Source organism: Rhinatrema bivittatum, chromosome 4 (genome assembly GCF_901001135.1).
Source record: "Rhinatrema bivittatum chromosome 4, aRhiBiv1.1, whole genome shotgun sequence".
Lineage (NCBI taxonomy): Eukaryota > Metazoa > Chordata > Amphibia > Gymnophiona > Rhinatrematidae > Rhinatrema > Rhinatrema bivittatum.
Genome location: NC_042618.1, coordinates 271,087,839 through 272,194,247, shown reverse-complemented (window position 1 = coordinate 272,194,247; position 1,106,409 = coordinate 271,087,839). Strand labels below are relative to the sequence as shown.

The 1,106,409-nt window shown below is 44.5% G+C and overlaps 2 protein-coding genes across 3 annotated transcripts; one reads left to right on the top strand and one right to left on the bottom strand.

The window, feature by feature from the left end:
- The first annotated feature begins 55,743 nt into the window (after nt 1-55,743).
- Nucleotides 55,744-196,647, top strand: PARVG (parvin gamma). Its single transcript, XM_029600118.1, has 13 exons — nt 55,744-55,962; nt 99,495-99,598; nt 100,066-100,130; nt 113,852-113,954; nt 126,518-126,658; nt 127,951-128,066; nt 134,541-134,596; nt 145,865-145,890; nt 147,439-147,500; nt 154,370-154,438; nt 169,867-169,968; nt 174,169-174,241; nt 194,951-196,647. Exons 2-13 carry the CDS (start codon nt 99,505-99,507, stop codon nt 195,022-195,024), a joined length of 981 nt encoding a protein of 326 aa, XP_029455978.1. The 5' UTR covers nt 55,744-55,962; nt 99,495-99,504; the 3' UTR covers nt 195,025-196,647.
- Nucleotides 196,648-452,715: 256,068 nt separating this feature from the next.
- Nucleotides 452,716-981,735, bottom strand: SHISAL1 (shisa like 1). Of its 2 annotated transcripts, none has more exons than XM_029600117.1 (5): nt 981,321-981,735; nt 754,903-755,002; nt 737,232-737,445; nt 617,548-617,835; nt 452,716-453,652 (listed from the first exon to the last, which is right to left on the bottom strand). In XM_029600117.1, coding segments are annotated over exons 2-5 (570 nt in total). In that variant the 5' UTR covers nt 754,970-755,002; nt 981,321-981,735; the 3' UTR covers nt 452,716-453,651. The 2 variants fall into 2 exon arrangements, with proteins under 2 accessions (XP_029455977.1, XP_029455976.1); XM_029600116.1 differs by lacking the exon at nt 981,321-981,735 and adding an exon at nt 817,159-817,235.
- Nucleotides 981,736-1,106,409: the final 124,674 nt, after the last annotated feature.

The window sequence follows — 1,106,409 nt, the reverse complement described above, 5'->3', positions numbered from 1 at the left end:
ATACACAAATTGATGTTCTGTAATAAGTACAGACAATAATTATGCATTTTGTCTTTATTTCAGAGTTTTGATGGTACAGTTTGTGAAAACAGTTTCTTTACTGTTAGTATTATTTGACTTAAAGGAAATTATTATAGGTCTTTGGTTTGCTGATAAATATTTTTATATGTAACATAACATTTAATAAAATAACTCAAATCATTAAAAACAAAAGTTAACATAGGGAAGGTAACTTTCAAACCAGTATACAGGCACACTTTGGCACGTATATGCCGATGCACACCCAGATACGTGGCCATTTTATAACTTACACATATGTATGCATGCACATGGGCGCATGCACACAGAATTTTAAGTGTGTGCATTCTCGGGTGCATAAATCAGGTTTCTACTGTGTAGGGGTATTTTTAAAATCAGCGCACGTCCACGCCATGATCAGTTTCACCATTTATTCCACAATTTCAGCCAGTGTTGAGCTAGGTCCTCCAAACAGAGGCCAAACCAGGCCACAAGAACCTGGAAAGTACCCAAACACTGAGAAAATCCCATGCTACTGATGCCAGTAATTGCAGAGGCCATTCCCTAAGTCATCTTGCTTAATAGCAGTTAATGGACTTCTCCAAAAACTTATCCAAACCTTTTTTAAACCCAGCTACACTAACTGCACTATCCACATACTCTGGCAACAAATTCCAGAGCTTAATTGTGTGTTAAGTGAAAAAGAATTTTCTCCAAGTACTCATAAATGTGCTGCTTGCTAACTTCATGGAGTGCCCCCTAATCCTTCTATTATCCGTAAATAACCGATTCACATCTACTCATTCAAGACCTCTCATGATTTTAAAGACCTCTATCATATCCCCCCCGCAGCCATCTCTTCTCGAAGCTGAACAGCCGTAACCTCTTCAGCCTTTCCTCATATGGGAGTTGTTCCATCCCCTTTATCATTTTGGTCGCCGTTCTCTGTATTTTCGATCGCAGCTCTATCTTTTTTGAGATGCGGCGACCAGAATTGTACACAATATTCAAGGTACTGTCTCACCATGGAATGATACAGAGGCATTATGACATTTTCTGTTTTGTTAACCATTCCCTTCCTAATAATTCTGTTTGCTTTTTTCACTGCTGCAGCTCACTGAGCCGACGATTTCAAAGATTCATCCACTATGATGCCTAGATCTTTTTCCTGGGTGGTAGCTCCTAATATGCAACCTACATCGTGTAACTACAGCAAGGGTTATTTTTCCCTATATGCAACACCTGCTTTTTGGATGCCCAATCTTCCAGTCTCGCAAGGTCCTCCTGCAGTGAATCACAATCCGCTTTTGATTTAACCACTCTGAATAATTTTGTATCATCTGCAAATTTGATAACCTCATTCATCATATTCCTTTCCAGATCATTTATAAATATATTGAAAAGCACCAGTCCAAGTACAGATCCCCGAGGCACTCCACTGTGTACCCTTTTCCACTGAGAAAATTGAACATATAATCCTACTCTCTGTTTCTTGACTTTTAACCAGTTTGTAATCCACGAAAGGACATCGCCTTTTATCCCATTTAGTTTTCTTAGAAGCTTCTCATGAGGGACTTTGTCAAATGCCTTCTGAAAATCCAAATACACTACATATACCGGTTTTCGCTTATCTTCAGGTGTGCCAAAGAAGGATCCCAGATTGGTCCTCCTATGCAAGATGTCGTTTCTATCCCATGACTTTTTAGTTTTCTTAGAAGCCTCTTACGATGGACTTTGTCAAACGCCTTCTGAAAATCCAAATATACTACATCTACTGGTTCACCTTTATCCACATGTTTATTGACCCCTTCAAACAAAATGAAACAGATTTGTGAGGCAAGTCTTCCCTTAAGTAAATCCATGTTGACTGTATTCCATTAAATTATGTCTTTTTATATGGTCTGTGATTTCGATCTTTAGAATATTTTCCACTATTTTACCCAGCATTGAAGTCAGGCTCACTGGTCTATAGTTTTCCAGATCACCCCTGGAACCCTTTTTAAATATTGAGATTACATTGGCCACACTCCAGCCTTCAGGTATAATAGATGATTTTAATGATATGTTACAAATTTTTAACTAATAGATCTGAAATTTCATTTTTTAGTTCCTTCAGAGAACCCTAGGATGCATACTATCCAGTCCAGTTGATTTGCTACTCTTTAGTTTGTCAGTCTGGCCAACTACATCTTCCAGGTTCACAGTGATTTGGTTCGGTTCATCTGACTCATCACCCCTGAAAACCATCTCTGGAACTGGTATCTCCCCAACATCCTCATTAGTAAACACAGAAGAAAAGAATTCATTTAGTCTTTCTGCAATGGCCTTATCTTCCCGAAGAGCCCCTTTAACCCGTCGGTCATCTAACGGTCCAACCGACTCCCTCACAGATTTCTTGCTTTGGATATATTTTTAAACGTTTTTATTATGAGTTTTTGCCTCTACGGCCAACATCATTTCAAATTCTCTCTTTGCCTGTCTTATCAATGTTTTACACTTAACTTGACAATGCTTATGCTTTTTCCTATTTTCTTCAGATGGATCCTTCTTCCAATTTTTGAAGGATTTTTTTTGGCTAAAATAGCCTCTTTCACCTCACCTTTTAACCATGCCGGTAATCGTTTTGCTTTCCTTCCACCTTTCTTAATGCATGGAATACATCTGGACTGCACGTCTAGGATTGTATTTTTAAAAATTTCCATGCCTGTTGAACACTTTCAACCTTTGCCATTGCACCTTTCTGTTTCTTTCTAAATATTTTCCTCATTTTATCAAAGTTTCCCTTTTGAAAATTTAGTGTTAGAACTGTAGATTTACTTATTGCCCTCCTTCCAATTATTAGTTTAAATTTGATCATGTTATGATCACTATTGCCAAGTGGCCTCACCACCATTACCTATCTCACCAAATCCTGCATTCCACTAAGAATTAAATCTAAAATAGCTCCCTCTCTATGTGGTTCCTGAACCAATTGCTCCATGAAGCAGTCATTTATTACATCCAGGAACTTTGTCTCTAGCATGTCCTGATGTTACATTTACCCAGTCAGTATTGTGGTAATTGAAATCTCCCATTATTACTGCACTGCCAAATTGGATAGCTTCCCTGATTTCTCTTAGCATTTCATCATCTGTCTGACCATTTTGTCCAGGTGGACAGTAATATACTCCTGTCACTATACTCTTACTCAACTGTCACAGTTCACCTCCACTGTCCTTACTGAAGGGGTTATTCCGGCTGCAAACCTCCTTCTGATGCAGCCCTTTCAGTTCTGGCAGTCTCTGATATGATCCTGGTAGCCTTTAACTTCAAGACCTTGTTTTCTTTTAAGGTTCCTTGAATGTCTCAGTGCTCTGGCCTTACCCAGAGGAACTGGGTGGCTAAATGTCCCAGCAAGTTCCCCCAGGTATAAACATAGAAGAACAGTTCAATGATATTTCAGGTCAGTCTATAAATTCAAATTCTCAATTATAGTCTCTAGTAAGTTTGAAAAAACTCCCCTTTATACAACAGTACTTGACCAGGCCTTAACAGCCCATATAAACGCGCTGTTTGGGGAGTTTGCACAACCCTCCCCTACTTCCCTCTGGTTGTGCAACAGGCAGCAGCCATCCCTTACCAAACCAACCAAAAACACCTTGTAACAGTGCTAGAAAAACATTCTTTCTTAACTTTAAATTTTCCCTTATCTTATCAAAGTCACTCACTCTGTTTCCATACTTGATAGGGAAGATTCCTCTGTTAGCAGCTCCATGTCCATCTCCTCCTCTGTCTCAGAAGAGCAGCTCTTTTCATACTCTTTCCCCCACTCGGGCAAGCCCTCTTCCTCCACCAGCATTGATTCAGCTGAATCTGATTCATTATCATTCGACTCAGCTACTGACTCTACTTCCTTCTGGGCCCTGGCTTCCCTTAGCTGCTCAAGGATCCTGGGAGTTGTAGTCTTTATTTTGTACTTGGACACCCCCTGTTGTTCAACCCTGGGGTTGCTTTTCTTCTTCTTAGTATATGTCTGCTTTTTATGCCTCCGGTCCGGTTGTACCTCATTATACTCATTACACCAACACACATGGGATTTCTACCCATATAGATTCTACTGAGCATTTAGTCTCTTGAATGATATTTATCCTGTTGGACTATACACTCCCGGACATAAAGTGCCACATCTCCACCAAGTTGATCTTCCCTATCATTGCGATCTAATTTGTACCCTGATATAGCACTGACCCATTGGTTATCCTCCTTCCACTAGGTCTCTGTGAGTCCAATTAGTCAATCTCGTCATTTACTGCTATACACGCTAACTCTCCCATCTTACTTCTTAGACTTCTGGCATTGCCATACAGACATTTCAAAGTGTGTTTTTTGTTTGTATTAACAACCTGCTTTTCAGTTCTTAGGGATAATTTGGAAATCTTTAGCTCAGGTGATTTTTTTACATATAGACACATGGACTATGTTTGCTTTTATTGGAACCTCTCTGTTGGGATGCCCTAACTCTCCTGTTTCAATAGAATCATTCAAGGATACATTCCTCCGTACATGCACTGCTGAGTGACTGTTGACTTTCCCCCTTGTTCTAGTTTAAAAGCTGCTCTATCTCCATTTTAAAAGTTAGTGCCAGCAGCTTGGTTCCACTCTGGTTAAGGTGGAGCCCATCCTTTCAGAAAAGTCTCCCCCTTCCCCAAAACTTTCAGAACTGAATCCCTCTTCCCTGCACCATTGTCTCATCCACGCATTGAAACTCCGGAGCTCTGCCTGCCTTTAGGTACCTGCATGTGTAACAGTAAACATTTCAGAGAATGCCACCCTGGAGGTTCTGAATTTCAGCTTTCTAACTAAAATCCTAAATTTGACTTCCAGAACCTCTCTCTCACATTAAACCCCCCCCCCCTGGTTTAATAGCCTGCACTCCCCCCAGTTACCCCAGACCCTTTAAACCCCTCTGAAATGGCTGGTGTTTTTGATTTTTATAATTACACCTTCTCCATAGCAGAAGTAAAGTTACATGGCAGAGGACCTGAGTGTGTGCCAGGGCGCATCAGTGTTTACATGCACATCTTTTGGCCACATCCTGAAACAGCTACGCCCTGCCCAAACCACACCCACACCCCACCCCTCTTTGAAATTGAGTGAGATATGCGCATAGCAGGAGATACCCATGCATCTGAGTGGTTTTTAAAATTTGGTCGGCACGCACAAGCCTTACTTGAGCGCGCATCCTCTCATGTATGTCGGCCTTTTAAAATCTACCTTTTACTATGCATTTACCATAAAATCTAAAAGTTGTACTATAAACTAACCCCATGGGAACCGCCATGGCACGTTTTTATGCCGCTATATTTTAGGCTCAGTGAAAGAAAAGTTTTTTTGGTGAAAGAACTGATGATCTGTCAGTGCAGATAGAAGTCAAAGAACCTGAAAAAATGAAGCAGGTAAAGTGAAAATGTGCCACTAGCGGTTCTAGGGCGTAAAACGTGGAGCAAAAACTGAAAGGAGTGGGGGTAAATTTTTCAGAAATCAAAGGTCATCATAAATGATGAAATGTCACAGAATCGCAACCACTGTGATCATGTACACTGGTTGTGCAAGCCTTTAAAATTTACACCAGAACAAAAACAAGCCGGCGATGGTTCTAGTGAAATAGGATTATTAGCTGATCTCAAATTGTCAGGAAGGTTGATCCTTTTCTTCTATTTTCTATTATATTCTGGTTTCTCAAAGCTTAATTTCTCTGAGAAAGTAAAGGACTACCTTTGCCCACATACATTGGGCTACGAACCAGGGAAGCTAGGGTTCAAATCCCACTGCCGCTCCTTGTGACCTTGGGCAAGTCACATCACCCTTTGTTGTCTCAGGTACAAACTTAGGGCCTCATTTACTAAGCATTTTTCCCATAAACGCAAGTTGGGAAAAAAGCCTTAGTAAATAAGGCCCTTAGACTGTAAGCCTTCTGGTGATAGAGAAATATCTACAGTACCAGAATGTAACCACTTTGAAGTGCCGAAAAGCAGACTATAACTCAAATAAATAAATAAACAGGATCAAAGTTAAGAAATAAAGAATTAAATTGAAGGATTTTACAAAATTAGGTAAATAAAAGTACAATATATCTGCAAGTCTCTTTCTTTGCTCACTTTCCAAACAACACATCATCTGGCCAGAGTTTTAATATCCAGAGGCAAAAAATGAGGAAAATTATGTGCAAAAAGCTTTGTAGAACTTTTTGCAACTAGTATTTAAAAGTAAAGATGTGGCAAAGGTCCTATGGTGCTTTTAGCACAAGATTTTTCTCTCCTTTTTTAATGCAATTTTTTCCATTATAGCAGTTGCATGAAAAGAAAGCATTGCATAATACATACATTATTCGAAATTTGTACAAACAAAGCTGGTTTATAGGCTTCTGGAAATTTTTTTCCATAATTTTGCCCCATTCTTAAAGAAAAACCCAGGACTAACTCAGCAAATCCCAGATGACCTAGACCTGTCAATCAATTTGAGATGCTATGTTTTAGGATGGAGGAGAAATGGTTCTTGAATTTTGTCTTGTATTTGAATGCAGAAGGATAATTTCTGTTTGTAGACAGGAAAATACAATGGCAGTTTTATTCTTGCTATCATAGGAAGATTAGATTTGTTTGGGGTGGAGAAGGGCAAAAATTAATCATATTCCAGTAAAAGAAGTTTTACATTAAGGAAACCTGCACTTTAACTGTGCTTCACTAACATTGGTGCAATAATGGCACATACAACTAAGTGCAAAATTTGAACTTTTTAAAGAATTTCTCTATTCCTAAGGAAATGGTAGAATCTTGTTCTGAAGGACAATATCTTTGTCCTTCCTTGAGCAGCATATCTTTAATAGTAACTAGTTAACTATTATTCTATAGAACCATATATCAGTTTTCTAATTCAGATTAGAAGCCTTTTTTAAATGAATTCAAATTCAAATATAAAGATTTAGATTTATGACCATTATTGGTCCTCATCCCAGAATATCTAGCAAGAGATTACTCTAAACTTTTAAAATGGCCTTTAATAACACTATATGTGTCAGAAAAAAATCTTCAATCATTTTACAGGGTGAGTGTGGGTAACCAAGAGGTGTTTCCCTGGTTGGAGGCACAAAGCCACATGGTCTCCAGCCTTTTCAAATGCTATTTTCTTTTTATTTAGCAAACAACATAGCACAACACTGGTCTGCCTACCTTAGCAGTATTCAGTTACATACACAGGTTTGTAGACTGCCTTCCTTCTGGACAGTGTACACTCACTCCTTCTGGCTTAATCAAGATAGATTTATAGGAGCTGCCTCTCCTGGAGGCTTGGGGGCCTCCTGAACCCAGCTGAGCTTACACTCTTATGCTCCCCAGCTGGTCCCACCCTCCCCTGCTCCGCAGTGTCCCTCCCGCAGAGATCTCTTCCTCTGTGGGTTTTAAGGTGCACCAGGCCTCTAGCCTGGTCCTGCACACACAACAAGGAAGAGAACTTGGTCACGCCGTTACACAGGGATTATAGAGCCTGTTCCCAAATTTAATTTTAAGTAAACTTCATAGAAGAATATACATAAAATTAAAAAAAAACAAACCATAGTTTACTTAATGGGAAAGATTTTCTTTCTTGACTTAATCCTGTATTGTCTTACTATAGTCAGCCAGTGCTATTGTTCCATTATCAAGTTACCAAGTACTATATTTATGGACTGCTGAATGTAACTATTTTATGTTCATTGATTGACTATGACATGCATAAACAATTTGACCCAATTTTCTGATCTGAATAAAATAAAATCTCTTAATACATACTGGAAGTCATGGGTTAGTTTTGGCGTCCTTATTGAGCCACAGGGCCTCCAAAAACATATCAGCAGATGGCAGTGTATAACTACTGTTTGTAACATATCCAGAGAAAAATGACTCGCTATAGTTTATCAAAAGGCTGCTAGGGTAGTGAAGAGTTTTTATGATCTCTTTCTTAAACTGAGACTGAAAGTCAAATGTCTGAATCAGCAAAATCTCAAGATGGACTTTTAGGATTTTTTAATGACCACTTGTGTATTTTTACAATACATGGATTTTTAAAGGCATTGAGCCTTAACTTTCAGTTCAAAAATAGCTGTCACAGTGATATTGCAGATTTACACATGTTGAGTTAGCCAAATTTATATCAGTATTATTATGGCTTATTGTTGCTAGCATTGATAGTATTATGCGAACGTTTCTGTCCATTGGCTGTATAAGTAATCACATATTCCAATTATACTGTGTATATGCAAATACATTAATCAGGTTTAATAAAAAATATGGTGATGATTATAATTATAGCACTACTTATGCATGAGTTAATTTGTGTGTTCAGGATTCTTGCTCCTTACCTAATCACTTACATGCAACACTTCCAAAAACACAATCATGTCTTGATTATTGTTCAGTTTTGTATTGCAACTCCTAATTATTGAGTAAACTTACAAAGTTCAAATTAAATTTGAGAAAAATTGTCACCTATTTTCCAAGATAAATATAATCATCTGAGATGCCAAAAAAAACTAATTCATACTCACAAGTTCTGTCATTTACTATTATAAAACTGAAACTATTGATAATAATCTGACATCCCCTTATCCCCCCCCACCCCTTTTATGTTTCAGAAAAAAAATTGGCACCCTGTAAATTCATGAGCACCAAATACTCACTCCTTTTCCAGGATACTTATACCTTAGTGCTGCAGATTCCCTGTTTAATGAAAATCATTCTGATGAAGACTTGTTCTGTAGTTCAGTTCTTCATTTCAGCTTCTCTTACAATATAATATACATTACTGAGGAGATATCCTCTATAGAATTGTGGTGCCTACAAGTTCATATCCATTAGAGATGTGAATCGTGTCCTCGATCGTCTTAACGATCGATTTCGGCTGGGAGGGGGAGGGAATCGTATTGTTGCCGTTTGGGTGTGTAAAGTATCGTTAAAATCGTGAGCCGGCACACTAAAACCCCCTAAAACCCACCCCCGACCCTTTAAATTAAATCCCCCACCCTCCCGAACCCTCCCCCCCCCCAAATGCTTTAAATTACCTGGGGATCCAGCGGCGGTCCGGAACGGCGGCGGTCTTATTTCTTGCTCTACTTAATTTTTTCCCTAATATATTTCATTAGCTTAGCTCCAGCTGAGTTTGCCCAAAGGTGGCTAACTGCACTGTTTGTGTAAGACAGGTTTATCCAACTCCCGTGTCCCGCTTCTCTTAAGGAAATCAAAGCTGCATCTGTGCTTTAAATTACTTGGGGATCCAGCGACGGTCCGGAACGGCGGCGGTCCAGAACAGCCTCCTGCAATTGAATCGTGTTGTCTTCAGCCGGCGCCATTTTCCAAAATGGCGGCGGCCATAGACCAACACGATTCGACTGCAGGAGGTCGTTCCGGACCCCCGCTGGACTTTTGGCAAGTCTTGTGGGGGTCAGGAGGCCCCCCCAAGCTGGCCAAAAGTTCCTGGGGGTCCAGCGGGGGTCCGGGAGCGATTTCCTGCCGCGAATCGTTTTCCGTACGGAAAATGGCGCCGGCAGGAGATCGACTGCAGGAGGTCGTTCAGCGGCGGTCCGGAACCCCCGCTGAACGACCTCCTGCAGTCGATCTCCTGCCGGCGCCATTTTCCGTACGGAAAACGATTCGCGGCAGGAAATCGCTCCCGGACCCCCGCTGGACCCCCAGGAACTTTTGGCCAGCTTGGGGGGGCCTCCTGACCCCCACAAGACTTGCCAAAAGTCCAGCGGGGGTCCTGAACGACCTCCTGCAGTCGAATCATGTTGGTCTATGGCCGCCGCCATTTTGCGCCGCCATTTTGGAAAATGGCGCCGGCTGAAGACAACACGATTCAATTGAGGGGGCCGTTCCGGACCGCCGCTGTTCCGGACCGCCGCTGGATCCCCAGGTAATTTAAAGCATTTGTGGGGGGTTCGGGAGGGTGGGGGATTTAATTTAAAGGGTCGGGGGTGGGGTTTTAGGGGTTTTAGTGTGCCGGTTTTCCTGCCCTCCCCCTTCCCCCGATTTACGATTTTTTGACAATAAATCGGGGGAATTGGTATTGTATCGTGGCCCTAACGATTTTTGACGATTTAAAATATATCGGACGATATTTTAAATCGTCAAAAAACGATTCACATCCCTAATATCCATTATAGCATGCTTTATCTTTTCCCCTAAAATGCATAAAGTATCTTCTCCATCTGTGTAAATGGAAGTTCAGCATAGCAAATAGTTTATTTTGCTATTTGTAATATTTGATTCCTCTGCATTTGACATTGGACAGAACATGTAAAAGCTGGGATTGTAAAATAATCATTGCACAATGTATAATATTTAATGTGAGCTTTTAAAAAAAAATGCAGTGTTCAGATGGTTGAGTTGGGTTATATGTATACATCGCTACTAACTTCATTCTCCAAATATTTCTATGCAAATTAATTCCCAGAATAAAATGAAGTGGTAAATATCTTCTTTTTTAGTGTTAATACTGCTATGTATATTCCTTTAGTATATTGTATGTTTTCAGTGCTGTTTCAGTACATCCTGTGTATGGAAAAAGACTAGTCACTATACCCTGAAATAACACTGACTGACAAGTTCTGTGCTTCAGTTAGCTCTGAGCTTATGCCTGATTGCATTTCCACCTAGCCCAAGGCTTCCCAAACCTGTCCTGGGGACCCCACAGCCAGTCACATTTTCAGGATATCCAAAATGAATATGCATGAGATAAATGTGCATATTTTGCAGTTTTATGGTATGCGATTGTATCTCATACATATTCGTTGGGGATATCCTAAAAATCTGACTGGCTGTGGGGGCCCCAGGACAGATTTGGGAAGCACTGACCTAGTCAGTCATTCGGTATTATACAAGGATCTGTCTAATAAATCACGGCTGAATCTGAAAATTCTTGTTTTAGCTTAACTATCCAAGATTCTGATATCTCACAAAGGCCTGGATTTTATAAAATCGCAGGCCTTAGTGAATCGCGCGGTACCGGGGGGCAAAGCGGGGAGCGGGCCTGCAAAAGCCGGCAGTGATCGCACCACCGCGATGCAATCGCTGCCGGCTTTCGCAAACTAATAGTGCCACCGTGAAAGGTGGTGCTATTGGACGCATTACTGGCGGCAATAAGGGGCCCTTCCTTTTCGCCGTCAGCGATGTCTTCGCTGCGTCCGCCCTGGTGCTGCCCCGACTCCTCCCCTTCCGGTGCCGACTCCACCCTGATCTAGCTGTTGCACGCGAAAAGTCCCTTTTTGCGTGCGAAAGCTATAGAAAATGACCCCCAAAGTCTCAATATTTATAATCAATGTGAAAACTTACTGATATCTGTAGTTTTAAAAACTGGGTTTTATATGTTGAAAATATTTAAAGATGTTTTCTGTATTTTTAACCAAACTACTTTTGTTTCTTGATAAATAAACATAGCCATTAAATGTAAATCAATAATATAGCCCAACATATGTACTGTAAGTAAACTACAATGCAATCAAATGTTTTCTAAACTAGCTATATCTCTTAAAAAAGAGTTGTGAAATGCATGATTTGGGATCACTGTAACTTATTTATTCTAATAAACGATGACCACTAAAATATTTTGTTTGTTTTTTATTCTTTGACTAAAAAGTTAAATTCACATTTGTAGAAAATTCATACCAGTTCAAGCAATATTACTGCTGAGCTGTAAAGTGATGCGTGGAAAAGTAGAGTACCTTTTCAAAAAGATTTTTAGCAGTAGAGAAAATGACTCTCTCTCTGTCCCTGCCACTGTTGCGATCCCCCCTGTTGCTGCGCTACAGGTGGTCTCTCACCTTCCTCCGAAGGCCGCTCCGAAGCCAGGGCCTCGCCTGTGTTCCATCTGGGACTTGCTCCAGGGCCTGAGAGGCCTAGCTGTGCCTGTGGCTTGCATGCCTCTGCGTTTGGACTTCCTGTTCGGCGACGCCCTTCCCTAGGGGTCGGCCCGCAGCTCTCTTCCCCAGTTATAGGGCCAGCAAGGGGCGGTCCTGTCTAACTCCTCCCAGGGAGTTGCCTACAACCTCCAGTATATAAGGACTTGCTTGTTAGTTCCTGTTTGCCTTTGGATTGGGTTACACAGTTGTCTGTGGCCTTTCCCGATCCAGGTCCTCCGTGGTCTGCCGTGTCTAGATGGTGCCTTGTCTACAGTGTCTTGCTTCAGCCCTTGCCCTGATGTCTTCGTGTCTCTGCCTTGACCTACGTCCTCGTCTGGTTCCTGAGCCTTCTGTCCTGTTGGGCCCTGGAGTGGCCAACAGGAGGGATTCGTCCCACGGGCTCTTGAGCTTCTGCCAGCCAAAGGGGCTTCGGATGTCAGTATCCCAGCATCGGAGTTCCTACTCGCCTGGATCTTTCCTATGTCTCGCTTCAGCCCTTGCCCTGATGTCTCCAACGTCTTGCTTCAGCCTGTCTTGGATGTCTGCTTCAGCCCCCGTCTGACGTCTTCTGTATAAGGACTCTGTCTGCCCTCGCCTCTGTCCGGCCTGCTGCCCATTGCCGTTCCCTGCGGCAGGTCCGAAAGGGCCGGGAACAGTCGGAGGACCGTTCATTAGTCAACTTCCCCGTGTTGGCTACCATGGGCATGCAGGTCCGGCTGAGGGTCGGACTCCCTGCTTCTGTTCCTGCCTGCCTGGCTCACCATGCCTGCTCAGCTCACCTCCCACGGTGTGGCTTGGGGCTCCTCCTTGAGTCCTGCCGTGGCCCAAGGGCTCACCACCCGCTTACGACGACCGCGCCCGCGCGCGCTCGTAACAGCCACTTATTAAACTTCTTTTAAGATATTCCTTTCCATTCTATGAACAGGTTTCTGATGGTGAAGACGGCTTTCAAATCCTAACTCCTTTGCTACCCTTCTCATTTGTCACATTTGTTTGTCTTGACTAAATTGTAAGCTCCATGGAGTAGGGACTCTGTGCATCAGTACAGCACTGAATGTCTTGTAGCACTTTAGAACTGATGAATAATAGTAGTAAATCTCTGTTGTAATAACTAATCTGTGCAATGATTCACTTATACATTTTTGAGAAAACTATAGAACTCCTGAAGAGATGCCATGAAGCAATGTGGTTGAAGTAATCAAGACTAATACAGTCTACTCACTGTGCAGTACAATCTGGAAAAAAAGACAAAAATCACTTTATTGCAAATCACATCTTTATTTTAGGTTTAATCGTCTTTCTCTGGCAATGGTTGTAATGTAAAAGGGGTGGCAGAGTTGTTAGCCTACATCCCCCATGTTGTAGAGATTTTAAGTCTCTGCCAAAAGGCCAAGAAAAGACCATTCTTGGCTCATTGCTCAGAGCCTGTACTTGAATGAATCGTTTTATTTTTTATTTAAATGTATGCTGTTGTAAATGTATTTATATTAATGGATTGTGGGTAAATACAGAGTGGATGGGGAAGTGATTTTTTTTGTATTTAATTGTACCATGCTTTCATATTTATTTACTTATTAGAATTTGGTTTTATGCTTCACATCAACAAAGTAAGTAGCTAAGGAAGGTCTAGAATGTTCAGTGGATTGACACATACTATGGAGTTTCCTATCAATAATGACAAGTGATGTTTTAGAAGCTCTCTTTGATTAAGCTTGTGTATATTGATTTAAGATCAATCTTTGACCCACAAATGAGACTGCAGGTGACCCAGGTGAAGCCAGTTGATGATGGTGTACAGTTAGCCATTGTTCAATCATTCTTGTATTTTTGTACTTGTATTCACTTGGTTTTCAAGCTTTAAATGGCCAAGTTACAGGGTTGTCTCTACCTCACTCTGTCCAAAGCCATATCGTCTCTGCTGCAGAGGTCTGCATCACAGATTTTAAGGTTGTGCTTCAGGGTACACATGAATCTAAGGTGTGATCTGTGCCTGCTCATCAAAACACTTAACAGTATTACCCTTGGTCTGAACAGAGACAATGACTTCATGGCACACTATAACTGGCTATGAACTTAACTATTCTCTACTACTAATCATCAAAAAACACTTCAACATGAAACTAATCCCCCTCTCCCTCCCCCTTCAATTCAAACTAGCTCTCTTCGACAGATAACCTTCAGATTTGCCTAGTATACTGCCCCTCCCCCCAAACTTCTTGACAAAGAGATATTGAATTCCTTATATCAAAGATCAACAACAAAAAACCTACAATCATCCTAGGAGACTTTAATCTCCACACTGATAACACACCTCCCTCCCAAGCTTGCCAAACCCTACTCGACGTACTAACCACTCTCCAATTCACTCAACTAGTCAACAACCCAACACACAAAGCTGGTCACACCCTCGACCTGATCTTCACAAGCGACAACTTTTTCTCAAATCCAACCATTTCCTACTCTCAAGTCCCATGGTCAGACCACTTTCTCTTACAGTGCAAGACTCACACCAACTCCATCAACAAGACTGAAGTCAACAACACTCACTCCTTTAAATACCGACCACCCTTCACTCCAGATCTACTCCAAGATAAACTTGAAAAACAACTATCAAACATTAACCTCTCCAATATAACCAATGCCACACAATCCTGGCACCAAATAACAACTGAAACGGCCAACATCATAAACCCTGAAAGAACCAAACGAATCAATTCACAAAGACAAAACAACAACCCCTGGTTCAACCCACAACTAAAGGAGACTAAATCCACCCTTAGACGAAAAGAAAAACACTGGAGGAAAAACAAATGTCAACTAACACTCGAAAGATATCGAACATACCTTGCCTACTATAAAAGCCTAATAAACAAAGCAAAAAAGGAATACTACAGCAAAAAAATCCTAAATTCCTCAAATAGCCCAAAATCCCTCTTCAACATTGTAAATAACCTAATCACAGTGAACAACAACAATATCAAACTCCCGCACAAAAACCTAAGCCAAGACCTCGCAAACTTCTTCAAAAACAAAGTCAGCAAAATATCAGAAAAAATAACTAAGACCACAAACACCAACTCAAACCTGAATCGCCCAGACATCACACCCTGGGCTCACTTTGATCCGATAACAACCACTGAAACAGAGAAGCTCATCAAATCAGAACTTGACACAATACCAACACACGCACTAAAAGAAATCTCCCACACCATCGTGCCAACCATCACTACAATTATAAACAAATCACTGGAAGGAGAGCTCCCAATCAACCTAAAAATCGCCACCATAAAACCCATTTAAAAAAAAAGAACCTTAACGCCTATGACCTAAGCAACTACCGACATATCTCAAACCATTCATTCCTCGCCAAGCTAACAGAGAAGGCCGCGCTCAAACAACTGAACGATCATCTAGATGCTAACAACATCTTATACCCAACCCAACAAGGCTTCAGAAAAAATCACAGTACAGAAACTCTTCTCACCAACCTATCAAATACTATCCTAAGAGGTTTTGACCACGGACAATGTTACATCCTCATTCTACTCAATCTATCGGCTGCATTCGACACAGTCGAACACAGTACCCTAATCTCCAGACTGTCTGAAATAGGCCTATCAGGAAAAACTCTAGAATGGTTCACATCCTTCCTTCACAATAGATCCTACAAGGTAAACTTAAACAACCACACTTCTGAAGCCATCCCTCTTGAAACCGGAGTACCACAAGGATCCTCTCTATCTGCCATCCTCTTCAACATCTACCTATTACCACTCTGCCAACTTCTCACAAGCCTCTCCATCACCTACTTCCTGTACGCCGACGACATTCAGCTAATCATTCCAGTATCAAATTCCATAGAGAACGCACTAAAAACCGCAACCACAACTGTCAACCAAATCAAACTCCTATTAAACCAACTAAACCTTTGCATCAACACTGACAAACCCAAATGTATGTTGATTGAAAAAAGCAACTCCGGCGATCATCTGAACCACCCCATTGTCATCGACAACAACTCCATCAAACTAAAAGACCACATCAAAGACCTGGGAATCTGGATCGACCCTCAACTCAATCTCAAAAAGCACATCACCATGAAAACAAAAGAAGGCTTCCACAAACTATCAATTCTCAAACACCTCAAACCCCTACTAAACCAATCAGACTTCAGAACCATCATTCAATCATTGATCTTCTCAAGCATCGACTGCTGCAACTCCCTCATAATAGGTCTTCCAAAATCAACCCTACACCCTCTACAAATTCTACAGAACGCCACCGCATGAATTCTCACTGGACTCAAAAGAACAGACCATATCTCACCCGTGCTAAAAGATCTACACTGGCTCCCCATAGAAAAAAGAATCGAATAGAAAACACTATCAATAATACACAACTCAATTCACCACAACGACTACGATTGCCTCAACTCCCTTCTACAAATCCACCACACTCAACGCAACACGAGATCAGCCAATAAAGCACGACTAGAAATTCCACCAGTCACTACAGCCAAACTAACCACCACTAGAAAAAGATCCTTTTCGATAGCTGGACCTCACCTCTGGAACACTCTTCCTTCCAGTGTCAGACTTCAAAACAACACCAAACTGTTCAAAAAACTGCTCAAAACCTGGCTCTTCAAGCAAGCATATAAAGACGGGATAGGCTAAACCAACAAAAATGACATCCCCTTGCATTCCTACTCCTCCACCCGCCCTCCCTACCATAATCCCCCCCTCTATCCATTACCCCCCTTCCATACCCAACCACTCTTTAATTCCCCCTAGAATATCCTCCAACCTAGTACCCCCGCCAATCAACACACTACGTGATCATCTTAACATCCTTTATCACATGCTAATGTATCAGTAAATTACTGTTATTATTATTTTTGTTCCCAAGATCTTTTGCTAATTCATGTTTATGTAGCTCCCCTGAATCTTCTGTATATATTCGTTATAATTGTATTTCTGTTAAAGTTGTTCCGCTGAATTCAATGTATAGCTTGTTAAAAATGTGAACCGGAGTGAAGGCCTCCACCAATACTTTGATATATAAAAGCTTATAAATAAAATTTTGTCTTTTTACACTTACCTCAGTTGTCAGTAGTCTGGACTATAATGCTATAACATTTTTTTCCATACCCTGCCTACCTATTAAATGCTTTCTCCTTGTTCATATCGCCTCCCCCCCCCCCCCCATTCCCATATATTTTAACAACTTCTATACTTCACTTCATGCATCTGATGGACTCTGTCCTGGAAAGCTCATGCCTCAATAAATTGGTTACTCTATAAGTTATCATCCGCCTCATGTCATTTTTGCTACACCAGATAACACGGCTATCCCATAAGAACATAAATTGCCATATTGGGTCAGACCGACAGTCCATCAAGCTCAGCATCCTGTTTCCAAAGGTTGCAAATCCAGGTTACAAGTACCTGGCAAGTACCCAAACATTAAATAGATCCCATGCTACTATTGTGGGAATAGCAGTGGTTAATATTAGTTTATGGACTCCTCCAGGAACGTATCCAAACATTTTTTAAACCCAGCTACACTAACTGACCTTTCTCCATATCATCACAACTCTGTTTAGGTGATGCAGCATAGAGTAACTCCAGTATACTCTGCCTCTGGCAGATGCTAGGACTCAATGGTGGTACAACAGGATTGCTCTGAAGTGGATTAAGGCCAGGCCCTTGGTTCTCCCAGGAGAGCAAACTTGTCTATGGTGGTTCCCAGTCCCTGAAGGAACTTGGTAGAACCCGGAAGGCGGTTATTTCTTCTCTTTCAAAAACATTTTTAAAAGAGAAGAGTCTAAGCTGTTTAGCTGCTATAGCTGAGAGAATTCTCCTTCTACTTCCTCCCCCACCTTTCTAGCCTGTTAAAAAAAAAAAAAAAAAAAAAAAAAAGGGCAAGAGTAAAAGGGTTTCAGAAGGCCTGGAACAGACCGTGGATTCTTCAAGCTAAGAGGCTGATCTGTTTTTGCTTCTGTCTGGGTTGAGGGAATGATTCTTGGCATTGGGTCTTCTTCATTGGATCTGTGCCAGGGGGGATCTGGACATTTCACAACACTGCCACTGCAGAGGGCCACGTTGGCAACAAGGCCTATGTGTTTACATGTATGTAGGTCGATGAAGAACCTGGGAAATGCTCTTCTGTTTTCACTGGCACTTCCATCACTTCCTCTCCATTGGGAATGACTCACCTGCAGAATGCTTGGTCAGATCTGGCTATGACAATGTTTGGGGATGGTGGTTTTGGCAGGAGCATTGAGCTGTGGTGTTTGTGATGTGTGCCAGCCGTGGTTAGATTCAGTGTAGGATTTTGATGAGTGTCCAAACTTGGAACCTATAGAGGGTGCTCAGGCCCATATTTCCCTGGAGAAAGTTGGGATTTGTGGTGACTTTTCACCTTAATTTGTTTCCTTTATCAGGCATTCTGTGCCATACAGAATTCTTAGGGGAAACACACTCCTCCTACTGGGACCTGTAAGTCTTCCTCTTGAGGGGCAAGTCCCTCGTAAATGACAGGGATGGCAGGACCTCCTTCAACAGGTTTGGTTAAGTTACCAGAAGAATCTGAGGAAGCTCGACTCAACCAGCTGCACATCCATTGAAGAAAGGGAGGTACTCAGAGAGAGGATGGTTCTGTTATCCAATTATTTCATTTGGAGATATCTGCTGTAATTGATCAGGTAGTGTCTTGATTCAGGATAGTAGACTCTAAGGTTGAGGAGGCTCCATAGAAACAGAAATGACAATAGAAAAGGACCAAATGATCCATCCAATCTGCCTGGCAAGTTTAAGCTTATGTTCCCTGTACGTACCTGGATCAGTCCAGACCGTGGGTTATGTCCCCAATCCAGCAGATGGAGTCAGCACAAGCTTTGAGGGGGCGTCACCATATATGCTACTACCCCCTCTGCAGGAGTTCAGTATCTTCTGACTCCAGCAGATGCGAGTAGGGGAATCAGGGTTTCTCCCAGTTTGTTTCTGTAGGATAGCCTTTTTCCTTGCTTTCTTTGTGCTTGGGCTTTCTGCCTTGCTCCCTTTATCTTGGGCTTCTGCCTATTTGTTTCTGGATCAAGTTTTTATTCTTAAAAAAAAAAAAAAAAAAAAAAGGTTTTTCGGTTTGTGGAGGCGTGGCTTCCTCCTGTGCTGTTTTCCTCTCTTTGTGCTGTGACTTGGCGCCGGGTAAGTTTGTTCTTTTGCTCCTGTATTTTCTTTTACAGCTTCACAGCCGGTGCCTCGCGGATGCCGGTGGTGCCGGCCTCTCCGCGTTAGCGGCCATCTTGCAGCTCCATGTGGGCTGCTAGGGCTCAGGCAGGACTCCTTTGGCGGGTTGTGCGGCCGGGAGGGCCCCCCCCCGTGGCACTTTCTTCGGCGGGCAGTGCAGGCCGACAGGGCCCCCCCGCAGCGGCGGCCCCCCCACGGCACTTTCTTCGGCGGGCAGTGCAGGCCGACAGGGCCCCCCCGCAGCGGCGGCCCCCCCCCGCGGCATTTTCTTCGGCGGGCAGTGCAGGCCGACAGGGCCCCCCCGCAGCGGCGGCCCCCCCGCGGCACTTTCTTCGGCGGGCAGTGCAGGCCGACAGGGCCCCCCTGCAGCGGCGGTTTTTCCCGCGGCCCCCTCCCGAGGCTTGATTCTTCTTAGTTTCGTTGCCAGCGTTGCTCTCCCTCGTGGAGCCGATGCTGCGGCCGTTGCGTTGCGCGGCCTGCGGCGAGCCGGGGTCTAGGATTTCCCGCGAGGGCATCTGCGCACGGTGCCTTCCCAGGGGGGAAGGCACCTCGCAGTCCCTCGCAGAGTTTTCCTTCTTTCCGTGTTTGCCCGGGAGGCGCGGGCCGGCCCCTCCCCCATTCCTGGCGGGAACGGCGGCCATTTTAAATTCCCTGCGCCCTGAGAGGACTCAGGCAGCGCTGGAAGACAGGGATTCTGCGGAGGTTCCCCCCCCCGACTTTGCTGCCGGAGCAAGGCCCTCAGGGGCAGGGACCAACGGCTTCTCCCGTCCTTGGAGCCCCCTCGGGCAGACCGGGATTCTCCCCGGAGTTTTTCTACTTATGCACACTGCATACCCAGGGGTTGGACGCTCCTGCGGGACCTCCCCCTGCCAAGATTCCTCGGACGTCGGCCCCCTCACAGGCCCCCCCCGCCCCGGCGGGAGCGGGGGCTCCTCCCTCACAGCCGCAAGCTCGACCCCGGCCCTCCTCCGGGTCTCTGGGAGCGGGACCAGGCCCAGCAGGTCCTGGACCTGATCTTCCGGACTCGAGCCAAGGGGACTCCGCGGCGGAGGGAGACGACCCTCGCACCCTGCGCCGCTTCCAGAGGGAAGAGCTGGATGACCTGATCCCACTGATATTTCAGGAACTGGACTTGGACCCGCCGCCCGACCCACCCGCCCCAGTAGCGCCCGCGGTCGTCGCTTCCTCGAAGAAGGGGGATCCGGTCCTTGCAGCCCTTCGACCGAGGGCCCGAGCTTTTCCCATCCACGAATCCTTCCTACAGCTTCTCACTAGGGAATGGGATACCCCGGAGACCTCCCTGAAGGTCGGCCGGGCCATGGAAAAGCTTTATCCACTACCGGAGGATTTCCTGGATCTCATAAAAGTGCCAAAGGTGGACTCCGCGGTGTCGGCAGTCACGAAGAGGACGACGATACCAGTGATGGGAGGAGCGGCCCTAAGGGACACGCAAGATCGCAAGTTGGAAGTTTTTCCTTAAGAGGGTCTTCAAGGTTTCCGCACTGGGGATGCGCTCAGTGATGTGCAGTTCACTTGCCCAGAGGGCGAGTCTTCTCTGGGTGCAACAACTCCTCACATCGCAGGCTCTGCCAGCCGATGAGGCCGCCCAGGCGGATAGGCTGGAAGCTGCGGTGGCGTACGGGGCTGATGCCTCGTACGCCCTGTTTCGGGTCCTGGTAAGATCCATGGTCTCGGTAGTGGCGGCACGAAGACTGCTGTGGCTTCGCAACTGGGCGACGGATACGTCCTCGAAGTCGAGTCTAGGTTCCCTGCCTTTCAGGGGTAAGTTCCTCTTCGGGGAAGATCTGGACCAGATCCTCAAGTCTCTGGGGGAAAACGCCGTTCATCGTCTGCCGGAGGACAGATATCGTCCCTCCAGGGGGTATGCCTCCTCCCGGACCAGAGCCAGGGCACGACGGCGCTACAGGAGCTACAGGCCGTCGGGTTCCCGGCCCTCCTCCTCCAGGACCCAGCCCTGGTCGCGTTCCTGTCGAGGTCGTAGGCCCGCACGCGCCGCCTCCGGAGCGGGTAACCCCTCTCCTAAGGTTTCCCAATGATGTCAGGCTCGCCCACTCCGCCACTCCCAGGATTGGGGGTCGGTTGGCGCTTTTTCTACAAGGAGTGGGCGCAGATCACCTCGGACCAGTGGGTCTTAGACACCATTGAACAAGGCTACGCATTGGAATTTGTCCGCCCTCCGAAGGGAAGGTTCATCTTCTCCCCCTGCGGATCCGCCCCCAAGCGGCAAGCGGTGTAGTCGACTCTGGCCAGACTTCAGGAGATAGGCGCTATTGCGCCCGTGCCCTTCGGAGAGGTGGGCTTGGGTCACTGTTCCATCTACTTCGTAGTGCCAAAGAAGGATGGATCCTTCCGGACCTTTCTGGACCTCAAGGAGGTCAACAGGTCCCTCCGAACTGTTCGGTTTCGCATGGAAACGCTGCAGTCTGTGATTGCGGCGGTACACCGGGGGGAGTTCCTTGCCTCCCTGGATCTGACGGAGGCCTACCTGCATATCCCCATCCGACCGGACCATCACCGTCTCCTCCAGTTCAAGATTCTGGACCAGCTCTTCCAGTTCATCGCTCTTCCGTTAGGCTTGGCGACGGCGCCGCGCGCCTTTACCAAGATCATGGTGGTCGTAGCGGCCGCCCTTCGGAAGGAGGGTATTCTGGTCCATCCTTGTCTGGACGATTGGCTCATCCGAGCGAAGTTTTTCTCCCACAGCCGAGCAACGGTGGCCAGGGTAGTACAGTTCCTGCGTTCCCTGGGATGGGTGGTGAATTTCTCCAAGAGCTCCCTCGAGCCCTCGCAGCGCTTGGACTTTTTGGGGGCGACCTTCGACACACGACTAGGCAAAGTTTTTCTACGTCGGGACAAGGCGCACTCCTTGCGGGATAGCATACGGCGGTTCTCTGCGTTGCCAGATCCCACCTCCTGGGACTACCTGCAGCTCCTGGGAGTGCTGGGTTCCACCATCGATATGGTACCTTGGGCGTTGGCGCATCTCCAGCCCTTGCAGAGGGCGCTCCTCTCCCGTTGGAAACCAATTTCGCAGGACTACCAGATGGTCCTCCCGCTCCCTCAGATGGCCAGGGACAGTCTGAACTGGTGGTTGGATCCATAGAACCTGGCCCGCGGCGTGTCCCTCGATTTGCCGAATTGGGTGGTGGTAACCACCGATGCCAGTTTAGTAGGCTGGGGGGGGCAGTCTGCGATCGAAGCACCACGCAGGGGACGTGGTCCGAGGCGGAGGCGAAGTGGTCCATCAACCGTCTGGAGACCAGAGCGGTCAGACTAGCACTGCGACATTTCCTGACGCTTCTTTGGAACCAGGAGGTCAGAGTCCTATCGGACAACGCTACCACAGTGGCCTACATCCACCGCCAAGGGGGCACGCGCAGCCCACAGGTGGTGCTCGAGGCGGCGCTGCTGCTGCAATGGGCGGAGCGTCATCTCGTCCGGCTAGCGGCCTCGCACATCGCCGGGGTGGACAACGTCCAGGCGGACTTCCTCAGTCATCGGCTGCTGGACCCCGGAGAGTGGTCTCTCTCTCCGACGAAGCGATGCAACTTCTCGTCCATCGGTGGGGGGCCCCCCACCTGGATCTGATGGCGTCCGCTCTCAACGGCTGGATCTGATGGTGTCCGCTCTCAACGGCTCCGCAGAATAGACACTCACCCGGAGGCGGTAGTTTCCACCCTGCTGCGAGCGCGAAAGACGTCGACGTCGGTGACCTACGCTCGGGTTTGGAAGGTTTTCGAGCTGTGGGGTTCCACACAGGCCACGAGACCCGCAAAGGCTTCTGTTCCCCAGATCCTTCAGTTTCTACAAGCGGGGGCGGACAAGGGACTCGTCTATAATTCACTGCGGGTCCAAGTGGCCGCCCTTGACTCGCTGTTGCGCGATGGGTGTTTTCTCCTGCAGCACCCGGACATCGCTCGGTTCCTCAAGGGCGTCAAGCATTTGCGGCCTCCGTTAAGGGACCCTTGTCCCTCCTGGAGTCTCAACCTGGTACTTCGCTCCCTGGCGGGACCTCCTTTCGAGCCACTGCGCAGTGCAACGATCAAGGACCTCACCCTCAAGGCTGTCTTCCTGGGGGCCATCTGTTCCGCGCGACGCATTTCGGAGCTGCAGGCACTGTCGTGCAGGGAGCCCTATCTTCGTTTCTCCGATTCCGGAGTCTCGCTCCGCACCGTTCCCTCCTTTCTTCCGAAGGTAGGGTCTGCATTCCACGTGAACCAGACGGTGGAGCTGCCGTCCTTCGCTGCCTCTGAGCCGAGGTCTCTCCGGCTCTTGGATGTCAAGCGCGCCCTGCGCCTCTATCTGGAGGCTACAAATGAGTTCCGGATTTCTGTCCATCTCAGGCCTCGAAGACGACCATTGCCAGATGACTGAAGGCCGGCGTTGCCGCTTCCTACATTGGGTCGGGCTGGACTCCGCATTGTAGCGCATTCTACACGTTCTCAGGCGGCTTCCTGGGCGGAGGCTCGCTCGGTCTCCTCTCACGAGTCTGTAGAGCGACCACTTGGAAGTCTTTACACACATTCTCGGAGCACTATCGTCTGCACCTCGCCTCGTCGGTCTCTGGACACTTTGGCGAGCAGGTTCTCTGAGCAGGCCTCGCAGGACCCCACCCGATTTAGGGAAGCTTGGGTACATCCCACGGTCTGGACTGATCCAGGTACGTACAGGGAAAAGAAAATTATTACTTACCTGCTAATTTTCGTTCCTGTAGTACCATGGATCAGTCCAGACGCCCACCGCGTTTGGGTTTTCTGATCCTGCTCAGTTTTTCTCTAAAGTACGGTAGTGCTGTATGTCTCTCACGACGTTTCAGTTTTTCACTGTTTTCTCACTGTTTTCACAGCTCCCTACAAGTTGGCTGGCTGTTTCGCAGCTTCCTACCCGTTGATAGGACGCTTGCAGTTAGTTACTCATGTTACTCGGCTTATGGTTGCCGGTTCTTATAAACTTGATCCATTACGGGGGTTTTGTTTTCTACTCGGGCTTTGATATACTCGATACTGAACTCCTGCAGAGGGGGTAGTAGCATATATGGTGACGCCCCCTCAAAGCTTGTGCTGACTCCATCTGCTGGATTGGGGACATAACCCACGGTCTGGACTGATCCATGGTACTACAGGAACGAAAATTAGCAGGTAAGTAATAATTTTCTTTTTATGCTAGTATCTGCTGCACTGTGCAGGTTACCTCCATACTTATCAATTTCCCAGACTATAAAAGTCTGGGCCCTTGTTGGATGCTGTTTGAATCCAATTTCCCTTAACCTTTGCTGTGGAAGCAGAGAGTTGGAGTTGCATCCAAATTATCAGGCCACATCCCACTTCAAACATGCTAAACATTATACTAACTTTGACGCTAAATGGGAGTTCATAGGGGGATGGAATGTTGGTCGGATTGGATGCAGAAAAAGCATTCAACCGTGTGGAATGGCCCTATATGTGGTGGGTGTTGGAGCAATTCAGTTTTGGGGAGCTATTCGTTCAATGGGTAAAAACTCTCTATATTTCTCCAAGAGCACAGATTCTCGTCAGTGTCGCGCTGTCCTACCTTTTTTATTGGAGAGAGGGATGCTCCAGGGCTGCCCTCTGTCTCCGTTACTGTATCTATTGGCGATAGAACCCTTGCTATCCTGTTCTGTAACATGGCCTCCTTCCAGGGTTTAAAGATATGTAGGAAATTGGTCAAGCTAAGCATGTTTGCTGATTATGTGCTCTTACTTATTAATAATTTGCAAGAATGCTTAGATGATGATATGGAATGTATCAATATGTATGGCTCTTTCTCAGGTTTAAAAATCATATATGATAAGTCCAATGCATTCCCTCTAGATACGAACTGCCTGGTAGATGGAGAGGTGTTTTTCCTCTTAAATGGATTGTGGGGGGAATGAAGTATTTGGGGATATATATTGCCTGCACAGTCCAAGGTTTGTACTTGAAAAATGTTGGAGCACTTTGGGGAAGGTTCAAGCCCTGCCTGAAAGATTGAAATCTTTTCCATTGACCCTGATGAGGCGTTGTGCGGTGATAAAGGTGGTTATTCTCCTTAAACTGCTGTACCCCATCCAAATGCGTCCTTTAGGGCTTAAACAATCTGACATCATGCAATTTAGGTCTATGGTCTCTACTTTTATATGGCATGGGAAAAGGCCTAGAATTCGATTGGATGTTTTAATGCAGGAGAAAAGGAGGGGGGGGGATTGGAGGTACCAGACCTACAATTGTATAATGTTGCTTGTCTTCTGCGTTACATTCAAGACTGGGCCTCACTTCACTATAAATATGATGAGGCGGGATTGCTGGAAAAATGGGTTAGTCCCTATTTGGGGATGTCTGTACTTCACCTCCCTAGGTCTACAGTCAGATGTTTAAAACTTAAATGCTTTTTTGTTGGGGGCCTTGCAAAAAGCGTGGCAGTGGTGGAGAGCCCTTGTTCATAGCTCCACTGCTATGACTCCCTTTTTGCCTCATCGTCAATTTGGCTTTTCCCACTGGTCATGCTTGGAGGGAAAAGGGTTTGTCTTGCCTTGGCCATATGATAATCTCCCAGGAATGTAGGTTACGGTCATTCCAATAACTTCAGGAGATGTGGCATATTCCCAAAGAAAATTTATTTGCTTACTTATAGAGTAGGCACTATGCCATTGCAATCAGTAAAGGGAATATTGAGCTTATTTCCTTCTTGGATGCAAAGGAAACGTTTTTAGAAACTACTCCCCGCTTTAATAAAATTGGCATCTGGGTTTGTTTTCTTTCAGAGCAAATGACATTCCTGCCCCTAAATGACCTGGCCAAACAATGGAGTGAGGATTTGTGACTAAGTCTGATATTATACGAGCATTTGAAATGATTTATAGGTGTATAGGCCCAGTTAATCTGCGATAATACAATTCAAGATAATTCAGTGTACTTATATATCTAGAGATATGGGAATCTATGGTAATCTGATGAATGTTTGAAATGTTTACTTCTTCAGGACAATTTTTCCATATGTTTACGGAATGCCCTAAACTACAATCATTATGGCAAAAAGTGTGTGGAACCAAAGAAAGCATGCTGGGCAGTTCAATTATTTGGGATGGTAGCCTCCTTTATTTACACCTGTTTGCTGAGGTTCATCAGTTATTTGGAGGGGGTCAGAGGTTTCTTGTGGCCTCTTTGAATCTGGTTAAAAAAGTGATTTTATCTTTCTGGCACAATGAGGTGCCTGAATTTCGGGATTGGTGACAAGCAATGATTTACAATGCTATATTGGAACGTTTGCGGAAGAAAGAGCTTGTGCAGTGTGCTATATCTGAGGTGTTACTTTGCACTTTGGGGAAAAGTGCAAAGTAACTTTTCCAAAAAAATCCACCACCTCGTCTTTGACTCAAGGGCACTTTTCTCATATGTTTCAACTCTCACTAAACCCCCTGCGCCTTCCATTCCAGATGATGAAGCTCTCAACAAAGCAAATGAACTAGCCGACTTCTTCGACAACAAAATCACAGCACTCCTAGCCCCCCTCAAGGGAACAGCTACACTTCCAAACCACAAGCAACAATCATCACACTCAACCGTTCAACAATCATTGCACGCAACAAATCAACAAACCTCTCACTCTATCGTCCAGCAATCTTCACCTTCACACACGCAACAACCATCGCACTCAACCACTTTACAACCCAACACAACCCCAACAATGCTCGACAAGTTCAAGCCCACTTCCACACTAGAAATAGAGAATATCCTCAAGAAGATTAAACCATCCTCTCACCCATCAGACCATATTCCATCAAACACCCTGAGTCTGATCACCAACACCATAGCCAAACCTGTCACAGACATCATCAACTGCTCTCTCACCCAAGGCCATGTACCTAACCAACTCAAGTTAGCCATGCTCAAACCGCTCCTTAAAAAACCCAACCTTCCCACCTCAGACCCAGCTAACTTCAGACCCATAGCAAACCTCCCTATGATAGCCAAAACTATGGAGAAAGTTGTTAACAAACAACTCACAGAATTTCTTGAAGAAAACAACATCCTCACCCCAAACCAATTTGGTTTTCGTAAGACTAGGAATACCGAATCGTTATTAGCCACCCTATCAGACACTATTATCTTTAATCTAGAAAAAGGCCAACCTTGCCTCTTCGCTCTCCTCGATCTCTCATCAGCGTTTGACACAGTAAACCACCAGTGCCTCCTGCAACGACTAACGGACATAGGCATTACAGGAACAGCATTCAACTGGTTCAAATCATTTTTAGAAAACAGATCATACAAGGTCAAGATAAATAACAAAGAGTCTCACGCCATCGAATCCAAAAGGGGAGTACCGCAAGGATCATCCCTCTCCCCGACTCTCTTCAATATATATCTTCTCCCGCTCTGTCAATTACTCACCAACCTCAAGCTAACTCACTTTCTATATGCGGATGACATACAAATCCTCATCCCTATAGAAGACTCACTACACAAAGCTATGTCACACTGGAATAATTGTCTGTCAGCTATCAACAATCTTCTCACCAGCCTCAACCTAGTCCTAAACACAAACAAAACTGAAATTCTCATTATAGCACCGGAAAACTATGTCCCACCCACACCTCTTAATGCTAGCCAAAGCCAAGATACCTTTTCGTAACAAATAAAAGACCTGGGAGTCATCCTAGACAGTGGATTCAGCCTCAACAAATTCGTTAATAACACTACAAAAGAATGTTTCTTTAAACTACAAACCTTAAAGAAACTAAAACCACTCCTCCTATACAGAGACTTCCGCATGGTACTACAGGCCATCATACTCCCAAAACTGGACTACTGCAACTCCCTCCTTCTAGGCCTACCAGCATGCACCACAAAACCACTTCAGATGGTCCTTAATGCCTCAGCAAGAATCCTCTCAAATGCCAAAAAAAGAGATCATATTACCCCAATCCTTCTTCATCTCCACTGGCTCCCGATTAAATTCAGGATCCAGTTCAAATCCTTAATGATGATACATAAAGCTTTGCACAACATCGCACCGCTCAAGTTAACATTCCAAATTCAACTACACACATCTATGAAACCGACCAGAAGCGCTTATCAAAACAGACTAATCACCCAACCGGCTAAATCCTTGCTGAGGAAACGCGCTCTATCCACAGCGGGCCCTTCACTCTGGAACTCGCTTCCTCCAGACCTTCGCCTTGAACCATGCCACGCTACATTCAAAAAGAAACTTAAGACTTGGTTATTCAAACAAGCATTCCCGTAGAACTAAGAGCAGGAAGAAAGTCAGTCACATATTTTCCGATTACCCCAGCATATTTCACATAACCTTGTTATTTAACCATGTTATTTTCTCATTAACCCTCATGTTATTTTACTAACTGCTATTGTATTTTATTTATTGTCATTTTTTATTGCCATTTTTCATTGATATTTATTGTTTATTAATTATTTATTAATTGTTATTGCATTTATTTTCATTTATTAATTGTTATTTATTAATTGTTAGCATTGTTATATATATTTTTTTTTCTGTTTCTTGGATTAACTATGTTCATTGTAAACCGCTAACTTGAAGCGATAGTTACTGTTCATTGTAAACCGGGGTGATATGTATATTATACAGGAACCTCCGGTATATAAATCCTTAAATAAATAAATAAATAAAAATAAAAGTCTTAAAATGGCAGACTTAATATTTGAGTTATTGTAAGTGGTGTGTATGGGGATGAATGTGTGTGTATGAGTTTTTCTGGGGTCTGGGAATCCTTGATGGGGTGGGTTCTTTCTAGGGGTATATGGATACATTACAAGGGGAGGGGGAGAAAATGTAAATGGAAGTGATGTATGGTATTTGTGAATAACATTTTTCCTGTTCTCTGTATCTGTTATTACTGCTATACTCTGTATTATGGTATGCTGTATTTGTCTCTTGTGTTCACTTCATTAAAAACTACGTTAAAAAAAAATGATCAGGGTGCATTAGCAGGCTTATTTGTTAAGGGTAGCAACCGCCACCAGCAAGTTACCACCATGCACTCTTCTTCATTTCCATCCTCTAACCTTTAGGGATCCACAGTGTTGATCCCACGCCCCTTTGAATTCTTTCTCTGTTTTCATCTTCACCACCTCCTCCGGAAGAGCATGCCAGGCATTCACCACCCTCTTCATGAAGAAATATTTCCTGACATTGGTTCTGAGTCGCCCTCCCTGCAGTTTCATTTCATGACTCTAGTTCTATTGATTTCTTTCAAATGGAAAAGGTTTGACAATTGTGCATCATTAAAACCTTTCAAGTATCTGAATGTCTGAATCATATATCCCCTGCATACAAATCATCAGTTATACATATTGGTCTCCAAAAATTTAGCAACCTCACAATCGAAATATTGTTTTTTATCCTTTCATTCTTAATCCTCCTTCTTTAAAAACAATGTTGCTAACAAAATTGTTGTTGCTCTATGCAGTACAGCAATTATATAAAATGTGCTCACGTTTGCCTCACGCATTCATAAATATATCATAATTAACAATAATATAAATATTAATACTTCCTGTCTTGTCTCCAGAGCAAATGTGAAAAAAACTGAGTATTGTTGGTTAGATCATTAAAAATGTGTACAATATTTAGGACAAGACAGGAAGTATTAATATTTCGACATCTTTCCGCATTGTAGAATCTGCCCTCATGCAGCGTTAGCGAAACGTTGTCAATGACGTTTGATTTTGTAGATGATCAAGCACAAACAATGTGTTCAAGATAATTGTATAATTTTCTGGATTTGAAGAAAGACATTTTGATATTGGGCAATACACAGATAAATATGGATAAGTTTTCAGGACTCCAGTAGGAATATAATTCCAATTGGGCATATATTTATGAACGCGTGAGGCAAAAACATGAACACATTTTGTATAATTGTCTACACTGCATAGAGCAACAACGATTTTGTTAGCAACATTGTTTTTAAAGGAGCATTAAGAATATTAAAAGTTTTAAAAAACATTTTGAAATTAAAAAAAGGTTTTTGACCCGTGATTATAATGACTAGTTCTTCAGAATTTGAAGTTATCAGTTTTATGGAGCAATTGGTTCAGGAACTGATGAGAGAGGGAGCAGTTTTAGATTTAATTCTCAGTGGAGCACAGGATTTGGTAAGAGTGGTAACTAGGGTGGGGCTGCTTGGCAATAGTGATCATAATATGATCAAATTTGAATTAATGACTGGAAGGGGGACAGCAAATCCACGGCTTTAGTGCTAAATTTTCAAAAGAGAAACTTTGATAAAATGAGAAAAATAGAAAAAAACTGAAAGGAACAGCTACAAAGGTAAAAAGTGTGCAAGAGGCATGGACATTGTTAAAAATACCATCCTAGAAGCACAGTCCAGATGTATTCCACATATAAAGAAAGGTGGAAGGAAGGCAAAACGATTACCAGCATGGTTAAAAGGTAAGGTGAAAGAGGCTTTATTAGCCAAAAGATCTTCATTCAAAACTTGGAAGAAGGATCCCACAGAAGAAAATAGGATAAAGCATAAGCGTTGGCAAGTTAAATGTAAAACATTGATAAGACAGGCTGAGAGAATTTGAAAAGAAGTTGGCCATAGAGGCAAAAACTCACAGTAAAAACTTCTTAAAATATATCCGAAGTAGAAAGCCCACGAGGGAGCCAGTTGGACTGTTACATGATAGAGGGGTTAAAGGGGTACTTAGAGAAGAGAAGGCCATCGTGGAAAGATTAAACGATTTCTTTGATTTGGTGTTTACTGAAGAGTAAGGTGGGGAGATAACCTTCTCTGGAACGGGTTTCATGGGTAATGATTCAGATGGACAAACAAATCATGGTGAACCTAGAAGATGTGGTAGACCTGATTGACAAACTGGATGGTATACACTGGATGGTATACACCCCAGGGTTCTGAAGGAACTAAAAAATGAAATTTCAGGTCTATTAGTAAAAATTTGTAACCTATCATTAAAATCATCCATTGTACCTGAAGACTGGAGGGTGGCTAATGTAACCCCAATATTTAAAAAAAACAAACAATGTTGTGATTTATTAGAAAGGGAATGGTGAATAAAACGGAAAATTTCATAATGCCTCTGTATCGCTCCATGGTGAGACCGCACCTTGAATACTGTGCACAATTCTGGTTGCCGCATCTCGAAAAAAAGATATAGTTGCGATGGAGAAGGTAAAGAGAAGGGCGACCAAAATGATAAAGGGGATGGAACAGCTCCCCTATGAGGAAAGACTAAAGAGGTTAGGACTGTTCAGCTTGGAGAAGAGACGGCTGATGGGGGATATGATAGAGGTGTTTAAAATCATGAGGTCTAGAACGAGTAAATGTGAATCAGTTATTTACTTTTTCGGATAATAGAAGGACTAGGGGGGCACTCCATGAAGTACATTTAAAACTAATTGGAGAAAGTTCCTTTTCACTCAATGCACAATTAAACTCTGGAGTTTGTTAGAGAGAGAGACTAGCTATAATGTGCTGACCCGAAATACATATTTATATCTCTATGGGAGACTCACCTAGTAACTCGAGGTGAGGTTTAGGTATTAGTGTAGGGGATTAGGGGCCACTTTGACATTCAATGTGAGACGTACGAACAGAACAGTGCTCTCTTGTGAACATTTGATGACCCTCTGAGTGAGGAAACTCACCCAAAGATGAGATTTGTGCAATGTTCTCTCAACCTAGCTGGATGTTACCCAGGTAGAGAGTCCATCAAGCTAGGTTGAGCGAACAATGCACAAATCTCATCTTTGGGTGAGTTTCCTCACTCCGAGGGTCATCAAATGTTCACAAGAGAGCACTGTTCTGTTCGTACGTCTCACATTGAATGTCAAAGTGGCCCCTAACCCCCTACACTAATACCTAAACCTCACCTCGAGTTATAGGTGGGCCTCCCATAGAGATATAAATATGTATCTCGGGTGATAACATTATGGCTTCTCTCTCTCTCTCAAGGTCTCTGATAGCTAGGTGGACACTCTGGGAGCTTCAAACTACAAAAACCAGCATCTGCAAAAAACATTGCAACAGATGATACAGCTTAACACTCCTGAAAAAGTTGTAGCTAAAATTGGCATTAAAGCCATGAGATAGGGCTTCACAAAATGGTAATCCCAACTCCTCCTTTTTTTCGGATTTGCATCGCACCATACGATATGGTGCTTTTGCATGCGATAAGCCCTTAACGCATGCGAAAACGCCTTAGCACATTTTGATAAATGAGGGGGTAAATTTGCTTAGAAAATAGCCACTGCTATTACTAACAACAGTAGCATGGGATAGTTTTTGGATCCTTGCCAGGTTCATATGGCCTGAATTGCCACTGTTGAAAACAGGATGCTGGGCATGATGGAGCCTTGGCCTGACCCAGTATGGCATGTTCTTATGTTCTTATTCTCAACCAGTGCTGAGGACTTTTACTCTTTTGAAATATATTCACAATAAAAATTAAAAACAGTTGAAAAGAATGAAAAGATTAAAAATAGCAATCATTCGGTTGTGAGGCTGCTATAATTTTTGGAGACCAATATGTATAATTGATGATTTGTATGCACTAGTTATTTATGGTTTATTTATGGTTTTTGTTTATCAGACACCAGAGTTTCCCTAATTTTGTGGATTTCATATCTCCCCTGCACCTCCTCTCTTCCAGGGCATACATAATCAGATCCTTCAGCCTCTCCTCAGGTCTTCCTGACCCCACACCATTTTTTTCGCACTTCTTTGGACCGCCTCTATCCTGTCTTTATCCTTTTTGAGATATGGGCACCAGTACTGAATGCAGTACTCCAGTGAGGCCTCACCAAGGAATTTGTGCAAATGCATTATCACCTCTTTTTTCTTACTGGTTATTCCTTTCTGTATCCAGCCCAGCATTCTTCTGGCTTTAGTTATCGCCTTGTCACATTGTTTCACCACCTTCAGATCATCAGACAATATCACACCAAGGCCCATCTCCCAGTCCATGTGCCTTAGTCTTTCACCACCCATCACATACAGCGTTTTTGGATTGTGGCACGCCAGAGGCATGACTGCATTTCTTGGCATTGAATCCCAGCTGCCAAATCCTCGACACAGGGCCGGCGGAACCACTAGGTGAGCTAGGCCTGTGCCTAGGGCGCCGAGACTTAGGGGGCGCCGCGGCAGGCAGCAGAATTTTGAAAGGGCAAAAAGTGCCCTTTCAAAATTCTGCCAGCCTTCGACTCGCCTAGATGGAGACCAAGCGCCGAGACTTAGGGAGCGCCGCGGCAGGCAGCCAGCTCCCGACTCGCCCTGCTGCCCCGCCAGTGCCACCCTCCCGACACTCCCCTAGTGGTCCAGCAGAGGTCCCGGGAGCGATCTGCCGCTCCCGGGGCCTCGGCTGCCACTAAGCAAAATTTTGCACAAAATGGCGCCGGCCGTACGGCAACACGATTCGACTGCAGGAGGTCTTTCCGGACCCCCGCTGGACTTTTGGCAAGTCTTGTGGGGGTCAGGAGGCCCCCCCAAGCTGGCCAAAAGTCCCTGGGGGTCCATCGGGGGTCCGGAACGACCTCCTACAGTCGAATCGTTTTTCCGTACGGAAAAACGATTCGCGGTAGGAGATCGCTCCCGAACCCCCACTGGACTTTTGGCAAGTCTTGTGGGGGTCAGGAGGCCCCCCAAGACGGCCAAAAGTCCCTGGGGGTCCAGCAGGGGTCCGGAACGATCTCCTACGCTCCTGACGTCGGGGGACAAAAAAACTAAATGGCGCCGGCGCTACCTTTGACCTGTCATATGACAGGTCAAAGGTAGCGCCGGCGCCATTTCTACAACGCACGGAGGACCGAGAGTAAAAGATCACACCGGGACCCTTCCTCTGGACCCCAGGTAATTTAAGGCATTTTGGGGGGGTTCGGGAGGGTGGGGGATTTATTTTAAAGGGTCAGGGTGGGTTTTAGGGTTGTTTTAGTGTGCCGGTTTTCCCGCCCTCCCCCTTCCCCCGATTTACGATTTTTTAACGATAAATCGGGGGAATTGTTATTGTATCGCGGCTCTAACGATTTAAAATATATCGGACGATATTTTAAATCGTCAAAAAACGATTCACATCCCTAATAGGAGTATACTACCGTCCACCTGGTCAAGATGGTGAGACTGACAGTGAAATGCTAAGAGAAATTAGGGAAGCTAACCAAATTGGTAGTGCGGTAATAATGGGAGACTTCAATTACCCCAATATTGACTGGGTAAATGTATCATTGGTACATGTTAGAGAAATAAAGTTCCTGGATGAAATAAATGACATTTTTATTGAGCAATTGGTTCAGGAACCGAAAAGAAAGGGAGCAATTTTAGATCTAATTCTGAGGTTCTGGATTTAAGCTTTCTACCTAAGACCCTAAATTTGGCTTCCAGAACCTCCCTCCCACATTTTCCTATGTCGTTGGTGCCCACATGTACCACGACAGCCGGCTCCTCCCCAGCACTGTCTAAAATCCTATCTAGGTGACACGTAAGTTCCGCCACCTTCGCACCAGGTAGGCATGTTACCAGGCGATCCTCATGCCCATCAGACACCCAGCTGTCTACATTCCTAATAATCGAACCACCAAATATGACGACCGACCTAACCCTTCCCTCCTGGGCAGTAGGCCTTGGGGAGATATCCTCAGTGTAAAAGGACAATGCATCACCTGGAGAGCAGGTCCTTGCTACAGGATCCTTTCCTGCTACACTACATTGATGTTCTCCAATCATGAGACCTTCTTCCTCCAAGGCAGCACCAGGGCTGCCAGTCTGAAGTTGGGACTTGACTACTATGTCCCTGAAGGTCTCATCTATATACCTCTCTGTCTGCCTCAGCTCCTCCAGGTTTGCCACTCTAGCCTCCAGAGATCAGACTCGTTCTCTGAGAGCCTGGAGCTCTTTGCATTGCATGCACATGTACAATTTCTCACCGGTGGGTAAAAAATCATACATGTGACACTCGATGCAAAAGACTGGGATGCCCCCCTCTTGCTGCTGCACTGCTGCCTTCATCTCAAATTTGTTCAGTTCCTACTTAAGTTTTAGGTTGCTATGGGAGTAGGAATGTGTCTAATTAATGTCCTTTAAATATATTAGTGAATTCACTATATGTCTAGTAGTGGCCTACAGGGGAATGATCAAACTCTCAATAAGGTTTTTTTTTTTTGTTTTTGTTTTGTAAGTGGCACCTGCCTGTAAATTAAAGGATGAGCTACTGGTAGGTGGATGAGGGGTGGGAGGGTTGGGAAATACTAACAGTCTAATATCAGTTAGTCAGCCAGAGTGACTCACTGCTCTCTTGATTAACAAATGTTGGTTCCTAATCAAACCAAATCATACTACCTCAACACCTTTCCAAGGTGAGTAACTGAACTGAACTTTTTAACCTTTTTACTTAGGTATGCACTGCTCCTAGCTTATTTCTAGCTTCTGGCTACTTTTTTGTTTTTTTTTTTTTTTTTGTTTTTAATATACAAACACTAACTTCTGCTTACTAGCTGCCTTACAGACTGACTATTTAAAAATACAAACAGTCTAACTTCTGTTTATTCGCTGCCTTACTGACTATTTAAAGCACAAACACACTAAATAATATTCCCAAATAGTTAACTTTGCCCCAATACTTTTAAAAAAAGACAATGTCCCAAGCAAAAACTTACTGATTCCTTTCCGCCACCAGCAAAGTGATCCTCTCAGTGCTCCCACTGGATTGTGGGTTACTGAGCTCTTCCCTTGCAATATATAATGTGCTTCTAAGGTAAATTAGTGCAAAACAATCCCTTTGGAGATTTACACTACAGTTAGTTGTCCGGAGTGCCTCACTGCTGTTCTGATTAACAAATAATGGTACCTAATCAAATCAAACACACAACCTTAACACTTCAGTTAGTCCACCAGAGTGACTCACTGCTCTCTTGATTAACAAATGTTGGTACCTAATCAAACCAAATCACACTACCTCTACACCTTTCCAAGGTGAGTAACTGAACTGAACTTTTCAGCCTTTTAACTTAGGTATACACTGCTCCTAGCTTATTTCTAGCTTCTGGCTACTTTTTTCTTTTTTTTTTGTTTTTAATATACAAACACGCTAACTTCTGCTTACTAGCTGCCTTACAAACTTTTAAAAATAAACACACTAACTACTGCTTACCAGATGTCTTACTGACTTGACTATTTAAAAATACAGTCTAACTTCTGTTTATTCGCTGCCTTACTATTAAAAGCACAAACACACAGACACACCAAATAATATTCCCAAATAGTTAACTTTGCCCCAATACTTTTAAAAAAGACAATATCCCAAGCAAAAACTTACTGATTCCTTTCCGCCACCAGCAAGGTGATCCTCTCCTCTCAGTGCTCCCAAGTATACCATGCTGCGATGATCTTAACTAGTGGGAAGGTTGATATAATTTAACAAGGGCCTTAGACCATGGACAAGAGTTTGAATTTCTCATCTTAAACCCAGTTATTCCAATTTTATAAGCAATTGGCTGTTGCATGGGGAGCCAGTGCAGACCCATAAAGGTAGAAGTAATATGTTGGTTACATTTGGTCCCAGGTATCAAGCATGCAATGGCATTTAACACACTTTCTCTAGAGGGTATAAAGCTGTCCATACAGCTACTAGATTAAAGAGTGAATTTTCAAAATGTTACATACGTAAAAATTAGCATATACATGCATAAGTAACATCTATTCATGTATTTTTACTTTCACACATACATATACTCAAGTAAAAAAGGGGTGGTCTAGGGTGTTCCTTGGCGGGGCCGACACACACATAAGTTGTGTTCTGCCTTTGCAGTATATTTAAATGTGTATATGTTTCTTTATTATGCTGTTGGCCTTTTGTGATGTTATTCAGCTCAAATTCTCTTCATGTTGTAGTTACTCTTATTGGATATTGTTTAAATGTTGCTATGCTTTTGATCTGATCTGTTCCTGTTTGCTCCCCCTCTCTTGCTTCTCCTACTGGATATCCTACTTTGTACTGAATGTTCAGTTTAGAACTGGCTCTTGACTAGCTTTCAGCTCTCCAGGTTTCCTCTGCAGGCTCTTGAAGTATCACTTTTCATCTTGCTTCCTTGCTGTCCTTCGCATCTGTTTCCCCACTGTTGCTGTCTTCTGCTGTTTACTGTTGATCACAACTTCCTCTATGGCTGCAGTCATCTGCTCTTGACTGAACTCTTGAGTTTTGCATTACAGCTGTTATCAGGTCTGTTTTAGGTATGACTATCTTCGATACCATAATATTCGCAGTGACTGTCAACGTGTTTATCATTCAATAAATGTTTTGGTATTAAGATCTGAGTTCTCTCTGAGTTTGGAAGCTTAAAGCAAGGAAGAGGTTTAATTTTCGGTATAGGCTCCCAAGCTAGGACAATTGGCAGCTGAGGACAGTACAAGTTGCTATTTTAAAAAGCTTGCATGTACATTTGCCAACTTACTTGAATATTTTTACAGCTGCTAATTATCTGTCATAGGTGATATTAAATGTTTATTACATAGTACTGATTGGACGGGAGATCTGCGTGAACTGGGGGCAGGTCAGACAAAGAATGAGGATATAAGATTCCTGCTTATGTGGCCACTTGCACACATATGGTCGCACAAGTTCCTTTTAAAGTTATGGTCCCTGTGTTCTAAAGTCTAAGGCCAGAGTTTCAGATGATGTTCTAAAATGAACTGACAGCCAATATAAGTTTTTCAGAACTGGTGAAATATTTTCTCAATGCTTTGTATCAGTCAGAAGATGAGCAGCCACATTCTGAATAAGTTAAAGCCTATGAACAGATCTATATGGCAAGCCAAGATAAAGAATGTTACAATTGTATAGATAAAATCCTGTATCAAGATCACCAGTTCTTGCCATAAGATTTGTTTGTCATCAGATGACATGTAAGTGATTACAAACACATCACAACGGAGTCAATCTGCAGCTTTCATGTTAAACCAATGTCCATTATCACACCCATACTCTTCACTCTCCTTGATTGAAAGAACTGCCTTTTCAAGGATCAAAGAGGGCTAGAAGGACAATGCTGACTCCTTCCCAACAAACAAGATCTCAATCTTGGATGAATTCAATCAAAACTTGTTTGCTGACATCCATTTAAAAATTTCTATTTTAGCCGTTGCAATGTGGGCATGATATCTTTATCAAAGGCAACATATAGTTGAGCATCATTCACAAACAAGTGAAATTGGACATTAGTATGTTGTAATAACTCTGTCAATGGACCCATATATAAGTTCATGGGAACAATATGGAGTCCTGTGGTACCCCATGAGCAACTGTAGGTGGCAGGGCCAGATTTAGGAAAGGCTGAAGAGGTTAGGGCTGTTCAGCTTGGAAAAGAGACGGCTGAGGGGGGATATGATAGAGGTCTTTAAGATCATGAGAGGTCTTGAACGAGTAGATGTGAATCGGTTATTTACACTTTCGAATACTAGAAGGACTAGGGGGCATTCCATGAAGTTAGCAAGTAACACATTTAAGACTAATCAGAGAAAATTCTTTTTCACTCAATGCACAATAAAGCTCTGGAATTTGTTACCAAAGGATGTGGTTAGTGCAGTTAGAGTAGCTGGGTTCAAAAAAGGTTTGGATAAGTTCTTGGAGGAAAAGTCCATTAATGGCTATTAATCAAGTTTACTTAGGGAATAGCCACTGCTATTAATTGCATCAGTAGCTTGGGATCTTCTTAGTGTTTGGGTAATTGCCAGGTTTTTGTGGCCTGGTTTGGCCTCTGTTGGAAACAGGATGCTGGGCTTGATGGACCCTTGGTCTGACCCAGCATGGCAATTTCTTATGTTCTTATGTTCTTATGCCTTGGGCATCAAGTTCTGAAGGTGCTCAAAAACTGGAACATCACTCCCTCCCTCTCTGATTTCCATGGGGAGGGGAAGGAAGGAATCCTTTGCTTTAAGTCCACTGCCTATGGGTGCTATCCTCTTAAATCTAACCCTGACAAATAGTGGAGACAAAAAAGTTACCCAATGAAACCTACTGGGAACGATCTTCAACCAGGCTACTGTCCCCTCCTAGTCCTAGGGACCAGGCAGCTGACCAGAATATCATGGTCGATATTGTCAAATGCAGTTGTTAGATCAAGAGGATTTGGAGGGAGGCAGAGGCTTTATTTGGCAGTAAGCAAGAGATCATTCATAATGGAAGTCAGCACGGTTTCAGTTGAATGCCTCTCTCTCTGAATCCAGATTAACATCCAAATTCATTGAGATAAGTTTGACTACCCTCTCTAAATGCATGCCACTGTATGTATTAATGATCCATCCTTATGATGTGACCTGCCTACTGAAGCTGAGCCTTCATTACCATTCCATGCATGTTGGAATTGTAGCACCTTTGAAAGACTATCTATTGGAGATCCTGTCTTGCCCCCTTATAGTGCAGATGGATCTCAAATAGCACAGATGGAATTGGTCTAGTCGCCTGAGGTTTGTAGTATAGAATCTAGAATTCACATCCATATATCAATGTAGATACACTTTGATCTTAGTGGCAGTCCTACCATCTCTTAGTCCACAGATGATGTGGTCTGCCAAAGGAAAAGCTTGCCTTGGAAATGCATTGTATCATGTTTTTTCAACATTGGGAGTGTTAGAATATTTGTGAGATAACAAAATATGTCAGTTGCATTAAATTGAGCATACTTGATGAAACCTGTGGGCTGGACATAGGCCTGCAGTGGAACTAATTGTTATATGGCTTTCATTTTTTTCACACTTATGGCGAGCTTGATGCTTCCAGCTGCCTGGGCAAGCTAGTCTGAGAAGCTAGCTGATAAGCTTCCAGTGAGTAAGTTACTAGTATGGAGTCATTGATAAAAATTGATAAAAAAAATAAAACTTTATTGGAAATTAAAATTCCTATTTTATTTTTCCCTAGATATTACTTTATCTTTCTAAAGGGGTCCCATCTGGGGTGCCATGTCAGTGAAAGTCAGGATATGCTCTGCTCCTATCCTACCTTTTCATAAGACCCTCCAGCCCTTAGGGAAGGAGTTTATTATTTTAGAGATGAGGGTTCCCCAATAGAGTTATTTAGAGAAATGAACCAGTCTGGATGTATTAAAATAACAGTTTCTTTATTCAGATAACAGTTATAATCTTTTAAGGCATGCAATTATCTTATGAAGCGTTATATTTCTCAAATCTTGTCTTAATGAAACAGTACAGAGCTATAAGTATAAGTATGATAAGAATAGTGACTGCAACTGTAGCAATTAGATAAATATCTACTAAAGCCATTTTTCTTGTAAAATAAATTCTTTCTAATACATGATTGGCTAATACTAGCTAGGGTCAATTATACTAGCTAAGGTTCTCTTATGCAGAAAATAACCATAATTAAAAGCTTACCAATATCATGAAGCAATTAGCCCTCTAATATCTCTCTTATAGTCAGTCAAGGTTTTTCTTGCTCCGCTTCCCTGTACTTTTCTTAACAGGGGTTTAAATAGACAGAATAGCCAGGTGGGGACTAGTCTACTCCTTCTTATCAAGAAAGTTAACAAATTTGTCCCCCCGAGCACACAGGTACCAGGAGTTGGAAGGCAGCCCAGAAGAGGCCCTCATCTAAGTAAAAGTATAAAATGCATTTCATATGCTTCAATATAAACTTGATTTAACTGACTACACTGTACATATACATGGCTGTAAAGAAACACTTTTCTAACACATTTTCTAACAAAGAAACACTTTTTCTGACAACCCAAAAGGTATATCTAACCCAGAATTTCTGTGGCTTTTCCCACAGGTGACAGAGGCTATGTGTTGCGTGTCCCGGCTGCGTTGGCACCATGGCTGGCCCTGCTTACCTTGCGCTTCTGTCAACCAGCTCCGGGCACCAATCCCTTACAACCATGGCGTCTTTGGGCTCTCAGTTCGCCATCCTCCTCACAGGCCTCACAGCGGAGCTCCTGTCGGGGCTCCACGGCATCAGCATCCTCGGCCAAGCCCCTAGGCACACGCATGGCTGATGTGCAGCCCTTTAAAGGGCCCAGGGTGGGAAAACCAGTGGGGGCACCTCCCGAAGATGTCACCTAGGTGCTCTATTTAAGGCGGGGCCCTTTCCCCAGGACCTTGCCTTGGCAATCGGATCAACACCGTTGGTGTAGTGAGTTTGCCTTCATGTTCCAGTGTCTCCTGTTCCAGCATCTCCGTGTTCCTGGGTCCTCCATTCCCAGTGGCTCTGTGTGTTCCTGTATCCTTCCTAGGTAGTATCTCTCCAGACTGACCTTTGGTACTGACCTCTGCCTGCCTGACTATTTTCTTGTCTGCCACCTGGAACTGACCACTGCCTGCCTGACCACTCTATTGTCTGCCACCTGGAACTTACCCTTGCTTGCCTTGACTATGCATGGACTGATTCTGGTATTGACTCCTGCTTTAGCTGACCTCTCCTGGACTGATACTCTGGCTCTGACCCTTGCGCTTCACTCGGACACTCTCTTCTGGCCATTGGACCAACCTGCTTGGAAACCAACCGAGGCTTCCACTTGGCTAGACCTTCAGGCGCTGCCTGTCTCGCCAGGAGGACCTCCCTGAACTGTTGCCTCCCTGAGGTCTCCGGAACTTCCGGTTCAAGTCTAGCTCATCCACTCTGCATCAGCCATGCACCCTTGCCCTTGGTGGGCACACCTCTCCGCTACCTCTCCGGGAAACCCTTGCCGAACTTAACTTGCGGAAACCCTGGACTGTTATTGGTGAAGCTCCAGCTAGCCTCCTTCTCCTTGTGTGCTCCACCTCCTGGTGACAGGCGCTCTCTGGGTCTGACAGGCGCTCTCTGGGTCCGACAGGCACTCTCTGGGTCTGACCAGAGGGCCGTACCAATCCTGCACCAGGCCAAGGGACCATCTCCAGCGCAACACTATCCACTCCAAACCTGGGTTTTGATCCCTATTGTTACCCCAGGGACTGCAGCTGAGTGTCGCTACAACAGGGCACACAGCAAGACCAGGGCTGTCATAGAGAAAACCTTTGGCTTACTTAAACCACGTTTCTGCTGTCTGGACAGATCAGGAGGATGCATTCTTTATTGTTCCTATAGAGTATGCGAGATCTTTCTAGCCTGCTGAATGTTACATAACCTGCACTAAACAAACACATGCCTTCTCTGGATGAGGGCCATCAAGAGAACGAGGATGAAGATTAGGAGGAAGAAGAGGATCTTACTCAGGCACAGTTGCAGGAGATACATCACATGAGTCAAAGGTAGGCTATATAACAAAGGAACACTCTGATCGAAAGACATTTCAGAAGGTGATGGTGAATTTATTTACAAAAAAGTTCAGCAAAATAAATAAAACAAAACCATGGCTTCCTTGGCTGGCTTCTTTCTATGGCTTCAGGAAGCTTAGGCTGCCCTAACCTGGAGCTCCTGCGCAGTATTCTTCTGTCACTGCTTATGCTGCCCTCAGAGGGCAAAGGAGCTCGTGGCAGTTCAAGTTCATGGCTGCAGGAAGGTTCAGCTGGAGGCAGCACTGGCTGTGGTGGTGCTGGTGGCAGCAGCATGACAGCTGGTGCAGGTGTGGGTGGTGCTTGGTGACGTAGCATTCAGGGAAAAGCTGGTGCAGGCTGAGGTGCAGGTGGCTGGGGCACAATGGGATGTTAAGCATGGGGAGGTACCATCCATAGGAATGGTACACCGTAAGGTGGAGGGTACTGCATCTAGAGCCCCATGAAATGCCATGGAGCCATTGGTGACTGCGGCTGCAAGGGGGGCATCCTCTGCAGCATTTCCCTCCACACTGCAGTTTGGTCATCTGTTGCCTGGTAAAAGACCCATATCGCCTGCTGAATCCCCTGCGCTTCCTCCCTGATGGTGTCACGGAGGCCCTCTGCTTCCTGCCTCACCACATCATGCAGGATCACCCTCAAGAGGCTGCTGCTGTGCTGTATTAACAGCCTCTCTGCCTGACTGGCATCCATTTCTGGTTCAGGGTCTTGTTCCTGGTCAGCTGCACTGCTGTCCTGTGGGTGACCCTGTAGCAGATCAGCCATTGGGTCCTCCTGCTGTTCTTCTTGCAGCTGCTGCTGCTCCTCCTCCTCCTCCATGGGCTGTTGCTGCTCCTTGGGGGCTCCCTCTCCCTCCTCATCTGAGCTGTCAGGGATTACCCGCACACACCGATACTGCCTTTGTGGCTGGCTAGGTGCTTGACCTTGGATGATCCTCATCAGGTTTCTTTAGAAAATGAAAAAGATAAATGTCAAAACTCTGCCATTCTATGTATTTTGTCCTTTGGTTCGTTTCCCCCATGGTCTCCACTAGATGACCCTAATTCCTAGTCCTTGGGTACAGAGCTATAAAGGAACATACCGTTCTATATTGGCCCTACCCTGATTTGCACTTGATGTGGGAGTCCCTGAAGCAGAAGGAGGGCATAATCCAGGTTGCAGAGTGGTTGGGTATTTGGATTTTCAAAGGAGACAGAGTAGTTTCAGTGTAATCTGCATGTTTTGGGCTCTAGTCTAGCACTGACACAGAGACACTGCCCTGTCTTTTGAAGAGGAGTGGAAGGGAGAGAAGCAGAAAAAGTCAGAAAAGGCAGCCCTAATGAATTTTCCACTGCTGGGGATACAGGTCACAGCCAGGATGGCCTTTGTGAGTCACTGTGGAGGCTAGGTACTATGGTCATGGATGCATTCACTGTGATCCCAGCATGTACTGTCTCACATAAAAAAAAGTGCATGATGGATATCTGTACACTGCTCTAGTGTCTATTTGAGATGTGAATCGTGTGATCGATCATCTTAACGATCGATTTCGGCTGGGGGGGAGGGAATCTTATCGTCGTGGTTTTGTTTTTTAAAATATCGTGTAAATCGTAAATCGGGGGAGGGCGTGAAAACCGGCACACTAAAACATCCCTAAAACCCACCCCGACCCTTTAAAATAAATCCCCCACCCTCCCGAACCCCCCCAAAATGCCTTAAATTACCTGGGGTCCAGAGGAAGGGTCCCGGTGTTATCTTTTACTCTCGGGCTTCCGGTGCGTTGTAGAAATGGCGTCGGCGCTACCTTTGCCCTGTCATATGACAAGGCAAAGGTAGCGCCGGCGCCATTTTGTTTTTTGTCCCCCGACGTCAGGAGCATAGGAGATCGCTCCCGGACCCCCGCTGGACCCCCAGGGACTTTTGGCCAGCTTGGGGGGGGCCTCCTGACCCCCACAAGACTTGCCAAAAGTCCAGCGGGGGGTCCGGGAGCGATCTCCTACGCTCCTGACGTCGGGGGACAAAAAAACAAAATGGCGCCGGCGCTACCTTTGCCCTGCTGTCATATGACAGGGCAAAGGTAGCGCCGGCGCCATTTCTACAACGTACCGGAAGCCTGAGAGTAAAAGATCACACCGGGACCCTTCCTCTGGACCCCAGGTAATTTAAGGCATTTTGGGGGGGGTTCGGGAGGGTGGGAGATTTATTTTAAAGGGTTGGGGTGGGTTTTAGGGATGTTTTAGTGTGCTGGTTTTCCCGCCCTCCCCCTTCCCCTTCCCCTCCCCCTTCCCCCGATTTATGATTTTTGACGATAAATCGGGGGAATTCCTATTAAATATCGCCTCTAATGATTTTTGACGATTTAAAATATATCGGACGATATTTTAAATCATCAAAAAACGATTCACATCCCTAGTGTCTATAGCCTATACAGAAAGCCTGCATTCCCATTAAGAAGGCATGCTTTTGAGTACTTCAGCTGACATTTGTAACTAGTATGTTAAGTAACAGTAGCCATGTTTCTGATAAGGTACAAGCCAGAAAAAATGTGTATTACACACCCAAGTTTTACTATGCTATATACAATGCTCACCTTCCTGCCGTAGAGGTTCCATGCTATCTAGGTGGCTAACTCCTCCCACAGTTGCTTTTGTTAAGGTGCTGAGCACCAGCTGCTCTGATGGCGTGAAGGTTATGTGGCTGCCTGTTCCTCTGCAATCATCCTGGCCTGCTTCTGCTTCACTTGCCTCCTCATGTCCTATCACTTGTGCATCAGCTACCCAATGCTGTGTTTGTGGTGGAATACTGAGTTTATAGCATGCCTGATCTTCTTCAAGATCTGCTCCTTCCTGTAGGCCCTCACTTTCTTGGACTGAGGACCATAGAGTAGATTCTGGACCTGCATTACATGCTCAACAAGCATGTCCATTCTGCCTGGTAGGAAGTTAGGCTTCCTGGTCATCGCTAAACATACCTGTGACATGGTGCAAGTAGGACAGTGAATGGGCAAAAGATGGTTGTGTAGCAGAGTAATTTGCGCCCATCCATGAGTAGATAACGAGCATAGGTGTTGAGGGTGTGGGTAATTAAATTCGATGCAGAACATGTGCGTGCTCGCTGATTTGGCACCTCTAATGAACATTAATTAAACCTAGATGAGTTAATTAGGCAGAGGGTTTAGAATAGCAATTCTCCACCCACTCATCTAGCGAATGCCATGCACAAGGGGGCCCCGCAGGTTGGAGATCCCAACCCAAATGCACACCCTGGCCCTCTGGCGCTGTTGGTAGGGCCTAGAATGCCAGAAAGTGGACCCTCTCAGGAAGCTCACCTCCTCGGACCCACTGTCATAGTAAGCTGTGGGAGTTGTCCCTAGTGAACTTCTGAACGGTGTCTCGAAAGGTTCTGAGCCAGCTGGTAACCCATATGGTGCACCACCTCACCCTCGCCTCCTGTCCCGACACACCCTGGCGGGAAGTCTTGGGACTGGGTGAGGGAGACAGAGGGGTCCCCGCCAGGGGTCATTCTACTTGGCCTCCGGCCGGTTCAGGGCACATGCGTTCTAGGCAGACCTCTCCTATTCATTCTGCAGGCAGGAGGAGGACATTTTCCACCTGGGGCTTCAGTGCCCCAAGGCTTACCCCCTTCCTGTCCTTTTTGAAGGTTTTGTTTCTGGGCTTTCGGTTGAATTTCACCCCATACCTTCTGATTTACGGGCACGCACTCAGGAGAGGCCCTCTGCGCCAGAGGGACGACCTGGTCAACTTTCTCCTGTCCGCTGTCAGACACTCAATCTGACGGTCACGACAGGAGAGGCTGGCCAGGAGCAGGTCCCTCGACTGTGAGGTCCTCTTTCGCAGCGCAGTGCGTGCCCAAATCAAGGTGGAGCACTTCTGTGCCCTGTCTGCCGGTAGGGTGGAGGAGTTCGCCCGCCGGTGGACAGTGGACAGGGTGCTCTGCTCCTCTTCCTCCCCTCCCCAGTTTGAGTTAATCCCAAATATTTGAGTTTCTTCCATTGTAGTTTGTTTTTATTTTGTACACTTTATGGGTGTGTGTCCCCCTTGCCCTCCCACTCAGAAACAAAATGAGGGGATGAGGGACCACTCCCCTACCCCTGATCCGAGGCGTGGTGCGTGCTCAAGTCAAGGCAGAACATTTCTGCGCTATGTCCACTGGTCAGGTTGAGGAATTCGCCTGCAGGTGTGCAGTGGACGGAGTTCTCTGCTCCTTACCTCCCCAGTTTGCATTAATTCTGAAGATTTGTGTTTCTTCAATTCTGTATTGAATTTACATTGTGTACTTTTTTTTTTGTTTCCCTTTCCCCCCTCCCTTTATCCCCCTCACAAAAAGTGAGGGTAAGGGACCTCACCCTACCCCAATTCCCTGAAAAAAGGGACACCCCCCATCTTCTTCCCTCTCTTGAAATTGTCAGCGACCCCCTGCCCCCCTCATAGAAGGCGGATTAGGGGCCCCCCAGGTTGTTGACCCCTCTCTTTTCTCCCCTCCCATACCCCCCATTACTGAGGGGGAACAAGTGGTGACTGGGGAGTTAAATGGCAGGTGAGCTGGCAGAGGGGTACTGATGGGTGGCATTGGGCCATAGGATAACCTGCAGCCTTTGGTTTTAAGGCCTTCCCTACTGTTAGTCTCTGGTGTCCGCGCTCTTGCCCAGCCTTAAAAATAGGCTCTACCCACTCATTAGCACACACCTTGGCCCAATTCTTAATGCTATACACTGTGAAATTCCTGAGGAGTTTTAAGCAATCAATGGGAGGCTTTTCAAGCTTATGCTTAATCATTGTGGAGAACATTAACACCTTGGAGTGTGGAGGAGTGGGTTGATTATCACCAGTACATGATTGGGATGATATTCTGTGTGACCTTGCAATCCAGATCCTGGATTGCAAGGTCCAGGATCTGGATTGCATGCAGCTGCTGTTGGACCAGCACAAAGTAGTTCAGGAAACTCTGGTTTGGAAATTGAAACCTAGGGACTTGTCTATTTTCTTTATCAGCTCATGGCCATTTATGTAGAGGGTTTGTAACTCCTATTTTGTTGTATGTGTCCTTTCTCTCTAAAAGGATCCATGCCAGATGTTAGATTTCACACATATCTCTTCTTGTTCCCTTCCATCCCTATGTGATGTTAATTCTCTATCAATGAGAACTAGCTGGAGAAAATTCCACATCGCCTGAACCTCCAGCTGCTATACTAACTCTGTTAAATGTCTTCAAGCAAGACTGTATTCTATTCCATTGCATGTTGAACACATTGAATAGGTTGAGGGGGCCTGTATTGTATACCTGCAACAGGAGAGTTATAGCTTTCTGCTGGGAGCTGCCTGAAGCTCTCTAAAAGGTATGATGTAAGAGAGATTTTTTTGTGTTGTTTAGTAAAGGGATTTTGCTGGCCTAAAGAATATGAGCATGCGGAGGGTGTACTGGCTTAAAGTTATGGATGTGGCAGAACTTAATTTTGATAGCTAGCTATTGCTACTCTGTTCTTGTGTTATAGCATGTATGTGCTGTGACCATTTGAAGACCCTGGGAGTTAAATAAATTCTTTTGCTTAAACGTGTACCCTATTTCTTGATAGTCTGTATATACTGGATGAGCTAAAGGACTACTGCAGACTGGGCATTCAGTCTCACAGTGAAAAGCTTGAGGGCTGATAGGTACAATGATGTTCTCTCCCTCCAAACCCCTCCCTCTCTTTGCTCTCCTGATAAAGAAACAACATCCCTAGCCCACTCATTAATTACTATGTGTGTACTTTGATCCCCCTTCACCCTGTGAAATAATGCTCCCTATGTGCAGTCTCCCTACCCCACTGTATATCGTTCAACTCTCAGACATATAATTGTAAATATGTTACAATAGAACATGTTTGGTACACAACCCTGAGTGGCTCTCTGGGTCCCTGGGCTATGCAGAAAGAAGTTAATGAAAATTGCAATGGTAATGTATGTAATGTTTCTTTCTGTATGTGGTACATGTCTATGTCATTGCACATCACAGCTGTATATGGTGATGGTGCTGCAGAACTTCATTCCAACGCTGATGCTTCTGATGGCTACCAACCTATTTGCTTAGCAGATGGCTGTCCCTCTTGACCATTGGAACATTTGGTGAAGGTGAAACAAAAAAAAATATCTGAACTCATAATAAATAAATGTTTACAATTGTAAAGTTGGCACTCTGTTTTAAGAACATAAGAACATAAGAAAATGCCATACTGAGTCAGACCAAGGGTCCATCAAGCCCAGCATCCTGTTTCCAACAGTGGCCAATCCAGGCCATAAGAACCTGGCAAGTACCCAAAAACTAAGTCTATTCCATGTAACCATTGCTAATGGCAGTGGCTATTCTCTAAGTGAACTTAATAGCAGGTAATGGACTTCTCCTCCAAGAACTTATCCAATCCTTTTTTAAACACAGCTATACTAACTGCACGAACCACATTCTCTGGCAACAAATTCCAGAGTTTAATTGTGCGTTGAGTAAAAAAGAACTTTCTCCGATTAGTTTTAAATGTGCCCCATGCTAACTTCATGGAGTGTCCCCTAGTCCTTCTACTATCCGAAAGAGTAAATAACCGATTCACATCTACCCGTTCTAGACCTCTCATGATTTTAAACACCTCTATCATATCCCCCCTCAGTCGTCTCTTCTCCAAGCTGAAAAGTCCTAACCTCTTTAGTCTTTCCTCATAGGGGAGTTGTTCCATTCCCTTATCATTTTGGTAGCCCTTCTCTGTACCTTCTCCATCGCAATTATATCTTTTTTGAGATGCGGCGACCAGAATTGTACACAGTATTCAAGGTGCGGTCTCACCATGGAGCGATACAGAGGCATTATTGACATTTTCCGTTTTATTCATCATTCCTTTTCTAATAATTCCCAACATTCTATTTGCTTTTTTGACTGCCGCACCAACATCGTGTAATTATAGCATGGGTTATTTTTCCCTATATGCATCACCTTGCACTTATCCACATTAAATTTCATCTGCCATTTGGATGCCCAATTTTCCAGTCTCACAAGGTCTTCCTGCAATTATCACAATCTGCTTGTGATTTAACTACTCTGCACAATTTTGTGTCATCTGCAATTTGAATTATCTCACTCGTCGTATTTCTTTCCAGATCATTTATAAATATTGAACAGTAAGGGTCCCAATACAGATCCCTGAGGCACTCCACTGTCCACTCCCTTCCACTGAGAAAATTGCCCATTAATCCTACTCTCTGTTTCCTGTCTTTTAGCCAGTTTGCAATCCACGAAAGGATCCTCGCACCTATCCCATGACTTTTTACTTTTCCTAGAAGCCTCTCATGAGGAACTTTGTCAAACGCCTTCTGAAAATCCAAGTATACTATATCTACCGGTTCACCTTTATCCACATGTTTATTAACTCCTTCAAAAAAGTGAAGCAGATTTGTGAGGCAAGACTTGCCCTGGGTAAAGCCATGCTGACTTTGTTCCATTAAACCATGTCTTTCTATATGTTCTGTGATTTTGATGTTTAGAACACTTTCCACTATTTTTCCTGGCACTGAAGTCAGGCTAACCGGTCTGTAGTTTCCCGGATCGCCCCCTGGAGCCCTTTTTAAATATTGGGGTTACATTTGCTTAACCTCCAGTCTTCAGGTACAATGGATGATTTTATGATAAGTTACAAATTTTTACTAATAGGGTCTGAAATTTTCATTTTTTAGTTCCTTCAGAACTCTGGGGTGTATACCATCCGGTCCAGGTGATTTACTACTCTTCAGTTTTGTCAATCAGGCCTACCACATCTTCTAGGTTCACCGTGATTTGATTCAGTCCATCTGAATCATTACCCATGAAAACCTTCTCCATTACGGGTACCTCCCCAACATCCTCTTCAGTAAACACCGAAAGCAAAGAAATCATTTAATCTTTCCGCGATGGCCTTATCTTCTCTAAGTGCCCCTTTAAACCCCTCGATCATCTAACGGTCCACTGACTCCCTCACAGGCTTTCTGCTTCGGATATATTTAAAAAAGTTTTTACTGTGAGTTTTTGCCTCTACAGCCAACTTCTTTTCAAATTCTCTCTTAGCCTGTCTTATCAATGTCTTACATTTAACTTGCCAATGTTTATGCTTTATCCTATTTCTTCTGTTGGATCCTTCTTCCAATTTTTGAATGAAGATCTTTTGGCTAAAATAGCTTCTTTCACCTCCCCTTTTAACCATGCCGGTAATCGTTTTGGCCTTCTTTCTCCACCTTTCTTAATGTGTGGAATACATCTGGACTGTGCTTCTAGAATGGTATTTTTTAACAATGACCACGCCTCTTGGACATTTTTTACTTTTGTACCTGCTCCTTTCAGTTTTTTTCTAACAATTTTTCTCATTTTATCAAAGTTTCCCTTTTGAAAGTTTAGCACGAGAGCCTTGGATTTGCACACTGTTCTTTTTCCAGTCATTAAATCAAATTTGATCATATTATGATCACTATTGCCAAGTGGCCCCACCACCGTTACCTCTCTCACCAAGTCCTGTGCTCCACTGAGAATTAGATCTAAAATTGCTCCCTCTCTCGTCGGTTCCTGAACCAATTGCTCCATAAAGCTATCATTTATTGCATCCAGGAACGTTATCTCTCTAGCGTGACCCGATGATACATTTACCCAGTCTATATTGGGGTAATTGAAGTCTCCCATTATTACTGCACTACCAATTTGGTTGGCTTCCCTAATTTCTCTTAGCATTTCACTGTCCATCTCACCATCTTGACCAGGTGGACGTAGTATACCCCTATCACTGTAGTCTTCCCTGAAACACAAGGGATTTCTACCCATAAAGATTCAATTTTGTATTTAGTCTCATGCAGGATGTTTATCCTGTTGGACTCTATGCCATCCCGGACATAAAGCGCCACACCTCCTCCCGACTGCTCCTCTCTGTCATTGCGATATAATTTGTACCCCGGTATAGCACTGTCCCATTGGTTATCCTCTTTCCACCATGTCTCTGAGATGCCAATTAAGTCTATGTCATCATTTACTGCTATACATTCTAATTCTCCCATCTTACTTCTTAGACTTCTGGCATTAGCATACAAACATTTCAAAGTTTGTTTTTTGATTGTATTTTTATTCTGCTTTTTAATTGATAGGGATAAGTTAGAATTTTTTAGCTCAGGTGAGTTTTTAGTTACAGGCATTTGGACTACTTTTCTAATTATTGGAACCCTCACTGTCGGGATGCCCTAATTCTAAATGCATCATTAGTATCCTTTAAAGATACATCTCTCCGAACCATGCGCTGCTGAGCGACTGTCGGCTTTCCCCTTTGTTCTAGTTTAAAAGCTGCTCTATCTCCTTTTTAAAGGTTAGCGCCAGCAGTCTGGTTCCACCCTGGTTAAGGTGGAGCCCATCCCTTCGGAAGAGACTCCCCCTTCCCCAAAAGGTTCCCCAGTTCCTTACAAAACTGAATCCCTCTTCCTTGCACCATCGTCTCATCCACGCATTGAGACTCCGGAGCTCTGCCTGCCTCTGGTGACCTGCGCATGGAACAGGGAGCATTTCAGAGAATGCTACCCTGGAGGTTCTGGATTTAATCTTTCTACCTAAGAGCCTAAATTTGGCTTCCAGAACCTCCCTCCCACATTTTCCTATGTCGTTGGTGCCCACGTGTACCACGACAGCCGGCTCCTCCCCAGCACTGTCTAAAATTCTATCTAGGTGACGCGTGAGGTCCGCCACCTTCGCACCAGGTAGGCATGTTACCAGGCGATCCTCACGCCCACCCGCCACCCAGCTATCTACATTCCTAATAATCGAATCACCAACTATGACGGCCGACCTAACCCTTCCCTCCTGGGCAGTAGGCCTTGGGGAGATATCCTCACTAGGTACTCTCCATTTTGTCCCCCCCCCCCCCCCCCCCCCATGGCCATCCATCACCATGCCGTACCCCCTTTGTCACTACATACGCAATAAACAGACAGGTTAATGGAAATAAAATGTTTTACTTAACAAAAATAGTAACTATATACAATTTTGATATAAAAAAAATGGGGACGGGCTCACTAAGGACTACATATATTACCCACCCCCCCCCCCCCCCCCCCCCCCAGGAGTTAGGGATGGTGATCAGGACCATGACATGCAGCTTCCCCCAGCAGCTGTAGGGCCCTGGGAAGGGCATCCATGGTCCAGATCATCCTCCCTTGGAAGGCATGCATACCTCTCAGCAACTTTGCCACCCCTCTCAGGCAAGCACAAAATTCATCCCTTGTAAGAGGCTCATCATCGGGAGAACATGCTCCTGATGATGAGCTTCTGGGCTGCTCAGCTGGGAGGGGGGGTGGCAGAGAAAGTAGAGGGCCATGTATGGCTTCCTGGGCCAGCAAAGGCTGGTCAATCTGTGTCCCCATGTCCCTAACTTCTGGGCAAAACAGGGAGGAGGCCCTACAGGATGGTCAATGGGAATAGGCCCGGGGCGTGGCTCGATCTCTGCCGCTTCAGTAGGTGGGTGTGGAGCATCCTGCTCCGACCCATTGGTGGCTGCTGCAGGTGCAGGGTCTGGGACTGGTGCTTCATCCATTTCTTCCTCTTCAGCAGCACCTTAAAACAAAAGCTTGTGTCAGAATGATGAGTACTTAAACGATGACAGACATGCAATCTATATATGGATATTGCCCAGTAGGCAGGAAGATTTACTTACCACCAGCCCCATCTTGCTCGGACACAGCCAATTGAGCCACCTCTTCTTGAGGCGCAGCCACCGGACCTTCTTCTTCAGGTCCTCTACCTATAGGAAATAAATAGGAAGACAACAATGAGTGTGCTCTGTAGTTGATAATGGGACCTCCATACTGGTATGTGACAATGAATGTTTATTACTAGATTTAGCCTCCATGAAGGACCATGATACCCCACTTCACTAGTCATGTAACTGTGGGAATATCCTTGTGGAGTAACATGAATCCTGCAACTGGTCCTAATCTATGCCTTCTCAAAGCATTATTGATGATTTGCTTTCCTAAGGTCTGTGCTTCTCAAATCGCTCTTTGGGCCAAAGCTAGGCATGCTGGTTTTCTAGTTATCCTCTAGGAACATTGCTTTTGTTTATATGTTTATAAATACAAATCTCTCCCTGGGGTAATTTTCAAAAAACACATTTATGTATGTAAATGCTTTGAAAATTACCCCCACTATGTAGCTAAACTAAGTGGGGTAGATTTTAAAAAGCATTTACTCGAGCAAAACTGGTTTTTACTCGAGTAAATACACTTTACTCAAGTAAGTGGGCTTTTCAAAATTGCTACAATATATGCCATTGAATTGTCCATAGGATTTACTCAAGTAAGTGCACTTTACTCGAGTAAATAGCTTTTGAAAATTGCTACGATAGTATGTCACATTTACATGCGTAACTCCTTTGAAAATGACCCCCAGTATATAATACAGCTGTTCCACTGAAGTAGAATTTTGATGAGATATAAATTAGGAATGTGAGAATCCTTCTACTTATAAATATTACCTTGAATACAATACTAAATTATTCTGAATTAGGTGGGAAATTTTTTTTTATCATTGCAGTAATTTTAAACATGCTTCAAAATAAACAGACATTACTGTCTTTGTTTTTCACAAAAAAATGAATGTATGTTTGTTTTAATTGAGACTGTTTCCTTTTTCGTTCATTTCTACTGCTTCGTTTTCAAGGGCTTGATTGAAAACTGGTCCACAAATTCACTAATGATCTGGCAATACAGTCCCTAGGGGGGAAGCTGTTGATTCAGATTTAATACTTTTCCTGGTTGAAGAAAAATCATCCGTATCAAGGAGTGATGCTGTGATTTCATTTAAAATCTGAAGAGCAGTACCTTGTTCCACAGTTCTCCCTTGCGTTGCTCCAGATTTGTGTTCCATGTCTCCTAGTGCTGCTCTGTACAGATTTCTAAAAATATATATTTTATTCATTTAATAATTTTGTTTAAACAATTGCCATCTGATTGTCTGCCTACATAAATCCTTAATGATTGGAAAATCATATTTTCATCTTATTAATGACAATGCCCAGCAAACCATTACTTTCTTTAAACAAAATGAATTCTGGCATACTCAGAGCATCAATCTGTCAGTGTATTAATATAGATGCACAGAAAGAAACTCTCAGCCATGCACCAGCTTTCACAGGACAATATCAAGATTTCTAGACTGATAAAATGCATTAGAAGTACAGAATTTGACCCATTTATAGAGAATGAAAGTTAAGTGCTCTCATATTGTCTGCTTTACCAGCAGGGCTGGGACTTCTGCACAGACTTGACTTGCTGGAGTCTGCTTCTACAGCAGAGGATTCATGATAATGAACATAACCTTGATTTCTGACCCCTGGCAAAGATATGTTGCCAATTTAATAAGCTCATGAGGGCTTATAGTCTTGCTTTTCCACAGAAAATTGGAACTATGTGGCTCAGAATTCTCTGGACATGAGTTTTAGAAACCCATGACTGGACCAGAATATGTAATGTTGATTATCAACATTTCAAAATATTTTATTTTTACTGTGGAGGGTTTTTTTGTAAGAATATTATATATATATAGTAATGTTAACAATGTGCACTTACTAATACAAATGGCCACCTAAAAAGGATTATAGGCCTCATGAATCCCCTTACCAAAATTTAAAGGTAAACTACTGCATCCTGATAAAAGAAAAGGTCACAAAACCAGTAATGCAATTTGTTCCATGTAGATTTGCATAATAATATAAATAGTAATATTGTCATTTTTAAACAGTTTCTTTTTGCAGGAGTCAGGGATTTGATGATGAAGTTTTATTTAATAATTGCCTATACAAAGAAATAGATTATCTGAAAAAAAGCATGACTTCTCCTGTGAAACATATTTGGACATTTTGGAGGGAAATGATGGGGGCAAGATTAACTTTTTGTAAGGATAGAGCAGAAATGTTAGTGTATTGTCCTTTCAGATCTGTAATTCTTTCTCATATAAACAATGGCAGTGTATACTATTGCTCTGATAGACGTTTTGTAACAGTTATGACCAAAATATTTTTTTCATTAAGCAGCTGATATCTTAGGTGTCCGACTGCCACGCCGCCTCTTCTTGGAGTTGGGTTTATAGAGAACTTATAACACATTCTTTATGAAGAATTTTTGCAGGGAAGTAAGCAACATCAGGCAAAGCCACAGAGTCTAGCGTCATTATAACCACTTCTCTGCAACAAAGAGCTTATACTTCTGCGGAAACCCTTGTGCAGAATGAGGAAGTGAAGAGCACTTTATAACTGACAGCACAAGCTAACGTATGCAGGTTCTTTGTTTTACTGCTTTAACTTTCATGGTTGTGAGGACATTAATGCTGTGAGAGAGGAGAACACGAAGAAGTTTTGTAGCATCTGATCTAAGACTGGACAAATCTCGTCTTCTTGAGAGCCCTGTAATTATTTGGAGAAGTATTTTATCTCCATCTTCCTGTCAGGAAATACACATTTTTTTAAAGTGCTGAAAGCAATCTGTTTTAAGGTAAGTGATTCTAAGAGTTAGCATTGTCTTGTGTGTTTTGTAATGCATACTACAGCATTTCCTATGACTGAAAAGCTTTTGACTTGCATTTTACACTTTTCTGTGCATACAGCAGATTTTTGGGCCTGATGTACTGAGCTGTTTTCCCATAGACACACAATGGGGAACCCCTTTAGTAACCAGGCACTTTGTATGTATTTATTACATAACATTTATATTCTGGAAATACAATAAGAATATTGTTCAATGAGGCTCATGGCTTATATATCAAACATGATCAATTAATAAAACAAAGTATGCAAATAAAGGCAACAAATTGAAAACATTTTTGGAGAAACTCACCAATGAGTTTCGTGGAGCAGGTTATCTACACAAGCAGTGGCCTGTGTGATGCCTGCAGTCAGAGATCAATATGTAATACAGTGACACTGTCTCACTTTGGAGCATTTTGTTAATTAGGAACAAAGCATTTGAGTTCTTGAGTTTACTAAAGTCATTCTGAAAAGTTTGAGCCTAGCCAGAAAAAGGAAGTCCACAGGCTTTTTTGACATGGTCTTATTTTACTATTAATGTTTTAAAATGCAGCAGAATGAGGCCTATGTACCGTAATTAATATATTTCTCTAGACACAAAATGGAAAAACAAATCTTTAGGCCCAGTGGGTGTTAAAATAACCAGAACTGAGCTCAGCCTCTTCAGGATAACATCAGCCAGTGTGTAGCCCTATAAATCAATGCACACAAATCTTTTTCTTCATATGACAGACTTGTATGTTTTAAATGCACAGATATCCTCCTAATACCACAGAATCACTATCCTGGTAAATAATGAGTAGATGGGAGGGAGACAAATAGTTTTTATTTTAGTACATAGACTCTGAAGGGGGTAAACTCCCCATTCCTTCCTGTGATGTCCAGAGATTTAAAAACTACATTTTCTTTGAGTATCTTGTCTTCTGCGTGCCTCCTCTTCCTCCATATTACTCCTTATGCATTTCCAACAGATATGCACAATTTTGCAAAAGACGTCACATAAGACTGCAACAAAGATCAGATCTGTAAATTTTAAACTGTGCTGAAGCTAAAATATTAAGGGGTAGATTTTAATAAAGTATGCCTGCGCGTACAAGAGTATGCCGGATTTTAATAGATACGCGTGTAGCCGCGCGTATCCTTTAAAATCCGAGGTAGGCACGCACAAGGCTGTGCAAAATTGGCAGCCTGCGCACACCGAGCCGCGCAGCCTGCCTCCGTTCCCTCCGAGGCCGCTCCGAAATCGGAGCGGCCTCGGAGGGAACTTTCCTTCCACCCCCCCGCACCTTCCCCTCCCTTCCCCTATCTAACCCACCCCCCCCAGCCCTATCTAACCCCCCCCTACCTTTGAAGGGTTACGCCTGCCCCGGCTGGGCAATTCCCCGGCCCGGGAGCAGTTTCAGAGGCCTCGGCCACGCCCCCAAAATGCCCCCAAGCCGGAATCACGCCCATGGCCACGCCCCGAATGACACGCCGCCGTGACAAACGCCCCCCCGACATGCCCCCGATGCCCCCCTCCAGGAAAGCCCCGGGACTTACGCACGTCCCGGGGCTTGCGTGCGCCGCCAAGCCTATTCAACATAGGTTCAGCACACGCAGGGGGAACTTGGGGCAGGTTTTCGGGGGGGTACGCGCGTATCCCTTTGAAAATCTGCCCCTAAGTATTAAAAATACCATATAATAATTTGCTGGGACATCCAAGGTGGCATCTGCTCAGTAGTATCCCATGGAGCTTGCTCCCAAGATACCAGTCCTTTTCCCTTTTTTGCCTATTTTCTTATCCTCACTATATGGTGAAAAGGAAGAGCAAAAATAACGCTAACTCATCTGAGGCCTTCAATAGCAATACAAAGTCCAATGAATGCCTCTATTGGCACTCATGTGGCTTTTAATTTTGCCAGTATGGGCTGTTGATGGGCTGCTTGAAGGTGATGGATCAGCATCTCTCCCATGACTTGAAACATTTTTAAAGCCCAGCTAAAGAATTTCCCCACTGCTTCTAGCAGATGATGGCTTACATAGAGAATATCTTGATTGGGCGGTTTCCCAACTATGTAGAGGACAGTTATTTACCCTTTCAAATAGAATAAAGACTAGGGGCCACTCCATGAAACTAACAGGTAGCAGATTTAAAAGCAAATGAGTGAAAAGTACTTTTCTCCAAACATACAATCAAGCTATGGAATTTGTTGCTGGAGATATGGTCAAGGCATCTAGCATAGCTGGGTTTAAAAGTGGTGTGGACAAGTTCCCGGAGGGAAATTCCATAAAACCAATACTAACCAGGTAGACTTGGCAAAGGCATCACTTAAGCCTGGGAGTGAACATCAACGATCAGACCTACCCTTTGGGATCTGCCAGGTATTTGTGACATGGATTGGCCACTGTCAGAGACAGAAATGGAAGGCTTGATGGATGGTCTGACTCAGCATGGCATATCTTACATTCTTATCTAAGTTGCAGTGGTATGTAGAAGGGTTTGTTATCATGTTTCTCTGTATGTTTTTCTGTTTATTTTAACTGCCTTGAACCTGATCTAGAATGAGCTATACATTTTTAAATAAGTATTTCTGATGCTGAAACTACTTTAGTCTCAAGATGTTTTGAGGAACATTGCTCCAAATTAACTGCTTGTCAGGACAAAATTTCTGAATTGCAAGCATTGAATGCTGCCTTGATTAAAGACAATCATGCCTTTTGTTCTAAAGTGCAACTTTAGAGGATACATAATCTATGCCATATTAACTTCCCCAAGTTAAGAAAATTTCACCCTACGATATATTGAGAAAAATATTTTCTAGATATTCTTACATTTTCTCACAATGTTTTGTCTCCAATTTCCAGGGTCTATTATGTTCCTGTGTCTAAGCATTTATTGAATCTGATAGAGGGAGGCATTTTTAGAAATTTCTCAAGGAGATGAAATCTAGAGTGACTAAGTTAATATCTTTCAATTTATATTTGGACAGAGACTTATTCTATGGTCTTTTTTTTCAAAAACAGAAATTGTATTTTGGCCAAAAATTAAAGGGTTCCCTGATTTATCTAAATTTACATAGCACAGCTGGAAAGGATTTCTTGAACTGCAACAAATAGTACTGTGTATAAGTGCAAATTATTTCTATAAATTTCCATTTAACTAGTCAAGTTTGACCTCCATTTTGCTTCATTCGGCCCAAATGATGAGCACTCTCCACCCTCAATGAGCCATAAGAAGAGTTCAGAACAAGGTCTTGCAGTAGCCAAGTTGCAAGCAAGGATATCAGTTCACCTTCAGGAACAGATTCTGGGATGCCCACCAGTCTCAGATTATTTCTCCTAGACCTGTTTTCCAGGCCATCGACTTTATCAAGTAGCATTTTGATGGTGGATTGACAATTCTCCAAAGTTGCCTCCTGCGCTTGCATATAATCTTCCAGGCTGATTCTAGTTTGTCTTTGTCAAAATCTGTTGAACATCCGTTATTTTACCATTTATTTCTTCCATCTGCCCAGATCTCTTACTGAAACTAGTTTCCTGCATTTGCTGCAGAACCATTACCATCTCGGATGTAGCAGGGCCTACGTTGTCCGGCACAAGGTCTGACCCCTAAGGGTCTATCATTTAGGATCCCCTGCCTTGGCCTTCTTTATGTCGTACTCTGTCAATTTTGTTACCATCTTATTGTCAGATCACCTCAATACAGTTCCAAACACAGGTAAGGAGCAATTTGCTCTTTTAGCAAAAGCGTCGGAGGGCCAGTAGGAGATTCTTGCTGCAGATTAAGGAGAGAGTCCTCAGAGAGACAGCCAAACACATCTGCTCCCTCTCAGTGTATCACATGACCATCCTAAATTTCCATTTAAATATATAGTGAAATATAGAGAAACCCATTTTTTTTTTTTTTTTTAGAGCCAAATCATTTGAAAACTTTCATAAGGATAAATTATCCAGTAGTCACTCAGCTACTTATTAAAAACTTTGTTGGTGTCTAACTCTGCTTCTTTAGTTGGAGCAGCCTGCCGTATGAGTTCGTTTTGGATTTATAAGGCTAGGTGAAGTGTTAATATATTTGGTCATTTTTCTTTTGCATTTGTTTCATTATGATGATTTTATTCCCCTCATATATGTGGCCTTGGAGTTTATATCATAGGAACATAGAAGATGTTGACAGAAAAGAATCATTTGGTCTACCCCTTCTGCCCATTTATATCTGCTTACTATGCTATCACAGGTCAGTCTTGATCTGTGGTCTTGATCTGTAGTCTTCTGCCTCAGTCTGCTTTAAAGATGCATTATATTTAGAAAAAGGCTACATGCTCTGTGCGGCAATGATTGCAAATAAAAATCCCACATTTTCAAAAAGACACTGCATTTGATTGTCAGATAACTCCTTTCATACACAGCAGTCCCCTGCACATTAGTGATGTGTGGCTATTCTCAGTTTGTGTAAACTCGGATGCACCTTTGCAGAATGGCTTTTTTATTATTTTTTGCCAATAATAGAACCTTTCATCCCCATTTTTTAATGTTATGTATTCTTAAAGGTAAAGGTTTAGAACTGATCAAACTGAAAGGTCCTGGATTCCTTAGGGATCATTGTTTCTGTCATCCCATGAATGTACTTTTGCAACTTCCTCCAATATACTGAGAATTCCCCCAAGAGTAATGGAAGACAGGATTTTGGTTCACCAAGATGTATTAATATATCAACTGTGCCACGGAGTGTGAACCCTTGAGCTGAGGTGATATTGGCACTGCCCAGCTCATGACCCAGCTGGTTCCCCACTGACAGTAGGCGGACTTGCTCAGACTGGGACAAGGTCTTAGGCTTCACCTGTTTGTTATGCAATGCCCCAACCTGCAGTTCAGAGGCGCCGTCATTGTTGCTATGTGACAGGGGAGAGGTTCTCCATAGACCATGAAACTCATAAAAGTAGAACCAGGGGAAACACAGGCATATTATTCCACCGCACGAGTGATTCCGCAATAAAATTGCTTGCTGTTCAGAATCAAGGAAGGCCTCTGTGGTGACCTCTGTTGAGGAAGATACTAGGCAGACAGGAAGTAGTAATTGGGGAAAGGAAGAACTATGACCTAGGGTGACCTTTCCAATGAGCCCTAGGCTTAGAAGCTTCCTGACTTCTCAGGACATTGTATAGCATAGTGCTCTTGGCCGCAAAGTAAAGACAGACTGAGGCGGTGACATCTCAATTTTCCTCATTGGTTAGCATGGGATCCTGAGGGGGTTGAGAAAGGATCGGGCTCCTTAACCGGGGCCACTAGGGATCATTGGAACCTGGAAGCCAGTCTTAATTGATGATGATAGTATACCTCTTTCCCTTTCTTGCTCCTGGAACCAGACATCAATTCAGATACAAGGGGAATGAGATCATCCAGGCCAGCCGGTACCTCATGGCCTGCAAGCTCATCCTTAATATGGTCCAACAGACCCTGCCATCAGATGCCAATATTAAAAAATGGATAGCGTAGTCACTGGCTGTCTTGATTCCCTGCTTGAGGTGAAGCAATTCTAAGGCTATGGAAGAGGAGTGCCCTTGCTTGTCAAAAATGAGACAGCATTGCTTCAGGAATTCCTTCAGGTTTCTGATGAGATGATCATTATGCTTCCATAGGGGAGATGCCCAGGCAAAGGCCAAACCAGTCAGGAGAGATAGGATAAAGGTGATTGTCCTGAGGTAGTTGGCCCTCTCTCTCTCTTCCCATTGCTCTGTCAGAGGCTCTAAAAGCCTGGGGAATGTAGTTTCCCTCCTGTCTCTTCAAGGCCTTTGCTGCCTGGATTTGCCTCTGGCTCTCTCTGGGGTAATCCAGTCTGGGTTTTCCTTACTAGGTAAACAGTGAGCTTCATCACAGTGACCTGTGTTCGGTTGGACAGGAAACTGGTGGCTTGAAGAGCATGAGGCACTGATTAAGAAATACCCTACAAGCCTTGGGATCTCTGTCATATCTGAGAAGTGCTGCCAGATGAGACAAAGGCCTGGGTACCCAGACAGGTGCTGGCACAAGGGGCGAAGGAGGCACTTGTACTGGATGACTGGCCTGTATTGTATCCATCCCGACAACCAACCTTTGGGGAACTCCTGCTATCTGATTCAGTTGGTCTTGTTGAACTCGGAGAGCCAAACCAGGAATGGCCTGAGTGGGGAAGAAATCTGCCAAGCTCATGGGCTCAGCAAACTGTCAGAGTGTGAGTCCTTGAGCTGTGGTGAGATTGGCATTGCCCAGCTGGGCCCCCCACTAACAGTAAGCAGACTCACTTTGACTGGGACAAGGTCTTAGGCTTCACCTGTACCAGCTTCTTCCTCTGCTGAGAGCAGAGTGCAGCTGCTGGCCTGAATCTGAGCATCAGGCAGTGATATCCTTTCTGTGGCACACCCACCTGGTCAGGTCTGAAAGCACACCAGTATGCTATGGGAAACTGCTCTAGACAGTCACGAATGTTACGTCGGAGGAGGACCCTTGGGCTGAGGTAGGGACATATGGGTCCCCACTGTCGGCAGGCGGGGAGTGGGCTGATAGACAGAGGCCACTGGAGCTTCACCTACAGCCCTCGTTCCCTGCAGGGTGAACCTTTGGGTGCCAGGGCCGGCAGGACTTAGGTGGGCCTCGGGATGAGAGTTGGTTCAGCCCAGAGACAGCAGATGAGAGCTGGCATAGTCTTAGGTAATGTCCTGGAAACCTGAGTACCAATGGAACAGAAGCAGACAGGGGGCGCTCGAGCAAAAGCAGGCCGAAGCCTGAATAAACCACGTCCAGGGGTAAGCTAAAGAGGCGTCAAAGAACAGGATGGAGTCAGGGCTGGCGGCAATCCAAAGGCAGTGGAAAAGGCTGAGGTCTGATCACGGAGGTAGTCAATGACGTAGTCAGGCGAAGCAGAAGTCTGGGTCTGGAGATAGGCAATAGCGTAGTCAGGAGAGGCAGAGGTCTGGAGATAGGCAATGGTGAAGTCAAGCAATGCAGAGGTCCGGGCTTGGAGAGAGTCATTGGCGAAGTCAGGCAATGCAGAGGTCCGGGCTTGGAGAGAGTCAATGGCGAAGTCAGGCAAAGCAGAGGTCCGGGCTTGGAGAGAGTCAATGGCGAAGTCAGGCAAAGCAAAGTCAAAGTCTATGTATTCAATCCGAGAGACGAAGCAAGGGTAGAAGCAAGGAGACTGGAACAGGAACACAGGACGCGAGATGAATTTCAGAAGGCAACGAGTACTCGACCAGCGAAGAGACCTGTTGCAAAGGTAACGCTAGGGAGCGGAGCCTGAACTTATATACTATAACAGTGTTGATGTTATCATCCGGGGCCGCGGCCAGGTTCCCACTTAAGCATTAGTGGTGCGCGCGCCTGCCTAGGGAGGGGCACAGCATGAGTGGCAGCGTCTCTCCACGGGCTATGGGGAGAGGCCCTTGAGTAGTGGCAGCAGGACCAAGGATGCCAGGATCCGGAGCATGGCAGGAGGCACCAGGGGAGGCCTGAGGTCGGAGCTGGTGGCCCACTGTTGCCACTGAGGAGGAACTAGAAGGTGGAGTCATAGAAGGAAGATAAGGGGTCCATGCCACGGGTCTTCCGCGGATGGCACACGTAACAGTAACCCCCCTTTATGTCCCCCCCTTAGAGGTCGGGATTTGCCTGGATGGGCACAATGAAAGTTCAAAAGGAGGGCTTTATCCAGGATGTTCTGAGCTGGTTCCCATTAATTGTCTTCGGGTCCGTAACCCTTCCAAGAAAGGAGGTATTCCCACTGGCGGTCCCTATGGAGGACATCGAGGACTTCATGTACCTTGTAGGTCGTATCAGTTTCAGCCACCAAAGGAGGTGGTTCAGGAGCCTTTCGGGAAGGCCAGGACAGGACCACAGGCACAGAGATAAGTGGAACGTATTATGTATTCCCAGCATAGGAGGCAGCCGAAGCTGGTATGTAACAGATCCAATGCTTTGGGTGATCATAAATGGTCCAATGTACCTAGGAGCGAATCTTTGAGAAGGTATCTTAAGTCTGATATATCAGGTACTTAACCAGACTTTCTGGCCAGGAAGGAATTCAGGAGCCGAGCGTCTGTGATCGTCAGCAGTTCTCTTGGCCTGGGAAGTGGGTTGACGTAAGAGGAGATTCGTCTGTTCCCATAAAGCCTTGAGGGCATCCACTGTAGCCTGGGCTGCAGGGAATGGTACTGACAAAGGCATGGGTAGTGGTGGTCGTGGTTGCTTTCCATAGACGATGGAGAATGATGACGTGCCTGTAGCAGTTGCAATGTGAGAGTTGTGAGAAAACTCCGCTCAAGGGAGAAGTTCTGACCAATTGTCTTGGTGGTCGTTGATGTAAGTGCGCAGAAAGGCCTTTAGAGAGCGATTCATTCGCTCAGCTTGTCCGTTGGCTTGGAGATGATAGGCAGTTGTTAGACTGATGTTAATACCAAATTTTCGGCAAAGAGCTCGCCAATATCTAGCAACAAATTGTGGACCTCTATCCGAGACAATATCCTTGGGTAGGCTATGTAATCTGAAGATGTGACGGAAGAATAGGCATGCCAGTTCTGGAGCTGATGGTAGGCCAGGTAGAGGGATGAAATGGGCCATTTTTGAAAATCGGTGTATGGTTACCCATATAACGGTATGACCCTTAGATGGAGGCAAATCCACGATGAAATCCATAGACAGGTGGGTCCACGGTTCCTCGAAAGCTGGAAGTGGTTGCAGCAGACCCCAAGGTCGACCATCTGGGGGGTTTTGCTGTGCACAAGTGTTATAGGATTTGACATATGCTTTAGCGTCAGAGACCATAGTAGGCCACCAGAAGAACCGCTGGAGCAGTGCCAAGGTTCGTGCTTGCCCCAGGTGACCAGCAAACTTAGAATCATGTGCCCAGTGGAGGACTCTTTCTCGGAGTCGTCGGGGCACGACGGTCTTCCCAGCAGGTACTGGGTGAGTAGCAGATAAACAGATATAAGCTGGATTTAGGATATAACCAGGTTCTTCCGGAGTATCTTCAGGCTTGAAGGAGCAGGATAGGGCATCTGCCCGGAGGTTTTTTCAGCTGGACGGTATCGAAGCTCAAAATTGAACCTGGAAAAGAACAGAGCCCATCGAGCCTGACAGGCGTTGAGAAGCTGGGCATGGCTCAGATGTTCCAGTTCTTATGGTCGGTGAACACGATAAACTTGTGTTGTGCGCCCTCTAACCACGGGCGCCAATCTTCGAGGGCCAATTTAATGGCAAACAACTCACAATCACCAATATTGTAGTTCTGTTCCGCTGATGAGAACTTGCGGGAGTAGAACGAATATGGGACTATAGAGCCGGAAGCAATGCGTTGGCTCAGGACTGCCCCAGCTCCGATAGCGGAGGCATCCACTTCCACTTGAAAGTTCGGGTTGGGTGATGTAGGCAAGACCCTGCCTGGAATGCTTCTTTGAGGCGATGGAAGGCTGTGGTGGCTTCCGGAGTCCAATTTCGAGTATCTTGGCCCTTGCGAGTCAATGCTGTCAAAGGAGAAGCCAAAGTGGAATAGTGTGGGATAAAATGATGATAGTTATTTAAGAATCCCAGAAAGTGCTGGAGGGCTTTAAGGCCCATGGGTTGCGGCCAATCTAGGATCCCTTTTAATTTGGCCGGGTCCATAGAAAATCTCCGTTGGGAGATAATGTATCTGAGGAAAGGCAGACTAGATTTCTCGAACAAACACTTGTCCAATTTTCCAAACAAATGATTTTCACGTAGGCGTTGGAGGACGGTATGGACATCAGTGCGATGTGTGGCCAAATCCCAAGAGAAGACAAGGATATCATCCAAGTATGCCACAACTTTGGTGTACAGTAAATCTCTGAAAATTTCGTTCATCGTCCATTGAAAAACTGCGGGTGTGTTACAGAGGCCAAAAGGCTTCACCAGGTATTCGTAATGCCCATCCTGGGTATTAAAGGCGGTCTTCCAGATGCCATTGGGACGGATCCGTACCAAGTTATACGCACTGCGTAAATCCAATTTTGTGAATATTGATGCTCCATGTAAGTGATCGAATAATTTTGAGATCAGTGGCAGAGGGTACTTGTCCTTACGGGTGATGGAGTTTAGGCCGTGATAGTCAATACACAGCCTGAGCGATCCATCCTTCTTGGTCACAAAAAAGAATCCTGCCCCCACAGGAGAAGTAGAGGGGCGGTTGAATCCCTTCGCAAGGTTTTCTTGGATGTACTCCGTCATAGCCTTTGTCTCTGGGAGAGAAGAAGGTTAGGTGCATCCACGAGGAAGCGTGGTCCCAGGAAGGAGATCAATGGGACAATCGAACCTTCGAAGAGGTGGAAGAAGGTCTGCTTTTTGCTTGGAAAATACATCTTCAAAATCCGCATAAGGAGCGGGTATACCAGAAGAAGTGGTGGCTAGAGGAACCACAGGTGGTGGTTTAGGCCGTGATAGTCAATACACAATAGACAGGACTGGTGGCAGGCTGGGCCCAACTCCACCAGTTGCAACCAGGGGCGGATTGGCCTATCAGGGGATCAGGCATCCCCTGGTGGGCCGGTCGCTCTAGTCATGTGGTCTGCCAAGCGCGGCCATCACAGAGCCGCGCTTGGCAGACCACGTGGTATCTCCTGAGCCGGTCTGGGTGGCGAATCCCTGGGCCGGTCGTCATTGGGAATCCGCCGCTGGTTGCAACGATTCCTAATTAAATTGGGGCAAGTGTCTTTGGAGCCAGGGAAGTCCTAAGACTATCAGATGGATGGATTTCTCCAATACTAACAATTCAAGTTCTTCTGTATGCAAGGCACCAGTGCACATTTGAACTGGCTCTGTGATAAAGCTTATTCGACTGGGTAATGGTTCTCCATAGATGGATGCTATGCATAGGGAGGTCTCTAGAGGACGGGACTTTATAACCAAAAGCTGAACTAGATCCTTAAGAATAAAATTACGTCCTGCTCTGGAATCCACAAGGGCAAGAACTGGGAAGGACCGGGAGTCCCAGATCAGTGTAACTGGTACTGATAGTTGAGGGGCCGGAGAAGTTGTGCCCAAGTTCAGGACCCCTACTGAACTTAGGCCCGGAGGTTTCCTGGACGGACCGGGCAAGACTGTAGATGGTGGCCAGGTGCTCCGCAATATAAACACAGACCAGTTTGTCTCCACCGGAGGTGCTCTTTTTTTGTTTCAGCCGCCCACGGCCCAACTGCATGGGCTCTTCCATCTTGGCCACAATGGAGATCCTACTTGGAGCAGGGCTGGTGGTCGATGGCGAACGGGATCGAACCCGAGAGGGCTTCTTAGGCATCTGACTCTCCTGGTGACGCTCTTGGAGACGATGGTCAATTCAGCCTGTCAAATCTATAAGTCTTCCAGGGAGGAAAGGAGCTCCCTTGCAGCCAGCTCATCCTTCAGCTGTGAGGAGAGTCCATCCAGGTAGATGGCTCGTAGGTAGTCTTCCTGCCAGGGGAGCTCAGAGGCTAGAGTCCGAAACTCAATAGTGTAGTCGAAGAGACTTCTTTGACCTTGACGAAGATGTAACAAGGTAGTGCTTGCCACAGCATGCCACCCAGGATCATCAAAGGTCCATCAAACTGAGATAACTCCCTTAGGAGTGAGTCCGAACGTTTCCTTAAGGGTGAAGCCCAAGCCAGCGCCTTTCCTTCAAGGTGAGACAGGATGAAGGTGACTTTGGTCAATTCGTCCGGGAAGACGGAGGGCTGCAGAGCGAATTGCATATAGCATTGGTTGATAAACCCTCTGCAGAGTCTGGAATCACCATTGAAGCGTGGGGGTGCTGGTAGGGCCAGCAGGGCTCGAGGCATCGATGATGGTGGCTGTGGAAGAGAGGTGCCGGCACAGAAACCAGATTGCTGGTGAGGACATCAAGCCAGGCGTGAAGACGCTCAATGGAGGAAGCCAAGGCCTCAAGGAACTGCTGCTGTTCTTGTATCTTGGATGCCAGACCATGATTAGAGGGGAGACGGTACATGCTGTTTCTTTGCGCATAAAAAGATTTTCAAGAAATAATTGATATGAGATTGCACTCATACACATTAAAGATTCACTACATACAGCCCCTGCGGCAGCCCAATTGAGGGGGCGAAACTTGGCCTGAGTCAGGCTCTTTTTACAAAAAATACGTTTCCATTAATACAATTTCTAATCGGATATTCTATGGCGTCTAATCTACTTTGTTGCCCTCAAGGCTTTCTTAGATAGCCTACCCTCGTGTTTTGTTGGTCTTGTACCTTGGATGCCAGACCAGGAATGGCTGGGAGGGTACGCGGCTCCACTGAGTCCATGGTCTTTGCAACCTGTTGTGTCGGAGGTGGACCCTTGGGCCAAGGTGGGGTTGAGGCAACCCATAGGTAGGGACCTATGGGTCCCCACCGTCGGCAGGCGGAGTGGGCTGAGAGACAGAGGCCACTGGAGCTTCACCTATACCAGCCCTCATTCCCCGCGGGTTGAGCCTTTGTGTGCCGGGGCCGGCAGGACTTAGGTGGGCCTCGGGATGAGAGTTGGTTCAGCCCAGAGACAGCAGGTGAGAGATGGTATAGTCTTACTCTGGACAAGGTAGTGTCCTGGAAACCTGAGCGCCAATGGAACAGAAGCAGACGGGGGCGCTCGAGCAAAAGCAGGCCAAAGCCTGAATAAACCACGTCCGGGGGTAAGCTGAAGAGGCGTCAAAGAACAGGCTTGAGTCAGGGCTGGTGGCAATCCGAAGGCAGTGGCAAGCAAGGCTGAGGTCTGATCATGGAGATAGTCAATGACGTAGTCAGGTGAAGCAGAAGTCTGGCTCTGGAGAGAAGCAATAGCGTAGTTAGGCGAAGCAGAGGTCTGGGTCTGGAGATAGGCAATAGCGTAGTCAGGCGAAGCAGAGGTCTGGGCTTGGAGAGAGTCAATGGTGAAGTCAGGTAATTCAGAGGTCCAGGCTTGGAGAGAGTCAATGGTGAAGTCAGGCAATGCAGAGGTCTGAGTTTGGAGAGAGTCAATGGCGAAGTCAGGCAAAGCAAAGTCAAAGTCCATATAGTCAATTCTAGGGACGAAGTAAGGGTAGAAGGAAGGAGACTGGAACCAGGAACAATGAGGAACAGGAACACAGGAAGCGAGACGAATCTCAGAAGGCAACGAGTACTCAACCAGCGAGAGACCTGTTGCAAAGGCGACGCTAGGGAGCGGAGCTTGAGCTTATATACTATAACAGTGTTGACGTCATCATCATTACCATTAGTGGTACACACGTGCCTAGAGAGGGGCGCAGCGCGAGTGGCAGCGTCTCTCCGCGGGCCTTGGGAGACGAACAGTGGCAGCAGGACCAAGGACGCCAGGAGCCAGAGCAGGGCCAGAGGCACCAAGGGAGGGCTGAGGTCGGAGCTGGCGGCAAACTGCCGCCAACAAGGAGGAACCAGAAGCTGGAGTCATAGAAGGAAGGTGAGGGGGCCGTGCTGCGGGTCTGCTGCGGATGGCACGCGTAACAAATTTACTGTGCTCTGCCTTATCATTCTTGCTGATAAGGACAGCATTATTATAATCTGCTGAAAAACAGTATATTCACTGTAAAATGTAATATCCACTTTAAAACAAAAACAATGTGAAACAAATCAATTAGTTTAATCAAAACTAACAATCCAAATGTATCGTAAGCTAAACAATAATTGCATTTCTCCTATATTAGAAATAAATATGTCTGTTCAACAGTAACTAGATATATGTGAAAATAAAATGCTTTCTCAAAGCTGCTAACAAAAGGGCTTGTGTGAATAATATTTACTATGAGACATTACTGTTGCTTTCTCATGTATATTAATGGTTAGTCAATTTCTCTGGTGCTTTTTACCAATTTTTTTTTTTTAAGCAAGCTTGCTGTCTGGAAATTTTTCCCTTGTGATCCAAACTTTTCATCTAGGCATCCTGTGCCCACAATAAGGACACCTTGTGCCAGAAAGACCTGACTCAGTATAATTGACTGAGTCTGTTTGTTCCAGCAGACGAATCCCATTTATGTGGGTAGTAGGCACACAGACAAAAAGTTGGAGTCAGCGCCTTCATTTTTTTCCTATAGGCCCAGAATGGTAATAAGTCTTCATGCTGAGCTATTGTACCACCATAATAAGCCAAGCTGCTGCCTAGGTAAAGCCAGCAGAGTTTGTTTTTATTCATTGCTTTTCAAAAAATTCAGGCAAACTAAAATGGGGAGGGAAGTAATCAGCAACATGCGTAGAACAAAATCACAGCAGGGTCTTTTTTGTGCACTAACTCTAAAGATAATCTTCACAAAAGTCTTTCTGCACTGACCAATGACAATGCTGCTTTCACAAATGGTTTTGTGCAATAACCCAAAGCAATACAGCTTTCACGAATACCTTATTAATTTTGAACAAATAGCAAGGCAGGATCCACAAAAGCTGTCTGAAAAGAGGAAAATAGCCTCTGCAGTACTTGCTTCAAATAAGGAAATAACGCTGTTATATAGAGGTTACTGCCTAACCTAAAAGAAACCTGAGGTACTGCTGCCCACAGTATCAAATGCACTTACCAATGAGCTGTCGTTTGTGATCACTGGCTATCTATAATCGTTCTTACTTTACCTGTAGTTTATTTTCACTCCTCCATTTACAAATAAAAAGATCTGGGAGTTATGTCATTCAGGGATTGCAGGAAAATCTTTTTCCTTGACCAAGGGGAAATAGGTGTGACAGATGCTGGAAACAGCAGCTAGTGCCTTCAGGCTAGATTCAGAAAACCCACGGGAAATAGAAGAGAAAATTAACCTAGTAGCTTACATTCTAGGAAACCAATTAGTATTGAGAAGGGTTCCCTGGGGGAAGCTTTAAGGTAAAGGGTGGGACAGGTTGTGCTGATTATTGAAGCTAGGATAAAAGAAACTGCACAGGCTAGAGAGGATGTTTCTGGATGGAGATGGCTCTGGGCTAAACAAGGGGGCTGCAGTATGCCTACCAGATGGACTTTGGAGGAGTGGGGATGATGTATGCTGGCAGGTAGGAAGGTGACTTTGTAAAGGTTCAGCAAGCAAGAGTTATCCCATTCAGGGGGAACTGGGATTAGGAAGTTTTATTTGTATTTCTGAGCCCTTAATGGTCAAACAATTTAGTTCTGCTATTTGCTGGCAATGGTCAGCCTTAATGCCTGCTTTATTGGGAAAGGCTACACAGAGTACAAAAAGCAAAATAAAATCACTTTATAAAGCAGACTTTTGTCTACAGCCTTGCTCAAGATTTCAGCCTGGTCCAGTGAAAATTGAAAGCAAATAATGAACATTGTGTCGGTCAATGATTTCTACTACATACATAGGGGTAGATTTTCAAAGGGTTATGCGCGAAATATACGTGCGTAATCCTTTAAATCCCCCCCTGCGCGCGCCGAGCCTATTTTGCATAGGCTTGGCGGCGCGTGCAAGCCCCAGGACGCGCGTATGTCCCGGGGCTTTGAAAAAGGGGTGGGACGGGGCTGGGGGCGGGGCGGCGGCCTGTGGGCAATCCTGAGTCCTCCGGCACAGAGGCCATGCCGGGGGATGGCGCACCTGCAGCCGGCCGGCGCGCGCAACTTACGCCTGCCTCGGGCAGTCGTAACTTAGAGAACAAAGGTAGGGGGGGAATTAGGTAGGGCCTGGGGGGTGGGTTAGATAGGGGAAGGGAGGGGAAGGTGGGGGGAGCAAAAGGAAAGTTCCCTCCGAGGCCACTCTGATTTCGGAGTGGCCTCGGAGGGAACGGGGAAAGCCATCGGGCCTCCCCTAGTGCTCGGCGCGCGCAAGGTGCACAAGTGTGCACCCCCTTGTGCGCGCCGACCCTGGATTTTATAACATGCGCGCGACAGTGCGTGTATTTTATAAAATCAGGTGTACATTTGTGTGCGCCGGGTAGCGCGCACAAATGTACCCCATGCGGGCTCCTTTAAAAATCTGCCCCATAGAGAATAACTTTCAAACAACTCCCCGCAGCCCCATATGTTTGCGCATATGGCCGTGCAGTAATCTACAATATTTTATAACCATGTATCAAGTAACCTCAGAGGGAACTTTCCTTCCGCCCCCCCCAACCTTCCCTACCTAACCCGCCCCCAGCCCTATCTAAACCTCCCTAACCCCTCCCACCCTGCCCCGCCATGCCCCCGCCACGCTCCTTTCACAAAGCCCCGGGACATACGTGCGTCGACGGGCCTATGCAAAATAGGCTCGGCACGCGCAGGAGTGGTTACGCGCGTACATCTTTGAAAATCTGGCCCTAAATCTATTCCATGCTACTGTTGCTAGTAATAATAGTGGCTATTTTCTAAGTCAACTTAATTCATAGCAGGTAATGGACTTCTCCAAGAACTTATCCATTCCTTTTTTAAACACAGCTATACTAACTGCACTAACCACATCCTCTGGCAACAAATTCCAGAGTTTAATTGTGCGTTGAGTGAAAAAGATCTTTCTCCGATTAGTTTTAAATGTGCCACATGCTAACTTCATGGAGTGCCCCCTAGTCTTTCTATTATGTGAAAGAGTAAATAACTGATTCACATTAACCCGTTCTAGACCTCTCATGATTTTAAACACCTCTCTCATATCCCCCCTCAGCAGTCTCTTCTCCAAGCTGAACAGTCCTAACCTCTTTAGTCTTTCCTCATAGGGGAGCTGTTCCATTCCCCTTATCATTTTGGTTGCCCTTCTCTGTACCTTCTCCATCGCAACAATATCTTTTTTGGGATTGCTGCGACCAGAATTGTACACAATCTTCAAGGTGCGGTCTCACCATGGAGAAATGCAGAGGCATTATGACATTTTCCGTTTTATTCACCATTCTCTTCCTAATAATTCCTAACATCCTGTTTGCTTTTTTGATTGCCGCAGCACGCTGAACCGACGATTTCAATGTATTATCCACTATGATGCCTAGATCTCTTTCCTGCGTGGTAGCTCCTAATATGGAACTTAACATTGTGTAACTATAACAAGGATTATTTTTCTCTATATGCATCACCTTGCTCTTATCCACGTTAAATTTCATCTGCCATTTGGATGCCCAATTTTCCAGTCTCACAAGGTCCTCCTGTAATTTATCACAATCTGCTTGTGATTTAACTGTTCTGAATAATTTTGTATCATCTGCAAATTTGATTACCTCACTCATCGTATTCCTTTCCAGATCATTTATATATATATTGAAAAGCACCGGTCCAAGTACAGATCCCTGAGGCACTCCACTGTATACCCTTTTCCACTGAGAAAATTGTCCATTTAATCCTACTCTCTGTTTCCTGTCTTTAAACCAGTTTGTAATCCACAAAAGGACATCACCACCTATCCCATGACTTTTTACTTTTCTTAGAAGCCTCTCATGAGGAACTTTGTCAAATGCCTTTTGAAAATCAAATACACTACATCCACCAGTTCACCTTTATCTACACTGGCTCCCTATCTCGTCCCGCATCCTTTTCAAAACCTTTACCATTATACACAAAGCTATCCACAAACATAATTCCTCATGGCTCAGTGAACCACTACAACTTACACAATCCTCCCGCCCCACCAGAACGAACCTCAAATGTACACTACAAGTCCCCTCACTTAAGAAAGCCCGTCTTACACCCACAAGAGTCCGTGCCCTCTCAATTGCTGGCCCCACTCATTGGAATGTGCTTCCTCTCAGTCTCCATCTGGAACCTTGCCCATTCAAATTCAGAAAATTGCTAAAGACCTGGCTCTTTCACCAGGCCTTCCCAGATTAATTCTGATGACTCCTGCTGTCCTGCTGCCCTGCCCCCCCCCCCCTCCACCCTTAGCACTGCTCCTAGCAGTTATCCCTATGTAATCCTTTAAATCAAGTAACCTTTGTAAAACCCTATGGAATCTTGTAAAACAAGTAATCATGTAAAATTTGTATATCTGTAAATTATGTTCCATCTATAGTTATAAATTATGTTCCATTTATAATTTTGGCAGGTTTGCTGTTCCAGAGCTTCCTACCTCTTGTCTATCGGTTATCCAAGTTGTCCACCTCCCCTTCCCCTGTTATTTGTACTTTCCACCTTTTTTACAATGTAAACCGATATGATATGTACTTTAATGTCAGTATAGAAAAGCTGTTAAATAAATAAATAAATGTTTATTAATCCCCCAGATTTGTGAGGCAAGACTTGCCTTGGGTAAAGCCATGCTGACTTTGTTTCATTAAACCGTGTCTTTCTATATGTTCAGTGATTTTGATCTTTAGAAGACTTTCCACTATTTTTCCTGGCACTGAAGTCATGCTTACTGGTCTGTAGTTTCCTGGATCACCCCTAGAGCCCTTTTTAAATATTTGGGTTACATTAGCCACTTGTTATATCCATCCCATTATCTGAAAAATATCATGGGATTCAACCATGTTCTGTTATAAGAAAAAATTGTTATTATTCAAAAATTGGTTGGCTTCATATATTTGATAATCAGAGAACCTCCCATGGTCCAAAACAAGCCTAATCCCAACCGTTCTTTCTACTGCATTATTGTAACAATGTCTAATGTAGATTCTTATGTATAGTCAATTTTTCACCTTCAACACCATAAAATTCTCATCAACTCCACATTATATTCCCCAATATTCTAAACTTCAGAATTGTTTAGTTTTGTTAAAGAATGTTAATGCTAGTTGGCTTCAATTATGTAAAGCATCAGCTCAGTAAACAGAATTCTAATGCAACATACAAACCACTACTGAATAGCAATATTAACAGCTAAATTTTAAATCCCCTGTGATTGGGGAAAACAGGGGTTATGCGCACGGCCGCTCCTTAATTGGAGTGGACTGGGAGGGAATTGGAGGAGGGCCGATCTCAACGCCACGCATAAACTGGGCAAATTCCGCCCCCCCCCCCCCCTTGCGCCCGCTGGCCTGGATTTTATAACATGCGCGCGCCGGTGCCTGCATGTCATAAAATCACATGTCCATGTGCGCATGTATTTTTTTAAATCTACCCTTAAGCTTTCATCTAAAATAGTGAAAAAAGTGATGTTTTCCATTGTTTGTACTACCTACACTAGTCCAACTTCTCTGTGAATTCTCCGTAGGGGGTTTGATCTCTTACTATCAAAAGCAAATTTATGTTAATGCTGTTTCTGGATTCAGCTAGGATTTGAATTGGAATAAACTGCTAATCTTTAATAAGCAATAGTAGCATGAGATCTGTTTAATGTTTGGGTTCTTGCCAGGTACTTGTGACTTGGATTGGCCACTGTTGGAAACAGGATACTGGGCTTGATGGACCCTTGGTCTAAACCAGTATGGCATATCTTATGTTTTTATGTGATAATCTACAGCAGTGATTTACAAACCTGCCTGGGATACCCTCAATCAGTCAGATCTTCAGAATATCACAATGAATATGCATGAGCTAAATGTGCATATTTGTTGTGAAGATCCTGAAAATCTGACTGGCTAGGAGTCCCCCAAGACAGGTTTGGGACTAACTGGTCTGAAGGAGTGAAAAGAGAGCTGCAATGATCAAAGGGGCATCATAACATGACCTCAATAGGCTGTTGATATCAATGTAGATGTAAATCAGAATATGTATTCTCAGTGATTTTGAATTTGAAGAGTGAACATTAACACAAAGCATTTTTCCATTGATCATGAATTTAATACTAATACTGTAAATCATTCTTATCTTCTTTTGAAACGATGGTATATAAAACGATTAAATAAAATAAATAAATAGGCTGATGCAGTCTCTGTTCCCCTGCGCACATTAGTAGTGTGATGATGGGGAGGAACCTGGTGAAGGAAGCTAACATAAAAACATAAGATTTGCCATACTGGGTCAGACAAAGGTCCATCAAGCCCAGTATGTTGTTTCCAACAGTGACCAATCCTGGCCACAAGTACTTGGCAGGATCCTGAGGGGTAGATAGATTCCATGCAGTTTAACCCAGGGAAAAGCAGTGGATTTCAGCAACTCCACCTTAATGGTTTAAGATCTTTTCCATACGCAAGAACAAACAGTAGAGTAAAAGAATTACACATACAAATAATGTGTTGAAGAAAATGATGTGTAATTATGTCGTTCTGTTCATACTATTAAAAGATGAGTCATTTTATAATGTTAACGATGCAGTTTTATTTTAGATGCTTGTCATGAAAGGTACATTTATAAGTACTTCCAGAAATAATAAAATAAAACTGCAATGTTAACACTATAAAATGACTCATCTTTTAATAGTATGAACAGAGAGACATAATTACGAATCACCTTCCCTTCCTCATACACCAAACCACTCCAAATGGTTCAAAATGCTGCAGCCCGCCTACTAACAAACACCAGGAAAAGAGACCACATCTCCCCAGTCCTAAAAGACCCTCACTGGTTACCAATTCATTTCAGAGTCATCTACAAATCTATCACCCTGATATATAAAATCATCCACCAACATACCACAATCGACCTTCAAATTCCCCTCCGCTTACACAAATCAACAAGACCGACCAGAGAAGCTTACAGAGGATGCCTCCATGTTCCACCTACCAAAACCACTAACCACAGCACCTTAAGAGACCGAGCCCTTTCCACAGCTGGCCCACCTTTATGGAATTCCATTCCCCCAGACATCAGAAACGAGCCATGTCTCCTAACCTTTAGGAAAAGACTCAAGACATGGCTGTTCAGGCAAGCCTTCCCGAACCCCATCTAATACGCCTCACCAGCAAACACTTGACACAGTAGCTGTATATATTATACACTGTACATATTGTATATTTGTATATAATTAACCTCTTCTTTCTCTCTTTAATTCCTTCACCCCAGTTCAACAGCCCTTGTTAATTGTAACTGCATCTCTTCAGCACGTTTATTTATGTTCGTTGTTGTATTCATCGCACCCCTGTTTTTATGTAAACCGACATGATGTGAATTTTTTCATGAATGCCGGTATAAAAAAACCTTAAATAAATAAATAAATAAATAAATCTTAAGAACTTTTCCTCCAGGAACTTGTCCAAACCTTTTTTGAAACGCAGCTACACTAACATCTTTCACCACATCCTGTGGCAATGAATTCCAGTGCTTAATTATGCATTCAGTAAAAAAACATTTTCTCTTATTAGTTTTAAATGTACAAGTTAGTAACTTCATTGTGTGCCCCCCCCTAGTCTTTGTAGTTTTTGTAAACAACTGATTCATGTTTATTTGTTCTCCACGCATCATTTTATAGACCTCTCTCATATCCCTCAGCCATCTCTTCTCCAAGCTGAAGAGTCCTAACCTCTTTAGTCTTTCATCATAGGGGAATTGTTTCATCCATAGGCTTGCATCACTCAGGAAGCAAGTGGGTCAGTTAGGGGAAGGGGTAAGTGGTAGGGATGCTGAGCTGGCTTGGACAATAAAACAGATCTACTGGAGTTGGTCTCTTGTTTTATCCCCTCTCAGAGGCAGCAGTCCTTTATTGCAACAGTAGACTCCCTCCAACTGAGATGAACTATTCTCAGTAATGGCAGGATCTCAGCAGCATCAGCTTTTGTCCCCTCACTCCTTTGAGAGAGCAGTGTGCTCCCAGCATTGGCAAATCGAGCACTGGGAACCAGAACAATGGTGCATTGGCAGCAAGTCAGGGCACCATGCCTAGGGACTCCATAGTCCAGATTGCAGTGGCACTTGAAGCAGTACTCAATCTTTGCTATAATACTGGATCAGAACCAAATTATACTAAAGCAAGGGTACTAAACTTCAGAAGGAATAAATATGTTAAGGAAGCCTTGTCAGGAGTAGGGGATCTAAGAAATACAGAGGAGCTATGGATACCAGTAAAAAAGGATATTGAAATGGCAACAAATTATTGTGGCTCTCAATGTAATCAGATGTGAGTAAAAAAATGTGCACTGAACTTCAGTCAACATTTTGTTTACTCATGCGCTAAGCAGAAAGGTTATTTCTAGAGGAATTTTGTTCAGTTGTCAAGGTTATAGTCTAATTCCTTAAATTACAGAATGTAAGCAAAATAATTCAGATCTACCTTGGTAACCATTCTGTTCTATTTGTATCACTCATTGATCCTTTTGGAGAAAGAGAGAGATCTACATTGGCCACGCTGTGAAGATTCGGACAATGAACCCATGCCATTAGGGAATAATTTTAAAACTGTCCTCTCCTCTTTGGCTCTGTGTGTACTTTCAACCTACAGATTTTACACTAATTTTCAAAGTGAAAGTATATGCACATTTTCTCTTTGAAAATCATCCCAGAAAAGCTACCTACACACCTTTATACCTGCTAATTTGTGCAGATAGTTTTTCTGAGAAAACTACTACTACTGCTTATCACTTCTATAGTGCTGCTTGACATATGCAAAGCTGTAAAAAGCATATAAAAACAGTACCTAATCAGTAGAGCTTACAATCTAATCAATACAAACATACAAGACAAGAGAGGGAATTTCAGTTAAGAAAATGGTTAAAATCAATAAGGCTGTAAGCAGGATAATCAGGGGTTTACAAGTATCCTCAAAAAAGTGTTTTTTTTAGACAGGATTTGAATAAGGGAAGAGAAGGGAGCATGATGCACCAACTCAGGAAGTTTAGTCTAAGCAACAGTTTAGCCAGATGGAAAGCATGGAGTCAGGATTAGGCAGTGAGGAGAAGGGACTAGATAGGAATGACTTGCATGAAGAACAGAGTGCACAAGGAGGAGTGTAGGGAGAAATAAGAGAGGAGACCTAATGGGGAGCTACAGAGTGAAAATTCTTGTGGATGAGTAAGAGAAGCTTGTACTGTATATGGAAATGAATAGGGAGTTGACACAGCTACTTGAGAAAAGGGGTTATATGGATTTACTAATTTCCTTGAGAAGCTGCCAAGCCCCAGTCTTGACTGTCGTAATTAACATGGGGCCAAGCCAGCACATAGCCCTCTCTTCACAACCCAAGGAAGGGCAAATTAATTGAAATTATGGATGGGAAGGAGGGGTTGTGGACAACAGTGCTGGTCGAAGTGTTGCATGTCCTGGCCGCTGGGGCCTTAGGCCAGGAACACTCACCTCGCGACGTGGGGCCCTGGACTCGGCCCCCTACTCAGCGGCAGCAGCTAGCTGGTCCCGTTGTCACACCTCTCCTATTTCCCCAGGCTCTCCCGGTATGACTAGGGCCACCGCTGTGCCGGACGGAGGTGCCCCACGCTCTTCTGCTGCCGCAGACATGTGAGGAATGCTGCCACTGTCGCTTCTCTTGGCTGCCTTTCCCTAGGGAGTGTGCATGCCTCCGGCCAAGATTTAAAAGGGGCATGGCGGGAAAATGCCAGCGGCCCCTGGTGATGAAGCCAGCTAGCAGGCATATATAATACAAGCTCTGACAATCAGAGCTTGCTTTGGCAACATGTCACCTTGCTGTTCCTCAGCTGTGTTCCATAGTTGCTGTGTTCCGGTTTCCTGCTCCAGTCTCCAGTTCCTGCTCCTTCTCCTTCCTTGCCTTCCTCCTCCCTCGGATGGACTACTTTGGTTTTGACACAGATTCCGACCTGACCATGAGCTTTTCCGTCTGCCACTAACCACTTAGCCTGAACCTGACCACGAGCTCTGCTGCCTGCCACCGACCACCTTGCCTGGACCTGACTACGAGTGCTACCACCTTGGGACCAGCCACACGGAGGCACACCTAAGTCCAGCCTGCCCCGGTATCCAAGGGTTCAACCTGCAGGGAATGTGGGCTGGTATTGGCGAAGCTCTAGCTGGCCTCCACTTCCCGTCTGGCCTCGCCTCCCAATGGTGGAGACCTGTGGTTTCTTCCTCATGGGTGGCAACAACTCCACCTCGGGCCAAGGATCCACTCTCGCAGCAGACGCAACATGAAGTTGATTGGCAATAAGTTTTGGGACAGGTGATACCTGAGGTCTGAATTTTCCATTTTTAAAGGATAGCAGTTGGGTATGTTTTTTGCTAAGTCAACAGGCACAAGACAACCCTCCTTCCCTCCTCTTTAGTTACAAAATGCTTTGTACACTGTATCTTCACTCTGTGTTTTTGCGGGGGTGGGAGACTCGAGCCAATTGATTGGTTGGTGCGGTGGGCATTGCTAAAGTGGAAGTAAATCTGCTGATGTGAGTTGGGGGTAGCTGCAGGCATGCTGGGGGCTGCATGTTGGATAGATGGCTAGGGGGGATGGCCTTGGGTGACTAGTTCCCAGGGCCCCACCCTTGCTGGGTTGCAGTAAGAGAGGGCCTCTATTTGTGGCGGCAGTGGTAAGCTGGAAGAAGTCTGAGGCCCAAGTAGGTCGCAGATTGTACCCTGCCTGGATGTGCAGCGGGCAATGCCCAGGCTTTTGGATTGGGGGAATTGGCGTTCCTTGTTATGGCTTGGATTATGTGTTATACAATAAAGCTGCAGCCTTCTTTACCCAAAATGTTGTATTGGTTTTTATTAAATTGTTCAGGTAGTGAAGAGAGTGCAGATGGGCCAAGTGTCTCGGATACTCAAGTTATTGAAAAATAAGTTGCTTAATTGAATTTTGGATAGATTGTAGCGGAGAGACCTCTGAGGACTAGGAGTGGGTTGCATTTGTGGAAGTTTATTCCTGTAATTTCTCCTCCTTCACAAATAGTCGCAGAAGTCACCTCAGCAGATATGAACCACATACATGGGATTCTTTTTTCAAGTAACTTATTCATATCTGTCTGAAGCTGTCAGATTCTTTCAGCTGCAAATTCAATTGTCCCGGTTAGCAAATTATCTGCTTTCAATAACATTTCCTCAATATAATCTGCTACTGATCTTGAAACAAAATGTATAATTCTTCCCAAGATCCACTTTCTTTTAGGTTTCTCCTAAATTCTAGTTTTAACTTATCCTTTTTTCTATCCAATATTATCAACAGCTTAAGTTTAGGTATTTTCCCCATCAAATTAAAGGTAGCTAGGATCTGTTCAACCTTAAAATAAATAACTAAACAAACAAATAAATAAATAAATCACATCTAGATCCAGCAAGTACGAAGAAATTATAGGCCCATCTCATATCTGCCTTCTTTAGCAAAAATTATAGAAAGTATTTTTTTTCTCAGCTTTTTGCCTTTCTAGACAAAACTTTGGATCTACATCCAAACCAATCTGGCTGTCAGAGGAATTATAGTACTGAGACAGCATTAACTGTACTTCTTTCCAAGATCAGTTTGCAGTTGGATACAAGTAGAGTGGTTTTGGTTATTTTCTTAGATATGTCCGCGGCCTTTGGTACTGTAGATCATCATTTACTCATATCACATTTGTTTGATATCTGTATCACTGGTTCAGCACTACACCGGTTTAATCCTTTCTAACTGACAGAGCTTTTCAGGTTGATTGGAACTCAGAATTATCTCATCCCATCCTCATAACTGCAGAGTACTGCAAAGTTCAGTGTTGTCACCTAATTATTTATTTATTTAATTGTATTTTATATTCTGGTTTTTGGCATTTCAAAGTGTCTTGTTTAATATCTACTTTCACTGTTAGCAATATTAATCCAAAGTCTTGGTTTTACCTCTTATTTCTATGTAGACGACATTCAAATTGTCACTAGCTTTGAACCCAAGTCTTCTGTCTCTTTAACTGATTTCAACAACTGTTAACTGAGATTGCTAACTGGCTGTGTTCAATCAGACCTAAAGTTAAGCCTAACAAATTTGAGGCAGTTTGGTGTACTCAAAACAATGATCCCAAATCATTTCCATCCCCTTCAATGTCAGGTACTATCATTCAGCCTACAGATTCTGTTACCACGTTGGGCATCAGGTTAGTTTCAGCTCTTACTTCTAGTCAAATTGCAGCCCTTATGCAAAAATCTTTTTATTTTTTTGCGAATGATCTGTAGGGTGAGACCTTATCTTAATGAGCACAACCTTAAAACTCTGGTGTACTCCTTAGTATTAAGCCAATTAGATTACTGCAATTATCTTTGTAATGACTCACTGGGATTTATTTCTAATAGTGCCCTTAGTTTAACTTCTTTAGCTAGGGACAGTATAGGTTGGAGTATAGGGGAGGTACCATTCGGTATAGCCCCTCCCTTTCAGAGTGTTGGGATGGCCATCCTTGGGAGGTTATTTAAGCAACTCTCTACTGAGAGTCTGGAGGTAGTGCTTTGGATTTAGGTGGTAATAAGGCATGGATTTTCATTTGGATTTTGGCCTACTTGGAGGATCCAGGCAAGCCTTGCCTGGGACTACTGCGTAAGGCAGGAGGCTGCACTACCAGTCCACTTACTGGTTGCTTCGGCATACCTCTGGGTTGTTTTTGGGTTTTGGACATTTTCGTGGTAAAATGCCGTGAGTGATCCTTAGGTGTTGCCTGGTTTCAGGGCATGAGGAGCTAGAGAGAAACTCTGCTAACAGTGAGTAAATTCATCTTGAGAATATTTGAGGATACCCAGTTGGAGTTCTCAAGACCCTGGGAAGATAGGAATTTTGAAATGACATTTGAAATGACAGGTACCAGGAAGTGGACGGTTCTCCTACGCTCGGGATTGCCAGTCTTCTCTCCTCTCCTCCCGAAGCAAGCAACGAAAGTGGAAAAAAATGAAAAAAAAAAAAAAGCGAAAAAAAAAAAGTAGCAAGAGAGAGAGGGGAGAGAGGACGGGCAATCCTACGCTCGGGATTGTCAGTCCTCTCTCCCCTCCTCCCGAAGCAAGGCGCGAAAAGCAGCCTTGCTTTTCGGGAGGAGGGGAGAGAGAACTGGCAGTGAAAAGCAACGAAGCGACTTACTTTTTTTGCAGCCCCCCTCTGGAGACGGACATCAGCGACGAGGGACCGTGGCTCCCCTGCCTCCAGCTGCCCGCAAAGATAGATGCATCGCATGGGCGAAAGCAGCCCCTGTGCATGCAATTGGGCCGCTCAAGATGTGACGTCACAACATTTGGCGTCACGGCATGTGACGTCACGTCTTGAGCGGCCAATTGCACACACAGGGGCCGCTTTTGCCCGTGCGATGCGTCTATCTTCGCGGGCAGCTGGAGGCAGGGGAGGGGAGCCGTGGTCCCTCGTCGCCGATGTCCGTCTCCAGAGGGGGGCTGCAAAAAAAGTAAGTCGCTTCGTTGCTTTTCACTGCCAGTTCTCTCTCCCCTCCTCCCGAAAAGCAAGGCTGCTTTTCGCGCCTTGCTTCGGGAGGAGGGGAGAGAGGACTGACAATCCCGAGCGTAGGATTGCCCGTCCTCTCTCCCCTCTCTCTCTTGCTACTTTTTTTTTTCGCTTTTTTTTTTTTTCATTTTTTTCCACTTTCGTTGCTTGCTTCGGGAGGAGAGGAGAGAAGACTGGCAATCCCGAGCGTAGGAGAAACCGTCCACTTCCTGGTACCTGTCATTTCAAATGTCATTTCAAATGACATTTGAAATGACAGATACCAGCGTGTCCGTGAAGCGTTAGGACAGCGCACCCAGGATACTGTATAGCGCTCTATACAGTAAAATGGGTTGCGCGAGCCTAACGCTTCACGGACGCTTCTTAGACGCAGCTTGCATTTGCAAGCTATTTACATACAGTATCGAGCGGTAGGTGAGCTGGACTGTGCGTGCGGCAACCGCGGGTGTGCCCGGCACTAACGCAGCTCTCCCTACCGCTCCTAACTGTATCGACCAGATAGTAACCTAGTAATGATGGCTGAAAAAGGCCATCTGGTTATGGTAGTAACTGCCACTCCATGCAGCTTCCCTAAGCAGTTAAGGGCAGTAATTGCCACTCCGTGCGGATTACCTCCAAGGTAATTACTTTATGTTAAGGGTAATAATATTGACAATCAAGGGTAGTAATATTGACAATCAAAACCGAGCAACTGTTGCACTCATAACAAAATTACCGCTAGCAACATTTTTACAGGGTGAGCAGCCTTCTTGATAATTCAGGCAATGCAGTTTGAACATGCTTTGCTTTTGGACTTGGCCATAAAAGCAGTCCTGTGCTTTTTCCCTAATGTCTGTGTAACAGTATCCTGGACAGTAAAAGTCAGCAGTTGGCTGTTGTCTGAATAATATATTCCCTTCCAGTTTCCTGTCCCCCACTGTCAAAGCAGAGAGCAATGTTGCAGTTGCATCAAAGTTAATTGGTTAAGGGTTGTAATCAATCCCCATGCCGTTTGTTAATGGTAGTAGCTGCCGCTCCTTTCAGGTTACCCCATGCTCCCTTTTCTTCATTCCACTTCTAGCCTTTAGGATCCACAGTGTTTATCCCATGCCTTTTTGAATTTGTTTACTGTTTTCATCTTTACCACCTCTGCCAGCAAGGAATTCCAGGCATCCACCACTCTCTCCATGAAGAAATATTTCCTGATGTTGGTTCTGAGTCATCCGCTCTGGAGTTTCATCATGATCCCTAGTTCTATTGTTTGCTTTCAAATGTAAAAGGTTTGAGGATTGTGCATTATTAAAACCTTTCAGGTATCTGAAGGTCTGTATCCCCTTCACTCCTCTCTTTCAGGGTATACATATTCAGATCCTTCAGCCTCTCCTTATCAGTCTTCCGATACAGATCTCACACCATTTTTGTAGCCTTTCTCTGGACCGCCTCCATCCTGTTTCAATGCTTTTTGAGATACGGGCTCCAGTACTGGACACAATACTCCAGGTGAGGTCTCACCAAAGATCTATACAACAAAAACATTGTCACCTCCTTTTTCTTACTAGTTATTCTTCTCTCTATATACAGCCCAGCATTCTTCTGGCTTTAATCATTGCCTCGTCATATTGCTTTACCACCTTCAGGTCAGCAGACACTATCACCTCAAGGTCCCTCTCCCAATCCGTGCATGTTAATCTTTCACCCGCCCCCCCCCCCCCCTTCACATACTGTCCTTTTGGATTACTGCACCCCAGATACATGACTGCATTTCTTGACATTGAATCCCAGCTGCCAAGTCTTCGACCACTCTTCAAGTTTTTTAAAGTCTCTTTTCATTCTCTCTACTCCTTGAGGCATGTCCATGCTTTTGCAGATCTTAGTATCATTCACAAAATAGACAATCTTTACCTTCTGTCCCTTCCACAATGTTACTTAACAAAAATATTGGACAGAATCGGTCCCAAAACAGATCTTTGTGGTGCTCCACTAACCCTGTTCTCTCTTCAGGATAGGTTCCATTTACTATTTGTAGTCTACTCTACCACCTTGGCACTGAATCCTAAGCTTCTCATTTTTTTTGTTTAAGACTCTTTTATTAATTTTCAAAAACTCTACACAAGATAAACCACAACAATACATTGCAAACATGATCGGGTTCACTGGTTGACATTTCCAGTGCTCTCTTAGCATGGTTAACCAATATCTCCCCTTCACTGGAACCCCAAACTTCCCTCCCCCTCCTTATTTTGTGTAAATGTTTCATTGCTTTCCCATCAATAACAGTATTAGCACACAAGGTTCAAATCCACAATAGTACTTCAAATGTGCATTATACATTCCCAATAAAGACAAACTATTACCATCTCCCCCCTCTCTCCCCTTTGCATCCCCTTTCCCCTACCCAGTCCTATACATTCCAGTTTCCAATGGGGAGAGCCTCAGACATCTAAATTCAATCTAAGCCCAGCTTCTTTCCCATAACGTTGAAATCCTCCAATCAATTCCCTCAAAGCATTCTCTGGTTCTGACACAAGTAATAAAAGATCATCAGCAAATGCTGAAAGCTTAAATTATTGCATACCAGTTCTTATTCCATGAATATAAAAATTCCATTTAATTTCTCGTAATAATGGGTTTAAAGACAAAAAAAATAACAATAGGGGCAGTGAGCGTTCTTGTCTGGTTCCTTGATGTAAGATTAACTCTTTAGATAGATCCCTATTGACAATGGGGGTCATTTTCAAAGGAGTTACGCATGTAAATGTGACATGCTATCGTAGCAATTTTCAAAAGCTATTTATTCGAGTAAAGTGCACTTACTTGAGTAAATCCTATGGACAATTCAATGGCATATATTGTAGCAATTTTGAAAAGCCCACTTACTTGAGTAAAGTGTATTTACTCGAGCAAAAACCAGTTTTGCTCGAGTAAATGCTTTTTAAAATCGACCCCTAAGATTTTAGCTCTTAGTTCCTATATAAAACCCTTAAGAAAGTAGGAAAGGCCCCTCAAACCCCAGCAATGTACAGATTCAAATAATGTCCAATCCACTCCATCAAAAGCTTTTTCAGCATCAAAGCTGATAAGTAATGATTGTAGCTTTCACCATGATACCTGTTCCATAGTAATCAAAATCTTCTTCATGTTCATAACCGTTATTCTCCCATTAACAAATCCCACTTGCTCAGGGGAAATTAAAGTTTTCAACAGGGGCGCTAAAAGGTCTGCCATTATTTTGGCAAAAAGTTTTATATTATAATTCAACAGGGATATTGGATAGTGTGCCCTAGAGATAGTGACATCCATCCCTGGTTTAGGAAGTACAAAAATAGTAGTTCAATTTGACCCAAAAGGCATTGCCTCAATGTCCAAAAGAGCCTGAAAACAGTTTCCAGAGGCTTGCATACATCCGCAATCAAGATTTTATACCATTCCTCTGGCACTCCATCTGGGCTTGGAGCTTTGAAAAGCTTTGAATTTTTGATAGCCCCCCAAATTTCCTGAGTACTTATAGGAAAAGTCAAAATTTGCAATTGGCCTGGTGTTAATTTAGGTAAGGGGGAATGCCTCCAAATATTCCCATAGGGGTAGATTTTCAAAGGGTTGCGCACGTAAGATACGCGCACAAGCCCTGAAAATCTACCCCAGCCTCCCCCTGCACACGCCGAGCCTATGCAAGATAGGCTCGGCGGCGCGCGCAAGCCCTGGGACACGCGTATGTCCTGGGGCTTGCAAAAAGGGGCGGGGTGTGGGCGGTCCGGGGGGTGGGGCGGGGCGTAGCCTGAGCCTCCAGGCACAGCGGCCATTTCCGCTTTGCCGGGATTGCGGCCGGCCATTGGCCGGTGCGCGTAACTTCGTCAAAGGTAAGGGGGGGGGGGGGGTCTAGGTAGGGCTGGGGGGCAGGTTAGGTAGGGGAAGGTGCGGGGGGGGGGGGGGTGTGGAGGGAAAAGAGGCAGGCTGCGTGGCTCAGCGCACACAAGTTGCACAAATGTGCATCCCCTTGCGCGCATGTTATAAAATCAGGCGTAGATTTGTTTGTGCCAGGTTGCGCGAACAAATCTGCGCCCGCGCACAGGTTTAAAATCTGCCCCATAGTGTAGTATTCTCTCCCCCTCTCTGATGTACATAAATTCCTGTAATACTGATAAGAATATATTACTAATATCTTTAGTAGAGTGTATCAAAAGCCCTGTGGTATCTCTCATAGCTGTAATGTAATTATTGCCAAGTTTTTTATTTTTCACTAAATTTCCCATCTTACATCCGGGCTTATTCCCAAATTGGAAAAATCTGTGTTTATAGTATAAAATACCTTTTTTTGCCCTTTGGTGTATAAGATATTTAGTTTTACTTATGTGGTCAAATACTGCGCCCTGTTGTAGTTTGTGGAGTGCCTATTAAATATTGCTTTATCCTTCATGAGTTGTTTTCCAATTGTAAAATCTCTATAGCGATTCTCTGCTTTTTCTGTGCCATATGTACAATAATATCGCCTTTCAAAACTGCTTTTACCATTTCCCAAAATAATATCAGCTCAGAGCAATGTTGGACATTAACGATAGTAAATTATTTCCATTTCTCCTTTAAATATTTCTTAATTCTCAGATCCTCATAGAGATACCTAGGAAATTTCCATGAATGAAAAGAAGATTTGATCCAAATCCTTCTATATCCATCCAGACAGGAGCATGATATGAAATCTGTATTGATTCCATCTCTGAGCCCAATATTTGCGAGAATTTTGAAATATATACCAATAAATAAACTAGTCTGGATTTAGAATCATGGATTCTAGAGATAAGGGAATAATCCTGTTCAGTAGGATGTATACTCCGCCAAACATCCAAGACATTTAAATAATTACAAAGATAAGATAGCCCTTTGACTGAGAAAGAGAAAATGAGAGATTTATTGGGTATCTGTCCATTTGGGGATCATATGTAAGATTAAAATATCCCCCTAGTAATATGGGAATATGCAAAAATTGTGTCAGAATACTACAGGTGTTCCAAATTAGATTCCCTCCACAATAACATAGCAGCCTGCTGTGTTCCAAAATACATTTTTCATCTGAAAAGAAAGTAAGTGATGTATTAAAATGGCTATTCCTGCTTAACATTGATCAGATGAGGCAGCAAACTCCTGACCAACTCACTTTTAGCGTAATTTACTATGCTCTATTTCTGTTAATTTTGTTTCCTGTAAAAACGTATCTCTGCTTTAAACCTTTTCATGGCCTATAGCAATTTAGATCTCTTAACTACAGAGCCTATGCCAGAGACAATCCAGATAAGGATCCTAATCACACACACATCTGACCATCAGGAAACCTATATATGTAATATATAAAAATCTTCTCCATTCGTGGAGCAGTGTCACCCAGCCCAGACACTATCCTCTGCCATTGACCTCCCAAAGAATTAGTATAATACAGAAGCTTCAGCTTGCACCTAATAATTTCACAGCCAACTTTCCAACTTCCCACCCTAATCCCTCCCTCCATCCAAGCTATTCCCTAGAAAGCACATGAACATTCTCTCTTCTGAGAGCTTGAGGTATGATTTAATGTGAACAGGTATCTCCCCCCCCACTTCAAAAAATATATAACCTTAGAACCAATCATAACAGACTAGTAATAACTGAAGATACCATCCTGTCAACTTCCATGGAGCTCCGCGATCAAAATATTCTTCTCCAAAATGAAAATCTCAGTGTGCAGAGGAACACTGTGCATAATGTGCCTGAGCTTCCTTCTCCAACAAGTTGTTACAGTACAATAACCCGATTTTTCATGAAATAGAAGCTGGGCGCTTTAGAAGGGCTGAGCAAAAAATAAAGAAAAGCAGTAACCTGAATGAGAGAAGCTGGAAAGCTATGAGCACAAATGCTCATAGTCTGGGCAATAAAATCTCAGACCTGCAAGCCCTAATAGTGGAGGTGGACTTGGACATTGTTGCTGTCACAGAGACATGGTTCACAGATTCTCATGATTGGGATACGGCCACTCCGGACTATAACTTGTTAAGGAAGGACAGAGAGGACAGAAAAGGGGGAGAAGTAGCTCTTTATGTCAAAAACAATATCCAAGCAACTGAACTGCAAGAAATATGGGTAGAGAAGAAGCATTTTAGGTTGTTCTATAAAAAAAAAAAAAAAAAAAAGAAATGATAGTGCATCCATTTTTACTGGAGGGGTTTACAGGCCTCCGCCTCAAATGGAAGAACCAAACAGAGATTTGGTTGAAGACATCCAAAAGGTGGGAAGGAAGGGAGAAGTGATGATTGTTGTAGATTTTAATCTGCCACATGTAGACTTGAGAATCCCTTCTGTGGAATCTACTAGAAGTAGAGAGATAGTGGATGCCCTGCAAGAGGCTTTGTTCATGCAAATGGTAATGGAACTCATGTAGGATGGAGTTTTACTCAACTTAGAGCTCACTAATGGGGATAAGGTCTGGGTGGGTGCCCACCTCAGCACCAGTGATCAGAAAATGGTATGGTTTGATATCACAAATAGGATATGAAGAAGTCACAGAGTTTTGAACTTCAAAAATACAGGCTTTGTTGAAATGAGGAAGTACCTGGAAGTAGATGTAGAAGACTGGGAGAAAATGAGAGAGGTGGAACAACAGTGGCCCAAATTAAAATGAGCAATTACAAAGGCATAGAGTCCAACAGGATAAACATCCTGCATGAGACTAAATACAAAATTGACTCTTTATGGGTAGAAATCCCTTGTATGTTGGGGAAGACTATAGTGATAGGAGTATACTACCGTCCACCTGGTCAAGATGGTGAGATGGACAGTGAAATGCTAAGAGAAATTAGGGAAGCTAACAAAATTGGTAGTGCAGTAATAATGGGAGACTTCTACCCCAATATTGACTGGGTAAATGTATCATCGGGACACGCTAGAGAGATAACGTTCCTGGATGGAATAAATGATAGCTTTATGGAGCAATTGGTTCAGGAACTGACGAGAGAGGGAGCAATTTTAGATCTAATTCTCAGTGGAGCACAGGACTTGGTGAGAGAGGTAACGGTGGTGGGGCCACTTGGCAATAGTGATCATAATATGATCAAATTTGATTTAATGACTGGAAGAGGAACAGTGTGCAAATCCACGGCTCTCGTGCTAAACTTTCAAAAGGGAAACTTTAATAAAATGAGAAAAATTGTTAGAAAAAAACTGAAAGGAGCAGCTACAAAAGTAAAAAATGTCCAAGAGGCGTGGTCATTGTTAAAAAATACCATTCTAGAAGTACAGTCCAGATGTATTCCACACATTAAGAAAGGTGGAAAGAAGGCAAAATGATTACCAGCATGGTTAAAAGGGGAGGTGAAAGAAGCTATATTAGCCAAAAGATCTTCATTCAAAAATTGGAAGAAGGATCCAACAGAAGAAAATAGGATAAAGCATAAACGTTGGCAAGTTAAATGTAAGACATTGATAAGACAGGCTAAGAGAGAATTTGAAAAGAAGTTGGCCATAGAGGCAAAAACTCACAGTAAAAGCTTTTTAAAATATATCCGAAGCAGAAAGCCTGTGAGGGAGTCATTTGGACCATTAGATGATCGAGGGGTTAAAGGGGCACTTAGAGAAGATAAGGCCATCACAGAAAGATTAAATGATTTCTTTGCTTCAGTGTTTACTGAAGAAGATGTTGGGGAGGTACCCGTAATGGAGAAGGTTTTCATGGGTAATGATTCAGATGGACTGAATCAAATCACGGTGAACCTAGAAGATGTGGTAGACCTGATTGACAAACTGAAGAGTAGTAAATCACCTGGACCAGATGGTATACACCCCAGAGTTCTGAAGGAACTAAAAAATGAAATTTCAGACCTATTAGTAAAAATTTGTAACCTATGATTAAAATCATCCATTGTACCTGAAGACTGGAGGATAGCAAATGTAACCCCAATATTTAAAAAGGGCTCCAGGGGCGATCCAGGAAACTACAGACCAGTTAGCCTGACTTCAGTGCCAGGAAAAATAGTGGAAAGTGTTCTAAACATCAAAATCACAGAACATATAGAAAGACATGGTTTAATGGAACAAAGTCAGCATGGCTTACCCAAGGCAAGTCTTGCCTCACAAATCTGCTTCACTTTTTTGAAGGAGTTAATAAACATGTGGATAAAGGTGAACCGGTAGATGTAGTATACTTGGATTTTCAGAAGGCGTTTGACAAAGTTCCTCTTGAGAGGCTTCTAGGAAAAGTAAAAAGTCATGAGATAGGTGGTGATGTCCTTTCGTGGATTGCAAACTGGCTAAAAGACAGGAAACAGAGAGTAGGATTAAATGGACACTTTTCTCAGTGGAAGGGAGTGGACAGTGGAGTGCCTCAGGGATCTGTATTGGGACCCTTACTTTTCAATATATATATAAATGATCTGGAAAGAAATACGACGAGTGAGATAATCAAATTTGCAGATGACACAAAATTGTTCAGAGTAGTTAAATCACAAGCAGATTGTGATAAATTGCAGGAAGACCTTGTGAGATTGGAAAATTGGACATCCAAATGGCAGATGAAATTTAATATGGATAAGTGCAAGGTGATGCATATAGGGAAAAATAACCCATGCTATAATTACATAATGTTGGGTTCCATATTAGGTGCTACAACCCAAGAAAGAGATCTAGGCGAAATAGTGGATAACACATTGAAATCGTTGGTTCAGTGTGCTGCGGCAGTCAAAAAATTAAACAGAATGTTGGGAATTATTAGAAAGGGAATGGTGAATAAAACGGAAAATATCATAATGCCTCTGTATCGCTCCATGGTGAGACCGCACTTTGAATACTGTGTACAATTCTGGTCGCTGCTTCTCAAAAAAGATATAATTGCGATGGAGAAGGTACAGAGAAGGACTACCAAAATGATAAGGGGAATGGAACAGCTCCCCTATGAGGAAAGACTAAAGAGGTTAGGACTTTTCAGCTTGGAGAAGAGACGGCTGAGGGGGGATATGATAGAGATGTTTAAAATCATGAGAGGTCTAGAACGGGTAGATGTGAATCGGTTATTTACTCTTTCGGATAATAGAAAGACTAGGGGGCACTCCATGAAGTTAGCATGGGGCACATTTAAAACTAATCAGAGAAAGTTCTTTTTTACTCAACGCACAATTAAACTCTGGAATTTGTTTCCAGAGGATGTGGTTAGTGCAGTTAGTATAGCTGTGTTTAAAAATGGATTGGATAAATTCTTGGAGGAGAAGTCCAATACCTGCTATTAAGTTCACTTAGAGAATAGCCACTGCCATTAGCAATGGTAACATGGAATAGACTTAGTTTTTGGGTACTTGCCAGGTTCTTATGGCCTGGTTTGACCACTGATGGAAACAGGATGCTGGGCTTGATGGACCCTTGGTCTGACCCAGTATGGCATTTTCTTATGTTCTTAACTAATCCATATGCTAGAAAAGTAAACAAAAACAAGAGAAATAAGAAACCTATCTGGTTCTCAAAGGAGGCGACTGATAAACTAATAGCAAATAGCATAGCATTCAAGAAATATAAAGGATCCCAAAAAGAGGAACATAAGGAAGAATATCTGGTAAAATTAAGGGTGATAAAGAAAGTAATCAAGAAAGCAAAAGGTTAGACGGAAGAAAGAATTGCCAAAGAGGTAAAAGAAGTGACAAAACATTTTTCAGATACATAGGAGAAAGGTCCAAAGTGGTATAGTGAAATTGAAAGGTGAAAAGGATCAATGTGTGGGGAGAGACAAAGATAAGGCAGAAATATTAAACAAATACTTCAGTTCGGTTTTCACTGAGGAAGACCCTGGAGAAGAACAATCGCTAGTTAACAAGACATTGGGGGGAGGGGGGGTGTAGGTAGAGTAGTCGAAACTCTGTTTACAGAAGAGAATGTATGGGAAGAGCTAGGAAAACTGAAAGTGGGCAAAGCCATGGGGCTTGATGAGGTTCATCCCAGGTTATTGAAGGAGCTCAGAGATGTGCTGGTGGGTCCACTACATAACCTGTTCAATAGAACCCTGGAAACGGGATGGTGTCAAGTGAGGAGGCTGTAAACTACAGGCTGGTTAACCTCACCTTAGTGGTGGGAAAACTAATGGAGACCCTGCTGAGGGAAAGGTTAGTGAACTATCTGTAATCAGGAGGATTGCTGGACCCAAGGCAGCATGGATTCACCAGGGGAAGGTCCTGTCAGACAAATCTGATTGATTTTTTTTTTATTGGGCGACTAAAGAATTGGATCGAGGAAGAGCATGTGATGTGATCTACATGGAATTCAACAAAGCTTTTGATACGGTCCCGCATAGGCTTGTGAATAGAATGAGAAGCTTGGGAGCGAGCACCAAAGTGGTGGCTTGGATTACAAACTAGTTAACGAATAGAAGACAGCGTGTGATGGGTAAATGGAACCTACTCTGAAGAAAGAATGGTTTTAAGCAGAGTGCTGCAAGGATCGGTGTTGGGACCGATCCTGTTCAACATTTTTGTGTGCGACATTGCAGAAGGGATAGAAGGTAAAGTTTGTCTTTCTCAGAAGATACTAAGATCTGCAACAGAGTGGACATGCCAGAAGGAGTAGAGAGAATGAGACATGATTTAAGAAAGCTTGAACGGTGATTGAGGATATGGTAGCTGGGATTCAATGCCAAGAAATGTAGAGTCATTCATCTGGGGTGTGGTAATGCAAAACAGCTGTATGTGATGGTGGGTGAAGAGCTGTTGTGCACGGAGCAAGAGAGGGACCTTGGGGTGATAGTGTCTAGTAATCTGAAGAGGTGAAGCAATGTGACAAAATGATAGCTAAAGCCAGACGACTGCTGGGCTGTACAGAGAGAGGAATAACCAGTAAGAAAAAGGAGGTGATAATCTCCTTGTGCAGGTCCTTGGTATTCAGTTCTCGAGATCATATCTCAAAAGCGACAGAGACAGGATGGAGGCAGTCCAGAGAAGGGTGACAGAAATGGTGGTGGTGGTGGGGGGCTCCATCAAATTAATTTTGAGGAGAGGTTGAAGGACCTAAATATGTATACCCTGGAGGAGAGGAGGTGCATGGGAGATATGACAGATATCTGAAAGGTTTTAAATGATGCACATTTGACAAACCTTCTCCGTTGGAAAGAAATCAATAGAACTAGGGGTCATGAATTGAAACTCCAGGGAGGATGACTCAGAATCAATGTCAGGAAATATTTCTTTATGGAGAGGGTAGTGGATGCCAGGAATGCCTTTCCAGAGCAGATGGTGAAGACAAAAATGGTGAAGGATTTCAAAGGTGCATGGGATAAACACTGTGGATCCCTGAAGGCAGAGGATGGAAATGAGGAAAAGAGCGTATGGGAGTAACCTGCTGGTGTGATGGTTACTATCCTTAACCAATAATGCAACTCATTATTGCTCTCTGCTTTAACGGCAGGGGGAACAAAGGAAAAGGGGAATTAGTTTTGGACAGCAACCAATAAGGACATGAATTTTATGGTCTGGGAAAACAATCATGGGGTAATTTACTGATGCGGCTGTTAACTACCCTTAATCAATAAGGGGCAGAATTTCAAAGCCTACGCGCGCCGGGCCTATTTTCAAAAGTCCCGGTGGCGCATGTAAAGCCCCGGGACGCGTGTATGTCCCGGGCTCGAAAAAAGGGGCAGGGCGGGGGCGGTCTGGGGCGGGGCAAAGGCATGACCGTAGCCTCCAGGCACAGCAGCCATTTGCCGCTGTGCCCAGGATTGCAGGCCGGCCGTTGGCCGGCATATGCAACCTACACCTGACCAGAGACAGGCGCATAAAGGTGGGGGGGATTTAGGTAGGGCTGGGGTCAGGTTAGATAGGGGAAGGGAGGGAAAGGTGGGGGGGGGGGGGGGCGGAAGGGGGGAAAGGTGGGTGGGGCCGAAGGAAAGTTCCCTCCGAGGCCGCTCCGATTTCCTTCCGATTTTGGAGCGGCCTCAGAGGGAACGGGGAAAGCCATCGGGGCTCCCCTAGGGCTCATCGCGCGTAAGGTGCACTAGTGTGCATCCCCTTGTGCGCACCGACCCAGGATTTTATAACATGTGTGCGGCTGCGCGCGCATGTTATAAAATCGGGCGTAGATATTAAAATCCAACCCTAAGCCTTATACTTGTGATATAACTTCAGCATTGCTCTCTGTTTCAGCGACAAGAGATAATTGGGACTTGGACTCAGACAGCAACCAACAAGGGCCCTGACTTTAACACTTTGGAAAACTAAGTATGGGGGTAACTTGTACAGCACGGCAGTTGCCACTCCCTGATGATAGCTTTATGGCATAGCTGGTGCTTCCATAAGCTTACTGGGCAGACTGGATGGACCATTTGGTCCTTTTCTGCCATCATTTCTATGTTTCTGTGTTTCATTTTGCACTTGTCTTCATTAAATTTCATTTACCATGATATAAGTCTACCACATCTTCCAGAGACATTACTGACTAACATTAGGATTTTTCTGTTGCCACAAGACAAAGCTATCCCTGGTCTTTCTAAATTTGAGTAATTGCTTCCTCTTGAGTGCTGTAAGTTTCTCTAAATAATGAATCCGGGTTAGCCTTTGGACTACCCGGGAAATTGGTGGTACATAGGCTTCCCTCCAGGAATATGCTATTTCCCCCTGGCAGCCAGGACAATTTGGTTTGGAAGTAACTGTGTCTCAGATAACTGATCATTCATGGGTATACTTAAGAGAAAGAACCTGGGGTTCTTTCTCTTCTTTATTGATTTTCACACTTGCTATTTCCTCTATTAGTTTTACAACATCATCCCAGAAAGCAACTATCAATGGGCACTCTCACCACATATGAAAAAAAGTACCCACCTCACCGAACTTTTGCCCACAGAATTTATCTACTTTGGCATACATACGGTTCAATCTGACTGGGGTTAAATGCCATCTGTAGAGTATTTTGTAACCATTTTCCACTATTGCTGCTGAAATAGAACTTTTTTTTACCCCTAGAAAACAAAGATCCCATTGTTTGTCTTCCAAATGAGATCCTACATCTTGTTCCCAATGCATGATGTGCGAGGGGGGAGGCTTAAGATCTTTATTAAAGAGATGATATATTCTTGACAGCCCTTTCGTAACCAATAAAGCCCCATCAAAATATCCTTCAAACAATGTTTTACCCATCTTCAGGTTCCCTGCCACATCTTTTTGTGAGAGAACATGGGTGACTTGCAGATAAAAATAATGGGGTAGATTTTCAAATAGCGCGAATTGGCCTACTTTTGCTGGCACATCAGGTGCAAGCAAAAGTAAGCTGGATTTTAGTAGATACGTGCGGAGCCGCGCGTATCTGCTAAAAACCTGGATCGGCGCGCGCAAGGCTATTGATTTTGTATAGCCGGCGCGCGCCGAGCCGCGCAGCCTACCCCCGTTCCCTCCGAGGCCGCTCCGAAATCGGAGCAGCCTCGGAGGGAACTTCCTTTTGCCCTCCCCTCACCTTCCCCTCCCTTCCCCTACCTAACCCACCCACCCGGCCCTGTCTAAGCCCCCCCCTTACCTTTGTCGGGGGATTTACGCCTCCCTCTGGGAGGCGTAAATCCCCGCGCGCCAGCGGGCCTCTTGCGTGCCGGGACGCGACCTGGGGGCGGGTACGGAGGGCGCGGCCATGCCCCCGGACCGCCCCGGGCCGTAGCCACGCCCCCGTACCCGCCCCCAAAACGCTGCCGACACGCCCCGAAAACGCCGCTGCGCTCGGTCCCGCCCCCGACACGCCCCCCTCCGAAAACCCCGGGACTTGCGCGAGTCCCGGGGCTCTGCGCGTGCCGGTAGGCCTATGTAAAATAGGCTCACCGGCGCGCAGGGCCCTGCTCGCCTAAATCCGCCCAGTTTTGGGCGGATTTAGGCGAGCAGGGCTCTGAAAATCCGCCCCAATAGGTGGAGGGATCTAGGTGATAGGTCTCCATCAGGTCCTGAAAGGTCCTCGGTCCTGGCCCCATCAAAAAATGTTCCAGTCTACAACACCCTTTCGCTTCCCACTTTCTTGCCTCATTAATAGAACACCATGGAGGAAAGGATTTGTTTAGAAAAATAGATCTGTAGAAATAAGTTCTGTCACCTACTAATTCGGGTTTCCACTTATCCCACAGTTTTAATGTCAAAGTGACTTTAGGTGGGATTAGGCTGGGCAGAACACGTGACCGGTTGGGAAGCCAAACCAGATTATCCAGATAGACTTTGTTCAATAACGTTCTTTCCAGCCCTTTCCATCGTTTTGCCGGGCTTCTTCCATGCCAATCTAAAATAAATTTAAATTGCGCTGCCACATAGTACCTGCGCAGGTATGGGACTCCCAAACCCCCTCTCAACTTGGGTAGAAATAGAACTCGGCGGCTCACCCTCGGTGGGCGTCTCTTCCATATAAAAGAGAAGATTTTTCTTTGCCACATAGCTAAAGAGGCCTCTGGGACCTCAATAGGTAAAGTCTGAAAAAAAAAGTTTTACTTAGGTAAAGCGTTCATCTTTATTGCTGCTATTCTGCCTAGCCAGGACAGGTCTGCTCTCTTCCATCTTAGCAAGTTCTCTGTGATTTTTTGCCAAAGACTATTGTAATTCATAGCGAACAGCTTATTTAAATCTGGACCTTTCATCATAAAATCTTGTTATCTTTTCAGTATCCTGACAAATATGTGAAACATGAAAACCTGGACTGCTACCAAATTCTGAAATAGTGTGGCAGATCAGGGTGACTATGAGTCCAAGAGCCTTAGACATTTCAAAGCTGACTAGCTCATCAATAGTACATAGGTTTTAACTGTGGCCTTGTATGCTCATGTAAAATAGTACATGTGGATCACATGATGTGGGCACATCTGCATAATTCAGTTTCAGTTAGTTTTACACAGTGCTTTTTTTTTTTTCCTAGAAAAAAAGGCAGCAGTACTCAAAAACAAGTCTATCCTATGAAAGGCAGGGGTGACTATCCAGGATTCCCCACCCCTAAAGTACACCCCCTACAATCAGCCACAGACCCTATGAAAAGACAGCATCACAAATGTTACACAGGGCGCTAGAGCACCAGTACTCAGACTGGAAAAAACAAAATATCTGTACTGCTGTGAATCCATTCCCTACATACAAATTATATGTCAGCAGAATACCTCACCTCAGTCACACACAGAAAACACAGACCCTCATCAAATACAGAAACAGAAATGTGCAGACAAAATTTGAACTGGAAACCTCAAGAAGCCACATTCTGCATACTGTGCTACACTGAAGAAACAGAAGCAGAAATGAAATTGCTCTTGTATTGTGCAAAATTGACAGATTTCAGAGATGCTGTACATCCACATTTCCAAAGTTGACATATTCAAATCATTAAATAAAAAATTAATTCTTTTTTTTTTTCTACTTCATAGTCTGGATATTTTGAACCCTAACATTACTTTCTCCCTCCCAAAATGAAGACAAGAGGCGCTTGGCAGCACCAACATGAAACACCCCCTCCCACACACACAAAAAAGCATGACAGAGGGAATTTGGTGACCCCCAAAATAACACCTCCCACCCTCTTCAAACTAACTTACCCGCTTTCTTTCCCCAGCACCAGTATCCTCTCCGTCTCCTCTCTTTTTCCCCTAGAGAAAATATTACCCCTCTTCTTTTACCTACTTCCCTGCCCAGGCAGGAGCATTCCCTCTCTTTCTCTTCTTTCCCTTCCTCCCAGCAGGCGGGCTAAATCGCCTCTCTCTTTTCCCAGGTGGATGCTAGGCCCTGGGAAAATAGAGAGAGGATTCTGCCCGTCTTCTGGGAGGAAGAGAGGCAGAAGGAATAAACTGCTGCCTGCATAGGCAAGTTGGGGAGGGGGAGAATGCTGGGCCCCAGAGATAAAGAGAAGGCATTCAGGCTTCCTGCTAAGAGTGGGGTGGGATGGAAGGAAAACGAGGGCTCTTTTCCCCTCAGGCAGGCTGAATCCCCTCCCTCTTTTGCCAGAGTCCAGCTTTTCTCCTCTTCTCTCATTGGGTAGCAATCTCTCTTCCTAAATCCTCAGTTCACTCCTCCTAATGCAACGGTGTGGTTCTGGGAAGGGGGGTCTTAACTGTTCCTGTCGGCAGCACTTCTAGTCTCTCTCAGCAGCAGCTTAATCAGTCTCCCGATAGGAGGGGGCCAGGGGAGTCAACTCACGGCAGTGGGAGACCACTGCAGCGGGCGGTTTGGCTGCTGATAATACATGTCTCACATTCTCCTGTCGGCCAGCACCAATTGGCTCAAGAGGTCTACTTCATTGCCTGCAGAAGAGAAGGGCACAGATGGTGGGGGAGAGGGAGGAGAGGAAGCACCAGGCTGCATATTTACAGAGTTTGTGGACCCAGAGTGGCAATATGAGGAGGTGTCAGTTCTGAAAAAAACGTTTGGTTTTACGGTTTTACAGAATATATAGTGTGGATTTTTTATTTTGTTAAATCAAGATATCAAGAACATTCTACATCAATATTTGAAATGTTGCTAAATAAAGACAATTTGATTTCCTTTTGATGCAGTATACACAGAAATGTTTCCTCTCAGTTTTCTAGGAATGACAAGCAAGTCAATGGATCCTGACTTTCTCAATGCTTTTAAACTACCCTTTGACAATGATCAGTCTTCATCTGAGAAAGAGATCATCTCAGGTATTGTATGTTGGTCCTTAAAATGCAAGGTCTCAATGATTAACCACTCAGCACACATGAAGCTTACTGTATTTTTCAACTCTAGGGCTTCTAAAGGAGTTCTAAGTCCTTTGCCTACAATTTAATCTCTGTAGGCAGTGAATCGAGATGGGATGCAAGCTTTAGCTAATCTTTAAAATAAGCCTTAATTTACATGCAAGTAATTAAACTTAAAGCTGCTTTTTTTTTGTTGAAACAGCCCTATTGGTCTCACTGATTGCATTTCCAGGTGAAGATAATTGCAAAACAGGCAATAATGGCCTAATATGTAATTTTTATGCTAGAGTGAAATTTGTAGAATTACTTTTTTCACATCATTTAGCATCAAGAAATAGTGGTCAGTGTACTGCCATTTTTTAAAATAGTGATTCTCTGTTAGTCACATCAGATAACTGAACAAGATACTGTTTGTTGACTTCTGTTTCTAGGTGAAAAGAGGAAACACATACAGCCCAGCTCACAGAATGATCCAAAGCTTGAAGGACTGAAAACGGTATAGTTTCTTTTCACTATTCACTACGCTTTTTAGACAAACCCCACATGAATCCCTGCCACGAGTTTCCCACTGGGACTGAGAATATATGAGTAAAGGAAGATGTGCTGTCATGAATCAATAGTTTTCCCTGTTCCTTTTCATTCTCTATCAACAGTGGCATTGTAGCCTGAAATTCTGAAGCTTACAGATAATGTGACATTCACTGAGGTCACAGCAGCAATTAGTATACTGTAGATCATAGTGGGATGGGAAATATTGAAAAAACTTGTGTGCCAGATAAAAATTTTACAGCCAGGGGAATAATTTGTTTCCTTATAATTCTCATTTTTCTTTTTAAATACTTCCTTTTCTTTGTTCCTTTTCTTTGTTTATGGCTTTCTTGACTCCCCTCCATCTAGCGTCTTCCTCTTTTTTTCCACCTCTCTCTATTACCTCTTCCTTTCATGGCCCTGCTTCTCTCTTGGTCCAACCTTGTCTCTCAAATTAAGGGTCGGGCACAGCAGTGGCTCCTTTTCTCCCAGCTTAAACAGTTTCTCTTCCCTGCAGCTTGGCTGAGACTGGCTGCAGCAATTGTTTCTTCTCTTGTTGATTTATGTGGGGATCTAGGGTTCCTAAGGCAGAGTTAAAGTACCTGTGGAGGTAATTTTCAAAGGAGTTACGTGCATAAATGTAACTACTATTGTAGCAATTTTCAAAAGCCATTTACTCACGTAAAGTGCACTTATGCGAATAGATCCTATGGACGATTCAATGGCATATATTGTAGCAATTTTCAAAAGCCCACTTACTCGAGTAAAGTGCATTTACATGCGTAAAACCCAGATTTACACATGTAAATGCTTTTAAAAATCCACCCCTGTATAAGTACATGTATAGCTGTGATCCTCAGCATGGAATTGTGCTAGCTAAGCATGGGAGTGAGTTCTTTTGTACAGTGTTGGTAAAAATATAAAATGTAATGAAAGCGATATGGTGCATTTGTAGTGATAATAATTTTTTTATTTTCTCCCTGTACCCCTCTGCTGACTTTGAAAAGTATTACAATAATCTCAGCGCAATTACTGAGCACATACTTGGCTTCCTGACCTTCTGCTCTCACAGTTTGGATCACACTGGAGGCTTTCTTTCTCTGTGTTCCGTGAAAGTGTACACAGTCTTTGTGGTGTTTTGCATGCACCACAATGTGTGCCTGTCATTATAAGAGTGGTGGAGTAGCCTAGAGCAGTGGGCTATGACCCAGGGAAACCAGGGTTCAAATCCCACTGTCACTCCTTGTGACTTTGGGCAAATCACTTTACCCTCCGTTGCCTCAGGCACAAAATTAGATTGTAAACCCAATGGGGCAGATTTTAAAAGCCCTGCACGCGCCGGCGGCCTATTTTGCATAGGCCGCCGGCACACATAAAGCCCCAGGACGCGTGTAAGTCCCGGGGCTTTCGAAAAGGGGCGGGAGGGGGCGTGTCCGGGGGCGTTCCCAAAACGACGTGGCGGGAGGGGGCGTGCCGTGGCATTTCAGGGGCGGGCCCGGGGGTGTGGCGCCGGCCCGGGGACGTGGTCGAGGCCTCCGGACCAGCCCCCGGGACCAGAGGACGGAGCGGGGCTGACGGCCAGCGCACGCAAAGTTACGCCTGCTGAAAGCAGGCGTAACTTTGCCGACAAAGGTAGGGGGGGGTTTAGATAGGGCCGGGGGGGGTGGGTTAGGGAGGGGAAGGGAGGGGAAAGTGGGGGGAGGGCTAAGGAAAGTTCCCTCTGAGGCCGCCCCAAAATCGGAGCGGCCTCGGAGGGAACAGGCAGCGCGCGCTAGGCTCGGCGCGCGCAGGTTGCACAAATGTGCATCCCCTTGCACACACCAACCCCAGATTTTATAAGATACGCGCGGCTACGCGCGTATCTTATAAAATCCAGTGTACTTTTGTTCGCGCCTGGTGCGCGAACAAAAGTACGCGATCGCGTATTTTTTAAAGATCTACCCCTATGGGAATGAGAAATACCAATAGTACCTGAATGTAATCCACTTTGATGTACACTTTGAAGTGCCAAAAAGCAGAATATAAAAATCTAAAAAAAATAAATATGACTTGGCCAGGGAAAGAAGCTATGAAGGATGAGGTGTGGGATCTGTAGGAGAAATGTGGAGTCTTCTGGTACTGTGGGTGTATCTCAGGGATGTCAGACTGTAAGTCAGTACCTGAGCTGGGACACAGCAGGTAGGAAAGGTAGAAGTTTTGTAGCATGGAAATGAATCAGGAATTACTTTTAAAATTTCTCATTTTTGCCAATATTGACTATTGTAATTCAGTCTTACTTGGATTGCCTTCATCTAAAATTCATCCGCCACAAATATTGCAGAACTCAGCAGCCAGAATCTTAACTGACAATAAGAAACATGAGCATTATCACACCAATTTTGATATCCCTACACTGGCTCCCCATAAGATTCAGAATAGAATACAAGATCTTAACAATTCTTCATAAAATCATTTATGGATAACAGATGGACTGGCTTAACACGGCAATTAAAATTCATATATCTCAAAGAAACCTAAGCTCTGCTAATAAAGGTTTACTATCCATTCCTTCAGTACGATCGGCACAACTCTCTCAAGTGAGAGAATGCACAATTTCTCTTGCAAGCCCAAAGATATGGAATTCACTCCCCACTGAAACATGCCTACAGCTGAATCTAAAAATATTCAAAAAAGAGGTCAAAACCTGGCTTTTTATGAAGGCTTTTAATGATTCTCAATGAGACACTTACACGCCCTGTCTTGTTACTTTTAGTTCTTATTCCTTGCTATTATAATGCTTTTAAGAACCATTTCATGTTATTTATCTATATTATATTTATTTTACCAATTACTATTTTTAATTTTTGTTATTAGGCTCTTAAGTACCATTTTATTGTATCTATGTTATACCTATTTTATGTTTTACTGTTTTTAATCATTTTATCTTATTTTACTATTTGCTGGCTTTAATCAACTTATTAGTATTTTATTTTGATTTGTATTAATGCGTCTTTAGTTGATTTTATTGTAATTTTGTTACTGTTGTAAACCGTTATGATGGCTATACTGAATGATGGTATATAAAACCAGTAAATAAATAAATATCATTAATGGAGTTGGGCCATATACTCTAAGTACTTTTGACAATATTAAAATGAGATAGTGGGATGATTTGAAATGTGGGCAATCTTGCCTGTTTAGTCCTTGAGTTCTCTGCTGCAACCACCAAGGATACTACATATTGCCCCAAACAATCTCACAAAATGATGAAAAATGGACTTGGAGAAGGAAGTTTTAGAAATATGAGTTGTGCTTATAATAAAAGATGCATACCCTTTTATGTAAAAAAAAATATTTAGATCAAGGAATAAAACCATTAGAAAAGTAACAGGGCTTCCGGTTTTGGTACCGAGCTGAACAGAGGCTGGGAGTGCGAGCTCCATACTCCCCCTCCCACACAACACTGATTAATGCCCTAAACAGCTTCAGCTCCGCTCCTATTTTATATGAATCTTACCTTCAAGGGCTCGACTTCAGTCTGCTGTGCTTCCCACGGAGCAGTAGTTGGGATTTAAGCAGCAGGAGCATTTGCAGTATGATAGAAAAATGAGCCAGCGATTTCAAGATGGCTGCTGCGACTGAGAGCAGTAAAACCTTGGCGGCGATTTCGGAAGAGGTCTTATTGCAGATCTCAAATAGTGTTTCAGCAGCCCTAAATGAACAACCGATAAAAATTCAAGCTTCTATGGACGATATAAAGGGAAGCCTGGAAGCAGATGCACACAGCAGAGAAGTGTATCTCTGACCAGGAGAACAGGCTGGTGGATGCTGATCGCCATATTGTGGACTTGAAAGTACAAAATCTGGCCTTGATTGACCAGTTGGAGGATCAAGAAAACTGTAACTGGCAGAATAATGTTAAAATTATTGGTCTCCCAGGGACGCTGTGGGAGGAGGAGCTCTATGATTTCCTGGAGAAATGACTTTCACATCGAGTGGGCCTGGTGTTTGAGGGAGATCGTCTCCGCTGCGAACAGATTCATTGTATAGGCCCACCACGTGCCTCAGACAACAGACCTAGGCTGGTTATGGCATGCATCCTTAATTGGTACCATAAGATAAGATTGCTCTGCGCAGTCTGACAACATCCTGCTCTTGAATTTTTGGGAAGAAAATCTTGCTCTTCAATGATTTTTCTCCCTGTGTCGCTGCGCAGAGGAAGGAAATGTCTCCGGCCTGTTCGGAGTTACACCAACTGGAAATCCGTTCTGCCTTATTGTTTCCTGCTAAACTGCGTGTTCATCATGACAATAGTTTTTTGTTCTTTAACACTAAGGAAGAAGCTGTGGCATTCCTGAACACGCCTCCTCAGAGACCAATGGATTTGAACGAGTGATCTGGCAGGCAATGTTTTTGTCTTGGTTATGGTTGCAGCTTTCCTACTTGGGTTTTGCTGTTGTGTACCCTATGATTTTGTTTTTTCTATACTTTTTTTTTTTTACAAGGAAGGCCCACTTGGAGAGGAGACGCCTGTGTTTGTCATACTGTACTTTTCTTTAAGTACATTGCTACGGTGGCCTCTGAGGCTTGCTGTGGGATTCTTTGCCAGAACAGTTTACTGATGTTTTTTTTATCCTGTCGTATGTGGCTAATATGCTTGTTTTTACCCATCCCTTTTTTTTCTGGGATTAATATCGTTGCCTGGTTTTTGGCCATATTAACCTACTGTTTATGCACTTTTTAGGTCCTCTATAGCAGTGATGCTATTTACTCCACCTTTCTACTGAGTTGCATATCACTGTATTTTTGGAGGGAGGGGGGGAGTCCCTTGGCTGCAAGATAATTTCTTGCAGGGGGACACTGAGTCTCTTGGGGCGTTTGAAATGGTTGTGGTAGTTCTGGTATCTTTTGTGTGAATGGTTGGTATGTTTGTGTATGCATGCAGATGGAAGGGGGGAGGGGAAGGGCTAGGGGTAATATGGGGGTTGGTTTCTTTTTTCTTATATTTTGGGGATTAGCCCTTGGAGTATTGTGGAGATATGGTTGACTTGGGGGCATAGGCTGGGAGGCCTTGAGATCATACTGTTCTATTTACCTGGCACCAAGTGAGTAGTGTCTAGTCTATCTTCTTTTCTGCTTCGCCATGATAAAGGTTAAAGTTACTTCACTGAACGTAGCGGAGATTCATTCTCCGATTAAACATAAAAAGTTATTGTCTATGTTTCAATGCTTACACTGGCAAGTAGTATTTTTGTAAGAGACTCATTGGGCCAAATTTTTAAAGGTGTGCGTGGACGTAGATTTGTTCACGCTGCTGCGTGCATGATATAAAATCCAGGGTCGGCGCGCGCAAGGGGGTGCACAATTGTGCAACTTGTGCATGCCGAGCCGCTCAGCCTTCCTCCGTTCCCTCCAAGGCCACTCCGAAATTGGAGGGAACTTTCCTTCCTCCTCTCCCCACCTTCCCCTCCCTTCCCCTACCTAACCCTCCCCCCAGCCCTATCTAAAAAAAAACCCATACCTTTGTTGAAGAAGTGATGCACGCTGGCCAATGGCCGGCCCTCGATCCCAGGCACAGCCGCAAATGGCCGCTGTGCCTGGAGGCTCCGACCATGCCCCCACCCCTGCCCCTGGACCACCCAGGACTGCCCACGCCCCGCCCTTTTTTGCAAGCCCCGGGACATATGCGCGTCCCAGGGCTTGTGCGCACCGCCGAGCCTATGCAAGATAGGCTCGGTGCGTGCAGGGGCAGCTTGGGGCAGTTTTTCGGGGGTTATGCGCGTATCTTAAGTGCGTGACCCTTTGAAAATCTACCCCATTTGTCAGATTTAGAAATAAAAAGTTAAGGCATGAATGGGTGGGGCAATGTATTTACTCTTCTTATACCAGGAGGAGAAGGGTGGCATACTTTCCATAAACATTTACCTTTTCAGGTTGCACGACAATTACAGGATACGGAAGGGCATTACGTTATTGTAGCAGGCACACTTCACCACCAGAAGATTGTTTTCTGTAATATTTATGCCCCTAATTCTCATGCATTTTTTCTTTTGTTAGTGGGCCACCTCCTTACCTTCTCTGACTACAAAATAGTAGTTGGGGTGATTTTAATGTTGTAGCAGACAGGACAATTGATTGTCAACTTGCAAAGGCTGACGATAAGTACTCAGAGGGATTGGGTGTGAATTTTCTTTGCAAGGAATTGGGCTACTTGATGTTTGGTGGGTCCTATAACCAGGGGAGCAGGATTTCACTTTTTATTCCAATCCGCATAAATCTTACTAATGCATGGATTACTTGTTACTTTCTGATGGTCTTTTTCCAGGTGTGAGGGATGCTACTATTTGCACTATTTCTATTTCTGATCACACCCCGGTGTCTGTGGGAGTGGAGCTTAGGCGGTCTCCGCACCCCTCTTTTTCCAGGTGGATGAGTCCTGAGTTCTACTTGGATAAAGGTTTCCATGTTTATCTCAAGAAGTGTTAGGAGGACTACTTGTTTTTTAATAATGTATATGATATTGCACCCTCGTTGCTTTGGGAAGCAGGTAAAGTGGTCTTGTGGGGTCATATAATTGCATATGTGGCCAAAACTAACCAAAAGCGAAATGCAGAGATTCTGGCTTTAACAAAAGCATTGAAAGCCATGCAGTCTCCCTCTTCTGAATTTACTGTAGATCAAACCTGGGCAGCCTTGAATCACTTGTTGCATCAGCAGGCCCCTAAGTCCCTAAGATATTTCCAATATCAGATGTACAAGTTTGGGAACAAGCGTAGCAAACTCCTTGCAAACCTCGTGCGGGTACTGGGACATAAATCGTGCATTGTGGGGATTCGGGACAGTTCAGGTGCTCCCTGGCATTCTCTTTCAGATATTACTATGATATTTTTGGAGTATTATAGTGCTCTTTATAGTGCTAAAGGTATGAATATGGAGGTTTATGATTCCTTTTTTCAAGACCTTCCATGGCCTTCGGTCTCATTGGAAGAGGCAGAAGCACTCAGCGACCCAATCCGTGATGGTGAAATTTTTTTCTGTGATCCAGGGCCTGAAGCTTGGGAAGGTATCAGGGCTGGATGATTTGGGCATGGAATTTTCCAAATTCTAAGATTCCTGGTGCTTCCCATGTTATCACAGTTTTATAATGCTTTGGTGGAGAAGGGTTTCCTTTCTTCTCATATGAACTGGTTGGTAATAGTTGTATTGCCTAAGAAGGGTCAGAATCCCTTGAAGTGGGTTCCTATCACCCTATTTCTTTGATCAATGTTGACTTGAAAATCCTAGCTACTGTTTTGGCAAATTGACTAAACACTGTCCTTCCCCGAATAATAAATACCGACCAAATGGGTTTCATGATTGGGTGACAGGGAGTTAAAAATGTGCGTAGGCTGATTGCTGCATTGAGTTCCATCCCTACGGCTGAGTCAGTTATTCTGAACCTTGACGCAGAAAATGCTTTTGCCTCTTTATCGTGGCACTTTATGTTTTGGGCCCTATCTCATTACGGGTTCTCTGGTAGATTAGTGGAGTGGTTGAAAGTTTTATATAGTAACCCTAGTGCCCGTATTCTTATCAATGGAGTCCTGTCAGATTCTTTTGTTCTGCAATGTGGAGTTCATCAAGGTTGCCCCTTGTCGCCTTTATTGTTTATTCTGGCGATTGAACCCTTGACGTCTAAATTGAGATGGGAGGTGGATTTCAAGGTATCTTAGTTGGTGATCTTCTGCTAAAAATTCCTATGTTCTCTGATGATATCCTCTTGTTTTTTAGACTGCCCCAGGCAGAATAATCCTTGCATTATATGCATATTTTCTCAGTTTAATCAGATAGCAGGTCTTAAAATAAACTTCTCTAAGTTTGAGGCTTTGGCGTTGGACCCGAGACTGGAGGAAACTTGGGAGGGTCCATTTCCTCTCACTTGGGCTTCACATAAAATTAAACATCTGGGAATGTGGATACCAAGGGATTTAGGCTCACTGTATGGGCTGAACATTACTGATACCATCACGCAGATACAGTCTCAGCTGTGAGCTTGGCAGTCTCTTCCTTTATCTCTATTTGGCAGATGTGTGCTTCTAAAAATAGTGATTAGACCCAAGATTTTATACAAACTACATATGCTTCCCTGCACCGCAGGGACCTTCATAAATTATATTCCACTTTTCTCACTTTTATTTGGAATGGTAAGGGCGCGCGAGTAAGCCATGCTAAACTTGAATGTTCCAAGGAAGCAGGAGTCCTGGCCTTTCCTGACCTGAGACTTTATAATGCAGTGTGACAGTTGAGGTTTGTGGGTGAGTGGCTTACTGTATGTACAAGTTTTGTGAAGCTATATTACTCAATAACGTAGTTACTTCCTGGTTGCCTTTATATTTAATCCAAACCTGCCTTGAGAGGCTCTACACCAGCCTTTTTCTAAATTTCTGCTTTACTCTTTTATATATATATATATATATATATATATATATATATATATATATATATATATTTATTTATTTATTTATAACTTTTATATACCGAGGTTCAATTAACAAGATTAATTATCACTTTGGTTTACATTACAACCAGCAAAAAAAATAACAGAGACAAAGTCTTGTTTTACAATGAACAGGGTAGAATAACCTGGATAAAAACAATGAACAGGGTAGAATAACCTGGAAAACATAAAATGGGTGCAGAAAGTATAGAGAATTGGGACTGTATAACTAGGGCAAAAGCAGGGAAATTAGATAGGGGGGACTATGAAGGCATCAAGTTGAATAAAGTCCTCATGATGCGGATAAGAGCCAAGGCTGAGGTGAGTAATTATGGGAAGGCTTGTTCGAACAACAAAGTCTTAAGTCTCTTCTTAAAGGTGATTGGACATTGTTCCAGCATTGGTCATTGTTCTTAAAGGTGATTGGACATTGTTCCATATACAGGTCTGATGCTGGCTGAGAGCTAAATGGGGTTTACTTGGTTGCCACTCTTTGCTGCTTCCTTTGCTGGGTAATGTGGATTTTTCACCTGGAAAAGATTACACAGCCATTTTTCATGGCTGGGTTAAGGCAGGCATTCGGTTCATTCTGCATTTATATGATTCTAGTGCACTTGTTGTTCTCTCCTTTGCTGAGTTGGGTCACATTTTTCAAGTCCTCTCTAAGCATTTTTTACATATCTTCAGACATGGCATGATGTGTCCCTTTTGAAAAACTCTATTGCAGGTTGGCATAGATTGTGTAAAAAGTGGTTGCAGCCTTCCCATCTTGACTTCCTTGCCACCTATTGGTCATTGGCCTTAGAAGAAAACATTTCTAAAGAATCACTGGCATATTGTTTTACATCTCTACATCACTTCACTCCAGATTCCAGCTTGTGAGAATTACAATACAAGTTGTTACACCATGCTTATTGTGGGCTTCGACCGTTAGATGATCGAGGGGGTTAAAGGGGCACTTAGAGAAGATAAGGCCATCGCAGAAAGATTTAACAATTTCTTTGCTTCGGTGTTTACTGAAGAGGATGTTGGGGAGATACCCATTCTGGAGAAGGTTTTCATGGGTAATGATTCAGATGAACTGAACCAAATCACAGTGAACCTAGAATATGTGGTAGGCCTGATTGACAAACTGAATAGTAGTAAATCACCTGGACCAGAAAGTATACACCCCAGGGTTCTGAAGGAACTAAAAAATTAAATTTCAGATCTATTAGTTAAAATTTGGAACCTATGATTAAAATCATCCATTGTACCTGAAGACTGAAAGCTGGCTAATGAAACCCCAATATTTAAAAAGGGCTCCAAGGGCAATCCGGGAAACTACAGACCAGTTAGCCTGACTTCAGAGCCAGGAAAAAATAGTGTTTTAAAGATCAAAATCACAGAACATATAGAAAGACATGGTTTAATGGAACAAAGACAGCATGGCTTTACCCAAGGCAAGTCTTACCTCACAAATCTGCTTCACTTTTTTGAAGGGGTTAATAAACATTTAGATGTAGGTGAACTGGTGGATGTAGTGTATTTGGATTTTCAGAAGACATTTGACAAAGTTCCTCATGAGAGGCTTCTAAAAAACAGTAAAAAGTCATGGGATAGGTGACGATGACCTTTCGTGGATTACAAACTGGTTAAAAGACAGGAAATGGAGAGTAGGATTAAATGGACAATTTTCTCAGTGGAAAAGGGTATACAGTGGAGTGCCTCAAGGATCTGTACTAGGACCCATGCTTTTTTATTTATAAATGATCTGGAAAGGAATACGATGATTGAGGTAATCAAATTTGCAGATAATACAAAATTACTCAGAGTAGTTAAATCACAAGCAGATTGTGATAAATTGCAGGAGGACCTTGTGAGACTGGAAAATTGGGCATCCAAATGGAAGATTAAATTTAATGTGCAAGGTGATGCCTATTGGGAAAAATAACCCATGCTGTAGTTGTTGTGCGTCTCATCCGCATTCGGCCTGCACCCGGCCCTCCCCTGCTGCTGTTGCAAGCTCCGCTCGTCCAAGGTGTCCTGCGGTGGCGTCTTCTGGGCCTTCCACCACTCACCAGGCCTCATGGCAGGGCTTGGTGTCCTCCATGGCATCATCCCCGCCCCTAGGCATGCGTGCGAGGACCACCTGGCTTCTTAAAGGGTCGGCTCCCAGCTCGGCGGCGTGCCCTGATTGAAGGTAGGATTTAAGGAAGTGGTAAGACACCACTTCCTAGCCTTGGCAATCAGGTCAAACACATTGGTGTTCTTAGTTTGCCTTGTTCCAGTGTCTCCTGTTCCAGCGTCTCCTGGGTTTCCTGTTCCAACATCTCCTGTTCCAGCATAACCTGTGTTCCAGCGTCTCCTGTTCCTTCGTCTCTCCATTCCTGGTAGTACCCTTTGGACTGATCTCACGGTACTGACCTTTGCTTCCTCTTGACCTTGTCTAACTGCTGCCTGGATCCGACCTCTGCCTGTTCACTCCACGTCTGACCGCTGCCTGGAACCGACCTCTGCCTGTCCACTGACCTCATCTGACCGCTGCCTGGAACTTGACCTTTACCTGGCCTGACTACTCCCGGATTGACTACAAGTACTGACCCCTGCTTTGGCTGACCATTCTGGACTGATACCCTGGCCTTGATCCTTGCTATCCACTCGGACACTCTCTTCTGGCCTCCTGCAACCTCTGGACATTCTTGCTTGAACATCGACCATGCACCCTTGTTTGTGGTGGGCACTCCCCTGCGCTTCCTCTCTAGGAGACCCTGCGAGGCCCACCTAAGACCAGGCGGCACGGGTAACCAAGGTTTCAGCCTGAGGGAACCCTGGGTTGCTATTGGCGAAGCTCCAGCTAGCCTCTGTCTCCTCCTGTGCTCCTCCTCTTGGTGGTAGGCACTCTCTGGGTCTGACCAGAGGGCTGTACCAATCCTGCATCAGGCCAAGGGTTCATCTCCAGCACAACAGTAGTTACACAATGTTAGGATCCATATTAGGAGCTGCCGCCCAGGAAAGAGATCTAGGCAATATAGTGGATAATACTTTGAAATTGTTGGCTCAGTGTGCTGTGGCAGTCAAAAAAGCAAACAAAATGTTAGGAATTATTAGGAAGGGAATGGTGAATAAAACGGAGGATGTCATAATGCCTCTGTATCGCTCCATGGTGAAACCGCACCATGAATACTGTGTACACATCTGGTCGCTGCATCTCAAGAAAGATATAATTGCGATAAAGAAGGTACAGAGAAGGGTGAACAAAATGATAAAGGGGATGGAAGTGCTCCTCTATGAGGAAAGACTAAAAAGGTTAGGGCTCTTCAGCTTGGAGAAGAGACGGCTGAAGGGGGATATGATAGAGGTCTTTAAAATCAATGGAGGTCTATAATGGGTAAATGTGAATTGGTTATTTACTCTTTCGGATAATAGAAGGACTAAGGGGCACTCCATGAAGTTAGCATGTAGCACATTTAAAACTAATCGGAGAAAATTATTTTTCACTCAACGCACAATTAAACCCTGGTATTTGTTGCCAGGGGATGTGGTTAGTGCAGTTAGTGTAGCTGGATTTAAAAAAGGTTTGGATAAGTTCTTGGAGAAGAAGTCCATTACCTGCTACTATTCAAATTGACCTAGAAAAATAGCCAGTGCTGTTCCTAGCATCAGTAGTGAGCAATATACCTAGTTTTTGGGTACTTGCCAGTTACTTGTAGTCTGTTTTGGCCACTGTTGGAAACAGGATGCTGGGCTTGATGGACCCTTGGTCTGTCCCAGTATGGCAATTTCTTATGTCCTTATGTTGATGATGTGAGGAGACATCATATGGGTTTGGTTTCCTCTACTTTGTGTGTCAAGTGTGGACTGGAGATGGGATCTCTAATACGTCAATTCATTTTCTGCTCTTGCTTAGTTGGTTTTTGATCTGTAGTGTTAAGTACCCTGCGCTAGTGTACTGTCCTTACGACTGCGAGGAATGGTTCTACTCTTTTCTGGGTGTGGAAAGAATGACCTCAAGTCAGTCCACAGCCAAGGCGAAATTCATACAGTTGGCCCTTCTGATCGCCTGTAAATATATTTTGACAGTGTGGATAGAAGAAGCACCATCCACCCCAACTTCTTGGTTTCAGAAAATGGCTTTGTTTATGCAAATAGAGTGGCTTGACTCTAAACCGGGTAGACACATGCCTGACGAACATTATTGTACACTGTGGGAGGTTTATCACCATCTCCTTTCCGTAGATTTTCAATCTGGGCTGCGACGTACGGGCTATGAAACAAAGTGGCCTGGCCCCGTGCGGGAGCTCCCTCATGGCCAGAGGAATTCAAGGGCCTAAGGTTGCATTAAACACCAACTGCTGAGTCTTGGGTTGCTCATTTGTTTTCATATGTTCTCTTTTGTTCTTTGTATTTATGGACCATTTTGTTTTGCTTTGGTTTTGTTTGGACTAGTTTTTGCGTACTCCACTGCCTTTCCCCACTTGGCAATTCTATCCTTTATTGGGAGGTGTGAGTGGGGTTCTTTTGGGAGGATGGGAATGGGTTTCAGTATTTGCTGTCTTGGTTTGGGATGTATGCATGGGTATGAATGAGGTGTGAGTGTGTTCTTATATGCTGGTTTGTCTGTAGTCCTACTGCGGTAAGACCCCAAAAGGGTAGAGGGAAGGAGATGTACTCTGTACAGCTTACATTTATGGCCTGAGGTCTGTGGCCCGATGGGTTTTGTTTGTATGTATCCGGTACTGATGCTAAAAATTTAATTTTGTATTTTGATGATATGCTGTACTTTTTAATTCTGTATTGTTCTTTTCTTCTTGGACCTATTGTGATCAGCTTTTAAGTTTCTGTACCTCCTTCTCTCTATCCATGTTAATAAAAATTATTTTGACAATAAAGAAAAGTAACAGAGACTACAAACTGTAAATTGACATTTTGAAGAAATTGTATTGTATATGGGAATTCTCTTAATTTTCCTGACCTGAAAGATGTTAAGGCAAAAAGCTGCTGAAATGTCCTCCTGCCCCTGGAAATTGGAGGTAAGAGGAGCTGGATGTGATGTGCAGGATCTGCCCTGTCCATTGAATATTTGCTTGTGGAAAATGGGCACTGAGCATTTCTCCTACTCTGTGTCTATGGGAAGAATTTGTGAGGAATGTGATCTAGTTCTGACTGGGAATATTATGATCAACATACATTTAAACCAAGACATTCATTGTTATTGTCATTGAAATCAGTAGGGTTTTTTTTTCTTTTTTCAGTTCCTACTAGACTGGATCAATGCAACATTAAAGGAAGAACATATAGTGGTAAAAAGTATTGAGGAAGATATTTTTGATGGGTTGGTACTTCATCATCTTTTGGGTAAGATACTGCTGAAGATTTGCTTCCAATCAATGTTCTTATTTTCCTTCCCTAGATAGCATATATTAAAAATTGAGTGTATATATATATATATATATATATATATATATATATATATATATATATATATATATATATATACACAAACATATGTGGGGTGATGAGATTGGGCCTCTCCCAGTTCCCTCCCAGTCTGTTCCAATTAAGTAGTGGACTGGGAGGGAACTTTCCTACCACCCTACCTAATATCCCATACCCTTTCTCCTACCTTTTTATATTTTAATTTTATTGCTTACTGCTCCATTGGAGCAGTAGCAACTTGCATGCACTGGCAGTCTCTTCCCGGTACAGTGGCAAATGGCCATTATACCGGCAGCCTCCAGCCCCATCCCACCATGCCCCCGGACCGCCCCTTTCCTTCAGCCCAGCACTTCTGCGCCTACTGACCTTTATGCACGTGGCCGAATCTTATTGAAAATTGGCTTAGCGTGTGTAAGGGCCGGAATTTACGTGCAAGGCTGAATAAAAATCTACCTGACACTGTATGTGTGTGTATGTATATATGTGTGTATATATATATATATATATATATATATATATATATATATATATATATATAAACCTAAAATGTAGGCAAGATCCCTATTTCTCTGAGCTCTATAATCAACAACCAGATAGACTCCCAATGGAGAGGTATACAAGCACATATCAAATTTTCACAAAAGATCTTCATCATCACGGGCCACGATAGGTCCGGACAGCCTGTTTCAGGCTTGAGAGAGAGAGAGAGAGAGAGAGAGAAAGAGAGAGCACACCTTACTATAGTGCCTATGCCCTAGACAGGTATTTTAATCCCTATGGGAGGGCCACCTACTAACTCGGGGTGGGGATTAGGTATCAGCGTCGGGGGTTGGGGGCCACTTTCGCATTCCACATGAGACCTACGGAAAGAACAGTGGTCTCTAGTGAAGATTTGCTGGCCGTCGGAGTGAGGAAACTCACTCCAAGAGGAGATTTGGGCAACGTTCTCTCCACCTAGCTTGTTGTTGCCCAGGTAGAGAGTCCAGCAAGCTAGGTGGAGAGAACGTTGCCCAAATCTCCTCTTGGAGTGAGTTTTCTCACTCCGACGCCCAGCAAATCTTCACTAGAGACCACTGTTCTTTCCGTAGGTCTCATGTGGAATGCGAAAGTGGCCCCAACCCCCGACGCTGATACCTAATCCCCACCCCGAGTTAGTAGGTGGCCCTCCCATAGGGATTAAAATACCTGTCTAGGGCATAGGCACTATAGTAAGGCTCTCTCCCTCTCCCTCTCCCTCTCCCTCTCCCTCTCTCTCTCTCTCTCTCTCCAGAGCCTGAAACAGGCTGTCTGGACTCCGCCCCCTGAATACCACATTACTAATTTGCAATCGCATTAACGGCTGTTAACGTGATTTGCGAATTTATCGCACACGGTAAACTGCTTGGAAAATGAGGCCCTAAATCACCCCACACTTCAATATATATTTAAACTTCACTGCACAAACTGTTTTACATCTTATCTCACTAAATCTACACAGTGAATTTTTCAATTATATTCTTTGTATCAATCTCGTTGATCACATTAAATCACTCCATACTCATACTGTTAAGCCCGGGCGGAGTCAGCCTATCCCACTGGATTTTGGCATCTATAGCACACCAGTAGGGCCATTTATGTGATTCAGTGTCCTTGTCCTAAGTTATACATTGGGCACACGATTTTACCAATAAGAACTTGGATTATTCAACATAGAAGTTGTATCCGGACAGAGAAGTTAGAGCACCTCTAGTGAGACATTGGTTGGAAGTAGCCCACATGATTGAACAATTAAAGATTTGCGTTCTACAACAGCTACCTTGCCCTCAGGGAGGTAACACAAACATTGAGACAACAAGAGCAAAGGTATATTTTCCAGTGGGATATGCTGATTCCGCGCGGGCTTAACAGTATGATCGAGTAGGAAGCATTTTTTTAAATGAGAGAGTCAGCGCGGGTAGTGAGAAAGAGATTTGAACAATACAAGAGTTAGGTGATTGGTGGAAAGTGAGACAGCTGGTACGCTAGCTCCAATGAGCAGCGGTACAGAGTCAGGGGAAGAAGGAGATTGGTGGCCTTACCATCAGAGGGGTTGCTTTTAAGGTGTGGTTAGCGGTGAATTGCTACCACGTTTGGAAAGCCGAGAGAATGTCAAATTGAGGCTGGAAGGTTTAAATGTCCAGAGGTAAGAGGTCTTTTTAGGATTTCTTGAGCATTAGGAGAGACTGAAGTTAAAAAAAAATAAAAAACAGAAGGGGAAGGTTAATAAGTTCTTTTTCTTGATCCTTTTTGATCATTAGGTGGAATTATTATAGCTAATACGGAATGGAAGTTTTGAAATACGTGGGGAACATCGATAACAGCTAGAAGAAGGAAAAGAGTTGCTAATAATTGATTGGTAGGCAGCATTGATGCGGGTTCTAAAAATGACGTTTGTCTAAAGGAGATAAAATTAAGTAAATGAAGCAGCTGTGTCCGTCTGAGTTTTATAGTAGCTGGGGGGATGGTTTTTACTTTCTTGTCTTTAAAAGAATTTAAAAATATAAGAAGAGATATGGTGGGTTAATATAGAGATTGGGGAAGTTAATGTGTAATTAAGTGATGTTGATTTATTTATTTTTAGTAGTACTGAAGATGTAAAATTAAGTTTTTCAGACTGGTGTGAGGTTTCAAGACAGCAGATCCGGATCGTGATGATTGGTGCAGGTATTTAAGATATTATTTTTGCGAGAAGATATATTATGTAGAAGAGGGGAGGAAGATTTTGGAAGAACCGTGATACAAATTAATGCCCTATGTTTGTGAAAATCTTTGCTTGTTAACAACTATTTGCAAATTCCCCTGATGAAGCCGTGAGGTGAAACAAGGATCCTGTAGGGATTGATACAAAGGATATAATTGAAAAATTCACTGTTTAGATCTAATGAGATAAGATGGAAAACAGTTTGTGCAGTGAAGTTTAATTATATATTTAAGTGTGGGGTGATTTCATGTGATCGACGGGATTGATACAAAGAATATAATTGAAAAATTCACTGTGTAGATTTAATGAGATAAGATGTAAAATAGTTTGTGCAGTGAAGTTTAATTATATATTCAAGTGTGGGGTGATTTAGTGTGATTAACCTTGATGTATTGGGAGAGATTTTATGAATGTAATAGAGATGTATGAGTGTATATGAGTATGAGTAGGATATTTTTTAATTAGTGTGGTAATAAAATGATTGGATAAACATTATACATTGTACCAATGATAAATGTAATATGAATGCTGTTTGATATATTTTTCTAAATGACAATAAAAAGAAGATCTTTTGTGAAAATTTGATATATGCTTGTATACCACTCCACTAGGAGTGTATTTGGTTGTTTTATATATATATACACATGTGCATGCATGCGCACATGGACACTCACGTGCTTCTTTTAAAATCTATCCCTATGTAATTAGGTAATTAAATATGTACATGTGTTGTAGTACAAATACTTCCTTCACCCATTTTAAAAACATACACACGTATATTTTACACGTAAAATAATTTTAACAATGGCCTCTGCTATTACTGGCATCAGTAGCATGGGATCTTCTTAGTGTTTGGGTACTTGGTATGTTCTTGTAGCTTGGTTTGACCTCTGTTGGAAACAGGATGCTGGGCTTGATGAACCCTTGGTCTGACACAGCATGGCAATTTTTTTTTTTTTTTTAGTTATAATATTTTTTATTAAGTTTACATCACTTACAAAGAAAAAATATATCCAGCCATTTAAATAAAAACATCAACAAAGGCATGATACATAGCTAATAACATGTCTTAGCTTACACAAATGTAAGTGATAACTTCTTCAGATAAAGAGAAAAAAAAAGGAAAAAAGAGCTAAAAGACAGAAGAAGAAGAAAGAGAGCCCGAGAAACAAATTAAGAAGAAGAAAGGAAAGAAAGACAAGAGAAATGAAAAATAAAAAATAAAAAGAAGGATACAAATAAATTTCAGCCACAATCGGTGGAAAAAAACACAGATTACATCATTAGATTGTTTATAGTGTAGCAATATAGGCCATTTAACGAGGCGACCAGTTTTGATCGCCATCGCCTTTTCAGTTTTAGAGAACAAACAAACTGTGTTCCACCATAAATGCTCAGAAAGCAAATTACTACATTTCCAATTGGACAGGACATTGTGTTGAACGATTGTTAAGAGGAAATCTACTAATTTGCGTTGAGGCAATGGAAGCTGTAAGGAAGGGTCAGCTCCTTTTAGAATTATTATAGAATAAGAGATTGGTAGGTTCAGACCCAAAATAAGAGAAATTGTATTCCAAAGCTGTTGCCAAAAACTATTCACAAAGGGACATTCGAAAAGCCTATGGCTCAGCGTAGCCTTGGAAGCCAAGCAGGACCAGCAGGTATGAGAAGTTAAAAGTCCGGCTCTGTGAAGCTTCTAAGGGGTCCAAACTGCTCTGTGTAGAACAAAATAAGAGGTCTGTATTAAACTAGAGGAGAGTGATCTGCGGCTTGATATTGACCAAATATAGTCCCACATAGAGTGTGTAAGCTCCAGTCCAAGGTCTAAGGATCATACCGGCCGTAAGGTCAATATGGGAGAACGGTGAGAAAAACTTTTAATAAGTTTGTATAGGCGAGAGGCAAGGTGGCCCTTGTGACCTTGCTTTTGGAAAAACTCCAGCAAATATCAGGTCTTATCTAAAGAAAATTGCTGTAATACATTGCCTTGCAACGCCTTCTGCAATTGTAGCCAAGCGTAAAATTGGGTAACAGGTAGACCAAATCTGTCCATTAATTGTGAAAAGGACAAGAGAATGGAGGAAAGCAACCAAATATTTTGCTTTTGCCATATGAGCCAATGAAGTAGATTCCCCCTTATTGTGATTAAAGGGTTGTGCCAGATGGGAGCTAGGCTGGACATATACCATTCAAGGGCGGGAGCAGGTGTAAGTAAACCAAATTCTGAAAAAGCTCTATGAAGGGATCTTAAAATAGGATTAGCAGAGATATTAGGTGGGAGAGTCATACCAGGGAAACAACATTGTGGGCAAGGAGCAATACATACCGTGTTTCCCCGAAAATAAGACATCCCCCAAAAATAAGACCTAGTAGGGATTTAGCCGAATTCTTAAATATAAGACCTCCCCCGAAAGTAAGACATCCCTTGTAAACAGGGGCGGATTGACCTATCGGGGGATCAGGCTTCCCCCGGTGGGCCGGTCAATCCTGTGACGTCATTTTTTATTTATTTATTTATTTTTTTAAAATAAAGTTTCCAAAGTATTAGGAGCAGATGCGAGCAGTGGTATCCGGAGGGGAGCCGATGCGCCCAGGCGCAAGGAGGCTCATGCGGCCGCTGAGCCTCCTTGCCCGAAGAAAAAGATCGCGTTCAAATGCACTGATGCTCTTTCTCCTTCCTGCCTGTGCGGCCCCGGAAGTAAACGTTGCCAGAGCCGCATGGGCAGGAAGGAGAAAGAGCATCAGCGCGTGAAGAAGAGGAGCCGCCGCGGGCTGCTGCGAATCCCAAGTCGCAGCGGCCCAAGAAGAGGAAGAGGCCCGGTAGCGAGGAAGAGGCCCGAGAAGTTCAGGGCCGCTGCAGAGCCCATCCTGCAGCGACCCGCGAAGAGGAGGCCTGCAGTGGTATCCGGAGGGGAGCCGATGCGCCCGGGCGCAAGGAGGCTCATGCGGCCGCTGAGCCTCCTTGCCCGAAGAAAAAGATTGCGTGCAAACGCACTGATGCTCTTCCTCCTTTCTGCCTGTGCGGCCCGGAAGTAAACGTTGCCGGAGCCGCATGGGCAGGAAGCAGAAAGAGCATCAGCGCGTGAAGAAGAGGAGCCGCCGCGGGCTGCTGCGAATCCCAAGTCGCAGCGGCCCAAGAAGAGGAAGAGGCCCGAGAAGTTCAGGGCCGCTGCAGAGCCGATCCTGCGGCGACCCGCGAAGAGGAGGCCCAGAGGTGAGAGAGAGGCTGAGGGTCTGTAGAGGGTGCGTGCGTGTATGAGATGAGTTGAGAGATTGTGTGTGAGAGTGAGGATCTGAATGTTTGCAGAGGCAGCATGTGAGAGCCTCTGTGTGTGTGTGTGAGAGAGACAGCGTGTGACGGTGAGAGCCTATGCTTGAGCAAGACAGCATGTGGGAGTGAGAGAGAGCCTGTGTGTGTGAGCGTCAGACAGCATGAGCCAGTGAGAGACTGTGTGTGTGTGAGAGAAATGCATGTGAGAATGAGAACCTGACTGTGTTTGAGGGAAGAAGACGGAGAGAAAAGAAATACGGAAGAAAAAAGGACAATATAAAAGGAATTGGCAAAAAAATAAGAAAGGGAAGGTGGAAAAAAAAAAAGCCTGTGACCAACCGATTAGAAAACGAACATCAGCCAGCAAAGGTAAAAAAAAAAATAAAAATTACTTTTTAGTGATTGGCACATGTGATCTTTGGGAATGTGCAAGAATAGCACTTTCTCTATGCAGATCTCACAATGTACGAGATCAGCATGGAGGAAGTGGAAGCCCACGGGGCCTGCAAAGAGGAGGCAGCAGAATGGGCTTCAGTGTCAGTAGCAGCAATCGGCGCCTCCCCAATAGCCAAGTGGCAGCAGTGACAGTGGCAGCAAGATTACAGACATCTGGGGATGGTGGCAGTACCAGTCGGGGGACCCCTTCCAAGCAGTGTGCAGAGGTTCAAAAGCAGCAGAGTCAGCCCAAGCTGACTACCATGAATGCTGCACACTCTTACCTCTCTCTGACAGCACACTGGTGAGGCATGGCTGACGCAGGGGCAGCCAGCAGCTCAACGGTATTAGACATCCCCTGAAAATAAGGCCTAGTGCATCTTTGGTACCAAAAATTAATATAAGACACTGTCTTATTTTCGGGGAAACAGGGTACTCATTCTATTGATAACCAACGAGGCTGTTCCGTACTTGAGTGACCCATCTCAAAATAGTAATAACCTTGCTGTAAAATGAATGCCTGATGGTATGCATAGAAGTCAGGAAAATTAACCCCACCTTTATTTCTAGTATGCTTCAATTTGGAGAGGGCAATCCGTGGGGCTCTATTATGCCAGAGAAATTTAACTAGCAATCTGTCAATCTGTCGGTAAAAATCCATAGAGAAGAAAATGGTTATCATAGATAAGGTGTATGTGATTTTAGGGGCAAGAACCATTTTTATAGTATCCAACCTGTCCCACCAAGTGAGATATAAAGGCGACCATCTCAAAATTAGGTCTTTCAAAGTCTGAAAAATAGTGGATTCCCCGTGGATGACGGTGTCAGATGGATCCGTAAAAAATTTGACTCCTAAATATTTTAAACCTTTGGATACTTTCTGTATGGGAAAATGAGTGAGATCCAGTAAGAAAGCAGAATAATTCAATGGAAAGAGTTCCATTTTATGCCAATTAATCTTATACCATGAGAAAGAAGAATAAGCCAAGATAAGATCAAAAAGGTGAGGGAATGACACATCAGGGTCTTGTAGGAATAGCAGCACATCGTCAGCATATGCAGAGAGTTTAAAAATGTCCTAACCGATTGGTAGACCATGTATAAAAACAGATTGCCTTATAGCTGAGAGCAAAGGTTCCAAAGCCAAATTGAAGAGTAATGGGGATAAAGGACAACCTTGGCAGGTGCCCCTATAGAGGGAAAAAGATGAGGAAAATTGCTGATTAATGTAAAGAGAGGCAGTAGGAGAAGTATACAAAAATCGTATCCATGCCAAAAAATTGGGACCCAGGCCATACCAATGAAGCGCTGCAAGCAAAAAAGGCCACTAAACCCGGTCGAAGGCCTTTTCTGCATCCAGTGAAACAGCCACAGCTGGAGTGGCAGCAGAAAAGTCCGCCCGATGAATGTGTAGAAAAAGCCGGGTGTTACTAGCAATAAGTCGCTGTTTAATAAAACCAAATTGGTCTGGGTCAATTAATATGCCCAGGACAAGTGAGAGCCTGGTAGCTAAGATTTTAGTGAAAATCTTATAATCAGCGTTTAGAAGAGGAATGGGCCAATAATTAGCTGTATGTGTTTCATCTCTACCTGGCTTTGGAAGTACAACAATACATGCTTGCGTAAAGGTGGAAGAATGTGGAGCATCCGGGGGAATGAAATGCTTGATAGAAATCAGAAGTAAATCCATCCGGACCAGGAGCTTTCTTAGAAGCCAGAGAGGTGATAGCAGTTTCAATTTCCTTTGTAGAAATAGGCTCGCCTAAACTGGCCATCTGAGCAGACGTCAAGGTGGGATGAGTTATAGCCAAGAGAAAGTCTTGTAGTGCCTTCGGATCAGTAGAAACTTCTGATTGATACAAAGTAGCATAGTAGTCTTGGAAGGCTTGTAAGATATCGGCCTCTTGGGTCAGCATCTCATTAGAGGAAGATAGGATCTTGACTATACGTTTCTTTTCTGATTTCTTCTTCAAGTAGGAAGACAATAAGTGACCACATTTATTATTCCCAGCATAATACTGTGCTTTGGAAGAAAAGGTATGAAGATGAACTTGAGAGCCAAGGAGCAGATTATATTCATATCGAGCTTTGATCAATGCAGCTAAAGAAGAGGGGGAGGAGAACTTGAATTGTTCTTGCTCTAGAGAGGCAACCAGCTGCTGGAGAGAGGTTAAGGCAGCTTTTTGACGTTTATTGCATCGAATAGAATAGCTGATGATTTCACCTCGAAGCGTTACCTTGTAAGTGTCCCATAAAGTAGCAGCTGAAACATCCTTGGTTGCATTGAATTGAAAATATTCCGAGGTCTTCTGTTCAATCATAGCTGAAAATTCAGGTTCTTCAAGAAGAGCCGTGTTGAAGCGTCATTGTCTCTGAATGGCTAGTGAATGTGCGAGAGAGCAAGTGAGAGTGATAGCCGCATGATCCGAAACTAAAATGGGACAAATCGTTGCAGAAGTTATCCTGGGCATTAGTAGAAAAAAGTCAATTCATGAGTAGGAGGAATGTGAAGATGAAAAAAAAGTATAGTCTTTCCCAGTGGGATTAAACAAGCGCCAAGGTTCCGAGAAACCATATGTAGAGGCGAGATGTTACATGGCATGAGTGGATTTAGATATGGTGAAATGGGCTTCTGATTTTCTATCCAGTACCGGATCCATAGTTTGATTAAAGTCATCTCCTAGAATGCATTGAGAAGAGTCCAAGTTAAGAATGAGGAAAGATTCATGGTGGATATAGTTGAATGAGGTTCCATCTACCTTCTGTATGTGCCAATTGGTGAGAAATTGTCGCATTGAGATTTTTATGAATCAGAATCGCTGTACCCTGTTTCTTCTTAAGTGCAGGGCTAAAAAAAGACTTGTCCCACACATTGTTGCCGGAGTTTGAGGGACTCACCAGCAGAAAGGTGGGTCTCCTGTAGAAGTGCAATGTCTCCTTGTAGGGAGTGAAGATAGATGAGAACCTTTTTCCGCTTAATAGGGTGTGAGAAGCCATTGACATTCAGAGACACTGTCTTAAATGAAGTAATATTGGTCGCCATTTTAAGAAAAGCAAACAAACAGTACAGTAGCTGTGCTTATCCTTTGTGAAGACGTTGTATTTTTATTTATTTATTTTAAAGTTTTTATATACCGTCATTAAGTTATTTACCATCATAACGGTTTACAATAGGGCACATATATCAAAGAAAAAATAGATCATACTTTACATAGCGTGTGCCAGTATTATCCAGTAACAAATACACATTAAGTACTATTTGCTTTATGACATGGAATTTACATTAATGAAATTCTCATGGGAGAGTATATGTTTTTGCTATTCAACCTGTCAGTTTGTTGACTACAATTATCTGAGGGATAAAATAATTTCCAGGTAGTATCTGGAGAGTGTGTGCTGGGTGCTCTATTTCTGCTTATACTTATTTATTTGCTTGCGTCGTTCTCCTTATCGAATGCTTGTTTGAAAAGCCAGGTTTTGAGGTTTATTTTGAAAAGTTTATGATTTCTCTGAAGTCTTAGATCAAGGGGCAGAGTGTACCATAATATGGGATCGCCAGAGACAGTGCACGTTCCCTAACCTGGGTTAGTCTTGCTGTTTTCACAGATGGAATAGTTAAGAGAGCTTTGTTTGTTGATCTTAAATTCCTATGTGGGACGTGTACTCGAAGTGCTGTGTTCAGCCATTCTGCTTTTTCGTCATGGATCAATTTGTGTATTGTGCAAAGTGCTTTGAATTGAACTCTCTGTTCTATGGGTAGCCAATGTAGTTTGGCTAGTGTATCTGTGATGTGATCTTTTTTACTTTTTCCAGTGAGAATTCTAGCTGCGGAGTTTTGTAATATTTGCAGTGGTCTTATCGTAGTGTAAGGTAAATCAAGTAGTAAAGCATTGCAGTAGTCAGTGCTTGCAAATGTCAGTGATTGAAGCACTGTGCGGAAGTTTAGCAGTGATAGTAATGGTTTAAGTATGCAGAGAAACAGGGAAAAGATACCCCAAAGACCATGGGTGTGAAAGGAGAAAGAAAAAAAAACCAAGAAAAAAAGTAGGAGTCCTCTCAAGAGAGATATAATAAAGTTGAGGAGCATTGCGTAGGAAGCCCATACTATGTCAACACACGTACTGTCTTCAGGTAAAAACAAAAAGAGCCTCAAGGCGGGCCAAAATGCATCCCGGGTCCCTCGCTCCTGTCCAGTGAGCTAAAAAAGACTGTGGTAAACCAGAAAAAGGTTCAAAATATTATAAACCATAAAGGGTATTGGAGAGAAGAAGAAGAAAAAAGAAACCAAAGAGCTGTGGCACTATCCAGCAACACAGAACAATGATAAAATCCTGTCCTGTGAAAAATAATGAAAAAGAAAAATAAGAAAAACACTATTGAAGTGCAGGACCACAATCACTTTGGGTCTCTCATAAGTCAATATAGAAACCATATGAAGGATTGTTAGCTAGCAGGAGAAAATTAGCCACAATATATGCATATGTAATAGGAAGAGAAAAGATGTCTTATTGTTCAGGTAACCATGGAGGAAGTTGATTCATAAGAAAGTAGAAACTCTTCTAGGTCTCTGGGATCATGGAACAACTTAGTTTGATTATTGTAAGAAACCAGCATCTGTGCTGGATATTATAGGCCATATCGTGCCCCTAAAGATTGCAAGCGAGGACTCAACACTAAAAGAGTTTTACGCTTGGCAGCCGTGAATTTGGCTAAATCAGGAACAAAAAGTATGGAATGTCCTTGAAATGTAATGGGCGCATTATTCCTAGCAGCAGCAAAAATCATGAGAACCTGTAGATACCTCAGGACTTTCAAAATAATGGGCCTGGGGTATTTTGAATTTTTGAGAGGCTATGAGGGTATTCTGTGGGCTCTTTCCAGCTCAAAAGATTGAACAAATTTAATTTGTAAAGTGGAAGGTATCATTTGGATCAGAAATTGTAAAAGATCAGTACCTTCGGCACCTTCAGGTATCCCCACAATTCGGACATTATTACGTCGATTCCTATTAGAGAGATCTTCAATATCCAGCTTAAGTTGCGCCAATTCTTTCGTTATAGTAGGGAGTGGCATAGTAGCAATAAGAAGCGAGGAAACCTGCATTTCTGCATCATCCAGACGCACTTGATAGCCGTCCATTTGTGCCGATAAAGATTGTAATTCGGAGCATACTGCAGAGGTAGTCTCTATGTTAAGTTGAATTAAATCCTTCAGTTGCTTCAACTCCGCCATAACCATATCTGCTGATGCCATGATTTTTGCTTGCGGGGCCTTGTCTGGGGACGAAGGGTCCGGCTTAGAGCATTTTGTTCCAGCAGACGCCACGAAGGCGGCTTCAATTTTCCCCGACTTCTGAGCAGCCATACTTAAGCAGTAAGCGAAATGAAAATCAGAAGAGAAAAATGCCAAAAAAATTGAATATTCTACCAAATAAGAGCGAGGGCTCACAGAGCCTTAGACTCGGGCAGCCATCTTGTGCGCCGCGCGAGAGTGCCCCCCACAGGGAAAAAAATCTGAACAGGGCAGACTGGATGGATCAATTGGTCGTCATCTGCCGTATTACCTATGTTATTATGAGCGCAGAGTACCAATCTCCTTTTTATGTTGATTCTCTGTTATGTATAATATACCTTTTAATTAAAATTTTGGACAGAATGAATGGACTGATTTCTTCTCAAGTTAGCTCACACACAGCACTTAAACCAATAGGTGCATATTTTTATTTTTATCTCACCGCTAAAGGATAAGATACAATTATAAAACTTTGCTTGTAATTAAAAATGATGCAGGTAGAAAAGGACAAGATTTATCACACTCACCAAATATTATTTATTATAATGTTATGTAACTGAACCTTCATGGCACCTGTTTAGATGATAGAATTCGATACAATTATCAACATTAATTTATGTGCCTTACTGTAAACCGTTGTGATGGTATTTAACTTAACGACGGTATAGAAAAGATTTTAAATAAATAGATGTAAAGACTGTTGCTTTCTGTTTTGTGGTTCTGATATTGAGATACTTCCATCACCATTTTCCCCCTTCCTTATAGAAAGATTAGGAGCAATGAAACTGAATGTCCAGGAGATTGCACTGTCTGTCAGCAGCCAAAAACATAAACTGAAGGTGGTTGTGGAAACTGTGTCCCGCTGTCTGCACCTCGAGGAGAGTCAGCTGAAATGGAGTGTAGAAGGTAAGTACCTCATTCACAAAGGATATAGAAAATCAATTCATAAAATCAAGATATACTGCATTTAGTGATTTAATGGAAAGTACAAAAAGCAGTGTAAACCTAAGGGATAGCACATCACAACTATTCAATCATATCCATTGGTAATTTGAACGCTATAAATGATGGGGGGTAATTTAGTAACAGCCCGCAAAAGAAAGCCAGCAAATACGCAAATAAATTGTACTGATTTTTCTAAGCAAACTTACATGCAAATGTTCGCTTTGCAAATTATCTCATCAAAACTACCCACATGCAATTGTAGCTGCTAATTTGTGTTCAGAAAAGTTTGGCGAAAATTTAGGCACGTAGTTTTGAAAATCCAAAAGCGTGTGCATAAATCCAAAACCTCAGCTCAGTTAAGGTAAATGTACAAGCATATCGGTGGGCAATTTTATAACAAGCCATTTCTAAAGTGGTAATGCACCATTTTATTTGCGGAAATGCCTTTGAAATTTACCCTCAATGAAAATGGAAACACACAAATATTATAATGATCAGGACTTTAACATATGTTGAAATAGAGTATGTGGTAAAGTGTTCTTTCTACCTGCAGATTTTGGTTTGTGCCCAGTTTAAACTCCTAGCTCTATGTCTTCTGATCCTTTTTGTCTAATTTTTGGTAAAAAAAAAAAACAATTTAGGACTATTGAGTCCAGAGGAAAATCAGGATGGACTTTAGAAAATTAGGAGAGAAATGAAATCCTCAGTAGAGATGGAGTGAGGACTAGTCATTTAGAAGGATTTGATTTGATATGTATGTATATATATATATAATATATAAATAAAAGTATAGCACAGGTAGGAGAAGACAGTAACTCACCTGAGGAGCTATATATAAAGAACAACATATACAGAAAGATATCTATGTAAGCCCGGGCAGGGACGATAAGGCTGAAGTTATTTTCTTCATCTTTGAGATACATATATGAGCTGGATGTGGAGACCGAATGCTTATGAGAGGTAAGTGACAGTACAACTGAATCCTTAAGGAGAACATTACTGCTGATAAGTTTTAAACTTATGATAATTCAACCATCTTTCTGTGTGCTGCCATGGATCAATCTATCTACATATGTTGTGTACTTTTCTGTGCAATGTGCATGCAATGTATGTTTTGGTCCAGTTGAAAGGCTGCTTTGCTGTTGGTCAGTGAAATTATCATGCACCCGGCTATTAATATTATATGTTATATATTCAAAATGCTATTAGTCTGCAGCATGAACCACATTTACATTTTCTTTCTTTGGAAACAGAAATCTACAAAAAAGACTTGCTGGCGACTTTACATCTTTTGGTTGCTATGGCAAAGCACTTTCAACCCGACATGGATATTCCTCCAAATGTTTCTGTGGAAGTATTGATAGTTGAGGTAATTATAGTTTTCGCTGCTCCCAGCAATACTTAAATATGGGAATTCAGCATGTCCATGTCCCATTGCACAACCTCTGATGGTGAAGAAAAGGCTAAACTGTTCAGCTGAAGCCCTGTCAGTATGAAGTGAAGGTAGTCAATACATTTCATTCCAGATCCTGTACTTTCATTTTAAAATAATCTACAATCTGTGTGTTGGATGAAAGCAAATATTTAAAAAGTGTAGAACAATTGATTAGCTAGTTTTGACTGATACATTTGCCGTAGGTAAGATAAACCTCTGCAACACTGAATTTGCTGAATTATATTAAGAGAAATAAATGTTGTAAACTTTTAACTTTAGCCTCTTATGTATCTGCATTTATAATTATGTTCCCATTTTGTTTGCCTCAGCTTAAAATGTTATGTTTTTTATTTACTGAAATTGCAGCAAGTGCCTTGAACATAAACACTGTAAAACCGAGAACCTTGAAAATACAATGCTAATACACTTAAAAAACAACAACCCACAAAGCTATTATAAACACATAGGAGCCAATGTAATAAGGTGCGCTGAAGCTGCTGCGGGTTTTGCGCTGATGTATGCATGTTTGTACGCACGGTTTCCTGCACAAAGCCCTATACAGGGATGTAATAAGGGTTTTGTGCATGAGAAAAATGTACTGTTTTACCTCTGGCTACCCCTAGAACTAGAAAATGGGTGGTGACGATACTGAATGGGCAATATATACATTGAAGGAAAGAAAGAAAGTATGCTCTCAGTTTCTATGTACTTGCAGTTTATTTTGAAAACCAACTATAAGGACATGTGCACAAATGCATATGTCTACCTTGCAACTAGGCAAACTTTTGAAGATTTTCCCCACCATGTCTAAAGATGTAATCCCCACTTCGCAGGGGTTTACCTTTGAGCACTGCAGGGATGGGAAAAATACCAGTCTGCAGCCCCGGGATCAAGATTCAAGGGATAGCACAAGCTATAATGTCCAAGGGGAGTCACACACCAAAAACAAACAAAAACAATAGTCATCCATCCCAAGAGTGTATTCCAAAACAAGAAAAAAAAAGATGTATTTAGAGTTCAAGAATAAGAGTCCATAAAAGGTAGAAAAAAAATAAGCAAATAGTCCAATACACATAAAGATAGTAGATACAGCGTCTCGTGCAGCTTGAGCTACCACTTTACAGAATTTTCCAACAATTCACCTCAGGATCTCATCCTTTCCCAAGTCCCATAAAGACAGTGAGCCCTTTCCTTTTCCTTTTTTCCAACACAGCTGCAGACATTTTTAGAAGAGGGGATGATGTCCCAGAACTGAGAGAGAGTTTCCGCCAGATGATCTGTGCACTATGCCAGAGAAAGTTGATAGGTCTCTCTAGCAGATCAGTAAAGCCCCAGCGCTGAGCAATACACTGGGGATACCCTCCCTGAGCTCCACCAAGATGTCTTGCTCTCAAAGAACTTCTCACAGAATACCAAAAACTCTTCCTAGGGCTTTATGGAAAGCATTTTTATATTCCATTACCGAACCCATTCCCTTTGGAAGAAGGAAGCTCCTAGCCATCACTCCTTTACTCCCATCTCCCTGAATCTCCTGTTGCTGGACATTTCTCATTTCTAGACATATCACATACTCTGCTGGCCTAATAGGGGCCACAAAGAGAAATATCCAGCGTTCCAAAAATTGTGCAAAAAAATGACTAATAGTACTAACTGCAGTAATTATGACAAATGGTAAAGTATACAAGTATTTATTCCAAATGAATATTTAAGGGAAAGATATCTAAAGTGAAAAACTTCCAGATCTTGCATTAGCACTGACCAGACTTTACATGGAGGTCAGGCATACAGCATCCTTCTACTGTTGGAATACTGATCATAGAACTAAAAGTTCTGGAGATACTAGCTCCTGATATATGAAGTATTCTTTATTCAGTTGCACATGGTGGCCATGCTATACATGCCTTCTAGAGAGATCTGTAATTTGAACATAACTTTACAGAAATATATCAAAATTAAGGAAATATTACTGATGAAAAGGATAGTGCAGTGCCTTAAAACACATAGGGGCAGATTTTCAAAAGGTTGCGTGCGCCGGGCCTATTTTAAAAAGGCCCGGCAACGCGCGTAAAGCCCCGGGACATGTGTAAGTCCCGGGGCTTGCAAAAAGGGGCAGGATGGTCTGGGGGCGGGGTGGGGTCAGAGGCTCCCGGCACAGCGGCAAGTTGGCCGGTACGTGCAACTGAAGTAAGTTTTAAAACAAAAAAAAAAGGAAGAAAAAGGTGGGGAGGGCGGGGGAGGAAAGGGAAGGTGGGGTGGGGGGGTAGGGAACGGGGGAAGGCAGCTCGGCTCGGTGCGGGCTTGGCACACACAAGGTGCACAATTGTGCACCCCCTTGTGTGCGCTGACTACCAATTTTATAACATGCGCGCGCCTTCGCGCGCATGTTATAAAATCGGGCATACATGTGTGCGTGCCGGGTAGCATGTGCACATGTATGCCAGTGCCCAGGTTTGAAAATTTACCCCATTGATTATAGGAGATTAGGTCAAAGGAATTTAAGCAAGCTCTTTGAGGTAATCTAAGTGGACCAGGAAAGTGCAATGGATGCTGCCTATCTGGTTTTTTAAGTAAGACTTTTGATACTATTCTGTTTAGAAGATTGTGAGAATAGACAGAGTTGTTAATTGGGAAAAGAGTTGATTAAACCTTCTCTGAGTGACAGTTGCAGCCCGAGGCAGCAGTGATATGGCTGCATTATGCTTCCCGGAAGGCATGGGGTAACCTGCATGGAGAGGCAGTTACAACCCTAAAGGGAACACAGTGGGAGTGGAGGTTAGTTCCATGTGGGAATTGCTGCCCAGCAGCAAAAAATTACCGCTGGGCAGACTAGATGGACCTTTTTGGTCTTTATCTGCCATCATTTATTATGTTGTTACGTTACTCTTTTACTATGAAACACAACTCAGAGACTTCAGATTAAAGGGGGGGGGGGGGGCCATGCTAGTGAAGGTAAAATGACCACTGGGGTGTCTTAGGGGTTGGTGCTAGGGCTGATGCTTTTCATTGACTTTATTTTGGAAGACAGAAATAAATATAAAATCATGTATTTGTGATAGGAGAGCAAGAACTAGCAACAGGAAGGGGATCTAGGAGTATACTTTGTTAAATAAGTTGCGCCTGCATCTGGGCAGGCGTAGGTTGTGCGTACCAGCCGAGTGCCGGCGCGCGATCCCCCGGCCTAGAGGGCCTTCGGAGCCCTCTGGCCATGCCCACGCCCCGCCCCTTTTTTCGAGCCCTGGGACATATGCGCATCCCAGGATTTGCGCGCGTCACCGAGCCTATGCAAAATAGGCTCGGTGCGCGCAGGAGCAGGTTTTCGGGGTTAAGTGCGTAATATACGCGTGTAACCTTTTGAAAATCCGCCCCACAGTGTTTGCAATTCAAGCCCACAAGAGGGCTTAAAGAATATAAAATGGAATATCTAGAGAAAAGAAAGGGGGGGGGGCAAGATATAAATTCTTCAGTATCTAAGAGGCTTCAATAAAGCACCAGAATGCAGTATTTTCCATAAAAAAATGTGATAAGATGAAAGGAGGGAGGCTCAGAGCAAATGTGAGGAAATGTTTCTTTACTGAGGGGGTACTGGATGCCTGGAATAACATTCAGAAATGTTCAAGCAATAGATACAGAGAGCAGTGGCAAGGCAGAAGTAGAAGAAAGCAAAATTTGAGTAAGGGCTACAGTGGTACAGTAGGCAGGGGCATCTAAACAATTGCCAATTAGTACATGCAATAAATGTGAGTTTGCATGCGTACTCAGGCAATGTTAATGACTTGTAAATAAGCCCAGTAAGTAAACCTCATGTGTACTTTGTCCGTGGACCTTATTGCAAAATCTTAACTGCATCTTCCTGAGGTGGTGTAGCATTTTTCCCCCAACACCCCATCTGTAAAGCAGTTATGTGCATAATTTTAAATTGCATTAGCTTAGTGAGGTCCATATTCAGGCACAGTCTGGCTAGCAAAATTAGGGAGATAAACATATCTGGCTAACTTTGGAGGTATAATCATTAATGCACACACTATTGAATATAGCCAGCTATCTGAAAGTTAGCCAGAAAGTTAACTATAGCTGGCTAACTTTAGGATAGTTTTTGGCCCAACCAGATTTAGCTGGCTAAATTATCCAGCTAACTAAATATCAAAGTTAGCTGGTTAACTCAATTCCTCTAAGTTACACCCCAGGAATGCCCCTAACTTAGGGCCTCATTTTCTAAAGTATCACAGGCCTGCAATACTTTAGAAAATCGTGCTAACAGGGGGGCGGGGGCTGAAGCGGGGGGGGGGGGGCGGTCCGGCAGCGATCGCACCTCCGCGATGTGATTGCTGCCGGCATCGCACCCAATAACTACACCATAGAAGGTGTAGTTATTGGGCGCGAAATAGCCAGCAAAAAGGGCCTTATCTTTCCGCTATGCGCGCCGTCCTCGCGGAGTCGGCCCCGGTGACGCCCCCGACTCCTCCTCTTCCGGGGCCGACTCTGCCCCGATTTCAGTAGCACAGGCCTGCGATAGCTTTGGAAAATGAGGCCCTTAGCCAACTAAATTTTAGCTGGCTATTTTATTAGCCGGCTAGAATTTAGCTGGATAAGTGCCCAAGTATTCATTTAGCCAGCTAATCACTTTTGAATATGGACTTCATTATGTTTTTTGCACTTAAATGCTGAAAACTAATGAATGCGCGATAAAAGTGCCATTTTTTTGGAGCAGGCTGAAATTGACGCACTAGAAGCACAAACAGTTAATGGGCATTGTGTGCTTTACATATCTACTTGTGCGTGTCATTTTAGCACACTGACTTTTGAGGAGTAAATTACTTTGCCATATAATTACTATTTATGTTACTACATTTTCTTAAAACAGAAGAAATTGTATCATGGTAATGCTAATATAATCCATATGGTAAATATTTCATCATGAAACAAGCAAGCTTTTGAAGCATTTGTTGAACAAGCTTAAATACTGTATTCGAGTGAATATCTCCCATTATAAGCAAACTACTTATGAAATGTCACTAAAGATTCTAATGTGAAATGGATAAAATGCCTACTTTTGAACAGGCTTTTAACATTGATTTTATTAACAATGTTGACAGCCAGCCCTATATCCATTTATTTTAATTTAATCTTACAAGCCACAAATTCTCCCTATATTATCTAATCCAATTCAATAAATTTTTTGAGAAAGCAAATAAATGTCAATTCTGTTACAGATTTTTCATCAACAGAACAAGAGTAAGCTTATACTCAGCTTTGCCCTTGTTGTTCTATATCAAGTTTTGGGTATTCAATCAGCAAACTTTGTGGGGGAAAAAAAGATTAAGTATCTTTTCTGCATTTTTTCCCAAACCAGGAAATTTTTACATCTGCATTCGAGTATTAATCTGATAATGACATAATGCCTTCTAAGTTTTCATAATACATCTTTTAAAAAATAGCAGGGAATCATCCTTCAGGCCGATACAGTACAGTGCGCTCCAACGGAGCGCACTGTTAGCCTGCTCTTGGACGCATGTTTTCCCTTACCCCTTATTCAGTAAGGGGAGGAAAATGCGCATCCAACCCGCGGCACCTAATAGCGCCCTCAACATGCAAATGCATGTTGAGGGCCCTATTAGGTATGCGCGCGGGATACAGAAAGTAAAATGTGCAGCCAAGCCACACATTTTACTTTCAGAAATTAGCGCCGACCCAAAGGTTGGCGCTAATTTCTTCCGGCACCAGGAAAGTGCACAGAAAAGCAGTTTTTACTGCTTTTCTGTGCACCCTCTGACTTAATATCATAGCGATATTAAGTCGGAGGGCCCGAAAAGTAAAAAAAAGTAATAAATAAATAAATAAATTTGAATTCGGTCCACGGCTGTCGGGCCGAAAACCAGACGCTCAATTTTGCCGGCGTCCGGTTTCCGAGCCCGTGGCTGTCAACGGGCTCGAGAACTGATGCCGGCAAAATTGAGCGTCGGCTGTCAAACCCGCTGAGAGCCGCCGCTCCTGTCAAAAAGGAGGCTCTAGGGACACACTAGTGTCCCTAGCACCTCCTTTTCCCCGTTTTTACCGTGTCACCTAATTTAAATACAGCTCTCCCGCGGACTTTACTGAATCGGCCTGCTTATTCATAAAATAAAATGTGCTCAAGGCAGATAACATGGCCCAGAGGGCATATTCATAATCATAGAAAAAAGACACAAAAGTTAAATACCTGTTTCAGTATGTGATAACTTCCAATCATCACTACTGACCAAGGTGGAATGGCATTTAGTGACCTGAAGAGTAAGGTTCTTTTGTGTCAAGCCACTGAGTCATCTATTCAATTACTTAGGACATGAACTCTACCTGCAGGACTTTGTTTTCTTATGTATGTGACATTCAATAGCACTATATCATTTAATATTTGTTTTTCCACTTTAATAGCCCACCAAAAAAGGAATAAAGACAGAAAAAGTATTTGAATTCATCACAGACAATAGGTAAGACAAGATATCTATATATTCTTCAGTTTATCTGTGTGTGTGTGTATGTATATATATATATATACACACACATACATACACACACATAAATGTATATGCACACACATTCAGTTTATGAAGTATATTCATAGTAAATGGTTTAATAATTTTTCTGTTTATCAATAAAACATATAGTCATAGTATTTTATTTATACAAAGTTCTACTCTAGATGCATAGATTATTCTGCCAATTTAACTAAGAATATGCATAAGCAATCCTCCTTCCACCGGGTTTGAACATGATCAGATCTGAGAATATTTGACTCAAGATTTATTCAGATAATCAGAATCAGTTTCAACTCTGATTAAATGTGACTCTTTTTTAAAATCTGGATTGACTTGGCTTGGCTTAGTCATATATGAATATTTACAGATTTGGGATGGTAGAAGATAGTACAAACCTTTTAATTTACATGCAAATCTAAGTTGAGCCTCAGATGGCTCAGATTTGACTTTGATTATGTGAATCCCTTCCACTAATTTGAGGCTAGGAACATTCAGATTTAATCAAAACTGGTTCTCTTCTCTCAAAATATAAAATAACCTATCAAACATGATTTTAGAAACAAAAATCGTGATGCAGTTGATTATTTAAGGCATATTTATTTATGTATTGATAGGTTCATGTAAACCCTAGTGCTGGAAGATTTCTAGCTGAAATAAAGAACACATTGAGGGAGATATATTTGAACATTTGTTCTAGGCTTATTAATGAAAATATCACTGAATTTTCAAGAGGAAAAATGCCTAGTCACATCTGGAGCTATTTTTGTGCTGGGGCAAAACATTCCTGACTTTTGCCCCCCATTATGTGAGTTGCATCTTTACCAGGGTTTTCTTTTTGCACCAAAGAGTGGAAAAAGCATTACTGAAATACCTCATCCTATATATAAGAATAATTTACAAGGAATGTGGGGCTGATTCATATTAATTGCAATATAATGAATGCACGTTTTTGATGTTTACAGAAAACAGCCGAGTCTGCCAATATTATCAACTGGGTTTATCAAGTTCTATCTAATATTGCCAAAAGAAAACCAGTAAAATAGTTGGATAGAGATAATTCCTTTATAAAGGCTAATGAATATTTAAAGATTCAATCTTTAAGACAAAGATCCCTTCCTTGGACATTGTTAAAGGAAGTAACCATAGTAACCTTGAAAGTTTTTTATCTTGGGAAGGTCAATTGTTCCACTCACTTTTTAATGCTGTTAAAAGTTGTTTAACTCCCACCTTTTCATTGGCTGCTCAAGACAAGTTACATTTCCTAGTGTGTAGCCAGATGGACTCAGAACAAATGGGTATAGTGTGCTCATGCTAGCAGTTGGAGACGGATCTGACGTCAGCACGGGTACATATACCCCCACAGGAAGTGAAGCAACTCAGTAATTTCCATCTCCAAAGCAGTTTGGAGCTCCTGCACGCTCGCTGAGCGTGTTTTCCAAATCTACTTTCTATTTTCTACTTTCTACTTACAAATTTCTCAGAAGACTAGCCCCATACTCCTGCGGTGATACCCTCGGGTCCCTCCCCCAGTTGAGTTTCCCGGGGTGATTTCCGTGATCCCTCGGAGGTCTACGCCTCGGTCCGGTGGCTGAATCGCGGCAGGGATCTAGCCCCCGAGCGAGAAGGGCTCGGGCCTGGCTGAGAGGCGCCTCGGTCCCGGCGTGGACTTAGCCCCGAGCGAGACGAGTTCGGCGGCTTAGAGGCAGCGGGTGTATTTCCTCAAGCGCGGCGGTGAAGGTATTTCCCCTCTCCCCCCGCAGCCGGAGACCGCCCGGGTTACAGCCGGGAAGCGCCGAGGATCAGGTAAGGCGTACATCTCTTACTTTTTTGTCTCCGAGGTACGAGGATCGGCGGCGTGGCCTGCATGTGGCACGACGGGGAGGTCGCCATTTTGTCTGCCTTGTTCAGGTATTGAGCGCCCATGTTAGGCGCCTGTTCATGGGCGCATATTACTGACCGCATATTATTGAGCGCATATTGTATATTATTGAGCGCATATTGCTGACCGCATATTATTGGGCGCATATTGTATATTATTGAGCGCATATTGTATATTATTGAGCGCATATTGCTGCCTGCATATTATTGAGCGCATATTGTATATTGAGCGCATATTATTGTTGAGCGCATATTGCTGATATTGGCAGCATAAGCACCGGCGCTCTGCATTCGCAAGCCGCGATGGAACATTTCAACGCCCCAGCGTCCTCAGAGGCGGCACCTCCTGATTCCGGCGTGAAAGCTCTCGGCCTCTGCTCAGCGTGCCAGCTTAGAGCCACGCAGAGCAAGGAGCCAGACTCCCTTTGTTCCCAATGTGAGGAGGCCGTGGGAGCCTCAGGCCAGGACCCGTCTCAACCGAGGTTTACCGATAGTTCCCCAGGGGCCACCCCGGATCTAGCGGGGCGTCCTGAACAGCCAGGAATTCCGGGGAACTTGGTACCCCGACGGCTAGAAACCGCTTCCATTTCCTGGGTGGACTTATTTAAGGGGATCCATGCCTTTGTTCAGATGCAGTCAGCTTCCCGTCCAGGCCCTGCTGTCGCTTCAGCTGACCCTGCCCCTGGACCTTCTCGCCCTTATCGCGGGCACCTGCCTCCGGACAGTCCGGCTCATGCGGACCCTGATGTCTCGGAGGACGAGTCCGAACCCCCCGAGGAGGGAGAACTTCCCTCGGAGATAGAGTCATACTGAACTGTGAGGCGGTTCTTTCCCAAGGAAGATCTCTCTGATCTGGTTTCTCAATGCCTGACGGAGTTGGCGATTCCAGGCCCCAGTACTATGGAGGCATCCACACAGAACCCCCTGCTGGAGGGTCTTCGTCCCACAGCCCGCCATTTCCCCTTCCTGCAAGCGGCGCAACAGCTGATCGATTTAGAGTGGAATGCACCAGAGGCCTCATTCAATGGGGGTCGGGCCCTGTCCGGCATGTACCCCCTGGACCCGGCAATCAAGAATATGCTGGTGTGCCCTCAGGTGGATGCCTTGGTTAGCGCTCTGGTCAAGTGCACTACCATTCCAGTGGAGGGGGGGTGGCCCTCAAGGAGGCTCATGACCGACGCCTGGATGCCATCCTGAAACAAACCTTTGAGGTGGCAGCTCTGTCTCTGCAAATCGCAACCTGCTGCACAGTGGTAACGCGTTCCTGTTTGTCACAGGTCAGGAACAATGCTCCGGCAGCTGACATGGAGTCCGCTCTCTCGTTCCTTACGGATGCCGCCTCCGACCTGGTCCGTACGACAGCCAAGGGGGTCTCATCCTCAGTGGCAGCCAGGAGGCAGCTCTGGATACGGAACTGGTCAGCCGACGCCCCTTCTAAGACACGTCTCACTAGAATGCCATTCAAGGGGTCTCTTCTGTTCGGCAGCGACCTAGATAAACTGGCCAGCACATGGGGCGCCTCTCCAGTACCTCGACTGCCCAAAGACAGGTCCAAGAGGAACCAGCGCACCTTTCCGAGGCCCTCCAGAGGTAGAAGCTCCCAACGCTTCACTCCCTATAGGGGTCGCTACCAGGCACCTCGTCCTCAGGCCAGGAACCAGTCCTTTTGGACCAAGCAGCACAAGAGGGGAGCTGGCTCGGGTTTGGGTCCCAGCCGCACCCCACAATGAGAATCAGCTGATCCATCCGGGGGCCGAAGCCATAGGGGGCAGGTTAACCCTCTTCTACCCCAGATGGGTTGAGATTATGTCGGACCAGTGGGTCCTCGCCATCATCCGAGAGGGATATTATCTGGACTTCCATCACATTCCTCCGGACAAGTTTGTGGAATCTCCGTGTCCAAGCCACAAGAAGGCGGCATTGGAAGCTACCCTGGCGAAGCTCCTGTCCTTGAAAGCCATAATCCCAGTACCTGCATGGGAAATGGATTCTGGGCACTATTCCATTTATTTCATGGTACCCAATAAAGAGGGCACTTTCCGGCTTGTATTGGACCTCAAGTCAGTCAACCGATACTTAAGAGTCCCGCGGTTTCGCATGGAAACTCTGCGCTCAGTCAAGACCGCAGTACAGCCAGGGGAATTCCTCATGGCCTTAGACCTGTCAGAAGCCTACCTGCATATCCTGATCCATCGGGATCATCAGCGCTACCTACGCTTCAAGGTTCTGGGACAACACTTCCAATTCCGGGCTTTGCCCTTCGGGTTAGCCACGGCGCCGCGGACCTTCACCAAGGTGATCGTAGCAGTAGCAGCGGCGCTCAGACAGGAAGGAATCCTTGTCCATCCCTACCTAGACGATTGGCTGATCAGAGCGAAATCACGAGAGGGGAGCCATCAGGCAACCAACAGAGTGATCGCCCTTCTGGAAAGCCTGGGATGGGTAGTCAACCTAAGCAAGAGTTGCCTACAGCCTTCCCAATCACTGGAATACCTGGGAGTTCGGTTCGACACCCAGGCAGACAAAGTCAGCCTAAGCACCAAGAGAAGGTTAAAGCTCCAGACCCGTCTACGGTCCCTGATGGGAGCCAGCCGGCCCATAGCCTGGGATTACCTGCAGGTTCTCGGTATCATGGCATCCACCCTGGAAGTGGTACCATGGGCAAGGGCCCATATGAGACCGTTACAACACTCCCTCCTCTCTCGGTGGAGCCCACTTTTACAGAACTACACCGTGCATCTACCTCTACCCGCCAGAGTGCGGACCCAGCTACTGTGGTGGTTGCAGTTCGACCACACGAGCAGGGGGGTCGAAGATGTCCTCCCCCACGTGGACTCTGCTCACCACAGATGCCAGCCTGAGCGGATGGGGAGCACACTGCGGAGAGCTCACCGCCCAAGGGCGGTGGAACAGAGAAGAGTCGGGGTGGAACATCAACTGCCTAGAGGCACGGGCAGTACGATTAGCCTGCCTGCGATTTGCTCACAGATTGAAGAACAGAGCAGTCAGAGTGATGTCCGACAACGCCACCACAGTGGCATACATCAACCGACAGGGCGGAACCAGAAGCCAACAGGTGTCCCTAGAGCTAACCCCGCTGATGGCTTGGGCAGAGGTGAATCTCCAGGACCTCTCCTCCGTCCACATTGCCGGAAGGGACAACAACGCGGCAGACTTCCTCAGCAGGGAAAGCCTAAGTCCGGGAGAATAGCAGCTGTCCCCCACAGCCTTCCAGATGATTGTGGATCGGTGGGGGACTCCGGACATGGACTTACTAGTGGACAGGTCCAATGCTCAAGTACCCAGATACTTCAGCCGCAAGCGGGATCCGTTCTCTCACGGGATCGACGCCCTGGTTCAGCCATGGCCTCCAGGGACTCTGCTATATGCCTTTCCTCTGTGGCCCCTGCTGGGCGCCCTTATACACAAGATTCAGAGGCACAGAGGCCTAGTTCTTCTAGTGGCACCAGACTGGCCAAGAAGACCCTGGTACGCGGACATGAGAAGACTTCTGACAGGGGAGCCTCTTCCCCTGCCTCCTCTCAGGGACCTGCTACGTTAAGGTCCCATCCTCCACGAGGATCCAGCTCAATTCTCTCTTACGGTCTGGCCATTGAGAGGGCTAGACTGAAGAAAAGAGGTTACTCAGAGCCGGTGATAGATACACTTCTCCGAGCTCGCAAGTTTTCCACATCCCTCACCTACATAAGGATCTGGAGAGTATTTGAAGCCTGGTGCGACACTCATGGCACCAATCCACACGCGACCACAATTCCTATTGTTCTGGATTTTCTGCAGGATGGGCTTCAGAAGGGTCTCTCCCTAAGCTCCATCAAGGTTCAGGTGGCTGCGCTGTCTTGCTACGGTCCCAGGAGGGAGGGCAAGACCATTGCCATGCACCCAGATGTTTCCCGCTTCCTGAAAGGAGTCAAGCACATTCGTCTGCCACTGAAGTGGCCAGTGCCCCTGTGGAACCTCAACCTAGTTTTGGATTTCCTCGTGGGATCCACCTTCAGACCCCTTCGGGGCCTGTCTCTCCGTTCGCTAACTTTGAAGATGGTTTTCTTGCTGGCGGTGTGTTCCGCACGCCGCATCTCAGAGCTGCTGTGATCCCTTTCTCAGAATCACTCCAGAGGCTATCCATCTTCGCACGGTTCCTTCCTTCTTACCTAAAGTAGTCTCACAATTTCACCTCAACCAAACCATATCTTTGCCAACCACGGCAGGTTTGAAGAAATCAGAAGAAGGGTGTTTGCTACGCCATTTTGACATCGGCAGATTGCTGCCCAGATACCTAGAAAAGACAGAAGCAGTACGTAAGACGGACCATCTGTTCGTCCTCCACAGCGGGAAGAAGCAAGGGGAAGCGGCCTCTCGGCCCACCATCGCCTGCTGGATCAAGGAAGTTGTCAGAGCGGCCTACGTAGAGGCCAGGAAGTCACCACCTCTGCAGGTCAAGGCTCACTCCACCAGAGCGCAGGCGGCCTCTTGGGCAGAATCTTTCCAGATTTTACCATCTGGATGTTCAGGCCAGGGAGGACACAGCATTTGCGATGGCAGTCCTACGCAGTCCTCAGGCATTCTCCCACCCAGTCCGGTAGTAAAGCTTTTGTACATCCCACTTGTTCTGAGTCCATCTGGCTACACACTAGGAAATGTTGAGATTACTTACCTGATAAGCTCCTTTTCCTTAGTGTAGACAGATGGACTCAGCATCCCGCCCAGCTGCCGGTGTACATGGGTTTCACCGATTCAAGGTACGCCATGTCATTTTCTTACATAAGAGCGTCCATTCTACCAGGTGTCGACGCCTTCCGGTTGGAAGCGCTGGCAGTCTCCAGCTACTATCAATCGGTCAGGGTAATCCTGTTTCACTAATTCATTGATCGTCAGTACACATACATCCATAACAGCTTTTGCAAGGAAGATTACTGAGTTGCTTCACTTCCTGTGGGGGTATATGTACCCGTGCTGGCATCAGATCCGTCTCCAACTGCTAGCATGAGCACACTATACCCACTTGTTCTGAGTCCATCTGTCTACACTAAGGAAAAGGAGATTATCAGGTAAGTAATCTCAACATTCAGGCACAGTAGGCATTTTCCCAGTCCCCAGAGGGCTCATGATCTAAGCCTGTATTTGAGGCAGTGGCATGAGAAGTATTTGCAGGATCTGAACTCTGGCCTTCTTGGTTCTCCGCCTGCTTCTCTCACCACTAGGTTACTCATCCACTCTGTGCTTGCTGCACAACTGCACACATACTTTGACCTGTGATAAGAGGGCAAATTTCAACTGAGTCTTAGCATGGGTAAACATTAGGGATGTGAATCGTTTTTTGACGATTTAAAATATCGTCCGATATATTTTAAATCGTCAAAAATCGTTAGGGCCAAGATACAATACCAATTCCCCCGATTTATCGTTAAAAAATCGTAAATCGGGGGAAGGGGGAGGGCAGGAAAACCGGCACACTAAAACCCCCTAAAACCCACCCCCGACCCTTTAAATTAAATCCCCCACCCTCCCGAACCCCCCCCAAATGCTTTAAATTACCTGGGGATCCAGCGGTGGTCCAGAACGGCGGCGGTCCGGAACGGCCCCCTCAATTGAATCCTTTTGTCTTCAGCCGGCGCCATTTTGCAAAATGGCCGCCGCAAAATGGCGGCGGCCATAGACAAAAACGTTTCGACGCAGGAGGTCGTTCCGGACCCCCGCTGGACTTTTGGCAAGTCTTGTGGGGGTCAGGAGGCCCCCCCAAGCTGGCCAAAAGTTTCTGGGAGTCCAGTGGGGTTCAGGAAGCGATTTCTTGCCGCGAATCGTTTTCCGTATGGAAAATGGCGCCGGCAGGAGATCGACTGCAGGAGGTCGTTCAGCGGGGGTTCCGGACCGCCGCTGAACGACCTCCTGCAGTCGATCTCCTGCCGGCGCCATTTTCCATACGGAAAACGATTCGCGGCAAGAAATCGCTTCCTGAACCCCGCTGGACTCCCAGAAACTTTTGGCCAGCTTGGGGGGGCCTCCTGACCCCCACAAGACTTGCCAAAAGTCCAGCGGGGGTCCGGAACGACCTCCTGCATCGAATCGTTTTTGTCTATGGCCGCCGCCATTTTGCGGCGGCCATTTTGCAAAATGGCGCCGGCTGAAGACAAAAGGATTCAATTGAGGGGGCCGTTCCGGACCGCCGCCGTTCTGGACCACCGCTGGATCCCCAGGTAATTTAAAGCATTTGGGGGGGGGTTCGGGAGGGTGGGGGATTTAATTTAAAGCGTCGGGGGTGGGTTTTAGGGGGTTGGCTCATGATTTTAATGATTTTTCACGATAGTTTACACACCCAAACGGCAACAATACGATTCCCTCCCCCTCCCAGCCGAAATCGATCGTTAAGACGATCGAGGACACGATTCACATCTCTAGTAAACATGTATTTATCCACATGAAACATTTTGAATAATGCCCCCGTAATATTCATTAAGTTCACAAAGGTATCATTTGTACCCTATAACTTGGTTGCTTTTCTTACCCTTGCCAAGCTAAAATGAAGTTCCTTTTCTACATCTGTCAATTTGCTGATCACATTTTTTTTCCACTTCTTATGTGTAATTTAAGTGTGGAATCACACACAAACACCACCATCTAAATGTAAAGTGAGATAATTTTCTTTTGTTCCCCCAGTGGAGTAGTCCAAACTGTTCTGGCCTATGATAATATTAATGTCATGTCCTGACATGACTGATAACCTTATTCTGCAAATAGAAATGGAGCCAATTGTCAGTTATTTAATTTAACATAAAATATGGATAGTAATGAACAGACATGTACCATTGGCACCATCAGCTATGAGCAATTTAAGGAGGAAAATGCAGGATTAAAACTGCAAATGTTTGGTGATTTTACATAGGTGGTAGTACCAATGGTTGTATGTCCCAATCCAAAGGCAAGGATACCATCACTATTAAAACCTGAAAACATAATACCAAAAGAATTGTTCTAGGATATTTAAAAAAAATGTATTTTTAAAGTTCTACATGCATTTTAAAGTGCTGGCGTCTGCTATTAGTTAATGTCTGCAGAATTTGGCTTGTTTCAAAAACATTAGAAAGCAGCACAGTAAAGCTGTCTGTGGATGGGTACAGGTGAGCTTGACCCAAATGCATATCTCTGGGATGGCAATCTGTATGCTAGCATTTCATCACTGGGCTTCATTCTTCTAACCCAGAAGCTCGTGTTAGAAGAATGCAGAAACAAAGGATCCTATGATTAAGCAGCTCTTTAATGAGCTTACAATCAGGCCTATCCTGTAAAGTGCGGCCGTGTTTACCCTGCTCCTAAGCCGCTTCTAACTCACGTTTCGGCCGCGTTAGCCCTTCCTGCGATCCCGAATCCCCTTTAACCTACTCCTACCGCGTCCTAAATTCCCCGGGTAACCCCTTCCGCCCGCGGCATGCATATTGCATGCAAACGAGCGAATTAGCGCGATATTGCATGCAAACGAGCCAATTAGCTATTCCCCTAGCATCCCGTAACCCGCGCCCCGACTAACGCTACCTTTCCCTGCCGTTTTGTCGCGCGTTTAACCTGCAAATTTACCGCCTACCCTGACCCAGGCGGTAGAGGCATGGGTAAGGGTAGGTGGCAAGCTTTCCCCCAGCCCCCGCTCACCTGCCCCGGCCGCGATCATGGGTGCCGGTCTCCGTGGCAGCCCCAGTCCTCTCCCCTCCTCCAGAAGCCAAAAAAAAAAAAAAAAGCGAAAAAACGTTGCAGCCCCCCTCCGATGTCCGGACTGGGGCTGCCACGGAGACTGCAACGGCAAAGCGAGTTTTCAGTGTCCCCCCTCCTCTCGGAGCAGGGCGCGAAAAGCCGCCTTGCTCCGGGAGGAGGGGGGACACTGACAGCGGCGAAGCAACGCAGAAGCAACGGCGAAACGACTTTTCAGTGTCCCCCCCCCTCTCGGAGCAGGGCGCGAAAAGCAGCCTTGCTCCGGGAGGGGGGGGGGACACTGACAGCGGCGAAGCAACGCAGAAGCAACGGCGAAACGACTTTTCAGTGTCCCCCCCCTCTCGGAGCAGGGCGCGAAAAGCAGCCTTGCTCCGGGAGGGGGGGGGACACTGACAGCGGCGAAGCTTTCCCCCAGCCCGGACACCGGCAAAACTTGCTGTTTTGCAGCCATGAGCCACGAGCAGGAACGCGAAGATCTGGCTCCGATAGCTCCTCCCGACAAGATGGCCGCCTGGACGGGGAAAGAGTACAATTGGCCGCTCAAGACGTGATGTCGTGATGTCACGTCTTCAGCGGCCAATTGTACTCTTTCCCCGTGCAGGCGGCCATCTTGTCGGGAGGAGCTATCGGAGCCAGATCTTCGCGTTCCTGCTCGTGGCTCATGGCTGCAAAACAGCAAGTTTTGCCGGTGTCCGGGCTGGGGGAAAGCTTCGCCGCTGTCAGTGTGTCCCCCCCCTCCCGGAGCAAGGCTGCTTTTCGCGCCCTGCTCCGAGAGGGGGGGAACGACACTGAAAAGTCGTTTCGCCGTTGCTTCTGCGTTGCTTCGCCGCCGTCAGTGTCCCCCCCCCTCCCGGAGCAAGGCTGCTTTTCGCGCCCTGCTCCGAGAGGGGGGGGGGGGACACTGAAAAGTCGTTTCGCCGTTGCTTCTGCGTTGCTTCGCCGCCGTCAGTGTCGTCCCCCCCCCTCCCGGAGCAAGGCTGCTTTTCGCTCCCTGCTCCGAGAGGAGGGGGGGGGGACACTGACAGCGGCGAAGCAACTTACTTTTGCACCCGATCGGACCAGACTTCCTGGTATCTGTCATTTCAAATGACATTTGAAATGACAGATACTAGCGTGGCGTGAAGCCTTAGGCCCGCGCACCCAGGATCCTGTATAGGCGCTCTATCCAGTATCCTGGGTTGCGCGGGACTAAGGCTTTTCGGACGCGGCTTACATTTACATATAATTAGGCTTCAGGATCGAGCGGTAGGTGAGCTGCACTGTGCGGGCGGTAACCGCGGGTGCCGTAGGCACTAACGCAGCTCTTCCTACCGCTTGGTACTGGATCACCCTGAATGCTAGGCATGCACAGGGAAAGAATGTTTCGTTTTGCTGGAGTTTTTCATTTTTTTTTCAGTTTATTTTTGTGCTCACTAAAACATAAAAAAGAAAACAAAATGACATTTTGTTTGTGGTTTTCTGTTTTCTTTGAAGATGATAGGATACAAATCAAATGTTTTTGATGTGTCTGTGTTACTTCAGACCAAAAGCACACCCCTATACAATAATCTGTCATAACCTGAATGCTTCAACATTTCATCTCACTACAAATATTTCCCTAACTAGTCGTATTCATTTTGCTTTCAGACAGAATTTAGATGAACGTTCAGCACGTAAGTATTATAACAAATGATTTATAGAATTCGTACTGTGATGCTAATGTATCGATTACTTCATGGGTATGAGTTTTAACAAGACCATGTTTGAAAAATGTAACCATAGAAATGTTTATGGATAAATAATCTACAGCAGCCAGAATGATTCAGGTTCTTTAGACAAATAGAATATCTGTCACTTGTGTCGTGTTTGCATGTAAATTTACCTTGACTATGCAGAGGCATTTCTGGGGGTGGAGAAGTCACTTAACATATACTTTTCCATTTTAAAAAATATGCATGCAAATTTCAGGGGAAATTCCTGCTCTCCTGGATAGCAGATATAATTTTCAAAACATGTACATTCACTTATGCATATATTTGCCATACAAGTTATTTGTGATGTTACAAAATTACCCTCTGAGGGGGTAATTGTGTAACAGCCCACGTTGGCAAGTGCACACATAGAGGTAGATCTTTAAAAAGTACCCTGGATTTTATAAAATCTGGGGTCGGCGCGCGCAAGGCTGCACAAAATCGGCAGCCTGCATGGGCCGAGCCGCGCAGCCTGCCTCCGTTCCCTCCCGCATCCCCCCACCTTCCCCTCCCTTCCCCTACCTAACCCACCCTCCGGCCCTACCTAAATTCCCCCCCCCTACCTTTGTTGGGCAAGTTACGCCTGCTTGAAGCAGGCGTAACTTGTGTGCGCCGCCTGCATCCCCCAGCACAGGCCGCAGTGCCGGGGGACTTGGGACCGCCCTCCCGGCCCACCCCCGAACCGTTGCCACACCCACAGACCCACCCCGGACCGCCCCCTGACCCTGGACGTGCCCCAGACATGCCCCCTCCCCGTACCTTTTACGAAGCCCCGGGACTTATGCGCGTCCCAGGGCTTTGCGCGCACCGGTGGCCTATGCAAAATAGGCGTGCCAGCGCGTGAGTGCCCTGCGTGCGTAAATCCAGGAGGATTTACACCTGCAGGGCTTTTAAAATCTAGCCCATAAATTGCACCAGTTTTTAAAGCAACTCACATGTGGATGTTCACTTTGAAAATTACCTCCACCTTCACACAATGGCACCTGCTAATTTGTATGCAGAGATTTTTTCAGGAAGATTTATGCACATTCTTCTGAAAATCCAAAAACATGCACTTAAGACTAAACCCCCTCCCCATCTCTGCCTCTGGGAACACTCCCACTAGTTTGAGATGAATTTCCACTTGTATAGGACACACACATCTAAGTTTACCTGTATATCAGGCAGGCAATTTTTTATAACAAGCCATTTCCATGGGTAAGACACTGTTTTCCCCACAGAAATGCCTTTGAAAATTACCCTCCCTACAAAATTCTTCATATAACAAAATTAAGAGGAAACAGAAAACTCTGAGAACATAGGATTTTGGTTTATAACTTCACACACAACCTCAAGCATGTAACCCTGCAGCTCACAAAATACAGATAATTTTCCAAACAAGAGGAAGCTAAGGGTGCACTACAGTAAGTGTCAAATACTTTAAAATATATTAATCAGGAAACTGACAAATATTTATTTTCTCAATTTTAGAAACTGATGTATTTGATGAACTATTTAAACTTGCTCCTGATAAAGTGAAAGCTGTAAAACAGGTAACTGAACTGAAGTGAAAAAATGCACAGATAGCAAGATCTGGAAAAAGCTAAATTAGTGGGAAGTACAAAGTTGGGATTCCTGGGTCTCTATAATGGAGGCTGAGTCATCTTGAGACATATGTCGACCTCCGCTGAAGGCCCACAATTTCTTGGAGCAGCTCATGGGTAGATTCTGTAGCAAGGGCTAGAAAATTCAGTTATACAGTTTTTGATTCAGCAAGAATTCAGTGGCATTTTAAAATGTATTTGCATATTATCGTACATACAAAAAAACCAAAAAAAAAAATCCCCCAAGCTTTAAAGAATAATCTGTCATTTTAAAAAGTTACTTCTAAATAATATATTTCTTGCAAACTTGCATGTATCTACATGATTTATGTGTTCCTTTACTCACTTTTTAAACTTTTCATTCTGTTTTCTTATTCATTTTTCCCACTTTCATGGAAACCTCTTTACCTACCTTTTAAATGTACTCCTTTTTTCCTCAACTTTTTTTGGTCTCCAGGTCTCTCCTTTCTACACCTTGCTCCTCTCACCATCCTTCTCCCATCCCTCCACTTTCTATCCATTCTGCCCTCTACTATATCATCCCTTACTTCTCTCCCCTCCTAATTTAATCATCTCATCCAATCCCATCTCATCTTATCAATGCTATCCCATTTTCCAGTCTCACATTTCTATCTCTCTCTTTCCTCTCCTAGTCTCCTCTTTCTCCTTTCACCTTCCCCACTCAGTTCATTATTCTTCCCTTTCCAGCTGCTGCATCAACCATTTAAGAGGCCCTAGGCAAGCTTTTGTGAATGGGTCCCCTATTATTTTTTCCAGATTTGAATTTTTATTTAATTACTTGTCTTTCCAAATCTTAGTTCATGACAAGTTACAGTGAGGTTCAGTAGGTAGTTCCCTGTCCCAGAGGGTAGGAAATCAAAGGAATCTATGTACTAACCCTGCAGTATTTTCCCCATGGGAAAATTACCATAGCTTAGAAGAGTACTGGACAAGCCATGCTATGAGTCCATGCTGATTTGAAGGGTCCAATCAATCCTAAATAGCTTCCCCCTATCAAATGTTCCAAAGCTGCTGGGATATTTTTTAGATCCCCTGTTGCACCCCCCCTTTCTGTGGCCACCCCTTGGGGCTCCCAAAGTAAATAAATAAATAAATACAAATTGAAAAGATTTAAAGTTTACGGCCACACCCCCTTGTTCTCAGCCCCTCCCATTTGGCAAACACTCTTCCTCTGGTCCCTGGTGTCTATCTCAGTAGCTCTGGTTGTCCAGTGGGAGCCCAGAGTCATCCCCTCTAGGGCTCTGGACCTGAGGCAGCCATTTCCAAAATGGTGCCAGCTGGCTGATAGTAGGCCTTTGCCTATCATGTGATGGGGCAACGACCTAATATTGGTAGGCTGGCACCATTCTGAAAAGGGACATACTTGGTCTGGAGCCCTAAGAGATGCTTCAGGCTCCCACTGGTTCATCAGGGGTACAGAGAAATTGGGAAGTGAGGATGTGGGGGAGAGTGCTAAATGAGAGGGGTTTGGAGGCAAGGTATACCTCTAAAGTACCCTTTTTTTCATTTACATTTGACTCTGCTAGTTAAAGCCCACTTCAGATTTTAGAAAAATACTACTTGGGTGCATACTCACTGCATACACATATAACTTCCAATTTTATGTGCTGAAACATTTTGAAAATTACCCCCAGGTGTTTATATAATATATATACTTTACAACAAGTTTGTTTTAGGACCTCTCAATAGGTTTCTTTTACTGCAACTGTTGCAGATGTTATGAGAAAAATGCATGTATGCAGATTTGCTTTATTGACTCATGAATACACAGCTAACTATGCTAGGCATTATTTAAATTAATTCAGAACATAAGGGATAGCTGAGTCTTTTGATCGGCTGAAATACTTTGTTGCCTACTAATCATTTGTTGCAACAGTATGCAAAGTTATTACATTGTGTCAGGTTCATTGTTGAACTTTTTCAATGTACCAAGTCATTGATACATTTGTATCTCACACCTTACTGATCAACTGTTTGAGTTATCTCACAGGATCATTCTTTATTGTGTGATGGTCCATTATTGCGATTCTGGCCACATTGTGGCAGTAAAATGCTAATTAGGGGAAGGGGAGGAGTGCGGGTGGTGTTAGGGCCTGGTAGCACCGGCAGCATCACAGGAAATAACACCACCTTTTCCTGTGGCGCTATGGAGGCGATAATGTGCGGTGCTGCTGCACCGTAGCAGGCAAAACCGTACCACCGCAATGCAGCCGGGTGCACACTATTGCCCCCCCCCCCCCCTCGCCCCCTTTTCTGGCCACGGCTAGGAATCTAGGCCTTTCTTAGAAATTGTTTCTCATTGGATATAATTTGATGTGATTCAGATTGGTTTTATATATATGTTCATTTATTTTATTTTATTGTGAGAAATATGTTAATAAAGAAACATTTTTAAATTTTGCAATATTACTTATGAACTTAATACACTGGTGCTTTTCTTCCCTTACTGGGAATTTTTATGGTATATATGTATAGCTAAGAAGCTATATAGCAGTGACCACAATAGTATACTTTATTTATTTAAAAATATTTGTATTCCACCAATCGACAGATCTTCATGGATAACAAGAATACATACACAATTGTAACATAAAATACAATAAAAGTCATTAGGCTGACATAATTAGCATACAACAAACACAATCCATGCTTCCGATTAATCACCTTCCTTAAGCAGGTCCAGACATAGCCCCACATTCTCTAGGGTAACATATAGTAACATAGTAATGATGGCAGAAAAAGACCAAATGGTCCATCCAGTCTGCCCAGCAAGCTTTCCATGGGTAACTCATTAATAATACCAGTTATACAGGGAATAGCAAACAATGTTCACAAAACCATATTACCTCGTACAATTTATAAGCAAGTGTTAGGAAAACATTTTTACTTTAGTGATTTTTCATTAATGAATTATAATAAAATTGGATGAAAAAGCCACGTCATATACAGCTTCATTATCAGAATCTCATAATCAAATGATTAGGGTGGCAGGTCCGACTTTGTGGAATGATCTCCCCTTTCAAATAAGGGCTGAGAAGGACCTTTTTTGCTTTAGGAAAATTCTTAAGGCCCATTTCTTTTCACTAGCTTTTTCTATTGAATTAGCAGAGTGAGTTATTGGGGCAGAGTGATGCACTTTGTGGGTAATTTGTAAGGCGTATGGATATGATGTATGGGAAAGGGTAAAATGTTGGGGAGAGGGATGGATAAATTGCTGTTTTAAAAATTATAATTTATGTTTAAATTGTAAGTTGGTATTTGTGTGATATGATTTTAAAACTGTGTATGTTTTGTTTTAATCCACCAAGATCTGTGGATTCGTGGAATATAAATGTTTTTAAATAAATAATAAATTACTGGCAAAAAAACATCCAAAGATGCATTCAAAAAATTGTAAATATAAAGTGAGTCAAAATACCATGTTATTAATACATTCCTAAAATGAAGCAAAGTGCAAATAATGCAAATGATGAAAACTGTTCATTATTAAACTACTCCTTGTTCAACTTCAGCACAGCTCCTGCTTTATACATCATGGGGGAAAAGTCTCAATAGAACTAGTCAGACTGCCCCAAATACTTGTTAGTGAGCTTCAGAACTACTGGATTGTATAGGCATCAAAGAAGTCTCAAAAAATATGCTGATCTAATTATTCCAACCTCAACATAGCTCCTGCTTTATACAACACAGGAGAAAATCCCAAAGGTGGTAGTCAGATTGTCTCAACAAAGGACTCTGTTACACCTATAAATATGTGGGGCTGGAGCCCACCCTTAACGTGTGCTGCACGCACCCCGTGGCACAATTTGATGCAGCAGTGGCGGTGGAGCTGCAAGGTGGTCCCCCTCCCCTTGTATGCCCCTGCCCGGCTCTGATGTGACAATGGTTCAGCCTGACAGCGGGAGGGGGAGGAGGAGTTGTCGCAGGCCAATGATGTCATGGACCCTTTAAAGGGCTGCGACCAAGGCACATGGGGCCTCTTTTCTTCTGACCCGCTTCCCACCCCGCTAAAGTGGTTAGACAGGAAGTCAGGTCAATTAATGTTAGCGAGCTTAGCTCAGGGTGTTCTGTTATAAGACCATTCAGTTAATATGTGTTACATGGCCTGCATAGGAGATAGACCTGGCGCACACACATGGATGCCCGATTTAATAACATGCGCGCGCCGGTGTGCACATGTTATAAAATTGGGGTCGGCACGTGCGAGGGGGTGCACATTAGTGCAACTTGCGCACGCCGATTCCTGTGTCCTTCCCCCATTCCCAACCCCCTAAACTAACCTCCCTTCCCTTTCCCCTAACCCTCCCACCCCCTAGCTCTAACCTAGACCCCCCCGACCTTTGTCCTACCTTTTGCGCCTGCCAGCAGCCTGCCGGCACGCAATCCCCTGGCACTGCAGCAAATGGCTGCTGTGCTGGGAGCCTCTGACCCCACCCTTTTTCCAAAGCCCCGGGAATTACTCGCGTGGCCGGGCCTTTTTAAAATAGGCCCAGCGCACGTAAGCCCTACTATGCTCGTAAATCTGGGCCCTAATGTTTAGATAGCAGACATGTTTAATGTTGTAATATGCAAATGGGATAGATAGAGGAACTTGTTAGGTAGCGGTAGCATAGGATGGCAAAATGTGCAATAATAAGGTTAATGTCGTGGCAAGGGGGGGTGGGGGATGGGCGGTGACCCGGGCTGGAATGGATAGCTGGACATGATGCTGGTGGGCATCACGATCTGGACAGCAGTTGGCTAGCACCTTAGGTGGCGCAAGGCAGAGGCATGCGATATGCTGAAGGTTGGGGGCCCCCTTGCTTGGGGACAAGGCGGGGGGCCCGAGGTCAAGGCTGCCTTGCTCGGTGGTTACAGCAGGCAGCAGAAGAACGGTGCAGTATTGGACTTTGGGAATAACCCTACCGGCTCGGGTAACAATTGGTATTATTGTTAATAAAGCTGCAGCCTTTCTTATCCAGTATTTGTGTTGGTGTGTATTGTTGTTATTGTATTGAAGAATGTACCCACGTATATATATACCAGGCTAACTGAGGTGTGAGATGGGAGGGGAGGACGTAGGCGGGACAACGCTGCAGTCGCAGCGTCTAGCTATTATGGGCTTATTCAGGGGAATTGTAACGAACCCAAGCTTATCACTTTTAGATCAGCATTATGATGAATGGACAAGTAGCGTCCATAGACAATTTGCATATATAATGACCTCTCAGCTTGTGTTCAAATCAGCACAGTAATTAAGAGAACTGAAAGGGCTCAATGGCTGTGTTTTAAATGGTTAAGCATATACGTACAAAGTGCTTATCTCATGAAATCTGCTTCATCTTGATGTACAAACAAAGGTTAAACACTATCATTTGTGTCTGCTGGCTGTTGAGCCAGCAGCATTTGCTTTTAAATAAGAGGTAAACACTTTGGTTTCTGCCCACTGGCTGTTAACATGTGTGTCTCTTAGTGTTCGCTAAGAAATGAAGCTAGGCTAGAAGAGCTCAGAAAGTTAGCAGCTAATCTCTCTCGCTTCCTTTTGAAAAAAAGACCCACTCGACCCAGCCACATTGAGCCAAGAAGGAGGGAGTGCCATTCGGGGAAAATTTTCTTTTAGCACAGATTGTTATGCAATGAACCATGAGTCAAAAAAGTGCAATTTTTTTCAGATTAGCTTTTTTTTTTTTTTTTTTACTCATGGCTATGTGTTGTGTCAGACTTCCCAGATTCTACTGGGACCCGCTTTTTAAAATACATGTTAACTAAAACCCTGCTAAAATCTAACTCCGCCCCATAGGTTGTTGAAAAGTAGGGATGTGCAGCCCCAAAGTTTTGGTTTAGTTGGTTTGTTTTTTTCCTTTCAGTGATTGGTTTTTGGTTTTTTTTTTCATTTTAATATAGTTCTTTAAATGTTTTTGTTTGGTTTGGTTTGGTTGCCAAATCGAAAAAATCATAAAAATAAAATCAAACCCCCCCCCCCCCCCCCCAAAAAAACAGAAAAAAAGGAGGCCTCTAGTGGTCCTGGCTGGGTATTTCTGGTGCCAAGGCTTAATGCGAGGACAGGGTTCCACTGAAAATGAGCATGAGTGAATCTTAAAATGCTTTGCCTGAAAAGTGCTTTAAAAATGAGGCCATCTAAGCGATTTCACTTAGGCCCTTCTACCAGTGGTGCCTGGCACCATTTTGATGTACGATCATATCAATTTTTACAGCTGTACACCAAATTGGAACCAGCCACACGAGAAAAAGGTGCCATTTAAAAGGCCACTGAGACCCAGTCAGAAACAATGAGGCCTCACTCTGCCTGTTTCAGCAAATCTGAAAACGGGGCAAGTGGGGGCCAGGGTGGAAGCTCCCTGACCCTGGCAACTTTACAGAAGGGGAAGGCCCTGCCATGATCCTTGCTATCAGGCTCAGCCTGGGTTTAGGTCTTGGTGCCATGAAATCTCAGCCAGGACTGCTGGAGGCCCCATTTTTTAACAAATGCCATGAATATGAAAATACCCAAAAGTTTTGAAGTATTTTCATAGGAGGATATTTTCAGAGTAAACCATTTATTGCATTGTTGACATGCCAACTAACAAGCTCCATGTCCCAAAGGCCAGACTTATCTAGTCTTCGATTTATCCTATCACAATTACTTGTATTGCCTGTTTTAATAAGACAGGAACTGTAAGTTATGTTAAATACTTTGGCATCTCTAGAGCTACCTGACCTTGTATCTAGCTGTAGAGTAAAGAGATGGGTTATTTTTTAGTCAGTCCTCATAAAAATATGATCATAACAAGTAGTAAATTCTATTTCTTATTCTATAGGCAATAGTACACTTTGTCAATAAGCATCTTGGAAACTTGGGACTCACTGTGAAAGATGTTGATTCTCAGGGTATACCACATTTATTTTAAGATATCTTTCTTTATCCTTTTTCTGATTTTGTTTATTACCAGTTTCTGATTGTATTCTTAATATTTTGCTTGTATTCATTTGTTTTTATTTTACTTGACCTTGTTTTGTTTTAATTTATTGATGTTCATTATTTCATTTTATATTTAGGATATATTATGTTTTTTACCCTTTAAATAATTGCTTACTGTTTATTGTTTTAGATTATATTTCTATGTGTTTTACCACATAAATGAATTTTGTTTGTACATCGCTTAGGTTAAAATCATAGGATATGCAATTAAGCCTATGTGGGTTAACAGTGCGCTCCGGCAGAGCGCACTGTTAACCCACATTTGGACATGCATTTTTGACGTGCTGGCTTTACCCCTTATTCAGTAAGGGGTACTAGCACGCTGAAAACGCGTGTCCAACCCCCCCCGAAACCAATAGCGCCCACAACATGCAAATGCATGTTGATGGCCCTATTAGTTATGCCCGTGCAATTCAGAAAGTAAAATGTGCAGCCAAAAGGTAGGTGTTAATTTCTCTCGGCACTGGGAAAGTGTACAGAAAAGCAGTAAAAACTGCTTTTCTGTACACCCTCCGACTTAATATCGCCATGAGGTCCCAAAAGTTACAAATAGTTAAAAATACAAAAAAAGAAAAATTTAAAATGGGCCTGCGGCTTGTGGGTTGAAAACCGGACGCTCAATTTTGCTGGCGTCCGGTTTCCAAACCCGTGCCTGTCAGCGGGTTTGAGAACCGACGCCGGCAAAATTGAGCGTCTGCTGTCAAACTCGCTGACAGCCGCCGCTTCCATCAAAAAAGAGGCGCTAGGGATGCGCTAGTGTCCCTAGTGCCTCTTTTTACCGCGGGCCCTAATTTAAAATAAATTAATTTACTGAATCACGCGCACGGTAGTAGAGTGGCCTGTGCGCGCGCTGGGAGAGCGGGCGCTTGCCCACTCTCCTGCGATTTTTACTGTATCGGCCTGTCTATAACTACTAAACATCTTTTGCAAATATATGTGATATTGTAGGAATGGTCATTTGGAATTTTGTAAATACTGTCATACTGGAAAAAAATAAGACCACAGAATATGATAGCAGATTAAGACCTAGATTTATCATTTTGCTATAAATTTTACATGAATAGTGCCAGTGATTAAAAAAAATGGGTGTGGTTAGGCAAATTTTTTAGTTACTGCAATGCGTGCTATTTTTAGCAGTTCACATAGGCATTTACTGCAATATGCGATAAATTTATTGCACCCACAATATTTTTCACTTCGCAAGCTGAGAAGTGCCCAGACAGGCATTTCCATGTTTTGAGCTGTTCCTGGCTAGAGAGCGAGATACTCTTTATAAGGGTCTCTTATAAGTCAACTATTTATACCACTGTAGGAGAGTCAACTAGTATCTCAAGGTGAGTTTGTTAGTGGGCTAGGGTTTAGGGGCCAGTTTTACATGTACAGTCAGAGGTACTGATTAGGGATGTGAATCGGGCTTCGGACGATTGAAAATATCGTTGATATTTTCAAAATCGTCAGAAATCGGGGCTCCCCTGAAACGATAGGAAAACCCCACGATATTGATTGTGGGGGTTCTCTTATCGTTTTGGGGGAGGGCGGGAAAAACAGCACACAAAAATAACCCCTAAACCCACCCTGCCCCTTTAAAACGAATCCCTTTGCTTCCACCAACCTCCCGACGCCTCCCCCCAAAAACATTTTACAGGTACCTGGTGGTCCAGTGGGGGTCTTGGGAGCGATCTCTCGCTCCCGGGCCGTCGGCTGCCACTAATCTAAATGGCACCGATGGCCCTTTGCACTTACCATGTGACAGGGTATCCGTGCCATTGGCCGGCCCCTGTCACATGGTAGGAGCACTGGATGGCCCGCGCCATTTTTAAAGATGGCGCGGGCCATCCAGTGCTCCCTCCATGTGACAGGGGTAGGTGTAGCTTAATGCCAGGCAAAAAAGGTGTAGGCAAAAAAGGTGCAAATGGCGCCGGCTGGTGCCATTTTGCAATACGGGCAACACGATTCGAGTGCAGGAGGTCGTCCCCCGACCCCCGCCGGACTTTTGGCAAGTCTTGTGGGGGTCAGGAGGCCCCCCCAAGCTGGCCAAAAGTCCCCTGGGGGTCCGGGGAGCGATCTCCTACGCTCGTGACGTCGGGGGACAGGAACCAAAATGGCGCCGGCGCTACCTTTGCCCTGTCAATATGACAGGGCAAGGTAGCGCCGGCGCCATTTCTTATCAACGCACCGTGGCCCGAGAGTGGAAGATCACACCAGGACCCCCCCCACTGGACCCCAGGTAATTTAAGACATTTGGGGGGGTTCGGGGGAGGGTGGGGGATTTATTTTAAAGGGTCGGGGTTGTTTTAGTGTGCCGGTTTTCCCGCCCTCCTCCTTCCCCTCCCCCTTCCCCCGATTTACGATTTTTGACAATAAATCGGGGGGAATTCCTATTATATATCGCCTGCTAACGATTTTTTTGACGATTTAAAATACATCGGACGATATTTTAAATCGTCAAAAAACGATTCACATCCCTACTTATATATGTGCAACCCCAGAGGCTCTCTCTCCCTCCACTCCACTTCTCTCCCCTCTCCTCTCTCCTCTCCGAAATGGGATTTGCGAATATCATACAGCTTATTGCCAGGAAAAAAGGTGTAGTTATTTCCAGCATTAAAATATGCGATAATGTGTGTTACACTATCGCATGCAACCTTAAACATTCCTCATTTTCATAAACCGTGCCCAAACTCCTCCCCTTTGACTAAATTTTCAAAATTTGCATATGTATCTAAAGATGCGTAAAATAACGCATGTCATATGGTGGTTATCATGGGTTGTTAAGGCCCTATGCCCGCAATAATGCCCTAATGGATTTTGATGAATGACCCTGTAAGATTGCAAGGCCCATCTAATCTGCCCATTTTTCTCTTTTGTTTCAGTACTACAGACTCTACTCGAACTTGATCTTTACTATCACTTTCTTGCTACTGCTGTTTTCTGGGAATAAAGATTAGATTTAGTGGTATGAAAAATGAACTTTCTAGTTAGACCATTTGCATGGACCCTTGACCTTCACTGCCTTCTGAGACGGGTCTTCTGTGGTCACATTAAAGAAGTCCCCACTGTTTGGATAAAGAATACAAGTGATTGTTGTATAGATTATAAAAGCCATAAGCTATTTAAACTACTGGCCCAAAAAAAAAAAAGTAATTATAATAAACTAATCATATGAAGCATATCACCTTAAATAGGGGAAGAAGATTATTGTGTCAGAAAATTCATAGATTGGTATGCAGATAAAACTATTGGAGGAAATATTGAAAACACCTTTAGCACTACTTAGACAGATAAGTTATACTTATCTGGCTAAGTGGAGGCTACTGAATATCTGGTTATGCTCAGTGGCACCACTTATCTGGATAAGTCACTTATCCGGCAAAGGTGATAACTGGATGGTGATGGGCAGGCAACGGGTGCAACTAATCTGGTTAATTTAACTGGAAAAGTAGCAAGATAGTTAGACCTTTTTAATGCTTTATTAATGGTCTATCAAGAACATTCATACATACATATCATTGCAGTCTGACAAAGATGGATTCTGGGTCCCATTCTATTCTGTTGCCAGTAGACTCTAAAGTTGTTATGGTGGAGAATGGAAAGGTCAAACGAGAAGAGTGTAACAATAGATCATTGGAGACAGAAGATGATGATAAAGAGGTGCATCAGTTATGGGGATATAATTAATTGGATCTGTATGGGTTTTGATTGAAGGCAAGACCTTAAATTATTTCAACTGGCACAGAATACTGCTACAAAGGTCATTTTTTATAAATCTTAAATATGATCATGTTACTCCCTATTTGCTTTTCTTATTTATCCCCTTGTCTTTGGAACGCCTTACCTTTCAACATTTGTCTGGAGAAAGAGTTCTTAAAATTTAGGAAAGCACTTAAATCTTACTTGTTTGTATAAGCTGTTCTACATCTGAGTAATTCCTAAACTTGCTTGTACATGCCTTTCCACATTTTGTTTATACTTGGCCTGATTTCCTGTTTTTCTGGTTATATTTTATTCTTTTGTGTTGCCTGGTTATATTTTATTCTTTTTATTTTTTTTATGTATATTGACCTGACTTTGGTTTTATTTTATCATTTTGTTATATTATGTTTTGCATTTTTATTTTTTATATATTTTATGCTATGTTTTTGCTAATTTTATTTGTATATCACTTTTTTTTATATTTTGTAATTAATTGTGATTAATCAAGAAAGAATAAACATAAACCTGCTATAAGGCAGGTTAACTTAGCTGGATATAACTTATCCGGCTAAGTAGCAGCTTCTATGTGATTATTCGGCTGCATAGCTGTGCCACTGAATATCACTTGTAACTTAGCCGGATAAGTTATATCCAGCTAAATTATATACCTGGATATCTTTTAATATTAGGCTCTTGGTTTCTGACACTAAAAGAGAATTTTTATGTAAAATAATCAACCCAAAAAACATCTCTGACTATAGGATCTCATATACCAACTCTAGAATCAGTTCAAGTACTGATTACTAGGGATGTGAATTGGTACCAGACTCATTTCTGGTATCGGGTTTTGGGAAAACTGTGGGAAATCTTTGTTCCCGCGGTTCTTAGCATTTTTTTTCGGATGTCTCATGCTGAAAAAAAAACAACCCACCCCGACCCTTTAAATTTAATTATTTTTAATCTCCCAACCCCCCGACCCCCCCCCCCCCCCAAAAACCTTTTTAAAGTACCTGGTGGTCCAGCGGGGGTCCTGGGAGCGATTCTTCCCGCTCTCGGGCCATCGGCTGCCAGAAACAAAATGGTGCCGATGGCCCTTTGCCCTTACCATGTGACAGGGGCTATCCATGCCATTGGCCAGCCCTTGTCACATGTAGGAGCAATGGACGGCTGGCACCATCTTAAAAAATGGCATGGGCCATCCATTGCTCCTACCATGTGACAGGGGCAGGCCAATGGCACCGATAGCCCCTGTCACATAGTAAGGGCCAAAGGGCCATCAGCACTATTTTGATGAGTGGCAGCTGACGGCTCGAGAGCGGAGGAGACCGCTCCTGGGACCCCCGCTGGACCACCATGTATTTTAAAAATGTTTTGGGGGGTCAGGAGCGTGGGGGATTTGAAATAATTCGATTTAAAGGCTCAGGTGGGTTTGGGGGTTGTTTTTCAGTGTGCCCTTTCTTCCTGCCCACTCCCCCAAAATGATAAGAAAACCACACGAAATTTCGTGGGGTTTTCCTATCGCTTTCGGGGACCCCCCGATATTTGACGAGTTTGAAAATATCGTCCGATATTTTCAATAGTCAGAAAAACGATTCACATCCCTACTGCTTACCCCTAGGTTTGATTACTGTAATAGTAATAGCAATTTGTTCTAAACTTCAGCTGATACAGAATATGTCTGCCAGGATGATCTCTGTTAAGAAATTTGAACATATTTCTCCAATTTTGAAGGAATTACATTGGTTGCCACTTTTATTTTGTATTAAATTTAATGTACTGGTCTTGGTTTTTTGAACATTATATCATTTGGCTCCTGATAGTTTGAACTCTCAGATTGTAAGGTATAAGCCTGTTCATGCCTTATGTTCAGAGTTAGAGGGCTTACTTTTTGCTCCCCCAGTAGTTGGTATAGTTGACTCGCACTAGGATGTGTTGCGCTTGGAGGTGGACCCTTGTCCTGGAGCAGTAGAGAACGGCTCCCTGGTAGGGACCAGGAAGCACCTGCCCCCAGGGGGCAGAGCACAGGAGGAGACAGAGGCTAGGATAAGCTTCACCACTGGAAGCCCGCGGTCCCCCCGGGTGGAGCCCGAAGGAACCCGGGCCGCTTGGACTTAGGTGGGCCTCGCAGGGTCTCCTGGAGAGGTAGTAAAGAGAAATGCCCATGAACAGCAAGGGAGTGCAGTTGGACTCTAGGCTATAGGTCTGGAGGAGCAGGGATGGCCAGAACAGCATAGGCATTGACAAGGCAAGGGACAAAGCCAGAATCAGGAGAAGTGGTCAATGGCTGCCGGGGTCAGAATCCGAAGATCAGTCCGAGGAGTAGTCAACGAAGCAGGGTCAGGTTCCAGAGGTCAGATGAGGTCACTAGGTAGGCAGAGGGTAAGGATCCAGGCAATCCAGGGATTGCCAACCCGATTGCCTTGGCAATCGGGTTGGCACTGTAAGTATACTAGTTTGCCTCCGCATTCACAGTCTTGTTCCACTCTTGTTCCAGTCTTGTCCAGCATCCTTCTGTCCAGTGTCTGTCTGTCCTCTCTTCCAGGTAGTACCCTCAGACTGTCTCTCTGGTACTGACCTCGGCCTGCTCCTTGACCAATGGTCAAGGAGCAGGCCGAGGTCAGTACCTTGTCTTCCCAGGTAGTACCCTCAGACCTTGTCTTCCCAGGTAGTACCCTCAGACTGTCTCTCTGGTACTGACCTCGGCCTGCTCCTTGACCAATGGTCAAGGAGCAGGCCGAGGTCAGTACCAGAGAGACAGTCTGAGGGTACTACCTGGGAAGAGAGGACAGACAGACACTGGAACAGAAGGATGCTGGACAAGACTGGAACAAGAGTGGAACAAGACTGTGAATGCGGAGGCAAACTAGTATACTTACAGTGCCAACCCGATTGCCAAGGCAAGGAAGTGCAGGCAGGGACTTCCTGATATCGTACGTTCAATCAGGGTGCGCTGCAGAGCTATGACCCACCCCTGGCCCTATAAGAGGCCGGGCGGTCCACACGTGCTTAGGGTCGTGGCCAATGTGAGGCCTGGTGCACAGTGGAAGGCCCGGTGACCGCCGCTGCAGGCCTGGAGGAGCTCGCAGCTGCTGCTGGGAAGGCTGACCCATGACCTGCAGAGGATCTAGCAAGGTGAGCATGCCCATGTGTGGGCCGGGCGTGGACAGGGCGTGAAATAGTATCCCCTCTTCTAGGCCTCCCTTTATGCAGCCGTGGCTTTTCAGGATAGGTCCTATGGAAAGTCCTGAGGAGCTGTTTATCAAGAATGTTGTGGGAAGGGTCCCATGAGTTCTCCTTGGCCCCATAACCCTCCCAAGCTAAGAGGTATTCCCATCTGCCTCGACGCCGATGGACATCGAGGACCTCTTACCTGGAGTGACGAATCTGGTTTGGTAGAGATCCAGGGATGTGAAGGATCTCTACGAGAGGGCCAGGAGAGGACCAAAGGCTTCAACAGAGAGACATGGAATGTGTTGTGGATGCCCAGGGCATGTGGTAGCTGAAGTTCATAAGACACTGCTCCCACTCTTCGAAGTAGTGGAAACGGGCCTATATACTTGGGAGCCAGGCAATGAGAAGGGAGTTTCAACCTTATGTGTCGGGTGCTTAATCAAACCTTCTGACCAGGACTATGTCTATGGGTATCAGAAGTGCTCTTGGAGTGCTCAGCAGCCTGGGTAAGGCGTTCTTTGACTTGATCCACACTTGGTGAATGGTGTGGGCCATGAATTGTGCAGCTGGAGAAGGAACAGTCAGAGGAACTGGAAGTGACAGCCGAGGTTGTCGTCCGAATACTACGGAGGATGGAGATACATTGGTGGCAGCAACGACGTGGGTATTATGCGACAGCTCAACCCATGGTAACAAATCAGACAGTTGTCCTGCTGGTCATTCATATAGGAGCGAAGGAATGCTTTCAAGATCCAGTTGGTCCTTTCAGCTTGACCATTGGCCAGTGGGTGATAGGCCGACGTGAAATTCAAGGCAATGTTCAACTTTTTGCAACGTGAGCTCCAGTACCTGGCGGCAAACTGTGGTCCTCGGTCAGATATAATTTCCTTTGGGAGTTCATGGAGATGGAAAATGTGTTTCCGGAACAACTTGGCTAGTTGTGGGGCCAATGGGAGGCCTGGCAGGGGAATGAAGTGACCCATTTTTGAAAAATGGTCGATGATGACCCATAAGAACATAAGAAATTGCCATGCTGGGTCAGACCAAGGGTCCATCAAGCCCAGCATCCTGTTTCCAAACAGAGGCCAAAACCAGGCCACAAGAACCTGGCAATTACACAAACACTAAGAATAACCCATGCTACTGATGCAATTAATAGCAGTAGCTATTCCCTAAGTATAATTGATTAATAGCCATTAATGGACTTCTCCTCCAAGAACTTATCCAAACCTTTTTTGAACCCAGCTACACTAACTTCACCAACCACATCCTCTGGCAACAAATTCCAGAGCTTTATTGTGCATTGAGTGAAAAAGAATTTTTCTCCGATTAGTCTTAAATGTGCTACTTGCTAACTTCATGGAATGCCCCCTAGTCCTTCTATTATTCGAAAGTGTAAATAACCGAGTCACATCTACTCGTTCAAGACCTCTCATGATCTTAAAGACCTCTATCATATCCCCCCTCAGCCGTCTCTTCTCCAAGCTGAACAGCCCTAACCTCTTCAGCCTTTCCTCATAGGGGAGCTGTTCCATCCCCTTTATCATTTTGGTTGCCCAGATTATGGTATTGTTCTGGGACAGAGGCATGTCTGTGATGAAGTCTGTTGAGATGCTGGACAATGGCTCGGTAGGTGCTGGAAGTGGTTGGAGTAGGCCCCAAGGTCGCCCGGTAGGTGGCTTCTGTTGGGCACAGACGAGACATGAACCTACACAGTTACAAGAGTCTTGCATCATGTTGGGCCACCAGTAATATCTCTGCAACATCTCTAGGGTCCTGGTATGACCCAGGTGTCCTGCCAACTTGAAGTCATGGGCCCATTTCAGAACTCGTTCAAGTAATCTATGTGGAATGACGGTTTTCCCAACTGGAACTGTAGTGGTCATGGCAAGGGATATGCAGGCAGAATCTATGATGTGTCTGGGAACATCAGGAACATCCTCTGGTTCAAAGGATCTTGATAGTGCATCAGCACAGAGGTTCTTGGAAGCTGGGTGATAATGTAGAATGAAATTGAACTGTTCAAAGAAGAGCACCCATCGGGCTTGTCTAGGATTCAAGAGTTGAGCTTCTTTAAGGTGCTCAAGATTCTTATGGTCAGTGAAAAATGGTAAATTATTTATGTTGCGCCCCTTCCAACCAGGGGCGCCACTCTTGGAGTGCCAACTTGACGGCTAGAAGTTCTCAGTCACCAATGGTATAGTGCTGCTCTGTAGGAGAGAACTTGTGTGAGTAGAATGAACAAGGTATCAATTTACCCTTTGGAGAAAACTGACTTAAGACCGCTCCTGCTCCAATTGCAGAGGCGTCGACTTCAACGACGAATGGGTGTCTTGGGTCTGGATGCTGAAGACAAGGACCAGAACAGAAAGCTTCTTTTAGTGTCTGAAAGGCGGCTTGTGCTTTGGGTGTCCACAAACGAGTGTTAGCCCCTTTCTTGGTCATGGTGATGTGCGGAGCAGCTAGGGTAGAATAATTGGCAATGAAGCTCCTGTAATAATTAGTAAAGCCAAGGAAATGTTGTAAGGCCAATAGGCCTACTGGCTGGGGCCAGTCTCAGATCCCCTGGATTTTATCTGGATCCATGGCGAACCCTCGATCAGATATGATGTACCCTAGGAAGGGTAAGCAATTTAGCTCGAAGAGGCACTTTTCTAACTTGGAATCAAGGTGATTTTCTCTTAGACATTGGAGGACGATCCGAACATGATCTCAATGGGCTTCAAGGTCTTTGGAAAAGATCAGGATGTCGTCAAGATATATGACTACGGAAGAGTACAAGAGGTCTCGGAGGATTTTGTTCATAAGGCATTGAAAGACCGCTGGGGGCATTGCATAGCCCAAAGGGCATCACGGTATATTCATAGTGACCATCCCTCGTATTGAATGCGGTTTTCCAGATATTTCAGGTTGATGCGTACCAGATTGTACGCACCCCTCAGATCCAACTGGAGAAGATCCATGCCCCTTGAAGGCAGTCAAACAACTCACTGATAAGGGCAGGGGGTAGTGGTCTTTGCGGCTTATGGCACTGAGCCCTCTGTAGTCAATATAAGGGCGTAAATCGCTGTCCTTTTTCTTGATGAAGAAAAAGCCCGCTCCAGCGGGAGAATCAGAGGGATGAATGAACCCTTTTTCTAAGTTCTCTTTGATATACTCAGACATGGCTAGGGTTTCTGGATGAGACAATGGATAAGTTCTGCCCTTGGGAGGCGTCGTGCCCGGCAGAAGTTTTATGGAGCAATTGAACTTGCGTAGTAGAGGCAAAGTGTCCACCTTCTGCTTCGAGAAGACATCTTCAAACTCAACATACTGGGTAGGCAAACCAGATAGGGTGGAAGGCTTCAAGACAGAGACTACTGGAGATACTTGGTGTAGACATGTCTTCTGGCATTTGGAACCCCACTGCACCAACTGCAGGGAATGCCAATCAAACTGGGGTTCGAGGACCTGGAGCCAGGGCAGGCCCAGGATGACTGGATATGTAGAATGTTTTAACACATATAAGGACATCTCCTCCTCGTGGAGAGTGCCCACAGTATTGACGGACAGCCACTGTTCAATGGGTGATGAACCCTGGAAAATGTTCTCCTTGAATGGAGGCGATGCGGAGGCTCACATCTAACAACTGGAGAGGAATGTTCAGAAGCTTGATAATGTCATCCATGATGAAGCTGCCACTTGCTCCTGTATCGACAAGAGCAGTGGTGGTGAAGGAGTGGGCCTCGATGCTCAGAGAGACTGGAATCAGGAGATGGGGGCCGGTGACAGCAGCACCTAAGCTTGGGACCTCTTTTGGGCTCAGGCGTTGCAGTTTTCTGGATGGACCGGACAGGACTGCCGAAGATGTCCGGAAGCCCCACAGTAAAGGCAAAGACCCTCCTTCCTCCAACGGAGACGTTCAGTTGGAGACTGTCGTCCACGATTCACCTCCATAGTTTCCACCATGGGAGGAGGTGGTGGTGAAGGAGTCTTGGCTGGAGGACTGGACACGCATGGGACGCGGTATAGGAGAACGGGAAGCCTTTACTTCTAGGTGCCTTTGCCGGAGATGATGGTCGATCTTCCCAGTGAGGGAAATCAAGTCCTCTAGAGACATGGGAGTCTCACAGATGGAGAGTTCATCTTTGAGAGCACTGAAGAGTCCATCTAGGAAGATGGCTTGCAGACAATCTTCTTGCCACACGAGCTCAGTAGCCAGGATCCTGAACTCTACCGTATACTCAGACAGGGTCTGTGACCCTTGACAGAGGTGGAGTAGATTATGGCTGGCTACAGCTTGGTGGCCTGGGTCTCCGAGGTCTGCTTGGGGAGAGCAATAAACTCGGATAGCTTGGAAAGCATGGGGTCAGAACGTCCCATAATGGAGAGGGCCCATGCAAGAGCCTTCCCTTCCAGGCGGGAAAGGATGAAGGTCACTTTAGTGGTTTCCTTCAGGAACAAGGAGGGTTGCAGTGCAAATTGCAAGAAGCACTGATTGAGGAAGCCACGACAGTTGCGTTGGTCCCCGTTGTATCGAGGAGGTGCAGGGAGCGCCAATGATGCTTTGGGTAGCATAGAGGCCGATAGGCCCACGGGATTGGCCAGAGCTGTGTCTCGCAGCTGGGAACGAAGCTCTTCCACTGAAGAGGCTAGCGATTCCAAAGCCCTGCGATGTTCTTTGATTGTGGCGGCCAAACCCGGTAGAGCCCTGGAGGTGGGAGACTCCGCCGAGTCCATGGCCTTGGCAACCTGTTGCACTTGGAGGTGGACCCTTGTCCTGGAGCAGTGGAGAACAGCTCCCTGGTAGGGACCAGGAAGCACCTGCCCCCAGGGGGCGGAGCACAGGAGGAGACAGAGGCTAGGATGAGGTTTACCACTGGAAGCCTGCGGTTCCCCCCGGGTGGAGCCAGTAGGGACCTGGGCTGCTTGGACATAGGTGGGGCCTCGCAGGGTCTCCCGGAGAGGTAGTAAAGAGGCATGCCCACGAACAGCAAGGGAGCATGGTCGGACTCTAGGCTGTAGGTCTGGAGGAGCAAAGATGTCCAGTACAAGCGTAGGTGATGACAAGGCAAGGGACAAAGCCAGAATCAGGAGACGTGGTCAATGGCAGCCGGGGTCAAAGTCCGAGGAGTAGTCAATGAAGCAGGGGTCAGGTTCCAGAGGTCAGACGAGGTCACAAGGCAGGCAGAGGTCAGGACACAGGCAGCGAACAGAATGGTCAAGGAGCAGGCCGAGGTCAGTACCAGAGATACAGTCCGAGGGTACTACCTGGGAAGACAGGACAGACAGACACTGGAACAGAAGGACGCTGGAACAGAAGGATGCTGGACAAGACTGGAACAAGAGTGGAACAAGACTGTGAATGCGGAAGCAAACTAGTACACTTACAGTACTGACCCGATTGTGAAGGCAAGGAAGTGCAGGCAGGGACTTCCTTATACGTTCGTTCAGTCAGGGTGTGCCATGCAGCTAGGATCCGCCCCCGGCCATACAAGAGGCCAGGAGGTCCGCGCGCCTGTGTAGGGGCATGGCCAATGCCACTGGGGACACCGAACTCCAGCGTGAAGCCTGGTGAGCAGTGGAAGGCCTGGCAACCGCTGCCGCGGGACGCCGAGGCCTGGAGGAGTTGCAGCTGCCACTGGGGAGGCCGACCCATGACCTGCAGAGGAGCTAGTGAGGTGAGCAGGCCTCTGCGCGGGCCAGGCGCGGACAGGGCGTGCAACAGGATGTGAGCTTTCTTTTTAGTGATACAGCGCTATGGAATGCCTTACCTAAAGCATTGCACTTAATTTATAATTTGCCTTTCTTTAAACAATAGTTAAAAACTTGGCAGTTTAAACAAGCTTACAACTGTATAAAGGCTATGTCCATTTTTATTGATTTGTTGATGAAATATGAGGGGTGTATTAATAGTTGGGTTTGTTCTTTTTTAATTGTGTGTTTATTGTAAATTTAGTATTGAAAACTCCTTGATAGTATTTTATTGTTATAAACTACTTTGGGCATAATTTATGGTAAGTCAGATAATAATTAAAAATGATGATGATGGAGGTACCTCTAAAGATCACTCACATGGAGTAACTAGAATTAAGTGTATTTTATAAATACTTTAAATAAGTAAATATGTGACAAAAAGCCTGAATTGACCAAACAGTGGATGGTAAGAACTGGCACCTGGCAGTTGAACTGGGCTGCTGATTTTTTTAAGGATAACCTTAAAAATAGAAGGTTCTATTTAGTCACTGCACAGTTCCACTATACATAACTGGCTAACTAGTGCTATATATTCAGTAGGGATGTGAATCGTTTTTGATGATTTAAAATATCGTCCGATATATTTTAAATTGTAAAAAATCGTTAGAGGGCGCGTTACAATAGGAATTCCCCCGATTATGCGTCAAAAATCGTAAATCGGGGGAGGGGAAAGGGGGAGGGCGGGAAAAACCGGCACACTAAAACAACCCTAAAACCCACCCGACCCTTTAAAATAAATCCCCCACCCTCCCGAACCCCCCCCAAAATGTTTTAAATTACCTGGGGTCCAGTGGGGGGGTCCCGGTGTGATCTTCCACTCTCGGGCCACGGGTGCGTTAATAGAAATGGCGCCGGCGCTACCTTTGCCCTGTCATATGACAGGGCAAAAGTAGCGCCGGCGCCATTTTGGTTCTTGTCCCCCGACGTCACCATAGCAATACGGCCATACGGCCGGCGCCATTTGCAATACGGCAACGAATGCAAGAGGTTGCTTTCGGACCCCCGCTGGACTTTGGCAAGTCTTGTGGGGGTCAGGAGGCCCCCCCAAGCTGGCCAAAAGTTCCTGGGGGTCCAGCGGGGGTCCGGGAAGCGATCTCCTGTGCTCGTGAGGTCGGGGGACAGGAACGCAGCCGTGGCCCGAGAGTGAAGATCACACCGGGACCCCCCCACTGGACCCAGGTAATTTAAAACATTTTGGGGGGTTCGGGAAGGGTGGGGGAGGGTTTTAGGGTTGTTTTAGTGTCCGGTTTTTCCCACCTTCCCCCTATTTACGATTTAAATGATTTAAAAAAAACAAAAACCGCGACGATCAGATTTCCCTCCCCCCCCCAGCCAAAATCGATCGTTTAAGATGATCGATCACACGATTCACATCTCTAATATTCAGTGGCGCAGTGCATTGCACCGCTGAATATACCCAGGTTATTTTAAAATTAGCCAGTTATGTATAGTCCTAACTTTAGCCCTTCTCAGCTCAATCAGAGTTGGTTGGATAAATCAAATGACTACCTCTCTGAATATTGAGTTAGCTGGTTAATTTATCCAGAAAACTCGACTTCTCCCTGATCCACCCATTCCCTGCCCCTGTCTTGTCTGGCTAAAATCTTATCTGACTAAGTGGTGCCCACTGATCTTAGCCAGGTAAGTGCCATTTTGAATATCGGGCACCACACAGAGTATAACTTTCATACCGGTGCATGGGCGCACATGTTTGTGCGTATGCCAACTCGCACGAATGGACACGGCCGTTCTATATCAAGTGTGTATCTATGCATGTTATAAAATCATCTGTATGCACGTACATGTGTGTGCTATTTTATTTGAATGCACGCATGTGCACGCAATTGCCGGCTCTACTGTGAAAGTGGGGGAATTATGCTAGGCACACGCGCCAATGCAAATACCCATTTCCCCAGTTAGTTCACAGTTTTCCCCAGTAAAGGATGGGACTTCCTAACCACCCTAGCTAGATAACCTCCCTTTTACCCTATTAGTCCCGACCCTTCAATCCCCACTGACTAGCCCCAATTTTTTAATTTTAAAAATTACATGCCATCCATAACAGAAGTAAAGTTACGCAGTGGGGGATCCCAGCCTGCACTTGTGCACGTAAATACTCATGTGCATACTTCAGGTTTCATACACGGAATGCCCATGACCTGTCCATGCCCTGCCCAGACCCCACCCCTACATTGCCCCCCTTTTTGCCTTTTTGATTTCTGTGCATTCTTGCAAGCTTTTTAAAATCCACGCGACGCATGCTGGCTTGAGACAAGCCCATATTTCCTAGCTTTCATGTGTGTAGGGCATTTAAAATCAACATTTAAGCCAGGTAAATGCCATATTGAATAATGGGCTCTAGACTTTTACAAATAGACAACTATTTAATATACATGTTCTTCAGATTGCAGGCTGGAAATTTTTACATGGAACAGTATCTTTATTCACTTTTATACATTGATAGGAAGATGTCAAGGGATTGAATACTGCGATTGGACAGATATGATCCCGTGACAGTTTTTAAATGTCACACTTGACAATATAGCAAAGCAGAATCGACTAACAGACATTTGAAGAGTCAATCATGTTATAAACAAAAGTTTTATGCTTTTATGATTACATGACCTTAATAATGTCTCATATTTCTCACTCTTTAATTTTATATAACAGTAATGCCTTTACTACTGAAGGCTCAGATGGCTGTGTATTCTGACTAACACACTTTCACTTTTTTAGTTTGCAGATGGGGTTATCTTGCTTTTACTAATAGGACAGCTAGAAGGTTATTTCCTGAATCTAAGTGACTTCTTCCTTACTCCCTGCTCTGACACTGAAATGGTAGGTTATCAAAACCTGTTAGAATACATTAATTTTGGGTATAACACATAAATGTATCTTTTTGTTCCAGTTTTTTAAAGTTTTTTTTACGAGTTGAAACTAATAGTCCTTTGTAGAACCAGGCTACTGTATTATGTGCACTAGCCAGCACCATTTGGCATTTGAATAAGCAGGATTTCCAAAAATCAATCATTGGTTAGCATTTGGCTACTGTTTGTAAACACATGCAAAAGATTATAGGATGTTTATGAAACCTTAAAGTGTTTCAATGGTATTACTAATCACTTTGGAAAACTGAGATCTTTGCATCCTCTAACCTTTTAGAGGTGGCTTTCATATCTCCTTTATTTATTGGATATACTGTTTTCATACACTTATGGCAAAAGTAGGGCAAAAAAAGTATAAACAAGCCACAAATAAATTTGCTTGCACAATTTTAAAACAGTATTATTTTGCCTAAAGCTTCAATTTCTTGCATCTTCTGGAAGGGAAGATTATTGTAAACAGAGTTAGTACAGCAACAATGGAAATAGTATGCAGAATTTGCAAGTTCTATGCATTATTTCCTGGCTCATAAACCTGGCACAAAATGGATATTTAATTTTCTTTTACATTTATTAATCACTAGTAACCCATAGCTCTCAGCAATTTACAAATCAACATATCACAGATAGAGAGTTCCAGTGTAAAATAAATATAACTAACCAAAATAAAAACAACAGAGCATAATAAAATACACATACAGTCAAAAACTAAAATATGACTCATCTGATTCTTCAATATTCCCACCTGAGCAAAGCCAGGTAGCAGAAGGCCCAATCTGAGAATCAAACTGGGGACCACTGCATATCAATGTGCAGTATGGCCACCAAGCCACCTGGTCTGCCTTGCACATTAAATTCTATTAAATGTGAGTTCAACGAAAAGGGGCATGGAATACGCTGAGTATGTTAATGAGCTGTATCACATGCAAATACATGCAAAGCTGCTCATTAGTATGGCATGGAGTAGTGCAGGACATAGCCATGGGCATATCTTGAGATGTAACTTTTCCACGAAAGCCAAATGCTTTTGGAGCACCATGTTTTAAAGCCCTGCTGCCACCCTTTGTCCAAAAATCCCTGGTGGTCCATGGGCAAATACCCTGACCTCCACTTGAACTTTCACCTGGGCCATACATTCTAAATTAGTTAAACCAGATAAATCTCTCCTCATTAATAAAAATAAAATATAAACTTCCTTCTGAAAACCACTCTGGACCCTCCTCATGCTTTCTACAAAACCCTGGTGGTCTAATTGTCTGGCCGATACAGTAAGGGGCGGTAGAAAGAGGTGCGTTAGTGCCCGGTGCACCCGTGTTTGCCGCACGCACAGTTCGGATCACCTACTGCTCGATACTGTATTTAAATGGCATGCAAATGCAAGCCGCGACCAACCCGCGTCCAACGCGCGTCCATGAAGCGCAATCCATTTTACTGTATAGGCGCTACACAACAAAGGTAGGGGGGGGGGATTTAGATAGGGCTGGGGGGTGGGGTAGATAGGGGAAGGGAGGGGAAGGTGGGGAGGGACGCGGAAGAAAGTTCCCTCTGAGGCCGCTCCGATTTCGGAGCGGCCTCAGAGGGAACGGAGGCAGGCTGCATGGCTCTGTGCGCTCAGGTTGCCGATTTTGCGCAGCCTTGCGCGCGCCAACCCCGGATTTTATAAGATACGCGCAGCTACGCACGTATCTTATAAAATCTGGTGTACTTTTGTTTGCGCACGTGTATGTTTTGAAGATCTACCTCTTAATGAGGATAGCTGAAGGATGTTTCACTGATGAAAGTGACAGTATTTCTGAGTGGAAAAAGCCAGCGTAGTACCTCCTATTGCCAGTTTTAAAATGGAAGAGGCGGGAACTGAGGTATGAACTGTCTAGCCTAGTGGTTAGAGCAGTGGACTATGAACCAGGAGACCAGGGTTCAAGTCCCGCTGTTGCTCCTTGTGACGTTGGGCAAGTCACTTTACCCTCCATTGCCTCAGGTACAAACTTAGATTGTAAGCCCTCTGGGGATAGAAAAATACCTACAGAACCTGAATGTAAACCGGTGTGATATCTCAATTGAGATTGAATGTTGGTATATAAAAAAAATAATAAATAAATGTCAATGAAACCTAATGAACTGTGCCATAGATATATCATGTATTGAAAAAATATATGTTAAACCAAGCTGTACCAGTCAATTTGTTCATTAAAGGTATTATAGAGTCTAAATAAAAAATACATTTTTTCTCCTGATGATTTAAAAAAGAATGAATGTCTCCTCCTCAAGGTGGGCCTCAAACTGCCTGCAGCACTGACCATCTGAGATGTTCAAAATTATGTTGATGTTGCAATTGCATACAATGTTGTACCATTGCAATGAGGGTCTGACAATTGATTTTGCTGCAATGTTCTCTGAGCCTCACATATATATTCCTGCTGGTCTTCCCAATGTAAATAAGGGGACAGGGGCATTGTATAACATAGATTATTTATTTAGATTTTTATATTCTGCTTCTTGCAATTTTTTCAGCACTTCAAGGCAGATTACATTCAGGTACTTTAGGTATTTCCCTATCCCCAGAGGGCTTACAATCTAATAGGGTCATTTTCCAAGGTGTGATAGCCCATTATTGCAGCGGTAAAATTAAAATTAGTGGAAGGGGTGGAGTTAAGGAAGAGTTTGGGAAGGGTTTAGGGAAATGGGGTGGTGGCACCACTGCCAGCGATATGGGCGCGATAGTGTGCAGCATGGCTGCATTGCAGCAGGCGAAACCACACTGCTGTGATGTGGCCAGCTGCACACTAGTGCCCCCTGCCCCTTTTTTTGCCCCCACCCCCTTTACTGCAGCAGCTCATCATTCCACAGGAATGATGAATCTAGGCCTAAGCTTGTACCTGAGGCAATGGAGGTTAAAGTGACTTGCCCAAGGTCACAAGGAGCGACACTGGGACCCTGGTCTCCTGGTTCATAGCCCTCTGCTCTAACCACTAGGCTACTCCTCCACTCCAAATAATTGTGCAATCTGAATTGGAATGGCAAACAATCTCCACTTGGGTTGTATGATGAGGCAAGAACACCACCTGTGATGGTGAATGCACACATGTCATAGTGGCCACATTGAAAGTGACCTACCAGATTTACTGGGGTATAGATTCTAAGGTTATCATTGCTCTAACAATATGTTCCTTCAAATTGTGTCCTCGACTGAAGGCAAACCTTGGTGGTCATTGGAGAACTGGATGTAAAGATAGAACATGCCAGTTTCGCTGAATAATAGATCTCAATTCATGTGCACGGTTGGTAAATTTGAGCACACAAGTCAAAAGATCAGTGGGCATATGTTTGGCTTTGTAATCAAATAAATAGGACCTGTCAGAATATCTTGCTCATTTGGTATGCATGCTTGATAGCACAAGGCGAGTAGCCCCATTCATGAAATCTATTCTTCGGATCTTGGGCTTATGATTTAAAGATGGGAAGATCCAGGTTTTTGTCCTGAGTCAGGCTGTTGGACTTCACCTTGGACATCTTAGGAATGCAGTATAAGTAGTGTTTAGGAACTCTGAGGAAAAGCAGTAGGCAATAGAGCCATGAATCACTAGCAGTATCGCCTATTGGATGGGAGGGAGCTGCTCTGAACCTTCTTGCTTAATTAGAACATAAGAACATAAGAAATTGCCATGCTGGGTCAGACCAAGGGTCCATCAAGCCCAGCATCCTGTTTCCAACAGAGGCCAAACCAGGCCACAAGAACCTGGCAATTATCCAAACACTAAGAAGATCCCATGCCACTGATGCAATTAATAGCAGTGGCTATTCCCTAAGTAAAATTGATTAATAGCCGTTAATGGACTTCTCCTCCAAGAACTTATCCAAACCTTTTTTGAATCCAGCTACACCAACTGCACTAACCACATCCTCTGGCAACAAATTCCAGATCTTTATTGTGCGTTGAGTGAAATATTGTATTGTTTCTTCTGAAAATTTTATAATTTATGAGTTCCAGCACTGTTGAAAAGAGTAGGCAGGGCACAGAGTGTACGTTGTCATTTCAGACCAGGTAATCCTAATACTATCAGCTGTTATGTGCAGGCCACAGAGCCATGATAATCAATACATTATCATTTGAGAGTATTTTTCACCTTTTACTAATAAAGGGTTTTCTCTTTAACAGCTCCATAATGCTAACCTTGCTGTAGACCTGCTTCTGAGTGGAGGGCTTTTAGACAGTCCTGTTAATCCTGAAGGTCAGTATACTAATACAAAGGCAACTCATTTTGAAGGAATAGAATGTTGTATGCTCCAACTCTGCCAGACCTTGTGCATGTTATTTTATCTCAACCCTTAGCTGAGATTCTATGTCTCCTTTTTATTCTTCTTCTTAGTAAACCTTATAAAATGCATTCGTAAAAAAAGAGTACTTCTACCACTAAAGAGATACAATTGGCATCTCTGGATGGCCTTACATTCCTATGGAAGTGCTCAGTTGTACTGAGATCATTCCTGATAGGAAAGTGATAGAAATGCAATACTTTGAAAAACAGAGTTTGAAATTAGAATGGGAATATTGAAAGCAGAAGATGTTGCTGGAGGCTGAAGAGGATCAGTGAGTATTACTTGATGGGTATTTCTGTTTGGGGAGAGGTGAAATTGTTGGGTATATCAATCTTTATTGTGTATGCCTTGATTAAAAGCTAGGACAGGTAAGTGATTTCTTTTAGTGTGTGTGAGTGTTTGGGCTTTAAATTAAAATAAAATGCAGGCTAGGAATAGTAAAGGATTTATTTTAGTGTGTTTGTGAGCTAGTGTAAGTTAGTATTTTTTGTAAGTATTAGAACTGTGAGTTTAGAAAGCTCATTTACTTGATCTGAAAAGGTGAGAATTCTGGTTCCACGGCAATTAGTCACTAGTTTTGGGCCTTCCCATGCACTCCAGGTTCTTTTTCTGTTAAATACTCTTCTCCCAGTTAAAAGGAAAATCTTCTATATAGGAATCAGTCAATGAGTTTGAATATCATACAGTTAACACTGATTTTAGTGATTGACTAATTATAGTTTTGTTGCTGGCCATTCAGAAATTAACATAAGTCACCTAATATCAATTTAAAAACCATAGATAAAAAGATATCAAATAATTTAAAATATATTAAATTGAGAGACATACCTACTCCGTAATCGGCTTTTAAAACGTTAGCAACGTAATAAAACTAAGATGCAAAAAGAAGTCCAGCAGCGAATGGCTACCCAGTCTTTTGCACCAAGTGCCACATGTGTACCACTTGGTAAACTGGAGAAACTGAGACAGACAGAGAGGTATATAGAGGAGACCTTCAGCGACATAGCAGACTGGTCCCAACTTCAGTCAAGCAGCACTTGTGCTACTTTGGAGGAGCAAGGTCACCTGACAGGAGACTATCATCTTGGTGTGGCAGGAAGTGATCCTGTAGCTAGGACCTGCTCTCCAGATGATGCTATATCCTCTTGCACTGAGGATGTGTGTCTACGGCTGCAGGCCCAGGAGAGAAGGGTTAACATGACCATTATAGTGGATGATTTGATCATTAGAAATGGAGATACCTGGGTGGATAGTGGGCATGAGGATTGATTGGTAACATGCCTATCTGGTGCAAAGGAAATGGACCTCACATGCCACCTAGATAAGATTTTAGAGAGAGTTGAGGTGAAGCCAACTACCATTGTATATATGAGTACCAATGACAGAGGAAGGGGCAGGAGAGAGGTTCTGGAGGCTAAATTTAGACTCGGTTAGGAAACTGAAATCCAGAGCCTCTAAGGTTGCATGTGCAGGGCCCCAGAGGCAGGCTGAGTTCCAGAGTTTCAATGTGTGGATGAGATGATGGTGTAAGGAAGAGAGATTTAGATTTGTTAGGAACTGGGAAAATTCTGGGGAAGGGGGAGCCTTTTCTGATGGGATGGGCTCTACCTTAGTCAGAGTGGAATCAGGCTGCTGGCTGGCACTATCCTTTAAAAAGGAATTAGAGCAACTTTTAAACTAGATGATAGGGGAAAGCTGACAGTTGCTCAGAAGCGCATGGTTTGAAATGATGTATCTTTAAAGGATACAAACAAAACAGAGACATTAGGGCTTCCTGATAGAGAGGTTGCAATAAATACCAAAGTAACCCAGGGACCTTTAAATAAAGAGCAGAAAGAACAAAAACATCCCAAATTATCCATTTATTTATTTATAAATTTTTATATACCGAGGTTCAATTAACAAGATTAATTATCACTTCGGTTTACATTACAACCAATTGATAAGCAAATTGTTAATACAAACAAAAAATATACTTTGAAATGTCTGTATGCAAATACTAGAAGTCTGAAAAATAAGAGGGGAGAATTATAATATATAGCGCTGAATGAAATGCTAGATTTAATTGGCATCTCAGAGACTTGGTGGAAGGAGGATAACAAATGGGACACTGTGATATCAGGGCATAAATTATATCACAATAATGGATGGATCAAACTGGGTGAGGTGTGGTGCTGTATGTTAGAGGGCATAGAGTAAAAAAGGAAAAAAGTTCTGCAAGAATCAAAATGTAGTGTGGAATCTTTATGGATTAAAATTCTATATGAGGAGGGGAAAAAATAGCAGTGGGGGTATACTACCATTCACTTGATCAGAATGAACAGACAGATGATGAAATGCTAACAGAAATTAGGGCAGCTAACAAAATTAGCCACAGAGTAATAATGGGCAATTTCGATTACCCTGGAATTGACTGGGTAAATTGCATATCGGGACATGCCAAAGAAGCAAAGTTTCTAGATGAAATAATTGAATGCTTTATAGAGCAACTGGTATAAGATCCAACAAGAGGGGAGCTATTTTAGATCTAATCCTTAGTGGAGCACATGACTTGGTATGAGATATAATAACATGATCAAATTTGGCTTGATAACTGGAGGGAGGACATTAAGGAGATCTGCTATGATAGCATTTAATTTTCAAAAGGGGAATTATGAGAAAAATAATTAGGAAAAAAAATGAAAGGAACAACTACAAAGAATAAGACTTTACATCAGGCAAGAATACCATCTTGGAAGCCCAGAACAGATGTATTCCACGCATCAAAAAAGGTGGAAGGATAGCCAAATGACTGCTTTAATAGCAAAAAGAACAAAAATGGAAAAGGAATCCAAATGAAGAAAACAAGAAATAGTATAAGCACTGGCAGGCTAAGACTGAATTTGAAAAGAAGCTTGCTTGGAAAAAAAAATTCATAATAAAACTTTTTTCAGGTACATTTGAAGCAAAAAGCCTGCAAGGGAGTCAATTGTTCCATTAGATGATCAAGGGGTAAAAGGTATACTAATGGAGGACAAGACCAAAGTAGAGAGAGAAAATGATTTCTTTGCTTCAGTTTTTACTGAGGATAAAAGGCAGAAGTGATATTTATAGGTGATGATTCAGAGAAAATGAAACAAATCTCAGTGAACCTGGAAGATGTCAAACTAAAGAAACAGCAAATCACCTAGACTATATGGTATACATCCCAGAGTATTGAAATAACTGAAAACTGAAATTACATACCTATTATTAATCTGTAATTTATAATTAAAATCAGCTATTTTACTTGAAGATCGGAGGGTGACCAATGTAACGCCAATTTTTAAAAAGGATTACAGTGGTGATCCAGGAACTACAGACCAGTGAGCCTGATGTCATTGCCAATAAAAATGATCAAAATTATTATAAAGAACAAAATTGTTGAATATATAGTTTGTCATGCTTTAATGGGACGAGCCCAATATGAGTTTAGCCAAGAGAAGTCTTGCCTCACTAATCTGCTACATATTTTTGAAGGCTAGAATAAACATGTGGATAAAGGTGAACCAGTTGATATAGTGTATCTGGACTTTCAAAAAACATTTGAAAAAGTATCTCACGAGAGACTCTTGAGGAAATTAAAAAGTCATGGGTTAGTAGGAAATGTTAAATTCTGGCTTGAGAGCTGGTTAAAAGATAGAGAACAGTGAAGTGCCCCAGGGATCTGTACTAGGACTGCTGCTATTTAACATATTTATATATAACCTAGAGATGGTCAAATTTGCTGATGATACAAAATTATTGAAAGTTGTTAAATCACAAGAGGACTGTGAAAAACTGCAAGAGGACCTTGTGAGACTGAGAGACTGGTCAACCAAAAAAGCAGATGGCATTTAAAGTGGACAAGCGCAAAGTGAGGCACATAGGGAAAAGGAACCCAAATTATATAGCTACATGATGCAACGTTCCATTTTGGCAGTAATCACCCAGGAAAAAGATCTAGGCGACATCGTGGATAATATGTTGAAATCCTCTACCCAGTGTGTAGCAGTGGCCAAGAAAGCAAAAAGAATGCTAGGGATTATCAGGAAAGTAATGGAGAATAAAACAGAGAATATCATAATGACTCTGTATCACTCCATGGTACAACTGCATTTTGAATACTGTGTGCAGTTCTAGTTGCCGCATCTCAAAAAAGATATAGCAGAATTAGAAAAGGTACAGAGAAGGGCGACCAAAATGATAAAGGAGATGGAATGATTCCCCTATGAGGAAAGGCTAAAGAGGTTAGGGCTCTTCAGCTTGGAGATATACAAAATAATGAGTAGATTGGAACGGGTAAATGCAAATTGGTTGTTTATGCTTTCAAAAAATACAAAGACTAGGGAAAATGTAATGAAGTTACTAGGTGATATATTTAAGACAAATAGTAGAAAAACATTTTTACTCAACATATAATTAAACTTTGGAATTCAACACTGGAAGATGTGGAAAAAGCTGTTAGTGTAGCTAGCTGGGTTTATAAAAGAGAAGTCCATAAACCATTATTAAGGTGGACTTGGGGACATCCACTGCTTGTCCCTGGGATTAAGCAGCATGTAATCTTTTGAATTTAGGAATACTGCCTGGTGGTTGTGACTTGGATTGGTCACTTTTAGAAACAAGATACAGGGCATGATGGACCTTTGGTCTGACCCTGCATGGTAAAACTTATGCTCTTATGATTTTAAACTGGAATCAAGGAGTAAGACCTAATCTATTTCCTGTAGGAGTGGGAGAGATTTTTTTTGGCCCATAGTTCCTTCTTTCTTTCTCTCTCTCTCTCTCTCTTTTTTCCAGCTGAATTGTAACGAGGATTGGGATTCTGGTGCTATCAATCTTCATTTGAAACTATCTAGAGATTCCCCCCCCCCTCCTATTTTAATAGACCCTTCCACCACTTCCAGTCTGGACTTTGCAGCAATGGCCTGGAAGCAGGGAGCAATACACCAGGGCTCCTTCAAGAACCCTGCATCATAGGTTTTAAACTGGTCACCAGGTGTCACCCTTCTCAATGACCATGATTCCCTCCCCCCCAAGGTCTCTGAACACTGCTTCTATAGCATCCCAAGCCTCAATTGTCCCAGGGTATGGAAGACCCTGTCTGGGGATTGAACCAGACAGCTTCTGTATGGCAAAACATAGTACTGCTGCTGAGCAGGCCAGCTCGAGATCTTTCTTATATTTGTGATAGATTCCCAATATCAGGTCCCCATTTAGAGAGTATGGCACCAAAGGAGATTTTAGGTGAGGGATAACTAAAGATGAGAAAATTGGAAAATAAGGTGCATGCAGTACTGCTACTTGATGACATAAGGGATCGTTATGAACCTTTTTGTATATGTTTCAATGGGGAAGTTTCCAGCTAAAATTAAGAATGGGTTGGTAACAGGTTGTTTCCTTTAAGAAGGTTGGGAAGAAGATCCTTTGGGGAGAGTGCTGCTGAATATTCCTGTAGCAAGCGCTATTTAGGCAGATAAGTCTTATCCGTCTGCTATTAAGCCGGTCTAACTTAGCCATACAAGTTATCCGCCTAATGCTGAATATTGTTACTTATCCAGCTAAGTCATGCTTCCCTGATCCACCCACTGCCTGCCCAAAATATATCCAGCAATTTAGATAGCTGGATAAGTGACTTATTTGGGTATCTAGTGGCTGCTGAAAGTAAGTAAATATTCAGCAGCTTCTAGGTAGCCGGATAAGTCCTATTTATCAGGCTATCTAGAGCTAAAACACACTGGGGTAGATTTTCAAAAACGGCGCGTTCGTGTACTTTTGTTGGCGCTCCAGGCGCAAACAAAAGTACGCGGGATTTTAGTAGATACGCACGTAGCCGCGTGTATCCGCTAAAATCCTGGATCGGCGCGCGCAAGGCTGCCTATTCCGTGTAGCCAGCACGCGCCGAGCCGCGCAGCCTGCCGCCGTTCCCTCCGAGGCCAACGCCCTCCCCTCACCTTCCCCTCCTTTCCTCTACCTAACCCACCCCCCCCCGGCCCTGTCTAAACCCCCCTATCTTTGTTGGGGGATTTACGCCTCCCAGAGGGAGAAGTAAATCCCCGTGCGCCAGCGGGCCGCTGGCGCGCCTAGACGCAACCCGGGGGCAGTTCCGGAGGGCGCGGCCACGCCCCCGGACCGCCCCAGGCCGAAACCACGCCCCCGGGCCCGCCCCCGAAACGCCGCGTCCCGCCCCGAAAATGGCGCGCCGCTCGTCCCCGCCCCCCGGCACGCCCCCCTCGGAAAACCCCGGGACTTACACGAGTCCCGGGGCTCTGCGCGCGCCGGTAGGCCTATTGAACATAGGTGCACCGGCGTGCAGGGCCCTGCTCGCGTAAATCCGCCCGGATTTACGCGATCAGGGCTCTTAAAATCCGCCCCACTTTGAATATCGACCTCAGCACTTTTAACTGTTTTGGAAAATAACATGGTGTGGAGCTTGATTTGGGGGGGGGGGGCCTTTGACTGCCGGCTATCACCATAAAGAAAGAGAGGGATTCAGGTTCACAGAGGAGGGCCTTAGGTGGATAGTCTCCCTTCTGCAGCTCAAAAGAAAAGAACCACCTTGCCTGCTTCTAGCCCAGATTCTCTACATCAACTGCTTGACCCACATTGCTGAACTCTAAAAACCTGAGAGACTGGCACTTGGCTCCCACAGTATCAGATTTTCTCAATTTTTGTGTGTCCCATCTGGGGGAGCTGCTTTGTAAAATTCTGGATAAAAATATCTGAAAGTTCTGTTTCATCAGGAGTGGTTTGATGCTTAAATTCTCTCTATATAAAATAGATGTGGTGTGGATCAGCCTGTGGTAGTTTATTTATCGGCTAGAATTGTGCTGAGGTGTGATCTGGCTATTTTCCCACTGGTGGGCCTTTGGACTCAAAATCCAATCTGCAATTGGATTTTAATGGAAAAAAATGATATTAATTCCCCAGCTGTTATTTTGAATCATTAAAATTCAATTATGGAACATGATCCAAAAAATGACTAATTCTGGCCAGGGCTACTCCTTTTTTGGTCACGATCACTTTCCATCCAAACATTAGCCCATCTGTACTCAAAGGTAGCTGATGTCTAAATCTAGCCTGTTCTGTCAAACACACCATTGGGCACAGTAGAGAGCAAGTCATAAATGTTGCCCTAAACCATTGCTCCTGCATCTCTAGAGAATTTGAAACACAGTGCTGTGAGGAAGTAGTTTATTACTTCAAATTGCCACTGGGCCTATCAACCACCTGTCCTGCTTAGTCTGATCACCTTCCTGAACACTGTCAAAATCACACACTGAACATTTTCATTTTTGACTGAAGCAACTTTCTTTCTGTCTACCTCCCTTTCCAGAATGCTTTTACATAAAAAATGTTAGAAACCGCCTGTGCCAGATAAATATTGCTTGTATTTTCTAATCTTGTCCACATTTTGGAAGTTTCCACTAGGGTATTAGCATACCTGGGAACTTTCAGGATTTCACCCTGAGACTCAGGGAATTTGCATTAGTTGCAGGGTCTCAGGGGAAATTCTAGAAATCTCAGTGCTTCTTTGTATACAGCTCAGCTACTCCCCTTCAGTAAACCTGCAGAGAACAGGAAAAGTGGGGCGAGTCTAGAGCAGACCCTGCAAGCAGAATGTGGGAGAAACTGGAGAAGGGCTGCAACATACACACAACTCAGTCTGTAGCTGTGATTCCAGGACTTGGGGACTCACTCAACTAAGGGAAGAGTGAGAATGCATAAGTCATGGTGCTGTAACTTATAGTGAGTGGGAACAAAGAGAGTGCTGGAAGAGGAAGGGGAATTATGGTGGGATTGTCTCTGGAGGGGGGGACAGGTAATGGTGGTGGGTAGAAGAAAGAGAGAGAAACTGTGGGGGTGGAGGGGTGGAAGAGTGAAAGTTGGGGAGAGGGAGAGTGGAAGAAAGAAAGATGATCTATATTTTCCATTGCTTTCCCCCTACCTCTGGTCATTTGCTAATCAGCAGCAATATCAGGGTGACCACAACTCAAAAGTTCCCAGATATGGGTATTAGAAGTATGATCCCTAACAGAGAGAGACAAAATGTTTTTTATCTAACAGTATCAAGAAGAGACCAAAATATATTTCATTTTAAGTTATTGATCAATATGCTATCTTTGAAGTGTTCCTACCACAGGGTAGTTCCTTTGTGTGCAGCTCTGGATTCTGCCAAACATGCCAAGTAGAGATGTTCATTTGATTTACATGAATGATACATTCGAACAAAAAATGGTTTTGCATGAAACTATCCCAAATTTTTGGATATTCTTCTTTCCTTTTATTAAAATAAACCCGTTCTCTCTCCAGCCCCTGCAAACCTCCTCAGCTGATTCTTGGGTGTTCTCCAGCAACTCCCTGTGTCCTTCTAATTCCCTTCCTGTCCTCTAAGAAACTGTCAGGCCTGGTATATGGGGCTGGGCTGAGTTGAGCCCAGTTGGGGCCTCCCTGGGCCCCACTGATTCCCCTTCCACCCCCATGAAAATATTTCCAGGACTGGGGATCTCTGTGGCCCACACTTACTCCCTTCATGGTGGTCCTAGGACAAGACAGGAGCAATGCCCACTTGCTCCTTCCCTGTTCAGTCTTTTTAAAAGTGGCACTGGTGCGCATGAGGCTGACACCAAAGTGATGTCACTTTCTTGAAAAAAGTGGGTATGTTAGATGGTCAGATCTGCGGAACAAGACCACTTTTGTTTCTATTAAAATGCTTTTTTTTTGTTTATTAATTGTACAACTTTCAAACAGAGTATCTACTTTGTGCAGAAATATGGTATTAAAAAAAAAAGGAAAATGCAGTAAGCGAGAAATTCACATTATACAAAGAAACCCCAATACCCGTTAGTCCAGCATCATGGGGGCAGGAGACCAGCAAAAATGGAGAAAATCACGGAACCTAAAAATAGCAATGACTTAGCTTATATGGCATATACATATTCCATTTAGGATGATAATACCCTAGACATTACTAGCTTGGAGCATAGTCTTCTTAGAATCTATAAAGCTTTTAAGGTGCTCTGGTGAAAAATATATGTAATTATCTCCATTATGTTTAACAATACATTTACACGGAAACTTTAGCAGGAAGGTTGCTCCAATTGCTAAGGTATCTTGGCACAGAGCCAAGAATCCCTTCCTTTTCTCCTGAGTTGATTTCATTAGGTCTGGAAAAATCCTGACTCTTTGCCCCATGAATAATGCATTTGATTTCTTAAAATAACTTTTCATAACAATACTGAGATCTTTTTCAGTAAATAGAGATATTAGCATAGTGGCTCTTTCAGATATTTCAAAACTAGATGACTTTAAATAATCGGATAAATTGTTTAAGTCTACAGGAGTAAACTGAAATTGAGCACTAAAACGAGAAGGTAGAAAATACACCTTGGGGAGCCTAAGGAGGAGGTGAGAGGCCCAAGTTTACCTGCACTTGGCGTGGTTCCCCCGGAACATCTGTGTTGGAACCCCTAATCAGCCCGAGAGACCCGGCTGACCGTAGGACGGTGCAAGTGGGTGGAGCCGAGTGACGTGAGTGGCGGAAGGGTGGTCCTTGCCCTATAAAATCAAAAGGCAGACGCCGAACTTTGGGAGCCTAAGGAGGAGGTGAGAGGCCCAAGTTTACCTGCACTTGGCGTGGTTCCCCCGGAACATCTGTGTTGGAACCCCTAATCAGCCCGAGAGACCCGGCTGACCGTAGGACGGTGCAAGTGGGTGGAGCCGAGTGACGTGAGTGGCGGAAGGGTGGTCCTTGACCTATAAAATCAAAAGGCAGGCGGCGCCCCGCCGTCGCGGCGCGCTGCCTAAGCCGCGCGCTCCGTAAGGGGCGCGCTGACTTTGGCCGGCTTAGGCCAGCGAAGGCTGAGAGGCTGCCCAGGCCGCTAACTTGGACTCTGTGTAAACCTCCGTAAGAATTATAAGAATATACAGAAGCCGGGGGAAGTTACAGCTTTGTTCTTGTTAAGATTTTGGAGTGACAGATTTTCCTCATGCCGCACACAAAGCGCAAGGGCAAAATTAGGCAGGAAGCCTCAACCCCTGCCAGATCGAGCCCTAAACAAACAACGCTGACTACTTTCTACCCGACATCGGAGACTGCGACCCCGGAGGTTCCCGCTACAGAAGGGGTAGGTGAGCAAACTTCTCTTCTGATGGGAGATGTGACTCTTAGTCCCGGGGCCCCAATTACTCCAACACCACCTGTGATTCCTTCCACTGTCACAGCAACAGGCTCGTCAATGGAACGTATATCGTTTCTTCAGTCGAGCCCGATTGAGGAGAGCTGTGACTTTAAGGAAGTGTATGAAAGGGGAAGAAGAGAAGGACTTCCCCTTGTTCAGGGAGAGTCTTCGGTCAGGGGGGAAACATTTGGTCCTGACCGAAGTATTGCGAAACCTGGTGTGAGTGCCTCCCCTCCTATGGAGTCTGCCTCTAACCAGAAACAAGAAAACCCTCAAGTTTTATTATTTACACCAATGTCTGATAAAAAATCTGTGACATTAGAAATGTTATGGCAAGCAATGTCTGTACTTCAAAATAATATAATGAAACTTAATGTAAATATTAAAGACATGCAAGAAGTCCTGCTGAATATAAACCCAATCGTTACAAATTATGGGGCAACTTTGAAAAAAGTTGAGGATGAGATAACCACTATTAAGAAAGTTCAGTCTACTATTATCCAAGGTGAAGGTTTAGTTCTAAAAAAAGTGGAAAATTTGGAAAATTCTATTAGATATTTGAATTTGAGGATGGTAAACTTCCCAAAATGTAAAATGATATCTTTGCAAGAACAATTAAAAAATTATTTTTTCAAAATTCTACAAATACCCTTGGATAAATTACCGGTGGTTGTAAATGTTTATTTTATAAATAAAGATCAGGGTATAAGTTCTTCCAACAGTAGTACAAGAAACATCTCTTAACATAACTGATTTAATTGAGACCTCTTTTAGTTCCCAGGTAGAGAGAAGGGGCACTCTCTTAGTGAAATTTGCTCTATCAACAGATAGAGACAAAGTATTAAAAAAGTTTATGTTAAATAGAGCCACTCTCTACCTGGGACAAAAAATATGGGTTTACCCTGATGTTTCTAAGGAAACACAACAGAGACGAAAAAAGTTTATAATGTTAGCCAATTTGGCAAGGACATTTGGTATAAATATAATTATTAGATTCCCGTGTAAATGTGTTATGCACAGAGAAGGGAAAAGATTTGTTTATTACGATCCAGAACATTTAGAAAGATATCTGGATGAGTGCAAGAAGCAGAAGGAGAGTAGTAGCACTTAATTTTTGAACACCAGGTAAATTGGATAAGCAATAGGAATATACTCCGTGTTCTGTATTTTAGTTAATATTATGTTAAATTTATTTGCTCAACTTAAGCTCCCCACTTGTTTTGTAACAGGAGTTTAGGTGACTATATGTTATGTTTGAATATGTATTGGTAATTAGATTAAAGTTATCCTGCTCCTAAGGATATTCAAATTTTATTTTGAATATATGTATTAAATGCATGGAAATGGACGTTTCTGCAAAATATAAATAAAGAATTCAAAAAAAAAAGAAAAAAGAAAATACACCTTATCCAGGGGCGGAGCAGATTCAGTTGTAAAGTCTAAAACTTCAAGGAAATATCTTCTTATAGTAATTCACGGAATCTCTCCCACAACCCTGGGAAAATTCAATACTCGCAGATTCAAATGCCTTAGAGAATTTTCTATAAATTCCACTTTCCTGTTTAAAACACTACAGTCTTGAATAATCATAGACTGGACATCTTTAACATATTGTATTCCTTCTTCCACATTCCTAAACTTATCAGAGATTTCCTGTCGATAAAGATCATTATACTTAGCAATAGTGTCCACTTGCTGTGATAATGAATTGATTTTCAAGGAGCAATCTGAAAAAGCTTTTCCCAATGAAGACATTAAATCCCACAAAGAATCTAAGGTAACCATCACAGGCTTTTCCAAACAAGCTGGTAAACCATTAGATGGGAGAGTCCCAGAAAGCGATCTCTTACCTCCACTCTCAGTCTGGGTGTTCATGTGGGCCGACACAAGTGCACCGGCGCTCTCTCCATCGATCAATGAGGAACTAAGCACGGGTTCTTCCAATGCCGCTGCTCCCTCAACCTCCGACAATTAGACTCCCTCTTCAGGGTTCCACACAGGGTGCTGCGACAAGGCTGTCTGTGCAGCCGGCAGTTGACGTTCATCTTGGGGGCTCAAGGACACCTCCTCCGAAGCCGGGACGGGTTCTCCTCTACGCGCCGTGCCAGCCAGAACTTGGGTCCCAGATTGTGATGTTGATCCTGTGAACTGCGGGATTGTCTTCTGCCCGGATAAGGATGAGGAGACTGAGGGATAAGTTCTAACTCTCCCCTTCCTCTTCACAAGCATTGTAATCACAAAAAAAGCAGGTAAATTCTCAAAGGAAATAGTGAGTGGGCAACGCTGTGCACAGGTTAAGCCGCCATCTTGGCTCCTCAGCTAGCTAAAATGTCTTATTTTCGGGGAGAGCCTTTTTTCAAACTTTTTATTTAGCAGATGGCACACACTACGGGTATAAAGAAAAATGTACAGGCATTCCAGGAAGTTGTACATAAGAAAAATCAAATATCAGTAGCTGAAAGAGCATAAGAATGTAAGATAAAGCTTGTCAAAGATAGCCACAAATAAATCTACTATAGAATGCAAGAAAATGAATCCAGAGCTTTGTACATATTCCCAAAACTTCCCCCAGACCTTATCATATTTATTCATCTTTTCAGGCAAAGAATAACTTTTTCTATTAACACAATTTCAGTCAATTATTTCTTCGGTTGAGAAATACATGGTGCACTTTTCCAATTCAGTGCAAGAGCTTTTTTTTTTTTTTTTTTTTAAATGGTCTTACTATTTCCAGTTTCTTCAGTGCTGTATGCCAAATAATTTGTCCTTCACAGAACTCTTGTAACTTACTGTAGGGTGCTTCTTGGGCAGTGCTGAGAAAATGCTGCACAGTTGCAGCTGCAGTCTTTATCACCAGCCGGTGTCATTAACAGCATGAATAAGGTCTGAAAGTCAGACAAGAAAATGAAGAACAGAGAGAAGGGTGCCTCTTGCTGTCTATCAGATTCTGTGTCTAGAAGCATTTTCTGTACTGCCTGCTGGCAATTGGTTTGAAATCAAATTTTACAATTGTTTCAAGGCTCTCATCAGCAGAAAATCTGTCCTAATTGTGGACATCCATGGCATATAATGGACCTAATTCTTATTTATGAGGATACATTGGTTTGTTTTTTTTTTTCCTCTTTTCCACTCTGCCCTCTGTAATTCTCACTTTATGTACCCCATCCCTCAGCTAAGGACCACTTTATATTTTATGTTTGAGAGTGTGATAGAGGTTTGAAGTGTATTTTCTTTTGGGAGTATTATACAGCTTTGTGTTATATTATTTGCTGTTTGAGAGTGTAATAATAGTTTAAAAGCATACTGAGTGGCAGGCTGGTTGATATTGTATACCTGGATTTTCAGAGGACATTTGGTAAAGTTCCACATGAGATACTCCTCAGGAAATGTATAGTCATGGGGAGAAGGCAATGTCCTATTGTGGACTAGTAATTGGTTAAAAGATAGAAAAAACAGAGCAAGTCTTAATATTCAAAGGAGAGAAGTGAATAGTGGAGTGACCCAGGGGTCTGTACTGGGACAAATATTTAACATATTCATAAATGAGCTAAAAAACAAAAGCAATGAGCTATGATGTGTATGTTGCTGACTGGATGTAGGTACCAAAATAAACAGACTGGACACCCTGGATGGATGTTACAACTTAAACTTTACTGCAGATCTTTCAAGGTAATCAGTCAGTACTATATACGTTTTTTTGGTTGCATTCATGTCCCAGAATTGTTCTTCCACAACCTCTCTAACTGTGAAAGTGTCCTGCAGTAACTGAGATGGTCTCACCCTCCAGGGCTTAGAGTGAATGGCAAGTATCCAAGGTGAGCCAGGGGCCTCCTGATGTAGTGGAATCCCTTCCCAGAACAATACATGAGGTCCAGATGTACTTCAAATTCCTCTATCTCTCAAATCTCCTCTGTTCTCCCAGGACAGAGACTCCAGTGGGGGTCTTATTCTCCCTTCTCCTTAGAAGGTAACCAGAATCTTTTCGATGAGAGGGCATTATGGAAACGAGGATTCTTCTTCATTCTCTAATCTTGGACTGGAAGGTTGCTGTCAAACGTCTTCCTGCAGGAAAGAAAAAGAAAAATCACCAAAAATACTCCAGTCATTAGAAAAGACATCCCATCTATCCACTACATATGAGATGTGTTAGGAACCTTGGCTGTGCAGGCCTGCGCAGCCAAGGTTCCGGGCCACAGACTCTGCCCGCAGCCTGCTCTTGTAGCGCCCCAAATGTTGACTCCAGCTTCTTCTGGTCTCCCTTCTAGGCACGCATGCGAGCGAGCCAAGTCATGGGATTTAAAGGGCCAGCGGCTGGGAAGTTCCCCGTGGCACGGGCTGATGATGTCAGGCTAGGCGGGTATTTAAACCCTGTCTCTCTGCTCCCAATTCGCCTCAGCAACAGGTCTTGCTCTCCTGAAGAGTGTGAGTTGTCTACGTTCCTGATCCCTGCATTCCTGACTCAGCCTTGCTTCATTCCTGTTCCTTGCCTCTGGTCCCTGCCTTGCTCATCATCCCTTGGATTGCTTTCTCAGTTCTGACTCCTTGCCTGGTACTTGACTCTGCTTGATCTCTGCCTGCCCTGACTCCTTGCCTGGTACTTGACACTGCTTGATCTCCACGGCCTCTACACCTGGACTCCTCCAATGCTGCCTCTCCTCACCTACTGGTTCCATGCCTGGGAAGACCCCCACCTAAATCCAGCTGGCCCTGGTACCCAAGGGCTCGACCTGCGGGGAACAAGGGCTGGTTTAGGTGAAGGTCCTGTTGGGTCTTCTCTCCAAGAACTGCCTCCCGATGACGAGGACCTCCAGGGGCTGCCCCCTGGAGGTAGCAACAACCTCGTCTCAACTCAAGAGTCCACTTTTCCAACAGTGCTGCAGACAGGTCCGCCATGAACCCGGCGGACCTGTCTGCAGGAGTGCTTGGATGTGCTAGGTGCCACCGTGGAATGCCTGGTGAATTGACTGGACTCCACTACATCTTCCAGTTCCCAGCTGGCCCCGGTTCCAGTATCCAGGGCTCCTGCAGCAAACCTCCATCTGCTGGTGCCACCTCGCTATGCAGGAGATCCCCGGCAGTGTCGAGGCTTCCTAATCCACTGTTTCATGCACTTTTCCCTACAGCCCGCCCAGTTCACCAATGACGGAATCAAAACAAACTTTATTCTGTCGCTCCTGGTTGGCAAGGCGCTCTCGTGGGCCTTCCACCTCTGGGAACAAGGAAACCCCTTGCATCAGGACCTCCCATACTTCATCCAAGTGCTCAAACAGGTCTTTGATCAGCCTGGAAGACAGTCTACAGCTGCTTCTGAACTTCTGCACTTACGACAGGGGTCACGCTCCTTGTCAGAGTATGCGGTAGAGTTCCGCACCCTAGCATCTCAGTTAGGATGACGAGAGGACAGCCTCCAGAGTATCTTTCTGGAAGGGTTGTCTCCAAGTTTTAAGGATGAATTGGCTGCCCGGGATCTCCCACATGATTTGGAGGCTCTGATTGCGCTTGCTGGTGGAGTCGACCGAAGACTATAGCAAAGCCTCCAAGAACTGCGCCCCTCCCACAGGCCAGTGGTGCTAGCTCCATCCTTTTCACAGCCCATAAAGCTGCCTCCCGCAGCTTCACCCAAGCCACCCCTTTTGGAGGAACCCATACAACTGGGGCAGAGCCATTTGACCCCTGAAGAAAGGCTGCGATGGTGTACCTTAGGCCTATTCCTGTACTGCACTGGTAAAGGCCACTTGTTGGCCCAGTGTTCCGAGAGGCTGGGAAACGCCAGAGCCTAGGCATCAGTGGGGAGATGACCCTGGGCTGCACCAATTCTGCTTCCCAATGTATCGTGCCTGTGACCTTCCGCTACGCCCATGGGGACATCACTACCCAAGCCCTGATTGACTCTGGCACTGAAGGGAATTTTATCTTGGCAGATCTCGTCGCACATCTGATCTGCCCACACTGCTCAGAGAACCACCATTGACCATTTCTTCCAACCAAGGGGATCTTCTTCCCGGAAGGATTACTTGTACCAACACACCTATGAGACTCCACACTGGGGTCCTTCATGAAGAGGAGCTCACCTTCTTCATCCTGGAGAAAACAATACACCCGGTAGTCTTGGGTCTTCCCTGGCTCCAGAAACACTCCCCTCGCATTGACTGGCGGATACTGCAGATAGCTCCTGGGGCCCTCAGTGCCATTCTTCCTGCCTCCAAGAGGTGTCTCACCCTGGTCTTCTTGTAGCTACCACCCCATTTACATTGCCTCTGCAGTACGCTGATTTTACGGATGTTTTTTTCAAGGAGAGGGCCGAGAAACTCCCTGAACATCTCCCCTTTGACTGTGCGATCGACCTCCTTCCAGGTACCATGCCCCCATGAGGGTGAGTATATTCCCTATCACTACCTGATACCCAAGCCATGTCCAAGTATGTTTGGGAGAACCTTGACAGGGGCATCATCAGACCATCCACATCTCCAGCAGGAGCTGGCTTCTTTTTCATGACAAAGAAGGATGGGTCGTTGTAGCCCTGTATTGATTACCACAGGCTGAACACCATCACCAGGAGAGACCGGTACCCACTGCCACTCATTCCTGAACTCCTGGACCATCTACAGGGGACCAAACTGTTCACGAAGTTGGACCTCCGAGGGGCCTATAACCTTGTGCGCATAAAGCCAGGCAATGAATGGAAGACCGCCTTTAATACAAGAGACAACCACTATGAGTACTTAGTGATGCCCTTTGGCCTCTGTAATGCACCAGTGGTGTTCCAACACCTTAGGAATGAAATCTTCCGGGACATGCTCCACTCCTGCATCATCGTGTACCTTGAAGACGTACTGATATTCTCCAAGGATCTCACTTCCCATTCAAGGAGGTCAGACGGGTACTTCAACACTTACAGGACCACAAGTGGTTTGCCAAAATAGAAAAATGCCTGTTCGAACAGGAGGTGCTTCCCTTTTTGGGCTTCATTGTCTCATCCACAGAATTTCACATGGACCCTGAAAAGATTTCTAGTATCCAGAATTGGCCCCAACTTACAGGGTTCCAGGCCCTAGAGTTTCCTCAGGTTTGCCAATTTCTAGGCATTTCATCCCACAAAACTCCCGGCTGGTAGCACCCCTTACTGCCCTCACCAAGAAGGGGGCCAATAGCAAGCAATGGCCTCTCGAGGCAATAACCGCCTTCAAGGACCTGAAGTGTGCCTTCCTCTAAGACTCCTTCCTGTGGCACCTGGACCCCACACAATCATTTGTGGTGGAGGTAGACGCCTCCGACACAGCCATGGGGGTGGTCCTGAGCCAACATTCTCAAAAATGAGCCCTGCTGCCCTGTTCTTACTTCTCCCAGAAGTTCACACCTGCTGAGAAGAATTAGAGCATTGGAGACAAGGAATCCTAGCCATCAAGATGGCACTCGAGGAGTGGCAGCAGTGGCTCAAGGGGGCTCAGCACACCATTACAGTCTTCACAGACCATAAGAAGCTTGAGTACCTCAGCCACACCCAACAACTAAACCCCTGCCAGGCTCATTGGTTGCTATTTTTCAGCAGATTCAACTTTTCCCTCTGCTACTGACCGGCCGCCAAAAATACTTGGGCTGATGCTCTCTCTAGAGCCTTTGAGACAGAAGACTCTCCGTCTGTTCCCCAATACATCATTGACGCAGCGAAGGTGATTCTCGCTGCCACCCAGACTGCTCCAAAAGGGAAGACGGTAGTACCTCTTCGATTCCGACAGAAGGTCCTGTCCTGGGCCCATGATTCTCTCACAGCCGGACACCCTGGAAAACCCCGCACACTTGGGTTACTGCAACGCTATTACTGGTGGCCCCAAGTAGAGGGGGATGTCAAGGCCTATGTCGACTCCTGCCCGACTTGCACCCGACAGACACCTTGCTAGATGACCATGGGGCCTACTCCAACCGCTACCTATTCCCAAGGAGCCATTGACCCATCTCTCCATGGAATTCGTGGTGGACCTACTACCCTCCAATGGCCATTACATTATTTTGGTGGTCGTAGATAGGTTTTCAAAGATGGTCCATTTCCCAAACTGCCCTCAGCCTCGGAGTTGGCCCACCTATTCACCCAACATATTTTCCACCTACATGGACTCCCCCGGCACATCGCATCAGATCGTGGAGTGCAGTTAACTGCTAACTTTTGGCTCTCCTTGTGCAAGAAATTTGGGATCCAGCTTGACTTTACTACAGCGTACCACCACAGGGCAAAGGCCAAGCCAAATGCACCAACCAGACCCTAAAAACCTTCCTATGTGCCTTTGTGAACAGCAGACAGGACAACTAGTTGGTACTCCTTTGGGCTGAGTTTTCACACAACTTGCACATCCAGTCTGCAACCAGCTCTGCCACTTCCCACAAATCTTTTGGTGCCATCGCCTGCAGCGCAGCTCACTGCTCAACAACTGCATGCCTTTTGGACTCACACAAAGGACCATTTTTGACGTGCTGCCAAGGAAGCAGAAAAGATGGCCAATAAGTATCGGCAGCCTGCGCCTCTCTTCAATTGCAAATGTTTTAATTGGCATTTGTCCATTACTGTGAACCGATGTGATATGTACACAGGAATGTCAGTTATTTAAAAAAACAATAAATAAATAAATAAATAAACCTGTAGACTGGGTATGGCCTAGCACCCGCCATATCCAGCTGTGAGTACCTTCGATGATACTGGTCCCCGGTACATCTGTCCCTTCTCCATCACAGATTGAATCGTTCCGGTCACCTACCAACTGAAGCTGCCTTCCTCTTTTAAGAATATACAACATGTTCCACATCTCACTTCTTAAGCCCCTGGTGTCCTCCTGGCCATGCCAGGAGATCCAGGAACCCCAGGACCTGTCAGCTGAAGAAGAACTCTATCAGGTAAAAGAAATACTGGACATATGACGTCATCACAGGAGATGGGAGTACCTAATCGCCTATGAGGGTTTCGGGCCTGAAGAAAACACTTGGAAGCCCACCTCCAACATACTCGACAAGACTCTTCTGCATCCTGACAAACCCGAGACTTCTAAGAAGGGGCGTAAAGGGGGTATTATTAGAAACCTCGGCTGTGCTGGTCCGTGACTGGGTCCCCTCACCTGCGCCAGCCGTGGGCCCGGCCCTGCCACTGCCACTCCTGGCCACTGACTTCACTCATGGCCTGCTCTTGCAGTGCCACGAACGCCACTGACTCCAGCTCCTCATGGTCTCCCCTCTAAGTGCACATGCCGAGTCATGGGATTTAAAGGGCCAACGGTGGGGAAGTTACCTGCGGCCCGGGCTGATGACGTCAGGCTAGGCAGGTATTTAAACCCTGCCTCTCTGCTCCCAATTTGCCTCAGCAACAGGTCCTGCTCTCCTGAAGAGTGTGAGTTGTCTACGTTCCTGATCCCTGCATTCCTGTCTCAGCCTTGCTTCATTCATGTTCTTTGCCTCTGGTCCCTGCCTTTCTCTTCATCCCTTGGATTGCTTTCTCAGTTCTGACTCCTTGCCTGGTACTTGACGCTGCTTGATCACCGCTGGCCTCTACACCTGGACTCATCCGATGCTGCCTCTCCTCGCCTACTAGTTCCATGGCTGGGAAGCCCTGTGCCTAAGTCCTGCCGGCCTCGCTACCCAAGGGCTCAACCTGTGGGGAACGAGGGCTGGTATAGGTGAAGGTCCTATTGGGTCTTCTCTCCTAGAACCACCACCCGACGACGAGGACCTCCAGGGTAGCAACAACCCTGGAGGTAGCAATAACCTCGTCTTGGCTCAAGGGTCCACTTTTCCAACAAGATGGAATAAAAGACCTTTTCTCAACCTAATCCTTCCCAGAGGCAGGGGGATTTTCCCTTCTAGAGCAAGGACTAGGGGATCCACAAAAACATCAAAAGTAAAATACAGAGTTTCTCAAAGAAACTGCCAAACTATATTCTGGAAATCCTGCATCATGCAACCTAGCCCATCAGAAGTAGGGACACAAAGAAAAATCACTGCTTCACCTTAGAATTCTAACAGAAAATTGCCAAACAGAACTCCTGTGCCACCTGCCTTTGGTATGCTTCTCTCCTAACTCTCAACCTCAAGTCCTAGACTAGGGTCATCTAGTGGACATCCCATGGGAGTATTTGCACAGTGTTAGCAACAATCATTTATAAATTAATCTATTACTTGTGAAATAGTAGTTTGTGGTGTGCCTGAATCCTGCTCAAAATTCTGCAAGAGGATGGGTAGGATGAGATTTAAAACTCATATGCATATCACACTATAGTGGCACCTTTACTGTTGGCAGCTGGCTGCTGTAGACTTCAGACAAATGTTTTCTGTGTCTTGGTCAATCCCTTTTCTGGATACATGGCCAAGATTTATGATGTCCCATGGAACTGAAAAACTCAAAACCTTTGATCTGTATGTAATAGTCTTATTCATCCATATATTTTTTTAATATATCCCCAGATATCGTGAATAGAGATGTAAAAACAACATTACGAGTTTTGTACAGTCTGTTCTCCAAGTATAAAAGCAAATGAACTGCAGCCACAGTGAAGATGGAAACCAAGATCAAGATGGCCTTGTTAATATATTTCTGGAATATGTATATACAATAGATTTCTGTTCTCTTCCCAGATGCATTTTCATCACTGATGCAGAGTAAGAAAAGAATAATTATTTTATATGCATTAATATAGATACAATATACAGTGTACTTTCTCTGGATCTTTGTTATACTGCTATCCCTGACACCAAACATTTAAAGTGACTGTACAGAATATTGTATGACTGATACTTCTGATACACAGTGCTGAATAATGATGATTACTGTCTGCCACTAGAAACCCCCAACCACAGCAGTGTTCTCACCCCTTCATAACACATACAATGCTTGGCTTCCACAAGCAATGAGCAAGCAATATGGAAAGTATGTGAAATCTTGATTTGTTGGTAGACCTTGTTAAAAAGCAAATCAATTGATTTTTTAAACTGGGCACTTACAAGAAACTGACAAATCAGTTGTGAATATTCTGACTGTATTGCAGCGATGATATTGATTGTATCCTATTTTCATTTCCTGTTTTTCTGAGATTTTCTCTGATTATTTGATCTAGGTTCAAGTTGCTGAAATGATTGCACTAATAGTCATAAAAATCAATCTAGATTATTTCAAAATTACATATAGAAGGGGTAATGTTCAAAGGCAATTATGCACAAAAAGCCTAGTTTTATGCACATAGGTGATTCTTTGCAAATAGTCCCGGTGGGTATACATGTAGAAGTGCTCACAGAACACAATTTTGTGCATACTAACTCGGCATTCTGAAAGGTGGAGTTGAGGGCGGGATCAAAATTTATATGCATAGAAGCCAATATCAAGTAAGCCGGGACAGTGGACAAGTTATCCGGCTAAAATTAACTGGATAGCATGTCTTGGATGCTCAGCAGGATAAACGTCCTGCTAGATATACTCACCTCAAGTTATCCAGCTACATGTAGGGGGTGCCTGGATAGGTTTTCTGGTTCTTCTGCTATATGTAGCTAGATAACTAAAAAGCCTAACTGGCTATATTAAAATATAGCTGGTTACATTTTAAAATTATCCAGCTACATGTAGCCAGATAACTTGCTACTTAACTGGAAATATATTAAAAAGATATCTGTTAAGTGGCAGCATAAATAAATAGAACCTCTGGGTCTTTATGCCCAAACCCTTAGCCTTCTGCTTGTGACATCACTTGACCACCTCCCAATTCCCACCTCTGCCAATTTAATCAAAAATTAAGCAGTTGGGGGCTAGCGCCCCAAGCCCAGATCCTCCATTCCTTCCCTGTTTTAACCAAAAACAACTTATCCTCTTTTTCTCCCCCTCCTCATCCACTGGCCACCTCTATGTGATACGCCAGCCCCCTCAGAACCCTCCCAGATCAGCGAAAGCCTGGCTGGGAATGGTAGCCTCTTGCTCTCTCCTTGGGCTTCCAGCTTTGCTGTGATAGCAACTCTGGAGCTGTCGGTCATAGGTAAAAGACTATTGTTCCTGGCTGAGCTTTTGCTGATCTGGTGATGGGGGAGCCTGGGTGGGGTCAGGGTATTGCATAGAGGTTACGGGTGGATGGGAGGGAGAAGTGGATCTGCTGGGGTTTTTTTGGTGAAAACAAGGAAGAAAGGGGAGGATCTGGCCTTGGAGTACTAGCCCCCAATTGCTTACATTTTTTTTTTTTTTAAATTGTGGAGATGGGAGGGAGTCAGCTGATATGGCTCCAATTATTTCTAAGTGTTGTCGCAGGTTGAAGGATAAGGGATTGACCATAAAGGCCCTGAGTTTTTTTTCTTTCTTCTTTCTACCATTTAACCTGATTATCTTTTCAACATATCCAGGAAAGTGGCAAGTTATCCAGCTATACGCATCCAAATAACTTTAGAGCTGCTGTGAGGCAGGACTAAAGATATCCAGCTGACTTGGTTGAATATATTTGAAAATTGGCTAAGTTAGACAGATAACATAGGCCTGCCCCTGGAATGCCTTTTTTTTTTTTTATCCAGCTAGATTTTAGCAGGATAATGAATTTTCCAGCTAAAATCTAGGGTGCCGATTTTAAAAGTTACACGCGTGGGGTACATTTGTGCACGCCAGCCAGCATGCACAAATGTACACCCGATTTTATAACATGCGCACGCTGCCGGGCGCATGTTATAAAATCCGGGGTCAGCGTACGCAAGGGGGTGCACACTTGTGCACCTTGCGCGCACCGAGCCCTAGGGGAGGCCCGATGGCTTTCCCCGTTCCCTCCAAGGGTGTTCTGAAATTGGAGCGTCTTTGGAGGGAACTTTTATTTTGGTCACCCCCACCTTTCCCTCCCTTCCCCTATCTAACCCACCCCCCAGCCCTACCTAAATCCCCCTACCTTATTTCGATGAGTTACGCGTGCCAGCTTGCCATCCCCCGGCACAGGCCGCTGTGCCAGAGGATTCAGCCCTGCCCCCGGACCACCCACGAATCTCCGCCATGCCCCCAGCCCCGCCCCCGAACCACCCCTGAGCCATTGCCACGCCCCTGGTCCACCCATTTTTGAAAGCCCCGGGACATACGCACATCCCGGGGCTTGTGCGCGCCACCGAGCCTATGCAAAATAGACTCGGCGCAGACAGGGGTAGGTTTTCGGGGGTTATGCATGTATCTTCTGCACGTAACCCTTTGAAAATCTACCCCAGGTGAATAAGTGCCCCAGTATTCAAAAAATTGCCATTCAGCCGGACAACTGAGTTAGGTGGCTAAATGGTTTTGAATATTGCCTCCACGTTTCAAAAGTATAGGTGCAAATCCACATACACAAAGTTATACCTGCTCTTGAGATTAAACTTTGTGTGAGTGTGCTATGTGGGGCTCTGCCCACGCTCGCAAATTTTCAAAGCAGATTTATGCACACTTAGAAAGTGATGCATGTTAAATGGCTGAACTCTGTGGGTAAAAAAATACTGATAGATTTTAGCCTATCAGGACTGTTTGAAAATTAGTAATGGCTTAGACTTAAGCCATTGGCTTTAAGTGCAGTTATGTTTGTTATAATCACCCATGACATCATAGACAGTGGAATCTGCCTGGTTCACACAGGATGTGTGTGGTGTCTGTGACATAACAGCTAATGCCAGCTAATCAGATCCAGCATGGGCTGGCCTTTTTTGGATCTCTTAACATGACTACTCTCAGCAGTTGCTAGGAAATAGTTTTCAATAACTTCCTCTATTAAAAATGGTGTAAGCCTTTTAGAGCCTACAGAAAAAGACTGTGATAAAATGTTTTAAAGCAGATGTAATAAGTACTGATATAAAATTATATTGTGCCAAAGGAATATGTGTATGAGCAGAACAATAAATTTAAGTGCTGTTCAATTTTACTGTGAAAAGCAATTGCTCTGTAATTGTTTGACTTTGTTGCATTGATTATGTTGCAGCCCCGGTCGCCGCCATAGCGACCGGGTCCTTACCTCCACCGGGGTCTTCTCCGCGCTGCCGCGAGCCGCGGGATCCGGGGCCGGCCTGGCCGCATGGCAGCGGCGTCTCCACGAGGGAGACGCTGCCGACGCTGCCAAGGCCCGATCCTGACTCCTCCCCCCTGCTGGGAACGCGCGCGAGGGCTCTCCTTTTACAGGTCCAGCACCCGGAAGTGCTGAACCGCCCTCTCCCTGACGTCAGCGCCGGCGGGGGATTTAAACCTGCACTGTTCCTTCCTGCTTTGCCTTGCAACGTGGTCACTCCTGAGTGTTAGTTGCTGTTCCTGATCCTGCCTGCCAGTTTCAGCGTTCCTGTTCTTCTGACTTCTGCTGCCTGCCTTGACCTCGGTACGTCTTCACGCTTCTGACTTCTGCTGCCTGCCTTGACCTCGGTACGTTTCCTCGCTTCTGACTTCTGCTGCCTGCCTTGACTTCGGTACGTCTCCACGCTTCTGACTTCTGCTGCCTGCCTTGACCTCGGGACGTCTCCACGCTTCAGTCTTCTGCTGCCTGTTGTGACTTCAGCTCTTACTCTCACCTAAGTCCCAGCGGTCCGGGTCCCTACGGGCTCCTCCTGGGGGGACCTCGGACTTCCAGGGCGAAGCCACCTAAGCCCTAGCGACCCGGGCGTCAACAGCTCCTCTGGGGGCGTCTCGGGTTTCCGGTGAAGATCCTTCTTCGGCTGTGCGTGATCTGCCTTCCGACCGTCTCCTCGCCGGTCGGCCCAAGGATCCACTTCCGGAACACAACAGTTTGCAAGGCCATGGATCCGGCAGACCTCGCCGGCCTGCAAGCCATTCCCGGTCTTGCCCAGCGTTTGGTGCAGCAGCAACAGGTATTGGATTCGCTGGCTGCCACTGTGGAACGATTGGCGGTTCGAATGGACTCTGAACCCCTTGCTCCAGTTCCCGCACCTGCACCGGCGCCAGTGGTTACAATCCATGCTCCTACCCAGCTTCCATCTCCATCACGGTACGCCGGGGATTCCAAGGCTTGTCGCGGTTTCTTGAACCAATGCTACGTACGCTTTGCCTTGCTGCCCAATCAGTTTCCATCAGATGCCGTCAAGGTAGCATACATCTTTTCACTATTAGACGGTCGAGCACTGAATTGGGCGTCACCCATGTGGGAAAAGAATGACCCCGCCTTGAGCGACTTGAACAGATTTGTGGAGGAGTTTAAAGCAGCCTTTGACGAGCCTGCACGCCAGACCTCAGCGACCTCTGAGCTACTTCAACTCCGACAGGGAACACGGACGCTAGCTGATTACGCATTGGAATTCCGCACGCTCGCCCTAGATGGTTGGCGAGATGATGCCCTCCGAGGCGTGTTCTTGGAGGGGTTGGCAGCTAGGATTAAGGACGAGCTGGCAGCTCGCGACCTCCCGGAGGATCTGAACTCCCTCATCGACGTAGCAGCTCGCATTGATCGATTACAACAAAGAGCGAAGGAGGGGCGTCCTCTTCGGCGAATGGCCCCCCTACCTCCGGTTCTCTCCAGACCACTGAATCCCAGCCCTCGTAGCTCCAGTAACTCGGCAGAGTCCTCCACGGAGGAACCCATGCAACTGGGCAGGTCCTCGTTAACACCTGAGGAGAGACAACGCCGTCGTGATCTGAGGTTGTGCCTGTACTGCGGCGGTAAGGGCCATTTCTTGGCCCAGTGCAAGGATCGGGCGGAAAACTCCCGCGCCTAGGGTTGAGAGAGGAGTGTTCCCTAGGTTGTCTTAACGCTGCTCCTCAATGTGTAGTACCAGTAACCTTGAGATACCCCCGTGGTTCCTTCAAAACGCAGGCTCTCATCGACTCGGGGGCCGGAGGGAACTTTATCTCGAAGGATTTAGTGCAACGACTTCAGCTCCCCACGCAACTCCGGGAACCGCTCTTACAAGTCACCTCTATCCAGGGCACACCTTTGTCCGGCAGTATCTCTTCCATGACCTCGCCACTCACCCTCCAGACCGGTCTGCTCCATACTGAGAAAATCTCGTTTCTGGTTTTAGAGAAGTCCGTCCACCCAGTGGTTCTCGGGTTACCCTGGCTGCAGCAACATTCTCCAGAGATCCGGTGGGATGATCTACAGATCACTCGATGGAGTCCCAAGTGCTTCCACTCTTGCATTCAATCCCCGAAGGAACAACGAATTCCGCTGGCACATACTGGGTCTCTACTTCCGTCACCATATGCAGACTTTGCTGATGTCTTTTCTAAGGAAAAGGCAGAATTATTACCTCAACATCGCCCCTTTGATTGCGCGATTGATTTGCTCCCCGGTTCTACTCCACCTCGGGGAAGAGTGTACCCCTTGTCTCAACCTGAAACTCGAGCCATGTCTGACTATATCACCGAAAATCTCGCCAAAGGATTCATCCGACCCTCAAAGTCTCCCGCAGGGGCGGGTTTCTTCTTTGTCGCCAAGAAAGACGGGTCTTTGAGGCCATGTATTGATTACCGAGGACTCAATACCATCACTAAGAAGAATCGCTACCCGTTACCCTTAATTCCTGAGCTATTAGACAAACTCCAGGGAGCACAGGTATTCACGAAGTTGGACTTACGGGGTGCCTACAATTTAGTCCGTATCCGTCCCGGGGATGAATGGAAGACCGCTTTCAATACCCGGGACGGGCACTACGAATACTTGGTTATGCCATTCGGACTCTGCAATGCTCCTGCCGTATTCCAACATTTAATGAATGAGATCCTTCGGGAACTACTACAATCTTGTGTAATTGTGTATCTTGATGATGTCCTCATCTACTCCCCCGATTTGAGTTCCCATCGGCGACATGTTCGACAGGTGCTTCAGATTCTCCGGGATCATCACTTGTATGCGAAGCTGGAAAAGTGTCTCTTCGAGCAGGAGTCATTGCCCTTTTTAGGGTACATTGTGTCCTCAATAGGGTTTTGCATGGATCCCAGTAAGGTATCTGCCATCAGAAATTGGCCCCAGCCGGTGGGTCTGAAAGCTTTGCAACGCTTTCTAGGATTCGCAAATTTCTACCGGCATTTCATTCCCCAGTATTCATGGTTGGTGGCGCCGCTCACCACTCTCACCAGGAAGGGCGTGGACGCTCGAATATGGCCTAGTGAGGCATGTAGGGCCTTTGAGGACTTGAAAGAAGCTTTCCTCCATGACACCTGCTTACGTCACCCTGACCCGACACGGCCCTTCTTTGTGGAGGTGGATGCCTCCAACATAGCCGTTGGAGCGGTCCTGTCTCAGAATTCTAGTTCCGGACACCTACTACCTTGCTCCTATTTCTCCAAGAAGTTTACGCCCGCCGAGGGCAACTATGGAATAGGAGACAAGGAGTTACTCGCAATTAAACTAGCCTTAGAGGAGTGGAGACAATGGCTGGAGGGGTCTCTTCATCCTGTCACAATCTACACGGACCATAAGAATTTGGAATTTCTGAATCAGGCCCAACGACTCAATCCCAGACAGGCGCGTTGGTCGCTTTTCTTCAGCCGGTTTGACTTCGTCCTCAAGTATCGGCCGGCCTCTAAGAACGTCAGAGCAGATGCTTTGTCTCGTTATGACATTCAGGAGGAAAGGCAGGAACCCCTTCAATACATCATTGACCCCGCCAAGATTCAAGTAGCCAGTACTTCGGTATCCTCTCTTGGGAGAGTGGTTGTTCCCCGCAGAGATCGCAGGAGAGTCCTCGGGTGGGCCCATGACTCCCTCTCAGGGGGCCACGCCGGCAGGGAAAGGACGCTCGATCTGTTGAACTGCTACTACTGGTGGCCCAAGGTGAGACAAGATGTACGACTATACGTGGATTCTTGTCCAGTCTGTGCCAGACAAAAACCTCTTGGCGGTCGGCCGTGGGGCCTCTTACAACCACTACCCATTCCCACCGAGCCGTGGACTCACATTGCCACAGATTTTGTGGTGGACCTGCCATTGTCCGAGGGACATTCTGTGATATGGGTCACCGTGGATCGGTTCTCCAAGATGGTGCATCTGGTACCCTTACCCAAGCTTCCGTCGGCACCTGAACTGGCAAATTTGTTCACGCAACATATATTCAGGACTCACGGACTTCCGCAAAGTATAGTATCCGACAGGGGTCCTCAGTTCACCGCTCGCTTCTGGCGGTCTCTCTGCAAAAAGTTCGGAGTTCAGCTAAACCTGTCTACTGCCTTTCATCCACAGAGTAATGGACAGACTGAACGGATGAACAGGTCTCTGAAAACGTTTCTTCGAAGTTTCGTCTCCGAGAAGAGAAATAATTGGGTTTCTCTTCTCCCCTGGGCCGAGTTTGCTTACAATAATCATACTCACTCTGTCACTGGCCAGTCCCCTTTCCAGATAGTGTTTGGACGCCACCCAAGACCACCAGTACCTGTTCCAATTACGGTTCCTTCACCAGCAGCCCTAACAGTAGCCCATCAGATTCATCACCGTTGGAAGACAATCCAGCAACGACTTATCACATCCGCAGAGAGGGCTCGAAGATGTGCCAATCGCCACCGTCGCCCTGCACCAGTATTCCTACCGGGTACCAAAGTCTGGTTGAGTACCAAGAATCTTCAGCTGCCAGGTCGATCTCGGAAATTGGCTTCCAGATACTGTGGTCCTTTCCAAGTAGCGGAACGAATAGATCTAGTGTCCTACAGACTTCGTCTTCCTTCATCTCTCCGCATTCACAACGTGTTCCACGTATCACTGTTGAAGCCAGTGGTGTTTTCACGCTTTCATCATCCAACAACTGATGCACTCTCAACCTCCTCTACCGAAGAACCCACGTATCAGGAATGGGAGGTACTGGACGTACGCTTCCGCGCCCGCCGCTGGGAGTACCTTCTAGCATGGGAGGGATGCGGACCCGAGGAGAACTCTTGGGAACCTGCTCGGAACATTTTGGACAAGTCCCTGTTAGTTCAGTTTCATCAAGCCAATCCTGGGAAACCGGGACCCCTGCGGAGGGGGCGTAAGAGAGGGGGTACTGTTGCAGCCCCGGTCGCCGCCATAGCGACCGGGTCCTTACCTCCACCGGGGTCTTCTCCGCGCTGCCGCGAGCCGCGGGATCCGGGGCCGGCCTGGCCGCATGGCAGCGGCGTCTCCACGAGGGAGACGCTGCCGACGCTGCCAAGGCCCGATCCTGACTCCTCCCCCCCTGCTGGGAACGCGCGCGGCGCGCGAGGGCTCTCCTTTTACAGGTCCAGCACCCGGAAGTGCTGAACCGCCCTCTCCCTGATGTCAGCGCCGGCGGGGGATTTAAACCTGCACTGTTCCTTCCTGCTTTGCCTTGCAACGTGGTCACTCCTGAGTGTTAGTTGCTGTTCCTGATCCTGCCTGCCAGTTTCAGCGTTCCTGTTCTTCTGACTTCTGCTGCCTGCCTTGACCTCGGTACGTCTTCACGCTTCTGACTTCTGCTGCCTGCCTTGACCTCGGTACGTTTCCTCGCTTCTGACTTCTGCTGCCTGCCTTGACTTCGGTACGTCTCCACGCTTCTGACTTCTGCTGCCTGCCTTGACCTCGGTACGTCTCCACGCTTCAGTCTTCTGCTGCCTGTTGTGACTTCAGCTCTTACTCTCACCTAAGTCCCAGCGGTCCGGGTCCCTACGGGCTCCTCCTGGGGGGACCTCGGACTTCCAGGGCGAAGCCACCTAAGCCCTAGCGACCCGGGCGTCAACAGCTCCTCTGGGGGCGTCTCGGGTTTCCGGTGAAGATCCTTCTTCGGCTGTGCGTGATCTGCCTTCCGACCGTCTCCTCGCCGGTCGGCCCAAGGATCCACTTCCGGAACACAACAGATTATACAATATTATATGTAAAAGTTATTTTTTTAATTAAATTATGTTAAGACTCATTCATCTTTGACTGTTAATATAAATCATTTCACTGAGATTTGAGATTTTTTGTTCTACGCCATAGACTTATTATGCAGGAAAAGTTAGAAATTTATAGTCAGGATTTTTCTGTTTACTATTTGACTTGGTATGCATCCTAGGGTACTGAAGAAACTAAAAAATGAAATTTCTGATCTATTAGTTAAAATTTGTAACCTATCATTAAAATCATCCATTGTACCTGAAGACTAGAGGGTGGCCAATGTAACCCCAATATTTAAAAAGGGATCCAGGGACGATCCAGGTAACTATAGAGCAGTGAGCCTGACTTCAGTGCCAGGAAAAATAGTAGAAACTATTCTCAAGATCAAAATCATAGAGCATATAGAAAGACATGGTTTAATGGAGCACAGTCAACATGGATTTACCCAAGGGAAGTCTTGCCTAACAAATCTGCTTCATTTTTTTTTTTGAAGGGGTTAATAATCATGTGGATAAAGGTGAACCAGTAGATGTAGTGTATTTGGATTTTCAGAAGGTGTTTGACAAAGTCCCTCATGAAAGGCTTCTAAGAAAACTAAAAAGTCATGGGATAGGAGGCGATGTCCTTTCGTAGGATTAAATGGTCAATTTTCTCAGTGGAAAAGGGTAAACAGTGGAGTCCCTCAGGGATCTGTACTTGGACTGGTGCTTTTCAATATATATATATCAATGATCAGGAAAGGAATACGACAAATTTATCAAATTTGTGGATGATATAAAATTATTCACAGTAGTTAAATTATAAGCAGATTGTGATACATTACAGGAGGACCTTGCAAGACTGGAAGATTGGACATCCAAATGGCAGATGAAGTTTAATGTGGACAAGTTCAAGGTGTTGCATATAGGGAAAAATAACCCTTGCTGTAGTTACACGATGTTAGGTTCCATATTAGGAGCTACCACCCCGGAAAAAGATCTAGGCATCATAGTGGATAATACTTTAAAATTGTCGGCTCAGTGTGCTGCAGCAGTGAAAAAAGCAAACAGAATGTTAGTAATTATTAGGAAGGGAATGGTTAATAAAACAGAAAATGTCATAATGCCTCTGTATCACTCCATGGTGAGACCGCACCTTTGATACTGTGTACAGTTCTGGTCACTGCATCTCAAAAAAGATATAGTTGTGATGGAGAAAGTACAGAGAAGGGCAACCAATATGATAAAGGGGATGGAACAGCTCCCCTATGAGGAAATACTGAAGAGGTTAGGACTTTTCAGCTTGGAGAAGAGACGGCTGAGGGGGGATATGATAGAGGTCTTTAAGATCAGGAGAGGTTTGAATGAGTAGATGTGAATTGGTTATTTATACTTTCAAATAATAGAAGGATGAGGGGGCATTCCATGAAGTTAGCAAGTAGCACATTTAAGACTAATCAGAGAAAATTCTTTTTCACTCAATGCACAATAAAGCTCTGGAATTTGTTGCCAGAGGATGTGGTTAGTGCAGTTAGTGTAGCTGGGTTCAAAAAAGGTTTGGATAAGTTCTTGGAGGAGAAGTCCATTAACTGCTATTAATCAAGTTTACTTAGCCACTGCTATTAATTGCATCAGTAGCATGGGATCTTCTTAGTGTTTGGGTAATTGCCAGGTTCTTGTGGCCTGGTTTGGCCTCTGTTGGAAACAGGATGCTGGGCTTGATGGACCCTTGGTCTGACCCAGCACGACAATGTCTTACGTTCTTATGTTCATATGAATACAGAAAGAATAAAAAAAGATTAGAATACTTCATGGAAAATGTAGCCCAAAGGTAACCAAAGAAGATGGATGTAGCACTTATAAATCATTCAAATCTGTTTTATTATCACATTTCTTGGTAATAGTTGGGACTTTATTAAAACAAAAATAACAGAACATGCATCCTATCTCATTTTAAACAGTATATGGTAGGACATAATGAATGTTTTTACTGATTATTTTTTCTTCTTAATGAAGAATACCTGCTATTCTATACAATTGTAGAAGCTTTGTGAGGTTCCCTCCAATTCTAGCTTTGATTTAGTTTTGAAAAGATCTTTTACTCACGCCAATCTAGAGAGAGTGAGGGAGCACTTCTCCATGCTTTTCTGCTGTGTGTCTAACCACATTCAGATATAGTGAAGTAGAAATAATTGGAAAATAATTTTTATGAAGTCTACACAAACGTATGCATTTTGAATTGGGGGAAAAAAAAAGCAAAATCATGCTTGAATAATGTTTCAGTGAAATTTGAGGGTTGGAAAAAAGATTTTGAACAGAACAGATCTGAATATCAGCAGAGTCTGAATGTATTATCTAGCATAATAAAAAGCTGTCTGTGGAATATCATCAGATAATAAACCATTTATGTGACTTAAGAATTTTGTAGAACTGAGACCACGTTACATAGCTTCTCAGTTGGAACTTATAATTAATGATTTACCACATCAGTTTTTTTAGGCAGTGGTGATAAGGGGTAAATTAAAAGCAAATCTTATATTGTTTGTGTAACCCATCCCCGTGTGTGTGTTCTGCATGGGTAGGGCCATAAAAGTATTTGTAAGTTCTTTGGGGCAAGAGCCCTGACTAGCTCTCTTTGTGGCCCTTTTTCCCAGGGTGTGGATCCTTTGGCATGGGGAAGAAAGGGTTCATTTCAGGTCCTAGTATAGGGGTGACTAACTTTCTTTAAGATGTCCCTGGGAGAGAGGTAATTTCTGTTCACTGTGTGCCCAAATAAACACAGTGAAACCACTGGATTTTAGTGTTCAAAATAAAGTCTTTACTGTAAACACTGAATGGTTAATGACACAATAAGGGCTGGATTTTAAAAAGGCCTGGCGATGTGCATAAAGCTCCAGGTCTTTACTAAAGGGGTGGGGCGCGTGGCATGGGTGGGGTCAGGCTCCCAGCACAGCGGCAGGCGGGAAAGGTTAGGGGAAGGGGTGGGAAGGTCAGGCTAGGGGGAAGGGAACCGGGAAAGGCAGGACGGCTTGGCGCGCGCAAGGTGCACAATTGTGCACCCCCTTGCGCGCGCCGATTTTATAATATGCCTGCGCGTGCATGCTATAAAATTGGGCGTACGTGTGCGCGTGCCAGGTAGCATGCGCACATGTACGCCCGTGCGCAACCTTTTAAACTCTACCCCTAAATATGTTTCAAGCACTATACTCTTCCTGGCTCTTTTTACAAATCCTTTGTCCTCTATCTGTGCAGAAGCTTTTTGAGTAGGCAAGAGAACTTTCTACCCTCTGGATTAGGTGAGATGGTCATCTCAGTGGGCAGGGCAACCCTTAGATGGTCAGGAAAACCCCTTCCAAGATGGCCAAAAAACCTGTATCTTCACAGAGAGCAAATCTTCTCTCTCCCCAGGGGCTTGAAGACTCAGGATGGGTGTCCTCCAAATTGTAAATATGTTCTTACTCACAGTTAGTAGCTCTTGTTCCTTTTCACTTGATAGGCATCCTTATTGGAAGGGATCCTAGATGGAACTTCAGCTCATAGATGAGTAGGAAGAGGGGCAGAAAATACTTCCTCCCAGATCTTCAAAAATAACTTCTTCTGGTTACCAGAAAAGAAAGAACACTGGAGTTACTATTTGTAACAAGTCACCACCACCTCTTGGACAGATCTTCCCTATCCCTTGGAGTTCCAAACACAGGGTTCCCCGTTCCCTGAATCAAGGAAAAGCTTAAGTGTCTAGCAAGGCTCCTACCACATAAAAGTCCCAAAACCAAATTATTCCTAGGATAACCACTCTGCACCTTTGGAGAAGAATACAGCAGTGGAGCCCTCGACCTGTCACAAAAGATCCCAGGCAGGATAGAGCCCAGGCCCCAGGTAGACCAAAATTGTAACTGAGGAAACATCTCCAACATTCCTCCTGAACTGCAACTTAGACTGCCCCCAGAGCCCTTGGCGGAGCTCTGCTATAAAACCTCAGAGTGGGATATACTTTACAGAACCCTCAATTGGAGGAGTTGCACACAAATGGATCCTCCCCTAATTATTGCTTTCACAAACTGCACTACCAAGACATGTTCCAGGGCTTACTGGTAAATCTGAAAAGATGCCCAGGTTACACTTGCATATTATCCTTTTCTCTGGCACTTTCCTCCAACTTGGAACATTCTGTGTTTGAAAGTAGTCCTTAAGGGGTGTAAGGAATCAGGTAGGCGAGGATAAGGTAAAAGTAAAATAATATGTTTATTGGTATACAATCTTAAGTCCAAGTATTAAAAGTATCTAAGCATATACAGTTCTAAGCATATACAGTTCTAAGCTTAAGCATATACATCTGTATCCGTGCACAATATTTCGGCCAATACTCACTACACCCTTTTCATCATCAGCCTGGCAAGGAGAGAGCACATCACAGGCGAAAAAAAGGGGTCTTCACTTTGTACGTCTACAAAGGACAAAACATCACTTTGCTCTTCTGCAAAGGAATTCTCTCTCTCTCTCAGTTTGTCGTCCAAAGTTACCTTTCTTTTATAGTCTACTGTATGCCAGGTGCAGGCTTATGTGCGTGCGAAGTAATCTTATCTTTATGCCAGGTGCAAGCTTATGTGCGTGCGAAGTAATCTTATCTTTATGCCAGGTGCAAGCTTATTTATAGCCTACTGTATGCCAGGTGCCGAAGGGTTCATGCAAAGTGCAAACTTATTTATGCCAGGACAGGATTGCTCACTATCTGTTCTTGCAGTTCAAGGATAGGTCATCTCCATTCCAGGCCGAATGTCAGTGCTGCAGCTGATTCTGCAATATCCCTTACATTCCACCCCTGAGTAATCATGTCCTGCAATCCACAGCAGTGGAAGAGGCTATAGTAGGAGGGTGTGGTCAACTTAATTGGTGAACACAATGGGTCAACACAGGATAGAAATACACATGACAAGTATGATAGCGGAGCGACCGGTCGTCAATGATTTTGTGACTCAAAGAATGAAGATGTGCAGCTACAAATAGAGTTTTAAGTGATACAATATCTATAGACTTATTCAAACAGGCTAACATGTGCTGTAGGCAGTGTGCTAATCTATATTTACATAGGTCAAAACAATATGTATAAACATGTATTAAACACTGGTCCTTTTAGGACTAGCAAATATAGAAAAACAAGATAGGCAAGAAAAAGCTCCTTCTGAGTAATGGGTCAGAATATCCTTATCAATACCTAAGCCCCATCTAAACTGCATGGCCCTGGAGTTTAACTGACACAGAGATCTGCCCAATTTAAAACAGTAGCAAGGCGTGCCTGTGGCCTGCCAGGAGTGTCCACAGTGATTGGTCTCAGTATCTTGAATCTTCTGTCATCCATTGCGATCTCCATTCTTCTTGTTGTATGTGGTTGGCCTCTCTGACGTCTGGGGGACACCCAGCTCATCAGGATAGATATATAGGCCACCTTTCATTGATGATCCAGCATCAGGCCTACTGCGCTCAGTATAGCCTGCGTCCACATGTGCAGGTATTTGGGTGCCTCTCCACCCCTCGATGAAGTATGGTCTTAGGTCCTCGCTCAACAGCATCTCCCACTGGCAGCATGCAGCCTGCTAATCTCATTATCTTTTAGGTATCTGGAACAGTTAAACTCAGGTGTAGTACATAGTCCCCCACCCCTTGGTGGTGACAAAAAAAGAAAACAACAAAAATTACTGTTTCAAAAATCTAGTCTAGGTCTTTCTAAAAAAAAACAACAAAAAACTTATTGTCTGAACCATTAACACAGAGAAGAGCAACTACAGAGCAATAAAACTGCATCAATTTAAACGGTATCATTAACGTGAGAGTCAAAATAATAACAATTGCAAGTAACAATGTGACTAGGTACTACTGAGTGTATCACATTCATATTTCATCATAATTATCAGTTATTACATTTCAAAGAGAAATACATATTACTTAAAAACATTGTCTAAGTAAGGCCACCCCCATGGAACAAAGAAATTCTGAGCACTTCAGTCCAGAAAATGAAAGATTCAAGGTATCTTCTGTGGCAAAGGGTGGGATGATTTCAAGTTATGAGGTCAATGACAAATGATGTGAATATGTCTTGCAGCACATCACTCTGGAAGCTGTCTCGCAGTACAGCCGCTGCACTCCCAGCACTAATTCAGATGTTTGTGTGTATGGATTAATACCTGATATAAAAACCAAAATTAAGTAAATAAGAAACTCTACAATAAACATCAATAACTTCTCGTATGCAACAAGCCCTATATACACTATTCATATGGATATCCAATATTATTTTATCATAAGTCAAAGAAACAGCTACATAATATCTAATAGGGATGTGAATCATTTTCCATATCGTCTTAACGATAGAAATCGTGTGGCAGGGCAAGAAAATCGTCTTAGGCACGATTTTTTAGTTAAAAAATCGTTAAAAATCGTTTTTTCCGGTTAGTGCGCACTAACGGGAGTTAGTGCGCACTAACTGGGAGTTAGTGCGCACTAACTGAAAATGATACAATTTGACACTTTTCAGGTCAGTTAAGGTCAGTTTAGGAATGAATATGTATTCCTATTGGCTGCCCTCTTATTTATTCATGTTACCAAGTTTCCTACTGACAGTATATGGGGGATGGGAAATGGAAACAGTTGGTAGCTTGACAAAACAAGTAATGTGATCAGTCAATGTGACTAGAACTTGTGCCCTAACCCTGATACCAGGGGTATTGTGATCTTCCTGCACACAGTGCCCTATCCCTATTAATACCAGGAGTGTTGTGATCTTCCTGCACACAGTGCCCTATCCCTAATACCAGGGGTGTTGTGATCTTCCTGCACACAGTGCCCTATTCCTGATACTGGGGGTGTTGTGATCTTCCTGCACACAGTGCCCTATTCCTGATACCGGGGGTGTTGTGATCTTCTTGCACACATCCCGATATCAGGGATAGGGCACTGCATGCAGGAAGATCACAACACTCCTGGTATTAATAGGGATAGGGCACTGCATGCAGGAAGATCACAACCCTCCTGGTATTAATAGGGATAGGGCACTGCATGCAGGAAGATCACAACACCCCTGGTATCAGGGATAGGGCACTGTGTGCAGGAAGATCACAATACCCCGGAGGAGTGAGGGTCAGGCAGCTCCCCCCTGTCTGTGAAGCCAGCCTCTCACTAGTAATGCAGGGAGGGAGCTGTCTCAGACTTCACCATCCTCCCCCCCCCCCCCTTACCCACACACCATTCACTAGCTGGGACATGGGGGAAGTCAGGAGTGAGGGTCAGGCAGCTCCCCCCTGTCTGTGAAGCCAGCCTCTCACTAGTAATGCAGGGAGGGAGCTGTCTCAGACTTCACCATCCACCCCCCCCCCCCTCACCCACACACCATTCACTAGCTGGGACATGGGGGAAGTCAGGAGTGAGGGACAGGCAGCTCCCCCCTGTCTGTGAAGCCAGCCTCTCACTAGTAATGCAGGGAGGGAGCTGTCTCAGACTTCACCATCCTCCCCCCCCCCTCACCCACACACCATTCACTAGCTGGGACATGGGGGAAGTCAGGAGTGAGGGTCAGGCAGCTCCCCCCTGTCTGTGAAGCCAGCCTCTAACTAGTAATGCAGGGAGGGAGCTGTCTCAGACTTCACCATCCTCCCCCCCCCCCCTCACCCACACACCATTCACTAGCTGGGACATGGGGGAAGTCAGGAGTGAGGGTCAGGCAGCGCCCCCCTGTCTGCGAAGCCAGCCTCTCACTAGTAATGCAGGGAGGGAGCTGTCTCAGACTTCACCATCCTCCCCCCCCTCACCCACACACCATTCACTAGCTGGGACATGGGGGAAGTCAGGAGTGAGGGTCAGGCAGCTCCCCCCTGTCTGTGAAGCCAGCCTCTCACTAGTAATGCAGGGAGGGAGCTGTCTCAGACTTCACCATCCACCCCCCCCCCCCCCTCACCCACACACCATTCACTAGCTGGGACATGGGGGAAGTCAGGAGTGAGGGACAGGCAGCTCCCCCCTGTCTGTGAAGCCAGCCTCTCACTAGTAATGCAGGGAGGGAGCTGTCTCAGACTTCACCATCCTCCCCCCCCCCCCCTCACCCACACCCCATTCACTAGCTGGGACATGGGGGAAGTCAGGAGTGAGGGTCAGGCAGCTCCCCCCTGTCTGTGAAGCCAGCCTCTCACTAGTAATGCAGGGAGGGAGCTGTCTCAGACTTCACCATCCTCCCCCCTCCCCCCTCACCCACACACCATTCACTAGCTGGGACATGGGGGAAGTCAGGAGTGAGGGTCAGGCAGCTCCCCCCTGTCTGCGAAGCCAGCCTCTCACTAGTAATGCAGGGAGGGAGCTGTCTCAGACTTCACCATCCTCCCCCCCCCCCCTCACCCACACACCATTCACTAGCTGGGACATGGGGGAAGTCAGGAGTGAGGGTCAGGCAGCTCCCCCCTGTCTGTGAAGCCAGCCTCTCACTAGTAATGCAGGGAGGGAGCTGTCTCAGACTTCACCATCCTCCCCCCCCCCCTCACCCACACACCATTCACTAGCTGGGACATGGGGGAAGTCAGGAGTGAGGGTCAGGCAGCTCCCCCCTGTCTGTGAAGCCAGCCTCTCACTAGTAATGCAGGGAGGGAGCTGTCTCAGACTTCACCATCCTCCCCCCCCCCCCCCTCACCCACACACCATTCACTAGCTGGGACATGGGGGAAGTCAGGAGTGAGGGTCAGGCAGCTCCCCCCTGTCTGCGAAGCCAGCCTCTCACTAGTAATGCAGGGAGGGAGCTGTCTCAGACTTCACCATCCTCCCCCCCCCCCCCCTCACCCACACACCATTCACTAGCTGGGACATGGGGGAAGTCAGGAGTGAGGGTCAGGCAGCTCCCCCCTGTCTGTGAAGCCAGCCTCTCACTAGTAATGCAGGGAGGGAGCTGTCTCAGACTTCACCATCCTCCCCCCCCCCCCTCACCCACACACCATTCACTAGCTGGGACATGGGGGAAGTCAGGAGTGAGGGTCAGGCAGCTCCCCCCTGTCTGTGAAGCCAGCCTCTCACTAGTAATGCAGGGAGGGAGCTGTCTCAGACTTCACCATCCTCCCCCCCCCCCTCACCCACACACCATTCACTAGCTGGGACATGGGGGAAGTCAGGAGTGAGGGTCAGGCAGCTCCCCCCTGTCTGTGAAGCCAGCCTCTCACTAGTAATGCAGGGAGGGAGCTGTCTCAGACTTCACCATCCTCCCCCCCCCCCTCACCCACACACCATTCACTAGCTGGGACATGGGGGAAGTCAGGAGTGAGGGTCAGGCAGCTCCCCCCTGTCTGTGAAGCCAGCCTCTCACTAGTAATGCAGGGAGGGAGCTGTCTCAGACTTCACCATCCTCCCCCCCCCCCCTCACCCACACACCATTCACTAGCTGGGACATGGGGGAAGTCAGGAGTGAGGTTCAGGCAGCTCCCCCCTGTCTGTGAAGCCAGCCTCTCACTAGTAATGCAGGGAGGGAGCTGTCTCAGACTTCACCATCCTCCCCCCCCCCTCACCCACACACCATTCACTAGCTGGGACATGGAGGAAGTCAGGAGTGAGGGTCAGGCAGCTCCCCCCTGTCTGTGAAGCCAGCCTCTCACTAGTAATGCAGGGAGGGAGCTGTCTCAGACTTCACCATCCTCCCCCCCCCCCCTCACCCACACACCATTCACTAGCTGGGACATGGGGGAAGTCAGGAGTGAGGGTCAGGCAGCTCCCCCCTGTCTGTGAAGCCAGCCTCTCACTAGTAATGCAGGGAGGGAGCTGTCTCAGACTTCACCATCCTCCCCCCCCCCTCACCCACACACCATTCACTAGCTGGGACATGGGGGAAGTCAGGAGTGAGGGTCAGGCAGCTCCCCCCTGTCTGTGAAGCCAGCCTCTCACTAGTAATGCAGGGAGGGAGCTGTCTCAGACTGGTATCAGGGTTAGGGCACTGTGTGCAGGAAGATCACAACACTCCTGGTATTAATAGGGATAGGGCACTGTAAGAGATGACTGTAGTAGATTGAATAAAGATCTGATGTTTCTGCTCTCCTCACACCAAACAAAAACAACACACAAGCAGAGAAGCCCTTCTTACAAAGCTGAGCTAGTGAGTTAAGTAGGAGGAAAAGTAAACATACTGGTGCCAGTGTGGCTACTTAAAAAATACACTTACCAACAATCAATTACATATATTTGAACTGTGTACAGTTCCAGCCAGGACCACCTTTCTAAAATGCACAGTGATTGGCAAATTCAACATGCACTAGCATTTCAGGTGCCTGCTAACAAAAATAATAAACAAACAAGTTCTAGTCACGTGAGTGCTGATCATTACATTACTTTTTTTGTCAAGCTTCCAACTGTTTCCATTTCACATCCCCCCAACCATATTGGTAACATCAATAGATAAGAGCACAGCCAGCCAATAGGAATACATACATACATATTCATTCCTAGTGACCTTTACTGACCTGGGAAGTGTGAACACTTTGTTTCATTTTCGGTTGGTGTTCGTTAGTTTCCAGTTCCATTTCCCATCCCCCCAACCATCACCTCAGTGGTAACCTTGGTAATATCAATAGATAAGAGGGCAGCCAGCCAATAGGAACACATATTCATTCCTAACTGACCTTCAGTGACCTGGAAAGTGTTTATTTGTATCATTTTCAGTTAGTGCGCACTAAATCGAGTTAGTGCGCACTAACGGGGAGTTAGTGCGCACTAACTCGAGTTAGTGCGCACTAACACGATTTAACGATTTTTAACGATAAATCGTTAGAATTTCTATTGTATCGTGATATAAACATTATCGGACGATAATTTTAATCGTTGAAAAACGATTCACATCCCTAATATCTAATCCCTTCTTTGTTTCCCCACTTTTCTATAAAGTAACACAATATTCAGACAAAAACAACCCAGATGCTTAGACATCCTTTCATTCAAACTGTCACACATCTATTCATTGCACAAAAAACAAAACAACAATTAACACATATTGTGAGCTCAAAAATTAAATAGCATAATATACTCTAGAACAGTATTTAAAACAGTTTGTCCATAAAACTTTAGCAGTGACTGCTTCACTTAAATGACGTCAAAAGCTATTGTGTATTCAGTGCACTTTTCTACAGTCAGTAAACTCTGTCGTCATGTATGTACAACACATAATGATACACAAACAGAAAACAATTATCGAACATTAAAGTTCAAAAAGTAGGCCTTTTAAAAGTAAAAACAAAAATCTTTGGATCCAAAATTACGCAAAAATAAAAAAATTTGTAAAACAGATCTGTTAAAAAAAAAAAAAACAAAACAAAATCAAGGAGAAAGAAAAACCCTCAGCTTCCTGTACAGCAGCTTTTATTCTTGTAAGTCTGTAAAAGAAAAATCTCACATATAAAGAGAGGTTAATTCCAATCTTTTAAATTACATTACAAAGTATTAAACGGCTAGCTATAAGTAACTGAGCAGCACCATTAAGGTTAAAAATCACTACTTTGAGTATCTTCTAACTAAAAGATTCTAATTGCTTAATCACGGAAACCAGAATTGTTTACATTCTTTCAAGTTTAGTCATGTGGGATAGATGGGAGAAAGAAAAAAAAGTTTAGTCTCTCCCTGAGGTATCTTCTGTAAAATCTTTTAGCTAAATCTATAGCTGCACAATTCATTAGGTTATCAGCTGAGGCCACATAGGGGCCTGCCGGGAAGGGAAGGTAAATAAAATCCAGGGGTTTGTGACAATTTTTTACTGTATGTCCTTTTCTCCTGCATCGATACCAAATGCCACAAAACTTCTAACTAAATACAGGTCTTCTCTTTAACATCCTGTCACAGATGCATGTTAACTTCTTTTTCATTTTTATAATCAGAGGAGGATTTGGGTTTACTGTGTTCCCAAAGGATTTTAATTTCGGACTTTAAAGTTTCATTCTGAGTACAAGCAATTTTTAGCTTCTTATCTAAATCAGTCTCACACTGCTCATAGCATTGTCTATCTTCTGCCAACTGGGCAGGGAGAAAGGGGAAGGAAAAAAAATAAATTCTCCAGTTTTAACCAATTACAGTTTGCTTGTCAATATCTTAAAGCGTTGTGACCAAGCATTTGTAATATTTAACAATAGCCATATTAAAGCTGTGCTCATTTTTGAGCATTGGGGCATGAATATACTTAGAAATCTTATTTTCTATATCATCAAAAGGATTTGTCTGCTAAGGCATTAGAATGCCATGGATTCATCCCACATACTGCTGCTCTAAAAAGTGCTTTTTCTTAGTTGCTGCTTTTAATTCTAGTTTAGTGTCCTTGTGATTCTTAACAAGCGACACTTTGTTGCCACATAATGCTAAAGTTAAACACACACACAGAATATTCTATATGCAATAGATTTTCTTATGCACTATCCTGCTGTCTGTAAATTACAAGAACAATTCTGAACACAGGCCAGACGTTCCCAATATAAACAAATCAGCCCTTCACAGTAAAAGATCAAGGAATACACAGACACAAATTAAAGGCTCATATAAAACTTTCACCTTTGATTTTCAGTATTCCTATAGCATTTTATATGATTTATTCTCCCATCCCGGAATATCCAGGAAGTCGCTATACTAATATGCTTTCATTTCCTACGTAACCCAGCTCACTGCGCCACGCTGTATTTATATTACCTGTACGGCTGCCCTCTCTGCCACCACTGGTTACATATCCACGTTATCTTTATAAAGCTGCAACTGACCTTGCAACGCCACTCTATGCCGCCTTAATATCTCTAATTCTTCTCGAGCTGCGGCTAGTTGCTACTGCAACTCCTTAACCCTTAAGTGAGCTTTCCTATGTCTAGTAAGAAATATCTATCCCCTTGTGGGGTTCTATGCCCAGTTTCCTATCACAATTTTCACATAACCCCATATTACACCCCTACTCATTGACCAGCAGTGAGTAAGTTACATCTTCCCAGTTGGGAATTTCTGCTAGGGCTTTCACCTCTGCCCCTTCAAATTCTTTTCTGCCCTTCTTCTGTTCTTTCTTAGGCAGACTTCGCACAGTACTAAACACACACATACACATACTATGATACAAGATAAGAGATATACAATAATGAAAATATAGCTTTATTTACAGTACACATACTTCATTTCCCGTAGCTATCAACGGGAAAGATCCTGCGCCACTCATCAGTGCACAGTGAGGCTCCAAGTTATCACCGGAGAACCCTGAACTTTTTTTTTTTTTTTTTTTTTTCAACCATGTCTTCTTACTGTCCCTAGTTCTTTCCCTTTAATTACTGGGACCTTTTGTAGCTTCTTTACAATATCTACAGGCTCGCCACCTGCATCCCATACCTCTGCCAATCCCATATTCATTGCCCATTCCTGTGCCGGGATTTTAACACCCACAGGGGTAACAGGTTCGGATGGCTGCTTCGTTTTCTTTTTAAATAAAGCCATCCCATCCTCGTCGCCAAATGTAAGGAATCAGGTAGGCGAGGATAAGGTAAAAGTAAAATAATATGTTTATTGGTATACAATCTTAAGTCCAAGTATTAAAAGTATATAAGCATATACAGTTCTAAGCATATACAGTTCTAAGCTTAAGCATATACATCTGTATCCGTGCACAATATTTCGGCCAATACTCACTACACCCTTTTCATCATCAGCCTGGCAAGGAGAGAGCACATCACAGGCGAAAAAAAGGGGTCTTCACTTTGTACATCTACAAAGGACAAAACATCACTTTGCTCTTCTGCAAAGGAATTCTCTCTCTCTCTCAGTTTGTCGTCCAAAGTTACCTTTCTTTTATAGTCTACTGTATGCCAGGTGCAAGCTTATGTGCGTGCGAAGTAATCTTATCTTTATGCCAGGTGCAAGCTTATGTGCGTGCGAAGTAATCTTATCTTTATGCCAGGTGCAAGCTTATGTGCGTGCGAAGTAATCTTATCTTTATGCCAGGTGCAAGCTTATTTATAGCCTACTGTATGCCAGGTGCCGAAGGGTTCATGCAAAGTGCAAACTTATTTATGCCAGGACAGGATTGCTCACTATCTGTTCTTGCAGTTCAAGGATAGGTCATCTCCATTCCAGGCCGAATGTCAGTGCTGCAGCTGATTCTGCAATATCCCTTACAAGGGGGTAATTTTAAAAGTGTCCACATTGGTGCAAAGTTTGCTAGCACTTTTTATCCACAGACTTTGTACCAATTTTCAAAGTGAAAATACCAATGTATTTGAAAATTTCCAGGAAAATTACACACTTACACCTATTAACTTGTGCAGATATGTTTGCCAGAGAAAAAAATATGTGCATATTAAAAGAGAGAGAGGGAGCAATTATAGATCTAATTCTCAGTGGAGTGCATGATTTGGTGAGAGAGTTAATGGTGGTGGGGCTGCTTGGCAATAGTGATCATAATATGATCACATTTGAATTAACAACTGGAAGGGGGGACAGTATGTAAATCCATGGTTCTAGTGCTAAACTTGCAAAAGGGAAACCTTGATAATATGAGAAAAATAAAAAAAAAAGTGAAAGGTGCAGCTACAAAGCTAAAAAGTGTGCAACAGGCAGGGACATTGTTAAAAAAATATCATCGTAGAAGCTCAGACCAGATGAATTCCATGCATTAAGAAAGGTGGAAGGAAGGCAAAATGATTACCGACATGGTTAAAAGGTGAAGTGAAAGAGGCTATTTTAGCCAAAAGATCTTCATTCAAAAATTGGAAGAAGGATCCTTCAGAAGAAAATAGGGCAAAGCATTAGCATTGACAAGTTAAATGTAAGACATTGATAAGCTAGGATAAGAGAAAATTTGAAAATAAGTTGGCCACAGAAGCAAAAACTCACAATAAAAACTTTTAAAAATACATCTGAAGCAGAAAGCCTGCAAAGGAGTCGATTGGACCATTGGATAATCACGGGGTTAAAGGGGCACTTAGAGAAGATAAAGCCATCACAGAAAGATTAAATAATTTCTTTGCTTCAGTGTTTACTGAAGAGGACTTTAGAGAGATACCTGTTCTGGAGCACTGAGAAGAGAGGATCACATTGCTGGTGGCTGAAAGGAATCAGTAAGTTCTGCTTGAGAAATTTTTTAAAAGTATTGGGGAAAAGTAAACTAGTGAGGTATATTATTTAGTGTGTTTGTGTTTTAAATAGTCAGTAAGACAGCTAATAAACAGAATTTAGTGTGTTTGTGTTTTAAATAGTAAGGCTGCTAATAAACAGAACATAAGAACATAAGAAATTGCCATGCTGGGTCAGACCAAGGGTCCATCAAGCCCAGCATCCTGTTTCCAATAGAGGCCAAACCAGGCCACAAGAAACTGGCAAGTACCCAAACACTATTTCTGGCTATTACTGGCTAGCAGTGGCTATTCTCTAAAACAACTTGATTAATAGCAGTTAATGGACTTCTCCTCCAAGAACTTATCCAAACCTTTTTTGAATCCAGGTACACTAACTGCACTAATCACATCCTCTGGCAACAAATTCCAGAGCTTAATTTTGTGTTGAGTGAAAAAGAATTTTCTCCGATTAGTCTTAAATGTGCTACTTGCTAACTTCATGGAGTGCCCCCTAGTCCTTCTATTATCCGAAAGTGTAAATAACCAATTGTTAGCACTGTGGACCCTTGAGCCAGGATGAGAGCTGGAACCACCACTGAGGAACGGCTCCCAGTGGTCCTCATCACCGGGAGGCAGTACAGGATTGCAAGACCCAGCTGGGGCTTTACCTATACCAACCCACGTTCCCCTCAAGTTGAGCCCTTGGGTACCGGAGCCGGCAGGACATAAGAACATAAGAAAATGCCATCCTGGGTCAGACCAAAGGTCCATCAAGCCCAGCATCCTGTTTCCAACAGTGGCCAATCCAGGCCATAAGAACCTGGCAAGTACCCCATGTTACCATTGCTAATGGCAGTGGCTATTCTCTAAGTGAACTTAATAGCAGGTAATGGACTTCTCCTCCAAGAACTTATCCAATCCTTTTTTAAACACAGCTATACTAACTGCACTAACCACATCCTCTGGCAACAAATTCCAGAGTTTAATTGTGTGTTGAGTAAAAAAGAACTTTCTCCGATTAGTTTTAAATGTGCCCCATGCTAACTTCATGGAGTGCCCCCTAGTCTTTCTACTATCCGAAAGAGTAAATAACCGATTCACATCTACCCATTGTAGACCTCTCATAATTTTAAACATCTCTATCATATCCCCCCTCAGCCGTCTCTTCTCCAAGCTGAAAAGTCCTAATCTTTTTAGTCTTTCCTCATAGGGGAGCTGTTCCATTCCCCTTATCATTTTAGTAGCCCTTCTCTGTACCTTCTCCATCGCAATTATATCTTTTTTGAGATGCGGCGACCAGAATTGTACACAGTATTCAAGGTGCGGTAGATGTGAATCAGTTATTTACTCTTTCGGATAGTAGAAAGACTAGGGGGCACTCCATGAAGTTACCATGGGGCACATTTAAAACAAATCGGAGAAAGTTCTTTTTTACTCAACGCACAATTCAACTCTGGAATTTGTTGCCAGAGGATGTGGTTAGTGCAGTTAGTATTAGAGATGTGAATCATGTGCCCGATCGTTTTAACGATCAGGTTCGGATGGAGGGAGAAAAAAATCAGATCGTTAGAGATGTGAATTGGAATCAGTTCCAATTCCAATTCACATCGTTAATTTTTTAGTGAGGCCTGAGCAGATAAAAAAAAAACCCACCCCGACCCTTTACAAATGACCCTTTGCTCTCCCACCCTCCCGAACCCCCCCAAAATGTTAAATTACCTGGTGGTCCAGTGGGGGGGGGGGGGGGGTCCCGTCCCGTCCCGGCACGATCTCCCGCTCTCGGGCCATCGGCGCCATTTTGGCTACCACTGATAAAAATGGCGCCGATGGCCCTATAAAAAAACCCGATCCTTTACAAATTACCCCTTTGCTTCTCCCACCCTCCCGACCCCCCCCCCCCCAAACCTTTTACATGTACCTGGTGGTCTAGCGGGGGGTCCGGGAGCCATCCCTTCAATCATACCCTCGGTGCCAGTGCTGGACTGGTTTGAAAATGGCGCCGATCGCCTTTGCCCTCACTATGTCACAGGGAGCGACCGTCGCTCCCTGTGACATAGCGAGGGCAAAGGTGATCGACTGGGGAGTGCTCCATGGGGAGTGCCCAAGGGTCAGCGGTCCCGGGACCAGGGGACCAGGGGTACCTTTGACCACCTTTGACCACCTCAAGTGCTCCGAGGGTCTGTTTGGTACACCCCTCTGCGGGGGGGGTCTGTTCCTCAGCAGGACCCGAATCCGGATAAACCTTCAACTATGGCTCAATTGGAAGGGGATGATCCTAGAGTCCTGCGGATCTTCCAGAGGGATGAGCTGGACCCCCTCATTCCACATATCCTACAGGAATTGGACATTGAGGCCCCTCAGGACCCGCCTGAGCCTAATCCACCAGCGAAGAAAGGGGACCCCTTCTGACTGGTCTACATCCGCCATGTAGGTCCTTTCCTTCCCATCCCATGTTCCTTCAATTGTTATCCAGGGAATGGGATTCTCTGTAGATCTCCCTCAAGGTCGGCAGAGCCATGGATAAGCTATATCCTCTCCCGGATGATTTCCTGGAGCTTCTTAAGGTTCTCAAAGTAGATTCTGCAGTCTCAGCGGTGACGAAAAGAACTACCATTCCAGTAACAGGTCATGCAGCCTTGTGAGATCCCAGGAGTTGCCTCCTGAGGGTACCTTTGACCACCTTTGACCACCTCAAGTGCTCCGAGGGTCTGTTTGGTACACCCCTCTGCGGGGGGGTCTGTTCCTCAGCAGGACCCGAATCCGGATAAACCTTCAACTATGGCTCAATTGGAAGGGGATGATCCTAGAGTCCTGTGGATCTTCCAGAGGGATGAGCTGGACCCCCTCATTCCACATATCCTACAGGAATTGGACATTGAGGCCCCTCAGGACCCGCCTGAGCCTAATCCACCAGCGAAGAAAGGGGACCCCTTCTGACTGGTCTACATCCGCCATGTAGGTCCTTTCCTTCCCATCCCATGTTCCTTCAATTGTTATCCAGGGAATGGGATTCTCTGTAGACCTCCCTCAAGGTCGGCAGAGCCATGGATAAGCTATATCCTCTCCCGGATGATTTCCTGGAGCTTCTTAAGGTTGCCAAAGTAGATTTTGCAGTCTCAGCGGTGACGAAAAGAACTACCATTCCAGTAACAGGTCATGCAGCCTTGTGAGATCCCAGGAGTTGCCTGCTGAGGAAGCACTTCAGGCAGACCACCTGGAGGCCATCATAGCATATGGAGCAGACGCTCTATATGACATTCTGAGAGTATTGGCCAGATCTATGGTTTCTGCAGTCTTGGCTAGACGCCTCCTCTGGCTTCGCAACTGATTGGCGGATTCTTCTTCCAAGTCGCAGCTGGGATCCCTATCCTTCAAGGGCAAGCTACTATTTGGGGAGAATCTGGACCAGATTATCAAGTCCCTTGGAGAGAATAAGGTACACTTTGCTTCAGGTCCACCAGGGTAGAACCAGCAACAGTCACACAAGCAGGATTGTCAAAGACGGACTTAAACAAATCCAAAAATCCGTCAATATCCTGCAAAATTGGATCCTTACATTCCCACAGCGTTGAGGCCCAAGACAAGGCCCTTCCATCAAGATAAGATAGAAAGTATGTAGTGATATAATGAAGATTTTGATTCAGAACTTTGGTTCATTTAGCCAGTCCCAGAATCCTTAGCTGTCTGCTTCACACTGAAACTGCTGGGATATAGTGAACCTCTGACTGACTTCAGATTCAAGACTTTGGAAAAGATCTGGGAAACCTGTAGGCTCTGCAAAGCCTATAATTAAAGGCCATGAGGTTATCAATGGCAGATATCTAAGCCATAATACAAGCTTTGTTCTCACAGACTCCTATCTCGACTGACAGAAACCAGGTGAACTGGAGATTCCCGGAGGTCAAGACTAATTAAAGGCTTGGAACCAGCAACAAAACATAAACCTATCTATTGACAAAACAAAGAAGATCAGAAGGAACAGAGTGCATCAAAGCCATGTTAAGACAAAGGAATTTTTAGGGGAGGAATATTCTCAGGGTAGAGAAGATTAGTTTATTACACTTTCATATTGCGTGAATGATCCTCTCACAAGCATTTTCTATGTATGGTTTGAAAACTATAAAGTAACAGCTTTCACAAGAGATTGTAAGACACAGTGATGCTCTGCCTGTCTTGCAAGGTTGGCATCTGTGCTTCCAAAGATATGAAATATTAAATTTATATTTGTTCTAACTAAATTCTGAGTCATATCTTTGTTTGAAAAAGTGCTGACAAGCGTCTTATTGAAGTCTAATATTTAGACAGTAGTCTTGGCATAGGCCGTGGAGAAGTGAGAAGGCTGTAATGCAAAATGCATTCAGCACTGATTTAGGAAACCTCTATTCCTTTGAATCTCTCCAGAGAAATGAACTGGAGCAGCCAGAGGTACAGTTGTCTTTATAGTTACTTCAGGTAACTGACCTTCATTACTGGAAGTAGCGCCTTGATTCTTCTGTGCGTGTAGCTGATGGAATGCAGAAGTGAGTTTCTCCAATGCATCTTGTTGTTCAGCAATGCACAAGGCCAGGCCCGGAATGGCCTGAAGAGCATTGAGCTGTGCCAGATCCATGGAGTTAGCAATCCCCCGAACTCAGATTACAGAATAATCTCAAAACATTTATGAAAAATCTAAAAACATGGCTCTTTAAAAAAGCCTTCACTAAAGAGTGTGGAGGGTAGAGAATGAAAGTACAGGGTAATGCAGATGAGAATGAATTTACTCAATCCTACATTTAAGAAGTAATATTTCAAAGCGATAGTAACTCAATAATACACCTGGACATGACCAACATTACTCAAATAATGATTTTATTTATGAAATTGTAACCGAACTTTATTGGCACCTGTTAGAATGTACGATATCCTACATTTACTTACCTTAGTCTATGTGCCTATTTGTAAACCGTTGCGATGGTATATAACTTAGCGACGGTATAGAAAAGTTTTTAAATAAATAAATAAGGTTTGGGTGGACCCTTGAACTCTGTGGCAGCTGACCTAGCCCATTGGGGGAAGTCCCGTGAGGGGCCACAGGTCAGGCTCAGCTCTGGACATACAAACACAGATTATATCTTTTATTAGACAGTTTGTGAAGCCATCAGAGGTGGTGGTAGTGAGTAGAAGATGGAGCCCGGCTGGGCTAGTATCCCTCAGGGCGCTGGAACAGCATCTTCTCTGGTAGCAGTGCTGTAGGAAGAAGAACTGAGAAAATGAGTACACTGAGATATTCACAGAGTCCCCAGTATGGAGAAGCCCCAAGATAGGGAGAGCTGGCCCTCGAGGAGCGAGTACCAGATCCCTGGGTGCAGAGACTCATTGGCAAGTACTCATGCAGCAGTTCTCCGTAGAAGATGGCACTGGTGCTGGAACGGAGGCAGGCCCTCGAGGAGCGAGTACCTGGTTCCAGGGAAACAGCTCTGAGGAGTAGATGGTAGTAATACTTACAGATGGTGTCTGTAGCAAATTCTTCCAAGTAGAAGAGGAGATGGACACAGGCAGTGAGTCAGGGAACATGGGCCCTTGAGGAGCGAGTACCGGTTCCTGATAGCAACCTGAAAGAAGCAGAGAGGCCCCCAAGGAGCAGGTATCCCATTAACAGCAAAGAGTCCAAATAGATGTTGGAGGCAGAGTAGCTGGGTACGGAGAGTGAATCCCATCCATAGGAATCCCTTGCTAACTCAGAGGCTAGCAATAAACAACAGGCTTAAATATCTGGCAGCGTGACGTCATCACAGGGGGATGCCCCTGAGGTTCGCGCCACAGAGGAAATAAGAATGAGGGCTGTGCGACGCGTGCGCCCTAAGTTACCCGAGGAGCATGGCGGGAGGCAGCGCCCAAGCCGGTCCAGGGACGCCGGACAGGACGGCAGGCAGACGCCGCAGCAGCCAGACGTCCACAGGGAGTAGGAGGAGTCGCAGAAAAAGAAAGGTAGGCGGAGTGAAGCTGTTGGGCAGCGACGTTTGCAACAAATGGCCATTGCTTGTTGCCGGCAGTAGTAGCATGGGATCTATTTAATGTTTGGGTACTTGCCAGGTACTTGTGACTTGGATTGGCCACTGTTGGAGACAGGATACTGGGCTTGATGTGACCCTTGGTCTGACCCAGTATGGCATATCTTATGTTCTTATGTAGAGAGCTAGGACAAGTATGGGAGCCAATTTACCTTTGGTCCCAAATGCCATCTCCAGAAATGTGTTACCTGAGGAACAGGTTGAGTGAACCTGTACAGAAATCCAGGCTTGATTATGCAGTGCTCCTTCAGTCAGGTGAGGGGGATTATTTCAATCAAATTAATTTCCCCTGATCCAGGTTCATAAGAATTAAGATTACAAGGGAAAGTAAAGTTTTTCTTCTTAGCTGGGAGAAAAGTGTTGTTCTGAGAATCACTCGAGGGTTGAAGCTTTGAAAATTGTTTCTATTACTCATGAGTTTTAAACCTGTGCTAATTCAATCCCTTTTGTGTCTGAGAAACACTCTGAAAGTTTAAAACTTCATTAGAGTACTTGTGATAAACTATCTATAGGCTGTCTGTCAGAGAACCATAAAACTTTGTATCTAATGAGGTGAGATTTTTTTTAAACTTTTCTTATTATTGGTATCTGCATAGACTTCTTGAAATGGGGACAAATTTTCTGTACTAAAAAGAGAGACATAATAATAGAAAATGGTCAGTAGAATGTTGAATTGCAGCATTTGACTCCCTGGGATAATAAAAGGAACAGTGGTGAGTTCTAAAATGAATGGAAACCACAAACTAGAAAAAAATATAGAAACCTTTGTTCAAGTTGGAGAGAAACTGCTGCTTGTTATGTGCTCATGCACTTTTAAGCATCTTACAGAAATGCTGTTTTTGCAGCCAGCCCTTGATCCTGTTGGATTGTATTAGTTGTTATACTTGTAAGATGGACTTTTGACTTCTGGAAAGCTATTACTTTCTGTTTTCTATATCCTAGATAACACTATGGAAACATGCTGTCTTTTATTAAAGGATTCTTGAGGACTTTAAAGCAGCATGTCACCTTTATATGAATATTGTATTAAGATAGATGTGAAGTAAGACGGTTTGAAGTGTGGATGTTGAATATAGTTTATTTCTTCCCCATTGGGAGGAATGATATATATGGATCCACAGTTTAGTTCTAAATTTACATTAGTTCTCTTGTCATCTACTGTTCCTAACTGGGCTGTTCCCATTACTTGTTGCTCAGAACATATTGGTACTTCTTTAATTGACAAAGTAGACACTGGTGTGAATTTTTTTTTTTAACCAGGAAAATTGTCACAGTACAGTACCAATGTGCTCCTCTTACAATAGGCCACCAGCTTTCTTAACCTTCATCTATCTGGGTGTCATGTTTATTGTCATTAACTCTTTGATACTCTTCCCTGAAAACCTCTATCTATTCCTGTTGTTATTGTTACGGCTATGGCTGCTGTGCAACCGCCTCACCACCAGGGGTCCCTCTAGAGCTGGATCTCCTGACAGGCCCAGTCCATCTCCCTTCTCCTCTCTATGTTCTGGGCTGTCCCTTATAACCCTGCCTGACAGTTCCCTCAGTGCTTCGGCATCGAGCTCGCCTGGGCTCCCTGCTCTAGCCTTCCTTGCTTGCTGTGCATTTGGTCCCTGGACCTTCCCTTGCCTTGCGCGGCCTTCGGGCCTTATTCCTTGCCTTGCCTTGCCTTGCGCGGCCTTCGGGCCTTATTCCTTGCCTTGTCTTGCCTTGCCTTGTGTGGCCTACAGGCCTTCTGTGTGTGTGTGGCCTACAGGCCTTCTGTGTGTGTGTGGCCTATGGGCCTTCTCTGCCTTGCCCTGCTTACGGTGTGTGGCCTACGGGCCTTCTGTGTGTGTGTGGCCTACGGGCCTTCTGACCTGCCTTGCCCTGCTTACTGTGTGTGGCCTACGGGCCTTCTGTGTGTGTGTGGCCTGCGGGCCTTCTGACCTGCCTTGCCCTGCTTACTGTGTGTGGCCTACGGGCCTTCTGTGTGTGTGTGGCCTACGGGCCTTCTGACCTGCCTTGCCCTGCTTACTGTGTGTGGCCTACGGGCCTTCTGTGTGTGTGTGGTCTACGGGCCTTCTGACCTGCCTTGCCCTGACCCAGCCTGAACCCAGACACTGCTACTTGCCGCCTGCCCTGACCCAGCCTAGACCCAGACACTGCTACTTGCCGCCTGCCCTGACCCAGCCTGGACCCAGACACTGCTACTTGCTGCCTGCCCTGACCTAGCCTGGAACCAGACACTGTTTCTAGCCATTCCTGTCTCTCTCCACCTGGAGCCACCCTGCTGGGTGTTCACGACTCCTGACCAGAGCCCAAGCGTAACAGTTATCATTGGATAGAAAACAATAAGCTCCCTGGATCCGAACCGATTCAGTGTTGGAGACTTTCTTGAACTGTTAGAGGTAATTACTTTGCAAGAATCTTTTTTTTTTCTATAAGCAATGAAAGTCAGAAAGGAAGATTATACTCAGCCTGGTCATAATTCACAAAATACTGAATTTCAATTTTTTGATTCAAAATGTGATCATGGCTTCTGGTTGAACTGGATTGTTACACTGTGGTTGAATACTACTATCTAAGAGGTGTACACTCCCTTGTTCAGTTGCACCTTAAAGGGAAATACTGTTTTGATACGGTGGCCCATAGTGTGTGTAGACCCCCACCTTAAGTGTGGTGATAGTGTGTTGTGGCCCTTTTATGCTTCAGTTGAATTAAAAGGCTGGAAACATAGAAACAAGATGGCAGAAAAGGACTATATAGCCCATCCAGGCTGCCCATCCATCCAATTAATTTAGCATTATAATTCTCTTTACTTCCTTAGAAATCCCCTGTATCTATCTCATGCTTTCATTGAATTCAGACAGATACTATTTTTGTCTCTACTACCTCCATTGGGAGGCTGCTCCATGCATCCACCACTCTCTTTGTAAAGAAATATTTCCTAAAATTACTCCTGAATCTACCCCTCTTCACCCTCATCTCTTGACTCCTCATTCTAGAAACTCCTGTGCATGGAAACCTTTGAGAAATTTGAATATCTATCATATCTCCCCCATATCTCCCCCATCTCACCTTTCCTTTAGGGTGTACATGTTTGGATCTTTAAGTCTATCCCCATATGCTTTAGAATGAAGACCAGTGATCATTTTAGTAGCATAGTGTAATACTAGGCTACCAAAGCTGTAAATTACACATGTAATTCCCACTCCAGGTTATTGGGCTAGTTGTGGAAGGGAGATCACTCTAGGGAAAGTTAGTTATAATATTAGACCTATGTTACTATGCAGGTTCTTTTGGAATTGGGGAAAAACAAATACAGTTTCAAGGATGACTGTGCTAATACATGATAATTCCTTTATATACCACTCAATCTTTCAGCATTAAATAGGAGCGCTTGATGATTGCACAGACCCAGCATTCTCTCTGGATGTGTTCTGAACTTTTCTCTCCTCCCATACAGAAAAAGCAAATAAATTTAAAGATGCTGATATTCAGAGTCACTTAGCTGGATATGTTTCAACTTATCCAGCTGTTACGAGCGTGGAGGCATGGTCGCTTTCTTGAGAGAGATTGTAAGCCCTTGGGTCACGGTGTGGCTCAGAGAGGAGCTCCAAGACATACTGTGAGAGGTGAGCGAGTACAAGCATGGGCAGAGCAGGAGCGAGGCTGGACTGAAGACAAGGCAAGGAGCGTCTGGACTGGAATGAGGCAGACTCAGTCCTCCACTGGACCTACACACACCAATGAGACCCAGCAATGCAATACTGGTCTCAGAAGTAGCCCTTCAGCCACTCGATAGCCCTTCCGGACCCGCTGCTTGGGAATGATGAGTGCGTGAGACCAGACGGGGGCTGAGGACAGGAACAAGACAAGACATGGAACTGAGGACTCAGGATACAAAAAACTCAGACATAGACTCAGGATACTTGGAGGACTCAAACGTAGACTACGATACTTAGATGATCAGACGTAGACTAGGATATTTGGAGGATTCAGACGTAGACTTGGATACTTGGAGACTCGGACAAGGTTTCAGGTTATTCAGAAGACTCAGACAAGGTTTCGGGTTACTAGGAGGTCTCAAGTGAGGACTCAGGAAAAAGTACTGGGTGAGTACTGCATCACAGTGCGCCTTACACAGCTGCCCATGGCTGGTTGCAGACCATGCTGAAAACGAAGCAGACTCCAGATGAGACAGTGGAACTTGAAGCCAGGACATGACGAAAATTCAGGACAGGCCTGCTCTGAGGCACGCCGTAGCAGCTGCCTGTGGTTGGTTGCGGACCACGCTGAAGTGGAGCAGGTTCTGGCAGAGTCTTGGGCATGGACGGAAGCAGGCACAAGGAACTCTGAAGACCGGGACGGGATTCAAGACTTAGGATTCAAGACTCAGGATTCAGAAGCTGGCATTAAAACAGGAGTCTTCCAGAGGCTTGTGCTGCAGATGAGAGGGTAGGCCTTGTGTCACAAGGTTCCCTACACAGCCCCCCATGGGCTGGTCACGGACCACGATGGTGGCACACCAGGAAAGGTGAACAGATGAGGAACCTGGGAACTGGATGAAGAGCTAGAGATGAGGAAGACAGATTCAGGGCTAGAACATCGAACGTCAGGACCATCTGGACATGGAACATCAGGATGACTGGACATCAGGACATCTGGAACAACAGGAACACAGAACAAGCGACGAAGGAGCTTCGACGAGGGGTGAGACCAAGAACATCAAGATGAAGAAGACCAGGAACACGAAGAACATGGAACAAAGATCCATCAAGGCTCAAGGAGACCATGGAATACATGGACTGGAAGAAGACCACAGATGCTGTGAAGACCGGATCCGAAGGCCCTGAGGGAAAGAAGCAGAGCCCTTTTATAGGGCTGATCCAGGCAAAGACTGATGATTTCATCCGTTGGGGCCATGGGTTTTTCCCCACCGCTGGCCCTTTAAATACAGAAGAAGAGGCACACGCCTGCGCCTAAGGAGTCCAGGGAGAGCAGATGCCTGTGGCGGCGTCCTGCCACGAAGGAAGCCAGGCTGGAGGTGGCTTCCTGCTGCAAAGAAGAGAGGAGGTCTGTGGCGCTAGGGCCATGAAGATACATGCTAGCTGTGGCTCCTGCCATGAAGAGGAACGGCAGCATCTCCTCCTGCCGCACAGTGCAGTGTCTGACCACATGGAGGTGGCAGCGGCAAGCCAGGATGGCATAGGCCACCTCAAGGGAGTCCTGCAGCATTGGGCAGGTGGTCAGTGAGTGAAGAGCCTGTCCGCAGGATGGGGTCTGCGGGCAGGAGCGTAACACCAACTAACCGGCACGGTTTAAATATTTGACCACAGCAGTAGCCACCACTTAGCCAGAAAAGTATTTTTCTGGCTAACTGGTGGGAGGAGAATGGACATAACTGGAAGGAGTTGAGTTAGCCAGATAAGTTGTCCAGTTTTATTTATTTATTTATTTATTTATTTATTTATTTATTTAGTGTTTTTCTATACCAGCATTCACGATAAGAATCACATCATGCCGGTTTACAATTAAAAAGGGGTGTAAAAAGAAGATACAATAAGAACATTAACAGGTGCGGAACAAAAAACGTTGCAGTTACAGTTAACTCCAGTAATCAGTTTGCTGGATAACTTATGCAGTTAACTCTGGACAGCTCAAACACCTGACCTAAAGTTATCCAAATAAACTTATCTGATTAATTATAAGTTAACCAAATTTATTCAGCAGCATCAGTTGAACTGGGGATGGGGATGGATTTAGGATTTTGCCACCCCAAGGCATTTTTGGCGTTTTTAACCAGCAACCTCCAGTAAGAGTCTGTTACAGGGTAGCAGAAAGCTGTTCTCTGCTGAATGATATGCAGCAAATCTTAACCAGCCTGCTGCTCCTAAATATTGGCTGCCCTAGGCACAAGTATAATGGGTGCCTATTGACAAATCAAAATTTATCCAGCTATGTGACGCTGAATATCAGCATCTTTGAATTTATTTGTGAAATGGTTAAAATGGTCTGATCCTTTTTAATAAAGAGTTTCAGGATAAAATCAATTGTTGACTTTAATTTTTGCAAACTATGGGGCCCGAGATGAAGTGGGAGCAATCATTTACAGCAATGTATCTCTCACTTCTGACGTGTGATAAAAGAAAGACAGTGAACCTAATCTTTCGCAAGACATTTTCAAAGGTTAATGTAACTTTCTCAGAGAAGTTTTAGGAATGTGCATGTTTTCACCCTTTCAACTTTGATTAATTGTCTTGGTAAGAAAGTGTATTTAAAACCTTCATGTAACATGTCATTTTGAAGTCAGCACTTTACTCGCTTTCCATGCATGTAACAATAAAAAGGTAACTAAAAAGAACTGCTCATCTCCATGTATGCTGTTGTCCTTTTGGTATTTTTTTTTTCATAACAGATGGTGCATTGGCTCAGGAATTGAAAGAGGAAACACTCCAGGTGACCTGGACTAGAATACTCTTGATCCGGATGAAACATATGTCCCTCTAGAGGTATTTTGTTTCTTTTTTATTTCTTTGTCTTTTTTCCTTGCCAAAATTAGATTTTGTGCTGGTTTGTTTATATTTTGCTGACTTGCACACCTCCAAGGGAAATGTTACTATTTTTGTGCTAGAATATGGAGACTGGTATGTTCTTTTTGAAGTAAGCACTGTTTAGATTAAGGTTTGGTACAGCCTGGTAATTAGGCTGGGATAATTACAGGAAGGTAAATCCCTGTTTATGTGGGTGGAAAATAAGGATTCCTGCCTGGGAGGTTCTGGATGAAGTGTGTGTATTTGTGATATGAAAGAGAGTGCACGTTGCTGAGTATGGGGGACTTACCCAGTAGGGAAATCCCAGAGACCCTGGTAAAAATGCCGGTTCATTATACGTGGAAACATTATGGAACAGAAACAGTGCGGTATATGTTTGACTGGCATCATGCCATTAAGGGGATATTCCCAGCAGAAGGTACCTTCGATTTAGGGAGACTGAGTGTTAGGAAGAAAAAGTTTTTGTACAATCTCTGCCTTGGTTGAATATTTTGTGGATGCAGATAAAAGGAAATTACAGTCTATAAAGACATCCCTTCATGGGGAATTACACAAGAAAATGCAACATTACAAGGAGCTAGCTCAGTAACTTAAGGAATTAAAGCATGGGCACTGAGCCCATAATAAAAATACAAGTAGGAGTCACTTATTCTACTTTATAAGCCCAAACTATCCCCCAATTACCCCTTTCCAAAAGGGAGGTGACTGTGGTTGGAGTAGGAAATGCCCCCCCCCCAAAAAAAAAAGTTTTGGCATGCACTGAACCCCTGAGTTAATTTTGGATTAAAGGAATTACAGCAGTCTTTTCTAGAATCTCCCAATAATCCTGGTTAATTAATTGGGGGCAGGATTTACTTTGTAAATTGAGATGCACTCTGCATGTAGAAGTATCTGAAAAGCCTGCTTGTGCTCCAGAATTACTAGCAGGCTGATACAGTAAAAGTCGCGGGAGGCCACTCTCCTCTGCGCGCGATTCAGTATTCAAATGAGGGCCTGTGGTAAAAAGAGGCGCTAGGGACACTAGCGGGTCCCTAGTGCCTCTTTTTTGACAGGAGCGGCGGCTGTCAGCGAGTTTGGCAGCCGATGCCCAATTTTGCTGGCGTCGGTTCTCAAACCCGCTGACAGCCACGGATTCTGAAACTGGACACCGGCAAAATTGAGCGTCTGGTTTTCAACCCACGAGCCGCTGGCTGATTTTAAATTTTTTGTATTTTGTATTTTTTTTTTTATTTATACCATTTTAAAACATTTTCACAAGAATTACATCTTGATTGACAACAGTAAGTTTACATACAAAAATCCAATAATTAAGAAATCAGAATTCAATATTAAATTCTCCTTTTACATTATAGTCCACAATAAAGGATCCAATACTCATAACATTTCTTATAATAGTTATATATTTAAAATAACTGAATGTTATCACAATTCCAAATGCACTATTATTCAATTTAATTGGGATATTCACTATTTTAAGGTCTCAGTAGAGTTCATTCCTTAATTCAATTTACTATTACTTTATCCTTTAAGAATTCAATTGAAGAGAGGAAAAAAACCCAAAAGAATTACCCTTGTAACTGATAAGACACTTACAAGGGTGTTTTAGAAAGAAGGTAGCTCCTATTTGGAGCAGCTTAGCTTTCAGCAATAAAAACTGTCTCCTTCTATTCTGATAGAAAAATCTGGGTATACTCTTACACTCATAGTTAGAAATTTTTCCTTGCTATGTTTGAAAAATAATCTAAATACCCAATCTCTGTCAGATTCAAAAGCAAATATGGTTAGCAAAGTGGCCCCCTGAACTAATTCACTGCCTGAGGTCTCTAATATCTTGGAGATGTTTAAATTAGACACCAATACATCTGCCTCAGCTATTTGTGCCTCTTCCTGTCCTTCTACCTTTTCCTGTTTTTTAAAAGCTGGAATATAATAAACCTTAATCAAAGATGGAATTGATGTTTCTGGAATTTTAAACATTTCCAGCATATATCTTTTAAACATTTCCTTAGGGGACACAAGAGGGAGTTTTGGAAAATTTATGAATCGCAAATTTCTCTTCCTATTAGCATTTTCTAAATTTTCTATCTTTACTTGCAACAATTGATTTTCTTTTACTGCTAAATCTTGAACTGTTTTCCAATTTTCTAAATCTTTTTTAATACGATCAAATTCATTTTGTTCTTTTTCAATATTCCTCTCCAGATTAACCACTTTATCTTGTATAAAATTCACCTTCTCAACTATTGGGTTTACTTGAGCAATCATTGCATTTTGCAAACTAACAATTGCATCCATTATCACGTCTAAGGTTACTACATTAGGTTTTACTAAAAGTGGTACAGATAATTTAGACAGGTGGGCAAGATCTTCATCCTTTGTAACCTGGGTTGAACCCTTCCTTGCACCATTTCAAATGAAACAGTTTGTCCCTCAAGGGGATTCATCCGGTTTATATACCCATTCCCTTCCAGAGGAAGTGGTCCCGCTATGGTCGAACCATTCCCTGCGCCTTCCGCAGTATGGTTGGCCCCCACTTCCACCATTGTATTTTTAATTATTTTTTACTTTTGGGACCTCCGACTTAATATTGCCATGATATTAAGTCGGAGGATGTACAGAAAAGCAGTTTTTACTGCTTTTCTGTACACTGTCCCGGTGCCGGCAGAAATTAACACCTACCTTTGAGTAGGTGCTAATTTCTGAAAGTAAAATGTGCGGCTTGGCTGCACATTTTACTTACTGAATTCCGCGGGAATAACTAATAGGGCCATCAACATGCATTTGCATGGTGCGGGCGCTATTAGTTTTGGGGGGGTTGGCCGCGCATTTTCGACATGCTATTGCCCCTTACTGAATAAGGGGTAATGCTAGCGCGTCGAAAACATGCATCCAAACGCGGGTTAACAGTTCGCTCCGCCGGAGCGCATTGTACTGTATCAGCCTGTTTGTTTGCTACAGGTGTTAGAAGCGGTAGATGAGGAAGTAGTAAGAAATTGTAACCCTCACAAGACAGAACACCAAATGATAGGGAAAGTACAGGAAATGTTAAACAAAATACCAGAGGTACTATGGTTTTCAGGAAATAATAATGTAGCTACACTGCAGGTAGATCCAGTAGAGATTCCCCTTTGCAGAAAGACAGAAAAAACAGATGAAACTCAATTTGATTTAAAACCTGAAGCAAGAGAGGGAATTTGTCCAGTCATACAAGATTTAGTGGTACATGTAATTCTCAGACAAATTGCACCATCCCAGTTAGTTCTGTACAATACCCCTGTTCTGGCTGTTAAAAAATAATCAAGGAAATACAGACTGGTGCAAGATTTGCAGACTAACAAATTGGTATGTGCAAGTGTTTCCATTGTCCCAGACTCTTCAACTATACTGGAGCAAATACCCCTGGAGGCTAGTTATTTCATTGTAATGGATCTACGTAGTGCATTTTTCTCTGTGCCCTTGTCCGAAAAAAAGTCAAATGCTCTTCTCATTTACATTTAAAGTGTTCGGATATACTTGGATCCATTTACCGCAAGTAAATATTCATATACCCAGAATTTTTTCCCAGGTGTTACAGGAATGTTTGTAAATATACCAAAATTATCCCCGGGAGCTAAGATATTCCAGTATGTTGATGTCTCACTCCTACCAGTTCTCCTTAAACAATACTGAAGTAGTGCTGTGCTTCCTGCATTCATTAGGTCTTAAGGTGTCTAAAAGTAAATTTCAACTATGTCAGCTGCAGGTAAAATATTTGGGTTTGCTGCTGTCTAAAGGGGAGAAACATGACTTCTGAGCAAGTTGAAACTGTTTTAAAGGTACAGATCCCTACAACATTAAAACAGTTATGAGCATTTTTGGGAATGGTTAATTTCTTTAGGATGTGGATTCCTGATTTCACTTCTTTGGCTCAACCCTTGTATTAATTACTCCGAGAGATAAGCCACCAGGACCAATACATGTCTCAGAATGAAGTAGCAAAGCAGAACAATCATCTAAATCTCTGAAAGCAGCTTTGACTAGTGCTTCAGCTCTAGGAATCCCAGACTATAAGAGAGATTTTTATTTGACATTTCACAAGGTTGCAGCTGGAACCGAGGGAATGATGACCCAGGATTATGGAGGCAAAAGAAAACCTATTGGATATTATTTTGATGTATTGTTTTAAGTGATTTTATATGTTGTATTTCACCTAGCACTGTTTTGATAAAGGTGAATGATAAATTCAGTCCAGAACCTGCCTTTTTCTGAGGAGTGGCAGCTGCAGCCTTAATGGTAGAGCAGTCTCAGTCATTAATCCTTTTATATCTTTGTCTGCCCCATGTCTTGTTCACTGTTCTTAATAATGTTAAAACACAACTAATTGCATTGGAACATATGACCAAATATGAAATTCTTTTGCAGTCAGGGAATATAACGTTTTGCTACCGCTTTGCCCTTTCACCTGTCATTCTGCAACCAGTTAATTGATTTAGAAACACCCGATCATAATTGTATAATGGAAATTGAATATGAACTGCAGGCCAGATGTCTCTCTAATGCTGATGCATCTTATTTTGTAGATGGATCCACTTTCCATGATGATGTAGGTTCACTTAAAATTGGTTATGCTGTCTGTACTCAGTAGGAAATGGTGGAAATTGGACCACTTGCTCATGCTCAATCAGCACAAACAGCGTAATTAATTACTAGGGCCTGTTTAAAAGGAAAACGATTGCACCTCACTTTTACACGCTCTTGCTATGCTTTTTGGGTTGCTCATGATTATGGTGCTTTGTGGAGAATGAGGGGGTTCCTAACTGCCTCCATTGAGGTGGTAAAAAAAAAAAAGGTCATTATTTATTTATTTATGTAAAAGTTTTTGTATGCCACCTATACAAACAATGTTAGATTTAGGCAGTTTACAGAATAAAAACATACATAATTATGGAAATTATAAAACAAATAAAATAGACAATGGCATAATATGACAAAAGTTATAGTAGAGCATAAAAATTGATTAAGAATGTCTTAAGAGAGGAGTTATGAGGGTGGAACTGGAAATGCTAATGAGAAAAGATATGTTTTAATAGCTTTATAAAATTCATGTTTAGTGGTGTATTGATGTATGGAATTGGATAAAGTATTCCAAAGTCTAGGACCCGCAACATAAAAAGCATGGCTGCAGGTTAAATCCAAACTAGCAGCTTTTACAGTGGGAACTTAGAGGTAGTTTTTTGTCAGCCGATCGTAGGTATCAAGGTGGTTGGTAAAGGCGAAGAGAAGAACATAACCAAATTGAGGAAACACTGTGTAGTAAGTTGTGAATAATCATTAAAATTTTATATTGTATATGTTGAGGAATGGGTAGCCAATGTAAATGTTTCAAAATGGGAGTGATAATAGCTTTGCATGAAGTGTTAGTAAGGAGCCTAGTGGCACAATGTTGGGTTAGTTGGAGAGGTTGAATGATGTAATCTGGAAGTCCAAGGCAAAGTGAGAACTAGCGTTTGAAGAACAGATCGGAAGTCGTCAGCAAAAAGAAGGGGGTTGAGTTGTTTTAATAGGCATAGTTTATAGAAAGATGTTTTAGTGACTGCTGAGATGTTAGCAGACATGGAGAGTTTAGAATTGATAAGGATTTGTTAGATGCAATTCGGCTTCCCTCTGAATTGGCAGTAGTTAAGTGTGCTGGACACAACAAAGAAGAACCAGCTGTAACCAAGGGTAACAATCTAGAAGATCAGGCAGCTAAATATGCAGCCTTGATTGGTCATATTGTGGGAACTGTGGGATGCCATCTGATATTATAAAACATTATCTAATGACAATCTAGACTTTAATTTTGACAATTTGGTTCTTTGGCAAACATAGAATTGTTATACTTGAACTTGGTTTGTGGGCTTTTGGGTCATGGAGAGAGCTGACTCCACCCACAGGGAGGAGCCCTGTGGGGACTCTCCACGACAGGTGGGGTCTCAGCAGTGATAGACACAGGAGTCAGAGATATATTTATTATACAGCAAAGACAAACCCAAGGAGCGGGTTTGTCAACTCAGTCCTTGAGTAGGAAGATCTGAGATGGATTCTTCGGTAGTGACCTGCAGAGTGGGATAACCCGGGAAATACTTGCTTCTTGGTAGGCTGAGGGGGGATATGATAGAGGTCTTTAAGATCATGAGAGGTCTTGAACGAGTAGTTGTGAATCGGTTATTTACACTTTCGAATAATAGAAGGACTAGGGGGCATTCCATGAAGTTAATAAGTAGTACATTTAAGTCTAATCGGAGAAAATTCTTTTGGTAGCTCTTATGCGTGGTAGCTCCGGTAGTGGTTCCCAGTGTGGGGTAGGCCAGAGATAGATGTTGGCAGAAGGCACAAGACAGCGTGGATCCGGTAGTGGTCCACAGAGTGGGGTAACCCGAGGATCTGCATAGCAAGAGAGAAACAGAGTTGAAGAGCAGGTCTATTACTCACTCCATAGTATTGCAGTAGAGATATCGTTGTAGCAGCAGTGGAGCCCGGAGTAGGAACACTGAAGGGTCGTCCATAGAAGTAGCAAGAGGAACTCACTGAGCTGGTGAAGGTGAGACTCGCAGAGAAGGCTCTCCTAGGAGTGGATAGTCCTGAGTGCAGCAAGGCCCCCGAGGATCGGGTACCTGAGTCACTCAGTCTGGAACGCAGGAACAGCGAGGCGAAACATCTCTGAGAAAGGAATGGAGCAAGATGGAATCCTTGCTAACTCGTTGATAGGAAAGTCCGATAGGCTTAAGTACACGTAGGCAGTGATGTCATGCAGAGGGGATGCCCCTGAGGTTCCTGCCATGATGTTAATAAGACGGAGGCAGGCACGCGTGCTCATCCCCTAAGTTACACTAGATTCAAGATGGCGACCGGGATCACCCTCACCATCCCGGGGACACCAGGGAGGTCAGTGTGCAGAGGCAGTAGTGGCCATCTTTGTCAGAATCGGAGCTACAGGGCAAAATGTGGTGAGCAGCAAAGGTCACAGCCATCTGCGACCAATGGGCGCAACAGTGCCCCCCTTCTTAGGGTCCCTCCCAGGGGGTTTTGGCTTCCTAGGATGAGTTAGATAGAATTGGATTATCATTTCTTTGTCAAGGATGTTAACAGCAGGTTCCCAGCTGTTTTCTTCTGGACTGTATCCTTCCCAGGAAATTAGGTATTCCCAATGCTTTCCTCTTTTACGTACATCCAAGATGTCATCCACTTTGTATGCAATGTCCTCTTCAGCATCAAGAGGCTGTGGATCTGGAGAATGGTGAATCCAGCAGTAACGGGGGGCAGGGGAGGCGAACAGGGAGGCGGGCCTGCAAAAGCCGGCAGCGATCGCACTACTGCGGTGTTATCCCTGCCAGCTTTCGCACCCAATAGCGCCTCTGTGAAAAGTGGTGCTATTGGGCGCGCTACTGGTGACGATAACGGTCCTCACCTTATCACCGCCAGTGAAGATAATGCAATGTCCACCTCCTCACCACCCCGACTCCTCCCCTCGCCACCCTGACTCCCCTCCCGGCAAGCTATTGCACGTAAAAAGTGACTTTTCGCGTGCAATAGGCTTTGAAAATGACACCCTAAGAGTCCAATGGGAATGTAAGAAACTTGATAGTGACTTACAGAGAGGAACACACTGGTGCGGATCTGAAGACAACAAAAAAAAAGAACAGATAGATTGATACAACTTGAAGGATGTAAATGCGGGTATATATAGCATGACTGGAATGAAAGTGTTGCATACAGGTAATAGTGAAAAAAACATTTAACAATAAAAACAAATAATGAAAAAATATGAGAAATATAAAAATAATTTAAAAAATGGTGGCATCAGTATACTAGACATGGATAAACATCAAAATGCAACAAATAAACATGAATAATCTTAAACTAGGGAGTAATATCTAAAGACTTTGAATAAAATCAAGGCATACTAAATGAATTCCAGACAAGACTGTGCGATGAAAGAATAAGGCTCAAAAATGGCATTAAAAAAGTGATACACAAAGACGAACCAGTCATCTTATAACATAGCTTAACATGAAAAGGCATTTATATGCTAAAAATTTAGAATATTGGTCACAATTATGTGGAAAAGATAATTAAACAAATTTAAATAAAAAAGTTAAATGGTTAATATCTGAAAAGGTATATGGATTAAAATAGAAACAAATAATATGACTAGTGCCTGGAAAATTAAATAAAAAATAAAATATGAGTAGCACTTAAAAAAATAATAAAGAATACCTGTTGAGAACGGCCTCGAAAGGCCTTGCATTCTGTTGAGAACGGGGTGTTTAGTGTGCCCTTGGGCCTCAGCCCGGACCCAGACCTTCAGGGCCGAGCCAAGGGTTGACGGTGGCTCCACATGGCTGACGGTCTTACCCTCTGCCAGGCCGGCAAGCTCCCAAGGCCAACATCCGAGGATGTTGGAAGTTGAATGGTCCTCCAACCATTCCGAGCCCTTTCGGACCTGCTGCAAACAGCATGGAGCAGCAGGCCTGGCCTGAGGTTGAGGGCAGACGGCCTTGACACGAAGACATGACAATGATTGATGCAACGGCATCTAGACGAAGACACTGGGCTGATGCAACGGCATCATTGGACGAAGACACGGGGTTGATGCAATGGCATCCTTGGACGAGGACAGAGGGTTGATGCAACGGCATCCATGACGAAGACACATGGCTGATGCAACGGCATCCATGACAAAGAACTTGACATCCAAATAGGCAAAACACAAGGCATGGACATTGGCACTATCTCTCAGGGTGCCCTACTCAGGCCACCCACGGGACTGAGTCGCGGACTACCCTGTCCCACTGCGCACTCTACACAGCCCTTGCAGGCTGGTCACGGAACCACGAGGAGAATGGGACAGCGCAGGAAAGATCCAGGACATGATGGCTCGAGAGCGCAGGACACCAGTCCACCTGCAGGCCACTCCAACCCGGGAAAGACGTCGTCCAAGGGAATCTGACCCATAGGACCAGAAGGCTCAGGAGCGTAGAAGATGAGACGCAGGAACACACATCAGGACGTGGAGGAACATAGTGAGACATCACAACATGGACCGGGACCTCAGGCAGAACACCAAGACATGAAGACGTGGTAGAAAGCAGACGAGACGAGATGAGGAGCTCCACGAAGACAGAAGACCTTACAACTCTGGCAGGCAGGAGCCTCCAGAGGGAAGTCACCACGATGCAAGGCCAAGAACAGACTGACGAGGCAGCCCTTTATCGGGCTAAGGCAGGAAATCCCATCAAAGGTGGAGCCAGCACACTTCCTGTGCCTGGCCCTTTAAATCTTGCAGAAAGGTGCACACCGGCGCCTAAGGGAAGCAGGAAGCTGTGCAGGACCGCGAACAGCGGCCTGCACCGACGCACAAGACAGAGGCAGGCCCGAGCCTGGATGCAGGCTCCGACGTCGGCAGCGGCTCCAGCTGCTGCAGGAGGCCCCGGGGGCGGCTCCAGCCGCTACTCCAGCCCGGGGCTGCGGCCTTAGCGCCACGAAGGTGAAGAGATGTTGGCGGCGGTTTCTGGCCGCAATGGAGGGCAGGAAAGTCCGCGGCTCCGGCCGTGGTGAAGAGGACGTCCAGGGCGGCCTCCGGGCCGCATAAAGAACTTCAGGCTGCGGCTCCAGCGGCGTAGTGCAGGCCCGACGGCGGCGTCCATGCCGCGTCGGGGGCAGGAGCAGCATGGGGTGAGTGAGCCTGCTTGTGGGGAAACCCGCAGGCAATGAAGTCATAACAATACCATTGACGGTAGTAGAGAATTAAAAAGATGGAGGGAGGAAATCACATACTGTCACCATATAATTTACAGATAAACACCAAAATCGATATCACAATTGAATCCGTTTGGTGACATAGTATTGAAATCAAATATACATTTTTGTTCCCATTTTAATAAAGTTCTGTTAAAGTCACCACCTCTCCAATTGAGAAATGGCTTTTTTATAACACAGAATCTATACTCTTTAAATGTATGTCCAGCATTGATAATGTGTTCAACATAAGAACATAGAAACCAAAACAAATGCTGGAATAAAGTGATACAGTCCCAAATTTTAAATGAGTGTGTAAATCCAAAATTTCTTTTATTCAAAGGATGGCAACTCCACTGTATATATTGAACACAATCTTTCATGCACACGGGTTCCCCCGACACGGACCCGTGTTTCGCCAACGGCTGCGTCGGGAGGGATGCCCAAGATTTTTGTTACAGGAATTCTAAAAGTAATTATAAAGGGTGCTACAGACGTTCCTCTTTGCGGCTTGTGAAGCTGCTGCTGCTGACTCCATCTTCGTGACGCGGAGCTGCCGACATCTTTATGTGGCAGGGAGCCGCCACTGCCTCCACTCTGTGGCCTAGTGCTACCCTCGGGACCTCCCATGTGGCAGGAAGCCACCACTGCTGCCGCTGACTCCTCTCGAGCAGCAGGGAGCTGCCACCACTATCTTCCTCATCTTCGCGGCAGGGGGTGCTGCTACTGAAGGTGCCTAACAGCAGGGAAGCCAATGTCCCTGATCTTCGCAGCAGGAAGCCACCTACAGCCTGGTTTCCTATGTGGCAGGATGCCGCAGCAGGCCTCTGCTCTTCCGGGCTCCTCTAGGTGCGGCCATGCGCCTCTTCCTTCTATTTAAAGGGTCAGCGGCGGGAAAAGCCCGCTGCCCTACCAGATGATGTCATCACTGGGTTCCCTGGTCCAGCCCTATAAAAGGGCTCTGTTTCAGTTCCTTGGGGTCTTCGAATCAGATTCCATGGTCTTCCATGTCTCTTCTTCTCTGGGCAAGGTCTTCTGTAGTCTGCTCCTGTCCAGATGGCTTCATGTTCCATGTTCTTCTTGTTCCTGATCTTCTTTGTCTGATGTTCCTGGTCTTGTCCCACATCAGAGTTCATTCATTGCATGTTCCTTGCCCTGATGTTCTTCGTCCAGTAGTCCTGATGTCCAGAAGCTCTGATATTACTCATCCAAGCCCTGATGTTCCAAGTCCTGGTGTTCCTCATCCAAGTCCTGATGTTCTTCGTCCAGAAGCCCTGGTGTTCCTTATCCAAGTCCTGGTGTCAAGAAGCCCTGGTGTTCCTCGTCCAAGCCCAGATGTTTCTAGTTCCAATGTTTCTGGTCCAGAAGTACCGGATGTACCATGTTCCGTGTTCCAGATCTCTCTGATGTTCCGTGTTCCAGTCCTCCTCATCTCCTGCTGCTCATCCTCCATCCAGGTTCCTTGCTACTCTACCTTTCCAGGCATGCCACCGTCATGGTCTGTGACCAGCCCATGGGAGGCTGTGTATGGCGCCTCGTGGCACAAGGCTTACCTTCATTCCTGCAGCACAAGTTTCCGGAAGGCCCTTGTTTTTAATGTCGAGGTCTGTTCCTGAATTCCGAGTACTGAGTCTTGTATCTTGTCCCGGTCTTCAGATTACCTTGCCTGCTTCTGTCCATCCCAAAGACTCTGCCACAACCTGCTCCACCTTTGCTTGGTCTGCGACCATCCACAGGTGGCTGTGTAGGGCACGCCTTGGCGCAGGCCTCTCCTGAATCTTCGACATGTCCTGGTTTCAAGCTCAACTGCTTCACCTAGAGTCTGCTTCACTTCCGGCATGGTCTGTGACCAACCATGAGGTCTGTGTAGGGCATGCTGCATTGCAGCACTCAACTAGTACTTTCCTGAATCCTTGCCTGAGACTTCCAGATTCCTCCAAACCTCCTCAGAGTCTTCCTAGCGCAATGAATTTTCCAAGTCCTCATCTGAGTCTTCCAAGCACCCTGCTTCTTCCCTCATTCGAGTCTTCCAAGCACCCGGAGTCTTCCAAGCCCTCGTGTGAGTCCTCCTAGTATCCTGAGGCTTCCGAGTCCTCAAGTCTTCGTCTGAGTCCTCAGCCCGAGTTCTCCAAGTATACCGACTCTTGTCCATTTCTTCCAAGTATCCTGAGTCTTCTGTTCCAGTTCCATGTCCCATGCCTCTGTCTGGCCTCATGCACTCGTCGTTCCCTAGCGGTGGGTCCAGAAGGGCTACCAAGTGGCCGGAGGGCTACTCCTGAGACCAGCATTGCATTGTTGGGTCTCACTGGTGTGTGCAGGTCCAGTGGAGGGCTGAGCCTGCCTTGTTCCAATTCCTGTCATTTCTTGGCCTGGCCCAGTCCAGTCTTGTTCCTGCTCCACCCGTGCCTGTACTCGCTTACCTCCCTTCGTGTGCATCTTGGGGTTCCTCCTCGAGCTACCCCTTGGCCCATGGGCTCACTATCTCCCAGGAGTAGTTGACTGCACCTCCACATTCCTCAATAGGACCCGAAGGGCACATTTGCAACACTAACAAAGGGAGTCAGACCCTTGGGTACCCAGTTCTCTGACAACAGAAAAAAAAAGCCAGGCAGGATGGAAGGGTATACATACATTCTCTTCCCATGGTCCTACCAGGGTCTTGGCTTTTTGGCTGAGAGAAGGTGACCCATCTAGGCTGGGTAACAGTGAATGACTGGCCATGAGCTTAGCGGAACTGAAATCACTAAAAACTGAGACTGTGAAGGGCCTAAATCACTGATTGCTAAACAAGCCATGTGCCTAGTAGAGTTGTAATCCCAAGCCAGAAAAAGCCCTCCTACCAAGGGAAAGGAAATGAAGGACAAGGGCAGATCTGGTGGCAGTGTTGTCCCCAAAAGGGGACCCCAGCAACAGATTGTGGTCCCCTGGGAGGGCATGGACCTCAGCGGCAGATCGGGAGGAGAACCTGGGTCCCCCTGAGGAAGGAGACCCCAGCGTCAGATTGAGTGATGCCCCGGGAGGATGTGGACTCCAGTGGCAGATCGAGCAGTCACCCAGGAGGGTGTGGACCCCAGTGGCATTCCAGGAGATAGTCAGGTCCCCAGGAGGGTGTGGATCCCAGCGTTGGCATGGACCTTGTAGCGGAGAGGAAGCAGCATAGAGGAGATGGCAGCGGTTTACATACAATGGATCCCCAGGCCAACACTGCCCACCAGCTCAGTTGCATCTTTTCATATGGGTGAGACTTCGGAAAAAAAGGGGGAGGATAATACTGACACTTGATTAAGCGTACCCTTCTATTCTATATGGTGGCAATTTGAGGGGGCCAACAACCCCAAAATTGCCAAATATTACATGTTCTTGATATCTTGTAGAAATATATATAGTTGTATGGCCTGAGACTATTAACTACAAGTAGATAAGTGTACTGTTTGACATTCTATGAGCAATGTACATAGTCATGTAGAAATGTATATACTTACATAATTTAATAAACCTGTATATATTTGTACATACTGCCAGCCTTGTGCACAGTCCCATTTGTTTTCCTACGGTGAAGGGAAGGAAATCCCAACCACTAATACCTTCTTCCTCGGGTGGAGGAACCAGGCACCAAGAATGTGAGGACCAATGGAGTCTGCCACTTTCGGGGCTCCTGCCAGGTCAGTCCCGGAAAGCAGTCAAGGGGGCATTACATAAGACTTTCAGCAGCTGGGCTAGAATGGCCTGTATACAACTGCTCCCAGTACCTGAATGCTTCTTGAGCATCGAATGCCTGGATACTTCCTGCGCATCGAGTGACTTAGTGTTTACTTTGCATCAAGTGCCTCGATGCTCCCTGTGCATCGAATGCCTTAGTGTTTACCTTGCATGAATTGCCTTGATTCTCACTTTTCATGGAATGCCTGGATACTCTCTTTGCATAGAGTTGCCTTGATGCTCCTTTTGCATAGAGTGCCTGGATGCTTTCTTTGCATTGAATGCCTTGATTCTTTCTTTATGTCGAATGCCCCCGATGCTTCCTTTGCCTCAGTGCACTGTGCAGAATGCATCAGGTTCATCGGTGCCCAGTGTGTTGGATGTACCGTACATCGGGTGCATCGGTGCACCATGAGTTGAATTCATCGGTGCATGTACAGTGTCTGGTGGTGTGCCATGCATCAAGCACATCCATCGGCACACCAAACATCGACATTTCTTTGATGCAGGTGCTAATTTGATGCAGGGTGATTTTAATACTCGACCCTGTGACTTTGATTTAGGTTGATGGGGTGTTGTGCGGGTTGGCTGCGCGGCCATGCGACCAACCCCACTTACTGGCACGACCGGTCCCTCCGCAGCAATTCTTCGGCATCTCGCCCAGGGCGCCTCCCCCACTTGGGGCTCTGACGCAGGCAGACTCAGGTGCGGGCGGGCCTCCAGGCACTCACCCCACCTCTTAAAGGGACCCGGAACCAGGAAGCGCCCAAGTCCTGGGATATGATGTCAGGTCCGGTGCCTTATTTAGTTCTGGAACCCGGCAGTCTACTTTGCCTTGCAACATGTCTCCACCTTGTGAGCAGCTGTCCGCTGAGCATTCATCTAGTTCCTGTCTGTGCCCCTGCCTTGCCTCTGTGCTCCTATTCCAGCCCATCTGCCTCTGTGTTCTGCCCTGCCTCCCATCTCCTGTCCAGCTTGGCCTGCCTCTGACCTTGGAATGCACCTGGATTCTGCCTGCCTGTCGCCTAGGGGGCACTCCATGAAGTTAGCATGTGGCACATTTAAAACAAATTGGAGAAAGTTCTTTTTCACTCAACGCACAATTAAACTCACAATTAAACCAGAGGATGTGGTTAGTGCAGTTAGTATAGCTGTGTTTAAAAAAGGATGGAATAAATTCTTGGAAGAGAAGTCCATTACCTGCTATTAATTAAGTTGACTTAGAAAATAGCCACTGCTATTACTAAGAACAGTACCATGGTATAGACTTAGTTTTTGGGTACTTGCCACATTCTTATGGCCTGGATTGGCCACTGTTGGTTACAGGATGCTGGGCTTGATGGTCCTTGGTCTGACTCAATATGGCATGTTCTTATGTCTCTGACCTTGGAACGCACCTGGATTCTGCATGCCTGCCGCCTGCCTCTAACCTTGGAATGCCCCTGGATTATGCTTGCCTGCTGCTTGCTTCTGACCTCGGAACCCCACCTAAGTCCTGCCTGCCCCGGCACCCAAGGGCGCAAACTGCGGGGAATGAGGGTGGGTAAAGGTGAAGGTCTGCTCTGGTTCCTGCACCTCCAGTTCCGCCTACCAATGGCGGGGACCTGCAGGACATCACAGCAGGTAGTGCTAACCTCGCCTCGGCTAAGGGTCCACACCTCGGCTGGCAACAGCTAACAGTTTGCAAGGCCATGGACCCGGTGTACCTTTCCGGACTCTGGGCTATTCCCGGGTTAGCACAGAAACTTCAGCAGCAGCAGCAATGCCTCGAGGTGGTTGCAGCCATCATGGATTGCCTTAGCACACGCCTCGATGCCTTAACAACGGCCGTGGCCCAACCCGTCTTGGTACCCCCAGCTCAGATGGTGGCCTCCACTCCTCTGCGTCTGCCGGTACCACGCAGGTAAGCTGGGGACCCCAAACTTTGTTGGGGATTTTTGAATCAGTGCCTGATGCACTTTTCATTACAACCAGCCCAGTTTGCCACCGACGCCATCAAGACTACCTTTATTATCTCGCTCCTGGATGGCAAGGCACTTGACTGGGCATCACCCTTAAGGGAATGAGCTGACCTTATGCTCCAGGATATCCAACTTTTTTTGCGAGCCTTGGTGTTGGGGTTGCCCTGGCTCCAACAACACTCCTCTGTGTTCGACTGGGAAACCCTCCAGGTCACCCGCTGGGGTTCACGATGCTTTGAAACCTGCTTGAAGCATGTATACTTTCCGAGAACCATTCCCCTGGCCACCACCCTGGTGGACCTTCCGCCACAATATCAAGACTTCGCAGATGTCTTTTCCAAAAGTAATATCACACACACACAACGTCTTATAAATGGTAAAATGAAACTGTCTTAATGCAACTCAAACATGTATTACCAAACTTCTTATACTTATATTTCTTTATATTTTTGGGACCATCATAATATCCCCTTCATTGTCTTTTAGAACATAACATATGCTCCATCAATAGAGTACCGGAGTTGTCCTTTAATCATTGGTCCTTTTTTTGAAAAAAGCTTATTTAAACACCTTAAATGTGAAGATAATGAGAAAAATAAATTACTTCCCCTTTGTTTTGTAAATTATATCGAGCCCTTTGTAAATTCAGTTATATCAAGCCCCTGTTTCACGAGTAGCTGCTTCAGGGTGTTGCGCCCGTCGGTCTCAGACGGCTTCGATCTTTGTGTCTCACCTTTCTTCCTTCTCTCTCCTCAAGCCTTGAGAAGTTGGATGCCACCACGTCTTCATGCTGCTCTCCCCGGTGTCCCTGGATCGGCAACAGTGACGGCATTCGCCATGATTTTCCTTGGGCCTCCTAGGGTGCGCACGCGCATGCCGCCCATGTCTTTATCAATGTCATGGCGGGAACCTCGGGGGCATCCCCTCCGAGTGACATCAGCACATCCTGGTATTTAGCCTGCCCTTCATTTGCTAACAAACCGAGTTAGCAAGAATTGGATTAGCGCCGGTCTAAGCAGCTCTGCTGCTTCCTGGCTGCCGCAGGAAGCTCTCTTTGCCCTTTGGGATAATTCTACTAACTTGGGTACCCGCTCCTCAGGGGCCCTTCTACTTTCTTTCGGGTGCCTATCCTGGAATCCTAGGTACTCGCTCCTCAAGGGCCTGCTCTCCCTAACCTGGTGCCTGCCACTCTACAACTTCTGCCTGCCAGGACTCTCAAAGATACAGCTTCTGCTTCAGTGAATATTAACATACCAGTCTATCTCCTCTACAGCTTCAGCGCTCTACATCCAGGATTTGTTCCTGTTTTCCACGCTGTCTCCACCTACTACAGAGTGAGACGGGTCCGCTCAGCCGAGGATCCCTGGACTACCACTACTGTCCACTTCCCGGGCAGTGCCACCCTGCTGTACAATAAAACTATCTTCTCTGTGTTGTGTGCAAAGAATCTAGTCTGGTACTGCAGTTCCTCACGAGGATCCTCCCCATGGGAGTGGCCATCACTGCAGTACCCAAGAATCCACTCCAACACCTCACAACCATAACACAGGGGCTGGACAGCTGTTTGTCAGCATAGCATTAGTTCCATGAATTTTAGTCCCATAATAGTTTTCTGTAGAAACAATAAAACAAACTTTTAGACATTTCATTACTTATTGCAAATGTTAGTTAATGGAAACAAGAATTTACTTCAGTTACTAGTCGGTTTTCATTCAAAAATCATGGCGCCAGACCTTCAAGACGCTGAACTTCAAGCCCGTACTGGTGGGGCTATTTAAATTTCACGAGATGACGTGCGTGATGACGTACATAGATTGGAGAATGTGAACATGTTTTGGATTTAAAGACCAATTATTTAAATGCCATCCATTCAATTTCTTTATTCAGCCCAAAAGGGACAACACTGTGCAACTTGTAAATCCATTTTTGTTCTTGTTGGAACAGACGAGTGATTCTGTCTCCACCTCGCCAATGAACCTGTACTTTCTCCACGATAGTCCATTTGCAGTCTTGAAACTTGTGATTATGTTTAAAAAAATGAGGCTGATTTAATCTTTAGAATAAAGCGATAAGAAGAAGGTAAAAAAGCCAATCGTTTCACAGAGCTTTACAAAGTGCTGCTGGCTTTGAAGCCCACATTTGCAAGACTGAAACTTTCCTAGAGAGCTGTTGCAGAAAATGCCTCCACAAGCTGGGGACAGGGGCCAAGGTCCAATGGCAGCGAGCCTAGGACTCATGTGACACAGGGGGAGCATGAAGGGCAGTCCCTTGAGCCAATAGGGCACTTAGGAATACTCAAGTTAGATTGAGGGGCATTCAAGCTCTTCCGATAGTGAGGGAAAGCAAAGGAGGGAGGGAGCTTCTCTTAAGGGCAAAGCTCCTCTTAAAGTCAGGGCTCACAGACTTTTATCATGGGTTACAAAAAGTGTTTCAATATTAAGAGTCCTCGGAAGGAAGGACTGCACTAGACACAGTTAAACTGCAATGTATATACAGATACAAACATGTACCCAATGCTGGGGACAGAACACTCCCCATCTGGTTTCGCAAGATACCACTATATCAGTTCTTATATCATCATGCAATAGTGTAAAGTTCATTATAACTGGATCTTTCGATGTTCAGGGAAGTTCACGATCATCTCGGTCTCTCAGTCATCCAGGTGACGTCTTCTTCAAAGGGTTTCACCAAGCTGAAATGAAAGACAGACAACACAAAGAGAGAAAGAGTCTCTGGAGTGGACAACGGTCTACGGAGTTCAAGACTCTTCATGCGGCATGAGGAGCACCACCTCATTGATGGGCCTGTAGAAGATCTTAGCTGTCCCTTGGTTCAGTCTTTACTTTAATCTTGCGAGTGCGTCAGTCATTTCCAGGGTAAGTCTTGACGACGAGTCCCAGAGGCCAGTTGTTGCGTTGGGTTTGGCTGTTTTTGAGAAGGACGAGGTCACACTCTCGGATGTTGGTTTTGTTGGATTGCCACTTGCTTCAATACTGGAGAGTCAGCAATGACTCCAAAGGGAGTTGGCAAGCTGCCGGACCCGTTTCCAATGACGCCTGCAGAGCTCCCCGCCATCAAAGTCTCCATGTGGCACAGGGATGTCAATAGTCTTTTGTGTTAAAAGCATGACAGATGCCATGTTCAACTCTTCACAGGTTCCTATGAAATAGGTTCCACAGTCGGAGCGGGTCTGAGTTTTTGCGGTCCCGGGCCGTGCCCCGGTCCCTCCACCTACCTCGGGGGCGGCCCGGGCCGTTTCGGAGCTTCCCCAGGCCTGCAGGCCCCTCAGCACGTCTCTCCCTCCTCGGGAGAGACGTCGACGACTCGGCACGGCTGGCCCCGCCCCCTGATGCGCGTGGGGAGGAGCCGTTCTTAAAGGGGCCAGCGCGGGAAAATCAGCTGCACAGCTGAGGATGACGTCAGACGCCTTCAGCCATAAGTATCTTGCTTCTAGGATCCTCCAGTGCCTTGCAACAAGGTTCCTGGACTTGTCCGGTGTTTGCTGCATTCCTGGTTGTCTTCGTCCCGCTTCTGCCTGCTTCCCTTGCTGTGGATTCTTCTGGCTCTGACCCCTGGACTGGCTTTGGATCGCTCTCTGGCTCTGACCCCTGGACTGGCTTTGGATCGCTCTCTGGCTCCGACCTTGGACTGGCTGCGGACCGCTCTCTGGATATCGACCCCTGGACTGGCTGCGGACCGCTCTCTGGATATCGACCCCTGGACTAGCTGCGGACCTTCCTTGGTCTCCGACTCCTGGACTGACTTCTGGATTTCCTACGATCTGCTGGAGGCGCTAGCCGTCCGGAACCACGACCTGCAGGAGGCGCCTGCATCCGGACCACCCGCATCATCAGGAAGTCTCCTAAGTCCCAGCGGCCGTGTCCCTACGGGCTCCTCCTGGGGGACTTCGGCTTCCAGGGTGAATCTCCTAAAGTCCCAGCGGCTGGACTTCTAAGGGCTCCTCCCGGGGGAGTGCCGGTCTCCAGGGCGAAGAGTCTTCTTCCTCTCTGGTCCAACACCGTCCATTCGTCCAGTGAGAGTCTAGTCCTTGGTCGCAAAGGACTTCACCATAGACCAGAGCATCAGCCAGCATCGAGATTCCGAACTGCCTCCTGGTTGGGACATTCGCTGTGGACTTCTACAGCACTCCATCTTCTGTTCCAACCAGCCCAAGGGTCCACGAACATAACAGTTTGCAAGGCCATGGACCCGGCGGACCTTGCGGGTCTGAAAGCCATTCCCGGCATAGCCCAGAGGCTGCAACAACAGCAGACATGCTTGGACACTCTGACAGCCACAGTACAAGCCTTAGCCAACCGCGTAAGTGGAACCTTGGCTGCTAGTTCCAATGCACCCGTAGCTGGGGCCTCTGCGGCTGCTCCTGCTTCTATCCAGATGCCAGTACCGTCACAATTCTCCGGAGATACAAAGCTCTGCCGAGGTTTCTTAAACCAATGCTATATCCGGTTTGACCTTCTCCCGCTTCAGTTCCCAACTGACCGAATCAAGACCAGCTTTATCATTTCCCTTCTGGATGGGAAACCTTTGGCTTGGGCGTCTAACCTTTTGGAAAGTCAGGATCCACATTTGAACAATTTGGTGCACTTCATTTCAGCATTTAGGCAGGTCTTTGATGAGGCCGCCCATAAACCCACTGCGGCTTCTGAGCTGCTACAACTACGGCAGGTCAACCGGCCCATAGCTGACCATGCTATGGACTTTCAAACCCTTGCTGCAGAATTAAATTGGGGAAGTGACAGCCTGCATAGTATTTTCCTGGAAAGTCTCTCTTCGAGATTACAAGATGAGTTGGCGGGCTGAGATCTTCCTGACGACCTGAATGAACTGATTGAATTAGCAGGTTGAGTGGACCGTCGCTTACAGCGTCAATTTCGGGAAAGGACAACACCCCATAGAGCCGACACTTCTGGAACCATGTCCGTACACCGTGGGAATTCACCTCCAGCTTCTTCTAGGCCCCAAGATGTGGAACCCATGCAGGTGGGGCGAGGTCCTCTCTCCCAGGAGGAAAGAAGAAGATGTCGGTCCTTAGGTCTCTGCCTGTACTGTGGTGGTAAAGGCCACTTCCTTGCCCATTGCAGCCAGCGTCCGGGAAACGCTCGGACCTAGGGACGGTGGGGAAGCTAACCCTAGGTCATGCCGCTGCCGACTCCCCGTGCTTTGTTCCGGTAACTCTGCTACTCCCGGACGGAGAGTTCGAGACCCAAGCCTTGATTGACTCAGGGGCTGGGGAGAGTTTCATCCTCCAGGAGCTTGTGCAGCAACTCCAGATTGGGGTACAACCCCAAGAACCTCCACTCCGGATATCCTCTATTCAGGGGAGGATTCTTCCAGGTACCATTGCCACCCATACCTCACCCCTCGTCTTACGTACAGGCGCTATGCATCAGGAGGAGATCTCCTTCCTCATCTGAAAAGTCTATGCATCCGATTATCTTGGGGTTACCCTGGCTCCGGAAACATTCTCCAGTCATTGCATGGGATTCGCTCGTTGGCCTCTTGGGGTCCCGCCTGCTTTAATAACTGTTTGCTGGATTTACCCCGTGCTCCACTGGCTCTAATGACTACCCCTCTGGGGTAGTCATTAGAGCCGCTTCAGTACCGGGAATTCCACGATGTGTTTTCCAAGGAGAAAGCAGAAATTCTTCCAGAGCATCGTCCTTTCGACTGTGCCATCAACCTCTTGCCTGGTGTCACTCCGCCGAGAGGCCAGGTTTATCCATTATCCCTTCCAGAGACTCAAGCCATGTCTACTTACATCAGGGAGAACCTGGAGCGAGGATTCATTCGGCCATCTAAATCTCCGGCAGGGGCCGGCTTCTTCTTCGTAGCCAAGAAAGATGGGTCCCTCCGCCCCTGCATCGATTACCGCGGTCTAAACAGCATCACTCGGCGAGATCGTTACCCTCTGCCCCTGATTCCGGAGCTTCTGGACCGACTACAGGGGGCCAAGATTTTTACTAAATTGGACCTGCGGGGAGCCTATAATCTGGTCAGGATTCGTCCTGGCGATGAATGGAAGACCGCCTTTAATACAAGGAACGGCCATTATGAATACCTGGTTATGCCTTTTGGTCTGTGTAATGCCCCGGCGGTCTTCCAAAACCTTATGAATGAGGTTCTTCGAGACATGTTACACTCTTCAGTCATTGTCTACCTCGATGATGTCCTTATTTACTTTAAGGACCTAGAAACGCATCACCAACATGTCCGACAGGTACTGCTTAATCTTCGAGAGAACAAACTTTACGCCAAGTTAGAGAAATGCATGTTTGAGCAAGAGTCATTACCCTTTTTAGGGTATATTGTCTCATCCACTGGTTTTCTAATGGACCCCGAGAAGGTTGCCGCAATCAAGAACTGGCCACAACCCCAGGGGGTGAAAGCCCTCCAACGATTCCTGGGGTTTGCCAACTTTTACCGACAATTCATTCCGCACTACTCACAGAAGGTGGCTCCTCTAACTGCGCTCACCAAGAAGGGGGTCGATGCCAAAAATTGGCCGACTACGGCCATACAAGCCTTTCATGATGTAAAAGAAGCGTTCCTCCAGGACACCTGCCTGCATCATCCTGACCCCCAGCGTCAGTTCATTGTTGAAGTGGATGCTTCAGATACAGCTGTGGGGGCAGTCCTGAGCCAACTGTCGACCAAGGGTAAGCTTCTGCCCTGTTCATTCTACTCTCGAAAATTTTCCCCAGCTGAGAGGAACTATGGCATTGGAGACAAGGAGCTACTGGCAATTAAGCTGGCTTTCGAGGAGTGGCGTCAGTGGCTGGAGGGAGCGCAGCATTCGGTTATCGTTTACACCGACCACAAAAATCTTGAGTACTTGTGTCGGGCTCAATGCCTAAATCCACGGCAGGCAAGATGGGCTCTCTTTTTCAGTCGCTTCAACTTTTCCCTTCGATACCGACCGGCAGCAAAGAACATACGAGTGGACGTGCTCTTGCGGACATCTGAACCTGAAGATGCACCTAATCCGCCTCAATACATCCTGGATCCTACCAGGGTCTTGATAGCAGCTGCTGAAGTGGCTCCAGCGGGCAAGACGGTGGTTCCTACACGGTCTCGAAGGAAGGTCTTAGCCTGGGCTCATGATTCGCTGACCGCCGGACATCCAGGGATTAATCGGACTCTGGAACTCCTGACTGAATTTTACTGGTGGTCTCGAATAAAGGAGGATGTACGACAGTATGTCCAGTCGTGTCCCAACTGTACTCAACACAAGCCGTTCCCTGGACGCCCATGGGGACTTTTGCAGCCGCTGCCTACTCCCACGGAACCGTGGACGCACCTCTCCACCGACTTCATTGTGGATTTGCCTGTTTCTGATGGAAAGACGGTGATCTGGGTCACGGTCGACTGCTTTTCTAAGATGGCTCACTTTGTGCCCCTCACCAAGCTACCCTCGGCGCTAGAACTGGCCAACCTCTTTACACAGCATTTATTTCGTTTACATGGTTTACCATTGCATATTTCCTCCAACCGTGGGCCGCAGTTTACGGCTAAGTACTGGAGATCCTTGTGCAGGAAATTTGGGGTACGCTTGGACCTTACTACAGCTTTCCACCCACAGGCCAATGGCCATGTCGAGCGGACAAATCAGACATTGAAGGCTTTTCTTCGAGCGTTTGTTGGGGACTTGCAAAATGATTGGGTCACCCTCCTAACTTGGGCCGAATTCTCATACAATCGGCATAAACATTCAGCTACCGGCCAGTCCCCGTTTCACCTGGTTTATGGAAAGATCCCTAGGCCTCCTCTACCGTTGCCTCTTTCAGTCTCCTCTCCGGCAGCCCAGCTCACTGCCCAGCAGCTACACTCCTTGTGGACTTCTACTCAAAAGAAACTCCAACTTGCCTCGGCTAAAGCGAAAAAATATGCCGATCGCCGAAGACGGCCAGCTCCGGTCTTCCTCCCCGGCAGTAAAGTTTGGTTAAGTACCAAGAATCTTTATCTACAGCTCCCGTCCATGCGCTTAGCTCCCAAGTTTGTGGGACCATTCATGGTTTGGAACGGGTAGGGACAGTATCCTACCGTCTACGGTTACCTTCCACGCTGCAGATACATAACGTATTTCACGTATCCTTGCTGGGATACGTGAAATACGTTATGGTGCTTTCCTCCTTCCATGACAAAACCCCTGTACCTACCACCACCGAAGCTGAAGCAGATGGCATTTATACAGTAAAGGAGGTTTTGGACGTCTGGTTTCATCGTCACCGGTGGGAGTACCTACTCTCATGGGAAGAGTACGGTCCTGAGGAGAATTCCTGGGAGCCATCCTCCAATATTCTGGACAAGAATCTCCTCCACCAGTTCCATCTCGACCACCCAAGTAAACCCCGGCCTCCAGGGAGGGGGCGTAGGAGAGGGGGTACTGTTGTGGTCCTGGGTCGTGCCCCGGTCCCTCCACCTACCTCGGGGGCGGCCCGGGCCGTTTTGGAGCTTCCCCAGGCCTGCAGGCCCCTCAGCACGTCTCTCCCTCCGTCGACGACTCGGCACGCTGGCTCTGCCCCCTGACGCACGCGGGGAGGAGCCGTTCTTAAAGAGGCCAGCGCGGGAAAATCAGCTGCACAGCTGAGGATGACGTCAGACGCCTTCAGCCTTAAGTATCTTGCTTCTAGGATCCTCCAGTGCCTTGCAACAAGGTTCCTGGACTTGACCGGTGTTTGCTGCGTTCCTGGTTGTCTTCGTCCCGCTTCTGCCTGCTTCCCTTGCTGTGGATTCTTCTGGCTCTGACCCCTGGACTGGCTTTGGATCGCTCTCTGGCTCTGACCCCTGGACTGGCTTTGGATTGCTCTCTGGCTCCGACCTTGGACTGGCTGCGGACCGCTCTCTGGATATCGACCCCTGGACTGGCTGCGGACCGCTCTCTGGATATCGACCCCTGGACTAGCTGCGGACCTTCCTTGGACTCCGACTCCTGGACTGACTTCTGGATTTCCTACGACCTGCTGGAGGCGCCAGCCGTCCGGAACCACGACCTGCAGGAGGCGCCTGCATCCGGACCACCCGCATCATCAGGAAGTCTCCTAAGTCCCAGCGGCCGTGTCCCTACGGGCTCCTCCTGAGGGGACTTCGGCTTCCAGGGTGAATCTCCTAAAGTCCCAGCAGCTGGACTCCTAAGGGCTCCTCCCGGGGGAGTACCGGTCTCCAGGGCGAAGAGTCTTCTTCCTCTCCGGTCCAACACCGTCCATTCGTCCAGTGAGGGTCTAGTCCTTGGTCGCAAAGGTCTTCACCATAGACCAGAGCATCAGCCAGCATCGAGATTCTGAACCGCCTCCTGGTTGGGACATTCGCTGTGGACTTCTACAGCACTCCATCTTCTGTTCCAACCAGCCCAAGGGTCCACGAACATAACATGAGTGGCTGAACCCCAGAGTTGAGCGTATACATGGAACCTTCTTGTCTGGTTGTAGATGTAGCCCAGTGCTACTTTGCTGTCCATATAAAGATGGATAGCATCAATTTGCAAGTCAATTTCGGCTGTTATTAGCTCCACTATTTCTACTGCTAGGACTGCTCCACATAATTCCAGACGCAGAATGGTATGGTTAGGCTGTGGTGCTAACTTGGCTAAAACATCCCTAAAACCCACCCTGACCCTTTAAAATAAAGCCCCCACCCTCCCGAACTCCCCCCAAATGTCTTAAATTACCTGGGGTCCGGTGGGGGTCCGAGAACGACCTCCTGCACTCGAATCATGTTGCCGTACGGCCGGCGCCATTTTGCAATATGGCTGGCGCGTGACGTCGGGGGATAGGAACCAAAATGGCGCCGGCGCTACCTTTGCCCTGTCATATGACAGGGCAAAGGTAGCACTGGCGCCATTTCTATCAACGCACCCGTGGTCCGAGAGTGGAAGATCACAATGGGACCCCCCCACTGGACCCCAGGTAATTTAAGACATTTTGGGGGGGTTCGGGAGGGTGGGGGATTTATTTTAAAGGGTCGGGGTGGGTTTTAGGGATGTTTTAGTGTGCCGGTTTTCCCGCCCTCCCCCTCCCCCTTCCCCTCCCCCTTCCCCCGATTTACGATTTTTGACGATAAATTGGGGAAATTCCTATTAAATATCGCCTCTAACGATTTTTGACGATTTAAAATATATCGGACGATATTTTAAATCGTTAAAAAACGATTCACATCCCTAAGAACTATAAGTTCTTTCCAGAACTGTCTCAGCTTAAGGCAGCCCCACCAGAAGGTACCCATCTCTCCACAGTGTTTCCAACAAGTGGCGCTAATCGCTGGTGTTATTCTGTGTATCCTATCAGGCGTTAAATACCATCGCATTAGCATCTTATAGCTGTTTTCCGTCAGAAGGGCAGATAACGAACTGTGCTTGGTGTTGTGAAAAATCAAGTCCCAATCTTCAGATGTGATTGGCTTGCCCAAATCTCTTTCCCAAGCTGCCATATAGGATGCCCTAAACCGTAGCACATTACCAAGGAACCCAGAAAGGTTGGAAATAATACCAGTCATATCATCAGCATTGTTGCACCAATGCTCCATTTGTGTTTTGCCCGGTAAATACTTGTTTTTAACAATTTCTGTCATATTATAGGAGATAGAAAATTTTAAATTCAATGTCAACAAATTTAGCCAAATGAAAAACTCCATTAAAGAAGATGCTGTGCCCTGCCATATGACGAATACGTCGTCAATGTAACATTTCCAGCACTTTAGCTGATGGTGAGTTAGTTAAATGTGACTTCTCAAAATTGACTACAAAAATGTTAGCCACATCTGGGGCCATCGCTGCTCCCATGGAAGTACCACATGTTTGAAAATAAAATTGACCATTGTGTGCAAAATAATTCCTGCTGAGAGCTAGTGTTAGTAACTTTAAAACATATTCTGTTGGAATATGTTGTGGTGATGGTCTCTGAGATAACACTTTTTGAACCACTGCTACAGCCTCATCTTGTGGAATGACAGTATACAATGACTGAATGTCCAAAGTAGCCAGAATAGAATTAGTGTTGTGCTCCGCGGCCGTGGCGCCCCTCGACCGCGGCCCCCTACCTGTTTTCGCGGCCCCACGGGAGCCCCGGGGGAGGGCTCCGACTCGGGCCATCGCGCCCGCCGACGCTGCCCGTTGCAGGGAAAGCCGTCCTGCTTCCCCCAAGCGGCATCTCCCCTCGGTGGGAGAAATCCAAAATGGCCGCCGCCATGCTTCAGCTCGAGGCCAAGCCCCCTCCACAGAATTAAAGGGACCCATCTCTCTAAATGGTCTCACCTGTTCTCTATCAGCCAGGGCTGAGGAAGTATAAAAGGCAACTTCCTCTGCTCATCCAGTGACTTGGCAACGTCCTTCCTCGCTGTCTAGTCTGCTTGCTTCGGTGAGTTCCCTGCGCTTGGACTTCAGTTCCTGTTCCGTCTTGGTGTTCCTGGTTCCTGACTTCGGCTTGGCTTCGGTGATTCTCTGGTTCCTGACTTCGGATTGGCTTACGGTGATTCTCTAGTTCCTGACTTTGGATTGGCAAGCGGTGATTCTCTGGTGCACGACTTCGGACTGGTGAGCGACGACCCTCTGGCACTTGACCTAGGACTCCTTCAAGACTCCGTCTCCAAGGGCCCACCTAAGTCCCAGCGGCCTGGGTCCCTACGGGCTCCTTCTGGGGGGACCGTGGGCTTCCAGGGCGAAGCTCCAGTTGTCCTTTGCACCGTTGCTCTGACCCCTCTAGGTCCACCTAAGTCCCAGCGGTCGGGTCCCTACGGGCTCCTCCCGGGGGGACCGCAAACCACCAGTGGTGAAGACACAGCGCCTTATCTCGTCTCTTCATCGCCTCCGTGTTTGCCTCAGTCTCCAGTGCCAAGAGTCAGCTGGTCCTGCCTCCTGTTCTGCCTCGCCACCCGACGAGAGAACCTACGGACCCCCCGAAAGGTATACAATCCTCTCGCCGGCCAAGGGTCCACAAGCCTGAACATAACAATTAGGCTCTATTTCCAGAGTTTCTAAAAATTGAATCGTGCTAGAAGAATCCTTAACAAATGATGTAGCTAAAGGGATCAAAGGCTGGAGTATTTTATCCAACAATATAGATACTGGTTCCAAGCCAAAACTATCGGCTGTCCTGGAGGATTCAGTAGCGATTTATGTATCTTTGGGATGATGTATAGTACCAGTACACGTGGATATTTTTTAATCAAAAATTGAAACTCTGATCATGTCAAGAATCCTTCTTCAAGACGTTCCTTCGTTAGATGTTCCACTTCTTCCATAATGGCAGGTGTGGGGTCTTCTGATACCAACTGATATAATTTTTTATCTGAAAGTTGACGTGTAATTTCTGAAGAATATTGTTGGGCTTGATATAACTGAATTTACAAAGGGCTCGATATAATTTACAAAACAAAGGGGAAGTAATTTATTTTCTCATTATCTTCACATTTAAGGTGTTTAAATAAGCTTTTTACAAAAAAAGGACTGATGATTAAAGGACAACCCCGGTAGTCTATTGATGGAGCATATGTTATGTTCTAAAAGACAATGAAGGGGATATTATGATGGTCCCAAAAATATAAAGAAATATAAGACGTTTGGTAATACGTGTTTAAGTTGTAGTTTTCAAAAAGTAAAGCAGAGATCCTGCCCGAGCACCGACGTTTTGACTGCGCCATCAACCTCCTGCCAGGAATGCTTCCTCCCCAGGGGAGAGTGTATCCTCTCTCCCCATCGGAAAGCACGGCCATGTCTCAATACATCCAGGAAAATCTCGATAAAGGATTCATCCAACCATCCACCTCACCCGCCGGTGCAGGTTTCTTCTTTGTTACCAAGAATGATGGTTCCTTAAGGCTGTGTATCGATTACCGTGGCCTCAACACTATTACGAAGAAGGACAGAATCACCCCGCCGCTCATCACAGAACTTGATTGCCTCAAGACTGCCAAAATCTTTTTGAAGCTTGATCTGTGTGCAGCGTACAACCTTGTCCGTATCCGGCCGGGGGATGAATGGAAGACGGCCTTCAATACTCGGGACGGCCACTACGAGTATCTCGTTATGGCTTTTGGCCTATGTAATGCTCCCACAGTGTTCCAGCATATGATGAATGAGATTTTTTGAGACCTCCTATATGAATCAGTGGTCATTAATCTTGATGACATCCTTGTATTTTCCCGTGACATCCAGAGTTACCGACAACATGTACGGATAGTGCTGCAACACCTGCGAGCCCACCGACTTTACGCCAAGTTTGAGAAATGCGCATTTGAGCAAGGGAGCTTGCCTTTCCTGGGCTACATTGTGTCCTGCCAAGGCTTCCGCATGGACCCCGAAAAGGTTCGCTGCATCCAGGAATGGGCTCAACCTTCAACCCTCTGGGGGCTTCAAAGATTCTTAGGATTTGTGAATTTTTAAGAACATAAGAAATTGCCATGCTGGGTCAGACCAAGAGTCCATCAAGCCCAGCATCCTGTTTCCAACAGAGGCCATACCAGGCCACAAAAACCTGGCAATTACCCAAACACTAAGAAGATCCCATGCTACTGATGCAATTAATAGCAGTGACTATTCTCTAAGTAAACCTGATTAATAGCAGTTAATGGACTTCTCCTCCAAGAATTTATCCAAACCTTTTTGAACCCAGCTACACTAACTGCACTAACCACATCCTCTGGCAACAAATTCCAGAACTTAATTGTGCGTTGAGTGAAAAAGAATTTTCTCCAATTAGTCTTAAATGTGCTACTTGCTAACTCCATGGAATGCTCCCTAGTCTTTCTATTATTTGAAAGTGTAAATAACCGATTGACATCTACTCGTTCAAGACCTCTCATGATCTTAAAGACCTCTATCAAATCTCCCCCTCAGCCGTCTCTTCTCCAAGCAGAACAACCCTAGCCTCTTCAGTCTTTCCTCATAGGGGAGCTGTTCCATCCCCTTTATCATTTTGGTTGCCCTTCTCTATACCTTCTCTATCGCAACTATATCTTTTTTGACATGCAGCGACCAGAATTGTACACAGAATTCAAGGTGCAGTCTCACCATGGAGTGATACAGAGGCATTATGACATTTTCCGTTTTATTAACCAATCCCTTCCTAATAATTCCTAATATTCTGTTTGCTTTTTTGACTGTTGCAACAAACTGAGCCGACGATTTTAAAGTATTTTTCCCATGTGGTAACTCCTAATATGGAACCTAACATCGTGTAACTACAGCAAGGGTTATTTTTCCCTATATGCAACACCTTGCACTTGTCCACATTAAATTTCATCTGCCATTTGGATGCCCAATCTTCCAGTCTTGCATGGTCCTCCTGTAATGTATCACAATCTGCTTGTGATTTAACTACTCTGAATAATTTTGTATCATCCGCAAATTTGATAACCTCACTCACTGTATTCCTTTCCAGATCATTTATATATATCTATATATATATATATATATATATATATATATTGAAACGCACCGGTCCAAGTACAGATCCCTGAGGCACTCCACTGTTTACCCTTTTCCACTGAGAAAATTGGCCAATTAATCCTACTCTCTGTTTCCTGTCTTTTAACCAGTCTTTTAATCCATGAAAGGACATCGCCTCCTTTCCCATGACTTTTTAGTTTTCTTAGAAGCCTCTCATGAGGGACTTTGTCAAACGCCTTCTGAAAATCCAAATACACTAAGAACATAAGAATATAAGAAAATGACATACTGGGTCAGAACAAGGGTCCATCAAGCCCAGCATCCTGTTTCCAACAGTGGCCAATCCAGGCCATAAGAACCTGGCAAGTACCCAAAAACTAAGTCTATTCCATTTTACCATTGCTAAAGGCAGTGGGGTAGATTTTTTAAAAAAGTGCGATCGTGTAATTTTGTTTGCACAGCAGGCGCAAACGAAAGTACACTGGATTTTATAAGATACACGCATAGCCACGCATATCCTCTAAAATCCTGGATCGGCGTGCGCAAGGCTGCCGATTTTGGGCAGCTGGCACGCGCTGAGCCGCGCAGCCTGCCTCCGTTCCCTCCGAGGCCGCTCCGAAATCGGAGCGGCCTCGGAGGGAACTCTCTTTCGCCCTCCTCTCACCATCCTCTCCCTTCCCCTACCTAACCCACCCCCCCGGCCCTATCTAAACCCCCCCCTACCTTTATCCATGGATTTATGCCTCCCGGAGGGAGACGTAAATCCACGCGCGCCAGCAGGCTGCTGGCGCGCCGAGACCCGACCCAGGGGTGGTTCCGGAGGGCGCGGCCACGCCTCCGGAATGCCCCGGCCCGAAACCACGCCCCCAGGCCCGCCCCCGAAACGCCGCGTCCCGGCCCCAAAAAGCCGCGTCATTCGGCCCCGCCCCTGACATGCCCTCGACACGCCCCCTTCCAAAAACCCCGGGACCTACGCACGTCCCGGGGTTCTGCGCGCGCCGGCGGCCTATGGAAAATAGGCGCGCCGGTGCGCAAGGCCCTGCTCGCGTAAATCCGGGTGGATTTACGCGAGCAGGGCTTTTAAAATCCGCCCAAGTGGCTATTCTCTAAGTGAACTTAATAGCAGGTAATGGACTTCTCCTCCAAGAACTTATCCAATTCTTTTTTAAACACAGCTACACTAACTGCACTAACCACATCCTCTGGCAATAAATTCCAGAGTCTAATTGTGCGTTGAGTAAAAAAGAACTTTCTCCGATTAGTTTTAAATGTGCCCCATGCTAACTTCATGGAGTGCCCCCTAGTCTTTCTACTATCCGAAAGAGTAAATAACCGATTCACATCTACCCGTTCAAGACCTCTCATAATTTTAAACATCTCTATCATATCCCCTCTCAGCCATCTCTTCTCCAAGCTGAAAAGTCCTAATCTCTTTAGTCTTTCCTCATAAGGGAGCTGTTCCATTCTCCTTATCATTTTGGTAGCCCTTCTCTGTACCTTCTCCATTGCAATTATATCTTTTTTGAGATGTGGCGACCAGAATTGTACACAGTATTCAAAGTGCGGTCTCAGCATGGAGCAATACAGAGGCATTATGATATTTTCCGTTTTATCCACCATTCCCTTTCTAATAATTCCCAACATTCTGTTTGCTTTTTTGACTGCCGCAGCACACTGAACCGACGATTTCAATGTGTTATCCACTATGACGTCTAGATCTCTTTCTTGGATAGTAGCATCTAATATGGAACCCAACATTGTGTAACTATAGCAAGGGTTATTTTTTCCTATATGCATCACCTTGCACTTATCCATATTAAATTTCATCTGCCATTTGGATGCCCAATTTTCCAGCCTCACAAGTTCTTCCTGCAATTTATCACAATCTGCTCTTGATTTAACTACTCTGAACAATTTTGTATCATCCGCAAATTTGATTACCCCACTTGTCGGATTTCTTTCCAGATCATTTATAAATATATTGAAAAGTAAGGGTCCCAATACAGATCCCTGAGGCACTCCACTTCCTACTCCTTTCCACTGAAAAAATTGTCCATTTAATCCTAATCTCTGTTTCCTGTCTTTTAGCCAGTTTGTAATCCATGAAAGGACATCGCCACCTATCCCATGACTTTTTATTTTTCCTAGAAGCCTCTCATGAGGGAACTTTATCAAATGCCTTCTGAAAATCCAAGTATACTACATCTACCCATTCACCTTTATCCACATGTTTATTAACTCCTTAAAAAAAGTGATGCAAATTTGTGAGGCAAGACTTGCCTTGGGTAAATCCATGCTGACTTTGTTCCATTAAACCATGTCTTTCTATTTGTTCTGTGATTTTGATGTTTAGAACACTTTCCACTATTTTTCCTGGCACTGAAGTCAGGCTAAGCAGTCTGTAGTTTCCCGGATCGCCCCTGGAGCCCTTTTTAAATATCGGGGTTACATTAGCTATATTCCAGTCTTCAGGTACAATGAATGATTTTAATGATAGGTTACAAATTTTTACTAATAGGTCTGAAATTTCATTTTTTAGTTCCTTCAGAACACTGGGGTGTATACCATCTGTTCCAGGTGATTTACTACTCAAGTTTGTCAGTTAGGTCTACCACATCTTCTAAGTTCACTGTGATTTGGTTCAGTCCATCTGAATCATTACCCATGAAAACCTTCTCCAGTATGGGTAACTCCTCAACATCCTCTTCAGTAAACACTGAAGCAAAGAAATCATTTAATCTTTCCACGATGGCCTTATCTTCTCTAAGTGCCCCTTTAACCCCTCAATCATCTAATGGTCCAACTGACTCCCTCACAGGCTTTCTGCTTCGGATATATTTTAAAAAGTTTTTACTGTGAGTTTTTGCCTCTACGGCCAATTTCTTTTCAAATTCTCTCTTAGCCTGTCTTATCAATGTCTTACATTTAACTTGCCAACGTTTATGCATTATCCTATTTTCTTCTGTTGGATCCTTCTTCCAATTTTTGAATGAAGATCTTTTGGCTAAAATAGCTTCTTTCACCTCCCCTTTTAACCATGCCGGTAATCGTTTTGCCTTCTTTCCACCCTTCTTTAAATTTAATTTTTATTGAATTTTCACAAATGTATACATCATGAAAATAAGAAAATATGTACTTCAACATAAGAAAACAACTTGAAAAAATCAACATTAAATCAATATTTGCATTGAGTACATATCCCATAATTGGGGGAGAACTATACCATTTCAAAAATTTAAGCAATTCTTACATATAGTAGCAAAGGTAATCTACCTATTTTACGAATATATATATAAAAAAATAATTGAAGAGAAGGGAGATATGGTTCTTTTACTGGACATTATTTCCTCTATACCTCAGCTTGACATTTATCTAACAAAAAAGTTTCTAAATGTGTAGCATCCACAAAACCATATTTATTACCTTGATAGTTAACTAAGCATAAGCACGGAAATTTCAAAAAAAATGTAGCACCTATTGCAAGTACCCACATTTTTAATGAAAGAAAATATTTTCTTCTCGCTTGTGTGGCCCTAGCCACATCTGGAAATATTTGTAACTTATGTCCACAAAATAACATATTCCTTGATCTAAAGAACTTCTTAAATATATTTTCTTTATCTTGCTCAGCTGTAAATGAGAGAGTAGCTCTTTTATTAATGATATCGATTGACTCCTCTAAGAAGGTCGACACTCCCACCGAAGATGGGATTTCCCCATTACCAATCTGCCCTCCAGAAACTCTGGGGGCCTTTTTCTCTAAGTAATACATTTTCGAAACTTTGGGGATTTCCTCATCTTGATATAACAATATTTCCTTAAGAAATTTTTTAAACATTTCCCAAGGGGACAACAGCCGAGTAATTGGAAAATTTATAATTCTCATGTTCCTAGAACGCAACAAATTCTCTATATACTCTGCTTCCTTATGCATTGTAATACTATCTCGTATAAATAGTATAATACATTTTCAGAATTCTGAGTTAACTGGATCTTATTTGTTAAACTCTGAATATCTTTCTCATGTTTTTCTACAATTTTCACTTGATCATCAATTAACTTCCTATTAGTATTAATAGCAGTCATCAATGACTCATTCATTTTTATAACATTATTATCTAATTTCATTATCATTCTGCCAAGGTCAGCCATAGTAACATTGTCAAGTACTACCATCGAACAAATATTACTATCTAAATGAACTGGAGGTATTGGTTGCACAACAGGATAAAGAAAACTTCCATTCTCGGCCCGAGGAGGTGCCATTTGAATTTCAGTATCTGCACCTCCCTGGGCTGCCTCTACCAGTTCATTCGATATTACAGGAGATGTGATAACCTTTGGCTGTGGTGGGGTTGAATGTCCTGTGCCAGGACTAAGGGAGATTAGCGACATACCTCCCAAACTGTCCTCTTTTGGCGTTTCCAACACGTCACTGCCCCTCACGACGTGTTGATCCATGGAGCCTATACATTGTTGCAGCAGCGGGGAGGAGGTAATGATGATCTTTGCCTTCCGTTTCTTGCCCATTGGAGATAGTACACCAGAGTTCTAGCCGGCTCCCGGTCTTCCCCGGTCTAAGCCGGTCCAAGCTGCGCGCCCCTTCGGCGACACGCCGGCAGCAGCGGGGTGCCAGTTTTTTTCTAACTATTTTTCTCATTTTATCAAAGTTTCCCTTTTGAAAGTTTAGCACGAGAGCCGTGGATTTGCTTACTGTCCCCAAAAGATTGCATTCTCAATGCCAGGAAGACTTTTCCAGTTTACCATCCACCCGTTTGGACTCCATGGTGCCCCCTTAATGTTTCAATGCTTGATCACCTTCTCTGTCCACATCTAGAGTACGCAGCCGCCTACTTGGATGACATTGTGGTATACAGCCCAGATTGGAAGACACATCTAAGCCAACTCCAGGCCATGCTAACCAGTCTGAGGAAAGCAAGACTGATGGCCAACCCTAAGAAATGGTTGTTGGCCTGGCAAGAAATCCAGTACCTTGGCTACACCCTGGGGAAGGGCAAGGTCCATCTGCAGACCCAGAAGACTGAGGTGATCACCCGGGTGGCAGACCCAGAAACAAAAGCAACAGTGTGAGTGTTCCTAGGCCTTATGGGACACTATAGAAAGTTTGTTCCCAATTACTTTGAGAAAGCAGAGCCTCTCACAAGGCTGTTGAAGAAAGCACCAGATATGGTCCATTGGTCAGCTATAGCAGAGAAGGCCTTCTGGGTTTTGAAAGAGGCATTAGGCTGCAAACTGATTCTGATAAGTCTGGTCTTCATCACACCACAGTGCAAATTGATGCCTCAGAAGTAAGCTTGGGAGCAATTTTAGTAAAAGAGAAGGATGATCAAGAACATCCTGTGTCATACAAAAGCTAGAAGCCGATGCCTCGTACAGGCGTTGTTCAACAGATGAGAAAGAGGCATTGGCAGTTAAGTGGGCCTTACAGGCTATATGCTACTACTTGCTGGAATGAAACTTCATACTCATAATAGACCACCAACTGCGCCCATGGATAAATAGTAATAAGGAGTCCAATGTGAGGGTGATGAGATGGTTCCTGGCTCTACAGCCCTTCAATTAAAAGATACATCGGGCAGGAAAAGAAAATGCCAATGTGGATTTCCTGTCCAGAGAGGTGTCTCTGGTAAGGCAGGTGCTCACTAGATTAAGGGTGAGCTGAGGGGAAAGGTATGTGAGGGAGTATACCAAAAACTTCCTCAAACTACCTTAAGGGACAGGCCACAACTAGCTAGCCCGATCTTCCTTAAGGATCAACCCTGCAGGGGATTTTGTGTGAAGGGAGGCTCCCCTTACCATATTATAAGGAGTCAGGGTCCAGAAGGGTTAGACAGGCCCCAGAGAGGAAGCTAGAACCCACACTAGAGCATACCAGCTATATTTAATGTTTCTGTGCAACCTGAGTTTTAAGATGAGCTGCATCTACCTGTTTTCTGTGCTTTCCATTTTGCTTTCACTGTTCGAAAAGAAACAGCCAGAGTCTGCCTCCTTATTCCTCCTGGCTGTTTTTCAAGTTGCTTTCACCACATTAATATACCATGATATAAGCTCTTTCCAGTAGAATGCTGAGGGCATGTCCACCACATGTGAAATAAGGACCCAGCTTTACCTCAACCCTCTAACATCTATCTGAACCACATGGTTGTGGGAATGATACCAATGGTACAATAATTTATATCCATTTTCTTGATGGTCATAAGCAATGAATTCCCCTTAATGAGTCACCAAATAATGTGGGCCAATTGCTCTTCAGTAATATCCTTACCCAAGTCTACACCTCAGCATATTTTATAAGTACTAATAGGGTCCCCTTACTCCTTAAGTATCATCCAATATATTTTGAAATCAATCCCTTATTTTTTACTTTCCCAAGAATTAACACCTCGAAAGGCTTTAAATTCCTTGCTAATGGCAGGTTTGTCTTTATCAGACTGAAGAGTCCCCTGTAACTGCAGATACCTAAAAACCAGGATCTTTAAATGCTCTAATTTCTCCTACGGTTGTTGAAGGGAAACAAATCCCCCCCCCCCCCCTTGAAACAATTGACCAGTATAACTTATACTTCACTCACAGAGCCAATAACAAAAATGGTTCTTTCGAATGTTGAAGGAAGTAGCAGGAAGTAGGCATTAGCGGAGTTAAATGGGTAGACATTCTCCCTCATGAAATTAGGTCCTCATGGAATTCTTTATGATTGTAAAATCTCTGATAGAAAAGGATGATCCCCTACTAAACTCTTCTGCTTTATGTATGTCAGCGTTAACAGTATTTGAAAGGTGGTAGTAACAGGAAGAACAGCTCTTTCAAGATTGACCCAACTTTTTTACCGGGCCTTTCCATAACATAAGGTCACTTTTCAGATGAATTTCCCATCGATATGTGCCAAAATCAGGAAGATCAAGGTCTTCCTTTTCTTGGAACCCCTTCATGCTTTACCTGCTATCCTCACCCTTTTTTTCTTTCACGCAAAAGCAGATATGTGTGAAGTAAGATCAGGCATATAGAAGAGGTAGCTTAATGGGCAACATCTTAAATAAAAATAGGAACCAGGGTTAAATGTTCATCTTTATCGTTGAAAGTCTACCAAACTAGGATAACGAGAAGGGCAACTATTTTTTATGTCCTGTTTAATGTTGCCCAATTCAGTAAGAACAATTGGTCTAAATTAGTAGATAACTGCACCCCTAGATACCTCAATGAGGTGCGAGTCCATTGAAAGGGAAAAATATCAGAGATCTGGGAATGGTGCACCCGGGACAGACCCAAGTCCAATATTTCTGACTTGTTCATATTCAAGTAATATATTGTCATAGCAATTTTCAAAAGCCATTTACCCATGTAAAGTGTACTTATACAGCTAAATCCTAGGGACAATTAATGGCATATATTATATCAATGTTAAAAGCCTACTTACACGGGTAAAGTGCATTTACACATGTAAAACCCAGTTTTATGCGTGTACATGCTTTTTAAAATCAGGCCCATTGATTTTATAGCCAATAACCTATCTGAAATCAGCAATCAAATCAGAAAGAGTCTTTAATCACAAAAGAGGATCTCTAATGAAAAAAAGAACATTAGCAAAGAGTGCTATTTTATGCACTTCTCCCTTTGCCCCTATCATTCCATGGATATTTAGGTGAGATCTAATCACACAGGCTAAAGGCTCTAGAAAAAGAACAAAAAGCAAGGATGATAGAGGACAACCCTGTCTAGTCCTCCTCTCAAGACAGAATGGAGCTGAGATGTCATTAACCCTAATTTGGGCCCTAGGAGACAAATATAAGCTAGTAATCCAATATAATATATTAAGACCAAAATTCATTCTGTTGAGGGTTGCAGACAAAAAAGGACCATTCTACCTGATCAAATGTTTTTTCTGTGTTTAGTGAGAGCAGAACAGAGATTAGGTTATGGATGTTTGCCTTATAGATCAGGTTAGCGGCACATCTGATATTGTTTGCCCTATGTCGGTCATGTACAAAACCTGTGTGGTCCCTATGAATCAATAAGGGAAGCAATCCACCAATGCGACCAGCAAGAACCTTAGCAAAAAGCTTCATTTCATAGTTAAGAAGTGAAATTGCGTGATAAGAGGTGTAGTTCTGCCTGTTTTCTCTTGCTTAAGAACCACCATTATAGAAGCTAATAACATAGAAGCAGAAAATGGCTTCCACTTCAGAACATTATTAAACAGTTTAGTAAGGCAGTAGAGGAGGACCAAAGACTCATCTGCATACTGCTCCCAACATCCCCCGGGAGAGGAGTCCAGAGGTCACGTAAGCAATCCAGGCATTGACTTCCACAGCCCCAGCTTCCAGAGGCCCCGCACCTTTTGCAGTAGAGGAAGACCTGAAGGCTCATCTGCATACTGCTCCAAAGATCCTCTGGGAGAGGAATCCAGAGGTCATGCAAGCAATCCAGGGATTGACGTCCACAGCCCCAGCTTCCAGAGGCCCCACCCCTTTTGCAGTAGAGGAGGAACGGAAGTGCGTGCCTAATGGCGCGCAAATCTCAAACCCTTCCATTAACTGAGTGAAGATTAATTTAATGGTGGTTAAAGAGGATTGGTAAGTATAGCTTTCAGAAATTTTGGGGCTTATAAAAGTTTGGTGAAAAGTGAAATTAAGGGATATATTCTTTAGAGTTTGTGTGTGTCTGAGGTAATAAGCAAGCCAGAGATAGTTAATTCTAGTGTCTATCTTTCCCACCCACTCAACCCTTGATTTTTAGGCACGAGATACTTTCTTATTAAAAATCAATCAGGGTCTTATCTAAATCATACTATTGTACCAGCCCATATTGAAAGTTTAATCATCCCCTTGTAGGACACTAGCTGATTAATTAGTCAATTCACCTGTAAATTTAAAGTACTCTCATTCCAACTCCCTTAGTATCCTAAAATTAACTAGGAACTCAATAAAACTAAGATGAAGGCAGCAGTCCAGCAGCAAGAGGGGGGCTTTCCAGTCTTTTGCATTGAGTGTCACATAAATGATTTTTTACCCACCAGTGAGAGATTGTATGTGTGCACTCGGTGCAAAGAGCTCCTGTCTCTCAGGGAATGAGTCCGATCTCTGGAGGCTAGAGTAGCAGACTTGGAGGAGCTGAGGTAGACAGAGAGGTATATAGAGGAGACCTTCAGGGACATAGTAGCCAAGTCCCAACTCCAGTTTGGCAGCCCCAGTGCTGCCTTGGATCAGAAAGATCTCCCAGTAGGAGAACATCACCCTGGTGTAGCAGGAAGTGATCCTGTAGCAAGGACCTGCTCTCCAGGTGATGTATTGTCCTCTCGCACTGAGGACAAATCTCCCAGGGCTACTGCCCAGGAGGGAAGGGTTAGGTTGGCCATCATAGTTGGTGATTCGATTATTAGAAATGTAGATAGCAGGGTGGCTGGTGGACGTGAGGACCGTCTGGTAATTTGCCTTCCTGGTGCGAAGGTGGCAGACCTCACGCGTTACCTAGATAGGATTATAGACAGTTCTGGGGAGGAGCCGGCTGTCGTGGTACATGTGGGCACCAACGACATAGGAAAATGTGGGAGAGCCAAATTTAGGATTTTAGGTAGGAAGCTGAAATCCAGAACCTCCAGGGTGGCATTCTCTGAAATGCTTCCTGTTCCACGTGCAGGTCCCCAGAGGCAGGCAGAGCTCTAGAGTTTCAATGCGTGGATGAGACGATGGTGCAGGGAAGAGGGATTCAGCTTTGTAAGGAACTGGGGAAACTTTTGGGGAAAGGGGAGACTTTTCTGAAAGGATGGGCTCCACCTTAACCAGACTGGAACCAAGCTGCTGCAACTAACTTTCAAAAAGGAGATAGAGCAGCTTTTAAACTAGAACAAGGGGGAAAGCTGACAGTCACTCAGCAGTTCATGGTTCAGAGAAATGTATCCTTGAAGGATACTAATGAAATAGGAGAGTTAGGGATCCCAACAGAGAGGTTCCATTAAAAGCAAACATAGTCTATGTGCCTATATGTAAAAAATCACCAAAGCTAATGATTTCCGAATTATCCCTAACAACTGAAAAGCAGATTGTTAATACAAAGAAAAAACACACTTTGAAATGTCTGTATACCAATGCCAGAAGTCTAAGAAGTAAGATGGGAGAGTTAGAGTGTATAGCAGCAAATGATGAGATTGACATAATTGGCATCACAGAGACTTGGTGGAAGGAGGATAACCAATGGGACAGTGCTATATCAGGGTACAAATTATATCGCAATGATAGGGAGGATCTACTTGGTGGGGGTGTGGCACTTTATGTCCAGGAGGGTATAGAGCAGCCTCGGAGGAACTTTCCTCCCCCCCCCCCCCCACCTTCCACTCCCCTCCCTTCCCGTACCTGTCCCGCCCCCAGCCCAAAAAAAAAAAATCCCGTACCTTTGTTATTGAAGTTACGCCTGCCAGAGTCAGGCATAAATTGCACGCGCTGGCCAAGTGCCGGCGCACAATCTACTTGCACAGCGGCAAAGGGCCGCTGTGCCGGAGTCTTCGGCAATGCCCCCTAGACCACCCCCGGACCTCCCCACCATGTCCCCAGACCATCTGCCCCACCCCATCCTGCCCCATCCTGCCCCCTGCCCGCCCATTCAGAAAAGCCCCGGGACATATGCGCGTCCCGGGGCTTTACGTGCACTGCTGGGCCTTTTGAAAATAGGCCCGGCATTCGTAGGGCTTTGAAAATCTGCCCCAGAATATATTAAAAAAAAGCGCTATTTGATATCTTTTCTCTTTTGGAGAAATACCAACCTTTACCTATAGGTGGTGTATATTGAATATATAGTTGGGCTAAGACTGCAGCCAGGATCATATGTTAGTCATGGCTCTCATGAATATGGAAGAACTATTACTTTGGTGTAATAAAATTATTTGGTGTCCACACCGAGTTGGACCACTAAGGCCTGCTCAATCACCTTTCCTTTCACCCAGCTAACTAATTAAGTTGAAGAAACTCTGGCAGTTCAGCTATATTTAACTTTAAGCTGACTAAATATTTCCTCTTCCCTTTCTACACACATTCACACCGATTAGTATTCCCTAACTGTTTCAATGTATTTTTTTACATAAACTTGAGAAGGACAAAAGTGACACAACCCTCCTCAGTCAGTTCTCTGTGCAGCACTTCTCATTCTAAGCCGTCATAGTCTGTTTTTTCTATCCATGGGATCATTACATGATGATGTCATTGAGAAATAGTTCCTACTCTAAAAAAATTTCCCATTTAACATCCAAATAACCAGCTATAAACCCTCTGATACAGATTATGATAATATAAAGAAAATATAGGTAACCTCAAACACTCTTCTAATAAATTTAACTAATAAAACATTATTGTGCTTTGACATGAGATGTATAACTCCTCCAGCCTGTTATTAAGGTAACTTCAGGTAAGCATCCTGTTACTATGGCATCTCCTAGGAAACAGCTTCAGAATCATAGTTTTTTTTTCTAATTTCTGGGCTGTCGGGCCCTCTTTTTACTAATCCAGCAACAGTAATGTTCAAGCAAAAATGAAAAGTCTATCCAAATAATACCCCCAAAAAACACTTTAAACACTCAAAACTGGTCCAAAACCAACTCATTACTCATATGCCATCTCTACAAGGTGTCCCATACTTTCCAACACTTGTAGAACCCAGTCACCAACACTCAAAACCCATTCCCAGAATTTAAAAATTAACATTTTTCAATTCAAACTAATAGCCAAACCAGCATTCCCATAAACTCTGCAGGTGACCACCACCATCAAATGAATTTTCTGAAATATTTTGACCATTTTTTAGATTTTCTCTGATAAACAAGTCAAATAACTTCCTTACAAATCCTTATTAGCACAAATGCTGCTGGTAATCAGGTTATTAGACTCTCCTAATCTGACCACTACCATAAAATTATCCAAATTTGATCAGGAATAAAAAAGATATATAGATCTTCTTGTTTTTTAATCATACATTTGCATGGAAAGCGTAAAGTAAATGAAAATCCCTTTGAGATAACTTCCTGACGGTATGTCAAAAAAGCTTTACGCCTAACCTGTGTGGAAACAGCTAAATCAGGATAAATCTTAACTGCACTTTCTAAGAATTTAACGGGGTATTTGTTAAAATATTTTTTCATAATTGAGTTAATTTCTTCTATCGAAGAAAATGTAACCAACAAACTCCCCCATTCTATAATTTGTGCTGAAGAATCTAAAAAATTTGTTAGATTCCCTTGAAACATTTCTGTTTTGTTTTCCATATGTCTTGGTTTAGGTAGGAAATAACAACTTTGTACTGTAGGTGGATCTTTGAGAGCATAACCAAGTGCTTCCACCAGAAAATCTTTTACTGTAATTAATGGAACTTCCCCTACGATCCTTGGGAAGTTTAGAAACCTTAAATTACAGCGCTTGGAATTGTTCTCCAGTGATTCCATTCACCTTGTTAAAATCTCTCTATCCTTAACCACAGACATGTTAAATTCTTGAATCTTTCTCTGATTTTCTTCTAAGATTTTAATTCTTTCAGTCGATTCCTTAATCTGTTTCTGTGTATGCAAATAATCTCGTTGATTTCCAATACTTAAAGAATCTACTTTCTCTTCTAAACCTTTTATATTTGTAAGCATACCTGCCATCATCTCCCATAATGTGTCTAATGTTACCACCGCCGGTCGTGCCAGTGTTCTAGATGGTATACTATTAGCTGTAAGATTTCCTTCCTCTTTCGAGCAAGCTATTCCCACCTTCTCTCCTTTTCCCTCTAAGGGCAGCATATTGGTATTTGAGGTGTCATCCCCTCCTGATCCTAACTTGCAGGTTAAAATATTTCCCGCACTTGGATCATGATTGATGTTATCAGAAGACAACTCCTCTAAATAATCCTCACTGGTTCTCTGAGCTGGTGGAAGTCCTAAATTAGGACTTAAAGAGGCCTCTTCTGCTAGGCTAGGCTGTTCTCCCTGACTGATTAGCACATCAGAGTCATTGTTACCTCTATCCTTTAATACAGGAAAAGCCAAAAAATGGGTTATTTCTTGTTGAATAGGTGAAGGCAAGGGGAGGGATGGGAAAATTCTCACCTTCCCCTTCCTCTTGGGAGGCATATTTATTTAAGAACCAAAAAGAAAAACAACTAATTACCCGTTCACAATAATATCCCACTTTGGACCCTTCTATGTTACTAATTAGCCACTAAACAAGAAGATGACATTGGAGAAATGAGACATTAAACTCAGAGAAACTATATTGGGGAGAGCCAATGAATGTAAAAAATTATTCTTACTTAAAGTCCAGGCGATTGAGGCGATTCTCGGCGAAGCCCAGCAAAGCCCTTTAGTCGCGCGCCCAGTGTGCGTCGTGGGCTCACAGTTCTTATAGGCCACTTCCGGGTTCCGCTTCGGGTCCGCCCTCTGACATCACTCTCCCCGGCAGCCGGAGTTCTCCGTCGGGGCAAGTAGCGAACTCACCCCCGGACTCAAACAGCTGCAGAAATGGGTAAATAGATGTTCTCAGTTCTCCACTCTCAAAATTGAGGTTCGGGCTCACAGTTCTTATAGGCCACTTCCGGGTTCCACCTCGGGTCCGCCCTCTGATGTCACTCTCCCCCGGCAGCCGGAGTTCTCCGTTGGGGCAAGTAGCGAACTCACCCCCGGACTCAAACAGCTGCAGAAACAGGTAAATAGATGTTCTCAGTTCTCCACTCTCCATCTCCCGGTTTTATTTGGACAAGATTGTAGGGCCCTCAGAGTTCCAGTTTGGTAAAGACCTTGGCTCCATGGAGATGGTCCAGTAATTCAGGAATCTGGGGAAGCGGATAACGATCCTTTCAAGTGATTGCATTGAACCCCTGTAATCAATACAAGGTCTTAAGGAACCGTCCTTGGCTACAATGAAGAAGCCTTCCCCTGCTGGAGAGGAAGAGGGACGAATAAAACCCTGGTCGAGATTCTCCTTTATGTATTTGGACATCGCCTGCATCTCAGGCAGGGACAATAGATATACCCATCCACGGGGCGGAACTGTACCGGGCAATAAGTCGATGGCGCAGTCGAAGGATTGATGATCCAGAAGGGTCTCCACCTCCTTCTTGGAGAACACATCGGCGAAGCTACTATACTGAGGCAGTAACGATAGGGAGGTGCTGGCCAACACCAACTGTGGTTGTGGTCTAAGTTGAAGGCAGGTGGAAAAACAGTTCTTTCCCCAAGCTGTAATTTGCAGGGTTCTCCAGTCAATGGTGGGTGAATGCTTTTGTAGCCAAGGAAGCTCTAGTACCATGGGATGAATGGACCTCTCAAGAATCAAGAAGGACACTTCCTCTTGGTGAAGAACCCCGGTCCGCAGTGTTACCAGGGCAGTATGGGAATTTACCCTTCCCGGGAGAGGGTCTCCTTGGATGGAGGAAATCCACAACGGTGGTGTATGGGGTAACACGGGTAGTTGCAATTATTGGACTAGCTCAGATTCTCGCCGGAACCTGAATCGACAAGAGCGAGTGTAATAAAGGAACCTCCGGAAAATTGTAATGTAACGGGAACCGTGCATGGAGGAGCAGGATTGATACAGCCCAGGGTCAGCCCTCCTGTGTCACCTAGGCTCGGGCATTTCCTGGACATTCAGGACATTGGACCAACAAGTGTCCTTTGCCTCCGCAGTAGAAGCATAAGCCAAACCTCCATCGACGTTGTTTCTCCTCGGTTGTCAGGTGGCTACGGCCTAACTGCATAGGCTCCTCCTGGCATTCTGGCGAAGCTCCAGACATTGTGGGTGCAACTACTGGACGAGAAAAAGTTGGAGCCAGGGAAACCAAGTGACGACCTGGTTTAAATTCTTTAGCACGTTGCTGTATGCTGTAATCAGTGATCGATCCGACCTGCCAGTTCAATGAGTGCCTCAAAGTCGTCCGGGAGCTCCCGTGCGGCCAACACATCCTTTATACAGGGGGGCAAACCTTCCAGGAAGATGCCATGCAGGCTATCCTCACGCCACCCTAGTTTGGATGCCAAGGTACAAAATTCTACTGCAAAGTCAGCCAGAGTGCGTGAACCCTGGCGAAGGTTAAGCAGTCAGAAGTGGCAGTAGACTGGTGGCTTGGTTCATCGAATACTTGACGAAAGGTCCGGAAAAACTGAGGTAAATCTCCCAAAATGGAATCTCCATGCTCCCAAAGCGGAGATGCCCAGGCCAGGGCTTTACCATCCAGTAAGGAGAGGATGAAAGATGTCTTCACTCGATCCGTCGGAAACTGCTGTTCCTGCAGGGAGAACCTTATGAAGCAGTGATTCAGAAATCCTCGGCACTGCTTGGATTTTCCAGCAAATCGAGGTGGAGCAGGCATGTGAGTCACGAGAGTCGGAGCTGCTGGGACTGCCAGAGGAGAGGAGGCAGCCCCAGGTCCAAAGGTGGAATCCAGGCGAGTTGCCAGGCGCTCTACAGCGGCAGACAAAGTCTCTAGGCACTGTTGCTGCTGCTGTTGCTGCTGTCGAAGTTGAGCCAGGCCCGGAATAACCTGGAGACCAGATAAGTCCACCGGGTCCATGGTCTTTGCTAACTGTTGTAAATGTGGACCCTTGAGCTGGAGAAAGAGGTGTTGACCGCCGAGGAAACCCTCAGTGGGACTCATCTCTGGGAGGTGGCAAAGGCGAGCAGAGGACTACAAGATCTGGTTCTGAAGAATCAAGCAGGACGGCCCTCCGAGGAGCGGAGAGCCTATGAACGCGGAAGAGCCCCCGAGGGTACTTGGAGAATTCACCCAGCAAGATAGGAACCAATCTTTTGAAGAGACAGCGTAGACCAGGCCGAAGGTCTGTGGCAGGCAGTGAAGAGACGAAGTGGCAGTCACAGGAACATGGAGACGCTGGAGGCACGATAACACCAGGAGATGCTGGAGGGACAATGACACAGGAGACGCTGCAGGCACGATGACACACGAGACGCTGGAGGCATGGTACCTAAGCACAGGGAACACAGCCTAGGAGCAACAGTGGAAGTCTGTTGCAAAAACCAAGAAAGAAAGCAGTTGCAGGATTTAAAACCCCTCCTGTGGTGATGTCATAATCTGACATCCTAATCCAGAGCCGGCTTAGCTCTCCAGCTGAGGTCCATTTATGAGGCGGGTCCCTATATGAGGCGTGACCTCCCACGCACGCGCGTGTCAAAGGAGGCCCCAATGCCGGCTGGGAGAGAGATGCTGCAGTCACCATGTGGCCCGGCGTTCGCGGCCCAGCATGAGAAGTAGGCTGCTGCCGCATCAGTGGAATGGATAAGGTAAGAGGGGTTGATGCCTGTCGTGGCCAGATGCAGACGCTTCCCTAACACGTAACACATATAAAGCAAATCAGAGAAAATTCTTTTTCACTTAATGCAAAATTAAGCTCTGGCATTCGTTGTCAGAGGATGTGTTTAAGGGAGTTAGCTAGCTGAGTTTAAAAAGCATTTGAACATGTTCCTGGAGGAGAAGTCCATAAACTGTTATTAGTCAAGTTAAATTAGGGAAAATCCACTGCTTATTACCAGCATTAGTAGCAAGGGATCTATTTAATATTTGGGTACTTGCCAGGTACTTGTATCCTGGATTTGCCACTGTTGGAAACAGGATGCTGGGCTTGATGGACCCTCAGTCTGACTCAGTACAGCAACTTCCTATGTTCTTATGAGTATGGAAAAATGGAGATCTTTGTGCCTTTTGAGATTTCTTATTTTGTACTGAGACTTTTTAATTTCCTCAATAAGGCCTCCTTTCCCTTGCAATCCTTGATCTTATAGGTTGGTGGCAACCTAGTTCCAGCTGTGCTCTCCAGTTTCTGGCAGCTAAGAATAAAAGGTTAACCTGTCTCATATTCCCCCAAATCTCCACAACAAAATGTAATGTTACAACATCCTGTATAGCGATTGGTCAGCAAGTCAGTGCTTTGGACTACCATTAGTTATCCACTCCAGTACAACTTCTACAGGCTGATACAATAACCTGTGCATTAAGAAGCCAAGTGCTGGATTTCAACACACAGTTTTCATGCACAGATTAGACATTTTTTAACTCCTGATGCAATAAGCTAATGCTATACTAATGCATCGGGAGTTTTAAAAAGTGCATTGACTAGAAAATGTGCATTCAGCACAGTCCAAATGCACATTTATAACTCGGGAAGGAAGGGAAAACATATCACCAGAAAGAGAGAGTACTTATCCTGCTAAATGGTAGCATCTAACTGTGGCCAGATAACCAGATAAATCCATAGTTATCCAGTTAAGTGACTAACCATGGTCAGATAGACGGATAAGTCTGTAATAATTAACTAGCTAAGTGACAACAGTTGCTGTCACTTAGCTGCATAAGCGAAGACTTATCCAAACATTTGGCCTTGGTTAGCCACCACCAATTTGCCAGATAAATCAGTGCAGGTAGTGTAGCTGGGTTTAAAAAAGGATTGGATAAGTTCTTGGAGAAGTCCATTACCTGCTATTAATTAAGTTGACTTAGAAAATAGCCACTGCTATTACTAGCAACAGTAACATGGGATAGACTTAGTTTTGGGGTACTTGCCAGGTTCTTATGGCCTGGATTGGCCACTGTTAGAAACAGGATGCTGGGCTTGATGGACCCTTAGTCTGACCCAGTATGGCATGTTCCTATGTTCTTATCTGGCTATCTAGCCAGAGTAGGAAAAACCTTTTGGTTTTCACCTGTCCCTTGGTTTTAAGTGCCAGCACAGCAATCCCGGAAATTTTATACCACCTCTGACCAGGAATAAAGTTTCCAGTGATAACAAAACCTGGGTTAGGGCCATCATACTTCTCTGAATCAGGAAGTACTGCTTAATGCCCTCATTTGAATGGTATTTCAATATAAGGGTGCTAAGCAATAATCACAATTTTTATGTACATTTTGTAAACCTAAAACTTCTTGATGCATTGGCAGTAAGGTTTATGCTCACAAAATGAGCATTGTAGTGCAGGTAAAGATTTGTGCTCAGCTGAACACAACTTTTTACATCAGCCTGCTAATGGGGACTAGTACAGAGTTCAGTACAATTCCCCAGTCTTGTCTGGTTATATATAGGAATCACTTTTAGATCTGTGCTTTGTCCCAGCGCCACATATACTATAAGGACAGCCTACCCTGAACTTCCCCTGGCATTAGAAAGTACTGTAAAACTTGTCTAGAGAGTGATAACTGTATGAATCATTGCTTTTTACCTGTTGACTGTTTGCAAATTAAATTTTTTTCTGTTCATTGTTCTATTTGCTAATAAACATTTTAATTTGTTAGCTCTGTCTCTGTGACTCATTGGTGATCCCAAATGTATTTTTTGTATTCAGTCTGTAGGTACATTTCTAGGAGTTGTGGGACATCTAGGCTATGTGGGGTCTCAGTCTCCCTAGACACCACTAGGGGATAGCTTACAGGCAGGAATTTGCCCAGAGACAAACAGAAACACAGTTGGAGGCGGGAGATTTGTAGTATAGGGGTACATGGACAGAAGCAGACAGGTAGGAGTTATGCTTGGCAGGACCCTTCAAGAGTCCACATGATTAACCCTGAGTATGTTAGGGATAGCACTAAGTCATTAGAGATGGTAAATTGCATACTGATACAAATTTAAATGGTAAAAAGAGATTTGGCAGGAAGTTATCACTGGGATTCAGAAACATTTTTTTAACCATATGTTTGACACATTACGGCTTAGTGACCATTTTGTTAGGAAAAAAGATCAAAGTTAAAGAAAGACAAACTTTTGCTAAACTTAAACAATTCATATAACACAAAGAAAATAAATGTATATATCAATGCAACTCTTATTATAACTTGTGCCTTAACCTGGATCTTACTGTTTTTCAGGCAAGTACTGCATGTTACGCATGCCGGCCGCAGAAGACCTGTGGCCCGGCTCCCTCACCTCTCTCAGAAGAATCCAGTGCTGGTTCCTCATCCCAGGTGGCGGTGGGCCGCTGGCTCCATCCTCGGGCCGCCCCCGGTGCCCCTGGCTCAGCTGCAGATCCCTGTGCTCCGCGTCGGGCATCTTCGTGTGGCCCGCGGAGAGATGCCGCCATCCAGCGCTGCGCCCCTCCCTAGGCGCACGCATCAGTGAGTCTTATGAAGGGCCCATGGCAGAAACTTGGCCGCAGCCCCGGATGATGACGTCAGCGGAGCTCCAGTACTTAAGACCGGGCTCTGATCCTAAGGATTGCCTTTGCAACAGGTTTCCATGCTGGTCATGTACTCGTTGCCTCCTGGTGACCCTACTTCGTTCCTGGTTCCTGATCCTCACTGACTCCTGTTCCAGTTCTCTTTGTTCCTGTGTTCCTGACCTAACCTACCCTTGAACTGCATTCTCGGACTCGACCTCTGCATTGCCTGACCACACTGTTGACTCTCTCTAAGCCCGGACCTCTGCATTGCTTGACCACACCATTGACTCTCTACAAGCCCAGACCTCTGCATTGCCTGACTATGCCATTGACTCTCTCCTCGTCCAGACCTCAGCTTCATCTTGCCACTGCTTCCTGATTGCCACTGGCCCTGACTCCAGCTTGCCCCACGGCGCTTTTTCAGTCTATGTCCTAGACTTGGCCTATTCAGGTTTCAGTCTGTTCTTGCTCGGGCGCCCCCTGTCTGACTTTTGGTCTATTGGCTCCCGGGTCTCCGGGACTCTGCCTTGTCCAGTACAGACTTCTTCATTCTACTGTTGTTGCCTTTGGGCTGACCTCTTGATCCTTCCATCGACGACGACATACGGAGGCCCATCTAAGCCCAGTGGGCCCCAGTACCCAAAGGCTCATCTCGCGGGGAACAAGGGCTAGTATTAGTGAAACACCAGCCGGCCTCCATTTTTCATCCCACTCCACCTGCCGATGGTAGGGACCCATAGGATCCCTCCTACAGGTAGCATCAACCCCATCTCGGCCCAAGGGTCCACCTCTGGTGCAACAGGTTGCAAAGGCAATAGACTCGGCAGAGCCGCGTGCCCTCCAGGCTATAACTGGCCTGGTTTCAAATGTATGAGAACAGCAACAGTTTCTCGAGGCACTGGCCTCCTCCCTTGAGTGTCTGACCCAGCATGGCAGTTTCTTATGTTCTTATGTTCTTAAGTCTAGGGATAAGAATTGGGACAAAAGTTTTGTATTAATTTAAAGTAAAGCCATCCTTGCTTGGTGATTTTCCCGAGTGGAAAGACTCGATAGCATACTCCACCTGTGAGATATCCCTCTCTAATGCATCTTTCTGCTGCATCAACCTCACCAGGAGCAGTAACTATATGATCACCCTTGCCTACAGATAATAGAAAGACTAGGGGGCACTCCATGAAGTTAGCATGTGGCACATTTAAAACTAATCGGAGAAAGTTCTTCTTCACTCATAAGAACATAAGAAAATGCCATACTGGGTCAGACCAAGGGTCCATCAAGCCCAGCATCCTGTTTCCAACAGTGGCCAATCCAGGCCATAAGAACCTGGCAAGTACCCAAAAACTAAGTCTATTCCATGTAACCATTGCTAATGGCAGTGGCTATTCTCTAAGTGAACTTAATAGCAGGTAATGGACTTCTCCTCCAAGAACTTATCCAATCCTTTTTTAAACACAGCTATACTAACTGCACGAACCACATTCTCTGGCAACAAATTCCAGAGTTTAATTGTGCGTTGAGTAAAAAAGAACTTTCTCCGATTAGTTTTAAATGTGCCCCATGCTAACTTCATGGAGTGTCCCCTAGTCCTTCTACTATCCGAAAGAGTAAATAACCGATTCACATCTACCCGTTCTAGACCTCTCATGATTTTAAACACCTCTATCATATCCCCCCTCAGTCGTCTCTTCTCCAAGCTGAAAAGTCCTAACCTCTTTAGTCTTTCCTCATAGGGGAGTTGTTCCATTCCCCTTATCATTTTGGTAGCCCTTCTCTGTACCTTCTCCATCGCAATTATATCTTTTTTGAGATGCGGCGACCAGAATTGTACACAGTATTCAAGGTGCGGTCTCACCATGGAATGATACAGAGGCATTATGACATTTTCCGTTTTATTCATCATTCCTTTTCTAATAATTCCCAACATTCTGTTTGCTTTTTTGACTGCCGCAGCACACTGAACCGACGATTTCAATGTGTTATCCACTATGACACCTAGATCTCTTTCTTGGGTTGTAGCACCTAATATGGAACCCAACATCGTGTAATTATAGCATGGATTATTTTTCCCTATATGCATCACCTTGCACTTATCCACATTAAATTTCATCTGCCATTTGGATGCCCAATTTTCCAGTCTCACAAGGTCTTCCTGCAATTTATCACAATCTGCTTGTGATTTAACTACTCTGCACAATTTTGTGTCATCTGCAAATTTGATTATCTCACTCGTCGTATTTCTTTCCAGATCATTTATAAATATATTGAACAGTAAGGGTCCCAACACAGAACCCTGAGGTACTCCACTGTCCACTCCCTTCCACTGAGAAAATTGCCCATTTAATCCTACTCTCTGTTTCCTGTCTTTTAGCCAGTTTGCAATCCACGAAAGGACATCGCCACCTATCCCATGACTTTTTACTTTTCCTAGAAGCCTCTCATGAGGAACTTTGTCAAACGCCTTCTGAAAATCCAAGTATACTATATCTACCGGTTCACCTTTATCCACATGTTTATTAACTCCTTCAAAAAAGTGAAGCAGATTTGTGAGGCAAGACTTGCCCTGGGTAAAGCCATGCTGACTTTGTTCCATTAAACCATGTCTTTCTATATGTTCTGTGATTTTGATGTTTATAACACTTTCCACTATTTTTCCTGGCACTGAAGTCAGGCTAACCGGTCTGTAGTTTCCCGGATCGCCCCTGGAGCCCTTTTTAAATATTGGGGTTACATTTGCTATCCTCCAGTCTTCAGGTACAATGGATGATTTTAATGATACTCAACACACAATTAAACTCTGGAATTTGTTGCCAGAGGATGTGGTTAGTGCAGTTAGTATAGCTGTGTTTAAAAAAGGATTGGATAAGTTCTTGGAGGAGAAATCCATTACCTGCTATTAATTAAGTTGACTTAGAAAATAGCCACTGCTATTACTAGCAACGGTAACATGAAATAGACTTAGTTTTTGGGTACTTGCCAGGTTCTTATGGCCTGGATTGGCCACTGTTTGAAACAGGATGCTGGGCTTGATGGACCCTTGGTCTGACCCAGTATGACATGTTCTTATGTTCTTATGTAAGGTCAATCTATCCAAAAAAGGGACTAATTTTAGTTTCCATACCCAAGGCATCTGGAGAATATAACCAGCAATAATAAATGGCTAGAACTGCATCAACCTCACCAGGAGCAGTAACTATATGATCATGCTTGCCCACAATAGAGACATTATACCTATTTACCCAAGTTGCATTTAAATAGCATGCCGTCTTGTTGCTTTGTTCATGGAATTTATGCTTATCTTTTCTAAGGGCACAGGCAGTCTTATGTTCAAGGAGGTTATTAAGAAGGCCTTGCTTGTGAGTTGTGCTCTGATAACCCTAGATGAGTTCCATATATTCTTTGCACCTAGAATTCGTACCTCCCCCCCTTAACTTGGACTTGACTCTTGCACTTTCATGTTGAGCACTCTCTTTAAGGCAAATATGTGACCCCTGACCATGGCCTTACCCGCACCCCAGACCGTATTTATGTGGGTTCCATTGGTACCATTTAGCTCAAAATATTCACTTTAACATTTTTCAATGGAAGAAATTATAATCTCATCTTTTAATAATGAGACATTGAAAAACCACCTTCTTTGTGATGATACAGTATGGTTCATGTGAAGGGTAATAAGGACGAGAGCATGATCTGACCAGGAAATTATTCCTATTTTAGCATTAGCAGTTGTGCCAAGTAATTCTCTGCTTCCCCCAGATATAATTAATCCTTGAATAAGTATCAAGGAGATTAGAGAAAAAAGTATACTCCTGAGTACAAGTATACTCCTGAGTACAAGAGTGGGCATGCCTCCTGAGTACAAGTATACTCCTGAGTACAAGAGTGGGCATGCCTCCAGAGATCATATAAACCCCCTGCCTCCATCTGCTTGGAGAAAATAGTCATAGAAGATTTGGACTGTAAAGATGAGCTGCCTGTCTTGTCCAGTTCTGGAGACACATATCAAAGTCTCCCTCCACAATAGCCTTACCTTGAGCAAAAGTGTCAAGAAGGAGGTCACAAATTACAACTATGGACATTTGGAGCATATACAGAACCCAATGTGTATTTGTTATTATTAAAGCTGCCCTTTAATAAGAGAAATCTACCATTCAGGTCTTTTTTACTTTATGTACCACAAAGGGAAAGATTTTCGCCAAAAGGATACCCATCCTTCTCTTCTGCTCAGATGAGGTGAAGAAGGATCTATCAAGTAATTTGGAGGTAAGATGAAACTCTCTAGCTTTACAAAACTGAGTTTCTTGTACAAATGCAACTGAGGCTTTCCAGAAAGTAAACTCTCTGTAAAGCTTCATCCACTTAGCTGGGGCATTGAGACCATTCACATTCAGTGACTGGACCTTCAGGGTAGAGTTAGAACACATAGGGCCAGATTTTCAAAGGGTTACGTGCGCTGGGTCTATTATCAAAAGGCCCGGCGACGCGTGTAAAGACCTGGGACATGTGTAAGTCCCGGGGCTTTACTAAAGGGGCGGGGAGGGGCATGGGTGGGGAGGTCACGGGGCAGGGGCGGGGTCAGAGGCTCCAAGCACAGCAGCCAAAAAAGACAAAAAAGGTAGGGGGGAAAGTAGGGGAAGGGAAGGTGGGATGGGGGTAGGGAATGGGGAAAGGCAGCATGTCTCAGAGCGGGCTCGGCACACACAAGGTGCACAATTGTGCACCCCCTTGTGCACGCCGACCCCGGATTTTATAACATGCGTGTGCCTGCTCGCACATGTTATAAATCGGGCGTACATGTATGCACGCCGGGTAGCGCGCACCTTTTAAAATCTACCCCATATTGTTATGACCAGTAAAGTAAACAATAGCCTCCTTGTACACACATATCTCTTAATAAACAAAACATCAAAAGTGGACCCACAATACTGTTCCAATGGAATACTCTTACTTGCATATCCACCAGTGAATACCAACCCAAAAATCCAAAGCAACATACCAACCCCCAAAACTCCCCAACCAAGGAACCTAAAATGCCTTCTCCAACCCCCTAGACCTCTAAGGCCCTACATTGGCATGATCCGCAATCTCAAGGAGAGATAAGTGGCATTCCCCCTCTTCCCCATAAAATTAAAAAATTGCATTCTGGGGTAAGATAAAAAGAAAATAGGAGATAGAAAAAAAGAAAAAAAAAAACAAAAAACAAAAAGCACACTCACTAGAACTCCCTTATTGCTTGGTGGCTCTTATAAGGACTCAGTAACCAGTACATTATGAAGACACATTGGATGACTCATTCCTCAGACTATTCTGTTTTTGATCTCATAGTGAGGGTAATCAGGTCACTTTCCCCATCTATGCTAGCTATGAGCTTGTCTCCAAAGATGGGGTTCAAAAAAGACTTCATCATTAGAGCACTGGTGAGATTGGTCAACTTTCAACTCCAAGGGTATTCAGGTATTCTTGAATGCTGGTCAGATGATATTTCTTGGAGTCATAAGTGAAGGTCAGCACAAAGGGAAACCCCCATCTGTAGCCAAAGTTTCTCTCCCATAGCCAAATGATGAGTGGCTTCACTTTTCTTCCGTTAACTAATGTTTGCTGGGCCAGATCAGGAAAGAATTTTAGAGGATTTCCTTTATACCTAATGAAATCTTTACCTCTAATCCTTGACAAAACAGTTTGCTTGTTTCCAAAGGGGAACCCCCCTGCTACCTCTCCTCTTCTGCTTTTCGCAAGATAAATTATAAAAAAAAAAAAAATAAAGTTCCACCCTTTTCCTAGCACTGATTTGATATAAAAAAGATCATATTGCTGGCTTTCTGGTGTTAGCTAGCACAGGGCCCACTGCCCACAGAGCATTTTAGCATCCTGTAGTCTGGACCTGCACAAAACTAACTAAAGGAAGCTCTGTATTCCAGGTCTTCACATCTCAGAAAATATATGTGGACGAATAATAAGTCTGGTGGTTGCTGTTTTTGTTAGAATCAAAGGGAGTCACCCCTCTGTCTGGCCTTGAACACAGTGAGGTCCATATTCAAAAGCATTGGATAATAAGTTGGGGGCTAGAATTTAGCTGGATAAGTTAGGGGTGTACCTGGGGTACAAGTGGGAGGAGCTGAGTTAGCCGAATTAGGGGGTTATTTTCCAAGCCACGTTATGGACAAGTGCAAGATGTTGCATATAAGGAAAAATAACCCTTGCTATAGTTACACGATGTTAGGTTCCATATTAGGAGCTACCACCCAGGAGAGGGATCTGGGCATCATGGTGGATGGTGCTTTGGGGTTGTCGGCTCGGTGTGCTGCGGCAGTCAGGGAGGCGGATAGAATGTTGGGAATTATTGGGAAGGGAATGGTTGATGGAACGGAGGATGTCGTAGTGCCTCTATATCGCTCCATGGTGGGACCGCACCTTGAATGCTGTGTACAGTTCTGGTCGCTGCATCTCAAGAAAGGTGTAGTTACAGTGGAGAGGGTGCAGAGAGAGGCAATCAGAATGATAAGGGGGATAGAACAGCTCCCTTATGAGGAAAGGCTGAAGAGATTAGGGCTGTTCAGCTTGGAGAAGAGACGGCTGAGGGGGGATATGATAGAGGTCTTTAAGATCATGAGAGGTCTTGAACGAGTAGATGTGACTCGGTTATTTACACTTTCGAATAATAGAAGGACTAGGGGGCATTCCATGAAGTTAACAAGTAGCACATTTAAGACTAATCAGAGAAAATTCTTTTTCACTCAACGCACAATAAAGCTCTGGAATTTGTTGCCAGAGGATGTGGTTAGTGCAGTTAGTGTAGCTGGGTTCAAAAAAGGTTTGGATAAGTTCTTGGAAGAGAAGTCCATTAATGGCTATTAATCAAGTTTACTTAGGGAATAGCCACTGCTATTAATTGCATTAGTAACATGGGATCTTCTTAGTGTTTGGGTAATTGCCAGGTTCTTGTGGCCTGGTTTTGGCCTCTGTTGGAAACAGGATGCTGGGCTTGATGGACCCTTGGTCTGACCCAGCATGGCAATTTCTTATGTTCTTATGTTTATCCACAAAGGAGTGGAAGCAAGCAATAATAGCTGAAGGTGAGACTTGGTATGTTCACTTTAGGACTCTGTGAGCTCACCCAAGTTTTACGATCTTATGATTTTCTTGATCTAGAACCAGTTTATAGATTTCCACTATCTGCAGGGTGTTTTCCTTGCCATCAGACTTTGGAATACCTAAAGTCTGAGTGATCAATCCATGCTATCTGCTCTCCATTTCTTCTTGCTTATTTGGCAAGTCAGACATGTTTTTTTTCAGGTATTTCACACTCTTGAAAAAGACGGTTGAGATATCTATCGGTTCTCCTATATGGTTCTCAGAAATCTCAACCCTTTAAGATCTTTGATGTCAGTTTCCATTGAAGAGATAGTACTGTCCAAGTCCTTACGCATTAACTTAATTTTGTTAATACTGCCAGATCCACCTTGGTTACAGACACATCCGCCTCAAAAAACGTATCTACAGAGTCAACTGGAGTGGGAATCATTTCTTCCATAACTTCTAGCAACTCAGTGGACGGCCCTCTACTGTACTATATTTAGTTAGGACTGCTGCATAGTTCTTTTTGCAGGCAAACCTGACATTTGATAAATGCTGTGAAGAACATAGGGTGAGTTATGTGCTGTTGTGAGGAGACAGCCTTTGAATCAGAAGTGTGAGAAGGCTGTGTCAATACCTTGATCAAATAATTAAAAATCATAGATTCTTACAAGTTTTCTCACTCACAAGCACAGACACATTAGTATCAAATATGTTTATTAATTTTCCATCAGAAAGACCAAATGATCATGTATCAGTTGGTTCAAGGATGAGCCCTCTTTACCTCAATGAGCAGCACAGGAAACCACCATTCAGGTACATGGGAGCTGACTGCTGATGAAGTGATGTCTCTGACCACATATCAGGAAAATCTCAGCCCAAGAGAGAAAAGGAAACCAAAACTGTCAGGGAAATTAGCTGTTAAGTGTCCTCAGAACTCTCAGCAATCCTGCATCCTCCAAGATGCTCCAACTGCTGCAATTTCAAGTCTGGCAGGCAGCCAAGCATGCTTCTGCTTGGCTCCCCTCTCCCCACTTCAGATCACCACTGACAGCTAAAAAACCAGAGCCAGACCTTCAATAAAGGCACAAGGCAAGTATAAGGTCTTTAAGAAACAGTACTGGGGTGAATTAAAACAGTCAAACCAAAACTCAAAAAAGAAGGGAAGTGAGAGGAGCCCAGGAGCTAAACTGCATGCACATATAAGGCTTTGAAAATTACTTCCAAAATGGTATGGTATGCCCCCTGTTCATTATAGTTGCAAAGCAGATTAGGGATGGGAAAGGGTAAAGGACTACCTAATTGTAGTGCTTTATAATGATAACTGGATGTAACCCTTACGCACCAAAATTATAGGAAGCAGTAGTGACTTTTTAACTTTCAAAATCGTTTTCTTTATTAAATATTCTCCTAAGGAATTTCAGTGTAGGAAGCATTTGTTAAAATGATAGTACTAGCCTTTAAAAAGATTGCATCTGCTGCCTCTTTTGAGGTGTGATTGGCACTTCTGGGATGTTAAATTAGTCTTGGGATTGTTCAGAATTTATGATAGGCAGGAGTGAACTGGTCTGGTATAGATTCTAACCCTTTCTGAAGCAAGGGAGTACGTAGTGAGGGGGCAGTGGGGCATTTAATTTGACTCAAACTACTCATTGTTGCTCCAAATTAATCTGGACATGCAGGACAAGGCTCGCGGGAACTGACCCACTCACAAACAACCTGACAGTTTTTGACCTGGCTTATCAAACTAGCTGACTCTGGAAATACTTATATGTTAACAATCACCTTGCTGCCAGCTTGTGTGGGAAAGCTGCCCGGAATGCAAAAATTCTTCCAAACCACCACCTGCCTATGAGCTGGGCAAATCTGAACCAGCTTTCATGGAAAATTTGGGCCAGCTTGTAAAATAAATGGAAACAGAAGTGTTTTTGTAATTCAGACTGAATCACGTCTGGCAAATTCAAGTTGGCTGTCAAGCTTTGGATTGCAATTCCAACTGGGCTGGAATTCACTTAAATAATTATGACAAAACCTTAGCTGAAACAAGCCTGCCTGACTCAGAATATGAGTTGGGACATAGAAACTACTGTGCTTCATGTTTTGCTTAGGTATAACTAACCATAGTCACAATACAGTTAATATAATTTTATAAAATTTAGCTGTGCGCTTGCAGGGTTGTATGCAAATTCATTTTTCCTCACTGACCCACCTTCCTGAATATCTGAATTTCTCAGCTTTTCACGGCTGTTTTACACTTTCTCAGGATAACCTTTTAGTTCAAGGTTATTGTTTTTTGCTAGTATCATGTCCCCTTCATCTAAATTGCTCTCTTTAAGATATATTTATTATTATATTTGTCCAAGAAACCCTCTTTCATTCTCCGATATTATATACTTATATATCCCTTGTATATTGTTTCATAGAGCTTGTTACGTAGACCTTGTTACATAGACCTTTTTACATAGACCTTTGTATATTGTTTCCTAGAGCTTTTAATTTCACATATCTCTTGTATATTTGTTTTTCCACTGTACTTTTACTGTTCGATGTAAGGGCTATGCCCACAAGTTATTAGTTGTATGCAAACCGATATGATGTGCAAACGGCTATCGGTATATAAGAAACTCCAAATAAATAAATTAAATAAATACATTTTGTAGGAAGTCTGGAGTCAATTCATCCCATCAGCTTGGAGCTTCTCTTGGGTGAATAGCAGTAGATGTTAAAAGCAATACTTGAATAGCAACTGTTGTGAAAGGGTTAATTTGAGAGATCTTTGAGGCTGACAAAAACTAGTGAAGGCTATGGAGGTTTTGTGGTGAGAGAAAGGGATATAGGGCTTATGAAAATGGTTGCAGGATGATAAGGGAATAAGAGTAAAGGTGTCTGGAGGCAAAAGTGAAAAAATGGAATTCTTGAACAAATCCAGAGAGAGAGGAGAAAAAGAAATGGTAAAATACAAAGACAGGAGTTTTAAGAGAAAAATATGAATTAAATAGCAACAAAATATTCATAAGAGGAGAAAGAAAAGAAAAAAACATGCACAGAAAAAAGTTTACCATTCTCATGCATTTAAAATTTGCTATATAATTTGTTCTCCTGCTGCTACAGATAAGGCTTCTTGGTTAGCAGCAACAACTAGATACAAATTTCCATAACATTTTTTCCTGATACTAATATATAGATATATGCAGTGTGTCTAGTATATTTAGATATATCTGGTAATACAGGTCTTTATATTTTACTGCACCATTACTGCACCACGCCAGATTCCAGCCTAAACTTTACTCTGTACATGGTTAGTATTTTAGGTGAGATGATGTGAAAATGAAATGACACTGAAGGGGGAGGCAAGTGAGAAGGGAGCATTCTAAATTATCTGTGTAGATTCAGAATGTAGGCTATAACAAAGCCCTTTTAAAAAGATGAGTGCCATGATTGGCTGCAGATACTATTAACTTTAAAACATGCTTTTATCATAAGACACCACAATCTATGGAGTGAATTTTCAAAGGAGTAAGACGAGTGAGGTGATCATATTTGCAGATGACACAAAATTATGCAGAGTAGTTAAATCTCAAGCGGATTGTGATGAATTGCAAGAGGATCTTGCAAGACTGGAAGACTGGGCTTCCAAACGGCAGATGAAATTTAATGTGGACAAGTGCAAACTGATGCATATAAGGAAAAATAACCCTTGCTGTAGTTACTACTAGGGGTGTGCATTCGTTTTGAACGCATATGTAAAACGCAACTTATATTTTTAAAAGAGAAAAAAAAGGTTTGAGCAGAAACGCATCATGTGTTCCAACGTATTCAACATAGCAATGTTGAATACGTTGAACCTAAATAAACACTTAAACCCCCCCACCCTCCTGACCCCCCCCCAGACGTACCAAAACTCCCTGGTGGTCCAGCGGGGAGTCAGGAAGCCATCCCTGTATTCCTTTGCGAGGAGCACGTGACGTCCGCGTCACGTCAGAGTGACGCGGACGTCACGTGCTCCTCCGCACCTCCGCTCCCGGACCCCCGTTGGAAATGATTCTCACTCCAGTTGACTCTGTAGATACGTTTTTTGAGGCGGATGTGGCTGTAACCAAGGTGGATCTGGCAGTATTAACAAAATTAAGTTAATGCGTAAGGACTTGGACTGTACTATCTCATAAATGGAAACTGACATCAAAGATCTTAAAGGGTTGAGATTTCTGAGAACCGTATAGGAGAACAGGTACATATCTCAACCGTCTTTTTCAAGAGTGTGAAATACCTGAAAAAAACCATGTCTGACTTGCCAAATAAGCAAGAAGAAATGGAGAGCAGATAGCATGGATTGATCACTCAGACTTTAGGTGTTCCAAAGTCTGATGGCAAGGAAGACACCCTGCAGATAGTGGAATTCTATAAACTGGTTCTAGATCAAGAAAATCATAAGATCGTAAAACTTGGGTGAGCTCTCAGAGTCCTAAAGTGAACATACCTTGGGGAGTCCTAAAGTGAACCTCCCCAAGGCTTGCCAATAAACCCTGGGGGTCCAGCGGGGGTCCGAAAGCGATTTCGTTGTCGGCTGCCAGTAATCAAAATGGCGCCGATAGCCTTTGCCCATACTATGCCACAGAGGCTTTCGGCGCCATTGGTCAGCTCCAGTCACATGACAGGAGCACAAGATGGCGCCGATGGCCATGTGACAGGGGCTGACCAATGGCGCCGGTAGCCCCTGTGACATGGTAGTTTAGAGGCTATTCGGCACCATTTTAAAGAGCACGGCTTGCAGTAGCATGGGCACGGAGGGCAAATGGAACCCGGGACCCCGCTGGACCACCAGGGATGTACTTAGTAAGTCTTGGGGAGGGATCGGGATGGGGGGTGGGTAGTTTGTATTTATGTAGAAAACTGATTTTAAATGCTTGGGGTGGGTTTTTTTTAAGCTTCCTTTGCCGTTTCGTTTTTTGGCCCGGTTTCGGGTTTCCTCGTTTCGTTTTTCAAAAAAACGAAACGAGAAAACCCGAAATTTACCACGAGGTATCCGTGTCAAAAAACGACCCGGCAGAAAAAAAAACGAAGCACATCTCTATTATAGATTGGAGCGACATTTACCTTGAAATTTCCATGTAAATGTCTAGTCAGATATAAAGGATTAAGTTATATATTTTTTGTTCCATCTCAACTTTCTAATTTCCTAAATGATAAATTACTGCTCCAATCTGGTAGTATTGAGGCCGCTTCTCCTGACTCTCTCTTAGTAGGATGACATCTGTCATTAATATATATCCCACAGTTATGATCTGCTCTACTATTCTCCTGACTCTCCCTTAGTAGGATGACATCTGTCATTAATATATATCTGTTGCGTTCGTGCCTGTTCTCGCCTTCGCTCCACCCTCTCTACCTTTGTGGCGACTCCCTTCAGGTCTGACGGACAGATGCTGCTGCGGCTTCTCCTAGCCACTTCTCCCCGGAATCCCCGGGCTGGCCCGACGCTGCGGATCCGCCATGTTCCTGATGACATAAGGGCGAGAGCACGCGTGCTCCAGAGTTTGTACCGGCAAGGGTGCAAACCTTGGGGGCGTCCCCCCTTAGTGACGTCATCCACTTCCAACTTAAAAGGTCTTTGCTTGCAACTACGAATTGAGTTAGCAAGGGGGATAACTCCCTCTCTGCTGCTCTGCCTCCTCAAACTTACCAAGGGGTACCCACTCCTCGGGGGCCCCGCTCTCTCTTCTTGATTTCAGATTGCTAAGATGGGATCCGGTACTTGCTCCTCGAGGACCTACGACCCTGAATGCTCAGAAGACTCCTTACTCCCTGGAAGCGATCGCAGACGTGAACACTGTGAGTTCTATTACAGATAGGAACCGGTACTTGCTCCATGAGGGCCTATGTTCCTAATCTCTGAAGACGCTCTTCTAAGACATTATTGCAGGTACTGAGATCATGAGTTATTATTGCAGATTGCATATAGGGACCGGTACTCGCTCCACGAGGGCCCATGTTCCTAAAACCCTTCAAAACTCTCTTCTATCTCAGAAGCTATCGCATACCTATATCTGGTGCATTAATATTTCATATTGCAGATAGGAACCGGTACTCACTCCACGAGGGCCCATGTTCCTAAAACCCTTCACAGACTCTCTTCTATCTCAGAAGCTATCGCATACCTATATCTTGTGAATTACTAATACAGATTGCAGATAGGAACCGGTACTTGCTCCACGAGGGCCTATGTTCCTAAAATCCTCCAAAGACTCTCTTCTATTCCAGAAGCCATCTCATACACAGATATTGTGAGTTCTTATTCCAGACTGCATATAGGAACCAGTACTCGCCTGTTCCTGAATATACTGAAGACTCTCTGTTGCATAGAAGCCATTACAGATATCTACAATTGTATCATCTACTACTGGTTATGTATCCAGCATACCCTGTCTACTCACTACCTATAGTCTCTCTCTACAGCTCAGCAACCTAGAGACCACAATTCCAGTATCTGAGGGACTTCAGCCCTGCTGGGCACATCAGCTCACTACTGCCACATCTGGTGGTTCTACTTCCTGTCTAATAAATAACTATCTGTGTTTGTCTCCATACTCCAGCCTAGCCGGTGGTCCCTCTCAGGATATCCTCCTGGGGGTGCTGTCATCTGCCATTGGCCCAAGAATTCACCAATTCATATTAAAGTGTTCATTCCTTGCACTACTAGAATGGTATCATAACAGACTGCCACTCTGTGGGGAGCCAACCCACAACAGATCACTAACTCAGTCTATGGAGTACAACGGACTGCTGGCTACTCTCCTCAGGGGAGCAGATTCCATAACAGATTGCAACTCCTCCTCTCTGGAGGAACAGATCTACATCAGGTTGCTAACTCCTTTCCTCTGGAGGAGCTGATTACTAACAGTCTGCTAAATCCTCCCCTCTGGGGAAGCAGATCCATAACAGATTGCTACTCCTCCCCTTGGGAGGAGCTGATCGATAACAGATTGATAGCTTTGCCCCTCTGGGGGAGCAGATCACTAACAATATCCCACAGTTATGTTCTGCTCTACTATTCTCCTGACTCTCCCTTAGTATGATGCCATCTGTCATTAATATATATCCCACAGTTATGATCTGCTCTACTATTCTCCTATTCTTGTATTAGTATGATTCATGGAGCAACTGGTTCAGGAAACAATGAGAGAGGGAGCTATTTTAGATCTAATTCATAGTGGGACACAGGATTTGGTGAGCGAGGTAATGGTGGTAGGGCCACTTGGCAAAAGTGATCATAACATGATCAAATTTGAACTAATGACTGGAAGGGGGACAATATGTAAATCTATAGCTCTAACATTAAATTTTCAAAAGGGCAACTTTGATAAAATGAGGAAAATAGGAAAAAACCTGAAAGGTGCAACTGCAAGGTTAAAAGTATATAAAAGGCTTGGACATTTTTTAAAATTACCATATTAGGAGCACAGACCAAATGTATTGCCCTCATTAAGAAAGGTGGAAGGAAGGCAAAATTATTTCTGGCATGGTTAAAAGGTGAGGTGAAAGAGGTTATATTAGCCAAGAAAACCTCCTTCAAAAAATGGGAAGAAGGATCCATCTGAAGAAAATAGGAAAAAGCATAAGCATTGTCTAGTTAAGTGTAAAACATTGATAAGACAGGCTAAGAGAGAATTTGAATTGAAGTTGGCCTTAGAGGCAAAATCTCATATTAAAAACTTTTAAAATATATTTGAAGCAGGAAACCTGTGAGGGAGTTGGTTGGACCATTAGATGACCGAGGAGTTAAAGGGGTTCTTAAGGAAGATAACTCCATTGCAGAAGGACTAAATGAATTCTTTGCTTCTGTGTTTACTAATGAGGATGTTGAGGAGATACCAGTTTTGGAGATGGTTTTCAAGGGTGATGAATCAGATAAACTGAAACAAATCACTGTGAACCTGGAAGATACAGTAGGCTAGATTTTCAAACTAAAGAGTAGCAAATCACCTGGACTGGATGGTATGCACCCCCTTGTTCTGAAGGAACTCAAAAATTAAATTTCAGATCTTTAGTTAAAATTTCTAATCTATCATTAAATTCATCCATTCTACCTGAAGACTGAAGGGTGGCCAATGTAACCCCAATATTTCAGAAGAGCTCCAGGGGTGATCTAGAAATCTTTAGACCAGTGAGCCTGAATTCAGTGTCAAGAAACATAGTGGAAACTATTCTAAAGATCAAAATCACAGAACATATAGAAAGACATGGTTTAATGGAACATAGCATGAATTTACCCAAGAGAAGTCTTCCCTCACAAATCTGCTTCACTGTTTTGAAAGGATTAATAAACATGTGGATAAAGTTGAACCGGTAAATGTAGTGTATTTGGATTTTCAGGAGATTGACAAAGTTCCTCATGAGAGGCTTCTAAGAAAACTAAAAAATCATGGGATAGGAGATGATTCCTTTTCGTGGATAACAAACAGAGAGTAGGATTAAATGGTCAATTTTCTCAGTGGATAAGGTTAAACAGTGGATAAGTGCAAGGTGATGCATATAAGGAAAAATTACCCATGCTGTAGCTACATGATGTTAGGTTCCACATTAGAAGCTACCACCCAGGAAAAAGATTAAGTGTCATAGTGGATAATACATTGAAGTGTGCTGCAGCAGTCAAAAAAGCAAACAGAATGTTAGAAATTATTAGGAAGGGAATGGTGAATAAAACAGAAAATGTCATAATGTATCACTCCATTGTGAGACCGCACCTTCAGAACTATGTACAATTCTGGTTACTGCATCTCAAAAAAAATATAGTTGCACTGGAGAAGTTACAGAGAAGGGCAACCAAAATGATGATGGGAATGGAATGGTTTGCCTATGAGGAAAGGCTAAAGAGGTATGATAGATGTCTATAAAATCATGAGAGGTCTAGAGCAAGTAAATGTGAATTGGGTATTTATTCTTTTGGATAACAGAAGGACTAAGGTGCACTCCATGAAGTTAGCAAGTAGTGCATTTTAAACAAATCAGAGAAAATTATTTTTTACTCAATGCACAATTAAGCTCTGGAATTTGTTGCCAGAGGATGTGATTAAGACAGTTAGTATAGCTGGGTTTAAAAAAGGTTTGGATAAGTTCCTGGAGGATAAGTCTATTATCTGCTGTTAATCAAGTTAGCTTTGGGAATAGCCACAGCTAATGTTTGGGTAATTACCAGGTACTTGTAATTTGGATTGGCCACTGTTTGAAACAGGATGCTGGGCTTGATGGACCCTTGGTCTGACCCAGTATGGTAATGTTCTTATGATCTTATTATTCCTGGTTTATAAACAGTGTAAACTGAAGGAAAGCCAAAACCAGGTATTTTAGAGCCCTGGGTAGTCAAACATTTTTGTGCCCCTACTCCAATCCCAATCCCTGCATTTCCATCACTCCAATTCCTAGTCCTATTTCCCTTGCTTTCCTCTCTCCCTCCCACAACCTGGATGGTAGAAGGAGTGTAGAACTCTTCCTAGCTTTTCATCCACTGTTGGTTCACGCTTGCATTTCAGTCACTTTTTCCACCCCCAAGTTTGGCTGCCCTTCTTGCCCACCTCTGTGTATGACTCTGTACTAAAGCTTACTTCTGGATAACAAGAGCATGCTTTCATTGCCAGTCCTGGAAGGACATGTAAACAAAGAAAGAGGATGATGCCAGTTCAGTTAATTTGCATCTCAAGTTGGATAACAGCTGCATGCTCAAATCCTTTTAATTCTCAGTTTACAATTTAGTCGTTCCCAAATAAACAATCCAAAATAACACAGATGGGCATGCTGCCAACCAATGAAAGTTAAATTTATGGTGTTAAGAAGTTGAAGTGTCACAGGGGAAAATGCCCAAGAAATGTCTGCTGCTGTTTGGTTAGTCACAGCTGCCATCAGATAAATACAAATATAAAGAGAAATGGAAAACAGTTGGTTTTGAAAGTGTAATTTTTTTTTAAAAATCACCAGCCCTGCACACATGGTGCAAGGTATTTGTGTGTTAATCCATGTTATGTTTAAATGCTGTGGACTGCAAATTCAATACAGGTGCTTTTCCTAGACTTCCCAGGAGATGTTTTTCTTACTGGGAGCTATATTCAAGTAACATGTGAATGTGGAGTTTGTGTGATTTCTCTTTCAGACGTAAAAATGAAATGGCTATGACTACTGTGGCTTTGTTGTATTTTTAGTCTCAGTCTAGGTAATTATTTCAACCAAAAACCCTGCTGTCTGCAGCTTGTTTTTGTAATAAGATCATACATTACCTGCTTTGCAATTTTCATGCAATATAAAAGAAGTAAAAGATTTTCTAATTGTCACGGCTGAGATCACTGTTGGTTTTGGTACATTGTAATCTCATCAGGAAATCAGTGTCTTAAAATAATCATAGGCATTGGGCATTCTTGCTTTCTACTTTCCTTTAGCTTTGAGTAAATTACTATATCTGAAGATTATACACTGCTTTCTCATCCAGTTCAGACATGTTATTTCTTTTATGCTGCCTAAAGATATGAAGGGTATTTTTGAGAGCCTATTTTGTTTATGAGTTTGCCGTGAATACATTACTCATAAACTAAAAAAAAGGATGGCTACTTAACTTTGTGCACATAGCCGCCTAGCTCTTAAGGGTAATGTTTCTGGTACCAGAGTTTATCTTCTTAGGGGGAAGCTACTACTCCAAGATCCTACCTGTGTACCATGAGTTGATGAGTGACCAGCCTTGAAATCAAAAGGCAGCACACAGATGATAGTTTGTTCCAAGGAGCTCTTGTTACTCGAATATAAAGACACACTCAATAGGGATAATCTGATAAGTGCAATTTCACATATGGCTCCCTTGGGCAGTGCATAAGAACATAAGAACATGCCATACTAGGTCAGACCAAGGGTCCATCAAACCCAGCATCCTGTTTCCAACAGTGGCCAATCCAGGCCATAAGAACCTGGCAAGTACCCAAAAACTAAGTCTATTCCATGTTACCGTTGCTAGTAATAGCAGTGGCTATTTTCTAAGTCAACTTAATTAATAGCAGGTAAGGGACGTCTCCTCCAATAACTTATCCAATCCTTTTTTAAAAACAGCTATACTAACTGCACTAACCACATTCTCTGGCAACAAATTCCAGAGTTTAATTGTGCATTGAGTGAAAAAGAACTTTCTCCAATTAGTTTTAAATGTGCCACATGCTAACTTCATGGAGTGCCCCCTAGTCTTTCTATTATCTGAAAGAGTAAATAACCGATTCACATCTACCCGTTCTAGACCTCTCATGATTTTAAACACCTCTATCATATCCCTCCTCAGCCGTCTTTCCTCCAAGCTGAAAAGTCCTAACCTCTTTGGTTTTTCCTCATAGGGGAGCTGTTCCATTCCCCTTATCATTTTGATCGCCCTTCTCTGTACCTTCGCATCGCAATTATATCTTTTTTGAGATGCAGCGACCAGAATTGAAGGTTCGATCTCACCATGGAACAATACAGAGGCATTATGATATTTTCCATTTTATTCACCATTCCCTTTCTAATAATTCCCAACCCCCATTCCTCAAACCCCTCTAGGGTACATGGTTCAGGGAGGATATAAGTTATCCGGCTAACTTAGCGACATTTCAATTCTACCCTGTTAAGTTAGCTGGATAATTTCAGAGTAGATTTAAAGATTTTTGGACTTGCGTGACCGGATAACTTAAATGGATATGTTCAAAAGATATCCTGTTAAGTATATCTGGAGGACATGCTGAGGAACAGCCAGGGAGATGCACAATCCATACCATGAGGTTGCTGTCTTTCTGCTATGACATTTGTGGCAGCTGTGATGTACAGTTTCAGTGTTAGAGGATGCTAGAAATGACTTCCGAGAGCTTGGTAATGAGTGACATGGACACAGCCAGAAGTTGTTTCCCATTCAGGAAGTTATCTGATACAGCATAAGCAAGCACTAGAGCATTCATATTGTGTCACAGTAAAAGGTGGCATGGACTTAGGGCTTGCCTGTAGCCTTTTAAGCCTTATGTCAGGCTAGAGCCTAGTTTCTATTGTCTGATAGTATGCTGTGTGTTGGCAGCAAGATCACAAAATCAGAGTGATGTAAATGATTCAGCCATTCTCTGTTTCCCACAGGAGATTTGGGATATGGTTACAGGATGTGGCTTCTTACACCAGTCGCTATTCCCAACATGCAGGCAGAGACAAGGTACAACGAGATCTTATGTTCTACCCATTGTGTCATAGAATGCACCTTCGGAGTTCTCAGAAGTAGGTTTTGCTGTTTGGATAATACGGGGGGAGCTTTAATGTACTCTCCACTCTGAGTTGATGAGATAGTGCTGCTCTGCTGTATATTTTATAATCTGGCTTTACAACATGGTTCCCAGGAGACCACATGGACTGTCAGCTGGCTTTGCCAAAGCATCATACAATGCTGTCTGTCTGTTAGTTCTCAATTACTCCTTCCACTTCCATGGAAGAATGTTTAAAGCTGGTCTCATCTCTATCTTTCTTTTACTCATAGGTCCTCTGTCTGGGTCGGTGTGTCACAGAAACCACTTAATCCTAGTTAGCCCACCTGGTGATAATGGAGCAATAAGTGCAAGAAACTATAGTAGATATACACACTAAATAAAACTAACACCAATGAGATGTGGCTAGCCTAATCTTTTCATTGTGATTGCCAGTCCAAAATAGTAATATCTCACTATAGCTTTCGTGTAGGACTGGCAATGCAGTGTACATAATTGTCCTAGCTAGTAACTTCTTGCTTGCCTCAACTATACCTTGGACACTGTCCTAGCCCTCACATGTTCGCGAGAATGGCCTAGTTATGATGGATCTTCAGCAGGGCCTAGGACATGGAGCCAAGTGCTCTAGAAGTCATAAAAATTACAAGTCCCTCAGCTGCTTAAAGGCACAAGCTGAAATTGCAAGTTGACACTTACAGTCATCAACAACAGACTCCACATGTTACAGCCTGATTCCCTAGTTGACAACCATATGCATCTTAAGATATCCACATGCACATTGGATGCATAGTGTCACATGGACCTGCATAGACACTAGTGACAGCACTGTCTCAGCTATTTATGAGGCAGTAATGACATCAGAGTGCTCACATAGGAGCTCTTCACTTACACCATTTTGGAAAGCACATGTCAAAGATAGTGGCAATCCAAAACTTATCACATATCATTGCAAGCTAGCATATCTCATTAGGGTTGCACACCATCATATGCAGCTGGGCCCTGCTACACCAAACTAAGCAAATGGTCAACTCTCATGTACAAATGGTGAGAGCCTTGGCCCTTGGGCTGTCATTTTGGTTATGTTAGCTGCTTGGGGAGGTTAGACAAGGATGCTGGTATGAATCTCTGAAGGCTGGATTGGGAATAGGATGTTGTCATGCCTTCACTTGTAGTTGATAGTCATCTCAGAAATTTTAAGGTCAGAGCATATATATATTGATGACTACAATAGCACCCATATGTCGCCTAAGAAAGGATTCACCTCATTGAACCCCAGGCAAAGCTGTGTTAGATGCTAATAACCTAGCCTGACATGTCACAGGTAGCTATTAGGAACTATTGAGATTTCAGGCCCAACAAGGCCCTTGGCCTGTCCAACTCAGGGCTAGTCATGTTGTCTTACTAAATGTAGATACATAGATAATAAGCAGAGTAGTTTGTAGGTTGCAATTAGTAGTCACAGTTACAGCCCTTATCCTATCTGTGGCTACCCTTAAAGAAATTAGGCTGAGGACTTCCGGGAAGACAAACTTGCATAATGGTCATTTTCCAAGCAGAGTCACCAGCTTTCAGGTCTTTTATGATTTGAGGCCCTTGCTTGTCCATATGGCTGACATGATTTGTGGCCAACATAGCAGAGCATCTGTCCTATAGGATGTGTCTCCTATGGTGTTTGAGCATTTTGGACATTGGAGATACCGAGATCATGGTAGGTATGCTGATGGACTCTTACTCAAAACTCTGTGCATAGTATTAAGACTAGAGAATGTGTTGTCATCTGTTGACCTCATGAGCCAACATCCAGCTTCTGTCTGAAAACTGGAACTGTGCTAAATGTCTAAGCCAACTGCTCCCAAAAGTATCATTATGGCAGGCATGATTGCTTGTTCACTTTCAGTGTTATGTAGAAAGATGAGCATTTATGCCCACCTAAGGGCTGGAAGGGTCCATGTCTGTAAGCTAGATATTGTAGTTATCATATATACTTCTGACAGATGTTTGTCATGCTGCCATGTATTGTATATTTTCTCTCAGGAGTAATGACTCAGATGGCCTCATTAGCAGGATGGGACCAGCTTGGCACAGACATCATTGATGGTTGATGATGAACAGGCCAGGAATGGGATGCTTGGATTAACAAAGTGCTGGAGGTAATCTATACAAAACAATGTCAGAACAGATATGTGAGTCTGTGTGCATCTGTCTGATTGACTTGCTGTGTTAGCCTCTGTCTATATCTGTGCCTGGGGGTGATGCAGGGCTCATTGTTCCCTTCATTACCACAACAATGCATACACTAGAGCATACATTGTGTGTGTACATATATAGCACACAGTGGCTTTTCACACAAGCAAGCCTGTTCTTCCACTCTTTACGATGGATGCCTCTGAAATGTGAATGTGTAGGTTGTGGAGAACATTATTTCATGCTTTGTAACCTAATATTACACCTTTGCCCATCACTGTTTATTCATTGAGTTTACAGTGGGGGCAGTTAAAATTGCCTATGTCTGAGCTCAGATGTGCTGTGTCACTTTGCTGGGTGAGTAAATATCTGCCTATACTATACACCCCACCCCCTGCCCCTAGCACCTGAGGCTCTCCCACCCAGTACCTGTAGTTTGCCAATTTGTACTGGTAGTTTTATTTATTTATTTATTTATTTATTTATTTATTTACTAGCTTTTATATAGCGACATACGTTGGGAACATCTCGTCGGTTTACAAAGAACAAAATTAGCAACAGGCTTTACAGGTAACAAGGAACTGAATGAACAAATAATATTAGGAAGAGGTAATCTTAGGAAACAAAAGAACTAGAGGAAAAGGGGGGGCAAGGGAGAGGGGGTGCTGGGAGAGGGGGGTGGGCGGGCCGGGGTAGGGAGGAGATGTGAGGAGCAAGGGAGGGGGAGCAGGGTTAGAATATATTTATCATCACATACTTATAAGGAGGCAGTAAGAACATGTTATATACAAATTATATACAGTTTATGTACAGAAGTTAGCTAGCAGGGAGATAGGACAGATTACATTATCATGGGTTACTGAGTTTAGACTGACATATTGCAACTTTGGGATGAAGTAGAGGCAAGGATATTAGAGGAGGTAGTGAGGAGAATGCAACAGAGAGGTTTTCATAACTGGGGGGTTGAGGGGAAGGGAAAGGCAGGGTGCCGTGAAGAGGGAAAAGGATGGGGGTGTCAAGGGTAGAAAAGGGAGAGCTAGTGTTTAGGTGTAAGAATGCATGAAGAGCCAAGTCTTAAGGTTCTGCTTGAATATTTTAGGACAAGGTTCTTGGTGAAGAGAGGGAGGTAGTTTGTTCCAGAGGGAGGGACCTGCAAGTGATAAGGCCCTTTCTTTGGTGGAGCGCAGCTTAGTAAGTTTGGGTGAGGGGGTATGCAGTGTGGCCAAGTACTGTTTTCTAGTGGGTCTATTATTGGTATGAAAGGTGAAATGCTCTTTAAACCAGTGCATGTTTTGGTTGTGAAGGGATTTGTGTATTAGAGTGAGAGATTTGTATGCAGTTCTAGATGATACTGGTAACCAATGCAGATGTTTGAGTACGGGGGTTATGTGATCATTTTTGTGGGTGTTGGTGAGGATACGGGCGGCTGCATTTTGGAGTAGTTGCAGAGGTTGGATGATGCTTTTGGGTAAGCCCAGAAGCATAGAATTACAGTAATCAATTTTTGAAAGTATGAGTATAGTACGAAAATCATTGCGATGTGAAAGGGGTTTGAGTTTTTCAGTGTGTGCAATTTGAAGAAACAGTCTTTAAGAGTGGTATTGACAAATTTTTTGCAGTTGAAATGATTGTCAAGTGTAATGCCGAGGCTGCGTATGTGAGGTGGGAAGGTGATATTAGTAGGGGGAGCAGTGTTCGCTGATAAAGGAAGTTTGATGTTGGGAGGTGAAATGAGGATGAGTTCTGTTTTAGCAGTGTTGAGAGCGAGAAAATTGTTAGATAGCAAGGTGCTGATGACAGTGAGTGTGGATTTCCAGGTTTGGATAGCTTTGTGTATTGTGTCAGTTACAGGTATCAATATCTGTACATCATCCGCATATATAAAATGCGGAAGGCCTAGTTTGGAAAGTAGATGGCAGAGGGGGAGGAGGTATATATATTGAAAAGTGTAGAGGATAGGGAGGAGCCTTGGGGTACTCCTTGAGCTAGAGCAAGAGGTTTGGAAATGCAATTTCCAATTTGCACGCTAAATTGTCTCTTGGTCAGGTAGGATTGGAACCATTGAAAGGCGAAGCCTGAGATGCCGATGTCGGTGAGGCGTTGCAAAAGTATATGGTGGTTGACAGTATCGAATGCGGAGGATATATCAAGAAGAATTAGGATGTGTGAAAGACCTTTATCCAGGCTTTTTAGGATATGGTCGGAGAGTGATATAAGCAGGGTCTCTGTACTGTGTAGTGTATGCCTGTCTGGAAGAGCTTCAGCTGCCAAAGAGGGTATGTTGTTTTGGAGGAGCAGGTGATTGAGATGATGTCCATGATTTTTGGGGATACCTTCATGTCAGCTATTTTCTGGTTCTACAGATAAATGAGTTGGGGGAGGGCTCTATGCCAGCGTGTTGCTGATAGCTGAGGGCAGGGTGTGGCATGAGGACAGCCAGCACCACTATCAGAGGTTCTTTTCGAGACAGAGAACTACTTAACCACTTATCTGTAGAACCTATCCTGGTTACTAAACATTGAGCCTGCCATACAAGGTCCCCCTCACTTGAGGTTTACACTGCATATGTGCACGATGGCAGATTAGACCTACACAATATCTGCCCTATGTAGCAGCATAAGTTATGGGTGTATAGAAAAGAGGGTACTTTTCTCCAGCTGATTATAGGGGACAGATTCTGTTACTGACTGAAGCCAAATCAGTTGGCCATTATGCAGCCTAATGATTACGCACCTCTGTATACTGATAGCCTGCTCTATCACTGTGTCAGCTGTTGTGTGACAACTGAGGAGGAGAGATTATCCTTAGCTAACAGGTACATACAGATCCATAACCTAGGCCAGTACAGGACTGGCAGCCAGTCTAATAAAGTATGCCTGGTCCCAAGCAACAGCAGGCCTTATTGCTGTCTGTTTTTGGGCTGCAAGGATTCTCTATTCCACACAAGTTTATGACTTCTCCTCCATTGTAACACAACATCTGATATGGTGTTTGAGCAGACTGCAGGTAGATGACATAATTTTTTTTGTATGAGACATAAAAAGGATTTGGTTTAGATTGCCTTTTAAATGGCGTGAGGATACAAGTAAGGGGCCCAATGTAATATCTTGTGGGATGATTAGTGTCATTTCACCTTAACACCAGATGAGACTTACATGTACACTATGGACCCTGGAATCTGCAGCTTCACATTTTGGCTCCCTAGAGATAAACAAGACCTAGGGCTTTATGCACTTTTCAAGTAGGCCTCTAACTAAAGACATGTCATGAGAGCATTCATTGCTAGAGCCAGAGAGAAGGCCCATTGTTTGGTTAGAGGTGATAGGTTCTCACAAGGGAAGAGGCTTGTTCAGAGGCTTGTTCAGCTACAGTATGACATTCACATAGCTATACAACCTATTGGTCACCAAAAAAGTGAAGATATAGCTATAGCACCTCTAGCCAAACAATTCTACATCTACCCTACTGGATACCGTATGGAGGTAAACACTAGCTAGATAGTCCCCATCTCACATACATGCCCATTTACTCAAGATTTATCTAAGAGTATGCTCTCTGGAGTAGGCTACACAAGCCAATAGTGAAGCTCCACAGTAAGGAGTTTCCAGTTTTGCTCTTGATGCCTTCCTTGGGAGCATACAATGACCTTTCAGTATAATGGCCTATGCTATATTGTTTTGCATGTGAGACATGTGCCTAATTGCAATGGCTAATGGCACTCTTTCATACAGGGTCATGTGGCTCCCAACACTTTTACCTAGTGAACCCTTAAGACAAAAACTACATAATGAAATGACACAACCAGAAAGTTAAGTTTCAAAACATGTGACTACTTTATTTAACAATTGTAGTCAACAGAATCAAAGCAAGTCAATGACTTTGGTAATCACATTCTGCAAGGACAAGAGATCAAATAGCACATGACATTGTAACTGAAATGACCACCACATTTAGTGTAGAACTATGCATTCATAGTTAGAAATGGCAATATGACATATACAGTATTATCATCATATTATTTTCTAAAATCAAAATTACAGCAAATAACATAGAAAGTGGAAGTGGCAACCCAATAGCTATAGTACAGCTCTAATGTTAGAGCTGATCTCAGTACAAAAATGTGATGACAAGTGAAGGCCCACCCATTCCATGTTGAAAGAGTGCACTCCAAGGGGGATAGCCCAAGGGCTGAGACAGCAGAGTTGAAGAAGAAGGCCAACACAGTCCATGTTGAAAGAGTGCACTCCAAGGGGGGACAGCCTAAGGGCCAAGGCAGCAGATTATAAGTAGCAGGCAGCAGGATCAGGACAGGAGAGTACAGCATGGATGCAGCAGGACCAGAAGATGACTCAGCAGCATGGAGGCAGAAGAAAGATGAGGAAAACAGGCAGGATCAGGAGATTAGAAATGTTGAGAAGAGACACCAGCAGCAGGACCAGGAGATGAGACATGATAAGAAGAGACACCAGCAGGACCATAGGCAGAGCATGCAGGGCTCAACATGTGGGGGAGACAGTTGGTAAAGGCAAAGCTCCAGTTAGTCCCACCTCTGAGAATATCCACTTGCTGTAGTCTGCTACAGTACAGCCCAAAAGTATATTTCACTTAATTGTTTACTCAATGTTTGTAATATTGGGAATGAAATTGGGAATAGCCACTATTCATGCAGTCAATGTTTGGTATGCCCACAAGTTTATGAGGGTGATTGGCTACCATTTCCTTCTCTTCAGAAACACACATTTAAGACACAGATGAAATGTACAGCTAATGGACTGGTATATTTGGTTTGGTGTCCTTGCTCCCTTACATGTGTTGGGAAAAACCATGTGAGCTTTGAAAGTGAGGATGATTGAATACTGAAGTTGCATTAGATGGCAGAGATGAGGGGTCTGTTACCTTGCAATTAACATTTTATTTAGAGGAAAGTGAAGGGTTAAAAGTAAATCAGAAGGGGCTAAGAGCTGGGCACAATACTGAAACAGTGCTCATCTTGGTTTGTAATGATATACTACATTGGATGGATGAGGGAAAACAGGTACTTTTAATCCTGTTGGATCTCTCATCTGCCTTTGATTTAGTGGATCATACTATTTGTTAAGTCAATGTAATAATATAGGGTTAAGTGGAGCAATATTAGCTTTGATAACTGATTTTTTTTTGTCAGGAAGAACTACCAAGATTATGGTAAATGGTAACCTTTCATTTCCCCTTGAAGTAAATTGTGTATATATTACCTGACTGTGCAAATGGCGCTTCTCTGCTACAGGACATACAAGGATACCACAAGGAATTTAAATGAGGCAAATATAAATTTATTATTGCATATCCTTGGAAGACACAGACTGCCAGACCTTCAATATAGGCAGGGCATTTCTGTCTCTTACAGTCTCTTGTGAAAGCTATATTATATAGATTCAAATCATACAGAAAATGCTTGTGACGAGGATCACTTACGCAATATGACAGTGTAATAAGCTGACCCTCTCTAGCCTGAGAAATCCCCACCCACCTTAAAAGTCCCTTTGTTTCTGGCCTTGCTTTTGATGTCTCCTGTTTCTTCTGAACTTCTTTATTCTGTCAATAGATCAATCATTTCATCTCCAAGGGGCAGGGAGAAACTCTGATTTCAGTTGGAGTCTCTTGGAGCCAGATAAGCAAAAGAATGCAGTTTCCCTGTATGTACCAGGATCAGTCCAGACGGTGGGTTATGTCCCCCGTCCAGCAGATGGAGTCAGAACAGAGCTCGAGGGCACCGCCTCCTGTACCAGCGCACCCTCTACTGGAGCTCAGTATCTTTCTGACTCCAGCAGATGTGAGTTGGGGAATCAGTGCTTCCCCAAGGTGACAGGTTCTGAGTTTTTATTTTGCTCTTTTGAGTCTCTCTCCTGTCATTTCCTTTGATATTAACAATTTGGATCAAGTTTGTTCAAAAAAAAAAAAAATTAGTAGAGAAAATCTTCCTGTCAGTAATTTTGAGGAGGCGTGCTTTTTCTGTGTTCTGTCTCCTCCTGCAGCTTGTTTCACTTGCGTCTGGGGTAAGTGTGTTTTATTTGCCTTTCAGCTGCTTGTTCTCGGCATTTGCCGGGACTGCCGGCTCCTGCACACATTTTTCAGCGGTCCCTCGGCCCGGCGACTTCTACCTCGGGCCTGGGCGCGCCGGCAGCGGTTCTTCCCGCCGGCGCCTGGGGACCACTCGGGCGGGTTGTGTCGGCCTTCAGGCCCCCCCGCGCTGCTTTTTCGAATCGGCCCCCCCCCGAGGCTTCTTCCAGCGGCGTTTTTTTCTCCTTATGCCGCGCGGGTCTCGTTGCGAGACCTGCGGCGAGGCGGGGACTCGTTTTTCTAACGAGGGAGTCTGCCCACGCTGCCTCCCTGACGGGGAAGGCGCTGCGCACGGCTCGGGTTCGCGCCCAGCGCCCCCCTCTCCACAGCCAGGGAAGCGCGGGCCGGCCACGTTCTCGGCAATGGCGGGAACGGCGGCCATTTTGGATGAAGATTTCAGCGCGGACCGCGCTCCGGATGAGCAGGACGCAGTTTGGGGAGCCCCCCGCCTGCACCGGGGCCCCGAGGAGGGCCTGTCTGCCCGGCTCCCACAAGGGGATCCTGCTGCTGCACCTACGCCTGGCCTGCCGTTTTTTTCACCGGACTTCATCCTGAAGATGCACACGGCCTATTTACAAGGCCTGGCGGATCCGGGGGGTGCTCCCGCGGGACCTCCTGCGCCCAAGATCGCCAAACTCGCGGTCCCCGCCCCCGGGTCCCTGGTTCCACCTGGGACGGCCACAGGATTCTCAGCTTTGCCATCCCAGTCGCTTGCGGTGGGAGCGGCTTTCCCTTCGGGCCCTGACCCCTCGGACCCTCCGGATCCTGCGCATTCGGAGGGGCAGGCCGAAGGCGACGATCCGCGAGCCCTGCGCATTTTCCTCAAGGAAGAATTGGAGGACTTACTACAACGGACCTTGCAAGAGCTCGATCTGGACCCTCCGACGGATCCCCCGGCACCTGTGGCCCCAGCGGTTGCGACGTGCTCCAAAAAAGGGGACCCGGTTCTGGCGACCCTCAGGCCTAGGGCTAAGGCTTTCCCGGTCCATGAGTCGTTTCTTCAGCTCCTCACCGGGGAATGGGACGTCCCGGAGGCATCTTTGAAGGTCGCCCGGGCCATGGAGAAATTGTACCCGCTGCCGGAGGATTTCCTGGATCTCGTTCGGTTCCCAAAGGTGGTCTCGGCGGTGACTAAGCGGACTACGATCCCAGTTACTGGCGGAACGGCCCTACGGGACACGCAAGACCGCAAGTTGGAGACGTTCCTCAAGAAGGTTTTTGAGGTTTCCGCCTTGGGGATGCGCGCCGTCATGTGCACTTCTTTGACCCAGAGGGCCAGTCTTCTCTGGGTCCAGCAGCTCCTAACGTCGCAGCAGTTGCCGCCGGATGAAGCCGCTCAGGCCGACAGCCTGGAATCTGCCATCGCTTACGGGGCGGATGCTCTGTATGACCTCTTTCGCGTCCTGGCCCGGTCCATGGTGTCGGTGGTGGCGGCTCGTAGACTCCTGTGGCTCCGAAATTGGTCTGCGTACACCTCCTCCAAGTCCAACCTGGGGTCCCTTCCATTTCGGGGGAAATTCCTCTTCGGAAATGACCTGGATCAGATCATCAAGTCTCTGGGGGAAAACTCGGTGCATCGTCTACCCGAGGATCGGCAGAGACCTTACCGAGCCTTTGCTTCCACCAGAACCAGGGCTCGGGCGCAGCGGCGCTACAGGTCGTACCGGCAGCCAAGTTCTCGCACAACTTCAAGTAGACCGCAGCCGTGGTCGCGCTCCTTTCGAGGGCGGAGGCCCTCGAGGGAGGGCTCGGGGCAGGGGAACCCCCCCGCCAAATCTGCTCAATGATGCCAGACCGGCCCACTCCTCCTGCCCGACCATCGGAGGCCGACTCACACAATTCGCAGAGGAGTGGGCAAAGGTTACTTCAGACCAGTGGGTCCTGGACACCATCCAATACGGTTACGCCTTGGAGTTTGTCCGCCCCCCTCGGGACAGGTTTCTCTTCTCTCCTTGCGGCTCCGACCTCAAGAGGGTGGCGGTTCAACAGACTCTAGACCGGCTGCAGGCCATAGAGGCTGTTGTACCCGTTCCCTTCGGCGAGGTGGGCTCGGGCCATTATTCCATCTACTTCGTGGTGCCCAAGAAAGACGGTTCGTTCCGGCCCATACTGGATTTGAAGGAGGTGAACCGCTCACTGCGGGTCAACCGGTTCCGCATGGAAACGCTGCGTTCCGTGATTGCCGCAGTTCATCAGGGCGAGTTCCTGGCTTCCCTGGATCTGACGGAGGCGTACCTGCACATCCCGATACGTCCGGACCACAGGCGTTACCTACGCTTCAAGATTCTCGGGCAACACTTTCAGTTCCGGGCCCTACCCTTTGGACTCGCTACGGCTCCCCGGACGTTCACCAAGATCATGGTGGTAGTGGCGGCGGCCCTTCGGAAGGAGGGTATACTAGTGCATCCCTACCTGGACGACTGGCTGGTGCGGGCAAAGTCTTTCTCGCATGGTCAGGACTCGGTGGCCAGGGTCTTGGAGGTGCTCCGCTCCCTGGGCTGGGTGGTGAACCTCCCCAAGAGTTCCCTCGTTCCATCTCAACGCTTGGATTTCCTGGGAGCAACCTTCGACACACATCTGGGCATGGTGTTCCTGCGTCCGGACAAGGCTATCTCCCTGAGTGAACACATCCATCGTTTTGCAGCCTTGTCGGACCCTACAGCGTGGAATTATCTTCAGCTTCTGGGAGTGATGGCTTCCACCATCGACATGGTGCCCTGGGGGTTTGCACACCTACGTCCACTGCAGGCGTCCCTGCTGTCTCGCTGGAAACCTGTGTCGCAGGAGTATCAGGTAGTTCTGCCCCTCCCTCAGTCGGCTCGGGAAAGTCTGAACTGGTGGCTGGTTCCAGCTCATCTGGCCCGCGGCGTCTCGCTCGAAGTCCCCTCCTGGGTGGTAGTGACGACCGACGCCAGTCTCGTGGGTTGGGGCGCCGTCTGCAGCAGAAGCGCCACACAGGGGATGTGGTCCCCGGAGGAGGCAAGGTGGCCGATCAATCGTCTGGAGACCAGGGCGGTACGTTTGGCGCTTCAGCGTTTCCTCCCCCTGGTTCGGGGCAGGGAGATACGAATTCTCTCGGACAACGCGACGACAGTGGCTTACATCAATCGTCAAGGCGGGACGCGGAGCGAGCAGGTCTCCGCGGAAACCACGCTCCTGATGGCATGGGCGGAACTCCATCTTGTACGTCTCGCAGCCTCACACATCGCCGGGGTAGACAACATTCAGGCGGATTACCTGAGTCGTCAGCGGTTGGACCCCGGCGAATGGTCTCTCTCCGCCGAGGCGATGGACCTTCTGGTTCAACGCTGGGGACCGCCACGGTTGGACTTGATGGCTACAGCCCTCAACGCCAAGGCCCCGCGCTTCTTCAGCCGCAGAAGGGAGCGCGGCGCGGAGGGGGTGGATGCTCTAGTATTACCGTGGCCGACAGGTCAGCTCCTCTATGTGTTTCCTCCCTGGCCATTGGTGGGCAAGATCCTCCGAAGAATCGAAAACCACTGCGGTCCCGTAATCCTAGTGGCCCCGGAATGGCCGCGTCGGCCTTGGTTCGCGGATCTACTCCACATGGCGGTGGACGGCCCGGTCCGGCTGAGTCATCTTCCCCGGCTCCTGCATCAGGGCCCGGTATTTTTCGAGCAGGCGGCACTCTTTTGTCTTGCGGCCTGGCTTTTGAACGGCGTCGACTCCGCCGCCGAGGCTATCCGGAGGCGGTGATTTCAACGATGCTCCGGGCTCGTAAGCCCTCGACCTCTGTTGCCTACGGGCGAATGTGGAAGGTCTTCGAGTCCTGGTGTGTCGGTCATGGGACCCGCCCGACGGAAGCAACGGTTCCCCTAATCCTTCAGTTTTTGCAAGACGGATTGGATAAGGGCCTGGCATACAATTCTCTCCGAGTACAAGTGGCGGCCCTGAATGCCCTGGTACAGACAGAGGTTTCTCTACCTCTCCAAGCGGATATCGCTCGTTTCCTGAAGGGGGTTAAGCATCTTCGGCCTCCGGTTCGAGATCCCTGCCCGTCGTGGAGCCTTAACCTAGTTCTCCGGGCTCTGGCGGGCGCTCCTTTCGAGCCACTGCAGGAGGCTTCCCTCAAGGACCTCACTATGAAGACGGTTTTCCTTGTGGCGATTTCTTCGGCTCGTCGCATCTCGGAGCTACAGGCGCTTTCCTGCAGGGAACCGTACCTCCGCCTTTCTGATGCGGGGGTTTCTCTACGTACCGTACCATCCTTCCTTCCGAAGGTGGTTTCTCACTTCCACTTGAACCAGACGGTGGAACTTCCGGCGTTCTCGCCAGGGGAAGAGAGGTCCCTTCGTCATTTGGACGTCAAACGGGCTCTGCTCCGTTACCTGGAGGCTACCAATGAGTTCCGGGTTTCCGATCACCTGTTTGTGCTCTGGTCGGGACCTAAGAAGGGCTCCGCCGCATCGAAGACAACGATTGCCCGCTGGATCAAGGATGCCATCTCGGCGTCTTATATCGGGGCTGGTCGTGTTCCGCCTACAGGCGTCAGAGCTCATTCTACACGCTCGCAAGCCGCGTCTTGGGCGGAGTCTCGGTCCGTCTCGCCACTGGAAATCTGCCGGGCAGCGACATGGAAGTCGTTGCATACCTTTGCTCGGCATTATCGGTTACACCTGCCACTTTCAGCCCCTGGGCTTTTTGGCGATCAGGTTCTCCGAGCAGGGCTCTCAGGGGCCCACCCGGTTTAGGGAAGCTTGGGTACATCCCACCGTCTGGACTGATCCTGGTACGTACAGGGAAAAGAAAATTATTCCTTACCTGCTAATTTTCGTTCCTGTAGTACCATGGATCAGTCCAGACGCCCACCACTCTGGGATACTGCTCCCCTGCTCGGTCTTCTGTACGTGTCTCTGTCTCATCTTCTCTTCCTCTCTGGTTCTCTCTCAGAGTTGTACAGCTCCTCACAAGTTGACTAGGGCGACCTCGTTCTGGGTCTGCCTATCCATTGTTCTTGATGTTGGTTTACATCAGGGTTTTTGATCCAAATTGTTTCTGTTTTTGGCTCTTTTGGGCTTTGTTATGCATGATACTGAGCTCCAGTAGAGGGTGCGCTGGTACAGGAGGCGGTGCCCTCGAGCTCTGTTCTGACTCCATCTGCTGGACGGGGGACATAACCCACCGTCTGGACTGATCCATGGTACTACAGGAACGAAAATTAGCAGGTAAGGAATAATTTTCTTTTCAGCCATCTGCCATCGATAACCTCCTGGCCTTTAATTATAGGCTTTGCAGAGCCTAAAGGTCTTCCAAATTCTTAAGTCTGAGGTCAGTTAAAGGTTCACTGTATACCAGCAGCTTCAGTTAAGGCAGACAGCAAAGGACTCTGGGACAAGCTGAGTGAGCCAAAGGCCTGAGCAAAAGTATCCATGTTACGCTGACACATATCATTTGTGGAGTGCCTAAGGGATCACCATTGTCCCCACTGTTGTTTAACATTTTTTTTTTACAACCACTGTGTATTTTATGTTGTGAATGTGGTCTGAAAGCATATTTTTATGGGGTTGATATTCAGATTGTGATTCATTTATGGGAGGTTATAGAAAAAGCTATCTCCCAATTTAATGATAATTTAAAAGTTATTTATAACTGGTTTTTGGAGAACAAATTAATCTTGAATGTTAAAAAATCTGAGGTTCTGAGATTGGAAAAGTGATCTCTGAGCTTGGTGATTTATCAACCAAGATTGGATCAAAATTGATAGAACTAATGGAGATGGTCAAACATGTCTTTGAAATGAACTATTTTTCAAATAGTACAGATTACAGAATGCATTCTGGAAGATGAGTATAGTGAAAACTGAGCATTTTTTGAAAATAAGTTGTTTTTTTTAAACAGTGATACATGCATTGATTACATCCCATCTGGATTACTGTAATGGCCTGTTTGTGGGATTCTCAGAGAGACTCATGCACAGGTTACAAGTGGTCCAAAATGTTGCAGCACAATTTGTGATAGGATGTCCTCATAAGTCACTTATTTCCCCAGTGCTGAGATTACAGCACTAGTTATCAATTAAGAGTTTGTGTTTGGTTTAAGTGATCAGTTCCAAAATATTTTAATAAAAAACTATATTCATATGTACCAAGTAGACAACAAAGATCTAGCCAAGGGACTTTGCTGGTAATTCCTTCTTTTAAGGCAATGAGACATATATACCTTTGAGCTACAGCATTTTCAATCATAGCACTAATGATGGTAACTCATTACTAAATGAGAATAGGATGGAGAGAAATTATTTGACCTTTCATAAAAAGGTCAAGACTTGGTTGTTCTTCACTTAATGGTGTTACAGCAACAGACAAGAGCGTGGACCTCTTGCCCGAGGTGAGGTTGGCGCAACCTACGAGGGCGAACCCCCGCAGGTCCCCACCGTCAGAAGGCAAGACAGGGCTGGTGCAGAGGGCTAGCTGGAGCTTCACCAATACCAACCCGTTCCCCGCAGGTTGAGCCCTTGGGTTCGGGGGTCGGCTGGTCTTAGGTGGGCCCTTGTGGAGAGAGTGGAAGCATCAGCGGAGTCGTCTAAGATCTGTCCAAGATCAGAAGCCCAAGGGTCGTTGATAGCCAGTCTGAAGTCAGAAGCCAGAGGATCGCTGATATCCAGTCCAGAGTCAGAAGCCAGAGAGTCTGTCCGAAGGAGACCAAGGATGGGAGCTGGAGCAGATAGGAGACAGGAACGGAATCAGGAACAGGAATACAGGAAAACCACTGAAGCAGACTAACTTCACCACAGAAAGTAGATTTGTTTCCAAGTTGCAGGACGACCAAGGAAGCTCCCTTAAGAAAGCCAGGGATCCTGACATCAGCTAGGGGCTAGGCCTGGTTCTCCCACCATGGCCCCTTTAAGGGGCGGAGCCCTGGCACGCAGGCGAGCTAGGGGACATCTGGGAGGATCAGAGCCTGCGGCGTCAGAGGCACCATGCTGTCGAGGGAAGGGCCAGGCAGCCAAGAAACGGTGACAGCGGCTTGCCGCTGCGGCAAGGTACCCCGAGGAAGGCTGGACAGCCGGGCCATGGGTAAGAGGATGCACCCGTGGTCCGTTGGTGCCGGCGGTGCTAACAAATGGAGAATAACATTGGGTCAGTAATAATGATGGATCAGCATAATGGAGCCCAAAATTTTGAAAGTAGTAAGGGTCTCCTTCATATATCTTTACAGATCTGCCAACTATGTAACTTCCTTGATAAACTTAATCTTGCTACTGTAATCCATGTGCTAATCACCAGCCAAATCAATTACTACAATTCCTTATACAATGGCATCTCACAATTCTGTTTGAAACGCCTTCAGTTCCTACAAAGTATTGCTGCAAGAATTTTGGTTTGTGCAAAAGCAACTAATCATATCAAACCTATTCTACATCATCTTCACTGGCTCCCAGTAGAAAATAGAATAAAATTTAAAGCTCTCTGTTTTGTCTACAAATGCTTGAATAAACAGGCCCCTATATATCTCTCAACTTCTCTCCCCTTACATGCCCTCAAGGGAATTATTTTCTGTTGAACTGGTTCTTCTTTCCTCTCCTCCCTGACTGCCACAAGAATGTTCTGTATTAGACTCCATGCTTTCAACTGTAACACACCAAAAATTTGGAACAAAGTACCAAACTCTGTGCTGAAGCCATGCTACCTTAAGTTCAGGAAAAAAGCTAAGGCATGACTTTTCATCCAGGCCTTTCCCTAAGATTCACATCTTTGATCCAACTTCCTGAATCCTCTACAAAGGACTATGGTATACATAACACAGACTCAACTGGGTCATGAAACTATTCACAAATGGGATTTTCTGTACTCGATTCTAATGCTTCATTAATTTCTAATTTTGATTTGACTGTAAAATGTTCTATTGTCTCTGTTCCTTCAAATTTATTGTAATCTGCCTTGAGAGCAACTTTGAGAAAAAGAGTACTATCAAATGATCATAAATAATAGTAAATAAATAAATACACACATTATGATGTATTAGTAGTGTGATTTCTATGGAAAGTCATTGTCAGAATGTGGATTAATATTGTTTTTCTTATGTATTTTATGTTATATGTTATGTCATATTATCTGTATTTCTTTTGAAAATTGGGCAATTCTATATTGTGAGTTGGAAATAATTAACATGAAATTTTAAATAAATAAGTAAGACTGAAGCACCTACGGTGGAACATTGTCTAGTGATGAATCATGCTTTTGAGGATCTGAGATTTTTGGTTTTGGAAAAGCCTCATGAGAATGTTTGTGGTGGGGATTATGATCTTTGATTACAATGAAGTGAACAAAGATGGATTTATATGTTACAAACGGTGTATTCACATGGATTGAATAAAGAGAGAAGTTGGTCTATTTTTGTCTGATGAGATTGTATTTCACTATGGGGTAGATTTTCAAACCGCGCGATTTGGCCTACTTTTGCTGGCGCATCAGGCGCAAGCAAAAGTAAGCTGGATTTTAGTAGATACGCGCGGAGCCGCGCGTATCTGCTAAAAACCTGGATCGGCGCGCGCAAGGCTATTGATTTTGTATAGCCAGCGCGTGCCGAGCCTCGCAGCCTACCCCTGTTCCCTCCGAGGCCGCTCCGAAATCGGAGCGGCCTCGGAGGGAACTTCCTTTTGCCCTCCCCTCACCTTCCCCTCCCTTCCCCTACCTAACCCACCCACCCGGCCCTGTCTAAGCCCCCCCTTACCTTTGTCGGGGGATTTACGCCTCCCAGAGGGAGGCGTAAATCCCCGTGCGCCAGCGGGCCTCTTACGCGCCGGGACGCGACCTGGGGGCGGGTACGGAGGGCGCGGCCACGCCCCCGGACCACCCCGGGCCGTAGCCACGCCCCCGTACCCGCCCCCCAAACGCTGCCGACACGCCCCCTAAACGCCGCGACGACCGGGCCCGCCCCCCGACACGCCCCCGACAAACCCCCCTCTGAGAACCCCGGGACTTACGCGAGTCCCGGGGCTCTGCACGCGCCGGTAGGCCTATGTAAAATAGGCTCACCGGCGTGCAGGGCCCTGCTCGCCTAAATCCGCCCAGATTTGGGCGGATTTAGGCGAGCAGGGCTCTGAAAATCCGCCCCTAAGATTTTAAATTTACCACATTTGCAGAGGGATTAAATGTGGATTGGTTGAGCAGTATTAAAAATATGGTTGCTGTGCTCTGATTAGTCAAGGTTCATTGCTATTGTGATAGAGGGGATATATAACAGGAAAACGTGTATGAAGACTGATTAGATTGTGGTGTATTTGATCCTCATGCTTTTTAGATTTGTTGTTTGCAAGTATACATTTTTTTATTCTATCTTTTGTTCTATTTCTTTAGTTTACATGCATATTGTGACCTCTGAGGCAGTCACTGATATGCTGAAGCATTATGGTGTTTGGTGATTTTTGGTTAACATCGATAATAGTGTGTGACCGTCTGAAAGTTGGATTGCATCAGCAGTGGGATTTCCATAACTCTGTTCTTTACAATGCAAGATGGCTTTTGATTGTATTTTCATCTAAGTCTACATATGTATAAGCAACAGTCCTTGTCCTTGACAGTTTATTAAGAACAGATGATCTCCAGTCCCAGATGAGTACTATAGTTTATGTTTATTTTCAAACTTTTTAAATATTTGGTTTGAACTATAATAATGGGGTATTTCACCATTTTGTTAAAAGATATGTTTAAAGATAATAAAAGAGGAATTAGAATACTTTTTAAGTGATAAATTATTTTATTTTTGCTCTTCTAGCTGAGAACATCATAGCCCATTACAGGCACAAGACAGCAGATTTGCCCTAAATTATTAAACTACTCTCATACCACATATAAGGGGACTGAAGGTATTTGATGTTTTGTATCTTTTACTTCTTGAGTTGTAGTCTTGGTACTATTATCTGCAAGCACATTAGGTCCTGAAGATAAATCCATTGATGGATCCACATTAAGGTTTGCACAAGCGAATCAGGACTAAAATTTGCTATCAAGTGGTGCCCCCAGGCTAAAGGTATACTCAGAGGGAGGAGCTGGGGCCATATATGGAGCAGAAAAAGGTTATATGTTAAGGATGGCATACATTTGTCTGTTATGTTTAAATCTCCACCCAAAGGGGTTGTCCCACTTTGTACTACAGAATACTCATTCAACCCCCTTTATCCCAATTTATCTACAAAAATATTTCTATGGGGTGCCAATTTTTTTCTTTTTATTTAGTTATAAATTTTTCTATTTACCTCACCAATATATGTTTTAATTAATTTTTTTAATTTTTTAAAGATGGAGGTGGATGTCTCATTCAATGACTCACTCAATTAACTTCAAATCCATTGAGTTAATGTTGGTCTGATTCATGTATTTAATCATTGACATTCCACCCTACCATCCTATTTTTTTATTCAAAATCTAAAAATCCAATTTATTTCTTTTAATTTTATTTCAATCTAGCAAAGTGCTTCCTTAAGTTTTTAAAATATATTTTCCTGTTGTTTACTTAGGGGTAGATTTTTAAAAACGGCGCGTTCGCGTACTTTTGTTCGCGCTCCAGGCGCAAACAAAAGTACGCTGGATTTTAGTAGATAGCGCGTATCTGCTAAAATCCAGGATTGGCGCGCGCAAGGCTGCCGATTTTGGGCAGCCGGCGTGCGCCGAGCCGCGCAGCCTGCCTCCGTTCCCTCCGAGGCCGCTCAGAAATCGGAGCGGCCTCGGAGGGAACCCTCTTTCGCCCTCCCCTCACCTTCCCCTCCCTTCCTCTACCTAACCCACCCCCCAGGCCCTATCTAAACCCCCCCCTAACTTTGTCCAGGGATTTACGCCTCCCGGAGGGAGATGTAAATCCACGCATGCCAGCGGGCCGCTGGCGAGCCGAGACACAACCCGGGGGCGGTTCCGGAGGGCGCGGCCACGCCCCCGGACCGCCCCGGGCCGAAACCACGCCCCCGGGCCCGCCCCCGAAACGCCGCGTCCTGCCCCCAAAACACCGCGTCGATCGGCCACGCCCCCGACACGCCCCCGACAAAAAACCCCGGGACTTACGCGAGTCCCGGGGCTCTGCGCGCCCGCCCCTTAGCTTGGTGCTGTATCATATTTCTCTGTTAAACATTTGTCTGTGGCATGAAAGAGGATGCTAATTGAGAAATTCATATCATATATTATTAGACATTTAAACTGGAGGGCAGGGATAGCAGGAGGTGACCAATGAAATTGGCATGTCATCACCAAGCAATACAAGAAGTGGGAGGTAAAAAACAACAATATCAATCATAAGACCCATGCTGGGTCAGACCAAGGGTCCATCAAGCCCAGCATCCTGTTTCCAACAGAGGCCAAAACCAGGCCACAAGAACCTGGCAATTACCCAAACACTAAGAAGATCCCATGCTACTGATGCAATTAATAGCAGTGGCTATTCCCTAAGTAAAATTGATTAATAGCCATTAATGGACTTCTCCTCCAAGAACGTATCCAAACCTTTTTTGAACCCATCTACACTAACTGCACTAACCACATCCTCTGGCAACAAATTCCAGAGCTTTATTGTGCGTTGAGTGAAAATGAATTTTCTCCGATTAGTCTTAAATGTGCTACTTGCTAACTTCATGGAATGCCCCCTAGTCCTTCTATTATTCGAAAGTGTAAATAACCGAGTCACATCTACTCATTCAAGACCTCTCATGATCTTAAAGACCTCTATCATATCCCTCAGCCGTCTCTTCTCCAAGCTGAACAGCCCTAACCTCTTCAGCCTTTCCTCATAGGGGAGCTGTTCCATCCCCTTTATCATTTTGGTTGCCCTTCTCTGTACCTTCTCCATCACAACTATATCTTTTTTGAGATGCGGCGACCAGAATTGTATACAGTATTCAAGGTGCGGTCTCACCATGGAGCGATACAGAGGCATTATGACATTTTTCGTTCTATTAATCATTCCCTTCCTAATAATTCTTAACATTCTATTTGCTTTTTTGACTGCTGCAGCACACTGAGCCGACGATTATAAAGTAATATCCACTATGATGCCTAGATCTTTTTCCTGGGTGGTAGCTCCTAATATAGACCCTAACATCGGTAGCTACAGCAAGGGTTATTTTTCCCTATACGCAACACCTTGCACTTGTCCACATTAAATTTCATCTGCCATTTGGATGCCCAATCTTCCAGTCTTTCAAGGTCCTCCTGTAATGTATCACAGTCTGCTTGTGATTTAGCTACTCTGAATAATTTTGTATCATCCGCAAATTTGATAACCTCACTCGTCGTATTCCTTTCCAGATCATTTATATATATATTGAAAAGCACCGGTCCAAGTACAGATCCCTGAGGCATTCCACTGTTTATACTTTTCCTCTGAGAAAATTGACCATTTAATCCTACTCTCTGTTTCCTGTCTTTTTACCAGTTTCTAAGCCATGAAAGGACATCACCTCCTATCCCATGACTTTTTAGTTTTCGTAGAAGCCTCTCATGAGGGACTTTGTCAAACGCCTTCTGAAAATTCAAATACACTACATCTACCGGTTCACCTTTATCCACATGTTTATTAACCCCTTAAAAAACATGAAGCAGATTTGTTAGGCAAGACTTCCCTTGGGTAAATCCATGTTGACTGTGTCCCATTAAATCATGTCTTTCTATATGCTCTACGATTTTGATCTTGAGAATAGTTTCCACTATTTTTCCTGGCACTGAAGTTAGGCTCACTGGTCTATAGTTACCCGGATCGCCCCTGGAGCCTTTTTTAAATATTGGGTTTACATTGGCCACCCTCTAGTCTTCAGGTACAATGTATAATTTTAATGATAGGTTACAAAATTTTAACTAATAGATCAGAAATTTCATTTTTGAGTTCCTTCAGAACCCTAGGATGCATTCCATCCGGTCCAGGTGATTTGCTACTCTTTAGTTTGTCAATCTGGCCTACTACATCTTCCAGGTTCACAGTGATTTCATTCAGTTCGTCTGACTCATCACCCCTGAAAACCATCTCCGGAACTGGTATCTCCCCAACATCCTCATTAGTAAACACGGAGGCAAAGAATGCATTTAGTCTTTCCGCAATGGCCTTATCTCCCCTAAGAGCCCCTTTAACCCCTCTGTCATTTAATGGTCCAACTGACTCCCTCACAGGTTTCTTGCTTTGGATATATTTAAAAAAGTTTTTATTATGAGTTTTTGCCTCTATGGCTAACTTCATTTCTAATTCTCTCTTCGCCTGTCTTATCAGTGTTTTACACTTACCTTGACAATGCTTATGTTTTATCCTATTTTCTTCAGATGGATCCTTCTTCCAATTTTTGAATGATGTTTTTTTTGGCTAAAATAGCCTCTTTCACCTCACCTTTTAACCATGACGGTAATCGTTTTGCCTTCCTTCCACCTTTCTTAATGTGCGGAATACATATGGACTGCACCTCTAGGATTGTATTTTTAAACAATGTCCAAGCCTGTTGAACACTTTTAACCTTTGCAGCTGCACCTTTCAGTTTTTTTCTAACTATTTTCCTCATTTTATCAAAGTTTCCCTTTTTAAAATTTAGTGTTAGAGCTGCAGATTTACTTATTGTCCCCCTTCCAGTTATTAGTTTAAATCTGATCATGTTATGATGACTATAGCCAAGTGGCCCCACCACCATTTACTTCTCTCACCAAATCTTGCATTCCACTAAGAATTAAATCTAAAATAGCTCCCTCTCTTGTTGGTTCCTGAACCAATTGCTCCATGAAGCAATCATTTATTACATCCAGGAACTTTATGTCTCTAGCAAGTCCTGATTTACCCAGTCAATATTGGGGTAATTGAAATCTGATAATCCACTGAAGCATAAACCTTGCACATCTGCAAGTACTCAGACACAATGATGCAGGACAAAACTCTGATCCACTGAGAATTTCAAATAGTTCTATTTATTCAAGTATATCAAATATTAATGTGGCAACTCCATCAATGATAACAGTAATTTCTTAAAGGAGTTGCCACATTAATATTTGATATACTTGAATAAATAGAACTGTTTGAAATTCTCAGTGGATCAGAGTTTTGTCCTGCACCATTGTGTCCGGGTAATTGAAATCTCCCATTATTATTGCACTGCCAAATTAGTTTGCTTCCCTGATTTCTCTTAGCATTTCATCATCTGTCTGACCATTTTGTCCAGGTGGACGGTAGAATACTCCTATCACTATACTCTTACCCAACACACATGGGATTTCTACCCATATAGATTCTACTGAGCATTTACTCTCTTGTATGATCTTTATCCTGTTGGACTCTATACCCTCCTGGACAAAAAGTGCCACACCCCCACCAAGTTGATCCTCCCTATCATTTCAATATAATTTGTACCCTGATATAGCACTGTCCCATTGGTTATCCTCCTTCCACCAAGTCTCTGTGATACCAATTATGTCAACTCATCATTTGCTACTATACACTCTAACTCTCCCATCTTACTTCTTAGACTTCTGGCATTGGCATACAGACATTTCAAAGTGTGGTTTTTGCTTGTTTTAACAACCTGCTTTTCAGTTGTTTGGGATAATTCGGAAATCATTAGCTTTGTTGATTTTTTACATATAGGCATATGAACTATGTTTGCTTTTAATGGAACCTCTCTATTGGGATGCCCTAACTCTCCTATTTCATTAGTATCCTTCAAGGATACATTTCTCCGAACCATGCACTGCTGAGTGACTGTCGGCTTTCCCCCTTGTTCTAGTTTAAAAGCTGCTCTATCTCCTTTTTGAAAGTAAGTGCCAGCAGCTTGGTTCCACTCTGGTTAAGGTGGAGCCCATCCTTTCGGAAAAGTCTCCCCTTTCCCCAAATGTTTCCCCAGTTCCTTACAAAGCTGAATCCCTCTTCCCTGCACCATAGTCTCATCCACGCATTGAAACTCTGGAGCTCTGCCTGCCTCTGGGGACCTGCACGTGGAACAGGAAGCATTTCAGAGAATGCCACCCTGGAGGTTCTGGATTTCAGCTTCCTACCTAAAATCCTAAGTTTGACTTCCAGAACCTCTCTCCCACATTTTCCTATGTCGTTGGTGCCTACATGTACCACGACAGCCGGCTCCTCCCCAGCACTGTCTATAATCCTATCTAGGTGACATGTGAGGTCTGCCATCTTCACACCAGGCAGTCAAGTTACCTGGCGGTCCTCATGTCCACCAGCCACCCTGCTATCTACATTTCTAATAATCGAATCACCAACTATGATGGCCGGCCTAACCCTTTCATCCAGGGTAGTAGCCCTGGGAGATTTGTCCTCAGTGCGAGAAGACAATACATCACCTGGAGAGCAGGTCCTTGCTACAGGATCACTTCCTGCTACACCAGGGTGATGTTCTCCTACTGGGAGACCTGTATGATCCAAGGCAGCACTGGGGCTGCCAGAATGGATTTGGGACTTGGCTACTATGTCCCTGAAGGTCTCGTCAATGTACCTCTCTGTCTCCCTCAGCTCCTCCAAGTCTGCTACTCTAGCCTCCAGAGATCGGACTTGTTCCCTGAGAGCCAGGAGCTCTTTGCACCGAATGCACACATACAACCTCTCACCGGCGGGTAAAAAATCATACATGTGACACTCAATGCAAAAGACTGGAAAGCTCCCCTCTTGCTACTTGACTGCTGCCTTCATCTTAGTTTTACTGAATTCCTAGTTAAGTTTAGGATACTAAGGGAGTTGGAATGAGAGTACTTTAAATTTACAGGTGAATTTAGTAATTAATCAGCTAGTGTCCTACAAGGGGATGATTAAACTTTCAATAAGGGCTGGTACAATATTATGTTTTAGATAAGACCCTGATTGATTTTTAATGAGAAAGTGTCTTGTGCCTAAAAATCAGGGGTTGAGTGGGTGGGAAAGACAGGCACTAGAATTAACTATCTCTGGCTTGCTTATTACCTCAGACACACACAAACTCTAAAGAATATATCCCTTAATTTCACCTTTCACCAAACTTTTATAAACCCAAACATTTCTGAAAACTATACTTACCAATCCTCTTAAACCACGGTTAAATTAATCTTCACTCAGTTAATGGAAGGATTTGAGATTCCTCCTTTACTGCAAACCATGCGGGGCCTCTGGAAGCTGGGGCTTTGGAAGTCAATCCTTGGATTGCTTCCGGTGTCCTCTGGACTCCTCTCCCGGGGGATGCTGGGAGCAGTATGCAGATGAGCTTTCCGGTCCTCCTCTACTGCAAACTGCACGGGGGCTCTGGAAGCTGGGGCTGTGGAATCCACTCAAAAAAGCAGAAAATGTGACTACAAAGGGCATCAAACCAAGGCTTGGATTTATCAAAATGCACTAAATATTGCCAGCGATAGAAAAAGGGATGTGTTTTATGGTAATAGGCAGTTTATTGCAATAATACCTATGTGAAGAGCTAAGTTACTGCAAATTGTGATAACTTTTTTGCACTTTGAGGTAAGTGCCAGAATGTGGTATTTCCTACATACAACCACTGATCTGATTGAAGACCTCCAAAAGAAGGAAGAAGTGCTGCTCATTGGAGATTTTAATCCACCAGATGTGGGTTGCAGTATCCCCTTTCAAGGGGCTCTGATTAAACAAATGATAGAGGAGCCTATGAGGGAGGATGTGAAACTTAATCTAGTGCTCACTAATGGAGATAATGTCTCTAATATTGGACTGGTGTGCACCTGAGTACCAGCGATCATCACATGGTAGGGTTTGATACTGGGAATATAATACAGAGAAGTTACACAAAAACACAAGTTTTGAATTTCAAAAATCCAGATTTTGTCAAAATGGGGATATACCTGGAGGAAATACTAGAAGACTTGGATAAAATGGGTGAGGTGCAATAACAGTGGGCAAAATTAAAAGGAGCTATCACAAGTTCAACAATCTATATATTAGAAATCTATACATTAGAAAAGTAACAAAAGTAATAAGAAAGAGTAACCAAATTGGTTCTCAAAGGAAGTTGCTGAAAAAAATAAAGGCATAAAGAGAGCGTTCAAAAAGCATAAAGGATCCCAAAAAGAGGAGCACAGGGAAAAATATCTGGTGAAACTGAGGAAGATGAAGAAAGAAATCAGGAAAACAAAAGGTCAAGTGGAAGAAAGGATTGCCAAAGAGGTAAAGTGAGGTGACAAAACATTTTTCAGATATATCAGGAAGGCTTGAAGTTGTATAGTGAAATTGAAAGATGACAAGGAGCAATGTGTAGAGAAAGATGAAGAAATGCCAGTAATTTTAAACAAATATTTCAATTTAGGGTTCATTAACAAAGACGCTGGAGAAGGACCATTGCTGGTTAACAATGGGGTGGGGTGGGGTAGACAAAACTCCATTTACATAAGAGAATGTATGGGAAGAGTTAGGAAAACTAAAAGTGGACAAGGTCATGGGACTGGATGAGTTACCACCCAGGATACTGGAGAAGCTCAGAGATGTGCTGGCAGATCTGCTGAAAGACCTGTTCAATAGATCCCTGGAAACAGCAGTGGTGCCATGAGATTAGAGAACAGTAGTTGTGGTCCCACTTCATAAGGGTGGTAGCAGAGAGGAGTCTGGAAACTACAGGCCAGTTAGCCTCACCTCAGTGGTGGGAAAATTAATGGAGACTGCTGAAGGGAAGGATAATGAATTATCTACAATCTGGTGGGTTGCTAGACCCAAGGCAGCATGCATTCTTCAGGGAAAGGTCCTGTCAGACAAATCTGATTGATTTTTTTGATTGGGTGACTATAGAATTAGATTAATGAAGAATACTTGATGTGGTTTACTTGGATTTCTGAAAAAGCTTTGATACGGTCCTGAGTAGGAGGCTCATGAATAAAATGAGAAGCTTGGGACTCAGCGCCAAGGTGGTGGAATGGATTAAAAACTGGTTAACTGACAGGAGACAGCATGTAATAGTAAATGGAACCTTCTTTGAAGAGAGAACAGTGTTAAGTGGTGTGCCCCAGGGATCAATTTTGGCTCCAGTTATGTTTAATACCTTTGTGAGTGAAATTGCGGAAGGGATAGAAGGTGAAGTTTGTCTACTTGTGGATGATACAGGTGTTTGTTGAGGCCTCACCTAGAGTACTGTGTTCAGTTCTGGAGCCTAACTCTGAAAAAGGATAAAGACAGGATTGAGGCCGTCCAGAGAAGGGACACCAAAAAGGTGTAGGGTCTGTACTGGAAGACATAATGAAAGGATGAAGGATCTGAATATGTATATTCTAGAAGAGAGGAGATGCAAGGGAGATATGATACAGACCTTCATATATCTGAAAGGTTTTAATGATGTGTGAGATTTAAACCTTTTCTATTGGAAAGGAAACATTAGAACTAGGGGTCATGAAAAGAAACTCCAGGTGGGATGACTCAGATCCAATGTCAGAAAATACTTATTCATGGAGAGGGTGGTAGATGCCTGGAATGCCCTTCTAGAGGAGCTGGTGAGGATAAAAACAGGAATTTAAGAGGGCACAGGAAAAAAGCTGTGGATCCCTTAAGGTTAGAGGTTGGAAATGAAGAAAAGTGTGCATGGGGGTAACCTGCATGGAGTGGCAGTTACTACACTTAGGGCCTCATTTTCTAAAGTATCACAGGCCTGCGATACTTTAGGTAATAAGGGGCGGGGGGCCGAAATGGGGGGCGGTCCTGCGCTAGCCGGCAGCGATCGCACCGCCGTGGTGCGATCGCTGCCGGTTTCGCACCCAATAGCGCCACCATAGAAGGTTTAGCTATTGGGCGCGAAATAGGACACGAAAAGGCCTTTACCTTTTCGTTGTCCGCGGTGTCTTCGTGGAGTCGGCCCCGGTGACGCCCCGACTCCTCCTCTTCTGGGGCCGACTCCGCCCCCATCTTGGGATCGCATGCAATCCGTCTGGTAAATGACCCCCTTAATCAGAAGGCATGGGATTTCTATCATTAACTGATTAGCCTTGATGCTTTTTTTGTAAGTGGGGGTGGGGGATGGGAGGGGACTTGGATTCAGACGAAAGCCAACTTTGGGGCTCTAACGTTTATGTTCTGGGATACTGATATGCAGACATCATGGAAAAAGCACAGGACTGGTTCTACAAGCAAAACCAAAAGCAAAGCATGTTTAAGCAGCATGTCTGAATGTAAATATTGGTATCTTTATCAAAAGTCTTGGGGGTAACCAGCACAGAGCGGCAGTTACTACCCTAAAGAGAGACATAGGGATAACCTGCATGAAGCTGCGGTTACTACTGTAGAAAACTTGCCGGGCAGAATGGATGTACCATTTGGTCTTTTTCTGCCATTGTTCCTATGTTACTACATAGCCTTTTACTGGGGGGTTGGGGATGCTGGTGTAGAAGGGAGTGAGTGGGTGCTAGAGAGCTTGTTGCTAGATAGGCAAGAGATCTGTTCTCTTAGGAATGACACAAAAATCAATAAACCGTAAAATTGCTGTCTATTCCAAGAGAGAATTGTCTGTCTGGACATTTTCATTTTTATGATTTTTGTTTTTTAACCTTTATTTGTATTGGGTCTTTTTGTGTTCTTTCTGTAAGAATATTCTGATTATATACATTTTGTTTGTAAACCCCCTTGACCATGGGATATGGCATATAAAAATAATTTTAAATAAATACATTTTTAAAAAAATAAATAAACTGTTATGTCAGTGGTAAACTGCATAAAATAAAAGTGGCTTTTGTGATGTCACACAGTGTCAAAATGTCCAAAAGGACTCTCTAATACCATAGGAAAGGGCTATTGATAAAAGTAATCCTGAAACTTCCCTTATTATCGTCATGAAGGAGCTGACCAGGGCTGGATTTAAGATTATGGTGCCCATAGGCAGAAGGGTTGGAGGTGTTTCATCCCTTGAAATCAGAGAACATGGGGTAACCTGCATGGAGTGGCAGTTACTACACTTAATCAGAAGGCATAGGATTACTACCATTAACTGATTAGCCTTGATGCTTTAGTGGCTGGATTCTAGGCCCATGTTTGCAGGATTCTGGAAGAGTCCTGGTGCATGGCTTCTGGCCCAGAACTTTGGTGCAATGATCAGACTAGGTGCACTGGGGTAAGAAAAAATGGGTATAAAATAGGGGAAAGAAATCCCCAGGTAGTTGCAAATGGAGCCAGGATCCTAGTCCTGGTTGTGAGTGAACTGGAGGGAATCACTAAGCTGACTAGGTTGCTGCCTAGAGCACCAGAAGTGTAAAGGCAGTGACCCAGTGCTCCCTGCAGTCCTGAGGTAAAGCAGTTGATGTGTTGACTATATCAGAGTGACGGGCCCATGGCGATTGCAAACGGTGTATTAGTGGTGGTGAATGCGGTTCATTTATTTATTTATTTATTTATTTATTTATTTAAAATTTTTATATACCGACATTCATCCAGGATATCATATCGTGGTAGGGGAAAGAGAGAGAGAAAATATGGATCAGATACATGTCATCATCAATGTGTATAATAATTGTGTGTGAGGACATTGTGGTGCTGGTAGTGGGGACGGGGGGGACGGGACGGTAGTCTCTATGGTCTGCCTCATTCCCCTGTACCTGCCCTGCTAGAGTCCCAAACTGTCATGTCAAAAACCAAAAGCCAAAGCAGCAGATAACTCACATTACCATACCAGGTTTGATGCTGGTTAGTCAGATTAGAATGTTGTTTTAGACCTCTTAAGAGGAAATAAGATCTTCAATGGGATGGGTGTGGAGAAAAAAGGTTGAATAGCAAATTCTTCTTATAGATCTTCTGAATACAACTTGTGGGGGCTAATATTAATTTACTGTTGTTGTGAGGCTTACCACAATGTTTTTGTTTACATGGTATCATCAGGTACTTTCAGAAATCATTATTTCTGTATTTGCTGAGCTTCATGATGCTTCTAAGGCATAAGTTTTACAATCTGAACATTTATCTTACAAACTCTCAAAAACTACAGTAAATTCAACATGATGAACATAGCTTACAGGTTCTTATTAAATCCATACGAAAATGTGCTTTTTCATCTTGGTTGAGTTGAATCTCTATGACCTAGTAGAGATGGGGAGTTCCATAATCAAAAGCATTTATCCAGCTGACTCAGAAGATAGCTGGGCACTTATCCGGCTAAATTCCAGCCTGTTAATAAGATAACAGGCTAGAATTTAGCTGGCTAAGAGGGTAATTTATCAAAATGCATTAGGGTGTTATCGTGCATGTTATGGCCCTAATGCCCGTGATAACAACATAACGCATGAGATAAATACTGCATTACGAAATGTGTATGTAAATTTAAAATTAGTAGTTGAGTGGGAGGAGTAAATGGAAATGAGGACTGGTTAACATTGCATGCAATAACGTAATGCACACTATTGTGGGATTTAATGCCAGAAATAACTACACCTTTCTTCTGAGCTTTATGCCTGCGATAGCTGTACATTACGGGATGTATCGCAAATCCACGTTTGGGAGGGGGAGAGGGAGAGGGAGAGGAGGAGGTGGGGAGGTGGGGGAGGGGAGGGGAGAGAAAGTCTCTGTGGTACGTTATATGGCATTTACAGGGAAACTTTAGGAAAAAAACTAGCCCCCAGCTCGAGATCTAATTTCTTAAAGGAAAGAAAATGTTTCCTACGTGCTTGTGTAGCAAGAGAAACATCTGGAAACACTTGAATCTTTTGCCCACAAAAAATAAAATCTTTGTTCTGGAAATATTTTGAAAAGAACAAGTCTTTGTCCTTTTTTAAAGAAAAAGAAACTAATAACGTAGCTCTGGTATGAATATTGTCCATAGATTCCTCCAAAAAAGTGGAGACCCCTGGACTATTCAAAATATCTATACCTCCCTCTTGAACTTGTTGCAATCTTTATAATGGCAAATAATACAATTTTGACAAAATAGGGATTTTCTCAATCTCAAAAGATAGTATCTGTACAACATATTTATTAAATAATAAAAAAAAAAAAAATAATTCAGTAGCTGACATTAATCTAGATATTGGAAAATTCAGTAATCGTAAATTGAACGACCTTAATTCATTCTCTAATAATTCAATTTGATTATGTAGCATCAAATTATCTTTAATAAAAGAGGTATTTGTGGCATGTATAGTATTCACTTGTGGGTTTACTACTGCAACTGCTTGCTCTACCTTTTTAATTCTACTTTCTAGATCTTCAAATTTTGCTGTCACTTGAACAGAAAAATCACGGACTTGGGAAACAGATCTAGATAATTTTTTTTCAATTCTAGCAGATAGCCTCCATACATCTAAGAGAGTTACATTCTCTGGTTCCACATCACTCTCCCCTCCCTCATTACTTAATTCAGATATTATCATCGGACATGGTACCACAGCATTACTCGCAGTTGCCCCCTCCCCAATCATTATAGTAATCGACTGTCTATTCCCTTCTGCAGCACTCCCACTTCCTTCTAAGGCTGGAGCAGCTGACACAGAAGGGTTTTCGACAATATTTACCACATCAATACCTTCCCTAATTGGTTGTAAGGGGGGTTGTGTGGACCTGGGACTTAGGGAAACCCCTAATTGGGAATTCCCCTCTGTGTCATCCCACCATATTTTCTTGATGAAGGGGTAGTTGGTGAGAAAGTCCAAGCTTTAGATTTTTGTTTTCTATCCATGGTAATATTTTTACCTAGGGGCGCGCCCCTTTGGCGTGCAGCTTTGGCTGTGCACTGGCAGCTGCGCACCGCAGGGCCCTTCCTTTATGCTGTCCTGGGGCACCTGTTGATGATGTCACAGGGGGCCATTCTCAGCCCGGACCTCCCTTCTCCCTCAGCCAAGAGCAAAATGGTGTTCTCTCTCTCAAACACTTCTCCAAGCGACTGGTCTCGGGGTTCCCAGCAGGTAGGTGGATCTCTCCTTTCCTCAGCCTACTCTCCACAGGGCCCTTCCGTTATGCTGTCCCGGGGCACCCATTGATGGTGACATAGGGGGCCGTCCTCAGCCTGGACCTCCCTTCTCCCTCGGCCAGGAGCAAAATGGTGTTCTCTCTCTCAAACACTTCTCCAAGCAACTGATCTTGGGGTTCCCAGCAGGTAGGCGGATCTCTCCTTTCCCCTGTATTTGAACTTTTTATACCACTGTAAGAGGGGGCATTATGAACTCGGGGTAAGGTTTGTGCAGTGGGGTGGGTACTGGGGGACAATTTTACATGCACAGTCATACATTCGAACAGAACAATTACCATCAGTGAAGATTTAATGTGATTTGGAGGGATGAAAGGTAAAAAAAAAAGTAGATTTGTACCATGTTCTCTCTACCTAGCTTGATGCTCTCTCTACCTAGCTGTATTCAAAGTAGGAAGAGAGTAAAGTGTACAAATGTACTCTTCTTTTACCTTTTATCCCTCCAAATCACATTAAATGTTCACTGATGGTAACTGTTCTGTTCATAAGTATGACTGTGCATGTAAAACTGCCCCCCAGAACCACTTGACCCTACAAACCTCACCTCAAATTACTAGTGGCCCCTTTTATAGTGGTATAAATAGTTAACTTTTTTGTGAGCCTCTACAGAGGCTCTCTCTCATGCTCTCTCACCAGCAGCCCAAACCACTAATAACAATAAAATCGTGTTCAGTCAGCAACACAGCATGCAATGGACTTCTCAGCTTGCAATGTGAAAATAACACAGGTGCAATAAATTTAACTCACATTGCAAAAAAATACCTATGCAATGTAGTACCAGGAGAATTATCCTAAACACACCCCTTTATTTATCACAGGCACTATTTTTGCTATATTTACAGCAAAATGATGAATCTAGGCCTAAGTTAGGGGCATTCCAGGGGCATAACTGGAAGGACTTGAGTTAGTCGGTTAAGTTAGCTGGCTAAGTCTAGTTGGATCAAAGAGTTCTCCTAAAGGTAGGAGGCTATAGTTATGGACCTCGGGGTGTTTACTGTTTATTAGGGATGTGAATCGTTTTTTGACGATTTAAAATATCGTCTGATATATTTTAAATCGTCAAAAATCATTAGAGGTGCGATACAATAGGAATTCCCCCGATTTATCGTCAAAAATCATAAATTGGGGGAGGGGGGAGGGGAAGGGGGAGGGCGGGGAAACCGGCACACTAAAACAACCCTAAAACCCACCCTGACCCTTTAAAATAAATCCCCCACCCTCCCAAACCCCCCCAAAATGTTTTAAATTACCTGGGGTCCAGTGGGGGGTCCCAGTGTGATCTTCCACTCTCGGGCCACGGCTATGTTAATAGAAATGGCACCGGCGCTACCTTTGCCCTGTCATATGACAGGGCAAAGGTAGTGCCAGCGCCATTTTGGTTCCTGTCCCCTGACGTCACGAGCGCAGGAGATCGCTCCCGGACCCCCGCTGGACCCCCAGGGACTTTTGGCCAGCTTGGGGGAGCCTCCTGACCGCCACAAGACTTGCCAAAAGTCCAGCAGGGGTCCGGGAGCAACCTCCCTGCACTCGAGCCGTATTGAAAAATGGCGCCGGCCAGGAGGCCACCCCAAGCTGGCCAAAAGTCCCTGGGGGTCCGGGAGCGATCTCCTGCGCTCGTGACGTCGGGGGACAGGAACCAAAATGGCGCCAGCGCTACCTTTGCCCTGTCATATGACAGGGCAAAGGTAGCGCCGGCGCCATTTCTATTAATGCAGCCGTGGCCCGAGAGTGGAAGATCACACCAGGACCCCCCCACTGGACCCCAGGTAATTTAAAATATTTTGGGGGGGTTCGGGAGGGTGGGGATTTATTTTAAAGGGTCGGGGTGGGTTTTAGGGTTGTTTTAGTGTGTCGGTTTTCCCGCCTTCCCCCGATTTACGATTTAAACAATTTAAAAAAAACAAAACAAAACCGCAACGATCAGATTCCCTCCCCCCCCAGCCAAAATCGATCATTAAGACGATCGATCACACGATTCACATCTCTACTGCTTATATGTAATCAGTACAGGCTAGTGCAAATTTGTCTATGATTTTAGCCAGAAGATCTCTATTGCTCAGAGAGTGATCAGCAGATATATGTTCAAAAATACATTTACCAAGTTTGCCATTCAAGGGCATCCTCTTCAATATGGGTATACCAGTAGAAAATATCCCATGAAGAATTTTAGATTGATAAAAGAAAAGAGATTTAGCCTGAACAGTTATCTTTTAGGGTTCTAATAAAATTAATGTTATGTGAATAAATATGATTAATATATTTTTACAGATACAATTCACGTCATATTTAATTTATTAAAGACACTCAAAACCTTTCTCCCCAGGATTCTTAGATAAGAGGAAAATGTCATTATTTTGGGAGGAGTGTAGATGTGCATGAAAATAAGTTATTTTGGTTTATTCATTCAGTTCATTTGGCTCAGTTATTCATTTCATTTCGTTTGGGCCAAAAAAAATTACACATTTTTTCTTGTTTTCAGTTTTTCATTAAAGTGAAAGGGGGAAGCAAATCATCCTATTTTGGTAAGCAGACATCAGCAGCAGCAGTATGAGCACTCCAAGATAGCAAGAATGGGGAAAAGTGGCATTGAGAGTGGCATGAATAGGCCAAAGCAGCGTAACAGGGCAAAGCAGCTCAAGCATAGTCATCAACACCTCAAGGCACTGTGAGATGAGCAAAGCAGCACCAAAAATGACAATCATATCTCAAGGTTCCAAACGAGTGGCAAAAATTACAAAGTGGCATAAGCAGCCCAAAGTGCCAAAAGAGGAGTAAAGCAGCACCAAGTGGCATGAACCCCCAGTCGGAGGGGTAAAGCAGCACTAACAGTGGCTGGAATAACCAACGCACCAACAGAGAATTAAAGGAGTAAAGTAGGAGTGATGGAAACCTCCAACTGTATTAATTACTCAAACTATTGTCGATCAGAATTTGTTTTAATAGATGAAAAGTGCATCTAAATGTCTTGAATTACTAAATCAATTGCTACATTAAACAATTATGTTTTAATTGATGAAACTGTCAGTAAAATCTCTCATTTTAGATTTTACTCATTTCTGTCACAAATAGAATATCTGTATTGGGACCATTGTTTTTTAAAATATTTATAAATAACCTAGAGATGGGAACAATGAGCGAGGTGATCAAATTTGCTGAAGATGGTAAATTATTTAAAGTTATGAAATCATAAGAGGATAGTGAGAAATTGCAAGAGGGCCTTGTGAGAGCTGGGAGATTGGGTATCCAGATGGCACATGACATTTAATGTGGACAAATACAAAGTGATTCACATAGGGAAGAGCAACCCAAATTATAGTTACACAATACAAGGTTCAACATTGGAAGTCACCACCCAGGAAAATCATTTAGGTGTCATTATGGACAATATGTTGAAATCCTCTGTTCAGAGTGCAGCAATGGCCAAGAATGCAAATAGAATGCCAGGGATTATTAGGAAAGGAATAGAGAATAAAACAGAGAATTTCTTAATGACTAAGTATTGCTCCATGGTGTGACTGCCTCTTAAGAATTGTGTGCAATTCTGGTCACTGCATCTCAAAAAAGATATAGTGGAATTAGAAACGGTACAGAGAAAAGCAATCAAAATGATAAATGGGATGGAACAATTCCCTTATGAGGAAAGGCTAAAGAGGTTAGGGCTCTTCCTTGGAGAAGAGACGATCGATTGGAGATATGACAGAGGTCTATAAAATAATGACTGGAGTGGAATGGATAAACATAAACTGGCTGTTTGCTGTGTCAAAAAGTAGAAAAACTAAGAGAATGAAGTTACTAGGTAATACATCTAAGACAAATAGGAGAAAATATTTTTTTACTCAACACATAATTGAACGCTGGAATTTGATGCCAGAGGATGATGTGGTAAAAGATGTTAGTGTACCTGGGTTTATAAAAGGATTGGGTAAGTTCCTGGAAGAAAAGTCCATAAACCATTATTAAGGTGTAGAGATGTGAATCGTGTCCTCGATCGTCTTAACGATCGATTTCGGCTGGGAGGGGGAGGGAATCGTATTGTTGCCGTTTGGGTGTTTAAAGTATTGTGAAAATCGTGAGCCGGCACACTAAAACCCCCTAAAACCCACCCCCGACCCTTTAAATTAAATCCCCCACCCTCCCGAACCCCCCCCCCCCAAATGCGTTAAATTACCTGGGGGTCCAGCGGCGGTCCGGAACGGCAGCGGTCCGGAACGGCCTCCTGCAATTGAATCGTGTTATCTTCAGCCGGCGCCATTTTTCAAAATGGCGGCGCAAAATGGCGGCGGCCATAGACCAACACGATTCAACTGCAGGAGGTCGTTCCGGACCCCCGCTGGACTTTTGGCAAGTCTTGTGGGGGTCAGGAGGCCCCCCCAAGCTGGCCAAAAGTCCCTGGGGGTCCAACAGGGGTCCGGAAAACGATCTCCTGCCGCGAATCGCTGCCGCTGAATGACATCCTGCAGTCGATCTCCTGCCGGCGCCATTTTCCGTACGGAAAACGATTCGCGGCAGGAGATCGTTTTCCGGACCCCCGCTGGACCCCCAGGGACTTTTGGCCAGCTTGGGGGGGCCTCCTGACCCCCACAAGACTTGCCAAAAGTCCAGCTGGGGTCCGGAACGACCTCCTGCAGTCGAATCGTGTTGGTCTTGTGAACCTTGGTCTTGTGAAAATGCTGATGGCCGAAAAACCTTGGTCAGAAAACCTTGGCCTGAAAACCTTGGCCTGAACCCAGTGGGCAACTTGCACAAGTTGCACAAAAGATCTTACAGCTTCAGCAATTCAAAGTCTGAATTGAGAAAGTGAATAACAGGAAATAAAGTGAGGCTATGCTTCTGGGTACGAAAATAAATCTGTGAAGTCAGGACGTGCGTGCAAGTCACTGATAAGGGGAACAGAAACTAGGCCATGTTGACCGTTGGCATGATAAGGAAAATGTGACCTGGAATGTAGGTATGGAGCAATAATGAGCTGATTTAGAGCAATCAAATTTCTAGCTTGCAATGCATAATAGGAAACCTATAAAAACAGTTGGAAAGGAGAAGTAGTCAAGCAAAGCTGTACTTTGACAGGCCGTGGGTTAATGTGAGTATAGCAGTATAGTATAGCAGTAAGGTGTTTTATATTGAGTTGCTTGCCAGTTATATGTTAGATACTTTGCTTCCTGTATAGTCCAGTTGTGGCCTATACAGTTTTATAACACAGACATTAATATAGCATGTAACAAATTTAAACTAATAAATTTTTTTATTGCATTAAGAAGCCTTTGCAATTGGTAGTTTGTTCAGTGTCATTTTCTCTCATATGAAAATAGTTAAAATAGTTTAAAAACAGTCTATGGCCGCCGCCATTTTGCGTCGCCATTTTGAAAAATAGCGCCGGCTGAAGACAACACGATTCAATTGCAGGAGGCCGTTCCGGACCGCCGCTGGACCCCCAGGTAATTTAAGGCATTTGGGGGGGGGGGGGGGGGTTCGGGAGGATGGGGGATTTAATTTAAAGGGTCGGGGGTGGGTTTTAGGGGGTTTTAGTGTGCCGGTTTTCCTGCCCTCCCCCTTCCCCTGATTTACGATTTTTTGACGATAAATCGGGGGAATTGGCCACTGTTGCAAAAATGATTCTAGGCTTGATAAACCTTTGTTCTGACCCAGTATGGCAAATATTATGCTCTATTATCCATAATGATTTGTGCTCATAAAATGGTGGCCTGAACAGAGGCAGATTGCAGGAAAATATCAGCCCAGGGGATTTTTTCAAAACTGGCCCACAGGCTAAGTGACTCCCGTGTGTTCTTTAGATACAGCATATGCTTCAATAGCTCCCCAAACGTTTGAGAGGTGTATCATGTGTCCTGGAGTCTGGCAACCTTAATTCAAAAGATCTACAATATAAATTTCACAATTTTCCTAAATAACTAAGTAGTAGAGCATGCCTTAGACCAGGGGTGAGCAAACAGAACTGCAGTCCCTCTTCCATTTATCCATTCAATTGGTTGGGACAAATGTGGTTACATCTCTCACGTATATATATTGATATCTTTCTCCAACTGCCATCTATTGTCAGACATAGACACAAATGCTCAGTAATGTAGATTTTCAGATTGAGGAAACTTATTAGCAGAGATACGTATGCGCGCGTGAGCGCGCGCACACACACACACACACACACACACACACACTCTCTCTCTCTTTCTCAGACACAGGCAGACTGCCTGTGTCAGAGAGAGAGAGAGTGTGTGTGGATTTGTCTCTCTCTCTGACACAGATATTTTGCGGTTGTGCTGCTGCTTTTGTGCTCCCAAGTGAGTGACCCAGCCCCAGCACAGACACACATTATGTAAAGTTCTTGCTTGCTGCCATCATTTCCCCAACCTGCTGCAGCCCCCTCCCTTTTCCATTCTCACTTCTCTGCAGACCACTCTCCAGGATGCTCACTGGTTGTTCCACAGCTCCTCTCAGATTTCAGCCCAGCTACCTCACACAGAAGCCTTGCCAACACTGCACAGTCACATCCTCCTGGCTCACTCTCTCCCTTTTTGTGACTATAGCTAGCCTCCGCTTCTCTGGCCCCCTCCCCATTTCTACTGAAAGTGTGCTACAGATTATGCTGCTTTTGTGGTTTCCTAGGCTCTGTCCTGCCCTGCCCATTTAATGTAGTGAGAGGGGACCAGGAGTAATCCATGCTGTTCCTCTGGGGCTTTAAAAAAAAAGAAAAAGAAAAGATATGTAAGCCCTTGCCAAGACCAGGGAGAACAACTGACCATGGAGCCAGTGCAGCTAGGACTATTGCAAGGGTATTTTTAGAAGGTGGTCTGATCATTATTTGCTTTTACAGCTCGGATGGGGTCTCCTTAACCTTAGGGTAAACTGCATGGAGCAGCAGTTAGACACCTTGCTGGCAGACTTGATGGATCTGTTAGCGCTGGGGTTAGTGAACCCTTGGGCTGGCTGTGCGGATGAAGAGTAGATGAGACGAGAACTCCACAGGGATGAGATGGCCGTGAGGCGGCACGGAGCCAGGAGACCAGACAGGAGCTTCGCCACTGGAAGCCCGTGATCCCCCCGGGAGGAGCCCGTGAGGACCAAGACCACTGGGACTTAGGAGAGGTCTCCCGGAACAGAAGCACAGCAGAGCTGAGGACAGTCCGAAGATCAGGGCTGGCAGCAGACAAGGAAAACAACAGATGTACCGATATCAGAAACCAAGAATTCAGTCCGAAGGGTCAAAGAAATGCTGAAACAGGAGCGGAGACTGGAACAGTCATGGAAGCTGGATCAGGAGTGGATGCTGGAACAGGAGCGGAGGCTGGAGCAGGCAGGGAATGGATCAGGAACACAGAGGCAGGAGCACGCAGGAACTGGAGCAGGAACGAAGAATAGCAACTAGCAACTCCGGAGAATGAATCTTGTTGTAAGGCAAAGTCTTCAGGCAGATGCCGGGTTTAAATATCCTGCCGGCGTCTGACGTCATCTCGGGGGCCTGCCACGGTTTCGCGCCACTGTGCCTTTAAATTCTTCCCCCTAAGGGGGACGGAGTTTGAGAGAGAAGCTCAGCGGCGTCTCCCTTGTGGAGACACCGCCGCGGAGAGGGCTGAGAAGGCCAGAAAAATGCCGGACCTCACTGTGTTACTTCAGGGCAGAGGAAGGTAAGGTCTCGGTCACGAATCCTGCGACCGGGACCGCAACAGGATCACTGTGGTCTTTATCTGCTGTCATTTACTAATGTTATTCATTTACTAATGTTAATATTAGCTATTCTAATACAGCCCTGCACATAGTCCCTGGCCCTGCTCCTGCCCTCCTTCCCAATTAAAATTATAAATTTATAACATATTTTATATAAAAAGGATATTAACAGTACACTCTTCTAAGATAAAAATATTACATGTATATTATATTTACATGCACTGCTGTGGTGCCAATCAGAAAACACCACCAGAAAGCAAAGGAGACATGTAGAACTCATATGGCATTAGACCTTTTATCACATTTGTTGGGTGTGGGCTTGATCCTCAGAAAGTCATGAGTAAACAGAATTGCAATTATAATAGATCATAGTAAGCCTTCCTTACCAAAGCAGCACCAACTTAAACAGTATCAACCTTACCCATGAAAAGGCAACATTACAAATATTACACCATACCCTAAAACACCAATACATCTCCTATTAAGAAAACTGAACAAGGCAAGCTGCTATAGATCCCTAAATAGAAATGCATGCTACCAGACAGACCCTCACCAAATACAAAATAAAGTGACCATTAGATGACCAAGGGGTTAAAGGGGCTCTTAGGGAAGATAAGGCCATTGCAGAAAGACTAAATTAATTCTTTGCTTCCGTGTTTACTAATGAGGATGTTGGGGAGATACCAGTTTTAGAGATGGTTTTCAGGGATGATGAGTCAGACGAAGTGAACGAAATCACTGTGAACCTGGAAGATGTAGTAGGTCAGATTGACAAACTAAAGAGTAGCAAATCACCTGGACCGGATGGTATGCATCCCAGGGTGCTGAAGGAACTCAAAAATGAAATTTCTGATCTATTAGTTAAAATTTGTAACCTATCATTAAAATTACCCATTGTACCTGAAGACTGGAGGGTGGCCAATGTAACCCCAATATTTAAAAAAGGCTCCAGGGGCGATCCGGGTAACTATAGACCAGTGAGCCTGACTTCAGTGCTAGGAAAATTAGTGGAAACTATTCTCAAGATCACAATTGTAGAGCATATAGAAAGACATGATTTAATGGAACATAGTCAACATGGATTTACCCAAGGGAAGTCTTGCGTAACAAACCTGCTTCATTTTTTTGAAGGGGTTAATAAACATGTGGATAAAGGTGAACCGTTGGATGTAGTGTATTTGGATTTTCAGAAGGCGTTTGACAAAGTCCTTAATGAGAGGCTTCTAAGAAAACTAAAAAGTCATAGGATAGGAGGTGATGTCCTTTCATGGATTACAAACTGGTTAAAATACAGGAAACAGAGTGTTGTGGTCCTGGCCGTGAGCACCGCGGCCAGGCCCTTACCTCCGCGCTCCCGGACCTGCTCCCGTTTCCAGAGGCCTGGTTTGCGGCCTGTTTGGCGACTTCCCCGCTGGGGCTGCACCACCGCGAAGTCTCCCGTGGACGCCCTGCTTCTAGGCGCGCACATGCGCCACTTGGGCGCTTTTCTAGGCCGTTTCCCGCCAGTGGTGACTCCGCCCAACTCCTGACGTCAGACGCCGCGGTCTTGATAAGCCGGCCGCAGCCATCCAGTCTTGGCCTTGCAAAGGGTTGCCTCCCGGTTCCCTGTTGCGCTGTGCCCCGAAGTGACCTGCCCTGCTTCGTCGCTCCGTTCCTGCTACAGTACTTGCCTGGTTCCTGCCTGCCTGCTACAGTACCTGCTTGGTTCCTGTACCTGCTTGGTTCCTGCCTGCCTGCTACAGTACCTGCTTGGTTCCTGTTACCTGCTACAGTTCCTGCCTGGTTCCAGTACCCGAGTCTTGCTACAGTTCCTGCCTGGTTCCAGAACCCGATCCCAGTTACAGTATTGCTACTGTCCTAGTCTGGTTTCAGTTACCTGTCCTGTTCCACAACCCGCCTAAGGGGTAGATTTTCAAATAGCGCGAATTGGCCTACTTTTGCTGGCGCATCAGGCGCAAGCAAAAGTAAGCTGGATTTTAGTAGATACGCGCGGAGCCGCGCATATCTGCTAAAAACCTGGATCGGCGCGCGCAAGGCTATTGATTTTGTATAGCCGGAGCGGCCTCGGAGGGAACTTCCTTTTGCCCTCCCCTCACCTTCCCCTCCCTTCCCCTACCTAACCCACCCACCCGGCCCTGTCTAAGCCCCCCCCCTTACCTTTGTCGGGGGATTTACGCCTCCCTCCGGTTCTCCTTGTTGCCTTGGCAATTTCCCTCGGATGCGGTGAAAGTGGCATATATCCTGTCCCTGCTTGATGGGAAAGCCTTAATATGGGCTTCTCCCCTTTGGGAAAACAATGATTCTTCGCTAACAGACTTACAACAGTTCAGTACGAACTTTCGTCAGGCCTTTGATGAGCCCGCCCGAGTAGCCACAGCTATGTCTAATCTGCTGCAATTTCATCAGGGGGCTCGCTCCTTGGCAGATTATGCAATGGAGTTTTGGACTTTAGCCCAGGAAGTAGGTTGGCAAGATGGTAGTCTTAAGGCCATCTTCCTGGAGGGCCTCTCCAGACGCATAAAGGATGAAATTGCGGCTCGAGAACTGCCGGAGGACCTCAACGCCCTGATTGACATGGCTGCCTGCATTGACCGCCGCCTACAACAACGGGCCAAGGAGCAGCGCTCCTCTCACCTTAGTCCGGCTTGTGGGTCGAGACCTGTGCCCTCTCCCAAGATTTCTCGTCCAGAAGCTCCCACCTGCGAACCCATGCAGCTGGGATGGGCCCCGCTTTCTGCTGAAGAAAGGCAGTGCCGCCGTTCGTTGAAGTTGTATTTATGTTGTGGTCAGAAGGGCCACTTCTTGGCACGCTGCCAGGAGCATGCGGAAAAACGCCAAAGCCTAGGAGGTCGGGAGGAGCTCCTCCTAGGCTCCTCAATGTACTGTCCCTGTTACTCTGGAATATCCCGGAGGCTCCTTTGAGACGATGGCATTCCTGGATTCTGAGCCGGAGGTAATTTCATCCTGCACGACTTAGTCTCCCAGTTGTGAATCCCTACGTATAGACGGGAGGTCCCGTTACGAATTACCTCTATCCAGGGGACGCTCCTTCCTGGACCTGTCCAGATGTCCACGGCACCCATTACGGTACGCATCGGGGCGATCCATTCGGAGGAGATAGCTTTCCTAGTGTTGGATAAGGCTGTCCACCCTGTGGTGCTAGGGTTGCCGTGGTTACAGAAACACTCGCCCATGATTCAGTGGGATACGCTACAGATTGTCAAATGGAGTCATTTTTGCCTAGCTAATTACGTGAAAGTGCCTAAGATTCCCGCACTCCCGTTGATGTACTCTGCCGTAGGTCCTCCTGTACCTTATGAGGATTTTATGGATGTATTCTCCAAGACCAAGGCGGAGATTCTTCCGCAGCATCGTCCATATGATTGTGCTATAGACTTGCTACCTGGTACTATGCCCCCCCGAGGAAGGGTTTATCCCTTATCCTTACCTGGGACTGGGCCATGTCCCCCCTAACCAAACCTTCCCACACCTTCCCCTAACCTTTACCCCCCTAGCCCTACTCTAACCCCCCCCCCCCCCCCCCAAATGCTTGAATGGTGGAAAGGAAGGACGAGACACAGGGAGGAGAGAGAGATGACATCAGGTAATGGCCACTTGGGGCAGCAGCAGACTCTTCCACCGGCCCTGCACAGAGCACTGCCACACAAAACACATACAAATAGATAGACAAACAGACTGACACAAGCTCAATAATAGGCACTCTCACTCTTGCAAAGTGTGCTTAAAGAGACTCCAGTTTTCAAAGTAACTCTGTTCTGGAACGCCCTCTTACAGGTAGATTTTAAAAGGCAGCACGTGCCAAAACTGGGAGATATGCGATTATGTTGGGCTGGTTCACACCAAGCGGATTTTAAAAGATGTCCGGGTATGTGCATATCTCCTGCTGCGTACACAAATGAAAAGTTCCAAAAAAGGGGTGAGGTGTGGCTGTGGGGTATGGACGTTCCTGGATTTGAACTTCAAATTAGTGCGTAAATACATGCACAGGCATGCGCCAGGATCCTCTGCCATGTAACTTTACTTCTGCTATGGAGAACGTGTAAGTAATAAAATAAATATAACTAGATAGATTGCTGGGGTTTTAAGAGTTGGGGCTAACAGGGGAGAAGAGAGGTTATTAAAATTGGAGGTGTTTGGAAGTCCTATCCTTTACCTGCGCGGACTGTGATGAACTGGGAAAACTGGTAATGGCATCAGCGTGCATACACTTTAAAATCCACCACTTACGCAGCAGAAGCAGCATTTGCGTGTATAGGTGCATGTCCACTTAAAATTGTGTACACGTGCGTGCAGTTCAGGCTATTTTATAACATGCATGCATATACGCACGATTGCTATAAAATGGCCACGACCCTGGGTGTGGGCCAATGAATGCGTGCACATGTGTGCCCGCATACCTGTTTAAAAGTTATCGTCCCTGTCTTCTTTATATCTAGTGATTGCCACCTCTGAGACTAGATTTGATCAAAAATTACAGAGAACTGCATTTGGTAGCAGTGCCCAAGAAAAAAGGTGCACAATATTATATTAAATATTGAGAGGCTGGGATCTTTATATTGGGTTTGTTGCTGGATGTTGGTAAGTAGAAACAAAAAAAGATTGAGCATTTTCAAATTGTGGCTTGTTGTTATTGCCTTCTGGAAAAAAGATAATCCACTAAACATACCGGATTGGAAAACCAGATTATGGAATGTATTTATTATGCAAATAAAGCAGAACGAAATAACAGATGGCAGAAATTCCACAAGGCTTGGGCTTCATTTCTGACATGTTTTTTATCTCTCTCTCTATTTTTACTTGTAGGTTCTTTTATGTATTTCTTTAATTTTCTTTTTTCATAGGGCTTCAGTTCTTTTTGTATGCATAAACAGCTGAAATTATATCTTAGCTAATGCAGAAAACAGTTTTATGCTCCCTTTTCTAATTACACATTGCAATGTTTGCTTGTCTGTTGTTAGGCTCATGGTTTACTGTTGATACCTTTGTGTTATTGTGTATCAATAATTTTGTATTGAATGGCTTCAGTTTAAAAATAAAATAAAAAAAAATTAGAGAGAATTGTTTCTTGCTTTAAAAGAAAGGAAGTAAATACTTTATGGGAAAAGTAGGAACTGTTCAGATTACCACTTTGGGTATCTCATAATTCCTACAACTCTTCTAGTCTTCTTGCTGAAGCAAAAATACTAGAAAGAGCATGTTATAAGAATCTTAGTGAAATTTCCTGTAAAAACTTCAAATACTGTTTAAAGTCCAAGGTGGGATAGGATCACCTTAGCAATCTTTTTACCTTATCATTCTCTTCTAGAGGGGTAGCTGTACTCCATCCTGCAAGAACGCCAAAAATTTTAGTAAAAACCTTTTAAAGGATTTGATTTATTTACTTAAACACTATTTAATGGATTGTTTTCTGGATTTTATCCTAATGCCAATAACTCAGACATTTTAAACACTTAAAGGGCCCTGGACAAACATCTGTGGCTGGGCCGCCTTTTATTTTTTCCATATTGATCACCACCCTTCCTCATCTCCCTGACCTTAGCACTTTCCTTTCCCCTAATAATCTGATGCTGACTGCCTATTGCACCGGCTAACAGGAAGGCAAACGCACACCGCTTCTGATACATACACACCTCCATCTTTCTCCAGTCTACACAGACTGATGCAAGCACACTTCTATCTTCTGGCCTGTATGAACCCATGCAACACAACTGAATTGCATGCACTGCCTCCATTGCATGCAAATTTATTTAATGTATATTCATTGCAGAAGCACTTTAAACCTAACTGGGCTTTAAACAGTATTACAAGTCTTTACATGAACTTTCACTAATATCCTTACAAGAGGCTCTTTCTAGTGTTTATTTCTTCAACAAGAAGAATGAAAGAAATGTAGAAATTATGAGATATCCAAACTACCTATTCAGTAACTCTGAAGTTATCTCAAAAAGTAAAAAAAAAAAAAGAAGGTAAAAAAAAAAAACAAAACAGTTGGAAAGGAAGGAGAGATTGAGTAAGGGGGACTGGACTGTGGCCTCTTGTCACAGTGTCTCTGTGTGAAAGGAGATACTGCAATTTAATCTGTCTGTACACTGCTGCAGTTACAGAGCAGGCAGGAGCAAGACTGTGTCTCTGTGAGCAGCAAAGAGAGAAGTCAGTTTTTTAACAGCTGTAATACCTTAGATTACTGACCAGCTGTAATACCTTAGATTACTGAACATCAGCTTTTCTTTTCTTTGTTCTCACTGACTTTCTGTTTGTGGGAAAAAAAAGTCTATATATGTTGACTACAGTGTGTATGTGACTCTTTTTCCACAATCGGTGTCATTTACTAATGGAAGACTACATAGTCATAGTCAGCAAACAAGTAGGGGTACATTTTAAGACCTACGTACGGGCGTACATGTGCGCGTGCTACCCGGCGCATGCGCGCACAAGTTATAAAATTGGGGGTCAGCACGCGCAAGGGGGTGCACACTAGTGCACCTTGCGAGCGCCGACACCCACAGTTGTGGGTGTCGGCGCTCCCCACAACTGTTCAATGAGTAGGTATTACGACTGTCGCTGCCCGACATCTCCACTCTGCCCACCTTACCTTTTTTGCGACTCCTCCTGTGGTTGATGGACATCTGGCTGCTGCGGCATCTGCCTGCCGTCCTCTCTGGTGTCCCTGGTCTGGCTTGGGTGCTGCATCCCACCATGTTGTCCACGTACCATAGGGCGCACGCGCTGCATGGCCCTGCTTCTTATTCTCTCTTTGGCGCGAACCTCAGGGGCGTCCCCCTGTGATGACGTCACATATCCCGGATACAAAAGCCTACACTTTTTGCTAGCTAATCGAGTTAGCAAGGGAACTCCTTATGGATGGGATTCGCTCTCCGTACCTAGCTACTCTGCCTCTCCAACTTTTGGCCTTTATCCTAATGGGGTACCTGCTCCTCGGGGGCCTCTCTCATTTCTTTCAGGTCGCTATCAGGAACCAGTACTCGCTCCTCTAGGGCCCATGTTCCCTGACTCGCTGCCTGAACTTATCTCTTCTGCTTGGAAGAAACCGCTGCCTACATCATCAGTGAGTTACCTACTTTATTTCCTCAGAGCTGTTCCCTTGAACCAGGTACTCGCTCCTCGAGGGCCTGCCTCTGAGCTTCTGTGTCACCTTCCAGGAGAAACCACTGTGTGAGTAACTTTACCAATGAGGCTCTATACCAGAACTCTGTGTATGCTCCACTGTACTCACTATCTCAGTTTCCTCCACTACTGCACACCCATAGAGGAATCGCTGTTCCAGTATCCTGAGGAAGCCTAGCCCAGCCGGGCTTCATCTCTACTCACTACTACCACCTATGATGGTTTCTCAACTCTGTCTAATAAAAGATATAACTCTGTGTTGTGAGTCCCAAAGCTGAGCCTGACCTGTGGCCCCTCACGGGACTTTCCCCCGTGGGCATGGTCAGCTGCCACAGTGTCCAAGGGTCCACCCAAAACCTTACAAACAATAACAGTAGGGTTACTTCACCCAGTAAGGGCTCCCAATGAATAGGAGTAGTGGATACGTCATGGTAGTCGTGGGAATTCACAAATGTTCCACCAGACGTTTCAAAATGAAATTTCCCCCTGCCTCAGTCCACCAAGGCAAGGGTCTGGTATCCTAGAGGTCTGCAGATTAAGGATACAGGAAGAGAAAGTGGAGGAGAGGGTGCAGTTATACCTAAGAAGAGTCCTCCCACAGGACTTAGGTCTGCCAGTTTCCTGGACATATAGGGCATGTTTGTACAGCATGACCAGCTTGTCCACAATACATGCACAGTCCCAACCTCTTTTGTGTTCTTCTCTCTTTATAAGTCAAATGACTGCGGCCTAATTGCATTGGTTCTTCTTCGCCAGCAACAGGACCAGAGGGTATAGGCCTGGGTACAGGCTTGACTCGAGTCTCTCCCTGAAGTGGTCTTCTGGGACTCTTGACCTCTTGAACCTTGTCACGAAGTCAGTGGTCAATCCATGTTGTCAACTTTATTAGTTCAGTTAAGGTCTCAGGCTTCTCCCGAGCTGCCAGCTCATCTTTTAACCGGGAGTTCAGGCCTTCAAAGAAGAGGGTCTTCAGGCATCTAGGGTTCCAATGTAATTCTGAAGCCAATGTCTTGAATTCTATGGTGAAGTCTGGCATACGTTTTAGATGAACCAACATAGATCCTGCTGTCGTATACCGGGCAGGGTCATCAAAAACTGATCTGAAGAGTTCAAGGAACTCGGCAAGATCATTCAGGATAGGGTCATTGCGCTCCCACAGTGGAGAGGCCCAAGCCAAGGCTCTTCCATCCAAATAAGACAGGATGTAGGTGGTCTTGGCATAAGTTGTAGGGAAATAGTTAGGTTGCAGAGAAAAGTGCATGCAACATTGATTGATAAATCCTCTACATTTCCAAACTTCACTTGAGATGTGTGTTGGAGCAGATAGAGGTACAGTTGTCTTGACCGTCACTTCTGGCGCTGTAACTTCTTTACCTGTGGTGGTCGGTATATTCATCTGTGCGTGTAACTGGTTAAAGGCAGTAGTCAAATTATCCAGCGAGTTCTGTTGTTCGGAGATTCGCTGGGCCAGGCCTGGAATGGCCTGCAATGCAGTGAGTTGAGCCGAATCCATGGAGTTAGAAATCTGTTATGGTTTTGAGGTGTTGGAGTGGATTCTTGGGCACTGCAGAGATGGCATCGCCCACAGGGAGCAGCCTCTTGAGGAACCACAGTACTAGGCTAGACTCAAGACACGCAAACACAGAAGATTTGTCTTTTATTATACAGCTGGATGGTACCACCAGAGGTGGCAGAAGTGAGGTGATCCAGTAAGAGCAGTCTAGGGATCCTTGGCATAGGAGACTCGTCTCACAAAGGCAGATGTTAACAGCACACGATAGTATAGGGAGTTCCGGATGCAGGTTCCCAGTGTGGAGCTGTAGATGAGATAGTCTGACAAAGTTAGATTACTCACTAAGATGGTAGCTGTGTAGTTGAAGATCCCAGCAGGCAGAAGTAGTTGGTTGCAGGCACCAAGGCAGGGAGAGCAGGCCCTCGAGGAGCGAGTACCTGGTCCCTGAGAGGTACCTGAAATAAAGCAAAGGGCCCCCGAGGAGCTGATACCCAGGTTAGAAGAAATACCCTGAAGGGCAGAGAGAGCTTCCAGCGGCAGCACAGAAGCGGCAGAGTAGCTCAGACCAGAGGTAATCCAATCCTTGCTAACTCAAATTGTTAGCAAATGAAGGGCAGGCTAAATACCCGGATGGCGTGATGTCACTCGAAGGGGGCACCCCCGAGGTTCCCGCCATGACGTGGATAAAGACGTGGGTGGCGTGCACCCTAGGAGGCCCTCAGGAGAAACATGGCGGATAGCCTTGCCATAGCTGTTCCGGGGACGTCGGAGAGAGCAGCAAGCATATGCGGCAATAGCCATCTTCCCAAGGCTAGCGGGGAGAGCAGAGAGAAAGGTGAGGCACAGAGGTCGAAGCCATCTGAGACCAATGGATGCAACACATTTGTTCTTTACCTACTGTCATTGCTATGTTACAATGTTACTTGAATTCAACACTATGTGGTGAATTTTCAAAATGTTTCACATGAAAAAATTAGTATGTACATGCATAAATAAGTAGCATCCACTTGCATTTTCATATTTTATAAAAGTGAAATATATGACCATATTTTCACTTTCACATGCACATATATGCATGTAGAATGTGGTGGTTTAGGGCATTACCAGGCAGGCCAACACATATGGACATAACTTGCTATTTTAAAAGACATGTGCAATCATTTGCCAACTAACTCATGTATTTTTATTCTTGCCAATTATCTGGCTAAGGGATAGTAAACTTGTATATTGTATAGTACTGACTGGGTGGGAGGTTTGGGTGAACTAGGGGGATAGTTCAGGCTAAAAAACTAGGAAGATCTTGATGACCTGGAGATGGCCTAGATGACTTGGTGGACTAATTGGTAAACTAGTTAATTTAATTTACATGTGCATGTTTAAAATTGGTAGACATATGCAAGCAAGTCCTACTGTATTTTCATGCATAAAATATATGTGCATATATTTTTAAAATAGATAGGAAACATATATATGTACAATGCATATATATACATTCTTTCAATGCATTGCATGTATTTGCATAGGTCTACATATGTACATATGTTGCAGGCTAGAGATATAAATATTTTATAAAACACACATATCATACATGGGTTTTATAAGATACTTGTGCAGATCTGCTCACAGCCATATATGTGTGTATATGAAAGTTATCTTTCCTGTCTGTGGATAAAGAAGCAATATCCAAGTTAAATAGATAAAATAAACCTATAACATATTCACTATGACAGTGAAGGAGTGCTATAAAAGAGTTTTTGATTTCTGCAAATTATTAAGCTAAATGTCGCATTAAATGTGTTAATATTCTATGTCAATCTTTGAGGTGGGAGGTTTCTTTTGATTTTTTAAATAAATTATTAAAATGAAAAAGTATGAATGTAATTTTCTGCATTGCACAAATAGCTTTTACTTAATTATTTTATAATGTACAGTAGCTGTATGTATCTTATTTGCAGGAAAATACTTTCACTTGGAATACAAGCTTATGCAAATACTTGTCTCAGCTCAATGATTTGATTGACTATTAAGATTGTTTTCTCATTTTATGTATGTGGGAGCATTCTTTGACATTACATAATTGTCCAAGATCAGATTGAATGGCATGGTTTAGAATATATATAATATGTAAAATTTTCTAGGCTTCACCATAGAACAAAGTTGGAAATTTTCCAGCAACAGGCATGTCAGCAGCATGCAGAGGTTAAGAACATAAGAACATAAGACATGCTATACTGGATGAGACCAAGGGTCCATCAAGCCCAGAATCCTGTTTCCAACAGTAGCCAATCCAAGTCACAAGTACCTGGCAAGCACCCAAACATTAAATAAATCCCAATTTACTAATGCAGGCAACAAGCAGTATCAATTCCTTATTGGAGGAGAAGTCCATTACCTGCTATTAAGTTCTCTTAGGGGTAGATTTTATAAACTTACGCGCGATTTTATAAAAAGCAGGCGCGAAAAAAAGTACGCCGGATTTTATAAGATACACGTGTAGCCGTGCTTATCTTATAAAATCCACGGTCGATGCGCACAAGGGGGTGCACATTTGTGCACCTTGTGCACGCCGAACCCTATGCACGCTGCCCGTTCCCTCCAAGGCCGCTCCAAAATCGGAGCGGCCTCGGAGGGAACTTTCTTTCCACCCCCCCTGCACCTTCCCCTCCCTTCCCCTACCTAACCCACCACCCCGGCCCTATCTACCCCCCCCCCCTACCGTTGTTGGCAGAGTTACGCCTGCCTGAAGCAGGTGTAACTCTGCGCGCGACAGCGGGCTGCTGGCGCGCCATCACCCGACCTGGGGGCTGGTCCGGAGGCCTCGACCATGCCCCCAGGCCGTGATCACGCCCCCGACACGCCTCCCGCTCCACCCTGAAATTCGTGCCGCCCACCCGACACGCCCCCAACATGCCCCCTTTGTGAAGCCCCGGGACTTACGCGCGTCCCGGGGCTTGCACGCACCACCGAGCCTATGCAAAATAGGCTCGGCACACGCAAGGGGCTTTTTTAAGGGTTACGTGCATAACTTTTGCTCGTAACACTTTTAAAATCCGGCCCTTTGAGAATAGCCACTGCCATTAGCAATGGTAACATGGAATAGACTTAGTTTTTGGGTACTTGCCAGGTTCTTATGGCCTGGATTGGCCACTGTTGGAAACAGGATGCTGGGCTTGATGGACCCTTGGTCTGACCCAGTATGGCATTTTCTTATGTTCTTATGTTCTTATGATTAATAGCAGATTATAGACATCTCCAGGAACTTATCCAAACTTTTTTTTAAACCCAGTTACATTAACTGCCTTAACCACATTTTCTGTCAATGATTTCCAGAATTAATTGTGCATTGAGTGAAAAAAATTCTTTGTTTTGTTTTAAATGTGCTACTTGCAAACTTCATGGACTGCTCCCTAGTCTTTCTATTATCTGAAAGAGTAAATAACTGCTTTGTTTCTTTCCTTTGAAAGAAACATGGACCTTAATTGAATCATTTCTCACCCTCTGTCTTACTGCCATTCAAAAATGTGTTCATCATAACAAATTAGTCCTTAATATCTCAAAACAGATATCATTATTCTATCAAAACTAGTGGGTGTGTTTTCCAGTCAAAAACACACCCACTAGTATTTCATTTGATTCACATACTATTACCGTTTCCAAAACTGTCCGTAACTTAGGAGTCATCATTGACCCCCTCTCTCTTTACATGACCATGTTAGAATTGTCACCTAATCGTCATTTCACAAACTACATCTGCTCCATCACCTTAAACCTGTTACATGCCCCGCCCACGGCTGTCCCGTGCATGGGCCTGTCCCAGGACGACCTCCCTCATGGTAGTTGCCTGTTCTGCTAGGCCCCGGCGTCCTGCGGCGGCGGTCGCCAGACCTTCCACTGCGCACTAGGCCTCACACCGAGGCTCAGTGTCCTCTGCCATGTTAGCCACTCCCCTACGCGTGCGCTGACCGCCCAGACTCATGTAGGGCCAAGGGCGGGTCTTAGCTCCGCAGCGCGACCTGATTGATCCCTCGATATAAGGAAGTTCCTGTCTATGCTTCCTTGCCTTGGCAATCGGGTCGGTTTGCTCTAAGATTACCTCTGCATTTGTTCCTGTTCCTGCCTGTTCCTAGTCTCATTCCAGGATCCTTCTGTTCCAGTTCTGTTCCTGACTTGTTCCTGCATCTTAGTTCCTGCGTCCTGCTTGTTCCTGTGTTCGTCTGTCTGTCTACCCAGCTGTACCCTCGGACTGTCTTACTGGTACTGACCTCAGCTTGTTCCTGACCTGCCTGCCTGCCTGCGACCTGCCTCAAGACCTCAGCCTGCTTGTGACCTCATCTGATCTCCGGTACCTGACCCCTGCTCGACTGACCTCTGGATCTTGACCTTTGCCTGCTCGATTGACCTCTGGATCTTGACCTTTGCCTGCCTGACCTCGTCTCCAGATTCTGGCTCTGTTCCTCACCCTGTCATCACCAACTCTGTTCTGGTTCTCCTTGTTCCAACCAGCCTCCAACTTCAAACCCGATCGCACTTTCCCTGTGTCCATGGGCATGCCGGACTTTCATTCTCACAGGAGACCCTGCGAGGCCCACCTAAGTTCAAATGGCCTAGGTCCCTATGGGCTCCTCCTGGGGGGACCTCGGGCTTCCAGTGGTGAAGTTCTTCACAGCCTCTGTCTCCTCCAGTGCTCCGCCCCCTGGCGGCAGTTAACTCCTGTTCCCTTTCAGGAGACGTTCCTCCACTGTCCCAGGACAAGGGTCTACCCCAGAGCGCAACAAAACCTCTTCTTGAACATTTTGACTTCTGCTCTGTTCTTCAATCAATTTTATTTTCTGGCATAGATTACTGCAATTCCCTTTTAACAGGCCTTCCAATGTACATTACTCATCCTTTACAGATTATACAGAACTCCACAGCAAGTCTCCTAACCAGCACTCCCATTCATGATCATATTGCCCCTATTCTTGAATCATTATGTTGGCTCCCAATATCATACTGCATACAATATAAACGTGCCATGATCATACATTCAACCATTCATAATATCCATTCCCCCTGGATCTTCTCTGTACTGAAAATCCACACCTCATCCCGGTCTCTTAGGTCGGCAAGCCAAACGTTGCTCGATGTTCCTTTCCCAAAATTAACCCACCTGGATGAAAGTAGAGATTGTGCCTTCTTCTCAGCATTTCCTCTCCTATGGAAAAGCCTACCAAAAGAAGAAAATGCCATCACAAAAGAACTTTTTGTAAAAAAAAGCATTAAAAACTCATTTTTTTAAAAAAAAAGCATTCCCAGGCTTGACCAACAATTTATAGTTACTTGTTTTCCTTATTCTCTAATGATATTCTCTCAGTCCCTTTTGATTCCTTCATGGGTCCTCCTTGTGGCAGAGGTATTAGCAATGTCTTTGTTTTGATTCGGGGGTTTTTTTGTTTTTTGTTTTTTCCAATGTGTCTAAATCTGTTAATTTAACTCTTTGATTTTATTGTTATGGATTTTTCACAATGTATTATGTGCGTTTTATTGTACTCTGCCCTGAATGTAGGAAGGGTGGGTAACAAATGCTTTTAAATAAATAATAACAGATTCACATTTATCCTTTCAAGGCCCTTCATGATTTTGTAGACCCCCCACCTCAGCCATCTGTTCTCCAAGCTAAATAGCCCTAATCTCTTTAGCTTTTCCTTTCCTTGATCATTTTGGTCACCCTTCTCTGTAATTTCTCCAGTGCAACTATATCTTTTTTGGAGATTCAGCAACCAGAATCACACACATTATTAAAGGTGCAGTCTCACTATGGAGTGATACAGAGATATTACGAAATCCACTAATTTATGTGCCACTTCCTCCTAATAATTCCTAACATTCTGTTTGCTTTTTTGACTGCCACAGCACACTGAGCTGACAATTTCAATGTATTATCCACTATGATGCCTAGGTCTTTTACCTGGGTGGTAGCTCCTAATATGGAACCTAACATTGTGTAACTACAGCATGGGTTATTTTTCCCTATATGCAACACCTTGCACTTTAGTTATTAAAGGATATTCTTAGTTCATGCCAAAATGGGTGTGTCTCTGTATGATATTTTTATAGGTGTTCCCATGACATAGAAGGGTGGGGTCTAGAGGAATCAACATCCTGGAGAAGTAAAGAGAGGCAGCAAGTATGCTGGCCTTCTGTCTGGAGAGTTTGCTCCAGCTTCTTACTTTTCCAGTAAGAAGGCCAATTGCCTTTTCAAAGTGAGCATGTTTCCAATATTTTCTTACATTGTTGCCAAATTGGGAAAGTTTCCCTTTGCTTCTTCCACCAAGGAAGAAAAGCTCAACCCCCTGCAAAAGCTTCTTTGTTTCTAGTGAAGTGCTAGAAATGCACAGCTAGGAGGTGTAGTCTATTTTTGTGCAAAAGAAGTTGATGAGAACTCTATGGATGCAACCTTGAAACCTTTGGAAGGTGTCCATCTCAAGAAGAATTGAGAGGAACCTTTCTTCATGGACTTACAGGTGTCTCAAAATCTTTAATTGGGACACAGAGTTTAAAATTGATCTGGGAGTTTCTTTGAGGCAAGGGAAGCCAGGAGGGACCCCTGAAATCTATTCAATTCCTCTGCAAAATTTTGTATTTTTATGTGTGGCCCGTGTGAACTGATCATACAGCATACAAAAGTCTGTACTAGAGTTTGTGATTTTGCTACTTTTTATTCTTCATAACGATCACATCAAACAACCCACACTCAAAAAAATTTTTGTGTGCTACCCTACACTTTTTTTTTCTTCTTTTTAATCACTTTCACCAATAATAATTTTATAATGTTTAAAAATATACTTTAACCACATTTTTCACACTTGAAAACATTTTTTGAGTGTGGGTTGTTTGATGTGATCGTTATTGGAATTACCCCCACTGTTTGTGGATTGGCAGTAACTTTTTATTCTTCAGCAAGCTTTTATTTTAGAATAATACCTTTTTGTGACTGTGTGGGATTCCCTTGGGTCTTACAGCAGAAGCAATCTCCTATTGAAAAAATCCTAATCTAGGTCTGTAGCCAGTTTCTCCTCCACTGCAGTTCTTGAAGTTGGCCCATTACATAGTTTCAGACAGTGTTCTAAGAAATGGGGTTACAAATAGATTTAGATTTTAGTAAGTGACTGGCTTTCTGACCATAATAAAACTGAATGTTGACCATGAATTTTCAAACATTAGGTCTAAAATAGTGTTACCGCCCACCATGGCTTGAATGACAATACTATTAGTCACTGTCTGTATAATAATTTAAAGCCCTAAGATTTATATTTCTTTATCAGCATTTATTCTTATGGTGTGCCTTTTCACAAACCATTGTTTAATTTTGAGAAAATTACTATTAAAAAATGCTTATTCCCCACATTTGAATAGTTATCTGATAAGAAATGTTTTTAGACATACATGTTTTAGCACTTTGAGATGTATGTAGAAAGAATTATTCCTAAATAATAAAGGTAGAAGAAGCCAAACTCTCAAAAACTGAATAATAAGTCCATAAAAGGAGAGATGGTATACAATTAAAGACCCCAGTAGGTAATCATGACTGAGAAAATGCATCAAAATAAGTTCAGTAAAGCAAAGGAATTTTATTTCTTCAAACGATACGTTTGATCAAATGATACATTCTGATCATGAAGTGTTGAAGTAGAAAGGTTAGCATAGCTATGTTCCCAGACACATATGTGTTTTACATTTAGTGCTGCATAGGGAGGGAAGAGGACACTAAAATAATAACAAAAAGGAGCAGAGTTGCATACAGTGTAAACCATAAACAAGAGAGAGCGCTATCATAGGACCTAAAGCCGGATAAATCAAAGGGAACATACCTTTCAACTGTAAATACTGGAGCTTAAAGAACACTTTAGCAGAACAAAATGATTCTGCAGGTGGAACCCTTCTATTATGGAGAAGATATACATTCCTATAAGGGCACCAAACAGTCACATGACCCAAATACATCAATCATACACACAGTAATGGCAGCCAATTGTAATGGGCAACCAGAATGGGCAGGACTAAAAAATTAAATATAATGCAAAGAAATAACTGCTTATATGAAAAAAAAAACAATGAGAAATGAGAAATGAGAAATGAGAAATGAGAAATGAGAAAACAGAAAACAGAGAAATGAGAAATGAGAAAACAGAAAAAAAAAAAAAAGAATCAGAAAAAGGAACCCACTCAGTTTCCTGGTGAATCCAGCAGGGACCAAAATACTTGAAGAGAAAATCCACCACTGCTCCCTTTGTAATAAACAGTTGCTAAAATTATCACCCCTGGTATGGCAAGGCACCTCATCTGGCTCTGGCTCAGCTATATGTCAGAAAGCATTCCTGCCTTCTTAACAGGCAAGAGAGTATATCCCTTGGGGGCTCAGCCATTAAAGTAGAGGTGAGAAATGACGTGACACTGCAGAATCTGGGCTGTTCCAGATTGCAACGAAAGAGAGTGGGATGGAACTGTAATCCTTACCCAGGATCTCAGAAGGGAACAGCAGGAGTGCAGGGATTTTCTCTAAAAAATCCTTAGAGGCTTGAAAACAGAGTAGAAGAAGCACAGAGTGCAATATAGCCTGGAGATTGGAATTTAAAACATAAAGGGGCCAAGCGCACTGTTTAACCCGCTGTCGGACGCGAGTTAATTAGGTGCTAATCCACCCCCTAATGCAATAGGGGGATTAGCACCTATTTAACACACGTCCGACATGGAATGAATGAGTTAGCATTCACTCCAAATGCAAAAAAATAAATGTGCGTCTCAGATGCACATTTATCGCTCAGCTATTAATGCTTGCCTGGAGCAGGCGTTAATAGCTGAGCACAGTGAAAAAAAGTACAGAAAAGCAGAAAAAACTGCTTTTCTGTACTTTTTTAAAAGAAAAAAAAAATCTCTACCGGCCACTTTGAAGCTAATACGCTAATATGCTCAGCGTCGAATTTCATAACCGGCCGGCTGCAGTAATGAAAACCGACACCAAGTTTATCAGCATCGGTGTTCATAACCTGCAGACCGCCGGTAACCATGGGGTCACGTTAGCAAGGAGGCACTAAGGTTGCGTGGGGGGGGACGGGGGGACAGGGGGGAGAGGAAACAAACTGGGGACCTAATAAAGGAAGACAAACTGAGAAGTCTATTATTATATTCTTCTTCTTTCTACTTCTTTCTTGAGAATATGCACATCTCATGAAAGTTAACTTTGTTGTTACTAGCCATGTATCATAATTGCAATTATTCACGTTTTATTGCTGTAATGTTTACTAAGACTTCAATAAAATAAATAGAAAAAAAAAAAAAAGACTTTTAACTATTTTCCCATAAAAATCCAAGATGGCCATGCTGCCTAGAGATGTGAATCGTGTCCTCGATCGTCTTAACGATCGATTTCGGCTGGGAGGGGGAGGGAATCGTATTGTTGCCGTTTGGGTGTGTAAACTATCGTGAAAATCGTGAAAATCGTGAGCCGACACACTAAAACCCCCTAAAACCCACCCCTGACCCTTTAAATTAAATCCCCCACCCTTCCGAACCCCCCCCCCCCAAATGCTTTAAATCACCTGGGGATCCAGCGGTGGTCCAGAACGGCGGCGGTCCGGAACGGCCCCCCAATTGAATCCTGTTGTCTTCAGCCGGCGCCATTTTGCAAAATGGCCGCCGCAAAATGGCGGCGGCCATAGACAAAAACGATTCGATGCAGGAGGTCGTTCCGGACCCCCGCTGGACTTTTGGCAAGTCTTGTGGGGGTCAGGAGGCCCCCCCAAGCTGGCCAAAAGTTTCTGGGAGTCCAGCAGGGTTCAGGAAGCGATTTCTTGCCGCGAATCGTTTTCCTTACGGAAAATGGCGCCGGCAGGAGATCGACTGCAGGAGGTCGTTCAGCGGGGGTTCCGGACCATGATAAGTCACTAATTATCAAACCTGCAGACAAAGGTGTGAACATCATTCTGATGGACAGAGTTGACTATGTAACTGAGGCTAATCACCAGTTATGAAATATCTTGTTCTATGTCACACTTACCACTGATCCCACCCCTCAATTAGCAGAAATTAGCAATACAATGCTATGCTCCAGCCTGTATTCTGGTTTTTTAACTACTAAAGAAGTTGATTTTCTAATAGAGAAATACCCTAACATACCTGTTTTTTACCTGCTTCCAAAGATTCATAAGAGCTTACAGAACCCCCCAGAGTGTTCCACTATATCCAGCATTGGCTCAATCCTTGAACCTTTTTCCAAGTTTGATGACATCTTTTTACGTTCATTTGCGTCTTTCACTCCCTCGTATGTATGAGATTTGGGCACTTCATTATCATACTCAAGACGATTGTATTATCTGCTGAGGATGATTTTTATTTTGTTACTTTAGATATTGAAGCTCTGTACACTAACATACCCCAAGAGGATGCTATCTCTATGGTCAGGAATGTGTTAGATCTACAGCCTTCTGATGCAAGAATACCTTTGGATTTCCTGGTTGATTTGACTAGAATCACTTTGATACACAATTACTTTATGATTGAGGGACATTTTTATCAGCAAATTTATGGTACTGCTATGGGGACCACAATAGCTTTTGACATTGCCTGATTATATGTCACCCAGTTTGAGTCCCGCTGGCTACCTGACTCCCCTTTTGCTTTGTTCATCATGAAATGGCTTAGGTGTATCAATGATGTTTTCTTGCTTTGGCATGGCACTCAGATTCAATTCTATCTGTTCCTTGATTGGCTCAACACTTGTGACCCCATTTATATTTTGTTCATCATATCCATAGGTCACAAATCTCATTTTTGTTTATGATAGTATCTATACAGGAAGGATGTTTGGCCACCACCATTTACCATAAAGATACTGATGAAAACGCTGTGAGAGTTGTCGTTCGTGGGCGTTGCGTGGGAATGTCTCCGTGGGTCAATTTTTGCATCTGCCTGGATTTGTTCAAGCTGCGATGAGTTTACAACTCAGGCACAGGATATAGCACATAAGTTCCTAATGTGAGGTTACCCCCACTGCACTGCTTTTAAGTGGGCCCTTTTTCACCTCATGAATGGCTATTTTTACAGTCTGCTACTGAAAGCATGGAACGCCTTACTTGGTATTACCTTTTACACATCAGGTTAGTCTCTTATGTGCTATTATCAAGAAACACTGGGGTAGCCTCGTCCTTCACTCAGTATTCACCACCACAACACGCTTTGCATTTAGGAGAGGATGAAACCTTAGAGACTCAGTTACTCACTTGTCCCTACTTAATTCTGATATTCTACTGGATGGCTACAAATCATGTGCTCATTGTCGTACATTTCTCCTCTTGCTTTCATTGACTATGTTTCCACATCTACTAGTCTTAAATGCTACCAACTTATATTCATCACTGATTGCAACTCAATCAGTGTGTTCTATGTCATTCTATGTCCTTGCCCCCTTTTATATGTAAACTATTATGAACTTCTTCTTGAATGACAGTATATAAAATGCTTACATAAATGTAGGCAAAAAGCACAGGCTATTAAGACCTGGATTTTGGAACACTACAGTTGTTTCCAGTGTTTCCGTATAAAGACTCCTTTGCTATCTCACTGGGTGGAATTCAAACACAACATCCAAGTTCTTCATTTTTTTTTGCAATTGAAGAGGTGTCTCGTCGTACCAGGGGTGGTGATTTTGGCAACTGTTTTACAAAGAGAGCAGCGGTGGATTTTCACTTTAAATACTTTTGTCCCTGCTGTACTCAACCAGGAAATTGAGTGGGTTCCTTTTTTTGTTTTCTAATTTCCTTTTTTTCTTTGTTCAAATGTGGCAGACCCACCCAATCTGGCCAATAGATACCACTATCCTTGTCCTTAGAATATACTTAGTGGGAGCCATCCATCCCTTCAGACCCTCCCACCAGGAGCCTTTGGATTTGGTGACTCAGTGCGTTGAGTTAGAGAGAGCAGCTGCAGAGTAAACATGTCTTTTTCCACACTCTGGTAGGGCCCCAAAGGACCCAGAGGGTCCTTCATATAATTTACAGTGAGATAGACTTTTAAGCCTGATACTCCTTTGGGGTGAAGGGGCTCAATTTAGGGGACCAAAGACCTGTGAGCCTACTCTACTCCCTAGGTAGGCAAGCACCAGTGATGGATTCTGCTGTGAGAGATTGTGATGGTAGCAAAGCTATTCAGATTAAGATTTAAAGCATTTCTTGGACAAAGAGTAGTGGGAGGATTTTGGATCCCCCTTCCCCACTGGGATTTCAGGGTAGGATTAATAGCCTAGTCCCCAGATTTTTCCACAGGAGAAATCATCAGAAGTAACAGCTGAGAAATAAAGTAAAAGCATAACCAAAGGAAGAAAGTACAAGAGAAGGAGATCCCATCTGGAATTCCGCCTAAGGAATCAAGACAGGCTGGGTTTCCATGGAAAAGAAGATCCCTAAAGCTAGGATTTTTGCAGTTAAAAGGTAACCCTCTAACTAGGATTCCATGGACAACCACTGGGAGACTATGCACATTTAAAATCACAATGGGCTCTACTCAAAGGTGTGTAATAAGGATACCTACCTACACAGAAAGAAACCCTGTAACTACAGTCAAATGTACACTCATCAATTTGGATAAATGGATTTTAATTTAACTTTATGAATCAGTAAACTTTATTTTTAACACCCAGACCTGGTCCTGTCTGAATTCCTATAGCCTCTCGCCTCATGGGAAGCACCTAAAGTATAGCACACACACTGGCGAACTTCTTTCATCATCTGGGCCATAAGCGAGAGCTTCGCTCCATAAAAAGAGTCCATCCCAGGGATTAAGAGTCAGCATAAGAGTGAATAGTTAGCCAGAGCAGCCCCAAAAGATATAAATAAGATTGTGTGCCCTTGGGATGTAAAACACCCCAATAAGCATTACACATATATGCATTTATTTCTTTGCATTATATATATATATTTTTAGTCCTGCCTATTCTGATTGACCTTAATAATTGGCTGTCATTATTGTGTGTATGATTGGTGCATTTGGGTCATGTGACTTTTTGGCGCCCTTTTATGAGTGTATATCTTCTCCGTAATAGAAATGTTTGACCTACAGAATCATTTGCTATGCGCCCTATCCGCGCCCATCCCATGCATGGGCCTGCTCACCTTCATGGTTCTACGGCAGGTCCCGGGTTGGCCTCCCTAGCGGCAGCTGTTAGCACTTTCAGGCCCCAGCGTCCTGCAGTGGCAGTCGCCGGGCCTTCCACTGTGCACCAGGCCTCACGCCTGAGCTTGGCGTCTTCAGCGCTGTTGGCCACACACCTACGCGCATGCGCACGGACCACCTGGCCTCTTGTAGGGCAAGGGCGGGTCTTAGCTCCGTGGCGTGCCCTGATTGATTCTCCATTATTAGGAAGTCCCTGCCTGCACTTCCTTGCCTTGGCAATCGGGTCGGCTTATGCTAGATTGCCTCCGCGCTTGTACTTGCTCCTGTCTTGTTCCAAGTCTTGTTCCAGGATCCATCTGTTCCAGTTCTGTTCCTGCCTTGTTCCTGCTTCCTAGTTCCAGCATCCTTCTGGTCCTGTTCATCTGTTTGTCACTCAGGTAGTACCTCCGGACTGACTCTCTGGTACTGACCTGGGTTTGCTACTTTACCCGTCTGCCTGCTGCCTGCCTTCTGACTCCAGTCTGTTTCTCGACCTGCCTGCCTACCGCCTGCCTTCTGACTCCAGTCTGTTCCTTGACTCGCCTGCCTGCTGCCTGCCTTCCGATGTCCGCCTGCTACTTGACTCGCCTGCCTGCTGCCTGCCTCTTGACCTCAGTCTGCATGTGACCTCGTCTGACCTCCGGTACCTGATCTCTGCTTTGTTGACCATTCTTCGGATTGACTCCTGGACTTTGGCATTTGCCTGCTTGACCTCATCTCTAGATTCTGGTTCTGTTCCTAGCCTTGTTATCACCTACGCTCTTCTGGTCCTCCTTGTTCCACCTGACCTCCAGTCTCGAACCTGACCGCACTCCCCTCCTGACTGTGGGCACACTGGACTTCCACTCTCCCAGGAGACCCTGCGAGACCCACCTACGTCCAAGCGGTCCGGGTTCCTATGGGCTCTTCCCAGGGGGACCTCGGGCTTCCAGTGGTGAAGCTCTTCCTAACTTCTGTCTCCATCTGTGCTCCGCCCCCTGGGGGCAATTGCCTCCTGGTCCCTACCAGGAGGCGGATCTCTACTGCCACAGGACAAAGATCCACCCTCGAGCGCAACATCATTCTGTTCTGCTGAAGTATTCTTTAAGCTCCAGCATTTACAGTTGAACGAAATGTTCCCTTTGATTTATCTGGCTTTAGGTCCTATGGTAGTGCTCTCTCTTATTTATAGTTTATACTGTATGAAACTCTGCTTCTTTTTGTTTTTATTTTACAATCCTGCCCCTCCCGATGCAGCACTACGTGCGAAACATGTACATGTCAGGGGACATAGCTATTAGGGATGTGAATCGTTTTTTGACGATTTAAAAAATCGTCCGATGTATTTTAAATCGTCAAAAATCGTTAGAGGCATGATACAATAGGAATTCCCCCGATTTATCGTCAAAAATCATAAATCGGGGGAGGGGAAGGGGGAGGGCGGGAAAACCGGCACACTAAAACAACCCTAAAACCCACCCCGACCCTTTAAAATAAATCCCCCACCCTCCTGAACCCCCCCAAAATGTTTTAAATTACCTGGGGTCCAGTGGGGGGGGGGGGGGGTGTCTCGGTGTGATCTTCCACTCTCGGGCCACGGCTGCGTTAATAGAAATGGCGCTGGCGCTACCTTTGCCCTGTCATATGACAGGATACAGCAAACCTGGCAATATATCTATATATCACAAACTAATTAGTATTTAATAAACATATAGTGACATATATCCAATTATGAATCTTTATTAGTGAAAAATCTTCATAAAACACATCCCAAAATTATGTCTCCATAATACCCCAGACACCAAACATTTAAAAATCTCATCACACCCATACAGTCACATTCACTCTTTATATCATTCATACAATCTGTTATATAAAACACTTCAAAAAAATTTTTAAATTACACATAAATGTAAACCTTTTCACATAACATCATCAATTTTAAATACAAACTATTTGCAAGCAGGAAGAGTTCTATTGCATAAGGAATTTTGTCTCCATCATAGAAAACGCCAGTCCTTTCAATCCTTAATCTTCTCCTTTCAATCCATCTTCATTTTTTCTCAACATGTTTCGCCTTCCCTCAGGCTTCTTCAGGAGAAACTTTTAAGGAATCTCCTACTGCTCATATATCCTCAACATCTATTGGAGGGGTTTTTTTCATCTAAAACATTTCACAAATTGTGTCTGGCTGAACGCCTGAGAAAAGGTTTTGGGGCGTTCAGGTAAAATAGCTTATGCAAGATAATTTAAAAGTTGAAATAAAAATGGTATTTGAAGGCATTAATTTAATTTGTGAAATGTTTTAGATGAAAAAAACCCCTCCAATAGATGTTGAGAATATGAGCAGTAGGAGATTCCTTAAATGTTTCTCCTGAAGAAGCCTGAGGGAAGGCGAAACATGTTGAGAAAAAATGAAGATGGATTGAAAGGAGAAGATTAAGGATTGAAAGGACTGGCGTTTTCTATGATGGAGACAAAATTCCTTATGCAATAGAACTCTTCCTGCTTGCAAATAGTTTGTATTTAAAATTGATGATGTTATGTGAAAAGGTTTACATTTATGTGTAATTTAAAAATTTTTTGAAGTGTTTTATATAACAGATTGTATGAGTGATATAAAGAGTGAATGTGACTGTATGGGTGTGATGAGATTTTTAAATGTTTGGTGTCCGGGGTATTATGGAGACATAATTTTGGGAGGTGTTTTATGAAGATTTTTCACTAATAAAGATTCATAATTGGATATATGTCACTATATGTTTATTAAATACTGTCATATGACAGGGCAAAGGTAGTGCCTGCACCATTTTGGTTCCTGTCCCCCGACGTCACGAGCGCAGGAGATCGCTCCCGGACACCTGCTGGACCCCCAGGGACTTTTGGCCAGCTTGGGGGGGCCTCCTGACCCCCACAAGACTTGCCAAAAGTCCAACGGGGGTCCGGGAGCGACCTCCTGCACTCGGGCCGTATTGCAAAATGGCGCCGGCCGTATGGCCGTATTGCAAAATGGCGCCGGCGCCATTTTGCAATACGGCAATATGACCCGAGTGCAGGAGGTCGCTCCCGGACCCCCGCTGGACTTTTGGCAAGTCTTGTGGGGGTCAGGAGGCCCCCCCCCCCAAGCTGGCCAAAAGTCCCTGGGGGTCCAGCAGGGGTCTGGGAGCGATCTCCTGCGCTCGTGACGTCGGGGGACAGGAATCAAAATGGTGCTAGCGCTACCTTTGCCCTGTCATATGACAGGGCAAAGGTAGCGCCGGCGCCATTTCTATTAACGCAGCCGTGGCCCGAGAGTGGAAGATCACACCGAGACCCCCCCACTGGACCCCAGGTAATTTAAAACATTTTGGGGGGGTTCGGGAGGGTGGGGGATTTAGGGTGGGTTTTAGTGTTGTTTTAGTGTGCCGGTTTCCCGCCCTCCCCTGATTTACGATTTAAATGATTTTTTAAAAAACAAAACCGCGACGATCAGATTCCCTCCCCCCCCAGCCAAAATCGATCGTTAAGATGATCGATCACACGATTCACATCTCTAAGCTATGTGAATCTTTCTTCTTCAATACTTCATGATTGGAGTGATACGTCTGAGGAAATAGAATTCCTTTGCTTTATTAAACTTATTTGGATGCATTTTCTCAGTCATTCCCCGCTGGGGACTTTAATTCTATGTCATCTCTCCGAAAGAATTATTCCGACAGCCCCACATCTTAATCTGATATTACTCTGAACACAATTGTGATGGACTAAGAATAGAATTTTATTTTTTTTTATATTTAATGAGTTTCCTTTCTGTCTTTTTGACATATAGTATAGTCCCTTTGCTGTTATGTGTTAAGAAACAGCATCCCTTTGGAAGAAATTAATGTTCTAAAACTAGGAAAATCATTTATAAAAAAAAAGTAGGATAGTAGCTGGACATGATATAGGTTTACTGTAATCCTTGGTTTTTGCATTTTTTTATGTAATAATTTTTTCTTTCCAACTATCTGGACATCTTTACTATTTTTCCCTTTTTACAGTTAAATTGGAACTGTACATTTCTGCAAGAACAAGATTAATGACACTGATTAATGATATCTTTAAATTATTCATAGGCCATGGAGAAGTAGGCAAATGCACCACCCAACCTGTCTCCAGCAATATGCTTTTACCACATCATAGAACAGGGGTATTCACTAAGATCCATCGACTAGGCCTAGTTTTCAGGGTAACCAGTTATGTAATGTAACCCCACCCTAGTGCACCTAAAATGATGAGAGATTTTTCCCTATTGAGGGAAGGATCTATCTCCCAAATTTATTTAGTGGGTTTGGTTTCAATTTGTGGGTCATGCAGATGGTGAAGTGGACTTGGATGGAGACAGCAGGGGTAGCTTATAAATCTCTAGACTGGTCAGGGAGAACCGCCATTATCCTCCCCTCCATGAACTCTGGCCCTTAAACTATCCCATAGTGTTGACAATAATAAAGCATTGAGCAGAATCACACCACTTTTAGAAAAAACCTTTATACCAGAACCTGTATTAATCCAGCCTCTATGTCCTGGAATAGACTAGGATAGATGTATAAATACCGAATACTCAGAATTCATGGAATATAGACAGTCAAAGAAAATCTTTCTCTAAGTATACCATATGGTACTCCACAAGATGAGTGTACCAGTCATACAGCCTATACCTGAACATCAGCTAGATCTCTCAGCTCCACTTTCCAAACATTTTACAGGAGTATAAAGGTTACATTCTCCATAGTACACTTCTCTCCTTTTCCCCATTGAATACTCATAAGAACATAAGAAATTACCATGCTGGATCAGACCAAAGGTCCATCAAGCTCAGCATCCTGTTTCCAACAGAGGCCAAACCAGGCCACAAGAACCTGGCAATTTCCCAAACACCAAGAAGATCCCATGCCACTGATGCAATTAATAGCAGTGGCTATTCCCTAAGTAAATTTGATTAATAGCAGTTAATGGACTTCTCCTTCCATTTCTCACCCCATCCCAACCACAAGGGACAGGTACAACCATACCTGACATGTGGGGAGGGGAGTAGCAGCTTGTGCACAAACTCTATCTCACACTAGCACACTCACTTGTTCACTCACACATATACATGCACTTTTTGAAATACACACATATACATGCATTCTCACACACATATACACATTCATTCCTCTCCCTTTTCCACACACATGCACACTCACTCCTCTCCCTTTTACACACACACACACACACACACACACACACACACACACACATCTTCCCGCTGTCTTCCATACACACATGCACTCTTAATCTCTCTTCTCACTTCGATCCCCATTTTTCCAGGCCTGCAGGACAAGGACTCCACTTTCTCCTCCTCCTATAGCTTAGGCCTGCTCTGCCCTGGTTTCATTTTCCGTCTGTGGCCCAACATTGCTGCTCACTGCTCTTCTTGTGTCTACATTTTCTTGTTCCCCATGGGGGAGGGGCTACTCTCCTTCTCATCTCGCTCCTGTTGCATGGCCCCATGCTTCTCCTCTTCCTCCTGCAGCATGGCTGCTGATGCTCCTCACCCTTTGGACATGCACTGCTCCAGCCATTTTTAATTCTGGCCTTCTGTAGCAGGGCACCCAGAGTTTTGGGCTGTTGGGCCAGAGACCCAATTTGTCACAGGGAGCGACCGTTGCTCCCTGTGACATAGTGAGGGCAAAGGCGATCGACTGCCGGTATGGTGCTGATCGCCTTTGCCCTCACTTTGTCACAGGGAGCGACGATCGCTCCCTGTGACATAGTGAGGGCAAAGGCGATTGGCGCCATTTTGAAACCAGTCCAGCACCGGCACCAAGGGTATGATTGAAGGGATGGCTCCCGGACCCCCCGCTAGACCACCAGGTACATGTAAAAGGTTTTTTGGGGGGTCGGGAGGGTGGGAGAAGCAAAGGGGTAATTTGTAAAGGGTCGGGGTTGGTTTTTTTTTATCGGGCCATCGGCGCCATTTTTATCAGTGGTAGCCAAAATGGCGCCGATGGCCCGAGAGCGGGAGATCGCGCCGGGACCCCCCCCCACTGGACCACCAGGTAATTTAACATTTTGGGGGGGTTCGGGAGGGTGGGGGGAGGGTAAAGGATTGGTTTTAAAGGGTCGGGTGGCTTTAGGGGTTGTTTTGGTGTGCCGGTTTTCCCGCCCTCCCCCCAAATAATTCCCGTACTCGATTTAACGATTTTTCACGATAAATGGAGGGAATTCCTATTGTATCGAGTCCCTTACCGATTAATGATGATTTTAAAATTATCGGATGATAATTTAAATCGTTAAAAAATGATTCACATCCCTAATAAATATTGAAGAGGGTAGAGGATAGGGAGGATCCTTGGGGGACACCTTGTGTGATGGGGATGTGTGAGGATTTGTGCTTATCAATTTTTACTAGATATTCTCTGTTGCTGAGGTAGGAGGAGAACCAGGAAAGGGCTGTGTCTGCAATATCTATTTCTGCCAGACAGGCCATTAGGATTTGGTGGTTGACAGTGTCGAATGCTCCCGAGATGTTTATTAACTTCTTCAAGTTTATTAACTTCTTCAAAAAAGTGAAGAAGATTTGTGAGGCAAGACTTGCCTTGGGTAAAGCCATGCTGACTTTGTTCCATTAAACCATGTATTTCTACATGTTCTGTAATTTTGATGTTTAGAACACTTTCCACTATTTTTCCTGGCACGGAAGTCAGGCTAACCGGTCTGTAGTTTCCCGGATCACCCCTGGAGCCCTTTTTAAATATTGGGTTACATTAGCTATCCTCCAGTCTTCAGGTACAATGGATGATTTTAATGATAGGTTACACATTTTTACTAATAGATCTGAAATTTCATTTTTTAGTTCCTTCAGAACTCTGGGGTGTATACCATCCAGTCCAGGTGATTTATTACTCTTCAGTTTGTCAATCAGGTCTACCACATCTTCTAGGTTCACCGTGATTTGATTCAGTCCATCTGAATCATTACCCATGAAAACCTTCTCTAGTACGGGTACCTCCCCAACATCCTCTTCAGTAAACACCGAAGCAAAGAAATCATTTAATCTTTCCGCAATGGACTTATCTTCTCTAAGTGCCCCTTTAACCCCTCGATCATCTAACTGTCCAACTGTCTCCCTCACAGGCTTTCTGCTTCGGATATATTTAAAAAGGTTTTTACTGTGAGTTTTTGCCTCTACTGCCAACTTCTTTTCAAATTCTCTCTTAGCCTGTCTTATCAATGTCTTACATTTAACTTGCCAACGTTTATGCATTATCCTATTTTCTTCTGTTGGATCCTTCTTCCAATTTTTGAATGAAGATCTTTTGGTTAAAATAGCTTCTTTCACCTCCCCTTTTAACCATGCCAGTAATCGTTTTGCCTTCTTTCCACCTTTCTTAATGTGTGGAATACATCTGGACTGTGCTTCTAGAATGGTATTTTTTAACAATGACCATATCTCTTGCACACTGTTTACTTTTGTAGCTGCTCCTTCCAGTTTTTTTCTAACAATTTTTCTCATTTTATCAAAGTTTCCCTTTGAAAGTTTAGCACGAGAGCCGTGGATTTGCATACTGTTCCTCTTCCAGTCATTAATTCAAATTTGATCATATTATGATCACTATTGCCAAGCGGCCCCACCACCGTTACCTCTCTCACCAAATCCTGTGCTACACTGAGAATTAGATCTAAAATTGCTCCCTCTCTCGTCGGTTCCTGAACCAATTGCTCCATAAAGCTATCATTTATTCCATCCAGGAACTTTATCTCTCTAGCGTGTCCCAATGATACATTTACCCAGTCAATATTGGGGTAATTGAAGTCTCCCATTATTACCGCACTACCAATTTGGTTAGCTTCCCTAATTTCTCTTAGCATTTCACTGTCCATCTCACCATCTTGACCAGGTGGATGGTAGTATACTCATATCACTGTAGTCTTCCCCGACACACAAGGGATTTCTACCCATAAAGATTCAAATTTGCATTTAGTCTCATGCAGGATGTTTATCCTGTTGGACTCTATGCCATCCCGGACATAAAGCGCCACACCGCCTCCCGGGTGCTCCTCTCTGTCAATGCGATATAATTTGTACCCCGGTATAGCACTGTCCCATATGTTGTCCTCCTTCCACCATGTCTCTGAGATGCCAATTAAGTCTATGTCATCATTCACTGCTATACATTCTAATTCTCCCATCTTACTTCTTAGACTCCTGGCATTAGCATACAAACATTTCAAAGTTTGTTTTTTGTTTGTATTTTCATTCTGCTTTTTAATTGATAGGGATAAGTTTGAATTTTTTAGCTCAGGCGAGTTTTTAGTTACAGGCACTTGGACTACTTTTATTATTATTGGAACCTCACTGTCGGGATGCCCTAATTCTAATGCATCATTAGTATCCTTTGAAGATACCTCTCTCCGAACCATGTGCTGCTGAGCGACTGTCGGCTTTCCCCTTTGTTCTAGTTTAAAAGCTGCTCTCCCTTTTAAAAGTTAGCGTCAGCAGTCTGGTTCCACCCTGGTTAAGGTGGAGCCCATCCCTTCAGAAGAGACTCCCCCTTCCCCAAAACATGCATGACTTAAAAAAATCTATTTTAATTTCCGACTTGATATGGTACTGAAAAGAAAACTTCAAATTAACAAACTCCCTAAGACTCTTCACATGAGGCTCCACTGTCAAATTTGCATTATCTATATAGATAAAAATGTAAATGTTCATTTGTTCAAAATCTTAAATCTCCGAAAGTTCTTCACCGATTGCTTTTAAATTTTGACACATCGTTGCATTCTAATATGCGTGTATTTTTATATACCTATATTATATAAATGTTACACCTGTGACAGGTAAAAACATGCTTTTTTGGAAAAGCAGCACCATCTGTTGGACGTACAAGCTATACACGCTATCTACAATATAAATGGGCTCTGACCCACGGCCCGCAAATACGCAGTAGAGAGCAGCTCTACCGCGCATGTGCAGACCATTGAGCTCTGTGCTACGTGCTAGGTGCACAGAGGAGAGGAGGAAAGGGCGGATGAGTCACCGCTCCGAGAAATGGCTCAGCCCGTTCCTCCCCCACTGGGGAAGGGAGGAGGGAGCAGGAACTGCCGGACAGTTACACACATGAGGAGGAAAGGGTAGAAGAGTCACCGAGCCAGTCCGTCCACCGCCGGGCAAGGGGGGGAGGGAGTTGGGATGGTCGGAGCAGAGCAAATGCAGTAGAAAGCGGCTGTGAAAAGATCACAAGCAGATGCAGCCTGCAGCAGCCAAAGCACAAAGAACTGAACAGAGAACAGCTCGCCCTCCTCCCCCGCCCCGAGTCCTGCAGATAAGGAGAAGCCAAGTAAATATCCCACAACTGCGGGGGGGGGGGGGGGGGGGGGGGGGAGGCAGTGCTGTCAGCCCGCCCGTGGGTCTCAGCCACCATGGGAAGAGTTTACATGGGCATCGCTCCACCCCCCACTCCCAGCAAAGCACTGTGACAAACGTGAAAGCCAGAGCCCTGCTCCCTCCTCCCTCTCAAGCCCCTGATCGGATTTCTTAAAGGCACAGGTCTGCCAGAAAGAGCAAAGTAAGCTAGGCAACGTGTCCCAAATCTGTTGCAGTGCCTGCCGCCTGCCCTTTGCGAGGGGGGGGGGGGGATGGAGTGTTTTCCTCTCTCTCCCAGACACAACTGGCGTGGGAACTTTGTAAGCTCTTGCGAGTGCAGAGCAAAGACTTAGGTGGGGAGGGGACAAAAATCCCCCCCTTTTTAACTGTGTGAGTGAGAAGTGTAGTAATGAGCACTGAAGGTGAGTGTGAGTGCCAGAGAGAGAGGGAGACTACGTGAGGGATTGTGTATGTGTGTGAGAGGGATTGGGTGTGCGTGTGTGAGGGACAGAGGGAGAGTGTATGTGCAAGAGAGAGAGAGAGAGAGAGAGGAAGCCTATGTAGGGGGCTGTATGAGACACAGATTCTCTAACCCCCCCCCCCCCAGCTCTCCACTTATAGGTTACAGTGGAAGGGGTTCAGTGTAGAGGGGAATGGGAGAGCAAAGGAGTTGGGGCCTGTAAGGATAGAGTGAAAGGAATCTGAGCCTGTCCCTGTCCCTGTCCCTCCACCACTGGGGAAGGGGGGAGGGAGTTGGGATGGCAGGACCATTACGCCTTGCGAGATCCCTCTCGGCCATCGCTGCAGCTCCTACCACCGCTACCGCCTCTGGCCCTTTGTGGTGCTGGTGGGGGGGGGGGGGGAGCGGAGCAGAGCAAAGATGTAGGAGGAGAGGGGACAAAATTCTCACTCGTTTTAACGGGCTTAACGGCTTGGACTAAATATTTTACGATTCCATTGCAATGTTTCCGATTGCATTGTTAAATTGAATTTTCATATATTTCGATTTATTTTCATTTTGATTTAATTATTTCGTGTGACATTGCGTTGGAATTGAGCTGTGTCGTTTACCATACCATTCATTTAGTGAGTATAGTTTATGTTTTTTCTTTTTTCATTCTTTTTCATTTCTAGAATTATGCGGTTTACATCTAGACACGGATTGCTTCTCACATGGACAATTATATGTTGCATGTTCTAGAGTCACAAACCAGATAATCTCTATATCTGCACAGACAATGGAACAACAAAAAATATTGTATATCCACAAGCTTTGTGAAATTAACCATATTCAAAACGTGCTCTTTCTCTTTTCTTTCTTTTCCATTTAACCAGACTGAGCCACAGCAACGTGTGGCCAGGTACAGCTAGTTGATAAATATTGTCAAAGGATTCAGGATGGAAACTCTATGAGATAGTACTAACACCTCAGTCTTTGCTAGTTTTAAGGTCATGTGAGTATGAGCAAGCCACAGTCTGATTCAGAAAAACAGATTGACATAGACTCAACCATTTCAGCCCAGGATGATGACATAGGAATAAAGAACTGAATATCTTCTGTATACTATCTGTACTCAGTGCACAATCCAGACAGCAACGTACAAATAGGGACAATATAGATATTAAATAAAAGGGCCAAAAGGGGTGTGCCCTGGGGCACTTCTGTGGAAATCTGATGCCTTTGCAGTCATTATTAATTCTGATCTTTTGAGATCTCTCCACTTAGGAATGATACAAACCAGTTAAGAATAATTCCAGAGATCCCACATTCTCTCAGATGCAAAAGGAGGACTTGGTGATTGAACGTATCAAAAGCCACAGTGATATAGAGCAATATCAAAACATATGGATGCCCATTGTCAAGACCCTTATGAATGGAATATAAGCTTCAGAGGAGGAGAGTCTCCATGCTGAGAATTGTTTGGAATCCAAACTGAAATTGCTCTAACACTTGATTGAAGTCCACAAAATAATTCAATTGCTGTAAAACAAGTCCAACATACAATATATTTGATACAACTTTTAACAATAAACTCCCTGGTTCTCCCCCATCCAAATGGTCTTGTGTTGCTAAAATAGAATATGATACCCTTTAAGGGGTGGGAGGTCCCCCTACAGTAAATTAACCTGATTCTTAGACCATATGCATGCAAAAATATCTGAATACTATAAATGGAGAGACATCGGGCGTTGGAGTGATATGATGGAGTCTGAAGGTAGGTCTGTGTATTTTGGGTAGGAGTCTTGATGTTCTATGGTTCCTACAGCTTTAAGAGGTTAGAACACCTCCAAAATTAGCATGCTTTGATTCTGGATGATTCTCCCTAGATAGGTGTTGTGTACTATGAGAGCATGGAACACAAAGGCTAATGTTGGCCTATAGTGTACTAGAGACCCCTTCAATATCTAAAAGGCAGAGTCCTAGCAACTAGATACCTGTGAGGCTTTCCCCTGCTCCTGGACCTGGGTCATATCTTTCTTGTATCTCTTCAGCCTCAATAAGTTTCACCGACTTCCCGCTTAGAATTTTAAACACTTTTTTATTACATAACTCACTCTGCTTTCCGGGATCTTCAAAATCACCAGTTTTCCCAAAATATACATCACATCAGTCACCTTTGTAAAATTCTATTACATAACTTTTTCTCTGACTTACAGCTATTAACACCATAGTTCTTAGGACTAGCTTCATTCTTACCACCTGTGCACTTCTGCAATTAAACATGCAGTATCCCTTTGCTATAATGCACAGCCTTAGCCCTGATTAATCTCTGCACAAGTCACTAGGCTTTTAGTCAATGATCCCTTCTAAACATAAGGCTCTCATTCTCATAGCATAAATTAAACACAGCAGTAACTTTTTTAAACCTAGCAGTCAAAATACTGCTCCTTTTGGCACCACGTTCAACTGAATTGGGACTTAAACAATGGGATTTAAAATGCTTAGTTTTCCCAGTAATACTGCTGCTTTTGGACAGTCAAGCATTAACCTTAATTAACAAACACATGGAGTTCAGTGTTTTAGTTTTCACAGTAACACTGCTGTATTTACTCAGCCAAGCTTAGCCTTAATTAACAGAGTGGGTTTAATGCTTTACTTTCCAGAGGAACCCTACTGCATTTAAACAGCCAAGCTTAACTCTAATTAATAAACACCCTGGGTTTAATTCTTTAGCATTCACAGTAACAGTGCTGCATTTTCTTCCTACTAGAATCCCTCTTATTTAGAGCCTTTTTTAATATTAATTTTCCCCAATTCTCAGGGGCACACAATATATTCAGATCCCTTCTATTAGTTGTGTCTAATAATGGTCTTATCTTTAAAGGGGTTCAGTGAAACATTACACTCCCTTTATTTCTTCAAGTCTAGCCTTCCTCAGAACTTATGTACATTTCAACTCTACAGCCTGTTTCAATACAGATACAACATGTCCAATTAGTAATTCCAAGTGTGACGGGGCTATGCCAGTCACACTTGGCCCAGGAAATGGGGCCACTTCCCAGCGCTCCCCCAACATTCACATTGGGCTTCTGCATCTCGATCCCTCTCTCAAAATCCCTCATACATTGGAGGATCCCTGGGCTCTGTTCACTCTCTCCCACCCCATACCCCCTAATCTTAAAGTGGGCCTCTGGACTACCCTCCCACCCCTCCAGAGCTTAAACTTACTCCACTAGCAGATCCCTAAGTTTTGATTAATCGAAGAGAATTTATCTACTTCCTACCAGCACCACTGCTGCATTCAAAATTGTGCTTCTTGGTAGCTCTTTGGTATTTGATATGAGTATCACCTCTATCTTGATTTCAGCTGTGGTTCCGGCTGGAGATGGAAACGTATTTATTTTATATATTTTGATTTAATATCCCAACTTTACCTTACATCTCAAGGCAGATTACAATAGAAGTTAAATAGAATAAAATGCAAAATAAGAATTAAAAATCCAATCAACAAATATCTTCAATAAAAACAGATCTTAGCCCCATAACAAGCCACCTCCCAAACAGGCTCCAATTTCCATTCACCCCTGAATCACTGGGCACATTAGTAAATGAATCCTTCAGTATGTTAGATAGTTGAGCAGAGTTCATAAGGCAAACTATTCTAAAGTACAGGAGCAAAATATCTAAATGAGTAAGAGGGAAGTGTGGGTTCTAAATGGGTGGGAGAGAGTGTACATAGAGAAAGCGAGGTCCTGGAGTTCAATTTTTACTGTTGGGAGACTGGGGGTTCAGAAATCCAGTTGGAATTCTTTGGGATATGAGGGGGTGAAGGGAGAACTTGGCAGAACTCAGAGATCCACTTAGATATTTGGGGGAAGAGCAGGATTGGTGAGACACCCCATTTGGATGCTAGGCATACTAATTTTTAGCACCATATCAGAACAGATGCTAAATGTACTATGGCTCCATGGCCTTGGTAGCTTTAGCATTTGTTTAGAAATAGTGTGATAATAGCTAATGAGCTTGTCACCACCCTATATGCATATTGTTCATGTGCATGCATGGTGATTTTAAGCACACACGCATGACTAATTTAGTGCAGGTTCTCAGACATTCCATATTGATAGCAAATCAGCTACTATTTAGCCTTGTTATAGTGAATGTATTCTATGATATCAGATCTCTTGGCAGCACTGAATATTTTAATGAGCAGGTACAGCTTGCTTGAAAAAAGCTAAATGTCAAAACAAATTTCACATAGTGATTTGTTATGCTTTTGAAACTTGTTGAAACATCATGTATAATCATTCAGGAAGGAATTCAACACTTAATTATCATTTAGCATCATACAAATATATAAAATGAGAGACACCATAGTGTAGTTAATAGATCACAAAACTATGAGCACATATACTTTGGGTTCTAATCTTAAGTTTATTGCACCATTGATCTTGAATAGAGAGCCGGGACCAGCTTTATCTGCGCTCGGGGCAGATATACAGAATTATGCCCTTCCCCCTCCTTTTACATACCAGTGTCTGCTTGCTATGTAACAAACAATCTCCTTTAGCAGCAAACAGCTTTCCTTATAGTGATGGCAGCTTCAGCAAAGCACCCCTCCCCTTGCCCCCTCCTACCCAGCATCCTTCTTTTTCTCTTCCCCATCCCATGGCCAGCAATCCCTTTCTCTTAACTTCCTATCCTGCCCCTTTATCCCCCTCTTTCCCACTCTACTCTCTTGTCTTAATCCTATTTCTTTTCCAAAACATGCCTTGCATCCCCTAATCCACTCTTGTTCTGAGTCCTCCTCTTTCTCTCCTCACTCCTTTCCCTGTATCCCCCCCCTCTTGCCATAGGTATTCCTTTTCTCCCCCTCCCCACTACTGGTCTTTCTTCCCCCTTTCACCCTCATCCACCTGCTGCCTAACAGCAGCAGCCCCCTCTCTCCTTTTGCACTCCCAAACTATTACATAGCATCAGTTCCTTCTTTACCCCTGCCAAGCGGGAACTGCCTCCCCTCTCCCTCTTTCTGTCTATCCTTCTTCCTATGCTCCTCAGCCTGAAATACTGTAGATCTTTCTGCAGTGGCAGTAGCAATAGCTGAAGAAACTTAAAATCAACACAGGGCCAGTGAGCCATGAGGCAGCCCCCTACCTTTATCCTACACAATCTTATTTATTACAGTATCCTGAAAACATGAGAGGATGGGGTACCACAGAACAGATTTGGGAAACATTTCCCTAGGTCCTTCAGCCTTGCACGCCTTCTTTAATTAATTTTCAGGCTCATAGAATCCCCCTGAGTTTTTATAATTAAACTCAACTATCATTAGGTCCCCACCACAACCTTTCCCAGAACAATCCTGTAAAATCACATAACTGGACCTCATACTTTTAAATATTAACGGCTCGATTTTAAAAGGATACAAAATACTTATAGTAGGGAACTCTTCACTATAACAACATTTACCATATATCTTAAATTTATACAAATAAATGTATACACATACTGTTCAAGTGCAGCAAATGATATCACATATGATATTCCAAATAATGTTTTATTATAATATTCCAAACAATTTTTCATTCTTATTAATTCCAATTAAATATCACATATTACATATTAATCTCAATCAAATATGTCATACATATTATGATACATATTATCGTTTTGGACATGTCAGTAAACATCCTGAATTACTATCCCTTCATCCCCAATAACATACACACATTCTTACCATTTCAATGCAACTGCTGTGGAGCCTTTATATTGAGGGTAATCATATGGAAACTTAAGGCTTGCCCCTTTTGTTCAAAACTCTCTACCTTGGAAAAGGAGCTGGATGACTTTAAAGCTGAATTAGCTTCAATAAAGAGAGTCTCAGCCACGGTACATTATTCAGGAAATAATTTCCACTTACCACTGAATAACCAAAACTCAAGAAAAAAGAGATTTACTGTGGGCTCAGGTAGGATAAGACCTGTAACCCACAGACACCCATTATTGAAAGCTGTGCAACCCACAACTCTATCCCCCCACTCACACAGGCCATTAAGGAACTTAAAAAGTATTTCAGTGGGCTCTGGTAGAATAAGACCTGTGTTCCGTAGACACACACTGTATCAAGTGCAACAAGTACAAAATGCCTTCTCTGTATTAAATTCTGAAGAAGTCCTTGAGAAAAAGATTGAAATGTTATCGGAAAAGAGAGAAAAAACCCAATGCATACAGAAATTCCAAATCAGAAACCAAAGGAAAAAGCTCACGGTGAAGGATGACTCTGTCATCAGAGGCATTAATCTCTTCCCTTGCACAAATGCAAAGAGAAAAGTGGATAACAAAACTCAACTAAATAGGTCACAAAAGGAGTCCAGGAACAGCAGTAACCTGAGCAAAGAAAGCTGGAAAGCTATGAGCACAAATGCTCGTAGTTTGGGTAATAAAATCCCAGAGCTGCAAGCCCTAATGGTGGAGGCGGACTTGGACGTTTTTGCTGTCACGGAAACATGGTTTACGGAATCTCATGACTGGGATATGGCAATACCAGGCTATAACTTGTTAAGGAAGGACAGAGAGGATAGGAAAGGGGGAGGAGTGGCTCTATATGTCAGAAACAATATCCAAGCATCTGAGCTGCAAGGAAGATGGGGCAAAGAAGAAGCACTATGGGCCAACTTAAAAAAAAGATGGGGCATCCATTTTTATTGGAGTGGTTTACAGGCCTCCAAACCAAAAGGAAGAGCTGGACAGAGATCTGGTTGAAGACATCCACAGGATAGCAAAGAAAGGAGAAGTGGTGATCGTTGGAGACTTTAATATGCCAGATGTAGACTGGAGAATCCCATCTGCAGAATCTAATAATAGTAGAGAAATAGTAGATGCCCTGCAAGTAGCTTTGTTCAAACAAATGGTAATGGAACCCATGAGAGAAGGAGCTATACTCGACTTAGTGCTCACTAATGGAGATCATGTCTCAGACGTCCAGGTGGGTGCCCACCTCAGCACCAGTGATCATCAAACAGTATGGTTTAATATCACAAAAAGGACACGGAAAAGAAGCACAAAAACCCAAGTTTTGATGTTCAAAAACACAGACTTTGATGAAATGGGGAAGTACCTGGAGGAAGAACTAAAAGGCTGGGAAAACGAGAGAGATGTGGATCAACAGTGGACCAATCTAAAAGGAGCAATTACCAAGGCAACTAATCTATATGTTAGAAAAGTAAAGAAAAGCAAAAGAAAAATGAAACCTATCTGGTTCTCAAAGGAGGTGGCTGACAAAATAAAGGCTAAAAGAACAGCATTCAAGAAATATAAAAGATCCCAAAAGGAGGAACACAAAGAAGAATATCTGGTAGAACTGAGGGAGATGAAGAAATTAATCAAGATGGCAAAAACTCAAGCGGAAGAGAGGATTGCCAAAGAGGTAAAGAGTGGTAACAAAACATTTTTCAGATACATCAGTGAAAAGAGAAAAGTTCAAAGTGGTATAGTGAAATTGAAAGGTGGAAAGGATCAATGTGTGGAGAGAGACGAAGAAATGGCAGAAATATTAAATGAATACTTCAGTTCTGTGTTCACTAAAGAGGACCCTGGAGAAGGACCGTCCCTAGTTAACAAGAAACTGGAGGGGAATGGAGTAGATGTAACTCCATTTACAGTAGAAAATGTATGGGAAGAGCTGGTGAAACTGAAAATGGACAAAGCCATGGGGCCTGATGAAGTTCATCCCAGAATACTGAGGGAGCTCAGAGATGTGCTGGCGGGTCCGCTGTGTGACTTGTTCAATAGATCCCTAGAAACGGGAGTGGTGCTGAATGATTGGAGGAGAGCGGTGGTGGTCCCGCTTCACAAGAGTGGGAACAGAGAAGAGGCTGGTAACTACAGACCGGTTAGCCTCACTTCGGTGGTGGGAAAAGTAATGGAGTCACTGTTGAAAGAGAGAATAGTGAACTATCTACAGTCGGGAGAATTGCTGGACCAGAGGCAGCATGGATTCACCATTGGAAGATCCTGTCAGACAAATCTGATTGACTTTTTTGACTGGGTAACCAAGGAATTGGATCGAGGAAGAGCACTCGATGTCATCTACTTGGATTTCAGCAAAGCTTTTGACACTGTCCCACACAGGAGACTGGTGAATAAAATGAGAAGCTTAGGAGTGAGTGCCGAGGTGGTGGCCTGGATTGCAAACTGGTTGACGGACAGAAGACAATGTGTGATGGTAAATGGAACTCTCTCTGAAGAGAGAGCGGTTTTAAGCGGTGTACCGCAGGGATCGGTGTTGGGACCGGTCCTTTTCAATATCTTTGTGAGCGACATTGCGGAAGGGATAGAAGGTAAGGTATGTCTTTTTGCGGATGACACTAAGATCTGCAACAGAGTGGACACGCCGGAAGGAGTGGAGAGAATGAGACGGGATTTAAGGAAGATGGAAGAGTGGTCGAAGATATGGCAGCTGACATTCAATGCCAAGAAGTGCAAAGTCATGCATATGGGGAGTGGAAATCCAAATGAACTGTATTCGATGGGGGGAGAAAGGCTGATGTGCACGGAGCAGGAGAGAGACCTTGGGGTGATGGTGTCTAATGATCTGAAGTCGGCGAAACAATGTGACAAGGCGATAGCTAAAGCCAGAAGAATGCTGGGCTGCATAGAGAGAGGAATATCAAGTAAGAAAAGGGAAGTGATTATCCCCTTGTACAGGTCCTTGGTGAGACCTCACCTGGAGTATTGTGTTCAGTTCTGGAGACCGTATCTCCGAAGAGACAGAGACAAGATAGAGGCAGTCCAGAGAAGGGTGACCAAAAAGGTGGAAGGTCTTCATCAAATGACTTATGAGGAGAGATTGAAGAATCTAAATATGTACACCCTGGAGGAAAGGAGGAGCAGAGGTGATATGATACAGACTTTCAGATACTTGAAAGGTTTTAATGATCCAAAGACAACGACAAACCTTTTCCATAGGAAAAAAATCAGCAGAACCAGGGGTCACGATTTGAAGCTCCAGGGAGGAAGATTCAGAACCAATGTCAGGAAGTATTTCTTCACGGAGAGGGTGGTGGATGCCTGGAATGCCCTTCCGAAGGAAGTGGTGAAGACCAGAACTGTGAAGGACTTCAAAGGGGCATGGGATAAACACTGTGGATCCATAAAATCAAGAGGTCGTCAATAAAGAGTGGGTGGCTCGCCAGAATGACGGCTACTGCCTGGAGATAATACCCTTATTCAGTAAACATACGCATGGTTACTGTGACTCCAACATCGCTCTAAGCTACAACAGCAAGAGGAAATGTGGAAAAAAGGATTCGCACTCACAAAGTGGGGAGTAGCTGGCTTGTTACGGCGGTTACTACCCCAAACCAAATAAGCCTGATACTTCACTTTCAATGCATATCCAGCATAGCTCTCTGCTTCAACGGCAGGGGAGAAGAAAAACTGATACTTCATGCATATTCAGCATAGCTCTCTGCTTCAACGGCAGGGGAGAAGAAAAACTGATACTTCACGCATATCCAGCATAGCTCCCTGCTTCAACGGCAAGGGAGAAGAAAAACTGATACTTCACGCATATCCAGCATAGCTCTCTGCTTCAACGGCAGGGGAGAAGAAAAAAGGATTCGCACTCACAAAGCGGGGAGTAGCTGGCTTGTTACGGCGGTTACTACCCCAAACCAAATAAGCCTGATACTTCACTTTCAATGCATATCCTGCTTCAACGGCAGGGGAGAAGAAAAACTGATACTTCACGCATATCCAGCATAGCTCTCTGCTTCAACGGCAGGGGAGAAGAAAAACTGATACTTCACGCATATCCAGCATAGCTCTCTGCTTCAACGACAGGGGAGAAGAAAAAATGATACTACACGCATATCCAGCATAGCTCCCTGCTTCAACAGCAGGGGAGAAGAAAAACAACCAATAAGGGCTGAATAACACAGTCTGGGTAAAACAAATAAGCATGGGTGTAGCTTGCTTATTGCGGCGGTTACTTCCCCCTACTACCCGTAACTAATCAAGCTTGATATTTCACTTGGTTGCAGCTCCATCACTGCTCTCTACATTAATGGTGGGGGTGGAAGGGAAATAGAACCAAAGAGCTAAGAGAAACAGATAAGTATGAGAAAAAAAATGTGTGAAGCTTGCTGGGCAGACTGGATGGGCCGTTTGGTCTTCTTCTGCCGTCATTTCTATGTTTCTATGTTTCTATGTTACCATACATACCACATTCACTCAGCATACATCACCATAAAAAGTTTTTTACATTAAAATTCAAAACTTGAAGTATCCCCAATAACTTCTTTGAGATGTCTTCCTATTAGCACACTCTTCCCTCTTCTCAACAAGGAGCCTTGTTTCACCCATTGGGGCTTCCTCTGGGGGTATTTCTTAACCCACACCTTACTATCCCTCTGTAATGATCTTCCTGGGGACACATCCCTGCTTCAATTATGCATCATCACACGATCTCCTAAAATATATAAACAAGATTACTTTCCCATTTATCCCTGTAGAATGTTGCCAATAATCAACATGATATCCACTTACTATTATATTCTCAATTGCCTGCTCATGTCCATATTCTCCTCATGATATTCTCCATAGATAAACTACAAATATATTATTTTTATAGCTCTCATTTCCTTCAAACCCAGGTACTATTGAATATCATAATTACCTCATATAGCAACACAAGCCACCCTCACAAAGGGCCTCATTTTCCAAGGAGTTACCGCGTGTGATAATTCCACTAACAGTAGTTAACGTGATTTGCAAATTTCTAATTTTGTATTCAGGGGGTGGAGCAAATGTAAAGTAGAGAGGATTTATTGTGTGCTGTGAAATGGCCAATAACTACACCTCTTTCATTTGCGTTACAGCTGGTAAAGGTTTATTGTGGTTCACAATGTCTCCTAACAGGCCTGTTTTGGGGGGAGGGAGGGAGGGAGGGAGGGAGGGAGAGAGAGAGAGACTTGCTATTGTGTCTCCTCCCTAGACAGGTATTTGTATCTCTATGGGAGGCCCACCTAGTAACTCGAGGTGAGGGTTAAGTATTAGTGTAGGGGGGTAGGGGCCACTTTCACATTGAACATGAGACGTACGAACAGAACAGTGGTCTCTTCTGAAAATTTGCTGGCCTTCGGAGTGAGGAAACTCTCTCCAAGATGAGATTTGTGCAATGTTCTCTCAACCTAGCTTGTTGTTACCCAGGTAGAGAGTCCATCAAGCTAGGTTGAGAGAACATTGCACAAATCTCATCTTGGAGAGAGTTTCCTCACTGCGAGGGCCATCAGATCTTCAGAAGAGACCACTGTTCTGTTCGTACGTCTCATGTTGAATGTGAAAGTGGTCCCTACCCCCCTACACTAATACTTAACCCTCACTTCGAGTTACTAGGTGGGCCTCCCATAGGGATACAAATACCTGTCTAGGGAGGAGGCACTATAGCAAGTCTCTCTCTCTCTCTCTCTCTCTCTCTCTCTCTCTCTCTCTCTCTCTCTCTCCTGCAGCATACTGAAACAGGCCTGTTAGGAGACATCATGACCTGCAATGTAGTCCAAATTGGGCTAATTTTGCAATACAGATGCTTATTAGCATAAGGTACACCCCTTTTTGGTATCACATGCGATATTGGAAAATGAGGCCCAAAATTTGCAACCTGCTAACTCCTTACACACCTCCCGAATCAACTTCTTCTTATATTCCTGAGTGCATACAACAACACATACCACAAACTATGTACATTATGAAACCCCACCTCCCATTCAAGAATCCCTCAGCGCATACCTGATGTCCATATCTCGCCTCTAGCTTTCACAAAGTTTCCATATATCGTCAAGGTGCAAGGGACCTCCATTCCTCTGGATAAACTCCACCCACCAGCGTCGTCTTCCTCACCACGTTGGATTTTAACGGTGATTCTGACCAATCAAATTCCCTCATTCAGGACATTGCCACACGTACGGTCTCCGTTCCTCCACAGTGCCACTGCCCTATCGCGTCGGCGTCCCTCTCACGCTGTGTTTACCCATGCTTCTAACCACTCACAAGTCCTCTTCCAAAGCACCGATGCCCCGACAATTGGCACCAGTACTAAACAGTATTAACCCGCACATCTACATCAATCATATGCACAATACTCACAAAGGCATTCCCACCACTATATCTATAGAACCCCATTTCCACTCATTACATATTCCATCCATACAACTAATGTGCACACCATCCAAACTATATTACATATTCCATCCATACAACTAATGTGCACACCCTCCAAACCATCATCTTTACACCCCAAAGTGAAGCCAGTATATAAAATATACTCCCACATATTATACATAATGTACATCAAAAAATCAATATTAATAGCACTAAATTCTCAAATAGCTGTTCAACCCACGCTATATATATCTTACAGATGTCCCCTCATGTTTCCAAATCATCCAATATATACTAAAGCCTTCATCTCATCCCATATTAAATGTTATCTATATCCCACTCTATCGTACAAATATTTAACTCAACCACCATCTATTACCAAGTAATCTATTACTATATTCAACCAGCATTTCATCATAAATGCCCCAAATACATATATCAATCTCTTATAATACCATCATCAAAATGTTACTATCCCGTTTAAGCATAGAATGTTTCCCACTCAATCTCACTATTCAGGCCCCATGGTTGGTATGTCTTCCACCGTTGGGGCTTCCTCAGGGTGTATTTCTTAACCCACACCTTACTATCCCTCTGTAACAATCTTCCTGGGGGCACACCACTGCTTCAATTATGCATAAGCGCGTGGCCAGGCCTTGCGCTCATTGCACGCATTTTCAGAAGGGTCCAGCCACACGCGTAAACCCCATTACGTACCAAAGTCCCAGGCCTCTCCAAAGGAGCAGGCTGTGGGCGAAGTCTGGGTGGGGAGACGGGCCGGGACAGCGCCATTAGTCGATGTCGCACTGCAGCGCGCACTGGCAGCTGGCTGGCGCGCGGAGGTTATTTCAATTCTGAAGATGAAATAAGTATGAAAACTCAAAAAAAATTAATAGGTAGGAGGTAGAGGTTGAGGAAGAGAGAGGAAAAGGTAGGAAGGATAAATAGAGGTATAGGGAAGTTTGCTCCTTAATTGGAGTCGACTGGGAGGGAACTGGGGAAGCCCTATTTGCGTTGCCTTGCGTTGCTTTGTAAAATCCCCCCCCCCCCCCTTCGCGCAAGTCGTGAGCCACCCACACATGTGCGCATGGATTTTAAAATCCGGTGAGCATGTGTACATAGCCATCAGATTTTGTAACATGCGTGCACAAGTTATAAAATCCAGTACAGCCGTGAGGAAGAAAACAAAGAAATGGATGCCACAAAATAGTCCTTTTCAGTGTTTAATCAAGGAGACGTAGAAATCTTATAAACATGCCCGACTCTGGCCGAGTTTCGCCACCAATGGTGGCTGCCTCAGGGGCTACAAACAAACATATATAAATGTTTAATAAATCATAAATCATGTTAAAAGCATAAAAATTAAAAACATAAGTAATCATGAACATATAAATGAATGATTAAAAACCATATTAACTATATCAGAGTAAAAATAGACAATGGAATATAAACTTAAAAAAGAGATAAACTTCTTAAGAAGTGCTACAAATAGCTTGAACAACAAAATTTTTTTTAATGAAAATGAAAAGTACCTTATTAGTCACAGAGCAGTGTTCAGGTGATAGTCCAAATAAGATCAAATGTGTATCTATGTCTATTTAAAAACAAGTAAATCATGGTCAGCTATATGTAAAAAATAATACAATTGAGTGGATCAGTTGTATATAAAACATACAAAAATGATAATGATAATTTTGAGTGGAACAAAGCACCTCCACTTATACATGTTGCATGAAATATCTCCTTACTTTTAAATTGCATTTATTATTAGAAAAACATTTGGTTTGAATGTACAAGGATGTGTGATTGAATTAATTAATGCTACTATTGTGACAAATAAAACGAGTATTACCTATGACATTGTACAATAAATCAATACTAGTGTGGGGAAATACTTTTATTAAACCCCCAAACCTATACCATCTCTCAAAAAACACCCCATGTGCACAAGTGATAAATTAACAAAAAAACTCATTCTAAAATGACCCCAATAGTGCCAGTGATATCATTTATTAACAATGTCATAGGTAATACTCGTTTTATTTGTCATAATAGTAGCATTAATTAATTCAATCACACATCCTTGTACATTCAAACCAAAAGTTTTTCTAATAATAAATGCAATTTAAAAGTAAGGAGATATTTCATGCAACATGTATAAGTGGAGGTGCTTTGTTCCACTCAAAATTATCATTATCATTTTTGTATGTTTTATATACAACTGATCCACTCAATTGTATTATTTTTTACATATAGCTGACCATGATTTACTTGTTTTTAAATAGACATAGATACACATTTGATCTTATTTGGACTATCACCTGAACACTGCTCTGTGACTAATAAGGTACTTTTCATTTTCATTAAAAAAAATTTTTGTTGTTCAAGCTATTTATAGCACTTCTTAAGAAGTTTATCTCTTTTTTAAGTTTATATTCCATTGTCTATTTTTACTCTGATATAGTTAATATGGTTTTTAATCATTCATTTATATGTTCATGATTACTTATGTTTTTAATTTTTATGCTTTTAACATGATTTATGATTTATTAAACATTTATATATGTTTGTTTGTAGCCCCTGAGGCAGCCACCATTGGTGGCGAAACTCGGCCAGAGTCGGGCATGTTTATAAGATTTCTACGTCTCCTTGATTAGACACTGAAAAGGACTATTTTGTGGCATCCATTTCTTTGTTTTCTTCCTCAAGTTATAAAATCGGCATGTCTATGTGCATGCGCATGTGTCTTAAAAACAACCCCTTTACATTGTTTTGCCAAATAGATGTTTCAGAAATCATGTCACAGTCTGATGAATATGTGCTCTGTGATTTTTGGAAATAGACTGCAAAAAAAAAAAAAAAAAAGATCTCAAGAAATACCTACATTTATTATTTAAAAGGCATTCATACTACATTGTTTGAGGGTAATCTCTGAAATGGCTGGCTCCTTTTTTTCTCTTTACTACTCATCATAGGAGAAACATTCAAGTTATGCTGTCATTTCAGTTACAGTGACACAAAGTCCCTCAATTGCCAGGCACTTTGTGAAGAAACACAAAACCCTGCAAAAAGACACTTAGAAACTATATAGCAAACCTGCTATATCAACACAGCATTAACTCCCAAAACTTAAACAACAACAACCCTGCATAAAAAGGCAACACTGCAAATATTCCACCTGGGCCTAAAACACCAATAAATTTTTAGTTGGAAAACAGAACAAGATGGATTATTACAGATCTCTACACAGAATGTACATACTAGCAGAATATTTCACCTCCATCACACATATAGAACATAGACCCTCACCAAATAAGGAATCACAAATTAGAAATAAAAATATGCAGACAAAAACTTAATTCCTCTTTGTTCTGCTATTCTCTCCAATTACCCCTCCCATTTCTGTTCCCTGCAGATAGGAGGAGAGAGGGGAAAAAAGAGAGGAGAAGGGGCTGGATTAGGGAGGGTTCTTCTTTACTTTGCACTGTGCTCTATCTACTCCAAGCTCATATTCACCCCCATCCAGTTCCTTGCATGCTGCTTGGGAAGGAAGGGGCTGGAGTAGGAAGCAGATCTCTGCTGCCTGAGATTTTGGGCACCAGCCTGTAGAGTCATTAGGACAGATCCTTATCTTCTTATGATGATGCCTCCTTGGCTTGACACCTGGCGCAGCCGCCCCCCCCCCCCCCCCCCCCAGTTCCTGCTCTTCTTGAATAAGTCATTTTAAATCCTATTCAGGCCAATTCAACCATGTGATAGGAGCAAAATCCAGGGATCAGACTTTGGCCATGTGATGGGGCAAAGTCTGGTCAATGCCATTTTCCAAAATGGTGCTGACTGGCTCGGAGCTAGTGGCACTCCAAGCCATCATTGGCCCATCAGAGATCTTTTATTAGGTACATGGGAGTCTGGAGAGTGAGGGGGTACTGGGGGGCTTTGATGCTGGGAGAATTTGGTAAGGGAGCTATTTTATCGGGCAGGGGTGGAAGGAATTTGAACTGAGGGGGATGGGTTTGTGAAGGAGAGACAGGACGTTGTCGTGCGAATTTGTGCCTTTCTTTTTTATTTTGAGGGTCTAAACTACCTCTACAGGTGGCAGAGGGAGTGGGAGGGAGTCTTGATAGACCACAGGGGCAGGAGGAGTTGCCACTTTGAGGGGTGATTTTAGGGCCTTGGGCCTTTTAATGCAATGGTAGCCCTAGCGGAATTGGGCCATCATCGTGCAAATAGGCCCTGTTTCAAAGTGCAATGTTTTTGTTGCTTTTTTGTCCCATGATATTTTATCAGGGAGAGGATGAATAGCGTGGGGACAACCCCCATGATATTTCACTTCTCCTGCTATAAAATCAGTTTGATAAATTACCCCTAATACAGAATAAAATATTCTCCCAATAAAAATTTAAAAGAAGGCATACAATAAGGAAATAAAATTCTCCTGGCTAGTGTACAACTATCAGTCTTTAAGATACAGAGACATCTTGGCAGAGTTATATCAGGATTTACAAATTTGGGATTCAATGAACCTTTCTTGGGTAGGGAGGATTGCAGTCATCAAAATGAATGTCTTGCTGAGATTTTGTTATGCTTTCCAAAATCTACCTTTCACCCTATCAAAAAAAAAAAAAGCTCAGCTCAATGCAAAGTAATTTTCTCCACTTCATTTGGAAGTGGGAATCTCCCAGAGTTTGGCAACCTCTAATGGGGGATTGGGTGTACCTAAGGTGGAGGAATATTACAAAGCTGCTCAATTGAAGGCAAAATGGAGTGAATCCTAAGCAATGGGTGGAAATAGAGCAGTGCTTTCTGAAAGAGGTACCCCTAGCAGCTTAACCATTGGATAGCAAAAGGACTGAGATTACCCAGATTTCCCCTTAATCCCATGACAAAGCATACTATTGATTTATGGGATTCTATTAGGGAAAGGATGATGTCATGGAGAAAATAATATCCTCTAGCTTTTGTGCAAGGAAGTAGTAGGTGAGGGGTGTCTGTAGATTGTTCCAATTTGTAGGGCTGTAGGGTTGTTTGGATTTTTCCTTTCTCTAAAGAAAATATGGATTACTCAATAGTGAATTTTATGCATTTTTACAGGTAAGACATTACTTGGGTTGGTATTTTTTTGAATTACGATTTCGCTTACAATTTTGGAATAATTTTTAAAGATAGGCTGCATGTTGGATACCTTCCAATTTTCAGTTACAATAGACAATTTTAATGATAGATTATACATTAATAGTAATAGATCTGCAATTTCATTTTTGTGTTCTTTCAGAGCTCTCGGATATAAACCATCTGGTCCAGGTGATTTGCTATTCTTTATTTTGTCAATCTGGCATATTATATATCCAAGTTCACTGTGATTTGTTTCAGTTCTTCCAAATCATCACCATTAAATATCATTTCCAGTGCAGGTATTTCCCAACATCCTTTTCAGTAAATACTAAAGCAAATAATTAATTTAGTCTTTCCACTATGGCCTTGTCTTCTCTAAGTGCCCCTTAATCAACAGTCCAAATGACTCTCTCACAGGCTTCCTGCTACAGATATATTTAAAAAAGGTTTTATTATGAGTTTTTGCCTCTAGGGCCAGCTTCTTTTCAAATTTTCTTTTTGTCTGCACACCAAAACAACCCTAAAACCCACCCCGACCCTTTAAAATAAATCCTCCACCCTCCCGAACCCCCCCAAAATGTTTTAAATTACCTGGGGTCCAGTGGGGGGGGGGGGATCCTGGCGCGATCTCCCACTCTCGGGCCACGGCTGCGTTAAGAGAAATGGCGCCGGTGGCCCTTTGCCCTTACCATATGACAGGGCAAAGGTAGCGCCGGCGCCATTTTGGTTCCTGTGACCTGACATCACGAGTGCAGGAGATCGCTCCCGGACCCCCGCTGGACCCCCAGGGACTTTTGGCCAGCTTGGGGGGCCTCCTGACCCCCACAAGACTTGCCAAAAGTCCAGCGGGGGTCCGGGAGTGACCTTCTGCACTCGGGCCGATTTGCCAATATTCAAAATGGCGCCGGCGCTACCTTTGCCCTCACTATGTCCTACCTGGAGCCTCAGAAACCCTCTGAGACCCCTCCCAGATATGTCAAAGGGATTCCACTGCTGTACTCTTCACACAAGGTGCAGAGTGGCTGCTCTAGGACTAATTTTGGGATTTTGGAATGCTCATTTAGAAGAGCCCTGCTGATGGCCTGGGCCTTTCTGAAGCCCTGGGAATGGGGAACCCTGGGCTGAAGATGCCGAGTATTTAGGGAAGATCTGACCTGTTGCAGTGGATTCCTGCAGTTATTTAAGTTGGGGACGAAGATTTGTTTTCCAAAATCTGAAAGGAAGTGTTTTTCTGACCCTCTTCCTGCTCATCAAGAGGACTGGCAAGAACTGCAGTCCACAAGGATTCCTACCACCAGAGATCCCACCAGAAGATTAATCTACTGAGAGTAAAAGATCCACATTCAAGGAAGGCACCCATCTGGCGCCTACAGAGAGCCCTGAAGGATAGAGATATTAGTTCTCTGTGCCAAGATAGAATTTTGTGTTATCAGGGAGGGGTTTTTTTCCCCCACTTCCAAAGGGACCCTAATCTGTGGGGAACCTTCATACCATCAATTCCAGTAATGTAGATTAATTCCTGGCCTAATAAAGACGTGCACAGATAGAGGAGAAAAGATTTGTAATTAAGAGAGGGACTGCTGGCATTGTGGTGTGTGATTTACCATATTTAATTGTGTCATTCAACAGAACTGTATCAATAAAGCATTATTTTGGACACTGTATACATGGTCTATTTGGCACATAACAGCCAGCGCATGGCAGCATGAGGGAGCTGAAGCACAGCTCACTAGTCATCCCGTACTGGGACCAGAAGGACTCCTTTTCACCCCTAGTCCAAAGGACCTCTACCTTGGGATGGGAGGAGAAGTAAAAGTTAGCCAGGGTCCCTGCCCCAAAGAACTTACAAATATGTTCCCCTCTGTACCCAACTTGTACTTTAAGGAGGGGCTACATCAATATTCTTCAAGTCATATACCAGGAAAACATTAAGGGTCTTACTTAATAGTCATGTATCGCCATACCTCCCATCCTCAATGTGCCATTTACCACAGAGGATATAGACATCATGGGTTGCTCACAGGAAACTAGCCACCATATTGAGGATATGCATGTGTGCATCACACATTACTTGCACACTGAAAGAGTAGAAAAGCTTACTGTTCTGCTAGGACTCTTCCCTCTCATGGGGTAGAATGAGTGTCACAAGGGTGCAGCCATTAGCCCCCAATATATTAAGAATTTGTACCACTGCCTAGAAATCTGTTTTCAAGGTCTGCAGTTAATGCCTCTGTGTATGAAATCTGATGTGATCACGAACATAGTGGCACAAGACTTGCAGCACCTTAAAAGGGTTGCTTGGGACATGCTCCCTACTATTCTGACAGTAGTTTGGAAAGAGCCAGAAACTATGAAATACAGGGAGCTCAGCAGTTTCAAAAGGACTGGAATGGCATGGGACCTGGCTGTGAAAGGATTCAGTTTTACTTTGAGTTCCTCATACACAGTCATAATAGCCATGGTGCTCAAACAGTACCTATTGAATACAACTTCCTTTGGAAGACCAAGAAATGTGATATGAGTTCAAAAGATTAATTTCCAGAAGCCTTGAATCACCTTTTACATGATGATACAACCTGAGCCCCCTGCAGACTCATCTGCACTAGTTCTACATCTGCTTCCTACACTGGCTCTGGTATTGGTGTCATTTCTGCCTCCCTTCTCTCTAGCTGCTGCTGGTAACATCAAGCTAGGTTGAGAGAACATTGTACAAATCTCATCTTTGGTTGAGTTTCCTCACTTCGAAGGACATCAAATCTTCACAAGAGTGCACTGTTCTGTTCGTACATTTCACTTTGAATGTCAAAGTGGCCCCTAACCCCTACACTAATATATAAACCTCACCTTGAGTAACTAGGTGGGCCTCCTATAGAGGTATAAATACCTAACTACTATGAGGGTCTTAAAGGTAGTCAGTCTCTCTCTCTCTCTCACACTCTCTCTTCTCTCTCAACAATGCTATGTGTAAAAACATTGTAAAGTGTGATAAAGTCATGTTGCACAGCTTAACACAAATGAAAAGGTATAGTTAAAACTGTATGATGTGGCTTTGCAATTTGTGAAGCCAGCCCACTTGGTGAGAAATCTCATCCCTTTTCTAAATTAGCATCACACCATGCATTATGGTGCTTTTCGCATGCAAAAAGCCCATAACACAGCTTGGAAAATAACCCCCTAAGATAGTTAGTCTTGATATAGAACAGGTGTAATGTTAGCCGGATAAAACTTATCTGGCAAACTTAAAACTTATTTGAGTATATTCTGCGGTGCAGCTGCACCGCTGAATATCTTGGCTAAGGACTAGATTTATCAATTTGCTGTAAATATTGCATGCGAAAGAAAAAGGGGCATGTTTTATGGTAATTGCCTAATTATCACTGCAAAATGCATTAATTATTTGCACTTATACCTACATAATAGCATTTTCCTACCTACAAAGTGCTAATTTTATATGAAAGAGAGAGAGACTAACTGCAAGGCCCTTGTAGTAGTTAGCTATTTATATCTCTATAGGAGGCCCACCTAGTAACTCTAGGTGAGGTTTAGGTTGTAGTGTAGAGGTTAGGGGCCACTTTTACATGCAGAGTGAGATGTTCGAACAGAACAGTACACTCATGGAAAGATTTGATGTCCTTCAGAGTGAGGACAACACTGATCCACAGCACACAGCATATGTTCTTTTACAATGTCCTCCCTTTATCTGTGCAATAATATTGGCTGCTGGAGCTAGGGGAATTTATGCCCTCCAAGGCTTGGAAGAATGGAGCCTTTAGGTGGGCAGGGTGTTCTTTAGCTGGGCAGAAACACCCCTCCACCCGGCAAAGACAGAATGTATCAGCCACTGCACAGATAGGTACAATTTCTCTCTTCCCAGGGGTCTTGAAGAATCACTGGATGAGAGTCTTCCTGAATGTTAGGCTTAGTCTTTTACTCACAGTTAGTTGTATAATTTTTTTTTAAGTATTAGTGTAGTCCTTAGATCTTTTCTTCGAATCCCTGATAGGCGGGATCCCCTTGATCAGGGCTTTCAGTGCTCCGCTCAGGCAGGAAGGGCAGTCAAAAACATCCTCCTGGATGTTGAACTTAATTTTTACACAACTGACAATAACACGGGTGATTCCTTATAGCAGGTCACCCTTTCCCTCAATGAGGCTATGGAGGGCAGGTCTTCCCTAATTTGTACAGGCCTAGACCCAGAGTTCCCCATTACCTGGGCCCAGGAGATGAACATGCTCCAGCAAGGCCCCTACCACTCAAAAACTTAAATTCCAAAAAATGCCCTCAGAAGGATAACTCCCACCAGATAGGTTGTGTACTGGCTGGGCAGAAGCCCTCCTGACCCCAGTCAGGACCATCAAACAAGGCTTGTTTGGCTCCTCTGGCTGGGCCTGAAACATAACAAAAATCTTAAGCACATAAGAACATAAGAAATTGCCATGCTGGGTCAGACCAAGGGTCCATCAAGCCCAGCATCCTGTTTCCAACAGAGGCCAAACCAGGCCATAAGAACCTGGCAATTACCCAAACACTAAGAAGATCCCATGCTACTGATGCAATTAATAGCAGTGGCTATTCCCTAAGTAAATTTGATTAATAGCTGTTAATGGACTTCTCCTCCAAGAACTTATCCAAACCTTTTTTGAACCCAGCTACACTAACTGCACTAACTACATCCTCTGGCAACAAATTCCAGAGCTTTATTGTGCATTGAGTGAAAGAATTTTCTCCGATTAGTCTTAAATGTACTTCTTGCTAACTTCATGGAATGCCCCCTAGTTCTTCTTTATTCAAAAGTGTAAATAAACGATTCACATCTACTCGTTCAAGACCTCTCATGATCTTAAAGACCTCTACCATATGCCCCCTCAGCCGTCTCTTCTCCAAGCTGAACAGCCCTAACCTTTTCAGCCTTTCCTCATAGGGGAGCTGTTCCATGCCCTTTATCATTTTGGTTGCCCTTCTCTGTACCTTCTACATCTCAACTATATGGTTTTTGAGATGTGACAACCAGAATTGTACACAGTATTCAACGTGTGGTCTCACCATGGAGCGATATAGAGGCATTATGACATTTTCCATTTCATTAACCATTCCCTTCCTAATAATTCCTAACATTCTGTTTGCTTTTTTGACTGCTGCAGCACACTGAGCCGATGATTTTAAAGTATTATCCACTATGATGCCTAGATCTTTTTCCTGGGTGGTAGCTCCTAATATGGAACCTAACATCGTGTAACTACAGCAAGGGTTATTTTTCCCTATATGCAACACCTTGCACTTGTCCACATTAAATTTCATCTGCCATTTGGATGCCCAATCTTCTAGTCTTGTAAGGTCCTCCTGTAATGTATCACAATCTGCTTGTGATTTAACTACTCTGAATAATTTTGTATCATCCACAAATTTGATAACCTCACTCGTCGTATTCCTTTCCAGATCATTTATATATATACAAGCCGTTAAGCCCGTAACAACGGGCTACATTAAAACATTTTTTTCGGTTTGGTTTTCGGAAACGGCACTCTTCCTCATTTCTTCTCCCTCACTCCCTCTTCCCCTCTCTCATTCACCTTGGTCACTCATCCTCCTTCCCCTCGGTCACTCACCCCCCTTCCTCCACTCACCTTCCTTCCTTCCCCTGCCCCCACTCAAACTCCTTTCCCTCAGTCTTATTCACCCTCTTTCTCCCACTGCCTCCCTCCCCTCTCACTGAAACCCCCTTCCTTCACTCTCACTTCCCCTTCCCTCATTCTCACTCTGACTCCCTCCCCTCCTCAGTCACTCCCCACCCTCTCCCAATCCCATCCCTCACTCTCAACCCCTCCCGTCCCCTCTCAGTCACTACTCTATGTGACTCACTCCTTCCCTTGTGGCACGGCAGTCTGTTACTCTTGGCCCTTATTGGAAACTTTTTGTTTCTAATTTTCTTCCCCCCTGGCATGGATGCAGAGAGCAGTGCTGGAGCTGCATCAAAGTAAAGGCTTGCTTTGCTCTCTTTCTGGGAGACCTGTGCCTTTAAGAAATCCGCTCACGGACTTGAGAGGGAGGAGGGAGCAGGGAGCACGGCTCTGGCTTTCACTTTTGTTGCTCTGCTTTGCTGAGAGCCCGTCCCCCATGTTTACTTGGCTTCTCCTTATCTGCAGGACTCAGGGGGTGGGGCGGGCTGACTCAGATCTTCTCCTTCCGTTGTCTTCGCTGTGCTCCTGCTGCAGCTGCTTCTAATAATCTGTTCAGCTGGAGGTAAGGAGTAAGGCCCCTTCGCAGCACGTCAGTCTCTTGCTCGGCGACTCTTCTTTCCTCCTCCTGTCCCTGTGCGTGACAGTCCGGCAGTCCCTCCCTACTCCCCCCCCCCTGGACAGTGGAGGAGGAGGGACGGGCTCAGGCTGTTAACATATCGGAGTGGCGGCTCCCTGCCCTTTCCTCCTCCCCTCTGTTGCTCAGAGTTCTCTGTGCCGCACATGCACAGTAGAGCTGCTCTCTACTGCGCATGTGCAGCACGTCGGTCAGGGCTCATTTATCTAGTTAGACTAGCCTTTAAGCCCGTAACAACAGGCTACATTTAAAAAAAAAATATTCGTCCATTCCTCCCCCCACCCCCTCACTCCCCCCCCCCTATGTCGCCCTCAATCCTCACCCCCGCCCTAGTCGCCCTCCCCCTCACTCCCACTCCGCCCTCCCACTTTACCTCCCTCTTCACTCTCTACTACTCCACCCACCTCACTATCTCCTCCCGACCCCCGCCCCTCCCCTCATTTCTCCTCACCTCCCCTCAGTCACTCCCCCTCTCTCAATCCCCTCCCCTTTCAGCTCATCCACAACCGGCAGACGGAAGATCTCGAGGGGGGGGGGTGTCCCTCCCTACCTTGCGCGCGCCACCGCCGCTACTGCTCGTCGCCGCCGCCGCTACTACTCCTCCCGCTCCTGCTCTTCGTCGCCGCGCCTGCTCCTCACTGCCGCCGCCGCCACCGCTCCTGCTCCTCGCCACCGCCACTCCTGCTCCTCCCAGCGCCATTTTTTTTCAGGCACGCTCTGCTCTGACCGACGTGCTCGCTCGCGCATGCGCAGTAGAGCTGCTCTCTACTGCGCATTTGTGGGCCGTCGGTCAGAGCCCATTTATAAGGTAGATATTGAAAAGCACCGGTCCAAGTACAGATCCCTGAGGCACTCCACTGTTTACCTTTTCCACTAAGAAAATTGACCATTTAATCCTACTCTCTGTTTCCTGTCTTTTAACCAGTTTGTAATCCATGAAAGGACATCGCCTCCTATCCGATGACTTTTTAGTTTTCTTAGAAGCCTCTCATGAACTCTATTCTAAACTCAAAGGACTGCCTCTCTAGCAGTAACCAGAGCCCTGCTTTTAAAAGCTCACCAGAGGGATGGTCATTCCAGGCCCTGCAGAAAGAGGGTCTGCATTTGAATGAATCCTCCCCCACTTTCATCCTGCACTAGGTAGCTGACACTTGACACCCTGGACCTAATGGTTACAGAACTAAAAGTCTGTTACACGTCATTTTGCAGCTGTCCACATTATATTTCATATACATTTAATTTCATATATTTAACTTTGTATAAGTCTATTATATATTAACTTTTTTTATACTGCAGTGCTTTAATGAACCTGAATTTGACTGCTTACTCCATCTGTTAATCCTGTTAGATTTTGAGGGCAATGCTTCAAGCTACAAGACTGCCCCATCCATGGAGTCAGCTTGACATACTCTAATTAAGGGGGTAGAAGAACTAGCTGTTTCAGCTTAATCAGTTAACTTTTCTTGCACTGCAGTACTTTATCGAGCCTGAATTTGACTACTTACTCTGGCCATTGCCCCTGCCTGCTCTTGAGGGTGATGTTGTGGGCTTTGACCTTGCCCATCCCATAAAATCAGCTTATTGTGCTCCAATAAAGGAGTTCAGCTCCTTGGAGAGCCTGGAGTTTTCCAAAGCACCTTGAGAGGACAAAAGCAGCAGCAGGAGCGTCAAGAACACATAAGGCTCCAAAAGAGGCAAAGGGCATCAACTCCAGTGATATGAACCTCCCAAGGCAGAATGAGAGGGGTAAAGTGGTAGAAAGTGTGACACAAAAAGCTCAAGGCACCATGATATGGGAATGAAGTACAAGTGGCAGAAGAACCTCAAAGCATCGATATAGTGTCAAAGCAGTAGAAAGAGCATTATGAGAGAGGCAAAGCAGCCATTCACAGTGGTAAGGAGCAAAGAGCACTAACCAAATTGAACCAAAACCCTAGCCAGGATGAAGCCATTGGAAGTCTCTGAAGCAAGCCTGAGGTAATTTACTTATGGCATCATCTGGAGAAGAGGCTGGCAGTTTAAGCTTGTGGTTGGTATTCCTTTACTGTGGTATAATCTCAGTCCTATTAGTATCATCTGTCTCATGCACCTCCTTGCTAGAGACTAAGATACTACAGACTATATGCTCCAAATTCTCTTCAACCAGTAGCTGTTAAATACCCTAAGATTCAGGAGATTCAGGACATGATTCTTCTTCTGAATCAGTTTTTTACAAATACATCCGCACAGGAGACTGGTGAATAAAATGAGAAGCTTAGGAGTGAGTGCCGAGGTGGTGACCTGGATTGCAAACTGGTTGACGGACAGAAGACAATGTGTGATGGTAAATGGAGCTCTCTCTGAAGAGAGGGAGGTTTTAAGTGGTGTACCACAAGGATCGGTGTTGGGACCGGTCCTGTTCAATATATTTGTGAGCGACATTGCGGACGGGATAGAAGGTAAGGTTTGACTTTTTGCGGATGACACTAAGATCTGCAACAGAGTGGACATGCTGGAAGGAGTGGAGAGAATGAGACGGGATTTAAGGAAGCTGGAAGAGTGGTCGAAGATATGGCAGCTGAGATTCAATGCCAAGAAGTGCAGAGTCATGCATATGGGGAGTGGAAATCCGAATGAACTATACTCGATGGGGGGAGAAGGGCTGATGTGCACAGAGCAGGAGAGAGACCTTGGGGTGATAGTGTCTAATGATATGAAGTCTGCGAAACAATGCGACAAGGCGATAGCAAAAGCCAGAAGAATGCTGGGCTGCATAGAGAGAGGAATATCGAGTAAGAAAAGGGAAGTGATTATCCCCTTGTACAGGTCCTTGGTGAGGCCTCACCTGGAGTACTGTGTTCAGTTCTGGAGACCGTATCTACAAAGAGACAAGGACAAGATGGAAGCGGTACAGAGAAGGGCGACCAGGAAGGTGGAGGGTCTTCATCGGATGACATACGAGGAGAGATTGAACAATCTAAATATGTACTCCCTGGAGGAAAGGAGGAGCAGGGGTGATATGATTCAGACTTTCAGATACTTGAAAAACTTTAATGATCCAAAGACAACGACAAACCTTTTCCGTCGGAAAAAAATCAGCAGAACCAGAGGTCACGAGCTGAGGCTCCAGGGAGGAAGACTAAGAACCAATGTCAGGAAGTATTTCTTCACAGAAAGGGTGGTGGATGCCTGGAATGCCCTTCCGGAGGAAGTGGTGAAGTCTAAAACTGTGAACAACTTCAAAGGGGCGTGGGATAAACACTGTGGATCCATCAAGTCTAGAGGGTGTGAATAAAGAGGAGGCATTCAAACACTGCACGGAGTGGCAGTAGCCACAGAGGCATTCAAACACTGCACGGAGCGGCAGTAGCCACAGAGGCATTCACGGAGCGGGATGCCAGTGGCCAGTAGTTGGTGTTCCACCTTCACGGAGCGGAAGGATGGAGGGCTGCTATCTCAAAAAATAAAAAAATAAAAACAGGGGTGGGTAAGAGTATGGGGTAAGGGTGTGGCCTGCTTGTTACAGCGGTTGCTACCCCTAATTGAGCTGGACGTTCACTTGGATGCAGATACGGCGCTGCTCTCTAAATTGGTGGTGGGGTGGAGGGAAATTAGGGCTGGAGGGTACTGGAAGCCAATAGTAACAGGTGGGAGAGAAAAAAAGGGGAAAAAATGGATAAAGTGCGTAGCTTGCTGGGCAGACTAGATGGGCCTGGAATGCCCTTCCGGAGGAAGTGGTGAAGTATAAAACTGTGAACGACTTCAAAGGGGCATGGGATAAACACTGTGGATCCATCAAGTCTAGAGGGTGTGAATAAAGAGGAGGCATTCAAACACTGCACGGAGCGGCAGTAGCCACAGAGGCATTCAAACACTGCACGGAGTGGCAGTAGCCACAGAGGTATTCACGGAGCGGGACGCCAGTGGCCAGTAGTTGGTGTTCCACCTTCACGGAGCGGAAGGATGGAGGGCTGCTATCTCAAAAAATAAAAAAATACAAACAGGGGTGGGTAAGAGTATGGGGTAAGGGTGTAGCCTGCTTGTTACAGCGGTTGCTACCCCTAATTGATTAGGGCTGGAGGGTACTGGAAGCCAATAGTAACAGGTGGGAGAGAAAAAAAGGGGAAAAAATGGATAAAGTGTGTAGCTTGCTGGGCAGACTAGATGGGCCGTTTGGTCTTCTTCTGCCGTCATTTCTATGTTTCTATGTTTCTATTAACTGAGAAGCAGTAATCATGGAGGAGCACACTGGGTGTTACATTTTTTCTGCCCCTATTCTTGCTCCTGCCTTGCTAATGCCAGCTTTGGTTGGCTCTCTCTTTTTTGCCCCTGCTTCAAAATAAAAGGAATAGGAACAGGTCGCAGTGGCACATGCTCTCCTAAATTTAAATGTTCATGGCTTAATCTGGCTTCCACTCCTGGCTTTCTGCAGCTAAAAAAGTCTCTTTTAAGTTTAAGAGAAGGACTCTCTTTTTTCCCACTGCTACTATTGGTTGTACTTTTAACAATTTATTTATGAACATTTGATATTCTGCTTTTTGCCAGATTTGGTCTCAAAGCAGATTGCATAAATTAAGATGTAGACAGATATAACATGTTTAATAACACTGAGTGCCATTGTATGGCATAAGAACAAAGTGTGGGAAAACTTTAATATTCCTAATGAGCTGGCTGGGGAATGGCATGATAAATAGCCATGCATGAGCTTTTTTCTGGAAAAAAGGATAGTTTGGTTGGGATGGGTAAAGGAACCTCATTAGAGGCATAGCATCTGAAGGCTCTTAGTCTTGTTCAGTTCAATTTGGCAGAAGTCAGGGGTTATGTCACAGTCTGGCAGGCAGGAATCAGGGAGCACTCCCAGAGAAGTGACACAGGACTGCATGGCAGGACTAGAGGTGATCTTTTGCTTAACAACCCCCCTTCTTGCAGGTTGAGCCCTTGGATTCTGGGGGCTGCAAGGACTTTTCTTTTAGTAAACATCATGGCTGGTGCTGGATTCAGATACTGGCTGGAAGCTGGAATCAGGCACAGGCTGGGAGTTGGATCCAGGTACTGATGGGAAGCTAGGTACAGATACTGGCTGGGAGCTAGATACAGGCACTGGCTGGGAGCTGGATTCCAACACAGGCTAAGAGCTGGATACAGGCAGGGCTGAGGGTAAGGCTGGTACTGAGGACAGCAGGGGCTGGGATACAAGCAGGGATTGTACCAAGGACAAGGGTAAGATTTGGGAAACAGACAAGGGATTGAAAAGGACTGGGCAGGACAAGGCCCAAACAATGACAGGATTGGACTAGGACTGGACTAGACAAAGATTAGACAAGTACAGGCTTAGGACATGCAAAAGTAAACAGGAAAGTCCAACAGGGCACGAGACAGGGAAGAACATAAGAACATAAGAAAATGCCATACTGGGTCAGACCAAGGGTCCATCAAGCCCAGCCTCCTGTTTCCAACAGTGGCCAATCCAGGCCATAAGAACCTGGCAAGTACCCAAAAACTAAGTCTATTCCATGTAACCATTGCTAATGGCAGTGGCTATTCTCTAAGTGAACTTAATAGCAGGTAATGGACTTCTCCTCCAAGAACTTATCCAATCCTTTTTTAAACACAGCTATACTAACTGCACGAACCACATTCTCTGGTAACAAATTCCAGAGTTTAATTGTGCGTTGAGTAAAAAAGAACTTTCTCCGATTAGTTTTAAATGTGCCCCATGCTAACTTCATGGAGTGCCCCCTAGTCTTTCTACTATCCGAAAGAGTAAGTAACCCTAGTAGGCCCAAAGGCCACAAGGCAGGGCAAATAGGCTTAGAAAGCCCCAGAGCAAGGCATGAAGCCAAAGTAGGCTATGGAGCAAGGCAGGAGATCAGAATAGGTCACAGAGCAAGGCAGAAAGCCAAGGAAGGCTACAGAGCAAGGCTGTAGGCCAAGATAGGTCACAAGGCAAGGCACAAGGCTTGGGAAGGACACAAGGCAAGGCAGAAGGCCCAGGTAGGCTGCAAGGAAAAATAGTGAGACAAGGCTGACCAGGTCAAGGAACTGCAGTGACTCCATTGACTAGGGCAAAGAGAGGCTGGATAGGTTGGATTAAGTAGGGCTGGAACTGCTATGTCATGTGATCAGTGAGGAAGTGGCTAGGACAATTATACACGGGGCTCGCTGAAAGCCTCTGCTGGTGAGGAGGCTGCATAGCAGGTGGAACCATAGCATGGGGAGGTTGCATACCAGGCAAAACCATGACAGGGTGGGAGGAAAGAAGGGCATTTCATGAGGATTTGAGCTCTTTTGCTGAGGTGATAGGTGAAATAGTCTGAGGCCTGTTTGTTCACACATTTGAAGATGAAGCAGAGGGTTTAAAATTGAATCCTGGTTTCAATTGATAGCCAATGTTGTCTGTACAAGATATATGTTATATATATTTATGTAGCCCCCCTACCAGGATTTTGGTCACCATTTTTGTATGAGTTGTAGTTATTTCCTTTTTTTAAAATTTTTTTTATTTATTGAATTGTAGTTATTTCAAGCAAGTCTGGGAGTTACCATTCAGAAGAGAGTTTATCTATTGATTTTATTTATTTATATATCCTGCCTATCTAAAATACTAGGTGGATTACAATAAAACATACATATGTAAATAAGCAATAACATCACATAACAATAACATCACAAAACATCAATAACATCACATAACAGAACAATAAAGCAACTTAAAAAACAAAAGAAAAAGCATAAAAAGAAGCAAAAAATAAACATCATCTCTGGTCAATATAAAAAACTTGCACACAAGAGCATGAATGTCACTTCAGGCTAGATTGCATAAACTGCATCATAAATCACAATCCAACTGCATCATAAATTACAATATTCATAATTCATAAACTAGAAAAGTTGATGTATTAAAAATATTACCGTTACAGATATAAGGGAAACCAAGTGCAAGAGGTCAGCTAAGTAACAAGGGCCTACTTAAAAAGATAAGACCGTAATAACTTCCTAAATTTTACCGAGGAATTCTCAGTTTTAAGCTCCAAAGGTAATTCATACCAAAGAGAAGGTCCAGACACATAAAAAAATCCTCTCTCTGAACTCACAATATCTGACTTGGAGTAAGAAAGAGACTTCCAAGGCAATTAAGAGGCAGAATAGAGGTTCTTTACAGGTTGATAAATTTTAAGAATGGAATTAAAATGTGTTGGAACAAGTCCATGCACACACTTAAACACAAGCAAAATGCGAGGGGAAGGTCCGAGTCTTCCCCCCAGACACTCCTCTTCCCCATGGACAGAGATTGATCACTGTCTATGGATCGGCTACCCTTGAGGGGGTGCCTGACCCCGCTGCAAAATCTGATGAGGTAGCACTGGTTTCGCCAAGGGATGTTTTTCTGAGCTCCCCGGATCTGCGGCTCCTGCTGGTGCCTGGGTTCACTCCTGCTTCAAATCTGAACCACAGCACGGGGCAGTGACGGGTCACTCTAGAAGCCCTTTGGGACTTTGTAGCTGGGTTTGGATGCTCTCTACAGGATTGCCAGCTGAAGATTAAGAACCTTACTATGAATGTTGGCACTTCTGAGATGAAGTGGGATGAGAAATTTAGGGAATTACAGACACAGATAAAGGCTTTGGAGGTTGTGACCACAGAGACACAATCTTGTAATGTAAAACTGATTAAAGATTTCAGCAATTGCTCTAGAAGGTTGGAATATTTAGAAAATTATTCTCAGCATTTAAATCTCTGAATATTGAATTTTCCAAAGGTTATAGGTGAAAATTCCTATCAAACCCTTAACAAATATTTTCTGGATACATTGCAATTTGAGGAGGGGAAAATGCCTTCTATAATTAAGTCTTATTTCCTACCAGCAATGGATAAAGGGAAAACTTCTCAAGATCGTCCTCGTGATGCCATTGTTGACTTAACTCAATTTCTGGAGGATTCCACCGCAGAAGTTTATGAACATTTAACTCTTCTTGTTTCCTTTATTTCTGAATGTGATGTGAGCGAAGTAATGAAAAGATACTTCAAGAATATCTCTGTACCTTTTTATGGACAGATAATTTGTATCTTTCTGGACTTTGCTCGTGCGACCCAAGAAAGTAGACATAATTTCAGTATTCTCTGTCCCCAGGTTATCTCATTAGGGTTTTCCTTTATTTTAAGGTATCCCTGTAAATGTATTATTCTCTCTTCGAACTACTGTTTTGTATTTTTTTTTTCAGAACAGCTTAAATCCTTTATTGATTCCAGGAGTATATTAACATCTTCTCCTGGGGAATTGGTCAACCTAGATCCATGAGATATATATATATTGCTGATCGAATGTTAAGTCATTTTCTTTGAATGTTAGATGCTTATAATTCTCCCAATATTGCACTCGCCCACATATAGAGTTTCCTATTAGGTAAATGACTTATTGTATATAAGATTTAATTCTTGTGAAATTAGTCTCTTTTTTTTTCTATTTCTGGATAATGTTATTTTGTTTTTTTAAAGTAAGGTATTGTCCTGCTTATAATGATGAAATTAATAGTAACATAGTAGGGACAGCAGAAAAAGACCAAAATGGTCCATTTAGTCTGCCCAGCAAGCCTCCCAAGGTAGTAACTGCCACTCCCTGCAGGTTACCCCATGTTCTCTTAAGGGTAGTAACTGCCGCTCCGTGCAGGTTACCCCCATGTTTCTCTTAAGGGTAGTAACTGCTGCTCTGTGCAGGTTACCCCCATGTATCTCTACAGGATTGCCAGCTGAAGATTAAGAACCTTAAGCAAAATAAACTTACATTTCACATGCCAGATAATAGGAAGTCAATGCAAGTGTTTCAGGACAGGGGTAATATGCTCGTAAATACTACAACCAGTAATTAAATGAGTGGCAGCATTTTTAATAAGTTGGAGTGCTTTTAAGGATGCCTGGGGTAAGCCAATATACAAAGAATTGCTTTAATCATTTAAAGGCTACTAAGGCATGCACATCTGTATACAAATTATCTCCATTCAAGTAAGGCTTAAGAGCTTTGAATAACCTAAGTTTATAAAAGCAAGAGCAAACAACATTTTTAATGTTGGTTTGAAAGACAAGGCAGAGTCCATACAAACTTAAATTCTGCATTAGACAGGATACCTTAAGGTCTAATCCATCAACGTTTATAAAAACTGGAGAAAAAGAATCTCAGTTTTATTCACATTCACATTCAATTTCAATTTATTGTCAAATAAACAATTCTTAAGAGACCTTAAGCAATAGGTAGTTTTCACTATGGCCTCACCCATTGAACTAACCATGATGAAAAACTGTATGTCGTCAGTGTAAAGCTGATAGCCAGCATCCAAGTTAGCTAAAAGTTGACACAAAAGAAACATATATAAATTAAATAACAAGGTGGTTAAAGCTGAACCTTGTGGAACTTCTGATTTAACACAGAATAAAGATGATTTGGACCCTTTGATTACTACTGTTGAGAATGATCTGAAAGAAATGAATGAAACCAATTAAACACAACCAAAGAGATGCCAACTTGTTTAAATCATCCTAAAAGAATACCATAACCTAAGGTATCAAATGCCACAGATATATCTAATAAAATAAAAATGCAACTAGTTCTATTAACAAAACCAATCCTAAAAATATCACAATAGATAAAAGCTGGGATTCAATATCATGACCATCTCTAAAACCCGAATTGGCACGCCTATTCTTTCGACACATCTTCCGACTACACTGCTTACCCAAGGATATTGTTTCTGACAGAGGCCCACAATTCATCGCCAGATATTGGCGCACCCTTTGTGAAAAGTTTGGCAATAACATCAGTTTAACAAACATCGTATCATCCTCAAGCCAATGGACAAGCTGAGCGTACAAACTGCTCCTTGAAGTCCTTCCTCCGTGCATATATAAACGATCGTCAGGACAATTTGTCGGAGCTTCTTCAAAGGGATATTGTAGTGATGCTTTACTGTATTTAAACTTCAGCCTTTTAGTGGAATTTGTTTTGTGCTTTGTCAGAGAGCTCTTCCCTTGGGCCCAAGACTGATCTCTGCTGTCCTTAAAGGGGTGGGTGGGTGAGTCATCTTTTCTCCTCTTTCCCACATTTCTGCTTCTTAGCTGTCTGATTCTGAGATAAGATCAGAGTGCTAAATAGCTTTTTGCTCTTTGGCAATTATTGATGTGGTAGGTCTCAGACTTCTGCAGTGTAACAGTAGAGACTTGATTAACAGGTATATCAGATAAGGAATACTGCCAGAGACCTAGCAGGACAGGGAGGATGAACTCCTGTTTGAAGAGATAAATTGGATTTCTCAAAATAGCTAAGTATTTGAATGGAGAACCTTGTCAACTGTGGTTGGTGGAAATATGGCCCTTTGTTAAAGTTGTCCCTGTTTTAAATGACTTTGCATCTGTTTCAAATGATTTTGGAACCAGTGTCAGAATGGGGTTGTCAGAGGAAATCTTGTCTGGAGTTGTAATGTTTCAGTTCACATTTAAAGAAAAAAATACACAGGCTACTTTTTGTCACTGGTATGGTTTTGCCCATAGCATAAAAAGGTAGTTACATGCCACAAGCCAAAACATTATTTTTAAAAGAGAGGACACCTAGGTTCACATCCTGCTTCTGCACTAGCGCTTATGATCGTGGGCAAATTATTTTAATGTCCATGGCCTCTGGTAGCTACTTACATTGTAAATTCTCTGAGGCCGGGATTCTTTGTATCTTCATGTAAACTGCAATAATACTGAATATCAACTAATAAAGTCATTCAGTGGGACATACCCATGCAGATACTTTGAAACCTATCGGCTATCTTTGAATATCACCATTTAGGTTCCAAAGTTATTTTGGAATACATTTCTAGATAACATTAACTTACCCAGTTATATTCAAAGAATATAGACAGTTAAGCAGTGCTAGAAAAAATACAGGTGAGTGAGCCTACTGGCCTGATCCAGTAAAATCAATATTGGTCCTGATGGCTGATCCCCTTTCCCCAAGTCCCCACAAAAATTAAGTTCACATTAAGGGCCTAATATAGGCCTGAAAAGCTTCATCCCTACTTCCCCTCTTCCCCCACCCCCCCCCCAGCATCAATATGTACAATAATTGCTGGCCCACAGAAGGAGGACACTCTTGTCCCAGCCACCTGACCCCAAATCCTGGTCACTCCCACTCTAACCCTCCCACCACACCTCAACTCACCCACTCTACAATCCCCTAATTGTGGTTGGGAGCTCAGAACTAGTATCTGGCTCCTGGCATGCCCAATCTTGCTGTCAAAGCAATACCCTGGTGATGTAAGGGTTAATAGGTTAATGCTGGATGTTTGTTAGGTCAAAACTTTTCTTATGTGATAAGTACCTTGATCCCTGCCAGGGAATGCAGCACTTCTGCTTAGGAGGTGTTATGCCTGTCGGTCGCAGATAGCTGCGACCGTTTGTACTTACTTCCTGCACTGCTCTCCTGCCCTTCCCGGGGCTTTTCGTGGCTCGGGCCAGCTTTCACCACCATATTCCCTGGGACTCCTCATGGCGGCCTAAACATTGCCGCCACCCTCCTCGACTTTAGGCCTTCCATGGCGTGCGCGCCACCGGGCCCTCCATTGAAGCCTCCTCGGCAGGGGGCGTCTCCAGTTGATGATGTCATAAGACTGGTGTATTTCTCAATTTATTCTTTATTGAGTTTTCATTTAACTTTTTAAACAAAAATATCAGGAAGTAATACAGATGTTATTACATTTCAAATTAATAGTTGCGATAATCTTTTACATCTTCATTACATAATGCATAATCGGGGGAGCTTTACTATAATTATGTTAAATAAAACAATACTATAGGCTGAGAGAGAGAAAATAGGACATCTATTGGTCATCAATACAACCTCCTACTACTTGCTTATCTAACAAAAATGTCTCCAACTGCAAAGGGTCAGAGAAACTGTATTTATTACCTTGATAGTTTACTAAATATAAGCAAGGATACTTTAGGAAAAAGCTTGCTCCTATAGCAAGCAACTTAACTTTCAAGGAAAGGAAATGTCTCCTCTTTGCCTGAGTGGCACGGGAGACATCAGGAAAAATTAAGATTCTCTGACCAAGACCAGTGTATTTAAACTCCACCTTCACCCTCAGCTGCCGACTTGGCAACAAGTTCCATACGTCTTCGACTACTGCCTACGTGTTCTTGTGACTACGCTTCATGCCTGTGGACTTGGAACCTGTCTAGTACCTGCTCCTCGGGGGCCAGTGTACGCATTGGGGACTTGCTCTCCTTGCCTACCCCGCTCCTCGGGCTGACTCTGCGTCTCCTGGGTTCTAACCTACAAGGCCTCCCTTTCCTCGGGACTTCCTCTGGGACACCTCTGCTACCTGAGAGTTCTACAGTTGGGTTCCCCCGCTCCTCGAGGTTGTGCCCGGAGCCTGAACAAGACTGTCCTTGCCTCCCGTTCCTCGGGACCACGCTCACGTGTTTCTTAAAGTGACTGCCAGAGCTTCCCCACTCCTCAGGGTAGCACTCTTTGGCTTCTCTGGGACTTTGCATACTTCCCCACTCCTCGGGGTCACGTCTACATACTATATCAAGACTGCCAGCACTTCCCTGTTCCTCAGGGCTGTGCTACGTCTTCACTAGAGGTTCAGCTCGGGCTTCCCTGTCCTGAGGGTTGGCCTATGGCATTACATCACCACCCCGCTACACTGTCCAGCTCCTCCCCTCGGGGTTGCCCTCCGGAGTACCCCCTGATTGGTCAACCTCACACCCCCCGCTCTGCGGTCTGTTTGGCACTTCTCCCTTGGGGGTCCCTGCCCAGGTACTACCTCCAGTCTACTCTCCACGGGGGTTCTCTCCTGGCTATTCGGGAGCTCTCCATTGCCTCACCCAGAGCTCCTCACTGTCTCTGACCTTGCCTCCCGACAGTGCGGGCCTGTGGGGGTTCTTCCTACAGGTAGCAACAACTTGCATCTTGGGCCAAGGGCCCAAATCATAACAGGAGGATGTCAGAGGATGTCAGAGAGAGGCAAATTTTCAAAGTCATTTACATGAGTAAATGGGCCTGTTTAACAATTACTCTCATTCAATCTAGCTAAAAGTACTCTCACAGGGTTCACACATGGGTACTTTTAGCTGATTAAAAAGGGGCATTGCTGTGGGTTTGTTTATCTCAGGGAAGAAAATATCACATGTACATCAGAATATCAAAAGTAGGCATGCTGTTTTTCCCTTCTTGGCCATCTGCACAAAAGAGCTGGGGCAAAGTACATTATGCAAAGATATGTAGTTTCCATTTGAAAATGTGGGTAAAGTGTATGCATTAACATCGCCCACATGGTTTTGGTTTGCGACTCTGTGGACTGAAAATTGCCCCCTAAAAGGATAAGTTTTTAAGGGATTTAGTTGGGTAACTATGGATTGGGTTTCCCTAGTAGAAAATTGTTCCCATCAGGCTAACTGAATGTGTGGGCTTTCAGCTGGATTTAAATACGGTGAGGTCAGACCATAAGGCTTCTTAAAGTTAGCCAGATAAACTTATATGGCTAACTTTAAGATAGCTGGGTATATTCAGTTGTGCTGCCACAGAATGGTGTGGCTAGCTAGCAGAGCCACACAGCGGCTGCATAAGGACTCTGGTGTTTCTTGGAGAGTAGCTTGCTAAATGATTCACTTATAATTGCATTGTCAAGAATATTGCATGTGCCCTGATTCACCCCCATTCCTCTGCCAACAGAAACAGTAGTTGAAAAGCGAGCATGTGCATTAACTTTCTTTACAGTGAATTTTCAAAGAAAAACTGGGTAATTTCCTGGTGCAGAGCCCTCTGTTAGGGAGTCCTCCTGGGCCTTAGGCATTAGTTAACTTTCCCTTAATACATGCCATTGATGAGGCTAGATACAGGACTGGTGTTCCAATATAATTTTACTCAGGAAATCATTCAAACATGAAAAATGGCATTTTCCACTGCTCACTCTTAGAATATATATATCCAGGTACTGAAATCTAAAAAACTTTGACTACGTTTCTAGGTAAAACTGTGATCCTTTGCTCCAATCCACAAGGTCCCTTTTATATCCTTGAACTGTATATGAAGCTCCTTTGGTCACCTTGGACTAAGGTTATCCCTTTCACTCACTTCACCTTGGACTAGGATTATCCCTTTCACTCACTTCACCAGTGTCTTTGTGCCTTGAAATACCTGGGATTCATAGCACCTCCTTGAATTCTCCACTGTTATCTACTCTGGTACTGAATGGGCACTTTTACTACAAGTAGCTGATGGCAAACACCTGGTGGTCTACTTGCTTCTCCTCTTTCCTCTCATATTTTGAAATCAGTTGGGTATCCACTTATTCTTGTTCACTTGCTAGTTGAACAATTCAATCTTTTGGATTAGGGAATTCTCTATTGAACAAACCATTCCTCACTTACTCCAACTGGGTGGAAGGGTGGTTGGAAACGTCCCCCAAAAAGATAATTAGTTTCTCAGAAAAGATACTGAAAAATCACTTAGGAATAAATCTATTACTCACCCAGCATGAGTTTATGATTTTAAAAACCTCCTTATTTCTTCTAGGGCTCCTTACCCTAAGACTCTGGGCCTTATTTATTTATTTATTTATTTAAACATTTTTATATACCGGCGGCATTAGTTGTGCACATCATGCCGGTTTACATCAAAAAACTGGTAAAGTTTGGAAATTACATTTTAACAGGGGAATTAGAACTGGGAGGGGGGTAACAAGAGAATAGGATAGACGAGAAATAACAGTAACATTAACATTAACATGGTTCCTCGGTGTGAGCGAGGGGAGAGTATAACTACATATGGTTCCTCAGTATGAGGAAGATGGATTAGACGCAATGTGGTCTATTTTTGTTGGTGGCGGTGTAAGTTTTTTATTCTGGGTAAGCATGTTTGAACAACCATGTTTTCAATTTCTTTTTGAAATTGTTCATACATGGTTCAAGGCGTAGATCAGGCGGCAGTGTGTTCCAATGAGTGGGACCTGCTATGGAAAAAGCACGGTCACGTGTTGAGGTGCGATGGGCTGTTTTAAGGCAGGGCACAACTAGGGTGCCTTTATTGGTCGTTCTAGTCGGACGATTGGATTGGGTGGTTGTAAAGGGGAGGTCTAGCCAGTTGGAGTTGTGGGTGTAAATTTCTTTATGCATTAAGGTGAGTGTTTTGTAGATGATACGGGAGGCAATGGGGAGCCAGTGTAGGTCTCTAAGGATAGGGGTGATGTGGTCGTATTTGCGAGAGTTTGCTATGAGTCTTGCTGTGGCATGTTGTAACATTTGTAGTGGTTTGATGGAAGAGTAAGGGAGTCCTAGGAGTAGAGCATTACAGTAGTCTAATTTGGATGATATGGTGGCCTGTATGACTGTACGGAAGTCTTGGGTGTGAAGAAGGGGTCTGAGTTTTTTAAGTACGTTAAGTTTGAAATTAACAGGAACTGAAAAGAAAAGTTCCTTACTTCACAAAAGGAAACTCAAAATCTACAGAGACCACTTAGAGAGTTTGTGCTTTTATAACAGGAGGATCAGCCTATGGCAGCAGCCTCACAAGGGGGTGATCTAGCAAACATGGTGCATTCCTCTCTTCTGCTTTAATTTCATGTCTCTTCTACAAAGCAACACCTTCGTAGGGATCCCAATGGGGTCCTACACAGGAAATGGTCAAAATAGAGGAAGGCAGTTAACATCTCTTGGGTATGTTATCTAATGGAGTAACTGAAGGCCATGTATTCAAGCTAGTTTTCCTATTTGTTTTGAGTGCCAAAATTGCTCCATAGGAAGTAATGAGAGTTCTGTGACTATAGCAGTGCCTGTGAGTGGGATGGAGGACATTAACACATCATTTTATTTTATTTTTATGCATAATAACCTGTTTTTAGAATAAATGAACTTGGTCAAAAATTATTTGGATGAATTCAGCTAAAACTATTTAAAATTCAAAAGAAATAAAATCCTTATAGAAAATGGAAAGGAAACTGGTGATCAAGGTCTTATACAGAGCTACGATCAAGGAAATTGCTGATCAAACTTTGATGCTTCAGTTTTCACACCTTATTGGATTTTGATCCAGGTTCAGTTTGCCATCATTTAGCCCAGTTTTAGGCAACTCAGGTCCTGGAGTGCCACAAACAGATCTGGTTTTCAGAACATCCACAATGAATATGCATGTGATATATTTGCATACAATAGCAACAGTGCATGCAAATAAACCTCATGCATATTCATTATTAAGTCAGGCATTGTTTACCCCTGAGTTAGACCAATTTGTTGTAAGGCAATATTCAAGGTTCCTATGAGAATTCCTAATGAGATGACAATTATCTTTCTTTTTATATGTTGTGTGTTGAGTACTATGGTGATATATCAATACTGTGCTCAGCAGGCACTTACAAACAGCAACAATTTTTACAGTAACCATTTTCAGTATTTGTCATTATGGCTAGTAATGATGTTTGCTTCCCATTGCAAAGAATTGAAATCCACCAATGGCTTTTAGCTTTGATATTTCAGGGATTTTGAAGGGCATCTGCTTATATTACTTGTGAGCCAAATATATTCAAAGGATTATCAGGAATTAAAATGATAGGAAATTTCAAAAAAGAGAAAAACATGAAACAAACATGCTGGAGATTTGCAGGATCTGTTGAAGGAAAACAATGTCTAAACTGATTCAAACCACAAAATGTTCACTAATTCATAACAAAAACTTATGAGAAAATAAAACTTATACATTTTTAAGAAGGAATCAGTGCTAATAATGCATGACTAGTCATTTAAAAAAAAAATCATCCTAATCCTATCAGGCAATTAGTACCAAAGGACACGTGATCATGGAACAAATATGTTTATTGTAGTACCAATATAAAACCAAAGTGATTCTGTCTCTCTGTGCAGACTGCCTGATGTGTGCTAGACCTGCATTTGAATTTGTGGGTATTTATTTATGCATTGATACCACAGAAGAAGATCAAAATGATTAAAACCATTGTAAATTAGGACACGATGCCTCTAAGTGAAGAGTGCTGCAATAAAAAAACAGATTTGCATGAACTAATATGTTCCTGGAACCATTTACTTTCTAGGCTAGGCGTAACCTGTAAAAGCACAAGTGACAAATAGAACCCCTATATTTCTTTTTCTTGAGCATTTCCTATATTGAGGCCTCTCTGACATTGTAAACAAAAGTTTTCTACTCTGTCCTCTTTTCTTCCCTCTTTCCTTTTTTTCTCCCCACCACAATCCCACTTATTCAGCTGACTACCAGTGTCTTTGCTTACTAATGGCTACACTGAAACTGAGCCACCTAATAACCTCTTTTAACAAACAGTGACCACCACAGTGACTGCCATTGCTTTCCCTCTATTTGAGATTGAAGCATATCACCTCGGTGATTTGCCTACGTTCTGCCAGCCCCACTGGACTGAAGACTTGATCCCAAATATCCTGCACCACTGTATGCTGCACTGTGCTAAAGGACTGGCTCAGCTGCTGTGTTCTTTTATGAGTTGCAATGAAAATACAGAACATGTATTTTTTCTTGCAGGGTTTCAGTTTCCTGAGTTGCCAATTATACACTGTCCACTAGGGATGTGCAATCATTTTTAATGAAATAGACAACAGCAACAAAATTGTCTATTTCATCGTGCACCCCAAAACGAAAAAATAAATCGATGACATTTTGTGGAATTTCGTATTTCTTATTAGTGCGCACTAAGTCCCATTAGTGCACACTACCTAGTTTTCTAATTTCAGAGTTAGTGTGCCCTAATAGGACTTGGGGAGTGCTAACTGGTTGTTAGCGCGTGGTAACTAAAGTTAGTGCACACTAACAAAAAAATGTTACTAATAAGTTAAAAAGTGTCAATTGGGGAGTAGTTCATTAATTAGAGGTATGGTTCTGCATTCCCATTGGCTGTTTCCTTACTGTCTCTTTAGAAGGAGACAGCCAATGGGAATGCAGAAACATATTTCTAGCTAACGAACTGCCACTCAATTGACACTTTTTAACTTATTGTTAATATTTTTTGTTAGTGCGCACTAAGGGGCAGATTTTCAAAGGCTACGCATGTAAGATACGCGCGTAACCTGAGAAAATCTGCCCCTGAGCACGCCGAGCCTATTTTGCATAGGCTCAGCGGCGCTTGCAAGCCCCGGGTCGCGTGTATGTCCTGGGGCTTGCAAAAAGGGGCATTCCAGGGGCGGGGCCGTGGGCAGGCGCCAGCCCAGGGGCATGCCAGGTGCGGGACCGAGGCCTCCGGCACAGCTGCCGTGCCGAGGGATGGCGCACCAGCAGCCGGCCTGCGCGCGCATGTTAAGCCTGCCAGGAGGCAGGCGTAACTTTCGAGATAAAGGTCAGGAGGGGGTTTTAGTTATGGCTGGGGGGCGGATTGGATAGGGGAAGGGAGGGGAAAGTGGAGGGGGTGGAAGGAAAGTTCCCTCCGAGGCCTGGGAAAGACATCGGGGCTCCCCTAGGGCTCGGCACGCGCAAGGTACACAAGTGTGCACCCCCTTGCATGCGCCGACCCCGGATTTTATAACATGCACGTGGCTCCGTGCGCATGTTATAAAATTGGGCGTAGATTTGTTCGTGCCAGGTTGCGCGAACAAATCCATGCCCTCACGCTGTTTTTAAAATCTTGCCCTAACTTTAGTTAGTAAACGCTAACAACCAGTTAGTGCACCCTAAATCCTATTAGGGCACACTAACTCCGGAACTAGAAACCTTGGTAGTGCGCACTAACAGGACTTAATGTGCACTAACTCCAAATTTAGAAAACTGGTTACTGTGCACAAACGTGATTTAGTGAGCACTAACTCTGAAACGAGGGAAACATGAAATAACTACCTCCCGAACCATTATAAAAACAAAATTTGATATTAAATGCCCCGAAATGAAAATGACATAAAAAAAAAATCAGTGCACATCTCAGTGTCCACATGGCCTGCCAGGATTACAGCGTCATTTGAGCCATGCCTGTGCATGGCATCTTTCTTTGCTCCTATTGTAGAACAGTCGCAACTTTGAAGAAGTGAGCAATTGATGTTTACAGAGCTGTGTACAAGGCCAGAACTCTATAAAAATAAGCTAATGAAACATAAAAGGCACAGCAGGCTATTATGAAACATTAAAGCAATTTATTACAGGGGATTATTTTACATTTACACTCAGTTATTAAATTCTAAAAGACAATCTTTATATAAAAACGACCGTATAAAGACAAAAGCAGTGCAATAGCAGTGTAAAACACATTTTTGGTTTTCTTGGCCGTCACTTCAGAAAGACACCATGACTAATTACATGAAGTCAGAGAATACAGCAGAGAGAGAGGACAGGTTTAGATGTAGACTTAGATCAGCAAGTCACAGGACATCTGCACATATCGAAGTAAACAAGAGGCAAATTAATTTATAACCTGTTCAAAAAGATGACCCTCTACAGTTTTCTGACCTTATAAAATGTTATATATCATCTGTCCAAATTTTTCTAATCAACTGTTAAAAACTATATAGAGATTATTACATAAGTGCTCAGCATTTTAAAGCACCTGCTCACATTTAGGTGATTTTCAAAGGAGTTACACATGTAAATATAACATATTTTCATAGCAATTTTCAAAAGCCATTTACCCATATTAAGTGCACTTAACGTGGGTAAAACCTATTGATAATTCAATGGCATATACAGTATTGTAGCAATTTTCAAAAGCCCATTTGCAAGGGTAAAGTGCATTTACATGTGTAAAACCCTGTTTTAAGCATGTTAATGCTTTTGAAATTCAGGCCCTAAAGCTTTTTCTTTGGGTGATGGCAATGAAATGTCCCTAGTAACAAAGGCCATAAAATAGGGAGCCATCCTCATGGTTCTAAGACATGAAATGCTGTTCTTTCAGCTATTTTTATTTGCCATATTAATTGTAAATATTACAATTTATTTAAATGTGACACATAGGGGTAGATTTTCAAAGGGTTACGTGTGTAAGATACGTGCGTAACCCCCGAAAACCTACCCCTCCGCGCGCCGAGCTTATTTTGAATAGGCTCGGCAGCACGCGCAAGCCCCAGGATGCGCGTATGTCCCACAGCTTTCCAAAATGGGCGGTTCAGGGGCAGGGCCGGGGTGTGGAGGCATCCGGGGGCAGTCCCGAGTGCTCCAGCACAGCAGCCTAAAAAAAAAGGTATGGGGAATTTAGTTAGGGCTGGGGGGTGGGTTAGATAGGGGAAGGGAGGGAAAGGTGGAGGGATCGAAAAAAAAGTTCCCTTCAAGGTCGCTCCAATTTCGGAGTGGGCTTGGATGGAACGGGGAAAGCCATTGGCGCTCTCCTTGGGCTCAGCGCGTGCAAGGTGCACAAGTGTGCACCCCCTTAAATGCGCTGACCTTGGATTTTATAATATGCACGCGGCAGCGCGTGCATGTTATAAAATTGGGTGTACATTTGTGTGCGAAGGGTAGTGCGCACAAATGTACCCCGCGTGCGTAACATTTAAAATCTGCCCCATACTGTATAGGGCCTGATTCACCAAAACATTTCTGCTATTCTGTATCTTTTGGGGAGAAAACGTTGGGGTGAATTAAAAAAAACCCAGCGTGCACCAAAACCGAGAGATATTATGTCCTGCTGGTGCTTGCTGAGCAGATTTTAACAGCCACCCATGTACTCGTGTATCTCCCGGTACACACACAAATAAGAAGTTGCAAAAAAGGGCTGGGGTGTGAGTGTGGTCTGGGCAGGTTTTGGGCAGGACATGGACATTCCAGGACTTTAACATGAAATGTACACGTAAGTATTTACACGCTCAAGCATGCACCAGGGTCCTTTGCTGCATAACTTTACAACTGCTATGGATGGCATGTAAGTAATAAACCAAAAAAATCTAGGCTAGTCAGTGGGGTTTTAAGGGTTGGTGCTAACAGGGTAAAAGGGAGGTTATTTAACTGGGGTGGGATGGGGTTAGGAAGTCCTATCCCTTACCTGGACAAACAGGGAATAAACTGGGGAGACTGGTAATTGCGTCAGCGCGTGTGTCTACTAAAATCCCCTCATTTACGTAGTAGAGGCGGCATTTGCTTGCACATGCATGTATCCATATAAAATTGTGCATACATGTACGCACGTACAGCCTATTTTATATCATGCACACATATACATGCGCATGTTATAAAATGGCTCCATCCTTTGGTGCGAACTGGCATATGCACATACATTCTCATACATGTGCGCCTGAGCAGCTGTTTCAAAATTATCGCCCCAGTGAATCAGACCCAAAGCATCTTCTAAGACCCATTGTAACTAACATATGTTTTTACTTGGGAAAAATAAGCAAGAAAAATTAAAGGCATGATTTCCTCATAAAGAAGCTGAATATGAATAGCAGTCAGTTCTTCAGTTTTCTAAAGAGTAAATCACCAAAGTTAACTCATTTGTAGAGATGTGCAAATGCCCTCAAAATATGTATGCTGAATAAATCGATCAACCTGAAAAAGTCCAAAAGTTATTCAAATTGGTTTGCCAAACTTTATATAGAAACAGATTTTAAAAAATCTGCTTCAGATGTTATTGAATCAGTAACCTACAGATCTTGTTTAAAGGAAGTGGGTGTTGAAAAGTAGGCTTCATTAGTTTTGTGTGGAACTTCTTGTTTATAAATCTGAATCAAACTTTTCAGATTTCTTTTGCATTTTCTAGAAATCTTATGAATTTTCTTAGTGGATTTGGGGAAAATAAAAAAAACAAATAAAATTCAAACAAAACTGAAATTTGGTTCAGGTTCATCCTCAAACTGTTTGCACATCTGAATTCATTTGTGAGAGGTCTGTTTTATTAACATAGTGGTTAGATTCTGGAATAGTCTTCCAAAGCCTGCTTTTCAAGCTATTTAAATTAAAGATTATTAACGTAACTCATATTTTGAGGTGTTCTGATATCTGTGGTTATATCTGCTGGGTCAGAATCTATGTGTGATATAATGATCCTTTTGCCTTTTTGCATCTTTCTGTAACTAACAGATTAAGAAAACAGATTACAGAGATTGTGATAATATGGAAGAGATACTGTAGGACACTCATTTTTAGAAAGCACAGTAAATTAGATTCTATATATTGTTTTTCTAGTAATATATCAAATACTAAAAGAGAAATGAACATTTAAATCATCAAAATCAGATTTTATTAACCATTTTTGTACCAACTCTTTTGAAATGTATTGATCGAAAATCAGAAAAAAAAATAGTTTATCCTCTTTAAAGAAGCTGTTTGAAGAATTTGCTTTTGGAATTGTGTTTTTCTCGGTAGATGTCTACATGTACATCAGCCATACTATGGGAATATAAAAATGGGGATGCCAATTTTAAGCCTCTCTGAGATGCCTTTAGGCCAGTGGGTACTCTGTGCCTGTGGACCTGCAAACAGATTTTCATAGGAAAACTCATGATGTTTACATTTAAAAATTACACAGTGGCCAGTGCCACAGGGATTGTTTTCCCCCACAAGTACTTCTGCTGGCCCATGCTAACCTTGCCCCCATATAGCCTCTTTCCCCTGTGGGAGAGAAAATTGTGCATGCATTGTTGACTTTGTGTGTGCTTTTCTCTGCAGGGAGGTGAGGCTGTTTTCAATGGTGCCATCTCCATGGGTAAACACCCATTTGCCCACAGAAAATCCCTTTGAAAATTGCCCCCAAGATGGCCATTATTTCTGTTCCAGCATTTGTGCCTCCTGGTAAGCTGGTATAGATTTTAAAAATAGGATGCTGTTCTAGGGGGCCACCAATTATGTTGGCTGGTAATAATAAGATATGGAATCTATTCACTAATGAAAATTTCCCCCTTTTGGAAAAAAAAAGCATTATTGAATAAGGCCCTATGGGGTAGATTTTTAAAGTTATGCACGGGCATAGATTTGTTTGCGCAACACGGCGCGAACAAATCTATGCCAGATTTTATGACATGCGCGCGCTGCTGCGCGCATGTTATAAAATCCAGGGTCGGCGCACGCAGGGGGGTGCACAGTTGTGCAACCTGCACACTCCGAGCCGAGCAGCCTGCCTCCATTCCCTCTGAGGCCGCTCCGAAATCGGAGCGGCCTGGGAGGGAACTTTTTTCCAGCCCTCCGAACCTTCCCCTTCCTTCCCCTATCTAACCCGCCCCCCAGCCCTAACTAACCCCCCCTTACCTTTGTTGGAGAAGTTACGCCTACCTCCGGGCAGGAGTAACTAGCACGCGCCGGCTATCCATCCCCCAGGACGGTGGCTGTTCCGGAGGCCTTGGTACCACCCCGGAATGCCCCCGGGCCGGCGCCCCGCCCATGGCCCCACCCCCGGAATGCCCATTTTTCAAGCGCGTCCTGGGGCTTGGGCGCACCACCGAGCCTATGCAAGATAGGCTCGGTGCACGCAAGGGGAGACAGGGGTAGGTTTTCTGGGGTTGCGCGCGTATCTTACACACACAACCCTTTGAAAATCTACCCCTATGTGTTCAAAACTAGCAGATTTCTAGGTGAAAATGTATCAATACAATGATTAGATTTATTGTACTGGTCCTTTCAATAGTTTTTTTTTTTTTAATAAATTGGAAATAAAGGAGGAACTTTCAAAGGAGTTATACATGAAATACAATATACTATTGTAACAATTTTCAAAAGCCATTTTCACTTATATAGTGCATTTATGCATGTAAAACCTAGTGACAATTCAATCATATATATTGTAGTAATTTTCATAAGCCCACTTACATGGGTAAAGTGTACTTACATGTGTAAAACCCACTTTTAAGGGTGTAAATCCTTTCAAAAATTAACCTCACTGTATACATTTCTAGGACTTTTTGTTAATGATGAAAATTGATTCTAAAAATCTTACTTATAAAAGAGAATCTATAACTGTCACTATTTTCTATTACTGATGGAACTTTTACTAGTAAAAGTTTGATGTAATCTAATTTGATTACCTAAATGGGTGTCATACTTTCTCTAATATGTAATAGGTCACATGACTCTTCTGGCTTTTGAGTATCAATCCATTGATTTTTTTTTAGACTTCACAAAACTTTGGAGGGTACATTACAATAAGATTAATTTGTGTTACTGTTTCACACTTAAATGCTGATTGATATAAAAAAAAGAGGGTAAGGGTCTTTTGTGGCCTAGATTACTTTCTTTCAAGTCTGTGTCAAATATTCTGATCACATGAATGGTTTTAGAAAATACTGATAGTGAAAATGAGTGAACTATGCATTTCTTAATTAGGATATGACCCCTTTGTTGTAAATAAATTCAAGAATTATTAGAAATGTTTGAACATTAACTGCTTAATATCAATCTGCTCTATACAAAGATTCAAAAACATAACTATTATAGTGAACACAAATCAGAAGAAAAGCATAAAACTGCTCATTAATAACACAATTCCCAAAGGGAAAAAACCCTTACAAAATACAAGTCACAGAAGTGAGTATCTAATACAGATTGCTTCATGAACATAAGCTTTGAAAGTTCTCTGTGGTGCGCTGCACACTATAAATAAAAGGAACATCTACTTTGTAGAAAAAATTAAAACTGTTGTCTAAATATCATATTGGTGCTAGTGATACGAGTGACAAAGTGAATCAAAATGCTTTTTATACAGTAGTATTTACTATCCAGAGACATAGTCACTGGTTATAATGTGAACTGTCATTTTCTGTCCATTTAAGTGCTAATTCTCAGTGGTGAGTGCTGTATTATGAGTAAATAACAAATGTAATGTTTACCATGAATAAAAAAGTAGAGTGCATAACAGAGGCCAAAGAAAGAATTAACATGATTATGCTTGTTATGATTAGATATTGTTAAATATTGCAGCCCTCTTTCTATCATGCATGTATATACAAAAGGGTAGGTTTTAAAACGTGCGCGCGTCCATGTGCGCCCGCTACCCGGCATGCGCACATGCACGCGCCGATTTTATAACATGCACGCGTATGTGCGGGCAGCGCGAGCAAGGGGGGGAAAACATATGCAAAATCCTGTGGCAACGAGATTGGAGCTCCCCTAGTTACCTCCCAGTCCGCTCCAATTTAGGAGCGGACTGGAAGGGAACTTTCCTACTCCCTACCCTAACCTCCCTTCCCCTCTCTTCCCCACCCTCTAAAACCCTTTTTAAATTTTGTTTACCCGACCTGAAGTAACTTGTGCATGTCAGCAGTCGTCCAGCGCACAAGGCTCCGGGACAGCAAGGAATGGCACTGTCCCGGACCACCCCACTCCACCCCCCCCCAGACTGCCCCCTTTTGAGGCCCCGGCACTTACACCCATCCCAGAGTTTACGTGCGTGGCCAGGCCCATTTGAAAATGGGATCGGTGTGCGTAAGGCCCTGGATTTACACAGCCGGGGTTTTAAAATCCAGCCTAAAGTGTTTAAAGATCTAGTGATTAGCAGCATGAATGGAAAACACATTATGACGTTTTTAATTTTCCCATTTATTTTTTGTTTTATTTTCATTTTATGCCATTTTGGGGTTTTTGTGCACTAGACCCAAAAAATGACAGAAAATAAAAATCTTTTGTTTGAAAACTACACAAAATGACATAACATATGTCTGCATTTTCATGTTGTTTTCAAATGACTGTGCACACCTAATTGTGATTGTAAGCAGAGTTCTTTGGACCAGAGTTCAGACTCAAGACATTGAGTCCTTTGACTGTGACTGTGGCTGTTACAGATGTTTCCTAGGGGAACAGCTTTTCAGTCAACCCAGTGTTACCAGGAGATAAACTTGTAGCCATGCAGATGTGGACTCTCTCATGTTGGTGGCTGAGAGAGTCCTGGTAGTTCATGGAAATTCTGATTTACGTGACATGTCTCCCATTTTCTTATAGGTGGTTGCCTGGATTAAAGCAGCAGTATTAATTACATTGTTCAAAATATGAACTTGTCTGTTTCTTGGTTCTATACTTCCTTTTTCAGTTTTTACTCTTGATTCATTTTATTTTTGGTCAAATATATTTTCTTATTTGTTCTTTTTTTAAATAAGAGCCTGTATATTCTTTTTAGGATTACAATCTTTTAAAAAACTCTTTCCCTAATTTTGCTTGATCTATATTTTTTGCACACATATACACATGCAAGTTATAAAATGGCTGCCGACGCACATGTGCCAAAGTGCGCCCACATGCCGGTTTGAAATTTGCCGTCCAATGGTGTACAATGCTGTGTTCCGTATTAGGACTCAAAAGAACTCGGTGTCATTATTGTCAAAATATTGAAATCCTCAGCTCAATTAGTGGCAGTGGTCAAGAAAGTAAATAGAATGTTAGGAATTATTTGGAAGAAAACCGAGAATATCATAGTGTCTCTGTTTAGCTATATGTTGCACCCACACTCTGGGGCCAATGCAATACAGTGCGCTCAGCCATGCGTACTGTATAACCCGCACTCAGACGCGGGGTTAAATAGGCGCTAATCCACCCCCTAATGCATAGGGGGATTAGCGCCTATTTAACCCATGTCCAACGCGTAGTGAATGCAATAGTGCTCATCACATGCAAATGCATGTGAATGAGGCTATTACTCATTCACTCTGCATTCAAAAAAAAAAGTGTGCATGTCAGATGCACATTTTGCTCTCAGATATTAATGCCTGCCTGGCGCAGGCGTTAATAGTTGAGCGCAGCTAAAAGAAGTACAGAAAAGCAGCAAAAAACGGTAAACTCGGCATCTGTTTTCATAACCAGCCGTCTGCCAGTAATGAAAACGGATGCTAGCGCGACCCCCTAATTTGGGTATAGCATGGCGCCCCCCTTGCGGGCACCATGCGTGCATTAATAAAGCAGGCGCTGACTTTTCAGTGCCCACTTTCAACACTTTTTATTGCATTGGCCCCTAGGATGGTAACTTTGAAACAAGTGTGCGGGGCACCCATACATATGCATATAGGCATGCGAGCATACTCTAGAATTGTAAATCATGTGCAGTTGCGCATGTATGATTTAAATTCACCTACCACGCATAAGTGTGCTCCTAATTTTAAGCCATTACTTGAGCAAATGTACTTTGTGTATCTTGATTAGGATTTTCTCGGCTTTAACACATGTAGGTAAACGGATTTTAAAACATAATCGTTTGAAGGACATTTCCAGTTTTATCAAGTAGTCCATCAGTTTGCCCAGTCTATCTTGAGGTCATCCAGACCCCTCTGGTTATTCAGCCTGTACTCCCTCCAGTTAATCCAGATCCTTCACCCTGTCATGTTAGCCCTAAAAAGCTATTTCTGCAAACTTACAACTCATCAGGAGCAGTAGTAAATACATAGCTAATAAGCCAACACTTGCTGCGGCCTCAAGTTTTAAAATACAGATTTATGTGTGTAACTGTTGACCCCACCCTGGAATGCCTATGTCACTCTCCTATTCCACCCCCTTTTTTATACTTGTACATGTGCATATATGCACATAATTAGGAGCTTTTAAAATCTATGTCAGTCATGTGAGGCATACATACTCGCATATTTGGCTTCCCAGTCTTCTGCATCGAGTGTTACATGTATGATTTTTTACCCGCCGGTGAGAAATTGTATGTGTGCATCCGATGCAAAGAGCTCCTGTCTCTCAGAGAATGAGTCCAATCTCTGGAGGCTAGAGTGGCAGACCTGGAGGAGATGAGGCAGACAGAGAGATTTGTAGATGAGCCCTTCAAGGACATTGTAGCCAAGTCCCAACTCCAGTCTGGCAGCCCTGGTGCTGCCTTGGAGGAGGAAGGTCTCATAATCGGAGAGTATTAACCTGGTGTAGCAGGAAATGATCCTGTAACAAGGACCTGCTCTCCAGGTGGTGCATTGTCCTCTCACACTGAGGATCTGGCTTCCAGGGCTACTGCCCAGGAGGGAAGGGTTAGGTCAGCCATCATAGCTGGTGATTCAATTATTAGGAATGTAGACACCTGGGTGCTGGTGGGCATGAGGATTGCCTGGTAAAATGCCTATCTGGTGCAAAGGTGGCAGACCTCAAGCAACACCTACATAGGATTTTAGACAGTGCTGGGGAGGAGCCGGCTGTCATGGAATATGTGATCACCAATGACATAGGAAAATATGGGAGAGAGGTTCTGGAAGCCAAATTTAAGCACTTAGGAAGAAAGCTGAAATCCAGAACCTCCAGGGTAGCGTTCTATGATATACTCCCTGTTCCATGCGCAGGTCTCCAGAGGCAGGCAGAACTCAGGAGTCTCAATGCATGAATGAGATGTTGGTACAAGGAAGAGGGATTCAGTTTTGTAAAGAACTAGGGAGCCTTTTGGGGAAGGGGGATTCTTTTCTGAAGGAATGGACTTCACCTTAACCAGGGTGGAACCAGGCTGCTGGTGCTAACCTTTAAAAAGGAGATAGAACAGCTTTTAAAGCCGGGAGTCACTCAACAGTACATGGTTCAGAGGGAGGTACCTTTGAAGGATACTAATGAAGCATTAGAGTTAGGGCATCCCAACAGACAGGTTCCAATAATAAGAAAAATAGTCCAAGTGCCTATAATTAAAAACTCACCTGAGCTAAAAGATTCCAATTTATCCCTGTCAACTGAAAAGCAGAATGTTAATAAAAACAAAAAACACACTTTGAAATGTTTGTATGCTAATGCCAGAAGTCTAAGAAGTAAGATGGGAGAATTAGAATGTATAGCAGTGAATGATAACATAGACTTAACTGGCATCTCAGAGACATGGTAGAAGGAGGATAACCAATGGGACAGTGCTATATCGAGGTACAAATTATATCGCAATGACAGAGATGAGCATCTTGGTGGCAGGGTGTGCGCTTTATGTCCAGGAAGGCATAGAGTACAACAGGATAAAGATCCTTCATGAGACTAAATGCACAATTGAATCTTTATGGTTAGAAATCCCTTGAGTGTTGGGGAAGAGTATAGCAATAGGAGTATACTACCTGACCAAGATGGTGAGATGGACAGAGAGATGCTAAGAGAAATTAGGGAAGCTAACCAAATTGGTAGTACAGTAATAATGGGAGATTTCAATTACCCCAATAAATGAAACATCAGGACATGCTAGAGAGATAAAGTTCCTGGATGGAAGAAATGACAGTTTTATGGAACAATTGGTTCAGGAACCAACGAAAGAGGGAACAATTTTTGATGTAATTCTCAGTAGAGTGCAGGACTTGGTGAATGAGGTAACGGTGGTGGGGCTGCTTGGCAATAGTGATCATAATATGATCAAATTTGAATTATTGACTGGAAGGGGGACAGTAAGTAAATCCATGTGTTAGCACCGAGGGCCGTGGCATGCCGCGACCGGAACCGGGCGTCATGGCTGCCGGCCACGGCAGACCGCGACTGAGGCCGGGCCGGCGGGGGCGGAAGGGACACTGGGTATTGTCGAGGGTTCCTGCGGGGGCAGGCAGCCCTTTCCTCTTCATTCTGGCGGCCGCCGCCATTGCTGGAATCAGCAGCGTGGCTCCGCGGTGATCCGGCTCCTCCTCCTCTGCTCCTAGGAGCTGCGCACGTGGCTGATGGGTATTCTTAAAGGAGCCATGACAGGAAGTGTCATGGCTCCCTCTGAAACTCCTCCCCTGGCTTCCTGTACTTCCATCAGTTTGCCCAGTCTATCTTGAGGTCATCCAGACCCCTCTGGTTATTCAGCCTGTACTCCCTCCAGCAAGGGCTGAGCATTCAGTCCTTGCCTTGGTATTGAGGTTCCTGCCTGAGTGTGTTCCTGTGTTCCTGGTTCTTCGTTCTTCATCCTGCTCTGCACCCCTGCTCCGTGGATTGATTCTTGGCTGCTGACTTCTGGACTGGTAGACATGTCTTCTCCTGGCTTGATCCTGGTACAGCGTTGGACCCTTCTCCTGGCTTGACCCTGGTACGGCTTTGGACCCTTCTCCTGCTTAGACCCTGGACTGGACTCGGACCCCGCCTGTGTATCAAACCTCGGACCGGCTTTGGACTCTTCTATGACTCCGTCCTCAGACTGCTACGACCTGCTGGAGGCGCCAGCCGTCTGGAACCCACGACCTGCAGGAGGCACCTGCATCCAGACCTTTCTACAGTCTTCAGAGGAGTCGCCTAAGTCCCAGCGGCCGGACCCCTACAGGCTCCTCCTGGGGGGGTTGCGTGCTTCCAGGGTGAAGTCTTCAATCAAGCACCTCCAGTCCAAGCGGCCTTGCCCTTCGATGGTAGCTATCTATCTCAAAACAGGGGTCCACTTCCATAACACCATGGTTGTAGCTCTAAACTTTCAAAAGGGAATCTTTGATAAAATTAGATAAATAATTAAAACAAAAAAGAAAGGTGCAGCTAAAAAGGTAAAAATTGTGCAACAGTCATGGAAATTGTTAAAAAAATAACATTCTAGAAGCACAGTCCATATGTATTCCTCACATTAAGAAAGGTGGAAGGAAGGTCAAACGATTGCCAGTGTGGCTAAAAAGTGAGGTGAAAGAGGCTTTTTTAGCCAAAAGATCTTCATTCAAAAATTGGAAGAAGGATCCTTCAGAAGAAAATAGGAAAAAGCATAAGCACTGGCAAGTAAAATGTAAGATATTAATAAGACAGGCTAAGAGTGAATTTGAAAAGAAATTGGCCGTAGAGGCAAAAACTCACAATAAAACATTTTAAAAATATATCCGAAGCAGAAAGCATGCGAGGGAGTCAGTTGGTCCGTTAGATGATCAAGGAGTTAAAGGGGCACTTAGGAAAGATAAGGCCATCGCAGAAAGATTAAATTATTTCTTTGCTTCGGTGTTTAAGGAAGAGGATATTAGGGAGATACCCATTCCGGTCAGTTTTCAAGGGTGATGATTCAGATAAACTAAACCAAATCACGGTGAACCTGGAAGATGTGGTAGGCCAGGTTGACAAACTGAAGAGTAGCGAATCACCTGGACCAGATGGCATATATCCCAGAGTTCTGAAAAAAACTAAAAAATGACATTTCAGACCTATTTCAATTAATTCGTAACATCATTAAAACCATCCATTGTACCTGAAGACTGGAAGATGGCCATTGTAACCCTGATATTTAAAAAAGGCTCCAGGGGTAAACTGGGAAACTATAGACTGGCGAATCTGTCTTCAGTGCCGGGAAAAATTATAGAAACTATTATAAAGAATAAAATCACAAAACATTTAGTTAGACATGGTTTAATGGGACACAGCCAGCATGCATTTACCTAAGGGAAGTCTTGCCTCACAAATCTACATTTTTTGAAGGGGTAAATAAACATGTGGACAAAGGTAGATGTGGTGTATGGGAGGCTTCTAAGAAAACTGTGGTGTATGAGAGGCTTCTAAGAAAACTAAAAAGTCATGGGATAGGAGGCGATGTCCTTTTGTGGATTGCAAACTGGTTAAAAGACAGGAAATGAAATAAGATTAAATGGTCTGTTTTCACAGTGGAAAAAAGTAAACAGTGGAGTGCCTCAGGGATCTGTACTTGGACCAGTGTTTTTTAATATATTTATAAATGATCTGGAAAGGTGTACGACAATTGAGGTGACCAAATTTGCAGATGTCACAAAGTATGCAGAGTTGTTAAACCTCAAATTAATTGTGATAAATTGCAGGAGGACCTTGCGAGACTGGAAGATTGGGCTTCCAAATGGAAGACGAAATTTAACAATGACAAGTGCAAAGTGATGCATATAGGGAAAGTAACCCTTGCTGTAGTTACACAATGTTAAGTTCTATCTTAGGAGTTATCACTCAGTAAAGAGATCTAGGTGTCATAGTGGATAATACATTGAAATCGTTGGTTCAGTGTGCTGTGGCAATGAAAACAGTAAACAGAATGTTAGGAATTATTAAAAAGGGAATGGCAAATAAAACAAAGGATGTCATAATGCCTCTGTATCACTCCATGGTGAGACCCCATCTTGAATACTGTGTGTAATTCTGGTCTCCGCATCTCAAAAAAGATATAGTTGCACTGGAGAAAGTGCAGAGAAGCGCGACCAAAATGATAAGTGGTATGGAATGGCTGACCTATGAGGTAAGGTTAAGGAAGTTAGGGCTGCTCAGTTTGGAGAAGAGATGACTGAGGGGGGTAATGATAGAGGTCTACAAAATCATGAAAGGCTTGAAAAAGTTAATGTAAATCGGTTATTTACTCTCTCAGATAATAGAAGAACTAGGGGGCATTCTGTGAAGTTAGCAATTAGCTCATTTAAAATGAATCAAAGAAGAATATTCTTTTTCACTCAGCTCTGGAATTCATTGCCAGAGGATGTGGTTACAGCAGTTAGTGTAACTGGGTTTTTAAAAAGGTTTGGATAAGTTCCTGTTAGCAGCGTCGGCCGCGGCGGGCCGCGGCCGGGACCGGGTGTCATGGCCGCCGGCTGCGGTCGGCCGCGACTGAGGCAACCCCAGAAGAAGTAAGGCCCTTGAGGATAGCTTACCCGGATTGCCGGGGTGGCCTGTGGAGGCCTGCTTGGGCAGGCAGCTTCCTCTCCTGCCTTCTTCAGCCGCCGTCATCGCTGATCCTGCAGCATGGCTCCGCGGCGATTCAGCTCCTCCCCCTCAGCCCTTAGGGCCGCGCGCGCGGCTAAGAAGATTTCTTAAAGGGGCCATGACAGGAAGTGTCATGGCCCCTCCTGAAGCTCCTCCTCCTGCTTCCTGTACTTAAGGCAAGGGCTGTGCAGTCAGTCCTTGCCTTGGTATTAAGGTTCCTGTTTCGAGTGTGTTCCTGGCTCCTGGTTCTTGTTTCTTCGTCCCGGCTTCTTCCCTGCTCCATGGACTGATTCTTGGCTGCTGACTTTGGACTGGTGTTCGTGTATTCTCCCGGCTGGCTCCTGGTTTGGTTCTGGATTCTTCTTTGGCTTGACCCCGGTACGGATTTGGACCATTCTCCTGCCTCGACCCTGGTACGGCTGCGGACCCTTCTCCTGTCTCGACCCTGGTACGGCTTCGGACCCTTCTCCTGCTTCGACCCTGGACTGGATTCGGATCCCGCTGGTATTCTGAACATTGGACTGGACTTGGATTTTTCTTCTATTTGTCATCCTCAGACTGTCACGACCTGCTGGAGGCGCCAGCCGTCTGGAACCCACGACCTGCAGGAGGCGCCTGCATCCAGACCTCTTACAGTCGTCAGAGGAGTCGCCTAAGTCCCAGCGGCCGGACCCCTACGGGCTTCTCCTTGGGGGGTCGCGTGCTTCCAGGGTGAAGTCTTCTAGCAAGAGTCTTCAGTTCAACAGGCCTCGCCCTTCGACGGTAGCTGTTACCGCGATACAAGGGTCCACATTCATAACAGAATACCAAGGCCATGGACCCGGCAGAGGTCTCGGCTTGTCAAGCCATTCCAGGGTTGGCTCAGAAGGTTATGGAACAACAACGGATTCTAGAATCCATGGCATCATCATTGGAACGACTTAATGCACGTATGGAAGCCATGGCGGTCGCTCAAGCTACCGCTGCCGCCGTACCAGCATTGGCACCAAGTATTGGTCGAACCACAATTCCGTTACCTATACCTCCACGCTATGCAGGAGATCCGCATTTGTGCCAAGGATTCATTGATCAATGCAACATGCATTTTCAACTCCAAGCCTCTTTATTTCCTGATGATCTTACCAAGACCACGTACATTTTGTCACTATTGGAGGGGAAGGCCCTGGCCTGGGCATCTCCTTATTGGCGACGATCAGACCCCATCCTACAAGATCTTCAAAAGTTCTTGGAACTTTTTGTTACTATTTTCGATGATCCTGGGAAGCAGGTAGTAGCCGGTTCTAAACTATTACAACTACGACAAGGTAACCGAACCCTCTCAGAATACACTATTGAGTTTAGAACTTTGGCTTCGGAACTACATTGGGAGGAGAACTGCTTGCGTTCCATATACCTGGAGGGTCTGTCGTCAAAGATCAAAGACGAGATGGCAGCTCGGGAACTACCGAAGTCCTTAGATGCCATCATCAACTTAGTAAACCGGATAGATCGTCGGTTGCAAGAAAGAGTCCGTGAAGCTGCTAACTCCAGAAGAACCAGCTCGGGGAATTCTCCTCGTCCAGTATCAGCTGTCCCACCACCAACAACAGCTTCTGGAAGTAATACTGAAGAACCTATGCAATTGGGGCGTGGTCCTCTTTCCCCTGAAGAACGACAGAGGCGTCGCCGGGCAGGCCTATGTATGTACTGTGGAGGATCGGGTCACCTCATAGCCCGTTGCCCGATTCGTCCGGGAAACTTCAAAGCCTAGGCTCTGGCAGGGGAGTAACCCTAGGCAGTACCTCTCCAGCTCCTCCACTTACTCTCCGGATCTCATTGACACTTAAGGACTTTCATTTTTCCACCATGGCCCTAGTAGACTCTGGCGCAGGTGGGAGTTTCATTCTCCAGGATATCGTAGAGAAACTCCATATTCCTCTGCAACTTTGTCCTACACCGTTGATTATATCCTCAATTCATGGAGACCCATTACCAGGAAGGATAACCCATCAGACTGTTCCTTTGGAATGCCACATTGGACCCCGACATTGTGAGCAAATTTCGTTTTATGTTATCCAAAGGGCTATACACCCCGTGGTATTGGGGATTCCCTGGCTGCAACGGCACAATCCTCAGTTTGACTGGACGACCCTGAAACTTCTGCGATGGGGAGCTGCTTGTCAAGAAACTTGTCTCCAAGAATCCCTACCCACTGATAGCTACCTTTGTATCACACTACTCGAAGGGCTACCTGTACAATATAGCCAATTCACGGATGTCTTTTCTAAAAAGGCAGCGGAGGTCCTACCTCCACATCGAGAATTCGACTGTGCCATTAATCTAGTTCCAGGGGCCTCTCCTCCTCGAGGGAAGGTCTATGCCTTATCCGCTTCAGAAACCCAGGCTATGACTAATTACATTCAGGAAAATTTACAAAAAGGATTCATTCGACGCTCCACCTCGCCGGCTGGAGCTGGCTTTTTCTTCGTAGGAAAAAAAGATGGAACACTTAGACCATGCATTGATTTCCGGGGACTCAATGCTATCACCATTAAAGACTGCTATCCACTGCCTTTGATCGCTGAACTCTTTGATCGTTTACAAGGGGCCCAGATATTCTCCAAATTAGATCTCCGAGGGGCCTACAATCTTATCAGAATTCGCAAAGGTGATGAATGGAAAACAGCGTTCAACACGAGAAACGGACATTATGAATACTTAGTTATGCCATTTGGACTGACTAATGCCCCTGCAGTATTCCAAAACTTCATTAATGAAATATTCCGAGATCTGCTTTATATTTGTGTGGTGGTCTACCTGGATGACATTCTGATTTTCTCAGCTAATTTGCAAGATCATAGATTACACGTCATTCAGGTATTACAGCGGCTAAGAGAAAATAAATTGTATGCTAAACTTGAAAAATGTATTTTCAAAAAGGAGTCTTTACCATTCCTCGGTTACATAATATCCAAACAGGGATTTCAAATGGACCCCGCCAAGCTAAAATGCATCAAAGAATGGCCCCAGCCTAATGGACTGCGTGCGCTTCAGCGTTTTCTAGGCTTCTCTAATTATTATCGCAGCTTTATTCGGAACTTTTCTAAACTTGCTGCACCTCTGACTGCTCTGACTCGAAAAGGAGCGAACATCCGGACCTGGCCTGTGGAAGCCGAGGTAGCCTTTCAGGCCCTTAAAGACTCCTTCCTTCGGCAGCCCTGCCTTCGGCATCCCGATCCCAAGCACCCATTTTTTATAGAGGTCGACGCGTCTGCCGAGGGAGTGGGTGCTGTTCTTAGTCAGCATACCTCGTCGGGAACAGCACATCCTTGTTCATACTTCTCTAAGAAATTCTCTGCAGCAGAACGGAACTATTCTATTGGAGACAAGGAGTTGCTTGCTATTAAGCTGGCACTGGAAGAATGGAGACAGTGGTTAGAAGGAGCTCAATATCGTATCACCATCTTCACTGACCACAAAAACTTAACATACTTACAGCAAGCTCAACGTTTGAATCCCCGTCAAGCTCGCTGGGCCCTCTTTTTCACTCGTTTTGACATTGAAATACGATATCGCCCTGCTGACAAGAACATTAAGGCGGACGCCTTATCCCGTTCATTCTCCACAGAAGATACTGAGGAACCTGAACAGCACATCATTGACCCGGCTTGTATCATCCTGTCTGCTACCTTCACCGTTCCACCTGGGAAAACGGTGGTGCCTAAACGACTACGTAATAAGGTTTTGGCTTGGGGTCACGACTCCAAATTGGCAGGACACCCTGGACGACTGCGAACACAGGCACTATTGCAACAGTATTATTGGTGGCCAGAAATGCAGAAAGACATACGAGCTTATGTGGATTCCTGTCCAGTCTGCGCTCAGCATAAAGTCCTCACCGGAAAACCTTGGGGTCTATTACAACCGTTGCCCATTCCTACCAGGCCATGGACGCATATCTCCACGGATTTTGTAGTGGAACTTCCTCCTTCTGATGGCAATACTGTGATATGGGTAGTGGTAGATCGTTTTTCTAAAATGGCCCATTTTATTCCTCTCCCTTCCCTTCCGTCTGCCCCACGACTAGCCCAGTTATTCATGCTGCACATTTTCCATCTCCATGGTCTACCTCAACATATCACCTCGGACCGGGGTCCGCAGTTCACGGCTCGATATTGGCTCCATCTCTGCAAAAAGTTCCGGATTTCCTTGGATTTCACTACGGCGTTTCACCCTCAGGCTAATGGGCAGGCTGAGCGCACTAATCGCACTCTCAAACAGTTCCTCCGGTTGTATGTTAACTCTCGCCAAGATGACTGGGCGTCTCTTCTCTCCTGGGCGGAATTTTCCCATAATTCGCATGCAGGGGCCGCTACGGGAGCATCCCCCTTTCAGATTATCTTCGGTCGTCAACCCCGTCCACCCTTGCCTGTACCCCTCCCGGTGCCTTCTCCAGCGGCTCAGTTGACTGCTACTCAATTGCACCGCCTTTGGGTCCATACTCAAAAGATGTTACTGAACGCAGCCCGCACCGCGAAGAAATTTACTGATCCGCATCGACGTCGAGCTCCGCAGTTCCACTCTGGGGAGAAGGTGTGGCTCAGCACCCGGCATATCCGACTTAGAGTCCCTTCTATGCGCTTGGCTCCTCGGTATATTGGCCCGTTTCCGGTTTTGAGACAACTTGGTCCAGTAACCTATCAACTTCGGTTACCGGCCTCCTTGCGCATCCACAATTCTTTCCATGTGTCTCTTCTCAAACCCTTGGTCCTCAGGTGGCCTGGTCGGAAACCGCCTGAACCTGCGCATCATCAGGCTGTGGATGAGACTGTTTATCGAGTACGAGAGGTGTTGGATGTCCGGAAACGGGGTTCCGTTTGGGAGTATCTCTTGGCTTGGGAGGGATTTGGTCTGGAGGAAAACTCTTGGGAACCGGCGAAGAATATATTGGACAAATCCTTGCTCACGGACTTCCATTCCAAGTACCCCGGTAAACCCAAGCCTTCTAGGGGGAGGCCTAAAGGAGGGGGTACTGTTAGCAGCGTCGGCTGCGGCCGGGACCGGGTGTCATGGCCGCCGGCCGCGGTCGGCCGCGACTGAGGCAACCCCAGAAGAAGTAAGTCCCTTGAGGATAGCTTACCCGGATCGCCGGGGTGGCCTGTGGAGGCCTGCTTGGGCAGGCAGCTTCCTCTCCTGCCTTCTTCAGCCGCCGCCATCGCTGATCCTGCAGCATGGCTCCGCGGCGATTCAGCTCCTCCCCCTCAGCCCTTAGGGCCGCGCGCGCGGCTAAGAAGATTTCTTAAAGGGGCCATGACAGGAAGTGTCATGGCCCCTCCTGAAGCTCCTCCTCCTGCTTCCTGTACTTAAGGCAAGGGCTGTGCAGTCAGTCCTTGCCTTGGTATTAAGGTTCCTGTTTCGAGTGTGTTCCTGGCTCCTGGTTCTTGTTTCTTCGTCCCGGCTTCTTCCCTGCTCCATGGACTGATTCTTGGCTGCTGACTTTGGACTGGTGTTCGTGTATTCTCCCGGCTGGCTCCTGGTTTGGTTCTGGATTCTTCTTTGGCTTGACCCCGGTACGGATTTGGACCATTCTCCTGCCTCGACCCTGGTACGGCTGCGGACCCTTCTCCTGTCTCGACCCTGGTACGGCTTCGGACCCTTCTCCTGCTTCGACCCTGGACTGGATTCGGATCCCGCTGGTATTCTGAACATTGGACTGGACTTGGATTTTTCTTCTATTTGTCATCCTCAGACTGTCACGACCTGCTGGAGGCGCCAGCTGTCTGGAACCCACGACCTGCAGGAGGCGCCTGCATCCAGACCTCTTACAGTCGTCAGAGGAGTCGCCTAAGTCCCAGCGGCCGGACCCCTACGGGCTTCTCCTTGGGGGGTCGCGTGCTTCCAGGGTGAAGTCTTCTAGCAAGAGTCTTCAGTTCAACAGGCCTCGCCCTTCGACGGTAGCTGTTACCGCGATACAAGGGTCCACATTCATAACAGAATACCAAGGCCATGGACCCGGCAGAGGTCTCGGCTTGTCAAGCCATTCCAGGGTTGGCTCAGAAGGTTATGGAACAACAACAGATTCTAGAATCCATGGCATCATCATTGGAACGACTTAATGCACGTATGGAAGCCATGGCGGTCGCTCAAGCTACCGCTGCCGCCGTACCAGCATTGGCACCAAGTATTGGTCGAACCACAATTCCGTTACCTATACCTCCACGCTATGCAGGAGATCCGCATTTGTGCCAAGGATTCATTGATCAATGCAACATGCATTTTCAACTCCAAGCCTCTTTATTTCCTGATGATCTTACCAAGACCACGTACATTTTGTCACTATTGGAGGGGAAGGCCCTGGCCTGGGCATCTCCTTATTGGCGACGATCAGACCCCATCCTACAAGATCTTCAAAAGTTCTTGGAACTTTTTGTTACTATTTTCGATGATCCTGGGAAGCAGTTCAACAGGCCTCGCCCTTCGACGGTAGCTGTTACCGCGATACAAGGGTCCACATTCATAACAGTTCCTAGAGGAAAAATCCATAAACTGCTATTAATTAATGAACAATAGTAGCTTGAGATTAATTTAATATTTGGGTACTTGCCAGGTACTTGTGACTTGGATTGGCCACTGTTGGAAACAGGATACTAGGCTTGATGGACCCTTGGTCTGACCCAGTATGGCAATTCTTATGTTCTTATGTTCTTTTAGTGTAAGCAACGCTTTTAAAATTTGGCCCATTGAGTATTACACTTAGTTTTGGTTGCGCCATCTCAAAAATGATATAGCAGAACTAGAAATTGTATACAGAAGGGTTACAATATAGATAAAGGGAATTAGAATGACTTCTTTATGAAGAAAAATTAAACAGGTTATGTGTCTTCAGCTTTGAGAAGAAATGACTAAGAAGGGATATGATAGAGATATATAAAATCATCAGTGTAGAGGAAGAGATAAACAGGGAACAGTTATTTACTTTTTCAAATACCACTAGGACTATGAGACACTCCAGAAAACTAATGAGTAGCAGACAACACAAATTAGAGAAAGTATTTTTTCACTCAATGCACAATTAATCTATGGAAATGTTGCCGGAGGATTTGGTCAAAGGCTTCTAGCATAGCTGAATTTAAAAAAAAAGTTTGGACAAGTTCCTGGAAGAACAGTCCATAAACAATTATTAGCCACTGCTATCTCTGAGAATGGTCAACAAGAAATGGATCTACTCTTTGGGATCTGCTTGAGATTTGGATTGGCCACCATCAAGAACAGGATGCTGGGCTCGATGGACTTTTGGCTTGAACCAGCATGGTACTTCTTATATTCTTAGAATGCACACTGAGTTTGGTTTAAACATTTCTGGACTATTTGCTTTCTCTAAAACCTTCAGCTCTGGAACTGAGGGGATATTCAATATTGAATATATACTAGAATTTTTCACTAGCATTGATTTATGCCCTGCTAATGATAGCGAAAAATAGTAATCTTTTAAAATCAATGGCAATAGTCCCATAGGTACAAATAAGGCTTCTGTTAATATCTCTTAAACTTTTCTAACCCCGAAATTCCCTTCTTTGGAAAAATTATCAATCTCCAATTCCTTGATTTAAAAGAATGTTTTAACATTTTCAGGTTTCCATCTTAACTTATATTATCTTTATTTAAGGCATTGGTAGAAACTTGTTACAAAACTTAATTCTTGACACTATCATAATAGCTGCTTCATCTTAGAAAAGTAAACAATCAGTCTGGATTCCATTTCTTTATCCTGTGACTATGGAGCAAGAACTGCAGATTCCAAATTTGTTATTGTCCATAGCATAGTCAATGTAATCTCCTTTCTCAATGACCATGAAACCAGTATTTAAAGGAAGAAATTCAGATGAAAATGTATTCTTATAAACCTCTTAACTCCTGGGCATAGCAGCAAACAAGTAGCCAACATGTTCTTAGGTACTACATTAATGAAGCTGCCAGTATGGAAGTGTATTATTCATTTGAACTTAATGCGTTTGGAACTAACTGAATCAGCAGAATCTAAAAAAAATAAAAAAAAGAAAATTTCTGTTTCTTTCATGTTCTGGAGTTTATTCACACAGTTATAGCTGCGTGCATAAAAACACACTTTGTGCAAGTACATAGGAAATTGTATGTACAACTTCTGATGTGCATGCACAAAGTGCTTTTTTGTGGGTGCAACTAGAGCTGTGCACATAAATTTATGAAAACCATTAAAAAAAACAAACAAATAAAGAAAACAAAACAAACCTCCCTCCTGAAAATCCCTACTGAAACAAACCAAAACAAAAATTTTTGGTTGCTCTCAATTCATATCTCTGTACTGGAATCCCAGCACAGAGATATGGCTACCTTAGCCCCACCGCTGATCTTCCCATTGTGCAAACACTCATCAACACTGGCAGTGTTCTCTTCATCAATTTCAGCTGTTCTTTCAGTTGTGGCAAACCCAACAGACCCAAATGGTAAGGTCTGCTATGCAATTTCAACCTGGTCCATATATGGTTGCCAACTGGCTCCAGATTTTCAGGACAGGTTGATCCAGTCCTGGTTTTACTCCACTGCATGCTGGGACTTATTCTGCTTTCCCTATTGCATTCCCTAAGAAAAGTAAGACTAGCGATATGTATTGTATACAGGATCATCGGTATATAAAAACAAAAAATAAATAAAATAAATAAATATGTATCTGCATGTACTGGGAAAACCAGGACTGGATCTTCCTGTCCTGAAAATCTGGAGCCAGTTGACAACCCTAGGTCCAAATCATGGGGGCCAAACTCTCAAATCTGCATTTCTCTGAGACCCTTAGATGGAGGAAGCATATTTAGACAAAAGGTCCAGTCACCATCAGATGTCAGGAAGAATGGGCCCTCTGTAATAGTTGTGGATACTAATCCTTGTCCTCCTGAGATAAAGGGAAGAATCACCCTTCTTCATAATATCCTCAATATGAAAAACACTGTTTTTTCCCTTTCTCTTTACCATGAATGGAAGAAAATAATGCTCAGCACAAGAGCACCTCCTAAAGATAATTAGTTAAAACAATTATCTTCAGCTTAAATTCAGATACAGAATTTAAAGAAAAGAGAAGGTGGGAAATAATTTGTGACAAAATCCATGGCTTCTTTAAAAAAAAACAACAAAAACCCCCGATATCTGTCACAAGCTATATTTTCTGAAACTAGGTAAAATAGTTCTATAGGGATATGTTCACTTATAAAGTTTTGTTATTCCTGATGCCCCTTGAACTGGGACATTATTCATGAAAATCACTGTAGAACTACACATTTGCAACAGTTAGAGGGTTTAAGGGTAAATATGAGCATATATTTAATTTAATTTACTATTTTTATTCTGCCTTTTGTGGCTGGATTGCCACTTCAAAGCAAATTACATTATCGATGATTAGGCCCAAATGGAAGTTTTACATTAATTACATTCAGACAAGATTGCATACATTGTGGTATTAATATAATAGATTAAAAAGATTACTTATTTATACCTTAGTAGTTTATTACATTCAGTGTATTGTAGTTCAGTATTTATTTATAACTAGTGTGCTGGTATTGACTCCTTGCAGTTTGAATGTGCTGTAGAGTTGTGCATAGCCTAATGCCTTATCCTATACAGTGTTAGTCTGTTGGGTAATTGATTTCTTATAGGTATGGGGGAGTGCGTTCCATAATTCTGGAGGTACTCTTGTGAAGGTTCTGATTCTGGGTATTATTTGATCAAAGAGTTTTAAGGGTGAGGCTGCAAATTTTTATTCACACAGAGGGGTCTGTTTATCATAGTGCATTAAATCTATGTGCTAATGACTAGTAGCATAGCTTACGCCTGATTCACTGAAAGGTGTAAATTCTGTTGAATTTTGTGCTAAAATTGCTGATAGCACACACATTAAACTTTTCCTGTTAATGTGTGTATTTAACATAAATAGAGGCTGCAGTAAAATTTCTGTGCTAATGACTGTATTTACATGTGCAAATATATTAGCACAAACTGCATTACATTAAAATGAGCCAGCTAGCATAATTTTTCCTATTGCTTAATTTCAATTTTAACACAAAAATCGACATTAACTGACAAAATTATGTTATCGCTAATCCAGGTGTTGAATGCATGTTAATTCTGTTTAGTAAACAGGCCCCACAGTTTGCAGCCATGGGAGGCCCTTGTTGTCCTGAAAACAAGTTTCACCTATATACACAAGATGGGAGAAATGTGGTTTAAACAATGACCCAAAATTCTTTTGGCCATGGAGGTTACAAACATCTAGGCAGCAAAGGGGTAATGTATGCATCAACTGGGGCTTTTTAACATGTGTAGTTAGTCATTCTGAATTAATTTGGTGTAACCTGTCTGTTATTTAGTGTCCATGAATTCATTTAATGTTGCAAGTAGTTATGTTATGTAACACTATGAACATGATACTGTTTGGAAATTTATTGATCCTTTGCTTAGAGGTCTTGCCTTAATAAGGTATAATTGATTTTCACAGTAGTTTGATATCCAATTAATTTGAAAAGATTATTTTAAAGTGAAACCCAGAAATGGAAACCTGTAAACAGAAAACTCATTAGAGATGTGAATCGTGTGATCGATCGTCTTAACGATCGATTTCGGCTGGGGGGGGAGGGGATCGGATCGTCACGGTTTTGTTTTTTTAAATATCGTGAAAATCGTAAATTGGGGGAGGGCGGGAAAACCGGCACACTAAAACATCCCTAAAACCCACCCCGACCCTTTAAAATAAATCCCCCACCCTCCCGAACCCTCCGAAAATGCCTTAAATTACCTGGGGTCCAGAGGGGGGGGGGGGGTCCCGGTGTGATCTTTTACTTTCGGGCCTCCGGTGCGTTGTAGAAATGGCGCCGGCACACTAAAACATCCCTAAAACCCACCCCGACCCTTTAAAATAAATCCCCCCTCAAATGCCTTAAATTACCTGGGGTCCAGTGGGGGGGGGGGGGGTCCCGGTGTGATCTTTTACTCTCGGGCCTCCGGTGCGTTGTAGAAATGGCGCCGGCGCTACCTTTGCCCTGTCAAATGACAGGGCAAAGGTAGCGCCAGCACCATTTTGTTTTTTGTCCCCCGACGTCAGGAGCATAGGAGATTGCTCCCGGACCCCCGCTGGACCCCCAGGGACTTTTGGCCAGCTTGGTGGGGCCTCCTGACCCCCACAAGACTTGCCAAAAGTCCAGCGGGGGTCCGGGAGCGACCTCCTGCACTCGAATCATTTTGCCCCCAAGCTGGCCAAAAGTCCCTGGGGGTCCAGCGGGGGTCCGTGAGCAATCTCCTATGCTCCTGACGTCGGGGGACAAAAAACAAAATGGCGCCGGCGCTACCTTTGCCCTGTCATATGACAGGGCAAAGGTAGCGCCGGCGCCATTTCTACAACGCACCGGAGGCCCGAGAGTAAAATATCACACCGGGACCCCCCCCCACTGGACCCCAGGTAATTTAAGGCATTTGAGGGGGGGTTCGGGAGGGTGGGGGATTTATTTTAAAGGGTCGGGGTGGGTTTTAGGGTTGTTTTAGTGTGCCGGTTTTCCCGCCCTCCCCCTTCCCCTCCCCCTTCCCCCGATTTACGATTTTTGACGATAAATCGGGGGAATTCCTATTAAATATCGCCTCTAACGATTTTTGACGATTTAAAATATATCGGACGATATTTTAAATCGTCAAAAAACGATTCACATCCCTAAAACTCATAAATCTGTATCGAGAAATTGCATCACTGAAAATAAGGGGATGAAAAACAAATTTCAAAATTCAAAACTTATCATTTTGAATATGTAGCAGACAAATGAAATAGGTGAGATGCTATAAATAAAAACAATCTATAATCAGAGCACCAGTACCTAAATAGAACAGCAGTCATAGTCATTTCTAACTCAACTGAGTTAGCAGAAAGGATACTCAACAATGTTTCAGTAAGCTTCTACTTTTTAAAATTGTCTGACGCAGGACTGGCTTAGTAGCAGTGCTGCCATGTGGAGGACATAACTTTCATTCCAGAGCCAGGCTTCTGTTCCCTGGGTTGGCCAGTTTTGGGAATGCTGTGGAGACACCATTCTCAGCTGCTGAGGGTGTAGAAGGGAAAAAGCCCCAGTCATTGCTTAAAGGCAACATTTATGTTAACTGGCAAGACCTGGGACCTTATGACCGCAGGGTCTTTGAAGGAGCCCTGCTGTTTTGCCACTGGCTGAGGATTGACACTGTAATGATTGGACTAAATGAGTTGGTAGGGGGGTTGGGTGGTAGGGAGGAGAGATATAAAACAGGGGAAAACTGCCTGTATAATTGCAAATGAAGGAAGATGATGCTGCAGTCCAATGGAGGCCAGGTCCAGTAGAGGTGGAAGTCCAAGAAGGAGGAGGATACCATTGGGTTCCCTTCCTCAAAAAGAAAAAAAACCTCTAAACAAACAAAACGTCTGCTGGCAAGTTCCAATGGGTGGGAGGGTACTGCATCTTGGCTATGTATAAGTGTATCCTCAGCTAAGTGCATAAGTGCCTTTTCAGATATTAACAAACCAGAATGTTTGCTAAAGCATAGCTGCTAAGCATGGGTATCTTGAGTTAAATGCCCTTGACACAGATTAACAATTCAGTCAAAGCTCTGCAGAGTCAGGAATTGACATGCTGTTCAGTTTTGTGTTTCCTGAAAAGCTGAAGCTGTTTTATGAGCAAGGGTTATTTTGTGAGTAAATGGGAATGCAATAATGTTTTAAGAAGCGGTACGCACAATCAAACCCTATTCAATGTCCAAGATCCATTGCCATGGATGGTGTGCAAAATTATTGGATTTCAAACACTATAAAGAAAGGGATACAGAACTACTGTACCCATTCTAAATGATATAAACAGCTGGGGAAATCAAACTTTCAGACTTATAACAGGCCAACAATGACCAATAATAAAATACAATTATGTTGGCATGGAATATAATTAAAATTGCAGCATTGGGAACTATGATGTAGTTAGGATAAACCAAATCATAAGCCATAAATTTCCATTATGTTTACGTTTCATTATGGAGTAAACATGACTTTGAGATCTCTAGAAATATCTTTGAATTCCGAAACATGCAAATGTAGAACAAATACAATCTACTGTGACAGAAAACATAAGAACATAAGGCTTGCCATACTGGGTCAGACCAAGGGTCCATTAAGCCCAGTATCCTGCTTGCTTGTAACTTGGCCAAGCCAAGTCACAAGTAGCTGGCAGGATCTAAGGAGTAGATAGATACCAAGGAGCTCTACGATTGATACCAAAAGATGAATCAGGAAGATGAGAAAGAAACAAGTGATTTTACATTTAAAGTTATCTAGATAGTACTGCTGCTTTAAACTGATCAACTACATTGCCATTTGAATTGGATATAGTTTGTTAAGGCTTGGAAAATATTTATATGGAGCTTAAACAGCTCACTGAGAAACATAAAAGGCTTTCTTCTTTGTATCCAGACTGCCTGCATTTTGTGGTTGATTGACACACAGATCGTTTCACTAGATAGTGCTTTCTCTATATCTATCTATCTGTCTATCTATCTATCTGTCTGACTGTCTGTCTATCTGTCCCCATACCCATGTTCTACTTCTTTAAATCTGTTTCTACATACAATGATGTGGGTGAAAGCAGAGTTGCTTACCTGTAACATGTGTTCTCTAAGGTCAGCAGGATATTAATCCTCATACATGGGTGATATCAACAGAAGGAACCCCGACATGGAAAACTTATGTCAAAGTTTCTAGAACTTTGACTTGGCACACTGAGTATGCCCAGCATGCCCTATACCATGTGTCCCTCTTCAATCTTATAACATAGAATTATATATAAATGAAAAATTAGGAGAAACCCAACTCTGCTTTCTCTGAGGACAAGCAGGATGGTAGTCCTCACACATGGGTGAATCCCTAGCTACAGGCTGTTCCCCCCCACAAAAGTTACCAACAGACACCCAATCAGGTGCCAATGGACACAACATAACTGTGCTGTTAGTAACAAATCCAGATAGAAGGCCAAGGCTCACTTGAGTCCAAACTGTGCAGTGCTCGCTTGCCTTGGTGCAAATGGGGCTTGGGAAAGAAAGTTGGCAGGACGATTAACTGGTTAAAATGGAAGTCTGTCAATACCTTAGGCAGGAACTTAGGGTGGGCATGCAAGACCTCCCTGTCATGATAAAACTTAGTGTAAGGTGGATAAGTCACTAAGGCCTGGAGCTTGTTTACCTTGCATGCTGAGGTGACCACCACCAAAATTATGACCTTTCAGGACAGGTACCTCAGGTCATAGGTGTGCAGCGACTCAAAATGAGCTTTAATCAGCTGAGCTAACACCACGTTAAGGTCCCAATACACAGCGGGAGGTCTTAGGGGATGCTTCAATTGAAGCAGTTCCTCATGAAGCCTACTACAGGATGTACAGAGATGGGTGTACCTTCTACACCATGGTGGTATGCGCCAAATGCACTGAAATGAACTCTAACAGAGTTGGTTTTTGAGCCAGCTTCTAAAAGGTGTAGAATGTAATCAAGCAGTTTTTGTGTGGCGCAGGAGAATGGATCTAGGGTCTTCTGCTCATACCACACTGAAAACCTTCTCCAATTCAGTCCATAGGACTTTCTAGTGGAAGGTTTCTAGAAGCCACCAAGACTTAAGACACATCCTCTAAGAGATAGAGTGACTGCAGAATTAACTTCTCAATATCCAGGCTGTCAGCGAAATAGCATGGAGCTTAGGATGTCACAACCTGCCTCGATCTTGTGTGATGAGATCTGGGGAAGTCTCCAAACTGATTGGTCTCCGGATGAACAACTCCTGTAGGAGCAGAAACCAGATCTGTCTCAGCCAATAAGGGTCTATGAGGATCATAGTCCCCTTATCCTCACGAAGATTCAAGAAAGTCTTCACCACTAAGGGAATTGGAGGATATGCATACAGAAAATCTTTGCCCCTATGACAGGCAAAAGCATCCAAGGCTGACCTGTACAGGGAGCAGAACCGAGGCACCTTCCTGTTGCAGGTGTTGCGGGAGCGCTGGGAAGCGGTCCCATTTCCTGGGAGATGTAGTGTATCCTTGGGCCATGAGGTGACTGGAGAGGAGCTCCGGGGAAGTGCTGTGGCAAGCAAAAAAACCCCAGCACAACCCAGCAGGCTGGAGATTGGGAGCCCTGGCTTCTGCCGAACCTGACGCATCAGAGAGACCCACCAATGGAATGTTGGTCTCTGAAGTAGGCCTCCAGCCACTCGATAGCCCTTTCGGATCTGCAGTATGGAATAGCAGATGTGACAGGACAGACAGAGGCTGAGGGCAGAAGCAAACAGACTCAGACAAAGACTCAGATGAAGACCCAGGTTGCTTGAAGATTCCAACGAGGTTCAGAATAAAAGAGAATACTGAAGAAGTACTGCCACGCGCCCTACACAGCCAATCAAGGCAGGTCACGGACCACGTTGGAGACGAAACAGACTCCAAGCTCAGACATCGACTCAGGTTACTTAGAGTTCAAGATGACGGTGAGTGCTGAATGAGTGCTGCCTCACCGCGTGCCCTACACAACCACTCAAGGCAGGTCGCGGACCACACAGATGGTGAATCAGACACCAGGCAAAGCAATGGACTTCAAATCCAAACATGGCAAAGATTCAGGTGAGGCCTGCACCGAGGCGCGCCCTCCACAGCCAGTCAAGGCAAGGCACGGAGACGCTGGAATGGAGCAGGTTCAGGCGGAGTCTTAGCATGGACAGAAGCAGACACGAAGAACTCTGGAGACCGGGTCCGGATAAGGATTAAGAACAGAACCTCAGGATCCCAAGCTCGGAGAAAGGAACTCGGAGCGAATTGCTTGGAGAAAAGAAGCTTGAAGTGATGACTCGGAGCAAAAAGAACTCGGAGCTAGGAACCTGAAGCTTGAGGATTAAAAGCGAAGGTCTTCCAGAGACTTGTACTTCCGAAGAGAAGAGGATCTGATTAAGAACATCAGGAGACAGCACCTGGGTATGAGGACATCAGGAGAACATCTGGACATCTGGAACCAATGAGATGAAGACACAGGATCAGACGAGAGACCATGACAATGACAAGGATCAGACGAGAGGCCAAGACGAAGACACAGGATCTGACAAAGAACAGATTACCTAGGAGAAGCTGGGATGCTGGGAAGGAGGACTGGCTCCTTGCAAAGGCAACAATAGACTGAAGGCAGGGCCCTTTTATAGGGCTGAAGAAGAACTCCCACAATGAGGTCATCTGGAGGAGCCAGGAGGACTGGCCCTTCAAATCTGGAGAGGAGACGTGGTCCTGTGCCTAAGAAGGTAGGAGGCAGGACCCTGGAGAGCGGCGTCCCTGCCGCAAGTTAGAGTAGGAGCGGCACTAGGCCTTGAAGCAGGGCCTAGCGTAATGTCAGCTTCCTGCTGCAAGAAGAAAGGCTGGAGGCGGCTCCAGCTGCATGGAAACACCAGCGGCGGCCTCCAGGCAGTGAAGAGGAGCTCCGGGGCAGCCTACTGGCTGCAAGAAGAGGAAACTGGATGCGGCACTCCCAGCCATGGGAGGACCCAGGCGAAAGCGGCTCCATATTGCAGGGGCAGGCGACAGCGGTGGCACCAGGCCGCAAAGAAGCAATGTCGGCGGCCTCCAGGCCACATGGGAACGGCGTCTGTGCCCTCCTGGTCGCAGGGTGGAGAAACAACGTCGGCAGCTCATGCCGCAAAGGCAGGACAGTGGCGTCGGGACAGCTGGGGACTGTCAGGGAGCAGGCAGGTTGGAGGTGAGAGGCTGCTCACGACTAGGCCCGTGAGTAGAATCGTAACAGCAGGAGGATGTAAATAGATCTACATCTGGGCTCCCCCAGAGGTGGAATATCTGATTCGCCATCCCCTGGTCCAGGGACAACTTGTGGGGTCTGAAAGCATACCTCAGCCTGTCTGCTACCATATTCTCCATCCCGGCCAGGTACATGGCCCTGAGCACTATCCCGTGGGACAGGATTCATGACAAGATTTGGACCAGTTTTTGACACAGGAGGTATGTTCCCATGCCTCTGTGCTTGTTGACATACTACATAGCTACCTGGTTGTTAGTTTGGATCAGGACAACTTTGTTGGACAGCTGATCTCTGAAAGCCCATAGCACATACATGATCATAAGCTTCAGGAAGTTGATTTGACAACAGCTTTCCTGAGCAGACCAGAGACCCTGGATGCTGAGTCAATCTACATGAGCTCCCCAGCTCATTATGGATACATCTGTGTTAGGACAATTTGGGTAGGAGGATTTCAAAATAGATCCCCTGTTCCAGATTTGAAAGTACCTGCAACCAGAACAACAAGTCCCAGAGAAATGGGGGACTTGAATGTAGTCCTGGAGGTTCTGCATGGCCTGGCACCACTGAGGCCTTAGGGTCCATTGGGCTTTGCTCATGTGTAACCGTATCAAGGGAGTGACATAGACATTTGTAGCCATATGGCTCAACAGCCTCAACATCTGCCAGGCTAACACCTGCAGGCTCTGCTGAATCTCTGCAATGATGGTCGTCAAAGTGACGGTCCTTTGGTGAGGTAGGAAGACCTTGGCCTGAGCCATGTCTAATAAGGCTCCTATGAAGTGCAATTGAAATGATGGGCCGAGATGGGACTTTGGGTAGTTGATGATGAGCCCTAGCAACTCCAACACCAGGATAGTCAAATGCATGGACCCGATGGTACCTGCCTAAGATGTGATCTTGACCAACCAATCATCCAGATAGCCTGTGGAAGTGCACCACTACCATGGCCAGGCATTTTGTGAAGACTCGTGGGGCTGATGCTAGCCCGAACGGAAACACCTGGTGCTGGAAGTGCTGTTTTCCCACCAAATAGGAGATACTTTTTGTGACTGAGGAAGATCTTGATGGGAGAGTATGCTTCCTCTAGAGTGAGGAAGCCTAGCCAACCTCTTTTTGCAAAAAGAGGATCAAGGTGCCTAGGGAAACCATCTTGAACTCTTATTTTTTTTTTTTTTAATTTATTTATTTATGCAATTTTTATATACCGTAAGTAGAACACATGATTCTATCTTTACGGTTTACAATATAATTAAAATACTAGTAGGAAACAGAAAATACAATAAAATAGATAAAATAAGAATAAATAATTAATATTACTTATGATAAGCTAAAAATCTAAAAGCTTTGTTAGAATTAAAATAGTTAAGAAATTTGTTCAAGGCCCTTAGGTCTATGATGGATGGAGACCTCCTGTTCTCTTTGGAATCAGAAAGTACCTGGAGTAGAATCCACCCCCCCCCCCCCTTTGCCCTAGTAGGACAGGCTTGACCGCTTTGGCCATTAAGAGGGAGGAGAGCTCCACTAGCAGTATCTCCTGATGTGCTACCGCCTCCAAAACAGTCTTGGAGGACAATTTGGTGGCATACCCAATAGATTCAATTGGTACCCTTGACAGACAATGGAAAGAACCCACTGGTCCGAAGTTATACTGGGCCATTGGTTCGCAAAGAACTGCAGCCTGCTCCTGACTGGAGGGTCCATTGTCCCGGGTATGGGTGACTGGCCTACGCTCCCTATGACCCAGTCAAAACTCCATCCCTGGAGTTGACTGAAGTGCCAGCTGGGGCTTGGGGGTTCTCTGCTGCCTGGGCTGGCCGTGAGAGCCCTGATGGTATTGATGAGAGCGAGGGGGTGGAGGATAGCACTTCCTCTGGCAAAAGAAAGAATTCCTCTGTCCTGTTCTCACTGGCCTCCTGGAAGAGGAGGAACCATCTGGAGTGCTGGCAGAGAGTTTTTGGAGGGTTTCATAGTGGTCCCGGAGTTGGGCCATTCCATCCCTCACCCTATCTCCAAAGAGATTCTCCCCAGTAGATGGCACATTGGCAAGTCGTTCCTATATCTATGGTTAGAGATCTGAGGTCCACAGCCATGCCATTCTGTGGGCACCAATTCCCACTGCATAGACCCTCGATGCCATCTCAAAATCATCATAGGTTTCTCAGACCTCATGTTTCCTGTACTCCAGGCCCTTATGCACCAGTGACATAAGAGTGTCCTCCTGCTGTTGAGGCAGCTGCTCAGCCACCTTCTGCACCTGCTTCAAGATGTCCCATGAGTACTGGGTCATGTAGAGCTGATAGGATGCAATGTGGGCAATGATCATGGCTCCCTGAATCACTTTCCTCCTATGAGCACCCATTGTTCTGTGGTCCTTCCCTGGGAGCACCAAGCAATGGGTCCGAGAATGCTTGCCTCTCTTGAGAGCGAATTCAACCACCACTGACAGGTAAGGAAGCTGACGCTTATCGAATCTGGCAGCCTTCTGGATGAGGTAGACTCCGACAGCCTTCTTGTTAATGGGAGGCACAGTGAGGGCATGTTCCCATATCCTCAGCAGCAGTGCCTTAACGATCTCATGTACCGGGATCACCACAATCTCCTTAGGCGGTTCCATGAACTGGAGGATATCAAACCTTTTGTTTCTGGCATCCTCCTCCGTCTTAACTGAAATGGAATGGCTTCTGCCATCACCCTCACAAACTCCGAAAGTTAAGTCCTCAGGTGGAGACTTCCTTCACTCTTCTAGAGGAGAAGGGTCTGAGAGGAGACCCTTAGAGCCCTCAGAGGAGGAATCTGAAGTATCAACCCCCAGGGGTCATAGAGACCTCCATCCTCACTGTAAGCCACAGAGGATGGGCCCTAGGCGCTTGGTCTTTGTCCAGAGGTGCAGGTACTGGGAAAACTGGGTGGGGGGCTACAAGCCTTGGTTGCCTTGCCAGCCTAGGTAGAGCTTCCTCCTAGGATAAACCAGCAATAACCACTGTATCGGTAGAGGGAGGCATCGGTGTGCCACCGGGCACCGATGCTGTTCCGGTAACTGATGCCAGCTGGGTTGGTAGTGTACCAATGAGCTCACTGAGCTGCTCCAGCAGCGGATCAAGGATGGATGGTACCGGCTTCAGTACGATTGGTGCCACAGGACCAATGCCCAGAAAGCCTGTTCTACTGTCAGCTGGACTTGCTTCTCCAGCTCCTCCTTGAACTTTGCCAATGCCAACACTGACTGAGAGGAAAGAGTGGTGGCCAAATCCTCTTTGGACCAGCGAGGCAAATTGGTGCCTGGCATCAGGACCAGTGAAGACCATCATGGATCCCCAGTACTGATGGAAGACTGGTGTTTCCTCGCCACGGGGTTTGCTTCAGGAGCATAGTGAGATGAGCCAATAGGGATGTGAATCGTTTTTTGACGATTTAAAATATCGTCCGATATATTTTAAATCGTCAAAAATCGTTAGAGCCGCGATACAATAACAATTCCCCCGATTTATCATCAAAAAATCGTAAATCGGGGGAAGGGGGAGGAAAAGGGGAGGGCGGGAAACCGGCACACTAAACAACCCTAAAACCCACCCCGACCCTTTAAAATAAATCCCCCACCCTCCCGAACCCCCCAAAATGCCTTAAATTACCTGGGGTCCAGAGGAAGGGTCCCGGTGTGATCTTTACTCTCGGACCTCCGTGCGTTGTAGAAATGGCGCCGGCGCTACCTTTGACCAGTCATATGACAGGTCAAAGGTAGCGCCGGCGCCATTTTGTTTTTTTGTCCCCCGACGTCAGGAGCATAGGAGATCGTTCCGGACCCCCGCTGGACTTTTGGCAAGTCTTGTGGGGGTCAGGAGGCCCCCCCAAGCTGGCCAAAAGTCCCTGGGGGTCCAGCGGGGGTCCGGGAGCGATCTCCTACGCTCCTGATGTCGGGGGACAAAAAACAAAATGGCGCCGGCGCTACCTTTGACCTGTCATATGACAGGTCAAAGGTAGCGCCGGCGCCATTTCTACAACGCACGGAGGTCCGAGAGTAAAAGATCACACCGGGACCCTTCCTCTGGACCTCAGGTAATTTAAGGCATTTTGGGGGGGTTCGGGAGGGTGGGGGATTTATTTTAAAGGGTCGGGGTGGGTTTTAGGGATGTTTTAGTGTGCCGGTTTTCGATTTACACGATTTACACGATATTTAAAAAACCCAAACTGTGACGATCCGATTCCCTCCCCCTCCCAGCCGAAATCGATCGTTAAGACGATCGATCACATGATTCACATCTCTATGAGCAAATGGATCCTTGTGCCTGGCACCGTGCATCAATGGGGTCCGGCGCCAATGTTTCCTCAGCTTTCCTCAGAGCTCAGCCCGATTCTTCCCTGGTGCTGAGGCTGATGTTGAGGAACCCAACATCGTTGGCCTAGAGGAGATCAATGGTGGCCGGTCTCCAGCACCCCTGTTCACCGACGGAATTGACGGACCACTGATGTTGATGGCACGGTATCCATCAGTGTGGCTCTGTGATCCATCAATGCCAATGCCGTTGATGCTGATGGCTTGGTCTTCTTCTCGGGTCCGAAGAGCTGCTTCATTTTGTCAAGCCAAAGATGATGTCCCTTCAGTGTCAGTTGTGTGCATAAACAGCAACCCCAGACATTATTTATTTATTTTATTTATTTAAGGTTTTTATATACCGGCATTCATGAAATGATCACATCATGCTGGTTTACAAATAAACAGGGGTGCAATAAATACATCAAAAACAGAAATAACGTGTCGAAGAAAGCAGTTACAATTAACAAGGACTATTGAACTGGGATCAGAGGAAATAAATAATGCTATGCCCATAGGCAGAGGACACATATTTCATGGGGGTTTGTAATAGACGTGGTCCTCGGGCACTGAAGGCATCACCAAAGACTGGAAATAGCAATGATGGGATGAAATAAAAGGGCCGCAAAATCAAAATTAATGGCGGCGGGCACCAAAGCACCACCTCCATGGGGAATTGACTATGAATGGAAACTTATCAGAAGCACCGAAAACCCTGGCTAGGAACACTATGGGGAAGCACCACGAGGTACTTGGCATCGAACACTGCAAAGAAAAAACCCACAAAAGCGAGAATAAAGAAGTTTTCTAAAATGCCAAAAAGATCTCACTCACACTGCAATGCAAACAGCTCCATGGAAAAAGAGAGACTGGAGAGGGACCCCATGTGTACACAGGGTATAGGGCATGCTGAGCATGCTCAGTGTACCAAGTCAAAGTTCTAGAAACTTTGACATATGTTTTCCATGTCGGGGCTCCATCTGATTTCACTCGTGTGAGGACTACCATCCTGCTTGTCCTCGGTAAATTCAGGTTTGTGCATTGGCTATGGGTAGACAAGAATTCTTCACTGACACTAATTGGTCCATAATAAGTGCCATTTGTCCAGCTAAATTTGTATTTAGCAGGACAAATAGCAGATGCATGCCGGATTTTATAATCTGCCTGCGTATGTGCGGGTGACGCGCAACAAGGGAGGGGATTTTTTGGCAATTTCCGCACGGTGACGCATTCCGGCCTTTCCCAGTTCCCTTCCAGTCTGCTCATATTAAGGAGCGGACTGGGAGGGAACTTCCCTACCCCTACCTATACTTCCTCCCTCTTCCCTCTCCTCCCCAGCCCCTAAACCCTATCTTATCTTTCCTTTTTTTTTCTGTTGTACAACTTACTTCAGGGCCCGACCTGAAGTAAGTTGCATGCGCCGGCAGCCTTCGGGATAGTGTTCAATGGCACTGTCCAGGTTTGCCCCCTCACCCCACCCAAAACATGCCCACCCCCCCGGCCCGCCCCTTTGAGGAGGCCCAGCACTTGTGCGCATACTGGGCTTTATGTGCATGGCTGGGCCCCTTTGAAAATTCGCTCGGCATGCACAAGGCCTAGCCACGTGCGTAAAACCCAGATTTTACGCGTGTAGGGCTTTTAAAATCTGGCGTTAGTACACAGAAAAGCATGATTTATGTGCAAAAATCATAGTTAATCCAGCGCACTTCTCTGCATTGGGAAGAATAACTAATGCCTTCATTTGCATGGGATTTCCATGCAAGAGTGATTAGCAGTATATACAGTTCTACATACACATTTTTTGTGCACAAAATCCTTTGCTGCATCAGGAGTAACGTTTGTACACAAAAATGTTCGCAAACTGCAGGTAAAATTATGCTCTCTTCTCAGCACATTTTATTACATCAGGCCCCAAGTTATTCAGATGTGTATCCAGCTAACGTTGCTGGCTGACCTGCTGCTGAAAATGGACTGTGAATACTTTAGTACTGTTTTTGTTCCTGCAGGAGTCACTCCAGACATAGCAGTCACCTTCCCGCTCACTTGGAGGCTGAGTGCATCACCTCCATGACACACTTGAGCCCTGCTGGCCAAGCAAGTCAAAGGAGACTTTCATACAGTGTAGAGCTACGACTGGCGCAATGTTTTTACTTTAATTAATTTAAAATGGAGCTTAAATTTTAGAGTATGTCTCATATTTTTATTCTATATCTGGCAAGGGAACCGGCAACAAAACCAAAATTTTTTACAGACGCTCTTCCATCAAACAACAGATGTTTAGAAATCATGTAACAGTGAACTGAAATATTTAAATTTTGTAAAGGCGCCGCATCAGCAAGCCTGACAGCGTGTTCTGTATATTCCGTACTAGAACCGCTCGGACCTCTAATCATTTGCGGTTGTAATGACAGCTCCTGTAAACAATTTTATGTAGCCATATTAGTTAGCAAAGATTTGCAGATGTTTCCATTCTGTATCCCAAATGATTTGTAATGTGTCCCGTTTGTATTAATACAATCTTGTCCGCCTGACAGCAGCCAGTGCAAAATTGCAGCTTCTTCAGGGGAAATCAAATCTTAATTCTATAAATATGAAAAGAAACACAATTCAAAAATGGGACAAGTTCAATCAACAAACTGTTATCTGTACTTAGCTGAAGTGTTGCTGGAGAGCCGGACCTTTGTATCGAGGACGCCAAGTCTCAAAGAATTTGCGGGAACCGGGACAGAAACCGCTTATGGACCAAGGGTAGCTTTTTAAAGAGCCTACGTCTGTATGACGTCATGACGTCTCCGGTGCTATGATACAAAGACGCTAAACCTTCGCAGAGATCAATTACAAAAAAACATGTAGATCCAGCGATGTATTAAGTCCTGAGGGATGTACCGTATTCAATCTATGGATCCACCGTTGTTCTGCCTGTAATAACTTGCTATTGAAACTGCCACCGTGCCAAGAAGGCAGCAGTTGTTCAAGGATACAGGCTTTCAATGAATCAAAAGTGTGGGCTTTGTCCATACAATGTGCTACTAGAGGAGCTGAGAGGTGATTATTATTATTAAGGCACGAACGATGTTCCACAAGGCGGGTTCTGAATGAACGGGCCGTTTTACCTATGTACCACAAATTGCAAGGGCACTGAATTAAGTAAATAATACCTGTGGTAGAACAATTTGTGTGCTGTTTCAATGTCCAAGTGTAATTGAGTCTTGTGAAAAAAATAACAGGCAGAACAATGGTGGATCCATAGATTGAATATGGTACATCCCTCAGGACTTAATACATCGCTGGATCTACATGTTTTTTTGTAATTGATCTCTGCGAAGGTTTAGCGTCTGTGTATCATAGCACTGGAGACGTCATGACGTCACGACGTCATACAGACGTGGGCTCTTTATAAAACTACCCTTGGTCCATAAGCGGTTTCTGTCCCGGTTCCCGCAAATTCTTTGAGACTTGGCGGCCTCGATACAAAGGTCCGGCTCTCCATAAGAACATAAGAACATAAGAACATAAGAAAATGCCATACTGGGTCAGACCAAGGGTCCATCAAGCCCAGCATCCTGTTTCCAACAGTGGCCAATCCAGGCCATAAGAACCTGGCAAGTACCCAAAAACTAAGTCTATCATCAACACTTCAGCTAAGTACAGATAACAGTTTGTTGATTGAACTTGTCCCATTTTTGAATTGTGTTTCTTTTCATATTTATAGAATTAAGATTTGATTTCCCCTGAAGAAGCTGCAGTTTTGCAGTGAAACACCGGCCGCTGTCGGGTGGACAAGATTGTATTAATACAAATGGGACACATTACAAATCATTTGGGATACAGAATGCAAACATCTGCAAATATTTGCTAACTAATATGGCTATATAAAATTGTTTACAGGAGCTGTCATCTCAGCCACAAATGATTAGAGGTCCGGGTGGTTCTAGTACGGAATATACAGAATACGCTGTCAGGCTTGCTGATGCGGCGCCTTTACAAAATTTAAATATTTCAGTTCACTGTTACATGATTTCTAAGAACATAAGAAAATGCCATACTGGGTCAGACCAAGGGTCCATCAAGCCCAGCATCCTGTTTCCAACAGTGGCCAATCCAGGCCATAAGAACCTGGCAAGTACCCAAAAACTAAGTCTATTCCATGTAACCATTGCTAATGGCAGTGGCTATTCTCTAAGTGAACTTAATAGCAGGTAATGGACTTCTCCTCCAAGAACTTAGCCAATCCTTTTTTAAACACAGCTATACTAACTGCACGAACCACATTCTCTGGCAACAATTCCAGAGTTTAATTGTGCATTGAGTAAAAAAAGAACTTTCTCCGATTAGTTTTAAATGTGCCCCATGCTAACTTCATGGAGTGTCCCTAGTCTTTCTACTATCCGAAAGAGTAAATAACCGATTCAACATCTACCCGTTCTAGACCTCTCATGATTTTAAAACACCTCTATCATATCCCCCCTCAGTCGTCTCTTCTCCAAGCTGAAAAGTCCTAACCTCTTTAGTCTTTCCTCATAGGGGAGTTGTTCCATTCCCCTTATCATTTTGGTAGCCCTTCTCTGTACCTTCTCCATCGCAATTATATCTTTTTTGAGATGCGGCGACCAGAATTGTACACAGTATTCAAGGTGCGGTCTCACCATGGAGCGATACAGAGGCATTATGACATTTTCCGTTTTATTCATCATTCCTTTTCTAATAATTCCCAACATTCTGTTTGCTTTTTTGACTGCCGCAGCACACTGAACTGACGATTTCAATGTGTTATCCACTATGACACCTAGATCTCTTTCTTGTTGTTTTGATGGAAGAGCGTCTGTAAAAAAGTTTGGTTTTGTTGCCGGTTCCCTTGCCAGATATAGTTTTGATAATTGGGATCGTGTTTTGGTGCTCTTTGGTTTTTTTTGTCATATTTTTATTCACCATGTTACAAGTAAATCTTGAAATATCTGATTGTCTTTTTTTCCAGTTGTAACTGGGCAACAATTATTTTGATTTAAAGTCAGCAAAATTGCAATATCTATTTGCCTTGTGTAAAGAAGGGTGCGAAATGTGCATCTGAATAAAGAATTTGGAGGGCATAAGAACATAAGAAATTGCCATGCTGGGTCAGACCAAGGGTCCATCAAGCCCAGCATCCTGTTTCCAACAGAGGCCTTTTCGATATGTCTGCTGATTTTAACAACTGATTATGACTCATTTTGTAAGGAGCTGATAAAAAAGAAGAGGTGTTTTAAGGCCTTTCTCATGGTTTGAGGTGGTTTTATAAGTTTGCTATTTTATTATATGTATTTATTGATGTGTTTTATAAATTTGTATAGGTTGTATGTTTTATAATATTTAATTTTTCTGTGTGTTCCCCTTGGGTATTTTTCAGAAAGGTAGGATATAAATGTAAACAACAATAAATACCCCACTTTATTCCTTGAGAAAACTGCATGGCATGGGAAGAAATAAGAAATGAGGTTCTATGTACCGAATGAATGAAGCGATATTGATATTCTCACAAGAGAACTTTGAAAACTTTATATTCATTATTTTAACACAGAGTAGGCTCAAATGGTGACTAATGGATGGGAAGGCAAAGAAAGGGTTGTCCACCACTGATTTAGACTGAAGTCCATGTCATCTTGACTTGGATATTGCCAAAGCATTTCTGTTTCAATCTATCACATTCTGTCAAATGTGACAATCCTTTTCAAAAACAATATTCTGGACCTGGAATGAAAATATTGCTTACAAACAGACTTGGAAATCATTTGCATTCTGTTTAATTTTCTAGGGTGGTAGAGTGAAGAATCTGTTAAGAGATGACTGTTGACTTCCATTCTTCAGTTTGTAGACTTTCTTTCTTTCTTTCAAACCTGGTCACTTGAAGTTAGTCTCACCTCTCCCATCTTGAGGCACACCTTTGTTTCTAGAAAGATAAAACAATGTGTAAGGGAAGTATCATTGACAAGAGCCATGAACCGCAATATCAGTCAAAAAAACTAAAAAAAACATTTTACAAGTAAAACATAAAACAATAAAATCACAAATCATGTATAGTATAAAATAAAAAAAATATATAATATGCACTAACATTCATAGGAAATAAAACAAAGATATCAACAGCAGACATAAACAGTGATCTCAAGCATGAAACTACCAAAAGGCAACTGAAGCATATTACACCCCTCTGCTATCCAAAGAAGCCAAAATTCATCACAGCTTTTTCTAGAATAGCCTGGTTTTTATAATTTGTAAAAATTTAAAAAATGTAATTCTAATCTGATATTGCAAGGAAAACCATTCCACAAACTGGGAGCCATTAATAAGAAAGCATGTCTACTATGACCTTTAAGTACATATTCGGCCTGAAAGCAGTGTTCAATTGACAGAACTGGAAAGATCTAAGCATATGACTTGGTACAATCAGGCAATCTGCTTCTATAAGTACTTAGGTCCATAGTCACTCATAACTCAAAAAACTATAATAAGAAGCTGGCAATAATTATCAATATAAATTTGTAGAAAATTGTGGACCCAATATTCAAAATTACACATTTATTTAAGTTAACTGGATAAGACTTACCCGGTTAACTTAAATAGGATATTAAATGGGCCTTTGTGCTGGGTCATGCCGTTGGGCCTAGGTCTGGGCTAAAGCCCCGGCGTCGGGACCCGCTCTTCGGGTCTGGTGGCGGCATTGGGTCTGGATTCGGGCCTAGGCCCCAACGGTGGGACCTGGCCTTTGTTGGATATCCGATGGATTAGGTAAGTTTTTGCTTTTTTGTTTAATTTTTGGGATCTTGGCCGAGACCCTAGTGTCAGCCCGAGCCTCCACTGAGACCCTGGTGTCATACTCAGGCCTAGGCTGGGAACTCTGCTTTGGGCCTTAGCCTGTGCCCTAGACCAGGTCTCAGATTTGGGTCTAGGCTGAGGCACTGGCGTGACATTCGGGCACAGGCTGCAAACCCTGCTTTGGGCTTCGGCCTGTGCCCTAGGCAAGGCCCCAGCTTCAAGCCTAGACTTAGGCCTGAATCATTAGTTTAAAAGAAAACGAACGAATAGGATTTGTTTCACTCAGGGGAGCACCAGATTCAGTTTGTGACCCCCCCCACCCCACGAATAAAACAAATTAGCCTTATTCATCACATTTTACAGTTCTGTTTTAAATGAATGCACATCTCTAATATCAGTATTACTTGTGTCTTATTAACAGTCTCACAAGACATTCCAAATCCCCTTCTGTAGGTACTGGAGTAGTCAGAGCCAGCTAATCATCTAAATTTCATGTTAGCATCAGAATATGAGTAAAGGAAATGAAAATAACAAGGATGTTCTAGTTGCAAGGAGATCCTGTATTCTCTGCAAGGAGAATTGTTTTGTCAACTGGAAACAGAACTCTCAGGGGAACCGGGGGGGGGGGGGGGGGGAGATACTGGATCTGATGCTAACCAACAGGGACAGTATCTCTAATGTTATAGTTGATGATCATCTGGAATCCAGTGATCACTGGATGGTATGGCTCAGTATTAGAGAACAAGAGATAAAGGCTCATTCAAAGGGTCCTGGACTTCAGGAAATCTAAATGTGTTAAAATGGTAAAGTACGACAATGAGTTGTTAATTGGTTGGGAAAATCTACGGGAAGTAGAAGAGCAGTGGGTAAAACAAAAAGGAGATATATGGGCAATTAACCTTTTTGTTAGGAAAATAAAGAAAGAAAATAGCAAAAGAGGCCATTATGGTTTTCTAAAGAAGGAACTGAAAAGGTAAGGAGAAAAGGTTAGCATTCATAAACTACAAGAGTTCAGAGAAAGTGGAAGACAGGCAACAATAGCTGGAAAAGCTAAGAGAAACTGGGAACGTATTCAGGACTGCAAAAATTCAAATGGAAGAAAAATAGCAAAAGTAAAATGGGGGTGGGGAACAAGACTTTTTTTTTTTTTTTTTAAGAAATGTTTCTAATAGAAGGAAGTACAAAAGTGGCATTGTAAGACTCAGAGGTGAAGGAGAGCAATATGTAGATGCTGATGAGGAAAAAGTAAATTTACTTAACAAACATTTCTGTTCAGTGTTCTATGTGGAAGGGACTGGAGCAGGGCCACATAAAACAAACACAAATAAGATTGGAAGTGAGGTACACATCAATCGATCTTCAGAACAGTGTGTTCATGCGGAGCTAACTAAACTTAAAGTAGATAAGTTAATGGGGCCATACATCCGAGGGTACTGAGGGAACTTAGAGAAGTCCTGGAAGCTCCTCTGGCTGACCTTTTCATTGCTTCTTTAGAGTCAGGAGTAGTTCCAGACCACTGGACAGGGAGAGATGTAGTTCCTATTCATAACAGTGGAAATAAGAAGAAGGCTGGGAATTATAGGCTGAATAGTCTGACTTCTGTGGTGAGTAAATTAATTTAATTATTGTTAAAACTGAGGCTAGTGCAGTTTCTGGAATCCACCTGATGCCGTGCCACCATGGTAGAAGCTGCCGGCCCAGGCTTCCTGGCAGTGGCAGAGAGCTGCTGCTGATATAACGCCACTGCTGCTCTTCTTTGCGGCTGGAAACGCTGCCGACGTCCTGCTCCTGCCCCAACCTCCTAGGTGTGAGCGTGCACCTCTCTGCTGAATTTACCAGGTACATGAAGTTCTGGATGTGAGAAGACATGGCCAAAGATGGGAATATCTCCTCTCCTGTGAAGGACACGGCCCAGAGGAATACACCTGGGAGTATGCTCCAATATTTTAGCTAAAAATCTGATCAAGCAGTTCCATGCTTCCCCATCCCAGGAAGCGGAAGTCCTCAGGAAGGGGGCTTAGAGAAGGGGGTACCTTTACGTATGCTGTCCGAGGAGCCTCGCGGTTGGCCTCACTCACCCGATGCCATGCGGCCAAGGCAGAAGCCGACCCAGCCCCCTGCCAGTGGCAGGGAGCCACTGCTGACATGATGATCCTTCTTCGCGGCCCTGAGTGCCGCCGTTGCTCCATGCGGTTTGAGTTGCTGACGCCACCGCTGCTCTTCTTCATGGCTGGGAATACCTCCAACGTCCTGCTCCTGCCCCAATCTCCTAGGCGTGCATGCGCATCTCTCTGCTGAATTCAAAGGGCCTGCAGTGGGAAAAGCCCCGCAGCCCTCCTTGATGACTTTATAGCTGGTCCCTGCCTTCAGCCTTTGCCTTGGCAATAGGTCTTCTCTTTCCAGAGCACTGGATTGCCATTCCTGAGTTCCTGATCTTCATCCTTCATTCCTTGGACTGATCTCGGCTTTGACTTTGGACTGGACCTTGAACACAAGCTTCACCGCCTGCCTCGACCCTTGCCTGGACCTTGACTATGAGCTATGCCACCTACCTCGAACCTTGCCTGGAACTTGACCTTGAGCTTTATTGCCTGTTCCTGACCCCAACTTGTGCAACTGTGATTCTCCTTCTACCTGGACATCCATCTCCACTGAGGCCCCACAAAAGTCCAGCTGGCCCTGCTGTCCGAGGGCTCAACCTAAGGGGAAAGTTGGCTGGTGGTGGTGAAGCCCCAGCTGGGCCTCTGCTTTCCCTCAGCCTTGCCTACCGAAGGTGGGGACTTGTGAGGTTCCTCCCCATAGGTAGCATCAACTTCCCCTTGGTCCAAGGGTCCACCTTCACAATACCAATAACTGCAAGATCTGAGGCAGCATGGTTTTACTAGAGGTAAATCTTGACAGATGAATCTTATCAATTTCTTTGATTGGGTGACCAGACAGTTGGCTCAAGGGAGAGGTAGACATAGTATACTTGGATTTCAGTAAGGTCTTTGACACAGATCCACAGAGGAGACTTAAACAAATTAAGTTACCTAGAGTAACTGACTGGGTTAGAAACTGGCTGAATGGGAGGTGACAAAGGGTAGTGGTAAATGGAGTTTATTCTGAGGAGGAGAGGAACGTTACTAGTAGTGTCTCTCAGGAATCAGTCCTGGGACTGGTTCTTTTCAACATTTTCATGAGTGACATAGTGGAAGGATTGTCAGCAAAGATTTGTCTTTTTACTGATGATACCAAAATCTGCAATAGGGTAGACATCTAGGAAGGCATGGAAAACATGAGGAGAGAACTTGAAAAGCTCGAGGAATGGTCTAGAGACTGGCAGCTAAGATTTAATGCTAAAAAATGAAGAGTAATATATTTAGGCTGCAAAACCCAAAGAAGGGGAAATTCTTCTAAGCACAAATGAGGAGTAGGATCTTTATGTGATCATATTTGATGATTTTAATGTAGCCAAACAGTTGGATAAAGCGATGGCAAAAGCCAGAAAGATGCTTGGCTGCATAAATAGAGGAATGGTCAGCAGAAAGAGGGAGGTGATATTGCACCTGTACAGATCCTTGGTGAAACCTCATTTGCAAACTGTGTACAGTTCTGGAGACCACATCTTCAAACAGATATAAACCAGTTGGAGTCAGCCTAGAAGTGATTACTAAAATGATCAGTGGTCTTCTTTCTAAAACATAATTGGATAGTCTTAAAGATCTAAACATGTACACCCTAGAGGAAAGGTGAAAGATAGAGACATTTCAATTAGAGATGTGAATCAGAACTGGAATCTGATCGGTTCTGGTTCCGATTCAAATCTTAAAATTTTTATCATCCGGCTCGATTTTATTTTTGTTATCGGCTGCGCCCGATCTGATAACAAAAAAACCCTCCCGAACCTCCAAAAAACGTTTTTAAATTACCTGGTGGTCCAGTGGGGGTGCGGGGAGTGATCTCCTGCTCTCAGGCCATCGGCTGCGTTAATAAAAATGGCGCCGATGGCCCTTTGCCCTTACCATGTGACAGGGAATCCGTGCCATTGGCCGGCCCCTGTCACATGGTAAGGGCAAAGGGCCATCGGCGCCATTTATATTAGTGGCAGCCGATGGCCCGAGAGCGGGGAGATCGCTCCCCATGCCCCCACTGGACCACCAGGTAATTTTAAAAGGTTTTGGGGGGGGTCGGGAGGGTGGGTTAGGCTAAGGGGTAAGTTTTAAAGGGTCGGGTGGGTTTTTTTTTTATCGGGCCATTGGCACCATTTTTATTAGTGGCAGCCAAAATGGCGCCGATGGCCTGAGAGCAGGAGATCACGCCGGGACCCCTCCGCTGGACCACCAGGTAATTTAAAACATTTTGGGGGGGTTCGGGAGGGTAAGGGATTCGTTTTAAAAGGGTCAGATGGGTTTAGGGGTTGTTTTGGTGTGCCGATTTTCCCGCCCTCCCCCCAAATAACTCCCGTACCCAATTAATGATTTTTCACGAAAAATTGGGGGAATTTGTATTGTATCGCGCACTCTAACGATTTTTGACGATTTTAAAAAATATCGGACGATTTTTTAAATCGTCAAAAAACGATTCACATCACTAATTTCAATATTTCAAAGGTTTCCAATGCACAGGAAGCTAGCTTCTTTAATGGAAAGAAGGCTCTAGAACAAGGGATGAGAATGAAAAGGGATAGACTTAGGAGTAATCTTAGGAAATATTTCTTTACAGAGAGGACACTAGAGGTGATGTAGGTAAAAACGGCCTCCCAGTAGAGGTGATGGAGGTAAAAAGGTATCTGAATTCAAGAAAGTATTGGATAAATGCAGGGGATCCCTGAGGGGGTAATGGGAATTGTAAGGAGTACATAAATTAGATGGATAGGCAGACTAGATGGGTCATATAGTCTTTTTCTGCCATCATGTTTCTCTGTTTCATTGCTAAATATTATTATGCATGTTCTGCAAAATTCATAAATTCATTAGCTAAATTGTTATAGGCTTTAATGAGAGAAATTTTGCATGTAGTATCAAATATGGAGAAATTTTCCAATTCCATAGCATTATTTTTGTTACGAACCTGCCCACGGACCTCATCCCGCAAGCAGGCTCTCACTCACTGCTAGGCTGGCCCAACGCTGCAGTGTCTTCTTTTGCGGCCTGGGCCTCCCCGGACCACGCTGCTGCAGCTGTGTCCACTGCCGGCACCGTCTTCCCAGTGCAGCCTGGAGGCTGCTACCGATGCTTCATCCTCACGGCGGGCAGAGCCGCTGCCGCTGAGCCCTTCCGCGGCAGGGAACCGCTGAGCCTGCTCTTCCCTGCGGCAGGAAGCCGCCGACATCTGGCCTTCCTTTCATGGTCTAGTGCTGCTTCTGCCTGCTCCTCTTCGCGGCATGGACGCCACTGACGCTGTCCATGGACCTGTCCCTCTCTAGGCACGCGGCCGCGCCTCTCTTCAGCTTTTAAAGGGCCAGCAGCGGGAAATGCCCCGCGGCCCTCACCAGTGATGTCATCATTGTGTTCCTGGTTCAGCCCTATAAAAGGGCTCAGCTTCACTTCCTCAGACTCTTTGAATCGGACTTCATGATCATCCATGTCTCCTCTTCTATGGTCAAGGTTTTCTGTGGTCTGCTCCTGTCCAGATGGTTTCATGTTCCATGTTCTTCTCGTTCCTGATTTTCTCTGTCTGATGTTCCTGGTCTCGTCCCTCATTGGAGCTCCTTTGTTGCATGTTCCAAGTCATGATGTTCCTTGTCTGGGAGTCCTGATGTCCCTTGTCCAAGTTCTGATGTTCCAAGTCTAACTCCTGATGATCCAAGTCCTGAAGTACCGTGTCCAGAGGTACCATGTTCCACATTCCTGATGTTCAATGTTCCTGTCCTGACTCTGTCTGTCTCTTCTTCAGATCTTTGTCCAGTTCCCAGGTTCCTCGTCTATCCACCTTTCCTGGCATACCACCATCGTGGTCCATGACTAACCCATGGGGGGCTGTAGGGCACCTCGTAGTACAAGGCCTTCTCCTCGTCAGCAGCGCATATCTCCGGAAGACCCTTGCTTTTAATGTTCCAAGTTCCAAGTTCCGAGTTCTAAGTTCCGAGTCTTGAATCCTGAGTCTTGTATCCTGTTTCTGGTCTTCTGAGTTCCTCGTGCCTACTTCCGTCCATGTCTAAGACTCTGCCAGAACCTGCTCTGCTTCAGCGTGGTCCACGACCAGCCACTGGCAGCAGTGTAGGGTGCGCCCTGGTGCAGACCTCTCCTGAATCTTCGTCATGTCCTGGCTTCAAGTTTCACTGCTTCATCTGGAGTCTGCTTTGCCTTCAGCGTGGTCCGCGACCAGCCATGGACGGCTGTGTAGGGCACGCTGCGATGCAGTACTCACCCAGTACTTCCTCCTGAATCCTCGCCTGAGACCTCCTAATCACCTGAATCCTTGTCTGAGACTTCTGAGCAACCTGAATCCTTGTCCGAGTCTTCTGAGTAACTTGAATCCTTGTCTGAGTCTTCTGAGCACCCTGAATCCTTGTCTGAGTCCTATGAGTATCCTAGTCTACATCTGAAGTCCTCCGAGTATCTAAGTCTATGACTGAGTCCTCTGAGTATCCTAGTTTATGTCTGAAGTCCTCCAAGTATCCTAGTCTACGTCTAAAATCCTCTGAGTATCCAAGTCTACGTCTGAGTCCTCCGAGTAATCTGAGTCTACATCCTGAATCTTCATCTGAGACTTCTTGTTCCTGCCCTCAGCCTCCGCCTGGCCTCATACTCATCGTTTGCAAGCGGAAGGACTATCTAGTGGCTGGAGGGATACTCTCAAGACCAGCATTGTGTTGCTGGGTCTCATTGGTGTGTGTAGGTCCAGTGGAGGGCTGAGCCTGCCTTGTTCCTGTTCCAGACCTTCCTCGCCTTGTCTTCAGTGCAGCCTTGCTTCTGCTCCACCCATGCTCGTACCTGCTCACCTCTCGCGGTGTGTCTTGGGGTTCCTCCCTGAGCTGCACCATGATCCAAGGGCTCACAACCACTTGAGATAGGGCTGTGCATCCGCACTCCTAACAATTTTCCTTTTAAATGAAAGTTTGAGACAAGGAACAATCGACATGGTAGATTATTTGTCGAAAAGAGCAAACTTCATTGTTTTGTTGTCATGCATTCTGATGGACTAACATGGCAACAACACAAAATGCCTCATCAAAACTATTCTCAGGAAATCCTACGGCAAAAAAATTCACAGAATTAGATATCTATTTAATTGTTTTGCAAAGGAGGGAAGGCTAGCTTTTGTTATTTTTGATTTGGCTGTGAATAATTTTGTATGTCTCTATGGGGTGCTTCCTCAGGTTTCAAAAATATCATCTCTACTGTTGCGTAGGAGGTGGATCCTTGGGCTGAGGTGGGGTTGACGCAACCCGTAGGCGAGGGTCTATGGGTCCCCACCATCACCAGGCTAAGTAGGCTGAAGCTGGAGGCCACTGGAGCTTCACCTATACCAGTCCACGTTCCCTTCAGGTTGAGCCTTCAGTGCCGGGGCCAGCAGGACTTAGGCGGGCCTTAAGGTTAAGTACAGGTAGTAGATGGTTCAGCCCAGCCAGTAGATGGCGTGGTCCTATCCTGGTCAGGATATGGAACAGGAACTCAGGCACAGAAAACTAAAATCTCAAAAATGAAATTTCTGATCTATTAGTTTAAAATTTGTAACCTATCATTAAAATCATCCTTTGTATCTGAAGACTGGAGGGTTGGCCAATGTAACCCCAATATTTAAAAAAGGCTCCAGGGGTGATCCGGGTAACTAGACCAGTGAGCCTGACTTCAGTGCCGGGAAAAATAGTGGAAACTATTCTCAAGATCAAAATCGTATATAGAAAGACATGTTTTAATGGAACACAGTCAACATGGATTTACCCAAGGAAAGTCTTGCCTAACAAATCAGCTTCATTTTTTTTGAAGGGGTTAATAAACATGTGGATAAAGGTGAACCGGTAGATGTAGTATATTTGGATTTTCAGAAGGTGTTTGACAAAGTCCCTCATGAGAGGCTTCGAAGAAAACTAAAAAGCCATGGGCTAGGAGGCGATGTCCTTTTGTGGATTACAAACTGGTTAAAAGACAGGAAAACAGAGAATAGGATTAAATGGTCAATTTTCTCAGTGGAAAAGGGTAACAGTGGAGTGCTCAGGGATCTGTACTTGGACCGGTACTTTTCAATATATATATAAATGATCTGGAAAGGAATACGACGAGTGAGGTTATCAAATTTGAGGACAATACAGAATTATTCAGAGTAGTTAAATCACAAGTGGATTGTGAAACATTACAGGAGAACCTTGCAAGACTGGAAGATTGGGCATCCAAATGGCAGATGAATTTTAATGTGGACAAGTACAAGATGTTGCACATAGGGAAAAATAACCTTTGCTGTAGTTACATGATGTTAGGTTCCATATTAGGAACTACCATGTTCCTAATATGGAACCTAAGTATTATCCATTATAGTGGATAATACTTTAAAATCATTGGCTCAGTGTGCTGCAGCAGTCAAAAAAGCAAACAGAATGTTAGGAATTATTAGGAAGGGAATGGTTAATAAAACGGAAAATGTCATAAGCCTCTGTATCGCTCCATGGTGAGACCACACCTTGAATACTGTGTACAATTCCGGTTGCCCCATCTCAAAAAGGATATAGTTGTGATGGAGAAGGTACAGAGAAGGGCAACCAAAATGATAAAGGGGATGGAATAGCTCCCCTATGAGGAAAGGCTGAAGAGGTTAGGGCTGTTCAGCTTGGAGAAGAGATGGCTAAGGGGGGATATAATAGAGGTCTTTAAGATCATGGGAGGTCTTGAATGAGTAGATGTGAATCGGTTATTTACATTTTCGGATAATAGAAGGACTAGGGGGCATTCCATGAAGTTAGCAAGAAGCACATTTAAGACTAATCGGAGAAAATTCTTTTTCACTCAACACACAATTAAGCTCTTCAATTTGTTGCCAGAGGATGTGGTTAGTGCAGATAGTGTAGCTGGGTTCAAAAAAGATTTGGTTAAGTTCTTGGAGGAGAAGTCCATTAACTGCTATTAATCAAGTTTACTTAGGGAATAGCCTCTGCTATTAATTGCATTAGTAGCATGGGATCTTCTTGGTATTTGGGTAATAGCCAGGTTCTTGTGGCCTGGTTTGGCCTCTGTTGGAAACAGGATGCTGGGCTTGATGGACCCTTGGTCTGACCCAGCATGGAAATTTCTTATGTTCTTAAGGAACAAGAAGTAACTGAAGGTGCCTGAGCAAAGGGAGTCTGAAGCCTTAATAGTCCGTGTCCAGAGGATAGGGACAGAGGTGTCACTGTCAAGCTGAATGGAAGCTGGCGGCACTTGGAAGGTTTAGCAAGAAAGTGGAACTCTGGACTCTAGAAAGTCTGAGGCGAAGTCGTTCATAGCAGTGCTCAAGGCACGGAGAAGGCAGGTGTGGTCAGACATAGCAATGGTCAAGGCATGGAGAAGGCAAGCATGATCAGACGTAGCAATGGTCAAGGCACGGAGAAGGCAGGCATGGTCAGATGTAGCATTGGTCAAGGCATGGAGAAGGCAGGCGTGGTCAGACAGAGCAATGATAAAGGCACAGAGAAGGCAGGTAACGAGTACAAGGAAACCTGGAACAGGAGACCAAGGAGACCTGTTGCAAAGGCAACGCTTCAGTGCGAGGCCTGAGCATTTAAGCGCTGAGGGAACTGACATCGGCATATGTGTCCGCGGCCAGGTTCCCACTGCAGACCTTTTAAAGGTTTCACTGGTGCACGCGCAAATGCCTAGAGAGGGGTGCGGCGCCACCGGTGGAGAAGCCCGACGGATGGAGGCATTTGACTGGAGGTCCCAGGAAGCGGAGCAGGGCTGGAGGTGCTGGCGGAAGTCCAAGGTCAGGATTGGCGGCCCATTGTCGCCAGGATTGAGGAGCTGGATCTTGAAGGTTGCGTACAGAGGTGAGAGGGCTGCACCACGGGGCTGATGTGGGCGGCGAGCAGAACATCTACTTCTACTACCAAAGAGAAATTAAGTTTGACTCCCCACTCTGTATCACTGCTGCTAAACCAAAAATAAGTGTATTAATACCTTGATTTGTTCTTAAGTATTGGAACAACTGCTTTCTCTTTTTAAAAATTATTAAAAGACTCATAACTTATTTAGCAAATAGGTACAATGTTGTCCTAATTTAACTTTTTAATACAATGAATTTTATTCAAATCACTTTTATACTATAAATTAAATTGTTATCCATCTTCAAGGAGTGATGTAAAGCTAATTTTTTTTTGCAAAATTACACAAAGACTGTATTATAGCTATGAATTATAACACAAAATATTACCAATCATTTTTACTTAGAAAGGGACCACAACATAAAAGTACTGATTAACTAAATTCTATTAATGAAATGTAAATGGAATAAACAGGTAGCCCAACTTTAAAACCTATCTGCAGTACAACATTTGCATGAATAAGTGGATGTGTAGAGATTAATGCTAGTATTTTATAAACTGTGTGGTAGGAGCTGCATAGTTTATATTAGTGGTTCTCAACAGGTGTGTCAAGTCACACTAGTGTGTCGCAAGGTCACAGAAGGTATGTCGTAGACTCAGCAGAAGTCTACTCTTTCCTCATTGGTCTAGACAGGAGTTGGCGGATTTCTTCTTTATTAGGTATGACAGGAGCTGCTTTTGCTTCTTTCTCTTCTTACTTTCCCAGTGGGAGGTTATTCCCTTCATTTTCATCCAGATCAGAGTGAGATATCACCAACTTCTGTTCATATGGGCCCAGCAAAACACCCACTTTATCTTCTTCTGCCTGGCCTGGCAGTGAGGCTGCTGATGCTTTCCTCACCTCATGGGGCCTGGACATGAAAGTAGGAGCATGAGGGAGAAATGTGCATACTCTGTACATCCACTGCTGACTTCCGCTGCTTATTAGAGATGTGAATTGTGTGATCGATCGTCTTAACGATCGATTTTGGCTGGGGGGGGGGAGGGAATCGGATCGTTGCGGTTTTGTTTTTTTTTTAAATCGTGTAAATCGTAAATCGGGGGAGGGCGGGAAAACCGGCACACTAAAACAACCCTAAAACCCACCCCGACCCTTTAAAATAAATCCCCCACCCTCCTGAACCCCCCAAAATGTCTTAAATTACCTGGGGTGGAGGGGGGGGGGGGGGGGGTCCCGGTGTGATCTTCCACTCTCGGGCCACGGGTGCGTTAATAGAAATGGCGCCGGCGCCGTTTTGGTTCCTGTCCCCCGACGTCACGAGCGCAGGAGATCGCTCCCGGACCCCCGCTGGACCCCCAGGGATTTTTGGCCAGCTTGGGGGGGCCTCCTGACCCCCACAAGACTTGCCAAAAGTCCAGCGGGGGTCCGGAAGTGACCTCCTGCACTCGAATCGTATTGCCGTATTCCAAAATGGCGCCGGCCATATGGCCGGCGCCATTTTGCAATACGGCAATATGGCCATACGGCCGGCGCCATTTGCAATACGGCAATACGATTCGAGTGCAGGAGGTCGCTTCCGGACCCCCGCTGGACTTTTGGCAAGTCTTGTGGGGGTCAGGAGGCCCCCCAAGCTGGCCAAAAGTCCCTGGGGGTCCAGCAGGAGTCCGGGAGCGATCTCCTGCGCTCGTGACGTCGGGGGACAGGAACGTCGGGGGACAGGAACCTGGGGTCCAGTGGGGGGTCCCGGTGTGATCTTCCACTCTCCACTCTCCACTCATTATCATAGATCACACCCACTAAACAGATCCTAATATTTGCAAAATTCACTGTAAGTATTTTTGAGGCAGAGGAGTCAATTCTCTGTGAAATAATTTGATATTTGATGACTGATTTTATAAGACTGAGATTTCTAAACTACAAAATTTTGCCTAGATAGAAATTTCTCGGTTTGGTTCTGGTGCTAAATTGATATGACATTCTTCAAGATTGAAAGTGGTAGATGCTGTTACAGGAATTATATCTATGTGACTGGGAGTAAGAAAGTATATAAGTTATAGAAACTGAAATTGAATTCTTCTTCTATAGAGGACTGTATTTCATTCCATTTATTGGTTATTTTACAAAAACACTATAGAATGGGTTACAAAAGAAGAAACACAAAATAAAATGCACCTAAAATCTCTCACAAACAAACATCCACCCCAAAAAAACATAAACCAGCTCCAACCCAGACTACTCATAAAACCTTCCATAAAACACTAAGCCACAAGTAGCCCTCATAATTTTCCACAAATCCTGCCCTAATGTCAGAGATAACCACTAACTATAGTTTCTAGACCAGTCTAAATAAACAGCATCCATCAATAAGTCAGAGGGAAAATCAATTCCCTATCTTGAATCTTCCATCCAAACCATCACTACAAAACATCAAACCCTTATGGTATAAAAAGCCAAGATTTTAATTAGCATGGGAAAAAATTCAAATCCCCCCAGTAACCTCAAATGCTGGGGTAATGTATTCCATAAAAAAGGAACTGCTTGGGCATAAGCCTGATTTAGAGTGGACACAAAATGGATGTCTTTTGGAGAAGGTAAATGCAACAGATTTTCCCTTTGTGAATGTAGAGAATGTCCAGGTAAATAGCTCCGGATTCTGGATATTAGAATGGCTGGACCACATCCCTAAGAAGGTTAAATATAGTGGTCAAGAACTTAAAAACAATTCTTGCTTTAACTGGTAACCAATGAAGGTTTACCAAATTTTGAGAAATAGATTGACAAATAGGAATCTCTACTTGCAACCTTGCTATAGTATTCTGGATTAACCACAACCATTTGATGCTTTTCTGGGGTAAATCCAAATAAACCACTGCTTTTGGTATTTAAGACAGCACCAATGATTTATGGATGGGTTTTGTAGAATGGGATTCCAAAAAAGGTTCTGATTAATATGGAGTAACTTGGGCTTCTCATTTTTGTTGCTGGCCTTTCATTTCTATCCATGTAGGACTGGCTCTAGGCTAACTGGTGCCCTGTGCGAAAACTGAAATTGGCAACCCCCTCTATTGGCAGTGGCTCTGGCACAGCATTCCCTTCTCTGGCAATGGCAGCAGGTCTGGTACAGGATACCCATCTCTCCCCACCTCCCCACACACTTTATGGACCTTATATGTGGTATTAGTCTCTACCACCAATGCAGGTGACTCAGGGACCTTCCGGGTAGGCTAGGACAACACTACCGGCTTAAGCAATGACATGCGAGAGGTATTATGTATACCCAAGGAAGGAGGCAACCAGAGCTGGTAAGTCACAGGTCCGATGCGTCGGGTAATAGGGAATGGTCCAATGGATCTTGGAGAAAATCTCTGCAAAGGAATTCAGAGTCTAATATATTTGCTACTCAACCAGACTTTCTGGCCAGGAAGGAATTTAGGAGCTGCACGGTGATGACTGTCAGCAGTTTTCTTGGCACAGGAAGCGGTCTGGCGCAGGTGAAGATTTGTCTGTTCCCACAATGTTTTAAGGGTATCTGCAGTAGCCTGTGCCACAGGAGATGGCATGGAGAGAGGTATGGGTAGTGGTGGTCAAGGTCAAGGCATGGAGAAGGCAAGCGTGGTCAGACGTAGCAATGGTCAAGGCATGGAGAAGGCAGGCGTGGTCAGACGTAGCAATGGTCAGGCTTGGAGAAGACAAGGCGAAGTCAGGCATAGGCAGAGGTCAGGCTTGGAGAAGGCAGGCGAAGTCAGGCGTAGCAGAGGTCAAGCTTGGAGAAGGCAGGCGAGGTCAGGCATAGCAGAGTTCAGACTTGGAGAAAGCAGGTGAGGTCAGGCATAGCAAAGGTCAGGCTTGGAGAAGGTAGGCAAGGTCAAGCATAGCAGAGGTCAGGCTTGGAGAAGGCAGGCAAGGTCAGGCATAGCAGAGGTCGGAACCAGGTAGTTGATCCAATAGACAGACGAGACGAACATGAGGAGCAGGAACCAGGAGTCACAGGAGCAAGACGAGCGCAAGGCAACTAGAACTCGGAAACCGGAACAGGAGACCAAGGCGACCTGTTGCAAAGACAACACTGAGGAGTTCTGCCTGAGCTTTTATATGTTGAGGGAACTGATGTCAACATCCGGGTCCACGGCTAGGTTCCCGCCACGGGCCCTTTAAAGGTTTCACTTGTGCGTGTGAGCCTAGGGAGGGACGCAGCACTGCTGGTGGCATCTCTCCGTGAACCCCGCGGAGAGGCCCGACGGATGGAGGCATACTGGCTGGAGGTCCCGGGAAGTGGAGCAGGGCCGGAGGAGCTGGTGGAAGTCTGAGGTCGAGACTGGCGGACCACCGCAGCCTGTGACAAGGAGCTGGAGCCTGAAGCTTGCTTAGAGGGGTGAGAGGGCAGTAGGCGGCAAGCATAACACAGAGTCTGCTGCCTTATAGTTGCCTAGAAAGTTACAAACGACATTCTTGAAAGCTGTCCACGCAACACATTCTGTACCTTGCAGAAGACCATCAAAGTGATTGTCCTTCATCACAGCTCGGATTTGTGGGCCAACGAAAACACCTTCTTTTATCTTGGCGTCACTTATGCGTGGAAACATTTGCCGCAAATGGTAACACAAAATTGGCCATTTCTCAAAAACCTTATGTGATGTACAAATTTTGAAGTAATATCTGTGATCGGCATCAAAAAATCTATTTTAAACACCAAAAAGCCTGACGGAAACAAAAACTTTGTTTACCAGTATTATCTGAAAGTGTAAATAATCAATTCACATTTACCCATTCTAGACCTCTCATGATTTTATAAACCTCTATCATATCCCCTCTCAGCCATCTCTTCTCTAAGCTGAGCAGCCCTAATCTCTTTAGCCTTTCCTCATAGGGTAGGAGTTCCATCCACTTTTTCATTTTTGTCACCCTTCTCTGTACCTTCTGCATTGCAACTATATCTGTTTTGAATTGCAACGACTAGAACTGTACACAGTATTCAAGGTGCGGTCTCACCACGGAACAATGCAGAGGCATCTAGACTTTTTCCATTTTATTCACCATTCCCTTCCTAATAATTCCTAACATTCTGTTTACTTTTTTGACTGCCACAGCACACTGAGCCGATGATTTCAATGTATTATTCACTATGATGCCTACACTTTTTCCTTGTGTAATAGCTCCTAATATGGTACCTAACACTGTGCAAGCACAGCATAGGTTTTTTTTCCCCTATAATCATCACCTTGCACTTGTCCTTATTAAATTTCATCTGCCATTTGGATGTCCAATCTTCCAGTCTTGCAAGGTCCTCCTGCAATTTATCACAATCCACATGTGATTTAACTACTCTGAATAATTTAGTATCATTTGCAAATTTGATTACCTCACTTGTCATATCCCTTTCCAGATCATTTATAAATATACTGAAAAGCACTGGTCCAAATACAGATCCCTGAGACACTGCATAGTTTACTGTTATCCACTGAGGAAATTGACCATTTAATTCTACTCTTTGTTTCCTGTCTTTTAATCAGTTTGAAATCCATGAAAGGACATCACATCCTATCCCATGAGTTTTTAGTTTTCTCAGAAGCCTCTTATGATGGACTTTGTCAAACGCCTTCTGAAAATCCAAATACACTACATCTACTGGTTCACCTTTATCCACATGTTTATTAACCCCTTCAAAAAATGAAGCAGATTTATGAGGCAAAACTTCCCTTGGGTAAATTCATGCTGGCTGTGTTCTACGAAACCATCTCTTTCTATATGCTCTATGATTTTGATCTTTACAATAGTTTCCACTATTTCTCCTGGCACTGAAGACAGGCTAACGAATCTATAGTTTCCCGGATCACCTCTGGAGCCCTTTTTAAATATTGCGGTTACACTGGCTACCCTCTAGTCTTCAGGTACAATGGATGGTTTTAATGATAGGTTACAAATTTTAACTAATAGATCTGAAATTTTACTTTTGAGTTCCTTGAGAACCCTGGGGTGCATGCCATCCAGTCCAGGTGATATGCTACTCTTTAGTTTGTCAATCTGGCCTACTGTATCTTCTAGGATCACCGTGTTTTGGATCAGTTCATTTGACTCATAACCCTTGAAAATCATCTATGGAACCGGTATCTCCCCAACATCCTCAGTAGTAAACACAGAAGTAAAGAATTCATTTAGTTTCTCGCAATGGCCTTATTTTTCCTAAGAGCCCCTTTAACTCCTTGGTCATCTAACAATCCAACCAACTGCCCCCAGGTTTCCTGCTTTGGATTTATTTTAAAAAGTTTGTATTATGAGTTTTTGCCTCTATGGCCAACTTCATTGCAAATTGTTTCTTAGCTTGTCTTGTCAATGTTTTTCAATTAACTTGACAATGCTTATGCTTTTTCTATTTTCTTCAGATGGAGTCTTCTTTCAATTTTTGAAGGATATATTTTTTGTCTCAAATAATCTATTTCACCTCACCTTTTAACCATGTTGGTAATCGTTTGGCCTTTCTTCTACCTTTCTTAATGCATGGAATACATCTGGACTACACTTCTAAGATTGTATTTTTAAACAATGTCCACGCCTGCTGTACACTTTTAACCTTTGCAGCTGCATCTTTCAGCTTTTTTCAATTTTCCTCATTTTATCAAAATTTTATTTTTTTGAAAATTTAGTGTTAGAGCTGTAGATTTACATATTGTCCCCCTTCCAGTCATTAGTTCAAATCTGATCATGCAATGATCACTATTGTCAAATGGCCCTACCACCATTACCTCTCTCACCAAATCCTGCATTCCACTAAAAATTAGATCTAAAATAGTTCCCTCTCTCATTTGTTTCCAAACAAATTGCTCCATGAAGCAGTTGTTTATTCCATCCAGGAACTTTACATCTCTAGCATGTCCTGATGTTACATTTACCCAGTCAATATTGGGGTAATTGAAATCTCACAAAACACGTTGCAAAAGATTTTTTAAACTTTTATGTGCAGGGATTTATCTCACTATGTGGACCATCATACCACCCTTGGTTGATTCAGGCAGTAAGCCACGCTTTCAACCACAATGGGTCACTTTTAATCATCGGTCCGATACAGTCTTTTGAGTTGCTTCAATTTTCTACTTTATTTAATTTGCTTTTTTTAATTCATTTTTTGTCCATTTATAATAAAAATGTCTTTTAACGATATTAGAAGCGGAATTGCCTTACTTGAGCGGAGCGCCGCCGCGCTTCTGAGCTGTTACCTTCACTCACTTGTGCAGAGCGTCACCGCGCTTCCAAACCTTTATTTTCAACACTGCCGTGCTTAGTGGGCAGGGATTTCCGATCGAAGGTGTTCGTGTGACTTAGAGCTCCTATAGTCCGACGTACGTTTCTCAGTAGAATGCCGGTAAGAGGACTAGGCGACTAAACGCGGCATTATATACTGCATGAATTAGACGCAAGCTACCATGAAGGCATTTAAACATTGAAGAAATTTTGGCGGGAATTAACCTTGCGTTCTTAAGCCCAAATCTTCCGATTAGGACAGAGTCCCTGAAGCAGCACAACTGCGAAACGTACGTCGGACTATAGGAGCTCTAAGTCACACGAGCACCTTCGATCGGAAATCCCTGCCCACTAAGCACGGCAGTGTTGAAAATAAAGGTTTGGAAGCGCGGTGACGCTCTGCACAAGTGAGTGAAGGTAACAGCTCGGAAGTGCGGCGGCGCTCCGCTCAAGTAAGGCAATTCCGCTTCTAATATCGTTAAAAGACATTTTTATTATAAATGGACAAAAAATGAATTAAAAAAAGCAAATTAAATAAAGTAGAAAATTGAAGCAACTCAAAAGACTGTATCGGACCGATGATTAAAAGTGACCCATTGTGGTTGAAAGCGTGGCTTACTGCCTGAATCAACCAAGGGTGGTATGATGGTCCACATAGTGAGATAAATCCCTGCACATAAAAGTTTAAAAAATCTTTTGCAACGTGTTTTGTGAGATAAGTGTGGTTCGTTGCACAATACTTATTAACTGTTTCTGTATAGTGGTAATTGAAATCTCCCATTATTACTGCACTGCCAAATTGGTTAGCTTCCTTGATTTCTCTTAACATTTCATCATCTGTCTCATCATTTTGTCAAGGTAGATGATACTGTACTCCTATCACTATACAATAACCCAACACACATGGGATTTCTACCCAAATAGATTCTACTGTGCATTTAGTCTCTTGTATGATCTTTATCCTATTGAACTCCTGGGCATAAAGCACCACCCCACCACCAAGATACTACTCTCTGTCATTGTGATTTCATTTGTACCCTTGTATAGAACTGTCCCATTGGTTATCCTCCTTCCACCAGGTCTCTGAGATGTGAATTATGTCTATCTCATCATTCATTGCTATACACTCTAAGGAGTTACCGCGGGAGATAAATTCGCAAATCGCGCTAACAGCCGTTAACGTGATTTGCAAATGCAAATTTGTAATTCAGGGGGCGGAGCATATGTAAAGCAGGAAACAGTGTATCGTGTGCTGCAAAGTTAGCACGGCTCATAGCTAAAACCCTTTCATTTGTGTTACATTGTGCAAGAGAGAGAGAGAGAGAGAGAGAGAGAGAGAGAGAGAGAGAGAGAGAGAGAGAGAGAGAGAGAGAGAGAGAGAGAGAGAGAGAGAACCTTGCTATCGATCCTACTCCCTAGACAGGTATTTGTATCCCTATGGGAGGCCCACCTAGTAACTCGAGGTGGGGATTAGGTATGAGCGTAGGGGGTTGGGGGCCACGTTCACATTCAACATGAGACGTACGAACAGAACAGTGGTCTCTTGTGAAGATTTGATGACCTTCGGAGTGAGGAAACTCACTCCAAGAAGAGATTTGGGCAACGTTCTCTCAACCTAGCTTGTTGTTGCCCAGGTAGAGTGTCCATCAAGCTAGGTTGAGAGAACGTTGCCCAAATATCTTCTTGGAGTGAGTTTCCTCACTCCGAAGGCCATCAAATCTTCACAAGAGACCACTGTTCTGTTCGTACGTCTCATGTTGAATGTGAACGTGGCCCCCAACCCCCTACGCTCATACCTAATCCTCACCTCGAGTTACTAGGTGGGCCTACCATGGGGATACAAATACCTGTCTAGGGAGTAGGATCTATAGCAAGGTTCGTTCTCTCTCTCTCTCTCTCTCTCTCTCTCTCTCTCTCTCTCTCTCTCTCCTAAACAGAGGTGTGAGACAATTGCTCAGTTTCATACAACCTAGGCTGTCCAGACACTTTTGTGCAGTGTGATGATTTGTTGGTTTTATCGCATACCGCGAAGATATTTCGCGATTTGCGCAAACTGCAAAAACATCGCCGCACGCGCTGTTTCCCCACTGCACGAAACAACCCTCCTTTGCATGGGACACGCCCCTTAATGCGTTACCAATGCGATATTGGTAAATGAGGCCCTAAATCTCCTGGCTTACTTCTTAGAGTTCTGAAATTGGCATGCAGACATTTCAAAGTGCTTTTTTGTTTGCATTAACAGCCTGCTTTTCAGTTGATATGGATAATTAGGAATCCTTTAGCTAAGGTGATTCTTTTCTTATAGGCATATAGACTACTTTGCTTTTATTGGAACCTCTCTGTGGGATCCTCTAAGTCTCCTGTTTCATTAGTATCCTTCATACAGTCCTCTGAACCGTGCACTGCTGAGTGACTGTCAGCTTTCCCCATATTCTATGGGGAAACATAATTTATATACAGTGATAGTAATATTACATGCAGAGGCTGTTTATATCAGCCTCTAACAAATTAGTATACAATTTTGTATTTTCTTGTAGATTACAGCAAAACACCTAAAGGTAGATGTTTAGAGTCGTGCGCGGATGCATACTTGCATGCATTTGCAGGCTCGTGCACATGGATGTGCTGATCTTATAATATGTGTGTGTCTATGTGCGTATGTTATAAAATCTGCTATCTGCACGCACATGCGCACATGATTTTATACGATGCACGCATGTGCGTGCAAATGCTGCCTCATACGCATAAGTGGGGGGGACTTTAGTAGATGTGCATGGCGATTCATTAGAGCCTATTTCCCTGTTCCCTCCCAGTTTGCTCCTGTGAAGGAACAGACTTCCTAAACCCCCCTAACTAACCTGCCTCCCTTTTACCCTACAAGCTTCAACCCCCTAAAACCCCTCTGACTACCCTAGATTTTTTTTTATTTTACTTATCCGCAGTCCATTGCAGCAGCAACTTACACAGTTGTTGGATCCCGGAGCGTGCTTACGAACGACTCTGACATACTGGCGCTATCCTGGCAAAATTGATCCCCAGTTGCTTCTGCGCTGCCAATACAGTAATTCAAAATGGTATCAGCTAACCAGAGGCACCTCTTTTCTCCTCCCATGCAGTGGAGGGGCTTTGGGGATGCCAGCAATAGATTGTAGGGCTGTCCATGTTTTAATGACCCCCCTCAAAATCTTTGAAGAGCCTATATATACAAAGGCTCCCCTCCATCATCTCTGCATAAAGTAAGGAGCTCTGACTCCTTCCACTCCTCAGGTCTTCTCTACATCACCTACCACATCCATTGATACACAAAGCTCTTCAGGGCAGGAGCAATCCTGTCTCATTCCTTCCATGAAGGTTCTGATGAGGAAAATACTGCTGACTGACCTGATGTTCTCCTTTGACCTGCATGTTTCACTTTACAGATGCTTGTCTGACAGAGAAAGCTTTGTAGGGGTAGAAAGTACACACTTTAATGTGTCCTCGAGGATTTCAAAATGAAATCCCTGCATATATTTTCTTTCCCTTGAAATACCTCTATCTACTTTTCTCTGCAGTTAAAAGTACCCAGGGTGCATGCATTCATCAACTCTAAGATGGTAACTTTCAAACTGGCTCGTGTGCGCACATTTGCACACATATCTTGGCCCATGCCCAGGGCCGTTGCCATTTTATAACATATGCACACAAATGCACGCACATTACAAAATAGCCACATGTGGGGTAATTTTTAAGTGTCGCGTGCATGTGTAAATGCTGCTTCTACCACATAAATCGGAAGATTTTGAAAGAGGTGCACATCGACGCTATTCCCAGTTTTACCAGTTATCCCCAGTTCTCCCTGTTAAGAGAAAAGTTCTCCAAACCCCCTAGTTTAATCGTCTTCATTCCACCCCCCCCCACCCCCAGTTATGTGGGGGTGGGGGGTGGCTCACCACTAATTTTAACTGTAGTCAAACCACAGGATACATCGCTATAAAACATACAATCCCCCAATTGATTTTCTTCATATGCATAATCCTTATAGTAAATTATATTAGTCAATATTGTTTGTTACCGAATAAGTACTGGCACCACCTATGTAAATTATGATCCATATTCACTTTGATATTGGTGCACTATTGTAAACCGTTATGATGGTAAATAACTTAATGACGGTATATAAAAACTCTTAAATAAATAAATAAATAAATAAATTATGGCAGACTCTTAAAACTCTGCAGATCTGCCTATTTTTATTTAATTTTTAACTTATATATCATCCGTAGCAGAAGTAAAGTTACATGGCAGGAGGCCTCAGTGCATGCTGGATCACATAAATATTTACGTGTACATCAGGTTCATGCCCCGAAATGCCCAAGCCCCACTCAGACCATACCCATACCCTGCCCATTTTTTAATCCTCAGAGATGTGCGTGCTCTGGAAAATATGCACGTATTTTGGCAACCTTTAAAAATCTCTCGACACATGCGAGCCTGATCTATTACCACAGTCCATAAATAATACTTGGATTGGGTGTGGTGGTGCAATTTTCAACTATTTTTATATGGATAAACACAAGTTTAACTACATACAACTTCTGGAAATTGTTCTCCTAAAGATCATTTCAGAAATACACAAGAACATAAACCATTTGAAACTACTACCTACAATTGTTTGTTGACCCTTATTTCTACGTGAAGCAGTAAAGTTTATGTAAAGAACACCTGTCTACCATATTGGTTAATTCATCATTAATCATCACTGGTAGATTTACAAGACAATTTACATCTTCTGGAACTGCAGTTTAGAGAGTTTTATTAAATGAGATGATTACATTTTGAAGCACAGGCAGAAATGCATCAAATTAATAACAGCTAATATGAAAAAACTAATCTCATCTATCTTTGATGTGAAAGCCACAGTTCTATGAATTTCAAATTATATCAGGAATACAGTGCCGAAGCATTTCCCATAGGCATACCAAACTTAACATGTGTGCAGTAATTTATTGCCACTTGGGAGTTCATCAGACTAGGAAAATAGATAAAACATTTGAAGCAATATGTGAAAAAGAATATTTGCAAAATCAGTACCACAATATTATGTTCTATAATTTCTGTTTAATATATGCATGTTTATTTCATTTCCAATTAATAAATGTAACAAGCAAACCATAAATGTACATGGATTATGCTTTTTTCATATATGTATATCATCTCCAGCATAGCTCTGAAGTATATTCTGATCTTGAAATTGCTTAGGGGGTAATTTTGTGACAGCCCACATAAATTAGAGGCAAATACATTGCACAAGTTACACCAGTTTTTAAAGGGAACGGACATGTGGATGTGCATGCACACTTTCCATGTTGAAAAGTTATCCCACTGAGATTATCTGTACACAATTGCACCTGCTAAATTGTGCACCAAATGTTTCAGGAACCTTTACATTTTGAAAATCCAGAAATATGCACATAAGTGCACACTCCTTCCCAACCCCACCCTGGGAACTCCTCTGCTTAATCTGGGTAAATGTATGCGTAAACATGGCATTCATATATAAGTTTATTTGCATATCAGGCTGGTGATTTCGTAAAAGGCCATTTGTGTGCATAAAACACTGCTTTACCTTTAGAAATCCCTTTGAAAATTACACTCCCTACTTTAGCAATCCTGTCAGATCAATCGAGGTGTAACCATTTCACTCAAGTTTGATTCCTTTGCTCTGTGTCATGCTATTAATTAAACACATAGGATACATTTTCAAAGGGTGAGAATGCCTTTTAAGCAGTAAAAATAGAGTTAACCTTCCTAAATCAGCCACATCCAGGTAAGCAAATCTTGACCTGTCAGAAAATGCATGTGTAATTGCCTAACCTTTGGCCTGCCCAGAAAAGAGATATTCTTGGGGGGTTTTCAGAGGTGGGTTTTGAAATTATGCATTTGCATGTCATTCATTTAAAAAAGTGCACATGCTTGGCAGGCATGGTCAAAATGCACAATGTTTTACCCTATTGTTTAAAAACCATGTAAGTGTAAATGCATAATTTTACTATTTATTTATGTACTTATTTATAGATATTTGATATTCCACCTTTCTCCATGCATGGCTTCAAGGCGAATTACAAAACAAGTTTAACAAACAGTTACAGTACATTGGTTAAAAGTCATTAACAATCAATGATGAATCAAATTTACATTGAATAGCATTGAGAGGCCAGAGTGAATAATTTATAGTCCTTATTTGCAGGTAGATAAATCACAAGCAGATTGTGATAAATTGCAGGAAGACCTTGTGAGACTGGAAAATTGGGCATCCAAATGGCAGATGAAATTTAATGTGGATAAGTGCAAGGTGATGCATATAGGGAAAAATAACCCATGCTATAATTACACGATGTTGGGTTCCATATTAGGTGCTACAACCCAAGAAAGAGATCTAGGTGTCATAGTGGATAACACATTGAAATCGTCGGTTCAGTGTGCTGCGGCAGTCAAAAAAGCAAACAGAATGTTGGGAATTATTAGAAAAGGAATGATGAATAAAACGGAAAATGTCATAATGCCTCTGTATCGCTCCATGGTGAGACCGCACCTTGAATATTGTGTACAATTCTGGTCGCCGCATCTCAAAAAAGATATAATTGCGATGGAGAAGGTACAGAGAAGGGCTACCAAAATGATAAGGGGAATGGAACAACTCCCCTATGAGGAAAGACTAAAGAGGTTAGGACTTTTCAGCTTGGAGAAGAGACGACTGAGGGGGGATATGATAGAGGTGTTTAAAATCATGAGAGGTCTAGAACGGGTAGATGTGAATCGGTTATTTACTCTTTCGGATAGTAGAAGGACTAGGGGACACTCCATGAAGTTAGCATGGGGCACATTTAAAACTAATCGGAGAAAGTTCTTTTTTACTCAACGCACAATTAAACTCTGGAATTTGTTGCCAGAGAATGTGGTTCGTGCAGTTAGTATAGCTGTGTTTAAAAAAGGATTGGATAAGTTCTTGGAGGAGAAGTCCATTACCTGCTATTAAGTTCACTTAGAGAATAGCCACTGCCATTAGCAATGGTTACATGGAATAGACTTAGTTTTTGGGTACTTGCCAGGTTCTTATGGCCTGGATTGGCCACTGTTGGAAACAGGATGCTGGGCTTGATGGACCCTTGGTCTGACCCAGTATGGCATTTTCTTATGTTCTTAGAAAGATTGAGTGTTTCTGTGAAAGGACTCTAAAGGAAGGTGTAGCTAAAGTGAGGAACACAGATCAAGATATTAATACCTTGTTCCAGATTTTTGGAATGTAACAACTAAAGGCACGAAGTCTCATAAAGGACAGTCTAGCTAGCCAATACTGGATGAGGGAAGAAGGGGAGGAGAGAAGAGCCAATTGGAAGGATCAGAGTTCTCTAGTGGGAGTATAGGTTAAAAGAAGTTGAGAGAGATACTCAGAGCACTTGTTTATTCATGCACTTGTAAACAAAGCAGAGGGTTTTGGATAGTATCCAGATTTTGATAGGGAGTCAATGCAGGTGGTGTCATATTTGTGTTATGTGGTCGATTGCTTTGGCCCTTCCCAAGATTAATACATTAATTTAAATAATTTCTTTATTTTGTAATTTTTCTATACTGCTCATGCAGTACAAGACTGATAAGAGCGGTGCACAAGATTACAACAGTAAAAAAATAAAGCTCTAATGGCTGTTTTCTGTAGAAGCTGGAGGTGCTTCAGATGGTACTGTGAGATGCCATTAAATATCTGCATAGCCAATTGAAATTCAAACACAATGGCCAATTCACTAAAATGCACTAAGATAACTTGATGATATCCAGAATATAATCATTCAGAGTATAATGAATGGGCAGGCAAGAGGATTCTCCAGTCCCTCCTGCTGGTGAAAAATGCAACATCTTCAGGAGGACAGGTTGACATCCTTTTTGGGAGGGGAAAGGGGGGTGGTATGATGGAGCCCTTCGGTGGTAATTTTCTAAAAAAATTAAAGGTTCAAGGTAAGTAGTATAATGGGTACACGATCAATCAAACTGATTGACAGGTGAGATAAGGATGACAGCAGCCAATCAGCGTTCACTTCTGGTCTAAGCCCCGCCCACACCCCGCCCACTCCCATAGAAGTGAATGGGGGTGTAGCCACGCCCCCTCCCACCTCATCCTGCCCTCGACCACGCCCCCAGCCACACCCCTTCCGCCACAGGCCCCACCCCTTCCGCAGCCAATCAGCATTCACTTCCGGTCTAAGCCCCGCCCACTCCCCATAGAAGTGAATGGGGGTGTAGCCACGCCCCTCCTGCCTCATCCCGCCCTCGACCACGCCCCCAGGCCCCACCCCTTCCACCACAGGCCCCACCCCTTCTGCCCCTGGCCCCGCCCCAGACCCCGCCCAGACCCCATCGATGCTCCTCCCCTCCCAATAGAAGTGAATGGGGAGCCCCTCCCACACCCCACCCCCAAACCGCCCCCCCCATGATGTCACGGATGACCCCGCCCACACCCAACCCCCAAGCCACACCCCCCTGTGACGTAGCGGGTATGACATCACCGGAAGTCCACCCCACACCGCCCCCCAAAAACACACCCCCTAAAACGTCATCAGAAAGGGTCCTGTCGCTTTTTTAATGATGTCAGTATTAATGGACTCTGGCTGTTTTTGATGATTTCACCGGAAGTACAATACAAAAGTCCCAAAATATGCGCTCCTAGAACCTCCTGATGCCTTTTAATGATGTCGGAGCCGGTAGTATGCTTTTAGGAGGCAGGAAAACTGCAGGAAATATGCTTTTTTTCTAGCCACTCTGTTTTTAAAAAAACAAACAAAATACAAGCTGTTAGGAGGCAGAAAAACAGTGGCTCATTCTGTTGACAAGGATTTGGGTTTTTTAAAACAAGTGATTGAAGCTACCGGTGGTGAATTGCATGAACTGCAGGATCAAACTTTGCAAAAGACAGGTTTTTTTTTTTTTCCAAAAGACTAGGGACCGGGTAGTATAATGGGTACGCTGTCACTCAAACCCCCAAGCCAAACCCCCCAGTGATGTCACCAGAAGCCCAAGCCCACCCCTCCAAGCCCTTGCTGTAGATAGGCATGCCCCAATAAAAAAAGTTACCAGAGAGCAGGCAGGAAACTGTGACTCATTCTGTACACAGAGACAGGGAGAATCCAACAACCCCCTTCCCTCCGCCCCCCTCTCTGCCTCAATCCGCCCTTCCCCCAGACCTAAATCTGAGCAGAGGATAATTGAAAGCAGTGGGGGGTGTAGGTTTGCAATGGTGAAACACAAGGCTTTAGTTTTGTTTTAAAAAAAACAGACTTCTGTATTTTACAGCCATATAAAAAACAAGAATGCACCAGCGGATCTTAAAGAAAATTTATAATGAGCCAGGAAATACCGGCAGTTTTGGCGGTATAACACCTCTTTTGCAGGCAGCTAAAGCATGTATGCCGTCTGTGACCAAGAAACAAGTGATGTCACCAGAAGCCCAAGCCCACCCCTCCAAGCCCTTGCTGTAGATAGGCATGCCCCAATAAAAAAGTTACCAGAGAGCAGGCAGGAAGCCGTGACTCATTCTATACACAGAGACAGGGAGAATCCAACAACACCCCTTCCCTCCGCCCCTCTGCCTCAATCCTCCCTTCCCCCAGACCTAAATCTGAGCAGAGGATAATTGAAAGCAGTGGGGGGGGGGGGGGGGGTGTAGGTTTGCAATGGTGAAACACAAGGCTTTAGTTTTTGTTTTAAAAAAAACAGACTTCTGTATTCTCCCCCACAACCCTTCCCTCCTCCCCTCTCTGTTAGACACGCCCAAACTTGCAAGACCGGATATAGAAGTAAGCATGTGATAGTGATCACGTGAGAACAATCTTCAAGCAGAGTTGTTGTAATTGTTCCTGAAAATGGCCGTATATGAAACACCTAAGCGTCTTGAAATGAAAATCGTTCAACAGCCAAAACTAAAGAGGAGCCATAAACGAAAGCGGAGGGCAGAAGAAGAAGGAGGAAGCACTGACCCAGATTTTGATGAACTTCCGTTGGGACAAAAGCTTTTTGATTCGCAGGATCCAAACTTGATCAATGAAAACGACTCTGAAGATTTAGAGCTGCACAAAGCTGCTCTGGATGCCGAAGCAGATTATTTGTTGGAAAAGCTTGAGTGTAAGGTAAGAAAAAATCTCTTTCCTTCTAATGATGCATTTTAGGGGTGGCGTGTTTGGGAGCTATCTATAATAGAGAGTTTGTTTAGAAGAGGTTTTAATTTAATGTTTACATTATGTTTTATAGGAAAATGAAGGATCTTTACAAACAGAAGAATATGGAGACACACCAGGTATCAAAATGAACTGTATTTGCTGCTTCTGTCCAAGTATAAAAGAACCAGATACATGTGATAAAAAAAACCAAAACAACAATCCTGAAGATGTGCACGATTTCAGCTGGTGGAGCTATATAGGATTCCCAAAACCACCGCCGGTGCATGGAGTTTTTCGAAAAACAACATTTAGATCAATCGTAAGGGTGGCTGTCTATAGTATTCTTAAAAAATGTCTGTCTGGCATACGGTATGAAAATTGCGAAGGCTGTGTTCTCGACGATCCGAGTCAGGATGATCATAGTTGCGTTTATTGGACTGCCTCTGACACACAGGAACAATTAAGGACCGCATGTAACAGGTTATGCCTAGAACGTATTTTGAATCTTGTGGTATTAGCAGCATATAAACGAGGTGTATTAAGCCTAAACAATGACGATATGAATCTGATCATATATCTTATACACAGCGTGAAAACTGCTGAAAATCCTGTTCAAAAACTAAACAGTTTGCTTAAACCTACAGATGAGATTTTAATGATAAAATATATAAATGCCATCATCTATGGGAGAAAACACCAGTCCTTTTTTAAAAATGTATAATAAAGCAGTCTTTGTTTTTTCTTGTCTGTATTTCAGAAGTATGTATTGACAATTAAATACTTTGTAATATTTTAACAAATGTTGCCATGTGTATAAATTAGTTAATAAAAACAACTAATAAATATATCAGAATTAACAAAATGTGTCAATTGTGCTTTAAGGTGATATGGATGTTTTTAGGGGGGGGGGGGATATCTTATGGTTTTATTAAGTCTCTTTGATATCAATGCACAGGCTGTAAAATGTTTGATACAGCAACTATTTCATTAACTAAGGAATGTATATTGCTATGAGCTATGTGTGGGGGGGAAGTTGTCTGGATCCAAGATCTGTAAATGGTTAATCTAATCAGAATGAGACAATGTTTGGAAGGGAAAAAAAAAAAGACCAGAATGACAAGACATTCAAGAGAGGCCAATTTTTTTTTTTTTTGTAAAGTGCCCCAAGACCTAAGAGGGCGCTGGTAACACACGACCTTTCATGAGCAAAAGGGGGGATGTATATTGTAATGAGGTAGGTGCGGATAGCTGTCTGGGACACATAATCTAATCAGGGAGAAACAATGATCAGCAAACATTAAATCACAAAAAAAAAAAAAAAGGTTCAACATACTATAGTTTTGTGAATGGGCTTCAGATCTAAAGAGATATTGATAATACATACAAAAAGCCCTGTAAATGATAACCCAAGCAAGAGAACAATCTTATTCTATAAGATGTCCATCACATGACAGAGAGGCCAGGTAGCTTTTTTTTTTTTTTTTTTTGTTTCAATACACAGGTTTTGAGGTTTGTTGGTGGTTACGCCCCACCTAATGCTGGTGATAAAAGGGTATAGCCGGTGACCAGAAAAGATTCAGCAGTCTGGAGTTTGAAACAGAAATGGATTCTTCAAACAAAGAAAGGCAGAAGTCTGTGTTTATTAATAAAATGTCACTTACTAAAAGAAGAAAAAGAAAATTAAAAGGTGAGTTAATAGTTTTAATGTATATTTTTAGATATGATTTTTTAAAAAACAGTAGTAAAAACAGTGTTTGTCTGTTTTATCATTAGAACAGGAAAATATTGCAAAATCAGACACACATTTGAACAAAGAAGAAGAAGAACAGCCTGGCTGCAGTAATGCCTTAGAGAAAAAAAAAATAGATCAACAAGGCATTTCTGACAGCAATACAAATAATGGTGAGAAATAGGTTTTCCTTAATGTCTATGACCCCCCCAAATGTCTCTCTTTTTTTCCTTCATAACAGTCAACGAAGCAGAGATCTATTTACAAAGACATCAAAAGTGTGTGTGACCCTGTGTTTTTTATTTTATTTTGTAATTTTTAGAATGTGAAAATGGTGCAAACAAAACTATTTCCAAAAGAAAGAGAAAAGAGTCTGAAGATGCAGTTGAAGGTAAGAAGTATTTTTTATATCTGTATGGGTAAAACAACAATTAGTTCACAGCTGTGTAAAAGAAAAGGTATTACTATTTTTTGTTTTTTTACATAACAGACCATGAGCAGCATATGCCAAAGAAATCTGACAAAAGACCATACAAAAAACCGAGAGATAAACAAAAAAGTAAGAATCTATACTGTTATAGTTTAAGAAAAATTCTTCTTAAAATATTGCAAAAAAAAAGTATGAGCCCACCCGTGTTAATTATTATTATTATTTTTAATTTTAGACCGTGAAAAGACTGCAAAAAAGCCTATTTCCGAAAGAAAAGATGAGAAAGACAGCAACAGACCTGTGCACAGGGTGGAAGTAGAGAAAGAATGTGAAAGCATGTTCTTAGATAATTGTACCGATGACAATGTTTCAGGGGGGTTGGTAAATAATTGTATACCAGAGACCTCTGAAAATGCAGCTGTAGAAAATGAACCGGTTAATTTTGTGCAATTGTGAGAAGGTGGAACCGTGATTTAGAAAAATTTAATGGCGTGCTTTATTCAGAGGAATTTCGTTTTATTAATTTAGATAGAATAGATTCTTTCATAGATGCGCAAAATGTTGTGAGACAAGGCATACAGCATGTTCTAAATGAAATAAGCCATAACGTGTCCCCCCATGATTATATACAGATTCATTTACATTCTACAGGTTTTCATAATTCTTTGTATTCGGGAAAGTTAAACCCTCAGGATTTGAACGCTGATGATTTCTTAGATCAAGTTAGTAAACTCCTGCAGAGTTATAGAGAGATACAGTTTGGTGAGACATTCCGCATAGTCATTCTTGTTATAAGGAACAGAGGGGGCGGGTCACGAAGGGTTTTAAGGTCTATTCTGTACAGTCAAATCATACATAAAAAGAGAAGGCATTTAATAGACTTGAATAACACAGATAATAAACTATGTTTTGCAGGGAGCGTTACAGCGCTCATGTCACCAACAAAGCTCACAGATGCAGAGCTATTAGACCGTGCTAAAAAACTGCACACAGAGCTAGGGTGGTCAGAACATAAAAAGGTCATGCTAGATGATGTCTCAACATTTGAACAACATTTGGGTATAAACATAAGAGTTGTGCTTTATACAAAAGAATGGGGGTGTTTTAAGACAAAGGACAGACCTGAATTCCAGAAAACTGTATTTATATTGTTACATGATGACCATTTTTATGGAATCTTAGATGTAAAAAAGCTCTATGGGGAGCGAAACTTCTGTCATTTTTGCCAGAAACCATATAGTCACGATCATAATTGTACATTATGGTGCCGTCTCTGTTTAACAGCAATGTGTGTAGACAATATTGGGGTACAACAGAGATGTCCGAAATGCAGGCTGTATTGTCGTTCTCAAGAGTGTTTAGAAAGGCATACGGTTCTGGCTTTAAAAAAAGAAGTTGAGTGTTTGCTTAAAATACTGTGTGAAAAATGTGAATCGTATGTTGATAAAAAACATAAATGCCGGATCAGACAATGTAAGCTTTGTTCTGAGCCCTTGATCGCTGGCGACAAGCATTTGTGTTTTATGCCCCCTATTGATCATGCACAAATATCTGAAAAATATATATTTTATGATTGTGAATGTGTTCAGGAAACAGGCTTTCATGTTCCAAATTATATATATGCAACAGATTTAAACAACACAAGAAACTGGGAGTTCAAAGGTCTTGAGAGTATTTCTAAGTTTGTTAAGATTTTTTGTGACAAAAAGTTCAAAGGATACACCTTCATAGCGCATAATTCTAAAGGCTATGATGGTTATTTTGTAGTTAGAGAGCTGCTAAAGGAAAAGATGGATGTGCGCTTGTTAGCTCAGGGTGCTAAGCTCTTAGAAATCACGATAGAACCCCTGGGTATACGGTTTAAAGACTCTTTAAATTTCCTGCCCATGAAGCTTAGCAAGCTTCCGCAAGCCCTGGGGTTTCAAGGTTGTAAGGGTTATTTCCCGCATTTTTTTAACACCAGGGTTAATCAAAATTATGTGGGACCTATGCCCGGTGTTGAGTATTATGGAGATGGGTATATGATGTCTGGAGAAAGAGAGGAGTTTTTAAAATGGTACAGGGACAATCAAAATAACACCTTTGATTTACAAAAGGAGCTGGCCTATTATTGCCAACAGGATGTGAACATTCTGAGGCAAGCTTGTGTCTTATACAGAAATGAAATCATGGCTTTGACAGAGAGAGATGTGGTTGTAGAGCAGGATGGTGGATCTAAAACTGTGAAAAGGTGTATAGACCCCTTCCAATATATAACACTGGCATCTGTGTGCATGGCTATGTACAGGTTTATGTTCTTAGAACCCAAGACCGTGGCACTCGTCCCTCCAGACAACTATCACAGACACACAAAGAGATATTCAACACCCTCTATACAGTGGCTGATGTATACAGAGGCCACAGAGCAAATACAGATCATCCATGCTCTAAAGGGGGGTGAAAAGCAGGTGGGTCCCTATTTTCTTGACGGTTATGCACTTATTGATGGGGTACCAACAGCTTTTGAATTTAACGGCTGTTTTTTCCACGGTTGTCCGAGCTGTTATAACGATAAAGACCAGAACCCCTTAACGGCTACAACCTTTGGTTTTCTCAATTACAAAACACAAATCAAAGCAGATTTCCTGAAAAGAAGAGGGTTTAAGGTCATAAGCTTGTGGGAACACGAATGGAAGAGAATGGTGAAAGAAAATATCAGGGGTTGTGCAGACTTTCTGGTTAAATCAGGCCTGCCGCAGCAGCTAGTACCCAGAGATGCCCTCTTTGGTGGTAGAACCAATGCTACATGTTTGTACTATAAAGCCAGGGCTGATGAAAAAAATACATTACTATGATTTTACCAGCCTCTACCCCTTTGTCAATAAAACCAAGGAATACCCTGTTGGCCACCCGCAAATCATTTATGACAGCTTTGGTCCCCTCTCAGACTATTTTGGGCTTGTTAAAGCCAAAGTGTATCCACCACGAAAGATCTTTTCCCAGTATTACCGGTCCGTGTGAGTGGTAAGCTCATGTTCCCACTGTGCCGCACATGCGCTGACAACAGTCTGCAGGATATGTGCAACCACACGGATGAGGAGAGAGCCCTCGTAGGGACTTGGTGCACTGTGGAGATGAATGAGGCTGTTGCAAAAGGGTATGTGGTTGCTGAAATATGTGAAATATGGCACTTTGAATGTAAATCTGTCAGCCTGTTTTCTGAATACATAAAAATGCATCTCCGTCAAAAACAGGAGGCCTCTGGTTACCCTCAGTGGTGTACCGATGTAGAAAAACAAAACATGTATATATCTGATTTTTACAAAAAAGAAGGTGTAGTTTTAAGGCCTGAACAGGTTAGTATAAACCCCGCAAAGCGTCAAATTGCCAAGCTTTTCTTAAACTCTTTGTGGGGGAAGTTTGGTCAAAGAACAAACCTACCTGTTACAAGTATTGTGAGAGATCCTGACGATCTGTATAAGTATTTGTTTTCACCCGAATATGATGTTTCATCATGCGATTTTATTGATGATGAAACAGCCTGTGTGACATGGAAGCATTCAAAAGACCGCAGCATATTGTCAGGTAATACAAACATCTTCATTGCCTGTTTCACAACTGCTTATGCTCGTTTAGAACTGTACAAACTGCTTGACAGTTTGCAAGAACGTTGTCTGTACCACGATACAGACTCTGTGATTTTTGTGAGTTGTGAGGGTGCCAGCGATCCCCCTTTGGGAGATTATTTAGGACAGTTGACGAGCGAGATACCCGCAGACGAGCATATCACAGAGTTTGTATCGGCTGGGCCCAAAACATATGGCTACAAACTATCCAGCGGAAAGACCTGTATGAAAGTGAAGGGGTTTACGTTAAATGTAGAAAATTGTAAAAAGATCAATTTCACTAATTTGAAAGACCTCGTCTTTGACTATAAAACTGACGCCGTGGACAAGAGTCCTAAAAAGATACAGGTACAACAATCTGGGATCATTAGAAACAAAAAGACCTGGGCGATAGAGACCGGCCTACTTAAGAAAACACAAAGGGTCGTATACGATAAAAGGGTGATAAAAGAGGGTTTTAACACGCTGCCTTATGGATACTGAATTTGTGGATGTTCGCTGGAGGCACCCATTTTCGTGTATTTTAGCCGGACCGTCAAATAGCGGCAAAAGCTTCTTTGTTAAAAACCTGCTAGATCACGCTGGACGTGTGTTGACTGACATGCCTGATAATATTGTATGGTGTTATAGTTGCTGGCAACCTTTGTATAAAGAAATGCTGTGTAAATATCCTTTTATTACCTTTATGGATTCTTTGCCTGATACTTTTAATGATGATCAACTGTTTCCAACCAATAAAATAAATATGGTTATTATAGACGATTTGATGGCTTCTGCTTGTAAAAGTGATGAAATTGAGAAAGCCTTCACACAATACGTGCATCACAGAAATCTGAGTATTATATATATTGTACAAAATGTCTTCTGTCAAGGCAAAACAAGCAGAACTATAGCCTTAAATACCAAATATATGGTGCTCTTTAAGAATCCTAGAGACAAGTTGCAAATCGCTATTTTAGCCAGACAGATGTACCCCGGTAAGTCACGCTTCTTTTTAGAAGCCTTTGAGGATGCCACCAGAAAGCCATATGGATATCTCATCGTGGATTTAAATGCTACGACCACTGAGCATTACAGATTGAGGACAAACATCTTTCCACCAGAATGGACCACGGTATATTGTGAAAAAACACAACCCCTCCATAAAAAGAAGTGAATATATATTCTCCCCCACATATTTGTTTTGTGTGTGTCCCAGAGATCATGTCTGCTCGCTTAAAGCGGAACCTAGCCCTTTTAAAACTTTTAGTTCAAGCCTCTCCGCAACGGAGAAAAGCTATCCTAAAGGCCGCTTCTAACGATTTAGTGGGGGCCATAGCGGAGATCGCACTAAACACTCTGAGAGGTAATGTTCCTTTATCACAACAGCAGATAAACATCTTGAAAAGGAAACGTCAAGCCATAAGGATTTTGGGTGATAAAAGAATAACACTTAAGAAAAAAAAGAAGCTGGTCAAACAGTCAGGGGGGTTTATCGGGCCTCTGCTAGAATTCGCGCTACCACTCATCACGGGGCTTTTGAGCTAAAATACTAATGCAGCACACAGAAAAAAATGTATTTAGTGTCTAGTCAACAACTTGACCGTTTGAGAAGCCCTTCAGTTCATGAGGAAAATATTAGAACCACAGCTGTTCAAAGACTCGATGAAGAAATGAAAGGTATACTTCAAAGTTCTGGTATGTCTGAATATGAGAAAGCCAAACGCTATTCAGAAGTGCTACAGCGCTATCTGGTGCTTAACAGACACGGAGAAATGGAAAAAGAAAGAATAAATCTGTATCTACCCCCACAGGATGATACAGCAACCTCTGCATTTCTAGAGCACAAAAGCCCCCCAGACCCCATCCTGCAGGAAGTGTTAAACAGCATCAGCATGCACCGTAGAAAAAATGCAGAAATACTGCTCAATAAACTGTCAAAGAATAAGGACATTGCATCCTGGGAGAGTAATGGGACTTTTGTATACAAGGGAAGACCTGTAAATGGCTCTAACCTATTAGACCTGATTCGTGGAGCTACACAGACCCGTGCTCTTTCACATCAGAGGATACCCAAAGGTTGGGGAGAGTTCATGCAAACCCTGGCAGAATTAAACATGCCCTCCACCGTCATGGGTAATCCAGCCAACAGGGATCTGCTGGTACAGCTCAAGGAAAATCCTTCAGCGACAACTGCTGAAATGTACACAAAGACTGTAAAGTGCAAAGACCCCCTCCCCCGTAAAAGACGTAAAGTACTTGACACAAACAGATGGTTGAAGGTGTAATTATATCTTTTCAAATAAAAAAAGGCTTTTTTAAAATATAGACTATAGACGTTTGGTTTGTTTTTCAAAAACTCTCAAGAGAGATTGTTTTTATTTAGGATTAGTACAATATTCTTGGTATGGTACACACATCTGGGGGGTATGAAACAGAGAGCGAAAAGATTTAGACATACAACATGTTCTCTGTTTGTTGTTTTTTACAAATTGTAAAACCATTTTGTCATTTTGCAATGGTTCTTCGGAATACAGTTTTAAAATATTTTCAAAAGACAGCCCTTTACAGCGTTGATGTAGGAAAAACACACAGTGGTTACCGCAGGTTGTAGATACAGGGTGTTGCAGTTGTTTGCTGCTGTATAAAACATCCTCACAATGTTTATTGAAAAAGTTCATAATACTGTTAGGGAAGAACAAACTATCAGGCTGTTGCCCGTAGGAATCAAAAAATTCTCCTGTGCCGTTTTCAGTCACGTATATTGCTAGCCAGTGTTCTCCAGGAAGGTCGTGGGGGTGGGTATTTACCACCAAGCTTGCAGGTTTCCTTTCTATTTGTACATCAGACAGCCAGTCACTGGGTAGGACGTCTACAAAAGATTTTGTAACATACGGATCCTTCTTTAAAATACGGTAGATCTGTACGGTGTTCATCATCATAGATAATCAAAAAGGACGTTCCTTCTGTGGTTAATTTCTATCACGTTGTCAAAGACACCATACACAAACATATTCACCGTGTGTGGCAAAGCGATGGCAAAACGGATTTCAGCCCGCAGATTACCGGTTTTAATCAAAGAGTAGTGGTCCATGCACTCTTGGTCGGGTGATAGGTCAAAGGCCAGCAAGGTATAACCTTGATAAAACTCTTGACGATCAATCAAGAGAGCACTGTCTTTCAAATGTTTACCCGTTGCGTGAACCAACTGCATGTATTCTCTGATACAACAGCCATTATCGAAATCCGGCTGGAGAGGTTTCCCTGGGACTTGCTCCCCATCCACATACAGCGCTGCAAAGTTAATATCGTAATGTTTAAAATTGAAGGGGTTTTTAGAGTAATTACCGCTGAAAGCGTCATTATCCACAAAGCCCAATACGATAATTTTGGGTAATTGTCCCAAAAAGAGGTTTTCCTGGTTAGTCACACGAGCGCCAGCCGGTATGCTAAAGACTTTCAGACTTACACGGTCCACGGCGTACTTGACATTAGCTCTCAGCAGCGCTTCTGCATGCCCCAAGCGCACTCCCGGTGACACTTTCACTCTCCTTACAAAGAGGGCTGCAGATAAAATAAGGAGTTTGTACCTCTCGTTGGCATCTCCGCTCATTAAGCAGAACGTATCTTTGTTCCGCGTTAGTTTAATTTTCACATCCACGCCATTTATGAGCAGCTTTTCTTGAAAAAACAGATCGCTATGTAAATGTCCCAGAAGCTCTACTTTATGGCTAACGGCTGTAAAAACAGCTCTTTCGGTAAAACCTTTATTACGGGATCCCACGTCTCTCACTTCATGGTTTCCGGCTGTGTCTTTATAAAATAGGCCGCTTGTAAACTGTGTTTTGAGAGGACCCTCGCCGTAATTGAGAAGCAACTCTATGAGGGCTCTGTAAGGGTAACAGTTGTTGCTCTGACTAATGAGTCTGTCTCCGAGAGTGACATCCAGCTGGCTAAAAATAGAGGCTATTGGATAGTTCACGAGAGCTACTTTGGCCCCTACATCAAGATCGGACCCATCTTCGTTCACGATTTTGCAGGTCAGGTACAGCAACGTGTTGTTCAAATCCAGGTAATCCTCGCCATGTCCGGCTATATAAAAATCTAAAGGGGCTGTTTCTGACAAGGCAGATAATGGCGGAATCTCCACATAAACACTTTTTTCTATGCTGGTTTGTGTGGGGGCCAGTTGAAACAGATCCAGTTCTGATTTCAAACATTCTTCAGACCCCTGATGTACAAAAGCCATAGTTTTTAGAATATATCTTGCTTCTTGGCGGAGAGGTTTCTCTTCTTACCCTTGCGTTTAGTCTTTTGAGACTTGACACGCTTGGTCTTCTTTGTTTTAAAAGGTTCAGGAGGCCCCTGATGATTGGTTCTCTTTCTTTTAACAGCTCTTCTAATAACCACTAATCCTGACCCCTCCTGCTCTGTGTTATTGTTCATTTTATGCAGAACCGCCGTTGTGACACGGCCCATAACATCTTTGGCGATGTTTTTTGCTGCACTTTTCACATGAGGTTTAACAATCTCAAAACCCCTTCTCAAAAGAGGTATTGCTTTTCTAAAGAGACTACGAAAAATTCCGCCTATCCCAGCCCCGTACATGACCGGAGCACCGTAATACCTCGAAAGGCCTTCACCGGCCTGTGCTGCATAGTAATTTCTGTATGCGCCAGGGTCTCCATAGTATTTAACCACAACCATTTTAAAAAATAGTTTTCCGGGGTCGCAGGTGTAGCTTAAGGATCACTTTCCCATAGCGAAATGAGACGTGTTGGTTCTGGTCCGTCTTTATTTCAAATGTTATGGTGTCTATGTGCTGCTTGTTCACAGGAACATAATGCGGTTTATCATAAGTGAAGGTGATAAACTCGTCCTTACCCCCTTTAGCGGGAACACAACGAAGTAGCTGCACAAAATGGTCTCCCACCAGCTGGTGCTCTACAATATCCGTATACAGGTATAGGGTATTAAACCCTCCTGTGATATCCGTTGGAAATAGCGAGCGGTTCGTATTCGTTTTAGCTTCTAGCCCCAAAATGGTCGCTAAGTCACCCCCTGCAGAAATTACTGCTTTGTCCTCTGATTTTAATTTGATTCTTCGGATATTGGGGTCATAGATGATTCGTGGTGCCATGGGTTTGAAGACACCGTTCATGTCGTGGTTCATTTGATCCGTCAGGTTTTGAACGGTTGCATAATACCCTCTTCGTACAACAAAGTGATGCTCCGTGCTTCCTTCACTCGTGGTGACAACATATTTATGGTCTTCTTTAATATTATCCCATGTGTTCGGGTACTGTATTTCCACCAGACCCACTTCCCACGGGCCCTGTAGGTCCAAAGGTCTAGCTAATTGTGTGGTGAAATTAGAGCTGTTGTTTTGTGGAAATATTCTCACAGAGGCGTTACTAGGCAGCGTTACGTAAAATCCCCCTTCATTCATTTTTTTTCTTTTTATGAGACAAGGCCTTTTCAAATCAAATGTTTTGAATCTCTGATGCTTTTATCCAGCTGTTAAATTTTTCAGGCCATCCTCGCCATTTCACAAAGCACTGTTTGTTCTTACCTCTCCCTTTTACCTTTAGAACCTTATCAACGCGGTATATTCTGTCCTGTTGAGGGCTGACTTTCTGTAATTCTTCAGGATAAAAAGAACCTTGAATGGTTTCCTCACCATAATCTTGTATCTTGTACACTGTTTTCTGTCCCCTGCTTAGGACATCAGTTATTATAAATATCTCATCTGTCCATGTTTGTTCATAACCTTTTTCAAATTTCCCTTTAGTTTTTGACAGTCTAACATGATCCCCCTTTTTTAAAAAAGGCTTAGCAGTTTCATGTTTGTTGTTATTGCCGTAGATTACTTTCCAGAACCGCAGTGAGTTTGAGGTTGTTACATCGATGGGGCGGGCCTGTATTGTTCTGTGAAAACTGCGATTGTAACTGTTCATAAAAGCCGGAAGCACATCTTCATAGCGAAAAGTGTTGCGCGCTGTAAAGTATCGCCACATTTTGGATTTTAAAGTCCTGTTAAATCTCTCCACAACTGCTGCCTTAACATCGTTGTTGGTCACAAAATGCTGAATGCCCCTGTATTTTAACAAACTCTTCACAGATCTGTTTAAAAACTCTTTACCTCTGTCTGTTTGTATTTTGTTGGGAACACGACCACCTTTAAATATATTTTCAAAGGCCTCGGCCACTTCACGACCTGTTTTTGTTTTTAGGGTCACAGCCCATGCGTATTTTGACAAAATATCTATCACCGTCAAAATGTATTTGTAGCCTCTGTTATAACCAGACAAGGCTGTCATGTCAACAAGATCTGCTTGCCATTGCCAATCCATATCTGGCACTATGGTTTTATTTCTTTTAAATCGTACCCTAGCAGGTTTGTGTAAAGAATAAGCATCTTGTTCTGTAAGCCAATCAATCACTTGTTTCTTGGTCACAGACGGCATACATGCTTTAGCTGCCTGCAAAAGAGGTGTTATACCGCCAAAACTGCCGGTATTTCCTGGCTCATTATAAATTTTCTTTAAGATCCGCTGGTGCATTCTTGTTTTTTTATATGGCTGTAAAATACAGAAGTCTGTTTTTTTTAAAACAAAACTAAAGCCTTGTGTTTCACCATTGCAAACCTACACCCCCCACTGCTTTCAATTATCCTCTGCTCAGATTTAGGTCTGGAGGAAGGGCGGATTGAGGCAGAGAGGGGGGCGGAGGGAAGGGGGTTGTTGGATTCTCCCTGTCTCTGTGTACAGAATGAGTCACAGTTTCCTGCCTGCTCTCTGGTAACTTTTTTTATTGGGGCATGCCTATCTACAGCAAGGGCTTGGAGGGGTGGGCTTGGGCTTCTGGTGACATCACTGGGGGGTTTGGCTTGGGGGTTTGAGTGACAGCGTACCCATTATACTACCCGGTCCCTAGTCTTTTGGAAAAAAAAAAAAACCTGTCTTTTGCAAAGTTTGATCCTGCAGTTCATGCAATTCACCACCGGTAGCTTCAATCACTTGTTTTAAAAAACCCAAATCCTTGTCAACAGAATGAGCCACTGTTTTTCTGCCTCCTAACAGCTTGTATTTTGTTTGTTTTTTTAAAAACAGAGTGGCTAGAAAAAAAGCATATTTCCTGCAGTTTTCCTGCCTCCTAAAAGCATACTACCGGCTCCGACATCATTAAAAGGCATCAGGAGGTTCTAGGAGCGCATATTTCGGGACTTTTGTATTGTACTTCCGGTGAAATCATCAAAAACAGCCAGAGTCCATTAATACTGACATCATTAAAAAAGCGACAGGACCCTTTCTGATGACGTTTTAGGGGGTGTGTTTTTGGGGGGCGGTGTGGGGTGGACTTCCGGTGATGTCATACCCGCTACGTCACAGGGGGGTGTGGCTTGGGGTTGGGGTGTGGGTGGGGTCATCCGTGACATCATGGGGGGCGGTTTGGGGGTGGGGTGTGGGAGGGGCTCCCCATTCACTTCTATTGGGAGGGGAGGAGCATCAATGGGGTCTGGGCGGGGCCTGGGGCGGGGCCAGGGGCGGGGCCAGGGGCGGAAGGGGTGGGGCCTGTGGCAGAATGGGTGGGGCCTGGGGGCGTGGTCGAGGGCGGGATGAGGCAGGAGGGGCGTGGCTACACCCCCATTCACTTCTGTGGGGAGTGGGCGGGGCTTAGACCGGAAGTGAATGCTGATTGGCTGCGGAAGGGGTGGGGCCTGTGGCGGAAGGGGTGTGGCTGGGGGCGTGGTCGAGGGCGGGATGAGGCAGGAGGGGGCATGGCTACACCCCCATTCACTTCTATGGGAGTGGGCGGGGCGTGGGCGGGGCTTAGACCGGAAGTGAACACTGATTGGCTGCTGTCATCCTTATCTCACCTGTCAATCAGTTTGATTGATCGTGTACCCATTATACTACTAAGGTAGTTTCAATGGGAAAAAACAACAAGTTTAAAAGGATTCCAGGTCAATGACCTGGCAGAAAATCATCATTGGAGCCCCTGGAGACAATGATCTTCTTCTTTTTTTTTTTTTGGAGGAAGAGGAAGGCCTCAGAAGGGTTCTAACAATCGTTTAACAAATTCATAAATGATCTGGAAAAGGAAATAATGAGTGAGGTGATCAAATTTGTAGATGACACAAAACTATTGAACTTTGTTAAAACAGCAGATTGCAAAGAACTGCAGAAGGACCTTGTGAGACTAGAAGAGTGGGCAACTGAATGGCAGATGGAATTTAAAGTAGAAAAGTGCAAAGCAATGTTCATAGGAAAAATATTCCTAACTACAGGTACACATTGCTGGGTTCTATATTGGGAGTCACTACCTAGAAAAGGACCTTGGAGTCCTTGTGGATGATACATTGAAATCTTCAGCTCATTACAATGCAACAGTCAAAAGAGCAAATAGAATGCTAGAAATGATCCAAAAAGGAAAGGAGAGTAAAACAGAAAATATCATATTGTTGCTATGTTGAGCTATGGTGCAACTGCACCTTTGGTATCATGTGCAGTTCTGGTTGCCCCATCTCAAGAAAGTCGTACCAGAAGAGGGCAACAAAAATGATAAAGGGGATGGAACATCTCTCCTATGATGAGAGGCTACATTTGCTAGGGCTATTCGGCTTGGAAAAGAAACAGCTGAAAGCGGACATGATAGAAGTTTACAAAATCATGAGTGGGGTAGAACGTATAAATAAAGGACAGTTATTTACTATTTCAAATAATACTGAAACTCCATGACACTAACAACCAGCAGATTTGAAACAAATGTGGAAATTATTTTTTTCACTCAGCACACTATCAAGCTGGGAATCTATTGCCAAAAGATGTGTTTAAAAGAGGTTTGGACAAGATTGTCAAAACAAATCCCATAACACATTGGCCTAGATTTTCTAAGATACCGTGGCATCGTGAATTGCACAGTGCAGGGGGACGGGGAGGGGGGGGGGCGAAGTGGGGGGTGGGCCTACGGTAGCCGGCAGCGATCGCACCGCCGCAGTGTGATCGCTGACGGCTTTCGCACCCAATAGCGCCATCGTAAAAGGTGATGCTATTGGGTGCGAAATTGCAAGCGAAAAGGCTCCTTAACTTTTCGCCATCCATGCTGTCTTTGAAGCATCCGCCCCAGTGCCACTCCGACTCCTCCCCTTCTGGTGGAAAATAACCCCCATTATTAGCCAGACTATTGCTATCCCTGGGCAAAAGTAACAGGAATTAGATGTACTTTATGAGATCTGTCAGGTACTTGCAATCTGGATTGGCCACTGTTGGAGACAGGATGTTGGCATCCATGGACCTTGGTCTGACCCAGCATGACAATTCTTATGTTCTTAATGTTCTTGAGGCTTTTAGGTTGAGAATAAGTCAGAAGGACATGGTTCCTGCCATTGTTAAATGTTATCAGCAGTGCCAGCACAAGTGCCAAACTGAGCCCCAAGCGCTTTATCATCCTTTTTCCATAATTTTCAATCACCTATATGCTAATTTTTAGTATGCAAATGCATGCCAGATTTCATGCATGGTTTAATGAATTGGCTGGAGCTATAATTTTTCTCTGCATTGCTTTTCTTATTTCTACATATTTTTCATCTTTATGAGAGGGTAATGCACTGAATCCAGCAGCAGTGCTGATACAGTCTTGTAAGCTTCTAAATTATGGAACTGCTCCCTTGCTAGACTATGATCCACTGGTCTCCTTAAGTTGTCAGTCCACCTATCTTCTGATGCTGGTTTAAGAGAAGAGGAAAGGGCAACATGAGGTTGCACTCCTTACACCCTCATACCCTCTGTTAACTGGACCAATGGACTCCTTTGTTGACCATCAGCTTGGATCAAATGAGACTTCCACTAGCAGCATTGTCAGAGAAATGCAGGATGAAGAATGCTACCCAAAATTGGAAATGTCATTTCACCCCGAAATGCAATATCCCTTCTCTCTGCCCAGAGTATTGCTAATGCCCAAGATACTGAAAGATTCAACAGTTTCCAGTTTGGTGTAGCTCTTTACTTCTGTTGTTGGAGAACCCTTAGTACATGTAAAACACTTTAAGCCAACAGCTGAATCAGAATGCTGGAACTTCAGATGTCTGGTGCAGCCAGTCATTACACTGGAGAACACAATTTTCATTGAGTTAGATCTGACACTTGTTTTTGACTAATTTTTGACATCTGAATCAAAAAATGACCCCAGTTTTTCTCTATCAGGTCAACTTTTTAAGGTATAGGATACCCTCCCTTTGTCCCAAAAATCATACAAAATGTATCTACAAAGGAAATAAAAGAAAAAATTACCTGAATATACTGTTTATTTAGAGTTATTTTATTCATACAAAGGCTATATATTGTTACTGTAAGTCAAATTGTGTACAAGTAGTAAAGTTCTGCTACCAAACATACATATTAAACATACATATAAAAAGTTTACGCTTATAGCTTTTCCGGCAGTGTTCAATCTGTGGACAATCTCACCTGATGCTCCAACAATAGTCAGCCATCATATGTACATCCCTTCTACCCTGATACCATGCCTCCATGACCTTCAGATCTTGGTGGAATTGTTCACCTTGCTCATCACTGACTGCACCAAGGTTTTTCGGGAAGTCAGCAAGATGGTTATGCAGAAAATGCACCTTGATGCTCATGTTGCAATGAAGCATTTTGAAGCTCTCCAAGAGTTTCTGGACAATTTTGATATAATTCTGTGCTCGTGTATTTCAAAGAAAGTCCTTGACAAGGTTTTTGAATGACAACCAAGCATTCTTTTGGAGTTCTGACATTGTCCCGATGAAATGTTCATCTTTAATGAGCTGCCGAATCTGTGGACCGTCAAACACACCGGCCTTTATCTTTTCAAATGACATGCTAGGAAATGCCAAAATGAGATACTTGAAACAGTCTCCTTCAGTTGGCAAAGCTTTAACAAATTGCTTCATGAGACCCAGTTTTATGTGCAGAGGTGGGAATATAATGTTCTTTCTGTCAACAAATGGCTCATGTAGAATGTTTGGATCACCAGGTTTGAGGTCAGATCTTGGAGGCCAATTCGTCTGCACCCAATGCTTCTCACGAGCTCTGCTGTCCCACATACACAGAAAACAGGGATATTTGGTTTATCTGCGTTACTGACCAAGAAGGAAGCAGACCATTTTAAGGTCAACACAGATGATCCAATTGTGCTTGTAATATTGCAACAGATCAATGTCTTCATAGTCTTCATAGTCTTCACGAAAACAAACTGAATGGCCAAATGGGACTGCACCAAATAAATTGCCATTGTGGAGGAGGACACACTTCAAGCTCCACTTTGAGCTATCGATGATCAGTCACCATTCAGTTGCATTATAGATTGGAATTCCCAATTTCTCCATTAAACCATGTATGTTATGACAATAGACAAAGCCACTGTCACTTCGAAAGTACTGCAGAAATGCACTTTCTCTTGATCGAAAGTAGGATACCTGTGCTCCTTTTTCAAGCAAATTTTTCTTGTACAGTCTTGATGCTAGGAGTTCTGAAGCCTTTTTGGATAGTCCCAAATCTCATGCCAAATCATTCAACTCATGCTGACCAAACCCCTTATGAACTGAATCATCTTCAATTTCAAAATCTTCATCGATACTGTCACTTAGTTCTTCACCATACTCCTGTTTTTCGAAAGAGGGTAGTTCAATGAAAACTGGCACTGGGATTTCAGCTGAATGAGGCACTGGGCGTATAGCTGATGGTAGACTAGGATACTCTATTTTACATTTATTTTTCTTGTTATATCCTGACGTTTTAACTATATAAAAATAACAGTCACTTGAATGATCTCTGGGCTCTCGCCAAACCATAGGTATACTGGCAATTTATTACATGTTCCCTTCATCCACATCCATAAACTCTCGACACACTGCTTGCACAACTTGAGAGGGGCCCAAGACTTATCTTGATCACCAAGTTTTACTTTAAAATATGCAAAATAGGCTTGCCTAACAAATGCGCTGATGTTTGTCCTTTGACTGGGAATGGTAAAACTGCCACAGATAAAACAAATCAGGGTTGTTTAGGCACCTATGACATGAAATAGCAGAGGCAGACATGATCTGAAGGAAAGGAAATAAGTATGTATGTAAATAAAAAAATAAATTCTGCTAACTCCTTGTATACAGACAAGAACTTGGACTACACTTCGGAATACGATTTACTATATAGAGCAGCACACAACCTCTCACCACACTGTCTCATGTGTAACTGAATAGCCTACACAAGTATGAACCTGTCGCTAGTCTCCAAGGTCATCCCTCACGCCTCCCCACTTAAGGGAGGTTTGATCTCCGCCAATAGGAGAGCACTAGTGCTTCCCTCGATCCAGGCTCGAACCACCCTAGTGTGGTCGCATTAAGGGGGTCATTTATCAAAGTGCTATATGGGTAACATCAAGCTAGGTTGAAAGAACATTGCACAAATCTCATCTTTGTGCGAATTTCTTCACTCCAAAGGTCATCGAATCTTCACAAGAGTGCACTGTTCTGTTCATACGTCGCACTCTGAATGTCAAAGTGGCCCCTAACCCTAGGCTAATACCTAAACCTCACCTCGAGTACATGTGTGGGCCTCCTATAGAGGTATAAATACTTAACTAGTATGAGGGCCTTATAGCTAGTCTCTCTCTCTCTCTCTCTCTCTCTCTCTCTCCCTCTCTCCCTCCCCCCCCCCCCCAGTGGTGGTAGGCTATGCTCTGTCTCCCCTATTTGCAAAAACATCTCTCCTCCACCCAGTGGTCATAGGTAGGAATTACAACAATTCTGGCACTTACCGCAAAGTGCGAAAAAGTTATTGCAGTTTGCGATAATACCTTTGTGAAGTGCTAAGATAGTGCACTTTGCGATAAACAGCCTATTACCATAAAACATGCCCCTTTTCCTATCATGTGCATTTTGATAAATCTAGGCCTAAGATAGGCTGTAGAGAAAAAACTTGATGTGATAGAAGAAAACTAGCTGGTTTTGAAATCAACATGCCTATTTAAGTCTAAAATAGCTGAAAAATCAAACTCAACAGAAATTACGTTAAAAATTGTTCCCCAGTGTTATTTGTTGGCCTCTGGCCTGATAAAGCAGAAACTAACTACCTGGCAGATGCAGGTCCAGATTAAGATATGCTGTGACCTAAAGCTCTGACAAGTTTAAGAGGCCCCACAGAACTGACAAAAACATGTAAAGCTTGAAATTTAGTAATTTATTTGTATTTAGATCATAATCTGAGGCTCTAAACTGTAGCTTAGATAGTTTGTTCCTACATCTAGCATTGGGCAGATGCCAGACAACTGGGAGTTTCCTAGCCCGATGAACAGAGGAGGAGGGTATTCAGAATATATCACCTGTCCTTCAAGTATATACTTTAGAACAATTAATTGAAAGCCATTACTCTGCTTGAAATGCTTCTGATGGGATGGCTGGATAATTTGGAAATTCTTACTGGAAAGACAGAGTCTACGGTTTCTTATCAATCAAAACTGAGGACAGACAATGCAAAATCTTGTGGAACTTTTGAAAACCTAATTAGATCTCTTAAAAGTCAAGATCTTACACTAATGCAGCACAACTGTCTTTTCTGTAAAGGTTGCGATGTTAGAAAATGTCATTGAAGAAATAATTCTTGCCTAACAAACTTCTTCCCCAACATTTTGTATATTTCATCTCATGAGATATACAAAATATTAAGCATCATCCTTTCTTTTGAATATGCTGAGCTACCATGAGCTTAATTATTTTTTTCCAGTCAGTTCTTGCTTTCTTACTTCATTTTCCTGGTACTATAATTTATTATTCTTCCCCTTAATATAATTTTAATGTTTCCCATCTCACAGCAGTGGAAACTTCACTGTCACTATGAAATTCAAAATATTCTTTCATTGTCTTATTTATTATTTTCCATAATACTATTCTTCCAATTATTTTAAGGACATCAGGCATCTTATCTTTCCCCCAGCATGTCTAATATGCTGCAGAGTTTCATATCATTTGCAAATAGGCATATTTTTACTTGTAGTCCTTCCACAATGTCCCTACAAAGACATGGAAGAGGACAGGGTCTTGCACTGATCCTTGTGGTGCCCTGATGGTCACTTTCTGTTCAGAGTTAGCACCACTAACCACTACTCTCTAAGGGCCTTATTTTCCAAACGTATCGCACGCGGTAAGGGACGTTTCGCACACGAAATGTCCTTTTTCGCGTACGATACTAAAATGGGGGTGGAGTTGGCCCCGGAAGAGGAGGAGTCGGGGCATCACCAGGGTCGACTGCACGACGACGGCACGCACAGCGAAAAGGTAAGTGCCTTTTCGCTGCCTATTTCGCTCCCAATAGCTACACCTCCTATGGTGGCGCTATTGGGTGCGAAACCGGCAGCGATCGCACCGCGACGGTGCGATCACTGCCAGCTAGCACAGGCCCGCCCCCTGTTTCGGCTCCCCGCCCCTCATCTTCTAAAGTATCTCAGGCCTGCGATACTTTAGAAAATGAGGCCCTAAGTCTTGTTTAACCATCTTCTCACTGAGTTAATAATTTTCCTTCCGACTTCCAGACTAGTTAGCTTGTTTTTCAGTCTTTTATGTGGAAAAAACTAAATAGGCCACATCTAATGTACCCCTGATATACTTATCTGGGTGCTTAATCAAAGAATTCAAATATGATGACTTTCTGTGTAAATCATCATATTGAGGTTCACATTTTTTGGATCCCTGATCAAGGACCAACATTAGGTTGGTAGACAGGTATACAGTAATTTCATGATATTTCAGAAGGCTGAGGCACATAATGCTCCTGCAGCTCCTTCACCCCCCACCAACAACAAAGTTTATAATGCTGAAACTGATTAATGAAGTGCTAGCAGGTGCTTCTTGAATACAGCATTTATCTAACAAACACATGTATAGCTCCAATATCAGCTTAACTTATGAATCAGGATTTAATTAGCCTTTTTGAAGACCTCTAACACTGCATTATTAAATCTCTTGAGTCTTCATTAAGAATTTGCACAGTGAATAAAAGATGCAGAAAAGTCTAATATGCAGTGCAAGGTTTAGCTAATATTGTAGTGCTTGAAATTCAGGCTGCAAAAGAGAGTTGTAACCTGCTAGACATAAATAGAATATCACATTAAACTATAAATTATAAGATAAAAACAATAGTGCAACAGTTTATATTTTGTTAAGATGATTTTTCGTTTTCTAATAAGTAAATTATCTTTTATTTATTTATTTATTTATGTATTTATTTAAGAATTTTTATATACCATCTTTAGCAAATTAGATTTGAACAAAAACGGTTTACAATAATGAGCAAAAATAATAAATACTATTCTTTCATTTATTTATTTATTTAATTATTTAATGAGTTTTATATACCGTCATTCGGAAAAGCCATCACAACGGTTTACAAAAGCTCAAAATGCAAGATTTTTAACAATTGAGCAAAAAGGGATAACAGGAAGTTTATTAAACAAAGGCAAGAGATTCAATTGCAAAGATATTAACTGGCATTTGCACTACAGGTTGCACTAAGGGGTGCACAAAGGGGAGGGCCCCCTTTGTCGCGCGGCACCTGATGGCAGGGTGCCTTTCAACGGTCGGAGCTGCCCCTGGTGACGTTGGGTGGGGGCGGGGCTTCCGTTCGGGTCTCTCCCTCACATTCATAAAGTGAAAGTAAAAATAAAATAATAAAAAGTATGAATAAAAATTACATAGTAACTTATCACTATCAATATTACTAAATAACTTTATTCTAAAAGATATTGAAATAAAATAAAATTAACTTTAAATTTAACAAAACATAAAGATGGAAAATTAAAATAACATCATAAAAACACAACATAATAAAAGAAAATGGATCTACTTAATCTTTTAATCAGTAATTCTAAATGCTTCTCTAAGGAATTATATTTTTAATGATTTTTTAAATTCCTTAGTATTTGAAATTTGGCGTATGGCATTTGATAGAGCATTCCAATGTATAGGCCCAGCTACAGAAAAAGCTCTATGACGGGTAACATTTAATTTTGCTAATTTGACTGAAGGCATGTCCAAAAGGTTCATATTCGAGGATCGAAGCTCTCTAGGTTTGTATATACTCAAAACAGAACATAGCCAGGATGAATTAGTCTTTTGCTTTTGGACATAAAGGGGCCTATGTACCAAAGCTTAGGGGTGCATTTTCAAAGAGTTACGTGTGTAACTCTTACAGGTAAGTAGCTGTACTCGCACTGTTGGTATTTTATAAACCTTGAAAGCACGCATGTACTTTAGGTTTCATCCTCACATATATGTGCAAATACAGGGGAGGTCTAGGAGCATTCAGGGGCAGGGGCCAAAGTTATGCATGCAAGTTGATATTTTGAAAGAGACTTACGTGCATACATTTGGCAACTTACTTGTGTAATTTTGCACCTGCTGATTATCTTGTGGAGTTGATATCAGACTTGTTTATGGTGTACTATTAGTTGGGTGGGAGGTTTTGTGAGCTGGGGGGAGCTCAGGCTGAAAAACCAGGAGGATCTTGATGACTTGGAGAAGGACTGGGCAAACTGGTGGAGGAATTGAAAAAGTGGAAATTTCAATTATTCATGCTTGATTTGAAATACACTGACTTTCGTGCATAAGTCGAGTTTTACATAGGTAAGTCCTACTTTATTTTTGCATGGAAATTATACATGCATACCATGTAAAATTAGAAGAAAAAGTATGTACATTCAATGCTCTGGAATACATGCTTTCACTGCATTGTATGGATTTGCACGCAAGCAAACATATGCGTGAATGTTGGGGGGCGCACTTACTTACATTTTATAATGTACACAGGTTATAAAATACTATCCTAGTTCTCTACATGGCCATATATGTGGGTATATATGGCTGCATGGAGTTGTTTGAAAGTTATCATCTTAGCATGCACTTGGAATAGCGTGCTATGCACTAACTGGGTCATTCATCAAGCTGCGATGTGGCCTTATCGCATGCGTTTTTCACATTATCACTGGCAGCAGCACGGGAAATAACTACACCTTTTCACATGGCACTATGGGGGTGATAGTATGCAGCAGAATGATGAACCTAGGCATAAGGGATGAATTTTCAAAATGTTATCCACTAAAAACTAGTATATAGGCAAGTAAGCAGAATCTACTGCCATGTTCCGTATTTTATAAAAGAACATAAGAACATAAGAAATTGCCATGCTGGGTCAGACCAAGGGTCCATCAAGCCCAGCATCCTGTTTCCAACAGAGGCCAAAACCAGGCCACAAGAACCTGGCAATTACCCAACCACTAAGAAGATCCCATGCTACTGATGCAATTAATAGCAGTGGCTATTCCCTAAGTAAACTTGATTAATAGCCGTTTTATGGAATTCTCCTCCAAGAACTTATCCAAACCTTTTTTGAATCCAGCTACACTAACTGCACTAACCACATCCTCTGGCAACAAATTCCAGAGCTTTATTGTGCGTTGAGTGAAAAAGAATTTTCTCCAATTAGTCTTAAATGTGTTACTTGCTAACTTCATGGAATGCCCCCTAGTCCTTCTATTATTCGAAAGTGTAAATAACCGAGTCACATCCAATAGCAACCCGGGGTTCCCTCAGGTTGAGCCCTTGGTTACCCGGGCCTCCTAGTCTTAGGTGGGCCTCGCAGGGTCTCCTTGAGAGAAAGTTCAAGGGCATGCCCACCACAAACAAGGGTGCGTGGTTGGTGTCCAAACAGTGAAGTCCAGAGGATACAGGAGGCCAGAAGAGAGTGTCCGAGTGTACAGCAAGGATCAAGGCCAGAGTATCAGTCCAGAGTAGTCAGCCAAAGCAGGGTCGGTTACAGTGGTCAATCTGGGTGTAGTCAGGTCAGGCAAAGGTCAGGTTCCAGACAGCGATCAAGAGTAGTCAGGTCAGGCAGAGGTCAAGTTCCAGGCAACGATCAAGAGTAGTCGAAGTTCAGACAGAGGTCAGGTCAGGCAGCAATCAAAAGTAGTCTAAGAACAGGCAAAGGTCAGTACCATGAGATCAGTCTGAAGGGTACTACCAGGAATGGAGAGATGAAGGAACAGGAGATGCTGGAACAGGAGACACAGGAGATGCTGGAACAGGAGACACTGGAACAAAGACACTGGAACAGGGGACACAGGAGCAAGACACTGGAACACAGAAGGCAAACTAGAGACACTGGAGTGTATGACCTGATTGCCAAGGCACCTTTCAAGGGAATGGGCCTGGCCTTATATACACGGGAGCTGTGATGTCATCGGAGGGTGACGGGTTGGAGTTTCCCGCGCTGGTGTCTTTAAATACCATGATGTAGGCCATGTGTGCACCTAGGGGCGGGGCTGAGGAGCAGGACGATGCAGAGCCCCTGCAGGAGCTCCGCTGTGAGGCCAGCGTCGGAGACGGTGAGAGGGGGAGCTGGGGAAGCTGCGAACTTGCTGCAGCGGCAGAGGGAGTGAGGCCGGAGCTGGTAGACGGATGGGATAGGTGAGCAAGACCGGCTGCGGAGCGGACATGGCCGGGAAGCGAAACAGTTCTGCTCTGAATTACATAGTTCTGCCTGTTTCAGTACATACGAAAATTTGCAATGCAATGAAAGCACTTACTTTCTCTACTATTTTATAAACATAAGTATCTATATTTTAGTTGCAGAAAAAAACATAACATGTATGCGTAATAACTCCAATTTATATGTGGAGGCAGGTATTATATAACATATACATGTATATCACTTTGAAAATATTTACTTGCATGTGTGCTTGAAATCACCAGTTTGCTGATACCTCCACCAGTTAACACAGTTAGTCTCCAGTTCACCTAGATCCTTTAGCACTTCATCCTGAATACCCACCTGTTCACCAATGCCTCCCACTCAAAAATTGCAGACAACAGACAAGTCTGGTTTCACTTGTGCTAGTCAATTAGCAGGTGTATGAATAAATTTGATAATTTATAAGCATATATCTCTTATAGAATAGCATTTCCATGCATACTTCTCGACCTTGCTCCAGAAAGCCCCAGATCACTTCTTTTTTGCAGTAGTAACATGTATGTGCAAAACCGAAAATACGTACTTACTTCAGATGTTTTTTGTTTTTTTGTTTTTTTATTTTTTACTTATTTGATTTTACACAAATACACAAATAAACCATTGTGATTGAAAAAATGGTTACATAGTATTCAAATTTACAGGAAAATTATTCCAGGATATAATATAAAGAATAACCATCAAAATATTAAGCAATATGTAGGGGGGTGGATGGAAACTCTAAGGAGCGAGAATACTTCAATGTAACAAGAAAAAAGAAATATTAAAGGTGGCCGATTCCAAGCCGGTACATTCCTATTTCGCACCTACTGTTACTGCCTATGTCGCAGATAATTGGTGAGAATCAATAAGGAAACGAAGTTGTGATGGTTCAAAAAAAACATACACGGAGTCCATATACTTGACTACGCATTTGCAAGGGTAACGAAGCATAAACTTGGAACAAATAGCGAACACTTCTCTCATTTGTATAATTTTTTCCTCCCTTTCCTGAGTAGACCTCGTGATATCAGGAAAAAGCCAAACTTTTTGGCCATAGAATTCTGTAGTTCTATTGGGAAAAAATAGCCTCAATACGTTATTCTTCTCAGACAGAAAAGCAAAAGATACAAATAAAGTTCCCCTCTAAGAGACCATATCCTCATATGAAAGTTCCAATACATCTGTAATATTCAGTTGAACTTGCTGCGCTTGATTCTGCTGTTCATCTTTTTTAGATGGTATATAATATGCTTTGGTAATTAAAGGAGTTGCCTCCGAAGGAATTTTCAATATAACATTTAAATATTTTTTGAACAGTTCCATCGGTGTTATATAGGTAATCATTGGGAAATTTAAGACTCTAATATTAGTACTTCTAATCGTGTTCGCCATGTTTTCTATTTTTTTATCAATCACAGTCTCTCTTTGTATTACATGATGTTGAAAACTTTCCAGCATTTTAACTTTCCCTTCGATTTCCTGTGTTTTCTGCTCTTGCTTCTCAACTCTCCTTTCATTTTCATTACTGCGTTTGTTCGAATCCACGCACATTTTAGAGAGGTTGATAACAGCATTTTCAACAGCAGCTAAAGCGTCCCAAATAGCATCCATTGTTACCACCTCAAGTCTTACTAGGTAGGAGGTTAATTGGCAAAACTCACCAGCACTAGCAACTCCAGTAACAGTGTCCCTTTCCACAGCCAGAATCGGGCCGGGCACAGATATACCCAGCTGTGATGTTCCCTCCGGGTCTCTCTCCCTGGACACAATAGGGATGTGAATCGTTTTTGAACGATTAAAATTATCGTCAGATAATTTTAAAATCGTCCAAAATTGTTAGAGTGCACGATACAATACAAATGCCCACGATTTATCGTCAGGGGCATTTGTATTGTATCGTTAAATAGGGCACACCAAAAAAGCCCCTAAACCCACCCTGACCCTTTAAATCGACCCGACCCGACCCATCGCTATTTTTTTTTTACAGAGGCCCGCGCCGCAAAAAAAAAAACCAACCCATTTGACCCTTTAAATCGACCCCCCCTCCCGACCCGACCCATCGCTAATTATTTTTTTACGGAGGCCCGCGCCGCAAAAAAACCCAAAAAAACCCATCCAACCCCTTAAATCGACCCCCCCAAAACCTTTTAAAGTTACCTGGTGGTCCAGGGGGTCCTCGGGGGTCCTCGGGGAGAGAGCCAGGGGGTCCTCTGGGAGAGGAGAGATCCAGGGGGGCCTCGGGGAAAGATTTCCCAGGCATCAGCTGTTCTAAAAAAAAAAAAAAAATGGCGCCGATGCCCCTTTGCCCTTACCATGTGACAGGGTATCCGTGCCATATTATACTATGGGCTGATGGCCGGCGCCATCTTTAAAGATGGCGCCGGCCATCCAGTGCTCCTACCATGTGACAGGGGCCGGCCAATGGCACGGATACCCTGTCACATGGTAAGGGCAAAAGGGCATCGGCGCCATTTTTTTTTTTTTTTTAGAACAGGTGATGCCTGGGAAATCTTTCCCCGAGGCCCCCCTGGATCTCTCCTCTCCCTGAGGCCCCCCTGGATCTCTCCCCGAGGTCTCCCGAGGCCCCCCTGGACCACCAGGTAACTTTAAAAGGTTTTGGGGGGGTCAGGAGGGGGGGGTTGATTTAAAGGGTCGGATGGGTTTGTTTTTTTTTTGCGGCGCGGGCCTCTGTAAAAAAAAAATAGCGATGGGTCGGGTCGATTTAAGTGGTCGGATGGTTTTTTTTGGTTTTTTTGCGGCGCGGGCCTCCGTAAAAAAATAATTAGCGATGGGTCGGGTCAGGAGGGTGGGGGGGGGGGGGGGTCGATTTAAAGGGTCGGATGTGTTTGTTTTTTTTTTTTGCGGCGCGGGCCTCCGTAAAAAAATAATTAGCGATGGGACAGGTCAGGAGGTCGATTTAAAGGGTCGGATGTGGTTTTTTTTTGTTTTTTTTTTTTTGCGGTGCGGGCCTCCTAAAAAAATGTGAATTGGAATCGGAAACGATTCCAATTCACATATCTTAACGATCAGATTCGAGCCCCCCCGCAGCCGAATCTGATCGTTAAGACGATCTGGCACACGATTCACATCTCTAGGGCACAAGGCCCTGCGAGGTTCCCCTATGAGGTTGCCTGCGTCATCTCGCGGCTTTCCATGTGCTGAGGTGGCGACGGAGTCTCGGGTGCACCGGGACTTAGCGAGATCTCATCAGCCTGGGACCGAGACGCACACTCTACCTCTCTGTCCACCGCAGCAAACGCTCCCGTCTCTCTCGGCTGGGGTGTTGAGGCAAAGAAAGCAGGTATTGTAGCCTGGGATGAATCTCCTGTCCCAGGTATCGGCAGGCTTTCACGGAGCCATACTTTTCACTTTGTATGGGGCATTTTGGCTTTATTCTCCAGGCAAGAAATTTTTTTAAAAGGAAAAAAAGTTCAGCACTGCCTTCCCGTGCCTCTCAATCGGCCACCATCTTGGACTCCGCCCCCCTACTTCAGATGTTTATAATATAGCACATATGAAAATACATGATACTTCTACACATTTATGCTTTTTTTTCACATGGAACCCCTTTGAAAATTTACTTATTAGGCTTTAGAATGCATTCTAAACAGGTCCCAGAAGACGTTACTTAGTATGTAAGTTATTTTAAATTGAAGGAATATCAGATGAAAATGAGGATTTAGAAGGTGTGTGGGAAACAGAAAGCTTTGATCTCCACACTGCACTTGCTAATTCCTAATATGTAATACTAGCCTTGGACTAGATGTTAACATTTTATTATGCATGTTATTTCAAGAGCTCAACTCACAAAATGCATTTTGGGTTTCAAAACTCAGGCAATGTGGCAGCTGAAGGAGGACAGAGGACAAGAGAGAGACAGAGAAGAGGAAAAAGAATGAGAGAGAGAGGAGGCCAGAGAAAAAAGAGTGAGACTGAGGAAGAGGAAGGTTGGAGGGGACAGAGAGAGAGAGAGAGGATTTGAGGGGGAGAGCATATCGGGTCAGAGAGAGGAGGTCAGAGAGGCCCTAAGGTAGGAGAGAAATTGCAGAAAAGCGAAGAGGCAACTATGGTCATGACTCTGTGCTCTTTTCTCAGATGTCCCTTTTAATGTCCTGATATAGATGTTTAATGCATTTTATTGTCTTGGGGGAAGATGCCCAATGTTATTTTTTTCTAAATGCACTTTTTTGCTGCCTTGTATTTTCTTGTGGAGTCTCTCCCAAAGAGCACACTGTAATTTTCCAGTATCAGTTCCAGTATGTGGTTATTTTCTGTTTGAATGAAGAAAAACATTCATAGGCATGGTTAGGTGCCTACCTCTGTAGTGCTTGATCTAGCCTCCAACTCCTATTCCTCTAGCAGCAATTCTGCAATTTCCTCTTTTTTCACCTCCTCTATATCCTCTGCCTCCTTGACAAACATAAGGCAGAATTTAAGTATAGGCAACACAGGCACATGCCTGAGGCTTCAAATTCTGAAGGCCCCAAAATACCGGGACTCCTCCCGCTAATTTCTGAATTCTGGAGAAAAAAATCCCCACCCCTGGTTCTCTTCCCATAGGTGCCATAATCTTTAATCTGGCCCTGAACACATGCATTTATAAGTTCCTGTATTCTTGATGTCCCCTTCCCTTGTCCTTCTCACATCCTTTCCTTCCTCTACAGTGCTGGCCTGTTATACTCCACCTTGCATCTAATGGGCTTGACGGACTATGAGGGCTCCCTTATGCTTTAACTGCTTGGCCTCTGCCCTGTCTAACCATTACCTCCTCCCTTTCCATATTTACTTACACCATCCCAACTCTCTTCCTCACTATATCTTTTCACACTATCATCTCTCATGCCCTTTCCATACCCACTAACATGCTTACCTCCTTCTGTTACAGACCTGGAGGAGGACCCTTAGTCCAAGGTAGGATTAGTGCTACCTAGGAGAGAATCAACACTCTTAGGTCCCTACCATTGGAAGGCAAGGCCAGGTGTATCAGCAGTTGAACAGGTACTTCGCCACTGGAAGCCCACGGTCCTCCCAGGAGAAGCATGTAGGGACCCGGCCCGCTTGGACTTAGGTGAGTCGCTGAGGACTGAAGATAGGTCTGGATGCGGACGCCTCCTGCAGGTTGTGGAATCCAGACAGCTGGCACCTCCAGCAGGTTGTTAGTCAGTCCAGGAGTAGAGGCTGAAGAATGGTCAGAAGCCGGTCCAGTGGTTGGAGCCAGGAGAATGATCGAAAGCCAGTCCAGTGGTGAATCCGGGAGAATGGTCAGAAGCCGGTCCAAGGTCAAGCCAGGAGAATGGTCAGAAGCCGGTCCAAGTGTCAATCCAAGAGAATCCGTCCAACGAGAGAGGAGAAGCAGAAGCAGGAACCAGAAGTACCGGAACAGGACCAAAGTAGGCCAACAGCGGAACCCAGGATCAAGACAGGAACTCGGAGCACAGGAATCAACCAGACAAGAAGCCACGATACCAAGGCAAGGTCTGAGGAGCAGACCTTACCTTATATACTGGATCTAAGGGAGGAGTCCCAGGAAGGAGCCATGACAACTTCCTGTCATGGCCCCTTTTAAATTTAGTCTTCAGCCACGTGCGCGGCTCTATGCAGACCCAGAGGGGGAGGAGTCCGCCCGGCAGGGAAGGAGCCATGTGGCCGGGCCTTAGTAGCGGCAACGGCCACGAAGAGAGCGTTGGAGGTGACTGCCTGCTCCAGCAGGAGCCTCGGGGGCGGCCCGACGCCACGGGTAAGTGCTTGGCCCCGGTCGCGCACCGCCGCAGCTGGCGGCCATGACTGTGGGAATGTTGGAGACGGCCTGCCGCCGCGGAAAGGAGGCCAGCCCCGGTCACGGAATGCCACAGCCGGCGGCCATAACACCTTCCATGCTCTTTTCTCTCACCAACCACATCATCTCATGCCTGCTCTTTCAACACTTACTAACACAGAACACTGATGGACAGAATCATGCACCTACTTATTCATGCACCTTCTCACCCACAGACCTGGAGCAATGAACAAACAAAGGAAAGGCCATACACAAAAGGTACAGAAGACACAATTCAAGCCAAGCAGATGTCTGTTTCTTTTTCTTTTTGGCCCAATAGTCTCTCCATTCTCTTTTTTCTTCCAGTTCAATCGGAACCAATAATGAGATACTGGTGCCTTGAGCCTTCATTCACAACTACTCTGGGATGTCTTCTCCTATTTTAATAGAACCTGCCACTGTTCTGAGTTTGGTCATTGCAGCAATAGTCCTAAAGTCAAAAGCCATGCCTCAGGGCTCCTAGAATCCCATTGTCTGAAGACATTCAGAGAGCTGTTAAAAACTTTTCTATATAGGTAGGCCTACATGTAACCAAACACTGATCCATTAATAAATGCTTGCTTGGGATCATTGTAAAATCAACATCTGTAACATCTAAGTTGTAGAGTCTCCTTCACATATATTTAAAGAGTAATGATGTGTTAGGTACTCCACTGTTTAGATTAGAATATGTTTATTTTATTTGATGTTTCTGTACTGTTCATTTTGAATTTGTGTGTTTTTTGTTGCACATTGTTTAGGCCTTTCAGTGTTAAGTGATCAATAAATGTAAAAAAAAGTAAATATAAATGTAAAATGTCATGGGCTCTAAATCTGACTGTTGCCACCCTCATCAATGAGCGCCACTTACTGACCTCCCCTAGGGGCTGTTAAGGCTGTCTACATAGTATCCCTAGTACCAGCCAGAAGATGTGATCTATTAATCAAACCAGGAACCCTCTGTATGGCAGTGCATACTGCACAGCACTACCAGAGAGCCATTAGACTGACCCATACATCTGTTTCAGTATTAAACTGTAACCTGAACTAAACTGTATAAGACTAAGGTCTTGGTCTTGGACTTCAAAAGGCTGACTTCAAGAGGATATGTGATAATGTTTATGAGTCCCTATTGAGATTCTGAGAGCTGAAGGGTATGGAGGAACTGTGGGCAGTGATGAAAGGAAGTATAGAAAAAAACAACAAAAAGTTGTCTAAGAAGGTAATGGAAAGGGTAAGAACAAAGCATTAAAAAAAATACAAACAAAAAAAAAACCATGGGTGGAGGGAGACAGGCAAAATTATGAAGAAAAACCAAGGGAAGGAGCAAGACTGGTTAGAAGAAAATGGTCCAAATGAAGGAGAAAACTGCATAATCAATAAAAAGAAGAGAAAATGTTTTTCTTTAGAAATATAAGGCAATAGCAATAAACCAGATAGAGAATAAGTAAGATAAAAGGAGAAAATGGGATTTGGGAAGAGGATGAACAACAAAAGGTTGCTCAAAACCAGAGCTGGGATCTGGTGCTATTAGTTTTTTGTAACTATGTATGAATTTTTAGTCCTATTTTATAACCTCTCTCAACAGACTTAGTCCAGTCATTGTAGTGACAGTGCTCAGCCAGGGACAATGCACCAGAATTCATTCCATAATGCTATAATCATGAGCCCTAAATCTGGCCGCTACATATCGACATTGCACAATGGGGCAGATTTTATAAATCTGCGCACATGCGTACTTTTGTTCGCGCACCAGGCGCGAACAAGAGTACACAGGATTTCAATAGATACGCGCGTAGCCGCGCATATCCATTAAACTCCGGGGTCAGCGCGCGCAAGGCTGCCCAAAATCGGCAGCCTGCCTCCGTTCCCTCCGAAGCCTCGGAGGGAACTTTCCTTCGCCCTCCCCCCACCTTCCCCTCCCTTCCCCTACCTAACCCACCCCCCCGGCCCTATCTAAACCTTCCCCCTACCTCTATCACGAAAGTTACGCCTGCTCGAAGCAGGAGTAACTTTGCGCACGCCGGGCCGGGCCGGCTGCTGCGCTCCATGTTCCGGTCCGGGGGCTGGTCCAGGGACTGCTGTCACGCCCCCAGAATGCCCCTGGGCCGGAACCACGCCCCCAGACATGCCCCCGAAATGCCGCGTCACTCCCGACATGCCCCCGAAATGCTGCGTCACTCCCGGCATGCCCCCGACACGCCCCCTGACACGCCTCTCCATGCAAGCCCCGGGACTTACGCGCGTCCCGGGGATTGTGCGCGCCGCCGAGCCCATGCAAAATAGGCTCGGTGTGCGCAGGGGGGGGGTTGGGGTAGGTTTTCGGGGGGTACGCGCTTATCTTACGCGCGTACCCCTTTGAAAATCTACCCCAATGTGTATTGCTCTCTCCCCCTGGCATCCCCAGCTTTGGCAGCTTGTGGAATGGTCTGGGAATGGAATCCAGGTACTTCTGAGAGGCAGTGCACAGAACTGCACTGGGCCAGCGCCTGTTTGTATGTTTACTCTGGCTAAGGAAGGCAGTTTTCAACTAAGCCATTTTATTCAGGTAGATCACTATCTACTTGGTTAAATGGCTTTGAACATTGTCCTTACAATTTCTAATGGCTATGAATGTAAAGATTTGACAATTACAAGGGTAATCCTAATATTCTGATCACTATTGCTAGGAGTATGTCCTAAGAATGAGGCCCATCATCAGAAATGTTAATTTGTACATCCAAGGAACTTGAAAATTAGAAGTTGCTCAAGATTTCCTAATTATCATCTTCATAATTGGTATTGTATATAGCAGAGGATCAACTGCATAGCATCTTTTTCTTTTTTTCTTTTTTTCAAATAATTAAACTATAGTTTGATGCTTTCTAGCAGATTAAATCACCATCTGATAGAAGGTTCAGTCTGAAAGTGAGGGAATTTAATGAGATCAAAAGTTATATTGGTGATAGAACACTTAACCTACATCTATGAACAGTTTAATAAACTGAGAATCATAGATGTTGGAAATTAAGAGCATAGGAATTTCTCATTTTTGAAGAATTTTGTTTTTCACCTGAAAATCCTGGAGTCTGATTGAATAAGATTATAAAAAATATGAATTAAAATTGCAGCAACAAAAAATAAGTTAAAAAATTTGCAAAACTTGAAGGTGGATTTTCAAAGGAGTTACTTGTGTAAATGTAAAATACTGTCAAAGCAATTTTCAAAAGCCATTTATGCATATAGGGGTAGATTTTGAAAGGGTTAAGCGCGTAACCCCTGAAAACCTACCCCTGCGTGCGCCGAGCCTATTTTGCATAGGCTTGGCGGCGCATGCAAGCCCTGGGATCGCATGTATGTCCCGGGGCTTCGAAAAATGGGTGGTCCGGGGGCAGGTGTCTGGGGGCATGGCAGTGATCCGGGGGTGTAGCCGGGTGCCCGGACACAGCAGCCTGTGTCGGGGATTTAGGTAGGGCTGGGGGGTCAGTTAGATAGTGGAAGGGAGGGAAGTGTGGGGGGGACCAAAAAAAAAAGTTCCCTCCAAGGCCGCTCTGATTTCGGAGCGGCCTTGGAGGGAACGGGGAAAGCCATCGAGCCTCCCCTAGGGCTCGGCACGCGCAAGGTACACAAGTGTGCACCCCCTTGCACGCACTGACCCTGGATTTTATAACATGCATGCGGCAGCGCATGCATGTTATAAAATCGGGTGTACATTTGTGCGTGCCAGGTAGCATGCACAAATGTACCCTGCGCGCGCAAAATTTAAAATCGGCCCCATAAAGTGCATTTACACATGAATATCCTATGGACAATTCAATGGCATATATTATAGCAATTTTCAGAAGCCCACTTACATAAAGGTAAAGTGCATTTACACATGTAAAACCCATTTTTGTTTTACTTTATATTTATTAGATTTCCAATTTTTACAAAGAATAAACTTTGTACAGAAACATGAGAAAGAAATAACTATCAGGAAAACAAATTATATAGGAAAACAAATTATTAACTCATCAGTCCACAAAATATAAGGACCAGGAAGTAAAGGAGAAAAACAGAAGAAATACAACTAAAAAAGAAACTGCGGTAACATGATATACCCTGCAAACATTAAGCTTGACTTCTAATTAGCTAATAGCCATAATATCTTTCTTAGAGTTAATAAACACTTGTAATTGTTCTGGAACAAAAAACAAGACACTTTCATCATGCAATTTAACATAGCATTTACGTGGATATCTTGGTTTAAATATTTCTCTTAAAGCCAAGACCTCCTGGCGTAATGCGAGAAAGTTCTTTCTTCTCTCTTGAGTAGCTCGAGACAGATCATGAAAAATCTTGACACCATGGCCCATGAACAAAACATTTATATTTTTGAAGAAACTGTTCATAATGAAACTAAGATTAGATTCTAAGAAAAAAGATACCAGTAAAGTGGCTCTATCAGACACTTCATTAGAACTTTCTAGGAAAGCTGAAAGATCTAAAATCTCTGCTTGCACCTGCTGATTCTTTGAAGGCAAGAAATAAACTTTGTTTAAAGTGGAAACAGTTTCCAGAGGAATCTTTAATGTCTCTAGAAAGTATTTCCTTAAGGTGACTCTGGGGAGTTCACCAACCACCCTGGAGAAATTAAGAAATCTTAAATTGAGATGGTGCAGTCTGATTTTGACAAATTCTGCCCTCCTCTGGAGAATACCTCGCTCCTTGATAACTATTGTTTGAATTGACTTAACAGAAGAAATATCTTGTTCCAACAAAGAAACCTTCCTCAGAAATTCATTTTCCTTTGTTTCACAGTCAGAAATATGTTTCCAAATGACTTGAAACATCAACTTTAGCCACAGAATTCAAACAAGCAAGGCCAATAGAGGTCACCAGGTCCCATAGTGTGACCAGTTTAACCACTGCAAGTTTAGAAGGGATCAAACTTTGCATGAGAGACTGGGACTCACCACCAAATCTCTTAGATGACTCAAGCAACTCCAAAGAAGAAATATTGGCTCCCACAGATGGAAAGCCAGCATTTACTTTGTCAATTCCAGAGGTTCCCCTCGATGCAATGCTCTTGATGACATCATCAGTCAGTGATGCTCCAGCCCCACTCTAGCAGACTTCATGCTGAGCCAATGGTGGACAAATATCAAGGGGGCTGAGGGAAACCTCTTCCCCAACTGAGACTGACTCTCCTCCATCGGACATGGCAACAGTAATATCCCCTTCCGTTTTCACCCTGAGGACAAGTCTCCCAGGGTTACTGCCCAGGAGGGAAGAGTTAGGTCGGTCATCGTAGTTGGTGATTCGATTATTAGAAATGTAGATAGCTGGGTGGCTGGTGGGCGTGAGGATCGCCTGGTAACTTGCCTGCCCAGTGTGAAGGTGGCGGACCTCATATGTCACCTAGATAAGATTATAGACAGTGCTGGGGAGGAGGTACATGTTGGCACCAACGACATAGAAAAATGTGGGAGAGAGGTTTTGGAAGCCAAATTTAGGATTTTAGGTAGAAAGCTGAAATCCAGAACCTCCAGGGTGGGATTCTCTGAAATGCTCCCTGTTCCATGTGCAGGACTCAGAGGCAGGCAGAGCTAAGGAGTCTTAAGGCGTGGATGAGACGATGGTGCAGGGAAAAGGGATTCAGTTTTGTAAGGAACTGGGGAACCTTTTGGGGAAGGGGGAGACTTTTCCAAAAGGATGGGCTCCACCTTAACCAGAGTGGAACCAGGCTGCAGGCACTAACTTTTAAAAAGGAGATAGAGCAGCTGTTAAACTAGAACAATGGGGAAAGCTGACAGTCACTCTGCAGTGCATGGTTTGGAAGAATATATCCATGAAGAATACTAATGAAACAGGAGAGTTAGGGCATCCCAATAGAGAGGTTCCATTAAAAGCAAAGGTAGTCCTTGTGCTTTAAGTAAAAAATCACCTGAGCTAAAGATTTCCAAATTATCCCTATCAACTGAAATGCAGGTTGTTAATACAAAGAAAAAACACTTTGAAATGTCTGTATGCCAATACCAGAAGTCTAAGAAGTAAGATGGGAGAGTTAAAGTGTATAGCAGTAAATGAGATTGACATAATTGGTATCTCAGAGACCCGGTGAAAGGAGGATAACCAATGGGACAGTGCTATATCAGGGTACAAATTATATATCAATGATAGGGAGGATCAAATTGGTGGGGGTGTGGCATTTTATGTCCGGGAGGGTATAGAGTCCAACAGGATAAAGATCATACAAGAGACTAAATGCACAGTAGAATCAATATGGGTAGAAATCCCATGGGTGTTGGGTAAGAGTATACTAAATTTTCAAAAGGGAAACTTTGATAAAACAAGGAAACATTTTTGAAAAAAACTGAAAGGTGTGGGGATTAGGAGCTTGGCCTCCTGGCAGTTGGCAGGCCACGACAGGGGCTAAAATCTATCACCATGTCTAACAGTCTTTTTCTTGGGCCTACGCTTAGTGCAGAGGAAATGTCATGTTCCGACCGCAGTGAGCTTTAGCAAGTAACAGCCTTCATCTGTCACTAGCTAACAGGAAATCAGTCTGCAGTAAACATATCTAGTGCAAGCTTTTGCAACCCCCAGAACAGCTCATGGCCTACTTGCCTTTATGTGGTTTTCACACCTAGATAGTTCAGTACAACTGCCTCACGACCAGCTAATGACCTCCCCCCTCCCTGCCTGAAGACTGACCGCTTGCACCTACTGTCCACTTGCGCCTACTTAGTAAAAGGTCAGCACAAACATTTATGGTGGAAAAACATAGCAAAACATGTGACGTATGTATCCTATGCTATGATATGAAATCATTTACAATAAAAGGGGAGGCTTCCCAGAAGCCGGGAGGACGCTTCACCATGAATACTGTCTGAGGTGTCTTCATTGCTGCTAAACCTTGCTGCTGCTACATCTGGTGATCCCAACGTGATCCAAGGAGATCCGAGACGTGACAACTCCCTGCTCATTCGGCTGGACAAAAAGCCTAAGGTGCGCACCGTAAATCAGCAGACCTACTCCCGCAAGTGTAAGTAATTTTTTTTAAGTTTTTTTTTCTCTCAGTGGGTCTGCTCCCAAACATTCATGAGTATGGGAGGTAACATTTCAGTTCAGTTAAAATCTCATGCGGAAGAACTGAAAAAATTAGTAAAGAATCATTATTTCGTCACCAAGGGAGAAATAGTACATATCAAATTGGGGGACATGGAAAAATTGATAAAAGAAATAGTTTGCCGTTGTCCTTGGTACCCCAAATCAGGAACTCTGAATGTAGAAGACTGGATCCAGATAGGCAACAGTTTGCCTACATCCTCGCGAGCTCCTATAAGGCAGTTATTGCTCTGGCAAAAATGTACAGAGGCTCTAAAACACATAAAAACCAAGAATCTCCAAACACCATCTTCAGTTCATGAGTCCTTAGAAACAGACAGTACGAAAACAGACAGGCCGCCTATCAGTACCCCTGCTCCATATACCCTTCCCCCACCATATCCACAAACTACCTCAGAGACAGCAACTTCACTCTATCCTCAGCTTCCCATGCCAGAACCCATGACACAGTCCATTCAGACCTCCCAGCCCTATTCAGAAAAACAGCCCTTAAACACAAGTGAGCCACAATTTGGCCCTTGTGGTGCAGTTCGTATGGGTTTTCAACAGGAACAACAAAAAGGTAACCTTACAGGAGAAGAACTGTTAGAAGGACTTCAAGCCTTTCCCATCACAGAAAGGATCAATGATATGGGCGGGAGAGAAATGAATTGGTCTGCCCTTCCCTATAGTGTTCTCAGGGAACTCCGCACAAGCATCAAGGAGACAGGGTTCCATTCCTCTTACACCCGAGGGTTGCTTGAGGCAATGTCTAATGGCTATAAATTAGTTCCCCAAGATTGGAAAGACCTGTCCCGTATGCTCCTCACCCCAGCTCAGTATGTAGTGTGGGAATCTGAATACCAAAGAGAAGCATTAATAGCAGGAACCACTTCAGGTGGCGCCTACTTACCAGAACAATTATTTGGATCAGGTCAATTTGCCACCATAGAACAACAAGCACTTGGCATACCAGCGGTCGCCTATCCAGCAATAATCCGCTGTGTAAACAAAGCCTTTAAAAAGGTCCCCGAATCTGGAAAGGTCACAAAATCATTTATAATGACCCGACAAACAGCGACAGAGCCCTACACACAATTTGTTGATCGCTTACAGGAAGCCATTAGGCGACAGGTAGATAATCCAGAAGCGAGCATAGAACTCCTACTAAAGTTAGTTTTCGAAAATGCAAATGCTGACTGCCGTAAAGTTTTGCAGTCCATAGTTGCCAGGCCTGATTATAACCTAGCAGATATGCTCAAGGCTTGTGCAGATGTGGGCACCCACGCCTTTCAGATGGATGCCCTCACTGCTGCCTTACAGAAAGGTCAATTTCCCACACCCAAAGGCATGTGTGTTAACTGTAAAAAACCCGGCCATTTTAAACAGAATTGTCGAGCTCCAGGTGGCGGGGCGTATAAAGGAAACAATTCTGCAGGGGACTCTAGGTCACGACCAAAAACTGTGTGTCCAAAATGTAAGAAAGGGTTTCACTGGGCAAATCAATGCCGAAGTAGCAGTCAGGGAAACTAGATTCCGGGCCAGCGACAAGCCCCAGCCCAATTGTCACAGCCCCTAAGATCCGGGCGCAATCAAGTACAGCAGAAATCATTGGCAGTGCCGGCATAGATCTTATTAACCAAGACACAAAATTTGTATCATTCCCAGGGCAGGTCACTCTGATGCCCTCTCAGCTCACAGGCCCTCTACCCGAGCAAACTGTCGGACTGATTCTACTCCGGTCCTCTGCAGGCAAGGCAGGGATCTATGTCATTCCAGGGGTTGTAGATTCTGATTATGAAGGTACTATTATGATTCAATTCGAAACTAAATCCTCCCTCACATTGCACAAAGGGGACTCCTGGGCACAGCTAGTCATGGTCCCCTGTGTCTTGCCCGTAGGAGGACAGCAGACTGCCAGAGACTCCAACGGCTTCGGATCCATCCGAGCCCCAACACTGCATCCTAGCATTTTAGCAGTGACTCAGGCAATCAGAAAAGAGAAATCAAGGAGAACCTACTTGCTAGACGGTAAGCCCTTTGAAGGCATTTTAGATTCAGGAGCTGATGTCTCAGTCATAACCACAGATAACTGGCCCACCGACTGGCCAACAGTAGACTCCCCCTCGGTGTGGGGGGTGGGAGGAAGACAACTAGCCCGCTGCAGTGCTCGCTGGCTAACAGTAACAAATCCCTCCGGCTCAGGCACCGCACACTTAAAACCAGTAATCCTTCCCATCCATATTAACCTGTGGGGACGAGATTTGATGAGTCAGTTTCAGGCCCGAATTGTGCTAGAAGATTAAGTATGTTTCACAGTAAACCCACTGCTCTTCCATTAACTTGGAAATCCAGCACACCCATCTGGTAGAGCAGTGGCCCCTGCCTAACGATAAACTTCAGGCTCTCAATGAATTGGTAAATGATCAATTAGCTGCTGGTCATATTGAACCCACTGTTAGTCCATTTAATACACCTGTTTTTGTGATAAAAAATAAATCAGGGAAATGGAGACTTCTCCATGATCTCCGAGCCATTAATGCTATTCTACAACCTATGGGTCCTCTTCAATGTGGCACTCCAAATCCGAACATGATTCCTAGAGATTATCAAATTTTAATAGTAGATTTGAAAGATTGCTTTTCCACCATACCACTTTGTGAAAAAGACAAACAATTCTTTGCCTTTACGGTTCCTGTTTTAAACAACCAGAGACCAACTAAGCGCTATCAATGGACTGTTTTACCACAAGGAATGTTGAACAGCCCCACATTATGCCAATACTTTGTAGACAAAGCATTGCAAGGGTTTCGAAAGTATTATTCACAAGCACTGGTTTATCATTATATGGATGATATTTTAGTGGCTGCGCCACAAATCCCAAATGACTGGCTATTCCATTTATCCTCTGAACTAGCCAAATATGGATTGAAAATTGCCCCTGAAAAGATTCAGAAACAGGAACCATTTTTATACTTAGGTCACAAGATGTTGCAGACTTATTCTAGTCCTCAAATCCCACAGCTAAAAGTGAATGATACATTTACATATGTACAATTACAACAATTACTGGGTTCAATCAATTGGCTACGTCCTTATGTGGGTTTGCCCACATATATATTAAGCCCCTTATTTGATGCATTAAGGAACAGAACAAATCCAGCAGAATTGATTACGTTAACACCACAGCAGAAAAAGATTTTTCAACAGGTCAATGAAGCATTGAAATTAATATGGGTAGACAGATGCACAGAAAATGTCCCTCTCACTTTAATTTTGATTCCAACAAAAAAACAGCCTACAGCAATTTTAACACAGTTAGTCGAGAAGCAGACAGGAAACAAAACATTAATCATTGAATGGCTCTACTTATCTCACACCCCTTCTCATACAATTAGCACATTATCGCTTATACATGCAGAATTAATCTTTAAAGGACGAGAACATAGCAGAGTTTTACTAAGACTTGATGTGATGAATATCATTGTCCTTTTACCTTTAAAGGACTGGGAACGGATGCTAAGCCAATCTGCAGCACTGCAAGCTGCGCTCACAGAATACGTGGGAAAAATTTCCTACCACATTCCAGCAGACCCCCGTATCCTTGCATTCAATCAGGTTCCGCTCTCCGTTTATCCAGGCCTATCACCCACTCCCTTACCACAAGCGCAGACTGTTTTCACTGACGGTGGCTCAAAGTGGGGGGCGGTCGCCTGGCAAGTACAGGGAAATTGGGTAACCAAAATTACGCCACCCCAGCAATCAGCGCAAAGGGCAGAGCTAGCTGCAGTCATTCTCGCGTTGCAATGCTTTATGAATGCTGATTTGAACATTATTTCTGATAGCCAGTATGTTTGTAATGTTGCTTCTTATCTTCCTGGAGCATATATAACTCCTTCATTAGATGAGAATCTGCTATCCCTTTTTCTGACCCTGCAGTCAGTCCTCCAACACTGCACACACCAACTTCACATCACCCACATCAGAAGCCATCAGCCTTTCCCTGGATGGATTTGTGAAGGTAATGCTATTGCAGATGCAGCCACAAAACAAGCAGTACTTACTGTGACACCATGGAATAGCCATACCATGTTCCATCAAAATGCAAAATCCATTGCAAAACAATTTAATATCCCACTAGAACAAGCCCGAGCTATTGTACAGCAATGCCCCCAATGTTCACAAGTCACCTCTGCCCCTTCCATGGGCGTGAACCCACGAGGCTTACGTGCCAATGAAATCTGGCAGATGGATATCACCCAATACCCCTCATTTGCCTCCTGGAAATTTTTACATGTGACAATTGATACCTTTTCACATTTTCTCTGGGCTACGCCCCAAAAAGGGGAAACTTCCAAGCATGTTATTAATCACTGTACAAAAACATTTTCTATAATGGGATTACCCTCTGTTCTGAAAAGTGATAATGGCCCTGCTTACAGCAGCCATTCCTTTGCTGAATTTTGCCAACAATGGAACTTAAACACATATTTGGCATACCTTACAATTCCACAGGGCAAGCCATTGTGGAAAGAGCCAATCACACACTAAAAACATCTCTGGATAAACACAAACAAATGGGAGGGAATGCCATTGGTCTCCCCCCTAAACAGGACTAGCTGAACAAAGTATTGTTCACTTTAAATCATCTAAACATATCAAATTCAAGTCAGACCACAGCCGTGGATAATCATTATGGGACAAGGGTCAGTCACCCACAACCGTCAGTTTTATATAGAATGTTGCCTAACCCTGTCTGGCATGGCCCTGTTCCTCTGCTCACATGGGGACGCGGGCATGCTGCTGTGCTTTCTCCCACAGGTCCAGTTTGGATTCCGACCCATTGCGTGAAGCCTTGGAAAAATGGCATGGCATCAAGGTCTACAGGACCCGATCCCCAACTTCTCCCTGAGCCTCCACAACCCTCAGAAGGACAGAGACTGGACACCCCACAAAAAGCAGCACCGGCTGACCTGGGGACAGATCAAAGCGCTATCTGCCCAATCTGCACAGCTCCTGGAACAGCAAGGCTCTGAGAAAACTCCAGAGAACTTCTTACTAGCTGCCTTTTCTTGCCTGAATGCCAACTCAATAACAATTGTGTTCTGTATCCTCATATTTTGCTTTATCTCCCCAGCCATGGCCGTAGCTGAACAAGGACCCTGGCAGGATAACCTGTACATCCTTAATGCACAGAACTTCTCACTCCTGTTGAATCAAACAGACTGTTGGATCTGCACACACATGCCAACTCATACCAGCGGAGGACTAATGATGCATGCCATGCCATTTAATCTTACAGGATGGATGAATTTCCCATGGCCAGGAGGTTACCCCCTCAATTCTCCAGTTGGTAACACCATAATACCCATCAGTAGCCGAATTCAAGAGACTGCCGCTCTTTGTTGGGAGTATGATCCTGGGGATGGGGAAGGACTACAGGTGGGAAAATATCCATATTGTGGTCGAACCATTGTATTAAAAGAGATCATGATCAGATCGTATTCTAATGTAACAACACACCCAGAATTCTCACAAAATATCACAGAATATTTGCATAGTTTTACCCATTATATGTGTAATTGGCTAATCTCAGGATGTTCCGTAGGGAACACAGAAAGGTGTGAAAGAGGAGAAACATTCTCAGATGGGCAATTTAGCTTGTGTGAATATGTATCCGCGATGGTTCAACAAGTCAAACAGCCCTGTGAATGGTCCACTAACCAGATAGGGAACATTTGGATGTTATGCGGGCGTAGAGCATATATGCACATCCTCCCAAATTGGAGATGCAGATGCACTCTAGGCTACATCCTCCCCTCATACTATGCAGTCAAAAACTTACCTAAAGCAAGGCTCCGTAACAAAAGGGAGGCGATCAAGAGTCCCATAGATAAATATACAGAAACTCAGGTAGCTAGAAGCCTGTTTCCCCCAATGGGAACAGCTATGAATTATAGAGACCTGCACATCCTAGCTAATTGGACAACTGCTCTATTTAATCAGACGGTTCAGGCACTGAAACTACTCACAACAGAAGTTTCTCAGATTAGAGAAATAGCATTACAGAACCGTTATGCCTTGGATACGATCCTAGCCTTGAAAGGAGGAGTCTGTGCCTTAATTGGATCTCATTGCTGTGTATACATATCAGATTATAAAGCAAATTTCACACATACCATAGAGCAAATGGAAACCATGATCGCTGAGGCACCGCTTTCAGACAGAACACCGATATCTCCCTGGGACTGGCTATGGTCCTGGCTTCCTAATATCGGTGGTATCACACGACTCCTTCCTATTGCATTCCTGATGATAGGCTTCCTTATTTGCTTAGCTTGCTGCATTCAGTGCATACCCTATCTCATATCCATTCTGAAACCTCAATCTCAGCCTGGATACAGAGATGTTCTTTATGCTGCTTAAAAATAAAAAAGGAAAGACAAGATGTGGGGATTAGGAGCTTGGCCTCCTGGCAGTTGGCAGGCCACGTCAGGGGCTAAAATCTATCGCCAGGTCTAACAGTCTTTTTCTTGGGCCTACGCTTAGTGCAGAGGAAATGTCATGTTCCGACCGCAGTGAGCTTTAGCAAGTAACAGCCTTCATCTGTCACTAGCTAACAGGAAATCAGTCTGCAGTAAACATATCTAGTGCAAGCTTTTGCAACCCCCAGAACAGCTCATGGCCTACTTGCCTTTATGTGTTTTTCACACCTAGATAGTTCAGTACAACTGCCTCACGACCAGCTAATGACCTCCCCCCTCCCTGCCTGAAGACTGACCGCTTGCACCTACTGCCCACTTGCGCCTACTTAGTAAAAGGTCAGCACAAACATTTATGGTGGAAAAACACTATAGTAGCAAAACATGTGACGTATGTATCCTATGCTATGATATGAAATCATTTACAATAAAAGGGGAGGCTTCCCAGAAGCCGGGAGGACGCTTCACCATGAATACTGTCTGAGGTGTCTTCATTGCTGCTAAACCTTGCTGCTGCTACATCAAGGTGCAGCTGAAAAGGTTAAAAGTGTTCAACAGGCATGGACATTGTTTAAAAATACAATCTTAGAAGCGCAGTCCATATGTATTTCATACATTAAAAAAGGTGGAAGGAAGGCAAAACGATTACTGGCATGATTAAAAGGTGAGATGAAAGAGGCTATTTTAGCCAAAACAAAATCCTTCAAAAATTGGAAGAAGGATCCAGATGAAGAAAATAAGAAAAAACATAAGCATTTTCAACTTAAGCATAAAACATTGATATGACAGGCGAAGAGAGAATTTGAAATTAAGTTGGCTGTAGAGCAAAAGCTCATTATAAAACTTTTTTTTTTTAATTCTTTATTTTCAAAATGTTTGAACTTATACCCAAGAATAACTCTTGTACAGCAAAATTGATATTAGCAATTATTCAAAAAGATACATAGGAAATAAAAGATAACAAAAACAAGACTACCCATCATTCAGTAATTATGAAAACATCCTAATTATAAGAATAATGTAGAGGCAGAACTTTAAGCGCAACTTATTTAAGGCAAAATAAAAAAGGGTCAGATTTTAAAAGGGTTACGCGCATAAGGTACGCACATAACCCTTTTAAAATGCCCCTGTGCGTGCCGAGCCTATGTTGCATAGGCTTCCGGCACGCGCAAAGCCCCAGGACGTGCATAAGTCCCGGGGCATTTCGGGGGGCGTGTCGAGATCTGCATGTCATCGGGGGGCGTGTCGAGGGGGGCGTGACACGTTCAGCATGTCATCCGGGGGCGGCAGCGTGGGCGTGGTTTCAGCCCGGGGCATTCCAGGGGGCGTGGCTGCGGCCTCCGAACCAGCCCCCGGACTGGAACATGGAGCGCGGCAGCCGGTCCGGCGCACACAAAGTTACGCCTGCTTTGAGCAGGTGTAACTTTTGTGATAGAGGTAGGGGGGGGGGTTAGATAGGGCTGGGGGGTGGGTTAGGTAGGGGAGGGGAGGGGAAGGTGGGGGGAAGGTGGGGGGAGGGCGAAGGAAAGTTCCCTCTGAGGCTGCTCCAATTTCGGAGCGGTCTCGGAGGGAACGGAGGCAGGCTGCGTGGCTCGGCGCATGCAGGCTGCCGATTTTGGGCAGCCTTGCACGTGCCGACCCCGGATTTTAATGGATACGTGCGGCTACGTGCATATCTATTGAAATCCCGCGTACTCTTGTTCACGCCTGGTGTGCGAAAAAAAGTACGCGTATGCACAGATTTATAAAATCTGCCCCAAAGTGAATTATGTGCGAACAAGTGATGTCATTACAAAAACATTAGCTAGCCAAGGCTTGAGGGGATGCCTCTTGGGATCAGGCCTCTATGAAGGCCCTAAGTTGTGCGGGCTCAAAAAAATTATAATTTACACCAGAATGTTTCACACAGCATTTACATGGATATTTTAGGGTGAAAGTAGCACCCAACTGAAGAACTGATGATCGCATATTTAGAAAACCCCTTCGTCTAATTTGAGTCGTTTTAATCACATCTGGATATATCCAAATTGGATAACCATATACCTTACTTTGCCTATTTCTAAAGAATAATTTCAATACATAGTTGCAATCAGACAGAAAGGCAAAGGATATTAATAAAGGTTTCCTTTGAGTTATTTTAGTATCCATAGTGATTTCTAGTATATTTGATAAATCTATTTAAGGTATCTGAGTCCGTATTATTTCTGGCCCTTCAGTTGGTGTCCACTGTTGCAAATAAAAGATCTTGGTGATCACAGGTAGAGCAGTCTCTGGTATTTTAAGAACTTGTTTCATATAATTTCGAAATAATTCGATTGGAGAGAGCATAGTAATAACAAGAAAATTCAGGACCCTTAAATTATGGGCCCTGAGAGCATTTTCAACATTCTCTAATCTTCTGTTGGTAATATTATCCATAAAACGTTTAAAAAATATATCTGAAACAAGAAACCTGTGAGGGAGTCAGTTGGACTGTTAGATGACAGAGGAGTTAAAGGGGGAAGATAAGGCCATTGCAGAAAAACTATATTAATTCTTTGCTTCTGTGTTTACTAATGAGGATGTTGGGGAGATACCTGTTCCAGAGATGGTTTCCAAGGGTGATGAGCTGAACCAAATTACTGTGAACCTGGAAGATATAGTAGGCCAGATTGACAAACTACCCAGTAGCAAATTACCAGGACTGGATGGTTTGCATCCCAGGGTTCTGAAGGAACACAAAAAAATGAAATTTCAGATCTATTAGTTAAAATTTGTAACCTATCATTAAAATCATCCATTGTACCAGAAGACTGGAGGGTGGTCAATGTAATCCCAATATTTATAAAGGGCTCCAGGGGTGATCTGGGAAACTATAGACCAGTGAGCTTGACTTCAATGCCAGAAAAATATTGTAAACTATTCTAAAAATCAAATCAAAGAGCATATAGGAAGACATGGTTTAATGAAACATAGGCAACATGGATTCACTCAAGAGAAACCTTGCCTCACAAATCTGCTTCATTTTTTTTGAAAGGGTTAATAAACATGTGGATAAAGGTGATCTGGTAGATGTAGTGTATTTGGATTTTCAGAAGGTGTTTGACAAAGTCCCTCATGAGAAGTTTCTAAGGAAACTAAAAAGTCATGAGATAGGAGGTGATGTCCTTTCGTGGATTAGAACTGGTTAAAAGACAGGAAACATACAGTAGGATTAAATGGTCAATTTTCTCAGTGGAAAAGGGCAAACAGTGGAGTGCCTCAATGATCTGTACTTAAACCGGTGCTTTTCAATATATTTATAAATGCTCTGGAAAGGAATACACCGAGTGAGATTATCAAATTTGCAGATGATACAAAATTATTCAGAGGAGTTAAATCACAAGCAGATTGTGAAAAATTGCAGGAGGACCTTGTGAGACTGGAAGATTGGGCATCCAAATGGCTGATGAAATTTAATGTGGACAAGTGCAAGGCATTGCATATAGGGAAAAGTAACCCATGCAGTAGTTACACGATGTTAAATTCCATACTAGGAGTTACCACCCAGGAAAAAGATCTAGGCATCATAGTGGATAATACATTGAAATTGTCGGCTCAGTGTGCTGCAGCAGTCAGAAAAGCAAACAGAATGTTAGGAATTATTATGAAGGGAATGGTGAATAAAACAGAAAATGTCATAATGCCTCTGTATCGCTCCATAGTGAGACCACACCTTGAGTACTGTGTACAGTTCTGCTCACTGCATCTCAAAAAAGATATAGTTGCGCTGTAGAAGGTACAGAGAAGGGTGACAAAAATGATAAAGGGTTAGAACAACTCCCCTATGAGGAATGGCTAAAGAGGTTAGGGAGATTCAGCTTGGAGAAGAGACGAGGGGGGATATGATAGAAGTCTTTAAAATCATGAGAGTTCTAGAACGAGTAGATGTGAATCGGTTATTTACACTTTCAGATAATAGAAGGACTAGGGAGCACTCCATAAAGTTAGCATGAAGCACATTTAAAACTAATCGGAGAAAATTCATTTTCACTCAATGCACAATTAAGCCCTGGAATTTGTTGCCAGAGGATGTGGTTAGTGGTGTCAGTGTAGCTAGGTTTAAAAAAGGTTTGGATAAGTTCTTGGAGAAGCCTGTTAACTCCTATTAATCAAGTTGACTTAGGGAATAGCCTCTGCTATCACTGGCATCAATAGCATGGGGTCTTCTTAATTTTGGGGTATTTGCCACATTCTTGTAGCCTGGTTTGGCCACTGTTGGAATCAGAATGCTGGGCTTGATGGACCCTTGGTTTGACCCTGTATGGCAATTTCTTATGTTCTTATGTTTTTACATTTACACTTATTTTTAGCTTTGGGGGAGTCTCAAGTGGTGGTCCAGGGTTGAGAGGGGTCATCACTGACCCTGGTTCAAATTCCCCGTACACTTGGGTAACCCTATCCATTCCATTGGGGTACCTTTACTCCTCGCCTCTATACATAGCGACCTGTTACCTGGGAGGATCACACATGTGACCACTCCTGTTTGCCTTCAGATTGGAACCCTGCATGATGAGGAACTGAATTCTTCATACTTGACAAATCCATCCATCTGGTGGTTTTAGGCCTACCCTGGCTTCAGCGTCACTCTCCACAGTTTAATTTGGAAATTCTGCAACTGTTGGAGTGGAGTCCACATTGCCGTTGTTCATGTATGAGAAAGGTAGAACCACCCCCAGTGCTTCTTCTGGCTGCAAACATTCCAGCACCTTACACTGACTTTGAGGATGTTTTCTCCAGAAGGCTGACATCCTTCCTCCCCATCAGAAGTTTGATTGTCCCATTAATCTCTTGCCTGGAACATCACCTCCCAGAGGTAGGACCTATCCTCTCTCCGTTCCTGAAACCACGGCTATGTCGGAGTAAATCCAAGAGTACTTGGCCAAGGGTTTTATCCGCCCTTCCACATTGCCTGTTGGGGCAAGCTTCTTTCTCGTTACTAAGAAGGATGGGTCTCTATGATTATCGTGGGCTTAACACCATAACTTGCAAGGATAAGTATCCTCTACTGTTAATCAATGAATTATTCGATCATCTCCAAGGGGCTACCATCTTTACTAAGTTAGAGCTTAGTTAGACCTATGAGGAGCCTACAATTTGATTCATATACATCCAGAAGATATCTGGAAAACAACCTTTAATACCAGAGACGGTCATTATGAATATCTCGTCATGCCTTTTGGCCTTTGTAATGCCCCTGCTGTGTTTCAATGTATGATAAATGAGATATTACGAGATCTCCTGAGTATGAAAGTCGTAGCCTATCTAGACAACATACTAATTTTTTCTAACGACATCACCACCCATCACCAGGATGTTAGTGTTGTGCTCCAACATCTGTGTGACAACTGCCTCTGTGCCAAGCTAGACAAGTGTCTGTTTGAGAAGGAGAGCCTGCTCTTTCTTGGGTACATCATTTCCAGACATGGCTTCTTGATGGACCCTAGTAAACTGCTGAGCATCTGAAACTGGCCCCAGCTGGTAGGCTTTTGATCACTACAACGATTTTTAGGCTTCACAAATTACTATCATTTTATAGCAAATGACTCCTTTATTGCAGCTCCCTTATGGCACTTACTCGTAAGGGAGCAGATACCAAGAATTGGACTCCTGAAGCAACTGCAGGCTTTCAGACAATGAAAGAAGCTTTCATTCATGGACCCTGTTTATGGAACCCTGACCTGAGTTGTCCATTCATTGTTGAAGTAGATGCTTCCTCCATTAGAGCAGGCACAGTCCTAAGTCAATACTCCTCTAAGGGCACTCCTCATCTGTGCTCCTTCTTCTCGCACAAGTTATCCTCCACAGAATGAAATTATAGTATCGGGGACCATGATTAAGCTGGCTCTGGAGGAGTAACGCTCCTGGCTAGAGGGTACCCTACACCGATGCTCAATATTTACAGACCATAAGAACATAGAGCACCTCCAACATGCTCAGTGCTTGAATTCTCACCACTGGGCACTGTTCTTCACCTGATTTAACTTTGATTTATGTTATCGCCCTGCAGAAAAGAATTTGCGAGCCGATGCATTATCTCGCTCTTTTGAACCGAAGACTCCCCGAAGGAGCCTCAACATATTTTTGACCCGGCTTGTATCTACCGTGCCCGTGGGGAAGATGGTAGTCCTCCTCAGTGAAAAAGTGGTGAAATGGACTCATGACTCCTGAGTTGCTGGACATCCGGGATGTGCATGAACATTGTCTCTTCTTCAGCACTACTACTGGTGGCCAACCATGTCCCTGGATACCTGAGATTATGTGGACTCTAGTCCCACGTGCACACAACAAAAATCGCCTGTGGGATAAACCTGGGGCTTGTTACAGCCATTCCCGGTGCCTAGGGTGTGCTGGACCCACCTGTCAGCCAACTTTGTGGTAGAACCTTCATGCATCTAATGGCAACACCATTATCTGAGTGGTAATGGACAGGTTCTCCAAGATGGCTCACTCTATTCCACTGCCTAGCTTGCCCTCTGCACCTGAACTGGCATGCTTGTTCTTCCTGCACATATTCTGCCTCCACAGATTACTGAACAAATTACCTCCGACAGAGGACCTCCATTTGTCACCCGCTACTGGCGTTCCCTTTGCAAGAAATTTGGCATTTCGATAGGATTCACCACTGCCAACTACCCTCAGGACAATGGCCAAGCTGAATTAATGATTCATTCACTCAAGATGTTTCTACGCTCAAATTTCAGTGATCAACAGGATAACTGGGCTCAATTGCTCCCATGGGCAGAGATTTCTCATAACTCTCATGTTTCTACCTCCACGGGAGCCTCCCCTTTCTCTGTAGTGTATAGTAGACAACCTCAGCCACTTCTGCCGATGCCTCATACAGTCCCTTCTCCAGTGGCTCAAGCAACAGCAGACGTTCTTCATGCTCTGTGGACCTGCATGAATCAAAGACTGCAGGAGGTGGCTGCCCATGCTAAGAGATCAATGCCAACGGATGCTCATCAAAGGCCAGCCCCAGAGTTTCAACCAGGTGGCAAAGTACGGCTGAGCATTCACCACATCCTTCTAAAGCTTCCATCACAATGTTTCTCCCCCAGATATACTGGTCCATTTCCAGGCACTCGACGCATTGGCCCAGTGACTTATCAGCTCCGCTTTACACCTACACTGGGAGTCCACAACTCTTTCCATATATCATTTCTCAAACCGCTGTTTCTTTCCTGGCCTTCTCGCAGAATTTCTCCACCTTCGCACCTCATCTCTGAAACCGACACCCTCTAACGGATGCAGGAAGTCCTGGACGTCTGCAAAAGAGGTCGCTATTGGGAATATCTTTTCTCCTGGGAGGGGTACAGTCTCGAAAAAAATTCCTGGGAGCCCGCTCGTAATATCCTTTATAAAAGTCTTCTCAAGCAATTTCACGCCACTCATCCTGGTAATCCCAGACCTCCAGGAGGGAGGCATAAGGGGGAGGTACTGTTGTACTCCCCGGCCATGGCAAACGCATGGCCGGGTTCACTCACCCCTGACCCCTGGCCTCCAGAGCTGGCCTGACCTCCTTGACAGCTGTGGGCAGTTTCCTCCGTGCCCACACTCCTCCCTTGCTCCCAGGAACCTCCTGCGCCACGATGAGTTCCTCCCGGGCCGACCTGTCCTCCCCACGTGCCACGCGGGGAGACACCGCCACTTCCTCCTCTTCAGCCTGTCAGCCTTAGGCGCACTAATGTGTGTCTCTCCAGGATTTAAAGGGGCCATAGTGGGAAAACCTCCCGCAACCCCAGGTGATGAAGTCAATCGGCTCCACTAAGGCAGGTTCAGACGCCCAGAGCCTGCCTTGGCAACAAGTCTCCACGCTACTCTGCTGTGCACTTTGTTGCTGATCCAGTTCCTGTTCCATTACCTGTTCCAGTTCCAGTTCCTGTTCCTGCCTTCCTTCGGACGGACTACCTTGGCTTGACCCGGACTTCAACCTGACTATGAACCTTGCCGCCTGCCATCAACCTTCAGCCTGAATCTGACTCTGAATGTAGCCGCCTGCCTCTAACCATTCTGCCTGAACCTGACCTTACCTATAGCCTCCTGCTTCCGTCCATTCTGCCTAAACCTGACCTCTCCTATAGCCACCTTCCCTTGTCCTTCTGCCTGAACTCCTTGGCCCTCGTCTCTCTTCTTGCTGGGACCCTTCAACTACGCTGCATTCCAGCATTCCACCCTCTGGACACCTCTCTCGGGATCATCCACATGGAGGCTCGCCTAAGTCCAGCCGGCCCCCGTTACCTAAGGGCTCAACCTGCGGGGAACGAGAGTTGGTATTGGTGAAGCTCCAGTTGGCTTCTGCTTCCTGCTTGGCCTCACCTCCTGACAGTAGGGACCTGTGAGAGATTCCCCCATAGGTGGTGCCAACACCATCTCGAGCCAAGGGTCTACCTCCGCAACACCAAAATGATAAAAGGGATGGAATGGCTCCCTTAGAATAGGTTAGGGCCAGCATGGAGAAAAGAGATTGCTAAAAGGGGATATAACAGACATCTTCAGAATCATGAGAGGAATGAAATGACAAATGAGTAAATGTGACTCAGTTATTTACTCTTCCAGACAATACAAAGACCAAGTGAAAGTCCATGAAGCTAACAAGTGGCACATTTAAAACATATAGATGAAAACTCTTGTTCACTCAATGTACAATTAAGCTCCAGAATTTGTTGCCGGAGGATGCGTTTGGGCTAGTTAGTGTAGCTAGGTTTAAAAAAGCTTTGGACAAGTTCCTGGAGAAGTCCATAAACTATTATTAACCAAGCTGACTTGGTGAAAGTCATTTCTTATTATTGAACATTAGCAGCATGGGATCTATTTATTATTGGGTTCTTGCCAGGTAATTATGACTTGGATGGTGGCAGGATGCTAGGCTTGACTGACCCACAGTCCTACCCAGCATGTTATAAGAGTGTGTTAGTGCCTCTCCTTTGGCCTCTTTCTCTTTCTTTCTCTTGTTCTCTCTATGTCCTCTATCTCTTCCCTATCCTGTACAGAACATCTTCCACAACATATCCTGCTTTGACAACTCCAATTCATCCATCAGTAATCCCCAAAGCATCCTGTTAGCTGAACTCTTGAAATACCTTACACCAAAATGTAAACGCCTGGTCTAAGGCAAGTATCAAATTTTAGGCCCTGGTGAATGTGTGGTAAATAGTGCATAGAGAAAAGCATACCACATTATTTAATGCCTCATTTGTATTTGATGTTCCTTCTTTTATATACTCATACACGCTAATTAAAATGTATGCACTAACATCTTTCAGACAAATTTAGCATCCATGCTAGAACATTTTTTGTGTATTCTAAATGGCATTAGCATTCATGATTAGCTTTAGTGCATAGGACTGTTTAAGAACATAAGAACAGATCACGTGATGTGGTGAGCGAAGGTGGACGTGTGCAGGAGAGCTCCGGGTGCCTCGATCCATTTTTTTTGATAATCTGCAAGTAATCCGGCACGAAAGCCCTCCCCAAAGAGCTCAATCTACATTGCTGACCTTTTACATGTCGATCACCAATTACATGAACCGCTCGCCAACAGCCATGCCGATCAGATCCGTGCGAAGAGATAAGGACAAGGCAAGTGCTGGGGATCCTAAGATGGCGGCGACCCCAGGATCTGCGGGGCAGAAAGGCCAGGATCCGGATCTGACCGAAAATTTCAGGGTCATCCTCATGGAAGCTTTGGACTCTAAGTTGGGGGTCATATCTACACAAATCGCGGATGTGAAATCGGTCCTAGATGAGTTAAGTCCGCGTTTGGACAGACTTGAAGGTCGGGTAAGCCTTGTGGAGGATGATACGTTAGCATTGACGGGTAAAATCATGGCCCTGGAGAAACTGGTTGATGCGCACGCTTCTAAATTAGACGATCTTGAGAACCGAGCACGGAGATCTAACATACGGGTGATGGGCTTACCGGAATCTTTAGTGGAAGGAAACTTGGGAACCTTTTTGGAGAGCTGGATCCCGGAGGCTCTTCACGTGCCGGAGCTAAATAATGTCTTCCGAGTGGAAAGAGCACACCGGCTGGGCCAGCGTAAGGAGGGAGAAACCAGGCCGAGGATGGCTATCTTTAAAGTTCTAAACTTTGCCCATAAGCAAGTCCTTCTCCAGGCTTATCGCAAAGTCCCGGACTTGGCCTATGACGGAAAGAAGATTCGTCTGTTCCAGGATTATTCGGCGAAGGTTTCCGGGTTGAGACGGGGCTTCTCCCCCATCTGCACAACTCTCTTTGAAAAGCAAGTTCGGTTCGCCTTGCAATTTCCCGCCCGCCTGAAAGTTTGGCACAACAATCAAATTTCTTTTTTTGAATCACCGGAGGAAGCGCAGAAGTTTATGAAGATGACCCTACATATCTGAATGGAACGGTACGGCAGCCATTTTGGTTTCACAGAGACATGCTCGACGAGGATCCGTGGGGACCCTGCAGCTAAGTTGCTTTTTTCACTTGACTTTGGGACTCTTTTCCTCTGCCCTGCTCCCCTGGGTTAACTTTTCGATGGTTTTTCTATGCCCTGCCTGGTACGATATTTCGTTGCGCAGAGACTGCTCCCTTCAGGGGGCTATGGACCTTCTCGGCGTGGCTGGCGCAAGATCACGCTGACTATCGGGTGGTGCTATCAACCGGGGGACTTATCCCTGGCTGACCATTAGAGAGGAGTAGTTCAGGGCGCTTCATTGGTACTGCTGAGATGTCCGCACATGTGTACTTTTGATCATAATGCGGCGGGGTCACCACAGTCCTTCTGTTGAAAGAGCTATGTTTGTTCTTTTTACTTGCCTCTCTTGGGGGAGGGGGGCAGGAAAGAGGCACCTGAACACATGTCGACGTGATCTCTTCCCCTATATACGGGGAGTTCATTGAGAGACTGGTTTCGACCCTACAGGAGAGGGTCGAGGCAGATTCTGTTGCGTTTGGAACTGTTTGGTTTTGGTTTCTAATGGGGTGGGGGGGGGAGGGGTACTATAATTGGGGTAGTGGGGAGGGTAAGAGGGGTGGGGAAGGGAAGAGAACTTGTGTGTGTGGAATATTTGGGATGCGTGTGGGTTGCTAAGGAGTGTGAGTGTTCCCGATGGGGCGTTAGACACAGAGTGAGTGCGTACGGGGGATTTGGATTTGGGTTGGTGTCTTTCAACTGGAAGAGGGCACGTGGGGAATTCACATTGTCTTTTTATTCGGTGGAGGGTAGAGTCATAGCATTAATCACTGTGGTACGATTCTTACCTTATCTTACAATGGGTCCTAATTTTTCTCATGGCTGATAACACCCGAATAATATCTTGGAATGTCAATGGTCTGGGATCACCGGTTAAACGCTATAAAATCCTCAAACAACTTAAATCCCATAAACCGACGGTCGCTTGTTTGCAGGAAACCCATCTCTCTGCACTAGAAAGCAGTAAACTCAAAAGGGATTGGGTGGGTGATTGCTATTACACTCAGGCTAAAGGGAAGAAAGGGGGAGTAGCTATTTTAGTAAATAAAGCTGCTTCTTTTACTGTCTCTAACACGGTGCGAGATGAGGAAGGTAGATTTCTCTTGGTGTCAGGCCATCTTAATGGTCAAGAAGTGACTATCTGCACTCTCTACGCTCCTAATGCCTACTCTCACCCCTTTTTCATTTTTGTATTGGAACAGCTGGTAGAACACGCCAAGGGTTATTTAATTGTGACGGGGGATTTCAACCTACCAGCGGATCCTTGCATAGACAAGACGCCTTCGAGTGCCTTGCTCCCTAACAGGGAGGGTAAGGGGGTCCCATTCTTATGTTCTGAGTTCTCTTTACTGGACATATGGCGGACGTTACATCCCACAGAAAAAGATTTTACCCACATTTCTAGGGTGCATGCCTCCCTATCACGTATAGATTATATCCTGATACCGAAAGAAGGGCTACATTTTGTTTCTGATGCTGTGATTGGCTTACAGGGGGTGTCTGACCACGCAATAATTTGGGTGGATATACATTTTCACGCTCGGGACGGTGGAGAAAGGCTGTGGAGATTTCCTGGGTTTCTTCGCTCTGACTTGCACTTCAAAACTTTTTTGCAAAACAAATGGGAAGAGTTTGTCAATCACAATAGCCAACATACCTCGAATCCGCAATTGTTTTGGGAAACAGCTAAAGCCGTTATACGGGGTGAAATTATTTCCTTTGTAGCGGCTAGAACGAAAAATCTTAACAAAACTATTCTGGAATTGGAAGGTAAATTGGGTAAGCTAAAACAGGAGTTTGCCTCCCACCCGTCTCCTACTTCTCAGAGGGCGTATTTCGCTGTCTTGAGGGATCTGAACTGTGTTCTACATCAGAGGGCACAAAGGGCCTTTCAAGTAGCGGAAAGGAACTTTTTTAAGTTTGGTAACAAAGCGGGGAAACATCTTGCCAATTTGGTTAGAGCTCATAGAGGGAAGACCTTTATTCCTGCCATGCGTACTGAGGGGGGCACTAGGGTCTCCTCCCGAGCTGAAATCTGTGAGGTTTTTCGTAAGTTCTATGAACAATTATACACAGATGACGTAGAAGGAGGCAGAGAAGAAGAAGAAGCATTCTTTGTGAATCTTAAGTTACCGAATCTAACTAAATCTCAGATATCGTTCCTTAACCGACCTATAATACCCCTGGAGGTTTTAGCTGCCATCTCAACTAGTAAACTGGGGAAGGCGCCAGGTCCTGACGGCTTTTCTTTTGATTTTTACAAGCTCCTACAACATCATGTTGCCAACCATTTGACTGATTTTTTTAATGATGCAGTCCATAAGGGGGCATTCCCCTCATTTTTCAATACGGCATATATAACGGTTCTTCCCAAATCCGGTAAAGATCCGCTACTTCCGGCGTCTTACCGCCCTATCTCACTGCTGAACTGTGATTTAAAGTTACTTGCCAAGCTCTTAGCCAACAGACTTAACGTGATACTCCCGCAATTAATCTCAGAATATCAGGTGGGATTTGTTAAAAACAGACCAGCCTGTAAGCACATTCTTAAATTGCTTTCAGCTATGAGCTCCTCCCTCTCGCAGTGTTCCCCAGCCTTAGTGATTGGTCTAGACTCGGAAAAAGCATTCGATAGAGTGTCTTGGCCATATTTATTCTCTGTATTACGGAGATACGGATTCGAGGGACACTTTCTGACCTATCTTCATATGTTGTATGCTCAGCCCAAATCGCACATAACGGCTAACGGTGGTAAGTCAGGAGAGGTACTTATACAACGAGGGGTGCGACAGGGCTGCCCCCTATCACCCCTTTTGTACATTTTGGCTATTGATCCCTTACTTAGGAAAATAGCGGGTTCTCCCTCCATACCGGGTTATGGCACAGTCCATCAAACATTCTCTATCGCTGCTTTTGCGGACGATATATTAATATACCTTACGGAACCACAGCGGTCCATAACTCCTTTGTTGGGTATCCTGGAGCAGTATGGGGAATTTGCTGGCCTCCGTATTAACAAAGATAAATCGGAAGCTCTGGATGTTGGGGGTAGAGTGAAGCCTATGTGGCGAGGCCCTTTTCCTCTTAAATGGGTAACTACACATATGAAATATCTTGGTATTCAGATACCGTCCGATGTGCGGGATTTCCATAGATTGAATGTGGAACCACTTTTAGAGGCTACATCGTTTTTATTGAGGAAATGGCAAGGTTTACCCTTGTCTATCTCTGGAAGAATACAATTACTCAAAATGATGATTCTCCCCAGATGGCTTTACGTCCTACAAATGACCCCGATCTGGCTGACGGGGAGGGATTGTAGGGGGGTAAATGCTCTATTTCGGAAATTCATTTGGAATGGACGTAAAGCTCGTTTATCCTTAACGATTCTATTTCAGCCCCCCAAAAAAGGAGGTATGGGATGTCCCAATTTACGTAGATATAATCTAGCGTGCCTTCTCAGATATGTGAAAGATATTCTGGGTAATACGTCACAATACACTCCCCTTGCACTCCTTTGTTCTTGGTGGCAACAGCAGTCCTTAAACCCCCTACTCCAACTCTCTAGAGCCCAAATGCCTGCGGGGTTACTAACGCAACCGCTGATTTGGGCAAGTCGGAAGGCCTGGGCGTATCTATGCGTTCAGGCGAAATTTTCCCCGTCACTTACACCTTTCCTAACGATCTGTGGTAACCCACTTTTTCCCCCAGCGATGTCTACTTCCGTCTTTCACAGATGGAGGGAGAAGGGATTAACCTGGTTGTATCAGTGTTTTTCTTCTGAGGGGGATCAGTTTCATCCCTTCTCGGACTTGCAACAATTATTCGACCTGGCGCCTTCAGACCATTTTGCCTATAGGCAATTGCGTGATTTTTGTAATACGCATAAAATGACCTCGCTGATTACGCCTCATTTCTGGGTGGTTCACAAAGTAGTCTCTATTCACAAACCGCAAAAGTTCACGATTGCGACTTTCAATCAGGCCCTACTGTTACATCTTCAGAGTGATGTAGCCACCAAAATCTGGCAACAATGGGTGCAGTGGCCTGAATTCACTCTTACCAGTCAGGAGTTTTTATCATGCTTTGAGAAGATCCCGGAATGGTCAGCGAATGTGCTGTATCGGGAGATCCAATTTAAATTTTTGAGACGGTATTATATGGCGTCTGACAGGGCTTTCTTGGCCCACATTACGTCCTCTGCCAAGTGCCCCAAGTGTAATGTAATGACGGGCACCTTTACCCATCAATTTTGGTCGTGTAATGCTATTTCTTTGTTTTGGACGGAACTTATTGGTACCTGCAGTTCTTTGCTCTCCATGGAGCTCCCTGCAGACCCTAATCTCTGGCTCTTTGGGCTGATGCAGACTTCCACTGTGGGACTAGGAAAGTATGAGCTGCAATTTTTACGTAGAGTAAGCCTGACTGGGAAAAAGGCCATTTTAGCTTGTTGGATTTCCGCAGATCCTCCTCAACATGACTTATGGTTCAGGTTGTTGATCAAGCTATTCACTCTGGAGTATACCTGTGCCCAAACAGCTACTGAACACAGACAGAAAATTATGGGTAATATTTGGAAGCCGCTGGAGCTATATCTTAAGCCTAACATAATACCCTGATTAGGTACTGGATGGGGAACGGTCTTTGTGGGCACTTGGAATCATTCAGTGGAGTAATTCGCACTCATAGCTAGACTTACACCCATGGGCATTTTAGTACCTCATCCAGGTATTTGCTGTGTTAGTCCAGTACTATGGCTTATCCCTCACACAAGTTCCAGGGGTGGGGGGGGGGGATGGAAGGGGAAGGGGAGGGGGGATTGGGGATTAGTTGGAACTGTTAATCTGTTTATAACTGTTTATCTTGAATGCCAAAGTGTGTGCTACTGATTCTTCCCCATTATGTCTACCTTGTTCTTTTATGATATCGGTTGATTTAGTATTTGAGATTGGAACCCGCACACCTAGAACCTTTTGCTTTATTGATATGCTGGCGCTTCTTGACTACATGTGGTTTACAGAATCCTATGTCATTGCTACAAGTGTCATTGCGTTGTCTGTCGTTATTGTAACAGACCTGTTATTGTGGGTTGCTTGTACATTTTACATTTTGGATTTCTATGTTCAAAACTCAATAAAAATAAGTTACAAAAAAAAAACAAAAAAAAAAGAACATAAGAACATAAGAAATTGCCATGCTGGGTCAGACCAAGGGTCCATCAAGCTCAGCATCCTGTTTCCAACAGAGGCCAAACCAGGTCACAAGTACCTGGCAAGTACCCAAACAACAAGAAGATCCCATGCTACTAATGCAATTAATAGCAGTGGCTATTCCCTAAGTAAACTTGATTAATAGCAGTTAATGGGCTTCTCCTGCAAGAACTTATCCAAACGTTTTTTGAACCCAGCTACACTAACTGCACTAACCACGTCCTCTGGCAACAAATTGCAGAGCTTAATTGTGCTTTGAGTGAAAAAGAATTTTCTCCGATTAGTCTTAAATGTTTATGCTTTTTGAAATTCTATTTTGCAATTATTTCCCCATAACCTTAGGAGTGTTCATATAATTAGAGCCCACTTTATGCAGAAACTCATCTGTCTTCTCTGATGTTTTCAATGGTACACATCTCTCATGTCTCAGTAAATCACATTGCTAAAGTCTCTAAAAATTGTATCTATGGTATAATTTATGTTTAAATCTGGGGTATTTATTTTGTTTTATTTTGCATTTACAAGTATTTTAGTGTAAAAGCCACACCAAGGGCTCTCAAGAGCTGAATGTAGCTTTTGAACCTTGTACTATGTAGCACTGTGAATTGCTGCCAACTTAAATAACTCTTTTTAAAAAAATCTTTCTCTAGGAAAATCTTTGGCATTGCTTTCACAGTTCTGTACAATCTAATTATTCCACATCAAGAAGGTTTTATCCCCAGGAGTCAGTCAGGGTCATATATCAAACTGCTTTTACATAAAATCCATTATTCCCAAAAAGAGGTCATTAAAAGCCTGCTCATTTCTCATGAAACTAAAAAAAAAAAAAGCCAACTGGGATTGCCTATTAACTTTTTCAAAAATGTGGCCTGAATGTCAGAAAAAAAGGAAAGGAAGCTCTGTGGTAGTGATAAACCCAAGCACTACTATAATTGAGAAATTGTTCATCATCGAAAATCAAATCAGCATAAGGGAACTTTCTGAAAGCTTGGGCTGGTGGCTCAGTGGCAGTACTGAAAATTACCATGCAGAATACCTGAGGTTAATTGCTCCCTGGGTTGACTGGGAATGCTGTGGAGGCAACACTCACAACCCCTAGGAAAAGGTGTCTCAACCAGCATACCATTGCAATTCCCAGTGGCCAGACTCAGGATGCACATGTACCAGGGTCTGTAGGGAGCCTGAATCTGTGCCCTGGCTAAGGACTGTTAAAGAAATAGCCGGGCTGAATTGGGGTAGGGTTATAAATCCCTAGGGAGTTGTAAATAAAGGTTCTTAGTACCACAGATCAATTGAGGCTGGTTTTGCTGAGCTAAAAGCCCATCAGGAAAAGGAGGAAAAAATACTATGTTAAATAATATTGCAAATTTTTTTTTAAAAAGCTCTGTAACAGCTATGCTTTGATTTTAATTCAGTCAAGTTTAAATTAACTATGCACATAGTGCACATGATTTATAACTACTGCTCCATAATTACTTAGAAAATGAGAAACATGAATTTGCAATCATGTAGTGAAGTCTTAAGTTTTATTATTACAGGTTTCTGTGCTAAGTATTTAATAACAGCCATAATACAAATAGGTATGGGGAGTAATGTGATGTGCTGAGCTAGGACAGATATGCGGTCCTGAGCTCTGGCTGCCATCCCTCACCAAATTCTTAAAATTTGCACTTCAATGGAACCTTTATGGTTGAAAACCATCTGAATAGCTTGTGGACAGATTCATTCAAAGATCTCCTGTTCGGAAAGAAAAAGAAAGATAAAGGCCGACTCTCTGAAGGTAAGATGATTGCCACCACAGAGAATGCTCCACTGAGTGTACTAGACAAGAAGGCAGTGAAGGAATTTACAGCAGTGGTGGTGGCAGTTTTAAATAGCAAATTTGTGGCCATTTTTGACCATATTAAAAACTTGATTATGTACTTTAATACTCATGTGGAAGCAGTAGAGGTCAGAGTGGGTGGAAAACAATACTCATGTTTTGATTGTTAAAATTCAAACTTGGAGAAATCATTAATAGCTCAAGTGGAGAAGCTAGATAACCTGGAAAATAGGTCATGACATAATAATCTATGTTTTGTGGGGTTTGCAGAGGAGATACCTGAACAGCAATTAACGAACTTGCTGGAGGAATGATTACCTATGGAACTTGGCCTGCCAGAAATGCAAGGCAAATTGCTGATTGAATGTGCTCATCTCCTGGGTAATATAGGAGCAGGTCGAGATAGACAGCGTGTGATAATTACCAGGATTCTCAACTTCTCCCTTAAAATTATTTTCTGCAAGCCCATCATAAAAAGAAAGAGATACATTACCAGAATCAATATATCTTATCTTTCAGGAATTCTCAATGTGGGTCTCAGTTAGAAGAAGGGAGTTTACACTGCTATGCTCTGCATTGGGTCTTAAGAACATAATAAATTGCCATGCTGGGTCAAACCAAGGGTCCATCAAGCCCAGCATCCTGTTTCCAACAGAGGCTAAACCAGGCTACAAGAACATGGCAAGTACCCAAACACTAAGAAGATCCCATGCAACTGATGCCAGTAATAGCAGAGACCATTCCATAAGTAAATTTGATTAATAGCTGTTAATGGACTTCTCCTCCAAGAACTTATCCAAACCTTTTTTGAACCCAGCCTCACTAAATGCACTAACCACATCCTCTGGCAACAAATTCCAGGGCTTTATTGTGCGTTGAGTGAAAAAGAATCTTCTGTGATTAGTCTTAAATGTGCTACTTGCTAACTTCATGGAATGCCCCCTATTCCTTCTATTATTCAAAAGTGTAAATAACCGATTCACATCTAACCATTCAAGACCTCTCATGATCTTAAAGACCTCTATCATGTCCCCCCTCAGCCGTCTCTTCTCCAAGCTGAACAGCCCTAACCTCTTCAGCCTTTCCTCACAGGAGAGCTGTTCCATCCCCTTTATCATTTTGGTTGTCCTTCTCTGTACCTTCTTCATCGCAACTATATCTTTTTTGAGATGCAGCGACCAGAATTGTACACAGTATTCCAGGTGCGGTCTCACCATGGAGCGATATACAGGCATTATGACATTTTCCATTTTATTAACCATTCCCTTCCTAATAATTCCTAACATTCTGTTTGCTTTTTTGACTGCTGCAGCACACTGAGCCAACGATTTTAAAGTATTATCCACTATGATGCCTAGATCTTTTTCCTGGGTGGTAACTCCTAATATGGAACGTAACATCCCGTAACTACAGCAAGGGCTATTTTTCCCTATATGCAACACCTTGCACTTGTCTACATTAAATTTCATCTGCCATTTGGATGCCCAATTTTCCAGTCTTGCAAGGTCCTCCTGTAATGTATCACAATCCGCTTGTGATTTAACTACTCTGAATAATTTTGTATCATCCGCAAATTTGATAACCTCACTCATCGTATTCCTTTCCAGATCATTTATATATATATATTGAAAAGCACCGGTCCAAGTACAGATCCCTGAGGCACTCCACTGTTTACCCTTTTCCACTGAGAAAACTGACCATTTAATCCTACTGTTTCCTGTCTTTTAACCAGTTTGTAATCCACGAAAGGACATTGCCTCCTAGCCCATGGCTTTTTAGTTTTCTTCGAAGCCTCTCATGAGGGACTTTGTCAAACACCTTCTGAAAATCCAAATATACTACATCTACCGGTTCACCTTTATCCACATGTTTATTAACCCCTTCAAAAAAATGAAGCAGATTTGTTAGGCAAGACTTCCCTTGGGTAAATCCATGTTGATTGTGTTCCATTAAACCATGTCTTTCTATATGCTCTACGATTTTGATCTTGAGAATAGTTTCCACTAGGGATGTGAATCATTTTAGGACGATTAAAATTATCGTCCGATAATTTTAATATCATCTTAAACCGTTATGGAACACAATACAATAGAGATTCTAACGATTTATCGTTATAAATCGTTAGAATCGTGAGCCGGCACACTAAAACCCCCTAAAACCCACCCCCGACCCTTTAAATTAAATCCCCCACCCTCCCGAACCCCCCCAAATGACTTAAATAACCTGCGGGTCCAGCGGCGGTCCGGAACGGCAGCGGTCCGGAACGGGCTCCTGCTACTGAATCTTGTTGTCTTCAGCCGGCGCCATTTTCCAAAATGGCACCGAAAAATGGCGGCGGCCATAGACGAACACGATTGGACGGCAGGAGGTCCTTCCGGACCCCCGCTGGACTTTTGGCAAGTCTTGTGGGGGTCAGGAGGCCCCCCCCAAGCTGACCAAAAGTTCCTGGAGGTCCAGCGGGGGTCAGGGAGCGATTTCCCGCCACGAATCATTTTCATACGGAAAATGGCGCCGGCAGGAGATCGACTGCAGGAGGTCGTTCAGCGAGGCGCCGGAACCCTCGCTGAACGACCTCCTGCAGTCGATCTCCTGCCGGCGCCATTTTCCGTACGAAAACGATTCGCGGCGGGAAATCGCTCCCTGACCCCCGCTGGACCTCCAGGAACTTTTGGCCAGCTTGGGGGGGGGCCTCCTGACCCCCACAAGACTTGCCAAAAGTCCAGCGGGGGTCCGGAAGGACCTCCTGCCGTCCAATCGTGTTCGTCTATGGCCGCCGCCATTTTTCGGCGCCATTTTGGAAAATGGCGCCGGCTGAAGACAACAAGATTCAGTAGCAGGAGCTCGTTCCGGACCGCTGCCGTTCCAGACCACCGCTGGACCCGAAGGTTATTTAAGTCATTTGGGGGGGGATTTAATTTAAAGGGTCGGGGGTGGGTTTTAGGGGGTTTTAATGTGCCGGTTTTGCGATTTTACGTTTTTTCGATTTTTCACGATTTTTCACGATTTTTCACGATTTTTCACGATATTTTACCCCCCCAAACGGCAACAATACGATTCCCTCCCCCTCCCAGCCGAAATCGATCGTTAAGACGATCGAGGACACGATTCACATCTCTAGTTTCCACTATTTTTCCCAGCACTGAAGTCAGGCTCACTGGTCTATAGTTACCCGGATTACCCCTAGAGCCTTTTTTCAATATTGGGGTTACATTGGCCACCCTCCAGTCTTCAGGTACAATGGATGATTTTAATGATAGGTTACAAATTTTAACTAATAGATGAGAAATTTCATTTTTGAGTTCCTTCAGTACCCTAGGATGCATACCATAAGGTCCAGGTGATTTGCTACTCTTTAGTTTGTCAATCTGGTCCTCTGTCATCTCCCACACAGGTTTCTTGCTTCAGATATATTTAAAAAAGTTTTTATTATGAGTTTTTGCCTCTATGGCCAACTTCAATTCAAATTCTCTCTTCGCCTGTCTTATCAATGTTTTACACTTAACCTGAAATGCTTATGTTTTATCCTATTTTCTTCAGATGGATCCTTCTTCCAATTTTTGAAGGATGATTTTTTGGCTAAAATAGCCTCCTTCACCTCACCTTTTAACCATGATGGTAATCATTTTGCCTTCCTTCCACCTTTCTTAATGTGTGGAATACATATGGACTGCGCTTCTAGGATTGTATTTTTAAACAATGTCCATGCCTGTTGAACACTTTTAACCTTTGCAGCTGCACCTTTCAGTTTTTTTCTAACTATTTTCCTCATTTTATCAAAGTTTCCCTTTTGAAAGTTTAGTGTTTGAGCTGCAGATTTACTTATTGTCCCCCTTCCAGTTATTAGTTTAAATTTGATCATGTTATGATCACTGTTGCCAAGTGGCCCCACCTCTCTCACCAAATCCTGCGTTCCACTAAGAAATACATCTAAAATAGCTCCCTCTCTTGTTGGTTCCTGAAGCAATTGCTCAATGAAGCAGTCATTTATTACATCCAGGAACTTTATGTCTCTAGCAAGTCTTGATGTTACATTTACCCAGTCAATATTAGGGTAATTGAAATCTCCCATTATTATTGCACTGCCAAATTGGTTAGCTTCCCTGATTTCTCTAAGCATTTCATCATCTGTCTGACCATTTTGTCCAGGTGGACGGTAGTATAATCCTATCATTATACTCTTACCTAACACACATGGGATTTCTACCCATATAGATTCTACTGAGCATTTAGCCTCTTGTAGGGATGTGAATCGTTTTTTAAATGATTTAAATTATCGTCCGATAATTTTAAAATCATCATTAATCGGTAAGGGACTCGATACAATAGGAATTCCCTCGATTTATCATGAAAAATCATTAAATCGAGTACGGGGATTATTTGGGGGGAGGGCGGGAAAACCGGCAAACCAAAACAACCCCTAAACCCACCCCGACCCTTTAAAACCAATCCTTTACCCTCCCCCATCCTCCCGAACCCCCCCAAAATGTTAAATTACCTGGTGGTCCAGTGGGGAGGGGGGGGGGTCCCGGCGCGATCTCCCGCTCTCGGGTCATCGGTGCCATTTTGGCTACCACTGATAAAAATGGCGCCGATGGCCCGATAAAAAAACCCCACCCCGACCCTTTACAAATTACCCCTTTGCTTCTCCCACCCTCCTGACCTCCCCCAAAACCTTTTACATGTACCTGGTGGTCTAGTGGGGGGTCCGGGAGCCATCCCTTCAATCATACCCTCGGTGCCGGTGCCGGTGCTGGACTGGTTTCAAAATGGCGCCGATCGCCTTTGCCCTCACTATGTCACAGGGAGTGAAGGTCACTCCCTGTGACAAAGTGAGGGCAAAGGCGATCGGCACCATACTGGCAGTCGATCGCCTTTGCCCTCACTATGTCACAGGGAGCGACCGTCGCTCCCTGTGACATAGTGAGGGCAAAGGCGATCAGCGCCATTTTGAAACCAGTCCAGCAGCACCGGCACCAAGGGTATGATTGAAGGGATGGCTCCCGGACCCCCCGCTAGACCACCAGGTACATGTAAAAGGTTTTTTTGGGGGGTCGGGAGGGTGGGAGAAGCAAAGGGGTAATTTGTAAAGGGTCGGGGTGGGGTTTTTTTTATCGGGCCATCGGCGCCATTTTTATCAGTGGTAGCCAAAATGGCGCCGATGGCCCGAGAGCGGGAAATCACGCCGGGACCCCCCCCCCCCCCCACTGGACCACCAGGTAATTTAACATTTGGGGGGGGGGTTCGGGAGGGTGGGAGAACAAAGGGGTCATTTGTAAAGGGTCGGGGTGGGGTTTTTTTTTATCTGCTCAGGCCTCACTAAAAAATTAACGATGTGAATTGGAATCAGAACCGATCCCAATTCACATCTCTAACGATCCGATTTTTTTCTCCCTCCATCCAAACCTGATTGTTAAAACGATCGGGCACACGATTCACATCTCTAGTCTCTTGTATGATCTTTATCCTGTTGGACTCTATGCCCTCCCGGACATAAAGTGCCTCCCCCCCCACCAAGTTGATTCTCCCTATCATTGCGATATAATTTGTACCTTGATATAGCACTGTCCCATTGGTTATCCTCCTTCCACCAAGTCTCTGTGATGCCAATTATGTCAATCTCATCATTTGCTGCTATACACTCTAACTCTCCCATCTTATTTCTTAGACTTCTGGCATTGGCATGCAGACATTTCAAAGTGTGTTTTTGTTTATATTAACAACCTGCTTTCAGTTGCTAGGGATAATTCGAAAATCATTAGCTTCGGCGATTTTTTACATATAGGCAAATTCTGTTGGCATTGCAATACCCCATGAAATTGAGAGTCTGGCATCTCAATTTGGTGCAGGTCTTTGAAACAGCTGATATAGCCAAAATTTTCATTCAGAATTTCCCTGTCACTGATAGCTGAAGAAATCTATATAATACAAATAAGTGCTGAAGCTGTCAGTTTAGTACTATTTGGTGGTATTGTATTGCACTGCTCAAATTTAAGTGAGGGAAGTGTATTTTGGGAGATTGTGGACCTTGAACATAGACTATAGGATACAATCGTAATGGCCACGTCTAGAACTGACTCTTCCCCCCTGTGCAGAAAAAACTTGGGCGCATGGGTCTAGTCTTGGCACATGACTTTCTCCATGAGTTCCTGCATGCCAGGAGAAGTTACAGCAGGAGCAACATTTACATAGTGCAAAGGCATTGCCAGGGGCAGGACAGGAAACCTAACTTTCAAGCCTATATTATCCAGTATTTGTGGTACTGGATTTGCTCCTGTAAATGGACATGCGGAAATGTATCCTAATATTTTATAAATTGTGCAGAAGGAGCTTCACAGTTTATAAAATACTGCATAGTTCTGCTAAAAAGGAAAGCATGTTTATTTCCGTAAGCACAAATATTTGTAATGCAATGAGAACACTTAATTTGTCTATTTTATAAACATATACAGATATATGTTAGATGTAGAAAAAATATAACATGTATGTGTAAAAATTCCAATCTATACATGGAGACAGGTATTTTATAAAGTATGCACGTATACCCCATAATTGCAGGAATTGCACTGGCTTCCGACTCAGCACAGAATTCAATTTAAAGCCCTAACAATAATGCATAAATTACTGTTCGATGAGACGCTAAATTGTTTTTCAGATGTGATTAAATCCTATGTCTTAACATGTCATTTGCAATCATTAAATCAGAATTTGTTAGCTGTACCATCCATTAACAATATAAGTTACAGGAAACGTGTAATAAGTTGTTTCCATATGGTAGTTTGGTGTTGTGGAATAATATTCCAAATTAGCTGTGATGTAAAACAGATTATTTAAAGTTTAGAAAGAAACTTAAAGCATTGTTCTTTAAACAGATCTATGGGTAAAAGAAGAGGTTTTAAATATTTCTAGGTTTTATATTATTTTATTTGTAAAATCTTACAGTAACCAAACTGTTTTATTAATTTATGATTTATGACTGTTAATTTGTAATCTGTGCTGAACAACATATGCTGTGGAATATAAGTTTGATAGATTATATAAATAAATTCATGCATACGTTTGCATGCACATACTTGAAATTCCCAGTTCGCCGATAGATCCACCAGCTCACCGAATCCTAGAAATGTAGAAACATAGAAATGACGGCAGAAAAGGACCAAATGGTCCATCTAGTCTGCCCAGTAAGCTTATGGTAGTATCTGCTGTGCCATGTAGGCTACCCCTTGCTTATCTATTTCCCAGACCAAAAATGTCAGGGCCCTCATTGGATGCTGTGTGAATCCAATTCCCCATTATCCCAGTGCCTATCAGTTTCCCACACTAGCCCTCATTGATTGCTGTTGAATCCAATACCCTGTTACCCCCATGCTTATCCTTCTCCAGTTCACCTAGATTCTTTAGCACTTCATCCTAAACGCCCACCAGTTCACTCAAGCCTCTCACCCAAAAATTGCAGACAACAGATAAGTCCAATTTCACTTGCACTAGTCAACTAGTGGGTGTAAAAGTGTATAAGTTTGATAATTTATATGCGCATATCTCTTATAAAATAGCAACTTTCATGCGCATTTTTGCACCAGTAAAATGTACATGTGAAATTGAAAATGCACATACTTCCAATGTTTATAAAATAGCATATGTCCAAATATATGCTACTTATGTTTGTATATTTTTTTTCTCGCAGAACCCCTTTGAAAATGTACTCATTGCATTTTCAAAACTATGCATGCTGTTTTCATGGAAAAAGTACCTGCAGAAGAAGCAGGCTCAAATGTCTGTGGGTAAATTTTCTTGTGATTACAATGAAAGCAAAAGTATATGTATATTTTTGCTTTGATTATTATTGCAAACCCTGCAAATAAAAAGTAATCATGGTGTTTGTACCATTGTTAACAGTAAAGTATTGTCCCCAAAATGAAAACTTTCTTTAGTATATATTTTGGTAAAGTCTAAAATTGTTCCTTTTTTTCTTTTTCTTTCCAAGAATGAGATTATGAAAGTTTTTTTTTTAACACAAATTTCTTACATGCTGTTTATTATTAGAAGTTTTAGAAGGTCTTACCTTACAGCAATACTGCTAACAAACATTACCAGCGTTACTGTCAGAGCAATGCTGAACACAACTGGAAGTGCAGTAAGACTCATCTGCCTCCAGGTTTGGCATTGGGAGTCATGGGGGGAAGTTCTGGGTAGAGTGAGAAGGTTGAATAGGAGGCAGGAGGGAGCCCAGAGCCTTCTCTTTTATTTTAGTATCTAGAGGGAGGAGGGATTCTTGGGCTCTTATGGTCTTCAACTTGGTTTCATTATTTTTGGAACTGAGGAATCAAGTGGTAGGTGCTGACATTGTTTGGAATTATTATGGGAAGTGAGGGATTGGATTTACTTGGCTATGCTTTTTTTTTCTTTAATTTAGGAAGCTATATTTGAATATAGTAGGTTAAGTTTAAAATTGTCCAAACAAACATACTTACATAATTTCTGACCTTCTCTGGACCACAACCAGTCTTTTCCAGATAGATTTATCCAGGTAACAGTGCTACCAGGCTAAGTTTAAAGCCCATACCTGGCATGCCTCTCTTTTATCTGGGTAGGTTTTAGCTGGATAATGACTTACTGGCTTATCTGGTCAGTGGGGCGGGGAATATTAAAACCTCAGATTTGTCCCAAGGTTAGCAAGAAAAACGTTTTGAATATGGACCTCACAAAAAGCGTGCCAAGAGGGGGGGTTTAAATTGAAGGAAGGATGCCATAGGCGCCGCATGCCGGCGTCACACTCCGAAGGGGTACAACAAAGGGGCATGCCCCTTTGTATACCCCTTCGTACACCCCGGAGCAACCAAGACTGAGAGAACAACCATATACAAATACCATATACCAAACCACTACAAATGGTACAGAACTCCGCTGCCAGGATCTTAACCAATTCCAGCAGAGGAGAACACATCACACCAATCCTTAAAAACCTACATTGGCTCCCCATTAAATCCAGAATTTTGTACAAAGTTCTAACCATAACCCACAAGACCATTCACTCCCAAACCTCACTAGAACTAAACTGCCCCCTTCGTCCTCACTCATCATCCAGACCGATCAGAACCAGTTATTTAGGCATGCTCTATGCACCTCCAGCCAAGTCATTGCTTAAGAAACGTGCATTCTCGACTGCTGGTCCCACACATTGGAACGCCCTCCCCTCGGACCTTTGACTAGAACCTTGTAGGCAAATGTTTAAGAAAAAGCTTAAGACTTGGCTTTTCACAAAAGCCTTCACTTAAAGGCTTCAATAACCCCAACACCTAAGCTTTGTTCTGGCCACTCTTTTCTCATTCTTTACCTTATCCCGTGCTAGTCTACTCCAGGACCATGGTCCAGAGTTAAAAACAAATCTCTGGGGCAAATGCCCTTTTGTTCGTCTGTTTCTTTTCAGGTACATGCTTATGTGCTCACATTTTTCATTCAATTTGTTTTAATTCATTTGTTGTAATAATAAGTTTGGTTTATCTATAATTCTTATTACATACGCCTTATTATTTGTATCACACATGCTTACTATGTTCGATATAATACTAAGTTGGTTTATCGATAATTCTTATTACGTACACCTTGTTATATGTATCCCACATGTTCGATGTAATTTCTAACTTTAGTTCTCTGTAAACCGACGCGATATATACTATTACATGAACATCGGTATATAAAAAGCCTTTAAATAAATAAATAAATAAATACATATACTGCACAAGACAAAACCAATCAACTTGGAACATGGACAAAGAAAGTGAAGTACCAGCGAAACAACAAATCACAGTCTGCCTAAACAAAGGTAAATATGGAAAAAACTTTTCACTTAACAGAAATAAACACAATAAAAGAGTCAAAAGAAAACTCTCATAGCAACCTTATACAGATAAAAAGGACCAACAACTCAAATAAACCCACCATAAACAATATGTTAATGTTAGCATTCTTCCTAGTAAATGCACAATCAGTAGCAAAAAAATTCCCAATCGTCACAGACCTGCTATATGACAATAAACCAAACTTCATTGCAATAACTGAATCATGGCTAAAAAAATCAGATGTAGCTCTAAAAAAATCAAATAGCACATAGAAATTATGAAGTTTTCTCAGTACCCAGAATAAATAAGCGAGGAGGTGGGCTCTTACTAATTACTGAAAAAACCTTGAAATGTAAATTAATCCCAATAAATCCCCCTAAAAATCATGAAATCGCCATCTTTGATACTAACAACACACAAATATGCCTCATTTACTGTCCACCCACCCTCCTTGAATTAAATATCTCACCACTAATCGAGTTTCTTACAACACACTTAAACATTAGAGATGTTCATCACGAATTAGGCAGTTTCAACAAAATTGCCTAATTAATCGTGGGTCGGGGGCCCCGAACCCTGAAACTGATTTTCCTCGAACTACGAGGAAAATTAGTTTTTCGGGTTTGTATGGGGGGAGGGGCACATTTTATTGTTTTAAATAAAAAGCCACCCCAAGCATTAAAATTTACTATAATACAACCCCCACCCCACATATCCCGATCCCTCCCCAAGACTTACTAACATCCCTGGTGGTCCAGCGGGGTCCCGCGAGCGATTTCTCCCTCTGTGCCGTCAGGCTTTAGGGCCTGCCTCGCATCAAAATGGCGCTGATAGCCTTTGACCTACTATGTCACAGGGCCTACCAGTGCCATTGGTCAGCCCCTGTCACATGGTAGGAGCAATGGATGGCCGGCGCCATCACATACATGCAATTTTAAGTTGATGCATTCCTATGCACACAAATCCCACTTCTACTGCATAAGTGGAGGGATTTTAAAAGACGTGTGCTGATACCATTACTAATTTTACCAGTTCATTCCCAGTTCTCCAAGGTAAGAAATAGGACTTCCAAATCCCATTAGTTTAATAGCCTCCTTTCTCCCCTGTCAGACCCAATGCTTAAAACCCTGCAAATCTATCTATTTATCTTTATAGTATAACTTGCACATCATCTATGGCAGAAATAAAGTTATGCAGCAGGGTACCCTGGCGCATGCCTGTGAGCATAAGTATTTACACACAGATTTTCAATGTGAAATCCAAGAATACCCATGCCATCTCTGACTGCACCCATGCCCTGCCCCTTTTTGGAACTTTTCATTTGTGTGCATAGCAGCAAGTATGCATGTACTCGGGTGACTTTTAAAATCCGATCAGTGCACGCCGGCCTGACTTGTGTGCTTATCTCCCAGTTTTGGTGCACCAGGCTTTTAAAATTCACCTTTATGTGCATGTAACCCAGTCACCATTTCGGGTTACCATTAAGCCTTGGTAATAGACTAACCCCACAAGATTTCAGATCTATACTTCAACTACTCATCTTTTCAAACATTGACTACTGCAACTCCCTACTACTCAGTCTACCAACCTCCAACATCAAACCACTACAAATACTACAAAACTCAGCCGCCAGAATCCTATCAGGCACAAAAAAGATGGAACATATAACCCCTATCCTAATATCACTTCACTGGCTCCCAATCAAAGCCAGAATAGAATACAAGACACTGACCATCTTACACAAATTAATACACAAGGAGCAAACAAACTGGTCAAACATAAACATCACTCTACATAAACCCCATCAAAACCTACGATCTAACAACAAAGGCCTCCTGACAATCCCTTCTGTCAGAACTGTGCAACACACAACAATCAGAGAAAGAACATTCTCCATCGCCAGCCCCAAAATTTGGAACACACTTCCAACTGACCTAAGGCTCCAACTCAACATAAAAACATTCAAGAAAGAACTGAAAACATGGCTATTCACCAGAGCCTACCAAGAAACCCTAGCACAAACCAACCATCCACTCATAACAGACCACACAAATGACCATAATCAAACACATATCCCGCATAAAACTTAACACTTCGAACACCCAGCATTTCCTCTTTCCAACATTAACCTGGCATCATCTCACGACCCATCTATGTAATTATACCTGTACCCGCTCCTGCTACACTGTTACTGATTATGATGCATATGTGATATCTACTGTACCGATCAATTACTGTACCCTATAATGCAGATGTAATATCGACTATACCGATTAAATCCTGTAAACTGCTGTGGTGTTGAAACTGAACGACGGTATATAAAAGTCAACAATAAAATAAATAAACAAATAAATAAATAAATAAATAAATAACAAAAATAAACAGTGCAGTTAGAGAAAGGAATTAGGGGGAGGATCCATTCTGTGACAGTCCTCCCAGTGCCAGGGATGTAATGGATATCTCTGGCAGGAGACTTGATGGCAGAGCTCCATAAAGAGCTCTGGGGGCAGTCTAAGTTGGAAGTTAGAAAGTAAGAATGTAGTTTATTCTGATTTACTTTTTGGGCCTACCTGGAGCCTTGGAAACCCTCTGAAATCACTCCAGGGCAGGTCAGGGCACCACAGGTGTTCTCTCCACAGGAGTTGCAGAGTGGTTGCTCGTGATCTGAGTTAAATTTTGGACTTTATTTAAAAGAAGCTTTACTGAAGGCCTGGGCCCTTCTGAGGCTCAGGAACCTTGAGTTGAAGATGCCCAGGTTTACGGAAGACCTGCCCCTGAAGTGATGGTGACCTATTGGAGAGGACTTCCGAGGATGCCTTTCTAACCCTAGTCAAAAGGACTTGCACCTTGGAAAGGGAAGAGTCAGATTAGCTAGTCATGGTCCCTGCCCTGAGCAGCAGACAAAACTTTTATGTACCCACCCATGCTGGACCTGCATACTATGGTGGGGATACATAAAATGGCATCCAACGTGGGGCTTAAAGTGTGAGGTGTGAAGATTAATGTTTTGGACTTTGAAACAGATATTTTACAACTTTTGGGACATTGCCACCTTTGAAAAACTTTGAGAAAAAATACTCCATAGAGTTACATGGACTACAGATGGCCACTAGACTTGCCTGTGGGGGAGGGGTTCCAAAACAAATCCCTCATGATACTTACCCAGTCCTCGAGGAGCTTGATGGCATGAACATAGAGGTGGGGTTGGTGATAACAGTGCAGACAGAGCTGATGCAAATCCAGCAGGAGTCAAAAGATCAGGGTGACATCTACTGAGAGCAAAGGAAGGGTTTGCCCAAGCCCCTGGAAGTGACATTGTCACTCTGTGAGGAGGAGTTAATGTTTTGGCATCGAGGCTTGTTTGCCCCTGCAGCCAACGAGAGAAGGTCTTGGAGCAGTGAAAGAGACAGCTTGCAGCCAGAGAGAGAGAGAGAGAGAGAGAGAGAGCAGCCCTGCAGGGAGACTTGCCTGGAAGAGAGCAACATTGGAAGAAACATCCTGCAGCAGGAGCAGTGAGATATGGCATCAGTGTCTATACCTGTGAGCATCTTCAAAGGAATCATCCTGCAGCAGAGAGACCCTGGAACTGCAGCTGGAGAGGAAGCATCAGCAGCAGTGGAGCAGTAAAGAGGCAAGCACAGTGACTGCATATCTACTGTAACATACTGTATCTACTGTACCGGTAAGAAAGCTTAGACCCCTAGGTCAGAGCTGCCTTAAAGGGGCAGCTCCTCATTTAAGAGTAACTTTTCTCAACAGAGCTACCTCTGCTTCAGCTACCGATTCCTGTGCTCCGCGTTGGGCCTCTCTGTGGGGCCCATGGAGAGATGCCACCGTACAGCACCACGCCCCTCCCTAGGCACAGCGGGCGCATCTCTGACTCTTATGAAGGGCCTGCGGCGGAAACCTGGCCGCAGCCCCAGATGATGACATCACCAGAGCTCCGGTACTTAAGGTCGGGCTCGGCTTCCAATGATTGCCTTTGCAACAGGTCTCCATGCTGATCATGTACTCGTTGCCTCCTGGTGATCCTCCTGCATTCCTGTTTCTGATCCTTGCAAGTTCCTGTTCCTGTTCCCCTTCATTCCTGAGTTCCTGATTCCTGACCTCTTCTCGGATTGCTTTCTCGGACACAACCTCTGCATTGCCTGGCTACGCCATTGACTCACTCCAAGGCCGGACCTCTGCATTGCCTGACTACGCCATTGACTCTCTCCAAGCCCGGACCTCTGCATTGCCTGACTAAGCTATTGACTCTCTCCAAGCCCGGATCTCTACATTGCCTGAGTACTCTACCGACTCTCTCCTCGACCAGACCTCAGCCTTGTCTTGCCACTGCTTCTTGATTACCGCCGGCCCTGACTCCAGCTTGCTCTATGACGCCTCTTCAGTCTACGTCCTGGACTTGGCCTATTCAGGCTTTGGCCTGTTCTTGCTCGGGTGCCCCCTGTCTGACTTTGGTTCTATTGGTGCCTGGGTCTCCGGGACTCCACCTCGTCCAGTACAGACTTCTCCACTCCACTGTTGCTGCCTCTGGGCTGACCTCTCTGTTCTTCTACCGACAACGACATATGGAGGCTCACCTAAGTCCAGCCAGCCCCGGTACCCAAAGGCTCAACCCATGGGGAACGAGGGCTGGTATTTGTGAAGCACCAGCCAGCCTCTGTCCTTCAGCCAACTTCGCCTGCCGATGGTGGGGACCCGTAGGATCCTTCCTATGGGTTGCGTCAACCCCACCTCGGCCCAGGGGTCCACCTCCAGCGCAACAGCCAGCATTTTCAGTTGATCCTGGTAATAGAATATTAACTCTCCATACAGAGACTGTTTTGCCATCTGGGAAGGTTTCCAGCCACCAAAGGGGCCCTAACCTGAGGTTCTACTGCTCCACCTGACCCAAGACAGCAGCTGTATTTCTTGGCCCTAATACAAAACTCTTGCACAGATAGAGGATACAGAATTTGTATCAGAGAATGAGAAGAGAGTGAACTGTGGAACTGGATAAAACCCCCGCTGGACTTTTGGCAAGTCTTGTGGGGGTCAGGAGGCCCCCCCCAAGCTGGCCAAAAGTTCCTGGAGGTCCAGCGGGGGTCAGGGAGCGATTTCCCGCCGCGAATCGTTTTCGTACGAAAACGATTCGCGGCGGGAAATCGCTCCCTGAGTCCAGCGGGGGTCCGGAAGGACCTCCTGCCGTCCAATCGTGTTCGTCTATGGCCGCCGCCATTTTTCGGCGCCATTTTGGAAAATGGCGCCGGCTGAAGACAACAAGATTCAGTAGCAGGAGCCCGTTCCGGACCGCTGCCGTTCCGGACCGCCGCTGGACCCGCAGGTTATTTAAGTCATTTGGGGGGGGGGTTCGGGAGGGTGGGGGATTTAATTTAAAGGGTCGGGGGTGGGTTTTAGGGGGTTTTAGTGTGCCGGCTCACGATTCTAATGATTTATAACGATAAATCGTTAGAATCTCTATTGTATTGTGTTCCATAACGGTTTAAGACGATATTAAAATTATCGGACGATAATTTTAATCGTCCTAAAACGATTCACATCCCTATTCTCAGCTGATTGCTCTGTGCCAGGATGGACTGCAGCACAAGCAAACACCTGAGTGCTGCCTTCTTAGTGCTATGGGGCTGGGGAGGTCACTCCTGCTGCAGTTTCCAGCCTGTCAGGATTCTGCTTTTAATAGCAGCATACTGGCTATCTTGTGCTGTAGCTGCTATGTGTGCTGTGGGTGGGGGAGAGTGAGACAGCGAGTGAGCCAGCATATGTGTAAGTGTATGAGAGAATATGTGTGTAAGTAAGAGAAATTTGTGAGAGCAAGAGACATGAACATAAGAACATAAGAAAATGCCATACTGGGTCAGACCAAGGGTCCATCAAGCCCAGCATCCTGTCTCCAACAGTGGCCAATCCAGGCCATAGGAACCTGGCAAGTACCCAAAAACTAAGTCTATTCCATGTTACTGTTGCTAATGGCAGTGGCTATTCTCTAAGTGAACTTAATAGCAGGTAATGGACTTCTCCTCCAAGAACTTATCTGTTATGAACGCTGCCCGTGGGTCTGCCCCGCGAGCAGGCTCACCTACCACGCTGTGCTGATCTTCACCAATGCGGCAGGACGCCGCCGTCGGCTTGCCCAAGCGGCCCGGAGGCCGCCTGCGATCCTCTTCTGCTCCGCGGTTGGAGCCGCGGCCCTCCTGCTTCTCTCTTCGGGGCTGGGAGTGCCCCCGGTGCTGATCCCATCTTCGCGGCTGGAGGCCGCAAAAGCCCCGGGCTGGAGTGGCGACTGGAGCCGCCCCCGGGGTCTCCAGCAGCGGCTGGAGCCGCTGCTCACATTGGGCCTGCGTCCCAGGCCAGCCCTGCCTCTTCTGACGCAACTATGGTGCAGGCCGCTGTCCGCGGTCCTGCACAGTTCCTGCACTCTCCTTAGGCACCGGCGCGCGCCTCTCTGCCTCATTTAAAGGGCCAGACACAGGAAGTGTCTTGGCCCCACCTTGGTGACTGTTTCCTGCTTCAGCCCTATAAAGGGCTGCTCCGTCTGTTGTTCCTGGCCTTGCATCGTCATGGAGTCTTCGCTCTGGAGGCTCCTGCCTGCCAGAGCCTGTGTAAGGTCTTCTTGTCTCGTGGAGCTCCTCATCGTGCTGTCTTCTCGTCATGCCATGTTATGTCTTCGTGCCTGAGGTCCTCGTCCAGGTGTCTTGATCCTCTATGTCCTGGTGTTCCTGCCTTCCGTGATGTTCCTTCCTACGTCTCGCCTTCAACGCTTTCGAGCCTTCTGGTCCAGTAGGCCGGGGGTCCCTCAGATGCAGTACTCCTGGGTGGACTAGCCTGCTGGTGGATGGTTGTCCTGTGCTCCTGAGCAGTCAAGTCCTGGTCGTGTGTTCCTGGGTTGTCCCGCTCCCGTTGTGGTCCATGACCAGCCTCTGGGGCTGTGTAGGGCGGGTACTGGGACAGGGTGGTCCGCGACTCAGTCCCGCAGGTGGCCTAAGTAGGGCGCCCTGAGAGACAGTGCCAATGTCCATGCCTTGTGTTGTCTATGTGGATGTCAAGTGTCTTCGCCAAGGATGCCGTTGCATCAACCCAAGTCTTCGTGCCATGTGATGCCATTGCTTCACCCCAAGTCTTCGTGCCATGTGATGCCGTCGCATCAATCTTCATGTCTACGTCTCAAGGTCCGTCTGCCCTCAACCTCAGGCCAGGCCTGCTGCTCCATGCTGCTCGCAGCAGGTCCGAAAGGGCCCAGAATGGTCGAAGGACCATTCAACTTCCATCATCCTCGGATGTTGGCCATGGGAGCTTGCCGGCCTGGTTGAGGGCAAGATTGTTCAGCCATGTGGAGCCACCGTCAACCCTTGACTCGGCCCTGAAGGTCTGGGTCGGGCTGAGGCCCATGGGCACACGAAAACACCGTTATCAACATTATCCAATCCTTTTTTAAACACAGCTATACTAACTGCACTAACCACATCCTCTGGCAACAAATTCCAGAGTTTAATTGTGTGTTGAGTAAAAAAGAACTTCCTCCGATTAGTTTTAAATGTGCCACATGCTAACTTCATGGAGTGCCCCCTAGTCTTTCTATTATCCGAAAGAGTAAATAGCCAATTCACATCTACCCGTTCTAGACCTCTCATGATTTTAAACACCTATCATATCCCACCTCAGCCGTATCTTCTCCAAGCTGAAAAGTCCTAACCTCTTTAGTCTTTCCTCATAGGGGAGCTGTTCCATTCCCCTTATCATTTTGTTAGCCCTTCTATGTACCTTCTCCATTGCAATTATATCTATTTTGAGATGCGGCGACCAGAATTGTACACAGTATTCAAGGTGCAGTCTCATCATGGAGTGATACAGAGGCATTATGATATTTTCCGTTTTATTCACCATTCCCTTTCTAATAATTCCCAACATTCTGTTTGCTTTTTTGACTGCCGCAGCACACTGAACCGACGATTTCAATGTGTTATCCACTATGACACCTAGATCTCTTTCTTGGGTTGTAGTACCTAATATGGAACTCAACATTGTATATCTATAGCATGGGTTATTTATCCCAATATGCATCACCTTGCACTTATCCACATTAAATTTCATCTGCCATTTGGATGCCCAATTTTCCAGTCTCACAAGGTCTTCCTGCAATTTATCACAAGCTTGTGATTTAACCACTCTGAACAATTTTGAGTCATCTGCAAATTTGATTATCTCACTCGTCGTATTTCTTTCCAGATCATTTATAAATATATTGAAAAGTAAGAGTCCCAATACATAGCCTTGAGGCACTCCACTGCCCACTCCCTTCCACTGAGAAAATTGTCCATTTAATCCTACTCTCTGTTTCTTGTCTTTTAGCCAGTTTGCAATCCACGAAAGGACATCGCCACCTATCCCATGACTTTTTACTTTTCCTAGAAGCCTCTCATGAGGAACTTTGTCAAACGCCTTCTGAAAATGCAAGTATACTACATCTACCGGTTCACCTTTATCCACATGTTTATTAACTCCTTCAAAAAAGTGAAGCAGATTTGTGTGGCAAGACTTGCCTTGGGTAAAGCCATGTTGACTTTGTTCCATTAAACCATGTCTTTCTATATGTTCTGTGATTTTGATGTTTAGAACATTTTCCACTATTTTTCCTGGCACTGAAGTCAGGCTAACCGGTCTGTAGTTTCCCGGATCGCCCCTGGAGCCTTTTTAAATATTGGGGTTACATTTGCTATCCTCCAGTCTTCAGGTGCAATGGATGATTTTAATGATAGGTTACAAATTTTTACTAATAGGTTTGAAATTTCATTTTTTAGTTCCTTCAGAACTCTGGGGTGTATACCATCTGGTCCAGGTGATTTACTACTCTTCAGTTTGTCAATCAGGTCTACCACATCTTCTAGGTTCACCGTGATTTGATTCAGTCCATCTGAATCATTACCCATGGAAACCCCAACATCCTCTTCATTAAACACTGAAGCAAAGAAATCATTTAATCTTTCCGCGATGGCCTTATCTTCTCTAAGTGCCCCTTTAACCCCTCGATCATCTAAAGGTCCAACTGACTCCCTCACAGGCTTTCTGCTTCGGATATATTTTAAAAAGTTTTTACTGTGAGTTTTTGCCTCTACGGCCAACTTCTTTTCAAATTCTCTGTTAGCTTGTCTTATCAATGTCTTACATTTAACTTGTCAACTTTTATGCTTTATCTTATTGTCTTCTGTTGGATCCTTCTTCCAATTTTTGAATGAAGATCTTTTGGCTAAAATAGCTTCTTTCACCTCCCCTTTTAACCATGCGGGTAATCGTTTTGCCTTCTTTCCACCTTTCTTAATGTGTGGAATACATCTGGACTGTGCTTCTAGAATGGTATTTTTTAACAATGACCACGCCTCTTGGACATTTTTTACTCTTGTAGCTGCTCCTTTCAATTTTTTTCTAACAATTTTTCTCATTTTATCAAAGTTTCCCTTCTGAAGGTTTAGCACGAGAGCCGTGGATTTGCACACTGTTCCTCTTCCAGTCATTAAATCAAATTTGATCATATTATGATCACTATTGCCAAGCGGCCCCACCACCGTTACCTCTCTCACCAAATCCTGTGCTCCACTGAGAATTAGGTCTAAAATTGCTCCCTCTCTCGTCGGTTCCTGAACCAATTGCTCCATAAAGCTATCATTTATTCCATCCAGGAACGTTATCTCTCTAGCGTGTCCCGATGTTACATTTACCCAGTCAATATTGGGGTAATTGAAGTCTCCCATTATTACTGGACTACCAATTTGGTTAGCTTCCCTAATTTCTCTTAGCATTTCACTGTCCATCTCATCATCTTGACCAGGTGGACGGTAGTATACCCCTATCACTATAGTCTTTCCCGACACACAAGGGATTTCTACCCATAAAGATTCAATTTTGTATTTAGTCTCATGCAGGATGTTTATCCTGTTGGACTCTTTGCCATCCCGGACATAAAGCACCACACTGCTTCCCGGGTGCTCCTCTCTGTCATTGCGATATAATTTGTACCCCGGTATAGCACTGTCCCATTGGTTATCCTCTTTCCACCATGTCTCTGAGATGCCAATTAAGTCTAGGTCATCATTCAATGCTATACATTCTAATTCTCCCATCTTATTTCTTAGACTTCTGGCATTAGCATACAAACATTTCAAAGTTTGTTTTTTGTTTGTATTTTTATTCTGCTTTTTAATTGATAGGGATAAATTAGAATTTTTTAGCTCAGGTGAGTTTTTAGTTATAGGCACTTGGACTACTTTTCTTATTATTGGAACCTCACTGTCGGGATGCCCTTTGAAGATACCTTTCTCCGAACCATGCACTGCTGAGCGACTGTCGGCTTTCCCCTTTGTTCTAGTTTAAAAGCTGCTCTATCTCCTTTTTAAAGGTTAGCACCAGCAGTCTGGTTCCATCCTGGTTAAGGTGGAGCCCATCCCTTTGGAAGAGACTCCCCCTTCCCCAAAAGGTTCCCCAGTTCCTAACAAAACTGAATCCCTCTTCCTTGCACCATCATCTCATCCACGCATTGAGACTCCGGAGCTCTGCCTGCCTCCGGTGACCTGCACGTGGAACAGGGAGCATTTCAGAGAATGCTACCCTGGAGGTTCTGGATTTAAGCTTTCTACCTAAGAGCCTCAATTTGGCTGATAGAACCTCCCTCCCACATTTTCCTATGTCGTTGGTACCCACATGTACCACAACAGCCGGCTCCTCCCCAGCACTGTCTAAAATCCTATCTAGGTGATGCATGAGGTCTGCCACCTTCGCACCAGGTAGGCATGTTACCAGGCGATCCTCATGCCCACCCGCCACACAGATATCTACATTCCTAATAATCGAATCACCAACTATGATGGCCGACCTAACCCTTCCCTCCTGGGCAGTAGGCCTTGGGGAGATATCCTCAGTGCGAAAGGACAATGCATCACCTGGAGAGCAGGTCCTTGCTACAGGATCCTTTCCTGCTGCACCCGGTTGATGCTCTCCCATCATGAGACCTTCTTCCTCCAAGGCAGCACCAGGGCTGCCAGTCTGAAGTTGGGACTTGGCTACAATGTCCCTGAAGGTCTCATCTATATACCTCTCTGTCTACCTCAGCTCCTCCAGGTCTGCCACGCTAGCCTCCAGAGATTGGACTCGTTCTCTGAGAGCCAGGAGCTCTTTGCATCGCATGCACATGTACAACTTCTCACCGGTGGGTAAAAAGTCATACATGTGACACTCGATGGAAAAGACTGGGAAGCCCCCCTCTTGCTGCTGGACTGCTGCCTTCATCTCAATTTTGATCAGTTCCTAGTTAAGTTTTAGGTTGCTATGGGAGTAGGAATGTGTCTAACGTCCTTTAAATGTATTAGTGAATACACTATATGTCTGGTAGTGGCCTACCGGGGTCTGATCGAATTCTCAATAAGGTTTTTGTTGATGTTTTTTTTTTTTTGTGAAAGTGGCACCTGCCTATAAATTAAAGGATGAGCTAGGGGTGGGTGGGCAAGGAGTGGGAGGGTTGGGAAATCCAAACAGTCTAACGTCAGTTAGTCAGCTAGAGTGACTCACTGCTCTCTTGATTAACAAATGTTGGTACCTATTCAAACCCAATCACACTACCTCAACACCTTTCCAAGGTGAGAAACTGAGCTGAAGCTTTCAACCTTTTTACTTAGGTATATACTGCTCCTAGCTTATTTCTAGCTTCTGGCTACTTTTTGGTGGTTATTTTTTTTTTTGTGGGGTTGTTTTTTTTAATACAAACACTCAGTTTGTATTAAATACAAACACTCAGTTTTTTAAAAGTCTGCAGAACTCTCAGTTCTGCAGACTTTTAAAAATAAACACACTACCTACTGCTTACTAGCTACCTTATTGACTGACTATTTAAAAATACAAACAGTCTAACTTGTTTATTCACTGCCTTTCTGACTATTAAAAGCACAAACACACTAAATAATATTCCCAAGTAGTTCACTTTGCCCCAATACTTTTAAAAAAGACAATGTCCCAAGCAAAAACTTACTGATTCCTTTCAGCCATCAGCAAGGTGATCCTCTCCTCCTGCTCAGGAAAGTCACTGGTGTGTGTGAGAGAGAGAGATTGGTCAGGGACGTGACTGGTGTGTGTGTGAGAGAGAGAGATTGGTTAGGCAGGTGAATGATGTGTGTGATAAGAGAAAGAGAGATTGGTCAGGCAGGTGACTGGTATGTGTGTGTGTGTGTGAGAGAGAGAGTGAAAGAGAGATCGGTCAGGCAGTTGACTGGTGTGTGTGTGTGTGAGATAGGCTAATCATGGGCCCTAAGGAAGAAGAGCGTGAGGACAGAGCTTCAGCAGCCCTCGCTGCTTCTGGTATGTGCTATTGGCCTACAAGGGAAAGGAGTAGGAGAGTTACTGGAGAGGGTAAGTAAAGGTGGCCTTTTAAGTTTATCTTTCTTGATTGACTGCCATTTTAATTATTAGGTATTATGTGATGTGTCTGCCGTTAGAAATATTTTATTGGTGTTTGGAGAATTTTTAATAATTTTGAAAATGTTTAATGATTGGATGTTCCATTTACCAGTTGTTTTGAAACATTTATTATATTCTAGTTTTAGAATTATTTTATATTTCTCGGGGAATGTATAAACAGAAATGTGGAGACAAAAACTGAACTGGAAACAGCAAGAAGCCAAACTCTGTATGCAGTAAAACAAATCAAAAACAAAAGCATTAGTTTTATGGTTACTTTATTTGTATTTGGTGAGGGTCTATCTGTGTTCTGAGTGTGTGACCCAGTTAAAGGTGTTCTGCAAGCTTGTAGTTTCTTGGTAGGGCTCTATAGCAGCTTAGCTTGTTCTGTTTTCCTAATAGGAGGTGTATTGGTGTTTAGGGCCTGGTGTAATTTTTGCTGTGCTTCTTTTCATAGATAGGGTTATTACTGTTCGAGTTCCATAATGCAGGTGTAATTTTGTGTACATTATTTCAGATCCTGGATGTCTGATAAGTGCTATATTTTTGTTTTGCACAGAATGCAGAGTGGCTTTTTTGGGTTTCCATTCCAGTTTCTATTTCCATATTTCTAATTTGTGGTCTTTCTGTACTTGGTGAAGGTTGATTCTATGGAGCCGATGCAATACAGTACACTCATACAAGCTCACTGTTGGACATGGGTTAACTAGGCGCTAATCCACCCCCTAATGCAATAGGGGGATTAGTGCCTATTTAACCCACATCTAATGCGGAGTGAATGAGATACCGCTCATCACATGCAAATGCATGTGAATGAGGCAATTATTTATTTATTTTTTATATACCCACATTTGATCTCAATCGAGATATCACATCGGTTTACATTCAGGTACTGTAGGTATTTCTCTATCCCCAGAGGGCTTACAATCTAAGTTTTTGTACCTGAGGCAATGGAGGGTAAAGTGACTTGCCCAAGGTCACAAGGAGCGATAGCAGGACTCGAACCCTGGTCTCCTGGTTCATAGTCCATTGCTCTAACCACTAGGCTATTCCTCCTTGGCGTCCATTTTCATTACTGGCAGATGGCTGGTTATGAAAACCCATGCCGAGTTTACTGGCATCAGTCTTCACAACTGACAGCCGCCGCGGGGTCGCATTAGCAAGGAGGCATTAAGGTTGCACAAGCACCTTCTTGCTAGCGCGACCCCCTAATTTGCCTATTGCATGGTGCCCCCCTTGTGGGCACCATGTGTGCATTAAGAAAGTGGGCACTGAAAAGTCAACGCCTGCTTTCCACGAAAATTATTGCATTGGCCCCTATGTGTGTAACTGAGGTGAAGTGTTTTACTAGCATTTAGGCATTTGTATCAATATGATTTCTTGTGTTTTCTCAATAGAACATGCATTGGTGGCCATCAAAATGTGTGTTATCATAGATGAGCAAAGCAATAAATCTTTGGTGAGATCAAAATTCTTTGACTTGTTTAACATCATGATAATTTCTCTCCCTACAGTTTCAAAACCTGTGCAGAGGTTGTACTAGTGACAGGGAGAAGAGGACATAGATATGTTATAGAAGCAATAGATGGCAGCAACAAGTCACATTTACTTATGCTCATCAGATGATACCAGATATCCGACAATAGGGATGAAATTCCCACACCAGAAGTTGCTCAACATTATACTCATTTAAAGCCTATAGTCAACCAACTTCAACCTTTGGATCCAGATGCTGAAATTCTACTGCTACTGGATAGAGCTATGCCAACATTGAGTAGAGTTCAGGAGTCACATGCTGGTCTACATGATGCTCCTTTCACCTATCGACATGCCTTAGGATAGGTGATAGTAGGCAATGTCTGCCTCAACAGAAAAAAGAGACTAAGTGTCGGTATGAACACCACAAGCTTCTTGGAGAATGGCACACTTCCTTGTTTGAAGCATGCTTAACCACGTATGCACTAAGGAGACTCCTGGTTATGAGAAACTGAGCACTGAAAACCACCTGCTGGACTACCTCCCCAGCAGACTTGGAAGAACACCTGGGGAACTCAGTGATTCAGGCTTAAAAAAGATGATTATAAACACACTCTTTCAAGAGAAGATAAAGAGTTCTTAAGAATCATGGACAAAGAATTCTTTAAAGATTAGTCAAACAGCTGGGTGGCTCCTCTACCATTTTGGATATCCAGACCTCGGCTCCCTAACAATAGAGATCAAGCTCTTTCATGAATTGCTTCACTACAGAAGACCTCTAAGAGAAAACCAGAGATAAAACATCAGTTTGTAACTTTCATACAAGACGTTTTGACCAATGGTTATGCAGAGCCAGCTCTACCTTTTACTCCTGGGAGAATTCTGCGCTACTGCTTAGCACAGAATTTGAGCAGAATTCCCCTCCTGCGCAGAATTTCCATTTTCTGTGCAGAATTTGGTGAAAATTGAGCAGGCCCCAGCATGCCATGAGCAGAGCCTGTCCCGCTCATGGTGAAGATGAAGCAGGCCCCAGCATGCTATATGTGAAGCCAATCCCACTTAGGGTGAAGATGGAGCAGGCCCCCGCATGCCACAAGGAGAAACTGTCCTCCTCATGGCAAAGATGGAGCAGGCCCTGGCACTCCACGAGCAGAGCCCATCCCGCTCATGGTGAAGAGGGAGCAGGCCCTGGTGAGAGTGAGTCTTTGTGCAGAAGTGTGTGTGTGTAAGACTGCAAGCCGGGGGGGGGGGGGGGGTGAGAGATGGCATGTGTGAGGATATATGGGTGTGGGTGCCAGAAAGAGAGAGCCTAAGTGAGGAGATTGTGAAGGAGTAGGTATATGTGCAATATGGGAGTTGTTGTGTGTGATAAAGGGATTGTGTGTATGTGAGGGAGTGAGGGTGCTTGTTTGTTTTTGAGTGAGGAAGCCTTAGTGAGGGTGTGTGTGTGAGGGTGTGTGTGTGTGTGAGAATGAGAGTGTGTGTGCAGGGGTGTATGAGAGAGAGAGATGTAGGTAGCTTGTGTGAGGATGTACGTTTGAGAGAGAGAGGGAGCTTGTATGTGGGCATGTGTATGTGCACTAGAGAGGGAGAGAGAGCCTGTGTGTGTGTGTGTGTGTGTGTGTGTGTGAGAGAGAGAGAGAGAGAGAGAGAGAGAAAGAGTGACAGAGGGAGTCTATGTGAGGGGCAGTACTGAGAGAGGTATCAAACTCTTGGAGTGGAGATAGAGTGGAAGGGGTTGAGCCTAGAGGAGAAGGGAAGACATATTGTCAGTGGAGGAGTTGGGGCCTGAGAGGGCAAAGTGAAAGGAGACTGGCCAGGGGAGTAGAGAAAGAGGGTGGAAAGGACACTCTTAAAGTGAATTTCTAGGGAAATTCTGCTTAAAATAATCTGCATCTTTAAGTAATAACTTTTTTCTGTATTATATTTTAAATTAATTACTTAAAGACTGTCATGTATATTGTGTTATTTTGACTAATATAAAATATGCAGAATTTTAAGTTTTTGTGCACAGAATTTTACATTTTTGTATGCAGAATCTTAATTTTGTTTTGCACAGAATTCCCCCAGGAGTAACTTTGAAAAAGAATGAAGATTGTGGGTACTTCCTACTTTCGGGGTGTATCACCTTCAGAAACCAGGTCAGATTTGAATCATATTCAACTCAGCACTCAATTCCAAGGGATCTCACTTAACAATGTACTCCTTTTTGGGTCTGATATGACCTATAGCCTATTGGGGTCTTGATTCACTTCAGGAAAGAGACCATTGCCATAACAGCTAACATCAGGCAGATGTTCTATAATTTCATCATACAAACTACAGAAACTACCTTAGATTTCTGTGGTATTGCAACAATGACATTAACAAAGAGATTGTGGAGTATAGAATGCGAGTCCATGTCTTTGGTAATAGTCCATCACCTGCAATGGCCACCTATGGGCTCAGAAGGACAGCCCAAGAAGGAGGAAAATAATATGGCACAGATGCTAGACATTTTGCAGAAAGAGACTTTTATGTGGACAATGGATGAAAGTCCTTATCCACTGAGAAAGAAGCCACTGACTTGTTAAGAAGGACACAAGCAATGCTACTGGTGGCCAACTTGAAATTACACAAAATAGCCTCCAATACTGCTGAAATGATGACATTTCCTTTGGAGGACCATGCAAAAGATCAAATAAATTTAGACTTGAGAGTGGACACCCCTTCACCTTGGTTTAAGTTGGGATCTAAAGAGAGATGTCTTTATTTTCCAAGTTTCAACCAAGAGTTGCCATTCACTCATCAAGGTGTCTTGTCTACAGTCAACAATCTCTATGATCCATTGGGGTTTGTGACTCTAGCCACTGTCCAAGGCAAATCTCTGCTAAGAGAACTTTCATTAGGTACAGATGAGTAGGATGCCCCACTGCCTACAGAATTGAGACATGAATGGAAAAATTGGAAGAATTCCCTAAAACTTCTTCAGCATCTCCACATTCCACATACCTACATTTCTGTACCACTTGGTGCCTCCTGCTGCAAAGAGTTTTGCATCTTCTCAGATGAATCTGTAAAAGCAATAGCCACAGTGGCCTATTTGAAAGTAACAGATGCAGAAGGAACACCTCAAATGGGATTCATCTTCGGCAAGGCCTAATTGGCATCACAAATAAAAAATGAAATGGACATTCCAGTAGATATAGTCTACCCTCACAGTGAAGTAGCACTGGGTTACATCCACAACCAGACCAGGAGATTTTATGTATATGTCAGTTACAGAATTAAGAGCATACGAAAGTCAAAATGTTCAAAACAATGGCATTATGTGCCTACTAACCAGAACCCAGCAGATTACGCCATAAGACTTATACCAGCATACTATCTAAGACAATATGGTTGACAGAGCCAGATTTCCTCTTAAAATCTGATCACACAAATTTAGGTAGCTTCTTCAAGCTTGTAGACCCTGATTCTGATGGGGAGGTTCATCCAGGAATAACTGCTCTTGCCATGAGCGTTGTTTATAAGAGTAATCTGGGAGCTCATCACTTCTCATACATTTCAACATGGGTAGCACTAAGGAGAGCCATAGTGTACCTCATCCATATCACACTTTTATTTCATCAACTAGTTAATAGGAAACCAGACTCTGAAATCACTAGCATTGTTGCAGGAAGCTTCTCTAGGTCAATGAGTTTACCCATGCACAGAGTACCATCCTACTTTATACACAACAAGAAATATATGTAGAGGAACTTAAATGCGTAAGCAAAGCAGTGAACCTTTCTAAGGATAGTCCCCTGAGGAAGTTGAACCCTTTCATTGATAAGGATGGCATGTTGAGAATTGGTGGTCATCTCATCTACACTGAATTAGACAAAGGAGAGAAACACCTTGTTCCAGGTGGACACCACATATCTACTCTGTGCAGGAGGAGACTGTATGTTGTTACCATAAGTAAGTCAAACATCAAAGCTTACAGTTCCCCAGCGACCAGGTTAAAACCACGCTCATCCTCTCCCTGCTGGATGGCAAAGCCCTGGCCTGGGCCTCCCCGTTGTGGGAATGTGGGAATGTCATCCTTGGAGACCTGCCCCGGTTCATCCAGACGTTGTGACAGGTGTTCGACAAGCCAGGATGCCACTCCAATGCTTCTTCTGAGCTGCTCCACCTCCACCAGGGCTCCCGTATTCTGGCCGAGTACACTGTGGAATTCCCCACTCTGGCGTCCGAACTGGGCTGGCGGGATGATAGCCTGTGGAGTATCTTCCTTGAGGGGCTGGCTTCCAGAATAAAGGATGAGCTGGCCGCCCGGGAGTTACCTGAGGAACTGGAGGCACTCATTGACCTGGCAGGCTGAATTGATCAGCGTCTTCAGCAACGCCTGAGGGAGCTGAAGCCGGGACATCATGTGGTTTCCTTGGCTCTGTCTTTCTCTCGTCCTCTGGCCTCTCCAGCCACCTCTGAGACCCTGCCGGTTTGCAGTGTGGAGCCTATGCAGATAGGCTGAAGCCATTTAACTACTGAAGAGAAGCAGTGACGCAGGTCCCTCTGACTTTGTATTGCGGCGATGAGGGCCACCTACTTGCCCAATGCCCAGAACATCCAGGAAACACTCAGGCCTAGATGTCACGGGGGAGCTGACCCTAGGCTGCATCAATCCTGCTCCCCAATGCTCGGTACAAGTGACCCTCCAATTCTTTGGGGGATCTTTCACTACTTTGGCCTTTATTGACTCTGGGGCCAGAGGAAATTTCATTCTGGTTGAACTAGTCAAGCAACTGCAACTTCCTGTGGTCCACTGCACACCACAGTTACTGGTCTCTTCCATCCAGGGGGATCCTCTACCTGGGTGAGTCTCCTCCTGCACAGCTCTTGTGACTCTCCTTAATGGAGTACTTCATGAAGAGGAGATATCCTTCTTTATCCTTGAAAAGACCATTCATCTGGTGGTGTTGGGACTCCTGTGGTTGCATAAGCACTTTCCTACCATCAATTGGGAGACTCTACAGATTGCTGCATGGAGTTCCGGTTGCTTCTCCACCTGCCTATGCCTCAACCTCAGCTCCTGCTTGCTGCCACCACACTACCTCTACCTCCGCAATATGCTGACTACGCTGATGTATTTTCCAAAGAAAAGGCAGAGACCCTGCCTGAGCATCGCCCCTTCGATTGTGCAATCGACCTCTTAACCGACAAGGTTCCACGGTCGGGTGTACCCGTTGTCGCTACTCGAGACCCAAGCGATGTCTCAATACATCAAAGAGAATCTTGACAGGGGCTTCATCCGCCCTTTCACGTCCCCAGTGGTCACTGGATTATTTTCTGTGGCCAAGAAGGATGGCTCATTAAGACCCTGCATTGATTTTTAGGGCCTCAATACCATTACTCGCTGGGATCACTATCCACTCCCGCTCATTCCAGAGCTCTTGGACTGTCTCCAAGGAGCCAAGATCTTCACGAAGCTGGACCTTCGTGGGGCCTGCAATCTGGTCCGAATCAAGCCTGGAGACAAATGGAAGACCGCCTTTAATACACGTGATGGCCATTACGAGTATCTAGTAATACCTTTTGGCTTGTGTAATGCACCGGCGGGCTTCCAAAATCTAATGAATGAGTTCTTCAGGGACATGCTCCACAATTGTGTGATTGTCTGTCTTGATGATGTCCTAATTTACTCCAAGGACCTGACTACCCATCGCGCTGAAGTTCGCCGGGTTCTCCAGTGTTTAAGAGAAAACGTTTATTCATTAAATGGGAGAAGTGTTTCTTCGAACCGGAGTCCTTGCCCTTCTTGGTTTTTACTGTTTCCACTTCAGGCTTCCAAATGGACCCGGACAAGCTAGCCAGCATCCGGGAGTGGCCTCAACCTGTGGGACTTTGTTCATTGCAACTGTTTCTTGGCTTCGCCAACAAATATAGGAACTTCATCCCGCGGTACTCTCACATCGTGGCACCACTCACTGCTCTAACCAGGAAGGGTACTGACGCCAGACATTGGCCTCCTGCAGCTATTCTAGCTTTTGAAGAACTAAAGCAGGCTTTCCTACAAGAACCCTGTCTCTGTCACCCAGATCCTGTTCGCCCATTCATTGTGGAGGTGGACGCGTCTGACGTGGAGGTAGGGGCAGTACTCAGCCAGCATTCCACCCAGGGAGCCATGCTACCATGCTAATTTTTCTCCTGCAAATTCTCTCCGGCAGAGAAAAATGATGGAATCGGAGATAAAGAGCTACTGGCCATAAAACTGGCATTTGAAGAATGGAGGAAGTGGTTGGAGAAGGCACAACACCCCATCACAGTATACACTGATCATAAAAACAACATTTGAACCCGCACCAGGCCTGCTGGTCTCTTCTTCAGTCACTTCAACTTTGTTCTACGCTACCAACCAGCCATAAAGAATGCCAGGGCAGATGCCTTGTCCAGACTTCATGACACAAAGGACACTCTGGACTTACCCCGTTACATCCTGGACCCTGCCAAAGTCCTACTGGCAGCCACCCACATGGTGCCCCAGGGGAAGACGGTGGTTCCACTCTGCCTTTTACCGAAGGTTCTAGCCTGGGGTCATGACTCTCTCACTGCCGGACACCTGGGCATGGACTCGTACCATGGAACTCATGTCTCGCTACTATTGGTGGCTTCGGATGGCTCAGGATGTACAAGTCTATGTCAGTTCCTGTCCGACTTGTGTGCAACAGAAGCCACTGCCTGGCCATCCGTGGGGACTCCTACAGCCTCTTCCAATTCCTTGCGAACCATGGATTCATATCTCCACGGACTTTGTGGTAGCTTGCCCTCTTCTCATGGTAACCAGGTAATCTGGGTGGTAGTGGACAGATTCTCAAAGATGGCGCACTTCGTTCCTTTCCCCAAGCTGCCATCTGCTCCAGAATTGGCACGACTGTTCACTCAACACGTTTTCCGCCTCCATGGCCTGCCCCAACACATCACTGCTGACCGTGGTTCCCAATTCACGGCTAATACTGGCGCTCCTTATGTAAAACATTCGGAGTCCAATTAGACCTTACCACTGCTTTCCACCCTCAGGGGAATGGCCAAGCAGAACTGATCAATCAGGGCTTGAAGACCTTCATCCGTTCCTTTGTGAGGAGCCGCCAAGATGATTGGGCATTGCTATTACCTTGGGCAGAGTTCTCGCACAATACTCACGTGCACTCCGCTATTGGGACTTCCAGGTGGTCTTCGGCATGCAACCCAGACCTCCCTTGCCCTTGCCTCTAGCGTGCCTTCCCCAGTGGCCCAACTCACAGCCCAACAACTCCACGAATTGTGGAACACCACCAATGCCAACCTCCTAAAGGCCGCCAATACAGCTAAGCAAACATTGGACAAACACCGTCATCCACTCCATCGTTTAGCCCAGGGAACCGGGTGTGGCTCAGCACCTGCCACATTCGTTTTCAGATCCCTTCGATGAGGCTGGCTCCAAGATATATTGGACCATTTTCCATCAGCGAACAGCTGGGTCCTGTGACTTATCATTTATGCCTTCCTACCAGTTTATGGATACATAACAACTTCCACATATCCCTACTAAAACCATTGGTGCTCTCTCCATTTCACGCTACTCCACCCAAGATTCCGGAGATCGTCTCTAAAGAGGATTCTGTCTACCAAGTCAAGGAGATTTTAGATGTGAGATGGAATCGTAGATGTTGGGAGTATTTGATTTCCTGGGAAGGATTCGGTCCTGAGGAGAACTCATGAGAGCAATCATCAAATATCCTGGATAAGTCATTGCTTCAGCACTTTCATCACACTCACCCCAACAAGCCAGGTCCTTCTGTGAGGGGGTGTAAGGGGGGGGGGGTAACTGTTGTGGTTCCCGGCTGTGGTAGGCAATGGCTGGTTCCACCCTACCTCCTCCAATGTGAGCCGGCGTCCCTTCTGGCCAGCGCGGCATGCCCCGCTCTGGGGCTGGCCAACTGCAGCCTCCCACGTGGCTCTGAATGCCGCTGTCCTCCTTCCTGCGGAGCTCTTCCTAGGCGCGTGTGCACGGGAGGCTCCGCCTCTTAAAGGGACCATGGCGGGAAACTTCAGCCTGGCCCTGACGGATGACGTCAAGACTGAGGGGTATTTAAACCCTGCCTCAGTCTCCAGCTCCTTGCTTTAGCAACAGGTCATCTCCTCGGAGTGCTAGTTGCTGCATCCTGACGTCTTCTGGTTCCTGCCCACAGTTCCTTATCCTGTTCCTGATTATGATCCTGATCCTGTTCCTGATCCTGCCCTGTTCCAGTTCTTCATTCCTGAAGTCCAGTCCTGGCACTCCAGTTCCTGCTTCCCTGCCCGTGCCTGTGTACCTGACTCTGTTCCTCTCCTCATCCTTCAGTTCCTGTGCTTCCTTTTTGGCTTGATCTCCTGGTTCTGACTTTGGCTCGTCCCTCATCCACGCTTGTCTGCTGCCCGTCTTGACCACTGGCCTGGTTCTTTCATCATCGTCTGTTTGCTGCCTGCCCAGGATCTTCGGATTGGATACTCGTTCTGCATCTCTGTTGCCAGCCCTGACCCGGACTCCTGATCTTGCCTTCGTCCACCGTCACTTCCGTCTTGTCGAGGCGACCCACACCTAAGACCTGCCGGCCCTGGAACCCAAGGGCTCAACCTGCGGGGAATGAGGGCTAGTATACGTGAAGTTCCAGCCAAGTTGTCCTCACCTGTACCACCAGCCGGCAACGAGAACCATTGAGGGCCATCCCTCCATAGTAGTACTAACCCTCGTCCCAGTCCAAGGGTCCACAGTCATAATAACAAGTAACAGTTCAGTCAGGCAAACATCTAAGAGGAATCCTTGTCTTACTTAAGGACAATCAAATATAATGTATTGATTGACCTCTGGCATTGGTTACCAAAACCATTCCCAGCAGGGATGGGAAAATCCAAAAGATCAAGGTCAAGAATGTAAATCACGGGACAATGAAGACTTTCTACAGACCCATCACCGAAGTATTGCTCTAATGTTTCATGAGAAGGCATGAACGGCATGGACTACTGCCACTTCAAAGGAGTCAGAGACTCTCTTTCTCTTTCTTTCATGTTGTCCAGCTCTATGGTATCTATCTCTCATTTCAGCTCCCATGAGGCAGCAGTGAGGAAATCGCTTGGAAGTTAGAGAGCCTGAGTTGATCAAGGAATTCTTGGACATCAAAGCTCCAGCTTTACAAAAGCAATTTGCACGCTTAGGGGCGGATTTTAAAAGGCGCGCGAATAGCCTACTTTTGTTTGCGCTCCAGGCGCAAACAAAAGTACGCTGGATTTTAGTAGATACGCGCGGAGCCGCGCGTATCTGCTAAAAACCTGGATCGGCGCGCGCAAGGCTATGGATTTTGTATAGCCGGTGCGCGCCGAGCCGCGCAGCCTACCCCCGTTCCCTCCAAGGCCGCTCCGAAATCGGAGCGGCCTCGGAGGGAACTTTCCTTTGCCCTCCCCTCACCTTCCCCTCCCTTCCCCTACCTAACCCACCCGCCCGGCCCTGTCTAAATCCCCCCCTTACCTTTGTCGGGGGATTTACGCCTCCCGGAGGGAGGCGTAAATCCCCGCGCGCCAGCGGGCCTCCTGCGCGCCACGCCCCCGGACCGCCCCGGGCCGTAGCCACGCCCCCGTACCTGCCCCCAAAACGCTGCCGACACGCCCCCGAAACGTCGCGACGACCGGGCCCTCCCTGACACGCCCCGACACGCCCCCTTGGAGAACCCCGGGACTTACGCGAGTCCCGGGGCTCTGCGCGCGCTGGGAGGCCTATGTAAAATAGGCTTCCCGGCGCGCAGGGCCCTGCTCGCGTAAATCCGCCCGCGTAAATCCTGCTCGCGTAAATCCGCGTAAATCCGCGTAAATCCTGCTCGCGTAAATCCGCCCGCTCGCGTAAATCCGCCCGGTTTTGGGCGGATTTACGCGAGCAGGGCTCTGAAAATCCACCCCTTATTGTTTAATTATGCATGAAGTTAAATAGTGGTATCTACCGATATCAAATAGGGAATGTTCTGCCCTGTGAGCAGATTTATTGTTTGTTGTATATATATATATATAAAGTTGTACTGTCCTTGCTTGGAAGCCAGAGTGATGTTACAGAAAGACTGCAAGCCCTTATAATCCTGTAGTCTTGTTGTTGGCTCTTTATGGTCATATGTTTCTAGCCCCACTGGTTCTGGACACATCCTATTGGCTCAGATTCTGGTCTATGCCTGCTGGGAGGCTTTCAGTGTGCATGTATGCTTCTGAGAGAAAGAAGAAAGAAGCAAGCAGTCTCTCATCTCTCCTGTTCTTTGAAAAGACGTGTCCTTTTTACCATACACAGACACATAACAATAACTGTACTTAAATCTCCAGTACAATTCCTACAACAGCTATTTCAACTAGAGTCAGTGCTCTGAACCTAAAATCAACCTCTCCTCTTCCCTTCCCCTCAATATGCAAACAGTAAGTTATATGTTTTGATTACTTGTTGGAATAAAACACTATTGGAATTTAGATAAGTTGTCTTTATTGGAGATTCAATACTTGATTTAGCTGAATGATTAGCAAAGCATAGATGCTGTGAGATCATAACACAGAGGAAAACTTTTTGTTTTGGTTCATTCATTTGTTTCATAGGGCACCTCCATTCTTTAGTTCATTAGTTACAAACAAAAACATTTTTTTCATTTCTACATTTTATTTGTTCATTTATTTACCTTAAAGTCAATGGGGGAAGCACTGACGCTTATTTTGGGCTTCAAAATTATAGTTTGTATTTTTTTTTTATCAGTTTTATTGAAACTTGTGGAAAGAAATCATCAAAAGGGGGAAAGATCTCCAAGGTCCAAGTCTGTGGCAAAGTAGTGCCAAAAATGGCATTAATAGCCTAAGGTACAGTAAAGGGGCAAAGGTGTACCAGAGGTGGCAGGAATTCTCCAAGGTACCATCAGAGGAGCAAAGAAGCAGCATGAGTGGGAAAGAACACTTCAAGGCTTCAAAAGAGGGCACCAACAACAATGGCATGAACTCTCAAAGGCAGCAAAAGAGGCAAAGTTGCACCAGGAGTTGCATCAACATCCTAAGGTACCATGAAGGGAGAACAAAGCAGAAAAGGTGGCAGAAAAACCCACAAAGCACTGAAAAAGGGACAAAGTAGCATAAAGAGTGGCATCAACAACCCAAGCCACCATGAGAGGTGAAAAGTAACCCCTCCCCCCACAGTGGCAAGAACCCCCAAAGTGTAGAGTTTGGAGTATGACAGCAAGGCAGCAAGACCCTCAAGGTGCAACGTCTGAGTATGGCAGAAATGCTGAGTAGAAGAAAGACCCTTAAGATGTTAACAAAATGGAAAATGTTAAAATGCCTCTGCATCGCTCCATGGTGAGACCGTACCTTGAATACTGTGTACAATTCTGGTTGCGCATCTAAAAAAAGATATAGTTGCGATGGAGAAGGTAAAGAGAAGGGCAACCAAAATGATAAAAGGGATGGAACAACTCCTCTATAAGGAAAGGCTGAAGAGGTTATGGCTATTCAGCTTGGAGAAGAAACGGCTGAGGGGGGATATGATAGAGGTCTTTAAAATCATGAGAGGTCTTGAATGAGTAGATGTGAATCAGTTATTTACTCTTTCGGATAATAGAAGGACTAGGGGGCACTTCATGAAGTTAGCATGTAGCACATTTAAGACTATTTGGAGAAAATTCTTTTTCACTCAATGCAGAATTAAGCTCTGGAATTTGTTGCCAGAGGATGTGGTTAGTGCAGTTAGTGTAGCTGGGTTCAAAAAAGGTTTGGATAAGTTCTTGGAAGAGAAGTCCATTAACTGCTATTAATAAAGTTGACTTAGGGAATGGCCTCTTCTATTACTGGCATCAGGAGCATGGGATCTTCTTGGTGTTTGAGTACTTGCCAGGTTCTTTTGGCCTGGTTTGGCCTCTGTTGGAAACAGGATGCTGGGCTTGATGGGCCCTTGGTCTGACCCAGCATGGCAATTTCTTTTGTTCTTATGTTGGATAAAGGGTACAGTAGCAATGAAGAGTAGCATGGGAGATAACAGTCTTCCTGTTGAAGTACTTGCTACTTGTCAGATTTAGTATAAGAGAATGATTTATCATCAGTGTCATTTTTGTGACATAAAATTTTCTTACATTCTCTACTTCAAATTGATCTTGATGTTGAATGGAATTTTGGGTTTCCTGTGAAATTTGCTTTACAATTGAAACCTTGTGAGGTTTGCTTTATTAAGAAAGCTTTTCCCATATTCTATAGCTGAATATTGCCTCTTACCTTTGTTTATTTTCTGGTTTTGCATTAGTTCTCTCTTCCTATTGAAACTTGTACCATATTCAGAACATATCAAAGGTCCCTCTTGTACATCTTTTATTTTGTGACTGCATTTTTTTCCTTTTGACTGAGCATTTTTTGTGGATAACAAACCCCAGTATAAGCAAGAAATAAGAAGGATTGGAGAACTAGGCTAGGATCCTAGAGATGTAAAACAAAAATGTAAGATAGAGAACCAGAAAAGAAATGGGGTGGGAAGAGAAACTTGTATTTTTTTCTTTTTTCAAATTATTTTTCTGGGGACAGAACACTCCAGTATAACCAACAAAGAAACAAGGTGATAGACTTGGACTGGTACAACAAAATGAAGAACCATAAAAGAGATGGTGTGGAAGGGGAAACTTGTACTTTTTTTTTCTTTTTCAAAAAATTTTTGGGAGAGAAAACACCCCAGTAAACCAACAAATAAACAAAAAGAATGGGAAAACTAGGCAGAGAGCTAATCAGCAAACAACGTTGAGACATCAAAACTCCCATGCTGGTACATAATAGGTATGGCAGGTAGGCATATTAACAGCATGGCCCTCAAGGTGGTATATCAGGGCAAGGCCCATAGGGAAAGCGGTAGTAGTAAGCCTGCTAAAGTAGTATATAAGGGGCATGGCAGATAAGCATGTGGCAGCAAATCTCCTAAAGTAGTACTAAACTAAAACATACTCTTTTAAGGACAAGAATGGTATTAGTTCTTTTTCATTAATAATAACCCACTCAGATTATGGAGTACTTTCCAGCACATTTCTTCCATTGAAATGGAGAAAATCTTACATAGTTTAAAAATATCCTTCTTTTCTCATGATGCATGACCTGTCAGAGTATCATGCAGTAGGAAAGATTTGTTTCTAAATATCCTAGTTAAAATTGTGAACCACTCTCTAGCAGATGGTGTTATTCCTGATGTTCTCAAGAGAGCTATTAAACTTCCAGTTATGAAATGAGGTTTCCTCCCGACTGAGGAATGCTCCAGTTATAGGCCAATCTCTAATCTGCTGGTTTTAACAAAACTTATTGAGTGATCAGTGCTTTATCAGCTTACTGATTTTCGGTATCAGCAGGAGGTATAAGTCTATATTAATGTGTGTTTAGACATTATGTTTTTCTAATTCTTATTTTTTACTTCACCAAATAGATACTAACAAAGCTGTGATAGCAGTATTTCTAGACATGCCGTCTGCATTTGATACTGTGTGTAACAGCTTGTAATTAAAAAGAATTGGTGATCTTGGTATAGGCGATTCAGTGCTTTGCTGGTTGAATTCTTTTTTATCTGGAAGGCAATTTCAAGTCAGGAATGAGCAGGGTCATCTGACTTTGTGTGGCCTAAAGGTTGGTGTTCCTCAAGGCTTTGTCCTTTTGGCCTCTATTTTTAATATATAACTCTGTTCACTAACTATATGCACTTTTAGATTAGTTTGTGCCTTTTTATAAAGTATATGTGAATGATATCCAGCTATTTTTTCCAATCAAAATTGATACTGCACATACATTATCTGATATTTATTTTATTTATTTATAACTTTTCTATACCGAAGTTCAAATAACAGAGTTAATTATCACTCCGGTTTACATTGCAACCATAAAAAACAGTGACAAAGTTGTCTTACATAGAACAGGGGGAGAGAAAAACTTGGATACAGCTTAATCATGGGGAGTAACGTGTCAAAACTGGTAAGAACTGATAAGAGTTGGCTTTTTGGGGTAACAAGGTATTCTGAGGGAGGGGGTAGGAATGAGGGATTGGAAGGGGGTTGGAAGGGGGGTTGGAAGGGGGGGGGGGGGGGTAGCAGAGGGTTACCATAGATTTAATGAAACTAATATACATATATTAAATAGCTTAGGCAGCGGAAGAAAAAGTGCTTAGGCATCTGAGCTTAGGAAGAGATATTATCCAATATGTGAGGCAAATATTTACTGACACTGTAAATTCCATGTTTATAATGTTGTTATGTTTTATCTATTTTCTCCTTACCCAGTTCTTCCTTATTAGTTTGCCTTATGTTCCGTTTTATGTACTGTACAGCTTCCATTTTATGTTATGCTTCTACACCTGTTACTTGTAAACCGATGTGATGTCCTTCGAACATCAATATAAAAAAGCCATAAATTATAAATAAATATAAAAACTTGGATGTCTGCTACAACTGGCTTTAGATATTAACAAAGCTGAGGTAATATGGATTTCAAAACAACCTGCTCCTAGTTACTGTATTGGATTATTAGTTGATAGTGTTTTTATACCTTTTGCTGAATTAGTTTAGGATTTAGGATTTCATATTGAACCAGCTTTAACCTATGTACCTTATCTAAAATCATTGTTATGAGCTGGCTTGTTTAAATTATACTTATTAAAATATTTGAGCTATTTTTTTATCATCTAATGATTTCAGGCTTTTATTTTAAATACAGTGGACTATGGCAATGCCTTATTTACTGGATTGCCAAAATATCACTTACAGACCTTGCAGTCACTAACAAAATGCTGCCATATGCTGGTGGGACATGGTAGACTCTGAAATGATGTACCTCTAATGTTGTTTCAACTGCACTGGCTGCCAATGGAACAGAAAATTGAATTTAAAATTTTAACATTGGTTTTTAAATCGATTAAAAGGCTGGGCCTATCCTATTTATCAAGTTTAAATACTGTTTAACAACCTAGTGGATTCCTTTGTTCACAAGATGATATGTTGCTAATCATTCCTCCTACTAAGTCCACCCATTATGTTAGAGCATTTTCCATCATTGGACTGTTGTGGAATATTCTCCCACAAAATTTGTAGTTAATTCAAGGCATAAAGTGTTTTTGTAAGCAATTGAAGGCAATCTTATTTCAAGAGGCTTTTGCTATTACTTAATATATACATTTTAATAGTGGCATCCAACATGATTTTATTTGTTTGTGTAGCATGTTGTCTGTTATGCTATACACACATGATCTATGTAATATTGGACACCACTTAGTTAAATAACTTGTTATAAGTTGTTGATAAGTATTTTAAATAAATAAATGAATAAATAAACATCTTGGGCATGTGGCAGCAAGTCCCTAAGGTAGAATATCTGGAGCATGGCAGGTATGCAGCATGGTAGCAGCAAGTCCCCTAAGATGGTATATAAGGGGCATGACAGGCAGGCAAGTGGCAGCAAGAATCCTAAAGTAGTACATCTAGGGCATAGCGGGTAGACATGCAGCAGCAAGAATCCGAAAGTGGTACATTTGAGGCACAGCAGGTAGGCATATGGCAGCAAGACTCCTAAGAGGGTACATATGGGGCATGGCAGATGAGCACAGCAGTACCAGCAAGACTTCTAACGTGGTACATCTTGGCATGGCAGATAGGCAAAGTAGCAGTAAGACCCCTATGGTGGTATATTAGAGGATGAGAGGTAGGCAGAGCGGTAGCAGCAAGATCCCTAAGGTGGTACATCTGGTGCATGGAAGGTAAGCAGAGCAACAGAAAGACTTTCTAGGTACTTTCAATCACTTTGCCACTTGCATGGAAGTTCTAGAAACCCAATCAAAGGCAGATTGATTTTCCAGCTTTTTTTGCAACTCTGGTACCAGCCTTAAATGAGCAAGGCTCACGATGTCCCCTGTAATTGAGAAGACACATCACTTGGCACGATAGTTGGTGCCAAGTGATGTGTCTTGGCACGATGTGATGTGTCTTGGCACTTGGCACGATAGTTGGTGCCAAGTGAAAAAAAGATAATGCTGCGCCACTTTGGCTAAGTCTGGCCAGCCTGTGGCTTGTATGCCCAATATGCCAGTGCATCTGTGTCCATGTCTTCGATGGGTTCTGCGAGACAGCATGTCATAGACATTTGTTCTGGGATCTCCTTTGCTGGGATGGACTAAGGATCTCAGGAGATATGGTTCCTTGCAGGCAATGTGGCTTTGGTGTAGAGGTAGGGAGGAAGTCTTAGCTGCTGCCTGCCCCTGTCTCAGCCAGGTCCCACCAATGTGCCATCAGGTAGAGATGAGACTGCATAGTGTTCATGTTGGTTTAGAGTATCGCTGGTGAAATGCATGCTACTCTTTTCTGCCTTAACCAGCTGTGCTTGCATGTGACTATGGTACTGGTTGTACAAGGTGGGGATGATCTTATTTATTTAAATATTTTATAGATATTTTATATACTGTCATTCCATATCAAGATTACAATGGTTTACAAATAACATTCATAATATTGATAATAAAAAGAAAATATTTATAAAATAAAAATAAAATAAACTAGTAAAATAAAAGCAGTAAAATAATATACATGAACTAATACACAATAATTAATTCAACACAAGTTATCACATTTAATCCCTCTTACTTCCAACCTAAATGACCTTCCTACTAAATGTAGTCCTGGAGGTCACTTTGCAGTTGGGGACTAACACATGCAGCAAATACTTGAAGCCCATATTCTCTACTACCTGCAGGGGCTGATCATTAAGTGCAATCATTTCCCTGATGCTCCTAATTACTCTTTCAGATACTGCCTGCCTCTTGCCTCAGGACAGTCTACATACCACTATCCCATTTCCTCTATTGTGAGTTGCCACTTTGTACACATGGCGGGGTACTGCTGGTCAGCCACTTGACTGGTGGAAAGGGATGTGGGATCAGCTTGGGCAAAAGCCTTCCCCTTTTCAATTCCTTTCCTTTGGCTTTTACTTTGAGTTGCAGAAGAGATCCCAGTCTACTAGTGCCATGGCATCCTCTCCTGATGCCAGTGCTGGCAGGTGCTGCTTCTGCAGGTGATGATGCATACCAGTGTTTGTTAGATGCTCCACTTGTTTCCCTAGGCTTATATCCTTCTTGCAGTGAATGCAATGAACAAAATGCAGGTCCTCCCTCACTTTAAAGTGCCTCTAGATCAAGGATTTTTTCTGCAATCCCTTTTCTACACTCTTGGAGGCTGACGCTGGCACTGGAGTTGAGGCAGAGAGCGGACCCTTAGGAAAAATGCCAGTGGCATCGCTGACACTCTTTACCTGCACTGCATGCTCTTCCTGGGGGTTAATTTCAACATTGTCAGTATCATGTCTCGCCACCATCACATCATTAGGGGCGACCTCTAGCCCTGGGCCTGGTCAGTATCATTTTTCAAAATGGCACTGACCTCACCTTGGCCCTATCATATGATGGGCAAGGTCTGGGGATCGAATCTAATCCATGTGACCCAGGTACGATCCCCGGACCTTGTCCCTGTCCAGTGATAGGGACAAGGTTAAGCTGACGCCATTTTGAAAAATTGCAACGATAGGCACTCCCTAACCCCCATACCCCTTAACCCCCATACCTTTTTGAGGTATGGGGGTTAGGGGGTAGGTGGTGAATGTCCCCCTGCTCCCCAAGATGCTCAAGGTACTATTTTTGGGGGTTGGGGTGGGGGATGCTAGACACGAGTAAATTTAATAATATTTGGAAAGGGGGTGTCAGGGGGTGGGGGGGTTATCCTGTGTCAATGGGGTTTTTTTTTGCTTTGAAGGGGGATAAGGAAATGGGCCATCACTGCACGTATAGCATAATTTTTTTTTCATTTCATCAGTGCCGCCTTGGTAGGCCTGGGGGGTGGGGGGCGGGCAAATGAGGATTGCCATCAAACCACAGGGGTGATTTTTCTTCTTAGGAAAGGCCATTTTTCAGGCCGCTGCTCTTTAAGCAATGGCAGTCCCTGCCAAGGTGGGCTACCATTGCGCAGGAAGGACCCTTACTTCGGCACAATTTTTTATCACACATTTTTGTCATGATAAGAAATCGCTTAATTTGTCAAGGAGGGGCCAAATATTGCAGGGATGCCCCCCCAGGATATTTGGCCCCTCCCACGATAAACTATCGCAGCTTTATAAATTACCCCCTCAGTTGGTTGTTATATAAAGTGGATTTACTCCTATGTCTCATGTTGCCACCTCTGTTAATTGTTTTCTTGCTGGACTTGTTATTCTTTCTTAAAACTGTGATTCTTTCCTTGTATTAATAACATAGACTTACTCTTGATTGTAATAATTGTTTTGTTGTTTCTCTTGATATTGTTTATGTACAATCTATATTATGAAGATTTATTCTTCTTAATGTAAAATTGATAATTAAAAAAAATAAAATGAAACAACCGTGCATATTTGCAATTTAGTGGATAAGACAATCAGAATTGCAGGAAACAGCTGATTGGTGACCCACCAGCAGAAAATATCAGATTGCTAAGGCCCTACTTAAATTGCAATTGTGCAGAAATTGCAGATCCTGTAATTTTAGGCCTTTACTGCAAACTAAATAGTAGGGATGTGCAGAAGGAAAAAATTTGTTTCGTTTTGTTTTTCATTTCGCCAGGACCCAAATTTGTTTCATTAGTTGCATAGGGGAAAACCCCAATTCGTTTATTAGTTTCATTCATTTTTTGTTTTTTGGTTGCAGAACTGGGGTTTTCTTATCAATTCTGATGAAACTTCTGGGGAGCAATCATCAGAACTAGAAAAGAGCTGCGGCAAAGTGGCACCAAAGTTGCATGAATAGCCTAAGGCACTGTAAAGGGGCAAAGGGGAACCAGGAGTGGCAAGAGTGCATTAACAGAGGTACAAAGCAGCAGCGAGAGTGTTAAAATACACCACAGCTTCAAAAGAAAGCACTGATAACTGTTGCATGAACCCTCGAAGGCAGCACGACAGGCAAAGTGGCAAGACAAATGGCATCAACATCCTACAGCAAATTGAAGGAGGAATATAGCAAGCAGAAAGAGTGTCAGAAAAAAACCACAAGGCACTGATAAAGGGACAAAGCAGCAGAAAGACCAGCACCAACTCACTGAGGAACCATGATAGTGGCAAGAACATTACAAGGAGTAGAGTGAGTCGTCTGGTGTATGGCAGCAAGGCAGAGTGGCATAAAGTTGATAGGGACAAGACAGGCTGGCAGAGCTGAGGTAGTCAGGTCCCTGTGGTTTTGATAGGGGCAAGACAGGCTAGCCCCGGGGAGAGTTCTCTTTCCTTTGTGCAGGATAGGGCTCCCCAGAATGGGTTCGCCTCTAGAGTGGGGTGGTTCCGTTGGCGTCTAGTGAGCTCTCACTGGTCTTTTAAAATCTGGTGGACGTAGCAGATATACAAATGAGAATTTTGAAGGCCGAGGCGGAGGAGGTTTCCATGTGAACAGCGGTTCAACATGGGTCAGCGGGTATTAAGAGATGGGCGACACCCAGGGAGAGTTACCTTTCCTTTGAGCAGGAAAGAGCTCCCGAGAACCCGAGAATGGGTTGGCCCTTAGAGTGGGGCCCGAGCCTTCAAAGTGTGGTGATGTGGAGGAGGTTTCCATGTCAACAGCGGTTCTGTTCAACATGTGTCAGCAGGTGTTAAGAGATAGACTACACCCGGGGAGAGTTACCTTTCCTTTGCATAGGAAAGGGTTCCCTAGAATGGGTTGGCCCCTAGAGTGGGGCCCGAGCCTTCAAAGTGTGGTGACGTGGAGGAGGTTTCCATGTGAACAGCGGTTCTGGTTCAACATGTGTCAGCGGGTGTTAAGAGATAGACAACACCTGGGGAGAGTTCTTTTTCCTTTGCACAGAAAAGGTCTCCCTGAAATTGGTTCACCCTGAGAGTGGGGCACGAGCCTGGGAAAGTGTGGTGACGTGGAGGAGGTTTCCATGTACTAAGAGATAGGTTACACCTGGGAAGAGTTCCCTTTCCTTTGCGCAGAAAAGGTCTCCCTGAAATGGGTTTGCCCCTAGACTGGGGCACGAGTCTGGGCAAGTGTGGTGACATGGAGGAGGTTTCTATGTGAGCAGCAGTTCTAGTTAACATGGGTCAGCAGGTACTAAGAGATAGGCTACACCCGGGGAAAATTCCCTTTCCTTTGTGCAGGTATGTTGTGTTTTGATCTGTCACTTCTTCCTGAACTGGTTCACTGCCAGAAGAAAATGGCATCTTTTTCATTTGTGAAAGATAATTCAACAGAGGATTCTTTTAGAGCAATAGAAACTGCCATTTGTGAAGCAAGAACTGAACTGGAGATTATTTGTGAATACCCAGAATCTATTAACTGTACTTATGCACGTCAGCGGATGACAAAGGAACTTGAAGAGTTCTCAGAAATAAGAAAACTGCTACTCAAGTCCAAATCTACAATATCAACCTATGTTGACTTTGTACAGTACACAGTGCCTCTGTAAACTATGGAAATACAGAGGATGAACTAGAGTACAACTACCACCAGTTTTCTATAGTACTAGACACATTAATGTTGGCACCTAAGAAAGATTTAGGGAAAATGGCTCATATTAAGAAGGTCATGAAAACTATTGAGCATATGAAATATGCAAGCTTCAAATTTCTTAAGTCAGCGTTTTATGTTCTTAAATTCCAAATGTTGTAAAACAGGAAAAAGAATATTCTGGAAAGAAGTGATGCACAAATACATGAAACTGAAATTAGAAATACTAGAACTAAACTCAAACAGGCACAGCATTTGAGGTCAGACCCCTTGAAGTGACGTAAGGGCTGGGCATTGGACAGACAGGCATAGCGTTTGAGGTCAGGCCCTTGTAGTGATAAAAGGGCTAGACAGACAGGCACAGTGTTTGGGGTCAGGCCCTGTAGTGACGTAAGGGCTGGACAGTGCACAGACAGGCACAGCATTTGAGGTCAGGCCCTTGTAGTGATGTAAGGGCTGGACAGACAGGCACAGTGTTTGAGGCCAGGCCCTTATAGTGATGTAAGGGCTGGACAGGCAGGCACAGAGTTTGAGTTAAGGCCCTTGTAGTGACGTAAGGGCTTGACAGACAGGCACAGCGTTTGAGGTCAGGCCCTTGTAGTGACGTAAGGGCTGGACAGTGGACAGATGGGCACAGCATATGGGGTCAGTACCTTGTAGTGACGTAAGGGCTGGACAGAAAGGCACAGCATTTGGGGTCAGGCCCTTGTAGTGAAGTAAGGGCTGGACAGACAGGCACAGCATTTGAGGTCAGGCACTTGTAGTGTCATAAGGGCTAGACAGTAGACAGACAGGCACAGCATTTGAGGTCAGGCCCTTGTAGTGACATAAGGGCTGGACAGTGGACAGACAGGCCCAGCGTCTGGGGTCAGGCCCTTGTAGTGACGTAAGGGCTGGACAGACAGGCACAGTGTTTGAGGTCAGCCCTAGTAGTGATGTAAGGGATGGACAGCAGGCACAGCATTTGAGGTCAGGCTCTTGTAGTGACATAAGGGCTGGACAGTGGACAGACAGGCACAGCGTCTGGGGTCAGGCCCTTGTAGTGACGTAAGGGCTGGACAGACAGGCACAGTGTTTGAGGTCAGCCCTTGTAGTGATGTAAGGGCTGGACAGACAGGCACAGCGTTTGGGGTCAGGCCCTTATAGTGACTTAAGGGCTGGACAGACAGGCACAGCATTTGAGTTAAGGCCCTTGTAGTGACATAAGGGCTGGACAGACAGGCACAGCGTTTGGGGTCAGGCCCTTGTAGTGACATAAGGGCTGGACAGACAGGCACAGTGGTTGAGGTCAGCCATTGTAGTGATGTAAGGGCTGGACAGACAGGCACAGCGTTTGAGGTCAGGCACTTGTAGTGTCATAAGGGCTAGACAGTAGACAGACAGGCTCAGATTTTGAGGTCAGGCCCTTGCAGTGACGTAAGGGCTGGACAGTGGACAGACAGGCACAGCATTTGGGGTCAGGCCCTTGTAGTTACGTAAGGGCTGGACAGACATGTCACTACAAGGGCCTGTCCTCAAATGCTGTCCCTGTCTGTCTAGCCCTTATGACACTACAAGTGCCTGACCTCAAACGCTGTGCCTGTCTGTCCAGCCCTTATGTCACTACAAGAACCTGACCCCAAACACTGTGCCTGTCTGTCCAGCCCTTACATCACTACAAGGGCTGACCTCAAACACTGTGCCTGCCTGTCCAGCCCTTATGTCACTACAAGGGCCTGACCCCAAACGCTGTGCCTGTCTGTCCAGCCCTTACATCACTACAAGGGCTGACCTCAAACACTGTGCCTGCCTGTCCAGCCCTTATGTCACTACAAGGGCCTGACCTCAAATGCTGTCCCTGTCTGTCTAGCCCTTATGACACTACAAGTGCCTGACCTCAAACGCTGTGCCTAAGGGCTGGACATGCAGGCACAGTGTTTGAGGTCAGCCCTTGTAGTGATGTAAGGGCTGGACAGACAGGCACAGCGTTTGGGGTCAGGCCCTTGTAGTGACTTAAGGGCTGGACAGACAGGGACAGCATTTGAGGTCAGGCCCTTGTAGTGACATAAGGGCTGGACAGGCAGGCACAGTGTTTGAGGTCAGCCCTTGTAGTGATGTAAGGGCTGGACAGACAGGCACAGTGTTTGGGGTCAGGTTCTTGTAGTGACATAAGGGCTGGACAGACAGGCACAGCATTTGGGGTCAGGCTCTTGTAGTGACATAAGGGCTGGACAGACAGGCACAGCATTTGGGGTCAGGCCCTTGCAGTGACGTAAGGGCTGGACAATGGACAGAGGGCACAGCAATTGGGGTCAGGCCCTTGCAGTGACGTAAGGGCTGGACAGTGGATAGACAGGCACAGCATTTGAGGTTATGCCCTAGTAGTGACATAAGAGCTGGACAGACAGGCACAGTGTTTGAGGTCAGCCCTTGTAGTGATGTAAAGGCTGGACAGACAGGAACAGCGGTTGAAGTCAGGTACATGTGCTGACATTATCTGGAGCATATGAGGCAGTTGGAGCTGCTGCAAGGCTTTAATTTGCTTTTATTCATCTTGATAAAGATAGGGAAAATCTGGAAAACCAAGCAAAGGCATGTTTATTTTCAAAAATACTAGCATTTCCATCAACTCTGGTGCCAGCCTTGAGTGATGAGGGCTCATGATATCCTCTGTCAATGAAAATACATGTTCACTGGGCACACTGATTGGTGGACATGACAGACATCGCTGAGCCACTTTGGCTAGGTGTGGCCAGACATTGGACTTGTGTGCCCAATATGCCAGCAGATCTGTCTGCATGTCTTCTATGGGCTCTGTGATATACGATGTCACTGACATTTGTGCTGGTGTCTCCTTTGCTTGAGTGGGCTGAGAGTCCTTCTTGTCAGCTGTTTCACTTTAGCCCGTTCCAGAACAGATGCTTTTTTTAGGGGCAACATGGCTTTGGTGTACTGAAGTGAGGAGGAAGTACTAGCTGTCACTGACAGAGTGCTGCTCCTGCTTGGGCTTGCACTACTCTCTGAAGGGCCTGCTGTTTCCTCCTTTGCTTCATGCCTAATTTGTCTCTGCCTATGGCGCTTCTGTTCACGGATGTTTACTAACAGCAGGTCCTTCACAAATGTGAGACAATCGTACTGTAGGGTGAGTTTCCCTTTCACACAGGGATCACAGACTGTGGCGAGCATGTATGTGTGTGGTCTTTTGTTAAAGGTCTTAATCTCTCTTGCACCTTTTTCTGCAAAAAGTCCAGACAATGTAGCACCTCTGCTGTAATTCCCTTTTCCTGTTTAAAGCCCTCCAAATTTTCCTCCAGAAAATTAACTATAGGGATAATGTCAGCCAAGGTGGCACTTCTAGAACTCAGCTCCTCCATGGCATCCTTGAAGGGCTGCAGGAATTTTACCAGCTGACTCATGACTAACCAATCATGATGCCCTAGGGGACTCTGCACACCTATGTCCATTTCCACAGAGAGTTCATGAAGGGGTGTCTGCTGCTCCACTAACCTCTGCAGCATCATAAAGGTGGAATTCCACCAGGTGCCAATGTCTTGAATGAGACGCTTGTGAGGCATCTCCAAATCAGGCTGCTTTTGTCAGAGAACCTGCCCCGCCATCACACTTCTGTGGAAGAACCCTGCTATGTTCCTGCACTTGTGTATTAATGTATGCAGGTATTCATTCTCTTGGTGATTGGACTCCAACCCCAAGCTGACATAACTACCAGATGCAGAGTGTGTGCAAACATTGGATGTTCTGAAAGCGCCCGTCGCAAATTGCCTTTACCATGTTTGCACCATTGTCTGTGACAAAGAAACCTGCCTGAAGATTCCTGTCTCACTGGTGTAGCTGCCAGCCCGCCAGCATCTATCTGATACATGCTTGAATATTGGCTGAGGTATGGGCATCATCTGTCAGGTGGGTGTGCAGTAAAGCCCACCTCTACCCTGATACTTGTTCACTAATAGAGCTGCTGCCTGCCCCTGCCTCAGCCAGGTCCTACCAGTGTGCTGTCAGGGAGAGGTAAGAGTATGCAGCTTTCATGGCGGTCCAGATATTACAGGTGAAATGCACACTCTCCTCTGCCTTAGCTAGCAGCACTTAGATGCGACTGCGACACTGGTTGTACAGGCTGGGGATGACCTTTCTGCTAAATGTGGTTCTGGAGGGGACTTTGTAATTTAGAACTAAGACCTTCAGGAAATGCTTGAAGCCCACATTCTCCACTACCTGCAAGGGCTGGTCATCAAGGGCAATCATTTCCCCAATGCTCCTGGTTACAACTTTTGAGGCTGTCTGCCTCCTTCCCCAGGATAGCGTTACCGAACACCACCCCATTTCCTCCATGGTGGGTTGTCGCTTTTGACACATGGCAGGGGGCTGCTGGCCTGCCACCTGACTGCTAGAAGGGGCTGAGGACGTGGGGTGACTCTGCTCCTTTTCAACCACTTTACGCCGCCTGGAAAAAAGGGGTCTCCTGACTGGTACTGCCACCATCCCCAGATGGCAGTACTGTTGGGTGTTGCTTCTGCATATGCCAAAATTAGTTAGATGTCCCATTTGCTTGTCTCTGCTAATTGCCCTGGCACAGTAATTACACTGAGCAAAATGCAGGTCCTACGACACATTAAAATGGCTCCAGATCACAGATTTATTTTGTGATCCCTTCTCTATAGCCTTCGGGGTGGATGCTGGCACTGGAGTTGAAGTGGTGGGTGTACCCTGAGAAGCAATGCCAGGGGCATCAGTTACACTCTGTGCCAGCGCTGACTGCTCTTCCTCCTCCTCATCATCAGTTTCATCTGAAGTGGAGGCTAAGACAGAACTAACTAATCCTCCTAAACCTTCTTCAGCTATTATTTCTTCCATTTCTGATAATGAGAATCCCACACAAGATGATTCTTCATCAGAATCAGAAGCAAACAGTGTCTGTGCTACATTTTCAGTGCGAAGTAGAGTCTGCTGTTGCACTGCTGCTTTTGGGTCTCACCCTTTTGTCTTGCATGACTCAGCCTCCCCTTCCCTCATCTCCAAAACAACAGGGTCAGAAACAGGAGGTGGCAATGCATCATCTTTAAATTTCCGTTTTTTTCCGGATGGAACTGCCTGCCCTTCCAGAGATTTTAGATTGGAACAGCTCCCTTTTTAACTTTAATGGAGGACTGGCACTGCCATTTGAAGTGCCTCCTCTGCCAGCCCCAATCACTCCTTTCCCTGACATCATGGATTTAATGTCACTGCCTACTAGGGCTTTCAATTAAAATAATAATTTTTTTTATTTGTGAATGAACACCTCTGAACCAATATATGTGAGTCTGGAAAACTACACACAGATGCACAGTGCAGTGCCTTGATGTACACTACAACTGAGACTGCTGTATGTGCACATAAAACATTTTTAACTCCAGAAGATGCCTACTGGGGATTTGGATTAAAAGAACACTGCTGTACCAATATATGTGAGTGTGAAAAACTATACCCAGATGCACAGTTCAGTGCCTTGATGTACACTATAACTGAGACTGCTCTGTCGGCCGGATTTTAAAAGGGTTACGCGCATAAGTTATGCGCGTAACCCTTAATAAAGCCCCTTGCGCGCGCCGAGCCTATTTTGCATAGGCTCGGTGGGGCGTGCAAGCCCCGGGACGCACGTAAGTCCCGGGGCTTCGCAAAGGGGGTGTGTCTGGTGGGCGACACAAATTTTGGGGCGGGGCAGGAGGCATGTCGGGGGCGTGATGTCGGCCCAGGGGCATGGTCGAGGCCTCCGGACAAGCCCCTGGGTCGGGTGATGGCACGCCAGCAGCCCGCTGGCGCGCGCAAAGTTACATCTGCCTCCAGCCGGCGCAACTTTGCCAACAAAGGTAGGGGGAAGGGTTAGATAGGGCCGGGGGTTGGGTTAGGTAGGGGAAGGGAGGGGAAGGTGCGGGGGGATAGAAGGAAAGTTCCCTCAGAGGCTGCTCCAATTTCGGAGTGGCCTCAGAGGGAACGGGCAGCATGCGCAGGGCTCGCCGCACGCAAGGGGGTGCACATTTGTGCACGAGCCGTGCCGGGCAGTTGGGCTGCTCCTACGGCACTAAGCCACCTTGAGAGACCGCAAGAAAATGATAAGTGTCCTTGTCAAATTACATATAGTGAGTGGAGATTGATGATTAAAAGGTCATAACAGTTGTAATACATACAATTTGACTGTGGATGTATACATTAAGACCACAAGCCGGCAGACCAAGAGATTCAAAACAAAGAGAATCTCTCGATAATACTTATGAGATCTCCATTCACTAAATAATAATATATGTTTCCACTATGGTGTTGTAATATTAAGGTTATGTATAACCGGCTAACTTTAGGACAGCCATACAGCCCGATCAAAGTTAGCTGGATAAGTTAACCATTTAACTCTATCAGAATTAGCCAATTAACTTATTTGGCTTCCACTGTTCCCCAGTACTTCTCTGGTACTTCCCTGACTTATTTGGCTAAATTCTGGCCAGGTAACTAGTTACTTGGCTAGAATTTAGCCAGATATATGCTGAATATAGCCGGGTATGTCATTTATATGGATAACTATTATATTATCCCTCTAAATGGAGTTTGTATATGAACCTCAACAATATACTGTAGTGATTTGCAGCAGAAGAAGATCTTTTAAACTTTGCTATGTAAAATTAAGAATTGGCTATTGCATTTCATTGATGGTAGATGGCACATAAAATCTGGTATGGAAATAACTGTATAATAATAATAATAATAATAATATAAATATTGCCAGCAACATATTGTGTTTAGAATATTAAGGACCATATTCTTGCTCAGAACATAGTGAGTTATTTCTTTAGGGTAACAGCACTGTTATCTTCAACTGCTGAATAAAATATTCTTCTAAATATAGCTATAAACCTCTGTTGTACATCACTTGGCAGAGGCTCCAGCTATGCAGCTGCATGCTGTTTTTATTTTCTTAAATATTTTATCTATATATAGAGAACATATGCTTAGTGGCCTTGTTCAGGAGCAAGCATTATATTCAGGACTTTAGTAAAAATATGAAATTTATAATGGTCAAATTTAATGTATGTGTCATTGCCAATAGGTTAAAGAAGAGTAAGAATTGCTTTGTCTATGTCTTCAAATACTGATGTTATTAACGCTTCAGAACAAACATTACTTAAAATGGAAGTTCTCTTCATCAGACACAGTAAAGAATTTCTAGCAATAAGCAGGGCTTTTTTTTTTCAGGGAGTACGTGACAGTACTGAATACTGGCACTTTTTTCCTCTACCTGCTTGATTTGGCCTGTTGTCCCTAAAAAAAAACATGCATTTTTCATCCTTCTATATGACTGTTAGCATTCTATCTCCATTATGCCTCAAACTACCCAACATTAATATTAACAACATTGGGCAGAGGAACCATCACAGATGCTCCTCTAGAGGGTCATTTTCAACGGCATTTCCATGTATAAAATAATCCTTTATCCTCAGAAAAGGTCTGTTGTAAAACTGCCCGCATGATGTGCGGGTATACTTGCATGTGATTTGTCCTGTATGGTGGTAAGTTTACCCAGACTGAGTGAAAACATTCTGGGAGGCAGAATTGAGGAGGGGTTTGTACTTACACATATACTTTTTGTATTTGCATAACTCTATGTAAAATTTCCTGAAAATGTTTGTGTAAATAATAGCAGATGTAATTGTGTGCAGTTTTGAAGGAATAATTTTCAAATCAAACATGCATATAAAAGGTAATTTTAAAAGGAGTTACACATGTAAATGTAACATACTATCATTGTAATTTAAAAAGCCATTTACGCATGTAGAGTGCACTTACATCTGAAAATGCGATTTGCAATTCAACGTAATATACCAAAGCACATACAATTTTTCACTATTGAGAGGGATCAACCAAATATAATCAACTCCAAGTCTGGTACCTCAACCGTCTATTCTCTTCAAACAACTCCCAAAAAAAATTTTAATTGCAAAAACACAAACTGTGCTATATCTGTTAAATCACCACAATGAAAACATTTCCACTATAAAAAAAAAAAATTAAGGGGTAGATTTTAAAAGAAGCGCGATCAGCCTACTTTTGCTTGTGCATCAGACTCAAGCAAAAGTACGCTGGATTTTAGTAGATACGCGCGGAGCCGCGCGTATCCACTAAAATCCTGGATCGGCGCGCGCAAGGCTATCGATTTTGTATAGCCTGCGCGCGCCGAGCCGCACTGCCTCCCCCCGTTCCCTCCAAGGCCGCTCCGAAATCGGAGCGGCCTCGGAGGGAACTTTCCTTTGCCCTCCCCTCACCTTACCCTCCCTTCCCCTACCTAACCCACCCACCCGGCCCTGTCTACACCCCCCCTTACCTTTGTCGGGGGATTTACGCCTCCCGGAGGGAGACGTAAATCCCCGCGCGCCGGGCCGCGACCTGGGGGCGGGTACGGAGGGCGCGGCCACGCCCCCGGGCCGTAGCCACGCCCCCATACCCGCCCCCAAAACGCTGCCGACACGCCCCCGGAACGCCGCGACGACCGGGCCCGCCCCCCGACACGCCCCCGACACGCCCCCCTCCGAGAACCCCGGGACTTACGCGAGTCCCGGGGCTCTGCGCGCGCCGGGAGGCCTATGTAAAATAGGCTTCCCGGCGCGCAGGGCCCTGCTCGCGTAAATCCGCCCGGTTTTGGGCGGATTTACGCGAGCAGGGCTCTGAAAATCCGCCCCTAAGGGTGGAGTGGAAAGTTTCATATAATTTAAACATTACCATCCAATAATGAAATTGTCATTCTTTAATCATCAACCCTCCAACCTCCATCAATTTTTTCTATTTCTGAGCATGATGAATCAATCAAATAACGGGCGGATTTTCAAAGCCCTGCTCGCGTAAATCCGCCCGGATTTACGCGAGCAGGGCCTTGCGCGCCGGCGCGCCTATTTTCCATAGGCCGCCGGTGCGCGCAGAACCCCGGGACGCGCGTAGGTCCCGGGGTTTTCGGAAGGGGGCGTGTCGGGGGCGGGGCTGAACGATGCGGCGTTTTGGGGGTGGGGCGCGGCATTTCGGGGGCGGGCCCGGGGGCATGGTTTCGGGCCGGGGTGTTCTGGGGGCATGGCCGCGCCCTCCGGAACCGCCCCCGGGTCCGGTCTCGGTGCGCCAGCAGCCCGCTGGCGCGCGTGGATTTACGTCTCCCTCCGGGAGGCGTAAATCCATGGATAAAGGTAGGGGGGGTTTAGATAGGGCCAGGGGGGTGGGTTAGGTAGAGGAAGGGAGGGGAAGGGGAGGGGAGGGCAAAAGAGAGTTCCCTCCGAGGCTGCTCCGATTTCGGAGCGGCCTCGGAGGGAACGAAGGCAGGCTGCGCGGCTCGGCGCGCGCCGGCTGCCCAAGATCGGCAGCCTTGCACGCGCCAATCCAGGATTTTATAAGATATGCGCAGCTACGCGCGTATCTTATAAAATCCAGCGTACTTTTGTTTGCGCCTGCTGCGCAAACAAAAGTACGCGATCGCGCAGTTTTTCAAAATCTACCCCTAAGTGTATTATAGTTTATTATCAAAAGAAAAAACATTTTTTTTAAAAACTAAAAATAATGTACATCTCAGTTCCCAATTTTAAACATTTAGGTCTGGATTTTCAAAAGGTTACATGCATAATCCTCTGTAACTGGTCATACGTGCACCGGGGTTATTTTCAAAAGGCCGATCGACGCGCGTAAAACCCCGGAATGCAAGTCCCGGGGCTTGCAAAAAGGAGCAGTCCGGTGGCGGGGTGTAGGCGGGGTGGGATGGGATGGTCCAGGGGTGGTGCAGGGGCGGGGACCAGAGGCTCCTGGCACAGCGGCCATTTGCTGCTGTGCTGGGGATTGCGCGCCGGCCATTGGCCGGCACGCGCAACTTACTTCAGCCCCAGGGCTGAAGTAAGTTTTGAAATAAAAGAACACAAAAGAAAAAGGTAGGGGGGAAAGGGTGGGGGAGGTAGGGGAAGAGAAGGGAAGGTGGGGTAGGGTAGGAAATGGGGGAAGGCAGCGCGGCTCGGCACACGCAAGGTGCACAATTGTGCACCCCCTTGCGCACGCCGGCCCCCAATTTTATAACATGCGCGAGCCTGCACACGCATGTTATAAAAATCAGGCGTACATGTGTGAATGACTGGTAGTGCAAGCATATGTACGCCCATGCGCACATCTTAAAATATACCCATTAATCTTGTAATTCCATAAGTTCTATATATTCAAACTATTGAATGTACTCTCAAGCGCGTCTCCATTTATGAACAAAGAAAGTTAAATTCGACGTGAACCAAAAATTTACCACCCTCCCAACGAGGCCACGATTCAGATATCCATAGTCTTTCCTCAGAGGATGTTTATTTTAAGTCCGTCGACTTCTTATCCATATTGTTTCACGAGTTGTTAACACAATGGGGTGCACTGTTCCATGGACTTCAATTCTTGACTATTCCAGACGTCATATCCTTTTTAACACTGAGCAATTTATTCTCCCCGGAAGAATGCAAACTGACCAATCAAAAATGAGAAACTGACGTAAATACGCCATGTGTTCACTAGACCAAATCGAACCAATCCAGTTCTTCATTTAACCCCCCTGGTGTTTGCATTCTCAAAGTGAAGATCCAAAATGCCTCCCGATAATTCAATTTAGTCACTCTGTCCCCCCCTCTAGTGGAAATGCTCACATGATCTATAATGGTCCATTTTTTCATAGTGGTGATTAACAGATATAGCACAGTTTGTGTTTTTTCAATAAAAATTTTTTTTTGAGTTGTTTGAAGACAATAGATGGTTGAGGTAGCATACTTGGAGTTGATTATATTTGCAATTCATCGGCATATATTGTAGCAATTTCAAAAGCCCACTTACATGGGTAAAGTACATTTATACATGAAAAACTCTATTTTAAGCATGTAAATGCTTTTTAAAATCTGGTTCACAAGTTTGCTTTGAAAATTGATGTAACTTATTTGATGTAAAATGTATGCAGGCTACTAAAAAATAACCCCCTAATGCCCTCTACTCTGCCAACAGTCATGTCCACAAATACATATTTACCTACATGCATGCTTTTATTTGCTTGTAAGAACTCTCTGACACAAACATGTCTATACCTATTTGAGATTGGCATAATTGTGCAGTTGTGAAGCTGTGATCAATTCTTATGCAAATTTAATTTTTAGAAACTTGTGATGTTTGGCAGATAAACATAAAAACTACTTTTGAACATTTTTTTTTCAATTACTTTATCAGATACACTAATTTTTTAATAACCTTTTTTGTTTGCCCTACAGTTTTTATCTACTCCTTTTGAATTTCCAGCTCAGTCTGAAGGGTCTCTATTAGGCAATGGCTCTATGACCCTTCATTTATAACTAACTGGGAGTTTTACCTTCTATTTTATAATGCCCCTATGTAGCCCGGTCATTGCAGTGAGTGTCCTTGGCCAGGGGTTACAGCCTGTGACTCCATCCACATCCTGGTATATGTGTAACCTTAGTCCATCCAGTAGGTAACAGAGTTGAGAAATGGCTGAGACTCCGTCCTCCCAAGTGCTCTGATGCTGCCTTTTTAATCCACATGGGAATCAGAAACCAGACATGGGCTGGCCCAAAAGCTTTTACAGGGCAAGTGTAGCATGTATTTTAGAAATGGCTTTAACTTTCTTGATAGCATGCCAGCTTTCAACACCTACCTTGAGCTGAATTTACCAGAGCCCAATTATTTTTATAAATGTTGTGATATTGCATGGTAAGTATGCACATAATAGAATTATTTGCATATTTTTGTATGCATTACTTCCTGAATGATTTTCAAAAAACAATTTACAGACATAAACTGGGATATATGTGCTTAAATATTTTGAAAAAATAACCACTAAAACTCTTCAGCAAGTATGCTACATGATGGAGAGCATTAGCAATTTGGCTCCATACTGGTATACTGCATTCTATGCTAGCAAGCAGGAGTCAGTTATAAAGAATACTGCACTACTGCATAAAGCTAATGCATTTAAAAAGAACAGCTAGAAGGGGTGGGGGCTATTTATTTATTTTATAAAGAATTAATTCCTTTACAGAAGTGCCAGCACAGCAAAGCTTTCGATACGGTCCTGCACAGGAGACTGGTGAATAAAATGAGAAGCTTAGGAGTGAGTGCCGAGGTGGTGGCCTGGATTGCAAACTGGTTGATGGACAGAAGACAATGTGTGATGGTAAATGGAAGTCTCTCTGAAGAGAGAGCGGTTTTAAGCGGTGTACCGCAAGGATCGGTGTTGGGACCGGTCCTGTTCAATATCTTTGTGAGCGACATTGCGGACGGGATAGAAGGTAAGGTTTGTCTTTTTGCGGATGACACTAAGATCTGCAACAGAGTAGACATGCCAGAAGGAGTGGAGAGAATGAGACGGGATTTAAGGAAGCTGGAAGAGTGGTCGAAGATATGGCAGCTGAGATTCAATGCCAAGAAGTGCAGAGTCATGCAAATGGGAAGTGGAAATCCAAATGAACTGCATTCGATGGGGGGAGAAGGGCTGATGTGCACGGAGCAGGAGAGAGACCTTGGGGTGATAGTGTCTAATGATCTGAAGTCGGCGAAACAATGTGACAAGGCGATAGCTAAAGCCAGAAGAATGCTGGGCTGCATAGAGAGAGAAATATCGAGTAAGAAAAAGAAGTGATTATCCCCTTGTACAGGTCCCTGGTGAGGCCTCACCTGGAATACTGTGTTCAGTTCTGGAGACCGTATCTCCGAAGAGACAGAGACAAGATGGAGGTGGTCCCGAGAAGGGTGACCAAAAAGGTGGAAGGTCTTCATTGAATGACTTATGAGGAGAGATTGAAGAATCTAAATATGTACCCCCTGGAGGAAAGGAGGAGCAGAGGTGATATGATACAGACTTTCAGATACTTGAAAGGTTTTAATGATCCAAAGACAACGACAAACCTTTTCCATCAGAAAAAAATCAGCAGAACCAGGGGTCATGATTTGAAGCTCCAGGGAGGAAGACTCAGAACCAACATTAGAAAGTATTTCTTCACGGAGAGGGTGGTGGATGCCTGGAATGCCCTTCCGGAGGAAGTGGTGAAGACCAGAAGTGTGAAAGACTTCAAAGGGGTGTGGGATAAACACTGTGGATCCATAAAGTCTAGAGGACGTGAATGAATGTGGAAAAAAATATTTGCATTCACAAAAAAGCGGGGAGTAACTTGCTTTTGGTTTGGGGCAGTTACTACCCCAAACCAAATAAGCCTGATACTTCACTTTCAATGCATATCCAGTATAGCTCTCTGCTCCAACGGCAGGGGAGAAAGACTGATACTTCTCGCATATCCAGCATAGCTGTCTGCTTCAATGGCAGGGGAGAAAGACTGATACTTCACGCATATCCAGCATAGCTCTCTGCTTCAACAGCAGGGGAGAAAGTCTGATACTTCATGCATATCCAGCATAGCTCTCTGCTTCAACGGCAGGGGAGAAAGTCTGATACTTCACGCATATCCAGCATAGCTCTCTGCTTCAATGGCAGGGGAGAAAGGCTGATACTTTACTTTCAATGCATATCCAGTATAACTCTCTGCTTCAACGGCAGGGGGAATGAAGAAAAGTGGATCTATATACAGACAACCAACAAGGACTGAATTACATAGTCTGGGTAAACAAATAAGCATGGGTGTAGCTTGCTTATTGCGGCAGTTACTACCCCTAACTAATTAAGCTAGATATTTCACTTAGATGCAGCTCCAACACTGCTCTCTACATTAACGGTGGGGGTGGAAGGGAAATAGAACCAAAAGGTTACTAAGAGCCAGGAGTAACAGATAAGTATGAGAAAAAAAAAGTGCAAAACTTGCTGGGCAGACTCGATGGCCCATTTGGTCTTCTTCTGCCGTCATTTCTATATTTCTATGTTTCAAAAACTGAATGTTTACTAATCAAGATGGATGGCACAGATAAAGAAAATTTCGAGTTGCTTCTAATCTACTATGCCCCTCAGAAGGCACTATATTTGATTTTTTAAATCTGATTGCTGTTGTTTCTGTTAGCCGTGCTAAACTTATTGTCATGGGATATTTTAATATATATGTAGATTGTGTAAATAATTCTTTAGCTAGGCAGTTGTTGGATTCCCTGTCAACACTGGGATTTATACAGATAGTTGTCTCACTCATCAAGCAGGACATACTTAGGACTTGATTGTTACATGTGATGCATATATTGAGAAGGAGCAAATTAATCAGGACAAACATGTCACGGTTCCTTCGACCAACCATTATGTATTCAAATTTTCCATGTTGCTTTATTGTAAAAAGCAGATGCTTAGGAATGATATAATGATGTTAGATGTTATCATTCTATCAAGAATTTAAATCCTGATAAATTTTAGGAACAGTTTGTTAATTTAGAATCTCTTATGAAGAATCTTTCTATTAGTGAAATGATTAAAGTGTGTACTCGAATCAAAGAAATCAGCAGAAACAATAACTCCACTTCAAATCCGGGCTTGTCTTATTAAAAAATCCACTCTGTGGTACTCATTAAAACTGAGAGCCTCAAAAGTGCAAAGAATGGTGAGGCTCTAGAGGAGCACTGAGGAGTATCTTTGTGGCACTGCTGTTGCCTTTCTCTCCTCCTTGAACGTGGCCAGCTGGCATCGTCAGCTGGGGATGATCAGGACTTTAAAACCAGTGGTTCTGTGATGTTTCAGTGGGACGAGGCCTATCTGGAGAGAAGCATGGAGGAATATCTTTGCGTTGCTGCTGTTGTCTTTCTCTCTTTCTTGAATGCAGCCAGCTGATGTCATTAGCTGGGGAGGACCAGGACTTTTAAAATTAGCATGCCTCTGTGGCAAGTTTTTCCAAATGGGAATTTTTCCTTGTTTCTTTCACTACTAAATAGGAAGGGAGAGGAAAGGTAAGATGTTTCCTTCTACATCTACTCCTGCTCAAGGCCCTATTAATCAACATGTAAAGTGATCTCTCTAGTGATATGAACTTGGAGGCTTCTGTTACATCTGGAGTTTCAATGAGTCCAGGCTTTAGTCTGCCACCACCTTTGCTTGTTGCTTTGGAACATGAAACCATGAGACTACTGATTTCTAGTTGGAATTCTATTGGAGTTTCTGTGAAGAATGAGAGAGAAAAAAATCACATATTGTTTCTGGATTATTAAGAGACACTTGATAAGCGCTCAGTGGGAGCGACCATATTTCTTGAAGTTCCAAGAAGATCAAAATACTTTATAAAGGGATACTGATTTGAATGTAGTTGGACATTTTAATTTATCTTCTTTAAGAACTCCTCTTCCATCTGTCTTGCAGTTACCTGACGAAGTGTTTGATGCTAATGAACCTGATAATGTGAATGTCTCTCTATTAGATAACTGGCATTTGATTGCAAAAATGGATAAAAGTATGTCAGATTCTGTATGTTAGGTAAAATTACTCAAAACACTGAAATAAACTTTCAAGAGCATGATATATGATTAGATAATATTGAGAACTGTGAAAGTACCTGCCACTTGTCAGATTTAGTGCAAATGAATATCTCATCTCTTTTTGTGACATGAGTTTTTATTTCATTCCCTAGTTGAATTTGATCTTGCTGCTGGGTGGCATTGTGGGTTTCTTGTGAAATATGCTTTCCAATTTAAACTTTAGTTATAATCAGAACATGACATAGACCCTCCTCAGTGTGGTGTTCCTGGTAAAACTTTGTGAGTTTTGCTTTATTTTACAATTTTTTCCCATATTCAGTAGTTGAACACAGCTCTTCCATGTCTTGATTTTATAGATTTGCATGACTTCTCTCTTCCTTCTGAAACTTTTACAACTTTCAGAACATGAAAATGGTCTCTGATCTGCATGTTTTTTTATTTTGTCTCTATTTCTTACTTCTGATTGAGGATTTTTGTGGACAAAAACCCCAATACAACTAACAAAAAAAAAAGGGTGGGAGAACCAGGCTGGGGCTGTAAAGGGATAGAACAAAACAAAGAACCATAAAACAAGTGGAGGGAGAGGAGAAACATGTTTTTATTTATTTATTTTTTTTGGTGGGGGGGGGGGGGAATTCACATTTTTTTCTGGAGACAAAACACTCCAGTCTAACCAAAAAAACAACTAGGGTGGGAGAACCAGGCCTGGATTATAGAGAGTTTAGAACAAAACAAAGAACTGTAAAACAAGTGGAAGGGGAGGATAAACATATATTTTTTAATTTTCATATTTTTTTTCTGGGAAGAAACAAACATGTCAGCATAACCAACAAACTAACAATAGCAAACAACACAAAAACACCAAAACTCTCATTCTTATACATAATAGGCATGGTAGATAGGTGAAGCAGTAGCAACAGGACCCCTATGGTGGTATAAGGGGAATGGCAGTAACAGTAAGACCCCTAACATGGTATATCTGGGGCATAGCAAGTGCGCAGAGTGCAAACAGTAAGATCCCTATGTGGTATAAGGCAGAGAAGTAGAACGGTAACAGTAAGGCCCCTGTAGTAGTATATCTGAAGTATGGCAGATAGGCAGAGCAGTAAGAATAAAATCCCTGTGGTGGTGTATCAGTGGTATGGCAGGTAGGCAGAGCAGTAACAGTAAGGCCCTTGTGGTGGTATAAAAGGGCTTTCATTCATCTTGCAACTCACATGGAAAATCTGGGAATGCAAGAAAAGGCAGACTGATTTTTAAAAATGGAGAAATTACTTACCTGATAATTTTGTTTTACTTAGTTAGACAAATGGACTCAGAACCAGTGGGTTTATGTTCCCCTGCCAGCAGATGGAAATAGAGCAAGCTGACGTCACAGTATATATAACCCTGCAGTGACCTCAGCCTGCCAGTATTTTCTTCAAAAGCAACTGTGGACAAACTAGCAAACCACTTGATTAAAAACATGATTAAAAACAGATAACCAGAACTGTACTCAACCAATCATAAACACTGAACTCACATAAAATTCTAGGTACCCCAATCTAGGGACTGGATGAACACTTACCAGTAATCTTTTGAGACCCAGAGGTCCATAGGAGGACTATTGTCACACTCATGCGGCAGCCAAGGGTGCGAAGCTGAGTCCATCTGTCTACACTAAGGAAAACAAAATTATCAGGTAAGTAATTTCTCCATTTCCTAGTGTGTAGACAGATGGACTCAGAACCAGTGGCATGTACCAACGCTACTCCCCAACAGGGTGGGAGGCTGCCCATGGTCCAGTCAACACCGCATGTGCAAAGGCAGCATCCTCCCGGGCCTGCACATCCAGATGATACAACCTGGAAAAAGTAAGGAGGACCATGTCGCAGCTTGGCAGATATCAACGGGAGACAATACACTAACCTCTGCCCATGACACTATCTGAGCCCTAGTGGAATGGGCCCTAACCTGAGTATGCAATGGCTTTCAGCATCCACGTACACGGTCATGACCATCTCCTTAATCCAACAAGCTATGGTAGCCTGTGAAGCTGGAGTGCCCTGCTTACTCCCGCTATGGAGAACAAACAGGCGATCCATCTTTTGAAAAGCTCAGAGACCTCCAGATATCACACAACAAGATGCTTAACATCCAAGGAGCACAAAAGGTGAACTACCTCTGTATCCCTGACCTTATCCAGGGATGGCAAGGAGATTGACTGATTCAAATCAAAGTCTAATACTACCTTGAGCAAGAAGGATGGAACAATACGCAGCTATAACGCCTACAGAGTCACCCGAAGGAATGGCTCCTGGCAAGACAAGGCTTGCAGCTCAGAAAACCTATGTACAGAACATATAGAGACCAATAACACAGTCTTCAAAGTCAACAACTGTAAGGAGACTATTAAGTCGCTGGAAAGTAGGGCCCGCCAAAACGTCCAGCACCAAATTAAGACTCCACAATGGAACTGGTAACCTCAAGGGAGGCCTAAGGTGCTTAACTCTCTTCAAAAAATAGGCCACATCAGGATGAGATGACAAGGAAACACCATTCACCAGGCCTCTGAAACAGAAAAGTCCCACAACCTGCACCTTCAAGGAATTAAGGGCCAAGCCTCAATCCATCCTGCAAAAAATCCAGAATGAGAGGGATCTTAACTGAACAAGGAAGAACAGCCTGCTCCTCACACCAGGCCTCAAAAACTCTCCAAAGCTGCACATAAGCCAAGGAAGTGGAGAACTTACAAGCATGGAGTAAAGTGGCAATCACTGCAGAGGAATAACCATGCTTTAAAAGGCGAGCCCTCTCAAGGGCCAAACCATAAGACAGAATCGAGTCGGATCCTTGTGAAGAACTGGTCCCTACTGAAGCAGATCCATATGCGGCAGTAGACGAAGGGGGGCCTCCACCAGGAGTCATCGCAAATCGCCATATCACGGGCATCTAGGCTAGTTCATTGTAACTAGGAGTACTAGCCCCTTGTGGCCTTCAATCTTGCGAATTATCCTGCTAAGCAAGGGCCACAGAGGAAAGGCATAAAGCGATCTGCCAGACCTGTACAAGAGCATCTATTCCTAGGGACCACAGATCTCTCCTGTGACTGTAGAAGTAAGGAACCTTCGCATTTCAAGAAGTCACCAGCAGGTCTAGGAATGGAAGGCTTAGCAATCCACAATCAGCTGAAATGCCTTGGCTGACAACACCTACTCTTCTGGTTCCTGAGTCTCCCTGCTGAAAAAGTCTCTTCTTACGTTATCTTTTCCTGGAATGTGAGAGGTCGAGATTATCTGCAGATGACCTTCCACCCATTCCATCAGCTGCTCTATTTCCTGTGACACTTGCTGGCTCTTGGTTCCTCCCTGGCAATTAATATAGGCCATCATCGTCACATTGTCTGAAATCACATGAACCGATTCCTTCTTTTCGCGTCGTTCGGCCCCGCCCCCGACATGCCCCCTTCGCTCCCAGAATATTTTCCAAGATTATGGTGATGGGGATGGTAGAAATTGCCATGCTGGGTCAGACCAAGGGTCCATCAAGCCCAGTATTCTGTTTCCAACAGAGGCCAAACCAGGCCACAAGAACCTGGCAATTACTCAAACACTAAGAAGATCCCATGCTACTGATGCAATTAATAGCAGTGGCTATTCCCTAAGTAAACTTGATTAATAGCCGTTAATGGACTTCTCCTCCAAGAACTTATCCAAACCTTTTTTGAACCCAGCTACACAGCTTAACATGGTTCTCTCTCATTTACCATTACATGTTGTCTCCTATCAGTCAACCAGTTTGTAATCCACACCACCACCTTGTTTACTCTTCTAACATATAGATTTGTTGCCCTTATAATAGCTTCTTTTAATTTGGCCCACTGTTCCACCTCAACCTTTTTCTCCCAGTCTTCCAGTTCATTTTCCAGGTGCATCCCCATTTTGACAAAGCTCCAATTTGTGAAATTTAAAACTTGGGTCTTCGTGAAACTTCTCTGTAACCTGTTCACGATATCAAACCATACTGTCTGATGATCACTGGTGCTCAGGTGGGCAACTACTTGGACATTAGAGATATTATCCTCCTTAGCAGCAGATATTAAAAGCTAAGCCCGATTTTATAACATGCATGTGCAGCCGCGTGCATGTAATAAAATCCAGGGTTGGCGCACGCAAGGGGGTGCACACTTGTGCACTTTGAGCGCGTCAAGCCCTAGGGGAGCCCCGATAGCTTTCCCCGTTCCCTCCGAGGCCGCTCTGAAATCGCCCCCAGCCCTACCTAAATCCCCCCTACCTTTATTTTGTTTTTTACGCCTGCCTGTGGCGTAACTGGCGTAACTTGCCCCGGCATGGCTGCTGTGCCAGAAGCCTTGGTCCCGCCCCCGGACCGCCCCCAGACCGGCAGCCCCCCCATGCCCCCACCTCCTTTCCGCCCCTTTTTCAAAGCCCCAGGACATATGCGCATCCCGGGGCTTGCGCACATCGCCGGGCCTTTGCAAAATAGGCTTGGCATGCGTGACCCCCCTGTGCGCGTAAATCCAGCAGCATGTAGGGCTTTTAAAATCTGGCCCTTATTGAGCACTAGGTGGAGTATTACACCCTCCCTTGTAGGTTCAATTACATTTCTTTGAGCAAAGCCCCTTGAAGGACATCCACTATCTCTCTACTTTTTTATTTATTTATATTCTGCTTTTTCACACTTTTTTTGGCATTTCAAAGCAGATTACATTCAGGTACTCTAAGTATTTCCCTATCCCCAGAGGGTTTACAACAGTGATGGCTAACCTATGACACGCGTGTCAGAGGTGACACGCCGAGACGTTTTTGCTGACATGCAGCGTTTCATGGACTATCAGGAAATTTTTTTTTTACTGCTGCGCCGACCCTTTAAAATTAGGTTTTTAGTATCCCCCCCACCCTCCCTAAATAGACCCCTCCACCCCCCCTCCCCAATGCCCCCGGGCGCAGGGAGGCTCATTCGGCGCTGCGATAGGCAGGGCCGTGGTGAGGCTCACGTCACCACAGCCCGAAGAAACAGATCGCATTTAAACGCGCTGATGCTCCTCCTCCTTCCTGCCTGTGCGGCCCCGGAAGTAAACGTTGCCGGAGCCGTGTGAGCAGGAAGGAGGTGAAGAATCAGCGCGTGCAGAAGAGGAGCAGCACTTGTGCTTATGGGCCGCCGCGAATTCCAAGTCGCAGCGGCCCGAGAAGAGGAAGAGGCCCGGTAGCAGGGCCACCGCGGCCCGAGAAGATCAGGGCCGCTGCAGGGCTCATCCTGCGGCGAAGAGGAGGCCCAGAGGTGAGAGAGAGGCTGAGGGTATGTAGAGTGTGTGTGTGTGTGTGTGCATGTATGAGATGAGTTGAGAGATTGTGTGCGTGTATGAGATGAGTTGGGAGATTGTGTTTGAGAGTGAGGACCTGAATGTTTGCAGAGACAGCATGTGCTTGAGCAAGACAGCATGTGGGAAAGAGAGAGAGAGAGCGCCTGTGTGTGAGAGTCAGACAGCATGTGCCAGTGATAGACTATGTGTATGAATGATTGTATGAGAGAGCATGTGACAGAGCCTGTGTGTGTGTGTGAGAGAGAGAAATGCATGTGAGAATGAGAACCTGACTGTGTGTTTGAGGGAAGAAGATGGAGAGAAAAGAAACAGAAAAAAAGACAATATAAAAGGAATTGGCAAAAAAATAAGAAAGGGAAGGTGGAAAAAAAAAAAAGCCTGTGACCAACCAATTAGAAAACTAAGATCAGACAGCAAAGGCAAAAAAAAATATAGATTACTTTTTAGTGATTGGCACATGTAATCTTTGGGAATGTGCAAGAATAGCATTTTCTCTACGGATCTCACAATGTTACGAGATCAGCATGGAGAAAGTGGAAGCCCACAGGGCCTGCACAGAGGAGGCAGCAGAATGGACTTCAGTGTCAGTAGCAACAATCGACACCTCCCCAATAGCCATGTGGTAGCAGTGACAGTGGCAGCAGATGAATGAGAGAGGTTCTGAGGTTGCTGGCAAAAGAGAGGGGGGTCTGCATTTAGTGTGTGGCATGTGTATGAATGGGAGTCTGCCTGGGGGTGTAAGAAGCCTGCTGTTGGGGGGGGGGGGGTGGATGTGTGTGAAAGAAAGCATGGGAGTGAGAAGCCTGATTATGTGAGAGAGCATTGGAGTGGGAAGTCTGTGTGTGTGTGCATGCATGAGAGCGAGAGACTGGTTGGTAAGGTGACGGTGTGTATGAGAGAAAGAGACTGGTGTGTGTGAATATGAGAGAAAGAATGTGATTCAGGAAATGAGAAGCCTGTGCAGTGGAGAGCGAGCATGGAAATGAGAGAGAGACTGGTGTGTGTGTGTATGTATGTGTGTGTAACAGAGATAAAGTGATTATGGGAATGAGAAGCCTGTGCATGTGAAGAGAGTGAGCATGGGAGTGAGAAACCTGGGTGTGTGTGAGACACAGCATGTGAGGGAGAAGCCTATATATGTAAGACAGAACATGGAAGTGGGAAGCCTGTGTGTGTATGCATGAGAGAGATCAGGTGACTGGTGTGTGTGTGTGTGTGTGTGTGTGTGAGAGAGAAAGAAAGTGATTATGGGAATGAGAAACCTGTGCATGTGAAGAGTGAGCATGGGAGTGAGAAACCTGGGTGTGTGTGAGACACAGCATGGGAGTGAGAAGCCTGTATATCTGAAAGAACATGGGAGTGGGAAGCCTGTGTGTGTGTATGCATGAAAGAGATCAGGTGACTGGTGTGTGTTTGTGTGTGTATGTGTGAGAGAAAGAAAGTGATTATGGGAATGAGAAGCCTGTGCATGTGGAGAGAACAAGCATGGGAATGAGAGACTGGTGAGTGTGTGTGAGACAGAGAAAGTGATTATGAGAGTGAGAAGCCCGTATATGTAAGTAGAACACGGGAGTGGGAAGCCTGTGTGTGTGTATGGCATGAGAGAAACTGTTCAGGAAGGTGACTGGTGTGTGTGTCAGACTGTTTGGGAGATGATTGGTGAGTGAGAGACAGAAACCTGGTCATGGGGGCATGACTGGTATGGTGTGTGTGTGTGAGAGACATGGGCATTAAGGAAGAGGACCATGAGTATAGAGCTTAGCCTCTACTGCTGCTTCTTCTGTGTGCTACGGCCTGCATGGAAGAGGAGTAGGAGAGCTGCTGGAGAGGGGTAAGTAAAGGTGGCTTTTTAGGTTTATTTTTCTTGATTGACTGCCATTTTAATTATTTAATATTATGTGATGTGTCTGCTTTTTTTGAAATATTTTATTGGTGTTTGGAGAATTTTTAATAGTTTTTAATTGTTGGATGTTATTCTGTTCATAGCTGTTTAGAAACATTTATTCTGCTTATTAGTATAGTTTTACAATTATTTCTGTGTGGGGATCTATAGCTGCTTGCTAGTTCTGTTTTCCTAATAAGAGGTGTATTGGTTTTTAGGGCCTGATTTAATATTTATAGTGTTGCCTTTTCATAGATAGGGTTGCTCCTGTTTGAGTGTATTCCATAATACAGGTGTAACTGTGTGCGGATTAGTTTATGTGCATTACTACAGATCCTGGGAGTATGTTAGGTCGGTTCTGTGTCTGTTACCGAGATGAGATATTTTACTAGCATGCAAGAGTTTTATCAGTCTTATTTGTTGTGTTTTCTCAAGAGGATATGCATTGGTGGTAAACTGCTGTCTTTTCATAAGTAGGGCTATTGAGCCTGGAAGTAGAAGGGGTTTGAGTTGCTGTTACTGAGATGACACCAGAACCAGAATATCTTTTTTGTAGGGTGAATTGTATGGGGAATGTCATAATTCTGCTTTACGTCCATTATTGTGGGTCAGGGGATTCCCGTGGATGCAAACTGTACTTTTACATCTAGCCCCGTGACGATCATGGGTCAGTGTGTCACACATGTGAGAACCATCTGTCAGGTGTGTCCCGACAGAAAAAAGGTTGAGAACCACTGTTCTAGACGACTCTGCATGAAGCATTTTGCATCACAAAAGCATTCTTCCCCTTGCTCTGCGCACCTGGATTGTAACTCACTTTCCATCCCAATATCTCCTGACATCAGTAAAGTGATTTTGCTCTCGAAAAGCATGGAAGTTTAATCTAAATCTATCCTCAGGTAATCTCTGAGGCCTTGAATTACCCAGATTTATTATCATTCACTTGAGCTCCTCCCTGAACATATGCTTTCCTCTATAAGGCAATCTGCAAAGTCGAGTCTTAGACAAGAAATCTGCTGCCCAGTGGCAGAGCCAAAGAAATCTTCTTGTTCCTACTGACAGGGCCAAGGATCTTGCAGTAGCTTTTATTAAATCATACAAGTTATCTGACAAATATGCTGAGGCCGACTCCAACCTAACGGAATCTTCCTCTTCAGAAAGCTGCTGAATCCAATGCAATAAAGCTCTTTCCACATAACTTGCACAAATGGCTGCTCACAGCAAAAAAGCAGTTGCTGAAAAAACATGGTTTAAGATCAATTTTATCTTCCTGTCTTGAGAACCTTCAAAGCAGCACAGCCTTCTACTTGAACAGTAGTCCTTGTTGAGACAACTGCTATTATTGCATCCATTTTTTGCTGTTGGAACAAGTGTTCCTGCGATTCAAAAGGTAAAGGTTATAATTTATTAAACACCTTAAGGCGTCTGAAACCAGCCTCTGGTGTTTCCCATTCAGACATCATCATTGCTGAAAATGTCTATCTTCTACCCCTTTGCCAACTCCTTGCGGACCTCGGACTAATGCACTATATCTGTGCGGACGACGTCCAAATTCTCATCCCCATCATGGAAACCTTACCTAAACTCTCAAAACCTGGGATGACTGCCTTACATCCATCAACCACCTCCTAACTAACCTCCACCTCACCCTAAACACTACAAAAACAGAGCTACTTCTCATCTCCCCTAACAACCATAACCCCTTCTCCACCATTCAACCCTCCCCGTTTCCCAGCACATCAGGGATTTAGGGGTCACCCTCGATGGGTATCTAAACATGAAAACATTTATCAACAACACCACTAAAGAGTGCTTCTACAAACTGCAGGTCCTTAAGAAACTAAATCCTCTCCTCCATCACAATGACTTCCGTACCATCCTGCAAGCCACCTTATTTAGCAAAATTGTCTACTGCAACTCCCTTCTCCTAGGCCTCCCTGCAATTTCCATCAAATCGCTCCAAATGCTACAAAACACAGCTGCAATAATCCAATCCAACTCCCGGAGATCTGACCACATTACACCTATCCTCAGAGATCTACACTGGCTCCCGATCCCATCCAGAATACTTCACAAGACCCTCACAATCATCCACAAAACTCTACACAATCAGAATATACACTGGCTTAACGACTCCCTCCACTTCCATACATCCAATAGACCCACTAGAACTGCCTACAAAGGATCCCTGTCTACTCCCTCCCACAAACTCACACACCACATCTCCACCAAGGAATGCACATTTTCCATTGCGGGACCAACCCTATGGAACTCTATGCCACCCGGACTACGCCAAGAACACTGTCCAAAAACCTTAAAAAACAAACTGAAAAACTAGCTATTCAGCTTGGCCTATACTTAAATATCACATCCTTACTTCTCGCTCCCAAAGGGTCCCCCCTCCCGCCTAAAGAAACTGGATAGCTAAGCTATCTAAGTTTCCTCCTTTCGGGGTATCCCATCACTGGCAATACAGAACTGTGTATATAGTTCCGCTTACATCAATCTCGTATTTAAGCGCACTACCTAAGTCCTCCTGGACCTGTCTTTCCTCTACTCCCCCCATCTTGTTCCTTCATCTCCCTGTTATATGTAATTTGAATGTCTCCCTTTCCAAACCATGTTCTAGTTCCCTCTGTTAATTGTAAACCGATGTGATATGAAAATGAATGTCGGTATAAAAAAGTTTTTAAATAAATCAATAAATAAATTGCCTCTAAGTCTGAATTTAGTGGGAAAATGGTAGCTGCTTTTTGCATACTCTTAATATTGGGTCCCAATCTGGGGGCTCCTTGACCTTTCATTCTGAAAGTCCTAAGGCTGAAATAACCTGTGATATCAATGTTAACATCTCATCATGGTAAAACAACCTAATTGATTCCTCTTCTTCTCCTCTTTAAAAAAAATTCCCCTCCTCAGGTATCCATGGCTGCTTTCTATATAATCCTCTTTATGTCCTAAAAAAGGAGGCTTGCCAGACGTTAGTGTACATACGTGTCTTCTCAGTAGCTATTCTCCTTCTTTTCTGTGACTTTCCATGCCTATATGAAGTAGAGGGCTTAGTAGGTGAAAACTACTCTATGTCACCCTGAACTTGCAGTGCCTGAAATGTTTGGTGGAGAAACTTTAAAAATTCAGGGTAATAGTCAGCACTGGAAATAATACATGCTTGTTGTGATGTACACTGCCAACTATGCTTCTCTGGAAACAACTTAGAGGGCTCCTGGTAATGTACAGCACCTCCCTTTGACAGGGTTGCAAGTGCTCGTGGAGGCTTCAAAATGACCACCACAACTTTTTCAATGGAAGAACTTCCTGAGTCAATGGCCTCTGTAGCATTTGGAGGCTACTTTAAGGTACGTACTGAATCGTTAACCTGTTCTTTGGGAGGAATAGTGAACTTTGAGGTCTCCCTTATTTCATGATGCCACGGCAAATTGAAAATAAAGTGCCAGTGGCAGCAGAGGTACATTTGTTAGCACAGGAGGTACAGTGGCAGTTTTTATCTGCCATCAGATTTAAATGGACCACAAGACCTTAGCACTGCCCTGAGTTCTTAAAACTCCCAGGATGAATAAACTACAACTTACCGAAACACAGATACCTAGAACAGAAGTAGACAAACACCTAGAACAGAAGTAGGCAGCCTTTTCTTAGTAAGAGTGCTTGCTCAAATAGCTCATGTAAAGCTCAGTCAGACTAACCAAACAAAAGAGTAGGGAACTTGGTCTCCTTTCTTGGCTTGCCTAACTGCAAAGAACACCAATCCACAGGAACCTCGCCCTAATTAGTCTCCAGGAAATTAGTATAGAAGCTATATCAGACCAAAATAGCTCAATATGTCATTCAATTTAAAACACCAGGTAGAAGCTTGTCCACAACCACCCATCCAATAGCTGGAGGCAGAGAACACTATATCAGGTTCCATTCATGACATAAAAAAACCCCCAACTCTACCTCCAACTGTGGTAGAGAGATCTAAACACAAATGCTCTTGACTGGTGGAGCAGAAGAAAAGGAAGCTAATAATGGAGGACACTGGAGATAGGGACCCATGATAGCACAGAGACCAGCCTTGCAAAAGAACTCTGCCAACCTTAAAGAACTTAGCAGCTCAGCTTTAGGTGAGATAAGACATTGAAGGAACTCATGTTTTTTGTTCAGAAATACAAATCAATGACACAAGCTAGAACAAAGAGGGTTGAAAGCTTTGTCAATAAACTATAGTTAATCCTTATTTTGTACCTAGTAAAGGGGCTGGGAACTGAGAGGTGCCAGTCCTGAGGCTTGTTTTAAAATTGTATGGTTCTTCATGGCTCCCAGCCAGAGGATCATTGCTGCAATGACCAGACTAGATACAACATGGGAGAAAATACCTTTGTAGTTGCACATGAAGGCTCATAGAGCTAGGTCTAGTTAAAATTTAAGAAAAGGCCCAAAGCAGAAGGAGGAAACTGCCAGATTAAAAAGTACTATAAAAAAAAAGAATCTCATTTCAGAAATTCTGGCAGCATTATCAGGTAAACGAAACACTATATCTATTCTCTGGTATAACATGTATTTTAAAAAGAATAGCTACATATTCAGAATCTGTCATGAACTCTGTAAACTACAAAAAAAAATCTATCTATAAACTTTAAGGGATTTTGAGAGGATGGCTGGCAGTGTAGTTGCCTAGTTGCTTAGCAACTGGTTCAAAAGCTGTTGGTTGGTAAGAAACTTTATGATATTAAAATCCACTTATTGGGAGTGTGACAGACAGACAAAAACTAGCTTTTATTATATACAGTAGAATTCTATGGGAAGGGACTTTGTTCCCATGTGATTTATCTTTTGTAGTTCTGAAAAACATATTTATTTAGCAGCATTTATCAATCACTTTACAGATAAAAATCACCCAAAGTGATGTACAAAATAAAATTCACACAATAAATTAAATATAGTAAAATACAGTAGAGTTTCCAGCACATATTCTCTACAACAATCCACTGTCTCCAGGCTTATTCACTCTACTTTCGTCTGTCCCCTAGATGTTACACATTAAAAACAGTTGTCATAAGCCATGTCTTTAGATTTTTGTGAAACTTCAACAAATCATGTGCCTCTCTTAATGCAAGCAGAAGGCCATTTTACAAACTCAGGATAGCATCTGAGAAGGATCTATTTTGAAAATGCAACTGATAAATGTTTTTACAGATGGTAATTGCAATTGATATTTTCCCACTGATCTCAGTTTTCTCCCTGCCTCATACTACTTTAATCTATCTGTCAAATGAGGAGGGCATATACCTTTCAACACTTTAAATGCCATCACCACTTACAATGAGCCATAATAGGCAACCAAAGTAGTGTCAAAAGCAATGTGATGGTCAAAATCCTTCAAAAGCTACTTGTAAAAATACATGCCACTGTGTTCTGAATCAACTGAAACTTACGAATCGCTCTCCCTGGCAATCCTAGATAATCTACATGAGAAAGCACCAGAGCATATGTAACTCTTTTTGATGTTGTGAATTCCAAATACAGTTTCAACTTTCTCATCATTTTCAATTTAACATAGGTGTTCCATGCTACCTGAGCAATTTGCTTCTCCATACTTAACTGACAGTCCAATACTACCTCCAGTGATCTAATTTCTTCTTTGGGATTCAATTCAATCCCACTCAACCTGGGCCATTTACTAATACTCCATTTCCCCAGGTGAAGCAATTCCATCTTAGAAAAAATTTAAACAAACTTATTCTCCCTCAGCTAGTCCGCTATAGTTTTGTAAACATGGATTCAACCAAAAAATAGTCTCATTTTGGTCCCTGTTATCGGTATATTGTCTGCACATGTGTACAGATTAAATCCAAACGCATGCACAATACTCCCTAGTAGGGCCAGTAAGACATAAAAAAGTAATGGAGACAGGGATGAGTCTTGGGGCACATCTGACCCCACCTCCTTCAGTAGAGATTTCTTCTCCTGAAATACCACAATTTATTTTCTGTCTTGTAGAAAACTCAAGGCAAAAAAACAGAGGGGACTACCTTACACCGTGGAAAGACTTTTATTAGAATTGCCCGACTCAAAATACAAGCTGAGTTTCGCCAAAAGGCTGCATCAGGGGCTAAAACAATCAAGAACAATAGATATTACCACAAACATGCTCTATATTAAAAATTATAAACAATCTGCTAGAAAATGGATGATTGCTCATCTCTATGTAACTCTGCCATAATAGTCTACACTCATAATATTCATATATAACATACATATTTAAATCATTAATGTGCAACGTGACCCATTCACTCTATTTTAAACCTCCTACTATTTAAAACAAACATCATTTTTATAAAAAAATTGTTTTAAAAAATATCAGATATATGTAGCTGTGAGTATATGGTTACAGCATAAAGGTAATGATTTCAGTGTTTTCATATATTTTTTTAAACTATTTTTTAAAACAATTTTTTTATAAAAATGATGTTTGTTTTAAATAGTAGTAGGTTTAAAATAGAGTGAATGGGTCACGTTGCACATTAATGATTTAAATATGTATGTTATATATGAATATTATGAGTGTAGACTATTATGGCAGAGTTACATAGAGATGAGCAATCATCCATTTTCTAGCAGATTGTTTATAATTTTTAATATAGAGCATGTTTGTGGTAATATCTATTGTTCTTGATTGTTTTAGCCCCTGATGCAGCCTTTTGGCGAAACTCAGCTTGTATTTTGAGTCGGGCAATTCTAATAAAAGTCTTTCCACGGTGTAAGGTAGTCCCCTCTGTTTTTTTGCCTTGGCTACGTGGGACCACCTTCCGGTTTGTTTCATTGTAGAAAACTCATAAACCATTTTAAAATTTGACCCTTCAAACCTAACTCTTCACAAAAATGGCAGTATATGAGGCATATTATATTATTAGTTGATGTACATTATATTACTAGTTAGCATAATTCTTTTCTATAAATAGTTGTCAAAAGTTTAGTCAGACAGCTACTCAATCCTAGTCCCTATAAAACAGGGCTTCCCAGACCTATACTGGGCATCCCACAGCCAGTCAGGTTTTCAGGATGTCCACTGATAAATTTGCATATACAGAATTTATAATTGAGCATATCCTGAAAACCCGATTGGTATGAGGTCCCCAGTATAGGTTTAGGAAGTCCAGTTATGAAAGCTATCTTGATAGAAAGACCGATCTTTAAACAGAGTATGTTGTTTGCTCTAGGACTTTATTAATTACATGTTGTAATACCTTGAATTGGACTAATACAACTAAAAGAACTCTCCATTACATTGGAGTTTCAAGCATAATTAGCAATGTGTATCAATATTATTTCATTATAGATCATTTATTAGTTAGTACCCAGTTATTAATATTGTTAGCCTTGGTAAACCAGGAGTCATGACCTATTTTGTTTCCTATATCATAAGAACATATGAACATAAGGTTTGTCATGCTGGCAAATGTTGTGACTATGGCAAAAATCTTGAGTCTTCAAACTTTCCCTCTAGCTTGTATCTCCCTCATGAGGAGATTTATATCCTACTGAATGTCTAATTGTCCATTTTTTTTCACTATGAAGTCCTCACTATGTAGGGAGTATAACTGACATATAAGACTGAATTAGGCATGTAGCGTAAAGGATCTTGCATTTTGGTGTTTGCAAACAATAAGGTGCAACATAAGCCATAATATCTTACCAGGCAGTAGAAGTCTGAAAAGACATCAGCGGTGAGCTTGCAGCATCTTCTTTTAATGTGTGTGCAGCCTCTGCTGTTTGAGACTGAGTTTGTACTTGGCATGGATCCTGATTAGAGTTATCCATGTGGCTTTGTCCTTGCTTCATCCATTTTCCCTGAATCCCCAATCTTGCCAGGTAAAATTTGCAAATGTCATAGTTCATTGCTGAATAATATAACAGATCCAAAACCAGTAAGATCACAACAAAAAAGCCATAGATCCAAACTCCCACCAAAGCACTGTAATTGCTGGAAAAAGGAAACAAAACAAAAGAAGTGATTGAATACATACATAATACATGTGCTATCATACTTTTTATCTACTACAATACAGATTTGTACAGTCTTAAACCTAATATGTAACAATTTTTGTAAATTAATAGATCAATTACTCCCAAAACATCTTACACCTTTGGTAGGCAAAATAATATTAAGAACAGTGATTATATAATAATACAAATCATTTGGGCAATTAGATAGCAGACAATGTATTATTCTTAACAGGTTATGCAGGTACAACCATACTGTCAATGAAAAATGAAAAACTGGCTAGATTAATTATATACAATTATTATATCATTTACAGTAACTGTGTGGGGACAAAACTAAATTATTTACATTTATTCTGTCTTGACTAATACAATTGCTTCTCTATAAACATTCAGATTTTTTAATTGAAATATCCCCGTATGACAGAATAGAACCTTAAGTTAGATTTTATGTTTTACTATTTATTTTTCCATCATCTACCAATACATTTGAAAACAAGGAGGGCAATACTGAGCCTTCCCATAAGGCTTGCAGGCCACAGGAACAAAGCACCCAAATGACTACAAGCTCATTTTCAAAGCAAAACTCGCTGTGGAATTTCTCTTTGAAAAACCCTCCAGTTTGCACAATGCATGAACAAAGTACGCTCTGGAAATTATACATATAGATTTAATAATTAATCTCTGTGCGTACTTTTCCTTCCTGCCCACTTTTCTGTGAAAGTACAAATGTCTGATTATTGTCTCCTCACTCCAAAGAAAGTAGAGAGAACTGTGGAAATAGGAAGGGAGAAGCGTTGCTTGTTGGATATTTTAATCTGCCAGATGTGGACCGGAGTATCTCTTCTGAAGAATATACAAGAAGTAGATTCTTCAGACATGGAGCAGAGTGGAGGAGTAGCCTAGTGGTTAGAGCAGCAGGCTATAAACCTGGAGAGCAGTGTTCAAGTCCCACTGTTGCTCCTTGTGACCCTGGGCAAGTCACTTTACCCTCCATTACTTCAGGTGCAAACTTAGGCTGGGATTTTCCATTCTTTCAGAGAATGATGAATTGGAGGGGGAGCAGGCAGTGATCGCACCACCGTGGTGTTATCGCTGCTGGCTTTCACACCACTCTAAAAGGTGGGGATAATGTGTGTTATCTTATCGCTGACTTTTCATGTGCGATGGCCTTAGAAAATAACCCCCTTAGATTGTAAACCATCTGGGGATAGGGAAATACTTAGAGTACCTGAATGTAATCTGCTTTGAAATGCCGAAAAAAGTGTGAAAAAGCAGAATATAAATAAATAAAAAAGTAGAGAGATAGTGGATGTCCTTCAAGGGGCTTTGCTCAAAGAAATGTAATTGAACCTACAAGGGAGGGTGTTATACTCCACCTAGTGCTCAATAAGGGCCAGATTTTAAAAGCCCTACATGCTGCTGGATTTACGCGCACAGGGGGGGTCACGCATGCCGAGCCTATTTTGCAAAGGCCCGGCGATGTGCGCAAGCCCCGGGATGCGCATATGTCCTGGGGCTTTGAAAAAGGGGCGGAAAGGAGGTGGGGGAATGGGGGGGCTGCCGGTCTGGGGGCGGTCCGGGGGCGGGACCAAGGTCTCTGGCACAGCAGCCATGCCGGGGCAAGTTACGCCAGTTACGCCACAGGCAGGCGTAAAAAACAAAATAAAGGTAGGGGGGATTTAGGTAGGGCTGGGGGCGATTTCAGAGCGGCCTCGGAGGGAACGGGGAAAGCTATCGGGGCTCCCCTAGGGCTTGACGCGCTCAAAGTGCACAAGTGTGCACCCCCTTGCGTGCGCCAACCCTGGATTTTATTACATGCACGCGGCTGCACATGCATGTTATAAAATCGGGCTTAGCTATTGCTAGGTCTGCCCTCATCCTATCTCAAACCTTTACAGATGGTACAAAATTCAGCAGCCCGATTACTAACAGGCGCAAGAAAGAGAGACCACATATCTCCCATTCTGAAAGAGCTTCATTGGCTACCCGTACACTTCCGTATCACGTATAAAGCCTTATGTATCATCTTCAAAACCATTCATCAACGCATCTCCCTCGATCTTCAAATCCCCCTCCAAGTATACAACTCGACAAGACCTACCAGAGATGTCTACAGAGGCGCCCTCAAAGTTCCCCCTGCGAAAATGACCAGACACATCACCTTAAGAGATCGTGCCACCTCCACAGCCGGCCCTTCCCTGTGGAATTCCATTCCTACAGAACTCAGACTGGAACCCTGCCTCTTAACTTTTAGGAAAAGACTTAAGACTTGGTTATTCAAGCAAGCTTTCCCAGACACATCACGATGACACAAGCCAAAGACACAAACCAAGGATTCCTCATAACATTCAGCCATTAATCATGCCATTTGTACATAGCATTTAATTTAATTTTCTGTATACCGTTAACCGTTTATTCTTTCCTATCTCTTCCTCCTTCTCCAAGTTCTGCTACCCTCGTTATTTGTAACTATTCCTTCGGTCACAACAGTTCCTAGTTGATGTATTTAATGCACTCCCGTTTCATGTAAACCAGCAAGATATGTTCTCATGATTGCCGGTATATAAAAACCTTAAATAAATAAAAAATAAATAAAAATATCTGCTGCTAAGGAGGATAATGTCTCTAATGTCCAAGTAGTTGCCCACCTGAGCACCAGTGATCATCAGACAGTATGGTTTGATACCGTGAACAGGTTACAGAGAAGTTTCACGAAGACCCAAGTTTTAAATTTCACAAATTGGAGCTTTGTCAAAATGGGGATGCACCTGGAAAATGAACTGGAAGACTGGGAGAAAAAGGTTGAGGTGGAACAGTGGGCCAAATTAAAAGAAGCTATTATAAGGGCAACAAATCTATATGTTAGAAGTAAACAAGGTGGTGGTGTGGATTACAAACTGGTTGACTGATAGGAGACAATATGTAATGGTAAATGAGAGAGAACCATGTTAAGCAGTGTAGCTGGGTTCAAAAAAGGTTTGGATAAGTTCTTGGAGGAGAAGTCCATTAACGGCTATTAATCAAGTTTACTTAGGGAATAGCCACTGCTATTAATTGCATCAGTAGCATGGGATCTTCTTAGTGTTTGGGTAATTGCCAGGTTCTTGTGGCCTGGTTTGGCCTCTGTTGGAAACAGAATACTGGGCTTGATGGACCCTTGGTCTGACCCAGCATGGCAATTTCTTATGTTCTTAGAGTGCCACAGGGATTGGTTCTGTTCAATATTTTTGTGAGTGACATTGTGGAAGGGATAGAAGGTAAAGTTTGTCTATTTGTGGATGATACTAAGATCTGCAACAGAGTGGGCATGATTGAAGGAGTAGAGAAAATGAAAAGTGATTTAAGAAAGCTTGAAGAGTGGTTGAAGATTTGGCAACTAGGATTTAATTGCAAGAAGTGCAGAGTCATGCATTTGGGGTGTGGTACTCCGAAAGACTTGTATATGATGGACAGAGAAACATAGATGTTGATGGACCAAGTGAGAGACCTTGGGGTAATAGTATCTGGTGATCTGAAGGTAGCAAAGCAATGTGACAAGGCGATAGCTGAAGCCTGAAGAATGCTGGGCTGCATAGAGAGAGGAATAACCAGCAGGAAAAATGAGGTGATAATACCCTTGTACAGGTCCTTGGTGAGGCCTCACATGGAGTACTGTGTTCAGATAGAGTCAGGATGGAGTTGGTCAGAGAAGTGCAACCAAAATGGTGTGGTGTCTGTATCAGAAGACATATGAAGAAAGGCTGAATGATCTAAATATGTATACCCTGGAAGAGAGAAGGTGCAGGGGAGATATGATACAGATCTTCAGAAACATGAAAGGTTTTAATGATGCACAAACTTTGAATCTTTTCCGTTATTTATTTAAACTTTTTTTTTTTATATACCGGTATTAGTTGTGGACATCATACCGGTTTACATAGAATGAATCAAGTTTGGAAATTACAATATAACAGGGAAAGGCAAACTGGGAGAAGGGTAAAAAGAGGCAGCTAAGAAGAAAAGATTAACAAAAGATTAACTAAACAACTGGGTCCTCAATGTGAGGAACACTGAAGCACCATGTAGTGATGCATAATTTGACATTTTTGTGGGCCGTCTATTCTGGGTAAGCTTGTTTAAATAAGAAAGTTTTTAATTTCTTTTTGAATTTGATCGCACATGGTTCCAGGCGTGGGTTGGGCGGCAGGGTATTCCAGAGAGAGGGACCTGCGATCGAGAGGGCACGGTCGCGTGCAGAGGAGAGATGGGCTATTTTAAGTGAGGGCACGAGGAGGGTGCTTTCCGTTAGAAAGGAAACAGTAAAACTAGGAGTCACAAAATGAAACTCCAGGAGGGGGACTACTCAGAACCAATGTCAGGAAATATGTCTTCTTAGAGATGGTGGTGGATACTTGGAATGCCCTTCCAAAGGAGTTGGTGAAGAAGAAAACAGTCAATGAATTCAAAGAGGAATGGGATAAACACTGTGGATCCCTAAAGGCTAGAGAATGGAAATCAAGAGTGCATGGGAATAACATGCATGGAGCGGCAGTTACTACCCTTAACGGAGGGCATGGGGATTTACTACCCTCAATCAATAGCCTTGATGCTTTTGACGCAATTGATGCTTTTGACGCAATTGCAACTTTGACATGGTGGCGGGGGGGGGGGGGGGGCGAGGTGGTGGTGGTAAGGGGAACAGGATACAGACAACAGCTAACATGGGCCCTGACTTACGGTCTGGGGTATGGACACGCAGACAAAAGGGAAAAAGCACAGGACAGCTTCTATGGCCAAGTCCCAAAGAAAAGAATGTCAAGCAACATTGTCTGAATTATCAAGAAGACATAAGCACAAAAGTACAGAACAGCTTCTAAAGCTAAGGCCCAAAGCAAAGAATGTCAAGCAGCATTGTCTGAATTATCAAGAAGACATAAGCGTAAAAGTACAGGACAGCTTCTAAAGCTAAGGCCCAAAGCAAAGAATGTCAAGCAGCATTGTCTGATGTCTGTGGCAGGCAAAATGGTATAAATTATCATAAAGAACAAAATTGTTGAACATATAGATAGGCATAGTTTAATGAGACAAAACCAACATGGATTTAGCCAGTAAAAGTCTTGCCTCACAAATTTGCTACTTATTTTGAGGGCATAAATAAACATATGGAAAAAGGTGAGCCAGTTGATATAGTATATTTGGATTTGCAGAAAGCATTTGACAAAGTCCCTCATAAAATACATCTTAGGAAATTAAAATATGCCTCATGAAATATCCCTCATGAAATACATCTTAGGAAATTAAAATATCACAGGATACTGTGCAGTGTCCTACTATAGATTGCCAACAGGTTAAAAGATAGAAAACAGATAGTGGGACTAAATGGTAAATTTCCCAATGAAAAAAGGTGAATAGTGGAGTGCCCCAGAGATCTGTTCAGGGACCACTGCTTTTTAAAATATTTATAAATGACCTGGAAAAGGGAATAACTAGTGAGGTGATCAAATTTGCTGATGACACAAAATTATTCAAAGTTGTTATATCACAAGAGGATTGTGAGAAATAGCAAGAGGAATTTGCAAAACTAGGAAACTAGGCATGCAAATGGCATCTCAGAGACATGGTGGAAGGAGGATAACCAATGGGACAGTGCTATACTGGGGTACAAATTATATCGCAATGACAGAGAGGAGTACCCGGGAGGCAGTGTGTAGCGCTTCATGTCCGGGATGGCATAGAGTCCAACAGGATAAACATCCTGCATAAGACTAAATGCACAATCGAATCTTTATGTGTAGAAATCCCTTGTTTATTGGGGAAGACTATAGTGATAGGAGTACACTACCATCCACCTGGCCAAGATGGTGAGACGGACAGTGAAATGCTAAGAGAAATTAGGGAAGCTAACCAAATTGGTAGTGTGGTAATAATGGGAGATTTCAATTACCCCAATATTTACTGGGTAAATGTATCATCGGGACATGCTAGAGAGATAAAGTTCCTGGATGGAATAAATGACAGCTTTATGGAGCAATTGGTTCAGGAACTGACAAGAGAGGGAGTAATTTTAGATCTAATTCTCAGTGGAGCACAAGATTTGGAGAGAGAGTTAACAGTGGTGGGGCTGCTTGGCAATAGTGATCATAATATGATCAAATTTGAATTAATGACTGGAAGGGGGACAGTAAACAAATCCATGGCTCTTGTGCTAAAATTTCAAAAGGGAAACTTTGATAAAATGAGAAAAATAGAAAAACCTGAAAGGAGCAGCTACAACGGTAAAAAGTGTGCAAGAGGCATGGTCATTGTTAAAAAATACCATCCTAGAAGCACACAGTCCAGATGTATTCCACACATTAAGAAAGGTGGAAACAAGACAAAACGATCACCGGCATGCATAAAAGGGGAGGTGAAAGAAGCTATTTTAGCCAAAAAATCTTCATTCAAAAATTGGAAGAAGGATCCAACAGAAGAAAATAGGATAATGCATAAAAGTTGGCAAGTTAAATGTAAGACATTGATAAGACAGGCTAAGAGAGAATTTGAAAGAAGTTGGCCGTAGAGGCAAAAACTCACAGTAAAAACTTTTTAAAATATATCCTAAGCAGAAAGCCTGTGAGGGAGTCAGTTGGACTGTTAGATGATTGAGGGGTTAAAGGGGCAATTAGAGAAGATAAGGCCATCGCGGAAAGATTAAATTATTTTTTTGCTTCAGTGTCTACTGAAGAGGATGTTGGGGAGATACCCATATCAGAGATGTTGCGTGTCCCAGCTGCGTTGGTGCCGCGACTGGGCCTGCTCACCTCGCACTCCCTTCCACCAGCTCTGGCTCCTCGTCTCTGGCTGCCGCAGCCAGCTCCCGCTGTCCGTGGTGCTCCCAGGCTTCCCCAGGCCCATCGGGGCCTTCCGACTCTCAGCGCTCATCACACAGGGGTTCGACGTCCTCTTCAGTGTCGGCCCCACCCCTAGGTGCGCGTGTGGGACTGCGCTCCCTTTTAAAGGGCCCAGCGCGGGAACCCGGTCTGTGGTGCCTGGTGATGAGATCACGTAGTTCCTGTATAAAAGGTGAGGCCCCGTTGCCCAGAACCTCGCCTTGGCAATAGGGTCGACACTTTGGTGTAGCTAGTTTGCTGTTCCTTGTTCCTCTGCCTGACCCAGTCTCGTTCCAGTGTTCCTGTGTTCCTGTTCGTTCCAGTGCTCCTGCATTCCTGTGTTCCCGTGGTCCTTCTTGTGTTCCAGTGTCTCTCCTGATTACTGCCTTCGTTCCTCCTCTTCTCGTACCTCCTTGGACTGATTCACGGTACTGACCTCTGCCTGCTTGACAACGTTGACCGCTGTCTGGAACCGACCACTGCCTACCTACTGACCACGTTGACCACCTCCTGGAACCGACCACTGCCTGCTCACTGATCACGTTTGAACGCCACCTGGAACTGACCACTGCCTGCCTACTGACCACGTACAGACTGATCTCGGAACTGACCCTTGCTTTGGTTGACCATTCTCAGACTGAAACCCTGGCTTTGACACTTCCACTACACTTGGATACTCTATTCGCTCCTGTGACAACCACACCAGCCTGCTCGGATGCTACCAGTGGCCTATCTCCATCCAGGGCCATAGGTGCTGCCTATCTCGCCTGGAAGACCTTCATCTCCCATCTCCTTCCGGAGGTTTCCAGTGATCCAGATCCAGGTCTAGTGCGTCCATTCCTCATCAGCTGCGCACCTTTGCTAGTGGTGGGCACACCTCTCCGCTACCTCTCTGGGAGAACCTCTGAGGCCCACCTAAGTCCAGGCAGTCTGGGTACCCAAGGGCTCAACCTGCGGAAACCCCGGATTCCTATTGGCAAAGCTCCAGCTAGCCTCTGTGTCATAGTGTGCTCCACCTCCTGGTGACAGGCGCTCTCTGGGTCTGACCAGAGGGCCGTACCAATCCTGCACCAGGCCAAGGGTCCAACTCCAGCGCAACAAGAGAAGGTTTTCATGGGTAATGATTCAGATGGACTGAACCAAATCCCGGTGAACCTAGAAGATGTGGAAGGCCTGAATGACAAACTGAAGAGTAGTAAATCATCTAGACTGGATGGGTTCTGAAGGAACTAAAAAATGAAATTTCAGACCTATTAGTAAAAATTTGTAACCTAGCATTAAAATCATCCATTGTACCTGAAGACTGGAGAGTGGCTAATGTAATCCTAATATTTAAAAAGGGCTCCGGGGCGATCTGAGAAACTTCAAACCAGTTAGACTCACTTCAGTGCCAGGAAAAATAGTGGAAAGTGTTCTAAATATCAAAATCACAGAACATATAGAAAGACATGGTTTAATGGAACAAAGTCAGCATGGCTTTACCCAAGGCAAGTCTTGCCTCACAAATCTGCTTCACTTTTTTGAAGGAGTTAATAACCATGTAGATAAAGGTGAACCAGTAGATGTAGTATATTTAGATTTTCAGAAGGCATTTGACAAAGTTCCTCATGAGAGGCTTCTAGGAATAGTAAAAAATCATGGGATGGGTGGCAATGTCCTTTCATGGATTACAAACTGGCTAAAAGACAGGAAACAGAAACTATGATTAAATGGACAAGTTTCTCAGTGGAAAGGAGTGGGCAGTGGAGTGCCTCAGGGATCTGTATTAGGATCCGTTCTTTTCAATATATTTATAAATGATCTTGAAAGAAATATGACAGGTGGGGTAATCAAATTTGCAGATGATACAAAATTGTTCAGATTAGTTAAATCACAAGCAGATTGTGATAAATTGCAGGAAGACCTTCTGAGACTGGATAATTGGGCATCCAAATGGCAGATGAAATTTAATGTGGATAAGTGCAAGGTGATGCATATAGGGAAAAATAACCCATGCTATAGTTACACAATGTTAGGTTCCATATTAGGAGCTACCACCCAAGAAAGAGATCTAGGAGTCATAGTGGATAACACATTGAAATCATCGGTTCAGTGTGCTGCGGCAATCAAGAAAGCAAACGGAATGTTGGGAATTATTAGAAAGGGAATGGTGAATAAAACGAAAATGTCATAATGCCTCTGTATCGCTCAATGGTGAGACCGCACCTTGAATACTGTGTACAATTCTAGTCGCCGCATCTCAAAAAAGATATTGTTGCGATGGAGAAGATACAGAGAAGGGCGACCAAAATGATAAAGGTAATGGAACAACTCCCCTATGAGTAAAGGCTGAAGAGATTAGGGCTGTTCAGCTTGGAGAAGAGATGGCTGAGGGGGGATATGATAGAGGTGTTTAAAATCATGAGAGGTCTAGAACGAGTTAATGTGAATCAGTTATTTACTTTTTCGGATAATAGAAAGACTAGGAGGCACTCCATGAAGTTAGCATGTGGCACATTTAAAACTAATCGAAGAAAGTTCTTTTTCACTCAATGCACAATTAAACTCTGGAATTTGTTGCTAGAGGATGTGGTTAGTGCAGTTAGTGTAGCTGTCTTTAAAAAAGGATTGGATAAGTTCTTGGAAGAGAAGTCCATTACCTGCTATTAATTAAGTTGACTTAGAAAATAGCCACTGCTATTACTAGCAACGGTAACATGGAATAGACTTAATTTTTGGGTACTTGCCAGGTTCTTATTTATTTTATTTATTTATTTATTTTAATTTTTTATATACCGGAATTCCTGTATGCAATACAAATCAATCCGGTTTACAAGTAACAAAAAGGTTGCCCTGGTCTGGGAGGTTAGACCGGGGTTTTTTACATAGAACATTGAACAATAACAATCAACCAATGAACATTATTACAAGGAACAGTGAAATATCAATAATATTTAACAAATAATAAATAACCTTATGGCCTGGATTGGCCACTGTTGGAAACAGGATGCTGGGCTTGATGGACCCTTGGCCTGACCCAGTGTGGCATGTTCTTATGTTCTTATATTCTTAAATTTAATGTGGACAAGTGCAAAGTAACCCAAATTATGGCGGCACAATACAAAGTTCCACATTAGGAATCACCACTCAGGAAAAGGATCTAGGTGTCATCAATAAAGATATGCTGAAATCTTCTGATCAGTATATAGCAGCAGCAAAGAAAGCAAATAGAATACTAGGGATCTAGGAAAAGAATGGAGAACAAAACAGAGAATATAATGCCACATTATCGCTCCACGGTGTGATCTCATCTTGAGTCCTGCGTGCAGTTCTAGTCACCACATCTCAAAAATGATATAGCAGAATATATTTATTTTACTTATTTAAATGTTTTATATACCATCATTCCATGTGAGAATCATTAGTTCATAACGATTTACATTTACGACATACAAAATATAATGGTCCAGATTTTAAAAAGGTTACGTGCGTAAATCCTCTAGATCTAAGTGCGTAACTGGTCTTACGCGTGCCGGGCTTATTTTAAAAAGGCCTGGCGACGCACGTAAAGCCCCGGGACACGTGTAAGTCCCGGGGCTCTTACTAAAGGGGCGGTCCGGGGGTGGGACGGGGTGGGGGCGGGGCCAGAGGCCTCTGACACAGTGGCCATTGCCACTGTGTCGAAGGATCACGTGCCGGCAGCCTGCCAGTGCACAACTTCTGCCTGACTGTTGGCAGGCACAAAAGGTAAAATAAACATTTTTTTTGGGGGGGGAGGGTTAGAGGAGGGCTAGGGGGAGGAAAGGTAGGGAAGGGGTGGGAAGGTCAGGTTAGGGGGAAGGGAATGGGGGAAGGCAGCGTGGCTCGGCACACGCAAGGTGAACAATTGTGCACCCCTTTGCGCGTGCCAAGCCTTGGATTTCATAACTTGCACGCACCTGCGCGCGCGCAAGTTATAAAATCAGGTGTACATGTGTATGTGCTGGGTAGCACGCGCACATGTATGTCCACGCACACCTTTTTAAAATCTACCCCAATGTGTGTTACAAGGAAGAAAACGTTCATAGAAACAAAAGTAATACAACAGTAGATATCAAACATGAAACAGAGCTGGTTTATAGGGGTTTGCAAGGGGGGTATTTGTATATGAAATATATAGGAAATCTGAGTCATGGGGAACTGATTGTTTCTGTCAAGTGGAAGGCATTTTTGAATAGCCAAGTTTTTGAGTCATGTTTGAATTTCTTTTTATCTGTTAATGTTTGACGTTCTTCTGTCATGGAATTCAAAAGTTTTGGGCCAGCAATTGAAATCATTCTATCTCTAGTGAGCGTTAGATGAGAGTCTCTTAAGTTTGGGATTTCAAGGAGGCCTTTATTCTGTGATCTGAGGGTTTGAGGGGGTTGTGAGGTTTAAATGTTATTCCTAGCTGATCGTTGTTATTCATGTTAATGTCACTGAATATTGTTGTTAGAACTTTATAATGAATTTTTGACTGTATAGAAAGCCAATGCAGAGCCATCAGTTTTGGGGTAATGTGATCAAATTTTCTTGCTCCAGACAATAGTCTAGCTGTGGCATTTTGCAGAAGTTGCAGCGGTTTTAGGTGACTAGTCGGAAAATTACAGTAATCAAGGGTAGAGAAATGAGGGATCATAAAACTGTTCTGAAATCTGTTATGTTTAATAGATGTTTTAATTGGCTCAAAATCCGAAGCTTGTGGAAAACAGACCTGCTTAGTTTGTGGATTTTCATTGTTAAAGTTTCATCAATTTGGACTCTTAGATCTCTCACTTGAGATGCAGGTGTTACTTTGCAACTTCCAAGATCTATCCCTGAGGTTATAGTGTTTCTATGGGTTGTGGCTCACCCAAATTATTTGTTTTTTGGGGGTTCATCGAGAGTTTCCATTGAGCTAATTTTTCTTTTCTTTTAATCATATATTTACAAATTAAGATGTATTTTCGAAAGATTTTGTTAGTGGGATATAGAACTGAAGATCATCCACATATAGGAAAAAGTTTAAATCCAGGTCTGTTAGTAATTTGCATATGGGCAGCATGTAGATATTAATTAATGTTGCTGAAAGGCTGGATCCTTGAGGTACCTCAGTTGTGCTTTGGAAGGTGTCAGATAAGTAATTATCGAGTTTTACTTGGACTGATCTGTCTGCGAGGGAAGAGGAGAACCATTTTAGTACATTTCCATCAATCCTAATGTTTTTCAACTGTTGGCAAAGCAGGTTATGGTCAACAGTGTTGAAGGTAGCTGTTAGATCAATCAGGAATAGGCAATATGATTCGTATGAGTCAAAACCTTATAAAATAGGATCAGTTAAAGATTGAAAAAGAGTTTCAGTTGAGTGTTTTTTTTTCCAGAAACAAATTGGTTAGGGTAAAGTGTCTTATTGTCTTCAAGATGATTTTCAAGTTGGGTAAGGACTGCTTTTTTAAGTATTTTTGCAATGAAAGTTAAGTTGAAGATTGGACAGTAGTTATTCTAGTCATCAGGACTTCCAGATTTGTTTTTTAAAATTGGTTTTATAATTGCTTGTTTTAGAACTTGGAGCAAATAACCTTTCGCAAGGGCAAGGTTGACTAGCATTGTGATTGTAGGGGTTATTGTCTGGTTTACTTGTTTAGCAGGGTTGCTGGTATCGGATCAAGGGGATATCTATCTAGCAGGTTTTAGTTTGGCAATAATTTTGTTTATCTCAAGTTTTGATACTCTGTCAAATGATGACCATTTATCTTGTAGAGATGTGAATCGTGTGATCGATCGTCTTAACGATCGATTTTGGCTGGGGGGGGAGGGAATCGGATCGTCGCGGTTTATTTTGTTTTTTTAAATCGTGTAAATCGTAAATCGAGGGAGGGCGGGAAAACCGGCACACTAAAACAACCCTATCGTCTGATATATTTTAAATCGTCAAAAATCGTTAGAGGCGATATTTAATAGGAATTCCCCCAATTTATCGTCAAAAATCGTAAATCGGGGGAAGGGGGAGGGGAAGGGGGAGGGCGGGAAAACCGGCACACTAAAACATCCCTAAAACCCACCCCGACCCTTTAAAATAAATCCCCCACCCTCACGAACCCCTCCCAAAATGTCTTAAATTACCTGGGGTCAGGTGGGGGGGGTGCCGTTGTGATCTTCCACTCTCGGGCGTCGGGCGCGTTGATAGAAAATGGTGCCGGCGCTACCTTTGCCCTGTCAGGCAAAGGTAGCGCCGGCGCCATTTTGGTTCCTGTTCCCCGACGTCACGAGCGTAGGAGATCACTCCTGGACCCCCGCTGGACCCCCAGGGACTTTTGGCCAGCTTGGGGGGGCCTCCTGACCCCCACAAGACTTGCCAAAAGTCCAGCGGGGGTCCGGGAATGACCTCCTGCACTCGAATCGTGTTGCCGTACGGCCGGCGCCATTTTGCTGTACGGCAATATGGCCGGCCATTTTAAGCAAAATGGCGCCGGCCATATTGCACACAGAAGTGTGCCTGTTTTCCCGCCCTCCCCCGATTTACGATTTACACGATATTTAAAAACACAAAACCGCGACGATCCGATTCCCTCCCCCCCCAGCCGAAATCGATCGTTAAGACGATCGATCACACGATACACATCTCTAGAGCTAAAATCTTTACTAGCTTACTGCCTGATTCACTAAGGCTTTTCTCCCATTCTTTGTCTATGGGAAAATACCTTGGTAAATCAAGCCCTTAGACAAATCCGTTCAGTGTCACTGGATGATGTCACCCACTACTTATCAACAGAAAATGTTATTTTGTTTTATTTCTTCTTTGGGACATTTTAGAAACTAGAGACTGCTGCATAAAGCTTTGGTTTTTATTCCCATTGCTGGTAACCCCACATCTAGGTCATGTATTGGAATACTGATCAGGCAGCCAGAATAGTTTATTCAGGGATTGACTGTCACCCAAGGCCTCTTGAACAGAAGTGTTAATCAGCATTCTACAGAGGAGAATAAACTGACCAAGTCAAATCTGTGTTTTCCCAACCTCGAAGCTTAAATGGAAGCAGGACCATAACAAGTTGAATGTTGCATATTTGTACAACAAAATCTTGCTGGCTTCAGGGCTAGCTGGCACTATATTTGAACCAGTATCTGTTGGGGCAGGAGTTACTGGGAATTTCTTCTGCTTCTTTTTATATTGCAGATCCCAGGAAGGCTGTATGAAACCTCTAAGGCTAGGGTGAGAGCTTATGGAGAAAGCCTGGGGGCAAAAGGTAATTTTACTGTTTTGGCAGCTCTCAGTTTTTCCTTTTTTTGTTTACTTTCCGAAATGAAAGTCAAGTAAAACAAAAAATTAGAGGGTTTTTTTCATTTCCTTTTTAAACAAACTGAAATGCAGGTATTTTCTTGCATTTTTTTTTCATTTTGTTTAAAAATGAATGCACAACACTATAAGTACATTTTTAATTTTAATTTAGAAGAGAGTTTTAGCCTGCACAATCCAAAGTACTTGGTGGGTTACAAAAATAAAACTATATTGACCATAAAAACATACATAATAAAAACATGAATTAAAAGCAAACCATAAAAGATTACCTACATAACAAAATAAAAGCAACTGAAAAATACATAACAGAGATAGCTCCTCAAAAACTGCCATTACATGAACTAACATACACTGCTGTGGAATGCCTGCATAAAATAAAAAGCTTTTACATATTTTCTGAAAGTTAGATAACACTGCATTGTATGGATCACATTTGGTAAATTATTCCATAATATTGGGCCAGCCAAGAACGTCCTTGCTCTAGTCCCTGACAAGCATGCTTGCTGAACTGATGAAATGTCTAGCAAATTATAGCCAACTGATCTAAGGGCATGCTGGATTTTAAAGATCTTACGAAGCGAGATTACACAAACGTGTGCATCATTAGTGATGAATTAAAGTCACAATCTTAAAATTGGATTCTCCAATATATGGGAAGCCAATGCAGGGGCAGCTCAAGACAATCTGCTGCCTGAGGTGAGGGATGAGATGGGGGTCCCCCACTCCATGCTCCCTCAAGATACAGTACAAGTCAAATCATCAAGAGGAGCAAGGAGGTTCTTTTTGTAGTCTAACCCTTTCGGTGATTTCATATGCTGCAGAAGGGGGAAAGCAGCGATCAGAGTTCCCAGAGAAGTGGTAGATAGAGTATCAGTGATAATGTAGGAAAGTGGAAACCCTGCATTACTCCCAGGAACCCTAAGACCTACCTCCCACCTTTTCCCCAGCATTTTACCAAGGAGATGTGTGAATGATGGGGGTGTTTGTGTGGCACACTCTCTCTGGGCAGGTGTAAGAGAATTAGGCACCCTGGGTGAACTTTACAGCCTTCTGCCTGTGCCCACCCCTGCCCTCATCACACACAATTACAAATTCTGCATTTATAATAATTTTACATAAAAAGCACATTGAAAGTATATTTTTCTGAGGTAAAAATATCACAACCTTGCAAAAAACACACTGGAATGCATATGTTATTAGGCCTATCGTAATATATTTTGTGTGTGTGCTTTGCCCTCAGAAAGCTCAGAGTAAACAGAATTATAATTACAATATAGTAACCCCCTCATAACTAAAAGAGCTTTAACTGCCAGTAAACAAACAGTAGAAACCCTAACTATTGTGACGGACTGTGATGAAGTGCCCCTATTTTTCCCCTTTAAACCTATGCGGAACCAGGCATTTAGCTTGATCCACTTTAAATCCTATAAATGGAGAGAGCTCTGGGGGCGGGACCCTGCTAGGTAGGAAAAGCCCTGTGGGCGGGACCCTGCTGGGACCTTAAGAATGTGAGCCCAGCTAGGATCAGGAGCTCCAAGTCTCCAGGAGCAAGGAGCTCCTCTCCGTCTCTGCTGAAGGATTGTGAGTACACTGTCCTGAGGTGAGGCAGTCTACTGTGATATTGTTTTGATATTATAATAATAACACTTGAAATCGCATTAGAAAAGGCTAGAGTCAGTGTGATTTCCTGCTCCAGCTCAGATGAATTTCTTAGTCATCCTCACGTGGACGCTTTGGTTACGTCACTATTAAGGCCTGGGTGAACCTTTAGTTCAGCTAGTGAGAGTACAGACTGGTATATGGGGCTGGTTACCATTCAAAAGCAGCGTCTCCCTTTGAGGGGGCTGGAATGGCTGTCTCCTTGCGAGTCTATATAGGAGCTCTCTACAGAGCTCAGGAGGCAGTCATTTCAGGGTTACTGAAAGTTAGGAGGTAGAGAGGAGTTTTGCTTAAGTTGTTTTTTCAGGTCCAGGCAGAGGACCACCAGGCAAACCCTGCCTGGTGGTCCTAATTAGGGTCAGGAGGAGTTTCCTTATTCAGTCCATTCACTGGCTGGTTAGGATTTGTCTTCTGAGTCTATTTTTTTGGGTTTAAGATTTTAAGTGGTTGGCGCAACTGCACCGCGGAAAAGAAGAGACTGAAGGGGGACCTCACATGTATGCGCAGATAGTAGCAGGCTGGGCATGCTCAGTCTGCTGGTCAAAGCTTCTAAAAACTTTGACAAAAGTTTTCCGTGCTGCGATCCATTAGATGATGTCACCCACATGTGAGGACTACTATCCTGCTTGTCCTAGGAGAAATAAAGAGACTGTGTAAGAACCAAGGAGCGCCAGAAGATCTGCTAACCATGACTAAGGGAAGACATAAATCACTGGAGACACCCTTATGGTGTTTTCATGGCCCTGGGGGGAAAAGAGAGAAGAGTTACTCTCTGTGCCATAGTCTCTTTACCATTTTTATCAGATTGGAAGGGGTTTTGGACCAAGCTAAAGAGATACTGCCCACCTAGGAACTCCTGGAGAGTGGATGTTTCCCTGGCCCTGGTTTGTGAGTCCTGCACAGATAGAGGGAAGAGAAACAAGAGAAACAAGAGAAACAAGAGAATTCTGTGGTGTTGCAGTTTGAGTTATTCTGCCATTCATCATCATTGTTTGAACAATAAAGATTTTATTGTTGGACACTAACTCAGTGACTCCAGAGCATTTCTTTTGCATTCACTGCACCCACAAATAGGATAAGTGCCCTCTCTAAAGAGAGCACTAAAGAAAAAGGAAATATGTAGAAAGGACAGCTCTGTCACATTGGGCCCTGGAAGCAAATCTTCCCCTCTCACCTATAAAGGATCTGGTCCTAGAAGTAAGAGAGACTGTGAGAGAGCTAGTCAGTGAGTGGTTCCAGCCCCAAAAAGAAACAAATTCTTTTACGGCCCCACCCATGCAGGATAGGTGGGGATTACAGTACAAAAAGCAATACTGCAAATATTACACCAGGCCCTAAACACCAGTATACCTCCTATTAGGAAAATAGAACAAGCCAGCCTGCTATAGATCACTATACAGAAACTACACACTAGCAGAATACTTTACCTCAGTCACACATGCAGAACATAGACAGACCCTCACCAAATATAGAATGAAGAGACCATAAAGTATAAAAAATGAACTTGAAACCTCAACAAGTCAGACTGTATGCAGAGCAACAATGGAAAAATGGAAATTCCATCCCTCAAAACAATATAATCAAGGACTAAAAAACATCAATCACAATAGTGAAAGGAAACTAATAAAAAGAATATTTCAAAACAGCTGACGAACAGAATAACAACCAATAATTAAAAACTCATAAACATTATAAAATTTCCCAAACATCAATAATATTTAAAAATAGCAGATATCAAAAAACACTCAATAATTAAAATGAGTAAGTATAAAAAAAAATCCCCACTTTCCATACCTGGGAATATTTGAGATTTCTGTGGATTGTTGTGGGGTAGGGGAGACAGCAGGGAAGTTGAACCTTCTGCTCTTATACACACACACACACACACACACACACACGTTCATGCTTTCTTTCACACACACACACACACACACACACACACGCTCTTACGCATATGCATATAGATGCTCTCACACATACTCTTTCACACAGACACACATGCTCTTTTACACAGATGCTCTCACACATGCTCTCTCACATACATACTCGGATACTCTCACATACTCTTTCACACGCACAAATGGATGCTCTTACACATGCTCTCTCTCACATACACACACACAGATGCTCACATACTCTTTCACCCATATGCACATGCTTTCTCACAAATCCACACACATGTGCACACACATACACACACACATATACACTCCCTCTACCTTACTCACACATATTCCCTCTTTCTTTTTTTTTTAGGCTGCCGGCAGCTGCTGATCTCTTTTTTCTTTGGCTACTGGTGGGACCTCCTCTTTCGGCTGGCAGCAGCTTGGGTTCCACTGGCAGCCTGCCGGGCTACTTCTGCTCTTCAGCCACCAGTGGGTTGGCTTACTCTGGTAGCGAATTAGTCCTCCTCTTCTTCTGCTACTGGCAGATTGGGCTCCACTGGCGGTGCATGAGACCTCCTCTTTTTTTTGGCCAGTGGTAGGATGGGAACCCCTCTGACATGTAGCTAAATATGTATCCTGGCATTTTGGGGGCACTTTTTGCCACTCCAAAATGTTGCTGCCTGAGACAGCTGCCTCACCCTACCTCATTATGGAACCACCCCAGAGCCAATGTAAAGATCGTAAGACCAGATTGTTGTTGTAGAATAACCTAGCACCTGTAATCAATCTTGTGGTCTGGTCCCTGGATTTTGCCCCATCATGTGGAAAATGGCATCAACTGGGCCCAGTGCTAGTGGACACTCCAGGGCACCATATACCAATATTTTGTGTAGTAAGTGGTGCTAGGGGTGTGGGATGGGGAACGGGGAACGGGGGCCCCCCAGGCCACCAGGGTCTTTCTTTTCTGGGAAGGGGTAGGGGATGGAGCTTGGGATGGGAACTAGTCCCCAGGGACTTATTCATATTTGGCCCTAGGGAGAGAGGATGGGGGCTCCTTTGGGGGGAGTTTGGAAGGAGAATGGTTTTTACAGCGGAGGGGCCAGGTTTTAAGAAAAACCAGAGGGGTTTCGCTATGAGGTTTGAAAAGTAATATTTTGGGGGGAAGCCAGGGCAGCCTTGGAAGGTGGCAGGTGGGAGTCTCCAAAGGCCACCTGGGGCCTTTTTATCAGCTTTGAGGATATGTGTTTGGGGTCGCTTGGACCTTTACATTTTTCCATGGGACCATTGGGGACCTGCACTAGCATTCTGATGCTTTTGTGGGAAAATAGCTACATCATCCTCATATGAAAAATAATAACAGGGCTGATTTTTTTCTGCCAGCTGCATTATTTTATTTGCATGGCATTAGGTATGGTTGTTGTTGTTGGACAACACGTTCAGTATAAAGCAGCTATGCTGGCATTCAAACTATGACTGATAAATCTCCTTGGGCTAATGCATTTGTTCCGTTTTATTGCCCAACCCGTGCAGAGAAGTCTTCTTGATATACCCTCAGCTCATCAGGCACATTTGTCAGTGACTTGGGACTGTACTTTCTCTGTCGCCGCCCTGGAATTCTGAACTCTTTTCCTTAAGAGATTAGGCAACTGGACCGTTTAAAAGCAAGAATACTGTTGTTAATACCTAAAAGATTTCTTGAAAATGGTGTCTGGTAGGTATATTTGTAAAGATATCTTTGAAGTTGTATGCATTTTTAACTTTTCTATGTTTTAATAGTTTTGTGTTTTGTTGCTTTAATTATGACTGCTTTATTTTTTATATATTGCCTAGTGCTCAACTTTTAGGTGATTTAGAAATTTTAATAAAGGTAAAGATAAAGTATGCATGAGCTCCTTTGCAAGGATTTAAAAAATTCATGTGTGGCCCCTGCTCTTGGTCTGGACTGTGAATTACCCCTATGCTTAGGATAGGGAGTACCACATGAGAAATTATATTTACTAATATGATATCTTTGAGTAATATCCTGAGTGGTGGATATGGCAGGGTACTGGTCACCCCGATACCACAATTATGTGCCCTTCCAACATCTCACTTGTGGCATCACAGACCAGATAAAATCATCACACCCAGAATAAAACAGTAATTAACCTTTTTACTAATATTATGTAAGTAGATAGTAATAAATCCAACCAGAACATTTAATAAGAAAAGTACAGGAGTGAAGTATAATATAAACCTGCATTTTTCTTATTTTAAATCAAGCAATACAAAAATAAAACTGGGTATGGCCTGTTAGACAGGGCAACCAACATATTCATATGGATAGTAAAAGAAAAAAAATTAGGAATGCTAATAGAGAAAAGTTGGGGGAAATATCAGTGAAGTACACAGCTTTCAAAATTTGTCTTTACCCCTGAGTACTCAAAAAGGGAGGAGGGGGAAACAGATCCACCCCAATGTCACCAGTTTGTAAAGGTTGCACCCTGTCCCAAAAACAAAATTTGTGGAAAAAAATTACAAACAAAAAAATGAAGTCCCTGTTGGTGTTGGAGCTGGCTAGATGACAAATCAAATAGATGAAAACTGCAGTGTGTGGAAGGTTTCTCTCTCTTGGGGAGATTCTCCAAATGTTTACTTGGTACTAAACAGAATGCGAACTTGGATACAGTCTTTTACAGAAAGACCACCAGTTTTTCTTTCCCGGTACCTGCCAGCAAGGGTTTATGCTTGACTTCAGCTGAATGGCTGAAGCGATTAAGATGAGAGATACTGAATTTGGGGACAGAAGGCAAGGAAATCAACCTTCTCTCTCCTCTTCTAAAATACTCTCTGTGCAAACTTTACTTAACTCAGTCTCTTAGGGAGGGAGATCCAGCCACGTGTTCCTTGGCCTGGGTATCTCTGAAAAGGAAGTATCTCAGTCTCTCAGCTCCTGGCTTCTCTATACCTTGTTGGGATTTTACAAGTAGCTCGGCTATAAACCAAGAACAGCTGTCTCTCTATTTCCTCTGAGCACAGACTTCTGTCTCTCCATCTTCTCTTTAGGAGAAGAATTAATTGCAGAGCTGCCAGATAAAGTCCTCTCTGCCTGGCTCCTGGCTCCAACGCCTGGCCTACCTCTCCCCTCACTTACAGACAAAGCCATCCAAATTGTGTCTTTTCTACCTTAAATGGTCTCCAAGCATTCCTTTGGCTTCCTCCTCTGCCAGCTATATAGTGCTGTTCTCTGGGCAGGCTAAACAGTATAGACTTTTCCCCAAATTTCTTAACACTGAGTGCTGGATGCTTATTGTTGCAGAACTTTTCTCATTCACAGGAGAGCACACAGGGGTTTTAATGTATTTTTATATTCTTTTACCTTGGCTGCAGCAGCTTGCAGTCTTGCAAGGTTAAAAACCCCTTTTTGGCAGGTCCAAAATATATCACTCAGATCCAGATGCAGCTCCGTCTGCATTGTAAGGTTCTAACACATGATAAGCTTGAGGGGGCAGGAACCTAGTTTATAGTAGCTTGCTACACATGTATGCAAATACCATGAAAAGCAGCTTACTGAAAAAAGAGGAGTTTCTGGCCCAGACTGTGCGATATTGCGAATATTACGTGGTATTTCCGCAATATGACTATATTGCCATGATATGGTTATACTAATCATGGATATACAGCATTTATCCCACATTAATTGCTGTTTAACATACGTTGTGCCAATATTGCAGCCTAGTAAATCTAGGTTATAATTTGTTAAAGGAGTTTTCAGCTGTACCAACACTAAATATTCAGCCTAATTGGAAGAGAGCCCTTCCCTCCTCCTGCTGGGCTTAAGGGACACTTTTGGGGATGGGGATTTGGTGCAACACTTTTTTTTAAATATAGAAATGGGGGAATCGGAGTATTACTGGCCTTCTAGATTATTTTAGGATATTGGGGTATGGGAGAGAGGAGAGATTGGGTGCCACTAATTCATTTATTTATTTAAAAATGTGTATCTTGCTTGAATATCAATTCTTGGCGGTTTACAGTAAAACATCCATAAAATGTAAATGCGAAGTGAGACGTACGAACAAAACAGTACACTTTGTGAAGATTTTATATCCTTCGGAGTGAGGAAACTCACACAAAGGTGAGATTTGTACAATGTTCTCTCAACCTAGCTTGATGGATTCTCTAGCTGGGCAACATCAAGCTAGGTAGAGAGAACATTGTACAAATCTCACAATCTTCACAAGAGTGTACTGTTCTGTTCATACGTCTCAGTCCGCATGTACATTTTATGGTTGTTTTACTGTAAACCACCAAGAATTGATAATCAAGCAAGATACACTAGTTCCATTGGGTGGGTACCCAATCTCCTCGAGGTCATGTGGATCTGCCGCTGAGACCCTGCAGGGTATGGAAGAAAAGTTGTTTTAGGATTGTTTGGGGCCCCAGTTGTATCCGGAGAGAGGCAATGCTTCTCCTTCTCTTGTTGCAAGAGGGTATGAAGGTCTCTAATCTCGTCTTCCTTGAAGGACAAGAGGGATAAAAACCCTTCCATGGCTTAGTTATGTTTCCTGATGAGGGTTTCATGTTCGGTCATCCTCAGGGCCTCCCTCCGAGGCAAACTGGAACTGGTCTGGGTCTCCTGAGCCCTTTGGTAAGGAAGGAGGCTGATAAGGGCGGTAACTACAGTAGGAGACCGGGGAGGTTCCACTGGGACCCGGCAGGACTCAGAATATTGAGGTCCCCACTGCATGAGATTGGCTGTGGCCCAGTCGAACTGAGGTTGATGTTTTTGCAGCCATGGGAGGCCCAGAATAACCGGGTTAACTGCTGTAGGAAGAACATAAAAGGAGATGAGCTCCAGGTGGTCCTGACCAACTCTCAATGTAAGAGACTGGGTAATCCGAGTCACTGTTCCGGGAAGGAAGTCCCCATGGTATTAGTGGGAATCTGATACTGGTCTACCAGACTCTGTTGAATAAAGTTGGCCCCTGCGCCCGAGTCCACTAGGGCCTGAGTAGCAAAGTTGATGGAGGGTGTCTCCACTAAGGTCGGAAACAGGAGCAACGGTGAGGTTGTGGTGAAGCCGAGGGGTACTGAACCCGTGATCCTTGACATGAAGAAGGTTCTCTTTTCTCAGGACAGTGAAGGCAATGGTGACCCTGGTTCCCACAATAGAGGCATACGCCAAACTGGCGATGACGGGATTTCTCTTCCTCCAATATATGGGCCCGGCTAATTTGCATAGGTTCTTCGGTATTCTCTGATAGCAAGAGGTGGTTCTCGATGGTGGGAAATGAGGCCCTTGAGCGATTCTTTAAATTAGGTCAGTTCTCTCGGACCCTTTCCTGGAGACATTGATCCAATTTTCCAGTTAGATCCATCAGCCCTTCGAGGGATGTAGGGATCTCCCGTGTGGCGAGTTCGTCTTTTAGCCTGGGTGCCAATCCTTCCAAAAAGATGGCATGCAGACTGTTCCCCTGCCAGTTCAGTTCCATGGCCAGCATATGGAACTCAATTGCGTAATCGGACAGAGATCAATTCCCTTGTCTCAACTGCAACAGGTTGGAACCCATCGTGGGAAGCCTGCCAGGTTCGTCAAAGACTTGTTTGAAGGCGGACATGAATTGTGGAAGACTGGACTGCAGTAGATCGGAATGTTCCCAGAGCAGAGAGGCCCAGGCCAAGGCTTTGCCCTCCAAAAGGGACAAGATAAATGGTGTCTTAACCAAGTCATTAGGAAAAAGGGCAGACTGAAGAGTAAAATGCATCTGGCATTGGTTTAGGAACCCACGACATTGTTTGGGGTCTCCCGAGTAGCGAGGTGGCACTGGTAAGGACATAGGTGCCTGTACCAAGTCAAGGGTCGGTGCGGGAGCCACCAAGGAAGGTAGTGGGATGTTTAAGAGGTTCAGGAAGTCCTGTCGAGTAGCAAGGCAATTCACGTCCGCTACCACTTGATCCAGAGTTGATTGGAGCTTCTGAATGATCCCGGGGTAGGAATCCAGTCGGGCGTGCAGACACTCCAGGGAGGAGGACAGAGCCTCAAGACATCGTTGTTGCTCTTGTACCTTGGAAGCCAAGCCAGGAATGGCCTGTAAGATGGAGGACTCCACCGAGTCCATGGCCTTTGCAACCTGTTGCGCAGGGAGGTGAACCATTGGCCTAGTGCAGGATTGGTAGACTCCCTGGTCAGACCCAGAGAGTGCCTGCCACCCGGAGGTGGAGCACATGAGGAGACAGAGGCTAGCTGGAACTTCACCACTGAAAGCCCGAGGTCCCCCCGGGTTGAGCCCTTGAGTACCCAGGCTGCTTGGTCTTAGGTGGACCTCGCAGAATCTCCTTGAGAGAAAGTTTCAGAGGTGTGCCCACCACTGTCAAGGGTGAGTGGTCGATGTGGTCAGGCAGGCAGAGGTCGGTTCCAGGTGACAGTCAGATGTGGTCAAGCAGGCAGGGGTCAGTTCCAGGCAGCGGTCAGATGTGGTCAGGCAGGTGGAGGTCAGGTCAGAAGAAGTCAACGTGGTCAAACAGGCAGAGGTCGATTCCGGAAGATCAGTAAGGTAAAATGGCAGAGTTCAGGAACTAGCAGACACCTGTAGGCAAAAGCACGCAAGAACCTTCGTTGCAAAGGCAAGCTCTGACTATCAGAGCTTGCCTTATGTAGGGCCGCAAGGATGATGTCGTCTGATGAGGCCCAGCAGCCCTAGCACGCTACGGCTCCTTTAAATCTTGTAGAGAGGTGCGTGCGTGTGCTAGGAGAGTCCCTGAGGAGAGGGGAACTCAGCGGCGGCGTACAGGCCGCGAGATCAGGCCGGAAGCCAGGTTGTGAAGGTGTCCCCACCGTGCCGCATGGCCCAAGGAAGCCGCCAATGCGGTGGAAAGAAGGTGAGGAGAGCCGGCCACGGAACCTGTGGCCGGTCTTCGCAACACCTAAACCTCACCTCGAGTTACTAGGTGGGCCTCCTATAGTAGCATAAATAGCGAACTACTAGAAAACCCTTGTAGATCGTCTCTCTCTCTATTTCTCTCTCTCTCACTCACTCTCTCCCATGAAATGAGCACTTTGCAGCATTATTGTTGTATTAGTGCAAAAAGTTAACACACTTTGTAGTAATGCCTATGGAAAGCACTAAGATATTGCAATAAATTGGCTATTACCATAAAACACACCCCTTTTTATATCACATGCAATATTTACTGCTTTTTGAAAAATCTAGGCCTAAGTTAGGGACTTAGCCAGCAAACCCATAGGTTTTAAAGTTCACACCACTCCGAATGTCTCCCAGTTATTGGTTGTTTAATAAAAAAAAAAGATAGATAAGTTGGGGGTATTCTGGGATGGAGTTAAGTTAGTCGCTAATTATAGTTGGTTATTCAATGGAGCCACTTATATGGCTAAGTTTTTTCTGAATATCAGGCTCTAGATATCCATCCGCTATTTAAATTTCACCTGCTATTTTGATGGCAAAGTCCTCCTGCAATTTCTCTCTCTCTACTCCTGTTTTAAATTATTTAAATAATTTTGTATCATCAGAAAAGTTGATGACCTCACTCATTGTTTCCTTTTCTAAATCATTAATGAATAAGGTAAACAATACTGAACCCATTACAGACCCCTTCCAATTTTTACTTAGGAAAATGTACAATGTAGCCCTCATTTTTGTTTTCTAATATTTAACCAGTTATCAATCCATAATAAGACACTGGTTCCTAAGCCACAACTTTTTAATTTCCTGAGGAGTCTCTCATGAAGGAATTTATCAAATGCATTCTGAAAATCTAGATCCACTATATTGACTGGCCCTTATACATGTGTTTGTTTAAATGTTTAAAAAATTGTATTAGTTTAGTTAGAAATTAATTCTTTTCACTATATCCATTCTGGCTCTTCCCCATTAAACCATGTACATACTCAATTTATTTATTTATTTATTTAAAGCTTTTCTATACCGGCATTCATGATACAATCATATCATGCCGGTTTACATATAACAAGGGGTGCAATAACTTTCTTTTAACCAGTGTCGAGGAAGTAAAAAAGATACAATATAACAAGGTTGTTGAAACTGGGAAGGAAGGAGACAGGGAAAGACAAGAATTATATAATCTTAACAGAGGTAGCTTATTTACATTGTGCCGTGGTGTCCCTTAATGGAAATTATTTACATTGTGCAGAAGTGTCTCTCAATTGTAGTTTAGGAATTCAACTGGATACCAAACTATCTTTAACGCAGCACATTTCGAATATAATAAAAAATTCATTTTTCAAATTACACACTTTAAAAAGACTAAAGCCATAATACTCAATAATTCTATTCCTAACAAATCAGCACCAATGTCAGGCTCACGTCTGTGTAAAATGTTTTAAAAGGGTATTTAAGACTTATTTGTTTAAGAGAGTTTACCCAGAGATCTATTGAAATCTTTAATAATTTCCCTGGAGTCTGATTTGTTCTGTTTTGATTTTCTGTCTTAATTTTTTAAATGATTATGTATGTAACTTGTTTCTGTCCTTCTTGATTATGAATGTTTAATGTTTGTAAACAGCTACAAAATTTGCACGAAGTATGTGGTATACAATTTTTTTTAGAAACTACACTGTAGTCTCTTTATCATCTTGAAGCCCTTTTTCAAAATTGCCATTATATTGGCTACCCTGCAGTCCTCAGATACAGTGGCATATTTTAGTGATTTATTACAGGTTACCTGTACCAGGTGTATTTGAGTTTTTTCAGAACTTAGGGGTGAAAACCAAAAGGTCTTGGTGATTTTCTACTATTTAGTTTGTCAGTTTTCTCTAGCAGCTCTTCCAGATTTATAGTGATTTCCTTCATGCTCTTCTGAAATATTACCTATAAAGGACAATTCTTGTGTGGGTATCTCCTCAACATCTCTGCAGTGAAGAATGAAACAAACATTCATATAGTTTATTTTCTATGGCCTTAACCTTCTTGAGTTACTTTTTTACCTCCTCGTCACAAGAAGGGTGATTTTCATAGCCATTTCTATGGGTAAAACAATGCTTCTAAAAGCCCATTTCTAAAAGTCCATTTCCATGGGTAAAATAGTGCTTTATTCATGGAAATGATCTTTTAGAAAACTGTCCTCCCGATATGCAGTACATTCATAACTTTACCCACAGCAAAATGTGTCTTTCCTGAGGGTAAGGTTGTGGAGAGGCTTGCACTTACATGAATATTTTTGAATTTTCAAAAGCATGAAACCGTTTTCTCAGAAAAAACTACCTGCACTTAGCATATGTAAATATGTTACATATTTATGTAACATATGTAAATATGTTACATAAGGAATGATTGACACCGTCAATCATTCCTTACTCATTAACCAGTTAGCCTCCATAGGTATCTCAGGCACAGCACTATCTTGGTTCATATCATTTCTCAGCAATAGAGGATACAAGGTCAAGATACAGAACAAAGAATCCTCTCAACATCCGTCGTCAGTAGGAGTCCCACAGGGGTCCTCCCTGTCTCCTACTTTATTTAACATTTACCTTATACCGTTATGCCAACTTCTCACCGACCTCAACCTCAAACACTTCCTTTACGCGGACGATATCCAGGTCCTGATACCCATTAAGGATTCCTTCGCAAAAACTCTGGCTTACTGGGATACATGCCTTCAAAAAATTAAACTCCTCCTCACCAGCCTAAACCTGGTATTAAATTCCGGCAAAACTGAACTCCTGCTCATCGCCTCAGAAAATAGCACCATCACCTCTGCACAACAAGCCACGCCAACAATCACACAAGTGAGAGACCTAGGAGTCCTAATTGATAATCGCCTGAATTTCAAAGCCACCATTAACAAAACTACCAAAGACTGTTTCTACCAACTACAAGTGCTGAAAAGAATTAGACCTCTTTTCCATGCCCAAGATTTCAGAACCATTCTACAAGCAATCATTTTTTCAAAATTAGACTATTGTAACACCATCCTACTCGGCCTTCCCACTTCATACACCAAACCGCTTCAGATGGTGCAAAATGCAGCTGCACGAATTCTGACAAATACCAGGAGAAGGGACCACATAACCCCGATTCTAAAGAGCCTCCATTGGCTACCTATACACTTTAGAATAATATACAAGGCCATTCTTACCACATACAAAATCATCCACCAACTGGCTCCCATTGACCTACAGATCCCTCTCCGACTACACAATTCGTCAAGACCAACAAGAGATGCATACAAGGGATCGCTACAGGTACCACCGTCCAAATCTACTAGACACTGCACACTAAGAGACTGGGCTTTCTCTACAGCCATTCCACCGTTATGGAACTCCATCCCCTCAAATCTCAGAACAGAACCATGCATCTCAACCTTCAAAAAAAGACTAAAGACCTGGATATTCATACAAGCTTTCCCGGACGCCAACATGGTCAACTAATCTCCAACTACACCTTGATTAACCATATCTTCTATCGTTTACCTGTGTGAATTAATAACCTGTCCTTTCTCTTCCTTCTCAGCCAAGTTCTTATCACCCTGTTATATGTAACTGCCTTTTCAGCACCATTGTTATAGTTATGTTTACTATGCACCCCTGTTCTATGTGAACCAGCATGATGTGACTGCTGTCTCGAATGCCGGTATATAAAAATCTGAAATAAATAAATAAATAAATAAATGTGCAGATAGCTTTTCTGGGATAATTTCAAAGAAAAAGCATATACATGCTTTCACTTTGAAAACTGGTGAAAAATCCACAGGTAAAACTTACCTACAGACTTTGCGGCAATACCGGCATTTACAAAATTAACCCCCTCATGGACCAATTGAATCTCTTACAGACTTGTCTTTTATGAAGTATTTGAAAAAGTTTGTATTCTTAGTTTTTGCCTCTTTGACAAGTTTGTGCCAGTGCTTATGCTCTTTCCTATATTTTTCATTAGAACTTGCTTTCTAATTTTTAAAGAATGCTCTTTGGTTTTATTCACCTCTTTCACTGTACCATTTAACCATGCTAGCAGTTTGGTATTCTTTTGATCTTTTGAGCTTGTGGACAATTTTTTCTTTGGGCTTCCATGATTTTTTTTTAATTTTTTTATAATCTCCATACCTCATGTAGACTTAACACTGTCATAACCTTCCTCTTAATTTCCTCCTTTTATCAAAGTATCCCATTTTAAAGTTAAATGTTACTGCAGTAGTTTTATTTATACTTACTTCTTCCTTTACAGGTCAATTTTAAAAGCGCTGCTTGTGCAAAAATGGCCACATATGCGTATATGTGGGCCATGAGAGAGGAGTGTGTATTTTAAAAGCTGCAATGTACATGCGTATATGCACTGCTTGCACAACAGTGTACGCGTAGGAAAGGGGCATATTAGGGGCATCAAATGGTGTGGTCTGGGCGTGACTTTACATACGCGTGTAATGACATATTTTAAAACCAACCTATACACTGACATGCGCATATTTGCACACGTGAACTTGCTACAAGGGGTTTACACACACGATCACCAGACAGACTTTTGATTAGCAGCTTTCCATTTGCCAGGTCACCTTCTGTTGACAAGTGGAAGCAGGAACTGCCGGGGGGGGGGGGGGGGGGGGGAGAAAGTGGGACCTCCAATGCCTACTGGGACCTACTGGGGGACACTGGGAAAGCTTTGCCCTTCATCGTGGGAACAGGGACAGGCAGAGTCCCGCAGGAACTCCCTCAGAGTAACAAGGATGCAGGGGCCACTCAGGTAGATACTTGCAGCCTCCTGCATTCGACCTTGCCTTTCAGGACCAGAGAATCAAACAGGGACCTTGTGGGTCATTGGGAGTGGTCTGAGAGGGAGTAGCAGTCACATATTCAGGGGTTTGAGACACAGGGTCACACTTTTATAGCAAAATGACTATAATCACTCTATGGGTACTCATGGCTTTAAGGCAAAGGAAAGAGAGTGAGAGGAGAGGTGGTGGAGGAGAAGGTATCCCGCACACAGAGTTTACAGGACATGGACTCAGTTTTTAGAAATATCAAAGGAGGAAGTCATGCATAGGTTCAGGTTTAATAAGCAAATCATAAAGTATCTGTGCCAGTATCTGTATCCCACCAGCCAGAGGGGCCATGATTTGCCCTCACATATCAAGATCACCACTGCTCTAGCATTTTTTGCTACTAGCACCTTCCAAACTTAAGAACATAAGAACATTAGAGCATACCATACTGGTTCAGACCAAGGGTCCATCAATCCCAGCATCCTGTTTTCAACAGTGGCCAATCCAGGCCATAAGAACATGGCAAGTACCCAAAAACTAAGTCTATTCCATGTTACCGTTGCTAGTAATAGCAGTGGCTATTTTCTAAGTCAACTCAATTAATAGCAGGTAATGGACTTCTCCTCCAAGAACTTATCCAATCCTTTTTTAAACATAGCTACACTAACTGCACTAACCACATCCTCTGGCAACAAATTTATTTATTTATTTAAATATTTTTATATACCGATATCCGTTTACACATCGTACCGGTTTACATATAACAGAATGGATGGCCACTAGGAGTGTGAATCCTTTACAAGAAACACAGAACAGCAACAGATAAACATCAAAAATTTAGGTTAAGGATTTCAAACTGGTAGAAATTAAATAGAAAAATACGTAACTTGCATAAGTTAGAAAAACATATTTACAAGGTAGTTATTGGCAGAAAGTTCAGACAATAGTTCTGTTTTGGGAAACGGTTTAAACGGAATTGAAAAGAAAAGGAGGGGGGAGGGGGAAAGGGGAGAGGGAGGAGGGGGGAATTGGGCAGAAGACAGGGAGGGAATACATGGAAGGAGAGGGGGTGTAAGGTATGTAATTTAATTGTGAGTTGAGTGAATTTAATTGTGCGTTGAGTGAAAAAGAACTTTCTCCAATTAGTTTTAAATGTGCCACATGCTAACTTCTCTTATGATCATGGCTAGCATAAGTCAGTCCACCACCTCCATGTGCATCAATCAAGTGCCTTGCTAAGGAGGACACGCCAGATTTATCCTTTCCTTAGAGCAAACTGCAGCAAAAACATATCATGCAGATTTTTATCAAGTGGAACACTTTCCCTCTATCGTGGGGGCAATCAATTGCATACACTTCTCTATAAGGGCGCCAGAGGGGGATGAGGCAGCCTACCGCTACCAAAAGGGCTTCAACTCGCTGTTGCATCTGTCGGTCACAGACGGCTGCAACCGCTCTGCCTTACCTCTTTCACTCGCCTTGGGCAAGATGGCTGCCTACGGTGCTGAGTGCCAAGGGTCTCGGTGTTTCCAAACTAGCATGGGCATCCCCATCTGCCATGCTCACTTCCGTGGCCTCCTAGGGCGTGAGCGCGCACATGTCCTACGCTCAAATACATGTCATGGCAGGAACCTCGGGGTCGGCCCCACCACATGACGTCAGTACCTTCTTGGATCAGTGCTTTATCTTCTTGCTCTCACCATCTATCTACAGCAGTACAATAAAGCCTCTATCCATACTGTGTCTGCTATCTGAGTTCAGCCTATCGCAGTGGTTCCCCATGGGGCCCCTTCCTGTGGGCGGAGTTATCTCCATTGCGACCAAGGGTCCACAATGCCACAAACACAACACTTGCTCAATATGTAGGTGGTCTGTGATGCTAAGGGCCTCATCCAGGACATCATGGCCAAGTTTCCTGGATCTACTCACGATGCCTACATCCTCTCGCAGTCAGGAATTCATGACCACTTCCAGGAAGGACACAGCATGGGGGTCTGGCTACTAAATACGAAACAATTAATTGATAACACCATATCACAATGAGCCTCCTCAGAGGGAGTCCCACATCTATAAGTGGCCTGCCTGCCCCAGAGGAGAGCTCTGACCCAGCCTAATCCCCTAATGTCCAGTCCAACCTGAAAGCCTATATAACTGTTCTGCTCTGGTTTCTCCTTTACAGGTGACACAGGCTATCTCCTCAAAACCTGGCTCATGATCCCTGGCTCATGCAACCCACAGAGTACAATGGAGGTATGATACAACAGGGCCCAACGGTTGATCAGAACAGTCATCGAGAAAACTTTTGTTTTACTCAAAATATACTTCCACTATCTGGACAGATCTGGGGGATGACTCCCACCTAATGTTTATAGATCTTCCTAGCCTGCTGTATGTTACATAACTTGGCTAAAACCAGACACATGCTTTTCCAAGAGGGACTGCCTGAGAGTACAGATGAAGGAGAGGAGGAGGAACAAAAGCTCAGTCAGGAGGAATTGCAAATTATAAATCACCACAGTCAAAGGCAGGCTATAGATAAAAGGAATACTCTAATACAAAGATATTTTCATTGTGATGACAGTGATTCTATTTCCATATGTGTACTTGAGTGCAGACAAAATCAACTTAATGCCTCTTTCTTCCTCATTTGTTTTTTGCTGGGCCTGCAGGGGCTTTGGGCTGCCGTTCTCTTGACCTCATTCTTGGAGCAGTTCCCTCAGAGCACTCTGGACCAGGCTCCTGTGGAAGCTGGCTGCAGGAGGGTCTTCCAGGTTGGGAAGGTACAGCTGATGGTGGCTATGGCTGGCAAGGGGGCAATCTTCGGAGCAACTACCTCCAGACAGCTTTCTGCTCTTGATACTCCTCTCTAATGCCATGCATTTCCTGCCTGAGAGCCTCTCCCTTCTCACGCATTGCCACCTGCAAGCTATGGAGCTCTGGCCACAGGACTATCACCTCCTCCAGGATACAGGCATTAATGGCAATCAGGTGGCTTTCAGCTGGTCACCACCTTCAACCTCTGTAGAAGAATCCATAGCATCTTGCTGCCCTTCCAGATCTGGCTCCTCCTGTTTCTCGCCACATGGTTCATATGCCAGTTCCCTCATGGTTGGGCCTTCCTGACCCACCTCCTCCTCAGATGAAGATGATTTGTCAGGGAGCTGGCAATTGTGGTGCTGAGGCCGTTGCAGCCAGCTTGGCCTCGACTGTTCTTTCTGGCAGCCCACTGCAACAGGGAAAATGGTACCTGTTTTAGTTGCAGATCATAGGTGTGTATGTATCTCAAGAGTTTCCATCGAAACAATCAGTACAGGTGCCCAAGCCATCTTTCAGCACATCAGATACTAGAGTAAAAATATCTAACATGTATTTCTTCCAAACATATCTTTCCTCCAAATACACACAGTTACTGATCCTGCCTAGCTGCTGAGGACAACAACTATCTGCATACACTCTTTACAAGGGTGGCTTCTTGCTTCTAGATGTGGCACCCTGCAAGCTAATCTCTCACAATCAAGTCATAGGGTGGAATAAAAACTGGAGTTATAACTGTCCAATTTCTTGGGGCGGGAGTGGAGAGGAAAATGGAGATCACTAAGTCATGTGTCCATAGAGATATTGAAGCAACATAGGTCCAAATATAGTATCGTGGTCCATACACCATACATATCAACATATCTTATAGTGCAGTGACCTACACTACAGATCTGGTGCTCTGTAGCCAAGGGGTATATCGTTCTTTGTGGGCACATGTGCCCTCCATTATGATTCTAGAAAGACCTACTTTAGGCACAAAAACTGTATGTCATGTAGAAAGCTATCACTTGACATACAGAAAGACAAGGTATCTTATAGACAGTGCTTACCCTGCTGCTGCTCTTGCTGGGAGGTGTCCAGCTCCACCATTCCACTCACAGTGGATTCCACTATGGTGGACAACACCAGCCGCTTCTTCACTGTGAATGTAGCTTGGCTGTCCACCACGCAGCTCGCAACCTGGCTTGTTTCCTTTTCACTGCATGCCGCAAGTCATGCCACTTGTGGCATAATTCTTCCACACTCTGCTGTTTTTGAACACAGCATTGATCTTACCACGAATGTGTTCCCATATCTGCCTTTTATAATATGAGCCCACACTTTTTGCTGCTGCGCCATAGCGCTATGCACACTCATCACCTCCCTCACTAGCATATCAACTTCCCTACGAAGAAAGTTGGGCTTATGCATGTGGGCTGCACACTCCTGAGACACGGTGGCAAGAAAAAACAAGTACCTGTCCCTGCTTTTATCCCCACAAAGACATATAGGGGCAGATTTTAAAAGCCCTACGAGCGTAAATCCAGCTGGATTTATGTGAGCAGGAGGGTTATGCGTGCCAAGCCTATTTTGCATAGGCCTGGTGACGCGCACAAGCCCCGGGACGTGCGTATGTCCCGGAGTTTGAAAAAAGGGGTGGGGAGTGGGAGATCCGGGGTGGGGGCATGGCCAGAGGCCTTCGTAGGGCCTCTAGGCCGGGGGATCGCTCGCAGGCACTCGGCCGGCGTGTGCAATCTACACCTGTCCAGAAGCAGGCGCAACTTGTAAAACAAAGGTGGGGGGGGGGGGGGGTTAGGTAGGGCTGGGGGGCGGGCAGAAGGAAAGTTCCCTCCGAGGCCACTCTGATTTCGGATTTCGGAGCGGCCTTGGAGGGAACTGGGAAACACATTGGGGCTCCCCTAGGGCTCGGTGCATGCAAGATGTACTAGTGTGCACTTCCTTGCGCATGCCGACCCCACATGTTATAAAATCGGTTTGCGCGCACAAATGTACGCCCACGCGTACCTTTTAAAATCCGGCCCATAGTGGGGCAGATTTTAAAAGCCCTACGCGCGTAAATCCAGCTGGATTTACGCAAGCCGAGCCTATTTTGCATAGGCCTGGTGACACGCGCAAGCCCCGGGATGTGCGTATGTCCTGGAGCTTGAAAAAAGGGGTGGGGTGGGGCGTGGCCAGAGGCCTCCGTAGAGCCTCTAGGCCAGGGGATCACACGCCGGCGCACGCAACCTATGCCTGCCCAGAGGCAGGCGCAACTTGAAAATTAAAGATCAAGGGGGTTTTTTAGGTAGGGCTGGGGGGCAGGTTAGGTAGGGGAAGGGAGGAGAAGGTAGGGGGGCAGAAGGAAAGTTCCCTCCAAGGCTGCTCTGATTTCGGAGCGGCCTCGGAGGGAACAGGGAAAGCCATCGGGGCTCCCCTAGGTCTTGGCGCGCGCAAGGTTCACCCCCTTGCACGCGCCGATCCAGGATTTTATAACATGCGCGCGGCTGCGCAAGCATGTTATAAAATCAGGTGTAGATTTGTGTGCGCAGAGTTGTGCGCACAAATCTACGCCCGCGTGTAGATATTAAAATCCGGCCCAGTATGTGTATTCTTCTGTGTGCACGAGTGTAATGTGTGCGTATTCCTACATACACAAGCATAATTAGTGTGTATATACATGAGTGAGTGGCATGGAAATTTGCAGGTAAATGTTACACGCATAACTAATTAAAATAGAAAGCATAGCAATGCATGTATATAGTTGCTCATGTTATTGTGCATTCTTACCTGCATTACCTGTCTGCCTGAATAGTGACAGAATTTAAAAATGCCTCTCTGTTCAACCCCTCTCCTTTCTAATACTACCTGAGGTCCTAAAGATGTTAAAGAGACACTGCCAATGACACTTGACATCAACCAGCAGATATGATGGTTGCTATCAGGATTGGGTGCAGTTGGGAAACTTGGCCCCTCTTTCCATTTACCCATATATGGAAGAGCTTCAGGGGTGCATATCACAAGACCAGCAAGGAATGTCAGGTGAAACAGGCCCACACAAGTTCTGAAGGCTGCATAGCTTGCTCCTCCAATATGGTACAGGTGGACCTGGAATGATCGATTTTTTAAATCTCTGGTTAGAGTTGCTCTTGTAAGGAATTTCTTGTTGTCATTCATCTGCTCTAGAGTTATGTCTTTGCTGAAAGGCAAGCTCTTGTAAGGCAGGAAAGACTTACACTGCATACTGTTTCTTTATGGCCACTAGGCAGTGCGGGAGTGGTAGTATGGAGGAGGGAGGAAGCCAATTAAGAGCCATGACTGCAGGTTTTGGAATGACTGTGTCAAAAAATGGAACTTTAGAAGGTATTTGGTCAGCTCTGAGGTCAGCTCTGAGGTCGATAGAGCAATCTATCAAGACGTTATCGCAAATAACTATGGATACCAGAGAGCAAATGATAACTAATAATAGTCTTATATCAATGTTTAATAAACAAGTGGAAGATCTTGATAAAATTACTTCTTCTGCGAAAATACAACAGAATTTGATAGTCTCGGAGACAATTATCAATAAAAGACTAGAAGGGATTGAAAATGCGTTAAGGGCTCATAACCTAAGAGTCCTCAACTTTCCTGTGATAAATGTAACATCCCCTCTAGATTTGTTTAAGATGTATATGCATTGGATTCTTAAGATTCCAGAGACTGCGACTCCTGTTATCGTAAATGCATATTATTTGCAATAGAGAGATCAAGCTACAGAACCAGCCCCAGCAGAATCTCAATCAACAAATTTGGACTTAACAAATTTTTTAGAAACATCTATGGAAACAGAAATTACCCAAAGAAACCCCCTGCTTATTTTCTTTTGCCTTTCTTTCTGAACAGAATCATACAAATAGGCAGGTACCTTTCTTTGGACACCCAATATGGATATATCCGGATGTAATAAAAATAATTCAGATGAGACATAAAGAATTCCTTACATTGCAATCTGAGGTTCTTCAGCTAGGGGCTAGTTATGTACTAAAATTTCCATCTACCGGTAAATGTTGTGTAAAGTATTTAAATGTTCAATATGTTTTTCAAGAACCAGAGCAGCTCAGGGCCTTTTTGCCGTCACGTTCCTAGGAAGCTCCTACTAGAGGCTCAGTAAGTGTAATTAATATATAGCTGTAGCACTACTTGATAAGGTAGCTTTAATATTGCCTGGCATTGACGCTCTTTCTCCGCCCCACTAAATGTTCTTATAATTTTAATGGTGTGTATCATTATGATAATGAATGTATTAACAAATTTAATTTAGTATTTCTTTTCTATTTACTTTGATACCAACACCTAATTTTCTGTACAAGATATAATTTCTTGGGTTAATTTTAAAAATTTTAAAAGAAAGAATTAAAAAAAAAAGAAAGCTATTCCTTGGTGTCTATCATCTGTCCTTTGTCATTTGAAGCACTCTATAACCACATTCCTCTTCTGGGCCCAGCTATGCAGAATGAGAGACTGTGGAGGGGAATCTTAGAGAAGTACTTGAAAAACATCCCGTGTGTTCTAACTCTTAAGCATGAAATTAGTATGCGAACCACCATCATGACTATTCCCACAGCAAAAAAGCCATAGAGGTCAATGTTCAAAGCCATTTAGAGGGATAACTCACAAGTTAGCCATGTAACTCCACTTTATCATGTAACTGTTGACTTTGGAATAAGGACCTCAGCACAGGTTAACTCAAAGTTTGTTCTCATTTAACAAATTTTTATTTACTATTTAGAAACAACATTTTCTGAATGCATACTAAAAAACAGAAAAATAAAATGAGACAGGGAAGGGCTACATAGGGTGGAAACTATTACACAGACAGAAAGCCCCAGGAATTTAGGGAGAGCTGCAAATTCAGATTTAGGAGTCTGCTCAGGATGGCTGTTGCCTGCTGCCTTGAAGCTGCATGGCCACCCCAGCCTCCGCAGGACACGACCACGGTGGTGCACCATCCTGCATCCTCCTCTGCCATCATTTGCACCTGGCTTCAAATTGCCACCTAGAGAAAGGCTCTTCACTGGGAACAGGTACTCCCATTGAAGATTGTCTTTCTGGCTGCTGGAGTGTGGATGATGGCAGAGGCAGCAGATGGGGATCCAGGCCTCCCTCAGCCAGCAAAGGCTGTCCAGTCTGTGTTACGTCATCCCTGGGGGCTGTTCAGGTCTGGAGTGCATCTGCTGGAGGCAGAGGCACTAGACCACCACCACTGGTTCCCTTCATGGTGGGTAGGGTGGGGGAGGAGCAGGATGCTCCTCCCCAGTGGAGGCTTCTGCTGCTTCAGCAGTGCATGGGGCTATCACTTGCTCCATCTTCTTCCTCCTCATCTGAAGATTACAAGGGTATGTCATGTTGTTTGCTCACATGCTGCAAAGTATGATGCACAAGATGACTGATGCACTTAGAGGACTTGCCTTTGAAGGGAAAGGTGAAGGCAAAGGGAAGTGTTGTTAGGTATGGGATAACCCAGTTATCCAGGTGCTGCCTTCCATTTTGGTAGATGATTGGACTTCCTGCTCATTGATGGGAACATGATATATACTGCTGGAGGCTACTATGTGTTAAGGGATGAGAGAAATAAATGAGCAACAGGGTTTCAAATCACCGGTAGAGGTGTATGTATCAAGACATGAGGAGTTGTGATGCTACATACTGTTTATTGGACCCGAACCATGTTAGTTACAGGGAAATCCATGTTGGAGTGGGAGTAAAGTCCCTGAAAGCATGCTAGCTAGGCTACAGGGTGTCTTTCCTAAACACTTTCAGGAGAATGGTACCTGTGACACAGAGATTGGTGAAGAAGGATTAGTGTAAGGTGAAGGGTGATACCAAGTGTGGCAGAGAAGGGGACGAGTAATATGGTACTTGACACAGAAAATACATAGATGGAGCTTGTTAACCAATCCAAGCTGGCATGAGGAATAGCTTACCTCCAGCCCCATCCTGCCAAGCATGCAGCCGGTCCAGCCAGAGCCTCCACTTCAGGCAAAGCCCCAGGGCCTTCTTGTTCAAGTCTTCGATCTACAGGATAACAAAATATGAGGCACATTATTAGTGCATGGCTGCTGACAATGAGAGTGCCATACTGGTATGTTACTATTGATTCTTACTAGTTCAGGTGTGAGCAGATGTACTACACTCAATAATACCCCTAATAGCATGCATGGCCTGACCTTCACCACCACTGCCCTCACCCCCCTCTAGACACCCCTTGTAGCACCCCCATATAAGACCTGATCCTCTCCACACTATTAGCCCCATTCAACTTACCCCAAATGGGTAAGAGGCATCATGACTGAAAGCCGTGTAGAGCTCCATCCAGGCCAGCTTGTTTCTCCTGAGGTCCTGGTGCACCCCAGAAGCAAAATATGTTTGCCTCATTGGACACCACCAGGAACGCCAGATGGATGTCCCTGGTAATAAAATAGGGCTGGCAAGCAGAGCGAGGATCCGGAAGTGGTGTGGCATTCAAGCAAGCGTTCCACCCGTATGCACATATGTTGTGCGCGCATATGTGTGCATTTTGTAAAGTGTGCGTGTACTTTGGAATGCCACTAACATTTTTAGTTACTCACCCACGTGTGCTCACACACATTTGCATGTGAGCACATGCACCCTTGTTTTAAAATTGACCTGTTAGTGATTTGGTCAAAATGAATTGCATTATGATCCCTGTTTCCAAGTAGTTGCACCAAATCCTGTATTTGATTGAGAACCAGATCTAAAGAAGCTCCTCTTCTTATTGGTTCCAGGATCAGGTGCTCCAAGAATCAGCTGTATATGGTATCTAACACAGTTACCTTCCTATTTGCCTCAGGAGATAGTTACATAATCAATATTGGGGTAATTGGAATTTCCCATTTTTAGTTTGTTTCCATTTTCCTATATAATCTCTGTTTGCATTCCTGTTAGTCTGTTTTATTATCCCAGTTAGGTGGATGATAATAGTTCCCCACTTCTATAACTTTCCCCACCTTTCTATCCAGAGGGATTCAAAGTTCAGTTTGTTTCCTGCAGAACATTTATCCTACTTGACTCTGTTCCATCCATAACATATAGAGCCACCTCACCACCAGTACAATCTATTCTGTCATTTCAATAAGACAACATTGAAGAGTGCTAGTACAAGCAGATAACCTTGTTGTGTGCTGTTTGAGAATGGAAAACATCCTGCACCTTGGTCCTCATATCTTCATGGACAGATTTGATAATGGAAACCAATTTCTCTGGGATAAGAACAATTATAGATGAATTTTAAAAGCCCAGCGCATGGCAAAACTGGGAGACACACGCACAAGTCAGGCCAGCATGCACTGAATGGATTTTAAAAGCCCCCTGAGTAAGTGCATGCTTGCCACTACGTACACAAATGAAAAGTTCCAAAATAGGGGCAGGGAGTGGGCATGGCTTGGGTGGGACATGAGTGTTCCTAGATTTTGAATGAAACCAGTGCATAAATTCTTATGTGTACAAGTGTACACCAGGGTCCCCTACTGTGTGTCTTTTCTTCTGCTATAGATGGCATGTAAGTCATAAAACAAAAAATTATAAGCTCGTCAGCATAGTTTTAAGGGTCGGGATTAACAGGGGAAAAGGGAGGGTATTAAACTTTGAGAGCTTGGAAGTCCTATCCCTTGCCTGGATGAACTGGGAACAAACTGGTGAAACTGGCAATGGTGTGGATGGGCGCCCCTTTTAAAATCCTCCCACTTATGTAGTGGAAGCGGGATTTGCATGCACATGTGCAAGCTCACTTAAAATTGTGTGCATATGTACACACACTCAACCTATTTTACAACATGTGTGCATATACGCACATATGTTATAAAATAGCTGCGTCCATGGGTGAGAGCCAGCAAACGTGCACACATGTGTGCCTACACGCCTAGTTTAAAAGTTATCGTCCCAGATTCTAGTTTTTCTCAAAGTACTTCTCTTGAATCTGTCTGGCTAAGAACAGCATATCTATGGTCCCTCAGCCAAGTGTGAATCTGTACACTTAATTCTGTTAAGATGCTACCCATAAGTTGCCATATCATTCTATGGAAAGTTACACTTGTCATCACCTTCCTGGCAATGGACAACATTGTGATCCTTCAGTGATTATGATTCTATCATTTTTCCTTTTATAGCGGTGGACAATTAACACATCTTTAAAATTCTGGGGCACAGATCCATTTTTCCAAATTTACTAAAAGAAATGTGTAAGCTTCAGGACCATGTAATTCCTTCCTTGTTTAAAGATCTCAGATGGTATGCCATCTGTTCCTAGGGATTACTCTGATGAAACCTCCCTGACAACTATACTTACCTTATGCAAATATGCTAGTATGTCCAGCTCTACCTGCATTGTTTGTTGGAGAATGTCAATCAGAGCCTCTTCAGATATACTGGAAGGAAGATTTAGAATAGAATTAAAGTGTTTTACCCAGTGGTTCAGTTAAAATCTTCTCTATGAGAAAGCTAGCAACATCTGTTAAACAAATGGGTACACTACTGTTTGGTGTAGGGCCATAACAGTAGTAATAGAACAATTGGTAGCGCCCTGAATCTGTGGTAATCATGGTAAACCTGTGCAAAGACTTGAGAGTGTCTCCAGACAGAATCTTGACTTTCTGGGAACAGTTAAAGAGAAAAGCAGCAAACGTATTATAGTGTACAGTAACTATAGTATATATATATAGAGAGAGAGAGAACCACGAGATACAGGACAATATGATTAAATATAACAGAAATGCTCAAAAAACAGATTGAGTACAATAACTATATGGAAAAGAGCACTAATGTATCAATTTAGAAACGGCTGATTGTATAGAAAGATACTTTATTAAATCAATTAATACAAGTTTAAAATAGACACACAAAGAATTTTTTATATTTTCTCTATCTTTCATAATTTACATCAATATTTAAATATATATATTTAAGAAAACCACTTTATGGCACACCTTATGTGGAAACAAATACAACTACACTAAACAATCATAATACAAAAATTTGTCAACTTTTGGAAATATCTAAAACATCAAACACATCACAAAAATAAAAAGTAATCAAAGGTATAACAATCACAGTTTTAGCAAGTCACAAATACATATAACCTGGCACAGTGCAATTTTTTTATTTCACTATGAAGATCCTAAAGGACTCTCATTTCACCACCTAGCTTCTTCAAGGGGGAATTTATCATAACATGACACCGTGACGTGCCAAATATTAGAGGCATGTGTATCTAGCTCCCACAATTAGCATTTTCATTGGATCAATGTGGCTTTTAAGTTTTCATGAACTCCATATATCCTTAGGTTTTCATGAACTCCATATATCCTCCATATATAGAATTATAAACATTAAGCAACCAAATATTAAGCGACCAAAAAGATGCCGAAAGGACAGCCTACATCCAGCTTTATAATGCTTCACAAGCATATTCCTTGTTACCTAAAAATTGTCGCCTTCCCGTGTCATTATCTTACCTTCCTTACTTATACTCAAAATTTGCAAAATTGCCACAGGTTGAGTATAAGGGAGGAAGGCACACATGCATACGTCCATATAAAATAGTGCACACATGTACACACGTTTAGTCTATTTTAGACCATACAAGCATATATGCGCATATGTTATAAAACGGAAACCGGCATATGCGCTTATATGTGCGCCCACATGACTGTTTAAAAGTTACCATCCCTGTATACAAAAAGAAACAGAAAACACTAATTTACTAAATTACCCAAATTTATAAACAAAGATATTTTATTCTTAAATTGTTTTTCATAAATAAGTACAAAACAGATGTAGTAGTAAAATTACACATATCAAGAAAATTACAAAAATGCCACTTGTACAAAATTGCATATAATTACATCACAACTCATTGAAAGGATATCAAAGTCCATTTCTTAAAAGGAAAATGGTCTTAGTACAGCACTTAACACCCTCATAAAGGGAAGCAAAATGCTAAAAAATCTCCAAATAACTTGTGAATAGATGTCACAATTTATAATGTCATGCCAACCATCAGAAGAGTTTCTCAAGCGCCAACAAAGGCCCTATTGTTTCATCAGCAATGGCTTCCTCAGGGGAAAAGATATACATGCACATCTAGGACTCACAGCATTTCCATGTTGTAAGTATTTTTAAACACTAACTATGGTGCATTCCTTGCTGAGACATGATTCACTTGAAATGTAGTCGTTTTTGTTGCATCTCTGACTTCCTTCTCCTACTTAAATCAGTGAGAAATTCAGAACTCTCTCTCCCTATATATATAGATATGGTGGGATGGGCTCCTTGGGTCTCAGACAGTATCTAGGAGACACCTACCTCTAAAAAAAAGAAAAATGAAAATAATAACCTCTGATATCTGGACTCCTGTTTGAACCCTAAATACATTAACATGAATAATGCTGAGTTTCTTACTGAAGATTGGCACAGCTATCAGGCTGGAAGATAGCCCAACATTAATAGGTAGTTCAGTAGTAGCCCATAGTCTAGTTTGGCAAAGCTTCCAGAACTTATGAAGAAATTAGATATATCATTCAGACTTGAGGGAAAAAAAATAAAAAGACACCAGTCATTTTAAATCTGCAAGTATAGTTCACAGACCAGTGCTTACAGCATTTAACCATTAAGAGTTTTATTTTTAATCATAAATAAATATGTAAGGAAATAAGGTTTTCTTTTAATATAGTAACAGGCTCTTCTTTCTTGCACATAATAATAAAATTGTATAGCAAGGCAAAACAAGGCATTCAGCTAGCTAAACTAAGCATTTAGGGGTAGATTTTCAGACGAGCGCGAACAGCCTACTTTTGTTTGCGCTCCAGGCGCAAACAAAAGTACGCTGGATTTTAGTAGATACGCGCGGAGCCGCGCGTATCCACTAAAATCCTGGATCGGCGCGCGCAAGGCTATGAATTTTGTATAGCCGGCGCGCGCCGAGCCGCGCAGCCTATCCCGTTCCCTCCAAGGCCGCTCCGAAATCGGAGCGGCCTCGGAGGGAACTTTCCTTTGCCCTCCCCTCACCTTCCCCTCCCTTCCCCTACCTAACCCACCCGCCCGGCCCTGTCTAAACCCCCCCTTACCTTTGTCGGGGGATTTACGCCTCCCGGAGGGAGGCGTAAATCCCCGCGCGCCAGCGGGCCTCCTGCGCGCCGGGCCGCGACCTGGGGGCGGGTACGGAGGGCGCAGCCACGCCCCCGGACCGCCCCGGGCCGTAGCCACGCCTCCGTACCCGCCCCAAAACGCTCCCGACACGCCCCCGAAACGCCGCGACGACCGGGCCCGCCCCCGACACGCCCCCCTCCGAAAACCCTGGGACGTACGCGAGTCCCGGGGTCTGCGCGCGCCGGTAGGCCTATGTAAAATAGGCTTACCGGCGCGCAGGGCCCTGCTCGCGTAAATCCGGGCGGATTTACGCGAGCAGGGCTCTTAAAATCCGCCCCTTATTATGTAAGGCATCATAACATTATATCCGAGATCATGAATCTCTTCGTAGCTAAATGCTCTGAGTATATTACTTAGTATTTATGTAATAGATATTGAAATTAGGGGCTTCTTAGCAAAGAATGTTTCTATATATATAAATGTATATGAAAGCATATTACAATACACAAATATTGAAAAATATACCAACTTTAATTCTATTGCTTCCTCTTATGAGGCTTTTACATAGTTTTTAATAGAATATACCTACTAGAGCTTAATTATAAATTCAGTACCTAAAATCTTGGATTTATATATGTGACCATAAGTTTATATGTCTCTGAGATGTTTAGACTATGAGTCCATGTTGCGCTGGAGGTGGACCCTTGGCTTGGTGCAGGATTGGTACGGCCCTCTGGTCTGACCCGGAGAGTGCCTGCCACCAGGAGGTGGAGCACAGGAGGAGGCAAAGGCTAGCTGGAGCTTCACCAATAGCAACTCAGGGTTCCCTCAGGTTGAGCCCTTGGTTACCCAGATCACCTGGTCTTAGGTGGGCCTCGCAGAGTCTCCTAGAGAGGAAGCACAGGGGAGTGCTCACCACGAACAAGGGTGCATGGTCAATTTCCAAGCAAGAATGTCCAGAGGTTACAGGAGGCCAGAAAAGAGTATCTGAATGGATAGCGAGGATCAAGGCCAGACTAACAGTCTACAATGGTCAGCTGAAGCAGGGATCAGTACCAGTAGTCAATCCAGGAGTAGTCAGGTCAGGCAAAGGTCAAGTTCCAGGCAGCGGTCAAACAAGGTCAGTGGACAGGCAGAGGTTGGTTCTAGGCAGTGGTCAGATGAGGTCAGTGGACAGGCAGAGGTCAGTTCCAGGCAGCGGTCAGACGTGGTCAGTGAACAGGCAGTGGTCAGATCCAGGCAGCAGTCAGATGAGGTCAAGAGCAAGCAAAGGTCAGTACCGTGAGATCAGTCCAAAGGGTACTACCAGGGATGGAGAGAGGAAGGAACAGGAGACGCTAGAACAGGAGACACAGGAAATGCTGGAACAGGAGACACAGGCGATGCTGGGACAGGAGACGCTGGAACAGGAGACACTGGACCAGGCAAACTAGAGAATACCGGAGTATATGACCCGATTGCCAAGGCAAGGAAGTGGTGTCTGACCACTTCCTTAAATCCTGCTGTCAATCAGGGTGTGCTGCAGAGCTGGTATCCGCCCTTGGTACTTTAAGAGGCTGGGCGGTCCACGCGCACACGCCTAGGGGCGGGGCCGACGCCATGGAGGTTGCCGAGCCCCACCGTCGCTTTGTAAAGATCTGGGCTCCTTGTAAGCGATCAAATAGTTTGCTAATGAGTGGCAGAGGGTAATGATCCTTGCGAGTCACAGTGTTTAGCCCACAGTAGTCAGTGCAAGAATGTAAACTGCCATCTTTCTTCTTCATGAAGAAGAATCCAGCTCCTGCCAGGGAATCGGAGGATCTAATGACTCCTTTATTCAGATTCACTTTAATATACTCAGACATTGCTTGGGTTTCTGGTAGTGAGAGAGGGTAGGTTCTGCCCTTGGGAGGCGTGGTACCTGGTAGGAGCTCAATGGGACAAGTGAACTCTCGGAGTGGAGGCAGGATGTCAGCATTTTGTTTGAAGTCAGAATATGGAGCAGGTAACCCGATAAGGGTTGTAGAGTTCAGAACGGTAACCGCTGGACACACCTGTTGCAGACAACGGTTCTGGCACTGGGGTCCCCACTGAATTAACTGCAGGGATTGCCAGTCGAAGTGGGGTACGTGTACCTGGAGCCAAGGAAGTTCTAGGATTACCGGATGCGTGGAATGCTTCAAGACGTACAGTGAAATTTTCTCTTCATGGAGGGTTCCCACGGTGAGGCAGAAGGCCACAGTGTGATGAGTAATGTGTCCAGGGAGGTGCTCTCCCTGGATTGATGCAATCAGGAGAGGTACTTCCAGAGGTTGAAGTGGGATCTGGAGTAGCGTGACGATCTCGTCCAGAATAAAATTGCCACTCGCCCCAGTGTCCACGAGTGTGGTAGTGGCAAAGGAGCGTGATTCCCTAAAGAGGAACATAGGGAGTAATAATTGGGGGCCAGTAACAGTAGTGCCCAAGCTCGGGACCCCTGCCGTGCTCAGGCTTTGCAATTTCCCATACGTACGGGGCAGGACTGTAGAACCACCACAATAAAGGCAAAGGCCTTGTTTCTTACGTCGGAGACATATTTCAGGAGACAGGCATCCGTGATCAATTTGCATCGGTTCCTCTGGTGATGGAGGAGGTGCTGGTAAGGCCTTCATCTAGGGGTTCGTGGTATGAGCTGGGCATGAGGCAGAAGGCCGGAGGACCTTTACCTCCTGGTGTCGCTGACGTAGGTGATGCTCAATCTTGCCAACCAGGGAAATCAGGTCTTTAAGAGATGTAGGAATCTCTGAGCAGCCAGCTCATCCTTGAGAGCCGGAGACAGGCCCTCTAGATAGATTGCCCGTAGGCAGTCCTCTTGCCATCCCAGTTCTGTGGCTAATGTTCTAAACTCCACCGTGAATTCAGTGAGCGAATGCGAGCCTTGATGGAGATGGAGAAGATGATGACCCGCAACCGCTTGTCAGCCGGGATCTTCGAAAGTCCGCTTGAACACAGGAATGAAGTGGGAGAGGTGACGGACGATGTATTCAGAACGCTCCCAAAGTGGGGAAGCCCATGCCAGGGCTTTCCCCTCAAGACGTGAGAGGATGAAGGTGATCTAGGTGGTTTCGCTTGGAAACAGCGCAGGCTGTAGGGTGAATTGCATAAAACATTGGTTGTTGAAGCCTCAGCAGAGGCACGGATCCCCATTGAAACGGGGTGGAGCCGGGAGGGTCAATGATGCCCACGGGGGCAGGGTTTGAGCAAAACCCCCTAGGTTGGCCATAACAGAATCCTCTAGTTGAAACCGTAGTCTCTCCACAGATGAAGCTAATGCTTCCATGGTTCGCTGTTGTTCTCGGACATGAGCCGCTAGACCAGGGATGGCCTGCAAGGCGGGGGACTCTGCCGAGTCCATGGCCTTGTCAACCTGTTGCATTAGAGGTGGACCCTTGGCCTGGTGCAGGATTGGTATGGCCCTCCGGTCAGACCCGGAGAGCACCTACCACCAGGAGGCGGCGCACAGGAGGAGACAGAGGCTAGCTGAAGATTCACCAATAGCAACCCGGGGTTCCCTCAGGTTGAGCCCTTGGTTACCCAGACCACCAGGGCCAGTGGAAGCACTAGGCAAACTAGGCCTGGGCCTAGGGCACCGAGTATTAGGGGGCACCACGAGCAGTGGTATCCTGAAGGGATCCAATGCCCCCAGGCGCAGGGAGGCTCATGCGGCCGCTGGTGGACCTCATCCCACTGGTGGCTGAGCAGCGACATACAGCATGCAGGCAGATTGGCAGGGCCATAGTGGAGCTCATGTCACCACAGCCCGGAGAAAAAGGTCACGTTCAAGCCTGCAGGTGCTCCTCCTCCTTCCTGCCCGCTCTACCCCGGAAGAAAATGTTGTCGGAGCCACGCGGGCAGGAAGGAGGAGGATCATCTGCGCGTGCAGAATAGGAGCAGCTGCTGCTTGCAGCCGCGTATCCCAAGTCGCAGCGGCCTGAGAAGAGGAAGTGGCCTGGTAGCGACCCGTGAAGAGGAGGCCCAGAAGTGAGAGAGAGGTTGAGGGCCTGTAGAGTGTGTATGTGTGCATGTATGAGATGAGTTGAGAGACTGTGTGTGGGAGTGAGGACCTGAATGTTTGCAGAGTCAGCATGTGAGAGCCTCTATGTATGTGAGAGAGACAGCATGTGACAGTGAGGGCCAGTGCTTGAGCAAGACAGCATGTGGGAGTGAGAGAGAGCCTGTGTGTGTGAAACTCAGATAGCATGTGCCAGTGAGAGACTGTGTGTATGAATGATTGTATGAGAGAGAGCATGAGACAGTGAGAGCCTGTGTGTGTGTGTGTGAAAGAGAGAGAAAGCATTTGAGAATGAGAACCTGATTGTGTGTTTGAGGGAAGAAGATGGAGGGAAAAGAAATAGAAAAAAAGACAATATAAAAGGAATTGGCAAAAAAATAAGAAGAGAAGGTGGAAAAAAATAAGAAAGGGAAAGTGGGAAAAAAAAAGCCTGTGACCAACCAATTAGAAAACTAAGATCAGACAGCAAAGGTAAAAAAAAAAAATACTTTTTAGTGATTGGCACATGTAATCTTTGGGAATGTGCAAGAGTAGCACTTTCTCTATGCGGATCTCACAATGTATGAGATCAGCATGGAGGAAGTGGAAGCCCACGGGGCCAGCACAGAGGAGGCAGCAGAATGGGCTTCAGTGCCAGTAGCAAATTGGTGCCTCCCCAATAGCCATGCGGCAGCAGTACCAGTGGCAGCAGAGGAATGAGAGAGGTTTCGAGGTTGCTGGCAAAAGAAAGAGAGGGGGATCTGCCTTTAGTGTGTGGATGTGTATGAATGGGACTCTGCCTGGAAGTGTATATGTGTGAATGCATAGGTACCTGCCTAGGGTCTGTGTGTATGAGAATGAATGTGTGCATTCCTGGGGGATGGGGAGGGAGTGGTGTGAAAATGAATGGGAGCCCGCCTGGGGGTCAGTGTGTGTGTGTGAGAATGACTGGGAGCTTGCCTGTGTGTGTGTGTGTTTGTGTGTATGTGAGGGAGCCAGTGAGTGTGAGAGCATGAGTGTGCATGAGAAAATTCAGGGGAGTAAGAGTTTGTGTGTGTGTGTGGGGGGGGGGGGGTTGTGTGGAGGGGGAGAGAGTGTCTTAGAGCCTGAGAGTGTGTCAGTGTCTGTGAGAGCGAGAGGTTATGGTGGATATAAGAGCATGAATGTGTATGTAATGGATAGTGAATGTGTGAGAGAGAATGGACATGTGAGTATGTGTGAGAGAGAGAGGATAACCTCTTAATCCTTGACAATATCAGGGTGACTGAAAATCAAGAGCTCCCACAGAAGGGGACAGCAGGGGCTTTTTAAAATCCTTATTAGTTTTAATTATTGGATGTTATTTGATATATGTGCTGTTTTGAAATATTTTACTGGTGTTTGGGAAATTGTAAAAAATGTATATGATTTTAATTAATAGAAATTCTATTTATCATTAGTTTTAAAATATTCTTTTATTAGTATGGTTTTACTATTATAACTGGTGCTTTATGTTTCTTGATTTTATTTGTTTTATGAGGAATGGTGGTTCTGTTTTTCCATTGTTAATACACAGAGTCTGGCTTCTTGGGGTTTCCATTTCAGTTTTTGTCTAATTTGTGCTCCTTTATTTTGTATTCTGTATTTGGTAGAGATGTGAATCGTGTCCTCGATCGTCTTAACGATCGATTTCGGCTGGGAGGGGGAGGGAATCGTATTGTTGCCGTTTGGGGGGGTAAAATATCGTGAAAAATCGTAAAATCGTGAGCCGGCACATTAAAACCCCCTAAAACCCACCCCCGACCCTTTAAATTAAATCTCCCACCCTCCCGAACCCCCCCCCCCAAATGACTTAAATAACCTGGGTGTCCAGCGGCGGTCCGGAACGGCAGCGGTCCGGAACGGGCTCCTGCTATTGAATCTTGTTGTCTTCAGCCGGCGCCATTTTCCAAAATGGCGCCGAAAAATGGCGGCGGCCATAGACCAACACGATTCCACGGCAGGAGGTCCTTCCGGACCCCCGCTGGACTTTTGGCAAGTCTTGTGGGGGTCAGGAGGCCCCCCCCAAGCTGGCCAAAAGTTCCTGGAGGTCCAGCGGGGGTCAGGGAGCGATTTCCCGCCGCGAATCGTTTTCCGTACGGAAAATGGCGCTGGCAGGAGATCGACTGCAGGAGGTCGTTCAGCGAGGCGCCGGAACCCTCGCTGAACGACCTCCTGCAGTCGATCTCCTGCCGGCGCCATTTTCCGTACGGAAAACGATTCGCGGCGTGAAATCGCTCCCTGACCCCCGCTGGACCTCCAGGAACTTTTGGCCAGCTTGGGGGGGGCCTCCTGACCCCCACAAGACTTGCCAAAAGTCCAGCGGGGTCCGGAAGGACCTCCTGCCGTGGAATCGTGTTGGTCTATGGCCGCCGCCATTTTTCGGCGCCATTTTGGAAAATGGCGCTGGCTGAAGACAACAAGATTCAATAGCAGGAGCCCGTTCCGGACCGCTGCCGTTCCGGACCGCCGCTGGACACCCAGGTTATTTAAGTCATTTGGGGGGGGTTCGGGAGGGTGGGGGATTTAATTTAAAGGGTCTGGGGTGGGTTTTAGGGGGTTTTAGTGTGCCGGCTCACGATTCTAATGATTTATAACGATAAATCGTTAGAATCTCTATTGTATTGTGTTCCATAACGGTTTAAGACGATATTAAAATTATCGGACGATAATTTTAATCGTCGAAAAACGATTCACATCCCTAGTATTTGGTGAGAGTCTGTCTCTGCTCTGTGTGTGACCGTGATGAGAGATTCTGCTAGCATGTAGTGTCTGTATAGGGATCTATAGCAATCAAGTTTGCTTTGTTTCCTCAGTAGGTGGTGTATTGGTATTCTAGGACCCAGTGTAATATTTATCCTTACTTTTTCACAGGTAGGGTAATTGTTATTTGAGTCTTTGGTGTTATTACTATTATGTTACGATGGGATTGCAGTATAGATTTTGAGTGTCTTTTTTGTGGGGTTTTATGTTAGTTCACAATGTGCCTGGCAGAGGAAGGTGTTTGTGCTGCTGTTACTGTGAGGTGACACCAGAATTTGAAAATATCTTTTAGTATGATGAGCTGTAAGGGAAACATCCAAGCTCCATTGTTTGGGGGAATTTCAGTGGATGCACAGAGTTAGAGAACTGGAGGTGCAGGATTTATATTGACATTCTGTCCCTTCCTATATATTCCAGACTTCACTCTCATAGCCATATAGAATTAGTTGAATGAGGCTATCAAATAATTTTATAGTAGTTTTACTAGAAGTGTGAAATTGGCCAGCTTTTTAAAATTACACAGAAGACCCTTTGGACTTTTTTTATTAACACTTATTTTTTTGTAACCAATTTTAAAGCAGGATCCATGCTACAGAGGTGGGTGTGATGAAGAAATGTAATTTTGGCTCCCCCCCAAAAATTCTTCTGTCTAGAGATGCCACTGATTTTTTGTGATCTTAAGCATTAGTACAAGAAGTATTAAAGGGGGGGGGGGGTATGCTGGAGAGGCACACAAATGCATTAGCCCTGTATGAGAGTTGTTATTGGTCATGGGGAAGATTTGTTTTGTATTACTTTTTTGATTCTGTTTTTGAATTTGCCTTCTTAGTTCGCCATAGATGCCCTGTCCAAGTATAGGTTTGATAAAGTTTATGTGCTCCATTGTTAGAATGGTTTTAGTTAATAGGAAAGGTTATTATGGTAGATGAACAGCAGGCTAGCACTTCAGGTGCACATGAAGGGGGAGCACAAAGGGTCAAGCTCCTCTGTTGCACTCCTTTATGCACTTAAAGGGTGCGCACCCACCGGAGACCCTTGGTACACCACAGGGTACGAACCATATGGGGCCACAAGCAGTGGCAAAGAGGAGTGCCCAACCTGCTCGCGACCCAGAAAACCACACAGTCGGTGGGCGTGATCGAGAATGATGTAGAAATCGGGGCCGAGACCGGGGGGTGCAAGGGAGAAGGCTCACCTAGGGCTCCTAATCCCCTTGCACTGGCCCTGCAGACCGCCTGGTCTTAGGTGGGCCCCACGAGGTCTCCTAGAGAGGAAGTGCAGGGGAGTGCCCACCACGAACAAGGGTGCGCGGTCGATGTCCAAGCAAGAATGTCCAGAGGTCGCAAGAGGCCAGAAGAGAGTGTCAGAGTGGATAGCGAGGATCAAGGCCAGAGTAACAGTCTAGAATGATCAGCTGAAGTACCTGTAGTCAATCAGGCAGTAGTCAGGTCAGGCAAAGGTCAAGTTCCAGGCAGTGGTCAGACAAGGTCAGTGGACAGGCAGAGGTCAGTTCCAGGCAGTGGTCAGACAAGGTCAGTGGACAGGCAGAGGTTGTATCCAGGCAGAAGTCAGACGAGGTCAAGAGCAAGCAAAGGTCAGTACCGTGAGGTCAATCCAAAGGGTACTACCAGGGATGGAGGGATGAAGGAACAGGAGACGATGGAACAGGAGACACAGGAGATGCTGGATCAGGAGACACAGGAGATGCTGGGACAGGAGACGCTGGAACAGGAGACACTGGAACAGGCAAACTAGAGAACACCGGAGTGTAAGACCCGATTACCAAGGCAAGGAAGTGGTATCTGACCACTTCCTTAAATCCTGCTGTCAATCAGGGTACCCCGTGGAGCTGGTATATGCCCTTGGCCCTTTGAAAGGCTGGGCGGTCCGAGTGCATGTGCCTAGGAGCAGGGCCAATGCCATGAAGGATGCCGAGCCCTGCCATGAGGCCTGGATGGGAGACTGTGAGCGGGGAGCCAGGGACGCCGCGAAGTGCCTGCGGCTGCAGAGGAGGAGAGACCGGGGCTCATGGACAGGAGAGAAAGGTGAGCAGGGCCAGCCACGGAGTGCAACAGTCCATGTGTTTTTAAGATAATAGACCATAAATTGTCAACAAATGAAAAGTATAAATACAATGAATAATTGGTACTCAAGGCTGCCATTTTAACTCATGGCAGATCAAGATGAAACTGGCTATTAATTCTATTATGGTAGGACACTTTTACTTGTTACCTATCTTTCTGTACCTATGACAAGTATTGATCTATATGATTTCCTCATATACAATAAAAATCATATTCTTTTTTAAGACTATGGGCCTCATTTTCCAATATCGCAGTGGTAACGCATGAGGGGGCGTGTCCTATGCAAATAAGGCATTTTTCATGCAGTGGGGAAACATCGCCGCACCCGATGTTTACGCCATTCGCGGAACTGGAGTCGCAAATCGCGAAAACATCGTGCACCGCGATAAAACAACCAATGAATCATCGCAGTACACGAAAGTGTCCAGCAGGAGTATTGCGGTCCACGATATTCCCAGACAGCCCGTTTCAGTGGAGAGAGAGAGAGAGAGAGAGAGCGAGAGAGCCTTCCTATAATGCCTATGCCCTAGACAAGTATTTGTATCCCTATGGGAGGGCCACCTAGTGAAGATTTGCTGGCCGTCGGAGTGAGGAAACTCACTCCAAGAAGAGATTTGGGCAACGTTCTCTCAACCTAGCTTGTTGTTGCCCAGGTAGAGTGTCCATCAAGCTAGGTTGAGAGAACGTTGCCCAAATCTTTTCTTGGAGTGAGTGTCCTCACTCCGACGGCCAGCAAATCTTCACTAGAGACCACTGTTCTTTCCGTAGGTCTCATGTTGAATGTGAAAGTGGCCCCCAACCCCCTACGCTCATACCTAATCCCCACCGCGATAAACCTTTACTGCCCTCTAGCGCAGTATGTAACGCAAATGAAAGGGTTGTAGCTATTAGCCGCGATAGGAGCCGCGCTAACACTGCGGCTGTTTCGCCACACACGATAACTGTGTCCCGCTTTACATATGCTCCGCCCCCCTGAATACCAAATTAGAAATTTGCATTCGCAAATCGCTTTAACGGCTGTTATCGCGATTTGCGAATTTATCGCGCGCGGTAACTCCTTGGAAAATGAGGCCCTATATCTCTACCTAAGTTATTGAGTTGTTCTATTCTCTTAAAATAATTAATTGTTCTCACCAACACATTATCTCTAAGGAACAGTGATGGTGCCATTGGGATATAAGGAGAGGGAATAACCTATAAGGGAAATCCTTATTAACTGTTAAGTAGATCCTCACTTGGATCTACCTAACAGAGTATCAAGCCCAAGACAATATATGTAGCTATATATACTGTACCTTGTGTGAGTGTGTGTGTGTATAAATATATATATATATAGAGAGAGAGAGAGAGAGAGAGAGAGAGAGAGAGAGAGAGATAGAGAGAGAGAGAGAGAGAGAGAGAGAGAGAGAGATTATAGTTTCTGATACACCAAAGAACCACCCAATGCAGTTTATAAACAGTATAAAATATATCATTAAAACAAATCAAATACATAAAGCATAGTAAATAGAAATTAATACAGTCAAAATACAAAATAAATAATACAATAAAAAAAACCACATATTAATAAACTACAATCCCTTGGCCTAGCAGGAAGATTCCAACCCCCTCTTACACAAACATCTTATTGAGAATCCTGACATTCAGAAACCTAATCACTAAGCATATATATAAATATATACAGAAAACAAAATTTTAATATATTTATATATAAACACCCTAATACCTCCTCAATAAATATACAATTAGCATTGAACTATTACAAAAATTATTAAATAGATTTTATTGACTTCATTAAACTTCATTAGGTCTCTCTTCTATATGCTGAGTACTCTAATTTTATATGAAACACATCACAAAGCATTCACACACACACAAATAACATCCTGAAAACAGTATCACAACATATCCAAGCAACTTTTATTTGTTTTAAAAAAACATGCAAAAATGCTTCTCAGCCTAAACATATGTTATATAATATAATAGGCTAGGTACAGCTGTTTCTCAGACTCATTTTCTCATAAACCTGGACTAATGTTCTATATTCTTCATGTCTCTGCATATCGTGGAAATCAATCCCAAGGTTCAAGAACAGTTTTATTTTTTTATTTATTTAGATGGTTTTATATACCGACAACCGTTTGCACATCATGTCGGTTTACAAGTAACTTACAACTAATGTATATATAGGCATGGCCTTTACAAAGAACAGTAAAGCAGTAAATGCAGTAACAGATAAATAATAACTAGATAAAACTAGAGGAGTGGGGAATTTAACTGGGGGTGACATGGGGAGGGGCAGGGAAAGGGTAGACTGTGACAACAGGGGGGGAGGCAGGGGAGGGGTAAACAGGGGCACTGGGGAGGGGGGCAGGGAAGGGGCAAACTGTGGAAAACAGGGGGGAAAGATTAAGCACTAGGTTTGGCGAAAAACATTTGTTATGTACAGGTTATATACATGGTAATGGAACCCTGTATATGACACTCGTGGAGGTGAGGTCAAATACATGATTAAATAATATTCTTTATGTACAAATTAAAGTGGAGAGAGGAGGGCTAGAGGGGGCAAGTGTTAGAACTGGGTCCTGAAGGGGGAGGGTTAGTAATTGCTGATGATGGGGGGTAGGCTTGGAGGAAGAGCCAGGTTTTGAGTTTCTTTTTGAAGTTAGGTGTGGAGGTTTCGGTGCGTAGGTCAAGGGGCATAGAGTTCCAAAGGGTGGGGCCTGCGAGAGAAAGGGCTCTGTTGGTGGTGGAAATGAGTCTAGTGGATTTTATGGAGGGAGAAATAAGAGTTCCACGGAGTGAGGAACGGGTAGGTCTTGTGGAGGTGCGGGGGAGAAAGGGTGGGTTAAGCCAGTTGTAGTGTTCATTGGTGATGCTTTTATGAATGAGGGTGAGGGTTTTGTATATAATTCGTGAGTGGATGGGAAGCCAATGGAGGTCAATGAGGGTGGGAGTGATATGATCTTTCTTGTTTACATTAGTGAGGATGCGTGCAGTGGCGTTCTGAAGGAGTTGTAAAGGTTTGATGTGGGTAGCGGGGAGGCCAAGGAGGAGGGCATTGCAGTAATCAATCTTTGAAAACATTATAGATTGGAGTACAGTACGGAAATCAGAGAAATGGAGAAGGGGTTTGAGTTTTTTGAGGGTTTGTAATTTGAAATAACAGCTACTGAGAATCGATTGATGTATGGTTTGAAGGTGAGTTGGTTATCGAGTATAACACCCAGGTTTCGTGTGTTGGAGGTAAACGTGGCAGACGAGTGGGTAGGGGGTATGGGTGTTGGTGAATGTTTAGGAGAGATGAGGAGAAGTTCAGTTTTTTGGGGATTGAGGGATAAGTGCATATCAGTGAGGAGCTGGTTGATGGAGGTAAGAATGGTATCCCAGTTTTGGAGTGCGGTAAGAAAAGAATTTGTGAAAGGGATGAGGAGTTGCATATCATCTGCATAGATGAAGTGTGTAACCCCAAGGTTGGAGAGGAGATTGGTGAGGGGGAGCATATAGATGTTGAATAGGGTTGAAGAGAGGGAGGATCCTTGTGGGACACCACAGTCAAGATTAACAGGTGAAGATACGAAGTTGTCAGTGAGGACAGTATAGCAACGGTGTTGGAGGTAAGATTTAATCCATAAGAGAGCAGTACCAGAGATTCCTATGCTGATGAGGGTGTTGATAAGGATGTTATGATTGACGGTGTCAAAAGCGGCAGAAATATCAAGCATAGCAATGAGGTAGGAGTTACCAGCATCCATTCCTTTGATGATGGTGTCTGTTAGGGACAGTTTCCAACAATACCAAAGTTGATCGATGAACAAATAGCCTCTACAAAAGCTTTTGTTTCACCCTGCTTTGTGCTTCCTCAGGAGGAACCAGAACTGTTGCAGTGATCTTCACAAGAAAATAATTATAGCAAAATGTCACCCGAGCCAGTGCTTTGATGGCATATTTCTTAAAAGAATAGTCTTGTCAAAGATTCAGGTGAATTTTTGACAAGACTATTGGGTTTTGTTTCTATAGCATCTCACCACGAGTCTTTTTCAAGTGGCTAATATATTAGAGTGAGCTGTGCCATTATAAATTAATAAAATAAATATGTATTTCAGCATAAGATCACTAAATGCTTGACTTACAGTGAAGGTTACCCAAATATTTTCCTCTCTTATTTACAATACATATTTGACATCACAACAGAACAAGTGCTTGACCAAACTTCATCAAACACTTACTGACTGATGGATTTACAATGTTAACTCCACTTAACTGCTACATGCTGACATTACAGTAGTAGAGATATTTAAATATTCTTGCATGGCTTTAACTAGCCTACTCTTTTTACAGTTAATATAAAAGCAATTCTCATTCCGCTTTAAAAGTATTTTATACCCCGGATTCTACCTCGTCCGATGAATGACTGGTCAAGACAGTTAGAGACCTGCTCCTCGGCTTGAAAACGCCTCTGGAAATGCTGACAGATAATACCTCCATTTATAGTCAGCAGGCATTGAATGATGCAACTTTATTGTCACTTTAATAAAAGGATTCCCATTCAATAGCCTGATTTAATCATGTGGGGATAAAAGTGTGCCATCTGAAAATATATGCTTGCTTCTTATATTGCAAGCATAATGTGGTGTCCCCACCCCTGATCATAGGCAAATGATGAATTATAAAACACTGAAGCTGATCAATAATATGTCCATGCCAAATGCAATGTGAAACCAAAGGTGCATCCATTTTTTATGTTCCTATACAACTCTTATGTTGTATAATGTGTGACTTAATAGATCTCTTAATATGTCCTTTGACTCAGGGCTTCCCAAACTGTGGGTTGGGACCCCAAATGGGGTGACAAAACCTCCAGCTGGGGTCACAAGTGCCTCAAAAGGCAGTGCTCTTTAGATGCTGCCAGCAGCACTACTAGTAGAAGTCAGCATGGGGCCTGTAAGCCAGCATGCACTCAAAGGTCCAGCAGTGGTCTCGCCCTCGCATGAGTTTACACAGTCTCAGGAAGCCTGCATGAAAATGGATTAGGGCTGCTGCACTGGCTCATAGATTCTATACTGACTTTCATTACTAATTCTGCTGCCACTTGCAGATCAGGCTTTGGACCAGCCATGAAAGGAAGGGTAGGCTGAGTGTGCAAAGGCCAGTGAAGATGTCACTGCTTCTCACCCACTCATCACTGAACCTACCCAAGAGAAAAATGTTGCCCTACTTCTCATTCACTTTTGGCCCAGGGCCAAAAGGAAAATGTTGCTGCTGCCCCTGGCCAAAGGGATGATTGGAGAAGGAACTGTTGGAAAGGAGGGATCAGATGCAAGAAAGGTATAAGGGTTGGATCAGTGGGAGAGGGATTGGCTGTGAAGGTGAGGGGAGGAATGACAGAAGGAACTGGGAGCTGCAAGAGAGGACCTGTGGGTGAGAGGGTATCAATTGGGAGGGATGAGAGCAAAGAGTTGGAGTGGCAAAGGAATTGGGTGAGAGGGAGGGGATGACAGAGGAACAATTGGTGGTTATACAAATGATTTGGAGGTGAGAGGTTCAGCTAGGAGGATGTGAAAAGGACTGGAGAGGGTGAGAGAGTCAGAAGATGGGCTGGGAAGGTGAGAAGAGCTAGAAGATGTAAGAGGGAATCAGCTGGAGTGGCAGAAGTTTGAGAGGATGTCCTCTGGAGGGGCATGGAGGTTAAGAGAAAGCATCGACTGGAGAGGGTGGAGAATCAGTTGGAATGAGGGGATGGTGATTATTGTTGTAGATGAACCACACTCCTGCTCCTCTGGTTTGGTCATCCTCTGGGGTCATGTGAATTTTCAAGTGGTAAAATAGGGTTGCATTGGCTAAATGTTTGGGAAACCCTGTCCTATGAATAGATTTAAGTATGGTCATTGCACTGCATAGACAACTTGTGAGATATTACATGTGTAATGACCCTAAATAATGTGTTTAATAGGAAGACTAGGATGCTGGAAATACCATATCTGCATTACATTAGGGCACACCACACATTTGCCACATTTATTTTGTCCCCTTATCTCAGTATGCAATGTTGTTTCATAGCTGGAAGAATTCACCAAGTAATCCCTGAGATTATGACCATGAGTCTGCAAATATGAGTGGCTCACAAAATGAATCATGCATTTGCAGCACATTCCAGTGTATCAAAATGATGAGTTGTATCTCTTCTGTTCTGATAGAATATGGCATGGTGCATATCAAACGATAAATAGGGGCCTTTTTGACCGACGTCAACAAGTCTCTGTTAGCAAACAAGGCTCTCTTAAAAGCTCTCTTTAGAGCTCTCTGAGAATATCCTCTCTGTAGAAACCATGTCTGCATGTGGAGGGCCTGATACTTAAAATCTTCTAAACTGAAACATAAGCGACGCAGTTGCAGAAATTGTCCTAACGGGATGTTTTCATGAAACCTATGGGGATGGGGGCTAGAAAAAGATAACAATGAGTTCCTGTCTTAGACTACTAGATCTAAGAAGGACACTTTCCTCATGTCCTTGTGAATTGCAAATTGGTGTCCCTAGAATTTAACCATGCTGTAAATTCATCAAGCATAGCCTGGAAACCCGACCAGATGAAAACAATGTCATCAATAAAGCATACCCAATTTTTTTTAACTCCATAAAGGGGTGTGAATAAATATCTAAAAGAAAATAAAAACAAACACTTGTGCTAAATTAAACCCTACATATATATCAAAATCAGTAGAATACATGGACTCAAAATGTAATATGAAAAAGTTCTGTTTTGCACAAAATATTATTTTACATTTTTTACAGAAATATCCCTCATATATTAATATATTAGGTAACAAAATACAAATGAGAAAGAGAAAATAATCCTTACACAAACTCTAACACCATAAAGATCTACATAAAAAAATGATCCAACGATCTTAATGAAAGTTTCAAATGTCCTGCTTGTTCTCAAGGTAACATGTTTTCCATATGAATTCACCAATAGGGACTGCTCTTCAAACATTAGGCTGCTCAAACTGCAAGGTAAAGCTTTTCAAGAAAAGGCTTTCTTCAGTGCCACAAAGGGCTAAACTAGCAAAAATTGTTTACGTTCTCTAATACTAGTTGTCTCCACTCTTTGACTCCACTGTTGACAAAAGGTCCTATGTTTCACTTAAAAAAAGGGCTTCATCAGGAGAAGGAGATGGGCAGGAGCATCTGGATCACATTAATACTAAAATAAAATAGTTTTATATATAAAATTATATCTTAAAATAACTGCCTTCAGGCTAATACAAATTAAAAATGAAATTGAAATAAAAAGCTTTAACCTACCATTTTTGTTATGCACCCCGCCTGCAGCCATCCCATGTGCGGGTCTGCTCACTTTCATGGTTCTACAAGCGGTCCCTGGGAAGACCTCCCTCGCGGTAGTGGCAAGTCCGTGCCAGGCCCCGGCGTCTCGCGGCGGTGGCAGTTGCAGTGCCTTCCACTGCGCGCCAGGCCCTCACGCCGAGGCTCGGCGTCCTCGGCATGTTAGCACCACCCATATGCGTGCGCGCTTGGACTGCCCGAACTCATGTAGGGCCAAGGGCGGGTCCTAGCTCCACGGCACGCTCTGATTGATCCCTGGGATATAAGGAAATTCCTGCCTTTGCTTCCTTGCCTTGGCAATCGGGTTGGTTTGTTCTAAGATTGCCTCTGCGCATGTACCTGTTCCTGCTTGTTCCTAGTCTCATTCCAGGATCTTTCTGTTCCAGTTCTGTTCCTGACTTGTTCCTGCATCCTAGTTCCGTGTCCTGCTTTTTCCTGTGTTTGGTCTGTCTGTCTACCCGGTTGTACCCTCGGACTGTCTTACTGGTACTGACCTCAGCTTGTTCCTGACCTGCCTGCCTGCCGCCTTCCTCAAGACCTCAGCCTGCCTTTGGCCTCATCTGACCTCCGGTATCTGACCTCTGCTTTGCTGACCATTCCTCGGACTGACCTCTGGATCTTGACCTTTGCCTCCCTGACCTCTTCTCCAGATTCTGGCTCTGTTCCTTGCCTTGTCATCACCAACTCTGTTCTGGTTCTCCTTGCTCCAACCAGCAGCCACCTTTGAACCAGATCATGCTCCCCCTGTCTGCATGGGCACGCCGGACTTTCATTCTCTCAGGAGACCCTGCGATGCCGACCTAAGTCCAAGCGGCCCGGGTCTCTACGGCTCCTCCCAGGGGGACCTCGGGCTTCCGGTGTGAAGCTCTTCCCAGCCTCTGTCTCCTCCAGTGCTCCGCCCCCCTGGGGGCAGTTACCTCCTGTTCCCTTTCAGGAGGCATTCCATCCCTGCCCCAGGACAAGGGTCCACCCCCGAGCACAACAATTTGAAGTTGTAACTTAACCAGCATAAATAGCACTAATGGAAAACATATTTATAAATGTTTGAGCCTAGAGATAGACCTAAAAAGCAAAGTCAAGAATCAATTTAAATAAAGATTAAAGTATACATACAAATTACCATAAAGCAAATCCATAAAAAACTTGATTTGAAAAATAAACCCAACTGCACTACCTGAGTCGAGCCTTCCTTCCCTGAGCGATTTCTGTAGGAAAATTACAGCCAGGGTTTATATGCTTATAAATACAAAGACAGACCCACATCCAGCTCGATACCTAGGGATCAGTTCACATGTGGCAAATGTGTCATGTGCAGTCACATAATGCAGATCCAACAATTTGCTTTACCCATAGCTCCAGAACCCATATACCCACATTAGAGAGCTATAAAAAACAAAATGGCATATATATAGTAACAAAGTAACGACGGCAGAAAAAGACCAAATGGTCCATCAAGTTTGCCCAGCAAGCTTCCCATGGCAGTAAATGCTGCTCTGTGCAGGTTTCTCCATGTTTATGTTTAAAGGTAGTAACTGCTGCTCCATGCAGGTCACCCCCATGATTCTATTAAGGGTAGCAACTGTTGCTCCGTGCAGGTTACCTCCAGGCCCACTACCCCCATGCTTTTTTTTACTCTTTCCCATCCTCTAGCCTTTAATGATCCATAGTGTTTAGCCCGTGCCCCCTTTGAAATCCTCTAGCCTTTAGTGATACACAGTGTTTATCCCATGCCCCTTTGAAATCCTTCATGGTTTTAGTCTTCACCACTTCCTCAGGAAAGGCATTCCAGGCATCCACCACCCTCTCTGTGAACAAATATTTTCTGTCATTGGTTCTAAGTCTTCCTCCCTGGAGTTTCAAATCGTGACCCATAGTTCTATTAAATTGTTTCCTATGGAAAAGGTCTGTATGACCATGGATCATTAAAACCTTTCAAGTATCTAAAGGTCACGCGCGTAACCACCGTTTTTTGCACGGGGTGGGGTTAAAATTGATCCGTTTGTGAAATGAAATAAGTCACATGGCAGATACCTTCATTAAAATGGGAATACAGTTGAATCTCAGTCCACAAGAAAGGATACTTTGTAATTGTTTCACAGGACTGTTGTTCCAATGATGTTTATGTAGTCTCTGTTCTACTTCTGCCAGATCCTGTATTCTCTCTGTTCCTACAAAGGCCTCTGTTTCACCATCCAGGCTTCCTCAGGGGAAAATATTGTTCATAACTATTCTTGTGTTGATACCATGGACTGTATTTAGCGAAGAGGACTCAATCTCTTGTTGTTGATTCTACTAGAGAGATTAAATGTTGTATACAATATTGGTATTGTTGCCCATTTCCAGTAATTGTTGTATAAAAGATTTTTCAAACCAATCTTTTTAAGCAACTATTTGTCAAAACGTTTATGTCACTTTGTCAATTCAGTGTCTCAAGATTTCAACTGTAACAAAAAGGTATATTTATTTGTTAGTTCTGAAACCCCTGCTTGATTGAATTCTGACTAATGAGAACCATTAAATGTTTAAAGTACAAGACCTTAAACTATGCCTTTACCTTCTTATTAGTAGCCACAGTGTTGCATTAACTCCTTAGTACATTAAATAGACTGTTCTTCAGCTGTTTACCAAACCTATGCCTAGCTTGGATGCATGGCTACAGGTTAAACAAGGATTTATAAAGCTGTGTTACCTTCTTAGCGTGTTGGAAACCTTTTCAAGTCTCTTTGTTGGAACTGTATCTGGAGCTGACTTCAATGCCTCTTTGCAGTAGATATGCTGTGATGTTATGTCAAATAGGGCTCTTAGCTGTTTGTATCTGGTAGTCATTTGTATAGAACTTTACTGATCCCTGTGGAGAGCTTCAGACACAGAGCTCCTCAAGATCAATTTGTATAAAGTTTTCTTGACCCTTGTAGAGAGTTACAACCCTAGAAATTCTTGAGAGTACTGCCTTCCATTGTACATTTGTAATTATGTTGATTTGGTTTTCCTAAGTTCTAAGCATCTTTTCTTGTCTGTAGGCAAGAAGATTTTTCCAGAAATCTATACTGTTTCAATGTGGTGATGACGACCCAGCAAATGAGCTAGCATTTTAAGTATAATGGTAATGAATGTGGACTTTGTTGTAACTAAGAGTTACTGTAAGGAGCAGACATTTAAAAAAATGCCTCCCATTCAATGGCTTTATTCAAAACTTTAGGGTAAACTGTGTCTCATTGGTAGATGTATCTTTGTTCTCTTCTTTGTAATTGAGGGGAAATATTGCCCCCTCTTATCAAACTGAGTTGTGTATGACAAAAAATTTTAAATCTTGGAAAGAATGATTGTTCTCAATCCAATGTTTAACTATCAGGACTTCCATTTTCCTGATACAGATGCAACTTGCCTGTTGGATCATTTTGTTTTTTTATAGCTCTCTTGGTGTGGCCAATGTAAATTTTTTTTTGCTGGGGCACACTATTGCATAGATTACCTGTTCAGAGTTGTATATATAATGTCCACAAAGGTAATGGGTTCTGGTACTATTGGGTAAAGCAAATTGTTGAATCTGCATTGTGTTGCACCAGAGGTGCACCCTTGGGCCGAGGTGGGGTTGATGCTACCCATAGGAAGGATCCTACCGGTCCGCACTATCAGCAGGTGGAGTGGGCTGATGGATGGAGGCCGGCTGGTGCTTCATCAATACCAGCCCTCGTTCCCCGCGGGTTGAGCCTTTGGCTACCGGGACCGGCTGGGCTTGGGTGGGCCTCTGTATGTCATCATCAATGGAAAGGTAGAGAGGTCAGCCCAGAGGCAGCAACAGCAAAGCTGGGAAGTCTACTGGATGAGGCAGAGTCCCGGAGACCCGGGCACCAATAGAACCAAAGTCAGACAGGGGGTGCCCGAGCAAGAACAGGCCAAAGCCTGAATAGGCCAAGTCCAGGATGTAGGCTGAAGAGGTGTCGTAGAGCAAACTGGAGTCAGGGCAGGCAGCAATCAAGGAGCAGTGGCAAGGCAAAGCTGAGGTCTGAGTGAGGAGAAGATCAATGATGTAGTCAGACAAAGCAGAGGTCTGGGCTTGGAGAAGATCAGTAGTGTGGTCAGGCAAAGCAGAGGTCTGGGCTTGGAGAAGATCTGTAGTGTGGTCAGGGAAAGCAGGGGTCTGGGCTTGGAGAAGATCAGTAGTGTGGTCAGGCAAAGCAAAGGTCTGGGCTTGGAGAACATCAGTAGCGTAGTCGGGCAAAGCAGAGGTCCGGGCTTGGAGAGGATCAGTAGCATAGTCAGGCAAAGCAGAGGTCTGGGCTTGCAAACATCAGTAGCGAAGTCGGGCAAAACAGAGGTCCAGGCTTGGAGAGGATCCCAGTAGTGTAGTCAGGCATTGCAGAGGTTGTGTCCAAGAAGTCAATCCGAAGAAGGGCTAGGAATCAGGAACACAGGAACGAAGGAGAACAGGAACTGGAACTTGCAGGGACCAGGAACCAGGAACACAGGAGAATCACCAGGCGGCAACAAAGTACACGACCAGCGTGGAGACCTGTTGCAAAGGCGACTATCAGGAGCCGAGCCCGGCCCTAAGTACTGGAGCTTCGGTGATGTCATCATCCGGGGCTGGAGCCAAGTTCCCGCCATGGGCCCTTCATAAGCGACAGTGATGCGCTCGCCTAGGGAGGGGTGCAGCGCTGAACGGCGGCGTCTCTCCGTGGGCCATTTAGAGAGGCCCGTCGCGGAGCACAGAGGCCTGTAGCAGTTGCTGGAGCACTGGGGGTGGCCCAAGTACGGAGCCGGTGGCCCACCGCCGCCAGAGACGTGGAACTAGATGCTGGAGAGAGGTGAGGGGGCTGAGCTGCGGGTCTGCCATGGCCGGCACACGCAACATTTTGCGTGACTGAATATGACACATTTGCCACATTTGAACTGACCCCTAGGTGTTGAGCTGGGTGTGGGTCTGTCTCTGTATATATTTATAAGCATATCCCGTAGATTATGATTATATATATATATATATATATATATATATATATATAAACCTTTATAGATTAGATATTAGAAAACAGTCAATAAGCACCTATGCTCAAGAAAAGAAGAGCAGCACAGCAGACATAAAGACTCTCCTGACAACCCCCAGCACATGAAACACTAGCTGGCATGTGAAAACATTTTGATCAACAGATTATCATTCTATGGGGAAACTCCTGCTCCTCAACATTGAATAATTTCTGTGCAGTCAAGCAAATATTTTCAAAACTTGCGAGCTGGCACTTCCTGACTATGCTAATTTGGCACTGAAGAAAAATAGCATAACAGATGCAGCTCAGCAAGAAATGTGGAAGCTGATAGAGAACAGACGCTCCAGAGGTAGAAAAAAAGATGACGCTTAAAAAGAGAAGTATATATAGAGGAGTGAAAAAAATTGAAATTGAAGTGAAAACATGCATGGAGGTAATTAAATTCAACTTATTTATTTTCTTTTTGCAATGTAATTATAACTAAATAGTTTTGCAAAATAAAAAATGAAAGAAAAACAGAAAAATCAAACTCAGAATTGTGGATATAGCATTCAAATTCAAAATTCACTTTTTGTTTAAGAAGTTTATCAATACTGCTTCCTTTTCTCAAGGATTGCACAAAATTTTGCACCTATATTTTAAAATCTTCAAAAAAAAAATCATGTTCAATGAAAAGCACAGTATTCAGTAGGCTATTTAGTGGATAAGTATCCATCTAAATAGCTTTTGAATATTGACCTTCAAATGTTCAATTAGAAGGGCAGTAAGAGACAACTCTCATGTTTGATTATAGATTTGATTGTTTAAGTGGTCTTACCAATGCAAAATAGGTAACAAAGATAAACATGAACATATTACAAACCCCTTCACCAAAACTAACAAGATTAGTTAGTTATAACACCCGAACAGGCTTTTTACATCTCAGGTCCTATCCTCTGGAACTCAATACCTCCTAATCTAAGAACCCTTTCAAATCTGAAAGAATTCAAAAGAGCTCTAAAGTATTATCTATTCAATCAAGCATTTCCAGAACTTTGCAACACAAATTAATCACTATCCTTCTTGTTGTAAATGTTTATGATACTTCTATGATTTATTTATGATATCTTATTTTTATGTTCTTGTATTTTATTTTTAACCAATTATGTGTAAATATTATGGATATTCCATTGTAACCCACCTCGAACCTTGATGGGTGCAGGATATAAATTCTTTTAAATAAATAAATATTCAGTATTCTTGATATTCCATTTGGTGAATTTTTTAAAATTTAAATTTAATATTATGGGACACCTATAAAAATGTAGACTTAGTATACATCAAACTACAACATATCAACCTGCTACAACTATATGGGGCAGTTTTCAGAAGGTTTTTTATGTGGAAACACTCCTTTCAAAAACTGTCCCTCCTCCAACGTGGAGACTTCTATCTGCATTGTGGGTACTTTTCCATAGGGGAAAGAGAAGAAGCCAGAGCCAGGGTACAGTTAGAGCCATCCTGGCCAGGTACTTGCAGGAAATTTATTTTTAATGTCTTGCAAGTACTTACTGGTGAGGAATTTGCACCTGCAAATTCTATAGGTACTTATGTATCTGTAATCCCTGTCTTGCCAGAAATTTTCAAAAGGAAACTCTACAGAAAGTTTCCCTTTGAAAATTAGTTTGTGGCACACAGCTAAGGTATCAATTTATTCCTCTGGAGAAAGAAAGAAGTTCCACTCAGAGCTAAAGAAGCCTTTTTTTCTGGAATCCACATCTGGGCTCCGAATCATGTCTTGTCAAGACTCCTGTCAGAGTCTTCTTGATTCTCCTGACAAATCCTAAATATTTGGTGTGGATAGGACATAAACATTCAAAATTACACTGGTAAACAAAGTTTTTGTTTCCTTCAGGCTTTTTGGTGTTCCAAATAGATTTTTTTATGCTGATAACAGATATTACTTTGAAATTTGTACATCACGTAAGGAGAAACGACCAATTTTGTGCTACAATAATTGTGAATTTTTAAAACATAATCTTGCTTACATATATTTTCTTGCTAGACAGTAGTTTTTATGATTTTTAAAATTCATGTCGTATTTTTGACAGCCATAAGCAAGGTAACATGTAACAGAGACTAACCTTTTTAAAAAATACACCAAGAAAATCTGCTTGATCATGCCAGTACTTGCTCGGGCAAGCCCTAGCTTGGCTGCAAGATTCCAACTTGTTTCCATGAAGACGCAGCCTTATATAAGCAGCAGCAATGAGTAGTCATCCTATGCATCGTCTTTGTGAATGAGCGAATTGTATCTCTAAAACTGTTGAGTTTAAAGCTTGTGGATTTAATCCATAATATATCGGACTTAGTAGTGTGTCCATCAGTGCTCGCGCATGTTCCCCAGCCCACTGATAGATGGCACATGAGGCTCCCTGGCCGCCTTGGAGGCTCAAACACACCGTACAGCAGCCATGTCACAACACCAGCTACAAGAGGTACTCCTGGGGGAATTCTGCACTACTGCAGAATGCAGAATTTGCGCAGAATTCCTCCTTCCCCACGGATTTCCTCCCACACCTCACCGATTTCCTCCCTTGCTGGTAGACTATTCAAAACCGGAAGGACAGTGGCCATCGCGGGACAGGCAGAAAATAGCAGAGGAGACCCTGGCATGCCGTGAACGGAGCGCATCCTGCGGCACACGCTCCATTCGCAGCGAAGATGAAGGCCCGGTGCACTGTTCATGGTGAAAAGGGAAGGCCCCCGTGTGCTGCGATTGGCGTGCCCCGGGCCTTCATCTTCGCCGCGAACAGAGCGTGTGCCGCGGGACGTGCTCTGTTCACGGCATGCTGGGGTCTCCACTGCTATTTTCTGCTCAAGGTGAAAATGGAAGGCCCCCCGAGTGCTGCGAATGGTGCGCCGGCCCTTCATCTTTGCCACGAACGGCATGCCAGGCCTTCATCTTCGCCGCGAATGGCGCGGGTCCTGCGGCATACCGATGAGAGAGAATGAGTGTCGAGGAGGGGAGGTGAGAGAGAGCAGTAGGGTGTGAAATACAGCATGGGGTGGGGGGATGCCGGTGAGAGAGAATGTCTGTGTGAGAGAGAAGGGGGGGGTGACAGAGATCATGGTTGGTAAGAGGGGGATGGGGAGGGTGTGAGAGAGCATGGGAGGTATGAGAGGGTGGGTGGGGGGATGCTTGAGTGTGGGTTTCAGAGAGAGGGAGCCTATATGAGGGGAGGGTGATGCCAATGAGAGAGAATGTGTGTGTGAGAGAAGAGAGGGGGTGTGGGGGATTGCGAGAGACAGCTTGGTAAATAAACTTTGCCAGCCCTGGCTTTAGCAAGTGTGCCTCCACGTCCCTTGCCCTGGGTGAAAAAAATTTTGTTTTTGCTTTTCAGCTAAGGCTTCCATACAAGAGCATATGTGCCAATAAAAAGGCTCGCCGCCCGGGTGTAGAACGGGTACAGTTGCTAATTTCATATACTTTATGAAATGTCGCTCCAATGTCGTAGTAGCTGTGACAAGTTTTGTTACATCTGTGGTGAGTTTACTCTGAAAGCACAGAAAAGGAGTATGACTGAACTTATTAAGAAGGCATACGAGTTATACTTCGGGTGCAAAATTGGTGACCAGGAAAGAGCATGGTCTCCTCATATATGTTGCGCATCTTGCGCCAGTAGTCTGCGAGCTTGGCTGAAATGTGTGCGACCATCCATGCCGTTTGCCATCCCAATGATATGGAGAGAACAGAAAGATCATATAACTGACTGTTACTTCTGCATGACAAATGTGTCAGGATACTCATCAAAGAACAGGAAGTTTATTGAGTACCCTAACCTTGCATCGGCAATGAGACTAGAGCCGCATGACGACAGTCTTCCTGTTCCAAAATTGTCAGAGGTGTGGACACTTGATGATGAGAATGAGGAGGTAGGTGATGATGGCAACTCAGGCGGAGCTGATTGGGTCAAGGCTGCAAGGATGGAATCTTTTGTCATCTGATATGAAAATTTTGATATTTCGCAGCCGTTATGAAGATTTGACAAAATATTTGAACCAAGTAGACAGTCTGACTTTTTGCTGTGACATCAATGGATTGTTTTGTGCTCTCAGATGTGACCACGACCCAACAGAATGGTGACTGTTTATTGATTCATCAATCTTAAGTTTGAAGGCTGTTTTGCTGCATAATGGCAATATCTACCCATCAATACCTGTCGGACATGCCGTTCATATGAAAGAAATGTATGAGAACATGCAGCTACTGCTGAACCACATTGAGTACTCAAGGTACAACAGGAATTTGTGCGGTGATTTGAAGATAGTTGCAATTCTACTGGGTCTGCAGCTTGGTTACACCAAGTATTGTTGCTTCCTTTGTGAGTGGGACAATCGAGCAAGAGATTCGCATTATGTCAGAAAAGTCTGGCCTCTCCTCAAGAAGTTGGTTCCAGGACAGAAGAATGTTTCACATGACCCATTGGTGGATCCAAGTAAGATATTTCTTCCACCTTTGCATATCAAACTTGGGCGGATGAAAAACTTTGTTAAGGCAATGAACAAGCAAAGTAAAGCCTTTGATTATTTGTGGCAAATGTTTCCACGCATAAATGGCACCAAGATAAAAGAAGGTGTTTTCATTGGCCCACAGATCCGAGCTGTGTTGAAGGACAGCCACTTTGATGGTCTTCTGCAAGATACAGAATGTATTGCGTGGATAGCCTTCAAGAATGTCGTTTGTAACTTTCTAGGCAACTGTAAGGCAGCAGACTATGTCCAACAGGTTGAAAATCTGCTTCAGGCATACAAATTGATGAAGTGCAACATGTCATTGAAAATACATTTTCTTCATTCCCACTTGGATTTCTTCCCAGACAACCTTGGCGCTTTAAGTGATGAACATGGTGAAAGGTTTCATCAAATCATTGTCAAAATGGAGAAATGGTATCAAGGCAAGTAGAACCCCTCCATGCTGGGTGACTATTATTGGACTCTCATATGCGAAGTGTCAGACAGTGATTACAAATGAAAATCTGTGGCAAAACATTTTTAGTTTTGTTTTCTGGTGCGAACATTGCCATTATAGCTTATGCTGCTACAGACACGTAACAATGCTTAATGTATATCGCACTTTTCTGGCAAACGGTACGTGATGCAGACATAATAAATGCATATTTGTGTTCAGCTTGTTAAAATCTACTTGTTTCACCGAAGGTTGTGGAGGAAACAGAATGTTCCCAGAAATTTGTTTACCAGTGTTATTTGATAGACAGACACACAGACATACAGACATAGCAATTTCATAAACCTTAATTTAGCTTTGCAAGTAAGATAAAAAGAGGAGCATCCTCTTGAAATGCTGGCAAAAATGAATATTTGACTATATCTGGAAGCGGAAGCCACCTAGGATTCGTAGTGATATAATGTACCAACCCACCAGTAGGGGGGGATTGGGCATCCCTAATCTACAATGGTATTGGGCGGTTGCACAGTTAAGGGCTGTTGTTATCTGGCATAAGAAACATGATCAGCCACTTTGGGTAAATATTGAACAGAATCTGGCAGGGAATATACCACTGTGGGTCATGATTTGGCAGCCTAGGGATACCTGGCCAGGAGTTGATGAACTGGCCCCTCCCACTAAGACAACTTTAGCTACTTGGGAGAAATGGTGAGTACACTTTGTTGGCACTCGTCGGTACTTTTATAGCACCACCCTCAATTATAATACAAATTTCTCTGCGGGAAGGGTACTACCGCACTATCACCCACTGATTATTAAGGGAGTTGTTCAATTGGAACATTTATGGGGCTCACAGAGGTTTCTCACCTTTCCGGAGCTTCGGGAGAAGTGGCACTTAAGCGAGCAGGACATCTTCCTGTACTTGCAATTACGTCATTTTATCATGACAGAGAATATAGGGGCTGAGCTTCAAAAGGGAAAGACAATTCTGGAACATTGGTGTAATAAAGCAGATGGCTTGTCTGGCATTATTTCTAATCTTTATGGATTAATGGGTAATGCATTGAGGCACCGGGCCCCTTATGAGAAGGCGTGGGAATGAGACTTGGGTAAATTAATTCCTCCGGAGACCTGGGATCAGATATTTCAGAACACAAAACGTGGCTCAATTTTTGCCACATTGACGGAAAATGGGTACAAGGTCCTAATGCGATGGTACTTAATGCCTGTTAGGATATAGAAGATTATATCGTCTGTTAATGCTGATTGCTGGAAAAAATGTGGGGGGCTTGGTACATATTTTCACATGTGGTGGAGTTGTCTTAAGGTGAAACAGTTCTGGGAAGAAATCCGTCAAATGGTTACTGATATTGTAGGCCTGGAGGTTCCTTTAGATCCCGACCATTTTTTGCTTAATTTGTCCCCACAAGTTCCTCACTCTCAATGTTACTTATACACCAAATTATTCTTACAGCCAGATGTGAGCTGGCTTTGTTTTGGAAACAGCCAGATCTCCCTACTAAGGCTACAGTGACAACCTGCCTCAAATGCAATTGTTCCTTTTACAAGTTAACTGCACTTAAAAATCATACTCTGGCTAAGTTTTATAGGATATGGGATCCTTATCTAACATGGAAGAATCAGTTATCTTAGGAAAGACGTGAATTGTATAGGATACCTAGTGAACGGGTTTAGCTCGTTTTGAACTGTGGACTTTGAATAATATTGTATTGCATGTACTCCGGATTTCTACAGTTGATTGTAGCATTCTCAGTCAGGGTGGGGGGGGGGGGGGGGGGGTTTATAGTGGAATGATAAACTGTTGGTTGTCAGTGGTTCAACTGTTTTGTATACTTTTCATGTGAAGACAAATAAAAACTATCAATCAAAAAAAAAAAAAAGGGCCTTGCTCCCATCATCCATACTTCGGCAATAGGTTGACTACCCTGCTTAGAGCTAGTTGCCACTTCCAGTTCCTGATCTTTGTTCCTGTGTACCTAATCTTCATTCCTGCATTCCTGGTCTTTGTCTTGGCAGTCCCTGGTTGTCTTCTCTGAGTTTCATGTCTTTGTTCCGTGGTCTGTCTTCAGTTCTTCATCTTCGACCAGTGATCAGTCTTCAGTCCTTCAGTGTCTCCTCATTCCCTCCTGTGCTGCTCCTTGCCTCCCAGCCTACTATCACATTGTCCCTCTGACAGATCTCTGGTTCTGACCTCAGCTGGCTGACACTCGACTACAACTGGACTCAATCTGCCACTGACTACCGCCTGATTCTCAACTACATCTGAACTCTGCCAGCCTCCAACCACTGACTGACTCTCGACCACTTCTGAATGCCACTAGCTCGCACCGCTGTCTGCCTCTGACTACTCCTGTGCTTAATCTGCCCCAGACCCTGGCCTGTGACTTGTCCATCTCCACAGATCTCCACCTTGTCCACAGAGGCTCGTGCCTAAGTCCTGCTGGCCCTGGAACCCAAGGGCTTAACCTAAGGGGAACGAGGGCAGGTATAGGTGAAGCTCCAGTTGGGCCTCTACCATCACCAACTCTGCCACCTGACAGTGGGGACCTGCAAGGTTCCTCCTTGCAGATTGTGCAAGCTCCATTTTGGCCCAAGGGTCCATGCCCGCAACAGGTACCTACCCACTTGAAACCTGTAGTCCATCCAAAAACAACTCCTAACCACCTCCGCTCTCAAGTCCCTCCACAAAAAAAATCAAGATCCAGAACCTCTAAAGGTGCAGCATCCAAGCCCTCTCACTTCAACCCTCCAAACAACAAATGACTACATGGTCTTAAACCACTAACTCAAAACATGGCCCTCTGGTCAACTAATACAGGATTCCAACAGGTAAATCCTTAACAACTGTAAATAAGCTAAACAAGCAATAGACTACTTAACCTAGAGTGACCTGTAACATTAATGAAAGTCTTCATTATTATTGGAATTATTCTTCATTCTTCATTATTCTTCATTATTCTTCATTATTCTTCATTCTTCATTATTCTTCATTCTTATAATTCTTCATTCTTATAATTTGTTTCATTCATACATCTCTATCCTACTATCAATCCTATGATCTTACCTTAATTCTAGTACTTCTACTTCAACCCTATGACTTAACTATTTTGCAGTTGTATGACCCCATGTTTGTTATCCCTAATTGTAAACTAATTCTACAAAAGTCCATTTTGAAGTGACTGGCTATGAAACTTAGAATATAAATAAAAATTGAAATTACATTGATATTGCTTCCTATGAGCATTTAAAGTTCTTTTATATAGATATCTGATTAGGATATTCCCTTGCAGAGAAGCAAGATGACATAATAGGAATATTTTTAATAAAATCTGAACTGCTGTGCAGACATATCTGATCCTCAAAAACTAGCCAAGCCATATTCTCAGCTCTTTTTCTAAATAGAGGCTTGTTTACCAGTATAAAATCTGCTTATATGAGGGGAGTTAATAAATAAGGTAAATTTAAGCTGTTTTGATGCTATGCTTAAATTCAGCTTATTGACTCTCTCTCTCTCATTTATAACCCTTGAGCTCTTAGCCCCCAGAACAGGGATACTAATGGTTTGGTCCATGTACCATGCATCCCTTTTAAAGATGCATTGATGGAATGAGCCACAGAGCTACAGAAAGTAGAAAGGCATAGAGATTGAGAGAGCAGTAAGGGATGAAAGGATCTAAATCTCCAGGAGGTAGAACAGGTTCCTAATATTTGTCTCCAGAAATAGGTACAGATACTAATGCAGTAGTTTGTTCTGAGTTAGAGGAGAAAATAACTACTGTGACTACCCACGTTAGAAACTTAAGAGCCAACATAGTACAAGTGAAGTGAAGAGTCTTACTTGCAATCTGTAAGTTAAAAGAAGAGAAAGTGGAAATCTGCAGCCATTGGGATCTTTGGAGGAGCATTTCAGGGAACATTTAGAAGTGTGATGATAACAGCATGGGAAGTAAATGAAGTTGAAATTCTATAGGGAGACTTCTAGATTCATACAAAAAAAAATAGCATATTACTTATTTGCACATGTTATATGGTGATAACAGTCTCCCAGTTTATTTGTTCCAAATTATATACTCCTTGTTCTATGTAATAGCATTCTTACATGCATGTTAATGTTAATATGTATAACAGTCTCCCAGTTTATTTGTATAACAGTCTCCCAGTTTATTTGTTCCAAGTTATATACTACTTGTTCTATGTAATTGCATTCTTATATGCATGTTAATGTTAAAATGTAAACCGAATTGATTTGTAACTCTGCTACATGAACTTCGGTATATAAAAATGCTAAATAAATAAATAAATAAATAAATAAATAACCAGCTGATCCAGTTCAATAGCAGGAGCTGAGAAGTGAAGAGCCATAGTGGCACTGACCTTCTCTGTTTGAACTGTGGAACAGCACTGTATATTAGAAAAAACTGTATCTAAAGATTAATGTGAATTGTGTAAAGCTTGGATACTACATACGTGAGGTGCATTTTTTGTCAGATTATCCCTATTGAATTTATGTCTGAGTAAAAGGAATTCCTTGTGTGATTCTAAAACTGACCACCTGCAAATTTTTGCTTGCATCAGTAAGGCCAAAAAGTATGTCTTTCCCCACATGGAGATGAACACTGGTACCCAAATAATACCCTTGAGAGCCAGGGGGTTACATATATTGTGCCCAGAAACTTAAAAGGTTTAAGCTGTAACATTTCTTATCTAATTGTTTATACTGACTTATAGAAAAATGAGAGCTATTTTCACTGATTGCAATTTTGAACAATTTATTTATCTCAGTGCCTATGGAGTCTCCATCTGTATCTGGTAAATAACATCTGTTTTTGCCAGATATAAAAATGAAATAGGGTTTTAGTTTCATAAGATAACAAGAGAAAATGAGGCAAAACATTACTTCACATTGTTTTTAGCAACAGTGTATTTATTGCAGTTTGTTTAACTTATTAATCTCTTCATTAGTTTCTCTGTTATTTGTATTATATACTTCATTTTCATTGTTATTTTTCTCCATTTTTTCCCTCTTTATCATTCCCCCTGGATGGCATGCCATAACTGACCTTGATGAATATAGGACATTTTTTGTGAGATGAAACAGCATTCAAGTAGTCTGTAGGGGGAGGGAACAGGGCAGTGGGAATCCCATGCTATGCTGCAGTTAGCTAACCTTCAGTGCTGTTGTATGGTCATCAGGCATATCTGAAGTAGTAACAACTATCTTTCATCCATCCCCTGAGTTGGGAGGGTAAACCTGTTGCAATCCTGCACTCTTCCAGCTCAATTGACAGGTGATTAATGGGGCTGGCTCACTCTACTTTTTCAGCCAGGTTTCCTATGAGGAAACTGCCCTTATTAAATCATCATGCCTCCCTGTCTACCCTTCCTCCCAATGCATCCCACTTCTGAATTTACTCATATCCAGCTAAGTACCTGATTCACTAAAGGGAAATTTTAAGACCCACACGTGGGCATCCATGTGCGCATAGTTCCAGGCACATGCACACAGATGCACCAATTTTATAACATGTGTGCGCCCACATGCGCATGTTATGAAATCTGCTACCCTCGCACACATTAGTGCCTGATTTTATATCAGTGCGTTCATGTGCGAATGCCGACTCGTGCACGTTAGAGAGGGGGCAATTTTATATCATGCGCACGGCGATGGACTGGATCTTCTCCCAGTTCTCTCCCTGACCGCTCCAATAAAGGAGCAGATTTGGAGGGAACTTCCTAAACCCCCTACCTAACCTGCCTCCCTTTTCCCCTATCTGCCCTGACCCCCTAAAACTCTGCTAACCTTTTTAAAAATTGTTTTAAAATTTACTTGCTCTCCGGAGCAGTAGCAGGTCGACTGCCGCCCATGCCATGCCCCTTTTTGCTCAGAAGCAGGTCTAAAGTTATCCATCCTCATAAGGCCATATAATTTTAGATTTGACCAGATATATTAAAAAAAAAAGAATATATCCAGTGAAGTTAGTTTCATAAATAAATAAATAAATATTGTGGCCTGTCCCCCACCTCCCTCCCATCCCAGTTGCAAAGGCCCTACGGGTCCGAACTAGCCACCCCCCCAAAAAAAAACAGCCCATTTAATGTAAATAAAAAATGTATTTACACTGGGAGTCCCCCTCCCCTCTCCCACCCCCTGTTCCAACTTCCCCTTATTTGGGGAAATGGTAAAATTCATGACCTGAAGATTCCCACTTTGCCATCCCAACCTTTTTCCTTCTCCCCTTCCCCCCAGACCCTATACTTTTATTTCCAATTGGGTCTCCGGATCGCAGCAGCCTGCTACTGCGTTCTGGGACCGGTGCTTCTAAGGACATTTCTGCAAGGAAACTAACAACTGGATATATTGCTTTTTAAATATATCTGGTCCAGTCTAAAGTTATATGGCTAACCATAACCAAATAACTTTAGACATAACCGGCAATATTCAGAAGAATGTCCGGCTATGTTTAAAGTTCTCCGGCTATAGTTAGTCAGATAACTTTAATCAGGGATAGTCAGTGAAATCTTTATCCCACTGCATATGGACTCCAATATTATCAGACTGTTGTCAGAAGACTCACTCTTATCCAAGAAATCCTTTGATCTATCTTCTCCAAAATGTCTATGTTGACGAAATAAAATTCAGTATAGTCAGTGAACCGGTATCTTTTTCCTGCAATGTTTATCCACAATTTTGCAAACAATAATGTAACCCGCTGTTGGGGAACATAAAATAAGAAAGATCTTCTGTTTATTTGTGAGCTGAGCACCAGTCTCTATATGGGATCAAAAATACCCAAAAATAGTCGAGCAGATGGTGCAGTGGACCTGGCTCAGAGGCAAGGGCTGTATTTACTATGCTGAACAGGGAAAGCTCTTCCCAGTCTGTGACTTCCCTCTGACTGCTCCCACAACTAATAACAGCCTCAGTTGAACTCATGCCTTGGGAAAAAGGAGAATCTCACTCCAAAAGATATCTTCAAACAAAACTTTTTATTTTACAATTCGGAGGTTACTAGCAGACAGAGTAAAACTAGTAAAAAAAAAAAAAATACAGCTTTCTCAGGGTACAAAGGTTTCTCACAGCATTAGTAGCAGCAAAAACAACAAAACATACTTCCTCCAAAAGCATAGAATCAGCTCCTTTCTTTTCTTCTCCTTCAGCAAATGGATTAGCCCTTAATCCATCCTTTTTATATCAAAACTATAGCATTTAGTACTCACAAAATCCTTTTTCATCTTCTTCCCTGGTCACAGGAATGGAGTTCCTTACTCATAAAATCCACAAATCCTCCCAAATGGCTCAAAAGCACTGCCCAGGAGGCCAATATGAGTTTCCTTGAGCCATGGTCTTGCCAAGCACTGGCAGTGACTGCAAGGAAGGAGAGAGAAGCTTGACTTCACTTCAGCTTGATTGAGCTCCATGGAAAAAAAGAAGGTAGATTCCTACTCTAAGCTTCCTCTTATATATTACACATACATAATCCCTCTACACAGCACCACTTAAAAATATATTCAAATCCCTTGATAAACCTTTGCCATAATGATACATTATTCAATCCCAAAAGTTGAGGCTAAGGGGTAGATTTTCAAAGGGGTACGTGTGTAAGATACGCGTGTACCCCCGAAAACCTACCCCAAACCCCCCCTGCACGTGCCGAGCCTATTTTGCATAGGCTCGGCGGCACGCGCAAGCCCCGGGATGCGCGTGCCGGGAGTGACGCGGCGTTTCAGGGGCGTGTCGGGAGTGACGCAGTGTTTCGGGGGCGTGGTTCTGGCCCGGGGGTGTTCCGGGGGCGTGACAGTGGCCCCTGGAACAGCCCCCGGACTGGAACATGGAGCGCGGCAGCCGGCCCGGTGCGCGCAAAGTTACACCTGCTTTGAGCAGGCGTTACTTTCGTGATAGAGGTAGGGGGGAGGTTTAGATAGGGCCGGGGGGGTGGGTTAGGTAGGGGAAGGGAGGGGAAGGTGGGGGGAGTGCGAAGGAAAGTTCCCTCCGATGCCGCTCCGATTTTGGAGCGGCCTCAGAGGGAACGGAGGTAGGCTGTGTGGCTCGGCACGCGCAGGCTGCCGATTTTGGGCAGCCTTGCGCGCGCCGTCCCCGGATTTTAATGGATACGCGTGGCTACGCGCGTATCTATTGAAATCCCGCGTACTCTTGTTCGCGCCTGGTACGTGAACAAAAGTACGCGTGTGCGCAGATTTATAAAATCTGCCCCTAAGTGTATTCCCCCTTCAGAACTTCTTCAAGGGCCCATTTCTGTTGACCAGGCTCATCAGAATAACATTACAGTCTCAGGTTTGAGTAAAGAGAAATCTTGTTTGTTATAATTTTCCAAAATCTTATTTATGTTACTGATGGTACATCTGAGAATAAGTAAACACTAGAATCCTGATATAACAACCTTTTTCCTTCACTAAAGACATTATTAAATTTTTAAAAGAGTGTGTGTGGGGAGGAACCAAGATGGCCACATGTTGTCATGACTCTGAAGAGTGGCTTCTTATTTTCAATTCTCTTCAATTTTTTTGATTATTCTCTCATGGGGAAACACAAAGTTTGGGCTCGTACCTTTCCTCAGTTATTGTCAAATTTACATCCACCTGGCCTCATAGATGAATTTGTCCTCAAAACGAGAGTTATTCATCCTCCATCATGCTTTGGTAGGCAAAAGTACAGATATGAAACTTTGGTGGTTGGTTTACAAATGTATTTCTGCTTGTGCCAATCACTGCACAATAATTAACCTTCCTATGCAGCCCAAACTGATAGATTTCACCATCACCAAACTTTTAAGAGACTACCTCGAAGAAACCAAAAGTCTAGATCAAGCCCAATCTGGTACCATACAGGACACAGTACAGAACAATTCTCATCTCTTTCACTGACAGCATGAAACAAATAATGGATCAAAGAGGATCAGGACTGGAGGCACTATACAGCCATCATCTCTGCAGCAGACCATGCGGATTTGCCGTCAATGGAAGCCTTGTCAGTTGGTAACAGCATCTACTTTTACTTATCTTCTCTATTTCATAATATTTCATTCCCAGCTGACTAACAGGTATATTTTTAAATCCCTGTGCACGTAAATCCCGGGGTTTATGCACGTGGCTGGGTCTTAAGCATGCCGGGTGAATTTTCAAATGGGCCCGGCCATACGCATAAACCCCAGTACGCGAATAAGTATCGGGGCATGAAAATGGGGCGGGGAGGGGACAGGAAGGGGCGGGGCTGGAAGTAGCCGGTACAGCAGCCATTTGCCGCTGAGCTGGGGAAGTGCGTGCCGGCAGTTGGCCAGTGTGCACAAGTTGCTTCTGCTCCAACAGGTAGGGTGGTAGGGAAGTTTCCTCTCAGTCCGCTCCTTAATTGGAGCGGACTGGGAGGGAGCTCAGGGAGGCTCAATTGCATCACCGTGTGTAATTATAAAATTGGCCCCTCTGCGCGTGCCGCACACACATTCGTACATGGCATGGGATTTGATAAGTTTGGCTGTATGCTTATTATCTTTATCATTATTGCATCTGTTTTATTGTGTATTGTTCCTGGTGTCAGCCAATAAAAAGTTTCAATTTAAAAAAAGAGTATGAGGTCTGCTGATTCTCCTTGACCAATCAACTGCATTCAACACAATCTAACCACTAAATCTTGCTGACCAGACTGGCCAACCTAGGCATCTGTTGTGCTAAGTTGGTTTAAATTCTTCCTAACTGAAAGATCCCAGAATATAATCTGGAATACAACATCCGCCAAATCCTGGTCCCTATGATGAGGTATACCCCGAGGGATCTACATTCTTACCCATTAACAGCCCAATTTTAAAACCCACATGGCATAAAATCCAGGGGTTTCGTGCATAGCTAGGCCTTGCGCTTGAAGCACACATTTTATAATGGGCACGGCCACGCATGTAACCCTCAGAATGTGCAGAAGTACTGAACAGTTCAAAAGGGGCAGGCTGGGGAGTGTGGTCTGGGGAGGGGCAGGATGGGGGCCAACCTGGAGAGCAGCCATTAGGCCCTGTCCGGGGAAGCATGCACAGGCAGCCAGCCAGCATGTGGAAGATACTTCTGCTCTGGAGGAGCAGTAAGTATTGAAACAAAAATATTTGGATAGATAGACAGGGTTTAAGGGTTGGGTTAGAGAGGGGAAAGGGGAAGAAGGTTAGATGGGGGTTAGGGAACTGGGAAAATGGCAGATCATGTCACCATGGGTAATTTATAAAATAACCCCCTGCACACGGAAGAGTCCACTCTCCCACACATGCATGTGCGGATTATAAAATCCAGCACGTATGTACGTGCAGATATCATATTTTATAACATACATGTGCTGACATGCACATGTTATAAAATAGCCGTATACATGTGCGCTAGCAGGGAACCATGCGCGCATGGACGCCTGCGCTGAGTTTTTAAAATCTAGCCCTATATTCCCTCTCATTAGAACATAAAATCTTTTGAAGTAAAAATATATAGCAATGTGCTTGATATCCTACTCCTCCTCCCTCAGTCATAGGCCTGGAATGGAATAGCAACATACCTCGATCAACGCTTCACGACAGTAACAACATGGATGATTACTAAATGACTTCAGTTAAAAATAAAAATATAAAGGTAACACCCCCATGGCCTGACGAAGCCCCCTTCCCAATCTGGAAGACCACAACCTGTGACTGCAACAAGAAGTGTTGCAAGCTTAAGAATCACTCTCATCTTGGTCATGACCATGGAAAGTCAAGTAGCAGCAGTAACTAAAATATTTCTGTCATCTCCATATGTGAAACAACTAAGCACCTTTCTACAAACAACCAAACTCAAAACTGTTATGCAAGTGGTGATTCTTACACCTATGGATTAGTGCAAACTACACCTATGGATTAGCCAAACTACACTTATGGATTAGCCAAACTACAGACACTCCAGAATGCCTCCACCAGAAGAAACAAGGCCCAGCGGGCCTGACGGGGATTTAGAAGCTGATCCTCTTTGAGGTGCTCTAAGTTCATGTGATCTGTGAATATAGTGTATTTGTACTGCTCCCCCTCCAACCAGGGGTGGCATTCCTGAAGAGCTAACTTCACTGCTAGTAGTTCAAGATCGCCAACTGTGTAGCGTTGTTCTGTGGGGGTGAACTTGTGTGAATAGAAGAAGCAAGGAATTAACTTGCCCGTGGGCGAGTGTTGACTTAGGACAGACCCGGCTCTGATTGCTGAGGCATCTACCTCTACTACAAACAGGTGTTTGGGATCCAGATGATGGCGACACGGACCGGAGCTGAAGGCATCCTTGAGCCTCTGGAAGGCCGTGATGGCTCTAATTGTCCAAACTCAGGTATTGGCCCCCTTCTTAGTCATCGCTGTAAGTGGGGCAACCATGGAGGAGTATTTGGCAGTGAAGCTTCAATAATAGTTAGTGAAGCCTAGGAACCGTTGCAAGGCTCAAAGCCCGACTGGCTGGGGCCAGTCACGTATTCCTTAGACTTTCTCCGGGTCCATGGAAAAGCCATGTTTAGATATTATATATCCTAGGAAAGGTAGAAGAGTGCACTCAAACAAACATTTCTCTAAGTTAGTGTACAGGTGATTCTCTCTTAATCGTTGAAGGACAGTATGAACATGTGGCTTTTGATGTCCTTGGAGAATATCAGAATGTCATCAAGGTAGATGATGACAAACTTGTACAGGAGGTCCCTGAAGATCTCATTCATGAGATGCTGAAAGACGGCTGGGGTATTACATAACCCGAAGGGCATGACTACGTATTCATAATGGCCAACCCTAGTATTAAATGCTGTATTCCAGATGTCATCAGGTTGGATACGTACTAAATTGTACGCACCTCTCAAATCCAACTTGGAAAATACTCTGGCACCTTCAAGGTGGTCAAATAATTCACTGATAAGGGGTAGTGGGTAATGGTCCTTGCGTGTTATAGCACTGAGTGCCCGATAGTCAATGCAAGGACGAAGTCAACCATCTTTTTTCTTTACAAAGAAGAACCCCGCTCCTGTGGGTGAATCGGATGGTCTGATAAACCCCTTCTCCAAGTTTTCCTTTATGTACTCCGACATAGCCTGAGTCTCAGGCTGTGACAAGGGATAGGTTCTGCCTTTGGGAGGTGTCGTGCCCAGCAGAAGTTCAATGGGACAGTTGAACTTACGTAACGGAGGCAAAGTGTCTGCTTTCTGTTTCGAGAATATATCACTGAATTCTGCTTACTGTGGAGGCAGACCAGCAAGTGTTGTAGACTTCAAAACCGGTATCACGGGAGACACCAACCGGAAACAAGTAGCTTGGCATTTCGGACCCCACTGTATCAGCTGCAGGGATTGCCAATCGAACTGGGGTTCGTGAATCTGGAGCCAAGGCAACCCCAGAATTACCGGATACGTTGAGCATTTCAACACGTAGAAGGATGTTTCTTCTTTACGGAGGGTACCCACTGAAAGGTGAATAGCCACGGTCTGAGGGGTAATTAGACCGGGAAGATGTTCTCCTTGAATGGAGGCAATACAAAGATTCACCTCCAACGGTTGAAGGGATATTCCCAGGAGTTTGACGATATCGTCCATAATGAAACTGCCACTCGCTCTGCTATCGATGACAGCAGTGGTGGCGAACATGTGGGCCTTGATGCCCAGGGATACTGGGAGCAAAATTTGAAGGCCAGAAACAGTTGCAGCCAAGCTCGGGACCCCCGCCAGGCTCAGGCGTTGCAGTTTCCTGGACGGACCGGGCAGAACTGCAGACGATGTCCAGAGGTGCCACAGTAAAGACAAAGCCCTTCTTTTCTACGGCGGAGATGTTCTGTGGGAGACAAACTTCCCCAGTTCACCTCCATAGGTTCCACCATGGAGGAAGGTGGTGGTGCTATGTTCCTTGCAGGAGTGCAGGATGCACTTGCAGGGCATACTGGAGAAGAGCGTGGAATATTTACTTCTAGGCGTCTTTGCAGAGGCGATGATCCATCCTTCCGGCAAGGGAGATCAGGTCCTCTAGAGACATGGGAGTCTCACGGATGGAGAGATCATCCTTTAGAGCAGACGAGAGTCCATCTAGGAAGATGGCTTGCAGGCAATCCTCTTGCCACCCAAGTTCTGTGGCTAAGGTTTGGAACTCCACTGTGTATTCAGAGAGGGTCCTTGACCCTTGATGAAGATGGAATAGATTATGACTGGCTATAGCCATCTGACCAGGATCTCCAAAGGTCTGCTTGACGAGAGCAATGAAGTCAGACATCTTGGAGAGGATGAGATCAGAACATTCCCATAAGGGAGAGGCCATTGTCAGAGCCTTCCCTTCCAACCAGGACAGGATGATGGTGACCTTAGTGATCTCCTTCAAATACAAGGAGGGTTGGAGAGCAAATTGCATAAAGCACAGATTAAGGAAGCCACGGCAGGAGCGTGGATCCCCATTGTATCTAGGAGGTTCAGGAAGTGCCAGAGTTGCTCTAGGAAGCATAGTGGCTGGGAGTCCCACAGGATTGGCCATAGCAGTCTCTTGTAGCTGGGAGCGTAGCTCCTCTACTGAAGAAGCCAGCATCTCCAGCGCTTGGTGATGTTGCTTTACTGTAGCAGCCAGTCCTGGTAGGGCCCTGGAGGCGGGAGACTCTGCCAAGTCCATGGCCTTGGCAATTTGTTGCGCTCAGGGGTGGACCCTTATCCTGTGGTAGTACAGGGACTATCCACAGGGGGCAGAGAACGGAAGGAGACAGAGGCAGAGTAGAACTTCACCACTGGAAGCCCGAGGTCCGCCTGAGAGGAGCCCGTAGGGACCCAGGCAACTTGGACTTAGGTGGGCCTCGCAGGGTCTCCTGGGAGAGTATAAGTCCAGCGTGCCCACATATGCTAGAGGAGCGCTATCAGGTTCGAGGCTGGAAATAGGTTGGAAGAGAACGAACCAGAATAGAGATGGCAATGACAAGGCTAGGGATAGCGCCAGAATCAAGCAATCAAGCAATCAGGCAAGCAAGTTCAGAAGTCAGTCCGAGGAATGGTCAATGAAGCAAGGGTCAAGATCCAGAGGTCAGGAAAGGTCAAAGAGCAAGCTGAGGTCTTGGGCAGGCGGTAGGCAAGCAGGGAGGTCAGGAACAAGCTGAGGTCTTGGGCAGGCGGCAGGCAGGCAGGTCAGGAAAAAGCTGAGATCTTGGGCAGGCAGCAGGCAGGCAGGAGGGTCAGGAACAAGCTGAGGTCTTGGGCAGGTGGCAGGCAGGCAGGCAGGTCAGGAACAAGCTAAGGTCTTTACCAGAAGGACAGTCTGAGGTAAGACCGGGGAGATAAACAACGAACACTGGAACAAGCAGGGCTAGGAAGCAAAAACAAGCAGGAACGGAACTGGAACAGAAGGATCCTGGAATGAGACTAGGAACAAGCAAGCAGGAACACAAGCAAGGGCAATCTCAGGAACAAACCGACCCGATTGCCAAGGCAAGGAAGTGAGGCCAGGAACTTCCTTTAACATGAGTTCAATCAGGGTGCACCACGGAACTAGGCCCCGCCCTGGAACCTACATCAGGGCGGCTGGTCCAAGCGTGCAAGGGCGTGGCTAGCTGCTGCGACGCCGAGGCCCGGCGTGAGGCCTGGCGTGCAGCCGAAGGCCCGGTGACCGCCGCCGCCGCGGGACGCCGGGGCCTAGCTGGACTTGCAAGGGCCATGAGGGAGACAGGACCAGGACCCACTGTGGAACCCCGAAGGTGAGCGGTCCTGTGCGTGGGACGACGGCGGGTGGGGCTCATAACACCACCTTTCTATTCTTATTACAGTAGCTTCCATTCTTCTCTTGTATTAAATTTAAAATGCTATCTCTTATAGTCAAGGCACTGAAAGGTATTGGTCCTACAGATTTGATGGAGAAAGTAACCTACTTGAAACATGCAATCCATCCAAAAACAACTCTTGACCATCCCCTCTCTCAATTCCCCACCCAAAAAGTTAGTTTGGCTGGAATCCATAAACAGCTTTTAACAAAGTAAGGAATAGCCACTACTTATTACTGCACAGTAGCAGCATGGGTTCTTTTTACTGTCTGGGATCATGCCGGTGCTTATGATTTGGATTGGCCTGTGTTGAAAACAGAATACTGGGCTTGATGAACCCTTGATCTGACCCAGTATACTATTTCTAATTTTCTTATATTCTCAAATTGTTCCATCTATGCTCACAGTAAATTTGTTATTAGACGTGGATAGTAGCTATCTTTTGAAGCTCTTTTTCCATAATATAAAATTGTCCTTTATCAGTAAGAGAATACGCATGTTTCCTCATGTAGTGAACATAGCTCAATTTAAGAGAAAACATTTTTTTGAAGATGAGATCAGGTGTCCTACAGCTATGGGCACTATTTTGGTTGAATTTTCCATATAATTCTGTGGTGAAGTTCAGAGGAGTAAAGTATATTTTCATTGATCTATCTCAGGGCAGGATTCATCATTCCTCATGGAATGATGAATCCCGAGAAAAGGGGGAGGGGGCAAAGGGGGGAGTTGGCCTGCAAAAGGCCGCAGCCATTCGCACCGCAGCCTTTCACACAAATAGCGCCACCGTAAAAGGTGGTGCTATTCGCTTGCTACCGCCGGCGAGAATGTTCCTCACCTTATCGTTGGCAGCGATGCCGTGGCCGACTCCTCCCCCTCCCCGCCCCGACTCCTCCCCTCTAGACGATTTACATCCTATTGCATGTGAAAAGACCCTTTTCGCGTTCGATAGGGGTTTATCGCATACGTTAGGGCCTTATCGCTTGCAATAAGGTCCTAACGCACGTGATAAACCTTTAGAATATAACCCCCATCAGTTTGCTATGTTTATTAAAGAGAGGGCCAGATTGGCTTTCTGATTCACCCTGTCCAAGAGCTACCTCATCCTGGAGATTGATTCACGCAGATTTAGAATAAGATGACTGACTACTGTTTGCTTAATTTTGTTTTGGCCTATATGATTATATTTGTCCTCTTTCATAGCGCATGTGATGATAGCTATTAGATTCACTCCATGTTGGATGCGCATTGAATATGCGCTATTTCCCTTATTGCATCAGGGGATTGATTAGCACCTATTCTACCCGCATCCGACAGCATGTTAACAGTGCGTTCGGCTCAGCGCACTATATTGCATCAGTCCCTTAGAAAGGTGTGCAATGTATGAGAACTGGGCAATTAGGGTCCAAAACTTGACATATGATCTTTTGGATCAACACCAGGGTTCTCTCCCCTATATAATTAGAATACAAAAGGCCCTCTAGGTGTCTTAGGGTCTCCATTACTAGGCCAGATCTGTAAAGTGTAATGCTGTGGAACAGAATAAACCCTATTCATGATTGGCTCCATGAGGTGATGATGTTATGAGAATGTGTTGCAAGGAATGTGTTGCAAGGAAATGTGTTGCAAAGAATAATGTATTGATTAGCTATGTATGTGTAATGAAAAATTAAAAGTTTATAACAAGCTGCCTGTGTAGGAAGGGGCAGAGTACCTGAATGTTTAGATTTTACTGCTAGAGCTGTACTTTTTGCAATAAAACCACATAAAAGAGGAAGTTTTGTTTCATATCAGATTCTGCTACTTTAACAGTTGCTCCTGGAGACAGTAATCTGTCATCTGATTGTCAGCTCTTATGCTGGTCAGATTCTATTTGAAAGGAAATAAGGTCCCTGGTTCAATCCCAGATTTTGGCACATCTGCTATTTTTACACACGCAGCTTTTAAAAATTGATCTGATACTGGGGCTACTGTAAAAAGCTGCTATAGACCTGCCGTGGGTATGTGTGTATGGTATTATATGCATTTTCCTGTGCTAATTTTATGTGCATATCTGGGGCTAATGTAAAAAGCTGCTACAGACTTGCCGTGGGTATGTGTGTATGGTATTATGTGCATTTTCCTGTGCTAATTTTATGTGCATATGTAATAATGTGATTAGGGTGGGAAAAACATGCACAGAAACCCACTAAAAATCTGTGGCTGTTTTAGCGTGAGTCCATGCTAATGCCATGCAAAGGAAGCAATTAAGCATTCATGGGCAATGCAGAGAGCCACGCTGGCATTAGTGCAGGTTTTTTAAAGTGGATTTTTAGCACCTGGGTCAGGGCAGGAGTTAAGTGTAAGCACCTGTCTGGAGGTCGAAAGATTAAGCGGCAGAAGCCAGAAGAGAAGTTGGAGAGGGAACAGGCACATGTCAGAAATACTGAATGCTTTTGTAGCCTCTTCCCCCGGTCACCGGCATCCACCATTATGGTGACAGATCATGAAGGGCTTAGACGTTGCTCTACCCACCTTCAGCCCCACTCCCAGACCACTTACTCATTACTGTTTTAAAGACTTTCAATCGAGAATCAATTACGGGTCACCACATTAATGTGGGTTTGTGTGCGCTTTATTGCATAGGGCTTTCACTGCACAATTTAGCATGCATATCTATACAGATGTTTGTTTTGCATGGAGTTTTTCCACATATCTCATTTGTATGCTATCCCCTTATTACATCCTGTGGAGCCACCTGCTTTTGCCGTGTTCACTAAAAAAACTACAAGCAGACAACTAGCGTCGATTTCACGCTTGCCTGAAGAGCCAGGTTTTTAACCTTTTTTTGAACTCTGGTAGATTGGGTTCGAGTTGTAGGTCTGGTGGGAGCGCATTCCATTGGTGTGGTCCCGCAGTGGAGAGTGCTCTTTTTCTTAGTGTTGATTTGGCAGGAGCTGCAGCTAATGTGCCTTTGTAGGTGCTTCTGATGGGTCTGGAAGATAAGTGTGGACGAAGTTGGGTTTGTAGAGATATAGGTGCGACGTTATGAATTGCTTTATGAATGATGGTTAATGTTTTATATAGGATTCTCTGTTTGATGGGTAGCCAGTGGAGGTTGCTCAAGATGGGGGTAATATGGTCTCTTCTCTTAGTGTTAGTTAGGATTCTGGCTGCGGCATTTTGTACTATCTGTAGGGGTTTGATGCTGTTGGAGGGGAGGCCAAGTAAGATTGAGTTGCAGTAATCAAGTTTCGAAAAAATAATGGATTGAAGAATGAAGCGAAAGTCATTGAAGTGAAGGAGTGGCTTTAGTTTCTTTAGGACCTGTAGTTTAAAGAAGCAATCCCTGGTGGTTGTGTTTATGAATTTTTTTAGGTTAAGTTGGTTGTCAAGCCATGCTCCTAGATTCCTGACGTCAGCAAAGAGCTCCATGTTTAAAGATGTGGTTTGTGTCAGGCTAGGTGTGTGGGTGTTCGGGTTGTGTGAAATCAGTAGCAACTCTGTTTTGCTGGAGTTTAGAATCAGGTTCAGGCTGGAGAGTAGTTGTTTAATTGGTTGAAGACAATTCTCCCAGTAGGCGAAGGTTTTTTGAATAGATTCTGTGATGGGGATGAGGATCTGGATGTCGTCTGCATAGAGGTAATGAGTAAGTTTGAGTTGTGATAGCAGATGGCAGAGGGGGAGGAGGTAGACGTTGAACAGGGTGGGAGAGAGGGAAGAACCTTGAGGTACGCCTTGGTCTGATAGGATGGGGTCAGATTCCTTGTTATTAATTCTGACCTTGTAAAACCTGTTTGATAGGAATGATTTGAACCAACTGAGAGCTGTGCCTTTTATTCCTATGTTTGATAGTTGTTCTAGGAGTTGTGAGTGATTTACCGTGTCGAACGCTGAGGATAGGTCTAGTAGGACCAGTAAGAATGACTGTTTTTTCTCCAGGTTCAAAAGTAAATTATCAGTGAGAGAAAGCAAAAGTGACTCTGTGCTTAGTGATTTTCGAAAACCATATTGTGCAGGGGAAAGAATGTTGTGCTCCTCAAGATATTCGGAAAGTTGTTTATTTACGGCTTTTTCCATCAGTTTGGAGATCAGGGGCAGGTTTGCAATGGGTCTGAAGTTAGCTGGGTCCGTTAGTGATGCAGTTGGTTTTTTCAGTAGGGGTTTGATGATTGCAAGTTTTAGTTGATTAGGAACTGTGCCCATGGCTTATTAATGACAAAACATGCATATGTGAAATTTTTTGAGAAAAAAAACATGACAAAATTAAACATAAACTGACAGATATAAATGGAAGTAAATTAGGGAAAAAGGAAACTTTAATATATTAAATGACAATAGATTTCTAAAAAATATAAAATGACAATAGATTTCTAAAAAATACAATACATTTATAAAATCAGGAACATGCACTGGCATAGATATAAACGTAAGGGAAAAAGAAAAAAAAAAGGGTACCTTGTGACTTAGAATGATCACAAATAGGTACTGCATATAAATCATAAAATAAAGGTTTTTCCTGTTGGTTGGTAAAAACTGTTTATAGTTTGTTCGCAATGTTTCACTGCTATTGTTCTTGAAACTGAAGTAACTTTGACACCTCATTCCACTGTAATATATACATAGACTTAATGTGCCTAAAGAATAAATATCTTTTAACTCTTATTTTTAAGTGCGTTCTTAAATGAAAAAAGTGGTATAACTGATAGCGTATAAAATAAAGATTGCAGTCTCCGTATAAAAGATTAAGTAAATATTTTTGATATTGCTTGAATATTCATTATCTTGTAAACATTTTCCTTCGAACTTAGTCATATAGAAGTTTGCTGCAGCAGAGCCATAGCAGTATCCATGGCCACACCTTTTGATTGTAAAAAGTAATCTTTCTCAAATTAAAAAACAAAATTGTCAAAGCTATTTTAGCTAATTCCATAATTAGATATGTTGGTACATGATTGTGCAATGTTCTTAAGTGGAAAATTTCTTCAGCAATCATAAGTGCTTCAATCTGCGGTATGTTACTGTATAACAATTCTATATCTAAGCTAACCAACAGAATATCTTCATCTGTGATATATAGAACTTCTAATGTAGTGATTATATCAGTGAAGTCCCTTATGTAAGAGGGGATCTTGGGCACAAATGGTCTGAGGAAATGATCAATGAAGATGGAAAGAAGTTCAAGGAGGGAACTGGTTGCTGAAATAATGTGCCTGCCTGGTAGGGATGTTAATGATTTATATTTTTTTAGCAATATGCCAAAGAATATGCCCAGAATATGCCCAGAAGCAGGCAGAGCTCTGGAGTCTCAATATGCGGAAGAGATGATGGTGCAAGGAAGAGGGATTCAGTTTTGTAAGGACTGGGGAACCTTTTGGGGAAGGGGGAGTCTCTTCTGAAGGGATGGGCTCCACCTTAACCAGGATGGAACCAGACTGCTGGAGCTAACCTTTAAAAAGGAGATAAAGCAGCTTTTAAACTAGAACAAAGGGGAAAGCCGACAGTCGCTCAGCAGCGCATGGTTCGGAGGGAGGTATCTTCAAAGGATACTAATGATGGATTAGAATTAGGCCATCCCGGCAGTGAGGTTCCAATAATAAGAAAAGTAGTCGGAGTGCCTGTAACTAAAAACTCACCTGAGCTAAACTCTAACTTATCCCTATCAATTAAAAAGCAGAATGAAAATACAAACAAAAAACAAACTTTGAAATGTTTGTATGCTAATACCAGAAGTTTAAGAAGTAAGATGGGAGAATTAGAATGTATAGCAGTGAATGATGACATAGACTTAATTGGCATCTCAGAGACAAGGTGAAAGGAGGATAACCAATGGGACAGTGCTATATCGGGGTACAAATTATATCGCAATGACAGAAAGGAGCACCCGGGGGGCGGTGTAGAGCATTATGTCCGGGATGGCATAGAGTCCAACAGGATAAACATCCTGCATAAGACTAAATGCACAATCGAATCTTTATGGGTAGAAAAGGTGGACTGACCAGGAGGAGAGAGGTTTTCTGTGCTTTGTAGTAAAGATGACCTAAGAAGTAGATCTTTGAGATTGGCAAATTTTGCTAATTTTTGGAAGGGAAAACCCCATTATCTGGAAGGGCTGGACTGAGTTTTTCTTTTTGCCTTTGCTCATAAACAACAGTAAAGGTAACATATAGTAATATAGTAATGACAGCAATAAAAGACCAAATGGTCCATCCAGTTTGCCCAGAGAGATTCTTATGGTAGTATCTGTCGCATTGTGCAGGGTATCCCCATGTTTCTCTTAAGGGTAGCAACTGTCTCTCTGTGAGTTATCCCTAAGCCTTATCATAACCCATAAAAATATACTTCTAGCAATATTTTTACTGAGTGATGAGCATTCTTGAAAATTCAGACAGTGCTACTTGACATGCTTTGCTTATGGAATTGGCCTTAGAAGAAGTCCTGTGCTTTTTCCCTTATGTCTGCGTAACAGTACCCTAGACCAGTGGTTCTCAACCTTTTTCCCATCATGACACACCTGACAGACCATGCTCACATATGTGACACACTGCTCATTACAATTCGAAATGCAAAATAAAGGCCCAGTAAAATAAAGGCGAAAATGCAAAATAAAGGCCCAGTATTATTTTAATTGTTAAGAATGACACAAGGGAAAGAATCATATACTATCTGAACAGAAATTGCATAAATAGTAAACATCTCACAGTAAAACAGCACCAATTTCCAGTACTCAAACAGGAAATACCTTACTTAAGAAAAGGCAACACTGAAAATATTACACCAGGCCTTAAGACATTAATACACCTCCTATTAGGAAAACGGAACAAGCCAGGCTACTATAGAGCCCTACACAGAAACTACATGCCAGAAGAAAACCTCACCTGAATTACATGTGCTGACCCTCACCTAACAAAGAATAAAGAGACCAAAATGCATAACTAGAAGCATGCAGACAAAAACTGAATTGGAAACTGCAACAAGCCAGGGTCTCTGAATGCAGTGTAACAAAAGAAAAAGGGAAACATCACCAGTCCTTCTAAAACAAATCAAGAAATATAAAATCAATATCAGCAAAACCATACTAACAAAATTCCAGTGCATATCCTTCTCGTATCACTTCCAGGACCCACTGGTCTGATGTGATCTTGACCCACCTCTGAGAAAAAGAGAGAGAGGCATCCCTTTATCTCTTGTTCCCAAAGGTAGGTTGGCAAACCTTCATTGGGAAGCTCGGGAAGGTCTATCACCCAAGCTCACTCCGAGACAGCCCACCTAGGATGAAAGGACTGAGATCTACTGAAAGACCAAGTCCTCTGAAAGGTCATCCCTCTGTAAGGACGAAACCACTTGGAACTCTGGAGACGACACTCATGCCAAAGGGGTACTGCAATTGCTTCTTATCCTCTGGCAAGAGGATAAGAAGCCTCTTGCCAGAGGTTGCTGTCCCCGCTTGCTGTCCAGTTTCTCTAACTCGCTCCCAAACAAGAGTGAGCCTTTAAAGTGCATCTTTGTGAGATTAGCTTCGCAGGCTGCATCAGTTGACCAATTTCACAACTGGGAGGCTGGGGTCACTGCAGGACTATATATACTGTGACATCAACTTGTTCCGTCTCCATCTGCTAGCAGGGGAGTATAACCTACTGGTCCTGAGTCTATCTGTCTACACGCTGGGAAACTAGATTTGTCGTCTGTATAATAGCTCCTTTTAATTTGGACCACTGTTGTTCCATCTCACCCATTTTCTCATAAGAACATAAGAAGAACATAAGAACATGCCATACTGGGTCAGACCAAGGGTCCATCAAGCCCAGCATCCTATTTCTAACAGTGGCCAATCCAGGCATCTCTTAGTCTTCTACTACATCAAACTCTGTATTTTTGAAATTCAAAATTCGGATCTTTGTGTGCTTTCTCTGTATCTTATTTGCGATATCAAACCATACCATCTAATGATCCCTGGTTCTCAGGTGGACACTTGTCTGGACAATAGAGATATTATCCCAATTAGTGAGCACTAGGTCGATTATCAAACACTCCCTCGTGGGTTCCATTAACATTTGTTTGAGCAGAGGCCCTTGAAGGGCATCCACTATTTCTCTACTTCTTACAGATTCCACAAAAAGATACTCCAATCCACATCTGGCAGATTAAAAGCTCCAGCAATCAACACTTCTCCCTTCTTTCCCATATTTTGGATGTCTATCACCAGATCTAGATTCAAGTCTTCAGTTTGGTTTGAGGGCCAAGACCACGCCAGTATAAATGGAAGAACCAGAGTCTAGTTTTAGGATAGCCCATAATGATTCTTCCCTACCCCACATCCCTTGAATTCTGGTTGCATTGATATGGGTTTTTTTTACATTAAGTGCTATTCCTTCCCATTTTCTGGCCTCTCTGTCCTTCTTTAATAAGTTATAACCTGGTATGGGCATATCTCAGTCATAAGACTCCTTGAACAATTTCTCCACAGTGGCAACAATATCCAAGTTTGCCTCCACCATTAGAACCTGCAGATCTGGGATTTTGTTGCCCAGGCTGTGAACATTTGTGGTCATAGCTTTCCTCCCTTGGGGGTCATTTATCAAATCATGTTGAGAGAGAGAGAGAGTGAGAAAAAAGCTTCTGTTTCCAATACAGAAAAGACATTATATAAGGGTATCAATGTGGACAGAGGATGTCTCTTCACCCCAGAAGAGAGTTAAGAATTTGAGATTTTTGGACATTCCAGCAAGAGTTGTTGGATCTATTAGATTCTGAAGTCTAGTTTATGGAAGAATGGTATTTGTCATCTTTTTAGAGCTTTCATGTATGTTGGAACAACAACAGGAGTATCCTACACTCCAAGAGGAAGGAATATTGGAGATGGATGCTGGTACAGTGGAGAGAAGAACGCCAAGGAAACCATAATTTTTTTCACATTGATTTTCCTAATGTGTTTCTTATTTTTTCAATTCTTGCCTGTATTTTGATTTTTAAACTTAAGTACATTTTCTTGCACACTATCTTCTGGGTTCTATGACTCATTCTTTAAACTGAGTAGTGGGACAGAATGGAGAGGATGTTTGTGTTTTTTGTTCATTTTCATTGGTCTTTTATCTTGACTTCTACTGAAGAACCTCCTGCAAAGCATCTGACACCAGGGATTTGGAAACAAAGGCAAGCTAGCATGAATATGACCACACCAAGGGCACAGGACATTAAACCTCTCTCCCCCCCTGCAGATGGACCACAGCATTGTAGCTCCCCAGGTGCAGCCAGCAAGCCAATTGGGGTTCCGCTACATAGGCCTACTGTTCCAGCATCTAACTTTCTTCCCCTGATCTGATCCTACCCCTATCCATTTTTTAGGCACCTAAATCGATCCTTTTGAATATTGACTGTGTTTGAGCACCTAAATTTAGGTGTCTAAAAAGTGAACAGGGCAAGGGAAGGAAGTTAAACACTGTAGTAGCCGACCTAGATATGGTCAGCAAGTTGTCAAGGCAAAAGGTACTCTAGGAGACCTTGAACCAGTGTCTGCCTGATCAGAGACTGGTACCTTGCAATTAGAATCACAAGTGGGTTAAGCAAAAACAAGTTTAGACAGCTATTAGACTGGTACATGGTTTTGTGCCCTTCCCACCTTTTCTTCCAGGATCCAGATTTATTCACAGGAAGTGCTGGGAATGTTGAAACTGATATGAGTTAAACTATTGGACCCAGAGAGTTCCCAAGAGTGCTCATACCATTGTATCTGTTCCTATATGTAGAAGAGTATTGTGGAAGTCTTGTTAAAGCATTGTGAAATTCATCTAACTGTATTAGGTATATAGACGATTGATATAAATGGATTAACTGACTCAGGCTGGATCTTGGACTGTGTTTGTATTGTCCCTCTGCTGTATAAACTTACCCTGAAGAAATGTAAGTCATGTTGATATTATAATTCTGCTTAAATGCCTTTGAATAAACCCCTGTATAAACTGGAGATGATTCATATATTGCTGAGAATTTCTCAATCTAAGTGCTCCTCGATCCTCTTGCTCCTACACTTGAATATAAAGACAGATGCTGGCTGACAGCTCATAGCAATCCCCCTTCCACCTGCTCAAATTTAATGATGGAGGCTAACTGGTGGAAGAGGTGGGTGGGGGGTTGAGACTGGCTGGGATGGGGTTGGGGAGAATATGTTTGGGAGAAGGTCTGGAGGAAAGTGCAAGAGATAATCAGGCGGAGATGAGGTAGAGAGGGGGTTCAGAATTTAGGGAGAGGCAGTCTGAAAGTCAGAGAAAGGATGAGGGGAGCAGACTTCATTTTAGCCACACAGGTTATTCTGAGTGCACCAGGGCTGGATGCATTATCAGAGGGGGAACCTCTGCCTCCTTCCTTATCCAGGGCACTAGCCTCTTTGCCTGGTAACAGTCCTGGCTGTTACACTGAAGTTTACTTTCCACAGTGGCCTCCACTTAAAAAATAGCCAAGATCACTGGCCAACACCCTTCTGGTGACTCCACTCACTGGGCAAGTCACTCTTAACTATGCCCTTTCTCCTCCACCTCCACCTCCCAATTCCGTGCCTTCCACTTTGCCACACTGCCTGGAACAGACTTCCTGACTTGGTGCATCATGCTCTCTTTTCTGGCCTTTTTCAAATTCAGTCTAAAAATCCAACTTTTTGAGGCTGCTTTTAGATCATCACCCCTGATTATTCCTGAGGGTGGGGTTGGGGAGGAGCTTGCACTTAGGTTAATTATTTTTTAATTTTCAAAATTATGTATGTATTTTTTTTCTTGGAAAAACTTCCTGCACAACTTAGCAGGTATAAATGTGACTATGTAATTTCCCTAGGATGCTTTTTAATAGAGATGTGAATCGGAACCAGAATCGGTTCTGATTCTGGTTCCGATTCACATCGTGGGTTTTTTTTCGTCCGGCTCGATCGTGGTTTTGTTTATCGGCTGCGCCCGAGCCGATAAACAAAAACCCACCCTGACCCTTTAAAACTAATCCCTTAGCTTCCCCCACCCTCCCGACCCCCCAAAAAACTTTTTACAGGTACCTGGTGGTCCAGTGGGGGTCCCGAGCAGCTCTCGGGCCGTCGGCTGCCACTAATAAAAATGGCGCCGATGACCTTTGCTCTTACCATGTGACAGGGTATCCGTGCCATTGGCTGGCCCCTGTCACATGGAGGGAGCACTGGATGGCTGGCGCCATCTTTAAAAAGGTACCTGTAAAAAGTTTTTGGGGGGGTCGGGAGGATGGGGGAAGCTAAGGGATTAGTTTTAAAGGGTCGGGGTAGGTTTAGGGGTTATTTTTGTATGCCGTTTTTCCCGCCCTTCCCCAAAACGATGAGAACCCCCACGAACAATTTCGTAGGGTTTTCCTATCGTTTTGGGGGAGCCCCCGATTTCTGACGATTTTGAAAATATCGTACGATATTTTCAATCGTCCGAAGCCCGATTCACATCCCTACTTTTTAAAGTGAAAGTATATGAATACTTTCACTTTGAAAACTGGTGCAAAATCCATGAATAAAAAATGTCCCTGAAGACTTTGTAACAATGTGGGCAGTTAGAAAATTGCCCACACAAAGTTGTTGTTATGCAGGCAAACACAAACCTAGGATTCTCCCAGATCTCAATTCTGATTCCACTTATATAGTTATTGTTAATCCCCTCACCACAGTTATTCATATCCCCAGCTCATTGTATTGCCCCTTGCTATTCATACAGTTCATGGATCTCTTTGTTTTCTCATACAGTTCATGGATCTCTTTGTTTTCTCAGTTCTCATTTCAGTTGTTAATTGTAAAGATTTATTACCCCCTCAACACTGTTAATTGTATCCCCTGTTCATTGTATCGCCCCCGAGCGAATTTCGCAGTTGCATTGTAAACCGATGTGATATGTATTTTATACAGGAACGTCGGTATAGAAAAGTTAAAAATAAATAAATAAAATAAATTTGGTGTAGATGCCTGACTAGCACCTTTAGAAATGAGCCTTAGAAGTATTTATAAACTTATTCTTAGAATTCCAAGTTATTTAAAGAAAAACATTTGCATTCTTCTTAGTTGCAACTTTTTAGGAGTCTTTGAAGGATTACATATATCTCTAATTGGAGAATCTGGTTCCTAGGATAAAGAAAATGCTTCCAAATTCTTGCAAAATGTAAGGAAATTATTCTCATGTTGAAGTTCTTTACTTAGCAAATTCCATATTAAAAAAAGCAGCACATGAGAAGGCACAGGCTCTCATAAGGGCCTATACAGTACAGTGCACCTCTTTTTACCACGGGCCTCAATTTGCATAGGCCACCCTCCTGAATCGCGTGCCCAGGAGAGTGGCCTGTGCGCGCGCCGGAAGAGCGGGCGCATGCTGGCTCTCCTGGGCGTTTTTCTGTATCGGCCTGATAGAAAGTTAATTCTATTCACTAGGGGAGGGAATAGTAACCGAAAATGATACTTTGACCTCAGGGTATGAGTTGAGACATTAACATTTCAATTTAACTGCTAAATAACTATAACCCATATTGTGAAAAGCCTTAAATACAAAGCATAATACCTGAAACTGAGCTCCAAACTGCACAGGAAGCCAGTGGCGACTGGCAAGTATAGGAGTACCATGATTATGAATGGAGGCCCCAGTTATCAGAAAGGCTGCCCAAATTTTGAATCAGTTGTAAACTATGTGTAACCCCTGCTTAGTATGGCTACTAAATAACACAGGGGCCATAAAAGAATGTGTATGTTCTTATGGGGCTGAATCCACAAGCTACTTCTCATACAAGTCTCTTTTCCCTAGGGACTGAGTTCTTTGTTGGTAAGAGAGAAGGAATTCCTCTGTCATGGCCCAGAGTGACAGGGGTGCCTTTAGAATTCTTTTCCCTGGGAGAGGTATAACTCTTTTACAGAAGCAAACGCTGTCAGTGCCAAAAACACACAGGGGACTCTGAGTGTCCAAAAGAAAAACTTTACTGAATGTGAATTAGCTGAAGTAGTAGTTACTACTACTACTTATTTCTATAGCGCTACATAACAAGCAGCGCCGAACAAACACAAAAAAGACAGTCCCTGCTCAATGGAGTTTATAATCTAATAAGGCAAACATATAGGACAAGAGACTAGAAGCATACCATTACAGACACTTCTCTATCTGTGCAAGGGTCTCTTACTACCAGGATGTGGGAAAATACTCACCCTCCAGGGCATGGATAAATAAGGTTCCCCAGTGGACAGGGTATCTTTGTGTAGGCAGAAAAACTCTCTAATGCTGGTAAAAAAAATTTGTAACATAATCTATGCACAGACATGCTGATTCTGTAGGAAGCGCGGGAGAATGGGTGCTCCGTGTTGAGAGCCCGCTCTCCCAACGCGCGACCAGCCACTTCTCCTGGGCAAGTGATCCCATATTTAAATGAGGGGTTGTGCTAAAAGGAAGTGCTAGGGACGATTACATGCCATTAGCGCCTTCTTGGCCCAGGAGAGGTGGCTCTGTCAGCGGGTTCAGGAAACCGACGCTCAATTTTATGAGCGTTGGTTTTCTGAACCTGCTGACTGCCATTGGTTAGGAAAGTGGACACCATTAAAATTGAGCATCCATTCTCCTAACCAGACCAGCTGGCACATTTGTTTTTTTAATTTTTTTTTTTTTTTTTTTTACATTTTTGGTTCCTCCGACTTAATATCGCTGCTTTTATGTACACTTTTTTCGGATGCTCATAAATTTACGAGCGTAAAATGTGCGGATTGGCTGCACATTTTACTTTCAGTATCCTGAGTGACTAATAACCTCATCAACATGCACTTGCGTGTGATGAGCGCTATTAGTTTCCAGGGTATTTGGCTGCGTGTTTTCAACGCGCTAAACCCCTTACAGTATAAGGGGTAATAGACGCGCATAAAAAACACTCCCCAAGAAGATAATGGAACCTACATGACATCCCGACGGCCAAGGCCCTCACCTTCTGCACATTATCAGTTCTAAATTGCACAGCTAATTGTAGTATGGTGCATCTGTGTCGGGGTGCATCCAATCACAAAGAGGAATGCTAGCTTGGAAGGAGCTGTGCGATTTGTGGAAATGGTACCAGGAACACAGTCAACACGGATTTACCCAAGGGAAGTCTTGCCTAACAAATCTGCTTCACTTTTTTGAAGGGGTTAATAAACATGTGGATAAAGGTGAACTGGTAGATGTAGTATATTTAGATTTTCAGAAGGCGTTTGACAAAGTCCCTCATGAGAGGCTTCTACAAAAACTAAAAAGTCATGGGATAGGAGGCAATGTCCTTTCGTGGATTACAAACTGGTTAAAAGACAGGAAACAGAGAGTAGGACTAAATGGTCAATTTTCTCAGTGGAAAAGGGTAAACAGTGGAGTGCCTCAGGGATCTGTACTTGGACCGGTGCTTTTCAATATATATATAAATGATCTGGAAAGGAATACGACGAGTGACGTTATCAGATTTGCAGATGACACAAAATTATTCAGAGTAGTTAAATCACAAGCAGACTATGATACATTACAGGAGGACCTTGCAAGACTGGAAGATTGGGCATCCAAATGGCAGATGAAATTTAATGTGGACAAGTGCAAGGTGTTGCATATAGGGAAAAATAACCCTTGCTGTAGTTACACGATGTTAGGTTCCATATTAGGAGCTAGCACCCAGGAAAAGGATCTAGGCATCATAGTGGATAATACTTTAAAATCGTCGACTCAGTGTGCTGCAGCAGTCAAAAAAGCAAACAGAATGTTAGGAATTATTAGGAAGGGAATGGTTAATAAAATGGAAAATGTCATAATGCCTCTATATCGCTCCATGGTGAGACCACACCTTGAATACTGTGTACAATTCTGGTCGCCGCATCTCAAAAAAGATATAGTTGCGATGGAAAAGGTACAGAGAAGGGCAACGAAAATGATAAAGGGGATGGAACAGCTCCCCTATGAGGAAAGGCTGAAGAGATTAGGGCTGTTCAGCTTGGAGAAGAGACGGCTGAGGGGGGATATGATAGAGGTCTTTAAGATCATGAGAGGTCTTGAATGAGTAGATGTGACTCGGTTATTTACACTTTCGAATAATAGAAGGACTAGGGAGCATTCCATGAAGTTAGCAAGTAGCACATTTAAGACTAATTGGAGAAATTTCTTTTTCACTCAATGCACAATAAAGCTCTGGAATTTGTTGCCAGAGGATGTGGTTAGTGCAGTTAGTGTAGCTGGGTTCAAAAAAGGTTTGGATAAGTTCTTGGAGGAGAAGTCCATTAACGGCTATTAATCAAGTTTACTTACGGAATAGCCACTGCTATTAATTGCATCAGTAACATGGGATCTTCTTAGTGTTTGGATAATTGCCAGGTTCTTGTGCCCTGGTTTGGCCTCTGTTGGATACAGGATGCTGGGCTTGATGGACCCTTGGTCTGACCCAGTATGGCAATTTCTTATGTTCTTATGTTCAGGTAGCACAGGTACTTTACCCAAGACTGTAAGGGAAGGTGTGCAACTAGAGCACTCTGATGTCTGCAGTACTGTTGCCAACTGGCTCCAATTTTTAGGACAAGTTGATCATGTCCTGGTTTGGAACCCATTACATGCTGGGATTTCATTTGATTTCCCTAAAGGTTTAGTGAGCAAAACCAAGACTATCAATATCTGCATGAATGGCAGTAAGAACAGGACTGGATCAAATGTCCTGTAAATCTGGATCCAGTTGGAAAACCTAGGCAGCAGTGGCTCTGAAACTGGTGAGACAGTGGTGTCAACTGTGTCTTGGCACGCCCATGTGACAGTAAGCAAACCCAGTACAGGTGTATCACTTGACATGCACACGTTTGTGAGCTACGCAATGAGACAGTAACATGGGAAATCTGTCAGTGAAACCTTAAAATGTCTACCTGTACTTTAGCCTGTGCCTTTAAGCTTCAGAGCTATTTAAGATTTACAGAATTTCTAGAGCTTTGTTCTCCATGCTCGAGGAGCAGCTGGGGTGGCATCACACTTGGGGCACTATCTCATCCACATGTGAGCGCTAGGATGAGATCGACTGGAGAGGGCCCTCAAGCCACACAGTGCTAGCTAGGCCACAAACTCTCGTGTCACACATGCCTCTTTTAGTGTCACTATCAGGCAGAACACATTATGGCAGCCACATGTATTTAATGTAATATTTACTTTCACAACAGTTTTTCAAATACAGTCTACTGCTCCATTGTCAAGATGAATCCTGAGTAGGCATACCTGTTTTTGGTTACACACTGACCTACACAGAGAAGCAGTGAGAGAAAGAAAGATGATAACGAGGAGAGCAGCAGTTAACTGTCCAGTGGTCTCCCATCTCTGGAAGGGGATGGTAGGTGAGGGCTATCATGCAAAGGAAAATTAGTTTCTTACCTGATAATTTTCGTTCCTGTAGTACCAAGGATCAGTCCAGGACACCTGGGTTGTGACTCCGCACCAGTAGATGGAGACAGACTAAAACTTGTGGGCGGAGCATATATGCCCCTGTGCCAGTCACAGCCCCTCAGTCATACGTAATGTCAAAGGAGAACACAACCAGAGAACTAAACTAGCTAGAAACCGCTAATAGAACGGGGAAAACACCCCTCCTGGAAACAGACTCTCCAACCGAGAGAGTTAAACAAGCGGAACAAAATAATTCAGAACAAAGAGCGGACTCTCCATTACTTCAGCGTAGCACTGCGGGCGGGATCCTGGACTGATCCTTGGTACTACAGGAACGAAAATTATCAGGTAAGAAACTAATTTTCCTTTCCCTGTACGTACCAGGATCAGTCCAGGACACCTGGGATGTACCAGAGCTAAATTACCGAGGGTGGGAAGCAGAGAGTCCCGCTCGGAGTACCCTCTCTCCAAATCCCCCGGGATCGGTAGCCCGGACATCCAACCGGTACTGCCTGATAAAGGTATGTAACGACTTCCAGGTAGCCGCCCCGCAAATCTCTTGAGGCGATACCAGAGAAGCCTCCGCTCAAGATGCCGCCTGCGCACGAGTCGAGCGAGCCCTCAGGCCCACGGGAAGCGGTTTTCCCCGCACCCCTTTCTTAGGACCAGAGAACAGGACAAACAGATGATCTGTGACCCGAAAAGGATTACTGACCTCCAGCTATCGGAGGAGGGATCTCCGCACGTCCAAGCTTCCGCAATTCTCTCTCTTCCGGAACAGAGAACTCCCCGCCCGCCAAAGCGGGCAGTTCCACCGATTGATTCATATGAAAAGACGACACCACTTTCGGTAGGAAGGAAGGAACTGTGCGCAAAGAAACTCCGGAATCGGAAATACGCAAAAGGGGTTCACTACAGGACCGGGCCTGCAACTCGGAAACACGCCGTGCTGAGGCGATCGCTACCAAGAACGCCGTCTTAAGAGTGAGATCCTTAAGAGTCGCGCGTTTCAAAAGCTCAATAGGCACCGTGCATAGGGAGGAGAGAACCCAGTTGAGGTTCCAAGCCGGACAAGGAAGACGCAAGGGAGGACGAAGGCGTTTGGCACCCCGGAGGAAGCGAGCAATGTCCGGGTGGAGCGCTAGGGACGTACCACGGACCGTACCCCGCAAACAACCGAGCGCTGCCACTTGAACCCGAAGGGAACTGCACGCCAAGGGAACTGCACGCCAGGCCTTTGGCCAGACCAGCCTGGAGGAACGCCAGACTGTCGGAGACGGAAGCCGAAGTAGAGACCACCCCACGCTGCACGCACCAGTCCTCAAAGACCACCCAGACACGGACATATGCCAGACAGGGCCCTGAAGGAGCAGGCCCGCCATTCCGTGAAACCGAAGGGGCGCCGTTACCGCCAGCTGGGCGAGGTCTGCGAACCACGGCCGGCGCGGCCACTCCGGTGCCACCAAGACTACCTTGGCCGGGTGCAATTCTATGCGCCGTAGAATCATGCCGATCATCGGCCACGGGGGAAACACGTAGAGCAGCACATCCGTCGGCCAGGGAAGCACCAACGCATCGACGCCTTCTGCCCCCCGTTCTCGACATTGACTGTAAAATCACGGGGCCTTCGCGTTGTGCCACGTGGCCATCAGATCCATGTGGGGAACCCCCCACGTTTTGCAAATGAGCAGAAAAGCTTCGTCCCCCAACTCCCACTCTCCGGGATCCAGACGATGACGGCTGAGAAAATCCGCCTGCACGTTGTCGACTCCCGCAATGTGAGACGCTGCTATGTCGCTGAGATGTAGCTCCGACCAGGCCATCAAGCGCTGAGCCTCCTCCGCCACCTGGGGGCTCCTTGTCCCGCCCTGGCGGTTGATGTATGCCCCTGTGGTCGCATTGTCCGACAACACTCGAACTGCCTTCCCCCGCAGCAACGGCAGGAAGGCTTGCAGGGCCAGACGGACCGCTCTGGTCTCTAGGCGATTGATAGACCACTGGGCTTGCGACACGGACCATAGGCCTTGGACCGAGCTCCCCAGGCAGACTGCTCCCCAACCGAAGAGGCTGGCATCTGTGGTCACCACTGTCCAGTTGGGCACCTGAAGAGAGACCCCGGATGACAGATGCTTGGGATCCAGCCACCAGGACACCTGGGATGTACCAGCAGGCTGGACCTCGCGTGTCCCTTGAGTGGAAGCGGTAGATGGACCTCGCGTGTCCCTTGAGTTGAAGCGGTAGATGGAATTCCTCCGAGACCGGCTTCCAGCGGGATAGTAAGGATGACTGTAATGGACGCAGATGAGCGAATGCCCAGGGAACCAGTGCCAGTGTTGAAGCCATAGACCCTAGGACCGTAAGGTAGTCGCAGACCCGCGGTTGGCGGAGAGACAATAAGCGACGTGCTTGAGCTTGCAGTTTGCACCTCCGTTCGTGTGACAGGAACACCTTGCCCTGCTCCGTGTCGAAAAGAGCTCCCAGATATTCCAAGGTCCGCGTGGGTGTCAGATGACTCTTGCTGTAGTTGACCACCCATCCTAGGGACTGCAGAAGGTGGAGGACCCTGGCTACCGCCATCCGACACTGATCCTCGGACTTTGCCCGAATCAACCAATCGTCCAGGTAAGGATGGACCAGGAGACCTTCTCGGCGCAGCTGCGCCGCCACCACGACCATCACCTTCGAGAATGTACGGGGGGCCGACGCGAGCCCGAACGGGAGCGCTCGGAACTGGTAATGTCGCCCTAGAACGCAGAACCTGAGGAAGCGTTGGAACGATGGAGGAATGCCTATGTGAAGATATGCCTCCGTGAGATCCAGGGAGGCTAGGAACTCGCCGGGCCTTACCGCAGCGATGACTGAACGAATCGCCTCCATTTTGAAGTGAGGAATCCGAAGGCATCGGTTCACCCCTTGAGATCCAGAATGGGTCTGGACGTGCTGTCTGTCCTTGGGACGATGCAGTAGATGGAGTAACGGCCCTTGCCGTGTTGGCTGACCGGGACTGGGGAAATAGCTCCCGAGCCTTCTAAGCGTTGGATGGTGTCGAGCACCGCCGCCTTCTTCTCGGGAGCTTTGCAAGGCGAGACAAGGAACTTGGCCGCTGGGGTGTGAGCAAAATCTAACGCGTAGCCGAGTCCTATGACCGTGAGGACCCACTGGTCCGACGTTACACCGGCCCATCTCTCGTAAAATGACATCAACCGTGCCCCGCCGTTGGGAACGGCGTGCCGAGGCTGCGGCGAGAGATGGGCCAACCCCTTTTCATTGCGAAGACTTGGGCGCCGTGATTGCCAGAGCACCTCCTTGTCTACCGAAGCGCCTACCTCGAAAGGACTGTTGCTGCCACTGCGGAGTACGGGAGGAGGAAGACCTATACGAGCGCCCGGATGACCTTTGAGGACGCGACCTCCTGGGACCCCGAAAACGAGATCTGGCCGAAAACGAGGACCTCGCCCAGGATCCATCCTCGGGAAGCTAGAAGGCCCTGTTTTCCACCAGGGAAATCATTAACTCGTCCAATTCCTTGCGAAACAGCAAATTCCCTTGAATGGTAGTGCCCCGAAATGAGCCTTGGAAGAACCATCCGCCGCCCAGTTGCGCAACCACAAAAGTCGGCGTGCCGAGACAGCCGCTACCATGGACCTAGCCGACGTGAGCAGCAAATCGTGCAGCGCATCCGCGCCATATGCTATTGCAGCTTCCAAACGATCTGCCTGCGCTGCCTCGTCTGCGGAGAAATCCGCATTGGCTTGAAGAACCTGGGCCCAGCGCAGACTGGCCCGCATAGCGAAATTCATGCAGATGGCGGCCTGCACTCCCAGCGCGGAAACCTCGAAATCTTCTTGAGCTGCACTTCCAGCTTCCTGTCCTGAAGGTCCTTGAGAGCTGCCGCGTCCGTGACCGGAATGGTAGATCTCTTTGTTACCGCGGAGACCGCTGAGTCCACCTTGGGGAATATGAGAAGGTCCAGCGCATCCTCCGGAAGCGGGTACAGCTTGTCCATGGCCTTACTGACCTTCAAACCTAACTCCGGGGTGTCCCATTCCCGGGACAGAGTATTCGTCGAGGAGAAATGAAACGGGAAAGCCACTGCCGGACCCGAGAGACCTAACAGGACCGGATCCATGTTTGCTTCCTGACGGACTACCACCGGAGGAGCTTCTATTCCCAGCTCCTGGAGAATGGCCGGAATTAAGGGTGGCAGTTCCTCCCTGCGGAAGAGCCGGACCACCTTGGGATCATCACCTTCCACTGCTTGGGATCCCTTTCCGGCGCCTGGCTGAGCGGATTCGTCCGTCCCATCTCCGTCGGCCCCTTTCAGGGGCTTCTCAGGGGAATCAGAGTCCACCCCAGGGGGGGAATCGGAATCGGCTTCCTGTGGGACGCCACGAGGAAGCCGCGTACTTCGGGAAGGGCCCTGGGACCCCTCCGCAGCGCCCTTAGGATTGCATGACGTCTTCCCTGGGGGGGGCCTTGCGGGGTCCCCCCCGGCCGCGCTTACGGCGCTTACACTTTAGGACTTTGCGCAACAACAGCGCCAAATCCTCCGAAAAGGACCCCGAGGCTGAAGAATCATTCTCTGAAACCCCCGGGGACCAAGGGTCTCCCGAGGGGACCCCCCCTGTATCAATCCGCTGAAGAGAAAACGCGGGAGGCAGGCCCGAGGCTCCTGTCGTTTCCCGCGCCATTTCACGGTCCGAGGCCAAAATGGCCGCCACTCCCGCGCTCAGCGGGAAAAAGTCTTGGGGCCGCTCTGCCGAGCCCCCCCCCTGCGCGGCGGCGATCGTGCGCTGCGGGATCGAGCCCCCCGAGGCGCCCCGGATGACCCCTCTCCGCCCGGGAAGCAGGCCGCACACAGAGCACCGCGGGAAAGCCGCGCGCGCGCCGAGCCGCAGGCCCTACAGGCCGAGCCACGAGGCATGCCGACGAGCCGCGGCGAAGAGCGCAACGGGAGAAAAATTAAATTTAGCGAAACCGGCCCCCCCGGCCTCCCCCCTGCCAGCGGCGCCCCCCCCCCGGAGACCCCACGGAGCGGCGACGCAAAGCAGCAGAGAGCTGAAGCCAGAGAGAACCGAAAACAAAAGTAAAACTTTTTTTTTTTTTTTTTTTTTTTTACAAACAACGCTTGTCGCTGTCCACGGTCCTGGAGCCCTAGTCCAGCAGGGGTGAGTGAACCGGGCTCCTCGGTGTCACCCCTGACGCTGCTACTGGGAAAGCCGGGTCCTCGACCCTAGCAGCGGCCTCAACCAGGGGGGGGTAGTCCCCTCAGGACCTCACAATCCCCCTGGGAGACAGGGCGGACGGGACCTCAGGGACAATTGAACAAAAATCAAAATCCCAATTAAAAACACTAAACTGGCCTAAAACCAAGAAAGAAAAGAACCGACCCTGACGGAGTACCAGAACCAGGGCAGGAAGGAGCTGTGACCTGACCTGCACCATCTACTGGAGACAGAGTAAGACTGAGGGGCTGTGACTGGCACAGGGGCATATATGCTCCGCCCACAAGTTTTAGTCTGTCTCCATCTACTGGTGCGGAGTCACAACCCAGGTGTCCTGGACTGATCCTGGTACGTACAGGGAAAGTAGCATTGCATAAGGTTTGGGGGAAGCTGGCTGCCACCCAGCCATGGCGGGGACACATGGGGGATCCGGGGGAAGTACTGGATGTATCTCAATTCATAGTCCATGGCGTAGAGTGAGATTATAAAAGACACAGCAGAGCTGCTCTATATCTCCAACTTTGGGTGGGGCATACATTAAAGCTTCATCCGTCTGGTCCAAACAGTGAAAGCAACTTTTGAGAACTCTGAAGGTGTGTTCGATGACACAGCGGGTAGCACATAAAGCCTCGTTGTACCTCATCTCTGCCAGCACGTTGGAAATGGCAACAAGGGTGAAAAGCCAGGTCCTGCAACCATACCCAGAATCTCCTGCAGCAATGACAGATTTAAGGCATCAATTATAACATTGTCACTTGCAGATCTGGCTAGCAAAATCACAGCATCCTATAAGATTGTATAAGGTAGCCTGAACCTTTTCCTGAGCCTTAACGGCTGACTGACCAAGCCTAAGTGCATATCACATTGTTGTGGGCCAGCATATGTGCAGGATGGCAGTAGACAAAAGTAGCTCAGCTGTTCAGAAATAGTAAATTGCATCTGGGTATTGTAACAATTGTGTGTTAGGCCAGACAACTGAGCTAAGGCTACTGGTGTGTAGCACTCTGCCAACCTAGAAGCAATACATAAGAGCTGCCATACCTGTGTTAGCTGCAAAAATGGTACCTCATGGTGTGATTGCGAATGTCCTTGCAGGCTTGGCAGTATGCCCCCCTTGAAAGCCATTTGTGAGAGCCAACACAGGGAATATGCCACGCCACCAACATTCACAGACACTGCTTCTGGTTGAGGTGTGTGAGGCTCAAGCAAACTGTGGGCAACAATCTGGAAGACACATCGGTAACCGGCCACACGTGATCATGCAGTGCCAGCAGTGTGGACACTTCAAGCTTGTCGTTAAACAGTGAGATTTAAATAGCTCCCAAAGGGAGGATAGGAAAAGGGCCATTTTGACACATTGAAAGTGTATAGTGCCTGTTCACACCCCAAGCTTTAGGGGCCAGTGCATTGTTTGCCGTCACAGGATTTGCAGGCATCTACAGAATGGGGCAAAAAAGCCAGGCCCTGGAGCAATGGACTGCAGACGTAACTGTACAAACCACTTGTCATGGCAGGGATGCATTCCTCCCCTCCACCCAGCCACCCCCATTTTGTGTGCCATTTGCCACAAACACATAGCCAGAGATGGAATATAGAAAGAAACGTCTCTCTTACCCTTGAGCCAACCGTCACATACAGGCTGTCCTCAAAATTTTCAAAGAAGCCCGATTGCCTAAGTACAAAGGAATCATGCACAACTCCCGGGAACCTGGCCACCACATCTAGGATGCGCATTCGAGCATCACAGACCACTTTCACATTGATGGAGTGGAAGAGCTTTCTGTTGTGGTACATCTCCTCCCTGTCACGGGATGGAATCATGCCACGTGAGTGCAGTCGATAGCGCCCAGAACATTGGGAAAGTTTGCAAAGGCATAAAAGCCTCTCGTCAAGTTGATCAAGTCCTGCCTGTCCCGAGGAAATGCTATATAGCAATTAATGCGGTAAGAGACTGCTGTGATGACCTGGTTCAGAGAGCATGAAAAAGTGGTTTGATACATTCACCCTACGACCCCTAATGTCATTTGGAAGGAGCCACTTGCCATGAAATGCAGAGCAGCCAACAGTTTGGTGAGGCAAGGCACAGTGTGGGACCTTTCGACCAGATCCAAATCCACTTTCTTCATATAATTCCAGGATAGCCCTAGAGCTGAGGCAATATCTGCAAACCACAAAGTCGTCTGGCATGTCCAGCAAGGATGTTCGTGGAGGAAAGATATGCTCCCTGTATCTCCTGCGCCGTGGCTGCCTGTGTGCCAGGCACTGCCCTGGGCCACAACCCTCTGGGGTCCGTGGCTCCGCCTGCGGTGCAGAGACTTCCCTAGGAGGGCTTGGAAACGGCCTTGCCTGTTCTTGAGGTTGTTCTGCTTGTTGTCATCTGTGGCAAGCCTGCTGATGCATCCAGTATCCTGCAAATATTAAAACTGGAAACAACAGACACTTCTGATTTCACTAGCGCAAGTCAATTACCAGATATAAAAGTGTATAAATAAGTTCAGTAATGTATACGCATGCAAAATAGCAACTACCATACATCCTTCTGAACCTTGCCCCAGAATGACCCTAGACTACTCCTTTTTTTCCCAGTAAAATGTACAGGCAAAGCAAAAAATACGCACATACTCTCAATGTTTTTAAAATAGCATATACATATGTACAATTATACATGCTACATGTGTATATATTCTATTTTTATGAGCAGAACCTTTTTGAACTTTTAGTCCTAAGGGAATAATTTTGTTCCCGCTTGCATAAGAAAGTTGACAAATATGTCCATAAGTTATATCTATTTTCTTTTTCTTTTTAATGCATTTTTACAAATAAAAACAAGAATCCTCTTGTACAGAAAGTAGGAGATAGAGTGTCAAAAATATTCTGAAAGAAATACAATGAAGGTAATACTAACCAATAGTACAAGTACATGCTATCTCCTCTTAAAGATAACTGGGGGGGGGGGGGGGGGGGGGGAGTGTAAAAAAGCAGTTAATTGGAAAAAGGAAAAAAAGAAATTTCTAGAGAGACCACCAACTATATTCTAAACACTCGAACCTAAAAATAAGAGTCCTTTAGGCATGGGAATCCAGGAATTTTCAAAGTTGAGAGGGTTCAAAGAACACATAAAGAGAATTTGAATGTTTCACCATACACTTGCAGGGATACCTCAACATAAACTTAGCCCCCCGTGACAATACCTCAGATCGCATAGTAAGAAACGTCTTTCTGCGCTCTTGAGTGATTCTGGAAATATCAGGGTACATCCAAACTTTATGACCATGAAATGAAAGCAAACAATTACGAAGAAAAAGCCATAGTACTGAATTTTTATCAGAAATAAAGGCAAATGAAATGAACATAGTTGCTCTCTTGGAAATAATAGTCTGTTGAGATAACTCAAGAATATTTGTCAAATTTAACGAAGAATCAGATGATTGATTTCCAGACAGTACATCTTTATTAAAGGTATTTATATCTATTTTCAAATCAAGTTAATGTATGTATGTTGGACACGAGGGAGTAAGCATTCTCAGTTGTGGCACCAATGTTATGGAATGCATTGACCCAGGAACTTCATCTGATGGACTGACATAAAACTTTTAGGAAAATGACTAAAACTTTCTTTTTCAAACTGACCTTCTCCTTATACCTGCTTTCCTATTATTAAACAAGAGATGTAGTTACTCAGGTTTTATTACTGATTTGTATTTAATGTCTTTTTTATTCTCTGTTATATTGTGTGGATTATGAATGTTGATCTGTGTGCCACTTAGGGTATTGGTTTAAGCGGCCAATAAATAAATATATAAATAAATATTCACTTTGAGAATTATCCTACCAAAACTACCCACACACCTGCTAATTTGTGTGTAAACATTTTTTTGTAAAATTTACATGCATACTTTTGAAAATCCAAAATTATGCACATAAGTCCAAATCACTCCCCAGCTTCACCTTTGCTCAGTTTGAGTAAATTTATGTGCATCCAGGACATACATGCATGCAAGTTTACCCCTATATCGGACAAGCAATTTCATAACAAGCATTTCTGCAGGTAAAGCACTGTTTTACTCATGGAAATACCCTGAAAATTACCCTCCCTATGTTTCATCCCCAGTTCACTACATCATCTAATCAACCATTCACTAATTAGCTCCCTTAATCTGGTCAGGAAGTACCTCTGAGGAACTGGCTATATTGAAATTCCCCATCTGTTCTAGTCACTCTCACCACTATAAATCTAAACATGACTTTACTGATGTAACGATCAAGGCAGAATGAATCCTTGGGCCGAGCAGGTCTCATACAACCCAATCCGTGGAGACACAGATAAAGCCTCTGCAAGCGATAGCAGATTACACCATCAGACGAGGTCAAGTACTCCAGTATCTCCACCTGTACCGGCCACCTCCCCCATAAGTTGAGCCCTTGGATTCTGGATGCCGACAGGACTTGGATAGACCTGCTAGAGTTGAGGCAGGCAAAAGGCAGAGAGATGAAGTCTAGGTGAAGGTCAGGGCAAACAGAGATCAATGCAGAGTCAAAGACAGTTGGGGTAAGCAACAAGGGAGACAGTCCGAAGAAAGATGAGTAAGGAGCAGGAGGCAAGGACAGGGAGGCATGGCAGGAGACACTGGAATACAGCAAGACAAGAAAAGAAACACAGGAATATGGCAAGGCAAGGCAGGAGACACAGGAGCACAGCAACACACACTGCAAGCTAGATCATGGCAGGAGATCTATTGCTGAGGCATTGACTGGAAGTAGGGAACTAGCTTATATACCTAGATAGGATGTGATGTCATCAGCCAGTGCCGCCAGGAAGTTCCGGTAGTATAGCCTATAAGAAGGACTCCTGGTGCAAGCAGTGCAGTGCTATATTTGGCCCATGGATGCTGCATGGAGTGGAACTTTATGCCAGAGGTACTTGGAGGAAAAGGCATTACAACTGATCATCAGAAAACCTTTTTGGCAGCACACTGAAATATAAAGAATGAGACTATGAGTGTGATATAAATAGCAGAAGAGTGCTGTAAGGGGAAGATCTTTATGAAATGGAGTTGTGACCAGAAAGGAACAGGCCTAAGGCTGAAGATAGAACTATTGATTTAAAGATCACCATATATTGCTTGCATTCTGATAACTTCTGTTGATCATACTCATTTGAATAGCATTAATTACTGCATGGAGAGCAATTTTCTGTAGGGCCCCATTGGGGCTTTGTAGGAAGGCTATACAGCTAGAGCAGAAGAGAGATGCATACCATCTATATCACAGCACCTCAATATGAGGCTGCTCCTGTAGTTGCTGCCTGTCTCTACATAGGACAGAGACACCAGAGGAGTTGTAGATCTTTTAGTTAGCACCCAGAGTTAATAGAGTGCTTCTTTTGAGTTCCCTTTTGTTATGGAGAAATCCTAGGCCTAGCACAGTGAGACCTAGATTGGTAAAGAGTTAAGATACTGTCTTGGTTTTCTTTTTTGATTGAGAGAGGATTTTCCAGTTTGGACTTTTGTTGAATGTTCTCTCTTAGAACATTGAAGTTGGTTTTATTTTGATTAGCTGGTTTCTCTTAACCTGAGAGATTCATCACCTCACAGAAGATATCTTGAAGGAGGAGGCTTGGACATTCATCCAGTGCCAGAAGGAGAAAAGAAAGTAAGGAAGAGGAGAGGAATGGCATCCATCTGGTGCATAACCACTACAAATATCCATCAGAAATTCAGGGAAGGATTTGGGAGACAAGGGGAGCAGTAAGAATCTGATACGAAGACATCTGATCCAAGGTATGGTAAATGGGGAGTCATATTGGGTCACTCACCCCATTAGTTTAGAAATTCCAGGAGGAAGCCCCAAATTATCCCAGAGTAGGGCGGGATCTAGTATGGACCTCATTAGTGAAGAACTCACAAATTCTCAGAGTTACTAAAAGTACCTTTTTATATTATGAATTATACAAGAGATTTGTAAATGATGTTATATATCACCTTTAATGAAACTTATCAGTAAAGTTGTGTTGGAACCCCAGTTTTGAGTCCCATGTAATTATTGGTATCAAATAAAGAGAGCAACGATTAACACACAGAGACCAGGAGATTATCCTTCCTCCTAAGGTGAATCAGTCTTCATAGACATAACATAAAACATTACAGAGAGAAACAGAATTACAGCTCAGTAGATGAACACTTCTCAAAGGAAGATCATTCCATTTATGACCTCACAATCAGTGTACTTAAAGGGAACTTTAGAAATACATTTGAAATTAGGATGATAAAACACTTTGGAACAAACACAAAAGGACTTATTAAAGACATTGGTTTTATCACTCATCAGATAAAGGACCTTTAGTAAAGATTTACTGTCTCTCCAACATTGGCATTCTCCCCCTCCCCTCCACCTCCTCTTCTCTTTATTGAGCTGTAATGACATATGCAAGCAGCCTAAGACCTAAATGATTCTTTAGTTAATTCAATATAACAGTGCTAATTCTTCACTGATCTCATGAAGAGAGGATAACTCTCAAAGCAGTTCATAGATGTATTTAGTACAATAAAAAGGTATCACCTACAATTTGTTTGTTGACTCTTAATTCCTTTATGACAGCTGATATTTGCTAAAAAGAGGCCAGAACCAATAGGGATGGAACACATGCCAATATGCAAAATTTAAAATAACTAACAGTCCGATTTTAAAAAGGCCACACGCATAAAAACCAGGGGTTATGCGCGCAGCCTGGCCTTGTGCACATTGGGATAGATTTTCAAATGTATCCCCGATTTGGTTGGTGCGTGCAAGGGGGTGCACACTAATGCACCTTGCATGCGCCAATGCCCGCAGGCTTCCCCGGTTCCCTTCCCCCTAACCTAAACTTCTCACCCTATCCCCTAACCTTTTCCCCCCAGCCCTACTCTAACCCCCCTAAATTCTTATCATACCTTTTGCGCCTGCCTGGAGGTTAAACGCTTGCCGGCATGCGATCCTCCGACACAGCGGCAAATGCCCGCTGTGCCAGAGGCCTCTGGACCCTGCCCCCGCCCCACCCCCAGACTGCCCCTTTAGTAAAGTCTCGGGACTTAGACGCATCCCGGGGCTTTATGCGCGTTGCTGGGCCTTTATAAAATATGCCCGGCGTGCGTAAGTCGATTTACGTGCGTAAAGCTTTGAAAATCCAACTTTTAAACTAGAACAAAGGGGAAAGCCGACAGTCGCTCAGCAGCGCATGGTTCGGAGAGATGTATCTTTAAAGGATACTAATGATGCATTAGAATTAGGGCATCCCGACAGTGAGGTTCCAATAATTAGAAAAGTAGTCCAAGTGCCTGTAACTAAAAACTCACCTGAGCTAAAAAATTCTAACTTATCCCTATCAATTAAAAAGCAGAATAAAAATACAAACAAAAAACAAACTTTGAAATGTTTGTATGCTAATGCCAGAAGTTTAAGAAGTAAGATGGGAGAATTAGAATGTATAGCAGTAAATGATGACATAGACTTAATTGGCATCTCAGAGACATGGTGGAAAGAGGATAACCAATGGGACAGTGCTATACCGGGGTACAAATTATATCGCAATGACAGAGAGGAGCAGTCGGGAGGAGGTGTGGTGCTTTATGTCCGGGATGGCATAGAGTCCAACAGGATAAACATCCTGCATGAGACTAAATACAAAATTGAATCTTTATGGGTAGAAATCCCTTGTGTATCAGGGAAGACTACAGTGATAGGGGTATACTACCGTCCACCTGGTCAAGATGGTGAGATGGACAGTGAAATGCTAAGAGAAATTAGGGAAGCTAACCAAATTGGTAGTGCAGTAATAATGGGAGACTTCAATTACCCCAATATAGACTGGGTAAATGTATCATCGGGTCACGCTAGAGAGATAACGTTCCTGGATGGAATAAATGATAGCTTTATGGAGCAATTGGTTCAGGAACCGACGAGAGAGGGAGCAATTTTAGATCTAATTCTCAGTGGAGCACAGGACTTGGTGAGAGAGGTAACGGTGGTGGGGCCGCTTGGCAATAGTGATCATAATATGATCAAATTTGATTTAATGACTGGAAAAGGAACAGTGTGCAAATCCAAGGCTCTCGTGCTAAACTTTCAAAAGGGAAACTTTGATAAAATGAGAAAAATTGTTAGAAAAAAACTGAAAGGAGCAGCTACAAAAGTAAAAAATGTCCAAGAGGCGTGGTCATTGTTAAAAAATACCATTCTAGAAGCACAGTCCAGATGTATTCCACACATTAAGAAAGGTGGAAAGAAGGCAAAACGATTACCGGCATGGTTAAAAGGGGAGGTGAAAGAAGCTATTTTAGCCAAAAGATCTTCATTCAAAAATTGGAAGAAGGATCCAACAGAAGAAAATAGGATAAAGCATAAACATTGGCAAGTTAAATGTAAGACATTGATAAGACAGGCTAAGAGAGAATTTGAAAAGAAGTTGGCTGTAGAGGCAAAAACTCACAGTAAAAACTTTTTTAAATATATCCGAAGCAGAAAGCCTGTGAGGGAGTCAGTTGGACCGTTAGATGATCGAGGGGTTAAAGGGGCACTTAGAGAAGATAAGGCTATCGCGGAAAGATTAAATTTATTTATTTATTTATTTATTGTTTTTGTTATACCGAGTTTCATGATAGGCATCACATCAACCCGGTTTACAAATAACAAGGAGTGTAAAGCATAACGTAACGTAAAAAACAATATTTTCAATAAGAACCTTGAACTTTAAATACAGTGAATCAGAAAAAGGGAGAGGGAAAGTTACAAAAAACAAGGAAAATAAACTTGGGATGGAAGGGGAGAAATTGAACAGCAGAAATGATTTCTTTGCTTCGGTGTTTACTGAAGAGGATGTTGGGGAGGTACCCGTAATGGAGAAGGTTTTCATGGGTAATTATTCAGATGGACTGAATCAAATCACGGTGAACCTAGAAGATGTGGTAGGCCTGATTGACAAACTGAAGAGTAGTAAATCACCTGGACTGGATGGTATACACCCCAGAGTTCTGAAGGAACTAAAAAATGAAATTTCAGACCTATTAGTAAAAATTTGTAACTTATCATTAAAATCATCCATTGTACCTGAAGACTGGAGGATAGCAAATGTAACCCCAATATTTAAAAAGGGCTCCAGGGCGATCCGGGAAACTACAGACCGGTTAGTCTGACTTCAGTGCCAGGAAAAATAGTGGAAAGTGTTCTAAACATCAAAATCACAGAACATATAGAAAGACATGGTTTAATGGAACAAAGTCAGCATGGCTTTACCCAGGGCAAGTCTTGCCTCACAAATCTGCTTCACTTTTTTGAAGGAGTTAATAAACATGTGGATAAAGGTGAACCGGTAGATATAGTATACTTGGATTTTCAGAAGGCGTTTGACAAAGTTCCTCATGAGAGGCTTCTAGGAAAAGTAAAAAGTCATGGGATAGGTGGCGATGTCCTTTCATGGATTGCAAACTGGCTAAAAGACAGGAAACAGAGAGTAGGATTAAATGGGCAATTTTCTCAGTGGAAGGGAGTGGACAGTGGAGTGCCTCAGGGATCTGTATTGGGACCCTTACTGTTCAATATATTTATAAATGATCTGGAAAGAAATACGAAGAGTGAGATAATCAAATTTGCAGATGACACAAAATTGTTCACAGTAGTTAAATCACAAGCAGATTGTGATAAATTGCAGGAAGGCCTTGTGAGACTGGAAAATTGGGCATCCAAATGGCAGATGAAATTTAATGTGGATAAGTGCAAGGTGATGCATATAGGGAAAAATAACCCATGCTATAATTACACGATGTTGGGTTCCATATTAGGTGCTACAACCCAAGAAAGAGATCTAGGTGTCATAGTGGATAACACATTGAAATCGTAGGTTCAGTGTGCTGCGGCAGTCAAAAAAGCAAACAGAATGTTGGGAATTATTAGAAAAGGAATGATGAATAAAACGGAAAATGTCATAATGCCTCTGTATCGCTCCATGGTGAGACCGCACCTTGAATACTGTGTACAATTCTGGTCGCTGCATCTCAAAAAAGATATAATTGCGATGGAGAAGGTACAGAGAAGGGCTACCAAAATGATAAGGGGAATGGAACAACTCCCCTATGAGGAAAGACTAAAGAGGTTAGGACTTTTCAGCTTGGAGAAGAGACGACTGAGGGGGGATATGATAGAGGTGTTTAAAATCATGAGAGGTCTAGAACGGGTAGATGTGAATCGGTTATTTACTCTTTCGGATAGTAGAAAGACTAGGGGACACTCCATGAAGTTAGCATGGGGCACATTTAAAACTAATCGGAGAAAGTTCTTTTTTACTCAACGCACAATTAAACTCTGGAATTTGTTGCCAGAGAATGTGGTTCGTGCAGTTAGTATAGCTGTGTTTAAAAAAGGATTGGATAAGTTCTTGGAGGAGAAGTCCATTACCTGCTATTAAGTTCACTTAGAGAATAGCCACTGCCATTAGCAATGGTTACATGGAATAGACTTAGTTTTTGGGTACTTGCCAGGTTCTTATGGCCTGGATTGGCCACTGTTGGAAACAGGATGCTGGGCTTGATGGACCCTTGGTCTGACCCAGTATGGCATTTTCTTATGTTCTTATGTTCTTATGTTCACTGTGCACATTTTAGAACAGGCTTGGCCACATGTGCCTAGCCATGCAAAAGGGGCAGGCCAAGACAGTGCCATTAGCCACTATCCCAGGAAAGTGCACACTGGCTGACTGCCGGCATGCTGAGTTTAATTCTGCTTCCAAGGAGCAGTAAGTATTAATATAAAAAATTAGGGGCTAGGTAGGGTTAGGTTAGGGGTTGGGGAGGAGATGGGAAAAGGTAGGAAGGGTAGGGTTAGGGTTAGGGAAGTTCCAGTCCGCTCCTTAATTGGAGTGGACTGGGAGGGAAATAGGGAAGGCCTACTCACGTCACTGCACGTATTTTAAAAAATCCCCCCCCCCCCCCCCGTGCGCATGAGTCACAGTCCGCCCGCACATGCGTACATGGATATTAAAATCCGGCGCGCATGTGCATGTGGATATCATATTTTATAAATGCATGTGGTGACGCTTGCATGTTATAAAATCGGTGCATCCATGTGTGCACTCTGGAAACCGCGCGCTCCTTTTAAAATCAACATTTAAATGTGCAAAATTTATTTAAATTTTCCTCCTGCTATTTTGGGCTTCTAGTTCAGAACTGTGGCTGAGATCTGGCACCATTACCTTTCATTTGCAACCACCTAGTGATTTCTTCACCTATTTTAATTCCCTTCCCAGAAGCCTTTGGTCAAGGGCTACGCACTCCTTCTGGAATCCTCCAATCATGGGCTTTGAATCCAGCTACTAGGTATTAGGGATGTGAATCGTTTTTGAACGATTAAAATTATCGTCAGATAATTTTTAAATCGTCCAATATCGTTAGAGTGCACGATACAATACAAATGTCCCCGATTTATCGTCAGGGGCATTTGTATTGTATCGTTAAATAGGGCACGGGAATTATTTGGGGGAGGGCGGGAAAACCGGCACACCAAAACAACCCTAAAACCCACCCCGACCCTTTAAAACAAATCCCCCACCCTCCCGAACCCCCCCCAAAATGTTTTAAATTACCTGGGGTCCAGTGGGGGGGTCCCGGCGCGATCTCCTGCTCTCTGACCATGGCTGCATTAAGAGAAATGGCGCCAGTGGCCCTTTGCCCTTATAATGTGACAGGGCAAAGGTAGCGCCGGCGCCATTTTGGTTCCTGGCTCCCGACGTCACGCGTGCAGGAGATCGCTCCCGGACCCCCGCTGGACCCTCAGGGACTTTTGGCCAGCTTGGGGGGGCCTCCTGACCCCCACAAGACTTGCCAAAAGTCCAGCGGGGGTCTGGGAGCAACCTCCTGCACGTGGGCCGTATTGCCAATACGGCTCACGTCATACGGTCCCTCACTATGTCATACGGTCGCCCATATGACATAGTGAGGGTAAAGGTAGCACCAGCGCCATTTTGAATATTGGCAGTACGGCCCGCGTGTAGGAGGTCGCTCCCGGACCCCCGCTGGACTTTTGGCAAGTCTTGTGGGGGTCAGGAGGCCCCCCGCAAGCTGGCCAAAAGTCCCTGGGGGTCCGGGAGCGATCTCCTGCACGCGTGACGTTGGGAGCCAGGAACCAAAATGGCGCCGGCGCTACCTTTGCCCTGTCACATGATAAGGGCAAAGGGCCACCGGTGCCATTTCTCTTAACGCAGCCGTGGCCAGAGAGCGGGAGATCGCGCCGGGACCCCCCCACTGGACCCCAGGTAATTTAAAACATTTTGGGGGGGTTCAGGAGGGTGGGGGATTTGTTTTGAAGGTTCGGGTGGGTTTTAGGGTTGTTTTGGTGTGCCGGTTTTCCCGCCCTCCCCCGATTTACGATTTTTAACGATTTAAAAAAAAAAAAAAAAACCCAAAACACGACGATCAGATTTCCCTCCCCCCTAGCCAAAATCGATCGTTAAGACAATCGATCATACGATTCACACCCCTACTAGGTATCACCATTGCACAATGAACATCCCCCCCCCCCCCCAGTGGCTGTGAACATCCTCAACCCTAACTGGTCCAAAAGGCCAGCTCCAGGAATCAAACCCAGGTACTCACAGCATTACCACTGAGCCACTAGGATGACCCTAATTTTAGTTTTGAAAGTACTGTTGCAGTACATCACTTGCCATTTCATTTCAAAATAAATACAGGCTGATACAATACCATGCGCTCAGACAATAAGGGGATTAGCGAGGCCAAAACAAACATACAAATTAGCATATAGCTAATAGCACTCATCACATGTAAATGCCATGTTGATGAGGTTATTAAATAAATATGCTCCTGACGTGCACATTTTTACTCTCAAAAATCAATGCCAACCCCGGAGCTAGAGTTGTCTTGAGGAGCCCCAAAAGTTAACAGTAAAGCAGAAAATACTGCTTTTCTATAATTCCTCAGAATTAATATTGTGATATTAAGTCGGAGGAACTGAAAAAACGAGTAACATAAAAAAAAATGTTTTAAAGTGTCTTGCCAGTGGTCAGGTTAGGAAAATGGACACTCAATTAACAAGCATCCCTTTTCCTAACTTGTGGCTGTGCACAGGTTAGGAAAATGGATGCTTGCCCAGGAAAGGAGGATGGGTGCGCATTAGAAAAGTATGCTCTCAATCATGAGTGCCTGTTTTTCACGCACATACGGTATATTGCATTGAACTGATAGTATATATTTACACAGAATGGATGAAAGCTCTGACCTTTCTTCATTTTTCGTGAGACTAATTTTGTAGAACAGCATTTAATAAAAAATGAAGTAAATCCAATGATAAGGATTCAATTTAATAGGTTTTAATATGGTATGAGATAGAAATGAAGCAGATTTTAGAAATACTATGAAAAAGATCCTCATGGTAATGTTTTAGTACACTAGAATTATTATCATGGTACTGCTTCTCCTGTAATAGTGACATTTGAGACTTTTTAATAGATAAATGTAATTGCAAAAATGCCTGTAGAGAGTATGATGTAACACACTTACTTGTGCATGTACCCATCGACGATCATGGTGAGGTTCATCTGCATAACATTCTGGAATTCCGTCTCATTACAACAGTATTTAAAGACTGTGTTGTTATGGTAACAACAAAAGATATAAGATTTATTGTCAGAAAGACGTGGGCAGTGAAAACCAAAGTGGTAGCGGTCTTTATGGTCTTTATATGGCTCACAGACCCGAAAATGTGCAGAGAATGCTGCAGAAGAAAAAAGAAAAAAAATACTTGTCTAGATGAACAAATCAAGAATGCCTGCAAAATGAATGTGTTTTTATTTATTTCTTTATATCAACTTATAAACCACCTTTGGATATAACAATTAAGGAAATGTAAAATCAATAAAAACAAAATTACAAAATCATAAAGCAGGCAATGATAAAATCATTAATAATGATAAAATGACAATCACAGTAAGAACAAAACACACTAAAATATCTACCACAATAAAATCAACAATCAGAGGATCAGCAATCACATTAAAACATCAAACATTGGAGTAATACAAACTTCAAATTCAAAAATAGATTATGCAGTTCAGCCATTTTAAGAAACAAGTGATAATCTATAAAATTACAGGAAAAAAAAATCAGACACAATCAGAGGTAAAAAATATCCCTAAAAAGTCATATTTAGGAGGTCATGTGATGCGGTGAACCTAGAAGGATGCTAACTTCTGGGCTCCATATTCCATCTCCTCGAAATTGGTGGTAATTGAGAGCTAATTGCATCAAAACTTTCTAGTAAAATAGCTTCCAACTCAACATATGTCGATAGATACATACATGCAGAAATCTCCTGGAAGCAAACCCATTTGAACCAGGAAAAGGGAAAAAGTAAAAGTAAGAGCAACAGAAGACAAGATGTCTGCCGTTCTGGAGGCAGAGGAAGGGCCACCATTAAATGGAGCGGTGGGAGTGGAGCTGATAGCGGCAGTGGTTTCGGCTTTACAAGATAAGTCGGATTCAATCTCAAATCAAATAACGGATTTAAAAGATTCTCTGGCTGAACTGGGTCTGAGATTAGATACAGTAGAGGGACGGATTTTGATCATAGATGACGATTCCATCGTGCTGATGGGAAAGGTAGATAAACTTGAAAAATCCATAGAAGCACAAGAGGAAAAAAATTGATGGGCTCTAAAATTGAGCTCAGAGAAATAACATAAAGCTTGTGGGGCTGCCGGAGAGTACTGAGGAAAAAAATCTGCCTAATTATTTTTAGAGAAATGGCTTCTGGAGGTATTGAAATTGAAAGATCTGCAGAATTGTACTGTTGTAGAGAGGGCACATAGGTTGGAAGTAAAGTGAGACGGAGTTCCAAGACCAGGTGTGGCCATTGCTAAAATACTTAATTTTGCTCACAAGCAAATCATTATACAAGCAGACCAAAAACAACAGGAAATAAATTATTAATTGCATCAGTAGCATGGGATCTTCTTAGTTTTTGGGTAATTGCCAGGTTCTTGTGGCTTGGTTTTGGCCTCTGTTGGAAACAGGATGCTGGGCTTGATGGACCCTTGGTCTGACCCAGCATGGCAATTTCTTATGTTCTTATGTAAAATATCAGGAACATAAACAAAATTACTCATATAAGGTCTCAATGAAACGGAAAAAATTCTCTCTTACAAGTTCTAGCACAAAAGCAAGTGAAAATTATGTTGCAGTTTCCATCACAATTGAGAGTGTGACATGCAGGTGCCACAAGAAATTTTGAACAAGTAGAGGAGGCAAACAAATGTGCTGATAGTTTGTAAGAATCTGCTCAGTGTGAGAATGAAGCTATCAAACCTAATGTTCTTGTGTTACCATTTGTTTACTTTTTACATGGCAATTCCTGCAACAGATACAGAATGAACAAACCTAATAGACAACATCAAGGCAGGAAATAAATATGCATAAAAAAGAGGTCAATAAAAGGTCAAATTTTGAAAGCATATCAAGGGACGAAACAGAAAAACTTATAAAGACACTGAATCCTGCAAGTCATCATCTAGATGCAGTTTCAACATTGTCACTAAAAATGATAGCAAATATTATTGCTCCTTTAGTAGCATCCATAATCAATCTTTCTCTACACAAAGGGCACTTCCCATAAATATTAAAATGCGCCATAATCAGACCAATTTTAAAAAAACAAAATCTTGATCCAACAGTACTGAGTAACTATCGACCCATGTCAAACCTTCCATTCTTATCTAAATTAATTGAAAAGATGGTGCAGAAACAACTTACAGAGCAACTTGAAGAGAATAATATCCTCTACCCTTCCCAGTTCATATTCAGGAAATACTTTAACACGGAAACTCTATTACTAGCACTAACACAGTATTGAGAGGCTTTGACAGTGGGCAAAGCTACTACTAATTTTGCTCAATCTCTCTGCAATCTTTGATACAATAAATCAATCAATACTTCTTGACAGACTGGCTGAGTTAAGGCTTTCCCACAGCTGTAGCGTGAAGGAGAGGCTCAGGCTATGCCCCCAATTACACCTCATCAAGGGGCAACCCACTACAAATCCGCGGCATCTACGGAGGGGCTGAACCGCCCTTGTCTCCGTTAATCTCTCCTCCACCATCGGAGAGCCGGATTACTCACAACATAAGAAATTGCCATGCTGGGTCAGACCAAGGGTCCATCAAGCCCAGCATCCTGGGGTCCATCAGTAATCCTGACTATCAGTAATGCTGGACTATTTGGCTTTTTGCACTACTTGCACTTGCACTTTCCCGTGGCTGTAGCATGAAGGAGAGGCTCAGGCCATGCCCCCAATTACACCTCATCAAGGGGCGACCCGCTACAAATCCACGGCGTCTACGGAGGGGCTGAACCGCCCTTGTCTCCGTTAATCTCTCCTCTACCATCGGAGAGCCGGATTACTGCTGGACAATTTGGCTTTTTGCACCACTTGCACTTTCCCGTGGCTGTAGCGTGAAGAGAGGCTCAGGCCACACCCCCCAATTACACCTCATGAAGGGGCGACCCGCTACAAATCCGCGTCTATGGAGGGGCTGAACCGCCCTTGTCTCCGTTAATCTCTCCTCCACCATCGGAGAGCCGGATTACTGCTGGACTAGTTGGCTTTTTGCACCACTTGCACTTTCCCGCGGCTGTAGCGTGATGGAGAGCCTCAGGCCACGCCCCCAATTACACCTCATCAAGAGGTGTCCCGCTACAAATCCGCGTCTACGGAGGGGCTGAACCGCCCTTGTCTCCGTTAATCTCTCCTCCACCATCGGAGAGCCGGATTACTGCTGGACTATTTGGCTTTTTGTACCACTTGCACTTTCCCGCGGCTGTAGTATGAAGGAGAGGCTCAGGCCATGCCCCCAATTACACCTCATCAAGGGGCGACCCGCTGGTGCTGCGCGACGAAGAAGGGGCCTGCCCTTTGTTCTCGCCCCTTCGTTCTTGATCCGAGTTTTTCTAATTTTGAATTCTTATCTGGGTTTAGATTACTGGAGGAAGTGGAGAAGTCTGAAAATGGTGACTGGAATGAATTGATTAAAAATAAGAAAAAACGTATTCGCATGGAGCTACATGCAGCTACTCTAGGTGAATACTGCTTTGCAAAGCGTATTCCCAGAGGACTCCGTATGAATAAGGAACCTTCATTATTTAGTAATAATGATGAATTTGTGGCCAAGTGGAACGCCATTTTGAATAACTGTTCACATGACCTGATGGTTCTTATTATCTCCAGGATCAAAACCCAGATTCTCTCTCTGAAAGAGAAAAATGATAGTGAGGCCGAGGTGTTCAGAGGATGCTTTCTAAGGAAATTTTTGATAACCAAATTGAGGAAACACAGAAGCAACTTGACTCATTTCGGTTAGAAATAAAAAAGCTAAAGGTTCAGAAATATCATCGTGACGAAAGGGATTACACCACGGGATATGTATATGTATGAATGCAGGCAAACCGGCGAGGTAGAAACAGAGGTAGAAATGATTTCTCTTCCTTGGATGAGTCTTCTGATGAAGAAAAGGATACATATAGACGTAGTGATGAGGGTCGTATGGTGGAGTTTGCACAAAATCAAGCCTCTGAAGAGGCACTAGAGAATATTCATGAAAGTGATGAGAGGGTGCCTTTTTTTAGGGGGGAGAGGCCGTTACAGCAGGGGTTCATACAACAACAGAAGCAAGAGATCTTTTATAAATCGGGATCCGTACAATTTCAGGAGGTGAACTATGATGAGAAAATTGATTAGAATATTGTGTTTAACTTGTCATCGAAGGAGTTATCTAATGCAATGGTTACAGTACTTAATAAGGGTCTATCTTTCATTCCTACATATAGGTATGATCCATTTTTCACTAGAGTGGAACTTAAAAAGTTCTTTAGGAGAATTAGACTTAAAGACTTTTTTCAGGGTCAACAGCTTGAACGGTGTAAGTTTGTGAAAAAGTCTGGGTGGATACCCAAGGATCCCATTAATCCTCTGATTATGGCATTTGAGACCATGGTTTTTCAGGATGTGGAGAAATTGGAATTAGCACAGGAGCGTTTGGAATTTAATATATCTCAGAGTGAGGTTGATGCTATTCGGGCTTTGAAATTGGATGATACATTGGTGGTTAGTGCTGCCGACAAGGGTGGAGCTGTGGTGGTACAGAATAAGTGGGATTATGATAGGGAGGCAATGAGACAATTAACAGACACCAAGTATTATAGTATATGTTCTATGGATCCAATAAGTAGTCTGAGTACTCGGGTAAAAAAGATTTTGGAGGCTGCTATACGTCATAAAGCAATCTCTAAAAAGGAATATATATATATATATATATGCTGCCGGATTGTCCGAGGCACCGTATATATATTTCCTTCCAAAAATTCACAAGTCTTTAACTGTACCACCTGGTCGCCCCATTGTGTCAGGCATAGGATCCATTTTTGAGCCTATAGCTAAAATATTGGATAGTTTCCTACAGGATAGGGTTATGAAGATCAAATCCTATATAAGGGATTCGACCCAATTTTTGGGATGTTTGAATGATGTAGGTGACGTGGGATCTGAACAATTGTTTGTCACAGCAGTAACTGCTCTTTACATGAATATACCACAGAGTGAGGCTGTTAATGTGATGATTCAGGTATTGAATGAGAAGGTGGAGAATAAGGAGCTTTCCTCTGTAAGAATGGCCTATTTGGTGCAGTTGGCAGAAATTATCTTATGTGAATTTTATTTCACATTTCAAGGTACTTTTTACAAACAGGTCACTGGGATCCCCATGGGCTCTCCAGTTGCCCCGTCGATTGCATGCCTTATATGTCTCGATTCGAGGAAAGGTGTATTTACTCTAGTCATTTTTTCTCTCATAATAGATGCTATAAGAGATTTATTGACGATCTCTTTTGGATTTAGGTAGGAGATGTAGCGTCCTTGATGGAATTTGAACTGTGGTTGAATTCTACGGATGCTAATCTTCAATTTAGTTTTCATCATAGTGAAACTGAGATCAGCTTTCTTGATGTTAAAGTACGTTGTACTAATTGTAAGATTGAAACCTCAGTGTTTGTAAAAGAAACGGATAGGAATTCCATTTTACACTTTGGAAGTTTCCATCCGAGGAGACTCAGGGAGAGTGTGCCTATTGGCCAGTTTCTCAGATACCGGAGGATTTGTTCATCTGAAAGTGAATATAGAACCAAGGCTGAAGTGTTGTCAAAAAAATTCTTGGCACAGGGGTACCCTAAAAAAGTAGTTAGATGCGCATTTAAGCGCGGTCTATATGCACATAGAGACAATTTATTATTTAAGGCTGAGAAAGAGTCTGTGGATAGGATTGTTTGTGTGTTACCTTATTCTACAAAAAGTGACTCTATACGGAAGATTATCAATAAACACTGGAATTTGTTGAGCTCTATTCCGTGTTGTCAGGAATGCCCAGTGTTTGCTTTTTCAAAGGGCCAGAATTTAAGGGCTTGTGTCACCAATAAGGCGGATAGACAACTGATGATAAAGGATACAGATGAAGGCTGTTCTGGGTGTTCAGTGTGTCCGAATAGGTTACGATTAGATAGTTACCAATATGATAAGCATCGGGACCCATATATATTTAACAAGGAATACACTTGTGCTGCTAGGAGGGTTATATATGGGATATTATGCCCATGCCAATTGTTATATATTGGCCATAAGAAACACCAAATTAGATCGCGTATCATTGAGCACAAAAGCAATCTGAGGCTTAAAAAAGATGGGGCGCCATTGGTGACCCACTGGACCCTTATGAAACATCATGTGGATCAATTAGCTTTTTTTTGTGATTACGCAGATTAAGTCTAATGTTCAGGGCGACATGACTAGTATGTTATGGAAACTGGAACAGAAGTTCATATTTTGGTGGCGTACGGTGCAACCGCATGGTTTGAACATGGCAATAGATTGGGAGGCTTTCTATAAATGACCTTATAATCATTGTTTTTGAATGATGGATTTGGGTATGAGAAGTGTATGTAGTTATATGTATCTTAGAGTGTGTATGTGGAGTGATGTATGGGTGGTTGAGTGTGGGTATGTGGTGAGACTTATATGATGTGTATGGTGTTAATGGGTGATTGTGTGAGGATATATTTTGGTATGTTTTTGGATGCGAGTGTGAATGTGTATAGTTTGAGTATATACTGTGGCAGAGTCTGACTATATACATCGTGCTGATATGTTTTGGTATTCTGGATATGAATGTGTAATAGGTTGTTGTTTGTATGAGTGGTGGTGTGTGGTAAGAATTTTTATTTTTGTGAGTAGTTGTGTATGTTTGAATTTGCGTGGATATACTTTGATATGTTCAGATTTGGGATATGTTTTTGAATGTGTACGTTCATTTTGTGATGTGAATGTGAATGTTTATACTTTGGGCTGTAGGCTGTTACTTATAAGGTCTACGGTGATTGGCTGTGTCATTGTGTGTGTATGTAGCGTGTGAGTTTATTGGTTGGTTGTGATGTCATATGCACTAGTGAGTATCGCGTGATACTATTGGTGGATTGTGTATGTGTTTGGTTGAATGGTTCATTGGGTGTGGTTGAGTGAAAGGGGTTTATAGGTGGCGTGTCATTCCATGCGGTTCACTGCGCTTTGAGGAAGAGCTGTCGGTTTGTGAGATGGGTGAATTTGTAAATGTTGAAGACGCATTTAAGGTGGGTGGTGTAAATTTTCAGCAATGTTCAGGTAGGATATTTGAGTTGAGAGTTGGTATTATACTGTTTCTCTTATATGATAGGTGGTGATTTCGTCCGAAGGGTGTGCAACTGTGTTGGTGATTGAACTCGTGGAAGAAGTGAGTTTTAGGAGACATATATTAGTGGGTAGGGAATGAGGTTAGGTGTGTTGAGTATGGTATTGTGCTGGAATTGAAGGTAACATTTGTTATTAATTCTTGTGAAGGTGCAATACCCCGGAGGGTGGAAGGCTGGAAGGCCTCGCCGTCTCTGGATGAGGTGGGAGTGATTTGTCCCCTGAGGAAGCTGCGGCGAAACGGGGATCCCTGTTGGGACGTTGTGAACTGCTCCCATGGAAGGAGTTTTTTCAGGGTTTAACAACAGTTGATGAAGAGAACTTCAATTCGACAATTTGATATAATAAAAAAGAAAAGGATGAGGTGGTTTTAATGGGTGGGGAGTGTGTGTGGATGAGTGACTGTATTGGGGTATATGTTTTTAGATGTTAATATATTGCTGCTAATATGTCTGGTTAGTGATGTATATCAGGTTGCACATGTCTTTATATGATTGTATTGCTATTATAAACATTAATGGATGTAATTAATAAAATGATAAAAAACGATTTGTATGTATTGTATTAACAGCTGTTATAAGTAAGGAATCGTGATAACAACAAACTGTTATAGTAGTACAGTAATATGTGAATGTGAATGTTGAAAAAGAATTTACAGGGTTCCCTATATATGTGTGTTGTCACATTTATTGTTGCCAGCATAATATTGTGCTTTAGAGTTAAAGGTGTGAAGCTGGACTTGGGAGCTGAGAAGCTGATTATATTGGTATCGAGCCTTGATCAATGCAGCTAAGGACACAGAGAACGGAGTCTTAATATGCTCTTGCTCAAGAGAAGCGACCTGTTGTTGGAGAGAGCATAGTGCTGCATTTTGGAGCTTATTACACCGAATGGAATAGCTTATAATCTCCCTGTGGATCATAGCCTTGAATGCATCCCATAAGGAAGCAGCCGAGACATCTCCAGTAGTATTAAATTGAAAGTATTCTGATGTCTTCTGTTCAATCATAGTAGAGAATTCAGGTTCTTCAAGAAGTGTCAAATTGAAACGCCATTGTCTGTGAGCAGCAATTGGATGTGTAAGGCTGCATGTGAGAGAGATGGTTGCATGATCTGAGATTAAAATAGGACAGATTGTTGCAGAAGTGATCCAGACAATAGGGAATTGGTGGTTAGAAAAAAATCAATTCACAAATATGAAGAGTGTGGAGATGAAAAAAAAGTATAGTCCTTACCAGTAGGGTTAAACAAGCACCAAGGATCCGAAAAACCGTAAGTGGAGGCAAGATGCTGCAAGGTTCGAGTAGACTTAGAGATGGTTAATCTGGCATCTGATTTTCTATCCAATACCAGATCCAAAGGCTGATTAAAGTCTCCACCAAGAATGCATTGAGAGGAATCCAATTGAAGAGGTTTAGCAAAGACATCCTGAAAGAAATTTGGATTATCCATATTTGGTGCATATAAATTAAGAATGGTGAAGGATTCATTATGTATCGAGAGTTGTATGAGGCTCCATCTGCCATCAGTATCAGCCAACTGATGAGAAATTGTTGCTGTGAGATTCTTGTGGATGAGAATGGCAGTACCCCTTTTTTTCTTAATCGCTGGACTGAAAAATACCTGTCCCACCCAATGCTGTCGAAGCTTGAGGGACTCATTCGCAGTAAAATGAGTCTCCTGTAGGAGCTTGTAAAGTATGAAGATATTTGAGAATCTTTTTTCGCTTAATAGGGTGCAAGAAGCCATTGACGTTTAAGGATACTGTTTTAAAAGAAGTAACATTGGACACCATAAGAAGAGAAAAAAGGGAAACAGCAGCACGATATCCATGCCCATCCTCAATGAAGACATAAGAGAAATGAAGAAAGGAGAAAAGAGACCCAAAGTCCATGGGAGAAAAAAAACCAAAGGAAACCAAAAAATAAAATTGAGAAGTTCCCATTGTAACTAAAAAGAGATACAGGAGCAATGCGTAGGAAGGCAGTACTATAACATTATATGTACTACCTTCTAGGGATGTGCAGAGGGACACCATAAGTTGCATTCGGGATACGTATTCGTCATGGGGCAGATACGTTGCATACGTCCATATGGCGCCCCGATGCGGTTATATGTCTTAATCTATTCGTTACCCAGCTAAATTTAAATTTACTCCAACCCCCCACCCCCCTGACCCCCCCAAGACTTACCAAAACTCCCTGGTGGTCCAGAGGGGGGTCCGGGAACCATACCTTGCACTCACACACCCTCGTTACCAGTATCAAAATGGCGCCGATAGCCTTTGACCTACTATGTCACAGGGGCTACCGGTGCCATTGGTCAGCCCCTGTCACATGGCCATCGGCGCCATCTTGTGCTCCTACCATGTGACAGGGGCTGACCAATGGCACCGGTAGCCCCTGTGACATAGTAAGGGCAAGGCTATCGGCGCCATTTTGATTCCTGGCATCCGACGTCACGAGTGCAGGAAATCGCTCCTGGACCCCCGCTGGACCCCCAGGGACTTTTGGCCAGCTTGGGGGGGCCTCATGACCCCCACAAGACTTGCCAAAAGTCCAGCAGGGGTCCGGGAATGACCTCCTGCACTCGGGCCGTATTGCCAGTATTCAAAATGGCGCCGGCGCTACCTTTGCCCTTACTATGTCACAGGGCCGATGGTGCCATTAAATTGATGGTTGGCCCCTGTGACATAGTGAGGGCAAAGGTAGCGCCGATGCCATTTTGAATACTGGCAATACGGCCCGAGTGCAGGAGGTTGCTCCCGGACCCCCGCTGGACTTTTGGCAAGTCTTGTGGGGGTCATGAGGCCCCCCCCAAGCTGGGCAAAAGTCCCTGGGGGTCCAGCGGGGGTCCGGGAGCGATTTTCTGCACTCGAGACGTCGGATGCCAGGAATCAAAATGGCGCCGATAGCCTTGCCCTTACTATTTCACAGGGGCTACCGGTGCCATTGGTCAGCCCCTGTCACATGGTAGGAGCACAAGATGGCGCTGATGGCCATGTGACAGGGGCTGACCAATGACACCGGTAGCCCCTGTGACATAGTAGGTCAAAGGCTATCGGCGCCATTTTGATACTGGTACCGAGGGTGTGTGATTGCAGGGTATGGTTCCCGGACCCCCCGCTGGACCACCAGGGAGTTTTGGTAAGTCTTGGGGGGGTCAGGAGGGTGGGGGGTTGTTTAAATTGGCGGCCGAGCAATTCGGCGAAAATTCGTTGTATTAGTGGGGAATTGCGATACGTTTCGCTCTCCCCACGAATACAACTAATAGTGCAACATACGTTGCGGATCGCCAATATGGCGAAAACGAATGCACACCCCTACTACCTTCATAGAAAACAAAAAGAGCCTCAGGGCAGGCCAAAATGCAGCCCAACTCCCTCGCTCCAATCCAATGAGCGGAAAAGTCTGCAGAAGAAAAAAATCCAAAGACTACTATCCATTGCTGATGAAATATCCAATATTAAATTAAAAACAAAACAACTGGAGCACTTTCCATGAACACAGTTCCATAATACATGTCTTCCCTTAAGACAAAGAAAAAGCACATCATGGGCCGCGAGACTACAAAGAAAAAACAGAGTCCACTTAATCCAATGCAGGAGCCAAATGAAATGTTATTATAAGCTAGATTAAACTAGCCAAAAAGTGTATTTGTATGAAAGGTGGAAATGTTCCCCTCATTCAGGTAATCATGGAGGCAGCAGATTCAAAGGAAAGTATAAACTCCTCTAAATCCTTGGGATCATGAAACAGCTCTCGACGGCTCGGCAGCTCTCCGGCCTGCGCGGACGGTGCAACCCATCGGGGTAAGGGCCCTCCTCGCTATCACTTCTCCCTCGACTGCAAGGCCCGTCTCTAGCTGCGCCCCTCCCCCCGGCCAATCGGAGGCCTGGAGCGGCCGACAGATGTCACCAGAGCGACCGAAAGGCCTTTAAAGGCCTCCTACCTTCGCTGGACCACCCTCTTCAGCTCTTGACGGCTTGGCAGGTCCCCGGCCCGCACAGACGGTGCAACCCATCGAGGTAAGGGCCCTCCTCACTACCGCCTCTCCCTCGACTGCAAGGCCCATCTCTTGCCACGTCCCCCCGGCCAATCGGAGGCCTGGCACGGCCGACAGATGTCACCAGAGCGACCGAAAAGCCTTTAAAGGCCTCCTACCTTCGCCGGACCACCCTCTTCAGCTCTCGACGGCTCGGCAGCTCCCCAGCCCACACGGACGGCGCAACCCATCGGGAGTTTCGGCAATGGACCTGCAGACATGCCAACCCACACTTCCTCCGGCCATTCCAGTCAGCCCCATCAAAAGGGGCTGACTGGAATGGCCCACCACCCTCCATGGCGGAAGTGTGAAGCGACCGGGCCCTCCTCGCTGGAAATTCGACCGGGCCCTTAAAGGGCTGAAATCACCCAGGCATTGTGCACCTAAGGAGCGCGACAAAGGGGCCTGCCCTTTAGTGTGCCCCTTTGTGCCCCACTTTTTTTTGCCCCAATCAACGCCCCACCCCTACACCCAACTAGAAACCTCCATCCCCACCCCCCTACCTTCCTTAGCGCCACCCACTCATCCCATAACCACTTCCCCATTCCCACCCTCTACAATAACACCCACAACCAACCCACACCTCCCAACAACTCCAGAATGCACTTGTTACCTGTCACCCCCTACACACATGACTACCCACTCCATACACATACCAATGCTCAACCACCCCTCCCCTAACGCAAAAGTCTACACACACCCTCACCCTCACCCTCACCCTCACACCACTAACCACAAACACCACCCCAACTACAACCAACACACACACAAATGACCAAAACGCCTCATAAACATCCCCATAAACACAAACACTCACATGGCAACACTATCCCTCCTATCACTCATACTAATTAACGCACAGTCTGTCACCAAGAAAATCCCCATACTACAGGATCTACTAACGGACAACCGCCCCGACATCCTCTGCATCACAGAATCATGGCTCAAGAAATCCAATACAGCATTAATCAACCAACTACCCCATTCAGCACATAATATCTTCTCATTACCAAGACCAAAAAGAAAAGGAGGCGGACTACTCTTTATTGCTCAAAGAAATTCAAATTCATACAACACATTAATCAACCTCTACCCCTGGAGATAGGCCTTTTCAAAACAAAAAACCTTCAAGTCATGTTAATATACGCCCCACCTAAATCCCTGGACCTCCACTTATCATCATTCATCAAAATCATCCCGTCACACATTAACATGGAAACACCTGCAAACAGAGTCTAAAATAGGCATTGTAAGGATAAGAGTAAAATGAATAATCCAGCTCACCAGGGTGGAGGATATGCCAGATATCAATCATGCTCAGGTCTGCACATACAAAATTTACCCCCATAGATTTTTCCTTCTTTTTGCCATCTCTAGGGGGTTTACAGTCCATAACCTTATTGGCTACTACATTGAAATCGCTCCCCATGATGTGTAGATATTCTGGGAACCCTAGTAGGATCGGCACTAAATTTTGGAAAAAAAGAGTGCTCGTATACATTTGGCGCATAAATATTACAAAGAGACAATTTTAAATTTAGCAAAATAATGTATTTGCCTTCCTTATCTTAAATCTGTTTTTCTAATTGAAAGGGAAGTTGTTTATGTATTACAGCAGCAACACCTCTTTGTCATGGAGAAAAAGAAGGAAAATAACATTATCCCACCCAGTCTTTTTTTGCTTAATGTACTCTGCATCTGAAAGATGGATACCTTGTAGGAACACTATTTGTGATTTCATCTTTTTGAACATATTTAACAGCCTATTTTGCTGTATTGGAGAATGGATCCCCTCTGCATTTTGAGTAATTTTGTTAACTCTTACCATCATGTCTCTTCGTGCTACCATTTGTTCCCCCACCATGGTGGAGGAAATTGAATTATTTAAATTTAACAGTTTCCCAGATGCCTCCCAGCCTAGATCCCCAAGACAAGAAGCTCTGCTCAAATGCTCCAGACTACTTTTCAGCTTGATAACATGTTTATTTCTATCCTGCAATTTTGGCTTGCTTCCTTTATCACACTCATTCACACATATACATGCCAGCCATACTGTACACCACACCACACCATACAATATAAGCATATTTTTCCCATACCCGGCTCTCCAAAGGACCAACACCCCAGTATACTTTCTCCTACCCTGAGGTGTCCCCAGGCATAACCCTCCCATCCTACTAGATTATGCAAGCTGTACTGTATAGTAATTAACTTCCCTGGAACACTCCCAGCATTTATTTCCTTTGCCTATCATACTTTTTGTTGCATAGGAGGTGGATCCTTGGGCTGAGGTGGGGTTGATGCAACCCGTTGGCGAGGGCCTACAGGTACCACCATCAGCAAGTGGAGTGGGCTGAAGCTGGAGGCCTCTGGAGCTTCACCTATACCAGTCCACGTTCCCCCTAGGGTTGAGCCTTCAGATGCCAGGGCTGGCAGGACTTAGGTGGGCCTCGAGGTAGGGTATTAGTAGTAGCTAGTTCAGCCTAGAGACAGCAGCCAGCAGGTGGAATGATCCTATCCTGAACAGGATGCGGAATGGAAACCCAAGCACCAGGAAACAGGAGGAGGATACTGAAGGTGCCTGAGCAAAGGAAGGCCGAAGCCTTAATAGTCCGTGTCCAGAGGATTGGAACAGAGGCATCACCATCAAACTTGAGTAGAAGCGGGTGGCACTTGAAAGGTGTAGCAAGCAACGTGGAACTCTGGACTCAAGAGAGTCTGAGGCGAAGTCGTACATAGCAAAGTTCAAGGCACAGAGAAATCAAGCGTGGTCAGACATAGCAATGGTCAGGGCACAAAGAAGGCAGGCATGGTCAGAAGTAGCAATGGTCAAGGCACAGAGAAGGCAGGCGTGGTCAGGCATAACAATGGTCAAGGTACAGAGAAGGTAGGCGTGGTCGGGCTTAGCAGAGGTCAGGCTTGGAGAAGACAGGCATGGTCAGGCGTAGCAGAGGTCAGGCTTGGAAAAGGCAGGCGTGGTCGGGCGTAGCAGAGGTCAGACTTGGAGAAGGCAGGTGAAGTCAGGTAAAGCAATGGTCAAATCCAGGAAGTCAATCAAACACAAGGCGAGACAAACAGCGAAACAAGAACCAGGAACCAGGAACTTGGAGAACCAGGAACACGAACAAACAGGTACTGCAGCAACGAGCACTCGGAAACCAGGAACAGGAAACCAAGAAGACCTGTTGCAAAGGCGACACTGAGGAGCATGGCCTGAGTATTTATGTGCTGAAGGATCTGACGTCAGCATCCGGATCTGTGGCCAGGTTCCTGCCGCGGGCCCTTTAAATAATTCACTGATGCATGCGCGCACGCCTAGGAAGGGGCACGGCGCTGCCGGTGGCATCCCTCCACAAGGCCCTCGGTCTTGTAGGAAAAAAAGACAGCAGCCTTCCGGGTTCTGACATCAGTGGGAGGAGCCCATCCAGACCACCTACAAGACCAGCGTCTGAATTGAGATACTTTGCTGCTGTCTTTTTTTCTATTGCAAGCCTACCTGGGATACAGCTGCACAGCTGATAACAGTTCAGTGGACTGCCTTCCGGGTTCTGACGTCAGTGGGAGGAGCCCATCCAGACGCCTACAAGACCGGCGTCTGAACTGAGATACTTTGCTGCTGTCTTTTTTTCTATTGCAAGCATACCTGGGATACAGCTCCGTGTGAGTTTATTTCTGCCTTTGAATAATTGCCACAACAGTGCTGGTAAGCTGCACAGCTGATAACAGTTCAGTGGACTGCCTTCCGGGTTCTGACATCAGTGGGAGGAGCCCATCCAGACGCCTACAAGACCGGCGTCTGAACTGAGATACTTTGCTGCTGTCTTTTTTTCTATTGCAAGCATACCTGGGATACAGCTCCGTGTGAGTTTATTTCTGCCTTTGAATAATTGCCACAACAGTGCTGGTAAGCTGCACAGCTGATAACAGTTCAGTGGACTGCCTTCAGGGTTCTGACATCAGTGGGAGGAGCCCATCCAGACGCCTACAAGACCGGCGTCTGTACGGCACGCATGCCGTCGGCGCGTCGCCAAAGCTGCGCTTCTCCGGAGTATCGCCGGGATATGCTGGAGGAATATTCTTAATTTCTTGATGGCAGCAGCCAACGGAACCTGGCTGAACTGAGACTGTGTTTCCAAAGGATCTCATCTTTGTAGAGGTACAATTTTCTTTACCTAAAGTGCTCTCTATTCCTCTTGGTAATGCCACATACCAAGAGGAAGGGGAAAACAGTTACATCTACACTGGTTGTGAGTAGCAATCAACCAAGAATTCAAGATCTTTTTGGTAGAACCATAACGTTGACACCAGGAGAAGAAGTCGCTGGAGCTGTAGTCCAGGAGCAGGGACTCAACTGCTTGAATTATGAAACATCCTTAAGCTCTGGTTCTCCCCTAATACCGGATCCACCAATGGGAAAAGTAGGAGGAGAATTTATATTCGAGGATCCCAACCTGAATTTGGTCTCTTTGCCATCTCCTGACAAAGGGGGAGTAGTGGGATTAGAATACCCACATCAGAACCTTGGGTTTCAGGCTTTAAACAATCAAAGGCAGGAATCTAGTATTGTATTGGTTTCTAAGGTGAAAGAGATGGAAGGAGGGCAAGGGGGGGCAGAAACTGGTATACCTGTGATAGTTCCCACTAAGTTTACGTTGGAAGAAATTGGTGGTATGATTTTTTCAATGCAAAAGTCAATTAATGATTTAGCAAAATTGGTTCAAGAAGGTTTGAATAATAGTAAAATATTACAGTTAAGAACAGAAAAGTTAGAAGGTTCAGTAAATAATTTAGGACTCAAAACTGATGAGATTGAAAAAGTTCAATTGAATTTGATTAAATCAGAAAAAATGCAATTAAATAAATTGGAACAGTTAGAAAATCAAATTAGGAGAGTTAATTTAAGAATTCTAAATTTCCCTAGAACCCATTTATTGTCTTCTAGAGAATTATTTAAAAGTTATCTTGTAAAGGTTTTGAAATACACAGATATAACATTACCTGTAATAACTAGAATATATTATATTACTCAAACCGCTGCAAGAGGTGATTTATTAGATCAGCATCAGGGAGAACAAAATGATACAGATTTGTCAGAACTTCTCGAGAAGTCATCTGATATGGAAATAAAAACACAAGCTACATTAATTGTTCAGTTCGCAGATGTTTCTCAGCGAGATCTTATTCTCAGGTTATATTTTAAATATCAAAATTGTCCTTTTCACAGTTCTCCAATCAGAATTTTTCCTGATGTTTCTCTTAGTACACAATTAAGAAGAAAAGAGTTCTTGGAAATGAGAGAAAAGGTCATACAAAGAGGAGCCAAGTTTATATTACGTTTTCCTTGTAAATGTGTTCTCGTATATCAAAATACGAGATATATGTTTAATTATCCAGAACAACTGCGTACATACCTAGATTCCTAATTCCATCCTATACCTTAGTTATTGGGAGAAGTGTATATATATTATGGTTAAACACAAATAAAGTTAGTATATGTTTTTATTCACATACTGCTCTTTTTTCCACAGCCAGCTTCTGTAATTACTTTCGATGATGATTTCTAGGTTTTACAGAATGTATGCGTAATTATTCTTGAACGCCATGTATTTAATTATTACTGAGTATACAACTGTGTAATACCTTCTTGAAAATGGAAAGTTTAATAAAAATAAATAAATAAATAAATAAAAATCAAGCCCTGGGAGAGTTGAGCACTGGTCTGAATTTTATTCTTCAAAGTTTGGTACATTACTGTCCACACAAAGAAGCAAGTAATCTCCTCCCAATATATTCCTGGACCCACACAGAATCTAACATCAACAGACACAGAGAGATATTTTTTCATTTGGAATATCTTCAGATTGATCCTCAAGATTTATTGAATATTGAAATGAGGACATCCCACCACAGTTTTCACCTTTTTATATTCTCCTGAAATAGACATTTGTGCCAAAATATGGTCATGTTGGCAATGGTTCCTTTTATTTGGTTTTAATTATATAGATATTTTTAGTTTTTGGTCTTTTGGCGTCAGCTTATGTACTGTGCTTGAATCATTTTTTTTTTACTTTTTATATGATCATTAAATGACATTCAAATATATGATCTTAACCTTTACTCAGTTATATTTTATACATATATCTATCTATATGCCCACATATACACACACATATCTAGATAGATTTCCTTTGGAAGCAGAAATACAAAGCAGGTGCTACATAAATCCTAGTTTCTTTCCTATGATAGTCAGTGTTTACTTGTTCTGTAACCACAGCAAAGCTCTTTGTGGAAAAGTATCATAAAACTTAATGAAATAACTTATAACTGTATGTCTATGACACGTAAAAATATTTATATTTAACATTTTACCTGTTGATGACATCAACAAGAAAACAACAGTTAGCGCATTGAAGGACTGTAGAACACAACCAATCATCGTTTTGGTTTCATTCACCCATTAGAGAATCACCTGTTAAAAGATAAAATGCAATGGTTAAATATCAAATCATTCTCTATTTTTAACATCAAATAAATCCTGTAACATACAAAAGTGGCACTGTTAATGGGTTAGGACCAAAAGAAGGCAAATATTCGCAATGATTTACAGTAATATTGACAATGTATACACTGCACAAAAAAGCTAACATAGCTAAATTAATAGAGGGATACAAATGATCATTAATATACTGTAGGTCATGCAAGTATTTACCTTCCAAGAAGATTGTAATTTATTTGGAAGGAAAGTAGAACAAAGATGAAATACAAGGTTTCTTAGCATTCAGATAGGTTAAACCACACCAGTGGGTTATGCACCTCTAGCAACAGATGGAGATGGAGCAAAACTACGTCATGGAATATATACTCCTGCACTGACATCAGCCCACCAGTATTTTCTGTCTCCAGCAGATGGTGGATATGCATCTCTTTCATAGAGATGAGTTGCCGGCTCAGATCATCCAGGCACTGAAGATACTGAGGGTGCTCGGTGTTAAAGCCAAACAAGAATCCCATTTAGATTCCTTAGGTAAAGCATTATGGATGCTATTCAGGAATTGATTGAGCTTGAATGGGATGCCTTGGAAGCTAATTTTAAAAGGGGACAAGCCTTGGTAGCACTGTACCCCCTGGATCTAGCAGAGAGAGAGAGAGCTTTCTGAAAGTGGATGCGCTGGTGTGTGCCTTTGCCAAGTGGACAACTGTTCCTGTAGAAGGGGGAGTGGCTTGAAGGAGGTGCAGGATAAGAAAATTGAGGCTATCCTTAAGCAGGCCTTGAGGTGGTGGTAATGAATTGCAGATGGCCTCTTGTTGCTCTATGGTGGATCGCACTTGCTTGCTGTCTCTCAGAAATTTCAGGGCAGTGTCCTATGACCTCACCAACCTGGATGATCCTGATCTCATCTGATCTCAGAAGCTGAGTACGGCTGAGTGTCAGCTATGGCTGATGAACTGGTGCCAATTTCAAGGATCACTCTGTTTGGGAGAGAGATAAAAACAAAATAGGCCAATAAGTGGGGTGAGTCCCAGGTTCCTCGGTTGCCAGAGGATTAAAGGCAGGCACCGCGCTCATTCAGCGCAATACAGCATGCTAGGGGGGTTTAAAATGTTTTCAACCCTACATAGGAGCGACTTCTCATAGGGCTCAACCTTTGGATATGTCTCAGTCCTTTGTCCCAGGCAGTCCAGATGGGGCGTGGGTTCAAGTGACAGTGCACCCCCCCTGAACCCCTCAATGAGAGTGTGCTGATCTACTCCCAGGAACAGGAGCTAGACGGTCACCTGTCTCTCCTTTTTATCAGAGGTAGATTGAGATCATGTCAGACCAGTGGGTTTTGGAGGTGATAAGAAATGGCTATGTTCTGGAGTTTCTCAGCATTCCTCAGGACAATTTCATGGTGTCTCCCTGCAGTTCTCCGCAGAAGAGATACAGTGGAGTGTTCATTGTGAAGACTTCTCAATCTGCAGGCTGTGATTCCCAGTGCCCATGTCACAAGATAATATTCCAATTATTTAATTGTATCCAAAAATAGGGGGGGGGGGATTCCTTTTCCCCCATCCTGGATCTCAAGGGACTCAACCAGCTTTTGCAAGTGACTCATTCCCGCATGGAAACCTTTCACTCGCTGATAATGGCGCTACAGTCGGGGGAATTTCTTAAGTCTCTGGATTGTCAGAGGTATATCTGCTGGTACATCCCACTGGTGTGGATTAACCTGTCTGAATGCTTAGAAAGGAGAAAGTACTATTACCTGATAATTTCCTTTTCTTTAATGAGGACAGGTTAATCCACCTTCCCACTCTTGGCTGCCGGATAGTGGTGCTATTGTCCTCCTGAGTGGCTGCATTTCCAGGGATTAATGGTGTTAGATCCAGTCTCTAGATTAGTAATATTACAATGACCTCAGTGTTTTTTCTGTTAACTGATTGTTTGAATGGTTGTCATAATGGATATGATCATGTATTCTTTAGTTGTTCACAGTTGGCTTTTCCAGAGAATACTGGTGAGCTAATGTTGGTGCAGGGGTATATATATAGCATGACATCAGATTTGCTCCTTCTCCATCTGCTGGTAGAGATGCATAACCCACTGGTGTGGATTAGGGATGTGAATCGTTTTTTGACGATTTAAAATATCGTCCGATATATTTTAAATCGTCAAAAATCGTTAGGGCCACGATACAATACCAATTCCCCCGATTTATCGTCAAAAAATCGTAAATCGGGGGAAGGGGGAGGGCAGGAAAACCGGCACACTAAAACCCCCTAAAACCCACCCCCGACCCTTTAAATTAAATCCCCCACCCTCCCGACCCCCCCCCCCCAATGCCTTAAATTACCTGGGGGTCCAGCGGCGGTCCGGAACGGCCTCCTGCAATTGAATCGTGTTGTCTTCAGCCGGCGCCATTCTGCACCGCCATTTTGCAAAATGGCGGCGCAAAATGGTGGCGGCCATAGACCAACACGATTCGACTGCAGGAGGTCGTTCCGGACCCCCGCTGGACTTTTGGCAAGTCTTGTGGGGGTCAGGAGGCCCCCCCAAGCTGGCCAAAAGTCCCTGGGGGTCCAGCGGGGGTCTCCTGCCGCAAATCGTTTTCCATACGGAAAATGGCGCCGGCAGGAGATCGACTGTAGGAGGTCGTTCAGCCGGGGTCCGGAACCCCAGCTGAACGACCTCCTGCAGTCGATCTCCTGCTGGGGTCCGGAACCCCAGCTGAACGACCTCCTGCAGTCGATCTCCTGCCGGCGCCATTTTCTGTACGGAAAACGATTCGTGGCAGGAAATCGCTCCCGGACCCCCGCTGGACCCCCAGGGACTTTTGGCCAGCTTGGGGGGGCCTCCTGACCCCCACAAGACTTGCCAAAAGTCCAGCAGGGGTCCGGACGACCTCCTGCAGTCGAATCGTGTTGGTCTATGGCCGCCGCCATTTTGCGCCACCATTTTGCAAAATGGCGGCGCAGAATGGCGCCGGCTGAAGACAACACGATTCAATTGCAGGAGACCGTTCTGGACCGCCGCTGGACCCCCAGGTAATTTAAGGCATTTGGGGGGGTTCGGGAGGGTGGGGGATTTAATTTAAAGGGTCGGGGGTGGGTTTTAGGGTGTTTTAGTGTGCCGGTTTTCCTGCCCTCCCCCTTCCCCCGATTTAGCTACGGACCGCCGCTGGACCCCCAGGTAAATTAAGGCATTTGGGGGGGGGGGGGTTCAGGAGGGTGGGGGATTTAATTTAAAGGGTCGGGGGTGGGTTTTAGGGGGTTTTAGTGTGCCGGTTCACGATTTTAACGATTTTCACGATACTCTAAACACCCAAACGGCGACGATACGATTCCCTCCCCCTCCCAGCCAAAATCGATCGTTAAGACGATCGAGGACACGATTCACATCTCTAGTGTGGATTAGCCTGTCCTCATTAAACAAAGGGAAATTATCAGGTAAGGAGTAATTTCTCCTTTGGGGGTAGTACCAAGAACAACGTGATTGTAGATTATAAAAGATGTAATAAGCTTCATGGAGACTGATGACATGCCTGCATAAGGAAATATGTAGAGATGTGCATCATGTTTTTTAATCCTTTCGGGCTTTGTTTTGGGGCTCTCTGCAGGAAATTTTGGTTTTTCCACTGTTCTTGTTTTATTTTTTTCGAGGGGGCCTTGATTTTCGGGTTAGTGCGTACTAATTCCCGATAGTGCACACGAATGGGTCAAAGTTAGTGCGCGCTAACTCCCGTTAGCGCGCACTAACCCAAAAAACGAACACACATCTCTAGAAAATATGTCTTCAGACAAGGCTTGAAGGCAGAGAAAAAGGATGCCCAGAATATGCAAAGGAGAAGGGCTTAAAGAAGTAAGAGACAGAAAGAGGAAAGTTTGAAAGCAAAAATAAGCTAAAATAAAGTTTACAAAGAGAAAAGAATGTAGGAGGACATATTGCAAAGGATATATTGTAGGGTAGGACAGGGCCTTGAAAAAGAAAAGATGGGTCAATTTAATAAAAATGGATGGAAGAGTTAGAGACATACAGTATTTTGGGTGATAAAGCTGTTCTCTGCAGCTATGTTCTGAGTGGACTGCCAAAGGACAAGACAAGATAATAGGTCACAAAAGTGAAGGCAAACGGTGTTCAAGACATAGGTTATGATAATGGCCAGAGAGAGAGAAAAAAGAAGGAAGAGACATCTTGACTATAATAGGAGGTCAAGATGCCCACGGTCCAAAAGCAGTAAGATTTGGATAAGAAGTGAATCTGGATGGTGAAGGATAAAGAGGATTTGAGGATTAGAGAATGATGGTATATTGCACTGTAGAGAAAAGTGGAGGAATAAGGTATGAATGAAGCAATAAGTAGATTTAATGTGTGTGTATATGTATATATACATAAGGCCCTTTGCCTAACTTATGCACAACTGCACTCTCTCATAGGTAATGGTAAACTCCAGTGCACCCCCTCTGGTTTTATGATGTGTTTTCTGACAGTAAGGGTTATACTGTCGTGGCCCGAGGGAAGTGTCAGCACGGCCCGAGGGAGGTCTCGGTCCAAAGAAAGGCCTACAGGTTCGGCAACAGGAAGCATCTGACAGTTACAGGGCCACTTCCTCCCACTTCCCCCTCTGGCAGTAAATGAGCAGTGCTGGCTCGGCCAAGGCCCAGAAGAAAGGAGAATGCCTGAGAGGTATGTGTGTGTGTGTGTGTATGAGAGAAAGCGCCAGCATGTGTGTATGAAAGAGAGAGAGTCGGAATATCTGCATGAGAGTGAGCCTGCATGTGTGTATGAAAGAGAGAGAGAGCCTGAATATGTGCATGAGAGTGAGCCTGCATGTGTGTATGAAAGAGAGAGAGAGAGCCTGAATATGTGCATGAGAGAGTGAGCCTGCATGTGTGTATGAAAGAGAGCCTAAATATATGCATGAGAGTGAGCCTGCATGTGTGCATGAAAGAGAGAGTGCACCTACATGTTTGTATGAGAGTACCTGCATGTGTGCATGAGAGAGTGAGAGCCTGCAAGTGTGTTTGAGAGTGCGTCTACATGTTTGTATGAGAGTACCTGCATGTGTGCATGAGAGAGAGAGAGAGAGAGAGAGAGCACGTGAGTATGAGAGAATCTGCATGTGTATGTGAGCCTGCATGTGTAAGAGAAAGAGAGTGCCTATATGTGTGAAGGAGAGTGAGAGAGAGGATAAAGATTGTGTGGCCTTCTTCACCCAAATCCACAATAATCTCTGGAAAATCAAAAGATGCCAGGTATGTATTTATTTAATGTTATGGAGAGCTGGAGATTTTTACATTATTTTTTATTATTTTAAATTCTGGGGTGTTATTTCATGTGTCTGTTGTTTTGAAATATTTTATTGGTGTTTTGGAAATATTAGAACAAATTTATGTGACTTTCTAAATCACTAGGGGACCAATATTGAAAGATGGCCATTTAAGTAACTTGGCTGGATATAACTTACTGGCTAAATTGCATGGTATATTCAGCAGCATGGCCTTGTCACTGAATATATGCATATATATTTGTACTTAGATGTATCAACCGTCTAACGTAGCTGGTAAACTTATGTAGCTAAGACAAAACATTGCTACTTAGTTACATAAGTTATGTGGTTAAGTTGCTCCAACCACTGCCCGCCTAACTTATGTAGCTAAACTTTTAGTCATATAAGGGACATATGTGACTAAGCAGCAGCCACTAAATGTAAGTACATATTCAGCGGCCACTACTTAACCAGATAAGTCCTACTTATCTGGCTAAGTAGCGCTGAACACACTTTGAATATTGGGCTTCCTTTGTTTGTCGGCTGCTTTGATATATTCATTCTTTTCATGGTTTTTAATACTATGAATAATGTCTTAGATCTCTTGATTTTATTGCTTGATGTTTTGTGAGTTGTGATTATGTTTCTGTTTTTCCATTGTTGCACTGTATAATATAATCGGGCTTGTTTTGGTTACCACAGCATGTTTGTGAGTGAGAGAGTACGAAAGAGCCAATGAGCATATGTGTGAGCAAGAGGACTATTTAAGCCAGTGGGCCTGTGTGTGAGTATTAAAGAGAGCAATTGAGACAGTGAACATGTATGTGAGCATGTAGGTGAGAGAGCAAATGAGCCAGTGAGCATGTGTGTGAACAAGAGCATGAGTGTGTGACATAGTGAGATGTCTGTGAGTGAGAGAATGTGAGCCAGTGAGCATATATGAGAGACAATGTGTGAACAAGTGAGCATGTGTGTGAGAAAATATAAGGGAGTTTGTGAACATATGTGTTAGAGAGTGAAGAAAACTGTGCATATCTTTAAAAATGGCACGGGCCATCCAGTGCACCTACCATGTAACAGGGGCCGACCAATGGCACCAATAGCCCTGTCACATGGTAAGAACAAAGGGCCATCGGCGCCATTTTGATTAGTGGCAGCCGACAGCCTGAGCGCGGAAGAATGCTCCCGGGACCCCCGCTGGACCACCAGGTATTTAAAATTTTTGGGGGGGTCCGGAGGGTGGGGGGATACTAACAAACTCATTTTAAAGGGTCAGGCTGTGTTTTTAGGTTGTGTCCTTTCTTCCCGCCCCCCCCCCCCCACACACACACACATAACAATAAGAAAATGATCGCTATCGGGGACCCCCCGATATCTGACTATATTGAAAATATTGGATGATATTTTCAATCGTCAGATAAACGATTCACATCCCTGTCAGGAAATATTTCTTCACGGAGAGAGTGGTAGATGCCTGGAATGCCCTTCCGGAGGAAGTGGTGAAGACTAAAACTGTGAAGGATTTCAAAGGGGCGTGGGATAAACACTGTGGATCCATAAAGTCTCAAGAATGTGAATGAAGAGAAGAGGCATGGGGGTGGCTTGTGGGAATGATGGCTATGTCCTGGTGATTAATACCCTTATTCAATAAACATGCACATGGTTAATGTGACTCCAACATTGCTCTATGCTTCAATGGCAAGAGGAAATGTGGGACAAAGGATTTGCATTCACAAATAAACATGGGAGAAGCTTGCTTGTTGTGGCGGTTACTACCCCTAACCAATTAAACCTGATACTTCACTTTGAATATGTATACAGCATGGCTCACTGCTTCAACGGCAGGGGGGGATTGAAGATAAGAGGATTTACAGTCAGACAACTACCAACTAGGATTGAATTGAATAGTCTGGGTAAACAAATAAGTGTGGGAGTAGCTTGCTTGTTGCGGCGGTTACTACCCCAAGCCAGTACACTTTGAATACATATACAGCGCAGCTCAATGCTTCAATGGCAGGGGGAATGAAGAAAAGAGGATTTATATTAAGACAACCAACAAGGACTAAATTGCACAGGCTGAGTAAACAAATAAGCATGGGAGTAGCTTGCTTAATGCGGTGGTTACTACCCCTAACAATTTAGGCTTGATACTTCACTTTTATGCAGCTACAGCACTGCTCTCTACATCAATGGCCGGGGTGGAAGGAAAATTAGAACCAAAAAGTTACCAATAAGGGCCCTGACATCAGCGGTCAGAGTAACAGATAAGTATGAGAAAAATAACTGTGAAAGCTTGCTGGGCAGACTGGATGGGCCGTATGGTCTTCTTCTGCCATCACTTCTATGTTTCTATATGGAGAGCAGAGGATTTATTTTAGCTTTAATTTTAATTATTTGGGGGGGGGGGGGTGTATTCCGTGTCTGCTATTTTGAAATATTTTATCGATGTTTGGGAAATTAAAATAACAAAGTTATATGTTTGTAATCATTGGATGATCTTTTCATCTGCTGTTTTGAAATATTTATTCTTTTTATGAGTTTGGTTTTACTATTATGATTATGCTTTATATTTCTTCATGTTATTGTTTGATGTTTAGTGAGGAATGATATTTGTTTTTCCATTCAATACAGTCTGGCTTTTTGCAGTTTCAAGTTCAGTTTTTGTCTGCATTTTTCTATTTATACTTTATCTCTAAGCGTCTAAGGATGGTGGCGGCCATCTTGAATCTCCCCCGCAGAGGGGAGACGCTGCTAGATGCTGTGAGGGGGGAATCAGGATGGCTTCCCCTGCAGTGAGCAGGATCAGAGGCTGCGCCGGTGCGGCGGCCCAAATCGGAGCCCTCCCCCGGGGTTCCCGTGGCGAGAGAGCGCCGTGAATCAGGTAGGGGGCCGCGGTCATGGAGCGCCACGGCCGCGGGACACAACAGCAACCTAGTGGTTGGAGAAGAGGGCTATGAACCAGGGTTCAAATCCCACTGCCACTCGGTGTGAACTTGGACAAATCACTTTCTCATAGGACAAGCAAGATATTCGTCCTCACACATGGGTGACATCATCAAATGGAGCCCAGCACGGAAAACTTCTGTCAAAGTTTCTAGAACTTTGGTACACTGAGCATGCCCAGCATGTCAGTATCCACGCAGCCACGCAGGGTCCCTCTTCAGTCCCTTTCTTTCCATGGTGCTGTTGCCTTGCGGTTTGTGGAGCTCTGCTCTATTTTTTCAGAGTTCTATTCTGCTTTTTGCGATTTTTTTTCTCTTAACATCCGCACCAGAGTCCCTCTTCCCTAGGCCCCCTAGTTAGTAGGGTGGAGAGGTAAGTTTTTTCATCTTCTTTGCAGTTGGTTCTGGGGGTTTTAGGAGTTTGTATCCGACCTGCACTGACCGCTGGCCAGCCTGAAGCATGGCTTCCTCCGGTTTTCGTCAGTGCCCCCAGTGCCTGAGGACCATGTCTGTGTCTGATCTGCATGAAATTGTATTCTTTGCCTAGGGGCATTGCACAATATCCAGGGTTGCCAGCTCTGTGACCAGATGATCCCAAAAGGTCATTGGGCGCATTTGGATAAATAGAGAAACTTTTTGATCTAAGAAATTGGGGCCATCCACGCCGGCATTCGGTGTGTCGATGCCGCGGGGTTGGGTGGAGCCCTTGGACACCGAGCCATCGATGTCCACCTCCCACCAGGTCTCCCTTTGGAGACGGGTGCTGGGGATTGACCACTGTTGGTACTGTCGCTTTCCAGGACATCAGATTCCTCACCCTCCTCAGGGCCAGGGAAAGACCGGGCCGAGCACCATAGGAGATAGAGGAAGCACCATCACTGGTCACCATCGGCGCATGGAACCGGTTCCAAGAAGGCACCGGCATTGCCTGAACCGGCGATGAGGCTACACCCTTGATCAAGCCTGGGAGTCCAAGGCACTCCCCACCGATGCCCATGTCGATGCCGAGCAACAATCCCCCTCATTTTGAGGGCAATCTGGTGGCAGCTGCTCCTCCTCCACCCACCTTATCTACGGTGACCTTCAAAGAGGAGCTGGATCGCAGGGTTCAGTTGGCGGTGCTCCAAGCCCTCAGGGACATTGAACTACCAGCCCCATCGGTGCCATCACCACCACCACCAATGCCACAGCTTACTCCCTCATTCCTAGCACTGCTGTTAGAGCGCCTTTATGTCCTGCTCGGCATCGTTCCTAATCAGCTGATGCCTGGAGGCCCCTCGATGCCCCTGCAGCCATTGATGCTTCCCCCTTCTGGGGCAATGCCCATTTCCAGTTCATCTGAGGAAGAAGACTTGGCACTTCCAGGGCCATAAGGGCCTCTGGTGCCTCGGCTGCTGCTCTAGGCTCCGGTGACGGGGCCCTTGGGCTTCAGTGCTGTCAATGGCATCAGTGTCCCCTGTGCCCTGATGCCTCCGGGGCCCAGGCCAAGGCAGTGAGCATGGGTTCCCCACTAACCTCGCCCGGGAGTTTAGTGAGGAGGAGGCTCTGTATGACCCGTGGGAAGACGATACTTCTGAGTCCTCCTCCAATGTCTCTGAGGATATCATCTCAGAACCATCCCCTCTGGAGGAGCGCTGCCAGTCTCTACCTGAGGACTTAACCTTTACTAGGTTTGTCTGCTCCATGGTGGAGTCCATTCCCTTCCAACTCATAATGGAAGAGAATGCCAGACACCACATCCTGGAGGTACTCCAGTTTGTGGGTGCTCCAAAAGAGGTGGTAACTATTCCCGTGCATGAGATCTTCAAGGAGTTGTTCCTGCGCATCTGGAAACATTCAGTCTCTGTGTCACCAGTAAACAGGAAGGCTGATGCTGTCTACCTTGTACAGAAGTCCCTGGGGTTTGAGCGGTGTCAGCTCCCCCACTAGTCGGTGGTAGTGGAGTCTACCCTCAAAAAGGCCAAATGCTCCTGGACTCATGCTTCTGCACCCCCGGGTTGGGCACATAGGGAATGGGGCGCTCTGGGTAGGAAGGTGTACCAAGGGGCAATGTTAATTAGGGATGTGAATCGTTTTAGGACGATTAAAATTATCGTCCGATAATTTTAATATCGTCTTAAACCGTTATGGAACACAATACAATACAGATTCTAACGATTTATCGTTATAAATCGTTAGAATCGTGAGCCGGCACACTAAAACCCCCTAAAACCCACCCCCGACCCTTTAAATTAAATCCCCCACCCTCCCGAACCCCCCCCCCAATAACTTAAATAACCTGCGGGTCCAGCGGCGGTCCGGAACGGCAGCGGTCCGGAACGGGCTCCTGCTCCTGAATCTTGTCGTCTTCAGCCGGCGCCATTTTCCAAAATGGCGCCGAAAAATGGCGGCGGCCATAGACGAAAAAGATTGGACGGCAGGAGGTCCTTCCGGACCCCCGCTGGACTTTTGGCAAGTCTCGTGGGGGTCAGGAGGCCCCCCACAAGCTGGCCAAAAGTTCCTGGAGGTCCAGCGGGGGTCAGGGAGCGATTTCCCGCCGCGAATCATTTTCGTACGGAAAATGGCGCCGGCAGGAGATCGACTGCAGGAGGTCGTTCAGCGAGGGTTCCGGCGCCTCGCTGAACGACCTCCTGCAGTCGATCTCCTGCCGGCGCCATTTTCCGTACGAAAACGATTCGCGGCGGGAAATCGCTCCCTGACCCCCGCTGGACCTCCAGGAACTTTTGGCCAGCTTGTGGGGGGCCTCCTGACCCCCACGAGACTTGCCAAAAGTCCAGCGGGGGTCCGGAAGGACCTCCTGCCGTCCAATCTTTTTCGTCTATGGCCGCCGCCATTTTTCGGCGCCATTTTGGAAAATGGCGCCGGCTGAAGACGACAAGATTCAGGAGCAGGAGCCCGTTCCGGACCGCTGCCGTTCCGGACCGCCGCTGGACCCGCAGGTTATTTAAGTTATTTGGGGGGGGTTCGGGAGGGTGGGGGATTTAATTTAAAGGGTCGGGGGTGGGTTTTAGGGGGTTTTAATGTGCCGGTTTTTCGATTTTTCGATTTTTCGATTTTTCGATTTTTCGATTTTTAACGATTTTTCACGATATTTTACCCCCCCAAACGGCAACAATACGATTCCCTCCCCCTCCCAGCCGAAATCGATCATTAAGACGATCGAGGACACGATTCACATCCCTATTGTTAATAGCCCATATCGCCTCCTACCAGCTATATAAAATCCTCCCTATCACCCCGTAAAAAAAACATTCTTCAAAATGACCACGAAATAGAGATTTTATTAATAACAACAAGTGTTCTAAACAACTGTTTACTATACAGCCCCCCTGGAATTCTTAACAATAATCTTTCTAACTTCCTTGAAACACTTATCACTCTCCCTTGCAACTTAGAAAATACTATTCTTGCTGGTGATTTCAATTTACATTTTAACAACCAACAGAATCACCCTTCTGTTACACACTTAACTGAAGCATTAACTGGACTGAATTTTAAAGCTATCATAAATGAGCCGACACATAAACATGGAAATACTCTAGATCAAATATATATTAACCATCCAATACATGACTTCACCGTGGATATCACCTCAATACCATGGTCAGATCATTACTTGATAAAAGTAGTAGGAACAATCAAAATAACTAGAGATGTGAATCGTGTGCCAGATCGTCTTAACGATCAGATTCGGCGGGGGGGAAACATCTGATTGTTAAGATATGTGAATTGGAATCGTTTCCGATTCCAATTCACATCGCTAATTTTTTTTTTAGGGTGGCCCGCGCTGCTAAAAAAAACCCCCCACCTGACCCCCCCAAAACCTTTTAAAATTACCTGGTGGTCAAGGGGGTACTCAGGGAGAGATCTAGGGGGGCCTCGGGGTGAGAGGAGAGATCCAGGGGGGCCTCGGGGAAAGATTTCCCGTTCCCAGTCATCAGCTGTTCTAAAAAAAAAATGGCGCCGATGCCCCTTTGCCCTTACCATGTGACAGGGTATCCGTGCCATTGGCCGGCCCCTGTCACATGGTAGGAGCACTGGATGGCTTGTTGCCACAATTCTTCCTCTTTGACAAACAGCAAATACCCATCTTTAAAGATGGCACCGGCCATCTTTACTCATCAGCCCATAGCTGATCATCAGCCCATAGCTGATGAGTAAAGATGGCCGGCGCCATCTTTAAAGATGGCGCCGGCCATCCAGTGCTCCTACCTTGTGACAGGGGCCAGCCAATTTAATCCATGCTCTGGAAACCTACTCAAAGAATTAAAAGAACATTTTGCTTCATCAATAACAAAGATAGCAAATGCCTCCTTATCCCAAGGAGTTTTTCCAGATTCTATTAAAAAGACATCTGTTATACCAATACCAAAAAAAAAAAAAAAATCAAGACCCTCTAGATTTAACTAACTACCGCCCAATAGCTACTCTCACATCTATAGTCAAAATTATTGAATCCGTTGCCCTACATCAAATTTCAAATTATATTGAAGATCATAATATACTCCACCATAATCAACATGGTTTCAGGAAAGCACATAGTACAGAGTCCCTACTAACATCATTTGACACCATTATAAAAGAGGATTTGACTCTAACACAAACTATATTCTCGTTTTGATTGACATATCCGCTGCATTCGATATTCTGAATCACACTATTTTACTAACCAACCTCCAACAAATTGGTATCACTGGGACAGCTCTTCAATGGTTCACTACATTTTTATCAAATAGACCACAAAGAATTACCCTAGGAAAACACAAATCAGAATGGTACACAATCGAAACAGGAGTACCACAAGGATCATCACTTTCTGCTCTTCTTTTCAACATATATCTCTTACCTCTATGCCGCCTCCTTGATGGTCTTAACATAAACTTCAAAATATACGCTGACGACATTCAGTTCATTATACCTTTTTCTAATACTTGGTCTAATACATTCTCCTTGATGCAAATATACTTAACAGCTATAAAAACTTGGCTGTCCCATAACAGGTTAAAATTAAATGCAGCCAAAACCGAACTAGTTTATCTTTCAACGGTCCCTGATTCCATTCACAAACCTCCACAATTCTTCCTCTTTGACAAACAGCAAATACCCATAAAACCCTATGCAAAGAATCTCGGAATTTTCATCTCTCTCAAAACAAATATCTGAGACAGTTAAAAAATGTTTTTTCAAACTACATATGCTCAAAAAACTCAAACCTCTTTTAACTTTATCTGATTTCCGGACAATTGTTCAAGCTCTAATTCTAACAAACTTAGATTACTGTAACACATTATATTTAGGACTGCCATTATCATCAATATATCCATTGCAACTCGTTCAAAATGCTACAGCAAGAACAATATATAACATCTCGTAAAGATCATATAACACCCATTTTACAACTACACTGGCTCCCTATAACTCACCATATCAGATATAAAATCTTGTCTACCATCCACAATCTGCTATAAAACGTTGACTCGGTTTGGCTCTGCTCCATGTTACACATATACAAGCCCTCAAGACAGCCACGATCCATGGACAAATGTTTGCTAGAAGTACCAACAGTCAAAACAGTCAGCTTGGCCCTAATCCGCAAAAGAACCTTTTCCGTTGCTGGTCCAATCTTATGGAATTCTCTCCCCGAAAACCTCCGACTTACATCAAACCGTAAGGAATTTAAGAAAATGCTATCTATTTAGTGATGCATACAATATAACTTAAATACACGAACACAATATACCGCTAGACCTTTATCATGATTAAATTAGTTGTGTTTGTCTATTTTAACCTTCGTAGGTAAACTTGTTGTGCCTGACTTTTTAACTTATGTATGTATATTTGTAAACCGCCTAGACGGACATGCAAATGTCTTATTGATTGCGGTATATAAATATTATTAAATAAATAAAATAAAATTAAATAAATAAATATGGCCCAGCACTCCCAAAACCTATGGAAACAGGTTCAGGAGCTGGTGGAATGCCTACCTCAAGAGCAGCAGGATATATTCCTGGCGCTGGTTCAGCAAGGCTTCGAATGTGGTAAGAACAAGGTGCGTTCCACTTACGACATTTTTGAGACATCAGCTCACATGGCTGCAGCGGGCATCAGAGCCTGCAAGATGGCCTGGCTCAGAGCTTTGGATCTCTGCCCAGAGGTCCAGGATAAACTGGCAGACCTCCCTTGTATAGGAGATAAACTTTTTGGGGACAAGGTCCAGGATGCTGTGGCTCAGCTGAAGGGTCATCATGAGACCCTCTTGCATCTTTCGGCTAGTGCCTTGGATGTCCCCTCCTTGGCCAGAAGGACAGCGAGGCAAGTGGCCCATAGGTCATTCTACCACCAGAGGAAGTACTACCCTCTAGTTTCCCTTGGACATCCTCAGCGGAGGTCCTCCAGAGGCTGCCCTAAGTAGCAGTGGGCCCCTAGACCTCAGCCAGCACCTCAGCTGAGCCCCGCTACAGGGTTTTGACTGGGAGCAAGGGAGAAGGAGCCCAGTCATCATGCCCTCAGTACCAGACCCTCCAGTAGGAGGCCATTTGCGGTTCTTTCTGGATCGCTGACTAGCAATCACCTCAGACCGGTGGGTCCTCTCCATCATTTGCTGAGGGCATTGTCTAAAGTTCATGAGTGTGCCTGGGGATGACCCCCCGTACCCCTCTTAGGGTCAGTCTCCCCATCAGGAAATACTGCAGTCCAAGCTCTCTGCCCTCATACAGACCAGGGCAGTCAAGCCCGTTCTTCTTCAGCAGCAGGGGATGATGTTTAACTCCCGCCATTTCCATAACCCCAAGAGGACTGGGGGATTCTGTCCCATCCTGGATCTAAGAGCTTTAAACCGTTTCCTCAAGCGAGAGAAGTTCAAAATGCTCTCCCTTAGCACTCTGATCTTTGCTCCCTCGATCTCAAAGAAATGTATGCTCACATCGAGATTTCCCGCAGTCATCGGAGATATCTCTGCTTCCTAATGGGCACCAGGCATTTTCAGTTTAGGGTCCTGCCTTTCGGCCTGGCCTCAGCACTTCGCGTCTTTACCAAATGCCTGGCACCAGTGGGAGCGCACCTATGCCACCTGGGGTGCAAGTATACCCCTACTTGGATGACTAGCTGATCAAGAGCAATTCTCAATAGAGAATGCTTTGGTCTCTCCACTTGACCATTCAGGTGTTGGAAGCTGTCGGGTTTGTCATCAACTACTCGAAGTCCCATCTGACCCTGTTGATGTGCCTGAACTTTATCGGCGCTCACCTGGAGGTGGCGGAGGTGACCAGGCGGAGGCGACTGGGCACTCACCCTGGTGGCTTTGGCAACCTCGATGCGCTGGAACCAGTGGATCACCGCCCGCCTCATGCACTGCCTTCTGGATCATGTGGCGGCCACAGTCTATATCACGCCTTTTGCCTGCCTGCAAATGCACAGGGCACAGTGGACCCTGTGGTCCCAGTGGCAGCAAGCCTCCCAAGACCTCAATACCACCACTCCAGACCTCCTTGTCCTGTTGGGAGGAAGTGGCCAATTTGGAGCAAGGGATCCTTTTCCAATCACCTTCCTTCCAGGTTGTTCTTACCACCGATGCATCCACAATGGGGTGAGGTGCCCATGTGGAGGGGCTCCACATCCAGGGCCTGTGGTCAGCTCAGGAAGCTCAGTACCAAATCAACCTCCTAGAGCTCTGGGTGATCCGTTGCGGTCTATCAGCATTCCAGGATCATTTGGTGATCAAATCAGTCCTAATCCAGACCAACAATCAGGTGGCAATGTACAACAAACAGGGAGGCACAGGGTCGTTTCTACTGTGCTAGAAGGTGGTTCAGATTTGGTCCTGGGCCCGCTCTCAGGGTGTATCATTCCAAGTGGTGTACCTGGCGGGGACAGGCAATGTAGTGGCGGACTGTCTCAGTCGGGCTTTTTGGCCCCACGAGTGGTCCCTGGATCCAGCGGTAGAGGGCATGATCTTCTGTCATTGGGCATCCCCCAACATAGATCTGTTTGCCTCCCCCTGCGACAAGGTGGAGTCTTTTTGCTCCCTTTGCAGGGAGGAGGGCAAACCAGCCTTGGATGCCTTTGCTTGCCATTGAGGCAAGGGGCTCCTGTATGCGTATCCCCCACTCCTGTTGGTGATGAAGACACTCCTGAAGCTCTGGCAGGTTGGGGGAACCATGATCTTCATAGCCCCCTATTGTCCGCAGCAGGTTTGGTTCCCATTCCTACAGGACCTCTCTGTCCAGAGCCCGCTCAATCTGGGGACCTCCCCAAACTTAGTCACACAAAATCAGGGCAGGCTGTGTCATCCCAACCTCAGGATGTTGTCTCTAATGGCTTGGATGTTGAAAGGCTAGTATTGCAGCCCTTGGCATTGTTTGACGATGTATCTCAGGTTCTGGTTGCCTCCAGGAAACTGTCGACTAGAAAGTCATACAGCCTGAAGAGGAAGAGATTTACTTCCTGGTGTGAGCAGCATGGGATGGACCTGTTCAGTGTTCACCAGCTCCACGCTGAAGCTCTTAGAGTACCTGTTGCACAAGTCGGAAACTGGTTTAAAGACCAACTTAGTCAGAACGCATCTCAGCACCACTGGGGCTTATCATCATGGGGTGAATGGTACGCCCCTCTCAGCACAACCCTTGGAGGGATGTTTCATGCATGGTCTGCTTCTGCTAAAGCCATTCTGCCTCCTCCGCCTGTCTCCTGGGACTTTAATGTGGTCTTGACTTGCCTCATGAAGGACCCCTTTGAGCCTTTGTGCATGTGTGACCTGAAATATTTGACATGGAAGGCCATATTCTTAGTTGTGGTCACCTCAGTGCATCAGGTCAGTGAACTTCAAGCATTGGTAACGTACCTACCTTATACGAAGTTCTTCCATGATAGGGTGATTCTCCATACTCACCCTAAGTTCTTGCCTAAGGTGTATCGGACTTCCATCTGAACCAGTCTATCGTCCTACCCACCTTCTTTCCCAGACCTTATTTGTGCTCAGGTGAACGGGCCTTGCATACTCTGGATTGTAAGAGGGCCTTAGCATTCTACCTTGAGAAGATGGCAGGCCATAGGAAGTCAACACAACTCTTCATCTTGTTGGATAAGAACAGATTGGGAGTTGCTGTAACCAAGCACACCCTATCTGCCTGGTTGGCAGACTGCATATCTTTCTGATACATGCAAGCATGACTGCAGCTTGGGGGCCACATTAAGGCTCACTCCATCAGAGCCATGGCAACTTCAGTGGCCCACTTGAAAGTGGTCCCCATGATGGAGATCTGCAGAGCTGCAATGTGGAGTTCTCTTCACGCATTCGCCGCTCACTACTGCCAAGATAGCAGCTTCAGCCAATCTGTCCCTCGTAAACTTTTTCAGGTCTAAACCCAACTCTTCCACCTAGGGCCCTATTTTTCAGGTACAGGCTGTCTTTTTTCATTACCAACAGCACTTAGGTTGTGCCCATTGGCACCTGTTTGGTGTCTATTGGTCTGCTCCATTTGGAAACAGCCTGCAGCTAGGTATTCACCCATGTGTGATGACTACCATCCTGCCGTCCTAGGAGAAAGCAGCGTTGCTTACCTGTAACAGGTGTTCTCCTAGGACAGCAGGATGTTAGTCCTCTAAAAACCCTCCCACCACCCCGCAGAGTTGGGTTTTCATTTTAAGTTGTTATTTTATTTTTGTACTTTTCTGTAACAAGACTGAAGAGGTACCCCACGTGGTCGTATGAATAGTGGCATGCTGGGCATGCTCAGTGTGCCAGTCAAAGGTCTAGAAACTTTGACAGAAGTTTTCCATGCCAGATGCCATCTGATGATGTCACCCATCCAGCTGACTAACATCCTGCTGTCCTAGAAGAACATCTGTTACACGGTAAAAATCATGCGTTCAGCTGAGTGCACTGTATTGCATTGGCCTGTTAGATTGTAAGCCCTCTGGGGTAAGGGAAATACCTATAGAACCTGAATACAATCCACTTTGAAGTACTGAAAAGCAGAATATAAATATCAGATAAATAAATAATTTGAAATTAAAATGATCAGCCCTTCAAAACAAATATGGACTTGTTAACTCACTATCAGACATAATTTTGCTATCACCTTCTTACCATCCTGCTAATACATCAGCCCTCTCTTTCCCATTCATACAATCACTGTAATGAAATATGTGATTTGCTTGTTTATTCAAGTAATATTGAATAAACAAGCCCGTTCACCTGAGTACAAATAAGGTCTGGGAAAGAAGGTGGGTAGGACGATAGACTGGTTCAGATGGAAGTCCGATACACCTTAGGCAAGAACTTAGGGTGAGTATGGAGAATCACCCTATCATGGAAGAACTTCGTATAAGGTAGGTACGTTACCAATGCTTGAAGTTCACTGACCTGATGCACTGAGGTGACCACAACTAAGAATATGGCCTTCCATGTCAAATATTTCAGGTCACACATGCACAAAGGCTCAAAGGGGTCCTTCATGAGGCAAGTTCTTTGCCTTGATCTACTCATTTTCAAGCAAATTTTCAAAGGGCCATGCACTTAAAAAACAGGGGTTACATGTGTAGCTGGGCCTTGTGGCGCTGCTTGCATTTTAGAACAGGCCCAGCCACACGCGTAACCCCTGTTACTTGCAGAAGTGCTGGGGCCTGAAAAAGGGGCAGGCCAGGGGCATAATCTGGGCAGGAAGGGGCAGGGAGAGACGGAGGCCGGCCAGGACAGCGGCCATTAGTCACTGTCCCGGGGAAGTGCGTGCCAGCAGCTGGCCAGCTCGTAGAAAATACTTCAGTAATTAGAAAAATAAAAAATTTCGGGGTAGCTAGGTAGGCATTAGGGGTCGGTGTGGAGAGGGAAAAGGGAAGGAAGGTTAGGCAGGGGGGTAGGGGGGTAGGGAACTGGAAAAAAGGAGAGGAAGGCGGCAGTGCTCCCGCCGCACAGGGAATGGCAGCTTTGGCCAGAGGAGGCTGTGACATTGGCAGCTCCATGCCGCAAGGCAGGCAGAACTCAGTGGTGGCACTTGGGCCGCGAAGAGAGAGCAGCATCGGACCAGCAGGAGGTGAGAGGCTGCTCGCGGTTGGGTTCTCACCTGGATATTGACAACCAAGGTCATAGGGAAGGTATTGTCCATATACTGCCTTGGTAATGGCAAATTGATTTGTTGTTAGTATCATTTCTTGAATTTTCCAAAGCTGAAGTTATTGTTGGCAAGACGAGGAATTTGAACCACAGAATTGAAACTGGGTTGGAGGATCCTAGGAAAGGCTAGCACTCTGATGATTCTACTGCAGATGTAGCTGCAGACAAGGAGTCCAGATGACAAGATAGGAAGTACCAGTATAACCTTGGCATTTCCTGAAGACTGGGAACATTCCATGGGTTATCCGAGTCCTGGTTGAGTATGGAATGGCTGTATAGCATTTGATACTAGCTGAGGGTTCAAGAGCAAGGCCTTAGGGGTTCTCGTAGCCGGGGAATAAGGCAACGGCTCCTGAATGATAAAATGTTAGGACATGCATGAACTCCTTTGCTTGATGGTTGTAGGCTGAATAACAATAAGACAAACACAAGGCTCTTCTAAAGACCAGACAGCAACCAATGATAGTATCTCCAAGCCGACATCGGCAACTTATATTCAAGCGTTTCAAGAAGAAGCACTGATACATAGGAACTGCTGAGAGATGGCAACTAATCTTCAGAGTGAGAGAGAGAACGATGCTTTGCAGGAGTTTGGGTAGGCAGACTCTTAGTTTATGCCTTCTAAACACAGGAGTTCCTCTTCCGCTAAGAAGTAGAGACCAGGGAACATCCAGGGGTTCACTACAAGACCATGTTCACCCAGAAGATGAGGAAAAAGGCACAACTGAAGAATTGAGCGCTTGCACAATGAAGGGAGGTAGTGCAGTGGATATGATGGATGGAAGCCAATTGGAACTTGGAAATGCCATGTACAGGGAAATGAAGAGCAAGCTGGTAGCTCAAGACCTGATTAGGAGTAGCGCTATCTAGAAACCAATTTGAAGATCTTGGATGAAGATTAATGCGAGCGCCTCCTGCAGGAGTTTAGAGCAAGGATCCTGGAACAACTGTAGAAATTGGGGATCACTAAATACAGGTGCCCCCTGCAGGCTGATGAAGCTTGAGGACAAGAAACATGAAGATCTTCACTCAAAGGGAGCTACAACCTGGGTGCAGGCACCTCCTGCAGGTCACTGAAAAAACAAACCCAGGGGAAAAAATTCAGACATCTCCAGCATATCTGGAAAAGTCAGATGAAGGAACCAAAAGTTTAAGCAGCTGTGGAAACAATTAAACCTGGGTGCAGGTGCCTCCTTCAGGTAGCTGAAAAAATAAACCCAGGCCAAATACAGATGCTTCCCGGAAGAAGCAGTTGGCAGTCACAAACAGATGCAGGCACCTCCTGCAGGTCATAAGTAGCAAGGGAACCAACCGCAAGGTGTTGGACACATCAAGGAACTATGCAGCCTGGATGCAGGCACCTCCTGCAGGTCATAGAAACCCAGGAGCGAAGTACAGGGACCTCCAATGGTTGGAAAAACAAGATCCTGAACAATGGATGGTGCCTCCAGTGAGTCGAGGGATACACACAAAAATTCCAAAGAAAAAATAAATAGAAGTCCAAAACATGGACTCGTCACAGGAACACGCTCACCAAGAACAATGCCTTCACATCTTGTTGCGAGCGCAGGGCAGTGGTCGCTTGTTCAGGAGAGTGTGTTCCCTTGGACCACAGCATAAGCCCAGAGAGGGAACCCAGGGCATGCACCATGGCAGGCGAAGCGTAACTGAGCACGGGCAGACATGCTGAAGACTCAGAGCACTCTGACCTCTGCCGAACCTGAATGCACCAGAAGAGACCCAGCAATGCAATGCTGGTCTCTGGGGTAGCCCTCCGGCCACTCAATAGCCCTTTTGGACCTGCCGTCTAGAAACAGCAGGTGTGACAGGACAGACTGAGGTCGAGGACAGGTGATGACTCTAGAACAGGAACGAGACGTAGGCACTTGGAAACTAGGATGAGACTTGGAGCCACTGCCCTCAGTGCACCCTACACAGCCCCCTTTGGGCTAGTTGCAGACCACGCTGTCCTACTGTGCGCCCTACATAACCTGAAGAGGCTGGTCATGGACCACCAGAGAGAAAGACAAGCACAGGACTGAAGCTCAGGAATAAAGAGGGATCCGGGCAGTGCTTGAAGAAGGATACAACTCCAATGACCAGGAACAGGACACAGGATTGTCATCTGGATCCAGCAGGAAGAGACAAGGCTGGAACTCCTGGAGCCAGGGACAGGAGAATATGGAACATCCAAATACAGGAACTGAAAAAACAGGAATATCCAAAGGCAGGAACATCTGAAGACAGGAACTGACAGGAAACATCTGAAGACAGGAACTAGAGAAGTGGAACATCAGGAAACGGGGCAGACAAGTATGCAGGATCTGTCGAGAGACCAGGAACAAAAGAGCTCCCATGAAGAACAGAGGACCCTGAAGAAGCAAAGATGGACCTCAGAGCCTCCTGGATGAAGAGATGAGACAAAGAATCCAGGAGCAGTCAAGCACTTGCAAAGGACCCGAGGAACTGGCAAAGAGCCCTTTTATAGCCTGAGGAGGAAACAATGAATGATGTCATCATATGGGCCATAGGGCTCTTCTTGCCGCTGGCCCTTTAAATACAGAAGAGAGGCGCAGCTGCATGCCTAGGGGAAGCTGGAACTAGGACGGAGTCTGCAGCATTGGCGGCAGCATCCGATCGCAAAGAGGCGGCTGTTGGCAGCACTCCTGCCGCAAGAGGGAAGCGGCGTCTGCAGCACCTGTGCTGCGAAGAGAACAGATGTCAGCAGCCTCCAGGCCACGAAGAAGAGAGTGATGGCAGCGCTACTGCTGCCAGATGAACAGCAACGTTGGTGGCCTCCAAGCCCCGAAGGAGAGGATGGCGGCGGTGTTCCCGCCGCACAGGGAATGGCAGCATCAGCCAGAGGAGGTCATGACAATTATGGCTTCACGCCGCAAGGCAGACAGGACTCAGCGGCGGCACTCAGGCCGTGAAGAGAGAGTGGCGTTAGGCTGGTGGGAAGTGAGAGGCTGCTCACGGTTGGGTCCATGAGCAGCATCGCAACAACATTGCAGAACTAGAAAATGTGCAGAGGAGGGTGACAAAAATGATAAAGGGGATAGAACATCTCTCCTGTGTTGAGAGGTACATGGACTAGAGCTCTTCAGATTGGAAAAGAGACAGCTGAGGGGGGACATGTTTGAAATGTATGAAATCATAAGTGCATTGGAACGGATAAATAAAGGATGATTATTTACTCTTTCAAATAATACTAAAACAGGGGGACCCTCCATGAAACTAACAACCAACAGATTCAAAATAGATTGTAGAAAGTACTTTTTCACTCAGCCCACTTCAAGCTGTGGAACTGTTGCCAGAGGACGTGCATAGTAGGGTTTAAAAGACATTTGTAAAAGTCCATAACACATTATTAGCCAGGTAGACTAAAGAAAGCTAATGCTATTCCTGGAAGTAACTAACAGAAATTAGATCTACTTTACGGAAATGCCAAGTATTTGTGATTTTGATTAACCACCATCGGAATCAGGATGCTGGGCTCGATGGACATTGGTCTGACCCAGCATGGCAATTCTTATGGTCTTGTAATTCACCGGTCTTTGATTGCTACAATTCTGAAGTTATTCATTTCTGAGATACCCCATCAACAATTGCCACAGCCATTTTTTTTCATAACTCACGCAATATTACAAGACAATTTATATATTTATTTCCAAGCATTTGAAATTCTGTTTTTTTCCAAAATTGGTCTCAAAGAAGATTACAATATATCAGAATGGCAAACAGATTTATATCAGAACCAGAATCTTGGAATAATATCTCAGTTAGCCCTCCCAGGCAAGTGTCTATGAGTGGCCAAACTAAGTTCTTTTAAAAAAAAAAACAGAACCAAACACTTAGTTGTTTGTAGCAAAGTGTTCAAATCTTGAGGACCTACCAAAAATAAAATCACTCCTTGGAATAAGCTTGCCTATTTTTCATCATTATAATAAATGTAGCTATACAGATAATCTACAGAAAGAAGTTAACAAGGCAATTTTCAAAGAGATGTGGAAAAACCTCTTTAAAAAACTTTTGCTCCAAGGTGGGGAAAAGGGTGGCACTGGAGACAGGGTTAGGGAAGGCTGGGGGAAATCTGCATGGGAAGTTTCCCTTTGAGATTTGTACCTACTATTTACAAGTATCAGGTTTCAAAATTGCCCTTAAAATGGACAGAAAACCCTTAGTACATCACACCCTTAAAAGGCGGTGGGTTTTTTGTTTTTTTTATTATTTCTGAGTTTCCTATTAGTGTATTATGTTTTACCATAATAATCTATAAAATATTGTGAGAATAAGTGTTAAAGAATAAAAGAAAGTATATTCAAATTATTGTGAATTTGGAACATTGAAGAGTAGTACCAATAAACAGAATAGAACATGCTGTAGTTTCTATAATCAGGGCTTTACAAACTTTTAGTTGATGCGACCATATTTTAGCACTTGAAAATTTACATGACCCCAATGACCAAAACAAATTAGCAGAGGTGCAGTCCCACTCCAACAATTACATCTCATTCCTCCCCAAACTTCCCCTCAAGAGAATCTTCTCTCTTAACCACCTTCCCTCCAATGGACCCCTCTTCCTCTGCTGCTCTCACCTCCTCAGCCCATTCCCCTTTTTTTCACCCCCAGTTATCCTCTCTCACCTCAAGCCCTTTTTATAACTCTCAATTGGTCCTCTGTCATTCCCTCCATTTCACTCCATCCCCTCCTCACTCATCCCCAATCTCCTGTCTCATCTCCCAACCTCACCTCCTCCACTTCAACCCTTCTTTCACATTCCCTCAGCTGATTCCCCTTTTACCCCATCTTCTCTTATATCCTCAGTTGATTTTCTGTCATTTTCACCCTCCACAGGCAATCTTTCCCCAATTTATCTACCCCCCTGCATCTCATCCCTCACTTCAAATGGCCCCTCTTCCAAACATCCCCCTGACCATTTTCTTTTGGGCCCTGCGATAAAGGTAGATGACAACTGGTGGGAAGAGAGGCAAGTTGATGATAGGGCAGATTCATGGTGGGTAAGAAGAGAGGAGCAGTGGCAATCTCCAATGACTCTTTCTTAAAGAACAACTTAGGTAGTCTTCTTACAATGCACACTCAGCCCTATCCTCCCCTCATAACTGGTTCTAAGCCCTATTGTGATCTGCAAGCAGCAGCAGCATTAATAGAAGGGTCTGTGATAGTGTGTTGGCTCACAGGCCCCACACTGACTTCCACTACTGATGCTGCTGCTGCTGCTGGCACCTCAAGAGTGCTGCCATTTGAGGCACTTGTTACCCCAGCTGAAGGTTTTGTGACCCTGATTGGGACCTGACCACAATTTGGAAAGCCTTGCTTTATATGCTGCTTCAAATCTTTCATGGAGGGAATCAGTCATTGAAAGAGACAGCCAGCAAAACCACTTCATGCACTAAATGCACCTGAAATGAGTAGGATGCATATTTCTCAAAGAAATAGAAGTAAAGATGCATTTAATATCATATTACTGTTTTGTTTATTGCCATCATAATCTGTTTTTATGAAAGCAATTTTTGCTTGTATTTAGCAAGACCAAGGAAACAGCCAGCTTGTAAAGCTTTATTGTATGAGCACTTTCTAAGGAAAAAATATATTCTTTAATCCTTTGGGGTATTATTATGCATGTTTTTATTATGTACATCTCTTATATACATTCTTAGGCGATTAAGACATTTTGATAAAGATAAAATATGTATGAGACAATTTATATTGTGGAGGTAGTGATGTTTTAAGTGCCTTAGACTAAGTCTAAATAGAACATTTTGTGAACATTAATGTTCAACAGACTTAACCATTTGACATATATAGTAAGACTCATACATTTTTCATCTTGTAGTTATAACATCGAGACCGCAGATGCATGGCACACTCACCTCCACACACCCTGCCAGCCAGAATCTGCTAAGACTTAAATTATGAGGCGCAGGCTTTATGTGGTTGAAGAGGCCGCAGCTTTATTGTAGTATTAACAATTCAAACTGAAACTAATAAAATGGGATGCACGAGTCACTAATCATATTTGCATATATATCCAACAGTCCAGGGTGCCTCCCGCCATGTCTCCTGGCAAGGCGACCCCTATGTCCGGCCCTCCACCGTGCTCTTACTAGCAAGGGGGCCCCAGTCCCAGACCCACCAAATCTGGCCCCAACTCGTGTACCCGCCACCAGCATGAGGTAGTAACACTTGCCTCATACACCCCCCCAAAGCTGTGGCCTTCTCAACCAAAGAAGGATTCAATGGCCTCCTGGATGTAATTATTGAATAGGTTGATGCCAATGTCAGACAGATGTATAAGATCGGGCCTGTATAACCCTTCACAAGTGTCGTTGGTCCAGTTGTGGCATATGTGCCACCCTCCCAGCCTGTTGGTCCAACACCCGGCTTGCCGGTTTACCTATTTGCGACCTTTTTTCCATAGCCTACTATCCCGCCATTGCAGCCGCTGTATGATGTCTGACCACATCATGCATGAGTTGGGAAACCAGGACACCAATTCACTCCAATCGTTCTTTATGCATCTTATTAATTCAATGCTCGACATGGCTCCCAGGTCATTGCCCCTGAGGTGAACGACTACCTCATGTGGTTCAGCCAGCATGACTTTCTTGTTCTGCAATATCAGGAGAAGCTGATTCCAGGTCATCCCTTTATGACCCATCCATATGATGAGAAATCTTTTTGTCACAAGACTCAAGTGAATCCCGTAGGATCAAACCCATGCCCTCCTGGCTGCCCAGTGAACAAATGAGTGTCCGATAATCCAGACAAACCTTTGCTGTTGCGGTGGCTCTTTAAAAGATGTCCATACATGGTTAGGTCTTCACATGATGCTTGGCCTGATATACATGTAAACAGTGTCAGACTTCCATCTCCCAATTTTTTGGATGGTGGCCGCGTCTATCCTGAGTGAGTGGGTTCTGAATTCCTTAGAGTTGTGTCCTATTTCTTTGATTGCCATGTTGAGGACTGCCACAAATTGAAATCTGGTGAGTGGGGAACGATCGGGATGGATCAACAAGTGTGTATCACCCGATGGGCGGGCTAGTAGGTACGCCTCTTGCAGCTTGATCGGTTTTTGACCTCTGTACTGTTATTTGGGCTACTTGTTCCGGTACTGTAATGTTCCGCAATAATTAGCCCCTGGAACCCACTTTCCGTTTTGACGGGGCCACCATCTCACTAATTCATAGCACTCCAAAAAAAGTGAGAACATAAGAACATAAGAACATGCCATACTGGGTCAGACCAAGGGTCCATCAAGCCCAGCATCCTGTTTCCAACAGTGGCCAATCCAGGCCATAAGAACCTGGCAAGTACCCAAAAACTAAGTCTATTCCATGTTACCATTGCTAATGGCAGTGGCTATTCTCTAAGGGGTAGATTTACAAAAAGGGCGCCCCTCGCGTACTTTTGTAGGCGCATTCAGGCGCAAACAAAAGTACGCGGGATTTTAGTAGATACGCGTAGCTGCGCGTATCCGCTAAAATCCTGGATCGGCGCGCGCAAGGCTACCGATTTCATGTAGCCGGCGCGCGCCGAGCCGCGCAGCCTACTTCCGTTCCCTCCAAGGCTGCTCCGAAATCGGAGCGGCCTCGGAGGGAATTCGCTAACGCCCTCCCCTCACCTTCCCCTCCCTTTCTCTACCTAACCCACCCCCCCGGCCCTGTCTAAACCCCCCCCCTACCTTTGTTGGGGGATTTACGCCTCCCAGAGGGAGAAGTAAATCCCCGCGCGCCAGCGGGCCACTAGCACGCCTAGACGCGACCCGGGGGCGGTTCCGGAGGGCGCGGCCATGCCCCCGGACCACCACAGGCCGAAACCACGCCCCCGGGCCCGCCCCGAAACGCCACGTCCCGCCCCGAAAACAGCGCGCAGCTCGGCCCCGCCCCTGACAACGCCCCCCTCGGAAACCCCGGGACTTACGCGAGTCCCGGGGCTCTGCGCGCGCCGGTAGGCCTATTGAACATAGGCGCACCGGCGCGCAGGGCCCTGCTCGCGTAAATCCGGGCGGATTTACGCGAGCAGGGCTCTTAAAATCCGCCCCTAAGTGAACTTAATAGCAGGTAATGGACTTCTCCTCCAAGAACTTATCCAATCCTTTTTTAAACACAGCTATATTAACTGCACTAACCACATCCTCCGGCAACAAATTCCAGAGTCTAATTGTGCGTTGAGTAAAAATGAACTTTCTCCGATTAGTTTTAAATGTGCCCCATGCTAACTTCATGGAGTGCCCCCTAGTCTTTCTACTATGCGAAAGAGTAAATAACCGATTCACATCTACCCGTTCTAGAGGGAAAACACAGCCCTAAATAACTTTACCTCAAAATGGGATTTACATACTGATAGTAACACCGACCACAGCTGGGTGAGGAGCTCATGTGTGATTGGCTTACGTGCATCAATGATCGGTCCTGATTTCCTGGCCCATCCCACCAGTATTTTCTTAACAAGGAAATTTCTGGCTGGGTCGCCCCAACACCTTGCTTTCAAGAAAAAAGCAAAGCCAGCTAGCTGGTTCATCACTGCGTCCCTTGATTTACCTCTCTCTTTAGTGTCTACTATAAATTTGACAATTCTTGATGAACGGGTCCTGCATTCCAACCTTTTTCCTTCAGGAATTTGGACACAATGTACGCTTTCCATATGGAGGAGGCGACTGATCGCTTCAGGAGGTCCCTCATGGCGTCATCCCAATGCTCCACAATCTCTTGGGTACCACTGTGGCTTCCTTGTCGGCTCCTGGAACTTGTTTTCGAAATAAATTTCATTTAACTCTTGACAAGGCATCAGCAATGCTATTATGCATACCCGGGACATGACGCATCTTATGGTCATGTTTAATGGTAAACTGGTTAATATCACTTCCCCTATGCAGCTCAGCCATCTCTCCGACATTTGACCAATTGTTTGTTGAGTACTTGCACCACCGACATATTGCCACACCAAAAGATTATGGGGTAGATTTTCAAAGGGTTGCGCGTGTAAGATACGCGCGCAACCCCCAAAAACCTACCCCTGCCTCCCTCTGCGTGTGCCAAGCCTATCTTGCATAGGCTTGGTGGCGCGCGCAAGCCCCGGGATGCACGTAAATCCCGGGGCTTGAAAAAAATGGGGCATTCCAAGGGTGGGGCCATGGGCGGGGCGCTAGCCCGGGGGTGTTCCGGGGGCAGGACCGAGGCCCTCCAGAACAGCCACTGGGCCGTGGGATGGAGAGCCAGTGCAACGCTAGTTACGCCTACCCGGAGGCAGGCGTAACTTCTCCAACAAAGGTCGGGGAAGTTTAGTTAGGGCTGGGGCAGGTTAGATAGGGGGAAGGGAGGGGAAGGTGTGGGGGGGGGAGTGGAAGAAAAGTTCCCTCCGAGGCCGCTCCAATTTTGGAGCGGCCTCGGAGGGAACGGAGGAAGGCTGCTTGGCTCTGCGCATGCAAGTTGCACAATTGTGCACCCTCGTGCACACACACCGACCCTGGATTTTATAACATGCGCGTGGCTGCGCGCGCATGTTATAAAATCTGGCCCTTTATGTTTATTCCGCAGCTTATTTCCCCATATGACAAGTGCAATCAGAATGGGCAAAAGCTCTAGGAACATGATGTTGCACGTTAAACCATTTTCTACCCACTCCTGGGGCCATTGCTCTGCCGCCCAGGAGCCTTGCCAGTATATGCCGAAACCCCATCTTCCAGATGCATCTGAGTAAATGCCAAGGTCCCGGTTTAATGTAGGGGGGTCCTGCCACATAGATGTTCCATTGAACTTGTTGAGGAAGGATGACCATAATGACAAATCCTTCATCACCTGTGTGTCTCTGATGCAATGCCTTGGACAGGAAATACCAATAGTGCTTGTGGTTAACCTCCTCAGGAAAGCTCTGCCCATGGGTATAACTCGACATGCAAAGTTCAGGATGCCTATTAGTGACTGAACATCCACCAACACCATTTTCTTTGCTGTCATTGCCTGTTTCATCCTACTCTGTATGTCGCAAAGTTTTTCTTGAGGTAATCGAGACTCCATCTTTTTAGTGTCGATACCCTAGAATTTGATTGTAGTGCTGGGCCCTTCTGTATTGTCATATGCTATGGGAACTCTGAACTCATCTGTTATCGCATGGAATGGTCACCTAAGATCTTTAACAAAAAAATGTATTTATTTAAAGAGTCTTCTATACCGATATTCGTAGAGACATCATATCGGTTTACAGTAAAACAGCATTGGATATTCCTTCAGTCTGTCTGGGAAGGCTGGACATTACATGAAAAAGAGCCTTCTCTGTTGCTGGCCCATCCATCTGGAATTCTCTGCCAAATTTTCTTCGTCAAATTTCAAATTCACAACAATTCAAGAAATCCTTGAAAAACCAGCATCCCACCCCACTGACACCATCCCCACTAAAGCTCTCCTAACCATCCCTAACACCATCACTAAACCCCTAGCAGACATCATTAACTGCTCCCTCTCCCTTGGCACAGTCCCTGACACCCTCAAGCATGCTGTTGTCAAACCCCTCCTCAAAAAACCCTCCCTGGACCCAAATGACCCAGCAAATTACCGTCCCATTTCAAACCTTCCATTTATCGCTAAAATCATGGAAAAGGTGGTCAACTCACAACTTATAGATTTCCTAGACAACAACAACATACTCCACCCCTCTCAATTCGGTTTTCGTAAACACCTTAACACAGAAACCCTCTTACTCACTCTCACTGATGCCCTCCTCATAGGCCTTGATCAAGGTCATAGCTACATCCTCGCCTTCCTCGACATCTCCTCAGCGTTTGACACAAAAAGCCACAACCTCCTCCTTTCTCGACTCACCGACATTGGCATCTCTGGCGCAGCCCTCCTTTGGTTTACATCATACCTTGCCAATAGACAATTCTCTGTCAAAATAGGCACCTCAGAATCCACCCTCTACTCCCTCACCCAAGGAGTTCCCCAAGGCTCATCCCTCTCATCCACCCTATTCAATATATACATCCTGCCTCTCTGCCACCTCCTAACAGACTTTGGCCTCAAATTTTACATTTAGGCTGATGATGACCAAATCATCATACCGATACAAAACTCCATCTCTGAATCACTAAACTTCTGGGAGAAATGTCTTACTTCCATAAACTCTCTACTCACAAATCTCCACCTTGCCCTCAACTCCTCCAAGACTGAACTGCTTCTCATATCCAGCCACCAAAGCATCAAGCCCTCACTCTCAAGCGACCCAGCCTTCAATTCTATTGCCTCTCAGCCCTTTGTACAAGACCTTGGTGTCGTGATTGACCAGTCTCTAAAAATGAAAAAACACATCACCAATGTCCTAAAGGAAGGTTTCTATAAGCTCAACATTATGAAAAAACTCGAATCCCTTCTCCACACCGATGACCTTTGCTCCGTCATTCAGGTGACCCTCTCATCCAAACTAGACTACTGCAATTCCCTTTTTCTTGGCCTTCCCTACTCCACCATAAAACCGCTCCAAATGCCACAGAATTCTGTTGCTAGAACCATCACATATGCCCATAAATCTAATCATATCACCCCCATCCTCAAAGACCTTCATTGGCTTCCGATACCCTCACGTATCCTCTACAAAACCCTTACCATCATTCACAAATCCATCTACCTTCACAACTCCAACTGGCTTGACGAGCCATTCCACTTCACACAATCCAGCCGTCCTACTAGAACTAGCTGTAATGGCACACTACATATCCCTTCCCTCAAAAAGGCACACCTATCCTCCACTAGGGATCGAGCCCTGTCCATTGCAGGCCCCACCCGCTGGAATACACTACCTGCAAACCTCCGCCTTGAGCCCTGCACCACCAAATTCAAGAAAAAGTTAAAGACCTGGCTCTTCAAACAGGCATACCCAGATTAGGAACACCCCCCCCCCCCCCCCCCATGAACCCATCCTCTCAGTCGTTTTGCCTCTAAAATACTAGTTTCATGTTATGAAGTTATCACATTATTTTTACATTTATTCATGTTATAATGTTATTATTTTTCTGCAGCTTCTATTTCTCGCCTTCCTTTAGTTAGTTCTCTAGATTTTTAGTCACTGCAATCCCTTCCCCCTTCCCTGTTTTATGTAATTTCTACCTTTCAGTTTGATGTAGACCGATATGATGTTCCCACTAATATCGAAAAGCCTCTAAACAAGCAAATAAATAAATAAATCGTTAAAAAAACATACTTATTCCAACTTGCTTTTAAGATTCCAGTATCAGAACACACCTAATCAACCTCTTCCATTATCCTCCTTTATCTCCCCTCCCCCCCACAAAGCAACTTTACTTCTTATGCGGTTTGGCACATGAATAATTAGATTAGATTAGATATTTATTTTAGTTTTAGTAGTTTTTATTTTCTTATGTTTTTGTTTGTTAATTAGTTTTTATATCACATTGTTTGAGAATTTATGTTTTATTATATATGTTCTGTATGTAAACCGTTTTGATTAATTTTATATTGTAAAAGCAGTATATAACATTTTTAAATAAATACATAAAATATATAGTAGTGTATAGCAGGCCATGGAGTTCTTAGGGCCAATGAAGGGGAAATTGTCAAGATAGTGCACAATGTTGTTCAGCCCTGCTTGTTGCGCCATCACCCAATGGAGGAATGAACTGAATGCTTCAAAACTTGTGCATGATACCGCATACCCCATTGGCATGCATTTATCGAAATAATACTCTCCTTTGAAACAAAACCCCAATAAGGGGAACTGTCTGGTTGCACCGGGAGAAGCCTGAATGCTGATTCGATGTCTGCTTTTGCCATGAGAGCATCTCTTCCGCATCTCCGCAAAATGTCTATGGCGCTATCAAATGAAGCATACTGCATTGTACATTCTTCATCTGGCAACTGGTCATTGACTGAGGCGCCACAAGGATATGATAGGTTTTGAATCAGCCTGTATTTTCCAGGCTTCTTTTTTGGGATGACTGCCAACGGAGATATCATCATTTCTCCTGAAAGGTAGAAATTGGAAAGGTCCGGCTATTCTGCCTCTTGCTATTTCTTCATCAATTTTCTTTTGGATGAGTGCTTCATGTTTTGTCGCCGAAGTCTCATTATCTGTCTGTGTTTCCCCAATGCTTCCTTGAAATAGTATCTTGAAACTGACGTGGAATCCCTCCATCAGCTTTGCTGCCTGTTTTCTGTGCGGGTAATGATTTAGCTAAATGAGCATGACTTCAATTTTGATTGGGGATAGCGCTTTGGTGAATACGCTGTTGTCACTTTGCCTTGGGACTACTCCCCACGTTAGCATTCTTATTGACTTGAAGGCTGGGTGTGGTCCAGAGAAAATTGAGCATATGTGCTTGAATTTGCATTCTTGGAATGAACACGATGATTTGTTATACCTCCAGCAAGCGCCGTTGTTGTTGCTATGCACTGATTGTCCAGCAAGTGTGTTTAATTGACTTGATCTGGCGTATAACCGCATGCTCCTTGCTGCGTCCGGCACCTTGCTCTTCATGTGCCTGAGCCATAAGCTGACATCTTGTGTTCCTCAAGACATGAAGTGGTTCTCTTCTGTTTTCTCTCTGAAGTGCTCGTCATAATTAAGCCATGCCCATCCTTCATATTCTCTGTATGCATCTAAAATGGTGTCCGCGTAACTGAGCATAGGGCCATATTGGGATGGGTCTTCTTTTCCCATGACACTTGTCATGCGAAGTAATGCTCTTGTCCAATTTATGATGTTTCTCATGATTGGTTTGTCGGCTCCTGGTGCGTGCTTACATTTTCTGCCTCCTTTCTTGTCGCCTGGATTCGTTCTGCCTTCAAGAACTCTAAAAATGTCAATGAAGGCTCATTTCTTGATGTTTTTTTGCATGTCTTTGGGAACGCTCTCCCAAAGTTGTGATAGCACCATCAAGGCTGGGGGACAACGAGATGCCTCCTCATCCTTTACACTTGGCCTATCTCGGTCATCTTCGGACGAAGAGTCAGTGTCGGAAGATGCCGAGGAGCTAGAACTACTAGAGTCTGATCTTGATTCTGTTCTTACTTTTTTGCGATTTTTTATTTCTTATGCCTTTCTTATTGCAACTGCTAACCATGGATAAACATTCAGACTCACCTCTTGTGTCTCTTTCGGCCTCTCCTGCTCCCGTTCTCATGGTCTCAGGTGTCGCATCAATTGCTGCATCGCCTTTTTTGCTTCCTTCAAGGGCGGTTTCTTCTGAAGTTGTTCCAGTCGGTACCGTGCTGATGGAGGAGGTTGTCGCAGGTTGCTCTGCAGTCGACTCCTCTGTTTGTTGTCTACTACTCGCTTCCCATCCTGTAGAGGTGTCTTCAGCCGCAGGACCAGCAGGTGGTTATCCTGCCCAACCCCACCATCCCCAGGAGAGCTGGGGGGTGTTATTTCCGAGTATGCTCGGGGGCCCTGCGTAAGGTCCTCTGGGGTACCAGTGGGCGAATGGGTTCATACCTGGCCAGGTGTAATTGAACGGCGCTGTAGTGTGCAAGGTGGGCTGAGGACCACTCTGCATTAGGCCAATCATGAGCCCTGTCCACAGCAATCCCCCACTCGAGCTTGCGGGACGATCAGATACCGTGGCAGTATTCTCGCTGCTGCTGCCTGTGATATGGAGGACTCCAGATGTGCCTCGTTCTTGTGACACTGGCTGGTTTTGAGTCACTGACTGTTCTGTCTTGCTTGCCCCTGGCACTTACCCTTGTGTTTGAGGCACTGGCTGTTCTTGTTCTGGCATGGGAGGTGGGTCGTTGTCCCCGTGGATTCGGTGTACTCGCATGTTGTTCTCTGTCTCTTTTGCCTGCTAGCTGACTGCCGTGATCGTGTCCTGACCGTTGGTGCCTTGCTTGTCTGTGCTGCCCTTCCCCTGGCTTTTTTCGGGACAGTTTCCATGCTGCTAGTATGACCTTCCCTTTTTCTGGATCCCGACTGGCCTGAGAAATAAAAGACAAAAAAGAAAAGAGAAAATAGGGGACCACCTTGGCTGGCACTTAAAATTGGGGGTGGGGGGGTTGGGCCTCTGAACTCAAGAGCTCCAACCCCTTCCTGGCCTGACCGCTAGCTCCTGCGACCTCGGCTCTTTAAAGTAAGCCTTCCAAGGACCGTTTTTTAAAAAATATAAGCACAACCAGGTGAGTGCTTAAGACTCTAAACAGAGAGTCCAAAAAGAGGAGGGGGGAAAGGGGGTTGGCTGCTACTGGGCACCTTACAGGTTTCCCTGCTGCGTGCAGAGTCCTGCAAAGATTTTTATTTATTTATTTATTTTTGTAAAAACATTGCCTCTGAACGAGGCTTTATTTCCTACCCATTTCATTTGCGGCAATCCCGTGTTTTTCCATGGTCCCCAACCCTCTGTCTTTTCCTTGCTGCTTGGTGCTCCTTGTTTGCCGTCGTCACCAAGTGAAAAGGGGGAATGGAGACAATGGTGTTCGCTTTTATCGGCGCTGCGACGCATGCTCAGGCGTGTGTCACAGGCGATGACGTCAGGCGTGCATCGGGTCAGGCGCGCACGCTCGCGAGGAACCCGCGCCTGGCCTACCCCAGAAGACCAGGCTTGGAGGGGCAGGTGAGTATGCCCACATCCTCGGCGGCATCGCAGATATAGGCGGGCCTGCTTGCATGGGGCATGAGCCCTTGTATATATGTTATCATCACGAAATCAACATTACAGGGAAGGGCACTCGATGTCATGAAGGGATATCCATATACAGGAAGACACATAGGGGGCAATAATCAAAATACCCAGGGAAGCTGTTGGTTCAAGAGAACTTTGTACCCATGGACCTGCATGCTTATTGTCAGAAAGAAACTCCCTGTGGAGTTCACCTTTGAAAATCTGGGCCCGCACATACACCACAGGTAGAAAGTAATCATGAACTTTGAACACAAAAGTGTACACGGTGATTTCAGAATGAAATGAACACATGCAGTTTCTGTCCCCCGACCTAATCCCACTCACTTTTTAGTGTGTATTAGGGATGTGAATCGTTTTCCATATCGTCTTAACGATAGAAATCGTGTGGCAGGAGAAGAAAATCGTGTTTGGCACGATTATTTCATTGAAAAATCATTAAAAATCGTTTTTTCCGATTAGTGCGCACTAACTCCCCGTTAGTGCGCACTAACTCGAGTTAGTGCGCACTAACTCAAAATGATACAAATAGACACTTTCCAGGTCACTGAAGGTCAGTTAGGAATGAATATGTGTTCCTATTGGCTGGCAGCCCTCTTATCTATTGATGTTACCAAGGTTTCCACTGAGGTGATGGTTGGGGGGATGGGAAATGGAACTGGAAACTCATGAACACCAACAGAAAATGAAACAAAGTGTTCACACTTCCCAGGTCAGTAAAGGTCACTTAGAAATGAATATGTATTCCTATTGGCTGGCTGTGCTCTTATCTATTGATGTTACCAAGGTTACCACTGAGGTAATGGTTGGGGGGGATGTGAAATGGAAACAGTTGGAAGCTTGACATGTGATGATCAGCACTCACGTGACTAGAACTTCTTTGTTTATTATTTTTGTTAGCAGGCACCTGAAATGCTAGTGCATGTTGAATTGCCAATCACTGTGCATTTTAGAAAGGTGGTCCTGGCTGGAACTGTACACAGTTCAAATATATGTAATTGATTGTTGGTAAGTGTATTTTTTAAGTAGCCACACTGGCACAAGTATGTTTACTTTTCCTCCTACTTAACTCACTAGCTCAGCTTTGTAAGAAGGGCTTCTCTGCTTGAGTGAGGGTCAGGCAGCTCCCCCCTGTCTGTGAAGCCAGCCTCTCACTAGTAATGCAGGGAGGGAGCTGTCTCAGACTTCACCATCCTCCTCTCCCCCCCCCCCCCCTCACCCACACACCATTCACTAGCTGGGACATGGGGGAAGTCAGGAGTGAGGGTCAGGCAGCTCCCCCCTGTCTGTGAAGCCAGCCTCTCACTAGTAATGCAGGGAGGGAGCTGTCTCAGACTTCACCATCCTCCCCCCCCCCCTCACCCACACACCATTCACTAGCTGGGACATGGGGGAAGTCAGGAGTGAGGGTCAGGCAGCTCCCCCCTGTCTGTGAAGCCAGCCTCTCACTAGTAATGCAGGGAGGGAGCTGTCTCAGACTTCACCATCCTCCCCCCCCCCCTCACCCACACACCATTCACTAGCTGGGACATGGGGGAAGTCAGGAGTGAGGGTCAGGCAGCTCCCCCCTGTCTGTGAAGCCAGCCTCTCACTAGTAATGCAGGGAGGGAGCTGTCTCAGACTTCACCATCCTCCCCCCCCCCCCCCCTCACCCACACACCATTCACTAGCTGGGACATGGGGGAAGTCAGGAGTGAGGGTCAGGCAGCTCCCCCCTGTCTGTGAAGCCAGCCTCTCACTAGTAATGCAGGGAGGGAGCTGTCTCAGACTTCACCATCCTCCCCCCCCCCCTCACCCACACACCATTCACTAGCTGGGACATGGGGGAAGTCAGGAGTGAGGGTCAGGCAGCTCCCCCCTGTCTGTGAAGCCAGCCTCTCACTAGTAATGCAGGGAGGGAGCTGTCTCAGACTTCACCATCCTCCCCCCCCCCTCACCCACACACCATTCACTAGCTGGGACATGGGGGAAGTCAGGAGTGAGGGTCAGGCAGCTCCCCCCTGTCTGTGAAGCCAGCCTCTCACTAGTAATGCAGGGAGGGAGCTGTCTCAGACTTCACCATCCTCCCCCCCCCCCCCCCTCACCCACACACCATTCACTAGCTGGGACATGGGGGAAGTCAGGAGTGAGGGTCAGGCAGCTCCCCCCTGTCTGTGAAGCCAGCCTCTCACTAGTAATGCAGGGAGGGAGCTGTCTCAGACTTCACCATCCTCCTCCCCCCCCCCCCCCCTCACCCACACACCATTCACTAGCTGGGACATGGGGGAAGTCAGGAGTGAGGGTCAGGCAGCTCCCCCCTGTCTGTGAAGCCAGCCTCTCACTAGTAATGCAGGGAGGGAGCTGTCTCAGACTTCACCATCCTCCCCCCCCCCCTCACCCACACACCATTCACTAGCTGGGACATGGGGGAAGTCAGGAGTGAGGGTCAGGCAGCTCCCCCCTGTCTGTGAAGCCAGCCTCTCACTAGTAATGCAGGGAGGGAGCTGTCTCAGACTTCACCATCCTCCCCCCCCCCCCCCCCACACACACCATTCACTAGCTGGGACATGGGGGAAGTCAGGAGTGAGGGTCAGGCAGCCCCCCCCTGTCTGTGAAGCCAGCCTCTCACTAGTAATGCAGGGAGGGAGCTGTCTCAGACTTCACCATCCTCCCCCCCCCCCCCTCACCCACACACCATTCACTAGCTGGGACATGGGGGAAGTCAGGAGTGAGGGTCAGGCAGCTCCCCCCTGTCTGTGAAGCCAGCCTCTCACTAGTAATGCAGGGAGGGAGCTGTCTCAGACTTCACCATCCTCCCCCCCCCCCCTCACCCACACACCATTCACTAGCTGGGACATGGGGGAAGTCAGGAGTGAGGGTCAGGCAGCTCCCCCCTGTCTGTGAAGCCAGCCTCTCACTAGTAATGCAGGGAGGGAGCTGTCTCAGACTTCACCATCCTCCCCCCCCCCCCTCACCCACACACCATTCACTAGCTGGGACATGGGGGAAGTCAGGAGTGAGGGTCAGGCAGCTCCCCCCTGTCTGTGAAGCCAGCCTCTCACTAGTAATGCAGGGAGGAAGCTGTCTCAGACTTCACCATCCTCCCCCCCCCCTCACCCACACACCATTCACTAGCTGGGACATGGGGGAAGTCAGGAGTGAGGGTCAGGCAGCTCCCCCCTGTCTGTGAAGCCAGCCTCTCACTAGTAATGCAGGGAGGGAGCTGTCTCAGACTTCACCATCCTCCTCCCCCCCCCCCCCCTCACCCACACACCATTCACTAGCTGGGACATGGGGGAAGTCAGGAGTGAGGGTCAGGCAGCTCCCCCCTGTCTGTGAAGCCAGCCTCTCACTAGTAATGCAGGGAGGGAGCTGTCTCAGACTTCACCATCCTCCCCCCCCCCCTCACCCACACACCATTCACTAGCTGGGACATGGGGGAAGTCAGGAGTGAGGGTCAGGCAGCTCCCCCCTGTCTGTGAAGCCAGCCTCTCACTAGTAATGCAGGGAGGGAGCTGTCTCAGACTTCACCATCCTCCCCCCCCCCCCCCTCACCCACACACCATTCACTAGCTGGGACATGGGGAAGTCAGGAGTGAGGGTCAGGCAGCTCCCCTCTGTCTGTGAAGCCAGCCTCTCACTAGTAATGCAGGGAGGGAGCTGTCTCAGACTGGTATCAGGGGTTAGGGCACTGTGTGCAGGAAGATCACAACACTCCTGGTATTAATAGGGATAGGGCACTGTAAGAGATGACTGTAGTAGATTGAATAAAGATCTGATGTTTCTGCTCTCCTCACACCAAACAAAAACAACACACAAGCAGAGAAGTCCTTCTTACAAAGCTGAGCTAGTGAGTTAAGTAGGAGGAAAAGTAAACATACTTGTGCCAGTGTGGCTACTTAAAAATACACTTACCAACAATCAATTACATATATTTGAACTGTGTACAGTTCCAGCCAGGACCACCTTTCTAAAATGCACAGTGATTGGCAAATTCAACATGCACTAGCATTTCAGGTGCCTGCTAACAAAAATAATAAACAAACAAGTTCTAGTCACGTGAGTGCTGATCATTACATTACTTTTTTTGTCAAGCTTCCAACTGTTTCCATTTCACATCCCTCCAACCATTACCTCAGTGTTAGCCTTGGTAACATCAATAGATAAGAGCACAGCCAGCCAATAGGAATACATACATACATATTCATTCCTAAGTGACCTTTACTGACCTGGGAAGTGTGAACACTTTGTTTCATTTTCTGTTGGTGTTCGTTAGTTTCCAGTTCCATTTCCCATCCCCCCAACCATCACCTCAGTGGTAACCTTGGTAACATCAATAGATAAGAGGGCAGCCAGCCAATAGGAACACATATTCATTCCTAACTGACCTTCAGTGACCTGGAAAGTGTTTATTTGTATCATTTTCAGTTAGTGCGCACTAAATCGAGTTAGTGCGCACTAACGGGGAGTTAGTGCGCACTAACTCGAGTTAGTGCGCACTAACACGATTTAACGATTTTTAACGATAAATCGTTAGAATTTCTATTGTATCGTGTTCTATAACGATTTAAGACGATATAAACATTATCGGACGATAATTTTAATCGTTGAAAAACGATTCACATCCCTAGTGTGTATAAAAGTAAGTACACAAGCTGTGTAACATCAGTAAGGGGGTCTCTGGATAAAAAGATCTGACTGACACTTGCCCTCCTTAAATGCAGCTAAAAGAATGTGTAGCTTCCATAGCCTTTGTACTATCAGCCGTGGGAGAAAAGACGCACTCCGGTAAGAGTGGTTAGATCAGGGGAGGAAAATTGCACATGTGCATTCAATTTTCACACGTGCATTTATTTATTTATTTATTTTTTACTTTTATATACCGATCTTCTTGCATTAGATACAAATCAACCGGTTTACAGTGAAACAAATAAAGCTTGCCCTTGAGCAATTACATAGAACAAAAATTGCATGCACCAATTTTCCCCTCCACTGCCCGCAGAAACAGCAAGTGCAAAGTATGAATTGGTCCTATTTACTAAGACCACATGATAATGCACAATACATTTTCATAAATATGCCTGACAGTTTCCACTTGGCTTTTTGAAAATAACCCCCATATTGTCTAGAATGAATGTTCATTTTTATTCAAAAAAGTGATATAAAATTCATTTGAAAGAGTATTGTTTTTTGGCCCAGAACAACATCTTTTTTGTTTATTAAACTTTGAGCAGAGGATAGGACAGTAACTGATTCTCTTGGAGCAAAGTATTGATGCCAGCTTTATACAGCCACATAATCATGTAAAATATCCAATTTCTAGTGGATTGGGGGAAGGGAGAGCAAAGAAATTATAGCCTTACATTAAACTGGCATTAAGGTCCTAAAGTATAACAGCAAAAGGCAGATTTTAATTTCAGTCTTATACGACACTCATTTGGCTGTGTAGCTTGGTATTATAGCACATAGTTATATATTGCCAAATGATCTTATATTCTGTGATAAGAATGTATGCCTACTGAAATAAAGAAACAGAACAGGTTATATTAAAGAAGCAGTCTTAGCTAGATTGCTCAAAATATGAACACGCCTGTTATTTGCCTTTGTTATTACTACTATTATTTATTTTATAGTGCTACTAAACATATGTAGTGCTGCACAATTACACGTAAGAAACAGCCCACATAAGGGAAGAGCTTACCATCTATTCAACACAGACAAATAGAACAAATAGGAGACTTTGGGAATTTCTTTTATTATGGAAAATGTTTAAACCCAACAATGGTATTATCAAGAGAACCATGATTAAAATAAAAAAAGTAGTCTGAAAAATGTGGCGGTGAATATTCAAAATCCATTTAGATGGATAACTCACAAGTTATCCGTCTAAATTGCAAATGTGGCATATTCAGCCACTTATTTGCCTAAAATTGGAGCCAGATAAGTAATTATCATGCTAAAATTTAGACAGATAAAAAAGGAGCATTTTGGGGACATCCCAGGGAGGGGTTGAGTTATCTGGCTAACCTAGCTGATTATTGGGTATATCTGGCTAGGTTAGCCAGATAACTTTAGGCCTGTTTCAGAGCCCCTCAGACAGATGAGGGGGGCTATGATAGAGACCTTTAAGATCATGAGAGGTCTTGAACGAGTAGATGTGTCTCGGTTATTTACACTTTCGAATAATAGAAGGGCTAGGGGGCATTCCATGAAGTTAGCAAATAGCACATTTAAGACTAAACGGAGAAAATACTTTTTCACTCAACACACAATAAAGCTCTGGGATTTGTTGCCAGAGGATGTGGTTAGTGCAGTTAGTGTAGCTGGGTTAAAAAAGGTTTGGATAAGTTCTTGGTGGAGAAGTCCATTAACAGCTATTAATCAAGTTTACTTAGGGAATAGCCACTGTTATTAATTGTATCAGTAGCATGGGATCTTCTTAGTGTTTGGGTAATTGCCAGGTTCTTGTGGCCTGGTTTGGCCTCTGTTGGAAACAGGATGCTGGGCTTGATGGACCCTTGGTCTGACCCAGCATGGCAATTTCTTATGTTCTTATGTTCTTATCTGGTCTCCTGTGGCTGGATAACTTGCTACTTATCCGGATATCTTCAGAGATATCCCATGACTTTTTATTTCTCTCAGGAGTCTCTCATAAGGGAATTTGTCAAACATCTTCTGATAATCCAAATACACTGCATCCATTGGCTCAACATTAATCACATGTTTATTAACTCCATCCAGAAAATGTAGCAGATTGATGAGGCAAGACTTCCTTTGTGTAAATCCAAGTTGGTGGTGGCCCATTAAACCATGTCATTCGCTTTACAAGCTAAAACTGGGAAAGGCCCAAGTGCCAGCTATCCTGAGGGAAACTTCGGAGGGAACTAGCTATTAGATGGTTCGATTAGTCTTTCGCTCCTACACTCAGTTTGTACAACTAATTTGCATGTCTTTCTATATCTTCTGTGAATTTGTTCTTTAGAATAGTTTCTAAGATTTTTCCTGGCACTGAATTAAAACTTACTGATCTATAGTTTCCCTGCTCACCCCTTTTCAAAGACCAGCATCACTTTGGCCATCCTCTAATCTTCAGATACAATAGGCAATATTAATGATAAGAACATAAGAACATAAGAAAATGCCATACTGGGTCACACCAAAGGTCCATCAAGCCCAGCATCCTGTTTCCAACAGTGGCCAATCCAGGCCATAAGAACCTGGCATGTACCCAAAAACTAAGTCTATTCCATGTTACCATTGCTAATGGCAGTGGCTATTCTCTAAGTGAACTTAATAGCAGGTAATGGACTTCTCCTTCATGGAGATAGGTTCAAAGTACTAGTAATAGATCTTCAATTCCATTTTTTAGGTTTTTTCAAAATTCTGGGGCATAAGCCATCTGGTCCAGGTAATGAATTAATCTTTAATTTGTCGATCTGCCCTATTATATCATCTAGGTGATTTGTTTCAGTTCTTTTGAATCATCACTATTAAATACTGTTTCCAGCATGGGTATCTCCTCAACATCCTCTTCAGCAAAGAAATCATGTAGTCTTTCTGCTATGCCTTGTCTTCCCTAAGTGCCCATTTAACCCCTCAATCATCTAATAGTCCAACCGATACCCTCACAGGCTTCCTGCTTCTATGTTTTTAAAAGTTTTTATGATGAGTGTTGCACCGGAGGTGGTCCCTTGGGCCGAGGTGTGGTTGTCACAACCCGTAGGTAGAAACCTATGGGTCCCCACTGACAGCAGGTGGAGTGCGCTGATGAACAAAGGTCAGCTGGTGCTGCACCAATATCAGCCCTCATTCCCCGCGGGTTGAGCCTTTGGGTGCAGGGCTGGCTGGACTTAGATGAAGAGGAGATCAAGTTCTAGGGATGTGAATCGTGTCCTCGATCGTCTTAACGATCGATTTCGGCTGGGAGGGGGAGGGAATCGTATTGTTGCCGTTTGGGGGGGTAAAATATCGTGAAAAATCGTGAAAAATCGTGAAAAATCGAAAAATCGAAAAATTGCAAAACCGGCACATTAAAACCCCCTAAAACCCACCCCCGACCCTTTAAATTAAATCCCCCACCCTCCCGAACCCCCCCAAATGACTTAAATAACCTGCGGGTCCAGCGGCGGTCCTGAACGGCAGCGGTCCGGAACGGGCTCCTGCTCCTGAATCTTGTTGTCTTCAGCCAGCGCCATTTTCCAAAATGGCGCCGAAAAATGGCGGCGGCCATAGACGAACACGATTGGACGGCAGGAGGTCCTTCCGGACCCCCGCTGGACTTTTGGCAAGTCTCGTGGGGGTCAGGAGGCCCCCCACAAGCTGGCCAAAAGTTCCTGGAGGTCCAGCGGGGGTCAGGGAGCGATTTCCCGCCGCGAATCGTTTTCGTACGGAAAATGGCGCTGGCAGGAGATCGACTGCAGGAGGTCATTCAGCGAGGGTTCCGGCGCCTCGCTGAACAACCTCCTGCAGTCGATCTCCTGCCGGCGCCGTTTTCCGTACGAAAACGATTCGCGGAGGGAAATCGCTCCCTGACCCCCGCTGGACCTCCAGGAACTTTTGGCCAGCTTGTGGGGGGCCTCCTGACCCCCACGAGACTTGCCAAAAGTCCAGCGGGGGTCCGGAAGGACCTCCTGCCGTCCAATCGTGTTCGTCTATGGCCGCCGCCATTTTTCGGCGCCATTTTGGAAAATGGCGCCGGCTGAAGACAACAAGATTCAGGAGCAGGAGCCCGTTCCGGACCGCTGCCGTTCCGGACCGCCGCTGGACCCGCAGGTTATTTAAGTCATTTGGGGGGGGTTCGGGAGGGTGGGGGATTTAATTTAAAGGGTCGGGGTGGGTTTTAGGGGGTTTTAGTGTGCCGGCTCACGATTCTAACGATTTATAACGATAAATCGTTAGAATCTCTATTGTATTGTGTTCCATAACGGTTTAAGACGATATTAAAATTATCGGACGATAATTTTAATCGTCCTAAAACGATTCACATCCCTATCAAGTTCAGCCCAGAGACAGCAGGAGAGAGACTGTACAGTCTTTCACCAGCAAGGTAGTGTCCTGGAGACTCAGGCGCCAAAGGAACGAAGGCAGACAGGGGGTGCCCGAGCAAGAACAGACCAAAGCCTGAATTGGCCAAGTCCAGGAAGTACGTTGAAGAGGCATCAAGGGACAGGCTTGAGTCAGGGCTGGCAGCAATCTGGGAGCAGAGGCAAGCAAGGCTGAGGTCTGATCATGGAGATAGTCAAGCGTAGTCGAACAATGCTGAGGTCTGGGTCTGGAGAGAGTCAATGGCATGGTCAGGCAAAGCAGAGGTCCGGGCTTGGAGAGAGTCAATGGCGTGGTCAGGCAAAGCAGAGGTCCGGGCTTGGAGAGAGTCAATGGTGTGATTAGGCAGAACTGAGGTCCGGGCTTAGAGAAAGTCAATGGCATGATCAGGCGAAGCAGAGTCAAAGTCTGTGAAGGCAATCCGAGATAGGGTGCAAGGCAGGAACGTAGGAACAAGGAGACAGGAACCAGGTTTAAATGAGGAACAGGAACACAGGAGAGAGACAAATGTCGAAGGAGACAATGAGTACTTGACCAGCAAGGAGACCTGTTGCAAAGGCAAAGCTAGGGAGCGGAGCCTGCGCTTAAATACTGAAGCTCTGCTGATGTCATCATCCGCGGCCATGGCTTGGTTCCTGCCACAGGCCATACATAAGCATTGGTGATGTGCGCACGCGCCTAGGGTGGGGTGCGGCGCCAAGTAGCGGCGTCTCTCCGTTGGCCATACAGAGAGGCCCGACGTGCAGTGATGGACATGGTGGCTAGACCAGGAATGCCAGGGACTGCAGCTGAGCCGGAGGCACCAGAGGAGGCCCGAGGATGGAGCTGGCGGCCCACCGCCACCAGAGAGGAGGAACCAGGAACTGAAGTTACTGCAGAGAGGTGAGGGGACCGTGCTGAGGTGTGCTGTGGACGGCATGCGTAACAATGAGTTTATGGCTAGCTTCTTTAGAAATTCTCTTTTTGCCTGCCTTATCAATGTTTTACATCTCATTCATTAATGCTTATGTTTTTTCTTATTTTCTTCAGTTGTATCTTTTTTCCAAGTTTTGAATGAAATTCTTTTGGCTAAAATAGCCCCTTTTATCTCACCTTTTAACCATGCCAGCAGCTGTGTTTCCTTCCTTCCACTTTTTCTAATACATGACTTACATCGCGTCTTGGCTTCCAAGATGGTATTTTTAAACAATGTTCATGCTTGATGTAAACTCTTAAGATTTGTAGCTGCACATTTTAGTTTTTTTTCTAACTATTTTGCTCATTTTATCAGTCTCTCTTTTGAAAATTAAATCCTAGAGCAGTAGATTTATGTAATGTCCTCCCTCTAGTCATTAAGCCAAATTTGATTGTACTATGATCACTATTGCCAAGCAACCCAAAACCATTACTTCTCGCACCAAATCATGTGTTCCATTAAAAATTAGGACTAAAATGACTCTCCCTCTCTTTGGTTCCCAGACAAGCTGCTCCATGAAGCAGTCATTTATTATATCTAGAAAATTTACCTTTCTAGCATGTCCCAGTCAATAATGGGGTAATTGAAATCTCCCATTATTATTGTGCTGCCATGTTTGTTAACTTCCTAATTTCTGTTAGGATTTCATTGTCCATCTGTTCATTTTTGGCAAGGGCAGATGGTAGTATATCCCCACTGCTATACTCTTCCCCATCACACATGGAATTTCCACTCAAAAGTTTTACTGTGCAGTTAGTCTCCTACAGGATCTTTATCCTGTTTCACTCTATTCCATCCCTAACATAAAATGCCACCTCTCTACCAAGTTGATCCAACCTATCATTGCTATAAAATTTGTAATATGCAGGTTACAAATTTTTTAAAGAAATATATTAAAGTAGGACTTGCTTGGGTAAAACCCTACTTATGCATATAGGTCAGTATTTACATTTTTTATGATTTCTCCACCTGTTTGCCCAGTCCTTCTCCAAGTCATCAAAACCTTCCTGGTTCTTCAGCCTGAATCCCCCCTAGTTCACCCAGGCCTCCCACCCAGCCAATATTATATAATAAATAAGTCTGATATAAATTACGCAAGACAATTAGCAAGTGTAAAATTACATGAGTAAGTTGCCAAATATACGCAAATAAATCTCTTATAAAATAGCAACTTACATGCTTAACTGTTACCCCTGCTCTGGAATGCCCTTAGGCTGTCCCTTTTATTGGTTTATATATGTGTTCATGAAACCTAAAGTACATGTGTATTTTTGATATCTATAAAATATTGATAACAAGCTACTTATGTGTGTATATGCTAATTTTACAAGCATAAATGCTTTGAAAATTCACCTTTAAGTTTATACCTGATGCAATGGAGGGTGAAGTGACTTGCCCAAATCACAAGGAACAGCAAGATTTGAAGCCTGGAGTCCCTGCTTAATTCAACAAAGATTAGTTTTCAATTTTTACTAGATGACCAGATGTAAGAACTTTCTAGATTTCACCAGAGTCACCAGGAATTTATATCAATTGCTGGGTCTCTGGGGAAACTCTAGAAAGCTTTGCACGTCTTTGCATATTGTTCCAGCCACCTCCTTCCAGGAACACTGCAGAGAGCAGAAGGAGAGGGACAAGAGAAGGAAGAAGAGTGAGAAATTTGGTTTTACCTGATCATTTGCTGTCCTTGAGTCTAACTAGACCAAGCTACATTAGTAGGATTTCCACAACTGTTGGAGACCAAGGACTCACAATCATTTTTCCCTATAACCTTACCCATGGTATAAGGGAGGTGTGGCCTGAACCAATTAGTGGTATTCTTTTTAGAGAGTAAGATAATCACAACATGTTAATCAAAACAAATTTTGGAATGCAAAATAAAAGGGAGTATACTCTATTTCTTTCCACTGGGCACCTACCTGCTCATGTGTCCCCCCTATTCTGAACTAATTATATTGCCTGTAAAGTAGTGTATGGAAGTCCCAAATACAGTATATTCTTTCATCTTTTGATTACTGTAACTCACTGTATTTGAGACTTCCATACACTACAAGCAATGTAATTAGCTCAGAATGCTGACTGAAAAAATCAGCCCTTCAGGACTTTTGCCACAGGAGCCAAACTTGCACAAGTAGGCCAGGGCCTAACCCTGGCTCTAGCAGAAGTAAGCACAAATCCCTTCATGTACACAACTGCCTTGGGCCACATCTGTCTTATATCCATAGGTGGGATCATGGGGAAAAAGGTGTGTCCTCTCTGTTTTCAATAGCTGTGGAACAGGAAATCCTACTAAGGAGGACTGATCTAGCAGGAAGAAAAGGAACAATTGCTTTCTGATTTACAGGTTCTGCTCCAACCTCAGGGGCAGATTGGCCTATCGGGAGATCGGGCATCCCCCGGTGGGCCAGTCGCGCTAGTCACGTGGTCTGCCGAGCACGACCGTGACAGAGCCGTGCTCGGCAGACCACGTGGTATCTCCTGGGCCGGCCTGGGCAGCGAATCCCCGGGCCGGTCTTCATCGGGAATCCGCCACTGTCCAACCTCTTCCCCTTCCTCAGCAGAGAACAGAAAGGGAGGAGTTGAGATTGGAACAGATACTACAAGCAAAATGTGGGAAGAAACTGGAGGACAAAAGCTAGGGGAGACACAGCTCAGCTTGCAGCTGTAATTCCAGGATTCAGGATTAAGCTGAGGGTAGATAGAGGGAGCACAAGTAAGGAAGCTGTGACTTATAGAGGGTGGGGGAAAGGAAAGGAGAGGGGGTAAAGGGTGGGAGAGAGAGAGAGAGAGACAGGGAGAAACAGGGAGAGGGAGGTTGTGGATTAACAGGGGTGGGAGGAGGGAATAGAAGGGAATATTTATTGGTAGGAGTATACTACCATTCACCTGGCCAAAATGATGGGATGGACAAGGAAATGCTAAAGAGAAGAATCAGGGAAGCTAAGTAATTTGGCAGTGCAGTAATGGGAAATTTCAATTACCTCAATATTGACTGTGCAAATGTAACATCAGGACATGCTAGAGAGGTAAAGTTCCTAGATGGAATAAATGACTGCTTTATTAAGCAATTCATTCAGGAACTGTTATGACCTCTATGGAATGTGGACCCTTAGACTGTGTTGGGATTGGTGCTACCTGGGAGGAATGGTCCATCACAGGTTCCCAACGACAGGAGGCGAGGGTTGATGAAACAAAGGGGCCAGCTGGAGCTTCACCAATACCAATCCTTACCCCATGGGTTGAGCTTTTGGGTGCCCAGACTGGCTGGACTAGGTGGGATCCCTGGGAAGATGGAAGATGAAGAAGAGATGATGCAGGTGGTCCGAGGTCAGAAACCAGAGAAGATCCGAAGCCAGTCCAAGGTCAAGAGCCAAAGGAGATCCGAAGGGAAGAAGGCGGCCAGGAAGGAGCAGGAAGCAAGATCCGGAACAGGGAGGCAGGAGTGGAGCAGGAGCGAAGAGCTGGAACAGGATCAGGAAGCAGGAATCTGAAACAACGAGCAAGCCAGAAACTCAATGAGCAGACCTGTAGCCAAGTCGTCTGCTGCAGGTGAAGGGCTAGTTAAATACCAGCAAGCTCTGATGTCACAGGAAGGAGCTGAAGGGATCTCCCGCTGCAGAGCCCTTTAAAGTTTCCTAGGTGGTGCGAGCGCACTAGGAAGACGCCAGGAGGGTGCGGAACCGACGGAGTCCTCAGAGAAAGAAGGCCTGAGGTGGTGCGCCAGGCCAGATGATCGCGTCAGAGCAGTGCAGGAAGGGCGGTCAATTCCGGAAGTGAGCTGGCAACCTGGAGAGTCAGCGAGGACGGCTACGACCGCGGCTGGTAAGTGTAAGAGTATACCCTCCTCTACGCCCCCCTCCAGGAGGCTTGGGCTTGTTGGGGTGAGAGGCATGAAATTGCTCTAAGAGACCCTTGTCCAGGATGTTGGCGAGTGGTTCCCAAGAGTTCTCCTCCGGTCCCAAAGCCTTCCCACGCACAATAAAGCTCTGGAATTTGTTGCCAGAGGATGTGGTTAGTGCAATTAGTGTAGCTGGGTTTCAAAAAAGGTTTGGATAAGTTCTTGGAGGAGAAGTCCATTAACTGCTATTAATCAAGTTGACTTAGGAATAACCACTGCTATTAATTGCATCTGTAGCATGGGATCTTCTTAGTGTTTGTGTAATTGCCAGGTTCTTGTGGCCTGGTTGGCCTCTGTTGGAAACAGGATGCTGGACTTGATGGACCTTGGTCTGACCCAGCATGGCAATTTCTTATGTTCTAGGTTCTTAAGGTACTCCATCTTCGACACCCTCTTCCTTATGTCCAGCACCTCCTGCACTTGGTACGTGGCCTCGTTGGCTGATGATATCGGCTGTGGTATAGGGGTTTTTCTTCGTAGGCCAGGAATAGCACTAAGGGTTTCAAGAGTGAGAAGTGGAATGAGTTATGAATTTTTCAAGGCTGGTGGTAGTCTGAGTTGGTACATCACTGGCCCAAGCTGACAAAGCACTGAAAAGGGCCCTATGTAGTGGGGGGCCAGGCGCATGGATAGAAGCTTCAGTCGAATGAAGCGCGTACTGAGCCATATTTTATTACAGGATTGGAGTCGAGAAGCAGGTCTCCGATGGTCGTCCAAGTTTCGTTTGGCGAGGCGCCCTGCCTCTTGTATCAGGTGATGTGTGCGCTCCCATAGGCAATGCATCTCCTGCGCTGTCAGCTGTGCTGATGGGGAAGGAACTGTCAGGGGTAGCAGTAGTGGAGGAAGTGGTTGTCTTCCAAAGACTATTTGGAAGGGAGAGGATTTGGTGTTGGCTGAGATGTGGGAGTTGAGGGCAAATTCGGCCCACGGTAAAAGTGCGGCTCAATCATTCTGTTGAAGATTGACCTATGCTCTGAGGAATTGTTTTAAGGTACAGTTAGTCCTCTCTGACTGGCCATTCGCTTGTGGATGGTAGGCTGTGGTTAGGTCCAAAGAAATACTGAACTTTCTGCAAAGAGCTCTCCAGAATTTGGCCGTAAATTGGGTACCTCGGTCAGAGACTATATGCTTGGGGAGGCCATGAAGCCGAAAAAATGTTCTGGAGGCAGAAGTGCATATTGCATTTGTTTAAAAAACCGCGACATAGGTTAGGCTCACCAGAGAAGAGCAGCGGGTGCCGGCAGTGGCAGGACCGGACAGGTCAGTGGTAGTGGAGCGGAGAACCTGGTTGCCTGAGGCAGGCGTAAGGCGGTGGAGAACGAGGAGTCCAGGTGAGTGCTGAGGCGTTCTACCACTGCGGCCAGTGTCTCCAAGGCCTTCTCTTGCTCGTATAGGTTTTTGCACCAAACCAGGAATAGCCTGCACCGGGTCCTTGGACTTGGCTATCTGTTATGACTTCTATGGCATGTGGACCCTTGGTCTGTGTTGGGATTGGTTTTACCTGGGAGGATGGTCCTCCGCAGGTTCCCGACAGGAGGCGAGGTTGATGGAAGACGGGGGCCAGCTGCAGCTTCATCAATACCAATTTCTTACCCCGTGGGTTGAGTCTTTGGGTGCTGGGACCCGGCTGGACTTAGGTGGGGCCCCTGGGAAGATGGCAGGCGAAGAAGAGATGATGCAGGCGGTTTGAGGTCAGAAGCCAGAGAAGATCCGAAGCCCAGTCCGAGGTCAAGAGCCAGAAGGAGATCCGAAAGCCAGCCCGAGGTCAAGAGCCAAGGAGATCTGAAAGGAGGAAGGCGTCCAGGAAGGAGCAGGAAGCAGGATCTGGATCAGGGAGGCAGGAGTGGAGAGCCGTAACAGGAACAGGAAGCAGGAATCTGAAAGAACGAGCAAGCTAGAAACTCAACAGCAGACCTGTAGCCAAGTCGTCTGCTGCAGGTGAAGGGCTGGTTTAAATACCAGCAAGCTCTGACATCACAGGAATTTTGCTGAAGGAATCTCCCACTGCAGGCCCTTTAAAGTCCCCTAGGTGGCGCATGCGCACTAGGAGGACACCAGGAGGGGCGGAGCCGACGGCGTCTCAGAGGAGGAAGGTCTGAGGCAGCACCGAGCCAGACGACTGCGTTGGAGCAGCGCAGGAAGGGGCGGTCAGTGCCGGAAGTGAGCCGGCAACCTGGAGAGCTGGCGAGAACGGCCGCGGTCCGCAGCTGGTAAGTCTAACAGGAACCAATGAGGAGAGAGAGCTATTTTAGATCTAATTCTTAGTGGAATGCAGGATTTGGTGAGATACTAATGGTGGTGGAACCACTTGGCAATAGTGATAATAACATGATCAAATTTGAACTAACAACTGGAAGTGGGACAATATGTAAATCTACAGTTCTAACACTAAACTTTCAAAAGGGAAACCTTGATAAAATGAGGAAACTAGTTAGAAAAAACTGAAAGGTGCAGCTGCAAAGGTTAAGAGCGCACAGCAGGTATGGATATTGTTTAAAAATATAATTTAAATCGCAGTCCAGGTGTATTCCACGGATTAAGAAAGATGGAAGGAAGGCCAAATGATTACCAGCATGATTGCAAGGTGAAAGAGGTTATTTTAGATGAAAACACTTTCTTCTAAAATTAGAAAAAGTATCCATCTTAAGAAAAAAGAAAAAAGCATTGTCGAGTTAAATATAAAGCATTGATAAGACAGGCTAAGAGGAATTTGAAATGAAGTTGGCCATAGATCAAAAACTCATAATAAAAACTTTTTAAAAATATATCCAAAACAGGAAACCTGCGAGGGAGTCGATTGGACAGATGATTGAAGGGTTAGATGATCTTAGGGAAGATATGTCCATTGCAGAAAGACTAAAAATAATTCTTTGCTTCCATGTTTACTAATAAGGATGTTGGGGAAATATCAGTTCCGGAGACAGTTTTCAAAGGTGATAATTCAAATGAACTGAACTAAATCACGGTAAACCTGGAAGATGTAGTAGGCCATAGGGATGTGCAGACAAAAGTTTATGTTCATAAGTCCATAAGTCGAAAGGGGGGGGTCAATTTCGGTCAATATGGACATATGTAGAATTCCATAAGTTGAGTCTATGTCCATACGTGCACTGATTCCCTAAATAAAAATTTAAACCCCTCACCCTCCTTAATTCCCCCCCAAGACTTACCAAAACTCCCTGGTGGTCCAGCGGAGAGTCAGGACGCCATTCCTGTATTCCTTTGCGAGGAGCACGTGATTGTCGGCGTCACATCGGAGTGACGCGGACGTCACGTGCTCCTCGCAAAGGAATAGAGAAATGGCGACCTGACTCCCCGCTGGACCACCAGGGAGTTTTGGGGGGGGGATTAAGGAGGGTGAGGGGTTTAAATTTTTATTTAGGATCAACAATCGCGATTTCCAACGTATTCAACATAGCTATGTTGAATAAGTTGGAAATCCGATCGTTTTCGCCTCATCACTTTTTTAAGTTAAAAAAAAATAAGTTGTGTTTTAAATATCCGGTCAAAACGAATGCACACCCCTAGTAGGCCAGAGTGACAAACTAAAGAGTAGCAAATCACCTGAACCGGATACTATACACCCCAGGGTTCTGAAAAACAAACAAATGAAAATTTCAGATCTATTAGTTAAAATGTATAATCTATCATTAAAATCAACCACTGCCTGAAAAATTGGAGGGGTGGCCAATGTAACCCCGATATTTAAAAAGGGCTCCAGGGGTGATCCCAGAAACTATACACAGGTGAGCCTGACTTCAGTGCTGGGCAAAATAATGGAAACTATTCTAAAGAACAAAATCACAGAACATACAGAAAGACATGATTTAATGGAACACGGACAGCATGGATTTACCCAAGGGAAGTCTCGCCTCACAAATCTGCTACATTTTTTTTGAAGGGATTAATAAAGATGTGGATAAAGGTGAACCTATAGGTGTAGTAAATTTTTAGAAAGCATTTGACAAAGTCCCTCATGAGAGGCTTCTAAGAAATCTAAAAAGTCATGGGATACAAGGCGATGTCCTTTGTGGATCATAAAATGTTTAAAAGTTCGAAACAGAGTAGGATTAAATGGCCAGTTTTCTCAGTGGAAAAAGCCAAACAGTGGAATGCCTCAGGGATCGGTACTTGGATCAGTGCTTTTCAATATATTTGTAAATGATCCGAAAAGGGAAACAACAAGTGAGGTGATTAAATTTGCAGATGACACAAAATTATTCAGAGTAGTTAAATCACATGCAGATTGTGATAAATTGCAGGAGGATCTTGCGAGACTGGAAGCTTGGGCGTCCAAATAGCAGATAAAATTTAATGTAGACAAGTGCAAGGTGATGCATGTAAGTTAAAATAACCCATGCTCTAATTTCATGATGTTTGGTTCCATATTTGGAGTGACCACCCAGGAAAAAGATCTAGGTCTCATAGTTGATAATACATTGAAATCGTCAGATCAATGTGCTGCGGCAGTCAAAAAAGCAAACAGAATGTTACAGATTATTAGGAAGGGATGTCATGTCTCTGTATCACTCCACCTTGAGTACTGTGTGCAATTCTGATCGCCGCATCTCAAAAAAGATATAGTTGAACTGGAGAAGGTACAGAGAAGGGCGACCAAAATGATAAAGGGGATGGAACAAGCTCCCCTGTGAGGAAAGGCTAAAGAGTTTAGGGCTGTTCATCTTGGAGAAGAGATGGCTAAGGGGGGATATGATAGAGAATTATAAAATCATGAGAGGTCTAGAATGGGTAGATGTGAATCGGTTATTTACTCTTTTGGATAATAGAAGGACTAGGGCGCATGCCATGAAGTTAGCAAGTAGCACATTTAAAATTAATCAGAGAAAATTCTTTTTCACTCAATGCACAATTAAGCTCTGGAATTTGTTGCTAGAGGATGTGGTTAATGCAATTAGTAAAGCTGAGTTTAAAAATGGTTTGGATAAGTTCTTGGAGGAGAAGTCCATTAACTGCTATTAATCAAGTTGACTTAGGAATAGCCACTGCTATTACTGGCATCAGTAGCATGGGATCTACTTAGTGTTTGGGAACTTTCCAGGTACTTGTAGTCTGGATTGGCCACTGCTGGAAACAGGATGCTGGGCTTGATGGACCCTTATCTGACCCAGTATGGCAGTTTCTTATGTTCTTATGACTAAAACTAGTACATGTGAATCGGTTATTTACCTCTTCAGATAATACATGGCAATCCATGAAGTTACCAAGTAGCACATTTAAAACACATCAGAGAAAATTCTTTTGCACTCAACACACAATTAAGCTCTGAAATTTGTTGCTGGAGGATGTTCTTAGGGCAGTTAGTGTAGCTAGGTTTAAAAAAGGTTTGGACAAGTTCCTAGAGAAGTCCATAAACTGCTATTAATCAAATTGACCTAGGGAATAGCCACTGCTATTACTGGCGTTAGTTTGGGTACTTGTTGCAAACAGAATGCTGAGCTTGATGGACCCTTGGTATGACCTTCTATAACAATTTCTTTTGTTCTTATGGAAGAGAGAACGTTGATAGACATCTCTCCCCTTCTTCCTGTTAATAAACAGCAATCTCAGAATGACAACAACATAAAATTTCCAGGTATATGGATACTTCACTGAGTTGACAAAGGGAGGATAACTCTCAAAAGCTAGTCACAGAAGTATTAAGTTAGACCAATAAAAAGGTGTCACATAACTTGTTTGTCGACTCTTATTTCTGCATGTTCAAGTGGAGTAACACTTTGTTTTACTAGTAATACAATGAGGGGTAGATTTTCAAAGGTATGCAAGGGTGTACATGTGTGCGCAGCACCCGGCATGCACACATGCACGCTCAATTTTATAACATGTGCGTGCAGGCCCACACATGTTATAAAATTTAAATAGAAAGAAACCATAAATATAATACTATGTACATAATATACCTGTATTAAATTAAAAGTGAGGATACGAAGAAGGCTGGGGGTGGAATCTATAACTAATATACCTGAAATGATTAAGCAGTTATAAAAAGATATGAAGTTCAGGGCAGTGATGCATGGGTACAAAGTAAACGGCAAATATACAAGGGAGAGAAGTTATAAGGCGGTTATACAGGGAGATGCAATTAAGCATCAATCAGTCTTAACTCTTTCAAAGAGCACAAAGACTAGGGGACACACAATGAAGTTAATAGGTGATATATTTAAAAACAAGAGAACATGTGTTTTTTACTCAGCACATAATTAAGCTCTGGAATTCATTGCCAGAGGATGTGGAAAAAATTATTAATGTAGCATATAAAAAAGGTTTGGGCACGATCCTGGAGGAAAAGTCCATAAATCATTATTAAGGTGGACTTGCAGAAAGCCATTGTTAGGATTCTGTAAGATCAGTTGGTATGTGAACCCTGGGCCGCAGTGAGAGGTGGTACCACCCACAGGGAGGAGCCCCATGAGCCTCACTGTTGGTAGGCTAGGTCCTCAGCTGAGGTTGGACACAAAAGCAATAAAGAGTTTTTATTAAGAGATAGAAGCACTACCCATGGAGTGGGGGTGCCAGAGAGGAGGTCCCACAGACCCGGACACACAGGGTCGATGGAATGGGATATACCCAGAGGGAATACCTCCATAGCTTTGATAGTGGTCTGTGGAGTATATACTCCAGAGAGGTCTCCTGTAAAGATGGTTGTGGCCCGCAGCACGGGGTACACCCGGATTGTCCTTGGTAGAGATGATACTGACCCAAAGAGCAGGGTATGCTGGTGGGATCCTCAGTGGAGATGACAGCAGTCTGCAGAGTGAGGTGCATAGACGAGGCCCTTGGTAGAGATTGGTATTGGCCTGCAGAGCGGGGTACGCCGGTGAGGGTCGTCAGTAGAGCTGGTTGCAGTCCACAAGGCGGGTGCACCAGTGAGGTCCTTGATAGGATGGTAAAGGTCCGTAGAGCGGGATCTCCAAAGGAGTTCTCTGTGTGGGATACACCAAGGAGACACTTGGTAGAGCAGAAGTGGTCCACAGCGCGGAGTACACACAAGAGAGCTGCGAGAGTTCCATGGGAAGCTCCAGGTAATGGAGCAGGCAAGTTTCCAGGTGATAGGCCCTCCGATGAATGGATAGCCAGGACGAGAGAGAGGCCGCCGAGGAGCAGGTACCTGAGACATCCACGCTGGAATCAGGAACTGGAACGCAGGGTCCTCAGGAATCGAGGCGGAGTTAGCAAGGGTGGGTCTCTTTGACGAGTCGTCCTTAGGTCAGGCCAGCAAGTTTAAATATCCGAGGGGGGATGACGTCATTGGGAGGGGACGCCCCCGAGATTCCCACCATGACATGGATAAGATTGGCCTGTGTGCACGTGCGTGCACCTAGAGGAACTCCGTGGCAAGATGGCGGTTGGCGGCGTCCATGTCAACCCGGGAGGCCTGGTAGTGGCAGGCCAATCGTTGGTAGCTAGTGGAGGCTTCCAAACTACCCCATGAAGACAGAGAAGCAAAGAAGGAGGTGAGCAGTAGTGGCTGCAGCCGACGGGCGTAACAGTACCCCCCTTCTTAGGGCCCCTCCCAGGGGGTTTTGGTTTTCTAGGATGTGAAGTATGGAATTGTGAAATTAAGTCCTTGTTGAGGATGTTAGTATCAGCTCCCAGCTGTTTCTTTCTTCGGGTCCAAATTATTCCCAGGAGATTAAATACTTCCAATGCTTTCCACGCTTCCTTACATCTAAGATGTCCTCAACTTGATAGGTGATATCATCCTCTGAAGTTAGAGTTTGAGGTTCAGGAGTTTTCTTTGGATAATTCTGATAAAATGAGTGGTTTTAACAGCGAGATGTGAAAAGCGTTTTGGATTTTGAGCGAAGTGGGTGGATGAAGGCTGTAAGTGACCGCCCCAGGCAGCGAAGTACAGGAAAGGGCCCAATGTTATCTGGGAGCAAAGTAAGCAGAAGGCAACTGTAGACGAATAAAGTGGGTGCTGAGGCACACTTTGTCTCCAGGGTTCTAACTTGGTCGTGAATCGGACACCCCGATCTGAGAGGATGTGCTTCAGGAGTCTTGAAGGTGGAAGATTTGTCTGATGAATAGTTTGGCTAGTTCTGGGGCTGAAGGCAGATCAATTAGCACCATGAAGTGAGCCATCTTTGAAAAGCAGTCCATGGTGACCTCAAATGGTATTGTTGCCACTGGAAGAAGGTAGGTCTACAATAAAGTCCATGGATATGTGTATCCACGACTCGCTTCGTGCAGGAAGAGGATGTAGGAGACCCCAGGTATGGCCAGTCAATGGCTTTTGACGAGCGCAGGTGGGGCATGATTCCACGTAGGCTTGAGTGTCCTGTTTCATGGTCCAGCCACCAATAGAACCCTCTGGAGCGTTGCGAGTGTCTTGCTTGCCCAGAGTGACCAAAGAACAAGGCAATCATGCCCCACCTGCGCTCGTCAAAAGCCGCTGACTGGCCATACCTGGGGTCTCCTACATCCTCTCCTGCACCATGAGATGTCAGGGAATCACCGTCTTCCCAGATGGCACCATGTGGGTAGCGGAGAGGAGTATCTGTCGGATCGATGATGTGTCGGGGAACATCGGGGACATCATCAGTGGTAAATAAATGAGAGAGGGCGTCTGCTAGAATGTTCTTGTTAGCTGGTCGATACCGAACTAGGAAATTAAATCAGGTGAAAAAAAGAGATCAACAGGCCTCTCTGTGGTTCAGATGTCGGGCGTGATACAAATATTTAAGGTTCTTGTAATCCATGTACTCATTTTTTTTGATGCTATGCTCCCTCGAGCCAGGGCCGCCATTCTTCAAAAGCTAATTTGATTGCCAGCAATTCTTCATCTCCAATCCATAATTACGCTCAGCTGAAGAGAAGCGTCAGGAAAAAAATGAGCATGGGTGTAAAGTATGGTTAATGGAATGCTGGCTGAGTACTGCCCCAACACCTATGTCGGAAGTGTAATTAGTAATTAGTGAAGCCTAGAAATCTTCGGAGTGCCTTGAGACCGAGTGGATGGGGTCTCTCTCGGATGCTTTTCGTCTTCTGTGGATCCATTTGAAATCCCTGGCTAGAAACCACATAGCCCAAGAAAGGGACAGACTCTTTATGAAAAGAGCATTTTTCCAGCTTGGCATATAGCTGATGCTCCCATAAACGTTGTAAGACGTTGATGACGTCCCGATGGTGGCTTAGGAGGTCTCGCAAAAAGACCAGAATGTCGTCCAAATAGACCACGACACAACTGTAGAGCATGTCTCTGAAGATTTCGTTCATCATGTTTTGGAACACTGCAGGCACGTTGCAGAGGCCAAATAGCATACCAGATATTTGAAATGGCCATCGCGGGTGTTAAAAGCGGTTTTCCACTCATCACCCTGGCGTAACTGGCGTCTCCTGATCAAATTGTAAGCTCCCTGAGGTCCAATTTGGTGAATATCTTGGCCCCCTGGAGCCTGTCAAACAGTTCATAGATTAGTGGCAGGGGATAACGAACCTTCTGTGTGATTCTTTGAGGCCCCAATAGTCTATCCACGGCCGGAGAGAGCCGTCCTTTTTCCCTACACAAAAGAACCCCTGCTGCAGCAGGTGATTTGGAAGGGCAAATGAACCCCTGGCTAGGTTTTTGTTTATATATTCGGACATGCTGTGGTTTTGGTTAATAAAAGTGGGTAGACTCTCCTCAAGGAGGCCTCAGTGGTGGGCAATAAATTGATTGTGCAATCAAAGGAGCGATGTGAAGGTAAGATGTCTGCAGCCTTAGAGAATACATCCTGGAAGGAGGAATATTGAGGTGGAAGTCCTGGGATAGATGGCTGCGTGGCCAGGCAAGGCATCGGGGACATGGTCTCCAAACATCTTTATGGCATTTCTTGACCCCCAATGAGAGAGTTGGAGGGTAGTCCAGTCAAATAGCGGAGTGTGTATTTTCAGCCATGGCAATCCTAGGACCACTGGTAGGCAACGGTCTATGCGACCAGCAAGGTCTATAAGGGAGTCCAAGGCCTCCAGGAGCTCTCATGCGGCCAACTCGTCCTTAATGCGTGGGCTAAGACCTTCTAGGAATATGGTTCGCAGGCAGCCCAGGTCCCAGTGTAATTCTGATGAGAGAGTCCGAAACTCAATTACGTAATCAGTCAGTGATCTGGAACCTTGCTGTAAATGCAAGAGTGTAGATCCGGAGGTGGCCTTTTGACCTGGGTCATCAAACACAGTTCAGAAGAGAGTGAGGAAGCTGGATAGGTCGTTAAGGATGGGATCTGTACATTCCCAAAGGGGCGATGCCCAGGCCAATGCTTTCCGTCCAGAAGGGATAAAATATATGTAGTTTTGGAGACTACATCAGGGAAGTATGCAGGTTGTAGAGAAAAAGGTGCATGCTGCACTGATTCAAGAAGCCTCTACATAACAAGGGGTCACCTGCGAAACGAGGAGGTGCTGGCAAAGGCACTGGAGGCTGGAAGGGCGGCGCTTGCGTAGGCTGGGTCAGGCTTGACATGCGTTAGAATGGAATCTAGCCGATTATTCAATTGATTGACAGTTTTAGCCCAAGGTCTCTAGGATCTTTTGTTGCTCTGTGATTCACTGGGCCAGGCCAGGATGGCCTGGACTGTAGATTTGTGCCGGGTCCGTGGACTTGGCAGTCTATTAGGATTCTGTAAGATCAGTTGGTATGTATCCCTGGGCTGCAGTGAGAGGTGGTACCGGCCCAGGGAGAGGAGCCCCGTGAGCCTCACTGTCGGTAGGCTAGGTCTCAGCTGAGGTTGGACACAAAGCAATAGAGAGATTTTATTAAGGAGATAGAAGCACTACCCGAGGAGTGGGGGTGCCCAGAGAGGAGGTCCCACAGACCCGGAGACACAGGGTTGATGGAATGGGATATACCCAGAGGAATACACTGTAGCGTTGATAGTGGTCCATGGATTATGTACTCCAGAGAGGTCTCCTGTACTGATGGTAGTGACCCGCAGCACGGGGTACACCAGGAATGTCCTTGGTAGAGATGATACTGGCCCACAGAGCAGGGTATGATGGTGGGATCCTCAGTGGAGATGACAGCGGTCCACAGAGTGAGGTGCATAGACGAGGCCCTTGGTAAAGATGGTAATTGGCCCAATAGCGGGGTACACCGGTGAGGGTCATCGGTAGAGAGCTGGTTGCGGTCTGCAAGGCGGGGTCTGCCAGTAAGGTCCTCAATAGGATGGTAAAGGTCTGTAGAGCGAGTTTCTCCGAAGGAGTTCTCCATAGGATGGTAATGGCCCGCAGCGCAGGGTAACATCCAAGGAGACACTTGGTAGAGCAGAAGTGGTCCGCAGCGTGGAGTATTCACAAGAGAGCAGAGTGGGTTCCAGGGAAGCCCCAGGTAATGGTGCAGGCAGGATTCCAGGCGATAGGCCCTCCGAGGAGCGAATAGCCAGGACGAGAGAGAGGCCCCCGAGGAGCGGGTACCTGAGACGTCCACACTGGAATCAGGAATTGGAACACAGGGTCCTCAGGAAGCTAGGCAGAGTTAGCAAGGATGGGTCTCTTTCACAAGTCATCCTTAGGTCAGGCCAGCAAGTTAAATATCCGAGGGGGGGGGGTGACATCATCGGGAGGGGATGCCCCCAAGGTTCCCACCATGATGTGGATAAGACTGGCCTGTGTGTGCGTGTGCGCGCCTAGAGGAACTTAGTGGCAAGATGACGGTCGGCGGCATCCATGTCGACCCAGGAGGCCTGGGAGCGGCAGGCCAATCATTGGTAGCTAGCAGAGGCAGCCAATCTACCCCATGGAGACAGAGAAGCAAAGAAGGAGGTGAGTAGTCGTGGTCGCAGCCATCTGCAACCGGACAGGCGTAACAGCCATTTCTTATCCCTGGGATAAGTGGCATGAAATCTATCTACTCCTTGGGATCTTGACAGGTATTTGTGATCTGAATTGGCTACTGCTGGAAACAGGATACCCAGCTTGATAGAGTTTTGGTACATCAAGTATGGCAAATGTTATGTACTTATTTCTAAATATATAAGTGGTATGGTTGGACCACTTTAATTAGTTGGAGTGAAAGGCACTTGGTGCTTGCTCAGCATGAAATTCAGTGTGCCCCCTCTATGCCTTCCCATACAAAACTTTCTGGAGCTGCTGCTGAAGAACAGATAAGACTATCCCTCACTTGCAATGGCAGATCCTCTTATGAATGGCGTATCCTATTTGGTAAGGGACTCAGTCTGCTCAGGTAGTACAGGTATTAATCCAGTCATTGGTCATATGAATGTTTAACCTAGGAACATAAGATGTACCATGCTGGGTCAGACAAAATGTCCACTGTACCTAGCATTCTGTCTCCCACAGTGGTCAGTCTGGATCATTAGGAAGTGCCTGACAGATCCCAAAAGAGTAGATCCAATTCCTTGTGGCTTACTACCAGGGATAAGAGAGAGGTTTTCCTGAGTCCACTTGGCTAATAATTGTTTACGGACTTTTCAACCAGGAACTTGTCCAAATCCTTTTTCAACCCAGCTATGCTAGATGCCTTGACCATGTCCCCTGGCAAGAAAAATCCTCAAAACTATATTGTTTTGGCTTTTTCTAGTCTAGAAAATATTCAGCTTTAAATTTTGATTTAGCTTGTTTTTGATGATATTTTTGAATTATACCAGTATTTTACAATAAGGAAATTATTGGACATATATTTTAAACTCTTCTTCTCACCCAAGTTCAATTTTCCCTTGTTTTATTGTAACTTTTTATATCTACCTATAATCACCAGTTTTTCGTTCAATGTTATCACTCCCCTGTTTCCTGTAAACCAGCATGATGTGATTTTATCATGAATGCCGGTATAAAAAAAGCTTTAAATAAATAAAATAAATAAATAAAACTAAACTAATGGTTGTCCCTTTAACTTATATAATAGAAAGGCTAGTGGTATGACTTCAGTTGATGTGAAACTTCATTGGACTCAAATATTTTTAAAACAAATTTCTTACAGTTATAGAAGCAACTTGACCTGAGCTCAGATACAGAGTGCATAGACACTGACAAGCTGTAAACCAATTTTATATGCTTTAGGGAACTTTCTTTGCTTAGTAGACTATCACTAATGAAAGTAACAAAACAAACCTGAATGATTTCCTGCCTCATCTCAGACCCATTATTATGCTGTGAACATTCTAGTTGACAAGATTGTGTGCAAAAATCGTCTATACCTATGTCCTGCTGGGAGACTTTAGCTGGTACAGCTAGTGATAACTAGCATTTCTGTAATAACCTAATGCCATCAATTGCACCTAATGCCATATAATAAGCTAATAAAATCTTGAACAGCTGTATATATATATATATAAAAAAAAAAACTCACCCTTAACATATTGAACCTGGGAGTGGTCAGTAATTACCAGACTTCCTTTGTTATGGTAATGAAATAGCACATCCCCTGCACCTGAATACTATGCTTCATTGGACCAATAAGGCAATACATTCATTTATGTTGATGTCATAATTAAACAAACTGTATCATAGCTGATATCACATAGTTTATTGTTCTCCTTTGTTTTGGGGGGCTATATGTTAATTCAGAACAGTGGTAGTAGGTTTTGGTTGCAGCTTTTGGTGTGCTGATTTTTCAGAATTAACATTGGATTTTATAACTACAAAAGCTCAAAGGAATTGTCACAGCACTACAGAACCTTTCATATCTAGGTCACCAGTTCTGCTCAGGTCATTGGGGACTTAAAAAGATGACCTATATAAAATGAGTTGGTGATCTCCATCTAGTTCTAAGGGGACATTCCAGAACTATTTACATCATGATCGCTGTCAGATTTTTGTTCATCTGTGAATTCTGTTGCATGCCTTGTTACTGATGTGTGATAAGAAAAGAGATGGCACAAACTGTGTATTTAAATAAACATATGAAACCCTCTACCTCAAGGTTGTTCCATTGTTGCAGGTAGAAAGGTAAATAAGTGTTCTTCAAAGGGTCTGAAGGAATGTATATCAAGGTTTTCCAAAATATGACCCACTAAAGGTTTACATCTGGCCTCGGGTCTCTGGCTGTGGTAGAGCTCAATTATCTTCAAAGCCACCTGCCTACGGGGATGGATGCCTTCCAAGTGCTATTCCTAGTTTTCTGCACCCAATAAGCTCAGCATGAGCTAATTTGCCTTTCACCTCTCCTGCTTCCTGCAGCCAATCTGATCATCCTTGGTGAGTACACTCCTCCCCCCCCCCCCCCCCCAACAGTCGTTTTGCAGTCCTAGTTGATGAGGAGAGCAACACTTACTCTTCTTTTAAGTGACATCACCATGGAAGTGCAAGGTGTGACAAGTGCCCCTGCTAAAAAAATGGCTTGTAACCTCTTTGCCACCCTATTTCCATCCCCTTTATCCTCCATGACAGTGTCAGAACTCAAGGCGAATGGTGCTTGCAGAAAAGCTATGCTGTAACTGAAGAAGCAGTAAAAAAAGAAGCAAGCACAGGGCTGTCTGTGAGTTGGTACATGCTCAGACCCTGCAGCGACATCATCCCTTGCATAGGTTTCCTAGGTAACAGCAAGTCCATGCTGAAAGAGGCAGCAGGGCAGAAGAGATAGTAATGGGAGATGCTAGGAAAGGGGGGGGGGGGGAATAGTGGATGGTACTGTGAAAGTGTTGAGAAATACTGCGCAGGGGTGGAAGAGAGTGATGGGAGATGCTGGGAGATGGAGGGAAGGGAAATACTGGGCAGAGGGTACTGAGAAAGGGATGGGCAGAATCAGGGGGAAAAAGTATTGGGGTGTAGTAGGCAGGAGGTGGGGGTAAAGAGTGATGGGACATTTTGGGAAGTGGGGAGAAAAGGGAAGATCCTTGACAGGGCAGAAGCTGGGCAGAGTTGAACAGAGGGAGTGGGAAGAAGGGGGATGCTTGGTAGGGGGAAACAGAGAGTTGCAGGGCATGGGGAAAAATCAGTATTAGAGACAGATGTAGGGGAGGAAGTGAAGAAGACAGAAGGAAAGAAAAGAAACAGAAAATGAACAAGAGACCCTTAAAAAGCAGTCAGAAGAAGATAGATAAGAGGAAAGCTGAGAACAAGAGGCCAGGACCAATAAAATGTACAGACAATAAAAATAGAAAAAACATTTTATTTTCACTTTACTGATTGGAATATGTCAGCTTTGGCAATGTGCATATCTTATATCTTTGTACTTTATTCAATAGAGGAGTAAATACATTTCTGTTGTTTCTCCAGCAATGCACTGCATGTAGTGTCTGACTTTCATGGGGATCCCATTTAATTTTCTGTCGGCACATTTCAAATTTGTGGTTGCTTATTCTTTATTTGGTATGGTTCTATCTGTGTTCTGCATCATGTGTGACTGAGTTGAGAGATTTTGCTTGCATACAGGTTCTGTGTATCAGTTCATCTTGTTCTGTTTTCCTAATGGGAGGTGTTTTGGTGTCCTAGGTCTCATATAATAATTGAAGTGCTGCCTTTTCATAGGTAGCATGGTTGTTGTGAGTCCTGGGAGTCATTCGCATTCCTGATTAGGAGTAGCAGGTTTGCTATGTATGTGTTGAGAGCCCGATTTTCAAAAGAGGGCATAGTGCCTGATTTAAGATGCCTTATAGAAACATAGAAATGATGGCAGAAGAAGACCAAATGGCCCATCCAATCTTTCCAGCAAGCTTTCACACTTATTTTTCTCATACTTATCTGTTACTCTGACCTCTGAGCTCAGGGCTCTATTGGTAATTTTATGTTTCTAAATTCCTTCCACCCCCGCCATTGATGTAGAAAGCAGTGCTGGATCTGCATTAAAGTGAAGTATCAAGTTTAATTGGTTAGGGTTAGTAACCGCCGCAATAAGCAAGCTACTCCCATGCTTATTTGTTTACCCAGCTTGTGCAATTCAGTCCTTGTTAGTTGTTGTCTTAATATAAATCATCTTTTCTTCATTCCCCCTGCCGTTAAAGCAGTGGGCTGTGCTAGATATGTATTCAAAGTGAAGTCTCAGGCTTAATTGATTTGGGTAGTAACTGCTGCAACAAGCAAGCTACTCCCAGTGCTGGATATGTATTCAAAGTGAAGTATCAGGCTTAATTGATTTGAGGTAGTAACTGCCGCATCAAGCAAGCTACTCCCATGCTTATTTTGTTTAACCAGACTATGCAATTCAGTCCTTGTTGGTTTGTTGTCTGGATGTAAATCCTCTTATCTTCATTCCCCCCACTGCCATTGAAGCAGAGAGCTACGCTGGATATGCATTGAAATTGAAGTATCAGGCTTATTTGGTTTGGGGTAGTAACCACGGCAACAAGCAAGCTACTCCTCCGCTTATTTGTGAATGGCAAATCCTTTCTTCTACATTTCCTCTTGCCGTTGAAGCATAGAGCAATGTTGGAGTCGCATTAACCATGTGTATGTTTGTTGAATAAGGGTATTAATCACCAGGTAGTAATCGTCATTCCCGCAAGCCACCCCCATGCCTCTTCACTTCATTGACATCTTCTAGACTTTATGGATCCGCATGTTTATTCCACGCCCCTTTGCAATCCTTCAGTTTTAGTCTTCACCACTTCCTCCCAGAAGGGCATTCCAGGCATCTACCACCCTCTCCGTGAAGAACTACTTCCTGACATTGGTTCTGAGTCTTCCTCGCTGGAGTTTTAAATCGTGACCCCTGGTTCTGCTGATTTTTGTCCAACGGAAAAGGTTTGTCATTGACTTTGGATCATTAAAACCTTTCAGGTATCTGAAAGTCTGTATCATATCACCCCTGTTCCTCTTTTCCTCCAGGGTATACATATTTAGATTCTTCAGTCTCTCCTCATAAGTCATTCAATGAAGACCATCCACCTTTTTGGTCACCCTTCTCTGGACCAACTCCATCCTGTCTCTCCTTCAAAGATACAGTCTCCAGACTGAGCACAGTACTCCAGGTGAGGCCTCACCAGGGATCTGTACAAGGGAATAATCACTTCCCTTTTCTTACTCGATATTCCTCTCTCTATGCAGCCCTGCATTCTTCTGGCTTTAGCTATCGCCGTGTCACATTGTTTCGCCAACTTCAGATCGTTAGACACTATCACCCCAAGGTCTCTCTCCTGCTCCGTGCACATCAGCCCTTCACCCCCATCAAATACATTTCTTTCGGATTTCCACACCCCATATGCTTGACTCTGCACTTCTTGGCATTGAATCTCAGCTGCCATATCTTCAACCTTAAGAACATAAGAACATAAGAAAATGCCATACTGGGTCAGACCAAGGGTCCATCAAGCCCAGCATCCTGTTTCCAACAGTGGCCAATCTAGGCCATAAGAACCTGGCAAGTACCCCAAAAACTAAGTCTATTCCATGTAACCATTGCTAATGGCAGTGGCTATTCTCTAAGTGAACTTAATAGCAGGTAATGGACTTCTCCTCCAAGAACTTATCCAATCCTTTTTTAAACACAGCTATATTAACTGCACTAACCACATCCTCCGGCAAACAAATTCCAGAGTCTAATTGTGCGTTGAGTAAAAAAGAACTTTCTCCGATTAGTTTTAAATGTGCCCCATGCTAACTTCATGGAGTGCCCCCTAGTCTTTCTACTATCCGAAAGAGTAATTATTAATTAGAAGACAAATTTAGGGGGTTATTCACTAAAGGTTTTCTCCCATTTTGTGTCTATGGGGAAAAATGCTTAGTTATTAAGGCCCTAAGGTGGCTATAGTCAATCATTTGAAGCACTGTAAATACTGAATATAGGTGCCTGAATATAATTATAGATGGCTTAATTTAAGAAGCTTAAAGTTAGTACAGCTATTGGGATACATTTAGGTGCTTTATTTATTCAGCACTGAGCTCCTAAATTTCTTCTCCCACACTGCCCCCACCCCTGTCCCCACCCATATTTTGAATCTTGTATTTTATGACCATGGAAATTTTTAAATTTGAAAGTATAGGTGCCTAGCTCTTAAAATTAGGCACCTATCAAGCCAATGCAATATCAACGTGCGTAAAATGGGTGCTCATGATCGAGCGCCCACTCTCCTAATGCGCGCCGATCCACCTCTCCCAGGCACATGATTTAATATTTAAATTACCTTCCACGGTAAAAAGGAGGTGCTAGAGGAAATTGTGCGCCCCTAGCGCCTCCTCGGCATCAGGCACCCAGGAAGGGTGGCTGTCAGTGCGGGTTAGGAAACAGACTCTCAGTATGAGCATCCATTTTCTCCCACTACCGGCACAATATACATTCACAATATACATGGTCCAGCACCATGTATGGACTGTGTCTATTGTAGGTGTATATTGGTTGCCCATATTGTAGGTGTATATTGGTTGCCCATATTTTTTTACAAATATTTTTCCTTAACTGATTCTGCTTTCTGTGGTCCCTCCTACTTAGTATCACGATCATACTAACAGGAGGGATCACTGAAAGCAGGAATTTGGGGTTTTTACAATAAGCCCCGGAGTGCGGCAGACCTTTACATCAACCCCAGACTGACGTAAAATTTGCCACTTTGCAAGAGTATATTGGCCACACGGGAAATTTTTTGCATCACGGGGATTAGCTAATAGCCTTATCTACATGTACTTTAATTGTGATCAGCGCTATTAGCAATGGGCTTGATTGGACGCACATTTTAGACGTGCTAATCCCTGTTTTGCATTGGGGGTTATGGGCATGCGTCCAATCGCGTGTTGAGCCGGGGGTTTTTTGGGAGGTTTTTTGCCGGGTTTTGCATTTCACAAAGTGTCTGCCAGTGTAAGAAGTCTATGCTACTGTTACTGAGGCGATTCCAACATTTGAATTCTTTTGGCAAGAACAAATATCATTGTTCCACTTTCAACTCTTTGTTGGATGAGAAAGGGCTGTGGGAGATTCTACGGAGATTAGTTTACAGAACCAAAGGTGCTGGGTTTATATTGTGGCTCTGTTCCACCCCAGATTACCACAATTTAGGAGAATTGGTTGAATGGTGATCTCAAATAATTTTAATGGTAGCTCTCCTGAGATGCTGAAACTGGCATAGAAGGCCCCGAGGTATTTTTGTTGTAATGTCTTTATAGCCAATTAGGAATGGAATAATATTCCTGCCTGAAACTGTCTGCATGTTGTTAATCTTTACTTTGCAATTTGCAGGGCTGATGATGAAGAACAAAATCCCATGTTGTGGCCCTAGCATCATGTATAACAATATCACAGAAAGGTATACACTAGTGTTGCACACAGAAAAGATTAGGGATGTGAATCGTTTTTTGACGATTTAAAACAATCGTCAGATATATTTTAAATCGTCAAAAATCATTAGAGCCGCGATACAATAGCAATTCCCCTGATTTATCATCAAAAAATCATAAATCGGGGGAGGGGGGAGGGCGGGAAAACCGGCACACCAAAACAACCCTAAAACCCACCCCGACCCTTTAAAACAAATCCCCCACCTTCCCGAACCCCCCAAAATGTTTTAAATTACCTGGGGTCCAGTGGGGGGGTCCCGGCGCGATCTCCCGTTCTCGGGCCATGGCTGCGTTAATAGAAATGGCACCGGTGGCCCTTTGCCCTTACCATATGACAGGGCAAAGGTAGCGCCGGCGCCATTTTGGTTCCTATCACCCGACGTCACGAGTGCAGGAGATCGCTCCCGGACCCCCGCTGGACCCCCAGGGACTTTTGGCCAACTTGGGGGGGGCTCCTGACCCCCACAAGACTTGCCAAAAGTCCAGGGTTGTTTTGGCTTGCCGGTTTTCCCACCCTCCCCCGATTTACGATTTTTTACAATTTTTTAACAAAAAAAACCATGACGATCAGATTTCCCTCCCCCCCAGCCAAAATCGATCGTTAAGACGATCGATCACACAATTCACATCCCTAGAAAAGATAGGACGCCATGGGAAAGGGGTGCATATGATGTGTGGAAATGTTTCTTTAGCTACCTTCCCTCCTAATGTAACCCCTATTGCCTCCCAAATACTTTTAGAGATGTCACTGTTTCTTCCCCTATCTTCTTGCTACTGCTCCTGCCTACTAATCAGCATACCCAGGAACATTTGAATTAGGCTCACCGAGATTAGCATGGGGGAGGGGGGATACGAATGGTGTTTGCACTAAAGACTTTTTAGTTTCTTCCCCCACCCTCTAAGGCAGTGGTTCTCAACCAGTGTGTCGGGACACATTGGTGTGTCACCAAAGGGTGGAAGGTGTGACACCAAAAATTTGACATAGCAAGCCTATGCTTTCTATTACAGCCACATGTGTTTGTTGCTTGAGGAGAGTGCAGAGTAAGGAGCTGGTACTTAAATTCCGCATCACCACTCCCTGTTGCTGCTTTTCCCTCAACCCTGGCAATCACTGACACCACCAATCCAAGCCAGAAATGTTGTAGGCATGCTGTATCCTGCCCTGCCATCATGGCGCACCCCCCCTTTCTTGGAGTTTGTTTTTCTCTGTATGCTTGTTTATAACTTGTTTATAATTTATGGTCTTTTATTCTCTTTTAGGTTAGAGTCAGTCTACATTCTGCATGTTTGATAAAGGTGAGGGGAATCTTCAACTAGGATGTAGATGCTGTGTAGGAATCCAGAGCAGTCTGGCTTTCTTTGTTTTTCCAGTAGTAAGTGTACTGGGGTAGATTTACAAAAAGGGCGCCCTCGCGTACTTTTGTAGGCGCATCATGCGCAAACAAAAGTACGCGGGATTTTAGTAGATACGCGCGTAGCCGCGCGTATCCGCTAAAATCCTGGATCGGCGCGCGCAAGGCTACCAATTTCGTGTAGCCGGCGCGCGCCGACCGCGCAGCCTACCTCCGTTCCCTCCAAGGCCGCTCCGAAATCGGAGTGGCCTCGGAGGGAATTCGCTAACACCCTCCCCTCACCTTCCCCTCCCTTCCTCTACCTAACCCACCGCCCCGGCCCTGTCTAAACCCCCCCTACCTTTGTTGGGGGATTTACGCCTCCAAGAGGGAGAAGTAAATCCCCGCGCGCCAGCGGGCTGCTGGCGCGCCTAGACGTGACCTGGGGGCGGTTCCGGAGGGTGTGGCCACGCCCCCGGACCGCCCAGGGCCGAAACCACGCCCCCGGGCCCGCCCCCGAAACGTCATGTCCCGCCCTGAAAACAGCACGCTGCTGGGCCCCGCCCCGACACACCCCCGACACGCCCCCCTCAGAAAACCCCGGGACTTACGCGAGTCCCGGGGCTCTGCGCGCGCCGGTAGGCCTATTGAACATAGGCGCACCGGCGAGCAGGGCTCTTAAAATCCGCCCCACTGTGTTCTATATTTGCAGTCTTGCTTTTTCATAGGTAAGGTTATCGCCTTTAAGGTCGTGGGAGTTAGTACTCTCCTGGTATGTCTGGTGTGCTATATAATATCTAAATGTCTTGTTATCAGGTTTTCATGTTATTTCACAAAGTGGCTGGCAGGGAAGGGATTTTGAAGTACTGTTATTGAGGGGATATCAGAATTTGAATATATTTTTTGTATGGTGAGTTGAAAAAGGAGATTTCCTAACACTGCTCTGCATAAACTCCAGAAGAGGTCAGAACTTTCTGAGGTTGACAGTGAAATGCATGAGATTTTGGCCTGTATCGAAAAACTGTGTGCTCCATATGCATATCAGTCCCAGATTTCTCACTGATGCAGTAAGCAAAGATTAAAATTTTTGTGAAAAAATAACATTAAATAATGAAAAAATAACATTTAATATTTTATAAGCATTTATTGAAATTAAAGAATGTTATCTTTCTCCTGTATCATTTTCAACAATAAAATATCTAGGATTTTGTTTTTTTTAGTATAGCTGTTAAATGTAGTGTGCAATAGAGATGTGAATCGGAACCGGAATCGGTTCGGATTCCGGTTCCGATTCACATGTTTTTTTTTTTTTCATCGGGCCCGATCGAGGTTTTGTTTATCGGCTGCGCCCGAGCCGATAAACAAAAAACCCACCCCGACCCTTTAAAACTAATATCTTAGCTTCCCCCACCCTCCCGAACCCCCCCCAAAAACTTTTTACAGGTACCTGGTGGTCCAGTGGGGGTCCCTGGAGTGATCTCCTGCTCCCGAGCCATCGGCTGCCACTAATCAAAATGGCACCGATGGCCCTTTGCCCTTACCATGTGACGGTATCCGTGCCATTGGCCGGACCCTGTCACATGGTAGGAGCACTGGATGGCCTGCACCATCTTGTGCTCCTACCATGTGACAGGGGCTGACCAATGGCACCGGTAGCCCTTGTGACATAGTAAGGGCAAAGGCTATCAGCGCCATTTTGATTACTGGCAGCCGATGGCCCGAGTGCAGGAGATCGCTCCCAGACTCCCGCTGGACCACCAGGGGCTTTTGGCAAGTCTTGGGGGACCCTCCTGACCCCCACAAGACTTGCCAAAAGTCCAGCGGGGGTCCGGGAGCGACCTCCTGCACTCGGGCCATCAGCTGCCAGTAATCAAAATGGCACCGATAGCCTTTGCCCTTACTATGTTACAGGGGCTACCGGTGCCATTGGTCAGCCCCTGTTACATGGTAGGAGCACAAGATGGTGCCGGCTATCCATTGCTCCTACCATTTGACAGGGGCCGGCCAATGGCACCGGTAGCCCCTGTGACATAGTAAGGTCAAAGTCTATCGGCGCCATTTTGAATACCGGCAGCCAAGGGCGTGAGTGCAGGAGATGGCTCCCGGACCTCCCACTGGGCCACCAGGGAGTTTTGGTAAGTCTTGAGGGGGTCAGGAGGGTGGGGGATTGTAGTTAATTCAATTTTAGCCGGGAAACGAATAAGAATTAACACATGAACGTATCGGGGGCCCCCTTGCCGAATGCAACGTATCTGTCCCCTGACAAATACGAATCCCGAATACAACGTATGGCGTCCCTCTGCACATCCCTAGTACTCGACCAGCGAGGGGACCTGTTGCAAAGGCAATGCTAGGGAGCGGAGCCTGAGCTTAAATACTGAGATTGGGTTGATGTCATCATCTGGGGCAGCAGCTAGGTTCCTGCTGCGGTCCCTACTAAAGAGTCAATGGTGTGCGAGTGCGCGCCTAGGGAGGGGTGTGGCGTGAGTAGCAGCGGGGTGGCCTGATGAGAAGAGGAAGCAGGACCGGGAATACCTGGGACTGTGGCAGAGCCGGAGGCACCGGGGGAGGCCCAAGGATGAAGCTGACGGCCCACTGCTGCCAGTGAGTAGGAACCAGTGGATGGAGTTATAGTAGATAGGTGAGAGGACCATGCCGCGGGTCTGCCGAGAACGGCACTCATAACATCTATTTCAGTTCTTTCTCTTTCTTCTTTCTCTCCTTCCTTCAGCTGCAGATAGTTTAATACTTTCTCTTCCTTTTTCTAGCCTCTTCTGTTTTTCCCCTTTTTCCTCTTCTTTTTCTTCTTTCAACATTTCGCTTCCTCTTTCTCTCATGCTCATCTTCCATTCTTCTCACCTTTCTTCCTATGTTATCTTCCTGGATCCTCTTTCCCCCCCCCCCCCCCCCCCACACACACCTAACCAATCCAGGGTCCTCTCCTCCTGCCAACCTTGTTTCTGTTTTTCCCCTTTATCTTCCTCATCTCCCTTTTTGCTCTTACCTATGCTTACCCCTCTCTCTTCTCACCCTTACTCTTTGCCCCACTAACTCTTGATTGCCCTTCTCTCTCACACACACACACACACACACACACATATTCTTGTCCCCTCCTTTTCTTGCTCTCTCCTCTCACTGCCCTCACACAGTCAGTCTCTCTCTCTTCTTCTTTACCCATTTAACCGGCATAGTTACTGTGAGGACTGAAGTAGCACACGGGATAGGCACCAAAGCCTTTCCTGAATACAGTCCTTGTTCCCCTCCTTTAACTGCTGATTTGCTCCTTATGCTACCCAGAGACAATCATAAAGGAGAGGCAGGGGAGTAGCTGCAGGCTGAGAGACTTCTCCCTGCTGGCTTCCTGCTTGCCTCCCCTGTGTCCTAGTGCTTGCCAATTCTTTACTCTAATACATAAAAAGCTACATGGGGAGGCTATTTAAGACCCAGAGATCCTGGGTGCTCTCCTGGAGACCCAGGGTTGGGTCTCTAAATCCTGAATCTCTGGGACATATCCGGAGAGTTTCCAGGAATGCTAATCAGCTGAGTCCCCTCTCTCTTGCTATTGCTTGCCTGCCTAGAATTATTGAAGTGGGAGTACTGTAGTGGAAGTTGCTGCTTGAATTCAAGATCAGAACCACCAGCATAAGGTACATGGAGGGACAGGGGTTAGTGGAGTTGATTGCTTAGATTTAATCCTACTTCATCCTGCCTTGAGGTACAAGTACAGAGGCTGGTCTAAATTTCCTTGGGGGTTATACGCATAAAAGTATGCACAAAAGTCATTTTGTGCATATTTTTAAGAACATAAGATCATGCCATGCTGGGTCAGACCAAGGGTCCATCAAGCCCAGCATCCTGTTTCCAACAGAGGCCAAACAAGGCCACAAGAACCTGTCAATTACCCAAACACCAAGAAGATCACATGCTACTGATGCAATTAATAGCAGTGGTTATTCCCTAAATCAACTTGATTAATAGCAATTAATGGACTTCTCCTCCAAGAACTTTTCCAATCCTTTTTTAAACACAGCTACACTAACTGCACTAACCACATCCTCTGGCAACAAATTCCAGAGCTTAATTGTGCATTGAGTAAAAAATAATTTTCTCTGATTAGTCTTAAATTTGCTACTTGCTAACTTCATGGTCCTTCTATTATCCGAAAGTGTAAATAACCGATTCACATCTACTTGTTCAAGACCTCTCATGATTTCAAATACCTCTATCATATCCCCCCTCAGCCATCTCTTCTTCAAGCTGAACAGTCCTATCCTCTTCAGCTTTTCCTTATAGGGGAGCTGTTCCATCCCCTTTATCATTTTGGTCACCCTTCATTTTGGTCACCCTTCTCCATCGCAACTATCTTTTTTGAAAGAGGCATTCTGGGGGAGTGGAGTTAGAGAAGGGGAAATATTTACACACAAGGAAGGCAACTTTCAAAGGGGCGCACGGGCACAGATGTGCATGTGTTCTTGGCCCACACGCAGGGACGTGGCTATTTTATAACATATGTCGTATATGCATGCATGTTATAAAATAGCCTGACCACATGCACAAGTACATGCAATTTTCAGTGGACGTGCACCTATCCACGCAAATGCCACTTCTATTGTGCAAGTTGGGGAATTTTGAAAGACACATGAGATGACACCATTACCGGTTTTGCCAGTTCATTACCAGTTCGCCTAGGTAAGGAACAGGACTTCCAAATCCCCTAGTTTAATAGCCTCCCTTTTCCCCTGTTAGCCCCAACCCTTAAAACCCCACTGACCTGTTTCTTTGTCTTTATTTTATTAATTGCATGATATCCATAGCAGAAGTAAAGGTTCATGGCAGGGGAACCCGGCACGCACCTGTGCGTGTGATTTCAGTGTGAAATACAGGAATTCCCATTTCCTGCTCAGACCATGCCCATGCCCATTTTTTGGAAATTCATTTGTGCACATAGCAGTAAATACATGCATACATGGGTGGCTTTTAAAATCCATTCAGTGCGTGCCAGCCCAACCTATACATGCATCTTCCGGTTTTGACACTCACCGGGCTTTTAAAATTCACCTTTAATTTTATAATATATGCGGACTTTGCTTATATTGAAAACATTTTGGCAGGAAGCTACCAGGGTGGTTCAAATGCTGAAAGCAGGTTTTGAGAAATTTGTTATTAGGGTTTAATTTTTAAGAAACAGTCTTATAATATTAGAAAGACAGCATTGGCTCACTTTTTAATATTTATCCTTGTGCTATTCAAAGGTATATGCCACCTCTGTTGTCAAAAGAAACAATGGATTTTTTAAACAAAATGTATAAACCACAATAATTTCAACTTTTCATAAGTGCATATAAGAAATGTATTTTAATAAATGTATAATTAATTCCTCAAAAGTGTGTCCTTGTTCAATACAGTGCTCGACCAATGGTGCCGACAATATATTGTTCTTAATCCTTGATCTATGTTCCATCATTCGTACTTTAACCGGTCTTTTTGTGCGCCCAACGTAAACTTTAGGACAAGTGCATACAATGGTATATACTACATTGGTTGTAGTGCAATCTGTTGACTCTGTGTGTTTCACTTTCCACCCAGTGTTTGGATCAACCCATACCTCTCCTTCAATGGTAGTAGCAAACCGTACAAGACCCACATTTATGATGACCTCCTTGTAGAGACAGAATGGAGGTGCTGTTGAACAAGGACACACTTTTGAGGAACTAAAATAGACTGTTTTGGAGAGAGTGACTAGCAGGGCCCCGTTTGCTGATATCAGGTCTCTGCTCAACTACAGAGAACAGTATTGGATATATAAATTGAAAACTGAACATCCGGTTGAATTAAATGATCAGGTTGACTGGTCATCACTGTTGTGATTTGGCTATTTCACAGATTGTTTATTAACATCATTTCTTTAAGAGTTAATTCTGATTCTATTTACGCCAATAGAAGGTCACATGATTTGGTCTCTTTAAAAAGAGGACGCTGTGAATGGGAACTTAGATTCACCATTTTGGAAGAGGATAATGGCAGCACTTCATGAGTGAGCTATCTAAAAATGAAAATAACACACAGAAAAGGAATTATGATAAAGGTTAAGAGGAGATACAAGAGCTGAGATGATCCGTGGGTGAGCGGCTACCCCTGAAGAAGAATCCGTTTTCGAAACCTGGCCACGTCAGGTTCAAGCGCTACCGTGGAGTTCCTGTTCAGCTACATTGAAACAAGTAACTTTTATAAGGATTGATAATGAAGTGAATTTTTGAAAAAGCAATTAAATTTTTGAAAAAGTAATTAAAAACAATTAAAAATAAGTTGGTGGACACTGTTTCATTCATGATTAAAATAAAGAACAGGGTTAACCTGGATGGTACCCTTGATTCATGCTTATGAAACGACCACCATACATCTTAATACATTTTTTTGTTTGTTTTTTAACTACATATAAGCAACGGTTTAGAAAAGAAAAAACACAAAAGTAATAAAAATACAAAAAATAGGGGCAGATTTTAAAACCTGCGTGCGGGCGCAGATTTGTTCACGCAACCCAGTGCCTCCTGGCAGGCGTAACTTACGCACACCGGCCGATGGCCGGCCTGTGATCCCGGGTACAGCGGCAAATGGCCACTGTGCCTGGAGGCTCAGGCCATGCCCCCTCCCCACCCCCTCCCCGCCCCCTCCCCACCCATGCCCCGCCCCTTTTTGCAAGCCCCAGGACATACGCGCTTCCCGGGGCTTGTGCACGCCGCCAAGCCTATGCAAGATAGGCTTGGTGCGCGCAGGGGCAGCTTGGGGTAGCTTTTCGGGGGTTACGTGCATATCTTACGCGCGTAACCCTTTGAAAATGTACTCTATATTATTTAAGATTATAGGCGGTATGTGGGTTTTGGTTATATGAAGTTTGGTATTACCTGCATAGGTGGATTTTGTTTTCTGGTAATTATTACAGGCATGAATACAAAGACAAAATCTTCCATCTAGTACCCAAATCTCCCCTCAGCTAAAAGACCAGTTGCTCACTGCGATGAAGTCCCTGTACCTATCTTCAGTAATCAAACATTTGTCATTTGTGAAAGAATTTGACAAATTGCATATTTTTTTACTTCATATTTGGAATCAGCACCTTTCATTTGGGTAAAATCAGCAAAAATAATTAGGGTCAGCAGAAAACGTTTTTTTCAAATGTAGACCAGTGTAATCAAGGATTAAAAACATATAAAACAGTAATACCTAGCAATAAAATTAAACAAAAATAAAAGAGATGATCAACAAGAGGTAAATAAGGCACTAACTTTCCTCCTTAGCCTATCAAACCTCCCATACCTAATTATAATAAACCTCCTGAAAGATAAAAGTAATGAACAGTAAAGAGCCATCATGCTTACAAGTCATGATGGTTTCAACAATACCCTCACACCTCAAAACAAAACAAAAAGAAATACCCTATAAAGCAAAATCATACCTTGGAAAACAGCAAAGATTTTTAAACCTTTCCTAAATGCCAGATACTCCTGCTAATGGGAGAGAATTAAGCTCAATAATTTTGCTGAAAGGTGATAAATTGACAGGAAAGTGCATTTCAATATTCCATTATAGTTGGGGTTGTGACGATAAGTTCAGTAAGGTAATGAACTAAATGTTGGGTTGGTTATATTAGTGAGTTATAGCACTTGGATTGATATAATGGTATTTAATATCATTGGAAATTTACATAAGAACATAAGACTTGCCATACTGGGTCAGACTAAAGGTCCATTAAGCCTAGTATTCTATTTCCAACAGTGTCCAATCTAGGTCACAACTACCTGGCAGATCCCAAGGGGTAGATATCAAGCTGCTTATCCCAAGAATAAGCAGTGGATTTCTGCAACTCTACCTTAAGACAAGATGGAGGCGGTCCAGAGAAGGGTGACCAAAAAGGTGGAAGGTCTTCATCAAATGACTTATGAGGAGAGATTGAAGAATCTAAATATGTACACCCTGGAGGAAAGGAGGAGCAGAGGTGATATGATACAGACTTTCAGATACTTGAAAGGTTTTAATGATCCAATGACAACGACAAACCTTTTCCATAGGAAAAAAATCAGCAGAACCAGGGGTCACGATTTGAAGCTCCAGGGAGGAAGATTCAGAACCAATGTCAGGAAGTATTTCTTCACGGAGAGGGTGGTGGATGCCTGGAATGCCCTTCCGAAGGAAGTGGTGAAGACCAGAACTGTGAAGGACTTCAAAGGGGCGTGGGATAAACACTGTGGATCCATAAAATCAAGAGGCCGTCAATAAAGAGTGGGTGGCTCGCCAGAATGACGGCTACTGACTGGAGATAATACCCTTATTCAATAAACATACACATGGTTACTGTGACTCCAACATCACTCTAAGCTACAAGAGCAAGAGGAAATGTGGAAAAAAGGATTCGCACTCACAAAGTGGGGAGTAGCTGGCTTGTTACGGCGGTTACTACCCCAAACCAAATAAGCCTGATACTTCACTTTCAATACATATCCAGCATAGCTCTCTGCTTCAACGGCAGGGGAGAAGAAAAACTGATACTTCACGCATAGCTCTCTGCTTCAACGGCAGGGGAGAAGAAAAACTGATACTTCACGCATATCCAGCATAGCTCTCTGCTTCAACGGCAGGGGAGAAGAAAAAAGGATTCGCACTCACAAAGCGGGGAGTAGCTGGCTTGTTACGGCGGTTACTACCCCAAACCAAATAAGCCTGATACTTCACTTTCAATGCATATCCTGCTTCAACCGCAGGGGAGAAGAAAAACTGATACTTCACGCATATCCAGCATAGCTCTCTACTTCAACGGCAGGGGAGAAGAAAAAACTGATACTACACGCATATCCAGCATAGCTCCCTGCTTCAACGGCAGGGGAGAAGAAAAACAACCAATAAGGGCTGAATAACACAGTCTGGGTAAAACAAATAAACATGGGTGTAGCTTGCTTATTGCGGCGGTTACTACCCCTACTACCCCTAACTAATCAAGCTTGATATTTCACTTGGTTGCAGCTCCATCACTGCTCTCTACATTAATGGTGGGGGTGGAAGGGAAATAGAACCAAAGAGCTAAGAGAAACAGATAAGTATGAGAAAAAAATGTGAAGCTTGCTGGGCAGACTGGATGGGCCGTTTGGTCTTCTTATGCCGTCATTTCTATGTTTCTATGTTTCTATGTTAATAATGGTTAATGGACCTTTCCTCCAAGAACTTGTTCAAATCTTGCTACACTAATAGTTTTCACCTATTTCTTTGGCAACAAATTCCACAGCTTAATTATGTGTTGAGTAAAAAAATATTGTCTCCAATTTGTTTTAAATGTGCTACTTAATAATTTCTTGGCATGTCCCTTAGTCTATTTATTTCTTGAAAGATTAAACTACTGATTCACATTTACCCATTCCACTCCACTCATGATTTTATCATATCTACCCTCTGCCGACTTCTTCAAGATAACTTCTTTATCCTTTCCTATAGGAGAGTCGTTCTATCCTCTTTATCATTTGGCTGCCCTCTGTACCTTTTCTAATTCCACAATATATTTTGAGATGCAATGACCAAAATTGCATACAGCATGCTAGTAGCGGTCATACCATACAGCAATACAGAGATATTGTGATATTCTCTGTTTTATTCTCCATTCCTTTTCTAATAATTCCTGTTTGCTTTTTTGACTGCTGCCACACACTGAGTCAAGGATTTCAATGTATTGTCCATGATGATGCCTAGATTCCTTTCCTGGGTGATGCCTCCTAATATCTAGTCTAACATTGTGTAACTATAGTTTGGATTATTTTTCCCTATATGAATCACTTTGCAGTTGTCCACATTAAATTTCATCTGCCATTAGGATGCTTGGTCTCTCCAGGGGCAGCTCAAAGCAAACTGCCGCCTGAGGCAAGGGATGAGATAGTGCCCCCTTGTTCCACCCCCTCTCACTCCACCCCTGCTCACCCAACCCCCGTCCCACCTCCCTTCAGTCTCCACCGATCTGGCCTCCGTAAGCGGCGGCGTCCCTCATCCCTTCAGCCGCCGCCAGCCTGGCCTCCAACGGCAGCATCTCTTCTCCCTCCTCCATGCCACTGGCCTAGCCTGCGGTGGCAGGGTCCCTCCTCCAGGCCGCTGGCCTGGCCTCCGGCAGTGGTGGCAGTGGTGTCCCTCTTCCCTCCATGCCGCCAGCCTGGCCTTCTGTGGCAGCAGTGGCATCCCTCCTCCCTCCTCCACGCCACCGGCTTGGTCTCCGGTTGTGGCATCCCTCCTCCATGCTGCCAGCCTGGCTCCAGTGGCGGCCTGTGGTAATGACCCTCTTCTTTTCTGCCGCCTCCAGCCTGGGTTGGCAGCCGTGGCAGGGGCAAACAGAGTGGGGCAGATGCTACAGTGGCATTCTGAGGGGGGGCATTTTTTGCTGCCTCAAAATTCTGCTGCCTGAAGTGGCTGCCTCACCCTGCCTTATTATAGAACCGCCGATGCTGGTCTCCCAGTACCACAAAGTTCTCCTACAATTTCTAACAATTCGCTGGTGATTTAACAAATTGAAATAATTTGTGTTACCTCCAAATCTGATTACCTCTCTCATTGTTTTCTTTTCCAGATCATTGTTAAAAAGCACCAGTTCCAGTACAGATCCAAGGTGCACTTCACTATTTAACTTCTTTCATTGAGAAAACTAACCACCCAGTCCTATTCTCTGTTTCCTATATTTTAACCAGTTCAGAATTCACAACAGGGCATTGAATAATCTCAGTATTAAAGTTGAGACTCTGGCGTCCCAAAACGCTCAGATCTCAACTGCTCTACAAACAAAAATTGAAGAGATTTCCACAAAAGTTTCAACTTTAGAATCTAAGGAGATAGAAAATTTAAACTTTAAAGCAGCGGTGGTGAAGGATCGGAATGCTATTCCTAGAAGAGTGGAAATATTGGAAAATGCATCGAGTGATCTTAAAATTAGAATTCTCAATTTCCCTAGAATTATAGGAGAGACTCCCTTTATTACCCTTAAAAGGTTTTTTTCAAGAAACTTTGGGTTTTGAAGATGGGAATACTCCGGCAATTAATAAATGCTATTTCCTTCCCAAAGCAAGGGAAACAACAACATCAAATAGAATCAATCTACAAGAAAATCTTACAGAAATTATTGACAACACTTCTTTTGAAATTCTAGATAGAAACACTCTTTTAGTATCATTAATTTCAACCTTTGATGTGTAAAATGTTATGAAAAATTATTTTAGAAATTTTCCTATCTCTTTTTTGAATGAAAGTATAAAAGTTTTCCCTGACCTATCCTCAACCACACAATTAAAACGTAGAGCCTTTTTAGCACTACATCAACAATCAATTTCCTTGGGGTATAATTTCATAGTAAAATGTCCCTGTAAGTGTGTGTTGAGGAAGAGTGAGGAAGTTAATATTTTCTTTGATGCAGAGCAATTGAAAATTTTCTTGGCATTTAAGCCCCCTGTCAATTTTTCTCCCATAGTTACTTAATTAATAAATAGCTAGTAGCCGTGGAAAGCTTTATGTGTTATGAAATATTGTAATGATAAACTCTCAGCTAATTTCTGGATCTTTCAAAATTACTATATTGTTTATTCTGGTAGAGAAGAGGAGAATCTTTTTTTTTTCTTTATTTTCTCTTGAAGGAATACTATGTTTTGGATAAATTATCGATTTTTGAATATCCCTCCGCATTATCAAATCTGCAAAATTAAGTTTTGTAATTGTAAAAATGGATAAATAAAGAATTAAAAAAAATATCCAGGAGAATTTGCACGCATGGGGGGGGGGGGGGTAACGTGCACTGGGCCGACTTTCAAAAGGCCTGGGGGCGCGCGTAAAGCCCCGGGACGCGTGTAAATTCCAGGGCTTAAAAAAATGGGTGGTCTGGGGGAAGGGCATGGCCAGAGGCCTCTGTAAGGCTGCTGGGCCAGGGGATCATGCACCGGCAGTCAGCCAGCGCGCGCAAGTTGGCATAACTTGTGAAATAAAGGTATGGGGTTTTTTGGGCTGGGGGCGGGACAGGGAGGGGAAGGGAGGGGAAGGTGGGGAGGGAAGGAAAGTTCCCTCCGAGGCCGCTCCGATTTCAGAGCGGCCTCAGAAGAAATGGGGAAAGCCAGCTTCCTCCCCGAGGGCTCAGCACGCAATGTGCCCTAGTGGGCACCCCCTTGCGTGCACCGACCCCTGATTTTATAACATACACGCGGCTGCGCGTGCATGTTATAAAATTGGGCGTACATTTGTGCGCGCCAGGTAATGTGCACAAATGTAGGCCACACGCGCACATTTTAAAATCTGCCCCTTTATTTACCTAGCATGTCCTTGGACAAGTGGATGGTATTATATCTTCATTGCTATACTTCAAACTTAACATGAACATCCATAAAGATTCCACCATGCATATAATCTCCTGCAGGAGTTTTATCCTGTTTGATTCTATGCTATACTTAACAAATAACACCACCCCACCACAAAACTGATATACCCATCTGTTGAGGAGTTAATAAGAAACTCTATCAAACCACCTTAAAGTACTGGCCACAGATATCTGGACTGGTCCTCCTTAAGGATCAATACCACAAGGGATTCTGGTCCAAGGGAGTTCCCTTGGGGGCGGATTTTAAAAGCCCTGCTCGTGTAAATCCGCCCGGATTTACGTGAGCAGGGCCTTGCGCGCCGGCGCGCCTATTTTCCATAGGCCTGCCGGTGCGCCCAGAGCCCTGGGACTCGCGTAAGTCCCGGGGTTTTTTGTCGGGGGCGTGTTTTGGGGGCAGGATGCGGCATTTCGGGGGCGGGCCCAGGGGCGTGGTTTCGGCCCGGGACGGTCCGGGGGCGTGGCCGCGCCCTCCGGAACCGCCCCCAGGTCTCGGCACGCTAGCGGCCTGCTGGCGTGCAGGGATTTACTTCTCCCTCCGGGAGGCGTAAATCCCCGGACAAAGGGGATAGGGCCGGGGGGTGGGTTAGATAGAGGAAGGGAGGGGAAGGTGAGGGGAGGGCGAAAGCGAGTTCCCTCCGAGGCCGCTCCGATTTCGGAGCGGCCTTGGAGGGAACGGAGGCAGGCTGCGCGGCTCGGCGCGCGCCGGCTGCACAAAATCGGCAGCCTTGCTTGCGCCGATCCTGGATTTTAGCAGATACGCGCGGCTACGCGCGTATCTACTAAAATCCAGTGTACTTTTGTTTGCGACTGGTGTGCCAACAAAAGTACGCGAACGCACATTTTTTGTAAATCTACCCCTTAGGTTAGGGATTAAGTTGGCAGGGCTAGGGAGAGCGGGTGGTGGGGGGCAGGTAGCAGAGAGAGAGAGAGCTACCTCTTACAAGAACCTACCAAGATTAAGGGTGTGTGCCATTCCTGAAGTAAGGTGAGTGATGTTGTTTCTGATACCTGAAGTGAAGGTGTGCTGCCAGATTTTTTGAAGTTAATTCCACTGTAAATAAAGTGTACTTAAGCCACAGCCAGAGCATATCTGTTGTTTTCTCTGGCTCTTAGCCATTCACCACTTGAGTTGCCACACCATCATTGAAAAATTATTTATACCCTGGTATCACACTGTCTCTTATCACACTGTCCTCCTCATTCCACCAGGTCTCTGTGATGCCAATTATATCTACCTCTTCATTCAGTTCTAACTCTCCAATCTTATTTTTTTAGACTTTGCATACAGATATTTCAAGGTATATTTTTTGCTTGTATGTACAAACTTTCTGGCAGTTCATAGATAGGGATACTTTGGAATTTCAACTCTGTCTGTTCTTTACTTAAAGGCACCTGGTTTACTTTTGCCTTTATTGGAACTGAGATGCTCTATGTTCCTTGATTTGCTAATATCCTTCAAAGATATTGTCCTCCGAACTACGTGCTGGTGAGTGATGGTCAGCTTTCCCTCATGTTTTATCTTAAAAGATGCTCTATCTCCTTTTTAAATGTAGGCACCAGCAGCCTGATTCCATCCTGGTTAAGGTAGAGCCCATTCTTTTGGAATAGGTTCCCACTTCCCCAAAATGTTGACCAGTTACTAACAAATCTAAAGCTCTCTACTCTGGACCAACTGTCTCATTGACACATTGAGACTCTGAGCTCTGCCTGCCTTTGTGATACTGCATATGGAATGGGGAGCATTTCTGAGAATACTACAATAGAGGTTCTGGATTTCAACTTTCTGTCTAAAAGCTTAAGTTTGGCTTCCAAAACCTCCCTCTCATAACCTCCTATGCCGGTGGTTCCCACATGTGCCAATATAGCTGTTTCTTTCCCAGAACTGTCTAAAATCCTATCTAGGTAATGTGTGAGGCCTACCACCTTCGTACCATGCAGGCAAGTTACTAAGCAATTCTCATTTCCAACTGTCACCCATTTATCTATATTCCTAATGATAAAATTGCCAACTATGACAGCCGTCCTAACCCTTCCCTACTTGGGCACAAGCCCTTGGAAACCCATCCTCCTTGTGACAGGATACTGCATCACCTGGAGAGTAGATCCTAGCTGCAGGAACACTTCCTACTGCTCCATGGTGATTCTCTTCTTCCTGAAGAATTTGATTTTCCAAGACAGTACAGATGCCCTCAGACATTTTACTATGTCCCTGAAAGCCTCCTCTATATACCTCTCTATGGGGGTCATTTTCCAAGCGGATCGCACGCGATAAAGGACGTTTCGCATGCGAAAAGTCCCTTATCGTGTGCGATACCAAGATCAGGGCGGAGTCGGGGCGGCGTCAGCCCTGGAAGAGGAGGAGTCGGGGTGGCACTGGGGCTGACACCGTGAAGACTTCACCGACAGCGAAAGGTACGCGTCTTTTTCGCTGCCAGTTTCACGCCGAATAACTACGCCAAATAACTACATAAAAGGTGTAGTTATTTGGCGCGACTCCGGCAGCGATCACACTGCAGAGGTGCGATTGCTGCTGGCTTTTGCACGAACGCCCCCATGTTTCACCCCCCCACCCCCCGTTACCGCGGGATTCAAAAGCCCAGCGGTATTAGTAAATCCAGCCCTATATGCCTCAGCTCCTCCATGTCCAAGAATTTCCTTGAGAGCCAGGAGCTCTTTGCATCAAGCACACATACAATTTCTCACCAACTGGTAAATAATCATATATATGGCACTCAGTACAAAAGACTGGAAGGCCCCTATCAACTTAATATTGTTGCATGTTAGTTAATTAAGGTTGCTAGGGATGCTTAATTTAATGCAAAGTTCTTTACATTTATTTTATACATTTTATGTTAGTTTGCAAAGACTTATAGGAGAACAGCAATTAATTTATTGATTAAGGGCTAGGTTACTCCCTTGTTTTATTTAAATCTCTGATTCTTGTTTAGATGTCCCTTTTGCTTTCTTAATGGTGAATTTTAAAAGCTGTACATTTCCAAAGCCAGGAGATACACGCAGAAGTTGGGCTGGTGCGCAACGCGGATTTTGAAAGACGCATGCATATGCATATATCTTCTAGCACATGCACAATTAAAAAAAAAAAATGGGTGAGATGTGGGCATGGTATGGGTGTGGAATTGGTTTTCCTGGATTTATTAATGAAATCAGCGGGTAAATATTTACAAGCACAAGCATGTGCTGGAGTCCCCTATTTTACTTCTGCTATGGATGGCTTGTAAGTAATAAAATAAAAAATAAATTTTAATCTAGGCTAGTCAGTGGGGTTTTAAGGGTTGGTGCTAATAGGGTAAAAGTGAGGCTATTTAAATGGGTGAACAGAGAAGAAACTGGAGAAACTGGTAATTGCATCAGCATGCATGTCTACTAAAATCTCCCTATTTATGTGAGAGAGGTGACATTTGTATGCACATGCACACGTCCATATAAAACTGTGCGCACATGCAGGTGTGTGCAGCCTATTTTACACCTTGCGCGTATGTTATAAAATGTTTGCAATTATGGGTGCGAGATGGCATACGCACATACATGTGCATCTGTGCGCTGCTATCAAAGTTATCCACCCTATTGGGATAACAGTCTATAAATCAAAGTATGTGCTTTCGGGAAGGTTAAAGTTGGGCTATGTGGAGGGAAAACATTAGACACTGAAAATTAATCTAGCTTTCTTTTTTTAAAATCAGATACACACTGAAATTTATCCAAACTTACTCTTCTAAATCAAACACAATCAGTATCAATTTACCCACAATATATAATTTTCTGCAAACTTTAAGTCACACATTTTCCCAACAAAGCAATACTTACAAATAGGCTTCAGTCACCAGCAAAATCACCTTCTGCTCTCCCTCAGGACTGAGGGTAACTGAGCTTGTGCCTTGCTATATATCTTTGCTTCAAAGGCAAATCACTTTTAATAAACCCCTTTGATGGTTCACACTGTAATTGGTTTACCAAAGTGACACTCTCAGCTATTATCCATTTCTTTTTTTTATTTACTTTTTTATTATATTTACTCATTGCCAATAAGTATATAAATCAAGAATATTGATTACAAAAGGCAAAATGCAAAAAAGAAATAGTATTACATAAAGCTCATTATACAATTCAATAATTTCAGTCTAGCCCACATCATTGGCGAAGAACAGCCATTATCTAAATCATTATTTAAACAAAACAGAAATCTAATACAAATTTTAATCTAGCCAATAGCACCTAATCCTCAACCTTATCTTTATCAAAGGTTTCGAGATTCAATTAATCCAGAAAAATAAGACAATTTTTCTTTACATTCCCAAACATTTGCATGGTTATCTGAGGAAAAAGGAAACTCCCATCTCTACAATCCTGTTTTAACTGCAAAAATTGCTTCCTACGTTTCTGTGTAATAAGATATACATCATGAAATATGTATAAATGTTGTCCACAAAAGAATCTGGTTTTATATTAACAAAATTTCTGAAAAATCAGATATCCTTCTGGTTACACAAATGTAACCAGAAGGGTTGTTCTTAAGGAAATGTTGTCAAATGAAGATTCAAAAAATGTAGACAGGAAGGGTCTTTGCCCCTGAAACAGTTCCAATTCCCCCTCACCAGAAGCTGCAACCCTTCTACTTCTAGGAAGATAATAAATCTTAAATAGATCAGGATATTCATGTGAAGAAATAAGCAAAATATCTATGATATATTTTTTTAAATAATTCCAGGGCTGACATTAGTCTGGCCATTGGAAAATTAAAGAAACACAAGTTCTTCCTTCTCACAGAATTTTCCAGCCTCTCAATCTGACTATGTGTCAACAAACTATCTTTAACAAGTGCAGTTTCAACTGCTTGCACAACAGATATTTGAGAATTCAGTTTTACTATGGAATTGTCCATAGCATTAAGCCAATAATCTTGCTCCTGAATCTTTGTTTTAGTGTCCAAAATAATCTGGTTCAATTGTACTGTAGCAGTAAAAGTCCTATCCGAATTGGATACCACCCTCCAAATGACAAGCATTGTAGGATGTTGAACCTCTCAGGTGTCCTGAGAAAAAGCTAATATAGCTGGAAGAGGCACACTTGTAACTGAATTAGACCCGGGAGGAGTGAATAAGGCCTGCCCCCTTACAGCTACATCAGACAAGGAAGCCATAGGTATATTATCAAAATCAGAAGAGATAGAGGACAAATTAGTCACTAAGGGCAGGATTCATCATTCCTCGCGGAATGATGAATCCCTTGAAAAAGGGGGCAGCTGCAGCCTTTCGCAGCAAATAGCGACACCGTAAAAGGTGTCGCTATTTCCTGCGCTACTGCCGACGATAATGTTCCTCACATTATCACCGGCAGCGGTGCCGCGGCCGACTCCTCCCCTTCTCACCCCAACTCCTCCCCTCCAGCTAATTTAAATCCTATGGCACGCGAAAAGGCCCCTTTTGCATGTGATAGGGGTTTATCGTGTGCGTTAGGGCTTTATCGCATGTGATAAGGCCCTAACGCACACAATAAACCTTTAGTAAATAACCCCTTAAATTAGTTTTAAGACCACTCAGTGTACTTGGAGAACTAATATCTCCTAGAGTCAAAGTAGGCGAGGATGTGTCCTTATCAAAAATAGGCTGTAGTGGGGGTAGATTCATACCTGGACTCAGCAAGGCGCCAGATGATTTAGAAGCTTCCTGATTTCTGTCCATACTGGTACCTAGATCTTGCCGAACCACATGTTGATCCATTGGGTCTTAGGTGGAGACTGAAAATAGCATTAGAAAAATTCTCCCCTTCCTTTTCTTGCCCATTGGAGGCCAAAGTTTCAAAAAACAAATTAGGCAGAAGAGATGCGCTCCTTAGGTGCTTGGTTTCGGCCGCATACTGGCGGCGGCACGCTGCTGCCACATTGCTTTTGAAGAGGCCGATGTCCCTGAGAAATGACAACACAATCTTTCTCCAAAGTGGTAGGTAAGGGAAGGGCAGTCACCACCACCCATTCTTAGCTGGCTCTCCTCTCTCCTTCACACCCACCTGGTCTCCCCAATTACTGCCACATTGTTTTTAAAGAGGCCAATATCCCAGGTCAATGATATCAAGTCTCTCTCTCTGAAGCAGCAGGTAGGGGGAAGGGTAGTCATGACTACCCATTCTCCGCTGGCTCACCTCTCTCCTTCACAGTCAGCTAGTCTCCTCCAGCTATTGTCCATGTCTAACAATACTTTTGGAAAACATCTATTCAGATCAATATCAAAGTTCTCTCATACCTTTTCAAAGCAAGCAATCCTTTTCTTTCTCAAGCAGATACTGAAAATTAACATAGCTTACTTTTTTAAAATCAAGCACACATTTTAAAATTAACCTAGCTATCTTTTTAAAATCAAACACACACTGAAAATAATATACCTTACACTTTAAAATCAAACATGCACAGAATATCAGTTTACTCCACAATCTCCCTTTTCCCCTAAGCTTTAAAGCACAACGAGGTCAATATTCAAAAGCCATTTATCAGATAACCTGAAAAATGATTGTAATTGGCTAGCTGGGGATATTCAGCGCCAAGTTATAAAATCGGGGGTCGGCGAGCGCAAGGGGTGTGCACAATTGTGCGTGCCGAGCTGCACAGCCTTCCCCTGTTCCCTATCCCCCCCACCCACCTTCTCTTCCCTTCCCCTACCTTCCCCTACATTCCCCCGACGTTTTCTTTTCTTTGTTCTTTTATCTCGAAACTTACTTCAGCCCTGGGAGGCTGGTGGGGCCACCTAGGGCCCCACCCCTTTAGTAAAGCCCCGGGACTTACATACGTCCCGGGGCTTTACGCGCGCATCGCCGGGCCTTTTTAAAATAGGCCCGGCGCTCATAAGACAGGTTACATGTGTAAACCCTTTTTCAAATCCGGCCCATATCTTGTATGCTTAACTACCAATATTTCGGAGTTAGGTGTATTTGTACGTCTAAGTTTAGATGTCCTATAGAGCAAATCTAAGCTTAGCTTGCCATGCCACTGAATATACATCGTAGCATAGTTGGATAAGTTAAATCCAGCTAAGTTACTTAAAATGGCCCAATCATGAATATTGACCTCAAAGTAACTGTCAATCAAGCTAATGAAAATATTGTTCTGTTGAATCTAAAGTTTCCTCTGCTCAGGATGCATGTGATACAGTTTGCTATGAATCAGGGAAACCAGGGTTCAAATGTCACTGCTGCTCCTCTGACCTTGGGCAAGTCAGTTCACCCTCTGTTGCCTCAGGTACAATCTAATTCCAGATGTATCAAGCCATGATGTTTTTATCATGGAAGGGTTCCCACTATCGCAATGGGGTGCGGGGCAATAATGGGCCCCTCCCCTAAAAAAACATCATGCCTGGATGGAACATTGATTTGTCTCATGACACAATATTTCAGGACAAAACAATATGGCTAGTGGCCTTTTAGGCATGATGGCAGCTTCAACCTCAAGGGACCACTATCACTTAAAGAAGCTGACTGCTGAAAAATTGGCTGCAACACGTAAAGTTGAGTTTTGGGTCAAGGCTGATCCCTGGCTCAACTCGGGACCACCTTGAGTGGCTGAGATTGCCCCACATCCCAATAGTACTCCCAAATCATTGGGGGTATAGTTCCCCCCCCCCCCCATCTCTCCCCCTTCCCCATTCCCCAATGTACTAAAAAATTCATTGGTAATTCATAGGAGGCCCCCCTACCTCTGACCCTCCTCCCATACTCCCAAACTTTCAAAAAACGGTTTTGGATACCACAATGGGGCCTGGGGCACCCCCCAGCCCTGGGCCTGGTCAGTACCATTTTTAAAAATGGTGCCGCTTTGACCTTGCCCCACTCACATGACTACAGCAAGGTCTGGCGATCAGACCTTGTAACCAGGGCAAGTTCAGGTTAGCACTATTTTGAAAAATGGTGTTGACCGGGCTCGGAGTTAGGGGGGCACCCCAGGCCCCATTGCAGGATCTGCCAGAGGTTTTTGAAGGTTTGAGGGTATGGGAGGGAGTCAGGAGGGCCTGACTCCCTCCTGGGGGATTGGGGTACTATTTGGGATACTATTGGGTTGGGGAGTAAGAGAGGGCAGTCTCAGCCTTCATGTCTTTGGAAAGGGGGTGGGATGCTCTTTATTTTGGACAGGGTTGAGGGAAAAACTCTTTACTGAGATTACAGGGATCAGGGGTGGGTCTTTCACCACGCATGAACTTAATTATTTTTTTTTTATACTTGCAGGTATTGGGGACTCCTCAAGTTGTGGCCCTGGGTTGAACTGGGAGTCAGCAGTGAATCCCTCTCAACTCTATAGTATTTGATGAGCAATTTTTATTTTTACATGGTCCTTTAAATGTAATACCGTAGCTTCAGGACCTGGGGCTCTCATGTTACAGTTAACGAAACCCAGGGAGGTGTTGTAATTTTATCATGGCTGACCATTTTCCTCTGTTGGCGCGATAATTTATTAATATACCTAGTAATGAGCTGCTTTTCATGGATTTGCAAATTCATGCATGCAAATCACATGCAAAGCAGATCATTGTAATATGGAGGGACTCTGGGCAGGTCCATGCAAAATATCCTGTATGTTGTGTGGGAACATCACAATAGAGCTCTATCACATGATAAACAGTGTACATGAATGAACTGAAAATGATGTATTAGTTAAAGATTAAATCAGAAAGTTACTGAGAACATTATGAAGAACACAATTTTAAATTTGGTTAAGTTTCTCCAGTGCCAATGTCTCCAGCATAGATTTATTTAAAAGTGGTTTTGGAAATTCTTGAGGTAGCTTTGTCACCCCCTGTGTGAAAGAGGTAGAAACCCAGCATCTAGCAAAGCAGATATAACTGTTGGAAAATGTGTCTGATTATTTGATGGAAGAGGCTTCTTTAAGTTTTCTATCTGAATTATGGTGTTATGCGTCCCGGCCGTGCCAGGCCCACGCCTGGGCCTACTCACCCCGGGAGCTCAGCTGCCAGCTCCGGTTCACCTTTGCTCACGGCGGTGGGCAACTGCCTCTGTCCCCGAGCACCTGCAGCCCACCTCTTCTGCTTCTGAATCCTGCGCGGTACTCCTGGCACAAGGGGCCTCCTCTCGCATGCCGCGGAGTGACTCTGCCGCCCTACTTTCCTCTGGGCTTTGGCTTAGGCACGTGTGTAACTTGCGCTCTTTTAAAGGGGCCACGGCGGGAAAGTATCCCATGGCCCTGGATGATGACATCACTGGGTCTCTGTATAAAAGGCAGGACCCAGCCACTTATTCCTTGCCTTGGCAACAGGTCTCCACGATTGCTCGTGTACTAGTTGCTCGTCTCCTGTTCCTGTCATCGATCCTGTCTCCTGTTCCTTGTCATTGTTCCTGGTTCCTGTTCCTGCGTGTTCCTTTGTCTGTTCCTCATTCCCTCTGACTGATTCTCTGGTATTGACCCCTGCATCGCCTGGACTATGCTTGGACAAATTCTCTGGTATTAATCTCTGCTTCGTCTGGACTATGTCTGATCTATCTCCTGGCTCTGACCTCTGCTCTGCTCCTGGTACTGTGCCTTCTGCTGCCTGCCCTGACTCCAGCTTGCCTTGGACTCTCCTTGTCTCCTACGGACCTGGCCTCTCAGGCTTTGGCCTATCTTTCCCTGGACACCCCCTGTTCTCCTTTGTTCCTGTTGGCGTCTGGGTCTTTGGAACTCTGCCTCACCCGGACTGTCCTTGGTCTTCCAATACCTCTGCTGCTCTCTGGCGTACCCTTGTCTACATCAACTGGGAGTCGTCTTACGGAGGCCCACCTGTCCAGCCGGCCCCGGCACCCGAGGGCTCAACCTAAGGGGAATGTGGGCTGGTTTTGGCGAAGCTCCAGTCAGCCTCCTTCTCCTAGCCTGCTCCGCCACCTGATGGTAGGGACCCGCAGGGCTTGCCCTGTGGGTAGCGCCAACCCCACCTCGGGCCAAGGGTCTATCATCAGCGCAACATATGGGATAGGGCTACATTGTTAGTAACATTATTACTGCAATAAATGGAGAGGGAGGGGGCAAGGACAATTTATCAGATAAATTTGGGCAAATGGTAATGGTGACAGCCTTATGACTGGTTCCATATTGTCCCCTTATTTCTGGTTTATAATATTTAGCTAGAGGATTCTTTTTGTAACGTCAACGAGAAACATAAAGTACCTACATAAGTTACACCTATTATCTGGAGCACATAGATTTCCTGTATAAACTTACAAGTATACTTTTTAAAACTGAAAAATCTGTGAAGTGAAAACTTTATCCCAACCCAGCCCCTGGGAATGCCTCTACATAGTCCAAGTAAACTTATACATGTGTAAGTTTACCCTCACAACAGGCGGGCAATTATATAAATCCCATTTCTGCTCGTAAAACAGAGTTTTGTGCCCAAGAATTTATTTTAAAATTACTCCCAATTAAATATTTTTGCCACTTCAAATGTTATAGTGTGTTTCATAGCTTGTAGGGTATTTGGGTTGTTTTTGTTTTGCAATTATGATAATTGTCATCATGTTTCAATGTGGTGATCATGGCCATGGTAATTGACGTGGCCACAATCATGTTTATTGATGTGCCCATACTGGTTACTATGGCAGCATTTTTTGATGAGCATTTTTTTTGTATAAACGGTTTATTGAAGTTTTACAATAACAAAGTTACAAATAGTCTAGGAGGTTTGGGGTACTGCAACACCTCCCAGGATTCAAGCAGTCTATGAAACATGAAATACAACCAAAGACGTACACTTCCCCCCTAAATTCCCTCCCCAACCCTCCCCCTGAATTCCTGATTGAAGTCCTGAAGCAGTAGCAGGGGATACATCAGTCCCGATAACAAGAATAACCAAGATTCATCCTTCCATGAATTGCAGACCAGATATAACAGTATTCAATCGTTGAACAGCCGACTTCGAGCTTGATGCGGCAGAGTCTAAATGTATGATTCCTAAACAGCCAGAAAATGACTCCTGTGGCGCAGTGAGCTGCGGGATGACAAATGTTTCATATGCATGAGCGAGTAAAAGAGATTTCTCCAGGTCCAAAACGATGGCGGTTCCACGTCTCTCCAGCCCATTAGAATCACTCACTTCCCTACCAGGCCGGCCTTCTGCAGCAAGAGACAAGTGCTCGGATCCCGAATTCGCAGGGGAGGAATACAGCCAAACAGGAGACATAATGGCGCTACTGGAATAGAAATGGTTAAAATGGTGGCAGATATTTCGCTATTTTTGTCCAAAAAAGCTTAATAGCCGGGCAGGCCCAAAATTCATGCAACAGCCAATTATGTGTGGACAGCAACTACAGAAAGCTGTATCAGTAATACGTTGGTGTTGTGCCATCTGCGGAGAGACATAGGCCCTCCGAAAAAATTTATATTGGAGTTCTCTATAATAAAAATTGCATGAAATTCTGGCCATCCCTACCAAAACAGACATGCAATAATGAAGAATTTACAACAAACTCCCTTTCCCTTGTCCTGCGCTCTGCCAGCGTTGCACAAAGTTCCACCCGCCCAACCTTCTTCAATTGTTTGTAATAATAAGAGAGAGAAGGGGCGGAAGTTTTATCCAATTGAAAAATCTGCTCTAATTTCTGGAATGTGGTCTGTTGTTGGAAGGCAATAGGTAAAGAATTCAAATAATGTGAAATTTGTAAGTAGGGAAATACGGAGGACCCTTCCAATCTATAGTATTCCTGGAATTCAGAATAAGGAAGCGGGCCACCCTCCCTGGTGAGTAAATGGCCCAGGCGTGTAATTCCCGCTTGGAACCAGCACCGAAAAGTGGTGGTTTGGGAGCCAGTGAGAAAATCAGCGTTACCAGATATTGGCAGCAAATATGCACAAACCCGGGGTGTCTGCAATCATTTAGTTAATTGAACCCACAACTTGTCGAATAGGACAGATAGTGATAGAAGAGGTCAAAAACAGAGAAAGCTTCATAGGCTCCACTTGAAGAACATAGCTCACTTCCAGAGGCACCACCAATGCACAATCCGCAACAGACAGGGTATGTAAAGAAGTACCCAAAAGCCAGTCTCTAATAACTCGCATGTTGCAGGCCAAGTTATATAGATGAAGATTTGGCACTCCCAACCCCCCCGCTCCCCACCATTCCTGCAACCAAGAGAGAGGCAGCCTAGCCCTCCGTCCTCACCAAAGAAAGAGCCGCAAGGATCGATCCAATGTTGTCAGATCCCGGCGTCTAAAACAAAAGGTTAAGTTCTGAAGAAGGTAAAGCCATTTAGGGAGAAGAACCATTTTATATAAGTGTACCCTGCCAGTCAAAGACAAAGGTAAGGGCTGCCAACATTGCAAACAGGTCCTGTGGGGCTTTAAGAAGGGGGGGGGGGGATATTCAGCTGATATACCTGGGTAGGGATTCGTGGACAAACAAACTCCCAAATAGCAAAATTATGGATCATCCCATTGCAAGGAAAAGGAATCCCGCCAACGCTCCCGAAGAGCGTTGGGGAAGGCTAGCGCCGAAGATTTTCCTCTGTTCAACTGGAAGCCCGAGAAAGCACCAAAAGCTCCAAACAGATCTAAGAGCAAGGGCAACGACGAATAAGGGTCTGTGAAGAAAACTAATAAGTCATCCGCAAAAGCGGCACTTTTAAAAATGTCCCCGCCTAAACGAACCCCTCTGATTCTGGGAGTATTTTGTATTGCTACTAATAGGGGCTAAAATTGAAGAATAAAAAGCAGGGGAGACAGAGGACATCCTTAGCGGGTTCCACAGAAGATAGAAAAAGATTTGGACCGCTCTCCATTCACAAGTAAAGACGCTTGAGGAGCGTCGTATAATAATTGAATGACTTTGTAGAAAAAACCCTCAAATCCCATTCGTCTCAGGATATAAAACAAATAGTGCCACTCCACTCGGTCAAAAGCTTTTTCTGCATCAAAGCTTATAGTAAGATATGGAATGTGAGTGGAGCGACACATCTCCATCGCCACAAGCACCCGATGAATGTTATGGAGGGCGTATCGTTTTCACACAAAACCAACTTGATGCGTGCCCACCAGAGACGGTAAGTAAATAGCTAGACGATCCGCCAGGATTTTCGCCAGCAGCTTATGATCAAAGTTAATGAGCGAGATCAGGTGATAGGAATCAGGAGCAAGAGGGTCCTTACCTGACTTGGGTATAAGTGTGATATGAGTGTGATTCATTTGTGTAGGAAAGCTCCCCCTAGCCACTAGATCAGAAAAGAGAAGCGTCAAGGGGCAGGCTATCTTATCCAGTAAGCATTTATAAAATTTGGCAGGGTATCCATCCAGGCCCAGGGCTTTCAAACATTGAGACTTGTGAATTGCCAATTTAACCTCCTCCACCATAATAGGAGAATTCAAAATGGGGCAGATTTTCAAAAGCTACACGCGTAACATATGCGCATAACCTGAGAAAATCTGCCCCTGCGCGCGCCAAGCCTATTTTGCATAGGCTTGGCAGCGTGCACAAGCCCTGGGACGCCTGTATGTCCTGGGGCTTTGAAAGGGGCAGGAAGGGGCATGTCCGGGGGCATGACGGTGATCCAGGAGCATGTCCAGGGGTGTGTCCTGGGTCAGGGGGGCGGGTCCAGGGGCGTGGCAGTGGTCTGGGGGCATGTTCTGAGCCCTCCTCTGTTCCGGCCTCCGGCCGGCATAAGACATAAAATAAGGTAAGGAGGGGGAATTTAGGTAGGGCTGTGGGGTGGGTTAGATAGGGGAAGAGAGGGGAAGGTGGGGGGGGACAGAAAAAAGTTCCCTCCAAGGCCGCTCCAATTTCGAAGCGGCCTTGGAGGGAACGGGGAAAGCTATCGGGGCTCCTCTCGGGCTCGGCGCGTGCAAGGTGCACATGTGCACCCCCTTGCACGCGCCAAGCCCAGATTTTATAACGTACGCATAGCAGCGTGCGCATGTTATAAAATTGGGCATAGATTTGTTTGCGCTGGGTTGCGCGAAGAAATCTACGCCCGCGCATATGTTTTAAAATCTGCCCCAATGTGCTGTTGCTCCACTGTAAGGTGTGGCAAGGATAAAGAATCACAGAAGCGAGCTCTGGCAGCCTCTGCCCCCCCCCCCCCCCCCCCCTCATTCCGCGACTGTAATAGTCGTGGAAAATGCTCAAAATAGATTGGTATTCATCTCAATGTGTCCCGATTCATTCCACAATCCCACTATGCAGCGGGATGCACACAAGAATCTCATCAACTGGGACATCAGTTTGGCCGCCTTATTACTATATTGGTATAACAGCAGTTTATAGTATAAGAGACTCTTTTGTTCCCTCTGGTGCAACAATGTATTTAAAGCACATTGGAGGGAGAGATACGTATCTCTCGCCGGACCTGTATTCGCTTGGAGGAGCCGCACCTTAGCCTTCTTCAGCTAGTTAGTAAGCTGCAAAATCCATTTATTGAGAATGGCTCGGCAGTGAGCTGTGTAGGGAATGATGTTTCCTCTCAGAACCGCCTTGGCCGTATACCAGAAAAGCATAGGCTGGGCTCTAAGGTCCTGGTTCAATTTATCATAGTCGGACCATCGTTCATCTAAGTATTTCTGAAAATTCCTATCCTCAATTAAAGGCTATGTAATTAAAGGCTATGCAAAACTCATGAACCTCAGAAAACTAAAACCACTACTAACACCAGCTGATTGCAGAACAGTACTTCAGGCACTGGTTTTCTCTAGCACTGACTACTGCTCTTTTACTAGGACTCCCAAATACAACACTAAGACCACTTCAAATACTACAAAACACAGCAGCTAGAATACTAACCGGAAAAAGAAGGAGGGACCATATAACTGAAACTCTAGCTGAATTGCATTGGCTACCTATAGAACACAGAATAAAATACAAAGCCTTATGTATCATACATAAACTAATACATGATGAAAAATTGGACTGGCTAAACACAGCACTATGAGTGCACGTCCCAAACAGAAACCTTCGTTCAGCAAACAAAGCTCTCTTAACCATTCCTTCAGTAAAGACAGCAAGACTAACACAAGTCAGAGAAAGGGCCCTATCTTTAGCAGGCTCCGCTTTATGGAAACTATGCCTCTAGAGATCTGACTACAAAGAGATCTCAAAACCTTTAAGAAAAGTTTAAAAACATGGCTTTTCAAACAAGCATTTTCCAAAGAGAACGGAGAATAGAAAATATACAGGAAAGGTAGAAGAGCACCAACACACACAACCTACGTAATTATATAACACAGAGAATGTGATTTTTTTACCTGTAAATAGTACTTGACGGGTACACTTGGTCATGAACTACATTACAAATAACTCTATTGTTTTTGTATTATGATATATTGTAACCAAACCTTTTGGCACCTGTTAGAATGTACGATAGTACCATTCACCAACCTTAATTTATGTGCCTACATGTAAACCATTGAGATGGTATTTAACTTAGCGATGGTATAGAAACGTCTTTAAATAAATAAATAGTAGGGGAAACACCAGATCTTAGCAGAATTAAAAGGGGACTGAAAAGCCATGTCTAGCCATATGGGAGCATGGTCAGAAATCACAATATTCTCGATACCGGCCTCAGACACCCGGGAAAAAGCTTGGTGGCTGGTGAGGAAAAAAAATCAATACGAGAATATGTGGCGTGTGCACGGGAAAGGTGTGTAAACTCCTTCACTCCTGGGTTCAAAATGTACCAGGTTTCGAACAAATGTAAGGCAGTCTACAAAAATGAGGGACCCCTTCCCAATACCGTTTCTCGTCGTCGGTTTTGAGAGGCATCTAGTTGAGGGTCTTTAACAGTGTTGAAATCACCCCCTACAATGATCCTATCCTCAATAAATGGGAGCAGATATTGATAGAGGACTTGAAAGAAAGTTAAGGAATAAGTGTTAGGAGCGTAAGGATTGCAGAACACCACAGTCTGATGATATAATTCGGTGATCAGGATAAGAAAACGGCCATCAGGGTCCTTAATTTCTCTACGAACCTGAATAGGTAAATTTTTATGAAATAGTATCACCACATCTACCGAACGTGAATAAGCAGATGCATAGTAAAGACTCCCCACTGAATGTTTACCCAATTTAGCATGTTCTGAATCAGATAAATGGGTCTCTTGGAGGAAGGCTACGTCCGTCTCCAGACGCCGTATTAATATCTTAGATCGTTTAATGGGGGAATGAATACCACATACGTTCCATGATACTATCCACATCTGTTGATTAGGTTGTGACTAAAATCAAGGATAGACAAAGCAGATTTTTCACCCTAAGTTGAGCCTGGGCCCTCCCAGCCGGAGCCCATGCTCGAGAAACGAAATCCTTGGTCAACGAACCATCCAGAGACATGACATTGAAGTAAAAGGAAGGACACTCAAACCAATCAGGAATCCAGTATTTCCCCCTACCCCCCTTCCCCCTAATCCAATTCCCTATCCCCATTCCTCCGCCCACCTTCCCTGAACCCTGACCCCTTAGCATTACACCCCCCAGTTATCAACACAACCGTGAGATCATACTCCCATATCTCCTGGAGAAAGGGTGATTAAGATGTCCCCTCCAATCCCCGCCCCATCCCCCATCCAGCCCACTCACCCCAGAACCATGATAAAGCCTAAAGAGGCCAAAATAACGAAAATCAGGAACAACATTAATCATTAAAAACCAGTGCTACTCATACAGGAATACAACGCCTCACATCGTGGTCAGAGAATGTGAGTGAGCATAGGCCGGTCGCTCTTGAACAGTAGAGTGACCACCGTTATAGTCAATTGAGACAATCACAAGCCCTGATTACTAGAGGCATAATTTGCCCAGGTTACCCTAGGCTTCTGATGTAGAGCACCATAACAAAGAGGAGTCTTAGTAACTAGCGCACAGCCACAGCACAAGTGGGGAGCATCAGTCGTGTACTTAAAAAGAGAAGGAAGATGAGAAGAAGGAAAAAGAGAAAGAGAAAAATAAAAAGGAAGAAAAAAAATCCTACTTCCATCAGGGTCTAAGTTTCTCCTCATTAGCAGTATGTATCTTTGTCTCTCAAAGAACAAAGGATGAATGAAGAGAAAATATAAAGAAGAATAAAATAAAAAAGAAAAAAAATTGATGCCCAGAAGCTGCAGTTAAGGTCCCCGTGGGGCTCAAGAAATTTCAGGGCGGTAACTAAACCAACGATTAATGTAGGAGGGAAGAGAGGCTCAGCAGCCCCCCTACACAGGCCAAAATGCAGGCCTCTAGGGGTTAATAAGTGACATAGCACCTGAGGAACCCTTAAAGTTATAAGATATTTTTGCCAAGTGAGGGGGCCGCCAACCCCCCCCCCCCCCCCCCAATCTGGGCCCCCCCTGCAGTATGTAAACTGCCCCTCCTGGGACAATTGAGTAACAAAATAACTCAGGAACTGGGATAAAATAACAGAAGCAAGGAATAAAAAGATGAGTCCAAGCACTTTAAAACCGGCTATGCCACTTCCCACACTCTACAAAGAAATAAGTTAAAATTGAGAGAAAGGGAACGAAGATATTGGGAAAAACTGAGAGCTCTTTGATTATCCCAACTATATTGTAAAAAATGCTGGGAGAAGTTCGACGACTCTACGTAGTACTCGAGACCACATTATACTGTCCAGGAAAAAATGTCCCGATATTAGCACAGCCTCAAGCACAGGAGGCAAGCATCCGCCGAGGAAAACTAACACAAATAAACAGCTGAAATTCAGCAACAATGAAGAAAAAATAAATATATTAATAGTAATAGTAGGAAAAATAAAAACGAGCTGTAAAAGTGCCACTTATAATAAGCATATAGACTTGCAGTGTAATGGCAGAGACACACGCAGTATGCCGATAAAAAACAAAACCGGAGATATATGCCTGTCTGTTCCGAGCCTAAACTAGGGATGTGAATCGTGTCCTCGATCGTCTTAACGATCGATTTCGGCTGGGAGGGGGAGGGAATCGTATTGTTGCCGTTTGGGGGGGTAAAATATCGTGAAAAATCGTTAAAAATCGTTAAAAATCAAAACATCGAAAAATCGAAAAACCGGCACATTAAAACCCCCTAAAACCCACCCCCGACCCTTTAAATTAAATCCCCCACCCTCCCGAACCCCCCCCAAATAACTTAAATAACCTGCGGGTCCAGCGGCGGTCCGGAACGGCAGCGGTCCGGAACGGGCTCCTGTTCTGAATCTTGTCGTCTTCAGCCGGCGCCATTTTCCAAAATGGCGCCGAAAAATGGCGGCGGCCATAGACGAAAAAGATTGGACGGCAGGAGGTCCTTCCGGACCCCCGCTGGACTTTTGGCAAGTCTCGTGGGGGTCAGGAGGCCCCCCACAAGCTGGCCAAAAGTTCCTGGAGGTCCAGCGGGGGTCAGGGAGCGATTTCCCGCCGCGAATCGTTTTCGTACGGAAAATGGCGCCGGCAGGAGATCGACTGCAGGAGGTCGTTCAGCGAGGCGCCGGAACCCTCGCTGAACGACCTCCTGCAGTCGATCTCCTGCCGGCGCCATTTTCCGTACGAAAACGATTCGCGGCGGGAAATCGCTCCCTGACCCCCGCTGGACCTCCAGGAACTTTTGGCCAGCTTGTGGGGGGCCTCCTGACCCCCACGAGACTTGCCAAAAGTCCAGCGGGGGTCCGGAAGGACCTCCTGCCGTCCAATCTTTTTCGTCTATGGCCGGCGCCATTTTGGAAAATGGCGCCGGCTGAAGACGACAAGATTCAGAACAGGAGCCCGTTCCGGACCGCTGCCGTTCCGGACCGCCGCTGGACCCGCAGGTTATTTAAGTTATTTGGGGGGGGTTCGGGAGGGTGGGGGTTTTAATTTAAAGGGTCGGGGGGGGGTTTTTAGGGGGTTTTAGTGTGCCGGCTCACGATTCTAACGATTTATAACGATAAATCGTTAGAATCTGTATTGTATTGTGTTCCATAACGGTTTAAGACGATATTAAAATTATCGGACGATAATTTTAATCGTCCTAAAACGATTCACATCCCTATTACAAACTGGTTGACGGACAGAAGACAATGTGTAGTGGTGAGGTGAATGGAACTTACTCGTAAGAGAGAGCTGGGTTGAGCGGAGTGCCGCAGGGATCGGTGTTGGGACCGGTCCTGTTCAATATCTTTTTGAGCGACATTGCGGATAGGATAGACGGTAAGGTTTGTCTTTACGCGGATGACACTAAGATCTGCAACAGAGTGGACACACCGGAAGGAGTGAAGAGAATGAGACAGGATCTAAGGAAACTAAAAGAGTGGACGAAGATATGGCAGCTGAAATTCAATGCCAAGAAGTGTAGAGTCATGCATATGGGGTGTGGAAATCCAAAAGAACTGTATTCAATGGGGGAGAAGGGCTGATGTGCATAGAACAGGAGAGAGACCTGGGGGTGATAGTGTCTAATGATCTGAAGTCGGCGAAACAATGTGACAAGGAGATAGCTAAAACCAGAAGAATGCTGGGATGCATAGAGAGAGGAATATCGAGTAAGAAAAGGCATGTGATTATCCCCTTGTTCAGGTCCTTGGTGAGGCGTCACCTGGAGTACTGTGTTCAGTTCTGGAGACCGTATCTCCGAAGGGACAGAGACAGGATGGAGGCGGTACAGAGAAGGGTGACCAAAAAGGTGGAGGGTCTTCATCGAATGACTTATGAGGGGAGATTGAATAATCTAAGGGGCGGATTTTAAAAGGCCCTCGCACGCCGGCCCACCTATTTTGCATAGGCCGCCGGTGCGCGTAAAGCCCCGGGACGCGCGTAAGTCCCGGGGCTTTCGAAAAGGGGAAGGAGGGGGCGTGTCCGGGGGCGTTCCCGAAATGACGCGGCGTTTCAGGGGCATGCCGCGGCGTTTTGGGGGTGGGCCCGGGGGCGTGGTGCCGGCCTGGGGGCGTGGTCGAGGCCTCCGGACCAGCCCCCGGGACCGGAGGATGGAGCGGGGCTGCCGGCCGGCACGTGCAAAGTTACGCCTGCATTCAGCAGGCGTAACTTTGCCGACAAAGGTAAGGGGGGGGTTTAGATAGGGCCGGGGGGGGTGGGTTAGGTAGGGGAAGGAAGGGGAAGGTGGGGGGAGGGCGAAGGAAAGTTCCCTCCGAGGCTGCTCCGAAATCGGAGCGGCCTTGGAGGGAACGGAAGCAGGCTGTGCGGCTCAGCGCGCGCAGGCTGCCGAGTTTGCGCGGCCTTGCATGCGCCGACCTCGGATTTTATAAGATACGCGCGGCTACGCGCGTATCTTATAAAATCTGGTGTACTTTTGTTCACGCCTGCTGCGCGAACAAAAGTACGTGCTCACGTAGATTTTGAAAATCTACCTCTAAATATGTACACCCTGACGGAAAGGAGGCGCAGAGGTGATATGATACAGACTTTCAGTTACTTGAAAGGTTTTAATGATCCAAAGACATCGACAAACCTTTTCTGTTGCGAAAAAATCAGCAGAACCAGGGGTCATGATTTAAAACTCCAGAGAGGAAGACTCAGAACCAATGTCAGGAAGTATTTCTTCACGGAGAAGGTGGTGGATGCCTGGAATGCCCTTCCAGAGGAAGTGGTGAAGACCAAAACTGTGAAGAATTTCAAAGAGGCATGGGATAAACACTGTGGATCCATAAAGTATAGAGGAAGTGAATAAAGTGAAGAGGCATGGGGGTGGCTTGCGGGAATGACGGCGACTACCTGGAGATTAATATCCTAATTAAATAAACATAACACAGTTAACGCGACTCCAACATTTCTCTTTGCTTCAACGGCAAGAGGAAATGGAAAAAAAAAAAGATTTGCATCCACAAAAAAGCAGGGGAGTAGCTTGCTTGATACGGCGGTTACTACCCCAAACCAAATTAGCCTGATACTTTACTTTCAATGATATCCAGCATAGTTCTCTGCTTCAACGGCAGGGGGAATGTTGAAAAGATCTCTGTTTCAACAGCAGGGGAGATGATGAAAAGATGATTTATATTTAGACAACAACCAACAAGGACTGAGTTGCACAGGCTGGATAAACATGCATGGGAGTAGCTTGCTATGACGGCGGTTACTACCCCTAAACAATTAGCTAGATACTTCACTTAGATGCAGCTCCAGCACTGATACTTCACTTAGATGCAGCTAGATGAGTTTTGTTTTTCTGGGTCGGGTCGGGTTTCAGTTCGGGCACTTCGTGGGAAAACCCGTTTTCCCACGGATCGTTTTTCGACAAAAAAGAAGCTGAAACATGAGCCCGAAACCGGAAAAAATGTATCAAAAAAAAATATCTGAATCGGAAAAAAAAACCACCCCAACACTTCAAATTTACTGTATCACAACCCCCCCACCATCCCGATCCCTCCCCAACACTTACTAAAAGCCCTGGTGGTCCAGTGGGATCCCACGAGTGATCTCTCCCTCTGGGCCATCGGGCTGTTGGGCCTGCCACGAATCAAAATGGCACCGATGGCCCTTTGCCCTTACGATGTCACAGGGGCAACTTGTGCCATTGGTCGGCCCCTGTCACATGGTAGGAGCAATGGATGGCCAAAGTCCCTGGTGATCCAGTGGGGGTCCTGGAGTGATCTCCTGCACTTGTGCCATCGCCTGCCTGTATTCAAAATGGCACTGATAGCCTTTGCTCTTACTATGTCACAGGGGCTACAGGTGCCATTGGTCAGCCCCTGTGACACTGTAAGAGCAAAGGGCCATCAGCACTATTTTGATTCATAACAGGCCCAACAGCCCGATGACCCGGAGGGAGAGATCGCTCGCGGGGCCCCCTTGGACCACCAGGGCTTTTAGTAAGTCTTGGGGAGGAATCGGGATGGTGGGGGGATTGTAATACAGTAAATTTGAAGGGTTTGGTGGTTTTGTTTTGTTTTTTTAATAAATGTGCCCATCCCCCCCACACTAACCCGAAAAAAAAATTTTCCCCAAAGTTTGGGGAAAATCCGTTTTGTGGTTCGGGTCGCCCGAACCACGACGAATTGGGCAATTTCGTTGAAATTGTCTAATTCGTGATAAATGAATGCTCATCTGAGTCCAGCACTGCTAACTACATCGATGGCGGGGTGGAAGAGAAATAGATCGATGGCAGGGGTGGAAGGGATATAGAACAAAAAGTCACTTACAAGGGGCAAGAGAAAAAGTTAAGTATGGGAATAAAAAAAAAAGAAAGCTTGCTGGGCAGACTGGATGGACCATTTGGTCTTCTTCTGCCGTCATTTCTATGTATCTATGTATATGTATCTATGATTGAACATAAGAACATAAGAAAATGCCATACTGGGTCAGACCAAGGGTCCATCAAGCCCAGCATCCTGTTTCCAACAGTGGCCAATCCAGGCCATAAGAACCTGGCAAGTACCCAAAAACTAAGTCTATACCATGTAACCATTGCTAATGGCAGTGGCTATTCTCTAAGTGAACTTAATAGCAGGTAATGGACTTCTCCTCCAAGAACTTATCCAATCCTTTTTTAAACACAGCTATACTAACTGCACTAACCACATTCTCTGGCAACAAATTCCAGAGTTTAATTGTACGTTGAGTAAAAAAGAACTTTCTCCGATTAGTTTTAAATGTGCCCCATGCTAACTTCATGGAGTGCCCCCTAGTCTTTCTACTATCCGAAAGAGTAAATAACCGATTCACATCTACCCGTTCTAGACCTCTCATGATTTTAAACACCTCTATCATATCCCCCCTCAGTCGTCTCTTCTCCAAGTTGAAAAGTCCTAACCTCTTTAGTCTTTCCTCATAGGGGAGTTGTTCCATTCCCCTTATCATTTTGGTAGCCCTTCTCTGTACCTTCTCCATTGTAATTATATCTTTTTTGAGATGCGGCGACCAGAATTGTACACAGTATTCAAGGTGCGGTCGCACCATGGAGCGATACAGAGGCATTATGACATTTTCCGTTTTATTCACCATTCCTTTTCTAATAATTCCCAACATTCTGTTTACTTTTTTGACTGCCGCAGCACACTGTACCGACAATTTCAATGTGTTATCCACCATGACACCTAGATCTCTTTCTTGGGTTGTAGCACCTAATATGGAACCCAACATTGTGTAATTATAGCATGGGTTATTTTTCCCTATATGCATTACCTTGCACTTATCCACATTAAATTTCATCTGCCATTTGGATGCCCAATTTTCCAGTCTCACAAGGTCTTCCTGCAATTTATCACAATCTGCTTGTGATTTAACTACTCTGAACAATTTTGTGTCATCTGCAAATTTGATTATCTCACTCGTCGTATTTCTTTCCAGATCATTTATAAATATATTGAACAGTAAGGGTCCCAATACAGATCCCTGAGGCACTCCACTGTCCTCTCCCTTCCACTGAGACAATTGCCCATTTAATCCTACTCTCTGTTTCCTGTCTTTTAGCCAGTTTGCAATCCATGAAAGGACATCGCCACCTATCCCATGACTTTTTACTTTTCCTAGAAGCCTCTCATTTATTTATTTATTTATTTAGCATTTTTATATACCGAAATTCTTGTAGCAAAGCTACAAATCAAATTCGGTTTACATTTTAACATTAACAGGCATGTAAGAATGCGGTTACATAGAACAAGTAACAAGTAAAGTTAACTATGATCAGCAAGCGAGAGGTGTTACCATAAACAAAATAGTATGATATATATGTGTAACAAGCTCAACAATAGCTAAATAAGTAACAAGCATGACAATGGCTAAACAAGTAAAAGGAATACAATAGTTAAACAAGTAACAAGCAAGACAATAGCTAAACATGGTTTAATCTGGAGGAACTACGGTTTGAGATGGCTGCATGTAAGCATGATATTTGGGATTACAATTTCGGTTTGAGATGGCCGAAAGTAAGAATGATATCTGGGATTACAATAAGGTTATAATCTGGGAGAACCATTTTAAGATGGAAAGGGCGTGATTAGTGGGAGATTATTGGTGTAGATTGAAAGCTTGCTCTCATGAATGTAGATTGAAAGCTTGCTCTCATGAGGAACTTTGTCAAACCCTTCTGAAAATCCAAGTATACTATATCTACCTGTTCACCTTTATCCACATGTTTATTAACTCCTTCAAGAAAGTGAAGCAGATTTGTGAGGCAAGACTTGCCCTGGGTAAAGCCATGCTGACTTTGTTCCATTAAACCATGTCTTTCTATATGTTCTGTGATTTTGATGTTTAGAACACTTTCCACTATTTTTCCTGGCACTGAAGTCAGGCTAACCGGTCTGTAGTTTCCCGGATCGCCCCTGGAGCCCTTTTTAAATATTGGGGTTACATTTCCTATCCTCCAGTCTTCAGGTACAATGGATGATTTTAATGATAAGTTACAAATTTTTACTAATAGGTCTGAAATTTCATTTTTTAGTTCCTTCAGAACTCTGGGGTGTATACCATCCGGTCCAGGTGATTTACTACTCTTCAGTTTGTCAATCAGGCCTACCACATCTTCTAGGTTCACCGTGATTTGATTCAGTCCATCTGAATCATTACCCATGAAAACCTTCTCCATTACGGGTACCTCCCCAACATCCCCTTCAGTAAACACCGAAGCAAAGAAATCATTTAATCTTTCTGCGATGGCCTTATCTTCTCTAAGTGCCCCTTTAACCCCTCGATCATCTAACGGTCCAACTGACTCCCTCACAGGCTTTCTGCTTCGGATATATTTAAAAATGTTTTTACTGTGAGTTTTTGCCTCTACAGCCAACTTCTTTTCAAATTCTCTCTTAGCCTGTCTTATCAATGTCTTACATTTAACTTGCCAATGTTTATGCTTTATCCTTATCTTAAAGAACCTTCACTGGCTCCCCATCAATCAGAGAATCCTCTATAAAACTATAACAATAATCCACAAAGTCATCAAAAACGCTTCTCCAATTGAACTCACCATCCCTTTACAATTTCACACCTCTTCCTGTCCAACGAGGCTAGCCCAGAGAGGCACGCTAAAGGCCCATCCGCTCAAAACTTCACTCAGTAAAAGAGCTCTTTCCACCGCTGGACCTAAACTCTGGAACTCTCTCCCTCCTGACCTGAGATTGGAACAATCAACACCCACCTTTAAAAAGCGACTCAAGACTTGGCTGTTTAATCAAGCATTCTCCTTATCCCAATAACTTTTCTTAACTTTTCAACAATCGACCTCAGGCCCAACTCATTCAATTCCGAATTTATCCTCCTATATTATATTGTATTTAAATTGTACTCTCCTTGCTCCATTGAAGTTATTTATTGCTCTCACTAAGTTATTTTATTTATTTCCAAGTTAAATCTTCCCTGTCCTCTGTAAGACATAATTCTATATTCTGTCAATTTTTATTGTTACAATGTAAACCGAATTGATTAGTAACTTTGTTACTAGAACTTCGGTATATAAAACTGTTAAATAAAATAAAATAAATCCTATTTTCTTCTGTTGGATCCTTCTTCCAATTTTTGAATGAAGATCTTTTGGCTAAAATAGCTTCTTTCACCTCCCCTTTTAACCATGCCGGTAATCGTTTTGCCTTCTTTCCACCTTTCTTAATGTGTGGAATACATCTGGACTGTGCTTCTAGAATGGTATTTTTTAACAATGACCACGCCTCTTGGACATTTTTTACTTTTGTAGCTGCTCCTTTCAGTTTTTTTCTAATAATTTTTCTCATTTTATCAAAGTTTCCCTTTTGAAAGTTTAGCACGAGAGCCTTGGATTTGCACACTGTTCCTTTTCCAGTCATTAAATCAAATTTGATCATATTATGATCACTATTGCCAAGCGGCCCCACCACCATTACCTCTCTCACCAAGTCCTGTGGTCCACTGAGAATTAGATCTAAAATTGCTCCCTCTCTCATCGGTTCCTGAACCAATTGCTCCAAAAACCTATCATTTATTCCATCCAGGAACATTATCTCTCTAGCGTGACCCGATGATACATTTACCCAGTCTATATTGGGGTACTTGAAGTCTCCCATTATTACTGCACTACCAATTTGGTTAGCTTCCCTAATTTCTCTTAGCATTTCACTGTCCATCTCACCATCTTGACCAGGTGGACGGTAGTATACCCCTATCACTGTAGTCTTCCCTGACACACAAGGGATTTCTACCCATAAAGATTCAATTTTGTATTTAGTCTCATGCAGGATGTTTATCCTGTTGGACTCTATGCCATCCCGGACATAAAGTGCCACACCTCCTCCCGAGTGCTCCTCTCTGTCATTGCGATATAATTTGTACCATCTTGACCAGGTGGACGGTGAGAGCAGGACGGTGAGAGCAGGACAACTTCTGTAAGTAAGGCTTTAAAGATACCCCCCATGATAAGCTGAAAATCACTCTAACAACAGTGTTTTGTATCAATTGGAGTAATTTTACCAAATTTGCTGGTATTCCCACAAAGATAGCACTGAAGTAATCTATACAGCTGAGAACAAGCGCTTGGACTATCAATCGAAAGTCCTCCAATGGCAGCAAGTTCCTTAATGGTCTTAAAACCTTCAATTTGAAAAATGCTCTCCTGGCTACTCTTTTTAACTGAGCCTTCAGCGTCAAAGCGGAATCCCACATTACACCTAAGTTATGGGACTCAGTTTTAACTTTTAACACATAACTCTCAAAATTCACATTCATTATTGTCAAAGACTGAGGATTCCATAATCATAAAATATTCATTTTACTACAATTTAAAATCAATTAATTTTCCATTAGCCAGTCCTGAATCTCTTTCATACTTTGTTGGAATTTTTGCAGAGGTAGTTCCTCAGGTTTAGTACTTGGAATGAAAAATTGCATATCATCTGCATAACATTTATGTTAGCCCTAAAGCCCTATGGGTTCAAATATATATATTAAATAATCTTAGGGGCAAAACAGATCCTTGCGATACCCCAACCTGGACACTGAAGCAACTCAAAAATTCCCCATTGCAACATACTCTCTGTTTTCTGTTGGCTAAAAAGGAAACAAATCATGGTAGTATGGTTCCTCCAATTCCAAATTATTGTAACCGACATACTAACTTGTCATGTGGAACAGCGTCAAAAGCAGATGTGATGTCTTATTGTGCAAATATACCTGATTTTGAATGCTCTAATGCACAATAAACTTCTTTCAAACGAAAGACCATCAGGGTCTCAGTACCAGATCCCTTCTGAAACTGAAATTGTTCTTTATCATAAATTCCCTAGATTACCTCATAGTCCTCTATTTGTTTTAAGACCCACTTCTCTAAGATCTTACTCAGTGTACATAAATTAGAGATTGGACTATAATTTGACACTACTTCAGCAGAAACTGAAGGATCTTTTCGAATTGGTATTATAAACACCTCCTTGAAATTATCGAGTACCAATCCTTGAACCAAGGATACATTCAATATAGCCACTAAACAACTGAAAATCTTTGTACATTTGTCTTGAATAAATAAAAATAGGGATCTAAAAATGTATTTTTAACTGTCAGGTGTGAGATAATTTCTTCTAATGTAGCAGAATTTAACTTAACAAAACTATCCCACTGGATATCATCTAGTGCACAGTGTGCCCTGAAAAGCTTAATAACCTAATTTTTAATAACTTGTCCACAAATTATTTGAATCTTATTATCAAAAAAATTTGCCAGCACTGAACACCGTGGTACACTTCCACTATTCTTTTTTTCCTTTTTCAATGGTATAGCTGTCTCTACCAGAGCAAAAAGTTCCAAAGGCCTATTAATTGATTCTCTCAAGATTTTGCAAAATATTCCTTTTTATATTCTCTCAAAACTCCTTTATATTGATCTTTACTTTACATTGTTTTTATTTTATGCCATCTTTTTTCCACTCTCCATGGATTTTTTCTAAATTCTACCATTTCTTTAGAGAACCAAGGTGCCACATGGCTTTGTTTTTTTCTTTTTACCAATTTTTCCTATAATATTCTACTGTACATTCCCTTTAATTCACAATTCCACCAATTCACAGCTGTATATGGAGAGCTTAAATCGACCCTTTCCTTATTTTCATTCCATAATATTAACATTCGATCTACATCAGGCTTGCTCTTAACCCTTTTATACACCCACTCTTCCTGAGAATTTAGCCTTTCTACACAACAATTAAACCTCAGTAAGTGATAATCTATCCATGCGAGATTAATATTTTCTTCCATGTTAACAGTTTGTGCTGACCACATTTAATTTGTAATTTTAATGTAATCCAGGATGTGACCCCACAGTGAGTGGTGGAAGTCAATATTTGACAAGCTTGAGAAACTCTTCAAAAACTTTTAAAATCTTGTACTATTTTGTACTATCATCGTCAAAGTGAAGGTTAAAATCCCCTAATACTACCAAATTCCAATATTGCAAAAGCAGCACTGATAGCATATCCCATAATTCACTCTGGGTTGCAATGGACTGACCTGGTGGAATGTATAATAAACAAAACACCAAAGAATGAATTTTAACTAACATTCCCTCACATTTCTGTAAACTATCACATTTTAGAATCTCAACATCAATCTCCTCTTAAAAAATTAATAACACTCCACCTCCTCTTTTACCCTCCTGAGCAACACCTTGATATTTATAACTTGATGGTGTTGCGACGGCCAGCCACGTCCCTGCTTTATTTGCAGCACTGGGGAGCCGCTACCACTACTTCCTCTCGGTGCAGCAAGGAGCCAATGCCGACGCCATCATGCAGCCTTCCATCACTGCCTCTAAGCGGGCACACAGGGCTTCCCCCAAGATTTAAAAGGGCCACGGCGGAAAAACATCCTGTGGCCCCGAATGATGATGTCAGCCCCTGGTGCTATTTAAAGGCAGCCCTTGCTGCCAAACCCTTGCGTCAGCAACAGGTCAAGCTCACCTGAGTTACGAGTTGCTTCTCCGTGTTCTTGCTCCTGACTCTGCGTTCCGGCTCCTGACTCCGTGTTTCCGCTCCTGGCTCCATGTTCCCACTCCTGGCCCCGCACTCCTGTTCCCTTGGACTGACTCTCTGGTTTGACCTTGATACATTCTCCTGACTTCTGCTTGTTTGCTGCCTGCCCCGACTGTCTGCCTGCCTCTTGGACTCTGTTTTCTTTGCCACCTGCCCTGACCTCTGGCCTCTTCCTGGACTCGTCTGCATGCTGCCTGCCCTGACCTTATGCCTGCCTCCTGGATTTTGCTTTGCCTGTTGTCTTCATCAGATTCATCATCCAGAGACCTGCGCCTAAGTCCAGCCAGCCTTGGTACCCAAGGGCTCAACCTGCGGGAAACAAGAGCTGGTATTGGTGAAGGTGTTGTGGAGGTGTACCCTTGAGCCAAGGCGAGGTTGTTGCTACCACCAGGAAAGGACCCCTGTTTGTCCTCATCATCGGGAGGAGGTTCAGGAGGAGATGACTCAACTGGACCTTCACCTATACCAGCCCTTGTTCCCCGCAGGTTGAGCCCTTGAGTACCGGGGCCGGCAGGACTTAGGTGCCAGTCTCTGAAGGTAAGGATCCAGAGAACGAGAAGCTGAGGCAGTGTCAGACAGGCCAGGGTTCGAGGCAGACAGTGGACGAGTGGAAACAGGAACAGGCCAGGGGTCGGGGAAGGCAGCGGACAAGCAGAGTCGGGAAGCCAGGCAGAAGGTCAGGGCAGGTGGAGATCAAGCAGAGTGGAAGTACCAGGCAAGGATCAGGGCAGGAAGCAGTCAAGCAGAGTCAGGCAAAGCAGAGTCAAAACCAGGAGATCAATTCGGAGGGACGAGGAGCAGGTCAGGAACTGGAGGGATGGAACAGGAACGCTGAAACCAGGAGTCAGGAGCAAGAGACAAGGCAGGAATCAGGAACGCAAGAACCAAGGCAAGGACAAGGAACGAGAACAACTCGCAGTCAATGGATGAGCAGGACCCATTGTTGAGGGCCTGATTGAAGGCAGGGCCTGGCCTTAAATAGACCCTGGTTGATGAGGTCATCAGCAAAGGCCGGCTTACCCCGGCACCAGCAGCAGATCAGGAGACAGTTCTCTGAAGCAAGGCACAGTTGTAGCAAGAAAAAACTGGCAACGCTTGAAGTGGCAGGTAAAGTGCTGTGTGCTTTTAAAATGCAAGTAAACTTGGTACCTGCAGGCCTCCCCTTTTGAGTGGGACCCCAACGAGTGGTGTACATGTATATATGTGTTTATGATATAAAATAGCATAGGTGCATGTATATGTGCACCCTATTTTGCCAAATGGGCATAAACAACCACGCACACTGGGGTATGAGCCACGCAAGTTGGAGAATTTTATAACAGGCGCACGTCTATGCCATGACCAATTTCACCAGATTGTCCACCAGTTCACCCACACTAGAGGTCTGTCCTCTAAACCCCCTGGTTTAAATAACTTGCACTCCCCCCACTTACCCCAGACCCTTTAAACCCCTCATGGATGGCTGGATTTTTTTTTTACTTACACTTCCTCCATAGCAAAAGTAAACTTATGCAGCACTGGAACTGGGCACGTGCCCAGGGACATAAGTATTTGCAAGTTCATTTCTTAGCCCCACCCAGAACGCTCATGCCATGCCCAAACCATGCCCATAACATGCCCACACCACACTCCTTTTTGAACCAGATTGAGATATTTGTGTATCAGGGGGTGCGTACGCATGTAGGCGGGTTTTAAAATCCGGCGCACGCACTCATGTCCTACATGCATGCGCATCTCCCGATTTTGTTCTGTGCCCAGCTTTTAAAATTTACCTTTAAATGTATTATTTTCCATAGAAATCTTACCTGCTGAAAACGTCCATGGGTTCTTTGCACTTGGGGACAATTTTAAAAGGGAAAATATCTGCATACTTTCCCTTTGAAAATTAGGTACAAGACCTGTGGATAGAAACTACATATTTATTTATTAATTACTTGGATTTCTTTCCTGTCTTTTTGAATATGGAAATTCATTCAAAGCAGTTTACAGCATGGTAGAAAAATTAGCTTACAAACAGGTCATTTGCAGCTTCACATTTCAAAGTGTAAACAATTTGAATAGCAACAGTATCACAATATACTTGATAAAATAAAGTAAAGTGTGCCTTAAGGCCTAAGTCTAAATAAATCAGCAATCATGATTAAGTACTAACAGTAACCTAATACTAGTGACTATCTCAAAAATAAATAGTGCCATAGTAAACTTTGGATTGTAGCAGCATGTTTAAGGTATTCAAAGTAGAATGCTAGTCAGTTTTGATAGTCAATAATTGGGATTAGCATTTAAAGGCATGATAAAATAACCAGAACTTTGTTTGCTTCCTGAAGTGTGAGTAGTCCTGTATTTGTCAGAGCTCTTCTGGGAAGAAGTTCCATTGGGCAAGGGCTACTTTCATGAAGGCTGTATTGTGGAAAACTATTCTTTTGATTAATTTTGTTGATGGAGTAGTTATAGAAGCTCCAAGTGAGGATCTTAGTGGTCTGTGTTGCGAAACTGCTCCCGGGAGGGCCCCATGAGCGGCCTCACTCACCATACTCCAATGCCGCCTCTGGTTCCTGTGAAACCTCGACACCACCAACTCCTGATGCCAATGGATGCCACATCTGCCTTTCTTGCATTGCCTGAATCATCACTAACCCCCAACACCATTGCTGTGAGCTGTGGCAGGGAGAGATGCTCCCGATGCGGTCAAACGCTTTGGCCACTTTCTTGAGCGCCACGCAGCAGCTTGTGATCTTCTTTGTGGCGGTGAGCCACCACCGATCCCATCCAATGCTGTCCTGGTCTTCGCGGCCTGAGGGACACCAACTTCCAACCTGTTCCTACCAGCATTCTCCTTAGGCATGCATGCGCGTGCCATAGCCCCGGATTTAAAGGGCCCATGGCGGGAAATGTAACGGTGCCTCCCGATGATGTCATCTTCAGCCAACCCTATAAAAAGGCTCGTCTGTTCAACTTTGCCTTTGCAAGCTTACCAGTATTCAAGATCTCCTGTTTCTTGTAGTCATCTGTTCCTGGTCTCCTGGTCTAAGTCTTTGTTTCTGCGTCCAAGTCTTCGTTCTTGCATCCAAGTCTTCAGTTCAAATCTTTGCTGCTGGTTCAAGTCTTCGGAGTCTTCCTAATTTCTGAGTCTGAGTTCTAAGTCTGATTTCCTGAGTCTGAGTTCTGAGTTCATGAATCTGAGTCTGAGTTCCAAGTCCGAGTTCTTGATTTCCAAGTCTGAGTTCCTGAGTCTGAATTCCAAGTCCACTATTCATAACCTTATGCATAGTACATCTTCCATTTGGCTATGCTCGTCTCTTCGACTTTATCAACCACCACGTCACTTACGCTCAATGGACAAAAACTACTTAGAAGTCCCAGACTAAAGCTGACCCGGAATCACACCTTTTCTGTGGCAGGCCCTATTATGTGGAACTCTTTACCCAACTCTATCCGGCAACTTACTACAAAAAAAGAATTTAAAAAATCCATCAAAACCCACTTATTCTCAATAGCCTTCCCCGAACCTCAGTCATAACTACCTTTTATGTCTATCTAATGTTCATGTTTTTATTGTGACTCTTATTACTTTGTTTTAATGTACTTTTAAATATGTATGTTTTTCTGTGAGCCGCTTACATCTGCCAAAGCTTGTATAGACAGTATAGAAAAAACTTTTAAATAAAATAAATAAGTCCAAGTTCAGAGTTCCTGATTCTTGTCCTGGTCTCCGAAGTTCTTGTTCCAGCCATCTGCCTGTTCCAAGTCCTGAACCCTTGTCTTGGTCCATTGAGCCATGTTCCTCTCTCAAGTCTTGTGTCTGTCTTCAAAGCTTCAGCCCCTGTCATGTCCAAGTCTTTGATATTACGTCTAAGTTTCCAGCATCTTGTCCACATCTCCAAAGTCATCTTCGAGCACTCTGCCTTTATCTGTCCACATTCTCAAACCGCTTCCAAGTGGCAGTCTGAAAGGGCTTTCAGAGTGACCGGAGGGCTACCCCAGAGACCAGCATGGGTTGCTTGTTCTCAGTTCCTGAATAGTGTTGGACATCTATATGTTCTTGTTCCAAGTCAAGAGTGTTCCTGTTCCAAGTCAAGAGTGTTCCCGATCCAAGTCAAGAGTGTTGCCCCCTATTTTGCCAACTGGGCGTACACAAGCCAGTCCATGCCCGAATACGCTCGCCCGCCAGTGGCGTGGACCACAGCCAGCCCTGAGGTTGTGTTGGTTGCATCATGACACAGGAGCTCATGCTCTCGAGTGCTCTTCTGCTCACAAAAATCTGGAAGGCATATATGTGAATATCAGTGTTTTATGAGTAGGACGAGTATGATGTCGTTGTGTGGTTTGCATCCTTCTATCAGTTGTTCAGTGGAGTTATGCATTACCTGTAGGGCCTTACCTGTTCAAAGTGCATTGCAGAAGTCCAGTCCTGTTGAGTTACTGTGTCTTGAATAACTGTAAGTAGGTTTGATTTCTCAGTAAGTGGACATAGTCTTCAAAAGTTCAGAATTAAAAGTGATAGCTCTTTTTTGTTGCTTGGATTTGTTAGAAATTCATGAGCTCTGAGTGCATTAAGACTCTGAGACGTTTTAGCTGTATTTTTAGTCGGAGTGCACAGGTTCTGAATGGAATCTTCAGGTTAGGGATTTGTTTGTGTCAGGGAGCATCTGGCCCTGGCAATCAGGACCAACCTGGAGGGAAGGTCCGTTCTTGGAAAGGAAAGTCCAGTGGAGTCCAGGGGCAGGAGAATAACCAGGGGAGAAGCATGAGGCAGGTATACTGGAATTGGACACAAACAGGACATGGAAAACTGGATTGTAAGACAAGAAGATTTATCAAGCAGGATTACGATTACAAGAAATCAAGTGGTAAACAGATAGCATTTCCACAGGGCAGACACTTAGAGAGCTGTTGGACAGCCCTCATTACCCTATTGCATGATCTTCTTAAATATTGCTATAGAAACAAGCAGCATTCAAGTGCTGATGGATTTCTCGGCAGCCTTTGACACTATAGATATCATAATTTCACAACTAGCAGAGGCTGGCCCAAATGGTGAGATCCTAATTTGGTTCATCTCTTTTCTGGAAGATAAGCATCAGCACATGTCGCAGATGCCATATCAGGGCCTTTTTGCATGGGATATAATGCAAATTAGAGGGAGGGGAGGGGCGGGGAGGGGGTGGAGTCGGTGGTGGCTTTGCTGCCGGCGATAATGTTACTAACATTATCGTCGGCAGTAGCACGCTGAATAGCACCACCTTTCACAGTGGCGCTATTTGATGCGAAAGCTGGCAGCTGGTGCACCGCCGTGGTGCGAAGGCTGCGGGCTTTTGCAGGCCAGCCCCCCCTTCACCCCCCGCCCCCCATTTTCGCAGGATTCATCATTCTGCGAAGAATGATGAATCCAGGCCCAAATTATGTATATAGTACCAATTAATCAGGGAGGAATTATAATACCTCTGTGACATAACATTTAAAAATTTTACATCAGAGATCAATCTAGACACAGGAAAATTCAGAATTCTTAAATTCCTAAATCTAAATTGGTTTTCCAATAATTTAAAATGATAACATATATTCAAATTGTCCTTAAACATAGCCGATAATACGCTTTGTGAGGACGTAATCAATGCTTGACATCCTGTTATAGTCCTCTCATTGGAGGATAATTGAAACTTTGTAGCTCCCATTCCAGAGTCCAAATCCAGCAGTTTGACAGCAGTTCCCTCTGAAAAATAGCACAGGTCATTGATTGTTTTCACTAATGAATGATCAATTCTATTTACTACCCTTCAAATATCTTTTAATGTAATTTCTGGTTCACCATCCAGTAGATACCGAAAGGGAGCAGGGAATCACAGGAGAGGGATGATTTCCTCTGAGCCTTGCAAATCATTTGCAGGATGAATCCTGGTATAGTTCTGAAGTAAAGCAGCATCTAGGTTAGGTGCATGCACACTTTCTATAGGAATATCAGTCTCAAATGATCCAAGGCCAGTAGACACTACAGATGGCCCAGGATTCTCCTTCCGGTTTGAGTAGTCAGTGGCATTGGTGGGGAGCGGGGGGTTGAGAAACCTGATTTAAGGAGGTTTCATCATTCCCTATACTCAGATTTAACTGCAATTGTGGGTGAGATTGGTATACATGGCTATCCGGGGTCCTCATTGTGGAGCTGGAATTGGAGAAGCTGATGTAGTAGTAGTCTTACCTTTCCTTTTTCTCCCCATAGTGATGGAGAGAAAAAATCCAATAAGGGGCATGTCCCTTCAGTGTGCAGCTTAGGCAGGTCAGCAGCAGCTGTGCACCACCGTGCTGGATCTTATTCCTCCAGGGAACTTGAAACGATACCTCCAGGTCAGGCTGTCTACCTTACTGCCAGTAGCGTTTCCTCCTCTTGGGTCCTCAAGGCAGGGCAAACATGCCAGTAGGCTCCCCCAGGAGAAATATTTTTCTTTGGCCTTTGAACAGTCTTGTGGTAGGTTATCTTGTGTAATTTACATTCTAGTCTGTCCTGTTCGAGAAATATCTTGCGCCATTTTCTTCCTAGTCTACGCCCTTAACATTTTAAGACTCGAAGTTCTTGTGACCAGCAACATGAGCTTCTATGCATTTAAAAAGACAATTTGAAAATTGCCTGCTCTATATTTAGGCTTCACCTGAAGCGAGATATAATATATGAGATTTTGAAAAGATAAATGACTATAGTGACTAGGAGTAATGTGATTAGTTGCAGGTTCTTTTTCTAGTTAAGAATTGCACATGATATTTGATGTAAAAATAAAGATCAATGAAAAGTTGTAAGTGATACCTATTGAACCAAGAATACATTCGTGATTAGCTTTCAATAGTTACTTTTCCTTCATCACGCTTTTGCAATGACTTGATGAAGAACATTTAACTTGCAAAATCTGCTCACAAATATGTTTAATTCAATAAAAAGTATCACCTTCAACTTTTTTGCTGTAATTCTATGTATTTAGGTGGACTAACACAAGAACCACATTACTTTACTTTGTTCATAAAACATGACAAACATTTCTACATACTCCTTAAACTGTTATTAATTCAATAGCATGGCTGGTTAAACAATAATTTGCTAGTGTCTTAAAACTGCTGAAAAATAACAAAAGTACTTGCTTGTTTTATTTAATTGCAATGCATTTTTGCCATGAATTAAATTATTTATATATTTAACACAGGTATGTTAAGTATAGGGCTTAATTTTGAAACTATGATATACACACACAAGGCTTAATTCACTCTAATTAATTTTGGTCTCCTGTAGGGCATGAAGTGCGATTTGTTAATAGCAACTGATGTAAAAATAGATGCTTTGCTTTTCATTCATCTCTTACAAACTTCTTGCCTGAATGTATTAACTGCTGCTTGAAGTAGAGGATTGCTACTGATGTGCAGTTCCCATTCATTTCAATAGGTGATGTTTTGATACTTCAATTTCCCCAATTTCAAAGAAATCTAAAGTGCTGCTTAAGAAGCCCCTATCTTTACCTGCTTTCAAACATGTACACAGTAAAGCAAGGGTGGCCAACCTCAGTCCTCAAGAGCCACAAAGAGGTCTGATTTTCAGGATGTCCACAATGAATATGCATGATATATATTTCCAAGCAATGGATGCAGTATATGCAAATCTATCTGATGCATATTTACTGTGGAAATCCTGAAAACCAGGCCTGGTTGTGGTTCTTGAAGACAAGAGTTGGCCACCCCACAGTAAAGTTTATTGTCCCAATTTTTAAACAATTCCTAAAGTTTCCAATTGAAAAAAAAAAATTAAAGGGTAGTGACTTCCTTGCTGATTTAGTGGCATGTGTCTTTTAAGAAGTACTTTCTCTGTTTCTTTTTTTTTCACAGGCTCTGATATTCTTGGTATCATTCACATCATCTCTCTTCAATATAAGCCCACATTTCTATCATTCACACATTAACACATATCTCTCTGTTGCTGCAAGAGGAATGGAATTAACTATATGATGAATCATAAAATAATAATTATGTTATTAATAATAATAATAATAATAATAATAATAATAATAAATCTTAGAAACCCAGAAGTTACAAATAAACTAAGAGGTCAATATTCAAAGCTGTTTAGACAAATAAGACAAATACCTCACAAGTTATCCATCTAAATGGTAAGGTTTGAATATTGAACCACTTATTGGACTAGATTTTAGCCGGATAAGACATTATCCGACTAAAATCTAGCCGGATAAAAAGAGGTGGATAAAAAGGCTGAGCTGAATAGTTATGCCAAAAGCTTACGCTTCCAGTACTGTGATCTCAGGTCTAAAAATGGTGGTGTGATTCTGGTACTGGGTGGATGAGAGTGCTTCAGGGGGAGGGTGGCTGCATGGGAGGGTTTGAAGGTGGTAAGGAGGCAATAATTTGTTTTTATTTACCAGGGAGGGAGAGGGGTAGGTTGGAGGGCCAGTGCCAATAATTGAATTATTTTTTAAATATGAAGAGATTTGGGGGGGTGGGGGGGGGGGGGGGTGTCCTGGTTAGCAGTGGGTTTTGAAATTTGCTGAGGAAGGGGGGAGAATCGGGCCAGGATGCCTGTGATTAAGGGTTTTTTTTATTTACCAAAACAGTGCCACTTAACTGGATATTTAAGTAGCTAGTTATCTGGCCACACAATGCTGGATAACTTTAGACCTAACTGGCCATATTCAAAAACTGGCCAGTTTGGTTTAAAGTTATAAGGCTACATATAGCCAGATAACTTTAGGCAAATATATTCAGCAGTACATTTATATTGCTGAATATGCAGGACAAGTTATCTAATTATCTTTAGCCGGATAACTTGTCTACTTGCCAGCTTACTGAATATTACCCCCTAAAATTTTATTAGAAGACTATAATATGAAGCCAGATTATAATTTATTTCTTTATATCAATTTAGTTAGATACACTCCCAAGGGATCTTCAAGATCATATGCAAACAGAAAGACATTTACTAATTATTCCTACAGATAATACTTAGATATTGCCTTCAGTATAGCAGGCCACACTAAATGAAAATATTGATGGCGGGAGGTTCAAGTCTAGTCTATGCGAGGAAATTCTTGCAGGATGTCTTCTCCAATCTTCCTTGGTCTGAGGTCATTATTATGTCATTCGCCATATGTATGCCTGTCAGTCAGGTGGCATATAGATGAGGTATGTACACTGGACTTTTTTCTGAAACTGCCCCCCAGTTACAGGTGACATATAGATGGGGGCTGGAGGAGTGTACAATGAGCTTCTTTTCTGAAACTTTTCTATTTGACCTTGTTGTTGCAAGTACTGTGCCTTTGTTGTGATAAGGCAGAAAAAATAGCCAAAGGTCCCGTGAGCCTGCATGTCTTGCATAGACTGCACTTAAGTGCTCTTTCATTGCTGACAGTACATGCCAAGTTTTCCAGCTTCTATCTTTATTGTTTTAGTAGTTGGAATCAGTCTATCCAATTAGTTCTTTTCAGCGAATAGTAATACCTGACAGACTAGTCTAAGCATTAGGTACAGTATAAAATGTTACGCGCCCCGTCCGCGCTCATCCCGCGCTCGGGCCTGCTCATCTTCATGGTTCCACGGCAGGTCCCGGGTCGGCCTCCATAGCGGCAGCTGCTAGCACTTTCAGGCCTCGGCGTCCCACGGCGGCGGTTGCCGGGCCTTCCATTGCGCACAAGGCCTCATGCCGGAGCTCAGTATCCTCGGCTGTATTGGGCACGCCCTTACGAGTGTGCGCGCGCGAACCGCCCGGCCTCTTGTAGGGCCAAGGGCGGGTCTTAGCTCCATGGCGCGCCCTGATTGATTCCTTGGTATAAGGAAGTCCCTGCTTGTACTTCCTTGTCTTGGCAATCCGGTTGGCGTTCTGATAGATTGTCACTGCGTTTGAATCTTGTCCTAGTCTCAATCCAAGTCTTGTTCCAGGATCCTTCTTTTCCAGTTCTGTACCTGCCTTGTTCCTGCATCCTAGTTCCAGCGTCCTCCTGTTCCTGTTTGTCTGTCCTTCTTCCCATGTAGTACCTCCGGACTGACTCTCTGGTACTGACCTTGGTTTGCTCCTCGACCTGCCTGCCTGCTGCCTGCCTTCTAACTCCAGTCTGTTCCTCGACCTGCCTGCCTGCTACCTGCCTTCTAACTCCAGTCTGTTCCTCGACTTGCCTGTCTGCTGCCTGCCTTCTGACTCTAGTCTATTCCTCGACCTGCCTGCCTGCTGCCTGCCTTCTGACTCCAGCCTGCTACTCGACTCACCTGCCTGCTGCCTGCCTCCTGACCTCAGCCTGCCTGTGACCTCATCTGACCTACGGTATCTGACCTCTGCTTTGTTGACCACTCCTCGGACTGATTCCTGGACTTTGACCTCTGCCTGCTTGACCTCTTCTCTAGATTCTGGCTCTGTTCCTAGCCTTGTCATCACCTACGCTATTCTGGTCCTCCTTGTTCCATCTGACCTCCAGTCTCGAACCTGTGGGCACACCGGACTTCTACTCTCCCAGGAGACCCTATTAGACCCACCTAAGTCCAAGCGGCCCGGGTCCCTATGGGTTCCTCCCAGGCGGACCTCGGGCTTCCAGTGGTGAAGCTCTTCCTAGTCTCTGTCTCCTCCAGTGCTCCACTCCCTGGGGGCAGTTGCCTCCTGGTCCCTACCAGGAGGAGGTTCTCCACTGCCTCAGGACAAGGGTCCACCCCCGAGCGCAACAAAATATATCAAATCAGACTGAGCATCAACATCTCTGTCACACTCATCTATTCACAACTCAAAAATTCACATTTGCAGTTATTACACTTTCAACATGAACACACTTCCATAATCTCAGTAATTTTTCATGTAATGAAACATGTTGAATAATACCTAGTATTGTATGCATAATGTGATGCAATGGACCTATTCTACTAAGCCTGACCCAATCATACAAAATATTTGTAACATTAGTTATAAATTCTACATACATTGATAAGTACTCAACATTAGGAATTTTTGGTAAGGGATTAAAGAATAAAACTGATAAAATTTTAGAGGCTGATATTCAGCACTACTTAGCAGGGTAAATAGCAACTTCTCCAGCTAGGGCCTGATTTACTAAAGGTTTTCTCACATTTTATATCTATGGGAAAAATGCTTAGCAAATGACCCCCCCAAATGGCATTAATGAATATCTGGCTGCAATCAGTGGTTGCCACTTAGCCAGATAAATGGTGAGCAAGATATGGGCATTGAAGGCAACTCTGCTATACCTCGGTATATAAAAAAAAAAAAATGCTACTTATCCAGTTAACTTAGTCGGATAAGTGCCGATATTTGGACTTATCCAGCTAAGGGGGTTATTTTGTAAATCCTTATCGCGTGCATTAGGGCCCTAACACACGCGATAAGGCCATATCGCATGCGAAAAGGGCCTTTTCGCATGCAATATGATGCAAATTAGGGGGAGGGGAGGAGTGGGGGTGGGGAGGGGCGGAGTTGGCGGTGTTTTCACTGCCGGCGATAATGTTTCTAACATTATCGTCGGCAGTAGCGCACCGAATAACACCACCTTTCACGGTGGCACTATTCGGTGCGAAAACCGGCAGCCAGCACATCGCAGTGGTTCAAAAGCTGCGGGCTTTCGCAGGCCTGCCCCCCGTTTTTGCAGGATTCATCATTCTGCGTTGAATGATGAATCCTGGCCTAAGTTAAGTGAATAAGGTAGACCTGTGAGCAGGACTAAAATTAGCTGGATAAGACTTATATGGCTAACTCGTGGCATTTATGGGGATATTCAGCAGCATAACCATGCTAATTTACTTATTCGGCTATGTTTGAATATAGAGCCCCGGATGTCTCTGTATGTATCCAGGGTGCAACCACACTTTGCATGTTATGTTCAGTTCTAGTCATCTCATCTGGAAAAAGATAGAACTAGAAAAGATAGAGAGGTAGGGAAGAAAAGAACAAAAATAATATTGAATGACTGATTAAGAAAGGATTGACAGATTAGGGCTTTGCAGCTTGGAGAATGGACAACTGAGGAAATATGATGGAAAGTTATAAAATCACGAGTGGTGTGTAACAAGTAAATAGAGGACAGTTATTTATCCTTTCAAATGATACTAGGATGAGGAGACACCATGAAAATAACTAATAGCAGATTTAAAACAAATTTAAGAAAGCATTTTTCTGTCACTGAACAATTAAGCTCTAGAATTTGTTGTTAGAGCATATGGTCAAGGGCAATAATATAGCTGGGTTTAAAAAACATTTGGACAAGTTTCTGTAGAATATGTCTGTTAACAACTATTAGCTAGCTAGGCTTGGAGAATTTCACCTTTTTCTGCTGAGTAAGAGGAAATAGCAGGGAATCCCATTAAAATCTTTTAGGTACATCTTTTAAGGGACACAGATTGGCCACTGTAGGAGATAAAATACTGGGTTTAATGGATCATTGGTCTGACCTGCTAGAATATTTCTAATGTTTTTATGACTTTATATTCATATCTCAACCTAGAAATTACTCACGGACCCACAAGTAACAAATATTTTAAACATTGCCCTACAATGTCTTGTAATCACATTTTCAAACACAGGATGTGACTAATTTTATTTTTCAAAGCTGATGAATATCTTTCTACCAGAAATCTTCAAAGTACTGAATTTGCTGATTTGAGTTTATTGTACATTTAAGGATTGATTCGCCAAATCCTTTAGGGTCTTTGGACATTGAATAGCAGCAAATCTGATTTTGCAGCATATCAACACAGAAGAGAGATATTTATTCTGCAAAATATTATTAATCACTGTCTTAAAAATATATTTTAGGTCTTAATGTTGTGGTCCCAGTCGCACGGCTTGCAACTGGGTCCTTACCTTCCGCTCCGGGCCGGCAGCGCTGGGGGAATCGCCTCTCGGGAGGCCAGCGACGAGGCACGCTCCTTGTCGGGCCTGATCAGACCTTCTCGCGGCGGCGTCTTCACGAGGGAGACGCCACCAAGTCCCTGAACGTGACCCCTCCCCTCTGGGGCACGCATGCAGGGGGAAGCCCAATTTAAAGGGCTTTTCCCGCCGGACCGCGGCCCACCCCGAAATGACGTCAGACGCTGGCTTGTATTTAAGCCGGCGTCTGCTTACAGGAAATGGCCTTGCAACAAGTTCCTCTTGCTGCAGTGCCTGGATCTCTGCTTCTAGCTCGGATCCCTGTCTCTTACTTAGACCCTCGACTCCTGCTTGGACCCTCATCTCCAGCTTGGATCCTCTGCTCCTGCCTGGATCTCCAGTTCCAGATTCGGATTCTCGCCTCCGGATCTTCGGCCTGTTCCTTCGGTTCCTGACCTCTGCCTGCTCCTGATCTCGGTTCCTGCCGCCTGCCTTGACCTCGGACCTTCGTGCCTCGTCTCGTCTCAGTGATCTCCTAAGTCCCAGTGGCCCGGGACCCCACGAGCTCCTCTCAGGGGGTCCACGGGTCTCCAGGGTGAAGTCATCATCTTCCCATCAGTGATCACCTAAGTCCCAGTGGCCTGGGACTTCACGAGCTCCTCTCGGGGTGTCCGCAGGCTTCCAGGGCGAAGACTCTCTTCCTAGCTCAGCTTGACACCACCTACCAGCCTACTGCCTCGCAACAGAGAGCCCTCATCTACCATCCTCCCATTCTCCTAGGCCGGCCCAAACGTCCACCACCTGACCGCAACAGTTTGCAAGGCCATGGACTCGGCAGACTTGTCAGGCCTCCAGGTCATTCCGGGTATGGCCCAACGGTTGCAGCAACTGCAGCATTGCTTAGATGTGTTGGCGGCCACCGTGGAACGACTGGCCAATCGTCTAGACGCAGTACCTATGGAACCCCCCCAGGTTCCAGTACCCCCGTCAGTGGTAAGCGTCAACACTTCCACTCAGCTGCCAGCACCTTCTTGTTACTCCGGGGAAGCCAAGACCTATCAGGGTTTTCTGAACCAATGTTTCATCCGGTTCTCCCTGTTCCCCAACCAGTTTCCTACGGATTCCGTGAAAGTGGCCTACATCCTGTCTCTGCTGGACGGGAAGGCCTTGATGTGGGCTTCTCCCATGTGGGAACGATGCGATCCACTTCTAGACAACCTGTCCCAATTTGTGACCAGCTTTAAACAAGCATTTGATGAACCGGCACGACTGGCTACCGCCACTTCAGAACTGTTGCAGTTAAAGCAGGGGTCGCGCTCCCAAGTGGACTACACCGAGTTCCGGACCCTCACCCTCGAGGTGGGCTGGCGCGAGGATACCCTTAGGGCCCTCTTTCTGGAGGGACTAGCGGCGCGAATAAAGGATGAACTGGCCGCTCACGATGTTCCGGACGATCTCAACGCGTTGATAGACTTGGCGGGGAGAGTTGACCGTCACTTGCAGCAAAGGGCCAAAGAAAATCGGCCCTTCCGGCACATGGTATCGCTGGCTCCAGCCTTCTCTAGACCGCTGACCACCGCTCACCACCAAGGTCCTGAAGAGCCCATGCAACTGGGGCATACATCTTTATCAGCAGAGAAGCGTCGACGCCACCGCTCTTTGGGTCTTTGCCTCTATTGTGGAGAAAAAGGGCACTTCTTGGCCCAGTGTAAGGAAAGGCTGGAAAACTCCAAAACCTAGGAGGTTCTGAGGAGCTACTCCTAGGTTGCGTTACTTCCACTCCTCAATGTACTGTACCTGTTACTTTGGAGTATCTCGGTGGTACCTTCGAAACTCTCACCTTTATTGACTCTGGAGCGGGCAGTAATTTCATTGTGAACGATTTGGTACAGCAGTTGCGCATTCCTGTTCTTCCCCGGGAGACACCACTGCGAATAACCTCCATTCGGGGAACGCTCCTTCCAGGGAGTATCTCTGCCACCACAGAACCTCTCGTCCTTGAGACCGGGACTCTACATTCTGAAAGAATTTCCTTTCTGGTGCTGGAAAAAGCTGTCCACCCGGTAATCCTTGGTCTACCCTGGCTACAACTTCATTCGCCAGTAATCCATTGGGACCCTCTGCAAATCGCTAGATGGAGTTCCATTTGTTTTGATAACTGTCTCCAGATCCCTCGGGCACCCAGCATCCCCCTTCTGCACACGGAAGTAAGACCTCCGCCGGTCTATGCAGACTTCGCCGATGTTTTCTCCAAAAAGAAGGCGGAGATCCTTCCCCAACCTCGCCCTTTTGATTGCGCGATTGAACTAGTACCCGGAGCTATGCCGCCCCGCGGGAGGGTGTACCCATTATCATTACCAGAAACCAAGGCTATGTTGGAGTACATAACAGAAAACCTTGCTAAGGGTTTCATACGACCTTCGAAATCGCCAGCGGGGGCTGGGTTCTTCTTTGTGGGGAAAAAGGATGGCTCCTTAAGGCCCTGTATTGATTACCGAGGCCTAAACGCCATCACCAAGCAAGACCGCTATCCACTACCATTGATTCCCGAACTTCTTGACAGACTTCAGGGGGCAAAAGTATTTACCAAGCTAGACCTATGGGGTGCCTATAACCTGGTTCGTATTCGTCCTGGGGATGAGTGGAAGATGGCATTCAACACCAGGGACGGACATTACGAGTATCTTGTAATGCCGTTCGGCTTGTGCAACGCCCCTGCGGTCTTCCAGCATTTAATGAATGAGGTACTTCAAGATCTCCTCCATTCATCCATTATAGTATACTTGGACGATGTGCTTATCTACTCTCGAGACTTGAAATCCCATAGACAACATGTGAGGCAAGTTCTTCAAATCCTCTGAGATAACCACTTATACGCCAAGCTAGAAAAGAGTATGTTTGAGCAAGAGTCTCTTCCCTTCCTCGGATACATAGTTTCTGCAACTGGCTTCCAAATGGACCCAGGGAACATGGCAGCTATTCGAGATTGGCCTCACCCCCGAGGCCTGAAATCGTTGCAACGTTTCTTAGGCTTTGCAAACTTTTATAGACAATTCATTCCTCACTACTCTGCCAAAGTGGCGCCACTCACCGCCCTTACCAGGAAGGGGGCCGATGTGGTGGAATGGCCAGAGGTGGCCCGCCAGGCATTCGAGAACCTCAAGGAGGACTTTGTTCAAGACATTTGCCTTCGCCATCCAGACCCTCTCCGTCCGTTTGTTGTGGAGGTGGATGCTTCCAACGTAGCCGTAGGTGCTGTATTAAGTCAATACACTTCGTCTGGAAGATTGTTACCATGCTCCTATTACTCTAAAAAATTCTACCCCGCCGAATGCAACTACAGCATCGGGGATAAAGAACTCTTAGCGATCAAATTAGCATTTGAGGAGGGGAGACAATGGTTGGAGGGGGCAGCACACCCTATTACTGTCTTCACGGACCATAAGAACTTAGAATTCCTATGCCAAGTGCAACGACTGAACCCTAGACAGGCACGGTGGTCGCTGCTCTTTAATCGATTCAACTTCACACTTCGCTACAAACCAGCTTGCAAGAATGTACGAGCAGATGCCTTATCCAGGATCTCCATACAGGAGGAGGGAGAGGAACAGCCTTAGTATATCCTAGACCCGGATAGAGTTATTCTGTCCAGTACATCTGTAAGCTCGGACGGGAAAACTGTGGTTTCCCACTGTGATCGCAAGAAAGCTCTGGCTTGGGCGCACAAATCCTACACTGGGGGCCATGTGGGCCGAGAGAGGACACTTGATTTACTCAATCGCTTTTATTGGTGGCCTACCATAAGGCAAGATGTCCGCATCTATGTTAGTTCCTGCCCCGTGTGTGCACGACAAAAACCTAGAGTTGGGAAGCCTTGAGGATTGTTACAGCCTCTACCCATACCCACTGAGCCTTGGACACACATCGCTACGGACTTCGTGGTAGATCTCCCTGCGTCCGAGGGGAATACGGTCATCTGGGTCATGGTAGACCGCTTCTCCAAGATGGCACACTTTGTCCCACTACCCAAACTACCGTCTGCCCCTGAACTCGCTCAACTCTTTGCCCAGCATATTTTCCGTATCCACGGACTTCCTCAGGACATTGTGTCCGATCGAGGGCCCCAGTTTACGGCTCGATACTGGAGAGCATTGCGCAAACAATTCAATGTACAATTCAGCTTGTCTTCAGCCTTCCATCCTCAGAGCAATGGACAAATGGAGCGCACCAATCGCTCTTTAAAGACTTTTCTCCACGCTTTCGCCAACGAAAGACAAAATAACTGGGTGAGCCTATTGTCTTTAGCCGAGTTCTCCTACAACAACCACACTCACTCAGTATCAGGCAAGTCTCCATTCCTCACTGTGTTTGGAAAACAACTTAAGCCACCCCTACCTTTGGCCACTCCCAGTACCTCACCGGCAGTTCAGCTATCGGCTCAACAACTGCATAAGCTCTGGCTCGACATTCAAAACAAGCTTACCATAGCTGCTCGGACGGCTAAGAGATGGACAGACCGTCATCGCCAAGACGCACCAGTCTTCCTTCCAGGGGATCGGGTATGGCTTAGTACCAGGAATATTCATCTCTGAGTCCACTTCCGGAGCTTGGCCCCACGGTTTTGTGGTCCATTCCGCGTGGCTGAGAGGATAGGATTGGTATCCTATCGCTTACGCCTACCCTCCTCTATGCGCATTCATAATGTGTTCCATGTTTCTCTGCTAAAGCCTCTCATTCTTTCTAGATTTCACTCCAAGGTCCCTGAGACGTCGGACGTAGCAGTACAATCTGATCCAATCTACCAAGTTCGGGAGGTCCTAGATGTCCGGTTCCATCAAAGGCGCTGGGAGTACTTGAATGCCTGGGAGGGCTGTGGTCCTGAGGATAACACCTGGGAACCTGCCCGTCATATCCTGGACAAGATCCTGCTGCACCATTTCCATCTCAACCATCCTGGTAAACTGGGCCCTTCTAAGAGGGGGCGTAAGAGGGGGGGGTACTGTTGCGGTCCCGGTCGCATGACTTGTGACCGGGTCCTTACCTTCTGCTCTGGGCAGGCAGCGCTGGGGCAATCGCCTCTCGGGAGGCCCGCGATGAGGCCCGCTCCTTGTCGGGCCTGCTCAGGCCTTCTCGCGGCGACGTCTCCACAAGGGAGACACCGCCAAGTCCCTGAACGTGACCCCTCCCCTCCGGGGCATGCGCACGCGCAGGGAAGCCCAATTTAAAGGGCTTTTCCCGCAAGACTGCAGCCCACCCCCAAAATGACGTCAGACGCCGGCTTGTATTTAAGCCGGCGTCTGCTTACAGGAAATGGCCTTGCAACAAGTTCCTCTTGCTACAGTGCCTGGATCTCTGCTTCCAGCTTGGATCCCTGTCTCTTACTTGGACCCTCGACTCCTGCTTGGACCCTCAACTCCAGCTTGGACCCTCGTCTCCAGCTTGGATCCTCTGCTCCTGCCTGGATATCCAGTTCTGGATCCAGATTCTCGCCTTTAGATCTTCAGCCTGTTCCTTCGGTTCCTGACCTCTGCCTGCTCCTGACCTCGGTTCGTGCCGCCTGCCTCGACCTCAGACCTTCGTGCCTCATCTCGTCTCAGTGATCTCCTAAGACCCAGAGCCCGGGACTCCACGAGCTCCTTTCGGGGGGTCCACGGGTCTCCAGGGTGAAGTCGTCATCTTCCTATCAGTGATCATCTAAGTCCCAGTGGCCTGGGACCTCACGAGCTCCTCTTGGGCAAGACTCTCTTCCTAGCTCGGCTTGACACTGCCTACCGGCCTACTGCCTCGCAGCGGAGAGCCCTCATCTACCATCCTCCCACTCTCCTAGGCCGGCCCAAGGGTCCACCACCTGACCGCAACAGTTAAGGAGAAAGAAATATTATAGATTCTCCATTAATGCCCTTTACTTCACCAACAGACATGCCCACAATCATTTATTTACCCACATACATGTATGCCCTTTATTCACCTCCAGGAGCTCTCAATCTAAAATATATAGACTTCTGCCTGATACAGAAATAAGTTTGTTCAAGAGCACTGCCTCTATCACACAGCTCCATTATTTCCTATAGAAGTGATTTTGACGCATTTCATTTTTGTTCATGTTTTGAAAAATAAGACAGAATGAACCTGCTTCCTTTAGTCAATCAGACAACATAGAAAAATTGAAATACCTTTCTCTTTTAGTAAACATTGTCTAAATATTAACATGCAAAAACAACTTTTAAGTGACTAGAGCTATTTTTTCTATGCTAGATGGTAATGCTTGCCTTTTAAAAATCAACTTTGATCTACCCTCATGGCTCCATTACCATATACATCCTTTTCAGTCTCTTTTATCTTTCATTCACAAGTTTACAAGCCGTCTCTCTTATTCTTATTTAATAATATTTGTTGTAACATGATACCTTTCTATTGCTTAAACAAATAAAAAATGTATGAAGTTAATCTGACAAAAAGGTATTACTTGCATTGTTTGACCTTTATTCCTACTACCGGTATATATAGTTGACTTTCCAGAAACTCAAAATGTATTTTATTAATAAAGTATGAACATTGACAAAAACATACCAATAAAGCAATACAACATTCAAATGGGAGGTACTTCTATTTCATGCTGATTTTCTTTGACGAATTTTTCTATTGAAAAGTCTTGTCTTGGGAGCTATAGTAGTATTGGTTTACATTTTTTTAAACTGTTTATTTTAAACATACAGAGGACAAATGCATTTAACATTACCAGTATTACAAAAAAGGCTGTATCCCACAACACAGTGGAAAAAGACAGTGAGCGTTAGAATAGAATATCAGAGGCAACTGAATGCATTTTTTTCAACACCAATTAAATTTTCCCCAACACAATACATATAGTATATTTATCTGCAGTTTCAAGTAGATGCATTTTTATTGAAATGAATAAAATAAACTGCTGCTAAACAAAGTAATTTCATTTAAATCAATATGTAAATGTTAAAAATTTTAATTTAGAACTGCTTTTATCTTGTGTTTAGTGCTACAGTAAGAAAAGGGAATTGAAATGCATCCAAAAATGAATATATCACATACATCATCATTTGATTTTCTCATTAGTCACCGTTAAATGAAGTACCATCGAGAGCTGAATTCCAGTATTTTATGTATTTAAATGCATGCAAAAAGTATGATGTGCAAATGTAAAGCAGTATTAAACTTAATCTACTAGATTGGGTATAACAAGTAAATTACACTATTGGGTCTAAAGGAAAGGTGCCAGGCTGGGGTGTGGATGCTGCTTATAACCTGGAGCTATGCACCCAGAGCAGGTGAGGGGGAGGTCAGGAACTCATCATGTTCTGACAGTGAGTGGCAGCATGTCATCATGTGGCTGATGATGTCATTGAGACGACGACACCATTTATGATGTCATCAGATGCGCAGGCTGGTTGGACTTGCATCCCAGGAAGGGGGAGGAGGATGCCTCAGTGGGCTGGGCCCGAGGAAGTGCTAAGCTGATGAACAGGCGTTAGGGAAGAACTCGGCAGGATCTGAGGCGGGCTGGGGTCATGGCTGAGCTGCTTATTGAGCAATCTGAAAGTAGAGGATTGGGCAGGGGGCTGGTCCCAGCAACATAGGGTGGGTAACATTGAGATGCTGCCCGAGAGCCATCCCTGTTGCTCTCAGGTCCTCACGCTGCTGCTGCTGCTGCTGCTGCTGCATTTAGGTGAGTACAATTTGTTCCCTCTATTCTGGGCTGCCCTTAATATACAAAAGAAAAAAATAAAAATATAAAGAATCTTTGATTGGCTTTAATTTGGCTCCATTCATCCTGGCTATTAATGAAAAAAAAAAGGGGGATGAGAAGTAAGTAGCCCCCTGTCCCTCAAAAAAAAATATTTGTCAACGCATTTCAACAATTAAACACAGGGCTGGGATACTAGCCCTGTGTTTAATTGTTAAACCCTTACTACATCCCTTACTACATCCCTTACTACATTCCTTACTACATCCCTTAAACCCTTACTACATCCCCCCGACTTCCGTACAGTACTACAAACCACCATCTTCGCCAAAACCGACTACTGTAACTCTCTCCTCCTCGGCCTACCGAACAACGCCATCCACCCCATTCAAATACTGCAAAACACAACAGCCCGGATTTTGACCAACTCACGCAGACATGACCATATCACACCTGTTTTAAAAGACCTGCATTGGCTCCCAATAGCATCCCGCATACAATATAAGGCTCTCTCTCTCGTCCATAAGGCCTTATACAATCCTGAAATGAACTGGTTTAATGAATCCTTCCGACTCCACCAATCTATTAAGCCCACTAGACACCCTCATCTCGCCACCATGACTACCCCCTCTCCCAAACTCTACAAACTAACTTCCACGAGAGCCCGTGCGCTATCGATCGCCGGGCCAACTCTCTGGAACACAATGCCAGTCGAACTACGGCAAGAAGAATGCCTAAAAACTTTCAAGCGGAAGCTTAAGACCTGGATTTTCACTAAAGCATACACCTAACTTCCCCTATTTCTCTCCACCGCGCTACCCTCCCCCCCTTTCCCTCCCCACTCCCCTCTCCCTTCACCCCCCCTCCCACTTCATATTCTGCCCAAATTTTATATTTTATGTTATCTCCCATTATTGTAACACTACAGAAAATAAAGGAATCCACTGAACAGGATAATAATGATTATAACAACAAATGAAAAATCCCGTATAAATGGAGCGGCAGTAGCGCTTCAAGAGACCTCATAATAATTGTCAACTTTTTAAGCTGGCATGTAAGCTTATATTGGCTCAAGCTTTACTTTACTTGTAATCATCGGTCTCTGTAAGCATGAGATGCTCCTGCAATAGGTAGCTATCTCGCGGCACGGTCAGTCTCTATTAGTACTCAAATGAGTCTCTTAGTTTACTTAACTTGCGATTTTAATGTCCGTAGACGAACCAGTATTGTTGATGCAGGTATAATCCGATGCTATTGCCGACACGGCGTGTTTCGGAGGAAACCCTCCTTCATCAGGGGCTCGGATATCACTAATGCCGGTTTTTCACATAACTGCAATAAAGTAAATAGACCAGACAGTACCAAGGTATGCCGCAAATTTAAGGCTAGCGTAAAGAATGGGAGAAAACACTTACTTCGTGGGAGGCAAGTTATGCGGCTGTATTATAGCGTCTCAGATAGTTCTGTAAAGCGAAGAATTGACATTGATGAAATATCCACTTGGTAAAGAACTAGATAAAAGATACCTTTTCTCCATATCGTACTGGCTTCCAATGATGCTGGACTTGCATTCGTGGAGCCGTGCGAGACGTCTGTCAGCGGCCGGCGCGATACAACCGCTAGCTTTTTAAAGGAGAAAAAAGGCGCCAAAACGATGTCTAAGTCCTGAAATGGGCATTTGCGTCACTGGCAGGCGCCATCTTAGATCTAGACTATCCATAAAAGGGAAATGACGTCGTTAGACGCCATTTTGAAAAATTCTCAAATACAGGATGTCCCCCTATCTATCCATAATTGGGTTTATGCGTCACTCAGGATGCCATCTTGAACTGAAAAGGAAAAGGTAATAGCGGGGATCCCAACAAGAGTTACAATTAGATCAATGTGTACCACTCGATCCTTTCATTGAGACCAAGTGGTTCCACAGATTGGAGACGGTGTATCCAATATTGTTCTTTCCAGTTTAAAATAGAAATTCTATCCCCACCTCGCCATGATTGAGCAACCTGCTCTATGATTAACCATTTGAGTTGTTCAAACGTGTGTTGATATGTAACGCAATGTTGCACTACGGGGGCCTTGAGGTCCTGATTTTTAATTCGACTTTTGTGTTCAATAAGACGTATCCGGATTTTGCGCTTAGTGCGACCTACATATATTTTATTGCAAGGGCATATTAGACCATATATAACAAAATCTGAATTACAATGGATGAGATGTCGCCGTGTGATTTGCACCTGCGTATTGGTATCTGTCCATTCAATGCCCGTAATCGCCTGAACACAAAAACTGCAATTGCCACATTGAATTTGGCCAGGGGGACCTGGAACTTGATCGAGGTATTGAGTTGCCCGGACCACATGTTGTTTAATGTTAGTGCCCCGGCTGTATGCAAACATGGGCTGATTGCAAAAGATGGGGTGGGGGCTTAGAACATGCCAATTGCGTTGTATAGATTGTCTAATTTGTTGGGTGAGGTCAGTGTGTTCCAACACACACACTAGTTGTGACATTTGAGTCTTACTCTTATAGTGTAACAGGGATTCCCGTGGAGAGAACTTAGCTCTTTTATATGCTCTCTTGATTGCAGTCCTTGGGTATCCCCTGTCTCGAAATCTGTCACCAAGGATGGCACTTTGATGTATGAAATCTTGTTGATCAGAACATATCCTCCGAATGCGGAAAAACTGTCCTACTGGGAGCCCTTCCTTGAACCTTCTTGGATGGTGACTCTCAAATTATAAAAGGTTATTGCGATCAGTGGATTTTCTGAAAAGAGTGGTATGAATAGTACCTGCATGTTTTGAAATCAGGATATCCAAAAAAGATAGTCGGTCTCTGTCGAACACCATGGTGAATTTAAGATGCATGCTGACTGTGTTAAGCCATGTAAGAAACTCAGTCAATTGTTGTGCTGTATCATTCCAAATGAAGAATATGTCGTCTATATATCTTGACCATTGGATAATAGATTTAAAAAAAGGGGAAGGATATATAATTGTTTCTTCTAATTGAGTAACAAATAAATTGGCAATATCCGGGGCCATTGGGGACCCCATAGCGACCCCATGAATCTGTAAGAAGTATTCCTGTTGGTACGCAAAATAGTTCTTAAACAGTACTAATTCCAATAAGGACACTAGAAATTCTGCAGGTATGCGTTGCGGACGTGTGAGATTATTAAAAATAGTTGTACCCAGTTCTAATGCTTCTTTTTGTGGTACATTGGTATAGAGTGATTCTATGTCTAAACTCACTAATAACGCTTCGTTTGGAACTGTCTGCAAATTTTGAAGTAGCCGTAGCATGTGAGATGTGTCCTGTATATATGATTTTGATGTACTGACAACAGGTTGAAGGAAATGATCCAAAAATTTGGCAAGTGGTTCCAGCAGCGAACCATTTGCAGATACAATGGGCCGACATGGTGGGTTTACCAAAGTTTTATGTATTTTGGGTACCCCATATATGACTGGTGTTCTTGGATGTTGTACGTTGAGAAACCTATACTCTTTTGTGGTGAGGAATCCTCGTGATGAGGCTGTTTGTAATATATCTTGGATCTGAAGGAGAAGGTCTGCTGTAGGATCCGTTGTTAATTTACGATAAAATTTTTTATCATCAAGTTGTCTATGAATCTCTTGTTGGTATGAGGTGTGGTCCATGATCACGACCGCTCCCCCTTTATCCGCAGGTTTGACTATGATATCGGTATTTTGTGCTAGCTGTTTAAGTGCCTGATTTTCATTTCTAGGTAAGTTGTAAAAAGTATGTCGTGGTGTAATCTCCAAATTAGTAACATCTTGAAGGACTAATGTTTGAAAGGTTTTTATGTGAGGGTCAATGGGACCCGGTGGAAGCCATCGGGACTTCGGTCGCACGATGGACATGTCTTCGGCGATATCTATAGTTGAAAAATGATGTTTAATTATAAGAGATCGAAAAAATCTATGCAGTGCTATCCTGGTAGTAAATGGATTGTGTCTATTGGTTGGAACAAAGGCTAATCCCCTGTTAAGTACCGATTCCTCATCTGGTGTTAGGTGGTAATGCGATAGATTGATCACTGACGATTGGACTGGGAGCGAGTGAACGGTTTGTGCCACATCGCATCTTCGTCTCGGGATGGTTGATGTGTGGTTTTCTTGCCTCGTGCTCGTCCTGGTTTGGGAGGAAATCTGCGTTTGTCTAAAAAAGACTTCTTGCGTGTGTCTGAAGTGGCATCTGAGCCATTAGAAGACTCCTCTGAATCAGCGAAAGCAACTTTTCTGGGTGGATCTGTGGATGTTTCCTTATATTTATTTAACCACAGATAGATGTTATCTTCATCGTAGTCGTTTTTGTCGCGATGGAATTTAGTAATCTTCCTGCGTTTAATATCCGTCCTGAGTTTTTCAGTAGACCGTTGAAGTTCTTCTATGGATGTCTGTGCTATTTCTTCAGAGGTACTTTGTTTATATTCATCCTCAATAACAACGATTTCTGCTTTAATCTCATCAGTGACTATTTTAGTGTATTCAATAATTAACAGCATAAGGTCTAGGGAGCACTTGTTGAGAATGGCTACCCATTTGGTAAGAAAATCTGGTCGTTCAGTGAACATAAGAGGTTCCTTATTCATTCTGAGGCCCCTTGGGATGTACTGTTGTTTCACATATTCAATTAAAGTAATACCATGGAGTTCCGCACGTACATTACGTTTGTGTAAGTTGGTGAGATCAACTAAAGCATCTGTGGTTGGTGGAGGGGGAGCTGAATCTGAGAATAGAGATTGTTCTAATGCTATAGTTGCCACGTGATCAGCTGAATAGCTGAAAATGTTCTTCCAATCTACAGCTGCCATGGGTAATGGATATTTATCGTAACACTACAGAAAATAAAGGAATCCACTGAACAGGATAATAATGATTATAACAACAAATGAAAAATCCCGTATAAATGGAGCGGCAGTAGCGCTTCAAGAGACCTCATAATAATTGTCAACTTTTTAAGCTGGCATGTAAGCTTATATTGGCTCAAGCTTTACTTTACTTGTAATCATCGGTCTCTGTAATCATCGGAGCATCTCATGCTTACAGAGACCGATGATTACAAGTAAAGTAAAGCTTGAGCCAATATAAGCTTACATGCCAGCTTAAAAAGTTGACAATTATTATGAGGTCTCTTGAAGCGCTACTGCCGCTCCATTTATACGGGATTTTTCATTTGTTGTTATAATCATTATTATCCTGTTCAGTGGATTCCTTTATTTTCTGTAGTGTTACGATAAATATCCATTACCCATGGCAGCTGTAGATTGGAAGAACATTTTCAGCTATTCAGCTGATCACGTGGCAACTATAGCATTAGAACAATCTCTATTCTCAGATTCAGCTCCCCCTCCACCAACCACAGATGCTTTAGTTGATCTCACCAACTTACACAAACGTAATGTACGTGCGGAACTCCATGGTATTACTTTAATTGAATATGTGAAACAACAGTACATCCCAAGGGGCCTCAGAATGAATAAGGAACCTCTTATGTTCACTGAACGACCAGATTTTCTTACCAAATGGGTAGCCATTCTCAACAAGTGCTCCCTAGACCTTATGCTGTTAATTATTGAATACACTAAAATAGTCACTGATGAGATTAAAGCAGAAATCGTTGTTATTGAGGATGAATATAAACAAAGTACCTCTGAAGAAATAGCACAGACATCCATAGAAGAACTTCAACGGTCTACTGAAAAACTCAGGACGGATATTAAACGCAGGAAGATTACTAAATTCCATCGCGACAAAAACGACTACGATGAAGATAACATCTATCTGTGGTTAAATAAATATAAGGAAACATCCACAGATCCACCCAGAAAAGTTGCTTTCGCTGATTCAGAGGAGTCTTCTAATGGCTCAGATGCCACTTCAGACACACGCAAGAAGTCTTTTTTAGACAAACGCAGATTTCCTCCCAAACCAGGACGAGCACGAGGCAAGAAAACCACACATCAACCATCCCGAGACGAAGATGCGATGTGGCACAAACCGTTCACTCGCTCCCAGTCCAATCGTCAGTGATCAATCTATCGCATTACCACCTAACACCAGATGAGGAATCGGTACTTAACAGGGGATTAGCCTTTGTTCCAACCAATAGACACAATCCATTTACTACCAGGATAGCACTGCATAGATTTTTTCGATCTCTTATAATTAAACATCATTTTTCAACTATAGATATCGCCGAAGACATGTCCATCGTGCGACCGAAGTCCCGATGGCTTCCACCGGGTCCCATTGACCCTCACATAAAAACCTTTCAAACATTAGTCCTTCAAGATGTTACTAATTTGGAGATTACACCACGACATACTTTTTACAACTTACCTAGAAATGAAAATCAGGCACTTAAACAGCTAGCACAAAATACCGATATCATAGTCAAACCTGCGGATAAAGGGGGAGCGGTCGTGATCATGGACCACACCTCATACCAACAAGAGATTCATAGACAACTTGATGATAAAAAATTTTATCGTAAATTAACAACGGATCCTACAGCAGACCTTCTCCTTCAGATCCAAGATATATTACAAACAGCCTCATCACGAGGATTCCTCACCACAAAAGAGTATAGGTTTCTCAACGTACAACATCCAAGAACACCAGTCATATATGGGGTACCCAAAATACATAAAACTTTGGTAAACCCACCATGTCGGCCCATTGTATCTGCAAATGGTTCGCTGCTGGAACCACTTGCCAAATTTTTGGATCATTTCCTTCAACCTGTTGTCAGTACATCAAAATCATATATACAGGACACATCTCACATGCTACGGCTACTTCAAAATTTGCAGACAGTTCCAAACGAAGCGTTATTAGTGAGTTTAGACATAGAATCACTCTATACCAATGTACCACAAAAAGAAGCATTAGAACTGGGTACAACTATTTTTAATAATCTCACACGTCCGCAACGCATACCTGCAGAATTTCTAGTGTCCTTATTGGAATTAGTACTGTTTAAGAACTATTTTGCGTACCAACAGGAATACTTCTTACAGATTCATGGGGTCGCTATGGGGTCCCCAATGGCCCCGGATATTGCCAATTTATTTGTTACTCAATTAGAAGAAACAATTATATATCCTTCCCCTTTTTTTAAATCTATTATCCAATGGTCAAGATATATAGACGACATATTCTTCATTTGGAATGATACAGCACAACAATTGACTGAGTTTCTTACATGGCTTAACACAGTCAGCATGCATCTTAAATTCACCATGGTGTTCGACAGAGACCGACTATCTTTTTTGGATATCCTGATTTCAAAACATGCAGGTACTATTCATACCACTCTTTTCAGAAAATCCACTGATCGCAATAACCTTTTAAAATTTGAGAGTCACCATCCAAGAAGGTTCAAGGAAGGGCTCCCAGTAGGACAGTTTTTCCGCATTCGGAGGATATGTTCTGATCAACAAGATTTCATACATCAAAGTGCCATCCTTGGTGACAGATTTCGAGACAGGGGATACCCAAGGACTGCAATCAAGAGAGCATATAAAAGAGCTAAGTTCTCTCCACGGGAATCCCTGTTACACTATAAGAGTAAGACTCAAATGTCACAACTAGTGTGTGTGTTGGAACACACTGACCTCACCCAACAAATTAGACAATCTATACAACGCAATTGGCATGTTCTAAGCCCCCACCCCATCTTTTGCAATCAGCCCATGTTTGCATACAGCCGGGGCACTAACATTAAACAACATGTGGTCCGGGCAACTCAATACCTCGATCAAGTTCCAGGTCCCCCTGGCCAAATTCAATGTGGCAATTGCAGTTTTTGTGTTCAGGCGATTACGGGCATTGAATGGACAGATACCAATACGCAGGTGCAAATCACACGGCGACATCTCATCCATTGTAATTCAGATTTTGTTATATATGGTCTAATATGCCCTTGCAATAAAATATATGTAGGTCGCACTAAGCGCAAAATCCGGATACGTCTTATTGAACACAAAAGTCGAATTAAAAATCAGGACCTCAAGGCCCCCGTAGTGCAACATTGCGTTACATATCAACACACGTTTGAACAACTCAAATGGTTAATCATAGAGCAGGTTGCTCAATCATGGCGAGGTGGGGATAGAATTTCTATTTTAAACTGGAAAGAACAATATTGGATACACCGTCTCCAATCTGTGGAACCACTTGGTCTCAATGAAAGGATCGAGTGGTACACATTGATCTAATTGTAACTCTTGTTGGGATCCCCGCTATTACCTTTTCCTTTTCAGTTCAAGATGGCATCCTGAGTGACGCATAAACCCAATTATGGATAGATAGGGGGACATCCTGTATTTGAGAATTTTTCAAAATGGCGTCTAACGACGTCATTTCCCTTTTATGGATAGTCTAGATCTAAGATGGCGCCTGCCAGTGACGCAAATGCCCATTTCAGGACTTAGACATCGTTTTGGCGCCTTTTTTCTCCTTTAAAAAGCTAGCGGTTGTATCGCGCCGGCCGCTGACAGACGTCTCGCACGGCTCCACGAATGCAAGTCCAGCATCATTGGAAGCCAGTACGATATGGAGAAAAGGTATCTTTTATCTAGTTCTTTACCAAGTGGATATTTCATCAATGTCAATTCTTCGCTTTACAGAACTATCTGAGACGCTATAATACAGCCGCATAACTTGCCTCCCACGAAGTAAGTGTTTTCTCCCATTCTTTACGCTAGCCTTAAATTTGCGGCATACCTTGGTACTGTCTGGTCTATTTACTTTATTGCAGTTATGTGAAAAACCGGCATTAGTGATATCCGAGCCCCTGATGAAGGAGGGTTTCCTCCGAAACACGCCGTGTCGGCAATAGCATCGGATTATACCTGCATCAACAATACTGGTTCGTCTACGGACATTAAAATCGCAAGTTAAGTAAACTAAGAGACTCATTTGAGTACTAATAGAGACTGACCGTGCCGCGAGATAGCTACCTATTGCAGGAGCATCTCATGCTTACAGAGACCGATGATTACAAGTAAAGTAAAGCTTGAGCCAATATAAGCTTACATGCCAGCTTAAAAAGTTGACAATTATTATGAGGTCTCTTGAAGCGCTACTGCCGCTCCATTTATACGGGATTTTTCATTTGTTGTTATCTCCCATTATTGTACATATTGTATATACTTGCAAATCTTGTTTATAATAATTTAACGCTATACTCCCCTTTATATCTCCCCCCCCTCAATTACTCTCTTGTTAACATGTTATATTTGTTCGACGTTATATTTGTTCGATGTAAAGCGCCACACCAGGCGTCTGTTTGCGTTACACTGTGAACCGATGTGATATCATTGATGAATGTCGGTATATAAAAAAAACTTTAAATAAATACTAGCCATTTAGCAGGGATTGTATCCCTAATTTCAGGCACTGTCCTATCTGCTAACACAGGGATCAGGAGACAAGCAACCATGCCCCATGGGTCCAAGCTGGTGGCTCCAGCCCACTGCTTGTCCTGCCAGGGAGAGGGCCTTAGCCCACAAGGTCTTGAATGCAGTTCCATCTGCTGAGAAGTCAGGGAATGCACTGCCCTTCATTTCCTCTCACAATGGGAATGGATGGGGCAAGTCCAGTGGCCGCTGAGGCAGAGGCAGGGATGGGTCCTGTATCCCTGTCTTGGGCTTTACATCAAGAGGCAAGCAGTTCAACTGGTAGAGTGAAAGCAGGGTTGAGCGGGGAAACAAACCTCGTGGGTGCTGATGATAACCTTCGGCTCCAGATATCAGCTCTCCAGCTGGCTGCATTCCTAGGTCAGGTAACTTTGCACCACTTGGGAATGGGTGGTACTCAGCTGGGGAACCCAGCCATGCAGTTAACCAGTTTCCTCTTATCCAATGACCTTTAGTCAGACCTCTGTATGGAGACCTCCGGAGGTCGTGCCCCAAGGATAGTTGGCATGCACCTTTTCAGAATCCCCTTTTTTCTATCCTAACCTATCATTGCAAGGTTGGCAGCAAGGGATTTCCCTCGGGCCTGGGTTCAAGGTCCTCTGCCCAGACCCCTTAGTCTCAATTGCAATGTGGGGTCTCAGTGAGTTTCAACCTACAGGTTCCTCCTTGTCCTGCCACTCCTGTGTTGTGCGAGCACCCAGATACATCAGTGGCCCCAGCACTAGGAGTAGCAGAGGGACCAGCGACATCCACAGCTCTTATGTCATCAGACCAGAGATTTCCTGTCTACAGGTGCTGCTCTGGAGCCTCCTGCAGACAAGCAAGGCCCCACTACAAGGATAGAGGGTGAGTCTCTCATTAGTATAAGTCTCTCATTAGTATAAGAATTTTATTCATTGATGTATTTATGCTTTTGAAAAAATGTAAGCCGTTGTGAAAGTTATATATTGAACGACGGTCTAGAAAACCTTTTAAATAAATAAAATTTAAAAATTGCATACCCAGCAGGCAATGTGGGTGGTTCCAATGGCACTGGTCATAAACACAAACACAGAAGCAGGCGGCACTCCCCACTTCTCTGGGATTTCTGGCAGTAGGAGTTCCTCAGCTTTTTCCTAGGGTTCTATGGGTGTCCTCAGTAGCCAAGGAGCACCTGCCACTGCAAATGCAGGCCTTCCTGCTTAAAATACAACCAAGTAGTTGTGGCAGGGTGTTCCCCAATCTCTGCAATGCCAGATAAGAATCCGCCTATTAGTAAAAATTTGTAACTTATCATTAAAATCATCCATTGTACCTGAAGACTGGAGGATAGCAAATGTAACCCCAATATTTAAAAAGGGCTCCAGGGGCGATCCGGGAAACTACAGACCGGTTAGCCTGACTTCAGTGCCAGGAAAAATAGTGGAAAGTGTTCTAAACATCAAAATCACAGAACATATAGAAAGACATGGTTTAATGGAACAAAGTCAGCATGGCCTTACCCAGGGCAAGTCTTGCCTCACAAATCTGCTTCACTTTTTTGAAGAAGTTAATAAACATGTAGATATAGTATACTTGGATTTTCAGAAGGCGTTTGACAAAGTTCCTCATGAGAGGCTTCTAGGAAAAGTAAAAAGTCATGGGATAGGTGGCGATGTCCTTTCGTGGATTGCAAACTGGCTAAAAGACAGGAAACAGAGAGTAGGATTAAATGGGCAATTTTCTCCGTGGAAGGGAGTGGACAGTGGAGTGCCTCAGGGATCTGTATTGGGACCCTTACTGTTCAATATATTTATAAATGATCTGGAAAGAAATACGACGAGTGAGATAATCAAATTTGCAGATGACACAAAATTGTTCAGAGTAGTTAAATCACAAGCAGATTGTGATAAATTGCAGGAAGACCTTGTGAGACTGGAAAATTGGGCATCCAAATGGCAGATGAAATTTAATGTGGATAATTGCAAGGTGATGCATATAGGGAAAAATAACCCATGCTATAATTACACAATGTTGGGTTCCATATTAGGTGCTACAACCCAAGAAAGAGATCTAGGTGTCATAGTGGATAACACATTGAAATCGTCGGTTCAGTGTGCTGCGGCAGTCAAAAAAGCAAACAGAATGTTGGGAATTATTAGAAAAGGAATGATGAATAAAACGTAAAATGTCATAATGCCTCTGTATCGCTCCATGGTGAGACCGCACCTTGAATACTGTGTACAATTCTGGTCGCCGCATCTCAAAAAAGATATAATTGCGATGGAGAAGGTACAGAGAAGGGCTACCAAAATGATAAGGGGAATGGAACAACTCCCCTATGAGGAAAGACTAAAGAGGTTAGGACTTTTCAGCTTGGAGAAGAGACAACTGAGGGGGGATATGACAGAGGTGTTTAAAATCATGAGAGGTCTAGAACGGGTAGATGTGAATCGGTTATTTACTCTTTCGGATAATAGAAAGACTAGGGGGCACTCCATGAAGTTAGCATGGGGCACATTTAAAACTAATCGGAGAAAGTTCTTTTTTACTCAACGCACAATTAAACTCTGGAATTTGTTGCCAGAGAATGTGGTTCGTGCAGTTAGTATAGCTGTGTTTAAAAAAGAATTGGATAAGTTCTTGGAGGAGAAGTCCATTACCTGCTATTAAGTTCACTTAGAGAATAGCCACTGCCATTAGCAATGGTTACATGGAATAGACTTAGTTTTTGGGTACTTGCCAGGTTCTTATGGCCTGGATTGGCCACTGTTGGAAACAGGATGCTGGGCTTGATGGACCCTTGGTCTGACCCAGTATGGCATTTTCTTATGTTCTTATTTTCTTATGGACATATTTACATTGCGGAAAGGGTGCAGGAAGCAGGATAACCCTCGTAAAGGGTGCTGATGGCATGAGCTGTCAACCAGTTCAAAAAGAATAGCAAGAAACATAAACCATTAGGTCAGTTCTTTCACTCATCTTGCATCTATAGTGGGTAGGACCAATTTCTTTCAGCATTTAGTTATGTGGTCATACTAGGACACAATTGTCAATGCCCATATGAGGGATATGCCTAGCTCAACTGCAAGAGGTTCAGAGAAGGAAATGCTGACACAATGAGTATGTCCTGGGAGTCTCATGACATGGAGCTATGGCTCATCCACATGAGAGCTAGGGGCTCTGATGCTCCTTCAGGAAGTGTTCCTTTCATGGTCCTGGAAACTCTCAGAGAAAGTGGTGCTTTGGACACACCCTCTCTGAGGCCTGTTGGTGGTTTAACAAAGGGGGTTGTTCAGTGCAGGACTGCAAGTATAAACATCTGCACTGCTTGTGCTGCCAGCCACCCTGCCACCAAATGTTCCAAAAAGGGCCTGAGCGGAAGGGGGATATAATGCCTTTTTAAGAGGACCAGCCCCAATTCTGTGGCCAGGATGAAGAGATGGACAAGGTCAGAGGCCAGGAATTACAATGACTGGGTCTCTTAGTTCACAATTTATCACATAGGGATTTAATGCTGGCTTAGCTCTCAGTGTTATCGAAAGGTTTCATTTTTGTTCCAAGTGCATCATATGATTCAATCCAATTGACAGTGAAAAATTCATCAGATCTTTGTCATTAAAATTATTTTTTTCACAGAGTGGGGGATTTACAATGAATACATTGGAGGTGAAAAATTCTTCAACATGGTTAACTCTTGGTTCTTTATACCCGGTTATACAAACATTTAGGGATTTGGTTTTTAAAGATATGGAAAATTTGGAAACCACTTATGAAAAAAAAATCAGGATAATCTCACTTTAGCTGAGAGAGCACCTTTAAAATCTTTAAAGAATATCGGTCTATAGTTATCAAGAGAGCGGATATGGTTGGCAATGTAATTATTCAAAATAGTCAAACTTTTATGAAAGGAATATATAGAAAACTCTCAGATTCTATATGTTATAAGAAATTAAGTTTAGACCTGAGTAGATCAATACAACAAACCATCAATAAGCTGACTAAAATTGCAGTGACTATGGGGTTTATGATAAAACAAGAATCTGAGTTTCCTAAACCACCACATTCATGTAGTCCAACCATTTATACATTACATAAAATTCATAAGGATCTTAAGAACCCACTGGGAAGATTAATCATCTTGTGGAATGATTCTATTTTGGAATATGTGGTTTTCTTTTTTAAACCATTTGTGGAAAAGATACCATCATGAGTGTAGCAAGCTACTATAAACCAGATTCCTTCCCCTATGAGCTTATCATGTGTTGGAGCCTTACAATGTGGATCAAGCTGCATCTGGATCTAAGCAATATGTTTTGGATCTGCCCAAGGGTTTTTCAACCCTTCAGAGACAACAAGCTGCCACAGCCAAGGGGAAGGAATATAAAAATACATCAAAACCCCTGTGTGCTCTCCACAGTACTAGAAGAAATAAGATGAGTTGTTTTTGCATCTGTATAATCTAAATTAGTTATTAGAGAAATAAGAACTCTGTGGGTTTAATCATGATTACAACATAAGAGAGGATATTCAAAATTTATGCGACATTTTATTCAAACCAGGTTTTGGAGAAATCACAAAACTATGTATTAAACATGATTGCAATTTCCAAATTTATGTAGTACTTTTAAGGGTATTCCCTAAATTTATGCAACATAAACAATATTTTTTTTAAATTTAAAAATATTGTTAAGCATTAAAAAATCAAAATGGAGGCTGGAGGTTATTTGACCCATGACTGAAGTGATGATGCTTTTATTGAGCTATGCCATCGGTATTCTGAGGTCTTTTTTCTTCTATTTAAAACATTTATAAATTGACTGGGTGAAGGTCTATTTGGTTAGGTTAGTTTATAGTCTATCAGGTTTTTTGAGTACGTACCATTTTCTTTTTACACAGTTATTGATATCCTCCAAGGTTGATTGCTAAAATTGTTTAATTCTTGGTGATTTTAACATGATGTGGATAAAAGCCCATGTCTTTATAATCTACAATCTATCAGCTCTCCCACACATCATCATCTTAGATCTCGTCTTTTCTTGTGATAGTTGCCCATGAAGGAGAAATTTCACTACACTTGTCAACAGAAACCTTGGACCGACCATTCCTAATACAGTTTTGGTTGTCAATATTAATAGCCCCTTGCTCTTTTTGTTCTTAAGATATGCACCAGAAGTATTCACACATTGAAATTGATCAATTGGGTGATCATTAGCTACTTAATTTATTTGATGCCTCAAATGAGAACTATGAAAGAGCTATTTTCAATTGGCTAAAGTTCCTGGACTCAGCATTAGATTCTATTGTTCCTTTAAAGCTCATTTGGTGCCACTGAAGTCATCATGTCACTTGGTTTTCTGATGCTGTCAGAACGGCCGAGTGTGAGCTGGGATGTACCGCATGATGCTGGCATAAGACTAGGTTTCCTAACGATCTTGCAACTTTTAGATCCCAATTAATTGATTATAAATTAATGATTGACATTGCAGGAAAAGAATAATTTTCCTCTAGTATTCAAGCTGCTGTTTCATGGCCCTAACTTATTTCATATTGTCAGTTCTCTTACTTCACATTCTGATGGCCCTTGTAGCACTCGGTCTGCAGGTTTTTGTCAGTCATTTTCTTTTATACTGCAAAGATTACCAATGTGCTCTTTCTTGGACTTCTAATCTGAATAATGTTCCATCTCCAAGGGGAGCTTGGTGGGAGGTGTTCAAACCCACCTTAGCATTGGAAGTAACTAAGAACAAATCTTTGTTATAATGCAAGCTTTGATTTATATTACGGGAGAGAGAGGGGGAGGGGAGGGGAGGGGAGGGGAGAGGGAGGGAGGGAGGGAGGGGGAGAGAGAGAGTGCCTAGCTGTAATGCCCTCATGCTAGACAGGTATTTATATCTCTATGGGAGGCCCACCTAGTAACTCGAGGTGAGGTTTAGGTATTAGTGTAGGGGTTAAGGCCCACTTTGACATTCAAAGCTCTCTTGTGAAGATTTGATGACCTTCAGAGTGAGAAAACTCACCCAAAGATGAGATTTGTGCAATGTTCTCTCAGCCTAGCTTGATGTTACCCAGGTAGAGAGTCCATCCAGCTAGGTTGAGAGAACATTGCACAAATCTCATCTTTGTCCGAAGGTCATCAAATCTTCACAAGAGAGCACTGTTCTGTTCATAAGTCTCACTTTGAATGTCAAAGTGGCCCCTAACCCTTACACTAATACCTAAACCTCACCTTGAGTTACTAGGTGGGCCTCCCATAGAGATATAAATACCTATCTAGTGTGAGGGCATTACGGCTAGGTTCTCTCTCTCTCTCTCTCTCTCTTGTCCCTGAAGGCTAGTTGGATGCTCTGGGAGCTTCAATTTATCTAAATAGGCCTTGCGGGAGACCTTACCGCCCGGTCACGGTAGCTATCGCACAGCCTAACACAATTCAAAAAGGTGTTATTAAAATCAGCATTAAGTCTGTGGGATAGCTCTTCGCAGCCAGGCAAACCCAGCCCTCTCCCCGCCCCTAACTCCTCCTATTTTCCATATTTGCATTGCACCATACGATATGGTGCTATCGCATGCGTTAAGCCCTTAACGCATGCGAAAAAGCCTTAGCGCATTTTGATAAATGACCCCCTCTGTTTGGCTTACTGCTGTCAACAACTGGCTAACTCTTAATAAATTAGCCTTTAATCTGAGGAAGTCTGAAATAAATTCTGTTAGCTTTCTTTCCTGCTCCGGATATGCCACCTGCTTTGTCTTTTAACAGTTTTCAGATTCTGATTACTTGACAGGGCAGAAGTTTGGGGATTAATTTTGATTATTTGATTATACTGCACTGGCTGCCTATCTCCTTCCGTTCACAATACAAAACACTCACCATTCTTCACGGCTCATTATACCAACTCAGTCACACCTGGCTGGAAGAAATGCCTCGCTTCCGCACTTCCAACCGCCCCACAAGAAGTGCTCATGCAGGTACCCTACACATTCCTTCCCTGAAGGCTGCACATCTGTCCCTCACCAGAGAAAGGGCTTTCTCTATAGCTAGCACCTACCTCTGGAACTCCCTCCCCCCTTCCCTCCGAATAGAACCATCACTCAACAAATTCAAAAAAGGAGTCAAAACATGGCTCTTCAAGCAGGCATACCCTGACTCAACCAATACGTAGACTTCTCCTAAATGGACCTTTCTAAGAATCTTCACTACCTGCCCTCCTCCCCTCCTCCCCCCCTGCCGTGCCCCTCCCCCCCCCCCCCCCCCCCTTGCTCTTCTCCTTTTCCATCTGTGCCCCTACCCTCCCCCCCTGGAATTTGCTGCACTTCATAACTCCTGTACCACTTTCTCATTGTTAAAGATAAAGTTTTCTTAGTTTTGTACAAAGTTTTTCTTTCTTTCTACCTTTTTCCTCCATAGCTATTTAGTTCTTTTATGTTATTATATATAATCTCAGAATGTTTTTACGATGCTTATATCTTACACCATTTGCGTTTAACTATGACATGTTATTCTGTTCATTGTATTTTCCTCCTTTCAGTTCAATGTAAGCCGGTATGGTGTGCCTCACGAATGTTGGCAAAGAAAAGTCTATAAATAAATAAATAAATAAATAAATAAATAAATAAATAAATAAATAAATAAATAATTAATTAATTTGTTATATTTCTGCCCCCACATAAAAATTGTGGTGAAAAATTCATTTTGGAAACTTAATCTTTTGCAAAATTTGAAAACTTTCCTCAGTGATGCTGACCTTAGAACTGCAATTTAAGCTGTAATTATTGCCCCCCCCCCCCCCCCCCATCGATTACTGCAAATCTTTGTGTTTGTTCCTATTACAATCTAACTGGAAAGCTTTTCTGTTATTCCAGAATGGAGCTGCTTATATGATCTCCGGAATTTCTTTCAGAGAACATATTATATCAGTTTTAGCTAAGCTACACTGGCTTACAACTTGAATGGAGAATTAAATTTAAAGTATGAACTTTGACCTTCAAAGCTCTTACTGATTTGGCTCCACACTACTTTAATGCTGTACTAAAAATATATTGCTCCATTCAAGTTCTGTGGTCTTCCGTCTGTAATCTTTTGGATATTCCTTCTAGTCAATTAATTTGATTGGAAGAGTCACATGTCGGCATAACAGGGCCTCTTCTTTAGAATTCCTTGCTGTAAGAGTTTAAGATAGAGTCATCACTAAACTGTTTTAGGAAGCAGTTAGAAGCCTATTTCTTTGGCAGGCATTTAATGATGTTATCTGCCTGTAGGACTGTAGCACCTGGTCAACAATAGCATAAATTTAGATTTTAGGGGGTCACGTGATGTGATGATCAGGTGAGGATGTGGTTCTTGCTGGCTCCGGGTATTCTTGCCCTAAAAACTTAGTTAATTCAGCTGATCACAACTCCTTTTCAATTTGAATATACTGGTAAGTCTCCAAGCACATGAACATCGATACTTATATAACCAAATCACCGAAGGGCATGCCAATGAGACCTGCGAAGAGAGATACAGAGAAGCTGAGGCCTGGCACTGCTAAAATGGCCACCATTGTTGACTCATCCCCACAAAAACTGATTGAACCTGCTCTTACTGCATTGATGCAAGCAGTTACAGCAGCCCTTACAAGTAAGCTAGATGCAATTTTGGGGCAACTATCTGAGGCACAGATGACTCTTCAAGAGATAGGCCCCAAAATAGACAATCTTGAAGGGTGAGTGTCCGCGATAGAGGACGATGCCCTGGACAATGCCCAGCAGATCAAGCAACTGAAGAAACATGTAGCCTCGCATGCAGAAAAACTTGACGATCTGGAAAACAGATTGTGTAGAAACAATCTGCACTTTGTAGGATTTCCTGAAGAAGTGAGTGATAATGAGCTGAACAAAATTGCCTACTCTTACTTCTAATCTTGTGGTGGAACGAGCACACAGACTGGGAGCTCAGAGGAGTAATGAAAAACACCCTAGAATTGTCATTGCTCGCTTCTTAAACTATGAACACAGGCATAAGAACATAAGAAATAGGGATGTGAATCGGGCTTCGGACGATTGAAAATATCGTCGATATTTTCAAAATTGTCAGAAATTGGGGGCTCCCCAGAAATGATAGGAAAACCGCACGATACTGATCGTGGAGGTTCTCTTATCGTTTTGGGGGAGGGCGGGAAAAACGGCACACAAAAATAACCCCTAAACCCACCCCGACCCTTTAAAACTAATCCCTTTGCTTCCCCCACCCTCCCGACCCCCCCAAAAACATTTTACAGGTACCTGGTGGTCCAGTAGGGATCCCGGGAGTGATCTTCTGCTCCCAGGCCGTTGGCTGCCACTAATCAAAATGGCGCCAATGGCCCTTTGCCCTTACCATGTGACAGGGTATCTGTGCCATTGGCTGGCCCCTGTCACATGGTAGGAGCACTGGATGGCCCGCACCATTTTTAAAGATGGCGCCGGCCATCCAGTGCTCCCTCCATGTGACAGGGGCCAGCCAATGGCACTGATACCCTGTCACATGGTAAGGGCAAAGGCCATCGGCGCCATTTTGATTAGTGGCAGCCGACGGCCCGAGAGTGGGAGATCACTCCTGGGACCCCCACTGGACCACCAGGTACCTGTAAAATGTTTTTGGGGGGATCAGGAAGGTGGGGGAAGCAAAGGGATTCGTTTTAAAGGGTCGGGGTGGGTTTTTTTGTTTATCGGCTTGGGCGCAGCCGATAAACAAAACCGCGATCGGGCACGATGAAAAAAAACCCACATGTGAATCGGAACCGGAATCTGAACCGATTCCGGTTCCGATTCACATCTCTAATAAGAAATTGCCATGCTGGGTCAGACCAAGGGTTCATCAAGCCCAGCATCCTGTTTCCAACAGAGGCCAAACCAGGCCACAAGAATCTGGCAATTACCCAAACACTAAGAAGATCCCATGCTACTGATGCAATTAATAGCAGTGGCTATTCCCTAAATAAACTTGATTAATAGCCGTTAATGGACTTCTCCTCCAAGAACTTTTCCAATCCTTTTTTAAACACATCTACACTAACTGCACTAACCACATCCTCTGGCAACAAATTCCAGAGCTTTATTGTGCGTTGAGTGAAAAAGAATTTTCTCCGATTAGTTTTAAATGTGTTACTTGCTAACTTCATGGAATGCCCCTTAGTCCTTCTATTATTCGAAAGTGTAAATAATCAATTCACATCTACTCGTTCAAGACCTCTCATGATCTTAAAGACCTCTATCATATCCCCCCTCAGCCGTCTCACCTGAGCTACTTCACAATGATAGTCTCAGATAATATATGGAGACTCCTCATCAAAGATATTTCAAGACTTTTCATCTACCATCGCAGCTAAGAGGAAAGAGTTTGCGCTGCTTGCTCCCAAAAAAACAATTGCGCTTCGCTTTACAATATCCAGCTAAATTGCGAATGTGGCACAAGAATCAAGTCCATCAGTTCCACTCTTCTGTTAAGGCGTTGCAATTTGTGGAGGCTCTGTCATCTAACTGATCATATGAGCTGCAGCAAAGTCTGCTAACCAACCATTGCTTCTTGCATTTTGTTTGGCTATGTTTGGAGGAGGTGCCATTTTACAAGATCCCTGAGGAAGAATATGGCTTCGTTGGGACCTTATGATATGGGCACATGTTCAGTTGTTTTTGTGCCTAATTGTACTGTTTTCTTGTGGTATCCACAGTTAATCTATTTCTCTGTTTATATCTGCTGATTTTGTGAGTAGTGGTTGTGGTGATCTGTGCATTTTTTTTTCACTTTTTTAGATCTTTTTAAGTGGGGCAAAATACCCAATTACTCACAGTATTGACCCTGGCTCTTCTACTGAAGGAGAATAAAATACCAAAGATGTTTTGTTTTTTTTGGGGGGGGGGGGGGGGGGTGGGTAGGTTATGGGAGGAAAGGGAGAAGTGGGGTGGGCTTACTGTTTTGTTTAGTTTCTTGTCTAAGTATACTATCCATGGTTCTAATTTTTTCTATATATTTGAATAATGCGATTATAATTAGTGGGGACAATACCTTTGTATTTCTGGTAGGTTATATATATGGGACATTTAAGATCCGTTTTTTCAATTATGCATTTAGTTCTTTGGGCCTTTCATACTATAGTCTCATACACTTAGCAAAATGGCTGGGCCAATCCATTTTATGACCTGGAATGTAGCTGGTACAGGGCCCCAATTAAGAGACAAATTTATATCTCATTTGCGGTGGTCCAAAGAGGAAATTATTTTCTTCCAGGAAACTCATATGTCAGATAAAGGACATGAAAAATTGTGCAAGGGTTAACTTAACCGGATAAATCTAAGTATTGGCACTTATCTGTCTAAGTTATCCTGCTAAGTAGTGTCACCCCATTATGCCCATTTCCTGCCCCTGATTTATCTGGCTATCTGCTTAGCCAAATAAATTGCTTATCTGGCTAAGTACCAAATATTGAATATAGCTGGATAATCAGCGGTCACCACATAGCCAGCCACCCCATATAAGTCACTACTTATCCAGTTAAATAGTTTTGAATACTGGGCTCCCAAACTTTTAAGGTATTCAAACATTTATGTGGAACATTATAGGGAATCTGCTGAAATAAGTAGAGAAGTTAGGTAAAACAACCATTCTTATAAGATTTATTAAGTTGAACAACTCCTTAATGTTGCCCAATATTTGAATTCTCAAATAACGAAAGCTATCCCGAACCATAGCAAATCTAGATAAGCACTCAGGAATCCTACTTCTAAGGCTCACAGGCAATATCTGAGAATTTTTGTAATTAAACCAATAACTGGAGTAAAAACTGTATTTCTCTAAAATTCTAAGAAATTCAGGAGAGATTTGGAGATATCAATAAGAAACAACAATAAAGAACAATCTTATTTATGACCCAATGGAAAAGAAACTCAGACAACCCAGGGGACACTCTACTTATATCTGCCAGAGGTTCTAAAACAAGATTAAATAACAAAGGTGAGAGAAGGTATCCCTATCTGTTCCCCTTATAAAACATAGAAAGGCAAGAAATAAAAGCCTTTGTAATAATCATAGCTCTAGGTGACCAATATTATGCTCTAATCTAGGATAAACATTCCTCAGGGAGCCCAAAGTACTACAGAACTAAAAAACAAAAATCTCCAAGAAATCTTATTGAATGCCTTATTAGCATCAAGTGAACTTGTCAAACCTGCGGCCTGCCACTGCCTTGCTAGATGAATAATATTTAAAAGCCATATTACATTATTCATTGAAGATCTCCCTTCAAAAACCCAGTTTGATCAAAATGAATAATCAGGGAAAGAACTTTCTCTAATCTGAGCTGTAGAGGTTTAGCTAATATTTTAACATTAGTAATTATCAAAGAAATGGGCCAATAATATGCACAATCTGTCCTATCTTTTTCCTTTTTCTAAATTATTTATTTATTTATTTATAACTTTTATATACCGACATTCAAATGGATATCACATCGGTTCACATACAACTGGGAAGCCAAAAAACTAGAAGGGAGAAAGGAAGGATCAAGTTACAATTAACAGGGAATAGTAAAGGAACGGGGTGAGAATGCGGAACGGTCTAAGGGACCAAGTGATAGTAATAGCATGAAGGATACACAAACTTAAAACTTTGTTGAGATAGCAACTATATTACATAATATATTTACAAAAACTGTATGACAGTCAAAAGCATTAGCTTATATAAATTAATATAATGAAGGCATCTGTTATTGAACCAGAAAGGCATCTGTTAGTGAACCAGAAAACCCCAGAAAACACCCATTCCAACAAACAAATCTCTTAAGAGTGGTAAGCTTCCCTTGAAAATTCTATAAAAACCCACCAGAAATTTATCAGGAAAAGGAAAGACAAACAAAATTTTATAAATTTCCATTTCTGTTCTAGGACCAGCCAAAGACGAACTGCTTCTGGCAGGAAAACTGGAAGGTCAAGCCCCCTCAAAACCTGCCTCACCTTACCCTTTGAAACATCTCCCAATGCAAAATACATATTGGAAAAATGGTCAAGACTTCATTAATTTCTACTAGATATTTATTATTCTTGACGTTATCCTAATTTTATGTTTTTCTTTCTCATGTGTTTTTTTATGTACCGTATATATGCTCGTGTAGGTGGTTGAGTGGGTAGAAGTTTTTAAATAAATATATGACCTTTAATCAAGGCTCACTACTATTACTTATCACTTCTACAGCACTATTTGACATAGGCAGAATTGTATAAAAACACAGAAGAGAGAGTCCCTGCTTTGCAGAGCTTATAATTCATGGCTGTCAAAATAAGGATATTTAGAACTGGTGAGGAGAGTTTTAGTAGTGATATAGAGTAGCAATGGCTTATTTTTAGAAAAATCATGTTTTATGTTTTATGAATGTAGTATATAACTTGCCTGTGATTTAAGATGGAGCAAGTAATAAATATTTTTAATAAAAAATAAAATAAAAATCTGATCAAATCAAATATACAGGGAAAGGAGACTTTGGGAATTTCATTTATTAAGAAAATGGTTAGTTAGTTTATTATATTTAATGTATCACTTTTCCCTGTACGTACCAGGATCAGTCCAGGACACCTGGGTTGTGACTCTGCACCAGTAGATGGAGACAGCGCAAGATCTGTCAGACTTGGCTATATATAGCCACGTGCTTCACACAGCCCCTCAGTCTTACTCTGTCTCCAGTAGATGGTCCAGTTGCAGTCACAGCCTCTGGCTTAGGCCTGGTAGTTAGTCAGGCTTAGGTTTTTCTAGTTTTCTTTGAAAGTTAAAAAAAAAAAAAAACCCAGAATAGGGGAACAGCAGAAGGAAGGTCCTCCGTCTGTCCTGCCTCCCAGGGGGGTGCTGAAGTTTCTGAGGGGACCATCCCCCCCTGGTAGAGACCGCTGCTAGGGTCGAGGACCCGGCTTTTCTAGTAGCAGCGTTGGGGGTTGACACCGGGGAGCCCGGTTCACTCACCCCTGCAGGAGCACAGGGCTCAGGACCGCGGACAGCACAAGTCAGTAAAAAAAAAAAAAAAAAGGTTTGCTTTTATTTTGTCGCACCGGCTCTCCGTTCCTTCGCGGGCTCTTCTTCGCGGGGGGGGCTGTTCCGGCGTGGGTGCTCATTTTAATTATTTTACTTATTTTAATTTAGTTTTACTTCTCCTGCCTCGCAGTCCCGCCGGATGCCGAGGGGGTCGGCCTGCTGCGCATGCGGCTCGGCTCGGGCGCGTCTCTCGCGCAACGGAGTCTGTTCATCTTGTGTTGCAGGCGGTGAGGGACCGTCTGGGGCCAGTCGGGAGGGCTGGTCCCGGTCGGCGCGATCGCCGCCGCTTGCAGGGAAGGCTGCAGATGGGCCTGCAGATCTCTTCCCCCGTCAGCGCGGGAGTGGCGGCCATTTTGGGGTCAGCCCGGCAAATTTCGCGGGAGGCCGCGGCTGATGGCGGCATGCCTCCCGCGCTTTCCCCGCAGTGGACACCCTCGGGGGGGGGGACGACCCCCCGGGGGGGCTGACTCACCAGTGGAGGCCACCGAAAGTGATTATTTGGAGTCTGACTCCTCCTTCTCCTCGGACTTTGCGCTTAGTCCTCAAGTACAAGGGCCGCAGACACGGAAAGGGAAAATCTCGTGCCAAGGGATCCGGCAGAGGCTCTGGATCCCGGAAAAGAAAATCCGGGGCTGTTGCCAGAAGAATCTTAGCGCCCCCTAGAGAAAAGCGTCCATTGAGAGGAGTTCCTCAGGACACGGACTTGGATTCCCCGTCGCAGGACGAGGGAGATTTGTCCGAGGAGCCCCCGGGGGGGGGAGGGGGGGGGTCGATGGTGCCACTGGGGACGGGTCCTCTCTGCCCGGTACTGGCAAAGGTACGCAGGCCATCGACGGCGATGACCCGAAGGTGGTCCGCCTATTTCGGAGGGAGGAGCTGGTCCCACTTATCCCGGCTATCCTCCAGGAGCTGGGGGTGGAAGCACCTCCGGTGGTCTCTCGGCCTGACACAAACATGGACCCGGTGCTACTGGGTCTCACCGGACCAGCCGTGGCTTTCCCGTTCCACTTTGCGGCGTCCGATATCTTGTTCCGTGAGTGGGATATGCCAGAGCTGGGCCTGAAGGTCAGCAAGGCCATGGATAAACTTTATCCACTACCAGAGGATGCCCTGGAGCTTCTCCGGTTGCCAAGGGTGGATGCGGCGGTCTCGGCGGTGACGAAGAGGTCGACAATTCTGGTCACAGTGGCCATGGCCCTCAGGGACATACAAGATAGAAAGCTTGAGCTGCAGCTGAAGAAGATTTTCAAGGTTTCAGCTTTGGGGGTCCGAGCGGCCATCTGTAGTAACTTCGCCATGCGGGCGAGCCTGCGCTGGGCCCAGGTTCTCCAGGCCAATGGTGACCTCTCGGAGGAAGAGGCCATGCAAGCAGACCGTCTGGAGGCGGCGATAGCTTATAGCGCTGATGCTCTATACGACCTTCTTCGCACTTCAGCCAGATCCATGGTTTCGGCGGTTTCAGCGAGGCGTCTCCTTTGGCTTCGCAATTGGGCGGCGGATGGGTCGTCCAAGGCCCACCTTGGGGCGCTACCGTTCAAGGGAAAGTTGTTGTTTGGCAAAGAGTTAGATGATTTGATGTTGTCCCTCAGGGAAAACAGGGCTTTTAAGCTGCCTGAAGATAGGTTTCGGACTCAATCTTCTTTTTCTGGTAGGTCTAGGTTCCGTGGGAACAGGAAATCTCAGCCCCAGAGGTCCTCCGGTCCCTCATACCATGCGGGTTCCTCCTGATCCTCTTCCTGGCCGCAGTCCTTTCGAGGGAAACGGTTCGGTAGACAAGGGGGAGCCCCGGGGGGCTCGGGGTCCAAGACCTTCCAATGAGATACGGCCGGTCCATACCTCGAGTCAGCTCCAGTCAGTCGTCCCAAACGTAGGAGCTCGGCTGGAATTGTTTTACGAGGAATGGGCCAAGATAACATCGGATCAGTGGGTCCTCAGCGTGATAAGAAGAGGCTACGCATTAGATTTTGCAAGGACGCCGACAGACAAGTTTCTGGTGTCGCCCTGCAAGTGTCCACGGAAGCGTGACGCCGTAGAGGGTACTCTGCGGTGCCTGGAAAACTTGGGGGCAATACTTCCCGTACCTCCCGGTCAACGGGGCGAGGGCCATCACTCCATTTATTTCATTGTGCCAAAGAAGGACGGCACAGCACGGCCAATCTTGGATTTAAAAGGGGTAAACAGATGTCTTCGCAGTCCCCATTTCAAAATGGAGATGATTCGGTCTGTGATCGCCTCGGTCCATCCGGGTGAGTTTCTAGCGTCCTTGGACCTCACGGAAGCGTACCTCCATATTGGCATCCAGCCGTCTTATCAACGGATCCTCAGGTTTTGCATTCTGGGCAGACACTATCAATTCAGGGCCCTTCCCTTCGGTCTCGCCACGGCTCCCCGCACATTCACGAAGGTAATGGTAGTAGTAGCGGCTTAGCTCCGACGGGAGGGGTTTCTGGTGCACCCCTACTTAGATGATTGGCTGATTCGGACCAAGTCCGAGAGTCGGTGTTGGCAGATGAAAGACAGGGTCCTCCATCTGTTGCGCTTCCTGGGCTGGGTGGTCAATCTCAACAAGAGTCATCTGGTTCCCACCCAGTCTTTGGAATACCTGGGCGCCCGCTTCGACACCAGGCTGGGCAAGGTGTTTCTTTCCAGGGAGCGGGCGTGCAAGCTTCAGAGTCAGGTACGACGCTTATTGTCTCTTCAGCTTCCGCTGGTTTGCGATTATCTGATGGTTTTGGGTTCTATGGCCTCGACGCTTGCTTTGGTGCCCTGGGCTTTTGCCCACCTGCGTCCGTTGCAATCAGCATTGCTTTCCCGCTGGAAGCCAGTGTCGGAAGAGTTCCATCTACCACTGCCACTCCCGGCTCAAGCGAGAGTCAGTCTGCGCTGGTGGCTGGAAGCGGATCACTTAACGTGTGGAGTGTCCCTGCTAGTGCCACTACGGATGCCAGTCTCTCCGGCTGGGGAGCGGTCTGCCTGGGCAGGTCAGTGCCGGGCCGGTGGTCCTTGGTTCAATCTCAGTGGAACATCAATCTCCTGGAAACCAGAGCGGTCAGCCTGGCGCTGCGGTCCTTTCTCCCCCTGATTCGGGGACAGGCAGTCTGAGTGTTGTCGGACAATGGTACCACCGTGGCCTACATCAATCGCCAGGGCGGGACAAGAAGTCCACTGGTGGTGGAGGAGGCGCAGCGCTTGATGAGCTGGGCAGAGCGACATCTCAGCAACATTGCGGCGTCTCACATCGCCGGAGTCGACAATTTTCAGGCGGACTTCCTCAGTCGTCATCACCTGGATCCCGGCGAATGGGAACTGGCGGAGGACGCCTTTCGTGTCATCAGCGAAAGGTGGGGGACGCCACACATGGACCTGATGGCCACGTTCCAGAACATGAAGGCCCCACGGTTTTACAGCCGAAGGCGGGAACGAGGGGCCGAGGGCGTCGACGCGTTGGTCCTGTCTTGGCCGACGGACATGTTGCTGTATGTGTTCCCTCCGTGGCCGCTGATAGGCAAGGTACTTCGGCGCATAGAGCTGCACTCGTCCACAGTGATCATGGTGGCGCCGGAGTGGCCGCGGCGCCCGTGGTTCGCGGATCTCATCCAACTTTCGGTGGATGCTCCCCTTCGTCGTCAGGGGTTTGCGGGGCTCCTCCGTCAAGGCCCCGTTTGTTTGGAGGATGCGGATCACTTTTGTCTCGCGGCATGGCTTTTGAGAGGCAGTGCCTGAAGAGAAAAGGTTATTCGGATGCGGTGGTTTCCACGTTGTTGCGGGCCAGGAAGCAGTCCACGTCCTTGGCTTATGTCTGGGTCTGGGCGGTCTTTGATGACTGGTGTGTAGAGCGCAGTCTGGATCCTATTTTGGCTTCCGTCTCCGATATTCTAGCTTTTCTTCAGGCTGGCCTTGCTAAAGGTCTCTCGTGTAGTACCCTACGGGTTCAGGTTGCGGCACTTGGATGCCTAAGGGGCAAGGTGCATGGGGTGTCTCTGGCACTACACCCGGATATACCGCGTTTTCTTAGAGGGGCTAAGCATTTGCATCCTCCATTGCGCCATCCTTGTCCATCCTGGAATCTCAACTGGGTACTTTCCGTCTTGTGCTCGTTGCCTTTTGAGCCAATCAAGTGGTCGACACTCAAGGATCTTACGTTGAAGACGGTATTCCTCGTCGCGATCGCCTCGGCGAGGCGAGTCTCAGAGTTACAGGCGTTGCCATGTAGGGAGCTGTTCCTGAGGATCTCGGATTCAGGGGTTTCCTTACGGACGGTTCCTTCTTTCTTACCAAAAGTTGTGTCGACGTTTCATTTGAATCAATCGATTGAGCTGCCTGCCTTCCCTGTTGTAGATTTGTCGGATCCGAAATCCAGGGAACTGCGGAAGCTAGATGTGCGGAGGGTCCTCCTTCGCTACCTGGAAGTCACCAATCCTTTCAGGATTTCCGATCACCTCTTCGTTCTGTTTTCCGGTCCGAAAAGAGGTGGGGCGGCTTCCCGGACTACAATTGCACGTTGGCTCAAGGAGGCCATTGGCTCGGCCTATGTGGTACGGGGTAAACCGGTACCCGTGGGGCTTAGGGCTCACTCGGCACGGTCGCACGCGGCTTCGTGGGCAGAGTCCTCGCAGGTCTCGCCTCAAGAGATTTGCAGGGCGGCTACCTGGAAGTCATTGCACACTTTCACTAGGCATTACCGGTTGGATGTTCAGGCCACTGATTCTGGGGGTTTTGGAGAGAGAGTGATCCGAGCGGGACTCTCTGGTTCCCACCCTCGGTAATATGGCTCTGGCACATCCCAGGTGTCTTGGACTGATCCTGGTACATACAGGGAAAGGAAAATTAGTTTCTTACCTGATAATTTTCGTTCCTGTAGTACCATGGATCAGTCCAGGATCCCACCCATGTTTCTGAAGTAATGGAGAGTCCGCTCGCTATTTGATTGTTCAGCTAATCTGATTTCTGATTTTTTGATTTCTTGGTTCGCTTCTCCGGTTGAGGAGCTTTGCTCCAGTTGGGGTTTTTGAATCGGGACCCATTGGGGTTAGTTATTTAGCTTGTTCTACTTTGACATTACGTAAGACTGAGGGGCTGTGTGAAGCACGTGGCTATATATGGCCAAGTCCAACAGATCTTGCTCTGTCTCCATCTACTGGAGAACCAGGGAATAAGCTAAGGATCTTAAGTCTGAGGTGTTTAAAAAAGATCTAATTTGGCGAATTAGCAGTAAAATGAAGGAGTTTTTTTAATCAATTTCGATAGTTGAATTTCAAAATTGAGATTGGAGTCAAATAAGATTCCCAAAGAAGAAACTATGGGGCAGATTTTTAAAAAGTATGCGAGCGCGTACTTTTGTTTGCGCACCCGGCGCAAACAAGAGTACGCCGGATTTTAATAGATACGCACATAGCCGCGCGTATCTTTTAAAATACGGAGTCAGTGCGCGCAAGGCTGCGCAAAATTGGCAGCCTGCATGCGCCGAGCTGCGCAGCCTGCCTCCGTTCCGTCCGAGGCCGCTCCGAAATCGGAGCGGCCTCAGAGGGAACTTTCTTTCCAGCGACCCCACCTTCCCTTTCCTTCCCCTAACTAACCTGCCCCCCGGCCCTAACTAATTCCCCCCTATCTTTTTAGCTAAAGTTATGCCTGCCTGAGGCAGGCGTAACTTGCACGCGCCAGGCTAACTGCCGGCGTGCCATGTTCCAGTCTGGGGGCTGGTCCGGAGGCTGCAGCCATGCCCCTGGAATGCCCCTGGGCAAGAACCATGGAAATGGCCCCGCCCCGGAATGCCCCCGATGATGGGCCAGCTGCGACACGCCCCCCTGACATGCCCCCAACACGCCACCCCAGGAAAGCCCCAGGACTCACACGCGTCCCGGGGCTTTGCGCATGCCGGCAGCCTAAGCAACATAGGCTCGGCATGTGCAGGGGGAGCTTGGGGCAGGTTTTCGGGGGGGGGGGGGGGTACGCGTGTATCTTATGCACGTACCCCTTTGAAAATCTGCCCCTATATTTTTCACTTGGTTTTGAATTCCTGACATAATAGGAACTGAGAGAAACAAGTGTACACCTTGCTAGAAAATCAAATGGCTTCTGATTTGTCAGAGTTAACTTTTAATCTGGCTGTGGACAGCCATTCTGCTACTTTAGAGAGACAGATATTAAAATGAGACAGAAAATCCTGATTCTTGATGTCAAAATAGCCAATGATCTGTATGTCATCAGTATAAAAGTGACAAGAGAAACCTCAACTTTGGATAAATGTACCCAATGGAGCTAAATAAAGATTAAAAAGAATCAGGGATAAAATGGATCCTTGGGACACCCCACAACAAATTAAGGGGGTCATTTTCTAAAGCTAGCACACGCGAAAAGGGATGTCCCTTTTCGCGTGCGATAGCTAAAAAGGGGCGGAGTCGGGGTGGCATCTGCCCCGGAAGAGGAGGAGACGGGGCAGACGCCACGAAGACAGCGAGGACAGCAAAAAGGTAAGGAGCTTTTTCGCTTCCTATTTCGCGCCCAATAGCACCACCTTTTATGATGGTGCTATTGGGTACGAAAGTGGCAGCGATCGCATCGTGGAGGTGCAATCACTGACGGCTATCACAGGCCCGCCTCCTGCTTCTCCCCTCCACCTCCCTGCACCGCGCGATTCACAACACCACGGTGTTTTAGAAAATATAGGCCTAAGAGTGAAGTAGACCGAGTTGAGTTCCACTCAACAGAAAAAGTCCTGTCTGATGAGTAAGAGAAGAACAACTTTAATGGTATGTCACTGAATCCTATTTCCATCAAACTGGAGATCAGTAGGAAACGGTGAATAATGTCAAAAGCTGTACTCACATCCAGAAGGACCATGAGAACAGCTTTACCTTTATCCATATACCCAGACTAATGTCATTTAGTACAGAGATAAGAACTGTTTCCATACTATAAACCTTTTGGAAACCAGATTTTCTAGGATGAAGAACAAATGATTTTTTTTAGGAAGGGAGATAACCAAAGAAAAACTGCCTTTTCAATGATTTTAGATAAAAATGGAGATTTGAAAGTGGTCTGTAATTGTCATAGGGCCAGATTTTCGAACCTATGCGCGGGCGTAGATTTGTGCGTGCAACCCGGCGCGCACAAATCTATGCCCAATTTTATAACATACGCGCGCAGCCGCACGCATGTTATAAAATCCGAGATCGGCGTGCACATGGGGATGCACACGTGCAATTGCATGCGCCGAGGCCTAGGGGAGCCCCGATGGCTTTCCCCGGAGCGGCCTCGGAGGGAACTATCCTTTCACCCCCACCTTCCCCTCCCTTCCCCTATCTAACCCGCCCCCCAGCCCTACCTAAATCCCCCCCTACTTTTATTATTTAAGTTGCGCCTGCCTTTGGGCAGGCGTAGGTTGTGCGCACCGGCCAAGTGCTGGCGCGCGATCCCCCGGCCTAGCAGGCCTTCAGAGGCCTCTGACCATGCCCCCGCCCCGCCCCCGCCCTGCCCCTTTTTTTCAAGCCCCGGGATATATGCGCGTCCCGGGGCTTGCGCTCGTCACCGAGCCTATGCAAAATAGACTCTGCGCGCGCAGGAGGGGTTTAAAAGGGTTACGTGCATATATTACGCTCGTAACCCTTTTAAAATCCACCCCATAGTGTACTGGATCAAGAGTGCGTTTTTTAAAAATTGGACACACTTTGGTATTCTTCAGGCTAATTGGTAAGTCTCCTTGATCAAAATCAATAAGGCTGTAAGGGGATTATCCAGTGACAGAGTGAGAGGGGGCAGGAGGGGCCCAAGGACCCCAGATGGCAGGCTGTAGGGGGCACTTGGGGGCAGGGGATCCAATTCCACCGATCAAGATAAAGCCCCAGGGCTGCTGGGGGATCCCACCCTACCTAGCAACAGGAGGTTTGCAGTCACCAGGTAAATCAATCCCTCCCAGCGGCCCAACTGAAGTAGAGGGACTGGAGCAGGTCTGGCACAACTGGGTGTGTACACTGTGCATTTGCATGGGGCGGCAAACCTGGGGGGATGGCTGTGACAGCAGATGAGGCTGCAGGGCCACTGGCAGAGTCCAACTAGCTGGCGTCCAAAGAAGAAGAGAGCCCGCTGGCAGAACTCAACTTGCCAAGGGCCAAAAATAAAGAGGCTAAGGTGACAGTGTTCCCTCTTATGTGCGTGCGCACCCACGCACAACTTTTCCTGTGGGTGCGCACAGATTCCGCTCCACATCCCCCATCACAGGAAGGTTGGTGGGCATGGTGGAGCACATCCCACTATGGCCAAAGTTAGGAAGAGGCTGTGTATGCATGTGTATGTGTATGTGTCTGTGTGAAAGATTGCATGTGAGTGTGTATGTGTGTGTGCATGTGTGTGTGTGTGTGTGAACCTGTGTGTGTTTATGTAAGAGTCTGTATGCATGTGTGTGCGTCTGTTTTGAGAACCTGTGTATGCATCTATGAGAGCCTCTGTGTATGTCTGTGACTGTGTGAAAACCTGTGTGCTTATGTGTGTGTGTCTGGGTGAGAGCTTGTGTACATGTGTGTATCTGTGACTGCCTGATGTGTGTCTGTGTGCATGTGCATGTTTGTGTGTGTGTTTGCCTATGAGCCTATATGTCACATATAAGCTCTCACAGGCACGCACACATACATATAATATGTCTATGAAGGAAAGAGAGTCTGTGTATGTGTGATTGAGGGAATGTGTGTGAGATCACAGGCATGAATATGAGAGAGGGAGTGTGTGAGAGAATGAATATGTTATTGTATGCGTGAGAGAGAGAGAAAGAAGATAAAGTTTATGTGAGTCTACTTCCCTCAAACCACAACAATCGTAGGGTGACTGGAAATCAAAAGATTCCAGGTATAGCGAGCAGGAGATTTTTTTTAATCCTTAGTTTTAAATATTGAGTGTAATTTGATGTTTGTGTTGTTTTGAAATATTTAATTGTTTTTTAGGAAATATTAGAACATTTTTTAATTATTGGATTTTTTATTCATCAGGTATTTTGAAATATTTTATTGGTGTTTGTGAAATTTAGGATATTGTAGTCATTAAACGGTGAATTTTAAAAGCCTGACGTGCGCTGAAATTAGGATTTGTGAATATATGGGGCTGCTATGACAGTAACTTTTAAACAGATGAGATTTGTCAGTCCGCCCCCAGGGACATGGCCATTTTATAACATACGCATATACAAACATGCATGCATGTTATAAAATAGCCTGACGACAGGTACATGTGCACACAATTTTAAGTGGACACACACTTATGAGTGCAATTGCCGCTTCTACTGTGTAAGTGGGGGGATTTTAAAAGACAAGTGCGCTGATGTCATTACCAGTTTTAAAAGTTTATTCCCACTTCACCCAAGTAAGGAATAGGACTTCCAACCCCCCCCCCCCCCCCCCCCACACACACACACACAGTTTAATAGCCTCCCTTCTCCTCTATATGCCCCAACCCTTAAAACCCCGCTAATCTGTTTATTTTTTTTTATTTTATAAATTGCACGTCATCCGTAGCAGAAGCAAAGTTACATGGCAGGGGACCCCGGCGTGCACCTTTGCACATAAGTATTTGCAGACTAATTTCAAGTTAAAATCCAGGAACTCCAATGTTCCGCCTATACCTCACCCAAGCCCCGCCCTTTTTTTGAACTTTTCATTTGTGCATATAGTGGCAAGTACACACGTATCCAAGCAGCTTTTTAAATTTGCTCGGTGCATGCCGGCCTGACATATTCGCACATCCCCTAGTTGATGCTCGTGTCAGGCTTTTAAAATTCACCTTTAACTGTTTTGAAATATTTATTCTTTTTAGGAAAATGACTTTACTATTATGATTGTTGTGTTATATTTCTTGATTTTATTATTTAATGTTTTATGAAGAACTGGTAATGTTTCTGTTTTCCCGTTGTTGCTCTGCATGTAGAGGCTTGCTTGTTCTGCATTCCAGTTCATTTCTTCTCTGCATTTTTCTATTTATACTTTCTAGTCTCTTTATTCTCTATTTGGTCAGAGACTGTCTGTATTCTACATGTATGATCAAGGTGAGGTGTTTTGCTAGCATGTAGTTTCTGTGCAGGGATCTATAGCAGTCTGATTTGTTCTGTTTTACTAATAGGAGGTATATTGGTGTTTTAGGGCCTAGTATAATACAGGCAGTGTTGCTTTATCATAGTTAAGGTTGTTACTGTTTGAGTGCTGGCAGTTAGCATTGTTTTGCAGCTGGGAGGTTTACTATACTGTAATGGTAATTCTGTTTATTCATAGTTTTCTGAGGGCCAAGCCTACACCCAACACATATTACAAAGTCTAATTCCATAGGAGTTACAAGTGTCTTTTTTGCAGAGTTTTCTGGTTGGCACCACAACAGCGCATGTAAATATAATATGCATGTTGTAAGAGATATTTTTACCTCAGAAGACTACTTTTGAATGTTCTTTTTCATGTAAAATTTGATATAAATGCGTGTGTGTGTGTGTGTGGGTGGGTTGGAATGGCATGTGCACGATTGTAAGGTTTGCCTAGTGTAACTTCCCTTAACCATGGGCTCCATGTGAGGGGGTGTCAGTTTTTAAAAATATAGGGGGTCATTCATCAAATTGCGTTAGGGCCTTATCACAGGTATTAGGGCCCTAATGTCCGTGATAACCCCATAACGCATGTGATAAATAACGCATTGCAGGATGAGTATGCAAATTTAAAAAATGTATTCAACTGGGCGGGAGTAAATGAAAATAGGGGTGCGTAACACTGCGTGCAATAGCATTTTGGAGGAGGGAGAGTGAGAGAGAGAGAGAAAGAGAGAGAGAGAGAGGCACATATATTTGTCAACTTTTTATACCACTGTAAGAGGGGCCATTCTGAACTCAGGTTGTGTTTTTGGTGGTGGGCTAGGTTTTGGAGGGAAGATTTACATGCACAGTCAGAGGTACGAACAGCACAGTAGACATCAGTGAAGATTTTAAGTGATTTGGAGTGATGAATGGTACCCAAAGATGAGAATTGTACAATATACTCGTGATGTAGATTGATGCACTCTCTATCTAGCTGCTATCAAGCAAGGTCAAGAGTACCATGTACAAATCTCATCTTTGGGTACCTTTCATCATTCCAAATCACATAAAATCATCATTGATTTCAACTGTGCTGTATGTACCTCTGACTATGTATGTAAAACTGCCCCACAAAACGTAGCCCATCAGCAAAACCTCACACCAAGTTGCTAGTGGCCTCTCTTACAGTTCTTACAGTGGTATAAATAGTTAACTTATATGAGGGCCTTATAAAGATTCTCTCTTTCCCTCTTTCTCTCTCTCGCTCTCTCACACAGCAGCAGCCCAAAATGCAATAAAGGCCTGTCTAGGCACTTCTCAGCATGCAATGTGAAAATATCATGGGTGCAATAAATTTAACACACGTTGTAGTAAATAATCTATGTGGTATTGGGAAAATTACCCTAACCATGCCCCTTTTTTTATTGTGGCATTATTCTTGCAAAATTTATAGGAAAATGATGAATGTTTGCATGTTGGCAATTAGTGCTGTTTTGGAATGGGGGCTTTATAATGTTGTAATTGTAATTTAGTTTACTCATGGCTTTCTGAGGACCAAGCCCACACCCAACATGCGTAAAATATCCCTAATATCTTATGGGTTCCAAGTGTCTTTTTGGCTTTTATGTAGGGTTTCCTGGTTGACACCACAGAAGAGTGTTGTGTCCGTCAGTCTCAGATGGCTTCGACCTCTGTGCCTCACCTTTCTTCCTTCTCTCTCCTCAAGCCTTGGGAAGATGGCTGCTGCCGCGTCTTCATGCCGCTCTTTCCGGTGTCCCCGGATCGGCAACGGCGACGGCGTTCGCCATGATTTTCCTGAGGGCCTCCTAGGGTGCGCGTGCACACGCCACCCACATCTTTATCCACGACATGGCGGGAACCTCGGGGGCGTCCCCTCCAAGTGACGTCATCACATCCTGGTTTTTAGCCTGCCCTTCGTTTGTTAACAAACTAAGGGCCTTATTTTCCAGACAGATCGCACGCGATAAGGGACGTTTCGCAAGTGAAAAGTCCCTTATCGCATGCGATACCAAGATGGGGGCGGAGTCGGCTCCGGAAGAGGAGGAGTCGGGGCATCACCAGGGCCAACTCTGTGAAGACGCCACGGACAATGTAAAGGTAAGGCCCTTTTCGTGTCCTGGTTCGCACCCAATAGCTACACCTTCTATGGAGGCGCTATGGGTGCGAAACTGGCAGCGATCGCACCGCGGCGGTGCGATCGCTGCCGGCTAGTGCAGGACCGCCCCTCGTTTCAGCCCCCCGCCCCTCATTACCTAAAGTATCGCAGGCCTGCAATACTTTAGAAAATGAGGCCCTAAGTTAGCAAGGATTGGATTGCCTCCGGTCTAATCTGCTCTGCCGCTTCCCAGCTGCCGCAGGAAGCTCTCTCTGCCCTTCGGGGTATTTCTTCACTAACCTGGGTACCCACTCCCCTGGAAACCTTCTGCTCTATTTCAGGTACCTATTTGGGATACCGGGTACTCGCTCCTCGAGGGCCTGCTCTCCCTAATCTGGTGCCTGCCACTGAACAACTTCTGCCTGCCAGGACCTTCAACAATTCAGCTTTCTGATTCAGTGAGTACTAAACCTTTCAGTCTGTCTCACCTTCAGCTTCAGCACGCTGTGTCTACATCCGGGACCTGTCCCTGCTACGCTGCGCTGCCTATCACCTACTCGAGTGTGAGACTGGTCTCCTCTGCTGAGGACCCCTGGACTACTTCACTGGGTTCCCTTCACTGCTGCTCGCTCCCCGGGTAGTACTATCGAGCTGTACAATAAATGCAACTTCTCTGTGTCTGCAGTGATGGCCACTCCTCACGGAGCTCCTCCCTGTGGGAGTGGCCATCACCGCAGTACCCAAGAATCCACTCCAACACCTCATAACCATAACAAAGTGCATGTAAATAAAATGAATATGCTGTTGTGATATTTTAATTTCAAAAGACTGTACTTTGACTATCCTTTTTCATGTAAAATCTTTTATTATATATGCATAAATTGAAATTGTGTGTGAAGAGGGCCATGGTGGGGGGAAGGCTTGGTACAAAGCTGTAAGATTCACTTAGGGTGCTAATATAATACCCTTGCATTGACCCTGATTAGAAAAAGAATACAAATTAAAAGTAAAAAAAAAACAGAATGAGGATGGGGCTAATACAAGGAAAGAAGGCTAAAGCAATAAGCAAAGGTGACTCAATTATGAGGCCCTGAGTTGTGGGAGAGGCAGGGTTAAATAGGGCTGGCCTGCTGACCTTGTTGCATATGGAGCCATCAAAGTAGTGGCTAGAGTGGAAGAAAACATGACTTAGGCCTCGATAATCCGGCGGTAACGGGGGGTGGGGTAGCGAAGCGGGGGGCGGGCCTGCGAAAGCCGGCAGCGATCGCACCTCCACGGTGCGATCGCTGCCAGCTTTTATACCCAATAGCGCCTGGCGGCGAAACGGGTCCTTACCTTTTCACCTTCAGCGGTGTCTTCGCGGCGTCCGCCCCGACTCCTCCCCTTCCAGTGCAGACACTGCCCGGAACCCGCCCTGTTTTAGCTATCGCATGCGATCCGCATTGAAAATGACCCCCTTAGTGAGGACTTCTGCTGGTGGGGGCATTTGCCGAGCAACTAGGAACATTATAGCCTTCTAGAACCTTTAAATATGGCACTATATATCCTTTGAATAAAAAATCTACTACATTAATTTAAAAAATCTACCACATCTCTTCCTGGATTTCTCTGCTCCCAATTTGTTTCTAATTTTATGCAAAGTTAATCAAAAAGCAAAGGATGGCATTGATATCCATTATTTATTTATTTATTTAATAATTTTTATATACCGATTTTTCATGGGAGCATATCAAATCGGTTTACAGTAATTAACAAATATTCATTTAAAAATATTTGCATTTCCAAAAGAAGAAAGGAAGTAGATACATAGTTTCATAATGTAAATAAATAAAATAGTAAACTAAAAATAAAAAATAGTAAACTAAACAAATCTTAAAACTTAAACAATTAGAGAGGCAGTATAGTAAGAGTAGAGATAATAATTCAAAAATATACATTAAGGCTATTAAGTAGCAAACCATCCTGCTCTTTTTACCAGTTATTTTATTTGCTCTGAAGTTCAACAAGAGGTCAGCTCTGATAAATGACAGTTACACCGGTTTGGCAGGCTCTGATAAACTTTGGTGCTAGAATGATATTTAGGACCATAAAAGAGGGCTCAGTTATTATTGCAGACCAGACCATCTATGCTGATGTTTCTTTTGGCCATATTTTGGTGCCAGCTTGGCTAGCAAGGCTAATAAATCCTTTGGGCCTGCCACTTACACAGTACTGCATTTTGGCTGCTTAGGGCAGAGCAGGCCTTGTCTATTTTCTCTGCATTTAACTCTGCATAGCCAAAATAGGCCAATGTCCATTTTTACTGATGTCAGAGGCTCCATCTTAGCTGCTTATCCTTCTAAGCAAGAATTAGGATATTTCCTAAGTCTTAATGGTTATTTACCATTGAAAATGGTAAATAACCTTTTTTCTATTCAGCTATTCCACACCAGGTATGATTTTATAGCCCTCTATCACAGTGGTTCTCAATCTTTTTCCATCGTGACACACCTAACAGACCACACTCACATGTGTGACACACTGCTCATTACAATTTACGGCGGAAATAAAAAAATATAGGTCCAGTATTATTTTTATTGTGAAGAATGACACAAGGAAAAGATACATATTCTGTCTGAACAGAAATTGCATAAACGTTAAACATCCCACACCAAAACAGCACCAATTTCCAGCACTTAACAGTAACCACCTTACCTAAGAAAAGGCAACACTGAAAATATTACACCAGGCCTTAGACACCAATACATCTCCTATTAGGAAAATGGACCAAATCAGGCTGCTATAGAGCCCTACACAGAAACTACATGCCAGCAGAGAACCTCACCTGAATCACATGTGCTGACATCACCTAACAAAGAATAAAGAGACCAAAACGCATAACTAGAAGCATGCAGACCAAAACTGAATTGGAAACCGCAACAAGCCAGAGTCTCTGTATGCAGTGCAACAAAGGAAAAAAAGAAACATCACCCATCCTTATAAAACAAATCAAGAAATATAAAATCAGTAGCAGTAAAACCATACTAACAAAAAGAACAGATTATTTCAAAACAGCTGATGAATGGAATATCCAATAATTAAAAACTCATATCAAAAATTTCTAGATACCAATAAACTATTTCAAAATAGCAGACACAAAGACCCAGTAATGAAAAATAATACAGATACAAAAAATGTTTTGCTCTGCATACCTGGGAATGTTTAATATCCAGGTGCCCTGAGATTGTTTTGAATTAGCAAGAGGAGGGGTGGTTTGCTTGGAACTTTCTCCTCTCTCTCTCTTTCTCTCACACTGGCTCACAATCACTCACATATACACATGCATTTTCTCTCTCACTTATATAGGCTCTTAATTACACATTTACGCACATGCTATCTTTTCAGGCTTACACACATAGGCTTTCAATCACACACATACATGCTGTCCTTTTCTCTCACCCACAGAATCTCATTCACATGCTTACAAACATGCTATCTCTCTTTCCCTCATTTACACATAGGCTCTCATTCACATACTCATATGCTCCCTCACCTAAACCGGCTCTCAATCACACACATACGCTCTTTCATATGTACAGGCTCTCAATCACATATGCACATGCTCCCTTACCTAAACCAGCTCTCAATCATACAGAGACATACATGCTCTCTCTCTCTCATTTACACACAGGCTCTCAATCACATACTCACATGCTCCCTCACCTAAACCAGCTTTCAGTAAGACACAGACACACATGCTCTCTTTCTCTCATTTACACACAGGCTCTCAATCACAGACTCACGTGCTCCCTCACCTAAACCAGCTCTCAATCACATACATACTCTCTTTCACATGTACAAGCTCTCAATCATTCACATACATGCTCTCTCACTCACACACACACAGGATCTCAAACACACATGCTTGCTCATTCTCGCACTCTCCACCCCTCCCCCGAACTAGCGGCAGCAGCAGCCTCCTCCACTTCTAACCCTAAAGGCAGCAGCAACCTATTCACTTTCAGCCCTCGCGGAGCAAGGAGTCCCATCGGCCATGGGGGTTGACGACGTTCTTCATTTTTCTTCGAGCTGCATTGCTCATTCCTCAGGCTGCGCTTCTCTTTATTCGGGTCGACGCTACCTGCACTAGCTTGGTCTCTTCTTCTCACGCACGCACCCGCTGATCACCACTTCCTCTTCTGGGCCACAGGGAGGGGGGAGAAGAGAGCATGCCGGTGCTGCTGACTCCAGCTTTCCTGCCGCATTCCGCCTGGGCTTTCAGCATTTTAAACCTGGGTGGAGGACCTATCTTGCTCGGGTAGGGGGAGCTGCTGGGTCAGCAGGGGACCGGGAAGTGTGGCGACACACCTATGTGTGCTTGGCAACACACTGGTGTGTCACGACACACCGGTTGAGAACCACTGCTCTATCATATCTCCTCTCATCTGTCTCTTCTCCAGGCTGAAGAGTCGTGACCTGTTTAATCTTTATTCACAAGCGAGCCATTCCATTCTCTTTAGCATTTTGGTTGTCCTTCTTTGCACCTTTTCTAGTTCCGCTATATCTTTTTGAGATGGGGTGATCAGAACTGCACCATGGATTGATAGTTTTTGCTATTAGCTCGAGCTGACATCCTGCCAGGCACAGGCTGACTACATTTCATCCACACAAATGCAAAGAGTGGTGATTTCTGGAGAATGCTGCATGACAATAAAGGGATAATTCCACTCATGCATATTGTGATGAAGCTGATAATATTTGGTCTGTCCTAAACAGTTGCATAACATGGATTTACAAAACTCCGTTGGTATATGTAGGGCCTTGAATACAGATTATTTTACATGGTAATGAGTAAATTTTCAAAGGGGATTAAGAACATAAGAACATGCCATACAGGGTCAGACCAAAGGTCCATCAAGCCCAGCATCCTGTTTCCAACAATGGCCAATCCAGGCCATAAGAACCTGGCAAGTACCCAAAAACTAAGTCTATTCCATGTTACTGTTGCTAGTAAAAACATTGTAGGCACTCATAAGTAGCCTACACGCATATAGGGCTGGATTTTAAGAGGTACGCGTGGGCATAGATTTGGGCGCACAACCCGGTGCGCACAAATCTACGCTTGATTTTATAACATGCGCGTGCAACTGTGCACATGATATAAAATCCGGGGTCGGCGCGTGGCAAGGGGATGCACACTTGTGCACCTTGCACGCGCCAAGCCCTAAGGGAGCCCCGATGGCTTTCCCTGTTCCCTCCTGTTCCCTGTTCCCTCCGAGGCCGCTCTGAAATCACAGCGGCCTCGGAGGGAACTTTCCTTCCGCACCCCCCCACCACCACCACCACCACCTTCCCCTCCCTTCCCCTACCTAATCCATCCCCATCCCTACCTAAACCCTCCATACCTTTGTTTTGCAAGTTGCGCCTGCCTCTGGGCAGGCGTAGGTTTCGCACGCCGGCACGCGATCCCCTGGCCTAAAGGCCCTACGGAGGCCTCTGGCCATGCCCCACCCCAGTCGGACTTCCCCCGCCCCTTTCTTCATGCCTCGGGACATATACGTGTGTTCCGGGGATTGCGTGCATCGCCGGGCCTATGCAAAATAGATTTGGCGCGCGTAACCCCCCTACAAGCATAAATCCTGCTGGATTTATGCACGTAGGCTTTTAAAATCTTCCCCATACTGTTTATTATTTATAAACGTCAAAATTACATGTATATTTTCAATTTCATGCTTACATTTTACCAATGGGAAAAAAGGGGTGGGCTAGGAGCATTCTGAGGTGAGGTTCAGAAGTATGTGCAGTATTTTCTATTTTCTAAGAGATATCGTATATGTGCATACATTTCTGACATTATTCACACACTTTTCCACCTGCTAATTGACTCGCGCAAGTGAAATCGGACTTGTCTATTGTCTGAGGTTTTTGGATGGGAGGACTGGGTTAACTGGAAGGGGTTCAGGATGATTTGCTAGAGGGTCCAGATGAACTGGGATGGACTGAGTGAACTGGCAGAGATATTGGCAAACTATTAATTTCAAGTATGCATGCAGGTATTTTCAAAACAGTATATACATACACTTAATTGAATACTTGTCTCTATGTATAAACTGGAGTTAATAGGTATACATGAAATATTTTTATGCACCTAAAATATAAACACGTGTTTATAAAATAGGTAGAGGTAGAGAAAGGATGTGTTTTCTTGCATTGGAAATATTTACATGAAGTGAAAATATGCATGTACTTATGGAGCAGAACTATGTGGTATTTTATAAACCATTCAGCTTCTGCCACTCAGGGAGTCATTCTCTAACGCTATCGCATGCAAAAAGTCCCTTTTTGCGTGCGAAAGCTAGCTCGGGGCAGAGTCGGCCCCGGAAGAGGAGGAGTTGGGTTGGCACCGGGGCCAACACTGCGGACACATCGCTGGCGGCGAAAGGTAAGATTCCTTATCTCCACCAGTTTCGCGCCAAATAACTACACCGTGGAGGTGCGATCGCTGCCGGCTATCACAGGACCACCCCCCACTTCGCCCCCCCCCCCCCCGCCCCCCGTTACCACCGGATTCTCTAAGGTCTGCGACCTTAGAGATTCTCTAAGGTCTGCAACCTTAGAGAATCCAGGCCTCAGTTTCTAAAATATTTTCATTAATCTCTGCATGTCTACTTACACGTGTAAATGCTGTACTTCAGATAGGTTTGAAAGTTGTTATGACTTGTAGATGTGTGGGCCCTGGGCCAAGGTGAGAGGTGGGACCACCCACAGGGAGGAGCCCTGTGAGCCTCACTGTCAGGAGGCACGGTCTCAGTGGACGTCAGACACAGCTGTGGAACAGAGTCTTTATGATAAAAGTAGAAAAGGCACAGCCTGTGGAGCGGGGGGGGGGGGGGGGGGGGGCAGGAGGATCAGACAAGGTCTGAGGAGGGATACACCCAGAGGGAATGCCTCAGACATGAATATCCAGTAATGATCCGCAGAGCGGGGTATACTGAAGTAGTCTCTCCAAAGTGATGATGTGGTAGTGGCCTGCAGCTCAGGGTACACCGAGGGATTCCTCATTCAGAGATGATATTGTAGTGGTCCGGGTATGGGTACACCGGCGAGGGACATGTAACAATGACATGGCAATGGCCTGCAGTGCAGGGTACACCAAGGTGGCTCCTCACTAGTGCTGGCACGGTAGTGGCCCAAGCTACAGGGTACACCAGAGAGGATCTCATAATAAAGCTGGTTCAGTAGTAGTCTGTGGAGTTAAGGTACTCACAGAGAGATAGTTCAAGGAGAGGTCCCGGGGAACAGGAACAGACTGCAGTCCAAGGCAGAAGGCCCTCTGAAGAGTGGATAGCCAGAGATGAAGAAGGGCCCCCGAGGAGCGGGTACCCAGAGCATCTCACACCAAACTGCAGGAACTGGAACAGGAAGTCCGGAGGAGAGAAGTGGATTCAGCAATGAGGGAACTCCTTGCTAACTCGTTGATATGCAGGGCCAGGCAGCTTAAGTACAGCAGAGTGTAGACGTCAGTCGGAGGGGACGCCCCCGAGGTTCCCGCCATGACGTGCTTAATACTTGCCCTTGCGCCTAATTGATCCCATGAGCAAGATGGCGGTCGGCAGCACCCACGCTGTCCCGAGAACGCCAGGGAGGTCGACGGTAGCTGGTGGAGGCCGCTACTTTCCCCAGTGATATCAGGGCTGCATAAAAAGAGGTGAGCATTAGTGGTTGCAGCCGTCTGCGACTGATGGGCATAACAAAAGTTAGGTTCTATGTGATTATTTATATTTACCAAACTCTGCAAATGATTGTTAGCCATAAATTTTTCACAGTCACAAATTATGGATAAAATAAATTGCCTTTTTAATTCATCTGCACACCTTAAAGTAGCCACTGCCTATTCAGTGGAAGCACCTTCACTTGATTGATTTGTAAAGATGTTGAGGTCAATATTCAAAACCATTTAGATGGATAATTCACAAGTTATCCATCTAGCTCCAAATTATTCATCTAACTTACAAATTATCCATCTAACTTCATGTTATCTAAGTTATCCGTCTAACTCCAAGTTAGACATTTACATGTTTAGTTTTGATATTGACATTGTTGTTTTTACTATAGAAGCTTATTCACTCTCTTTCTTAATTGGCATACATGCTGCATCTTCAAAAGTTTCATGAAGTGAAATAGATGCATTTTCCTTGCTTGACTTGGTTGATTGGTGAAGATAACCATACAACCCATAAGTGCAAAGAATGGAATTTTCTTTCTCTAAGAAAAAGCATGCAAAAGATTTGGAAGCTTCTGTTTACTATTGCCTTGCAGTACAGATTTTAGTTTTGAATGTTCAATTGCTTAGTATCCACTTTGAATACCTGAAAATAGTGGAGGCCATTTTTTAAAGAAGCCTTTCAAACAGAAAGTATTTTTTAATATTTCTGAAGAAAGACAGAAAACTTGTCAAGTCTCCTTCATTGGGTTGGACTTTCCCTCTTTTTTTCTTATCACCTGCATTCCTGCTGACAGAAAATAAACTTCCTTCAAGCCTGGGAATAGGTCAACAACCACATGAATTTTTGCGAGATAATTTGAAAAGCATGAAGCAGTGGAAGACCTCAATCAGGGGCCCAGGAGGAAGGAGCAATATTCAGCCTTGATTGGGGATCTGAGAGGGACCAGCTGTGTTCAGCCCTTATTGAGGGGCTTTGAGCAAGAAGCTATCTTTGGCATGATTGGAGACCCGGGAGGCAGAAGGCATCTTTGATTCCAATTGGGATCCAGGAGGTGGCAGAAGTGGAGGGTCTGGGAGGAGGCATCTTTGGCACAGACAGGATTTGGGAAAAAGTAGTAGGGCCAGGAAGGAGAGAGGGCTGCAACAGGAATGGGAGAGAGGAGAGTGGAAGGGCTAAGGGAGGAATGAGAAAAGAAGAGAGGGACAAGGGTGAGGGAGGAAGAGTAGGAGGCTGAGAAAGGAGAAGGAAATTGGAGGATAAGAGGAGAGGAAAATGAGAACCTCCCCTGGCTGAACAGTAGAGGAATATAGTGAGAAAAATGAGGGGGGGGGGATGGTAAAAGAAAAATTGGACTACAATTGGGTAGAAAGGGTATGGAAGACATGATTGCACCAGGATGAGGATATGGAGTGGAGGAAGAGTAAAAGAAGAGTAAAAGAAGAGGCCTCAGAGAAATGAGGAGTGATAGGTTAGAAGTCAGAGAGGGGAAAGAGAGAGGATTGCACCATGGTAGGGTGGAGAGTGAAGAAGAAGAAAGAGAGGCTTAAGGAGGGAGGGGGATAAACTGAGTAGAGACAGTGAAGAGGAGAACAAGAGAGAGAGCTTCACTTGGGTGGGGTTGGAAGGGGAGAGAGAACTGCATTATAGTGGGATGGATAGTAGAGGGGAAGAGTGAGAAGGCTGCATTAGCATGGGACTGTGCAGTCATCAGGAAAGAAATACATTCAGCATGTACACTCACTACCACCCAAAATAAACGGTGGTGTGGAAGACAAGTGCAAGTAAGTCCTGCAGGAATTTTGAATCCTTGATTATCATTTTGATTTTACATATGCATTTTTACATTTTTTTTTCTTAGAGTTATAGATGCATGATCATGTCTGCCAAATATATTGCTTAATCAATGAGTTTATGACATAGTAATTTCCAGTAATAGTTCTTAGTTTTGAAAGGATAAGGTCAAACCTGCTTGTAAATATAATTTTCAACATGTATTAGCCATAACATAAAAATAAGTGTGGGAAGGCTCAGCTTCATTAACCTTATTTTATAATTGGTGAAGTGTATTGAAGATAATATCAACAATGCTTTATACAGTATCTGAGAACAGTGGATGTAAAATCTTCCTGGATTTCACATCCACTGCTGGCCCGTTGCCTGTTGTCAGAGCATTCCCTGAAACAGGCAAAGGGCTACCTTCAAGAACTGCAATATTGGGGAAAAACTTGCTGCATACCTGGATTAAAATTCTTCAAGTGGAGGACAGAATTCTGCTGCAAAGCTTAAGGAGATCACACAAAATCAATATAAGAAAACTCTTCACCAGACAGTGTTGCTGTGAAGCAAAATGTTTCCTGAAAATCAATAAAATAGCAGAAAACACAAAAAACCCAGGCTAGACTTTTAGATTCTCTCCAAAACTTGTAGTTCACAATTCAAAAAGAAAATACAAACTTACAAAGCACTGAAATAAATCCCAGGGGTTCCTTCTGGCCTCCCTTGTCTCCAGGATCCTTCCATAACAATTGTTGGCTCTGTTATCTCAATTGCAGATTCCTTGGATACTTGTAAGTGTTGCAGTCCTTCAATAAAAACCCCCCTCTTTTCTCCTTGAGATGGACACTCTCCAAAGGTTGTATCCACAGAGTTATCACCAATTTATTTTGGACAAAAACAGAATACAAATCTCAACTATGGATTTCAAGCATCTCACTAGAGATCCTTTGTCAACAAATTTTTTGCAGAGGGTTAAATTTTTCTCCCTTGATGGAAACAAGTAAGGGGAATCTTCCCCCTTCCCATTCTCTGTGAAAAAACAAGTGGCCTCCCCACTGGAAAAAAAGAGAAGTTAGAAAAACCTCTCCAGAAAGTAAGCCAGCATACTTGCTGCCTTTTTCCACTTTTTCAAGACGATGACTTCCTCCAGTGTCTCATGGAGGCAACTATAAGATTTCCACAAAAGCCCATTAGTTTATTGATGGACTAGAGCTATCACTCACTAACCACTACATGCCACTGGACACTCCCATTGTTAGAACATTCCTAACTTTACTCTGTTGTTTCACTGTGGATGGAAGAGAGCACCAGGGGGTGCTCTCCAGCGCGGGACGAGAGATGTGTGCCCTTGCAGTGAAACGTCCTTACCCTGAGTCTTGACCAGACCTGCACACTTCCTTGAGACCACCAATGCAATGGTGGTCTCTGAATGGTCCTCCGACCATTCCAAGCTCTTTCAGACTGCCGCTAGGGAGTGGCGGGAAGCAGCAGGCTGGACAGAGGACAAGGCAGACGAAGACATCAGGCATGGCAAGGCAGACGAAGACATCGGACGTGGCAGGGCAAACGAAGACTCAAGGCATGGCAAGGTACGGACAGGCAAGGCAGGGCAAGGCATTGCAAGACAGGCATGGCAAGACAAGGCACGACAAGGCAAGACTAAAACCAATGGTTAAAAGTCCAGAACCTCCAGGCAGACAATGTCCATTCTGGTGCTGTACTCATCCCAGCTGGGCAGAGTCGTGGACCACATGAGAAGGCATCAAAGCCATGGAAATCCAAGGACAGGAACAGGCAGGCAACCTGGTCCCTCAGGCACCCTACTCAGTCCAGGCACCCTACTCAGACCACACTGCAGACAGGACCTGTCCAGGGAAAGACATATCAGACAAGAACATCAAGGCAAGGCAGACATCAAGGTTATGGGCATCAAGGCAGACTGACGAAGAAAGAGATGACTCCTCGGCACCATCTAATGGAAAGTACCACCAGCACCCTACACACCCCAGCCAGGGTGGTCACGGACCACTGGGCCACTACGCGCCCTACCAGCCCAGTCGGGCTGGTCACGGACCATGAGGAACGGGTCAGGCGGAGCTGAAGACATCTGGAACAGACGGACATCAGGAACGGATGGACAACTGGACATCATGGAACATAAAGGAAATGCAGAGACAGGAATATGGAATGAAGACACGGGATCCCACATGAAATAGAGTGCCTAGGAGGAGAGACAGACAAGGAGTCCTAGGGAGGACTTACTCCTTGTGAAGGTGAGGAAGGACTGAGCTGAGGAGACTTTTGTAGGCTGAAAAGGCGGATCCAGGAAGATGACGACATCAGGGTGGAGCAGAACCCACTCCCTCACTGGCCCTACAAGAAGTGCAGAGAGAGGCAGCCCCACGCCTTAGAAAAGGCAGGAAGAGGAAGTTTGCAGGACCCTGGACAGCGGCCCTGTAGATGCTGACACTGAAGCAGGGGAGGAGCTGGAGCTGGGCCTTCAGGCCCCAACGTGGGAGGCGGCTCCCTGCCACTGAAAAGGTTTCTGGGGATGGATCCATGGTACAAGAGAGACCCAGGACCGCAGCCTTCAGGCTGCGAGGAAACGGGCGGCGTGGGTGGCCTCCGGGCCACAGGACAATGATGTCAGTGGCTTGGCCACAAAGAAAGAAGGCTGGTTCACAGCGGCTCCATGCCGCAAGAACACCGGCACTAGCAGGGACAACCTCCCTGCTAGCCAAGGACCCCAGGAGCAGCCTCTGAGCCATGCAGGATGACACAGCATGGCTCTGGCTGGGAGAGAAAGCCCCCCCCCCCCCAGCGTGGCTCCTGTCATGCTGGCACGATGGCAGCCTCCTGCCGCAATTGGAAACCCCAGCACGGCTGCTGCCGTGCCAGCAACAAGACGTCGGGAGTCGGGCCGGGCTGGCCTGAAGGTAAGAGACCTCCCGTGGCTCCGGCCACGGGAGGGATCGCAACATCTATGGTGAAAGCCTAGTCCATCCTCCAAATGAATAACAACATATCAATGCCATGTATGAGGATTTTCTTTTTGAAACTACAAAGGGTTCTTAATGTGTGAGAATAATTTGCCAAAAAATTTAGAGACAGTCATGGCACTTCAAAAGAATTTATTTTAACAACCAACAATGGGAAACCATCAGAACTGTATTGAAGCCCTCCCAACAAAAAGGGGGTCAATACATTTGTAATAAATAAATACATCATAAGCAAGACTACTTTTGATATATTTTTTATACTTATTATATGAGAGCAGAAAGTTAGAAATGCAAGTAAGTCAAGTACATGAAACACCTTTAATAGTATGCACAAAAAGATGGAGACTGAAAAACGTCCTGCATCTTGCACAGAGTGCAGAGGAAGTAGCCCCTTTTTTAAACTTTAACCGGCACAACACTGACAAACACACAGCTTCTATACAGCACTAGTCACGGCTGAGAAAAGTTAGGGCCAGATTTTATGGTAAATCTATTTTTTTATTGTTTATAAATATAACAATGGATATCATTAAAGTATACAATTAGAAACCTCTTATGGTCATTCTTTCTAATCCACTACCCCTATTTGAGGCCACTTTCCTCCCCACTCCCCACCCTTTTGCACCAAAGGAAAATCTTGCAGTTCCATTATTCCATCAAAATATATGTTTATATAAAAACACCATGACATCTAAATATCAAACATCAATTCGATTAAGAAAGAGAGTTTGCGAGTCATGTGGCAAAGTTTGTATAAATGGAAGCCAGATTGCATTTATAGCTCTCCTAGTTCGGATTTATAAAGGCCCGGCGACGTGCGTAAAACCCCGGGACGCATCTAAGCCCCAGGGCTTGCAAAAAGGGGCAGTCCGGGGGCGGGGCATGGGCAGAGCAGAGGCAGGGTGGGGCGGGGCCAGAGGCCTCCGACACAGCAGCCATTTGCCGCTGTGTCGGTGGATCGCGTGCCGGCAGGCTGCCAGTGCACACAACCTGCCCCTACCTCCAGGCAGGCACAAAAGGTTTGATAAAAATTTGGGGGGGGGGGGGTTAGAGTAGGGCTGGGGGGAAAGGTGAGGGGAAGGGGTGGGAAGGTTAGGTTAGGGGGAAGGGAATAAGGAAAGCCCGTGGGCATCGGCGCGAGCAAGGTGCACTAGTGTGCACCCCCCTTGCGCGCGCCAACCCCCGATTTTATAACTTGCGCATACCTGCGCGCACAAGTTATAAAATTGGGCGTACATGTGTGCGTGCCGGGTTGCACGCGCAGGCCTTAAAATCTACCCCTCAAAATACAAGTTTAACACCCCCACTCAACAACTGCTTCTCAGATAAATCCCAATTTAGATCTGATACTCTTAAACTTTGGCCTTGGAATTGGTTTAGTCATAATATTTGCTAGCATATTGTCAGACCTACAATATTCAAACACAATCACATCTTGTTCCACTAAATCTCGAAGATAATGATGTTTGACATCAACTTGCTTGGATGTGACAATTATTTTCTCACTGTTAGTAAACTTTATACATTCTTGATTGTCCTCAAATAAAACTGTTAACTGAGCAACTGACTCTCCAATATCTTGTAGTAGCTACAACTTCTTGACTAGCGCAGGTCACTGACATATATTCAGCTTCTGTTGATGATAGTGCAACTGACATTTGCTTTTTACTGGATCAATATATTAGACTGTTGCCAAGTTTAAACAAGTAGCTACTTGCTGATTTACAATCACTAGAATCACTGGCCCAATCAGAGTTGACATACCTTTGAGCTCAAGTTCAACTTTCGTAGACATGTTTAGAGTTGTCTTGAGTACATTAAAGGTACTGCAAGACTCTTTTAATGGCATTCCATTCTCCTTGGTGAGCTTTACTGACACATCTAAGAATATTCCTTAGCTTTGAAATTTTTCAGCTTTCTTCGTGGGCAGTAATCAAATCATCTACATACAGCAATAGATACATCCAATTTCCATCCTCAGACTTGGAGTATAGCCACGGAGTAGCTTTGATTCGCATGAAACCTTGTTCTAGTTAAACTTTGTTTATCTTGCAGTTCCATGTGCTAGCTGAGTGCTTAAAACCATAGAGAGATTTTTGTAATTTGCAGACGAGATGTTCTTTTTTCTTTTTAAAGTATCCTTCAGGTTGTACCATATACAGCTCCTCTTCAATATCACCATTGAGAAAAGCAGTTTTAATGTCATAGGGGCGGATTTTCAGAGCCCTGCTCGCCGGGAAGCCTATTTTACATAGGCCTACCGGCGCGCGCAGAGCCCCGGGACTCACGTAAGTCCCGGGGTTCTCCGAGGGGGGCGTGTCGGGGGCATGTCGGGGGGCGGGCCCGGTCGTCGCGGCGTTTCGGGGGCGTGTCGGCAGCGTTTTGGGGGCGGGTACGGGGGCGTGGCTACGGCCCGGGGCGGTCCGGGGGCGTGGCCACACCCTCCGTACCCGCCCCCAGGTCGCGGCCCGGCACGCAAGAGGCCCGCTGGCGCGCGGGGATTTACGCCTCCCTCTGGGAGGCGTAAATCCCCCGACAAAGGTAAGGGGGGGGTTTAGACAGGGCCGGGCGGGTGGGTTAGGTAGGGGAAGGGAGGGGAAGGTAGGGGAGGGCAAAGGAAAGTTCCCTCCGAGGCCGCTCCGATTTCGGAGCGGCCTTGGAGGGAACGGGGGTAGGCTGCGCGGCTTGGCGCGCACCGGCTATACAAAATCCATAGCCTTGCGCGCGCCGATCCAGGTTTTTAGCAGATACGCGCGGCTCCGCGCATATCTACTAAAATCCAGCGTACTTTTGTTTGCGCCTGGAGCGCAAACAAAAGTAGGCTATTCGCGCTCCTTTTAAAATCCGCCCCATAATGTATTACTTACATATTTCTGAAGGCAGATATAGCAATGGCAGTTATGAAACTACTTTGCTTAGCCACTGGTGCAAAAGTACCATCATAATCTTCCTCATATTTTTTTAGAAAAACCCTTTGCCACTAATCTTGCCTTATACCTATGAACTTAACCTTCAGAGTAGCACTTCATTTTGAAAACCCATTTACAATCCGCTAGCATATTTTCCTGGGGGTATCTCTAAAAGCTCCCACGTCTTGAGTTGTTTAAGAGATTCTGTCTCTTTATCAGCAGATTTTAATCCATTTTTGTCTTTCAAATGCAGGCAATTTTTTGCATATCTTTCCATGATCCTGGCTCAGGTTGTGGTGGTATCTGAGCAATATAGAATAAACATTTAGGTGGAATGCCCTTGTTCCACCTGGTGGATTTTCTGAGTGAAGACTGAAGTTGTTGCACCAATTCCTCTTCAGTATTAACTGAATCAACTATAGCAACTTTAGTATCTCTGCTCATTTTCAGATGGCGGTATTTGAGCTTCTTGCTCAAGCTGTACTTGTGTTATTTCAAGAAAGGTTGGAGATACAAAGTTTTCATAATTTATATGACTCCTACTAATTGCTACCTTGTTAGTATCAATGTATAGAATTATTTTACCCTTTTGTGACTCTCTGTAGCTTACGAGGACTCCTTCTTGTGCATGAGCATCCCAGATTGTGCACTTTTCCTTTGGAACATGTACAATTTGCTTCCAAATATTTTTATTTGCTACAGGTTAGGTGTCTTCCAATTTCACAACTCAGAGTCTTTTCAATTGCTTTTCCCCATAAGCGATTTTGGAGATAGAAGGCTGTCATGAAGGCTTCTCCCCAGTAGCTAGCTAGCATAACTGCTCCAAAGAGCATACTCTGCCCACTTTCACAAAGAGACCTAGTCATTCATTCTGCCACACTGTTTTGTTCTAGGTTATATGGAACTGTGGCCTGAAATGCAATCCCACATTTTTTCAGAATAGTTTGTGTTTTGCCACTTACATATTTTATTTTATGCCATTGTCTGCATGTGGTACTTTAGTAAAACTCCCAAATTTGTTGCTTACATGAGCAAGATATTCCTCAAATTCTTTAGAGACTTCATCCTTGCTGTGCAGCAGGCAAACTGTTATAAATCTTGAGAAACCATCTATGAATGTGAGAAAATATTTTTCTTTTCTGGAGTCTCATTTTTTATTGGACCATACACATCTGTGTGAATCAGATGCAAACATCTTTCAGCTCTGCTATTACTGATTTCTGGAAATAGTTTCCTTGACATTTTCCCTTTTAAGCAGCTAGTACATTTCATTATTTGACTGAAAGGATCGATTTTGATACATCAGCTTGCTGTTTTTGGGCTAGCTTTCTTATTGCTTCAGGATTTCTGTGCCCTAAACGACAGTGTAATACGTGAATACGATTAACATGATGTTCTTGCTTAGCAGCATTAACAACTTCACTGCAGTTTAATTGATATAGTTCATTGAGATTTTGTCTTCTGTAATTGTGTGACTTCCATTTGTGATAAGGCAGATGTCCCCTTTAAATATTACAACATTATCTTGCTTGGTTAACTTATTCACTGACAGCAGGTTGCTTTCAAGATTATGCATTTATAACACTTCTTTAATAGGTATATTTATGGTAAGGTCTGGGGAAACAGGGCAGTGAAGAAGATACCCTTCCCCTATTCCTTCTGAGACCATATAATGTCCCATTGGCTGTGACAATCCTTTCAGATTTATTCTGGTTAAATTGAATAAAGACATTTTTATTATTTGTCATATCACTCATGGTGCCTGAGTCAACACACTATAGGATCCATATTCAGCCGCTGAGAGGCTAGATAAGTTAGCCAGATACACCTTTCTGGCTTATTTAACTAGGAAAATAAGCCTTTGACAAACTCAGTGATCTAACCTATGTAATGTTATGACCCTAGGGAGAATTGATCCTCCTCGGACACCAGAACTGGATAATCCTCCTGTGACAAACCTAGCAGACTCCAAGGTGGTGCTGTTCTTGTAGATTGCAAGAGAGAAGGGTCTATTTGATGCCATTGGATGATTTCACCTCACATATCATGGCTAATTCAGCCCTGCTTATTGATGGAGAAACAATCTAACATTATAAACCAGTAACAAATATGTAGTATCAGATGTACTGTGGTAAGCATTTTTTCCAAAGTCACAAAATAAAATTTATATTTATTTATTTATTTATTTATTTATTTTCTAAGATTTGTTTTTCACACACATACAAAAATGTTCTGGGTGGATTACAGATTCAACATGCATAAAAGAACAAATAAAAAAGTACTTCAAATGAGACTACAAGTCAAATCAAAGCTCCTAATCAATTAAGACATATAGAGCCATGCCAATGGAATCCCAGCTTAATGGGATTCAAGGTTACAGTGTGCCAGTTCAGTGTGATTCAAATTCACAAAATGCCTGTGAGAAGAGATAGATTTTTAGTATATTCTTGAATGATTTAGCACATATGATAGAAAGAAGAGAGTGAGGACGACATTTTCACAGTTTTGGATCCGCAATTGAGAATGGCCTCTACCTAGTTAACTCAAGATGCGTGGCCTTAGTAGATGGAATCTCCGATAAGTTTTTATTAGCAGAACTGAGTGCACAAATTGGTTTGTAAATATATGATATAGCACTGAACCATGGAATTGAATCATGAACTAATTTATTAATTAAAGTGAAAATCTTGTGCTCTGCTGCTCATTGGAAGACAGTGTAAGGATGCAAGAACTAGTAGTTAACCATGAAAATACAAGAAAAATGTGGTACAAATCATCAACCTTCTCTCAAATAATTACAAACCATATTCACATTGTTTGTATCACATTTCCATAAAATGGGGGAAAACAAGAATGTAATGTATGAAATAAATTCAATACATATATAAACTTTCCCTAGTTATGCCCTTTGGGCACTCTTGGGACAATATCCTTTTTAAGGAGAGGGAGTTTGGTTCATTTTTTCTGGACGTCGTTCTCTGATATCTGGATTGGATTTTTTATCAATCAAACAAGTTTCCAAATGAGTAGGGTCAGTGAATCCAAATTTCTTCCCTTGGTAGGTCACATAACAAAAACATGGAAACTTTAAAAAGAAGGTTGCCCCAAGTGCGAGCACATGACTTTTCAAAGACAGAAAAAACTTCCTCCTAGCCTGAGTGGCGCGTGCCACATCAGGGAACATTTGGACTTTCTGACCACAAAATAAAGCATCTTTATTTCTAAAGAACTTTCTAAATAAGATGTCTTTGTCCTGTTCTACCAATAATGAAACGAAAAGAGTTGCCCTATTAGTAATCACATCTAGTGATTCTTCTAGGAAAGTTGATATACCTATACTGTGGGAAGTAGCTTCATCATTCCTCTGTTCTTCCATATTTTTTACAACTTTCCTTGGAAAGTTGTAAATTTTTGACACCTTTGGTATTCCCTCTTCCCCATTTAATAAAACTTCTTTCAAAAATTTTTTAAACATCTCAAAGGGTGATAACAAACGAGTTTGTGAAAATTCAATATCCTAAGGTTTTTCAATCTATATAGATTTTCAATATGTTCAGTCTCTTTATGCATTACTAAACTATCTTTAATAAATACATTTTCAGAATTTTGTATTAACTGCAATTTTGATGTCAAGATATCTACTTCTTTCTCACATTTAGATATTTTTTTCCCTTGTTCCTCAATTACCACAATATTTCCATTAATTACAGTTGACAATGACTTATTCATATTCATTATATTACTATCCAGTCTCGATATCATCCGCCCTAGGTCTAACAGTGTAATATTGTCAGATATTTCAGTTGGACTAATATTACTCTCAAATTCAACTGGGAGCTTAATTTCTACCAAATTCTGTGTAAAAGCATAAACATTATTTTCAGTTCGTGAGATTACTGCTTGTGTTGCCAAGCTTGAATCTTCATGAACTACTCCTACCAGTTCTCCATTCAGCTGCGGTGGAGACTTCGGTCCTTCGCCAGGACTTGAGGAAGCCAAAGATACAGCTTCCACGGTGTGCTCATTCGGTGTTTCCATCCGTCTTGTCACGTGATGGTCCATCGGGCCAGTGCGATGATATTGCACTGGAGACGAAGTTGCAACTTTCGCTTTTCTTTTCCTTCCCATGAGGTAAACAAAGAAACAAGTATGTCCCGGACACTGGACTCCCCTGGACTAAGCCGGACCAAGCCGGCGCGGCTTAGGCGACACGCCGGCGGCAGCAGGGCACCGCCCTACCCCCGATCTTATAGGAGGTAGGCCCGCCCAGCTGACGTCATTCGCCGCGACTCAGCTGTTCTCACCAGAGAGATGTCAATTCCGGGGTCCCGACACCTGGGAGGCCTCAGCAAGTGAACAGCCAACTCCTCTCTCCTTCGCTTGTCCCCCCCTGCTGTATTTCTACCTTATCATCAACGAAGGTTCACAACATTCAATAGAATTGTCAAAAAAGCTGAACCTCGTGCAAACTACTCATAAATTTCACAGCAAAATTCTTTTTAAAATTCTTTTTAAAAAATTATATAAAGTGAAAGGTGGTGATCACCACTGAGTATGTTCGATGAGGAGTCTTGGCTGCCCGAATAAATTGTGGGAGTAACGAAGCGGAATAAGTTTGTTGATCCAAACTGGAACAACATGTGATATAGAAATACCCATTCCTGAAGAAGGATTCAGTTCGAAAATTGTGCAAGTCAAAAATAATTTATAAGAACATAAGAAATTGCCATGCTGGGTCAGACCAAGGGTCCATCAAGCCCAGCATCCTGTTTCCAACAGAGGCCAAACCAGGCCACAAGAACCTGGCAATTACCCAAACACTAAGAAGATCCCATGCTACTGATGCAATTAATAGCAGTGGCTATTCCCTAAGTAAACTTGATTAATAGCCGTTAATGGACTTCTCCTCCAAGAACTTATCCAAACCTTTTTTGAACCCAGCTACACTAACTGTACTAACCACATCCTCTGGCAACAAATTCCAGAGCTGTATTGTGCGTTGAGTGAAAAAGAATTTTCTCTGATTAGTCTTAAATGTGCTACTTGTTATCTTCATGGAATGCCCCCTAGTCCTTCTATTATTCGAAAGTGTAAATAACCGAGACACATCTACTCGTTCAAGACCTCTCATGATCTTAAAGACCTCTATTTATTTATTTATTATTTATTAGGGGTTTTTTTCATACCGGTATTCGTCGAGACATCATATCGGTTTACATGTAACTTATAACAGCAGGGAAATACAATAAAACAGGTGGAAAGGTGGAACTTGGAGAATATACAGAGGTATATGGCAGGCTTTGGAAAGATCAAGTAGATAAGAATATAAAACAATTAACATGGGTTGGGGATAATAAGTATAACATGGAGTTGTGGATAAGAAGTATAACATGGCGTTGCGGATAAGAAGTATAACATGGCATTGCGGATAATAAATATAATATGGCTAGTAAAAATACCATGGGGTTGCAGAATAAATATATGTTAAAACGTAAATAGATATACCGTATTTTCCGGCGTATAAGACGACTGGGCGTATAAGACGACCCCCAACTTTTCCAGTTAAAATATAGAGTTTGGGATATACTCGCCATATAAGACTACCCTTCTGTGTCACTACATAACCATACTGTATGTGGAACCCAGTATACAACAAGCAGCCAATCACGGCAAGCGATGTACCTTACCGGCGATTGGCTGGTTGTTGTATACAAATCCTGCTTGGATTGGTCAGCTCTCCCTGTTTGCCCAGCCCTCCCTGTCTCCAAGACTATCAGAGCGGTAACGCATCCCTCTGGCCCACCCTTGTATCCTATTACCGGTACCTCCTTCTCTGCCTCTCAGATCTCGCTCCTGAGGACTGCAGTGAAGTGGCGCAGACGTGCATGTGCGAGATCTGAGAGGCAGAGAAGGAAGTACCGGTAATAGAGATATGAATCGGAACCGGAATCGGTTCTGATTCCGGTTCCGTTTCACATCGTGGGGTTTTTTTCGTCCAGCCCGATCGGGTTTTTTTTTATCGGCTGCGCCCAAGCTGATAAACAAAAAACACACCCCGACCCTTTAAAACTAATCCCTCAGCTTCCCCCACCCTCCTGACCCCCCCCCAAGACCTGCCAAATTAATTAAATACAACCCCCACCCTCCTGACCCCTCCAAGACCTGCCAAAAGTCCCTGGTGGTCCAGCGGGGGTCCAGGAGCGGTCCAGGAGCAATCTCCAGGACTTGGGCCGTCGGCTGCCAGCAATAAAAATGGCGCCGACGGCCCTTTGCCCTTACTATGTCACCGGGGTCGACCAATGGCAGCGGTAGCTCCTGTGACATAGTAAGGGCAAAGGGCCGTCAGCTGCCAGTAATCAAAATGGCGCCGACAGCCCTTTGCCCTTACTATGTCACAGGAGCTACCACTGCCATTGGTCGACCCCGGTGACATAGTAAGGGCAAAGGGCCGTCGGCGCCATTTTGATTGCTGGCAGCTGACGGCCCAAGTCCAGGAGATCACTCCCGGACCGCTCCTGGACCTCCGCTGGACCACCAGGGACTTTTGGCAGGTCTTGGGGGGGTCAGGAGGGTGGGGGGTTGTAGTAAATTAATTTGGCAGGTCTGGGGGGGTCAGGAGGGTGGGGGGTTTTGTTACATTTTTCTTTTTTTTTATATTCGCTCCATAAGACGCAGACATTTTTCCCCCCACTTTTTGGGAAAAAAAGTGCATTTTATGGAGCAAAAAATACGGTAATTATTCACCCTATAAGACGACCCCTGGCGTATAAGATGACCCCTGACTTTTGAGAAGATTTTCAGGGGTTAAAAACTCGTCTTATATGCCGGAAAATACGGTATCTTTGCGGGAGGATTATGCATGAACGGTGAGCAGTTAAAGGTTATTGGCAAAGGAGGGGGGAACGGGGTGTAGAAGGAGAGCACTGGCAGGGGTGGAGGGGTAATCTAGCTATTCTGGGAAGGCTTGTTTGAAAAGCCAGGTTTTCAATTTCTTTTTCAATTATTGAGTGCTTATTTCTAGTCGAATGTCTGGTGGTATAGAGTTCCAGTGAGTGGGACCAGCTATAAAGAATGCTTGCACTTTGGTGGATGTTAATCGATAGGTCTTGTGTGGGGGGATGTGAAGAGTGCCTTGGTATACTGATCTAGTGGGGCGCTTCGAGGCATGTAGGCAAATTTTGTTGTTGGTCTATTTAATGTTGCTGTTGTGGATGGATTTATGTATAATGGATACGTATTTTGTAGAGGGTGCGGGATGCAACTGGGAGCCAGTGCAACTCCTTAAGGATTGGTGTGATGTGTTCATTTTTACGTGTGTTGGTTAGTATTCTGGCTGTAGTGTTTTGGAGTATTTGCAGTGATTTGATGTAGGAGGCGGGGAGGCCTAGGAGGATAGAATTGCAATAATCGATTTTTGTCAGGATGGTAGCCTGTAGTACGGAATGGAAGTCATTGAAGTGTAGGAGGGGTTTAATTTTCTTAAGGATGTAAAGCTTGAAGAACGATTCCTTTATTGTGGTGTTAATGAATTTTTTATAGTTGAGTTGGTTATCGATGGTGACTCCCAGGCTACGTGCGTGTGGTTGGAAAGGGATGGTGCTAGTGTGTTATTGTCTGTCATGAGTTTGGGGGAGTTTTGTTGCGAGATGAGGATAAGTTCTGTTTTCGTTGTGTTCAGAGTGAGGTGAAGATTGGTGAGTAGGTGGTTTATTGCGCTAAGGCAGTTCTCCCATGTTTTGATGGCCCCTCAGCTGTCTCTTCTCCAAGCTGAACAGCCCTAACCTATTCAGTCTTTCCTCATAGGGGAGCTGTTCCATCCCCTTTATCATTTTGGTTGCCCTTCTCTGTACCTTCTCCATTGCTACTGTATCTTTTTTTGAGATGCGGCAACCAGAATTGTACACAGTATTCAAGGTGCGGTCTCACCATGGAGCGATATAGAGGCATTATGACATTTTCCGTTCTATTAACCATTCCCTTCCTAATAATTCCTATCATTCTGTTTGCTTTTTTGACTGCTGCAGCACACTGAGCTGACGATTTTAAAGTATTATCCACCATTAGGGATGTGAATCGTTTTTTTGACGATTTAAAATATCGTCCGATATATTTTAAATCATCAAAAATCGTTAGGGCCACGATACAATACCAATTCCCCCGATTTATCGTTAAAAAATCGTAAATCAGGGGAAGGGGAAGGGCAGGAAAACCGGCACACTAAAACCCCCTAAAACCCACCCCCGACCCTTTAAATTAAATCTCCCACCCTCCCGAACCCCCCCCAAATGCTTTAAATTACTTGGGGATCCAGCGTGGTCCAGAACGGCGGCGGTCCGGAACGGCCCCCTCAATTGAATCCTGTTGTCCTTCAGCCGGCGCCATTTTGCAAAATGGCCGCCGCAAAATGGCGGCGGCCATAGACAAAAACGATTCGACTAAGGAGGTCGTTCCGGACCCCCGCTGGACTTTTGGCAAGTCTTGTGGGGGTCAGGAGGCCCCCCCAAGCTGGCCAAAAGTTTCCTGGGAGTCCAGCGGGGTTCCGGGAGCGATTTCTTGCCGCGAATCATTTTCGTACGGAAAATGGCGCCGGCAGGAGATCGACTGCAGGAGGTCGTTCAGCGTATGGCGTATGGCCATACGCTGAACGACCTCCTGCAGTCGATCTTTTCTGTACGGAAAACGATTCGCGGCAAGAAATCGCTTCCTGAACCCCGCTGGACTCCCAGGAACTTTTGGCCAGCTTGGGGGGGCCTCCTGACCCCCACAAGACTTGCCAAAAGTCCAGCGGGGGTCCGGAACGACCTCCTTCGTCGAATCGTTTTTGTCTATGGCCGCCGCCATTTTGCGGCGGCCATTTTGCAAAATGGCGCCGGCTGAAGACAACAGGATTCAATTGAGGGGGCCGTTCCGGACCGCCGCCGTTCTGGACCACCGCTGGATCCCCAGGTAATTTAAAGCATTTGGGGGGGGGGGTCGGGAGGGGTGGGGGATTTAATTTCAAGGGTCGGGGGTGGGTTTTAGGGGGTTGGCTCACGATTTTAACGATTTTTCACGATAGTTTACACACCCAAACGGGAACAATACGATTCCCTCCCCCTCCCAGCCGTAATCGATCGTTAAGACGATCGAGGACACGATTCACATCTCTATCCACCATAATGCCTAGAACTTTTTCCTGGGTGGTAGCTCCTAATATGGGAACCTAACATCGTGTAACTACAGCAAGGTTATTTTTCCCTATATGCAACACCTTGCACTTGTCCACATTAAATTTCATCTGCCATTTGGATGCCCAATCTTCCAATCTTGCAAGGTCCTCCTGTAATGTATCACAGTCTGCTTGTGATTTAGCTACTCTGAATAATTTTGTATCATCCGCAAATTTGATAACTTCACTCGTCATATTCCTTTCCAGATCATTTATATATATATATATATATTGAAAAGCACCAGTCCAAGTAAAGATCCCTGAGGCACTCCACTGTTTACCCTTTTCCACTGAGAAAATTGACCATTTAATCCTACTCTCTGTTTCCTATCTTTTAACCAGTTTGTTATCCATGAAAGGACATCACCTCCTATCCCATGACTTTTTAGTTTTCGTAGAAGCCTCTCATGAGGGACTTTGTCAAACGCCTTCTGAAAATCCAAATACACTACATCTATTGGTTCACCTTTAGCCACATGTTTATTAACCCCTTCAAAAAAATGAAGCAGATTTGTTAGGCAAGACTTCCCTTGGGTAAATCCATGTTGACTGTGTTCCATTAAATCATGTCTTTCTATATGCTCTACGATTTTGATCTTGAGAATAGTTTCCACTATTTTTCCCGGCACTGAAGTCAGGCTCACTGGTCTATAGTTATCCGGATCGCCCCTGGAGCCTTTTTTAAATATTGGAGTTACATTGGCCACTCTCCAGTCTTCAGGTACAATGGATGATTTTAATGATAGGTTACAAATTTTAACTAATAGATCAGAAATTTAATTTCTGACTTCCTTCAGTACCCTAGGATGCATACCATCTGGTCCAGGTGATTTGCTACTCTTTAGTTTGTCAATGTGATCTACTACATCTTCCAGTGATTTCGTTCAGTTCGTCTGACTCATCGCCCCTGAAAACCATCTCCGGAACTGGTATCTCCCCAACATCCTCATTAGTAAACACGGAAGCAAAGAATTCATTTAGTCTGTCTGCAATGGCCTTATCTTCCCTAAGAGCCCCTTTAACCCCTCGGTCATCTAATGGTCCAACCGATTCCCTCACAGGTTTCTTGCTTTGGATATATTTTTAAAAGTTTTTATTTTGAGTTTTTGCCTCTATGGCCAACTTCATTTCAAATGTCATGTTACAAGTGCACTTTGACAATTTATAAACTTCACAGCATTTCACATAATTTATTTTAAAAAGGAGGTGGAAGGTGGGTTGGTTTATGATTAAATTAAAAGGAAGGGATAACCTGGATGGTTCCTGCCATGAAAATATATGAAACCACCACCTTTCACTTTATATAATTTTTTAAAAAGAATTTTGCTGTGAAATTTATGAGTAGTTTACACGAGGTTCAGTATTTCTAACTTAGGCATGTGGCGTGCCACGCACTTCTTCTTGGCTTTTGTCTGAGAAGTTCATTGCTTTTGAGCTCTCTCCGAGTGTCTCAAATCTGTATTCAATTGCTATTGCTTGCTACTTTGATAGAATTTTCTATTGAAAAAGATATTTGTTCATTTTTGCTGCTGTGCCAGCCAGGCTTTTTTTTTACTGCACTTTGTTTTTTTATTGAACTCAGACTGTCTCTCTGCCTCTCACACTAAGACAAGCTACCAGCAGTGACATTTTGCTGCTGATCTTAACCCCTGGGGTAGGATGCAGGCAGGGTTTGGGTGGTATGGGTGGGAGATAGTGTGAGAGTTGCAGTGGCTGTCTGGGAGTTGGTATTTTCAATCACATTTTTTCTGCAGTTTCACACAGCAGACAGTGTGAGAGTTGCAGTGCCTGTCTGGAAGTTGGTATTTTCAAACAACAAGCAGCATCACTAGGAATTGTGCTTGCTCAGGCTTCCAGTATTTTTTCTGGAGTTTCATTTTTTTGTGCACACAGAGCAGTCTCAGTTGTAGTGTATACTGTACAGGAAGGCACTGCACTGTGTGTGTGTGTGTAGTTTTCCACACTCACATATATTGGTACAGCGGTGTTCTTTTAATCCAAATCCCCAGTAGGCATCTGGAATTTAAATTTTTTTGTGCACATACAGCAGTCTCAGTTGTAGTGCACAGCAAGACACTGCACTGTGGGTATGTGTGTGTAATTTTCCACACTCACATATATTGGTACGGTGGTGTTCTTTTACTCCAAATCCCCAGTAGGCATTTGGGGGCAGATTTTCAAAGGGGTACGTGCGTAAGATATGCGCGTACCCCCCGAAAACCTGCCCCAAGCTCCCCCTGTGCATGCCGAGCCTATGTTGAATAGGCTTGGCGGTGTGCGCAAGCCCTGGGATGCACATAGGTCCCGGGACTTTGTTAGGGGACGTGTCTGGGGCGTGTTGGGGGGGGGGGCGGCGTGACGTTTGGGAGCGTTCCGGGGGGCGTGTTGTGAGCGTGGCGCCGGCCCGGGGGCATTCCAGGGGTGTGGCCGAGGCCTCCGGACCAGACCCCAGGTCGGGTGATGGTGCGCCAGCAGCCCACCGGCGCACACAAGTTACGCCTGCCTCGGGCAGGCATAACTTTTCAAACAAAGGTTGGGGGGGGGGGTTAGATAGGGCTGGGGGGGGGGGGGGTTAGGTAGGGAAAGGGAGGGGAAGGGAGGGGAAGGTGCGGGGGGTTGGAAGGAAAGTTCCCTCCGAGGCCGCTCCAATTTCGGAGCGGCCTCGGAGGGAACGGAGGCAGGCTGCGCGGCTCGGCATGCACAGGCTCCCAATTTTGCACAGCCTTGCATGCACCGACCCTGGATTTTAAAAGATATGCGTGGCTACATGCATATCTATTAAAATCTGGCGTACTCTTGTGTGGGATTTTCATCATCAGAAATGGAAGAAGTAATAGCTGAAGAAGGTTTAGAGGATTAGTTAGTTCTGTCTTAGCCTCCACTTCAGTGCTGGAGGGGAGAGATGAAACTGATGATGAGGAGGAAAAGCAGTCAGCGCAGGCACAGCATGTGACTGATGCCCCTGGCATTGCTTCTCAGGGTGCACCCACTACTTCAACTCCAGTGCAGGCATCCACCCCGAAGGCTATAGAGAAGGGATCACGAAAGAAATCTGTGATCTGGAGCCACTTTAAAGTGACGGAGGACCCACATTTTGCTCAGTGTAATTACTGTGCCAGGGCTGTTAGCAGAGGCTAGCAAATGGAACATCTAACTAATTTTGGCATGATGCATCATATGCAGAAGCAACACCCAACAGTACTGACATCTGGGGATGGTGGCAGTACCAGTCAGGGGACCCCTTTTTCCAGGCAGCGTAAAGTGGTTGAAAAGGAGCAGAGTCATCCCACGCCCTCATCCCCTTCTAGCAGTCAAGTGGCAGCCAAACAGCCCCCTTCCATGTGTCAGAAGCAACAATCCACCATGGAGGAAATGGGGTGGTGTTCAGTAATGCTATCCCAGGGAAGGAGGCAGGCAGCCTCAAAAGTTGTACCAGGAGCATTGGGGAAATGATTACCCTTGATGAGCAGCCCTTGCAGGTAGTGGAGAATGTGGGTTTCAAGCATTTGCTGAAGGTCTTAGTTCCAAATTACAAAGTTCCCTCCAGAACCACAGAAAGGTCATCCCCAGCCTGTGCAACCAGTGTCACAGTTGCATCCAAGCACTGCTAGCTAAGGCAGAGGGGAGTGTGCATTTCACCTGTGATATCTGGACCGCCATGAATGCTGCACACTCTTACCTCTCCCTAACAGCACACTGTTGGGACTTGGCTGAGGCAGGGGCAGGCAGCAGCTCTATTAGTGAACAAGTATCAGGGTGAAGGTGGGCTTTACTGCACACTCACCTGAAGGATGATGCCCATACTTTAGCCAATATTCTAGTATGCATCATACAGATGCTGGCAGGCTGGTAGCTACAACAAAGACACAGGAATCTTCAGGCAGGGTTCTTTGTCACAGACAATGGTATAAACATGGTAAAGGGCAATATCTGACAGGGGCTTTCAGAACATCCGAAGTTTTACACACACTCTGCACCTGGTAGTGAAGTCAGCTCTGGGACTGGAGTCCAATCACCAAGAGAATGAATACCTGCATACGTTAATATACAAGTGCAGGAACAGAGCAGCACACTTCCACAGAAGTGTGAAGGCAGGGCAGATTCTCCGTGAAATGTAGACTGATTTGAGGATGCCTCACAAGCATCTCATTCAAAACTTTGGCACCCGGTGGAATTCCACCTATATGATGCTGCAGAGGTTAGGGGAGCAGCAGATACCCCTTCATGAACTTTCTGTGGAAATGGACATAGGTGTTCAGAGTCCCCTAGGGCATCATGATTGGTTAGTCATGAGTCAGCTGGTAAAAATCCTGCAGCCCTTCAAGGATGCTGCGGAGGAGCTGAGTTCCAGAAGTGCCACCTTGGCTGACATAATCCCTATAGTTAATTTCCTGGAGGAAAATTTGGAGGGCTTTAAACAGGAAGAGGGAATGACAGCAGAGGTGCTGCATTGTCTGGACTTTTTGCAGAAGTAGGTGCAAGAGAGATTAGGACCTTTAACAAAACACCAAACATACATGCTCGCCAAAGTCGGTGATCCCCCTGTGAAAGGGAAAATCACCCTACAGTACGATTGTCTCACATTTGTGAAGAACCTGCTGTTAATAAACATCCATAAACAGGAGCGCCATGGGCAGAGACAGATTAGGCATGAAGCAGAAGAGGAAACAGCAGGCAGTTCAGAGAGTAGTGCAAGCCCAAACAGGAACAGCACTCTGTTAGTGACAGCTAGTACTTCCTCCTCTACTTCAGTACACCAAAGCCATGTTGCCCCTAAAACATCATCTGTTCTTGCATGGGCTAGAGCAAACGCAGCTGGCAAGAAGGACTCTCAGCCCACCCAAGCAAAGGAGACACCAGCAGAAATGTCAGTGTCATTGTATCTCACAGAGCCCATAGAGGACATGCAGACAGATCCGCTGGCATATTGGGCACACAAGTCCACTGTCTGGTCACACCTATCCAATGTGGCTCAGCGATATATCTCTCATGTCCACCAACCAGTATGCCCAGTGAACGTGTATTTTCATTGACAGAGGATATCATGAGCCCTCATCGCTCAAGGCTGGCACCAGAGTTGATGGAAATGCTAGTGTTTTTGAAAATAAACATGCCTTTGCTTGGGTTTCCAGATTTTCCCTGTGAATGGCAAGATGAATAAAAGCAATTTAAAGCCTTGCAGCAGCTCCAACTGCCTCATATGCTCCAGAAAATATCAGCACATGTACCTGACCTCAACTGCTGTACCTGTCTGTCCAGCCCTTAAGTCACTTCAAGGGCCTGACCTCAAACACTGTGCCTGCCTGTCCACTGTCCAGCCCTTATGTCACTACAGGGCCTGACCTCAACTGATGTGCCTGCCCATCCAGCCCTTACATCACTACAAGAGCCTGACCCCAATCACTGCCTGTCTGTCCAGCTCTTATGTCACTACAAGGGCCTGACTCCAAACACTGTGCCTGCCTGTCCACTGTCCAGCGCTTACGTCACTACACGGGCCTGACCGCAAACACTGTGCCTGTCTGTCCACTGTCCAGCACTTACGTCACTTCAAGGGCCTGACCCCAAATACTGTGCCTGTCTGCCCAGCCCTTAAGTCACTACAAGTGCCTGACTCCAAACACTGTGCCTTTCTGTCTACTGTCCATCCCTTATGTCACTACAAGGGCCTGACCCCCAAACGCTGTGCCTGTCTGTCCAGTCCTTACGTCACTACAAGGGCCTGACCCCAAACTCTGTGCCTGTCTGTCCAGCCCTTACATCACTACAAGGGCCTGACCTCAACTGATGTGCCTGCCTGTCCAGCCCTTACGTCACTACAAGGGCCTGATCCGAAACACTGTGCCTGTCTGTCCAGCCCTTATGTCACTACAAGGGCCTGACCTCAACTGATGTGCCTGCCCATCCAGCCATTATGTCACAACAAGGGCCTGACCCCAAACACTGTGCCTGTCTGTGCAGCCCTTACGTCACTACAAGGGCCTGACCCCAAATGCTGTGCCTGTCTGTCCAGCCCTTACGTCACTACAAGGGCCTGACCCCAAACACTGTGCTTGTCTGTCCAGCCCTTACGTCACTACAAGGGCCTGACCCCAAACGCTGTGCCTGTCTGTCCAGCCCTTACGTCACTACAAGGGCCTACCCCAAATGCTGTGCCTGTCGGCCCAGCCATTAAGTCACTACGAGAGCCTGACCCCAAATGCTGAGCCTGTCTGTCCACTGTCCAGCCCTTACGTCACTACACGGGCCTGACCTCAACTGATGTGCCTGCCCATCCAGCCCTTATGTCACTACGAGGGCCTGCCCCCAAAAGCTGTGCCTGTCTGAGTTTAGTTCTAGTATCTCTAATTTCAGTTTCATGTATTTGTGCATCACTTCTTTCCATAAAATTCCAGTGATTTGTGCATCACTTCTTTCCAGAAAATTCTTTTTCCTGTTTTGCAACATTTGAATGTAAGAACATAAAACGTTGACTTAAGATGTTTGGAGCTTGCATATTTCATATGCTCAATAGTTCTCATGAGCTTCATAATATGGACCATTTTCCCTAAATCTTTCTTAGGTGCCAACCTTAATGTTTCTAGTACTATAGAAAACTGGTGGTAATTGTACTCTAGTTCATTCTCTGTGTTCCCATTGTTTACAGAGGCACTGTGTAGGGAATAAAGTCAACATAGGTTGATATTGTGCATTTGGACTTGAGTAGCAGTATTTATGAGAGTTCTTCAAGTTCCTTTGTCATCAGCTGAAGTTCATAAGTGCAGTTAATAGCTTCTGGGTATTCACAAATAAGCTCCAGCTCAGTTCTTGCTTCACAAATGGCAGTCTCTATTGCTCTAAAATCATCCTCTGTTGAATTATCTTTCACAAATGAAAAAGATGCCATTTTCTTCTAGCAGTGAACCAGTTCAGGAAGCAGTGACAGATTAAACCACAACATACTTGCACAAAGGAAAGAGAACTCTCCCCGAGTGTCGCCTATCTCTTAGTACCCACTGACCCTTGTTGAACCGCTGTTCACATGGAAACCTCCTCTGCCTCAGCCTTCAAAATTCTAGTTTGTATATCTGCTATGTCCACCAGATTTTAAAAAAACCAGCGAGAGTTCACAAGACGCCAACGGAACCACCACATTCTAGGGGCGAACCCATTCTAGGGAGCCCTTTCCTGAAAGGGAACTCTCCCCGTGGCTCTTGTTTGAATATTTGCTTCTACCACCAAGATCTTCACCCCACTCAGGCATAGTTCATCATGTTTCAAGTCCTAGCACATGTGTTAGACTCCTTGGCACATGTTTCAAGACGGGTCAGGTGGACAGTATGCCCCGGTTGACAGTCGTGCCGCATGCAGGGGGCCCATACCCCTTCACCCCGCTCCCCTCTTCTTGGGTTCTATCTGAGAAGCTTGTTTGCTGTTTGAGCTCTCTCAGAATGTCTCAAACCTTTATTCAATTGATTTTGCTAGTTTGCTACGATTAATTTTCTATTGCTGAAAAAGATATTTGTTTTTGTTTGTGCTGTGCCTGCCAGGCAGCCAGGCTTTTTTTACTGCACTTTTTTTTATTGAACTACTTGTTGACTATCGGTCTCATGCCAGTATTTAGCCTTAGATGGAGTTTACCACCCCTTTCGGTTGCATTCACAAACAACCCAACTCTGAGAAGACCTGGTCCCTGCGCACCGGGGGCCACTACTACCGGCCTAACACCATCCACGGGCTTAGCCTCGTCTTGTCTTGCCTCCTTGTCTTTCCCCTATCAACACCACTGTGACCTGATTACCTCAGCTCTGCCAGCCTGTCTTGCCCCGATCAAAACCACAGCGACCTGACTACCTCAGCTCTGCCAGCCTGTCTTGCCCCTATCAAAACCACAGCGACCTGACTACCTCAGCTCTGCCAGCCTGTCTTGCCCCTATCAACTTTCTGCCACTCTGCCTTGCTGCTATACACCAGATGACTCACTCTACTCCTTGTGGTGTTCTTGCCACTATCATGGTTCCTCAGTGTGTTGGTGCTAGTCTTTCTGCTGCTTTGTCCCTTTATTGGCACCTCGTGCTTTTTTCTGACACTCTTTCTGCTTGCTATGTTCCCCCTTCATTGTGCTGTAAGATGTTGATGCCAATTGTCTTGCCACTTTGCCTGTCATGCTGCCTTCAAGGGTTCATGCAACTGTTATCGGTGCTCTTTTGAAGCTGTGGTGTGTTTTTCACATTCTCCCTGCTGCTTTGCACCTCTGTTAAAGCATTCTTGCCACTCCTGGTGCCCCTTTGCCCCTTTACAGTGCCTTAGGCTATTCTTGCCACTTTGGTGCCACTTTGCCACAGTCTAAGTACCTTGAAGCTCTTTTCTCATTCTGATGATTGCTCCCCAGAAGTTTCATCCGAATTGATAAGAAAACCCCAATTCTGCAGCCAAAAATAGGCTGCAAATACTTCCCCCACTGACTTTAATGGCAAACGAAAAATGAATGAAACTAATGAAAGAATTGTTTTTCCCCCCTGTGAAACTAATGAAAAAATTGAGCCCCCAGTGAAATGAAAAACAAAACAAAACAAAATGTTTCCTTCTGTACATCCCTTCTAATAACACATCTATATTTTGCAAGTTATTGTTCAATAATGTTTATCTGTATATTATAATTTGTATGCTTGTAACATCATGGGTCAGATGTATGTAACTAAAGTCCTGATAATTATTATTACCTTTTATCTCCCAACAAAGTGCCTTTCTATACAGCCACCCATCTGTTTAAATATCCTTTTTTTTTCTGCTGTTGATTAGAACAGGTTGCCTGCCATTTGGATTTTTAATTGGTGGACATAACTTTTAGAAATGTACAGCCCCAGTATACTTTATGAATTTAAAAACTGAGACTGAAAATAAATGATGAAACCCTAAGGTTTTCTTACCATGGAAACAGTTAACATTAATGAGCTTTTTAAAATACCAATTCATAATTTCAGCATTCCAAAATAAATATTGATTCAAAATTAAAATATATACTTTTGCAATCATGGTTATGATATCTACTCAATAGTTAAACTCATAGCTTATTTTTTTTATTTTTCTGGTAACATATCAATGGCAATTAGTATTGCCATACTGTAGATCTTTTTAGAAAGTTTTTTAGTTACATGACTCTTTTGAATATCTTTGTACTATTACATATGTACAGAACAATAACTAAGGTTTTGCATCCATAAACTCATATAGCAATGTCAACAATTAACTCATCAAACCATACAAACTCCATCACTTACTCAGCAGTGGCCACTACTAAAACAGTCACCTGATAAAATAGGTTTGATCTATTTTCTCCTCTCCACAAATCAATAACTATGTTTAAATGACAATGAGGGTTATTTTCCAACATGCATTAAGGCGTTTTCGCATGCAAAAAATACTTTAGTGCATGGTGCGATGCTAATTTGGAAAAGGGGGAAGAGTTTGGGATTTCTGTCAAAGTGGGCTGGCTTTGTAAAGCCATATAACACAGCATTCTGTGTTATATGGCTTTGTAACTCGAGGTGAGGTTTAGGTAGTAGTATAGGGGGTTAGGGGCCACTTTGACATGCAGAGTGAGATGAACAAACAGAACAGTACAAGCTTCTGAAGATTTGATGACCTTCAGAGTGAGGAAACTCACACAAAGATGAGATTTGTACAATGTTCTCTCAACCTAGCTAGATGTGAATCCTCAAGTTACTAGGTAGGCCTCCTATAGAGGTATAAATACTTAACTACTAAAAGACCTTATAGCTAGTCTCTCTCTCTCTCTCTCCAGTGGTTGTAGGTAGGAATTGTAACAATTGTGGTATTACTGCAAAGTGTGAAAAAGTTATTGCACTTTGTGGTAATATCTCTGCAAAGTGCTAATATAGCACACATTGTGATAAATAGGCTATTACCATATAATACGCCCCTCTTCCTATCACATGCAATAGTTTGATGAATCTAGCCCAATGTTTGTTGAGCATCCTTGGTTTAAATTGTCCATGTTTACTAAGGCTAGTATCCCATTTCCATGAGGGTAGGATGCTGTCCTACATGTAATTGCACAGAGAATGCAAGGAAAACAAAGGATGTGCACCTGATTAACTACTTAAAAGTTACTGTCGATGCATGAAAGTTAAGAACAATTCTTAGCTTCTTCAATTTAATATCATGCAAAGCGTTCATAAACTAAGAATTCAGCAAAAAATGGTGCACAAAGACATCTACATAGACTATTTTTTTGCAAAACAGATAATTGCACCTCATTGAGGTATAGTTAGCTATTTTTTCTGCTGTTTGTATACAAATTTTCTATCCAGCTTATTTGCATGGGTATAAATTTAGAAAACTTGTGTGTGAATAAAGCCATTAACCTGCTAGAAATCCCACAGTTCGTTTTAGTGTATTTCCTTCTTTATGCAAGTTTTCATTAAAATTGCTTGCCAAAGAAGTGTTTGTGCTAAGCATAATTAATTTCAAACTTTTAATTGACACATAACGGTTTTTGTAGAGAATGATTATCCAAATATAATTGCAAAGAGTGCAAGTTGCTAGAGATCCAAGATGGTGGCTTTGTAGTGAGGCACTGCTGACCATACTCAGAGTTTGCTTTTATTTTTCTTTTCATTTGCAATATTACTACATGGTGCATAAGAGGAAGGTGAAGGCTTGGGTCTATCCTCCTGGACCCATGATTGCAGTTCCATCATGTCCAATCAATCCCTTCCTTAGATCGGCATTATAGATGCAGGCATCCTTATTCATCACGACCTCACCAGCAAAAGGTGTTTTTTCCTTGATGAGTTTGGATGGCATGGCATCGCCTGATCTGGAGGTGTCCCTGGCATCAGAGAGCTGCATTACCTCATCATAGCCTGTTCTGAACTGCTCAGAAGCTCCTGGAACTATTGCTTTGACTGATGAGGCTGCCTAAGGGGGGTCATTTTCTATAGCTTTCACACGCGAAAAGGGACTTTTCACATGCGGAAAGTCCCTTTTCGCGTGCGATAGCTAGATCGAGGCGGAGTCGGGGTAGAGTCAGCACCGGAAGGGGAAGAGTTGGGGCAGCACTGGGGTAAACACGACGAAGACATCGCTGACGGCAAAAAGGTAAGGCCCCTTATCGCCGCCAGTAACGTGCCCAATAGCACCACCTTTCACAGTGGCACTATTGGTTTGTGAAAGCCGGCTTTCGCAGGCCCGCCCCCCACCCCCCGGTACCGCACGATTCAATAAGGCCTGAGATTTTAGAAAATCCAGGTCTAAGACAGTAACTTTAATACTGGTGCATGGGAACACATGTGCACATGTTTGCCGGTTCAAATCCAGAGACATGTCCATTTTAAAACTTATGCACATATATGCGTGCATGTTATAAACTAACTTGGACATGCACATGTGTGCACAATTTTAAATGGATGTGCACATGTGCGCTCATATGCCGCTTCTACTGTGTAAGTTGGGGAATTTTACAAGGGACACGCGCTGATGCTATTTGCAATTTTCATTCCCAGTTTGTCCAGTTTCGGGATAGGACTTGCATCCCCCCTAATTTAATAACCTCCCTTCCCCCTTATTAGCTCCGACCCTTATAACCCTGCTGACTAGCCTAGATGTTTTTGTTTTAAAAGTTATACACCATCCACAGCAGAAGTAAATTTATGCGGCAAGGGACCCTGGCTCATGCAAGAACACATTTACGTGCACATTACTTAGCCTTGCCCCAACATGCCTAGCCCTGCCTTGACCATGCCCACTCTCCACCCCTTTTTAGAAACTTTTGCCTTGTGCACATATTGGGAGATATGTTCGGCCATGGTCACTTATAAAATCTGCTTGGCGCATGCTGTCCTAACTTGTGAGCGTTGTCTCCCACTTTTGGCACGCTCAGGGCTTTTAAATTTTGTCTGTAAGCTTGCCATTAGGAAGACAGCAAAGGGTTGATTGCTCAGTGTCTTAAAAACAACATCTTGCAGCAGAGGTAGGAAAATATGATCTGGGAGCAGTTGATGATTCACGGAGCAAGATGGAAGCTGGAGGTAGGGGGAGTTTGGACAACATATTGCCTCCAGGTAAAATACAATTTTCTTCCCTTAATGTTGGTGAAACGTTTGAGATTAAACTTTTGAGTTGTTGCTATGGAGAATGAGAAGTCTTTGTCTGGACAGATTTTTCAACTGTCTATTTATTAAGGATTTGAAGGGAAATATTTTTCATTTTGGGTTTTGTTTTACTTTTATTAGTTTTTTTCATTTTGCGGGCTTTTTATTGTTTTTGTTTCAGAAAATAGCATGTTATTTGCAAATAGTACGCATTATTTTCTGAAAAGAATGAAGCCAAACATTTGGGAGGTTTTTAGTGCAATTGTGTATTTGCTTTGGGTATAATGAACCAAAATGAAAATACCCATTTTGATTTAGAATACCATCTGTTGTAAAATGAATGCACAACCCTATTATTTATAAGATATTAAATCAAGAGGAGAAGGCTTTGAGAAAAAGAGCATGGAGCCCAGACTGTTACTAAGAAATAAAAGTCTATGAAACTGGAAGAACATGGAGTCACTGTTATAAAGGATAACTCTGTTCTACATAAGAAACTGGAAAACCTAGAGAATGTGTTTCAGAGAAGGACTTTCAGGTTTATTAACTTTCCAAAACTGGCTTCGATAGCAGTGATGACTTTTCATCATTTCATGAAATTTTGACTATTTGCCTTGAATCCCTATCAACTATATATAGGAATTATTATTTGCTACTCTATTGGAAGGTGACTCCAGGAGTTGAAGAATCATTTTTTGATAAGATCGATGTATCTGCTTTCTTGATGAGGATGTGATGTCATATTCAATATTAGCAGTACATTTTGCTTTGGAATCAGATACTGAGCCTGTGTTTAAGCTTTTCTATAGGCATCAGGATAAGTTGTTCCTTAATGCTAAAATTAGGGCCTTCCCTGATGTAGCAAAAATAAAATAAAAACAGAAAGAAGGCAGGCTTTCCTATTATATAGACCTAGGGTTTTGTAGATTGGGGGAGGGTTTTTTTTTACATAAAATATCCTTGTAAATGTGTAATTAGCTACCAAGGGGCTAGGCTTATTCTTTACAAACCTTTTCTTTTTGTGATAATCTTCCAGCTGTTAGCCTGCAATCTTCCTGATAGGGTGATGCATATTAATAAGTCTGCATGCTATTACTTATGAGCTGCTTAATCCTTAATTATTTGGGTTTTCTTCATTATCCTTTTTTGGAGAATGGTGTATTAGATCCTCTCCACCTTTGTGGACTGAATTTAGTGATTATTTTGGTTATTTGCCTTTTTTGATATAGCCTTATACTTTTCTATTCCACATTACTTATTAATTTCCAATCAAGAAAAAATTATTTATTAAAAATAAATAAATAATAAAATGAAAGAGTACAAATTGCTATTTCTATTTGCCTTTTATTATCACAAAAGGACACATTTTCAGTAGATGATATGTTTGAAACTAAATTATCTTTATTTAATTGTTACGGTTGTGGACCTTTGGGCCGGTTGGGACAGAAGATGGTGCGCTGTGGAGGACCACGGCAAGCATCCCAACCGGGAGGCGGCTCGGAGGACTCAGGGAAGGCTTCGGCAATGGGACAAGGTGGAGTCCTATACGACCAAGGACTCGGCAATGGCTGAGAGGACGGACGATGTTGGGCCCTGGTGACTGAAGAGTCTTCATCCTGGAAGCCGGTACTCCCCCAGGAGGAGCCTGTAGGAGTCCAGCCGCTGGGACTTTTGGAGATTCACCCTGGAAGCCGGAGCCCCCCCAGGAGGCACCCGTAGGGGCCCGGCCGCTGGGACTTAGGCGAATCTTCTGGGCCAGCGAGGACCAGGTACCAGAGGAGCAGCAAAGCCCAAGGATGGAGTCCAGGAAGGAAGCCGAGTTGGAAGCCGGGAGTCGGAGGAGAAACCAAGCCAGGGATGAGACAAAAGACAGAGTTGTGGACGGAGCCGGGTCGGAGCCAGAGGTCAGAAGCAGATACCAGAGCCAAGGGACGAAGACAGAGAACGAGTCAGGAGTCAAGCCGGGTCGAGAACAGAGAGCAATCCAGGAGAACGCAGCAACTAGTGATCAGTGAACCTGAGGAACCTCATTGCAAGGCACTGGAGTGATCTAGGTGCAGGGTACTTATACCCTGAGGGCGTCTGACGTCACCTGCAGCAGGACTGAGGTTTTCCCATGCTGGCCCCTATAAGTGGAGCTCCTCCCCATGCGTGCACATCAGGGGGGCGGGGCCAGCTGCGCCGGACCGTCGGCGTCTCTCTCGAGGAGGGAGAGACGCGCTGGAGGGCCTGCAGGCCCGAGGAACCCCCGAAACGGCCTGGGCCACCCCCGAGGTAGGTGGAGGGACCGGGGCACGGCCCGGGACTGTAACATTAATATGATTATTCCAAGAACTTGTCTTTGGTTGATTTGCCAATATTTCTATTTTTTTAAATACTTCAATTCTGTACATGCTGCATTCTCTGGTCCATGTTTCTACATCCATAGAGCATTATGTCATTAACTAAGAACATCTTATTAGATTTTATACAGTCTAAGGGGTCATTTACTAAATGTTTTCTCCCATTCTATGTCTATGAGAAAAATGCTTACGGGCCGTTACAGTACAGTGCGCTCCGACAGAGCACACTGTTAGCCGCCATTTAGACGTGCGTTTTGGACACGCTAGCTTTACCCCTTATTCAGTAAGGGGTAATAACGCGTCCAAAACGTGCGTCCAACCCCCCCGAATCTAATAGCGCCCACAACATGCAAATGCATGTTGATGGCCCTATTAGGTATTCCTGTGCGATTCAGAAAGCAAAATGTGCAGCCAAGCCGCACATTTTGCTTTCAGAAATTAGCGCCTACCCAAAGGTAGGCGCTAATTTCTCCAGGCACCGGGAAAGTGCACAGAAAAGCAGTAAAAACTGCTTTTCTGTGCACCCTCCGACTTAATATCAAGGCGATATTAAGTTGGAGGTCCCAAAAGTGGTAAATCATATTTGAAAGGACTTTGAAGACTCTCCTACACAATATATGAGGTCTGGTTTCACACAATAAATAAATAAATTCCCAATTCTGTTGGTGATGTTTTGATGTTACTATTTAAAATTCACACAAAATAAGCCCAAACGTATTCCAGAACCCTCACACTGTAAACACACATCAAAAACAAAGGGTATCACTGGTCAAATTTCATATACCTTAAAGTAGTGAACCACATATATCAGGCCAAAAGGAACTCTATTTGTAGGACCTATAACTCGATGAGTTTGTCTATCATCCAAACTCATACTTGGGTACACGGTCCATTTACTTTATTAGTCAAAAACCTTTTTTTAAGTTTTTTATTTATTTTATGGGACTCAAAAAGAGTTCTTGTTCAATAAAGTACTGTATCACTAAGCTTCAGTGTCTTATTCACTTTTGAAAAAGTGGTTCAATCAGAGATACAGTGTTTAACCCAAAAACCGAAGGTAAAGCATTATAACATTTCAAAGGATGAAAAAGCAGCCATTAAATCCTTGGTAGATGATCCAGCAATCATTGTTAAACCTGCTGATAAAGGGGGTGGTATAGTGGTTTTGAATAAGACTGATTACACTGAGGAAGTAACACGTCAATTGTCAGACACAAATTTTTACATTCCACTTACTTCTGACCCCACACAGGAGTTACAGGACTTGATTAAAAATATTGTACATGATGCTTTTGACTCACGTCAAATTTCCCCCCCCACGAGGCTATTTTTCTACCTCACTGGGTCCTTCATAGAGCTTTCAAGAGAGCTTTATATGTGAATTGGGACTTCCTTTTTATTCCTCAAATTAAGACAGTGGACTCTTGTATTAATACTATTAATATTAATGTCAGAAAAGATAAAATTTGCAACAGGGTTGCCACAGGGTTCGGCTTTATCAGCCACGTTATTTAATGTATATCTTTTACCGCTATGTCATCTGTTAACCTGTTTAGGCCTAATTTATTATATTTATGCGGATGATAAACAGCTGTTATTTCCGATAGAATGCAATATTGAATCCACTTTTAAAATGATCGACATATACTTAAAAATTATTGGTCAACTGCTTGTACAAATGAAATTGGTTTTAAATTTAGACAAATCTGTTTTATGGTTTTAGATAGAAAAAATGTTAGTCAAGAAAAAAAAAATAGTTACCCTTGACGATCAAACATGTTTAAATTAACGGATACTACTAGAAACCTAGGTCTTATCATTGATTATGAATTGAATTTTAAAACTCACATATCTAAAAAAGTAAACGAAGGCTTTAATAAATTAAGACTGTTGAAATGTTTAAATGTTGAAATGTTTAAAAACTGTTTTCAGGGCTTGATTATTGTAATTCTACCATGTTAGGACTTCCTAAAATAACTATACGGCCCCTACAAGAGATCCAAAAATGTCGCAGCAAGGATGTTAACAAATACAAAAAAAAGAGATCATATTATACCAGTTCTAAAATCTTTACACTGGTTACCAATTGAGTATAGAATCAAACATAAAACCTTATGTATGATTCATAAGATTATATACGGAGAAAAACCAGACTGGCTGAACTCAATCATCAAACTTCATGTACCCCAACGAGAACTAAGGTCAGCAAACAAAGGATTACTTTCAGTGCCTACAGTTAGATCTGCACACCTTAGCGAAGTGAGGGACCGGGCCATCTCGATTGCAGGGCCAAACTCTGGAATAGTTTACCATTGGATCTCAGAGTCCAGGATAACCTGAAGAAATTCAAGAATGACCTAAAAACATGGTGCTTTCAGCAAGCATATGGAATCTATGCTAAAGAGGATAGCTAAGACAGAAGCTGACCGAGAAACTCATATCTATTATCTTAACTATACTTTATTTTAATGTGTAGATTTTAACTATTTTACTATTATTTATTGAATTTTATTGTATTTATTTCTGTTTCTAACTGTTATATAATTTTTATTATATAAACCGTAAAGAAAGAATCCTATGTTCTGTGTCATGGTATATAACAATAGCATAAATAAATAAATAAATAAATACAATAATTGCATTTTACCTTTTTCTATCTATGTTTACAGTTTCACATCCATCATAAAACGTCATTGGTCCATGTTGGCACTTCATAATGTTTTTGATTGTCCCTTACATTTTTCTTTTTGTCGTGGTAAGAACCTCAGAAATATTTTAGTTCACTCTCACTTTCAAGATAGCCCACCTTTAGGTTTATCAAATTTTTCAGGTCATCAATCATGTGGACATTGTTCTGTTTGTCCTCGTGTTATTCCTACTTCTACTTTTGAACATCCTATTACCCACAAAAAATTTTATTTCAAACTTTCCACCACTTGCCAATCATGGGGAGTAATTTACGTGATCTCTTGCCCTTGCCCCAAACTGTATGTGGGCAAAACTATCAGACAAGTTAGGACAAGAATTGTAGAACATGGTTCTAATATTCGTACTGGCCGTGAAATGGCTCTCCTGGTCACACATTGACAATCATGAGGGCATTCAGAAAATGATTTAAAATTCTTTGTAATTGACATGTTACTTCCACCCCCCTGGGGTGGTAATTTTTCTGAGATGCTGATTCAAACAGAACAAAAGTGGATTTTTAAATTAGATTACCTTCATCCTATGGGTTTAAACAATGAAATCGAGTGGCAATATTTCATATAACCTGTCATACAATGCTCAGTTTTATTACTGTATTGTTTATCTGTTCTCTGATTGGTCAGATTTCCTCTGTTTTGATTGGTGTAAAAATCTCGCACCAAAACTGTCTGTTTTAAATGGCGAGTTCTGTCAACCCTTCCTGCTCTCCTTGCCTTGTCAGCTATATGAACACCATTCTGCATCTAAAGGTATGACATTATGTACCCTCCCCTTTGGTCTAGTTTCTACAAATGTGTAATTTTTGGTTTTTATATTTCAGTTTCATAAATTTATCCTGTCCCTCCTGACGCAGCCTTTGGGCAAAACATGGAGTCTGTGCCGGGGGACCCTAAAATTGAATCTTTATGGGTAGAAATCCCTGGTATGTCGGGGACGACTATAGTGATAGGGGTATACTACCGTCCACCTGGTCAAGATGGTGAGACAGACAGTGAAATGCTAAGAGAAATTAGGGAAGCTAACCAAATTGGTAGTGCAGTAATAATGGGAGACTTCAATTACCCCAATATTGACTGGGTAAATGTATCATTGGGACACGCTAGAGAGATATCGTTCCTGGATGGAATAAATGATAGCTTTATGGAGCAATTGGTTCAGGAACCAACGAGAGAGGGAGAAATTTTAGATCTAATTCTCAGTGGAGCACAGGACTTGGTGAGAGAGGAAACATTCCGCAGTCATACATATCCAATCTGTGTTTTGAGGATACAAATTGAATGCAGCGATTTTCGAAAGTGATGTTACATGGCACAACCACACGTCCCAAAGTAGAGATTCATGATCTAACAGGTTGTATGAAATAGTGGATGCACAATATTTTGACCTCAGCCCTGCAGGCGCACAATAAGTCCTGCTAACATTTATTGCCCCTGAGGCAGCTCTCGATTAAAGAGCGAAATTCGGCCAGAGTCGGGCAAAATTTTAATAAAGGGCTTTTTCCATTATCCGATCTTCGTTATCTTTACTGCTACACAGCCAACTGGATCGGCTTCCGATTTGTTTTCTGGATCAATAGATATACTTGTCCTCGCGGAAAAGTTCCTTGCACTTTATGCAGAGCCAATTATGCCTAACGTGGTGACCCCCTCGGTGCTCAGTGAAGTTACCAATCTGCTGGAGTTTTTGCATCCACTGCCCCCATAGCCATGAATGCATAAACCACTGGTGAGGGATGACCTCAGACCACACCATCCTCATGCAGGGCATCAAGGATGAAATGATTGCAATGTCATTCCCAATGTTGATTAGGAGCTAGCAGGGAATGTCCCTAAATTATTGCTTCCCAAGGGAATGATGAGAACTTCGGTGGGGGGCAGATCTGACCAGCAGGTGTCACAGGAGAAGGATGAGCTGATCTCAATCCATTCTTTTACCTAACCATCGCACCATAACGTCACAGGGCGCGAAACCGAAGGGTACGCCCAGTGCACCCTTCCTTGCACAATGCTCTACCCAGAACACAAATGAGGGTCCCACAATCCACAGCATCCATCGCTGCCAGTGAATTTCTAAAATGACATAACATTGTTAACATGAACAACCATAGAGTGCTCCACTCTAACCCAACCAGACCAAACACTGTCATGACTATTCTACTAGGGGGTGCAATATCCAGGAGATCCGTTTACCTGCCTTATGTAAGATAGATATGTGGGGGAGCACCATCTCCCAATGTACTGTATCGTATCGCCAGGGAGATCTGATGTAGCATTGCTGGAAGCGGCACCAATCTGGAAGGACTGCATTCCGAACTGCTCCACCTGCAGCATGGCTGCACTCGAGAGCCCACTCCAAAATTGCATTGAATTGAAATGTGCTCAGTGGAAGCAGATTGGCATGCTCCAAGAACTGCACTCCACCAGAAGTCCTAAGCACTACATAGTGCAAGGCATTCATAAATGGACATGTGGGTAGACCCAGGACCGCAGCCAAGGTAAACAACATGCCCTGACCCTGGTGGTCTGTTTTAGACCTTCTAATCTTTAGCAGAAAACTGCCATCACGGATTGAGACATCAACTGTATGAAGGCCGGAAAATTCATGCCTGCATCTAATAGCTGACATCAGCTTGCTCGCCCTGAGAGCAGAAAAGAAAGCGATGGTGAAGGCAGCTTGAAACAGAGCTAGCTCAAATAGATCCAAAATTATTCATGGCAAAATGCACTACAGTATGAACAGCTGCTCATGCAGGATCAGTCTGCACCTGTCCGGGACACCGGGCTTTGACTTTATCCATCCCACCAGTACTCGCTTTACTGCGAAGTTTCTGGCTCGATTGGGTCAGCCCTGAGCTTTGGCAAAATTAGGCGAAGCCCACCATGATAAGCCTGGACCATACCCCTTGACGTACTGTTCTGCCTTGCTTGAGATATTTATTGGAAGGAGTGGGGAGGGAAGGACCCTGTGGCCAGCTGGCAATGTTCAGGAAATCTATAACCGCATGGTAAACCTTCATAAAGGCTACTCACCAAGTGGAGAATGCGATGGATTGGCTAGAAGATCGAGTATATTCTTACTCCAGTGTTACAGACATGCACTGGCACTGGTGTCCCCAACTTCTTGGCATCTGGTGCCAATCTCCTGAAGTCTTCCCACATGCAATGAGAAAGACAATCATCAATCTCACAACACAGCCCAGAAATATGTTGTGCATGTGCCACCACTTTCAACTCTAAGCACTGCAGGATCAAAACTCTCAGTAATTCAGAAACAGACGCCCATTTGGTGGCTAGTGATTGATAACTTCAGCAACAGCAAGGTTATCAAAACAAAATACCACCCTCCTATTGGCTAGACATTCATCCCAAACATGGAGGGAAACAATAGGAAAGAGCTCCAGGAAGGCAACATTTGATGCGATCCCAGACTGTATCTAATCCTCTTGCCATGTGTCCACACATCAGGACCCTTGAAAGTACATGCCAAACCCTACACCATGCAAAGCATCTGAAAACAATTCTAGGTCTGAGATGGAGACCAGGGGAAGCAACCAAATCATTGTGCCATTGAACCTATCTAGCAAATGTTCCCAAATCACCAGGTCCTTGTGCAGCGAATGCATGACCCAAATCCAATAGTGCTTCTTACTAACCATCAAAGATGCCAATATCGCAATGGTCGCCCCATGAGAATGACCCTACATGCAAAAACCAAACTCCTGATGAGCAATTGGGTGTGCTGCACACCAAAGCGTGCAACTTTTGAAGTTTGATGGCGGAGAGTCTGGACACCATTTAAGGAGTTCAACTCAATGCCAAGGAATGTCAACACTGGTTAGCAACTCTAATTTATCAGACACCAGCGGGATTCCAAAGTTGTGAATAATCCCTGGCACATATCTGATCCACTAGGGCTGGCAAAAAGAAAATCGTCCATGTAGTAGACCAGACTCACCAAACCTGGGCAACAAATCAGTAACCAATGCAAGAAAGTGCTAAAAGATTTGAAGTAGTTGCAGGAGATGGAGCAACCCATAGGCATACACTTATCGAAATAGTAAGTACCCTCAAAGAAAAAAATCAGGAGATCAAGTTGTGGTCGAATGACGTGTACTGAACTGAGCACACATCCTGTGGGATGAAGTCATTGATATCCAGGTAAGAAAGGTTGTGTATTAGCCTAAACTTATCTGGCTCCTTTTTGGGCACCACTGTGAGGGGAGACATGATCATTTTGGCAAAGGGTAGATGGGAGAACAGATCTGAGATCCTTCCCAACCTCAGTTCAGTGGTCAGCATTTCCTTCACAACTGTGGTGAATCAAATTGGTTGTGGAGTGTTCCTACAATGGGCTAGTGAATCCTCGTATGGAATTTTGAAGCCATTCCTAAAGCCTTCCAGCAAAATGAAAGTGGCCTCATGAGCTGGATAATGCTTCAAGCTACTCTCAAGATGCTGCCACCCAATTGGGGTTGGGACTCTTAGACGGGCATTAATTCCCTTTCCAATAGGGCCCTTTCTAAGGCATTTGGTTGCAGTGTGGCTAACAGCACAGGTGGTGCAAATCTGTTTGGCAATCCTGCGCCAAACATTTCCCTTTGTTAAAATACCAACAAGCTTCATAGAAGGTGAGTTCCAAGCATCCCTGACTCTGCATACTCCCCTGGCCCCGAAAGGATTGACTGTTTGAAGGTGCATCTGAATCCCTAGCCATCATGTGAGTGAGACAAAGTTCAATGTCATGAGAACCCCAGGACATTCTTGGACTGTTGGACATCCTTTCCCTGAACCACTCATCATACTTGAGCCAAGCAAAACCCTCGTACATCCAATGGGCACTGACGATCATGTCCAGGTATGACCACATAGCCATGTGCTGAGAGGGATTGGCCCAGTCCATCACTGATGCCAAGTGAGCAAATGAATGCACCAGATTTTTTATGTTCCTTGCTATCCTTTTGGGACAGGCTGGCGGTTCATGTCACCTGTGCCCTTTCCTGTGTCATCTGACTTCCTGTGCCCCTCCATCAAATTAAATATGTCCACAAACTGACAGCATCTGATCCGGCTCTGCAAGGATCGAGGGACACATTGCCATATCTGCTTGGTGGAATTCTATGCAAGAAGACCTGAATTTGCAGTGGCGGTGCTTCCCAAGCCCCTGGTTATAAAAGACCCATGAGAACCAGAAGAGGAGCCGACGAGGATCTCTAACTACCAGAGGAATCTGGCAGTGGAAGCGCCTCCTGCCCCTGCGCCTGTACTTGTGCCCCAAAACCTTGTGCCCATCCCCAGTGCCCACTGCGGCTGTACTGTGAGACTCACCTTCTGCCACAGGAGGTTTTAGCAAGTCCGCTGGTGACTCTGGAAAAGGATCTGAGGACGAGGATATCCCTAAGCCTGCAGACCCTTCTAGTGATGGTGCTACCACTGAGTCAAAGAGAGGCTCTGAGGAAGCTGCAGGGTCCGGCAGCACAGGTGGGCCAGGCATCAAAGATTCACCACTGATTGGTTGCGCCAGGAGACTGGCAAGACCAGGGCCTGGTGTTGGGACAGCCCCAGGTTGGCAACCATGAGAAGAGGGTTCAGAGTAGAAAAAGTGAAGCCCTGAGTAGGACCAAGCCAGCCACTCTGGGGGCAAGGCCTCGGGCGGTCTCCACACTGAGGCTTGACCAGATTACACTGGGTATGGGGGTAATTGCACAGCTGTTTCCCCTGCCAGGTACCACCCGTTCCCCTCCACATGGAGACTTCTGGGGTGAGGAAAGGTTTGTAAACCAGGGCTGACATCAATGTGGATGGCTGGAGAGCTGATCACTGGAGCTAGGGGTTGCCGTCAATTCCCATGGAGCTTGTCTCTCTGCTCGGCCCTGGTCCAATTCCTCCTGCTGTGACAGCTGCCCTGTGCTGCGCTTCCCCCGGGGCATGACTTCACCAGGGGCACAGGACCCATCCCTACCCCCTCCTCAGTGGCCCCTAGGTCCTCCCACCCGCCACTGCTGCGAGGGGAAACTATGGGCAGAGCTCTCCCTGATTCCTCAATGGATGGAGCTGCACTAGCGCCCCCCCATGGTGCAAGTGGCGGGCTGGAGCCACCAATTTGGACCTACAGGGCATGGTTGCCTTGTCTCCTGAGCTCTGTGCTAGCAGACCGGACTACGATTTCTGCTAGGATGTGAGTTCAGCACAACATTTAATAAATGAAACATCCTTTCGTTTCCTATATTATTTGCTATAATTTTCTCATTTTTTTTTATTTTTTGTTGAATTGTAACCCAATCAAGTATATATACTTTTTTTTTGCTTGGGAGGCAGCTAAGAAATTAAGAAAGGATGAGTTTACTCACCACATGCATCAGCAGCAGCAGCATGGGGAGCCAGGAATAAAGGGATAGCTCTCAGGCAGTGTCCCAAGGTTGGCATCCCCATGCCACCAAGCCCCGCCCCCTGACCATTCTCTCGACTTCAAAATGCCCACTGGGGCCATTTGGCTATGTTTCTTGGCCCTTCCCGGATTCCCTCAGTGCCTCCTCATGCCCTGCCCATCCCCACCTGCACATACGCCTCCTCCCCTCTGTCCAGCTACTGGGCATGCTCTCCAGCACTGCAGCGATAGCATTACCACAGAGTGCTGGCACCATGATGATAACATCTGCGCTGCGATGCCACTGCACTTCGCCTGGACGTCCCCTGCCTTGCTGATGAGTGTGAGTCTAGCACCCCTTCCCCCATGCTCCGGGCACAGTGCCAAGTTATTGACGAAACCCACACATTGGCACGGTGCCATAACTTAACACCAAAATACCTCCTATTAGAAAAACAGAAGTAGCCAAACTGCTATAGATCCTAACATAGAAAGTACATGCTTGCAGAATATCCCACCTTGGTCACAAATGCAGAACACAGATAGACCCTCACCAAATACAGAATAAAGAAAACATGAATTATAAATAAAAGCATGATTACAAAAAACAAATTGGAAACCAAAACAAGCCAGACTCTTTATGCAGTGCAGCAATGAAAAAGCTGAACATCACCATTCCATACAAAATATCAAATAATAAAAGGAAGAAATATAAAACATCATATAGTAAAAATATACTGAAAAAATATATTTGAAAACAGCTGATAAACACAGCATCCAATAATTATAAACTCATATAGAAATATTTAAAAATTTTCCAAATACCAATAAAATATTTTTAAACATCAGACACAGACACATCAAATAACACTCAAGAATGAAATTCCCCCACTCGTCATATCTGGGAATTTTTTATTTCCAGTCACCCTAAGATTGTTGTGGATTAGTGGGGGGAGAGAGGGGTTGACAAACTTTCTCCACACACACTCCCACTCTCTCACACACATAGCCCCAGATTTGTCAACAAGCAGCCATTATATTTGTGCCAGGTGTGCCTTTGGTGGCAAACATTTAAGGGGCAGCAGGCTGGCTAAGATTTGCTTCCTTCTAGCTCTGCTGAATCTCATTCAGCAGAGAACAGCTTTCTGCTATCCTGTAACAGAACCTTACAGGAGATGGTATGGTAAAATCACCAAAAGTGCCTAGGCGCGGCAAAATCCTAAATCCATCCCTGCACACATGCACACATACACTATGCTCCTTCCCTCCCTCTCTCTCATACAAAAATGCTCCCGCTCTCACACCCATGCTCCCTCTCGTGCTGAGGCCTCTCTCACTTTTCCTTTCTTCAATGTGGGAAGCCTCTCTCTTACTTCTGCTGGGCTTGCCCATGGAGAGGATCACAGTGCAGCAGAACATGCCCAGGTGCAGGCAGTGGCATGCTGAATGAGCACCTCTCTGCTTGAGGTGGGGGAAGGGGGGGCGACATAGCTAAGGCTATCATGAATATGGAATTTGCATGAGAGGCTGCTAACCTATCCACACATTTCTGTTTGCACATTATGTGCAAAACTCCTTCCTGTGTCGGCAGCAAAATTTGTACACAAAAATTATGCCCACAACTGTAGGTCAAACTGTGCACTTTATCAAATGTACTTCATTACATTGGTCCCTGTGACAGCAATGAAGAGAGATGAAGGAGGAGAAGTTACTAAGCGGTAGACTTGCTTCCTATTTGCTGCCTTTCCTGAGTAAAGATAGAGTGGAAGAGTAGCAGCCATCTCCCTGGTTTGAGAAAGGGGTGGTAGTTTAAGAAGGAGTAATTTATAATCCAATACTGTGAGCTTCTGGGTGCATTTTGGGGAGGAGGATAGGGGTCCTGCCTATATATTCAGTGCAATCAATGTAATAAAACCTGTGCTAAAATAGGCTTTAAATGTTAGCATGGATTTTTCTTTGCGTGGACACTAAAACTCTGGGCCCCCGCCTGATTCAGTGAGCTAATGGCATGCAAATAACCCACCAATAAAGAAAGCATGCTAAAAGTAAAAAAGTCCACTTTTTTTTTACTCAGAGGCTATTTGCAGGCCAACCCTCATTTAAAAAAAAACAAACAAAAACAAAACCCAAGTCCTATCTCCCATCCTAGCAAGCTGAACCCTCTCCCCTAGGTCCAGGCCAGTGGGCAAAGTGGTCCTAGTCCAAGAATCCTTTTTGTACTAACCTTTAAATGCTTGTTGTCCAGGAGGTCCTGACTTTCCCACATGTCAGTGAAAGGACCAATCCTCTTTCAAAATAGCTTTCTGAGAAGAGTTTGGCTCATTCACTGACATGTGACAGTAGAGGGACCAATCAGCAGTAAGCAAAGGAGTGACTAAATTAATATCAAGTGCCTGACACTTGAGAAATAATTAGGTAATTACCCTGCAATTTGCATGCACCTGCAGTAAGGAGCCGATGCAGTACTGTGCGCAGTGGCTAGCACAAGGTTTAACACGCGATTGGACGCGTGTTTTGGGTGCATGTCCATAACTCCTGATGAAATATGGGGATTAGCACATCCAAACGTACTTCCAAATTACCATGTAGCTAATAGCATTCATCACATGTAAGTTCCATGTAGATAAGGCTATTAGCTAATCCCCACGATGCAAAACATTTCCCACGCGGCCAATGAGCCCATTTCAATGTGGCTAATTTTACACCAGCCCGGGGCTGGCATAAACGTAGGCCGTGCCCAAGGGCACATTGAAAAAAATAAAAGAAAAATCCTGCTTTCTGTGATTTCTCCTAATAGTATCTTAGAGATACTACATAGGAGGAATCAAATAAAGCAGATTTAGTTTAAAAAAAAAAAGTTTTTGAAAAAAAAAATTTCTGGATGCCCAATAGACACACTCAAGATACATGGTCCAGACCGTGTAACTGGTGCGTGTCTATGCCAGTAGTTGGAGAAAATGGATGCTCATAGATTGCACATCCGTTTCCCATCCCGCTTGACAGCCACCTCTCCTATGTGCCCAATGCTGCGGAGGCACTAGGGACGCACACATTTTCCCTAGTACCTCCTTTTTTGCGTGATCCCAAATTTAAATATTGCATCAAGTGCCAAGGAGATGTAACTAGGCACGTTAGGAAAACGGGTGCTCAACACCGAGGGCCCATTTTCTGTGCGCAAATATTGCATCTGCACTTAAGTTTGCAGGTGGGTGTTTAGTGCAGGTTTTTTCAGTGCTAAAGTCTTTTTCATATTCCAGGGCAAATGTTAACACCAAAAATCCTACACTAAAACACAAGTAAAATCCTGTGGTAAGCTTAACACTGCTTATTACTTCGGCCCCATTGTGTGTAGGATATGGGGGGCTGCAGCCAGGAGGTTAAAGAAACAATGGAAGAGGCTCTCTGTTACTGAGCAGGCGGACAATTGTCATAGAGCAGCACTGGGGACCAGGAAGTGTGAGTTGCCAGGGAGCTTTCGGTGGCTGACTGGGGAGAAAAAAGTGGTAGTAGTAGTGAAGGGGTCTGAACGCTTCAACCTGACAAAGGACTTCATGTACCAGAATTCCCTGCTTCATGACGGGTTTACTTACAGTCTGCAATACAGCTGTAATTAGGACATTGAGAAACTCTCTGTCAGCACATTGCACATTTTCATTTTTTGGCTTCGCTGTTCTTATTCTCTGATAAGCTTTCACTGCTGTAACCTAGATTAGAACAATGGATGTATTATGTGATGGGCTGTATTACTGCAGACTCGCGAATTCCTTTCCAGAACTGCAAGTCCCAGCAGCCTCTCCTGCAGAACATGGGAGAAGTTTCACGAAAGTTCCAGGGTGTCTAGGGAGGGGGTCAGTAGCCCCTTCAGCCGGAATATGCTTGCTCAGCAATGCTTAGAACGCATGTGTAAAAGATAAGAACTGTAAAGTGCATAAGAGTCTGCTCCTGGAGGGGAGGGGCATGCAGTTGTACTGAGCCTTTGTCTTAGCTGCATCTTGCTGGCAATAAAAGTCTATCTTTACGGATCAGTTGTCTGGACCTCCTTACTGACTAAAAAGAGACGGTTACATTTGGCGAGCCTCAGCCAGGAGGTACCGGGGACGCTATTTTAGCCCCCCAGTTGGTCCAGGGGATTTTGTGGCGGAGTGATCCCCCAGACTTGCCTGGTGAGTGGCCACCGCTGAGTTCAGTGATCAGGTATCTGAGGGGGGTCATTCCACGGAGATCCTCTGAGACCTTTGGGCTGGTGATCCGGGAAGAAGGCTTTCATGACGTTCGGAAGAACCCTGCAGGTGAGTATTATGGGAATGATGGGAAAAGTGAAGAATAGCTAAAAGAGTAGCAAATAACCGGTCCATCCGTGAGGGGACCGAGGGGGCTTTGATCACACCCCAAGCGGTGGTTTGGTAGGAATTGCATTCCGAAAGCCACGCGCATAAAAAGAGGAAAAGAAGTAACGCGTACGATAGTGGAATAGGTTTCTTGTTGTGTGAAAGAGAGTGAATGGCCTCGCAGTTCTAGGCCGGGCTGACCGCGTCCTAGTCGGGGCGATTGTGACCCTTTTGTGTCTGACGGATACGGACCCCTTACCTATCCGTCTTCCCTTCCCTCCTTTGTCTGTGAATTCTATCCTGATGGGAGGGGGCGGTTCGACTCCATTAAAAGTCATGACGGAACACTATAGGGAAGTGTTCGATAGACATAAATGTACTAAACCCGGAATGATTCAACGATGTACCCATAGGTGGCCCAGTTTGTGTGTAAATTGGCCTCCGGTAGGAACTTTCGATTTCCAAACGGCCACGAGGGTCCAGAAAATAGTTAGTGAAGAAGGGAATCCGGGTTGCCCTGAGGATATACCGTACATAACTGCTTGGATTGCAGTCATTGAGAATCCTCCGTCGTGGGCAAAGAAGTTAGTGGAGGGAGCTGCCCTCGTAATGGTGGCTCAGGCGCACAAAATGGGGAACTGGAAGTCCCCATTATTAATTAAGGATTGTAATGTATGTAACTGCTATCTGTGAATTGCAAGCACATGTACCAGGGATTCTTTGTTTTTAATTGTTTTAAACCCTAATAAGAAGAGATTTTGGTTTACAGATGCTGCACAAGACTACTATACAACAAATTAATGTACAGTGTTAAGTTAAAATACTGATTTGATTACTGGAGAATGCATTTACTGATGTTGAAGTTTAGAACTTGATGGCAGTTAAGGGTTAACGGCAGAGATAATTACAGGAGAGAGGAGGGAATCGAGCCAGAGGAAAAAAAAAAAAAAAAAGACGTTGAGCCAGTGCGTAGTGCATTCAATATGGCTGTGCGTTTCAATGCTTGTCTCATATATATTATCTGTTATTTAAAAGTTACATTGGAACGCATGATAAAGTATGAACTCCCTTTTGCTGACGCAGTTTATTTTGAAGCTGTCTCTGGGAAATTTAGAGAAATGATTAAGAATGGGTTCTTTGTTAAAGTTTTTCTTGTTGCTTCTTTGGCTAGCAGTAGTTAAATATGCAGAGCTACTCCCTGTTTTAAGGAACTGGCAAGATAAGACAGCCAAGCATGTGCAGCGCTGACTGTGGGAATTACAGGATGCCGTTTGTAAAAAAAAAAAAAAAACAAAAACGGAGAAAACAAAGACTTAATATTAAAAATTTTGATTCAGTGGCAGGCGCAAGATAAGGATTATTGGAAGTTGTGGGCAAGAGAAGGGGCCACTATGCAAGATTAGGAACAAGAGCAAATATGAGTCGGCCCAAATGATAAAGTAGTGGCCCACACACACACACACACATATATATATATATATATATATATATTGCAATTATGTTCTTTTACCACTGGTGGGGGCTGGGCTCTGGCTATTACCATATGTTCTTAGTGTTTGCAATGTAATTGATACAAGGCTTCCAAGGGTTTGATCATCACTCCTGCACACCTAAAGCGCCTCCCCTGGATCCTTGCCTGCAGATCCAGGTTGACTTTATTGAATTAACCCAATGCCAAACTTACAAGTATGAAGGAAGCAATGTTTTGCAGCTTCTCAGCCTCGTCAGAACTGATTTGCCTCCAGGCGCAGGTCACCTATTCAATTTCCAGATGGACTGTGATCTTTTCATCGTATTTTGAGATGTATGGGAACAGGGATCAGGAAGAGAAGAAAAGGGCCCGTCCCTGCAACCAGGAACTTAATAATAGAGACCCGACATCCGAAAGAAGCTGCAGAAGGCCGAAGGCTTTGAGGGCATGAGCCTCAGCCAGTTAAAAGCTATAGCAGACCAAGTATGTGGAAATAGAGAAGTGGAAGAGAAAAGAGAGAAGCAAGTAGAGACATGAAGGAGAAAGTGACTGTTAGCCGCCGCTCTCGAGGACACGCGGACGGGAAGGAGCCAAGACAATGGCAGACCGCGAAGAGGAGGGGGAACAAGACCCCCCCTTTGGGAAAGAATCAGTGTGCGTACTGCAAAAATGAAGGCCATTGGAAGAGAGACTGTGAAGAATGGCAAAAGAAATACGGGAGCCCTGCAGTGAATACTAACGACAAAAATGGACCTGCACCGACACAAAGGGGCCGAGGAGGAAGGAGATTGGACAACCCCCACTGGCAGATGGCGGGGGAGGCGACAAGGAGCATACAGCCTGAAGAGACCGGGAGGGAAGAATCCCCACTGACCCTCTGGTGGAGATCCACGAGGTAACAACAAAAATCAGGGGCCTGTTGGACTCAGAGGCCAACGATCTGTCATGACTGCACCAATCGGCCCCCCCGACGAAAGAGACTGTTTCTATAGTGGGTGCCTCAGGTCAGGTACTCACTGCCCCTCTGCAGAAAGAATGAACTATACAAGTAGGCGGGACCATGGTATCCCTTATCGGATGGAACCTGCTGTGTAAAGCACCACATGGTATCCCTTATCGGATGGAACCTGCTGTGTAAAGCACCACATTGAGATTTCAACCAACAGGGGAAGTTAAAGCCTCCTTCGGGGACCATCCAGTGATACTCATCTGCCCCCTCCAAGAAGAATGGAGACTACATCTTCCCATAGTCGAACGAACCATCGAACATCGATATGAAAACAACACCCCCCTCAACAAAAACGAAGACAACTGATGGATAGTGTACCCCAAGTATGGTTCGAGCAGAACCCGGGAGGAATAGCTATCGACGGTACCCCCATATGGATAGAGATGAAACAGAATGCACAGGTGATTAATCAACCTCAATACCCCATTCCATATATGGCCAGACAAGGAATCCAGATACACCTGCAAAGACTGTATGATTTGGGCATTCTTCGGCGAATCCGATCTGCTTGGAACACCCCTTTGTTGCCAGTAAAGAAGCCTGGATCTAATGACTATCGACCAGTACAAGACTTAAGAAAAGTGAATAGTCAAGTAGAAGATCTAGTAGCCCTTGTGCCAAATCCATATTCAATCCTAGCCCAAGTCTCTCCTGCATCAAAGTGGTACAGTGTCATTGATCTCAAAGATGCCTTCTTCTCCGTCCCGGTGGCGGAGGAATGTCAGAAGATTTTTGCTTTCACATGGGAAGATGCAGATACTGGAGTAAAGCAGCAGTACACATGGACTCGGTTGCCTCAAGGGTTTAGGCACTCACCTACGCTGTTCGGTGAGCAACTGGCAAAAGACTTAAAGATGTATCAAGTAAAGTATGGGCCAGTCATACAATACGTGGATGACCTTCTGTTGTTTCGAGAGACGTACCTCGAATGTGCGGTATCCACTCTTCAGCTGCTAAAGACGTTGTACTCAAAAGGGTATCGTGCAAGTAAAAAGAAAGCGCAAATCTGTGAATTGGAAGTAGAGTATTTAGGCTTCCAAATACGTGGAGGAACCCGATGTCTGGGGATTTCTCGCACCAGTTCTATAAGAGATCAACCTGTACCCACTTGCAAGAAAGAGCTCCGGGTGTTCCTTGGAGCTGCAGGATACTGTAGGCTGTGGATTGCTAACTATGCTGTTATGGCCCAACCCCTGTACGACAAGCTGCGGGGTAAAGAGGCAGAATCTCAACCCTTCCAATGGGAAGGAAACGAACTGGCAAGCTTACGTCAACTAAAAGAAGCCTTAATTGAACCACCTGCCTTAGGATTGCCAGATGTGATGAAACCATTCCATCTATTCGTCGATGAAAAGAAAGGAATGGCCATTGGGGTATTGACTCAAACTCTAGAATCATAGGAACGACCTGTTGCATATCTGTCAAAAGGAATGGACAATGTTGCAAAAGGATGGACAGGTTGTCTTCGAAGCATTGCGGCTGCATGCTTACTAATTCCAGAAGCAGTCAAATTAACTTTTGGACAAACCTTGAACGTAACAACTCCTCATACTATCCAAGGACTACTAGAAACTCATGGGCCAAAATGGATGACTAATTCACGTCTTGTAAAGTATCAAGCTCTGTTATGTGAAACTCCTGAAATTCAAATACAAGACAGCAAAAACTTGAACCCGGCCACTCTTATGCCGGCACCTGAACCAGTTGCCCATGATTGTGAAGAAGTCATGACGACAATACATTCCAGTAGACCAGACCTGAGGGATCAACCCTGGCAAGGAGCTTGGACTTTATTCACTGATGGGAGCAGCCAAATCATTCATGAGATACGTTCTGCTGGATATGCTGTTGTATCCGAAGATGAAATCATTGAGGCTCAACCTCTTCCCCCAGGAACGTATGCACAAAAAGCTGAACTAATTGCCCTTACTCGAGCTCTGCAGTTGGCAGAAGGAAAACTGTAAATATCTATACAGACTCTAAATATGCCTTCCTTACAATTCAAGTGCATGGAGCATTATAGAGGGAAAACAATTGAACAATGCATCAGAAGTACGTGAATTACTAGACGCAGTTTGGCTTCCTCGCAAGGTGGCTGTAATGCATTGCAAAGCACACACCAGGAAATCAAACCCTATTGTCAAGGAAATCAGAGAGCAGATGAAGCAGCAAAAAGGGGCAACTCGGGAACCCTTCCAAGCAGTATTAATTGCATCGAATCATCAGGCTTCAGGCAGTCCTGGAGCTCATCACCAACGACTGCTTTCGCTCTTAAACTCTGGGCAAAACAAAATACCAAAATTATGACTGCAGTGTACCAGAATAGATTGGTTTTAGATTATCCTCTGGCCCAGGAAGGAGGGTTTGTGGAACATTTAACCTCTCCAATTGTTGTTTACAGGTAGATGACCAAAACAAGGTTATCCAAGACATCACTGATCGCATGGTCAAGATGGCACACGTCCCTGTCCAGCAATGGAATAGTGCTTGGGACTGGACCAATGGATTCCGTGGTTGGTTTTCCATGATCGGTGGATTTAAGAGCTTGTTTGTTATCCCAGCCAGTTTAATTCTGTTTTGTTTTTTAGGACCCTGAATTATTCCTTTCTTGCTCAAACCGCCTTCGTCGGGTGATGAAGGACATTGCTGAACGCAAAACCGCCACGCAGCTTCTGTCACTGTACATGTATTCCTCTGAGCCTATAGAACCTGTTTAACCATCCTCATGTTTTATCCTGGGCCATCTTCCCATACATGACAAGTTCGGGCTACAAAGGGGGGTGGAGCCATTAGGGCCCATCTGTCTCAAACCCGTGAAGAAACCATCGGACTGTTTGGGAAATTAGGGCCCCCTGAGAACTCAAATTGCTAATTTTCCTTGTTTCTGTTTCTTTCAGCTCCACAGTTGCGTTGTGATGGTGTGATACTTTTCATAAATAATGATAAGTATCAAAGGGGGGAATGAAGGGGTCTGAACGCTTCAACCTGACAAAGGACTTCATGTACCAGAATTCCCTGCTTCATGACGGGTTTACTTACAGTCTGCAATACAGCTGTAATTAGGACATTGAGAAACTCTCTGTCAGCACATTGCACATTTTCATTTTTTGGCTTCGCTGTTCTTATTCTCTGATAAGCTTTCACTGCTGTAACCTAGATTAGAACAATGGATGTATTATGTGATGGGCTGTATTACTGCAGACTCGCGAATTCCTTTCCAGAACTGCAAGTCCCAGCAGCCTCTCCTGCAGAACATGGGAGAAGTTTCACGAAAGTTCCAGGGTGTCTAGGGAGGGGGTCAGTAGCCCCTTCAGCCGGAATATGCTTGCTCAGCAATGCTTAGAACGCATGTGTAAAAGATAAGAACTGTAAAGTGCATAAGAGTCTGCTCCTGGAGGGGAGGGGCATGCAGTTGTACTGAGCCTTTGTCTTAGCTGCATCTTGCTGGCAATAAAAGTCTATCTTTACGGATCAGTTGTCTGGACCTCCTTACTGACTAAAAAGAGACGGTTACAGTAGGAGAGGCGGGAGCTCCGTTTGCAATAGCAGCAGCTCCAAAAGAGTCATTTTTGTCCGCTTGCAAATCTCGGCAGATTTTATGTTTTCGTTTTGACCGCCTGTCCCTCCCCCACCCTCCCTATTGCGAAGTCGGTATCATTCTACAGCAGCGGGAGGGACAAACAAAACTGAAAACATAAGCGCCTTTTTTTCATAAAACGCGCTAAAAAGAAACGCGCCACAGCAATCATTTCACGAAAGTAAACTATTGCAACAAATGACCCAGTCTACTAAAAAAGAAACTCAGATTTCTCCTGCTCGTTCTCTTTTCGCTTAGAGCAACGGTATTAAAAAGTAAGGACGGCTTGCTTCTTAACAGGGAATGAAAAACTGTCTCCTCAGAAACAAAATTGGAGATGGTGATGACGCTCACTGTGATAAATGATTTTCACTTGCACGGCGGTACTATAAGCACTGTGTAGGAAAATTATGATACATCTTTGGCTTTACTAATAATCTGAAAGAGAGTTGAAAATTATGGAACAATGCGTAAGGTAAGGAAGTGGATTTTTTTCGGTCAGGAAGGATTTTTCTTTTTTTTGTTTTGTTTTCCCCAGTCCCCAGTGTGTTTCACGATCTGTGCACTGTACAGTGGCAGGCAGTGACCGAGACGCATGCGCAGGAGCTCCTCGGTCCTCCTAGGAGACGGTCTGAACTCCCGGGCTGCCGCGAGCGGCCCAACCTCCAGCAGCGCTATTCCTAGCACAAGTTGAATCTGCTCCTCACAAATTAGAGGTCCTTCTTCCAAGAAGATGCTGCAGTATAGAGCGTTTACTTCGACCTGCACCTTTAAGCTGGACTAGAGCTGTCACTAAATGTAAAACCTTGCTTTGCTGTTACACACGTAAAAGGATTTGCAAAGTTCGGAGCTTATAAGGTTGCATTTCCCCTCTTTTTGTATGTCACAGTGACGTGGCATTGGAGCCTCACCCTTTCGAGTTTACAAAAGAACTTTTTGCACATTTAAAAAGAAATGTAACGGTTCTGAATTCTCCTGTTAGCTGACCTAACTTGCCTCCTTTCCTACTTGGCTTTTTAAATTAATTCATTTATTTATTTTTGCGTGTAGAGCTTTTTTTAGCGTTGCTAAAAGTCCCAGCTACGCCAGGAAAAAGCTCCTAGAAACGACTCACCCGAGAGCGGAGGAGATTCCTCTTCCCAAGCGCCAGATCAGTCAATGACAGCATCTCTTGCCAGCTCTTGCTACTCCACAAGCCAGGAAGGAATTACATCCAGCATCGCGACGAAATTAAAAGAGCTCGCTTTTTTCAGTCTCTGAGGACACAGAGCGAGGCTTCCAGTCAGTGGCTTCTTCCTTCCGTTATATTCCCGTTTGCTCTCGGTTATTATTAGGTGCTCTTAGGGGTACTGCATGCGCCGGGCAAGGGAAGAAGCAGTACTGCCTCCAGGAGCTGCTGCTGGGATCCGACCTGCTCGTAGCGTCCACAAGGGAGCCGGATCGTTCCCTTTTCGTCTCTCACTCTCTTCCTTTCTCCGGCTGTCACATTCTTGTTCCGTCCCGTAATGTCTCTTTCCTGTATTTCACTCCCACACTTTCTGTTCTCTGTGTGTGTCTGTGTGTTCTTTCCTTGCCTTGAGATCGCTGGCTGTTCTCCAAGAGCTAAAGCTGAGGGGTCAAACGCTGCTGCGCTAATGAGGGATGTGCTGCTCTACAGACACACTGACAGCTCTGAAGAATCTGGGCAATTACTGAGCCTCTTTTACTGCCACATTCGCTCCCCCCCCCCCAGCACCAGCACTGTATTGTTAACGGGGAGGGGAGAAGGGGCTATAAGAGTCTGTCTGCTTTCCATTTTTTTAGGGTGGATCGTCATTGTTTCGGTGTGCTCCTAACAGTCAGCCACTATCTATTTTTCTTTCTCTCTTTCATATTTTTTGGCTCCTGTGCACTTTCCACTCTGTATTTTTGACAGAAGCATCATTTTAGTTGATCCGTAGCACGTTTCATCGAGATGAACGCACGGTACTCGCGGCAGAATCTATAGAAGGAATCTGTAGGGGATACAGTTTCCAACAAACATTGTAGTGAAGGCGGAGATCCTCAGGATTGCAGGAAAACAAGAATGTTTTCCTGATTTTATACTGGAAAAAATGTATTTGTAATGGTTAGTTGCTTTCTTGAAGCTTGATGCTGAAAGCTGGTCATGTGTCTCATTGGTTTATTGTCATTATGTAGACGCTGTTACCTTCAGACAAATACAACAATCTTAATTAAACCTCCACTAATAAAAAGTTACGTTTCTTCATTCGGAGTTGTATATAATTGCAAGAGATTAATACAATACTATTTAGTATAATGACTATTTTGCAGAAAAGGATCATTTTAAAAAAGGACGAATACATTTGTCATAACATTTCTTCAGAGTTATAGAGGAAATCTACTACATGCCGGTTCTTTTAGGATTAGATGTGTTAATACTTTATCAAGGATTGCTTTTTAAATCGTATTTTCTGATAGTATTTGTACACTAGGGAGCATTTAGTAAACCTTAGAGCAAAATCAATCCTTTTTAAATATCTGGGCAAAACACCTAAAAAAGGCTTTAGTCTGTCATTAAACTGTCAGCATTTTTACTAGTTACAAAAACATGACGTCCAGTCTTTTTGTTAGAACCTACACAAGTTTGTTCTATTATTAAGGGATGATCAGCAAAAAAAATATTTTTTTGAAAAGCAGCACCCATCCAATACCAATATTATGACTAAAGCTTCAAGTTTCCGGGCAAGGTCTTGTTCGGTCACTGCACAAGACAAACACAAATTGCTTATCTATTTTATGCTTCGGTTTAGGTGCGAGCAACTTTAATTAGTAAACTAAGCCTAGCTATATATTGATACATGGTCTGAATAGATAATATATCTATCCTGAAAAGGAATAATTTGCTAACGCACAGGCATATTCTGTACCATAGTAACCATGCCTTCATGTGCAATGACCAGGCATCAATTAGTCCTGAAACTGAACACCGTGCAAATACGTTTGCTAGGAGGATGTTAAAACACTTGAATAGTATCTCTTAGGAACAGAATGACGCAAGTGACTGTTGCTGTTGCTGACAATCAATAACCTTTGCTTAGTAACAGCATAATAATTGCATTTTTGCATTTTAGCCCAAATTAAAAGTTTCGAGATCATTGACGCTCATGAAATATATCAGTAGCTTCCAATAAAATGCTGAAACAAAGAAGCTGTAGATCTTTGATAAAAAAAAAATCATTTCTTAAATTACAAATAGGTAATGTGAGGGTAGGGATTGCTTTTCTGAAGATATCGAAGGTTTCCCTATCCCATATTAAAGTGTTTAGTGCAAAAGCAGACCTACTGTATAAAGGTATTATACCATGTTTATCTAACCAAGCTAAATATTTTCTCTTCTCATTGAATAAGAAAAAAATCTATAAAATATTAGCAGTTAGTTTCACGTTTTTCTTAAAGAAATAAGGACTGCATTTAGTGTGGAGTGATGAAACCATGATGTCATTTGTGAGCTTCTTTGTGCAGAATTTTATTTCATAAACAGTGGTTTTGAAAAAAATGATCACAATCTGTTCATGTAATTTGACATATATCTTCAAGAGACAGCCACTCAAATATTTCCCCCTCTTAGTGATTCATATTTGAGCTGTTGTTCAATATTTACAAAGATAGGGAACTATCTACAGACAACTGAGACACATATGATAACTCATACAAAGGGAATGTACCCTGTGCTGTAGCTTATTCACATAGAAAGTTTAAATGTCTGTTTAGAATTTTTTATTTGTGATGTGAGACAGCCTTTCAGTTGGTTGGATGTATTTCACAATGTATAAAATCTATAAAAATTCAGAGGATGGTAGTATTTGACCTCTAAAGATTTGTTATTCCTTTAGATTGTGGAGTCTTATTATTTTCAGGTACAAAAACATGGTAATATTTAAAATTTGGACATATGACATTTTTTATTTTCCAAAACTGAACTTTTAATGAAATCCCAGAGAGACAGCAATTGCAAAAGAGAAAGAGCAAAACATGGGGATGTCAATTTGCAAACCATCTATCTGGGTAAATTGGCCTGTTTGAATATTATCCTCTTCCATCTAGGGGTGAGCAAACTTTATGTGCCACAGCCCTCCACCCCCTCTTCCATGCATGCAATGCATTGGGTCCCTTTCCCCCTTCTCCCAATTTGGATTATATCTTATATGCATACATTCACAGAGAGATAGGATGCTGGATTCCTAGCCTTGTGATCAAGTCTCTCACCAACCAATTTATTTTTGAACCAGTTGCCAAGAGAGGTAGACAGATCACAGCACACTACTCACACAGATACAAGTGTGTCACAAATAAAATTAATATCCTAAGGAAACAACCAAAACTCAAGCAACAGAGATCAGCCCTTTCTTCCTGCTCCAGCCCCTATCCTCACAGGCAGTATGAAGACAGCACACACTGCAAAACAAAGAAGAGCCCTCTGCACCCTAGTACAACTCCTCCTCTCCTCTTATTCTTTGTCCCCTCCTGTCTGCAGGGAAAGGGGATTGGGGAAGGGATGGGATGAAGCTGGAGTGGATATCAAAACAAAAAAGATTTTGGTTTTGTCTGCATATTTGCATTTTTAATTTGCATACTTCTTCAATCTTTGGTGAGGGTCTGTAGGTTTGACCAAGTTGAAGTTCTGCTAACATGCAGGTTCTGTGTAGGGATCTCTGTAGTAGTTGAGCTTTTGCTGTTTTCCCACTACTTGGTATATTGGTGTTTTAGGGTCTTCTGACATATTTGCAATGCAGCCTTTTCATCTGGAATTGTTGCTGTTTGAGTTCTGAGAGGTAATGCTCATTTGGTATGGCATGTTTGCTATATAAGTTCTGAGTGACTTTTTTTGCAGGGTTTTGTGTTTCTTCACAAAGTGCCTAATAAAAATGGCGCCGATGGCCCTTTGCCATTACCATGTGACAGGGTATCCATGCCATTGGCCGGCCCCTGTCACATGGTAGGAGCACTGGATGGCCCACACCATTTTTAAAGATGGCGCCGGCCGTCCATTACTCCTACCATGTGACAGGGGCCGGCCAATGGCACGGATACCCTGTCACATGGTAAGGGCAAAGGGCCATCGGCGCCATTTTTATTAGTGGCAGCCGACGGCCTGAGAGCGGGAGATCGCTCCCAGGACCACCACTGGACCACCAGGTGATTTAAAACATTTTTTTGGGAGGGAAGCTAAGGGAGCTGTTTTGAATTGTTGGGCTAGGTTTAGGGATTGTTTTTTGTGTGCCGTTTTTCCCACCCTCGCCCAAAACAATAAGAGAACCCCATGAACAATTTCGGGGGGTTTTCCTATCGGTTTCGGGGAGCCCCCCAATTTCTGACGACTGAAAATATCGTACGATATTTTCAATCGTCAGAAATATGATTCACATCCCTAGTACACAGTATTCAAGGTGCAGTCTCACTATGGAGCGATAGAGAGGCATTATGACATTTTCTGTTTTATTCACCATTCCCTTTCTAATAATTCCCAACATTGTTTGCATCTTTGACTGCCGCAGCACACTAAACCGATGATTTCAATGTGTTATCCACTATGACATCTAGATCTCTTTCTTGGGTGGTAGATCCTAATATGGAACCTAACATCGAGTAACTATAGCATGGGTTATTTTTCCCTATATGAATCACCTTGCACTTATTCACATTAAATTTCATCTGCCATTTGGATGCCCAATTTCCAGTCTGACAAGGTCTTCCTGCAATTTATCACAACCCGCTTGTGATTTAACTACTCTAAATAATTTTGTATCGTCTGCAAATTTGATTACCTCACTCATCGTATTCCTTTCCAGATCATTTATAAATATATTGAAAAGCAAGGGTCCCATGTCAGATCCCTGAGGCACTCCACTGCCCACTCCCTTCCACTGAGAAAATTGTCCATTTAATCCTACTCTCTGTTTTCTGTTTTTCAACCAGTTTGTAATCCACAATAGGACATTGTCACCTATCCTTTGGCTTTTTATTTTTCCTAGAAGCCTCTCATGAGGACCTTTGTCAAATGCCTTCTGAAAATCCAAATACACTACATCTACCGGTTCACCTTTATCTACATGTTTATTAACTCCTTCAAAAAAGTGAAGCAGATTTGTGAGGCAAGACTTGCCTTGGGTAAAGCCATGCTGACTTTGTTCCATTAAACCATGTCTTTCTATATGTTCTGTGATTTTGATATGTAGAACACTTTCCACTATTTTTCCTGGCACTGAAGTCAGGCTAACTGGTCTGTAGTTTCCCGGATCGCCCCTGGTGTTACGGTCCCGGTCACAACGGTCACGACCCGGCCCTTACCTCCTTGGTCCCGGTCCATCTGAGAGCCTGCGGCCTGTTTCGCGGCATCCCCACGGCGGGACGCCACTGAGAAACCCTTCCTGGACGCCGTCTCCTTAGGCGCACGCGCTCGCAGGAGCCGCGCTTATGAAGGCCTTTTCCCGCCACTGAAGGCTCCGCCTTACCCCTGACGTCAGACGCTGCGGCCTATGTAAGGCCACCGCGGAGCCCAGAACTTTGCCTTGCAATGGGGTTCCTTGCGGTTCCCAGTTGCTCCGAGCTCCGGAGTGTGCTATTGCGTTAGCAGCTCCGTTCCTGCCTAAGACTTGCTACACTTCTGTGTCCAAGTCCTGTCTTTGCTTCTGTTTGGTTCCAGTAACCTGTCCTGATTCAGTTCCAGCTTGGTTCCAGTACCTGTCCTGCTTCAGTGCTTGCCTGGTTCCAGTAACCTGCCCTGCTTCAGTTCCACCTTGGTTCCAGTACCTGTCCTGCTTCAGTGCTTGCCTGGTTCCAGTAACCTGTCCTGCTTCAGTTCCAGTTTGGTTCCAGTAACCTGTCCGCTTCAGTTCCAGCTTGGATCCAGTACCTGTTAGGGATGTGAATCGTTTTAGGACGATTAAAATTATCGTCCGATAATTTTAATATCGTCTTAAACCGTTATGGAACACAATACAATAGAGATTCTAACGATTTATCGTTATAAATCGTTAGAATCGTGAGCCGGCACACTAAAACCCCCTAAAACCCACCCCCGACCCTTTAAATTAAATCCCCTACCCTCCCGAACCCCCCCCAAATGAGTTAAATAACCTGCGGGTCCAGCGGCGGTCCGGAACGGCAGCGGTCCGGAACGGGCTCCTGCTCCTGAATCTTGTTGTCTTCAGCCGGCGCCATTTTCCAAAATGGCGCCGAAAAATGGCGGCGGCCATAGACGAACACGATTGGACGGCAGGAGGTCCTTCCGGACCCCCGCTGGACTTTTGGCAAGTCTCGTGGGGGTCAGGAGGCCCCCCACAAGCTGGCCAAAAGTTCCTGGAGGTCCAGCGGGGGTCAGGGAGCGATTTCCCGCCGCGAATCGTTTTCGTACGGAAAATGGCGCCGGCAGGAGATCGACTGCAGGAGGTCGTTCAGCGAGGCGCCGGAACCCTCGCTGAACGACCTCCTGCAGTCGATCTCCTGCCGGCGCCATTTTCCGTACGAAAACGATTCGCGGCGGGAAATCGCTCCCTGACCCCCGCTGGACCTCCAGGAACTTTTGGCCAGCTTGTGGGGGGCCTCCTGACCCCCACGAGACTTGCCAAAAGTCCAGCGGGGGTCCGGAAGGACCTCCTGCCGTCCAATCGTGTTCGTCTATGGCCGCCGCCATTTTTCGGCGCCATTTTGGAAAATGGCGCCGGCTGAAGACAACAAGATTCAGGAGCAGGAGCCCGTTCCGGACCGCTGCCGTTCCGGACCGCCGCTGGACCCGCAGGTTATTTAACTCATTTGGGGGGGGTTCGGGGGGGGTGGGGGATTTAATTTAAAGGGTCGGGGGTGGGTTTTAGGGGGTTTTAATGTGCCGGTTTTGCGATTTTTAGATTTTTAGATTTTTCACGATTTTTCACGATATTTTACCCCCCCAAACGGCAACAATACGATTCCCTCCCCCTCCCAGCCGAAATCGATCGTTAAGACGATCGAGGACACGATTCACATCCCTAGTACCTGTCCTGCTTCAGCTCCTGCCTGATTCCGGATCCCTGCCCGCCTGCTTCAGCTCCAGCTTCCGTGATCTCCTAAGTCCCAGCGGCCAGGCTCCTACGGGCTCCTTCCGGGGGAGCTCCGGCTTCCAGGTTGAATCCCCTAAGTCCCAAGCGGCTGGGCTCCTACGGGCTCCTCCCGGGGGAGTACCAGCTTCCTGGGTGAAACTCACCGTCCATCGCCTGCCTGGCATCGGCCTCCCGGCCTGCTCCCAAGCTGAGACTATAGTCCATCTCTCCCCAGTCTCCCGCAGGCTGGCCCAAGGGTCCACTAAAACAGCTAATTCACAACACCTGGAGCCCTTTTTAAATACATTATATCAAAGGATCAACTTTGTCTGCATGTTTATTTACAATCTAAAAAAAAATAAATCTAGTAAATTGGTAAGGCAAGACATCCCCCTTTGCAAAATCCATATTGATTCTCCCCCATTAAACCACATGCATCTATGTGGTCAGTAATTTTGTTTTTAAGAATAGCTTTGAATGTTTTGCACAGCACTGTAGTCAAGCTCACCAATTTATAGGGATGTGCAGACCAAAAGTTTAAGTTCATAAGTCCATAAGTCGAAAGGGGGTCCCATTTGCGGTCAATATGGACATATGGAGAATTCCATAAGTTGAGTCTATGTCCATATGTGCAAATAAAAATTTAAACCCCTCACCCGCCTTAATCCCGATCCCCCCCCCCCCCCCCCCCAAGACTTACCAAAACTCCCTGGTGATCCAGCAGGGTCAGGACGCCATTCCTGAACTCCTTTGCAAGGAGAACGTGACATCGGCGTCACGTCGGAGTGACGCGGCGTCACGTGATTCCCCTCGGGTTCACTCCCGGACCCCTCGTTGGGCCCAAAGGAACTTTTGGCCAGCTTGGAGGGGCCTCCTGACCCCCCCAAGCTGGCCAAAAGTGCCTTTGGGCCCAACGAGGGGTCCCGGAGCGAACCCGAGGGGAATCACGTGACGTCGGCGCCACGTCGGAGTGACGCGGCGTCATGTGATTCCCCTCGGGTTCGCTCCCGGACCCCTCGTTGGGCCAAAAGGCACTTTTGGCCAGCTTGGGGGGGTCAGGAGGCCCCCCCAAGCTGGCCAAAAGTGCCGTTTGGGTCCAACGAGGGTCCGGGAGCGGAACCGCGATGGACCACGTGACGTCGGCGTCACGTCGGAGTGACGCGGACGTCACGTGATTCCCCACGCGTCCGCTCCCGGACCCTCACGGAACTTTTGGCCAGCTTGGGGAGTTTTGGTAAGTCTTGGGGGGGGGATTAAGGAGGGTGAGGGGTTTAAATTTTTATTTAGATCAACAATCGCGATTTCCAACGTATTCAACATAGCTATGTTGAATAAGTTGGAAATCCGATCGTTTACGCCTCATCATTTTTTTAAGTTAAAAAAAAAAAAAAGTTGCGTTTTCCATTTAAGTTCAAAACGAATGCACACCCCTACCAATTTATAGTTTCCCAGATCACTCCTGGAGCCCTTTTAAAAAGGTCATCATATTGGCCACCTTCCAGTCTTCTGGTACCATGGTTGTTTTAAGTGATAGGTTGTAAATCACCCGAAACAGGTCTGCAATTTTATTTTAGAGTTCCTTCAGAACTCTGGGGTAAACACCATTCAGTCCTAGTGATTAGTTATTTTTTAGTCTATCCCTGTTGAGTTTAACTATTAAACTTTTTGGTGAGGGTTAGCTATGTGCCTGATAATTAATTGGAGGGGATGGGAGTGCAGAGCTGTAGGACCTAGAGCAGGGGTAGGCACTTCCGGTCCTCGAGGGCCACAAACCAGTCTGGTTTTCAGGATATCCCTAATGAATATGCATGAGAGAGATCTGCATGCACTCTGCCTCAGTTGTATGCAAATCTATGTCATGCATATTCATTAGGATATCCTAAAACCTCGACAGGTTTGTGGCCCTCGAGGACTGGAATTGCCCACCCCTGACCTAGAGCCTAGGGAAGTGCCTTTCAAACCTGTCCTGGGGACCACCAGCCAGTCAGGTTTTCTGGATGTTTCAGTGAATAAGTTTGTGTGGAAGAAGGGTCAGGACTATCTCTGAATCTATGGTGTGTGATGATTCATAGACCCTGTACTGATTTTAAGTTTCTGCTGCTATTGCTGCTGCCATTGCACAAAACTCTATAGCATTGAAGCCTAAGGAGCATAGGAGTGAGAAGAGAAAAAGAAAAGGGGAGAGGGGAGGGGGCTGCTGCTGAGAAGAGGGTTGGGACTCAGGTCAGAGAGAAGGGGTAGCTGCTAGAGATGTGAATCGTGTGATCGAACGTCTTAACGATCGATTTTGGCTGGGAGGGGGAGGGAATCGGATCGTCGCCATTTGGGTTTTTTAAATATCGTGAAAATCGTGAAAATCGTGTAAATCGAAAACCGGCACACTAAAACATCCCTAAAACCCACCCCGACCCTTTAAAATAAATCCCCCACCCTCCCGAACCCCCCCAAAATGCCTTAAATTACCTGGGGTCCAGAGGAAGGGTCCCGTGTGATCTTTTACTCTCGGACTTTCCGGTGCTTGTTGAAATGGCGCCCAGTGCTACCTTTGCCTTGTCATATGACAGGTCAAAGGTAGCGCCGGCGCCATTTTGTTTTTTGTCTCCCGAGGGTCAGGAGCATAGGAGATCGCTCCCGGACCCCCGCTGGACCCCCAGGGACTTTTGGCCAGCTTGGGGGGGCCTCCTGACCCCCACAAGACTTGCCAAAAGTCCAGCGGGGGTCCGGGAACGACTTCCTGCATGCGCATCGTTTTTCCGTACGGAAAAACGATTTGCGGCAGGAGATCGCTCCCGGACCCCCGCTGGACCCCCAGGGACTTTTGGCCAGCTTGGGGGGGGCCTCCTGACCCCCACAAGACTTGCCAAAAGTCCAGCGGGGTCTGGAACGACCTCCTGCAGTCGAATCATGTTGTCTACGGCCGGCCGCCATTTTGCGCCGCCATTTTGCGCAAAATGGCGCCGGCTGTAGACAACACGATTCGACTGCAGGAGTCATTCTGGACTCCCGCTGGACTTTTGGCAAGTCTTGTGGGGGTCAGGAGGCCCCCCCCAAGCTGGCCAAAAGTCCCTGGGGGTCCAGCGGGGGTCCGGGAGCGATCTCCTGCCGCGAATCGTTTTTCCGTACGGAAAAACCAAAGGTAGCGCCGGCGCCATTTCTACAAGCACCGGAGGTCCGAGAGTAAAAGATCACACCGGGACCCTTCCTCTGGACCCCAGGTAATTTAAGGCATTTTGGGGGGGTTCGGGAGGGTGGGGGATTTATTTTAAAGGGTCGGGGTGGGTTTTAGGGTTGTTTTAGTGTGCCGGTTTTCCCGCCCTCCCCCTTCCCCTCCCCTTCCCCCGATTTACGATTTTTTGACGATAAATCGGGGGAATTGTTATTGTATCGCGGCTCTAACGATTTTTGACGATTTAAAATATATCGGACGATATTTTAAATCGTCAAAAAACGATTCACATCCATAGTAGCTGCTGCTGGGCAGAGGGTTGGAGAAGAAGGGCCTGCTGGCAATGGGATGGGGCGGGGGCTCCTGCTGCAGAGCAGGCAGTTGTAGGAGAAAGAGGACTCCCAAAATCCTCTGTTGCTCAAAGGAAGTTAGGAGAGAGGTGCTGCTTGGCAAGGGATGGGGAGAGAGGACTGATTCTGAGCAGAAGGAGGGGGGACCTACTAGGTAAAGGCTGAGTGATAGAGAGAGGGTGCAGCTGGGTAAGTTTGTCCACATTTTCAAAGGCCCGTGCGCGTAAATTACGGGCTTTACGCACGTGGCCAGGCCTTATGCGCGCTGCGTGCATTTTAAAACAGGCCCAGCCATGCACGTAAACCCTGCTATGCACACAAGTGCTGGGTCTCTCCAGGGGGATGGGCCTGGGGGGCAGGGGTAGGCCCGGACAGCGCCATTGTATGCTGTTCCGGGGAAGTGCGTGCCGGCCGCCAGCTGGTGTGCATAACTTGCCTCTGCTCCGGAGGAGCTGTAAGTAGAAACATTTTAAAATATTGGGGTAGCTAGGTAGGTGTTATAACATGCGCGCATATGTTATAAAATCGGCTCGTCTGTGAGCGCGTGCACATGGGTGCGCGCGCACTACTTTTAAAATCAACCCGATACCAGAGAGTGAGACGGGATGCTGCTCTATAATAATGCAGGGGAGAAAGATTGGCTTGAAAGGCCAAGAGTGGGTGGGGAGAATGTATAATTCTGACTGCTGGACTGCTGAGCTAGGCCCTACTAAGTTTGTGCCAGAACATGTCAAATACTTGCTGTGCTGTTTGCTGTAAGGAAAGCAGCTAATTACAACTGCAGGATATGGGCCTACGTCAGCGAGGAGTAAAGGACATTGGAATGGCTCACATACAATATATGTGTGGTTATGTGGAGATCAACTACAAAGGAAAGTGGAAGTAATGATAAGAGATGATCAATGTCTTCCTACAAGCTGTGGGAAGATAGTACAGAAGGAAAACAAGCATTTGGACACTAAAGAAAGAGAATGAATGTTTGGGTGCAGGTGGTCTAGGGAAAGAAAGCCAGGCTAGAATGATGTATTTAGAAATGATCAATTCTTGGCAAAGAAAAAAATGTATATAAACCTTGTAAGATTGTGACATAGGCAAGGATGAGCTTAAGGGCTTCTGATAATTTGCAGTCTATGCTTATCCTTCCCAGATACTTCTAATGTAATTGGCTATTATATATTTACCATATTTATATTTATATTTACCATAATTTACATTTTACTAAATTTCTAAAATATCTCTGAATCTCGTGTCTGGTATATGGGGCTGAAACCATACATTTTGGTGAGCCCCAATGTGATACCCAGGCTTGGCCTGGATTGCCGCAAAAGTTGTTTTGTCTGCAGGACAGAAGGACCTTGGAATAGCTTGACTGAGATGTATGGGAAGTGCAGTGGTACCTTGGCAGAGACATCCGAGAGGTATTGTGATAATGATACCGTGTGATGAGAACTCCATAGGAGATTGTAAGTATAAGAACATAAGAACATAAGAACATGCCATACTGGGTCAGACCAAGGGTCCATCAAGCCCAGCATCCTGTTTCCAACAGTGGCCAATCATAGAAACATAGAAATGACGGCAGAAGAAGACCAAACGGCCCATCCAGTCTGCCCAGCAAGCTACGCACTTTATCCATTTTTTTTCCCTTTTTCTCTCTCCCACCTTTTACTATTGGCTTCCAGTACCCTCCAGCCCTAATTCCCCTCCACCCCACCACCAATTTAGAGAGCAGTGCCGTATCTGCATCCAAGTGACATCCAGATCAATTAGGGGTAGCAACCGCTGTAACAAGCAGGCCACACCCTTGCCCCATACTCTTACCCCCCCCCCCCTGTATTTGTTTTTTTATTTTTTTTATTTTTTTTGGAGATAGCAGCCCTCCATCCTTCCGCTCCGTGAAGGTGGAACACTAACTACCGGCCACTGGCATCCCGCTCCGTGAATGCCTCTGTGGCTACTGCCGCTCTGTGCAGTGTTTGAATGCCTCTGTGGCTACTGCCGCTCCGTGCAGTGTTTTGCTGCCTCCACTTTATTCACGCCCTCTAGACTTGATGGATCCACAGTGTTTATCCCACGCCCCTTTGAAGTCGTTCACAGTTTTAGACTTCACCACTTCCTCCGGAAGGGCATTCCAGGCATCCACCACCCTTTCCGTGAAGAAATACTTCCTGACATTGGTTCTTAGTCTTCCTCCCTGGAGCCTCAGCTCGTGACCTCTGGTTATGCTGATTTTTTTCTGACGGAAAAGGTTTGTCGTTGTCTTTGGATCATTAAAGTTTTTCAAGTATCTAAAAGTCTGAATCATATCACCCCTGCTCCTCCTTTCCTCCAGGGAGTACATATTTAGATTCTTCAATCTCTCCTCGTATGTCCTCCGATGAAGACCCTCCACCTTCCTGGTCGCCCTTCTCTGTACCGCTTCCATCTTGTCCTTGTCTCTTTGTAGATACGGTCTCCAGAACTGAACACAGTACTCCAGGTGAGGCCTCACCAAGGACCTGTACAAGGGGATAATCACTTCCCTTTTCTTACTCGATATTCCTCTCTCTATGTATCCCAGCATTCTTCTGGCTTTTGCTATCTCCTTGTCGCATTGTTTCGCAGACTTCATATCATTAGACACTATCACCCCAAGGTCTCTCTCCTGCTCCATGCACATCAGCCTTTCCCCCCCCCCCCCATCAAATACAGTTCATTCGGATTTCCACTCCTCATATGCATGACTTTGCACTTCTTGGCATTGAATCTCAGCTGCCATATCTTCGACCATAAGAACCTGGCAAGTACCCAAAAACTAAGTCTATTCCATGTTACTGTTGCTAGTAATAGCAGTGGCTGTCAACTTAATTAATAGCAGGTAATGGACTTCTCCAAGAACTTATCCAATCCTTTTTTAAACACAGCTATACTAACTGCATTAACCACAACGTCTGGCAACAAATTCCAGAGTTTAATTGTGCGTTGAGTGAAAAAGAACTTTCTCCAATTCGTTTTAAATGTGCCACATGCTAACTTCATGGAGTGCCCCCTAGTCTTTCTATTATCTGAAAGAGTAAATAAACAATTCACATCTACCCGTTCTAGACCTCTCATGAATTTAAACACCTCTATCATATCCCTCCTCAGCCGTCTCTTCTCCAAGCTGAAAAGGCCTAACCTCTTTAGGTTTTCCTTATAGGGGAGCTGTTCCATTCCACTTATCATTTTGATTGCCCTTCTCTGTACCTTCTCCATCGCAATTATATCTTTTTGAGATGCAGTGACCAGAATTGTACACAGTATTCAAGGTGTGGTCTCATCATGGAGCGATACAGAGGCATTATGACATTTTCTGTTTTATTCACCATTTCCTTTCTAATAATTCCCAACATTCTGTTTGCTTTTTTGACTGCCGCAGCACGCTGAACCGACGATTTCAATGTGTTATCCACTATGACACCTAGATCTCTTTCTTGGGTGGTAGCACCTAAAATGGAACCTAACATTGTGTAACTATAGCATGGGTTATTTTTCCCTATATGCATCACCTTGCACTTATCCACATTAAATTTCATATGCCATTTCGATGCCCAATTTTCCAGCCTCACAAGGTCTTCCTGCAATTTATCACAATCTGCTTGTGATTTAACTACTCTGAACAATTTTGTATCATCCGCAAATTTGATTACCTCACTCATCATATTTCTTTCCAGATCATTCATAAATATATTGAAAAGTAAGGATCCCAATACAGATCCCAGAGGCACTCCACTGTCCACTGCCTTCCACTGAGAAAATTGTCCATTTAATCCTACTCTCTGTTTCCTGTCTTTTCGCAAGTTTGTAATCCATGAAAGGACATCGCCACCTATCCAATGTTTTTTTACTTTTCCTAGAAGCCTCTCATGAGGAACTTTGTCAAACGCCTTCTGAAAATCCAAGTACACTACATCTACCAGTTCACCTTTATCCACGTTTATTAACCCCTTCAAAAAAGTGAAGCAGATTTGTGAGGCAAGACTTGCCTTGGGTAAAGCCATGCTGACTTTGTTCCATTAAACCATGTCTTTCTATATGTTCAGTGATTTTGATGTTTAGAACACTTTCCACTATTTTTCCTGGCACTGAAGTCAGGCTAACCAGTCTGTAGTTTCCTGGATCACTCCTGGAGCCCTTTTTAAATATTGGGGTTACATTAGCTATCCTCCAGTCTTCAGGTGCAAGTAAAAGATTTTCTTTGGCCACCTATAAATAAAAGTGCACTATTTTCTTTGATTTGCTGTGGGATGCCCACTCATTTTTAGGTTCTTTCTAGCATGTAGATTTGGTTTGCACAGCATTTCCACTTAATAAGCTTGTACTGGAACACAATACAAAGAAGTTCAAGGCAGCAAAATCTAGTCCTTGTTTGTGTTGGCTACAGGTTGGCTCTTTGACAGCAGCCTCGCTTGTAGTGGTCCAAAGTTATTTACAGGAGCATAAGAAGGGAAAGTCTTTTGAAAAGCATTTGAAGGTTTTGGGCTTGTGATTGAACTATTGTCAGATCAGGGAGGGAGTAAAGGATAATTCCCTTCAAAATTGTTTGGAATCGGGTTTTATGTTTATGTCTGATTGCTGCCACAGTGTAACTGTGTTAATGTATTGCAGAGAAGAACTGCTGTCTGCCCAAGTCCCAGAGTAGGGATCTGCTCCAGGAATCACAGCCCAGTCTCAATTTACATTTGCTATGGAAATTTTAGAACTTGAAAGGACACAGGAAGCTGGAGAGTTAACTGGGTTGGCAGATAAGAGGAAGCGGGAGGGGGGGGGGGTTGTATGTAAAACTGAAAGTAATTCTCATAGGGAAATACAGATGGAAGAGAAATCTCATTTAAATGAATTGATTGTTCTATTTAAAAGTTATAAACAGACTGACAGGGAATTAAAGTTAGGGAGAAATGTGTTGATTTTTGCAGAAAATGAATTTAATTTAGTAGATTGTTTAAGAAAGTCTGGTTTCATTGACAATGAAGTGCAATCTGTAACTTGTCAAGGTGATAGCAAAGAATGTATGCCTCTCTTGATGGCTAGCATTGAATTTGTACAGAAACTAAGAAGGTATGGTTTCTTTAAAGGGTGGGTAAATAAATACCTGTATGTGAGTTAAATAAGGAAGGTGAATGATTCTGATCAAGAAATAGAGAGAGAGAGAGCAGCTGTCTTGTCCATTTTCTCTGCATATAATGTATGTATCGGTCTCAGATCAACAGACTGGAATGCCTGACATATAACTGTGCTCATAAGTGTTTTATTTTTTATCCCTATTATATGTGTTATGAATCCTCCTGTGGCGATGCTATGGGAGGCTCCTCACCTCTTCCTGGAGGCCGCTCCGAAGTCGGGGTCTCGCCTACGAACTATCCAGGATTTGCTCCAGGACCTGGGAGGCCTCGATGTCCTTGGGGCCTGCCTGAGGCTTGCTTGTGTCTGCATGGACTTCCTGGTTTGGGCCACGCCCTTCTCCCTAGGGACCGGCCCGCAGCACTTCTCCTTAGTTATAGGGCCAGCTAGGTGTGGCCCATCCAATCTCCTCCCAGGGAGTCGCCTGTCTTCAGCCCTATAAAAGGACTTCAACTTCCAGTTAGCTTTGCCTTCGCAATGAACCAGCTGCTTTGAGCCAGTCGTCTGAGGAGCTTTTCCCTCCTTTTGGACTCCATGTTCCTGCTCTTGCTTGGTGTTCCAGTATTCCAAGGGATCCCTCTTCATTTTGTCTCTGCTGTTCCTGATTCCGGTCTCTGATGTCCTGATGTTCCTGTCGTCCTCCGTCTTTGCCCTCCGGATGGTCCTGAAGGCCTGTTGTCCTTAATGGCTAGAGGTCCCTGTGTTCCTGATCTTCCTAATGTCTGTTCCTGCAACGTTCCAGCTCCCCGAGTCCTCCAGGTGACCACCCTGAGTGTAAATCCATTCCGTCCGGTTCCTGTTTCCAGTCACTGGAGCCTCTGCCAGCTGGACTCCTTTCCTGCCCTTGTTCCGCTCTCCGCGTGGTCCGTGACTAGTCTCTTTAGGCTGTGTAGGGCACGCAGTGGGACAGGGTGGTCCGCCACAGCCCATTGGGTCCACCCGTGAAGGTGGGCTGTGTAGGGTGCCCTGAGAGACAGTGCCTTTATCTACCTTCCCAGCCCTCATCTGTGATGTCTTTGCATCAGCCCTCGCCTGTGAAGCCTTCGTCTCAGCCTTCAAGCTTCAGCCCTTGTCCGCCCTCGTTTCTTGTCCGGCCTGCTACCTGTGCTGCTCCCTGCAGCAGGTCCGAAAGGGCTGGGAGTAGTCGAAGGACCATTCAGAGACCAACCTTGCGTGGTTGGCCTCATCCAGGCATGCAGGTCGGCAGGGGCCTGGTCAGCTTCAACCCTAGACGAGGTCCGTCTTACTGCAAGGGGCACACATCATCACCCCCAGAGCTCCCAGCCAGCGGAGCGCAACAATATATAATGAAATATTATAGATATTGTTTATTTAGTGAAGGACTCTGTATGTTACAATATGTATCGCAGAATGAGTTGAAAAACACAATTAATTTTCAGAGTGCTGTGATCTTTGAATAAAGCAGATGTTTGTAGCTGCTTGTATAGGGATCTGATAGAGATGAGATAAGCTTCCTTTTTACTTTTCTGCTTTTTGCTTTCTTTGCTTAATAAATCAAAAATCATGTACTTAGAACAGAGTGGGATTTCTTTCTTTCTTTCTTTCTTTTTTAAGATGTGTAAAATAATCACAGTACTTTCCTACTTTAGGGGGTCATTTATCAAAGTGCTTTATGGCGTTTTTGCATGCGTTAAGTTGTTTTCGCATGTGATAAATGACTTTAACGCATGCGCAAATGCCTTAACGCATGCAAAAACGCTATAATGCATGGTGTGATGCAAATTTGGAAAAGGGGAGGAGTTTGAGGTGGGATTTCTGGCAAAATTGTGAAGCCATATCGCACAGTTTTAACTACATCTTTTTCATTTGTGTCAAGCTGTGCGATATGGCTTTATTGCTCTTTGTGATGTTTTCGCAAATAGCGTTTTCACTATTTTAAACTGGGAAGAAAGAGAGAGAGAGAGAGAGAGAGAGAGAGAGAGAGAGAGAGAACCTAGCTATAAGGCCCTTATAGTACGTAGGTATTTATACCTCTATATGAGGTCCACCTAGTACCTCAAGGTGAGGTTTAGGTAGTAGTGTAGGGGTTAGGAGCCACTTTGTCATTCAGAGTGAGACATACGAACAGAACAGTATACTTTTGTGAAGATTTGTTGACCTTCGGAGTGAGGAAACACACAAAGATGAGATTTGTACAATGTTCTCTCACTCTAGCTTGATGGACTCTCTACCTGGGTAACATCAAGCTAGGTTGAGAGAACATTGTACAAATATCATCTTTGGTAATACCTATGTAAAGCGCTAAGATAGAGCACTTTGCGTTAAATACCATAAAGCACACCCTTTTCCTATCACATGCGATATTTAGTGCATTTTGATAAATCCAGGCCTTAGTTAGAAATGAAAAGGTATCCTGTAGCTGTTTTTGTCTTGCCATGTGATTAGATTTAAAAGATGAATCAAATTTTTCTTTGTATGTGAGATTTTTTTTCTACAGGTTAACATGATGATGTCTGCTCTGCCAGATGCAGAATCTAAAGAATTTTCCCCAGTATTTTAAATAGATCTGTTCTTTTTTAAAATTCTTACTTTTGTTTTATTTTGGATTGATCCAAATACTTTTTGGTCTAATTTTTTAGCTCAAATTTTTGTTAATTGTGGTCTGTCTTTGTGTTGTGTGTCATTACAAATGAAAACAACAGAGTTTGATGGGAAGAACACAATGAATTAATTTATGTAGTCAGTTCAGTGAAATATATGTCTCTGTGTAATGTCTGAGCACCTAGGTTGTTTGTGGGTTTGAATATTGTATATTACCTCATAGTACAGTGGGAACATTATGCAGATTAGTAATAGTGTATGTAGGGATTATTAGATGCAGGGAGTTACTGACATTATGGAATTTTCTTATTGGTTAATTTGAATTTGTTTTGCTCTTATATCAGGCCTTAATCTGTAAAACACACATCTAACTTAATGATGAGCGTTAAGAGGCTATGCTTCAATGTCAGAGAAGCGCCGTACTCTGAGAACTGTATACACCATTTATCATTGATCTCAGAAATCATCCCATCCTTTGCCACAGAAGACATCTTGCAGAGAAGTGCAGGGCCTTGAAAGAGAAAAGAAGCATGAATTTTAATGTAACCCATATGGTTTAAAAATGTTCCCTGGATCTCAGGCTGGGAAATTGGTGTAGGGGGAAAAGCAAAGGAGGGAAAATAAATTAAAGAAGAAAAGTTCTGAAAAGAGGTACGGAGGAATAAAAGGGGCAAGTTTAGGTGTGTCTGAATGAAAGTTCTGTATGCATGTGGCTGTCACAGGCTCACTGAGCTTGGGACTGCTGCTGTCAGCATTCCAAGTGTGACAGTTAAACAGTGAATGGGTGGGTAGCCTTGAGAGAGAGAGAGGTTGTGTATGTGAAGATCCTTTCTCTCAAAGGCATTTTTGTGAGTTTTTTTTAATGACAATCTGAGAGTGTGGGGATGTGAATGTGTTAGTGAGAGTTTTAGTTAACTTAAGGCCTTATTTTCTAAGGCTATCGTAGGCTTGGGCTAACAGCGCAAGCCTGCGATAGCTAGTGAAGGTAGCGCACGCCTGTGCTACCTACATCGGGGCGGAGTCGGCCCCGAAAGTGGAGGAGTCGGGGCTTCACCGGGGCCGACTCTGCGAGGATGGCGCGGACAGCAAAACGGTAAGGAGCCTTTTCGCTGCCTATTTTGCGCCCAATAACTGGGGCGCGTGTGAGAGACAGAGACTGGGCGGGGAGGTGACTGGGGAGCATGTGAGAGACAGAGACTGGGCGGGGAGGTGACTGGGGAGCATGTGAGAGACAGAGACTGGGCGGGGAGGTGACTGGGGTGTGTGTGAGAGACAGAGACTGGGCAGGGAGGTGACTGGGGTGTGTGTGAGAGACAGAGTCTGGGCAGGGAGGTGACTAGGGTGTGTTTGAGAGACAGAGAGAAATAAGACTAGGCAGGGAGGTGACTGGGTGTGTGTGAGAGACAGAGTCTGGGCAGGGAGGTGACTGGGGTGTGTTTGAGAGACAGAGAGAAATAAGACTAGGCAGGGAGGTGACTGGTGTCTGTGTATGAGACAGAGACTGGTTGTAGGGTTTAATTGGGGTGTGTGTGTGTGAGTGACTTGTGGGTCCTAAAGAAGAGGACCATGAGGGCAGAGCTTCAGCAGCCGCTGCTGTTCCTGGTATGTGCTTTCAAGGGAAAGGAGTAGGAGAGTTGCTGGAGAGGGTAAGTAAAGGTGGCATTTTAAGTTTATTTTTCTTGATTGACTGCCATTTTAATTATTGAGTATTATGTGATGTCTGCTGTTTTGAAATATTTTATTGATATTTGGACAATTTTTAATAATTTTTAATAATTTTTATTGTTTGATGTTATTCTGTTCATCAGCTATTTGAAACATATATTAATATAGTTTTACAGTTATTTCTGTGTGGGGATCTATAGCAGCTTGGCTTGTTCTGTTTTCCTAATAGGTGTATTAGTGTTTAGGCCTGATTTAATATTTGTAGTGTTGCCTTTTCATAGATAGGGTTGTTTTGTGTTCCATAATGCAGGTGAAACTTTGTGCGGATTAGTTTCTGTGCATTATTCAGATCCTGGGACTGTGTTAGGTGCTATATTTCTCTTTCCATTTCTCCAGGTTTGTACTGCATGCAGAGTGGCTTTTTTTTGTTTTCCATTCCAGTTTGTCTCCATATTTATAATGTGTGGTCTTTCTGTACTTGGTAAAGGTAGGTTCTCTGTGTCTGCCCAAGGTGAGGTATTTTACTAGCATGTAGGCAATTGTATCAATCTTATTTGTTATGTTTTCTCAATAGGATATGCATTAGTGGTAAATTATTGCCTTTTCATAAGGAGGGCTGTTGTGCCTGGTAGTAAAGGGAGTTTGTTTTGCTTTTACTGAGATGTCATCAGAACCAGAATATCTGTTTTTTTGCATGGTGAGTTCTATGGGTAATGCCCTAATTCTGCTCTGCATGTTATGCGCCCCACCTGCGGTTGTCCCGCACACAGGACTGCTCACCTTTGGGGTTCCACAGCGGGCCCTGATCCTGTCTCCCTCATGGCCCTTGCAAGTCCAGCTAGGCCCCGGTGTCCCGCGGCAGCGGTCACCGGGCCTTTGGCTGCATGCCAGGCCTCACGCCGGGCCTCAGCATCAGAGCAGCTAGCCACACCCCTACGCACGCGCGGCCCAGCCGCCCTGATGTAGGTTCCAGGGCGGGGCCTAGTTCCGCGGTGCACCCTGATTGAACTCATGTTAAAGGAAGTTCCTGGCCTCACTTCCTTGCCTTGGCATTTGGGTCAGTTTGTTCCTGAGATTGCCTTTGCTTGTGTTCCTGTTTGCCTGTTCCTAGTCTCGTTCTAGGATCCTTCTGTTCCATTTCCGTTCCTGCTTGTACCTGCTTCCTAGCCCTGCTTGTTCCAGTATTCATTGTTCATCTCCCCGGTCTTACCTCGGACTGTCCTGGTAAAGACCTCAGCTTGTTCCTGACCTGCTGGCCTGCCTGCCGCCTGCCCAAGACCTCAGCTGTTCCTGACCTGCCTGCCGCCTGCCAAAGACCTCAGCTCGCTCTTCGACCTTACCTGACCTCTTGCTCTTGACCTTTGCTTCGTTGACCATTCCTCGGACTGACTTCTGGACTCTGACCTTGCTTGCCTGACCTTGCTTGATTCTGGCGCTGTCCCTAGCCTTGTCATCGCCATCTCTATTCTGGTTCGCTCTCCTCCAACCTGTTTCCAGCCTCGAACCCGAGGCTGGAAAATAAATCCCCCACCCTCCCGAACCCCCTCAAAATGTCTTAAATTACCTGGGGTCCAGTGGGGGGCTCCCGTTGTGATCATCCACACTCGGGCGTCGGGCGCGTTGATAGAAAATGGCGCAGGCGCTACCTTTGCCCTGTCATATGACAGGGCAAAGGTAGCGCCGGCGCCATTTTGGTTCCTGTTCCCCGATGTCACGAGCGTAGGAGATCGCTCCCGGACCCCCGCTGGACCCCCAGGGACTTTTGGCCAGCTTGGGGGGGCCTCCTGACCCCCACAAGACTTGCCAAAAGTCCAGCGGGGGTCCGGGAACGACCTCCTGCACTCAAATCGTGTTGCCATACGGCCGGCGCCATTTTGCTGTATGGCAATATGGCCATATGACCATATGGCCAGCGCCATTTTGCAAATGGCACTGGCCATATGGTCATATTGCCGTACGGCCATTTTGCTGTACGGCAATATGGCCATATGGCCATATGGCCATATGGTCATATTGCCGTACGGCATTTTGCTGTACGGCAATATGGCCATATGGTCATATTGCCGTACAGCAAAATGGCACCGGCCGTACGGCAACACGATTCGAGTGCAGGAGGTTGTTCCCGGACCTGTCATATGACAGGGCAAATGTAGCGCCGGCGCCATTTTCTATCAACGCGCCCGACGCCCGAGAGTGGAAGATCACAACGGGACCCCCCCACTGGACCCCAGGTAATTTAAGACATTTTGGGGGGGTTCGGGAGGGTGGGGGATTTATTTTAAAGGGTCGGGGTGGGTTTTAGGGATGTTTTAGTGTGCCGGTTTTCCCGCCCTCCCCCGATTTACGATTTACACGATATTTATAAAAACAAAACCGCGACGATCCGATTCCCTCCCCCCCCAGCTGAAATCGATCGTTAAGACGATCGATCACACGATACACATCTCTAGTAAACATGGCTTACTTAGGAAAAGATTTAATGATGGGGTTAAATATCTGCAGTATGTTGATGTGTCGCTTCTTTTTTACAATATTAGCTCCTGTTATGGCTGCCAAAGGAAAACATGGCCCTTTGAACTGGAATGTTACAATAAAATGTGGATGTTGTGTTGAAGTTGTCTCAGTATCTGATGAGTATTTTATATGGTTTTGAACATTGGAATACTTACAAACAAATGTTTTGTACGGTAATCACAGAAAGTGTTCCCACTATATAAATTATGGAGGGTTGGGAGGGGAACAATAAATGACTAGATTACAATGTGTTCATATGATTCTGTCTAGAGCCCATTGCAGGCAGAATACAGTGGATTTTTTTAGAGCATTGTGAATATTGATACCATTCTTCCTCTCCCTTCTCTTTGGTATGTCATTTGACTATGCATTTAATTATTTATCTCCAGTCAGAGGAATTGTTAGAGGTGTGCATCCGTTTTACATGTATTTGTAATCCGCAACTTATTTTTTGCTATCTGTTAAATACGTGGGGAGGCGAAACGCATTGCGACTCCCCACGTATTAAACAGATTTCTGTTTAATTCGGCCTAAATAAAAATTTAAACCCCCCACCCTCCTGACCCCCCCAAGACTCACCAAAACTCCCTGGTGGTCCAGCGGTGGGGTCCGGGAACTCACTCACACCCTCGGTGCTAGTTTCATCATGACGCCGATAGCCTTTGTCACAGGGGCTACCGGTGCCATTGGTCAGCTCCTGTCACATGGCCATCGGCACCATCTTGTGCTCCTACCATGTGACAGGTGCTGACCAATGGCACCGATAGCCTCTGTGACATAGTATGGGCAAAGGCTATCGGCGCCATTTTGAGTCCTGGCCTGGCGTCGGACGGCAGGTCACTCCGGGACCCCCGTTGGACCCACAGGGACTTTTGGCCAGCTTGGGGGGGCCTCCTGACCTCCACAAATGACGGCGATCGACTCAAAATCGCCGTCCCGTCAATACTCAAAATGGCGGCGATCGGCACCTTTTTGAGTATTGGGATTGGGCGGCCGGCATGAAAGGAGGTCGCTCCCAGACCCCCGCTGGACTTTTGGCAAGTCTTGTGGGGGTCAGGAGGCCCCCCAAGCTGGCCAACGGGGGTCCCGGAGCGACCTGCTTCCGACGCCAGGCCAGGACTCAAAATGGCGCCGATAGCCTTTGCCCATACTATGTCACAGGGGCTACCGGTGCCATTGGTCAGCCCCTGTCACATGGTAGGAGCACAAGATGGCGCCGATGGCCATGTGATAGGGGCTGACCAATGGCACCAGTAGCCCCTGTGGCAAAGGCTATCGGCGTCATGATGAAACTAGCACCGATATCACCTAGTATGCTTTTATTTTTAGTTATTTCCCAACATTTGATATTCTACCTTTTCCCAAAAATGTTCTCAAAGTGGATTACAATCAAGTTACAATTAACCTGCAGGTATAATAACAATAGTCTACAGTGATTCATCTGTCCAATTAAAATGGTTCTTTCTTCTACTTCTCTAGTAAAGTAATCAGGGGAAGGCCTGTTTGAACAGCCAAGTCCTTGCTTTTTTCCAGAAAGTGAGGTAGGACACCTCAAGGTGAAGAAGTAGCAATATCTCCTTCTAGATTTTAAATGCAAAGTAGCCAAATCCCCAACATTTTGTGCTGTTCAGTTTTCTACTCTTATGACTTATATTCTCCTTTACTGTAGCTGAAGGTGCTGGAGGGTTCAAGAAATATCTATTAATGTAATAACTGCAAACCTTAAAGATGACCCAACATTGACCCCCAGCTTTGAAACAGAGCATTTTCTATGGCAGATCCACTTTTGTGGATCTTTATCTGATACCCTCTTTGACATCTCATGTAAAAAAAATTGTTTAAAAATGCTTTGAAAACCTTCCTGTTTACTAAGGCATACAATCTTACCAGCTAGGTATCTCTTACACTCATATCAGGTGCAACAGAGTGGACACACCGGAAGGAGTGGAGAGAATGAGACGGGATTTAAGGAAGCTGGAAGAGTGGTCGAAGATATGGCAGCTGAGATTCGATGCCAAGAAGTACAAAGTCATGCATATGGGGAGTGGAAATCCGAATGAACTGTATTCGATGGGGGGGGAGGCTGATGTGCATGGAGCAGGAGAGAGACCTTGGGGTGATAGTGTCTAATGATATGAAGAAACAATGATATGCAAAACAATGTGACAAGGTGATAGCAAAAGCCAGAAGAATGCTCGGCTGCATAGAGAGAGGAATATCGAGTAAAAAAGGGAAGTGATTATCCCCTTGTACAGGTCCTTGGTGAGGCCTCACCTGGAGTACTGTGTTCAGTTCTGGAGACCGTATCTACAAAGAGACAGAGACAAGATGGAAGCGGTACAGATAAGGGTGACCAGAAAGGTGGAGGGTCTTCATTGAATGACATACGAGGAGAGATTGAAGAATCTAAATATGTACACCCTGGAAGAAAGGAGGAGCAGGGGTGATATGATTCAGACTTTCAGATACTTGAAAGGTTTTAACGATCCAAAGACAACGACAAACCTTTTCCGTCAGAAAAATATCAGCAGAACCAGAGGTCACGAGCTGAGGCTCCAGGGAGGAAGACTAAGAACCAATGTCAGGAAGTATTTCTTCATGGAGAGAGTGGTGGATGCCTGGAATGCCCTTCCGGAGGAAGTGGTGAAGACCAGAACTGTGAAGGACTTCAAAGGTGCGTGGGATAAATACTGTGGATCCATCAAGTCTAGAGGACGTGAATGAAGAGGGGGTGACTTGCATACACTATGCTGAACAAGCAGCAGCCCTCAAAATAGAAGGGCTCAGAATAGAAGAACAACAGTAAGCCGCTGCTGCCACAGCCGCCGCCGAAGTGCGCAGAAAGGCTGAGCTAGAGATCACCTTAGACCTGTTGCAGCAAAAGGGAGAAGCAGCAGCCCTTGAAGCCCAAATTATAGGACTTGTTGTGGGGGGGGGGGGGGGGGGTGGGGGGAGTTGTCACAGCCACAAAAAGTAGCGGACGCAGGGTCCTCACCGGTGCATATGGAGATTTGTCGCTGCATAGGAGGGAAGTTTTGGTGTCGGGGGAATGGGAGGAGCGGAGCACCAAGGACTTTCCATAGGAGGAAAGCATGGGGATGGATATATGCTAAGCATGGGGGGTGGCCCAATGAAGGCCTGGAATAAGCAATAACCTGGCCCGCAAGGCCAGGGGTGGGAGGAGGCGGCAGAACACTGCACGGAGCGGCAGTAGCCACAGAGGCATTCACGGAGCGGGATGCCAGTGATCGGTGTTCCACCTTAACGGAGCGGAAGGCTGGAGTGGCATTCACAGAGCGGGATGCTAATGGTATACCACCTTCCCGGAGCGGAAAGATGGAGGGCTGCCGTCTCCAAAAAAAAACAAAACAGAGGGTGGGTAAGAGTATGTAAATTTACTGGTTAGGACATAGGCTATAGGTATTGCCAATTATTAGGCTTGTTCAATATTTGTTGATTGTTAATGTGGCTCGCGAGAATGAGGGCTACTCCCTGGAGATAATGCCCTTGTTCGATGTACATGCCCATGGTTGGTGAGACTCCAGCATTGCTCTGGGCTTCAACAGCAAGAGGAAATGTGGAAGAAAAAAAAAGAAAAAAAGGTTTTGCATTCACAAAAAAGCAAGATGAGGCTTGCTTGTTAACCGCAGTTACTTCCCCAAAACCAAATAAGCCGATACTTTGCTTTCAATACATATCCAGCATAGCACTCTGCTTCAATGGCAGGGGAGAAAGTCTAACACTTCTCTTTCAACGCATAGCTCTCTGATACAACGGCAGGGGAATGTAGAAAAGAGGATCTGTATATGGACAACAACCAACAAGGTCCGAATTGCATAGTCTGGGTGGACAGAGGCATGGGTGTAGCTTGCTTATTGCGGCGGTTACTACCCCTAATTAAGCTAGACATTCACTTGGATGCAGTTCCAGCAATGCTCTCTGCATTAATGGTGGGGTGGAAGGGAAAGAGAACTAAAAGATACTAAAAGCCAAGAGTAACAAGTATGTGAAAAAAAAAAAAAAGTACATAACTTGCTGGGCAGACTGGATGGGCCGTTTGGTCTTCTTCTGCATTAATTTCTATGTTTCTATGACTATTGGTGTATTTTGTACACCACTGTCTATGATTTATTCCATTTATTTTATGTTATGATTTTAAATATGAATATTTTAATCATGTAAACCGCCTCATGCAAAAAAATAGAGAATGTAGGATAGAAAAATAAAGAAAAAATAAATAAATAAACAAATAATTATATATATATATATATATATATATATATATATAGCCAAAAGAGACAAAGGCAATCTAATATAGAACATGGAAAGGGCCACAAATGAATATATATATATATATATATATATATATATATATATATATATATATTTAAATGTTTTAGATACTGTCATTCCATGTGAGAATCATTAGTTCATAACGGTTTACAAGTAAAACATTCATAAATAAAACGAGTGTTACAGGATGGATAGACATTAATAGAAATGGAAGTAATACAAAGGTAGACTTCTAATGTAGAAACAGAGCAGGATTAAAGGTTAGTGAGGGGGGATATTGTTCAAGAATTATTAATGTTATCTGAGTCATAGGGAAATGGGTGTTTCAGTCAAGCATATATGATTTTGGATACTAGACCATAATTCTTAAAAAATCCCTGTTATACAAATTTCATATGTAACCCCTCCCCCCATCATATGGTGCACTGGATTAAGGAGTTACACAGTTCCTAGGGCAGATTCTCAATATCTCAGACCTCTCTTCCTCTCACACATTGTCCATAGCAGCCTCTGGGAACGCCAAAGTACATTGGCAATGGCGGAGGTTCAACCTCCCGAGCCTCTGGTGCAGTAGTGGGTAGCTCAGTCTTCTTCTTTTCTTTCTTTCTTTTTTAAAATGTATTAATCGCCTTATACTGCAGGCAGAGGTGATGTACAAAAAACACACATAAGATGATTATGAACATGCGTAAAATAACATGATAAAATAACCTATAGCCATAGGTAAAAAAACCTATAGCCATAGGTAAAAAAACAACAACAATTACTCTAAAGATATCAGCATCATTGAACTGCAGGAAACGGTGAAATAGTTAATAATTTAAAATCTTTTAAAAGGCCTGTTGCAAGAAAAAAGGCTTAAGACTAATCTTAAAAGTCTTAAAAGTCATATCACAGCTCTTCCTTTCAGTGATTGATAAATACTCACAAAAGAGCAGTCTTCTTTGAGGAACAAGGTACTCTTGAATAAATTATGAAGTCCAAGGATGGTATTTGACTGAAATGTACTTAAACTTAAAAAAAAAAGATGATCCAGGATAAAATGGAAAAAATTATGAACAGCAAGATAAAAATCATAAAAACAAAAAGGATTGCTGAAGTAAGCAGCCTTTGGAATCTGTTTATTTTTTCTATTTTTGTAAATAAAATTGTATATTAGGAAACAGCTAGAGTCCGCCTTCTATATCCCACTGGCTGTTTCCAAGCCACGACCGTCCAAGTTACCACTTGGCTAATGAACAGTGGTTGAGGTTCCTGATATTTTTTAAAGACTTCTTGGAGAACATCTATTTTTTGGAAGACAGGGATTTTTTTTTCCATTCTACCACTTTGCCTTATGCTGGTTGCTGAAGAGAATTACCCCACTATCCTGGTGAGGGGATTTGGGAAACTGGTTTGGTGAGAGGAAAGTGAACAGAAGAGATACTATAGACAAGGAAACCACAACATCTTGCAGCTCCAAAAGCATCAAACATGTCATATGGTAGTACTCTGGCTTCCTGCCTGTTCCCTGGGACCTCTCTAACTCTTCTGGGCCCTCACTCCTCATAGGTTTGTTATTTATCTTCCGCTTTTCAGCATTTCAAAGCTGAAAAGGTATTGTGGATATTTTCAAAGCTGAAAAGGTATTGTGGATGTTTTCATGTCCCCAGAGGGCTCACAATCTAAGTTTATACCTGAGGCAACAGAGAGTAAATTGAGTTGCCCAAGGTCATAAGGAACAGCAGAGGTATTTGAATCCTGGTTTCCCTAGTTTGTAGGCTGCTGCTTTTACCACTAGGGTGAAGTCCTACATCATTCAAAAAAGGGTTTTTTAGTCAGAGAAAAACACTAAAGCATGCAAGTATGGCTGCAAGATTGAAAGTAAAGGACTAACAGAAGTTATGAAGTTCTCCATCGATTGAAAAAGGTTTTTACAGTCAACAGTCACCAAAGCATGCAGGTTGGTCTGCAAGACTTACATTTTGATGGACTCTTGTTCTGACCCAGTATGGCATATCTTATATTCTTATGTTCTTATACAAAGTAAAGGGATGGTGCATGTTCTTAATTTATCAATTGATAGGGAAATTATTTTTTAGTTAGCAAAACACCAAAGCATGCAGGTATAGCTTCAGTATTTACAGAAAAGGGCTAATACATGTTCTAAAGGTCTCCATTGATAGAAAAAGGCATTCTCAGAAAGCAAAACACCAAAGCATGTATGTTTGGCTGCTAATTTTAAAGGGCTAAAACATTTTCGCAGCTTCTCCATCTATAGAAAAAAAGATGTCTCAGCCAGCAAAATATGAAAGCATGGAGGTGTGGCTGCAGGATTTAAAGTAAAGGGCTAACAAATGTTCTGAACTTTTCCATCAGTAAAAACAAGGGGCCTCATTTTCCATCCGGATCGCAAGCGATAAGGGACGTTTCGCACGTGAAAAGTCCCTTATCGCGTGCGACCAAAATGAGGACGGAGTCGGCCCCGGAAGAGGAGGAGTCGGGGCGTCACCGGCCCTTTTCACGTCCGAGTTCGCGTCCAATAGCTACACCTTTCTATGGTGGCGCTTGTAAGGAATATGGAATATTCCTTGTCTGGAACCACTTATCTACGGGGTCCCAAAAAGAATGCAGTCAGGATGTATAAAACAAGAATTTATTTATAAAGGGTTGAATTGACATACACACACAATCATCATATCCCAAAGCAATGTAATAGACTAGATGCTTCACCAGAAGTACTTGTTTCAAGACCTTACCGTCCGATTTCCTCAAGCCGAGAAGCCAGGGCTGCCATCAGGAACGGGTACTACGGGAACTCTCAACGTGCATCCACGTTGCAGGATCTGCTTCTGACTTTGCCCAGGCTGCTCTCTGTATTTAAATAGGTGTGTTTGCGAAGAGGCTCGTGATTACTAATCCTTTAGGGGAGTGATAGCATTGTTACTGGAAACTCGAGCTGGCTGCGTCAGCAGGATTGCACAAGGAGGCCACCCTTGTCAAACTGCTATTGCCCAGCACGTAGCCTTCCTGCATAGTGCTTAGAATTTCCCCTTCAATCCACCCTTTAATCACGAGTCTCTAGCAAGCACTCCGGTCCGTACCGGGCCCGAACCACACAAAGGTGGGTTTGTTGCTTTAACATTATGCGGACACGAAAGGCCAGGTAACAGGTACTGAGAGTGCATAAAATGCAAACAACACAAAGTCGGGCAGTGGGGGAATGACCAGTGAAGATATCCCACCATGAATGATGAGTATCATCAACAATTTTTTGAGTTAATGAATGTAGTTTGTCATTCAAAAACAAAGTTTTAAGCAATACAATGTCTGTAGACTTATTTAATCGCGCTAGTATTTGCTGCCGCTGATGAGAAGCATTAATGGCCTTTTGCAGAGGCCGCAGATCTAAAAGGGGCATCTGCAAAAAGGCAATTGATATATTTATCCCCGTAGAGATGTTTAGTGTATCCTTAGCGGGTAAGTAATAAGTAATGTTATTAAACAAAACACTGAGATATTATAAATGCAGCCACTAAAGGAGAAATTATAAACACAAACTACTTGAGGAGCAACTATGGTGAATCCTTGCGCCTGGGCGGGTAATACCCATAACTCGCATTCACTCGTGGAATGTTGCAAAGTACAATCCTCTTTAACACGGGATATTGAAAAGTGGCAAGCAAAATGTCCTGACAGAAGGGGAACACAATTATCCAGAGAGGATGTCCGATTATTAGGAAAAATCCATTTACTGGAGAAAGTTGGTTGGACCATCACAGGTCCTGAAGAGGACCAAACATGAAAAGGGAGCGCTATAAATTTACATGCTGTTGCATTGGTACCTTGGTACCATTCAATTAGTCCAGTACAATATAGATGGTTACACCTTGTCTGCTCCGGGTGCGGTCTCCACCCAATAGGGTAGGTTATCAGAATTTTCACATATTGTTCAAACAAGGTTCTCCAAATAGGAGCATGTCCATCAGGAGCGGGTACTGCGGGAACTCCCAACGTGCGTCCACGTTGCAGGATCTGCTTCTGACTTTGCCCAGGCTGCTTTCTGTATTTAAACAGGTGTGTTTGTGAAGAGGCTCGTGATTACTAATCCCTTAGGGGAGTGATAGCATTGTTACTGGAAACTCGAGCTGGCTGCATCAGCAGGATTGCTCAAGGAGGCCACCCTTGTCAAACTGCTATTGCCCAGCACGTAGCCTTCCTGCACAGTGCTTAGAATTTCCCCTTCAGCGCTATTAGGTGTGAAACTGGCAGCGATCGCACCGCAACGGTGCGATTGCTGCTGGCTAGCGCAGGCCCGCCCCCCATTTTGGCCCCCGCCCCTCATTCCCTAAAGTATCACAGGCCTGTGATACTTTAGAAAATGAGGCCCAAGATTTCTAGTCAAGAATGCAGGTATGGCTATAGGAATTAAAGTAAAAGGCTAGCACATGTTCTGAAATTTTCCATCAATAGAAAAAGTGTTTTTTAGTCAGCAAAACACCATGGCATGCAGTTTTGCTGCAGAATTAAAAGAAAAGGCTAACATGTTTTGAAGTTCTTCATTGATAGAAAAAATATCATTGTAAAAATGTTAATTTAATGTAAATATCTTTATCTAATGTTATCCTCTCCCTTTCTTCTCTACTCCCAGTTCTAGTACCTTGTTATTTGTAACTGCTTCCTCCTTACTAATAGGTTACTCATTTGTTCTTTGTACACCCCTGTTCTATGTAAACCGGCATGATGTGATTGTATCATGAATGCCGGTATATAAAAATTTTAAATAAATAAATAAATAAATTTCTCCCTCAACAAACCATCAGAACATGCAGATATGGCTGCAGGATTTAAAGTAAAAGGTTAACACATTTTCTGAAATTCTCCATCATAGAAAAGGTATTTGTCAGCCAGCCATACACCAAAGTATGCAGGTTTTGTCTGTAAGATTTAAAATATAGGGCTAACACATCTTCTGAAGATTTCCATTGATAGAAAAAATGTTTTTTTTTTAAACAGCAAAACACTAAAGCATACAGGTATGGCTGCAAGATTTAAGGAAACGGGCTAATATATGTTCTTTTTTTTTTTTTTTATTCTTTATGTATCAAGTTTTACAAATTACATATTATAATTTGCAATAGGAAATACATGGATATAAAAAAGGAATTTAAACAAAATCTATAAGGCAATATTCCAACTCATAAAAACATTATATCTATTTTAACCAAAAATCAATAATCAATAACAAGAAGAGATCGTATGAAAATAATGAGAGGATTATCTTTATCAATCAACAATTTCAAGGAAAAGCCCTAACGCTTTTTCTCCAGCATTACTGTATTCATTTTACTCTATATAGGACTTGGAATAGATGGCTGTTTTGCCTGAAGAAAAACTCTTAGGGGCGGATTTTAAGAGCCCTGCTCGCCTAAATCCGCCCAAATCCGGGCGGATTTAGGCGAGCAGGGCCCTGCGCGCCGGTAAGCCTATTTTACATAGGCCTACCGGCGCGCGCAGAGCCCCGGGACTCGCGTAAGTCCCAGGGTTTTCGGAGGGGGCGTGTCGGGGGGGCGTGTCGGGGGGCGGGCCCGAACCGCGCGGCATTTTCGGGGCGTGTCGGGAGTGTTCCGGGGCGGGCCCGGGGGCGTGGCTACGGCCCGGGGCATTCCGGGGGCGTGGCCACGCCCTCCGGACCCGCCCCCAGATCGCGTCCCGGCGCGCTAGCGGCCCGCTGGTGCGCGGGGATTTACTTCTCCCTCCGGGAGGCGTAAATCCCCCAACAAAGGTAAGGGGGGGGTTTAGACAGGGCCGGGCGGGTGGGTTAGGTAGGGGAAGGGAGGGGAAGGTGAGGGGAGGGCAAAGGAAAGTTCCCTTCGAGGCCGCTCTGATTTCGGAGCGGCCTCGGAGGGAACGGAGGTAGGCTGCGCGGCTCGGCGCACGCCAGCTATGCGATATAGATAGCCTTGCGCGCGCCGATCCCGGATTTCAGCGGATACGCGCGGCTACGCGCGTATCTGCTGAAATCCAGCGTACTTTTGTTTGCGCCTGGAGTGCCAACAAAAGTACGCCTATTCGCGGTTTTTGAAAATCTACCCCTTAGTTGCTCAACTGAGAAAAATATACATAGTTCTGGTCCCTTTCTCAGAACACATTTGCAAGGGAATTTTAATGTATAGGAAAAACCTAAATCAATCGCAGCTTGACGCAGAGTTAAAAAACTTCTGCATTTAGCTTGCGTTGTAGGGGCCAGATCTGGAAAAATGTTTAGTGTCGCACTCATATATGTCATAGGAAATAATTGAAAGTATTTTTTCATAACAGTTTGAATATCCATTGTGGTAATGAAAGACACCAGTAAATTAGCTCTATCTAATATTTCTATAGAAGAGCTTTCTAGGATCTCGGTCAGATTTTCTTGTAGGTTTAATCTGGTAGATAGTGTCCTGGATTTAGGTAAAAAATAACATTTATTAATAGATGGCATATTTTCCTGGGTGAAGCCAAATATTTCTTGGAAGAACCTCTTTAATGTTATAAATGGAATTTCTCTCAGTACTTTAGGGAAATTCAGAATCCTTAGGTTTAAGTGTCTAGCACTATTCTCCAGGGTCTCCACCTTTCTATCTAGCGCATCTCTGTCCTTGACCATTGCAGCCTTAAAGTTCATATTTTCAGTGTCTTTTCCCTCCAAGGTAGTCACCTTTTGTGACAATACATTTACTTGATTTTGAATTTCAGAGCTAACTTGACTATTTTGGCAAATTGAGTGGTCCAGTTTCATGTTTAGCGTGTTTACAGCAGTCCCAAGTCCAGCCATTAAGTCCTATATAGCGTCTAGTGTGACGACTTCAGGGGTGTTTTCTCGCAACAGCTGCAGGTTTTCTGTTGGGAGTCCCCCCCCCTACAGCCCCTAATTCCAACCATGTACCTGAAGTTCCAGCATTGTTCAATTCACTCGGGGTGGCTCCTCCTTGCACCGAGACTTCAGTCACAGATACCTTCTCTGCAGGTGACCCGGATGTGGTGCTTTCGAACTGCGGTCCGGGGTAGGACAACAACCCAGCTCTGAATGTTGGCGCTTGCCTCAGATCTGGGCTCAACGACGTCTCCTCCGGTATCAGTGGTCCTCTCTCCCCAGCTGATACAATGAGCTCCTCAACTCACGGGGTTACAGCTGGTGAGTTCAAGAATCATGTGATTTCTTGCTGCATTATTGGTAAAGGTAGTGGTATAGTTGGGTACACAAGTACTTTACCCTTTCACTTTGCTGGCATCTAAATTATTTGGCAAAAAATGTTCAAAATCGGCAGTACTCTTGCTCGCTCTGAGCTCAGCGTGTGGCCATCGGCTAATATATGTTCTAAAGTTCTCCATAGTAAGAAAAAAGATATTAAGTCAGCAAAATACCAAAGCATACAGGTATAGATGCAGTATTTAAAGTAAAACACTAACACATGTTCTCAATTCTCCACAGTAGCCAGCCATACACCAGAGCATGCAGGAATTGCCTGCAATATTTAAATTAAAGGGCAAACACATGTTCTGAAGTTCTACATTATTCAAAAAAGGGTTTTTTTAGTTGGAAAAAATCTTTTCTAATTGGAAAATTATTTTCTAGTTGGAAAAAATCTTGTAGCCATGCAGGTATGGCTACAAGATTTAAAATAAAAGACTAATAAAAGTTATAAAGTTCTGTAGATACAAAAAGGAATTCTCAGTCAACTGTATGGTCGGTGCCATTTTGCAATACGGCCATACTGTTGCGATCCCCCCTGTTGCTGCGCTACAGGAGGTCTCTTACCTTCCTCCGGAGGCCGCTCTGAAGCCTGGGCCTCGCTTGTGTTCCATCCGGGACTTGCTCCAGGGCCTGAGAGGCCTGGCGGTGCCTGTGCCTTGCTTGCCAGCGTTTGGACTTCCTGTTTGGCGACGCCCTTCTCCTAGGGGCTGGCCCGCAGCTCTCCACCTGACTTATAGGACCAGCGGTGGGCGGTCCTGGCAAGCTCCTCCCAGGGAGTTGCCTTCTACCTCCAGTATTTAAGGACTTTCTGTTCACTTGCAAAGGGCCTTCGGATTGGGCTCTACAGTAGTCTGTAACCCTGCTGATCCAGGTCCCCCGGTTTCGCCTATGCCTTGATGGGTTCTGGTCCTGTGTCTCTGCCTAGTTGTTTGTTCCTGTGCCTGCCAGCCGTAAGGACTTCGGATGTGAGTATCCCAGCATCGGAGTTCCTGTTCGCCTGGGTCTTCCCCGCACCCTCCTTCTCAGCGTGGTCCGCGACCAGCCTTCCTGGGCTGTGTAGGGCGCGTCTGGGACAGGGTGGTCCGCGACTCAGTCCCACGGGTGGGCTGAGTAGGGCGCCCTGATGGACAGTGCCATGTTTCCGTCCAGCCTTGTCTACAGTGTCTTGCTTCAGCTCTTGCCCGGATGTCTTCCTGTTTCTGCCTTGACCTACGTCCTCGTCTGGTTCCTGAGCCTTCTGTCCTGTTGGGCCCTGGAGTGGCCAACAGGAGGGATTTGTCCCACGGGCTCTTGAGCTTCTGCCAGCCGAGGGGGCTTCGGATGTGAGTATCCCAGCATCGGAGTTCCTGCTCGCCTGGATCTTTCCTGTGTCTCGCTTCAGCCCTTGTCCTGATGTCTCCGTCTTGCTTCAGCCTGCTTCTGCCCCGTCTGATGTCTTCTGTTTAAGGACTCTGTCTGCCCTCGCCTCTGTCCGGCCTGCTGCCCATTGCCGTTCCCTGCGGCAGGTCCGAAAGGGCCGGGAACAGTCTGAGGACCGTTCATCAGTCAACTTCCCCGTGTTGGCTACCATGGGCGTGCAGGTCCGGCTGAGGGTCGGACTCCTTGCTTCTGTTCCTGCCTGCCTCGCTCACCATGCCTGCTCAGCTCACCTCCCACGGTGGGGCTTGGGGCTCCTCCTTGAGTCCTGCCGTGGCCCAAGGGCTCACCACCACCCACTTACGACGACCGCGCCCGCGCGCGCTCGTAACACATACGGCCGGCGCCATTTTGCAATACGGCCCCAGTGCAGTAGGTCGCTCCCGGACCCCCGCTGGACTTTTGGCAAGTCTTGTGGGGGTCAGGAGGCCCCCCCAAGCTGGCCAAAAGTCCCTGGGGGTCCAGCGGGGGTCTGGGAGCGATCTCCTGCGCTCGTGACATATGACAGGGCAAAGGTAGCGCCGGCGCCATTTCTATTAATGCAGCCGTGGCCCGAGAGTGGAAGATCACACCGGGACCCCCCCACTCAACCCCAGGTAATTTAAAACATTTTGGGGGGGTTCGGGAGGGTGGGGGATTTATTTTAAAGGGTCTGGGTGGGTTTTAGGGTTGTTTTAGTGTGCCGGTTTTCCTGCCCTCCCCCTCCCCGATTTTTGACGATAAATCGGGGGAATTCCTATTGTATCGTGCCTCTAACGATTTTTAACGATTTAAAATATATCGGACGATATTTTAAATCGTCAAAAAACGATTCATATCCCTACTCTAAACTGTGATGAATTATTCTTTTTTTGTTGTGAATTTGTGATATCCATTCTAATGGATAAGTATAGTGTTTTCACTTATAAGGTGTACATTATCACTAAATTTTCTTACTCCTAGCCCTAGACAACATTTCTTGAAATAGTGAAGGCCTCTCAAACATCGTAGCTTAGGGCCTTACTTAGAAACCTCTTCATTATGAACATAAGGCAAGTGAACCAAAAAATGACTTATAGCTAGAGCAAGATAGTATAAATAAATATATATTCTTTGGTATCCAGGGTATTACCATATATAGCAATGCTTAGGGTTGTTTACTTCTTAAAGTTGGCAACATGTAAGCTTATTCCTAGGTAATGACTGTTTAAATAGTGCAAGTTGATTTGATTGCTCATTATCATGATCAGTACAGCATATAGAAGAATTAAAAGTGTGACACTGGTTCAGAACAACTTCCTGATTTTGATAGTAACCTTTCTTATCAGAATGCATGCATGTAGTACAGAGCTAAGAGTTTGGGCCTGAAGAGGAATTTCATAATGGTCAGTTTTTATGTAGAAATTCCAAAGTATAAATTTGGCACTGTATCCTCCCCCCTCAGCTCACTCTTATTTGGGTGAGTGCCTGCCTGTACCAGGGATACCTGTCTGGACAGGAAATCTGCATTGGCATTTTCTTTTCCTGCCCTATGTCATATTTTATAGATGAAAGGCTGTAGGGCATTGGACTCCTTATTTCTATTTATCCAAAGGAACAGTTGGTGATCTGCTACAAGAGTGAACTGCTATCCCAAGAGGTAATACTACAAGGCTTCTAAGGCCCACTTGACTGCCAAGGCCTCCTTCTTAACTGTTGAGTAACGCCTCTTCCATGGCATCAGATCCAGCTAATGCATGCCAGAGGATGTTCTTGGCCATTCTTCTCTTGTACTGCTCCCAAGCCTCCTTCTGAGGGATTGGTCTGTACTGTGAAGTCCAGACTTATCAGGGCATGTTCAGAGCGTAACGACTCTTTCACAACCCAGAAGGCCTACTATGTTTCAGCTGACCACTGGACCTTCTCTGGTGCTTTCTTCACCAACACCCTTGTGAGAGACTTGTGGGAATAAACCTTCTGTATTACCCCTTGAGGCCTAGGTATGCTCTCATATTCACTTTTGTTTGCAGGTTTGGCACCTAGGTGATTGCCTTGATATTCTGGATCTGTGGATGGACCTTGCCCTTCCCCAGAATATAGTCAAGATACTGGACTTCTTGTCCTCCCAGTAAGCACTTCTTAGGGTTGGCTGTCATCCTATTTTCCTTAGACTGGTTACATTGTCTAGAGTTGACTTAGATGTGTTTTCCAATCTCAGTTGTATACCACAATGTCATCCAAGTAGGCAGCTGTGTACCTTTCATGTGGGCAGAGCAGGCAGTCAACCAAGCACTGAAACATTGCGGGGCACCATGGCATTCTGGAAAAGACTCCCTGGCATTGAGAACGCAGTCTTCTCTTTTGCCCGTGGCATGAGAGGCACCTGCAATACCCTTTTGTAAGATTTATTTTATTTATTTATTTCAGGTTTTTATATACCGGCATTCGAGATCGCAGTCACATCATGCTGGTTCACATAAAACAGGGGTGCATTGTGAAACATAAACTAAAACAATTGTGCGGAAAAAGCAGTTACATATAACAGGGTAATTAGAACTTGGCGGGGAAAGAAGAGAAAGGACAGATTATAATTCAAACATGTAAAACGATAGTGAAGATAATTGATTATAGTGTGGGCGGAGATAAGGAGTGTCGTGGATGAAATGAATCAGTTGGAGTCCGGGAATGCTTGTGTGAATATCCATGTCTTTAGTAGGGATGTGAATCATTTTTGACGATTTAAAATATCGTCCGATATATTTTAAATCGTCAAAAAATCGTTAGGGCCACGATACAATACCAATTCCCCCGATTTATCGTTAAAAAATCGTAAATCGGGGGAAGGGGGAGGGCAGGAAAACCGGCACACTAAAACCCCCTAAAACCCACCCCCGACCCTTTAAATTAATCCCCCACCCTCCCGAACCCCCCCCCCCAATGCTTTAAATTACCTGGGGATCCGGCGGTGGTCCAGAACGGCGGCGGTCCGGAACGGCCCCCTCAATAGAATCGTGTTGTCTTCAGCCGGCGCCATTTTTCAAAATGGCCGCCGCAAAATGGCGGCGGCCATAGACAAAAACGATTCAACGGAGGAGGTCGTTCCGGACCCCCGCTGGACTTTTGGCAAGTCTTGTGGGGGTCAGGAGGCCCCCCCAAGCTGGCCAAAAGTTTCCTGGGAGTCCAGCGGGGTTCCGGGAGCGATTTCTTGCCGCGAATCATTTTCGTACGGAAAATGGCGCCGGCAGGAGATCGACTGCAGGAGGTCGTTCAGCGGGGGTTCCGGACCGCCGCTGAACGACCTCCTGCACTCGATCTCCTGCCGGCGCCATTTTCCTTACGGAAAATGGCGCCAGCCATATGCGTATGGCCGGCACCATTTTCCGTACGAAAACGATTCGCGGCAAGAAATCGCTCCCGGAACCCCACTGGACTCCCAGGAAACTTTTGGCCAGCTTGGGGGGGCCTCCTGACCCCCACAAGACTTGCCAAAAGTCCAGCGGGGGTCCGGAACGACCTCCTCCGTTGAATCGTTTTTGTCTATGGCCGCCGCCATTTTGCGGCAGCCATTTTGAAAAATGGCACCGGCTGAAGACAACACGATTCTATTGAGGGGGCCATTCCGGACCGCCGCCGTTCTGGACCACCGCCGGATCCCCAGGTAATTTAAAGCATTTGGGGGGCGGGGTTCGGGAGGGTGGGGGATTTAATTTAAAGGGTCGGGGTGGGTTTTAGGGGGGTTTAGTGTGCTGGCTCACGATTTTAACGATTTTTCACGATAGTTTACACACCCAAACGGCAACAATACGATTCCCTCCCCCTCCCAGCCGAAATCGATCGTTAAGACGATCGAGGACACGATTCACATCTCTAGTCTTTAGTCTTTTTTTGAAGGTTGAGATGCATGTTTCCAGTCTGAGGTTTGTGGGGATGGAGTTCCATATTGGTGGAATGGCTGTAGAGAAAGCCCGATTTCTTAGCGTGATGTGTCTGGTAGATTTGGGCGGTGGTATCTGTAGCGATCCTTTGTATGCATCTCTTGTTGGTCTTGACGAATTATGTAGTTGGAGAGGGATTTGTAGGTCAATGGGAGCCAGTAGGTGGATATTTTTGTATGTAGTAAGAATGGCCTTGTATATTATTCTAAAGTGTATAGGTAACCAGTGGAGGCTCTTTAGGATGGATCTAGAGTAGAATCTAGATCTAGAGTAGAAATGAACTGGACTGATCCCAGATGCTCAAAGTGTTCATCCACTCGAGGTATCAGGTATGTGTCAAGTTTTGAGACCTTGTTGACCTTTTCAAAGTCAATGCAGAACTTTATGCTCTCATCTGGCTTCAGCACTAACACTATGGGTGAGGACCAATTACTGTTAAACTCATCTATAACTCCGAGCCAGAGAATTTCCTTCACTTCAGCCTAAATGATGTGGCACCTGGCCTTGAGAATCCAATAGGGTCATTGCTGCAAAACATCTCCAGGAATTGTATTGATGTTGTGCTACACCAGGTGGGTGTGACCTAGTAGGTTCGAGAAAATCTCCTTGTTTTTTTCTACCAGCTGTTTTAAGTCAGCTGTCTGTTTGGTGGACAGCTATTCTCCAAAAGGAATCTGGATTTGATCCACTTCAGGTCTGATCTCTGGACTAAAATCTTCTTCTAATACCATACCGTACACCTGTACAACCCACTTCTACAGAGGATTTATATATGATAGATTTAAATTTACTTTCATTTAACTAGCTGGGCCATTTTGTAATCCTTGGGCCCTGTTTTCTCCAAAACTTCATCGGGTCCTTGCCAATGGGCTAACAACTTGATTTCCGAGGAAGGGAGGAGGACAAGGACACAGTTCCCCAGCTGTAATACTCTTTGGATCGTGGGGTGATTATAACCTTGGGCTTGGTTAGCCTAAGCCTTCTCTAGGCATAGGTGGGCCACCTCCTGAGCTTTCATTAGGCAATCTTGCACTTAGAGAACATAGTCAATGAGGTTCTGCCTGGGGTTTTCTTCAACTTCCCAAGTTTTGCGAGCTATGTCCAAGATTCTTCTTGGTCTCCTCCCATACAGTAACTCAAAAGGGGAAAACCCCATCGAGCTCTGGGGTTCTTCGCAGAATGCAAACAGCCATATTCATCCACAAATTTCCTCAACATTTACTTGAGCATCTGATTGAAGCGCTCAATGAGGCCATCGGTTTGTGGGTTATACACCAGTGTAAGCAGAAATTTTATCTTGAGCAAAGTGCATATTTGTTTCATTATTTTGACACAAATGGGGTCCCCTGTTCCATCAGATCTCCTTGGTCAGTCCAAGATGTGAAAAAAATCTCCATTAGGGCAATCACTACCATTGGGGACTTCATATTCTGTAGCGGTACTGCCTCTGGATATCTTGTGGCATAGTCAAGAATGATGAGGATGCACTTATTTCATCAAGTTGATCTCTCTAATGATCTCACTAGGTCTATGCCCACCCTTTCAAAAGGGGTTTTGATGATGGGCATTGGTATGAGAGGTGCTGGTCTACAGGCTTTGTGAGTTGACAGGGCAGAACTGGCAATACAACTTGACTTGTTTATGTAGGCTCAGCCAATAGAACTGTGCCAATATTTTCTCTCAGGTCTTTTCCTCCCACAGGTGACCCCCTAGAAGGTGGATGTGTGCTAGTTGCATGACCTTCTGGCAATATGGTCTGGGAACTAGAAATTGTTGTATAGTTCCCCCTCTACACTTCCCATTGTGTCTCAGTAAAGTAGGTCCCCTTTCATTAGAAAACAAGGAGAAATAGGGTCTATAGTATGCACTCCAGGGACTAGCTTTCCGTCCATCCTCTGTATATGCTACCGAGTCCACTTAAAGGACTCATCCTCCTGTCTGAAGCTTCCCTGGTCACCCCTATTTTTCCACTCTAAGGGGCTAGGTATAACACTGAGTGGGCTGCTGTTCTTCCCCTGACTCTTCCTCTTTCTCCCTGATGGTCTCTAAATTAGCCACATAACTGTATTTTATCTGTCGGCATTCCCTCCAGGATTTAGGATTCAAAGAGTCTTTATGATGCAGGTCTGGATCTTCTAAGGGGAAGAGCTCTGGAAATGTCAGTTCATTGTAGGCCTGAGGTGAACCTGATGTGAGCTAGTTCCAGAGGATTTCGAAATTCAGACAGTCCTGTCCTATCACTACAGAGTAGGGAAGCCAAGGAAGAACTCCCTCTTCTTTTTGGTACTGGCCAACTGGGGTCTTCAGCTGTACTTGGTTTGCAGGACACTACTGTTGGTCTCCAAGGATACATGCCAGGGTCATGGTTTCTCTGTAGTCAATCTGGATCTGTTTCACTAAGGGGTAGATTTTAAAAGGGTGCGCGCGGGCGTTCATGTGTGTGCGCTACCCAGCGCGCGCACATGAACACCCGATTTTATAACTTGTATGCGCAGGTGCACGCAAGTTATAAAATCAGGGGTCGGCGCACACAAGGGGGTGCACAATTGTGCACCTTGTGTTCGGAGCCACGCTGCCTTCCCCCATTCCCTTCCCTTTAGCTTGACCTTCCCACCCTTTCCCCTAACCTTTACCCCCCAGCCCTACTCTAACCCCCCAAAAGTTTTATCATACCTTTTGCGCCTGCCTCTGGGCAGGCGCAAATTGCACATGCCAGCACCCTGCCGGCACGCGATCATACGACACAGCGGCAATGGCCGCTGTGTCAGAGGCCTCTGGCCCTGCCCCAGGACCGCCCTGCCCACACCGCACTCCCAGACCGCCCCTTTTTGCAAGCCCCGGGACTTACACGCGTCCCGGGGATTTACACACGTTGCCGGGCCTTTTTAAAATAGGCCCGGCATGCGCAGGGCTTTTAAAATCCGGCTCTAAGTTTCTTCGAATGAGCATTTTCACACTCTCAGAATGCCTTAATGCCTGGGTGTTGCGTCCATCGCTGCTCGACGCCCTAACTCCGCCCTCTTTACCTCTGTGGCGACTCCCTCCGGGTCTGATGGACAGTTAGCTGCCGCGGTGTCTTCTTGCCGTCTCCCTCCGGCATCCCCTGACCAGCACGACGCTGCAGATCCGCCATGTTGCCTGATGATGTAGGGCGCGTGCGCTCCGATTGATGTACCAGCAAGGGCTCGAACCTCCGGGGCGTCTCCCCGGGATGACGTCATTTGCTTCCAATATATAAGGTCTCAGTATTCGCTAACAAATTGAGTTAGCAAGGATTGATAGCGGGGATTGAATTGGACTCGCTTGCCTTTTTATGCTACTCTGCCTCCTTGGACTTCTCTACTGCCTGGAAGCTATCGCAGATACAAACATTCGTGAGTTACCATCGCTCTCTCAGAGCTTTCCCTGGAACCAGGTACTCGTTCCTCGAGGGCCTAACCCTTTCCAGTTACTGAGCTTTCTTAAGACCTTATGTGAGTTGTCATCCAGTTCTGGCTATGAACACAGCGTATCATGTCTACTCACTATCTATAGTTTCTCTATAGCACAGCCACCCTGGGATCGCTGTTCCAGTACCTGAGGGACTTCAGCCCTGCCAGACATATCAGCTCACTACTGCCATCTCTGGTGGTTCTACTAACCTGTCTAATAAAAGAACTTTCTGTGTCTGTCTCCATACCCAAGCCTAGCCGGTGCTCCCTCTCAGGATATCCTCCTGGGGGCGCTGTCATCTGCCATCGGCCCAAGGATCCACCTATCTACATTCCTCTACAGCCAAGTGTCCTCTCCAAGCACTCTGCTGGTAAGAGATGGCTACTCCTTCGCCATCAGGAGTCTTCAGCTACAGATTCATAACAGATTGCTACTCCTCAGTCTATACCTTAACAGTTTGTTAACTACTCTCTCTACAGGAGCTGAGCATATCAGATTGCTAACTCCTCCTTCCACAGGAGCCAGTTCATAGCAGATTGCTAACTCCTCATGGAGAACCGTAACAGTTTGCTAACTCCTCCTACCGCGGGAGCCGAACCATAACAGATTGCTTACTCCTCCTCCATAGGAGCAAATCCATAACAGATTGCTAACTTCTTCTATCTCTCTTATTTCTCCACCCCCGTTCAATAGCCCTTGTTAATTGTAACTGCATCTCTTCATCACATTTATTTATGTTCATTGTTGTATTCATTGCACCCCTGTTTTTATGTAAACCGACATGATGTGAACTCTTCATGAATGCCGGTATAAAAAAACCTTAAATAAATAAATAAAAATAAAATAACTCCTCCCCTCTTGGGGAGTAGAGCATAACACTGGGTTTCAGAGCCCTCTAACTTCTCAGGAATCACAAACATAGAAACTTCCTGGTTGGGTTCATCCACAAAATTACAACAGTGTGGGTCCATGAAATGAATGCCCATTGGCTCATCTTCCCTGCGGGGACAGCCTCTGGCAAAATGACCCCTTTCTCCATAGTTGAAACAAGGTGGTCTGTCTGAGGTTTGCAGTGGAGGTGAAAAGTCCTGCTGGATTTCCTCTACTAGTTGTTGGGACCTCTGGCTCTTAGGACTCTACTGATACCTACCCAGGTCAAGTGGCTTCTCTGGGGACCATGGCAACTCAGGCATGGTCTGGATCTGGTAATTGGCCTCTGCTATTTCCAGTGCCTTTTGAAGCTTAAGGGTTGGGTGATGGCAGACACACTGTGTTGCGTTCATGCCTGTTCTCGCCCTCGCTCCACCCTCTCTACCTTAGTGGCGACTCCCTTCGGGCCTGATGGACAGATGCTGCTGCGGCATCTCCTCACCGTACTTCCTGCAATCCCCAGGCTGACCTGATGCTGTGGATCTGTCATGTTCCTGATGATGTAAGTGTGCACCAGAGTTTGTACTGGCAAGGGTGCGAACCTCGGGGTTCGCACCCTTGCCAGTACAAACTCTGTACTGCAAGGGTAGTGACGTAATCCATTTCCAGTAGTGACGTAATCCATTCCCCTGTAGTGACGTAATCCATTTCCAGTTTAAAAGATCTTTGCTTGCTACTACGAATCAAGTTAGCAAGGGGAATTCTTTCTCCGATGCTCTGCCTCCACCACCTTACCTAGGGGTACCCGCTCCTCGGGGGCCCCGCTCTCTCTTCTTGATTTCAGATTGCTAAGACGGGATCCGGTACTCGCTCCACGAGGGCCTACGTCCCTGAATGCTCAGAAGGCTCCTTATTACCTGGAAGCGATCACAGACATGAACACAGTGAGTTCAACTACAGATTAGAAATGTGCTTCGTTTTTTTCTACCGGGTCGTTTTTTGACTCGGATACTTCGTGGTAAAATTTGGGTTTTCTCGTTTAGTTTTTTTGAAAAACGAAACGAGGAAACCCGAAACCGGGCCAAAAAACGAAGCGGGAAACTTCATTTTTATACATTGCATACAACCCCCCTCACCAACCCGATCCCTCCCCAAGACTTACTAACATCCCTGGGGGTCCAGCGGGGTCCTGGGTTCCATTTGTCCCTCCGTGCCCAATGTGCTACTGCAAGCCGTGCTCCTCAAAATGGTGCCGAATAGCCTCTGAACAACTATGTCACAGGGGCTACCAGCGCCATTGGTCAGCCCCTGTCACATGGCCATCGGCGCCATCTTGTGCTCATACCATGTGACAGGGGCTGACCAATGGCGCCGGTAGCCCCTATGACATAGTATGGGCAAAGGCTATCGGCGCCATTTTGATTCCTGGCAGCCAACAACGAAATCGCTCCCGGACCCCCACTGGACCCCCAGGGATTATTGGCAAGCCTTGGGGGGGGGGGGGTCAGGAGGCCCCCTCAAGCCTGCCAGACGTCCCTGGGGGTCCAGCGGGGGTCCGGGAGCGATCTCCTTCACTCGTGCCGTCGGATGCCAGGAATCAAAATGGCGCCGATAGCCTTTGCCCATACTATGTCACAGGGGCTACCGGCGCCATTGGTCAGCCCCTGTCACATGGTATGAGCACAAGATGGCTCTGGTGGCCATGTGACAGGGGCTGACCAATGGCGCCGGTAGCCCCTGTGACATAGTAGTTCAGAGGCTATTTGGCACCATTTTGAGCATGGCTGGCAGTGGCACACCGGGCATGGAGGGACAAATGGAACCCGGGACCCGCTGGACCCCCAGAGATGTTAGTAAGTCTTGGGGAGGGATCGGGATGGGGGGAGGGTGGTTGTATTATAGTTATTCTTAATGTTTGGGGTGGTTTTTAATTTAAAAAAAATAAAATGTGCCCCTCTCCCCATACAAACCCGAAAAACGAAATTTCCCCGAAGTTCGGGGAAAATCCTTTTCGGGTTTCGGGGCCCCCGAACCACCACTAATTAGGCAATTTCGTTGCAATTGCCTAATTCGTGATAAATGATTGCACATCTCTACTACAGATAGGAACTGGTACTCGCTCCTCGAGGGCCTATGTTCTTAATCTCCGAAGACTCCCTTCTGTCTAAGAAGTTATCGCAGGTACAGAGATTGTGAGTCATTATTGTAGATTGCAGATAGGAACCTGTACTCACTCCACGAGGACCCATGTTCCCTAAATCCCTTCTCAACTCTTTTCTATATCAGAAGCTATCATATACCTATATCCTGTGCATTACTATTATAGATTGTAGATAGGAACCGATACTCGCTCCATGAGGGCCTATGTTCCTAAAACCCTCCAAAGACTCTCTTCTATTCTATAAGCCATCTCATACACAGATATTGTGAGTTCTCATTCCAGACTGCATATAGGAACCAGCACTCGCCTACGGCTCCTGTTCCTGAATATACTGAAGACTCTGTTGCATAGAAGCCATTACAGATCTCTACAATTGTGAGTGTATCATCTACTACTGGTTATGTATCCAGCATACCTTGTCTACTCACTACCTATAGTCTCTCTACAGCTCAGCAACCCAGAGACCGCAATTCCAGTATCTGAAGGACTTCAGCCCTGCCGGGCACATCAGCTCACTACTGTCACCTCTGGTGGTTCTACTTCCTGTCTAATAAAGAACTATCTGTTTTTGTCTCCATACTCCAGCCTAGCTGGTGGTCCCTCTCAGGATATCCTCCTGGGGGCGCTGTCAACTGCCATCGGCCCAGGGATTCACTAATTACCTCAAGTGTCATTCCTACACTACTAGAGCAGTATTATATGACTACCACTCTGTGGGAAGCCAACCCACCACAGATCATTAACTTCACCTATGGAGTATTACAATTGTTAGCTCTTTCCCTTGGCAGGGTGATTCATAACCGATTGCCAACTCCCTTGTGGACTTATAACAGATTGCTACTCCTAACAGTAGGGATTGATAACAGATTGTTAACTCCTCCTTCTCCAGGAGGAGATCCATATCAGACTACTAACTCCTTCCCCTACAGGAGAAGCTCGATAACAGATTTGCTAACTCTGAGCAGCAGAATTATAACAGATTACTAACTCCTCCCCTCTGGAGGAGTAGATCTACAACAGATTGCTAGCTCCTTCCCTCTGGAGGAGCATATCTATGACACACTGCCACATAAACCATTCTAGGCTGCTAGGAACTATTCAAGGAGAATTGCTTTGGCTACCTGCACCTTGGTCTTCCCTTCTGGTTGCAACTATTTCCAAGTTATATCTTTAGTCTGTGGAATAGGTTCCTTGGGTTTTCCCTAGCTTGCAGAACTCCCCAATGAAATCGCTGTTGGTAGGTTTCTGGGGTGAGTCCCACTCTCTCTAGAATGGCACCTTGGCTTCCAGGTATGTGGTCCTCTCTTCTGGATTGGCTGATGGGAAGGCATCTTGAGTACTCCCACTGAGTAGATTCCCCAGATAGGTAGTCCACCTATCTTCTGGCCAGCCTTTCAGTTGGGCTGTACATCCAAAGTTTTTCAGGAAACAGTCAGGGTCTTCTCTCGGGGTCATCATAAGCAGCACCGGTGCCATGGAGGAGGTGGCATGGTCACAACAGTCTGTACGGCATGTGCTACCTGAAGGATAGATTTTAAAAGGATCTTGCACACATTCATGTGCATGTGGTTTCGGCGCGTGCAAATGGACGTGCTGATTTTATAACATGTTCATGCTGGCACGCATGTTATAAAATACATTTCCCACACATACATGCACGCTGGATTTTAATGTCTGTTTTCACGCATGGACAGGCGGGTGGCCTCCTACATGCGCAGGAGAGGAAATTTTATAAAGCAACGGATGGCGATGCAAGTAGAGCTTCCCCAATTCCCTCCCAGTTCGCTCCAATTAAGGAATGGACTGAGAGGGAACTTCCCTATACCCCTACCTAACCTTCCTACCTTTTCCCTCTCCTCTCCTCTCCTCTCCTCTCCTCCCCAACCCTAACCCCTTCCTAGCTATAAGATATGTTTTTTGTTATTTACCTTGCTGCTCCTTTGGAGCAGCAGTAGACTCCATGTACTGGCTGGCTGCCAGGGCGTGCTTCCCCGGGACAGCAGCTAATGGCGCTGTGCCAGCCCACCTACCTGCCCCGCCCCTTCCTGCCCAGACCCTGCCCTATGGCCCACCCCTTTCTTGAGACCTGGCACTTCAGCGTGTATCAGGAGTTACACACATGGCTGGGCCCTTTAGAAAATGTGCTCTCAGGGCTTGGCCACACATGTAATCCCAGATTTTTATGCGCACAGAGCTTTTAAAATTGGCCTGAGAGTTAATGTTGTGTTTTGCTGCATAACTTGTTCACACAGTGCCTGCTTTTGGTCAATTTATTTATTTTTGTTTATTTATTTATTTTAAGTACTTATAAACTAAATTCAGCTACATATTGATCAATGTGGATTACAATATAAAACTCATATACCCATCTAAATAGTACAAAATCATAAAACATATTCTTAACATAACAAGTTATAATTTAAACAATGAATATTCACTTAAAAGCATTGCTTTTATTTGTTTTCTAAAAATTTTGTAATCCTCAGATACTCTGAGATCCAAAAGTAAGTTATTCCAGAATACTGGGTCAAGATGGGGAAAAAACTTGTGCCCTAGTTTAATGCAGTTTATCACATGAAAAAGGAGGAATGCTAAGATAATGTTGATTTTCAGAACATAATAACCTAAATGGAACATATTGTTCAATCAAATCTGCAGCGGAAAATTGTTAAAGCGTAGTGACTTAAAGACTATTGTGAAAAGCTTAAATTGGAGTCTTTCCTCAAAGGAAGCCAATGTAAAGAGCATAGCACTGGAGTAATATGGTCAGAATATTTGGATCCTGTAATTTCCCTGGCAGCACCATTCTGTATCAACTGCAAAAATGGAGCAAATTCTTTGGCAGCCTGATAAAAAGGGCATTACAGTAGTCAACTTTTGAAAGCACCAAGGCTTGAACAACCAAATGGAAATCAGAGGGAGATAATGTGGACTTTAAAGTGCAAACAGTTTGCAACTTAAAAAAGCAGCCCTTGCCAGAGATTTAAAATGGGATTTCAAAGTTATTTTGGAATCTATCTTGAATTGTAGGGCATTCTGCAATTGTTGCTGCCCTGTAACAAAGACTAAAATTACTTGCTCTATCTTCCCTGTGTCTACACTGTATATCTCTCCACAGAAAGAGAGGAAAGAAAAACAAAAATTCCTGCTAGCCTGTCCTGCCATTACTGCTTGAACCTTGACTGCACAGGCAGGGCTAGCCCTCGTGGCCTGCTGTAACTTAGGCTGGATAAGTGGAGCAATGAGGCCCCAGTAAACTATAAAAGAAAAAAATTCTGTAGGGCTTTTTTCTTCTGCTGTAGCTGTGGGCTTCTGCCTGTTCTTCCCACTTAGGCAAGAGATCCCACCTTTGCTATCATATGTGGTAACATGTTTGGCCGTGGCTTGAGAAGCAGCCAGTAGGATAAAGCAGGCAGATTATGGTTCTTTGCTTAAATACAATTTTATTTACAAAAACAGAAAACATAAACAGCTTTCAAAAGCTGCTTACCTCAGCAGTCTTTTCTTGCAGTTCCAAAAGCATCAAACATAAGTCATCTGGCAGTACTCTGGCTTCCTGCCTGTTCTCCAGAGCCTCTCTAACCCTTCTGGGCCCTGACTCCTTATAGTATGATGAAGGGAGCCTCCCTTTACCCAGAATCCCTTATGGGGCTGATCCTAAGATAGCCGTGGCCAGTCTTTTAAGGTGGTTTGAGGGAGTTTCCTGTTCACTCCCTCACAGACCATATGATAAAACAGCCAACTTCCAATTACTACAGCAAGGTGATAATGGCCTTACTACAAAAATTATCACAAAATTCTCCATGCCACTGTCTCCACTCCCAGAATATATACCTTGCTGTTTAATGGGCACAGGTAAAACCCTAAATCACAGTCATTTCTTATAGAAAGGGGTATCTGGCCCTCCTAGCAGATCTTGAGCAAAAATATTTTTATGTTTGAACTTGGTTTGAGGGCCCTTGGGTCGTGGAGAGAGCTGACTCCACCCACAGGGAGGAGCCCTGTGGGGACTCTCCATGACAGGTGGGGTTTCAGCAGTGATGGACACAGGGGTCAGAGAATATTTATTATACAGCAAAGAGAAACCCGAGGAGTGGGTTTGCAAACTCAGTCCTGAGTAGGAATACCTGGGATGGATTCTCCGCTAGTGGTCCACAGAGCGGGGTATCCCAGGGAATACTTGCTTCTCAGTAGGCTGTGTGCGAGGTAGCTCCGGTAGTGGTCCGCAGGGCAGGGTAGGCCGGAGATAGATGTTGGCAACTGGCCCAAGACAGCATGGATCTGGTAGTGGTCTGCAGAGTAGGGTAACCTGAGGATCCACATAGCAAGATGGAAGCAGTAATGTAGAGCAGGTCTTGTACTTACTCCGTGATGTTGTTGTAGAGAATTCATTGTAGCAGAGCGGAGACCTGAGCAGGAACAGAGAAGGGTCATCCGTGGAAGCAGTGAGAGAACTCACTTAGCTGGAGAAGGTGACACAGGCAGATAAGGCTCTCTGAGGAGCGGATAGCCCTGGGTGCAGCAAGGCCCCCGAGGAGCGGGTACCTGAGTCACTCAGTCAGGAATGCAGGAACAGCGAGGCAAGCGTCTCAGAGGAAGGAATTGATCAAGATGGAATCCTTGCTAACTCATAGGTAGTAAAGTCCGGTAGATTTAAATACACGTAGGCAGTGACGTCATGCAGAGGGGATGTCCCCGAGGTTCCCGCCATGACGTGCACAAAAAGGAGGCAGGCGCGCGCGCATGTGCCCTAGGTCACATCAGATTCAAGATGGCGACCGGGATCACCTACACCATCCCGGGAATGCCAAGGAGGTCGGCATGCAGAGGCAGAGGTGGCCATCTTAGCCAGAAATGGAGCTACTGGGCAAATTGAGGTGAGCAGCAAAGGTTGCAGCCATCTGCAACCAACGGGCGTAATAGTACCCCCCTTCTTAGGGCCCTTCCCATGGAGTTTCGGCTTCCTTGGGTGAGTTAGATGGAAATGATGTAACATGTCTTTGTCCAGGATGTTGACAGCAGGTTCCCAGCTGATTTCTTCAGGGCCATATCCTTCCCATGAAATTAGGTATTCCCAATGTTTTCCTCTCTTACTAACGTCCAAGATGTCATCCATTTTGTATGTGATGTCCTCTTCAGCATCCAGAGGCTGTGGATCTGGAGTCTTGTGAGAGAATTCTGAAAAGATGAGAAGCTTCAGCAGTGAAAAGTGGAAAGCATTGTGTATTTTCATGGATGATGGTAACTTCATGCTGTAGGTCAAAGGACCTATTCGACAAAGGACAGAGAAGGGTCCAATGTAGCGTGGAGCAAATCTGACTGAAGGCAGCTTGAGGTAGAGGTACTTGGTACTGAGCCACACCTTGTCTCCTGGCTCAAACTGAGGTGCTGCTCTGTGATGAGCGTCGTATTACTTTTTGGCCCGTTGTGCTGCTTTGTGCAGAAGGTCCTTAGTTTGAGTCCAGAATTGGTGAATCTCTTCAGCTGTAGCCTGAGCCGCTGGTGATGTACCTGACAAAGGTATTGGAAGTGGTGGCAATTGTTGGCGACCATATACAATTTGGAATGGAGTGGATCCAGTGGCAGAAGCAGAATGAGAGTTCATGGCAAACTCAGCCCAGGGTAAAAGTTCTGCCCATTCACTCTGCCTAGTGTTGACATAGGCATGAATGAACTGTTTGAGAGTCCATTTCATTCTCTCTGTTTGCCCATTTGATTGGGGGTTATACGCTGATGTCAGGTCTAATGCAATGTCAAATTTATGACACAGTGCCCTCCAGAACTTGGCGGTGAATTGAACACCTCTGTTGGAAATGATGTGCTTAGGCATCCCGTGCAGGCAGAACATATGCCGTATGAACAGTTTGGCAAGTTCTGGGGCAGATGGTAGTCTGGGTAAAGCCACAAAGTGTGCCATTTTTGAGAAGCGGTCCACTGTGACCCATATAGTATTGTTCCCGTTTGAAGGTGGCAAATCCACAATGAAATCAGTCGCGATGTGTGTCCATGGTTCGTCTGAAACTAGTAATGGCTGTAGGAGACACCAAGGGAGACTGGCAGGAGGCTTTTGTCTGGTGCAGGTAGTGCAGGATTCAATGTACGCTTGGATGTCCTTTTTCATAGATGGCCACCAATAAAAGCATTGAAGGGTGGCAAGCATACAGGCCTGTCCAGGATGACTGGCTAACCAGGAGTCATGGGCCCAGTTCAGAAGTTTCTTCTGAAGATTGTGAGGAACCACTGTTTTACCTGCTGGAACAGAATGGGTAGCAGCCAGAACTATCTTCTCTGGGTTGATGGTGTGACGGGGTGTGTCAGGGACATGTTCAGGTGTATAGGAGCTTGAGAGGGTGTCTGCCCAGACGTTTTTTTTATCAGCAGGATGGTATTTGAGCAAGAAATCAAATCGGTTGAAGAATAATGACCATTGAGCTTGGCGATAGTTGAGTCTCTGTGCATGACGTAAATATTCCAGATTCTTTTGATCTGTGAACACTGTTATCTGGTGTTGAGCACCTTCTAGCCAGGGATGCCATTCCTCAAATGCAAGCATGATAGCGAGCAACTCTTTGTCACCGATGCCATAATTTCTCTCGGCTGGCGAAAAGTGTCTTGAGAAAAATGAGCAGGGATGAAGAATGTGCGTATCACTATACTGGCTGAGCATGGCCCCTATGCCGACATCAGAGGCGTCGCCTTGATGATGAATGGCCGATGAGGGTCAGGATGACGTAAACAAGGTTTCCTGAGGAATGCCTACTTGAGAGCTTGAAAGGCAGAGATGGCATCCGGAGACCACTGTAATGGGTTGGTTCCTTTTTTAGTCATGGCAGTAAGTTGCACTGTTAAGATCGAATAATTCTTGATGAATGTGCGATAATAATTAGTGAAGCCCAGGAAGCGATGGAGAGCTTTAATACCGGTAGGCTGAGGCCAGTCTTGTATGCTTTTTGTCTTCTGGGGATCCATTTGGAAGCCTTTGTTGGACACAATGTATCCTAGGAAGGGAACAGACTGCTGGTGGAATGCTCACTTCTCGAGCTTGGCATATAGACAATTATCCCGCAGCCTCTGCAAGACTTTGATGACATCTGCTTGATGGCTCTGGACATCACTGGAAAAGATGAGGATGTCGTCCAAGTATAAGACCACACACTGGTATAGCAAGTCTCACAAAATGTCGTTCATCATATTGTGAAAAACAGCCGGGGCATTGCACAGGCCAAATGACATCACTAAATACTCTAAGTGGCCATCGTGAGTATTAAAAGCTGTTTTCCACTTGTCCCCTTGACGATTGCGGACAAGGTTGTAAGTGCCCTTTAAATCTAACTTCGTGAAGATCTTTGCACCTTGGAGCCAATGAAACAACTCCGAAATTAATGGTAAAGGATATCGATCCTTGATGGTAATTTCGTTCAGACCTATATAGTCAATGCAAGGGCGAAGGGATCAATCCTTCTTGCAGACAAAAAAGAATCCAGCCCCTGCCGGCGACTTAGATGGTGTAATGAATCCTTTCTGTCGATTTTTTTGAATGTAGGCCGACATGGCCTTGGTCTCTGATAATGAGAGTGGATAAACTCTTCCTCTGGGTGGCTCTGTGTCAGGCTTCAGGTTAATGGCACAGTCAAATGGTCTGTGTGGTGGCATCACATCAGCTGTTTGTTTAGAAAATACATCTTGGAATGACACATACTGCGGCGGTAGACCAGGGAGAGCAGTAGTAGTGGCCAAGCATGGCAATGGGTTACCTTTTTCAAGCATCTGTCATGGTAGGTCAGGCCCCATTGTGATAATTCAATTGAAGACCAGTTGAACTGGGGAGAGTGGTCTTGCAACCATGGGATGCGCAGCACTATGGGATGGATAGCTTTCTCGAGGATCAGAAACGTGTTGGTCTTGGTATGCAAGGACCCAGTGCGTAGGCAAATGGGTTGTGTGGTGAGCGAGATGTCTCCTGGCAATGGCTCATCGTGTATGGATCAGAGAAGCAGCGGTGTGGGTACTGGTTCATTAGGAATTCGTAGATGTTCTACCAATCTTTTCAGAATAAAATTCCTACATGCACCGGAATCGACTAATGCTTGTGTGGCGAATTTGAGAGGCCCAGAGATGATAGAGACTGGGAGAGTCAGTGGAGGAGATGGTGCAGTCAGACCTAGGAAGAGTCCTCCGGCGGATCCTAGGTCTACATGTTTCCCGGACAGATGGGACAGGTTTGGACTTCATGGCCAGTCTTCCCGCAATACATACAGAGGCCCATCTTCTTGTGAAAGTGCCTCTCTTTGGCAGTTAAGTGGCTACGGCCTAATTGCATGGGTTTGTCTTCTTCTTCAGGATTGGGTAATGCCTGGACCAGAGCTGAAGGCAAGGAGCGAGGGCGATTACTTCCAGAGGAGTGTCTCTTGGGAGGTTTTACCTCAACAGATCACTCTCGAATACGGCGGTCAATCCTTCCAGTGAGGTCAATAAGAGAACTTAGAGTGTCAGGCAACTCACGTGTGGCAAGTTCATCTTTTATACAGGAGTTGAGGCCTTCTAAGAAGATAGCTCGTAAACAACCTGAATCCCATAGGAGTTCTGAAGACAGGATTTTAAATCCGCTTAACGTAGTCCGGGAGTGGCTTAGTCCCTTGTTGGAGGTGTAGGAGTGCTGAACCAGCTACAGACTGGCGTGCGGTGTCATCAAAAACAGATTTGAAGAGAGTCAGAAAGCCAGGCAAGTCATTCAGGACTGGATCATTGCGTTCCCATAATGGTGAAGCCCAAGCCAGGGGTTTTCCATCCAAAGGAACTGTAGTATGCCCGGTAACCACCTGGGTTGATGCATTCCGGTCAGGAATAGGAGAAACATTCAGTCTGGTGTTCAGCTGATTAAAGGTGGTAGTCAACGACTCCAAAGTTCTCTGTTGCTCCGAAATCCATTGGGACAGGCCAGGGATGGGCTGTAAGGCTGAGAGCTGAGCTGGATCCATGGAGTTAGCAATCTGTTATGTTTGAACTTGGTTTGTGGGCCTTGGGTCGCGGAGAGAGCTGATTTCACCCACAGGGAGAAACCCTGTGGGGACTCTCCATGACAGGCAGGGTCTCAGCAGTGATGGACACAGGAGTCAGAGAATATTTATTATATAGCAAAGAGAAACCCGAGGAGCGGGTTTGCAAACTCAGTCCTAGAGTAGGAAGACCTGGGATGGATTCTCCGGTAGTGGTCCGCGGTGCGGGGTAACCCGGGGAATACTTGCTTCTCGGTAGGCTGTGTGCGAGGTAGCAGCACGGGGTAGCAGCGCAGGGTAGGCCAGAGATAGATGTTGGCAACTGGCACAAGACAACGTGGATCTAGTAGTGGTCCACAGAGTGGGGTAACCCGAGGATCCAAACAGCAAGATGTACTCACTCCGTGATGCTGTAGTAGAGAATTTGTTGTAGGAGCAGCGGAGACCCGAGCAGGAACAGAGAAGGGTCATCCGCGGAAGCAGCGAGAGAACTCACTTAGCTGGAGAAGGTGAGACAGGCAGATAAGGCTCTCCGAGAAGTGGCTAGCCCTGAGTGCAGCAACGTCCCCGAGGAGCGGGTACCTGAGTCACTCAGTCAGGAACGCAGGAACAGTGAGGCAAGCATCTCAGAGGAAGGAATTGAGCAAGATGGAATCCTTGCTAACTTATAGGTAGTAAAGTCTGGTAAGTTTAAATACATGTAGGCAGTGACATCATGTGGAAGGGACGTCCCCGAGGTTCCCGCCATGACGTGCACAAGAAGGAGGCAGGCACACGCATGCATGCCCTAGGTCACACCAGATTCAAGATGGCGACTGGGATCGCCCACGCCGTCCCGGGAACGCCAGGGTGGTCGGCGTGGAGAGGCAGAGGCGGCTATCTTAGCCATAATCTGAGCTACTGGGCAAATTGAGGTGAGCAGCAAAGGTCGCAGCTGTCTGCAACTGATGGGCATCACAAATATCTCTGAAGATATTCACAAAACTCTTTCCAAAATATACACCTAACACTTCTTGGTTAATCTACCAAAGAGTGGAAACACCTGATTCAACTCTATTACAGAAAAAGACCCTTTGCACATGCTCAAGGGGCAATTTTTACAACTTAGGCCCATCACAAAAATTGGCCGGTCAAAACAGGGGGGAGGACCACAAAAATGCAAAATTACAAAGTAGCTGAAAAATAGGGATAATGTTAATAGCAGAAGCAAAGATCTGCTCCTCACACAATTTGGTTACAAGAATTTGAAATATTTTGGGACCATTTCCCTCTCCATGAAATTAAGCATTTTTGTTCTATAATTTTTTGCCTGTTAGTTTGAATAACTCGGAATATTAATGGACAAAGTTTCAGCTTCCTTGCTGGTCTACAAGTTAATTAAAATGAAAAAAATATAGATAGATATACATACATGTAAGCAGCAGCTATTTATATTAGACCAAAACAGAAAACAAATTCAGTTACAGTACACTGCATGTTGAACACTCGGAACAAAAGAACAGTAATAATAGGCAGAGGTGCCAAATAGCAATTTATGTTTCATGATGTACTAAACTAGAACAGCTTAGAGGGGGTTATGCAAGATTCCCCATGGTAATAAGCCACAGTCATCAGTGAAATGCCTTTGTGACCAAGTACATGCAAGAAAATAATCTAAAAATAAGTTTGTTCAGCATTTCATAAAGCAAAAGCATGGGGTTTTGTTTGGCCTGACAGTTTCTACCTGCATCTTTGAGCTTCTAGCTCAAATCTAACTGGTCTCTACCAGGCTGCAATGCCATGAACCTTCATTCATAGCTACCCGGAGAGAGGATGGGGTGTTCCCACTATTTTTTTTATTCCCTTTTCAGCTTGGCTATCACAGCAACAGTCCATGGCTAGGGGACACAAAGCACAGCTTCCTCTGGAACCTGGCTCACAGCCCTAAGCAGGGGTAGCAGAATGTCATTCTGGTTGGGGCAGCCAACAAAGTTACACCCTAGCTCCATACCCAACTCTTACTTAAGCTCTGCCCATGTTCCCACTGCCAATTTATTTACATTTATAGCTGTTATTCTATATTACATTCATTCTTTGCATAAATTATAAAGTATACTTATTTATTCCCAGATCAATTAAATGTTTGATGCTAGAAAACTAGACATAGTGATAAAGGAGAAAACAGCAAAGCATTACTAATAGAAAGAGAAAATTACTAAGAGAAATTACTAAGAGAAAAAAGAATATCAAATACTAAGAAATGTAATCAAAACCAAGCAAATGTGGCCTAAATTTACAGAAACAGTGTTGTGATCCTGCCCGCGAGGAGCGTGGGCAGGCTCTTACCTTCACAGCCAGTCGGGCTGCTGACACTGCTGCTTCTCTTTCCTTGAATCAGCTGGGGCCGTTCCCGCAGCTGCTGCCATGCGGTCGGCTCCTCTGCTCTGTTCCTGCCTTCCCCCGACGTACTGCTATGATCCCGGGACCTTTCAGCCAGCAGGGAGGCCGTCCTTGCCAGTGCCTGCTTCAGCCCGGGTCCTTGCCCAGCAGGGAAGCCGTCCTTGCCGGTGCCTGCAGCCTGCTACAGCTCTCTACTCTGCCTGCAGTCTCTCTGTTCTCCCTGCAGCCAGCTTACCTCGCTTCTGCCTTCCTGCTTCAGCCTTGCTGTGTGGAACGGTGCCTGCAGCCTGCTACAGCCCCCTGCTTCCCCTGCAGCCAGCCTTACCTCTCTCTGCTACTTCCTGCTTCTGTCCTTGCAGCTGGGAGCTGCTCCACTGACCTGCCTTCACCCAGCTCCAGCCCAGGGCTGCTCCACTGCTTCCCTGGCCTTCCACGTGGCTGAGGACGCCACCAGCTTCCAGCTCTTCTCTCCAGCTCCCTAGGGCGCGGGCGCGCGCCTCTCTGCTCCTCTTAAAGGGCCAGCCAGGTGTGGCCCCCTGCTGACCCCTCCCTGGGCGTTGTCCACCTCAGCTCTACAAAGGGATTCAACATTCAGTCTGTCTTTGCCTTCGCAAGGAGTTGGTCACTCCCGAGATCCTTCGCTCCAGGAAGTCGTCCGTGTTCCAGCACTTCTGCAAGGTCCTTTGTTTCTTGTTTCCTGTCGGAGCTCCTCGTCCAGTCCTGATGTCTGCCTGCCGTTCCAGTCCCAAGGTCTGTCTCTCGATCCAGTCCTGATGTTTCTGCTGTTCCTGATGTCCATGTTCCTGCCCTGAGGTGTGTCTCCTGTTCCAGTATCCGTGTTCCAGTCCTGATGTTACCTGCTGTTCCAGATGTCCTTGTTCCAGCACTGAGGTCTGTCTTAATCCTTGTTCCTGATCCTGATGCTTTAACCTGCCTTGTGCTGCCAGGAGTGGAGCGTATCCTTGCCTTGTACTGCCAGGAGTGCAGCGAACCTGCTTCCTCTTTACTGTGCTCTCCTGCTCTCTGCGTGGTCCGCGACCAGCCTTCCAGGGCTGAGTAGGGCGCGCTTGAGGCAGGGTGGTCTGCGACTCAGTCCCGCGGGTGGTCTGAGTAGGGCGCCCTGAGGGACGGTGCCCATGTCTTCCTTCAGCCCTCATTCCTGATTCCACCTCTGTGCATCCAGTCCTGAGTCCACGCCTGTGCCTGTCCACGTCTATGCATCCTACACCTCAGTCCTGAGTCCACGTCTTTGCCTGGGTCCATGTCTAAGGATCCTGCATCTATGCCTGAGTCCACGTCTATGGATCCTGCACCTCGTTCCTGAGTCCACGTCTATGCCTGAGTCTACGTCGTTCCTGAGTCTCGTCTGAATCCATGTTCCAGTCTTCGCTGCCCTGGCCTCCATCCGGCCTGCCGCTTCGTGCCGTACCCTGCGGCAGGTCCGAAAGGGCTAGGAATGGTCGGAGGACTGTTCACAAGACCAACATTGCGTTGTTGGGTCTTCCGAAGCGTGCAGGTCCGGAGGAGGGCCTGTCTTCCATGTCTCTCCAGCCCTGCTCCCGTCCAGCCCATGCTCGGGCATGCCACGCCTCCCGCGGCACCTCTTCAGAGCCCTCTGGGGTTGAGCCGTGGCCCAAGGACACACATCACCCAGGAGTGGGATCGCTCTCCTAGCGCTCCACAACAGACAGACCTATTTGTTTGGGCACCACTCACCTGATTAAAAAGAACTTCCAGGCTCACTTCAGCATGCTGCCACTATAATTACTACCTTAACAAGCTTCAGAAAGACACCATTTGGCACAATGCAGTATTAAGAAAAGCACTAGCAGTAACTTTGAGTGACTGAGATCATCCCCAACATAATGGCTATTAATCAATTTTACTTAGGAGCGGATTTTAAAAGGCCTGCGCTGGCGTGTCTATTTTGCATAGGCCGCCGGCGCGCGTAAAGCCCCGGGATGTGCGTAAGTCCCGGGGCTTTCGAAAAGGGGCGGGAGGGGGCGTGTCCGGGGGCGTTCCCGAAACGACGCGGCGTTTCGGGGGCGTGCCGTGGCGTTTCGGGGGCGGGCCCGGGGGCGTGGTTGAGGCCTCCGGACCAGCCCCCGGGACCGGAGGACGGAGTGGGGCTGCCGGCCGGCGCACGCAAAGTTAGTGGGGGGGGTTAGATAGGGCCAGGGGGGTGGGTTAGGTAGGGGAAGGGAGGGGAAGGTAGGGGGAGGGCGAAGGAAAGTTCCCTCCGAGGCCGCTCCGAAATCGGAGCGACCTCGGAGGGAACAGGCAGCGCGCGCTGGGCTCGGCGCTCGCAGGTTGCACAAATGTGCACCCCCTTGCGTGCGCCGACCCCGGATTTTATAAGATATGCGCGGCTACGCGCGTATCTTATAAAATCCAGCGTACTTTTGTTCGCGCCTGGTGCGCGAATAAAAGTACGCGATCGCGTATTTTTTAAAGATCTACCCCTTAGGGAATAGCCACTGCTATTAATTGCATCAGTAGCATGGGATCTTCTTAGTGTTTGGGTAATTGCTAGGTTCTTGTGGCCTGGTTTTGGCCTCTGTTGGAAACAGGATGCTGGGCTTGATGGACCCTTGGTCTGACCCAGCATGGCAATTTCTTATGTTCTTATGTTCTTATACTGCATCCTGGGTTAAGATACAAGCCAACCCCAATAAATCCTGTATCTCCGGTTCTGTAAATATATACTTTGTTACTCCTCCCCGCACCCCCCCCCCCCCCCAGTAATAGGGCAGAGCAGGATATTTTTTCCTCACCATGCAAAAAAATTCTGGTGTCATCTAAGTTATAGAAACACACATTTCCTCCATTACCAGGCTTATTGTGAAATAATACAAAATCCTGAAAGAAAAAAAAATTCCTCAAATCTGCCATTCTCACAGGACATTCGTTATAACAACACAAAGGGTAGTTAGTATTCACGAAGTCTTCTTTAACAATATTCGTAAGTCACACACAAAAGAAGAACTTGTTATTCTATCATTTGTATTTTCAACATTTTATTTATGCAACCACATATATAACAACTATCTAAACAATTAAAATCTATCTAACTCACACACACCCCATACATTCATCACTCATCTCACATAGAACCAAATGAGTACACATGTCAGACTTATTGCTCTTATATTTTCTATACAGATAATTTTTTGTTAATTTTTGGTTAATTCATGAAAATATTAATGTCATCCATGAAACAAATCCTTCTTAATTGAATTTATCCAGTTATCATATTTTGAAAAACGAGTTCGTTTCAAACAGCAAGTCCGACAAAGATCTTTGTTTCACCCTATTATCATAAGGGCTTCCTCAGGGAATGACTCCAGATAGAAAATCTTCAATTGTAAAAATATTCAAGTATTAAATTACTTCAGCTTAATTCAAATATTCATAAACCTTCTTTCACCATTCAAACTACTCCAACAGTTGTAAACAGGAGGAGGAAATGTATATATTTATTTATTTATTTAACACTTTTTTAATACCGACCTTCATAGTAATAACCATATCGGATCGGTTTACATAGAACAAGGGTATAACTGAAGCAATAAATAAAGTAATTAACAATAGAGGTGAATAAGGCAAAGTTACATTTAACAAGGAGTAAAAACTTGGATGCTTAAATAGCTGGAAGAAAGGCAGGAGGTAAATATAACATAAACAATAAAGAATATGGGTTAGAGCTTAAGGTGCTTTAACCTGGAAGTGCCAGGTATCTTTTAAAACATTTAAAAGATATTTAAAACATTTAAAATATTTAAAACATTTAAAAGATTAAACATTTAAAGATATCTTAAGATATCTTTAAATGTTAAATTCTTCAAATGACAAATTGCTTCATCCTAAAACTATAACCAAAAATTATAGAAAATATTATTTATATATTTTAAGTAATGCATTATTTCCTATACCAACATGACCACATGAATACCAAAGCTCACCGAGTGTCCATAAATGACTGCACCATACGAGTTCCTCCAAAAAGTGTTGATGCAAGGATACAAAATTGAATTACGGATAATTCACAGCCATCACAGCTTTTCATATAAATTCTAATCCTCCAAATATTAATCCAACATCTACAATACATAGAACATAAGAACATAAGAAATTGCCATGCTGGGTCAGACCAAGAGTCCATCAAGCCCAGCATCCTGTTTCCAACAGAGGCCAAACTAGGCCACAAGAACCTGGCAATCACCCAAATACCAAGAAGATCCCATGCTACTGAAGCAATTAATAGCTGTGGCTATTCCCTAAGTAAACTTGATTTAATAGCCGTTAATGGGCTTCTCCTCCAAGAACTTATCCAAGCCTTTTTTGAACCCAGCTACACTAACTGCACTAACAACATTCTCTGGCAACAAATTCCAGAGCTTTATTGTGCATTGAGTGAAAAAGAATTTTCTCTGATTAGTCTTAAATGTGCTACCTGCTAACTTCATGGAATGCCCCCTAGTCCTTCTATTATTCGAAAGTGTAAATAACCGAGTCACATCTACTTGTTCAAGACTTCTTATGATCTTAAAGACCTCTATCATATCCATCCCCTTTATCATTTTGGTTGCCCTTCTCCATCGCAACTATATCTTTTTTGAGATGCGGCGACCAGAATTGTACACAGTATTCAAGATGTGGGCTCACCATGGAGCAACATAGAGGCATTATGACATTTTTCGTTTTATTAACCATTCCCTTCCTAATAATTCCTAATATTCTGTTTGCTTTTTTGAATGCTGCAGCACACTGAGCAGAAGATTTTAAAGTATTATCCACTATGATGCCTAGATCTTTTTCCTGGGTAGTAGCTCCTAATATGGAACCTAACATCGTGTAATTATAGCAAGGGTTATTTTTCCATATATGCAACACCTTGCACTTGTCCACATTAAATTTCATCTGCCATTTGGATGCCCAATCTTCTGGTCTTGCAAGGTCCTGCTGTAATGTATCACAGTCCACTTGTAATTTAACTACTCTGAATAATTTTGTATCATCCGCAAATTTGATAACCTCACTCGTATTCCTTTCTAGAGAAACAGCAAATGAATATATTTATTATGAGCAATAAATGTCCTACCAATGCCATCTTCCAACTGATCGTACTCACGTACACCCGGAACTGACGTTCTTCCAGGGATTCGAAAGGTGTAATGACGTGTCTACGGATGCCATGTCTTTTTATATCATACCCAATAAAGAATTTATTAAAGAATTCAAACGAATCTGATCGAAATGCTTATGCTAAATAAGTGAACAAATGAACGCCCATATTGTCGTCAACTTGGCGGTAAATCACATTCCCTCCAGATGTAAATAAATCACGGAAAATCCCCATTCACATGAATGCACTCCACACAACTGGACCATTGAGTCCACTAGGGGCAGAAGTGGACCAATTAAAGATAAAACATTGTTCCACTTTATGTAATGCTGCGGATAAATCGCCGCCGTTCCTAAGGTATAGTTTCATTATTACAAAGAACTTAATATCCTCCAAAGAATGTTTGAACTCAATCTAATGGTCCACAAGTGGCACATGTTCTTTTAAGGATTTTACCCGACTCCGATGTTCAATGATGCATGATCTGATACATCTGCTTGTCTGACCAACCTACAATAATTCACATGGGCATTTTATAACATATATGACTCCACTACTATTGCAAGTGAACAACTCAGGTAGTGTATACACTCGATTAGTGTTAGGAGGCTAGAATTCCGTACACTGCAAAACATGTGAGCATACTGAACAAGAACCGCAATGTATCTGTCCTCGGTCCTGATTAGGTTCAATGTAAGTGTGTTTTTGACCCTTTAACCTTTCCCATAGAGACTGAGTGTTTTAATGGCAAAAATAGGTTGCTGATTGAAAACATTAAAGGGGACAATATATACCAATGTCTTATTTATTTATTTATTTTTAACTTTTATATACAAACATTCTTGCATTAAATGCAAATCATGCCGGTTTACAGTGAAACAGAAAAAGCAGGAAAAAATTCCTTAGTCGAATACAATGAAACAGCTTAGTTAACAAAGGAAACATAAAAATACATTTTTACATATACACAAAGGTTTGCACGAAGGGGTGCACAAAGGGGAGAGTCCCTTTGTCGTGCCCCTTCGGAGCGCGACGCCTGGTGTTGAGGCTGTCTTAACTGTCTGATGTTAGTGACGTCATGGGGGGGGGGGGGGGGCGGGTCTAATGATCGCAGCACTTACATCGCTGCTTCTTTCCAGTTCCAGGTGAAGATCAAGCTGTTTCTTTCACTTCCCCTCCCATGACTGTGGGGTGAGAAGCGCTGCAGGGTGCCCCTTGATGTTATCTGGCTTCCCACACGCGATGCCTGGTGTTGAGGCTGTCTTAACTGTCTGATGTTAGTGACGTCATGGGGGGGGCGGGTCTAATGATCGCAGCACTTACATCACTGCTTCTTTCCAGTTCCAGGTGAAGATCAAGCTGTTTCCTTCACTTCCCCTCCCATGACTGTGGGGTGAGATGCACCGCAGGGTGCCCCTTGATGTTATCTGGCTTCCCACATGTGACGCATGGTGTTTTAAAATGATATTTTTCACATGGGACACCTTAGAAGAATGAGGTATGGTACAGATTAATCTAGATGGAGTGTCCTTTTTATTCTGCAATAGAAGGTTATCTCTGTTGGCGTATAATGCCCGCTTGTAAGCTTTCTTTACACATGATTTGGTATAACCTATAGCTAAAAATCTATTACCTAACTTCTGAGCATGGATCTTAAAATCCACAGTCAAGCTGCATAACTGTCTGTAACGAAGAAACTGTCCCACAGGGATATTTTCCTTTAACAATCTAGGATGGAAGCTATTGTAGTGTAATAAGGTATTCTTGTCGGTTGTCTTTCTATGGACAGTGGTAACTCATCTCTCCTGGTGGACACATACCCGAATATCTAGAAAAGTGACTGAGCATCCCTGGATACAATAAATTTCAAATTCGCATCACTCATGTTCAACATGTCCAAAAAACAATCCAATTCCATTTCTGGACCTTGTGGGCATTATACGCCAACAGAGATAACCTTCTCTTGCAGAATAAAAAAGACACTCCATCAAAGCTCCTTATAATATCTTTATCGGTCTATGATACATATCTGGAGCTTAATAGACTATTTGTTGATAACTATATGATAATGAGGACCTTGGTTTTGTAATTCTTCTTAAATTTCTGACTTTTCTTGTTTTATTAAAAAAAATTTCTTTTTAGTTAAGTTATGTAGAGTGTTAGGGATTATAATTATACAATGTATTTATTTTCAATCTTTACTATTTTCTACTTATTTATTTTGTTTCTATTTTTCTTTAGTATTATTATTTTTTATCTTTATAATTTGAAGTTGTGAACCGTTTTGGTCGGATACTCTCCGTGAAAATCGGTATATAAAATGTTTTAAATAAATAAATAAATAAATAAATAGATTAATCTGTGCCATACCTCATTCTTCTAAGGTGTTCTATGTGAAAAATATCATTTTAAAACACTGGTATATATTGTCCCCTTTGGATGTTTTCAATCAGCAACCTATTTTTGCCATTAAAAAACATCAGTCTCTATGGGAAAAGTTAAAGGGTCGAAAACACACTTACATTGAACCTAATCAGGACCGAGGGCAGATACCTTGCGGTTCTTGTTCAGTATGCTCGCATGTTTTGCAGTGTACGGAATTCCAGCCTCCTAACACTAATCGTGTATATACACTACCTGAGTTGTTCACTTGCAATAGTAGTGGAGTCATATATGTTATAAAATGCCCATGTGAATTATTATATGTTGGTCAGACAAGCAGATCTATCAAATCACGCATCATTGAACATCATAGTCGGGTAAAATCCTTAAAAGAACATGCGCCACTTATGGACCATTGGATTGAGTTCAAACATTCTTGGGAGGATATTAAGTTCTTTGTAATAAAGAAACTGTACCTTAGGAATGGCAAAAATATATCTGCTCAATATTTTCAACCTACAATTTTCAAAAAACTTTTGTGCAACAATTAATTACCCAACAAATGACAATATCATAAAGATTATTGCTTGAATAGTATAATCTGCAGCCTCTCACCACGCAATGGGCCGCAGGCTGTTATCAGCTTACAGAGCTTCCTTTTTTAATCATTTATTGTCAATGGTCCACCCACCAATTACCTTTATTCAAACAAATTCCATAACCTTATAAATTTTTACATTTTTAAATTTTCAACCTTTCTTAAAACTGAACGTTCTACAAATGTCAAATTCAGAAAAATAGAATACTTAGCCATAAATATTTTCTCAATCAAGCAGCTACAGTGCATTGCTGTTAATTATAACCATCCCAACATGAATCATGTTTCAACTGAGGTGTCAGTCTTCTTCAGGGGAATTGTAACTCTCAAATCAGGCCAATATATTCCGTATACCCCGGACCAAACTTTAAGGTCTCTCTAAGGATTCAAAAATGGCGCTTCAGCGTCTCAGAGTTTGGTCCGGGGTATACGGAATATATTGGCCTGATTTGAGAGTTACAATTCCCCTGAAGAAGCTGGGAAACACGACATTTGTGCAGCTTACGATAGTTTTGAGACTGTATCAAGAATGTCGGCCACCGGTATAAGTGCCCATAGATGGGCCTGGCTCAAGGCCTCTGACCTGAGACCAGAAGTACTGGAAAAACTGGCTGATCTCCCTTGTGTAGGGGACAATCTCTTTGGAGATAAAGTAAAGGAAGTAGTTTCCCAGCTAAAAGAGCATTCAGAAACCTTAAGACAGCTGTCCTCTGTGCCTCAGGAGTCTCAAACATCATCAAGAAGACTCCCCAGGAAAGAATCTAAGCATCCATACTACAGGCCAAGGCGTTAATATCCACCTCTGGCCCGTGGAAGATCATCTAGGCCAACTCAAAGAACACAGACCAGGCAATCAAGAGCACCTAGAGCTCAACCCCCTCTGCAAAAAGGGTCAACTTTGGGATTTTGAAACGGAATCAGAGAACTTAAAAACTTTTTTAAATATATCCAAAGCAGAAAGCCTGTGAGGGAGTCAGTTGGACCGTTAGATGATCGAGGGGTTAAAGGGGCACTTAGAGAAGATAAGGCCATCGCGGAAAGATTAAATGATTTCTTTGCTTCGGTGTTTACTGAAGAGGATGTTGGGGAGGTACCTGTAATGGAGAAGGTTTTCATGGGTAATGATTCAGATGGACTGAATCAAATCACGGTGAACCTAGAAGATGTGGTAGGCCTGATTGACAAACTGAAAAGTAGTAAATCACCTGGACCGGATGGTATACACCCCAGAGTTCTGAAGGAACTAAAAAATGAAATTTCAGACCTATTAGTAAAAATTTGTAACTTATCATTAAAATCATCCATTGTACCTGAAGACTGGAGGATAGCAAATGTAACCCCAATATTTAAAAAGGGCTCCAGGGGCGATCCGGGAAACTACAGACCGGTTAGCCTGACTTCAGTGCCAGGAAAAATAGTGGAAAGTGTTCTAAACATCAAAATCACAGAACATATAGAAAGACATGGTTTAATGGAACAAAGTCAGCATGGCTTTACCCAAGACAAGTCTTGCCTCACAAATCTGCTTCACTTTTTTGAAGGAGTTAATAAACATGTGGATAAAGGTGAACCGGTAGATATAGTATACTTGGATTTTCAGAAGGCGTTTGACAAAGTTCCTCATGAGAGGCTTCTAGGAAAAGTAAAAAGTCATGGGATAGGTGGCGATGTCCTTTCGTGGATTGCAAACTGGCTAAAAGACAGGAAACAGAGAGTAGGATTAAATGGGCAATTTTCTCAGTGGAAGGGAGTGGACAGTGGAGTGCCTCAGGGATCTGTATTGGGACCCTTACTGTTCAATATATTTATAATGATCTGGAAAGAAATACGACGAGTGAGATAATCAAATTTGCAGATGATACGAAATTGTTCAGAGTAGTTAAATCACAAGCAGATTGTGATAAATTGCAGGAAGACCTTATGAGACTGGAAAATTGGGCATCCAAATGGCAGATGAAATTTAATGTGGATAAGTGCAAGGTGATGCATATAGGGAAAAATAACCCATGCTATAATTACACGATGTTGGGTTCCATATTAGGTGCTACAACCCAAGAAAGAGATCTAGGTGTCATAGTGGGTAACACATTGAAATCTTCGGTTCAGTGTGCTGCGGCAGTCAAAAAAGCAAACAGAATGTTGGGAATTATTAGAAAAGGAATGATGAATAAAACGGAAAATGTCATAATGCCTCTGTATCGCTCCATGGTGAGACCGCACCTTGAATACTGTGTACAATTCTGGTCGCCGCATCTCAAAAAAGATATAATTGCGATGGAGAAGGTACAGAGAAGGGCTACCAAAATGATAAGGGGAATGGAACAACTCCCCTATGAGGAAAGACTAAAGAGGTTAGGACTTTTCAGCTTGGAGAAGAGACGACTGAGGGGGGATATGATAGAGGTGTTTAAAATCATGAGAGGTCTAGAACGGGTAGATGTGAATCGGTTATTTACTCTTTCGGATAGTAGAAAGACTAGGGGACACTCCATGAAGTTAGCATGGGGCACATTTAAAAACTAATCGGAAGAAAGTTCTTTTTTACTCAACGCACAATTAAACTCTGGAATTTGTTGCCAGAGAATGTGGTTCGTGCAGTTAGTATAGCTGTGTTTAAAAAAGGATTGGATAAGTTCTTGGAGGAGAAGTCCATTACCTGCTATTAAGTTCACTTAGAGAATAGCCACTGCCATTAGCAATGGTTACATGGAATAGACTTAGTTTTTGGGTACTTGCCAGGTTCTTATGGCCTGGATTGGCCACTGTTGGAAACAGGATGCTGGGCTCGATGGACCCTTGGTCTGACCCAGTATGGCATTTTCTTATGTTCTTATGTTCTTAACAGAAGCCTGTTTACCAATCCGACCCCAAATTTGCCAGTAGGAGGTCGGATTACTTTCTTCCAACACAATTGGTCGCACATTACCACAGACCAATGGGTATTCTTGATAACATCTCAAGGGTACCACCTGGACTTTCTCACTGTTCCAAATGATACTCCACCAACCTCATCTTGGACAGTACACAACCAATCCATGCTCTTACAAAAAGAATTATCCACCCTTCCAGTTCCCCGACCTCAGCAGGGCAGAGGATTCTACTCCCGTTATTTCCTCATTCCAAAGAAAACAGGAGGCCTACGTCCCATATTGGACCTCCAGAAGTTCAACAAATACCTACAAAAGGAGAAATTCAGGTTGGTATCATTGGGCACCATGCTACCTCTACTTCAAAAAGGAGATTGGCTCTGTTCTCTGGATCTTCAAGATGCTTACGCTCACATTCCAATATTCCCTCCTCATCGCAAGTATCTGTGATTCCTGGTAGGAAAACAACATTTCCAGTACAGGGTGCTATCATTCGGTCTTGCCTCAGCACCTCAAGTATTCACAAAATGCCTGGCAGTGGCAGCTGCCCACTTGCACAAGGAAGGAGTGCATGTGTTCCCGTACCTGGACGATTGGCTCATCAGAAGGCAAACAAGACAAGGCAAGAAGCTCTCAATTCTCTCAAGCTCACAATATCTCTGCTCCATTCGTTGGGATTCCTAATCAACTACCAGAAATCCCATTTCACACCATCTCACCTGTTACATCGGAGCAGAATTAAACACCATAACGTCAAAAGCTTTCCTTCCAAAGAACCGCGCATAGACACTCGCCTCGTTAGCAGGCTCTCTCCGTGCACGCACTCAAGTAACAGCTCATCAATGCCTCATTCTTCTGTGTCTCATGGCTTCCACAGTTCACGTCATTCCTATGGCCAGATTAGCCATGAGAGTCACTCAATGGACATTCAGAAGACAGTGGATTCAAGCCATTCAACCACTGTCTTATCCAATTCAACTAAAACAACTACAGTCCTCGCTTCTCTGGTGGATGAACGAGGACAACTTGCTCACAGGCCTACATTTCCAGCAACCGGTTACGCAAGTGACATTAACTACAGATGCATCCACCTTCGGGTGGGGGGCACACATTGGTCATCTGCAGACTCAAGGTACTTGGACAAAACTCAAAGCTACATTTCAAATAAATTTCCTAGAGCTTCGAGCTATACGTTATGTGCTGCATGCATTCAAGGACTGCCTTTCCTACAAGACTGTTCTGATACAAACAGACAACACAGTAGCCATGTGGTACATCAAGAAACAGGGAGGTATGGGCTCGCATCTCCTTTGTCAAGAAGCAGCACAGATTTGGGACTGGGCCCTAACACACTCTTTGCATCACAACTGAATTACAAAGTGGACAATTATTGCTCCCTGTTCAAGCAGAGAAACCGCTTACCCAGGGACACCTTTGCTCACCGCTGGAACTCAGGCCTTCTATATGCGTATCCCCCGATACCGCTAATAACCAAAACTCTAGTGAAGCTACAACAGGACACGGGGTCAATGATACTCATAGCCCCGTATTAGCCTCAACAAGTATGGTTTCCCATACTTCTAGACCTCTCGATCAGAGATCCAATTCACCTGGGTACAGCACCCACTCTCATAACTCAGGATCAGGGCAAGTTGCGTCATCCCAACCTTCAATCTCTATCCCTCACAGCATGGATGTTGAAACCTTGATTCTACAACCTCTCAATCTTTCAACTAATGTTTCTCAAGTCCTTGTAGCTTCACGTAAACCCTCCACACGAAAGAACTATCGTGCTAAATGGAAACGGTTTACCACGTGGTGCACACAAAACAGTTTTGACCCTTTTTCCTGCACTATATCATCTTTATTAGACTATCTATGGCATCTCTCAGACTCTGGTCTCCAGACCTCATCTGTAAGAGTACATTTGAGTGCAATCTCAGCTTATCACAATACCATTGGGGATGCACCGATATCAGTACAACCCCTCGTTAGTAGATTTACGAGAGGTTTAATTCAACTTAAACCTCCACACCGACCACCGGTCACAGAATGGGACCTAAATGTAGTCTTATCGGGGCTCATGCATTCTCCTTTTGAACCCATGGATTCCTGTGATGTTAAATTTCTCACTTGGAAGACTATTTTCTTAATAGCCATCACATCTGCGAGAAGGGTTAGCGAGTTACAAGCACTTGTCACATACTCACCCTACACAAAATTCCTACATGATCGAGTGGTACTCCGTACAGACCCAAAATTTCTCCCAAAGGTAGTTATGGAATTCCACTTGAATCAATCCATCATCTTGCCTACTTTCTTCCCAAAACCACACTCTCATCAAGGCAAGAGGGCTTTACACACCTTGGACTGTAAAAGTGCGCTTGCGTACTACTTAGATCGCACTACAGCCCATAGGAAATACACCCAGCTCTTTGTTTCTTTTGATCAAAACAAACCTGGGAAAGCAGTGGGCAAGCAAACTTTATCTAATTGGCTTGCAGACTGTATACAATTTTGTTATGAAAAAGCAGGCCTTCCTCTCCAGGGGCGAGTAAAGGCTCACTCAGTAAGAGCAATGTCAACCTCAGTAGCACACTATTGTTCAGTGCTCATTCTTGACATATGTAAAGCTGCAACATGGAGTTCTCTTCACATCTTTGCAGCTCACTACTGTCTCGACAAGGAAGGATGACAAGATTCAGCCTATGGACAATCTGTCTTAAAGAAATTCTTTCCAGCATAATCCAACTCCTTCCACATCCAACTTTTCGCGATTTCAGGCTGCCTCATTTTTTCCCAACAGCACGCCAGTTGTTGTACCTGTTGCACAAGTTGTACACTGTTAGTCCAATACAAAGATGACTCAGCCTGTAGCTTGCTAATCACCCATATGTGAGAACTAGCATCCTGCTTGTCCTGGGATAAAGCAAAATTGCTTACCTTGTAATAGGTGTTATCCCAGTACAGCAGGATGTTGTCCTCACGAAACCCATCTGCCACCCCACGGAGTTGGGTCCGATACATTTTATTATTTTATTTTTGGCTAACGCTAATTGCTACAAACGAGACTGAAGGGAGACCCCTGTGGCTCGAGGAATCATGGCATGCTGGGCATGCTCAGTAGGCTCAGGATGCCAGTCAAAAGTTTCTAGAAACTTTGACAGAAAGTTTTCCGGGATAGGGCTCCGTCAGTGACGTCACCCATATGTGAGAACTACATCCTGCTGTCCTGGGATAACACCTATTACAAGGTAAGCAATTTTACTTTTTCTCTAATTTTTGGTTATAGATTTAGGGTGAAGCAATTTGCCATTTGAAGAATTTGACATTTAAAGATATCTACGTTTCCTCCTCCTGTTTACAACTGTTGGAGGAGTTTGAATGGTGAAAGAAGGTTTATGAATAATTGAATTATGCTGAAGTTATTTATTCTTGGCTTAAAAGAGCACAAAGAGACAGCCTGAGTTCAGTAAAAAAACACAAACTGCAGTTAAATAAAAAGGATGGCTTGCTTTGTACAGCATCAAAAACGAAGAAATATATTTTTCAATGGAAAATTCTATCAAAGTATATCTCCCACCCACAACACCCAAATCCTGCTTGCAACCTACCCCAAGGGGTAAAATAAGCAGAAAAATGCCACTGCTAGCAGCTTCTTTCAGTGGCACAGAGAGACTGTCTCAAATCAATAAAAAAAAGTATGGTCAAAAAAAGTATGGCTATACTAGCTGGCTGGCGGCAGCACTACAGCCAAATCGAACAAATATATTTTTCAATGGAAAATTCTATCAAAGTAGCTAGCAACTGAATACAGATTTCAGACACTCAGACTAGCACTGAGTGCAGCCACCTCCCCAGACCACCTCCCCAGACCATCCCTGGCAAGAAAGTGCATGGCACGCCGCATGATTAACGTATAAATAGTGCTGCGTCATCAGGAAGAGCGTCACAGAGTACTGAGTGAGAGTGGCGATTGGCCACATTAGAAAAATGCTTAGCTCTGATAGGTTGCATTCTGGTCTCCTTGCCAACGTGTCTGACCCACTCTATGACAGGGCTTTGAGGTCACTTATGACTCACCGAAAAGGGCTGATTTTTGCTATCTCCTATTTCAAACGGCCGCTATGAAATCACTGTGAGCCAAAAGAATGAAACTAATATGATATGTTGTATTCATGGGGGATCGAGATGCGTTTCGTGAACCCACAAATACAACGAATAGGGAATGTATATGTTGCGGATTGCCAATACGTTGCAAATGAATGCACATCCCTACAGTCTGGGTAAACAAATAAGTGTGGGAGTAGCTTGCTTATTGTGGCAGTTACTACCCCTAAAAAATTAAGCCTGATACTTCACTTTGGATGCATATCCAGTGCAGTTACTGCTTCAACGGCAGGGGGGGGAAGAAATAGGATTTACATCCAGCCAACATCTAACAAGGCATTGATCTGAGCAGTATGAGTATACATACATTGGGGTATCTTGCTCGATACGACGGATACTACCCTCAAACATTAAGCCTTATACTTCACTTTGATACAGCTCCAACACTGCTCTCTACATCAATGGTGGGGGTGGAAGGAAATAAGAATCAAAAAGCTACCAATAAGGGCCCTGAACTCAGCGATCGGAGTAACAGATAAGTATGAGAAAATAAGTGTGAAAGCTTGCTGGGCAGACTGGATGGGCCTGTTGTTCTTCTTCTGCCGTCATTTCTATGTTTCTATGTTTCTATTAGGAGCATAAAGGTTAACCAAAACCATTTTAATCCCTTGCAGTACTCCCACTATGCTAACAAATCAACCATTGGCGTCAGAATAACATTTTTCTTTCTGAAATGATAATGACTTATGAATCAATATTGTCACCCCTCTTTGTCACAATGAGAAAAAAGAATGAAAACAATGCCCAACCCATTCATGTTGTAGCTTCTTGTGCTCATCATCATCCAAATGGGTCTCCTGAAGAGACCCATTTGGGTCGTTTACGATGCCTTTGCTCCTCACGTGATGAGTTTATTATTCAAGCCCGTTCTATGATGGCTCATTTTCAAGCACGAGGTTATCCACACCATCTTTTGAAACATGCATTTAAATGTGCCCTATATAGTCAGTGTGAACTTTTATTGACACCACAGAACTGGTCCACTTCATCTGAACTCACATGTATTCTTCCGTTCTCCCCTAGGACAGGTCAGGTTTGTGCCATTATTCGACAGTTCTTTCACATTCTCTCTCCACACCCCTTGTTCAAGGATGTCCCTCATTTCGCATTTACCCGACCCAGCAATCTCAGAGACATTCTGGTCTCTTCAGACCTCCGATCTCCTCCCTGTACAACCTCATCTTTTTCAGGTCATTCCCCGTGTGGTACATGTACAGCTTGTCCATTGTCACTTAACATACGAATTTTCACCCATCCCATTTCTAAGCGTTCCTTCTCACTTAGCCATTCCTCCTCTTGCAATTCCACCGGGGTTGTATATGTCATCATCTGCCCATGTTCGTTATTATACGTAGGAAAGACTCTAAGACCGTTAAAAACTTGTATCTTTGAACACATGAGCTGTATTCGGAACTGCCGAGAGGAAGCCCCTCTGGTACCACACTGGTTAGAATTGCATCATCAGCTAGAGGAACTGTGTTTTTTCGCTATTGAGGTCCCTACCCTATGGTCACGTGGAGGGGACTTTAACACGTGGCTCTTGAGACGGGAATAATGGTGGATTTATACTCTTAATTCATCTGCCCTGTCTGGCTTAAATCGTGAGATCCAATGGTCTACTTTTTTCTGACTTTTTTCTTACTTGATCATACCTTATCTCATTTTTTTCTGACCTGATTTCAGTTTGTTCTGTCATTTTAGAATCGGTGAGTCCCTTTGTTTTGATTTAACTTAGTTTCATTTTCACTTCTCTTTGGTTTCGTTTTGATTAGCCCCGCTCTGCTCTTCTCCAGCAGTTTCAGCTACTCCTCTTATTCCTTTTACTCAGGCTAAAATTTGAATGTTTCATTTGAAACCCTTCCTTAAGGAAATGCTGCAGCTCATATTTGCAAGGTATCCATTTCACCATATATTTCATGTTCATCCATCATCCTCTCTCATTTTGGTTTTAATGTTTCCACATGCTTTTGTTTTTTGTTTCCAGTTTTAAGTTGCTTTGGATCCCCTCCGTAGGGCTCTACACTTATTCCTGATATTCAGCATTCAACACATTTCACCTTGTCAAGTTTCTGTTTTTTGCTTGTCATTTGCTCTTCTCTGAATCTTTCTGCCATGCTCTCACCTGTTCCTCCTTCTTCCCCCTACCCTCCCTCTTCCCTTCCTCTCCCCTCCCTTCCCCCTTCCTCTCCCTCTCCTCCTCCCTCCCTCTTCCCTCCTCCCCTTTCTCCCTTCCCCCCCTTTTCTCTTTTCTTCTCTTTTTCTCTTCCTTTATATTATTATTTACATGCTTAATTCTTATGATTTACCACATTAATATAATTCTCTATTGGTTTTGTTTTGTTGTGTTTATTCTTTATTATTATTTACTCATTAGGTTAGTCACCCGATTTCCATGTTACCCACTGTTCAACCACATTTATATGTATGCTTTATGTTGTCAATCATTCATATGTACTGTTGGTGTCTTTGTTATTATTATGGTTCCTTATTAGAGTATTGTTTTAATTATGTCTTTTTAGTTCTACCATTGGGCTTTGTCCCTCCCGACGCAGCCCTTGTGGTGAAACACGATCCGTGTCGGGGGACCTAAAGACCTCTCTGCAAGAATATTATTTAATAAATGACGGATGTGTTGATCTCATCAATCTCTCAAGTTTGATTTATTGAATCCTTTAAAAATTGGATCCATGAACCTTTATAGCGCTATACCCTCTTCTATGGTGTTTACCTAACTGTATACTGCTCATAACCTCCACTCCTTATTAGCCTTCTATGGTGTTCTCTTGAAGAAATGCCAAATGAGTTCCACTATTTTCGCAGGTCAGTCAAAAGCTTTTTCCTTTTGATTGGTGAGTAGAGTCCCACAACATTAAGGAAGGAAATTACAAGGTTAGACATAAAAGTCAGTAATGGCATAAATCCAAAACAGTAGAATGAAAAGCATGGAGGGATCCCCCAGAATAAATCCAGTCTCCCCCTTGTTTCAGCATAGATACACAAATAAAAGAAACATAGAAACATAGAAATAACGGCAGAAGAAGATCAAAAACGGCCCATCCAGTCTGCCCAGCAAGGTTCGCACTTTTTTTTCTCATACTTATCTGTTTCTCTTGGCCCTTATTAACCTTTTGGTTCTATTTCCCTTCCACCCCCACCATTAATGTAGAGAGCAGTGTTGGAACTGCATCTAAGTGAAATATCTAGCTTAATTAGTTAGGGGTAGTAACCACTGCAATAAGCAAGCTACACCCATGCTTATTTGTTTACCCAGACTATGTTATTCAATCCTTGTTGGTTGTCTGTATATAGATCCACTTTTCTTCATCCCCCCTGCCGTTGAAGCAGAGAGCTATGCTGGATATGCGTGAAGTATCAGTCTTTCTCCCCTGCTGTTGAAGCAGAGAGCTATGCTGGATATGCGTGAAGTATCGGTCTTTCTCCCCTGCCAGATAAGCAGAGAGCTATGCTGGATATGAGTTAAGTATCGGTCTTTCTCCCCTGCCGTTGAAGCAGAGGGCTATGCTGGATATGCGTGAAATATCGGTCTTTCTTTCCTGCTGTTGAACCAGAGAGCTATGCTGGATATGCGTGAAGTATCAGTCTTTCTCCCCTGCCGTTGAAGCAGAGAGAGTGTTGTTGTTCCCAAATAGGCCTACACACACATACATCCATATACAACCACATGCACAGAGACATTCCCCACCCTGATAAAACCCCAACATGATGAATCCCAACTCTCAAACCCCTCCTTAAGAGGGGGGGCACATTACAGGCTCACCAGCGAAGGAAAGGACACGTTCTCCTTTACTAGTAGAGGGTGCCCACACTCGGCAGAGGTCTCCCAGGCCTGGCAGGGCTCCCTGCTGCCAGAAACCAATATTACAACTGGCACACCTGAATGTAGAAGAAAGAAAAAAAAAAGACGTAGAGATGTAATGTCTCAAAAGTATGCAGCAGGATTTCTATGCCAACCCCGCCAGTTTATGGGAATCCAGGAGATATAAAAAAAAAAACAAAACAAAACACAAAATAAAGTATAAAGGTCCCAGGATCCTGGATGTAGGGAATGGAAAAAAATGACTGTGCAGCGAGAGCACCTTTGGAGAGAAGAAGATATTATGGGAACACTTGTAAATATTCAACATGCAAAACAAACCAAGAGTCTGAAAAAGAGGTGCTCATAAGATCATTGTGATCACAATATCCAAGGAACTAGATGAGATGAAATGGAGCAGAGCAGCAAGCCAGACCCAAAGTTCTCAAGGTCCACAGAGCCCAGTAACATCCAAGAATAGCAAATGTGTTCAAAAAGTGTCATGAATGAGGTGAAGAAATGTGGTGAGCAAGGCACTTGGGTCCGTTAACCATGGCTGGTCTGAGAATGGCAAGTGTGATCAAAAGTTTCAGTGCCACAGTTAAGGTGAAAAGATGCAATGGGCGAAAAACTATGAATAGCCATATCACTCCTGAAGCTTATCCAAGAACTATTTAGATTCCTGAATTGAAGAGAGCAGTCTGGGCACTGAAAGATGAAAAACTTTTAAGCGGGCTGGAAATTGAAGTGAAAATTGGATTCCACGCTGAAAACTTTTGTGCAGTAGGTTGAGAATTCTTTCCATGCAGCCTGTACCTTGCTGGGGAAATCAAGGACGATTAAAAGTTTGGAATCCTGAACTGCCAATTCTTTTTTAGCTCGATATGCTTGCAAAATCCTGACCTTGTCAGAGTAATTTAAGCATCGCACTATCATCTGCAGAGGCTACTTCGAGTCCGGGCCCCTGGGTCCGAGACGGTATGCATGCTCAATTAATATAGGGCGAGAGTGCAGATAGAGCTGCAGCTACTCAGAAATCATTCACTCACATAGATGTGTCAGCTCATCACCAAAGATAGCTTGGCTGAGCGCACTGTATTGCATCAGCCCCATAGTTACTTATGTCTGTTCCTGATTTATATGTCTCTCTCTCTTTCTCTGTACTGTCAGTGTTGTAGTCTAGCTAGACTTTGAGGTTCATGAAAACTTAACTGACACAAGCCGGTGAAAATCAATCCTTGGCCCCTCCACGGGTGTCAATTCACTTCATCCACAGCTTTTCCCTCTCCAGGCTCAACTCTTCCAAGATCTATCACCCCATTTCGTCTTCAGCCCCTTCCCAGACTTGATCTCTCACTCCCACTCAGGTCAACTCACCAGCTTTGCATCCCTCAAAGTCTTTATTTCTTCCCTTGGTCTCTGCCCCCAGGCTCATTTCCTCCCATGTCATGCTCTCTTTACCTCCCCCCCCCCCCCCAAGACACTTAGCATTCTCACTCTGCTCCTCCCCAGGCTTGACCCCTTCCCAGATCTCTCTGTTATATTGATACCCCCAATGCCCAAGCAAGACCCCCAATTTTCTATTTGCCTCCCCCACAGGCCTTACTCTCTCCCAAACTTTCTTTCCCTCTCTCTGCCTCATTAGGCTCAACTTCCAGCAAGACCTTTCATTATTTGCTGCTTTCCTCAGTTCTATCTTTCCCCTTTCCTGGCAAAAAAAACTCTGCTTTCTCTCTCTACCTTCCCCAGCTCTCTTTTTCTCTGCTCAGCTTTGAAACTTTCCCCTAGTTCTCTTGTCCCTTCCACCACAAAGCAAGACCTCTAGCTTTATTTCTGCCCCACTAGACTCAATCCTTCCATTCCAGCAAGACCCACCCCAGCAGGAAAATCTCCAGCTTTCTCTGCTCCTCCTTCCCCAGGCTTGACCCCTCCTCAGCTCTCCTTCTACTCCCTGCTACTCCTTCCTCTCGCTTTCTGTCTCCTACCCTACAAGTTTTTTTCTTGCTATTTCTTACACTTCACTGCCACTGCTCTTTTCTCTGTCAGCAGTGTGCATGGACCCCCTACCACTAAAGCCTCTTCTCTTTAGGTCCCTGCAGGCTGTCAGCTACAGCCACAGCTTCCTTTGTCTTCCAGCCTTTGTGGGCCAATATTAATACAAATGATACTTCCTTTCAGGCATGCAGACTGAGTCCAGCACCACTGTTTCCTCCTGGTCCATGCACGAATTCTACAATGCCAATGCAGAATTCTGAATAGGAGGAAAATTCTGTCCAAATTCTGTGTAACTGCACAGTATAGAACTCCCCTGGGAGTACACTATGCATACAATGCATTCTGAAACTATTCAGACCCCTTCACTTTTTCCACATTTTGTTATGTTACAGCCTTATTCTAAAATGGATAATAATGTAATTATTTATTATTTTAGATATTTTGTTTTATATATTCCGCTTTTCGGCACTTCAAAGCGGATTACATTCAGATACTACAAGTATTTCCCTGTTCCCAGAAATGCAATTTTTCCCTACTCCATCTACACACAATACCCCATAATGACAAAGTGAAATCAGGTTTGTAGAAATTTGTGCAAATTAATTAAATAAACACGGAAATATCACATTGACATAAGTATTCAGACCCTTTATTCAGCACTTTCTTGAGGCATCTTTTGCAGTGATTACAGCCACAAGTCCTCTTGGATATGATGCTACAGACTTGGCACACCTGGATTTGGGGATTTTCTCCCATTCTTGTCTGCAGATCCTCTCAAGCTTTGTCAGGTTGGATGGGGAGCATTAATGCACAGCTATTTTCAGGTCTCTCAGAGATGTTCGATCAGGTTCAAGTCCAGGCTCTGGCTGGGCCACTCAAGGACATTCAAATACTCATCCCGAAGTCACTCCTGCATTGTCTTGACTGTGTGCTTAGGGTTGTTGTCCTGTTGGAAGGTGAATCGTTGCCCCAGTTTGAGGTTCAGAGCTCTCTGGAGCAAGTTTTCATTAAGGATCTCTCTGTTCTTTGCTTCCTTCAACTTTCCCTTGATCCTGACTAATCTCCCAGTTCCTGCAGCTGAAAATCATACCCACCATGTTTCACAGCAAGGATGGTATTTGCTAGGTGATAAGCAGTGCCTGATTTCCTCCAGACATGATGCTTGCCATTCAGGCCAGAGCCAATGTTGGTTTCATAAGACCAGAGAATCTGGTTTCTCTTGTTCTGAGAGTCTATTAAGTGCCTTTTGGTAAACTCCAAGCAGGATGTTATGTGCCTTTTACTGAGGAGTGTCTTCCGTTAGCCACGCTACCATAAAGACCTGATTGGTGGAGTGCTGCAGAGATGGTTGTCCTTCTAGAAGGTTGTCCCATCTCCTTAGTGGAACTCTGGAGCTCTGTTAAAGTGACCACTGGGTTCTTGGTCACCTCCCTTCTCCCTGATAGCTCAGTTTGGGCAGGTGGCCAGCTCTAGGAAGAGTCCTGGTGGTTCTGAACTTCTTCTATTTAAGAAAGTTGGAAGCCATTGTATTTTTTTGGGACTTTCATTGTTGCAGCAATTTTATAGTCATTTGGCTAAGATCAAATGTGGAATCAAATACAAAGTTTTGAGGCATGAGCTGAGTATGGTCCCACCTTGGCCTTTTGGAGGAAGTTGAATGCTATTGAACATAAAGGAGGGGGCTGGGAGTAGGGGAAGGAGAAAGCGGTGATTAATGACCTGCAACACAGGGTACATTATTTTAAAGACTCATTAGATTCCTTACCAAGCAATGTAGAAAGGGCATTTTGGTATGTAAAGTAAGTAGACTGGAAATACCTATTTGCCAAAATACCCCCATGAGAGGTGCAACAATGAATTATTTCACCAAAGAATGTACTGTTCCACTAGCATCTTTCAGAAGCAGAGTGAATCAATGAGTTGGAGTCAGTCATTAGAAGGAGAAGATGCAATTTTTTTTATCTTTCCTTTGCAGAGAACTGCAAGCAGGGACATAGTACTGGGACCTCACAGTAGCCATTTCTCCAAAGGAAGGGATTCTGAGTGAGCTCTTTCTGTTGCGCCGGAGGTAGACCCTTGGGCGGAGGTGGGGTTGACGCAACCCGTAGGAGGGATCCTATGGGTCCCCACCGTCGGCAGGTGAAGAGGGCTGATGGATGGAGGCTGGCTGGTGCTTCACCAATACCAGCCCTCGTTCCCCGTGGGTTGAGCCTTTGTGTATTGGGCCAGCTGGATTTAGGTGGGCCTCCATCAGTTGTCATCGATGGAAGGACTGAGGTCAGCCCAGAGGCAGCAACAGGAGAGAATGACAGTCGTACTGGACGAGGCGGAGTCCCGAAGACCCAGGCGCCAATAGAACCAAATTCAGACAGGGGGCACCTGAGCAAGAACAGGCCGAAGCCTGAATAGTCCATGACCAGGACGTAGACTGAAAAAGCGTCATAGGGCAAGCTGGAGTCAGGGCTGGTGGTAATCTGGAAGCAGCGCCAAGCAAGGCTGAGGTCTAGACGAGGAAAGAGTCAAGAGCGAAGTCAGGCAATGCAAAGGTATGGGTCTGGAGAGAGGCAACGGAGTAGTCAGGCAATGCAGAGGTCTGGGTCTGGAGAGAGGCAGCGGAGTAGTCAGGCAGTGCAGAGGTCTATGTTTGGAAAGAGTCAATGGCGTGGTAAGGCAAAGCAGAGGTCCGGGCTTGGAGAGAGTCAATGGCGTGGTTAGGCAAAGCAGAGTCAAAAGTCCGTGAGGGCAATCTGAAGAAGAGTTGAAGATCAGGAATGCAGGAATGAGGAAATCAGGAACAGGAGTTGATGAGGATCAGGAACTAGGAACATGGAGAATCACAAGGAGGCAACAAGTACTCGACCAATGAGGAGACCTGTTGCAAAGGCAATCTTAGGAAGCGGAGTCCGGGCTTAAATACAGGAGCTTCGCTGTCATCATCATCCGGGGCTATGGCTGAGTTCCCACCACGGGCCCTACTTAAGCCTTAGAGAATCACGCATGCACACCTAGGGAGGGGCATGGCGCTGAGAAGTGGCGTCTCTCCGCCGGCCACTTGTTGAGGCCTGACGCAGAGCACCAGGATCCGTAGCTGAGCTGGAGGCAACAGGGGCGGCCCTAGGACGGAGTCGCGGACTACTGCCACCAGGGATGAGGGACCAGGCACTTGATTCACTTGAGAGAGGTAAGGGGCTGAGCCGCGGGTCTGCCACAGCCGGCACGCATAACAGTACCCCCCCTTTATGCCCCCCCCCTTGGAGGTCTAGGTTTGCCTAGATGGGCATGATAAAATTGAAGGAGGAGGGTTTTATCCAGGATGCTATGAACTGGCTCCCATGAATTTTCTTCAGGGCCGTAATCCTCCCAGGAAAGGAGGTATTCCCACCGGTGGCCCCTACAGCAAACATCAAGGATTTCGTGAACCTTGTAGATGGTGTTGGTTTCCGCAACCAACACAGGAGGTTCAGGAGCTTTTCGCGAACGCCAGGAGAAGACCACAGGCTTCAACAGCGATAAGTGGAACGTATTATGATTCCCAATGTAGATGGCAGCCGAAGCTGGTATATAACTGGTCCAACTCGACGAATAATTGGAAAAGGTCCAATATAGCTTGGTGCAAACCTCTGGGAAAGTATTTTAAGTTGAATATATCGGGTGCTTAACCAGACTTTCTGGCCAGGGAGGAACTCAGTAGGGATGTGCAGAGAAAAAGTTTTTGTTGATAAGTTGATAAGTTGAAGTAGAGGGTCGATTTCGTTCAATATGGACATATGGAAAATTCCATAAGTTGAGGGTCTGTCCATAAGTTGACCGGTTCCCATTAAAGTCAATGGGGGAAGGATTTCCAGCCTATTTTTGGCTGCAGAATTGGGGTTTTCTTATCAATTGTCATGAAACTTCTGGGGAGCAATCATCACAACAACAGAAGAGCTCCAAGGTACTTACACTGTGGCAAAGTGGCACCTAAGTGGCATGAATAGCCTAAGGCACTGGAAAGGGGCAAAGGGGTACCAGAAGTGGCAAGAGTGCTTTAACAGAGGCACAAAGCAGCAGTGAGAATGTCAAAAACACACCACAGCTTCAAAACAGAGCACCGATAGCAGATGCATGAACCATCAAAGGCAGCACCACAGGCAAAGTGGCAAGACAAGTGGCATTGACATCCAACAGCACAATGAAGGGGGAAAATAGCAAGCAGATAGACTAGCACCAACACACTGAGGAACCATGAGAGTGGCAAGAACACCACAAGGAGTTAAGTGAGTCATCTGGTGTAATGCAGCAAAGCAGAGTGGCAGAAAGCTGATAGGGGCAAGACAGGCTGGCAGAGTGGAGGTAGTCTGGTCTGGTCCCTGTGGTTTTGATAGGGGAAAGACAGGCTGGCCCAGGAGAGAGTTCCCTTTCCTTTGTGCAGGGAAGGACTCCGGGTACACCCCTAGAGTTGGGTGTACCCGGTGTTTACATTGGCGTCCAGTGAATATCGTTGGCGTCTAGTGAATTCCGTTGGCGTCTAGTGAATTCCGACTTACGCACTTCAGCTGATGACAAAGGAATTGGAAGATCTCTCAGAAATAAGAATAATGCTACTCCAGTCAAAATCTGCAATATCAACCTATGTTGACTTTGTACCGTAGAGGTCAAACACTTCTAGGAACACAAGGCCTGGATGAACAGGCACATCATTCGAGGACAGAGGTCAATCCCAGCTAGGGACAAAAGGCCTGGATGAACAGGCACAGCAATGGAGTTAAAACACCTGTGGGAACACAAGGCCTGGATGAACAGGCACAGCAATTGAGTTAAAACACTTGTGAGAACACAAGGCCTGGATGAAGAGGCACAGCAATTGAGTTAAAACACTTGTGGGAACACAAGGCCTGGATGAACACGGATACTCGGATAGTAATTTTTTTTTTTTAATGTATTTATATTCTTATTTTAAAACGTTTCTAGCACGTCATACTTGATTACACTCAGGTACTGTAGGAATTTCCCTATCCCCAGAGGAACACAAGGCCTGGATGAACAGGCACAGCAATTGAGTTAAAACACCAGTAGGAACACAAGGCCTGGATGAACAGGCACAGCAATTGAGTTAAAACACTAGTGGGAACACAAGGCCTGGATGAACAGGCACATCATTCGAGGACAGAGATCAATCCCAGCTAGGCACACAAGGCCTGGATGAAGAGGCACAGCAATTGAGTTAAAACACCAGTAGGAACACAAAGCCTGGATGGAACAGGCACATCATTCGAGGACAGAGGTCAATCCCAGCTAGGGACACAAGGCCTGGATGAACAGGCGCAGCAGTCGAGGACAGAGGTCAATCCCACCTAGGGACACAAGGCCTGGATGAACAGGCGCAGCAGTCGAGGACAGAGGTCAATCCCACCTAGGGACACAAGGCCTGGATGAACAGGCGCAGCAGTCGAGGACACAGGTCAATCCCAGCTAGGGACACAAGGCCTGGATGAACAGGCACAGCAATTGAGTTAAAACACTTGGGGGAACACAAGGCCTGGATGAACAGGCACATCATTCGAGGACAGAGGTTAGTCCCAGCTAGGGACACAAGGCCTGGATGAACAGGCACAGCAATTGAGTTAAAACACTTGTGGGAACACAAGGCCTGGATGAACAGGCACAGCAATTGAGTTAAACACTTGTGAGAACACAAGGCCTGGATGAAGAGGCACAGCAATTGAGTTAAAACACTTGTGGGAACACAAGGCCTGGATGAACACAGATACTCGGATAGTAATTTTTTTTTTTAATGTATTTCTATTCTTATTTTAAAACGTTTCTAGCACTTCATACTTGATTACACTCAGGTACTGTAGGTATTTCCCGATCCCCAGAGGAACACAAGGCCTGGATGAACAGGCGCAGCAGTCGAGGACAAAGGTCAATCCCAGCTAGGGACACAAGGCCTGGTTGAAAAGGCACAGCAATTGAGTTAAAACACTTGTGGGAACACAAGGCCTGGATGAACAGGCACAGCAATTGAGTTAAACACTTGTGAGAACACAAGGCCTGGATGAAGAGGCACAGCAATTGAGTTAAAACACTTGTGGGAACATAAGCCCTGGATGAACACGGATACTCGGATAGTAATTTTTTTTTTTTTTATGTATTTATATTCTTATTTTAAAACGTTTCTAGCACTTCATACTTGATTACACTCAGGTACTGTAGGTATTTCCCTATCACCAGAGGAACACAAGGCCTGGATGAACAGGCACAGCAATTGAGTTAAAACACTAGTGGGAACACAAGGCCTGGGTGAACAGGCACATCATTCGAGGACAGAGGTCAATCCCAGCTAGGGACACAAGGCCTGGATGAAGAGGCACAGCCATTGAGTTAAAACACCAGTAGGAACACAAGGCCTGGATGGAACAGGCACATCATTCGAGGACAGAAGTCAATCCCAGCTAGGGACACAAGGCCTGGATGAACAGGTGCAGCAGTCGAGGACAGAGGTCAATCCCACCTAGGGACACAAGGCCTGGATGAACAGGCACAGCAGTCGAGGACAGAGGTCAATCCCACCTAGGGACACAAGGCCTGGATGAACAGGCGCAGCAGTCGAGGACAGAGGTCAATCCCAGCTAGGGACACAAGGCCTGGATGAACAGGCACAGCAATTGAGTTAAAACACTTGTGGGAACACAAGGCCTGGATGAACAGGCACAGCAATTGAGTTAAACACTTGTGAGAACACAAGGCCTGGATGAACAGGCACATCATTCGAGGACAGAGGTCAATCCCAGCTAGGGACACAAGGCCTGGATGAACAGGCACAGCAATTGAGTTAAAACACTTGTGGGAACACAAGGCCTGGATGAACAGGCACAGCAATTGAGTTAAAACACTTGTGGGAACACAAGGCATAGATGAACACGGATACTCGGATAGTAATTTTTTTTTTTTAATGTATTTATATTCTTATTTTAAAACGTTTCTAGCACTTCATACTTGATTACACTCAGGTACTGTAGGTATTTCCCTATCCCCAGAGGAACACAAGGCCTGGATGAACAGGCGCAGCAGTCAAGGACAGAGGTCAATCCCAGCTAGGGACACAAGGCCTGGATGAAGAGGCACAGCAATTGAGTTGAAACACTTGTGGGAACACAAGGCCTGGATGAACAGGCACAGCAATTGAGTTAAACACTTGTGAGAACACAAGGCCTGGATGAAGAGGCACAGCAATTGAGTTAAAACACTTGTGGGAACACAAGGCCTGGATGAACAGGCACATCATTCGAGGACAGAGGTCAATCCCAGCTAGGGACACAAGGCCTGGATGAACAGGCACAGCAATTGAGTTAAAACACTTGTGGGAACACAAGGCCTGGATGAAGAGGCACAGCAATTGAGTTAAAACACTTGTGGGAACACAAGGCCTGGATGAACACGGATACTCATTTTTTTTTTTAATGTATTTATATTCTTATTTTAAAACGTTTCTAGCACTTCATACTTGATTATACTCAGGTACTGTAGGTATTTCCCTATCCCCAGAGGAACACAAGGCCTGGATGAGCAGGCACAGCAATTGAGTTAAAACACTAGTGGGAACACAAGGCCTGGATGAACAGGCACATCATTCGAGGACAGAGGTCAATCCCAGCTAGGGACACAAGGCCTGGATGAACAGGCGCAGCAGTCGAGGACAGAGGTCAATCCCAGCTAGGGACACAAGGCCTGGATGAACAGGCACAGCAATTGAGTTAAAACACTTGTGGGAACACAAGGCCTGGATGAACAGGCACAGCAATTGAGTTAAACACTTGTGAGAACACAAGGCCTGGATGAACAGGCACATCATTCGAGGACAGAGGTCAATCCCAGCTAGGGACACAAGGCCTGGATGAACAGGCACAGCAATTGAGTTAAAACACTTGTGGGAACACAAGGCCTGGATGAACAGGCACAGCAATTGAGTTAAAACACTTGTGGTAACACAAGGCCTGGATGAAGAGGCACAGCAATTGAGTTAAAACACTTGTGGGAACACAAGGCCTGGATGAACACGGATACTCGGATAGTAATTTTTTTTTTTTAATGTATTTATATTCTTATTTTAAAACGTTTCTAGCACTTCATACTTGATTATACTCAGGTACTGTAGGTATTTCCCTATCCCCAGAGGAACACAAGGCCTGGATGAGCAGGCACAGCAATTGAGTTAAAACACTAGTGGGAACACAAGGCCTGGATGAACAGGCACATCATTCGAGGACAGAGGTCAATCCCAGCTAGGGACACAAGGCCTGGATGAACAGGCGCAGCAGTCGAGGACAGAGGTCAATCCCACCTAGGGACACAAGGCCTGGATGAACAGGCGCAGCAGTCGAGGACAGAGGTCAATCCCACCTAGGGACACAAGGCCTGGATGAACAGGCGCAGCAGTCGAGGACAGAGGTCAATCCCAGCTAGGGACACAAGGCCTGGATGAACAGGCACAGCAATTGAGTTAAAACACTTGTGGGAACACAAGGCCTGGATGAACAGGCACAGCAATTGAGTTAAACACTTGTGAGAACACAAGGCCTGGATGAACAGGCACATCATTCGAGGACAGAGGTCAATCCCAGCTAGGGACACAAGGTCTGGATGAACAGGCACAGCAATTGAGTTAAAACACTTGTGGGAACACAAGGCCTGGATGAACAGGCACAGCAATTGAGTTAAAACACTTGTGGGAACACAAGGCATAGATGAACACGGATACTCGGATAGTAATTTTTTTTTTTTTATGTATTTATATTCTTATTTTAAAACGTTTCTAGCACTTCATACTTGATTACACTCAGGTACTGTAGGTATTTCCCTATCCCCAGAGGAACACAAGGCCTGGATGAACAGGCGCAGCAGTCAAGGACAGAGGTCAATCCCAGCTAGGGACACAAGGCCTGGATGAAGAGGCACAGCAATTGAGTTGAAACACTTGTGGGAACACAAGGCCTGGATGAACAGGCACAGCAATTGAGTTAAACACTTGTGAGAACACAAGCCCTGGATGAAGAGGCACAGCAATTGAGTTAAAACACTTGTGGGAACACAAGGCCTGGATGAACAGGCACATCATTCGAGGACAGAGGTCAATCCCAGCTAGGGACACAAGGCCTGGATGAACAGGCACAGCAATTGAGTTAAAACACTTGTGGGAACACAAGGCCTGGATGAAGAGGCACAGCAATTGAGTTAAAACACTTGTGGGAACACAAGGCCTGGATGAACACTGATACTCGGATAGTAATTTTTTTTTTTAATGTATTTATATTCTTATTTTAAAACGTTTCTAGCACTTCATACTTGATTATACTCAGGTACTGTAGGTATTTCCCTATCCCCAGAGGAACACAAGGCCTGGATGAGCAGGCACAGCAATTGAGTTAAAACACTAGTGGGAACACAAGGCCTGGATGAACAGGCACATCATTCGAGGACAGAGGTCAATCCCAGCTAGGGACACAAGGCCTGGATGAAGAGGCACAGCAATTGAGTTAAAACACCAGTAGGAACACAAGGCCTGGATGGAACAGGCACATCATTCGAGGACAGAGGTCAATCCCAGCTAGGGACACAAGGCCTGGATGAACAGGCGCAGCAGTCGAGGACAGAGGTCAATCCCACCTAGGGACACAAGGCCTGGATGAACAGGCGCAGCAGTCGAGGACAGAGGTCAATCCCACCTAGGGACACAAGGCCTGGATGAACAGGCACAGCAGTCGAGGACAGAGGTCAATCCCAGCTAGGGACACAAGGCCTGGATGAACAGGCACAGCAATTGAGATAAAACACTTGTGGGAACACAAGGCCTGGATGAACAGGCACAGCAATTGAGTTAAAACACTTGTGGGAACACAAGGCCTGGATGAACAGGCACAGCAATGGAGTTAAAACACTTGTGGGAACACAGGGCCTGGATGAACAGGCGCAGCAATGGAGGTCAAACACCGGTAGGAACACAAGGCCTGCACAGTAGACGGTCAGGCACAGCGATTCATGTCAGGAACATGTGCTGCAGTTTATTATCTGGAGCATAGGAGGCAATTAGAGCTGCTGCAAGGCTTTGAATAGCTTTCATTCGTCTTGCCATTCACAGGGAAAATTTGGAAAGCCAAGCAAAGGCAGGTTTACTTTCAAAAACACTAGCATTTCCATCAACTCTGGTGCCAGCCTTGAGCGGTGAGGGCTCATGATATCCCCTGTCATTGAAAAGACACGTTCACTGGGCACACTGGTTGGTGGACATGACAGATATCGTTCAGCCGCTTTGGCTAGGTGTGGCCAGACAGTGGACTTGTGTGCCCAATATGCCAGCGGATCTGTCTGCATGTTCTCTATCGGCTCTGAGAGATACCGTGTCACTGACAGCTGTGCTGCTGTCTCCTCCTGTGCTTGGGAGGGCTCAGAGTCACTCAATCCAGCTACTTTCTCTCTCGCCCGTTGCACAACTGATGAATCTTTATGGCCAACATGCCATGGGCGTTCTGACGTTGAGGAGGAGGTACTACCTGTCACTGACACAGGGCTACTCCTGCCCTGGGCTAGCAGCACAACTCTGTGACGTGCCTGCTGTTTCCACCTCTGCTTCAAGCCTAATCTGACTCTGTTTCCGCCTATGGCACTCCTGTTCACGGACCTTACCTAACAGCAGATCCTTCACATATGACAGACAATTGGTCTGTAAGGCGAGTTTACCTTTCACACGGGGATCACAGACAGTGGAGAGCATGTATGTGCTGTCCTCTGTTAAAGGCCTTAATCTGTCTTTCACCTGCTGCTGCAAAACGTCCAGACACTGCAGCACCTCATCAGTCATTCCCTCTTGCTGTTTAAAGGCCTCCAAATGGTCATCCAGGAATTTCACTATAGGGATGATGTCGGCCAAGGTGGCACTTCTGGAACTCAGCTCCTCCATGACATCCTTGAAGGGCTGCAGGATTTTTACCAGCTGACTCATGACTAACCAATCGCGATGCCCTAGGGGATTCTGCACACCTATGTCCATTCTACCAGAAAGTTCATGAAGGGGTGTCTGCAGCTCCAGTAACCTCTCCAGCATCATAAAGGTAGAATTCCACCGGGTGGCAATGTCTTGAATGAGACGCTTCTGAGGCATATCCAAATCAGTCTGCTTTTGTCGGAGAACCTGCCCCGCCTTGACACTTCTGTGGAAGTGTGCTGCTATGTTCCTGCACTTCTGTATTAACCTACGCAGGTATTCATTCTCCTTGTCATTGGACTCGAAGCCCAGAGCTGACTTCACTACCAGATGCAGAGTGTGTGCAAAACATCGGATGTTCTTAAACCGCCCATCGCTTATTGCCTTAACCATGTTTGCACCGTTGTCTGTGACAAAAAACCCTGCCCGCGTTTTTCTGTCTCGCTGGTGCAGTTGCCAGCCCTCCAGCATCTTTCTGATGCATGCTAGAATATTGGCTGCGGTATGGGCCTGGTCCGCCAGGTGGGTGTGCAGTAAAGCCCACCTCCACCCTGACACTTCTTCAGTAATAGAGCTGCTGGCTGCCCCTGCCTCTGCCATGTCCCGCCAGTGTGCTGTTAGAGAGAGGTAAAAGTGTGCAGCATTCATGGCGGTCCAGATATCGCAGGTGAAATGCACTCTTCCGTCTGCCTTACCTAGCAGTGCTTGCAAGCGACTGCGACACTGCTTGCACAGGCTGGGGATGACCTTTCTACTAAATGTGGTTCTGGAGGGGACTTTGTAATTTGGAAGTACAACCTTCAAAAAACGCTTGAAACCCACATTCTCCACTAACTGCAAGGGCTGGTCATCAAGGGCAATCATTTCCCCAATGCTCCTGGTTACAACTTTTGAGGCTGCCTGCCTCCTACCCCAGGATAGCATTACCGCACTCCACCCCATTTCCTCCATGGTGTTTTGTCGCTTCTGCCACATGTCTCTGGATTGCTGGCCTGCCGCCTGACTGCTAGAAGGGTATGAGGGCGTGGGCTGACTCTGCTGCTTTCCTACCACTGCACACTGCTTGAAAGGGGTCCCCCGACTGAAACTGCCACCATCCCCAGATGGCAGTAATCTTGTTGGGTGTTGCCTCTTAATATGATAGTTCATGCCAAAATTTGATAGATGTCCCATGTGCTTGCCTCTGCTAATATCCCTGGCACAGTAATTACACCGAGCATAACGCGGGTCTTATGTCGCTTTAAAATGTTTCCAGATCGGAGATTTCATTTCTGATCCTCCTCTCGTTACCACCTTGGGGGTGGATGCTGGCACTGGAGTTGAGGTACTAGTGGGTTGTGCACCCTGAGAAGCAATGCCAGCGGGGGCACCAGTCGTCACCCTCTGTCTCCCTTCTGACACCTCTTCCTCCTCCTCGATATCACTGTAATCTCTCCCCTACTGCACAGTTCTGGAGTTGGAGGCTAAGACAGGACTAACTGATTCTACAGAAGATTCGTCAGCTACTACTTCTTCCGTTTCTGATGAGAATCCCACCCAAGAAGATTCTTCTTCTGAATCAGAAGCTAAAGGTGCCAGCGCTACCTTGTGACCGCTAAGTCTTAGTTGAGACTTCTGTCCCCCGGCTGCTCTTGGGTGTCTAAATGTTGTCGGGCTTGACTCTGCCTCCCCTTCCCTCTCCTCCAAAACTACAGGGCCAGAAACAAGTGGTGGCGATGGGGAAGTATCATGGGCCAATTTCTTTTTTTTTTTGCCATGGAACTGCCATCCCCTACAAAGAGTTTAGATTGCGACAGTTGCCTTTTTAGCTGTACTGGTGGTGTTGCACTTGTGTCTTTTGCGGTGCCTCCACTGCCAGTCCCAATAAGTCGATTGCATCTCTCTTTCCCTGACATTATGGATGATTTTATGTGGTAACACTGCCCACTGTCCCACAATAATAATGTTCAGTCTGTTTAAAATTCCCAAATGAACAGACCCACTCAAGAACAATGTTCGGTCTGTTTAAAACACCAAAATGAACTGACCCACTCAAGAACAATGTTCAGTCTGTTTAAAGTACCAAAATGGACAGACTCACTGAAGGACAATGTTCAGTCTGTTTAAAATACCAAAATGAACAGACTGACTCAATAACAATGTTCAGTCTGTTTAAAATACCAAAATGAACTGACCCACTCAAGAACAATGTTCACTGTCTGTTTAAAATACCAAAATGAACAGACTGACTCAAGAACAATGTTCAGTCTGTTTAAAGTACCAAAATGGACAGACTCACTCTCAATAACAATGTTGTAAAGTCTGTTTAAAAATACCAAAATGAACAGACTCACTGAAGGACAATGTTCAGTCTGTTTAAAATGCCCACCGCCTCACTGCCTGCCTGGCAGTGCACTCAATGTGTGTGTGCAGTGCACACAGAACTATCTTGCTTTTAAGCAGATAAGAGGCAGAGTACTGCGGCCCAGGCACTTCCCAGCACAGACCCACTCAAGGACAATGTTGTTAAGTCTGTTTAAATATACCAAAATGAACAGACTCACTGAAGGACAATGTTCAGTATGTTTAAAATACCAAAATGAACAGACTGACTCAATAACAATGTTCAGTCTGTTTAAAATACCAAAATGAACTGACCCACTCAAGAACAATGTTCACTGTCTGTTTAAAATACCAAAATGAACAGACTCACTGAAGGACAATGTTCAGTCTGTTTAAAATACCAAAATGAACAGACTGACTCAATAGCAATGTTCACTGTCTGTTTAAAATACCAAAATGAACAGACTGACTCAAGAACAATGTTCAGTCTGTTTAAAGTACCAAAATGGACAGACTCACTGAAGGACAATGTTCAGTCTGTTTAAAATGTCCACCGCCTCACTGCCTGCCTGGCAGTGCACTCAATGTGTGTGTGCAGTGCACACAGAACTAGCTTGCTTTTAAGCAGATAAGAGGCAGAGTACTGCGGCCCAGGCACTTCCCAGCACAGACCCACTCAAGGACAATGTTGTTAAGCCTGTTTAAAAATACCAAAATGAACAGACTCACTGAAGGACAATGTTCAGTCTGTTTAAAATGCCCACCGCCTCACTGCCTGCCTGGCAGTGCACTCAATGGGGTAGATTTTCAGAGCCCTGCTCGCCTAAATCCGCCCAAAACCGGGCGGATTTAGGCGAGCAGGGCCCTGCGCGCCGGGAAGCCTATTTTACATAGGCCTCCCGGCGCGCGCAGAGCCCCTGGACTCGCGTAAGTCCCGGGGTTCTCGGAGGGGGGCGTGTTGGGGGGCGGGCCCGGTCGTCGCGGCGTTCCGGGGGCGTGTCGGCAGCGTTTTGGGGGCGGGTACGGGGGCGTGGCTACGGCCCGGGGGCGTGGCCGCGCCCCCGTACCCGCCCCCAGGTCGCGGCCCGGCGCGCAGCAGGCCCGCTGGCGCGCGGGGATTTACGTCTCCCTCCGGGAGGCGTAAATCCCCCGACAAAGGTAAGGGGGGGGTGTAGACAGGGCCGGGTGGGTGGATTAGGTAGGGGAAGGGAGGGTAAGGTGAGGGGAGGGCAAAGGAAAGTTCCCTCCGAGGCCGCTCCGATTTCGGAGCGGCCTTGGAGGGAACGGGTTAGGCAGCGCGGCTCGGCGCGCGCCGGCTATACAAAATCAATAGCCTTGCGCGCGCCGATCCAGGGATTTTAGTGGATACGCGCGGCTCCGCGCGTATCTACTAAAATCCAGCGTACTTTTGCTTGAGTCTGATGCGCAAGCAAAAGTAGGCTGATCGCGCTTCTTTTAAAATCTACCCCAATGTGTGTGTGCAGTGCACACAGAACTAGCTTGCTTTTAAGCAGATAAGAGGCAGAGTACTGCGGCCCAGGCACTTCCCAGCACAGTCCCACTCAAGGACAATGTTGTTAAGTCTGTTTAAAAATACCAAAATGAACAGACTGACTCAAGAACAATGTTGTTAAGTCTGTTTAAAAATACCAAAATGAACAGACTGACTCAAGAACAATGTTCAGTCTGTTTAAAATGCCCACTGCACTGACAGACTAAGTAATTGGAATTTAATAAAGCAGGAATTTTTGACCCTCCAGAAACATGGATGACATTGAAAATATTAATATCTCTCTCCAAGCTAGCCCAACACCCTCAATGGTAAATAGTGGTCAGTGCTAGCTGACTAGACCACTAGACTGCTTGAAAGAAACAGGAATAGGAATAGGAATACTAGTGACTGTAGCTGACCCATGCCACTAATGCAAAACTAGGAAATGGAATATTTTTCTTTCCTTTGTTAGCCTAACACAGAATCTGTTCTGTGTTGTCTAATATCTGGTTCTGCTTCTGCTTCTGGTTCTGGTTTACTGCCTGCCTGCCTGCCTCAGCCTCCCTCAACCTGCCCAGCCCACCTCCCCACAGAATCGCTGGAAATGTCCGTGAGCCCTCGTGCTGCTGCTGCTGCTTATATAGTGCTGGCTCGTCAGTAAATCCTCAGAGAAGCACTGAATGACAGCGCGATTCGCTGCATTCAGTGCTTCTCTGAAAACGTGAACGCAGATTTGCTGCATTCCGGTATCCATGCCGACCTGTCCGACCCTTTCCTGTGAGTCACTGTGACTCACAGGAAAGGGTCAAACAGGTTGGCATGGTTACCGCAGGGGCGCCGCCATTTTGAGGTAATCCGGGGCTCCGAGCTCGTAGCTAATGGTGGCGAGAAAAGCGCGCCTCGCGGTTCAACGTATTCAACGTAGCTATGTTGAATACTTTGGAAATCGCGATCATTGCGCCTCATCACTTTTTTAAGTTAAAAAAAAAAAATAAGTTGCGGATTGCTAATGCGTTCAAAACGAATGCACACCCCTAGAACTCAGGAGCCGAGCATCGATGGCTGTCAGCAGATCTCTTGGCCCAGGAAGTGGCTTGGTATAAGCAAAGATTCTTGTTCCAGAGTGCCTTGAGGGCATCAGCAGTGGCTTGCGCAGTAGGAGAAGGTACTGATAATGGTATGGGCAGAGATGGTCATGGTTGCTTCCCATAGACGATGGAAAAGTGTGACATACCTATGGCAGCGGTAATATGGGAGTTGTGGGAAAACTTCACCCACGGAAGAAGTTCGGGCCAATTGTCTTGACGGTCATTTATATAAGCGTGGAGGAATGACTTTAAGGAGCGGTTCATACGCTCAATTTGTCCATTGGTTTGTGGATGGTACACTGTTGTTAAGCTGATATTGATGCCAAATTTGCTACAAAGAGGCTGCGGTTTGCCTTTTGATTGCCTGGAGGTGAATTTACTTCCTTTACCTGATCTTTCTGCGAGACCTGGACGTCAGGGGTGGAGCTGAGAGAGACGCCTACAAAAGTGGCGTCCTACAACTCCCAACTCGCTACGGTTTGCCTTTTGATTGCCTGGAGGCGAATTTACTTCCTTTACCTGATCTTTCTGCGAGACCTGGACGTCAGGGGCGGAGCTGAGCGAGACGCCTACAAAAGCGGCGTCCTACAACTCCCAACTCGCTGCGGTTTGCCTTTTAATTGCCTGGAGGTGAATTTACTTCCTTTACCTGATCTTTCTGTGAGACCTGGATGTCAGGGGCGGAGCTGAGTGAGACGCCTACAAAAGCGGCGTCCTAGCAGCGCGCTGCAGCCGCCGGCACGCCGCCAAAGCTGCGCGCGCCTAAGGGAGTGCGGCTTTGCTTGGCTTAGCTTGGTGTGTTTGGCTTTGGCAGAAAGGTTTGATAAACTGGTACCGCAGCTACGAATCTATGGAGAGGTAATAAGGTTTTTTGATATTGTCAACAGCAAAGGATCCTAGGTAAGACTTTTTCTTTGTTGTTTTTCTCTTGCAATTTTGGTTTATAATACTGGACTCGGCTAAGTCTCCTCTTTGCAATGCCGCACACAAAGAGGAAGGCAAAGCTGAGGGAATTGTCTTCTACACCTGTGTCTACTAATCAACCAAAAATAGAGGATTGCTTTGCAAGGACTCCCATAGACATACCAGGAGGAGGAGTCGCTGAGGGATCAGACTGGGAGCAGGGGATGATGCTTCAGACTCAATAGACATCTTTAACCCCTGGTGAACCAGTGACACCAGAGCTGCCATCTGGGAACAGAGAAGGGATTATTCTTTTGGAGGATTCAAAACTTAAATTGAATTTCATGCCATTGCGAGACCAGAGAGTAGCAGAAAATTTAATCTGCTCCTCGGAGAGTCTAGAGATGGACTCCAGGGAACAAAATGGTATTTTTTCTTTACAGTCTGTACCCGGGCAGGCTCCAATAGAAGGAAGAAGTGGAAGTATTCATGGAGGGTCTGTAACTGGAATATCTATAATTACTCCAAGGAATTTCACCCTTGAAGAAATTGGGACTATGTTAGTCACAATGCAAAAATCTATAAATAATATTGCTAATACATTGCAGGAAGTTTTGAATAAGAACTTGGTCCTACAGATGAAGATTGATAAAGTAGAAGGTCTTGTGAATTCTTTAGAGGTAAAAGTGAAGGAGATGGATAAAGTACAAGTAAACCTAATTAGGTCTGAGAAAATGCATTTTGATAAATTGGAAGTCATAGAAAACCAAATTAGGAAGAATAATTTAAGGATACTTAATTTTCCTAAAATTCATTTAATATCTGCAATAGACCTATTAAGAAGTTATCTTGTTAATGTGTTAAAGTATACCAATGAGGCAATACCAGTAATAGCAAGAATTTATTATATACCCCCGTCTCGCCCCCCCCTCCCTCCCTACCCCCCCCCCCTTAATCGTTCCTACGTGCACCTGCCCATGTCCTTCTGTAAATAAGTTTCATATACTAAATATCCCAAGTGCACATGCCAACTAACCTTGTATATTGGTTCTTTTTGTAACGCTGCCTGTCTGACTCTCCTCTCCTCTACTTTGTATATCACCCAGTTAACCCCTCCCCTGTTTATTGTAATTTCCTTTCCTTTCCTTTCTCAGTTATTTGTAAACCGACATGATGTGTCCTACGAATGCCGGTATAAAAAAGTTTTAAATAAATAAAATAAAATAAATACCTCAAAATCAGGAAATAGAAAATCAAAAACAAGACAATCAAGCTGACTTGAATTTGTCTGATTTACTGGAAAAGTCTTTTGAGATAAATATAAGTACTAGAGCTACCCTCATCGTGCAACTTTCCTTTTTATCTGAAAGAGATTCATTACTTAGATTATATTTCAGAAATCAAAATGTTAAGTTTTACAGTCAGAATATAAGGAATTTTCCGGATATTTCATGTGAGACACAAATCAGAAGAAAGGAATTTTTATCAATGAGGGGGAAAGCTCAACAAAAAGGGGCTAAACTCACATTGAGATTTCCATGCTGTTGTATTATTACATGTCAGGGGAAGAAACATGTTTTTAACCAACCTATTCAGTTGAGATCATACTTGAATGCCCAATCCTAAAAACCTCTTATTGTGCTGGTAAATAGAGTAAAATGGCAAGTGTTGACATAATTCACATTTAGAGATTTGAGAATTTCTTTAGTAAAAACTGCTTCTTGTGCCTTAATTGCCTCTCTATATTCTCAATCTTTTCTTATGATTCTTACTGTTAAGATAAAATTCACAGATATAGAATTAGATGCTCAAATTGAAGTTTCATGTATTGTTATTGCTTTTGCTGTGAAATATATCTTAAATATTAAAAACTCAATAAATTAAAAATTAAAAAAAAAATTTTGCTACAAAGAGTGCGCCAGTATCGGGCAACAAATTTTTGGTCCCTGTCAGAGACAATGTCCTTGGGCAAGCTGTGTGGTCGAAAGATGTAACAAAAGAACAGGCGTACCAATTCGGGAGCGGATGGTAGACCCGGTAGTGGAACAAAATGGGCCATTTTAGAAAATCTATCTATAGTAACCCTTATGACCGTGTGATCTCTGGATAGTGGTAAATCCATGATGAAATCCATGGAGAGGTGTGTCCACGGTTCTTTGGGAGCTGGCAGAGGCTGGCAGAGGCTGCCAGCAAAAACCCCCGCTTGGTCATCCAAGCGGGGGTTTTTGCTGAGTGCAAGTGTTGCAGGAATCGACATGTGCTTTAGCATCAGAGACTATAGTGGACCACCAGAAGAACCGCTGGAGCAGCGCTAGGATTCGCGCTTGCCCTGGGTGGCCGGCAAATTTACAGGTCAGTGCAGTAAGAGGAGCCACCAGTATGGAGTAAAGTGGCGGTAATAATTTGTGAATCCTAGAAATCGTTGTAGTGCTTTAAGCCCCAAGGGCTGTGGCCAATCTTGGATTCCTTTGAGTTTCACAGGATCCATCAAAAATCCCCATTGGGAAATTATATACCCAAGAAAGGGCAAACTGGACTTTTCAAACAAGCACTTATCCAGTTTTGCGAACAGATGATTCTCACGGAGATGCTGTAGAACAGTATGAACATCGGTGCAGTGCATAGCCAGATTCTTGGAAAAGACAAGGATGTCATCCAAATATGCTACAACTTTAACGTATAACAGATCTCTGAAGATTTCATTAATCATTCGTTGGAATACTGCGGGTGCATTACAGAGGCTGAAGAGCATCACTAAATATTCATAATGTCCGTCTCTGTTGTTGAAAGCTGTCTTCCAGATGTCATCAGGATGAATAAGCCCCAAATTGTAAGCCCCACGTAGATCCAACTTGATGAATATAAAAACTCAGTGTAGTCGGTCAAATAGTTCAGAGATCAAGCGCAAAGAATATTTGTTTTTGCGGGAAATCACATTTAAGCCACGGTAATCGATACACGGCCGTAAAGATCTGTCTTTCTTTGTAATGAAGAAGAATTCTGCACCAGCAGAGATGTAGAGGGAGGAATGAACCCTTTTGCAAGATTCTCTTCGATGTTCTCTGTCATGGCCTTGGTCTCAGGAACAGACAGAGGATAAGTGCGCCCTCGGGGAGGCGTGGTTCCAGGCAGAAGGTCAATGGAGCAATCAATCCTCCAAAGAGGTGGTAGAATGTCCACCTTTTGCTTTCAGAACACATCGTCAAAGTCTGCATAAGGGGCTGGTATGCTGGAGGAGGTGGTCTCCAGAGAAACCATGGGTGGTGGTGCCACTTTACACAGACAAGTCTGATGGCAGATGGAACCTCATTCCACCAGCTGGAGTGATCCCCAGTCAAATTGGGGGAAGTGACGTTGGAGCCAAAGTAGTCCTAGAACTACCAGGTGAATGGATTTCTCTAGTACCAATAGTTCGATTTCCTCAGAGTGAAGGGCACCAGCAAGAAGTTGAACTGGCTCTGTAGACAAGAAAATTAGATCGGGTAACAGTTCTCTATAGATCGAAGCGATGCACAAGGAAGTCTCTAAAGGACAGGTATTTATACCCAGGAGTTGAACTAGATCCTTGAGGATAAAATTGCCTCCTGATCTGGAATCTACCAGAGCGAGAATTGGAAAGGACCGGGAGTCCCATATTAAGGTGACAGGCACAGATAACTGAGAGGTCGGAGACGTTGCGCCCAAGTTCAGGACCCCAACTGAACTTAGGCTGAGAAGTTTCCTGGATGGACTGGGCAGGTCTGTAGATGATGGCCAGGTGTTCCGCAATACAGACACAGGCCTGTTTGTCTCCGCTGGAGGTGCTCTTCTGGGGACAGCCGCCCATGGCCCAACTGCATGGGTTCATCCATTTTAGCCACAATAGCGGTCCTACCAGTGGTAGAGTTGGTAGCTGGTGGCGAGTGGGAACGAACCCGAGAGGGCTTCTTGGGCATCTGATTCTCCTGATGATGTTCTTGGAGACGATGATCAATTCGGCCTGTTAGATCAATAAGATCCTCGAGAGAGGAGAGGAGCTCCCGTGCTGCCAATTCATTCTTCAGTTGCGGGGAGAGTCCATCCAGGTAGATAGCTCGCAGGCAGTCCTCCTTCCAAGCGAGTTCTGAAGCTAAGGTCTGGAATTCAATGGTGTAGTCCAATAGGCTTCTTTGGCCTTGACAAAGGTGCAGCAAATTAGTGCTTGCCACAGCATGCCGCCCAGGATCATCAAAGATTTGCTGGAACACAGCCCCAAACCGAGGCAGTTCCTGTAGGAGAGAGTCTGATCACTCCCACAAGAGAGAAGCCCAAGCCAGTGCCTTCCCCTCTAGGCGAGACAAAATAAAGGTGACTTTTGTTAATCCATCTTGAAAGATGGAGGGCTGCAGAGCAAACTACATGTAGCATTGGTTGATAAACCCTCTGCAGAGCTTGGAGTCACCATTAAACCGAGATGGAGCTGGAACAGCCAACTAGGAGTGGAAGGAGACGGCTGCTGGTGAGAGGAAGCCGATACAGGAACTTGGTTGCTGGATATGGCATCAAGCCGAACATGTAGACGCTCAAGAGAGGAGGCCAGAGCCTCGAGAAACTGTTGCTGTTCTTGTACCTTTGAGGCCAGGCGAGGAATAGCCTGGAGGGCACGAGGCTCCACCGAGTCCATGGCCTTTGCAACCTGTTGCACCAGAGGTGTACTCTTGGGCTGAGGTGGGGTTGATGCAACCCGTAGGAGGGATCCTATGGGTCCCCGCCGTCGGCAGGTGAAGAGGGCTGATGGATGGAGGCTGGCTGGTGCTTCACCAATACCAGCCCTCGTTCCCCGCTGGTTGAGCCTTTGGGTATTGGGGCCAGCTGGATTTAGGTGGGCCTCCATCAGTCATCATTGATGGAAGGATTGAGGTCAGCCCAGAGGCAGCAACAGGAGAGAGTGACAGTCTGTACTGGACAAGGCAGAGTCCCGGAGACCTGGGTGCCAATAGATCCAAAGTCAGACAGGGGGCGCCCGAGCAAGAACAGGCCGAAACCTGAATAGGCTATGTCCAGGACGTAGACTGAAGAAGCGTCATAGGGCAAGCTGGATCAGGGCTGGTGGCAATCTGGAAGTGGCGGCAAGCAAGGCTGAGGTCTAGATGAGGAGAGAGTCAAGAGCAAAGTCAGGCAATGCAAAGGTCTGGGTCTGGAGAGAGGCAACAGAGTAGTCAGGCAATGCAGAGGTCTGGGTCTGGAAAGAGGCAACGGAGTAGTCAGGCAGTGCAGAAGTCCGGGCCTGGAGAGAGTCAACGGCGTGGTCAGGCAAAGCAGAGGTCTGGGCTTGGAGAGAGTCAATGGTGTGGTCAGGCAAAGCAGAGTCAAAAGACTGTGAGGGCAATCCCAGGAAGGGTTTACGATCAGGAACGCAGGAACGAGGAAATCAGGAACAGAAGTTGACGAGGATCAGGAACCAGGAACACAGATAATCACAAGGAGGCAATGAGTACTCGACCAGCGAGGAGACCTGTTGCAAAGGCAATTTTAGGAAGCGGAATCCGGGCTTAAATACCGGAGCTCCACTGACGTCATCATCTGGGGCTGTGGCTCGGTTCCCACCATGGGCCCTACTTAAGCCTTAGAGATGCGCGTGCCTAGGGAGGGGTGTGGCGCTGAGAGGTGGCGTCTCTCCGCAGCCCACTTGGAGAGGCCTGACGCGGAGCACCAGGATCCATAGCTGAGCCGGAGGCACCAGGGGCGGCCCAAGGACGGAGCCAGCGGCCTACAGCCTCCAGGGATGAGGGACCAGGCACTGGATTCACTTGAGAGAGGTAAGGGGCCAAGCCGTGGGTCTGCCGTGGCTGGCACGCGTAACACTTTCTCTCTCTTTTTTATTTTGTTTCATGAGACATCCGAGAGAAAAAGTTATGACCATGCTCTGTTACTAGATTGCATGTGTAGGTCAGCAGGGGCCAACTTTTCAAAGACCAAGAGCCATGAACTTATAATGATTGGTGTCAAACAGCCACACTTTTAAAAAACACTTCAGCACTTAAAAGGTTACACATAATACCAACATAAACAATGGCATTAGTTGTACCTTCTTGAAGGGGTCTGAACGCTTCAACCTGACAAAGGACTTCATGTACCAGAATTCCCTGCTTCATGACGGGTTTACTTACAGTCTGCAATACAGCTGTAATTAGGACATTGAGAAACTCTCTGTCAGCACATTGCACATTTTCATTTTTTTGGCTTCGCTGTTCTTATTCTCTGATAAGCTTTCACTGCTGTAACCTAGATTAGAACAATGGATGTATTATGTGATGGGCTGTATTACTGCAGACTCGCGAATTCCTTTCCAGAACTGCAAGTCCCAGCAGCCTCTCCTGCAGAACATGGGAGAAGTTTCACGAAAGTTCCAGGGTGTCTAGGGAGGGGGTCAGTAGCCCCTTCAGCCGGAATATGCTTGCTCAGCAATGCTTAGAACGCATGTGTAAAAGATAAGAACTGTAAAGTGCATAAGAGTCTGCTCCTGGAGGGGAGGGGCATGCAGTTGTACTGAGCCTTTGTCTTAGCTGCATCTTGCTGGCAATAAAAGTCTATCTTTACGGATCAGTTGTCTGGACCTCCTTACTGACTAAAAAGAGACGGTTACATTTGGCGAGCCTCAGCCAGGAGGTACCGGGGACGCTATTTTAGCCCCCCAGTTGGTCCAGGGGATTTTGTGGCGGAGTGATCCCCCAGACTTGCCTGGTGAGTGGCCACCGCTGAGTTCAGTGATCAGGTATCTGAGGGGGTCATTCCACGGAGATCCTCTGAGACCTTTGGGCTGGTGATCCGGGAAGAAGGCTTTCATGACGTTCGGAAGAACCCTGCAGGCGAGTATTATGGGAATGATGGGAAAAGTGAAGAATAGCTAAAAGAGTAGCAAATAACCGGTCCATCCGTGAGGGGACCGAGGGGGCTTTGATCACACCCCAAGCGGTGGTTTGGTAGGAATTGCATTCCGAAAGCCACGCGCATAAAAAGAGGAAAAAGAAGTAACGCATACGATAGTGGGAATAGGTTTCTTGTTGTGTGAAAGAGAGTGAATGGCCTCGCAGTTCTAGGCCGGGCTGACCGCGTCCTAGTCGGGGCGATTGTGACCCTTTTGTGTCTGACGGGTACGGACCCCTTACCTATCCGTCTTCCCTTCCCTCCTTTGTCTGTGAATTCTATCCTGATGGGAGGGGGCGGTTCGACTCCACTAAAAGCCATGACGGAACACTATAGGGAAGTGTTCGATAGACATAAATGTACTAAACCCGGAATGATTCAACGATGCACCCATAGGTGGCCCAGTTTGTGTGTAAATTGGCCTCCGGTAGGAACTTTCGATTTCCAAACGGCCACAAGGGTCCAGAATATAGTTATACGAGAAGGGAATCCGGGTTGCCCTGAGGATATACCGTACATAACTGCTTGGATTGCAGTTATTGAAAATCCTCCATCGTGGGCAAAGAAGATAGTGGAGGGAGCCGCACTCGTAATGGTGGCTCAGGCGCACAAAATGGGGAACTGGAAGTCCCCATTATTAATTAAGGATTGTAATGTATGTAACTGCTATCTGTGAATTGCAAGCACATGTACCAGGGATTTTTTTAATTGTTTTAAACCCTAATAAGAAGAGATTTTGGTTTACAGATGCTGCACAAGACTACTATACAACAAATTAATGTACAGTGTTAAGTTAAAATACTGATTTGATTACTGGAGAATGCATTTACTGGTGTTGAAGTTTAGAACTTGATGGCAGTTAAGGGTTAACGGCAGAGATAATTACAGGAGAGAGGAGGGAATCGAGCCAGAGGAAAAAAAAAAAAAAAAGACGTTGAGCCAGTGCGTAGTGCATTCAATATGGCTGTGCGTTTCAATGCTGACGTTAATCAGAAGCTTTCAGTTTTCTCATATCTTCTATCCCAGTGTCCTCCCTATGCTTATCTTTCTATTCTCTAATACCATGTTAATTATTGTTCTTACTTGTCTCCTATATATTATCTGTTATTTAAAAGTTACATTGGAACGCATGATAAAGTATGAACTCTCTTTTGCTGACGCAGTTTATTTTGAAGCTGTCTCTGGGAAATTTAGAGAAATGATTAAGAATGGGTTCTTTGTTAAAGTTTTTCTTGTTGCTTCTTTGGCTAGCAGTAGTTAAATATGCAGAGCTACTCCCTGTTTTAAGGAACTGGCAAGATAAGACAGCCAAGCATGTGCAGCGCTGACTGTGAGAATTACAGGATGCCGTTTGTAAAAAAAAAAAAAAAAAAAACCGGAGAAAACAAAGACTTAATATTAAAAATTTTGATTCAGTGGCAGGCGCAAGATAAGGATTATTGGAAGTTGTGGGCAAGAGAAGGGGCCACTATGCAAGATTAGGAACAAGAGCAAATATGAGTCGGCCCAAATGATAAAGTAGTGGCCCACACACACACACACACATATATATATATATATATATATTGCAATTATGTTCTTTGACCACTGGTGGGGGCTGGGCTCTGGCTATTACCATATGTTCTTAGTGTTTGCAATGTAATTGATACAAGGCTTCCAAGGGTTTGATCATCACTCCTGCACACCTAAAGCGCCCCCCCTGGATCCTTGCCTGCAGATCCAGGTTGACTTTATTGAATTAACCCAATGCCAAACTTACAAGTATGAAGGAAGCAATGTTTTGCAGCTTCTCAGCTTCGTCAGAATTGATTTGCCTCCAGGCGCAGGTCACCTATTCAATTTCCAGATGGATTGTGATCTTTTCATCGTATTTTGAGATGTATGGGAACAGGGATCAGGAAGAGAAGAAAAGGGCCCGTCCCTGCAACCAGGAACTTAATAATAGAGACCCGACATCCGAAAGAAGCTGCAGAAGGCCGAAGGCTTTGAGGGCATGAGCCTCAGCCAGTTAAAAGCTATAGCAGACCAGGTATGTGGAAATAGAGAAGTGGAAGAGAAAAGAGAGAAGCAAGTAGAGACATGAAGGAGAAAGTGACTGTTAGCCGCCGCTCTCGAGGACACTCGGACGGGAAGGAGCCAAGACAATGGCAGACCGCGAAGAGGAGGGGGAACAAGACCCCCCCCTTTGGGAAAGAATCAGTGTGCGTACTGCAAAAATGAAGGCCATTGGAAGAGAGACTGTGAAGAATGGCAAAAGAAATACGGGAGCCCTGCAGTGAATACTAACGACAAAAATGGACCTGCACCGACACAAAGGGGCCGAGGAGGAAGGAGATCGGACAACCCCCACTGGCAGATGGCGGGGGAGGCGACAAGGAGCATACAGCCTGAAGAGACCGGGAGGGAAGAATCCCCACTGACCCTCTGGTGGAGATCCACGAGGTAACACAACAAAAATCAGGGGCCTGTTGGACTCAGAGGCCAACGATCTGTCATGACTGCACCAATCGGCCCCCCCGACGAAAGAGACTGTTTCTATAGTGGGCGCCTCAGGTCAGGTACTCACTGCCCCTCTGCAGAAAGAATGAAGTATACAAGTAGGCGGGACCATGGTATCCCTTATCGGATGGAACCTGCTGTGTAAGCCTCAGACCACATTGAGATTTCAACCAACAGGGGAAGTTAAAGCCTCCTTCGGGGACCATCCAGTGATACTCATCTGTCCCCTCCAAGAAGAATGGAGACTACATCTTCCCATAGTCGAACGAACCATCGAACATCGATATGAAAACAACACCCCCCTCAACAAAAACGAAGACAACTGATGGATAGTGTACCCCAAGTATGGTTCGAACAGATCCCGGGAGGAATAGCTATCGACGCTACCCCCATATGGATAGAGATGAAACAGAATGCACAGGTGATTAATCAACCTCAATACCCCATTCCATATATGGCCAGGCAAGGAATCCAGATACATCTGCAGAGACTGTACGACTTGGGCATTCTCCGACGAATCCGATCTGCTTGGAACACCCCTTTGTTGCCCGTAAAGAAACCTGGATCTGATGATTATCGACCAGTACAAGACCTACGGAAAGTGAATAGTCAAGTAGAAGATCTAGTAGCCCTCGTGCCAAATTCATATTCAATCTTGGCTCAAGTCTCTCCTGCATCAAAGTGGTACAGTGTCATTGATCTCAAAGATGCCTTCTTCTCCGTCCCGGTGGCGGAGGAATGTCAGAAGATTTTTGCTTTCACATGGGAAAATGCACCTACTGGAATAAAGCAGCAGTACACATGGACTCGTTTGCCTCAAGGGTTTAGGCACTCACCTACGCTGTTCGGTGAGCAACTGGCAAAAGACTTGAAGATGTACCAAGTCATGTATGGGCCAGTAATACAATACGTGGATGATCTTCTGGTGTTTCGAGAGACGTACCTCGAATGTGAAGTATCCACTCTTCAGCTGCTAAAGACGTTGTACTCAAAAGGGTATCGTGCAAGTAAAAAGAAAGCGCAAATCTGTGAATTGGAAGTAGAGTATTTAGGCTTCCAAATACGTGGAGGAACCCGTTGTCTGGGAATTTCTCGCACCAGTTCAATACGAGGTCAACCTGTACCCACTTGTAAGAAGGAACTCCGAGCGTTCCTTGGAGCTGCAGGATACTGTAGACTGTGGATTGCTAACTATGCAGTTATGGCCCAACCCCTGTACGACAAGTTGCGGGGTAAGGAATCAGAGTCTCAAACTTTTCAATGGGAAGGACACGAGCTAGCAAGCTTACGTCAATTAAAAGAAGCCTTAATTGAACCACCTGCTTTAGGATTGCCAGATGTAATGAAACCATTCCATCTATTCGTCGATGAAAAGAAAGGAATGGCCATTGGGGTATTGACTCAAACTCTAGGCTCATGGGAGCGACCTGTTGCATATCTCTCAAAAGGAATGGACAATGTTGCAAAAGGATGGCCTGGTTGCCTTCAAAGCATTGCGGCTGCATGCTTACTAATTCCAGAAGCAGTCAAATTAACTTTTGGTCAAACTCTGAACGTAACAACTCCCCACACCATTCAAGGACTGCGAGAGACCCATGGACCAAAATGGATGACTAATTCACGTCTCGTCAAGTATTAAGCCTTACTGTGTGAAACACCTGAAATTCAAATACAAGACAGCAAAAACTTGAACCCGGCCACTCTTATGCCGGCACCTGAACCAGTTGCCCATGACTGTGAAGAAGTCATGACTACAATACATTCCAGTAGACCAGACCTGAGGGATCAACCCTGGCAAGGAGCTTGGACTTTATTCACTGATGGGAACAGCCAAATCATTCATGAGATACGTTCTGCTGGATATGCTGTTGTATCCGAAGATGAAATCATTGAGGCTCAACCTTTTCCCCCAGGAACGTCTGCACAAAAAGCTTAACTAATTGCTCTTACTCGAGCTCTGCAGTTGGCAGAAGGAAAACTGTAAATATCTATACAGACTCTAAATATGCCTTTCTTACAATTCAAGTGCATGGAGCATTATAGAGGGAAAACAATTGAACAATGCATCAGAAGTACATGAATTACTAGACGCAGTTTGGCTACCTCGCAAGGTGGCTGTAATGCATTGCAAAGCACACACCAGGAAATCAAACCCTAGTGTCAAGGAAATCAGAGAGCAGATGAAGCAGCAAAAAGGGGCAACTCGGGAACCCTTCCAAGCAGTATTAATTGCATCGAATCATCAGGCTTCAAGCAGTCCTGGAGCTCATCACCAACGACTGCTTTCGCTCTTAAACTCTGGGCAAAACAAAATACCAAAATTATGACTGCAGTGTACCAGAATAGATTGGTTTTAGATTATCCTCTGGCCCAGGAAGGAGGGTTTGTGGAACATTTAACCTCTCCAATTGTTGTTTACAGGTAGATGACCAAAACAAGGTTATCCAAGACATCACTGATCGCATGGTCAAGATGGAACACGTCCCTGTCCAGCAGTGGAATAGTGCTTGGGACTGGACCAATGGATTCCGTGGTTGGTTTTCCATGATCGGTGGATTTAAGAGCTTGTTTGTTATCCCACCCAGTTTAATTCTGTTTTGTCTTTTAGGACCCTGAATTATTCCTTTCTTGCTCAAACCGCCTTCGTCAGGTGATGAAGGACATTGCTGAACGCAAAACAGCCACGCAGCTTCTGTCACTGTACATGTATTCCTCTGAGCCTATAGAACCTGTTTAACCATCCTCATGTTTTATCCTGGGCCATCTTCCCATACATGACAAGTTCGGGCTACAAAGGGGGGTGGAGCCAATAGGGCCCATCCGTCTCAAACCCGTGAAGAAACCATCGGACTGTTTGGGAAATTAGGGCCCCCTGAGAACTCAAATTGCTAATTTTTCTTGTTTCTGTTTCTTTCAGCTCCACAGTTGCATTGAAATGGTGTGATACTTTTCATAAAGAATGATAAGTATCAAAGGGGGGAATGAAGGGGTCTGAACGCTTCAACCTGACAAAGGACTTCATGTACCAGAATTCCCTGCTTCATGACGGGTTTACTTACAGTCTGCAATACAGCTGTAATTAGGACATTGAGAAACTCTCTGTCAGCACATTGCACATTTTCATTTTTTTGGCTTCGCTGTTCTTATTCTCTGATAAGCTTTCACTGCTGTAACCTAGATTAGAACAATGGATGTATTATGTGATGGGCTGTATTACTGCAGACTCGCGAATTCCTTTCCAGAACTGCAAGTCCCAGCAGCCTCTCCTGCAGAACATGGGAGAAGTTTCACGAAAGTTCCAGGGTGTCTAGGGAGGGGGTCAGTAGCCCCTTCAGCCGGAATATGCTTGCTCAGCAATGCTTAGAACGCATGTGTAAAAGATAAGAACTGTAAAGTGCATAAGAGTCTGCTCCTGGAGGGGAGGGGCATGCAGTTGTACTGAGCCTTTGTCTTAGCTGCATCTTGCTGGCAATAAAAGTCTATCTTTACGGATCAGTTGTCTGGACCTCCTTACTGACTAAAAAGAGACGGTTACATTCTCAGCACAGAAAGATTTAGAATTTGTACAGGCTGAGACAGGTTTAGCAGACAAACTAACTATAGTTTCTCAGAGATCAGCACATTCTGACTTTCTCCTTTGCTGCGCTCCATGCATCCCCCTGCTCCAAGGTCACCCCATCCAGATAGTGTGCTAGATTAGCTTTGGGTCTCACCCAGAAATAAATCCCAGTTCAGCCAAACTGAATAAAAAACAGCTGATTTATTAAGTCACTTGTATAAAAATAAGACCTTGACAGTGTCAGTACTCCTTGTTTGTGATCTCTGTATCACATCTGCTCAGTTTATGAGTTGTTATTTCATTTTCAAAGTAGCAGAACAAGTCACATTTCATAAAATAACAGTGACATTGCTTTTTGGTTCTTTGATTCATACCCAGGGATACTGCTGAATAAAGATGGCATCTAAAGCTGGAGCTGAGTTTTCTTCTGGAGGAGATCTTACTGTTCAGTACAAGGACAATCTCAGACAGTGACACTTCACACCCAGGGGTACAGCTATATGAATATTACATGCAAAATTGTGGAAGTGTCCAATTTTAGATACCTGGTGATTTGGCTCCTGGGATTTTTATAGCTCTGTTAGACTCAGTGAGACTTTAGCAGTCTTTGCTTTCTACTGTTTAATTAAGAATGTAAGAAAATTGTGATTTTTAGATAGACATCTGTCAACATGAAGATTTGTAATACCTTTGTTTAATTTACTGAAAGACAATTGTTTGTGAGCCTAATCCCTGAAACAGTTTTTAACAGTGAAATGCAATAGTATTGGCTGACTTGTTCAAATGTTTTCAGTGTAGATCCACTTTATATCTTTTTGGAGTGCAGTGGCAATCTTTCAAGCTAAGTGACTATATTATCTTTGAATAATTTTTGAACATCTATATTTTGGAGAGCACAATTGATTGATTTAAGACATATAAGAAACATAAGAAACATAAGATTTAATACGCTAGGACAATAACATCTGTGCACATTCATTGGCCTGTGCCTAGGGACATGCTATTTTATAACTTGCATGCATATATGTGCTTAAGTTACAAAATAGCCTAGCCACACGCATATGTGTGCCAAATTTTAAGTGAAAGATGCAGCTACAAATGTAAAAAGTGTGCAATAGGCATGGACATTGTTAAAAATTACCATCCTCACATTAAGAAAGGTAGAAGGAAAGTCAAACAATTGCCAGCTGGACTAAAAAGTGAGGTAAAAGAGGCTATTTTAGCCAAAAGATCTTCATTCAAAATTGGAAGAAGGGTTCATTAGAAGAAAATAGGATTAAGCATAAGGAACTGATTGACAAACTGAAGAGTAGTAAATCACCTGGACTGGATGGTATACACCCCAGAGTTCTGAAGGAACTAAAAAATGAAATTTCAGACCTACTAGTAAAAATGTATGACCTATCATTAAAATCATCCATTGTACCTGAAGACTGGAGGATAGCTAATGTAAACCCAATATTTAAATAGGGATCCAGGAGCGATCCGGGAAACTACAGACCAGTTAGCCTGACTTCAGTGCCAGGAAAAATAGTGGAAAGTGTTCTAAACATCAAAATCACAGAACATATAGAAAGTAGGGATGTGAATCGTGTGCCCGATCATCTTAACGATCGGGTTTGGCTAGAGGGAGAAAAAAATCTGATCGGTGGTGATGTGAATCGGAATCGGTTCCGATTCACATCGTTAATTTTTTTTTAGTGATGTCCGACCCTTTAAAAATGACCCCTTATCTTCCCCCACCCTCCCGAACCCCCCCAAAACTTTTTACGAGTACCTGGTGGTCCAGTGGGGGCGCAGGGACCGATCTCCCACTCTCGGGTAATCGGCACCATTTTGGCTGCCACTCAAAAATGGCGCCGATGGCCCGATAAAAAAAAAAAACACCCGACCCTTTAAAAATGACCCCTTAGCTTCCCCACCCTCCCAAGCCCCCCAAACATTTTAAAATTACCTGGTGGTCTAGTGGTGGTCCCGGGAGCGATCTCCTGTCCTCAGGCTGTCGGCTGCCACTCATAAAGATGGCGCAGATGGCCCTTTGCCCTTACCATGTGACAGGGTATCCATGCCATTGGTCGGCCCCTGTCACATGGTAGGAGCACTGGCTGGCCGGTGCCATCTTTAAAGAAGGCGGTGGCCATCTTTAAAGATGGCGCCGGCTATTACTAGCAACAGTAACATGGAATAGACTTAGTTTTTGGGTACTTGCCAGGTTCTTATGGCCTGGATTGGCCACTGTTGGAAACAGGATGCTGGGCTTGATGGGCCCTTGGTCTGACCCAGTATGGCATGTTCTTATGTTCTTATGCTTCAGGACCTGTGCTTTTTAATATATTTATAAATGATCTAGAAAGAGGTATGATAAGTGCAGGGATCAAATTTGCAGATGACACAAAATTATGCAGAGTAGTTAAATCTCAAGTGGATTGTGATATATTGCAGGACCAGCTTGCGAGACTGGAAGATTGGGCTTCCAAATGGCATATGAAATTTAATGTGGACAAGTGCAAAATGATGCATATAGGGAAAAATAATCCTTGCTGTAGTTATACAATGTTGGGTACTATCTGAGGAGTTATCGCTCAGGAATGAGATCTAGGAGTTATAGTGGATAATACATTGACATCATTGGCTCAGTGTGCTATGGCGATCAAAAAAGCAAACAGAATATTAGGAATTTTTAAGAAGGGAATGGCCAATAAAATGATGGATGTCATAATTCCTCTGTATCGCTCCATGGTGAGACCGCATTTTAAATACTGTGTGAATTCTGGTCGTTGCACTGGAGAAAGTGCAAAGAAGGGTGATCAAAATGATAAGGGGCATGGAACAGCTGCCCTATGAGGTAAGGCTAAGGAAGTTAGGGCTGTTCAGTTTAGAGAAGAGATGACTGAGGGGGGATATGACAGAGGTCTACAAAATCATGAAAGGACTTGAAAATATTAATGTAAATCAGTTATTTACTCTCTCAGATAATAGAAGGACTATGGGAACTCCATGAAGTTAGCAAGTAGGTCATTTAAAACAAATTGAAGAAAATTATTTTTCACTTAGTGCATAATTAAACTCTGGAATTCATTGCTAGAGGATGTAATTACAGCAGTTAATGGAACTGGGTTTAAAATAGGTTTGGATAGGTTCCTAGAGATAAAATTCATAAACTGCTATTAATAAGCAATTGTAGCCTGAGATTTATTTAATGTTTGGGTGCTTGCCAGGTTACTTGTGTCTTGGATTGGCCACTGTTGGAAACAGGATACTGGGCTTGATGGACCCTTGGTCTGACCCAGTATGCCAATTCTTATGTTCTTCTGTTCTCATGTTCTTTTAAAATCTTGATGCCACCTCTTCTGCTGCTTGGGGTTTCTCCTGCCATCTTTTCTGCTTTGTTCTCTCTTCATGGTACCTTAGTATGCTGATGCTACTTCTGGGGCTACTTTGCCTCTCGTGATGACATCAAGGGTTCATGTCACTACTGCTGGTGCCCTTTCTTGGAACCTTGGGGTGTTCTTCTCACAATAGCTTCATTATATGCTACTTTGGTTCTGTCTTGGAAAACTCCTGCCAATGCTGCCTTTGCCTCTTTGTGGATCCTTAGGCTATATGTATGCCACTTTTAGTGCTACTTTGCTACAGTCTAAGGGGCGGATTTTCAGAGCCCTGCTCGCGTAAATCCGCCCAAAACCGGGCGGATTTACGCGAGCAGGGCCCTGCGCGCCGGGAAGCCTATTTTACATAGGCCTCCCGGCGCGCGCAGAGCCCCGGGACTCGCATAAGTCCCGGGATTCTCCGAGGGGGGCGTGTTGGGGCGTGTCGGGGGCGGGCCCGGTCATCGCGGCGTTTCGGGGGCGTGTCGGCAGCGTTTTGGGGGCGGGTACGGGGGCGTGGCTACGGCCCAGGGCGGTCCGGGGGCGTGGCCGCACCCTCCGTACCCGCCCCCAGGTCGCGGCCCGGCGCGCAGGAGGCCCGCTGGCGCGCGGGGATTTACGCCTCCCTCTGGGAGGCGTAAATCCCCCGACAAAGGTAAGGGGGGTTTAGACAGGGCCGGGTGGGTGGGTTAGGGAGGGGAAGGTGAGGGGAGGGCAAAGGAAAGTTCCCTCCGAGGCCGCTCCGATTTCGGAGCGGCCTTGGAGGGAACGGGGGTAGGCTGCGCGGCTCGGCGCGCGCCGGCTATACAAAATCCATAGCCTTGCGCGCGCCGATCCAGGTTTTTAGCAGATACGCGCGGCTCCGCGCGTATCTACTAAAATCCAGCGTACTTTTGTTTGCGCCTGGAGCGCAAACAAAAGTAGGCTATTCGCGCGCCTTTTAAAATCCGCCCCTAGGTATCTTAAGAATTCCTTTCCCTTCTGATGATTTCTTCCACAAGTTTCATGAACATTGATAAGAAAACCACAATTCTGGAGCCCAAAATAGGCTTCAATTCTTCCCCCATTGATTTTAATGGGAAACAAATGAACTAATACAGTGAATAAACAAGTATCTTTTTTTCATTTTGAAACTAATGATATAAATTTAGGGCCCAATGAAAAGAATGAATGAACCAAAACAAATTGTTTTCTTCTGCATCTCCCAATCAGAAAGTATAGTTTGATTTAATGAACAAGGCAGATAGAAGTTACACAAAGCTGAAAGTACTGGTTTTCAAACATACTGACTTTGGTAAAATGGGGAGGTACCTTGAGGAGGAGCTGGAAGTCTGGGAAAAGATGGCTAAGGTGCAACAATAGTTGGTTAAATTAAAGGGATCTGTAAGGGGTGCTTTGCTCTTACTAATTCTTTTGCTTTTTTCCAGCTATAAAGAGAGGGTTTTACATTTCTAAATACATCCCTAAGAGTTTTCTCCAATCAAGGTGCTGGAATTGGTCAAACTCCCCTATATAAACTAGGTTGAGCATGCTCAATGTATGGTTGGATATAGTTTGCTTTCTGAGAAGAAGAGGAGTGTTTCCCCAAATTCAGGCCTTAGAAGCCTGTTCCAAAGGTGTAAGACTTTGTCTTGCTTTCCAGTGCCTTCTCAAACCTGGAAGAAGGACTGTCCAGTTTGAGAAGAGGAGGATTTTTTTGATTTTTAAGAAATTTTATTTTGTTTTTGACCCCCCTCCCAGCTCAGGAAAACTGATATTCCCTGCCTGAGCAGAAATGGATTGGGTATCTGTGCTCTATGATCGGTTAAATAGAATCAACCAGTCACCCGGGTACTACTTTGTCCTGCATCTATTGAAAGTGGGGACTGTAGTTTTTGAGCATTAAGAACTGTGTTTTGGGGAAGATTTGCTTTACCCTGGATAGGAGAGAGTTTTTTTCCACCATCACCTTCTTACTTATTTGTAGAAGATATTTTTCCTATATTTCCCATTATTGGGAAGATAGACTAAAGATAGAGAAAAAGTTCTAGCATTTGCAGTTTTTATTCTTCTTTGCAACCTTATGATTTTTGCTGTTTTGGCTTGGGTCCTATTTTTTGAAGTCATGGTAAATTTTTAGTTGAACAGCACTCCAATGTCCCAATATTCAAAACATATTTAAAGCTACTTAGCCACATTAATTATTTATCCAGCTAAGTAGTTAGCTGGATATTCAGTGGTTGGGCAGTGTGTGTAACTGGGTGGTGCTACTTATCTGACTTAGCTGCATAAGCAGTGTTATTTGGACTTTTCAGTTTAGTTAGACTTGCTGACAAGGATTAGGCACCCTAGGCGAGCCTTCTCCCTTGCCCCCCCCCCCAATTGCGCTGCCACCCTCCGGTCTCAGCCCCGACTCCTACCTCATTCTCGATCATGCCCGCCTATTGTGTGATTTTCTGGGTTGTGAGCAGGTTGGGCACTGCTTGTGGCCCGCCAAATCTCAACTCCTCTTTGCTACCGCTTGCGGCCCAATATGGCTCGCACCCAGTAACGCACCAAGGGTCTCCAGCGCCCGGGGGCCAATGCATTTGTGTGCCTTTCCAGCATCCACCCCACCCCCCCGTAATCCTTCTTGTACTAATGCTTAAGGTCACAGAAAATCAGTGGCATCTCTAAACAGAAGAATTGGGGGGGGGGGGGGGGGAGCCAAAACGACATTTCTTCATCACACCCTCCTCTCTATAGCATGGTTTCGGCTTTAAAATTGCTTATAAAAAAAAGCGTTAATAAAAAAGTCCAAAGGGTCTTCTACATAATTTTAAAAAGCTGGCCAGTTTCATACTTTTAGTAAAACTACTATAAAATTATTTGATAGCCTCATTCAACTAATTCTATATGGCTATGAGAGTGAAGTCTGGAATATATAGGAAGTGACAGAATGTCAATTGTGATGCAGTACAGCCTGGACATAGAAAAGCAGAAGCGGGCAGTACCAAACCGGCCCACCGGAGGGCACTGAGGAAAGTAGCAAAGACTACACTTCCCAGGTTCCCTGAACCGACACCTGACCCCTGGCTGGAGAGGGAGCAGGAACAGGTGGAGGAAATAGAGACTGATCCCTATGACTCAACAGAGTCTATGGAAGCTGAGGAAGAGGGCGTGCCACCGTGATGGAGCTGGCCACAAAAGCCCGGCTCCTCAGAGTCTCTGGAGGAGGAGATGGAGGTAAACTGGGAAGAGGAAAGCTCCAGCTGTTCCTCTATGGAGGTGGAATAACCAGGAGGTTGGGGGATGGTAAATCCTGGGTTTATACAAGGAGGTTTAAGAAAGGTTGGAAGGAAATTATGGTTCAAATCCTGTTTAATTTTAAGCTTGCTAAGGAGAACCTAAACAGTTAGGCTTGGGGTTTTGTAAAGTCAACCAGGCATTATTGCAGGGCTGCAGCCAGTGAGGCTACAGGACTACATTAAACCCTTTTTGTGATAAAGACCTTTTCCTCTGTGTACTGTTTGGGAGTGCCAGGACTAGGCCTGACACTCTGACTAGAGGCTGGGAGGAGTCCATAGCAGCGCTGTGCTTGAGCTGTGCAAGTGGACGGGACGTGGTATATGAGCGAAGCTGGAGGCCTGAAGCCCAGCAAAGCCCCACAGCGTGATGAGCTGATGGGCGTGATCGTGACACAATACAAATCCTGCACCTCCAGTTCTGTAACTCTGTGCATCCACTGAAATTCCCCCAAACAATGGAGCTTGGATGTTTCCCTTACAGCTCATCATACTAAAAAATATTTTCAAATTCTGATGTCACCTCGCAGTAGGGATGTGAATCGTTTTAGGACGATTAAAATTATCGTCCGATAATTTTAATATCGTCTTAAACCGTTATGGAACACAATACAATAGAGATTCTAACGATTTATCGTTATAAATCGTTAGAATCGTGAGCCGGCACACTAAAACCCCCTAAAACCCACCCCCGACCCTTTAAATTAAATCCCCCACCCTCCCGAACCCCCCCCAATGACTTAAATAACCTGCGGGTCCAGCGGCGGTCCGGAACGGCAGCGGTCCGGAACGGGCTCCTGCTCCTGAATCTTGTTGTCTTCAGCCGGCGCCATTTTCCAAAATGGCGCCGAAAAATGGCGGCGGCCATAGACGAACACGATTGGACGGCAGGAGGTCCTTCCGGACCCCCGCTGGACTTTTGGCAAGTCTCGTGGGGGTCAGGAGGCCCCCCACAAGCTGGCCAAAAGTTCCTGGAGGTCCAGCGGGGGTCAGGGAGCGATTTCCCGCCGCGAATCGTTTTCGTACGGAAAATGGCGCCGGCAGGAGATCGACTGCAGGAGGTTGTTCAGCGAGGCGCCGGAACCCTCGCTGAACGACCTCCTGCAGTCGATCTCCTGCCGGCGCCATTTTCCGTACGAAAACGATTCGCGGCGGGAAATCGCTCCCTGACCCCCGCTGGACCTCCAGGAACTTTTGGCCAGCTTGTGGGGGGCCTCCTGACCCCCACGAGACTTGCCAAAAGTCCAGCGGGGGTCCGGAAGGACCTCCTGCCGTCCAATCGTGTTCGTCTATGGCCGCCGCCATTTTTCGGCGCCATTTTGGAAAATGGCGCCGGCTGAAGACAACAAGATTCAGGAGCAGGAGCCCGTTCCGGACCGCTGCCGTTCCGGACCGCCGCTGGACCCGCAGGTTATTTAAGTCATTTGGGGGGGGTTCGGGAGGGTGGGGGATTTAATTTAAAGGGTCGGGGGTGGGTTTTAGGGGGTTTTAATGTGCCGGTTTTGCGATTTTTCGATTTTTCGATTTTTCACGATTTTTCACGATATTTTACCCCCCCAAACGGCAACAATACGATTCCCTCCCCCTCCCAGCCGAAATCGATCGTTAAGACGATCGAGGACACGATTCACATCCCTACCTCGCAGTAACAGCAGCACAAACAGCTTCCACTGCCAGGCACATTGTGAACTAACACAAAACCCCGCAAAAAAGACACTCAAAATCTTTACTGCAATCCCATCATAGCATAACAGTAATAACACCAAGGACTCAAACAACAATAACCCTACCTGTGAATAAGCAAGGGTAAATATTACACTGGGTCCTGGAATACCAATACACCACATACTGAGGAAACAAAACAAACGTAATTGCTATATATATCCCTATACAGACTCTATATGCTAGCAGAATCTCTTATCATGGTCACATACACAGAGCAGAGACAGACCCTCATCAAATAAAGAATACAAAATAAAGGAGCACAAATTAGAAAAAACTGAAACGGAAACCCCAAGAAACCAGACTCTGTGTATTAACAATGAAAAAAGAGAACCACCATTCCTCATAAAACAATAAAATCAAGAAACATAAAGTATCAGCTATAATAGTAAAACCATACTAATAAAAGAATATTTTAAAACTACTGATAAATAGAATTTCTATTAATTAAAATCATATACATGTTTTACAATTTCCCAAACACCAATAAAATATTTCAAAACAGCACATATATCAAATAACACCCAATAATTAAAACTAATAAGGATTTTAAAAAGCCCCTGCTGTCCATACCAGTCACCCTGATATTGTCGAGGATTAGGAGGTTATCCTCTCTCTCTCACACATATTCACATGTCCATTCTCTCTCACACATACACTGTCATATACATACACATTTATGCTCTTATACCCACCATAACCTCTCGCTCTCACAGACACTGACACACTCTCTCCCCCTCCACATACACCCCCCACATACACCCCCCACTCCCCTGGATTTTCTCATACAAACTCACTCTCTCACTCTCACTGGCTCCTGCTACCGGGCCTCCTCCTCTTCTCAGGCTGCTGCGACTTGGGATTCGCGTCGGCCCGTAAGCACTGCTCTTCTTCTGCATGCGGCTGATGCTCCTCCTCCTTCCTGCCCGTGTGGCTCCGGCAACATTTTTCTTCCGGGGCCGCGTGGATAAGAAGGAGGAGGAGCACCTACACGTTTAGACATGACCTTTTTCTTCGGGCCGTGGTGACGTGAGCTCCACCATGGCCCTGCCGATCTTCTTGCTGTGTGTATCCGGCAAACAGCACAGCAGTAGTTCACTGCTCAGCCCCCAGTGGGATGAGGTCCACCAGTGGCCGCATGAGCCTTCATGTCGGCCATCAGCAGCTCGGCGCCCCCAAATGCTCGGCGCCCTAGGCCCAGGCCTAGTTTGCCTAGTGCTTCCACCGGCCCTGCCTGCTGAATATCAGGTCTAAATTAGTCGTATAAGATTTAGCCAGCTAAGTAGTGGCAAATACAGGGATATTCAGCAGCATAGCCATACTGCTGAATGTCCTGTATAACTTACCCAGCTGGCAATATTTGAATATTGACCAGGTTTCTTGTCTGCTTTCGTCTGTAATAAGAGCACACTACTATTGGGATCTTCAGAAGTGAGTACATTGAGATTGATTCTGAGAGACTGTGTATTGATTCCTACCCAATGTGCACCTAGGGCCCTTGATGCTTGTCGTCTTCCCCACTGATGGAACCCTGGCACCACAGTGGCTAACAGTACATGATTGAAGAGACAAGTGAGAGGTTTGGGTCAGTGAGATTGGCCCTTTGGACAGTATGGCCCCTATATTCTGGGTCTGAAGAGGGAGCTGCAGAGCTATAATTATGGAAATAAATCTTTATGTAAGTAAAGTAAATAAAAGAAGAGGAAAAGGAAACTGATATGGTTCTCCTTAGAGGTGGCTGAAAAAATAAAGTCAAAAAGATCAACATTCAAAAATACAAAGGATCTAGAAAAGAATACAGGGAAGAATACTTGGTGAAGTTGGAAGAAACAAGGAAAGTAATCAGGATGTCAAAAGCTCAAGTGGAAGAAAGGATAGATAAGGAGGTAAAGCAAGGTGTCAAAACATTTTTTAGATATGTCAGAGAGAGGAGGAAGACCAGAGTTGGAAATGTAAGACTAAAAGGTGATATGGAGCAATGTTTCGAAAGATATGAGCAAAAAGCAGAAATATTGAAGAAATACTTCAGTTTGGTGTTCACTATGGAAGACCTTGGAGGAGTACAGATGCTGGTTGGTAAGAGTATGGATGGGTGTTTGTAGAAATCCCATTTACATAAGAGAGTGTTTGGGTGGAACTAGAAAAACTAAAAGTGAAAAGACCATGTTTCAGAATAAGATACATCCCAGGAGACTAAAGAATCTCAGAGAGGTGCTGGCGGGTCCATTGAAGGACCTTGTCAAAAGATCCTTGGAGATGGGAGTGGTGGCACAAGACTGGAGAAGGGCTTGCTTCACTAAAGTGGTTCTACTTCACTAAAGTCATTGCAGAGAGGAGGTTGGAAACTGCAGGCTGGCTAGCCTTACCTCAGTAGTGGAAAAATTAATGAAGACTCTACTGAAAGACAAGATTGTTAACTCTCTACAATCCACTGGGTTGCAGGATCCAAGGCAACATGATATTACCAGAGGAAAGTCATGTCAAATGAATCTAATTCATGTTTTTTTATTTGGTGACTAGAGAATTAGATCAGTGGTGGGCGCTTGATGTGCTTACTTGGATTTCAACAAAGCTTTTGATAATGTCCTGCCCAAGGGCACAATGAGCTCTTTCTAGATTCACGCAGTCATTTTTAACTTCCAAGCTGAGAGCCTCTGAACGCCAGCATTCCAAAAAGTCATAGCATCAGTACCTTCTTGTTGCGGGTGTGGACCCTTGGACCGAGATTGAGTTGGCGCAATCTGCAGGGAGGAGCCCTGAAGGTCCCCACCAGGTCTGCCTCAGCCCTCTCTAGGCAAGCGTGCGCGCAACTCTCTTCGGAACTTAAAGGGGCCACGGCGGGAAAACTTCCTGCGGCCCCGGAATGTGACATCAGCCCAGAGAATTACTTAAGGCGGGCTAACATACAAGTAGCGAGGTCTAACATACAAGTAGCGAGTTGCTCTGCATTCCTGTTCCAGCTCCGTGTTCCTGCCTTGTTTTCCTGCTTCCATTCCTGGCTCTGTGTTCTGATTTTCTGGCCTGACTTCGGTATGGTCCTCTGACTTTGGATTGTCTGCTGCCTGTGCCTGTTCCCTGGACTCTGCCCTCTTCGCCGCCTGCCCTCAGAATTGTCCTCCACCTGGACTCGTCTGCTTGCTGCCTGCCCCGATCTTTGGCCTGTTGCCTGGATTCTGCTAGTCTGTTGTCATTCTTGGATTTGTCGCCCAGAGACCTGCGCCTAAGTCCAGCTGGCCATGGTACCCAAGGGCTTCAGTTGCGGGAAACGAGGGCTGGTAATGGTGAAGGTCCTGTTGGGTCTCCATATCACCTGTACCACCTGCCGATGATGAGAACCTGCAGAGGGACCTTCTTCTGCAGGTAATGTCAACCTTGTCTCGGTCCAAGGGTCCACTCCCGCAACAGTTTTTTGAGGTCATGGATCCAGGCCTCCAGGCTATTCCAGGCCTGGCCTTGAAGATTCAGCAGCAGCAGCAGCAGCAGTTTTTGGAGACACTGGCCACCTTCTTGCAATGCTTGAATACCTGCCTCGACACCTCTGCAGCCATTGACATGCCTTTAGCTCCAGTGGCACCTGCAGTGTCCACCTTACATCTACCATCTCCTCCCCAGTATGCTGGTGACCCTAAGCAGCACCAGGGATTTCTCAACCAGTGTTTCTAAGATGGCGCTGGCTGTCCATTGCTCCTACCATGTGACAGGGGCTGATCAATGGCACTGGTAGCCCCTGTGACATAGTAAGAGCAAAGGATATTGGCACCATTTTGAATAATGGCAGCCGACGGCCCGAGTGCAGGAGATTGCTCCAGGACCCCTCTGGACCACCAGGGACTTTTGGCAAGTCGTGGGGGGGATCAGGAGGGTGGGGGGTGTAGTTAATTAAATTTAAAGGGTTGGGATGGGGGTTTTTTTTAACTTTAATGGGAAACAAATACCTTACGTAACTAATGGACGAATCGGGGTCCCCCCGAAAATGGATGTAATGGATTTGGGTCCCAACGAATACGAATACCGAATCAAACGTATCTGTCCCTGCTGCGCATCCCTAGGGGAATAATCATGTAATGTTACATGAGTCTGTAAAAGGCAGTTAGTTAATTAATGTACTCCTGCACCTGGTAGATAACTTGCTTGCTGTATCTGGTGACAGTGTTTTCTTTTTTTTTCCTTCTTAACAGGAGATATTGATGTTTTGCTCAAAATTCAACATTGAATATCTACATATGTTCCCCCCTGAGTCTTCCCCTAGTACTTTACCTCCCCTCCGTGAACCCCATAACAATCAGGATATTTGTCTTCACCTGGAAGACCCCTGGAATATGTTGCAAGATCTACTACAGATGTTACTGGGCATGCTAGCAGATCAAAAACTGTTGGAATTGAAGGTTCAGGGCCTTGAGTACACTACGGAGTAGATGGTATTCTGTCAACAGGAGATAGCATCTCAACATCCGAAGATTCTTTCTACTCTATAGTGGATTTCTGAGGACCAGAACCAAAAGAAGCAAGGCTAACAGGACCAATGTTCCTGATAGTCCTAGGGTTTCCTTTTCTCCCCGAATGTTTCTCTTCTTCTTTACTTTATTTTAATTTTCAACCTTTAATATAATAAATGTTATTTATTTTTATCACTTCTTGTGTTTTTTCCAATATTGAAATAATGTAAGGACTTCTTGTTTGAAAACATTTTTTCTGCCCATGTGAATAAAAGCATTTGTAGTGTACATTTCACACATTAATGTTTCCATTTTTGGAAGAACATAAGAACATGCCATACTGGGTCAGACCAAGGGTCCATCAAGCCCAGCATCCTGTTTCCAACAGTGGCCATTCCAGGCCATAAGAACCTGGCAAGTACCCAAAAACTAAGTCTATTCCATGTTAGCCTTGCTAGTAATAGCAGTGGCTATTTTCTAAGTCAACTTAATTAATAGCAGGTAATGGACTTCAACTCCAAGAACTTATCCAATCCTTTTTTAAACACAGCTATACTAACTGCACTAACCACATCCTCTGGCAACAAATTCCAGAGTTTAATTGTGCGTTGAGTAAAAAAGAACTTTATCCAATTAGTTTTAAATGTGCCACATGCTAACTTCATGGAGTTCCCCCTAGTCCTTCTATTATCTGAAAGAGTAAATAACCTATTCACATCTACCCGTTCCAGACCTCTCATGATTTTAAACACCTCTATCATATCCCCCCTCAACCGTCTCTTCTCCAAGCTGAAAAGTCCTAACCTCTTTAGTCTTTCCTCATAGGGGAGTTGTTCCATTCCCCTTATCATTTTGGTAGCCCTTCTCTGTACCTTCTCCATCGCAATTATATCTTTTTTGAGATGCGGCGACCAGAATTGTACACAGTATTCAAGGTGCGGTCTCACCATGGAGCGATTCAGAGGCATTATGATATTTTCCGTTGTATTCACTATTCCCTTTCTAATAATGCCCAACATTCTGTTTGCTTTTTTGACTGCCACAGCACACTGAACCGATGATTTCAATGTGTTATCCACTATGACGCCTAGATCTCTTTCTTGGGTTATAGCACCTAATATGGAACCTAACATTGTGTAACTATAGCATAGGTTATTTTTCCCTATATGCATCACCTTGCACTTTCCACATTAAATTTCATCTGCCATTTTGATGCCCAATTTTCCAGTCTTACAAGGTCTTCCTGCAATTTATCACAATCTGCTTGTGATTTAACTACTCTGAACAATTTTGTATCATCTGCAAATTTGATTATCTCACTCGTCGTATTTCTTTCCAGATCATTTATAAATATATTTATAAGTAAAGGTCCCAATACAGATCCCTGAGGCACACCACTGCTCACTCCCTTCCACTGAGAAAATTGCCCATTTAATCCTACTCTCTGTTTCCTGTCTTTTAGCCAGTTTGCAATCCACGAAAGGACACCGCCACCTATCCCATGACATTTTACTTTTCCTAGAAGCCTCTCATGAGGAACTTTGTCAAACGCCTTCTGAAAATGTATTTATTTATTTATTTTTAGTTTTTATATACCGATGTTCCTGTATAGTATACATATCACACCGGTTTACAAGGAAATAGAACTGACGCCTCGATGGGCAGTTTAAATTGAAACAAACAGATAACAAAAGGGGCATAAAGGAACTTAGAGGAGGGTACAGAGAATAAACATATCTAGTTAAATTGCGATAGCGAAATCCAAGTACACTACATCTACCAGTTCACCTTTATCCACATGTTTATTAACTCCTTCAAAAACGTGAAGCAGATTTGTGAGACAAGACTTGCCTTGGGTAAAGCCATGCTGACTTTGTTCCATTAAACTATGTCTTTCTATATGTTCTGTGATTTTGATGTTTAGAGCACTTTCTACTATTTTTTCTGCCACTGAAGTCAGGCTAACCGGTCTGTAGTTTCCTGGATCACCCCTGGAGCCATTTTTAAATATTGAGGTTACATTAGATATACTCCAGTCTTCGGGTACAATGGATGATTTTAATGATAGGTTACATCTTTTTACTAATAGGTCTGAAATTTCATGTTTTAGTTCCTTCTGAACTATGGGGTGTATACCATCCAGTCCAGGTGATTTACTACTCTTCAGTTTGTCAATCAGGTCTACCACATCTTCTAGGTTCACCGTGATTTGATTCAGTCCATCTGAATCATTACCCATGAAAACCTTCTCCAGTATGGGTACCTCCCCAATATCCTCTTCAGTAAACACCGAAGCAAAGAAATCATTTAATCTTTCCGCAATGGCCTTATCTTCTCTAAGTGCCCCTTTAACCCCTCGATCATCTAATGGCCCAATGATCAAATTTGAATTAATGACTGGAAGAGGAACAGTATGCAAATTCACAGCTCTCGTGCTAAACTTTCAAAAGGGAAACTGATAAAATGAGAAAAATGGTTAGAAAAAAACTGAAAGGAGCAGCTACAAAAGTAAAAAGTGTGCAAGAGGCGTGGTCTTTGTTAAAAAATACCATTCTAGAAGCACAGTCCATTCACCCTCACGGACTCAATAAGGACATTGAATGGCATTTATTCGTGTAAATGGGGGCGGGACCTATTTTTGACAGTCTCGCGATGACACCTGTTTTTGGCGCCAAGGCTTCTTCTTTAAATTGTGTTCACATAGTGAGGGTGTTTGCGCTCCATGATATGATTAAAGGATGTAAGTATACATTGTATCTCTGTTACTGTTATAGCCTCTTATGTTATGTTCCACTCTGACTGACTGTGTTTGTATTTTAGAATTTATATTCTGTGTGGTCCCTCCCGATGCAGCCACCAGCGAAACACGGGACCGTGTCGGGGGACTGATACCTGTTTATATATACTAACGTGGAGTTGCCATTTTCTACTGACTGTAAGAATTAAAACTGAAAAATTTCTATTATATCTTGTGGTGGAACTGAAACTTTTTCCTTGCACGTTATATTTGGATACTTGCTTAGTGCAAGGCTTGCTTCTGTGTATTTTCTGGCATATTCCGTTTTTGAAGCTTTAAATGGCTACCGATGATGTTACATTTAGCTACTCGGAAGAAGCAGTAAACGCCATTCTCACAGACGTCCCGTTCTTTACTGAATCCTCTACTGATTCCGTTCCCCCTCCCTCCTGGTCCGATGTGATAAATGTTCAGAAAAGGTTGACTAGGGCTGAACTTCATTCTCTAACGCTTATTGAATACTGCCGGGTCCGTCGGATACCTCGGGGACTCCGAATACAGAAAGAGCCGAGGCTACACACAGAGAATCCAGCCTTTATTACACGCTGGAATAAAATCCTCAACAAATGTTCCCTGGACCTTATGGTCCTAATCATTGAATCTAATAAAGAGTTGCAAATCACTCTTCAAGAAGAAACTGTCAGCAAAACTAGATTTGATAAAACACTCGTCTCCAGTGGATACTTTTCAACATCAACTTGAGGAATTTCAAGATAATTTGAATCGTTTCCGGACTGATCTAAAGGCTGTTAAATACAGCAAATTTCAGCGTGACGAGACTGACTACAGTTCCGGATACGTCTACAAATGGATGTCAACCAAACCTCAGAAAAAGGTAACCTTCGCTCAGGGATCATCGACCTCCTCCTCGGAGGAGTCTTCAGGCGAGGATTACCCGCGTGGCCGTGGGCAAGGACGCCGAGGACGAGGAGGGTTTACCCCCGTTCAAGGACCACCTGGACCACCTTTACCAACTGTTCCATTATTACCTGTACCTGCATCATCACGCTACTCGTCTATAGCAGCCTCTTTTTTAGACTCTGGTCACCCGCCCCCGGCTCCTCCTCAGGTTCTACGGGAAACCCGCAGTACTCGGTCCCGTCCAGCCGCCACAGCCACTCAAACTGGATACAAACCTCCTCGAGGAGCACGGCCCCCCCCGGACCCTTGGCAGTAATAGAGGATACAGTCTTTAATTTATCTTCTCGGACTATGACAGCTGTTGAACGGGGAGTGCTTCAAAAGGGTTTATCCTTTGTACCCACGTTGAAATGTGACGAATTTGATTTACAGGTTCATCTACACTGGTTTTTCCGGTTGTTAAGACTTAAAATGTTTTTTGCTGATTCCCCACCCACAGCCGATATCTCCGTTATCTCGAAAAAGTCTAGGTGGACCCCTCCTGGCCCTGTGAACCCCCTTTTGGGGGCTTTTGAGCGGTTAGTATGTGAGGAAGCCACGACAATTGTTTCTCGCACTAAGTTTGTACAGTATAATCTGACAATGCAGGAAGTAGCTGCAGTGAGGGCTCTATCACGTGACGATACTATAGTTATTAAACCTGCTGACAAGGGAGGTGGTATTGTGGTCCTTGACAGATCAGAATATGAGGCAGAGGTTTTACGACAATTGGGAGACCCTTCTTTTTACATCCCTCTTCCTGGAGACCCGACTGAATCATTGTTGGAAATGGTTAAATCCCTTGTCCACTCTGCCCAGGATATCCATATGATAACCAACCGTGAGGCCAATTTTTTGGTTAATAAGGCACCAGTCATACCACTTTTTTACATCCTGCCGAAAATACACAAGACCCTGATACGCCCCCCAGGGCGTCCTATTGTATCTG

Bases quoted from the DNA above. Each gene is read 5' to 3' on its own strand.
- PARVG (XM_029600118.1), top strand. From the start codon at position 99,505: ATGACAAGCAAGTCAATGGATCCTGACTTTCTCAATGCTTTTAAACTA. The intron at 126,659-127,950 runs GTAAGTACCTCA...CTTTGGAAACAG, and splicing joins GCTGAAATGGAGTGTAGAAG to AAATCTACAAAAAAGACTTG. The intron at 154,439-169,866 runs GGTATACCACAT...TCACTTTTTTAG, and splicing joins TGAAAGATGTTGATTCTCAG to TTTGCAGATGGGGTTATCTT.
- SHISAL1 (XM_029600117.1), bottom strand. From the start codon at position 754,969: ATGATTGGTTGTGTTCTACAGTCCTTCAATGCGCTAACTGTTGTTTTC. The intron at 737,446-754,902 runs GTAAAATGTTAA...TTTCTTCTGCAG, and splicing joins CTTGTTGATGTCATCAACAG to CATTCTCTGCACATTTTCGG. The intron at 617,836-737,231 runs GTAAGTGTGTTA...TCCTTTTTCCAG, and splicing joins GTCGATGGGTACATGCACAA to CAATTACAGTGCTTTGGTGG.